This window comes from Grampus griseus (genome assembly GCF_964374135.1).
Source record: "Grampus griseus genome assembly, chromosome: 9".
Classification (NCBI taxonomy): domain Eukaryota; kingdom Metazoa; phylum Chordata; class Mammalia; order Artiodactyla; family Delphinidae; genus Grampus; species Grampus griseus.
In genome coordinates this window covers 313,820-1,309,000 of record NC_139003.1, presented here as the reverse complement: position 1 = coordinate 1,309,000, position 995,181 = coordinate 313,820, and the positions used below count along the sequence as shown (strand labels likewise).

The 995,181-nt window shown below is 52.5% G+C and overlaps 5 protein-coding genes across 13 annotated transcripts in view; 2 read left to right on the top strand and 3 right to left on the bottom strand.

Moving 5' to 3' along the window:
- The window catches only part of DNAJB6 (DnaJ heat shock protein family (Hsp40) member B6), a 55,061-nt gene extending 27,861 nt beyond the window's left edge, over window positions 1-27,200 (top strand). For all 4 annotated transcript variants that reach the window (XM_082662340.1, XM_082662342.1, XM_082662341.1 and 1 more), the window contains exons 6-10: window positions 4,304-4,435; window positions 5,846-5,987; window positions 6,467-6,537; window positions 22,663-22,866; window positions 26,976-27,200. In XM_082662340.1, the coding sequence (XP_082518466.1) occupies window positions 4,304-4,435; window positions 5,846-5,987; window positions 6,467-6,537; window positions 22,663-22,866; window positions 26,976-27,058 (632 nt within the window). In that variant the 3' untranslated portion in view covers window positions 27,059-27,200. The remainder of the gene's footprint in view (window positions 1-4,303; window positions 4,436-5,845; window positions 5,988-6,466; window positions 6,538-22,662; window positions 22,867-26,975) is intronic.
- Window positions 27,201-86,599: 59,399 nt separating this feature from the next.
- On the bottom strand, window positions 86,600-758,380 carry PTPRN2 (protein tyrosine phosphatase receptor type N2; the record flags this gene model as incomplete). Its single annotated transcript, XM_082661426.1, has 24 exons — window positions 86,600-87,781; window positions 88,033-88,100; window positions 94,808-94,881; window positions 107,764-107,828; window positions 110,565-110,618; window positions 115,403-115,569; window positions 116,690-116,809; window positions 127,831-127,908; window positions 134,086-134,159; window positions 148,743-148,890; window positions 174,667-174,861; window positions 196,302-196,514; window positions 340,662-340,726; window positions 488,372-488,451; window positions 495,062-495,148; window positions 509,112-509,491; window positions 510,544-510,584; window positions 512,514-512,732; window positions 522,818-523,175; window positions 535,050-535,209; window positions 543,133-543,235; window positions 596,707-596,820; window positions 705,905-705,955; window positions 758,086-758,380. The coding sequence occupies 24 exons, from the start codon at window positions 758,378-758,380 to the stop codon at window positions 87,763-87,765; spliced, it is 3,228 nt and encodes a 1,075-aa protein (XP_082517552.1). The 3' UTR covers window positions 86,600-87,762.
- Window positions 758,381-781,362: 22,982 nt separating this feature from the next.
- Window positions 781,363-843,213, bottom strand: NCAPG2 (non-SMC condensin II complex subunit G2). Its single transcript, XM_082662171.1, has 28 exons — window positions 843,100-843,213; window positions 840,740-840,859; window positions 838,877-839,065; window positions 838,521-838,635; window positions 836,491-836,645; window positions 834,943-835,077; window positions 832,139-832,233; window positions 829,724-829,793; window positions 827,297-827,383; window positions 824,505-824,600; window positions 823,737-823,862; window positions 818,333-818,512; window positions 817,107-817,259; window positions 812,783-813,005; window positions 812,506-812,609; window positions 808,496-808,669; window positions 806,515-806,585; window positions 805,394-805,547; window positions 805,120-805,293; window positions 804,304-804,420; window positions 804,078-804,218; window positions 798,464-798,563; window positions 794,626-794,813; window positions 793,546-793,686; window positions 791,905-792,008; window positions 790,961-791,061; window positions 789,731-789,830; window positions 781,363-781,923 (listed from the first exon to the last, which is right to left on the bottom strand). Exons 2-28 carry the CDS (start codon window positions 840,815-840,817, stop codon window positions 781,872-781,874), a joined length of 3,423 nt encoding a protein of 1,140 aa, XP_082518297.1. The 5' UTR covers window positions 840,818-840,859; window positions 843,100-843,213; the 3' UTR covers window positions 781,363-781,871.
- Window positions 843,214-852,504: 9,291 nt separating this feature from the next.
- ESYT2 (extended synaptotagmin 2) lies at window positions 852,505-928,017 on the bottom strand (the record flags this gene model as incomplete). 3 transcript variants are annotated; one of them, XM_082661629.1, is made up of 23 exons in its annotated part: window positions 852,505-855,621; window positions 855,710-855,759; window positions 856,123-856,228; window positions 857,199-857,330; window positions 858,724-858,822; window positions 859,971-860,359; window positions 861,589-861,738; window positions 863,350-863,436; window positions 864,607-864,681; window positions 868,151-868,213; window positions 873,369-873,464; window positions 873,883-873,972; window positions 875,052-875,100; window positions 876,522-876,604; window positions 877,452-877,628; window positions 879,875-879,995; window positions 883,932-883,987; window positions 890,549-890,638; window positions 890,886-890,958; window positions 894,906-894,982; window positions 897,320-897,454; window positions 898,298-898,339; window positions 927,706-928,017. In XM_082661629.1, the coding sequence occupies 23 exons, from the start codon at window positions 928,015-928,017 to the stop codon at window positions 855,576-855,578; spliced, it is 2,598 nt and encodes an 865-aa protein (XP_082517755.1). In that variant the 3' UTR covers window positions 852,505-855,575. The 3 variants fall into 3 exon arrangements, with proteins under 3 accessions (XP_082517755.1, XP_082517754.1, XP_082517756.1); XM_082661628.1 differs by lacking the exon at window positions 855,710-855,759; XM_082661630.1 differs by lacking the exon at window positions 868,151-868,213.
- A 10,113-nt stretch (window positions 928,018-938,130) lies between these two features.
- On the top strand, window positions 938,131-983,203 carry DYNC2I1 (dynein 2 intermediate chain 1). 4 transcript variants are annotated; one of them, XM_082662444.1, is made up of 25 exons: window positions 938,131-938,245; window positions 947,508-947,561; window positions 948,362-948,767; window positions 952,033-952,124; window positions 954,224-954,514; window positions 954,764-954,819; window positions 956,128-956,182; window positions 958,810-958,875; window positions 961,459-961,536; window positions 962,091-962,310; window positions 963,444-963,546; window positions 964,705-964,834; window positions 966,434-966,545; window positions 967,251-967,342; window positions 968,603-968,732; window positions 970,342-970,514; window positions 971,250-971,412; window positions 974,037-974,150; window positions 974,248-974,309; window positions 974,687-974,738; window positions 975,795-975,855; window positions 978,566-978,665; window positions 978,806-978,937; window positions 980,592-980,815; window positions 982,572-983,203. In XM_082662444.1, the coding sequence occupies exons 1-25, from the start codon at window positions 938,231-938,233 to the stop codon at window positions 982,744-982,746; spliced, it is 3,156 nt and encodes a 1,051-aa protein (XP_082518570.1). In that variant the 5' UTR covers window positions 938,131-938,230; the 3' UTR covers window positions 982,747-983,203. The 4 variants fall into 4 exon arrangements, 3 of the variants coding, with proteins under 3 accessions (XP_082518570.1, XP_082518569.1, XP_082518568.1); XM_082662443.1 differs by lacking the exon at window positions 958,810-958,875; XM_082662442.1 differs by lacking the exon at window positions 958,810-958,875 and having other exon boundaries at window positions 982,379-982,729.
- The last annotated feature ends 11,978 nt before the right edge of the window (window positions 983,204-995,181 follow it).

The following is a 995,181-nucleotide window of genomic DNA, read 5'->3' as shown; positions in this document are numbered from 1 at the left end:
CGGTGGGGGAGAGGGGGGAGGGTTGGCCTTTTGGTCTATTCAGCCCTTTAGCTGATGGGATGGGGCCTGCCCACATTGGGGAGGCCAGTCTGCTCTCCTCAGCCTACTGATGTGAACGGTCATCTCACCCGAGAACACCCTCGGAGACGCACCCAATAGCTGGTGCTGTGGCCCCTTCAAGGTGACACACAGAAGCTGTCCACTCCCTCCCAACTCGGCACCCACACTCGTTATCTCCTTAAACCATGCTTGATCTCCAAATAGAGACAATAGCAAGATCATAATCGTGCCTAACGAGATGGCTGTCCTGCATGTAATCGAGAATGCGCTAACCTTTTTCCCAAATAGGAGGTAAGGTCCTTGAACTTACCTTTCTCCTTGTTGTCCCACTGTGATGCAAAGCCTGCATTTGATGTGATGTGATGTGATAAGGGGGTAAAAGAGGCAAGAAGATAAAGCTGTGCTTAGTGTTTATGAATAACATGTATGCACAAAGTATTCATAAAGAAATAAGGAGGAAATACACTCGGCACTTGCAACCCTTGTTTCTGTAACAGGGCCTGTGGTCGTAGCTGCTGTTTGTAACTACCTCCTTCTTCCACCTGGTCCATATTCCCTTTGCCCACCAGGCACCTTGGCTGGCTGTGTGGTTCTGTATCCCTGGGGGAGTGAAAGTAAAAAAGTACTTGGTAGAATATTTGGTTATGTTGACATGTCTTATTAAAACTTACAGTAAATGCAGTATTTGCCCCTTTTAACCTCAAAAATAATAATATAACACAGACTCAACGTAAGAAATTGGAAAACATAAATGAGATTAAAAGGAGGGAGGGGGAATCAACCTTTGTCTTACCACCAATTGAAAGTCCACATTTTTCAGATATTATAGTTGGGATGTGCGTGTGTGTGTGTGTATGTATATATGTATGTTCTCTTCTGCCTTTTTCTAAAGCGTAAGCTTGATGACCATTCAAATACTTGCATTTAACATGCTCTCCATTCATTTACTCTTTTGGAAAATTAGGTAAGTTTCAGTTTTCACTATAAATGCTTTGGACTCCTTTAGTATAGTAAGTTATTTCCATGTTTGATGAGTTGATTTCCCTGAAGTAGAATTGAATTGCTGGATTGAAGGGTCTTTAAAAATGGTATTTAGCTTGGGGGCTGAAGATCGTGAAAGCTCGTGGTCCATACTCCCCAAACCAGCAGCAGCCAGTGATGGGAGGCCTTAAGAAGGGTTTGCCTGACCTCACGGTGGCGCCTGTTAACAGCACATCGCTACAATCATGACATTTTTTTTTTTTTTTTAAACATCTTTATTGGAGCATAATTGCTTTACAATGGTATGTTAGTTTCAGCTTCACAACAAAATGAATCAGTTATATATATACATATGTTCCCATATCTCTTCCCGCTTGCGTCACCCTCCCTCCCACCCTCCCTATCCCACCCCTCCAGGCGGTCACACAGCACCGAGCTGATCTCCCTGTGCTATGCGGCTGCTTCCCACTAGCTACCTACCTTACGTTTGGTAGTGTATACATGTCCATGCCTCTTTATTGCTTTGTCACCGTTTACCCTTCCCCCTCCCCGACATTTTTTTTAACGTGTTGTTTGGTGTCACCATGACTGTTGCAAATGAGACTTTTCATTTTTAGGGTTAACTGTAATATCTGAAATTACACGTTAAAATACGGTGACTACTTGAATTGTAGAAAGTCATATTTAGGCTGTATAATAGAAAAATATGCAAGATAAAAGATTTTAAAAATAAAAATACAAAAGTACAAGAAAATGTAATTGAAAAGCTAGCTGGCCTTCTTACAACATACTACTCAACCATCTTTTGAAGTAGCTTCTGAAGAAGGTGATTTTATAATTATGAAAGGCTTAATTTAGCTTCATGTGAACAAATTAAAACCGTTTGTTCAGTGGTGGTATCACATGGACACTGGTTTAAGTTGGTCTCAAAAGCCTTGTGAACAACCTTTAAAGATTTAGTTGCTGTATGAACCTTAAATTGTAACATAACTAATTGTTATGGCAGTAATAAAAGGAACATTGCAGAAGGACGCAAACAACGTGATTCAGTGTAAACTAAAACTTTAGAGCATGTGCAGAACAGCACATCGTTTAGGAACTCATATGGATAGTGAAAATCTAAAGCTGGTCCTGTAGGTTCTTCTTAACGGCTACTGCTTGAAAGAGAAAACTACTGCACTGTGAGTTTAAACTGTACTTGTCATATTACGCTTGTGTGTCTTAACGTGGGTGGTTGTAACATAAGAATGTTAATTATCTGCCATCTTGTAGCTCGGATCCATAGAGAATGTGTCACTGCAGGTGTGTAGGCCACGATAATAAGGTAAAAGGTGACTTAGTAAATAGAACGCTTGTATTTTATTTGAACAGGATGAAGTCTCTGAAGAAATTTACAGAATGTCTCCAGCTCTAGATAAAGTTTATGGTCCATTTTTCTACTTACACTTCTAAATATGGTAATAATGGGGCTGTAAGCCCTGTTCACAAGGTAGCTGGTAAATGAATTTCTTAAAGTTGTGTTTGAAAACAGTGGCGTTTACTGTGGAACGTGGGAATTAAGCGCAAGACCAGCAGGCCCTGGAGCTTTCTTGTTCACAGCAGAGGCCCTTGCCCAGTGCTGCGTGGGGCTCGGGCCCCCTTTGGGGCGGTGGACCTGGTCTCTGTGCACATGTTCACTCCTTCTCCCTCTAGCATTCCTTCTTTCTGGTCTCTCAACAGGCCACCAGTGACCAGGTTTTCTAAATGTTTGCTTCTTCAGGCCTGTTTTCGTGTACTTTGCATAGCTCTCTTATTGAAGAGAGGCCTTGTAGGTTTTTAGTTTTTTTTTTGCTTTTTAAAAATTTTTTATTTATTTTTGGGTCTTCGTTGCTGAGCACAGGCTTTCTGTAGCTGCGGCGAGCGGGGGCTGCTCTTGTTGCAGAGCACGGGCTCTAGGCGCGTGCGGCCATGTCGTTTGGCCACCCCTTTCCTCGCCCCCATTCTGAGTATTGCTTAAGCTGCCTTGGCCTTGCCTGGCCCTTGGTCTTTCCTCAGGGTCTGTGAGCAACAGCGCACGTAACCTCTCGCACATCCTTTCAGGTCACTGCCAGTTACCCTGGGGGTGTGGCACGCTGCTCAGGTCACATTTGTCTGTAAACACGAGTGCGCCGTGAATCTCAATTTCTACTTGGTTTTGTGCTCACTGTGTGTTTATTTTTCTGTTTACTTTTATTTCTTTCATTTCACTACTCAAATGCATTAACTTCCTGCTTTGGTCACTCTTGCCTTGTCTTAAAAATATGCCGTGCTGATTCTGTAGTTTGTGTGTCATGGGTTGCTTTTCTCTTTCCCCAATGTGCATTTCTAGCTTACTCATCCATCAGGAGTCCTTGTTTTCATTTCTTAAAGAATTCCCGTTTCCTCGAAAAAAAAGTATAGCGCTGATTAATTTCATAGAACCTCAGTGACTTTTTTTAAAAGCTTGTATAATTCATGTTTTCAGCAGGTGCTCACTGATTGATAATAACAACCAAAAAAAGCTCCTAAAGTGTCCAGGCTAATCTTATTTTTATTTTCAGGAGCATTTTGGTATCTCCAGTAGTAATATGATGCCTATTCACCTTAGTAATTTTCTATTAAAGTATAATGTAGTGTGTGCCAGTTAACATTTATTCAGATTTGACTTCAGCTTATCCTTCCTAAATTTTTGTTGAGAAAAGTCAAAGGGATTCCTTAGCGCCTGGCTCACAGTCACCGGCTGTTCAATTTTGCCTCACTCTGCTACAGCGTTCTCTTGCGTTATACGTAAATACGGTAGAAAAATCCATTTTTGTTTTTATTCCTGAATGACTTTGGAGAAGGCAACCCAGACTCCATGCAGTACGACTGCTTAGGTGTGAAATCCTAACCTTTTAAATGGCATCAGCTGGGACAGTGTCTACCAGAACTTTCAGTAAAAAGCTGTGTTAAAACAGCTCTCTGTCCAAGTCTGTAGTGCAGATTGATGACCTTGAGTTTTATATTTATAGTGTTGTGTTTTTTTGTTTGTTTGTTGTAAATCCCTGATGTATTCTAGCTTTAGTTGCGTTAAACAAGTAAGTAAAACTGCTGGTTAGATGGACTTCTGGCTGCTCTGTAGATACGCTACATTGTTGTAATGTCTTGGTAAGTTTTTTGTTCCTAATGGAACAGTGTATCATAAGGCATTAACCCTTATTGAAGCTCTCCTGTGAAAAAGCAAAATTGAATCAAGATTTCACAAAGCACTTTTGTTTGTTTTTAGAAGACCCGTTTGAGGACTTCTTTGGGAATCGAAGGGGCCCCCGCGGAAGCCGGAACCGAGGCACGGGGTCGTTTTTCTCCACTTTCGGTGGATTTCCCTCTTTTGGAGGGGGATTTTCTTCTTTTGATACAGGTACTAAACGTGTGATCAGACATCAGTGCGGTGCTCTTCTAGTTCGGGCACTTTGCAGTAGGTGTATAATGCCTTTCGGTAGAACAGCTTAGCAGATTTGCCAGTATTTTTTATGTGTACAAGGCTGTGCTTAGTAACCTACATTTTTTCCCTAATCTTCCCAAGAATGTTATACTTGAAAACCTACTTCTGATCTTAACTGTTAAAGGTGGCCAGCATTTAATGAAATTTCTGGTTAAAAGGAGTAAGGTGTTTTGAGATAAATAACTGAAATAACCCGCTTAGACAATCTCACTAAATCCTTTTTTATCTAACCTCAACAGTTAAAAAAAATTCCAGTATCTTAGGCGAGTCCAGGTTGATGGGGTCAGGAGGTGGGGCTTTAATGCGGTCTCTGTGTGACCAGAGCCAAGCTGAGTCCCCAGGTGAGGCGTGGTCACTTGTGTTCGCGCTGCCGCACAGAGCTCAGCTGTTGATGTACAGGCCGTCCGCCAGCTGCAGTCATGTGCACACGGCCTGATGCAACCCTGTGTTTCACCTGAAGAATTGTAATCTTAGCTTTTCTTTGAAGCTCACCCAGTTCCTCTTAACAGAGGAGCTGCTGTGTTTCTGGTGCTCATTTTTGTGTAAACGCTCTGTGGTGAGAACTGGCTGTGCTCCTCGTACAGGCCACCCCACACAATGCACCTGCGAGGGCTCTTCTCAAATGCCGCTGGACTTGACTACACAGGGCACGTGTCGGTGCACTTCTGTCCAGCAGATCCTTTCGTTAGATGCCATGTAGTGTGCTCAAGTGTGAGGGAGAGTAAAATGGAGCTGGTTAAAAATATCACAACAGAACTTCATTTAAGCAATGTGTGTGGGACGCAGTCCTTACCTTTAAGGAGCCTCAGGAAGAGTTGTTAGGGAGTGTGCAACGTGTGCTGTGATGTGGGCCTTTTGGAGTGGGACAGGTAGGTAAGTTCTTTGAACAAGCAAGCAGTCTCGACATCGAAGTTGGCTTGCTTTGGTGTGGCTGTGGAAGTCAGTGTCCGTAGTCGATCACCATGTAATTGAGAATTAGTCTGTGAACTGCAGACCCGTGCTTTTCCAGATAATTCTTGGTGGTATTCTTTCTAAAATTGTTTCAGCTTTTTAATAATTCAGCTTTTTATTCCCTGTGGTCACAATTACAAGGGGCAAGTCAGAAGCAAGTTGGCTTTGCCCATCTGTGGCAGGAACTCCGCCCCATTCCTGTGAGATGCGTGGCTCCAAGTTGCTCCCCTTCAGTAGGGTGAAGTGCAGGGAAGCCCAGCAGAGCCCTTTGGAAAGGGGGGGGTTCCTCCTGCCCTGCAGCTCTGATGGAAGTGTGTGCATTAAATCAACAGTGGACATACCAGTCTCTAATCTTTCTTTCCTGTTTTCCTACAGGATTCACTTCCTTTGGTTCACTAGGTCATGGGGGCCTCACTTCATTCTCTTCCACGGCATTTGGTGGCAGTGGGATGGGCAACTACAAATCTATATCAACTTCTACTAAAGTGGTTAATGGCAGAAAAATCACTACAAAGAGGTACAGTGATCTTCTCTAGTTCATATTTCTAATAAGTAGGTATGGTGTTTCATTGGTGCCACATTTTCTTTGCACACCCTCCAGTGTGTGACGTACGGGTTGTATGTTAAGTCTGTCTGGTACCATGAGAATCTTAATCTCCGATTTAGAGCTTTTCCTTCTGAATTTTTGCTCAGTGTTATATATTAGACATCACCCTTACTTAGAGCCATGTTCACGGGTAATAGTGTGTTGGATGGTAAAATGGAACCATTCATAGTGAAACCGGGACCGTTCTGACTGCTAGTGCCTGTGCCCGTGTTCAGTGTCAGATTTTAAGAAACGTCTGTCCTCAGCAGGTTGGCTTCAGCCACAAAATTCGTAATTGCACGTATATCTGTGGCAAGTCCTGTAAAAATATGCATTTATATTCACATACGTGTTTACATATTTGATAACAAGATTGTAAAATGCCTCTTATTCCGGCCCCCCCCCCCCAGGATTGTCGAGAATGGTCAAGAGAGAGTGGAAGTCGAAGAAGACGGCCAGCTGAAGTCTTTGACGATAAATGGTAAGGAGCAGCTGCTGCGCTTGGATAACAAGTAGCTCGCCGCACGTGCGCAGCAGAGCGTCCCCTCTGGCGCGCGCCACGGGAGGATTGGCAGGAACATTTTTTTGAAGATTTCACATGAACTCGACTCTCAGTGTAACTGTACTTAATCTAAAGTATTTATACACAGCTCATCGGAGCCCTGCTTGTCATAGACTTTTGAGTTTATTGTTGGGACCACATGATAGGACCATTTTTTTTTGTCTTTAAAATTGTTGTAAATCTCTGTATGCACTTTGCTTTTTTATTAAACGTAATCCAAGGTGGCCGTGACTCTTCCGTACACTAACACCAGCACGGACCTGCTTTTCCATTGTGTTTGAAACATGAGCCAAGTAGTGTCAGCTGCTGTGAAGTTAACGTCGCCAGGGCGCATCTTCCACAGAGTAATTTCAAGTTTTTTCAGTATTTAGTAGTGAAAGATATTAATGAATTAATGGTAATACATTTCTGGTTTAATATAAATTGAGGATGTTTTCTAGTTGTGCATGAATGCTGGCAACTTAGTAAGTTTTGACGATTGTTTAAATATGTAACGTGTTAAGCTTAGGTTTAAAAAGTTAAGCTGGTAAACTGGGTCTTTGTCATTTGCTTAAAAAAAAAAAGAAAATAAATGCAAATGTGTTCAGTGCATTCTTTCCTGAGTGGGGCGAGGCCTCCTGCGTGTGTGTGTGTGACTTTGTGCCTGGGCTGCCAGAGCCCTTTCATCCTGCTGTGTCCGGTCGCGGAGGCCGATGCTGGACTTGAGCTACGGGTGTTCTTTGGTGTATTTGGAGTGCGTATGAAAACTTTCCTGTCAGTGTCGAATAATGATTAGCAATTTATTGAACATTTCCTTGGTGAGGGAGGAAACGGCTGTCCAGTTTTCCATTCTTCAGAATATGTTGCAGTTTTCTAAGTTATGTTTGATGCCAGCTCGTTTAAAGATAATGTGCGTAGTAAAGTCATGGAACAATACAGGTGTGGGCACAGGTAAAGGTATTTCTTTTGGTTTTCAATCAGTATAATCTGTCACGATAACCATTGATAACTGGAATTCCAGCCAGAGGAATATTAAATAAGAGTTTGATTGTATTTATACTACCCCACTCGAGTTTGTTTTGGGACTAAGCAGTGTGAGACTGCTAGAAGAAGGTGTTAAAAAAGACATTGCAAACTTGAATGTAAGTATTGGAAGACAGCTGGACCCAGGAAGACAAGGAAAGGGGCTTCCGTGTGCCCCGCCGTCTTAGCTCACGGAGCCTGTGGAGAAGGTGTAGGCACACCACACGCTGGGAAACCACATTGTAGAATCTCCTTTCACAAACTAAAACCCTAGTACCAGAAAGTCTGCTTTCGTTGTTGCTGTCAGGATAGGTGGTTTCTCTGTTACTAAGTGAGAAGCTCACAGGAACGGCTGCCAGTTCCCTGACTTGGAGATTATATTTCTCATTGGCGGGTGGAACGAACCATTCGGTAGAACAGGCTCGATGGCCCCCTCAGGACACCAGGTAAATGAAGAGAAGTCTCGTCCAGCCCACAGTTGTTGGTGTCCAGGAAGCGTTTTATTGGAACCTTGGCTTTACACGTCTGAGTGTGCTGGGATGGTCGGGTTTAGTGCAGCCCCGGCTGTGAGCAAGTCCCTCCACTTGAGGGCGCAGGTGGAAGATGAACCTCTTCTGGGGACATGTTTTGAGGGGAGCGTCACAGTCACACGTTCACCATTCCCACTTTGAAAATTGCCGTTATTCTGCACGTCTGGTGATAGGAATGTTAATTAAATAGGAAAGAGAACTTGTTGTCGGGTCTTGTTTGCTGAGTATTTGGAAGCAGTCAGGTTCGTTCCCGCAGCCTTGGGTCCAGTGTGCTGTGAAACAGCTGTGAACGGTTAGGTGAGTGTTGCTGCAGGACTGATAGTGACACCACGTAAGGAGCGGCTTGGGACAAGAGCATTTAATTCACATTACAGGTCTGGTCACTTGTTAGTCCCTGTGCTTTCCGATTAAAAAACCAAAAGTCTTCCTGTAGCCCTGAATGCCTTTGCAGCGGAGCCCACCGTCTGGGAGAGCCTGCCGCGGGGCTGTCACATCATGTGTGCGCTCGTCTCCTCCATGCTCGGGGGGTTATCGTAACAGTCGCTCAGGATGGAGGTCTTCTGTTCAGCTCCCCGGAGCACAGTCTTGAGGGGGCAGCAGTGTGCTGTGCTTTTCTCACTTATGCTTTGTTTTCTCGTTCGCTGCGGTTTGCACCTCCGTTGCTTTGATGTAGTTCATTGATGGCCAGTTGCCTCATTCCTGTCCTGCCTTTTCGGTTCAGGTTCCAAAGGTTCCAGGTTTGCTTTTAGCAGCCCAGGTACTGCTTCTTTGTGATACAGATGATACCACTGGTCACACCTGCCCCGGTAGCTCATCTTTCTTCCTCTTGAGGGTCCACAAAGGGCACATTGTAGAAGTTTGCAGAGGTAGCTTTAGACTTCCCTGAAGTTACTCTTGTAACCTGTGTATCTGGCCTGCTGGAGTCTTCAGTACAGATGCGGGGAAGCTCCAGGGACATTATTTGTGGGCAGCATCTTTCCAGTCAGTTTTCACTTTGTTTATTGTCTACTACAGCCACACCGTTCCTGCTTGATTACCCACTAGCTGTCCTCAGCCTCTTCAGGGACTGCTCTGGTTTCTCCTTTCAGCACTACATAATCACATGAAAATATTTTTATTTTTAGAGAATCCAACAGTAATTTGTAATTCATTTAATTGTCTCTGCTATTGCTTCTCAGTGGTTAGCCATCAGCAAGTTTAGTAATGGGATAATTATTACTATTTCAGGAGGCTGTCAAGCCCAGAATTGTGGAGTGAATTTGAGCACTTGATATGGTGTGGTCAAGTGGAGGTTGCCCTGTACGACCCAGTGGCCTTTTTTTTTTTTTTAATGAGGTACGAGATTCTGCCTCCTTTTGAGTTATTTTCGAGGTGATTGGTACTTTCAGAGTGGGTGGTTTAATGCTGCAAGTCTAGAAACATTTGCTTAAATAATCAGATTCTTCCTCAGTCACCGTTTCTTGCGTCCTTAAAGTCAGTCTAAGGCTTCTGCCTTTAGAGCTGGTCACGGGTGACTTGTCTCAGCACCTCTGAATCTGCTGTTCCTTGCAGTTCTGTTCTAATTAGATGGAGATTTGGTACTGAGTATGACTGGTGGTTAAAATGGGGTAAGACAACTTTTGTTCTTTCTTTTTTTTGGTGACTAAATTAGTTATTTCATCTTGCTACTTGAAAAGGTCAGAGGAGGGAAGGTTACAACAGCTGTTTCTCTGTCAATCAGAAATCTAGGAATCATGGTGATCATGGATTTCCAAAGACTAGCCCTGGCTGGGACTTTGGAGAGAGTCTTGTTTACTAGCGGTGGAATTGGGCGTCAGAAGACCCGGTGCTTGCCCTTTGCTTAGGTGCATCTCTGCTCCTTGCTTCGTGCGCTCTGTAAGTTGTTCTTACCAAACTACATACAAAGGCATTAACTGAGGTTTTGGACCCGGGTGAGTTCTGCACTTTGTGGAGAGCCATGACTATTTCTCCTTTTCCCTCTGGCCCCAGCATTCAGGGAACAAAGACTCCTCTTCTGCAGTCCAACCTCCATAGGAATACAGACCCCACGAGGGCAGGCTTTGCCCATTTTCTTGCTGCTTCTCCCTAGCCCGTGGTGCTGGAAGCATTCCCTAAGTATCTGTTGTATAAATCATCCCATGGCACTCATTTCCACTGTGCCCCTGGAATGCTGCCTGTGAGCCTGGGAGCACCGTGTCTCCCAGTCCGAGAGTGCCGAGTAGCCACTAGGTCTGGTTTGGGAGGACTGGGGGGTGCATCTTGGTTCATGACACTTCTTTGTTCTTTGGACCACTGAATAGTCCATGGTGGTGGAGTTTCACAGTCTAGTAACTATAGCAGCTTATTACTTGTCCTTTTCTATCCCAGTAGGATTGATTTGCTTCTTGAAAGGAACACAGAGCACAGCAGCATCGTGCTGTTCTCCCCACCCCTTCCCTCGTCCTGTCCTGGTCCCCAGAGGCATTCAAGGCATCGGTAGGACATCACGAGAACAGGACTTTCTTACCTGGAGCACGTCCCAGGGCTGTAGGACCCAGAGCTGGGCCTGCTGTAGCAGAAGCAGCGTTGCATCCTTCCTCCCGTCGTCTCGTAGGGAAGACCGCATTTCCTTAGCGTGTGATGCGGGGAGTTCCCTGCCCTTGCGGAGCTCCACGCAGCTGGACGGCAGCGCGAGCCCGCGGGCAGGGTGTGGACGTGCCTGAGCATACTGCAGGCGGTGAAGCCGGGAGGGGAGGTGGCCTCTTTGAGGCCTTCCTGGAAGTAGTGGTCAGACTTCGGTCCTTCCGGGGGCCGTCCCAACCTTCTGGTGGCCATCCCTCCACCCCAGGTAGGTGCAGCGGGCAGGCACAGTGTGACCACGGTCTTAAGAGACTAATACTAGGCTTGTTCCCCTAATTCTTTTTCAATAATCGGGATTTATTGGTTTTGAGGATCAGTACACAGGACATTCCAGTTTGCACACAGTTCTTGATGTGTGTACCAAAAATCTAAAAAGTCATGTAGATATTTTTCTTCTTGAAACAGTAATTCCAGCGACTTTCCAGCTTAAGTTCTGGAGGTAGCATTTCCTTAAGAGGATGTCAGGTACCAGTATCTTCAAATGTGGACAAAGCTGTTACACCCCGAGTTCCACTGTTGCACAGTTTACTGTCATACACACTGTACCTACATACATACATATGTTAGCCGACTCACTAGGGAACCTGGTTGGACGGCCACCAGCACAGGTGTCTGAGGGCGCTGAGCTCTGACTGGGACGGCCAGCGTCAGGCAGAAGCCAGCGGGGAATAGGAGTCATTTACGGTATTCAAGACGCGTGAACTGTATGAGTGGGTTTATATCCAGTTGCCGCGTGATGTGCCGTGTACTACAGCGTGTGAAGACCACCCCCAGCATCTTCGGAGTGTTAGCTGACACCCGTTCAGAAACCACTCTTTTCTGGTTGTACCAAAAAAATACCGCCAAATGATTTCCCCTCTTTGAGTCGTTTATACTTGAAAATGGGATGATGTGGGATTTCTTCCTAATTAAAAATGTTTCTGGAGCTCCTAAAAAAATCTTGCATTTACCAAAGAGGTGATAAATACACCCCTGTGATTGCACAAGGGGGAAGATGGGGACCACCCACGGGGCGCGGCTGTGCCCCTCCCAGCGCGAGGCAGCCAGACGCCCGAGCTTCCTGGTGAGCCCCTTCATCCACTGGGCTTTACACCTCCCTCTCACTCTGGTTTGCATTTGCTTCCAGGGAAGAGTTACCCTTTCCTGCTGCCGCCTTTCCACTTTGGGGGAACATTTTCCCCTCTGCCGCCCCTCAGTCAGCGGCAGTGAGGAGGTGCCCGGAGCCTGCACCCAGCTGGGCTGCACTTGCTGCTGTCGGCCCCAAGCCGAGGCCGAGGGCTCTCACCTGACACACCGGCGTGCTGGAGGTGACGCCAGGCCTCTGGTAGCACGGGCTCCAGGACCGGGCAGGCGGGCAGGCGAGGCGGTCTCCGCGCGTGACGCCTGTGCTTCCCCGTGCCGCGGGCCGCCCGAGGGGACCGTGCGCAGTCGACCCGTGCTCGCGTGTTGGAGGAGCGTGGAGGAAGGGTCCTGTGGAGGCCCGGTGCTGGCTGCTGGCCGCCCTGCTGGGCAGGGTCTGGGTTCCAGCTGCTTCTGGAACGGCTGTGGTCCCGTGCGCCTGGCTGGGGCAGCCGCCCAGCCCGAGGTCTGTGCCTGGGGCTGTTGGCGCCCGTCGCACCTCTGGCCTGAGAGTCTCGTGCAGCCTGGGGAGCGTCGGCGCTCCTTTGTTCCCGTGACTGTTGAGGTGTTGGCGTGCGTGCGTGTCCTTGGAGGAGGAGTTCTGTTGAATCGGGTGCCTAGAAGAAGTTGAATAGTCGGGTGGAGAAATGTGGGCATTTAAAGCTGGAAGCCATAAATTGCTTTCCACAGAGAGTATGTGCCTACCAACGTACTTGTCAATACTGGCTGATAACAGTTGTTAAACTTCAAATTTCTGGTTAAATTTCTGGTTACTGTATGAGGTGGAGCCTCTTGGTTGTTGGCGGCATCCCTGTTTTTCTGCAGTTGTTCCCTGATTTCACAGGCCCCTGTTACATCATGGTTTTATGAGTCCTTTGCTTGCTCTGTTAAAGTGATTTTCCTTTTCAGTTGTCATGTTTACATTTGACATACTGTGTGTTTTTTTGGGGTGGCCTTTTGTTTAATGTCCTACATGTTCCACAACTAAAAAATTTTCATTTTTAAATTTTTTAAAATTTTTTTGTGGTACTTGGGCCTCTCACTGTTGTGGCCTCTCCCGTTGAGGAGCACAGGCTCCAGACGCGCAGGCTCAGTGGCCATGGCTCACGGGCCCAGCTGCTCCGCGGCATGTGGGATCTTCCCGGACCGGGGCACGAACCCGTGTCCCCTGCATCGGCAGGCGGACTCTCAACCACTGCGCCACCAGGGAAGCCCAAAAATTTTCATATTTTTTTATGTACTTTCACTTGTATGTCTGTTTGCTTCTTTAATTTACTTGGAACGTTTGTATGTGTTAAAAACACCCAACTTTCTCCCAGATTTCTTGCCAGTGTTAATACCTACTATATCTCATTCAACACACAACTGTTCAGGACTTGTGTTCTCTTGTCCTTTGGGTCTTCTTTTCGGCCCGGGTTGCACTTTGTCATGTGGTGTCCGCTGGTGGAGTGCTTTAATGAAACAACTGCGAGTTCATGGCACATGGCCGCTTAGTCTACGTAATACGGTTTTTTAGTAAGTCTTTAACGGATGTCAGTATCGAGAAGAAGCTAGAATCACTCGAGATTTTTATGTGGATTAAACTGTGTCTTTAGGAAAATAAGATTTTGTGAATATAAGACCCTACCAAAATTAGAATGTTTATTCTTTTTGATGATTTATTTCAGTTATTGTTTATTACGACAGCCTTCGGTCATTTTTTTATTTTTGGCTGCGTTGGGTCTCCGTTGCGGTGCACGGGCTCCTCATTGCGGCGGCTTCTCTCGCTGCCAAGTACGGGCCCTAGGCGCTGGGCTTCGGTAGTTGTGGCGCGCGGGCTTAGTTGCTCTGCGGCATGTGGGATCTTCCCAGACCAGGGCTCGAACCCGTGTCCCCTGCATCGGCAGGCGGATTCCTAACCACTGAGCTACCAGGGAAGCCCCTTCGGTCATCTTGATGGAAGTCGTGCTTCAGCCGCACGGTCCAGTCCCTGCAGCCTGAGTGAGGACTGAGCAGGAAAACCTGGTGGCTCGCGCCTCAGGGCGGGCCTGTGTCCCGCGGGTGCTCAGGGCATCAGAGCATTACTTTGTCCTTTACGGAGCGGGTGGTAGGAGTGCCCCCGACAGCACACAGCCCTCGCCCCTGCTTCCTCTCCGTAGGTCCTGATCCTTACCCTGCTGCTCTCGGGGCCTTTTTCAGCCAAGCGGGCACGTGGCCCCAGAGACGGTGGTCTCTGCCGGAGGAGTGTGGGCCTGGGGCTCTGCGAGCGCGGCCTGCTGGGTTCCTTCTCCCTCTGCTGCTTCCCCTTGTGCCGGGGGCTCGGCGGCTCCTGGGCAGAGTGACGTGCCGGGGTCGGGAGGCCGGGGGCAGAGGCTGGCTCTGCTTCTGCCTCCCTGGGTGGGTTTCCATGTCGTGATTGTTCTCGAAGCGTACAACCCCCGGGGGTGTGTGGTGGTGAGATCCGAGCTCCAGGCGCTGTTGGCCAGAGCTGTGACACCCCTACTTTCCGGGTGAGTGTGGGGCCCCATCCGCCCGAGCCCGGCCGGCCACGCCCTCCATCCCGGGGTGCTGTGATGCCTCAGGAACTCCCCATCCGAGGAGCAGGTTGCTGAACTGCCTGCCCCGCAGCTGTCTCCACAGACGTTAAACGAGTGAAGGGAGAGGCGGGCGCATGCGGGGCTGGCGGGTGCCTCAGAGCAGGTTAAGGGGCTCCACCCTCTGTGACGTTACCATGAAGGACGCTCGCAGCCGTGGTGCTGGGGGGAGGCCAACCCCACCAGCCCCTGACGGGAGCTTTCGACCCTTGGTGTGGATTCTGTGCAGGACTTAAGTTCAGAGGGGCTCGGACAGGAGAGTTCCTGCTGTTGTCTCCTTGACCTTTACCCTCGGTCCGTGATCCTGCCGTGTCCGCACAGCCGCAGCCAGCACCACCGCCCACCTCCTGCCAGAGCCTGGGCCCCTCCTGACTGGGTCCCCCTTCGCGTGACCGCCTTCTCGGTCCGTCTGATGGTCTGTCTGACGCGTCGCCACCGTGTCGCCTGCCCGCAGTCTGGCAGCGAGAATTAAGTCGCTCCCTGCTTAGAATCGCCTGCGAGGTGCTGGCGACTTGGCCGTGTGCCCGCTCTTCCTGCGTCCTGTCCCATCCTTGACGCCTGCCCTGCCGCACCCGCGTCACATCGTGGTCTGTGCCGCCTCCCGAGGCTTCCCCGCGAGCCTCTGTGCCTGGCTTTCTTCCCCATCCTGGGAGCGGCGCCTGCTCTTCCTCGTCTCTGCCCCTGCTTTTGTCTCCGCGTCCTCCGCCTTGTTGTGTCATGGTTTTCTGTTTGCGTGTGTCCAGCACTGAGTCCCTGAGAGCGAGGCAGCATCACGTGTGTCAGGCACTTATCAGGCCCTAAATATTTGAATCCTCTCTTGGGCCGGTGATGCATTTTTGGATGTCTGAGTCATCTGCATTGGTGTCGGTGGTATGCATGATAGGAAGGAGTATGGGATTAACCCCTGCCCCGACCCCTCAGAGAAAGGGCACAGCAGCCACCGCGCGGCCTGCTGGGTTGCGCGTATTTGGAAAGAAGCGGCTCTGCTTCTATATGAGGAAGTTTGCTCTCCTTTGCGTGTTATCAGCCAGATTCCTGCTGCGCGTTGGGGCTCCACTTGGGGAAAGAAGCGGGGCACGGGGGTTGGTGGTTGTGCCCGAGGGACGGCGGCTGGAACAGCCCTGCATAGTTCCTCGGTGACTTCAGGGAGCTTTGCCACAGGGGCACGGGTGGGTTGCGCTTTGTTTTGAAATTTTATCTAACTTGGTGCTACGAGGCAGGATGTTTTCTGTTTCCCAAATGAAAAGGATGCTTGAATTGTATCCCACGTAAACTTTAGTTAAATTCATGTGCGTTAATAACTAATTTCTGCAGAGGAAAGAGTTAGCAGAAATTATGCCAAAACAGTAAATTCTGTTTGGGTTGTAAGAGTGGATGTGACTTATTTATTTTTCTTCAAGTCATGTGTTTCGCCTTTATGTAGTAAATCGCTGAAACAATTAGTGAATTTTCCATAGAAGAGGACTCTTTCAGCAGTTACAGAAACGTATGGAGATGTTGGAAGAGGCTGTAGAAAGAAGCCCAGAATGTGGTTGGCTTTCAGCAAGCGTGGTGTTGGGAGTGGGGGGGTGGGATGGGAGTGGCGGTCATCTCTTCTTGGCGTCAGCTCTTGGAAGTTTAGGTTGTACCAAGAGGCCCCACGTGGATCTTTGACGGCGGGTGTGGGTGGCCTGCGTGGGGGCCTTCTCTTCTCATGAGGGGGGCGCGTCCTCCTGTCCTTAGCAGGTGCTGGACGTCGCTGTCACCTCCTCTGACGGACTCAAAGCGTCTGCCGTGTGGCGGCATTTTGTGTCCCATGACCCTTGGTGGGCAGCGCCCTTCTTTTGGAGAAGGTTTTTGTTCAGAGAAGAGCCAACCCTGGGACGCCCACTCCACCATCCACATGGGGCCGGGGGGCGGTCTGGAGGCACGAGGGGTCCTGTGAGTGCTAAGACCACCCCTGCCCCTCCCTGAAAGTGGTTGCCGCCGATGCTGAGTTCAGCAGCTGAGCATCGCAGAGCCGGAGGCTCCTTCTTTAAAGTGGAGGAGCACTGGCTGCAGGCGTTTTCTTGGGCGGGTGGTGGAGGCACCTGGGCTGTCGTCTGGGTGTCAGAGGGATCCTGTCTTTAGGGAAGAGTGTCTCGCTGAGGAGCGCCTCTGTGGGCCTCCCGGGCAGCGTCCACCATCTGGGAACCTTCCTCTCCGCTTCGGGAACCACAGGCTCAGGAGTCGTTTTGGCGACGGGGCTTGGGGCAGCGGTGTTTCCTCACGCGGCTGGACTCACAGCCCATCCTCTGAACCTGGAATGGAGCTGGGCCAGTGGCGTGAGTCCCTCCCTCCTGCCGTCTGAAATCAGGGCCCCACGTGCTTAGCCAGGGCGGCTGGGCCTCAGAGGACGGATCTCCGCATCCAGGACCCCCTTGCCCGAGGTCCGGCCTCCCTGCCACACCCTCGAGGCCCGAGGTGTCTCTGCTGCTTCAGCGGTTATGTCCCATAGCCAAGGGTGCCTTGCTGGGGGCTGGGGAGGAAGGGGGTCTGAGGGCAGAGCGTGGCACAGTCCGGCTCAGTCCTCCCCACGCCCACACCTGCAGGGGAGGGAGATCCCGGGCTCTGCTCTGCCTTCAGGGAGAGGCCTGGTTAGTCCCCTGTCACGGGTCACGTGGTCCAGCCCCCTGGGCCTCCCCGACTCAGGGGACGGACGAAGAAGCCCTTGGAGCTGGGGCGGGTCTTGTGGGAGGACTCGGGGCGTGAGGGACGCTGTGAGAACGAGGAGCCCCAGGCGGCACGACGGGGAAGCCCTGGAACAGACTGGGACGCACTGGAGCCGTCAGAGCGGATGCGGGAGAGGCCGCCAGCAAGGCCTCTGTGGAGCCCTCACCCAGGCGTCGGCGTCTGCCTCTGGAGCTCCGGCGCTGCTTTTCCCGGGGCCTCTCACGTCCCCTTGAGACGCCTGCCCTCCGGGGGAGGGGCTCCCCCTCCACCCAGGTGCTGGGCCGGGCACTGGCGTCCCTGGCCCCGTCTGCCCTGAAGGCAGAGCCACCTCTGCCCTTGAACAGGCCCGGGGGCGCCTCCGGTGCCCGGCTTCGGGGTGCACACGACAGCCGCTGGGGGCCGTTTCCAGACCTCTGCCATCTGCGTCCTGGAGCAGCTAGGGCAGCTCCTGGGGCGAGCCGGGCTGCGGCGCGGGGAGACGCGGTAGAGGCCTGTGTCGGTTCTGAGACGTCAGCTGGGCCCGGGGACAACGGCGCTGGGTCGGGGCAGGACGGCCTCCTTCCCTGCCCTCCAGGTCTGCCCGCTCTCCTTCGCCCGCTGCACGTCTGCCGAGCCTCCTGTGCCCCTCGGCTTCTCGTCTCCTGCTCAGGAGCCGTGGGACACAGCGGGCCGCACGGGTCCGCTCACCCCCGCTGTGTGCAGTGAGGCCAGGTCCCTGCAGGGCAGGCACCGTCGTGAACACGTGACGTGGCAGGAGTTGGCTGTGCTGATGGCCTTATTCAGAGCGGCAGCAGCAGCGGGCCGTCTTCTCGGACCAGGGGGTCCCGTGTCGCCCGCAGCTGGTTGCGCTTGTGGGTGTGGTGACCGCCCCTTCTGTCCGTCTGTCAGTGCCTGCTGGTATTCTGTGTGTAGTGCAGTGGGTTCAGAATGAGCGCTTGAGTGAACACAAGGGATTCCTTCCAGAAGGTGTCCAGCGGAGACGCTCAGATAAGCTTCTCAACAGCCATCTTTCTTCTTTTCCCCAAATCCTTTTCCCGGCACTTGAGAAATGGAGGAGCTTTATGGGGGCCTTGTGGGGTCTGTGGCTTGACCACCCTGCTCCAGACCCAGGGCCTCTGGGGCTCGTGATGTTGGAGGGCGGGCCTGGGCCACAGAGGTGACGGTGTAGGTGACGGTGTCCACCAGGGCCGGCTCGTGCGACAGTGAGGCAGGCACCCAGCTGTGTGTCCATCGCAGCTTCTGAAGGGCTCGCCTCGGAGCCTAAGCCCGAGAGTCCGGCTCTCAGCTGTGGGCCCTGCATCCATCCCTGGACAATCCCTGGTCCAGAGACGGTGCGGCTGGGCCCTCAGGGAGGGGGCTTCACAGAGGTGAGGCCGGAAGTGGGAGGGCGCCAGTATTTGCCCGGGGCGGCTGCCGGGGGAGGGGGTCCCCAGGACCCAAGAGTGTCCTCACCTTCACCCACAGCAGGTCCCAGTCTTCGGGGAGGTCACCAGACCCTGAAGGCCTGGAGTGTATACTGTGCTGTGCACTGGGAGTTGTTCCGGAACGCCAGGAGGAACGTCTTAGTGACCGTTTCGTCCTCTGACCAGACGGCAGACACGGAGCGTGCCCAGCGGCCCTGAGAGCTGGGGTGGCGGGGGCCTGGAGACGGGCTGGTGTGTGCAGCCGGGGCCCCGGGGTGACAGCACGGCTGAGGGGGCACGCTGGGCGGATGCGGGTCCTACGGGAGCCACCCGGCCTGTGCGCTGGCGCCGCTGAAGACCGTCAGGGAGCAGGGCAGGTGGCCGTGCCCTGCGCGGGACGCAGCCGGCGCTGTCCGTTCACCGGGCCTCCCGCGCCCACCTGGCAGGTAAGTGTCGTCTGTGCCCACGGCCGTGTGGTCCTGCAGGTGGGGTTTCCCTGGGCGGAATGGGGCAGGGGGAGCACCACCTCTTCTGAGCGGCCGACAGGGACCCTGTGGGTTTGAACTGACCTGAGGTGAGTAACATAGCGGCGGGCCGGCCCCCGGGGTGCCCTTACCTCCTGGGATGCCCACCCCTACCACGTCTAGGCCCGTCGCAGTCACGCAGCCACTCAGAGTGAACACGCTGATGTGTGTTGTCCAGCACCTGGGATGCTCAGGCTACACCTGTGGGCAACGTGTCATCCTTAAGGTCTCATCAAAGCCACCGGGCGTGGTTGCGTGGTTGCGCCTGGAGCCGGGGAGGGGCCGGCTGCTCACCCTGGAGGCCTCCCCAGGTGGAGACAAGCTGAGCCTGTGGCTGGGCTGCTGGGTGCCGAGCTCCCTGGCCCTGACGCAGGGGCCGCGAGCCTGCAAGACCCTGCGGCCATGCTGGGGCTGCCCACGCTGCCCCACCTGCCGCGTGCAGTGCGGTCAGGTCGCCGTGGTGGTGTTCTGTTAGCCGCGGCTCCGTGGGGCCCCCTCCCCTGGGAGGGCTTCGTGGATGGGGGAGTCGTACCTGTGTCTGGACCCCGCAGAGCCCCCGGGGGGTGGAATGGCCCTGAGTGCCCCCAGCCCTGGCCCTGCCCTGGGACCCTCGCTCGCACACGTTCCTCCTTCAGACAGGCGTGTTCTGGGAGCGCTCTGCTCTCGAGTAAAGCCTGCGTCCAGTCGGTGCTTGATGACCCCCCTCGGCGGGCACAGGGGCGCCCCTGCTCGAGGGACGGGGAGCAGATGTGACGGCCGCGCCCGGGGCCTGCTTCCTCAGCTCAGCGGTCCGTTTGACTCTGAGAAGCCGCCGTGATGGTGGCCATAGGTCCCCAGGGGACTGCTAGGGGTGGCATCTGGTGTGACGGTGGTCAAGGCCACGTGCGCCGACCGCCAGGTGCTCTCTCCGAGCGCTGGCCGCACAAGCGGCTCGCGCACGTCTCTTGGAGGGAGGGGATGTGCTGTTGGGAAAGACGATGAGCCCGGGGCACCCCGCCGAGGAGCAGTACTGGGAACGTCGGAGGCCCTGCAGGGCGAGGAGAGCCTTAAAATGCATGCCCGGGGTCACCATACTTCTTTGCGGTGTCAGAGGAGGTATCCTCTGCGGAGCGGGGGCGCTGTGAGCGCGGGGTGGGGGGGCTGGCGTGGGTGACTGGGGGTGGGGTGAGCTGATGTGGTGAGAGGGAGTGCGGTGAGCGCGGGTGCGGTGAGCGGGGTGTGCTGAGCGGGGGTGCTGTGAGCTCGGGTGCGAGCGGGGGTGTGGTGAGCTCGGGTGCCGTGAGCGGGTGTGCGGTGAGTTCCGGTGCGGTGAGCGCGGGTGCGGTGAGCGGGGTGTGCTGAGCGGGGGTGCAGTGAGCTCGGATGCGGTGAGCTCGGATGCGGTGAGCCGGGTGTGGTGAGCTCGGGTGCGGTGTGCGTGGGAGGGGTGAGCTCGGGTGCGGTGAGCGGGGGTGCGGTGAGCGGGGTGCTGTGAGCTCGGGTGCGAGCGTGGGTGTGGTGAGCTCGGATGCAGTGAGCGGCTGTGCGGTGAGTTCGGGTGCGGTGAGCGGGGTGTGCTGAGCGGGGGTGCTGTGAGCTCGGGTGCGGTGAGCTCGGGTGCGGTGTGCGGGGGAGGGGTGAGCTCGGATGCGGTGAGCGCGGGTGCGGTGAGCGGGGTGTGCTGAGCGGGGGTGCTGTGAGCTCGGGTGCGAGTGTGGGTGTGGTGAGCTCGGGTGCCGTGAGCGGGTGTGCGGTGAGTTCCGGTGCGGTGAGCGCGGGTGCGGTGAGCGGGGTGTGCTGAGCGGGGGTGCAGTGAGCTCGGATGCAGTGAGCCGGGTGTGGTGAGCTCGGGTGCGGTGTGCGTGGGAGGGGTGAGCTCGGGTGCGGTGAGCGGGGGTGCGGTGAGCGGGGTGCTGTGAGCTCGGGTGCGAGAGTGGGTGTGGTGAGCTCGGATGCGGTGAGCGGCTGTGCGGTGAGTTCGGGTGCGGTGAGCGGGGTGTGCTGAGTGGGGGTGCTGTGAGCTCGGGTGCGGTGAGCCGGGTGTGGTGAGCTCGGGTGCGGTGTGCGGGGGAGGGGTGAGCTCGGGTGCGGTGAGTGGGGGTGCGGTGAGCGGGGTGCTGTGAGCTCGGGTGTGAGCGTGGGTGTGGTGAGCTCGGATGCGGTGAGCGGCTGTGCGGTGAGTTCGGGTGCGGTGAGCGGGGTGTGCTGAGTGGGGGTGCTGTGAGCTCCGGTGCGAGCGTGGGTGTGGTGAGCTCGGATGCCGTGAGCGGGTGTGTGGTGAGTTCGGGTGCGGTGAGCTCGGGTGCGGTGAGCGCGGGTGCAGTGAGCGGGGTGTGCTGAGCGGGGGTGCAGTGAGCTCGGGTGCGGTGAGCGGGGTGCTGTGAGCTCAGGTGCGGTGTGCGGGGGAGGGGTGAGCTCGGGTGTGGTGAGCGGGGTGCGGTGAGCGGGGGTGCGGTGAGCTCGGATGCGGTGGGCGGGGGTGCGGTGAGCTCGGGTGCGGTGAGCGGGGTGCGGTGAGCTCGGGTGTGGTGAGAGCGGGTCGGGGCCAGTACTTGAGCTCAGGTGTCTGGAGGAGAGGGAGGGGAGGCCCCACGCCTGTACCCAGCACTGAACTTGGCGCTCAGGGTCGTGTAAATGGTGCGGAAATGATTGTAATCGCGCACCCCCATGAGAGAGCAGGTCTTCGTTACAGGGAGCATCTCTGCAGGGCTGTCGTCCTCCGCGTTGGCGGGGTTTGGGGGGCGGGGGGGGCCCGGCAGCGATGGAGGGAGGGTCTGCCTGGGGAAGAGCTCGAGTGGGCGAGCACCTCGGGTCACACTGGCTGTCACCTGCTTGGGGCTCAGCGGTGTGCGCCCTGGACGTCGTCGTTTGGGTGACGGGCCTACCCACCCTCCAGGGAGCAGGGTTGTTGAGGCACAGGAAGGCTACTGTCTGGTGTCACTGCTCCCATCAGACGGGTTGTGTCCTGCCTGCATTGTTACCAGGTTTCTGACAGCCTTTTCCTTAAGCCCTGCCAACCCGCCGTGTGACTGCTGGTCAGAAACCCCCCAGAGAATGAAATTTGAAGTTATTCGGTAACTATTATCATTCGTTTTTAATTTTATTGCTAGTTTCCACCTAATGTGCAAAACTTCTGTTTTTGGAAAGACCGAGAGAAACACGATGTGGAGAGCAATGAGCAATGTTCTTGGCTGTGTGTCTGGTGAAGGGGACCGTGCGTGCGGGTCCCCGGCCCAGAGCTCGCAGCCGCCCTGTGGCACGAGCGGGCGGGAAGCAGGGTGGCCGCAGGGCTGTGCAGGTCCTGGCATCACAGCTGCCTGAGAGAGAGACCAATGGCTGGCCCGGAGCCCACTCCTCCGGGGTGACACCCTTGTGCCGATTCTGAGGGTGAAATTTGTCATGGGGGCCCCGTCCTCCTCCCTCCTGAAGGTCGAGTGTGCTTTCAGGATTCGCTGCCGACCCCCTGGGGGCCGGGTGGGGAACTGCCGCTGTCACTGGATTTCCACGCTCCTTTGGTTTCCTCTGTTCTCTCTGGGAAGATCCGGTTGAGGCACCAGGACCTCCCGCTGTGCAGCTCATGCCCGTCTCCGTCCTGTGCTTTCAGGTGTGGCCGACGAGGACGCCTTCGCAGAGGAGTGCCGGCGACGAGGCCAGCACGCGCTGCCCGGCCAGCCCGCCAGCACCAGTGCCCGTCCTCTGAAGTCCCAGCGGCCGGCCTCTGTGCCCAAACACGCGCCCCACCCCCCGGGTGAGGGCGAGGACCACCAGGCCGGCAGCAGCTGGGAGCCCCCGGCCGCGTTCCCCGCAGGTGTGCACGGGGTGTCCGCCGCGGAGCCTCCCCGCGGGGCTGCCTCCCGGCCTTCCCGGGGCCCCCGAGGACCGAGATGGCACCTGTGTTGCTGCGTCCTGGCCTGACGGACGGGCAGGCGGGTGGGGGGAGGCCGCGTGGAGCCCACATTAAAGCGGGGTGCCGGTCTCCCACCACGGCATGCAGTGTGTTGTTGTGGGCAGCAGCTGAGCCCCTTTGTGTAACTTCCAACTTCATACTGGGAGTCTGATCCCGCAGAGCGGCCCGCCCAGCCTCTCCTGGGGGCCCTGCGGCTGCAGCCATGCCTCCCTGCCTTGCTGTTGAGTTACAGGCAGAACCTGACACCCGCCCCCAGGGGTCCTGTGGTCAGGTGGATGGGTGCTGACCCACCCTTACCCCAGGGGAGGTTTCCCACCTCTGGATGCAGTGAGGCTTCGTGACCCCCTTTCTCCAGACCCTGCTCTGCCCTCTTCCAGCTTCTTGACCTGTAATTTCTTAGCCCAGATGGGTCTTCGAAGTGTGTTCCCTGTAGAAAGTTCTGGATTACTTCTGACGGCATGGCTGTGCACGCAGGCTGACCCCGGCTGAGTCTAAAGGCCGATGTAAATCTGGTTTGAGTTACTCATCAGTTTGAAGCGTTTGTGCCCGTCTTGGCTCTCAGCCCTGGAAGTCGCCAGATTGACCACCGCAGGTTATGTGGAGGAAGAGCTGGATCCTTCCTTGGTCCCTTGTTTCAGGGTGACGTCTCTGTGTACGTCGTGAGGTTAGTTCTGTGAACCTAGGGCAAGAAAGCATCATCTGCACGGGGAACTGGAAGGATGAGGTCTATCCCTTTCTTCTCCCAGAACTTTCTGTTGGGAGCTCTGTCCCTTCAGTCCCCTTCTGGTCCTTTTCATGTGGAACAGGGTGTGTGTGTGTGTGTCTTGAGGAGGACAGGGGATTTGTCCCATCCACCCCCCGGAAGGCGGGTGTCCTGGGTTCTGAGCCAGGGTGCAGAGCCCCGCGGGACTGCGCGGACCTGGCCACCGGCTGCCAGGGAGCAGTGCCACCCGAGGCAGATGGGCCATTTGGGAACGTTAGCCTCTTCCTGGGTAACTGAAAGAAAAATAGAGGTGATTGGAAGGGCCGTGTGGATTCAGAAAAACTTGTTCTGCCTCGAATGGGCGTGTGGCTGTTCTCCCCAGGTTTACCGTCACCTCCTGGTCCTGGCCGCTCGTTGGCTGGACTTGGCGAGGGGCAGGGTTGTAGATGCAGTTTCCCTGAACAAATACGATTTGAACAGGGACTTCACGGGCTGTCCCTTTGGTTGGAAGGTTACCATAAACCTGGGTGTCTAAACTGGGTGCGAACATCCCAGTTCCCAGGAGTGAGGCACGTGGGCTCAGGCCTGCCCGGAGGAGCCTTGTTGAGACACCTAGCTGGCTTCCTGAACGGGAAGTGGACCTGGGGTCACAGTGAGGCCCGTGCTGCCTCTCAGCGCCAGAGACCAGGGCTGTGGACGGAAGGAGAGTAGCCACTGCTGGGGAATCAGCAGAAAAGAATTCTTCTTTGTGAAGTCTTGTGCTTTGTCAGTTTTTACCATCAGGTCCCTCCCAGGTGTCGTCTCCAGGTGGGGAAACTGTTGACTTACGAACCCCGCACATGCTCACACACGAGGGCGAGCAGTGGTCTTGTGCGTTTGCCGAACGCTTCCTGCCCGTGTTCCACAGCGGTGTCGGGCGGCCAGGGCTCGGCCCGGCAGGTGCTGGGCGCTGCGGAGCACGCCTCTTTTTTGTGTGTGGTTTGTTTCCTTCTTTCACGTCAAGCTACGAGGCCTTCAAAAGAGTGTCAGAGTGAATCACCAAAGAATTAAAGATACGCTTTTTACATGACTAGAGTGAGCTCGTTTGACTTCTTATCGAGAGACGATAGAGCTGCTCCGGAGGAAGACTCCAAAACTGGGACAGTGGAAAGGCTGCTGGGGTAACAGGGCAAAGCTAGGTGCCCGGTGGGTCAGGGCCTCCAGGGAGCAGAGTGATGGGCCCCCGTCCTGCCCCGCCACGCCTGCCCCTCCAGCGGGCGCTCTCCGCGTGGGCTGGAGGCTCCCGCGGCCACTGCCTGCCAGGCTTTCACATTGCGGGCAGCTTTCTTAGAAGCGTGTGGTGAAGGGCTTGGTTCCCTACAAAGTGTCCGGTGCCCCCAGTTGGTGCTTCAGCCATGTGAGCAATCGCCGGGCTAGGTGCCCCCGGGGCTGGCGGGGTGGGCAGTGGCCTGGCGGGTTCTGAGGATTTTAGGCTAAAAACGAGCTCTCGCTTGTGACGCGCTCAGGCCGCAGAACATGGGCTTCGTTGCTCCTGGGAGCATCTCCCGTGTTGACGGTGCGGCCCGTGTGGTTCAGGGTCCGGGTGCGGCTGGGGGAGCCTTGGCCCGTCTGCGGGGGGAGTTCTGTGTTCAGCCCGACGGTGCCTTCTTGCCGGCATTCACTGTGTTGTTAACCTGCTGTGAGACGGGGTGACCGCCCCGGCTTTATTTCAGAGGACGCATCGCACGCCTCTCGGAGCCCGTAAATTAGACGGCGAGATGTGGATAAAGGATTAGTGTTTTTCATTTATGGATTCCACACACGCTGGAGGTCTATCGAGAATGTGCAACTGTGAAAAAGGAAAAATTATTCAAAGTGAAAAAGAAATTCACGAATGAAAGGATAACATTGATCCTTTAACTTCCCAGCTCTGCCCGGTGTGTGCCCGGGGGCCCCTTCTGGCTTAGGAGGTTCATGAGTGGAGACGGGGCCGGGGCCTGAGTATGAGGCAGGAGAGGGTCCCGGCGCCCCCATGGCCCCCTCGGTCGGTCGTCGTGGTCGAGTGTGAAAGGGACAGCTGAGAGGAGCAACTTCTGGCCGGAGCAGCCTGGTCCCAGGGACGGGGCTGCCGTGTGCTCGCGGTGGGTTAGCAGGTGTTTCTTTTCCTTCCTTTTGGCTTATTGTGCAGGTAGCTGAGTCAGGCAGGAGGACGCTGGGCGTGAGGACCTCCAGGGCCCCTGCCACGACCCCCGTGTCAGGGCCACTTCCGTACAGCACGTGACCCGGATGGCTGTGCTGCTGGGAGAGCAGGCAGGACACAGGCCGCAGAGCCCTGGGGGCCGCGCCAGCCTCCACCCTCTGCGAGCGGATTCCCAGAGCGTTTGAGTCGGTGGTGAGGCCGGGAGGCCCCGGCAGCCTCGTTCTGTTGGAGGCATATGTGTGTCCTCAGCTTCCCCCCCGCCCCACAGCGGGCATCGTGATCAGGTCCCGGTCGGCTGTCGGCGCCCACCTAACTGACCCCGGGCCCGGGCCACCCAGGGGTGGTGCTGTGTGGACACATGCGTGTTGTGAACAGACTGGGTCTGGGTTCCGTCTGGAGAGAGACCGTGTTCTAAAATGGCACCTGCCTCAATTTAAAATCTCGAGGATGCTTTTATGTGCTCTTCTCAGCAGGCTTAGGGGCCCACGTGCATGAGGTCGCAGGCCTGCCGTGACCCTGGCCTGGTTCTAGGCTGACGGTTCAGAATGATCCTTTGTTACCAAATTCAGCATCTCGCTCCGCCCACATCTGTGTGGACTAACGCAGCGCAAGGTCCTGAGCTGTGTTTGCAGAAATAACCTGGAGCTCTTCTGGCTCTTTGGACAAAATCTCAGGAGGGTGAGCAGGTCACACCCGCCTCTTTCTCCCCTGGCTTCGGGCAAGCACACAGCACAGGGGAAAAGGTTGGCGTGGGGCATTGGTTGAGCCCCGGACCCTGTAACAGCTGGGCTTCTCCCTGCAGAGGGGGCCCCGGGGAGGCCCATGCCCCGAGGCGGAGCCTGCCCTGCCTTGTCTCCAGGTGACCTGGGGCTGGGTCGTGGGGACAGATGATGGGCGGGCCCGCGGGGCTGGGATGCTGGTTGGATCATGTTAGAGCTTTACATCCGCCAAGTTTGAAGTCCGTCCATGTTTTTGTTGAGCCTTAAATACGGAGCAGGTAGGAGTGAGGACACATAACTTTATCGCGAGGTTGGTTGGTTTTAACCGGGGGGATATCTAGAGACACGTTTGCCACTTGGTGGGGCCGCAGCTGCTCCTCTGCAGTGTTTCACACGCCTGTTTCCTTAGGATTCAAAGAAGGTGGCAAGAGGAAGAAGCAGAAGCAGAGAGAGGAGTTGAAGAAGAAGAAGTCGACCAAGGGCCGCCCGTAGACGGGCCGCAGTGGAGCAGCGGGCGGCCAGCCGAGGGGCTGCACACACGCGCTAGGTGCCGTACCTGCTTCTCCACCGCCCCGAGACCACACCTGCTTGGCGCTGGGGACGCTGGGGGCACACCGGTCAGGGCCCGGGGGGCGGGAGCATGGAGCCGCCGCACCGTCCCTGCTTCTCCAGCTCTGCGGCCGAGGCCACCCCTGCTTGCCTGGTGCGCACCTGCGGGGATGCTTGCAGCTTTGGCCGTGTGGCGCTCCCGACGGCGCGTGCATGCTCGCGACACGGCCTTCGCTCCTCCGCTGAGTGTATGAACCTAGACTCAAGCACAGGGCGACGTAAAGGTGACTTCTGACCCCGGGTGACCTTCTCTTCAGTTTCGGGGGAGCCAGACCTTCACTGTGACCTGGCCGCTCGAGGTGTGGAGCCCCCTCACGGTTATGGTTTGACTTCTAATCTTCTCGAATAGCCCGTCTTTCCTTGGATCCGTAGTTGTTTGGGCAGGGACACAGGAGTCTACAAAGTTCTGTTCAGTAGTAGCACCTCTGGCTTTTAGGTTAGGCTCAGGCTGGGGGGAAGCAGACGAGCCCCTCCCACATGCAGCTCGTGAGGTACTGAGCACGGGCGCCGAGCCGGGTACGGGCGCCAGCACCGGCTCCTTCAGAAGAATCGCTTCCCTTGGGCCGGGGTCTCCCAGCTTCCCGCAGCGACTCCTCCGCAGGATCGAGGCCCCCAGCCCCCTCCCCGCCTGCCGTCAGGGCCCCTCCTCTCACTCCCGCACCCGCCCGAGTCCCCTTTCCCTTTGCCTCCGGGCACCGAGGGCATCGTGAAAAGCTTGGATGGGGTTCTCAAACGCCAGCAGCTTTCACCCAGCAGTGTTGGGAGCCCGGGCACTGGGGGCATAGCTTTCATGGCCGAGCCGCGGGCTTGGGCGCCGGGAGCGAGTGTGGCACGTGTGATTCTCGGGTGACTGTGCAGTTTGCTCCGTGTGCCTGCTTGTGGTGGAAGGTGGTGCGGACTCTGGTGTTGGATGCTTAGTGTGGACAATGTAACCATGAAAGCGTAACGGATTTTAAGTGCCACCCACGTAAATAAACTGTAAGCGTTATTGACTGACACTTGCCATCGTTTATAAACATCAGTTATTAGTAATTAAAAAGAAAAGCAGTTCTTCTCTGTCATTTCAGTTATGAGAGATCAAGTGATATTCTGGGGGCAAAAGTCGATCCTGAGATGCATTACCGTAGGGTGGAAATGTTGTTTTAAAGATGACGGTGCCACTGAATGTACGATGTATGAAACCAGCGGCCTTGCTGACACCATGGGAAGCACGGAGATGAGCCGGGCGTTCCTCCAGACTCTGTCTTGGGCGAGGACAGTGTTCGCGTCCCGGGGCCGTGAAAGGAGGCTCCCTCCTAGACCTCGGAGCCTCTCCGAGTGGCGACCACCACGCACGACGCCCTGACATGGTTCAGCTGCTCTCAGCCCAGCTTCCCTGCTGTGGGGACCCAGGGGGAGGGCTGGCCCGACGCGAGGAAGGTTTCAGGTCCTCAAGGCCGGTCCCCCAGGATAGGACAGACACAGTGTCCGTGCCATGGGGTGGAGCCCCGGCGGTCATCAAGCTGCTGGGGACCGTCTTCACACAACCCTGCCCTGCAGGCCGCTCCTGAGTGAAGAGGGGAGGCCCCTGGAGGGGAGGCCCACAGGTGGGTCCCGCTTCGGAGGAGAGGGGAGAGGGGGCAGAGCCACACCAGCCCAGGGGTGGGCACGGAGCTTGTGGGGCCGGGCCACCTCTTCCCCCGTGCTAGGAGGGTTAAGGGCTGCAAAGCTCACGGAAGAAACGATCAATTTGAAATGCATACACTTTCATAGGACATGGCATGTCCCGTCCCCAATCTGATGTGGGGCAGCATTGAACCAGGAAAATGCTGTGGAAACATCCACAGGGAAACTCTTTCAAACTCCCATTTGGAGCCTTCAAAAAGTGGGGCGTATGACATCAATAATCACACCTGATTCTTTTTTCTTTCACTTTTGCCAAAATGAGGTTTTATTTTGAAGGTCGTTTGACAGTAGGGAGACCCAGGATTCACCGGGCTCGGAATCCAGGTCACGTCTCTGCTCACGCCGGTGGTGCTGGTCACCCCTGGTTGCTTCCGCGGAGCTTCTGCACCAGAAACTGCCCCTCCCCCGGCGCCGGCCCCTCCCTCCTTCACCATCTGAGTCTAACACCCAGAGGCCATCCTTTCGGGTCGTTTGCTCTGCAGTTGCCCACCTGGAGGACCCCTCCGGGCACACCCCTGTCTGCCGCGCCCTCTGGTCCTCACAGGTGTCCTGGGAACCTGAGGATGGCCTGGGGCCCGAGTGGACGAGGACCGCTGGGGCTGTGGCTCTGCCCCTGCCACGCCGCCCCCTCCATCCGGCACGGAGCAGCCGGGCAGCTTCGAACACCACACCGGAGGTGACGAGTGCGCATGAGAGGCAGCGTGCCCCCCTCCTCGCGGACAGAAGAGCGGACAGCACCGCTGAGCTGACGGAGGCCCGGCCGCGGGACGCGGGTGCCCGGGGTCGGGAGGGGCCGGGCAGGGCAGCCCCGCGGACGGCCCTGGCTCCAGGTGGGCAGGAGGGAAGGGCGGCTGCGGAGCTGCGTCTGCCCAGGAGGGCGGGTGGAGGCCCACTTGGTCCTGCGGGTGGATGGGCCTTTCCCCCGCCTGGTGCGCAGAGATGAGACCGGGTTCTGGAGAGTGCGGTGTGTTCTTGTCATCGCGCTGCCCCCTGGGGGCCCTCCCTTACCCGCGGCTGCTGCCTCGGCCCAAGGACGGTCCACCCGCCCTCGGCACCCTGCCACCTCACGGAAGAGCCCGGCTCGCTCGGGCCCCTGCAGAGCCCACTGTGCTGGCCGGGCCCGGGACCTGGGGACAGCCCCCCCGGGATTGCGGGCTCTCCAGGGGAGATGGCCGGTGTTCTCAGCCGGGTGACTGCTGTGAGCTTCGGGGATGCCGCAGACGTGTCACCCCAGGTTGAGAGCAGGGGCCCGTGTCCCACGCAGAGGTCTGGGCTGCCGGCCCCCGCACAGAGGCCTTTTGCCCACACAGAGAGGGGCTGTCCCTTGGGACTCTTCCCCCACCCCCGGGAGCCGCTCCCGCTTGGGTTGAAGCCTGGAGCGTGCAGAAGATGCTCGGGACCCGCTGGCCTCCCCCTCACGAGGCCCCGGCCTTGGCCGACAGCTGGAGACCACGACAGCCCTGCCTTTATCGCGGAGACGGCGGAGAGGGGGGCGGCCTGGCCCGGGGACCCTCCCCGGCCACCAGCGTCCAGCCCCGTGCTTGGCAGGGAGGCTGCTGAGTACGCGTATTTTGAAGAAGTGAAGGGGTGAAGAGGCTGAGGAGGGGGCGCCGGGCTCCCGGCCTTTGGAGGAGCAAAGTCACGGGAGGCTGCCGTGGCCCCGTTACCGCCTGTCCCCAACTGTGCCGTGAGCTGCCTAAGATGCCATGTTTTTTAGTGCTGGTGAAATGCAGAGAACATGAAACGGACCATTTAAACCATTTTTCATTGCACAGCTCAGGGGCGTTCAGCACAGTCGCACTGTTCTGCCAGTATCACCACCACCATTTCCAGCACTTGATTTAATCTTCCCAAACTGTCCTCGTGAAACATGACTCCTGTCCCCGCCCCCCCATCCTTCTTCCTGTCTCTGGTTCGGTGGCTCCAGGACCTCGTGTGAGTGGGGTCACACGGGGTTTGTCCTCCTGTGACTGGCGTGTCTCGCCCAGCGTCCACGTTGCCGTGGGCGTCAGATTTCTCTGCTGAATCACATTCCGTGGTGGGTGACCACGGTCCCCGGAGGGGTGGACACTTGGGTCGCTGCCGCTGTGCTGCGTCCGGCCTGCGTCCTGCTGTATAAGCAGCAGAGGGTCCGACCCTTCGGGGAACGTCCCATCCTCTGGCGAGGCGTGTGCTGTGTCAGCTCCCGCCCCGCACGGTGCGTGGCAGGGCTCTTCTGTTGTCTGGGGGTCGGGAGGCAGCAGGGGTGGACGGGCCCGTGGCGCGTCTCGGGTACCAGGCGAGCCCCAGGCTTGGCAGGAGCCCCAGACACAGGGCTCCTGACCGGGCGCAGCCGGCGGAGCCTTCGCTGCCGCTGGGGCTCGGGGCCTGCCCGGTGCCCGCTGCCTGCGCTCCGCTCCTCAGGCCGCCGCCTCCCAGTTTCGGGCGGTCCTCCACGGCAGGCCCCCGACTTCCTGCCCACCTGGAGCTGCTGATCAAGGCCGGGCAGGAAGGGCGTCCCGGGCCCGCAGCCAGGTGGCTTTGGGTGGACGTGTGGCACCAGGCCCCTTCCTGGGCCTGCCTCCCTGCCCCCTGCAGCTCGCGGGCCCCGTTGCCAAGGTCCCCCTGGGTTTTCCGTTCACTCTTGCCCGTGCCTGGGCCACTTGGGCACCTCCTCACACCTGCCACATCCACCTGGCTCTCAGCTGAGTCTGCCTGGGGTGGGGGTGATGGGAGTGGACACCAAAGGCACCCCAGTGTTGGGTGGCTGCAGGACAGGCCCTGGGGTGGGTGTTAAGGTCTCACCAGGCATGGTTACCGCCCGGGGCCGAGGCCCTCGGCCCAACTAGAGACCCACTCTTGGTAGAGGCCACGTGAGGGCAGAGGGGTAGTCCGGCTTGGCACCTGCACCAGGCCGCTGCCTCGGACCCCGCTGCCGGGCGGGCGCCCAGCTTCTCAGGTTGAGCCCGACGCCGTGAATATTTGTCAGAAAATGGCTCAGTGTTTGTTTCATCCGAATTCCCGACTTCTTCCCCAGGAAGCCGTGGAGTCGGTGTGGATGGCTGGCGGGTGCCGGGGGCTGGGTCTGGAGGAGATGCCGGCGCCGCGTGCCTCCCCGCCTGGCGCTGCCCCCGCCGCTGCGGCTCCGCGACGCGGGGCGGCGGACGCGGCTCGTCAGGGCCTGTTGGCAGCCGCTGCGTCAGCGCATTCCTTGCCTCTGTCTCGGGGGTTTTCATAGGTTTCGCTTGATCAACAGCATTCATTCTTAGTGGACAAACAGAATTCAGTTTTGTGGCTTAGAAATTATTGTGTCTCTGGCCAAGTAGCCGTTTAAACAGTGACTGGGTGGCCCTGGGAGACCAGGACGATGAATCTGCCCGTTCCTGAGAAAGCCGACGTCGTGCGTGGGTGTCGGCCAGGCGGCTGGGTCTGGAGTGAAGGCAGGCCTGGCAGAAATCCTGGCAGGAGAGGGCGGGGCTGCGGGAAGCGGCGAGCCCCTCAGTCCACCGGCCAGGCCTCCGAAACACTGCCCGTCCCTGGGCCGGCACTCCCCAGGCCCCTGCCTCTTTCCTTGTTCTCCCCTGAACCCAGGTCGGGGTCCAGGGCTGGCGCTGCGATGCCCCCGGATGGGACACCCAGGTGCTCTGGACTGCTGGTCGTCAGGTGCCTGGCTGTGTCCCTGTCCTTTTACAAGGAGACCACAGGCTCCAGGATGTCAGATATGGTCCCTGATGTGCACAGAGAGAGGAGAGGTGGGCTCTGAGCGATGTCTGTCTGACGTGAGGTTTTTATGCCCCGACCCACCAGGTCACGCTCAGCCAGGGCCAGGGGTGTTCCGTGCAAAGCTGGGCCAGCTCGCCTGCCTTCAGGGTGGCTGGGGGCACAGCCTCCCCGAAGCGTCGGCACCTCTTTACGATTCCCTTCCGGGCGGGGGTGGTCCTGGGGGCCTTGAGCCACCTGCCCTGCCTGGGATGCTGCCCACTGGCCTCCCCACTGGGCGACGCCCGGATAGGCGGCCTGGGCCTTATCAACCCAGCCCGGGTGCTTTGAGGGTGAAAAGGGCTCAGGACTAACTTCGCCAGGGTGTCGGGCGTGTGTGCTTGGTTCCAGGCACCTCACGTACCAGTTGCCAGGGAGCTGAGCATCCTGAGTTCTGTTTGGCTTTTACGGTCTTAACTTGGTAGCAGGGAGATGCTCCTACAGAAAAGCAGCTAGATTTGACAGTCGTGTGTGGGTGTGCGATTTGCAGACCATTTTAAAGTAAATCAAACACTTTGTTCTTAAATACTTCATATGCATCTCCAAAAATACCATTCTTTGCACAACCTCGATACCATTATCACACCTCAGAAAATTAACAGTAATTCCCCAATGCCACGAAACTCCCAGTCATTTTCAAAATGATTTTTATAATGTTTTAAAATCATGCTTCACTCAAGACCACATCCTCTTTTGTGGTTGTGTCGCCTAACTCTGCATTCTTACCTTGTATGGCGAGAAGTCTCCGTCACGTGCAGTGTGTACTTGAATGGACAGAGTACGTGGCACCTGTCGGTCTGTCTGGTCCAGATCCTCCCTTCAAAGCCTGACATCCTCTCCTTTTGCCTCTGAGTGTCCACCACGGTCTCCCTCTGTGCTCTCAGCTGCAATTCTATGAATGCGGATTTTCCCAACCCCACTCTGGGACCCTGAAGTGCAGTTTGCACAGAAAAGGCCTGATAAATGTGGTGTCCTTTCCCTACTTTTCAGTTCTCAGAATAATGCTTGTTTTCCGACTTCCTCCTCGGACACCCAAGGTGACCAGTTACTTTCTCTTTTTAGTCTCAGATATCTGTCTTGTGTTTTGTCCATTGAAGCCACGTCCCAGGGCGCTCTGGGTGATTCTGAGGGATGTGTGCATTTAACCAAGGGTCATCCCAGGACTCAGAGTAACTCTGGGGTGCTGGGCTAGGCCTGGTGTGTGTGTGTGAGTGACAGAGACAGAGACTGAGGCCGAGATGCCGCAGGAAGCTCTGGCCTGTGGACTGCGTTCCTCAGGAGGGCACCGTGGTCCCCCGCAGAGACGGCAGAGGGCTGGGGTGCTGTGCTGGGAGAGGGAGGTCCATTTGTTATCAGGGCCCTGAGATGTTAAAATCCTTTGGGAAAAGCTCACAGGGCTGAACGGATGGGATGAGAAGACAACACGGCCTCTCCCGTGGCCCAGAGTAGCCCAGGTGGGAGGAATTGCAGGCCTAGCTTCCAGTGACCAGCAGAGGCCGGGCCCAAGGCTGCCCTTCTTCCGTCCTGGGCCGGCTTCTGCCACCAGCTCCTTCCAGATTCCCACGGCCGTTGGTCGTGGAGGAGAGGCCACCAATGGTGATTGGTCCACCCACCCCCCATCATCCATCCACCCACCCACCCCCATCATTCATCCTTCCATCATCCTTCCACCCACCATCCATCCTTCCATCATCCTTCCATCATTCATCCGTCATCCATCCATCCATCATCCTTCCATCATCCTTCCATCATCCATCCATCCATCCACCCATCATCCTTCCATCCATCATCCTTCCACCATCCGTCCATCATCCTTCCGTCATCCACCCATCATCCTTCCATCCATCCATCCATCATCCTTCCATCATCCTTCCATCCATCATCCTTCCATCATCCATCCATCTATCCACCCATCATCCTTCCCTCATCCTTCCATCCATCATCCTTCCATCCATCCATCCGTCATCCATCCATCATCCTTCCACCCACCATCCATCCAGGGCATACCAGTCATGCGTCTGGCGTGTGCAGGCTTGTTGGGGGCACAGCTGTGCGAGCTGCAGCCTGCCCTGCAGATGGGACCACATGCACTGTGCACAGGTAGGAGGAGTCACCCCCGGTCCTGCCTTCTCAGGCCCCATCCCGGCAGGGGGCTCAGACAGTGCAAGAGGAGCTCCGAGGAGGGGCATCTGCTGCGGGGGGATGGTCCCGGTGAGGAGAACTCGTGGGAAGGAGGGTCTGGGCCGAGTAGGGCTGGGAGCAGTGGGCTGGAGGAGCCAGGTCGGGGCAGCTTCCAGGACAACAGAGTCTGGGCTGGGCGCTGAGTCCAGCAGAGCAGGCCTGGCCTGAACACGGCCGTCCGGAGGAGAGGGCGCCGGGCTGGCTTCTGCCGCCTGCCTAGGCCCAGGCGCCCTGCCGATGGGCCGCGATGGACCTGCCCTGAGGACCACGTCCGCCCATGGTGGGCAGGGAGGCTCGCCCCATGAAAGCCCCTCCCAACGTCAGAGCAGGTTCTTTGAGCTCAGGCCTGACCTTGGACCACGGAAGCAGCAGGAACCAGGTCTGGGGATGGGTGGGGGGCGACAAGGTGACTTCCCAGGTGCCCGCTCGCTCTTGCAGGAAGTGGCCGCCGCTTCAGGACTGGCGCCATCTGTGTCTCCTGGCAGCCTTGAAGTTGCCACCTGTCACCTGGCAGCTCACCCCTGGCTCCAGGTGCGGGTCCTGCCCCCAGCCTCCTCTCCTCGTCCGTCATCTCTGGACGCTGTGAGAGGTGCCCTCTCCCCACCGTCTCGTCCACCCTCGAGCGGCCCCTAGCAGGCCTGGAGGACGCGTGCACAGGAGAGGAGTCCAGAGGGAGAACGGGGGTGTGGGGCAGCACCGAGGACGCCCGCCGGGCAGAGCAGCCCGGGCACAGGACCAGTCAGGCCACGAGCATCCTGTGGCCCATGGCCACAGCTGACTGCCCGGCCCCGCCGCCCAACTCCTGGAGACCCCACGTCCCGGCAAGGGGGTCCACGTCCTAGCCTGGAAACTGTGAGGAAATCGGGTCTTTGCAGACGCCGTATATCTAGCTAAGGACCTGGTCTGGCGGGCTAGGGTGGCCCCAGTGCAGGGGTTGGCGTCCTCTAAGACAGGGAGGATGCCTGAGGCTCAGACATGCTGGGAGGAGCCGGGCGGGAGCTGGGGGCATGGCCGCCACAGCCTGGGTCACACCCTGGCCCCATCCGTACATCAGTCCATCCATCCATCCATCCATCCATCCATCCATCGCCTGTGGGCACTGCCCTGGGAGATTCAGCTTAGGATGCGGTTTCTGTGATGTAGCACTTCAGCATCTCAACTTAAAAAACCCACATCAAGTATTTTCTGAAGATTCCCGTGTGTCTGTGCAGTTTGGAGGGAATTTTTCCTTATCCAGGGTCTTCAAGGAGAAAGGTCCGCGTGGCAAGATGGCCTTGTATGGCGCAATATTTTCTGTGGCCACAGGAGGGCGACCCCATAAAGGAAAACAGGACTGTGGGCAGGAGCCCCACCTCTGCCCCCTCCCACATGCACCTGTACACGCCTGCACACACAGACACGCATACCTGCACACACGTGCACACAGGCACACATGGTAGAGTAAATCGGTCGTCCTTAACCTTTAATAATGTTGAAAATAATCAAGGCTAAAGTGAGTTGGAGGGGGAGGGGACCAGAGTGGTTTCCTCTCTCCTCGGTGGAATAAAACAGCTTTACTGGAGAGCTGGAAGCTTTTCTTGTTCAACATTTACCATCTAGTCTCATCATGTTATAAATAACACGTCAAAGGATTCACAAGAACACAACTTTCAAAGATAAAATTAGGCTCTACCAATGGCTCCAGATTTTTTCCTACACTCACACACCAAGAACATCTCTACATCTTTCACTCAGATAACATCTGACAAATGGTGATTTGTAGTTTCCTGGGATAATAGAGAAAAATAAAATCTGTTGTTAATATTTCTAGCACCTTCTGGCTAAAATAATCTCATGACCTGCTGAAGCCTGCACTGGTCCCCCACTAGTAGGTGATGGGGAGGAAACGTCAAGCCTGCCCAAATTTGCACCAGAGCCCCGCCATCCCGGCTGCCTGGGAGCAAATGGGAGGCATTGCATCTCTGCCCTTGAAAAAAACCCGTCTGGGAATTAAAAAAAAAAATTTTATTGGAGTATGGTTGCCTTACAATATTGTTAGTTTCTGCTGTACAGCAAAATGAATCAGCTATACGTATACATATGTCCCCTCTTTTTTGGATTTTCTTCCCATTTAGGTCACCACAGAGTACTGAGTAGAGTTCCCTGAGCTATGCAGTAGGTTCTCATTAGTTATCTATTTTATACATAATATATACGTACATAGTGTATATATGTCAATCCCAATCTCCCAGTTCATCCCACCCCCCTTCCCACTTGGTATCCATACGTTTGTTCTCTTTGTTTGTGTCTCTTTCTGCTTTGTGAATAAGATCGTTTATCCAATTTTTTCAGATTCCACATATATGTGTTCATATACGATATTTGTTTTTCTCTTTCTGACTTACTTCACTCTGTATGACAGTCTCTAGGTCCATCCATGCCTCTACAAATGACCCACTTTTGTTCCTTTTTATAGCTGAGTAATATTCCATTGTATATATGTACCACATCTTCTTTATCCATTCATCTGTCGATGGACACTTAGGTTGCTTCCATGTCCTGGCTATTGTAAATAGTGCTGCAATGCACATTGGGGTGCATGTGTCTTTCTGAATTATGGTTTTCTCTGGGTATATGCCCCGTAGTGGGATTGCTGGGTCGTATGGTAGTTCTATTGTTAGTTTTTTAAGGAACCTCCATACTGTTCTCCACAGTGGCTGTATCAATTTACATTCCCACCAACAGTGCAGGAGGGTTCCCTTTTCTCCACGCCCTCTGCAGCATTTATTGTTCGTAGATTTTTTTGATGGTGGAGAATTGTTTTTGAAGCTCTTGGTGCGAACATGCAGCTGTTTCATTAATCCTGACTTTTACAATGAGTCATTTCTCCAAGGTGTGGTTTAACTTTCTAATAACTAGTGGAAGTCTTCCTGTCCCCTAAGTGTGATGTGACACTTTGTGACGTCAAAGAGGGTGACATCTAGTGTCCCCCGTCCTCTACTCCCTACCAGACTGTTACTGAAACCGAGGTGAAAACCAAGCTGACGGAAGAAATAAAACAAAGGGGAAGAAGACAGCGGCCAAACCCGAGCTGCCCCAATCCTAATAACGCCCACGAGAAGTCATCGCCCCTCCCCGTCGGTCCCCATTTAAAACGCACAGGGGCGAACTTGAAATACGTGCTGTGCTCTGACATGCCTGCTGCAGCCTCTTCCTCCAAACGACCCCCCTGATCCAACCTCGGACCTAAGAAAACCTCCGGGGTCACCAGCCAGTCTAGGAAACGACATCCTCCTAATGGACTGGCTTCCATTCTGATGCAAAAGTCAGTTGATTTCTGTGACTCCTTCGTGAACTTCAGTCTTAGGCGTAAAGGGGTTATGGTTTGCGTTGGAAGGACAGCGTATGACAGTAAGCGCGGGGTTTCAAGTGTCCTTCCATGTAGTCGTAAAAACCTCGCGTCAGTCGGGGGCTGGGAGACTTTACCGACACCACACCCCAGCTGAGGCTCCAATCAGACGTTGAGAGGGCGGCTGTGACAGTCACACTGCCCTGTCGCCCAGATTTAGGAACTAGGAAATACAGGCACGGTCTAGAAGAATTCATCTCTCCACCCCTTTTATGTGCCCGTAAATCTACTTCCTTTTCATTTTTAGCTGCATTGACAAATACTTCGCTGTAAGTGCAAGCTTCTTGGGGGAATATAAATATTATTAGATCTGCCTTTCATTAGAGCCAGACACCCAATTTCATTTCAGAGTAAGAGGCTGTCTGCACGTTTCTGGAATTCTACTTTTTATATACAATGTCTACCGCTTACGTATTTTTAATGCAGTGTCCGTTGTCAGGTCAGAATAACAGGACCGACCCGGTGCTGATGACTCTGTGGAAGTGAGTTTCCTCGCGTGTGGGTCTAACCTTGGGCTGTGCTGTGGATTTGCCGGAACTGACATTATGATCTCCTCAGCACCGTTTATATTTATCACAGCCAGTTTAGAAAGAGTTGGAATTAATTAGGGAATGTTTCAAATGTCAGATCGTTAAATGAAACTGTAAAAAGTAAATTGTGGTCTTTGGCAAGCAAGAATTTCATAAAATAAGATCCCTGGAATGAAAGGGTCATTGCTCTGAAATATATGGTTTTATTACCACTTTTAGGGACGCGGATCAACAATCCAAGAGTTTTAGATCTGATACGAAGAGTGATGTATTATAGCTGCCACAGGAAGTCATGGGGTTTGATGTCTAAGACATCACCAGAGACTCGAGGACGTATTCAATCAAAACGTGGCGTAGTTAGGGGGGTGTGTGCGTGGGGGGGCACCTGCCGGTTGTTCTTTGCATTTTAAAAGTCAGTTACAAAGCGCTCAGAATGATAGATAACGTAGAAGATATTGACAGCTGAAGTTAACAAATACAGGAATCTTCTTTGAAACAAATGATCAGGCTGCTGGGAGGTGACCTGGGGCGTCCAGCAGGAGGGACGCTGCCTGTACACCGGCTGCCTCGCCTTTGTCACATGCCATCTGTGGTGACTAATGAGGACCACGGGTACCAACAACTTCAGAAATTCCCCCAAACTGAGAATCTTGTCTCCTTCCTAAATGTGGTTCTGATGACACAGAAACAGTTTCTGTTTCGATGCGTTGATGTTACTCACAGCGAACAAGCTGTGACAAGTAAGTCTGTCGGGGAGCACTCCTGATTTTTCTCTTTTTTTTCTGGTTGTTTTTGTTGAAAACGCTTTTTTTTTCAGTGTGGAAGGAGCTGGTAAGGAGGTATGAACAGCCAGCATCTGTGAAAGCTGCTCTTGAAGCCGGGAGCCGGGACGTGAATGTTTGCTGGGTGGTGCACACGGTCTGGGGGCGGCAGGGGCCCCGAGGCTTTTCACAAAAATGCAGACAGACGGGGCTGAAGCCAAGAAACCCTCCTCACGGTCAGAGGGAGAACTTCTGTCCCTGGGGGGCAGCGTGCAGACTTCTACGTGGAGACCGTAAAGCCCTGGTATGCAGTCATGTCTGTGATCAAATCCGTCTGGTTGGTCCGAGCCGACGGCCGCAGCTGAAATCAGTCCACTTTCTTTCTTTTTTAAAATTATATATTTAGTTATTTATTTTGGGCTGCGTTGGGTCTTCGTTGCTGCGCATGGGCTTTCTCTAGTTGCAGCGAGAACGGGCTACTCTTCGTTGCGGTGCGCGGGCTTCTCTTGTGGAGCACGGGCTCTAGGCGCGCGGGCTTCAGTAGTTGTGGCACGTGGTCTCTAGAGCGCAGGCTCAGTAGTTGTGGCGCACGGGCTTAGTTGCTCCCCGGCATGTGGGATCTTCCCTGACCAGGGCTCGAACCCTCATCCCCTGCATCGGCAGGCGGATTCTTAACCACTGCGCCACCAGGGAAGCCCTCAGTCCACTTTCATGTACGAAGTTCTCACGCTCCTCGGGGGTCAACCCGACACTGGCCTTTGGCTGCGTGAAGCGGGCAGGTGGGGGAAGCGCACTGCAGACAGCACGCCGTTGCCATAGGGAGCCGTGGTCCCGGCGCGGTCACTGCTGGGTGCTTCCGGAGGCTTCTCTCTGAGATGGAGCAGCAGGAAGCCCTGGGTTTCCCGCGGCGTCTCTCGCTGCGCTGCTGCCTGGACGAGAGGCGCTCACAGCCCCTGCCGGTCCCAGCCCGTGTCCGCGTGTCTCATGCGCGCACACGCAGTCACGCATGTCACACATGCAGACGTGCTGCCCTCAAGGCCGCCACCTTGGGAGGGGATGTTTACCTGGTGATGCACCAGGAAAAATGCTGTGGGATGGCATGGGGGGTCTCTGTGCTTTGCTGAGAGTGTTTGGTCCTGGGAACAGCTGGGAGCTCATCAGGGGAGCCTGGTGCGTGGAGGGGAGGGTGCGGCCGGATCGCGTCTGGGAAGTGGCCGGGGAGGGTGCGGCCGGATCGTGTCTGGGAAGTGGCCGGGGAGTCACGTCCGGATGAGCTGTTGATGCCGTGGGCGCTCAGTGGGGGGACCCGTGACGGGGAAGCAGAGATCTGACCTGACCTGATCAGCCATGACACTGGCTTCTGCAAGACGGTCCCTGAAGTAGGAGCCCACAAGTGCCTTGTGTCCCGTGTCCACCATCCGCCACGAGGGCCACTTGTGCAGGAGAGCACATCCTGGTGAACACCAACAGGTGTCAGATGTTCACCTGATGTGTCACAGTCGTGGCTCAAAAGTTCAGCCACATGCGTGTGCGTGCACACACACACACACATGTGCTCTCACTCCTGGTGACTCTGAATCTTCTCCCTTCTGCAGGGTCTGGAGCAGCGCTGCCCACCGGGGAGCCCCCGTCACAGCATCCTGTCTGGAGACCAGCTCAGCTTCACTCGTCCCAACCTTCCTGAGTCCTCATTTACCTTCACAGACGGTCCGGGCCAAAGACAGGTGAGAAGAGCCCCCGGCAGGGCCCCCCGGGGGAAGTGACTGCAGGGCTGGACGCTGGCCAGGCCTCCAGACCCTGGTGGGGGGGGACAGGTGGGCTGCCATGGCCAGCGTCCAGCGCCCTGGGTGCCCCAGGCTCACGGCAGCTGGGAAACCAGGTGGCCGCTGGCTGGCCTTGGAGTGGGACCTGGCCCAGGGGTTTAAAGCCCTTTTCATGGAGGAGTGATACCCACTCCAGAAGCACCCTCGGCAAGGGTGTTATGGTGACTTTTCACGCCCGCACAGCCAGCACCTGGCCACCCTGCCCAGCTCCCGTGGGACTGCCTTCCTGACACCTGCCCCTGCCCTTCGCTGCGTGAAGCTCGCGCTCACACCCACACGTGTGCCCCTCGCAGGCTGGGGGTGAGGGGTCGGGGCTCAGCTGGGCCCCCGGGCGCGTGGAGTCTAGGTCTCCAGGAGGACGCGAGGCTGTGGCTGGCCCTGTCCCGCAGCCCCAGGACAGGTGTCCCACTTTGCCCCCAGAGGCCACCCAGTTCCTCCTAGTGCTTCCCCACGGCCCCTGGCAAGCTGGCCTCGACCTCCCAGCCTCTACTCCTGCCCCCCCACCCCAGCCCGAGGAGGCCGTTGGCCTTCCAGGGGAGCGTCCGCGGCCCCTCCCGCCCGCAGAGCAGAGGCCCTTGGCCTGGGGTCCGCAGGCTCCAGCGCTCAGTGGTAGATGTCCCTGGGGGCGTTATTCCGTCACAACCGCTACGTCCCCGTGTTCGGTCACCGCCAGTTGGTGCTGCACACGTTTCCAAGCGTCACTTGGTGGAGACGGGACTCCTGCCGGGCGCCGGCCATCACCTGGGGGTGGGCGGCCCGTCTTCCGTCCTGGGCAGTCACTTCAGTGGGGAAGCGGGGGGCCTGGAGCAGTGTGGGTGCCGGACAGGTTGGGGAGAGGGGGGCGGAGGGGCGGGGGGCCAGGCCCACGGCCGCAGCCGGGTTCCTGAGGGACCCACGTGCGGCCTTCGTCAGCTGCCTGGGGGCAGCCCTGCACTCTCCTTCTGCCACTTTGGAAAGTGTAATGATGGCGGGGGGGAGAGAGAGAGAGGAAGATGGAGGTGGTGGGGAGAGAGTGAGGGGGGCAGAGAGGGGCTGACTACAGGACCCGAGGCTGGACTTGGTGGGTCAGGCGGCTGGGAAGAAGCCTCTGCACCCCTCTTTGCTCATGAACTGTGGATGCCACCAAGGGGGCACCCAGCGCCCTTGGAACGGATGCGCCCTTGAAATGGAATCGTTTTCTTAATTTCATTTTCAGATTGCTCATTGCAGTTGTGCAGAAATACAACTGATTTTTGCATATTGATCTTGTATCCTACAATCTTGGTGAGCTCATTCATTAGTTGTAATACTTTTTGAGTGATTCCTTAGGGTTTTCTATGTTCAAGATTATGTCATTTGCAAATAGAGTTTTATTTCTTCCTTTCCAGTTTGGATGCCTCTTATTTCTTTTCTTGTCATATTGCCCTGTCCTGACCCTCCAGCAGGACATTCAGTAGTGGCAGTGAGAGCAGACTCCCATGTCTCGTCCTGATCTTAGGAGGGGAGCCTGCAGCCTTTCACCACATGTGATATCAGCTGTGGGTTTTTTCTAGATGCCCTTTATCAAGTGGAGGAAGTTCCCTTGCATTCCTAGTTGTTTTTTGTTTTTTTGAGTATTTTTATCATGAAAGGGTGTTCGTTTTTGTCAAATGCTTTTTCAGTAAATAAGATGATCATGTGATTTTTGTTTTTAATTCTGTTCTTCTGATGTGTTACATTAATTGATTTTCGGATGTTACACCAATCCTGTGTTCCTGGGATAAACTCCACGTGCTCATGGGATGTTCCTGGGATAAACTCCACGTGCTCATGGGATGTTCCTGGGATAAACTGCACGTGCTCATGGGATACGATTCTTTTTCTATGTTGGTGGACGTGGTTTCTAGTACTTTGTTGAGGACTTTGTTGTCCATATTCAGAAGAGATATTGATTTGTAGTTTTCTCGTGATATCTTTGTCTGGTTTTGGTATCAGGGTAATACTGACTTCATAAAATTAGGCGTATTCATGAAATAAGTCTCCCAGTCTGTGAAGTGTCTAGAATTTTGCTGGGGGGTCGACATGAAGTGTGCAGGTCCTAGAATCTTCAAGCCAGCTTTTTGGCTTAGAGTTTCCATTTGCAGATTAGCTCTGTCACCTTGCAAAGACTTCCAGAGTGAATTTAGACTGAAATAGTAGAACTTTGACCGTTGGAGGTGCTACATTTCACCTCATGTCCAGTGAAATATTTAATGAATGAATGAACGAGCTCCCCACCCTCCTCTGCAAATTCCAGGGTGGTCAGCACTCCATTCACTCTCCCAACTTTTTGAGACTTCTCCCAAACTGAAATTCCGTGTCTGCCAGATGCCTGTTTGTCACGCTTTTAGTGCCGCTACTAATACCTCGTGGTCACTCAGCGCTTGCTGTCTGTAAACCTCTTGCACACGTGACCTCTGCAGGCGCACTTTCACTGCCTCCGTTTTCTGGACGAGGAAACTGGAGATGGCGGGTGACCTGCCACCGCCCCTGTGACGTCGGGTGACATCGGAGGGGACATGCGGACGGTCTGCACCCAGCTGGGGCTGGCCCACAGCTGCCCCGGCCTCCGCCCTCGTCACCCGCGCCTCTGCCTGCTCTGCTCAGAGATCTGAGCCGCCGCAGGACGACCGTGTCCCTTAAGGAGGAGGAAGCGCGGGTGCTACCGAGGCTTCCTTGGCAATTTTTTCTTTAATCAAAACCATCACGATTTGAGGCTCCATCTTGATTACGCCTCTCCCGCAGGCACCCCTGATTCCCTGCCTCATCCTTGATTTTTTATTTAAATTTTCCCCACTCTTCGTTCTGATTTCTAGGTCAGAGACTTTGAGACTCATCCTTGCTTCAAGTGGGCTTGGCGGTTCTGCCCGGCGTGAGCTTGCTCGTGAGGGCGAGGGACGGGGGTGTCCGGAGGGGCAGTGGGCGGCCCCTGCGGTGCAGGCCAGGGGCCCGGGCGCCGTCTTCCTTGACCCCTCTCTCTCTCTCTCTCTTTTTAATAAATTTATTTATTTTTAGTTTTGGCTGCGTCGGGTCTTTGTTGCTGCGTCCGGGCTTTCTCTAGTTTCGGCGAGCGGGGGCTACTGTTCGTTGCGGTGCGCGGGCTTCTCATTGTGGTGGCTTCTCTTGCTGTGGAGCACGGGCTCTAGGCGCGCGGGCTCAGTAGCTGTGGCTCGTGGGCTCTAGAGCGCAGGCTCAGCAGTTGTGGCTCACGGGCTTCGTTGCTCCACGGCATGTGGAATCCTCCCGGACCAGGGCTCGAACCCGTGTCCCCTGCACTGGCAGGTGGATTCTTAACCACTGCGCCACCAGGGAAGTCCCTCCTTGACCTCTCTTGAGCCCTAACCCCTGCCGAGCCAAGGGCTAGGGGTCATGTTCTCAGCTTCCCTGGCCCAGCCAGGCTCACCCAGAATGCTGGGAGGCCCTTGACACGGCACTGTCCCGGGCGGCTGTGGGAAGTGGGGTCTAGGATCCCAGCATCCGCCTGTCTTGGGAGGAAAGGCTCCTGGGGCCTCCGGTCCTGATGCAGGAAGTCTTCCTCCTGCGCCCCCGGGGTCAGCTCTGAGGGAAGCGGGAGGAGAGAGAGGACAAGACCCAGGGCTGTCCGGGGCGGCGCATCCCCCTTTGTGCCTTTGAAGGAAGAAATCAGCGTCTGCACCACCGGTCACATTGCCGCCCGTGCGCAGGGTCAGCGAGGGTCACTTCTCCTCTCGGGTGGGGGTCGGTGTTGTCTGACACCCTTTTCCGCTCCTTCTGGGGGAGGCGCTGACGGGGGGCCACCACCAGCCTCTTTCTCCAACGGGGATATTACCCCAAGGCTGCTTTTCCTTAGCAGAATCTGAGGGGTGGTAAGGCCGTGGGGCACTTGATGGCCGAGATCCAAGGCCCCCGGTGGCCCACTTCCCTCCTTCTGCCACAGCCCCCGCCCCGTTGGTTCCCAGTCCTTCTGAAAGTCCCAGCATCCGCCAGAAGCTGCTCTCGCCACCCCCCTACCAGGCCATAATCGCTGGGACTTTCTGACCAAGTTTCCTCACACCCAGCCCTTGGTTAATGGCATCACACAAGTGCTCGTTCAGGAGAAGCTGGAAAGCACAGGAAAGTTGGAGGAAGGCTGCAAGAGTCTCTAATCACCCATCACTGAGAGGTCAGTGTCGTAAGAGCTTTCGAATATTTCCTTCCTGTTCTCTGACTAGTTCGCGGAGTTTGAGTGCGTACAGCTTTCATTAGAAACAAAAGTGAAATCCTCACATAGACTCAGTTTTGGGTCCTTCTTTCCCACTTAATAGTATGTGTCCTGGTCATTTTTCACATCATCAACACTTTTCAAGACATCATTGAAATAGCTATAGAGCCTTCCATCCTTTGGAGGTGTTACAGGGTGCTTGGTTCTTGTTTTTTTAATTTGTAAATTTTTATATTGAAGTATAGTTGATTTACAATGTGTTGGTTTCAGGTGTACAGCACAGTGATTCAATTATAGATATACATATATATACTTTTTCAGGTTCTTTGCCCTAAATATGGAGTATAGTTCCTTGTGTTATGCAGTAGAAGCTTGTTGATGATCTATTGTATATATAGGAGTGTGTATCTGTTAATTCCGAACGCCAGATGTACCCCTGCCCCCTTCCCCTTTGGTAACCGTAAGTTCGTTTTCCATCTGTGACGGTTCCTGTTTTGCATATAAGTTCATTTGTGCTTCGCTCTTGTTAAAGCTCAACATGGAAACAGCTCTGAACGTGGCCAGTTCTCCCAGAAACGTACTTCCAAGACGGGAGCTACACGCCCTGCTGGCCCCCTCTCTGGCCCACGAGGCCGTGGACGTGATCACCTCGAGGCACTAGATGTGTGTGCGTGCGTGTGTGTGTATCTGCGTGTGTGTGCCTGTACGTGGTGTGTGTGTGCCTGTACGTGGTGTGTGTGTGTGTGTGTGTGTGTGTGCACGCGCTCGCGTGCCTGAGAGCAGACGCGGGCGCAGAGCTGGCGACACAGAAGTCCTTGCCTGGTTCTCTCTGGGGGCAGGAGGGTCCAGGCTTGTCTGGACACATGTCACAGCCACTAAAAGCCGACGGAGGTGATGCACGTGGGCCACAGAGTCCCCTTGGGATGGAGGTCACCGGGCGCGGCTGAGCTGGGTAGGGCCGCGGGCCATGCCGTGGTTGCCACGCCTGCAGACTGTGGATGAGAAACACGAACTGGGTAGCAGAGGCCCAGCAGCATCTGTTTCCCGTTTGCCATCACCGGGTGGAAGGGGGCAGTGGGGACTTCGGCTGCGAGCAGTTTCCAGTGTAAGGCTCACCCTTTCCGGGGAGCTGTGGCCTGTCTTTGAATGGTCGCCTTCACGACGTTCGTCACGGACTACGCGCGTCCGAACTCTCCGCTCGCTGTGTGATCTCAGGAGGCTGCTCCGCTCACTGTATGATCTCGTAATGACAGGAGCTGCTGAGGATTATGTTGCTGCCCAGTTTTCGGGTCTTTGTTTCTCTTTTAGGGAACACATTGCGATAAATGAGAAGTGTGTAATGTTATTTAAAATAACAGGTATCTTGGGATTCCTACTATAAGTTTTTACCAATATGAGAGGAAAACAAATGGACTAACTTGAATTTTGTGCTCCTAGTGGCTCTTTAAAAGCGTGCTTTTCCCCAGAGGATGCCTGCAGGAAGCAGGTGCGGTGAGAGCATCCTTGGAAGCCAGTGTCTCCTCCAGCCACGCGGACCAGAGGGTCCTGGGGTTACGTTAATAAAAGGTCAGACCTGCTGTACACAGTCTTCCTTCCTTTGTGACTAATTGCAGGGCAGAAAAGATAGCTGCATGCCCCATATACTGATGTCCCCTGCAGCCTCTTGCGTTTCCACTGCAGTGAACGTCTCTGAGTGTGTTCGTGTGCTTTTCTCTTTAAAGCACGATGAGCTTTGTGGAGCCCACTTGAACTCTGCAGAAACGTAATGTGGCTTTAAAGCTAAATCATTACTGAAGGCGACGTTTTCATTTGACTTGATGGGAAGCCACCCATTTCAACAAAGAAAAAAATACCACTTACTCTTCAGAGATGAATAATTTTTGCAGTAATATTCGAAGACCCATCGGCATGAATTGAGGGAGGGGATCACCTCTCATGAGATCTACTCTCAGGACAGTTTCAAAGGAGAGACCCTCCCACCTTCCAGAGGGGCTTCTAGTGGGACGGGGACTCTGAGCACCTTGCAGGTTCCTCGTCGTTCCTGGCAGCTTGCCCAGGCTCTTGCTAATTCATTCAATTCACTAGAGTTCAACGTGGGGCAAGGGGTCCCCACATATGGCTTGCAGCATCCGCAAGAGATTTTTTCGTCGCTCCCAGCACCTGAGCTACGCGTGCAGGCCTGCGGGACACAGAGGTCTGCCGGTGAGGGGCTCTGGGCTGTCCCCAGATCCGGTGCAGATCAATGAGCTCTTCGTTCAGGTAGAAGATAAACGCAGAAGGTTTCCCCTGAGCCTATTCCACGGCCAGCATGCCCGTCTGCAGGGCGTCAGACGGGCCCCTTGGAAAAGTGCTGTTTATGGCATGAGGCTGCTGGGTCGGCTTCTTTGTGTGTCTTCACGTGGGACGGGCACACTGAATGCTCCGCCACGTAGACAACACATCCTCGTAATGCCTTCGAGGGGAAGGAAGAAAAGGCGTCTGTGCGTGTGATTCGGAAGCTCGGAGCTGCAAGACTCGACAGCCAGGTTCTGCTGCCGGGTCCGGAGCTGACGCTGAAACAGAACCCTTCCTGCTTTCCAGAGAACCAGTGAGGACTGCACGGTGTGAGCTTAGCTGGTACCCCACTGAGAGGCGGCTAGACACCAGACAGTCCTGCTGCGGCGAGGGCGTCGTCCTAAAAGACAAAACCAGCCCATCACCTCCACGGCGAGACTCCCGCCTTCTGGATTTAGCGGGGGCTCCCTACCTGCGTTTCTCCTGGCCCGGGGAGCAGGTAGTACCACGCCCGTGCGTTGGTGCAGGCCCAGCCCAGACGAGGGGTCGGAATTGAGTGGTTCTGGCTTGGGGGTGGGTATCAAACAGTTAAGGGGCCACGAGCACTTCTCAGCAGTGTTCTGAAAGCAGACTGTGATTTGGAGATAAAGACGGAGGGTCAAACTAAGCTATTTTCCCACAGTAGCCCCCCCCCCCCCCCCCCCCCCGCGTGCCAACAGAGCTCTCTCTCAGATCGGCAGTCGGGAGCCTTTGTCGCAAGTCACATTATTTTCGTGAAAACTGCCTTTGCTAGCGAGAGATGGCGTTGTCTTACGTTTAGCGACGCGGGCTTTCGCGGCCACCAGCTAGCGTGGCAGCTGCTGCGGCTCTTCGGAAAACCCAGGTCTCGCCCGGATTTTCGCTGATACTTTATGCAGCTCCAATTCTCCTGCCCGAGCCCGAGCCCGTGCTGCTCCCTCCCGAGTAATAGTTCATAAAAAGCCGATGCAGACGTGTGCCAGTCGCAGGCCCACGTCCTGTCACCGTCCCCTTCTCCCGCGGGCGGGGATCCCGGCCCGGATTGGCTGCGCCGCGTTGCCAGGACTCCGTTGCTAGGATGCTGCAGCCTCCAGGCCTGCAGGGAACGCGTAATGAATTATGGATGGGTGGTTTTCTCCGAGAGGCCTGATCTGTAATGCAGATGAGCTCCAAGTCACCCCTCTTCTTCTGGCTTCTTAAGGAAGAAAAGAAATCAGCCTTTTAAATCAGAAGCTGGCTTTTACGAAGTCCCAGTTGCCACTGGAGAGGCTGGGCTGCCCATGTTAATTCTTATGCAAAGAGAGGGCCGGGGGTCAGTGTCTGTTATTTGTTCTGGAAAAGCTTGTAGGATTTTCACTGAACTCTGTGACCCTTCGGGGGCATCCTTTTGTGCATGTGTGATCAGAGACAAAAATGGGATATAAACACCAGAAGTGGCATTTTCTGAATATGAGACACTTTTCCTCTGGGCCTGCGGTGGCTGGGCAGTTATAGGACTCACCTCTCCCCCCGCCCTCTCGCTGGACCTCCGCCCCAGAGGCAAAGGAGACCCAGGCCTTTCTCTTCTCCGCGGGGCGTGGCTGGCAAACGCCTCTGTCATGGCCCGCCCTCCATCCGTTTGGGTTGCGTTGGAGAGGGTCCTCGCGCCCTTTTCGGAGGCTGTTGCGTTCGCAGGGGCCTGTGTTGCTGAGACGCTGTCTGCACGGTGGTCTCTGTGCTGCCCACTGCCCGGCCTGTAGTGGACAGAGGGGGACCGGGGGGACAGAGGGCCGGGCCCCCCGCCTGCCCCTTCCCTGCCGCCTGGCTCAGGCACTGGTGCTCTGAGCAGCATCTAAGGGCCGCGTGCTCCATAATAAAGAAGGGGAGTGTTCCAGAGTAAATGCCTCAGGGTTAGAGACCCCTCCTGCCCGGGGAGGGAAGGCTCCACCTTGGACCCTGCGCCCCAGACTCACGTTCCCGCCGCGTTCCCACGGCTCCCCTGCCCAGGCTCTTCCTCGGAGGCAGGAGGTGAGGCTCGCGAGGACGGACGGACTCACAGACACAGGAGGCGAGGCATGCGGGCGTCGGGGCTCAGCGCTCAAAACAACGAGCCAATTTTCTGGAGAGGCACTGAGCTCAGCGAGAATACCTGTTATTACCTGCCTCGGCCAGCAGGTCATCTCTCACCACCGCAGAGAGACCCACAATTATTACAAGGAAGAAAGGACAGAGAAAGAACTGTATTTCCAAGAGGCAAAGCCTTTATTCCAGAACGATGGAAAAGCGGTTTGGGTGAAAATTACATTCGTCACCCCCGTATTAGTGTTTATTGAGCGAGGCCCGGCTTGGCCCCGGAATTTCACAGAGACGCACGGTCCCAAAGACCAGGGGTCGCCCGAGACTCCTTCCCCAACGTCGTGTGTCTGAAGTTTGATCTCTTCCGTCTTCTTGTTGAGCGAATGGCGGGTGTGTGTGGTTTTCAGAATTTCGGGGACGGTTTTAATGAAGAGCCATGGGTCACCTGTTCTGCTCAGGGTCACCTAGAGACCATCACTGGTAATAGCAATTGTCTAAGAGTTGAAAAGACAGCAAAACAGAAAAGCCAGGGGGGCTTGGATCTCACCCCGTCCACCTGCAGAGGTGGTGGGAAAACGGAGGCGGTTAATCAAAAGACGCCGCCAAAGTCCCAGGTGACGGAGGCAACGTGCCGGTGGCTTCCCCTCCCCCACCGAATCCTCCAGCCAGTTCCCTTCGCTGTGCCCGTGCAGCCGGCCTGGCCTCCCCGCAGGAAGGTGGAGGCAGGACCGAAGTCTCCAGGGGTTCCTGCAGCTCATGGGACTTGTGTGATGGGCGGACAGCGCCCCGAGCTGGAGGGACGTGAAGGCTTCTATTTGGGAACATCTAATGCAGATGCGGCTTGTAGGAAAATGGTGTTTTAAAGAATACGTTTTGTGCCATCCAGTTTCTTTACAAGAAAAAAAAAAGACAAATAAACAAACGCCAAGGAGAATTCACCCAGGATGGAGACTCAACCCATCTGCTAGCAGAGAGGTGACGCTTTAGCTGAAACAGAAACAAAGCCAGAAGTGCCTCTGCTTCTGCATGAGGTGAACTCAGTGCCGCTTCCAGGAACTAGTGATTCTCTTTGGTTGACCAGATCCCAGTGGTTTTTAATGCTTTATTAATTCCGTGGACACTGGCTTGTCGGGGCCACTGAGCAACGGGGTAATTGCTGGGAGGGCGGGGTCATCGCACCTCACGCCACAACCCAGACGAGGGGAGCGCACAGGACACGCCCGGAGTACGAGGACGGGCTGGGTGTGGCGGGCTTGTGCATGTGGCCCGAACAGCCAAGGGTCTTCTTAGCAGAGCTGATGACACAAGGAAAGGGAGGCTTTCCGACAGAGACTCTGGCTGGCTGCAGGGGAGCCTGCATCCGGGGCCGCTTCTGCTTGAATCGACGAAGCTGAACATGCAAGGGATGACTGAGATATTTGCCAGCTACCCACATGCTGTTCACAGGGACCTCTGGACACCTGGGGACCCGAGGTAGCCACCTGTGTGGGCGTTTCACGTCGAGGAAGTGCCGTCGAGGAACAGGGTGAGCGGAGGGGAGGCCAGAGCCCCTGCGGCCGCCGAGGTTCTGCCTGGAGGCCGGAGTCACGAAGATGCCCAGCGTGCTTTCAGGACATGACGGGACAATTACTTGGTCTAATTTTCCACACCGGCCCCTGCTCCCCTCGGCCCCGTCCATGCTCTGGCTCTCTGGGTCCACTCTCCGCACTGGGGCGTCCTCGAGGGTCACCTGGGTTTCACCTCGTCCCTCCGAGGGGCTAAGCCCCGGGGCGTGTCCTCAGCCAGCTCTTGCTGAGCCCACCCCTCCTGTTCCCACAGGACGCGGCCCTACTAGTGACACGGTGCTTTGTCATCTCCCAGGACAGCGCAGCCCTCCGTCAGGCAGGCTCAGGACAGCTGAGAGTTCGGCACAGGCACCTGGAGTCGAGCCCTGACTGGCGCGTTACTTGCATATTTTATTTAATCTTCCCAGCACCCTTATCCCCATTTTGCCCATGAGGAACTGAAGCACAGAGAGGTGGAGTAACTTGCCCATGGTCACACAGCAGGTCACCAGGGAAGCTCCAGGACCTGCATCCCGCCTGCTCGGCTGCGTTGCCTCCATCAGGGAAGAGCAAGGACCCGCAAGCATGTCTTAAAGGGGAGTGGGCAGAGTGGAGACGGACGGCGTGGCTCCCGCATGACAGCAAAGACGCAAACGAGAAAAGGAAATTGAAGTCCGGAAGCCGCAGCCTGCTCTGCGCTTCCTGAGCGACCGTGCGCACTGCTGACCGTCACTGTCTAGAGCCCCTCTGCTTCTAGTAGGGGCCAGACTGGGAACCCGGGGGAGATAGGGTGGGGACCGACTTGCCCCCTTGATCTCGAGGGTGGTGCTGACCTACCCCCTTGCACGGACCTTGCTCTCGACTCCTGCTGGCTTCAGAGGCTGCTGCTACCCTGACCCCATACACACAGTGGGTCTCAGCCACACAGGCCAAGGTCTGGTGTAGGCTCTCGTCTGGTAGGAGGAAGAAAAAGCGGGCATGTCCTGGATGCTTCCACGTGGCTTGTGGGTGCCGGCCCCAAAGGGACATCTGCAAACAGCCCGACTCAGAAGTGGCCTCCAGAGACCACCTGCAGGAGAACTGCGCCGACGGTGGAGCTTTCCCTGTGCACCTGTCAGCACCTGCTGGGGAGGCAGCCTGAGGTTTGAATGTGCGTAGATCACGGGCGGCAGGTCGGGAAATTGGGAAAGGAGTCTGGGCTGGGAAGGTGGCTGGACACGTGTGAGTGGACACCAGGTGTGGTCCCCCTGCCACAGAGTAACGGCCGCTGGACAGCATCCCCCATGGGAGGAGGACCAAGCAGCCCAGACGACCTGCCAGCAGTGGCCTCTGAGATTTGCCCGCACGGCGGGCCCTGGAATGAAGTGGCCACGGGGATGGACACGTGAATAAAGTGCCCACGGGTGTCACAGTGTGGACTCCAAATAGCCAAGGCCACCTGGCCACTGCTGACGGCAAAGCTGAGCCCCCGACACGGCGCCATCCCTCCCAGACGCCGGCCTGGCCCTCGTGGGGAGCGGCCATGCTGAAGTCCTGGGACGTCCGGTCCGACCTACCGGCTGTCCCTCCCCCCAGCTCACAGGCTCACTTCCTGTCTTCCCGAAGGCCCCGCCCTCTGTTTAGCTCACTTCCTGTCTTCCTGAAGGCCCCGCCCTCCCGCCCGCCCTCTGTTTAGCACCTTGGCCTTGTCTTCGTTGGCCCCATCCCTGGTCATCTAGGACCCGCCAGACTCTCCGTCCTCAGCATGATTCCTCTCGGTCTGTGGTCCCTTCTCTGACCCCCCAGGGCGTGTCCTGTCACTTCTCTTCCCGTGGGGGTGGTCTTTCTGAGCAGGGCGTGTCTCGCCCTCCACTTGGACCGAAGACCCCGCGGGAGCAGGGCCGCCACGTGCCCTGTGGGCCGTCCCGCCGCGTTCCCCTCCGCAGCCGCTGGGCCATGAGGCGTCCTTCACACCACTCACCTTCGTCTCCTTCTCGGCGATTTCCGCCCGGACACACGGATGGCGCTCCTTCCTCTCCTCCCTCAACACGGAGTCACCTCTGCGTGTCACAGACGATTTTGAGTAGAAGGTTGTCTACGGCATCCTCAGAAATTCTCCAGACCAGAAAACAGGCGGCCGTGCAAAACCCTGATGGAAGAGCCGGCGGTGGCTTCTCGCCTCCCCTTCCCTCCATCGCGGCTGGAGCTGCTCTCAGAACATGGGGTGCGGGGTGACGACCCCTCCGGTGACAGCTGCCCCTGGGACCGTCCACTGCAGTTCGGGTTCTCGGTCTCCTGCTTCCCACTGGCTTGTCCACCTCAGTCCAAATTCCAGGACAGAAGTTCTCGCCCCCTAAACACCTGTTTAGGAGGCAGGTGTTGGTCCGTGGAAGCTGGACGGCTGTGCCCCGTCTGTGGGGCGTGCAGCCCAGTGCCCACGCTGCCTGCACCTCCGGCCTCTGGGGGCTTACAGGGCCCTGGTGGTGGAGCTGGTGTCCGGGCGCAGTGGGGGTCTGCCGTGAGAGCTGCCGGTCCCAGGCCAGGCAGGCGGCCTCTGAGGGTGGAGGGGGTCAGGGGGACGTCCCGGTGCCTGAGCAGCCGGTGGGTGTCGTCGACCACCATGGAGGCGAGGGTGGGAAGTGTGCGGTCGGTCTTGTGTTAACCTCTCTGCTCTGTGGCCTGGAGAAGTGATGCTCGCCTTGCTGCCTCTGGCCACGCAGAGCACAGACTGCAGGCTGGAGGTGAGGCGTGGAGGCCCCCGGGGCTGACACCCCCTCCATGCAGATTTCAGGAACCAGCGTCAGACCCGGTGGCTGAAGATGTGGAGGTGCTGTGGATGTTCTTGTAGAACGTGGGCTCCCGTCGGACTGCAGGCGGGCCCAGCCCAGCGCCCCGGGGCCGTGGGGACCAGGATGTGGGCCAGGCTCTGAGCAGCTCGGCGGCTGCCGTGGCCTTGGGCGGGGACACAAGAGCCGGTCCTGCGCGTGTTGAGAAGGGCCCGGGACACACCCAGCTGGGGGGGGACATCGCACTGCTGGGCCAGGAGGAAGGCCTGGCATCCGTCCTGCAGGCCCTGCGGTGGGGGGACAGCGCCGGCAGAGGAGTGCAGTGTGGACGGAGGGACGCGAGCTGGTGTGTGTGCAGACGGGGTCCCTTCCTCCGGCCCCTTCCCATCCCTCGTGGAGTGGGTACTGGCAGCGTCTCTCGCCTCTTTACGACCCGATCCCCCATCTCTGGTCTCGGGGGATTTAGTAACTTACTCTCTTCTGGGAATGGCCCTGATCTCCCGCTGGCTCTGTGCTTTTCGGGGGACCGGGCAACATGTGTTCTAAACTTGGGGTTCCTATCCCAGGTCTTCACTGTGCAGCACATGCCTGGTTTATTTTTTGTGTTTCTCTACTTTCGGTTTTCAAACCATTTCATTTTAGACATGTTCTTATAAACTGTATCTGTTTTCTTTAAGCTCCAATTTGAGATTTGGGATTTCTCTCTACAGTCTTATTTTGTGCTATTTATCATGTTTCTTTCGTTGCTTTTTCCCCCTCCCGCACTGTTTGCTGTTGGATCCATCAAGTTCCTTTATTCTTTTTATCCCCTCCAGGACTCCGGTTCTTCTGGAGCTACCTTCAGTAATTACCTATTTGAATTACCTATAGTAATTACCTATACTGAAGGTAATAGGATGTAATAGGATGGTAGCAGGTAATAGGATGCCTGACCCACACGCCTGCTGTGACGCCCCCTCCTCTGAACGCACAGGCCTCGGGATGGCTTCACTTTGATGGCCCCTGCCCTTCTCCCATGTCATTTTCATCTGACATTTTAATCCCGTTTTGTTTACAAGCCTACCCTAAAAGTTGGTCATTACGATCATTGCTTTTTACAGTCAAGTCTCCCTGAGTTCCTCCCTGGTTTTTACCAAGGTTCCTGTGGCTTCTGCTTCTGTCTCTTTGGCTTTTCACCATCTCCTACCGACGTGTTGTCTTCCTTTTAAATTTTATTTATTTGTTTGTATTCTCTTATTCCATTTTTTAACTTGGAAACATCGCAGACCCACAGGGAAGCTGCCCAATAGCGGAGAGACCGTGTTCGTGACCTTCGCCTGGGCTGACGCCGTCGGTTCCACCTCTCTCTCCGTTCTCTCGCTTCCTGATGTGGTTCCTCACAGGTGCATAGTTTTTTAAAAATTATAAAAGATGCCCTATATTTTATTATTCTTTTGTGCTCAACTCTCATTTGTCTTTATTTTTTAAACTTTTGTTGGAGTATAGTTGATTCACAATGTTGTGTTATAATAGTTTCAAGTGTTCATCACAGTGAATCAGTAATACACATACATGTAGCCACTCTTTTTTTTTTTTTTTAGATTCTTTTCCCATATAGGTCACTACAGAGCACTGAGAAGAGTTCCCTGTGCTGTACAGCAGGTCCTGTAGTTATCTATTTTATATGTCCTAGTGTGTATACATCAATCTCCAGTTTATCCCTCCTCCCCTTCCCCCCTGGTAACCATAAGTTTGTTTTCTACATCTGTGACTCTATTTGTTTTGTAAATATGTTCATTTGTACCCTTTTTTTAGGTGCGTAGTTTTTAATTGGCTAAACCATTCGTGAGATGCGGACATTAAGACACTTGTAAATACTGGAATATGTCTCTCTTAAGACAAGGTGCTGCGTAACCTCAATAAAATTATTGCGCGCAGGAAATCTAAGATTTTACAATACACTTGCCATCCAGCCACAGCTAAAGTTGTGCAGTTATCTCAGTAACTTGCTTGCGGTTGTTTAAAATCGAAGATTCAGTGAAGCCTTACTTAGTTTTCACGCCTAATCAGCACATTGGTTCCTTTCTTCCGGAACGGGTCACTCAGGCTTGTTTTCCTGCCTTCGGTGACAGTGACATTTGGAGAGGCTCAGGCACGTTTTCTAGAGCATCCCCTCAAATTGACCTCACGCCCCGGCCTCTCCGTCTTTCAGGGCCCGGGCCCGTGTTCTGGCCGTGAGTGGCCGGTGCAGGAGGGGCCCGGCTGGCAGGGGCGTCCGGCTGAGCGCGGCTCACCTCCTGCGTCCCTCTCCTTCCACTGCGGGTGTCCTCACCTCATTCGCGCCTCAGCAGAGCACTGAGTAATGCTTGTATCATTTTAAACACCTTTCTAGGCATTTGTTAGCAGAAAGCTTTCCAGAACTTCCGTTTTCACAAAATGGGAGTTAAACTCTATTGGTTTTGTGAGACTCCCTGGTGTAAGTCCTGTTCTCGCCGGGATCGGGGTAGCTGGCCTGGGTCCCCGTCCAAGTCCTTTTCCGCTGGGACCAGGCAGTGGCGTCCAGGCCCCGGGTCAGCCCCGTGCTGCTCTCACACTGGCCTGTGACTGCAGGGGACGCCGGGTGCCACCCTGAGCCTCTCTCCTTGCTGTGTAGGCGCTGTCTTCTCCCCATGTCCTCACACCGCCGTCCCCCTGTGCGCGTCTGCGTCTTGGTCTCCTTATAAGGACACCCATCGTATGGGATCAGGGCCCACCCACGACCCACGGTTTTACCTTAATCATCTCTTTAAGGACCCCCATCTCCGAACGCAGTCACATCCTGAGGTCCTGGGGTCAGGACCTCGGCACGCGACTCCGAGGGGACACAGCTCAGCCTCTAACAGGCACAGGCCTCCGCGCTCCTCTGCTCGGCCCTCCGGGGTTGCCAGCGGCCACGTCACCGGGTCGGGCCGCGCAGGCGCGGTCCGCAGGTTCTCGCATCTCCGCCCCCGCCCCCCGCCCCGACGGCTTCCCTGGGTGCCGGGCCTCCTGAGGCCCAAAGGCGGCTCCGGAGCGGAGCGCCCTCCTTCCCCCTGAGGGAGCCCGCCTGGCGGGGCCGTGCCCTCCTGTGGACGCAGGGAGCCGATGTGGGCAGCCTGGCTGCGGAGGCCGCTGCCGCTTCATCACGGGTGGCGATGCCCCGCAGCCCTGCGCCTGCCGGGGGTCGGGGAGGGCTGGCGTCGCCGGCGCCCGCTCCTACCTGGTGGATTGCTGGTTCTATAGAGGAACACAGGTCCCAGCCCCGCGTTTGTCCAGGGAAGCGCCTGGTCCCTTCTGCTGCTTTAGCCGGAAGAGCAGCCTGTCCCTCCCCCGCCCCTCCCCCTGGACGCAGCAGTCAGCGCACTGCCCCCCCAGGAGGTGACTTCCCGGCCATCTCCACCTGAGGCTTGGGGTGGGGGAGGGCAGGGTCCCCGGCCCCGCTGGACCCTGGTCCGACAGGAGTAGCCGAGGCTCCTTGCACTTCTGTGGCCCCCAAGAGCCCCTGAGGGATCATTTCCTGGAGGGCTTTGCAGAGGCCCTGGGTCGGCTCCCTTGACGTCTGCAGGTGTCACAAAAGCAGGAGGGAGGGAAGGGGAGAAATAGGAACACGTGGATGGTGTCTGAGATCCGAGGCCCGACCTCTGGTGGGTGAGGCCTCCCCAGGGTCTCCAAGGAGACAGGGCAGCCGCTACCCGGCTGTGCCTCTGCTGGCCCAGAGCTGAGACCTGCCCCTCCTGAGTGTGGGGTTCGGGTGGGTGCCAGGGAGGGGGGCCCACACACACCGACAGACCTGAGCATCCTCCCTCCTCCCGCCTGACAGATGCGCCTTCATCTTGGCCGAAACCAAAGGGGTACATGAACAGTTAAGCTTTTTGTAACTGAAATTTGCAAACGTCAGGGATGAATCATTACTACTTCGTGTGTCCGATGATCTGTTGATGGGCCAGAGCTCTCTGGGTGAGACTTAGGAGACAAGTATCATTTATAAATTGTTACATATTTATTCCACAGAGTTATTTTTCTTCCCTTTATTTCAGCAGAATAAGGAATTATCATTTCATAACATTTTTCACAGAGCTTATAGTCTATTGACAGTTATGATTTAAAGAACTGAAACATGAAATGTAGTTATAGTTCAGTGTATAAAATTTGAGTTAAAAGTGTAAATGGAAGTAAATGTAAAATTTAAAGTATTAAGATTATACATATTTTCTAAAAAGCTTTTCGTTCCAGAGTGTTAAAATTCTCTCTTAAATCTGAAAGGCTCCATGCAAACTAGAATTAATAAATATAAAAAACTTTAAATCAAAATTATTTTCAAAAATCTCGAATTTTATTTAATTTTAAAGCACTTCAATCAATTGTATGTCATTCAGCATTGTTGTAAAGATGCAGCTCTTCTCACTTCTTGCCCGACGGCCGTCTGGCTACCAGCGTGAGGGACCTGGCAGTTCACACGCGGTAGGTCTACAACCGCACACGTATTCAAAGCTGAGAGTGACGTGATGTCACAAGTGTCTTCAGCTGCCGCGTGCAGCCACTGCTAACTCAGGGTTCATTTGTCACGACCTCTACAACCGCGCGTTGGGGCACAAGGGAGCTCCAAGAGGAAGGCTGCTTGGTCCTGCCGAGAGCACCCTCCGAGTGCACTGCGCACCGGCCGTCTCGGAGGGAGGCTCAGACGATGAATCTGTGCGGGTCTTCCTCAGGTGGCGCCTGGCGTGGGCACGGGTGCAGCCCCGTGGTGGAGCGGCGGGGGGAGCTGCTCTGGGCCTCGTTCCGCAGCTGCCCTCTCTCCTCCCGCCTGAGACCCCGACTGAGGCTGTGCTCTGCCCATCCCTTTCCGCCTGTTCTCAGCTCTTGGTTTTACTTTGAGGGTTTCCTCCGCTTTTTCTTCCAAACGTTCTATTAAAATTTTTATTTCACAGGAGCTCTTTTCGACTCTTTGTTCTTTTCTGTTTTAAATAGCATCTTGCTTCCCCCCCCCCCCATGGCTGTGATATTTTCTCTTATCTCTCTGGATGTTCTAATTGTATTTTCTGTGAAGTTTTCTTTTGCCCGTAGTTTCTGTTCCATAACTAAACCCCCCAGGCCTGGGCAGCTCTGCACGTGCGTTGGTTTGTAGAGTCAGGCTCTTCGCAGCTGGCTCGGGCAGGTCCCGGCCGTCTCACGGCGGGGCCTCTGACTCCATCCCTGCAGACTCCTTCTTGGGAGGCCGGCGCCCTTGCAGAGCGGCCCGGTCTTGTTGGTGTGTGAGCCTTGCTGCTCTGTCTGGATGCCGAGGGCCAGGCCTTTCGTGGACGGCCCCCTCCATCAGGGCTGGCCCCTGCCCTCAGCTGGTCCTGGTGTCTCGGGCCAGAGACCTCTGGGTAGCCCTCCCCGGGGTGAGGCTGTCTTGAGCTGGGTTGGGGAGGGTGGGCTCCTAGCTGTGCAGCTGGACCGGGGGGCTGCAGGGACCCCCTCCCGCGTGGAGGGCTGCTGCACAGGAAGCGCTGGGGGAGGCAGGCGCGTCCCAGCCCTGTCTGGAATGTTCTCAGCCCCTCAGGGCCGCAGCTGTGTGTGTGTGTGTGTGTGTGTGTGTGTGCGCGCACACACGTGTGTGTGCGGCCCCGCCCTCTCGGCCCAGCCTGTCAGCTCCGCGGGGCCATCTGGCTCCATCGCTCTCTGCTGGGCCGGCAGGGGCTCCAGTGAGACTGCACGTAGCCGGCCTCTCTCTTGCCTTTCAGGGTCACTGGCCCCAGGGTCACCCCCGTACATGTCCTGCCTGCTCGACTCCCTGGGGAACCCAGCGGGCAGCACCCCACCCCCGCCTTCTAGCCCTTCCCCCAGCCTTCAGTCCCGAGACTTCCAGTGTCTGTGATTTGAAAACAGCTGCACTGCACCCACTGCACCCCTGCAACCCCGGAGACCCTGACACCCACCGCACCCGTCTGTACCAACTGCACCCACTGAGGGAGTCGCCTGGTGCAGTCATTGCTCTAATGAGTCCATTCCGACGAGTGGACGAGCTTTCCAGCCTCCAGAAGCCCCTCCCCCGCTGTGTGCAGCTGTGTCCCCTCCCCTCATGGATTAAACCCTCACAAGAACCCTAGTGCTCTTCCAGTGCTGTTCTGAGTTGCCCACTTCACATGTTTCTCCAGAATTCACCACAATTCACCCCAGGTAACTTTGAGGGTCATGAGGTTTGGGAACTGGGGGTGCAGGGCACTGCAACCCACAACCGAGGGCAGTGCAGGATGGAAGGGGAGACTCTCCGGTTGTTGTGGTGTTTGGTGTTGTGTAGACGGACACGGTGGGAGGTGGACAGCGGCGTTCACCCTGGAGACACAGCCCCAGACAGCGGGCTTGTGCGCAAGGGGTCACCGGGAGCCGTCCCTGGGAGGGGGTCGCAGGGGGTAACTGGGAGGGGGTCGCAGGGCAGTCCAGTGTCTTGGGACCGGTCTTCCCCCCGAGCAGGAACTTGGATTTACCCAGATTCTCAGCTGTCCAGCAGTGGGGCCGGGGCCCGCCCTTTCCCAGGCTGGTGTGCAGGGTGGGAGAGCTGCTGCAGGGCCACCGGGACAATCTCAGCCCCTTCGGGTTTGACAGGTGCTTGGAGATGTGACCCCCCTTCCTCAGGCTGGATTAGACCCAAGCTCTCTGAGACGTTCCATCATGTTCTGTGTTTGCCTCACCTCGTTCTGTCCCATATTCCTGGAATTAACACCCAGTTGTTAAGTCATCCATCCAATAAATTCCATCTTGTTCTTTAGGGTTTAAATGGTAGCGTTTTCTTTTTCATGAATCTGGGGCCAAATCCTGAAGGTGGGTGTGTCCCCCGCTTCTCCGGGGAGATTTGTGGATCAGGCGAGTTTGGTGACGATCTGCCCACATCTGAGGAGATGCAGGTGGTTTAAACCAGACTTGCTCCCTTTTAAACCAAGGTTGCAGGCGTGCCAGGTGGGTGCGCCCTTCGGGATGGAGTCTCTCGAGCGCCCGGAGGTGGGAGGGGTGACGGTGGCAGGTTCACGTGGACCATCAGGGGCTGGCGGTGGGGGGCTTCCTCTCTCAGAATCTTCATTCCCCACTTCCCTCGGCGGAGAATGACAGTGGCAGTCACTCCACACAGGGTCTGGGAGGAGTCAGGAGGGCAGGCATCAAACACGGATGCCGGAGCGCAGACCCAAGGGGAAGAGGCCCTCCGACGGTGGGGTTGAGGCCACGCACGGTGCACGGACGCCCAGCGCCCTCTGCAACATCGCGGCTGAGGAAGTGCCACACGTTTTGCGGGGCTGCAACGTGCAGACGCGTCAGTGGGAAAAACACAGGAATTCCTTCAGGCGAGAACACACAGCTCAGTTCTGCAGACACACACGTTCGATGGGAAGGACAGCTTAGGATTACATACGGTGTATGTGGATTTTTTTTTTTTTTTTTGCGGTACGCGGGCCTCTCACTGCTGTGGCCTCTCCTGTCGTGGAGCACAGGCTCCGGACGCGCAGGCCCAGCGGCCATGGCTCACGGGCCCCAGCCGCTCCGCGGCCTGTGGGATCTTCCCGGACCGGGGCACGAGCCCGTGTCCCCCGCATTGTCAGGCGGACTCTCCACCTGGATTTGTTTTTTAATCGCGGTTGAAGGTAGTGTTTTCCCAAAGCCCTCTCTGTACGACAGCTGGGGCTGTTGCGTGTGGTCCGAGGGACCAGCAGGCAGACGCCCGCCGTCAGGATGAACCTCTGCTGGCTGCCGAGGACCCACCGTGTCTGTGCCGCATCCTGGCCTGGGCGGAGGGGGTGCGGAGCAGCAGGGGGACAGTGGAAGTTCTGTGGGCCCTTCAACGGATACAATAACTAGGTTAGAACACGACGGATACATCTACCTAATGAACCAAATTGCAATACTGTCCCGAAGCCATTGTAACCAGATGTAAGATCCCGTTTCCGTCTGAGCACAGCCCTGTCCTGTGGTGGGAGACCGGCTGCCCCTGGAAAAACCCAGAATGAGCTCTGCTCCCCCTTCTTCGATGTGATGATTCCACATCCGATCACGCAGGGTGTTATGGGCAGGGTCTACCGGCAGGTGACCGCAGACTTTGTGTTCTGTGCAGGCTGGCCGTGGAGTGTGTGTGTGTGTCTGTGTGTGTGTGTCTGTGTGTGTGTGTGTGTGTGTCTGTGTGTGGCTGTGTGTGTGTCTGTGTGTGTGTGTCTGTGTCTGTGTGTGTGTGTCTGTGTCTGTGTGTGTCTGTGTCTGTGTGTCTGTGTCTGTGTGTGTGTCTGTGTGTGTGTCTGTGTGTGTCTGTGTGTGTGTGTCTGTGTGTGTGTGTGTCCCTGCAAGATTTCTCTGAGACAGGCTGCCGTTTCTCTGCATTCAGATACCAGCCTGATTAATTTTAATATCCGGCTGACTGTGCATCTAAGTCAGTTGGAGATGCGTCTCAAGAGGAAAGCTCTAACAGGCTTTGTGCCAATTTGCAGTTGAAGTAAAGGGTGCCTCTAATAGGAGCTGAAGGCTTTGTACTAACCGCCGACAATGGAGAGAGCAGCCTGGGTGCTGATTGCTTAGCCAGCCCCCAGATGCATTCACAGGCCTATTGAAATTCCAATCACTCCTTCCCACTCTTCCCACCTATATAATTGTCAACTGGCCCTTATCATCATTTATTATGCAAAATTGAATTTTTTGAAGCGTGGAGAATGAAGTAATTTCATATGCAAACAGTCAAAACTCTCGTGTGTATTCTGCTTCTGTACATGTTGATAAATTCACTTATGATGAGTGACAGTGTGAGATTTTGGGGTCGGGCCGGTCAGTCCGTGGGAGACACTGATGGAAATGATAAACTAAATGCCAGAAGTGTCCCCGACGCGTATTGGGATGAATGTGCAAAATGTCAGTCTGGCCGACGTCTATTAATAACTAAATATGATGGTGTGTGATGAGCAGAGATCTCCATGGTGATCGAAGGAGGGTTTCTTCTGCTCCTTCCAGCTGCGGCTGCTTAGAAATTCCTATCGCTTTTTTAATGCTATTTTGCATAATGACCTTTAAACCTTTTAACTCTTAAAGCTCCGGTTCTTTGTAGCCCCCGAGTGGAGCTGGGGGCTCACGTCCCCTGCACATTTGGGGCCAGCGGCCTAGCCTTTGTCACAGGTCCCTTTGCCCCATGTTCCCCGCCACACCCTCCTGTCCGAGCTCCAGGGTGGACGGTCCTGGGCGCCTGTCTCCTGTTCCCTGGGGCCGGCTGCTCTCAGGGCCCGAACCGGTGTCACCTGTGGTCCCAGCATCTCGGGACACGGTGGGAGGGGAGGCCCATTCTAGACGCTCCCTGGGGAGAGCTCGCAGCTGCCTGCGAACCGGAGAGGAGTTCACGGAGGCCAGTCTCGCTGCTCTGGCGCCTGAGAGGAACTCAAAGCTCACCCCACCCCCTACCGGGGCAAGGTGAATGCCAGGAGGGGCGGAGCTGACCGGCTTCTGGAGAAGCAGAGGTCCTCCGGGGAGGAGAGCCCACTGGGAGCTGTCAATCAGAGCATCTCTGTGGTCGTGGACGAGGCACGTTGTTATCCGCATCGTTCCATGCTTGTGAGCTGTCAGTCCACAGATACTTTTTTTTTTTTTGCGGTATGCGGGCCTCTCACTGCTGCGGCCTCTCCCGTTGCGGAGCACAGGCTCCGGACGCGCAGGCTCAGCGGCCATGGCTCACGGGCCCAGCTGCTCCGCGGCATGTGGGATCCTCCCGGACCGGGGCACGAACCCGTGTCCCCTGCATCGGCAGGCGGACTCTCAACCACTGCGCCACCAGGGAAGCCCTCCACAGATACTTTTATGGAGCATCTGTAAATGTTCCCAGTGTGTGCTGGGGGCAGGAAATACGCAGGTGATGCGGGCAGGGCCCCCCTCCCCAGGACAGCAGACATGGAGCAATAAAGGCAGCAAAATGAGGTGACCAGAGTGGGGAGGCCCTGCCTCTGCTGAAGACCTCCCCGAGGGCTGATAGAACTGAGGGTGCTGCCTCCCTTCATCTGATCCTGCAAGCCCGGGTGGTCCCCGCTCTCAACCAGACACCCGGGGCTCCTGACGCCCTCGCTGCTCTGGCCACGGCGGGAGGAGTGGCGTCTTCCCTCCACCTTAGGGTGGCACTTAATTCTTGAAACACCCGTCCTAGGGCACATTCCAGGTCCAAGTTCCAATACAAAGTAGGGAGTAGACCCTTCAAAATGCATGTGTGATGCTCGATGTTGGTACAATGAACATTGTTTGATGAAAAAAAGAGAAAAACTTGAAAAGTTAAGCACAAAGAGATCCGCGAAGGCGAAGCCAACAAAGCAGGACACGACAGGACCACAGCCAGCGGAAGGGCGGGTGCTTCGTGGTGACGCAGCCTCCCTCCCACAGGTGCCTGCGAGGACAGAGGAGAAGTCAGTAAAACACGTCGCAAAGGCAAATTCCTGGGGCCAGTTGGGGGCTGGATTTTGTGCCCCCCAATATATGTTAAAGTCCTGACCCTGTACTTGGAAGCAGGGTCCCTGCCGTTATCACTGAGTTAAGAGGGGGGCGTCCTGGAGGAGGGCCCCAGTCCGATACAGTCATCCCTAGAGGAAAGTGGAGATGCAGACCTGCAGGGGACACCTGGCGATGGGGGCAGGGACTGCGGAGACGCATCTGTGAGCCCGCCATGACCACAGAGGCAAGGAAGCCTCTCCCCTCAGAGCTGCAGAGGGAGTGTGACTCACCCACCCAACCGCACACTTCTGGCCTCAGAACCGTGCGGGACTCCGTGTGCACCCCAGTACAGCCCTTGCTACAGCAGGCTCTCAATTTCCATAAGGAAGTCAGCTGGGATTCTGGTAGGGATTGAGGTGAATCTGCTGATCAGCCTGGGGAATACTTCCGTCTTCCCGGCGTTACGTCTTCCAGTTCATGAACATGGGATGTCTTTCCATTTATTTAGAGCTTCATTTCTCTCAACAGTACTTTGTTGTTTTCAGAGTCTATGTTTCATCTGTTAACTTTATTCATAAGTAATTTACTTTTCTTGATGTTATTGTGAACGTAACTGTTTTCATAATTTCATGTTTTAGGTTGCTCATTGCAAGTGTAGAGAAATGTAGTTGATTTTTATATGTTGACCTGTATCGTACTCTTCTGCTGAGCTAACTCAGTAGCTGTGACAGTTTTTTAGCAGATTCCTTGGGATTTTGTACGTACCGTATCATGTCACCTTTCCCACGTGGACGTCTTTTATTTCCTGTTCCTGCCTTACTGCCCTGGGTAGAGCTCCCAGCACATTTATGAATGGGCAGGTGAGAGTCGACATTTGTCTTCATGATCTTATGGGGAAAGCGTTCAGACTTGCACAATGAAGTGTGACATTAGCTGTGGGTTTTCCTTTAGATGCCCTTTGTCGGGTTGAGGGGTTTCCCTTCTATTCCTGGTTTGCTGAGTGTTTTTGTCATGAAAAGGTCTCGGGTCTGTCAAGTGCTCCTTCTGTATGTGTTGAGATGGTCGTGTCGTTTTTACTTTTTATTCTATTGATTTGATGTATTGCCTTAATTGATTTTCAGATTTCAGCCACTCTTGCATCCCTGGGATAAATCCCACTTGGTCATGGTGCCTAATTCTTGCATGTTGCTGGATTCAGTCTGCTGGTGCTTTGCTCAGAATCTGTGCGTCCATATTCACATGAGACGTCGCTGTGTAGTTTTCTTGAATCTGTGCGTCCATATTCACATGGACATCGCTGTGCGTCCATATTCACATGGACGTCGCTGTGTAGTTTTCTTGAATCTGTGTGTCCATATTCACATGGACGTCGCTGTGTAGTTTTCTTGTCTTGTGGTGTCTTTGCCTGGTTCTGGTATCAGGCAACACTGGGCTCATAAAATGCTGCGTACTCTTTAATAACACGAATACTCCCAGTCTGTCATTTAATAAAGTGCTTTAGAATTTTGCTAAGGATCAACGTGAAATTTGCTAGTATTGCAGCTGCTGAGCCTCCAGTCCTGGGACCGGGGGCAGAAGATGAGCTGGGAGGTGTCCTTGAGGTTGTTAAGGCAACGGTCAGCTGACGTCTCACGGCAGAAATGGCCCACCTGCGCGGGCGCCTGGTGTGGGACTGCGGGCCCTCCCTGGCTCCGTGGTCCTGGCCCGCCTCTGCCTGTGGGGGTGTCCCTGGGCCCACGGGGGTGTGCTGTCTGCTTACCGTGCTCAAGCCCAGAGGCCTCCTGTTTCTCTCCTGTCAGGCTGGTCCCACGTGGGCGCCCCTCCAGGTGCGACCACATCCTGTTAGGAAAAGGCCAAGCAGCTGCAGGGGTGCGCTGGGGCCAGAGCCTCCGGGGTCCTGACGGTGGAGAACCCGGGACGCAGGGTGCAACCTGGGATGAGACGGGGCAAGGAGGACGGGCCAACTGGTTCCAACCTGTCCCGCTTCCCGCCTTCCCTGTGCTGTCTGCACATCTGGCCGCAGGAGGAAGAGGTGGCCACCCAACACCAACTTTGCCTGATTTTCTCCTCGAGGGCGATCCCACAGAGAGCAAAAAGCTGGGAATATGGCAGCCTTTTCGTGGGAAAAGAGCCTTGGGGGACTTCCCTGGTGGTCCAGTGGGTGAGACACCGCGCTCCCAGTGCAGGGGGCCCGGGTTTTCGATCCCTGCTCAGGGAACTAGAGCCCACATGCCGCAGCTGACACCCGGCACAGGCAAATAAATAAATAAATATTTTTTAAGAATTGGGTTGTTGGGCTTCCCTGGTGGCGCAGTGGTTGAGAGTCCGCCTGCCGATGCAGCGGACACGGGTTCGTGCCCCGGTCCGGGAAGATCCCACATGCCGCGGAGCGGCTGGGCTCGTGAGCCATGGCCGCTGAGCCTGCGCGTCTGGAGCCTGTGCTCCGCAACGGGAGAGGCCACAACAGTGAGAGGCCCGTGTACCGCAAAAAAAAAAAAAAAAAGAAAAAAAAGAATTGGGTTGTCTTTAAAAAAACACACATAAAGTGCCTGAGGAGCTCTTTGTCTCTGAGATAAGTGGCCTCCTAGACTGTTCTAGGACCTGGCATCCCGCAGCAGCCCCACCCCGTCCGCGGAGCTGCTGAAACGAGAACACTGACATTCGTGCTGGAATCCCCTGCTCGTTGCTCTCCCACCACACCCACCGCCCGGCCGGCAGCTCCACGGTCAGGGTGGTCCTGGGTCTGACCACGTCCCAGCACCTGCACCGTCCCCTTCAGGGGCCACCTCCCATCCCACCTCTGGGTCCTGACACCTGGCCCGCCCTCCGTCTGGGAAGCTGCCCCTGTTCCCCGGGTGGGCTCGGCCGCATCCTTCCTCCTCGTCCACCATCGCCCCAGCCTCCCCACCTGCTCCGGCCCCTCCACAGCTCCGTCACAGCCTCGTGAACGACTCTCCCTGCCCCGTGCTGAGTGTGACGTGGCAGGGTTTTGCCCACCCTGCTCACGGCTGCTGTGCCCCTCTGTCCATACAGTGTCTTTCAGGTAAGTATCCCAACAAACGCTTGCTGAATGAGTGGACGGACAAAGCAGAAACTGTCAGCGCGGCCCTTCCAGACCTCTGCTCCCTCAACCCCCTCCCTGGACCCTCCTGTGCGGTGGTCTCTTCAAAGAGGCCACGCGCATCCCTCTTAGCTGGTTTGCTTTAAGACGAGCAGCTCCACCCAAGTGGGCTCCCCTGCCCTCTCCTGTGGGGCAGTTTCAGAATCCCGGAATCCCAGACATGGGAAGATCTTGGACGGCATCCCGTCCAGGCCTTCTTTTTACTGGGGATAAATGTGGGTCCTGGATGCTGGAGCTGGCAGGTGGTCGCCAGGACCCTCCCATCACTCCCGCTTGGCCGGAGTTGCTGAAGTCTCTGGGAAGCTTGCCGTCTGGGATGGACTAACTCCTTGGAAAGCGTTCTCAGGATTCAAGGTGGGGATGAACAGAACTGGTGTCGTCAGCAGCTCTTCTTCAAGGAATGGATAAGAGACTTCTTGCCACCTTCCTCCTGGGATCATGTATAGACCATGGGTAGTTTTTGCTCGCACCCAAACCTCCCGTAATCAATGAGAAAACCTGAGCTTCCTGAGGATGTCTCGGGAGAGGCTGGACGTGGAGCTGAATGCATCCCCGGCACTTACAGCTGGATACGTATTTGTTGGTCGAATGGATGAATTTATAATTTTAAGCCTCTGGATCTCTTTGCTAATCCAGGAGTCCCGGCAAATGGGTCTTTGTGAAGTTTTGATCAAAGTGTCTTTAGATCCCTCTGGAACAAGGCAGGATAGAAATAATAAGAATTGTAAAGATGGTGGATGTCAGAGCCAGGGGAAGGGGAAGAGCTCATGGTTTCCCCCATTCAACAGACATTCACTGACTGCCTGACACATGAGGCTCTGAGGATGCCGAGAAGAACGGGAGTATCCTGCCATAAGGCAGTTTACAGTCTCATGGGGGGAGAGGTGTAAGGAAACCCAGGACGGCGCTGTGGAGACGGATGCACGAGTGGTCGGCTGGCGGGCGGCAGAGGCTGGGAGGCTGAGGTCCCCACACTGAGCCCGTCTTTAAGGATCAGCAAGGGGTTCCTGGAGGGAGCGGGGGGCGCTGCCATCGTGGAAACAGCGTGGAAGAAGTGGGGGTCCGTGAGCTGCAGGAGTGGAGCACGACCAGAGCACAACCTGCACCGGATTGGGGGGGGGTTGAGGGCCAGCAGAAGGGCAGCGGGAAGGGTGTAGAGGGCCTTGGATGCATTTATCAGGGGATGGGGAGCCGCTGACGGCTGAAGTGACACCATCAGATTTGCCCTTGGAAAGATGGAGCCATGGCGGCGCGGACGTGGATGAGGGGCCGAGGGAGACGGTGAGGGGCGGGCTGTCCCGTAGACACAGCAGAAGCAGCGAGAGGGTGGCCCCAGGCGACGGCGTGCGGATGGAGGGAGGGGGTCTGGAGGAACTTAGGATGGGGGGCAATGAGGAGGTTGGGGGGACAGAGAGGAAAGTCCAGGAAGACTTTCTGTGGGTGTCCTCTACTTTGGAGGCAAACAGGGGGCTCACGGGTAAGATGTTGAGTTTTGCCACATAGAGTCGGGGGTGTGGCAGGTTTTAGGTGGAAAAGTCACGTGGAGCTGCAGGTCGGGGAGATGTTGGGCAAGGACGGACGCTCGGCCAGCGTGTGTGTAGCATCAGCAGCTGATGTGGGGGCTTTCCGGGTGAAATGTAGCCAATTTGGAAAAAGGGAGACGGTGCCTGTGGTGGATGCCTGAAGCCGTTCCCAGAATCTCTGTCCACATCACAACAGCCCGTAGACGCAGGTAACGCCGTTCCGTCTGCACAGGGTCCCGCACACAGTGTTTTACTTGTCGCTGTAATTCGATCGACAGATGTGTTTGCATCCTTCCCGTAGCGCGATCCATCAATCTCCCACCAGCCCCTCCGTGAGAAAGGACCGCACTTGACAAGACTTCTCACACGAGTGAAGATGAGTCTCCCTGCCTGGATCCCCGGGAGCTTCCCAAGACGCGACCACCCTTCCAGGAATCCGGGGTGGATGCCGGGAGCAGAGTTGTCAGTATAGTGAAATGATTCGATTTGTGCTATCCGGAACAATACTGGAGCAGAGGAAGATAAGTCAGGAGAGGTCAAGGGCATCCCAGGCAGGGTAGATGTGTGAAGGCAGTCAGGAGAGGACCGCCCAGGTTGGGGGGCCGCTGGCTCATGGGAGGGACACGCCAGCCTTTCAGCTGTGGCCCCCCCGGCCCCCCGTGTTGTTTCTTCTTTGTCAAGATGGCTCAGCCCAACAAGGCCGTGTTGTTTACTGTGTCAGTCATCTCTGGGTAGGACCCTTAACAGCTCCCGATGGCTCTAGGAAAACTCTAAGTCCTTAGCCTGCTGCCAAGCCCATTCCCTGTTGGAGCCAGTGCCCTGCTCCGACCCACAGGTCTGCCCACGTCCCCTGTGTCCCTGCTGGGGCAGCTTGAATCTCTCCCCAGGTGAGCACCCCTTGGCCGGACTCCTGCGCTTTTGCTGCCCAATCCCCTACCTTAGTTTTTAGGACACTTTTGGGTGACCTGCTCTGTGACCACTGCTGTCACTTTCTGAAGGGCAGGACCTGTTTATTTCACTTTGAATTCTGAGAAGGTGCTTACCTACAATGAATTAAAGAGAAAAAACCCTTTAGTCGTTTGGACACATTTCCCTTCTAGAATGAAATGTGTTGTGTCTTAACGGGAACTACTCTAAAGAGGGGCTGCTTTGTTTGTTGTTTTTTGCGGTACGCGGGCCTCTCACTGCTGCGGCCTCTCCCGTTGCGGAGCACAGGCTCCGGACGCGCAGGCTCAGCGGCCATGGCTCACGGGCCCAGCCGCCCCGCGGCATGTGGGATCTTCCCGGACCGGGGCACGAACCCGCGTCCCCTGCACCGGCAGGCGGACTCCCAACCGCTGCGCCACCAGGGAAGCCCAAAAGTGGGGCTGCTTTTACAGTCCCTCATGGGAGAAACGGGGACTGAGTCACGAGCAGCGTGGCCGCTGGGTCTGCACCACGGAGCAGTCTCAGCGGGGCCGCGCCACCACTGCCTGGCCGTCGACCGCCATGGACACACCTTCTGCGGTTCCCAGAGGGGAAGAAAAAGTGGAAAGAAAACCCCGCAGACGCAGACGGAGGCAGATGGGGTCGTGTTCGAGAGGTATGCATGAGGGGCAGTTGCACTCTTTTTCCTTTGATTTAGGGATGTGTGAGTATTTGGGGAGAAGGAGGGACAAGGGAAGGATGGGAGGAGAAAGACCCAGTCCTGGAAGGCAGGCCTGCAGCCGCCGTCAAGAGACACAGGGCCATGCCGCCTCTGGGCACAGGCCGCGCCGGGTGCCCCCTGCCTGCGCTGGGGAAGGGACGCAGCCGCCGGCGCGTGCGGGAGGGATGCGTTGGGCAGGGCCTGAAGCTCTCCCGGCTGAAGGCATATTAGCAGCATCAGTCACCGTGGTGTCACTTCCAGACGCCCTCTCCTCCCCTAGTTTGCCAACCCTAATTCTTTATCGTACCCAGAAGCTTGGATGAGAGATGGGTGTACTAATGAGTGCCGGCTGGCGGGCTCTGCGGGCAGGACAGGGGCTGGGAGAAGGATGTCTTCTCCACCCGACAGGATGAACTCCGCCCTCCTGCGGGCATCTCTGCACGCCTCGACCCAGCCAGGGTTTGGCAGCCTAAGTGAGCCCCGGGGTTCTTCCCGGCCTCTCCAGAGGCCCGGCTCCCAGTGGCTCCCAGGCTTGCACTTGGAAGGCGCCTTTGCAGCTCAGAAAATCCTGGCGGCAGTGTCCCCTTGCTCGCTGTTTATGCTGTTGGGAAAACAGAAGGGAGGTCCACGCGGGCTCTGCGGGGATGGTTGGGGGGAAGTGGGGAGAATCCCTCATGGGCACAGTTTATGGTATCAACTCACATCATTGACCCTGCGGGCACTCACCGGCCTGTGTGAACCCCAAACAGTCTATAAAATTAGGAAAGATCAGGGGCCGTTGAAAACCATCACGTCTGACTCACCTGCCGTAGAACCCAGACTCGGGGAGTGCAGAGCCACTCTCGCAGCCGCGCCCACCCTGGCTCGGCCCCCAGCCCTGGCTTGACCAGATCCACGTAAAACAGCAGCAGAAAAACAGAAAAAACTGCAGAGAATATTCGTAATGGCCGGGGTCCTGGGCCTCCGCTGGAAGTGACCCTCAGAGTCCAGAGGGGGAGCCTTCCAGCAGCTGACCCCCAGCAGAACGGACTCCCTGGGCAGTGTTAGCCGGCACAGCGGGGGACATGGTGACCCGGGCTGAGGGTGGGCAGGGCGGCCCCACACGCGGCGTCCTCGGGCTCCCGGAAATGGAGGCCGACGTTCCTAGTCTCCTTTCTGACAGAAGAGCAAGCGTGGCCAGGCTCCAGGTCAGATTTTCCGTGTCTGGGGACAGCAGAAGCCTTAGGCCCTCAGAAGTCCCGGAGGTTTGATTCTGCACAAAATCAGACCAAGCCCCCTGAGGACGTGAGCAAAGGAGGCACATGTGAGCTTCCCCTAAAGGAAAAGACCCAGCCCCCAGTGCGGTTGTGCTGGGCCAGGAGCCCACGGCCTGCCCAGGTCGGTCTACACAGCCTTCATTGCTGGCTGTGTCTACAAGGCCTGGGAGCCGGAGGGATCTGGATAGAAATGCTTTCACCGAGTCAATGCACGTGGGGCAGACTAGCTGTGACTCGGCAGCTGGTGCAGAGATGTAGCCGGCAGTGATCCGGGGAGCCGCCCAGATCTCTGCTCCTCCCAGCGTCAGGTCCCCAGCAGCAGGCTCTGAAGCGGGCGTGCCTGGGTCCAGCCGTGGTGTGTGCGTGGCCACCTCTGGGACGGGGCAGGGCACGTGCCCACCTGCACGGCGGGCCCTGCGTGTGCAGAATGAGAGCCGCTTCCTTTGTGTCCGGTGGACGTCCCGACCTCTCCTGAGCTGTGACCGGCCCCACGGGCCGTCTGGGGGCCTCGCAGGGTCAGAGTCGCTCCCACTGGCTGGTCCGTACAGCTGATTTCTCTGCAGAATCGACAGCTGACTCTCCTGTGTAGACATGTCATTGACCCGCCAGCCCTCTTCCTGGGGCGTTTCCATGTTGGGAAAGGGGGCCGCAGGCCAAGTGAGAAATCGTATGGAGTCCAAGTCTACGGGATTCTAACATATTTCTAGGCGATGGAGGACACCTGCAAGTTGCTACCTCATGGCTTCACACCTGTGCCTTGGAGGCCTGGAGGCCTTGGCAACAGTAGCTTCTATTGAGTGAAATGGTCGGGAAATGGGTCGTTTTGGTGAAATGAACAGCTTGGGGACCTGGAAGTTACTGCATTTACTACACGTGGAGCACAAGTCTCCAAAGAGTTAAAGTGCAGCTGGTGCCTTATTTCCAAACCGCAAATGTCTTAATAAGTCAGTTGTTTGAAATTCAGAATGTATTTCCTTCAGAGACAACGTCACCTATGGTGCTGCTGGCTCGAAAACACCTTTAGTGGCAGAAAACAACACTGCTGAAATATCAGGAATTGGACAAAACCAAAACCCACGGTGTAGCATGAGATTTTAAAAAATTCCTTTGATCCCTGGTGGGCAAAGGAAGGATGTTGGATTAGGGGTCTGTGGGGCGAGGGCTGGGCAATGCTGCAGGGCAGTCTGGAAGCAAAGGGCTTTTGAGGGGCAAGTCCCCGGTCCACGGACAAGCCTGGCGTAACTTCAGATCTATGGCTTAACTTTGCTCTGTGTAAATGATCGTTAGCTTTTCAGCAAAAATTAGAGAGGTTTTCAATTTTCAAAGAGGATGAAAGGGGAGAATGAAATGGAGCAACTCTGTATGGACGGAGATTTCCCCGAGTGCAGAGGTCAGATCAGCAGGGCAGGTGTGATTAGGAAATTATGGCTGGAGAGACGGCCTCTTCTCAGCTGAGTTCACTGCCGGTCCCCCTCTGGGCGCTCAGGAAGCCCATATTTTCCCACAACCTCCCGCCTCCCCAGCCTCCCCAGGGCTTTGGGTGGGGCCCGGCCCTGACCTCTGGCTTCTAGAAGGTGGACCCAAGTCCTGGAGGCCACTTCCAGGCCTGTCCCTAAAAGTGCCCGTGGGTCCCTGGGACCCACAGCAGCAGTGGGGCTGCAAGGAGGTGGCAGGTTGAACCCACTTCCCTCTCCAGAGCGGGTCATTCTTACTAAACATGTTCAAGGTATTTCGGCAGGTTGACCGTAATTCACCCGGTCAAGTTCTTCTTTGCATCTGTCCAGCCTGGGGCTCCTTGAGTTTCTTGAAACTGTAAAATTGTGTCTTTCATCAAATTTTGGAATCTTTTTACTATTGAGCTTTGTCTCTTTTGCCCCCTTGTCTCTCTCCTCTTTGTCGGGCACTCCAATCGCGTGAATGTTTGACCTGGTGATATGGTCTTGCAGGTTCCTGAGGTTCTGTGTTATTCTCTTCTTCTTCATGGCAAATGACCCCCAAATGTGGTATTGATAGATGAAAACAGTGGGCGAGGGATACACTAGGAGTTTGGGATTAACATATACACACCACTGTATATAAAATAAACTACTGTACAGCACAGGGAACTATATTCAATACCTTGTAATAACCTATAATGGAGAGGAATCTGAAAAAGAATATATATATATTTATATGTATAACTGAATCACTTTGCTGTACACCTGAAACTAACACAACATTGTAAATCAGCTCTACTTCAATGAAAAAAACCACAGGAATAATAGTGAGTTATTATGTCTGCACGGTCTCTGTGGGTGAGCAGTTTACACAGGGTACTGCGGGGACCACTTGCCTCTCTCCACTGCGTCCAGCGCTTCAGCTGGAAGATGGAGCCTGGACTGATCTGAGATGCCTTCCCCGCACGCCTGGCCAGCAGTGATGGCTGTGGGCCGGGGCCTGGCTGGGCGAATGGCAGGTCACCCACGCGTGGGCTCCCCTGGCCTGGACTCCCGCACACACAGTGACTGGGTCTGTGGGTGACCACGTGAGACAGAGAAGAGGGCGGAAGTCACCTGGCCTCCAGCGTCACCCCTGCTGCTTCCTTGTGGTGGAGGACCTTCCGAAGGCCAGCCAGGCGCCCGCCCAGCCGGAGACTCTGGCTTTCATGTTCCCGTTCATTTGTTTCAGCAGCAGCTCAAGGGTTGACCTCAGACTACAAACCCTGCCCCTGGGGCGGCAGCTCCAAACCCAGCTCAGGAGCTCGTCCTCGGTGGGGCTGCTCTGAGCCCCGCGCTTGCCTCTGCGGGGGCTGCTGGGGATTGGGGCGAGCTTGAAGGCCCCCCTTGCGGATCCTCCCTCACTTTTCAGAGGCTGTGGTTGCCCTGGATTCCGGGATCTGCCTGCTCAGAACAGCTGCAACTGAGGCAACAGCTACCAGCTGCCCTTGGGATAAAATGAGGAACTCATTCTGGGCTGTTCTCTTGTTCAGGGGTCGACCCCCTCCAGAATTCTGCCCGCTGGATTTCACTATCTACTGCCGTGGGTAGATTCTATTTCCCCCCAGGGTTTGCAGTTAGATCTGCAGAACAGTCCACGTGGTAGGGACTCACGTGGCCCCAACGGAAGCAGAGTCCAGCGCCTTCCTCCAAAGACGGGGCCCGTGAAGCCCGCGCTCCAGCTCACGTCCCCACTCACGACCCCTCCCCCTCACGGCCTCCCCTCCCTGCCACGCTCTCTACTGGCCTGGTCCAGCTGCCCAGTTCAGGGGGCACGTTGACATTGCATGATGGGAATTGTGCAGTGCACAAGCTGCGCTGCTCTCTGGGTGGCCCCGCCCACGTGCTGTTCGACCTCCGGAACCTCCCTCCTGCTTCCTTCCCCCCGGAGGCTAACCCCAGACTTCAGCCAAGTGGCGGGTCTCATCCACCCTCACTTCCAGGCTGGGGCCCTATGTGCTGCTCTAATCCCCGCCGGCCCCACCCCTCTTATTATCCGACCACCTGGGAGTAAGATCACGGGTCCTGGGCCAGGCGGCCTGAACACTTGCTCCATCTACTGGCCCTGTGCCCTCAGGCAGGCCCCGCTCTGTGCCTCGGGGTCCCCGTCGCTGAAGGGAGGTGATAACGGGCGCACAGTGGCCGGATGCTCCTGTTACTGCCTCTACGCGCTCCCACCCCGGGGGCCGGGCCTCACGCCTCCCGGCTCGCGGTGTCTCCAGGGCCTGCTGTTGCCCTGGCTCAGCAGAGCTGGACGTGAACTGGGAGCACTTCCCGGGCTCCCGGCCGCTTGCCGTCCATGCCCTCGAGGGTCCTCTCCCAGCCGCTGGCACCCCGCGGTCGGGGGGTAGAGCGGGTCTCCTGCTGCCGCCCGAGGGCCCGGCCCTGACGCACACAGAGGCCGTTCTCACCGTGTCTGCTGAGAGCTGGTGACACACGGGCAAAGTCTCAGGGTAGGGGCTCCGGACCCCACACCTGGGTGGTCTTCCCTCCCTCCCCCTTCTCTCATTCCCAAACCCTCCTTGGCCGTCTCCAGGCCCAGGTCCCTGCTGTAGGTGCCACATGGTGTGTTGTGGCCACACACGTGTTCTGTGTGCATCTCGGCTCATAGCTGGCCTTGCCCAGGATCTGCTGGAACCAGGGTCATCATGGGGTGGGGAGCGACAAAGGCATGAGGGACCTGGCAGGGCAGGTCACTGTCTGGGTCCATCAGGGCTTTGACCAGATGGACAAAAAAATACCTTCTGGCCAAACGGCTTATGACCAAACATTATAATAAGAGCCAGTCCATGTTGAGCAGAAGCCAAACAGCTCCATCACATAAAGCGCTTTGGACCAATACTTCCATAGTTATAACTTTATTATTAGAAATCAAAGCAGTCAGTATTAAAGTTGTAAGAAGTTTGCATAGCAAAGCAATTATATCTCAGCACTGCCAGCTGCTGGCCCGTGCCTGCTGTCCCCGTGTCGCACGTCTGTCATGAGAGAACCTTTCCTCTGACCCAGGTCCATGGGAAGCAGGAGACTTTTGGTCCCTCATACAGTTTTCTTTTCCTCATAATCACTATATGTTTCACATCTGAACCAAAGGTGACGTTTCTCTGGACTTAATTGGATGTCAATCTGGACATTTTCCTATTTGTGAAATTGTGAAATTGCAGAGTTGACATTCAGCTTTCCATTCGTTCTCAAAAGCTGAGAAGTATTCTCGTGAGAATTGTTTTTGACGTTCTAAACACAGGCAGATCATTGAAGATTCTTAAACGTGATTTGGCTTACTTTTATACTTGTACTCCAAACATTTTTATAGAGATGATACAGACGACCTAAGTTGGTCTCTGTTATTCTGCCTCGTGTTATCATTCATATTTTTATGCATATTTTTGACCCCCCCCAAGGGATGTAATATCCCCCCGAGGTTTCCCCACTGATTCTCTGCCTGTTCACCTAAGTGTCAGTGGTCCCCGGCCCCCAGGCTGGCAGATGCCACGGCCTCCTTGCAGGACAGTCCCTGCGGTCCTGCACCCCAGTCCCCTCCACCCCTGCTGGTTGATAAGCTGTGACCTGCGTCTCGCTGGGGCGGGAGGGGTGTGCGGCGTGGGAGGCCGAGAGCTGCCGGGAGAAGACGGGCGTCTCCCAAACATGCCAAGGGCTTGTGGGCTCCGCCTCTACTTCAGATCAAAGAAGACACTTTTGATTTCCTATTTTTGTTAACACTAAATTGGAAGGTTGACCTTTAAAGCGACTTCTGTCTCCTGCTCAAAATGTCTCTGCCTCTTCGGGTTCCGGTACTGAAATCAAAGTTTAGTGAGTTGTGTGGAAGGATGCAGTCATTTCCGGCTTGGGCCAAGCGCCCACTGCGCTGGTAAATCTTCTCTTACTGTCCGACTTTACTGCCCTTCGTCCAGTTTCTGGCCTTTCAGATGCTGTGATGATCACGTCTCCCACGATCGGGGGAGCCTGGAGCCTGGAAACCAGAAGCTCCCCTCTTGGGCTCACGGGGCAGGGGTATCCCTCCGACTGCACTCGGTAATCTGGGGGGACCCCCTTCCTGACCTTTTGTTTCAAAGGTTTCGATGCATAAACGTCCCAGCCTGGGGCTTTGCTGTCGGCCTGGTAACAGGAGGAGGTCTTTCCCCGCGGGGATTCCTGGTTCCCGCGGGGATCCCTGGTTTGTGGGAAGACGCCTTTGGGGGTGCTCAGCGGTAGAGCACAGGCAGCGGGGAGTGGCGTGGTCGGGCCGCCCCGTTAGCTGACTGCTCACACAAACTTAACGCACGACATTTCTGGGAAAGAGGCTTGTGTGCACCATTCCCCAGGCTGACCGAGAAAAGCTCCCCCAGAGCGAAGTCACCGTCTCGGCTCGGGGCCACCGCCACCAAGTCCCGCAGACTGCGGCAGAGGAGTGCTCTGCCCTGCGCGCCGCCACACGGGGCGCTCCCTGCCTGCTGGCTCCCCTAACCATTCAGGAAGGAAAGGGGAGGGGCAAGAGGCGCCTGGGTTTTGTGCCCCCCCCCACCCCCGGCCAAGCCACCTCGTGTGGAGCGGCCCAATGGGCAGAGGCAGCAGCAGACCAATAACTTCAAGGCCGCGCAGCCGTCCCTGGGGAACGTGTGCAGCTGCCGCAGGGGGCATGGCGCCTGGGCTCTGGGTGGGTCTCTACTCTTGAGCCCACAGATTTGTTGGGGTACAGCATGAGAGGAAGAGGGGCCACCACGGACCCCATCAGATCGCTTGGGCATCTGCACGTTGCAGCTGCCGCCATGGACACAGGAGGACCGAGGGGGCCACCGGGAGTCTGGCTGTGGCCTCGTAAGGTCTGGACGGCAGCTGGACAGCGCCAAGGCTGTCAGGGCGCAGGCCCGGGCTCCAGGGACTTTACGGGGCATTTCAGGTGCACGAGAGCGTGTGGGAGGCGTTGGTCCCTGAGGGTCGCAGAACAAGGACCCATATCCGTGTCTGTCTGAACTTACCATCTGCTTCTCAGTCCTTCTGGGTTTGGGGACAGGACTGGGACGTGGGGTTGGCTCCTGGTAAAGGAGTCACTTGCAGACAACCAGCAGACCCTGGCGGGGGTGGTGGTGTCAGGTGGCCTCCGGAGCACGAGTTCTCTGTGTGATGGGCGTTGTCTCGAAGTGTTATTTCAGTCTTTTATCTTGTTCCAAAATAGAACTTGGAGCAGTTTGCAAAGACTGACACATGGAGGGGTCAGGGAAGGGATGACGGGGTGGGGAACGTGGCCCAGGCTGTGCGCCCCTGGTCGCTCGTGCGCTCTCTGCGCCCGTGTTCCCACCAAGCCCGAGGCTGAATGTTTCTCCAGACCTCGGACCCTGACGCTCCTGCGGCACTTGTTAACAAACCCTAGGTGCCCAGCTCCTCCCAGGCCCCAACTCAGTACGCTGGGCCCTGGAATCTGCCCCTTGGCTTCCCCATGGCCCTCACAGCTGGACAGGGCTCCCGTGTCCCAAGCCTGGACAGCCGGCGGGGGGTTCTCTGTGCCATCAGCTCTTGGCCACCTCCCTGTGCACGTCCAGCTGCTGGTCAGCCTCGTGTGCGGCAGACCTGGCAACATTGCTTCCTGCCGCCCGAGTGCAGTTGTGCATGTTGTGCGCTGCACAAGGGCCCTTGGCTAAGGGGACAAACTGGGGCTGAAATCCAGCCCTGGCCATGGGCTGCACGCAGCACACCAGCTGCCCTGGTGCCCAAGAGTCGTCCACGTTGCTAAGGAGCTTGACCACAGCAGAGGCCTCGTCAGCCTCCAGCACAGGGGCCCCGGGGGCCAATCCCACCTCCTCCATCGCCCACCCGCTCCGCTCTGCGAGGATTTTGCACTCTCTGCTGGGCCCGGCTTTCCCTGGTGCCTCCCCGACCCTCCCTACTGCTGCCCCCAGGGCCCCTTTTCTGGGCCTCTCCGCCCGGCTTCCCCTGCTCTTCTCCACCCGCTCACACTGACACACACGCACGTGTGTGTGCGCCCCGTCCCGCCTGCCAACCCCGTCTTCCTCCGCGTTCCCTCATCCCCGGCAGGGAGGTCTCCTGTGAGGTCAGCTTCTGAACGGGGGTCTCGCAGCCCCTTGGACAGCCCCCGTCGGGGTGTCCCCCAGCCCTGCAGAGCCAGCCTGGGCCTCCCGGACACAGAGCCCCCGGACCTGGAGGGCTCAGGGCCCGCAAGCCTTCCATTGGGTCCCGTTTGCTGTGAGACTGTGGGAATCGTCCATGAATCCTGATTTCAGGATTTGGGAGTTGTGACCAAAACAGCCTCGTTTCTCCTCAAAAATTTCCTTGTTTCTCAGGGATAAAGTTTTCTGATAATAAACAATACACACCTGAACTTACAAAACAGTTATCAAACGCTAGTAAACAGGGCATCGGCTGTCGTCTTGGGCGAGGAGTGGGGTGTCCTCACGCCCGCCACACGCCTGCCTGGCCACAGGCCCCCCCGGCAGCCCCTGCTCGCGGCCCGGCACATGGCGGACACCGCAGGGGCGCCTTCTGCCTGCAGGACGCTGGGGAGGCCTGGGGAGGCCCTGGTCCGCAGGGAAAGGCCCCCAGGGCCCTACTCAGGGATGGCTGCGGGTCCTCCTCTATGGGGACCGGCCAGTCCAACTGCTCATGGATCGATTTTCTGATTTCCGTGAAAAGGAAAAGAAAAAGAGGATGTGTAAGGCCCTCAGAGGCCCGAGGAGGAAACAGTCTGGGCAGCTGAGAAGTGGAAGGGGGAGCCCCTCAAGGGGGGGCAGGTGGTGGCAGAGGGGGTCCAGGCGGCCCAGGAGGAAGCTGACCCCAAGCTCGTGTGGCCGAGGCGGGTGAAGGTGGGCCTGCCTTCCCGGGGCCGGGCTGGAGACGTGGCCGAGCCCCCGTCCTCCCGGTGAGGAGGTGACGATTCCCCCCTTCTGTCTCAACGTGGGGACAAACGAAGGGCTCAGGCTGCAGGCAGGGGCCGGGGGTGAGGACACAAGAGGCTGCAGCTTCGCCCTTCAGCGGCTCCCACGTTAGCAGACGTGGGTGGCTCAGCTCCTGGTGAAAAGAAAGAGCCCCAAGTATCGGGCCGCCAGGCTTATTAAAAAGTCGGTCTGATGGACGCGGGGTTTGACAAAACTGCATCTGTGGACGGGAGAAGCTATTTCCAGTGACCTGATAAATTAAACAAGTTATCACTATATTGTAATTATAATTATGTCAGGAAATAAAATAGAGATGGGAGGAAAGGTTCAAAAAAGATGGTTTGGAGTTAGAAGCTGTGCCGTTCCAAACCCCAAGACTTGTGTGTAAGTTACTCCTTCAACGTAGACGCCCCAGGAGGGAGGAGAGACAGACAGAGGACTGAGCACGTCCCCCAGCAGAGGCAGCAGAGGGAAGGTGAGCCCCGCAGGCGTGAAAGCGAAGTTCAGGCAGAGGGAGGCAGCTGCTCCGCCAGGCGTCTCCATCCTGTCTCTCTTCCCCCGAGAACCGGCCTCCTCCTGCCTGGTGGCCTCCCTGGAGGCCAGGCTTCTCTCAGAGCCAGAAGCAAACCCGCCAGCCCTCGGCGTCCCCTGAGACCGTGCAGGGCGGACTCTGGAAGCTTCCGTGCCGCTCAGGTTCCGGATGGGAGGGGACTGTGCCTGCGGGTGGCCCTCACCGCGTCCCCTTCCTGCCCCGGGACCGAGTCTCCACCGCGGCCTGGCCCGTCCCCGGGGACAGGCGGTCACGGCCCCATGGGAGGGGAGGGCATGGTCCTGGCCTCTCGAGAGCACCGTCCAGAAACGACCACAACATCCATCCAGCACGTTCAGCTACGAGGACGGAAGACACACGCCATATGGTCTGTCTAACAGAGCGACCTAAACGGCGAAGAACAGTCTCGAAACAAGTACCCCGAACAAAATGGAAACCAGCCGTGGTTTAGGAACAAGCGTCATCAAATGCTCATTTCTATCCCAGCAACATCTGAGTTAGCGCCCAGCCCACTAATGACGAAGGTTTTTATTAGCGTTCTACTTATTAACAAAGCGCGCACCTTGCGCATAACGCTGCTGTCATCCCCCTGGGGACGCACGCGGTGGTTTCTCGATCGCATTTGAAAGCAAGAGCGAGAGGGGGAGGTGGCTGGGAGCACAGAGGGAGCAAAACGGCTTTTTAGAAGTATGACGTTAATTTTGTAAGAAAAATAAAGCTTCTTAGACGGATCCTATCAGGTTACACCACCCAGTAAAGCAGAGGAACAGCATCGACTCACACGGCAGGGCCCAGCCCGGCGGCCTGGAGGCCGCGCTCGACAGCGCGCCAGGCTGTGGCCGAGGTCTGGGGGGAGGTTGTCACCCGCAGCGTTCACTTCGGACCCTGCAGCGGAGACGCTGCTCCCAGCCATGGAGACGGAGCGGGAGGACACAGGGTGGACACGGGGGTGGACACGGGGGTGGACATGGGGTGGACACGGGAGTGGACACAGGGTGGACAGGTGGGTGGACAGGTGGGTGGACACGGGGTGGACACGTGGGTGGACACGGGAGTGGACACGTGGGTGGACACGGGGTGGATATGGGGGTGGATACGGGGGTGGACACGGGGTGGACACGGGGGTGGGCCCTGAACCCCGGCCGCGGGACCTCAGCCGGCACAAGGCCGAGGTGGCAAATGGACTCAGTGTGGGAGGAGAGGGCAGTGCTGGCTCCCCGTGACCTGGGGGTGGGTCTCAGGAGAGGATGGAGAATTTGTTCGAGTGCCTACCGTGCCCGCCCGAGGGCAGGTTGCGGTGCAGAAACGATGCAGTTAGTGTGGGTGTGGGTGGGGCTGGAGGCTGAGAGCAGAGTGTGATAAGACAGGCCCAGACTCGTAGAGTCAGGCTGTGGGCTGCCCCAGGGACCGCCATGTCCCCACACGAGGGCTCAGAGCTCCCAGGAGAGCGAGGCATTTTTAACAAGGCTTGATCTGCCAGCTGGTGCGCGGAGGTGGGCCCACGTGTGCGTTCTCCAGGAATTCCAGGGAACCCACTCCGGCCCCGACACAGACTCACGGTGTCGCGGTGGAGAGACGCACTGAGCACGCCGTGACGTGCCTAGGTGACAGAACTGCAGCACGTAGAGCTTTTGTTTTCTCTTTGTAAGATCACATCTAACCGCTTGTAAAATTTACCTTGGTCTCAAGCAACAATTTCATAGGAACGCATCCCTAAGTCGCTTGACGGTTAAGCCCCGTGGTGTCGCAAAGGTGAACGGTCAGACCTCCCCACTTCAGGACATGCTCTGTGCCCAGAGAGACACGCCGGGGGCGTGGCCGAGGGTCGGGACGAATTCAGAGCCTGTGCCGTCCACGTTCGCTCTGAGAGCCACTGGGCCCCGCCCCCTGTGAAGCGGGGTGACTGTCCCCTGCCTGTCCCTCCTCACTGGCACCTGGTGAGGACTCGGGTCCAGGAGGCCTCACAGGCTGCCCTGTAGCCTCCCGAGTCCCCGTGTTTCTAGCTGGTCTTGAAGACCAGGGGCGGTAGCTCCCGCTGTACCCGCGCCCCCCTGAGCGGGGTAGACACTTGGTGCACACTGTCAGTATTGTCGGGGAGGAAAGCCCTCCTGTGGCTGGGAGATGCACAGCCCGGGTCTCTGGTGCCACTTGAGAAGGAAGTCTCATCTCAGTAATAAAACTTCAAACAGGTGCCCACTGCGGGCTCTGACCGGGAGCTCCCGCCGGGATGGGTGCCGAGGTCCCAGCTGTCCTGGCTGAGCCGGGCCTGGGACGGAAGCGCCAGGAAGCGGAACAGGTGCCCTGCCCGCCGAGGAGACCGGCCGCTCCTCAGACCCTCGGCGCCACGTTCAGGTCGCGCCGTGTCTGAGCCTCTCCTGCACGTTCTCACCTCGCGTGTCCAGCTCCGCCTTCCGGTCCACCGTTCCGGCTTCAGCGGCTCCCAACCCTCCGTTTCACCCGGACAGCCTGTGTCTCGAGAGCGAGCTCTCCTTCGTTTCCCAATAACTGCTCCCCTTGGGTTTCACCTCTAAAAGTTTGGTTGGGTTCTTTTACTTTTTCTTTCCCGTTTTATTGAGATATAATTTACAAACAGCATGGTGTAAGCGTAAGGCGTGCAGCACAACGATCTGACTCACATCCATCACGCAACGACGACCGCAGTAAGTTCAGTGAACAGCCCTCATCTCAGGTAGACGCAAAATAAAAGAAATAGACACATCTTTTTCCTTGTGATGAGAAGTGTCAGGATTTACCCCCTTAACGATCCTCCTCTACAGCACACAGCAGCGTTAACTCTACTTCTCGTGTTGTACATCACACCCTAGGACTCATCTGCCTTATGACTGGAAGTCTGTACCTTCTGACGGCCTTCATCCGACTTCCCTCCCTCCCACGTCCCGCCCCTGGTTACCACAAATCTGATCTCTTTTTCTGCGAGTCTTTTGGTTTTTGGAGTATAACTGACTTCAGCGCTCTGTAAGCTCCTGTCACACAACACAGTGATTCGACATTTCTGTACTTCAAAATGATCACCACGGACGTCTAGTTACCACGTGCCACCATACGATGACGTGACCTAGTTCCTGACTGCACTCCCCACGCTGTGCGTTTCAGCCCTGTGACCCACTTACTTTGTAACTGGAAGCTTGTCCCTCCTCATCTCCCGCATCCATTGCTTTCTTCCCCTCTGGCAACCACTCGTTTGCTCTGTTTCTGTGACTCTGTTTTGCTGTTTGTTGGTTTTGTTTCAAAGCCACTTGCTCTTTCGCGCTGTTCTTCTTCTTTAAGCCATTTAAGATGCTTAAGCCCATCACCACCTCCCCTTGTCGTGTTACCGCGGTTCTTCACAGCAGTGACCCTCGCCAACTGCGCTGCATCTCCTCCTGTGCTTTGCGACGTTTCATTAAGAGCTGATTGTCATGCGGGCATCTCCTCTGGGGGTTGCACAGGGTCCATCCAAGTGGTTTTGCCTCCACTGAGGTTGGGAGCTCAGGGTTTTGTCGGGGTCGGATCAGATTTTCACCCCGCTTTTCAGTGAGGACTCCCTGTGCCCCATGGACGTGGGGAACCAGCCCTAGCCCCGCAGACGGCGCCTGTCTTCTTCTGGCTGGACGGCGGGGCCGGCCCTTCTTCAAACTCCTCCCTCCCTTCTGTGGCTCCGAGGCAGGGGCATATCACAGCCAGCTTGTGTGCACTTGCAGGACCAGACTGTTAACTTTTTAGGACTTTTATGAGCTGGTTGTTAAATATAGCCACTATTAAAATTCAATCATATTAACTGACAAACTAGATTAACACACAGGTAAGGAATACTCAAAACTTATCGCTTCCTAATTGTGTGAACTACATTTCACTCTCACGACTCTATAGCTGTCTTCTCGTGTAATCCTTTTCATCTAGGGAGTCCACATTAAAGTCACTCATAGTGGGTGTGTTTACATCACAGAAAGGAGCAAATATGACAAGTCAATGCTTTACGTTTGTCCGGTTGATCGTCTAGACTTGAAGTAAGGGCTGGAGAAGACACTGCTAATGCGATTAGACTTAAACGCGAGTGGTGTCTGCAAGGGTCACATCTGAACAGCACACGAAAACAGAGGACACATTCCTCCAGGCCCCAGAACCACGATCCAGCTCCACAAAGAGGTAGCTGGCGCCACTGGTGAGCAGGGGAGTTCTGACCACACCACTTGTTAAGGTGAAAACAACCCGTGTTCAAGCTGGAACCACGGGTCGGCCACGGACGCAGGAATCCCACAAAACCGAAGCCGGCCTCCCGCGAGGATCCGTTAGCTCCGTGGCATCCACAACAGGGAAGGCTGTGTGTTTTTACTGGTGCCGGTTGCATGCATTCCCAGCACCCCCTGCGCTGACCCCAAGTGGACCGCGTGGACCCGGGCCTCCGCCCCCTCGGGTTGAGCAGCGATCACGCTGCCCACACAGGTCCTTCCATATCCCACCTGTCTTTAGAGCTGCCTACGCACAACGTTTGCAAGGTCCATTTCTCCCAGCATCCCTCGATATTCCTGGCCGGAGGGGCATCTTTATGTCACATGCAGATTCTGACACGTGTTTATCACGAGAAGTGTCACCCATTGCTATGTGCGCTTGTATGAAACAGTGACAGCAACTTTCCAACACACGGAAAGCAGAAGCTTCCTGGATGCCTGGGCAGGATTCTAACAAGAAGCAAACTCGGGCAAGGAGATGCTGGAGGGGCCGAGCTAGCAGAGTGCAAGTGGACGCCCATCGGTTGAGATCGGGGGTCGGATTTCTTGACATACAAACACCAGCATTTAGTCGGACACCACAGGCCACGTGTCTTGCTACTGCCAGCCGAGACAGACCAGCACAGGACAAGAGGGAAGCTGCCAGGTCACACCCAGCAGCGCTGTCCTTCCGCGGCCAGGGTTTGACTGCTCCCAGCGTGTTCTCCAGTTTTGAGGCTCCTGGGACAACCCGTGTCTCTGTGAAGTGGTGGAGGGCCCCCTCTCTTCTGAAGGCAGCAAAGAAAGGGCCACCGCCGCTCCCCGACACTCCCTGGGCAGACACGCACTAGAGGGGACAGGGACGCACAGAGCACAGACCACTCCCCACTTTTGACTGAGATTCTTTAATCACTTTTTTAAAAACATTTTTCATTTTATTTATTTATTTTTTTTTTGGCCGCGCCGTGCGGCATGCAGGATCTTAGTACCCCGACCAGAGATCAAATCTGCACCCCCTGCAGTGGAAGTGCGGAGTCTTCACCACTGGACGGCCAGGGAAGTCCCCTGTTTAATCACTTCTTTTTAAAAATCACTTTTTAATGAATAAAATCGCAGCGACACTCGACACCCCCCTGTACACACCCAGCTCTGCAAATAAAATAGCAACTCAGTATAGAGTTCTAAGGAATACACACACGTTGTTTCAGGAATCCAAACGCCCGCACCTTCGGGAAACAGGATGGGAAAATACTGCTCTCTCATCCCAAATAATGACCATTCAAATGTGAAATCAGAAGTTTAATCGGACACAATTAAATATATTTATATATCTCACACTGAAGAAACATAAGAAGTTAGAAATTACAAGTAGGTATATGCTTCCTATATTCAGATAAACTAGTTTCTGTTAATTATTTAGATTCCAGATAGAGAGAAACAACGTTGGGAAAGAAATTATAGATATTAAAGCAGATATACATGACAACACCATTTAAAGACACAAACAACATTTTGGCATTTTTCTCCCCATTCAGCCGGCCGCTTTCCCTATTCTCCTGTCTTCTGAGACGTAACACCTATTTAAGGTGGGAAGAACGGTGATGCAGCACGGGAAGCAGAGGTACCAGGGTGACCGGGGAGCGTCTTGTTCCCTAAAACGAGACCAGCGACACCCAGGGCCGCCTGCACACCTTCCCAGATGTTTACGCGTCTTCAGTTTAAGGAAGCGCATTCTCTGTTTCGGGGCGGGGGTGGTACATTTGGCGCTCAAGTGGTATTTTGGCAAATCCAGATCATTGCTAGATGTGTGTCTCCGTGACATCAGACAAGGGGGCAGGCAAAGAGATGAACAGTCTGGGCCCTGGGGGGAGCCTGGGCCATCCCTCTTCCCCAGCTGCTATGATTCCACATAGGTAAAAAGCAAAAAAAATGCGGGTCTCCCTGCGTTCCTCCCATGGTGAAAGCACCCCTGGTCTTCTCTGGACGCCAGCAGGGCCCGAGCCTTCCCGGAGAGGGGACCACGGGTGCTGCCGGGAGCTGGCCGAGTGCCCAGCTTTGCCCCGCACCCCCTCTGATTTTGGTCGCCCTGCAGGGAAGCGTTTAGCTGCGTCTGTGTAAATCCCTATTTGTAGTTCATAACCGTGTCTGGAGTTTGGGGCTCGCCCCCTACCTTGCCCAGGTGAGGCGTCCCTGCGGCGGCTGGCCTGGGAGCAGGCACTCCGGGTAGGAAAGTGTTTGCCCCCAGCGGCCCTGCCCATCCTCGGGGGTGGAAGGTCGGGAGGGGCCGTCGACAGTGCTGGGCGGGGAGGCTGTTGAGCGGCGGGATCAAACGAAGAGCTGGGACGACTTTCTTATTATCTGCCCCAAAGCTGCAGAACGTCACCATCCTGTCCACCTAACTCCTGAATAAGCCGCGGTGTCTCCAGTGATAAACTGTCGGCGAGACAAACGCCGACTGAGCTTCTTACAGCCGGTGGCCTCCATGCGGTGCCTCATGGCCTCTCTGGGCCCCGCCCTGCACAGCTGACACTCCTTCAGGAAGTGACAGGTCACGAGCCAACTCTATTCCGGGGCCCACGCTGACTGCACCATCAGTACGACATGATTGCGGTTAAGAATGTGGATGGGTGCTTTAAGGAAAAATAAATTTTTTTTTCAAGAAAGTGAAAATAGATGAACTGATTGCCCCCGGTAATTGCATCTTCCCACAGATCTCTCTTTATTATTGTCTGGTTGAACAAAAATACACATTGTAACTGCTAAACTGCACTGACTACAGAGTCATAAGGACCCGATTACGAGGCAGCTGCACTGGGAGACGTGGTTAAGTCGTCCCGTGACTGCAGACGGCTTTCCCCGGGGCCTCGGGAAACGCACTCACTGGGGAAAGGCTTTGAGGATGGCGTTCACCTCCTCGGCCACGGCCGTCAGCGCAAACTCGAACTGCTCCTGGAGGGACAGAAGGAAGGAGATGTGAGCGAGGGTCCCTTCTATGCCAGCCTTGGGCTCCCGTGTGTTATTCTGCAGAAAGAAACTGTTTAGGAGAAAAAGGGAAAGGTCGCAGATTTCCGTGGAAAGGAGAAAAGGGCACTGGTTTGCAGGATGAGACCCAATGCCGACGGGCCACAGTTCTCGTGTGGGAAAGTCTCTTGTTTTATGGCTGCAAGAAGCTGCCAGTAGACACAGGAGCGGGACAGCGGCTGCCTGAGGCTCCACGCACCCCGCCAGGCTCCTTCTGGCGGCAGCGCCCAACGCGCGGACCCCCCGATGGGTGGGGCTGGATGCAGCTGCCGGTCCTTCCTAGACTCACCACGAAAACGGTCACAATCACGACCCCTCGGGGTTTCCTGGCCTCAGGATGTAAAGGGTGGTGCTTTCGCTGCTCTGGAAATCCACCCATCACCCAGCTCAACCCGATTCCGCTCCGTTTGCTAGGAACCCTCATGTCACCCTCAACTGTCCCAACTTAAGACATGCGCGCACACGTGCTCACAGACGCCAGCGCACCATGGACGGGACACGCCTCTCGTGCAGCTGAAACCTGCCAGGACTGTTGGGTAGAAACGAGGGGCGAGTCCAGGGTGTCGGGACCGTCCGCTCCTCCAGAGACCAGGGCGCGGCAGACAGAGGATGAGCCCACCTCTCCCGCAGGGCTTCCCGGGCTCCTGGGTCCACCCCTGCTCCCAAACTCTGCATGAAACACTCAAAAGTAGTGTTATCAAGCACTTCCCACTACACCAAAGAAGTCACAAAAATAATAAACTATGCAAATGATCACCTAGCTAAGGATTTTTGATGAAGGAAAGCCCTACTGATGGCTTAAATACTTGATAATTCCAGTCATAAATAGACTTGAGTCCAAAGCCCAAAAGAATGATCAGTTTCCACTTTGAATGGCCAGTTTGTAATAGAAACATAGAAACTAGCTCCAGTTGAAACAGCAGACACTAAAGAAGCAGACTCACGTATGTAGAGAACACACTTGTGGATTCCAGCGGGAGGGGAGGGCAACACAAGGGCGGGGGTGGCAGCTGCATCTGCTGGGTGGAAGGGGCTCAAGAGTGGACCATACAACACAGGGAGCAAAGCCAGCTCCGTCACAACTGCAGGTGGAAAGTAACCTTGAAAATTGTGTAACAATTAGAAAACTGACAGTAAATAAATAAACTAGCTAAAAACATAAAACAGCAGAGTCAACCTAATGTAACGCTCACTTTGGGACAAAGGCCAGTTTCTCACCAGTGCTCCCCTGACCTGACACTGAAGGGATGATCTGCTGGGTTCTAACTCGGAGCCTCTGCTGGCGGCCACGAGCCTCCCACGGACACGGTGGACCCTCCCGCGGAAGAGCCTCCCGGCCCGTGTGCAGGGACCCCCTCGGGGCTGGCGCAGCAGGAGGCGCACCCACGTGGGCCCAGCACACCCCAGCACCGTGTTCCCGCACGGACGGGCCCTCTCCTCCCCTCGAGGCCTGGTGCTCAGGCCTGCTGCCACCAGGACCGACGTGCCCTGGGGAAGCCGCCCCGCGCCGCCGTCTCTTGAGCCAGTGGTCGGCCCAGCAGGGTGTGTCACATGCAGGACTTGGTCCAAGACACGGGAGCAACCCCATCGGATGCCTCCTCCCAAACGATGACTTGCCGATGGGCAGACCAAGGTCCGTGATGACTCAAAAATGTGAAACCATGAAGGGGGCTCTTTGGGAATCTCACTGTACATTTCCCACGCGTGTTTATACGGGAATCCACCCCAGAGCTTGTCTTCAAAGGGAGAAACGGACAAGCAAGAGATACGCACTGTGGCCTTGCTTATACAAGACACCGGAAAACACCCAATGCCAAAGAGAAGTAAATTATTTTATAGAAAAGTGTCTAATAAGAAAGCCAGCACTCCTGCCACCACGTGAAGTGACAAAGGCGGAGGCAGACCTGCCCCTGTGTCTTGACTGTAATCATTTAAACACTCTCCGTTCATAGGACCACACAGAGGACCGGGCTGTGGGACGAAGCAGGTGCAGTTTACGCCACTGCTGGGGAGACCGTGGGGCGGAGGGGACGCAGGTCCGCGGGGTCCACGCGATGGTCCCCGCTAAGCTACCGAGAGGGCTCTGACGGCAAAGCCCGGAAGGCGGGGCCCTCGGGGCTGGGCCGCGGCGAGAGGGGCTGTCAGCGCCCGGCCGTCATCCTGGAAGCCTCTGGCGCCAGCTGCCCCCCAGCTGCTCCCCTGTCACAGGTGGGGACTGTGTGTGGCCCACATTTTGAGCAGCGTCGCCTTAGCTGAGATGCCTGGGTGGGGACGCCAGAAATCGGGAAGAACCTAGCGTTTGAAGTCCTTTTAAGACAGAAATTTAAGAAAACCGTTAACATAAAGGCAGAAGCTGCACTTAATGAATGCAATTCAGTAAGTGACGAGGTGACCATTCTGGCCTGGACTCAAGCTCAGGACAAGAGCCGTCTGAGCAGGGAGGACTCGGGGCGTCCTGGCTGTAACACCTCTGAGCTGGCCGTGTTTGCAAGGATAGGACATCAGAGAGAGGGCTGGGGTACTCTAAGCGGGAAGATGTGCTAAACACAGGAGACCCGCGGGACACGGTCCGCTGTCTCTCCCAGGGTCCCTGCCCCTCCGCGTGAGGAGCCGCCGAGGCAGGACGTCCGAGCCCTGCGTCCACACAGGACTGGGCAGTGTGGCCCTAAAAGGGGTCAGGACGGAATGCCCTCTCCCAGTTCCACCCCTGACCTCGGACACCAGAGACAGAGATGGGGCACAGGGCCCACGTGCCGTGTGCACGTGTGTACATGTGTGTGCACGGGGAGGGTGGGAGACAGAGAGACAGAAGTACAGAGAGGGATGAAGAGACAGAGACAGAGACAGAGAGACAGACAGAGACAGAGGGAGAGACAGAGACAGAGGGAGAGACAGAAAGAGACAGAGAGAGAGACACACAGAGACCGGGAGGCGTAAACACGCCTCCAGGAAGGGGAGTAGGGGTGTCAGGGGCAGACCCGAGCAGCGGGAAACACAGCGGTGAAGTCAAAGTGCAGAAAGGGGACAGGTGGGCGGGGGAGGCAGTGCACGGAGACCACGTGGACACACCTGTGTGTATCCCAAGGGGGCAAACGTGACATCATTACTTGGAGGTGACTGAACACACAAGTCGAATGGCTTTTTTTCTAAGCGACAACTGTAAGAGGAAATTTTATGATGGAAAAGCAAGTGTCAAGGCCTTTGATTAAAAGGGCACGTTTCTTTCAGGAGATGCACTGAAGGGGAAGGAAGGAGTCTGTTTACAAGACACACACGGAGGACAGCTTCACTCATCTTCTGAAGTGTGTTATTTTAATTGCAGCCCCTGACTTCACCTCTCTTCCTAAAAATGAGCGTTTTGCTGGGCCTGTCATGGACGTACAGTGACGGGGTCGGGTGGACGTCACGCACCCACGTGACACCTCTGCCTGATGTCCTCTTGCCCTTGTGCTGCCTCCACCCGCAGGGCTGGGTCTGTCCTCTGAGTGTCTCACGGGGCACAGCCGTCCACCAGGCATCCGTGGTTGGTTTGACTGAGAGCTTGCTTCCGGGTGGAAACACAGCTCTCTGTGACTTTTTACAACCTAATGAAGTTCTGTGCCCGGCTAGGCGTCGGGGCTCCGTGGCTGCCCCAGGCCCCAGCCTCAACGAGCTCAGAGCTTGTTAACTGTTCTGACTGTATTCAGCTCAAATGATGCGATTTGACTAAATGGGTTCAAATGAACAGACCGTGGTCGACCTTCTCGTGGCTCGTGGGAAACAGCATTCAGGTTTACGGCGCCGTTTTGTCCGAGGAAACTTCCTACGTTTTTGTTAAACTGAACTTCAGGGAAAGCTCAGTTTCACGGAGTGAGATGCTGGGCAGAGCAGCCGTCGATGAAGAAAGAACGGGGGCGCCTGTGTGTTTACTGTGCGTTACCCCTGAGGCTCCAGGAGCTGAATTTCTGCTCTGCCCGGCAGCCTCGGAGAGCTCGCACGCAGCCCAGGAAAAGGGCGGGTGTCCGGGGCAGTCCGTCCACACAGGAGGCCACAGCTTGCCAGCCTCTGCCGTCTGGGAGCACCAGAATGTCGGGGCAAAATCCTCTGGCCACTAGTGTCCCTTTGTCACTTAAAGAAATCAGAATGTTAGTGACCATAAGGTACGTGACGCTAACACAGGGCAGGGCCCCTTCCTCCAGGCGGGGCTGGAAAACCACCCGTTTGGGCTCGTTCTGGCCAACGGGCTGCAGACCACAGAGGGCTGAATGGGGTTTGTAATGTATTAGGAAATTTTCTGTTCTGTTTTAGAGAGAAGCTCCTCTTCTCAATAACTCTGCCCAGATCCATCCCAGAGTCCGTGTGTTTTGAGGACCCTTGGGCCCTTGGGGGGCGGACGGGCCCGCCTGGGAGGGGCCCAGCTGCAAGGAGGGAAGCGACGGGTTTGAATTCAGGGTCCTACGCACTATTCACACAGCAGTCAACGGTGTGACATGGAGGCAGATTTGACCAGAGATAGAATCAGCTCTTCATTCCTGGCTGTAAGTCGCCCCCGCTGCCCCAGCCCCGGTTCTGGGACGTGTGAAGCTGTGCAGCTGCCGGTGGCCTTGTAGGGCCCAGACCGTCCAGGACAGTGAACCAACCCCGCATTTCTGGATGACCAGGCCACTACCCCCAGCACGGTCAGTCCCACGGGCGCTAAACCCGTGGGCTACGGGGCACTGGGACGGCATCGCGTTGTGGTAAAGCTGAACCGCAAACAAACAGGTGTGAGCAGGGTCCAGTTCTCCCCGGGACGCCACCACTGCCAACGGAGAAAGAGTGACCAGCGGGGAATGCTGGCGGCCGCGCCCTGGGCCCAGGGGCCGAGCTCACCTCTCCAGCGAGGTCACACACCTTCTCCGGTACGCTCCTGTCAAGACGCACACCCGGACCCCATCACGGGACCACCAGACACACCCCAGCCAGAGACAGTCCAAGAAGCACAACCAGACCTGGCCGGTCCTCAAGGCCACGGTGCCGTCCACCAGAGGCGGCGAGGGGGACGTGACCAGTGAGCGCACCGTGTGCCTGCTCCTGGAAGGGACCCTGCTCCAGAGAAAGGCCCCTGGGAGATCTGACGCGGGCCGTACGTGAGTCAGCGGCATCGGATCCGTGCCGGCTTCCTGGCCTCGCTTGTTCCCCGCGGTTACGAAGCGTAACCGTGGGAAGCTGGTGAAGGGCACACGGGAATTACTTGTATTTTTTCTGCAAGTGTTTGCAGGCCTGAAATAACTTCAGATCTCAAAACGTCTAAGAAAACATGCAGTGTGCAGTGACTCTCACAGGAGGGTCTGGTGACAATGCTGCACGTTCTAGGGCCCGAAATAAAGCGGAGGGACAGAGGGCCCGTCGGTGCTGGTGTCGTCAAACCACTTCCCCCCGCCCCAGCCCAGACGCGGGAAGAGATCAGGGCAGCTGTGATCGCCAGCTGGACAGGGCAGGGCTGGGCAGAGATCCTGACCACGGAGTGTTTCCTCTGGTCCCACTCAGAAGAGGTTTCTGATTCTACAGGAGAATAAGCTGGTTTTGCCTCAGTGCTTGGGGCTTCGACAACGCGGAACCAGCCAAAGGGCCCTTGCAGTGATCTCCAAGGTCACAGCGTGCTCGCTGGACTCACCAGGCTCCTGGCTTCTCCCTCCTCAACGGAGTGGGCGGCACTTACTGTTCTCTCTCCCTCAGGCTCAGACACTGCACTGTCCTGCTTGATTTCGCACAGTGACAGCGAGGGAGGGACGGCGTAGAACTGCTTGCCCTTTGTGGGGGACAGTGAGGCCCCGAGGCGGGATGACTGGGGCCCCAGAATCGTCACCACCAGGCACCAAAGCCCAGCCCAGCTTGATCTCACAGGAGAGCTTACGGTAGCTTGAAGTCTCCTCAAGTACAGAGCAGCGGTTTTGCAAGGGCATCTTGCACGATTTGTGGCCTTTGGTGGAGGCGCTAACGGCAGCGGAGGGTCGGGACTCCACACTGAGAAGAAGATTTTCTATTTTACGGCTGCAGGGTGTGTGGGAGTGTTTGTGGCTGGACACAGATATGTCTGGAGTGCTGAGAGAATGGGTCATCACAGTGACCTGTTTCTAGCTCTGGTTAACCCCAGGCCAACCAGGAATCTTTTGTCTTTGCTCTTTTGCTGCAGACTTGGCCTTTTTAATAAGTATGCACACGAGCTACTCAGGGTGCTCAGGGACCCAGCAGCACCTGGGGACGTTCTGGTGACCACTGTCCTGATGACCGCACGGCAGAGCTGCAGCTGTGGGAGCTGGAAATACGGGAGGTGGGCAGAACGTGGCATGAACGCAGAACATTCCACGCAGGGGTGCCGGCGTTTATCACTGACCTCTGACTATAAAACTGCAACGTTCTCCCTCCCTCCCCAAACCTGGCACATGGAGAGTTCCCAGGGCCTGAGGTCCGACTGCACCTGCTCAGGCTGAAATGTGTGGCTGCTGCCGGAGCTGCCCTCGGCCCTGCAGGGAGGCGCTGCCCGCGTCCTGCCCCGTGCAGCCCTGGCCTGGGGGGAGGCCAGCCGGCCTGACCCTCGCTCCTCTCGAGAAAACCTCCACACAAAGACCCACCCCCGCAAAGCCCTGGCAGCCCCGAGGACTGGCCGACAGTACCTTTGTCTGAACCATGCGTGGCCTCTGGTCCCTCAAGTGCTCCAGCGTCGCGGCGATGTCGATCTCTTTAGCGCCTGCAACAAACACAAACGGGGCTGAGCCCAGGCACAAGACAACCCGCGCTCTGCGTCCCTCGCCTGCTGCCGGGTCCCTCAGGGCCCAGCGGCCAAATGACAACGACAGTCATCCCTCAGCTGCCCGGCTGGCAGGCAGTTTCAGGGTTCACACAAGAAAACAGGGCAAGGCGGCTTTCATTAGCATTGATTCAAGAAGGCTGGGCTGAAAAATGTTATCAGATGCCCATATAGATACCCACAGCAAGCTGTCGCCAGGAGCGACTAAGGCTTTCTTGATTTTTTTTTTTTGGTGGCATTTTAAGACTTTTATTTTTTTTTGGCTGTGCTGCACAGCTTGCGGGATCTCAGTTCCCCGACCAGGGATTGAACCCGGGCCACAGCTGTGAAGGCCCGGAATCCTAACCACTAGGCCACCAGGGAACGCCCACGAATTTTTTTTTAAAGATACTTTTGATGTGAACCACTTTTAAAGTCTTTATTGAATTTGTTACAATATTGCTTCCATTTTATGTTTCGGTTTTTTGGCCGCGAGGCATGTGGGATCTTAATTCCCTGACCAGGGATCGAACCCGCACCTCCTGCATTGGAAGGCGAAGTCTTAACCACTGGACCATCAGGGAAGTCCCCCCGACAATGTTTTAAGTCATAGGAAGTAGCATATAAACTTTAATTTCTATTGCATAGGATTTTTATTCAGAGAACTAATCTTATACATCTAAATGTTGGCTTCTAAAGGCAGAGTTCCCTGCCTGTTAGAAGTGTGTTCCAAATGTTAAGAAAAGGTCAGGACGCCCCACGTGCTCACGGGTTAGTCGTGTGGCCTAGATCCCCTCCTACAGACGCACCCACCTGACACCAGGTGACTTGGGTGCCACAGAAATACTACTATTTGAGTTTAAAAATGTAACCTTACGGATTCCGCGTATGTTCTTGTTTTTGCATCTCGCTAGGTCCTTTGGTAGCTGGACAACAAACGAGACCGGGTCCCGAGCTCGCGAGCTTCTTACGGTTCGAGGGGAGCATCTCACGTCTGCTGTGCAATCCTGTCAAATGCTGGGGGCTTGGGCGGGGCGCACCTCTGAAGTCAGCCGGGACCCCCCACCAACCCCCAGTAAGCGCATGTCACGTGCAGCATTTTGTCTCATGGTGTCAGAACTGTCACCACTCCCTGTTCAGGGGAAACTGAGGCTCGTCCCGGTCACGCAGAGCAGGTAGCCATGCTCATCGGACCCAGATGTGGAAGCGAGACCGGGCTGGTGGCCACCAGGACGGCTCTGGTCTCCCACTTCCATCACACCTGCGTGTGCACAGCCCTGCCCTTGGCCGGGAGCTGGGAGGCGCGCCTGAAAACGTCCAAGGCCGCGGCAGCCTTAGTGCCCTGGTTCATCCTGGAGGCCTGAGGCCCACGTGGGTGACAGCTGAGCCGCCAGAGCCTTTTTCCGAGTGGCAGGGAGATGCCGCTGGGGACACGGATGAGGGTGGGAGGGAAGGTGGGGGGACCGCACACTGTCTCAGGGAGAGGGTGCCTGAAGTGGGAGGGGCTGGCGGCTGGAGGGAAGGTGGGGACGGCTGGGAGGAAACACATTCCAACCAGGTGCTGTGCTCGCATCAGGGAAACTGCCACGAGTATTGGGAATCCGGCAGTAAGTCGCTGAGACCGGGAGGCCAGGATCCGGGCTGACCCCCCTCGGCCAGCACGGTGGCCAGTCCGAGTGCCTCGAGGTGTGGGGACAGTGTGGCATGAGCTCATCACATCTAAGCTGGCCATCCTTCCAGACAATGAACGCCCTCCGTCGGGTATGGGAACACCCCAAGCCCCCCCGACTCTTAAGTCAAAGTCTTTCTAGGAAGTCTTTCTTTCTGGGGGATCCGCCGAGAAACTCGTCCAGGTGGAAGACAGGGTCTCCTTCTGTTTGCCTGAAGGCTCCTCTGAAGGTGTCAGAAGTTTTCGAAAGCTGACAAGGTCACAAGATGTACAGTCTTGTTTGGGGGGGACCTGTGAGCCCAGAACAGCCTGAAACAGTGGGTGAAAGAGGAGCTACGGGGGGGTCCCCCGGCCACGTGTGCAGCGGCCCCCCGAGGAGCCCCTGCGCCAGGAACCTGCCTCCTCATCTCCCCAAAGGAACACGGAAATGGGCTTCTTCAAACCACAGGTTTGCCTTAAGAAAGTGAAGTCCTACGTGGAGAGCGAGCAAGGGAGGGGGTGTCCCACCCGAGACCTGAGTTCTCGTCCCCCCAGAAACACCCAGCTGCCGGGTCAGGGTGGCCCCTCTGGACGCAGCACGGAGCTGCTGCTGCTGCAGTTTAATTCCAAGCGTGAAAAGGCCCGACTGTGGGCAGGACACAGAAAACTCCACCTGGGCGCGTCCGGGGCGGGCGCGAAGCTCCAGCGGGAGCAGAGCAGCGAGGGGCCTCGCGGGGAGCCGCGAGGCAGCGCGTGGTGACCGCGCGATGCACAGGACGTATCAGCTGCTCAGTGAATGTGACCCCGCGGATTCTGTGAGCAGAGCCTTCTGGGAGAAGTGCTATCTCTGGGCAGCTCTGTCCTCCCGTCCCGTGGACGCCAGGAGAACGAGGTGTGGAGTGGAGGTTGATTCATCAGCTCAGAGACGATCCTAGTCCTTTAAAAACAAAATCTGAGGGGTCCAGACTTAACCCCCCACTTTTTAAGGTTGCTCAGGGCAGCGTCTTTAGTCCTTGAAACTCGTTTGAAAGACTCTTTCAACAGCCCTTTTCCTCCGAAGGGCTAGTCTGAACAAGAGAACCAGCATGACGTCCCGAACCCCCCGTCCCTCCTCCGTCACCCTGGAGCGACTCTGCAGGGCTCTGCCTGGGGCCACGTGCAGGTCCCCTCTGAAGGCAGCTCCGTGGGGAGACTGCAGGGCCACCGGGTGACGCTCTGATCAGGTGCTACGGACGAAACCTCTCTCTTCACTGCACTCTCCTTCGGACGACCGCTGACAGAGGAAGGAGAAGGCCTACTTAGGTTTTCCCTAGACAGGGTCTGGGGAACGCGAAACGCCCGGGGACCACGTCTCAGATCACGCTTAGCCTGAAGCCAAGGCTCAACAGTGGAGGGAATCAAATTGAAGCTTATGAAACCGTACGGCGCTGCAAATAGAGAAGGAATGGATTCATCAGGTAGAATCAGTGTCCGACGTGGACGGCTGCTGTCTCCCCGCGTGTTAGGATGGAGGAGAGTTAGTCATCTGAAGTGTGTGTGGAGAGAGAAGTTTTAACAGAACACACACGCAGGATCTTCTATGAGGGGCGGGAGGCACGGCCCTGCATCCTGTTCGGTGACCCCGGCAATCCTGGTAACCCTGAGGTGCACGAGACACACAGTCTGCGTTTGTAAACCAGAGCCTTGGGGCTGCAGGGAGGGGGGTGCGTCCTCTTCACCTTATAACAGGCTTTACTGAAGGTAAAAGGATTTATTTAAATCCCCCAATAGCTAGGAAGCTCCCTCTAGTGCTTTTAAAATGGAATGCTCTCTACAAATCCCATTTTGCTGATCGCGTGTCAAGGTCCAGGCGAACAGACACATGAGGTGCGGTGCTCAGGTTGAAAAGCATGTGACTAGTTGAGGAATTACTTATAACAGATGCAAATAAAACCCGGACAGAAGACGGGGTGTGATTTCAGGGAGAGGTTTCTGGCATTTTCTACTGGAGAAGCTATTTGGATACGAGAGGAACGTATGTGCTTATTTAAGTCATCCTGCGGTCGGTCGAAGCTGATTCCATGAATGTACAGCATAGACAGAGGCAGCCTGAGCACTTGGGCCCAGCACCGCACAGGGCGCCTGTGAGTCAGTCTGATCCACCTTTCCCGGCACCAGTGACCCAGCAGGTGCGCTGCAGACTCGAGGCCGGAGTGGCCGGCGGGGTCCTGAGAGACACTGGCCCGGCGCCACCCTGAGCACCGGCCAACACACAGGAAGGGCTGCCGCTGCGGCTTCCCAGTGTGCTCGGTGCGGTGGGGGGCATTGGCGCCAAAGTTCACATTATTGGTTAAATACATTTTTAAGACAACAGGGGTTTTTAAGCTTTAGATAAAAAGTATTCGTCATCAAACAAGAAACACTGAAAGAACTTAGTATTAGCACAATATTAAAACAGTTTCTTAGGATGCGAGAGCCAATTCAGAGTGAAAGAAAGCCAAGCGAACGGGCCCCTGGCACCTCCTACAAGGCTTGCTCTGACTCCCCCGGTGACTGCTGGCTAGTGCACGGGGCGCCCTTGTCTCTCCCCGTCCTCTGCGGCCACAGCGTCCTCAGCAACGTCACGTAATAAACAGAAATACATTTTGTTGCAGAGTTTTTACCAGAAGGTCTTGCAAACCGCAGGGACGCAATGTATCCTTTTTTCTTGTTAAAAAAAGCCCTCATGCGTCAAGCGCACGAGAGAGAGAGGCCTTTATTTTGCAGGAGGAAATTGTCTCAATTCCACCCTCTGGGAGAACTGAGGAAAGCTCTGCTCCTTGCTAAACACACCTAAAGGGGCGAAGGAAGAGCGGTGACGGTCGTGAGCCTGCAAGGGGCACTGCCTGTGTCCCAGGACGAAGCCAGAGCTGTCTGGGCGCCGAGCTGGGTCCCGAGAGTCTGTGGTCTTCGGCCGAGCTCCGTTTGGGAAGGAAGGGCTGAGCAGGGGTGGGCAGGGACAGCGCGAGGCCTCAGCCCTGCAACCGGCAGGGCTGGATGTCACAGCTGGGGCTCCCTCTGGGTCAGCAGGATGACCGAGCCTTGACCCCCGGCGCCGCGAGTCAGGGAGCACCACAGCCGGAGGGCGGCCCTCCTCCCGCCTCTGGGTGTCTCTGGGTGCAGGTGCGCCTCCAGACCCTGGCCTCCCACTGTGCACACACGTGGGCGCGTTCCCACACACTCCCCCACGGTGCGCGCGCACACTCTGTCCTGGGTCTCCCGTGTCGAGCAGTTTCTACTTCATGTTTCTGGATGCTCTGAATCGATTGAAGATTCATCAAAATTAAAAGGAAGACTTTGCTGCCTTCCTAGCTTAATGATCATCTCCCTTTCACAAGGTTCCCCTGGGATCAAAGGAGACAAACTGGCATCATATCCACTTGAAAATCAAGTACCTTAGAACCCAAACAAACTAGGTATTTTTCATGTTTTTAAAAACAAATTCGAAATCATTTTTCAGGAGAAGCTAGGATGCCTCCAGATCTTTCTAAAAAAATACAAGGAAACAAAAGCAGGACTGGGTGTATCGCCTGTAAAGGTGCCATCACGCACGCACCAGGCGGCGTCGGAATTGTGTGACGCATCCTGCGATGTTCAACGAGGCGCCAGAGCACCTATGACGCTGCGCAGGTACCGGCAGCATCGACGCTGAGAACCACCCGGCACCCAAGTGCATGCGAGTGCACAGCGGTTAAGAAAGAGGGCGTCAAAAAAAAAAAAAGAGGGCGTCAGGAAGGGGCGACCATTAAACTTGTAAGAAGAGATGGACGTGACGGCCACGAGCACGCCGTTCAGATCACCACCCGCCCCGGGAAGGCAGGCGTCGTGGACACAGCGCGTGCATGGGAAGCTGATGGCGGGGACCTCACTACCTCCCGGTTCCACCCACGTGACAAGGAACCACGTAGGACGCACAAGCCCCAGGACACACTCAGGTCCTCAGTGGACGGGTCAGAGTTACGAAGGGGACGAGGGGTGGGTCATCCGGGTGATGTCCGTGGCTGTAGGGAAGAGGCTGGGAGCCCACAGTGACACGGGAGTCTCAGGGGAGCAGGGGGGCTCTGAGGCGGCCCTCCCGTGCCGCCCAGGGTCTTGCACTTGGGGCCACAGACACACTCCTGAGCCCCCATATGATCAGAGCACAGGGGCAGGAGGGCGGGCAGGCGGCCGGGCCTCGTGGGACCGATGGCCGCCCCGAGGGGCTGGGCCCTTGTTACCCTTGAGCCGAGGCCAAGTGCTCCAGGGGAGCTGGGCTCTCAGCCACTCACAAAACCCCCATCGAAGGCTCTCGGTGCCCCTCCTCCCACCTCGGCCCCCGAGTCTACGTCTGGTTCAGAAACTGAGGGTGCGGCCGGCCCCGTGGCCTGGCCGGGACGGGGCTACTTAGTTACCCAGCTGACGGCAGCACGGGGACCACGGTCCTTGGATTCCTCGCACCGCCTCCGCCCAGGAAAGGAGAGGCAGGGTCCGGGGAGGGCTCATCGGGCACCACGAGGTCATAAGGACGACACAGACGGTCAGCACTTGTCCCAGACGCTCTAACACAAGTTCACGCGACTGTGGCAGGAGTTTTCGGGAGGGTCACAAATGCAAAGTGACAGAGGCGTGGTCCTCAACGCCACTGCCCACCCGCAGAGCGCGGCCGCTCAGCCAGGGCACAGGCCTCAGGGTCCTACTTCACAGTGTTTGAGCCGTCGCTGCCCCACGACCGGGGTTGCTGTGCGCGGGGACCTCCTGCCACCAGGGAGGGACGAGGGGTCTTTGGCAGGAGAGGGGATGGACCCTCACTGTCTGGGGAGGAGCCGCGAGCTGCTGCTGAGAGGGGCCAGGGCAGCTTTGCTGGGCCTCCGGGGCCTCCGGGGTAGGGAGACTCTGGGGCGGCGGGCAGCCAGCAATGCTGAAGGACTCTTGTGGCCTCCAAGCCGTGGCGACCCTGCCAAACATGGCCAGCCAGGGGCCAGGGGCCAGCAGGACGGACGGTGGCGATGCTCACGGGGACGGGGTGGGGGGCCAGTCTGGGTTTGGGGACCAGAGAGAGGAAAACCTGGGCGACAAGCTGGCTGTCGCTCTTCCGGGCAAAGGAAGCGCGCATGGGAGGGACGGCCCTGGACCGGCGTCGGGTGGGGTCCAGCCAGGTCTCCCGGCTTCTCATCGGCCGCGTGGGACCGTGTCCACGGGTGACTCAGGAGGGAGGAGAAGCCACGTGAGCAGATCTGACCCATGAGATGCAGGGGGTTCCACACCGGCCAGGAGTGCCCCCTGCGGTGCCAAAGTCCACGGGGCCCCTGTCCGCCCATCAGCAGGTCAGAGAGCACAGAACCGTCAGCTTTACCTGCCCAGGAATGAGCCACAGGATAGAGACCATTTAGGAGGCAAAGTGTGCGATTACGGGCTGCACTGTGGTTCACGAGAGGACCCGGATAAGACGGGCTTAGGATGTTTTCCAGGAACAACTGTCCCATTTTGTCTCGTGTCTCGCCTATTAGTCCCTCATCTATTGTGTCACCGGGCCTGGGTCACACCCCCAGCGATACTGCTCCCGGGACCCCTGTCCCCACCCGAGCCTCAGCTCCAACTGGCCAGATGAACAGACCAGGGAGGAAATATCCACCCGTCACCTCATGGGACACAATTTCTCCAGGTAAAGGAAAGGCCTCCCCACCCCACCCTGTTCTGGACACTTTTTTCAGCCTGAAACCTGCATGCGCTGAAGACGAGGCGTCACCACCTGGAAGCCACGCTGGAGGCAGACTGGTCCGTAGAATTCATTCTCTGCTGGGCCTTCATGTTTCAGCCACAGACATAAAAACAAGACGTTCCCCCCTCGACGTGCCTTGCTCTGTGCAGCCTGCTTCTCCCAGTTAGTCTTGTCTGTAGAAGCGCCGTCCACGTGCACGGTCATGGCCAGGGGCGGGCTCGGCCCTTTGTGCAGACCCCTGTGCACATAGACCCCTGGGGTCCTGCCCGCTCCAGCCCTTGAATCCAGCGGCACCAAGTCGATCCTGCTGGGACCCACTGCACGTCCTCCTTCCCCAGCGGCTCCAGATGGATCCGGTCAGCGAGCCTGTAGTTCCAGGTCCCCGTGGTCTGACCTCTGTCTCCCCTCCCTGGCGGAGTTTCTGCTCCGCCCCTGTCCCCGGACTGCGCAGCCTGGCCGTGCCTCTGCAGTGCCGCCCCCTAAGCTCTTGGGCTCTGCCATTTGCAGAAAGACCAGGCTCCGCATCAGGCTGGCCAGCTGGTTGCTTTCCGGCACGTCACCAAACCTCTGGGGATCTGCTTCCTCAGTTTGCAACCAAGTGTCGGAATAAATGAGCCCTCAGGGCCCCTTGGGGCTGTGAGGAACGGGCTACAGACGCGTACGGGGCTCTGTGACAGGCGTGGGGCGAAGCGACCCTGCCACTGCCCCTGCATCCTGGGGCCCCAAGTCACAGCTGCAGCCCCCACCTGCTTCTCCGCATGGAGTGTAAAGCCCAGGAGGGCAGATCGTTCCCTTGCTCACCATGTATTCTGGGTGCTCAGTAAGTACTAGGCTGGAACACACTTCTGTGGTTCAGCCCGTATTTGCCAAAAGGGGGAACAATACCGCGATGGTGGCCGGGGGGGACAGCAGGGTCCAGGAGTGGGGAAAGGGAGTGGGGGGCACGTCCCCCGCAGACCAGGGCCGGGTCCTGGGTTCTGCAGGAAGGAGCCGGTGTGGCCCAGAGAGAGGGGCTACGAACACGTGGGGCCTCCCGAGATCTCTCTCTTTAACATCCTGCTGACCGCTATGTGCAGAAGAGACGGGCACAGGAGCGAGCGGGGAGGCCAGTCCAAGGCCACAGAGGAAGGGACGGAGGGAGCAGGGCCGAGAGACAGAAGAGATGGAGGACCGGACACACGTGGACGACCACCTTCAGCTCTGCTCCCTGGAGCACGGCCACCCAACGGGACTTCCCGTTACGGGCGCGTTTTCCGTCTGCACCGCCTGTTTGGCAGCCCCCGGGCACCTGTGTATTGGGGCGCCTGGCATGTGGTCAGCGTTTCAATCTTATCATGTAAGTTGCCACACGTGGCTGATGGCTAATGCCCTGAACAGTGCAGCTCTGGGGGAGTGCTGGATTTTAAAAGTTCAACGAGCCACGAAGTGTTACTTCTCCCAGAATGGGAGAAAATATTTGCAAATCACACATCTGATAAGGGTTTAATATTCACAATATATAAAGAACTCCTACACCTCAATGACAAAAAACCAAACAGCCCAATTAAAAAATGGGCAAGGAACTTGAATAGACACTTCTCCAAAGAAAATGTCCAAATGGTTGACACACACATGAAAAGGTGCTCAACATCTCTAGTCCTTAGGAAAATGCAAAGCAAACCCACAGCGAGATGCTGCTTCCCAGCCATGAGGATGGCTACTATCAAAACCCCAGAAAATGACACAAGTGTTGAAGGGGGTGTGGGAACTGGAGCCCTTCCTTATGCACTGTTGGTGGGAATGGAAAATGGTGCAGCTGCCGTGGAAAACAGTACGGAGGGTCCTCAAGAAATTAGAAATAAAACTGCCATGCGATCCAGCAATTCCACACGGGGTGTATAACCCCAAAGAACTGAAAGCAGAAGCTCAAAGAGATGTTTGCACACCCACGATCGTAGCAGCATTAATTCAACAGCTGAAAGGTGGAAGCGACCCGAGTGTCTACAGATGGATGACGGATAAGCTACCCGTGGTCCCCACCCCTGCAACGGAACGTCATTCAGCCTCAGCAGGAAGGAAATCCTGCCACTGGCTCCAACCCGGTGCACCTTGAGGACGTGATGCTCAGTGACATAAGCGAGGCACAGAAGGGCACACACTGTCTGATTCCACTCATGTGAGGTCCCAAGAGCTGTCAGAGTCACAGACACAGGAGGCACGATGGAGATTGTGCATGAGGAGATGCTTACTGACGCCACCACGTGACAGGGACATAGTAAGGAAGACGAGCTTCCTGAGGATGGAGACCGGGAGCTGGACAGACGGCCACGCGGGCGCTGCACATCCCTTCACACTCCGTGCTGAGACCGCTTAGGACGAACTCGCGGCCGATGCAAGCTTAAGAGGCGTCTCCAGGCGCACCTGCCGACTCGGGCCGGCACCCCACGTCACACCATGAAATCCCAGTCCTGCTGCAGTTCCTGCCAAACGACAGGAACAGGCCCCCAGGACAGTCCAGGCCTGCGGACACCCCAGCAGCCGGGAGGCTCAGGGCGGCACGGCCAGCTTCCCAGAGGTGGGGCTTCCTCCGTGGCCCCCGGTGAGGGACAGCCCGTGAGGCCACCTCCAGGTGACCCAGCACACGTGGTCCTCGGGAAGCCCCACCATCCTCCTGGTGCTCTCCATTTGTTGTTTGAAAAATTGTGGTGACCCTGGGCAAAGAGAGGTCACGGACAAAAACGTAAGAGGCACAAGCTTGGAGAATATCTCGGCTGCAAAACCAACATTGCTACGTCTGAGCTCAGTCCCTAGGTGAGAGAGGAACGCTACCGAACCCTGATTCTGACCCAAAATATTAGCCCGAGTTAGACGCGTGTTCGCAGCCACGGGAGAAACGTGTGGAAAAATTTTACAGGTTGACCCCTGACTTTCCCGCCACAAACCCGGGCAGAGAACCAGCCCCCCAACTCAGACTTCCAGCCGCATCCTGTCTGCTCGCTGACAGACCAGACGGTGCCGAAAGCCCCTTACGATTCCTGCTGCATCAAAGGCTTTACTCCCCGAAGCCCGTGTGCCCGGCCCAGGCTCCAGGCTGTGGCTGGCTGGGCTGCCCGAGTGTCCCCGGCCAGCCTCAGAGCCCAGGGCCGACGCAGGCGCCGGGCTGCAGGACAGCTTGGGAGAGGCATGCTTCGGTCCTCCTGCAATTCATTCCTTTAAGAAAAAGGGAACAGGAAGAAAGGCTTCGTGTCCAGGCCCAGAGCCTTTGATCATTTGATGAACGCGGGCCGGCAGCACGGGCCTCCGGCTTCTCAGGCCAGACAAAGGTGGCCCTGGCCGCCCGGCCCCGCGAGCCCGGCCCAGAACAAAACCCCGGCGGCCGCTCGCCGGGGCGGCCTGGGAAAGGCCCACCTCGCAGGCCGAGGGGCCGCCCTGCCCTTTGATCTGGCCCGAGACTGCAGCCTGGGCCCCGGGTCAGGGGATTTCACAGCGCGGGCCCCCGGGCAGAGGGGAGCAGGTCAGGGGCAGAATGAGGGGTGACCAATCTCTGAAAGAGCCTGGAGACCCCCCTCCCGGGTCAGTTCCACATGGCTGGGCTCACACTGTTGCCGCAGCCGAGCCTCAAGTGGGATTTGACAGGACGGGGCAGGCACCTCGGGCCCAGGGGCAGGCGGGGCGGGGGGCAGCCGGGATGGAGTCGGCCCCGCCCCCGGGGCTGCGGCACTGTCCTGCTCCAGGTGCCCTCACACCTGCTGCGTGGACACCCGGGTATTCCCCCCGCCCCGGTACCGGTACCGCTGGGGCGCCTGTCCTTGGGACGAGCCGGGCGCCATGCCACACGGTGTATACGCAGTGGGTTCCTGTGTCACTTGCTTACACACAAAGGCGGCACCTCAAACACGCAAGGGGATCTGCATTCTCGGAAGGCATTTGGTTTGATAGACGGGGAAACGCTACATGTGACAGCAGACAGGGGAGCAGGATGGGGGAGAAGCAGGAATTCCGCTGTGGGCTGCCGGCTCGGAGTGACGGCGCGTTTGCAAATGAAGAGACAGATACAGTCGATGGGACACAGAGGCATTACTGGACGGGGAACAAATGACCTTTCCGCCAAAAAAGTTAGCTTTTTGGATCTAAGGCCAAAACATGTTATTAAAAAGCACCGTCAGAGCATTTGCATTTGCTTCGTTGTTTCTTTGTTTGCACATCACAGCTCAGAGCTACTTCAGGGCATGAAATACGGTCTCTGGTGGTGTGAGCCCGGCCCACCGTCCCGCACCCCCGCCTCCCCGCCCCGGAGCCGGCAGGGAGCCTGCGGCACAAGGGGGCCAGTCCTGGGTCCCGGCTGGTCACATGCTTACCAGCTGTAGGGCTGGAAACGCTCAAGCTCTCTAGTCCTCGTGTGTAACACAATGGCTCTTATTTTATCCTCACACGTCGATATCCTTGGGCTAAAGATGTGTTCTGTTTTTCTTTTAACCAGGAGAAATGGAGTAAGAAAGATGCCTATTTCAGAGCTGCTGACAGTGGTGTGACAACGTATAGAAATCCATTTCTGTAATCAGTGTCTGCTCTTACTGCAGGCACAGGATGAAGGGTGGGCGTCCTGGAAGGTGGGTGCCCTAGCTAAGAACACACGTGTGCGTGTGTGCGTGAGTGTCAATGTGGAGAGGAAGACGTTTTCACAGGTGGGAAGGAGACCGTAAGACGTCACTCATCGCAGTGTTTCCTGCCCAAGTTCCCTGGAGGCTGACAGGCAGCTCAAGAACAAGGAAGCGCCTTTTCAGGCCAGGTTAGGGTCTCCCTGCTGACGGGTGCGTGGTTCTCCCAGAGGCGGGTCTGAGAGAATCTTCTCCCAGTTGACTACTGGCCTCTAAGGGGACACCTCACGGGTTTGTCCTGTGGACCACGCCTGGGGAGCCCCAGCCCCGTTTGGTCCCTGCACTCTCATGGGTTAAACTCCACCCAAGCCATGAACTCATCCCAGGTCTGTGCTCAGATCACAGCACTCTAACCCCAAGTCCCCGGACACTGTCTTTAGGAGGGAAAGGCCCAGGACCACGGAGAGCGATTCATGTGCTAAAACGATGTTACAAAGGGGCATCCAAAGGTGACCTATTTTAGAGACACTCACTCCAAGAGATTTTAGGTGGCTCTGAATTTTGCAGATATAGTTTGAATAACAGGGAGGATTTAAGGCTATTCTGAGCTGCTGAAACGCTGGAAGATCAGGGCTGCCTTCTCCTCACTCCTGGTGTTAACACAGGACGTCCTCAGCGAGCACTCACGCATCACCGACTGTGCGCTGAGCCCAGTGTGCGACCCTGGGCGGAGGTGACGAAGGAGGAACCTTAGAAATGGACGCGCTTTGCCGCAAACAGCCTTCCTGCGGTGCGGCTCAGGCTAATTTTCCCCGAGGATTTCTGTGACTGCTGCACCGAGGTTGCCATGGCAACCCCAGCCGGCTCTGAGCCGCACAGAGCAGCCCCGCTCCGAGCCTTACCTTTGGCCATCTTATTGAGAACCATGTCGATCAGGATGTAGGTGCCGCTCCTGCCCGCGCCGTCACTGTCAATAGAAGGAGAGAGATGAGGACACACGCACCACGCTGTCCCCACTCCCCACATGCCAACGATGGCACCTTGCCTCTGTGCTCAAGGGGGGCCCATGAGAGGAGAGGAGGGCAGGGTGGAGAATTGGAGAGGAAGAGAAAGAAAGGGGGTGAGGGGGGTCAGGGTGGGAGAGGGGAGGAGGATGGGAATGGAGGGGGAGGAGGAGGGGAGGGGGAGGGGAGGGGGAGGGGAGGGGAGGGGGAAGGGGAGGGGAGGGGGAAGGGGAGGGGAGGGGAAGGGGAGGGAAGGGGAGGGGAGGGGAGGGGGAGGGGGAGGGAAGGGAAGGGGAGGGGAGGGGAGGGGGAGGGGAGGGGGAGGGGAGGGGAGGGAGGGGGAGGGGAGGGGAGGGAGGGGAGGGGGAGAGGAGGGGGAGGGGAGGGAAGGGGAGGGGGAGGGGAGGGGGAGGGGAGGGGGAGGGGAAGGGAAGGGAAGGGGAGGGGAGGGGAGGGGGAGGGGAAGGGAAGGGAAGGGGAGGGGAGGGGGAGGGGAAGGGAAGGGAAGGGGAGGGGAGGGGGAGGGGAAGGGAAGGGGAGGGGGAGGGGAAGGGGAGGGGAGGGGGAGGGGAAGGGAGTGGCGGGGGAGGGGAGTGGCGGGGAGGGGGAGGGGAGTGGAGGGGAGGAGGAGGGGAGTGGAGGGGAGTGGAGGGGAGGGGGAGGGCAGGGGAGGGGGAAGAGGAAGGGGAGGGGAGGGGGAGGGGAAGAGAAGGGGAAGGAGGAGGAGGGGGAGGGGGAAGAGGAGGGGCAGAGGGGAGGCTGGAGTGCTTTCAGCCCTGAGCTAACAGTGGTGCGGATTAGCTGTTGTGCCTGTGTTGATTTGTTCCTTTCTTCCTTTTTTCTCCCCTCTTTGGTCAAAGATTCAGCAAATTTTGTCAGAAAAAAAATGAAATAAAGAAATGCCTAGCAGTGTCAGAGTTGATGGCATTTGTATTCAAAGTGTCTGCAAGAGGCCAGCTGTGAGCAGGGGAAGAAGGACGGGTGCAGGTCTCGTGTGTCCACACCCTCGGGGGGCCGTCTGTCCGTCCCTCTAAGGAGCGGGGTGCACATGTCCCCCGTCACTGCAACGGAGCCTCTCTTCATCCCCCCTCGTCCCCCAGCTGTAATGGGAATAATCACCACCTGGACGAGAGTTGTAAGAACGTTCTGAATTGTGGCTCGACAATAGCCAATGAGGGAAAAGGAAGGTGCCTCTTCTCGGAGGAAGTAGCCCTGCATCGCTCCTCCTGCATCATGTGCCCTGAGATGGTCCTTAGGTCAAGCAGGCTGTCCTCACGCCCACGGGCAGCATGTAAGTAAGAGGATGGTGTTACTCCTGGCAGAATCAGCCAACCTAAGGAGAAGACCAGCGTCTCCATTTCAGGACTTGGGGAGCCGTGTGAACGTGCTCTCAGTCTCGGGCCTGTGGGCCGGCCAGCGGCCCGGGAGCCTGCCGCTTATCCTTTCACAGCAAAGAGTCGCTGAGTTTGGCCTCAAACAAACGGTGGAAAAAGCCTCGGTTGGAAAGAGAATGATTCCGCATTGCGCTGTGCCCACCTGCGCTCCAGAGGTGGGGATGCCGCCATGCCAGTGTCGCCGACGCCCAAGTGACCGGCCTGTGGCCGAGGGTTTCCTCAGTTCCCTTCAGCTCACGTCACACAGCTCTGCCCAGAGCTGCCTCAGAACTGGAGACGGTTCTCCACGGGCGGGTTAAAGGTGCTCTGATCCAGCTCTCGAGGTGTATCCACACCTCGAGAGGTGCAGACCACACTCTGCACACCTCGTCTTCTCTCATGGACCGACACAGAAACACACACACACACACACACACATGCAGGTGCACACACACAGGCACACACATTCCACACCCACACACTCAGATACACACACACTCATGCAGGTGCACACACAGATACGCACACACAGACACACACACTCTGACACCCACACACTCAGACACACTCATGCGGGTGCACACACATTCCACACCCACACACTAAGATACACACACACTCATGCAGGTGCATGCACACACAGACACACAGGCACACTCATTCCACACCCACATACTCAGATACACACACACTCATGCAGGTGCACACACACACACACAGACGCACACACAGGCACACACACTCTGACACACACACACTCAGACACATGCATGCACAGACTTCTTGACTGACTGGACAGACTTGGTGTTTGATCTTTGGAGACCTGACTCCTTTTGATCCCAGGCAGAAAGGAATACTCTGCGAGACAGTTCTAGACAATGGAGCACACTTCTTCACCAGAAGAGGTGGGTAGGGAGCCCGGGGAAGAGCTCGCCCTCGGAGGGAGTTTTCTTCCAGTGGATCTTTCTTCTTGGTTGGGGGGAACCCACTCGAGGACACTTGAGCCACTGAACTTTCACCCGAAGGCCACTCGTTTGACTCCAGGTCTGTCCTGTTCATAACTGGCCCCAGCATCTGCGCAGGTTTCCAATGTCTGCGAGGCGTGCTGGGCCGAGAGCCCTCCACACACCACACACACTGTCTCACAGCGTTTGCGCAGCGGTCCCAGGAGGGTTTAAGACAAAATAAGTTTATCTCCTCGGTTGCCTTTAGAAGTACCAGTTAGATATACTTATTAAGCAATCAGGAGGTTCAGTTCCTATATTTAATAGTGGTTACTTTTGAGGTAGTGAACACTTCTTAATCCAGGTTAAAAGTTGTACTTGCCTGCAGTGGACAATTATTGGACAAGAACGGCCCCTGTAGCACTTGTTTACTTTTCTGAAATAAAGAGAGACACAGAAGTTATGATTATGTACCAGACTCTGTAGCAGCCATCCCAACAGCCCATACGCCAAAGCAAACAGACCGGCTCTTGGACATCATTTTGCAATACCCTGTTTTGACAAAGAAGATCAAAATTATGCACACATTTTCAAAGGTTTATTTTTCTTTTCAATATTCAATTATTAAACAGAGCTTTGAAAACAATTCTTACATTTTCACAGTTTTCTTTTTCCCTTTACAAGTATGAACTCTGGCCTGAGGTCTACAGATCCATCAGTGTGAGCCTCCCCACTCCCCACCCCTTGCTCTGGTTAATTTGACTTCCGTTGTTGTTGTGATATGTCTAGATTCTTCACTTAAATTTTTGAGTTTTGCAATTTACACTCCACGTTTCTTACAGTCTAGACGTCACATTGGAATGCAACATTACTGGGATGTCTCAAGACAGCATCTTAAAGACACTTCCTGATCTGTCAGCTTTGTAAGGATATCTAAATTACAGAGAAGCCTCAATTATGTCCAAGACGCATATTTCCATTTTTATAAATCTGATTATGTTGCAAACAACTCGGTTGTGCAGATTTTAGGTTAGAATTTATGAAAATTAACAAGAAGCGTTGATTAAGATTTTGTAACCAAATCCTAAATCACTACAGAGCACTGCTAGGAAATTCACTGTATAAGCTTGATAGTTTTTGTAATTCAGTGAAACAACTAATCATGTTTACAAATTATATCCAAATTCTCAGTAAAATCTTTCTAAATAAAGAAAATTAAAGACAGAATTTTGGTTAATTGGAGGGAAAAATGTGTGAGGGGGGTGTGCTCTAAACTGTGCTGAGAATTTCTATGATATAAGACGCGAAGTTAAAGTTTAAAAAGAATGACAGTAGAGAAAAATCTTTCTCTTCATATGCCGGAAATGGGAAAATGTCACATTTCTCTGCAAAGGCTTGTCTGCTCAGCATGGAAATAGTTGAAAGTGGAAATTCAATCAGCGGGTTCTGTTGCTATGAACCCCTGAGACAGTGTGGGACTGGGAGGGAGTCGAGTGCCGTAGCTGACGGGTGAGCTGAGCGGGTATTTTAATGCCACATAAAATGACATTTATTGCCCAAATGTCAGAGCTCTGTTGCTTTCCGACTTCCGCTATGGAGTGAAAGGAATAGGCGCTTCTGAAGGGAGACTCCACCCCCAGAACGGCACCAGGGAAGTGGCAGGAGGTGGCCGTGCGGTCCACGTAAGATGTGCCCGGAGACGGCCACGCCCGGGGCCATCGGGGCAGCGGCACGTGCTCTGTGGCTGTTCCCCGGCTGAGAGCCAGGTTTCAAGCCCGGACCTCAGGGAGCCTGGGAGGTGAGGACCCAGAAACCCGGGTACAACAGGCGGCCCAGCGTCCTCGTGGCCACGGCACTGCTTCTGCTGGAGCCTATCCTTGCTTTTGACCTACACCCCAGTGTTAGGGTTTAAGGGAGAGGAAAGGGGAAGTGATTAAGTTGAGGGAACGTCTGTGCCAGGATTCCTGGAAAGTTCTCAGCCCTTTGAGAAGAAGAGATTGGAAAAGAGATCTACCAGCTCCTTCTAAAACCTCCCATTCTCCAGTCAGGTTGTCAAGGCAACGGTGAGCTTTAGCTCCGACAGAATAGATGCCAGGCCCCGAGGACTTGTCTCCAGCGTGAGCAGCGGGGAGCCCGCCAGCCCGATGAAGGCCGTGTGTGTGCGTGTGCACGTGCGTGTGCGTCCAGGCGTGATGCACGCGCTGTGTGTGCGTGTGCGCAGCACGGAGCTTGCTCGCCCGTGAGACCAGAGCTGGGGTGGCTTACTTTTACAGGCCTTGCACCTTCAAACAGAACTTTCTCCTGGACGCTTCTCAGTCACGGAATCTTTCAGGTGTGAACCACCTCAGCTCGGCACCTCCAACACCCTGTTATGTTTCCCACCTGCCGGGCCTGTCTGTGTTTCTAAAGGCTAAACTCAACTTTCGGCCAATGCCCCGGTTTTGCTCATTTTTTCTGATGGGGCCAAGCACAAAAAAGGTACATTGAAAAAGAAATAAACACAACAACAAGATGCCCTTCTTTGAAACGTGCTGGTTGCAGGAAAGGGCAGCATAAGGAAGCAACAGACCAGCCGTGCTCCATGTACAGCCGGCCGGTCGGGCCCCCTTTGGCCAAACGCAGTAGGAATCACCTCCCTGGCTAAGAAATGTGGCTAGAGAGCAAATTACTGGCTACTTTGGCCGTGACTTGCTTCTCCAGACTGCAATTCTGGTCTCTATCGTACGACGCGTTTGAAGTGTTCTTTTCTCCAGCGTGCTGTGACCGCTGCCTCGGCAGGACCCAAGAAGGTTTCAGTGTGATTTTAACACCCGTGCCAGCCCCTCCCTGTGCTAAACCTATTTACCAACAGCTACAGCAGTCAAGGAGGCGCGAGTGGAAATCCAGGTGCGGCCATGGTTTCGAGTTTTATTTACACAGAACCAGTACTTGTACTGTTACCACATAAAGCATCACAAGGAGAAAAGCAGAGGCATCACACGGTCCACCAAAGCGTTCATCTGGTCGACCCGAGAGAGCGCTGCGGATTATTCATGAAGATGAGGAATGCACAGCTGTCTGGTTTTACTTTACTGGAACAAACCATCAGTATAGACTGCAACAGGAGGCATTCGCCGAGAAAGAACGATTAGTAATACAAACCAACCCATGGGTCACTGAGTGAGAAGGAACGCCATGCAACCAACAGCAAGCCAAGGTCAGAGGTCGTTAGAGGCTCAGAAAGGGGGCTTCCCACTCTGTCCCTGCAGTACAGTCACAGTTTCCAATGATCACTTTTGTGACTATGCAACTGGGCTCATATTACTAGCTGCAACATCACAAAAATGACACTGGCCACCGCTCATTAGCTGGCAAAGTAAGGGCTGTCCATTTTTACAGTGAGCAGCGTTAGTGGATGTCATTGCACACAGCCAGGAGTGAGAGAGTAGCAGAGCGAGAGGATCCTTCTACCGCAAAGCCCTCACATGTGATGCGAATTATCTCTTAGCTTAGCTGTTTCTCTTTAAAGTGTAAATGTGCTCCCTCTGGGCGCCAGAAATATTTAATTACACATCTCGGTGTCTGACGAACGCGCTCGGCCAGAACGGGAACGAACGCGGGTCTATTGTTCAGAGGGAGCTGAGCTGCCCCGCTGCATTGAAATGACCAGTGTCTGCAGAAGCCGGCTCGCCTTCCGATGGCTGACATGTGGGGCTGCTGGACACAGAAAACCACCGAGCAGCGATCCGTGTCTGAGCGCGATGTGCTCTGAGAATGTGATCGTACCCACGGCCCAGGTAGTACATGAGAGCAACCTTGTCCGCTAGTGAGGGCAGGACAGTTTTCTCTCTAACGAGATGCTCAAAACCGGGTCTGGGGGTTCGCGTTCCTTTGTATTTACCGAAACCTTCTCGGGCCCTATCTCCTGGGACTCTGGAGAAATGGAATTTGGGGAATCAGATCTTTCTTCCTGACGAACTGTAAGCACAGAGGGTGGGTTATGTATTGTCCAACTCCATATATGGATACGGAGCTAGAAACACGCCCATATGCATATATGTACAGACACACTGGATGAGCACCGACACGGCAACGGCCGTGTGTGTAGCTGCATCCGTTTTGCCAGTAATGACTGTTTCTTGAAGAGTCTATCTCAGGAAATGTGCCCTAAGTAAGATTTTTAGAGATAAATTCGTATTAAGAAAATGTAAGTGATGGTCAGGCAATCGGGATGGAGTGGGTCTGTCCAAGAGCGTCCAGGACCCCCTGCCGCTCGCGCCCTCTGCCTCCCTGGGTAGGGGGACAGGGCGACAGGCGAGACGCCAAACTCGCGTCTCTGCTGGAGCTGTTTCACATGCTATTTAACACACAGGGCTATTCAAATAAAGAAATTTGTTTTGTTTTTCAAAGTGGGCTAAAAGGCAAAAGAAATAGTATCAAAACAACCTTCTGTAAGAATCTGTAACACAAATACAAGAAATCCAGAGTTATACCCGAAACCCCATCTTTGTGACAACACGCCGTTTCAACCTCCCTCAAGTTACGTATCCGTGACTGTTCAGATACAAATCACTTTACGAACACGTGCGATTAAAGTGGTTTAAAGAGCGTTTTGCCTTTATTCTCTAATTCCTTGTTTTGAATATTTATCTGTTTTCCATACTTGCTAGGTTTCCACTCAGCTAAACGTAAGGGAGGTTCCAGAAAGCTCAGAACGTGGTTATGGGTGGCCTTCGACACCTTCATCTTCTCTCTAGATATTTTAAACTGTCAGCTTCCAAACCGCACCACAGACACACGGTACTGTGGGGACTCCAGCCAGGTGTTCATCCAAGGTCATCCATTTCAGAAGATGGGCCTAGCTCTCATCGCCATAGCTAACCAGCTGAGCACCCAAACGAAAACTGGGCTCTCTTCACCAATAGCCTGTGAAATTCACACCCTAGGGTCCTTCACCACTTGAAGAACCTTATCGAAAACAATGACCACGTTTCCACAATTCTAAGATACCCATTCCGCCCTCACATCTTAACACCTCTGAAGCCAGAAGGCGTCTTACGGTCAACGTGTGAGTTAACGTAATCTCCCCTCCCCTCCCCTATACACAACATAATAGATGTATAACATACAAGTATTAGCAGATGACACGTCTTACAGCAAACGGCCCCTGGGACCCAGGAAACCCCTTCTCTCCGTGTCCGCACTCAGCACGCTACCCCGCCGGCGGGCTGTGGGTCTTACCTGCGGAAATCCAGAAGGGACCTCGTGGAGGCAGGCACTCCCTGGTCATACCAGCTCAGGAAGTGGAACTGCGTCACCGTGCGAGTCTCGTTGGTTTGAAGGTTCTTCAGATAGAAGCTCCTCACGAGGAAATCCTCGCACCAGATGTGTTCAGAGACCAGATGCACCTGGGCGGGGGGAGAGCGGACGGGGGTGTGTGTGTGCAGAAACAGGCATTGGCTGGGGGCCCAGCTCAGCTGAGCGCGGAGCCACATTGTGGAGAGGGGTGGGGACCGCGGGGCACGTGGCGGGCGGGGGATGCTGGAGAGCAGCCCCGCCTACCTTCCCAATTTCAACGTAGGTTACGCAAAAGATCACTTGGTGTTTTTTTTGTTTTTTGTGTGTTTTTTAAATGTCACTCTGGGGCATAATAGTCAAATTACTGGAAAAACCTGTTACAATCCAAACGATTCATTTCTGTCTTTTCTAAGCCAGGTAAACCTTCAACAAAAATCACCCGAGAAAAATTATACTTTTGAGCACAAACGCCACACGAGGTTCCACTCTCACTGACATGTCATCAGGGAGGTACCACCTGGCTGTAGAAAGAGGAAACCAAAGGCTTACACAGATGCTGCCGGGCTCTGAGCTTGGAAGCCCAGGGCAGGGACCCCAAGGCCACGACCGGCTTAGGGGGAACCTCTGTGCTTCTAATGTGGGTCCTGCTGTGGGACTTCGGCATTCTGAGTAATTTTCATGCAAAACAGGGTCAAAGGACACACTCCAGTACTGGTTTAACTGCCCAAGTTTTCTTAGTTCCTTCTTGATGTGGGCAAAAATCCAAGAGAAATGAGCTTGCCTGCAGGGGACCCTCAGATAAAAAGGCCAAGCACTGTGGACACAGACCACTGGAGAGCAGCAGGGGCTGGGGTGCAGGCGGGATGCTAAGAATTAGGGACAGTGTCAACAGAGGCTTCTTTCTGAAAAAGGACCCACTAGGGGCCTGTTTTCCAGAACCAGGCTCAACTGACCACCCAGTGAGGTCATTTTTTGGTCCTTTCTGTCCAAATTTGGATTCATAAAATTAAAAAACTGAAAACCATTTCTGCCAGAGTCCCCATGGCATAGATGACTGGACGGTCTTGGTGTCTGTTGACCACGGGCCTGTGGACACCTCCTATGGGGACCGACTGCACAGCAAGGCTTCAAGGGACAGTGGCTGGCGACCGCACACGGCAGGCCTGCCAGTGCCCGCCACAGCCCATGGCCCCCAAGCCCACGGCCCACGGCGGCCACCCGGGGAAGTACCTCGTAGACGTGGTAGAGGTTGGAGCCCTCGTCTGGCCAGTAGTGGTAACACTGCCTGACGCCGTTCTCCGAGAGGGGGGTCAGCATGACGATGACCACACAGCCGCTCTCCCACACCATCTGCAGACAGACAGAGACCAGTGTGAGTGGCTGAGCCCCATGACATGCGTAGTTAGTGCCCCAGAGACACAGTCCAAATCTATTCCATGCACAGGAAGTTTATTTCATTTCCATTAGACAGCGGACTCTGCAGCTGCCTTTGCATCTCCGAATATGCTGGCCCCATAATTTGCATGTTCCATGGAATATTAAAAAAAGAATCTAGTAAACTCATTCCACACCTTGTAAAACCTCCTCAGTTGTACATTCAGCTGCCTGACTCCCCCCGTGTTGGTCTGTAACGCAGGACAAACAGGTGACTGGTCCCACAGTGGGGTGGCTGGCCTGACTCGGACACATCACTTCTCCGTGGGACACAAACAGGAATTAGTGGACGTGTTCGTTTTCCAGTACTTGTCATTATTTGTGCGACTAGACAAACAGTTTGCTTTGTGGAGCTGCCATCCTATCGGAAACAGCCCTGAAAGTACTTCTTCCCAAGTGCGTTACAGCCACGAGTCCCCACCGGCATTTTGTTTCCTTCTACCAAAATACAGCAATACTGCCCAAAGGAAAGCGCACCCCAAACCGACTTACTCATGCATAACAGCCACACCAAAACCAGCTCCGAGACACAAGAAACAAACGGACCCATGTTTAAACACCAGACGTGGCAAAGACACAAAGGCTCTCGAACTTGGCTTCTTTTCAGACAAAACTCTCAACGTGCGGCCGTGAGCCTACGTGCTTGGAGCATTTTTGCTAAAACCGCTGATTCTATGGGTTAAACGTAAGGGATAGAAATAGTCAACATTCTTAAGGCCCCTCTTTGTGTATCATCTATAGTGGAATTCAAGGGGACTTGCTGCAGTGTTTACAAAAAAGCCCACATAAACGTGAATTACGCTCAAACCCACATGCTTTCCTTCTCTTTAGTGCAAATCCAACAACATGAGAATTCAAAGCCAGCCTTCAAAACCTCAGGCCTCCAGACCTACCCGCTGATCTGTCCTCCTAACGCGTAGCAGTTTAATGTGCCTGGAGAAGGTGCAGAAGCCTAGTGAGACCATTACGAAAATAGGAGAAACACAGATTTTATGAGTGTAATAAAAATACAATGATCCAGGCCATAAACTAATCATCGAGGCTCTGCTTGTGGCCCCCAGGAGTGGCGTTAGGAAGGCCCTCCCCCACCGAGGTCCTTCCGTCTGGGGACCCGCCTGGCTCTCTGAAGGTTTGGTTAAGAGTGAATCTAAATGAAATAATTTAAACGAACAGCCCCAAAGGCCCTCCTGGGGATAATACTTCTTCTGAGGTCACTGTGTGAAAGCAGACAGGGGAACTGACTAAATCAAACCGATCTCAGCCCGCGTGGGCACCAGCATCACAGGGCGGCTCCCACCCCGCCAGCCCTGCCCGTGGCCTGGAGCCTGTGCGCGGGGCGACAGCCGCCTTCGCCACCTTGTCCGGTCTCCCACCGCGCTGCCTGGCCAGCTGGACCCCCGAGCACGCCGGGAAAGCTGCGGCGGGTTTCGGAGGAGCTGGTGGAAACCCCAGCTGAGCAGGTTCCACTTCTGAACAGGAGACTGCACTCCCACCCTCTTCCTTGGCCTGGTTTTGCAGGGTCATGCCTGGCGTGAGGAAGACGCGATTTCTGTGCCCAATCTCTGAGAAACCTACTACATCTTTCTCTTCGAGGAAGTAAATAACGACCCGGATTCCCTACCAGATCTTGCTGCGGTCCACTGAAGCCAGCGCTCTGCTGAATTAAGGTGCGATGGTTGAATGCCAGGAGTGCTGCTTCCTAGCACTTTCCGTTTGGTTCGATGTCAGACAACACAGCATGCGCGGTCGCCTCCCGGTTCACTGGGCACCTAGCACGGGTCAGGCCATCAGAGGCCACGGCAGGGGTGGGGAGAGAGGTCCTGGCCATAACAGTCCTTTACTGGCATAAAGTGGGTTCCTTTTCCCGAACAGGAAGCAGGTGCTGTCAGCCCTGGGTCAGAAGAAAGCTGTCAGCGTGGATTAAACATGGCCTTCCGTGTGGGATCCCGAGGATAAGTCCCTGGTGCTGCGTTTGGAGAAGAACCGGAAATGCCCCCCTTTTCGTGAGCTTCTCCTAGAACGCACCAGCACAGGCCAGGGAAGCCCACCCTGAAGGCACGTTATCACCCCGCACACAGGGGTTGTGGGCAGGAGTGGCGGGACCACCGGTGGTGACGTGCCCACCGACTTCTTCACCGGTGGTGGTGTCACAGGGGTCGGGGTGGCCATCTCCGAGGTCCTGGGCTGTCATAAAACACTCCAGCTACACCCCGCCACCCATGCCTGTGCTCCCAGCCCCGAGTGGCACTCAGAGGCCACCCAGAGAAGGAACACGTGATGACAACGCAGCTGGTGCAGCTGAGCCTGGGAACCTGTTCATGGTCATCAGACCCAGGCGAGTGGAGAAGGTCACACGCAGCAGTAGTTCAGACCGTCGGCCCAAGTGACGTGAAATACATACTCTGGAGGCAATTTGATCCAACTGAGTAATTTACAGATTGGTGGTTAAAAAACAAACACCGTATCGCTCTTTGCAACCCCGCAGGGGTTGAACTTTGTCCCCTGAAAAGACATGCTGACGTCTTAACCCCTGGCACCTTATGAATGCGGCCTTATTTGGAAAGAGGGTCTCTGCATACGTCATAGAATTAAAAAGACGAGGTGATTCTCCATCAGGGAGGGTCCTAATCCAACACAAGAGGAGGGAAACACCATGTGAACACGGGCTGGGACTGGGGAGACGCCGCCAGGAACACTCGGGGCACCTAAAAGCTGGAAGGTCCTCCTCTCAGAGCTTCCGACGGACAGCAGCCCTGCCGGTACCTGGATTTTGGACTTCCGGCTTCTAGAAGTGAGAGAATACACTTCCACTGTTTCAAGCCACCCAGTTGGTGGAAATTGGTTACGGCAGCCCCAGGAAAGGAATACACGCACTGATACCCGCCCTCTACTCCAGCCCCAAATCATCCACAGGGGTTGAAAGGCATCAGCACCAAGTTCCTTATATTAAGCTAATTAGAGCAGATGGAAAGAAACCACAGGGTCTCTTCATTCCAAGTCTTTCCTGAGCACCAAGTGTTTAGCAAACAAAACTCTTCCAAAGCCCCGCTGAGACCCGATTAAAGGCAAGGCAATCCACCTGAACGGGTAAAAGGCCAGGCTTTCTTCTGCAAAGCACTCTGGTCTCTCCCGGCAGGAAGCTTCTCCTCCCTTTACCTGGATCTCTTGTGATGAGCCCCTTTCCACCTTGTACTGGTCTCGTCTGTGTTGGCACGACTTTCTACTACCAGACTGTCATCTCCTTGAAGACTAGAGCCTTGTCTGGTTGCCATTTCTACCTCCAAGGCATCTGGCACGGGGACTTATTACAGTTGATGCTTAGTTGAAAACAATACATATTTTAAAAAGAGATCATTTGAATAGTTCCGTAAAAAGAGAACTCAAAGAAAATGCTGTCAAAGGCTCGCCTGACAGAAGTGCTCCTAGGACTCGCTCAGTGCAGAGAAAAGTGGTTTTTTCGAAGCGCATGCGCTGTCTGCACGCCCACTGCAGCTGCCACTGCAGGAAGTGGGGCAGCTTTTCTCCAGACCAGGCCGAGCATCCTCGCCACCCCGCCACACGACCCATTTCCGCTGCCAACTTCCTTTCAAAGGTTGAACGGAGATCAGCTTAAGCCTGGCGATGAGGTGCTGACAAATTTGAAAACGATAAGGACTCAAAGAGGTCTCGGAGCGCTTGCATTTTGTGTCCGTCAGCTGTGACCGCGTGCTCTGAAGTCTATTAAAGAAGAGAAACAGCAGTGTCTATGGTACCTTTCGCGGCGCAGACGCCCAGCCCCGCTCTCGCCCCGTCCAGAGGACGGTCGTAAGAAACGTGCCATTAAGCCCTTCCAGACTCTGGTCTGCTTTGGCTACACAGTCACAGGCCCTGAGTCAAACTGTGAACGCCGGGGGCGGGGGCGGCGGCCTGGCTAAATGAGGACAAAGGTGCTGAAATCTCGATCACATCTTCCAGGCGCGACTCACACCCACCTGGTTTGCTTCTCAGTAAACAAAGCTGTCAGCGTGGGCCTCCCTTGGAGACAAAACCCTGAGGTAACGGTAGCAAAGCCGATATTAAATGCTGACACCCAGGAAGGGCTGAGCAGGCAGGAAGGCACCTCCCAGCTATTAAGATCGGAGCCCAAGCCAGTCTCGACTCTGGATAAACTGCGGCAGCCACCTCTGGACGTTTTCCACCAGCAGGAAGGAGAAACCGTCTCCATGAGAGGTACTTGGCGTTTCACTGGAACCGAACAAAGACAGAACAGCCTGCTTGTGCGTCAGGCAGAGGCAATGTGGCTGGCGTGGCCATTCAGCGTTTCCACAGCGAGGCCACTCACACACCAAGTCGCCTGTTCATCCGAACTTTGTGCCGTTGCTGCAGAGGTGTTTATGTCAGGTATCTGGCTGTATGGGGAGACACCTGGGCCCGGACTCTTGTCCCTTAGAATCACTTACAGCTCCCTGGCCTGCGTTCGTGTTTCAAATTTAATGCGCACGTTGACTTCTTAGGTAAAGAAAGTGCTCCTTAGGCTGCCATCCTTCTTTTCAAAATCAGGACCTGATGTAAATGCATCAGGAGAAGGAGGGAGGAGAAAAAAGAAGAAAGAAGAAAAGAACAAAGAAAGAAAGAAGAAAGGAAAGGCAGACTAAGGAAGCAGTAGTACACAGAAGAGCAAAGTGTTCTCAGCTGAGGTCCACAAAAAAGGAAACTCAGGCTGTGTTTCTTACCCGAGCCTGAGCGAAGCCTCTGCCCCGTGTCTGGTGCGAGGACGCCCGGCCGGGCTCACCATACACGACCGCGCACAGCCCTGCGCAGAGCACGGTCTCCAAACCCACGTTTACACGAGATGATCTGACAAAGGTTTCCTTTTATCTTTAAAGGTTTGTGAATTCATGTACGGAGAATTCAACCAGACTAAATATTTGAGGCAAAATATCCTGGAAAATCTAGGGCACGTGGTTAAAGTACTTGTGAACGCGTGGAAATGAAAGATCAGGTTTTTCCTAAGAAATTCACTGTCCTCAAATCCTGCACTCCTTTAAGTTAATCAGATGATGTGCTTTAACGTCGAAGTTCACAGGGCTCCTGAGTACATTTCTGACCACAATCTCCTAACACTCCAGAATCAGTAAAGGCTGCAAATCCTTCTCTTTCCCATCATTCGCTGCCCAGGGCTGGCGCCGGATGAACGTCCGGCAGTGACTCAGCATGAGCTGCGGGACGGGGACTGGAGGACGTCCTCCTACGCTGGGTCCCGCCTCTTAGAACACCCTGACATCACGAGCCCTGACGTGACCAGGCGTCCTGCCGACTGGGGGGCACTGGGGTGTCTGCACGGGCACGCCCAGCGAGGGTCACCTCTGGGTGTTCCAGGCTAGGCTCCTGGGGGCCTGGGTGACGCTGGCTGTCAGCTGACCTGCCCAGAGGTGGGAGCCCGGGCGCGCTATGGAAACGGGGCTGCCACCTTCCGGCTCCCTGTCTGCTGGACCCAGCGTGGCCCCGGCGCACGGCTCACTCCTGTAATTCGTCATGACCTTTCTACTGCATTTCTGCTTCACCCCGCTACGCAGCAAGTCCCTGGAGGAAAAATCTTTATGTTCCTTCGGGCTTCCACGGTACTTCGCTCGGGCTTTTCCTTGACCATCCTAAGAACGATGATTGATGGGTGCTACGGAATAAAAACACTTTATTTAAATCAAGCCCATCCGTTTGGAAAAGTGTACTTCCCCAGTTAAGACTTCATAGCAGAATATACTTTCAGAAGGTGGGAAACAGAAATCAACAGGTGGACTACTTTCCTGGTAAAATGTTAATAATAATAATGAATGTCGACACTAGTTGGGCACCAGCTGAATTGCTGCGGACCTCAGCAGGCCTCTGCCCTGGAGTCTGTGGCCCAGCTCTCCAGTCTCTGATTCTGTCTGAAAGTTACCAAAAAGTCTGTCGAACAAGGTGGGCCAGGCTGGAAATTCTAGAGCGTCTCACCTCACCCAGCCCCCAGTGAGCGGGGAACGGCCACCAGCCCCTGCCCTGGAAGGGCCCCGGCCCTGAGCTCAGCCACCACTGGCTGGCTGGGGACCTCGCGCGCCGACCGTAGGGTCCACATCCGCAGGGAGTCCTCACGCACCTGAACCAGCCACCGCGCTGCCTGAATTTCTGCTTTGTCCGAAAATACAGAAGGAGAGACGGCAGACAGCCCACGGCCCACGTGGATGGGGCTCCTTGGAACGCGGGGGTGGGATGGTAGGGCCGGGGCCGGAGCAGCTCCAGGACCAATGGGTGATGCCCGCCTGGACAGCCCAGGGCCGGGCAGCCTGCGCCCGGGGCTCGTCCTCCCACCCTGCTCACAGCCCAGAGGCCGCTGTTCTCCGGGAAGGCTGTCCCCAAGCTCCCGAGGCACCTGGAGCTCGTGTGTGAGCCCAGCGGGCCTGGCTCCTGGCGGGTGTGCAGGCCTCGCCTCCTTGCAGGGAAACCTCGGCTCCTGGAGAAGCCTCCCCCCAGTTCTAGCCTTGGACACACGCACGCACATGCACACGCACACCTGGGAGATGTAGCTCACACCCTCTGTGCCTGGAGGGGAGGCACCATGTCCCCTCCGTCACAGCAGGGGGCTGGCCCGCGAGAGCCGACAGTCCCCACAGCGGGATGGCCTTTCTCTCCTCTTCACGGAGACACACCTGCCCAGTCACCGCCCCCTCCTCGCTTTAAGGCCAGTGGGGCAGTAAGAAGCATTTCAGACCATACAGATCCCGTTTGAAACCCGCCTGCAGCTGCCGCGTGCATTTGGGGGGGTCGTTTGGAATCCCTGGGCCTCGGCTTTTCTGCTGGAATTGGGGTCCTGATTTTCGTTTATTCTAGTGAAACATACATAACATAGAAATACCTTCTTAACTAGTTTTAAGTGTACGGTTCGAGGGCTTTCAGGACGTTCACCTTGTGCTACCATCACCACCACTGTCCCCAGAACTTTCTCACCTCCCCAAACTGAGCCTCTGCCCCACCAAACACCAACTCCCCGACCCCTCCCTAGCCCCCCACCAGCCCCCTGTCTCTGCGGGACCCCGTCTGGGGGGGATCACACACTCGCGACAGCCTTACCCCAGGTTGTCGGGGGCGTCGGGTGAGGTCACGCACCCCGAGCGTCTGCCCCGGGCCCAGCACACGGTAAGCGCCCAATAGCTGTTGTCTCCCTCTCTCCTGCTTCTTTCCTCACGTGAACTTGGACCCGGACGTCGGCCTGCCTTCTCCCAGGGCTGCCACCTCAGGTCCCGGGGACACGTGGGGCTGTGTCCACAGGTCAGAACATGTTTCTACAGGAAGGTCGTGGGTCGGGCGTGCATTTGGTTTGGAATCAAATTCTTAGAACACGTCATGTGAATTCAGAGAAAGAATTCTAATCGCGGGACGGCGAACGGTGCTGTGTGTCCCGGCAGAGCCCTTGGGGTGGGGAGTCAGGAGTGAGGGTCCTGGCTGGCGCAGGAGCCCCCTGCCTCGTGGTGACCGCAGTCAGGGCGGAAGGGCTGCCGCTGAGTCACACCTACGATGGAATGCTCCAGAAATGCCGTGTCTGCGTGCAGACGGAGTCTCCCCGATCCCTCCTCTGCATGTTGCCCCTCAGTCCCGAGGCTGCCGATGACCTCGGGCGTCGCTGCGTATCCCTGGCCCTCCTCCGCCCACCTGCCCGCCCTGCGGCCTCCTGCTGCGGCCACCTGTCCTGTTGCGATGCTGCCACGTTCGGGGCTTAGTGTCTGTTTTCTTCTTTGCCATCGTATTGGGTGGAATAATGTCCCCCAAAGTCACGTCCACGAACCTGTGAACGTGGCCGTATTTGGAAACAGGAGAAAGAACAACCTGCTGTCTTCAGCTCCCAGCCTGGGCTCCTTTGTCCCGTGGGAAAGGGGGACACCGCCGTTCACGTGAACCCGCCTCACAGGCGCCTTTCCTATGGGAATTTGCTCATCACAGACACAGAATAAGCCCCCGTGAGCTCGTCCCTGGGAGGGGCTTCAGAGCAGCACCCATGAGCTCCAATAAGAGGAAGACGTTTCGATATTTTCTGTAACAGGTGCTGAGCTCCTGGGTCAAAACTTATCAAAGGCCACGAATCCAGACGTGATGAGACATGAACCCTTGCCCAGGGGTTTCCGTTCAGCCTATTGTCTTGGACACAGGAAACTTCTTACGTTTCAAATCGGGTTCTCTTCTCAAAAGAGCTCGCACCTCACTGTGGCTTTTGAGAAGTTCTGCAAGGAGTTTTCAAGGCCGGTGCTGTTTCCTCCTCGCGCTTTCTGCCGGGCCCGAGGCGGAGGGGGCAGCTGGACTTGGAATGTTTGAGGATGTCGAGCCTGTGACCTCGTCCAGTTATTAATAAGAGCCATGCTTGCTAGATGCCCACTTCTAGAATATGATTCAGAGGCCAACCCAACCAATGTGACTGTGCTGGGAAGCCAATCACAAGCGATGAAGCCCCTCCGTCCCAAGGCCAACACGTCTTCCCTGCGTTCTGCCTGCATCCGGACGCCCGGAGGCCGGGTGTGGAGACCATGCGTCCCTCCCAAGGGCTGTGGAGGAGACAAAGTGAGGCAGGTCTTTCTGCCGCAGGACGGCTCCCAGGCTGTGACGGGCTGACGAGTCCCAGACATCCCGGGAGGGCCAGCCTGTTGGCCACAGAGTATCTGCTCCCACCTTGAGGGATGCCATTGCTTCCCGGACAGTTTGATAAATGCTGACTGTGTCTCAAAGTATCCTGCACTTCATCTCACCTTAACGCTTTTCTCCAGCTGTGTCATTTAGGGATATTTTCTTTCCATTTCGAGAACGTATGCTCCTTGATATCAGACCTCCATAAGTGCTCTAGAATCCTATTAGTATAAACACTGACAAATACTTGTCAGTATAAATACTGACAAATATTGATTATAAATACTGACAAAATGAATTGTCCCCAACAATGGCAACTACTCAGAATAAGCAGAAAGAAAAACATACCAGTGTTCCTGCGTACCAGCCACGGGCGCTGGGGCAGAGTATGAGCCTCTAGTCTCATGACTGCCAAGATTACAGGACAGAACGTGTAAAACCCTCGACACACGGCCTGGTCCATGGTAAGTGGTCCACGGATGTGAGCAATGAGTACGCCGAGCATCTCTACGCCCTCAGACACTTGTGATGCTGTTGGCAAGAGACGCTTTCACGCGTGAAGTTACAGCCGGGACCTGAAACCGATAAAAATGGACCTTCCCCTCTTTGGGGGCACTACACGCCCCTCGTAACTGTGCACGTTGGGACGCTGGGTCAAAGCACAGTCGAAGCTGCGGTGACAGTGGGATTCTGTGCGTCCCTTATTCTGCCGCACGACTCGGGATTTTCTTTATTCTGCTTGTCTGAGCACGGGGAGCCTGGGGTTGCCCGGGAAGGGGGCTGAGCAGACCCTGGGCCTCCACGGAATTCCAGTGACGCTCTGCGGGCAGAACCAGGACCAGCGGGCTCACGGCTCGGGAACACAGCTCCGCATGGCATGAGGAAGACTCTTGGGCCCGGGCCCCAAGCTCCCCTCCCGGAGCAGCTCCGCCTGGGCTGCGTGACCCCTCGGCAGGTTAGGTGTAATGGGGAGGAGACTCAGCCCTCAAGGGTGGAGGGACCAGCTTGTCCTCAGACTGTCCTCACGCCACAGCCTGATGGCTCTAGGCCATGACCACAGGGTTCAGCTCGGTCTTTTTTTTCTAATAGCGTGAAGCCACCATGAAAGAGCAGGGCCACGGAGACGTGTCCAGTCTTGGTTTCCTACTCGCTGGGTGAGTTATGCAATCTCCCAGATGCTCGCTTGTCTTGCCTGGGAACTGGGGATGTTGACACCTGTGCATCGATACGCTTACAAGGCAATGAGCCCTGGGACATTCAGCAAATCCAGGATCCCTTCCTGACTCTCCGGAAAAGCCTGCAGAGACCGTTCTCAAGGGTGGAGAGGAACACTGTCCCTCCTTGGGGTGCAGAGTCACGAGAGGGTTGACTGGAAAGTTGGGAAAGCGACTGTCAGACCACAGGGAACAGGGAACACCGAGTTTGCTAACTTCAGCTAGTCCCTCTGTCGGGACGCACAACCGGGTTAGAGACGGCATGGCCACGGGACCCAGACAGCCCAGCTCTGTGGACCACACGCTGCTCCGGCCCCATTATCACCTGTGCCCCGGGACCCAGAAGGCACATCTTCCTCATCTTGTCCTCAGGGGCCCCTTTGTACCGGTTCCGGGGACACCCGATGTGCCCGACACACAGGAGGGGGTTGTTACAGCCGCCGAGCAATGACGTGACCTCACGCGCACACCCCACGGTGCCACCTTCCAAGAGCTGTTCCTACGGAGCTCTGCCATGCTGTGGACAATGGGGAAAAAGAGAGGGACTGGGAGAGGGAAGCCCACCGGCCTCCTGGTTTTCCTTTTATTGGCCAGTGTTGACAGGAGTTCTCAATGTCTGAGCCTCGTCTGAGTGTTTAGGATTTTGCTGAATGAAAAGAAAGAGACCAACCTGGCCTGTAAGATGCATCATTACAGAGTAGCCACAAAGAGAGAGACTGTAATCTGAGCGCCATCTTTTACCGTCATAAAATTAAAACTATAGACGAGAGATGCATTTGAATAAAATACAATAATTTAAACATTTATTATTTCATTTCTTTATAGTTCATAAAATAAAGTGGCTAAAGTAAAGTGGCTAAAAAGGTAAGAGTCTTTAAAGTATTAAATCTCTCAAAGGGAATTTTTCACACTCACGTTTTGGAAAAAAAGATGGATAATAAAAAATATGAAAGGGCTCATATAAATTCTGAAATCAAGGCACATCTGATGAACACCTGGAAACAAATCTCAATTGGCTTAATTGACTCCAAGGCGTTATTCATGATCAATGTGTTAAGATCTTATTTTCAGAACAAAATTTCATTTAAAAAGATTCACCTGCCAGAAGTCGGCCACGGTTGCGGGCAGCGGTCCTTGGGTGGCGATGTACGCGGGCTTCCTGGGGTCGTGGTCCATCTGCGGAGACAAGACCACAGAAGAAAGATGAGCTGAAGAGCCAGGGAGTGAAGGGCCGGCTGAGGGGAGGGGCGCGGCGTGTCCTGTGCTGACAGTCCCAGCCCTCGACCCACACGTGTGCGGAGTGGGAGACGCCGCCGCTCCTCCCCACGGCCCCTCCTGACCCCAACCTGCCTGCGCTTTAGGCGGGGCCTGGGGCTCCCCGGCGCCTGGAGCCTGGCGATTGGGGCTGAATGTTTTCCTTACCCCGGGATGGAGGTAACTGAGCAGCGTCGGTAGGAAAGGAGGCCAGTGACCCAGAGACCAGATACCAGAGCGTTAACCCACGCACAGGCCGCGCTAGGCAGGGTGGTGGGGACGAAGCGAGGGCACCCGGGGCGGCACCCCGGCCACAACACGGTGACCCGTCCACGGACGCGTGTGAGTGCAGAGGAGTTCGGCCGGTGTGCGCAGGCTTCACGGCCACCACTGGCCATGCGCAGGGTTCGAGGTAACGCGGCCGAGGTTAGCGCTGAGGGCACTGTGCTGGGCAGAGGGCAGGGGCACTGCCGGGGGCCTGGAGGGATCTAGCAACAATGCCCCCCAGGATGAGTTACTCCCCTCCCGTGCGGGCTTGGTTCTCTCTACCCCGAAAGGGGCTAGGGCCCAGAGTCCTCCTGGGGCCTGAGAGCCAGCGTGACACACGCTGCCTAGTCTGCCAGCAGCTGACTCCCTGTTCTCTTTCCACCTCGCCAGACAAGGACCGAAAACAAACAAAGGAGAAGGCCGTGGGGGGTTACCTGGCTAGGGGATCTGTCCGAATGCAGCCTGCTGGCTTTGAGAGAGGGAGTTTGGCTTAAAAGACCTTCATTATAACATCTAATTCAAAGACTAAGCAGAAAAAAAGGAACATGAGAACGAAGGCTGGAGAAGCAAACAGGATTGCATCAGACGGACGGGGCTCTTTCCCCTCACGCTGGCGTCCCAAGAAGACAGGAAGGGACCGGCCGAGGTGTTATAGCCAAGACGCCCTTGCTGTCCCCGCCTTGAGGCCCGCAGAGGCCTCCCCCAGAAGGGAGTGGGCGGGTCTCCCCTTGGGGGCAGGCGGTTGCTCACTTATCAGACTGCACAGCATCCTTCATTCTTACCCATCCAGCACCAGCTTCTACGCTGCTGACACCAGCGTTTGATGAAAGATTTAAAATGCTCCGCACTTGAAGGTACTTGTTAAGAATACATCTCCCAATACAGTGAAAAACACAGAGGGTGCGACCACACATGATTCTACGGCGACATGTGAGGACGTCAGCTGTAAGCCCCGGGTCACCTGAAAGCCCCCTCCGAGTTTGGGTGTGAGAAGAGCCTGCATGAGGCGCGTCCGCCTTAACACGAATCCCGTGAACCCTCCCGCAGCGCCCGCCCGTCAACACTTTTGGGGCCGAGGGGTGTCAGCGTGAAAGGATGCCCCAGCGCACCTTATAATTATGTGCTCCATGAAAGGGGGAAAGGGCACAAAAGAACAGATGTAGGTTATTGTCACCGAACAACATCTGACGCTAGCTGGGGGGGGAGGGGCAGGAGAAAAAGCTTATCGTGCATCTAATGTAGTGAGATTCATGACTGAAACCGGAAGTGCACGACACACACAATACAGGTAAAATTACGTTACTCTGCAGCTGAAAGCCCCAATTAAAATGTTTCAGTAGAAAAACGCTTGGCAGAAATAAGGAGTTTTATGTTCAAAATATGCATTCGTTGGGGGTGACAGCTATTTATGGAGACCCCATCTCTTCCCTGCAAATAGTTCTGCATGAAAGTAAAGCCCCGCCTCCTTCTCAAGTGTGCTTTTCTGCCCAAACAATTCAGAGAGCAACACAGTTTAACATCGTGAGTACGTTCAGCCTAGCACATGTAGTGGCTTTCACAGTGAGAAATATGCGATTGAAAGTAAACATCGGAACAGGGTTTCGGGAGGGTAGATAAGGCCCCCTGTTGCGGGAGGTCCTGATGTCATGGTGTTCCCATCTTCCCCATCCACTGCTCAATCCGACACCGGGACCGGAGGACACGGGGCTGGGGTGAGGGGGAGGGGGGCGCTCATGGCCCATCACTCCCCTCCCCCTTGGCTGTGTCACGTGGCTGCCTCTTGGAAGGCAGTAAGTGATCACAGAGCGGTGACGTGCCACCAGTTGAACAGTGACTGAGATGACCACACCACCATCGCCTCATCCCGTGCACATCCTGTTGGACAGAAAATAATTCTGGGCAGAAGTACTCTGTGCGTGTAGCAAAGATGAGGCCACGGGAGCCTCAGCCCAGTTCTGTGCAACTTTGAATGAATGAAAGTAAAGCAAAAATTGAACTAAAGGCACTGAAGTCTTACTACACTTAGGATCTCCAAGGTGGGATAAGCATAACTAGAGGAAATCGCGTCCGTTTCTACGGACACGACTTCTCCATCGGGAGCTCTGGCTGCCAGCCCAGCGTGGTGGGTGATGATGCCTCCACCTCCAGCTCCTGGTGGGGATGAGCATTGGCTTCTGCTGACATCTGAGCTGAATCTTCCCCCGTTCTTCCTTGTTGTTTCCCATGTCTCTGTAGTGTACTTTTTATCTGTAGGACTGTTGTGATTATAAACACAAGGTCCAGCACTGTGAAGGAAGTCAGGGTCTCTGGCCTCAGTCTTAGTGTCTGTAAAATGGGTGGGGCAGGGGCGGGGAGGTGGAACTTGGTCTCTAAGGGCCCTTTAGCTCTGGGATTCTGGGATTTTTTTCAGAAAAAGCAGACTCCCAAAGTTTGTGTTCAGTCTACTGTTCATGTGGCTGGCTGAGTCTTATATGAAGATACCACATGAACTAGGTATCTTATATGAAGATACCACATGAACTAGGTATCTTATATGAAGATACCACATGAACTAGGTATCTTATATGAAGATACCACATGAACTAGGGGGCCCGCAGGTATATCCCTATGAATTTCTAAATGCATGGTTAAAAAAAAACCTAGCGATTTGGTTCAAGCTGTGGAATGACAGTTATAAGTGAGCATGAGTAACTAGTTCTAACCTGCATTAAAAAATGTAGCAATACTTCCCCAATGTTCCAAACAAAACTCATCCTAAAAACTAAGCCTTCAGCATGTTAAGACCAGGGCGCCTGTGTTCTGAAGCCTTGAAAGGTGACAGGCGGGGGGGCTGCCGGCTGGTGCGCAGGTGAGGGCAGGGCCGGTACTGCCCCCGGACCACCTGGTGGCCCAAAGTCTCAGGGGAGGTCTGGGCCAGCCTCTGGTAGGGGGCCCACGGGGGTCACGTCTCCTACCCTGCAATCTCACTCAAGGTGAACACGCAGGTTATCTTCCTGTATTCCTATCTGCCCACCTTACACCTGCTTTTCCTAACATGTAAAGCAAATTCCACAGATACTTTCTTAAAAACAAGAGAACATCAAGCCTGAGTTTTCAAGTCACTTTCCCAGACACCAAGTCTTAATGTGAGAGTTTGCTGGGAAATGATAGCATTAGTAAAATCAGTGGGAGAGAGTCTGGCTTTTTCTTCATATTCTTATGAGTTGAGATTTACTTAAGAAAAGTATTGGCTATAAACCAGAATTATACACATACAGATGTTTGCCTGTAAATCCGGAAACCAAGGAACCGGCCCCCATTTTGGCCAATTTCTTAGGACGTTCAGGGCATCTGAGCAGCCATCCTTTTCTCAAGAGTCAGTTTGTATCTACTTAAATTTGTTAAACGCATTCTGAGTTTAAAAATGAAACCATTTCCCCCCTTCATAAACAGAGAAATGAAGAGTAAGTTTACTTTCAAGTGCTGTTGGGACGTTCAGACTTGCCCCTGGTAAGGGGACTCGTGTGCTGCTGTGTTGACGCCCGCCACCCCTCAGTCCACGCCTGGCAGTGACCAAGCTCCGGTGCGGCTGACGGAGTTCTCCCGCAGACGCCCCACGCGGGGAAGCAGACTCCCTGTTTACTTTCATGACCTCTCACTTCAGAGCAGAGGTTGCACATTATTCACTACTGGATGGCTTTCCTGAAATTTAGTGACGACTAAGTACAGATATGACAGACGTGGTTATCGTAGTTTTATTCTGCAGGGTCACGGGCTTCTTGGGCTCTCGTTGTAAGCTCCGCACTCAATTCTGCTAGGAAACTCATCAACATCGGACCTTCAGTCGTTTCAGGAGGAGGTACGGAGGATTTCTTCTAGCTCATGCTTCCAACCCAAATTTGCACAAAAAAGAACTGTGGCATGAAATAAAAGGAGCACATAAAAGACACCGAAAGATCACTCGCCTCTCCTGGCCTCACCTTCTGACCCAGGTCCCTGCCCCGTCAAGCCTGAAAGGCTGTTCTGAATTTCTACCAACAAGAGAGAGACGGGGAAGGCACAGGAGTAGGGGCTGCTGGTGGGCGGCTTCCGGGAGAGATGCAGTTTCTCACCAGCACCCTGTCCTCATTGAGTCCTAACTTTAGCCTGAAATAGCTCCAACGTCTGGAAGCCGGAACCCATAACATGGGGGAGGGTCGGGCACCCCCCAACACTGAACCCCCGTCTCTGAGACGTGAAGAGGATTGCTTTATTGCTCATTCTGGCCCTGTCACGGGGTTCATCCCAGGGAAGGAGCCCAGCAGGAGAAGGCAGCTCTTTCCCTTCTACAGACCATCACCACGACCCCTGTGTAGGGACCAGGTCCAGGCAGCTACAAAGCCCGCCCTCAGCAGGTGAAAGATGCGTAAATCAATGGGGCTTTGCCTTGGTTTTTTGAATTTAGAATTGATGGAAAAATACCAAACTCAACAAGTGTGTTTATTTAGAAAGACTGATTGAACGGCTCCAGTTAGGCCTCTGAACACAGACGGAGCCAACGTTTGAGGTCTACTCTGCTGGAGGGAAAGGAGTGCGTCCTTAAAAATAACCCCAGAAACAAAGGTCTGAGCTCAGACGGGTGCAGACAAGATGCTGCCCCCCGAATCCCTTTCGCGCCGCAAGCGTGTTACGCGGTGCCCTCGCTGTGTGGTTGTGCGGTGTCAGGAAATGGGGCCGACCCACGGCACGCTGGAGTCATGACAATAAGGTTTATACAGCAAATGCACTGAAAAATGGAACCACCATGATGACAGCCGTCTATCAGCGGTTCTGCTTGCGATCAGACGGCGAACTGTCTCAGCCAAGGTCACCACCGAGGACGGCAGGGTCTGTCGTTCACCCAGGGCGCTCTCACGAATCCAGAGATGACCCCATAACCACCTGCCCCCTCCCCCATAACCTCACAGCGCCGGAGCCCCCAGGACGTGCTGCGTCCTACACGCCCGTATTTGACTGAAGCCAATGTGAGAACTTACTGAGCTGCCCTGACGCTCCCCGGAGACCAGCGTCAAGAACCACGGTTTAAGGGGGACACAGCCCCACCTGCTCCTGCCTCTCTGCTTTGGGCCCAGGTGCGCCCACCACGTGCCCTGAGAACCCCTGGCAGGTTCCTCCCACCAGCTGCTGACCTACACTCACCCCCTGCCAGCCCCTCTTCCTTCCCCTTGGGCGGCCCCCGACTTTCCCCTGCGGCCTCTCCCCGGGTGCAGGGCGGGAAGCCGCGAGGGAGCGGCAGGCTGTGGCCGTGAGGGGCTCTCCGGAGGCTGGGAACACCTGCCGGCCAGAAGGTCTCACCTGCCCCCGTCCTCCATCACACCCGCTGCCAGAGAGGCGCTGCCGCACCCCCTCCCTCGAAGGGAAGACCCCGCCCGCTGCAAAGACCGGAGGAGACCAGCCAGCAGTTTCCGACCTACTTCTACGTCATCCATCACTTCAACACGTGCCAGGGTTGGGTCTGGGTTTTCCTGTTTCCCCCGAACAGGGAACAAGGGGGCTTAGGAGCCCTTTACACAACCAGCTACGAATTTCCCCAAAGCCTCGGGTTCCAGCAGTAACTCGTCAGGGCGCTGTTGCTGGGCCCCTGGGGTGACCGGGCTCAGCATCCCGGCACCACGTTCCCTTTGCCTGGGACTCAGCCTCGCCTGGGGACCAAGGCATCAGGAGTGGGCAGGGGGCAGAGCGCCAGCCCTGGTCCCTGGTGGAGGCCGGTTACCCGGTGGACACAGACCGGCTATCTGCTATGGAATCAGTGCCCGGCCGGCCCGCTCCCGCCCGCCCCCCCGGGAGCCTTGGTGCGTGGCGGGCAGTACTCACGATGGGGCTGGCGTTGATGTAGTCAGAGCTGCTGTGGCTGTTCTCTGATTTCAGCCGGATCCGGGAGTGGTCGTCTGCAAGCCCCAAAGCAGAGCGTTAACCCGTGCAGGGCGTCATCCAGGGCCACCGCTGCCCCCTGCCCCCAGGTCCCGCTGAAGGCCGTCACCGCACCTCCTCCCTCCCTCCCTCCCCCACCGAGGGTCCTTCAGCCCACGAAGTGGAGCGTCAGGGTGTGCAGGGAACCTCGTGTTTTTCTTGTGTCAAGTTCCAACGCCAAGGCTGGGTGCTCCTGGGCAGAAGCTCATGTAGTGTTTGCCTTTAAATAACACGTATTTGGTAACACAGAGAAAATAAACATCATCGTGGATATGAAGCTATTAGACCATCATTCAGTACATACAATTCTGTCGTCTAGAGAAGGTGAAATACTCGAGATTACAAGAATGTAGCTTTACAAGGAGAAAAGAGCAAAAGAAAATGCAGCGGAAGAGGGTGCGGGGAGCAGTGTTCACTGGGGACTCACCGACACAGAAACGTGCCTAAAACGGGCAAAACAATTTGACGGGTGTTGAAACCAGACGCTCAGAGGGGATTAAGGACATGTGATCGGTCACAGCTCAGTGTGTTTGCTATGTGACTCATCCCTGACTTTGGTTCTGGACTAACCACCCTCCTGCGGTCAGTGACAGCTCTCTGCCCGTTTTCAGGAGCTTTCACGGCCAGCAGGGCACCCCCGAGAGTCCCCGTTTCTCCCACCTTCCTCCCCTTCCTCCGCAAGGTGCAAACTTGAAAATGGGACGCGCCGAGCTCCATCATCTTGTACGGCAGGGAAAGCCTTCCGGCGGCCCCCATACCACCCGCTTCTGCTGAGAAAGCCTGGCTGCAGCCCCAGAGCTCAGGGTTTCCACGGCGATGAGTGTGTTACCCCAAGTCCAGGTTCCCGGCATTTCAGCCGCGTCTCCCCACTTCCTGCTCCCAGCCCTGGGAGCAGCTCGGCAGTGGGGTCAGGAGAGCACGCACGGGGGCTTTGCTGTGGTTTGTGTCTCCTTCCTTTCTCTGGGAGATCTTACTTATTTACTTATTTTTTGTTTTAAACAGTTCTGGGGCTTGGGAAACTTGGCGAGGCCTAAACTGATTGAACTTGTAAGGTATCGTCCACTGGAGACTGGACGCCATCCTATCCGTCTTATTGAGGTATTAACGTTGGCTTTTTCCCAGTAGAGACAAGACAGGTAAGAAACATCTAGAGACAGGGAAGGGGTTCACGCCTGACATGTTTACCTGATCACAGGTGACACGGACCAGACGCTGTGGAATGTTCTGAAGGTGTTTACAATGGCAGCGGCCAAAGCCCCCCGCTAAGGTGTGACCAACGATTCAGAAGTCCCCTGGACTCAATGGCTTTGGGGTCCTGCACAGATCTGTTCCTGAGAGACTGAAAACTGGCTGTGGCAGGAAGTTGAAATAAAACCCACGAGAAAAGTCGGTCAACTCTGACATTCCAAAGCGCTACAAACACTCACCCCAAGATGGAGTTCAAGAGGCCCGGTTTTTCAGTGTATGTGTGTGGGGGCGTCCAGACATGTCAAAGCCAGAGACGGTGGGAGCCGCTCAGAAGCCGGGCCCTTCTCTGAATGGGGACCATGCCTTCTGCCTGCACACTGAAGCCTGGATACACAGAGCAGGGCTTCTAGCTGATTCCAAAGGGTTCCCGAGGGTCTCCCAGGAGCCCCCCTCACTGCAAATATTCTCCACAAGCCCACTTCAGGTGTCGCTAACAGCAGCAGTTGGGCTGCTCCCAGTGTCTGAGAACCCGTTACCCAGGGCAGGGCTGCTGGCCATCGCGACGGAGGGAACCAGGGAGGAGGGCCCGGAGCTTCAGAGGGTGCCGTTCACACCCAGGGTGGAGTGGCCCCCTGGTCGCACTGAACAGGCCCAGGACTGGGGGGCTGCCGGGTCCCTCTCATCTCCACAGGGCCCTGCAAGCAACCAGGCTCAGTAAACAAGGGCCAGCTGGATTTTCTAGTCGGAAAATCAAGAAAACGTGTCCTCAGTCTGGGAGTCTCGGTGAGCTTGAACCCCGATGGTTCATGGGAAAAACTGTTTTGAGCAGAGACGGAGCCTTAGCTCGCTGTGAGGACAGCTCCCAGCGTCCTGCGTCCCTGCGGGCACCGGTCCAGCCACCTTCATCCCCGCAGGGCACTCTTTCCAAGATGCCACTGAGCCTGGGACAAGGGCTTCCAAAGCTCAGAGTTCTACCTTCCCATCACATATTTCATATTGCAGCAATGTGTCGATTTAAAAATTAACAGTGGGGCTTCCCTGGTGGCGCAGTGGTTGAGAGTCCGCCTGCTGATGCAGGGGACATAGGTTCGTGCCCCGGTCCAGGAAGATCCCACATGCCGCGGAGCGGATGGGCCCATGAGCCATGGCTGCTGAGCCTGCGCGTCCGGAGCCTGTGCTCCGCAACGGGAGAGGCCACAACAGTGAGAGGCCTGCGTACCGCAAAAAAAAAAAAAAAAAAAAAATTAACAGTGAACTTTTTTTTTTTTTTTTAGTGTGGGACCATCTTGAACCTCTCTCTGAAACACTGGGGGCCATCCCAGAAGGGCCAGAGTCCGGCGGAGGGTCGGCTGATGTAGCAGGGACGGTCCAGTGGACATTTCACTCGGCCGGGCAAGTCTCAGCCATTCTGTGGTTCACTGTTCCTGTTCTGAGGGTGGCTGCTGTGTTCTTTGTGATGCACAGGGGAGACAAGGCTGCCTGGTGGGATTACCGGTTCACTCAAGGTCAACAGCGGGGTGGAGGTGAAGCCAGGGCGGGGCTCCTGAGCAAATAATCCCCCCTCCTCTGTGGATCCGCGAATACCGTTCCTCTGTCTTCTCCGTTATAACCACAGAGCAAGAAGTTTTACAACTACAGCGCTTACATTTTAATGAAGAGCTGGGTGTGTCCTCCAAGATCCTGTTGTGAGACTTCACTCAGACGCCAGGAAGCAAGGAAATTCAGGTAGTGTCTCCCGCTGTACCTGGCTCTACAACCCAGTTATTTTCCTCTCATAAGACCCACAGTAGTAAATTTTATCGAGGCGGGAAGGAGAAAAACACCTACTAAGGAGAAACTTGCTGAATTAACCCTCTGTGCCTGTTCCCTTTCTGAAGCCCTGAAGAATCTGTGTACCATCCCCGTGTTCAAGAGCGGTGCTTTGAATGTCTGTAGCTTCTCCCTGTCCTAATGTTTCACGTGTATCGTCCTCCTCCTTCCTGGAACACTGTGCCGTAGACGGAACAGAGTCCCTTTTCCCCATTTAGGCTGAGAAACTGAGGCTCTGAAACATCCAGTAATCGACCTGGCAAAGACCCAGAGCTCAGGGTCCAGGCTTGACCCAGCCTGGCCACCTGCTGGCCCGGTGATAGTCGGGTAAATGATTCAGTATCTGGAAGTGTCAGATTTGTCACCTAAAATGTAGGAAAACGATATCTAACTCACAGGCTTGTTGTGGTAAATGGCTTCTATAAAGTGCTCACGGAAGGCCTGGCAGAGAGCAAGGGATTTAGGAACCAGTTCAAAAGATGACAGAGGGACACACACCGAAGTGACAAAAAGTCAGCTGAACCGGCAAAACTCATTGTGTGGTATAGGACGAGTTGTAGTAAATAAGGATGGTTTTCATAAATGCCAACGGAAGGAGTAAGGTCTAGAACTGCTTCTTGATCATGACGAGGGCAAAGGAGTCTGGAGCGAGGGAGACGTTGGAGGACACTGTGGCTTAACGATTCAGGCTTCTTTCTAGCCCGTGCCGTGCGTAGCCCGTGCCCACGTTCCACCAGAACCCACCCAAGGAGAGTGTGTGGAGGCCTCCCCCGCCTGTGACATCGTCTCCTAACATGGATCTTTAAGGATAGCGTTTCTTTAGCCTCCCTGATCGTGTCCCTCACACCGAGTGCACCGATACGTGCATGAGTCAACATAGGCGAAGTCATTGATGCTGCCGGCGGTAACGCTGGCGGTAACACGAGTTAGGCATCTGCAGAAGCCGTGGGTGGACACTGGCACCTGCCATGGGATTTCTTCATCCAAGAGGTCTGTCAATATTCCCCTGGGGCCCTGCAGCTGTCTCAATTTTCTGTTAAGATTGAGATGAAACCATTACACTGGTTGATGGCATTTCCTCTACTTGGAGGGTATGGCTGGTGCAAGCGTGCGGTGCGTCTGTGACGGGCCAGCGCTCTGCCGGGAGGGCTCTGAGTCTTTCTTGGAGACCCCACACACCGGGCTGTGCTCACAAATGGCCCCAGCGCCACCACTTCCTTCCTGAATTTCCTGGGTCCCCTGACGGGTGAGCAAACCACAAACATCACCTGAACTTCTCCACCAGCTGTTAACGCCAGACGCATGTTCCCAGCCAGTGACACCTGGAAGCCAGTGACACCTGGAAACGTCTTCATTGACTTGGCCTTGTCACAGCTGAGGCAAAGCCATAAATGTCTGTATCATGTCTGTTGCAGGACTCTGAGAAGCTAAGTGTACGGCACGTTCCTCCACAGACCCAGGAGCTGGAGGATGACGGCGTGAGCGCGAAGCACTTTTGCTCTGAGGCGGTGAGTCCTCCTTGGAGTTCAGCTCACCCTTCTTTCCACCAGCGCCCCTTCCTCAGGAAGCCCGTGAGCAAGGGCTCTGCTCCCGTGAAGAAACCCACACCTCAAACCACAGGACCATCAAACGTTTAAGGAGGAAAGCAGACACTCGTGCTCTGCGCCTCCACGGCTCAGTGCCGCGCAGACCGGGGCGTCTGGGGCCCAGGGTCAGCACACCTGCCGGCGCCCCGGCGGCAGGAAGACAGGCTGGTTCCGTCCCTACCCAAGAAGCTGCCCCGCAGGGGACGGCCCACAGCCCGAGGCTCACGGCTGGCTTCCCGGCTCCAAACACGCCCGAAGCAGGTCCCAGAGGCACACGCATGGCCTGAAACGTGGTCTGAAGACGTCATCTCGTGTCTCATTTCTTACTTTCACCAGCATCTCTGTGGATCTCTCAGAAAGCAATCCCAAAATAGGCTCGCCATGCAGCTCGGCGGGTGACTGGCCGTACAGGCGGGTGACGGGGCTGGAGCAGAGCAGGAGCCCCTGTTCCAACCTTGCTGCTCAGCACGTGCAAGGAAAAGGTCCCTCTGGGCTCGGCCTCCGTGCCGAGCAGAACAGGCCCAAAGGTTTCAGGAGGTGGCCTGGCACCGCCCTGCCAACCACTGAGCCGTCCAGGGGCGCCTGGTGTCGAAGGCTGAATTGTGTCCCCCCCCAAAAAAAGATGTGTGGGTGCACTAGCCCCCAGGACCTTGGGATGTGGCCTTATTTGGAGACGGGTCTGTACAGAGGGGATGGAGTGACAACACGGTCATGTGGGTGGGCCTCAGCCCGTGCCTGGCGTCCTTATAAAAGGGGGAGTTTGGAATCAGACACAGGCAGAGGAAGGATGACATGTAGACACGAAGGCCGAGGAGAGGGCCTGGGACAGACACCCCCGCGAAGCCCTGAGGGGCCAGCCTTGTCATATCCACCCTTGTCCTGGACCCCGGCCTCCAGATGGTGAGGACACAGCTCTGTGGCCTGGACGCTCCCGCCCCCGGAGTCGCGCCTCCGTCTGGGCCTGGCTTTCTCACAACGTCCTGTCTGCCCTTTTCACATGTCTAACGTCTTCCAGTTCCCTACGTCTTCAATGATGAGGCTGACCGAGATGACCAGAAAGTTCCTACCAGCTAAAAAATGTTAGCTTTCTATGAGAAAATTAGCCAATAGGTGTGAGGTGGTCCCTCATGAACCTGGGAGAGGGAGGGGAAGGAGGGGGAGGGGGAGGGGAAGAAGGAGGAGGGGAGGAGGGGGAGGGGGAAGGGAGGAGGGGGAGGGGGAGGGGAGGGGGAGGGGGAGGGGGAGGGGAGGGGAGGAGGGGGAAGGGAGGAGGGGAGGGGGAAGGGAGGAGGGGAGGGGGAGGGGAAGGAGGGGGAAGGGAAGGAGGGGGAGGGGAGGGGGAGGGGGAGGAGGGGAGGGGAAGGGAGGAGGGGGAAGGGAGGAGGGGGAAGGGAGGAGGGGGAGGGGGAGGAGGGGGAGGGGAGGAGGGGGAGGGGAGGGAGGGGGAGGGGAGGGGAGGAGGGGGAGGGGGAGGAGGGGAGGGGAGGAGGGGGAGGGGAAGGAGGGGGAGGGGAAGGAGGGGAGGGGAAGGGAGGAGGGGGAGGAGAGGGGAAGGAGGGGGAGGGGAAGGAGGGGAGGGGAAGGAGGGGGAGGGGAAGGACGGGGAGGGGGAGGAGGGGGAGGGGGAGGGGGAGGGGAGGGAGGGGGAGGGGAAGGGAGGAGGGGGAGGGGGAGGAGGGGAGGGGAGGAGGGGGAGGGGAAGGAGGGGAAGAGGAAGGAGGGGAGGGGAAGGAGGGGGAGGGGAAGGAGGGGGAGGGGGAGGGGGAGGAGGGGGAGGGGAAGGAGGGGAAGAGGAAGGAGGGGAGGGGAAGGAGGGGGAGGGGAAGGAGGGGGAGGGGAAGGGAGGAGGGGGAGGGGAGGGAAGGAGGGGGAGGGGAAGGAGGGGGAGGGGAAGGGAGGAGGGGGAGGGTAGCTCTGCAGAGAGGTCCCAGCAGCCCTGGTGACTGCGTGGGAAGAGGCTCCGGGACCCAGCCCTGGGCCATGGTGGGTACAGCGGTGACACCAGGGCACCGTCCTCGTGCCTGGAGGGCAGGATGGCGTGCAGCACAGTGTGCAAATGTTTGCTGGCAGCACGCGTGTTGCACACACACAAGAACAACTCTGCATAATAAGAGCAGACACCAACCAAGCAAAACCGTGCCACCTGCACCGTTCTACCCAGAGACCATCAATCAACGGACCTCAGTTACGCATCTTCTCTGAGTGAGGGCCTGCATCCCCACTGCCCCCCCAACCCCGCTGAGCTGAGGAGGGCCGGACACAGACGGCAAAGGGCGTGGCCTCGGAGGGCCCCTGTGGGGGGCAGCTCACACATGTTGAAACAACGTGACAAAAGTCTGTGTTCTACTGAGCACAGTGTTGTCACCAGAAAGCAATCCCGGTCTCCATCTGTGCTGACCAAGGGTGGACAGGGGGTGGACACAGGTGTCACCTTCAGCTGACAGTCACAGCACCTGACGGGGACCCAGGCTAGTATTGCTACACGTCTAAACTGAACTCTAATAAGGAAAGAATTGCTCGGTTGATGGTAACCTTGAGAGAACAGTGGCCAAACCACCTTAAAGTTTTGAGTTGCCAAGAAAGAGAATGCTAGGCATTTAACACATAACCAGATGAGGGAATTCTGTTCCAGAGACTCCAAAAGGGCGCTGAGCCAAAGAGATGGGAAACCCTAAACGTCAGAGTTCTGATGACACAGTGGTAAATATCCTGAGTAAGAAAACGAGAAAGACATCCAAAGAGACCAGGGTGGTCCGCAGTGTGAAAGACCACGTACGGAAGACGGAAGTGCGCACATAAACCAGGATCATCAGAAAGGCTGACGTCCCGGGTGGGATGGTGCAAAATACACAGGGGATAACAGGGGAGTCTGTGCACCTGTGTTTGTTTAAACCGAATGAAGCCTCTGTCTGGTGTAGATGAAATCGTTTTGGTAGATAACAAACAGAAAATCTACTCAATTACAGTTGCGCTGTGGCCATCTCTATCAGAGAATACCTTTTCAAACCAACAAGGACAGAGAAGAGACAGTTAGGGGGTCGACAGACGCTGGGGGCCGATGTTCACGGGCAGGTTCTGGTCTCCAGTCCCGTGACCAGAATAGGTTCTGCGAGTCCTCTGGGTGCAGCGGCAGCGGGTGCTGGCCATGTCCATGGCGTGTCCTTGGGATGCACAGTCTGGCCACAGCTGGTTTCGACCTCACTGTGTCCCTGGGCCTCTGGGTCTCAGGTGCGTGACCAGAAGAGGGGAAGTAGCGGGTCTGGGAACCAGGCAGTCAGCTTCCCAAGGACCAGGCCAGCCTCCTGACTGGAGAGCTTGTGAGGGTTTCGAGGGAGGGTGGCCGCCAGGAGAAGAGGAGCTTATTAGGATCAAGTCACGTCGGAAAACCAAGGGGGTTGTTCTAAAGTTACAAAGGCTAGAGAGACGCGAAGTCCAAAAGGCAGTTATGAACCTTGACTGCATCTAGTTAACTAACCGCTGTAGATGATATAACTGGAATATGTGGGAGCATTGGAAGATGGAGTGGAATGAGCGGCTAATAGGGGATTCCTGATTTTCTTAGTTGCAACAGTGGAGTCGTAGTTACGTAGGAGAAGGTCTTTACTTTTAGGAGACACAGGCTCACGTATTTAGATATCACGATGCCTAAACCCCACTTTGAAATAGTTCAGCCAGTAAAGAAGTAAAGCACACACACTGATCACACAAAAAAGGCAAAATACGGAGCGGCAGCTGTGCGTACTCTCGCTGGTGGGAATGTAGGCGATCGTCAAATGATCATCTCAACCCGAGCATTTTAAAACTTTTGCGATAAAAAGCGTGTGGGGGGAATTATGCCAAGCTGGCGACACTGCTTCTTTGCAAAGTGCCTCTGGACTGGCCGGCAAGGAGTCCCCCGGGGTCAGGAGGGCAGGGGGCAAGCCACGTCGCCCCCTGACGCCCCGGCTCACCTCTGGCTCCAGGCTCGTGGGTGATGGTGTAAATGGGACACTGCACACCTGGCCTTTTGCACGGTCTGCTGTGCGGGGATCTCCTGGGCTGCACGGGAGGGCGGCAGGCAGAGAGGGGCTCACGGAGCAGCCCCTGGAACATTCCTTCCTGGATCCGAGTCTGCCTGAGGGGGGCCTTGGTAGGCAGCGCCCTGTATTCATCCCGTTGAATGTGGCTCTGTCCGTGACTCGAAGGCAGGTAAAACGTGTTTATAAAACGTGTGGATGGAAAAAGGCTGAGGGTGACCGTGGTGACCAGAGGTCAAACTCCCCTTGACTTTGAACAAGGATTCGTTTATCAGCAGTGAATGCAGAGTTCAATTCCGTATAAGGATGGACGGCTCGGGGCTGTGCCCTGTGATGTGCCCATTGCACGATGAACGGAAACCGGAAACGTGCAGGTCAAGGAGGAAACACAGCCCATTGCGGCCCTTCTGAAGGCTGTGATCGGCCTCTGGGCGCAGAAACCAGAGCGGGTTCAGAAGAGGGGCCCAGCCCCGGCTCCCGCCTCTGCGAGCAGCATCGGAATGGGACGGGGAGAAGCACAGACACCCGGTGACAGGAGGTTGGATGTCTTACACATCCAGTGGCCCAGCTTCAAGGAAAGGAGTGAAGAGAGGGCAGAAGCTGAACCTGAGTGCTGAACTGTGCAGACGGTGGCGCGGCCCCCAGCCCGCAAGCAGCCCCTCTGCCCTGGGGAGGCTCCGGCGGGGCGCTCCCACAGCCCAGGGGCCCACCTCCAGAGGCTCCGCACATGCACAGCCCCACGGGAAGGCCCGGGCGCCTCCTCCCCATGTCCCTTAAAAGCTCTTCAGTCTCCGGCAGCCCAGCTTCTGCTGTGATGTAGCAAAGGAAAAGCCTTCACAGAATTGGCTGGATAGTTTCTTGTCGCCACCAACACACCTACAGCCTTCCCAAATCCAGAGGCAGTTACTCAGCTGGTTCAGAGGCCGAAAAAAGGGAGTGACAAAAAGACAGCCAAGTCAGCAACTTCTCTGGACACTTAGCTTCTCGTGCAGCCGCTTTACGTGAGGGGAAGAAAATCCTGCTTGCTTGTTGGATTTAGGAGAATTTCCCACGACTGATGGCTAGAGGCTGAGCAGGTCACTCAGATGGGGCTGAACCAGAATACTCGCTGCGGGGGTTCTGCTGGGAGTTGGGAAAAATATGGAAACCAAAGGTTTGTCTGGAAATAGATAGTTTTCTGTGTGTTTCAAGGGAAGCGATGCTTTGTCGAGTACCGTGGGCCCCGGATGTACTTTAGACGTTCCTTCTGTGGAAGTTCGAAGTCTGTGTTCCTGTTCCCGACTCAGAAAGTCTCAGGTGAGTCCACGAAAGCACAAGGGGTTGGTGTCCCGTCAGCACAGGGCACCCGGGCTCGAACCCCAACACCCTCATCTGCCCGACGGGGGGGAGATGCAGGAGGGCTGGGGGGTGGGCCCGGGGCGCTCGGGGGCCGCACTCGATGTGCTCAGCCTGGCCGCTGGCCTTTCTGTCACACGTGGCCGAAGCCTGGTGCCACCAGGTGACGTGGCTCCCGGGAAGAGCCGGGCCAGAGTCGCTCTGACCCTCACCCGGCCCGTCTTCGGGGCAAGGCGGGGGGCCGAGCTGTGAGCTGGGTGAGCAGCAACGCCCAAGAAAGCTGAGCTGCGGGAAACGGCATCACAGACCCTTCTGTCCATCCTCACGTGCCTGTGTCTTCGGCTATACGTTCTCTCTGGGTTCATGTCTAAGTATTCCTGTGTCCGTGTGTCTCTCTCTTGTTATTGTAACTCAGAATCACAAACATTTTTCTGTTTAAGATTGCACACCAAAATAGCATCATATTCCTGTTTTTAATTTAAAAAACAGATGAGTGGAATATTGCATAATTCTTTTTAAAAAGGCAAAAAAAAAGAATTTAAAAATTAAATTCTTTAAACTTCTGAGCTATAGAATTAGACCTAGCGCATGGCCAGCCAACATCTCATGAACGCTAGCTGCCTTGTCCTTTGAAAGACAAGTCACTTGTAGCTAGAATCTCCGGGCTGTCAGCGATGGGAAAGTCGCTAGCCCGGCCGCCCTTGAATTTCCCACCAAACTGCCAACTGGGACGTCTTCCAGCCTCAGCTGGAACGGCCCTCGTGTTGGCGGAGGTGGGGGGAGAGACGTTTCGGGGGCAGCAGACGAGCAAAGATGTGGAGGGGCTGGGAGGAGGGGAGCCTGCACACTGCCGGACTGGGCGGGGTCCAGGTGGGTGGCCCGGGGGGCCGCTGACCAGGGAGCCAGGCAGTAACTCCCCTCTCCCGGGTGGAGGATGGACATGAGGAGAAGCGGGGCAGGAGCAGAGCTGCTTCATGGAGGGAAGTAAAGGCAGGAAGGTGGGGTCCAGCCAGGGGTAGGGGGGAGCAGAGTGGGCCGGTACCGTCAGATCCAGAAATGAGGGGCCTCGCTGGAGGTGACGGGAGAGGATAAGGGCAAAAGGAGCAAATGCAGAGAGAGATGGCCCCGGGGTTTCCATCCCAAGCCCCGAGTGAGGCTGAGTGACACGGGTGGGTGCTGCGGGGAGCACGTCGAACACACGACGCTGTCGTGCACACCCCACTGTCCCCGGCTGGGGCGTCGACGTCGGCTTCAGGGAGCGGGGCACGTGGAGGCCACCCTGTCAACGCCCTACGCTCCATCACGGACCGTTTCTGCGCCATAAGGAGTGAACAGCCGGACAATACGGAGAGGTTTCAGGAAGAGGCGGCGGTTCTCCCTGGTGGAGTTTGGCGAGACCAGTAAGAGTTTAAGTGAGGCCATCGCCGGAGGGTCCTGCCTGGGAAGAGATGCCGGTGGAGATCTGAGGACAGGATTTCCTCTAAAAGTTAAGGAGGCAGGAGTGTGGAGGACAAAGGTGGGGACGCACTTGCCGGGACTGGACCTGCGCGTCTGGGGAGGCTCTAACTGCCCGCTTGTCTCTGCAGGGTACTGGCCCCTACTTCCTGCAGGACCCCGGACAGGCGACAACCTAGGTCAGGCTCTGGGACGGCCATGCCGGTCAAGAACAGTGGCCTGTCTCTAACGCCCAGCGCCAGAGTCCAGCCAGGAAGGCACTTCCCCTTCAGAGCCCTGGCTCCGGCCCACGTACAGCAGGCCCGAGGCCCTGGTCCCCGCGGGGCTGAAGCACCACCCCAAGGCTGAAGACAGGACACCCCACGTGCCTGAGGTCCTGGCCTGTGGACCCATCGCTGACTCGGCACAGACGGAGCCCAGCGGCCGGCCGGGCTGCAGGGCACGTGGACGGGAACGTGCCGTGTTGTGGTTGGCTCGGTGGAAGGGATGCTTTGAACTTGAGTATTTACCCTACAGGGCCTGACACCCGAGGAAGCCTCCAGGCCTGGGAGCACGCTGGATCCAGGCTGATGGTCTGCCCCCAACACCACATTATTTAGGGTGTAGTTGGAACACCCTCGCACCCCCTAACCTGGATCCTCTCTGAGGACAGTGGCCAAGCTTGGTTGACTGGGTGACCCAGCGTCTGTCAGCAGCTCTTGGCACAAGTAGGTGCTTAATAAACATGTGTCAGTTACTGTCTTTTCTGCTAAACATAAAACTTACAAATCGCAACAGCTCCTATTTTTAGAGCTCTTTAGGGAAAAGGCCCTCAGATGTCACAGAACCAGTCTAAACACTGACTAAACAGTTAGAAAAGACTTACACCCAGAAGCAGCGCGTTAAGATTTTACAAAGGTGTGTAATTCCCAGGCTGGGGCTAGAGCAGCACAGGAGTGTGTCTCTGCTCTCGCTGTCCCGTGAGCAGGCGTGGAGTCGCTGCCACTTGCTACGAGACAGGACATCTGCTGCTGCGTCTCCCAGGCCGGGGGGCGTCGGAATGGCAGCCCGGCCGCGCCTTTGGGTGGTGCCAGGCTGGTCCCCACTGGCTCCACAAGGCTGGGATGGGGCTTGTGACCCCGGGCGTGCTTCCCTGCGAGGGGGCTGGTCTTGCCTGTGAGCCCCAGCGTGGCTCTGCTGAGCCCTCGAAAAGTCAGCCCACAAAGTTCCTCCTGCCGTGTGTGAGGTCTGCACGCATCTCTCCCGTCTTCCGTCACCACGACAGTCACTCGTGCAGTCGGCATTTACGTCAGACACTTTGGTCACAGACACCCCCCAGATCCCCTCCCCCTGCAGGGGGATGTGTAGTAACCACAGCCCAGACCGGCCTGGAACCTGCTAGGACACAGGAGGCTGATGTCTCTAGTAAAGTGACAGGAGGAGAGGAGGTGCAGGTGGGTGGGAAGACGCAGACTCGGCCCGCCCCTCCTTTAGTCCTCCGTGGGCCTCCGCACCTGTAGGTCACTCGTCACCTCACGTAGTGTGAGACTGCAGGGCTGGTACCTTCCTGTGTCCCCATCTCCTGGCAGTGACTCCTGGCCATGCTGGTGACACACTGTCGGGCTGAAGGCTGCGGGGGCACCTGTGTCTGCTCCTGCTGTGCCCACAGCCTGCCCGGCCCACGTGACTGCCTGTCAACTCCTCATGGCCCTAAGTGTTCAAGGACTACGGTGTGAGGCCAAGTACAGGTGAGGATGAGGCTCCAGGGTTCAGAAACGAGCCTCGCATCCCAGAGCAACGGCAAGTGCTCGCTGGGATCTCTGTGTCCCGCCCGTGGCTCCAGGACTCGGCCGCGGGGCCGGAAGGAAGAGACGGCTCTGTGTTTCGAGGCTGGTGTCGGGGGCTGGCTCAGAGGGTGGTGGTCTCCCTGCCCTTTACGTGAGATGAATGGATGGACCCAGACATCATCATACTAAGTGAAGTAGCTCAAACAGAGAAAGACAAATGCCATATGGTATCACTTACATGTGGAATCTAAAATATGACACAAATGAACTTACTTACAAGACAGAAACAGACCCACAGATATAGAAAACACACTTATGCTTACCAGAGGGCAAGGTGGGGGGATAAGTTAGGAACGTGGGATTGACATGTACACGCTGCCATACATAAAATAGACCACCCACAAGGACCTGCTGTACAGCACAGGGAACTCTACTCAGTGTTTTGCAATAACCTGTAAGGGAAAAGAATCTGAAAAAGAATATCTATCATCTGTCTATCTATCTACCTATTTATTATCTATCATCTATCTATATATCATCTATCTATCATCCATCTATCATCTCTCATCTATCATCTATCTATCTATCATCCATCTATCATCTCTCATCTATCTATCATCTATCATCTATCTACCTATTTATTATCTATCATCTGTCTATCATCTATCATCTATCTATCATCTATCTATCTATCATCTATCTACCTATTATCTATCATCTGTCTATATATCATCTATCATCTATCTTATCATCCATCATCTCTCATCTATCTATCATTTATCTATCTATCATCCATCTATCATCTCTCATCTATCAATCATCTATCTACCTATTTATTCTATCATCTGTCTATCATCTATCATCTATCTATCATCTATCTATCTATCATCTATCTACCTATTATCTATCATCTATCTATATATCATCTATCTATCATCTATCTTATCATCCATCTCTCATCTATCTATCATCTATCTATATATCATCTATCTATCATCTATCATCTATCTACCTATTTATTATCTATCATCTATGTATCTATCATCTATCTATCATCCATCATCTATCATCTATCTACCTATTTATTATCTATCATCTCTATATATATCATCTATCTATCTATTATCTATGTATCATCTATCTACCTATCTACTTATCTATCCATGTATAACTAAATCACTTTGCTGTACATCTGAAACTAACATGACATTGTAAATCAACTACACTTCAATAAAATTAAAAAAAAAAAAATGAAGTGAGAGGACGTTTGCTGGCAGAGAGGGCAGACGGGCAGGAGGGGAGGACGCTGCAGCCGCACGAGCGCAGCGGGAAATCCCGGGGGGCAGGTGCGGCCCATCCCTACCGCCACCGGCCGCCCTCCCGGCCAGAGCCCCGGCGGTACGTACAGGTGAGCACTGCGGGGCAGCGGTTCTTGGGCGCGTTCTCCTCCCTCTGTGCCACGAGCGAGCTGTCGGGCTCGGCCTGGTAGGCACACAGAGCCTCCCACTCCTTCTCCAGGCGGTTCTTGTTCTTCAGGTGGTCCTCCATGTAGGCCTGGAGGGAGAACGAGAGTCAGGAGCGCCAGCCGGGAGGGCGCGGGCCCCTGGCGGTGACGGGACGCCGGGCGGCCCGTGGGGTGCTGCCCACAGTTCCCCTGCTGAAGGGGGGTAGGGCTGGCTCGGGGCCTGGTGCAGGGCCGAGGGCTAACCAGACGCAGGGGGTGCGGCAAAGGCTGCCCCGTGCTTTGGTGGTTGGTTCAAAGGTGGTCACGCTGCGTTTGCCGCGGTGCCAAGGGGGGCGGTGAGAACACCCAGAGACCGTGAAAACAGACGCACACACCGCAGACCAGGTCTGATGCGCCAGCCCAGAGGTGGGATGTGTGTCCAGCCAGGAGCGAGGTCACGGGATGGGCGCAGTCACGGAGGCTTATGGCGCCGCACTTTGTGGGAAGAGGTTTAACACAGCGCGGGGGAGGGGCAGGCACGCGTGCAGGTGTGTCCGGTGCGGCTGGGGACAGAGAGAGCCCAGGGGCCCTGAATGTCTGGCTGGGCATCCAGGCTCTGAGGTCAGGAGTAAGGGAGGTATGGGAGCCGGGTCTGCCTCTGTGCTTGGAAACACGCACAGGAGGACCCTGCTCTCTGCATCAAAGAAGGAACGTGCTCAGATACACGAAGAAGCTATCACCGTGCTACACGGAGGAAGCGAGCTGGAGCTGGGTTAAAAAGCAGGGCCCACAGAAACGTGTTTGTCAGTAACTTCAGTCTGAGAAAGCACCTCAGTTGTCATGCTCTGCACTCAGTCTCATTTTCCTTTTCCCCATCGCAGAGAACCACTGCTTACCAACAGATACTATGATGCAATAATTGTTTGAAATATTTTCAGTGAAAACTACGGAACACACTGTTTGAAAACTATTGTATTATCCAAGCAAAATCGTGTCCAAGTGGTTTCTCTTGGACAGAAACGGAAACCACACCCTCCCAAGATCCTCCAGAGCCTGGGCCAGGCGCTCAGCCAGGGGTCCCGGTGGGGACAGCCAGGAGGCGGGGGGACCCTGCCCGGCACCATGGCTGCCGTTTAGTCCCCAGATGAGGGCTGCCTATGCGCACAGGCCCCAGTCCAGGGAGGGAGCACAGGTGTCACCAGCGGTGACGACAATCCCGCCACTCGCCACACAGTCGAGGGCAGGGAGCTCAGACGGGGCCTTCGCTAGGGCTGCCCCCGCTCCCGTTTCTGTTGGCACAGAAGTCATTTTTCTTGAAATTGGCTGGCTTTTCTGAACCCACCGGGGGTGCTGCATTTAAGACACTGGGCTGCTCTGATGTGCGCAGCGTCATGTGGCTGGCAGTGTTAAAAAACAAAAACAACAACCCGAGTATCTGACCCACAGCTGCTCTGATCTTAATTTGTCAGGCACTTGTCTGTTGGCAGCGATACTAGGAGGACTGGATGCGGAAACAAAGGCCTCCAGAACGTTCCCTCCACAAAGACTCCCAAGCCAGTGCTGCCTACTCACCTTATTGATCTGTTCAGTCCAGAAACGACTGTGATTTTAAGGAAGAGCATTTCAAAGGACCAACCCGGGTGGCTTTATCGCACCCAAAGGAGATAGTGGTCCCATCCTCTAACATCTTGCTTGTGGGTCTTCAAACATGCCCGCACAGCAAAATGAAACACACACACACACACGAGGCCAGGTCTCCAGCGGTCAGGCACCCCGATGTCCGGCCAAAGCTTACACCCGTCCCACATCACCCTGACCCCTCCGTCAGCCCCCTTGCCCACTCACTCCAGCTGACCACCCGGCTCGGATCATCCCCCCCACTGCTCTTGGCCACCCCGGCTCATCGGCACCCACTCCAGGGGACAGAGAGGCATGAGAAAAGGAAGGACAGTCCACCAGACAGTCGTGCTGGGGTCCCACACTTCTCAGGGAAATGTTGACTACAGCGACTTGAACTGTCTTGTATTATTCACTCAACAAACACCGACTGTAGTCCATGTTGGTCTGACTGGTGTGTGTATCAATGTGCGTGAGCTGAACCAGAGCTCGGAAGCCGGGTGCCTGGTGGGCGATGTTCCAGGGGAGAAGTCACCCTCGGGGCCGCCTGGCCCAGCAGCTGAGGGCCCCCCGGCAGGTATGGCTCCGGGAGGGCCAGTGACGGGGCCCTGGGTGACGGTCACATATCCCTCAGCCCCCTGCTCCAGCCGCTTAGGGAACCAGCAGATGGTCTTCTATGCAGAAGACCGAGAACTGTGACCATGAACCCCTTTTCAGGGACAGACCGTGAACCTCAGAAGCTCACCCTCATCAGGAACAGAAACATCGCAGCAGTTCTAAGTGCCCGGCCACTGCCAGCCCCTGGTGCCCACACAGCTCACAGGTTTCTTTGGGTGGGGAAGAAGCAAACTTAAGGGCACAATCTAGAACATGTAAACACAGAATGCTTTCTTTTGGGACAATCATTATGGAATATCAGATACATATTTCTTGTACCAAAGCTACCCTAATAAGGATGACACTTAAGTTTGGGGAAATACCAACTAGCTTATTATCTAGCTTAAAATATGGTGTGTGCGGGGGTCCCCGGGAAGGAGGGGTAGTTCTGGGTAAAGTGTACAGTCTCAGTGCTTCTGTGGTTACTTTCCCCAAGACTGGTTAATGTACAGTCTTACAAATGGATGTAAAACTGTTTCTGGCAAAACGATTTGGGATCCTCACTTTTCTTTGGAAAATACTCTGTTCACAGAATCCATCATGAATGAATGAGCTTCTTTCAATAAAATGTGATGGATTCTAAAATGATAAACCCTGGCAGGTTGAATCAGGTCTCAAATGTCGTCTGCAAAAGGGGCATCGGATATTATCTTAATTCCTGTAAACTGCAGCTGTTTAAAATTTCACATTTATCTTAACTGTGGAAAGTGAAATCATGCTGCAAGTTGACTTGAATTTCTAAACTTACGGCAAGAAGCATCAACTGGGACTGCAGTACGCAAGCTTGAGTGACACAGGGAGGAAAGAGTCGTTACGAACATTATTACTTTGTTTCATTGAGAATGAGCTCATCTAAAGATACACTTGATTATATGAAAACTGACATAAAGTTTTCATCCTCTCAGCACGTATTGCTACATGCGTCTGTGTTTGCCCTGCTCCGGTCATTTCAATTTGACCTATTCGTTGTTTCCCTATTAGTATTTTTACAGAACATCACTCACTGTGTTCAATGGACATGATTCCCATCCACGTCTGAGGAGCTTTTGCTCTTCCTGTTTGTGGATTAGATGTTTTTCTTCTGAGACATGAGAGTATGTTTCATGTTGTCTGTCAGGAAGCTAGGCCTTGGTAGTAAACTAACGTGTTTTATACAAATACAAAACCTGCCACCATAGCTCAATACTACGAGGCCCCTTCTCGTCAAGGGCGTGAGAACAGGTGTAGCGATCCTCCCCAGACACCATCACTGCCCGGAATAATTAGGTAAGTTAACATGAAATTTAAACACGATCACGTTCTTCCCCCAGACTGTAGGTGTGCTAAAAGCTGACATTTAAAATACTTTCATTTAACGTGTGTGTGTGTGTGTGTGGTAGGAGTGGGAGGAGGGCTTAGTTTAAAAAAACAACAACTAACTTTTTATTCCATAAATAGCACATGTAGAAAACGAAGGAAAGCGGAATGAAAACAGAAGCTGCTGATAACGTCTCCACCTGGAGCCAAACAGCAAGGCCTGGGATAAACTCCACCATTTCGGGCACATGTGTGAGCTGCTTTTTTTCTGTTCTGACGACCGTTGCTTAAGCTTTGGACGACATCAATATTATAGACTTTTCTTATTTAAGTTGAAAAGATGCTGAGATGAGGGTCTTATAGACACAGAACTGCTGGTGTCCTCCTGCTGCCGTGGCCTCCTCCTCCATCCTCCCTCACATCCCTTTCTGGTTCCTTCACAGGCTGGCATTTCTGGTCACAATACCACCTGCTTCAAAAGCCACCAATGGTGCCCAGATAGCATTGTCCTTTGTCCAGACTTCACTTTACTAACCTGCGACTCCGTGCCAATAAGAACACGTCCCACTGTTTGAAGCCTCCCCCGTCACCATCATTCTGGACGCTTTCTTCAAGCCGATTGTTCTGTCATGAATCTACCCAGAAGTCCAGGTCAGTACGGATGCGTCCTCCTCCTTCACGCCCATCACTGCCTTCTCTCATCTTGCTTTCCTACAACCCACCCCCGCCTCAGACACTAGTTTAAAAGCTGCATTTCCGTGACGTGGACCCCAGTCGGCTTTGTGGGCACCAGGCCCCCCCTCCTCTCATGAGCTCACTTGTTCAGGGTGGGGCCCGTGTCGCATGCACTTAGCACACAGTCAGTATGTGTTGAATGACTGATCGTAGCCTGGAAAATTCTGTAAGAAATTTGTGTTCCAGGTAAAAATTGTATATTGATGGCTGGCATGCCAAAAAGTTTGCCAATGAATCTTCTGAAACTTGGAAGAACTGCCCCCAAAAGTACCAGAGGACTTCGGAACGTTTCATTAAATACTTCCTGCTGCTTTCCTCCTTTCTGCGTTAGCCAACAAACAGCTTCACAGTTCATGTCAACGGGTGGCTCCTAGTCCTGACGTTCCAGTGACAGCCCCGAGGTCGCGGCGGTCTCACAGACCTGGAGGAGCAGCCCCAGGTCAGAAAGCGCTTCTCCCAGACTCTCCTCCGTTTTGGTCTTAACCATCCTCAGGGTCCAGGTCTGGCGCTGTCTCCCTGAGACGCTTCTGTGGACTCCTGTGCCCTCAACGAGTGGCCCTCACTGGGGACGTTCCATGCACCGTCACTAGTGTAAGAAGCCTGTCTTCCCCATGGGTCGTGAGCTCCTGGGGGTTAGGGACCCGTCTTATACCAACATCATCAGCCTGCACAGAGGAAGCTCTGGGATACAAAGAGCAGAGCAGGACGAATCGCCAGCACTGTAGCAGGGGGCCAGCCAGGTGAAGGGGATCCCCCGCCGTGTCCATGCAGAAGACTCTGTCAAGTGGAGTCAGGGCTCCGCACCAGTTGGTTCAAGTTGAAGAGCTTATACAGATGAGCTATGACAGCTACCCCGGTTCTTAAAGAACGTCTGGAAGTCAGTCTTTAATGTTGAAGAGTTACTCACTCCACTCAGCTAGATTTTGGGTGACGGGGGTGGGGGGACTGCAAGGGTTCTCGGCTGGAAGGACACAGCGTTGTGTTTCCATGCTCCTGGAGCCCGTCAGGGGAATTTCACTCGAGCTAATTCCAGATGAGCCCTGAGTGCAAAGGTTTCTAAAACCTTCTTGAATTGTGATATTTTCAAGGGCCTAGGTTCGATGTACTTGCATAAAGATAATCCCCATATCCCGAGGTCTCAGAATATGGGTTTTCCAAGTTTGTAGCCGAACCCGCTGACACTGACCTCGTGACCCCCGACCACACAACACCATCATTTACAGCAGGCTGAAGATGGACCTGCATTTCTTCTGAGTTTCTTGCTCCTTGAGGATCGCGTCAGCTTTCACAAGACCCATTTTATGAGCTGTTGACTCAGTCTAAGGTTTTCCTCTTTAATCTGCCTCTCATCTCCGACTTCATCCTCCCAGCTCCGCAGCTCACATCCCCTTTTCTAGCCCACACAATTCGACTGTTTGGGTAGGAAAATGACCAACAGTTTCTGGGGCAGGGGGACCACGTACCACCTGATGACTTTTCAGGAAATGCTCTCGCGTGTTGAACAAACCACTGGCTTCCAGGTTTACTGGAATCATTTTACACAGAATCCCAGAACTTGTGGAACAAAAGTGTTACTGCCATTATAAGGTGGAGACTTGTGTCCACAATTTCTTATTATCACTCTAATATATTCTGCACTGTCTTCTGATCAAATTGTCAGCATCTTCAGGTCAAGAAAGCAATTCCTAGGAATATGGAATCTGGGTTGTGGAGCACAATAGAGTTTTGTTAATCACAGGAGCACTTTGTGTCTTTGGGAGGTTAATTTCACCCATCACTCACAAAGTCTCTGTGAGTGCCTGAGGGAGCTTTTCCAATAGGAAGGCAACTCTAATAAATGGAGAAGGCGTTCGGCTTGATTCTGAAAGACTTCTTAACAGTGTGATAAACAAAGAGGTCTGGTGCCCACACGACGACTTTTTGGGCAGACCATCTAACCTCACTGACCCTTAATTTACTGCTGCATAAAACCGGGAATCATAGCACGTATTTCTGACGCTTGACTGAGTCCATGTATCAACTATGCTTTGCAACTATAGAGTATACACGGATGGAGGGATGGTGATTCTCATTAGAAAATCTCGTAATGTCTCTTCTGTATTCTGTGACTACACGGCTCTGGGACATTGACCATTATCTAATGAAAACCATTATCTAACGAAATGTGATGCGTTAAGTCCGCAGCTTGAGTGGAGAACTTGAGGGGCGTCGCCGTGGACAGACGTTGCTGTTGGTGTGGTCAAGCTTGCTGGGTACTATTAAAGCGATGAGAAGCAATGCCACTAAGTGCCACTAAATGCCACATAGCTTGTGGTTGCAACACTGCTTCTGATCCACAAGGGACAGTGGTCCTTCTCACAAGCCCGCAGTTTCCTCACCGCGTGGATCTCGCGGATCCGGCCCTGGAGCTCGTCCCTTCTACGTGCTTCTCATCGCTGGTTTAATAGGGAGGCGTTTCCTGACCAGTCTCGAGGAGTCACTGGAAATGCCAGTTTAGGAGATGATGGACGTGAAGCTGAGCTGCTGATTTCTGGTGTGGAAAGAGCTCGTGATGCCGTGTGGGGCTCTGCCCTGGCACCTCAGATCATGTCGGGATCTGGACTGTTTCACAGGCACCATTTTACTAGCGTCAACATCAAGGATCAGTTTTCAGGGTCACAAGGAAAGAATCCCACTTACTAAAATCTTCTATTTCACCACATGTAACAAGGGCTTCGGGCCATGATTGCTCTAAGAACAGCTGAGGGCACCTGGCTCCGCGGCCCCCCTGGCCGCCTCCGTGCTGCAGGACAGGCGTGCTGCTGTCCGCCTCCGAATGCTGGGAGGATGGGTCTGGAGAGCTGTGCAAGTTCGTCTGAATCCAGCCCGCAGAGCTGGGATCCCGGCTGCCAAAGTGCTCAACCAAACCCACGTGGGGGCGAGAGCCCGGGTGGACCACACGGTTTTAGCTCTGTTAAAGGGCACAGAAATGATGTATGCTGGCATCTCTTACCACTGGCAACGAGAGGGTGACATACTGGGAGGGGCAAGAGGACTTATTAAAGAGAATAATGAAAATAACCTTTCAACACACAATACTAGAACTCATAAGGATGGTGGACCATTGCTGAAAACAAGCAAACTAAGATCCAGTTGGCACCACGTCGCACTGCTCAATACAGCTGGAAACCAGTAATGTCGGCATCAAACCGTGTCCGCACAGATCTTGGGAGACTTCTGTTGCTTTGTGAGTCTTCCGACGTGAAACAAGTAGAAACTGTCCCAGTGAAAGTTCATTTCACAATGATGCTGCCAGGAACAAGCTTCTTCCTCTGAGGAGCAGGTGTAGTAAAGGAAGGTGGGTTTTTGGAAGATCCAATTATTATTAGGAAAGCGTTGTCTCTATTCCCTTCTCGGGTTGGGTGCCTATTACAACAATCAGACCTTTGTTGGAGTAAGAATACAGCCATTTACGTTTCCTTTCCTTGTGAGGGGACCATAGGCTGGCGTTTCAAAGTCAGGCAGAGTTAGATGAATGCTTTTAAAAGCACCAGTAAGCTGATTCTGCTGCCATCTGGGGAGACGATGACCTTTTTTCCTTTAAAAATAATCATTGTCACCCGTCTTCATTAATACATTGAAGGGAAATGTTTATGCTACATGTTTGAATGCCAAAAGTAAGACATTTAAATTCCAAGCAAAAAATATGAAAAGATGAAAGGAGAAATTAGATGGGGTTAATTGTCTGGGCTTAGCACATATGGACACAGAGACGCGGGAAGAGCAAACTGCTCGATGAAAAAGGTATTTTGGTTGTCTCTAGATTGCTGCATCTGGCACATTTTAAATGTTATTTATTAATATTATGCATCAGGCAGGCTAAGATATTTGGAATTAGAAATTCAAAGTAGTCCGTTCAAGCTCAAGGAAGGACAGATACGGTTAAATGATCAGAGGGTAGTTTTGCTGTTTCTTAGCATAGGAAAGATTTGCTTGAAATGGAATCACAAACCATACAATTGTATTCGAAACACCATCTGACTGCAATAAAAATAACAAGTGAAGCTCCGCCCCCGGTGACTCACCCTCTGTTCTCACACCTGCCCAACCTGCCCAACGTCTCACCTGTCGTGGGGCTCCTGGTCTCACCGGATAGTTAAACACGCACCGCTTTATCGCCTTCAAACGAGGAACTTAAGATGCAGAGCAGCTATGCACACATCATATTAAAAAAAAAAAAAAGGGAGGGCTTCCCTGGTGGCGCAGTGGTTGAGAGTCCGCCTGCCAATGCAGGGGACACGGGTTCGAGCCCCGGTCCGGGAGGATCCCACATGCCGCGGAGCGGCTGGGCCCGTGAGCCATGGCCGCTGAGCCTGCGCGTCCGGAGCCTGTGCTCCGCAACGGGAGAGGCCACAACAGTGAGAGGCCTGCGTAACGCAAAAAAAAAAAAAAAAAAGGAAAACACGCAGACCCAGACCAGGCCAGCTCAGCGCACGGTCCTCCGTTGGCAGCGTGGGGTCACGTGGGAGAAGTCAGCACTGTTTGGAATCCAGCCTCTGGGTCACGTGCGCTAAGCCTAAAGGAGCACGAACGGGAGCAAAGGAATCAGAAAGAGTAAATGAAAGACCTTCACGCGGCCTTTTCTCTTTTTATTACATTTTAGGTATCACATCCGCGGAAATTTGCTTTTGAGGAGGAAACACTCCCACGTGAACTTGCAGTGGGCAACTCGCTTCCCTTATCCTAGTGAATTGGGACGTGGTTAGAAACAGATGAAATTGACCAGCAAAAGCCCCGGGCGTGGGCAGCAGAATTGGCTTCGCTGATAAATGGGAATCAATGCCGTTTCTTCCAAATCCTTCCCCCGAAAGCTCTGTTTCTCAAGCTGAGCTGTTTTGAAGACCGCCTAGGATCTTTGCGGGCCCAGCGACCCCTGAAAACTGTTCTCACGCTGCCTCAGTGTGATTTAGAAACGTGCTCCCGTTCTTTGTGTGGTAACCAAGCGGGCTGTGCAGTGATAGAGATTTTAAATTGTTAAAATAGTAGAGAAAAGTTCATATGCTTCCAAATGCAAAACCTTTAAGAGTAAGTCCCCAGCTTAACACTCATTTTAGGCGGAGACAGTGAGCAGGAAAACCCCAGGACAGAGAAGCAGCATAGAAGGAGAAACAGAATACGCTGCGCTGGTTTGGAGGCTGTGAACCGTGGATCATCTTGTTTTGTTTAAAATCCTTTTTCTAGTTGAAAAATAAAATATGTGGAAGAGCTAAGAAAACCAGTAAAAGCTTTAAAGCAGCGGTCCCCAACCTTTTTGGCACCAGGGACCAGTTTCGTGGAAGACGATTTTTCCACGGATGGGGTTAGGGGCATAACATTTATTGTGCGCTTTATTTCTAGTATTATTACGTTGTAACATATGATGAAATAATTATACCACTCACCTTCATGCAGGATCTGTGGGAGCCCTGAGCTTGTTTTCACTTGCCGCTCACCGATAGGGCTTTGATACGAGTCTGCAAGCAGCTGATTTATTATGGTCTCTGCGCAGTCAAACCTCTCTGCTAACGATGGTCTGCATTTGCCGCTCCCCAGCGCCAGCGTCACCACCTCAGCTCCACCTCAGATCATCACGCACTGGACTCTCGTGAGGAGCGTGCAGCCTAGATGCCCCGCGCACGCAGTTCACAGTAGGGTCCACGCTCCTATGCGAGTCTAGTGCCGCCGCTGATCTGACAGCAGGTGGAGCTCGGGTGGTCATGCGAGCGATGGGGAGCGGCTGTAAATACAGATGCAGCTTTGCTCACTTGCCCGCCGCTCACCTCCTGCTGTGCGGCCCCAGCCCCTGACAAGCCACGGATTGGTACTGGTCTGTGGCCCACGGGTTGGGGACCCCTGCCTTAGAGAACACCACGTGTTTTTACAAAGTACTGCTGGGACAGTTTCCCCGAGAACAAGTTCCTTGCTCCTATGTGGCACTGAGACGGGGTGCATGCACCCCACGTGCTTTTGGAAGAGTGAAGAGAAGGAAAAGGCAACTCCTCGCAGAGCAGTGAGTTAAGAGGACATGAAAACGAGTTAAATCTCTATTTTGTAGAGCTTAACTAATTGGAATCTTCAATTACTATATTTTTATTATAATAATTTTGAGTTTTGGTATTCTAAATCTAGAAGAGTCCAGCCTGTGAGAAAGCATACCGATTGTAAGAGACAGTTTTCTGAATGACCTGCAGGGTGTTTCCTGGGGTCAGGAACCCCTGAGCCTACCCTCCAGGTCGTCTCCGTGGAGGGCTGTGCCTGTGAGAGACGCTCTCAAAGGCCCTCGTGCACTAAATCACGTGCCCATCAGATCTCTTTGTGACCGGCACTCGACTTAATTTATAGATTTATGGAAAAGGAAAATCACAATTTTATGAAGACTCACAACTGAAACCCTGGTGGAAAGTGTTAATAATGGACACATTCTGTTCCAGAAATGTTCTAATTAGTAAACGTTAAAAAATAAGTAATTTTGTCCTTACCACCTCCTCTTCCTAAATAAGGGAAAGGCTCGTTCTTTTATACTACTGAGAGCTTGTTTCATGCTGGGTACTTCAGTGCGATATAATTTCGGGTGTGTGCATAGGAGAGGGTGACAAAGGTCTTCTGCAGAAATGCTGAGAGAGAAGCCACGTGATAATAGTAACGACAACAATAACTTCACTTCGTACTTTCGGGCTGTCATTTTCAAGAAGCTCAAAGAATTTTAAATGAGCAATTTGATGAACCTTATTATCTTAGTTAACATCTTAAAAATTAAGGTTATATGAACATAGGCAAAATATAAAGGTGAATACTTATAAGCAATGGAAAATAATTAAGAGACTTATACCGTATTTCCATAAATGTACAGCTATTTATATTTAAACGGAAGACAAAAGAGGTTTGCCTGGCATTATGAGTGAAACCAGGATTCCGCCTCTAATTCGGAAGAGAGAGTTAAGAGTTGCAGTATTATTTCAGGCTCCCGCTCATTTGTTGGTGGGTTTGGCCATTTATTTGTTCATTCAACTAACTTCATCAAAAGCATATCGTATGAGCTGGGGATGTCGTATGTTCTGAGGATCCAGCAGGCAGCTGGTCGGAAACACTGTCCTCATGGGGCTGATGCTTTGGCTGGAGAACAGACCACATACCAGTAGCTAAACAGAAAGATAACTTCAGACAACAGTAAGTGGTAAGAGGGTGTAAAACAACAATGTAAAGGCGACTGGGGTGGAGGGTGGTTGAGGAGTCCAGGAAGGGAGGTCCCTCCTGAGAGGTGGGAAGGGCCGGAGGCGCAGAGGACGGTGGGTGTGTTCCAGGAGAGAGAAGGTCCTGGGGGGGAATGGGTCCAGCAGTTGTGAATCAGAGAGGAGGCCAGGGTGGCCTGGGCCAAGGGAGCTTGAAAGCCGGGTGGCTTTCATACAGGGAGGGGTGTGAGGCTTATTTCAAGAGCAACGAGAAGCCCGCGGGGAGCTTCACGCAGAAGAGGCACGTGACGATAAGATGCTTTGAAAAGGTCACGCCAGCTCCGGGCAGGGACTGAAGACGCCAGCTGGACGTTCCCGCAAGGGAGCTCAGGGGCTGGGACCTGGGGGACAACAGTGCAGGCAGAACTGCCAGGATTTACTAACGGAGCAAATTAGAGGATTTGAGTTGGTTTAATACAGATCCTGTGCATTTCGTTATCCAGCCTGATTCCTTATCCTCCTAAACGTCTGCAAACTTAGCAATTGTCTAAACCCCCGACCCCTCACACAAGCACAATGAGGAAAGGCTTCACCTCAGAAACAAGGTCGCAGCTTAAATTCACCAGAAGTCAAAAATCTGAAAATTCCATCAACAACCCTGATATTTCTAACAATCTTCATGCTTTGTTACCTGGATGAAATGTTCAGATATTTGATGAGACTCGTTTTTATCTTAGCTGTTCTACAAAATCTCATTGAAGATCAGTTTGCCCAAAGTACCACAGAAAACTACCAGCCAATAGCTTAACCCAAACTTAACGTGTAAAATCAAGCGAACAACTAAAGCAATGTGGACTATTCAGATCTACTTAGACAAAGAAGGCAACTATTGAAATACAGAGGTGTGCGAGCACGTGTGCATCTCCAAACACAAACACAGCCACGTCAGAAGCACGAAGTAACCAGTCACAGTCCTGGGAGCAAATTCTCCCCGGTGGGTGGGAAATACTGATCAGCTCTTTCAGATCACCTGGGTTCCACGTATTCAATTCCCACAGCAATCATGGACTGGTTCCCAGATGACAAAAAAACAGCCTCTGAGAGAGTCGCACATTGGAGTAACATAGGCCCAGCGCGTTCAGACATATTCAGATGAAACCAAGATGATCCTAGGTTTGAGAAAACGAGGACTCTTAAGGCACGACAAGAGCGCACACCTGTACAGTGTCATCTGCTGCTCGCTCCCCTTGGGTGCCGCGTGGGAGGGAGCCCAGCGCTCCCAGAGAACCACCCGGAGCTTGCGCCCCGCTGCTCTCTCCAGCCTGCGTGGGGCTCCAGCAGGACCGTGAGCCCAGAGCACGCGTGGGATCCGCCCCAGGCCCTAAAAGCGACGTCCCTGCCAGACCAGCCTTCCAGAGCTTCTGGAGATCTGAACACTGCTTTTCTCCTGTTCACAGGACACCGGGCTCTAACTGGGTGACGCTATAAACTGGGTATTATAGTCCCTGCCATCAACTCAGTGGGAAAAACCAGGACAAAGAAATAAAGGTAAGATGCGTTTCCAGGCGCTGACAGTGCGCCCGTTGTTTTACCCCTTATGGCCTCTCCAGCATCTGGTGCAGAGCCTGGCACAGCCTAGGTGCTCAAGAAACGCTTCCCGGATGGATGAAGGGTGCGCCACCCACTGAAGCCTGCCTGGAGAAGAGGCTCAGCTCCCGCAGCCTCTGACTCAGCCCCGGAGCCAAGGCCAAGGCTGCACGGCGGACATGTGGGCGTAAGCGACCACCAGGGTCACCTTGAAAGACATGGAACCACGGAGGTCCTGCCAATGAAACCCTTTTGGAAAAACGGGTCTCAGGGCTTCGTTTTACAGTTCTCCTCAAGAATATTTACTGTTTACAATCTTAAATCGAATGAGCACTCAGCAGGGGGAAAGGCAGACTTCTACGCTATTAAACAAATTTTAACCTCTTGCAGAATACTCTCATAGATTGTCTTTTTTCTGCCTCGCTGTTTTCTCTGGCTACCTTACCAACCCTCTCACCTTCGCCAGGATGTTTGGGGATATTGCATAATCTATTCCTGGGATGCACGAGCAGCTCTGGAGCCTATAAAATATTCATTCGCTTTCAAAAATATTTGCACCCTGCTGTCAAACGTGGACACATTCATGTGGAGTATCGGAAAATGGCTATTTTAACGGCAAATGCTTTCCTCAGACCTCTCTTGCCACTAAAACATTTTCTTCAAAATTATTTTCATAAGATGAACCATTTCAACATTAGCGGCTAATCCCATTTCATTTAAAACTCTGCTGATAAAATTCTTTGCTTGTCATTCAAATAGTAAGTAATAATTATAGATTCGAGGCTCCCATCTCTGGATTCATTAATGGTAAATTGCATGGAAACTTGAAGCATAAGGCAGCTTTGATACATCTCAAAATGCAATTTCCATAGCCTCCCTTGGCCACGTACAGTTAATTATACAGTTAATATGGGAAACATGTTAATGAAAGAAACATTATTCATCCAGACCACCTGCCTTTACCAAATATCTTTTGTGTGCGTCTCTTCTTTTTGTACTTTTGGTCTAAAACAGTAAAAAAAAAAAAAAAAAAACCCTCACAACTGATAATGTGGTGATTTTAAGCATCAGTCTGCCAGGCTGCAGCTACTTCCATTAACACAAGTCGAAAGAAAAATTCGTTCAAGTTTGTGACATTTCTACTAATTTCTGCCTTCTAGCAGTTTAAGATGTCTATCCATGGCGTTTTAAACGGCTGAAATAGCTGTTTATCCAACAAAAAATTACTATTAAGTTGTCTTATTCCTACCAACGATGTACTCGTCTTCATAGATACACAGAAAACGCTGGAAAACTGAGAAGAAACTGCAAGAAAGAGGAAGAGATAAACCCCAATCATTCTGACTAGATTAAACTCTCCTAAATCATTTCTCATCCATTGTGAACCTCTGTGTTTAACAATAATTAAATCCTCTCTTCTTTGGATAATCAAAGTTCGTCCATAGATGGTTTAGTGCAGAAGCCAATGTTAACCTTTACAAAGAAAAGTTAATGTTTCTGAGACTTTGATGTGGAAGAGAAATCAGAATAGTTTAACTAGAAAAGTAAACTCTCTGGCTAAAGCTACGTTTCTGTTTCCTTTTTATAAATTAGACAGTATGTAAAAATGAATTTGCAAATATTAGTTTTACAACACATTTTTATTAATATAGATTAATAAAAAGTCCTTATTCAATGAGGAAATAAGAATTTGATTCCAACCTCCATCATGTCTTTTTGACATATGAAAAATCCTTTCAGCCATGAGTTATTCAGAAATCCCATTAATGTTCAAAATGCAGCTGGAAACCAACCTTAGATTCCAGAGTTGACAGGAAATAAGAGGAAAAAAGAATCACGATAAGGCAGTTTTAAGATCACCAACCCTCAAAGATCTTCTAATACAGAAACAAACTGTAGGAGACAAAAGAACCTCCAAATCGACCTCCCTGCTACCTCTAGCATGTGGGGGAGGAGTGGTACCTGATGGGTAACCACCCCAGACAAGAAGCTGAGTGATGAAGAAATCATTTACATTTTCACTGTCGTTCAGTGAAACACTGGGCAGTGTTTCCTTAAGATCTTCTTGAAAAGCAGTTTTGAATAATGTTTCTGTATGTGTGTACCAGCAGATCCATGTGTTTAAAGGGCCATCCACCCATGCCTCCCCAACCAGATGGTCACCTACAAAATTCTAGCGGCCAATTCCAAGTCACAATTATAAGAGCAGATCCTCTCTAAGACCCAACACCTTCACTATCACCCAACTGACACGAAAAAGCCCAGAGGAGACATTTTTCACTCGAAAGATGACGACAGCGGTTTAACAGGGAAACCTTTCAGGAAGAGGAAGGAGGAGGGATGGTTGCCTAGCAACACACAGACAGCATCTCGCGCACCACAAAGCAGTAGGTCTTTTCTTAGCAGTAGCCTTTTCTGTTCTGTACCGATGATGTACTCATTATGATTTTCTGATGAAGTTTTGAGGAAGAACAAAGAATTCCAGCGAGTGCGGTAAAGGTTACCTAGGACAGCAACACAGGCACGGATTTTCTCTTCCATATCCATACGGGAAATTCTGGATTCTACAGCACATTACTGGAAAATATTTGCAGACGTTCTAAAAGTGCCCTTTGGAAGTAGAATGTTTGGTTTTTAATTTCCTAAAACTAACAGGCTACATGCTCGTGAGCAATAAGACGAGAATGGGGGAATAGAAATGGCACCAAACAGGAAAAGCTCATACAAGACACACAAATTTATCTTCTCTTCACCAAGCAAAACCGTTAAAAGGGAACGAAGCCTAGATGTCCATCTCCTCTCTTTTCCCAGCCCTTCCAACCAGCAGTGAAACAGCTAAAATACAGTGAAGAAAAAGGGAAAATGAAGATTCAACAGTCAGCCACAACAGCCAGGAGCTGGCTGACAAGCGTTCTTTGCGCAATTGCTTCGAAATGGGGAGTTCAAAGTAGAAGAGAGAAGAGTTGATCTATCAAAAATTATTTTCACTTTTTAGGGTGAAAAGTTAAGAGATAAGACTATCAAATGTATTTTTCATCTCTCCCCAGTTCAGCTGCCAATCATACTGTGTGCTGCCCAAGTTACACGCCCACGAGTTCTCCAGGTTTGATGGGTGAAGCGGGAGGATTAGCAGCTGTCACCCATCTTGCTCTTCCGTTCCAGCTACAGAACTGGTACCCACCCCTCCTGACAGCTGCCTTGAGCATCACTGCGGAACACGCACCACTGGAATCTCTCCATGGCTACCAGCCCCTAGCATTCGGGCTCCACTCACCTGCCCACCTGCCCGCTGACCAAGGTGCCTGTCAGTGCACATCCACAGACAGCTTATGCTGCACACACGGGTGCACAGGCACCTCCAGAAGCAAGGTGACCCCTTTGCCCACGTACAAAAGGGAAGTGTGGGAACCGGCCTGAACGAGGTGGCTGACCACTCTCTTTGATCACAGGGACCCACCTTGAGGTGTCTTTCTTTATTATGCAGAACATGAAGTTGGGTCTTAGATATGACCGTCAAGGGGACATGAAATTAACTGGTAGCAGCATCTGCACTGTTTAACCTGCGATGAGTCTCACGTTCCCGGAGACAAGAAGAACCGGGTAAACTGAAGGGCCTCCTCTATAAGATGTCTAGAGACGCTGTGTAAATGGCATGGTCTGCCTTTCACAAAATTAAGGGAAATCCCCAGGAATCTACATGAAGAGGGAGGCACGTGACCTGAAGTCACTCAAGCCTTTGAGGGAGGGGGAGGGGCAGGGCTAAACGATTTCCTGTACCTCAGCCCCGGGGGTCTGCGCTTCCCCTGTCCACGTGGGGCCTTAGGGAAATCTGGCATGCAGGAGTCAGGGGGCTGGATGTGAGACCACACACGATCCAGGACCCTCAGAAGACCACGCCGTCAGTGGAAACATTTGTTCAGGCCGCAAGAAAGCTTACCTGTCTCCGCGTGGATTCAAGATGGGAAGACTTTTGGACCCTGGGCCTCCCCTGGGACCGAGGGTCAAATTTACAATAGATACATCATCTGGGAATCTCTGAGTGGGGAACCGATGTAAAGATGGTCCTGGTTTCATGTCAGCCTGGGGTGGCTAGAATATCAATCTCAAAACCTCTCTTTTGAGGTTAACACAAAATTCCGAGAGATAGGGCCCCACTCACGAGGAGCTTATAATCCGACACTACAGAACCCACCAGACGGCAAACATACCCACGAGCAGCTTTCGAGTCACAGGAACTAAGAAAACAGAAGTATTAGATGGAAACAACCAAATGGACATTTCTAGGAACTGAAGATGTTAAAGGAGGATTGACAAGATAAGACAAGAACAACATAGCAGACATTTAAAAAAGAGGAACAGAACAGCTGCAAATGAAAAATGTCCTCCTGGAGATTACAGACACAGTGGATGGATTACACAGTAGACTAGACCCCGCCGAAGAGAAGCAGGCGTACTGGATGACAGGTCTGTCTGAGGAAATTCGCTGCAACGCAGGGCAGAGGGATGAAGAGAGAAAATACGGAAGGCAGAGTAAAAACGCCCAGCATCCTCTACTGGAGGAGAGAACGGAGCGAATGGAAGACAGTCAAATTTAAACTGTAAATGGTCTGTCATTTTCTAGAACTGACGGAAGATAGCAATTCTCTGATTCGGGAATCATAGTTAAGTCCTGAGCCAAAAACAAAACGAACTGAAAATCAACCCCTCCCCGCCCGCAAAAAACCCACACAGAGTAAAATAGGTCCACACCAAGGCAAGGCACAAAGAAGTTCCAGAACAGCGGAGGTGTAGAAGTCAGGAAGAAGTAAGAGGACCCACGGAGGAGCAGCCCCTGGACCAGCAACGAACAGCCTTTTCAACAGCTACGGCGTCAAAGGCAAGAAAACAGGATTTTTAAAGTCGTGAGAGAAATTAACTAGAATTTGATCTTGTCTAATCTATCATGCAAGTGTGAGGACGAATTAAAGACATTTTCAGACAAAGACAGGGAGACTTTCCTATTAAAAGACTGAAAGAAGGATATAGTTTTGGAAAAGAGGAGATTTTAATCAAAACAAAGAACTGAGAAGTAAGGCGTGACGGTGATGAAAAAAAATAACAGTCAATCTGAACAAGTGCTGACTATGCAAATCAGTAAGAAAAATGGTTAATTTAAGGGTATAAATGTTAAGGTGAAACTAAAATACCGGGCAATGACAATACGTGTGTCAGAGGGAGATGCCGGGTTCAGAGTCAGAGATTCTGAGTTTACTTGGGAGCAGGGCAGAGCTATGCTTGGCAAAATGATCAGGACAGTTATTAAATTATAACCGCTGAGCCGGTAGAGGGGAAAGAGGGGATAAGGCCAGCGCTGTCACCCCAGCAGTGGTTAGGAAACGAGGCCACAGGCACACCGTGGTACCAGCACCTCACCTCCAGCATCTCTAGTTCTGAGGACGTCTGGACAGCACTGAAGATCCTGAGCGACTCTCTTTCCCCAACAACCGTACGATCACGCGGGCTTTGTAAGCCGTCATGCTCTATGGTGGGGAAGCCCGAGGGGACGGTTTTGAGCCGCCCCAGGTGGCACCCTGGGGAGCAGCCTGTGCATCTGGGAGCACCTTTCATCAGTGTCTCTGGGTCCCTCCCCTCTGACTCCGGAAGAGAAAACATCAGAGGACAGTGGTCGCGACCCACTCAGTTCCTGCTTGTCTGCCACCAATGCCCTCACCCTCTGGCAGACGCACTCGAGTAAGTGAACAAACGAATAACCAGGTGTCACTTTTCTCGTTCAAGAAGCCGCAGTGGCCACACACGGATGGAACACAGCCCCTCATGCTGGCGCTCCAGCCACCCAACGTCTGGCCCAGGGTCACAGCCACTCGAGGCTGCGTGCATGTCCTGTTTCTCCCACAGACTCTCACCCTGTGAGCGGAATCAGGGTTCCTGGAGGCGCCGTGACCTTTCCTGCTGTCTCCTGCCCGCCCCAGGACAGCTGCTCCTCCCCGACCAGGCGCCCCAGGATGGAGACGTCTCCCAGCAAAGGAACGTGATTGGCACTTCGCTGAGTCTAGTGTGTTCTAGCCACGCCCCCCTCCTCGTTTCAAGTAGATTGAAAACTCCTCAGGGGTAACACGCCGACCATCGACTTCACTCAGGCACTCAGGAAACTTCTACTGAAAACCCCCTGCGTCCAAGAGCTGCGCCAGAGCTACGTGTGGAAAGGTGAGCAGAAGTGGCCCATGGATGAATTACCGGTGAAACGCCTGTGCTTCAGTGCAATTCCAAAAGCTACGTGTTATATACTATCCATTCTACGCACGAGTCTGTGCAGGAACGACCAGATCATCTGCCCTGGGTCTGCACTGGTAACTGCTCTCACTCAGTTCCCAGGAGCCCGAGGGGCTGGAAGAACGCAGCCTCTTTCCTGGGCGTCCCATCGGGTTTACCTGAGGGGTCCCCGTGGGCCACCGCGCACTCCGGAAGCGTTCCTTGTCCATATGTATGAACGGACACTTTCCAAGTGCTATTCGGACACCAGTTTCAATGGTTTCCCCTCAGAAACATTAACTCACAGACTTGCTACCAAGTCTAGTGTTTGATTATTCCATCTAATTCAACAAATACCAACCGGATGCTTGATCCCACTCTATCTGACCCTATCTTCTCACCAGCAGAAGGTCTAACGTGCAAGGAAACCATTCTAGCATCATTCTAGCACTTTAAACGATAAATCAGATTTTTAAAAATAACACGGCAAGTTACATCCCTCACCAAAAATATAATAAGTAGTTCCGCACCCCCCAAGACTGGGCAATGGAAACGGTACTCGCTGCCTTGTGTCAACACCAAACTGTCAAGAGTCACTGACGTGGCAGATGCCAGAGGAGCCCTGGTGCCGAGGGGTCGGCCGAGTGTGGGCAGCAGACACGATCACAGCCCCGCAACACAGGCCGCACCCCAGCGGCCAGGGCCCTCAGGAGGGGCTGCAGGTCAGCTCTCCGAGTCCACGGCTGACTCTCACGTGTGGACTAATAAATGGGCACGGAAGACAGACAAGAGTGAACTAGTTTCATTCCGACACCAAGTTAGTAAACTCGCGCTGGCATCCGTGGTTGGTGCCGTGTAACACGGAGAATCCTACCCCCGGGGTGGGCGTCCCCGCGGGACACTTCAAAAACCATTCCTGGAAGGAACAATAAATGGCTCCCCAAATTATGACAAGTCACACACGGCTAGAGAAATGTAAACTAAACTCCTCTGAAATGGCGTTTCCACTCACCAGTGGAAGATCAAAGCTGGCCAGTACCCGGGCCTCAGGAGGGTCTGGGGGTACAGGGCCATTTTCTGCACAGCTGGTGGGAGCATCGATTAGTCAAACGTTCTGGCGGGAAGCTTGGAAACGCCTCTCAAGACCTAGGTTCTTCCAGAAATTCAGCCCACAGCTATTTTTACACTTGCTGTGATGCTGCGGTGGCCATGTTTGAAAATTGCCTACATGACCTTTACTACCATACGATAAATAAGTGACTGCACGTTGAACAACAGAATAATATAGACCGTTAAGATGAGCAGAGTCACACACACTCACGTGGAGCTGTGTCCTAGACACAGCGTCGCGTGAGGGACAGTGTGTGGTTCCCGGTGACAGTGTTGCCTGTCGGGGGGGGCTGGGATCCCAGAAGTCGTCACATGGACGGAGGACAAGCTCTCCACGGCCTACCTTCCCACCAGCTGTGCAAGTCGTTATTAAAATGTTTCCATGAACACAAACACAAAACACAGTCCTGGAACCTGGGTGGCTGGGACTCAAACGACAGGAAAATGCTGAGAGAATGGTCAATGTAGGTCACTGTAAACTTGGTTTACGAAGATGCAGGATGCAGAGCTAGTTGCTGCTCTCGATTTGGGGATTGCTGGATGACTACCCTCCCGTGACGATGAAGATGGGCGGCCACCCGAGAACTCCAAGGAGGCAGAGGAAGGGTCCCGAGGACTGATTAAACGCCTGCTGTGTGCCAGGCACACGCTGGGCACCACACACACACACACACGCGCGCAACTGTCCTGTCCGAGTAGCTGGGTCCTCCTGGAACCTGGGGGGCCGTCAGCAGAGTCGGAAGTGGGTGCCGAGCGGTTCTGGCCCCCAAGCTCACCTCGAGGGCAGGTGTTTCCGGGTTGCAGACGTAGTGCCCGGGGTGAGGAAACGCACGACACGGGGGCTCTAGAAAAGCCCCCCCGACGCGGGAGCTCGGGGTTAGGGCCTGCCCGAGGCCTGCCGAGGCCGCCGCCGGGGGTCAGATCAGTTCTACGGGAGTGGGACTCGGGCTCATTCCTGTTGTATCGTACTTTGCAAGATCCAGTCCACACCCTCGCCTTCAACTTGGATGAAGGCGTGGCCCCTCCGTCTACACAGCTGCGTGCCGTGCACTGCCCCTGTGACCAGCGGCTGGCTTCCGAGGAACCAGGAACCAGGACGGACACCTGCTCTTGCCACCACCCACAACGCTGCCGTGCTGCCACGCCAGCCTCTGGAAACAAATGTGCTCCGGAAACAGGTCTTTTCGAAGGACAGGTTCAAACGTGATCCTTTACCTTTCAAAAGGACGGACGGCAGTTCTCATGAAGCTGAGTCCCACCACTCAGCTTATGCAAAGCACGATGTTGACAATAATTCCATGGAGTCCCTGGAACGAGGCCACCTGTTTCCAGAGCTCTGCTCTGAGCCTGGTCAGGCCTGGCCACGTTGCCTTGGAAAACGTGTCTTCAGAAGCCGACCAGGTTCACAGCTGAGGGTGTTTCCCTTCCTGTCTCCCTCCTCTCCCGGTGACGTCGTTCCTTCTGCAAACGTCCGGGGGCTCCTGCCTCGCCCCAGGCCTGGGCGCCGCATGGCTCGGGGAGCCTGTCAGGCACAGCCTCCCGGGCACCCCCTTCCTGGGCTTGCAAATGCCCCCAAAGCACCGTCACCGTGTGCCCGGGGCTGCAGTTTCCAGGGCATGTGCCATTTTCCCTGTGGAGGCCCTTTTCCCCTTAGTCTCATCAAAGGAGAACTGGTTCCATTTTTTTGCCACGATCCTTTCAGCCTTCATCATTACAACTGTAGGTTCCACAGATGCAGCATCTCACACTCTGTCTCGTTTAACCCTCACAGGGATCTCGAAGGAGGCGCTATTACTAAGCCCGTCCTGGGGATGAGAAAACGGAGGTCGCAGGATTTGTCGGGGACGTGGGACCAGGAAACCGCTGAGCTTCCAGCTTCACCCCGGTTTCTGGGCCGCAGCGTCCGTGCCGTCAGCGGCATGCTCCCATCTCCAGACCGACCCCTTGGGCCCTGGCAGCTCGGAGGCTGTGCTGGTCTCGGCAGGAGGACGTGGCTCCTGGGAGGAGGGGCTCTCGACGGCCGGCCCTGCCCCTTCCCACGTGTCCACCGGGCAGCTGCCAGAACCTCCCCCTCCCCACTTCCCGGCACCGGCCGACACGCGTGTCCCTGAGACCTCAGTGCCTCTAGGCCTCAGTCAACACCTGCTTCCCTGGCCGCTTCCTCTGTGTCTCGTCCACCTGCTGGGATCCCTGGCTCAGCGGTAATTAGGTCCCTCCCTGCGGTTCAGCTACGCCCGGCCTCCTCCGCCGTGAAGACCGCCCGGAGCAGCTGGGCTGGCGGCAGTGGCTTTGTCATCTGCACAGCGGCCTGCGACCTCCCGCCAGCCGGAGACCTTCGTTCTTCCACGGAAAGCCCTGCCTCCTTTCCAGGGGAGGGCGAATTCTGCTCACCCCTAGGAGAAGCGTCTGTTCCGAGAGTCCTGAACCACGGCTCCCAGCGCGAAGCCACAGCACGTACACCAACATGACACTGCAGTGGGCGGAGCGACAGCGAGCGGGGGAAGGCGCTCGGGGCTCAGGGCGCCTCCCAGGCCAGCCCCCGACAGCCCTCCAGCGACAGGTCAGTATCTGGCTTCTCGGCTTCCTACGCCGCTCGTTCCTCCAAGGCACCTCCATCCTCTGCCGAGGAGAACGTTCCAGTTCTGCACACTGGCCTCTGAGCTACTCCTCGCTTCCACCCAGTTGTCCAAACGTGAGTAGCTTGGCGGTTGGTTCCACCACGTCTTTAATTTGAAATGTCACATCTGTGTCACGTTCACGAGAGCAGTTAAGCATCAGGGACAGCGGGTTCCTGGGACCTGCCTGGACTTTGCATAACTTATGTCGGGCCTCTGAGACCTCAGCGCGTGCTTCAGGGAGACGGCCTTGGCGGCTGTCTGATGACCGGGACGGTCCTGACGGAGGGCCGGATGGCTGAGCACCACACGCCGGTCTCCCTGTGGCCTTCATGAGTCGGGAGGTCGGGGCTCCCGTGTGTCCTGACGTCCGGCACAGGCGGCTTCGCTGCAGCCCTTGCAGATGGGAAGCCAGCATCCACGTGCCAGTGACAAGACAGGCCCTGTGAACGTGGCTCTGGTCTGGTTGAATGTGTCCCATGGCCTTTCCCGTGAGAAAGGGCAGCAGTTTCGGAGCCTAAAAGACGAGCCATTTTACTTGCTTTCGTGGATGAGAAGGTGTGAAAATGCCAAGCGGGGCTCCCTTCTGCCACGTCTCCACACCTCGGGGTCCCGTACGGGGGGGCCGAAGACCACGGTGGGGCTGAGAAAACCCCTCTGTAAGTGGGTGAGAGGGCAGAAAATAGGGCTGGGGCGTGAGGGCCGGACGCTGGGGCGTGCACGGTGGGGTCCCCGTGGCTGGGCTGGACCCCCTCCCCGGTGCCCGGCAGCTGCTCCCCACTCAGAGCCGGGAGGAGTAGCCGGTGACCCCAATTCAAATGAAGCGTCGGTCGGTTAACGAGAAGCAGCCTTGAGTCCGGGCGGCCAAACGCCCTCAGGTTTCTGGGTGGTCGGCGGTGGACGGGGGTTTGGAAACCGTCGCCGCCATCGCCCGGGGGACGCCTCGCGTTAGGCTCGGCCGCGGGGTGGCCTGCGGACGGCGGGTCAGCTCTGTAGTGCGGGGACTTCAGCTGAGAGGCTACCACCAGGCTCCCTGTCACATCTGCCATCCCACACGGGTACCACAAAACACCGTTTACTACGAGAACGACAATGTGTTCGCGTCCCGTTTGGAGGTGAGATACCGTCGAGCTGTAGCTCAGTCGTCTTGACACAGGAAGACACCAGAATGTGATGAAGGCTCTCGAGACGCATCTCGCCGCCACCAACCTGTCAAACGCTCCTGGCCGTGTGCTGGCCCCCAAACCGGATCTCATCAGAAATCTGAATGACCGGTGGAGTTTCCTTTTCTAAAAGCGACGCACGTTGAAACGTTCTCTAAAACGTCAGCTCTAAACTAACATGACTGTCATTTGTCCGGAGAAGAGGTGCCTTCCGAGTTCCCGGCTGTGGGTGCACAGTAGGACGGCAGCACACGTCTGCGACCTGAGCGATGCGCCGTCTCCTCCAGAAACCGCGAACCCTGGGACTCAGGCCCAGCCACGCGCGACCACGGTGGAGCCGTGGGAGCGCCGTGTGCTCCCAGCCCGGGCCCTCCGTCCACGTCCGCGTGGGGAGGAGGCAGAGGGAGGCGTCAGCTCAGCCGCACTGATCGGCCGCGCTGAACCTCGACTCCGGCTTCCCTCGTCTGTTATCTCTGCTCTGAGGTGCCCCTCAGTCCCCACGTCTGGCACCTGTGCCTCCCGCCCCCGGATCAGACATCCCAGGAGTGGGCGTCTCCACCCCCCAACGTCCTGGGGGCGTCCCCAGACCCACCTCCAGGCTCCACACTGAGGCTCTTCAGTGCCAACGTGGTTTCCGAGCTGCTCTGGGGTGACTGTCTGTGTCCTCCCACATTCTCGTGTGGAATCCTAACCCCCAAGGTGATGGTGTCACGAGGGAGGGCCCTCATGACGGGGTCAGTGCCCTAATGAGACCCCACAGAGCTCGCTGCCCCTCCCACACGTGAGGACGTGGCGAGAAGCTGCCGTCTGTGAGCCAGGACTTGGGCTCCCACCAGAACCCAGACCCGCTGGGCCTCCATCTTAGCCTTCCAGCCTCCAGACAGAGAGTTAATTAAGTGTCTGTTCAAGCCGCCAGAAGGGACCAAGACACTGGCCTTCCCAGTCCCTTCCCCTTCCTGGGAAGTTAGCTGTGCAGCGGAAACTCTCCCCTGACCCACGAGAGCCCGGATGCTCCGGGGGTTAGTGACTCAGGCTCTGCCCTTCGTCACCCGAAGTCCCATCCCCAGTAGGAGAGACTACGGCCAGTGTGACGGTAACTGAACGGGGAGAGAGAGGCCTGTGGCCTGGAGACCTGGGAGGGCGGTGTCCACGCAGCCATCAGCACTCGTCCACACAGCAAGAAGCGCTGAGTTGTGAACAAACCCTCTTAATAAAACTTGGGCAGTAATCACGCACCACGTGCTCCAGGATGGGCAGGGGGCGGGTTCATCCCGGGGAGGGGGCTCCCTGCCAGGGAGGCTTCTGCACCGGACAGGGCCTCTGAAGGGCGTACGAGGCAGCTGACCCCGCCCGCGTCACTTTTAACGAGAAGCAGCCTGTGAGCGACATGCGTTCACCGAAGGCTGCTCCGTGAGCTGGGGCTGGGGGGAGGGGAGGACTGCGTCTGGGGTCGGGTGCACACGGTCGGCGCTCACCCGTGCACATTTCCAGGGTGGGGGCCGAGGGTTCTGTGCAGAGCCGGGACGACGCTCCCTCGGGGGGCCCTGGGCAGAGGGGCTGGACATGGGGTGCCCTCCTCCTGCCGCCTCGGGCCGCATGCTAGGGAGCTGGGCCCCCAAGCCTCTCACAGGCACTCCCTCCCAACCCCGCGCAGAGGGTGCAGGCCTTACCAGGACCATGTGGCCGGTGGAGATGTCCATGTTGGGCTGCACGGGCTCCTCCGACCAGGACGAGGTGCTGCCCCGCGCGGAGGGGCTGGGCATCGGCCCGTCACTGAACTGGGAGGACACGCTGCTGACGCGGGACGTGTGCGCGGTCTCCGGGCGCTCAGACGGGCGCGCGGCCATGCGCTGCCGGCACAGCTCCTGCAAGACAGCGGGCGCCGGTCAGAGCCTCCCTACCTGCGTTCCCAGGGCCAGGGCCGACGGGATCCACCCGTGACCACGCACAGATGTACACACACCACACAGAGACACACACGGGCACATACGCAGTAGACACACACACACCCGACACAGATATACACACAGATGTACACAGATACACACCACACAGAGACACACAGATAGATACGCTATAGACACACGCAGATATACACACATAGATACACACAGATACATACACGCCACACGGAGACACACAGATAGATACGCTATAGACACACACAGATATACACACATAGATACACACAGATACATACACGCCACACAGAGACACACAGATAGATACGCTATAGACACACACAGATATACACACATAGATACACACAGATACATACACGCCACATGGAGACACACAGATAGATACGCTACAGACACACGCAGATACATACACACGTACACAGAGACACACATAGACACACACAGACATAAACAGATACACAGACACACACAGATAGACACGCACAGATTCAGAAGGGGCCGCTGGGCCAACTCCGGCCTCCCTGGACCCTCAGAATGGCGTGTCACGTGCACTAACTCAGGCCCCTTCCTTATCAGAACGTGGGCCCAGGCGGGAGGGAAGGGAGTTTACACTGTGGACTGAAATACAGAAAAGGGTACCAGGCTCAGGATGTTTGCAGAAAAAACCCTCTGTTTGGTTCTCCTTGTTCTCAAAACATCGCTCCGACTGGAAAGCCCACACGGGAGGGAATCCAGAGAAGCGCAGACGACAGGGAAAGTGCCGGGCGGATGCGGAACGCGGCCCCCTGCGCGGACACCAGACACGGGGCTCGCGCTGACGGACGAGCCCCCCACCCGACAGAGCTCGGCTGGGTCAGTACGGAGTCTCGGGCTGCCTCGTACAGGGACGCGTGACCAGCTGGCCGGGGAGGCCCCTCCGTGCCTGTGGCCCTGCAGCCGCCAGACTCGGGTCTCGGCCGCCACGCAGCCCCCGGGAGACTCAGCCGGGCGCCCTGCTCCCCCCACTTCTGAGCGACCAAGCGCCCTGGGGAGAATTCAACAGTCACGATTCGGGGACTCCCAGCCTCTGCCCAGTGAACACGTCACCGTCACCCGAGCCGTCGAACAAAACGACGTCAAGAAGTTTGAGCATCTGAGCCCAAGAGTTGAAAGCTTGCTCAGGGGCGAAAGGACTCGTTGGAGGTCTGAGGCCCCACACGCCCCTTGCTTTTCACCTGGTGCCATCAGGGGGCCGCAGCCCGCTCGCCCAACCAGCGCCGCGTGCCACAGGCCTCTCAACTCCTGCGGGCACGGCCTCGGCCACGGGCTGGTCCCCGCTTCCTGTCCTCTCACGCGGCTGCCGCTTACTGGGCACTAAGGGTCGTCGTGAGGCCGCTGAGGTCTCGCTCTCCCCGGGGACGCGGCGCCGGCTCCTCCCCAGGTCGGAGGACGGCTCAGGCACTTTGAGGGGGGCCGGCTGGATGTGAACCCCCAGCCCCGCTAGAGCACCTGGCGACGGGGATCAGTGTGGGCACCTGGAGGAGGCGGCGGAAGAGACGAACTAGAAGAAAACAGGGCCAGCGGTGAGGGTGGGGTCTCCCTGCCCAGGGCTCAGGAATTTCACACGGCTTCTAAACAACAAATGTTTGAAATTCCACCCACGTTTCCTCAGAGTCTTAAAAACAAAAAGAAACCCAGACACGTCGGGTGATTGTAATAAGGCAGATGACACTAGGAACCAAGTCCGCGTCTCACTGATTCCCGCTTCCGCATGTGGAACATCACTTGATTCTGGGAGTGCCCACCAAAAAATGCTTCTGCAGTAATTTCTGTGGTTTCCTTTAGTTCACCCAGAAGAACAGGCCCGAAGAGCTCAGGCTGAGAGAGCTCAGAAAACGTCCTCCAAGAACCGGCTTCTCTGGTGAAGATGTGAGATGTCTGCGATTCACCTTCTGAAAAGCGAAACATTGGAGCAGCTGGGTGTCTGCCCGTGGAGGTGCCAGGGATGAAGAGTGACGGCCAGGCCTGGATCCCCATCCCTCTCCGGTCCCCGTGGAGAGTGGAGTGCCCTGGGCGGGGTGAACCTGGGTCAGGCGCTCAAGGCCCCCAAGCCTGAGTGCTGTCACTTGAAAATGGAAGGAACAGGACAGCACAGAAGATGAAAAGGGTTCATGTGTGTGAGATGCCCGGTGCGGTGCCTGCCACGAGGTCCCATGGTCAATCAGTGCAACGGTGGAGGTACTGGTGCAGTGAAGGTAAGAATGATTCTTTAAACCAGAACAAATTCTCGACGGCGTGGCGAGTTCAAAGATATTTCTAAAGGAAGCAGGAATTTTCGAGGTGGAGGTGCCCACAGAGCGTCCGCTCAGGCCTCCTCATCTGGTAGACGATCAGGACTGACTTGCAGGCTCGGTGAAGGCCTCACAGGCGCCCGGTGGTGCCCGGGGACTGAACCTGTGACTCAGGCCCAGCACTCTTCCCGCTGCTGCTGAGAGCGGATTCCCCTTGTGGGTCTTTGTTTTTTAAAAATAAAAGCTGCAGCAAAGATCCAAGAAAAACCCATCACCCCCATTTCCAACAGCAAACAATGCAGGACGTCGGGGCCTGGACTGGAGAGAGGAGCCCGGAGGCTGGCAGCCCGGGTGACGGTGCTTTGCCTGTGCACAGGGGAGGTCCCCGGGCTGCGCAGGGACCCCGGGGGTGGGGGCGTGCGTCAGGCCTTCACCACGTGCTTCCATCTGCAGATAAAAATAGGTGCACCTGCTGAGGTGGGACGCCTGGCCTCCCACCGACCGTAGTCCCATTTCTACCTCTGGACTACCTGAGAGGCGGTGAAGCCAGGGTCTCTGGAAGGGTCAGGCGGTGGTGGGACCCCCGCGGTGGGAGCACTGCTCCTGGGAGGCCTGGGGGGGCCTGCCCAGCCCCGGTGGCTGGGTGGGAGGGGGTGTGACACACCTGGGGCACAGCAGCCCCCGTGCCCCAACCTCCCGTGAGCCACCAGCGGAGGTGTGTTCCGAGGGCCGTGAGGAGACATTAGGGGAGGCCCTGCCTCCAAAAACTGCCCGGGACACGCCCACCAGGCCACCCAGGCTGCGAGGCAGGTCCTCCTAGAACCTGGCCCAGGGTGCACCTGTTCCTCCAGAGGCTGCAATGAGAAGCTAACACATTTCACGTCGATTCTTTCTTAGCTTCCGGGAGACTCCCATATGCTCACATCCTGGAGTCTTGGCGATGCCTGACCCTGAGTCCCGGCTGCAGCTGTTACTGGCTGTGTGACCTTGGGCAAACCACCAAGCCTCTCTGGGCCTCAGAGAGGCACCAACCTGGCAGCTCTCGGCAGACGTGTCTGGGTGACTGTCAGCCCTCGTCGCTAACCTCCTCAGCAAACCACGCGTCCAACACTGCGCTGGATGCCGGGTACGCCGGCCAGATGCAACCAGGGCCCGACTTCCGGGGGCTCACAGGCCAGCAGAGCTGAGCGGTGACGAGAGGTAGGGAGGCGTCAGGACGGGAGCCCCGGTCAGCGTGGAGCCGTGGGCGGGGAGCCGGAGGGACAAAAACAGCTCTGGAGGCTGGGATGTGGGCGGTTAGGGCCCGCTGGGCTGCAAGAGCTTCCCCGTGGGTGGGGCTGCAGGTCGGGGAGCAGGGGGACGGGACCGTCCCATGTCACCCCTGGGGCGGCAGTGCTGGTGCCCCCGTCCCGCACCTTCGCTTTGCCCCCGTTAGTGTGCTTGGGTTTCTGGAATTAAGATGCTGGAAGCAAGCCGTGTGTGTGTGGCCCAAGGCCCACCTGCGCTGATGGGCTCTGGACACCTCGGAGGGAACCGTTCACCTGCGGGTGGCATCTCCCTGCACCGCGCCTGAGGCAGCGTGGCTCGTGGCTGTGGCTGAAGTTTTCCTGGTCCCTTCAGCCTGCAGCTCAGCTCGCCCACGGGGGTCTGCCTGCCGCCCTCCACGAGGCCGGGGTCCGAGCCACATCGTCCTGACCTGAGACACAGGTTGAACGACGTCTGGCTCAGATTAGGCTGTTGCACGAGCGGCAGTTGGGGAGCCAGAGCAGGGCCAGAGCTGCCACTGGCTTCAGAACGACAGGGCTGGGGGAGCCAGGCCACGCACACGCCTGGACCGCAAGGTGGCAAGGTCCACCTCCACTGCTGCCCTTGAGCTTAACACAAGAAGGCCAGACCTATCTGTTTGTGACAGAAACAGGGATCACTCGAAAGTGGTTCAGTCTGAGAGCCAGTCTGGTGATCACGCCCCCCAGGAGGAGACACACCAGTCCTGCTGCCTGAGGAAGGGGCTCAGCTGAATCTTCAATCATGGCTTGTTCTGCTTGGTCCCAGGCAGAGTCCCTCCGTGTCCCTGTGGCCGCCGCCTGACCCCGAGCCCTGAGCTCTCACGTCTGGACACGCATCCTCCCCTACCTCCTGCCATGTCACCCTCCTCGCGCTGTCACAGGACTCTCTAGGTGTCCCCAGAGAGGCAGGCACGATGCAAAGAGAAGCAGAAATCTCTGGGGGAGTCACTGCATGGCCTTTAAATTAGTCCTTTATGTTGATTATAGCTTCTAAATTAATAACAGAAATTCTATATTTTGTCCATGCTCTGCACTATTGCTTTAAAATTTCTAAGGAAAAATGAACTTCTTTTTAGAACATTACTACCTGCCTTAGTAATGGTCTGGCCAGGACACTAACTGGATAGTTTTGAAATCCCTTAGGTTTATGGTTTTGTGGGGACGTTTCAGCCCACACTCCGCAGATCTGGACCCCTCAGGAGGGCCGTCAGCCGTGGGTTTACCAGGGAGCTCTTGCTTCCATGCCTCACCCCTCCCCAGACCAGACGGTGACGCTGTGAGCCTCCTTCTTCACTTAAAAGTATCATCTCTCCCTAAAAAGGCATCTGCAGTCCACACGGCAAGGTTGAAGGCACGACCCCACTGAGCCCTTTGAGCCACGGGCTGGGCTGAAACATTTATTTTAAATGTAATTTGAAGTTCCCATCGCGCAGGGAACTGCTATCAGGTCAAAGCACTTTCCCGAGCTTACTGCCTGCGTTTATTACTGATAAGGGCCACGCACGATAGGACAGGACACTCATGTCATCGAGTGACAAACACCACCATCAACCGGATCAGCCTCGTGGAAGTAATGCCCTGTGGGGGCAGTTTAAAGTTCAGAGCCGTGATCGCCCGCGGAGGGCACCTTATCTGAGCAAAAAGTAACTGACGACGCTAAATGAACTACACAGCCTGCTCTGAAAGAAACTGGAGACTTAAGTTGTGAACTCTTCCTAATTGATAATCCTGGCAGCAAGCGGGAAGGGCAGGATCCACACCCGGAACACCAACTGCCCGGGTTAGGTCATGGAAACCCCAAAATGATACCAAGCCCATCGAGGTACTAATTAAGGTGCAAGTTCACTAAAGTCGTAATTCCCTTCGACTTCACAGATGCAGCGCGTCCTCCGCAGGGCCTCGTCCTGAGCTCAGAGGAGAGTTTGGCAAAGAGTCTTTACCTGGCTGGATAAAGAGGTGCGGCACCTTCCAGCTCCTCCATTGAGAAGAATCTTTTCAGGTGTTTAAGACCCGGACTAACTCGCCTTTAATTAAAAAATGGCTTTGCTTCTGATCTAGGACGGCACTACCTTCGTAAAAATGATCCTGAGCATTTAGCTCGATGACCTTGAGTTGATAAACGCAAGTACCATCCTCGTGTAGCGAGTGGTTCACACACCCAATGACCAAGAGGCAGACCTACACGTGGGGTCAGCCAGCCATCCATGGGCTCCCTTCAAACGGCTCTTCGCTCAGGGCGTCCCCCGTCCAGCGCTGCAGACCACCAGCCTCCGAGCACAGAGCCGGACACCCTCTGGGCTGCACCGCAGACGCGGGGCGCCTCTCCCACCCAAGCGCTCACTCGGGCTGTGAGCCGGTGCCCTGGGTCCCAAACCACTCCCACCAGGAGTTTGGCCAAGTCTGTTTTCTCATCCAGTGCCTACACTTGAGCAGGAAAGAGAAAACCGATGTGTGTGTGAATGGAAAGAAAGTCGTTTTCCGACAGCAGAAGGGAAATCACTTATTTGGGGGCCGTGGTGCTTCGGTTTCCAGGATGTCTGTCTCTGAAGAGGGGCCTCGGGCCAGAGGTGACTCATCTCAGCGTGGCTGTGCCTTTCTAGCTGCTGGACCGTCGCAGGTGTGGAGAAAAATCACTGAGGAAAACATGCAAGTCATCCCAAGCTCCCGATGAGGACGCTCACACGGTCAGGGGCAGATGCTGCGATTCTGCTGCTGAGCCCACATTTGTACCACCAACGATGGCGGGGCCTCTACGCTTGGGAAGCAGGCGCTCTAGGGCCGCCTGTGTCTTAGGAACAAGTCCCAGGGAGAAGATGAAATCCATCAGTGGGAGAGAACGCCGCCCGAGACAGACCCTGGTCCACGCCGTGCATCACGGGTCGAGGCAAGGACTCGGGCCCATGTCACCCGGGTCTGAATCCCGGCTCAGCCACTTAGGAGCTGCGTGACTTTGGACACGTTGCCTGAGTGCCTCAGTTTCCTAATCTGTGGAGTGGGGATGGCTGCACAGGGCTGCTGGGAGGATTCCACGAGCGAACATGTGAAGCTGTTAACACAGCGCTGGGCGTGAGGCCAGCAGGCAGCCCCCATCCACACCTTCCTCCTGCTGGACGCAGCCTCCCTGCCGAGCTTCCTCGCCTGCAGCCGGGTGCGGGAAGGGAGTCGGGACACCAGGTGAGGTCCTGCTCCCAGGGCACCAGAACTAAAAGACGCGGATCCACTCGGGCTGTCCCTCTGCTCCACGGCACCAAGGGCCGTGGGGAACCCAGTTTGCCGACCGACCGCTGTCTTTAGCAAGAAGAATCTCTCCCCTCCCTTCCTGGGGAAAGCAGAGTTTAGAAGTTTCTAAGGAGAAAAGAACAGCACTTTCACAGTCCCCCTAAATTCAGATGCTCAGTCACAAAATAAACGCGTGAAGCCTGTGTCCCGCTATCTTAAAATATCCAAATGGCGCCTCGTTGGTCAAGAAAGGTGAGACAGGAGCACAGACCCCCCATCCAGAAAATGTGACTCGCCCATCTCGGTGCCGCTGGGGGCGCTTCCCGGAGGTCCAGCCAGCGCAGCGGACACGCCAGCCCTGCCGGCCACCCCTGAGCGGGGGCAGGTCCGCAGGGCAGAGTCAGCGCAGGATCTGTTCAGGTCCGAGAGCTTTGCATTTTCAGAGGCAGTCCTCAGGGTACGAGGACGCGGGCTGAGAAAACAGGAGCACACGGCACGTTCCGATGTGCCGTCATCATTTTCTGCAAAGCCGCCTGCTTCTCTGTTACCTACGGAGCCCAGGCCCTGGGACGTGTCTGCAGGGCCTCCAAGTGTCTTATGGTTCTTTGTAACACAATTTGCAAAGTAGGTTGACTCGGACTCCGGCAGAAGAAATCCATCCATACACATAACAACAAATGTGTGAGACAAACAAACGTCTCATCAAATGTCTCATCTCTCGAACCTTCATCTGATGGGGGAAATTGCAGAGAGTGGGACTCACTCTGAGAGAAAAGACTCGCCATCCCCAGATTCTGCCCAAGGACAGACAGGACTCCACAGGCTTGAGAAAAACCTCTTTCTTTGTACCTTTCAAGGAACAACGGGAACAAAGCAGTGGACGGCCTGAGTGCGCACACAAAGGCGGCCGGGTTTTTAGGGTTATTTGGGGAGCGTAATTAGTGGTAACAGGGCAAAACCAAGGCAGGATGCACAAAGCCGGGGAGAAAGCGAAATGGGTTCATTAGGAGGTGTGCACGGGGGGGGGGGCAATTACTCTCCAGATGGAGAAAACGCTCAAAAGGAGCTGCCTCCCTGGGAGGGGCCTGAGCCCAGCTCGTAGGGCGCCAATAGCGGCCACAGAGCCGCTGTGACAGAGAGCAGTCACACAGACGCCGGCGGTGACAGTAAATACAAGCACTGTGGTCCACGCCCCACAAGGCAGGAGGCGGGCCCTGGCAAGTCCCCTCGGGTGGGGCACAGGTGGGGTTTATATTGTGCTCAATTTAGAGAAGGCGTTATTTTTGTAAAACAAAACCCATACAAGGTATGTTTAAAATACAGCAAATTCTACACCGAATATGATTAAACTTGAGTGAAACGTCTGGGGGAAAGCAGGGGACAAAACATCCCGGATGGTCAGGGGCCAGGAACGTCTCGTCAAGAAAAAGCGTAGGAAGAAAAGCAAAGCCTTGTCTGATCAGCCGGCTCTCCTCCAATAGCTGTGAGCGCACAGCAGGTGTGACACGGAAGGAATGGCCTGGCCGTCGAGGCCGGCGGGGTGGCTGTGAGCACAGAACCGGGGACACGTGAAGCGGTTTAGGGGAGGGATTTTACGTGAACGTTCTCACTGCGAGTAGCTCACCTGCTCAGTGTTGGTCTGGGGAGTAAACACGGGCGCATATTCTGTGCCCTGGGACGGCTCCCCCCGGGGTCCTGGGGTCCCGGTGCCGCCTCCTAAGGGATTGGGGGCCACGGGAACACGGCCATTTCTGCGTAAGAAGCAGAGGACACGCCCCCGGAGGTCAGAGCCGCGGCAGGTGCACTGGGCGGCCGTCCTTAGGCCGGCCCAGCCCAGATCCTGCTCCCAGGATGGGGCGCTCGGCACTCAGCCCGTCTTCACCGTCACTGGCGTGTGTCACGAGGTCGCCACCACCCGTCCTGGGACGCTCTTCACCACCTCCACCAGGCTGCTCAGTGATGCCCAGATAGCGTTTACCTTTCCACAGCGGGACAGCACGCTCACACGTGCTCACACACCCGTGTGCACACGCAGGGGAGAAGCACTTCTCCACGGTGGACCCTGAGCCGGGTTCCAGAGCCTCCGTGGGGCGGTGCTCATTCGGACCTTTAACTAGGGATGAGGCACCCTCACCCGCACCCCGACACCCTGATGACAGCTTCGGCCGCAAACCCAGGCTCCTCTGGCCGGACTGCAGCTGCATTAAGTGCCTGGTCCCACGGCGTCAGTCAACTGCCCAGAACAGCTCCACGGCCAGCAGTGTTTACCAGGCGACATCGAGTAACTGTTCCCATCTCGTAAATGTCTTCTCAGAATAAAAGTTATAGACACATTTCAACTAAGAGAGGTGAACGTGATGTTCAGCTGGCTTCTCAATCTGGAACAGTCTACCGTCACAAAGCCAGGCCCAGGACCCCGACCCCGTCTGCCCCTCCCAGCCACCCCGTGCTCGCTCCCAGCCCTGTCCTGCTCTGCAGTCATCGCCACGTGGACGGCCTCTCACCCCCCAAACTGAGGACGGCGGTCACTTTCCTGTTCTCTGCCTCCCTCGGCGTCCGGCACAGATCGGGGAGGCTTCGCTCACTGGTGGGCATCACCTGCAGCCAGCAGCCCCTAGGGGACCAGGTCCCCAGCCTGGGCGGCGGCCGAGACGCTGCCGGAGCTGGAATCAGGCCCCGCGGCCGGAGGCGGAGGCTTCCTGCTCAGACCAGGCAGGGCTGGGAGGTCATTTGTGAGCCCGAGCTGGCAGCTCGCGTGTTCTCGTTCTCCAGAGCTTTACGGTGCAGGGTGCACAGTCAGGAAATCTGCAGCTGACGTGTCGCCTGAAGGGGGCTTGGAAGGTGCGCTACTAAGCGCACGGACTTCCTCCAGAACGAATGGGACGCGCCCACCGTGGACCAGGTGCCCCCGCACCCCACCTAAGGCCTGTCTGTCCTTTCAGACCTGAGACACGCTCCGTCTGCTCTGCCCCCGATCAACCTCAGGGCGAAATCGGGAAAGAGCTGTGACAACAAAAACACAGACTCCAGCGAGCATCTTCCCCCTCCCCAGCCCGTAGTTACCGTGGATTCCGTAACCATCTTTAACGCTTCGGCTGAAAGTTGGAATCGGAGACCCAGGGCAGAGTGTGTCTGACACACAACCCCCGCAAGACCCCAGCTCTCACAGGAGGGCTCCGGTCCAGCTCCAAGCCCCCTGGCAGGGCCGCCATCCGTAAGACAAATAAAACAGTAAACACCTGGACTCCTGCGGCGGACGACTCACCAGACAACTGTGCTTCCAGGGTCCCCAGAGTCAGAGATGCCTCACAGCTCATGGCTCAGCTCGGCCTCTGTGAGCGAAGGTGGCCTGGAGCGGCCCCACCTGTGTGCACCGGCTTGTCATTTCATGTTTCATATTCAGACGATTAAAAATAACCAAGTCAGGTGGAAATAAACCGCCCGCCTCTTCACAGCAGCCTGGGCCTGACGTGGCCTAAGAGCATTAGCAGCTGTTTTCTGTGAGAGACTTTTGTCACCTTCCTAGTTTTCTTCTTGCGCAAAAGATGCTGGATCCTCATCACCTGTCATCACCACCATCGTCACTCTGGTCCACATCTTCCGAGCTCAACGCTCCCTGTGCCCCGCGCTCTTCCGGACGCCGCAAATCAAGGGGGATGGTTTTCGCGAGAGTTCTAAACGCTTCCCCCAACCAGCTCCTCTCATATCGATACCTTAGATTCACGTGTCAGTTAGCTTTTATTGAGCACTGAGAGGTCCCTGCTGGTGCGGTGTGTTCATTCTACCGACCCGGCGTTTCAGGAAACTTCCTCGCCTTCCAGGAGGACACGCCGGGTAAGGAACAAGCCGAGTTCTGAACCCAGGTCTGTCTCAGCCCCTGATGCGAAAGGCCCTCCAGGTGTGAAGGGTAATTCCAGGCACCGGAAAGGGTTCTCGGCAGGGGCCCGCGCGGGGTGGGCGGAGGGTGTAGGGTCCAGGCTGGCGGACAGATGGGATGCTCTGGAGAATAAAGCAGGTGGAGGGCTTTCAGGGTGTGGGCCGCGGTCTGCACAAAGGTTCCGAGACAGAAGCACACAAGGGAGAGTCCGGGGGCGATGCGGACCAGCCAGGAGCACAAAAGGTATTCACAGCTCCCCATTCTGCGGCCGCTGCCTCATTAAGGCAAAGGGCAGGGCCCAGGCGGGGCGGAGAGTAGGAAGCAGCTGCCTCTGCTTCTCAGAAACAAACGCACACCATTCTGGGACCCAGGTGCTCCACGTGAAGCCGCTGTGAATGGCGATCCTGCAGCACGACGCACAGAGCTCTGAAGGCCTGGGTCAGGGGCTGCACCGCTGATGAGCTGGTGACTGTGGGCAAGTCACTTTCAGTCTGTTTTATCTCAGTTTTCCCAGCTGTGAAATGAGGGCTCTGACCTCTAAGGCCCGCAAAATCTGTCACCTACCACCAAGAGGGGACAGGTGCCGAACTGCCACAGCAAGTCCGAGTCGGCGACGGCCCTCGAGTAAAACCAGCGATGGGGGCGTCCTGGGGCTCAGGAGGAGGGGCTGGGAGAGGATCCAGGAGCAAGTGGACGCTCGGGGCACTGCTGGCCGGGGACAAGAGCCATCTGTCGCGTGCAGGGCACCAGCTCTGCTTTGCTGCCTCTCTTGAGTTGATGTGAAATCTGTAGACGCAAGACGTGCCCGGGAAACCCGCCTCCAGAGGCAGGGCTGCAGGAGCGGGCGGTGGGGGGCAGGCTTCCCTGGCGGCGCAGCGGTTGAGAGTCCGCCTGCCGAGGCAGGGGACGCGGCTTCGTGCCCCGGTCCGGGAGGATCCCACATGCCGCGGAGCGGCTGGGCCCGTGAGCCGTGGCCGCTGAGCCTGCGCGTCCGGAGCCTGTGCCCCGCAACGGGAGAGGCCACAGCGGTGAGAGGCCCACGTACCGCAAAAAAAAAAAAAAAGAAAAAACGCACCATTTCACAGTTATTGTCCGGGAAACCCGGGGTCCAAGGTCAGAAAAGAGGCAGTTCAAAAGCAACCGACCAAAGAATCTGAGATTTTTTCCCCCTAGTTTTCTCCCTCACGTTTCAATTTCAAATCTGTGGTCACTGACCTCGGTATGTTTCTTCTTGAAGGTGGGGAAGGTAATCCTGAAGCAGGTGAACCAGCTGTAACCTCCCTGCCAACTGACGACTGTTTTACAAACGAATCTGCATTTGCTTTCCTCCCACTCAAGACCCTCTTGGGTTCTAGTTAAAGTGCGTGTTGCGCTGCCTCATGAAAGATGAATTTAAAAAATATTCCTTTGTCGATTATTCTTCTGCTTCACTGTCTTTAGAAAAAAATGATAAAATGCTTACCTATAGAGCAAATCCAAAATTTTAAACTTTAATTGGATGATTTGCATCTAGTTACATATGGACACTAACACCCCGTGCGCGCTAAGAACCCCGCACCTGTCACACAAACTCCTCTCGCTGATTTGCGATTAAACATCGCAAAGTCGATCCAAGTTGAAACCTGTGCTTCGCGTCCCTAACCCTCAAACACCCTAGAGAGCTGTGCGTGTTAAAGCATCTGGACTTCCTTCCTGATATAATCATGTGTGAATCTTCCTTTTCCTACTTTCCAAATAATCACAAGCACAGACACACACAAACGTACCCAGACACCTCATTTTGCTGGTTGCAGTATCTTTTACATCCAAAAATCTTAAGAGAATACTTTTTCACAACTGTCGCCTCCCTAATTGGAAATCACCTTTATGAAAATCTTGCCCTTGCTAATAAAGAAATAACCTACCAAGATTCCATTTTTAATTATCAGCAAGTCTTCCAAAGCAGAAAACCCCAGTGGAGACTTTAAATATTTTGAGCAACAAAGTTTATGAACAGTTGATCAGGTGGAGAAGAGAAACACTGTTACGTAGCTTCTCTAACGTCACAGACGCCGTTACTGTGATGTTCCTGAAAAAGTGACTGACCGCTGCACAGACCCACGTGCGGCACGGACAAACCCTGCCTGGTTCCTGAAATTCCCTTTATTCCATTCGTCCGTGACCCTCTCAGATCTGGGCCCAAGCTTCCCCATCGCCTCTCTCTCCTCAACACAGGCTTCAGCTCCAAGAAGACGTCTGTTTGTTGCCCAGCCTTCTGGCTTTGCTCCATCCTCTCCCAGGCACCCCCGCCTCCATTTCTCTCCGTCTGAGTCCCTCGCTCACCTTCTCTGGGAAGCCCTCCCTGACCACCCCAGGCTCGCTGGGGCCCATCACAGAGCTGCTTGTCTCAAGCACACGCCTAACCCAGTGTGAACCGGTCCTGCCTGTAAACTCCAACGGGAAATAAAGTTCTCTTCTGCCCCTATTGTTTCAGAAACTGTGACTCTATCATTGGAAGAAATAAATTCCGCAAAAGACACTTTCTGGAAGAGTTCGAAGTTCAGCCACGCAGCCTCCCCAAGGCTCTCTGAGGTGTTCATTCCTCAAGGGTGACCCGCACGCCAACAGGGCTGCAGACACAGACGCAGGCTCTTGGGGCCACACCCAGGCCGGGGCAGCTGCCGGCCGGGGGTGGGGAGAAGGGAGGGGCAGTCCCGGGGCTGAGGCACAGAGACTCCAAACCAAAGGGGCCTCGGGAGAAAGTGACGCTGACGTCCAGTCTACCCCTGGGTGGGAGAGACGGCCTGCATCGGGGGCTCATGCTGGAGTTGTCCTCCCCCCCCCAGGTCGCTAAACGTTCCTCCTCTGACGCCCGGAAACTGCTGTCGCCGCCCGAGGCTCCTGGGCCGGGCTGTGCACCTGCTCTTTCTGAACCCTGCCGTCCTCGACATCCGCGACTCCTGTTGCCCCTGAAGGTCCGAGCCGTCGTTCCCCCTCTGACCGCCTTCTGTAATCTCTCAGCCTCTCTTACGCCAGGTCCGTGCTGTGCTAGGAGCTGGGCTTGGCCAGTTTTGACAGGCTAGTGCATTTCACTGCAGGTGATGCTACGCGGCACAGAGACGTCCCCTGGTACCCATCAAGTCCGCCTGAGAGTGGATGGTGCCCATCAGGGGTGCGTGACAGTGGAGTGCCCTTGGGCCAGCCTCCGGGAGCAGGCACCGGGCAGGTCTGTGGGCTTCTGCTGTCAGCGGCCTGCCCCGGGCCGTGGTCTGCAGACGCCGCCTGCAGAGAGCTGGGCTCTGGTTGAAGAGGCCTCTGGGGAGCTGCCCTCACCTCTTCCTGGGGACAAACGCCGTCCCGGGGGAAACGGGTGAGCAGAAGCTAAAGAAGTTGGGAGACAAGCCCTCAGAAGGGGAGACGGGTCTTCCGGGCCTGTGTAACTTCGCGGACAACCGTCTTGCCCACTTACAGTGACCCTCGGTCTCTGATTACCTGCCTTCTAGAATTCCTTCCCCACCCTCCTACCATTTTGGTCTAAATCCCCGTTTACTCCATTTCTCACACTTCCCTTTACTGTTTCAGGCTTCTCCTCCCAACGCCCACCTTTCAGGATGGCTCGGCACCCTCTGCGAGAATCCGACGGCAGCAGGTCTCCAGGGACACCTGGCTGCACACAGGCTACCTCCCCCACCAAGGGATGCCCAAGCTGTGCCCCTCAACCGGGCAGGGGCGACACTCGTACTAGGGCAGGCCTGGGGGGCGGGGAGCGGGGGCTCCTTCTGACTGAGGGTGGCCTAGACCCAAATTCGCACCCCGGGTCCACCTTCCCCTCCAGACAGTGGACTGATGACTTGACTGATCTCTGGTCCTGGACAGACGGGGGAGAAGTGCTCCACAGAGTCCCTGGAACGCTGTCTCCACACCTGGCCTTCCCCACGATGACTGGATTTCCTGGAACAGTCCAGATCTCCAGGTTTCTCTCCGGTTTTCCCTAGAGGTACACGGCTTTCGTTGCAGACTGTATGTGCCAAGTTTTCGTTTAGAAAACGCGCCTGCATCTCTGGACCAGGGCCTGATGGAGAGAAAGCAGCCCATGCAAAGGCGAGGAGGTCATAAGTGCACACTTGGGCTGGGAGGGCTGGGCCCAGAGCCGAGCAGCTGAGACGAATCCCACACCCACCGACAGGCGCTCCTGAGAACCACTGTCACCACGAACAGAGGCCCCTTAAACAGAACTTAGACGTGAGATGCACTGGCCCCTCCACGACCTTCTCTGACCCTCAGGAGCCCAGTGAAGAGTGCAAAGCCCCTTCCTTCCCATCCTGTGGTGAGGAGAGCTGGGCTCAGAGGAGGGCTCGGCCCAAGTTCCAGCCGATGTCACGGCGGGGGGAGCACGGGCTTGAACGAACTTAAATATTGGGAGAGAAAGAAATTTAAAAAATGGAAAGTGTAGCAAAAGGGAAAGAGACTCGGAAGACCCGCCCCGCACTGTCCCTGCGGCCCCGCCCAGCTTTCCTGCCTCCAGGCCCTGCTCCACAGGTCCACCCTTATTGGGTCCACAGCCACAGCCACGAGGACACCGGGTCTGAGCTCATCCTCCTGCCCGGCACGCCCCCCATGCAACCAGGGGGCCATCTTTGCGGGCCCCCATGCCTTCTCCACCCGCCGGCGGGCTTTGCGCTCCTCCCCGTGACCCTGCAGTGTTTGATGCCCACGCCGTGCCAGCTGATGCCCACGCCGTGCCAGCTGCCTCCTGGTCACTCTGGGACGTGCTGCTTACCAGGGCTTCACGTGGGTTTACAGCAAATGAAATCATCAGCGGAGCAGACGAACGCTGCCGACTCTTCCTAAGTCTCCCCCCACGAGGAGGAAGGCGGGGCCGTCAGATCCGGGGGCGGGGGAGGGGTCACGGCCTACCCCAGGCCACTCCTCCACGCGTACAACGAGCCCTGCTTGCCCGGAGCGGCCACGCGGTGTGGACCAGTGGCCACAGGCGGCTTTCGAAGCACGTCCGTGGGCATCGCTTGGAGGGAGCCTGTAGCTGGGGGCGGAGGGCAGGGACTCTCAGGGGGTCTTCCCGGGCCCAGGGCACCATCTGGGCCGCTCCTCTGGCTTCTGCAAGGTGGAGGGGTGCTCTGATTCTGACAGCGAGTGGGTAAGGCAGACTAGAACCTTCCCCGTATTGGAGTCGATTAAAAGGATGCCCCTCCCCCTCGTCACCCCCCAAACTGTCCCCCACCTAGCAGCCGGTGAGAGCCAGACCTCCCTCTCGGACACACTTTCTCCCCTTGGCTGTGACAGAACAAAACGGGAGGACCTGGGAAAGGTCGCCGGACACAGAGGAGGGAGGATAAGCCCCCCTGCTGCCCCCGCTTCCCAGACGTAACTTCCTGGCCAGCCTTGAGAAACACTTATTTGAGTAAAATCCAGATCTGCTGACACACCAGGAAAATGAAGACAGACCAGAATAAGTAATGCAGGATCCAGAAGAAGCCGCAGAACCCAGGCCTCAGAAATCTTCGTATTAGAGGCTCCAGTCTTTTATTTTCAACATATCTCACCGAGGGGTCTGTTATTTTCAATTAAGTCTGATCTAATTATCAATGTCTGATCAGGGAAGTGGCTGCTATGTTAGGACGGCAACATGTTTTCTTTACATGTTTAGATATTTCTTTGGCAATCTTTCCAGACCTCAGCCTCTCCTAGAAGATCTGTCTCCAAATCTCAGGAGCTATTTTTGAGGAACGTGTTGCACGGAAACCAGAGAACGAGCATGGAGTTGCTGCTTTTGGAAACCACATGTTGGAAAATTTAAGATGTATGAGCAAAACACGCTACACATTCAGGTCTTCCAGAAACACGTTCAGACCCAGAGTAGAAAGGGATCCGGAAGGTTTCACTGAGTTTGCAGAACAGCTTGTTGGCCCTGGCCCTGATCCCCTGACACTGAACACACAGACGAAAAGCAGGTCCCGGAAACGCTCGAGGCGGACAGGTCCCTTTGCTCTCATCACCCCAAAAGTGAGCAAGTTTTCCTTGGGTTCTCACAAGGCTGCCTTGACGAGCATGGCGTGACTTAAAGTACAGGGGAGCCCGGGCCTGTCTGGGGGCTGCGGAGGCAGGAAGGCCCCGGGCCTCGTCTTCAGCAGCCGGGCTTCTACCTGACAATACACCCCCTTGCAAAACCGATCAGAATTGGGAAAGTTTCGAGTGAATTCTGCCTGTGGACGTTGGTACCGCCAGCTACTTCTGCAAAGGCAAAACCTGAAAGGTTCCAGTTGTCAGGCTCGACTGGGTCATCACAGAAAGAACTGTTCTTTCATAGCATTTCAGGGCACCCTTCCATGTTTGAAGCAGGACACATTTTGCTTATTGGAAATGTGCACACAGAAGTATTTTGACCTGAGAATCTAAACATAAAGCCAGGCCAGGGCACCGTAAGATGCACGGCTGACTGAAGTGGGAAGGGCTATGGTGGAAACTGGTGGTGGGTCAAGTATACCCCAGGAGTTCACCGTTTTCCACCTCAACTGGGAAACGCTTCTGTGCCAAGTGCTACACCTAGCAGGGGAGATTCACCTAGAAGGGCCCCTGAATCAAAGGCAAGGAGAACAGCCGACGTGGGACCTGCCCTCTCTTTGACAGCCCGGCTCTCCTTGCTCTCAGGCGCGAGGACGGGGGCCTCTGGGCTCCCAGGTGCGTCAGCCCGAGTCGGGGTGAGGGGACCGTGGCCGTCGTCTCCCGAAGAGTCTGGAGCTAGTGGGCTGGGCCCCGGGCGGCTCTCTGCAGGGCGCCTCCCGACCGCTTCCTCTCCTCTCCTCTGGGTCCGCTTCCAAAGGCCCCCAGGTACCCAGGGAGCCTGCGGGCATTGGGAGACAAACCATCAAAAGAGGCCTCGCCGGCAATTCCGCGGGAGGCTGTGCCCCCGCGCGGGGAAGGGGAGTGGCTGCTGCTCTGGGAGGATCAAAGCCTCAGAGACACGGACTCAACATTCAAAGAGACTCGGGGAGAGAAAGGCGGGGACGCCGTCTAATCATCCAACAGCTTGTTTCTGCGCAGTGTTACCCAATCCCCGTGCACAGAAGTAGGACAGCGACGTGACAGAACACAGAATGTGCTGGTAGCCTCGCCTCACAAGCCCGCCGGATGCCCTTGGGGAGCGCGCGTGTGTAAATACACACTCACGTGTGCGGACAACATACGTGTCACGTGACATGCCAATTGGGGGAAAACAGGAATAAAAGTAAAGAAATTGGCTTTTCAGATCAGGAAATACAGACTTAATCCAAATACATTATGTTGCTGTATGTAGAGGACAAAAATAACATTTACTAAAACAAAGGGGAAAAGTTTGGCAGCGGAATTCCATTAAAACATGACCTTTAAAGATGGATTTCGGCTCTTCTTCAAGTTAGCATACCCAAATCTTTCAAGTTTGAGCAAATTAAACTTTGATAGATTACCTGGTGAAATTGATACCTTGTTAAGTGTTAAAATAAGAGTTTATTAAGAAAGATGTGATTTTCCAATAGGTAAAGCAAACAAAAATATCGCACACTTACGCGTGTAAACTAACTAAGAACCTTTAACATGCTGACTCTGTCTATGAGATAGCTCTATTTTAAGGGAGAAGAGAAAAAAAAAATGTTTAAACGTGTTTGCATTCGAAGCTAATAATGCAAACTACTCACTGTTTGGAAACAATTTATGAAAAGCCCACTGATTTTTCAGGAACCCTCCACGAGTCCGCTGGAACCTCAAACCCCAAACCACGGATTACGCGCATGCAGGGGCACGGCACGGACCACCGGGGACCGCAGGGGATGGATACTGGAAGACGCAGACCAGAGCTTCCTGAAGGGCCAACCACACGAGGGCCTTCCCACTAGAAGAATCTGGCAACGACACTACTGCTGTGCAGTTTAATTAGGACACGTGGCCTCTCTGGCTCTCTGGGAAGAAGGAATCACACACCCAGTCCCTCCTCCAGACCACCAGCCCCTCCCCTCCCCTCCCCTCTCTCCCAAGGCCTGTGCCCTGCATCCTTCCTGCATGGGAACGCTCAGGTCTTTCGTTTAAAGGGTGACCTCATATGCCAGTGTCGGTAAAACCTATGACACTGCCACCTACCCTTCCACCATTCACTTACTTCTATACTTACACAATACTCTTTTTCTCCTTCAGAAACTTTATAAGATGAATTGAATATTTCCATCATGTCCCCATGAAAGAAAGCACAATATTAAATTGTTCAATTTTCCTGGTAACTCCATGATGAGAATTACACTGAGCTTATCCATAACCTCACCTGTATTGTGGAATCAGCAAAGTGCAGAAGTTCAATGATTTGAAAGCGAAGCGTGGAAGCAACAAGATACTGTCCTAAAATTACTGTTTTGTGCTTGAAATACTTTAAAAAACTTTTCAGACAGGTTTTTACACTTGAAGGGGGTCTCCATGGCAGTTACAGAAAAACCTAAGAAAGTATGGATACATGAACGAACGAATACCTGCTTCGTTCACAAATGTACGATCTTCGACGCGTAACTACACTCTTACAAGTCCTTAATCCATGACTCAGCTAAATGGAGAGCTAAAAATCATGGCACCCTTATCCCCCAGTGTGTTCTGCTAAAAACAAATCAAAACAACACAACAGCCTAGTGCCAGCATGTTCTCACCGGTAAACAGGCCACTTTGAGGGGGCAAACCTCCACATTTAATCAAAGTAGTTCCCACAAGGGTGCCCTGTAGTAATTTCAAAACTAAGCCCACCAGAAAATCTTTACAATAATTTCATTTCCAAATTTTCCTAGATCCTATTTTTAAAGGAAAAGTTTTTTTCTGTGTTCTCCCCCCTACCTTTTTTTTATTATTATTATTAATCTGGATTGAAGAAAAGCACACATTTCATTTATTGTCTGGATTACAGATTCTTATTAAACAAACCAGAGCTCATTATAAAATCAATATCAACTTAACCACCATGCCCCCAGGAGAACCACATAAAGGTCACTCCAAGAAATTCAAACAATTTTCCTGCTGGAAGGGCATGATTTTAATTACAGATACTATTAATTAGAGCTGTCACTGGGAAGCTTTTTTTTCTGTTAATTATCACAAACTCAGTCCTAAGTGTGCATTTGCAACCTGCACTTTTGTCAGAATTAGTCACTTCTGCATGCAAGTCCAACCTTTCCATTCTATCAATATTTTATATTCAAATTTCAAAGCATATCAAAGGATGCCGTGCTTTCTACAAACCTCCGCCCGTACGATCTGCCATCTCTCACACACCTAACAGAACTAGTGTGATAATTTATTTATGTCCCGCACAGGCTTGGCCCAGAAGAGACCCAAACGCCTACACTGGTTCTGCTCAATAGAATTTCTGGATACATTCTTACTAGTTTGTGTGACATTTTTCCCCAAGCTGCTTCTTCAAATGTGCTTTTTCTTTTGCTTTGAAGCAAAGCTAGCCCCTGAAATGCCATCTCCCACACATTTGAAGTTGCTGTTTCTTTATAAGAAAAGATCGTACTGACCAGGCTTCTGACCCCCTCCAGAAAACCAGAGGTTTTCTTCATTCAACAACACCACCGAGAGTTTTGAAGTAGGGAAAATAGCACTTTCTGGTCTCTCTTAAGCAGAGCGATTTTATCAGTTCATCCCAGCACCTTATGTGAGACAGGGTCAGGGCGGCTCTCAGACAAGCTCCTGGGGGGGGGGGCGGTGTTCTAGACAGAGCTTGAGCCGCTCCCCAGCAGTGCAACTGTGATGACAGAATGATAACATTTACAGCCGTGACTGTAAAGCAGGATGCATTATTTACATGACACATTCCATGTCACAGTCATGTGACTTCAGAAAGCAAAGACTCTACTCCAATGGGAGAAACGCTTTACAAAATGTATCTATTGAACTTCAGGAAACGATGATTAAGTAAATTACCTTCCCAAACGGGAAAATATACTTGGAGTTGCGTTATATTTTATGTTAGAAGAAATCAAGTGCCCTGACTGGTATATATTCTGGGCTTGCGTGAAGATGTGTTTTCATTACGAACATTATTAAATCTGGAGTGCGTGCTACGGAACTCCCAAACATTCTGTGAATTTTTTTTTTATGTCCAGTTTCGTCTGAACCTCCTCCCCTCAGTCTCATTGGTTCCAATTTTTTTCCAGGTGTGTCTGGACCGTTTCTGCATCACCAGTGCATGGCTCCACCACTGCTCTCCTGAAGACATCCTTGGTTTACTTTCCATCTATCGGCCTTAGATGCCACTTTATCCAAATAACAGCCAAGGTGGCAACAGATCAGGTCAGAGGATCTTTTCACATGAGATCCTGAGGAAGCCGATGATTTAAGAGACACCTTCATACATCTACACAACCAATTTATCTTGCAACTCCGGCATTTTTTATTAATAGTGGCCAAACTAAGGAAGATAACAGATAATACATAATTCATGTATTATACTTTTTCCACATTTCTAATTAGCAGCCCGCTTTCACAGCTAACATGAGACCATCCCAGAACAGCATAAGATTAATTTAGAGCAGGAAAACTAGGGTTTCAAGGTATTTACGTGAATGCTAATGAGAAGTTTCAAATCGTCATCACACAAGAACCCAAACTATGAATAAATGAACAACTGCTGGGAATGGGGGAGGGGCCAAAGACGACTTAAACAATCCGTCCATTCCAGTGGTGAATGGAACTGAAACAGCACTTAGAAAAGTCTCTTTTTACCTGGTAGGCGTTGGTGGCATCAGGGTCCGGGTCGCCCCCAGGTCCCGAGAGCTTCTCCTTCAGCCTGTACTGAGAGCTGTGTCGTAGGCAGTAGATGACGCCGGACGCCAGCAGGACCGCCACGATGGCGACGACGGAGACCAGAGTGAGCACGATGAACTTGGTCGAGTCCTCTCGTTCTGCCTGGTGAGGCAGAAGCTTGGGTTTGCTTTTCTGCAGAATAGGAGAGGGGGCAGGTTACTACCCAGTGAATCATGAGTCCTGAAAACCAGCCCTTCCAGACGCAACCTAAAACGTAAAGCTCTGGGCTGGCACTGAGACAACAGGAGGGCGTCCAGGAAAGCAGCCCTCGGACCGGAAGCTACAGTCATTTCAACACAGCGCGCCGCAGACGGCAATGTTTTCACAAGGAACGTCATTACAGGCGTCACTTTTGTTTCCTTAACGGCCGCCGTTTTTCAAACTTAAAGGTATAAAGTATTCGGCAGCTAATTCACTGCCTTAAGTAAAATAAAGCCTTCGTCCCTTCTCAAGAGGTACGCGGGGAGCGGATGCCTCACAAACGGTGGGGCTGGGGTGGATAGACCGGGTGGGGGTGCCTAGCTCCTGCTGTGCGTGAGGGTACCAGCAGAAGTCCAACCACTGAGCCTGCTTCTGTGAAGCGTCAGGCTAGTATTCCTGCACATATTGCAGGGAGTTGCCATCCCGGAAGCCCCTCCGCTCGCCTTCCAAGGCACGTCCCCTCGTCCCCTCGTCCAGACCTCGGACCTGGGCCGCGTCTACACCCCGCACAGACCCCGCACTTCGCACCTCGGCACTTTTCCTTGAAAGGAGCTGCGAGACAGGGGCGCGCTATGGTCCAGGAGTTCACTTCTCGGCGGGTGAAAGGTAAGGGAGCCCAGGTCCGTCGGGTTCTCCTGCTTCGGGGGGCGGGATGGGGGTGGGTAAGAACATCCTTTCGGCGCGTTGCACGAGTCTCCATGCACACAAAGTTGCACAGTGCGCGCCCTCATTAGCTTCATTATAAGGAATATCAGCAACAATTAAAACGCCAGGGGACGATGGAGACTCGGCCAGCACACCCTTCCGCAATTACTCGGGGAATGAATAGAAATGCACGCCCCCGCCCCAGTCCTGGTTGCTACAAGATGAGAACAATTAGCAAACTCCTTTCCACCACCTAATTTCGCGTGGTAACAAAATGGATTTTTCCCCATGAATGCCTGGCCGGCCTATTCATTATCTCTCTTCTATTAGTAATTTTCTGCTCCGTATTCAGCCTCCCAACTCTTCATTTCCTCCTGTCTCCGAGTGTACACAGGGCCTCTTATGTCAGGCCGGGCCATTTTTATCTTGTAATCATAAAGGCCACCAAAGCAATTATCGCCGGTCCTGACTGGAAAAGCTGGTCATTAATTAGCCTCCTTTTGCCTTCGGTGCCGCGGATTAGCTGGTGCCGGGACTGGGTTAATGGAAACGCGGGTGAAATGAGAAAAGACGCCGGATTTTCTTGCCTGGATGCGAGGCTCCGAGGAGGACAGCAGGTCCGCCAGCGGCGGGAGGGACGGAGGCGCGGGGACGCTAGGGGGAGACGCGGACGGGGGGGGGGGGGTCGGGGGAGGGAGCCGGGACGCCCGGGCGGTGGGGCGAGCGGGGCGCGGGGGCCCCCCGGCCAGTGCGGCCGGTGCGCGCGGCCCTCGGCCTGGAGGGAGAGGCGGGCGGAAGACCCCTCCCCATCCTCTCTCACCCCTCCCCTCGCCCCTCCCTCCCCGGCCCAGAAAGAAGTCACCCGGAGGGCTGCCGGCTGCCAGCCCCGCAGGCCCCGCTTCCCCCCGGCACCGTGTCCCCGCCCCGCGCGGCGACAGGCCGAACCGCAGAAATAAACCGGAGGGACCCGGCCGCGGTGCCGGAGACGCGGGCGGACTGGGAGGGGGCCCGACACCCACGTGCCCGGCTCCTCGGCCCCCGCGCGGTGCCGCTGGTTCACGCCCGTCCTCCCGCGGCCGGTTCAAGAAGAGCGCGCCCCTCTCCAAGCCCTCCGGCCCGGGACGCTCCCCTGAGAGGCCGGCGAGGCTCCGGCCGCCCGGGTTCCCACCCCGCCGATGCGCCCCTCCCCCCACTAGCGCTCCTCCGCTCCCGGGAGAGGCCGGCTCCGAGCCTCCGCAGACGAGCGGGGACAACAAAGGAGGGCGCGCGGCCGGCGGAGGGGGCGTCCCGCTAGACCCCGCTCGGCGCCCCCAGCCGTCACTGCATCCCCCACTCCGCCCCGGCGCAGGCGACCGGCGGCCCCCGCCCCGCCCCCCCCCCCAGGGGAGCCAGTCCAGGCGTCGGGGGGACCCCGCGCGCCCACGTGGCTGACCGCGCCCGGGTACGGGGACTTCCCGAACCCTTCTGCCCCGCGACGTGAAGCGCACACGCGCGCGGTGACCAGCCTGGCTCCGAGGGGACGCGCAGCGCCTCGGTGGGTGGCCACCACCTCAGTGCGCAGCCGACGGGCGGTCGCCAGCGCGCGGAGGACTGAGGACCTGAACAGGGTCCGGCCCAGGCGCGGGGTCTCGCTGGGTAAGAGGCACAAGCGTAGCCCGGTTGTCGCTCGGTTCCAGGTGGGAGGCCGTGAACGCACAGAGGCCCTCTAAGGAGGCCGGCAGCGGCGCCTGCACTTTACCCTGGCCCGGGTCTGGGGCGGCAGGAGAGACCCCGGCGGGGCGTTCCCCCGGGAGGGAGGCCGGGCAGCCCTAAGTGTCGCCGCCCGGCCGGCTCGGCCCTTTTTGCCGGAAACCGACGGTCACCGTGACCCGTAGGCTGCGCTCTCGGCCGGGGAAGCGGAAAGGGGCCTGCCCGGCCTCCCCTCACGCAGCGCTTGGAGTTTACTCAGAGGTCAAAGAAAAATGTCAAGGAGAGTGACTGCCCGGGTCCCTCCTCCCTGGGCCCCGCTCTGTCTCCGGCCAGCTGCGCAGCCCCCGCTGGGTCCCAGGTGCTCCCGGGGAAGAGGACGGGACTCCACGTCCACTGAGTCCCACTTTCTACGGTCCCGTCCAGCTCCCCGCCGCCTGGGCCGGAGCTGCCCCGCGCAGGGAAGGGGTGGCAGTGGTCCTCTCGCATCCAGGAGAGGGGTCTGGTGAGGCTGGGGAGGGCGAGCACCGGGTCAAGGAGGGGCCTGGACGGCGGGCGTGGTCGGGGAGGAGGGATCTGACCAGGAGAGGAAGGAAGCCTGTTGGGGACAGAGAGGGATGCGCCGGTTTGGGCCACTGTGACGCTGCGGCCGCAGGATCTTAGGGCCCGGCTGGGAATCCTGCCTCTCGCTGGCCCCTGGGCACCTCGGTTGGAGCCCGAAAAGTCGCTCTTCCTTGGGGCGCCCTCAATGACTCCAACGTCCTACCTAGTGCTGTCGGGAGGGTCACGCGGGGAGGAAAAACGCTTGGCTGCAAGTCAGGACTGAGGAATCCCGGAAGAAATAAAAATTTACACTTTTTTTAAAAAATTAAAGAGCGTGAACTCCGTCCTCGGCACAGTGATTGAGTTTAAATAACTATGATTATTGTATAGCCTTTCTTTATTGTAGAGTTAAAAAAAGTCTTAAGGGACCCCTGCTAACCAGGAGATTTAAGAGAAAGCAGCGGGTGCCTTTGCTTAAAAGCGAGTCCGACCCTCTGTCCTGCCCAGGAGTGGCCTGGGTCCTGCCCCCCCAGGCCGAGGGGCTGTAACTACATGCGCTTTCCTGCAGTCTTGCCCTGGCGCTGAGCCCTGCCCAGAGCCCTCCACTAATTAGAGGCATCTTGTCAGTCCTGACTTGAAATTGAAAGAAAATAATGTTTAAATATTTATGACTTTGACATTTACAGTCAGGCCGCCTCCTTCTGTACAGTGGCAGCTCCCACCCCCCGGAAAGTTTGGAGCAGGGGAGGGGTGAGGGGGAAGGCGGAGGAAGCAGCCGTCCCAAGCAGCCTGGTCACACAGGGAGCACGGGGCGTCTGTGTACCCCAGGGTGCAGGCGACACATATACAAGCACTTAATACTAAGCTGCAGAGGCAGGAAAAGTATGATTTTTATGAGACTTTGCATCAGGTTCGAGGCACGAGAGTAAACTGAAGCGCCTTGCCTATTTCTTCCACTCCCGCATCTCCGCCCGCAGCTCCTTGAACTTAGAACGTAACACGTTGCAAAAGCTGCGATTTGAAATGCATGTGTGACCACAGAGGCAATCAGCGGAATTGCTCTTAGAATCTGCACACATTGTCCTGACCTATTGAAACTATTTTGATCTGTGCTTATAAGTGAAGGTGCCTGGGGCTTCCTTTATCTTCTTTGCCATTTATGGCAAAATACCTTCAAAACTTTTTTTTTAAGCTGTCCACGTGGTAAGCCTAAAATAAAAGAAGAAAGAAGAAAAAAGAACATTGTATACCCAAACTCGATTGTGAGGCAGCCACACCAATATATAACTTCATGGTAAAAAATACTTGTTGACGGGTAGAAAAATGTAGCATTTTCCCAAGGCTGTGCTACGCAACCAGTTAGCAAGAGCAATTCATTATCGAAATCACTGGCTTCAATTTTAAAACGCACTTGTACCCAAAAACTTATGGGCACAGGCATGCAGCAATTTCATTGATACTAAACTTCTAATATTGTGGATGTTTTCATTTGCATCATTTCGAAAGAATCTGATTTGCAAACCCAGCCGTATCCCGTGTTCCTCTGCACTTTTATGTTCCTATAATTGTAAAGATCTTTTTCTCTGTAAAATTTAGAAATTAATTTCAGAGACTAATGAATGGTTAAAAACAAGTCTGTCTTTGGTTTCCCAGATGAACCATCTTAGAATTATTTGGAAATTTCACGCTAAGTTTACTAAGATATATTTACTAAGATATAGTAACTATCACTTTAAAGCCGATCAAAAATTTTAACAGCTCTCAGGCCACAGGAATGACCAAACTTAAAAATATTGGGGGGGGGGTGTCTTAAAATATTTTAAAAGTATTTTTTTAAAGCTGTTAACTGAACTATTTTTAATTTGGAACTGGCCACAGAATTCTAATAAATGAGAGAAGTCAGGCGGAAATAATCATGTATTAATTCTCTGCATTACAAAATCTTTTCAGAAGCTATTATCAGAGCAAGAGGCATTGCGGTCTGAATTCAGGGTGGGAGGAATCCTTTGTGCAGCTGAAGGCTATTGTTCGTTTGTGCAGATGAAATTGTACTTGCAAATCTGCCATTCAAGTAGCCAAAAAAAAAAAAAAAAAAAGCTTATATGGGCAAAAGAAAACAATCTCCAAGAAACAATTATTCTTAAATATAAACCTCAATGAAAATAAAGTGGGGATACGCTGTTTTAAAATCGTCTATTTATGAGGTATTGTTCAGGCATAGGCGTAAAAGTAAATACACAGAGGATTATAAATTGTCTGTTTGCATCTTTAAGCACTCCTAGAAGATCAGTTTGGGGGAAATACTCTGTTTTCAGGTGTCAGGGAAGATTTACGATATTTATGTTGAAAGTGGGAAAAACACCCCCGTGTGAACTAATTTTTAGCAGAGCTTGATAAGCAGCAAATTGTCTCGGGGGAAACAGAGGGCGACCCTCCGAGAAGGGACCGACGTGGCCCGACCAGGGAGAAAGCCGGCCCGGCCACCTCTCAGGCTCCGTCGGCATGTTTATCGCATCCAAACTCAAACCCGACCAATAAGCTTGAAGCGCGGCCGGGGGCCCGCGCTGCAGAAGCGTACAGTCGGCCCGCGGCCTGCCCAGGCCCGGGCGCGCGCCCCCGGGGTCAGGCGTCCCCTGGGTCACCCGTGCTCTGGAAGGAGTTTTCCCTCCGCAAGAATCAAGCCCTTTTCAGCACTGGGGTTTCTGCTTCTCTCCTTCGCGGAGGCTTAGAAGTCGCCTCTGGGAGGCTCGCCTGGCGTCGCGGGTCAGGACCCTGCCGCGGCGCCGCTCAGAGCGCGGGTCCCGGGGGCGCATGGCCGTTTTCGGCCCCTCCCCCTCGACAGGCCCCGGCTTTCTCACTTCTCGTTCCCAGTCCCTCCCGCCTTTCTCCTGTAGGCGATCCGCATCGAGGTGGGAAAGATCGGACCGCAGCGCCGGACACAAAGGGTCGAGGGTTCCTGGGAGCCGCGGTATTCACAGCGCGGAGGGGTCCCCAGGCGGCCCCAGCCCGCTTCCCGCGGGGACAGTGCGGGGGGCCCAGCCCCTCCCGCCACAAAGCGCGCCGGCCGCGGGGCAAGGATCAGTGTGCCCAACGACGCCCGCCCACCCCGGGCCCCGCGGAGCCGCACAGGTCCCCTGCCTCACCTCGCCGCCCGTCTCGGGAGCCAAGCGGGGTGTGCTTAGCTGCGTGCGGGCGGCCCCTCCGAGGCTGATAAAGAGAGGGGAGCTTCCGTGTCCCTCCTGCACGCAAACCTTCACCGCCTCGCACTTTCGTTCGCATTCATCCAGAGAAGGCCGGTTTGCCGAAGACCACTGGGCCCCGCAGCGCCCTTGACCCCAGGCGGGGAGGCTCCCCGGTGCCGACCAGGGGCCGCTGTCTGCGGACTTAGCGGGGCCACTGGACCCCAGAGCAGGAGGACGCGGGGGCAGGGGCCGGGGGCCGGGCCGGGGAGCTGGGCGGTTGGCGGGGGCACCGTGCCCGCTGCGGCCGATGGCTCCTGGCCACCCTCCGGCTGTGCGTTTGGGGGTGCAGTAGGCACTGGTGACTGTGACAGACACCCCCAGCCGTCCAGCGTGGAGCGACCTCTGAGCACTGATGACACAAAAGGGCGGGAGTCCGGCTCCGGCTCCACAGGATCTCTTCTGCTGAGGTTTCAACCCCTAGTTCGGGGTCTGCCCGACGGCCCCGACAGAGACCGAGGCTTCTGTAAAACCCCGAGGCAAGTCCCACTTCAGAACCACACAGGCAGTCAATAAAGTCCCTCCTTCAAACAGCTCCGCGTCAGAAGTTTCTCTGGCAAGCGCGCGGCCGCCCCACCGGGGAGGGCGCCGAGACAGCGCCGGTTCCTTTTGGGGGAGGGGAGGTGGCCGCTCGGAGGCGTTCTCCACCGGACCGGGGAGATCAGAGAACCCTGCACTCCCACACACGGCCCCACCTGCCCCTGGCACTCTCCTCCCTGGGTGCCCATCCAGCGTCCTCTAACTGGAACGCCTCGACAGCACAGAGGCGCGCTCCGGCCCCGATAAGGAGGGCGAAGAGCGCCCCAAAACGGGCTGCGAGGAAAATGCTCCCACGTTGGTTCCCTTCCACGCCGGCTGCTCATCCCGTCCTTCATCTTTTCCCACAACCCTCCCCATCTGCGACCCCCGCCCCCGCCCCCGCCCTCTTGCTGGTCCGAACCGCCCGGAGTGGCTGGCGATGCGGAGTCCGAGAGGCAGTGGCCCCAGCCCAGCCCGTCTTCGCGGGGAGCTCTGGGGTGGGACTGCCACCGACCGGGTCACCACGGGATGTCCACCCCTGTCCCACTTGGGGAATGACCTCAGACGCAGACCTCCCCGGCCAAACAGAGCACTTGACAGGCAGCCTGCTGCGAGTCAGTTAGCCCCAGGACTGGGCTCTCCGACGCCCAGGTCGCCCATCCGAGCCCCTCACCCCGCCCCCGCCCCCGCCCCCCGCCCCGCGCGCACCCTCCACCCTTACCAGGCTCCGGTTCCTCGCCGCGCCACCTACATGCCTTGGCGATGCCCTCGGTGGGTCTCTCCCGCTCCCTCCGGCCCCCAACCCGGCCCCTGTCCCTTCTACGGCCTCACCAGTGCCCACGCCCCGGCCCCGCGCCCCTGGTTACCTGCAGCGGGGCGGGCGCCGGGCGCCCAAGCCGGAGGAGAGGAGGACGTGTGCCCGGCCGAACGGCCTCGGGGCGCGGCGGCCGCGGGCAGCGGCGGCGCCATCACCGCCGTCAGCCTTTTTCCCTGGGCCGGAGCCACAGACGAGCGGGGCCATCCTGCTTCTGACCACAAACTTCTCCGGCAGCCGGCGGAGACAAAGGTGCCGCGCGCCGCAGCTCCACGGGCCGTGGCGGCGGCCGCACCAGCTCGGAGCCCGCAGCTCTGCTCCGCCGCTCGGCCGGGCTCTGTGCGCTCCGCCGGGGCCCGGCCCCAGGGCAAGGCGCTCGGGTCAGGGCGCGGAGAGGGTGGGCGCGGGGCCGGGCGCGGGACGGTCCCCGCAGGGCCACCGGCCGCGCGCGCAGCTCCATCCTGCGCGGCCGCCGCGCCCCGCCTTATATCCGGCCCGGCGCGCACGCGGCCGGCGGCGGCGCGGCTCGCGGCCCAGCCACCGGTTGCTATAGCGATGTCCCCCCCGCACACACACAGGTTGCTGACAGCAATTGGCTAAGGGGCCGCGGCTCTCCAAACACCCTCTCCCGCCCGAGACTATGAATGGACATCGGCTTTGTCAGTCATTTGTACAGCGCGGCAGCCCGGGCCTTCGCCTTTTCTTTCTTTTCAGCCTTTCTCCCTTTCATCGTTCGAGTCGCACTTCAGACTGGGCAAGTTCAGGGTAGCACCCGGGGGAGAGGGGACACGGCAAGAAATGTCAACCTGCACGGCCCTGCTGTGACCTCTGCTATGGGAGGGGTGGCGTCGAAACTCTTTGCAAGAGAAAAACTCAGGATACATCCTTCTTCCGAGTTAGTTTTGACACTTTTGCCCTGGGGGCCTTTTGCTCCCTTTCCAAATTGAAGCTGGCCAATGACGCCGGGCAAATCGCGAGTAAACGCCCCCGCCCCCCGCCCCTTATAGGAATCCCGCTCGAGTGTTTAGGTCTCGAAGGCGCCTACAAAGCGCCTTGCCGGACGCAGGAACTACTGAGAACTTTGCCGCCATTTGGTCCAGGCGAAATGCGGGCCGCCAGCCCAAAACGTCGGGACGGGATGGCGGGGAAAGGAAGGAATCGAGCTGCGTCCTCGCTTCCCCAGGTCAAAGGCCCGGCCTGGCCCACTGCCCCGCAGAAGGAGCGGAGCGAGGTCGCAGGCCGCGCTCTCAGTCGCTCGCTCCTCCCGAAGCTCCCCGACCCCGGGCGCGGGCCCAGGGCGCGACTCTAAGTCGGGCCGGCGGCGCCCGAGGCCAAGCAAAGCAGGGGCCTGGGGGGCGACCAGACCGTCTGGGCCTGGTGAGCGGCCTCCCGCGGACTCGCGGTCGCTGCGGCCGCTCCCCCGCCCTTTCACCCCCACTCTCCCCGCTCCCCGCTCTGGACCCCTGGTCGCAGCCACAGGTCGGGGCACCCCCGCCGCGCGGCGCCCCCCGCCGAGCAGCCTAGCGCGAGAGCTGAAACCCAACATCTGTGCGTACAATGCGCTCTCGAGGCCCACAGCTGCAGGCACAAGGGGAAGAAAGAAAGGAGTGGGGGGGAGATCTTGTCACATGCAGATGACAGTCTGTGGAGGGCTCTTTAGTTTCTCCTTTTCTGGAAACCCGGGCGCCCTCCTCCCAGTGCCCCTCTCCCACCGCCTCCCCATTGTTCCCGCGCTCGGGACAGCTGGAGGCGGCGGCCGCTCCTCGCCCGACGCCCCTTCTGCCCACACCCGGCGGCCCCGGGGCCCGGGAGAGCCGCGGCCCCCGCCCCCAGCCCGGTCGGCCCCGCGGGCGAGCTCGCACCGCTTCCCCCCGGCGCTGCCCCCAGACCTGCCCCGCGCCGAGGGTCCCCGCCGTCGCGCTCCCCTCGCGGAAACAGAAGTGCCTAACCGCCCGGCCCGCCCTCCCCGGGCCAGGGCTCCGGGCACGAGTGCCTGCGAGGTGCTTGCCTCTGTCTAAAGTGTCCGAAGGACTCGCTTCCTCTGACCGAAGGCCTAAGCTGAGATCTACTTGCATTTGCTATTTCTAGGGGCCGGGAGTCGAGCGCTTCCGAGAACCCGGGCTCCGTAGGCCTGAGCGGCCCGAGCTCGCGGGGGCTGGAGGCCTGCTGGCCGCTTCGCCGGGCTTCGAGAAGCTCGAGGGGAAACTCAGTTCCGGGGCGGCCAAAGGGGCACCGCGGCTCCACTCCAGCGACCCACCACGGCGCACACCGCCCGCGGACAGCCGGCAGGCCAGGAAGGGGGAGCCACCCCTGCTCTCGCATCCCCACGCCGGGTCAGGGCCTACAGACCCCCCGTCCTCTGTCCACCCGCCGGGCCTCCCGCGAGACGCCGGATCGCTCCCATCCCCGGAGCCCACGCCCCGCGCCACCTGGGGACCAAGACCCGACTGGCTGTTCCTCCCTGCTGCCCTCCGGGGGGCCCGGGTCGGCCCGGTACCTCCTGGAAAGAGGAGGGGGAAGGGGAGGAGGCGGGAGGGGCCCCGTAGAGCCCCGGCCGGGGGAGGGGGTAGGACTGCGGACAGAGGGACCGGCAGGGAGGGGAGGCCTGCGGCAGGGGACCTGCCGCCCTCAGCCTGGCTGGGAACCGGCCTCTCCATAGCAACCGCCTGTGCGCGCGCGCGCTCGCTTGTGTGCGGGGGAGTGGGCTCCCGGGCCGCCTCAGCCCGCGTGGGGGGATCTCAGGACGCTGGGGGCCGGGGCCGGGGACGTCCTCTCCGGGACGGGAGGGCCGGCCTTTTCTGAGGTGCTGGGGACTCCGGGCGGTCAGGAGACGCCGCGCCAGGCACACGGCGGGCAGGGGGGACGGGGGCGGGCAGGGGGGACGTGCCCAGGCCCCGTGCTCGGCCGTGGGGGCACCTGGGCGCCCGGCCCTCGCTGTCGGCCCGCCTGCCTTGCGAACAGGGCCCTGGGACTCGGCGGGAGTGAGCGCGGTCGGTGCATCTTCACGGAGACCCAGCGCGGTGCCTCCCGGGGCGCGGCGCGCCGGGCCGGGGCCGGGCGGCCGCTGCGGCCGCGCCTCCCTCCCCGGCTGGCCAGAGGTCCGCCAGGCGCACCTGGGGTTGGCGCGGGGGCAGCGGGGCTCGCGGGGCCGGGGACCGCGCCGCCTCGGGGAGCGCCCGGCCTGCTCACCCGCGCTGGAGGGGAACCTGCGCGAGCTCCCAATCCGCGGTGAGGCGCCGAGAGGCTCCGGGAGCCCGCGAGGGGCCCGGCCTCGGCGGCACCCTCCTCGCCGGCCGGCCGCCCGCTGCACGCCCGCCCCTGTCACTTTCCTTGCCCTCGATCGCCAGGAGCCACAACCGGCTGTGAGGACCCTGCTCGGATGGCCAGGGGAGCGGCCCGAGGGGAGGCCCGACAGACAGCGCGAGGAGGACCCCAGCCGCGTCGTCCAGGGCCCCTGGGGGCGGTCAGAGGGTCGGCGACCCCAGAGAGGGCGTGCAGCTCGAAGTCAGATACTGTCCTGCTTTCCATACAAACACGATATGACATGTTAAATAAGTAAATAATAAGCAAATACATTCATTTTATTTAGCTAGTTTTTCAGTTGTCCCAAAGGGTTTCACTTCCAACCTCAAAGCAGCACATTCCCGATTTAATCTGAATTTAATGCCCTGTCTTTCTTGTGCGTTCAGGAAGGGTGGGTGGCACGATGGTGGCACAGTTCAAGTTTGCCTGTGGTCACTTTTTAAACAGTTAGAAGGGCCTTAAACTCTTAATGCAGGTTTTTATGAGCAGAAAAGTCTGTTTTCTCACCCACGCCTTGGTGCGCACCACAGTGTATTCTTCGTGGGGCAGCGCTTGTCAAGTACTCCCACACCTTCCTCCCCGCTCCCCCCCAGGACGCAGCGTCTGAGTCCGGAGCCCTCGCTCCCAGAGCTTCGAGATGAACGGGTTGCCCAGGAAATTCATTAAAAGAATGTATTTGTATTTTAGGTTCTGATCCTTCAAGTCTGTTTCAGAAACGGATAAATTAATCCACCAGATTTTCACTCTATTTCCCTTTATTTAAAAATGCTTTCTTACATCCAGGGCAGGAAAAATGTGTCTATCTTTTAATTCTTAAAAATACTTTAGTGGGAAAGTGTTTTGACAACAATGTAAGACTAGGTTCAGCTAATATCTTGGAGAATGAATGGTGCTGTTAGGATTTTTTTTTTTTTTGTCATGAGAGCTTAGACTTCATTTAATAATAAATTTCAATGACATTTTCAGAGAAAACTTTTAAACATGATGCAAAATGTTTTTGAGAGGCATGTTGATTGAATCATTTATATCTGATGCGTATATTATTCATATAGAAATTAGGATTGTTTAGCTGATGAATAAGAAGTATATGTAAAATTCACCCAAACCTACAAAACATCTAAACAATTTAGTTGAAAATGATATGTTGATCTTGCTAAGGCTTCTTTTAAAGTGCAGTTCACATTTGTTATGTGTAAACCTAATGTTCTGTGTTAGAAATCTCAGTTTCAACTTAGGGAGCACCAAACTGTTATAGATCACACATTTAACTGATCAGAATAAATTTCCAATGAACTAAATTATCAGAGAAAATGTATTTTAAAACAAAATAGAGAAAGACTGTCATGGGAAACATCAGGAATTCTCAATATTATGGTAAGATAGAAAGTGGCAAAAAGACCTTCTGGGATACTTGCTTGATTTCAGAAAACCTGAAGCAATTTTGTTTAAAAAATATAATGGTACATGAATTATATTGAAAATACTTTTGATTTGTAAATCCATTTATAGAAATGGTTTTAAGTTATAAAAGTGAAATTTGATCCTTTTCATACTGTAGCTATGCGTATACTGTATTTTCATACCGATATAATGTTAAAGAAAATAACATTTTATATCAATGAATGAATTTTGAAAAGCAAGATGTTTTATTGGTCAACCTCCTAGTGAAACAGTAACTGTCACTGAGATAATTTTCTAAAAAGGATGCTTGCACAGGTCAGTATAGATGACTCAATTGAACCGCATTAGTTGTGAAAAGCAATATTTTCAAGGACAATATTTGGAAGAGTTTTAGACACTAATGACAAGTCCTTATTCATGGAGACAGAAGCCAAGTCCATTGCAGCAAGAGGGGCTGCATTTGAGTAGATTCCTCACCAGTCTCCCTTGCATATTGGAAGCAGGGCAATCAAATTCACCAGCTGGGGTGACACCTGAGCAACTTTAACATTTTGCGATAAAATCTTTAAAATGGAGAGGAATGGAGAAATAATAAAATTATTCGTTCAAATCGTTTACTTTACTTCAAGAAAAATCTGAATTCTTTCCTCAAAACAGAGAGAAAATCACCAACGTAATTCAGCTTTCATTATTCTCATCTCAGCTTATATTCAGATCGATCTAGAATTTTCAAAATACAAAAACAGGAACTCTGTTATGAATAGAGGTGCTACTCCCTCCAATGGCCTAGCAGGGTCACATGAAACCATTGTATTAAAACCAAAAAATGTATTTCAGCAAGAATTTATGCTTGAAGGACTGGTTAACAAATATGCAGGAATTTGTTTTAGATTTTCTTTTTCAAACTTGCAATTACAGTTCCTGTAAGGACAAGAAAAGCTTCAAAACCTGATTATTACTATTAATGGTTTGTCCATTAAAAGTAGCATTTTGAAAAACTCTTCATACGGACAGATGTTTACAAACAGAGCAGTCTCCCTACAGTTTAATTTGTTTTTTATTCTCTAGATTCTAGAGTCTAAAAGATGTCTTACTTTCAATTTCCCTCTTTGTAAAGATCTAACCTTTTATTATTTACAAAATAAAGCTATAAAATACATATTTAATAATTGATGTCCAGTATAGTAAATACATTGTATGTTCATGACTAGATTTTACTCTTCTTCACAAAACTGAGCTAAAATTCCTTAGAGCGAATGTTTGCAAGAAAGACTCATTACCACTTGAACAAGGATCTAACTTTTTTGAAAATGGCTCAATCATGCCGTTATCTACAGATGAAACACAACAGTGCTATGAAGAATGTGTGGGTTCTCGCTCTTTTTGGGTTAAAAGTGCTTCCACATACTTTGTCAATTACATAGTGCATGTCCACTGTAATTGTTTGGAAAACAGTTTTTTTCCTGAAATTACTTTGGAATTAAAAGCAGAACAACAATTCAAGCAAATGTTTATCTCATAATTATGCAATTCAGCTTTCTCCTGTTCACATACACTTTTAAGGAAACACTGACGTGTGCCTTAATGTATGAAAATGGGCTCCCATTAAATGTGAAACTGTCACAGCCTGACAAGTTGGCTTCGTACCTGAAGCCTACGGAAGATGAATCACTATAAAGTGATAGCTTCTGATTTGACATCGCAAACATGTGTACAAGTATCGAGATCTAATGGGGACAAAGTTTCTGGAAAGAGCCAGCGGCTTGTCTTTCTGACACAACATGGAGCAGTCCCAGAAGGTTCAGGGTTAGCTGTCACTCTGAGAAATCCAGTGATGGCCCTTCAGAATTCCGTATGAGTTCACCCACAGCCGCCCAATAGCCAACTGAATAAAAAATGGTCGAATCTCCTCTGTGGATGCAGCGTCATGTGCATTCACGTTTTAGCAAGTAGGGTACAAATGAGCAGGTAATCTTACATAGGGTGCTACCATGTACTGAGACAGCTTTAAAAATTTTTGCAAAACTAATATATATATATATATATAGTCTCCTGAGATCTTTCAGTTCAAACACCTTAGGAAGTTACATATTTACTTCGACCTTTCTCTGTCATATTTGAAGTCCTCATTCAGAATTATCTGAAGATACGCTCAAACAAACTCGAAATCTAGTTTTACGTTTTCTAACATTTTGTGCTTCTGCCTCCTCCAAGACCTTATTATTTAACCTGATCACCCCCTAATTCATGGTTCTTATTTCCAAATGGCTCTTGAGTATTTTTAAGAATAAAATAAACCTTTAAAGAAAGATCACTTCTGACCATTAAGAATATTTTTTAAAAGGCCATTTACAAAAGCAGTGCCTAAATGTGGCAGCCACACTGGCATGGTGGGGAGAAGGGCGGCTTCCCCAGGTGACAGTCGGGAGAATAAGAGGCCCTGTGGGCTCAGCACGTTCAGAATAGACTCAGTTCCTTCTCTCCCATTGGGTGTCCCGGTTTCCATGACAACGGCCTCTCTGTCCTGAATGTCCTTCTTTGGGGTGAGGCTAGAGGCTTTCTTATCCTTCGTCCTCCCGTGATCAGGTCTGTCCCTTCTTTCAGGCCACGATGTGCTCTGACCTCACTCCTGGCCCCACCTGCACCAGTGCAGGCTCGTCCTGTGCCCCGTGTCCTCGGGATCCTCACCTCAATCCATTTGACCCCCTTCTCTTCTCACTCTGACCTGCACCAACTCTTCCTCAGATCCATCGAAGGTTGGCTCCCGTTCCTCCAACCAACCAAGCTGGTGCGTTCAGAGCACCTGCTTCCTGGCTGCCCACACCAGGCCCCTGTGTCGGCTGCCAGTACTGGCTCCGCATCTAAGAACCCCTGCCCCTGACACTGCTCCCCCAGCCCCTGTGCTTTGAGCTCAAAGTTTCTTATTTGAAACCCTATGTTGAATCCCTTGCCTTCAGAATAACTGGGTGCTCCTGATTTGTCAACCTCTCACAAACATGTGCACACCTCACCTCACTTACACGCACACACGCAGGCTCACCTACAGGAACACACACCATCTCACCTACAGGCACACACACCATCTCGCCTACAGGCAGACACACCGTCTCACCTACAGGCACACACCACCTCACACAGCCACACACCGTCTACAACACGTGTCAGCCATGTCACATGCATGCAGTCCTCTCACGTACATGTACACACATCACCTCCCATGTGAACACACATCACCTCCCATGTGAACACACATCCTCTCTCACACATCATCTCACACACGTACACATATCTTGTACGCAAGTGCATACAGCATCTGACACACGCCATCTCACATACATGTGTGCACTTGTGCACATGGAGAAGAGAACCCCATGATGAGCAGGGCTGAGCGACCTGAGCCCTGTTTGCTGCCTTTCCACGTGGGGCTCATGGAGCCCCCGGAGGCCCCCCAGAAGCCCCAGATTTGTGCGTTGCTATTTCTATTTTCACAGATGAGAAAACCAAAATTTTGAGAGGTAAACTAAGTGTCCCAAGCTGGTCAAGGCTAGAACATCAGTAAACACACACACACACAATCACACACGTGTGCACGTGCACGCACAGACTTGTGCACACACCATTTTACAGGGAGAACTCGGTTTCTCACCACGGACCCTGCGAGCTCCGGGCGAGCAGTGAGGGCGCCATCGGCTCCTCCCAAACTCCCCGTAATAGTAATAACTGTTCATTCAGTAATAATAATTGTCTTTGGAAAAGACAGCTGGCGCTGTCTCAGTCTTCTATGAAACGAGATTGCGGGCATCTTACAGGCTTTACCGTTGCTGTCGCTCTGGCACCCGTCACCAAAGGATCGGCGCCACAGATGCCACTTCACGTGCCCGTCCTCGCGCCCTCTGACGCGGCCCCTGGCCTCCGCCACTGCATCCGGGGCCCCAGCGGCGCCCACGGTCCCGCACGGCCCCTGTCCCGGGAGGGCAGGGGTTTTGGGCAGGATGGGCTCTGGCGCCGGGCGGCATGGGCACTGCGCTCACCACACAGGAAGGTCCACGGTGGGCAGAGGCGCCGTGTCCTCTTACCCAACTGCCCTGCGTGCAAAGCCTCCTGCCCCCAGTTGGGGCCCTCGACCCCCGCAGACGCCAGGCGTGGCCCAGCCGTGGCGAGGGCCCCAGGCCGCTGGCTCCTCCTGCGACTTCCAGCAAACCCGGGATGGCCCGTTCTGACAGTGTGAAGGGCACACTCGCTCAGGTCACGGTGTCCTCTCTTGATCACGTCTACATAGCTGTGGCTTTAAAAAACTGATCTTTGTCAAATGACTGCTACAACAACGCACACAACCAAGAAAGAACAGCTGCGCCACTTCAGAAACACCTGCCCTCCGCTCTCTGCCTGCTGGAGGGGACGGGCGCCCACGGGCGTCAGGGGCCCTACACGCCGCGTGGCCGGAATCGCTGGCCTCCAGCCGCTGCTACTGTGAAACAGGACAGGTCCTAGGAGAGGACTGGCCCTGGACTAAACTTAAAAAGATAAGAATATAACTGCATTCCAGAAAGTTTGGTAGAGACTCCTCGTGAGTCTCTACCTGTGGAAAGTAACTGGAGTCCCACTAGGCCTGCTTCTCCTGAGCTGCCGGCGCCGCGGGCCGCCCGAGGGGGCTGGACCCGGGGACTGGACGCCGGCGGATGGAATCCGGCACAGTGATGGGAGCTGCTCCAAGGAGGAGGTGACACATCTTCCCGGCCCCCGGGAAGCCGGCCTCCCTGTGACAGGAACGGCCTCCTTAGGCGGGGGGCCAACGCTCTGGACCCCCAGAGCCGTGAGTCGGGCCGGGCCCACAGCCGCGGTCTTCAGATGCCGCGTTCGGGCACCGCTGTGCCGCAAAGGACGGTGACGGCGTCAGGAGGCTCTGCAGGCAAAGTCCAGCCGCTCCCGGAGTCTGGAAGAGGCCGACTGGGCGCGTCCCCAGATGGACCTTCCTCCAAGGCCTGTGTGCGGGTCCCAGCTGAGACAGCTGCCTCTCTGCGAGTCCTGGCCCACGCAGGCTGGCTGTCCCCGCAGGTCAAGCCCTGTCACTGCTCAACTCCCAGCAGCTGCCCCCTGCCCGCCCATCACACTGGATGCCGGGGGCCGACGTGGAGGGGGCCGGACCCTCCACATCCTGCCCCCTCGACGTCAGGGGCCCGGAGAGCCGCTGGCTGGAGCGGCCTCCTGCGAATCACCTTTGCTCTCTCCGTGATGCTGGTGCAGCCGAGTGCAGCAGCCGTTCCGAGCCCCTCATCACGACGGGCTCTGGGGTCCCCTGAAGAGCTCAGCTGGCGTCTAGCTAAGTGGCTGCTCTTACTTTCGAACTGGAATTTCTGTTGCCGTCCTGCGTGGGGTGAAGGTGACCGGGACGGTCATTTCTCTTACATTTCAGTGCTGCCTGCTGAGAAACTCCTGATCACATCACGGCGCCCGGGGGCAACCCCGTGTGGTGTTTAGAGAAAGGATTCCAACCCCTTTCTGACACTTCCTGACTCTGACCCGAGCGAGGGGCTCAGTTTCTCGCTGCCTCGGAAACGATGATGAGGTGGGACTCGCCTCGTGGGCTTGTGGGAAGGGTCAGAAGAGAGGTCCGGCCACGGAGGAGGGCGGAGGTCAGCGCCGGGCCTGTCTCGCTACTTGTTATTATCATTTTCTCCACTGCGTGGGCTCCACCTTCATTTCCACGGAGGGAAGCGGGAATTCTGTGCTCAGACAAATGCTGAAGCTGTAGTTTAAGGAGATATAGTTCAGTAAAGATACAAAGAGGAAAAAACATCTGCAATAGGGGGGCGCACCAGCCCAACGGTATGCAGACACCGAATGTCTGAACTGGGAAGGACGTGTCGCCCCAGCTTCGGGGACCCCCCTGCACCTCCTGGTCTGGCAGCTTCTCCTGGGGCCATCCGGAGGAAGGAGGAGAGAGCTCAGGTCGGTGCACTAGTTCCTCCTGGGAAAGCACATGCCGGGCAGGTCCTGGAGCCTAGGGCCCTGCTGATGCTGCATTTATTGGGGTTTGCCGTGTCCATTCCATCGCTCTGTCACTTTCAAAGTTAAACGCCTGCCGTCTAAGAACAGCCCTTTCCCGACCGGAACCTGCCCTGACCACGCTTGTGAACCATGAACTCTGTGCCAACGTCCCAGCCCACGGGCACTGCACGAGGCGTCTTCCTTAAAACTGACAACGATCCTTTGTGGTCAGATCTGTGCTCACCTCTGCTTTCCAGACAAGGACACGGAAGCCAGTGTGGCCGTGTGTCTCGCTCGCGGAAGCACTGTGGGCAGGATCCACTCGAGGGTGTGGGCACTAGTGCTTCTTGCCACCTGTGCTTGTGCATCTGGTGGGTGATGGGACCCCCTGAGCGGTCACTCGTGTCTCCCCAGATCCAGGGACAGGCCAGAGGCACAGAGCGAGGCTCCACCGCACGGTGCAGGTCATCGTGGGGAGCGTGTCCAAATCACACCCCCTGGACGCCATGCGGTGGCAGCGACAGCAAACGGCTGCGTTTGGACAGGATCCCTGAGGCTCCCGGGCCCTCTGCATTGGTTACGGCAGCAGATAACTCTTCCTTCCAACAGCATCAGACCCAGAGCTCCTCACGCAACTTCAGAGACAAAGTACCCGTGAGAGATCTAAGACCTTTGGGTTTTATTCTCAAAGATAAAATCCTCGTGGTTATATCCAGTTTCTGCAAATGTCGCTGAAAAGGTGGGGAAACCACAGTCCCTAGGACGCTGACATCGACTCTGTAGAAGCCGAGGGGAGTGGCCGGTGCCCGTCCTCGGGCTCTGTGGCCGGCTTCCCCTGAAAGCCAGGCCTTCCCTGCTGTGATCGTGCCCTCTGATTGCACGGCTTCCCTTCCCTCCACGCCTGGTTTCCCCATCCAGTGAGACTTCCTGCCCTTCCCCTCGAGAGGGTGCTGTCTGTGATCCACCCTCGCCCACGTCCCTCCTGCGTGTCTGCCACGATCACTGCGGGAGCTCATCAGGGTCGCCCCGCGGGCCCCCGGGAGACCGTGTGTAGAGCCCGTGGGAGGGGCTCTGAGAGGGGCCCGGGACAGTCATCGTCCCTGGTTGCATCTGAAGTGCCCGTCGCCGGGCGTGCCTTCCGTGTGTGACCACAAGCGCTGTCGGAAGTGAGCGCTCTGCCATTACACGTTCTCAAGCAGTTTAGGATTCGACGCTTAACGTCAGCCATGAAGGTGCCTTGTGACGGATAACTCTCTCTGTGGGACTTGGAGGTTCATAAACCGAAGAAGGCAACGTAATCACCCGCAGGTACATGATATCTTTATCCTTCTTTCAGACACATTATGGGTCATAGGCACAATTTAGCAACAGACCAAGTGGGGCTCAATAAAGATGATCGTCAAGAGCTGGAAGTGTTCTTCCATGAATTTTCTCCGCCAGGGTCTGGCTCTCACACAGGGTCCTGGATAGAGATCGACTGTCACCTGAGAACTGGCACCCCTCTCAGGGCGACGAGAGGCCACCCACGGCCGGATGCTGAGTGAGCCTGGAAGGGTCACCTGCGATCCCACCTCCTCTGCCGGAGGGAGGCCACGTGCCAGAGGGAGATGCTGCCCTGCGCCGAGTCCCCCTCCGGACGGAGCCAGGCCTGTTTGCTGGGGCTGCACGAGACGCTCCCCGCGCTCCGCGTGGCAGAAGCGATCACAGAGGTCACGGACATTCTGTATAAACGTTCCTAACCTGATGGGTGTGGAAGGAGCTGCTTAATTTTATTTCCCAGCAAATGACAAAGACGATTTTGACCTCTGACTACTCTTTTAGCCCCTCTCCTCCTGCAAGGAACTAAAAGCACGTGTGAGGCATGGAAGGCAGTGTGCTGGGTTAGAAAATCCTCTCTGACAGACACGACAGCTGGATTTCTCAGCGATCTAGGAGACGCGGTGGTGGGAGGGCCAGCGACCCTCTCTCCCCTCCACAGAGGGCATCTCTCTGGTAGCGGCCAGCCTCTGCTTCCTCAGGGGTCTCATCCATGGCAGTGCAGCCACGGGGGTATAGAGCTTAGAATTTCACACACCTGCTCCCGGAGCTAAATGTCACCTCCTTCTGTTCAGATCCCCCCTGACTGTGCGGGCTTTAGAAGTCCCAGGGGGCAGAACACAGCCCTGTCCCTAATTGGGCTGGGGCATCCTGGGACGCTAGAATTCAAGGAGGAACAATGAAAACCCAGAGGGGAAAATCACCAGAAGTGAACAAAGAAGACATCCGGCAGGGTCTGCTCACCTGGAAGGCGAGGCCACGGGGCCAGGGCTCCGGGCAACCTCTCCAGCTGCGGAGTCAGGGCTGGCCGAGTCAGGAGAGTCAGGAGAGGGGCTGGCAGGGGGGGCAGAGGAGAAGGGGGGGCTACGTGGGAAGCAAGCTCAAGGCTCCCAAAAGGAACCGGGAAGGGGAAGGAGCTGCGATCCCGGGTTGGCAGCGGCAGGCACCGGGCCAGAGGGTGCTGGACTCTGTGGACCGGGAGACACTGAGCCTCCATACGCTGGGGGAGCCAGGCAGCTTTTGGGCCCAAATGTGAGCCCCCTCCACTTCCCCCGGCCAGTTCTAGCTGTGCTTTCTGGAACGTTCGGAACAAACGTAATCCCCGTCTCTCCTTGTCTGGCCTTTCAAACAGGTGCTCCTCAAAACTTATTTCCCCCAATAATTCCGATGCAGGGTTATTAGGACCTGAATTAAGGCAGTGGCAAGAGGGACGGTGAGAAACAGAAGAAATATATTTAGGTACTAAAACAGACATATTATTAAAGTGATACGTAAGAGGTGAGAGAGCAGAAACTTCAGACTAATTTCCAGTTTTCTACTTGAGGGAGAGAGTAGTCAAGGTAGACTAACTGCTACAGCAACTTCAACATCTCAGGGCACTTGACCCACTAAAGACTGCTTTCCTCCCTGTGCCGTCCAGTGCACGTCAGTCGTGGTGCGACTGGCCCTGCTCAGTCACCCAGGGGACCAAACTCCTTCTGTTTCTTGCCTGCACAGCCCCACGGGGCCTCGACACCCTCCTTGGTTCCCCCTCCAAACGGCTGACCCAGAAAGAGACAGAATGCGGACGACCGCGGGGAGGCCGTTAGAGTCCATCCTGGGAATCGTGTAGGTCGCTTCTGCCACGTCCCGCGGGTCTGAGTGGATGCGCGTGGGCACACACAGCTGCAAGGGCGCCTGGGAGATATGGGATCTCTGGGCATCCAAGAGGAGGAGAAAACAGGCTGTGCTTAAGAGACACACACACATACTTATTTTTCCAGCACTGTCCCCAAGAGTTTCCGGTCCTGTCGCGAGGGGCTCGGCTGTCCCCCGAGGCGAGGAGGGCTGGCGGTGAGCATGGAGGCCTAGTCCCACGAGGAGCACAGAGCCTGAGCTTCTGGAAGACACCCAGGACCCCTGGGAAGCCAAGTTCCCAGAAAAGCGGAGACGGCCGCCAACCCCGCTCACGGGAACAAAGCTGACGCTGTCGCTAAACTTCTGAACGGGTCGGGGGGGCCGGGAGTGAGCCTCCCACTTTTAGCAAAATGACAGAAGTGGGGAGATGGATCTCTTTACCAGCCCATAAGGAGTAAACCCTGGTCTTCCACGTCCCCTGGAAGATGAAACTGGGCGTGTTTTTATCCTACCAGACTTCTGTCGATGTTGTGCGCTGACAATTTCTTCAGCATTTCTCTTGGGTGAGAAAAATACCTAGTTGTCTTGGACACAACCCAGCAGCGACAGTGCTCTGCAATTTCTGTTTCTGTCTCCGTCTCCAACCCGATGGAAGGCAGGTGCATCAGGACGGAGACCCTGTGTGAGGCCACGTCGCCGGCGGGGCTTGGGGTCTGAGCACGGCCCAGCCTGACCCTGACGTCCCCGAGTCCACTGGTCCAGGACCCCGTGCTGGACTCCTGTGGGAGGGCCGGGTCCTTGTGGCCCCGCACGGGCAGAGCAGCGGGTCTCGTGTGCGTGTGTGCGTGTGTGCACATGTGTGTGATTTACCCCTCCCCCCCGTCCGGGGGGCCTCCACCACGTCTGGGGACAGCGTTGGCTGCACAGCGGGAGGGGAGGTGCTTCTGGCACCTGCTGGGCGGAAGCAGGGACACAGCAGGACGCCCCACCGTGCGAGAGGCCCCTGAGTGTCCTGTGTCACAGTCGGGAGTCCCGTGTCATGGAACAGCGGGCTCGGAGCTTGTGCGGCGCTGTGCCACCCTGTGCCCGTCCCCACAGGTCTCCCAGGCCCCCCGTCCCATGACCTCACGGCCCCTCTGAACCCTGCCACCTAGGAAACAGCCTCATCGGCATGGCCCTCCCCTGTGGCCTGGTGGACCTCACCACATCCGGGGCGGGTGGTCCCGAGGCGGCGGCTCAGTGGAGCGGCCCTGATGCCGGGAAGCCGGTGCCTGTGGCCGAAATAAGGCTGTTAGTCCACACGCTGTGACGTTCCTGCCCGCGGGAGCAGCTGCCACGCTGCCAACCTGTGACCTGAGGCGCTAACCCACCCCCTTCCTCCCGTCCTTTCCTTTGCCCCCGGCCGTGCAGTCCCTTCCAGTCCGTTCCCTTTGGTTCTCCTGACTCTCACGCGGCCGCTTGAAGGCAGAGCTGAGCAATGAGGGCCCCCCTCGGAGGCGGCCAGGCCAGCGAGTCCTGGGGCCGTGGACCCCTCCGCAGGACACCGCGGTTTTGCCCGAGGACGTTCAGGGCGTGCTAGCATGTTTCTCTCTCTACTTCTTTTTTAATTCCATCATTATTTCAGGGCACATATTCCTTTGACGAGATGCCTAAAGGCCTCCTGGGGCATGGCGCGGTGGAAGTCAGGGGCTGTGACCGCCACGCGCTTGGGGGCCGAGCCGGTCCTGTAGGTGGAGTGGCCGGTGTAGCCAAGGCGGGGTAGAGCCTGCCCTGCGAGTCCCCCAACCCCCACCCGCTCGGCAGACGCGCCAGGAGGCAAGGTGGGCCTGGTGGTAAACGTCGGACATCGGAACTATCTAAGTAAAACTTCTCAGTTTTGGAAACACTAAGTGGGCTGTTATGGGCCAAACTGTGTCCCCAGATTCACGCGCTGAAGTCCTCACCCTCGGTACCGCAGAACGCGACTTTGTTTGGAGACAGGGTGTTCGTGGAGGCGATCAAGGGAGGTCACTAGGGTGGCCCTGCTCCAGGTGGGTGGTGTCCTTATAAGAAGGGGAGTCTGGACACAGACGCACGCAGAGAGCAGGCAATGGGGAAGCACACGGGGTCGGATGCGGCTGCCAGCCGGGAGCGCCCAGGGCCAGCAGAGGCAGGGAGGCTCCCCGAGCGCACGGCCTGTGCGCACTTGGTTTACACTCTGGCCCGAGACCACGAGACAGTCCCCTTCTGTTGTCTGGGGCTGTGGTTTGTGGTTCCGTTACTGCAGCCCTGGAGACTGACACCGGGCACGCAAAGCACACGTGTGGGTAGCATCCGCCACGGGGCCAGCGTGTGTCCTCCGGTGTGGGTAACCGGTACGGCGGCCTCAGGGAGCTGCGGAATCCCATGGTCCTTCTTGCTGACCTGTGCACTCAGGGTGGGCGGGTCCTCACCTTAGAATTCCAACGCGAGACGGACTTTCATCACACCTTCTCTGTTCCTACTGCCCTCCTAGCCCGAACCATTCAAACATTCACTAAATCCAATTAGATGTCCTTAACTAAGTCCCTGGCAAAGACGTTGAACAGAACAGAACTCAGGTGACACACCCCATGGCCCGATGTCAGGGGGCCCCCTCTAGAGAGTCCAGCTTTCCTCATTGGTTGTTATTTGATTAATCACCTGTCAGCACAGGCTGGTTTGGCGCTATCGCTCTACTGCTCTATCTTTGCTTTTGGAGATTTTGTAAAATAAATAACTAAATCCCCGGAACCCATATTCTTGGTCAGCAGCAGTTCCTTGACCCCCACCCCCACCCCCAGCGAATCACAGCCTCAAGGAAGAGGCCAGCAACCCCTGACACCCACCCTGGAGGGCTGGGAGCCACCTGTTCAGTGATGGGTCTCGGGTTTTCTAGAATCACAGTGAGCACATTGGCGGGTGTCCCCCGAACCCGCCCTTAACCCTGGGCGAACACTCGCCTGACTCTGCCATCTGCCATCCCCCTGCTCTCTGCTGCTCTGTCATGGGTGACACGGGCCCCAACCCAGCTCCCTCCAAATCCTACCTGAGACAGGATTCACTTGGCGAGACTTAGACCCAGGATGGAGCGGATCACCCAGGCCGCGTGGGCTCCGTCCACCTGGTGAAGGAGCCGTAACGACGTGGAAGCGGCCGAGCTGCAATCACCGTTAGGACGCATCCCGCCCCCAGCTACAGGTCTGGTGATTAGTCTTAAAGAAAAGAATGACGTAAGGGCTAAAGGTCCTCGCCTGAGGTGTGCAAGTACCAGTCGGGACTAAGGCACCCCTTGCGCGTCTCGTCCTCGACCGGAAGGTGGTGGCTGGTCTTAGGTAGCTCGACTGCCTGCGTGATTTCACGAGTGACATTTAACACCGCGGAAGCTTAAATCAGATTACTTTGAAAACTTATGTTCATGATCGAGTCTGACGGAGACCCTACAGATGCAGGTTAGTCATTGTCGCTGCCAGCGTAGTAGGCCGGTTAAACGCGGGTGTGTTTTCGTTGATTGTTGGCTCAGGCTGGCCTCACGACTCAGGCCGGGGTGATCAGAGTGGTCTCTCCTCTTCCCGCAGGGCGGGCTGTGACCACCCCGGGAAACCTCGCCGGTGGTCCCGAGAGAGAGGTGACCCCTTCCGCAGGGAGAACCAGCTGTGGCGTGATGCAGGCTTGGGGACATGAGAAGGACACCCAACAAGGCTTAAAATAAGTGGAAAAAATCATGAATTTAGAAACTGTGGTACGTAGTTGCCATTGAGCACAACGTTCACACTATTTTCTTCCTCAGAAAATCAGCATCTTGAAGCCCTAGAAAAGCCGGCGTGGGCTCTCACGGGAGCATTCAGACGGGCGACCGTGCGGAGCCCGCCTCCCAGGGAAACACGTCACCCAGCCTGGCGAGCTCCTCCTGGAAGGGCTACGCGTCCCGCTTCCACATCTGCATCTGGGGCCTTCTGTGGCTCCTTTGTCCTGACGAGTGAGGCTGCTCACGATAGCTGTCTCCCCGCAGGTCGGGAGACGCACCCTGTGAAGCCAGAGGCCTGGGGGTGGGTCCACGACGGGACTGCCTCGGGGACAGCGGACACCCACGCGGGTGCCAGGGGCCATCAGGGCCTGGAGCCTGGCGAGGACGGGGCCTGGGGTCTGTGCGTGGGTCCCAGCCGCCAGGTCCTTGGGACACGTGTTCTCCTCCTGCGAAGGCCCCGAAGGAAGCAGGATAGGAGAAGGGGCAGGGCGGGCGGGGAGCACAGACCTAAGGCTGCTGGCGTAGCTCCCAGGAGCGGGCCGGGCCCCGCGGGTTCTGCACGGCGCACAGCCTTCTTCTGGCTGGTTCCGGGTTCTGCTGACCCCAGCTGCGACCTGAACAGGGACCAGCAGTTACAGTACAGGCCCTGCCTCGGTATCAGGTCCTTCCTCTCGGATATCCTGACTCTCAGCCACTCCAGGAACCATCGGCCCCGGATGCTGACGACAGCGGCTCCCAGCAAATCCGCCAGGAGCCAGCAACGCCAAGGGGTGTGCGGGCTCGGAGGACGTGGCCCTGCCATCCGGGGGGCTCCTACCAACTGCCCCCAGAACAAGGGATGAAGACCACACAACCCCAAGAGCCTGTGGGGACCCAACAGCCCTGGCAGAGGCAGAGCCCACGGGCTGGAGTGCCCGGCAGAGACCCCGTCGGGGGACCCCGAGGTCCCATACAAGAAAGCAGGTGATGGAGGGACACACTGGCCACACTGCCCACGTGTAAACGCCACGCTTCCACGGGACTGGAGATCAGGGCCTTCTCGGCGTTGGCAGAAGTGATGCCTGTGTGTGTCGGCGAGCACAGCGGGCTGGCCGGTCAGCATCACCTGCCCGCAGGGCTGAGCTGCTCTGCGTGGACGCGGGAGGGTCCAGTCACCAGCACTGGCACAGCCACACCCCGTCCTGGCCTCACAGCTGCACTGGACCCGCACCTGTGGCCTGACATCACCGTCTTGGGGGACGCCGCGCAGGAGGCTGCCTGTTCCGGGTCCTCGGCCCGTGAGTTCTGCAGGGACGAGCGCCTGGACCTCTCCGCTCAGCCCCTGGAGGACCCCGGTCACTTCCCGCGGGTGGACGGCGCAGCCCGGCCTCCCAGTGGGTGTGGCCCCGTCCACTCAGCCTCATCCGTATGTCTCGCTGTGACGCCTGCTTGGCCTGCTCGGGGCCTCCAGGTGCCAAAGCGCCGCACATGGCTTTAAGGTACTGCCGCGAAGCCATTCGTCAGCGGCCATGACACACATGTCACCCACTTCTGTCTCCCACTGGCGGCCACCAGGACCCCACGCACCTCCCCCCAATCCACGCCTGACCTCGGGCGAGAGGCTGCTTTGCCTGACGTTGCGGGGTGACTGCTCTTTTCTAACCTCTTATAAATGACCTTTTGTAATCTCTCCCCACCACACAGAGGGAGGCAGCAGCAAAGAATAAACAAATCTGCAATAAATGTGGGATTTGGGAAGAATGATAAAATCAGAATAATCTGAATGAACGTGTCCAGTGCATGCAGCATGTCTGAACCATCAGCTAATTCGACACATAACCACGTGTAGAAAGGGAGGCTGTTTTTAAAAACAGCTCATCGTCCCTGCCTTTACGTGTGTACGTACAACGGGGATCCTGAGGGCATCGTCCCGCGCTGACCTTCCCTGAGAGGTGGGTACAGACGCGGCTAGAAACACACGGTCACTCAAGGCACTGCACAGGGCAAGGGCTTTCCTCTGCGGTGCCGGGGCCTCCCCGCAGGTTCTGGTTCTCTGCTCTGGGTGGCTCCTGGGTGGTACACAACTGCTGCGGTCCTCGGGGACAGTGCAGAGCGGTCTGTCCTTTTGTAGTCTGGCCGGCGGCCCCTGACGTGTGATCCCTGTGCACTCAGGCCTCCACACCCACCTGAGCTCCTGGCTTCCTTCCTCCTCCAGGCAGGCACCCCTGCTTCTTGTCCTGGCCTCTGACCCGCTGGGTGGTGCTCTCTGGGCCTCGCCCTCCTGCAGGATGTCCCGAGCCGCAGGGGTCCCGAGGAGGTATCCCCAGCACGCGTCCATGGTGCCTCTTCCCTGGCCTGGCTGCCCACACGGTTCTGCAGCCCAAACCAGAGTCCCCAGGTCTTTCTGATGGAGTTTCTCCCCCGAGCAGAAACCCTCCTGACCTGGGTCCTGGGAGCCCCCTGCCTCCTTGCCCACCGGCAGCCACGGTTCCAGCTTTTCAGTCCAGTTCTCCGTAAGCCTGTGTCCCCTCAGTCTCCACTCCAGCTAGGGGGTCAGGCTCTCCAGGGGACCCCGGAGCCCCTGTGGACTGGGAGGAAAGCGCTGGCCACGCTCTTCCTGGGCCCCAAAGAGGTGTTTCCCCATATTCTGCAGTCCTGACCAACCCCCAGCAACTACGCTGGGGCCTACCGGCCCCTTCTCTTGGGATGTGGGACCACTTCCCCCTTCCTGTCTGCTTCTCAGCGTTTAGGAGCTTCAGAGAAACAGAGGCAGAACCCAGACCACACTGACAGGCCTGGAAGCTGCAGGAACAAGTTTCCCCCTAAGATAGCAGGGGGGAGACCACGGGAAGGGCCACGCAAAGAGGAGGCTGATGGTTTGAGCAGGTCGACGGAAGAAAAATTTTTGGAGGGTTAACGAGAATTTTTTCAGAATGAGAATTCAGGACACTCATCAAGTATTGAGGCAGGACCTCCGGCATGAACCCCTCCTCTATCTTGAGAGGCAAACACGCCGAGGTGTTAGTGCGTGATGACGTGTGAGTCGACTTCCTCCAAATCCCTCCAGCGACGGGGCTTCACGTGTTGGTGGCGTGGGCAGGGAGGCTGCTACAGAGCAGCCCAAGAAAATCTTCTTCAATAGCTTGTCTTCTGGAATCCCCCCTTTATCTCCCCCATTTCTCAGAGGCTTCGTTAATCTGCAGTCTAACTGGACCAAGAGGTACGTTAGACCCGTTACCGAGAAGGTCGCACGTTAGCTAACTAATCCGTTAGCGTCTGTTCAGCAGGAATTTGAGTCCTTGTAAGTGCGAGGGGCTCCATTGTGCCGCGAGGGCCGTAAACACAAGGGAGACGTGGTTCCCTTTCTGAGGGTCTTTTCACCCAGGGAGGTAGGTAGACTGCCGTCAACATAAACGACCCCGACGTGTGGAACAGGTGATAAATGCTTTAACAGGTAAACTACTGACAGACTCTTGGGTTTTAGAGGAGACGGTAATGCCTTTGGCTGGGGGCCAGGTATTCATTTCTAGGACTGATTTCTCATCAGCCACCCAGTACCGCAGGGGCCATTCCCAAAGTGGCTGGTTCCAGACACGGTCACTGTCCAGCAGGCCAGGCAGTCCACCCTGACTGCATCCTTGGCTATTACCCAGCTGGGTGTCCCTGGGTCCAGAGTGAGGTTCGGGTTGTGGGGAGGGCAGCGGCTGGTGAGCAGCTGGGACCTACCCTTCCCACCCACCTGAGAACAATACAAAACTCTCAGAATACATGAGTGAAGGTCTCTCTCTCATGCGAAAGTAAACAGCACCCTCAGGTAGTGTTATGGGTCCAACTGTGTCATCTCCAGAAAGAGAAATGCTGAAGTCCCAGCTCCCAAGTTATGGACTGAGTTTGTATCACCCCCAAAATCCATCTGTTGAAATCCTAACCCCCAGTGTGATGGTATTCGGAGGTGGTGCCTTTGGGAGGTGTTTAGGTCAGGAGGGTGGAGCCCCTATGATGGGGTCAGTGCCCTTAAGGAAGAGACCCCAGAGAGTTCTCTCATTTCTTCCTCCGCGTGAGGACACAGCGAGAAGACGGCCGTCTATGAACCAGGAAGCTGGCCCTCACCAGACGCCGAATCTGCTGGCAACTTCGTCTCAGACTCTGGCCTTCAGAATTATAAGAAATAAATGTTCGATGTTTAAACCACTTAGTCTATTTTTTTGTTACAGCAGCCTGGATGGACCAAGACATGCCAGCACTTTAGACTGTAACCTTTTTGGAAACGAGATTGTTGTACATGTAGTTAGGCCAAGTCAAAGGGTGGCCCCTAATTCAATATGACTGGTGTCCTTATAAGAAGAAGGTCAGACACACAGGGAGAGCACCAAATGTTGATGGAGGTGAGACGGGAGTGAGGCACTGTCAGGCCAGGGAGCACCACGGATGGCCAGAAGCACCTAAAACTAGAGAGACAAGGAAGGAGCCTTCTGAACAGACACTTCTCCAAAGGAGACATACAGACGGCCAACAGGCACGTGAAAAGATGCTGCACGTCACTACTCATCAGGGAAATGCAAATCAAAACCACAGTGAGGTACCACCTCACACCAGTCAGAATGGCCATCATCAAAAAATCTAGAAACAATAAATGCTGGAGAGGGTGTGGAGAAAAGGGAGCCCTCCTGCACTGCTGGTGGGAATGTAAACTGGTGCAGCCACTATGGAGAACAGTGTGGAGGTTCCTCAAGAAAGTAAAAAGAGAGCCACCATAGGACCCAGCAATCCCACTCCTGGGCGTACATCTGAAGAAGACAAAAACACTAATTTGAAAAGACACATGCACCCCAATGTTCACAGCAGCACTGTTTACAATAGCCAAGACGTGGAAACAACCTACGTGTCCATCGACAGACGAGTGGATAGAGAAGATGTGGTGCGTATATACAATGGAATATTACTCAGCCATAAAAAAGAATGAGATAATGCCATTTGCAACAACATGGATAGACTTTGAGGGCATTATGGTTAAGTGAAATAAATCAGACAAAGACAAATACCATATGATCGCCTTAATATGTGGCAAAAAAAAATCAAACTCACAGAAACAGAGAGTAGAATGGCTGTTGAGGGTATGGGTGGGGAAATGGGAGCTGCCTGTCAATAGGTACAAAGTTTAGTTATAAGTGTTTAAGGTCTGAGGATCTAATGTACAGCATGGTACAGTTAATAAAACTGTATTAAATACTTGAAATTTGCCAAGAGAGCAGATCTGAAGCATTCTCACCACAAAACAAACAAAAAGCCCCATATGATCATCGTCTAGAGCTTTCAGAGAGCCTGGCCCTGGACACTTTGATTGCAAACTTAGCCTCCAGGACTGGAAGAGCATCGATCTCTGTCTTTTTAAGTCACCCAGTTTGTGGCGCTTTGTTACAGCAGCTCTGGGAAAAAGATACAGGCAGAGAAAAAAACTCTCTCTAGCACGTGCCTATTTATTGAGTAATTTTGTGATGCGTACAGCCAGCTGAAAGTCCACAGTAACAGTCACCTGAAATTCTTCAAGTGGTTTAGTGCTGGAATTCCTAAATGAAAACGGTTTATTTAGTTATTTAAAATTTAAGCCGGGGCTTCCCTGCTGGCACAGTGGTTGAGAACGGCCTGCCAGTGCAGGAGACACGGGTTCGAGCCCTGGTCCGGGAAGACCCCACATGCCGTGGAACAACTAAGCCCGTGTGCCACAACGACTGAGCCTGTGCTCTAGAGCCCATGAGCCACAACTACTGAAGCTCACGTGCCACAACTACTGAGCCTGCACTCTAGAGCCCACGAGCCAAAACTACTGAGCCTGCGCTCTAGAGCCCACGAGCCACAACTATTGAAACCTGTGCGCCTAGAGCCCGTGCTCCACAACAAGAGAAGCCACCGCAATGAGAAGCCTGCGCACCGCAATGAAGAGTAGCCCCCGCTCTCCACAACTAGAGAAAAGCCCACGCACAGCAACGAAGACCCAACGCAGCCAAAAATAAATAAATAAAAATAAATAAGTTTATATAAATAAATAAATAAAATTTAAACCTTTTAATATGTAACTTCCCCCCAACCCCCAGAAGTTTCCTTGGTTTGAAAAGCCCATAGAAGAAAACTAAAGTAAGAAAGAATGACCAAAACCAGGAAATATTCGGTTGGACATCTTTTCAGAACGTTGACTCATGAATCGTGGTGTATGATTTTTACAGGTGGGACCCAGTGTGACCCCCAGGTTGAGAGAACGTGAGTTGAAGGTGCCTGAGCCTCAGCTTCTCGGGATGATGTGCCAGGGATCCTGCCCCGAGGCCCCAGGGGCTCAGCTGTCCATGTGGGGTCCTGGTCCCCCCGTCAATGCCACCCTCCCTGGGGCCGCGTCACAGGCGAGGGCAAGGTTCACGGAGCAGAGGCCCAGGGACCGGGGCCAGCCCGCACTGTCCCATGAGTATGGGCCTGTCCCTCTCGGCCTCACATGCTGGTTTCCTCCTATCCGTCAGTGGACGTGCGGCCTGCCTCACCCTCGGGGTCTCCTAGAGGACTTGGTGGGCTGTCCTCCCCGCCCTGAAATCCGAGCAGAGGTGACCCGTGCCTCTTGGGCAAGTCCCCCCACCCCGTCCCTTCGTCTGCAAGCTGCCCAGCTCCAGGCCGAGGCCGCGCTGACCCCCGAGGTGGGGACCCTAGACGGGCATGCAGCCCAGGCAGAAACCCCGCCGCACCTGCCCCGGTGTCTGTGACCGCAGCGGTCACTGCCCTCAGGTTAGACAGGGACAGACGCCTTTTCCTGTCCAAATAACATGCACGTTGTTTGGCCTCCCCAAATATGCAGGTCAAAGGTCGCTGGACCGCCCAAAACGTGCATCTCCGGGGGCAGCCGTGGGGCGGGTGGTGACTCCGCCCTCCCGAGGCCCCTCTGGCGTCTTCCAAGAGGCCGGCCCGTGTCAGGGGCTCTCATCACAGGCCCCCACTGCCATCAGGGCCTCTCCGTGGGCTGGTCTCCACTGGCACCCCGAGCCCCATGTCTGCAAGGGAGGTCGCCCTCGCTCCCGTCAGGTCCACACACGCGGAAAAGCTCGGCCCCGCAGCCCAGAACTGCGGGGAGACCCCGGGCAGGGGCGCCGCTTGTCCCCAGCTCTCCTCCAGCCGAGCGGGGTGGCGCTGTCCTGCTCCGAGGCCCGTGGGCTCTGGGGGACCCAGCCTGCGGCCACCCCTGCTGTCCCCCCTGTGGCACACAAACCCCTTTATTGCAAACGTTCGGGGGGCGAGCAAGGTTAGTGAGGCCGAGAGACGTGAGGGCCAGGGACAGCAGGCACCCCCCAAGGGGGACCCCGTCCAGTTTGGCAGCCTGGGGTCCTCGGGCAAGGCTGTGACGAGGCACGGGCTGTGCCCTGCGAGCTCAGGAGTCACCCGTCGGCCAGGTCCTCAGCAGGAGGGCGTCCCTCACCTCCTGGGGCATCAGGGAGAGGCTGTGTGCGAGTGCCTGTGGCCACGGGTGTCTGGGGGCTCAGGACACGGCCTTGTGGAGGGACGGGTCAGGCGGGATGAGTGGAAACGCAGGAGGGGCTCCTCTGCTTTGGGTGTGGGTGTGACGTGGGCTGGACCAGCTTCACCAACTTAAAAGGCCCCTGGAGGATGCTTGGGGAGCAGCTGTGGGATCGAGACACTGGCCGCACACACACACGCCGTCCTCGCCCCCACCCGTCAGACGCGTTGCCAGTCGCGGGTCACATGCTCTGTCTACACTGCAGGGAGTGCCTCCTCGAGCTCTGCAGAGACCCTCCTGGTCCGTGAGGCAGGGCTCAGAGATCCTCTCTCAAGCACGAGTCACTGGACCAAGCTGAAAGCTAGGCGCTGGGGCGGGGACCACGGCGCTGTGCCTGGACTGGGGGCCCCTGTTAGCGGACAGCCCCCCTGGTCTCTGTCCCTGGCTTCCGGCACCTGAGCGCCCCAAGTTCACTCTCTGGTTCCAGCCTTGGGCCGGGCTGGCCCGACATCTCCCCTGGCGTCCCAGGCTCGTCCTCACAGGGCTCAGGTGCCCCCTGTTCAGCCCCTCATGGACAGTGGCATGAGTCCCAAACCAGCACCTTGACCTCTGCTCTCCTAACCCACATCCAGCCCGTCGTCCCGTCCTGCCGCTTTCATTCCCAGACCCTTTGTCCCCCCCGTGTTCTTGTCTGGCCCACCAGCTCCGTCCCCTTCAGACACCGTCCTCCCCCAGAGCACCCTCCCTCAGACAGCCCGTCTCGGCCCTTACGCTGCCAGCCAGCGTGGAAGGTTCACACACTTACAAGCTCTAAACTTTCCGCTTTTCTACTGAGGGGCAGGCAGCGAAGTCGGCTCCCAGGATGCAGAACTGGCAACAGGCAGGACCTGGAAGGATGGGCTCCAAGCGCATCTGCGAGTCGCCCGCTCCCAAGGCCCCTCCCGCCATCCTGACCCCCCCAACTCCAGGGACACGCTCAGAGCTGAAACTCCAGGCGACTATGTCCAACCTGGCTTTTACTTTATTAAGAATTCAGACCACCCACACCTGAAATGTGTTTATTTGCAAAGGCTTCCTCACCAATAGTGGCCTGAAACTTTTCATTTTATCTTGTAATTCATAAATAAAACATAGAAATTATGAAAATATACCATTTTTTAATTGAAAAAAAGAATTTTCACACATCAGGTCATTAGAGCATTTTTGGTCTAATATTGGAGTCATAACACCGAGTTAAATTTCAATTTACATTTTAATATGTATTCAGTTCCCAAACTAAACATGACATATTATTGTCAAGTTGACTTTTCATGAATTATACTTTTTCTTACATAATTAATTTAAAGCCAATTGAATAGCATGCGATGTGTTAGGCGGGGCAGTCAAAATTCAGCTTTATATGTTATCAATATTTATAAGATAATATTAAATTAATTTTATAATATCATTTTTTAAAAATATACCAACATGAAATAAAACTCTTGAACTTAAAAATTACCTGTTTTTTCCCATATATTATACAGAAACAAACTGACTTTTAAAAATCCTTTGAGGGGAAGGATAGTCTTCTCAAGAAATTGTGTCGGGAAAACTGGACACCCACATGCAAAATAACCAAGCTGGACCCTCACCTCACACCCGATACAACAATTAACTCAAAGTGGATCAAATACCTAAAGGTAAGAGGAAAAACTACAAGACCGTTAGAAGAAAACATGGGGGAAAATCTTCATAACGTTGGATTTGGTCATGATTTCTTGCATACGACACCAAAAGCACAGGCAACCAAAGGAAAAAATAGATACATTTGACGTCATCAAACTTCAAAACTCTTAGGCATGAGTCAAAGGATGCCACTGAGAGAGTGAAAAGACACCCACAGAACAAGTAAGAATAATTGCAAATCACGTGTCTAATAGGGGATTCACATCCAGAACAAAGAACTCCTACAACCCGACCACCAAACAACCAAACAACCCAGCTGAAAAGCAGACAGAGTTGAAAGGTACACAAATGGCCAATAAGCACATGCAAAGCTGCTCTGCTGTCGGCAGTCATCAGGAAAATGCAAACCAAACCAAAACCACAAGGAGACTCCACCTCACGCCCGTCAGAATGGCTACTATAAAATAAAACAGAAAATAATACAATTTGGGGAGGATGCACTGCTGATGGGAACGTCAACTGGTGCAGCCACTATGGAAAGCACTATGGAAAACACCAACAGCTTGGTCATTCTTCAAAAAGTTAAACATAGAATTGCCATACCGTCTAGCGATCCCACCACTCACTATATACTGGAAATAACTGAGAACAGGGACCCGAGCAGATCCTAGTGCACCCTCGTGCACAGCAGCATTATTCACCATAACCAAAAGATGGAAGCAGCTCGAGGGTCCCTCTACAGATGATGGATAAAGAAAATGCGATACACACTGACAAGGGAACAGGATTCAGCCTTAAAAAGGAAGTCAGTTCTGTCACCTGCTACACTGCGGATGAACCTTGAGGACGTTGTGCTCAGTGAAATGAGCCGGTCACAAGAGGACAAATATTGCATGACTCTACTCACATGAGGTCCTTAGAGACAGCAAGGAGAAGGGGGACCGGGGCAGGGAGTCTGTGTTTAATGGGGACAGAGTTTCTGTTTTGTAAAATGAAGAATTCTGGATGTGATGGTGGCAATGGTTGCCCAACAACGTGCATGTACCTGATGCCGCTGAGCTGTAGCCGAAAATGGTTAAAATGGTAAATTTTAGGTTATGTATATTTTATCGCAACTTAAAAAAAAAGGATGTAAGAGTGGGAAAAAGATCCAACCTACAGAGCTTCTAGGGATGATCTACTCCTGGCAAAGTCTCGAGAGGGCCATGAACATGAGCGACGTTGCAGGTGGTGAGCTGCGAGGCCCTTGTGGCAGACCCGCTGCCCGGCCTCTGCCCACATTCAGTCCAGCAAACCCCCTGGGTCAGACCCCTGTGCTGCGGGGCTGCCTCCTGGGTATCTGGGTGTCTCCTGCACCCGGTGGGCCGCCCTCTCGCCAGTGCCGGGGCCTCTGCTCAGCCCAGCTCTGGCCTTGTCCTGCCCCGTGGGCCTCACTCTGTCCACGTCTGAGGCTCACACAGGCTCCCACGTGGCGCCTGGGACCCCATGGGCACCCAGGGAGTGTCCCGAAGTCCTGTGATGGGCGGCTACTGCCCCCAAGTGGAGGCGCCCTCTCTCTGCCCTGCCAGGGGCCCAGGCAAGGACGGGCAGAGCGGACTACGTGAGGAGCAGTGGGCGCAGGGCCTGTGCTAGCCCGTCAGCGCCCAGTGACCTTCTGATGGTGCCAAGGTGGGCCCAGGTGTGTCTGAGAGCGGGGCAGCTATCACACTGTCAGACTCCTCAAGGCCACGGGGAGGGAAGCTTAGCAAAGTCTTTGTTGAAAAGAGACAAGCGCTGTAGCTTCCTGAAGTTGTGCCATTTGCCTCTGGACGGCTTTCCTGGCGTGTCCTCGTGGGGGCCAGGAGGGGCGAAGGAGGACGTACAATGCTGTCCATTGTACGTGTCACATGATGTCTTTTGGTTCAGCCGACAAAACAGCTTTCAAGTTCAAGGTTAATTCAAATTGGATTTTTAGAAACACAAAGTCTTAAAACATTTGTACCAAACTAAGGGATTACACTCTTATCTTATCCTCAGAGAAGCTTTTGAAGAAGTGGGGGAAAAAAAAAGGGAGCTCAAATTTTAAACTGGTCTCGCAATTTGCCTGTCTGCGGCTCCCCCCTCAGGCAGCCTGCCTGTTATCAAAAGGTGAACGTCTTAACACGATTGAAAAAAGGATTTGTATAAATTGCTTTCACCTGCTTCTTATATGAGGTTAATGAAATTGGAACAAAAAGGGATGAATCCCCCAGCCTGGCCCGGACCCCCAAAGCCCCCGATCCCAGCCTGGAGACCTCCCTCCCAGTAAGTCTGGAGTGGTGACACCTTGGTCACGCTCTGCCCCCATGAACTTCCCCAGGAGACCAGGAGGGCCCAGCCTGGCAGAGGTCCCGTCTGTCAGGGGTGGGCGCCCAGCCCAGCGTGATGACGTCTGAGCCTCACGCGCCAGCACTACACAGAGAGGCTGCCCCGGAGCACGGATGGCAGATTCCGGGCGGCTCCCTGGCCTCTGGAATCCAGGCGATAACATCGGGAAATGAAAATAAACAGGGAGGAGACTATGCAAGGTGGAAGGTCACTAATTACTTTGACGGGGTAGAAGCTTCGTTAAATGTAATATCGAGTATTTTATTTTTCCCTCCGCCCAATTTTAAATTTCCATGTATTTGACGGAAGAAGAAATTGAAGATGCTAATCTTTTGGTGCAGATTTGTTTAGGTGCACGTGGGAGCCCAGCGCAGTGTTTTCCAGAACCGTGACTGGAGTTTGCACACTAGCCCAGGGCTCGGGGGCTGGACGCCTGCCTGGACCCCAGCTGCGCCTTGAACTCTGTTGTGTATTGGAATTCCTAGAAAGCTGCTTTTTGCAGAAAGGTTTCCGCTGCTAAAACTTGTGTAAACACTGCCGTTGGTTTAAAGGGCAGACTCAGGAGGTTCGAGAGTAGACGGGACCTTCACACCCAGTGACCTTGTAAGCCAGGTGCTGAGCTGGCCCCGGGACTGTGACGGGTGAGAACAGACATGGTACCTTCAGCCTGTGGGCTGGAACAGTGGGGTGCGGGGCCCCTGAGCCCAACCAGCCCCACGGCGGGTCCAGGTGCCTTGGGGGTGCGCCGGGAGAGCAGGGGCGCAGGGTCCCAGGGCTCTCCCTCTCTCTGCCTCTGCCTCTCCCCCTCTGTCTTTCTTTCAGGAGAAAACAAAAGACTCGTATTAGAGAGCCTGCCTGTCTCCCAGAGGTGTTCGGAGCTTCAGGATAAACGTGTCATTCTTCCTCGAAGGTCAGTTTTATTGGAAGATTTGGGGAAGTTATTTTTACGTTAAAACCCAAAATGGCCCTGTCGTGTAGTGAATGCCCAGTGCACACAGCATTCTGAGCAGGCAGGGGACAGAGCCCCACAGGTCTGCAACCTCAGGGCCTGAGCCCAGCCCCCTCTCCCACACCCACCACCGAGGTCCAGGGGCTGCGGCCACCGTGGACACCTCACCCCGGACCCAGGGTCCCCCGTGCTACCACCGCAGCAGTTTGCGCGCACCTTACAGACCAGGCTCAGAGCAACTCCTGTGACGTGTGATGACTGTGTGGGAGGCCTCCTCTTCTGGGGAGCGGGGATGGGGAGCTGAATCGACCCCGTGGTAAACGTGACGGGGCCCCGCTGAGCCCGGCAGAGCCCCCAGCCGTGTCCTGGGGGCCGGGAGGTCACAGGCCGTTCCCTGCCGAGCGCTGAAGCCAAGGCCACGGCTTCCGCAGTGACCCCTTGCCGAGGTTTCAACCCTGTCTACCTTCCCTGAGGTGCCGAGGTCACTCCAGGGTGAGGTGTGCCCGTGCGGGGTTGAGGTGTGGTCTAGGGGCGCCTTTACGGAGGGCCCTGGGCTCCTCTGAGTCCACGTGTGCGTGCGCCGCCTCGGCCTGGAAGCTGGCCCGGTGACGTGGTGAGGCCCCGTCCACACGCCCAGCGTGGTGCCTCAAGGGTGCAGCCCTGGCCTCACTGGTCCCCACCTACGGCAGCCTGATCACGCCGGGCTGCGCCCGTTCGTCCCACTGTGGGCTGCGCAGCTGCTGGGCAGCGTCTGGCACGTAACAGATGCTCAGTGAAAACTTACTGAAGGAGGGAGTAAGTCAGCGGGATGTCCTCGGGCACAGAGACTGTCGCCCTCCTTTTCGTCCCCGGCATTCGGCACGGCAGCGGACGTACAGGGAGCACGCCGTGACTGTTTATTCCAGGAAGACACTACCCAGTCCTTAAAGGAGATTTATAACCCGCTTCAGTAACACACGTACTTTACGGAGAGCGGTACCCTTCATAGCGAATCTCGGCTCCGCGGGTTTGCAGCAGAGACGAACTTTCAGCATTTCAGGCCCAGAGACGTACAAATATTTTAACAACATCCCAATGACTGACTAAACAGTGGCTCAGCTAACACGCCCTGAGTAAACAGCTTTCTATTCTTAACTCTGCTCCCGTCTCACTGAGTGTCCCAGGGCTATACTTACATCTGGGATACGAACGTTTCATCTGGCTTTGAAATGATACCGCGAAACCATCGTGATAATCTGGACCTACCAGGGCCGTCCCTGCCGGTCACTCAGCCCCACCCACATCACGGCTGGACGTGCAGGACGTGGGGCTGGCCAGCCGGAGGCAGGGACAAGCTGGGACCCACAGGCGTCTCCACCCCAGCCGTTCCGGCTGCTCTTAGGAGGTGAGTGTGTGAGACCCTGCGATCAGCCACTTACTGCCCCTGTGGGGGGTCGTATCCGCCCACCAGCCATGGTTCTGACACGCGGTGCAGGGGGGACCCACTGTGTCTCAGGTGCATCCACCTCGGTGGGCCTTGGTGGGAGCCATGTGCACAGGGTGGCCCCGGGGGGGAGGCTGGCAGCCTCCGACCCTGTGATGGGCGCCTTGTTTGCGGCATTCTCAAGTGGCCGCGGTGGAACAGTCACGAGTTTCACGTATGACAGGAAGCCTCTTGCCGAGTGCCGTTCACCCCTGCACCTGGATGGGCAGACGGACGAGCTGGACCAGCCTTGACTGGGTTTGGCCAGGAACCCCCTAGAGCTGTGGCTACTGGGTGGCCGAGGCGGTGGGTGAGAGCATCCCCTTGGCCGTGGGGGCCCAGGCAGGCTCTCTGTGCCATCTGTCCAGCGGCCGGGCAGCGGAGAGGTCGGAGGGGATTCACCTTTCCCGGCAACGATGGGGGCGTTCAAAGCACAGGAGCGCTGGGGCGGAATGAAAGTCTAGTTAAACAAACATTTTGAAGAAATAGGAAGTGGTCGAGGGACCTCGTAACACGTGAATTTACAGAACACGATTTAACTCCTCAGGGCAGAGGTGTGTGTCCTGATGCCCCATCTTGATGTCTTGTACGTGGAAGACGCACAGCAAGTGCTGGGAATGAAGGACCCCTTTGCTCCTCTGTTTGTCCAAGAAGCATCTGCTGAGTTAATTCCCGGTAAACACGTGGACCGTCATGACTCTGGGACATGCTTGGATCTAGGACGGTGTTGAGAACGATCAGCTACTCATCAAAGCTGTCTCAGGAGGAGGATGCTGTGCGCTCACCCAGGCAGCTCAGAGTGGGAGGGGAGGACGCCGTTCTTCAGAGAGCTCCCCGGAGGGGTCTCCCGGGAGAGTCCGAGACGGCCTCGTTCCCCTGCTCTTGGACCCTGAGCTGTGCGAGAAACGGGTGGAGACCAGGCGGTGACCCGGGTCTGCAGGGTCGGGAGGCCCTTGCACTGCCAGGAGGGCCTCTTAGGTGGTAAATCTCATGGACTCCAGCCCTCCCCTCGCTTTCCCTTGCAAGGGGACGGGATACCAGCTAGACGGCCTGCGTGCTGCAGGCTTAAACCTGCGCAGGACTGAGGGTGTAGCTCTGGCCTTGCTGTTTCAGAAGGAGCTACAGACCGAACTGTGCCCCCCAAGTCCACGGGTTGATCCCCATTGTGGTTGTGTTTACAGATAAGGCCTTTAAGAAGATAATTACGGTTAAATGAGGTGACCAGGGTGGGTCCTGATCTGATAGGACTGGGGTCATTGTAAGAAGAGGAAAAGGGGCTTCCTTGGTGGCGCTGTGGTTGAGAATCTGCCTGCCGATGCAGGGGACACGGGTTCGAGCCCTGGTCTGGGAGGATCCCACATGCTGCGGAGCAACTAGGCCCGTGGGCCACAACTACTGAGCCCGCGTGTCTAGAGCCTGTGCTCCGCAACAAGAGAGGCCGCGATAGTGAGAGGCCCGTGCACCACGATGAAGAGCGGCCCCCGCTTGCCGCAACTAGAGAAAGCCCTCGCACAGAAACGAAGACACAATACAGCAAAAATAAATAAATTAATAAACTCCTACTCCCAACATCTTCTTTAAAAAAAAAGAAGAGGAAGAGATACACCAGAGATCTCCCCCTGTCTCTGCATGTGCCCAGAGGGACAACCACGTGAGAACAAGCGAGAAGGTGGCCATCTGCAAGTCAAGGAGAGAGGCCCCAGGAGAAACCAACCCAGCCCACACCTGGATCTGGGACTTCCAGCCTCAGGGCTGTGAGACAATACACGTCTGTGGTATTTGTTACACGGCAGCCCGAGCTGACGGAGACAAAGGGTGCACTGGGCATTGGGCAGCTCTAGGAATGCAGTGTCCACCTTTGGGTGAAAGAGTGTCTGGCATCTCCTTGGGACCATTAGAGCCACGTTTTGCAACATCTTCCGTTCTCTGCTTCACGTACAGTGTGCTGCTCACCGACTTTATGTGCAGTTCCCTCCACTTTGAGAGAAAAAAATCAAGAAGGACATAATTCTACCCATGCCAGGCTGGCCGCATACTGCTCTCGGGGCCGAGGGGCAGCTCTTTCTCTCCACAAACAAAGGCTGCTCTCTGTCCTGGTGAAACAGGGACGTGACATTTTTAAAGGGTAGAATAAATTTGCTTTGGCTTTGGTTGCCCTTTGCGGAGGCCACAGGAGCCCCCAGGGTGACACATCCCCTCAGTGAGAGGAAAGCCTGGCAGACAGTCACACAGGTGCGTGGACAAACACAAGTGGGCTGAGGCCCTGGGTCCAGCTATGCGCACCACGTGTTCATTACAAAGTTAATTTGACAAGTATTTCATGAAGCCTCAGTACACGCTTAAGTGGCTCGCGGTTTATTTTTTTTAGAGGGAAGGGTTATTTATTTATTTATTTATTTATTTTTGCTGTGTTGGGTCTTCGTTTCTGTGCGAGGGCTTTCTCTAGTTGCGGCAAGCGGGGGCCACTCTTCATCGCGGTGCGCGGGCCTCTCACTATTACGGCCTCTCTTGTTGCCGGGCACGGGCTCCAGAAGCACAGGCTCAGTAGTTGTGGCTCACGGGCCTAGTTGCTCCGCGGCGTGTGGGATCTTCCCAGACCAGGGCTCGAACCCGTGTCCCCTGCACTGGCAGGCGGACTCTCAACCACTGCGCCACCAGGGAAGCCCTGGCTCGTGGTTTTTGTCTTGGTACATTTTTCCTTCGCTGGATAGCCTGGCAAGGCTTCTCCCAATTACAGCTGGGCCGGGGTCCCCACAGGGTTACCCCACAGCCTGGTGGCTGTCCGTGCCCTGCACTCAGAGAGAGTGAGCCCTGGCACCTCCCATGGAGGGGGCGTGGGGGGCACGCAGCCGCTGCCCTGTCCCTGTGATGCTCCAGCTCTAGAGGGGGCCCCCCGGGCTGTCGGCTCCTGTGACGCAGAAGCCCCGCGGGCAGGTTCCAGGGCCCCTTGACTCCCACTCGGGGTCGGCACTCCCGTTCTGGTTCCGCGGTCCCAAGTTAGAGCTGACGGAAAGGACCCCGTACTTCCCTGTATGGCGGTGTGGTAAGCACGGGACCCGGGCATTAGTCTTCAGGCGCACTCAGTGTCCTGGCCAAACAGCTGCCCGTGATTTCCAGGGCAAGATACCCCGAGTGCCGCATCGCCGGCTGGAATGTCTGGAGTAGACCTGCCTGTGAACCAGGACATCGTGTGTTAACCTACACACACCCCCACCAGCAGGGAGCGGCCGCGTCTGAGGCCAGTGACGGGGGCTCCAGGAGACTGTCGGTGGCCCAGATGGCTCAGGGCCACAGGCCAGAAAGGAGAAGGCCCTGCCACCAGCCCTTCTTCACCCAGGCCCACCCCGGCCCTCGGTTGGGGCCCTGCTCACACGTGCCTTCTGGGAGGCAGCTGTCAAGGGCCGTGTCTCTGACTCATTCATACCCGAGGCCCCAGAGGGCCTCACTTGTCTGGACTGTCCTTTAAAATTTTTATTTTGTCAGGAGTGCTTTCACTTTTAAACAGTATTAAGCCCTCTTGGTACTGTATTTCTTTAAAAGTCTGTTTATTGACCGTTTATTGCACTGATTAGAATGAGGCTGTCACAGCCAGCTAACCACAAGCCCGTGACGCACATGCCAACCACAGACGGCACCCGCGGAGCCTGGGGAAGGCGGACGTCACACAGTCAGCGCACGTGGACCCTAACGTGGCAGACGAACCGCTGGAGAGAAGAGAGGTACCAGGGGCAGGGCGGAGGGCTGCTGTTGGCACGAGGTTTGCCAGCCTGGGCAACACAGAAGCAGGTCCGGGGTGCCCGGATGTTCCGTGGTCTGTGGAAGTCCTCGGGCCCCCGGGGAGCATCTCCCCTGCTCTGAATCCGACACAAGAGGACAAGCAGAGCGGCGGGTGGTGGACGGGGCTCTGTCTGCAGCCGCCAGGGGTGTTTCCAGCGTGACCAGCGCCGCCTCCCACGAGGCAGCCCCAGCGTACGCTTAGGACCCGATCACCTGGTATCTGATGCGTTGAGCATCTAAGTCATCGTCATCACAGGAACGATCAGAACACTGTGCTGTTTCAAGACTTGTTTTATGGTTTCATGCTGTCATTTTAATTACACGAAGCGGGAAGGCAACCAGAGTTTTAAGATGTTACCAGGTCAAAAGAGGGCTGTTCGGCCGGACGTCTGCCCTGGCCCCGGTCAACTTCAGCTTGGAGGAAGGGTGCAAGGCGTTAAGAGCAGAGAGAGGGAAGCAGAGGAAAGGGACGGCCCCCAATGTCTGAATTTAAGGTTAATTTTGCATTAGGTTATTGTTTTCATCGGCGCCTCCAACTTAGACCGCGTCCTCATTCCAGGGAGCTCTGAGCACTTTGTGCACAAGGGTTCACTTCTTGTCCTCAAGTCCCCGTGACACGGGGACACATATCACTTTGTAAGATACGGTGGAGAAGCAGCAGCAAAGCCCAGCGGGAGACCCGACTTGCCCGAGGTCACATGTGACCGAGATGCGCTGGGCTTAGAGCCCAGTCCTGGGTTCTCAGCCGGGTCTGAAGCTTCCTTTCCCAAAATCACAGCAGCTCAAAGCAAACAGAAGCAGCAGCGGCTGTAACGCTGCCTGGCCCTGCCCCAGGGAAATTTACAAAACGTGTGCACGTTCGTCGGTGGCCTGGCCTCCTGTCCCCGGTCATCCCTGACTTCCTACATCCACTTCCCGAGCGCTGGACGTCTCTGGGGAGGGATCCACGCTGAGTCCTTCACCCCGAGGAGGGCGGTCCTCAGATCACCCCCAGAGCACCTGCATCCCATCCTACTTTTTCCTCAGGGGAGGAAACATAGGCACCCGTAAAAAGCCTAACGTGGGGATTAGAAGCCGCGCGAGCGTTTGGACGTCGTGACAGCCCTTCTGCGGCCTGCGGTCACTGAAGTGGCCCTGGCCTTGCGGCCCAGGGCCGACTCAGAACCCTGAGCTCTCCTCCACGTGCCAACCCTCAAGGCTGTCATTGAATCAGATACTGGATAAGGAAGATGATAATTTCAGTCACTGTGCAAGCAACTCTTCCCTAGAGTCGCCATGTTGGTTTTTGTGGGATGTGCTCTGGTGTTGCTGGACAGCTCAGAAGTGATGACACGAGGTCTGAGCTCGTTCACATACACACCCAGTCTCTACACACGGCCTCGTGGGGGATGCCCGCCGGTGGCCTCCGGCCACAGACAACATCCTTCCCACCAACATCTTTCCCATCTAGAAGCGAGGGCTCAGCAGGTTCCAGGTGGAGCCGGACCACTGGGCCCACCCGCGCGCTTACACTTTGCACAGCCACGGTTTCCTTTACTGACTTCTCATCTCTGTGTTTGTTCAAACATGTATTTTAAGGGTGCTTTTCTGCCGGCCCACAGGCCCCCTTCCTCCACAGACTTTCTACCCCTTTAGTTTAACCCTACTGTACACACAGACACGCTTTTCTTTTAACGGTGAGCTACCTTAACTGCTCTTCCTGGAAGTAGGTATACTATAACTTATAAATTTCTTCGTTTAACATTTTCTCCGAGATGGTAGGTTCTCATAGCGCATGAGACACAAACCTACCCGATCACTGTCGGGGACTCAGCCACAGACAGGCCACTAGACAACCACTGAAGCACGTTCCTCAGCCGTGGCTCTGGAAACCCCTCACTTCCCACGACATGGTGGGGTTCTCGGCCCAGCAGAGCGGCCCCATGGCCACCTGGTGGGGGCAGATGAAAAACGCCAGTCCACTAAAATATCCTCCTCGTTCTGTTTTGCTGGGAAGGTGTTGCCTCTGGAGGGGCTCCAGCCCAGAGCCTGATTGAGAACAATACCGCCTACCCACCCAGTGGCTTCGGGAGGGATGGTTCCCACTGCCCTGCTTCCATCACCCACCCTCCTCACACTTAGGTGAGATGACTATTTCCCGGCTGACCAAGCTAGGTTCCGGCAAGGCCCCGGCAAGGATGCTAAGGAGATGCTAACCTGCCTTCCCCACTGGCCCCAGTGGGAACCGTGAGCTCCTGCCACGCTGTGTGTCCACGTGCATCGAGAGGACCACCCGACGGCAAGTCAGGCACCAGCTCCGTTCGGCTGTTTTCTGGGCTGCGTCTCTGACCACGGGGGAGAGCTAACGCTTGATGCTGTCGGGATGCTTTCTGTTTTCTGGTTTTGTGCCGAGTCCTTAACTCGACGAATACTTACTGCACGTGTTAGTGAAGTCTGGTGGAGACACGAGCACACACGACTGACGGAGAAGCAGTCCAGGCTGATGGGACAGACAGAGGCCACTGAGACGGAGGATGGAGTGGGACATCCCAGGGTGGGGGCGGGCGCTCAGAAAAGCGTTCCTAGACGCCGATCTGGATTAAAGAGTTTGGAATCCAAAGAAATGGAAGATATTGGAATATCCACCTAAGTGCAGCTGACTGGGGCCCCCAGGCTAGTTTTTAGGGAACCTGACCCCCGTTCTTACCATCCAGGCCATATGTGGATGTGTGGCAACAACGGGATCCACTCTGGGGATGATAAACGGCTCTTCTGTGAACATGCCCAGAAACCCATTTAATACTGAAATGTTACAACGAATTCTATATGTAACACATAAGCAGAGCTATGATACTGCAGCCAGCTACGGCCTCGATTTAAGATGGGAGGTGGGTCTGCTTTCGAACTTCAGGAAACAATGAAAGTCTGCTCTTTGCACGTGTGAAGCACCTCAGAACGTCCAGGAAAGAGGAGACGCGGCAGGCAGTGCGCGCGGCCGGTTCACGTGGAATCCGGCGGGGCTGGGAAGCCAGTCCATTGCCCTCACGCAGACGAGCGGGCAGGACCAGCGGACTAAACGCCTCTGACTGAACGTCTGGGGCTCGCTCCCGGCCCCTCGCTGTGTCGCGAAGCCCCTTCCCCTCCCAGGGTTTCCGGGGGGCCCAGGCTGAGCGCCCCCCTCCTCGGGCCACACGGTCCTCGTGTGCACCCCCGTGCTTCTGGGCCCCCGACACTACGTGTGAGGGGGCGGACCGAGCGCTGCCCCGCGTCCCCGAGGATGTACCACGGGCCATGCGGCCTAGCGTCGCGCGGGGAAGAGGCAGGGCCCGATGGGGGCCCCCTCCCCCCACCTGCTTCTGCCTCTGGACACCCAGGTGGGCACAGCAGCTCATACGCTTGGAGAGGAATTTCTCCCGTGAAGCTGCCCCTCCAGACCCCAGACACCTGCTCTCTCCCCGAGGAGCGGAGGGGCGGCTGGGGAAGGGGACGGACTGCGACCGGGCAGAGCTCGCGACCCCCACCCCTTGCTTCCCCCGCATGGATGGCCCGGCAGAAGAGGCGAGGTGGCGTGGGTCTCTGTGGGCGCCCTCGGGGGCTCCCCAGGCAGCGAGGGCCCCTCTGTTCCTGCTCCCACAGGGCAGCAAGCGGGGCCCGGCGGTCCACCCTGACCCCCGGTCCGCGGGGTCGTAATCAGCGGTCTTTACGCACGAAGCCGCCAACGGCTGCTCCCCTGGCTGGCGGGGGAGACGGAGAGGAAGTGAGAAGCCCTGCCCTGGCGAGAGGAAAGGCCCCCTTTTAACCTGCTGGGAACGAGCCCCCAGGAACCATGCAAACCCTCCCCCCTCGGCCCCGCCACGTCTGCAAGGACTCTGCGACCGGGATCCGGGGCTTGGAGGAATCGCGTTTCCAGCCAGGGCCCGTCCCTGTCTTGGGGCGGGGGGTTGGCTGTGATGGAGGGAGGGGCCCCTCCAGCGACGGGTGAGCCTGGGGGGCTGCCGTGGTGGCCGGAGTCTCAGGGAACGGAGGTGCGTGGGGCTGGGCTTCCACGGTGGCTCAGGTGGTGCCCGGCCAGGTAACTCGCTGAAAACCGCTACGCCCATGGGTCCCTGAGGACCCCAGACTCCCCAGACTCTGCCCAGGACTTGGTGGAGGAAGTGCAGCACTGAGGCTCCCCGCACGGAGAGGGTCTGGGGGCTGCAAGGCCCAAAGGGTCGCAGGTAAAACTCCAGTGTCACAAAAGGGTTACAGAATCCAGCAAATCCATTAACTGCTTAAAGAGACGCTCCTTCTCTGGGCTCACTGACGACGGACTCCCCAGGCTGGGTGTGGGCGCCGGCACAAGGGCTCCGTGTGCCTGGTGGCGGAGGGACATTAACGGGACGACGAGGGAGGGACACGCTGCTGTGCTGGGAGGAGAGGGGCTCGGCGTAGGCCTCGGAGAGGAGCAGAGACCCTGAACTACAGACGTGACGGCTCCTCCCAGCAGCTGGGGGGTCCACGATGCACCTGCTGTGGGCCAAGGCTTATGTCTCCCCAAGTTCACGTGTGGAAGCCCAGACCCCAGCGTGCTGGGCTCGGAGACGAGGCCTCTAATTGCAGCCGAGCGAGGCCTTGAGGGCGGCCCGGCCCGATGGGATTAGTGTCCTTCAAGGAGAGACTCCGGGAGCTGCACCCAGCAAAGGCCACCTGTAAGCCCGGGGCCCCCATCAGACGTGCAAGCCACCAGGCCGTGGTGTTTCGCTGCTTCCCGGGCAGGTGCCAACACGGCTGTAAGACGACGGCCTCCCCCACGTGGCCCGCGGGACCTGCCCAGAGACGTGCGGGAGGCCCAGGTGCCCCCCCTCCCCCGCCAAATGCCTCTGCTGCTCATTCGTCTGTGGTCTCAGCTAAGCCGTCTACCCTTGGGTCTTGGCTCCTCCACGGTGCCCACGACCCGCACGTTCCAGGGCTGGGGCCCCAGTGGTTGTCAGTGCAACGCTAAGAGCGCCCCCGGGGCCTGCTGAGCCCTGAGCTGGGGGATGAGTGAGAAGGGCTTCTGCTCCTCGGAGAGTGTCCTCCCCCCTCACCTCCTCCCCGAGGCCGTCACTGGGGTCGAGAAGAGGGACATCGCTCAGCCACCAACAGGTGACCTGCCCCAGGAGACCAGCTTCAGGGTGCGGACACCTCGTGGCTGCTGACGGCTCTCTCCTCCCGCCCCGGGGGCTCCGGCACGGCAAGGGGAGGAGGAGAGCCGGGGGGGCCCTAGACGCCCTCCCCTTCCCTGGAACGCACCCCAGTTCATCTGGAATTGATCGGGGTACGTCTCCATTTCTTCTGAAAACAGGTTCTGGCGGCTAAACAAACGCCTATGGCTCCCAGCGCATCCTCTCCCCTGGCTCCGCGGCCGAGAACCTCACCACCTCCTAAGAGGGATCTGCTTAAATATGCCGGGGGCTGGAAGCCTCAGTCGACTGGTTTAGAAGCAGCCGGAACGCGAGTGTTCTGAGACGAGCAGACCAACCAGGATCCAACCTGCAGAGATGCTGTCTGCCTGCGACGTGGGAGGGGGGCAGGGGGGCAGGGGGGGCAGGCATTGGCCCATCCTGCTGGATGGGAGCGCTCCGGACCACGTCTCACGTCTGCATGGAAAGGGTTCGTGGACGGAGACTCCCTAAATAAACGACTCGATGATAAGTACCCCACCCCCGGGTGAATCCCCCCGAGCTGGAGCTCCCCTGATTCCGAAGGCGCCAGAGCAGACAGCCTCCCAAACGCCCGCTAATGGCGCGGGGGCTGCGCGCGCAGCCCTCCGGGGAACTGGTTTCTTTCTCGGTTACAGGCTGCAAATGGAGACATTCTGCCAGGCGCAGGGAAGCCCTGGGCGCCCAGAGTAAAGAGACAGCTGCATGCGCCGGGGAAGGTGAGGCCGGGTCAGCGAGGAGAGCGGGCGGAGAGAAAGAAATCCACACCGGCAGCACCCTGGCCTCAGCGGCTGCCTTTACTTTTGAATGAAGGCTCCGCGCATTTAAATTAAATGTCAGATATAATTTCGCATGGAGGCATCACGCGGCTGCGGGTGCGCGCGCGAGGCCGACAGCTCTTCTGAGTGGTTAATTGCTGCACCTCCTCTCGCGCCCTTTCCGACACCTCGGATGGGGGGCGGGGGGGCTTTCCATCTACTTTCAGGGGAGGGTCTCTGCAAAGGTGCAGACCAGACACGGCTGCTGGAATAGATGAGATCTCAGTGCAGGAGATTCTTCCCTGTTTCTGCTCCACCGCCGACGTGGGCGTCCGTAAATGCGGGTGGAGGAGAGCCACGCAGTAACCGCCCTTGGGTTTCCGTGCCCCCCAAGGAGAGGGGACCATTTCCTGTGGGAAAAAGTGGCTTGAACACATTCCTGCCCTGGAAAGAGGCCTGAGGAGGAAGGAGGGAGAAAGAACAGAAGAGAGAAGCAGGAAGGATTGGGGGTGAGATGGGGGTAGGTGAAGGGGCCCCCAACCTGCACACAGCTCGGCTCCTTGACGTGGACGGACGAGCGCGTGCGCCCACGGGGACCTGAAATCGCCCGGAGAACGAGGCCTTGAGAGCGATCCTGACCCCCGTGGGCCAGAGGAGTTGCAACCAAGCCCAGCCTCAGGCTCTGAGCTTCAGACGCCGGTGCGCTGGGCCCGCGTCTCCTCCCCGGACCTTCCGAATCCCGTGGCCACTCCCTCTGCAGCTCCGCTCCGTGGGGCTGCCTTGTTTCCGGGGCAGAGACACCAAAGCGGCCAGGCCAGCGGGATGGGGAGAGGTTGGGCGTCCCCAGCAAGGCGGGGGCGGGGCTCCAGCAGCACGGGGCCTCCTGCGCATCGAGCCCTGCCGCGCAGCCGCTTCCAGCCCCTCGCAGCTCCAGGGGCCCGGGTTGCCTGAGCCTCAGCCTGCCCGCCGGCCCCTCCTGGGGCAGCCGCCCCGCCCTCGGCCCGCGCAGGCCCTGCCCACCGCGCTCTGCCCCTTTAGCCTCGCTGTTTTCCAGATGCTTCTCATCCAGACGTCGGCTCCTGCCTCATCGAGTGCCCCCTCTGACCGACTGCAGACCCCGCCTGGTCTAAACCCCCGTGCAGGCGCAGTCACACTGCTCTCGTTGTTGGTGTCCAGGCCTTTCCTTCCTGCCTGGACTGCCGGCTCTGATGGTTTCTACAGTATTTTAGGACAAAAGAACTACAGTCAAAGGCAGCGACTCGTCGGCACTGGAAACACGGTGACCAGAGATGAGACGGCTCCTCCTCAGGGCCGGGGACGAGGCCCAGCCATCGCTCAGAAGGCCCCGGGCCTCGGCTCACACCCTTGTCATTGTGGAAGTCCTGCTAGGGACACGGTCCCAGACGGCTTCTGCTGAGGCCAACGGTGTTGGCACGCAGGGTGGTCCTCCGTTTCCAGGTCAGGGCGAGGAGGACCGACCCCCCGTGGGTGGCCGTGCCAGGCCTGTGGGGACGTGTGGAGCCCCCAGAGCACGCGGCCTCCCTGTGGTACCACCAAGGGACCTGCAGGGTCACCTTCGAGGAGCTGACGTGCAACACACACCCTCGGTGATAAAGCCGTGCCGACTGTGCCTTGAAGGACCCTTCGCTCTGGACTGTTACAACATACAAACACAAAGTACCATCTACTGCACGTCAGCTCATCTTCCTGCCAGCCTGTTCCCCCCTCGTGCCATCAGAAGGCCCTAGAAAAAGCCCATATAATGGGGGCTTTTCTGTTCCATCAGAATCCAGGTGGACGTCCCAGCTCCTGGCCGTCCAGTTTCGGGAGTGTCCACCTCTCCGGTCTGCGAGAGGTCTCCTGCTTTGCGACCGCTGATGTGGACGTTCACCTCCGTCCTGTCACCACCCTGCTCACCTCCAGCTTACACTGTGGGCTCCCTGGAGGCCAGGAGCAGCTCCAGCAGCGGTCGGGCCTTGACTCAGCATCCTGCGTGCACACGTCCGCTGTGGCTGAGCGCTCACTCCAGCCGGCTGCCTCCCCCCGACGACCCCCATCCTTGGAAAGCCTCGCCCTCCAGCCTCCTGACGCCCACTGGGTCTGTGAGTGGGCGCTGGGAGAGGCCGGGCTGATGGGGCCACGAGGTCAGGAGCCGACAACCCCGGGGTCAGGGCAGACGGTGAGGGCAGTGCAGGCCCCCTCGGCCCGCACCCTCCAGGTTTAGGAAGAACGGTGCTTGGTGGGCAGCCTGTGCTCTCAGGTCCCCCGAGCTCAGGCTGGTCCGGGAAACGCTGCTCGCTCTGGACAAGGTCCTCTGGACGAGGACCCTGGTGCCTGTCCAGGCCTGGAAACAGGCAACTCTGGCTATACAAAGTTGACCGTTTCAGAGAAAAATTGGAACAGACATTTAAGTTGCACTGAAATTAAGGTCTGTGATGGAAAGTCTGCGGTGGGGTCTGCTTCAATGGAAATAAGGTCTAACATTATGAAATGTTACTTTAAAAAATTCTTTGTGGAAAACACAAACACGGAAATTTTAGATTATGCGAGCTGGAAAGACACTTACCCGGGAAGCTGATACCTTCCAAACGTTGAGGAAACTAGAAAGAATGTAATTCAAATGACTTCTGATGGGTTTTGTTATTTTTACGTTATCATTTAGCGCTAGGGTGCTGACGAGGGTACCAAGGGCCTTCCTTTGAGAAGCTGCTCAAACTTCAGAGCTTCATACTTACAGCTTTCGGTTTGTGGGTGAGTTTCTAAAGCTGGATCATCTCCATTCGACCACCAGAAAAATGGGAGAATTTTCTATTTTCAAGACTGCTTCCCATGGTCCTGTCTTATGCCCAAGCCCCCAGGCAGCGTCAGGGGTGAGCATCGCGGACATAAAACAGCGTGGCGCTTAGTGGCTGACCGTTCTGACAGTTTATGGGCAGGATTTGTGCAAACACACGAGAATAGTTTTTTTGTTTTTTTGCGGTACGCGGGCCTCTCGCTGTTGTGGCCTCTCCCGTTGCGGAGCACAGGCTCCGGACGCGCAGGCTCAGCGGCCACGGCCCACGGGCCCAGTCGCCCCGCGTCATGTGGGATCTTCCCGGACGGGGGCACGAACCTGTGTCCCCTGCATCGGCAGGCGGACACTCAACCACTGCACCACCAGGGAAGCCCCCTACACGAGAATAGTTTTAAGCAAAATACCCGGGTGAAAAATGTAGTGCCGAGATAAGACTTATTTACGTTAGAAAGTAGTAATGTGTGCGTGTGTGCGTGTAAGTGGAATTCTCTGGAAAAGTGGTATTTCCGAAAAGGAGTTTCCATAAACGAGTAAACTTTGGGCACCGTGGCTGGCTCCGGGTCAGGGTCCTGGCTCTGTCCTGCTTGTGGGGGACTTGTAATCGTAACAACGTCACTGCCACCGCGTGAGGACCACAGAGCTGCCACAGCGATCGGACCAGAAAAGGCCTGGAAAGCTGGGAGCACAGCGACTCAACAAACACTGGCCGAGGCTATAGTTTACAGGAGTCACGAGAAGCAATGTGTCGGGAGAAGGGAGGCAAAAAAAAAGAGAAAAATTAGCCTGCTCCTGATGGACGAGAACGCGCTCAAGAGAAAGAAGAAACGGCTTCTCCACTCCACCATTCTCCGGCCAATGTGGAACGGACCGAGTGGCCGGTCAACAGTTCAGACCCAGGAGGTGGTCTCCGCGAGAGCCCAGGAGCCTGCGTGTGCAAAGCTCTCCAAGGACGGGTCACGTGGAGGAGTCCATCGTGGTCCAGGGCCAGGGAGGGGGCAGGACTCCAGTGGGCAGGCGGGCACGGGGCTCCCGGCAGGAAACTGGGAGACGCCAGCAGAGCAAGGGTGTGAGACCCCAAGGGCGCGGGGTGTGAACCTTCCGGGCGGGACACGCAGGTGCGCACAACAGAAGCAGCCTCTTTGTGGGGACGGCGCTCTCCCAACTAGACACAGGAAGGCCAGGCCCTGAAGGAAGTTTCACGGAGGGACCCCGCATCCCCCAGGCAAGCCCACTCGGCATCCCCAGGGTGACTGATGGCAGCAAGGAGGGGCAGGCAGGCGTGGGGGCCAGGCTGAGCTCTGCACGAGCCCCTGGCGACCTGGGAAGTGGGAGGAGGACGGACCAGTGTGAAGTTGCGGCACTCGGAACGTTGACTGTTTCTGGGACGTGACCTGCTTCAGAGCAGGCGTAGTTCACTTCTTGTTAGGGTGCCTATCACGTCGCCCGTGGAGGGGAGCAGAGACACTGGACATTTCACTCGTGGATTAGATTGTTTCCTAAATAATGTGGTTCTGTTTTTTTTTTAAGAATCCCCCTCATCACTGTATTATTAAAAGAAAATCTAAACTTGCAAAACGTATTTCAAGGAATAAGAGAAATAATTACCCGAAGACCCCTTTGCTCTACGAGCAGATCGTTGCAGAGACCTTCAAATAGAGGCCACGTGACTGGGCTTGAAGCAGGGTCTCAAGGGACCTGGCTCCACCCCCACATCCAAGACCCTGGAGCCCAGGCAGCACGGTTCCCGGGTGGCCCTAAGGGACCTCTCTGGTCCAGCCTTTCAGGCAACCACCTGCTGGACGTTGTCTGAACTCAGCGCCTGGAGTCCAGCGGGCATGGCCTGTAGGGCCGATACCCCGAGGGGAAGAGACACGGGTGCGGAACCACGGCGGGTCTGGGGGAGGGGCGGGGAGAGGTCTCCTCCACTGGCTGCTGGATACAGACCAGGGAAAACTGGATCTGAACGCGGACGCTCGCGAGTCCTCCCGCCCTCGGGAGCCCCGGGTGCCCCCCCTCTGCGTCTCCCTGGATCCCAGCTGCCGGGAGGGCCAGGGTAACCCGTCTCCACAAAGGATGCGGCCACAGGGAGGCTAAGCGGGCGGCCCGAGGCCACATGGGGGGCGGCGCCCCGGCCCGGCCTGCGTGAGGCCCCAGACATCATCCCTGCGGTGACCCTGCATAGGTCCGAAGGGAACCAGCGAGACGAAGTGGCCCCTTTGCGCTGGGAGGGCCGGCGGGGACAGGCAGCCCCACGCACGGGCACAGCGCAGACGCCCTCCTTCGGCCCGCTGAGTCCTGTCTCTCCTGCAGGCCCACGTCACTGTCATTGTCATCAGCTCAGATGCAGGGAGAGGAGGCCTCTAGCGCTTCCTGCTGGCCGCCTGCCCTGCAGGGGCTCAGGACCCACCAGACGCAGAGCCGCAGCGGCCACGCTCCGCCCCGCCCCGCCCCTGGTCCCCGACGGCGGATCCCTGTTTCCTATCCCGTCCCGTGGTTCTGCTCCAGCTGGGCGGCCCGAGCTGGGCCCCCGCTTCCAGCCAGGCTCCCCTTCACTCATGTCGTGAGGTCCTTGTGGAACAACTGAAGGAAGGAATCATTCTGGAATTTTTGCACTTAGAATTGATGTCGCACGTTCAAAGTTACACAAGTCACGAGGACTAGTTTTGATGTCCTCCTTGGGTCTAAAAATCCGGTAACCAGAAGCCTTTGGGACTGACGGGGCTCCCCCTCTCTGGCCGCTTGGCCTCCTTGCGCTCTGGGGACTGGACGCGGGGTCTCGGGTCGGGTGTGGGCTGCTGTATCTTCTCTGCTCGACTAGCGTAGGCTCCTGCAGAAAGGCCGAGCAGTGTTGACAGCCAGACACTCCCTGGTGTTGCCAACATTCCTGCACATTTGGGGAAATGCGGGGAGGTCTGTGGCTTCGCCCCAGATGTGGCAGCTCTGCACCTCCAGGACGGCCCCGGTCTTTACCCAGCTTCCGTCAGCACCTCGTCGGAACATAACAGCCTCATTCATCGCGCAGAGCTGAAAGCCGGACCTTAAGGAACACGGTGCTCCCCTTTCAAACGCCTCCTTCCGGTGGAAGCCAGGACAGCGACGGCTCTCCCAAGGGGTGGGCCCGGCTCCACCTGGACACCCTTCATTTTCAACGCTGTGCTTTATTGGTCGATGACTTTCACACTCAGATCTGCAAGCTCTAGGCTTGTGACTTGCAGGTTTAAAAAAATGCTGTTTCGAATGTCGGGCACCTGGGCAGCCATCCTAGCCGAGGGTGCTCGTGTGCTTTGGGACGAGGCCACCGCGCGTGGGCAGGCTCACCCGCAGGGGGCACCTGTCCTGGTCCAGCCTCCCCGCGCCCCTCGGGGTCTGGGCGGACCTCGGTCGGACGGCCGTGCAGGCCTCCTGTGTGTCTGCGTTGGCAGCGCCGGTGGGAACCATCATTTCTTGAGGCCAGGTTGGCAAACTGGGTCGCTCTCAGCCCCGCCCTGCACCCCCCCCCCACCCGGGTGGTCCTCGTCGTCCCTTCGTCGTTGGACAAGCGTCAGTCATTCTGCTGTGGAGCCGCCTTGGGGACGTAAGACACGGCCCACCAGAACCCTGGGCGTGGGCAGTGGACACACGGCCGCGCCAGGAGCACCGCTTTCTGACCCAGGTACCCCTACATGTGCATTGAATTGCCACAACCTCCCTACCAGTCGTGGTCATTTCCTGTCTGCCGGGGGCTCAGGATCTCGCCCCCACCCCCTACTGACGTGGGGCGGACGTCTGACGCGGAGCACGGCCCTGGTGAGGCTGTGACCCGGGCTCCCACAGAGAAACGAACTCTGCGTGGTCGGGGTGCAGCGTCACCAGCCACGTTCCCTCGGCCTTAAATCCTACTAAGCACACGTGGCCCCTGCTTCCTAAGTGCTCATACTGCAGATAAAACCACAGCAAGCCTGGCTCTTGAACTGACAGTTATCCGGACCCGGGGCCGACTCACAAGAAAACCGTGAAGCAGGAAACCAGTGGCGGCTCCCCTGCCCTGTCCGATCTGGGCCCGTGGCCCGGCCTCACCACCTGCGTCCGGCAGTCGGGCTCGCCCCCCACCCCCGACGGACATCCTGGGATACCTGCCTGTTACCAGGGCACCAGGAGGCAGGCAGTGGGGCAGCCCCTCAACGTCCTGCTGCCCTGGAGCCTGGCCCTCCCCCGGCCCATGGGCACAGGGCACACTGGACGGGGTGCCGGGCAGTCGGAGCCGGCGGGGGCCCGGCCCTCCTCATGCCTCCTTCCCTCCTGTTTCCCAACAAAGGAGCACCTCCTACGTGCACGAAGGCGCCGTGACGCCCAGAGGCTTGGCTCTCGCGGCTGGAGAGGAGGTGGCCAGCGGCCAGTCGCCGTAACTGTGACCCGCCTGTCGCCCGGAGCACAGCTGGCCGGCTGGCCGGGCTGGAGCGGGTCTGGTGGCCGGGGCGGCCGCCCTCCCCACGGCCCCCAGGCCCCCCTCCCGACCCGCTGGGCCGCACTGAACGGGAGCCGCGGCCTCCGCGGCCCAGCCTGCAGGTCAGCACCCAACCCGCCGAGAGGGCTCTTTGCTGCAGATGAAAGTCCGCTTAAGGGCTTAGCGCTCGGTCGGCTGATTTCTCTTCATTAGGAATTAATTTTTCACTCGGCTGGCCAGGGCTGGTGGCAAGTCCTCACGCCTGCCACGTGGAGTTGCCAAGGGCAGGAAGGCGGGGAGCCCCGCGGGGGACGGATTTGTGCCGGGGAGGGAGGGCCGGCCCCCGCTGTCCCCACTTCTCGCCCCGGGGGAGAAGCTGGCCGGGGGCAGGAGGCCCTTGTGGGCGCGCAGGTCTCCTCGGGGTGGGAAGCGGGCCCCGGTCGGTGCGGGGCTGCGGTGAGGATCCGTGGCGGGCTGCACCCCGGCTCCCTGCTCTGCCTGGGGCTCTCCCCCCTCAGCTGTGCTCGCGGGGAGCTGATTCCACCTGGCGCAGCCCCGGCTCACACCAGCCCGCCCACACCTCGGAGAAACCACAACACCTACCATCTAATCTGACCCGTGACCTGCCCCCGAGCTCTTTCATGCTGGGCTGAGCCCCGCGTTGCCCCGAGCGTGGGTGGCCTTAGTCACAACCACTCAAGATGGAGCAGCAGTGGTCAAGACAGGCTGCGTGCCCACCCACCAGCGAGGGCGTAATTGTAAAAAACAACAGGAAATACCCAGTGCTGGCGAGGATGTGGAGAAACTGGAGCCTTGGGCAGTGCTGGTGGGACTGTAACTTGGTGCAGACACGGCGGAGAACGGAGCGGAGCCGCCTCAGGCACTGAACGTAGAGCCGCCTGTGACTCAGCGGCCACAGGTCTGGGTATTTACCCAGAAGTCGGGGACTCAGATCTGTGTACACCATGGTCTCAGCAGCACTATTCGCAAGAATGAGGGAGAAACAGCCCAAATGTCCACTGAGGAATAAGCGGATAAACAGTGTGGCCCAGCCATGATTCAGTCTTAAAAAGGAAGGACACCCTGACACCTGCTACAACATGGAGGAACCATAAGGACGTTATGCTGCGTGAAATATGCCATTCACGAACGGAGAAGACCTGGGTGACCCCACTTCTGTGAGGGCCTCGGGGGGCTCAGAGTCACAGACACGGAAAGCAGAGGGCGGAGAACGGGGCAGGGGAGGGGCTGGGGAGTCAGCGTTTAATGGGGACAGAGCTACAATCTGGGAAGATGAGAAAGTTGGGCAGGTGGGCGGTGCGGATGCACCTAACGTCCCCCTCCGGAGGGGCCGAGAGGTCGGGTGTCTGCAGGTGGGGACTTTCCCCTCCACATGGGATGCCCGCACGCCCGGGCACCAGGCTCCTGACCCAGCTGCCTCCCCTCCCCTGGCGTGGAACCTGCCGTGGAGCCTCAGCGAGTCCAGCGCGTCTCCCCCGGCCGTGGTTGCTCCCCACTCACTTTTATCCAACACGAGACGAGGGCCGTTCCCACGCCCACGCGTGAGGGCTTTGGGGAGCGTCAGGGGACTAGCCTCTGGGATCCCTGTGCCCTTGCCTCCCGGCCTGTCACCGCCACCCCAGCCAGACCCCAGTCAAGGGGACAGACTCACCGGCCCTCCCCCAGAATCACGGCTGTGGGCATCTTCTCGGGGCCCAGAGCCCCCTTCTTCGGGGCCCAGGGCACCTGGCCCAGCCCAGCCCCGGGTGTCTTCCTGTGCCTGAAACCGTCGGCTGAGGGGCGATGCTCTCCAATCCCGGGCGTGGGGAGTTTCTGTCCCTGTCCCCAGGAAGCTGCATCCGACCCTGCTGCTGAACGCGGCAGGGCTGGTCTTGGGGCCCTGGCTCCCTGCCCCACCGGGCACGCAGCCCCCTCAGGACCCAGGCTGCCCCCGGGCCTGCCTGCCTGCAGGACACAGTCTGACTGCCCCTTCTCACCGAGGGGTCGACACAAGTCCCCAGGGTTCCCTCAGCCACTGGGGGGAGAAGGCGGGTTGTTCTGAACCAGGGACGGGGAGGGAGAGCCTGTCCACGTGCTCCCGGCCTCGGAAAGCCCACAGCAGGCTCGTGGGTCTGGTCCAGACAGACCGGCAACGTCCCAGAGAGGCAGCACCGTCCCATCCGGCACAGGATTGTTACTTAGCCTCTGCCTAGTCAGCCGGCCAGCCGGTCACCAAACATCCCACTGCAGAGACAACAGCGGAGCAGATCCCGGGCTCTGCGGGAGCTTCTCCTCCAGGGCACTTGCTGTCACTTCCACTTACAGCGTGTGTCCCAGGCTGTGTCCCGAGGGCTCGTGTGGGACCTGGGGTCCCTCACCAAGACCCTGTGTTGTGGGCCCTGTTCTCAGCCCAGTTCACAGGGAGGCGCAGCTGAGTCGAGGGCGCTCGGGGCTCAGTGACTAAGAGGGATTTGCCGCTGACCCTGCGAGGTTCCCCGACCACCGCCCCCAGTCCAGCCTTCTCAGCCTCTTCACCAAGGACCCTCCCCTGCTGCCGCCGCGGTGACACAGGAGTGAGCCCTGTGGCTCCGACTCGCCCTGGAATCTGTTCACGGGGTCCATGGCACCAGAATGCCCCGCCCTGGTCCACGCCCGGCTCCCCCCACGCTGGAGCCCGGACGCGGGTGCAGACCTGTGGCCCCGGGGCATGCGGCGAGGAGCAGGTCGATGTGGGATGTGAGTCCCCGCCACCACTTCCCGTCGGAGACGAGGCGCTTTGGGTCGGGGATGCCCCTCCCGTGTTTACAGCGGGGGCACGACGGGCACCGCCTGCTCAGCTGTTCAAAGGTCGCGAGCCTGAGGTGGCATCCCTGCCAGGGTCAGCTTACAGATCGCTGTCACGCACATCCACCCTCCGACCTCACACCCACAGCAGGAACGCTGAGGCCTGAGCCACGAGGGAGGGGCTCCATTCTCTTCCTGCATCCGGTTTTAATCTTTAGACTGACCGTCCACGGCACTTGCTTCCTCGGAGTGACCACCTTCCCTCTCCCACCTTAACCTGCCCCAAATCTCTGCGCTTTACAGCGCTTGCATAGAAACGTTTGCGAAGCCCTCACACGAGCCGCCCGACGGGACGCCCGAGCTGGGGATCATTCATGCTCATACTTACAAGTTAGGAAACCCAGTTCCACGAAACAGTGCCATTTGCAGAGAGGCGGATGGACCTAGAGACTGTCATACAGAGTGAAGTAAGTCAGACAGAGAAAAATACCGTATTATACCGCATATATGTGGAATCTAGAAAAATGGTACAGAAGAACTTATTGGCAAAGCAGAAATAGAGTCACAGATGTAGAGAACAAACGTACGGACACCAAGGGGGAAAAGGGGTGTGGGACGAACTGGGAGATTGCGATTGACGTATATACACTATTGATACCATGTATAAAACAGATAACTAATGAGAACCTACTGTATAGCACAGGGAACTCTACTCAGTGCTCTGTGGTGACCTACATGGGAAGGAAATCCAAGGAAGAGGGGATATATGTGTACGTATAGCAGATTCACTTTGCTGTACAGCAGAAACTGACACAACACTGTAAAGCAACTGTACTCCAATAAAAATGGATCAAAAAGGGAAACCCAGTTCCAGAGGGTGGTGACTGTCACGGGCACCCACTTCATGACGGAGCCGGGTTCAGCCAGGCCTTCAGAGTCAGGCTCAGCTTTGTTTTCAATCATCAGACGTCAGTTCCTGGCCCGGGCTGCAGCGCTGGCATCATTGGTTCTTGCATATTTAGAAATCGGGGCGGGAAGGGGCCGCACAGGAAGCAGCGACTTGCAGCACTGTGGAAAGGCAGGTAGGACCTGACGGGAGCTCAGCTGGGGCATCGAGGACCCTCGGGCACGGTGACGGGGGTGTGTCCTCCTGCCGCTTCTGCTGCTGAAGACGAGCAATGGACAGAGAGGTGCTGTCCTGAGTCACAGACGCCAGCACGGCCCCGGCGCCGTCCTCCCAGACACACCCAACCCAGACGCTGGGAGGGCAGACGCCACCCGAGAGCCCGACTATTATACTAACCGTGAGCAAAGGATGTGGTGAACAGGGTACAGCCTCTCTTTGTGCATCTCTGTGAAATCCCTAAGTGGCCAGAACTTCAAGTTCAGGCCACAGGAGATGCTCAGAGGACGGTCCAGCAAGTTCATCTTACAGTAAGTGAATGGCTGTTTGCCCCTCCGAGTGCCTCATCTGCACACGTCTGTGCCACCTGAGCGTCCACGGCAGCTCGGCGCCCACGTGCAGAGCACCCACTGTGTCCACACGCCAAGAAGTGACTACAGCCCAGTGGCAGAGCGTGGCCACGGCCTGGAGGCCCACCGAGACCGGCCACGCAGACGTGTGCCCTCAGCCTCAGGGCTCATTTTCACAAGGTGCCGTGACGGTGACAAGTACGAGGTGCTTGGGAGGTGCTGGTGGGGGGGTGACCAGTGATGACGTGCCAGGGACGGTGACAACCCTGCCCCAGCCCAGCCTGGCCCAAATGTTTCAGTCCAGAGAGAAAAGCAGCTAAAAAGAAAAAACTAAAAACATTACCCCACAGGAAAAATAATTTGAAAATGATACTGATTTCCTTAAAAATTTTTAAAAACATTTTCATTTATCTTGATCTCATCGGTTCTGCTGAGGGGAGCAGTTTGCACTTTAATTACAGCGTCTCTTCTTTAGTAAACAGTGAAAAGTGATCAGCGATGTTTCTGGCACCCGCAGGCCAAGACCACCTACCGAGGGTTCGGAGAACAAAGCAGGGTGTCATCGCAGAGATGACTCAGCGGACTCAGTCCTGCCTGAGTCAGACGTTCCCCGGCATCGCGGCCCCGTTTGTCAAGGCACAATTACTGTCACACTGTGCGGTGCCGTTGGGCGTGAGGCTGCGTGTGCCCGTCGGCACACAGCGTGGCCTGGTGTTGGCACGACTTTTCACGGTCGTCTTCATTAAGCACCGAGAGCGGGAAGCGCTTGCCGGCGCCCCGTCATCGTCATGACAACGCCTGGCGAGCTGGCTGCCCGCGTCCACTCTGGAGGAGATGCTGAATGTCCTCATTATCTCGGCTCCCGCCTGCCCTGCCCGTGCCAAGGGGGGTGCAGGGCACGGGCCGGTGATTTATCCCCCGCGGTTGCTCTCGACAGCCTGGTGTGGTGTCTGGGCTTACGGCCCTGGTCTGATTTCACAGTTTAATTACTGCTAATCCGGCCGGGGGCGGGGGCGTGCTAGTGAGCCGCCAGCAGCCCCGCAACAAAGGCCTCCGCAGCCTCCCTGCGCCCGCCCGCCAGCCCCGCTGGGCTCCCTGGAGCTGTCGGCCTCCAGGTGGGACAGGAGACTAAGCAGTCGTGCAACCATGAAGCCTGCAAACCTGCAATTTCGAACATGGTCCCAACCACACCAAGGGGTGAACATCAATAAGCTGCAAACGTCTGGGGGTTTTGCTCCCACAGGCCCCACTGGGTCCCTGACAGACTCCAGGCCTTGGCGGACGTGGGCACGGAAGCCCACGTGGCTTCAGCCACGTCATGGGTTCCTGGGGTCCGTGTACTGAGCTCCACGCTCGACACCTTCCCTCGGATTCCAGCCGGCAAAACAGAGCCGTGAGCACCTCCTGCACGTGGGGCCCCCTCCAGGGTCTCCCTGACTCCCGTCTGCCCCGCTCCTCCCCAGGGCCTGCCGCCTGCGTCTTAAACGTGGAGCTTCCGCACCAACCCCCCCGCCCCCACTCTGCTCCCGCCCCTTTGTTCTTCCCAAGACCGCGGACAGTCTGAAAACTCCTATCAGATCGTGTTGCCTGACCTCCATTAAACTTGCAATGGTTTACCGCTGCTTTTAGGGTGAAGACCGTGAATCCCCAGCGCGGCCTGAGAAGTCCCACTCTGACCTGCGAGGACTCTCCACGGTTTCCGGGCTTCGCCTCCCGGCCATTCTTTTGGGAAGGGCTGCATTTCCCGCTGCCGCAGCCTCCGCGGTGCCCGTTTCTTCTTCTAGAGCCCCGTCCCGCACCCCTCCTCCACCCCCTTGCTACCTTCCTGGCCTCCGTGCGTCTGGGCAAGGGCACCTCGTCCCACAGTGAAGACTGTCCCTTCCACTAGATGCTAAGCTGGGACCTGGCCATCGTCACCCGGGCCAGGCGTGGAGTCGACACACAGTAATTATTTGTTGAATGAATAAACACAAAGTAGGCTCTTCACACAGCATTAATTTCACACCCATGTCACAAAATATTAAAGGTATAATGTGTACCTGATCCTCCAAACTCCTCATACAATGAAAGCCAACATTTTATATGTTTACTTATTTATCCATTTATGTGTGCACTAAAATTGATTTGTAATTTTCCTAAAATTTATTTGTATCTTTTCCTAGTCTACAAAAAAACAAAAGAATACAGATGATGAAATGGAAAAATATCTAAATAAAAAAACAAAACAGGTCTAGGGAAAATATTGATAAAAATAAGACAGGAAAAAATCCTGGCGGGAGATTAGAGTGCGGACCTGCAGGCGGTACGTCCCCTCTGGCTGCTGAACCTGACCTGCGGACTTGAGCCTGAGCTTCCCGGAGGCCAGAGTGAAACCCAGAAATAATCAGCCACGAGAGTCACAGCATCCGTGTGGACGACGCACGTCAGCTGATGCGATTCCACGGAGAATGTCGCCAGTGGCGGCCCACGTAGGTGCTGCAGGTCCCTCAAAAAAAGTCAAGGAGATAAGATGCCACGACGGTTTGGGGAGAGGCTCAGGTGCTGTCTGACCCAGGGACCCCAAGTCTAGAGGGATGACGCAGAGGCCTAATCCACTTCAGAGCTTTCGCAAAGACTCTGCAGCCCCAGACTGTGCGACTGTAGGTCACGGCTTCTTTTCAGGGGGAAGAGCATAGAGACTCAGCGTGTAATTTAGATGTGCAATCCTGTGCCCTAATTCTATCTGTTTAATCCAGTAATTTAATTTCAGAAGTGTGTTAGGACGAAGCTTAGCTCCAGAGCAGGGTTTACAGAGATAGAACTGGTTTAAACGCATCAGTCACAGACACATGATGTCGTTGTGACAAGCGATTATTGCTTAATGATAATGCTAATCAAGTATTCTTAACCGCGACACATGGAGGAACCACATCTTCGGTTAAGAACTTCTGGGTGGAAGAGCTGAGCAGCTTCCCTGTCTTCAGGTTCCACCACGAGGGTCACGGCGGCTGCCAGGCTGGTGGCTTCTCATTCCCTGCAGTGGTCTGTGGGTTTTTGCAGACACTTGCTCCAGGGAGACACTGGGCAGAGACGCTCCGCAGCACCATGGGGGCCGAGCAGCCTTGTCAGGGCAGAGATGCTCGGCCGGCACAGCCTGCGCACAGCTGCAGGGCACTCGGGGGTTATTCCACCGTCGGGGGGACCGAAGGGTGACTCATCCCCTGACACCCCTGACCCAGACATGAGGCCTCTGTGTTCCCAGTAGATGCAGCAGGAGTGACAGCCGCAGTGCCTGGCGTCGGGGCCCAGGCTCAAGGGGCTCGAGGTCCGTCCCCCGGGACTCTCCCCTCCATTCTGTGAGGAAGCTCAGGCCACCCTGGGGAGGCAGCCCCTTGGGTAAGAGCTGAGGCTCCTGGTCAGCAGCCGGGCATCGCTCCCAGCTGACCGCCAGCCCCACCTGCCAGCTGTGTGAACCCGCCATCTTGGGAGTGACCCCTCCAGCCCTGGTTGGGGGGCCCACCTCACGCCCACCCCCACCATCTCTGCCAAAACTACAGATCTGTGAGCAACTCAAGGGATCATGCAGCCCCCGGGCTTTGGGAGAACTTGTTTGCTGTGTAGGAAGACGGCCAATCATGACCGTGAGTTCCGGGAGGGCCCGAGCTCCCAAACCCATGACTCCGGGGGCCCCAGGGATGGGGAGCACTTCCTCTAGGGTCAGGAGCCATCGGGTCCCAGGGACTCGCCCCTCTGGATGTTCACCCAGATCCAGCTCTGCAATGGAGGTGCCACCATGGGCCACGGGCTCCTGGAGGGGTGGGCAGGGGCCTCGTCACATCTACCCCCCCCACCGGTGGCAGCATGACCCTCAGCTTCGAGTTGGGGGGATGGAGGAGGGGGAGGGGGGATGGAGAGGGAGAAGGAGGGAGAGGGGATGGAGGAGGGGGAGGGGATGGAGGAGGGGGATGGAGGACGGGGGGTGGAGGGGGAGGAGAAGGAGGGGTCATGTGGCCTCTAGGAGGTGTCCCCACAGTGCCTGGTGTCACATAGCAGGCGAGGCTGCAGCTGGAGAACAGAGGCCCCGTGTCCTAGGCTGGGCCGTCTCCTGAGTGGGTTTCAGGACCCAGGCCAGGCCAGGCCCGCTGTCTCACCTGGCGGGGCCCCCAGGCCGGAGCACCTGCCCTTCCAGGCTGTGATTCCCACGGCACTCTGCTCACTGACAAGCTCTGAGGTCACTGAAGCTGTACTTCTTGGATGGTGCAAGGAGTTTCCATTTATAACCTACAACAGAGCTGCCACCTTCCGTGCTCCTGCCCCACGGAGGTCAGGCCGGGGTGAGGGGTGTGATGCTAACCGTTAAGCATGAGAGACAGTCCCCAGAGCTGGCCTCCGGCCGCCCCACCCAGACCTCCGCCTCCTGACTGGAGGGAGCGAGTGAGACGCAGAGTCTGGACCGGAGGAGGAGAGGGCTGCAGTGTCTTTGGCGTCTGGGAAGCCAGGAGCTGAGCACCAGGTGCAGTGGAGGGTCCCAGGGCTGATCCCAGGGAGGGTGGCAGTTCTGGGAGCTGTGGGTGGGGTTGGAGGGGCCCTGACCAGGTTTCTCCACCTCTGTGCACCCAGCTCCTGCGGGCCTGCACCCCAGCCCGTTTCCTGACCGTCCGCTTCTCCTCCCTCTCCGTTAGGACCCATCACCACTTGGAGCTGCTATGCTTTGTGTGAGCCACACGTCAGGAATTCTGAACTGAAAAGGGGATCGTGCAGAAGAGACCCAGAGGGGTAGGAGCTTCTGCCAGGCCACAGCCTGCTTTGTTGGTCTCTCTACCACCCTTCCCCTGGGCCTGCTGTACTTTGCTGGCTGCATAGTAAGTATTTTCTCTACTGTTTGTCCACCACCAGAGATGCGTTCATTGGGGTGTTCCTCTCTTATAACATCCCTGAGAGGTTTAACACATTACGCCATTGAGTTTTTAGGCTATGACACGGACGACCTTTTGCCATTCATTTAAACTGCACACTCACAAAAACTCCCTACAGAAAAAGGCAGCAGAAGTGGGGAGGGGGGAAGGCAGGTTCAGAGTCCGGAGAACACCGAGGCCTGCTTTTGCGCAGTCTGTCCACAACCGCGGCTCGCTCCGCGGGCTCTAAAGTGCTTTGGGAAATGGCCACATCACACTGAGTGACCTGCCTGCTCTCTGCCTCACAGTCTGGGAGGGAGTGCCCAGGGGCCAGGCCGCCTCCGTTACCTGTGTCCCCAGGCAGGGCCACCATCCCTGGCACGCATGCCATGAAGGCTGGGCATGGGGCCGGGATGAAATGCAGCACCTCCGAGGCCCCGGAACCCGGCCCCTGAGCAGGTGCTCCTGCACACGCGGGTCCGGCGGCAGCATGGCCTCGAGGCCCAGACGCGTGAGTCCCCGCACAGTAGCTTCCGACACCCTTTACTGAAACGAGACAGGGGCTGCCCTCCTGCCAGGGTCTAAGTCACAGGCATGGCGCGCAGGAGGCCGGCAGCCACTGGCCTGCCCGCAGCACCGCCCTCGTCTCAGCGCTTCTCTAGCACAGCGTCAACCCTGCCCTCTGCAAACCGGGGCCGGGGAGAGCGAGGACAATCGGTGGGCGAATAGGGGTTTGGTTTTACTAGCGTTTCTCCAGACCCTGGACGCACTGGTGGCAAGGAGCCTTCGAGCAGCTCCTGGGGGCGTAGCCTGGGCTCGGCGGACACACGGTGTCCCGTCTTCCTGGGCGTCCGCCCCCTGAGAGCCCAGCTCCCGGCACGGGGACAGACCCGTGTGCAGGGGTGCCGGGTGGAGGCTCTTGGAGCTGAGAGCAGGAGACAGTGTGGAGACCCAGGCAAGTCAGGGTCAAAGGTTAGCAGGCGTCCATGCACCTGGCTTGAGCTTTATTTCAGCAAAAGCCCCGTTTCCTTCACCTCCCACCACAGAGCAAACCCTTTCCCCTCCAGGTTAGCTGGTAGCTGAGCTACCACCAAGGTTAGCAAGGTAGCTGAGCTACCACCACGGTGCATTTTAACATCATTGGACACCATCTCCTGCCCCTCCCCTGCCTTCTCCACGAAGGGGGTCCCCAGCTTGATAAATGCTTAGAACATGTCACGTTTGCCCAGCGTAAGGGTCTGACACCTAAACACAACTGCTCCCCCGCGAGGCACCTGCTCAGATTACTTGCGGGCACTTGAGAGCGATGGAGGGTCTGGGGAAGGTTTTGCTGGAAGAAGCTGAATAGAGGCAGAACTTTCAGAGGAAGATGCAACCACGAGGGGAGGAGGGGGGACGCAGGTGGACCTGAGCTCAGCCATCCCCTCCAGGCACGGACCACGGGCGCGTCCTGGGGGCACCTTGAGCTCTCCAGTTCCACAGCCTGGGGTCACATGATGCGCTGTCCAGGAGCTTCCAGCTCACATCTTGTAAGAGGCACCGCTTCTCTTTGGATGTGTGCGCAGACTCACTGGGCGGAGCAGCCCCAAGCCACCCGCCCTCCTGGGGGAGAGTGGTCTCGCCCCGGCCGCTGGGATCTGCACACAAGTGCAGCACAGCCGCCAAGTAAGGGTACTGAACATGGCTTGAACATGGCTTTGAACATGGCTTGAAGGGTTTGAACATGGCTTTCAAAAGAAGCTATTTCTTTTTGATTGAAAAAGAAAAACCGAAAACTACAGAAAGTTATAACGGAAGTAAGCTACTTATCACTAGGGATATTCTTGTACATTTTTTCTCTAGGTTTTTTCCCTATTTACACGCATACACACCCCTCCTCATTTATAAACACGAATGGAGAGGGACCACTTCAGGGTGCTTGTGAAGATTTTTAAAGGTCGTTTGGAGTCCTCACTCTGGAACCTTCTATGAGCATTCATGAGCTGGCCCTTCTCTGCTGGTGCCTGGGAAATTCCTGCCCTGGGAAAGGGAAGGAAAGGACCCAGGGACACCCCCCTCCCCCGACCCTGGGGGCACTTAGGAATGTCTAGTGCGAAAACAGTCATTTGGGTTTGTCTGCCTGTTTCCTCATTACTGGGTTCAGGTTAAACATCTTCAGCAAGACTATTATACACAGGGTGTCCCGTGCCCCCCACTGCACCAGCTTAGGGGGCTGGGTGCTGTCCATCGGACCCCGCTGTCAAGGGTCCCTCCTCCACCTGTGACGAATAAGCGCCTGCTGGTGGTCCTGAGAGGCTGTGACCCCCCCCTTCCCCAGAGACCTCCCCGCGGGGGCAGCTCCCGCTGACCCGCCTCACCCGCTGCGGTCAACGCACTCGTTGGAAGCCCCCCATCCCGCATCTGAAAGAATTCTTTAAAGATGGAAGGGAAGAGCCTGAAGAAATAAAAACGTTCGAGATAAAGGAAAGACAGGCTGTGTAGTCTGACTCCGTCTTTGAGAAGAAGCCCAGGCCCAGAGGGGAAGCAACGGGAGGGCATGGCGCTTCCTAGAGGAGAACCCGACGGCCTGCTCTTTGGAAACGAGAGGGAGGCTGCGAGGGCCACCCCCACCCCCGGAGCACCCGGAGGACAGTCCTGCCGGAGGAAGGTCCGGCACTCGAGGCCTGGATGATGCCCCTCCCCGCCTTCTCGTCCCAGTATTTCCCCCTCAATCTCTCTCCACACACAGCGCACCAGAGAGGATGGCTGCCTTCCCTCAAGAGCAAACAGATCCACGAATCCTTGTTGGAAACAGCAGCGTCACAAACACGCTGGGGGGCGTCGTGGGATTTCCCGGCAGGGGCCGCTGCCCCTCTGCCGGCTCCCCATGTCCCAGGTGAGTCACGCCCCAAACTGGCGAATGGGGCAGCAACGCGGGGCCTGCCCAGCTGGTCCCGCCTCTTGGGAAGCCCTGGCAGGAAGCTCCCTTAGTGGCCAGGCCCATGGCCCACAGGTTCAGACCGAAAACAGCATCCCGACCTGCGTTTCGGGCCCGGACAGCCCTTCCCTTCCTGGACACGACTGCCCGCGCTTGCGTCCCAGCGTGAAACGCAGCTTCGCCTACAAGGGACAGTATCTCTGATAATCCGTTCATATGTGACACCCAAAATTAGATCTCGAAACAAGTGGAAATTTGCTGACTGTTCTTTACTTTTCCCTTTAGCTTTGGATGTAAAGGAAAAGCAGAGTGCAGCGTCTACCTGAAAGTTGGTTCTTCTCAACCACCGCCAAGGAAAATGTTTTGATCAATAATATTGATACACAATTGACTTTTACAGTGTTAAAGTACCTCTAGACAAATCACCACAGCACGGTGCAGAACACCCAAATTCAAACCAAATTAGAGTAAAAATCAACTCCGACAAGGACCACCTAAGGAATTAAAAGTCACGGAACAAAAGCTGAAAGGGAATGAAGCAAACTCGGGTGAGAACCGCAGCGTCCAGCGGTGACCCATGTTCTGATGACCTCGTGAAGGACGGACGAGGAGAACCACCAAAATGTTGAAACCAAACCTCCCCGTTCGGCTCCGGATGGCGGGTTAGAACCTACCCTGTAACGTGGGTCTCCGAGTCCCTCCGGGAACCAACAACTCAGTGCTTTTAAGCTGCTCTTCCTTCTGTGAACCGTCATCACACAAGCAACAGCCCGTCCACTGGACCAGCTTCCGGTCAGTCTGCTGCAATCAACTCCCACCTCGCCCGGAAGCAGACCGAATCGCTCATGCAAAGCCCCAGCTTGAAGCGATGCTGTGTTTGAGGAAAATGGCCATCTGCCTCATCAGGGCCTCGGAAGGCCCCTCCCCGGGCTCTTGGGCCCCTCAAACAAATGCCACTTGAACGCAAAACTTTCTGTTTTGGGTCACCAGGATGCAAGCCTTAAATATAACCGTGGCGCCAACTAGCTTAGGACACCTCTTGAGTTTAGGTAGCAATGCTACGTCGAAAATGCCGGATAGTGGCTGACAGTCCTGGAGGGTCGGTGACTCCTTGATATGGGAAGTCGAGCCCTGGGTGCCCAGCTCCTGCCGACGACGGTCTGCCCGGCACTCAGTGGGTCCCGTGCCCCTCAGGGGCGGCCCGGGGCAGAAGGGTGTGGGCTGGTGTCCACACAAAGCACTGTTTCTCAGCTGACCAGTCAGGGAGGGCCGGGTTTCTTTGGGGGCCTGCAGGCGGCTAGAACAACCCTCCTCGCGGGCCCACCACGTGACGTGGCACGTTCCCGTCCTGCTAGGGCAGGGGGGCTACCCCTAGCGAGGATCTGCCTTCACTGCCCCGGGAGCCTGCCCCTCCAGCGACCCTCACGGCCGAGGGGCGAGAACCTGCTGCCGGCGCTACTCCTGGGGCCTCAGAAAGCCAAAGACAAGCCCTCGACTCTGAACAGCAAGATGTGTGGGGCTAGGAAGCCGGCCGGGTGTACGTTCTGAGCCGCAGGCCACCTGGAGTGGCCTGACGCACAGTATTTCCTGGGTCACAGCGGATGAAGACTTCAGCCTAATTGACCGACCAACTGGGCCCCCCGCCCCCCCGAATTCACCCCTGAGATCGACCAGCCTGTGGGCCATTAACCTGCCGACTTAATTCCCCGCGGTTGTTAAAAATGAGCGACGTGCGTCGCTTAAGCAAGACGCTCGAACGTGAACAGTAAACAGCTTGAAATCGTCACCCTGGTCCACACCCATCAAAGCGTCCACGGCACCGGCGGCGGACGGCCAGGCTCGCGTGACTCTGATCTTCCCCACCTGGCGTTGCCGCCGCAGGTGCTGAGTCAGGGGCTGGGCTCCGCGTCTGTGTCGGCGTCGGACAGGAGGCTTCCTGGGCTCTGCAGCGAGGCAGAGGCGTGCGGCGGAGGGGAATGGGCGGGTCTGGGCTCCGTATCCCCAGAAGTTCTCCTCAGACAAATGTATTGATGGTCACTGGTTCTCCTGCCCGTCGAGAACAGAGGGAGGTTGGGTTATAAGTGAGGAGCAGCTTTGTTGAAATTACTGTTAATTAAAATGATCAATATTATGTCTAAAAAGGATAGCTTTCAGGGAACAAAGTCGTCCTCCAGCTGCCGTGTCCACAGGAGGTCAGCAGGCTCACGGTGCCCTCGGGGGTGGGATTTGCAGACTCATCGGTGACCTGCTAAGAGCAGGAGGCGTCCCTCAGCCGTGTTTGGAGCCAGAGGGAGGGAGTCAGCACGAAGAGGAAAGAGCCACAGCTCCTACCCCGCAGGAACACGGTCATCCAGGCACGGGAGCTGCTGGGGCCGCCCTGCAAAGTCAGACGTCCGGGTGTGCTCTCTACAACCTCAGCAGAGACAGCAGAGACCAGCTACAGACTCATACGTGTGCAAGGTCCCTGCTGGTCCCAGCTGTCCCTCAAAGAGGGAAACCAGCGTCCGCCCTCAAAGAAGGGATTCGGAAAATGACGATCGCACAAATTCTCATCCATGTCCAGCACTTCCTTCTGGCGCACAAATGTCACGTGCAGAGAGAGGCGTCAGGAAGCGGGCGATGAAAGCTTCGTTTCCTTTCCTCAAAGAGAAGAGGTGTCGGGTGGTGGAATAACCTGGCTCCTTCGCTAAGGGACCCCAGTGCACCCCGTGCTGTTCGCCTGGGATGGGGCCGCCGGAGCTCTCGCTTTGCTGTGATTTACGGGATTATGTTACTAGGATGCGTTACGGTGGGAACTTCCAAAAGGACACATGAAACCCTCCCGGCACCCTCGACAAGAAGGGGTCATCACGCGTATCTGAGCTGGTGTTACGACTCTGAGTACCACACCGTGTTTATTTAATTGGGTGTAAAATAATCTTATTAATAGGAACTCCGCTAATTCAGAGCTTATGGTGTCCACCAGATCCACACTGAAGCTGAAAAGTCGCCGTCAAAAGTAAGGTTCCGGGGGCTTCCCTGGTGGCGCAGTGGTTGGGAGGCCGCCTGCCGATGCAGGGGACACGGGTTTGTGCCCCGGTCCGGGAAGATCCCACATGCCACGGAGCGGCTGGGCCCGTGAGCCATGGCCGCTGAGCCTGCGCGTCCGGAGCCTGTGCTCCGCAGCGGGAGAGGCCACAACAGTGAGAGGCCCGCGTACCGCAAAAAAATAAAAGAAAAAAAAAAGAAAAAAGTAAGGTTCTGGGATGAGCTGAACAACCTCACGGATCGCGGCTCATGCTGTCACGTGCAACCTCGGTTCAGACCTTGGCTTCTCGTCCGACGGCCGACCTGGACCAGCTCTCCTGAGTGATTCTTGGAAGACGCCGTAGGATTCTGCTTTCGGACCACAGCCTTTGGAGTCTGTTCACATCTTGTCCTGGCTCCAGGCCCCTGAGGCACTGCCCTGTTTCTGTCCAAGTAGGAAATGAAGCCGAGGAGAGGCGCATCTCCTGGAGCGGCCGGGAGGGCAGGCGTGTGGTCGGGCCACGCGGAACGGCTGCTCTCTCATTCTCTGTACGTCCCCGCCTCACCGACGCCCCACTTGTGACCGTGCCTGGCCGGCTCCTGGCCCCCCGCCCAGCGACTGTTCTGATCCTCAGGCCAGAACAGCTCCACCTGCTAGTTTATTAAAGGGAAACATCTGCCCTCGCGGTGATGGTTAACCTGAGGGCGGGGAGGGACCTACCCAGCTGCTGGTTTCCCTGGTAACGGACATCAGCTCCCCTGTAAGCGGCCTCCTTCTCCCGAGTAGCTGAGATTGCTGCCCTGTCCTGCCTGCTGTCCACGGTGGCGGGGGGTGTTATTCCGGAACCCTTTGCCTCTAACGCGTAAGATCCCCCATCCAACAAACCACTGTTTTCCCTGCCGCTGCCCCCGGGCTCTGCCTTGGGTCTCGAGGTGACGGCAGGGCCCGCAGGCCTGCGGGGTGCAGCCCAACGGGGCTTGAGCTGCAGGACTGGCCCTCCCACCCCTGCCTGGGGCACATCCTCCGTCAGCGTGGGAGCCCTTCTGGGGGAGAGGCTGAGTGTCAGCTCCTCCGTGGTGGTGAGGAGTCCAGCCTTGTTGCCGCCATGGTCCTGGTGTCCTGTTGCTGGCCGTGCGTGAGGTCGGCTTCCCAGGGGGCACGGACAGAGTGGCCTGAGCCCGAGAGCTGCATGGCTCGGGTGCCCACTGGGGTTTCTTTTTTAATAGGAAAATATAACTTTAATAAGGAAACTCAAGTAGGGTAGGAGTGATCTGGGGACACTGGCGATCCCCACGTGATGGTCTGCTTTTCCTGGAGCAAAACACTGCAACCAGAAGACGGACAAAGGGTCCAAGAGCCCAGTAACCTTCACCTTCCGAGGAAGAGAAGGAGGGATTGGTGAGTCTCTCAGAGAAGAAATCAGGCGTCTTCCTTCCCCTGGAGCTGGCAGTGGGCGCAGGGCATGTGGGGTTCTGGCATCGGGGGAGGGCTGCACCCCATTCTAGTGACCAGTGAGGGTGGGGCCCCTAGTGCCCACCCACCTCCCCCAGGCCTGGCTCGAGCCCGTGAGGCCACGACCAAGCCCCCAGGGCCTGATGGCCAAGACCAGGTGAGGCACTGGCGCGCACCTGCCCTTGGGGGCGGGTACGGGGGCCCCAGGGGCACAGCCCGGAGCGCGGGAGTACTTGGCCGCATTGCTGTTAAAGTGACTTGACGCACAGAGTCCAAGGTCAGAGAGGCTGTGACAGCAGCTGCCTCTGACGCCCCGCCTGCTCCACGTCTCGACATTTTAGCTGTTTCCTCTGGATTCAGGTATCTGATCACTCAGAAATCTGACTGAATTGTCAAGGAGCTCTTTCCTAATCTATCCATTTTTAAATTATCTGCGGACTCCTTGCACCTGGAACCCTGGCCTGACTGGTTCCATCATGCTTGACCCACAGGAGGTGCTGGACGCACAGCAGAGGGACAACACACCCCGTGGTGACCTTATTTCTCCAGTGTCACATGGCCAGCAGTGCTGAGGGAGCTGCGCCGGGGTCCAGAGGTCCTGGCGGGCAGCCCCCACCCCCGTCCTGGCACCGGGCTCAGGACGGCGCCCAGGTCCCTCTGGTGGTCCCAGCAACAGATCCCGTCTTGGGTGCCCTGGACCCCCTTCCTCTCTGTCCCACCTCAGTCTCCAAACTCAAACCCAGTTCCGGCAGGAGGAGAAAGGCAGGAGCGGCAGGAGGAACAGCACTAACCTGCCAGCAGCCGGGCTGGATGAAGGTACCATCCACTCTGCCCTCCAGAGCAGGCTCTGCTTCAGAAAGGAGCCCAGCACGGGCCCGGCACTGCAGTTGCCAAAGCTCTGAAGGTCCCGCCTGCGGAACCCTAAGTAGCCACGTGCAGGGAAGACGCCCTAGTGCAGTTTCAACCATGGGAAGCCCGGCTGGTGGGACACAGGCCCCTCCAGGTGGAGGGTGGGGACGCAGCCTCACTGGCCCCGTCACCTGTCAGCACACGGTCACACAGGGGCTGCTGTGGCACCTGCCCTCACTCAAGAGAGAAGAACCCTCTTTCTTCTTCCACAGACGCACAGACAACCTCATCCGGTCCCACACGAGGCCTGCTTTGTTCCTGCCTCTGTTTCCCCAGCTTTCTTACCCAAAGGAGTCGCGGCAGGAGCTAACACATGTGTGAAAATTGTGGGATTTAGGAAAATTGTTAAACCTGGAAAGTGTGACAGAAATTCTAGGGCAGCATCTTCTAAGTAACGCTTACATTTGGTGGGGGGAAAATCACCATTCTCTGGCTAACTGACCCTCTTTGGTGACATCACAAAGTCAGATGGTCCTGGGACTAATTTTATTACCTCTGAATGACCCCTTTACAACAACAGAAACGACCGCCAGGCCTAGTTCTCCACAGCCTTCAGATGTGGCCCCTCTCCTGGGAGGGGAGCCATGAAAGTGCTTCTGAGGAGCAAGTGCACGGCCACCAACGGGATGCAGGGGGGCTGACCGCTCCCCGGACGGCACTGAGATGGAGGGTGTTTCCCAGGCCCCTCCTTGGCCCGAGGAGGCTGGACGAGGGGATTTTAGCATTTGGGTTGCCTTCTACCCTCAGGACAGCCGGCACCTGGTGGCAGAATTCAGGACCCAAACCCTCTGGGATCAGATCGAAACCAAAGCCATGGTGACCAGAGGGTCGGGTCGGCGGGGACCAAGGTTCAAAGGAATCAATGGCCCGAGTGCTGCGGCCTGTGTCCCCGTGTCCCTGGTCCCATGTCCCTGAATGTAGGCTGCGCGTCTGGGTCACCGCCCTGGGCTGCTCTGAGCAGAGCCTGACCTCGCCTCCCGCCACCTCCTGGAGGTCCTTCCCTACCTCCTTCCTTTCTGACGCTCCCCGGCCTGTCACCCACCTTCCACCAACCTCCCCCGGCTCTACGGGCAGATGACCTGAGCCCCATGTGGACAACCAGCTGGACCTGGTCCACAGCGGGCACATCAGCCCCGTCAGCCCCCCGCCAGCCCCTCCCTCAGGGCCCCCTGTCCTCCCGTCCTGCCTTGTCTTCACCCCACACTCTGACCCCCTCTGAGTCCTGCTGGGCCCCCTGAGGGCCCTCAAGTCCGGCCCCTCCTCCTCTCCCGCCGCCTCGCCCGCAGTCCACCCTGGACGTCTGCCACGCTGGCCCCACGGCCGCCGGAACAGGCTGAGCTCCCGACGTGGGTGCCTACAGAGTCTGGGTTCAGCCACACCGCCGCGCTCCACGGGCGGCCTCGAGGGTCCAGGGCTCCGCGCACTTTCCAGGCTTTCCGGCAGCTGTAATCTTACCTGTGACCCTCAGAAATCACCCGGCTGTCACCGCTCCCAGGCGCTTAGAACCAGACGGCACCACACAGAGTTGGGGTGGAGGCGCGGGGAAGCAGTCCCTTCCTCCCGCGACTCGGGGTGTAACCGGGAAGCCGGCGCGGGGCTGTGGGGCCTCGGGGGCCACGACTGGGCGTCACAAGTGGGCACTGCACGTGCCACTCACAGGTTCAAGCCATTGCCGTACGGTGACGCGCACATGAACACTGAAAACTACGAAGTGACTATTTGGGGAGATACAACTGGGCATCCGGAGAGCCCCAGAGGCCCCACCAGACACGCTGGTGCTGACGGGGATCAGCGTGACCAGTGGACGAGGCGACATCCGGTCAAGGGTGTCCCTTTGCCTCTCTGGTCAGGAAGAAACTGAACTGGGGAAAAATCCCACCCGCAGCAACAGCAACCAGAGAAACCCAGGCAAGGTGGGCTGTCTACGAAGAAAACACAAAGCTTTGCTGAAACACTTGAAGCGAATCCTTCAAAAATGGAAAAATTAATTACACTGCTGGACTGGAGGACTCAGTGGTGAAAAGCCACTCATTACAGAGAACATATAATTTAATACGTTCGTGATGAGAATCCTGATCCGGGGAGTCTCGATAAGCTGGTTCTGAGAGATCCTTGGGGTTCAGGTCTTAGAAGAATAAATATGTAGGAACAGGCAAGAAATTGAGGGGAAGAATGAACTCGCTCTGCAGATATTAAAACACATCGTCCAATACCGAGGTGGCATCATGCCGGCGCGAGAACCAGCATCTGCATCGGTGGAATAAATAGATTGTCCAGAAACAGAGCTGATCACACCAGGGAGTTTAGTGATAACGGTGGCATTTCACACCCATGGGTAATGAAGGAATGATCCAATAAACACAATTGGGAAAATGAAGTATCCTTTTGTAAGAAAATAAAGTGAGATTCCTATCACATTCCACGTGAAAAATTAGATGGCTCAAAATCTAAATGTAAAAAACAGTGAACTACAAAGCAATTAAAAAGAAGAGTAAAATACCTACCTTGGGGCTAGACTGTCACAAAACCTAAGCTATTCTTACAAATCCGTAAGTCTTAAAAGAGTACTATTTCCAACGTGCAAATGGCTTCTACAAATCAGCAAAGAAAACAATAAAAGAAAAATGAGCATCGATTATGATCGAGTAAATGGTAGAAGACATGAAGGGGAAATTAGTGCGTGAAACGATGCTGAACTTTGTAATAATTACAAAATAAACACTAAACAATATTTTGCCCACCGCACTGGCAAAAGTTAAGAAGCTTGATAATATCTTTTTCCCCCGTGTACTTCTATTATGTGTATAAATTGGTAAAGCCCTTTTGGAGGGTAATTTGGCAATAAAAATGCACATACTCTATGAGCAAAAAAATCCCATTTCTTGTAATCTAATTTACAAAACTTATAGCACAAATGCCTATATTTGTACAAGAAGAGCAACTCCAGCATTGCCTGCAACGGCAAATAAACAAATAGGAAACGAGCCATCACTGAGGGTATTTCAACGTTTCGTTCTTAAAAAGGAGATGTGTCTCTAGGTCCTCATGGGAAAGACCCATACGTGACTGCTTGCTGGTAAGTCTTTAAGCGAATCGTGGAACAATAGCCAACGCCCAATCTCACTTCTGAAAACAAAACAACAAAATCTAACAAGAAACAGTGACCCAAACCCATGTATCTGAGCACTGTATGCATGGAGGGAACCCAGACACACATCCCAGTGTATGCTTCTGGGGGCTGCAGTGGGCAGGGGTCACGGGGTGGGACCCTCAGAGCCTCACGCGCTCCGTGGAGTCTGACCGTGAGGGAGGGTGAAAGGCTCATCTTCTCCTTCTGTTTGTTTTTGATAGTTTTTGAGCCACAGAGAAGCCGGAAAGGACAAGTGCTCGGCTGGCTCAGGTAAACGAGTGGTGTGAGCGGTGTGGATGCAGGTCCCGCCCTGGGGAGGCGGCCGTGTGTGCAGAGACACTGCCTGCCTTCGCGGAACAGCGGAGGTGGCACTGAGTGTGGCTTCAAGGCCAGGACGCGCGTGGACGCCGTAGCCTGGGGGGCGCTGGCCCCAAGGGCACGTCGGGCTGGGCGCGGGGCAGGCGGCCCCTCCCTCGGGTCCCAGGCGTCTGCCTGCTGGGCTCAGGGGCCGAGATTCCGCGAACGCTTTCTCCTGCTCCCTCCAAACCTGAGTTTCACCCTGAGCCCAGCTCACGGGGACAAGAAGAGCTAGAGCCACCCCTCGGGCTTTCTTTATTTTCAGATAAACAGCCTTTCCACCAAGACCTTCTTGGCTTTTAAGTGAATTTGGCAACGAAAAGAGTATTAGCTGTAACCTTGCTCAGAATTTCAACAATTCTTGGTTTTGCTGGAAACCCAGATTATTATTCTAGGAGCTTTCTGTTGCAGATCACCTTTCTCGGAGACCTGACCTTTGAAACAGGCCTCACACCCAAGCGTGCCCTCACCTGCTGCCCGCCTGCCCACACTTCCCTTGTTCCACGTCCCACAGTCAAAGTGGGTGAGGGCACCCCCCCCGCCCCGGGCGCCCTCCCCGTCCGGGGCTCCTGCAGGCTACCAGCTCTGCACCGTGGCCTCACCTCCCACCCGCCCCCGGGCAGGCAGCCGAGCTCGGCCCACATTCTCTGCTTTCCTGAGGCTCAGAGCGGAGCCCACGCACCGATGGAGAGGCTCAGAGGTACCGCAGGGTAGGGCGGGACTGAGTCGCCATCCCAGGCCAGCCCCTGGCCAGGGCCTTAACCTCCCCCTACAGAGGCGCTCCCTCTCCTGGGCTGTCTGTGGGGGGAGAGGAGAGGGGGCTGCGTGTGAACCAGGAACAGACCACGTGCCCGTGCCAGGCCAGGTCTGAACTTCAGCACAGCGGGGGATCCTGGGGGCTGGAGAAGGGGTCCGGCCAGGGCACGGCTCCCCGAGCAGCCAGGGCGGCTGTGAGATCCCTGTGCTCCCCCAAGCCCACCAGGAGGACCTGGGGAATGCCAGGTGCTCACAGAGCAGCCCTGAAGTGACTGAATGAAGCTGCCCCTCGGCCTGCCAAGCCTGCCGGAGCCCCCTCTGCTCCCGCATCCGGATGTGGGGCCCTGGGAGGCGTGACTTCCCACGGGAGAGCAGCGGGGCAGGAGCCCGTGCTTTTCAATGACCGCAGGAGCTGGGGCGCTTCTTACCCGTGGGCTTTACGTTTTAAAGCATTGCTGGTGATTTAACACAAGAAATCAATGAACACTCCGTTTTAACCACAGAGGATCAATTTCTCTGTCATGCTCACGCGGCCACTGATGCAGTTTTAAAACCCATCACTTCTTTCTAAAGCAGAGCCAGGGACTTCGGTTTGGGATTAATCAACAGTGATGAGCTTAAATAAATGAGATGAATTTTCTATATATCTTGTAGGGTGAGTTTTGTTTCAAATTAATGGAAGCCCTTTGTGCCGTGCTGGGTGGAGGTGGGGTGTGCCTGTGAGCTGCTCTCTGGGGCCTTGGGGACAGCGCCCAGCTGCACGTCTGCAGTTACATTTGCACAGCCAAGCACTGTGTTTACTGAAAGTGAATGTCATATATTAATAAAAACTGCAAGGTTTTCTGGAGAAGTTTAACTGGTACTTTATGTGAGACTGCAGACCTCAGTCTCCAGCTCAGAGATGACGGTGGTGGTGTTTCCATTTGGGGGCTCCCCGGGCTCCCCTTTTGTGCTAGCGCTGCAGGTACGTGTGTTTCTGCGGGTAGAATTTCACCCTTGAGCCGTTCACGCGTATGAAAATCCCAGCATCACAGAAATTCGGGGCAGGCAGGGCTCCGAGGGTCCTACATGTGACACGTCCGTTTCGGTTTCTCTTGGGGAGGTGATGGGAGGGGCACGCGTAGTTGGATCCGCGTGAGATTCCATCAAGCCCCCTTGAGCTAGGAGAAGCAAGAGACCGCTGTCCTGCTCAGAGACCGAGCCGTGGCTTCCGTGGGGTCGCACGTGCTGTCAGCAGCCCCAGCCTCGAGGACACACCGTCACTGCGGGGTCGCTGGGCACTGGCGTCTGAGCCCAGGAGCACGTCCATGGCCGCGTCTTTGCCGGCAGGCCTCCCACCGTCCCGCGGAGGCCACGCACTCGCCTCCCCCGCAAGGTGGCCTTTGCGCGGATGCCCAGCCTGAACCCACCAGGGTGTCTGAGAACGCACGTGACCACAGACGCTGTCCTCATCCCCCGCCCCGCGCCGGGCTGCTTGGCCTCTGTTGGCTTGTTTCTTTCTCTTTCTTTCTCTCTGTGAATTTGCTTGTCGTTTATTCTAGAGCCTTTAAGACCGCCCACCGTGGGCCAGGAGCATCGCGAGGGGCGCAGAGAGATGAATGCGGCCCCTTCCCGCGTCCACCCGGGCTGGCGGTGGAGGGCAGTGCTTGGGAACGGCTTGGTCTCCGAAGGCCCCTTGGAGGCCGCGGGTCGATGTCGGAGGCGGACAGGCCTGGGCTCCAGCCCTGCGTCAGCGCTTCCAGCCGCTCAGTCCTCAGAAATGCACCCAGTCTCTCGGGGCCTCGGCGTCCTCACCTGTGCCTGACGGAACCTATCTGGCAGCACGGCGTGGAGGAGAAAGGGCACCCCTGTGCAGCCCGGGCCACGGTGCGTGCGGGGGGTCCGCCCCCTCCTCCCCCTCCTTCCAGCCGGGGCGGAAGCGGGGCCCCTCCCACTGGAGGTGGGGACGCTCATCTGCCTCTCCTGGCTCCACGGCCACCGCCTTGCTGCCTGGCAACCAGGCCCAAGGTCAAGGCTCTGGCAGTTTCTGAGCCGCCCCGGGTGCCCCGACATCCTCCAGGCCCGTGGCGCCCACAACTAGCGGGACAGAGCCAGGCAGAGGAGGGGCCTCACACGCAGCTCCCACATCTTCGGGGCCGGCAGGTGTCTGCGGCACAGTCTGCGGGGAGGGCGCTGTCGGGCAGCGTCTCGGGGCTACTCTGGGCTTCCTGGCCCCGGGTCCCATGACCAAGGGAGTTCGCACCTCCCTGCTCTAGAGCCCCCTCCCCTCCTGCCCCAGCTCCACCCCGGGGTCCCTGCCACCCCCCCCAGAGCCAGCTGCTCGAGCTGCCTGTGGGCGCTGGGGCACCAGGGGCACGGATTACACGCCTGCGGCGGCGGTGAGCTGTCTCCCCCGAGAAGCCGTCGTGTCGTTTGTATTCTTTGAAGCCGCGCTGCTTTGGGGTGAGTGTGATGATAGGAGCCCCTCCCGGCCCCGTGAGTGACGGGGCAGCTAACCTCAGGACTGTCACTCAGCTCCGTGTCTGCTCCGCTCACGTGTTGGGATTTCACTTCTTCACTGCCGATGTGAACACACAGGAAAACCAGGAAAGGAATCGGCGCCTGGCGCATTTTGTATATTTTTTTATCATGTTATTTACTCCAAGGTAGCCCAAGGAGCATGAAAAACGCCCGAAAGAGGAAGGGGTCTGCTGTGGGCTGCGGGGCGCCCTCACCAGCAGGGCGGCGTCGCCTTTCTCCTCAGGCACCCTTCCCAGCCGAAACCTCTCTGAAATAACACAAGCAGAATCACAAAGCACTTGACAACCCTGCCTGTCGTCCTGCAAAGGCTCAGCCCCACCGTCTCCCTAGAACGGTTTCCAGGCCCGAGACACCAGTGTGTCCGTGACTGAGGTGGTGAGACACACCTGGCCACACCTGGCCACACCTGGCCGCCTGGACCCCAGAGCCAGGGAGGGGCTGGGCTCTGTCTAAACTTCCCAGGTAGCCGCACCGGAGCCGAGCTTGGAAGCAGCGTTCCCCTCTCACTTCCTCCCCAGCTGCTCTCGGTGGACCACAGGCCACTCCTCCCGCATCCCCAGCACAGGGGCCCAGGTGGCAGGAGTTTCCAAAAGAAGTGTGGCGGCGTCCCTTGGGGGAGGGGTGTTCCCGCTGGTGCGGTGCGGTGGTTCACGTGACGACAGCTGCCCAGCTCCTCCGTGTCCCACCTGCTGCCCCAGCCCCTCGGCCTCGTGGGAGGGGCCGGCCCACGTGCAGACCCCTGCTGGGTGGTGCGAGGGGCCCACCGCCCGGCTCCCAACACGGAGCACAGGAAGCGGGGGCCGGGAGCACAGCTGCAGTGGGAAGCAGAGGCTCTGGAGGGCGTCCGCAGAGCCCTGGGAGAGCTCTTTCCAGGGGGACTGGGTGCCTCTCGGGTGCCACGGGTGACCGGACAGGAGGACGGGTTCCCGGGTCTGCGCTGACGCACAGCCGGCTTCCCTGGGTTCTCAGCAGGTACTCAGCCACCCACCCGGGCGTCCCCCGCCCGCAGGTGTGCCCCCTCCCCCCAGCCCCTCCCTGAGACGGCCGGTGCACAAGCGCCCGAGTGGCAGGCAGAGCCCGGTGGCCTCAGCCCCCGGGGAGCACCAGGCAGGCCTGTGATCCCTGTGCTGCGTTCTGAGTCCCCACCGCAGGGGGCCGGGGGGCCGGGGGCAGTGCGGCCCTCTCACTCTGTGCGGTGAGCTCAGAACCACGGGAACTACACCCCCATCCCACTCTGGGCCCGAGGGGCTTCATCTGGGGGACAGGAGGGTGTCACGACTCCCCAGGAGACTCACGGGTGAACTTCAGGGATTCCTGTAACTCCTAAGACTGTACGCAGAGTTTTGCTTGTGCATTTTCCTACGAGAGACCATAGCTTTCATCAAAGGGACCTACGGCTCTCCTTCCCCCCAGATTAAGACTCAGAGCCACTCCCTACAACGAACAATACTCTATCCAGCTCTCATTCAGATCTGACGAAATCAAAAGCTTTACAGACAAGCGAAAGCTAAGAGAATCCAGCAGCAGCAAACCAGCTTTGCGACAAACGCTAAAGTAACTTCTCTAGGCAAGAAACACAAGAGAAGCGAACAAAAGAGGAAGGGAAGAAAAAAGACCTACAAAAACAACCCAAAATGATTAAGAAAATGGCAATAGGAACATACATACGTATCGATGATTCCCTTAAATGTAAATGGATTAAATGCTCCAACCAAAAGACACAGACTGGCTGAATGGACATGAGAACAAGACTCGTACGTATGCTGTGTCTACAAGAGGCCCACTGCAGACCTAGGGACACATACAGACTCACGGCCACTCAATCAACCAGTAAGTCAGCACTCACTCCGCACAGCCCAGGCTTTGCCGCCGGCAGTGACGCTGGTCTTCCTCAGAACAAGTCATTTGAGACTGATCGACGTCCTTCCTTAGGATGAGAAGGAGCTGCCCTGTCCTGCCGCTGCCACGCTCTCCTCCAGGACCTCCTGCCAAGGCTGGCCAGCACACACGCCGCCTGGCGGCCCGGGTGCCAAGCTCCCTGCTGGCCTCGCAGACACTGCCCAGCTCCACCGGCCCCCGAGCCTTAAGAGTTGGGGCTGAGTCCCAGAAGGTGAGCATCTGGGGACCCCTCGGGGGATGCTCGGTCCCGCACAGGCAACACCTTCCTGGTGGTGACCGGTCCAGGGCTAGGACTGCCAGCCCTCGCCCACTCACCAGGGTGAGCCCCCAGAGGCCTCGGGAAGCCCACTGGTGTAAGTGAGACCTGCTGGGCGAGGCTTCCGGGCCGAGGCACCACCCAGGGCAAAGGACAAAGGGCAAGAGGCTCCCAGCAGGGTCGTGGCTGCTGCCCTCACACCCCTGACACAGGGAGACGGGAACACAGCACTCGGGGAACCAAGCGGACAGCCTCTCTGACCTCCTGAGAAATCCTGTTTCGTCTAAGGAAGCATAGTGACGGCGGGTGACACGGCACGGGCACCGGAAGGGCTGGTGCCACCTGCGGTCCGCAGGGTGACCGAGGGCGGGTCAGCTGGGGGCCGAAGTGCATGCAGCCCCCAGTCCCCCAGCCCCCGTCCCTGCTGCAGACAAGTGGCCAGCACAGCGTGGGAACCAGTGAGCACACGTTCCAGCTGGGAAAGAAGGTCTCACCCAAGTTACGGGGAATGCCAAGTCCCATGGGTTCTCCCTCTGAATTCCGTAAACCTCCTCCTCAGACCCGGGACCGAACAGCAGTCTCAGGTTATCTTCTCTCCACAAGCACTGGTGAGGCATTCATGGCTTTTTTCTTTCCCACCGAACCTTCCTGACGGCGACAGACACGCCAAGCACGTCATTTTCCGATCTGCTGATGGCTCACCCGGTCTACGAGGTCTACGAGGACGACAGCCTTGCTTTGGGGCGTTTGGACCCCCAGTAGAACATCAACTAAGGCTTTTTTTGTTTTTTAACATCTTTATTGGAGTATAATTGCTTTACAATGGTGTGTTAGTTTCTGCTTTGTAACAAAGTGAATCAGTTATACATATACATATGTCCCCATACCCCCTCCCTCTTGCGTGTCCCTCCCACCCTCCCTGTCCCACCCCTCTAGGTGATCACAAAACACCGAGCTGATCTCCCTGTGCTACGTGGCTGCTTCCCACTAGCTGTCTACCTTACGTGTGGTCGTGTGTATACACACGACCTATATATCGTGTATAGATAACGAAGGCATTTAACCCTCTGCCGCAGACAAGGCTGCTGCTTCTACAAGGGAAACCCAAAGGTTCAGGAACCGGCAGCTCTGGGCCTGTTGATGTGAAAAACCCTGAGGCTGTAAAGTACGACAGGCTCTTCTCTACTTGGTGTTCTCACAGGTGACCGGCCCAGTCAGGGGGCTGCAGGGGCTGCCAGAGCTTGGGCTCCACACGGCCACGTGTGAACGCCTGTAAATTATACCGCCAGCCTCTGAGATGGTCACCGTCGTTCCCATTTATTGCAGGGGAGACCGAGGTTGGAGGATGAACAGGTGAAGATGTGACGGCTGCTCCAGGGAGCGGCTGGACGGGCTCCGGGAGAAGCTCTCCCGCCTGTGCTGTGTCACCACGCGAGGACGCCCTCCCTTCACTGGCCGAGAGGCTGGCAGTGGCCGCAGCCCCGCCTGCTGGCCCCCGCTGAGGACGAGACCCACCTGTCCACCTGACCGAGCTTCTGAACCCCAGGCCGCCTGGCATGGCTGCACTTGGGCTGACACACGCGTGTGAGACTCCCAGGAGGCCCACGGGGTTGGATGTGCGAGGAGGACGGGAAAGGCCTGGGGTCCCGCTCGAGGCCTGACTCAGAGTCGTGAGGGCTCCTGGCTGCCCGACGGGACGGGCTCGGGGGGCACTTGGGTCTGCCCCTCCCTGGTCAGGAGCGTGGAGCCCGTGGCGGGAGGGGGACGACTGGCTGCAGCCTCATCAGAGCCGAGGGGAGGGCAGCCCGGTCTCGGGGTCCTCCGTTCTCTGCTGGGCAGTCGCTCGGCCCCATCCAACGTGCACCTGCTGTGTCCTCCCTACACTCCGTCCCTACGGTGGAAGCCCACTGATCTTTCGAAGTCATCATTTAAACATGTCCCTCTGCTAACTGACCACCTCCTGGCTCTCAACCTGTTGGGACAGAACCCGAAGCCCTCGGTGCTGGGCAAGCCTGGTGGCCTGCAGCCGCCTCCCGCGGACCGCCTGCCTTCCGGTCCCAGCTGTGCCCGGTCAGACCCGCCGTGGTCTCGGTGCTGCCCATCCTTGCTCTTCTCTGGGGGCCGGGCTGCTGCTTCTCGTCACCTGGTCGGGGGCTCCCGCTGCAGCCTCTGTCTCATCACTGTTCTGTTTTCTTTGAATAGCTCGTTATCTGAAATAACCTCACCCGTCTGCTCGTTTAGAATGTGAGTTACATGGCCAGGTAGGCTCACCTGATGTGTCGCCACCTGCCCCCCCCACCCCGAAGGCATCTGGCATCCGGCAGCGCTGTCCCTGCGGGGTTGCCCGGTGTAGACGCTCTGCGAAACAGGCTGCGCTCCCTGCTTTCCCTGGTTCATTTTAAATTTAATCAATACTTTGTAAAAGAGAGGACTTAAAAAACCTTTAAAATATGGACATCCAATTCACAGTTTACCCTCACGGTGGCGTTACAGTGCGATCTGTGCGTCTCACGTGATTATGCGGTGCAGGTAGAAGTGACTCCAAACCGGAAAGTGAACAAAGTTCAGTTTTGTTTTGTTTTTTCAAAGCACTTTGCTTTTTTTTTTTTTATCCTTGTGAGAGAGAACAGTTTAACATCAAGTGGGTATGTGACTTGTGCGGAATTTCCCAGAAACCAGAGAGAGAAAAACCAGTGCTCAATTCTGCATTTTGAACCAGTAATTAACATTTGATGTCCCGGTCTTCATTCACGAGATGTCTTAGAGATATCAGATGGCCCCCTCTGGGGACATGCGAGAGAGTTATCTCGGGGTGTTCAGGAAAGGGCGTCACCACCCGAGGACCCGGCTGTTCTGGCATTACTGCATTCAGTCGTCACCTGTGGATTGCTTTCCTTCACACCCTTCAACAGCTTCCGGATTTCCATGGTAGACGTGTCTGTCTTCAACCCGAGTGTCTTTAGGGGGCCATTCTTCTGTGTTAAAGCCTCCAGGAGCACCACTACTCCACTCTGCCCCAAGATGTCCCGGCCCAGGTCCAGAGCTTCCGGGCTCTGCTTGCTAATAAGAGCAGAGGCGAGATCCTGGCAACTGAAAGGGGTGATGGAGCAGCCCCAGAGCCCTACGAACTTCAGGCTACAATCTGGTTTCTTCAAAGCTTCAGAGAGAAAACACAATCCAGTGGCTGTGGGGTTGAAACCCAGGTCCGAGTTTGTTAGGCTGGAGTCCCCCTGGAGAAGCTTTGAGATGTATTTGCAGCCATGTCTGTTTATGTTGCAGTGACACAACACCAAGGTCTGTAGTTGACATTCGGGGTACAAAACGTCCCCTCACACAGAATTTTCACCCCGCCAACGCCAAGGTTGTTTTTGGCCAAGCACAGGTGGGTCAGCCTCTAGTTGACAATCAAAGCAGAAGACAGCTCCTCACAACAGGCTTCTGTAAGGTGACAGTTTTCCAATGACAATTTCTGCAGGAAACACACTGGGTGTCTCAGCAACACAGCAAGTGAACACAGCAACTTGACCCCCTCATCCGGAAACTCACTGGCTGTGAGATCCAGGCATTTCAGGGACTGGTTGATTTCCAGGGCCGAGGGCCGAGGAGAAATCAGCCCACTGCTGAGTGGTGTCAGAACAAGATCCCAACCTCAGATACTGAAGTGTCATCGATTCCGCCGGGTGCCCCTCCCACATCAGTCTCCCAGCTTCTCCATCGTCCGGAGCAACGACAGTGAATCAGAATAAACACCACCGCTTAGTGAGCACTGTTTCCTCCTTTCCAGAGAGGACCATGGCGATTCATTCACTGGGCTCTTTCTGTCGTGAACGCGTCGTGGGAGTGACTCATTAATCCTCTGGAGAGAGATGCCAGGCTGCCCTGGGGGAGGAGACGCATAGATTTTTTTAAATGTCAAACTCCACATGCAAACAGCGCAAATCGCCATTTCTGCCCCACTGGGCTGAGAAATCTGTGGGTGACAGGGTGTCGTAAGGAACACAGGTCTTCAGCCTGCTCGAAAGCCAACGTTCTCTTGGAAGAAGGGAGGAGTGCATGCTTTAAAGGCGCACAAACGATTATTGACTCTGGGGACACTTGATGGACATGGTATTATCATTGCCAAATGCTATTTGAGAAGGGTTCACAGGAGGAGAAGTGGCGGTTGACGCCGCCATGCAAGGCGGGTGTCACTGTGTCGCCTGGGACAGAAAGGGCCCCAGCGGCTCAGGTAAAGGGCACGGAAGGTGCACGGATTCCCTCCAAAGCAAACCGGCCTTACTGGAAACTTGCACGCTTTTATCACTGTTGTATAGTTATTCTCACCTAGTTTTGGAGGCCAGACGTCTCAGATGGCTTTGCTGCAGAAACTGCGGGGCTGGTTTCCCTCTCCCAGCTTCCGGGACTGCCTTCAGGGTTCCCTCGCCCCCCCTCAAAGCCAGCGCCTGGCTCCCCTCCGACTCCGCCCCCTCCCGGCGGCCTCTCCCATGTGCCGTGAGGACACGTAACCCGGGATCTGTCTGCTTAGCACATGTTAAGTGCCATTAACCGCAGGTTCAGGGTCGCACAGCAGGTCTCTGGAACTCGTCCGTCTTCATGATTGAGACTTTATGCCGCTGACTACTAACTCCCGTGTCCTCCCCTCGCCCCCGGCCACCACCGTGCCACCCTCTGCTTCTGTGAGTTTGACTGTTTCGGATACTTCACAGAAATGCAATCAGGCGTATCTGTCCTGTGGCTGGCTTATTTCCCTCAGCATCACACCCTCCAGGTCCAGCCACGTTGGCACCTGTTGCAGGGCTGCCTCCTTTGGGGGCTGAATCACAGTCTGCTGCGTGGGAACACCACGTTCTCTTTATTTGTTCACCTGTTGATGTTTCTATATTTTAGCTTTTGAGAATAATGCTGCAGTGGGCACGGGGGTGCAGATATCTCTTCAAGATCCTGATTCCAATTCCAAGCCTAAGTGGAACTGCTGGATTTTACGGCAGTTCTATTTTTCGTTTTTTTAGGAACATACACGTTTTGCAATATTTTGTACCATTCTGCATTCCCACCGAGAGTGCACAAGACTTCCAATTTCTCCATATTCTCGCCAACACTTGTTATCTCTTTTCATTTGGATAATAGCCATCCTAACAGGTACGAGGTGGTATCTCATTGTGGTTTTAATTTGCATTTCCCTGATAATTAGTAATGTTAGGCATCTTTTCACATACCTGTTGGCCATTTCTATGTTTTCTTCGGAGAAGTATCTATTCAAGTGCTTTGCTCATTTAAAAATCAGATTATTATGATTATTATTTTGCTATTGAGTTGTAGGAGTTCCTTATATATTTTGGATACTAACCCCTTATCAGATGTATGATAACATTTTCTCCCATTCAGCAGGTTGCCTTTTCACTCTGTTGATTGTTTGCTGTGCAGAAGCGTCTTAGTTTGACGTAATCCCACTTGTCTATTTTTGCTTTTGTTAGTTGAGCTTTTGGTGTCATATCCAGGACATCACTGTCAAGCCAAATGTCATGCAGCTCTCCTCTGTTTTATTCTAGGAGTTGTACAGTTTTATGTCTTACGTTTAAACCTTCAACCCATTCTGAGTTGATTTTTGTGTATGGTAAAAGATAGGGGTCCGGTTTCATTCTTTTCCACGTGGATATCCAGTTTACCTAACAACATTTATCGAAGAGACTGTCTTTTCCCCATTGGCGCCCTTGTAGAATGTGAGCCAACCACATGCATGTGGGTTTATTTCCAGGCTCTCTATTCTGTTCCATTGACCTGTGGGTCTGTTCTTATGCCAGTGTCACACTGTTTAAATTACCAGAGCTTTGTAATGTATTCTGAGATCAGAAGCTGTTGCAGGATCTTTAATTGCATTCTGGGCAGGTTTTTCATGAGAGCAAAACATGCCAACTGTTTCTTTTGGTGTAATTTCTTCATTGCCAACTCACATTTTCCTTCAACGGTGAAATAAACATCTTCTAAAAGCCCCTCGAGAGGAGCTGTTGAAATCATTTGGTATAAATTGGTGCAAGAGTGGGTAATGTTGATGTATCCTTAACCTACCAAAAGTTGAAATAAAAGACCTCATTATGGGAAATTTGGAAATTGCAGTCTGGGATTCCCTAAGAAGCAGGCTCAAGCCCTGGGTCTCCAAATAGCCCACAGATCCTCGTCAAGTACACACCAGCCCACTAGAAGAGGCTGCAGTGTCATAGCTTGGTAGTGGCCAGCGACAAAGGTCAGAAAAGATGAACTTCCCAGGTCATGAAACAACTTGATACTTGTTGGGAATTGCTCCCAGAGGGAACTTTATGTTCCCAACTAAACAGCTCATGATGAGATCATGACACGTGTAGGTGTGTACACACACACACACACACCCTTCTCCCTCCTGCCCTTCTGACCCTACCAGGTGGCCGGTAGAGACCAACAGCCATCATGCGCTCAGAACTTGAAGACCTGACTCCTTTGCAGTCGTGGTTTTTCCTGAGAGCTCTGATGTCACCCCCTCCCCCGTCCCACCTGCAGCCCCAGGTCGGGGCCTCATCCAGGTGAGGGTTTGTTTTCTCCCCACTGTTGTTATTGTGATTCATGCTCTCTGTCCTCATCCTGGCTTCCGCTGTCCTGGCTGTCAGAGTGACCAGAGGGTCCTGTTGGCCGAATCATCACAGGGTGTTGGGGGCATGTGAAGCGCTAACTACCAAGATCCCGTCCCTTCAGCTCTTGAAAACAACAGCAAAACCACAGGACGCAGCCGACAGCCGTGCCCATACGCTCAGACACGTTTTCCACGAATTCCAGAAAAATGCAAATTCCATTAAGAATTAAGGATCAGCTCTCCCTCTTTAATAATAATTATTAATTTCCCTCCCACACGCAGAAGGTCTCTTAAAGACCTTCTTGTTTTGTTAAGAAGTGAAGAAAAAAATAGACAGAATATCAGCAATTCAAGGTTTAAAGAAAAGGAAAAGGACGTCAGCTTCTCAAGGATGAAAGATGGCTTATTCTCCAACATCCTACTTAAAAGTTCAAAGCACATTTTTCTTATAAATTAGGCGAGTGTAAAATTCAGGGAGATGGGAAAAGAAGAAATAAGATTTGAAAACATGCCAAGAATTTCAATGGGCAGCAGGGAGGAAAATCAGACGCACGGAACGTGCATCAGACGTGCAAAGCTTGGCATTTAAGGTGCAGTAGAATTGTCAGCTGGAAGGTCTCCTGGCCTCGTTCACCAGGGGAGGGGGGCAGGGCGCAACATGACTAATATTTAAGAGAGAAATCTTAATTAATTAGCTCAACGATGGAACTTCAGTAAAAGAAACATATTTTGCAAAGGTGGAACAGAAGTAATTAAACCGGGAGGGAAACAGCGACGGGTAGAGGCCTATAGCGTGATCCCACTGTGGGCGCCACACACAGAGGGCCCTGGAGGGCGGGGCTTTGTTCAAAAGGGCCAGGAGGGCCCAGATGCGCCTGGCGAGTTCTGACCTGTTCTGCCACCTGTGAGGACACCATAGGCTCCAGAACCCTGGGGACCCCAGGGCTCCCGGATGGTGCGGTCACGTCCAGCTGGGAGCCAAGGCCTCAGCGCACAGTCCAGGCCATGGCAGAGCCCACATGGTTTGTGCCGGTCGCTGTGGCTGTCCCAGGGCCCATGGAGGACCACCTGGCTCGCCACGCGGAGAGGAGCACACGCTGGAGAGCAGAAGGCGTGAAAAACGTGTACACACGGGTGTATGTTTATATGTATGTGTGTGTGTATATATGCACACGTGGATAAACGTGCATGTACACACATGTACATATGTGCACGCATGCAGATGTGTATAAATGTACGTCTGCACATGTGTGCACATGTATATGCACATGCGTGTATAAAGATGTATGTGTGCGCAGGTGTGCAAATGTATAGGTGTGTGTCCATGTGTATACTTGCATATATGTATACATGTGTGTATGTGTAGAAGTGTATATGTGTAGGTGTGCATGTATATCATCTATACACACGCACACACACACACACACACACAGCTCAGATGAGCAAACTGAGGCCGAGAGCGGTTCCGTACCCTAACCCAAGCCCCTAAGTTAGGGAGGGCAGAGCTGGGGTCTGAGCCAGGCCTGTTTGGTCCCAGAGCTCATGGCCTTTGGAATAGTACACGGGCCCCCAAGTCTCCTCCCACTGGACGAATCCTGGGCCCGGAACGGCCACCCCTGGAAACACCTTTGTGGAACGAGCTTCTGACGAAGTGCAGCTCTTGCCTAGGAGGGGTCACATTTTAGACATTCAGCATCTAACCACCACTCGTACTTCCTGAAGTATGGAACGTCAGTTTTAGGTAGACTGTGGACAATTGTTTTCAAATATGTGCTTCTTTTAACATGTATGAGGAAAACATATTAGTGTATCAGAAACACGATTTCATGGACACTCCTGCTTAAGACGAGTACCAAGATTCTCAGACCTGAGCCAGTTTAAAGAGAAGACGCAGCAGAGGACCAGGTGCTTTATGATTCAGGGCAGGTGGGACGCCGTGTCTAAGCGAGCAGTGTGGGAACCAGGCGGGCCGGACTCGGGTCCAGATGGGCGGCTCCCCGTGGGACGAGGGGGGTTGACTTCAGAGGACCGTGTGGGTGGCACCGTGTCCCCCAGAACCTAGGCCGGCATCCTAACCCGGGTCCCTGTGAAGGACCTTGTGTGGAGAGGGGGTCTCTGCAGGGGAAGTTTGTTAGGGTGGGGCCATCACAGCAGGCCCTGATCCAAGAGGGCTGGTGTCCTTACGGGGAGGGACACACAGGGAGAAGGCCACGTGAGGCCGGAGCAGAGACTGGAGGGAGGCGGCCACCAGCCCCCAGCCGGCCACCCCGAGGCTGGGCGAGGCAGGAAGGAGGCTCCCTGGACCCTCTCGGCAGCATGGCCCCCGACCCCGTGACCTCAGACTTGCGTGCCCCAGACCGCGAACTCGCGGTCCCCACGTGGGAGGCAGAGCCCGGGGTGGGGCTGGGGAGGCCGCTGGGAAAGCAGCTCGTGGGGCAGCAGGACAAGGGGGGCTGGAGGGGCCCGAGGGGCAGCAGGGCCAGAGGGGGACTCTGGCCACGTCGTGACCCTGCCTTCCCGCTCCTGCAGCCCTGTGATGGGAGGGCTCCCTGGGGGTGACGCGGAGAAACACTGCCGGTGGAGGGGTGGAGAGGCTCAGCCTCACGCCTTGTGACGTTTGCTGAGACGCAGCCTAGCAGCCTCACTGTTACCAGTGAGATCCAAGAGGGACGCTCTGAACAGTTCCCTGGTCGGCTGCCGACAGCCAGGTGCGGGACGGTTCTGGCGCAGACGCCCCCGGACGCCCCAGGGCGGCCGTCCACAGTACGGGACCCGCGGGCAGACCCTCGGGAGCCTGACGCCCGCGGGGCCCAGGGCTGCTCGGCTGCTACGTGGACCAGAGCGGCCTGTCCGGGGCTCGGGACCCCGGGGGACGTGGATTGGAGTCCCATCCTTGATCTGAGAAGTCGGAGTGGCTTTTGCAATCTGCCTCTAATACAACTATGTATGTTTTAGTATCAGATTAACTTTACCCCAAAGCTTCATGTATACAAATATCGAACCATTACATTTACACCTGAAACTGACATGACGTTCCACGTCAATTATACCTCAGTAAAAAGCAAATGTTTGTTACTTCCAGTTACTGTTGGCGCGGCATCGCGTACCCGGGCAGGTGCCTCGAGCTTGTCCTGAGAATTCCGAGCTTAAGGGCGAGACATGGCCCGTGGCTGCCCCCCGAGCCCAGCCCTATCAGAGTGCCTAGTGTCGGTGGCGCCGGCCACTGCGTAGGGGACGCACCAGAAACACCTGCTCCGCGGTAAACGCCCACAGGCCTCGAGTTGGAGGAGCTGTGTGTGCAGACCAGCGTTTCACGTGCTCCGAAGCCCTGAGATTCAGGCTGTGAGGCCTAGGTCTTCTCCAGGGACAGCTTCCCAAGCGGAGATCCAAGTGGCTTAGGTTCACTTTCCAAACCCACTCTCTCCACCTGCAGGAGGTAAGTCCTGTTTCTGTGCTGGTCCCGACTTAATGAGCCAACGCCCATCTGTGCGCTGAGAGGCAGGCCTGGCCGGAGGCCTGGGTCCCACCTTCTCTCCTGCCATGGTCCCGCCCAGGCTCCAGGACCTGCGGGAACGAGGCCGCCCCCTCTTCTCCCACCCGAGACAGAGGACCCGTGTGCTGCCTGCAGGCGGGGGTGAGGCAGGGCCTCGGGACAATAGACAGACTGACGCCCATGGGACAGCAGCCCTGTGTCGGCTCTAGTCGCTCACAATTGCAAATTTCTCTTCCTGTCAATTCTGCTAAGTGCCTCGAGTCTCGGTTTTTACAGATAAAACACCCCCGACATCCAGACGGGTCAAAACATTTGCCCAAAGTCAGGCACCATGGACTTGCAGTCCCTCCGCTCTCCGAATGTCCAGCGAGGGCACCGCACGGCCCTCACCAGCGCTTTGCAGACATGCTGAAACCACCTGCCCCGAGAATGGGTGAGGAGCTTTGAGGGTGTCATGGGCTGAACTGTGTCCCTGAAATTCACATGCTGGAGCCCTGACCCCCCAGGACCTCAGGAGGTGACTGCACTTGGAGAGGGTCTTCAAAGAGGTGAGGAAGGTAAAATGAGGGCATGGGTGGGCCCTGACCCAGTGTAACCAGTGTCTTTGTAAGAAGAGGAGATCAGGACACAGATGTGCACAGGGGGACGGCCGCGTGAGGACACGGGGAGGAGACGGTGTCTACACACCTAGGGGAGAGACCCGGGAGGGGCCGCCTCCTGACGAGGCCGAGGTCCTCTGCAGACAGTCAGGCCCTCCGGTGTTCTCAGAAGTCCAGAGATGCTTCAAACACCCGCGACCCCATCATTCCATCGCCCCCACGCCCCCCACCGCCCCCCAGGAGGACGAGCCTGCGGCCTCACTCTGTCTCCCACCCTCACGTGCAGAGGGGTTTAAATCTTCCAGGCACCTCTCAGTTCAGGGCTTCCATGGGGTGGGAAACAAACGCCTGTGGAGGTCGGACAGCACCTCCGAAGGCCAGGGAGTGCGGGTGTCCCCAGCCCTGAAGGCCGGAGCAGAGGCTTCGAACTGCTTCCGGTTGCTCTGGGCCCGGGCGCCGCCAGCTCCACGCAGAGCGAGCCCAGCCCAGCCCCTCAGATCTGCCCTGAGAGCCTCCTGCTGAGCCCACAGTATGGCGGGAAAATGGAAGCTGAATGGATTTGCGGCTGGGGCTTTCCATCTATCATTAAACCGCACTTTGGGGAACCCAGAGAACCGCTCTTATCAGGTCAGTGTTTCCCCCCAGGCAGCAAATCACCCCAGCAAACCCAAACCTCATCCCCCAAGCCCTCATCACCAGGCCTTGGGACCCCGGGTCTTAGTTCTCAAATCCCTGCTCCTCCCCTTGGGGCTCTGTCCTCCTGTCGGCCTGTCCCGGGGCCTCCCGGCCTTGTCTCTCTCCGGACCCCACGGCCCCCTGGGATGCTGACCCACCTACCAAGTTCAACCTGCCCGAATCCACTCCTGCTTCCCCGACCCCCCCGCCCTGTCTCCATCCCCCAGACCCTCCGTCTACTGTCCAGGCCCAAACGCAGAGCCGGGGAAGCAGAGGCCGTTCCAGGTCACCATGGAGACCAGTGCCCCTCCCTCCCCAAACCGGCTCCCAGGACCCTGATGCACCGTCTGTCCTCATGCTCAGCTTGTGGGGAGCAGCGTCCTTTTTAAGGGAAAGATACCCTTTGCCAGCAGACATACAAGTCTTGCTGAGCTCGGCCCCCGTCCTCAGAACCACGCACGCCCAGCAGGGGCTGTGCATCCAGGGCTGCTGTTCTCCGGCCCAAAGCGGCGGGTACTTTTGACACCAAGTCACACAGGAGCGTCCGGTGGCCGCTGTGCCCTCGGGAACCCAGAGGGGCCGTGCGAGACCCCTGGGCTGGCGAGGCCGGGCGCCCTGGGTGGAGCGCACTGGTCAGAGGGAACCCAGAGGGGCCGTGCGAGGCCCCTGGGCTGGCGAGGCCAGGCGCCCTGGGCGGAGCGCACTGGTCAGAGTCGAGCCCACGTCTCGCTCAAGAGCCCAGGCGGGCCGGCCGAGGGCCTCCCAGGCTGGGGGGCAGGAGGCTTCGCGTGCGCCCGCCCGGGGCCCAGGCCCAGGAGGCAGACACGTCGGGGGCTGTGGCGGAGGGTGTGAGCCGACACTCCTGCCCACCTTCCGCAGACGCCAGGTGGCCCCTCGGCCCCCAGCTGTGCTCCTCTAGGAGGTGGGAGACCAGAGGCACCTTCCCCGGGGTCCTGGAGGGACAGCAACACCCCTCCCAAGGGGTCTCGTGAGCGCACGGGGCAAGAGCTCTTTCAACGCGCCTGTGCACACAGCATTAACGCACAGCCGATCGGAATGATTCGGAATTTTTCCTAATTGTAAAAAGAGAGAAACTGCCAGAGGAAACCGGGGGGACTGTCTTTTGGCCGAGAAACTTGCACGGGAAGAGATGAGAGATGCCCACAGTCCTCCACGGTCAGCCCACGACCGCCAGGTATCCAGCCAAGTTCTATTTAACTTCTAGTAAAAGAGGCCTGTAATTTCATCCGTCTGACCTACAACAGGGGAGAGACAGGGGTTCATGGAAATAGCAATTGAGCTCAAGGAAAAGGAACCCAAGGCGTTTACTGTCATCTTCCCTTTGCGTTGAGATTTCCCTTTGGAACCAATACTGTGCAAACTGGCATCAAAATGGGGAAAACTTGTCCCCGCCCCCCATCCAGCAGCCCTCCATCTTTTGCTCAGAGTCACAAATTCCTGTTCGCTTTCCACCCTCATCCTGGCTTATCATTTGAATCCGGCCCCTCACCTCTAACGAGCATCTGTGATTTTAAAAAGGAAAACAGGTGCCTGAAAGGAGATGGTGAGGGATTACAGCAGCGACTCCGGCACGGCCGTCGGCCGGGCACGCGCTGAGCTCCTTGCTCACATGCGTGGTATTATCCCTCCAACAAGACAGCAAACCCGTAAGCACGCACTTTAGGGCCGCGAGTTGCCTCAGAGAAGGTGGGACGGGCCCTTGTCTCCTCTGGCTGGTCAGGAGTGGGGTTCCCGCCGGGGCAGCCGGTGCAGGGGGACAGCCTGGATGCAACAGAGAGGAGAACTCCGAGGGTACGAGAGCAGGTGCACACACAGCACGGGAAACGTGAGCTGTTTGTTAAATTCCGCAGCTCAATGCGCAAAACCTGGTGATCCCACTTTTACACAAAAAGCCCAGGGAGATGCCCAGGAGGAAGGTGAAGCCGCTTCCTGTGGGGCGGGGCGACAGGTGACTTTCCTTGTCCTCGTGGCCTGCGGGACTCTCTGAACGTCCCATGAGGATCCTGCATTACTCGGTGGTTAGATGGGGTTAAGGATCACGGCCACAGGGTGCAGGGGGTGCCCAGGAGCGTGGAGGAGGGGTCCGTGTGCTCTGGGTGGTGGGGTTGCCCACCTTCCCCATGTGGCCGTTGCCCCCTCCGTCTCGGCACCAACTGCGGGGCCTCCCGGGAGGGCTCAGCTCAGCTCATCCCGCCCGGGACTTCTGCAGCACGGCCGTCTGTTTTATTTCATTTTCTTTCCAGGAAAATCTCAGCCCGTGCAAGCAGCCTCTCCAGGACATCTTCCGTAGGAGCTGGGAGACGGGTGGCTTCCAACAAGCGAGGCCACGTAGGGGGCTCTGACAACGGGCCTGGGACTCAGCAGACTGGGTCCAAACCCGCCACAGCTCAGCTCTGGGCTCGGAGGGCTCTGGTCCTCATCTGGGACGGGCACCGCCTTTCCCTGAGCCATGGGGAGGACACACGGACACGGCCCTGCTGGGTTAGCCCTGTGCTGACCACATGGGGCCGAGTGCAGGCAGGACGGGAAGGACAGACGTGGCCGGGGGCTGAGCTCGAGGGCAAGGTGCCCCTGCCGCGATGGTGGGCGCTGGGTCTGAAAGGTGCCGCGGGCGGGCTCGTACCGGGCAAGATCCGGCCCCCGCTCATCAGAGAAGGTCCCGCGCCTGGACGCGCCCCGGGCTGGCCTCGTCTGCCAGCAACCACTGGTGAGACCCAGGCCAGCGCAGGACCCGGGTTTTCTTCCATTCTGTCTAGTTGCCCGTGGCAACGTGAGTCAGTACGGAGAGAGGTCACACAGAGGCAGAAAGATGCCCGCAGAAGTGCCAGGACAGGAGGACCACAGCCTCACGACGAGGTGATGCAGGAGCCGCGTCCACGGGTCCAGAGTGGTGGCTGGAGACGCCCAGGGCCCCCGGGGCCTCACGGCTCCCCCTGTGGAGGCGCAGGGCGCGGGGGTGATGCACACCCGGGCAGGGGCCCCAGGAGGAGGTGGTGACGTCTGCAGCCCGGTGGCCCGCCACCCCCTCCCGTGAGAGCGTCCCCACTGCCCCCGCCAAAAGGCCTTTCACGACGCATCTGAGCAGGAGTCACGCGGGGGCTGCTTTAGGGCCGGGGGTGGGGGTGGGTGGGGTGGGGTGGGGGGAGCATCTCTGGGCTCAGGGCTCGGCTCCGCCCCGTCTCCCACGGCTGTGAAGACCTCACGTCCCACTGTCGCCCGAAGGCCCGGCACGGTCTGCAGACTTCCGTATTCTACCTTCCAGCTTCTCAGGCCGCCTCGCACGTCCGGACGTGTAAGGTCATCCTGCGGCTGTGACTCAGCAAACAGTCGACTGGTTTGGTGTCAGAGGCCCCCCAGTGGGGAGAGGGCCCCACCGGGCTGGGGATAGGCCGGGAGGGCGGCGTGTCCCGGGAGGACCAGCACCTCAACAGCTTGCCTGCACAAGGCTTCCGACTCCAAGGAGATTCTTTATTAGAAAATATTTAACGAAAATCTTCTCTGCAAACAAATATAATGGACGTAACTTGTTCCACGGAGCAAGGATCAGCTCCATTTTAAAGTTAGGTCTGACCTGTGGACAGCTAACGTGCGTGTTTTCATGGTCACTGCTCCGAAGCTGCTACCGCAAGGCCCTGGGCCTGCCCCGGGATGGGAGGGGCCGCTGGAAGTCAGAGCCGCTTGGCTGGAATTCTCACGAGATTGTTTAATATTCACTGAACATGCCGTTCTAAGCTCACCCTGCAGTCCCTGCTACTCGGGCCCAATGGTCTTGGGTTTCCACTGCTTGTTGTTTACGACGAGCTCTATGGTGCCCGGGGTTGGCGAGACGGCATGTGGCTTTCGAGGTGCGGGCAGGTGGGGGGGATGCGAGCTGGGCCAAGGGCACCACCGTGAGCGAGGGGCACCAGAGCGACCAGCAGGCGTCGGAGAGGAGCCCCTGTGGCTGGTCCAGCACCGGGATCGCAGTTACAAAAACAAAGTCCCCAAGTCCCTCCTTGCATGGTGAGGCGCTACCAGCTTAGACTCGAGGCCCCAGGGGACCCTGCTGCCTCGGCTCTGGGCCGAGGCCTTGCTGCTCCGGCGCACAGGGCGGAGGTGGCAGGAAGTGCTACGGAGGCCCCCCGTCGTTGCTCCCATTTCCAGTGAGATACCTGACCGCCCTCACGGCCCACTACCTGCAGCCAAAGGCATTCCTAATGCGTCCAGTAATGACAGTGACACAGTCACGGGAGTCTGCACCTGGGAGGCAGGACGACTGAGAGGTTCAGGCAGGAAGGCGGAGGTGCCTGGGGTCACCATGTGGGAAACCCGGCCGGCAGGCAGCCCGTCACCGCTGACACACAGGCCTCAGCACCCCATGGCCGCTGCTCCGAGCGGACCACCCCTGCACTGAGGTTGTTCCCCGTGTCACTGTCTACACGGTGAGCACACCTGCGGCAGGTGGTTCTCAAACCTGGCCATGGCTCAGAATCACTGGACGCTGGTTAAAGCACCGATGCTGGGCCCACCCCAGAGATGCTGGTTCACTGGGTCTGTGGTGGGGCCCGAGACTCTGCATTTCCCTCAAGTTCCTGCTGCTCCGGGGACCCCCCCCCCGTGAGAACCACTGCCACACGACACAGGTGTCCAGAGGCCGCCCCTCCTGTGCGTTGGTGCAGCTCTGTCCTTCCTAACAAGACGGGCCAGCCGGGGCCACCAGCAACACGGCATTTCTGGGCCCAGCTGGCCCGGGCTTTGTCCCCAGGGAAGGCACCGCACGCGGCCGGCGGCCCTAGGGGTCTGCTCTGCCTCTGCAGCCATAGCTGGAGAGTTGCAGCCCGCGACCTCCTCGGGAACCCCGGCTTCCCCTCCGTCCAGTGGGCAGATGAGGGCGTGCCCTTGGACCCCGTGCCGGCCCCGCGCCCTCTGCTCGTTCCCAGAGCACATCTATGCAGCACAGAGTGTGCTCATCCCTGTGGAGGAAGTACGGCCAGTCAGTGGCCCCCAAGTAGTGCCAAATCCACATGACGCGATCTGCCCTGTGCTGGACGCCCTGAGGGTTTGATGGGAGGTGGGAGGAGGTGACAGTGCGGACAGGGACCTGCTAGGGGCCAGGGCTGGCAGAGCGGAGGGCGGGGCCTCGGCCGGGGTTAGGGTCCTGCACAGGTGTCCCTCCCGCCCTCACCATCGTCACCCTCAGACTCCCAGCCCCACACCCACGGGAATTCCATTATTCAAAAAATGAGACATGAAAAAAGTGCAAACTTCTTTCAATCTTCAAACTGGTTTGGGGTCATAAAACAGCGTGAGACTCAGGCACTTAACTCCCAGCAGAGCCAGCAGATAGAAAGCTCTCTCCCCAACTTTCAGTATTCCTTTCAGTACGGCTGAACGGTCACGTGCAAATCATCACTGTTAGCACCTGACAGTGGGTGTGACCTCAGGAGACTCCGCCCTTGAGAACGGGGTGGGGGTGGGCATGACTCGCTCCGGTGCGGATCTCCCTCTCCCTGATTTTGGAAGGTGGAGGCGTGACCACAGGCTTGGCTCTGTGGTTTTCCTTTCACCTGGGATTCACCAGCTCCACCCGTTCTGCCCTGAGGTCGCCCACAGGCATGTTTAGGGGACATGTCTGGCTGTGGGGTCCCGAAAGAGGCTGAGAGGGTGGGGTGAACTGCCCGAGGGGCCTGGATGGGGGGCTGTCCTGGCCCCAGCCCTTCCTGTCCCAAGGCAGCAGTTCTCCCGGCCCATCACCCGCTGTGACCTGGGCCTAGACGTGGGCTCTGTCCATGGGAACTGAAGGTACAGCCCGACAGTTCCACTGACGTTTTAGTATTTATGGATCAACTTGGAGAAAACTTGTCACCAAGGCGCAAAAGCCAGTGTCCGTGGGTGTCGTGGGTTAAATTGTGTCCCCTCGAAAGATGTGGCATTTCTAACCCCCAGGTCACTGACTGTGACCTCATGTGGGAAACTGGGTCTCTGCACACGATCAAGTTGCAGTAAGCTCCCCCAGGTGGGCCCTGATCCCACGTCACCAGTGCCTATAAAAAGGGACATTGGGACACGCAGAGGGGACACGGTGTGGAGACACAGGGCGACGACACTGTGCTGCGGCGGCCTCTCTCGCTCACGCGTGTATGAGCACACACTTACACGCACACGCTCTCACACGTGTTCCTTCACGACCCTGCTCGCGCGTGGCTGCACCTGTTTCCCGCCCCTCTCGTTTCTTCTCCTACTGCCCCCATTTCAGCGTAAGACTTAAGACCATATTAGGCCCCTATTCATGTTAGTCAGAGAGAAAACATGAAAAGAAACCACCAAGAGAGTAAAATCTTAGCAAGCTCCCACCACAGAGCACGTCAGGTCCTGATTCCCCTCCTCCCACCACAGAGCACGTTAGGTCCTGATTCCCCTCCTCCCACCACAGAGCACGTTAGGTCCTGATTCCCCTCCTTCCTCAGGTTAAGTTTCCCCAGCTTCAGACGAGCTGGGACCAGCCTGATTCTCTGGGTTAGAAGAAAACAGCCTCTAATCATCACAGCGTCTCACACACACTGAGGCGACGGCTGTCCTTCCCCGTGCGCGCTGCAGTCCAGCTCCGGCTCCTGCAGGATGAGGGGCGGGGAGAGAAGGGGCCTCCCACCCTGGAAGTGGTCCTTCAGTCTCACTCAGAGCTGATGCAAGAGACAGACCCAGGCTTGCAGGGATGTAATCCAGCCAAAGAAGTTCAGATCCAGTCTGCTCCTGCCGGCAGGAGCCGCCCAGGGTGGACGCCGTGGAAGTGGGCCCCTTTCTGAGCGACGCTGAGCGGCGACGGCCAGCTGCTCTAGGCCTCGGACCGCACATCTGAGAGACGGGCACTACCTCAGGGACTCGGAGAATTTAGTCCAGCGCTGGCTAAGGGCTGCCCGTGGGCAGCAGGACACGTACGGCACAAGCAGCACAGAGAAGCGATCACGGCTGGTCAGAGCCAGAGGCCTTGGTTTCAGGGAGTTCGAGGTGAAGAACCGGAGGCTGGCTGCCTTATTTGGAGCAATTTAGCGAGTTTCCTGAACCATAAACCAGACTTTCAGATCCCGAGTGCTGTGAGCGGCAGATTCTCCAGGGGAGAGGCGCTGAGAATCCCAGCAGTGGCGGGGCTGGGATGCAGACCCAGGAGGGTCTGCTACCCCTCCCGGCAACAGGGCTGGCAGCACACATGCGGACACGCTGATAACCTGTTTATGACGTTCTCCACCCATGAAAACCCGTGAATAAAGAGCCAGAACGCCCGTCCTCCTCCCTCCCCTCCCTCACTAATACGTCATCAAGCTCCCATCGCGTGGGTCCCTGGGGTAGCCACTCGGGTTCCCTGGCAGACAAGGCAGATGGGTCCTGATCAGAGCAGCTGCCGTCCATGGGAGATGTCTTGAGCCCCGGGACAGACCACAGGCACCACCGAGACCTCCCTGGACCTGTGGCACCGCCCCGGCTGGGCTGAGGCCTCTTACCAAACCCTCCGGAGCCCCAGCCTCCGTTTCTGACCCGTCTGGATACTGGGGGGTCTTCTCTTCGCCTTGGACTGCGTCTGCGTTTGGACACGATCTGCATTTCAGGGACTCACGTCAGAGTTCAAGTAGACAAGGAGCCGGCATGTGTAGCGAGCGGGCCGTCAGGCAGGAGATGAGCCCGTGCGCACCCGCTCCTGGCCTGTCCGCCACCTCTCGGACTGGCAGCCCTGCCAGCCCCAGAGGGTGGCGCGAAGGGAAGTGGGCAGAGGTGGTCCAGAGCTCAGGCAGATGCCGGGCGGGGGTTCTGGTTATTGCAGATGTGAAAACTTGAGTCAAACGTGTGCTTACGAGAAGTTAAACAAAACCATGCCAACTTCACTCCATGGCAGGTACCAACTTCCTGCCAAACAGCTGACAGGTTACAGGGGAAGCTCCTGGGTCAGGGACTCCTGATTATGCCCGAGTCAGGGGAAGGGGGGCACAGCAGCAGAAGATGCATCCACGCCACGGAGAGGGGCTCGTGCAGCGCTGCGACCATCATCTCCAGGGGCAGGTGCTTCGAGTCATGAATTCATACAAGATGGCATCACTGTTTCTTCAAAGCACATTTCTCCCTGCATCTCAGTTCTCATAATTTTCTAAGGGAAATTGATTACATCCTCATCTCAAGACTAAACACTATTTTAATTTCAAATGTGTCTGGAGCGCCTCCCCACGTGTTGCTCTCCTGAGCCCGGCGTCCTCATGAGCCGCTTAATTTTGAAATACGTCATACATTTGATAAGGACGGCTGAACTTGTTGCCTTAGATGTGTACTTTGAAGCATCCATAATAAACTGACTTCTACAAAGAGAAGCCATTTGAAGTCAAAAGCGAACATGTAAGGCCTCCATCCCCAAAGCAGCTGCTCGCATAGGCGCTACCTACACCCTGACTAAGGCCTCCATCCCCGAAGCAACTGCTCGCATAGGCGCTACCTACTCCCTGACTAAGGCCTCCATCCCCGAAGCAACTGCTCGCATAGGCGCTACCTACACCCTGACTAAGGACTCCATTCCCAAAGCAACTGCTCGCATAGGTGTTACCTACACCCTGACTTTGTTGGCGCACAAAAGAAAGACCACATTTTACAGTGATTCACAAAGTTGGTTGGTAAGTAGGTGTCTTTAAAAATGACAAACAGAGCTTCTTCACATCAATCAGGCTGTGATCTGGGGACCCTTCCGCGGTCACGCTGCCCTAAGGCACACACGTGACCACGTGTGCGTGGGCAAGACCTCACATGCCCAGGGCGTGAGAACCACCTGCTGGTGAGTCTGTGCCCCACAGGGTGTCCCCAGAGGAGGGCCATTAAATGGCAGGAAAGCTCTGCCGTTCAGCGGCTCTAGCAAGACTAACAGGGAACTCTGGTGGAAGGTTACGTTTATGGAGGCCTCATCCAAACACTTGAAAAGGACCACGCCTCTGAGCTGTGCCGCGTCTACAGCGGGGCCTGGACGAGGCTCTACCGCAGGCCCTTGCTTGGGCGCTCGCTGAAGAGCCCAGGCCCCGACGGGACGGCCGTGTCCCAGGGTTCCCCCAGAAGGGCCTGTCTGGTCCCCTTCGAGCACCTGGCCAAGGACACAGATTGGGGAGGTGCACACCCAGCCCTGGGCAAAGGCCATGCCGTCCAGACATCTGCCTTCTGTAGTATGATGGTGTCCTCCGCCCCTTGGAGCCCCTCCTCTCCCGAGACGCGCCCGGACAGGCTCTCCCCCTGGGAGGACAGCCTCCCCTCGGGGACACTCTCTGTCCTCCGGCTCCAAAGCGCCATGCCTTCTAGACCCCAGCGCGCCGGTCTGCAACACTCCTCCCACCTCCACCGGCCGGTCCCCTCGGTGTCCTGCCTGGGCCCCACGATAGCTCCAGCCTCCGTGAGACGAGGTGCTGGCATCTCTGTGCCTGCACGGCCGCCGGAGACGCCACTGAGAACCTCAGGGCCGCACAGGCAGTGCCCAGCCTCCTCCGCGTAAAGGTTCCCCACTCGGCCAGAAACAAGAGGCGCCCGGGGAGAGGTAGCAGGGCACCAGGGGGGCCCCACTGTCCCAAAGTGTCTCCGAGAATACTGGCTAATTACCAAGGAGAGAAGGTTCCTTCCTAGCGGAGCAACATGCCGGACCCCACACTCCCCAGCAGGCCCACTCGGCGCTGCCCAAACCTGGGGGAACTCACGCCATCCACCTCCCGACGTGGCGCCCCGGGGGGCACACGCAGACCCACATGTGCAGCGCTCTTGCCCAAACCCTTCCTCTGCACCTGAGCCCTGGGGGACCATCAGACAAACCCAGATCAAGACGTGTTTCACAGGACAGCTGGCCCCGTGTCTTTAAAAACCACTATATTAGGAACGACTAAAAATAAAACAGAATTAGAAGGTAGGAAGAGTGTTCCAGAATAAAGAAAATTAAGGAGGTGTGACAACAGGAAGCAGCACTGCTCCTTGATTGGAGTCTGGATCAAAAGTGAAAGAGTAGCTATGAATAGCGTGATTGGGACAAGGCGGGGGAATCTGACCACAAACTGTGTTAATGACATGACTGCGTCAATGCTGTGCTTTGGGCGATGATGTAGGAGAAGACACACGTTTAAAAACTTACTTCACGGTGGAGTTTCATGTCTGGAACATACTTTCAACAATTTCATCCAGGTAGCAGATGAGTGACGGGGTGGATGCTAACGACTGGCGAATCTGGATTCAGGAACGGGGGTTGACTTCACTCTTCTTTCAGCTGGTCTGCAAGTTTGAAATTTGCAAAATAAAATCGAGGGTAAAAGGAGAAACGTGCAGAGGGACTCCTCCTTTTTGCCATGAGCCCGGCTGGAGGGGGGAGGTGCCGGGCACGGCTTCACGTCCTATGACAGCGCGGGACAGAAGCCACCACCGTAGGGACGGCTGGGATACCCGCTTGCGGGGTCAGCCCTCTCCCTGGCTTTCCTGTTGTTTCTTCAAAGCGTCTAACGGTGCAGATTGATGCTTTGAGGGAAGAGCTCTAAAGGGCTTGGACATTGGGAGCTCTCCTGGGGACGGGGGATGGGGAGAGAGTGTGGGGGAACCTGGAGGGGCCAGAGCCGCCTTCACCAGGTCAGACTCGGGGAGACACTCAGCCCTCAGGAAACCACCCTGAGAAACGAACGTCCTCTACTGAGTTCCTCTCGGCTTCGGGGCTGGAACAGAGGCCCAGGGAGGGACGGGTGCAGCCCCCAGGCTCACGTCCCCTTACAGGTGTCACATGTTGGAACACACAGTTCGTCCCACGAGGCAGCGGTTGCCGCTCCTTGGAGGGAGCCCTTTGCAGAGCCGGAATTGAACCTGAAGCACAGTGAGGGCCAAGGTTTGAGCCAGCGGAGTCCTGAAGGGGGCACGGACACTCGCCCCCGCGGCGGGCCGTGCTTGCTGACCAAGTGGGGGACAAGCTTCGGCTCCTGCTGGCATTTGTATGGGCGCCGCGGCCGGGCAGCACGGTAGTTGTGCTCGGTGTCCGGCGCCTCCGTTAATTCCCTAGGATGGAAACGGCTCCCACAACCGTGTGATTAATTCTCCTCCGGTCTCCCCAGAAAGGGACCATCCGGGCCTGCCAGGCGGCTCCGACGCTTGGCCAGCCCCCAGGCGCTGGGGTTTGGGAGCCACTTTAAAACCATGTTACCAGCGTAACTGGCGTCAGGCTCGGTGCGCCTCTTATGTTCTGTTTTATAAACAGGCGGATTATTTCAGATTGATCAGAGGCGACTGCATTTTGCAAATTACCTTGTGCTGTGACTGTTTCACACTTTGCTAAGTGGGCTCTGCTGATGCAGCGGCTCTAATCCATTTGGGGCTGTTAAGGATGGCTGCATCTTTGTAAACTGGAGACGGAAGGCTTTTGTTTTTATTTTCAATACGAATTTGAGCAGCAGGTGGAAGGCAAGGAGGTTCGGGGGCTTAGCTGAGCTGATCGATGTCCCCACCACGTCCAAGGACCCGTATTCTGCCCGACTGGCGCATGCTCTCAAGCTCTCCTGAAACCCAGAGATTTACTGCGCTTGTCTGCACAAAAGTCGCCATTAAAAAAAAGGAAGGAGGAAACCAAAGCACACGAAAGGAGACGAGGGGTGTGGGGAGGGAGGGCGCGAGGGAAGATGCACGGTCTGTGGCAGTTCTCAAAACCACGTGTTTCGAGCAGGACTCTGGGGTTGAGTTGGAGGCTCTCTTGTTGCTGGAGGCCCAGCCTTGATGTTTCTGAACCTGGACCCGCTCTCCTCCGAGTAGTAAAAGCAGCCGCAGAGAACCCGAGCTCTGGGGTAAATTCAAATGTGGCGGCAAGAAAACTACCAAAGGGAAAGTGGATAAGTCGTCAGGACAACGTCCGTCACCAGATTCCTCAGCAGGAAGGCGGACGGAGGCGTCTGTCCCGAGGGACCTCAAGCGGGGGTGGTGGGCGGATGGACATGACGGCGGACCCGGGATCCGGGTGCAGGGCTGGAGACGATGATTGGCCGTGGGTGCTTTTAACCGATACACCTGGATCTCTTTCCAGATAGAAATCAGTATTCCACATTTCTTCTGGTCAAACTCTTTCTTATGGAAACTTGAGGACTAACAAGTCGCTCAGCTCCATAAAGCAGCAGGTATTCGCGAGCCAAATCAGGGCAGAAAGCGGGCAGACCTGACAATTCCATTTTCCACTGTGCCTGAAGAATGCTTGTGCTCAGGAAAGTGGACGGGACTGGGGGCTGGTCCTGCAGCCTCACACCCTCCCTCCACCTGGAGCCCAGAGGGGCGGAGGATGGGCTCCCACTGAGGTCCTGGACCCTCCTGCCCTGTATCCCCAGCTCTGTTGGTCATGGGATTGGGCCCGGGGGGCTCAGCTTGGCCACTCCCCACAAGGAGCCAGGTGTGTCGGAGGCGCAGGGACGGCCTGGGTGACGCAGCTCAGAGGATGGGAGACCCTCGTTGGCTGAGAAGCCCCATCCCAGGAGGAAAGAGCCGCTGAGACGAGCCTGGCTTTTTCTCATCATCCAGGGCGTCCTGTAAACGCGTCAATACCCTCAGTGTAACGGCCCAGAAGAGGCATTAAACATGAGGGTTGTCTTTTCGTCTTGTTTATGGTTTCCTTTGCTGGACAAAAGCTTTTTAAGTTTCATTAGGTCCCATTTGTTTATTTTTGTTTTTATTTCCCTTACTCTAGGAGGAAGGTCAAAAAGGATCTTGCTGTGGTTTATGTCAGAGTGTTCTGCCTACCTTTTCCTCTAAGAGTTTGATAGTGTCCGGTCTTACATTTAGGTCTTTAATCCATTTTGAGTTTATTTTTGTGTACGGGGTTAGGGAGTGTTCTAACTTCATTCTTTTACATGTGGCTGTCCAGGTTTCCAGCACCACTTATTGAAGAGGCTGTCTTTGCTCCATTGTATATTCTGGCCTCCTTTATCAAAGATAAGGTGACTATAGGTCTGTGGGTTTATCTCTGGGCTTTCTATCTTGTTCCATTGATCTATGTTTCCGTTTTTGTGCCAGTACCATATTGTCTTGATGATTGTAGCTTTGTAGTATAGTCTGAAGTCAGGGAGACTGATTCCTCCTAGAGACTGTCATACAGAGTGAAGTAAGTCAGAAAGAGAAAAACAAATACCATATATCAAGACATATATGTGGAACCTGAAAAACTTGGTGTAGACAGTCTTATTTATAAAGCAGGGATAGAGACACAGATGTAGAGAACAAACGTACGGCTACCAAGGGGGAAAGCGGCGGTGGGATGAATTGGGAGACTGGGATTGACATATATACACTACGTACATATATACTATGTATAAAAGAGATAACTAATGAGAACTTGCTGTATAGCTCAGGGAACTCTACTCAGTGCTCTGGTGACCTAAATGGGAAGGAAATCCAAAAAAGAGGGGATACGTGTATATGTATAGCTGACGTACCTTGCTGTGCAGCAGAAACTAACACAACATTGTAAAGCAACTATGTTCCAATAAAAATTAGAGAAAAACCCCCAGGAAACCCATTAAGTGTGAGTCGTGTGTAAATACGGTCTCGTGGCCTCACTTTTGCTCTCTGGCAGCACCCGACCAGCGTCAACCTGCAGACAGCCGGCCTCGGGGCTCAGGATCGCGTGTCCCTGGGCCCGGGGAGCCAGGCTGGAGGGCTGCACGGCCTCTGGACATCATGTGGAAGGCGGGGGGTGTCCTGCCCCCTAACCCACTGCTCCTCATTGGCCTGAAGGCACAGGGAGGGGGGGCACAGGCCACCTGCTGGTCCTCAGGCTCTGCCCAGAGGAGGGGAGCGCCCAGCACCTGCCCCACGGCAAACCCCAGAAACAGAAGACTGGATCCCACACGCTCCCACTTTTACGAAATTCCACAACAGGCAGGACTAGAGTAAAGAAAGCAAGTCGGTGGTGGCCAGAGCCCCGGGGGGGTAGGGAGAGGGCCCCGAGGGGCTTGGGAAAGTTCTAGATCTGGATCAGGGCTCAAAGCTGTACATGGTTGTCAAAACTCATCCAACTGGTGGATTTTATCATCAGGAAAGCTGACCAAACCTGCCTTGGAAATGGGGCCTTTCTGCTGCAAACGAGTGTTCTCCCAACCCCCAAGTGAGCAGTGCGTCTGGGGAGGGGGCTCTGCCAGAGCACAGGACACGGGCCGGGGCTGGGGAGCCACCAGAAGGACGGGTCTCCGCCTGGGAACAGCCAGGAGCAGAGGCAAGAAGCAGCGCCGGGGTGTCTGGAGGAACGTTCTAGACCAGGGACAACCGTGCCGGCCTCTGGCGGAGACACGGGCTCCACGGCGCGGGGCAGAGGCCCAGGCGGTGACTAAACACGGGGTGAAATGCAAGCAAAGCAGGTGCACAGTCAGGAAGGCAAAGAGCGGGCCTGGGGGTGGGGACAGAGCAAGGAAAGGGAGCCGGTCAGCTGGGACTCTTGTGGGTGGGGAGCGCTGCCCCAGCACGGGGAGGGCGCAGCTGCAGGGCCCAGGAGGCCTGGGCGTCACGGGGAAGGAGGCCAGGCTCGCCAGTAGAGCAAGGGGAGGCTCGAAGAAGAGCCTCCGGGTCTGAGAAGACGCCGGCGTGAAAATCTCAAGGCTCTGCAGAAGGGTTCAGCAGATCTCTCCGCCGGGCAGCCTCGTTCTAGGCAAAATTAATGACACAGCTGCCGGAAACGTAGCAAATCACCGGGCCAGCGATGGGTTTTACTCAACAAACGAGGGTCTGTTTGCGGGAAAAATCCATGTTTATCCCTCACTTCACAATACATGACGACAGCAACCCAAGACAACCCAGATGAATTAGAAGATTAACTGGAACAACATGAACCATAAGAAAACTAAAGGAAGAAATCCCTATTGAACTGACCAAGAAGATCAAGAACCCTCTGAACGTGACAGCCAATTGGTGAAAATCTGAAAGGAAATGACAAATATATTTGAATGCACCACAGTTTCATATTCTGCACTTCAAACACTTACAACAAAGAAACTGAGATGCAGAGACCCCAGGACGTTTGCCACAAGGAAGAGAGACGACAAAGGTTTCTGAGCAGATCACTCCCAGAAGCAGAACAATTCATGAGCGAGCATCAGAACATATGTTTGCCTTTACAAGAGTTCAAACCCACAAATCAAAGCAATGAAAAACGCCATAATTCGCCTTAAGGAATGCCAAAAACGCAAGCTGAATGGCCGTCTCAGTGCTGCTAAGAGCACATCAGAGGCACCGCCTTCCTGGACGTCCTGGGATCTGGGGAGACAGCGGCTCCCCTGGATAATAAGAACCAAGAGACTGTGCACCTCTGGACACAGTAGTTAAATTTCTAGGAATGTGTCCTAAAGAAATAAGTCACAGAGATCAAACTTATGTATAAGGACTTTAATTGCTGCAAGGTTTATAAAAGTTCTGGAAACAACCTAAACGTTCAGCAAGAGCAGATTGGTTAATAGATAAATTAAGGTTCCTAAGAGTAATGTTCTAAAGACCATCTGATAATGCCACACACGCTGAGTAAAAAGCCAGATAAAACTCTCTGTGAAGTGTGTCTCATACACGTCTTCTTAAAGAAATACCAACTCGTGAGCAAATCTGGATGGCTTATTAGAATAGTAGTGACTTTATTTTATTGTTTTACTGTAATTTTATTGTTTTATTGCATTTTCTAAGCTTTCCATACAAGTATAAATAAAATAAAACAAGTGTTTTAACAAAAATATGCATTTCCTGACTTTGAAGATGTAGAAAGCTTCCTATGGCCCATGCCATGACACAACGTACTGGCCTAGACCATTTTTATCTCCCCAGAGTCTTTCCAATACTGTCACCAAAGCTGCATTTGCTTGTGTGGTTATTCCTTCATCTGACAACCTGATCACCCACCCACCCACCTGTCTATCCGTCTGACCATCCACCCACTTATCCACCCATCATCCATCCATCTCCCATCCATCCCCCATCCCCCATCCATCCCCCTATCCCCCACGTCCGCATTCTTCAACCCTCCATCCCCCCATCCCCCGTCCATCTCTCATCCATCCCCCCATCCCCCCACCCATGCCCCCATCCCCTACGTCCGCATCCTCCATCCTCCATCCACCCGTCCATCCACCCATCCATCTGATCAGATGAACTTCCACTTGCAGCGCACTGTGGGCCAGGTTTAAGGCGCACTCCTGGGGTCTAAGGACGGCTAGGATGGAATTTGCGCCCCTGAGGGATGCAGAGGGTAAGGGAGGAGGTGGCTGCACGTGGAGCCGCAGGAGCCAGCCAAGCAGAGGGTGTCACCGGAGCAGGGCAGGGGACCGCCGCTAGGGCAGGCGGCTGGCTCTCCCTTGGACACAGACCAGTGATGCCTACAGCCCTGGCTGCAGCGTGGTTCACGCTCCTCTTGCCCTGTGTATATGTCCTCCTGGGCCAGGCCTGGTCAGCAAATCCTACCAAGCCCCAGGCCCAGAGCAGAGGGCTCCACTGTGACGTGGGGACCCGCTCCTTCCATCCACACTCTGCCCACAGGCCGCAGTTCTGAGCACTTGCTGCCCCTAATTGCAAGGCCAAGGGTATGCGTCTGTCCACCCGTTAGACCGGGAGCTGCAGGCACGGGGCCGGGTCCCACACATCTTATCCCCCACGTGCTAAGCCCACGCGTGAAAGTGTTTCCTGGCACTTACCTGCCCCTCCTGATGTCTTTGCAAATCCCTCCCTCCCTCCCACGAGCCACGAGCATCCACTGCCTTCCTGAAGTCACCGCTGGTGGCGCTGACCCGGCCAGACTGTGCGAGTCTCTAGAAGCCAGTGGCTTTCACACACTCGTGTGTGACTGTGAGTGTGTCTGTGTGGGGTGTGAGGGTGTCATCGCCCAGCGGGGCTGCCTCTTCGTCCCAGGCTCATTTTCCTTCACGTAACAGCAGGCATTTGTGAGTACTGATGCTTCCCGGCTCCAGGCGGGGGCGGCCAGGAGAGGACAGGCCCTTGGGGGCCGGCCGGGCGCGGGGGCCCAGGTCTCACAGGGTCAGAGGACAGCGCTGAGTGGGAGGGGAGTCCGTTTAGACTCTGCTCCAGACAAACACGCCGACCAAAGGTGGCTCTGCTGTGCATCCGCCCCTGCTGCTGGTCTGGCCGGCCGGCGCTGGCCCGGCGCCAGAGCCCTCCCCGTCAGACTCTCCTCTGCTTGAGCGGTGACGGGAGCCCGGGGGAAGGAGGGGTGGGCTCGGTCCAGGTTCCTGGGGAGCAGCTGCGCCCACCCCGGAGGGTCGCCAGGCCCTGCCCCTCTTCCTGCTGCGGGCACCGCGTCCCGCTCGCCTCTGCGCAGCGGTCAGACCAGGTCCCTGCCAGCGGCCTACATGAAGCCCAGGGATGTGGGCCGGTCCGAAAGCAGCTCTGCCGTCACCAGGAAAGCTGTCGGCCCGCAGGACAGGAACTCTTAGCTCCATCTGGATGTTTTCTGGACGGGCTGCCGGGTCCCGAAGCGTCTGGGCCCCGTTCATCCTTCCTGTGCTTCCAGGACCCTGGGGGAGCTGGTCAGACGGCTGCCCACTCAGGACAAAGTCCCACACAGGCACCACCTGGGGCCTCGGGACGGCTCAAGGCCGGCCGACGGGACTGGCCTCTTTTCCTGATAGATTTTTTAACTTACAGTATTGTACTTGGGTTTTAAATGAAACCCAAGTTTCATTTAAAACTTGGGGGAAGGCTCCCTCCCCTCCCGCGTCCACTCCACATGGTGGCTTCTCCCAGCACCCCTAAATTAGAAACCCTAAATTAGCCTTAGACTGAGATGCAAGTATATGGGGCAGGAAGCGGCACTGACTCCCAGGCCGTGGAGGGAGGGGTCGCTGAGCCCGAGAACCCTGCCCCAGGGGCCCTCTGTGCCCCTGTCACCTTTGTGACAGAGCCGGCCGGCTCATACATTACTCGGGGCTGTACGTGAAGCCGGCCGGCGTTCAAAAGAGAGAGACAGTGTGGTTACGGAGGGAAGCCAGGAGTAAATAAATGCTACCCAAGAAACCCTACAATTTCTCCTGCGCTTCAGGAAGAACTGCAGCTCGAGGGTGCAGCCGCCCCCCGTTACCATGGGCACCTTCCAGCCCCCAGGGTGCCCGCGGGACGCAGGGGCTCCCAGGGGCCTTCCTCCCCTTCTTGGTCCCCTCCCTTGCCCTCCACCAGAATGCAGAGCTCTGTCAAGCTGATACTTCAGGGCCCAACATCAGAATTGGAACTCTGTCCTTCCGTAGCCACATCCAATTAGAACCACCTTAGACCTCCAGCAGCTTCCCCTGCTGGGCGGCCTGGCTGTCAGAGCACCGGACCCACACGTACATTTTAAACCAACGTGAAGGTCTCCAACCCACACACGATATTGTAAACGGCATTATTCAGCGGCCCCTTTGTGCTCGAAGCTGTGAATCGATCGGCTAAATCGCACGGTTAAACTCCCTCCCACACGTCCCTGCTCGTGGGGTCTTCAGTGCACCCAGTGAGGCACCACGTCCCCCTGCCTGGCCGGTGATTACAGATCTATTTGCACTTCTTCTCCTGCGGGAAGGGGGAGATCTGGGAGCGGATAGGACAAGGGCCGCAGCACCGTTGAGAGAAGGAGGTGCGGCAGCTCCGTCCGCAGCAGACCCCGGAGCCCCACGCTGGGTCCCCACGTGGCACTAAGGTCACGCTCTGTGGGCATCGTTGTGACAGCGAGAAACAAGATTTCTCCCCTGTAAAATTAAACGTCACTCCTGATAGCATAATATCTGAAACGTCGTCTTCCCAGGTCCACACCAATACTTTGCACAGAAAATTAAACTCTCTCTGTTTATTGAGTGGATAATGTAGCCTTCAAATGTGTGAGATCCCCCGCTGGGTGAGAAATTAAAAAGCTGCACTCTAAACCGTAACGGCATGTAGGAAATACGAAAGAAGGTAACTTAACTGGTAATCAGAAGAAATCATAAAACTAATCATGCAATTAATGTCTTCAAAAGCAAGTGTGGGAGGTGGGTGTGATTACAAGGAAACAGCGCAGGCTGGCTCGGGCGCTAATGAATGAATCGTCCCGGGGGGTGGCGTGCCGGCTCCGGGTGGCGCGCTGCTTCCTGGGTTTGCACCCACCTGCCTCCACCTGCGGCGCTCCTGCGAGGCAAGGTCACCTTCCTGCAGCACCACCTTCCCTGGACACTGCAGGCAGCGCCCCCTGTGGGTTGGGTGAGGCCAGGCGAGAACAGCCACGTTCTGGGGGCTGGTCGCTGAGGGAGTGTTAACACACGTGGACGTCCTCGGGCTCTTCCCTAAGTGCTCCACACAGGCTGACACACAGTTCCCTGCTTCGTACACGTAGTTTAAAAAGAAATCCCTGCCTCGGTGCTCATCACCCGCGGCCGAGATCCCTCCGCACGGACCGACGGAGATTTGTTGATAAAGAGGGGAAGGGCGAGGAGAGGCGGCCTGGTGACAGCATCCTCTCCAGACTCCCGGGTCACAATGTCTCCGCGTCAGGTCCCTTTGATGCCGGGGAAGAGCTGCCTGCTGAAGGGCAGAGGACTCGCCGGTGGAGGGGCGGGGGCCAGAGGGGGGAACCGTGACCCCCGAATGCAGACGCCGAGCTCAGGTCCACAGGCCAGGGAGCAGACGCTGGGCCAGGACGGGTCACCCCCAACACCTGCATGTGGCCATGCACCCCACGGGCTCCGTTTCTCTTGTTTTACTGTTATTATCATGTTCTTGTGGGTTCTGACGGTGGTCCAGCGGGTGGTCCCACAGGAGCCCGGCTTTCCCACCCACCCCACAGGAGAGCGGACACCTGGGTGCCCTTCAACGGTCTGGACTCCGTCAAATCAGACAGGCGAGAGGCGGGGACCTGGACACGAGGGCATGGTGATCAAGAAAGACAAAGAGGGACCAAGATTCTCTTTCCTGTTTTTCAAGTGGACAGTTTTCCACCTAGAGGAGGTGCACAGACAGCCATGGGGAGAGCGGGAAACAGACTCGTGAGGCCCAGCCTGCGCGGCTCCCGTGTCCCACGCCTCACAGAGGCAACACACAACACGGTCACTCTCGTGTGGATGCCGCTGAAATTTGCCCTTTTTCCATTCACTTCATGTTTCTGAGGCTTCTCCCTGTGACACGCAGCTCTGCGTCATGTGTGTTCACGGCCGCACAGCCCACGAACAGAGACCATCTGACACACAAGGCGGGGAACACCCCCCCACCTGGACAGCCGGGGCCTCAGTGCCCAGCCGCAGGACCCCATGTGGGCACTGGGGGAGGGGCACGGGGGGACCCCAGACACGCGAGGACGTGGCGGTGGCACCACGGGCCAGAGGGCAGGGAGGGCCACGCAGCGGGAGGGCCACAGGGGGAAGAAGAAGGCTTCGCTGGACCCGCTTTCCTCAACATGTAAAAAGCAACCCTGGGCAAATGACAGCCTAAATGTGAACATGGAATGGTAACCGCTTCAAAGGAAACACTGGAAAACATCCAAATGCCGCTCTGAACGCAGGGGAGCACAAACCACAAAGGAAAAGGGGAACAAAATGTGGTTAGACTCATGGAGGAGCCTCTGGGCCTCACAAGACACTATGGGAGAGTCGGGAGGGGGGTGGGCATCTCAAGGCAGGAGGAGAAACTCGAGGTCCCCGGGGCAGAACTAGGGCTCCTGCCCCCCGTCCCCGGGCAGCGAGGACACTTAGAGGAGGAGCCGCCGGTAGTTTTACAGGACAAAGCAGGCATCATGGGAAGGGCTCTTCAGAAGCTTCCAGTTATGACTCACGTCTGCATCCTGGGAAATTAGGTAAAGGGTCAAAAACTGATCTTGAAAATGGAGAGCCTCGTAATTTACTGCGGGAAGAGTCGGGCTCTCAGGGGGCCCTAAACAGCCCAGGTCTCCTTCAGGGCGGCTGCGGGGAGTGAGGGGGAAGCTGGGGGCCGCGAGCAGGCCCCGGGCCTCCCCTCGGCGACAGCGTGAGCCGGCAGGGGCCCACCACGCCTGGGAGGCCAGCATGGCTGGGGCGCTCCTGCCTCCGGTCCGTGGGGCACAGCCTGGGCCCAGCACGGCCGGGGTGATCACTGTGAGGACGGGTCAGCCTACGGGGACTGACGGGACCGTCACGGGAGCTCCTGCTAGAGTTCACGGACTTGGGCCCCGTCCTGTGAGTCACAACGGCACACTCACAGGTGAGAAAACAGTCCTGACCCTCCAGGAGGTCGTCAGCAGCATGGCAGCCTCCAAACTGCAGGAAAACGAGGCACGTCTCAGGGTCACACTGAGGCCCGCCCTCCGACGGCCATCCCCGGGCCCCGGGCCCCCTGGTTATATCCACGGCGCACACACTGGCCGGGGTGACCGTGGAGCCCAGACCTGCCCCTAACCGGCGAGGCCACAGCGCGCTGAGACGGAGGGGAGGAGGCTGGACACGCACAGCCCCCAACGTGGACTCTGACCCCAGCCCCACATTCTGGCCCAAGTGCAGGTCCAGGGGTGAGGCCCGTGGGCAGGGCCACTCGGCTGGTTTCCAGAACCTCAGGGCTTCTACACCCGAGTCCGTACCCTGGACACATGGTGGTCTCTGAGGTGATGGGGTGATTCTCTGGCTCCCTTCCCAAGGTAAAACCATAGGAGGTGAGGGTCCCCGCTGGGTCTGGGGGAGGTGGGGTGGGCCGGGAGGAGGAGTGCAGGAGGTCCAGAGAGGCTACGTGTCTGCTCCAGGCTGCACAGCTGAATCCTGAGGAAGGTCAGGGCCCCCCCCCCCGTCGGAATCCCTGCCGGTGGCCCCTGCACTCGGGAATGAGCATTCTGGGCTGGCCATCGTTTAGATCCAGGCATGGTTCAGGGCTGTTTCAGCTGCACGTAGCAGGAAACCTCTATGGAGCGGGCCGGATCCCAAGTGGTCAATTCTCTCCTGCACAGAACAAGCCAGGGCCGGGCGGGGCAGCCGGCGGCCCCCTCCACCCACTCGGCCTCACTCCTAGTTTCCGCCCCAAGCTCTCTGGCCTTCTTAGACGCCGGCTTGAGTCCTGCTGTCTGTCCTGTCCTGGCGGCCACGGGGGGAAGCGTTCATCCCCATGCAGGGTCCGTCCACGCTGACGGGACGTCCATGTGGCCTCGAGGTCAGATCTCAGGTCGCAGACTCCAGGGCAGCGGCGCGGCCCTCTCCTGGCCGCGGGGCGGGGCCCCGATGAGAGCTGGGTCTGTCTCGGGAGGGAGGGAAGGCGCAGACTGCGGGAGGCTCCCCTGCACCTCGGACTGTCCTCCAGGAACCGACATGCTTAAACTCTCCTTGTTTTAGTTTATACCACCTACTCAAATGCCCTTGGTTTAAATAAATTATAGATCAAATGTGCTTGGAAATATTTTATGGAGGGAAAGGGATATTCCTAATACATAGAGACAATGCTACTCTCTGACGGTGATGGAGCCACTGCTGGCCATTTCCCACATGGGGACCCTGCATGCAGCCCCAGGGGTCCTGGTGTTTCACAGCAGCTCAGTTTGTGAGCCACGTGCAAGGTTCCCCCAGCTGGGCTGCTGCAGGGAAGTTGGAAGAAGCGAACAAGAGGGAAAGAAGCACGGACAGAGGGAGGAGGAGGGAGGAAGGAGGACAGTCGGGCACGGCATCCAGCGTCTTTCCTGCTCGACCCTCCGGGTCTGGCTTCGAGTTCCTTCACTAGGCTTCCACTGTGGGGCGGTGGAGGCCCCCGACCCCCAGCTTCTCCAGAGACAACGGAGTCTAGACCCCAGGCCGGGGCCAGTGGAGCCTCCCTGTAGCAGCAGGTAGACACCTGGGCGCAAATTCACGCCACGTAGCTGTGTAGAATGCTTTTCTTTCAGGAAAGTGAATGATCACCTCTGAAATGTTCCATAAATTAGGGTTTTCAGAGCTTTACTCTTCTTGATTTGCCCAAAGCAAGGTGAGTTCCCACAGGCGCAGGGCGAGGGGCTGAAGAGATGCAGGGCTGAGGACGGAGGTCCAGTCGAGGGGCGAGGCTTCCTCCCGCTCCTGCCCTTTGCCCCAGTAAACGCCGGTGGCCGCAGGTCCTTACCGCCCCTGAGGAGGGGTCTTTAACCAGGGCCTTTGAATCATCCCTTTAATGAGGCCATTTTGGGTCCCGCCCCCTACGCGGTGGCAGGGGATGCTTGATAAGCGCGTGTGCTATTCAAGTAATAAAAAGACTATCGGCTAAGAATCTAAACCATCCCTTAACTTCTCAGAATAATCACAACACGCACTTGAAAATCCACACAAATACAGATCATGAATAAAAATGCGCCTTTGTTTTTTAGCCACCAACCTACACGGACCGAAGTTCCCTGACACCCACCTCTGGGCGTCCCCGGCCCTGATTCCGGGTGCTAGGAGCAATTCTTTTGTCCAGGGGCTTCCCCGTCCAGAATCTGCTCGAGCCAGGCTGGGTCACGGCAGACGAGCCCATCCTGAGGAGGCACTGTCCCAGCCCGCGGGCCCACACCCAGCTGCACCCCCCTTCCTGCCCCAGGGGGGCAGAAGCAGCAGGTGTCCTGCAGGCAGGAGGTGTCGGTCATCACGAGCGACTTCCAACAAGGAACCAGACCAGACCCGGGAAGCAATCAGGCCGTGGGAACCTCTCAGGCAAGACTGATGTGTCCTCAGATCCTCTGACGCGCTGGATTCTCCTTTACACGAGAGGCAAGACGCCTATGTTGCAAATTTTCTCTTCTTTGGCACAAAACCTCAATGCCCTGTATTTGTAATTGAACAAAATCTCCTCCCCTTGCGTTGCTGGTGCACACACCCGCCTACCGGGCTCACTGTAGACAACACACATTTCCCCAAATTACATTCTAAATGTGACGCGTACCTGCCTGGTACAGACGAAACAGAACCAATAACCTCTGTGTGGAGTTTATGTGGTGCCGAAAACTGTGGAGTACAGGGTCATCAGCCTTTAGGGTTGAGTTTGCTTAAAATGGCGCCACCTTTGTGTCTAGATTTTAAAATATGCTAAAAATATCCCAACATCACAGTGACAGAACTAAGGAAAGTTGTATTTCTACGGAGATTATTTTGTTAAAAAAGTCTAAATGTTGGCAACCTCTCTGCCCAATTACATAAGCTTGCAGTCAAAGGCACCACCATATTAAAAAAAAAGAGTGAATTTGTGCATCTCTGTTGAAAACAAGTATTAAGCAACCCATTACTTAAAAATGCACAGGGAGCTCCACTGACGCTGAGATACATTTATGAACAGCATTCAGGCGACGAGGCCATAAATGGATGAAGAAATGTTCATCTTACGGTTTCCACACCAAGCCGTCTTCTCCCCCCAAATGATTGCTTTTAAGTTACATGTTGGAATCAGTTTCTCTTGTGGGGCTGTCAGTGCTCACGAAGGGCAGGTCAGATTTTTCAGATTCTCTCCTGCTTCCTTAAAAGCTACGGGTAGTGACGCAGATGTTACTGATGACCGAACGAACCATTCAGAATGTGAGGTTCAGAGTGGTTCACGCTAACCCATCAGTTTTGGAGGGTCATTCCTCCCCAGGCCCACAAGAAAAGCGTTTATTTTGGAAGGGAGGTGTCCCCATCCTTGGGGGGACCACGGGGGCAGCAGCCTTCCTGCCCAGGATCCCACCCACAGTCCATCCCCCACCCGCCAGGCGCAAGGGGCAGAGAGGGGCTTGTCCAGGAGAGCGAGACGAGGAGTGACCAGGGGGCCTGGGGGAGAGCGCTGCCTGGCTCTTCTGGGGGGAATTTATTCCCGCGTGGCAGGGAGGCCGCAGGGCTACCCCCCGCGTGCCAAGCGCGGGGCCGGGAGGGAGGCGCGTTTCCGTTAAGATCAGCCCAGGAAGGAAGGGGAGACGGGACCCTCTAACCCAGGGGACAGGGCTGCAGCCCAGGAGAAGGGCCTGTGCTTTGTCTGCTCCTCTTCCCCACGCACTTCACTCGGCGCCTTTGTGTCTGCCTCTGTGTAAATGGGAAGTGGAAAATCCTCCAGTCAACACCCTAAGCCCTTCCCGATGGGCAGGCGGCCCTTTGTCACGGCCGCGTTTCCTTGGTGATGCTGCTTTATCAGAAGCGGGCCTGGAAGATCAGACGAGAAAAGGAGGGGCCGGAGCTCTCCCCGGAAGTTCCTTCACAACCGAACGGGCGTTTCCATCAACAATAACAGAAATATGTGGAGAGAGTTCCATCCTCTGGTGTCTGTAGGGAAATTGGTCTTGAAAAGGAGACATCACTTCCCACACGTTAGGGCTGAACTGTGTCCCCGAATCACGTGTTGAGCCCTAACCCCCAGGACCTGAGAACGCACTTGGAGGAGGGTCTTTGCAGAGGTAATCAGGTTACGGGGTCACGGGTGGGCGCTGAGCCCAGAGGACTGTGTCCTCATAAGAAGAGGAGATCAGGACACAGACACGCACAGAGCGATGGCCACGTGAGGACACGGGAGAAGACGGCGTCTACACGGCAAGGAGAGAGGCCTCTGCAGGACCCAGCCCTGCCCTCACCTGGCCCCAGGTCCCCAGAGCCCGGGCCCCAGGTGTGAGAGATACACGTCTTGCTTAACCCTCCGGGTCTGCGGCCGTCCCAGCAGCCTTGGGAAATGTGGAGACACCACCCTCCTCCCCCTTCGCTGCTCCGGGTCAGGGCCCAGCAGGGTGCCGGCTGGCTCGGGAGGGAGGCCTGCGTGGAGCCGCTGGGACAAGTCCCTCCCAACCAGCCATGTCCACGTCTCCTGCTCGCTATTCCGCCCAGGAGACAGCAGCGCCCTGCAGAGGCCAGAGGGACCAGGCCGCTTCTTGGCTGTGCAAAAGTAAGAGAGTACCTTCAAGTGCCCTGACGCCTTTGAAGGAAGAGGTGCGGTCCCGCACGTGGAAACCTGGGCTTATCTCTGGGCTGCACGGGAGGCTGGGAGGTACGGGTGGGACCTGCCCACATCCCCGGGAAAGCTGCGGGGCGCAGGCTGGGCCAGTGTCAGGCCACGGAGCCCTCTGCTCCTCACGGTGGGACCAGGACGTGGCACTGAGTCCACCTGGGTGGGGAACCACGGACCCCACCTTCCTTTGTGCTGGGGGTCTGCCCGTGAGTCCCCTGGAGCGGCTCCGTGGACGGGGCTGAGAGCAGAGCGGGCGCCCCACGGGGCAGCAGGAGACACAGAGGCAGAGGAAAGACCAGAGGAGAGCTGTGAGGCCTGCGGAACGTTCTGGGCAGCAAAGCCTGGGTGGCCTGCCCTGGCACTGACGTTGCAGGCGTCCACGCAGGCAGGTGGGCTGAGAGCCGTGGTTCCATGAGGTCAGAGCCACGGGCCGTCTGCTGGGCGGCAGAGTGGTGCTGGGGACGCCTAGCCTCACGCTGCCTGGCCTGAGCCAGACAGAACCCGGAGCTTGCTGAGCGTGAGCGCCTAAGCCAGACCATCGACCAAAGCCGCCGTGCCTGCTCCATGTCCTGATGCCGGGGAAGGAGGTCTCCCAGGGTCCCCACCGCGAGCGTACCAGCCAGACAAGGGCAGGAGCCCCGGGGCCAGTCTCTGGTGTCCTGGGCCTGCGGGGCTGCTTCTGTGTCTGGACAGTGGACCTGGGAGGCCGGGACCGTGGCTACACGTGGACTTGATATGGAGACTGTCCACGTGGACTGACCCAGATACAGTCGGACCGGGGGTCCAAGTGTGGCTTTCCCGGGAGGGAAGACAGGAGAGGCCCCTGCTGGGGATGATGCAGGATGCCGTGCCGACCGCCACTGGGGCCGCACTGAGAAGAGCAGGGGCCGGGCCTGGGGAGCTCGGCCAGACAGGGGGCTGGCGGGACGCAGGCGGGACGCTTACCTTTGCCCCCAAGGTGATGTAGGTCGGAGGTCTCGGAATCACAACGGTCAGTATTTTTTTGAGAAACAGCAGAGATAGAGATGAACGAGAAAAAAAAAAAATTCCAGCCCTCAAACCACCATCAATCACCTGGCTCTGCTTTGAAATGTTCTCTTGCTACAACCTTTGAACACCTGCCAATAGTTATTGATTTATTGGCCACGTATCCATCTACTATTGTCCTAGTACATGGTGTACACTGTAGAGAATTTATTAACTAACTTTTAAAGGACGAGAAAAAGATGAAATAAACAACATTTAAAAGTAACTCCCTGTCTTACGTGATGGTGTGAAGATCATTTTGCTCTCTCTGAAATGCACTTCAGTGACAGTCATATGGTTGCATATGCTTCATTGTTTTTGCTAAGATTGGGTTTATATTTTGTCCTAAAGATATCTGAAGGTCTACATCCAGTAGTATTTTGACACTTGTTTTAACGGCTCTTGAAGCTGTAAGGTATCACACAGAAAGGGAAATATTTCCGAATGCCTCTTTCGCTCTGAAGGTTTACCTTATCTGCGGACGTTTTCTGGGAAGCATCCCATCCACCCAAGTCAGCGCCTATGGACACATGCTGTGGACACGGGTTCAAACGGCCCTTCAACTCTCTTAAAATATTTTGCCACATAACAGGCAAACTTGTGTGGCACGTGTTTTCTGGTTCCTCCCTGTTTTATTACAAAATTTATTACAAAGGTTGTACAATAGTTTAGAGGTCTTGTTTTTATAAAGTTTATAAAACCTTACAAATACATTAAATATATAAGATTAAGCTATTGCTGTATTAATTTGAATAATTTAGGGAATGGATTTCACATGTGGTATAAATTCTGTAACTTCACCCCAGAATCTTTCTGAAGTATTTTTTCAGCCACAGCGGTTACTTCACCCACAGTTATTCCAATTTTAAGACATTTTTTTGCCCATAGAGCGTGGCTGTTATGAGGGATCGTGTCTGCTCTGTTGAACTGATCTTATTTACATCTTCCCTCTGGAGGGTCACAAAGTGTGCACCTCGAGATGTGCTCAGCACCGCTCTGAGCACAGACCCTCAACCCCACGGTAAGTCCATTTGGCATTTCGCCCCACGACAAAGCTGGTGAGCGGCCAGCCTTGGCAGGGAAGCGGTGCTCGCTGGCAGGGTCGGGGGCGTCCACGCGAGCGGCAGCACAGCCCGGCGGCACGTCCAGGTCCCGGTTGTGGGTGACGGTCGCAGGCTGGGCAGTGGCTCTTCCCTGGCACCCCGGTGTGAGGAAGCTGCCTCCTCACGTGCCCTGTAGGGAGGGCCCCCTGGCTGGGTCAGCGTGTGCCTGCCACCTGCGGGAGGGGGCGCCGCAGGGTCAGGCCGCCCCAGGACTCACGAGGCCCAGGGCCATGACAGGTCGCCTCTCCGGACGGCGTGGACATGACCACGGAGCAGCTGCCCTGTCCCACCCTCCTCCTGCCCCCTCTCCAGGGCTGGACCATGTTCTGCAAACAGAATCCCTCAGCTGTCTCATCACCCAGCACTTCTGGGACATCCATAGCATTGCAACTTTTTAAAAAATGGCAGAGTTCCTATGTTTTGGACGTAGTCACGAATTTTCACCTGTTCTCCTGTGCGGATTTTCCAAGCTGGGGCTCGATATCTAACCGTGTCCTCTGTGGACGCATTTCCGGTTTGGAATTAGACATCATCTATGCAAATTTCATTTCTGTGTTTTAACGACGCTTTTAATACCTAACCTTCTGCTTTAATATCTCAATCGCTAACCGTGTTGAGATAATTAGGTGACAGAGCTAGACAATTACTCTGTGGGCAGAGAGCAGACCGTCCTTTACATTTATATAAATACGCAAGCTTTAAATAAAGCAACTGAATGCATTCGTGGCGTCTCACACCCGGCGACTTGAGAAACCGTCTGATCGCACGGGCTGGTCGATTCCATCAGCAACTGGCTGGTTCGGCTCATTTTTATTTTTTCATGGAACTGACCAGGCAATTCAGTCGACAGTTGTCAAAATTGGAGTCCAGAGCAGGCACAGCTGGACCAGCCTAAAGTTAATTAAAAATCAAGAGGAGGATAAATGAAGCGCGGCTCCTCCGAGGCGGCCGAGGAGACAAGGGGGAGCGACTTCTTCTCTCTTAAAGGGGCCCCGGACGAGCCGTCACAGGGGAAGCAGAGCCCCTTCTCCCAGCGGAGAGGACACCTCCGTGAGGCCCAGGCGCTGAAGTCTCGTGTTCTTCGGGTGAGTGAAGCTGATAAAACTAGACAACTGCCTGGAAGCCGTCGGGTGTGACTTGGTCGGGGGGCGGTGGCGGTCCACGCGTGGGAGGCCAGCGTCCTGCTGGGAGCAGGTGCAGGTGCTCTGATGGGCGCCTGGGGGGACCAGGCCTCTCTTCCCGCGTCCGTCCAGTAGTCAGTCCAGTGGTTGGTGCGGTGGTCAGTCTTGGGCTCGGCACGGCCCCATCAGAGCAGCCCATCTCCTACCATCTCCCTGGGCCAGTGCTGGGCTCCAGACCAGCTTCCTCACCAGCTCCCGGGGACCCCTGGTTGCTGTCCGTCCCCCGTCTCTGCCCAGACACCTCGCGTCGTACTGACATCCAGCTGCGTTCGTCCTCTGGGGTGGCCGTCGCTCATCACCGCACACCGAGTGCCCAGAACAACGGAAACTTATTCTTTCAGAGTCTGGAGGCTGAAGCCTGAGGTCAGGATGTGGCAGGGCTGCCACCTCCCACCCCACGGTCCCTGGGGAGGGGCCTCCTGCGGCCTCTGCCTGGTCCAGGTGCTGTCCCCTTTCTAAGGACACGGCCGCACTGGATTAAGGGCCCACCTGCCCCAGCATGGCCTCATCTCAACTGAAATAGTGACACTGGAGGCACCCTAGCCCCCAAAAAGGGGGCATTCTGAGTCCCGGGGGTGGGGACTTCACACGTCTTTTCATGGGACGGGATCCGACTGTCCACAGCAGCTTAAGCACCTTCTCTGTTCCGAAGTTCCATGGAGGGACTAGAGCCCACGCCCCCGGAGTCTTTTCTGAACACAAAGAATTTCTCGTTTGTTTCACACACGCTAAGTCATCACAACACTGCTGACTTGTCTGATTTTTACGCATTCATCATATTTCTCCCACTAGATTATAAGGTAACTGAGGGCAGGATCTGTGACTTTTCACCTTTAAATTCACCTCTATTTTCAGAACAGAAATTGGTGCCCAGATGTTGCCTTGCCTTGAAAAGCCTTGAGAATGAAGCCTTCAGTGTGTGTGGTTCATGGTTCCTGAGGTTAACAAAATGCTTATGGGATGAAAGAATGAATATTTAATACTCACAAATAGGCAAAAAAAAAAAAAAAAAAAAAGCGCCAGGGCCTCTTATCCAACATAAAACGCTTTGTACGAAGGATCTACAGAGCTGGCATCCGGGATGTGCATTGTTCAGACGCGGGTCCTGGGAGCACAAGGGTGGCGATGGGCAGAGCTTTGCAACTGCAGCCATGAAAGTCACGCCCCCCGCTCCCAGCCTGGCAGTGCGTACGGGCCGGTGGCCAAGCGCAAATGCTCAGAAAACAGCCGCTGCAGTGAGGAATCTGGACGACAAGCGATGGGGCTCCAGGCAGACGGGCTGTGTCCTCACAAGAAGGTGGGGGGTCCGGTCTCCGGGGTCACTCCTGGCTCCAGAAACCCTCAGCGCTCTGGTTGCAGTGGGCACCAGAGGTCAGGGGATTGTCTGTTTAAACTTTGCCGAGGATTTGCAGCCGAAACAGTGGCAGTTGAGGACCCCCAGGTGGGACATCGCCCAGCATACCTGCAGAGCCACGACCCCCTTTCCCGAAGGCCTCATATAGAACCAGGGTTCTGGAGAACACACATGTGAAACGCCTCAGTGGGCCCTCCCCACAGCCCCCCCTCACAGCCAGCATCACAGGAGGCGCACCCGCATGTCCCTCCTGAGGACACGGCCTCTGCTCCCGCGTTAACACACTGAGAGCAGCGGCTAGAAGCTGGGGGCCGGGTGCACTGCTTCAGTGATGGACACACTCCAACCACAGGGACCGAGGCAGCCGCCTGTGGGCTTGAGTTAAGTACTTAGGACAAGCCGAGGCTCTGATCCCCCTGGTCTGATGCACCCCTGTGTCAGTGAACCGGCGAAAAGGAAATTACGCTGTACACGCTCACACACACACTGCACACGTATACACACACACACACTATACATGTGCACACGCATACTGTATGTGTGTACACTATGCGCACATGTGCACACCACACACACATGTATTTATAACACACGTGCACACAGTTCATACACATAAATACACACACACAAAATACACGTACACATGCACGCACATATATACACTATACCCACATAAAACACACAATAGACACACATACATACATACCACACAGAGGCAGACTGCACACATACACACACACTGTACACATATTCACGTGTACACACGTACTATACATATACACATATACTATACGTGATGCCCGATACTATACGTGTACACATATATACACACGCACACACAGATAAAACACACGCACGCACGCACGGCGCCCACCACCTCTGCTCTCGTCCCCGCCGCGTGCGCTCCTCCGTCCTCCCAATGACAAGGAGGGCCGTCACTCGCAGAGGCTCCCACCTTCCTACAGTCACACCGCCCGTGAGTTGCAGCATCAAGGTTGGCAGCAGGGCCACCAGCTCAGCGTGGCGGCCTCCCCTGGGACCCACCCCTCCCCATCCGCGCATCCTGAGAAGCCACAGCTCCCGTGCCCAGAAAGACGCCACCACAGCCCCGCTCGTGACACCGTGGGACAGCTGGGCCGTTCTCAGGGTGGATGGGTTAGCTAAGACTTGCATTTAACCTGGAACCTGACGCCAGGGCTGGAAGGACGGACCGGATCCCCGTCAATTAGCATGAATGGATCTCAGAGACTGAATGGGCCTGTGTAAGGCGAAGCGGGCTGGCGGGGAGGCAGGGGGCGGGGCGCCGGCCCCGCCCAGACCCCCGGAGGTCCGGGTCCTGCTGGTGCACGGTTCAGTTTGAAGCTCAGCGGCCCGGAGTCCAGGGGAGTGCGGGACAGAGCCGTGCCGGAGGCCGGGCCCTGGGGACACAGCCTGCAGTCTGCAACAGCAGGACAAGGACACACATGCCACCACCTCCTGGGACCACTTAGGGACGGCACCCAGGAGCCCTCGCCGAGGTAACTGAGGGCTCAACGCACAGGCTGGGAGACAAACGGGTCCCGCGGGGGCCGAGAGCAAGCGCTGGTCCGCCCGATGGCTCCTCCAGGGTCGTCCGCCCCATTTCCCCTCTCGGTGGCGAGGGAGCAGGGCCGGCAGGACCCTACCGCTGGTCCAGCGTTCCCAGGGAGCCGTGCGGAGCCCCGGCCACCATGCCCACCACAACCCCAGCTGCTTTCACACCAGGCTCCGCGCAGGGCCAAGCCTAGACTCATAAAGACTTCGAAGTCAAGGTCATGGACTCCCAGCACCGCTGCAGCCACACCATACGCAATTAAAAAGTAGACATAGTAGGTTTCAGAAGGAGTAGGAGGTTTTTCACTGAGACGTCAGATCCTCCGCTTCGCTGGGGCCCGAATGAGCACTTCACACACCTGCCGGGCACCCAGCCCGGCCCGTGGACGCCCGGGAGGCTTGTGAAGGGCCTGGAGCCTCTGCCGGGAGTGGGGGTCTGGGCTGGGGACTCGCCGCCTCAGTTGTCCCTTTTCATGTGGAATCCTGTGAACTGCTTCAACTGACAAGAGAGGTCCAGGGCTCCCCACTCAGCGCCAAAGTAAAGACCAAGCAGTTTACATTTTCCCTCACTTAGTAGACAAATATGTCACAGACCGAGATGACAGCCTAAGTGTTGGATGAACTCAGAGAAAGGACAGAATTGGGACGAACACGCCAGGCCCGCCCCGGGGGCCGTGGACGGGCCGCGATGCTCTCCTGGCACTCCCCTCCTGCCAGGCTCGCGGCCCCTCGGGGCGGAGCCGTCTGCCCTTGGTCACCGGCCCTGTGCTGCGCCCGCTGGCCTCGCGGAGTATTTCACAGCCGGTTTCCCTGCGAGGCCTGCGGGCGGATGTGCCATCGCGCTTGTTGATGCCAGACGGTGGGGAACAGCTCACCTAGGCTCCAAGATGCCAAGAATGTCCCCCAGCTGGGGCCTCCCAGTATGATCTGCGGGGGGCAGCTCTGGGGACTGGTATGTGCCACACGGTGCCCTTGGCTGCGCAAGACACCACTGGTCACGCAGCGCCCCCGGGAGGAAGCCAGGCTGCCCGGAACCCTCGAGGTTGACTGTGAGGTGGGGACGGCTCCCCTCTCCTCTCACCTGCTAAGACCCGGGTCCCGGAGCGCTGCTTCCCAGCTCCCGGGCCTGGCCCCCCGGCCCCTGAACCCCAGGCCCTGGGCGGCTCAGAGCCTGTGCCGAGCGTCGGCGCTCCTGCCTCGGTGACGGGCGAGAACTGCCCGTGGGCGGCTCTGGGCCGACCTGCTGGGGAGGTGCATGGAGTGCCTGCAGGGGCGCTGCCCCGTCCGCACCCGGGCCTCAGGGAGCAGCCCCGCTTCGCCGCATGACTCCCCCACCCCTCCTCCTGTCACCGAGTCCTCGAGCTCCTCCGTGACTTCACTGGGGAATATTTTCCACGTACGCTGGAGTGTCAGGGGGTTAAAGTTCCCTTAAACACAGGCTGGAGCACGCGCACGCACATGTGCGCACACACACGGGGACCGTGCTGTCGAATCCCGACTGTCTGGGGCCTCTGGGATGCGTCCCGGGTGGGACACAGGGTGAGATGCGTCCCTCCCCCGGGCCTCTGCCCCCGGCTCCAAAGGTTAACTTCTTCCCTGATTCACACCGCGGTCTCTCCCCTCCTCCTGACCTGGCCGCCCACCTGCCCCCAAATCCAGACTTTCCTCAGCGGCCTGTGTCCAGCTCTGGGGCCTGAGGAGAAGGGTGACGGGGGGAACTGCGCCAACCCACCACGTGCGCGTCTTGAGCAGCCATCGGGTCGGGCGGCGGGCCAACCTGCACTCTCTCCCCGCCCAGCCCCGCGGCTCCAGCCCTCCCCGACCCCCCGGCATCCCCGGGCTTCGTCTTCCTCCCTCTACTCCCGGGCCCAACTGGACAGGCTGCTGCCCACCCAGCACTCACCACCCCCATGGCTGCCGACCCACCTGGAATTCCCTCGCCTGGAACCTAAGGTCCCACTGCTTTCCAGCCGTGTTCTGACAGCCACTGGTGTCCATTAGGCACACGAACCTCCTTTTCTCCTCAGACCCACCTGCTTCCTCTGTCCCCCAGCCCGCAACTCCCACCCCACGACCTCCAGCTCCGGCGCGGCTCACGTGTCCCCACCAGTGCACAGTGTCCTTCTTGCTTCTGGTATGTTCACCACCACTTTTCTCTCAAGGAATTCCCATTTTTCCCTAATGGAGACTTTCACTTTAGAGAAGCTGCAGGCCCGCCTGACTGCCCCTCGATCAGCAAACTTCTGAGCCCCCAGGAGAAAAAAGTGGGGAGGACGGTCCCACAGGCTTCCAGAGCAGCATGGGTCTGTGTGCAGGCAGCACGCTCACACATGTGCACACACGCTCTCACATGTGCACACATGCTCTCACATGCGCACACACGCTCTCACGTGCACACACGCTCACACATGCGCACACGCTCACACGTGTGCACACACGCTCTCACATGCACACACACGCACACAAACAGAAGACCGGGGTTACGTGCAGGAGCCCCTCGTAGGAGGGCAGCGCCTGTGCCCTGCGGCCCCGGCTGACCCGCCGTGGGTTTCCTGTCCAGGCTGCCGGTGGGTCCCACGTGCTCTCCCGGAGCCTTTAGTTCCTCAAGCCCGAGGAAACCAGACAGCAGGCAGGTCTTCCACAGGCACTGGGGGAGCCCCTCCTCCCCTTGGCTTCAAGTACCTACAGCAGAAGAGGGGAAAATACAAGCTAGCGATTTCTGACGACCTTGCTGAAGGTCGCACATCACCTTTCTGCGGCGGTGGCGTCAGCGCGAGAGGATAAGTCCCCGTAACTCCTTCCACCCACAGCCTTGAGCGCAGTCCCGGGAGCCTTAGTTCTGGAAAGCCGGGTTTCCCCGAAGACAGAGCTTGGACACGTCCAGGCTGTCCCTCTGCCCCCCCTCAGATCCCGGTAGAGTCCTGCCAGCTCGCGGTAGATGGAGCCCCCCCGCCTTAGGGCCCCTGTGACTCTGGATACAGGGGTGTGTGACCCTAGTGGTGCAGCCGCGGCCGCCCCGCGGGGAGGGGAGGTCAGGAGAGGCCAGGCCTGCTCCCCCCGGAGGAGGGGCCTCGGCCACGTCTGCGGAGAACGGAAGCTGGTCCTCATCTGGGGAGACACCCGCTACGGCTCCTCCCCACAAGGTCAGGATCCTGATTCCTGCTCGCTCACCCACTTCCCTCCTACACTCGCTCTGCCGTCCCGGGCCTCCTTCCTCCGTGGTAACGTCTGGACGAACCACACCTAGCAAACGGGTGCCCGGGGATTTCATCAGAAATTCCTCTTTGGCCCCCCCCTGCCGCGGGGACCACTTGCTAATTGTGCTGAGTCCTCTCCCGCTGCATTTCTGGGGCCAACTCTGAGAAGCAGCGCTTCCTCTGGGCCAACATCCCGCCAACTCTCCCCCGGCCCCAAGGAGACGGGATTAGCGAGCAGTGGTGCTGGGCCGGCAGCGTCACCAGAAGCGCGTCTAAATCCAACACTATTTTCTTTTTTTCCTGCGGCAAATTATCCCTTTCCTTGAAAGAACAGAATTCATATCAGCACCACCACAAATAATCCCAGTTACGCCAAGTTCCCCTTCGAGGACCACGGTCAACGGAGATTTCACCCTGCCCCCATCCTTCTGCTTCTCTCCCGGGCCGGGCGACCGGGCTGTGCAGCTCTGCTCGGCCCACCAGGAACAGGCACCCCGGAAGCCTGTGATGCTGAGTCTTTACCTCCAGGGCAGGATAAGCCTGGAAGTCACAGGCCTCTGTCACCCCTAACTCAATGGGGTCGGCCCCCCACGGTCACGCGGCAGCGGAAGCCCAACCTGGAAGCAGCACGGTGTGAGACACAAACTCCTGCCCAACCCCAAGCCCTGGAACTGCCCCTGCCCTTCCTGGGGAAGCAGGAAGCTGTCCCAGTGTCTCAGGGCAGCCGCTGGGAAGACGAGAAACTTTAGGAGTGTGCCAGTTAATTTCACGCGTCACCATGGCCGGGCTGAGGGACTCCCGGCGGCTGGGTGTGTCCGTGCCCGTGTTTCTGGAAGAGACTAGCACGTGAATCAGGTCACCCACCACCGTGGGGGCATCAGCCCGTCTGCCGAGGGTCTGAACAGAACAGGAAGGCGGAGGAAGGTGACTCTGCTATCTGCCTGGGGGCACTTGTCCTTTCTTCCGTCCTTGGCCACGGTGCTCGGGGTCTTGGTTTCAGAGGTGGGCTGGGACGTGCACCTTCGCTCCCCCGGGCCCCGGCCTTTGGGTCTGGACCGGAACTGACACCACCAGCGGCCCTGGGCCTCCACCCTGGAGACAGAGGACTTCAGCCCCAGAATCGATGGCCAGCTGCTTCTCTCGGGAGCCCTGACTGACACAGGGTTCCGACCGCTGGCCCAGCGCTGGAGGACACCGCTCACCGCTCGCCTGCCACGTGCACGGAAGACCAGGTGGCACCGGACGGCGGCAGGTCCTCGCAGGCAGACGCCTGCTGACGGGTCGGGAAAAGCACAGTCTTCGAGGAAATCGCAGGAACACACACACAAAGCAGCGTCCTGCAGTCACCATCTTTTCTTTTTAAAATCATACATATTTCATTAAGCTTCATGCAGAGTGTCTTCTGATTTATGGTAATTGTCAACAAAAGCAAAGACACAGACGGTTTTTAACCCTGCAGTAGCTAGGAGTTAACCGGCATGAAATTATGTTGTTTTTTCCTTAAAAAAGGGAGGGAGAGTCCCAAACACTGCACACATTAAATGTGGAGCACGCTGAGCGGCGCGAGCCGTTGGCAACGGCCGTCGCTCAGGTGGAGGTGGATGCCAGCGGCCTGTGCCAGGGCCATACCTGACCCAGCGGACACCCTGCCCCGTGAGCCCTGCGTGCTCACGGCCTGGAGGACTCCAGTGAGACGAATTTCCATATCAAACCCAATTTAGATGAAACGTCTTGGTTAAAAAAAAAAAAAAGCCAGCGCCTCAATAGCCCCTTGATTAGATTTCCATCTCCTGAGCAGACAAGTATGAATATTTATGACCACGGATGCGGACTTCCCTCTTTCCATCGCTCTGATCTTGAATATCATCCACTGCTAATTTTTATGAAAATTTGGGCAACATAATGTTTTCACATAAACTGACAGTTCTTGAGGTAATCCCGTTATTGTCTGGTCGAAAACGACAGCTTCCGCTTATGCATGTGTTAACGAGGGATTAAATATTGTTTTTCATTCCCATAATCTACGGTGGACTGGAAATTAAAAATTGAACGTTGTATATGAGCAGGGCTTTGCGGCCCTCAGCTTGTTTGCACTCACTTAGAGAAGATCTGTAAATTAGCAGTTTAACAAGCAGGCCCTTCTCTGCTGCTGCCAAAGGGCTACTCACAAAGCCCGCCGACACCCCCGGGGAAATTCTACAACAAATTCTTCAGTCTGCCTGCCGCACACCCAAACGAAAATGTGTCAAAGGAACAGACGCCCTTTGCCAAATAAATAAAATGGCCACACAACTGATTGTCTCAACGTCAAGAATTTTTCACTGCCCTCTCAGCCCTGTGGAGGGGAGCGTCCGCATCCCACCCCGGTCCTCACATCCCGAGACACACCTGCGCTGCAAAACCGCCCCGGGGGCCCGGCCAGCGGCCAGCACGCCAGCTCTCTCACCTGAACGCCCACCGGCAATGGGGACAGTCGTTTAGCTACACCCGTGGTAGCTGCTACTTCAGTGCTGTGACTGGTGTCCCAGGTCAAACCACGGATTTGATGGGGTTTTGGACAAGACGATCCCATGATGCTTCTAGCCATACACACCACATTTTATTTAGTTATGTTTATGTCCCTGACGGGCACGTAGAAGTCTTCAGTGTTTCAGTTATTGTCCGGCATAGTGTAGAGCACAGGACACATAGATTTCTTAGAAGCTGAGTTGTCCAAGCGTGATCCTTTGTAACTAACCCTAGGGTTAGGGTCAGCGTTAGGGACTGAGCCATGTCCCCCCAGTTCATACGCTGAAGCCTTAACCCAGGACCTCAGGATCTGCCCACATTTGGAGATGAGCCTTTAAGGAGACAATTGACGTAAGGTGAGGGCATATGGGTGGGCGCTGATCCACTGACTGGTGTCCTGATAAGAAGAGGAGGTCAGGACACAGACACACACAGAGGGACGGCCACGTGAAGACATGGGGAGAAGATGGCAAGTGTGCCCGAGGAGAGAGGCCCAGGAGGGACTGCCTGGCCGACGCCTGGGTGTCAGATCCCAGCCTCCAGGACGATGGGTGTCTGTTTCGGCCCGACTGTGGGACTCCCTGAGGCCGTCCCGGGAAACCAGCGCAGGCGGCATGGAGACACCCAGCCCTGGCCGCCCCCTCTCCGTGCTCGCGGGCAGTGTTCCCCTGCGATCATGGTCTTTTACCTCTTAAAACACTGCTTTTTGCTTTATGCTGTCACTCAGAAAACAGAGCTGTGGTTCAGGGTTTGCACACACAGAAGCCCAACTTGCCTCTGAGCGTTCGTTCCACAGGAACAAAGGTGAAGTCTGTGCGGACAGACTGATGAAGAGTTGGTGTCCCTGCCCCTCCCCGAGCAGCTTGGGGTCACCACCCCAGGGAGGGGCTCTCCCTGTGCCCGCTGTCCTGAGGGTCCCCTATGAGTGACGGTAAGGCACATCCAGCAGACGGGAAGGGCCGTCCAGATGCCGGAAGGACAGCCCCCCGGGGCTCTGGTCCAGGTTCGGCATCCGGAGGGGCCCCGTGTGGGGCAGGACCGCCCGCCTTGTCTCCAGGTGCCGAGCTGTCACCTGCCCGGCGGCGGGGGCCCGAGGGGAGGTGCCGGGGGCTCAGGAAGGAGGAACGTCTGGAGGCACCAAGGATGAACCTGTGACCCCGAGACCAGACCGGGGGCCCCGCTGCCCCCAAGGGCACTTCCCGAGGTGACCGTGGGCCCCGCCAGGCTCGAGCAGGCGTAGTGTATACGGAAGTTGGGAAATTAGTGTTTCACACTTGTCTCGTGAGCTCTGCAGGTGAAAATTTTATCTGTGCAGTTAACCTACCACCTAGTTTAAAAATACGTCCTATTTGTGGAGTACAGCAGGTGTCAATGTGCCTCAGGGGTGTAACTAAGAAAATATTTGCAAACGAAGCAACTGACAAAGGATTAATTTCCAAAATTTACAAGCAGCTCATGCAGCTCAATAACAAAAAAACAAACAACCCAATCCAAAAATGGGCAGAAGACCTAAATAGACATTTCTCCAAAGAAGACATACAGATTGCCAACAAACACATGAAAGGATGCTCAACATCACTAATCATTAGAGAAATGCAAATCAAAACTACAATGAGATATCATCTCACACCAGTCAGAATGGCCATCATCAAAAAATCTACAAACAATAAATGCTGGAGGGGGTGTGGAGAAAAGGGAACACTCTTGCACTGTCGGTGGGAATGTAAATTGGTACAGCCACTATGGAGAACAGTATGGAGGGTCCTTAAAAAACTACAAATAGAACTACCATACGACCCAGCAATCCCACTACTGGGCATATACCCTGAGAAAACCATAATTCAAAAAGAGTCATGTACCACAATGTTCACTGCAGCTCTATTTACAATAGCCAGGACATGGAAGCAACCTAAGTGTCCATCGACAGATGAATGGATAAAGAAGATGTGACACATATCATATATACAATGGAATATTACTCAGCCATAAAAAGAATCAACTTCCAAGAATCTTGAGAAAAAGACAACAATATGACAATACAGTGAGAATTAGCTAATTTTATAAAAATAACGAATTATTTACTTTTCATGTTTTCTTGAAAATATGCAATTATCAAAAAGGCCTGTAAGTGAACCGTTTCCATGTCTTTCTCCCCCAATGAAGTTTAGCAGGACAGCCGAGATGAGTCACAGTCCCAGCCCTGGATGTGGACCTTAGCTGTCTCCTTCCTCAGCCCCAATCTGCCCACCATAGTTCACACATGGCAGAGGGGGGGCGGGGGGGTCTGGGGAGCGTGCGCGTGCATGTGTGCGTGTATGTGCAGGGGGCCTGGGGAGGAGGGGACCCAAAGTAGCCTGAGGTCCATTCAATCAAACTTGACTGTTAACCGGGAAACCCACGTGGCTAGAAAGGCGAACTCTGTTTATGAGTCACTGTAACCCCAAAAGGAGAGATTCAGCTGTAGGTCAGTTGATAATCGCTCCTGGTGCTTGGATGACACCTGTGATTTTCTGGTGTTGAGGGTCACACGGTGTCTCCCAGAAAGGTGTGTGCACCTCCCAACCCGCAGTCTTGGGAAGGAGCCTTACTTGGCAATAGGGTCTTTGTAGCTGCGATCTAGTTAAGATGAGGTCACAGTGGGGCAGGGTGGCCCTAATCCAACATGACCCATGTCCTCAAAAGAGGAGATGCACAGGAGGCCGTGAGAGGATGGGGCAGAGGCTGGAGGGATGCAGCTGCAGACGCAGCAGCCCCAGGAGCAGAAAGAGGCAGGAAGGACCCTCCCCCGGAGCCCCCGAAGGCGCCTGGCCCTGACGCCTGGGTTCTGGACGTCTGGCCTCAGAACTGTGAGAGAATGTGCATTTCTGTTGTTTTCAGCCCCCAGTTAGTGGCGCTTTGTTACAGAAGCCCTGGGACCCTGACACCCAGGTCAGCGGTGGCCCGGTCTGGGCAGCAGGACCCCAGGGCTGAGGGCCACCCGCCAGTTGTGGGCAGCCCTGCAGGACAAGGGCAGGTCACGAGGCCAGTCCCGCAGATGCTACCCCTGTAGTGACGTGGGGTAACACGGGCACCGAGGCTTATTAATAGGGTCCCATTTGGGAGGGATGTGGAGACACCACAGGACCTGTGGCCCCGGTGAGGGTGGGGTTTCGTGGACCGATTTCAGGGCCTGGAGTGGAGCCACCGAGAGGGCACTGTGTCCCGGAGTCCAGGTAAAGGGAGTGGTGGTTCTGCTGGGTCCATGGGGCCTCTGACCTCCCCGGATGCTGCCCAGGACCGAGCCCCGGCCGGGGCCACCGTCCCAGCGCCAGCCGCCCTTCCCACCTGTACCCACTCTGCTTAGACGCGGGTTGAGGCATCTGACTGCTGGGGAAACACCAGGGGCCTTGCCGGTGCCAGGTACACCCAGTGTCAAGGAGACGCCTGTGTGGTGGGCCCCGTTCTCACTGCAGGAGACGTGTGGACCATCTTGCTAAACCACGCTCACCTCTACCGTGCTCGCCACCATGGCACTGGCTGCATATCTGTTCGACGTGAGATTATTTTAAATGTGGCCCTTGATTATATTTTGTGTTACACTGATTACTAATTACTTCACATGGGTGAAAACCGCCTTTTTATTTTAACCCATGGATGAAGCAGAGGGGAAGTATTCAAATCAGCAATTGAGGGATTCATGTCAGTTGCCATGGAGATGTGGCCTGGGGTGCTTGCAGTCAAAGACAGAAGGGCCACAGCTGCCTTGGGGCCAACACAGAAGAGGCGGCCCTGTTATTTCAGGGATGACAGAGAACGCGGGCCCGGGTCAGCAGGAAACCTTTTCCAGAGCAACGCAGCTTTCAGGGAGGCTTCAAAGCAGCAGGAGAGCTGTCGAGTGACCCAGGAAGAAGCCAGCACGACGAACCGGCGTGCGCCAGGGTGGGCGTCCACCTGCACCCCAGGGCTCGCGATTCACTGGCCCAGCCAGGGGTTCCCGAGTTCCTGCCACGTGTCAGGAGGCACCGGGCGACAGACACACATGGGGCTCACTCCAGAGCTCACAGGCTGAGAGACAGACCTGAACTCACGGGACTCAGCACACTCTGGGGAACGCCACGGAGGGGCCGGGCAGGAGGGAGGGGACGGGGGAGCCCTGGGTGACACGCACCTTCTCAGCAATCCACCCGGAGCAGCTCCCCCATCCCCCGACTCCGGGATCCCCGGGCGGGGGGCGGGAAGAAGGTTCTGAAAGCACGGTCCTCAGCGCAGCAGGAGGGCTGGCACCACCGGCCTGCTACGGGCTGAGCCGCGTACCCCCTCGGGATGGATAAAGTGGAGTCCTGACCCCCAGGACTTCCGGACGCGGCCTTTACAGAGGGGATCAAGTGACAGTGAGGTCACTAGGGTGGGCCTGAGCCCCGGGTTCCTGCAGCTCCTGCGAAGTGACGCACCCCCGATACGCCCTCCCCTACGGGAATCTCGGGCAAGAGTCCGAGGACGCGTTGGCAGCTGGTGTGGGGCTTCCAGGGGGACAGGCATCTGTGGGCAGGAGACCGGAAGACAGCTCTGAGGACTCCAGTGGACGCGTCTCCAAGTGACAGACGCCGCTGGGACCCTTTCGCTAAAGGCGGAACTCAAGACTCTCTGATTTCAAGGCCGGCGAGGCTCCGGCTCTGGAGGTGACCACCCGGAGGGCGTTTTAACTGTAACTCCTCTGTGCCTGGCTCCCCATACGTGAAGTGTGTCCGCCTGGCGGGACCCTGGAGGGGATGCGCGTGGGGCGCCCAGGACGGCTCGACAGAGCTGCTCTGTAGGAAGCTGGGCAGTGGGAAGGGGTGTGCCCTGTGTGCCTGCCTCTAGTTTTCTTCCCCTCCTTCAAGCAATTCCGAGTCTTACGGGTTGAGGATTGAAAAGGGGTTTCTGGAATATTACATTCCGAGGGCTCTTACGAGCGTCCCCAGAGTTCAGCTTTTTACATGGAAATTAACTTCTGCTTCCACGCTACCGGCTGCGTTACTGAGACGGACGGCCCCTCCGTGTCTTAGGGGGACGACGGTCCAGTCCCAGCCGGACCACGGCCACGCCTGGCAAGGAGACACACATCACGCACTTTCTAGATAAACGTGGCTGAAATGTCAGAAAGGGGGGGGTGGGGGACACCTGAGCTGCCGCTGCCACCGGCAGACGATACTTATTTCATTTTCCGTGACTATTTACCTTGATATTGAATAACAATCGAATCTGTCACTATAGCAACTGCCTCATCACACGGCACCTCGCCCGCTTTAATCACGAAAAGGACTGAAAAGACACCCGCGGGCCCACGTGACAGGCTGCTTTATGCAGCATTTCAGAAGAAAAGGGCGCCGCTTCGTAATAAGCCCATATTTGCCAATATGTCAAGCGCGGTTAATTATACCGAACGCATTTGCGTGTGATTTTCTTCACTTTTGAGAAATAAGAGACGGGTATGAACAGCGGTGGCTAGCGCTGCATCGGGCGGAGGGCGCTGAGCCCCGAGGGGGCCCCGCCAGCAGAGGTGGGGGTGTGCCACCACGGAAGGGCGTATGGCCGCCCCTGAACTCTGACCTCTATCACGACACCTCAGCCCGTGTGGGGAATCCTCGGGGCAGCTTCGGACAGGCCGCTGCAAATATTTTAATGCAATTTCATGCAGATTTCCCTCTTTAAACATAAATTAGGAATACTGACAAGTAAACAAGGACTGATGAACATTTTGCACTGAGAAGAAAAAATATCAATGTTCTCTGTCTAGAAACACAGATTTGAATAAAACAAGGGGATGGGCACACAATTACAACGCTGAGGAGCCAGGGCCCACGTGCACGGGCACAGGGCAGGGCCCACGGTGGCCGAGGACACCCCTCGCCCCAGGTGACCGCTGGTGTCCACCTTCTGCTCTCTGGGCGCAGCCGGCCTGAGGCTGGCAGGGGTGCGGGAGCCGCCGGGGTGGAGGGTGGATGGCAGCCCCGCCGAGGAGTCCCGGAGTCCTCACGGTTCCAGCGCGCACTTGGGAACCCAGCATCATCTCAGACTCAACTCGGAGTCCTCACCCAAGAGACCCTGTCAGCTCCAACACCGTCTCCGTCTTATTCGTTATACTTAACTGCAAACGCTACCGACTTCTCCTCCACGCGCTCTTAAGTCCGCGGCTCTGCCTCTATCTGACAAGACCCATCCTCCACCTGTCACAGCCCTGCACCTGCCCGGGGCGTCAGGTGGGATCCTCCAGGCCTCTCCTTCCCCTCTGCTGTCCACACACGCCAGGGCTCCTTCTCCTGAATTTCTAAATATGGGCCTTGATCTGAACCCAGGATATTTCTAATTACTTATTGCATCCTGCTTGTGCATACACACACAGCACCGTCTTCATAAGTATGCGAGGACTCAAGTTATTTGAAACGTTCTCTACAGCCACCTGGGAGCCACGCCACGCACACGTGGTGGTGTTTCCTCTTGTGTCTTCACTTATTTAAAAGCGAGTATGTGCACAGTTACTTTGGTTGCATGTTTTTTCTTCATTAAAACTAAAAATGGTATTGAAGATAAAACGACAAAGAACTATACACACACATTGAACCGATATCCATCTCCCAGTTTGACTCCAGACCTAGAATTATGTGGATGTAACCACAGGGGAGACTTGGTGAAGTGTGCACGGACACCTCTATACCGTCTTTGCAACTTCCAGTGAATCTATAATGATTTCAAAATAAAAAGTTAAAAAATGGGGGCTTCCCTGGTGGCGCAGTGGTTGAGAGTCCACCTGCCGATGCAGGGGACACGGGTTCGTGCCCCGGTCCAGGGGTATCCCACATGCCGCGGAGCAGCTGGGCCCGTGAGCCAGGGCCACTGAGCCTGCATGTCCGGAGCCTGTGCTCCGCAACGGGAGAGGCCACAGCGGTGAGAGGGGCCCGTGTACCACACACACACACACACAAATGGTACTAACAAAAATTTTGGAAAAGGAGAGAACTCGCTTATAATCCCACCAACCCTGTTCTAGAGCTGACCTCACACTTGCATGTGGTCCTCCAGCCCGGATGTGTGGGCACAGACAGTTTTCACAGCTGCCCTTAAGTTCAGAGGTGTCACAACGATTTTTAGTGAAATCACTGAGTCCGTTTATTTGATTACTATAATATAATTAGTTACCTTCCTCTGTTTTATACTTAGGTCAGTTTTGGTTTTTCCAAAGCTTTGTTTTTTCCTTTTCTTAGCTAGTGAATGATACTCTTAAGATAAAATTCTGGGAGTATGATTACTGATCTGAAGGGTAAGTGATTTTTGTTTCTGGGGTTTTTTTGCGGTACGTGGGCCTCTCACTGTCGTGGCCTCTCCCGTTGCGGAGCACAGGCTCCGGACACGCAGGCTCAGCGGCCATGGCTCATCGGCCCAGCCGCTCCGCGGCATGTGGGATCATCCCGGACCCGGGCACGAACCCGCGTCCGTTGCATCGGCAGGCGGACTCTCAACCACTGCGCCACCAGGGAAGCCTGAAGGGTAAGTTTTTTTAAAGCAATAGATTCCCACTGTCATGCTGCTTTCTAAGAGTCGAGGTTAAGTGTTAGCACTTTTGATTTTATTAAAGAACCGAGACTATTACCCGTAAGTACCTCTGTAACCACTTCCAAGGATGAGGCTTCGGACTGGATGCCGGGATGCTACCAGGTACCCGCAGGCTCCTTACTGGAGGGTCCTCTGACGCGTCCGCCCCCCGGCCCCCAGCTGGGGCGGGGCTTCCCGCCTCACTGCAAACTTATCCGCCCCCCAGGCCCGAGAGCCAGTCACCCACTGACACGGCCACAACGCGCTCCCGCAAGCCGAGTGCCCCATCGCCTGTGAGTCCCGACTGCACACCTGCTGGTGTTTACTAAGTGTGCTAAAGGCAGGTGCCGGCTCCGTCCGCGCGTGAAAAGCGACACGTGGGGGGTGACAGCTTCCCCTCAAACTGCGGACCACGTGGAGCTGCGTCCCACCGTCTTCGCTGGGGGTGGGGTCACTCCGTGCCTCCTCCACACCGTGGCAAAGGGCCCTCGACGTCAAGTCTTCCCCCGAGTCCATCCAGACCTGTGGTCGGGTCTCCGGGGACTCGGCTGGACACTCGCTCCCCCGAGGGTCCCCGTGACTCGGGCCATCCCCGCCTGCATTTCTCTGTCCACTGACGTGTGATGCCCAGTTGCTCTCAGAAATCCCTAAACCACTGGGCTCAGGTTTTGGTAACGCTCATTAATGCAGCAGCATCCCTTCCAGCAGACAGGCGATGACCAAGTGGGGTTTGCAGAGGAAACGAGCCATTTTCTCAGACATCCATCACGGACCCCCGTCCCACCCGCTCGGCCTTATGGGACGGCCATCAGGCACACACACCAACCAACACACACATCGCACGACAAAGTCACACTGACTTGTGGGGGCAGGAGCACGACCATGGATTCGTAGACTCTGAAGGGGCTCTGGGGATTGACACAGTCTTGGCCACAAAAATCCTTTCTTTGGACAAAATCCTACCCAGGACCCCAAACAGTGACTGAGCAAGGGAAGCTCAGTGGGTTAAACCAGCGCGTGGACGGCGGTTTGCTGGGGCCCCGCGGCCTCCCGCCCCCATGGAGCAGAGCTCTGGAAGCCCAGGGCTCTTTGAAGTACCTGAAACCAGGTCTGACATCCCACGGCATGAGTGGTGGGTGCAGGACACGCTGCCCCAAACACGGCACCTCGGCCGAAGGTGTCTCCAACCTTGTCCACCCCCTTCTCCCCGAAGCAGGCCTGAGACCCTCGTGGGAGCTGTGCCCGCCCTGTACCCGGTTTGCTGCAGACCCACCTCGGGTCCCCACGCCCCCCAGCCCTCCCCACCAACCCATCAGAAGGCGGCCGGTCTACCCACGTCTGCAGGCTTCACCCCCTCACGTGTCCCGTGAAACTCAGATTAAATAAAGGTGCTGCTTCGCTCCTGTTTTCTGTCTTCATCAGTTTACCTTTTGGAGCCGAGGACCCTCAACGGGTCCAGGAAAACCTCCTCCTCTCTCTTCCAGAACCTGCATGGAGGCCTGTCCCCTCCTGCCTGACTCTGCCCGGGAGGCAGCCCGTCCGGGGCTGAGCGGGGCGTCTGCACCGGGAACGCGCTGCTTCTGGGTTTCCCTGTTGAAGCCCCGAGCCTCCCGCGGCTGCACTGAGACTCCTGCTGAAACGTGGGCAGGTTCATCGTTAATCATACCGCGTTTATCACACTATCGAGAACTTAGGAAGTTATGACTTATTTCAGATACACCTTGGAAGCCACACTCATGGAAATGCTCGCCTGGGGACAATCATCTATTTTTCTGCCAAATATTTGAGTTTTTCTTGGTAATATCATAATCTCCCTTTGGAAGAAACATGACTTTATTCATCTGAAAAAATGTGAATACTTTCAAGATATCAGAAATTAGATTTTGAAACACGTCAAAATACCAAAATCTATCAGGAACGTGTGTGTCTACTGTAGCCTCTCATTTCCTTTAAATTTTGTTTTGAGATGTTTCCATTTGGCTTAAAAGGTTTTAATTCCGCTATCTGTCATCACATGTGGAATCACAAGCACCAGGGAGACACGCGGTAAATGCTGCTAGATTTCGAGGAATCAAACTCTGCTTTACTTTCCAGAGGCAGGAATTAGCAGAGACGTTCATATCAAATACGTTCCAAAGAAAACCAGAAGCGTCAAAGTCAGGCTCAACACTGCAGGAGGCAACTAAAGTTAGAAAAGGAAGTATTGGTAGCTTTTTAAAAATGTCTCTGCTCCCGTTTTCACGATCCAAAACTCACTTCAAATATACAAACGCTCCTTCCCTCCGTCCAGACTGGAGACCGGTCAGGCAAAGCTGCATGAATGTGGGTTCTGGGCTTGAGAACCCATCAGAATGACCCCAGACAACTTCAAAAGTGACAGCAGAACTGCCTTTTGAAATGGAAAACTGCCACGTGGAAGAGGACAGGAGACTGGAGAGCTGGTCTGCGTGGACCAAGGAAACCCCTGGGGCCCTAAGAAGGCAAAGGCGGCTCAGGGAGAACTAGGGTGGACAAGCTTCTCACCCACGTTTCCATCGGTGAATGAAGTACCAATAAATGGTCTGGGAGGTGGCCGTTTTCTGCCCCCAGGGAGGGTGAGGTCAGGCTCTGGCCACTTGGGGACCAGAGAGGACGCGGGTCAGACTCGATGAAAATGCAGGAGTGGCGCAGCGGGGATTCTGCTCTGCCCTGTGCCCACCGCCCGCCTCCCGCCCCCAGTCTAGCCGGGACCTCCTGCCCCCACGTGAGACGGGCACCTGGAACAGGCAGAGGACGTCCCTCTGAGGTTAGGTTGTCATCTTCACAGACAAGCCGAGAGCAACCCAGGCTCCCAGTTCCTGGACAGCACGTCACCAGCTTCCACTACTGGGCCGAGGAGCCGCGGCAGAGCCAGGTGGTGGCGGGACGTTAGGAGCCCTGCTTTGCCCGGGCTCGGGGAATGCGTCACAGGTCTCCAAGGACAGAAAGGCAGGGGCCGGCGGCTCTGCGTGCCTGGAACACAGCGACTGGGCCCGGCCGCAGGTAGACTCTGGGGTCATCCCCATACAAACAATATAAAGCCCATGGCCTCGGGGAGACGCAGATCCCACAGAAAGAGGCGCTCAGAGCAGCCGGGCTTCAGAAGGTGAGTCAGCAACGCTCAGGACAGTGACCACTGCAGATGGGCCGACAGCTGAGGTTCTGGGGCTGCAGACGGTGGACCGTCCAGTGGACGGCGGGGACCAGGCCTGGCCGGGTGTCAGGAGCAAACAGGTGCTGATGTGTCCACACGAGGGATACAGACACACGTGAGGGTAGTTTTGTGTTGAAGGAGACGGGGAGCCAGTGGGAGGCAAAAGCGCTGACGTGGTGAGACCAGCGTCCCAGGAGCTCTTACTTTAGTGAATCAGAAAACACTGGAGCATATCTGTGTGCTGACCGGATGGGGCCAGGGAGATGGAGCAGTGGCGACGCAGGAGAGGGGACGAGAGGACAGGAAGGAGGCCGTGGGGGGGCACCGTGCCCGGAGGGAGGGGGTGTGGGCTCCCCGAGGGAGGCGCGGTCTCCGCGCAGGGATGCAGGCGGCAGGTCACAGATGGGGCGGCCGTGTGTGTGTGCGCTGGGCGCTGCCTGCTGGGCGCGAGGAGGGTGGTGGGCGGTGAGCATCCTCTGGGATCTGTGCCTGTGACCTCTAGTGAGATGAGTCTGCAAAGTCCTAGCACACCGCCGCCACCCTCCCCGCTGCCCAGGAACCGCAACCACGGGGCGGGCGGAGGACCGGGCGGCTCCAGGCACCTCCCAGCCCCCGGCTCTGCACCTTGCCCCCCGGCCCTGCCTGCCCCCTGCTCCAGGGCGGCCCAGCCCGCCTCTATGGAACACACTCCCTGCCCCCCGCACAGGGAGGGGTTAGGGTTAGGCCCAGCGCCTGAGCTTCCTCTGACCCCAGAACACCAAGGGCCCGAACCCGAGTCAGTCTGGACTTGCCCCCGGCCGCTGGGCACCAGGGCTGCTCCTGAAGGAGGGACACCTGCGGAGGCCAAGGGACGAGGGGGAGGGGAGGGGCTGTGGGTCAGAACCTTCCATCGCGGGCCCGGATCCTCCAAGCCCTCTGGCCCTTCCCGCCAGTAGTCACTGCACCCCATGTGGTACAGATGGTCTTAGGGACCCACAGACTCCCGGCGCCCCCCTCCCCCTCCCTGGCCGCCAAAGTTACTGTGAGTTTCGGGAGAAAAGACCAGGATGTCCTCAGCTGTCAAAGCCTCATCAACCCAGCCCCACGCTCTGATGAGTCTGTGGTCACCGAGCTGCCCGCCGCGTGCCGGGAACACGGTGACTTCAAGGCCAGCGCCCCCGGCGAGGCGCCCCCGGCGAGGCGCCCGCCCACTGCCTGCAGCGCTGGAGGCTCCGGCTGCGGAGGACCGGCCACTAAACAAGTTCTTATTCCAGGAGCCGGGACCGTGCCGGCCGAGCGGAGCCCCCCCAAAGGCAGCGGCTGGCCTTGGAGTGGCTCGTGGGGGCATCTCCGCCCTGGGAGAGGAGCGTCGTAAGTAAGTGCCCTTACTAGTTAATTACCGTCACGGCGGGCGCCGTGACATCTGGGATTTCAGACGCGCGAGCACAGACAGCCACCCCCGAGAGGAGTCGCGTCCGCTGCTGTGCGTACAACTCATCAATTGCCCACGATGTGGGGCTCCGGCGTCCGCCAGGGCCTGGGGCTGAGTGCCAGCGGCTCTAATTGCGGATGGAGAGTTTGGTCAAGTACCTGCTTCTGAGGCCAGCGCAGCGACGTGGGGACACGACGCCTCTGAGGGTCATTAAATCTATCAGCAGTCCTCCTCTCATACCCCACCCCATACGCGCCTTTAGCAAGGAAGACGGAAGCGTGCCCACCAGACCCAGAGGAAAGAGCAACTTCTTTTGCTATATAGACTCAGCCACTGAGAATCGTCTGGAGGAGGAAGCACACGTTTCCGAAGCACCCAACGTTTTCTTAGCCACGACCGCTTTTCCTTGGGAGACACCGAATCACGATTTCAAAGGCAACCAAACAGTGTCAGGCGAGCCTGGCGTGGCGCGTCAGCACCTCTGCCGACGGGACGGGAGGACTAACCCGGCCCAGACGCCGGGGCCGCCGCCACCACAGCCCCCCGCCTGGTGCCGACTGGCCTCTGCCCCCGGCCCGAGCCTCAGGCCGCCCGGGCCACACTGCCCGCAGCTACTCACCGAGCCGACGCCGGTCCGAAGAACTCTCAGTCCAGACATTTTTTCCAGTTGGTCCTTGTTGTCAACTGTTAGGGGAAATTAAGAAGTAAGCGGTCAGCTTGGAGAGGCAAGCGTTCTCCAGACACCCTGAGCGTCCCCCTCTGCAGACACTTCCATAGTCACTGCCAGATCGCCGTTTTAACGGGTGCTGTGGACAAGCCTGGGGCGGAAACCGGGGCAGGGGGCTCCCCACCGAGGGGCCGGCAGATGTAGGACCAGGACGTGAGTCCCTCCAGCTTTGCCCACAGAACGTCCATAGGAAATTCACAGTATCCTTGTGAAGACTGGTTGAGAAATCGTGGGCAGACCTGCTTTGCAAACTGTAGAGCTTTACTTTGGAACGACATGATGGTTACAAGTGTATAATCATTGGGAACTGGGTTCCATTCACACGCATTCCGCGTTCACAAGATAGACTCGCTAGCAGGTGAGACTGAACGGCGCCTTCGTTCCGTGAGTCCTGGGAGCTGCTGTACCCCTTTTACTCCTGCCCCAGGAGAATATCCGATAATAATTTGCCTCCACCACAATCAACCGTCATCCTAGTTTGCTCCTGACTTAGAGCGAGGAAGACTGTCCGAGAATAAGTTACCCTCCGTGTCCGACCAAGCGGATTGAGCCCTGGAAGCAGTTAGCAGCCGGAGAGGAAGCCCAGTTAATCCCGACGCCAGCACAGCAACCCGCGGTCCCCACCTCTTGGAGAGGAGTGTGTCACAAAGCAATTGACCTTGGCTTACGATTCTGCAGAAGTATTCTTTCGGATAAAGCCCCTGTCGTTTTGGAAATGAAACCCAGAAAAAAATAGATTTTATTGCAAACCCTAAGAAGGAAGAGTGCATTGCAACTGTGATTAATGCAGAACGAGATAGCAGGAAAATAGCAATTACTTTCACCTCTTATTGTAAAACACCTACGTTAGTCTTGGGTAATGAAATTATATCTTTCAGAGGGATAAAACCCGGATCCTGCTATGGCCTGCCTCCCCTGCCTCTGGGGCTCTCTCATTGTCTGGTAGAAAGTTTTCCTATTTCTTACATTTAGGTAATTATGCAAGCACTGGGGCGGGGCGGGGGGTGGGGCAGACGCCAACCTGGGGTTAGATAGAGCGCCAGCACTTTAAGAGCTCTAAGCTGGGGGGTGCCGAGGGGCAGGGAGGGCCAGTGGCCCAAAGGTAAACCTTGAATGGAGGAGAATATTCTTAAGAGATAGAGTATAAAGCAATTGATTTTCATGTTCCCCTGTGAACAAAGGAGGCATTTTGCTGAATGACAGGCTCCTTGGGGATAATAGTGAGCCTTTAATAGGCGGAGGGACACAAAGCACAAAGTAAAGATGGAAATGAAAGTGCTCCGCCATTGCTGCGAGAAGCGACAGGCATTCCAGGCTCAGGAAGGAACAAACCAGCCGGGCAGTAAGACGCAGATGACCCAGTCCAGGGGTCAGCAAAGCTGCTGGGAAGGCCAGGGGGAGACACCTGAGGCTCGGCCGCCATGGGTCCCCAACCGGGCGGGCAGTGTGACGGCTGCGGGGACGGGCCTGAGGGACAAGGGACAGGTCCTGACTGTGTCCTGCACAAGCCCGCGGAGCCCCGAGGTGACTGTGGGCCTCGCTCGCTGCCCGAAGACCCACGCCCGCTCCCGACGCTGTGCAGAAGGCTCTGTGCCTGGGCCCTGTCCCCGTCCCACACGTGGCGGGAGAGTCAGCCTCAGCACAGCTCCCCCGTGTCCCCCGAGCACCCCTGCCACAGGCCAGTCCAGGGTCCGCGCGGGCTCCTCGCCCCAGGCCCTGGCAGCCGCCTCCCCGCCAGACACGCCCCCAACCTCTCCCCTCTGCGACCAGGGCTCCGGCCCCCCGTGGGGTGCGGAGGGGGAGGGGAGCCGCAGCGCCCGGCAGTGGTGAAATGTACAGGCGACTGGCTGGGTATCGAGGCCTCTTGTCTTTAACGTAATTAACTGCAAGTGTGTGAAACGTCATTTTTCCTAACGGCTGTTTAATAACCGGCTCAAAATTCCTGAAAAAGTAAAGACGAGCTCCAGTAACCGGTCCAGCCGGCTCCAGCCCCATCCGTACAGTACTTTGTTTCTACCCAAAGTCTAGGTCTTAACATGTCACGTTTCCTCGATTCTAAAATGCGTGTTTCCCCGCATCTGAACACGTCTGCAGTCGGGCTGCTCCAGCCACCGTCGTGGGAACGGGGCCCACTACTGACCGACCTCAGCTCATGGCCTCAGAGGCTGTGGAGGAAAGACACGCGTCCTCGTTTCTACCAGAAAATTTCCCACGGGCACCTCCGACAAAGCAGACACTTCTAGAAGGGGCATCATCTGCTTGGAAGGTCACCCCGGAGCCTACCTGAGCAACGTTCCTGATGGCGGCATCATCCTCGGAAAACCATGGGCGTCGCCTTGGAAAGTGATGTCATTTCACCCTCATGGTGACCCGTCCCCAAGTGCGCCACTGCGGACCCTCCGGGCTGACCGCCTCTCAGGGTCCACGTCCTGCCTGAGGGTCCAGCCAGGGAGCCCAGGGACCCAGACTCGTGCTGACAAGGGGTTGCGTCCATTAAGGGTTTGTCACTGAGAACTGACACAGCACTCCATGGAATTGTCCCTGAGAAATGAAAACCCTGGGATGGATGGGACAGACGTGCTGGAGGTGCGTCCTGAGGGCAGTCAGAGCGTCCGGGATCCACTGGAAAGTGGCCTGGACGTGACCTCGTCCCTCCAGCATCAGCACGAGGGATCGCTGTCTTCCCGGTCATTCCATTAACCGCTACGGGAGTCCCAGGAGCGTCACCTGTTCCGCAGGTGTGACAGATCAGGTGGGCAGGCGGCCCATCACTGTCACCTGGGTCAGGACGCCACGTCTGTCCCCGCTCTGCTCCATCCTCCGATCCTATTATGTTCCTCACGTGACGCAGGGTGTTAACCACCCCTCCCCAAAGTGGACCTCCTCCAAATAACTGCACGCGTGGGCGCTCACACACGGGCACACACACACAACAAGGGCAGACCCAGGAGCGGCACCCTGCGGGGGGGACCGGTCACCACTGTTCAGCTTTACATTAACCCACAGGTTCTGTTCTATAGAGGCTGTTGTTCAGCAAGTGGTGAATCTGCCCCCAAAACCCCACTTTGTCCACGTTTCCTTGTATTTTCCAAGGACAGCATGAGCCTCTGCATCTCGCTGAGGCTGTCCCCACCAGGGGCTGTTTACACGAGGAGCCTCTGCCGTGATGCCCATGGGAGCCTCCTGAGGCCGTGGCACCTCCTAACAACTTGAGCCGGAACCGTGAAGCATGCCACCTTTGCATCCACCTCTAGTCCACCTCCATCCTCGTCCAGAGAGCGACAGTGCCCCGAGGGCCTGCCTGGAGCTGGGGTCCTCCGAGAACCCACCCAGGGCCCCCATCTTCCTGCCCTCAGCCGGAAACGCCCACAGAGACGGCTGATGCAGTTTCCAGTCACACCTGCAAGTCCCCTTGGCGGCTGGCACACGCGCGTCCGTGGGACTTCAACCCACTGCTCGTGGTTTCGTGCTCTTTTGCGAACGTCTCAGTCTTGGGCATCACGTCCTTTCAACAAAGCCTGTCTCGCTCTTTCTTTAAGTTTTTCGTTCTCTGAAATTTCTCATTGGTGGGGATGGTAGCCAGAGACACTGTACTGGTGCCTTTTCTCCAGCATGTGTGAAAGGTACACAATTTATCTTAAGCACAGCCCTTTGGGGTTTTGGTTTGTTTATCTATATTTATTTATTTTAGCTCAAATTGACCTAAAAGAGCAACAAGCCCAGTAGTCCTGAGCACGTCTTGTAACTCTCAGGCCATTCCGGAATCTTCCCCAGCATCCTTCTCACACATTCACCATTGTGTATATTTCCTCTGAGACTTCCCTGCACGGCTGCATGGACTTCCTCTCACCCATCCCTTCTGCTCAGTGGGACTGGATCTCATACGTTCGTACGTGGTCTCCCTCACCCGGATGTACGCCGTGACCTCCATCAGGCATTCAGACTTGGTTCACAGGCACCAGCCCCCAGGCTCCCCTCCCGGCCAGCAACCACTCCTCTCTGGAAACCCGTTCAACTGCAGCATCACCCTCCACCGGGGCGTGAAACTCACTGCCACTTTTTCAGGCTTTGCTGAGGCCTCTGAGAGGAAAAGAAAAGCTCTGCTGTGGCTACATGTTCTGTCGAATGTGGGCTCCAAGTTATTTCATGGCCAAATGCAGACCCGGAGCTGGTGGGCGTGAGCCACCAGCAGGCCAGGACTGAGAGACCCCAGGAGGAGCTGCTTTAATAAAGGCGAGAACAATGCTAAAGCCCATTCTTATCTTTGCGGGAGACAAAAAGGGTTTCCAAACACAAAAAGAAGTCCTTTAAAATTAAATTCACTAGATGAAGGATATGCAAATTAGCCGGAGGAGCAGAACCCTACAATGTTCTCAAGATTCTGCAATAGCCTATTTAATTAGTATTTTAATTTATCAGAGTAATTCTTTGCGCTTGACAATTTATGCAGCATTCCATATAATTTAAACACGTAGCTACAGTGGAATAATTTTGCCTCTTTCTTTATCCTCGTGATTTTAACCTGAAAGGGTGTGCAGAAGTCTCTTCTGTGATCTAAATTGCTACAGGGACAACTTAACGGCCGTGGCCCGTTAGAAAGCCCGAGGGCGGGGAGCGGGGGTGCAGGAGGTGGGCAGACACCAGGGGGCTGGGGTCCTTGGGGAAAGGGTGGAGCCGGCTTCTGGCACAGCCAAAAGCACTGCTCCTGGGGTTACCGATCTGCATCCCCTGCGTATTTCCACCCCGAGACACATGCATCCGCTCTGCACCTGGTCCCACCCAGAGGCGTCTGCAGAAGTGGACAGTCTAGACCGTTCGGGGGCCAGCCACTGACTGGACCCACTGTCCCCCACGCCCTGGGATCAGCCTTATTGAAATCGCACGGCCTCCGGTCACCAGCCCGGGAAGTGACTCGACCCTCCCGTACAGACTCCCACTGCTCGGAACCTGTCGGGCTGAACTCAGTCCTGGGAAGGGGAGCAGGCTTGAGAGAAGGCTGACCCCGACGCTCCAGCTGCCTGGCCCCTCATCGGCGCTCTGGGCAATCTTGCCTGCACCTCCCTTTTTTTCTCTCAGGGCCAAGGGGGTGTTTCAGAGCAGGCGGCCACACGAGCAGCGGTCCTCCCAGGACCAGAGGTGAGCTGCCCGACACCTGCCCGAGGACAGGTGGAAGGCACCGGGCCGAGCCCCCGCTTCGGGCTTGGCCGCACTGAGGCACATACCCCAGGGGCCCTGGCAGCTTGTGCCCTGCAGACCCGCAGGGTGAGTGGACGGGGCCCCAGCAGGACCCGAGCGGAGGTGCTGACCCCGTCATCGACAGGGCCACCCTGGCTGAGCTGCACGCCCTCGTGTCCTCTGGGCAACACGCTGCTGCCACCTAACGCCGCGAGGGTTTTGAGCTGAGGAGGGGCCGGGGAGGGTCTGAACGGCAGGGCAGGAAGGAGTGCAGGGCGAGGGGCCGGGGGAGAGGAGACACAAATTAATTAACTTGTCAAACCTGCCTCTCGGCCAAAAAGCAAAGGGTTCGTGCCCGGAGAGGCCCCGTTTCCCAGGGGGCTGCATGCCCAACTCTCGAGTTTCCCTGCATCTCGGTTTGCGGTTCTGCAAGTTTCCACGGACCGTCCCAGTACCTGCAGCAGCGGGAAAGCATGTTGCTCCTGGAATGACACCTGTTGGTTCCCCGTCTCCGGTATGTCAGTCTGGACGGGACGCCACGAACTGTGCTCCTGGCTCATCGCGTGGGCAACCAGACGCACGTTGAAGCTAAACTGCACGTACTTTATTTTTATAAAAATAACTACAATTCGATTACATGCTCAAAAAATAGAATAAGAAACTCAGCTTTATTTAAATACTTTAGATTTAAAGCTTTGCTGTTTACTAATTATATTTTGTTTTTATAACGATAATAGTTCATTTAGAATTTTTTTAAAAATGCCTTTTTGAAGGCATATAAATTTAATTTGCAACTTCATATGTATTTTATATTTCTGATGAAAATACTTGCACATTTTATATACTGTGTGCAGCTGGATCATTTCTGTCTAGATGCACAGATTTTATGAAAATGTTCTTTAAACAATATTATCAGTGATTCTGTGAAACAAAGGGAAGAAAATACATTTACAAATAAATGCGCTATAATTTAGGGATTGCGTATGCTTTAACTCATTACCCACCCAAATTCTGCTAACTCACTAAGACAATACCCAAACATGCAAGATAATAATTCAATCCAGCTGTCTTTTATATTTGGCTGCAAAACCCATAGAGCAAACCCCATAGCTTTATGCATATTTAAACATTTTTTCACTACGAATATATATTTTTCAAGTATAAAGGTAGAATGTCAACAGCTCGTTAGCCTGACGCAGACTTTTCACTGTTAGAAACCCAGTGCAGGGCCTTGGTTCGTGCTTGGCCTGGGTCCCCAGCACTGGGGCAGCTGATTCCCAGCAGGCAGCCCGGTGGCCCCGTGACAACGCAAGCTGGTCACATCATCCTCTCCTGGGGGCACCCCTCACTCACAGTCAGGTCTCAGGCTCCTGTCACAGGTGCAAGGTCTTCACGCCCAGGTGGCGCTGCCCTGCGGGCACCCCTGACCACCGCTGCGGTGCCCCATCCAGCCTGAGCATTCCCGGGGTGGGGAGGGGCGCTCCGGCCGCAGGGCCTTTGCACTTGCCGTTTGCTCCCGGGGCCCCTGGGTCCACGTGACTCGCCTCCTCCACGCCTTGGTTTAAAGTCACCTTACTTCCACCCAGTATCAAACCGCCCCTCACCGGTGTGGTCCTCCGCTCCCCGGCCGGCTTTGCTTTTTTCCCCAGAGCCATTATCCCCAGACAACAGAATGTGCGCGAACGTAGCTCAACAGACAGGACATTCCCTGGAGGCAGGGTGGGCCCAGGCTTAGGACAGCGTCAGCACACAGGAGGCGCTCGGGGGAACCGGGACGCGATGCGTACAGCGAACAAGCGAACTTAGGCCCTACTGGTGTTTTCTGCCCTGTTACTCTTACCAGGACCATGAATCACCAGGTTATCACCGTCACACATATGTGTGTGTGTTGGGGGGAGCTTTTCCACACCCACAGTTCCAGTGTTTGAATAAAGCGTCGACCCAAAGAAGTCCGAGGATGCCTACTGGACGGAGCATGCTCACGACGGAGGGTCTCCCCTCCCCGCCCCCCCCCCGCCCCCCACCCGCTGTGAGCTCTGGCTCAAGCTTGCACGCAGTGCAGACGCCCTCAGGCTCCTCGGCTCAGGCTTCCCGCTTCCCACGCGGCACCCACTGCCCGAGTGTGACGCGGACCACGCGGGACTGGCTGTCCAGACCCGGCTGAGCGGCCGCAGGAGGGCGCTTGGTGGCTCTTGTGATCGCAGCCCCACCCGTGACAGCGCGGCCCGGGAGGTGTCCTCTGTCCATCACTTTACGTTGAGTCACCTACAGTAGCGTGCTGCCACGATATTTGGGGATTTGATTTTGCTAACTGTCAGAGAGAATTAAAATAATCCCGGAGCATAACTGCTTCCCTGACACGAATATACCAGAACCAGAGACAGCACTTAAGGCTTCGTTCCCAGGGAGGGAAGGAGGAGGGTGGGGGAGTGTTGCAGACAGAAGTTACAGCAGCTTCCTCTGCACCTTCAGTCTGGTCTCCAAAGGGGGCGGAGCTGGCCGTCCCCAAAGAGCCTGCATCATTGTGTCCCTGTGCCCGCGGTGAGGCCTGGCACCAGGGACGGGCCTCCAGGCACCTCCCCATCAGGGGCCGCAGCGCCCTCTGGCTTCCTAAAAGGGTTTCTGTTTTGAGGAGACGCCACCTGACACATTTACACGATGCAAAAGGGCTCGTTTCCACATCACCCAAGGCTCCCCGTGCTGAGAGAGGAAAGAGCAACATGGTTGATAAAGAGATAAAATAAATGAGTATTGGTTTACGTCCGTACGAAATACACCACATGTTTACATGTGTGTCACAGGTTCCTGGAAAGCATCTCCCTTGCCGACTCACGGGGACGGGACGTTCTCTTGACTGTTAGAAATATTGTTTTGTTAATTTGCAATTCAAAAATATCAATATTTTATATCGGTATTTAATTAAAGATTAGACATTTTATAAAATATATATTGGTTATAAAGAATAATAAGACAGCAAACGCCCAGTTACTAACCCACCCTCTGCAAAAGAAATGCGGCGTTTCCGTCGCACCTGGCACTCGCAGCACCCATCATGGCCCTACTTGGTCCTCCCCATCAGACGCAGTGACTCCTCTGAATTCTGGGGTGACGGCTTCCCTTTCTGCAGACTTTCTCTCACACACGGGCACAATGTTTGCTTTTGCTGGGTCTGAATTTAATGAGATGAAACGTCATCAAACAGGTCCTCCTCCAACTTGCACCTTGCGCTGACCCTGGCGTTTCTGAGGCCCGACTGGGTCCTGCGTTGGCTGTGGTTTGTGTGTTTTCACTGCTCTCTGGCTGCATTAATACATTCAGCACATCCGGACTGACTTTTCCGGCCAGTTGTCCAATCAAGGGGCCACGGGCCTGTTTCTTCTTCACCTGCCTCTCAAATGGTGTGGCCGTGAGCATCCCTGCCCAACTCCAGGCAGGTGGAGAGAATGCTCTCTAATAGAATCGCTAGGACATAGAGTCCCAAGGTGATTTCACCAATTTACACGCCTGCCGTCAGCTCACAAGCGTTCCCCCTGCTCCAGACCCTCACCAGTTTGTAGATGCACGTTTTGGCCCATTCGGTAGCCGCTACATTGTATCTCCTGGTGCTTTCAATGTGTGTGTCTTCCGTTTCTGATCAGGTTGAGCCCCTTGTGTGTCTGTTCACCATTCGTGCTTCCTCTTAGATGAAACTTTTGTGGTGTTTTTTGCCCATTTTTCTGTTGGGCTGTTTGTCTTTTCCTTGTTGCTTTGTGGGGGTCCTGAGACATTCTGCACACGAGTACTTGGTCAGTTACATGTGCTACTACCTTGTCTCAGTTTGTCATTTGGCTTATTTCACATTTCCTGATTTTAATACAGTCTAGTTTATCATTTTCTTTAAGGTTTGCACTGCAGGTATCTTGTTTAAAAAATTCTCCTCTACCCCAAGATCATAAAGATATCATTGTATATTTTCTTCTAAAAGCTTTAAGATTTGCCCTTCACAGGTGAGTCCTACCTCTGGGAGCTGATTTTGTGGATGAGGAGAGGTCGTTTTCTAAGCAGACACCTAGTTTTTGCCACACAATTTAAAGAGAAGGCCCTTCTTCCCTCCAGTCTGCAATGCCAGCTCCATCGGCAACCAATTCCACAGGAGGGCCCACTTCCGGGCCTCCTGGGCTCGGGGTCCCCCAGTCTCTGTGCGCCCAGACCCGCCCCGTCCCACACGCCCCAGTACCTGGTACCTGCTGCATCACAGCACGGCAGCCTCTCACCCCGCTGCTTTCCTGCAGGGGTGCCCTACCGGTTCTGGCTCTTTGCATTTTCTAATACACTTCAGAATCAGTCTGTCAAGTTTCCACATAAATATAAAAAATAAAACACAATAGAAAAATCTGAGATTTTTGTTAAAATTGTATTGAATCTGGAGGTTTGGGAGAATTAACATCATTATTCTCAACCTGTGAGCAGGTAAATCTTCCCAGGTGTTAAGGCCTTCTTTCACATCTTTCAATAAAGTTTTATAATTTTCTCCATAAAGGTCTTGCACAGAAAAATATTTATTCCTGGTACCTCTTTTTCATTCTATGGTAAACAGTTATCATTTTAAAAACTATATTTTCTAAATTTTTGAAGTATAGAAATCCAATTGAGTTTTGCCCATGATTTCATACACAGCAACCCTCAACTACCTGACTAATTTATCTGGATTTTCCTTTGTGTTTCTGAGTAAACAACAAGATTGCCTGTAAAAAGTAATGGGTTTGTTTCCTCCTCTCTAACCCCACCTTCTCTTTTTCCTGCTTTACCGCAAGTTGACGGGACCCTCCCGTAGAACACTTCATAAACGTAGTGGATGCACGCATCTTTGTCGATTTCCGGTGCTAAAGGGGATATTTTCAATGTTTCACTATCAAGTATGATATTTCTGTAGGATTTTAAAATCAAGTTAACAAACTCATCCTCCTTTACTAAGCATTTTTTATGAATGAATGCTAACTTTTAGCAAATGTTTTTATCGACATCTACTCAGATAACCACGATTTTTCTTCTTTAATCTATGCATGTGGTAGATTACATCTATTATTTTTCTAATATTGGACCTTACATTGTTCATGATGTATTTTTAAAATAAATTGCTAGATTTAATTCCTTGTATTTGGTTTAGTTTGTGTATCTGTGTTTTTGAAGGAAATCCATCTCTAATTTATCTTCCTTGCACTGTCATTGTCGAGTTTGGTATCAGGGTTATCCTAACTCATGAGTTGAGGAGACAGGGGTGTTTTGTGTAAGACTGGGTTTATTTGAATGTGTAGAAGGAACGTGTACTTATAAAATATGTGGGCCTGGCGTTTTCTTCATGGGAAGACATTTACCTATAAATTCAATTTCTTCTTTGGTTATAGGACTATTAAAGTTTTCCATTTCTTCATTATGGTTATGTTATCTAAATTTTCAAATGAACTACCACAACATTGTCCACCCTCTTGCTATCCTTTTATACACTAAAGCATCTTTATTTACATTCCACTTTTAATTCCCAATACAGTGTTTGCTTTCTTTCTCTTTTATCTTGACCATTTATGATAGAGATTTTTCAATTTTATCAGTTTTTTCCAAGAAGAAATATTTTGCTTTGCTTATCCTCTCTGTTTTATATTTGTTCTCTATTTCAGTCAGCTCTCCTTTTATCTCTTTTATTTCCTTCCTTCCACTTTGCTTGGGTTTATGCCATTGTTCTTTTTCTAACTCTTAAATTAAAAACTTAATTAATTTAAGTCTTGTTTCTTTTCTAATATGAACAGTTGAAGCAATAAATTTCTCTCAAGTTTCTGCTTTTAAAGCAAACTCCCAAGTATTAAAATATACTTCAGTATTTCTATTATTCATTATTATTGATTATATGTTTTAAATTTCCATTTTGATATATATTCTCTCCCTCTCTCTCTCTCTCTATATATATATATACATATATATATGTATCCTTTTGTATTCTTTTACCTATGTCTCAGAAAGAACATATACCTACATATATTTTTTTCCAGTCTGTAAATCTCTGTTTTTTACTGGAACTTTTGTTCGCTTACATTTATTGTGATTTCTGACATATTTGAATTTATTTCTAGCATCCTCTGTTGTCTTTATGTTTGAAAGTAATATTCTCTATTTCTATTTTTCAGTGGTTTCCCAGAGACTATATTACCCACAGGCAGCGAACGCTCATGTTAGTAAAGATCTATGCTCTCTTCCTAAACATTACAAAGACCCTAAGTGATCTCAGTTTAAATACTATTGCTTTCATGATCACTATTTCAATCCTCCCTTGTTTTGGTCTCACAAAACATTTTTATTTCAAACAGTATACTTTGTTTAGCTGCATTCCCACATTTACTGTTTCCCTTGCTCATTAGTCCTTCTGCACTCAAGGTCTTCCTTATGGGGTTATTTTCTTTTGCTTGTAGTAAATCTTTTAGAATTAGCTTAAATGAGAACCTCTTGGTGACAAACTCTTTTTTTTTTTTATAAAGTATCATCATTCAACCTTATTTTCTGTTAAGCCCTCATTTTTGAAAGATGCTGTCTCTTGGTACAATTCCAGGTGGACAACAATTTCCCTTCAGTAATAGGAAGACACTACTCTCCTGTCATCTGTTTCATTTTGGCTGCTGAGAAATCAGCCATGAATAAAATTCTCATTCCTTCCTGCATCACTTGTCTTTCTCCTTGGCTGCCGTTCAGATCCTCTCTTTGTCTTGGGTGTCTTGCAGTGTCACTGTTATGAACCTACGTGTGGAATTGTTTTCACGCTAATAGGCTTCTTGAATCTGAGGACTGGTGTCTTCCATCAGTGACAGGCTTTTTCAGTCATTATATCTTCAAACATTGCAGCTTGACCACTTTCTGCTTTCTTCTGGAACTCCTAGTAAGTGTATAAAAGATTATCTTCCTTTGTGTTCTAGGAATACTTACCTTTTTTTCTTTTCATATTTTCCATTTCTTTCTCTCTCTCTAGGCTGCATCCCGGATAATTTATTCAGTTCTATCTTTTAGTTCATTAATTCTCTCTTCAACTAGATTTAATCTGTCATTAAACACGCCTCCTGAGTTTAAAATGTCTATAATTGTATCTATCATTTAAAAAATTCTATTCTTTTAAAAAGTATTTTTGGTCATTTTTAAGACAAAAATGGTCATTTTTAATATGACATTTTTAGGTCATATTTTCTCTCTCTTGTATTCCTCTAAACAGACCATGATTCTTGAATTCACGTTCCATGTCTACTAGTCAGTGTCTGAGGTTTCATTTTGTCCGTGCTTTCAGGTGACCTTTCTCATGGTGCCTTATTCTCCAGCATGTTCTGAAATTCCTATTTCTCGGGATTTTAACTGTGGGAATCCTTTGAGGACAGAGAAAATGGAGGATTCTTCAAAGGATTTGCATTTCCTTCTTCCAGGCTTCTGGAATCCCTGTCAACTTGGGACCAGTTTAAACTGAATTGCGAGCTTGGGGTTTGGGGCCACCAGGGGGTGTGCAGGTGGACGGCACACTCCTGTGGGGCTGCGAGCACCCAGTGCCAGCCCCATACCCGGTGACAACTCGGGAAACAGGCAGTTCCCATCCTCAGGGTCAAACGGGGCAGTCAGGGGTTGCTGTCACCCCCTGTGGTTTGGAGGTAGCCCTGGCTGCTTGTGGTGGGTCCTCACCAGCCTCGCTGTGTTAGTCCCACCCTGGGTCTTCCTCCTGTCCTCCACAGTCTATGGGGTCATGAATGTTAAAGTTCAAGTTCACCTGGTTTGGAAACTACCCTCAAGATAAAGGTCCACATTACTCTCCCTTACGTCCCAGGCTCCTGCTTTCACTTAACTGGGATCTCTAAGGATTTCAATGTTGCCAGATACCTAATATGTTTGAAACTGTCTCTTTTTATCTTCATATTCCGGCATTTTTGCTTGTTTTCTGAATGACGATCAGTCCCAGTATCTAGTTCTCTCAGTGCACTGGTGAAGCAGGGAAACCCCAGCCATCCTCTGGGCAGTCCCCACTCCATCCTCCACTGCTCCAGGCTTAAGTGAGTTTGAGTAAACCTCGGGGAATGATACATACAAGGTGCGTAAGACATCAAATGATCAGCAGGTTTCTGCACCTGTATGTAAGTGTGGCTATAAAATCGTCAGATTATTCAACGTTTGTGTGCAATCTGCTGCAGGAACTCCTGTTTGGATTGCGAGACGGAGCATATCAGTGACCCCTCCCCTTGGCGTGCCCAGAGTCCGGTCGACGTCCCTCCACCCACAACTGGCAGGGTCGTGCAGACTCTGTGCCCGACGCCTCGGCCCCAGGGAGCAGCCTGGGGCTGAGGCACACCCTGGAACGCCCCGGCGCACAGACAGGTGGACGCGCGCTTCCTCCCCGAGGCCCTCGGTGTGGCTGTAGGCCCTACAGGCAGGCGTCCAGACTCCAGGCCATCTTCCGCTTCAGGACACCCGGGATCACGAAGAAGTGCGCGTTTCAACGCCACAAACGGCTCCCCTCCCATCATCTTTGGTTCATAAGCAGAGATGCGCGGACGGTCCCAAAGCGGCTGTGAGAGGAGCAGGAAAGACACACCAGGTGCTGCCCCGTCTGCATCCGGAGAGCGGCGTGGTACCCCGTCCTTGGAGCCCTCACTTGGCACCAGAGAGCGACGCCCCGCACACCCCCGGGCCACACATCCTGCCCGCTCGTGGGGTTCCTGCAGCGGGGAGCGGCCTCAGCACTCTGCCTTCCAAACCTGCCCTTTCTCTGCTTACTGCCTGTGTGAAGCGAAGCACTGAACTCGTCCAGCCTCAAAGGCAGAAATGCACGTCTGAGAGCCATCCTCCCTTGGAAACAGAGGCCAGTGTGTCAGACCCCCACCGCGCGGTCCCCAGAAAGGTCCTTCAGGCCTTGTCTTCCAGCCCTGACTGAGTGAATACAGGAGGCTTTTTTCTGCCCGGTGTCCTGTGAAGTCTCCCGAGAGCGGGCTGGGCTCGGTGAGGACAGAGCTTCACCGCAACGTGACAACAGTGACAAGCTGGTAAAAGCTATGTCAGCTTCAATTTCCAACTCATTTTTCAAATTATTTTAATTAGATATTGTTTCAATCTCACTTACATTAATTTAATATCTGATATCAACATTTCAGTTTTCAATTTGTTCCAATGATTTTTTCCAGTCTGCCCGGTTGCCTGGAGGAATTTAAAATACGGTGTTTATCTTCAGCAATTTTGCACGCATGGATCCTGGCGAACTGCTCGTTCAATAAAAGTGACGGGGGAGGGAGGGACCCTGGTGCTTTGGAGAGATGGAAATTTGTCTTATCGTTTATCTCTAGACATTAAAGTAAGCAGGTACAGCCAGGGCTAGGAACTCGTAATAATAAGATTTTCCACCAATTTCACTGTGTAATTGGCTTTCCTGAAGCAAATTTCAGTGAAATCTGACAAAGCTGTTTTTATTAAAAGGCACCTAAACAGCCACATTCCTCGTCAACACATTTTCTGATGATTCGCGGCCACAAGGCCTTCAACCTGCCCCTACAAAAGCTTCTTCCAGACACACTGTTGCAGTTTTAGGTTCTGCGCTTTCTTATAATTTTTTTTTTTTTAGCTATTAGCACGGACACTGGTAAAGGCATGCTTTTGCTAAGGTGAGCATGAAGTTAACCAGGCCTCCATGTTATAAAATATGGGTGTCAGATGTCCTCAATGCCCTCTTAAGGGGAGATAAGTAGTTTAATTCCTGAAGCTGATAATTAGAATTATGCAGATCAAATTGTTTTTGAAAAGTCTGAGGAACATAAAAGAGTGAAGATCAACTGCAGCTCACTTGAGAACAATATAAAACGAACACAATCTACACGGCAGAAGACAAACAACAGAAGAAACAGGAAGGAAGCATAGAAAGTGGAAAGCACAAAACAAGATGATAAATTAAAATATATATCATTATGACAATACATGTAAATAGGTTAGATTATACTATTAGGACAAATTCTCTCACTCAGGCCAAACCATATGTTACCTACAGAAAACACATCTATAACACAGCAGTTCAGAAAGATTAAAAATTGAAAGGGTAGGAAAACATGAGGTACATATAAACAGATATGAAGGAGTGGTCATGGCGTTAACATCAAGATAATGTACAATGTTTTTTTAGTGAAATAAATAAGGTAATTGTATATTAATGTTAAAACAAATCCAGGGGGGACCTTCAAGATGGCGGAGGAGTAAGACGTGGAGATCACCTTCCTCCCCACAAATACATCAAAAATACAACTACATGTGGAACAATGCCTACAGAACACCCACTGAACGCTGGCAGAGGACCTCAGACTTCCCAAAAGGCAAGACATTCCCCATGTACCTGGGTAGGGCAAAAGGAAAAACAGAGACAAAAGAATAGGGACGGGACCTGACCCTCTGGGAGGGAGCTGTGAAGGAGGAAAGGTTTCCACACACTAGGAAGCCCCTTCACTGGCGGAGACGGGGGGTGGCGGGGGTGGGGAGCTTCAGAGCCACAAGGAGAGCACAGCAACAGGGGTGCGGAGGGCAAAGCGGAGAGATTCCCACACAGAGGATCGGTGCCGACCAGCACTCACCAGCCCAAGAGGCTTGTCTGCTCCCCCGCTGGGGCGGGCGGGGCTGGGAGCTGAGGCTCAGGCTTCGGTCGGAGCGCCAGGAGAGGACTGGGGTTGGCGGCGTGAACACAGCCTGCAGGGGGTTAGTGCGCCACGGCTAGCCGGGAGGGAGCCTGGGGAAAAGTCTGGACCTGTCTAAGAGGCAAGAGACCATTGTTGCGGGGTGCAAAAGGAGAGGAGATTCAGAGCACGGCCTAAACGAGCACCAGAGACGGGCGCGAGCCGCGGCTAACAGCGCGGACCCCAGAGACGGGCATGAGACGCTAAGGCTGCTGCTGCCGCCACCAAGGAGCCTGTGTGCGAACACAGGTCACTCTCCACACCTCCCATCCGGGGAGCCTGTGCAGCCCGCCACTGCCAGGGTCCCAGGATCCAGGGACAACTTCCCCGGGAGCACGCACGGCGCGCCTCAGGCTGGTGCAACGTCACGTTGGTCTCTGCCGCCGCAGGCCCGCCCCACATTCTGTACCCCTCCCTCCCCCGGCCTGATGAGCCAGAGCCCCCGAATCAGCGGCTTCTTTAACCCCGTCCTGTCTGAACGAAGAACAGACGCCCTCCGGCAACCTACACGCAGAGGCGGGGCCCCATCCAAAGCTGAGCCCCGGGAGCTGTGAGAACAAAGAAGAGAAAGGGAAATCTCTCCCAGCAGCCTCAGGGGCAGCGGATTAAAGCTCCACAATCAACGTGATGTACCTGCGTCTGTGGAATACATGAACAGACAACGAACCATCTCAAATCGAGGTGGTGGACTTTGGGAGCAACTGTAGACTTGGGGTTTGCTTTCTGCATCTAATTTGTTTCTGGTTTTATGTTTGTCTTAGTTTAGCATTTAGAGCGTATTATCATTGGTAGATTTGTTTACTGGTTTGGTTGCTCTCTTTTTTTTTAATTATCTTTTTATTTTCTTATTTTAGTTATTTAAAAATTTTTTTATTTTAATTATTTTATTTTATTTATTATTATTTTTTCTTTCTTTTTTTCTCCCTTTTCTTGTGAGCCACGTGGCTAATAGGGTCTTGGTGCTCTGGCCTGGTGTCAGGCCTCAGCCTCTGAGGTGGGAGAGCCGAGTTCAGGACACTGGACCACCAGAGACCTCCTGGCCCCACGTAATATCAATTGGCGAGGGCTCTTCCAGAGCTCTCTGTCTAAACGCTAAGACCCAGCTCCACCCAACAACCAGCAAGCTACAGTGCTGGACGTCCCATGCCAAACAACTAGCAAGACAGGAACACAACCCCACCCATTAGCAGAGAGGCTGCCTAAAATCATACTAAGTTCACAGACACACCAAAACACACCATTGGATGCAGCCCTGCTCACCAGAAAAACAAGAACCAACCCCACCCACCAGGATACAGGCACCAGTCCCCTCCACCAGGAAGCCTACACAAGCCATTGAACCAAACTTACCAACTGGGGACAGACACCAAAAACTATGAACCTGCAGCCCATGAAAAGGAGACCTCAAACACAGTAAGTTAAACAAAATAAGAAGACAGAAATATGCAGCAGATGAAGGAGCAAAGTAAAAACCCCACCAGACCAAACAAATGAAGAGGAAATAGGCAGACTACCTGAAAAAGAATTCAGAGTAATTATAGTAAAGATGATGCAAAATCTTGGAAACAGAATGGAGAAAATTCAAGAAACATTTAACAAGGACCTAGAAGAACTAAGGAGCAAACAATGATGAACAACACAATAAATGAAATTCAAAATTCTCTAGAAGGAATCAATAGCAGAATAACTGAGGCAGAAGAACGGATAAGTGACCTGGAAGATAAAATAGTGGAAATAACTACTGCAGAGCAGAATAAAGAAAAAAGAATGAAAAGAATTGAGGACAGTCTCAGAGACTTCTGGGAAAACATTAAATGCACCAACACTTGAATTATAGGGTCCCAGAAGAAGAAGAGGAAAAGAAAGGGTCTGAGAAAATATTTGAAGAGATTATAGTTGAAAACTTCCCTAACATGGGAAAGGAAATAGCCAATCAAGTCCAGGAAGCATAGAGAGTCCCATACAGGATAAATCCAAGGAGAAATATGCCAAGACACATAGTAATCAAACTATCAAAAATTAAATACAAAGAAAAAATATTAAAAGCAGCAAGGGAAAAGCAACAAATAACATACAAAGGAATCCCCATAAGGTTAACAGCTGATCTTTCAGCAGAAACTCTGCAGGGAAGAAGGGAGTGGCAGGACATATTTAAAGTGATGAAAGGGAAAAAACCTGCAACCAAGATTACTCTACCCAGCAAGGATCTCATGCAGATTCGACAGAGAAATTAAAGCCTTTACAGACATGAGAAAGTTAAGAGAATTCAGCACCACCAAACCAGCTTTACAACAAATGGTAAAGGAACTTCTTTAGGCAGGAAACTCAAAAGAAGGAAAACACCTACAATAACAAACCCAAAACAATTAAGAAAATGGGAATAGGAACATACATAGCGATAATTACCTTAAATGTAAATGGATTAAATGCTCCAACCAAAAGACACAGACTGGCAGAATGGATACAAAAACAAAACCTGTATATATGCTGTCTACAAGAGACCCACTTCAGACCTAGGGACACATACAGACTGAAAGTAAGGGGATGGAAAAAGATATTCCATTCAAATGGAAATCAAAAGAAAGCTGGAGTAGCAATTCTCATATCAGACAAAATAGACTTAAAAATAAAGACTATTACAAAAGGCAAAGAAGGACACTACATAATGATCAAGGGATCAATCCAAGAATAAGATATAACAATTGTAAATATTTATGCACCCAACATAGGAACACCTCAATACATAAGGCAAATGCTAACAGCCATAAAAGGGGAAATCAACAGTAACACAATATTAGTAGGGACTTTAACACCCCACTTTCACCAATGGACAGATCATCCAAAATGAAAATAAATAAGGAAACACAAGCTTTAAATGACACATTAAACAAGATGGACTTAATTGATATTTATAGGACATTCCATCTAAAAACAACAGAATACAATTTCTTCTCCAGTTCTCATGGAACATCCTCCAGGATAGATCATATCTTGGGTCACAAATCAAGCCTTGGTAAATTTAAGAAAACTAGAAATTCTATCAAGAAATCCTATCAAGTATCTTTTCCAACCACAATGCTATGAGACTAGATATCAATTACAGGAAAAAAACTGTAAAAAAATACAAACACATGGAGGCTAAACAATACGCTACTAAATAACCAAGAGATCACTGAAGAAATCAAAGACAAAATCAAAAAAATACCTAGAAACAAATGACAATGAAAACATGATGACCCAAAACCTATGGGATGCAGCAAAAGCAGTTCTAAGAGAGAAGTTTATAGCAATACAATCCTACCTCAGAAAACAAAAAAAATCTCAAAAAAACAACCTAATCTTACACCTAAAAAAAACAACCTAATCTTACACCTAAAGCAATCAGAGAAAGAAGAACAAAAAACCCCCAAACTTAGCAGAAGGAAAGAAATCATAAAGATCAGATCAGAAATAAATGAAAAAGAAATGAAGGAAACAATAGCAAAGATCAATAAAACTAAAAGCTGGTTCTTTGAGAAGATAAACAAAATTGATAAACTATTAGCAAGACTCATCAAGAAAAAAAGGGAGAAGACTCAAATCAACAGAATTAGAAATGAAAAAGGAGAAGTAACAACTGACACTGCAGAAATACAAAGGATCATCAGAGATTACTACAAGCAACTATATGCCAATAAAATGTACAACCTGGAAGAAATGGACAAATTCTTAGAAAAGCACAGCCTTCCGAGACTGAACCAGGAAGAAATAGAAAATATAAACAGACCAATCACAAGCACTGAAATTGAAACTGTGATTAAAAATCTTCCAACAAATAAAAGCCCAGGACCAGATGGCTTCACAGATGAATTCTGTCAAACATTTAGAGAAGAGCTAACATTTATCCTTCTCAAACTCTTCCAAAATACAGTAGAGAGAGGAACACTACCAAACTCATTCTACAAGGCCACCGTCACCCTGATACCAAAACCAGACAAAGACGTCACAAAAAAAGAAAACTACAGGCCAATATCACTGATGAACATAGATGCAAAAATCCTCAAAAAAATACTAGCAAACAGAATCCAACAGCACATTAAAAGGCTCATACACCATGATCAAGTGGGGTTAATCCAAGGAATGCAAGGATTCTTCAATATATGCAAATCAATCCATGTGATAAACCATATTAACAAACTGAAGGAGAAAAACCATATGATCATCTCAATAGATGCAGAGAAAGCTTTCGACAAAATTCAACACCCATTTATGATAAAAACTCTCCAGAGAGTGCATATAGAGGGCACCTACCTCAACATAATAAAGGCCATATATGACAAACCCACAGCAAACACTGTTCTCAATGGTGAAAAACTGAAACCATTTCCTCTAAGATCAGGAACAAGACAAGGTTGCCCAGTCTCACTGCTATTATTCAACGTAGTTTTGGAAGTTTTAGCCTCAGCAATCAGAGAAGAAAAAGAAATAAAAGGAATCTAAATCAGAAAAGAAGAAGTAAAACTGTCACTGTTTGCAGAGGAAATGACACTATATATAGAGAATCCTACAGATGCTACCAGAAAACTACTAGAGCTAATCAATGAATTTGGTAAAGCAGCAGGATACAAAATTAATGCACAGAAATCTCTTGCATTACTATATACTAATGATGAAAAATCTGAAAGAGAAATTAAGGAAACACTCCCATTAACCACTGCAACAAAAAGAATAAAATACCTAGGAATAAACCTACCTAAGGAGACAAAAGACCTGTACGGAGAAAACTATAAGACACTGATGAAAGAAATTAAAGATAATACAAACAGATGGAGAGATATACCATGTTCTTGGATTGGAAAAATCAACATTGTGAAAATCACTATACTACCCAAAGCAATCTACAGATTCAATGCAATCCCTATTAAACTACCAATGCAATTTTCACAGAACTAGAACAAAAAATATCACAATTTGTATGGAAACACAAAAGACCCCAAATAGCCAATGCAATCTTGAGAAAGAAAAACGGAGCTGGAGGAATCAGGCTCCCTGACTTCAGACTATACTACAAAGCTACAGTAATCAAGACAGTATGGTACTGGCACAAAAATAGAAATATAGATCAATGGAACAGGATAGAAAGCCCAGAGATAAACCCATGCACCTTATCTTTGATAAAGGAGGCAAGAATATACAATGGAGTAAAGACAGCCTCTTGAATAAGTAGTGCTGGGAAAACTGGACAGCTACATGTAAAAGAATGAAATTAGAACACTCCCTAACACCATGTACAAAAATAAACTCAAAATGGATTAAAGACCGAAATGTAAGGCCGGACACTATAAAACTCTTTGAGGAAAACATATGCAGAACAATCTATGACATAAAACATAGTAAGATCCTTTTTGACCTTCCTCCTAGAGTAATGGAAATAAAAACAAAAATAAATGGGCCGTAATGAAACTTAAAAGCTTTTGCACAGTAAAGGAAACCATAAACAAGATGAAAAGATAACCCTCAGAATGGGAGAAAATATTTGCAAATGAAGTAACTGACAAAGGATTAACCTCCAAAGTATACAAGCAGCTCATGCAGCACAATATCAAAAATACAAATAACCCAATCCAAAAATGGGCAGAAGACCTAAACAGACATTTCTCCAAAGAAGATATACAGGTTGCCAACAATCACATGAAAGAATGCTCAACATCACTAATCATTAGAGAAATGCAAATCAAAACTACAATGAGGTATCACCTCACATCAGTCAGAATGGCCATCATCAAAAAATCTACAAACAATAAATTCTGGAGAAGGTGTGGAGAAAAGGGAAGCCTCTTGCACTGTTGGTGGGAGTGTAAATTGATACAGCCACTATGGAGAACAGTATGGAGGTTCCTTAAAATATTAAAAATAGTACTACCATATGACCTGGCAATCACTCTACTGGGCATACACCCTGAGAAAGCTATAATTCAAAAAGAGACATGTACCACAATGTTCATTGCAGCTCTATTTACAATAGCCAGGACATGGAAGCAACCTAATCGTCCATCGACAGATGAATGGATAAAGAAGATGTGGCACGTATATACAATGGAATACTACTCAGCTATAAAAAGAAATGAAATTGAACTATTTGTAGTGAGGTGGATGGACCTAGAGTCTGTCATACAGAGTGAAGTAAGTCAGAAAGAGAAAAACAAATACCGTATGCTAACACATATATATGGAATCTAAAAAAAAAAATGGTTCTGAGGAACGTAGGGGCAGAAGAGCAATAAAGACGCAGATGTAGAGAATGGACTTGAGGACACGGGGAGGGGGAAGGGTAAGCTGAGACGAAGTGAGACAGTAGCCTTGACATATATACACTATGAATTGTAAAAGAGCTAGTGGGAAGCAGCTGCACTGCACAGGCAGATCAGCTTGGTGCTGTGTGACGACCTACAGGGGTGGGAGAGGGAGGGTGGGAGGGAGACGCAAGAGGGAGGTGATATGGGGATATATGCATACATAGAGCTGATCCACTTTGTTATACAGCAGAAACTAACACAACATTGTAAAGCAATTATACTCCAACAAAGATGTTTAAAAAAATAATAAGATGGAGAAAAAAGGCAACACCCCCACCCAAAAAACAAACAAAGAAATCCAAAATGAAGTTATAGTATTCATGCACCAGCATGTGACAAGAAATAAAACAAAACATTGAAATTAATAAAGAAGAGTAGACGTGCCTCTCAGGCTTGGGAGACAGAGCCCTTGCTGACTAGTTACGTCATCCTGGGAGCCGAGCCCAGCACTTTGCATGCACAGTACACCCTCACGGTGGTCTCTGGGGCAGACGCCTTCCGCTGCCCCAGGGCACTGATGAGGAGACCTGAGGTTTACAGGGCAAGTCACGTCACACAGCTGGTAAATGACAGGCCAGACTTGAAACTAGTCTCCCTAACCCACATGGGGGACATACAGAGAGTCTTAACAACCTAATTAATAAAGATAATTCGGTAGCAATTGCTCAGACTCCATGGTCTAGAAACAACATCATAACTGATCAGATACTGGGCCTCAGAGAAGGCCTTCACAATTTCCAAGAGTAAAAATCACACAAATTGCACCTCTCATCATAACCTAATAAAATTAGAAATTAAGAACAACAGAAAATAAAACTCTCCAATCAGTTGGGCATTGAAAAGTACACTCTTCAATAATTCTTAGGTTAGAGAATAAATCTAAACTGTGATTACAGAATACTTAGAAAATAATGATGTGAGAACTGCGGAGGTGCCAGGGCGCCCCACCATGGTGGGTGTGGAGCACCCCTGCTGTCGCTGCCACGTGAGAAGTAATGAACACGGCAGACCAGACATTTGAATTAAAGAGTCCAAAGTAAAATAGTTAAAACTTGAGGGAAGAAACAGAAATAAGTAATAAAAATATAAATTAATAAGCCATACAAGGGAAACAGGATTGATGAATAAACCCAAGAGCTTGATTTCAGGGGGAAAAACCCACAAAAACTCTTACTGGACGTCTAATATGGGGAAAAATAAGACCCTCTCATCCAAAAATTACCAAAAATTAACAATGAAAAAGGAAACACAGATACAGTGGAAATTTAAGAGTTACAAGGTAATGATACTGCTTAGTGTATAAAAATTTGGAACTCTTAAGGAACAGAATTATGAATAAAGAAAATACAAATTACTAAACTGGCAAAGTGTGAAGACGGAAACTATGAAGAAATAGAAAAGACTGTCAAAGAAATTTCCTTCCGGAAAAGAATGAGGCCCAGACTGTGAGGAAGCAAATTGGCTTTGTAACCGAGCAGGACCCTATGGGGACTTCTCAGAACAGACCCTCTACCCCTGTCCTCCGCCTGCCTTTTGTCTGTAGAAAAACTTCAGTCAAAGAATAAATTTAATCAGAAAAGTGAGAAAATGCAGAAAGAAAGGAAAACAGTCAAGCAGGACAAAATAATAATAGTTTAGCCATTGAACAAAGTCAAGGACCTTTGGTTCCTCCTCGAGATACTATTCTGAGCCGTGCCCTTTGAGCTCTTTTGCAGATCCTGAAACCCCCACCAGGCAGAAGAAGTTGAATGCATGCTGCCCACAAGCACGTAGACCCCAGACTGGCTGGAACCAGAGAGTTAGGGATGTTGACCCCCAATTACCTCACCACCAGTCAATCAGAAGAACGTCCATGAGCTGATCACACACCCTGCAGCCCTCTCCCTAACCCTGAAAGCCTTCGGGGAGGTCAGGGCTCTTAAGTGCTAGCTGCCTGGATTCTTTGCTTGGCGCCTGCAGTAGACGCTGTGCTTTCCTCCACCACAACCTGGGGTCAGCAGACTGGCTTTACTGCGCACAGGTGAACGGACCCAAGTTTGGTTCAGTAACACCTTTGAGACTCCAAGGAGTGAACGACCCCTAGTCAGCCCCTCACAGGGCTGCGGCCAGCACGGAGGCCCGTGGAGTGAGCAGTCAGGGCCAGAACCCCCACAACAGGGAAGCGCTGACAGCCGAGGGCAGCCGGGGAGCTCGCCTAGAGCACTGTGGCCCGTGGCTTGTGAGATAATGGCCCTGCCTGTTTCTTCTTCCCTTTCAGTGTGACGTTGTGGACACAGGGTGCAGGTGCTGACACTCCAGAAGCTCGTGAGTGAAAGGTCCATCTCCTCCCTGCGTTTGCAAGTCAGAGCTGCACAGGCGGGGCTGACTGACCTCTGACAAAGCGGCCACGGCAGCTCGCAGTGGGAGGCCGGCGCCTAACAGGTGGTGCCGGGGCAGCCGCCGTCCACAGGTAGAGGGTGGATCTGGGCACAGACCCCACACCTCGCACAGAAGTTAATCCAAAGTTAGACGAAAATGTAAATTGCAAAACTAAATAACTTCCAGAAGATAACAGAGGAGAAAACCTAGGTGATCTGGGGCTGGGTGATGGCTTTTAGACACAGCATGAAAATCACAATCTATAAATGGGAACTTGTTGCAATTAGAGACTTCTGCTCTGCAAAAGACAAGGGTAAGACAAGCTAGAAAATATTTCAAAAGATGTATCTGACCAAGGATGTGTATATATACTAAACACATACAAATACATTAAAAATGTATACAGAGGACTTTTAAAACACAACAGTAAGAAAACAAACAACCCAATTAAAAGTGGGCAGGAACTTCCCTGGTGGTTCAGTGGCAAAGACTCCACACTCCCAATGCAGGGGGCCCCAGTTCAATCCCTTGTCAGGGAACTTGATCCCACATGCTGCAAGTAAAGATCCCGCATGCCACAACAAAGATCCCAGGTGCCGCAACTAAGACCAGGCACAGCCAAGTAAATAAATACTTTTTTTAAAAAAGTGGGCAAAAGAACTGAACAGACACCTCAGCAAAGAAGATAGACAGATGGTAAATAAGCATATATGAAAAGATGCTCCACATCACATGCCATCAGGGAAATGCAACTTAAAACAATGAGATACCACTACATACCTATTGGAATGGCCAAAATTTAAACACTGACAACACCAAATGCTGGCGAGGATGTGGAGCAACAGGAACTCTCATTGCTGGTGGGAACGCAAAACAGTGCAGCCACTTTGGAAGACAGTTTGGCCGTTAATTACAAAACTAAACATAACCTTACCATATGATCGCGCTCCTTGGTATTTACAAAAAGGAGCTGAAAACTATGTCCACACACAAAACCTGCACGTGGATGTTTATGGCAGCTCTATTCATAATTGCTAAAACTTGGAAGCAACCAAGATGTCCTTCAGCAGGTGAAGGGACAAAGAAACTGCGGCCCATCCAGACAATGGAACAGTATTCAGCACTAAAAGTTAATGAGCTATCAAGCCATGAAAAGGCATGGAGGAACCTTAAATGCACATTGCTAAGTGAAAGAAGCCAATCTGAAAAGGCTGCACACTGTATGATTCCAACTGTATGACATTCTGGAGAGGACAAAACTATGGAGGCAGTGAAAAGATCAGTGGTGGCCAGAGGTTAGGGGAAAAGGGGAGGGATGAATGGGGGGGCACAGAGGATTTGTAGGGCAATCCCATAATAGTGGAGACATGACATCACACACTTGTCAAAACCCACAGAACGTGCAGCGCCAGGAGTGACCCTGACGTAAACTGGGGGCTTCAGTCGATAATCACGTGTAAACAGTGGCTCCTCAAGGCAACCTATGTACAGCCGGAGCCAGGTGTTGGCAACAGGGACGCTGTGGGGAGGGAGGGCAAGCACGTTCACACAGGGAACTCTCTCCGCTTTCGACCGTCTTTCTGTGAACGGACAACTGCTCTAAAAGCAAAGTGAGGAGTCAGCTACTTTTGTCTGAAGCGTAGATGGCCCTGGGCAGATGCTCAGTGTCTTAAGAACTTTAGGAAAAGGGCATCCTCTCCTCCAAAGATGATCACCGCAGAGGAAAGTGAAGAGAATTTTGAAGAGTGATTATTATTTTCCAACTCAACTGACTGGTGTTCTGTGTCTAACATCTCAAATATGGGATTTTTAATTCTTTAAAACCGGGGGATTGGGCAGAGGGGAGAGGCGCCACACAGAAGGCTGAGCTCTGGCTGCCGCCTCCCCCTGCGCCCCGGGGCCCTTGCGCGTGCTGGCCTGCAGCAAAGGAGGAAACAGACGTCCGGGCCACGGTCCTGCAGCCCGAGAGGCCAGTGGCGGAGCATCCAACCAACTCTGCAAAATTAGGGTTGCAGAGAGAGTCATGGGTGGGGAGACCCGTGCCCACAGCCAGGTGCTGATTCAGGTGTGGTGACCTTGGGAGGTGAGCGGGAGGTGGCCTCGCCCCGTCACTCTCGCTCTGGGAGCCCCTCTCGCTGGGGCCAGGAGGCAGCGTTAGTGTCAGGTTAAGTCCTTCCCTTCGAAACCGTGTGAGGCCAACGTCCCGCGGGCACAGCACTGGACTCAGCTGAGCAGGGAAAACACTGTCAATATTTCAACTGACGGCTTCCCCAAGTCACAAATAACACGGCTCATCCACAAGCCCCCTCGCTTACAAGCGTCTGTCTGCTCTGCTTCAGAGCAAACTGAAAATATCTATTACGAGTGATGCCAGCAGTATCGACCGGCCCCGGGCCCAGGCATCTCTGTGGCTTCCGCTCACTGGCAGTTAAAAAATTCCTCTCTCCTTAAAGCAATGTTAATAAAGACCCCAGAGACTGTTGACTCAGATGGACACGTTTATTTGTCACCGGGGCTTCACATAAAATTTAGCCTAAATGGTGTGTGTTTCAAAGCAGGTCTGTAAATAAAACATCACTCTGGGTTTTTCATCTTTATTCCAACACTCTGCAGAGCGCAACCTTAGAGCAGTTCCACCGGGAAATGCTTCTAACCCCAAGCTATGAAAATCAGATAAGCCGCCAGGAACCTTCCTACGAGCCAGCGCGGGTGTGGGGGCCGCAGCTGGCGATCCACTACTGTGACGCCTGCGCCCGGAGAAAAGACCAGCTGGGCGTGGCCGGGGGGGCGGGGCGCGACAGGGGCTGGACCCGCCGCCGCTCGGGAAGTCCCGGGGGAGGCCAGCCGGTTCTTCAGAGGAGGCGGAGAGTGGGACATGCACCCGCTCTTAGCTGGAAACGCAAGGAGCATCGTCCACACCTTCCCCATGTGCCAGCTGGTCCAAACTGAGGCCAGAACCGAGCTCTGAAGTCTGTGCACATTGTTTGGGGCAAAGGCAGACCTCGGAGGACCTGAATCCCATCCCCTGAACCACTGGACAAAAAGCCAGAAACTCAGAGAGGCCACATCCCTTCTGCAAAGGGCCCTGACAGGTAGAACTGCTGCTCGTCAGGCCAATGAGAGCGGATGGCAAAGGATAAAGTGAGATCACTGCCTCTCGGTTAAGACAAACCATCTGCATTTGGTTTTCAATTCCGATGGCAGCTCTTCAGGCCCCCGTGGCCCGTGGAGGGAAGGACCACCGGGAATGGAGGCGTCTGGAAACCTCATCATGAAGGTTGTGTTGGAAACGGGGAGGGGCGGGGGGCTCAGAGCAGCCAACAGTCCTGAGTGTTTTCCAGTCTCAGCGGGGACCCGCCTTGCAGGGACAGGACAAGAGCACGAAGGGGGTCGGGGAATCCACGGGGCTTCCTCAGGGGCCGCTCGTGGGAAACACCCTCCCTTTCCTCCTCCTTCTCCCCGGCAGGAGGGACTCTCCGCTGAAGCATGGTAAGGAAGAATCCTGGGCTCAGAGCGGAGGCGTCCTCTTCCACTGCAGCCGACAAGGCGGGCGGCATCGGGCGAGGCAACGGCTCCTTCTGAGCGTGGCTCTGAGCCGGGACCCCTGTTCCGGGAGGGCCTCCGGGCCCCGTTCACAGGGACCTGCTTACGAAGGCCCCAAGTGTGGGCCCGAGTCAGAGCCAACAGGGGTCCCTGACCCCGTGATGGCCATTCCCATCCTTGAGCCCAAGAGGAGACGGAGTGTAGACTCCCCAGGCTTGGAGAGGCGCCTCTGGTGTACTCGGGTGATGCCGGGGGTAAGAAGCCCTCTGCCCCAGGACGCTGGGGGTGGAGCAGGAAGCCACCAGCACCTGACTCAACTCTCCAGCTCGCCCAGCTTCACTTAATGAAGGTGTGTAATTCTCACTGTCTAGGTGATGAAGACATTGCAGCCGAAGTTCAAAAGGGCAGATGCAAACGCTGATGTGCCGTCCGGATGTGGGGCCCTGTGTCAGCTCTCACTCTACTGGGCTAAATCTCTCCCATGATCTTCTGGATCCTGAACGTCTAAACGCCTGTGTCTGCTGCGCCCGACGCTGCTGTCAGAGCGGCCAGCGATGGGTTCTGCTCCTGACGGCCCCTGCGCCCCTCAGGCCAGCCTGGCCTCCACTCTGGAGCTGCCGGGCGGGCCCATCTCTGTGGCTGGGGGCTGGGGTGTGACTGCCCCCTGGGAGGCAAGTGGGAACCATGAGACACCCTGGGTGGTGCTTCTCGAGCTGTTATGGGCATAGGGGCACCTGGGATCTTGTTAAAATGCAGACTCTGACTCAGGAGATCCTGCATTTCTGGCAAGCTCCTGCGTGGAGGCCACAGAAAGCTGGCACCTAACCGCCCCGCCCTAAAGTAAAAGGAGCAGCCGCATAGCACGGGGAGAGCAGCTCGGTGCTCTGTGACCGCCTAGAGGGGCACCTAACCGCCCCGCCCTAAATTAGAAGGAGCAGCCGCATAGCACAGGGAGAGCAGCTCGGCGCTCTGTGACCACCTAGAGGGGTGGGACTGGGAGGGTGGGAGGGAGACGCCAGAGGGAGGAGATATGGGGATATATGTGTATGTATAGCTGATTCACTTTGTTATACAGCAGAAACTAACACACCACTGTAAAGCAATTATACTCCAATAAAGATGCTGAAAAAAAAGGAAAAACTGAATTGATATTAAAAAAAGGAAACTGTAGAGGAAAAAAGGGCAGCTATTCAAAGCATTCTTCATCAGACTTCTCTTACTCTGAGTAATTATAAAACCTCTTCTCCCAGGGGTGAGAGGATTATTTCCTCACAAAACATATTTTGTACTTTTGTCATAATTTTCAATATATGCACTATAATTATGGCATATTGGGACAGAATTTATTAAGCTATTGAGTACATCTGTGACACAAATGAATGGATTTGATTTACATTTATTTATTACATCTATCTTTGCATCTGTATGTCTACCATCTATTATCTCCATGTCTATTTACCCATCATCCATCCATCCATCCATCCGCCCACCATCCATCCATCCTTCCATCCATCCTTCCATCCATCCATCCATCCACCCATCCTCCCATCCATCCACCAGCCACGTGCTCTGCCTGCAGAGGAGAACAAGGCTCAGTCAGTGTTCACAGTTCAGCTTCCCCAGAGCGTCCCATAACGTGAAGCAGGAAGAAGTGACCCAACACAGCTGCCTAGAGACAGGAAAACCGAGATCCAGGAACCCAGGTGACTTGCTGAAGGTTACAAGCGAGCAAAAGCCTTCCTTGCACCCCACGTTTCCTGCTGCACATCGTTCAGCCCCATAACCAGGCCCCTCTGCTCCAATCGAGACAGGCTGGGACTCGGGACTCTTTGCTGTAGTGTTGCAATGCTTGCACCCGGACACACCTCTCCGTGAGCAGCAAAATACAAAGAAACTGTAGGCTACTAAAAATAACGGTACGCATGAGCAGCTGGGGCAAATTCTAAACCCCAAAGATGCAAAGAGACAAAAAGACCCAACTGCCACTTTTGAAGAGCCTGGAGCAGAAACAAGCAGGGAGCTGAGCATGCCCCCTGCACACACCACCACCAGAGGGGTGGGCAGAACACCTCAGCCACTCCTCTGCCCCCCGGACACACCCCTACCCTCACCCCACATAAGGAACAAGCTCGCCCCTCTGCGCGGGGGAGCGAGCAAGCCAGGGAACCCGTTGTTTGTTCTCACTCCCCCCGGCTGCAGCAGGGGCCCCAATAAAGCCGTGCCTGAGTTTCTCGAGTGGCCTCTAGTCAATTTCTATTGACTGGGTAACGTCAAGAACCCTGGTCGGTAACACAGGCACTCCGTTGTCCAGCACCCCTGCTCCTTCCTGCTTCTTTGGTGGGGACCCTGGCTGGGGTTCAGGAGACCCAAATGCCAGTTCTCTAGGGGGCGCCCCCCATCACTGGGGGCACGTCTCCTGCAGGCTCTGGGCCTCAGCTTTCGCTCCTCTTGTGATGAAGCCGCAGACGGTTTCCCGGCTCAAGCTCAAAGAGCCGCCACTGTTGGCCCCGAGGCTGGTCACGTTTTACGCGCGGAACGCCCCCTCTTCCACACCTGCCACGTGGCGTCCCGGCCGCGCGGGGCACCCCTGCCCTCCCTAAACACATCTGTTCACGGTGCTCCGACCTCTCTTGCCACGGAGACTTTCCCGCCCCCACACGTAGAAATGCGTCGCACCAGAGGCCAGCTTCCGCAGAAGACCTGGATGCAGGCTTTCCCTGCCCCCGTGCCCTGGGGGTGCCCACCCGCCGCCCCACGTCCGCCTGGGCCGGTGAGGAGCTCCCCTGGGCGGCCGGGCCCGCGTCCCAGCTCAGAGGCTTAGCCCGGGTGCTGCGGCCGCAAACGGGCACCAACGGTGCCCGCACGAGCCTGGAGACGGATCGGGGAATCGCACCGGCTTCGCAGCTGCCCCGGGTGAACCCAGACGGCCCTGCGCAGGCAGCCCGGGGGGCAGGGAGCCCGGGGCGCGTGTGCGGAGGGATGCGTCCCGGCGCCTGGCGGACGCCGCACCTTCTCGAAAACGCTTCCTCATGGCCCCTTGACCACAGTTCTGAAATATTCATAGCACACGCTGTGTTAAATGGTAGCCCTTAAAGCGGGTCTGATTTATTAATATTTGATCACAAACACCTCGGAATCCAGCGGCCCTGATGGCTCTCCGGGCACCGCCGCGTTCGGCGCGAGGTCCCTGCTCTGCTCTCCTTCGTGGGTCGGAATGAAGGGGCTTCCCTGGGCGGCACGCACCAAGGGGCAGAGGCGCTGGACACCTTCCCGGGGCGGCCGCGCCCATGGGGAGGCCACATCCTCGGAAGCGCGCGACACGGAGAACCAACGTGTGTCTCCCAGGGCTGCGCACGGGACACGGCTACTTGGGATGAAATGTCTGTCAGTGCGAATATTAAGTCTTTCTGTCGCCCACATGTCTGCTGGCCTTCCTGTGTTTAGACATTTCTTTTGGCAGAACGCAGAGGCAGCTTCCTGCGCGCAAGCCCGGATGCTGACAAGAAGCCTTTCTCCCCAGCCGGATGGCGAGGGTGCAGGGGCCAAGGCTGGGCCTCCCTCCCGCACGGACCAGGGCTGGGAGCAGAGGAAGCCAGCACTATGCTGGCAGCTGCAGGGGCTGCAGCCACAGGGGTCTCTAGACGCCGTGGTGTAAACAACAGCGGCCACGGCTCGAGGACATGGTCTCAGCGTCTCCCAGGCTGTAGGGCCTGGTTCTGGAGCTCTCCCGGCAGGCCTCGGGTCTGACCAACACCTTTCAGAACGAATTTGCTGCCTACACTAGGTTCTACTGCTTATCTGTACGAATCCTGACTGACCAGATGCTGGAGGCGAGGGACAAGGTCTCCAGAGGTTGACGCTCAAATAACAGTCAATGCTCTTTCTAAAAGCCAGCTCCAGGAAGGAGGTTTTGTTCTGCTGCAGAGGGCGTGCAAGTCTGGGGCCTGAGCAGAACTGCCAAGGCAACAGCGGTCTCTGCTCTCCACACAGCACCCAGGCTTCCTCCAAACAAACGTTGAACACTTAGAGAAAGGCAGTGTGAACGGGAGCTGGACTGCTCGTCTCCCCTGCTTACAGAGGCCCAGGCATCTGGGGTGAAAACACTCCTCACACCAACTCCACGGCCACTGGGGGAACTTGACAGGCATCTCAATGGGTCATGAATGAATCCAAAAATGCAGGTCCTTTTCAGCATTTTATGGATAATTCCATAAACTCTGGTTTTTGTATATGACTGAGGGCTCTTTACAGCAAATTGTTTGGTAAACTAAATTCAGTAAATGACTGGAGTTTACCACTGATTCTGACCCCGGGCTCAGCAACGTTCCAGAGCTCCTACTGTACACAGTCGGCCCTCCCTATCTGTGGGTTCCACATCTGCAGATTAACCAACCGAGGATCAAAAATATTTGAAAAAAATTCCAGAGATTTCCAAAAAGCAGCCTTGAATTTGCCACGCACCAGCAACTAGTTACACAGTGCTTACATTGTATTAGGTATTAGAAGTGATCTAGAGATGATTTAAAGCGTACTGGAGGATGCGCACAGATTATACACAAATACTACAAGGGACTTGGGCATCTGTGGATGTTGGCGTCAGCAAGGGATCCTGGAACCAGTCCCCTGTGGATACCGAGGGCCAACTGCAGAAGCAGGTGCCTAAGATGGGAATTCTCCCAATTCCACCGTTAGGAAACTGGTTTAGGTTGGCCTTGGTTTTCTATTGCTACACGTTATTTTGCAATATGTCAGATTTATACAAAAGTTGTAAGAATATCATATTAGAGTCCTGTATGCCCTTCATCCAGATTCCTCCTATATTTTATCACACTGTATTCTTCCTGCCAACCTCTCTCTATATTTATATTTACACTTATATTTTATTTTATTATTCTTAACCAATTGAGAGGCAGTTGCAGACATGATATCCTTTTAGCCCTAAAAACTTTGGTGTGTATTTTCCAAAAACAAAGGCATTCTCCCACATAATCATAGTACAATTATCGAGATCACGAAATTAACATTGATAGGGTACCAATATCTAATCAATAGAATTTATTTGGATTTGTCCAATTATCCGGATAACATTTTCTATGACAAGGTAAAGCCTAGATCGCACATCACATTAGGTGGCCGTGTCTCCTTAACCACCTCTAATTAAGAACAAGTTCTCAGGGTTTCCTTGTCTCTTGTAATATTAATATTGATATTGATATTTTTACCATGTGCCGGTCCATTATTTTACACTGTGTCCCTTTATTCGAGTTTGTCTGAGAGGCAAGTTTTGCACTTTGGCAAGAAGACTGCAGAAGGGCATGCGTCAAGGGGCAGGGGTGCTCCCCGTTCCTCAGCACTGCAGGTGCTGCGGACGTCTGTAACGTGCTAGGGTGGCACCGGCCAGGTCTCTCCATGTAAATGTCACCATGCTCCCGTTGGCGTCAGTACCTGTGGCGGGATCCACCCTGTTATCCCTCAGAATTGTACCCGCTTATCTTCACAGGCATTGGTGATTCTTGTCTGAATCAAGCACTGTCAAGATTTATTAGATTTTACTACAAAGAATATCAAATGGGAGGAGATTTTAGGTATTAATAGCTATGGATGTCGAATATGAGACGTGCCTTTTACTCTCCCTTCCCTGGAGTAACCAGGGAGGAGGGGAGGGTCTGAGCAGACGAGCCGTCTGCGCCTGTCTCTGCTGCTGTCGTGTGCCTGCGACAGGCATGTGACTGCGGTCTCTGCAGGTTCCCCTCTCCGTCTCCTCTGCCCCCACCTGCCCAGACTCGCTTTGGTCAGACCCTCTTCCCGGGGCAGCAGACGAGCATGGCACCATCACACGTGGGACCCTTCCTGCCCCGCTGCAGGGTCATCTCCCTCTCCTCCCCACTGCATCCTGAGCTCTGCTCTGCGCCTGCGTCACCGAGAACCTGCCCTTTCCTGGGCTCCCCATCCTTCCTGCAGAGCTGGGTCTCCCCTTGCTGGGTCCTCCCTTCAGTGGGAGAGCTTCCTTTGGCATTTGGAGAGTTATGGTCCAAACCTGCAGATTCTCTCATGATAAGCTGTCATGAAAATGCTTTTATTTCACCCTATTTGGAAGAATATCTTTGATGGATATAAAACCCTGGGTTGACTTTTTCTCCCTCTCGCAGAACTTTAAAGATGCTAAGTGGTCTTCTGGCCTCTATTGTTTTTGGTGTGAAATGAAGTCACCTGTCATCCATGTCACTGCTCCTCAGAAAGCAATGTGTCTGTCTTCCCAGTGGTTTTTTAAAAGATTTTCTATCTTAGCCATCTTGGTTGGACTGTGATGTTCTTAGGCTGGTTCTCTCTTCATTTATCCTGCATGGAGTTCTCTGAGCTGCTTTTTTCACAGATTTGGAGGGGGGTGTACATTCTTTCTTTTTCCCCCTGTCCCATTCCATCTCTCTTCCTCCTCCTCTGGGATCCCTCTTACATGAGTGTTAGACGCCCGATAGTGTCTACATGTCACCTTGGCTCTGTGTGGTTTTTTCACCATTTTTCTCTGCTCGTCAGATTGGATATTTTCTATTGGTCTTTCTTCACATTTGCCAAGCCTTTATTCTGCAGTCTTGAGTCTGCAGTTAAGTCCATCGAGTGACTTTTTAAAATTTTACATGTATTTTTCTTTTCTAAAATTTCTATGTGGTGTTTTGTACGGCCCTCATTTTTCTGCTGAGTTTGCCCATGTATCCAATCATTATGACCGTATTTTCCTTTTAAGTTTTTGGACGTATTTGTGATGGTTGTTTTACAGTCCCTGCCTGGTTTATCTCAGAGTTTGTGTCTGTTGACTACTTTCTTTCTTCCTTTTTTCATTTTGGGGCACGTTTTCCTGCTTCTTCACATGTTTAGTAATTTTTGATTGTATACTGGACATTTTGAATGGACATCATAGAAATCTAGTTACACCTATTAGTTGCCTTTTAAATTAGAAATAACTGTGAGTTACTAGTGTCTGCATTCACTATTATCTGTTTCTCTTTTTCTAGAGCTGTTTAGTTGTCCCTAGAATGTCCACCAACACTATTTTGACATGTACGTTTTGCAATCCAAAAGTGAACTAATCGTACGTCTACCACTAAAGTAAATGCAAACATATTCTTTTTACTTTAACTCACTACCACAATTTCTTGTACAGGGATGCTTACTAGTCATCACTGAATCTTACTACTACCATGACACTACTACATGAAAGTCTGAAAAGGTATTTTGCTGCAACTAATTAACAAAAAACAAACAACAAAAAACAAGACAGATTTACTGGGCTAAGCTCTCTGTCTTCCCGGGGAGATAGCACACGAGATCACAGGCTCCGTGGGTGCTGCTGCCTCCACACGATGCCCTAGAACCTGTGGAGCTGCTCCCTTTCCCTTCTCCCCACACCCCAGTCACTTCACCAGATCTTACGGAACTTCCTACTAATTGCTCTCCCATCACCCCGCTGTTCCTCCCCAACCACGATGCCTCCACCTTCCTGGATCATGACACAGACTCCCCGCTGCTCTCCTCACGCCAGCAATTCTCACTCCAGCACTTCTTCTGGCTCTGAAGCCAGACTGAGATCTCTGAATCGCAAGTCTGCTCACGCGACACCCTGGGCAGGACTCTTCAAAGGCTGCTCACTCCCGTCTGAGAATTTCCCAGTCCTCAGGGAGCATCAGAGTGCTATCCTGATGAATGAGTCCTTCAGGTTCTTACTGCCATGATCCCATCTCTCAGCCTGCCCTCCCACCAGGCCCCACCACGTGCATCTTCTTAAACGCACCGTATTCTCATTCACTTTTGGACCTTTTGCGTGTGATTGCCTCTCTCACCCCCACACTGACCTCCTTTACTTGAGTAATTCCTCCTCATCTTTCAGAACCCATCCCAGCCACCTTCTCCAGGAAGGCCTCCTGGTGCTCCGTGTACCTTAGGGCAAAGGATCAGGCCTGAGGGTATCTTGACACTCCTTCCACATCTAAAGAGCTGAGGTCCTCTGTGAGTGCCACTGCTGCAGGTCCTAAACATGAGTGGCAACACGAATGTAGAACTCATCACACACCTGTGAGTGAGGAGGGGAAGGCGGGACCTCTTGCTACCTGAGCGTGAGGGGATCTGAGGATTTCACGAGGAGGTGAAAAGGTATGAGAATATGCTTATCTTTGAGCTTTGGAGCAGCTCGTGTGGCCACACTGAACAGATGAACTGACATCGTCTACACGGTGGAGCCCGACCCAAGGGTCTGACGAGAGGAGACAGCCTTCTGCGGTGCGGCTCTGATGGCCTCACTTTCCAAATGCAACGCTCTAGGGTGACCCAGGCACGAGGCACCGAACGGAAGGCTTTAACCTTGTACACTCGGGGGACGACGTTCAAAGAGCCAGAGAGGGGCTGGATGGGCTCATTAGTCCAAAGCTTCCGCTCCCAACTGCCACCAACTGTGTTCACTGCTGGGAGCGAGGCTGGCCTCCGGTTCTGGTGTGAGCGAGTCCTGAGCCCACGGAGCTGCGAGAAGGTGGGCGGATCCACGCTCACAAAGGGCTGCAGGGGCGGCCCGAGCAGCCCTGCGCTTTGCGCTCTCCTCCATCCGTCCTCTCCCATCTGACAGCGGGAGCCTGGCAGTGACCTGGGCTCCTCAGCCCCGACTACAACAGCGGTGACGGGGGCCTGAGTTACTCTTGGACACGCTCCCTGTTCTCTCTCCCATGCTTCGCTTTCCTCTGATGACGTCAAGCTAGAATCTGGAAACAGCGTGACATGTGGAGTCTTCAGACCGGAGGCCAGATGCGTGGCAGGGCTGTGCCACGTTTCTACACACAGCTTGACCCCAGCGTGCAAAGCCAAGAGCCACTCTCTGCGTGGAACAGAGGGCTCTGGACAGTGGGCAGCTCCAAGCTGCTGGTCACTCAGGCTGCCAAACGCACACGACTGCATCTGCTGAGAGGCGTCCTCTGTTCTGAACAGTTGGCAGTTTCAGAAAAGCTGGAGCACCCACCGCGTGGAGAATCCCACATGAACCAAAGTGAAAATGCAGGGGAACGGGGAGCCGTGGAGGAGAAGGATGTGGGTGCAGTGCTGAGTGGACGAGTGACGTGTCATCTGGGCGGGTCTCGGGGACGCTTGGTTTCCTGGGGTGATGCGATCGCTCAGCCACGTCTGCTCGGGAGAGGGGAGGGTCAGGTATGAGAAACAGGCTGCCGGGCACAGCCACCCTCCATGCCCCACCACGTGCCGGGCATGGGGATCAGACGCTGCCCCTTCCCCTGTCAGATGGGGACGAGGGACCCGGAGGCCGCCACACACAAGATGCAAAGGCAGGACGTGGACCCGGGTCTGTCTTGCACCAAACACTACCACGTTCAATATTAGACCTACCACAGCAATACGTTAAACATTCAATGTTCGGGTTGTGTCAGAGTGCTGGAACTACGAGAAACTCTCCTCCCAAAGTTCTATTCAATATCGAAGATACATCATCTTTCCGACCCACGGAACATGTCACTTTCTAATGAAAACAACCACCTTGGGGGCTCCACCTCGTCATGCAGGTGCTCTAACCTCTAAGAGTGAAACGGAGAGGTTTTAAATCTATGGATTTAGCCGACAAGAAACACCTGCCTGGTCAAGATGGTCACACCGGCACTAAAGGCAAATGAGCCGGGTCCTCAAGACCACGAGAACACCCAGGCACACCCAGGAGCCCCAGGGCTTCACCACTGCCACGGCAGCCCCACGGTTCACATTACGTCAACTGGAATCACAATTACGGTCCCCAGTCACACTAGCAATACGCCAACTGCTCAGTAGCCTAACCAGCGGCTGCCACATTGACAGCAAAATCTAGGACGTCCCGTCATCCCGGGAAGCTCTGGGCCAGCGCTGCCCTAGGGACCGGCCGCTGGTTCCTCTAAGTGCCGTGAGTATGTCTGCATGGAACTCACTGAGGATTGGAAGCCTCTGTACGGGCAGAACGTGCCGACGGGAGGAGAATCAGCTCAGGGGCCACGGTGCCCCCACCCCCTCTTGCCTCCTGCCTGGACCCCTGCGCGGGTGGCACTCTCAAGCTCCACAGTGATGTCTGTGCCCTTGGAGGCTCCTGCCAAGAGGACACATCCCTAAGACACCAACCCCCGTCAGATGACGGTAGAGCTGCCGCCACCCTGAGCCACCGGGGGAGAGGAAGCCAAAACCAGGCTCTGAGTGAGCCCCACCGACAGATCCCCGCAGCCCAGGGCTGTGGCCGTGGCCCAGGCGGGGTGTGGAATGGGGCGCCCGTCAGCAGGAGCAGAGAGTGGGGAGGGGCAGCTGAGACTGTGGGGCCCCCCGCGTGGGTTCAGGTGCCCCTTCCTGCCCTGAGTCTACCAGGCACGTCACCAGCTCCCATTTGGTTTTGTCCACGTGCTGTGGTCACCACATCAGGTCCACAGCTAAGAAAAGCCGCCAGAAAAGTGTGTGACTGCAGGTGGGCTGTCTCCACTCCTGGGCCCCCGCCCGCCCCACCAGAAGCCCGAGGCTCCCCGCTGCCAGGTCCCAGGCTAACCCAGGGCTCAGGGCAGGGGTGCAGCTCCCAGAGCAACAGGAGAACCAGGACACAGCTCCCTGCTGGAACCTCCACAAGCCTGGGCTCGCCTCTGAGCACGGGGACAGGAGCAGGAGAAAAGGAGAGAGAAGCCCTTGAATCATTTCTCAGAACCACAGAGCGAGCAGTTAGCTGCTCCCAAACTCACTTCCAGGGAAGTGGAGGAAAAAAACCCAACTTTCTGCTCTTGTAAAATAACCAAACCAGCTTTCTGAAGTCTCATCAGTGGCTCATGCCTCATGAGAGCTTTTTTTTTTTTTTTAAGTAAATATATTTATTTATTTATTTGGCTGTGTTGGGTCTTCGTTGCTGCAGGCGGGCTTTCTCTAGTTGTGGTGAGCAGGGGCTACTCTTCGTTGCGGTGGCTTCTCTTGTTGCAGAGCATGGGCTCTAGGCGTGCAGGCTTCAGTAGTTGTGGCGCGCGGGCTTCAGTAGTTGTGGCTTGCAGGCTCTAGAGCACAGGCTCAGTAGTTGTGGCGCATGGGCTTAGTTGCTCCGTGGAATGTGGGATCTTCCCAGACCAGGGCTCGAACCCGTGTCCCCCGCATTGGTAGGCGGATTCTTAACCAGTACACCACCAGGGAAGTCCTCATGAGAGCTTTTATAGATCCTTTTTCCAAGAAGACAGTCCAAAAAAAAAAAAAAAGGGTAAGATCCAGCTAGTCCTTAGAGAGCAAGTTTTCTTCATCCGGGAGGTTCTGCTCATGCACTGACTGAGGTCATGAACACCAAGAACACCATAAACCACTTTTTTCTACACCGTTTCACACATGCCTATTTTTGTCCCGAGGCAAGGATTCCGTACTTCACCACTGTGACGTATCTGTACACAAATGAGCAGCTTTTAATTACTAACTAACCCAGATGTTGAGGCCCACAGCCAGCAGCGGAGGGTCCTAACCTTGAGGGACAGGCACAGGCCCCCGCCTGCCGCCCCAGCCGCCGGCGCCTCTGCTGAGCGGGCGGCCAGGCTGACTCCACACACCGTGGCACTTCTGTGGATTCAACACCTTCCACAGAAACAGATCCTGGAATAAGGATGTGGGGACCTGTGGTTAGTCTGGGAGGGGGTCCCAGGAGACAGCTTGAGGGGTGAGGAAGTGAGACTGGGGAGGGAGCAGACAAAGGGGATGAATGCACTGCAGGGTCCTCGGGGGGACTCCAGAGCGCGCCCCAGAACTGTCTGAGGGGCAGAGAAGCAGGGTGTTTATCCGTCAGCTCTCATGCCTCATCCTCTGAGGGTCTTGGAGGAGTTAACCGCTGAGCAGCCCTGGCCCACCCTGGACGTGGACCAAATGGGCTTGTTCAGCCAGAGGGACGCAGGGGCTTAGGGCCCGAAGCCGTCGGCATAACCAGGAACTGCCCAGCAGAGCTGCAGGTGGGCCCACGTGGGTGGGGGGAGGTGGGTAGGGCTGAGGGTCTGTTACAAAGTTTTTCTTCCGAGACGGGCTTCTATCAGACTGATGGTACCATGGTGGTGCTGGAGTGGGTGTCTTCAAGGACTGTCCCTCCACTGAAATAACCACTAAGGCCACAAAAACAGACAGCACAGTGTAAACAAACATAGCACCAGAGGACCAAGGGAGCGTTCAAAGCAGAAAGTGATGACTAACTTTGGCGAGAAGGCACTGTGGCATTTCTGCTTACCCATCTATTACCCTTGGCTCCCAAGTTGACAGAGGCCATGGGGATGGTGGCCTCCTTTCCCAGTGTGACTTGCTGGTGCCAGGAGGCTACTGACCTCATTCTCAAAAAGCTGTGGTCGTGTGTGTTGACCTGTACTGATTCCCTGAGGGACCCGTACAGGGTGTAACCTGATTCCCTGAGGGACCCGTACAGAGTGTAACCTGACTCCCTGAGGGACCCGTACAGAGTGTAACCTGATTCCCTGAGGGACCGTACAGAGTGTAACCTTTGATTAGCTGGACTGGCTTTCTGGAAGGCGTCTGCTGAAAGCATTTAGAGAGATCCCGGCTGTGACCACCTGGAGCAAAAGCTGGCCAAGCAGAGAGAGACCAGAAGGCTGGGGGAGGGGGAGGCTGAGAGGATGTTCTTGGGGAACGAGGGCTTTGAAGGGCTGAAGCATGTCCCAGGGAATTCGGAGTGTAACACACGTGCCGAGGGCCAGACTCATCCCAGAGAAGAGCTGAGGGGATACTGGGCTCACACCTCCAGCAGATCTTTGTACTCTGCACAAGCAAGAAGTGAGGAGCTACGGGTGGCCTGGCTGAGTGATGGAGTGGTCAGCTCAGAGCCCATCTGCAATCCCTCTCTTAGCCTCAAGCACTCAAGGTAACCTCTGTCAGGTTACTGGCTGACTGTGAATAGAAGGAAACAGAGACTGCAGTGACCATACATGGCAAGGAATACAGTCTTTGCAAAAAGAGTTTGTTAAAAGTCATTAAACGAATGGATGACCATAGCCCTCAAAAATCAACAACAGCAAACTCTGGGGAAACAAAAGAATCTGATTTCCAGAGTTACCACGTTATAATATTCAACAAGTCCAGTTCTTAAAAAAAAAAACCCTATGAGGCATACAAAGAAACAGGAAAGTATGGCTGATTGACGAGTGAAAAAGCAACTGGAGAAACTGTTCCTGAGGAAGCCCACATTTTGGGACCTGTGCCCACCGCCAAGCACATCAACATATGCATTACAGGAGTCCCCAGAGGAACAGAGAGCAAGGGGCAGAGGGAGTCTTAGAAGAGATAATGGCCAATAACGTCCCACACTTGGTGACAAACGTAAATGTACACATCCAAAAAGCTCCATTAACTTCACACAGAATAAATTCAAAGAGACCCATGTTGACACATCCTAGTCAAACTGTGACAGAGAATCATGAGAGCAGCAAGAGAGAGGCGACTTGTCACGTACAAGGGAGCCTCAATGAGATCGAGACTTGACTTCTCAGCAGAAAGCATGGAGGCCTGGAGGCAATGGGATGACATACTTAACGTGCTAAAAGAAAAAAAAAAACCTGTCAACCAGGAATTCTATATCTGGCAAAACTATCTGAAAATGAAGATGAAATTAAGACATTTCCAGATAAGCAAAAACTGAAGGAATTTGTTGCTAGAACTGCTCTACAATAAATGCTAAAGGGAGTCAGTGAGGCTGGCATGGAAGAAAAGTACACAGTGACCCGAGGCCATACAAAGAAATCAAATAACTGCATAGATAAATATGAAACCCAGTGTCATTGTATTTTGGGTTTGTACCTCCTCTTTTGTTTCCTAATCGATCTAAAAGCAGATGCATGGATAACACAATAATTATAAATCCATGTTAATGGGCAAAGGACCATGAAGAGGTAACTTGCGACAATAACAACGTAAAACTGGGTGAGCAGCTGTACAGGAGCTTCTGAAATTAATTTGGTATTATTTCAAAATAGATTGCCATAAATATGGGATGTTCATTGTAATCCCCATGATAACCACTAAAAAAAAAAAAAACAAACTAAAAATTTTACAGAGAAGGAATGAGAAGGGAATCAAAATGGTAGACTAGGGCTTCCCTGGTGGCGCAGTGGTTGAGAGTCCACCTGCCGATGCAGGGGACATGGGTTCGTGCCCCGGTCCGGGAAGATCCCACATGCCGCGGAGCGGCTGGGCCCATGAGCCATGGCCACTGAGCCTGCGCGTCCGGAGCCTGTGCTCTGCAACGGGAGAGGCCACAACAGTGAGAGGCCCGCGTACCGCAAAAAAAAAAAAAAGAAAAAGAAACAAAATGGTAGACTAAAATCAATCAATCAAAAACAAAAAAAGGAGGAAGTGAACAGAAACCATGTACAATATAGAGGAAAACATAGCAAACTGGAAGAAGTAAGCCCTTCCTCATCAGAAATTACTTTAAATGTAAAGGAATTAAATTCGAAAATTAAAAGACAGACTAGCAGAATAGATTTTTTTTTAAAGTCTGATCCAACTGTATGCTGTCTATGAGAGACCCACGTTAGATCCAAAGACACAAATAAGTTGAAAGTGCGAGGGCGCATCTTGGATGACGCATGTTTAGTGAGCAGACGGAGGGGGTGGATGCACATTACGGTGAATGTACTAAATGCCACTGAACTGTTCACTTTACAACGGTCAAGCTCATGCCATGTGAATTTAAGCTCAGTTGTTTTAAAGGCTTCATCAATTTAGCTGTGCTGCATTTATCTGCTTCCCATATATTTGCTGCCGTGGATTACGGGTGTTTTAAGAGCATGGATGGGGCCGTATTCCTCATCTGTGGTGTCGCCACCTTGGTGCCTGGCCTGAGAAAATCTGTCGGCGGCACCAGTGAGCACGGTGACATCACCGAGTGACCCACACTGCTGGCCACACAGTGGCCGTGAGGGTCAGCCTGCCGGCACCTCCAGCCGCAGGAGGGGTCACGGCCCCCACCCCCCGTGCCAGCACTTCAAGCTCAGAGAGCAGCGGACCCCTGTCCCGTCTCCTTGCACCGGTTCCTCTGCAGGTTGCGGCTCCCCCATTGTGAGGAGGTTCTGGAAGGGCCACCTTCGACCACTGCTGACAAGCTTTGTCGCCCTCACAGCCCCGGGACAGGCAGGCCCTGGAGCCCTCGGTGAACGGCTGCTGAAGGACCGAGGGACAGAGGTGCCGGGTGGCCCTGTCCATGCTCGTCTCCCCGAGGACCAGGTCACTCTGGATTTCTCTGCCTTTGTGACTGACGTTGGTTGTAAAAACAAGATTGAAGAGATAGCTGCTCTGAAGCCACCAAGAAGGCAGGCAGGCAGGCCCTTCTCGGAAATGTCCCCTGATACACTCACGCTAGGGAGGTATCCTATGCTTTTCCTACAAATTATGTTCATTTGACAAGACTCCCTTCACTCGGAGTCAATATACTTGGAAGCTACAGAGAGGGGGGAGATTCTGTTTCTCCAGACGCCCCGCTTTGCGTCCTGCAGATTGGGTCTCGTTTTGTGGTTTGCTGCCATGTGTCTCCAAAGCTCACGGCCGACACCCCAAGCCTGTGCCCCTCTTCCTCGGCCGCCCGCAACCCTCGAGGGTCAAACCGCAGAACAAAATCAAGGCTGAGTTGGAGAGCTGGCAGAAGAGGAGACACCTCTGGCCAGAGCTCCCCTGAGACACTCACTGCCTGGGCCTCGCTCGGCCCCCTTGGGCGTCGCAGGTGGAAGGCAAACCTCAGAGAAGGAGAGGCCTGGATGCAGGGGGGCGGCAGAGGGATCAGAGGGTGTGTGTGTGTGTGTGTGTGTGTGTCTGTGTGTGTCTGTGTGTGAGAGAGAGACAGCGATAGAGATGGAGAGAGGCAAAGACAGACGGGGCAGGGAATGAGCTCCGAAACGAAATATGAACGAGAAACTACAGCTTCCTACACCCAAAGCTCAGGCCCAGGAGCCCAGGGGACCGACGGGTGACACTCAAAGTAGATCCCCGGACGCTCTGGAACCTGGGCTTTCCTCCCAGCGGAGTCTCTGGCAAGTCCTGTGTTAATGGTGAGGTCAGATCTGACGTGACACTCGCGGCCGCCCCCCAGGTGCGTGAACACGGTCCTGAGCGCGTGCGGTGTTGGCTGTGACCGCAGCCGGGGAGGGCTCCACGCCCAGACCTCGGGGGAGGATGCGACCAGATGGGACCCTCCCCGGCGGCCTGCCACCTGCTCCAGCACACGGAGAGCTGAGCGGAGATGCCGGGCGAGAGCACCGGGCACGCGTACCTGCTGACCCGGCCGGAGAGCCCAGCCTGGGGGCTCAGGAATCCATCCAACTTTGTGCCACCAGATCCTGATGTGAGGGTCCCTACCTGCACCCACGCTGCAGCCTGAGTTCCCGTCAGATCTCCGCCATCACCGCTGCCCCATAAACCCTTTAGGACGGCCCAGAGCCCCGTCTGAGGGACCCCAGTGTCCAACCTGGTCCTTCCCCTTCCACGCGGTGCAAACACGAGCGGAAGGATGGTCTGGTCGGTCTGATGCTGCAGCTGCCCCGCGACACCACCTGCCATGGCCGCGTCTTTCGGGGTACGACTCACCTGCTCGCACTGCTGAGCTCTGGTTCTCCCCCCTGCCCACTCCGCTCTGCTCCAGGCCTGAAGAAGTGGTCCAGCTCCTGTCCACAGCCTGGTCCTCAGAAGGTCTGAGGGCAGCTGTGGACGGTGGCGTAGCCTGCATACCATGCTGAGGTCCAGGGGCCGGGCAGGAAGCAGGGCTCAGACGTAGGACTAGCCCAGGGAAGAGATTTACGGAGAGACAGAGGAATGAAGGGGCGTGACAGCACTGAGAAGGGGATGCCACAAAGCAACACTGGAGGAATACAGGAAAATCAGCATTTTGAAGCAGAAACCACTGGTTTGAGTTTTCCCCTTTCCCTGAGCCGCAGACGCTACCCTTTGAAGACGCCTGCTCACAGGGGCAGCTTCACCCAGAGGACACTCTTAAAAGGCAGTTCGAAGAGTATTTTTTTTAAATGTCACATTAGTGGAGGTTCCAGCGACAGTGAACCAGTTTCAGTTTCTGGGCTAAAAAGTGAATGTTACGCGTTTGATCTTAAATTGTTATTTCATTCCTAATTGCCTGAAGGACCTTTAGATAGTGGGGGGCAAGGGGAGGCCAGTGATGTCAAGACCAAGAAGTGAGGAGAGGTGGGGACAGGAGTGGGGGACTTTCGGTGCCCTCAGGGGGCCCACGGCACCTGTGCGCCAGTCGGGGGGTTGTCACACTCTGAGCCCCTGGGGGGACCCAGACCAATTCCTTCTGAATCTCTGGAACCAAGTCAGGCGATGGGTTTATATATCCCATGTGCTTTACAGTAATTATGTCTATTTCTACTAAATTGTCTTTTAAAATAAATAAGAAAAATACAGCAAAATAATAGATTTAAAACATAAAAATCGGGGAGTCTCTGGCATTCTCCTCGAGCTTGACAAAGCTCTGCTTCTTTGTTCGATTTCACATTCTGCCCAGGGATGAAGCGGAGTGCCACTGGGTCAGCGTAAATAAATCTTTTTTCTGTGAGAGGAACACCCTCCACACTGTATTCCAGAAATATCGATTCTCCGAGGCCACTCCTGTGCACTGAAACAGCACACATACAAATGCTCTGGTGTGAGCGCCACGTAACTCAAAAAAGCCTGGAATTTTCTATCCTGGCATACTGCTCACTACCGATTAGGCAACCTTTCTCTGGCAATAAATATCTTGAATTTATGCCAGGTCATAAGTACTTTGGTGGAGAAAAGTAATTCTAAGCACTACAGCCAAAGCTGTATCATGTTTGTGATACTTGAAATTCCTTGCAGCTGGAAACCTATCACAGAACATGAGACAGGCTCACATCTTCCCTGCGCAGGGCTACTTCTAGATCTAATCAGTGAACGGGGAGGCCCTGCCAGGAATTTCTAAACCACGTCAACTTCTCTAAAGGCAGAAGCCGGGCGGGCACCAGCAGGCAGTCTCAGGCCCCTGGAGGAGGGCAGCACGTCCCCACCTGGTCCTGCGCCCGCGTCGGCCTCCCACAGCACACGGCGGGGGCTACTCGAGCACTGGAAGGAAGACACGGGCTGCAGTCACATCCCTGCTTCAGACACCCCCCAGTCAGTCTGGTTTTAAGTGGCAGGGCGCAACTCCGAAAAGAGAGATGGGAAGGGTAAGGTCAGCACAGCAGCCCAGCACAGGGGGCTGACCGGGAGGCCCCGAGGGACAGTGAGACTCCTGGGACCCCCTCAAGTCCCAGCGCCACGGCCAGCGGCGCAGCACGCTCCCGGCTTGCGAAGCACAGGCAGGAGACTCCGAAATAACACCTGAGCAAGCCCTCAAATGGGTGCAATTTCCAGCAACAAAAAGTGGCCTTTGCATATTTCTAAGGGGACTCGTGTCAGCAGGAACCCGGGAGGCCAAGAAGGAAACATGCAAGTTGTGACAAGTGTGTTCTCTAATCCCGACGTCAGCTGCTGGGACATCGTGTGCCCTGGCACCACGATGCATTTGTGCTGCGTTGGTAGGACGTTTTATCGTTCCTCACGCTGGCAGTCAGTACACGGCTACTGGCGGCCGTTTTGTGAGAAACGCTAGGGCACGCTGGGTTTAAGCTAAGAGCTTTCCTGGGGGTCTCTGGGTCGCAGTGCTGGCAGCGTGGAGCCAGAGCCGCGGACGCGGGGTGCTGCACATCGACACGTGTGACCAGTAAGAGACGCAGCAGAGTCTGTGGACTGCGGGCCGGGCTGCTGTTGGGGCAGAGGTGGCTCCTGCCCACAGCCGGGTTCACAGGGCAGGTCAGCAGGACATCGATCGACAGATTCTGTGTGAACCGCCAGAAGCACACTGTTCCTCAGGCTCGGTCAGTGAGTCTGTGACGGGCGGGGCCCCTGGTTTGAGAAACACCACACAGTCCTTGGGCACCAGCGAACACGAGAGGTGTGTGATACGCACACATGTGAATGCTGGGCCCTCTGTGCTCTGCCTGTCCCGGGCGTCAGCCTAATTCCAGCCTTTAGCCGTGACGTGTGTTTCGGCGCAGCTCCGAGCCCCCGGGGGAGGAATGACCGCAAGGCACTGAGACGCCATGGGCGTGAAAGGCCCACAGAGGTGGCCAAGTGTCCTGGGTCACTGCTTCAGTTTTTAATAAAAATCTTGCTTTCCCAGAGGATACATTTGCACATACAGGGCCTGCTGTCTTTGGCTCCTGGGCCTGAGAGTTGGAATTAGTCTGTGTGACTGACTCACATCAGAAATTCACAGAAAGGATTTGCTTATTGCCACAGAGCATAGGGGTCATTTAAACGTGCGTCCCGGCTGGCACACCTTAGCCACACCATCGTAAAACCCCGTGTCTGAGCGGGTTCTGTTTTCTGTGAAGGTCCCCTAAGGAGGAACAGGATAGACGACAGGAATGTCCTCCCTGGGGTGAGAGCAGGGCAAGCGGCCACTCCGAGAACACGAGTGTCTGACACTGACATCCAGAGAGCAAGCAGAGAGGTGGGCGAGTCTGTAAACTCCTCTGGGGGTTCTGCACTTTTGATCCCATCACAGCACTAGTAGGGGACACGAGGCCAACACGAGGGCTTTAGGTCTCCGCAGACGCTCTTGGTGCTCCCATCCCAGAATGGTGGCGCCCACACACAGCGCCAGCTCCCCCAGTACAGCGTAACCAGCATCGCAACTGCGCCCCTGTAATGTGCTTGCATGCCGCATGGCAGCTGGGGTATTAATCCGTACGGGGGAAGCCCGCAAACTACATACTAGGCAGTGAGTGGATAAGAGACTTAAAAGGGAGTATATTTATAGAATGAAATAAGCATCAGAGTACGGTGAAATAATCTCTAGAGAAAAAGATTTATAATACCTTTGGATAAAAGATGAAAAAAATCAAATTAAGTAATGCTTTAAAATAGTAATGTTTGACACTTTCAAAGTATGCTAAGAAATAAAAAGTATTACAGGAGAGTACTACAAACAAATTCCTAGGCAGACAACCTACCAAGACTAAATCATGAAGAGGTAGAAGATATGAACTGACATACAACTAGTAAAAATACTGAATCATTCATCAAAAACCTCTCAACAAATAAAAGCCCTGCATCATATTTAAACATTCAAAGAAGAATTAACACCAAACTCTTCCAAAAAAATAAAAAGTAAGGAACACTCTCTAACTCATTCTATGAGGTCAACATTATCCTGATATCAAAGCCAGATAAAGACACTGCAAGAAAAGAAAAATATAAATCAATATCCCTTAAAAATACTGACGTATAAATCCTCAACAACATGTTAGCAAACATAGCTCAGTGGGGTATTAAAAGAATTATACACTATGACCAAGTGGGATTTATTCCTAGAATTTAAGGATGGTTCTACATACAAAAATTGATCAATGTAATACAACGCTTTAAGAAAATGAAGAGAGAAAAGAAAATTACAGGATCATCTCAATTGATGCAAAAGAAGAATTTGACAAAATTCAACACCCTTTCATGATAAAAAAAAAAAAGAACAACACTCAGAAAACTAGGAGTAGAAGTAAACTACTTCAACCAAAAGGCCAAATATGAAAACCCACAGGAAACCTCATACTCAGTGGTAAAAGACTGAAAGCTTTTCTCCAAGACCAAGAAAAAGACAAGAATCCTTGTTTTTACCACTTCTATTCAACACAGTATTGAACATTCTGGCCAGAGCAATCAGGTAAGAAAAAGAAGTAGAAGGCATCTAAACTGGAAAGGAAGAGGTAAGATTAGCTGTATTTGCAGGTGGGTGACATGATCCTATATGTAGAAAAACCTTAAAATTCCACAAAAATTTTAGAACTAATAACACGAATTCAACAAAGCTGCAGGATACAAAATCAACATGCAAAAATCAGCTGTGTTCCTACACACTAACAATGCAAAATCTGAAATGGAAATTTAAAAAAAACAATTCCAATTACAACAGCATCAAAAAATAAAATACCTAAGAATAAACTTAACCAAGGAGGTGAAAGATTGTATGGTGAAAACTACAAAATGTTGCTGAAAGGAATTTTAAAAGACACAAATAAATGGAAAGACATCCCATGTTCATGGACTGTGATATTTAATAGTGTTAATATGTCAATACTACCCAAAGCAACAATTCAATGCAATCCCTATCAAAGTCCCAATGACATTCTTCGCAGTGCCCCCACTTTTTGCAGTGCTCCATTTATGAAAAAAAATCCATCCTAAAATTTATATGGAATCTCAAAAGACCCCGAATAGCCAAAACAAACTTGGAAAAGAATAACAAAATTGGAGGACTCAGACTTCCTGGTTTTGAAACTTACAATAAAGCAGCAGTAATTAGAGCAACGTGATATTGGAGGAAAGACAGAAATACAGAGCAATGGAACAGAATAGAGAGCTCAGAATTAAACTCTCACATGTATGATCAAATACCTTTTGACAAGTGTGCCAAGACCACTCAATGGGGAAAGAACAATCTTTTCAACAAATGGTGCTGGGACAACTTTATATCCACATGCAAAAGGATGAAGTTGAACCTGTACCTTACCTAATATACAAACATGCAATCAAGATTGCTCAAAGACCTAACTGTACGAGGTTAAACCATAAAACTCTCAGAAGAGAACGTAGGAGGAAATCTTCATGACACTGGATTTAGCAATGATTTCTTGGATATGACATCAAAAGCAGAGGTAACAAAACAATAAAGGAGTAAATTAGACTTCATCAAAATTAAAACCGTTTGCACATTAAAGGACATCATCAAGAAAGTAAAAAGGGAACCAAACAATATGGGAGAAATACTTTCAAATCATGTATCTTGTAAGGGATTAGTATATGGAATATATCAAGAACTCTCAGGCTCAATAAAAAAAAAAAAGAATTTAAAAGTGGGCAAAAGATTTGAATAGGGCTTCCCTGGTGGCGCAGTGGTTGAGAGTCCGCCTGCCGATGCAGGGGACACGGGTTCGTGCCCCGGTCCGGGAAGATCCCACATGCCGCGGAGCAGCTGGGCCCGTGAGCCATGGCCGCTGAGCCTGCGCGTCCGGAGCCTGTGCTCCGCAACGGGAGAGGCCACGACAGTGAGAGGCCCGCGTACCGCAAAAAAAAAAAAAAAAAGATTTGAATAGATATTTCTCCAGAAAAGATATATAAGTGGTCATTAACACACGAAACGAAGCTCAACCTCACCAATCATTAGGAAAATGCAAATCAAAACCACAATGAGGTACCACCTCATGCCCCTTCAGATGACTATTACCCAAAAAGCCCAGAAAATAATACGTGTTAGCAAAGGTGTGGAGAAATTAAAACCCTCACCTGTGGGAATGTAAGACCACGCAGCCACTACGTAGAACAGCACAGCGGTTCCTCAAAAAGTGTTGAAATCGTTGAAATTATTGAATTACCATAAGACCCAGCGCTTACACTTCTGAGTATCTACCCTAAAGAACTGTAAGCCTTTCTGGAGTCCAGCCCAGGCTGGGAACTCAATAAACATCTGTGATGGGAGAGGAGGGATCTCCAGGAAGCCATCTGGATGGCAGCCCATGGAAGAGGAAGGTTCCTGACCTCTCTCTCTCTTGCTACTGACGCTGTGGGGAAAGTTCACGACTGAGCCGTCAGGAACGATCTCAGCCATGGTCCGAAGGGATTTACGGAGGTTAATGTGAGGGGCCCCGTTTCTGGACAGCTATTACCATCCAGTCTGGGGACCGTCTGTTGTGTGGACCATGGGGTCAGGTGAACCACGTGTGATGTGACAAACCACCTGGCAGCGTGCAAAGTGGACGGGCAGACAGGTCCCGGGCTCTGTCTGCAAAGTGGGCGTGATGTGCCCTCCCCAGGATAGCAGGCGGATGCGGGCATCTTCAGTTAATACCCACCCGCATCTCCCAGGCCACGTGAGTGTAAGTGTGGCCCCACGGGCAGTGCTGTAGCACAGACGGGTGCACAGGCTCCACCGCTGAGTCCAGCAGGGAGCGGACGAGAAACAGACAAGTCTGTCCCCGGGAAACGGGAGATGAGTTACTGGAACCTCAGATACAAGGCTTTGGAGCCATCTGTGGATTTCACTTATTGAAGGCATCCTTGTGTTCTAGGACTGAAATAATGAAGAATCGATTCAGTCGTATTATTTCTCTTTAAGCACTCTGGCTGTGGTTAAGACTCAGTTCTTAAAAAGAATTATATGGGATACACATTAAAGACATCAGTTCAGTTGCTAAATAGCCCATTAGCTTAGACTTAATTACTTCACACTTTCTCCGGGAATGTGCTCCATAAACATAAAGAATCCGCTCCCAACCTGGCCTGAGGACAGTTCTGTCTTGGGGCACAAGTCCTGACACCCGACCTTTGGTTAGGGCCTCACGCTCACAATCAAAGGGCATGACGCCTTTTACAGCCAAGACCACTTCATTTAGCACCAGGAGAGAAAGTCCACGATGAAGAGGCCAAATCAGTGTTAATTCTAGTCACTAAGTGGTTTCCATGTACCTTTCCAATTTGACAGCAGTGATTGCCACGTTGATGAAATGTAATTTCTATGATTACATCCTATTTATATGTTATTTGTCCTGGTTAAGTTTGAACAACGTCTGTCTTTAAGTGAAGACTATTCTTAACAGATCCTATTCCACATTTGTAAGAGGCAGTTAAGGGAACTATCATTTGGGAGAAACTCATCCTCTCCTGGCCTTCCCTCGGCGGTGCCTCACCAGTTCCCCACAGCACTGGGGGGCAGAATGCTGAGTGCTGTGCTGGCTCCCCACCCACCCCCTGGGCCCCAGCGCCAGGGTCCTCAACATCCTCGTTCTGTGAGGATGCCAGACGAGCCCGGGCTCCAGCCTGTGTGCGCAGTGGGATCACTTGAGAGTTTTGGGAGGCAGAAGCTGAACTCCACCGCCTGCAGCCTGATTCATGAGTTTGGGGTCTGGACGTCAGCATTTAAAAAATCTTCCCCAGCTGGACAGCCGCATGTAAATCAATGAAGTTAGAACAGTCCCTGACAAGATACACACACACAAAAAACTCAAAATGGCTTAAAGACTTAAATATAAGATAGGACATCGTAAAACTCCTGGAAGAGAACATAGGCAAAACATTCTGTGACATAATGTGTTCTTAGGTCGGCGTCCCAAAGCAATAGAAATAAAAGCAAAAATAGACACATGGGTCCTAATCAAACTTTTAAGCTTTTGCACAGCAAAGGAAACCATAAGCAAAACCAAAGACAACATACGGACTGGGAGAAAATATTTGCAAATGATGTGCCTGACAAGGGCTTAATTTCCAAAATATACAAACAGCTCTTACAACTCAAAAACCAAAACAAAACTCAAAAACCAAACAACCCAATCAAAAAATGGGCAGATGACCTAAATAGACATTTCTCCAAAGAAGATACACAGATGGCCAACAGGAACATGAAAAGATGCTCAACATCTCTAACGCAAATCAAAAGCACAGTGAGGTATCACCTCACACCAGTCAGAAAGGCTATCATTGAAAAAAGTCAACAAATAATAAATGCTTGAGAAGGTGAGGAGAAAAGGGAACCCTCCTACACTGTTGGTGGGAATGCAAATTTGTGCAACCACTGTGGAGAACAGTATGGAGGTTCCTTAAAATACTATAAATAGAGTTGCCATATGATACTGCAATCCCACTCCTGGGCATATGTCCAGAGAAAACTCTAATTCGAAAAAATACACGCACCCCAATGTTCACTGCAGCACTATTTACAATAGCCAGGACATGGAAGCAACCTACGTGTCCATCGACAGATGAACGGATAAAGATGTGGTCCATACATACAATGGAATATTACTCAGCCATGAAGAAGAGAATGAAAAGTGCCATTTGCAGCAACGTGGATGGACCTGGAGCTTATCAGGCTGAGTGAAGTGAGTCACACAGAGAACGACAAATACCATATGACATCACTTACCTGTGGAATCTAAAATGTGACATAAGTGAACTTACATACAAAACAGAAACAGACTCACAGACATAGAAAACAAACTTACGGTCACCAAAGGGGAAGGGTGGAGGGATAAATTAGGAGTTTGGGACTAAGATATACACACTGCTATACGTAAAACAGTTAACCAACAAGGTCCTACTCTATGGCACAAAGAGCTATATTTAATATCCTGTAATAACCTATAATGGAAAAACAACATGAAAAAGAATACATATATACGTACGTATACCTGAATCACTTTGCTGTACAGCAGAAACGAACACAACACTGTAACTCAACTATACTCCAAATAAACAAATAAAAATAAATAAAGTAAAATAACTTAAAAAGTCTTCCTAGGTGATTCCTGAGAGCAGGAAGAGGTTGGTCATTACGACATTAAGACGCTCGCTGGCTGGAACTGGGTTCTGACCACTACAAAAATGAAAGGGTCTTTTGAATTAGTCAAGACAGTAACAGCTGAGGACAGCTTGGCCTTGAGAGGAATTAATCAATTTGGAGTTAAACTGATTGCATTTGAAGCCTTCCACGGTGGCGATCAGTTAGCTTGGTCAAACGGTCCAGTCAGCGACCCTGGGCAGGACAGAGTGGCCTTGGGTATGTCTCCCCCCGGCCCCCTCCAAGTCCAGAGCCGACCGTCTTCCCCACCGGGAGCTGCTTCCACCCACACCAGCCTGGGATGCAGCTACCTCAGTCCCAGCACGACTGTCCCGCTCCCTTCGGCTGCCCCACCTCCACCAGCCCTGGCAGCCTGTCACCACCTGCACTCTGTGACCGTCCTCCTCTTGCCGTTTCTTAACCATACGTGTAGGTCTGGGATTGGGTTTGCTGGCCCTTTGTTCTCTGCAAGTCAGGTCACAATACGATGCATCTTGCAAAGAGGGGACCTTTGAGAGTGGGTGCTGCCCAGGCCTGAGACAGGACCGTCCCCCCGAAACTGGACATGCGGTCACCCCATCCATAGGCGACACGTCTTCACTCAACAGGAAGTTCAGGAGTCACCTGCTGAAACCTGGAAAGTGAGCTCCATGGAGGAAGTTTAGAGTAAGGAGGTGGACCTGGGTGGGGGCACGTGGTACAGGAGCTGGTATCCTGCAAGCGCCCCCTCTGCGCTACATGCTCGTCTAGCGCTCACATGGGAGACGAGCACCGTCACACCTCATCACTCCTGACCTGCAGCTTTGCACGTTTTAACGTTTCTGCACTCAAGATGCATCTTACTGTCAATGGCAAGACAGTTTGGGAATGGGAGCCCTTCTCTTGAGGGCACACGAAGTGCAGGTGTGTATCACAGATGGCCGAGCTGGGATTGGGTGAGCTACGACGACCCGGACAAACATCTCACGGCGAAGGTCAGGTAACTTCCCCAGGTTCACACAGTTAAAAGTGGCGGAGCCAGCGTTCAGATCCAAGTCAGCCCTGCCTGGAAAGTTGGGGTGTTTCCCCCCCACACCCGTGATGACTCTGGGTCCCACTCAACTCACCCCACCCCCTTGTTCTTCAGGCTGGCGGGTCCCTGGGATTCAGAGTTAGGGGCGATCAGGGCCCAGGGAGGTTTCCAGTTCTCAGAGGATGGAGTCATGGTTTATCATCTTCGTGCTCTCCATTCTCTTCCGTGCATACATCGCTGCGGTGCTCCACCCCACACCCCTCTGACGCTCAAAGAACACAGTCTTACTTTACGTCTTTCTGAAGAATTCCTGACTTTAAAAACAGGAGGCCCCTAATTACCAAAATCTTAAAGCACACTTCCCCAAACATCTCCTAAAGAAGACAACGGAAAATCCACACCCCCAGCACCTCCACCAGCCCTGAATCCCTCCCGTGCGCTGGGACCTTGGCAAACCCTGGGGAACGGCCTCCACTGGGCCACGCGTGAGGGTCTTAGCCTTGCGGTCTCACCACCGTGGACATAGGGAGGTTGGGCTAATTCACAGGCAGGTGACAGGAGAGCCAGTTCACCTGGAGGCCGCTCTTGGGAAGGGTCACCCGGTGCCTATAACATCTCCTGGAATTAGCCTGCAAGCACGTTCCGTCCGTTTTTCACGGGGCAGCTCTGCGTGGCCGCGGCCCGCCGGCTTTCCTGGAAAGAAGAGTCTGCGGCCTGGTGCCTGACCACACCTCCCCCTGCCTCCGCTTCTTATCATCACCCTCGGCATCCTTCCCCAAAAGGCCTGCATTCGAAAAGTCCCGGGTTTGAACGTGTGTTCGCACCCTAACAAATTACCGCAAACCTAAAGCAGCAGAAACGTCTTGGTCTGCAGGTGCGGCGGGGCCGGGTCCCTCCAAGGCGCCAGGCGAGAATCCACGTCCAGCCTTTTCCACCTTCCCCAGGTTCCCGCATTCGGGGGCGCCTGGCCCCACCACTCCACCGCCGAAGCCGCCAAGGCTGCATCTCTCGGGGCCTTCCTCCCGCGGCCTGGCCCGTCACCCGTAAGGAGCCCGGTGCTCGTGCCGGCCTGTGGGCATGACCCCGATCACGGGGCCCCGCCTGAGTCACACCTGCCGAGTCCCACGTGCCACGTGCGGGCACCCGCTCTCGGCTCCCGGCGATCAGGGTGAGGGCGCCGGCGAGGTGCTTCTCCCACCCAGAGCGAGAGGCCATTTCGTGGACAAAGCAGATGTGCTGCCGGTTCCTGAGCGCGGGGTCCTGGTCCCCCGAAAAGGAGGTGGGCAGCCACGCGGCACCCTCCTGCTCGTCCGCTCACGGCAGAGGGGGCTTGTTACTCAGTGGACAGTCGTTCCTCCAGGCGTGAGACAGAGCCTGGGGGTCAAGGACACACGGCCCCTCGGAGGTGACGAGCGCCAGGCGGCCTGCCCGCTCTCAGCCCCCTTGATCACCGACCGAGCTTCGCGCCTCCAGGGCCTCAGGGACACGCCGATCGCAGACCGGATGGGGAAGGGACGTGAAACCTGTGTGCGGAGCTGAGCCCCACTCGTGTAGCGGGAACCGTGGTGACGACGTGAGCCGCTCCCGTCTGTTAGACCTTTAAAAGGCGGAGGATTGGCTGGGACTGGATGCTGGGCAGCGGGGCTGTGGGCCGAGGCGCCCGCTGCTCCCGACCGAGCCGGCTGTTTAGCAGGAGACCCGCCGCCTACCGCGTCAGTTACGCCCCCAAAGCTGCTGGACGCAGAGAGGAGGCGGGACAAAGGAACGAGGCAGGGGGTGGAAAGGGAAAGGACAGCAGCAGCCTGCCTCCTGTGGTGAAGACAAACGTGCCTTGGGCTGAATTATCAGGAGGGATAAAGCTAAACACAAACACTACGGGACGCACATGGCCTCCTCCGCCGAAGCACTGGATTTCAGACGCGCCCTGTTTTTCAAGTCCCAAACCAGCAGCAACCGAGGCGACGTAGGATTCTAAGCTGCGTAATGAGATACAAGGCGGGGGCGGGGCTCGCTGGGTCAGCTCTTTTACAGGGTGCTCAGCTCCAAGAGTTTTAACGCCACATCATTCAGAGCATTCGTCTTTAACGTCTCGGACACCCAGCAGGGGCAGTGAACTGTCGGGCAGGGGCGCCCTCCCGGCCTGTGCGGGTGTCCTCAAAGGCAGATTAAAAACAGCTGCCTGACCTTCCGTGGTTTACAAAGCACCTTTGCCCACCTTACACCGTTGAACTCAAATTAACCGTGAGAAGTCGGCATTACAGGCCCAGCCCTCATCTCCAAGGCCCGGACACCGTCGGGGACACAGAAGGTCCTGGGAGGCACGGTTCCACCCACCCTGAGCATGCTCCGTGGGCGGAGGTCTGGGCGCACCCCAGACGCCGGCACCGACTTCCCTGCAGCAGAGCAGGCCAGGCTGTGGGCCACAGTCAGCACGGAGCTCACGGCAGCTGAGGGCGTTTGCTGTGCGGTGGGCCCTGAGAAGATGCTCGGCTTCCAGGGGCTTCTCGAGTAGATATCAGGAGGACAGGGCTGCGCGTGAGGGCAGGGCCAGGGCAGCTCGTTCCCGTTTCCAGAGGCGCTAACCAGGCCTCAGAAGTCAGGGCTTCTCCAAGGTGACCGTGATCTGGGGTCAGGGCGATCAGAGCCCATGGAGGTTTCGAGTCCTCAGAAAAGCGGGTGACTTTCTTGGCCTCCATTTCTCCTCTTTCTCGGAGGCTGGAGACTGGGCCAGGCCCTCCCAGGCCCTCACCCGACTCTCCAGCTCTGCGTGCCCAGGGCCATCAGCAGAGACGGAGGATCTAGGCCCTAGGATGTAGCCTAGCAGTTGTGTTGTTTTGTTTTTCCAGGTGAATCCCTGATGTCGTTTCACTTATTTTACTTCCATGCATCTAGTGAAGACAGAAGAAGACACGAAGGGCCAGGAAGACGTCGAGCAGATGCTCTTTCGCGGGAGCTGCTGGTCACATCGCGGGGAGTTCAAGCCAACGGCAGCCGAGTCCCTGCCCGGCCCTCGAGGCTGCCCTGGGGAGACGCCTCCTTCCCGAGCTCGGAGGAAGCTGCGGAGAACAAGCGACAGACCGCCCTGTCCCATAAGCCCCGTAGTCATCTCCCTTTTAAATCTGTTCTTGTTTAATCTTTTAATCCAGGCTAAATGATGAGTCTACACACACCCCCGCCAAGAAGAGGCGCATCAGGGCTGCCCCCCGTCCCCCTCCCCGTCGGGTCCCCACTGTCCAGCCCTGGGCTGCCTTGGGCTGAAGTGGAACCACAGCAGGGAAGGTCTGCCCTGGGTGGGTGGGCACCGACCGGCCAGCGCTGGGGCCGGGACTGCCTGCTTTTCATCAGAACGCCTGAGGAGATCTCTAGGGACCAGGTGGTAACCATGGAAACGAGGAAGCACGAATAGAGCGGAGAGAGTCTTGGAAGGAAGGTTTGAGAATGTGGCCTGAATGTGGGGACCGGAGGGGGCAGCCCTGGGGCTCCCGTCGCCAGTGAAAAGGGTTCCTGGAGCAGCCCCGGAACCTTGGCGGGTCAGGTTTCAGGCGGATCGCACAGACGGCAGGGAGGCAACCCAGTGGAAATGTCCATAAACGGCCTGGAGCTTGTAGGTGCCTAGAGGGCTGGGGGCGCAGGTCTGGAGAGCAGTGAGGGGTCCCCGCAGGGCTGAAGGGAGAGGGCCGGGGAAGGACCCAAGGAGCAGGCAGGACGGGAGGATGTGAATGGGGGTGTCCATGGAAACGGCCGCAGGGCGACTGCAGAGGCAGGGCTGGGCCCGGAAGCACACAGCCTGAATTAACATCCTGCGCGGTCACGGCCCGACCCACTCAGCTCTTCAGACGAGGCGCAAAGCAGAGGAAATCACAATCTGGGCATAGTTTCAGCGAATTCGCCACCTCTGCCTCAGGGGCTCCCAGAGCTCAACGCACGTGCCCAGAGACAGCAGAGCCGGGGAGATGCAGGCCGAGCTCCAGGCCCTCTGCCCAGGGTCCTCACCCTGACTGCCCAGGAGGTGAAGGTCGCCGCAGGCAGGGAGTCCCCGTCTCCACTCCCGACCAAGGACACGATGTTATGAGGAGAACCGAGCACAGGCGGGCTTGGAAGAGAGCGGGCGGGGATCACCTTCGGCCGGTGAGCCGGTCCCACCAGGCCCGAGGGTAGAGCCCCGTCCACCCGATGTCTGGGTGGCCGTCCCTGCCCGCACGCTGCCCCCCTCCCACCCCCACCCACTGAGTTCAGATGGTGCTCGCACCCCAGGCGGGCGCCCAGGACAGCAGCTCGGAGGTCCCGGCACAGCCGCCGTGGCGTCTGCTCTCGGCCGCTCGGGGCAGCTGCGCGGTGGGCACAGCCCCTTTAGTGCTTTTGTCCACGTGGTTTCTGCCCCCATTCAGAGGGGCTGCAGCTCAGTCCCCGTGGCAGCCACACTGCCTCTGCAGAGCGCCCTCTGGCGTTCCCGGCTCCACCTGCCGTGCAGGGTCCTTCCCAGGCCATGTCCAAGTCGTCCTACCCTGAAGACATCAAACTCCAGGCCGCCTTCTGGCTCATCCGCCTGGCAAACTCCCCGCCATCGCTGGAAGCTGGAGAAGTTTCTGTCCTATAGGCCCCGAGACAGTCCTGGGGTGTCAGCCCTGGCCGCCCCCCGCCTCGCCCCAGGCGTCTCCATCTCAGCTTCTGTGCCATCTGGTCCTCACTTACCTTGTGTGTGGTGCTTCCTCCTTGGGTCCCCCCAAAAAGGGACCATGTCATGTTCGACTCTGCGTCCCCTGAATACCTAACGCAGGGCCTCGCGCACAATAAACACTCGAATTTGCATTTAATATTTTTTGAAATGAATAAATGAATTTTTAAACATCAACCCCTCAAAAAACATTTTTTTTCTGACCCATCATGATCCCGAATTTGAATACTTCTGGGAGAAAAAGGAATCGAAGACCAAACGCCAGCTGTAAGTCCGGGGACTTGTTTCACTCAAGTTCGCCGAGTTCAAATTGTACACTCAGAACAGAGACACTCAAGTTGGTGGATTTTTCGAAAGCTCTTGCTGTAATGAGTAAAGATCTCTGAGTTTTTAGCACCACTTGGAAGTAATGGCCTAATCATTATTAATTCCTCTGGTATTTCCTATGATAACATTAATCACAGCAAACTCATTTGGTGTAAATGGAAGATCGCAGGCGCTCCTGCAACATTCCACAGCAATCCCGCGTTAATTAACTGGCGCATCTTGTAACAGTGTCGCCATGCCTTACGATTAAGCGTGTTTCTTGTACACTCTGATTAAGACACAAATCCCAAGCCAATAAAGAAGAAAATCAGGGAGAAAAGAAACACACACCCTATTGGCGTCTGGTGAGAAAAGCCTCGGCAAGGTGGCCCAGGCTCCACCACCTGCGGCCACGCTGGCTGCTGGGACTGAACTCCCCAAGGGAGGCGTAGACCGAAAACACCTTTTCCCGGACTTTAATTTATTAACTTCTTATGTACAGAAGCAGTTTAAAATGTGTAGTGAACACTCCAGTGAAATAGAAGAGGATGATTCACAAGGACACACGCTCAGTGGGCGTGAACGGTGTGCACGCAGGCAGACATTTACATGCAAACTTACATCAGGGTACAGAAAACACCTCTTCACCACTTACGGTAAGTGTTCAATTTCCAGAGGATAAATTGCACATGCCACCTCATTCAGGAGCACGATTTTCCCCAATGACTGGCGTTTGGCTGTCGAGGTGCAGAGAGGAGCGTATCACGGGGCCGCACAGCTGCAGTGCAGAGGCATCATTACGAGAGGGTCCCCAGCAAATGGCTGCCACAGCCCGCACAAGAGCCGTGTCAGAAGCCACGTCAATCATCCCATTTCTTTTTTCTGCTGGTTCTACGCGCCTCTTTCACATGCGCATCTTTTTAGGGATGACAGACCCTCAGCACCGGGAATACATTCCCCCGCCCTCCAGCGAGTCATGCCCCAGATCTTAGAGGGCGAACCCGGAGCCGCCTGACAAACACCCGGGACGAGGATAGGCTGATACCTTCCAGACAGCAGAGGGAGGCTGTGGTCTCTCTGGGGAAACCCCTGGGATGTCATAGCATGAGAACGGGGGCCCCGCAGAGCTGTACCCCGGGCAGCAGAGCGGGATGGATGCCCGAGCCCCAAACCTGCTTTGGGGTCAAGGAGTGGGAGGGGGCTTCCAAAGGACCGCCCTGCCTGGCCTCCTCTGGCTGATGGGCCGATAGGATGGACGCACGTATCTAGTTATTGCTGCTAAACCCTTGCTGTGCCGATTTTACAAATTAAACTGTGTCACAGGTGTGCACCCGGGAGAAACATAGTATATATGGGGTGGGTACCACCATCTGTCTCAGGCAACCACAGGGGCTCTAGGAACCATTCCCCTGCAGATAAGGCAGGAGGCTGAACATCATTTAGAAACTTTACAAAATAACCATAGGCTTTACAGAGAAGACTTGCATAGGGCCGGGGTCCCCGTGAGAGATGTAATAACTGTTAGGCACCACTTATTCCTTAACGAGCAACCGGTTTGCAACAGCCGAGGATGCTGGGAGGCTGCCCCTGGGTCTCACTCAAAGCTACAACGGTTTCCTTAAATATCGAATGCCCAGCTTCCAGGTCATGGGCAGGTGCAAGCGTATAAGACGATAAAAAGCGTTGTAAGGTTTTTCAAATCTGTATTTATTTTTGATGCCAATGGAAAATAAAACAAAGATAAAACAGTTTGTTTTGAAAAGAAGATGACGAACACAAACCGGAAGTATATTCCGGACGGTTCACTTGCCAGCTGCGCTAAGCGTCTCTGGCCAGCTTCTCTGTGAACGATTGCTGACGGACACACGCGTAACGAGACCCCTCCGGCGGCCGCTCTTTACGCTGGAGCCCAGCGCCCCGGCTTCACGGGAAGCCTTGGCCGCCCTCGGGTCTTCCGGTGGGCATGCTCCGGAGACTGGCCCAGTGCGGCCAACCTCGGCCCTGATCTGCGGGCGGTTCCCCGAGGCCGCCCTGGGGAGTGGGCCCTGGGCCTGCGCGGCCGACCTCCGTGAGGCGGCAGGACCCGGGGCGTCTGCTTTGGAGACGGAGCAAAGGTCCGAGGACGAAGCCCTTTGCGGGCAGAGAGTCGGGGCGGCCCCCAGTCGGCACTGCCGTGACGTGAGAGGGACATTTGGTTTCAGCCGCCAGAGATCTGGCTCCTTTGGGCGGGACCTCGACCCCAGGGGATTGGGAAGGGCGGGCAGAGCTTGCGGGGGGACCCGGCTGTCTGATGACAGAGAAGGTCCTGGGGAGCGTCGGTGCCCAGGCGGGCGGGGCCCCTGGACTGGGGGACAGGGGAGCACCTGGCCGGCAGGGGCGGGCCTGCGGGTGCCTAGGCGTCCTGAGTGTGAGAGCCCGTTTCATTCGTTCCCACCTGCTGGGAGGCAGGCCCTGGGGGGACAGAAGAAGGAGTAGGCACATCTGACGGAGGAAACCCAGGGTGCCCGGCCCTGCAACGGCCTGAAAGGCTCCGGAAACACGCAGCCTCCACGGGGCTGGCGGGCGAGCCGGGGCCGGGGGCCGCGTGCGGGCAGATGCAGTCTGGACATTCTCCCCACCCTCCACCAGCCAGACGCCCTCCGCCCTGGGGCTCCTCACCGGCTCTGAGCTCCCCCCACTCCCGGGTCCTTGACTCGGCGTCTTGTCCCCAGGGCTTTAGCGCTCCCCCGACCCCGTCCTGCCCCCCGTGTCCACCACCACTTCCGAGCACCTCCTCCCCTGTCCGCTCCTGAGCCCCCGCCCTCTCTGAGTGACCACTCGGCAGTGCAGGCCCAGGCCTCCCCTCTGAGGGCCACATGCAGCTCCAAGGCCTCAGAACAGAAACTCTCTGCGCCTCTTTCATCTGAATTCACCCATTTCCACTGCCCTTCTTTCCAATGTCCCAGTGCCTGGTGTGTGCCTGCGTACCAGCAATGCTGAGAGGGCTCCTGTCCAGAGGGGTTCACAGACAAGACGGAGACAAAGACGCCAGAGGCCTGAGCGCACGACGCAGGGCATCAGAGCCGCGGTGGAGCAGACGCACACGACAGGACAGGGAAGCAGGGACAGGCTCCGCGGAGGTGCTCCTGGGCTGATGTGAGACATCAGGGGGCACAGGCAGAGGCCCAGACGTGGGGCTCGGTGGCGGGGGCCCCTGGATGGCCCGAGCCTCCATCAGCCTGGCCATCTGAGGCTGGCAGGGCGGTGGGGGGATGAAGCCTCACCTCCTGACCTACTGGTAGGTGCCCCTACCGCTTAGGTATGAACTGCACAGCCCGGGAGCCACGGCCTCCCCTTCCAGCCTCTCCTCAGTGTCCCCGCACGTGCCCCACCGTAAGCGGCGGCTTCCAGTCCCCGAGTGCCGTGCTGTCTAGTCCCCTCGTCCGCGTCTCCGCCCTCACGGTCTCCCCAGTGGCCACCTTCTCCCCCAGGTCTCCGGGGAGCCCCGGCCGGGAGTCAGTGTTCAGTGCTGGTGGCACCTCCACAGCATGCTACAATCCCTGCCTTCCCCCGGGTCCGTCGTGCACGTACTGTCACTTCCTTACAGCGCCCGGGACCTGTTTCCTCCGCCCCGTGTCTTCCAGACCGTCTAAGCGATGCCCCGAATACGACTCAAGCACTTGATAAACGTGTACTGAACTGAGCTAAATATTCTTACATCAGATAATTAAGATAAAATGTTAAGATGTAATTAATAATAACCCTAATCTTTTGTTTTTAAAGGCATCTAAGCCCATTTTACCTAGTTTATACTAAACTGCATGGTCGTGGGGAGCATTTTACAAAGTCAGTAGATAATATAACTGTTTCTGCTTGAGCTCCAGAGTCACCAAAGCCAGATTTAGGGCAAGAAAAGTGAGTTGAATCAAATCCGAGGTCATTAACAAAGGTCACTGACATGTTATGAACTGTTACAGATTTCACCAAATTTCAAAGGCATATATAATTACTAACAGTAATACTTTCGATCAAAAACTGTTAGCAGTTACGGAAAATGAAACAGATTCAAGGACATGAACCAGAGGCAACAGTCCTGGCACCTAATTCATCCGTGGACTAATTAACGAAGGCGCATTGATCAAGCACAGCTACGACAGCAGGTGGACCCCGAGGGCAGGTGGCACCGAACTCCCCGTCAACAGCACCCCTGATCGTCAGAGAGCAGATCAATAACTGAACAAGACAATTTCAGATCCTGACACGGCTCTGAACCGAGTGAGGGCGTTGATGAGCGGGGCCGGGGGCCTGTTTGAGACACGGGAGCCAGGCAAGGCCTGCCGAGGGGCTCTGGGGCTGACGCGCCAGTGACAGGGCTCGGGGCGGGGGAGGGCAGCGGGGGAGGGGGAGGCAGGTGTGGGCATGAGGTGTGGGGTCCCGGCTGCATCTCAGGAGGACAGCACGTGAGCTGCTTGTGCTCCAGAGATCCCCGTGGCAGCCACGGGCGCAAAGCGAAAACGACCTCGCCCGGAAGCTCTGCCGCGGCTCTGACGAGGAGGTGACTGGCGGGCGGACCCGGACAGGTTTTTAAAAAGAGGTGAATGCTGCTTCCGGTGGGTTTTCATTGTTACCACCGTTTGGGATAACAGGGCGGACGGGATGCCGCGGGAGGCTGCAGGCAGCCCCGGGGTTTCCTGCTTCTGTCTGGTCACGTCTCCCCTGAGGAGGCTCCACGCTTTGCTTTCCCGGCCCGATCCTCAACCAGCTCGGCTGGGAAAGGCTCGTGCCGTCGGTCCGCGTCGGGGCGCACGGGACGATAACCCATTATGTTCATCAGACTTTTCTTGACCTTCCTTTTCAGGGGCCAAGCCTCTCCTCCTAGATAATACAGATCAAAATCCTTCCCCAACAAAGAGAAATCACGGACCATCGGGGAAAATGCTGGTTGGCGCCCCGAGTCCTTCACTCCCAGAAGGCTTTGAGCTCCCGTGCGTCTTAGTTCCCGGCAAGGCAGCTGTTCCTTCAGGCCCACAGCTATAACGTTTGCGAGAATAATGGGAAGGTATTAATTTTGGCAACTTGAACAAACCCCTCAAAGTCACAAACCCAGAAGAACAGAAACCGGAGCTAACCTCTCCAAGCTGAGTGCTGATCACACCTCATACATTTTCAAGGACTCACGCTTTGTGAAACAGGAGAGAATTCTTCAGCCTTCCCGGATTCCCTCCGGAACCACACGCTTTCTTACTCCTTCTTCAAATATGTCCTCCTGCCCTTCCCTCCCACTCCTCTCAGGGCGCAAAGCAGTGCTCCACACTTGATGAGGTCAACGCTCGCTGTGCGGAACGCCCATCGTGCTTTCTCCATGCCCCTGCAGCACAGCCACTAGGGACGGAGCCTCAGGGTGGGCCTGGCTCCATGCTCTGAGCCACTCTGATCTGCACGAGCGCCCGGTGAGGCGGGACGTCTCTGCTCTATTATACACAAAGGGGCCTGATGGTCAGGGAAGCACGGTGGCTTGCTCAAGCTTACCCAGCTAAGATGCTGCTACAGCCAGAAAATGGACCACGTGTGCTTGGGCTTATTCCTTCCCGAGTCCCCGGTGCACCCCAACAGTGGGGGTGACCTGGACTTAAAACCTCACGTCCAATGAATAGAATAAAACGGAGGAGATCGGGTCGTAAGAGGTGCTGGGTTTCCTGTAGCTCTGTTTCTCTCTCGGATCACTTGCTCCTGGGGCAGCTGGCTGCCCTGCCACGGGCATCCCTCTGGAGAGGATCGTGCGGCGAGGAACCATGGCCTTCGGCCGGCAGGTGTGTGAAGGTGCCGTTTCGGAAGCAGATCCTGAGCCCTGGTCAAGCCCTCGGGGGAGACTCCAGCCTAGGCCCGCAGCTGGATGACAGTCTCCTAAGAGGCTCTGAGCCAGAATCGTCTGGCTTAGCAGCTCCCGGATTTCTGGCCCACAGAAATGATCTCTGTGAGACAATAAATGCTGGCTTTAGGATGGCAAGTGTGGGATAACTCATTATACAGCATCAGATAACCAATACAGTATATTCCTTAATGAATGAAGAAAAGCTTCTAGAAAGGGTTGTAAAGGTCACTATTGAACATTCCTTAGCCTTTGTAACGTACTCTACTCTCATTAAAGTTCAACGGCCATCACATTTTGATAACCTGGTAAAAATTCAGCAGTGTTGAAAATGATGAGTGTATTAGCACATCACTGAGATTTTCCTGCAAAAGATGACACTTCGTAACACAGTGATCAGGGTATTCCTTTTCTGCAGTCTGTGACTCTTAGACCAGTGGGCGAAGCTGGACACTGACAGTTATCCAGTATCTCTGCCCCTGGGTAGGAAAGTTCTTAAACCACACACTCTTTTTATTCCAGGGAAGAATATTCTTCAAAAATCTTAGAAATGCAGTCGTTTTCTCAAAGGCCAAATTAAACTACCCTAGCTCTTTGCAGAGGGGGAAGGGAGACTCCTAGGCCTGAGCAGCTCTTTTGTTGCGTGCGAGGGTCAGCACTGAGCCTACAGTGACCCCGAGAGACAGGCGGCCTCCCCTCCACGCGGGTAGCTGAGAGCCAGGCAGTGGCACAACTGACCAGCATCCACTTTTCTGAGGTTAACAAATCAGCTAATACATTAAAATAATTTTTTTTTATTGGAGTACAGTTGCTTTACAGTGTTGTGTTAGTGTCTGCTGTACAGCCAAGTGGATCAGCTCTACGTATAACATATCCCCTCCTTTTTGGACTTCCTTCCCATGTAGGTCACCACAGAGCATTGTGTAGAGTTCCCTGTGCTCTACAGTAGGCTCTCATTAGTTATCTGTTTTATACACAGTAGTGTATACATCTCGATCCCAATCTCCCACATCATCCCACCCCCTCTTCCCCTCCTTGGTGTCCATACATTTGTTCTGTACGTTTGTGTCTATTTCTGCTTGGCAAATAGGTTCATCTGTACCATTTTTCTAGATTCCACATATACGTGTTAATATACGACATTTGTTTTACTCTTTCTGACTTACTTCACTCTGTATGACAGTCTCTAGGTCCATCCAGGTCTCTACAAATGACCCACCTTTGTTCCTTTTTATAGCTGAGTAACATTCCATTGTATATATGTACCACATCTTCTTTATCCATTCCTCTGCTGATGGACATTTAGGTTGCTTCCATGTCCTGCAGTGAACATTGGGGTGCATGTATCTTTTTGAATTATGGTTTTCTCTGGGTATATGCCCAGGGGTGGGATTGCTGGGTCAGATGGTAATTCTATTTTTAGTTTTTTAAGGAACCTCCATACTGTTCTCCACAGTGGCTGTACCAGTTTACATTCCCACCAACAGTGCAAAAGGGTTCCCTTTTCTCCACACCCTCTCCGGCATTTACTGTTTGTAGATTTTTTGATGATGGCCACTCTGACCGGTGTGAGGTGATACCCCATTGTAGTTTTGATTTGCGTTTCTCTAATGATTAGTAATGTTGAGCATCTTTTCATGTGCCTCTTGGCCATCTGTATGTCTTCTTTGGAGAAATGTCTATTTAGGTCTTCCACCCATTTTTTGATTGGGTTGTTTGTTTTTTTGATATTGAGCTGTATGAGCTGTTTGTATATTTTGGAGATTAATCCCTTGTCAGTTGCTTCATTTGCAAATATTTTCTCCCATTCTGAGGGTTGTCGTTTCATCTTGTTTATGGTTTCCTTTGCTAGGCAAAAGTTTTTAAGTTTCAGTAGGTCCCATTTGTTTATTTCTGTTTTTATTTTCATTACTCTAGGAGGTGGGTCAAAAAGATCTTGCTGTGATTTATGGCAAAGAGTTTTCCTCTAAGAGTTTTATAGTGTCTGGGCTTACATTTAGGTCTTTAATCCATTTTGAGTTTATTTTTGTGTATGGTGTTAGGGAGTGTTCTAATTTCATTCTTTTACATGTACCTGTCCAGTCTTCCCAGCACCACTTATTGAAGAGATTGTCTTTACTCCACTGTATATTCTTGCCTCCTTTGTCATAGATTAGTTGACCATAGGTATGTGGGTTTACCTCTGGGCTTTCTATGCTGCTCCATCGATCCATATTTCTGTTTTTGTGCCAGTTACCACACTGTCTTGATTACTGTAGCTTTGTAGTATATACTGAAGTCAGTAAGCCTGATTCCTCCTGCTCTGTTTTTCTTTCTTAATATTGATTTGGCTATTCGGAGCCTTTTGTGTTTCCATAAAAGTGTAAAATTTTTGTTCTACTTCTTTGAAAAATGCCATTGGTAATTTGATAAGGATTGCATTGAATCTGTAGATTGCCTTGGGTAATATAGTCATTTTCACAATATTGATTCTTCCAATCCAAGAACATGGTATATCTCTCCATCTGTTTGTGTCATCTTTGATTAATTTCATCATATAGTTTTCTGAGTACAGGTCTTTTGCCTCCTTAAGTAGATTTATTCCTAGGTATTTTATTCGTTTTGTTGCAGTGGTAAATGGGATTGTTTCCTTAATTTCTCTTTCTGATCTTTTGCTGCTAGTGTATAGGAATGCAAGAGATTTCTGTGCATTAATTTTGTATTCTGCAACCTTACCAAATTCATTGATTAGCACCAGTAGTTTTCTGGTGGCATCTTTAGGATTCTCTATGTATAGTATCATGTCATCTGCAAATAGTGACAGTTTTACTTCTTCTTTTCCAATTTGTATTCCTTTTATTTCTTTTTCTTCTCTGATTGCCATGGCTAGGACTTCCAAAACTACGTTGAATAATAGTGGCAGGAGTAGACATCCTTGTCTTGCTCCTGATCTTAGAGGAAATGCTTTCAGTTTTCACCATTAAGAATGACGTTTGCTGTGGTTTTGTCATATATGCTATATGGCCTTTATTATGTTGAGGTAGGTTCTCTCTATGCCCACTTTCTGGAGAGTTTTTATCATAAATGGGTGTTGAATTTTGTCAAAAGCTTTTTCTGCATCTATTCAGATGATCGTATGCTTTTTATTCTTCAGTTTGTTAATGTGCTGTATCACATCGATTGATTTGCATATATTGAAAAATCCTTGCATCCCTGGGATAAATCCCACTTGATCATGGCGTATGATCCTTTTAATGTGTTGTTGGACTCTGTTTGCTAGTATTTTGTTGAGGATTTTTGTCTATATTCATCAGTGATATTGGTCTATAATTTTCTTTTTTTTGTAATATCTTTGTCTGGTTTTGGTATCAGGGTGATGGTGGCCTCATAGAATGAGTATAGGAGTGTTCCTTCCTCTGCAATTTTTGGAAGAGTTTGAGAAGGATGGGTGTTATCTCTTCTCTAAATGTTTGATAGAATTTGCCTGTGAAGCCATCTGGTCCTGGACTTTTGTTTGTTGGAAGATTATTAATCACAGTTTCAATTTCATTACTTGTGATTGGTCTGTTCATATTTTCTATTTCTTCCTGGTTCAGTCTTGGAAGGTTATACCTTTCTAAGAGTTTGTCCATTTCTTCTAGGTTGTCCATTTTATTGGCATATAGTTGCTTGTAGTAGTCTCTTATGATCCTTTGTATTTCTGCAGTGTCAGTTTTAATTTCTCCTTTTTCATTTCTAGTTTTATTGATTTGAGTCCTCTCCTTGTTTTTCTTGGTGAGCCTGGCTAAAGGTTTATCAATTTTGCTTATCTTCTCAAAGAACCAGCTTTGAGTTTCATTGATCTTTGCTATTATTATCTTCATTTCTATTTCATTTATTTCCACTCTGATTTTTATGATTTATTTCCTTCTACTAGATGTGGGATTTGTTTGGTATTCTTTCTCTAGTTGCTTTAGGTGTAAGGTTAGGTTGTTTATTTGAGATTTTTCTTGTTTCTTGAGGTGGGATTGTATTGCTATAAACTTCCCTCTTAGAACTGCTTTTACTGTATCCCATAGGTTTTGGGTCATCGTGTTTTCATTGTCATTTGTTTCTAGGTATTTTTTGATATTCTCTTTGATTTCTTCAGTGATCTCTTGGTTATTTAGTAGCATATTGTTTAGCCTCCATGTGTTGTGTTCTTTACAGTTTTTTTTTCCTGTAATTGATTTCTAATCTCATAGCATTTGTGGTCAGAAAAGATGCTTGATACAATTTCAATTTTCTTAAATTTACCAAGGTTTGATTTGTGACCCCAGATGTGATCTATCCAGCAGAATGTTTTGTGTGCACTTGAGAAGAAAGTGTATTCTGCTGCTTTTGTATGGAATGTCCTATAGATATCAGTTAAGTTTATCTGGTCTAATGTGTCAGTTAAAGTTTCTTTCCTTATTAGTTTTCTGTCTGGATGCTCTGTCCATTGGTGAAAGTGGGGTGTTAAAGTCCCCCACTATTATTGTGTTACTGTTGATTTCCCCTTTTATGGCTGTTAGCATTAGCCTTATGTACTGAGGTGCTCTTATGTTGGGTGCATAAATATTTACAATTGTCGTATCTTCTTCTTGGATTGATCCCTTGATCATTATGTAGTGTCCTTCTTTGCCTTTTGTAATAGTCTTTATTTTTAAGTCTATTTTGTCTGATATGAGAATTGCTACTCCAGCTTTCTTTTGATTTCCACTTGCATGGAATATCTTTTTCCATCCCCTCACTTTCAGTCTGTATGTGTCCCTAGGTCTGAAGTGGGTCTCTCGTAGACAGCATATACATGGGTCTTGTTTTTGTATCCATTCCGCCAGTCTGTGTCTTTTGGTTGGAGCATTTAATCCATTTACATTTAAGGTAATTATCAATATGTATGTTGCTATTACCATTTTCTTAATTGTTTTGGGTTTGTTTTTGTAGGTCCTTTTCTTCTCGTGTGTTTCCCACTTAGAGAAGTTCCTTTAGCATTTGCTGTAGAGCTGGTTTGGTGGTGCTGAATTCTCTTAGCTTTTGCTTGCCTGTAAAGCTTTTGACTTCTCTGTTGAATCTGAATGACATCCTTGCTGAGTAGAGCAATCTTGGTTGTAGATTTTTCCCTTTCATCACTTTAAATATATCCTGCCACTCCCTTCTTTTTTTTTTTTTTTTGCAGTACGCGGGCCTCTCACTGCTGTGGCCTCTCCCATTGTGGAGCACAGGCTCCGGACGCACAGGCTCAGCGGCCATGGCTCATGGGCCCAGCCACTCCGCGGCATGTGGGATCTTCCCGGACTGGGGCACAAACCCGTGTCCCCCACATCGGCAGGCGGACTCTCAACCACTGTGCCACCAGGGAAGCCCGTGCCACTCCCTTCTTGCCTGCAGAGTTTCTGCTGAAAAATCAGCTGATAACCTTATGGGGATTCCCTTGTATGTTATTTGTTGCTTTTCCCTTTCTGCTTTTAATATTTTTTCTTTGAACTTAATTTTTGTTAGTTTGATTAATATGTGCCTCACCATGTTTCTCCTTGGGTGTATCCTGTGTGGGACTTTCTGTGTTTCCTGGATTTGGGTGGCTATTTCCTTTCCCGTGTTAGGGAAGTTTTCAACTATAATCTCTTCAAATATTTTCTCAGACCCTTTCTCTTTCTCTTCTTCATCTGGGACCCCTATAATCAAATGCTGTTTAATGTTGCCCCAGAGGTCTCTGAGACTGTGCTTACTGCTTTTCTTTCCTTTTTCTTTATCCTGCTCCTCGGCAGTTATTTCCACCATTCTATCTTCCAGCTCACTTATCCGTTCTTTGCCTCAGTTATTTTGCTATTCATTCCTTCTAGTGTATTTTTCATTTCAGTTATCGTATTGTTCATCACTGTTTGTTCTTTAGTTCTTCTAGGTCCTTGTTAAACATTTTGTGTATTTTCTCCATCCATGCCTCCATTCTATTTCTGAGATTTTGGATCATCTTTCCTATCATTACTCTGAATTCTTTTTCAGGTAGATTGCCTATTTCCTCTTCATTTATTTGGTCTTGTAGGTTTTTACCTTGCTCCTTTTCTGTAACATATTCCTCTGTCATCTCATTTTAGTTGATGGGTGGGGCTGTGTTCCTGTCTTGCTGGTTGTTTGGCCTGAGACATCCAGCACTGGAGCTTGCAGGCAGTTGGGTGGAGCCGGGTCTTGGTGCCAAGATGAGGACCTCTGAGAGAGCTCACACCGATTAATATTCCCTGGGTCCCAGCTAATACCTTTTTAAAACATACAAAAATCTGACTCCAATCATAGATAAAATAGGAGATGTTTTAAAAACAGTAATTTCTACACTGGGCTTTTTGGGTTGAAAGGAAAGTGAAGAGATTCTCTTCTTCAAGGACTTCACCTGCAGGAGGTGTCATTTCTGAACCTGTACAATTAACACAGACAAAGATCTTCCCACAACTGGAGCCGACCTGAGAAGCAGGAAGAGACAGGCTGAGGTCGGTGGGGTCAAGGAGGGCCATTTGAGCCCAGCCCCCCATGCATGCCCGGGATGCATGGACCCAACCGCCAATCTCCCCTTCTGTCCTCTGGCGAGAAGTTTAGACCAGGAACATGCAGCAGATATGCACCAGTGTTCACTGGACAAAGCGGCTCTACCCCGGCAGTGACCTCGGACCCTGCAAGAGCCCCTCCTTTCCTTGGTCTTCACAGACTCAGAGGAGGACCTGCAGACAGAGGTGCACCGGGAGCGCCACCGAGACAGCGGTGTGCTGGTGGAAAACGGGGAAACTTCCTGTGGTGGACAGATGTCTACTCCAGTACAGATGGAGCTCACTGGGATAAAACAAGCTCACAAACTTTAAAACAGAAAAAATCTGACTCCAGTCACAGATAAAAGAGGAGATTTTTAAAAAATGACAACTTCTTTCTAAAAACTAATAATTTTCTTTTTTAAAAAAGAAAAATTTCCCTTTGACTTTATTTAACTAGGGAGTTCTTCCATTTATTTCTTTATTTTTTAATAATCCAGTTTTACCAAATTAAAAAAAATCAGTACATCAAATGACTTAATGATCCAATGTTCTAAAATCCTATTGGTGCATAACTTATCAGGACCTCTATCCATTGCAGAAGCAAGGCTTGCTCTAGAATTGCCTTTGGGTATTACGTGTGATCTGTGTCCAAGTTAATTAATTGACATACTTTCAGAATGGCACAGTTATGAACTGAATACCTCAAGTTGATGGAACTGTAGCTCCGCTACCAATTGAAGCAATTCTCCACGGGTTTCTTAAAGCAAAGGTACTCCAAGTGTAGCCCCTAGACCAGGCATCACCTGGGAATTGTTAGAAGTGCAAATTACAGGCCCACCCGAACCTAAGGAATCACGATGGAGGGGGCAGGAGTCATCATTGTTCTCACAAACCCTCCAGGTGACTCTGACGCAGCCAGAGGTTGAAATACGGTTTTGAAGGATGTGCCTCTTCACCCATTCACTACCTTCCCAAGAGCAAAGGGCCTCCAGCCACACATCCACACGGTCCCCAGGGGGCCTGCAACCCAGCAAGAGGCAGCCAGCCTGTGAGCGTGTGTGTGTGTGTGTGTGTGTGTGTGTGCGCGCGCGCGGGTCTGAGGTGCCCATACACGTGAGTGTCTGCACACAGACACGGGCTGAACACTGCCCCGATCATCTCCATGTGACTGCTGCACTGGGATGGGCTGTTTGCCTGTGACGACTGGGAACGTCATGGGTCGTGGCAAAGGTCACTAGCCCAGCAGGTGCCAGCGCGGCCCTGGAGATTAGAACACAGAGCGGATTTACAGGCACTTGTGTAGCCGAGTGCAAAGAAAGGCAAGCCGTGGGTTCAGCCATCAGCACCGCACGTCTGTATTACAGCTCGTGCGCCCTCATTATTCGGAAGGTGGTGCCCAGGTGAGGATGACTTCCTCTAAAAGAGCATTACCTGCCTCTGGGTACGCCCCCCAAGCCTAAGCTCCATGTGACAGAGACCACCCGCTCTGGCTGGGAGTCTGAGAACCTGGGGTGCACATGTGGGGCCCTGGACACAGCCCCCAGACCCGGCAGGGAGGGGCTGGGCCCTCAGGGTTTCCGGCCTGCAGCCCAGGTCCCTGGAGATGGGCTGTCCTCATTAGCATTAGCACCCACGCTATGTGACCCGCTTGGAAGCAGCAGGGTCCTCCTGACCCCTTCTCCATGGCTCTGGCCTCCCCCCAGTCTAGCTGCAGCCCGTCTCCCCCAACTCGAGAGCGGTGTGATGCCCGGGATGGCTCCCAGCGGAACAATGCGGCAGGTCCAGCGCTCACGTCCGCCTGCGTGACTCTCAAGTCTGGGCTGCACTCAGCACCCCAGCCCCTCTCCACCGCTCCCCGGCTCGAGCCCTCGGGGTCTCTGCCACAGCCCCTCACAGCTTCCCTGCCCCACGTCCTCCAGGCTCGTTCCTGGTCCACAGCCCCTCCCGTGCCTGAGACGCGCTCCTTGCTGAAAGGCCCACGCCTCTCCGCCCCAAGTCCTGCCCATCTCCGCAGGTCCCCACGGCCTCCCTCTGTCTCTTCCCGGACACCCACCTCGACGACAATGCTTTCTACAATTCTGGAAACGTGCTATTATATGTTCACTAAAAACTCCCTTTTAAAAAATTAATAAGATGTCCTGGGCCCGATTTACGCTTAAACCACTCAGTACGTTCTGCATAAGAAGCCTGCGTCTAAAGGAAACGAAATAACTTAATCACCACCAATCAGTCTTTCCTCGCGATGAAAGCAGAAGCTGTCTCATTACAGACCAATTTACAGCTCTAAACTAGAGGGGCCAAAGCCAGCCATTGGTATCTTGCAAGTTTTAACATATCTGCCTGTCGACACCCACACTTATGCAGAGGAAGTTATTCTGAGCACGTGGGGTGCTTTTATAAATAATTTCTATGGAAAACAGCAGTCAGACAGTAATACAGGCCCAAGGTGACCTCATTACCAGAATTTGTTCTAGTTGTCGTTAGACATATCACACTGTGTCACTCAGAAGGGGAAAGAAAGAAAAGATACTGACATGTAGCACTAGTGATTAGAGATGAGAAATGCAGTTATGCTGGAAGGGGATATGTAGAGTGCTGACGATTCAATCACCCTCAGACCCATCACTGTGCTCCGGAAGGCTCTATCCTTCTATTCTTTCAAATGTCTTCTTCTGTGTGGGACACAGCAAGTGTGCCTCCTGCATATTGCAGAGCCAGAAAAGTGCTGGGACAGGTGTCGGTAAGAAGCCATCAGCCCAAAAACTGAGAGCAGGAAAAGCAAGCCAGACCCCCCGCCTGGTCCATCCGTGAGGATGACTCCTGACCAGCCTCCTCCGAGCTCCTCGGAAGCCACCCTCGGATGCGGCCCTCCCTGGGGCATTTGGAGCTGAAATGTGACAACTGACTCCAGTACTGACAAGAGGAAGGCGAGAATCCCCGTACGCCGGCCCCACGCAGGCGGTGGGGTGGGGGTGGGGCTTCGCCCACCCCATCTCGGGTTCTCAGCCTGAGGAGCTATGAGATGCTCTAATCCACAGCCCGGGCCACCACACGGGTGGGGGTGGGGGTGGGCGGCAGGAGGTCGTGCAGGAGGCCCCGCAGAGTCCGAACCGTTTGATAAGTTATCACCTGGTAAGCAGCTTGCAGCTTCTACCATGAGGCCTCAGGCAAAACCGCCAAGTGCTGGCTTTGGACAGCTTTAAAATCATGGAACTTTGGAGCAGATAAAGGCCAAAGGGGTCAGCTCGTCCAATTTCTTCATTTTAGAGACACAGAGGCTAGTCTAGAGACACAGAGGTGCCCGTGGTCACGGCACATTGACGGGCACTCGGGAGACTTGGACGCGTGCTTACAATAAACGAGTGGTCGTTGTTCCCCAGGCCTATCGCCAGCCACCTGAGCTGTTATGTACAGGAGCTCTTTGAAAGTCTCACTTTTTTGGGGGTGTCATGCCACATGGCACACAGGGTACCATTTCCCCAACCAGGGATCAAACCCGTGCCCCCTACAGTAGGAGCAGAGTCTTAACCACTGGACCGCCAGGGAATTCCCTTAAAGCCTCGCTTTTTATTTATTTATTTAAAGATTTATTTATTTTTGGCTGCGTCGGGTTTTAGTTGTGACATGCCGGATCTTTGTTGAGGCATCTGTGGAGCGGGCTCTTTACTGTAGTGTGTGGGCTCCTCTCTAGTTGTGGCGTGCGGGTTTTTCCCTTCTCTAGTTGTGGCGCGCAGGCTCCAGGGCGCGTGGGCTCTGTAGCTTGTGGCACGCGGGCTCTAGTTGAGGTGTGCGAGCTCAGTAGTGTGGCGCGCGGGCTTAGTTGCCCCGCGGCATGTGGGATCTTAGTTCCCTGACCAGGGATCGAACCCGTATCCCCTGCATTGTAAGGCAGATTCTTTACCACTGGACCGCTGGGGAAGTCCCTAAAGTCTCACTTTTTAATTGAATAAATTAGCATTATAGGAAAAGTGTATATCACTATTGTAAATGAAAACCAGCATTGTTGCTACAAGAAGGTGATCCTAAAGATAAGAACAATGAAAACAAAACACAGTGTTATGTTAAATTAAAAAAAACAACAACAGTAAAATACTGCAAGAGGACCCGTCCTTCAACAAGAAGAGGGTGGGTCGTGCTAACGAGTAAGAAGGGTCTGGAGCTGATCCCACGTGAGGGTGTGGAGTCGGGGGTCGCAGGGCTGGTGCCCTTGGTGGCCGCCACGTCTGAACAGTTTGGGTGGGAGGCTGAGCTGTTCAGGGGAAGCAGGACACGGGGTCTGTCAGGAAGACCTTGCAGCCCTTCATTCCACACAGTCCTGGTGAAATCGCAGTTCACATTGCGAGGTTTTCTCACATTACATAACGCACAGAAACTAAAATAAAAGCCAGACCCGACTTTCCCTGGAAGATACCCGTCGAGGGAGGCTCAGCTGTCAGCTGAGGGTGGGCCGAGAGCAGAGGCCGGAGACGGAGGCCAAGCTAGACCAGGCCAAGCTAGACCAGGACCAGGACCAAGCTAGCCTGAGGACCCCGGATCACAGCCTATCAGTGTCGTGTGGTTTCCAGATAATTGTTCAGGTGTCTCCAGTGTCTAGGCTTAATCACTGCGAACAGCTAAGCGCTAAGAATGAATAAAAGGACCCCTCAAGGTCTTCATTTAGGAAGCGTCGGAAAGTACTTTCTGTATCTTCCACACGGGCACCCCTGAAGGAGAATAAACAGACCAGGAGTCGGCAGTTCCCCACGGAGGAGCCGCATCGCCCAGGGAGGCAGGGCTCCCTTACCGGACCACGGCCCCTCCTCCTGCCAGCACCCAGCTCTCTCGAGGAGCATCCCGGTGTGCCTCCAACAGCCGTGTGTCACAGCGCCCGTCTTCTGATGGCCAGCTCAGACTTATTTTTCCCACAATATATTATGGGCTACTTGAAAGGTTTTCCATCACACGTAAATAGACCCAGATTTCTCTGCAGAGCAAGCTTCCCATATCACTGTACTGGTCCAGCTTAAGATTAAGTCCAAGGACATAGAGGAAAACAGACTTTTTTTCTAGGTGGTACAACTTGACGTTAAATAATATTAGTATCTGAGCAGCAACGAGCATCTGCGGAGGAAAAGACCTACAAGCCCATCCCCGAGCTGGGGCAGAGCTGACATGCTCGCTGTGGGTGTCAATTTTCTTTTCCTTTCAGAAAAGTAATTTCCATGATGTACCCACCCAGGACCTGGGACTGCGAAAGAGAAAGCACAGCAGGAAACCTCCAAGGCTCCCCTAACTGCTCAGGAAGATAGGAAAGATGCCATTTTAATCACCTGTCTGTGAATCACAGCCCCCCGCCAAGAAGAGCCATTTCCTCCCCAAGCCTACCCGCGTGCAGAGCGGGTGGGAGGCCTGGGGAGGCTCCAGGGCCGCCAGGGAGCCCCGGGGGCCGGACCCATGGCCGGCCCAGCACCAGAGGACTGTCCCCCGAAGTGCCCAGGGCTGGTGGGAGACGAAAAGAAGGTGGTCTCGGTGACAGTCCCCGGGTCGCATGTCACACGTCACCACACGTGCAGCTGTTGTTTCACTGCCCCAAGTTCACATGCACGGCTACAATTTACACAGCAAATGTGACCTGAATATTTATTGTTAGGGTTGTAATATTGTCAAACAGCATGTCAGGTGTTTCTCTGAAACCAGCAGAACAGACCTCATATTCCAATGTTGGCTTCATCCTCTTTAAATATTTTATTGGCGGCAACACTACCCGGGCCTCCAATAGTCTTCTGCTTCTAGAGGGAAAGTGATCACAGCTTTGGGGCAGGTGACACCTCTCTGACCACCGCAGCCAGCGTTCCTGGGTGGCAATGACATCCTCCTCTGTTTGCTGTCTGATTTATTCCAGTAAGAAGCCCAGTGAAGTTTCCCAACGTTTTTGTCCTTCAAACTGATGAAACACAAACAGGCCGACAGAAAGCCAGCATCCAGTCCCAGAAGAAGAACTCAGGGCGCAGGAGCGTGGGACACTGGGGCTGGGCCGGCCTCTCTGATCAGTGGTTCCAGGTCTCCACAGCCATTCCTCCCGCACATCACAGGTCAGCCTCCCGACTTAGAAACGCTGAGTCGTGTTCTACCGCTTCTGTCCCGTTTTATTCCCATCTGCCTCCCCCCGGGGCCTGACTATTTGGCCAGTCTGGCCACATTTGGGAGATAAAAATGACCATCTGCACTGTGGAATTGCCCGTCTCAATTCAACTGGCATTTACTAAACATATTCTGACGTCTGGGACCCCGACCCCAAATTCCTGTAGGGCAGCAAGCCCCCAGTCTCAGGGAATCCGGAAAGCACGAGCTGACCCTAACCTTAGCGCAAACCCTAACCCGCAGGATGTGGGGTCCGCCCTGCATGCAGGGCTCCAGTCCCTGATGGGAGGACGGCATCTGCCTGCTCGCCCCTCGGTGCACACAGGAAAGGTCACCCATCGAAACCTGATTTCTCTGGCACAGACTCAAGTTTCAGGAAAAATAATTTTAAAATTAGACCATCCTTCAAAATTCTGGTTAAGGTGAGTGGAAACCCATTGGTTCCACGGACAGCTTTGGTGTGGGTCACCTACTACTGATGCAGATTTTCACGTGTGGACATCGTGTGTCCTCGCTCTGCCTGGACACAGGCAGCCTCCCTCCCCCGGCCACGGCCGAACCACGGGCACGGGAGGGGCCTGAGCTTCCCCAGCACCTGCCACGTCCTCGGGGCCCTCTGGGCTCCACACCAGGTCCCCAGCGCCCGTGGGGCGGCCCCCTGCCTCAGGTGCTCCCGCGTCACTGGGAGGGACCTGGGCCCCGGCTGCCCCCCGGGGCTCCCCGTGCCGTGCCGTGCCGTGCCATGCCAAGGGCTCCAGGCAGCTCAGGCCCCTGAGAGCTCCTCCCCCAGGGAGGAGTGACTCTGGGGTCCGGACCACGCCCGTTCCGCACAGAACACTGCGTCACGGTGGGGCGGGGGCAGGGGCTTGTGAACCTCCGCGCCTTCCAGCCCCTGTTCTCGGGCGAGTGGCTCTGCCTGGATGTTGGCTGCAAGTCAACTCAGTGAGATGCAAGGGAAAAGGCTGCTGGGGAAGCGGCCGGCCCCAAAGGAGAACCTCGGCCTCTCCGCCGGGACGCCGCCGTCTGGGGGAGGAGTCCCGTCCGTGGCCTCTCGGCCCCCAGTGTCCCAGGCATGCGCCTGGGCAGCCGCAGCTTTTCTTTTGATTACGAGGACCGGCCGAGGGCCCTGGGAGGCATCCACTTGTGGCCCCCTCGCCGCCCCCCACCCCCGACGGTTGTGCCCCAGTAACTGGTGAACCAGGGGAAGGAGCCTCGGCCTCGGGCAGCTTCTGCTGAGAGGGGAGACAAGAAACAGCTGACCTTAGAGTCCCCGTGGGAGGTCCCAGGAAGGAGAGTGACGGGGAGGTCGGGAGCCGTCGGGGGCTGGGGGCTCCCTCGAGGAAGGGGCAGTAAGGCCAGGGCTGAAAGGAAGGTTGGCGGGACTGCAGGGGGAGGGGCGGAGGGGGTGTGAGAGGCCCCGGGAAGAGCCACCCCGGCCGTGGGGTCAAGACTGGCTGCCCCTCACCTCCCCTTCAACAACTCCTGGCTTCCAGAGGCCCAGCCTGGAACCCTATTGTGACCTCGGGCTCAGCCCTGGAGAGCTTGTCATGAATTCCAGCCAGCTTCCCCAGCCTGAGCAGATGTTCCGATGAAATGGGGGCATTAGAAAGATCGTACAGCAGACTGCCAACAAACACATGAAAGGATGCTCAACATCACTAATCATTAGAGAAATGCAAATCAAAACTACAACGAGGTATCGCCTCACACCGGTCAGAATGGCCGTCATCAAAAAATCTACAAGCAATAAATGCTGGAGAGGGTGTGGAGAAAAGGGAACCCTCTTGTACTGCTGGTGGGAATGTAAATTGATACAGCCACTATGGAGAACAGTATGGAGGTCCCTTAAAAAACTACAAATAGAACTACCATAGGACCCAGCAATCCCACTACTGGGCATATACCCTGAGAAAACCATAATTCAAAAAGAGTCATGTACCACAATCTTCATTGCAGCTCTATTTACAATAGCCTGGAGATGGAAACAACCTAAGTGTCCATCAACAGACGAATGGATAAAGAAGATGTGGCACATATATACAATGGAATATTAGCCATAAAAAGAAATGAAACTGAGTTATTTGTAGTGAGGTGGATGGACTTAGAGACTGTCATACAGAGTGAAGTAAGTCAGAAAGAAAAATACCATATGCTAACACATATATATGGAATCTTAAACAAACAAACAAAACGTTCTGAAGAACCTAGGGGCAGGACAGTAATAAAGACGCAGCCGTAGAGAATGGACCTGAGGACACGGGGAGGGGGAAGCGTAAGCTGGGATGAAGTGAGAGAGTGGCATGGGCATATATACACTACCAAATGTAAACTAGATAGCTAGTGGGAAGCAGCCGCATAGCACAGGGAGATCGGCTTGGTGCTTTGTGACCACCTAGATGGGTGGGAGGGAGATGCAAGAGGGAGGGGATATGGGGATATATGTATAGGTATAGCTGATTCACTTTGTTATACAGCAGAAAGTAACACACCATTGTAAAGCAATTGTACTCCAATAAAGATGTTAAAAAAAATCAAAAAGAAAGATCATACAGGACTCACGGCCGTTTCTGGTCTGAATTAGAGCAGCACGTCTTTGGCCCGTTACACGAGGGAGCCGGGTGGGACTCGCAGAGCTGTGGCCCAGCTCAGTCCTCTGCCTTCCCAGTGGGGAAGCAGGAGAGCTCAACCTTTACCCCAAAGCAAAAGGCAGGCCAGCGTTTGCACCAGTTGCTCTACCTTTTGTTTTAGGCGAAGCTGAGGGCTGGCGAGGCTGGGGGTACTCTGGGTACCCGACAGGGGCTGGCCCAAAAGCCCTATGAAAATAGGGGCTATTGGGAAAGAAAACTGATTAAATCTTTTTGTCTCCAATGTCACTGACCTGCTTCAACCATTTGCCCCGACCCTGAGAACCCAGCAGCTTTGAGGCTTTCTCTCCCATGAGTGGGCTGTGAGATGATGAAAACCGTTTCTGCGTCTGTGCCGTTCAGGGTGATGAACTACCTGTGGCGGCTGAGACGCGGCTACTTCGGCGTAACGTTTTGATTCATTATTTGTTCATCTGATCAGAAGCCTGGCGATGAAGCTGCCTAAAAGGATCCCAACATTCAGAGAACCCGTCTTCTTCATGGGTAAAACCCCCTATAAAATGGCCTTCTAGGGGCTTCCCTGGTGGCGCAGTGCTTGAGAGTCCGCCTGCCGACGCAGGGGACGCGGGTTCGTGTCCCGGTCCGGGAAGATCCCACATGCCGCGGAGCGGCTGGGTCCGTGAGCCATGGCTGCTGAGCCTGCGCATCTGGAACCTGTGCTCCGCAACGGGAGAGGCCACAACAGTGAGAGGCCCGCGTACCGCAGAAAAAGAGGGGGGTATCTGTTTCCAGTTCTGAGCTGAGAGCTTTTCCCCTGGACCCCGGAAGTCACCCAGGCTTTACCATCAAACGTCAAAACAATGACAACAATACTGGATACCAGGAGGTCCTGGGTGAGAACTTGGGCCCTACACGTCCGTGGCTCTGCAGGCCACTCACTTCCCCTGGTGGAGACAAAGCGCAAGGTGCCTGACACGACGTGTTCACCCTCCCCAGAGTCCTGTGCAGGCCCCTCCTCCCCCCTCCCTCCCCCTCCCGCTTCCTCCCCTTCCCTTCCCCCTCCTCTCCCTCCCTCACCCCCTCCCTCCTCAGGACGGGGAGAGGAGACAGCGAAGTCCAGTGGGTCCACCGGTGCAGGCAGCTGGCTGGTGACGCTCTAACGCTTTCCGTCCACAATCTTAGCTCCAAACGCTTCCCTGTATAAAACTGAACCGCAGGGCCTGTCCTATTCGTTCGGGGAGCCACAACCCACACGCGGCTAAAGTAAAGTAAGAATTAAGTCCCTCCACCCGACCAGCCACATGGCCGGTGCCTAACAGCCACCTGTGGCGAGAGGCTTCCTGCTGGGCAGCGGGGCCGTGGGACCGAAGTTCTCCTGAACGGCGCTGCAGACATGCAGCAAGGCGGCCGATCAGTAGCACGTGGGCACCTCTGACCGATGGGAAGCTCGGCTTTTAATGAGGTCGGGGCGATGAGACGCAGGTACGTTTAGATGTTTTGGGGGGGAAAGCGGAACAGATGAGAATAAAATGAATGACATACTTAGTGCTGAAAGCACATAAGCTGTGGACGCCGGGCACGCCTCCCACCTCTTCTCCACCTTTTTAACTGTTGGACCCATTTAACTTTAATGGGTTAAAGTTGGTCCATTTGTGTCCGTCTGCAGGATAGGAAAGGGGCCACGCAATCCTCCCAGAATTACAGCACAGGCTCTGCAGGGTCGGGTCCCCCAGGCGCAGGCGGGGGCAGAGGTCTGGGCGGAAGCAGCCGGCTCCCTGGGAAATGGAGCTGAGGGCGGCTCGCTGAGAGGGCAAGTGCGCGCTGGACGGAGACACACGGCCCAGCCTTGCACGGGGAGCTCAGCGCGCGAGGGTTCCAGTCCCGATTCCCAGGCTCCGTCCCACCCATGAGGCGTGTTCCCATGCACAGGCCGTCTCCCCGCTGTCCGGCCGGGCTCTGTGGGACGACCCGGGCCCCCGAGGGCGACGGGCCACGGCGGCACCACGCCTGGCACCGCTGCCCGTCACTCCCCTGCCTCGCCACTCCGCGGCCCCGCCAGACACCCGCCTCGCGCCCCAGAGCCACAGCCGCCTGCTCACGCGTCGTCCCGCTCAGGCCTCGGGGGTCGAGTGGGCTTGTCCTCCCTCGTCTTCCATTCAGAGGAACGGCACCGTCTTCACCGCGTGTCTCCCGAAGGAGGCTGCTTCTCGCTGGCCGAGCGGCCGGCCGGCCCCGCCAACTCCACAGGCCGCCGGGCGATTGCTCTCTCCTCCCCACGCCTCGGGGCCTCCACGAGGCCAGGCAGGGCGGGCCGGGCGGCCTGGGGGTGTCTGGGCGGCAGAGAAGGAGCCCACGTGGGGGACACGGTCACCCCGTGAGTAGGCGCATTGGTGAGGCTCGCGGGCTGTGACCCGGGGGTGAGGGGCGCCCGTATCTGAGCTCAGCGTTTACCTGATGAACTTGACCTCTGTTTCCTACTTTCTGACAACTAAGTGCTCACCTCACTGATAAACTGTTTTCCACAGCCATAGGGTAGCCTCAGGCTACAACTGGGGAACAACTACAATTAAAGAGGAAGGCGAGTCATCAGTTCACAATCATAAGCAGGCAGGCAGGTGGGTGCGGAGCCCAGAGACGCCGGGAAGCAGGGGCCCCGTGAGAAGGCGCCGGCCGATGTGCCGAGAGCCCCTGTCGATGCACTGATCCTCCTCCTGTCCCTTGTCCCTCCCTCTGCTCCACAAGGAGCAGCCTGGTATTCGAGACTGTGCTCTGCGCACCTTGCACGGTCGCCCCTGAGATGCAGAAGTTGGAGTCTGCTTGACGAGTATGGCGTCTGAAGCTCAGAGACCCACATGATTTTCGTCAGCTCACACAGCTTCTAAAACCAGAGCCAGAAATTGGAAACAGGGGCAGCCGGAGCCAAGGCCATTTCCTTGGGGACGGACGGCTGCAGGGCTGACTCCCATCCTTGCTGGGTGCTTCGACCTTGCAAACAGATGTAGGCAGTGCCATAACTGGCGGGATACGAGCTGTTTCAAGCACTGATGAGAGTTCAACCACTTTCGTGATGTAATTCTCAATCTACCCTAAACGTGCACTACCGCTGTAAAAGGTCTGTAAAATTGCTCATGTGTGTAGGCGGCAGGCCTTCTAGACACTCGGTCTTATTTGCTGCCGTATCTCACCCAGAACCAGACCTGTTTGAAAGACACCATGGGTTGTATCACATCTCAGACAGTCTGAACACAAACGTCCTGGCACCGTGGATTCAGAAACCAGAAACACCATAAGCTAGGTAAATGGTCTCCAACTACCAGGACGGGAACTTATAAATAAAGCCATGGGCTGTGAGCTTCCTGCTAAGAAACATTTGCTGCCATTTCCCTGTGCATAAGACGAGGAGCCGCGGGGCACGCCCACCGTAAACACGGGGCGAGGTGGGAGCCGTGTCCTCGCTCACACCCCCTGACGGGAAACACGCCCACCGTAAACACGGGGCAAGGTGCGAGCCGCGTCCTCGCTCACACCCCCTTATGGGAAACAATGTAGGAACTGGCACTGAGGGGCCAGGCTGCCCGGCCACCCGAGCAGGAGTGGTCATGTCCAAGACTGAGCTGAGACCATGCACCACAGGGAGAGCCCAAATCATGGAGGCGGCGTCCGGCCCGAGCGAGCTCTGTGCTGCTGCGTCACTCACTCGTTCACAAACTCCCTCCCTCCCTCACTCACTCAGGGGCAGCTGTCTTAAGCAATGACTCAGCTGGGGACGGAAGGCGCAGGAACCAGTGCCTGGAGAGTGGAAGGGGCACCGGGATCAGGGTGACCAGTTAAAAGGCTTGTGTTAGATGGTGGCGACGAGGATGCTGGACCTGCAGCCTCTCGGTGGACCATGCATCACACAGCAGGTGGCACTCAGACAGCTTAAAGATGCCAAACAAATGCACAGGCGACTTGGATGAAGAACCCCCTGAAATCACCATGCAGCACGAGAGGCCCAGACCAAACACATACAAACGTGGAGGGTGTAGGAACAGGGGTCCCCTGCCCAGCCCCCTTCCGGGAGCTCACAGCCTGCTGAGGAGCGAAGAGGGGAACGGTGATTTGGGCCATGTACTCGAGGTCCTGCGGTTGCTCAGAGAGGCACCTGGGGGTCTGCACAGAGGCTGCGGGGAGCGAGAGGAAGGGACGGGGGACGGAGAGGGCCAACTGGGTCAGGCCCCGGAAGGCCGCCACCAGCCCACGGGCCTCAGAGACACTCCCACCTGAGCGCGGAGCCAGGCCTGGGCGCCCTCCCCTCACTGGTCACTGATGGGGGTCAGCGGCCCTGGACGTGCCTGGTGTGGCCAGCTGGGCCACCTCCGGGGGTCGTGGGCTCTGTCAGGGCAGCTGACCAATGCAGGATGGACTCCATCTCTTTGGCCGAGTGTGGCTTGGAGCCCCCGCAGGGGGCAGCGGCCTCCCTTCTGGGCGCAGCGGCCCTTCCCTTCCCAGATGTCCGAGGTCACTGACAAAACGCACTACAGTTTTCCATCTCTCTCCTGTTTAAAGAATAGCTTGCTTGTCTGATTACTTTGAGAGTATCTATTAATTTCATGCTGCCGACTTAATCAGAAACTTCATTTACAATTCTATAAACTGCGGAACTCATTTGCCACTTACTGTCATATATTTTACACCAAACCCGTCAGCACCGCCATCCCGAGCCGATGCTTCTCATCTCCCCGAGTTCGGTAAAATCTATATTGAGCCAGAAAAGTGGGCCCGAATAGAAGCAGGGCTTTAGCTCCTCATGTAAAACGCCTCGGGCCTGGAGCCACGGAAAAGGCACAAACTGCTCTGTTAATGCTTCCAGTGCCCAATCTGGGGGTGAAGAATGCATGTTGGATGTTACCACCTGAAAAAGAGACCAGCAGTGATGTTTCTGCCTGAGATAAGTATGCGGGGTTTCGGCGGGCTCGAGCCATCTCTGTGCGTCTTCTGGAAAGGTCCGCTCGCCCCATCTGGCCCCGGGGGAATCCTCGCTCTGACCACGCCCGGGGTCCCCACCTACACCTCGCCGCCGGCCTCTGCCTCCTCTGGGGGTCCACTGCTCTCAGCAGCAAAGGTAAAGTCAACCCCGGGTCTCTTGTTAAAGGGTTTTATGCAGTCCTCCGCTGTGACTGATGCCCCACCTGCCACACATGCAAAGGGGTTAAACGTCAAGCTTAGTTTTCACTATGGTTTTGCTGCTTGTTTCCTAATATTTCCCTGAGATAATAGAAATGGGCAAATTGCATCACTTTGCTGACAGTTTAATTTCAGGACCGCGGCTTCCTGCGCTCCCTAAATTTGTTTCCATTTTTAAAAAATTCCTGACGATACACTCCTGACAACACTCCTGGAGCCTTTACTAAACCATGTCCTTCAAGCAAATGAATGTAAATTTCACCCTGACTCTGAGTTCATTTTCAAAGAACGGGTTGAGAAGCGTTGCCTCCACTCCACCGAATTTTATCTTTAAAATGCTTATTTCCGCTTTTCTCACAACAGAGATGCTCGTGATGATGGTTTTAGAGCCTCTAGGAGCATAAGATGTGCTGCAGAAATGCTAATGGTCTCATAAACAAAATGTGAAAAACAATCAATTTCCTGTTTCCTTGGAAGCAGCCGGATCTCCAGATGGAAAGGGGAGGAGAGGCGTCCGGTGTCCAGGCCGCAGTGAGTGCCGGGACCCTAGGCTGCCAGGCCTCTTCTTAAGGTCCCTGCAGCTTATGGTAATGAACGCAGACAGGTCACTATTGTTGTCTCTGTTGATTTCTTCTAGCAAATGCGCAGAGAAAGGTCAGTAAGTCACGCCTGGAATCCAGTGATCCCACACTGACGGAAACACAGAGCTGCTAATGGGGCCCCTTCAGACGTGGAAACAGGATGGGAGGCCGCTGGGTCCTCACGTCGCCTTTCAGGGAGTCAGAGACGGGCGCGCGGGCAGGGACGCACAGACGGAGCTCAGAGCGGCGCCCTGAGCAGCCGCTCAGACACCCTGCGCCCCGGGGGCGCGTCTGGGCCGGGAACCTCGGGCTGGGGCGCACCCGGTTCAATGTGCCTCCGCCCAGGTACCTGCAGCTGGAGCCCGTCCCGGAAGCAACCGCTAGAGGCTGAGTGGGCTCCCGCGGGCCTGACTGCGGTTCCAGAACACTCACGTCCCGTCCTCTGGACGGAAAGCCCGGCCCTGGCCGCCCCGACGAGCACGCAAGGTCGCATCCTCCAGGCCCGCAGGCGGCACGCGCTCCCGCCTGGGTTCCCGCGGGCCCTGCTCCGCTGCGCGCAACCTTCCCCGGCGTGGGTGTGCCCGGCCCGCAGGCGGCCGCGCACCTAAGGAAACGACAGCACTACGTTTTCTGGGCAGTGACTGCGTTCGGCACCCGTTTCCTTTTGAAAGAGAAAAGTCCAGGTCTCTGCTCGTCCCGTGCTCGGTGTGGCTCCAGCACTGAGGGGTCTGGAGTCAGACTCGGAGGCTCCCTAGGGCATCTGGGGCAGGAGCCCCACGTTCCTGAAGCGCGGCTGCCTCCCGTCGTGCCAGCCTCTCGGGGTTCACCCGCTGCCTAGGCCCCAGCGAGGGGTGGTCCCGGGCAAAGCATAAGGAAGGAAAAAGCTGTCTTTGATGAGGCTCTTTTTTTAAAAAAATTATTTTATTATTTATTTATTTTGGTTGCGCTGGGTCTTTGCCGCGGCCCGCGGGCTTAGTTGCAGTACGTGGGATCTTAGTTCCCCGACCAGGGATCTGGGATCCAGCTCGGACCCCCTGCATTGGGAGCGCGAAGTCTTAACCGCTGGACCAGGGAAGTCCCCAGTGTGACTGTTTTCATCATTCATGTTCCTTTCTCGAACATTCTTCCTGCTCTGTGCCCCTTGCTTCTCTAAGGGTCTCACTTCTCTTTTAAAGTGGTTCCTGCAACTGGTGCAGAGACCAGGCTGCAGCGCCGGGCGGTCAGCTGTCCCGTGAGACCTGCGCGTCCTCATTGGGACAGGAGGCACGGTCAGACCGTCTTGTTTGGGTCACTGTAGCGAGGGATGCCGACCGTGGGCCTCCCCGACTGTCACTGCTTTTCCAGGAAGAGACACTGAAGGTCGCAGGTATCAGAGACACGAACCTGAGAATCCAAGGCTGCCCCGCGGTCTCGGCTGGGATGGCCCCCAGGTGCAATCTGTGCCGTGTGGGCGGGTCCCTCGTCACCCCTTCACAGGCTGACATTCAAACGACAGAAACATCGCCTCACATCCTGGCGGCTGGAAGCCGAGATCCGGGTGTGGGCAGGCTGCTTCCTCCTGAGGCCTCTCCTTGGTATGTGGACACTGTCTTCTCCCCGTGTCCTCCCCACGTGGCCCTCTGTGTGCATCCCTGGTGTCTGTGTGTCCACATTTCCTCTTCTTGGAAAGACGCCAGTCAGACTGTACCAGGGCCCAGCCATATGAGCTCATCTCAATCACCTCTTTAAAGACCCCAACCCCAAATACAGTCACATCCCGGGACACTGGGCTCGGGGACCTCAACATACAAATTTCAGGGACACACAGTTCAGCCATAACCGGAAGATGAGGGGAGTCAAGGAAGCGGAGCTGGCCTGCACGTAGGGCAGGGGGTCCCGTGCTCCAGGGCTCCTCTCCAGCCTCACGTGAGCCCACTCGCCACTGGCGGCCGCGCTGAGGGCGGAGGTCAGAGAGGACGACCTGACAGACGGGAGAGTCAGAGACCCCGAGAGGGGCTCCCCAAAGTAAGCGGACCTAAAATCGCAGCGAGTCAGCGCGGTGCTCCCAATCAAGAGGGCCCTGACGTAGTCCATAAAGGAGCTGAAAGGCACAGGGTGGATCTGTGAGGGAGAGGGGCAGCTGGGCAAGACACGAGGCAGAAAACTAGGAAGGTGCGTGATGTGTGTGTGTGAGTGACTGTCACGCACACAGGGTGCCTGGTGAGTTCTGGGGAACGAACGGACCAGACAGTCAGGGATGACACCAACCGGAACTCCTCCTGAGAGCACAGAGGGGAGACACGGGGTCCTGGCGCTTCCCAGTTTCATCCTCCAGACAAAGGGGGGCTGGGAGCCCCGAGCAGGGGGCTGGCCACCCGGCCTGCGCACGTCCAGCGCTGCCTCTCCTTCAGCCTGGGTCTTACTCTACAGACTGCGCCCTGACCGCGAAGCCTGCGGCCGAGGGGATGCCTCCACTCAGGGCTGTGAGGCTTCAGAGCCAGCGCCTCTTTCTTGCACACCTTTGCACAACGCCCGGGGCACTGCAGGCACTTACCAAGTGCCCAGAATTTAAATAAGCTTCCACAGCACTCCTGCTTCTCTACTCTCCTGTCTCGCGGGTACGCTGCTCTCATGGTCTAGTCGCTCTAAGTGTTTTCACTCTTAAGTACATACGTAGTAAATGTGATAAGTAAATGTTTGATGTTCAGGGAATTTTACCACAAACACTGACCCGTGACCTTCTTCTGAACTTACAGGCACAGACCCTCTCCTCTCGGGGCTCTGAGGACCTCGGAGCCCAGCACGACAGGCCTCCCTGCAGGACTGGTCCTCGCGGAGCAGCGGGAATTCTCCTCACTCCTCCGGAGCAACGGTCCTGGCCCAGGTGCCCCGAGCACCTGGCACTCACGCCCTGCCCGGTGTTTCCGTCGTTTTACAACCACTCTCTCCGGGCTGGACTTGAAAACGCCTTCATGAATCACCAAATCTGTATCCACCCAGTGTGGGCCGGCGCTTCTGAGGCACGTCACACCCACAGAACTCATTCCGTTAACCGCGCTGCTCGTCTAAGTTCTGTGCCAACGAGCCTCCACCTTACACAGTTACCTGCTCTGTCCGTGGAAAAGTTACCCTTTTATTTTAAATGCAGATAAAGTCAATTCTGCGTGGAGAGTGGGACCCACACACGAGGGAAACGGTGGCGATGTGATCTGAAGCAGCAGCACAGTAAAATATACAAGATTAAAAAGCTTCCAGCGATGAGGCCGAGTCTTAACGAGAACTGGGTATCTTAGCCAAAAAGCTTAGACAAGCCAAATCTTCCCACTTATGTGAAAACCCTGGTGTTGTGCTGAGTATCAGGACACATTTAAATTCTGACCGAAAGCAATTCTGTCCACAAGCCTGGGACCCCCAAGCGCCCACCGTGCACCCTGGAGCCCCAGCCCCCTTCTCCAGTGCCCGCCGGGTTCAGCTCTGCCTGGGCTGAGAAGAGCAGGGGAGGGGGTATCCCTCACAGGCAAGACCCCCAAGGCAGTGGCAGGCGGGAGTCTCCAATGTGGAATCACGAGTACCGCCGCTGACACCCTCCCCACGAAAGGGACCCTCCCCTGAGGCTTCACATTCTTCACGTAGGAGCTACGTGGTACCATTTCCGGAATCCCATGCCCTCGTCCAATCCCGCGCTTCTACACCAGCTCATGCTGCCGGGGAGACGCCGCCCCCCAGCCCCAGCGGGGCCGCTTCCCCACCTCCCCGTCCTCCCCGTTCCCTGCATGCCTGTGCTTCTGGTAGAGACTTCCTCCCGTCTACACTGCCGCCTCCCATCCAGGCACTGTGGGAGGATGGCCCTGTGCATGGGCATCCCCACTGGTCCTCAGGGCGAAGTCTCAACAGGGCTCGTGGGGGCGTCTGTCTGCTCCCCAAGAGCAGAGGGTCCTGGGGGTGAAAAGCCTTTGCTCACTCACAGGTGTACCCACCAGCTCAGCACTCACCCCCTGGTCCACAGATGCCTAAAATGGACCCACAGATACACAAACCCTCGATTTTTAAAGTTGAATTAACAGCATTGGGTGTTTTCCCCGTTGGTTACACACACAACATCTTTTCTATACTTGAAAAAGTAAGAATCCCAAGATCAGTGGTGAAAGTGGGGAACAGAGGTTGGTGCCAATTCCGTTTCACAGTGACTCCCATGCGTGCAGGTAACAGGCAATGGAAGAGTCTTGCAAATATTGAAAACCATAGAAAAGTTCAGGTTTCAGAGAAGATATGGTAGCACCTCATTTATTTAGCATTAATTAGGCAAAGGTCATTCCCAAAAAATATATTTCCAGGGTAACTTAAAACATACCTACATAAGCGCCCATTTGAGAGGTTTCAAATGGAAGTCTATTTTGTAAAAGTATTGCTTATTTCTCTGATGCCTTAAGCCTGGTAGAATGAACAGAGACTATTTATTCTTGATGACTCAAGAGTCCTCATTTCAAATATTAGCACAGTGCTTTCGGTGCCAAACCCAAGGCCTGAGACACTGTGGGACAAGGAGGCTGCTGTCCCTGTTCCAAATGGTTCCATCTGGCTGTGGAAGGGAAGGAACACCCCTACTTTAATAGCATCTTTCTGCTTTGAATAAAACCCACTTCTACACACAGAAGATTTTAGAAGTTCACCAATTTACGAACATAGATGGGATCACGGAATGTGACAGCAAAAGGTGTCCTTGAAAATGATCAAAGATGTTCATTATGGGATTTCCATGGTGTCTTTACCAACACAAGATCCCGCCTGCATGTCATTGCTAAAGAAAACAGAATGGGCCTCTGTGTGCCATTGAAAATGACTCTCACGGTGGCCTCTGCTTTCCCATGATGCTTAAAGATGGGGAGTTTTATAAAAGAACAGCACCATAGTCTCTATCTCCCAATTATCATTAAGAGCTGATAGAAGCTCTTCTCTGTTATCTTTGTTTCTGAAATCCTTTACTTGAATGTTTTTTTAAAGTATTAATACCCTCAATCACAGGTGTACATGTGTTTGGTTCCATTCCAGTTCAAATCATCTTCCAACCAGAAGAGGGAGCACATGTTTAAAAGACCCTGAACAATCAGATCGTCATCACGACCAGAATAACAGCATCCGGTAATAGAAAACTACAGAGTAGGCTAAGGACATATTATGATGCTTCGGTTCATAAGAAGATGTGAGCCAAGAGAAATAAAATTAAAGAATACAAAACGAACATAACCATACAAAATCTACAGGATGCAGCAAAAGCAATTCTTAGAGGAAAGTTCATAGCAATACAGGCCTTCCTAAAAAACAAGAAAAATCTCAAGTAAACAGCCTAACCCACCACCTAAAAGAATTAGAAAAAGAAGAACAAACAAAACCTAAAGTCAGCATAAGGAAGGAAATAATAAAGATAAGAGAGAACGTAAATAAAATAGAGATTAAGAAACGATAGAAAAAATCAATAAAACCAAGAGCTGGTTCTTTGAAAAGGGAAACAAAATTGACAAACCTCTGGCCAGGCTCCCTAAGAAGGAAAGAGAGAGAATCCAAATAATTAAAATAAGAAATGAAAGAGAGGAAATCACAACTGGTACCACAGAAATACAAAAACCCATAAGAGAATGCTATGAATAATTATATGCCAACAAATTGGACAACCTAGAAGAAATGGACAAGTCTCTAGAAATATATAGCCCACCAAAACTGAATCAAGAAGAAATAATTTGAACAGACTGATCACTAAAAGTGAAAAACAATCTGTAATAAAAAATAAAAAAAAAACCCTCCCTGCAAACAAAAGTCCAGGACCAGATGGCCTCACTGGGGAATTCTACCAAACATACAAAGAAGAACCTATACCAATCCTTTGCAAGCTCTTCCAAAAGACTGGAGAGGAGGGAACACTTCCAAAGTCATTCTATGAAGCCACCATCACCCCGATACCAAACCAAACAAAGACACTACCGATAAAGAAAACTACAGGCCAATATCTTTGATAAACATACATGCAAAAATCCTCAACAAAATATTAACAAACTGAATCCAACAACAGATAAAAAAAGATCATATACCACAATCAGATTGGATTCATTCCAGGATCACAAGGACGGTTCAATATAAGCAAATCAATCAATGTGATACAGCACATCAACAAAAGAAAAGACAAAATCCACACGATCATCTCCATAAATGTAGAAAAAGCATTTGATAAAATTCATCATCCGCTCATGATAAAAACTCTTACCAAAGTGGGTATAGAAGGAACATATCTCAACATAATAAAAGCTTATTTATGACAAACCCACAGCCAACATAATACTCATTGGTGAAAAGCTGAAAGCCCTCCTGCTAAAATCTGGAACAAAACAAAGTTGCCCACTCTCACCATTTCTATTCAACATGGTATTGGAAGTCCTAGCCACAGCAATCAGATAAGAAGAAGAAATAAAAGGTATCCAAATTGGAAGAGAAGAGGTAAAATTGTCATTATATGCAGACAACATGATAATATATATAGAAAACCTTAAAGACTTCACACAAAAACTACTAAAACTGATAAACAAATTCAGCAAGGTAGCAGGATACAAGATTAACATACAGAAATTGGTTGCATGTCTTTATACGAACAATGAAATATCAGAAAGGGAAAGTAAAAAAAAAATCCCTTTTAAAATTGCATCAGAAAATAAATAAAATACTTAGGAATAAACCTGATCAAGGAGGTGAAAGACTTATATGCTGAGAACTATAAAACATTGATAAAGGAAACTGAAGATGATTCAAAGAAATAGAAAGATATCCCATGCTCTTGGATCGGAAGAATTAATATTGTTAAAATGGCCATATTACCCAAAGCAATCTACAGATTTAATGCCACCCCTATCAAATTACCCATGACATTTTTCACAGATGATAGAACAAATATTCCTAAAATTGATATGGAAACACAAAAGATTCAGAATTGCCAAAGCAATCCTGAGGAAAAAGGACAAGGCTGGAAGCATAACCCTCCCAGACTTCAGACAATACTACAAAGCTGCAGTAATCAAAACAGCATGGTAGGACTTCCCTGGTGGCGCAGTGGTTAAGAATCCGCCTGCCAATGCAGGGGACATGGGTTTGAGCACTGGTCTGGGAAGATCCCACATGCCCTGGAGCAACTAAGCCTGTGCACCACAACTCATGAGACTGCACTCTAGAGCTGGCGAGCCACAACTACTGAGCCCCCGTGCCACAACTACTGAAGCCTGTGTGCCTAGAGCCCGTGCTCCACAACAAGAAGCTGCCGCAATGAGAAGCCTGCACACCACAACGAAGAGTAGCCTCTGCTCACCACAACTAGAGAAAGCACATGCACAGCAACAAAGACCCAACGCAGCCAAAAGTAAATAAATTAGATTAAAAAACTTAAAAAAACAGTGTGGTATTGGCACAAAAGTGGACATATGGATCAGTGGAACAGAATAGAGAGCCCAGAAATAAACCCACACACCTATGGTCAATTAATCTTTGAAAAAGGAGGCAAGAATATACGATGGAGAAAAGACAGTCCCTTCAGCAAGTGGTGTTGGGAAAGCTGGACAGCTGCAGGTAAATCAATGAAGTTAGAACACTCCCTCACACCATACACAAAAATAAACTCAAAATGGCTTAAAGACTGGTTTAGTTGGTCATAGGTAATTATTTTACAGTAAGGTACCTTTTCCAGCTCTTCCTCAGTCTAATCATAGTGTAGAATTCTTTTTTTCTTTCATTTTCTCTCCCTTCCTCCTTCCTTCCTTCCTCCCTCCCTTCTTTCCTCCCTCCCTTCCTTTTTAGAAAACTGTAACAATAAGAGAGCAAAAATAGCAATTTCATAACTTACCAAGGATTTCAGACTCAACCTGGGACAATGAGCAGAAGCCTTTTACTCATGTGGATGAACCCAAGATTACTAAGAAAGTCACTCAAATTTCTGCTTTGTACACAGTCATTTATTGTGTAATTATGAGATAACTGTTCCCTGTCTAGAACCTTCCCTAACAGACTGTAGGAGCATAGAGGGCAGGGCCCACAGCTGTGTATTTTTCATAGTGTTTGATATACAGTTTTTACAAAGAGGATGTTTAAAAACATCTGCTGGGTGTGTGAGTGGATAAATGGAGGAAGAAGGAAGAAACACCTGTGACCACGTGTGATACGCAGAGGACGTAATGATAATGTCGTACCCAGTAAGTCACAGTGAGGCAGATGCAAGAAAGCCTGCAGAATTTAGGCAGCAATGTTTAAAAAAAAAACCTATGGTGTTTAGTTAACCAGAGTAGAAAATTACAAAGTAAGGGATACTAAATCCCCATGGAAGAAATACCCAAATTCACAGAATGTAGAAGGTGGACTTTTTAAGGTGTAGCAACTAATCAGCTTGGGGTCGGGCGAGTGGGGTTCCCTTTACACCCACATCAGCGAAGGTCACACGCTGCCTCTGGTCTCTGCTAGCACCGACTTTGGTTGCGAGTGACAGGAGAGACCCAAGTAACAACACAGCAGATTGTCTCTCACATAAAGCTTGGAAGTTGGCAGTTCAGGGCTAATATGTGGGCTTGGGTTTGTGAGCCCTCCTTTCCCTCTCTTGCTGCTCTCGTTTTATGGCCTCAATTCCCAAGTCACCTCATGGAACGTGGTGTGGCATCAGTTCCAGCCATCCCATCTGTCCTCTAGAAATGGGAGTAAGACACAAAAATGAGGGAGGAACAAAGAATGTGTGCAGAACACTCTGGCTGACGCCAATTGGCCAGGACTTAGTCCAGCGGCCTCTCTTAGATGAAGGGGAGGCTGGGGAATGTAGGTTTTACTCTGGGGTGAGGCATGTGCCCAAACTCAACTACGGTTCTATGACTAAGGAAGAAGACAAAAGATGCTGGGCTCAGAGCACCCATGTGGGGGTGGGCGTCAGAGCACAGCATTCTGTATGTGACGTGGTGGCGAGCGGAGACAAATAAACCCAGGATCAGCATTTGTCAGCTCGGCTGCTCTAACAGGACCGCAGGCAGGGCGGCTTAAACCACAGACGATTACTTCTCAGGGTTCTGGAGTCTGGACGTCTGCGGTCTGGTGCCAGTGCTGCCAGGGTTATAGTGAAGGCCCTCCTCCTGGCTTACAGATGGTTGCCCTCTAACTGTACATGCTCTCATTATGGGGAAAGAATGATCTTATGTGCCCTTCTCTTTTTTAAGGGCACTAATCTCATCAAGAGGGCTCCACCCTCATGACCTCATCACCCCCAAAGGCCTCACCTCCTAATGTCTCACCAGGGGTTAAGATTTCAGCATCCGGGATTTGGTGGTGCACCAACATTCAGTCACAGTGATCAGAGACTTAGAACCGTTTCTGTACCCATCTTCCCCCCACAGACCTTAGAACAGCTTCTGTACCCATCTTCCCCCCACAGACAGTGGGCCAGGCCCTTTTACATTTGTCCTCACATGTGGTTCAGAGGAGCATGTACACCTGCAGTGCTCTGAGGGCAATGCCCATCTGCAGGACTCATTGTTCATAACCGCCTGCATTTTCAACCCATGATGCTCATGATGGAGATCAGGATCTGTCCTTGGGTCCTGGAGAGCTGCTTCACTGCACAGGGGGAAATGCACAGGGTTGCCAAAAACTTAGCCAGACGAGAAAAATTAATGTTACCACTCACGCTCCAGCACACCAAGGCTCCCATCAGCTGAATGGCATGCTTCTTGAAGGAAGACTCTTCCCTGAATTCCACTTCAGAATCGTAGCCCAGTGCCTTCTCTTTCATCCAGTCAGCTCCCGAGCAGACTGGTCAAGTTTCCAAGCTAACATTCCATTAGGCAGGATTTGTAGGGGTGTTGGCCACTGCTGTACATGTTCCTTTCATCCAGTCTTCCATCCATTCATCTATCCACCCACCCACCATCCATCCATTATCCATCCATCAATCATCCATCTATCATCTGTCCATCACCATTAATCCATCATTCATCCATCCATCCATTCACCTGTCCATCCATCCATCTATCCATCCATCATCCACCCACCCATCCATACATACATTCATGCACCATCCGTTCATCCATCCACCGTCCACCATCCATCCCTCAATCCATCATCCACCATCCATCCATCTATCTATCCATCCATCATCCATCCATCCATCATCTGTCCATCCATCCATCCATCCACCATCCACTCTATCCATCCATCACCCATCACCCATCCATCCACCATCCATCCATCAACCACCATCCATCCAATCTGAACATCCGTCACCCATCAACCTTCCATCCACCCATCCATCCATCATCGTCATCCATTTGTCACCCATCCATCCATTATCTACCTCTTTTCATCTATCTTTCCCTTTGTTCCAAAACAAAAAAAAGAGTTAAGGCTATTGTTTTCCCTGAAATCTCTTTTTTAAATTCAAAAACTTACTTTCAGTTCCTAATTTTTAACATAATATAAACTTTTCAGAGTCTTTCTTCCTCTTCTACTCTCTCATTTGTTTCTCTTTTTCTTCCCTTTTATCTTGAAAATCCCACAGGGAAAAGTGGATAGCTGAAATTGGAGGCTTGGACAGAGCAGAGGAAGAAGGTTGTGGCTCCAACTGCCCAGGACGCTCACGCACTTAGCCGACCTGTGCTCACAGGCACGGCCGAGTGCCAATCCACACCCCATCTGTGCTCCCTGTTGGATCCAATGACTTGACTGCCTGTCTTTGAGTTTCTCTAAACCATAGTATCTTGTTACCTTTTCTCCATTTGTCCTCATTTGTTCATTTTATTTCTAACCTAAATACTAAAATGAGTGAATCCCCAGTCTATTGATAAAGAAGTATTCAAGGTACTTTTAGAAAATTTGTGACAAGTGAGAGAGAGGACAGGGCTGAAGCATGAGCTGTGTCTCTAGAGGAGCTGGGGTGGGGGGCACTGCCTTCAGCGTCTGATGGGGAAGCACGGGTACTGGAGTCCCCCGTTTGCCTAGTTTGGTTCGGTCTGGTTCTGCGTCCTTGCACTATGACCCTGTCTCTCAATTCCTTTCACTCTTACCTGCTCGCGACAGGGAGGAACACCTGCTATCTGCATCCATCCCCCCCCTTGCTCTCCATCTACATATTTATAATCCACTTTCAAAGGAAGCTGAACATATGGGGTCTTTCTTCCTTTTCTCTGAGATCAAGCAAATAGCTATTTATAGGAATTCAAAACAAATAACAAATGCGTCTATTGCAATTGTCTGACAGTCCTCAGGGTAAACAGTAAGGGGAAACATCTATTCCTTAGGGCCTGGTAATTAACACAGAGCAGCCAGAGTCTAGGATCTAGGAGGAGGGGGAGGGGAGGGGTGAGGTAAAGGAAGAGAGGAAAGGAGAGGAGAGATGGGAAGGAGAAGGGGGAGGGGAGGGGAGGAGGGGGAGGGGAGGGGAGGAGGGGAGGGGAGGGGAGGAGGGGAGGGGAGGAGGGGAGGGGAGGAGGGGAGGGGAGGGGAGGAGGGGAGGGGAGGAGGGGAGGGGAGGAGGGGAGGGGAGGGGAGGAGGGGAGGGGAGGAGGGGAGGGGAGGAGGGGAGGGGAGGGGAGGAGGGGAGGAGGGGAGGGGAGGGGAGGGGAGGAGGGGGAGGAGGACAGAGCAGAGAAAACAAGGGTCTAATTTTAAGGCTAGCGGAACCTCCTGTCACTGGGCAAGTTCTGAGCGCCTCACAGGCTGCAGGGAATGACCCTGAGTGGACTGTCGCCCCTGCCGCTCAGGCTCTGTGAACTTCCATGGAAAACATGTGGCACGCGGGTCGCACAGGATGGCCCCCTACTTGAGGAACAAGAACTGCTTCCGAGACCTTGTCCGTTCAAGCCAACAAGCAGCATTTCTCTGAGAGAAGGAGAAACCAAGCTTATCTCTAAGGCGCCACCTGATGCTGTGAAAGGCTCGCGAGCAGGGACGTGGACAGGAGGGGACGGCGGGTGGCGCTCCTGCACAGGGAACCGCGTCTCCGCGTGGGACGTGTGCGTCTCTGCCCGCAGTGCTGCCACCTGGGCTCACACACGTGCAGAAGGGTAGTGTGCTGCCAGGCTGAGCTGGGGCAGAGAAAGGACGTGGCTAAGAGGCCCAGAAGTGGCCCAGGGGGTCCTCCCTCAGCGGCCGAGGGCATTGGGCCCTCAGAGCCCACTTCCTCTCTGAAGGTCATTAGGGACGAATCCCAGTAAACACACACACCCCCATCAGATTAGCAGACAAAATGGTTTCCATGGCAACTACTGGACAAGAGAGTTGCCTGTATTCGGCATTAATTTAAAATACTTTCCCCCAGTCTCCTTGGAGTCGGTCCTGTGAAACACGAGTGCTCGCAAGCTCTCTCATCTGCAGCAGCCTTTGAAATTCCATCCAGTGTGTGTTGAAGCTGTGAGCCAATTAACGCGAGGAGAACTGGGTGGATTGCAGAGAAGCTGGCAACACTGTGTTTACCAATTAGTTGTTTTTTTATGATGCAAATGCGCACAGCACGCAGCAGAAATAAAAGCTGGCTAAGCTGAATGTGAAACTGTTAATTGCATTTTCGGAGACACAGCTACAAGGTGAAACTAATCATACGAATGATAAGTGAGTCTCACCACCTACAGTGCTTCCCTATTGCACTTGGACTAATCTGTGTTAGAACAGCCCTGTGTATCTTTGCAGGAAAGGAAAACACAGCATTTGGTATAACCTCCCAACTTTAAGGGGAAAATGTGCGTATGGGGGAAGCAATATAAAGGATAATTTTTACTTAAATCAGATTAATAACGTTAACAAACACAACGACAAAGGGCAGGACGGCGCTTCTTGAAATGAATTTTCTGCCTGAAGATTACAGAAAGGTGCATTTGCAAATGAACGCCAGCGCGCGTCCTGACAAGTGTGGCTTAAACCTGTTAGAGAAGAAAGGTCATGATAATTATTTGCTGTTGATTTTCCCAACAGGGAACATCAAACAGAGAGGCCGTCCTCAAGTCAGGGAGAAGGAACGTCCTGAGAACCCCGTTGAGTCAGCACCCGGCAGCCAGGCTGGGGACGGGGTGGGGACCTCCGCGGGGGTAAGGACCCAGGCCCAGGGCACAGGGGGCTCTCTCCCCCAGGTCTCCTGACTGCGCTGGTGCCACCCCAGGGCTCTGAGCAGAAGCAGTGCTGGAAGGGGTGCTCACGTTGTGTTAGGACTGGAGGGTGGTGGGGAGGCGTGCACGCCCAGCACGGGCACTGAGGCTGAGGAAGCACCTGCAATGGGCGGCCACCTGACCATCAAGACAAGTCACCGCGCTGTAAGGTGTCACTGCCACACGGCACGGCAGCACTGAGGGCCGCGTGCACGCTGACGGGACCTAGGTGGAACCGTAACTCCTGGGTAAGGAGACGCTTCATTGTTTATGTAAATCTGTAAGGCTCGAAGATTTCGTAGCCTGTGACATATGGTGTGCCTCGGACTTGAAATTTTCTTCAGAAAATGCCTGTCTCTGTGGGAGCTTTGTCCCACGTGTTGCAACATCACCATGTTTGGTAGAAACCATCTCTACTCAAAGATTCAGTCGGTTTCTCTTTGAGAATATAAGAAACGTAGAGAAAAGTCAGCCAAGATGGAGGAGGAGAAAGACCCTGAGCTCCCCTCCTCTCAGACCTAAACTACAACTATTTACAGAACACCTAATGACGAAGAAGACTGAAGCCTACCGGAAAAGATCTTCTATAAAGATATAAAGAAGGAACCACGATGAGAGGGTAGGAGGGGCAGAGTCACGATATAGTCAAATCCCATACCCCTGGGAGGGTGACCCACAGATGCGAGAATAGTTACAACTGCAGAGACCCTCCCGAAGGAAGGAGGGGACTGAGCCCCACATCGGGCTCCCCAGCCTGGGGTCCTGCACTGGGAAGACGAGCCCCCAGAACGTTTGGCTTTGAAGGCCAGCGGGTCTTACTTTCGGGAGAACCAGAGGACTGTGAGAAATAGGGGCTTCACTCTTAAAGGGCGCACACAGAATCTCACAGCTCAGGGACCCAGGGCAGGAGTAGTAATTTGAAAGGAGCCTGGGTTAGACACACCCGCTGATCTGGGCAAGTCCGCAAGAGGCGGGAGGCGACCGCAGCTCCCCCTGGGCAAGAGACGCCGGCACAGCCACCTTGGGAGCTCGTTCTGCCACGTGGACACTGGAGCAGGCAAGAGCCACTGTGGAATCCTCCCTCTAGCTCATTAGCACCAGGACCGGCCCCACTGTCAGCATGTCAGCGCCAGTACGGGGACGCCTCAGGCCAAGCAGCTAGCCAGGCAGGGACACGGCCCCACACACCAGCAGAAAGGCCACCTTCAGACCCCTGAGCCCACAGCTGCCCTCGGCCGTGGCCCTGCCCACCAAGGGCTCAGGACCTAGCCCCACACCCCAGGGCACAGGCAACAGACCTCGGACCCCCAGGGCCCTGCAACCAGAGACCCTGGGCCCCAGCCCAACCACCGGGGGGCAGCCACCAGCCCCAGAATCCCTGGCTCTGTGTACCCGTGAGCCTGCTCTAGCCAGGAGACCCAGCCCACCCACCAGCTGGGCCAACACAAACTCTGCGACAAGGTAGATCCCACAGTCGTCTGTGTCAGGAAGTGGGCCCACCTGCCAGGGGTCCAATACCCCCGGACATTGCAGGCAGACCCCAGGACCTGGCTTTGCTCGCCAGTAGGCCGGCACTAGCCCCAGGACCTGGCTTCACCCACTAGTGGGTGGGCACAAGCCCCAAGGTATCCCGGACCCCAACTTTGCCCACCAGTGAACCAGTACTAGCCCCCAGGACCCTGGGGTTCCACAGCCAGCTGCCTCATGACCTGGCCCCAACAACCAGTGACAGGCAGCCTCTGCGTATTTAAAATGATGAAAGGGAAAAACCTACAACCAATAGTATTCGGCTAGGCTAGGTTCTCACTCAGATTTGAGGGAGAAATCAAAAGTCTTACAGATAAGCAGAAGTTAAAAGATTCAGCATCAGCAAACCAGCTTTATAAGAAATGTTAAAGGGACTTCTCTAAACAAAAAAGAAAAGGCCACAACTAGAAACACAAAAATTATAAAAGGAAAAAGTTCATCGCTAAGTGCAAATATACAGCGAAGGTAGTAAATCATCAGCACAAAGCTCTTAAGAAGGTTAAAAGACAAAAGTGGTAAAGTCATTCGTATCCACACAAGTAGTTAAGAGACAAACAGAACAGTCAGATGTAAAACATGACACCAAAAACAGCAACCAAGAGGGGAAGAGAGCACAAAGGCAGGGTTGTTAAAATGCATTTGAAATTAAGAAGTAGCAACTAAAAACAATCACTATATCAACTGATGACTCTATATGAACCTCACGTAACCACAAACCAGAAGTCTATAATAGATACACACACATAAAAAGAGAAAGGAACCCAAATATAACACTAAAAACAGTCATCAAATCACAAGAAAGAGAACGAAAGAAGAAGAAAGGAACAAAAAAGAACTATAAAAATAACCCCAAAACAATTACCAACATGGCAATAAGAACATACATATCAATAATTACTTTAAATGTGAATGGACTAAATGCTCCAACCAAAAGACACAGACTGGCTGAATGGACACAAAAACAAGACCCATATATATGTTGTCTACAAGAGACTCACTTCAGCTCTAAAGACACATACAGACTGAAAAGTGAGGGGATGGAAAAAGGTATTCCACGCAAATGGAAATCAAAAAGCCAGGGTAGCAATACTTATATCAGACAAAATAGTCTTTAAAACAAAGACTGTTACAAGAGACAAAGAAGGACACTAAAAACTGATCAAGGGATCAATCCAAGAAGATATAACAATTGTAAATATATATGCAACCAACATAGGAGCACCTAAATACATAAAGAAATTATTAACAGACATAAAGGGAAAAATTGCCAGTAACACAGTGATAGTAGAGGGACTTCAACACCCACTCACATCAATGGACAGAAAATCAATAAGGAAACACAGGCCTTAAATGACACATGAGACCAAATGGACTTAATTGATATCTATATTCCATCCAAAAGCAACAGAATACACATTCTTTTCACGTGCATATGGAACCTTCTCCAGGATAGATAACATGCTAAGCCACAAAACAAGTCTCCATAAATTTTAAAAGATTAAAATCATATCAAGCATCTTTTCTGATCACAATGCTGTGAGACTAGAAATCAACTACAAGAGAAAAGACTGCAAAAAAACTCAGACACATGGAGGCTAAACAGTATGCTACAAAACACCTAATGTATCACTGAAGAAATCAAAGAGAAAATTTAAAAATACCTGGAGACAAATGAAAACAAAAACACAATGATCCAAAAATCTATGGGACACAGCAAAAGCAGTTCTAAGAGGGAAGTTTATAGTGATAAAGCTTATCTCAGAAAACAAGAAAAATCTCAAATAAACAACATAACATTATATCTAAAGGAATTAGAAAAATAAGAACAAAAAAACTCAAAGTTAGTAGAAGGAAAGAAATCATAAAATCAGAGCAGAAGTAAATGTAATAGAAACTTAAAAAAAAAAAACCAAAAACAAAAAACAATAAAAAGATCAATGAAAATAAGAGCTGGTTCTTTGAAAAAATAAACAAAATTGAAAAAACTTTAGCCAGACTCATCAAAAAAAAAAAAAAAAAAAAAAAGAGAGGACCCCAATCAATAAAATCAGAAATGGAAAAGGAGAAGTTACAACCTACACCATAGAAATACACAGGATCATAAGAGACTATTACAAACAATGATATGCCAAGAAAGTAGACAACCTAGAAGAAATGGACAAATTCCTAGATTGTACAATCTCCCAAAACTGAATCAGGAAGAAATAGAAAATATAAACAGACCAATTACCAGTAATGAAATTGAATTAGTAATTTAAAAAACTCCCAAGAAACAAACCAGATAGTTTCACAGGTGAGTTCTACCAAACATTTAGAGAAGAGTTAATGCCTCTCCTTCTCAAACTATTCCAAAAAATTACAGAGGAAGGAATGCTTTCAAACTCCTTCTGGGGCCAGCCTCACCCTGATATCAAAACCAGTCAAAGGTATCACAAAAAAAAAAGAAAGAAAGAAAATTACAGGCCAACATCACTGATGAATGTAGATGAAAAAATCGTCAACAAAATCTTAGCAAACTGAATCCAACAATACATTTAAAGGATCATTCACCATGGTCATGTGGGATTTATCTCAAGAACGCAAGGATTTTTCAGTATCTGTAAATCAATCCATGTGATATACCACATTAATGAACTGAAGAATAAAAACCATACGATAATCTCAATAGATAGATGCAGGGAAAGCTTGTAACAAGATTCAACATCTATTTACATCTATTTACGATAAAAACTCTCCAGAATGTGGGTATAGAGGGGACATACCTCACAAAATCAAGGCCATTTAGGATAATCCCACAGGTAATATCACACTCAACAATGAAAAACTGAAAGCATTTCCTCTAAGATCAGGAACGAGAAAAGGATGCCCACTCTCACCATTTTTATTCAACATAGTTTTGGAAGTCCTAGCCACAGCAATCAGACAAGATTAACAAATAAAAGGAATCCAAATTGGAATGGAAGAAGTAAAACTGTCAGTGTTTGCAGATGACATGATATTATACATAGAATATTCTAAAGATGCCACCAAAAGAACTACTAGATCTCATCAATGAATTTGGTAAATTTGCAGAATACAAAATTAATATACAGAAATCTGCTCCATTTCTGTACACTAACAATGAACTATCAGAATGAGAAATTAAGGAAACGATCCTATTTATAACCACATCCAAAAAATAAAATATTTGGGGAAAAACGTATCTAAGGATGTAAAAGACCTATACTCATAAAACTATAAAACACTGATGAAAGAAGCTGAAGACAACACAGACAGATGAAAAGATATACTGTGTTCATGGATTGGAAGAATTAATATTGTTAAAATGACCATAATACCCAAGACAATCTACAGATTCAATGCAATCCCTAGCAAAATACCAGTGGTATTTTTTCACAGAACTAGAACAAAAAAAATTTAAATTTATATGGAAACACAAAAGACCCTGAAGAGCCAAAACAACCTTGAGAAGGAAGAACAGAGCTGGTGGTATCATGCTCCCTGACTTCAGACTATACTGCAAAACCACAGTAATCAAAACAGTATGGTACTGGCACGAAAACAGACACATAGATCAATGGAACAGGATAGAAAGCCCAGAAATAAACTCAGACACTTATGGTCAATTAATCTACGATAAAGGAGGCAAGAATACACAGTGGAGAAAAGACAGTCTCTTCAGCAAGTGGTGCTGGGAAAACTGGACAGCTACACGTAAAAGAATGAAATTAGAACTTTTTCTAATACCATACATAGAAGAAACTCAAAATGGATTAAATACCTAAATGTAAGACTAGAAACCATAAAACTCCCAGAAGAAAATAGGCAGAACACCCTTTGCCATAAATGATGGCAATATGTTTTGGATCTGTCTCCTAAGGCAAAGGAAATAAAAGGAAAAATAAACAAACAGGACCTAGTTAAACTTAAAAGCTTTTGTACAGCAAAGGAAACCACCAACAAAACGAAAAGACAATCTACTGAATGGGAGAAAATATTTCCAAATGGTATGACCAATAAGGGGTTAATATCCCAAATACATAAACAACTCATATAACTTACAAACTCAAAAAAACAAACAACCCAATTAAAAAATGGGCAGAAGAGCTGAATAGACATTTTTCCAAAGAAGACATACAGATGGCCAACAAGCACATGCAAAGATGCTATACATCACTAATCATCAGAGAAATGCAATTCAAAACCACAATGAGATATCACCTCATCCTTGTCAGAATGGCCATCATCAAAAAAGTCTACAAATAACAAACGCTGGAGAGGGTGTGGAGAAAAGGGAACCCTCCTACACTGTCGGTGGGAATGTCAATTGATACAGCCACTATGGAGAACAGTATGGAGGTTCCTCAAACAAATAAAAATAGAGTTAATATATGATCCAGCAATTCCACTCCTGGGTATCTGTCTGAAGAAAATGAAAACACTAATTTGAAAAGGCACATGCACCCCAATGTTCACAATGGCACTACCTACCACAGCCAAGACATGGAGGCAACCTAAGTGTCCAAGAACAGATGAATGGATAAAGATGTGAGGTGTGTATAAACAATGGAATATTATGCAGCTATAAAAAGAATACAGTTTTGCCATTTACAGCAACATGGATGGGCCTGGAGAGTATTATGCTAAGTGAAATCAGTCAGACAGAGAAAGACCACTACTGTATGGTACCACTTATACGTGGAACTAAAAAATAAAACAAACTAGTGAATATAACAATGCAGAAGCAGACTCACAGATACAGAGAACAAACCAGTGGTTACCAGTGGGGGGAGGGAACTGGGGAGGGGCAAGACGGGGGTAGGAAGTTAAGAGGCACAAACTACTGTGTATAAAATAAATAAGCTACAAGGATATACTGTGCAGCACAGGGAACAGAGCCTGTATTTTATAATAACTATAAAGGGAGGGTAACCTTTACAAATTGCGAATCACTGTGCTGTACACCTGAAGCATGTAATGTTGTACATCAACTATACCTCAGTTCATAAAATTATATAAAAAACTAAAAATATTTTAAAGACTATAAGAAATGTATAAGTCAAGTGAAATTAATTCACTAAGATTACGAAGTAGAATACATTACAACGTGAGCACGATCGCACGTAACACAGAACGAGGGAAGCGGCTCTGGGTCCATCTGAGCTGTGGGTAGAAACACCGTCCCACCCACGGTGCAGCTCCCAGGAACAACCTCAAGGGCCAAGGGTCATCCTGACCCGCAGACAAGATGCCACATGGGTCCCAGGCTCAAGGGAAGCTTTCCTGATTCTAGGGCTCTCTGTTGTCGTAACAATGTGCTTCTCACCATATACTATGTATCTTGTATCGAGTATTTTCAGTGTACAAATATAGAATAATGAGCTTTGTAATAAATAGCATACGGATCGGACACAGGATACGTGAGGGAAACAGGGAGACGGTGAGTGTCCGTAAGCCCCCTCTCCTCTAGGTGTGGACACAGGAGATGGGGTGAAGACGTAATGGGGGTCGGAGGGTCACGGAGGACAGACCCCTGGCTGGAGGGCAGGATGCAGCAAAACACACTGCCTCATGACCGACAGATTCAGCTTGTTTATACAATGACTCCTTTTTCTTCCTTAGTCTCTTTCCTCTAAAGAATTCCAAGGATGAGAGAGGGAGCTTAAATAGCATCAAATAGAAAAACCAGAATTTCTCACGAGCCCCTTGTACAGAAGACGTGTGTTTAGCAAACAACCTCAGGAGTTAGTGACAAGCATCTGATGGGAAAGGGGGTGCGGGTCCTATCTGCTCCCTGCACAGGCCCACTAAACACCTCTGCAGGCCCGGTCAGCTCTGAACCAACCGGCGGAGCCTACCATGCAGGAGCGCTCTGCCCAGTACAAAGTGTCCCTGGAGATCAGCCCTGCTGCCTTAAGCGCCAGCCTCAGGCTGGCCAGGCACAGGAGCTCTACTGCTCGCACTGTCCCCCCAGCCTCTCCAGACCATCTCCTGCAGGTTGGGCCCCACGCCTCACGTCCTGGCTACTGCCCAGGGCCACCAGGAATCCCGACACCGTGCTGACCCTGGACTTCTGTGTCACTCTCCTCCTCCCGGAGGGCCCGGGGCTGGGGCCCCACCCTTGTTCAGTGTGGTTTGGACCGAGGGGCATCCCTGAGGGTCCAGCGCTGCCCTCTCCTACCTAGAACATCATACTATTATCACCACAGTTCGATGCAACTCCGTTCCTGCATCTTAATCCCTTGTGGGTGCAACGCTAGAGACACGGCGAGGACGCGGGGCCCAGGGCGGCCCCCTCAGCTGCGTCTCTCAGGGTCTCACTCAGGGGAGGGGGAGGGGGCCATTCCAGGCAGGAGACCTCCAGTGGCAGAGCCTGGCAGTGAGAAGCAGAGTGTGAGGCTGCCAGGAGCCTGTGGGGCGAGGCAGGGAACAGCCGGAAGGACCGCGGGCTCTGTCTGCGTCCAGTGGCCACTGCGGGCTCCGACCTGGCGAGGGATGGGCCCGGACTGGGTTGGGGGGACGTGATGGGCCTGCACGGGGGATGCAGTCGGCAGCCGAGTGGCTGGAGCAGACTCCAGGGTCATCCTGGAGGTGAACTCGGCACGGCGTGGTGGTGTCTGACGTGGCTGGTGAGGTCCCCAAACCCCGCCTCACTGGCACTCCCAGGACCACGGCAGAAATAGATTCTCAAATGGAAGGAGGGATAGAGACAGGCAGAAGCCAAGTCCAGGCAGAGGCCACCGAGAAGCTGCACTTTGCTAGACACAAAGGGCAGAAGGTCCCCTACTGCCTTTAGGAGCCGATGGGGGACGGGGCCTCGCTCAGCATGGCCGTTACCTGCCCGCCACCTCACATCCTGCCGCATCTGGTCTCTCCCCACCTCCTCCTTCCCCTCCGCCGGACCCAGCTTCACAGAAGACCTTCCCCCATCGACCTCCGGTCAAACGGCCCCTAAAATAATCCTCTCTCCTGGGATCGTTACACTCAAAATTCTCAGCTGTGCTTCTGCCCATCTTGGTCACTGCTTTTCCAAGGCAAACACACTCAGCTCCTTTGCACTTTTCTCACAAGTAGATCTTCCAGCCTCTTAACCATTTCTGTGCTGTTCTCTGAATTCCCTCCAATTTGGTGACATCCTTTGCCTTCTCAAGTTTTAAACGCCTGTGTTTACTGTGTTAGGACACAGCAGGTATTAGGAAGGAGTTGGATGAGATTCAAGCCACCGTAGTTACAGGAAAACAAGTTCAAAAGCCTTGAATGAAAACAGCAAGTAAGAAGGGAAAGAAAGAAAAAAAATCACAATAATGACCGACAGACAACACTTTTCTAATTCAGGACGAGACAGTGAGAAACTCAATCAATGATGATGGCCAAAAACAACTACGTATTAAGAAAGAGTATTAGGAAGTCCTTAAGGAAAACAGACAGAAGGACATGTAGGTAATTGATACGGAATATACATCCTTCTCCCAATTATACAGTCTTGGGTCTTTGGAGGTTTTAAGTCAACACAGACTCAATACTGAATGTCTAGGGGAACAGACTTTTAACTCTGATGTGCTGTTTTAGCTTCTGTACTGTGCTCAAAGCCCTGGTCCTGGGAACTAATTACAAATTCCACATCCTTCTCCCAGGGCGGTGGCTAATTTTTCATGTGAACTTCAAAAGGAATTGGGGTTGGCTTCAACTCATTCAAGCCACTGTAACATGCAGACAGTCACAGGCAAAATATACACGAATGGGTATGACTAGGTTCAAATCAGCGCTGTCAGGTAAGCTTTCCCGTTAAACTAGAATTCCATATGAATAAGAATTTTAAAAATAAGTATTTCCTATGCACAACTTGCTATTTATCTGAAATTTAACTGTTGTCCTGTAGTTTAACTGCTAACTCTGAAATCATGGGCTGAATTGTGTGCCCCCCAAATTCAGGTGCTGAAGCTCTTGTCCCCAGTATATGAGACTGTGACTTATTTGGAGACACGGCCTTTAGAGGGGTGATTAAGTTAAAATGAGGCTGCTAGGATCGTCCTTGTACGAAGAGGAGATTTGGACACAGGAAGAGACAGCAATGTGCACACACAGAGGGATGACCTGTGGGACACAGCGGGAAGGAGGTCACCTGAGGAGAGGGGCCTCAGGAGGAACCAACCCTGCTGACACCCTGACCTCTGGCTTCCAGCCTCCAGGACTCTGAAAAACTAAATCGCTGTTGTTTAAGCTGCCCAGTCTGTGGTGGTTACAGCAGCCCTGGAGACTGATAACGTCTAATAACAAAACTAATTCCAACAAAAGCTGTATTTATAAAAACTGGCGGCCAGTTCACGGGCCAGAGTTTGCCAACATCTGTTCCGGAGTTAAACCCGAACCGCGCAAGCGGTCTCGCAAGGTGCCCCGGGAAAGGGAGGGATGGGGGGAGGGGGCCGTCGGTCTCCGTGGTCCGGCCTCGGCCCCCGGCTGCCAGGCACCACAGGGGACTGAACACACACTCCACGTGGCCTCTCTTCCGTGGCACCCGACAGGTGACGGGCTCCTGAACCCGTCAGCCTTGGCTTTGCACCAGCAGGGAAGCCGCGTCTGGAGGGGCAGGGAGAGGGTGCCGCCTGGGGAGCAGGCCAGGGCTGGGGGTGCCTGGGGAAGAGGCACCGGGCGCGGCAGCTCCTCCTGACTCCAGTGACTCAGAAGCTTCCCACCTCGGAGCGCAGCCCTTCCTCCCAACGGTCTCCCGTCACGGGGCCTCCGGGGGCCCCTCCCCCTTCCCCCCAGTCCTGTCCTGAAAGGGGTTCGCTGATGGAACACAAGCCGATCCCGCAACGCGCTTCTCTCCGAGGAGGAGATGCCCAGCGTCGTGTCTGGGGGCGGCCGGCTCTGGGGGCGGCCGGCTCTGCGTGCGACCGAATCACAAGGCCCGAGTCCCGTGGAGACTTCAGGCAGGGGCGCAGCTGCCCCCCGAGCGCCCCCCAGGGCAGGGCACCGTCCAGTGGTCTGCTTGTGCCCCCCCACATCCATGCTGAATCCTCTCTCCCAGAGGCTGAGACAGCAGGAGGGGGGGCCTTCACAAGGCGGGAGCCTTGGTGACGGGATCAGTGCCCTCAGAAGGACCCCAGAGGGGACAGGGGAGAACAAACGCCTGCTGTCTGCACGCAGGATGGGTTCTGTTACAGCAGCCCCAAAGGGCTGAGCCAGAACCTTAACCCTCGGAGCAGAGTTTCCACCCCAGGCCGTCCACCGTCTGCCCCCAGAGAGCTGGTGGAGAAGGCAGGGGAGGGCCCCAGAGGAGCGGCTCACAGCAGAGGCACCTGCGTCCCCGGGCTGCATTCTCAGTGCAGGTTCATCCCTAATAAATAACACCACAGCCTAAAGCCCGCCGGTGATGAGCTGAGGTCCGTCTGCAGAAACTGCTGCTGTTCCCTTGCGACTCCTTGCCGATTACCAGCGTTCACTGTGTTGGTCGCTGTGCAAAGCTGTCCCCGGGGCTCACTCGCGAGGGCGCGCCCTCCTCCTCCGGCTCCCAGGATGGCCGCCGGCTCCAGCACCGCGTCCTGGCCGAGCTCCCTCGGGTTTCCGCGGATGGCTGCTGGGCTTCTCCCTGGACGTGCGTACTTTTCTCTGTATAAGTAACACTTCAATTTTTTTCTATTTCTGGGCTCTTTAATAACTCATAGAACTTTCCAAAGGCACAGATCCCACGCGTGCGCCATCAGCACGGGAGCGGAGGGCAGAGAGCGGGTTGATCCCGGCTGGCTCATCCTCCGCCCTGTGATCTGCACCAGTGCATCCGCGTTTACCACGGCAAAGGTGACCGTGGACGTACGGCTCCCTGACCTCGCGTCCTGTGGATACCCGCGTCTTTAACATGAAATTATTACCGCAGCAAGTCTCGACATCAGGCTGCAAGCCGTCACGTCCCGGGTGTTCACCGGATCACTCTTGCCCCTCGAGCCGCTCCCTCTCCCTCCCTGACACAGGTGCACACACGTACACTCACAAACACTTAGGCGTGCACATGCACACACGCTCGCAAGAGCGTGGCACTGGGTACCAGCTGATACTGTAAACAGAACTGCTCAGTGCTTGTGTCCAGCAGCGTGTCAATTCCCCGTGAAGCGTGAGGGCCATTTTCGTGTTCTGTCCAAATGCCCCCGTGCGCGCCCGAGAAGCTGAGGGCTACGGAGCTCAGAATCCTCGCGGCCAGTGGCGCGATGCACCCAGGCCCTTGGAACCTGGATGGAGGGTCTAACCTAATGGACTGGTTGGTCTGGGCGAACCACCAAGAAGCAGGTCAATCACAAGCGCAGCTCACTGCCCTGAACGGTCCCCTCAACTGAAATCATCAGGCGGTGGCTCTGGAGTTTAACGATCTAGGGAAACGTGTGCATTTAAATTTTTAAAAGAAAAAAAACTGCCAGAAGATCGCCTGTGGCCACTGAAAAGGGCACAATAACACGACCTAACCCCGGCCTTCCCGCGGACATGCATCCTGCATCTGTGAGCCCAGCCGTGCCCAAGGTGCACCTCCAGCCCTGTGCCAACAGGATGACCAGGACAGGCTCTGGACCCGGCCGTCCCCGGCTGTGGGGCAGAAGCGAGGGCTCTGGTGACAAGTGGATAAGGAAGAGGAGGTCCCCTTCAGACCACGGGGGACGAGCCCGCTGGCCTGTGGCTGGGCTGAGGAAGGCCGCCCGCACTAAGGTGTCCCTGACCCCGGGTGCTGCGCATCACCGGGTGCCTTCCCACGGTCTCCTTGTGTCTGCCTTGTATCTGGACAAATGTCGTCACACAGTAGGTTCCCAATAAACAACAGACTTTACCTAGAAACAGAAAGCTTTAGTGGGCTTGGGGGCTGCAGGGTACCGGCCTGCTTAGTCAGTGGGGGTTGTGTGGCTTTGTGGCCGTTAGATTAGATTTCCCTTCCAAGGTGGTCAGGGCACCAGGGTCAGAGTGACTGTGCCCCCGAGGGATGCAGGCGAGCGTCACTGTCTGGGGAGGGGGTGGAAGGCCTGCTTCCAGAAGAGGCAGGGTGGCCCCCGCCCGCCCGCTGCCCATGTGGATGGAGACCGCCGCGCAGGCACAATGCAACCGACCACACCTCGCCTGCCCCATTAGCTAAAAAGCATTCTTAACACTTAAGAAATGCAGGCCGAGGTCCCCAAGGTACACGCGTGGGCTGGTTTCTGATCTCCCACCCCTGAGGGCACACCAGTGGCACCTGGGGCTCCCTGTCCTGCGGCCAGTTTACCCCGCAAACAGGGTCAGATTTCAGACACTGAGCTGTAGCCTGCCGTCCACACCCGGCCAGCCCAGCGCACAGAGCAGGTAGCCAAAAACCCCACTGGGGCTGAGATGCACAGGGGACCCGCTGGGATGGTCTCGGCTCCTGTGCTCGCATCTCCCTACTCAGCTGATCAGCGGGGCATCGGCAGGTGAGACTCAGAAGCAGAAGCAAAACACAGAGCAAAAACTAAAGCTCTTCCACAAAGGCTTTGCCGTGAGGTGTGCGGGCAGCAACGGACACAGCAGAAAGCAGGCCCTTGGGCCCGGCGACATGACACCCTGCTCCGGCGCTTCCTCCCCTGGTCTGGGTCGTATCTTTGCCTTCGGTTCCCTTTGTAACAGGCTGGGGGTGTTACCCCCCGTGATCGTGAACCTCCCGAGGCGGCCACGCTCTTGGGAAGCGGCGTCCTGTAAGCTGCTGTTGCTGCCGCCCAGCTGCGCTCACGCCTGCCTGTCACAGCGGCACAGGGCACGCCTGCCCGTCACAGCGGCACAGGGCACGCCTGCCCGTCACAGCGGCACAGGGCATGCCTGCCCGTCACAGCGGCACAGGGCTGGGCTCGGATGGAAACGGGGGCCGCGTGCAGGAGGGCTGAGCGGCTGACGCGACGTTGAGATGTCGTGGTTTCATCCAGAGCACATGCTCATTTAGGGAAAATCACAGAACCCACAGCACTGCTGCTGATACGTTTCCCAGAATATTAATTTGCAGGTCAAACGCTAGGGATTACTGAACTGACATGTGCACAAAGTTCCAAAGAAGGTGCCCTGGTCCAGTGAGCCAGGCTCTTTTGAAGAACGTGTGGCGGTTTCCGGCCAGCAGTCAGGTCAGGGTGGCGGGGCCGGGCTCTGTGCAGACGCGGGCAGGACCCCTCGGGGCAGCGCCTTTGCGGAACCAAGCCGGGCAGATCCCGTTCAGAGGCAAGACTCACCTGGTCTCAGCACTGGCTCAAATTCCTTCTGTTCTTCTCTGACTCAAACACGTATAAAGTCCTTACGTTTGCAGTTCCTATGTGATCATGAGCTAAAGCGACCTACCAGTTAGAGACAAAGGGCCCATTCGCCGCTGGCAGGTGCGCCAGGGCTCCTGACACTGAAGCGGCAGAGACTCCCAACCAGAGGCGCCGGGACCACAGCTGCCTTTGGTTCTGGACCTGCCCCACTGAGACCCTGCAGCCCGGCACCTGCATCCCCTGAGTGCTCTGCCCAGCCACACAGGTGGTTCCACACACTCAACTCCAGGGTGACCTCGTGGTGTTTTCCATAAAAAGAGGCCTGACGACACGTCCGCCCTCTCCTCCAGGGGCCGTGTGGCACACGAGGAGCCCGTAGACAGCGATTCTACCAGGTGGCCCTGGGTGCCCAAGGCAGGGCTGCACCACGTAGCAAGCAGCCCCACCCACGGCCCAGCGTTCACACAGTTTTTTCCTGAAATCTCGGGCTCAGATTATGTTGACACTGTTTTGAATGCCAGTCAACCTGCAAAACCTACATGAACTAGACACAGGTGAAAAACCTGCTTGAGGAGAAAAGAAGGAGGAGAAAAACAAAGAAGGCGCTAAAAAACTGAAAACGAAGAAGAAAGTACAGAGAAGCCACTCTATAGAGCAGCGCAAGGACCGGCCGGTCCGCCCCTCCCTAACGCTGGCAGAGATCCACTTAGATACGACAGGGGAGGAAGGGAACCATACCCAGAATACCAGCCGGCCTAAACCGAAAAGAGATGATGGCGGAGTCAAATGAGAATTTGGAACAAGGGAAAGAGAAGTGAATTAAATTAACTGATGTTAACTGGGGGGTGGGGGGAGACTAAAGTTTTGGAAGGAAAAAATAGTTTTGAACAGCAACCTTAGGAAGAAGGCCCTGCATTTTCTGAAACACTGATTCACGGGCTGTTCTCCCACCAGAGCTGGGCGTCCTGCCCCAGGGTCACCATGTGAGGGACAGAGGGGCCAGCCCCTTGAATACTGGGCGGGCCACAGGGACTAAATCAGCACCTCAGGGAAGAATCAAAATCCACAGAAGGGGGCAGCACAGAGCAGGGTGAGGGGAAGCCAGACCCCCTTCCTGTGCAGGAGACCAGGACCCCTGAAGGGGGTGAGGACCACGGCCCTGCCCATGCTGCAAAGGCCACCTGGTTGAAAATATCTCAGCCCCGTGAAAGCAGCCGTCCTGACACCCGAATCAGAACGTCGGGCTGCCCGCTCCAGCCAGTCACCCGTTCGGCGCGGTCGGATGCCCCAGCAAGTGGGCGGACAAGCCAGGCTGCTCTAGGCCGACCACACACATCTGTCTGTCCTGCTCACGGCCCTCGCCCTACCTCCCGGGACAGCAGGCCCCCGGTACCCCGTCCTGTCTCCTCTGAGCCCCCCTCGATGGTGATGCCCGTCCTCCACCTTCTTCCTCCTGCACTGCCCCACCGACGCTGAGGGAAGCACCAGGCCTCCTGAACCCCGAGGCCGCCTTGGTCCTGCACCCCACTTCCGGGCACAAGCTCCTAACAGCCCCACGTCTCTGGAGGGACAAGCACGGGGCATCTCTGTTCTAATGCAGCCCGTCCGCCACCTTCTTCCTCCTGCACTGCCCCACCGACGCTGAGGGAAGCACCAGGCCTCCTGAACCCCGAGGCCGCCTTGGCCCTGCACCCCACTTCCGGGCACAAGCTCCTACAAGCCCCACGTCTCTGGAGGGACAAGCACGGGGCATCTCTGTTCTAATGCGGCGACGCTTGGGCTTCAGGACAGGGCTGGTCACCAGAGAGACCCAACCGTGATTAGAGGCCCCAGCTTTCAGCCTCAACCCCCAGCCTCCGGGGGGAGAGGCTGGAAACTCTGAGCTCGTCGGCGACAGCCAAGGGTTCCGTGCAGCTGGACCCTCCCCAGAGCCTCCCTGACACCCCGAAACCGCGGGGCTGGGGGAGCGTCCGAGCTGGAGCCCTTCCTCTCTGCCCGTCCCTGAGCCGCGTGCTTCATAACGTAACACATAACCGGGGCAGGGGTGCGGGGAGGCGGCGCAGTTGGCCCAGGAAGAGGCGGGTGGTGGGGGGAGCTCAGCGCCACGTGCGCCCCGTAACCTCCTCCAGCACAGCCCGGCTGGGGGCTCTGTGGCCCTCCCGGCACGACCCCCGAACCTCTCCTCCCCCCGCCCCCCACGAAGCAGTCAGACACCCGACAAAACCCGGAGGACGTGATGTGTGTGAGCCATGAGCACACCCGTTCCAAAGACAGCCGAGGACACGCAGAGAGGAAACACACACACAAGTAAGAACGGTAATAACATCGCGTTAGATTGAAAGAAGCTTCCTAAGCAGAAGCAACACCCAACCAGGGCTATAGCTGAGGGACGAGCGGAGAGCACCCACGATGACGTGCTCCGAGGCCGACTGCCACATGGGACCTCACCTGCCGATCAAGACTGGTTACCTTTAAAGGTCAAACAGTACAGACGTGAATCCCCCCAAAGAGGCAAGTCGCACGAACGGGGCAGACCCGAGAGGCCTGTGAGGTGAACCCGCGACCCACGCCCCGGCTCCGGGAAAGGGCGCGGCCGACACTGTGTGCTCGTGGCCCCAAGGAGACGCGCTGGGCTTAACTGCCAGGCCCTGTGACGGGACCTCATGTGGAAACAGGGTCTTCACAGTGGTGAGCGAGTTAAGACGAGGTTACAGGCTGGGCCTACCCCAGCGTGACGGTGTCCTCGTGCAAGTGGGAAATCTGGATGCAGACAGGGAAGACAGCACGTGGGGACGGGGGACGGGGTGATGCACCTACACTCGGGGGGCCCCAGGGACGCGGCAGCCCCAGAACCCGAGAGAGGAGCCTGCAGAGGGTCTGGCCCTGCCGGCGCCCACGGGCGGCGACACCATCGTTTCTGCAGTTTTCAGCCACCTGCTTGTGGTGCTGCTTCGGCAGCCGAGGGGCCAACACAGCCCTGCGGCCGTTCCTCCCCACCATGCTGCCGGCCAGGTCGGGCCGCACCGGGGGTCTCCTCACGGCCCTCCGGGGCTCTCTCCCAGAGGCCGTCCCTCCTTTCCACCCTGTGGTTGCTAAGTTGGAAAGAGAAGACAGGAATCATATTAAATAACACCATCTAGTAATCTACAATATACGCTGAAGTCCAAGGCAACGTGTTTATTCAGCCAGGTGTGGGTGGAGAAGGCTGCAACAACGTGGCTTGGTCACGGAACCACTGCTTTCTTTAACGTCTTCCTTGTCTGCCCAGCTGTTCTAAAATTTAAAAGCGGAGCCAAACATCTGTCCTGGAAGATGTGTGCCTGACCTTGATCCTGCAATGATACAAACACCAACTCCAGGACAGTAAATTCTACGTTACAACTTTCCGGATTTTCTTGCATTCCTGCACTCAGAGGTTCCCACGTTTGATGTCTGGGGTCTATTTTGTTTTCAAGGGAGGACAGGTCTTGCCAAGGGTAGAGCGACAAACAGTAAAGTCGCAGAAATGCCCTTCATTACAGTAAGATATTCACTTATAACCAGTGTGTTTGCACCAAATGCCATCACTTTGTGATAAAATACTGTCCACAGATGAGAGTGTGAAAAAAAGCCCTTTAAGCTGCTTTATGTTTATTTTTTGAATGAAAAATTATAATATCAATGCATATTCAGGAATTGGGAAATTAATGCTTCTTCTGACTTTAGAAAAACTAAGTGAAGGGCAGGCAGAGTATATTTTGTGGGAATGGCGTCCTCACACACCTTCAAAAGGTACTTGAGTCCTCAATGGATGTTACTATTCATTTGTTTTAAAAAAGAAGGAACAGGAAGAGAGGTCAGGAGCCGCTAGATAACATGAGAGACGAAGTGGGGAAGACAAGGTCGACCGTACCGGAGAAGAGGGCCGGCACCTGGCAGTCTTTACAGCAGCGACGCGGGACCTGCTAACACTGCTGCAGGGAAACTGCAAGACACACGCCCCAGGGAAGCTGGGGCGTCAACCCCACCGAAACCCTTGAAGTTTCTCGGTTCCTCTGCTTCTCGCGCTGGGGCAAATGAGCTGGCTGTTCTCACCGCCTTCTGTAAGTACTGCCTCTCCTGGAGCTCGAGATGCTTTTGGTCAGGGAGGGCGGGGCGGGGAAGGCTCTGAGGCGGGTCTGGCCCTGTCTCCAGGCCCCTCCTGTGCCCCCGCCCCGTGAGTGTGGTGTGACGCCTGGGAGAGCAGGTCCTCCTCTGGCGACAGGGACCCAGAGGGAGCCCAGGACGGTGTGCGGCCACCACCCCACTCCGTGCCACCTGCCTCGGTACATCTGTAGGGAAAAGTGACCCCACCGGACACACCCCAGACTCAGGCAGGAAATCCCATCGCACGTACAATTAAACCATGGGGCCACGGAACAGGCGACTGCTCTCGGCCCCCAAGAGGACATAAGCCCAGGCAGATGCATACATTTACAATCCACTTACAATCCGCTCAAAATGTAGCTCTATGAGTCAATCAACTAAAAGCATATATTTCGTCTTTTAAAGAAGGCCTTATGAGTGTCTGTCGTTTAAATATTTACCAAAATAATCCTTCTAAAACTCATCTGGACACAGAGCAAGACACAAGAATCTCGGACAAGTAGGGCCTGTCCTATCCCTTAAGACGGCAGCAACGCTGCAGCCGTGTGTTTCCCTGAAGCATCAGAAATGCTGCTGAAGTAACTTACACGTCAAGTCACATTCTGGCTCTCCAGGTGCTGGGATCACCTCAGACTTAATTTGAGCCATAATTATTTCTAGAGGAAAACAGCACAAAGTTTCAATATTGGGGAGATATTACGGAATGGTAGCAAATCAAGTAACCAAATCAGCGTAGTAGCACGTACATGTGTGTGTACATGTGTGTGCGTGTATTTGTGTGTTAATTGTGTGTGTGTGTATGTGTGTGTGTATCTCAGAATTAAAATAAAGTTCAGAGGAAGGCAAGGTAAAGCAAATTAAAGGAAGGAAGTCTGTAATTAGAGTAGAAAAGACAGGCTACGAAGTTCTGAATCACGTGCAGAGCACCTATGGGCACCTTTGGCAGGTTTTCACGCATTAGAATTAGATTGGGTCCTGTGAGGCTCCGACTACGGAAGTTCAGGATACAGGGCGTACGATGCTGGGCGGTGAGTTTGTGCGACTGTCGACACAAAGAGGTCCGACATGCTGGATGTGCATTCACGGAGAAGCAGCCATCTGTCTCCCGCTGGTCACTCGGGGTGACACCCGGAGGGCCGACAGTGCTAATGACAGGACCGAGCAGAACTCTGGACCTGGGAGGCCACGTGTCCAACGTGGCCTCTTCACACCCCCACCCCGAACTCTTCAAGGACGGGCCGGGGAGCTGGTTCCCGCACAGCAGAGGCAGACCGTCTCTGACCTCCAGGCTCCGCAGAGGACGGGGCCAGGCTCCTCGTGAGAAGCCTCTGTGAGCTGCTTCTCGGGACGCGTCTGTTCACTGCTTCTCCCGGGAAGGGTTCACGGGGGCAGCTGGCCAAGCTGTAGGTCCAGTGCTGGGCTGAGAGCAGAACAAGGGCCTGGGCTGGAGGCCAGACAGTTCTGGGCCAGAGGCCGGATTGGGTGACATGAGGCTCGGTGAGGCCAGGCGTGAGGCTGGGGACCCAGCTCCCCTGCGGGGAGGGGAGGGCGAGGGCCGGGAGGCAGTGGCTGAGCGACGCCCACTTTAGCTGGTGGGCGGTTTAGAACTTGGCTGCTTTGTGCCAGTTCCTGGGAGAAGCCACTAAATCCTCGGAGTTTCCCTGTGATGGGCGAGTCCTTGGACCATACCTGGCGGTCGATGCCAACGAGGGCTCCGGATAGGGCTGCCCCCCAGAGAGACACTGCAGGAGAGGAAGCTGGGGTGCTGGCCAGCAGTGCCCGCCTCGCGGCCAATGACTCAGCAATCTCGCCCACCCAGTGAAAGCCCATAAAAACCCTGGCCTCAGGCTCGGGAGCCATCGTGGCTGGCCGTGCCCTGCTGTCCTGACAAGTGGACGTGGGGGAGAGCGTGTCCCAGCTCCCAGGGGAGGGGGCACAGAAGCCATGTTCAGGGGCCCCCGGACCTCATCCTCTGGGTCCCTTCTTTCAGTGGTCCTGGTTTGTACCCCTTTTGGCTGTAAGGCTAGTGCTTTCCTGAGCTCTCCGAGTCGCTCTAGGGAGTTACTGACCCTGAGGGAGTTGTGGGAACCCCAAATTTATAGTTGGTGGTCAGAAGTGTGGGTGGCCTGGGGACTCTCAAGCCTGCAGCGGGGGTCTGAGCAAGGGCAGCCTTGGGGGCTGTGCCTTCCGCCCGAGAAGTGGGGTTCACCCCGGGTAGCAGGGCCTGATCCACGGCAGCCTCGCACGGCATCCGGTCTGTGACGTCTGCGGCTCAGCTGTTCTCCGCACCCCAGCAGGAGAGGGACACACAGAGGGACCGACGGGAGGCCCCACCAGACCTGGAACCAGAGCTGGGGGGACCCTGGACCCCTCACCTACCCCAGCTCCTTCCCCCTCCCCACTCCAGAACCGAGGACGCCATCTGGGTCCCAGCAGAGGCCTGGCCTGTTGGCGTGGAGACCAGATGACAGGACGTTGCCAGCGCTTGGCGGGGCGGACTCCGGGCTCTGCGAGCTGCAGGAGGAGGTGCACGCGGACACCTGCCTACCAGCCACCGTTCCACACGGAACCTTCCTCACACCCGCGATGGATAAAATGCTCTCGCTGAAAACTGGGATCGATTTAGTAATTCTTCTCATAACTACAGTCACCCCTGTTTGGGAACTCCAATTCAGAACACGTGGCCTGTCCAGTACGTCTGTGCTCAGGAGGACCGAAAATCTGAGGTCTGACTGTCTGGGAAATCTGACGTGCGGTTGTCTTTGTAAGCAGCCGTGTGGCAAAAATGTGCATTTCAAATACTCAATTTCATAGTCAACAAGCATCGTATCACAGAACTTCAAGAGTCAAGAGGAACTTCAGGCTGAAGCAAACGCTGTAAAAACAACATGGACGCTGCTCCCTGCCTGATGCACAAGCATGTCAAATAAAATGGGGCAAAGATCTTGATCCACCACTAAACTGGGAAGAAGCAGAGGGAAACCCCAGACGCCCCCAAACAGAGAAGCCCAAGCTCAAGCCACAGGCAAGCACGGCAAGGTCTGGGGTAGCTCCTGACAGGCGGGGCACGCAGACACGGGTCCTGACGCCCACACGGAGGACGGAACTGCTGCCCTGGCGTGCAAGTGGGTCAGAACAACCTGCCCTTGCTGGGGCGGGGGGCAGGATGCCTTGTCTTCAGACCCTGAATGGAAACAAAAATATCTCTCACGGGCAAGAGAGACCAAGAGTCTGCATCATATAGGGTGTCACACCCTAATACAGGAAAACTCTTGTGTACTTAACACACCAGCTGGGATCACTCTCCTTAAAACCACTTTGGAGGAACATTCCCCACACTCAGGGTTCCTGGGTCTTCCGTACGGTTCTCCCAAGAGGAAGGGAGACATCGAAGATAAGTTTACAGTGAAATTTATAAACCACGTAGAAAATGATCCATAAGGAGGCAACGTTGGCAAAATGTAACAGAAAAGGCAAACGAGAGAATTTAACGCCATAAGAAACGGAGACACAATGTAATCATCTGAAAGGCACCAGGACAGCAGAAATTAATGAAAAGGAAAACAACAGAGAACACTGACAAAAACCCAGAAGGCAGTCAATTGAGAAGTCTAGTAAACTCGGAAGACACCTAATCAAGATTATCAGGAAAGAAGAGAAAGCAAAAATAAATAATGTTAGGAATGAAAAAGGGTTGTGACAATATACACAGCAGAGATTCACAAAACCACAAGAGAAAATTATGAACAATATAAACATAATTGGAAAATATAAATGAAATGAATCATTTTCAGGAAAAAATACAAAGTTCCAAAACTGAACTGAAGAGAGCAGAACCCGACCGTTCCCACAACATTAAACGGCTGCCTCGGGATTCAGCTCCCAGGAGACTCCCCGCACCCACAGCATCAGCTATTCCCTGTCTTTCAAAGATTTTCCTGTAGTCAAGAGCCACCTTGATGCTAAAATCGGACAACAAAAATATGAGAAAGAAAAATAAGTGAATTTCACTTCTCAAAAAAGATTAGCAACTGAATCCAACAAAGGAAATCAACAAAACTTCAACCAAAAAGGGTCTAACCTGACTGCAGACTTCCTACAGCAGGACGTCTGTCAATGTCATTTGCTTTACTAAGAGCTAAAGAGAGAAAAGACCCAGTAACATCTCAGAGATCAAGAATAAGCATTTCATCCGTTCAAAATTTAAAAAATGTTAAAAACTAGGAATACAACTTCCTTAGTTCAATAAAGGTTTTCTAGTAAAATCATTCAGCAAACATCATCCTTGGCAAAATGAAATACTGCCAACTCGATGGGTCTCACGTCACTCCTTTCATTTAACACTATACAGAGGATCCCACATAACTAATAAAATAAGAAAAATGACAAGATGTGTAGGATTAGAAAGGAAGACAGCAAATATTCACTGCAGATGATACATCTGTGAAAATGCTAAGAGAATCTATCATCAAACAAGCATAACTCATACGTGATTTGTTTTAAGGATGGAAGACACAAGGTCAAAATCCAAAACCGTGTGCCTACATACCAGCAGCAAAACCAGCTACAAAATAATTCTACCTTGTTTGCCGTGGAACTAATGTTGATTATGTTTCCAGCCTTACTGAGATACAAATGGCACGTACCACTGTGTAAGTTAAGGGGTAGAATGTGCTGGTTTGCTGCACGTATGCACTGTGAAATGACGACCGCAACGAGGCTAGTTAACACGTCCATCACCTCACACTGTTACTCTGTGTGTGTGTGGCGGGAACGTGTAAGATCTCCTCTCAGCACCTTTCGTGTTACTGACCACAGTCACCAGGCCGGCACCAGGTTTCCAGCACCTGCTCATCCTCTAAGTGAAAATCTGTGCTCTTTGACCATCCTGTGGCTTCCCCACCCCTGCCCTGGGAAACGCCAATTGACTCTCCATTTCCATGGGGTTGGTTTTTAAAATTCCACATGGAGGAGAGATTACACAGTAACTGTCTTTCTCTGTCTGACCTATTTCACTTAGCACAATACCCTCAAACTTGACTATATTGTTGCAAATGGCAGGGTTTCCTTCTTTTTATGGCTGAGTAATATTCCATGCATATACGTAAAGTAAAACATTATAAAGAAGAATATTGATAAACTTGATGGGATTAATTTTTAAATTCTATGCAATAAAAAGATACCATACAAAAAGATAAAAGATAAGCTATACCTTTATCTTTGTAACATATGTAATGAACTGAAAAAGTATTAGTATTCAAATATGATATTATAAGATTATATAACCAAATATCATACCATATATAAAAATAGATAACATTTGTATGTAAATAATTATATTTATATATTTTAATGTAAGACAGTTGACCCTTGAACAACGCTGGTTTGAACTGCGTGGTTTTTTTCAGTAGTAAATACTACAGGACTGTGGTTGGTTTAATCACGGATGTGGAACCGCCGATACGATGGACTGACTGTAAAGTTACACTCAGGTTTTCGTGCCTGTGTGGAGGGCTGGCACCCTAATTCTCACGTCGTTCACGGGTCAACTGTGTACATTTATGGAATATATAAAACGCATATGGCATTTATAACACATGTATAATGTAGTCCATATAATACACTGCAAATACCGTGCATGCACCATTCATGAGACATAAACGATATGTACATGCTCCCAATTCCAGGCCCCTCTAGACTTCACGCTCGCTTAAGGGAGAGAAACGCTGAGAAGCGTGTGCGATGGTCTCCGCCCAGGCTCGCTGAGGACTGAGACCCGGCTGCAGACTAGGGGCCGGGCCCCTCCCTTCCATGCCTCACCACTGCATCACAGGGCTTCTGCACAGCAACAGGTAAAGAACTGAGCCTCTCAGACTTCATTTAAGAAGAAGTCTCTAGGGAAACCCAAAGAGGACACAGGAGACAAAACAAACTGAAAAACTACTAGGCTCTGACTCCCATGGTCACGTAAACAGTAAACACCGCCTGACCCACAGCCAGGGACATGCAGAGCCTCGCACAGAAGGCCCATCTACCCCATACATCGTGCCTGGCGTTCAGCAACAAATAAATCCCAAAGCACATTCAAAGGCAAACAAAACAAAACAGAAACAAAAATCACTGCCTGAAGAGGCAAAGTGAGATCAGAACCAGACTCAGACTCAGACAAAACACAGATTGGGGATCATCAGACCAGGGATATTAAATGATTATGACCAATATGCTAAGATTGCTAACAGAGAAAATGGACAGCGTGTAGCAGCAGATGGGTAGTGTAAGTAGAGAAATGGAAACGCTCAGAAGGAATCAGAAAGAAATGCTAGAAATTGGAACACTGTAGCAGAGACGGTGAAGGCCTAGGCTGGTCAGGGCTGAGGAAGAGGCCCCCAAACTGCTCTGCGGAGAGAGAGTGAAAAAGACAGAGGAGGTTACCCAGCAATGAGAGGGGGCTGCACAAGGCCTACCTCGTGTGATGGGAAAACCGGAAGGAGAAGAAACAACTGAAGACATGACGGCTGAAAACGTTCAAATGAGTGACGCACACTGAACCACACGTCCAGGAAGCTCGGAGAGCACCGAGCCCGAGAAATTCCCACAAAGTCTGTACCTGCGACATCGCATTCAAGCTACACGACACCACAGACGGAGAAGATCGTGAATGAGCGACAGGGAAAAGCAGCTACAGAGAAGCAAGGGCAGACTTGCACCGACTTTGCTTCCGGAACCACGCGAGCAGGAAGGGAACGCAATTAAATACTTAACGTGCGAAAGAAAAAGCACACGCACCAGCCGAGCAGTTCCGGATCCTTCAAAGGTGAAGGAGAAATAGAGACTTTTTCTGATAGAAGAAAAATGAGCTGATCTGCCTTGAAAGAAATGTTGAAAGAAGTTCCTTAGAGAGAAGGAAAGTGACGTAGGTAAGGAAGGAGCATCTACGTAAAGAAACAATGCAAATATCGAGGGAAAACACTGCAGGCTTCAGGGAGGCAGTGCAGAGGCCCCCGGGGGAGCCTGCCTGGAATGTGTGAGACGCAGCAAGAAAGCCGGGTAGCTGAAATGGACCTACTCGTTATTAAAGGGACGTCGAAAACAAGAATAAAAATACATTATCTGTATAAAAATCGTTGACTGCTTTTTCCCAAGTAGTTCTTAATACCATTAATATAAAGAAACAATCGAAAGCTACAAATAGTCGATATTTATTGTCTTGGAAAACCTCTGGCCAGACAGAGACCTGAGTACTTAGGTCCAGAAAGAGGAACTAAGTTTATGTGGATTTGGTTCGTTTAAGGTCAGCTCTCAGCTTTTCCTAACCCTTTGTCACGAGATTCTTCTCAATAACATCCTTTCCTACCGATGACTAAGCTCGTGTTTGAAAAGACAGATTGCCTTCAAGCCACGTCTAGCTCCTTTATTAATGTTTCTATCTTGCAAAGCTCTTATTAAACACATGGCTTGGGGGTCTTCCTGTATAGATATTACCTGTTAGAAGCCTTCTGGAAGGTCAATGTCAAGAGGAAGATGTCTGTGTTACAGGAAGATGCAATTAAACACGCCAAGAGATTCTGAAGCTGGGCACGCGACCCGGGAAGACGTGCCTGCTGCATCCCAGGGCTCACACACAGGCCACACAGCCTTCATGAAACGTGCAAGGTTAACTTACTTCACTCGCTGAAAGGCGCGCCGAGCACCTACGTGCACAGGGGACGGAGGGAATGGTGAGGACTCCATGGGCGAGGACAGGCCCGCCACCAGCACTGTGTCTCACACTCCTGTCCCACACCACGGCACGTGCAACGTTCATAATATTAATTAACCCCCAAAGCAACCCTGTAGGATGCTTGAGATCAGAAAATTTTAAAACACTTTATCTGAGTTATAGGATTTTATAAACCAACAGCCCATGAAATGTCCAGAGCAGTCTTTGGTTAAATAAAAAATGATTGAGTGGCACAGAAAACAGGAGAGAAATTATTAAGCTGGCTTATCTAGGGAGCACTTGACGAGATGAAGAGTGAAGAACCGGAGAGAGAGGGGGAGGAGCTGCGGGCACTCTCATTATCCATCTCATCAGTGTCTGGCCCTCATCCTCCCCCTGCAGAAACTGGAAAGTAACAAAGCAAAGCCGCTTTCCAACACGTGTGTCCTTCCAGTTCCTACTAAACAGGGAGCCGGGTCTAAATTAGTTGCAGCCCCAAAGGGAGGCCAGTGGTCAGGGGCCTGGGAGGGAGGCACAGCCGGGGTCGCGGAAGACCCGGTGGGAAGGAGGCCTGGGGGAGCAGGGGCTCGGGACCCCGAGTCGTTGTAACATCACACTCGGCGGCAGAGGGCAAGGGGCACAGGAGCAGCTGAGTTAACGGCGGCCCCAGATGACCACGATGGGACCGGCCGGATGCTGGCCGCCCGGGAAAGATGGCCTTCCTGCACACAAGCCGCCAGAGGTTCAGCTTAATTACACGAAACACCGAGGAGGGGACGCAGGGCGGTCTTCCATTCTCACCAGGAGCAGCTGGAAGCCGAGAGGAGAAACAGGCTCGCAGGAGAGGCGATCCCCGCTGGGTGGCTTTTAAGCCAACTTCCCATATTAAAAACAAAAAGGGGCCCCTCGGTTAGACCTCCCTGTGCTGAAGCTACACATGTGCGTCGACCCCGAAATCAATGGGAATTTATGCTGAAACCACCCAAAGGTACAGCTGGGGATCCGACGCAGTTAAAAAAGTCAAGGGCTTTCTGGAAAACAGGCACATTACGTGCAGCACGGCATCTGTCTCCGGAGAAGACGGCAGCGAACAAGCAGAGCTAAGTCAGCCGCTGTGTCAGGCGGCTCCAGGCGGCTGGAGAAATAATTGTTTTTATTTAAAAAAAGTAAATTGGGAAGATGTTTACATTCGTCAGATTTCCACTTCCAGTGGTAAAGATCCTGGCTGTGCAGGTAGACGCTGGCTTTGCATCCCGAATGCCCTGGTGGTGCTGGCCTGGGTCGGCACCGTGAATGTTCACGTCGGGAGGAGATGCAGAGGCAGAGTGGATGCTGGACGGAAAGCGGGGAGGTGAGTGCAGGGTGCGGACACGCCCTGGATTCAGAGCATCCTTCCGTCGGCAGAGATTCCAGAGATCACTTAGCAAACACCTCCTGTTTTATAACTAGGGGCCTGAGGAATTGAGAGAGCGAGCAACTGGTAATCATTGCACCACGAGTTAGCGACAACTAACACAACCGGTTAGCGACAGACCCAGGGGCAAAACCTAAACCCCGGGGTCCTGACACTGCCTTTCCAAGAGCCCCCTTCAGGTAACGAAGTCCGTCCTGGACTTACCTGCGAGCACGTTCCCGACACTGTCCCTGCGGTAATGACATAAGCCCCGCCGACACTGCAGGGTGTGGGCACCTGGTGCCTCTGGACGAGGCGGCAGAGCAGGGGGAGCGCCCACCCGAGGGGCTCCTGCGCCTCCTTAACTGGGCATGAGTTTCCCAGCCATAATCCCTCACCCGCCACCTACAGACTGAGCCCTGTCCTCTGTGCACCTGCGGCCTGGTGCCCGTCCCGCCGACTTGCAAGAAGGCCGTCCCCACCTACCGAGGCTTATTTCTAATTTAACCTTGGTCCACCTGGATCAGCAGAGGGGCAGGCCATGAGGCTACAACCAACCGGGAGAGGGCGGGTGGCCCCCAGCTGGGGTGGAACCTCCAGACACATGGCTGACCCACACCGACCCCTCTGCTCCCAGAGAGCGTCGCAGCGCCTGCTCTGCACGCGGCACCTCTGTGGTACCAGCTGCTCTCTCCGGGCGGGGTCAGCCGTGGCGGAGTAACGGGAAGAGTCGGAAGGACTGTGTAGGGGCAAAGCACCACAAACAGCTCAGTGGGCCGAGGGCCAACGAGGGGCCTCCTTCCCCCTCAAGCGGCCTTTGGTCCGACAGGAAGACGAGGGACACGCATGATGACCAATTACGTCATCGTAGCCCCAGGAAAAGAAGGGCCGGAGTGTCCCGCCTGCCTGTCCCAGGCAGGGACACGCAGCCCGGCAGCGCGAGTGGCACCAGGGCGGGAGCCCGGGAGGATGCAGGTGGTGCTGGGGCCGGAGGGCGGGTCTGAGAGGGGGCCAGAGCCGGGACAAGGGGCCACGTGCAGACGGCTGGACTCTTCGCCAGACACAAGGGGCCACCTGGGCATCCTGGCACCAGCACTGCAGGGGAACAGAGGGCGGCTGTGCCGGGGTCAGGGCCCCGGGCGGATGGAGCAGGGAAGGCAGGCCCCCGCCAAGCCCCCTTTCCAGTGCCCCAGGCCCGCCACGTCCTGCCCGTCCCGCCACCAGGCCCCTTCCTGAGCGGCCCCGCCCGGGGCCTCGGCGGCTCCGGGGACTGGCCTCTGCCCGCCCGGCTCCTCCGCCCTCAGCTGGCCGTCCCCGCTGCCTCCTGGCCACCCCGTCTCAGCTCCCGAGGCCTTCGCTCTACTGGTGGACGCTGCCCTGTCTCCTCACCTGCTCATCGAGACCCTCGAATGGCTGTGTAAACACCGAGGCCGGAGGCCGGACCTGGCGCTCAGAGCCACAGCTGACCCCCGAGTTCTGGGGCTCGAGTTCCCGCACGCCAGCCCAGGGCTGCCCCTCGCTGCCCGGGAGATGCTCGGTGCTCAGCCACCTTCGGGGCCCCAGAAGTTAAACAACACAGGACACTAACCCACTGCGAACAACTGGTGGGTGCCCTGACCAAGAACACATGCCCAGAAAGATGTGTCCCACCAAACCGCTGCTTACGTCTCCTAAGGAAAGTTACCGTTAAACCTGCTGATAGACTTACTCCGAAGAGCAGAAGCATTCGCTGAGCGCAGCTGTTCATGGATCATCTTCTATCTTCTCTTCGAATCAAAGAAAAACCGTCCGCCACAGAGCGGAGCCTCTACCCCATGCCCCGTCCTCCCCGCCCGCGGGCACCGCTGCGCTTCACGTTCCCCTGGCCCAGTGCCCTGTTGCTTAACCAGCAGAAGTAAGCGGAACTCAACTCTGTCCTGACTTTACGACTCACACCTGCAGGCCTGAAGCCACCCACCTCAGGAGGTCCTGCTGTTCTGGGGCCTCTGGGGGCTCACGGACAGGCTCCGAGCCTTCCCCTGGGGCTTCCTCACCACCCACAGGCCACGCGCCTGCATCCGTGGCCTCCCGCTTCCCCAGGCGCACACCCTCCCGGTGCCGACGGTCCTGTTGCGGCCTCGTCTCTGCAGCCAGGCTGGGCTCCTCTCTCCACAGGGTTCAGAGACATCCCTGGCTGGGGAGCGGGGGAGGGCCCCATCCCATCTGTCTCTCCCGCCATCTTGCCTGCCTGTTCCCGGCTCCTCAAGTACCTGCTCACGGCAAAGGAAAAGCCCATTCATCACTCTCGCACCTCTGCTCCTACAAAGACGCTCGACGCATCAGAGGCCCCGCCAACCCCGTCTCCGTCCAGCTGCACTGACCGTCTCTGTCCACCACTGCTCCACTGGGTAAGTTTCGCTCCACCCACTGCTGCATTTACAAAAGCCATTCCTGCAGGGAACAGTCCGGGAAGCACCCCGCCCCCAATGACCGTGTGCAGGGTGCTGGTGAGCAGACTTATGAGGACAGAGAGGGTGGAACCCAGAGATGCTGCCCCCACAGTGGGGCGCCCAGGCCCAGAGGTCCTCTCGTCTGAGAGCTCCAGCCTCCCTCCGCCGGTTCCAGCTAAAGGATGAGAAGCAGAGGTGATGGTGAGCAGGGCGACTGTGGCTGGCAGCGCCTCAGAGGGTGTGTGTTTGGGGGAGCGAGGGGGCGCGTGCTGTCACCGTGGAGCCGGGCGTGGCTTCCCCGTGGGGGGCCCCAGGCTCTGACAGTGCTGTGCACGTGGAGGGCGGGAGCCCCGTCTGGTGCTCTGGGCAAAGCTCAGCGCCTGGGGTCCGGTGTGACGCTGGGGACAGGCCGGGGACGCACCCCTCCTCTCCACTTCTACGTGCCTGCGTGCTTGCTGGCATACTCCCTCACACCTGCACTCGTGTTTGCATGCTCACGCCCACGCGTGGCAGTGCTCTCACGTTGCACGCGGATCCTTGCACACTCGCTTGCACACTCACCCTGTTTTGCACGCTCACACTCATGGTCACACACTCACACGTCCACAATGGCTTCACGGGTTGCCCTGGTGTCGGGTGCCCCCAGGGCTCCTGCAGATCAGCGCCCAGGGCAGTGACACGGCCCTGCTGAGGGTCCGCAAGTCACGCTGCGTCTCACGGAAGGAGGAAAGCAGCCGACCTGCACTGGGGCAGCCAGGCCCCACGAGTACCTGGCACTTGACCCTTCCGCATTTTGACGACGCACAGCGCTGATTACAAAGTGTCTCAGCTGGTAATAAGTTCACTGCATTTTTCTTCAAATGTGTTTCTTATTCAGTTCACAGATGAATCCAATTAGCATATCACTGTGGCTGATTACATATGCCTCATGTAAATTTACATGTCAAAACACACACTGAACCTACACAGACAAGGCTGCCAGGCCTCGCAAACGGCTTTGCGGGCAGCGGCAGCTCGAAGCACAAAGGCTGAAGTTTCAATCTGCGATGAATACCTGGCACGGTGGGAGGACAGCTACTAGCTGGCGTCACTCACGCCCGAGGGGAGGGGTGAGTACACACGTGGGCCTCTGTCTCTGACGAGAAGCCCTTGACAGGAGGGTCCCCGTCTGCATCGGAGGCTGTCACCTCGGACGAGCTCATCGGGAGATGGACACTCAGCCTCTGATCCAGAGAGGGTCCTGGGCAGTGAAGTCGAGAGGCTGTTCAGACAGACGGTGTTCTCTCCAACAGCAGGATTAAATTCACGTGGAACGACTCCTACGCGGAGACTTTTTGTCGAGCACGTGCTCACGTTTATCATGTGCAGCATCTTCCTATAGTAAGTGACCTCCGCTGACAGCCCCGTCACTTGTTCCCTGGCTTCTGACGTTTTCTTCAGAAGGGAGCAAAAACTGTCTGGAAATTGGGCTTTGAAAGTTAAGGAAGGACTGAGGGCCCTCCCTGGATTCCTCCAAAAGCAATGACTGTGGAGTTTGTGGGTGACTGGGGGACATTCTTAAAATAATGAAATGGTTCACCGTCAGAAACGTCGGGGCCCAGGGGGGCTCTCGGGCTGACCCTCGCCTCCCTGCCACATGCGGGGGCCCTAGGGGCCCCCATCTCGGCCAGGGAAGCTGCTGCAGGGGTACAGCTGTTCCCTCCGAGGCCCAGGTCCCCAGGCTGCTGCCAGCCGGGGATGGAAGGCGTGGGGCTGTGAGCGCCCGTCCGGCTCCTGCTCCCATCAGCCTCGAGGCAGGGGCTCTGCTGAACGGCGCCCTCCTCGGAGCCCTGATGGCGGCCATACGGCAACACAGAAGTTCTGCTTTTTCACCACCACGTCGTCGGAGGGTGGGGGGGCTGTCCTTTCAACCTCGGATCACGTCAGTAGAGGCGGTTCCCATAACCTCACCCAGAAGGTCCGCCTGGGACAGAATCTCAGGGAGCAGAGAGTGGGCGTCAGAGGAGCTCAGACCGTGGAAAAGCTCACGATGGGGCAGACGCGCCACAGGACCCGACGGAGGGGCGCCCGCGGGGTCAGAGCCACCGCTGCAGCGACGTCGGCGGCTTCCCAGAGGAGCAGGAAAAGTGGGGCGGGGGCTCTGCATCTCCTCATTAGGCCTGTGACACCGGGGTGGCTTCTGGGGGAAGCCCAGCACTTAGTGTGGAATAGAAGAAAACAGGTTATTCGAGAAAGAGAAAAAGAGAACACGTTCAGGACCCACTGCAGCATCTTACGCCCCATGTGCGGTGCTCCAAAGAGCGAGGAATATAGCGACCAACTGGGAGACAAACTTTGCTGCGTGTTTATTACAAACTGTTAACGCGATTAAATTTGCTTCGTGCGGTAAAAGAAAAACATTTAACCATAACCGGCATGTTGTGGAGGCTGCATGTAAGGAAGTTTCCCTTTGTTTACATAGTGTTTAAACCAACTGTGGAAGATTTAAGGAAACTCCAGAGAGAGAGTGGGATCCTGTGGGGAGGAGACGCCTTTCCAGACACTGGATGGACGGGGCCTCTGATCTGGGGTCCCTGAAGGTGAAGGCGCCCTGGCGGGGCGGAACCACGGCTGCACAGGACCTGGCCCACACGGCGCTGACGTGGCAGAGCTTCAGCCGGCCGCCCCAGCGGGGATGGCGGTGGGCGGCCTCACGCACAGGCGCATGGGGAAAAGCCCCCTCCGGAGGGGCGTGCGCCGCATGCCAGGGCGGCCGCAGAAAGAAGGGCAGGCCGGGGGGAGAGCAGACCTGCCCACGGGGCCGTGCGGGGCTCACGCCCACGAGGCTGCCGCGCCCAGGGTCTTACGAGCGTTAAATTACCTCCGAGACGCGGTTTTATCCTGCAAGCACTTCCGAACACCTTCCCGTGGCTGGTGGGAGAGGCCTGCCGGCAGCCCAGCTCTCCAGCACCCAGTGGCCACAGGAGGCCCCACGGGGGGCAGGGGGGACGGACTCTGCACCCCCGACTCACACCTCCGCCTGCACGCGGCCAGGTGACAGAGCCGGGATCCTGCGAGCCACTCACCCCTGACGCTTCTGTCCCTCCGTCCAGCCCATCAGCTCCCACTGGGGTCCCCTGCTGCCTGCATCCGTGCCCCGAGCGCCGACCAGCCCAGGAGACGCCCTGGTTTGCACGCCTCTGCCTGCTCGGCAGCCCCCGTGGTGGTCGGCCGCCAGAGGGATGCTTCCAGCCGGCACCGCCCAGCCCTGCCTTCCTTGCAGCCTCGATCCAGCCACCTGCCTCCTCAGGCCCCTGTGGCCCGGCTCACACCTCTGCACGGGGTCCTGCCTCTCCTGCCTGCTCTCTGCCTGGAACGGCCACCCTCCTTCACTGGCTCTGTCAACACCATCAAACCCCACTCATCTCGAGGCAAAGGGAGGCCCTCCTCCTGCAGACTCGGTAGGTCTCCTCACAGATGCTCCGTAAATCACAGCCCCTCAGCGGTAGATGTGCGTCTCCTACAGACAGACGCTCAAGGACGGGGTGGGCCAGCCTTGTGCGCAGTGCCCAAGGGGCCGTGCTGTTCTCTCAGCCCCCGTCAGTCCTGGGAAAGTGTGGGGAAAACCACTTCATAAAAGGCTCTGTTGGATTTGTTTTCAGCACGAATTCTTGCCCTGTGCCCCAGGTGGGGTCAGGCACTTGAGGCCCCCAAGGCCCACTTTCTTTCCGATTCGAAGCACCCTTCTCCAGTGACTACGGTCAACCCGACAGGTTGGCTGCCAGGCGTCACCTCATCAACACCCTTCCAGTCGTCTCCCAACAGTTCACAAGCCAACGTTCTCACCAGGGAAGGTGGGAACTGCCTGACGTCTATAAAGCCAGGTGGGACGGGGCGTTGGTCAGGTGCCGGGGCTCAGAGCTCGGCAGCCCTCAGAGCTCCTCTGACTGAAGGTGGGACTGGGGTCCGGGGGCGATGCCCGCACGCGCCGCCCCGCGGCAGCCGGCAGGCCACACAGCCCTCCCGGCCTCACACACGCCACGTGCAAGGCGGGCAGCCGCACTGCCGCGCCTCCATCCGCGCCCGGGACCCACGTTTCCTCTTTCCCTTTTCCACGCCCTCACCTGCTTGGCTCCCCTGCTGGCAATTCCAGGAGGAGCCAGAGACATCCCTCCTCTAGTCCGGCCTGCAGGGGCCTCGGTCAAGGCTCCGATCCCACCACATCCATTTCTCCAGCCAGAATCACGCAACTTTTGGGAAAGTGTGATTTGAGACGAACCTCCTCTCTTAAGACAAGCGCTCGGAAGTCCATGAAGCACGGCGTACGCCCGCCACTACCACTGATCTACGGAGGCTGGCGTCACTCTGTGCGATGCTCGGCCAGGCCCGCTTCCTGGCCCTGCGGCCACAGCACCCGGGTCCAGGCGTGAGAGAAAAATAACACAGATGCCTGCGCCACGCTCTCACCTGCGTGTGGTCTGTGCGGGCAATCTAAGGGGCCCAGGAGATGGGAGGCCCAGCACTGACTGTGCTGCCGTGGGCGGCTCTGTGCCGGGGGCCTCATTTGCTTCCGCTCAGAATCACTGCTTAGCCGTCCACAAAGACAGCTCTCCACACAGAGCGCCGTCTACAGAGAGCCGTCTACACAGAGCTGCCTACACAGACAGCCGTCCACACAGACAGCCGTCCACCCAGAGAGCTGTCCACCCAGAGAGCCGTCCACCCAGAGAGCCGTCTACACAGACAGCCATCTACACAGACAGCCGTCCACCCAGAGAGCCGTCCACACAGAGAGCCATCCACCCAGAGAGCTGTCCACCCAGAGAGCCGTCCACCCAGAGAGCCGTCTACACAGACAGCCATCTACACAGACAGCCGTCCACCCAGAGAGCCGTCCACACAGAGAGGCGTCCACACAGAGAGCCGTCTACACAGACAGCCGTCCAGACAGCCGTCCACCCAGAGAGCCGTCCACCCAGAGAGCCGTCCACCCAGAGAGCCGTCTACACAGACAGCCGTCCACACAGACAGCCGTCCACACAGAGAGCCGTCCACCCAGAGAGCCGTCCACACAGAGAGCCGTCTGCACAGAGCTGCCTACTCACTGTATCTGAAGGATGCCAATGGCTCCATCTTTCTCAGAACAACCCTTTTCTCAATGACACTGTCTTCCTCCACATAACCTTGACCCCACCCACTGCAGTGACTTCCCGAAGGCCATCTGCTGGGGGACACCTGCTGGTTATAGGCAGGGGTGGAAGGTCCCCTCCCATGAGCGGGACCGCCTGCCGGCCCATCGCACTGTCCTCCAAGCGCAGCTGGACGGGGTCCTCATGGCCCTGTGCACGTGACCGTCCACAGAACTGCAGGTGGTCTGGTGTCCCCTAGAAAGTCAGGACCAACGGTCCACGTGGGGCACGAGTAGCTAGCGGCAGTGATGGCTGATGCTCTGCCTGCTTCCGAGGGGATGGAAAGCAGCTTCCAAGGAGCTTGGGGCAGTGACACGACATAGTAGGACAGTGTGAAACAGCAGTACAGGATGGGACACAGCAAGACAGGATACAACAGACATGACACGTGACAGGAAACTGTACGCCATGCTCCCGGGTGGGAAATGGTGAAGGCATGGGCACGGAGTCCAAGCGTGAGGCTCTGGGCCATCAGGGCGAAGAGAAACGATGGGCTCAGCAACTCTCAGCGCCTCCCGGTAGGAATCCTGAGAGCTCCCCAGAACACAGCCTTTACCCTGGCCGCGAGCTCCGAGGTGTATCGTGGAGCTTCCTGGCGGAGAGCCGCAGAGAAGCTCCCTAACCGGCTGCAGGTGTGCTGTCCCCCGAGGGCTCCTTTCAGTGGCCAGCATGGACACGTCTTGGGGAACCTCCAGGAGTGGCTGGTGAACCACCCTCGGCACTCAGGCCTCCAGCGCCAGCTGCTCTCCAGTGGTGTTCTGGCCGCGTGAAGGTAAGTCTCAGGTAAGTGTCTGAGAGGCACAGAGGCCGCCAGCTGTGCCTTATGAGGATGGTGTCTGCCAGCGGTGCTGTGCGCGGGGGGGATGGGGTCACGGCAACAGCACAGCCGCAGGTCAAGTCCACGACGGTTCAGGACTCTTGCTTCCACGATGGGTGGACAGTACAGCAAGTGGAACCATTCATTAAACTGGCGCTGGGAACCGTTTCACTCGTTCATGTTTTTTTTTTGGCTGTGCCGCGGGGCATGTGGGATCTAGGTCCCCGACCAGGGAGGGAACCCGCGCCCCCTGCGGTGGAAGCGCGGAGCCCTAAACACTGGGCCGCCAGGGGACTCCCTCACTCAATTCATTTTTAGAACAACAAAGTTGAAAATCCACCAGGGCCTTCAAATAATAACACATTCTAGATTTAATTACAGATAAACGAAATCTGACTTTTCTTAAATGATGAGACATTTCATATTCAGAATGGAAATTACCCCAGAGCATGAGAATGTCACTGTTTCTCTGCATTATTTTAGAAGAAGAAAGTTACATGATCATTTGGTTCTTGAGAATGTTTCTTTAAAGTCGAGAAAAAGGAGGACTCGTGTGAGGGTACGCTCCACCCTCAGGTTCCAGCCCAACCCAGGTCGCCGAGTTCTGAGCCAGGTGCTTCCTCCCTCCTTCCCGAGGCGCCCGCCTTTCTGGCTCCAGGTGGGAAAGAGCCTTAACTGGGCGTGCGTCCCAAGGAGGCTGGGCTCAGACACCCAGGGCTGCGCTTCTTCTGCAGCGTCTTCGAATGTCTCCCAAGGTCTTCAACCTAGAAAGACCCTCAGAGCACTAGAAGGGGTCCCGCCTTCCAGGAGGACACGTGAGGCACAACATGCAGTGGAGACGTTCCAAAACATTGTGAAACACAAAAAATGATTTCCATGGGAAGATGTTAAGGCTAAGGTTACTTCTAGGACTCTGAGTGGTCCCAGCTCTCACCCAGTGGGCCGCCGTCTGGAGGTGCCTGCCCTGTTGGGACTTCGGGCTGCCTCAAGAAAGAGCCGGTGACGGGAGCCGAGCGGGCCCGGGTCCCACTGGCAACCAGATCCCGTAGCAGGTCCCTAAGGCTGACCAGCGCGAAGCAGCCAGCAGACCCTCCGGCTTTCCCCTCGTCCTGGGCAGCGTCACAGGGGAGCAGTCATCGCTACAGATGATGACCTCAGAGCTGGGGACAGAGCAGGCCTGTTCCCATCTTCTCCACCAGCAGCAAAGCCAACGCAGAAGCGCTGGGACGGCCTGGACAGTCAGAGGTGTGTCCAGATGGGCGGAGGGAGGGGAGGGAGGTCAGGATGAAGTTTCTATTTCCGTATAAACGCACTTTCAATCAGGACGCCTCCATTCAGGGCGGCTCCTGAAACAGGGCACGCACGTTTCGAGCGCCCACATTTCCCTTTTGTCCACATTACTGTTCCCGCCGACCACAGACACCGTCTGCGCCCCTTTATGGCAAAGCCCCAGTGGGCGGCGGGTCTGGAGACCTCTGCAGATTCAGGTGGGTGTCTGGGGATGTCTGTCTACAGCAGCCAGAGGTTCCCAAGTGCCTGCATCACAGCAGCCCCCGCGGGGCTGGTTCCAACACGGACTGCGCCCCCTCCCCAGAGGATGGGCTTCAGGACACCTGGGGACCCAGGAATTTGTTTTTTTTTTTTTTGCTGTACGCGGGCCTCTCACTGCTGTGGCCTCTCCCGTTGTGGAGCACAGGCTCCGGACACGCATGCTCAGCGGCCATGGCTCACGGGCCCAGCCGCTCCACGGCATGTGGGATCCTCCCAGACCAGGGCACGAACCCATGTCCCCTGCATCGGCAGGCGGACTGTCAACCACTGCGCCACCAGGGAAGCCCAGGAATTTGCATTTTTAACAAGTTCTCAGTCGATACTGATGTGGTTGCTCTGGGGGACCACACGCTGAAAACCACCGTCCTAGGACTCTGCAAAGGGCCACGGAGTAAAGAGTGCAGCCTTTGGGGCCACACGGTCATTCTGCCACACCGCTCCGCTGCGTGGAAGTGAGAGCTGCCAGCCAGACGCAGACGTGGGAGCCTGGCTGGGCGCCAACCGTGGTTTGCCCAGGAGCCGCAGGAAGCCAGCCTGGCCGAGGGCCGCCCCTGGGGGAGGAGGGGGAGGCCTTGTGGGTCGAATGGGCAGTGACGGGTGGACTGGGCGGCTTCCTGCTGAGCTGGTGCGGATCCGGGGTCCGGGGTCCGGGGAAGAGGCAGGGCTGGGAGATGCAGGAAGGGCAGCACGGGGGCTGGAGGAGGAGCCGGTGGAGGTACATGAAGGGCTGGGCTGCAGGGGCAGGGGGCGGCGGGGTCCCGGGCAGCAGCCCGGGCAGAGCCCTGGCAAGCAGGCGGCCCCTCTGCAGCGGCTCCGGGCCTGGCCTGCCCTTTCCTTTCACTCCCTCACTGTGCAGGAGAAGGAAACGAGGAAGCCGGGGAAGCGCCAGGGGTGCTGCCCTTGCTGCCCCGTGGTTTGCTTGTCTCTGCCAAGGTCCCTAGAATCACGAAGGGCCCAGCGCAGAGCAGCCCTGCCCCAAGCTCTGCAGCCAAGAGAGGTGAACAGCAGCCCCTGCAGGACAGCCCCGCTGACGGCGTCACTGTTCTCGTTCTTAGAAGTCACAGGTTAAATAAAGCACTGAACCCGGGTGAGCACCTGCAGGGTGCGGCTCCCCGTCGTCCAGCCGGGACGTCTGTATTCGCTCCTCATGACCAGGTTTTCTCCAAGTGGCAGCTTGGGTTACCTCCTCGAGGGGCAGTTTGGGGATGTCGATTTGGTTGTGACATTGGCAAGACTTTATCTGTACCATTCTATCCTGTAGGAGGGAATCCTATCATTGCTTTTGCTGAAGACTTTTCATTGTGAATTTGCTTTTTCATGCTTTGCAATTGTAATAAAACAAGGTGTTGACAGAGAGCAAACCGCCTTTAAATGGAGAAGGAGGCATTGTACAACCACCTTAATCAGCACGAGGGCATCGACCCCGCGGGCGTCCTTCCTGAGCTGCCTTCCCCTGGGCGACCATCCACACCGAGGCTCTGCCCTCACGATGGGGCCTCGGTCCTCGAGCAGAAGGAAGTCCGGGGCAGACGGTGGCCACACACCTCCCTCCCCCTCCAGGAAGACCTGGGTCCACGTTTAATGACCACGCAATGGTCCCATCAGCCTGCGACCCTCCCACAATCCTCACACACGGCCAGTTCCCCTTCGTCCAACCCCACGAAGCACCAATGCAGCTCCGGCCACACAGAGGCCACCACGCACTCCGGGCGAGCAAAACTGACAGAAATCCAAGGAGGGCGGCAACAGCAGCCTGCCAACCCTGCAGAAGCAAAGTTTCACTCGCACCCAACTCCTCCTCCATTGTTTAATCCCACTGCGACCCCAGGGGCGTAATTCCCAGTCCCGTCCCACAGAGGAGGAGCCGGGAGCCCGACAAAGGAGCCGTCACACGACGGAGCTGCAGGACGGGGGCTGGGACTCAGCTCTGAACCCTGGTCCCCACTCTTGCGGGTCTGTGTCCCCAACTTCGGCTGCCAAGAAAGAGCAGAGGGGGCGCCGGGCCAGGCTGGGACGGAGCCCGTGCAGACTGGCTCTTAGCGTGCGGGCGATGCTGCAGCCAGCTCGCCTGGGAGCCGGCGCCCACCGTGTGACTCCTCTTCCCACAGAGGGGGCCGTGGGAGCTGCTCCAGCTGGGCTCACACGCCATCCCGTGGAGCCTTTTGTTTGCTGGCTGATTTGCATGTCACATGTTCAGCATCACCCCAAGGGCTGCTGTCCCGTAACACAGCCACCCGCGGAGTTACCGCAGCTCCCCGAGGCACACGGTGCCTTTTCAGACTTGTGTCTCAGAGCCAGATGGACTTGGGGTACCAACATCCCCTGTGACTTAGATGGACTTGGGGTACCAACATCCCCTGTGAATTAGATGGACTTGGGGTACCAACATCCCCTGTGAATTAGATGGACTTGGGGTACCAACATCCCCTGTGACTTAGATGGACTTGGGGTACCAACATCCCCTGTGAATTAGATGGACTTGGGGTACCAACATCCCCTGTGACTTAGATGGACTTGGGGTACCAACATCCCCTGTGACTTAGATGGACTTGGGGTACCAACATCCCCTGTGAATTAGATGGACTTGGGGTACCAACATCCCCTGTGACTTAGATGGACTTGGGGTACCAACGTCACTTGTAAATTAGATGGACCTCAGGTACCGGCGTGCCCTGTGAACTACATGCCCTTCAGACACCGGCGCGCCCTGTAACTAGATGGACCCGGGGTACCAGAGCGCCCTGTAATTAGGGGCTCACTTTCAAGAATGGGCCATTGGAGCCTCAGTGTCGCTGTGCAGGAGGAAAATGGGCGAGTGGGTGGGAAACAAGCCCAGGAAGGCAGTGCTGGCCTCAGCAGCCTGCTAACAGAGACCTGCCTGTGACAAACGTCCCCACCCATTTCCAAGGGCTTCCTGCCCAAGTGCCAACAGACAAAGCCAGGCCCAGCCCCTGCCCCCTCTGCAGGGGGCCCTCAGCTCCTGACCCTCTGTCCTGCAGCGAGAGGTGCCTCTCCTGATCCCAGCATCTGCGGGACCTGCCCTGGGCCAGGCAGGTGACCGCCCGCGGCTGTGCGGAGGGACTCCATGCTGCAGGTGCGTCTAGGAGAAATGGTGAGGCGCTCAGACACCGAAGGGCTCGTGGGAAGAATTTGTTAAACAGTTAGGCGTCACAGGGCCTCTGAAATTCTAGCATCAGGACACCTCAAGTGTCAAAGCCCTGAGCTTGGCCGTAGAGCTGGTCCGACGGCCACCCAGGAGGAAGGAGGCCCCCAGGTCTGTGCGGGGCTCCAGGCTTACCGACCCAGCATTGTGGGGGCCAGGGAGGGTATGGGCTGGGAGCCTCCACTCAGACCCCACCTGGAGCAGCCAGCCTGCAGAAACAGGGAAACACGTTCATGGCTGCTCCGCTGTTGCGCGCCCTCCGCCGTTGCCATGGGGACTGGTGCAGCCAGAGAGCCCCGGGGAGGAACACACTGTGCTCGCCCAGCTGTGCGGCCGGGGGCAGGGGGCCCGCTGGAAACTGCTGAAGGAGGCCCCGGCCACGGGCCACACTGTCCCTCCCCGCACGCTGCCGGTGGCCCGCCGTGCTGTCACTGCGTCTCCTCCCGCGGGTGCCTGTCTTGCACTACGGCCACAGCCCTATTTTTAAAACCAGCCACCTCCCACTTAGGCACAAAGACGCTCAGGTTTGTGCTGAGAAGAGGAGGAACAGCGTTCACGTGCCGACGAAGCGTCACAACGATCAACTGTGGGAACAGTTGCGTGACTTGGAAGGACTGGGGTTTTGGACACTCACTAAGCAGAAGGGCAAAGGGACGGCGGCGCGTGTCCTCTGCATGTCGCCGGGGGCCCGGAGCCCCGGCACTGGACACAGCGTCCACCTGAGCCCTGCACGTGGCGGGTCACCTCCTCCAAGGGCGGCCGGCTATGCCCTGACCACTGAGATCAGCACTGAGCCCCCGGGGCCGAGGGCTGCGGCAGTGGAGGGGGAGGCCCACGTGTAGGGAAGGAGTCTGGCAACCACATCCCAGGGGCAGCTCACAGGACCCTGCCCACCGGGGGCCCGCGTGCCAGGCCCGCTCCAAAGCACGCCCTTGCCCAGCACTCGACTGTCCTGCGGATCAGGGTTCCTGCGTCATTTTCACACGAGCCAACTGGGACTTAGCCCCAGAGCGATGGGCCACAGGTCACAGGGCTGGGCGGGGCCCGTGTGACCGAGAAGTCTGCCCTCCGCAGACAGCAGCTGCTCAGGTGGCACCTGCCCGGCTCGGGTCAGCTCGGGGCCGCCGGGGCCGCTTCTCTCCAGCTGCACCTGCACGTGTCCCTCTTGGAGACTCGGGGCCCCAGACGCACATGGGCCAAACCGCACTTACCGCGTCCCCATAACACGTCGTCCTGTCCTGAGTGCTTCCTGCCCGCCCCCGCCACCGCCCAGCAAACGCCCCTCTGCCCGGGTGACCCAGCCAGAAAATCTGGTGCCCTCAGCTTGGACGCTTCTCGCACACCCAGCACCGTCATCATACACCAGGTCCAGCAGACGTGTCCCCAGGGCCCGTGACCTCACCCACGACGTCGCCGTGTCCCCATCCGTGACGCGTGTCCCTCTGGACCACACAAACACCTCTAGCGCACCTCGTCTCCCCATACATCCCTCGAGCTGAAGCCGGGAGCTTTCAGAAGTGTCATGTATCACAATTAAAACTGCAGGTCTGAGCCCATCGCGCCCCCTCGTGAACCCCAGTGCTCCCGCGAGATGCCTCCTCCAGGAAGCCCTCCCTGCCTCCCCAGGCTGTCTGGGCCACTGTGTCTCTCTTTCCAGCAGACTCCAGGCTTGGAGAGGACAAGACCTGTTGTGTATGGTTCTCTGTGACTCCTGGCACCAGCACAGAGCAGGAAGAGGGAAGGAGAAGGAAGGAAGGAAACGGGGCTTATAAGTGTGAGACTACAAAACCCACCTTGACAACCACAAACAGACCCCAAGGATGTGCTGGGCATCGTGTCGCCAGCTCCCAGATCCAGGGCCCCGACCCAGAGATGCAGACATCCCACTGCTCGTACGCAGAGGCCCGGCTGCCGGCGGCCTCAGCTTCTGTCTCTACGGCCGCTCGGGGCCTTGTCTGGCCACTTAAACCAGTTCCCGTCCCGACCCGTCCAGCGCCCACGCCCTGCCTGGTTTCTCTTCAGACCTCCACGTTCCCTGAGGTGATGTGACGTACAGTACACCATCGTACGGTGTACTGTCTTACAGTATGTTACATCGTACTGCTGCATACAACGCTATGCTATAACACACCACACACCACGTCACGCTGTATCGTGTACTATACAATGTCAGGTAATATCAAATAACTACGTAATGACAAAATTATATCACGTGACGGTGCACGCGATGCGACACTGCCTTCCTGGCACCTTACTGGACGACGCTGTAGAGCGCGTCACATCACGCCACGCCGCGCCATATTACATCGCGCTGCATGTTTACGTCCTCCTCCTCCATCTCCCCCGCTAGGCCGCACCTTCACCAGAGCCCAGTCTCTGTTCCGTCACCCCAGCATCCCCACTGCCGGCACAGGGCCTGGCACTTGGCCGCCCTGTGTTGGTACCAACCAATGACTGGTAAGTGGGAAACTGGCCTCGACTAAGAGCAGCTCCGTGAGATGCCTCGACCCCAGAGACACAGGACGTAGAAGTCCTCGGCGTGGACACCTCGAAGCTAAGCCGGCCCCTTCCCACTCCCCGGTTCTGCACTCGCGTTTGGCCAGGGAGTAAGCAGGCCAGCCCGGGTCCACATTTCCACCCTCGCACGCCCAGCCCCGGCCAACGCTCACAGCTTCCAGAACCCGCGTGGGTCTGGCCCCCCAGGACCCCCAAGCTCTGGGCTCCACTCCCGTCCCGACTCCTCTGCCTTTGCAGGATCGCATCGTGTCGGCATCTGGTTCTGACACTGACAGCTGCCCACGAACAGCCCTCGGCTCTGGGCTGCATCCCACTCCGGGGCAGCCAGCAGGTCCCAGGAGGAGAGGGAGGCCCGTGCGCTGAAAACGCCAGGTCTCAGCCTCCCGCCCACTCTGCTGCGGGCTGTAGCAGTGGGAGGGGGTGCCCCAAAGAAGCCAGAAAATGCCTTTCTGGGACCGAGGGTGAGACAGGAGATTTGTCTGCAGACGGGTCTCCAAGTCTATCCGAACAGAAGCAGAGTCTGTCTTCACGTAAGTGTGAAGAGGGAGCAGCCCCGACTGTTATCACAGGGACGTCTTGAGCTGCGTTCTCCAAAAACTGAACCATCCCCCGAGTGACAGCGTGTTTTCACTGTTAATAGATTCATTGTTTCCAGTAGCAAGAGCGGCACCTTTCCACCCGCCGCGTGTTCTGCAGCTGGTTGCGAATCCATCCAGGATGAAGCCGTCACCACCCCTGCTTCCTCCCGAACAGGCGTGAGGACCGCGGCTCTGTCTTTAGACTCCTTCCTCATCCTCAGGAAAAGCACAAGCACCCGCTAGAGCAGGGGCTCCAGGCCACATTCCCTCTGCGGAGGGGGAACGTTCACTCGGCCATGTGACCCCCGGCCCAGATGAGCCTCGTTCCTGGACGGCAGACACGGAGGGTGCATCCGACGGCCAGTGGGAGGACGGGCCTCTGTCGCGCACTTCACTTTGGAAACACACAGCGAAATAAAGCAAGCTCGTCCCTTCCAGGTAACAACACAGGATATACGACAGACAGAGCTGGAAAATTATTCAGATTCTTTTCCGGAATCGCCCTGTTGGAGTCTGAGACCCTTGCCGAGTCCCCAGACCCCCGGCCGGTTTCCTCTGCTGCCCGTCTTCCCGCCTCAGTCCTCAGGCGCCGTATCTGCCAACCCACCTGCTGAAATGGGAGCAGCAGGTGAGCTGACCCTGCAGGGCCCCCTGCCCGTTGCTGGTGACCCCCGAGGTTCAGCCAGGCCTCATGGGCCCTCGACCTGGAACCTGCCCGAGGCTGTGAGGCGACCGCACCAGAACTGCCTGGAGAGCTGAGACCAGGCCGCTCCCCGCCTCTGCCACGGGCTGGTCAGCGGACCCCGCAGGCTCCCCGCGTCCCACCACGAGCCCACCGCCGCTCTGGCCTGTGTTCCTCATCTGTGTCACAAGGCACAGATCAGGAGGAACCCCGACGTCGCTTTACCTAAACATCCTCCGATTCTCACGTTACGTCTTAGAGAAGATGAGCGTCCCTGCAGGCTTTGGCTTTTCCCAGCTTTTAACAGGCGTCCCGCTCACCCGCAGAGAGCACGGTTTCTCAGCAGCTGGACTGCACGAGCGCTTCCAAAGCATCCTCCTCAGTCTCGCTGAAAAAGCACAGCCTTCTTTCCAGCTCCAGGGCTCACCAACCCCTCTACCATTTATTCCGGGCTCTCAATCACAATGAAAGCACACTGGGTGCAAGACCGGTTCCGGGCACCTACACGCACAGCCGCCGGCCCACACTCACAGGTGCAGGCACTGCATCCCAGGCGAGAACGGAGGGTGTGACCGCGGCAAGCAGGCCGGGCCGTCGGGGGAACCTGTGTGTGCAGCTGGCGCTGCCGCAAGGAGCCCCTCCTCCCCTGGGCCAGCAGCCTCCTTGTTCCGGGATTCCTTGTGCAGGTGCGGGCACCTGGGCCACTGGCCAAGCCCCTTGGGTGTCAGGAAGGCAGTGCTGACCCCACAAGCCGCCATGAACTCGCTGAGCCCTTCTCATGGACCCAAAGTCTCTGCCATGAGTTGAGTTGGGTGAGGGTCAAGCTGCCGGCCCCGCCCGGACCCGTGGCTGCCCCTTGCACGGCCCCCTTCTCCCCTCCAGCCCACCTGGCACCCACGCTGGTCCTCAGAGCCCCCCGACAAGCACCCAGGTGAGGCGTCCCCTCCTCCGAAGGCCGGGCTCTGCAGATGTCCCTGTGGCCTGGGCCTTGCGTGGTGCTCCCGTCAGGGAGAAGCCTGGTCGGCCGTCCAGACGGCTGCGCTGCGTGGGCATCACAGCAGGCGTCACTCCGATCTCCCAGGAGCGACAGCATCACACTTTGCAGAAGGACATGCCTGCCCCCTTCACCTGGAGGCTGGGCAGAGCTCACGGTCCGGGGTGGGTCTTGGCGTCCAGCTGTCCCGGTTCCCAGCCCTGGGCCCGCACCCGACAGTGTTTAAAGGCATCGTTCTCCAAACGGGAGACGCTAGGATTTAAAATCACGTGTGTTACTTGAAATGAGCCCAGAGGGAGAATGGAAGCCGAGTGCTGAGGCCAGAGCTTGGATTAGACAGGACGCAGCTGGTGCTGCTAAGACCCAAGGGAGACAAGCCGCTGAGCCCGGCCCATCACCTGCCGGACAGTCGTGAGTCAAACACCCCAGCAAAGAGGAGCTGAGGCCGAAAAGGCCCCCGGGAGGGGAGCAGACACGGCCGGTCTCAGGGCAGGAGGGACGCGCAGCGCACGCAAGAGGCCACGGCGCCGGGGACCACGGGGCAGGCGTCTCCGCGGGGCGCGGGGAGCAGCGCGTGTGCTTCCTCTAAAGGTAATCAAGCACATCCTCCCTGAAGGGAGACGCACACACGGGTTAGAAATACGCTACCGAAGGATAAGCTACCGAGAAAACGAAGAGCGAGAAAAGGACTTTTCTGTCCTGCTCAACTTGACTAGATGACGTGGCCACGAAGACTGAACGTAACCACCGGTTTTCTCTGTGTGCTCTGAACGCAGGAAGTGTCTCCTGGGAACCACTGTTCACTCACACCTGACGTCCACGCCCAAGTTCACTAATGAATGCCCAGGAAAGAACCACCCGTATAAGGAAACCCACGGCATCCACCTTTCAGGACAAACACGGACCACGTCTGACGGGGACAGACGTGTCATTGGCTACACGACTCTTCATTAAGTTCTGTACCACCCTGTGCAGAACAGGCAAAGGAAATGCCCTTTGAACTCATCACAGGGTCACGTCTCCCTTGTTGGTAACAAGAGGGGCGCACAGCGCAGCGCCAGGAAGCCCCACGGCGAGAAGCAAAGGCAAACGGTCCTGGGAGCTGCAGGGGCACCGACACGCGGGCGGAAGGCTGTGCGGTCTGTACGCGGCCCATCCTGCCGGCCCCGCCCACACTGCCACAACAACACTAGTAAGATTCCACATCATCTTCTAAAACTGGAGCCACAAAACGTCCTTGTAAGTTCAAACTCTTCCTGCTAACACGGGGTCACGTCCACCCCTAGGAGGACCCCGCACTGGAGGAGGCTGCTTCTCCGGGTGGCAGCAAACACGCCCTCAGGGTGGCCGGGGTCGAGGTGCCACTACAGTTCGGTATTTCTGCCGCCAAACGCTCGGATCCTATGGTCACAGACTCTTCTCCGTAATCCTTTCCCTGTATAGCATCAGGTACGTCCATAACACCACGAAATTATTTAAAATACAAAAGAAACGAAGTTCTAAAATCATGCACGTGTGTCATCCATTTTGCACAAGCAAGAAACACCCTGGCTGGCACAGCTGTGCTGGTTCACGGAAACGTAATTCAGAAACTTGAGTATTTAGAGGGTTGGCGATACGACACTCACACCGCACATGCAATTTCCCCCTCGGTACCTGACGTGAACACATTTCAAATGACCAAGGAAGCAGACTTCAAATAATCAACCTCATTTCCCACAGAAAGCAATAAAATAAATGAAATGCCATTGTCGTGAATCTATTGTCACAATTCTAAGAGATAAAAAGACTTTGTTCCATTTTATTCCATTCAGAGCACCCTTAAGTTCCAGCAAATCCAATTTTGAAAGTATTACTTCCCAGCACTGGAATGAATTGCCAATTATGGAACAACTGTTAATGCATTTCTGGGTAAAAAGTGATAACTGATTTGGTCTTAAATATATTCAATAATCTCTTATGCTGAGGAACGAGGACCATAAAATGGGTGCTGTGCGGGGAAAGAGAGCCCGTGGTCACACAGGGTGAAGCCATTGACACGGAACTCCGCTCCTTTTCAGCCAGCGGAGTGTTTAGAATGGAATCTGCTGACTTTCTTTCTCCGGGACCCCGGAGAAAGGCTGCTCTGCTCTGCTCTGCTCTGCTCAGCTGGACCCCGAGCTCCACCCGTTACAGTGAAATGAAGCCTAGGAGGCATGTGGGCTGGGGGCGTGCGCGTCAGCTCTCCACAGGCTTTCTGGGAAGTAGCACAACTCCGCAAGGAATTCTTCTTTAACCAAAAATTCTGTTCCCCAAATCATTCCTTTCAGCAAATCAGAGTTCCTAAGGGCATCAAAATATCCTACAAGGAAAAGCCACCAGCAACCAAAATAGAGAAGAGCTATAGTTTGTTCCACCAAAGAGGGTGTTACAGCTATTTTTATGCCCTGTTGACCGTCACTGGGTAAAGAAACTTTAATAGACGCCATAAGGTGATACCTCAATGGACGAGAACTAAACGCCCAGATCTCTAAGTCAGCCCAAATACCGTGCTGCACTGTACACTGGGGTGAAGATGTAGGTTTCATTAAAAATAGTTCATATATTTAGCCACATACAGGATTGGCGGAAACAAAGAGTCATTTTCTGCTGCGTCTGGGTCGGTGCATTCAGCCACTGCGCTTACCAACGACCATAAAGCACGAGAGTCCTTCCCACTGAGTTACTGGAAAACGTGAGGCTCAGGTTCTGTTACGTTTCCTATATTTTTCTTACTGGGCGGAAAGACTGTACATGTTACACGAGTTTTCAGTAGCTAAAAACAAACGTGGGCTGCAGGGGAAAGCAGCCTTCGTACACACCCCACGCTCTGCGCTTTGCGCTTTCCATTCAGTGACACACACCAACCACACGCTGGGACCCCACCCACCCCAGAAGATCTCAAAATGCGTGAGCGGGTGACGGGCTGGGCTCTAGGAGGGACGCCGAGGTCAAGCACTGGGCTACTCAGACCTTCGTCCCGTGCTCTCGTGGGCCAGGTGGACACGGTGAAGCCCGTGCGAGCTGCTGGGCTGGGACGGGACGGAAAACCTCAAAGCACCAGGGCATCGTTTTGTCCACACGGGCTCTTCGCAGAGGCCGGAGCCCCGCCCCTACACCACCTTCTATCCGAGCGAGCAGTGCGGTCGCCACCGCCCACCCCCGGGAGGCCAGCCACTCCCCTCCGGGCCCCACCCGATGAGTATCGGGGTTCTGGGGAGACGGCTGTCCTCGGAGCAGCTGGCCCCCTTCCCCTGCCCGGGCGGGTGCGTGCGCTTGCGCGGAAGCAGCCTCACCTGCCGCCTTCGCGGCGTCCGCCGCTGTCACGTTCTGGAGGTTGGCGCGCACCCTGAAGGTCACCGCTGGTCCCGAGACCCTGGAAGAGACCGTTTAACAGGCGTGAGAACCGCTCAGCACACGGGCCTCCTCCCTGAACGCCACACGCACCCCAGGCGCTGCTCGTCCACACGCGACCTCCGCGGGGGTGGCTTTGCGGGGTCACTGTGACTCTGTTCCCAGATTCCAGGAATTCTATCCACAGGCTTTGCTTTTCTAACACACACACGGCAGGGCGCTTACAAAAAGTTCAAATCAACCCCAATATCCAACAATAACAAGCAGATATTCTTGCAAGGGAAAAAGAAAAATTGTTATGGAAACTGTTTTCAGTATTCTGTTCCCAAGGGAGCCGCAGGAACCAAAAGCAGAAAGGAAAGAGACGGGTATTTTTAAAATTCTCCTGAAAGGAGCTGTTTAAAAAACTTATTGAAATCTTTAGAACTACTCAGTAAAAAAATAACTGGCAGGGGGGTTTCCCTGGTGGCGCAGTGGTTGAGAGTCCGCCTGCCGATGCAGGGGACACGGGTTCGAGTCCTGGTCCGGGAAGATTCCACATGCCGTGGAGCGGCTGGGCCCATGAGCCACAACTACTGAGCCTGCGCGTCTGGAGCCTGTGCTCCGCAACAAGAGAGGCCGTGATAGTGAGAGGCCCGCGTACCGCGATGAAAAGTGGCCCCCGCTTGCTGCAACTGGAGAAAGCCCGCATGCAGCAACGAAGACCCAGCATGGCAAAAATAAATAACTTAATTAATAAATAAATAGTAATTAAAAATGAATATCTGGTAAAAAAAATTTTCAAAGCTTTTTAATTACTGTGTTGCACATGACTTTGAAAAGTACATCCCCCTTTTAACAACTGATTCGTCTGAAGGGGGGCAGGGAGGCCGCCTTTGTCAGGACTGTCCCAGCTCCGCATCTCCTGGGCCATCATCTCCCGGACACAACCCCCAGGAGCTGGTGTCGAGGGGGCCGGAACGGCACGGGCCACTCAGAGGTGGCCCTTCCCGGCACACGCGTGGTTTCCAGGGGCTCCTGGCCGTCACGATGCCCCTGGCAAGGCAGTGCTCTTCTTGGTGATCGGTGAGGTTCCCCACAACAGGCTGTGTTCAGTTCGACTGCCCTCCCCTGGTCCAGGGGCTGGGCCTTCCTCGCTGATGCCATGGAGTCTTATCAGTATGCACAGATTCAACCACCGAATAACACCGCCGAGAACAAAACCACGTGCCTGCCATCTGCTGAGCCTCCGTGCGCACGGGAGCTTCGCGTGTACCGTGTTTAATCTCTCCAGCAAAGCAGGCGCCGTCGCCTCCATTTACGACGAGGACCCTGAGGACCCAAGGGCTGTCCTCCCTTAAAGGGAGCCCAGCTGAGTCACAGGTGACGCCGCCAGGCCGCCCGTCACCTGCATGTTCTAACCCGGCCCTGCCCCCTGCTGGGCCTCCCACCCACTCCACGCCAGTTCCAGCGTCTATGACAGGATCATTTCAAAGGCGCTCCTAATAAGGGTGATGTAAGGAAAAGTGCACGAGAGTGAGACTCAAGTGAAAGGGACCACGCTTGAGAAGAGTTACGTGGAAAGGACAGCGACACTCTCAGAAACGGCAGAAACGCCGCTAGCAGGAACCAAATCACCAAGTCAGGCGTGCGCCACGTGCCACCTCCTCTGCATCCACTCTGTCCCCTCCCCTCCTTCCCGAGCGCGTCATCCAGAGGCCGGCCCGCTGCTCCAGGTCGTGGGAGCTCAGACCACGCGTCCACAAGCCTCAGGGCTTCTTGGTATTCAGGGGCTACCTCCACTCGTGACCCTCAGGCGGCCTGGGTCCTGTCCCTCAGGCGGCCTCTGGCCCAGCTCCCTGGCCAGCCGAGTCCTCTGCAGAGGGAACTGCGGAGCCCCCAGGGGTAGCATGGCCGTCGTTCCAGCACCTCTGCTGTCGGACGTTCCACCCAGGAGCCTGGGCCTCGCCGCAAGCGCAGCGAGCGCTCCTGAAGCAGCTCCTGCCGTGGCGCCCACAGCTCTGGTGGCTCATCCAGCCACGGGGCCTCCCGGTCACCTCCCTGTACAAGGAACGTCACCACGTCCGGCAGCAGCGCCACCCTCCCTCTCCACCCCCGCTGTCGCGGCCGAGCCGAGTCTTCCCGGGTCCCGCCCCCCCCCCCCCCCCCGCGTGTGGCACCCGGAGGACCTGTCCGACCCTCCGTGCACGTCGCATGCAGCACCCTCCGTGGACTCCCCAGGCCCCAGGGTCCGAGGGGATGCAGCAAACCCCTCCCCGGCCCCTGCTGGATGCTCCCGGGGTGGACAAGGGGGCCTCCCTGCCCCTGGAGACTTCCTGCCGCGGCGTCTTCCCCCCTCGCCGTGGGAATTGGGTTCCGCCCCCTCAGTTCCAACCCCACTTCCACAAACGCTCTGAAAACCGTTGCTCTGGGACCTCCTAGCAAGTGCAGCGACTGCTCGATGTCTGTGCTCGAATTAAACGTTAATTATTGTACAGGTCACTCGTGCGACGACGCTTCCCGCCGGCGCCTGACACGCGTGTGGATGGTGGGGCTACGTCTGGGACTGAGTCCCGACATCTAGCGCAACTGCTTCCAAAACTAGGAGAAAGTCCTTCCCAACTCGAGCGTCCACACCCACCACCAACACACTAACAGCAGACCCACGTGGCACGGCTCTGGGTTTACGCGTGGCTTCTGGGACGTGTCTAATCTAAACCACATCTGCAGAGTTTGAGGCCCGTGGGACCCCCCAAATCTAATCTTCCCTCCGGTGCCGACAGTTTTCTCTAAAGATCTCACGGACGTCCCTGGATTCCCAAAGACGGAGCACACAGGGGTTGTTCACCTGCCCCAACACTTGCGGGACCAGCAAGAGAGGCCGACGGGGCACCAGGGCCCTCCTTCCTTCCGGGACGCCACACACATGCCTCTGGGATGCACACATGTGACCCCGGGATGCACAGCCGTGACCCTGGGACCGCCTAGCGTGGAAAGCACGCCCTGAATGGAGGGTCCGTGTTGCCGTCACCAACTCCCTACCTGACACCCGGTCTGTGACGGCCCAGCCCCTGTGCAGCTGAGCCCTGGCCCTGGCACCAGCGAGGGAAGGGTCACCCCGCTGCACGGGGCATATCCAACCCCTTATGGCTGAACACGACGTGGGCTCAGGTGCTCGCTCCCCAGCACCTGCTCTAACGCGCGGGGACGTGAAAGCCTCTGCACAGAGCCTCCACTGCACAGCCGCGTCCTGTGTCGCCATCTGTCACCCTGCTGAGCCTTAACCTCCCTGGCCTCGGTTTGCCCGGCTGTAAAACAGGGGCAGTTCTGGCAAGTCGCCAGGGAAACAAGACAGGAGGCAAATAAGTACAATCTCTGCTCCAGGAAGCTGAAACACGTCTTCCAGAATCCTCCAAACCTGCGGGGTCCTCATATGGGGAGGGAGGTGTGGAGGGTCGGCAGTGGGCACGGGACAGGGGGGCCGCATCCTCGCCGGGCTCCTGCAGGGTCCAGCTGACCTGGCCTGTGCACAGGACCTCGTGAACACGTCAGGCCGTGAGTTCCCGCTGCGTCTTCAGGAATCGCCCTTCGTCAGCGCGGTCGACCACACGGAAGGGAAATCACACCGCTTCCTGCCTCACGAGGACTCACGAAGGGGGACCCGAAGGGGGACCCGGGATGAGGCTGGCGCCTGCGTTCCCTGAGCTGGTTGAAGCCCCCACTGGCTGGGAGTCCGCGAGGCCCTGCAGCACCGCCCACCTGACTAAGAGCCGCATCAATCAGCACTGCCTCCTCGGACAGCCATGATTAGATTATAAAATCACAACCGCGGTCGTTGTGCGTCTGCCGGCATAATTACACCAGTGTGCTGATGCCGTTTTAATGGCCTCTAACGATGTAATAAGAAATAATGAAATTTGCTTGACAGCTACATAACCATTAACAAAACATATGAAGCATAACTAGTACTTCCATAAACACGCAGACAATCCTGGAAGTGCCGCCTCGTGGGGCAGATTCCTCTCCTCTCCTGCCACGATGACCAGCCCTGAGAGCATGCTGGCCACGCGGTCATCCCCCCAGGCCTCCCCAGGTCAGTCCCTGCGGCTGGTGCGTGTCCTCACGTGCTGGGTCCTGGGGGTGACACACAGGACGTGCATGTGTGGCATGGGACACCACACACACCCCCGCAGACCACGTACAGCATTAAATACTCAGACGTGCGAGACGAGCGTTAACTGGGCAGGACGGGGGTTCCCAAGGGGCCTGGGCGCCCAGAAGCAGGCTCGAGGGCAGACGGGGGGGCTCCAGGGCCGGGCGAGGCTGCGGGGAAAGGGCCGCTCGGGGGTTTAGTCGCGCGAGGGCCCTGGACCAGACTCCCAAAGGCTGAAAGAGCGGGGTGCAGCATGGCCCCGGGGGAGTCAGAAGCCCCCGTCCCCTGAGCAGGAAAGAGACTGGCAGGTGATGTCTACAAAAGAGCTGGTCTGGGAACCGGCCCAGCTTCCGAGGCTGGAAAGCCCCCAGGACACCCGTGTCCCCAGAGTCTCCAGACCTGGAGGGACTGAGCCGCAGACCCAGGTGAGGGGCCAGAGAGGGGTGCCAGGCAGGCTAGGCAGCGTCTCCTGAAGGCCCCAGGCCTTCAGGCCCCAGGCCCCCCACTGGAGCCCCCCAGGACTGACGCCACTTCCCACAACTCCCTTTCCTCTCCGACCCTCCCTCAAACGTTCCCGTGGCAGCAGTGGGGGGGCGCGCAGCCCCGGCCTCCATCCCATCTGGAAGGTTTCTAAGAAACAAGGAGCGGCAGGGGGGCAGCAAAGGGCACGTCTCCAGGAAACAGCCCGGGGCTGGGACCTCTGCCTTCCGTCTGCTGCCTGGTCACCACGGAGGGTTTTGCTAACGGAAGATGATGCAGGTTCAATGAACACAGCCCCGCGGGGGCCTAAGGAGTCCCACCCTAGAGCTCATTCGGGTGATTACTTCTGAGGTGCGAGGACGGTCTCCCAGCGCTGCAGGCCGCCAGCTGCTCCTGGAAGCTCCGGTCTCAGGACCCCTCTGCCTGGTACTTGAGGCCCTCAGAGTTCTCGCACGAGGTTCTTGCCTTTGACGAAGGAGGCACCCACTCCCTCCCTCCCTCCCTCCCTCAACCCTGGGCCACATTCAATGTCCCCTCTACAGAGGGAGGGGTGCAGTGTCACTGGGGGCCGTCTGGGGTGCCAGACCTGCCTGTGCCATCACTCATTCCGCCATGCGTGTTCCGCCATGCGTGTTCCGTCATGCATGTTCCGTCATGCGTGTGTTCCGTCATGTGTGTGTGTAACACGCACCCACGCCGTGCGGTCAGCGTGCCAGGCATGCTTATGCAGACATGCAGCAGGGAACACTGGACCTGAGCTGGGTTCTCAGTGGCCAAGCCCATGGGGACCCCGTGGTGTGTGTAGCCCAGGGGAGTTGCCCACAGGAGCCAGGAACGGGGCAGGAAGCTCCAGGGACCCCCTCCTCCTCTTTGAAGGGAACAGTCAGAACCTCCAGGCCAGGCCGTCTGTCCTGCTTACTGGGCCACGCGGAGACCGTGACAGGGCCAAAGGGCCTGTGGAAGTGGCCACGGGCAGCAGGAACGGCTCCCCGCTGGGCTGCGTGAGGCCCTCCCACTCCAGGGCCTGAGTCTGATGACCAAACCCTCCTGGAGGTCCTGCACACCTGAGCGGTGCCGGACGCACAGCCAATCAATGCGATTTGACAGAGGACAGCTGTAACGGACCCTTGATGTTACAGGTGGGAATACAAGTGGCTTCGGGGGCCCGCATGCGGCTGAACGGAACAGACATGGACCCTCTGCCAGCGGGTGACTCATCTCGCACCCGCCCCTCCCGCCGCCCCTCCCGCTCCGAGGCCACGGCCCGTACCCGGAGACCTCAGCAGCCTCACGGCACTTGGGCTCCACCTGGGTCCCCTGTAGTTCGTTCTCCAGGTGGCTGGAAAGGCGCCTTCCTGGAGAACATCCGCGCTGGCTCCAGCACTGGGACCAAGGCCACCTGGGCTCCGGGCCGGGCTCCCACGGCCGCATGACCCTCCCATGTGGACGTCCCCCCCGTGGGTGGGGTCTCCTGCTCCAGGTTCCTCCCTCTTGGCCTCATCCCTCTGTTCACGGGGACGGGACGGAAGGCGCCTGACCTTCTCTGGCTCTGTCTATGTGTCCACCTCTGCTGGCAGCTCAGCTCCCCAGAGCAGGAACCCTGCCTGCTCTCCACTCCACCCGGGCACTCAGCGCTCGGTAAACATCTGTGCAGCGATAACCGTCCCCGTGGACCACCACGTGCGCAGAGCTGTCAGAAGAGCCTCATTAGCTGAGGGCCCAGCCCCAAGGCCCTGGCTCGCCTGCGGGGGCCAGGCCGTCCTGACGGTCTAGAGCCTCCTGGGTGGTTCCTGGCGCAGCGGGGAGACCTGAAGCCTGGGGCGGGGTTCTTTCAGGGGACTGTGGTCCTTCTGATGATGCTCGGGTTTCAGCTGCTCTTACAGAAACAACCTGAGCCCCGCTGGGCCTTTCCTTCCTCTTCTTCCCTCACCAGTTTCTCTGTGACACAATTAACGAAGCCCACAAGCGCACGGTGGACCCACCAGACGGAGAAGACGCCCAGGGCCCTGCCCACACTCACGCGATGTCCGAGAAGACGCCCGCCGGCATGTCCAGGAGACGCGCCACGTCCTCCAGCACCTCCGTCCCCTTCTCTGGGCTCAGCGGGCTGCGGGGAGAGCACAGGGTTACGCGGCGGGCTTGTCGCACCCGAGGAGCAGGGACCCCCGCAGCCCACCCTCCCGCCCTGCCCTGCTCGGAGAACTGCCCCGGCTGTACCCCTGTCACATCAGGGCTGGGCTGCAGCCACCCGGGAGCAGAGGCCTCCAAGCCGTGATGAACCACCTGCATTTTCCAGCAAGAAGACCAACACCACAATGCGAACGGGGTTGTCAGGGGAGCGTGATGGGCCCAGGAGCCAGCAACTGGCTCATCTCAGCGGGGAGCGGGGGAGAGCGGGGTGGAGGTGGGAGAGGAGGGCGGAGGCCGGGAAGCCAAGTTCAGGAGGGGCGTCAAACGTGCGGAGGGAATGCATGTGTTTAAGTGGATTCGGATTCATTTCTAAAATGAGTTATGCGCCAGTGAGGACACTGAAAAGTCACACTTTTAAGGATGGCAGGACAGCGCAGCAGCAGCGGCTCCCCAAAGGGGCCCACGTGCCACAGCATGGAGCCTCGGACCCCCAGCAAGGCCAGCGGCCCCAGGGGGGCACCTCCAGCAGCGCATGTGACTCAGGTCCCTGAGCCCAGCCTGTCTCGCACCCCAGGCGCTGCCCGTGAAAGCCCGTCAGAGCCCTTCAGAGGAGAGCTCGCCTGCGGTTACGTGAGCACCGTCGACAGCTGGGGTTTCTGTCCCAGCCTATCATTCATTCATCATCCAGCAAATGTGCAAGAAAGCCACTGGGTGCCGGGCGCTGTCCGGGAAATTCAGCAACAGACACTGAGCTGCTTCTTGGGGTTTATATCCAAGTGGGGACACAAGCAGCAAAGTCACCAACAAGGGAAAGGGCCTGTGTCGTTGGGGGCTGAACTGTGTCACCGAAAACGCACACCTTCACGTCGTAAACCCGGAACCTCAGAATGTGGCCTCACGTGGAAACAGGGTCCGTGAGGTCATCAGGTGGTCCCTCATCCACCACCGCTGGGGTCCCCATGGCAAGAGGAGGTGGGGACACAGACACGCCCGGGGGACGGCCGCGAGGACCCAGGTGCCAAGCCCGCTTGCCCCTCCCGCCCCCCACAGAGGGCGGCACCGTGTGAGTGGAAGGCGGTGAACATGCAGGGGGTGCCCGATGGGCTGTCCCAGGACCGCGTGACTCCAAGAGACAGCAGGGGCGCAGGGCACGAGAAGGAACCAAGGGGGGTCCCAGAGGCGGGGGCCGTGGAGGTGGGCGCCGGGCAGGCCCTGCAGCCTGCTGAGATGGTTCAGGTGTGCGGGCAGGAGGGACCAGCAGGTGAGCGAGACCACGGGCGAGCGGGATGCCTCCGTAAGGGCGGAGGCAGAATCCCCGCGCAGACGCGTCGACAAGGGCTGTGACGTCGGCTGGCGTCAGGGGAGGGCTCCAGACGCCTCTGCGCCCCGAGGAGATGCGGAGAAGCAGGCGCAGCGACGGGACTGGGGGCGACTGCTCTGAGATTCCCAGGCTGACCACCGCGTCCCTCAGAAGACGCTGTCACCCAGTGGAGGAAGCGCTCGGGAGGCTGCGATCAGCGCGTCCCACCGCGAGCTGGCGGCAGGTCTGGGCCGGGAGGCACGCCGCCCACCGCGGCGCCTCGCGCTACACCCACCTCTTCCCTGGGGGGAGACGGGCCGCCAGCCCAGCCAAGGAGCTGGAATGTGCTCTCTGGGTGGGGACACCGGTTGCTGCCAGCGGCGCCACTTTTACTGACTGTGCCAGGCCCGCTCGCCACACCCCTGCTGGTGACTCCAAACCCTCTGCAACCTCCAAGCCGTTCTTCCGAAGGTGAGGAAGGAGAGGTCGGTCCCGGTCTGCAGCTGAGGGGCTACCCCCCACCCCGATCCTGCTTCCTGAGTAAGTAGCCCTCAGGGCTGGGGACCCTCCCATCAAGGGTGGACGAGTCCCCCAAACACGCTCTCCAGAGGTTTTAAAATAAGAATGTTTTTAAAGAGGTGTGTGTGCATGTGGTGCAGACACGGGCCCTCTACCCCGTCCCCTCACTCACGGAATCCCAGGGACACCTCTCAGAGCTGGCATCTCAGCCCCACCGGGAGGTCAGCTGCCAACCGGGAAAGGAGTCCACGCGGAACCCTGGTGCCTGCCTCGCCGCTGCCTGCCAGGAGCTGCAGGTCAGGTCCGTCTGTCCCTCAGCCAGCCTGGTGCTCCAGCACGTCTGCATCTACATGAAGTCTGCTGGGACCCCGAGCTCCGCGCGGGGACAGGCCTGGCTGCACGGCAGCCCTGCGGGCACCTGTGCCCTGGTGACGGGGCACGGGTCTCGAGGGAGCCATCCGGTGCTGACCCCAGCGCCAGCTCAGTGCGCAGGAGAAATACCGCCACATCAGAGGGGGACGAGTCCCACAGCCCGGCGTCAGGAAGACAGGGCCCTGTCCCCCCTCCCCGGCTTCCGGCCACTAAGCAGGCCCCGCCAGCTCTCACCCCTAAGGCCACGAGCTCCTTCCTCTCCCCGAACCCCCCTCTGCACGTTGACCCCAAGCCACCCAGCTCACCACTCATGTTCAAAGGTCTCTGAGGATTTTGCGCATTTTGGTCCTGTCTGCCCACGAGCTGCAGGCTTGCGGAGGGCGTGACCAGCTCTTATCTTTTCCTTTCTCTCCAAAGTCCGGACACAAACCAACTTCCCTACCAGGTTGCTACGAGATTCCACGAACCCCGTTTCCTAGCCTGTCTTCAACAAGGGGTAACGTAAGGAGATGCGGAGTCCGGCGCCTCCGTCGTGGATGTCAGGCCCACTGTGAGCCTCCTGGCCCTACCTTCTTCCACCCTCACAGCCCAGAAATTGAACATTTTCCTCCATTACGAGATTATCTAAAACAGCCTTGAAGATAATGATGAGGTTCGCCAGCCCAGAATGTTCTCAGTGGCCGGCTTGCTCTCCAAGGAGACACCTCGATGACCGGAGCCGCGCGGTGACCCCGTCGGCCCCTCCCGTCTCGCTGTCACGGCTCTGGCAGGCAGATGGCTCAGGACAACAGCGGCTCCGTTCTCGTGCAAGTCGGACAAACGAGAGGTGCTGACTGTACTCAAAACGAGCACGCAGTTGTTTCTGTTTTATTTTTAAACTATGTGGCCATCAGCTGTCATGTCATGGTCTGAACTTCCTCAGAAAGCAGTTGGGGTTCATTTCAAAAATCAATGGACGGATACAGCACGTGCAATTTCAGGGGCCCGCCTGTGACAGCTGCCACCCTGATTACCTGGACGCCCAGCGCCGCCTGGAAGAGAGAGATGGCGCTTTTAGCAGCTTGAGGTCAGAGCCGGCAGCGGCCGTGGGGTCCCCTGCCTGCCTGGTTGTCAGCGGCAGGAAGGATTTCCTGTCGACAGCTGGGCCGGGCCTCCTCACTAAGCCACTTCCTTTCTGAAGCCACACGTTCCTGCTGTTCAACCGCGTTAAACAAGGCTGCTGCCGGGAGCTACCAAGTCAGCAGAACAGGCGAAATGGACTGCGTCGGCGTCCTGACCTCGACGGAAGCCCGCCGAGGGGCAGCCGCGCCCCGCTCTCAGGAGAGCCTGATGGCCACACGCACAGCCCCACGATGGCCGCAGTGTCCTGAGTCACTGCTGGACTAGAGGAAGGGGCCAAAACGAGGAGGTGATGAGGGAGTTTCGGAGGCCACTCTGAAAATAAAGACTAGTGAAAACGGCGTAAGGGGCAGAAAGCTTAGGACCAGTGCAGACTTCTGGAAGGCGTCCCTCCGCCCTCGGCCGTGCGTGACTCCACGGAAATTCTCTCATTCACTGCTCACACAGACCTGGGAGGAAGGTCCCGTATTAACCTCACTCGAGAGAGGTGGAAACTGAGACTCGGGAAATTAAATCCCTTGCCCAAGATCGTGCTAGTAAATCCCCAAAGAAAGATGGAAACGGAAAATGTCAAGGTAACGCTGGGATGTCGGCTTCCCAACTGCTGCACCTCTGCCTGGATTTTAGCCCAACCGGACTGAAGAGCGTCTGCACCCGTAACCTCTCCAGGTCTTATTTTTCCAAGTGCTATCGTCTCTTACTTACGAGACACGTGAAACCAGCAGAGAACGGGATGCGGCGACGGGGCCGGATGCCCCGCCAGCCCCACGCTCGCGTCTAGGACTCCGCGTCCAGGAGCCGGCCGCGCTTCCACTGCTTCACTTCCGAATGAGTGATGGGTCACAAAATGACAACGAGTCAACCTTGATACAACGTTTTTTGAGATGATACTTGAAATCAATGAACAAAATGAGATTTTCACGGGACTCACCGATTATTCCAGTTATCCGCACCCATCACTACAACACAAAATGATGCTTCTCTTTTTAAATCATCCTATAAGGTAGTTAAAATTTTTGCTAACCCACAGGAATTCTCCCCGATGCAGAGAAGTGACGCTTCTGATGAGGACAATCCTGCTGGCGTCACAGTGATTCAAGTTCCCAACTCCCGTCTGGCGCCACTATCCTCCCTGCAGGAGTCGAATGAAGGCCCCGTTTTTCAGAGCGTGAGTGAGCGAGCCTATGACAATCTGGGCAGACACACTGAGCTCCTGTGAGGGCTGAGCTCCCCGGCATCGCGGAGCACAGGCAAATTCACCCCGAGTCTCTGACAACCCTGAATTACTCTTATTAAAACCTGCTAACAACCTGCTAACAACCATCAACTCTTCACAAGTAAATCATAAATAGATAAAAAGCTGTTGTATGCTAACAACTTAGCATTTTTTAACATCAAGATGAGACTGTGCGTCTCAACATAAATATATTCAAAATTTTAACAAATATGTTCTCCATAATATATTTGAATAAATATATTCTCCAAAACAATTTTATTCTCCAGGAAAAAAAAAATTGCCAACCGCTTAATACAAATCTAAGTATACAACGTCTTAGAGTGTCACCTTTATAAAAAGTGCATTGACGTCAAAAACATAAAAGTGTAAAGCTTTTGTATGCAAAGTGAAGCTGCTATCCACTTAAAAGGGACTTGGAAAGAGAAGATGTTTCATGTAAGCCTCATGGTAACCACAGAGCAAGTCAACAGCAGCACAACCTAAGGGAAAAAGCTTTCAGCTTTTCACCGTTGAGTGTGACGCTACCTGTGGGTTTGTCATACGTGGCCTTTTTACGTTGAGGTATGTTCCCGCTATGCCCGCTTTGTTGAGAATTTTTATCATAAAAGGAAGTTGAATTTTGTCAAATGCTTTTTCTACATCTCTTGAGATGGTCCTTCTCATCTGCTTCCAAGACATTCCATGCAGCCCAGACACGCCGTGTGTCCCATACAGCGGAGCGCAGATCAGGGTCCGGGAGGAGTGGGGGGCGGGAGGGACCATCTCCTCCCGGGAGCCCCTCTCGTGACTCTCCTCCCTGCCCCTCCTGCGGCCCTAACCTCCAGCGGCACCCACTCGTGGGGACCCTCCACCGAGCCCCCTCGGGACACACGGCCTCCGTCAGCGCAGCCCCGCAGCGAGAAGCAGCGGGTGGCCCTCTGCTGGCTCCCCCGTCCCACCCCCGGGCCCCGGAGGCTGACCCCAGACCTCGCCAGGGCGGACTCCTCACCCCAGCAGTCGTGGTGCAACTGCCGAGCTAGATTTCCGTCCAGCCGAGGTCACAGCACAGACGATGCCCGCGGCACAGAGAGCGAGGCGGGCACGGTGCTGACGGCCAGCATGCCTACTGGCCGGTCTCCTCCATCCACCGCAGGTCCCCTTATCCCTCCTCCACGGGCAGCAGAGGATCCAGCAGAGCGGACCCTGACCTCGCCACCCACCCCTGGCGCCTGCAGGGCCGTCCTACGTCTGCTGGGGAAGACCTCACCGCTCACTGCCCGTCCTCCAGCCTCATCTCAGCCCCTGAGGTGCCCACGCGCCTCCTGATGCAGGCGGGGCCTTTGCTTGTGCCGCTCCACCCGCCTGCCCCCGCAGAGCTCCAAGCAGGGGCCCTGCAAGCTCATCTGAAGCCTGAAACCAACTCCGACGTAACCAGTATCCACAGCTAGCGTTCTAGTAAAGCTTTCAAGTCATCGTTCTACGTAAGCCTATCTGCCTCAACCGAGTCTCCTCTCTGGATACTTTTTTTTTTTTTTTCCAGTTTTCCTTTTCCCTCTGGCTTCATTATTCACTTGCAGACTTACTACTATTTTGACAGCAGGGCAAATCTCATCTTTTCATATTTTTCTCCCTCTTTCCTAGTCCTTCATACGTAGGAGTGGAATTTAAACTGCTTAACTTCTGACAGATTCAAGTCTTGGCCCATTTATAACACAGCTGAGACACTTTGCAAAAAATCAATTGCAGGTGTTAGGGTGTGAGGGTCTGTGGGGATCACTGTGGAATTTCAGGGCATCACTGAAGACAAAAAGCTAAGCTTCCCCGACGATTATGGAAATCCAACAGCAAAGCAGCTGGGGGGCTGCGTAGATACAGTTATGGATGTAGATGTAAATGATACAGATGTAGGTATAGATATACAGGTGTAGGTATAGATATACAGGTGTAGGTATAGATATACAGGTGTAGGTGTAGATATACAGGTGTAGGTGTAGATATATAGGTGTAGGTGTAGATATACAGGGGTAGGTGTAGATATACAGGTGTAGGTGTAGATATACAGGTGTAGGTGTAGATATACAGGTGTAGGTGTAGATATATAGGTGTAGGTGTAGATATACAGGTGTAGGTGTAGATATACAGGTGTAGGTGTAGATATATAGGTGTAGGTGTAGATATATAGGTGTAGGTGTAGATATACAGGTGTAGGTATAGATATATAGGTGTAGGTATAAATATATAGGTGTAGGTATAGATATATAGGTGTAGGTATAGATATATAGGTGTAGGCGTAGATATATAGGTGTAGGTGTAGATATATAGGTGTAGGTATAGATATACAGGTGTAGGTATAGATATACAGGTGTAGGTATAGATATATAGGTGTAGGTATAGATATATAGGTGTAGGTGTAGATATATAGGTGTAGGTATAGATATATAGGTGTAGGTGTAGATATATAGGTGTAGGTGTAGATATATAGGTGTAGGTATAGATATATAGGTGTAGGTATAGATATATAGATGTAGGTATAGATATATAGGTGTAGGTATAGATATACAGGTGTAGGTATAGATATATAGGTGTAGGTGTAGGTTAGGTGTAGCTGTAGATGTAGACAGACACAGACACAAATAGATGACGCAGATGTGAGATGTACAGAGGTACAGACGTAGGTATAGGTATGAGTGCAGGTGTACCTGTAGGTGCAGACATGCAGACACAGATATGGACGTAGATATAGATAAATGTAGGCGTAGGGGTAGATGTCGGTACACAGATATAGCTGACACAGACCTAAGCAGACGACACAGATGCAGGTGTACAGACACAGGTATCCGCGCAGGTGCAGCTGCAGACACGTACACACAGGTACAGGTCTTCATGGCTAAACGAGAGCAGGGTCCCCACGTCACCAGACGCTCCTACGTTCCGCACTCCCAGGCTGGGCTGTAGAACCAGCCGGTAGGAGTCGGGCTCTAAGGACAGCCATGCGGCGGACAGAGGCTGGAGGGCCAGGCTCCAGGCCTGCTCGGCGCGGGCCGGGCTTCCCTCCCCGCCCGGCCCCGCCCACCAACAACACATCTCGCCCTTTGCTGCAGCAGAAGGATCCCATGCGGGAAGGGGGCTCACAGTCAGAGACCATAAGGGTCCCCTGGCACCATCGTCCCTTCTGGCACCTCTGGGCAGCCAGACATGGCCAAGCTGACCTGGAAGGCGCTGGGCCAGAGAGGCACTGAAACTGTTTTCAACACCCATCACACTTGCACCTTTATGGCATTTTCTCACTTCGTCCACCACCACGGTTAGAGGCCAGGCAAATGTGAGATATCCTCCAGGTCTAGAATTCCAGCCAAGAGCAGACGTCAAACTCCAGCACGGCTCTATAACCTCAGCAGACGTGAGCCAACAAGCTAATAAACGAAAACAAAGTTCTGACACTGATGTGACAACTGGAAATTTGAACACAGACTACATATTTGACGATATTAAGGGATTTGGAGTCCTTTGTAGGTGTGACATGGCATTACGGTATGTTAAAAAGAAAGAATCCCTCTATTTTAAAGATATTTCATGAAATGCTTCTAAGACAGTATAACTGGGATTTGTTTCAAAGGAGGAGAGCTGGAAGTAGGTGGGGTGTGACCGGCCTGGGCTGTCTGGGTCGCTGGGCCTGGGTCAGTATCTTGCTCTTGTGTGTGTTCAAAATTCTGCACAGGGAAGAGCAAACACAGATCTGCTGCCTCGTGAAAAATACGAAACTGACAGCCCGGGAAGCCTCTCGGACGGGGGCCCCGTGGCTGCATCTCGGCACCCAGGACGCCCAGGCCCTCGAGCCGAGGCCGTGGGGACACCGCCCAGGCCCCTGGAGCGCGGCCACCGGCAGGTTATCCTCGAGACCCCCAGGCTCCCTTAGATCATCACTGAGGATGCGGATGTAGGGCTTTCTAAGCAGAACCTCTGTTTAGAGGCAAAAGCCTTGCCACTGGCGCTTTTGAAGACTCAGTTCTGTGACTTGGATTTCTGTTACCATCGGAGCCTCGAACTGCCTCGGGAAGGACTCTCACATCAGCTACAACCATCTTCCTAGCATTTACGCACAGCCCGCCCCCAGCGGGCTGATCCTCGAGCGGAGGCCTCAGCTCCCGGAAGTCCCTCCTCACCCTGTCACTTACTCCCCCAGCACCCCCAGTGCCTGTCTGGCACTGGGGGTCCAAGACGGACAGAGCAGCCGCCACAAGAAGCATGATGTCTGCGTGAAGGCATGGTCTGCAGCTAAGTAAACAGATCCAGAGGGGGCTCCACAGAGAAGCCCAGCCCAGCCCACCTGAGGAGTGAGTGTTTTCCCGTAGCGATTCAGAACCACGAACATGAGAGCCCGGGGGTGGCTGGAGGGCGGGGTCCTGAGGTGACAGCAGCCGGGTGGACGGGTGAGGGCCTCGAGCCAGGGAGCCTGCGTGATCTTACAGCAGCACTGGGGCTACATCAGGAAGGGAGGGACGCGTGCGGGGAAAGCAGGTGGGGGACTGCAGAGGGTGCGAGGGGGAAGGAAAGCACCGCAGACCACCAGCGCCTTTGGAGGAGCCAGGCGCCAGGGGCTGGGACGCAGCTGAGCAACTGCTGGTGCGGGCCCTGCTCTAAGCGGAAGAACCCCACAGAGTGTGTCATTCCACCTCCAGGTAAGGTTCTGAGGGGAGGGCGGCGCCCTGGAGGAGGGACCCTGACCAAGGAGAGCTGCCTGGAGGAGGTGGCATCTGAGCGTGCTGGGCCAGGAGCAAACCCAAGGCCTCCTGTCAGGACCCCTCACATTCCAGAGCGGAAAGGAAGCAGGCTGGGGAGGGAAATGGAGCTGCAGGGCCCAGGCCTGGGCAAGGCCGTCGTCGTCGGGGACAGAATGACACGGTCACGTTTAGGTTACGGAGCGCTCTCCTGAGGGGGAAGTTTGGAGGGGATGCGAGGAGACCTGGGAGGGGTCCTGCAGGGGCAGGGCTGGCGTGGAAACGTCAGCGTCAGCGTGGGCAGAGCCTCCCGGACAGGAGAGGAGCCGGTCAGCTGGGGGCGGGGAGGGAGGTACCTCACCCCAGGTGACGGCAGAGGAAGCGGGCGGGGGTGGGCTGAGCGCCGTCCCTGGGCTCCTGCAACCAGTACGAGGAGAGCGACGTGGAGAGAGCTGGGTCGGGGTGAGACGTTTACAGGTAAAGATCTGTTTCGAGCTGTGACACGGGATCGCGAGCGTGGGGACCCACCCGGCTAACACTGCTTACGCCTTCATTAACAACACAGACACCCCGGGGTGTCTGAATCTCACAGCCTACTTTTGTACTTTCCTCAGCTGAATTTCAAAACAACCCACCAAGCTGAACGGAGATATGTCTGACTGTCTCAGGGGAAAAATTACACCGTGTTACGTCCGGATCTCTTTCCTTTTGTGAGCACCTCCTGTGTCTCGGTCATTGTGGGTCCTCAACACTCGTCCCATTTCACAGCTGGGGCGCCAAGTCCAGAAGGGCCGGTAGGAAACAGACAAGGCAGAACTGGGCCACCCTCTGGGGCCTGAAGACCACTGTTCACCGTTCTTCTCACTGACAGTTCCCAGAACTACCAACTATGCAGTCAAGAATTTTCGATTTGGGATATTTTTTGTTTCTTTTTCTTACCATTTTTTAATACACAAAGAATGATTATTTTCACTCCTTACGGCATCCCCCCGCCCCCGCCAATCTTAAGTGATAGTAAACCCATCAAACCGAAGACCGTCTTTTAAAGACAAACAAACGAAAGGATGGATGGTGTCATGGGAGGGCTGTCCAGGAAGGTTCCGCACAGAGATGCGGCCACACCTGAACACGTCATCGAGACACGGCCTGAGAGTGGCGCCGAGTAACTACAGTCTGCGCTGCCACCGTATACACAGAACCGCCCCCCGACATTCTGGAGGTCTCCTTCTCCAGCAAGGGAGGGAGAAACCGCAGAGATGGGCAGGACCCACTCCTGGCTGCCCACGAGCCCAGAAGCAGCCACGTGAGCTCTGAGGGGCTGCTCGGGCGGGGCGGGGCGGAGTGGAGGGTGGAGGGAGACCAGGGCTGGACACCCCCCTCCCGCGGCTGAGCGGAGCCCCCCTTCCCGCCCCCCCCACGGCTGCCAGCGCTGGCGGCTCTCCCACTGTGGTGAGGGGTGGCGGAGGGCGGGCAGGCTTCCCCGAGGGCTCGAGCGGCAGGTGTCTGAGAGGAGAAGGACGGCACCCGGCCCGGCAGGCAGCCCGGTGCACAGGCCTGGGGCGGCACACGCTCCCGAGGCCTTGCCCAAAGGGGCCCCTTCTTCCGGACTCCACTGCCCAGGCCCTACCCTTGCCCGGAGGAGGGAGGGCGCAGCGCGGCCCGACGCCCCTGGGCGCCCTCCTGACAGCCTCCCCCGACCCACAGCCTTTGCTCCGCTTCTCCCCGGGGGCAGCCTCCCCGCGGCGAGCGCTGCAGCTGACGCCCCGATCTGGTGAGCGTGCCCCCCCATGCGTTCCCGCGCCGCCGCCGCCACGACCCGGGTCATCTGCCGCTGTGGGATTCCCACCCCGAGGCGGCCTCCGCGGCCTCTGCACTGAGCCCCAGGGGGCAGCCACCAGTGGGACCCGGGCTTCGCCCCACCTTGGGGGTTCCAGGTGATCCGTGAGGGCGCGGGGGCCGCGGCACGTGCTCACGCAAACTCGGTCTGCGCGGCTCGGACGACCCCTGTACAGGAACAGGTCTGCAGGACACGAGGGCTCGTCTCCTTAGGGGGGCGTCCCTGCCCAGCACACCTCATAGCTCCCAGGTTTTCAGCTGTAAAAGCGGCTTGGCCTCTGCTGACGGGTGAGCGTCCCCTCTGCTTCACATGCAGCCTCCGTCCCGTGGTCACTTCCTGCCAACCTAACTTGAAATTACGTTTAAATCGTCCTCGGAGGACCTGGGATGGCTGCCCTGCCCTTCACGCGTCTTGAATAATCCATCCAGTTTGTAGAGAGGATGAAAATGCAAGTGGCAAAGGATTAAACGACAGCCCCGCCCACCAGGAAATGGACGCGCGAGGCCAGCCGCGCCATGCCTGCCAACGTCAGGGAGGAGACGGCACGCTCCTCCTCCTTTCAGGAAGAACCAAGCAACTAAAATAAAGAGAAGAAAAGAACAGTGTCGGATTCCTGTCAGTAAATAGTTGATCCATTAAGGCTTAAACTGAGATCTGGGGAAATCTTGCCCCCGAGAATCCCAAGTTACCAGTTACTCTGACAACAGAGGCAGAAGCCTCCGTCCGTCCGTGGAGGGAGGGTGGGAGACGCTTCTGGAGCAGGTCTCCCCTGTGACACACAGGGAGTTCTGGACATAAGGCTGTCGGCTGCACCACAGAGCTTCCATCCGACAGAAACAGCAAAAGAGAAGACGGGAAATCGGCCAAGATAATGATCCTTTTCTTTAACCCGCGCTTGTAGCAGGTAAGCGTTCAGGCCCCAAAGCTGAGGCCAAGGAAAAGCCCTCAGGAAAAGGAACTCTGGGCGCAGAGAAGAAACGCTCAGAAGTGGCTTTGCGTTACAGGAAAGTCAGCAAGAACAGGAGGAGACACCCGACGAGATGGGTCTCCCTCCATCCAGGTGTCGTCCACTCACGCTGGGTTTCCTGTGATGCTGAGAACGGTAGGCCTGGATGGTCCTGCTCTAAAGTTCATCATCCTCTGTTCTCCGTTGTTCACGCAGACTCGAAAAGTCTTCCCAATGATCAGAATCCTTTCCCAGCACTTCCATGGGGCCTCGGTCTCCTGTGTGCGCAGCTAAGCCCCAGGCCCCAGACAGGAGCAGCCCTGTACCCTGCGCCGGGGACCAGCCCTCCTGGTCCGGGCATCAGGACATCCTGGCGGGAGGAAAGGTGCTCAGAGCAGCTGCACAGGGGTCCCTCCAGTGACCACGCACACACACACAACACAGAGATGCACACACACACACACACACACACAGGAACACGTACAAACTACACACACATGCACAGACACACGTATGCACAAACGCATACACACATGCACACACACAACCACACACAGACACATACATCCTACACACACATACATGTGCACCCGTGTATACATACATGCACACATACACAAATATACACAGCCATGTGCACACAACACAGACACACACACAGAAACATACAATACACATACACGTCACACACACACACACACGAGAGCAATGTCTGCTGAGAAAGGGAAAACCCACGGCACAGGTCAGACCGGGCAGCAGGCTGCTGGAAGGGTCTGACGCAACAGCACCATCCAGGCCCCCGTGCGCGCTGGGTCACGTGTGACTCTGACACACCCAGCGGGAGTTCCAGTTCTGAGCAAAGGGGCTCAAGGCAGACAGGGTGCGAGGAACACGGCCCGGAGGTGTGGAGGCTGGAACGGGCAGGCGCATCTTCATGAAAAGGCTGGAGAAACGAGGCGTCAGTGCTGCAGAAGCCTCCAAACCCAGGCGAGACACCACCTTCAGCTTCACGGGGCCTTGACACAGGGTCTGGGTTTGCCGTGTGCGGTGCAGCGACGGTGAACGCGCGCGGAGGCGAGAGCGCAGAGGCCGCGGAGTCAGCAGGAGAGACGGTTCCCGCTGACGGAGCCCCTCCCCACGGGGAGTAACCACTGAAGCACACTCGACGCCTGACCAGAGGCACAGGATGACGCAGAAGCAAAACCGCGGGTGGACGTGTGCGCACACCTGCACACGCACCAGCGCACACCTGCACACACACGCACGCCTGTGCATGCAGCCAGACACACGTGTTTTCCCTTGGAATCCCCACTTCCATTCCTTGAAGGAAACGCACCGTTACGAAGCGTCAAACGTCAGGTTCGTTAGTGAGATGACCTGAAGAACAAGGCCGACCACCTGTCACTTGCTGGGCACGTGACATTGATTCTGTCCCTTGTTGCGCTCAGCACAAAATTAAGGAGAGGACAGAACACTCCATGGTGGGCGGCACGTTTTTCCCTCGGAAGAGTGACTCATACCCTAGTATACGGACGACTTGAAGCTTCTGGAGTTCTAGCCAATGTGGGCTGCCCGGGGCGCCCCTTGCACCGCCCATCCTGCCTGAGACACCCCGGCTCCAGCTCCAACAGGCACTCTGTGGCCTGAGCTGCAGGTGATGGCGCCAGGACCAAGGAGCCAGGCAGGGCTTTGTTTGGGGTTTATTTGGTGGAGAATCACCCTGAAGCTCGGGTTCCCGGTCCAGAACACGGGGTCAGGGGGACGGCTGGTTCCTGGCTCCCCTCCCACACCTGCAAGACCAGGGATGCCCACCCTCCACCTCCAGGTGAAGATGGGGAAAAATATGAAAGCGTTTCCCCAGCCTGCGCAGGGCCAGGATCTCACCCACGGAGAGATGAAAAGCTCCCACTCACTCGTTTTCCGTCACAATGTAGCCGTACTCCTCCTGGGGAGGTTGGACTTCCAGCCGCAGGCCTTGGCCGGGGGGTCCCCGGGCCCCGGCGCCGGGGCGCTGGTCCTCCTGCGGGGCCGCCGGAGCCCGGAGCTGCGATGCCCCAAGTCCGCCCGGCTCCGGCTCCGGGTGCAGCGGCCTTTGCAGTAGCTCCTTGGAGTAGGTCTGACTCTTTATGTTCTCCACCCCAACGCGATCCTCCTCTGAAGACGGGGAGGCCTCAGGGTCCTCCGATTTCTTGATCTCCGTCTTGAAAGACCCGGCAAGATGGGGGGCTCCAGGCAGGAATGGAGACCCAGGACCCTGCAGGAGGTCCCCGAGTTTGACGCCCAAACGGCTGACCTGGCAGAAAGGAAACCAGCCTAAGAATGTGCCCCAAGTCACAGAGAGGCATCAGCACCAGACTCTCGGGGGAGCGGGCACTGGCGTATGTGAGCCTGGGGCTGGAGTGGGCCACACGGGGCAAATTCGGCGTCCGGCCGAATGCATGTCGTCTGGAGAGCCCAAGCTCTGCTGGCCTCTCCCTCTGCGTCCCAAATTAGAAACGTGTCCCTAGACCCCATGGCTCCCTCCGCAACTCGGACAGCCGAACCCTCCACTTTTTATTTCTGATGGACATTTCAAAGAATTGTTGGTGTTTTCTTCACCACGTGCTAACAGGCACTGAACCAGGAACCACTAACATAATCTGACAAGAGAAGTACTAACCAGAAATTCTTCTTTTCCACCCACAAAATAGAGTTTCGTAGAACCACATCACTGCCATTGCTTATGAATTGACTTTCTGCATCCTTAAGACTAATACAAATGAGCAAAAGTTCTCCAACAGGGAAAACCAACAAAGCGCTCCGTGGGTGGACGTGTGCGCACACCTGCACACGCGTCAGCCTGTCCCAGACCCCTCTGGACCAGCACACTGTCGAGGGGCCCCTTGGCAACGACAGAGGAGCAGTGGTCTCCCCACCCCCCACAGTTACTAGGGAGCATGGGACGTGTGGCTGGCACAGCTGGGGAACTGATGTCTTATGGACTTAATTTTAACGGGTTTAAGTTCAAGCAGCCACATATGGCTGGTGGCTCCACCATGGACAGCGCCATGGGTGTACATGATCCAGAGCCTGTGAACGTCTGTTAAATGAACCTCAGAAACCAGGACACGCGGGACGACCTCAACGACACAGAGTGGGTGTGAAGTCTTATCAGGCGGTGTTGTCCTCCCGTTTCCCTGGGTGGATGGGGGGGTGGTTCTGAGGAATATTAATTTGAGATTATGAGGGTTTTTCTATCTTTTTCTGGAAAAAATTTTTTTTGTATTTCACGTACGTTCCCAAACTATGGACAAGAGAACTAACGCGACTCTGGGTTTCACAGGACCCGAACACGCCCCATCTTACCTCCTGGTAAAATCCTGCACCGCCGTCTCGCACTCTGTTATCTGTGAAAGACACGAGCTCATCAAAATCCTGGCCCAACATATATACACTAGCAAAGGTAAGGCAGATAGCTAGTGGGAAGCAGCAGCATAGCACAGGGAGATCAGCTCGGTGCTTTGTGACCGCCTGGAGGGTTGGGAATGGGAGGGTGGGAGGGAGGGAGACGCCAAGAGGGAAGAGATATGGGAACATATGTATATGTATAACTGATTCACTTTGTTATAAAGCAGAAACTAACACACCATTGTAAAGCAATTATACTCCAATAAAGATGAGAAAAAAAAATCCCGGTCCAGCATGTCAGCACAAAGGTCACAGGACATACAGGGTGACCACCGAGTAGGTCAGGCACAGTGAAACTGGCCTCATTCCCACGACAACGAAAACCTCCGCTTACAGTACAGAGGTGGCGCTCCGTAAAGTCCACGACAGAGGAGGGCTGACACACTAACTCAGACACGAAGTCAGTCAGTCAGTCACGATGCCAGTTCCAGGGAGCCACGTATTATCCTCAGGTAGCTCAGAGCAGAAAGAGCCGCTGGGCCAGGCGCAGCGCGCAGTTACAGAAAGGAAAGTGAAGTGTCGGCCCACACACCTCATGCTGAGACGCCTCCAGACTGGGTACTTTCCTGTGGTGGCCACTCCTCTGAAGACACACGCAGGAGTCGGTGTGTGGCTCCTGTGCTCCTGCAGACCCTCCCAGCCCCGGACAGGGACCATCTCGTCCGAGTAGCAGCCCAGCATCTTTTCCTGCATCGGTCAAGCCACGCTTCCAGCTTCCAGGCAAGCGTCGTCCCAGCCCACAGAGGAGGGAGAGACATGCACCTTGCGCCTGGCATGTTCCTGGGTGCCTACTGTGTGCAGCGCACTGCGTTACATGCTTTATAGCTTCCGCAACTCTGAGAAGCGGTCAGGCGGGGAGACGGGGCCTGCCCTGCTCGGCCCTCGCACAAGGCTCCCTGGCGGCTGTTAGTGGGTGCATGTATGTGAGTGGGTTGGGGTGTGTGAGCGTGTGTGAGTGTGAATGTTGGGATGTGTGTGAGTGTGCATGTGCTGGGGTGTGAGTGTGCATGCACTAGAGTGTGAGCGTGTCTGTGTGTGTGAGTGTGCATGCACCGGGGTGTGTGTGTGAGTGTGTGTGAGTGTGCATGTGCCGGGGTGTGAGTGTGTCTCTGTGTGTGAGTGTGTCTCTGTGTGTGTGTGTGTGTGTGAGTGCATGGGCCGGGGTGTGAGTGTGCATGCACTAGAGTGTGAGCGTGTCTGTGTGTGTGAGTGTGCGTGCACCGGGGTGTGAGTGTGTGTGAGTGTGTGTGAGTGTGCATGTGCCGGGGTGTGAGTGTGTCTCTGTGTGTGAGTGTGTCTGTGTGTGTGTGTGTGTGAGTGCATGTGCCGGGGTGTGAGTGTATCTCTGTGTGTGTGTGTGTGTGTGTGTGAGCGTGCATGCGCCGGGGTGTGAGCGTGTCTCTGTGTGTGTGTGTGACTGTGCATGTGCCGGGGTGTGAGCGTGTCTGTGTGTGTGTGTGTCAGTGTGCGCCAGTGGGCGTGTGCCAGGGGGTGGGGATCTCTGCTTTCTCCCTGGAGCAGCCCCAGAGGCTGGTGTGGCCTCAAGCAGACATCTGAATGAATCTCTTTCACTTTATTATTCAAATGTTTGCCTCCATGTTGTACTCGCTCACACAGTCCGGACAAAACCTCTTTCTCTCCTGTTTTTGCTCACCCGGAACCTCACCCGGAGGCATCACAGCCCCCTCCTCCACAGAGCAATTCGCCCTTCAGCGTACGTGCTCTGGAAGGCTCAGCCTGCGGAGGAGGCTTTCAGAGGCAAAAGTTCAGACAGACACAAATCGTTAACATGAATTCCACCTCGCAGCAGAAAGAATGCAGCCCAGCGCACCACGCGCACACGCGGCGAGCGGCCGGGAGGCACTCACCTGGCACGCCGTCTCTGTGGCGCACGGCCCCCGAGCGGCCCGCCTGGCCTCTCGGCCCTCCGCCGCCTCTCCCGGCGCCGTCCTGCTCCCCTTCCGCGCGCCCGCCTGGCATCGCGCTCGCTATCGCACGGGCTGCCTCGGCCACATCGAGGGCGCTCAGACCCTCCACGCTGCCCGGGCGCTCCTGCAGGTCCTTCAGCAGAGCCTGAACACGTGCCCCTAGACGGCACACACGAAACAGACAAACCGAGACAAGGGACAGCGTTAGAACAAGGACACGAGGATGCAGATGGGTGGCAACGGTGAGCGCAGCAGAGGGACGGGAGCAAAAAAGGGCCAAATGGAATTCTGCAAGTGAAGAGTTCAGTATTTGAAATTTAAAAGCTCCCTGGATGGGCTTAACCGCAGATTGGATGATGGAGAACAAAGAGCTGGTGAATTTGAGGACAAACAATGGCAACGATTCTCATCCGTGGAACAGGGAGAAAGGACTGGCCACACCTTGGCAACGCGGCACAGCTCCAGGCGCCACAAGTGTGACTGGGTCTGAGAGGGAAAGGAGAGAGAAGGGGACAAAGAAAAGAAAAGAACCTCCACAAGTGCCCTGAGATCGGTGAAGAGCATTAACTCAGAGATTCGAGGCACTCGGAGAGCCACACGACGGCCGCTCCCAGCCGAGCTCACAAGGCCGCACAGAGAACCGAGGTGCCCCAGGACACACCCAGCGCCCTGTAAGCACGACATACGTGACATGATACACAAGTACACACTGGATCATTTACATGTGAGGATGCATCTGAACCACTAAAAGAAAAGGTGTCTAATTCAGAAGTCTAGATTACACAGCGAAAATATCCTTCAGACGTGAGAGTGGAAGAAAGACATTTTCATATTATTGAAAAGAAAAGAGTTACGATGGTCCCTCACCCTGGACCTGCAGTGCAGGAGATGCTAGGAAAAGCTCTGCTGGCTGGAGAGCAGTGGGGTGGCCCGGAGTCCCCCACAAGGTTTGCTGCAGGGTGGTGACAGCCCCGGCCTTGATTCCGTGTCAACCAGGAGCTCCTGAGGCTCTGAGCTCTGGGCCTCGCCGGTCCCGGAGAGACTGACGTTCCCGGGGCCGCCCACATGTACAGACAGCAGATGCGGCTTCCAAATGCCAACCAACCAACCCAGAGCCCCGCCCCGCCCCCAGGCGACTGGCCCCCTGCCCTGCGCACCCCGGGCCCGGGTCCCAACAACTAGGGGCTGCCCCTCTGCCCCAGAGCCGCTGACGTTATTCACACCAGCCGGTGCTGCCTCGCCTGCTCCTTCCTGCAAACCCACAGAAAGGCCCTGCCTACAGCTCCCCTCCCTCTGCCCCGTCACCAGCCTGGTGCTTCCCCGGGTGGCCCCCGCCTCTGGGAAACAACCTTTTTCACGATAACCCTCTCCTGATCTGTTGGTCTCACCACACCTGAACGGTAATAGAACCTGCACTTTGAAACAGCTTCCCGTGGAAGGAAATGCAGACGGATGACTTCCCTGTGGCTGCTGCCTCCGTGGTCCTTGACCCCGACCTGAGCCCCTGGGGAGGGCACTGCCCCCCTGCATCCCCACCTCCCCCTGCATCCCTCCCCCCACAGCCCCGTAGACACGTTTAGGGACCAAACGCTTGCCTTCCAGCAGTGAACCTGGAAAAATATTTCTCACTTCCTCATAAACAGAAACATTGTAAAAACAGAGAAGCAAGCCTGACCCAGACCAGGGCAGGAGGCTGAAGGCTTGAGGGACCCCGACCCCACACAGCGTCAGAATTCCTGCTTCTCTGGGACGACAAAGGGCACAGGTTGCTTCGTAGAAAAGAGAAAAACTAAGGTAGAGTAAACAGTAAGAGAAACAACACCTAGCTGTTTATTAAGCCTCTAGCATTATAGACACATCAACTTTCAGGGGTCTGTACTGTCGCAGCCATGGCCTAAAAGGCGAGGAAACGCAATGACCTGAAACTAGAGGCCGAGGCTTGGCCCCTGCAGGCGTGGTCCCTGCCAGGGGCCACAGCACGGCAGGACCCACCATGGCGTCCCAGGACACCGACCAAGGCAAAGGAAATGGATCAGTACGTTTACGAGACGTTTTTTAACAAGTGTTGAATCCAAAATGTGTTTCTGCGGAACGCAAACTTAACCAGGAAATTCAGCTGGGAGAACGCTCCACTCCCCAGGGCCTTGGTTCACCGAGGATCTGCTCCTGTTCTCCGCCGGGCCATCCTCAACACAGAGCTGTGTCCCTCCTAACAAGGGTCCAAGGTGGACTCCCTGCCCCGACTGGGCCCCGTGAGGATGTTTCACCACCTCGCGGTTAAGCCCCTGAGTCGCACTGTTGGCCGGTTTCAAGGGGTCCAGAACATGTCCTTCTAAGAGTCCACTTTCTCTCCGATTCCAGATTTAGGAACAGGACCAGTGGGACTACTGCGCTAGAACCGTCATGCGAATGGGGGCACACGGGTGTCAGGGTGACAGTTCAGACCCTGGGTAGCAAGTCGCCGCGGACCGAACTGTGGCTGAAGCAGGCGGACTCTCCTGGGCACGGCCTGGCCTGTGGGCGGCCGGGTCCGCATCTGCTGACGCCCTGGTGCTGTCCTCTGTGCAGGGGGCCAGGGCCTGTCGCCGCCCTGTGACCTTTTGCCCACACACGCCCCTCCCCCCAGCTGCTCTCAGGCTGCCTGGGTGGGAGACACACATTCCAGGTCATGAGGGAGGTGGATAATCAGTGAGGGATTCAGGCCTCCCAGAGGGTCTCAAACCTAAACGGCAGAGCTCAAGAGCAGGAACTCTCCTCCCGCCCTTCGTTCTTTCCTTCCTTCCACAAATGTTCGCTGCACGTTTTCTGTGCTCAGCTACCTGTCAAGGTGCAGGAATAATGCAGTTAGCAAAGCACTTGCTTCCACGGAACGTTCATCTATAGTAGAAGAAACAAAATAAACAATTAAAAACAAACACATACAATGTCTGGTGGTGACGGGGCTGTGGGAACAATAATGCAGAGCGTGGAGGATGGGGCAGTGGGGAGGGACGATGCTGCGTTAGACAGGATTGTCGGAGAAAAGCTCAGAGGCCCAAAGAAGGGAAGTCCTGAGCCCAGGGACTATCTTAAGGAAACGCTCTGCGGGCAGAGGACACAGCAAGCGCAAAGGCCCTGGGGCAGGAGCACTGGAAGGAAGGAAGGCGGCCAGAGTGGGTGACCTGGAGCAACAAGCGGGGCGTGAAAGTCGGGGGCACTTTACAGGGTCTCAGACCATGAAAAGGACCTGGATTTTTGCTGAGTGGGATGAGAAGCCCTTGCTGGGTTTTGAGCAGTGAGTCGTCATCTGGTTTACAATTTTAAGAGGTCTGCAGGCTTGAGACAAGGTCAGAGCCGGGAGGCCGGAGGCGGCTCCTGCAGGAACCCAGCTGGGGATGGCGGTGCAGCAGGCAGAGCTGGCGGGAGCCTATGTGTTTCTATGGCAGGTCCAGATGGACCGGATGTGAGGTTCAGGGGACGGAACAGAGCCCAGGTGGGTGACAACAGACAACAAAGCTGGAGGAGCTGTGTGAGGTCAGCTCCCAACGTTGGGGGAGCCTGGGAAGGGGTGGAGGCTCTCGGCAGCCCCTCAAAGCATCCCACAGGGCGATGTTTTGTTTTGTGCAACCCAGGGCAGGAAGGATGTTGGTCAAACACAGGGCAAGTCAGAAATCCTAAAAGACCCACCACAAACAGGGGGTCACGATCTGGACAAAGTGTGCTCTGCAGCCAGCCACACCCAGGCTCCAGTCTCGGGGTCTGTCTGTGTAGATGGGTCAGTAACTCCCACTTGAAGGGGTTATTGAGAAAGCGAAATCAAATGTTTAGACTGTCTACCACGTCTAATAACCAAATAGCTAAGGGGAAATTGTGCCCCTCCTCCAATAATCTGTGCTGACATTTAATAACTCAGAGAAACCCTCCCTACAGTTACCTCATGTCCTTTCCCTTAACTTCCCTCGGCTCTATTCTCCTTATTTGGAGGGAAGAGCAGAAACAGACCTGCAGCGTGAAAACACTCACGTTCTTTAAGATAAAGACCAGAGAACGGGAGAGACTTTCCGTGGGCCTCTCTAACTATAAGACGACACATCCATCTTCAAAATGGTATAATAAAATATAATTCCTAAAACTGTCTCCTCTCATCCAAAAAAGAAACTTTTCAGATTACCATTAGTGAAAAATAACTAAAAAACCCATAGGTATACAATGGTAGATGCTAAGCGGCTGACCACTTAGGAGGAGAGCAATTAACTCGTGTCAGCGATCATCTCCCGCGTAAGTGCGGTTGACCACAGTGAGTCAGCTCAGAGGCGCCCACTGTCAGTCCTCTGAAGATGAGGAGAAATGAGGAAATCCTCTTTAAAGAGTGTAGCCAGCCCTGGTGGACTGGAGGGACCGTGGCGCAGAGCACAATCAAATACCACATGCATCAAAGTGAGACGCTCTGTTCCGGCTGCCGCACCATGTAATTCCGAGATCCGGCCGGCTTATAATGACATTTTAAGTAGCTTTCAATGTGCCAAGTGGGCTCTAGCAGAGCAATTACATGAAATGTCAGGACATCAAATATGTAAGGCCTGGAGTAGGAGATCAGCTCCCATGAACAACTGCTGCAGGCCTGACCTACAGAAATTATATGTCTTAATAGGGTCCCCCAGACAAATGCTACAAGCTTTAGAGAATAAGCAATGGTGTGCAGTTAACCTCACACAAATCTGCTTCCACAAAGAGGATGTGATCATACACAACAGTTTCTGCTCCTAAGTGCCTTTACCACCACGTGTACATGAAAGTACACAGTTTAGGCACATACGAACGCACACATCACCACCATAATCACCACCATCACCACCATCACCATTACCACTCTCATCACCCTCATCCTCACCACGATCACACTCAGGGGAGTAGCCTAGACACGGGCTGGGTGGCAAATGCAGACCCCACAGGAGGAAACTTCCCAGGAAGGGCTTCCGGGGCAGCCCCTGAAATCCGTCTACATTAACTAAATGGGCTGAATCAGCAAGGCATCTGGATCCCATTCACGGAAACACCCTTTGAATGTGAGAACTGCCGAGCTCCCTCCCCGCAGCAAAGGTTGGATGGGAGATGCCCAGGTGTGCACGCTTCATGCTGCAGTTCTGCAGACAGGAACTCAGTCTATGATCAGAGCCAAACCAATGTGTATTTGCCACAATTTTTAAAACTTTAAATACAAAAGTGGCCTCGCACTTTTTATTACCTAAGAGTGACTGGAGTTCATGGGACTTGCCTGAATTTTAACCCAGCGATGGAGGAAGAACGAGCCCTGGCGAATGCACTGCAGGGACGTGCAGAGGAGAAGCAGCAGCTGCGCACGGCCACACCCGGGTCAGCCGTGCGGTGCCAGGCCTCACAAACGCACACGGAGCACCAAAAGGCACACCAGCGCTCACAACACCTGCCTGGCGGTGATGAGATCCAGGGTGTCTTATTATTCTGGTATTGCATGGTAACCATTTACTACTTCTACAACTGATAAAAAGCACAACAAATAATCCTTTACCCATTCCGGTTTCCATAGAGAACTGATCACAGAATACAGAACAACACTCTAACGAGGGGCATTGCCAGCTGGGCCACAACCCAAGACACCGTGTCCTAAACAGGAGAAGCTGGACCAGCCGTGTCTGAATCCCACACTTCACACTTTGCCGTTTGCCCTTGCCATTATCCTACTGCCCACTGGTCTTTTAATTTTATGTGAATTAAAGCTTTTTCAAAGGCGACACGGTGTAAATAATGAATAAATGAAGGAAGAGGGTCTCCTTTCTAAGTTTTTACCAAATGAACATTTGCCATGCACATGAAGCCAGTGGCCTGATTTACTGATTCGGGAGCAGGGATGGGTGGGTTTTCATGAGCCCTGAGGGCTACATATTGGTCTCGACTGTCCTGCAGAAGGGCAGCCACTATCTGCGTCACCCACGTCTCTGTCTTCCGCACTACACCCGCTGGGTGCCCGGCACAGCCAGCTCTCCAGAGCTGCGCCCCCCGGGAGGTCACACACCCTGGCCCTCTGGGCCTCCCTTCTGACTTTCTCGCTGGTGCTTTCAAGGTGAAACTGGGTTTTGAGGACAGGGCTGCTGTGTCTTGCGCCTTCCTAGGGATCCTGTGCTCGTGGCCCACTGAATCTACCTGAACGCTCCCCGGGGTTCTGAAGGATATTAGACCGAACGGCAGGGGCAGTTTTCCAGGGGCGAGTGGTGTGGAATGGCCTGCCTGGGACTGGTCCGGACAGGTAACCCCGGGAAGCTCTGGGGCTTTAGAGGAAGGCTGGTCTTTTCTTGCCTTGTCCTTTTTCACTATGTAAGAAGAGAGCCCTTCCTCCTTCCAGCCCTGGCTGACACCCCTGCCCCCAGGTGACCCTTCTCTACTCCTCTGCTCACCCTAAAGGCTCAGCACACAACTTTGCACACAATGAACAGTCAGAGAAAGCTAGACTTTGGAGCCGAATGGCATTTAAAACATTAGAGTCCGGGACCAATAAGCCCAAGAAATAAAGCAAATTGTGTTTAAATCTGCATTTTAGACGGTTCTTAAAGGCTTCCATCCACTTTGCCTTAAGTGACCTGACTTTGGGACAAACGCTATCACCTGCTATCTCAAGCTGCAGGTTCCTCATCAGGAAAACGAGGCTGACAATAACACCATCTTTCACGGTTGACGTGAAGAGCAAATGATACCATTCACCCACTCAGCAAACACCCTGCAAGGCACATGCTGAGTCCCGGGTGCAAATGTGAGAAAAGCAGCACGGTTTGCTGGCTTCCGTAAGCTGACGGTCTACAAGCGGAGACAAACATTTATCCAATACGTGCAAACGCGTGAGTCAGACTGTGAGACACGCTCCAGAGAAAAGTACAGCCCTGCGAGGGCTTCCCTCGAGGTGGGGTAGGGTGAGGTGAGCTCCTCTTGTTGGGGGATCGAGCACTTTCCAAACAGTCAAGGTGAAACGTGCCAGAAAGGTTACGTGGCCGGGGCTGCTGGACGCTAACGAGACACAGGGAGGCAGCGTCCCCCTCACAGAAGGTCGCTGTCCCCCTGAAGGCTTCTTGCTGAACGCTGGACACGCTGGTCACATCTCCGAGCTCCTAGCTCACAGGGCGTGTGCAACAGAGGGACTAGTACACGTCCTCCTTGGGGTGCAACCAGGAAAGTACAGGACAGCATCAACAGGCAGGAAGGCAGAGAGGTGGTCTCGCCAAGAGAACACCCACTGCCACGGCGATCCACAAACCGCCAAGGATCACAAAGGGTGAAGCTCTCCTGTGAGGAGCGAGGGGTTCGAGCTCCACAGGAGGCTCTCCAACCCCCAGATCCTGCACAGGAGCGATGAGCCCCCAAAACACCTGGCTCTGAAAACCAACAGGAGATACATCTAAGAAAACCACAGAACTACAGAGAATGGGAAATTCGCTCTTAAAGGGCCCTTGCGCAGACTCACTCGACTCAAAACCAACGCAGGCGTGCCTGATTGCAAGGCACCTGCATCACAGAGGAAGGAGACCCACTTACTAATCTTGAAGTACCTGCTGGAGAAACAGGGACCACTTGGGATGCTCCCCAGGGACTGAGACACTGCAGGCACCACTGTGGAAATCGCCACCTAACCTGTTAGCCCCCTACCGAGAGCGCTGCCACCCCTGCACCTCAGCAGGGCTCATGACCAGTCAGGCAATAACCCCACCCGCCAGCGCCCCTCCGCAACCCTGACCTCACCACAACAGGAGGGCAGGTGCCCCACACGGGCACGCCCCTTGAGCCCCGGGCTCCGGTGGCCAGTGGGATTGCACCTCTGAGCCCCACAGGATGTCTCCTACAAAAGCCACTCCTCAAGACTGGGAGAGGTGGCTGATACACCTAACACAGAGAAACAGACACAGAGAATTAGGCAAAATAAGCAGACAAAGGAACATGTTCCAATCAAAAGGACAAAACATAAACCTCTGAAAAAGAACTAAATGAAAGAGAGAAAAGCAACTCAGCTGATAAAGAGTTTAAAATAATGGTCATAAAGATGCTCACTGAACCCAGAAGAAGCATGGATGAACACAGCCAGAACTTAACAAAGGGACAGAAACTATAAGAACTACCATATGATCCAGCAATTCCACTCTTGTGTACTTATCCAAAAAAAACAAAAACACCAATTCAAAAAGATATATGCACCCCCATGTTCATTGCAATAGCCAAGATATGGAAGCATCCTACGTATCCATCAACAGATGAACGGATAAAGGAGATGTGGTGGGACTTCCCTAGCGGTCCCGTGGTGAAGACTTCACCTTCCAAGGCAGGGGCGCAGGTTTGACCCCTGGTAGGGGAACTAAGATCCCACATGCCTCAGGGCCAAAGAACCGAAACATAAAACAGAAGCAATATTGTAGCAAATTCAGTAAAGACTTAAAAAAAAAAAAAAAAAAGGTCCACATCAAAAAAAAAAACTTAAAACAAAAAAGATGTGGTACATACATATATACAATGGAATATTACTCAGTCATGAAAAAGAATGAAATTCTGCCATTTGCTACAACATGGATGGACCTAGAGGGTATTAAGCTAGTGAAATAAGTTGGACAGAAAAAGACAAATACTGTGTGATTTCACTCATATGTGGAATCTAAAATAAAGAAGAACATAAAGCAAAACCTCATAGATACAGGGAACAGATTAGTGATTACCAGAGAGGAAGGGGCTGATGGGGGCAAGATGGGTGAAGAGGTCAGCTGTATGGAGATGGATGGTAATTAGACCTTTGATGGTGATCACTCTGTAGTGTATACAGATGTCAAACTAAAACGTTGTACACCTGAAACAATATTTTTTAAAAAAAAATGATGCAAGAGAATAAAAGGGAGGAGAAAGCTTTTGTAGTTTAAAAGGCGCTTAACAGGTACATCCACCAATTCAGTGGACCGTCTTCAGATACTGCCTTCAAAGAACCGACTGTAAAGAAAATTTACAAGTGAGAAATTTAAACACAGATTAGATACTTGGTGATATGAAGACATTAGTATGAAGGTTAACATGGGATAAAGCTGTTTGGTTAGGTTTATTCAAGAGTCGTATCTCTGGCAGTGCAATACTGAAGTGTGACAGGTGAAACCTGACAGCGTCCGATTGAATCCGTCAGCGTAGGGGAGGAGGGGGTCACAGAAGTAGCGAGAGGAACCCAGCAATGCATGTGTGGGCGTTCATCCTACAAGTCTCTCTGTTTGCTCTGAGACTAACATTTTACATGACTCTTTAAAGCATACAGCGCAGTTGGGAAGACAATATATACAAAAAGATAACCCACATTGCAACGTAGCCCAGGAGAAAACGCCAACCAAATGATGCCGCTAATAAGCGTCCCTGGAGAGCGGAGAGAGCATCTTCAGAGGATGTTCCCCGAAGAGCCCCACCAGAGCGGCCCGATCAAGCCTCCACTTACAGACAGGGAGCGCGAATGGGGACGGACACTCGGTGTTTTTTAATGTTACCTGCTTCATGTTATTATTTGTGTATCTTCATAGGGGAAGAGTCATATTCCATCAAAATCGCACTTTATATCTTACGGTCTTAGGGAAAGGCTGTTAGAAAACAGATGAGGCCCCTGGGCATCTCACAGAGGCTAGGACCGGCCAACAGCCCTCCTCCCGTGGGGCGACCACAGCAGGGGTGACTCACATCAAGGGCCGAAGCGGCGGCCTCGAGGGCTGGTCACTTCAAGGGCCCAAGTACACTCACGGCACTGGGGGCAGCGTTCGTTTCAGGCCGGTCTCTGGGGACCAGCAAACACCCATAAACCAAGGAGCTGGGCATGAGTCTGACCACAGGAGTGGAGAGGCAGAGACAGAAGGAAAGGGCAGTGGACTCCTAAGTCGTTTATATTCAATTTACCAAACGCTGGGCGGGGCCAGCTTTGGCCTGTGAGTCGTATTCCCTCATCATCTCCACCAATAAAGTCATGAAATAGCGAGACTGTCGGGGCAGCGAGAACTGAACGTGGAGGGCGCCTCCCCCAGGAGATCCGAAGGCCCCTCCGCCGCAGGCACTGGCCGCCTGAGTCCCCGCGACCCAGGAGCAGGACCAGGACGGACGGCCCCTCCCACCCCTCGGCCTCTGTCCGCTCTATGGCGGAGCCTGGTGCGCGCGTGGAGAGAGCCTCGGAGGCCCGGCCTGGGCAGCCGCCCGAGAGGCAGAAACAAGCCGACGACAAGCACGCAAAGGGTACTTACCGTCGTCCGTGCCCAGGGCGTCCCTGGGGTCCGGAGGCGAGGGCCATTTCTGGGGGGCCGCCGGTGCCGAAAGGACCCTGGGCTCCCGCCAGGGCGCGCGCACGAGCTTGCGGGTTGCGGGGTCGCCATCCCTGGGGGGCGCGGGGGGCTTCCGGGCCGCGTAGGCACCCAGTGCGGCGACCAGACTCTGCCTGTCCGCGCCGCCGGCCACCTTGGGGCTGAGCTCGTCGGGCTGGAGCCTGCGGAGCGTGCGCAGCGGGCGGTCCCCGGGGAAATCGGCCCGGGACGCGGGGGCATAGGTCAGGGCGGACGTCCGGGCCATGAAGGTCAGCACGCTGTCGGCCGGGGGGTCCTCACCCTGCAGGGGCCGGGGGACAAACAGCAGGTGAGCGCCCATCGACGGGCAGGCCCTGAAGTGGCACCGGGTCTGGACCTCCGGGCGCTAAACAGCACCTGGCACCCGGAACGCGCACCCCAAACAGGCGCCACGGCTTAATTCACCGATGGGCCGGGTCCCACGTCCACATTCCTCCCACGGTGGTTTTTTCATAACAGCTTTATTGAAATACAGTTCGCACGCCATGAGATACACCCCATTCAGTGTTTTTAGCAGATCTGCAGAGCGGTGCAAACATCGCCTGGTACAGAACCCTCTATCACCCCCTTCCTCCTCCCCCGGCCCCAGGCAACTGCTCATCTACCTCCTTCTCCGTGACTTTGCCTATTCTGGGGCATTTCACGTAAACAGAATCACAGTGGGGCCTTTGTGTCTGGCTTCTTTCGATGAGCGTGATTATTCCAAGGTGCATCCGTGTCGTAGCACGTTGGTGCCAAATTCCTTTTGATGACTGAAAATTATTAAGGACAGAGCACATTTTGGTTTCTTCATTCCTCAGCTGGTGAACATCTGGGTTGTTTCCATTTGGGGGCCATTGTGAATAACGCTGCTGTGCACCTTCGTGTACAAGTCTCTGTGTGGACCTGTTTTCATGTCTCCCAGGCACGTGCCTGGGAGTGGGGTGCTGGGCAGTGGCCAGCTCTGCATGAACTGCCAAAACGTGTTCCCGCGAGGCTGCACCACTATCACCGTGCCGGCAGCATGTGAGGGCTCCATTTCTCCTCTTACTATTTATTTTATAGTACAGCTGTCTTCCTTCGACATAGCCATGCACTGGTGTGTACTGTAACTCCACAGAGTAGCTTCCCCCGCGACGGACTCTCTCCTTCGTCTGACGGTTTTTATTTCACTCCAGCTCCTGTCTTCGCTGACCACTTAAATCCCTTTTCCATCCATCCAATCCTTTTTGCAGTGATATTCTGGCCGGTGAAGCTGCCAGGGCCTCTTGCTTTACAGATGATGTCGAATCCATGGCCTTTCCCTCAGCCTCCACCCACTTTGCCTCCTCACTCATTTAGTAAACGTTCCCCGGACATGATCTCATCACACTTTGTTTTGCCCACTAGACAAAACGAGGCCCAGTTTCCTCACGTCTGGGACAGCTGTAAAAACGTTAGAAGTCTCCATGTTCTGCCTCTGACGACGGCACCGTCAGAATTTCATGGACAAACAGTAATTTCCCACTCGGAGATGACTCAGGGCTGCTTTCTTGCAGGGACCATAAACTTTTAAAATCTCGCCCGTTCATGTTTTCTACATGCACCTCCCTTGGGGCACAAATCGGTGTTTAGTCAGTGGGTACACACCTGGGGATCTAGCTAAGATGTGCGGCCGTCACTGAATTTAAGACAGTGGCTCAGACTCCCAAATCTGTCATTTTAAAAATACCTGCGTTCAGCCTTGCAGGACAGATTTTCGCGTAGCCAGCCTGAAGCAGGAAGCTGGGCTTGACATGGTGCTATGTTCCGTTCTCACATATGAGCGTGGGCAGGTCACCTGACCTCTTGACACTCGGTTTTCTCCTGTCAGAGGAGACTGGCCATTATCTCCAAGATTGTTTTTAGCTCTAAATGATGTGATTTTAGTTGTCATCCAAATGGTATAATTTTGTTCAAGTGCTGGCTGAAATCAACTGCTTTTCCTTTAGAAGAGAAAAAGTAAGATTCATGAGAGAGAGAGAGAGAGAGAGGGAGAGAAGGGATGCCTCCACAACAAGCAGCCCCTCCAGCAGTCTTGCACAAATTGGGTGTAAGTGTCAATCTTAAGTTCAGCCTGAACTTCCGTGGAGAAAGGCTGTCTCTGAACACCTGGTCGGGCCCCAGCGCTGGAGGCTGGGACGGCCTCCGAGAGCCTCATTACGGTGCCACGAGCACCGACCCTCTTTGCCGCGAATGCACCTTCTACTCAAAGGGCCTTTCATTAGAGTCGAGTGGAGAGCTCGGGGGGCGGGCGCAGCAGGCCGCACACAGAGCAGACAATCAGTGCTGAGTGTGATCCGTGCAGTGGACCAGCGTAAACAGTCTGCGTGAGGTCTTCTATGCTCTGAACCAAATTAAGGTGAAGAGGGAAAAATAACGTTTCAGTCGGCAGACTGTAAAAGTAATAATTAAAAAAAAAACTTCAGTTTTCACAGGTGACCCCAGGTCCTCTGAGAGTGGGAGAGCTTAGCGCGGCCCCGGGTGAGGGTGCCCAGGTCACCCAGAGCCTGGGGGCGGGGGCAGCAGCGAGGAGGGTATCCTCTCGGTCGCTTCCTCTTTGAGGCTTCCTATCCGGACGCAGTGAGCACGTAGAGGGAGCTGGCCTCCGGGCAAGGCTGCCGGGCTTGGGTCTCACCTCTGCTGCTTAGTGACCTTTGCCTTGACGAGTTATTTAGCCTCTAAGTCACCTGTAAAATGGGGATGATGGGCGTAGCACCTGGCACAGAAGCGCTAGTAGCCCCTACTTACTAGTGGCTTACCGCTAGCCTACTAACAGCGAGTGGCTGTCACTCACTCGCCCGTGTCATAGCCGCATTTCCTTTAGAGCAGTGGGACCTGAGCACCGGCCCTGAGGGAGCCATCCAAGTGGACTCTGTCCCACCTCTGGGTCTAAAATTCTACAACCATTTTCAACCCCCTATTCTGAAGACGTTTTAAACCTCAGTCCAACAAACTACGATGTCCAGTTTCCTAAGATAATGCTGAGTAAGTGCTACGACTGCAGTTGCCCAAATCTGGAGACTAGCAACCTGTGGGAAGCATGAGGACTGGCTGGTACAGCCACTTCCGGCTTGTTCACCCCTCATACCGTGTGTCATCCCGGTCTAGTTTGGGTGTCGCTGGTGTGGTCTGCGCCATGTGTGTGAAGCAGCTGAGAACTGCTGCCAGCCTTCCTGGAATGTACCCTGGGACGACATTCCTCAGCCCATGGTGTTCCACACGAGACGGCGCAGATCCACTCCCTGCACATCCCACAAGGGTCTGCTGAGTAAACCAAGGGGACAGGAGGCTCGGTTGGGAGACTGACCCAGTGCTGTCAGCACAGCTCTGCGTGACCTTCAGAACTTTCTAACCTCTCTGAGCTCCACTTTTGCCCCTACAAAACTGGGCGGGGGGTGGAGTCCTTTTTTTCTTGAAGCAGTTGTATTAGGGAGAGTACAGGTACCTAGCTCAGCACATGGCTCAGAGGAGGGCACTGGATAAATGGTAGCATCAGCGTCATTGCTACCAAGCGCCGCCACCACCAGCAGCATCACAGCCACTAGTGCTGCTGTGTGCTGAGCTCTGGACCACATTCTATGTTCTCCAGGGGAAGAATGCCTCCAACATGGACCTGTCCTCAAACAGCCTGCAGACTGAAATGGGAGTTAAGTCATAGACATTAGTAACTGTAATGGAAAGTATATCAAAGAGGTTTGGGGATACGGAGCTTGGAAGGAAGTGACCATAATCAGCTGGGGAAATCAGGGCAGCTTCCTGGAGCCAGGTGACACCCTTCCTAGAGCCACAACTTGCATCACATCCCCTGCCTGTGTGGCTCCCAGCCGTGCCAGGGCCTGGGCACTAGAGCTGAAAGTCAGGGCCCCTTCCTCTCATGGAGATGCACCTGCCCAGTCCCAGATTGCACAATTATGAGCTCCGACTGCAGGCCCTCCGAGTCCCACTTGCCAGCGAACACCGAGTGGATGAGACTTTTGTCTATACATTAGTCACTGTGCTCATCAAATATTCTCTCGTGCCAAGGATCCAGAACAAATTAGGAAACCCAAATTGAGCCATCTTTCGACCACAGAGCAAACATTTCCTCCGGTGTGTCTCACAGCCCGAAGGCAGCGCTGACAAGCACATTGATCAAGACACACTTGCTGCCGGCGTGACTGAGCACACGGTGGTGGGGCTGTCCACAGGCTTCCTAATGAGATGGCCCCGTGATGCCGTTGGAGGCGGCAAGATTGGGGAGCTGGGGGTGGGTCTCGGCAACCCTCACCTCCGGCTCATTAATGGAGAGTTGGGGTTAGGCTGTTCTGCCTTTCTGGGCTCGGGCCGTAGAGGGTAATTCTGGCAAGCTGTTCTGTCTCTGTCTCCACACAGTGGGAAGGTTGTCAGTGCTCAGTCCTGTTCAGGCTCTCGGCTACCCGCCCACGTTCAGGGGCAGTAGATTGAAGGTGTCACTCTTACTGACAGCACTGTCCCCAGGACAAAAACATTTCTGCATTCAGAGGAGCCTCACACTGGTCTAGCTTTGACCACGACAGCTACGCTGTCTGCTGCTCACATACAGAACTATCAGTTAGAAAAATCAGTCCCCAGTTTCTAGGGTTCACAAAATCTGAGGTTGAAGAGGTGTTAAGTTCGAAACCACAGGATCAGTGAATTTTGCAGCAAGTTGACAGCAGTACAAAGCGTGGATGTGAAGTTACGGATATCTGCAAACGATGCCCCATTACACAGCTTGGAACTAGTCCACAGAGACGGCTGACGACAGGATGCGCGCTGGTTCTCGTCTCCCCGTGGCACTACCTTCTCGCTGCGTCACCTCTGCTTCGCTGGGTGCTCCTCCCGCTTTGCACTTTGTCCTTTGCAGCAGCTGCACCCCACACCCTCATGCCTGCAAGCAGAGGTAAAGGGAACGGACTGAGGCAGAGCTGCAGTCCGCCCTTCTGTCCAGCCCGGGTGAGCACGAGGCGTGGGGTTGCAGGTCAGCTGCCTGCAGCGTCCACCCGGAGGACCTCAGGATAACCATCCCACGTGGGTGGTGTGTTCTGAGTGCCAGCGCCAGGCCATTCTTTGGCTTCATGCGTTTTTACTTCTTTTTGACCCTCTCAACAGACATGACATTTTGGTGTCTGCAGACTCCTCATTTTGTGGGTAAGGAGACAGGATCTCTGGTGAGTAGAAGCAGAGCTGGATGTGGCCCCAGGCCTGGCTTCAGGCAGTGCCACAGAGAAGCAGGCCCATCCTGCAGGCTGGCTGACGGAAAACGCAGAACTGTGCTCAACTGGCTTCCAAGAAGGCAACTTGGGGACCTTCTTTTTGGCTTAAAAAACAAACATGAAAAAGCTGAACAAGAATTCCAGGGCCCTGATTTCAGCTCTACCACCAATTAAGCATCTGAAAGTGAACATTTCACTCTGGCTTTTTCAGCCTCGGTTTCCCTCTGTAAACAGAGGTGTCACGTCTATAGGACAGTTTGGGGGAAGTTGCCACCCTAGCACTGCTGAGTCCTCCCACACGTGGTCACGGTGTATATCTCCACGAATGTAGGTCTTCTTTAATTACTCTCAACGTTTCAAAATTTTCAACGTTTAAAGCCTTACACATATTTTTGTTAGATTACGTCTAGTTGTTTCATAATATTTGATGCTATTACGAATGATATTTTTATAATTCCAATACCTAATTGTTGCTGGTATATAGAAATACAATTGATGTTTGTGTATTTACTCTGCATTCCACAGCATTTCCACACTCGCTTATTCGTCTGAGTAGCTTTTTTGTAGATTCCACCAAATTTTCTACAAAGATGATCACGTAATCTGGACGCCTTGTATTCCTTTTGCTTGCTTTACTGCACGAGCTAGGCCCTCCAGGGCAATGTTGCACAGAAGAGGTAAAAGCAGACATCCTTGTGGAATTCCAGATCTGAAGCAGAAAGCACTCATTCTTCCCCATTCAGTATGGTGTCAGCTGTAGGTCTCCATCATGATGTTGGCTTTTGTCAAGTGCTTTTACTTTTGAGACTATCATATAGCTTTTCTCTTCCTTGTTAATATGGTAGGTTGTACTGATTAATCTTCAGATGTAACCAGCCCTGCATTTCTGGAATAAATCTCCCTTGATCATGATGTATTATTAGTTTTTTATATTGTTGGATTTGATTTGTCTAGAAATTTTGTTTCTGTATTTCTGAGATAATCATCTGTAGTTTTCTCTTCTTTTAATATCTTTCTCTGTATGATTTTGATCCTTTGACATTTGTTGAGACTTACTTTATGTCTCAGCACATGATCCATCTTGGGAAATACTCTATGTGTACTTGAAAATAATGTGTATTCAGCGGGTTTTAGGTGTATCATTCTATAAATATCAATTAGGTTATGTCGGTTGATGGTGTTGTTCAAATCTTCTGTATCCTTACTGATATTTAATCTGTTTGTATAATCAGTTACTGAGAGAGGAAAGTTGAAATCTCTAAAAATGATTGTGGACTTGTACATTTCTAATAGTTTCATATTTTTGCTTTATGTATTTGAGGCTCTGACATGAGGTTCATAAAAAGATTTCTATGTCATCTTAATGAATTGACCATTTACTCATTAAAAAAGTCTCTATATCTAATAATACTATTTATCTTGAAGTGTACTTTGATTAAGATCAAGCCACACCAGTTTTCTTATATTTAGAGATTCCATTGTGTATATTTTCCATACTTTTGCTCCAACCTGTATCTGTCTATTTCACGTGCGATGGCTTTAGTAGAATATAGCTGAATATAGCTGAAGCTTTAGTAGAATATAGCTGAATATAGCTGAAGCTTTAGTAGAATATGGCTGAAGCTTGTTTTTAAATTTTATTCAGATTGAACATCTCTGCTTTTTATTTGAAGGGATTAATCCGTTTGTATTTAATATAATTATTGATATGGATGGATTTAACTCTACTTTCTTGATATTTGCTTTATAGTCAACCCATCTGATCTTTCTTCCTCTCTTCCTCCTTGCTTTCCTTCCTATGGACAAATGAAGCATTTTTAGCATTCCATTCTATCTCTGAATTGACCTTCAGTAATACCTATTTTTAAAATGGTTGCTGTAAAAATTATAATGTGTCTAATTTATCACAGTCTACCTTCAAATAATATCACAGAACTTCACAAATCAACAAAAAGTTACAACAGTATAATTCCAGTGTTCCTACCCACTCTTTGTGGTCCTGTTGTCATGTAGTTTTCTTCCACGTAAGCTAAAAACCCCACAAATACATTTTTATTATTTTGCTTCAAATATCCAATAGCTTTTATCCAAAAATTCATATATGTTATGTGTGTGTATCTTTTATATTTACTTGCAAATTTACCATTTCTGGTTCTTTTCATCCCCTTTGTAGATATTGGCTTCTATATGATATCATTTTTCTTTAAGCTAAAGAACTTCCTTTAGCATTTCTGGAGTATGAGTCTTCCAGACACAGATTCTTCCTGTTTCACCTACAGTTTTGAACAATATAAAAGTCTAAATTGACAGGATTTGTTTGGTCTTTTTTTCCTTTTCAGTACTTTAAAGATGTTCTTCCATTGTTTTATGGTCTCCTAATGAGAAGTAAGACTTCATTCTTATAATCATTCCCCTAGATGTAAGGGGTCTTTTTCCCCTGAGGATACCTTTAAGATTTCCTCTTTATCTTTGGTTTTCCCCCAATTTGATTATGATATGCCTAGATTTGTATTTATCTTGCTTGAGGTTCACTAAGTTTCTTGGATCTATGTTTTGATAAGTTTTGTCAATTTTGGAAAAACCCAGCCATTATTTCTTTAAATATTTCTTCTGCCTCATTCTCTTTCTCTTTCCCTTCTAGGATTCCAATTATACTTGTGTTAGAGTTATTTGAAATTGCACCATGTATCTTGGATGTTTTGTTCCATTTTGCACTCTTTTTTACAATATAATCTTTTTTAAAATAAATTTATTTTTTAATTTTTGACTGCGTTGGGTCTTCGTTGCTGCGTGCAGGCTTTCTATAGCTGCGGCGAGTGGGGGCTACTCTTCGTTGCGGTGTGCAGGCTTCTCATTGCGGTGGCTTCTCTTGTTGCGGAGCACGGGCTCTAGGTGTGCGGGTTTCAGTAGTTGTGGTGCACAGGCTCAGTAGTTGTGGCTCAGGGCTCTAGAGCGCAGGCTCAGTAGTTGTGGCACATGGGCTTAGTTGCTCCGCAGCATGTGGGATCTTCCCGGGCCAGAGCTTGAACCCGTGTCCCCTGCATTGGCAGGCGGATTCTTAACCACTGCGCCACCAGGGAAGCCCTACAATATGTTCTTTTTGTTTCACTTTTGATCATTTCAATTGAGCTGACTTGAAATTCACTGATTCTTCCCTCTACTCTCTCTAGTCTATCATTAAGCTCCTCAAATGAATTCTTTACTTCTGATCTTATTACTTTAATTTGTAGCATTTCCATTTGGTTCTTTTTTACTCTTTCCATCTCTCTGCTACAATTTCCCACTTGTTTGTTTATGCTTTTCCACCTTTCCCACTCAATCCTTTAACGTATTTATCCTAATTATTAAGATATCCTTTTCCAATAATCCCAATGAATGAGTCATACCTGGATCTTCTCCTATCGACTCTTTATTCTCTTGACCAAGAGTGACATCTTCTTGTTCCTTCATGTGTCTCCCACTTTGTTATTGTACGCTGGAAATTTTGCTTAAGAGTAAAGGAGGATGAAGTAAATGACATTTAACCCTAGAAAGTGGAGGGTCCCTTCCTTTCTCAGCCTGCTGATGTGGTGGCTCAGTCCATGAAATCTGTCATTGAAGGTGGTGTGGATTCTGTTGCAGAGGCGGTCAGATTCAGTCACTACTGACTACAGTGATGTTGAGGGCAGGACTGGGGCCCTTTCTTCAGCAGATCCAAGCCCTAGTGCAACCTGAGGATTGCTTCATGCTCTGCAGACAGCTGCCGGTTTTCTGAACCAGGGGAGCTCTCTCTGATTCACAGCCCAGTACCGTTGTGAGTCGCTGAAGACTTCTTTTCCTGGCTTTCGGCATGCCATTCACAGACCTTTCTCCACCATGCAGCCTCATCCCAACCCTTCGGAGGGCTGAGGTGTGCTCAGAAAGGCCTGGAGCTCCTTGGAAGGACATCTCTCGGTCCTTGTCCCCCTCTCCCACCCTCCAGTGTCCTATCTCCAGCACTCAGTGCTCTGTGCAGCCTGCCTCTGGGCTCTACCCTTGCGCCAGGCTCCGCTGCCAACAGTCCTTAAACCCTAGGCCGCCTTCTTCCTCTCCCCGCTGCGGTTCCTGCCTGTGGGAAAGCAGCGGTGGTCTTCTCTCCCCTAGAATGAGCTCATCCCTTTCTGAATTTAGTTCGTTCAGGTTTCTTTGTGTCCTAGCTTTCTGGGTTTTGTTTTTGTCTTTGAAGGCTGTGGTGTAGTAGCTCACTTGGCTTATTCCTGCTGTCGCGGTAGACCAGGGGGACTTCTTGACATGCTGCACTTTGAGCTCATCTGAGCATCTTCAGCTGCCGACTTCTGGTTGCTCTTCCAACGCCCAGCCCCTGGGAAGCCCTTGACCCCACGTGCCTACCTGGTTCAAGTTCAGCCTTCCCTCCATTACAGCACCTGCTCTGCTTTTAAATGTATCTTTGTGTCTCCCTCATTCAGAGAGGTTGTAAAATCCTGAGGGCAGGAATGTAAAGTCCCAGCACCCAGCACAGCTTCTTGCACAATAAAAATGCGTAAAACAAGGATTCCAAATAAATCGGTTAATTCATGGTATTTCCAAATGATGAATTTCGGTTTAAACCTCCTCCAAGGCATAGAATAAACTGGGACCTGCAATGTTTTCTGTAATGAACCAGCGCTACTGTGGTTGATAAAAGTGGGAGCTGGTTTCCACCACTAACAATGCAGAAGCAGTAACTGCATTGATTTGGTGACGGTAAGAGCACAACTGTGCATCAGGGCTCGGGGCTGGGCGGTTCTGTCTAAGGGGAGAGTGATTTTACTCCCTCTGGCTTCTTTCAGGAAGTACTTATACTAAACCTCTAAAGATGGTAAGTTCACAGCATCCCTCTGTCTATGACAGCTAGGTTTTCGATGACACATACATAGAAAAGATGATTCATAAACAAATTCACTGCAAATTGTTGCACCTTGAAAGATCATCGTGTAGAAAGCTTGCATTTCCAACTGAAATACTTCATCACCCGAGAGCGGAGGGGATCAGAAAACACTGCCCAAATCCCGGGCAAAAGTCTGCACGAAGAGCTTCTTGGACCTTATCCTGTCTCAGTTTATTACAGGGATGATGAAGAGCCTTCTCCTCATTTAAACCCTGGACAGAGAAAATAATGAGTTCCAGGTTTTCATGCATTTTTAAATATTGAGAAGCATCCCTCTTAACACAGGATAAAAACACCTAAGCCAAAGTGCCGCCAGGTGCTCATTCTCGAATAATCCTGTGACTGTCACGCTGAAACCGCTGTGTGGTGAGGTGACCACAGAATTCATCATTCAAACTGGACATTTCTGAGAGGAAAAAGGGGCTTGTTGGTAATTTTGACGGGGCAGCAGGCACAAACCGGCACGGTCCAGCCGGACCACGAGGTGTGGTCATTCCCCTGGGTGGGAGTTTTAAAGATTACGGAGGGCAAACTTGATGGGCGGTGGCCGTTGCTGACGGAACGCTGGACAAGACCAGGGACAGCCATTTTGTTTCCCCATCAATGTTTCCTAGAAGGGAGGGCAGGTCGGGATGTGATCACTCCTGTCCGAGGCAGCCCGGTGCCGAGGGTACAGTCTGGGAGGAATGCACGGTCCTGGCAAAGACAGCAGTCACCTTTCTCCTCCAGTGGGGAAGGCGCCTGGAGAACACGCGCAGGGCTGGGCCCACCGTGTGCACGAGTCAGGGCTGGAAGGGCTCTGCGCTAAGCTCCCCGGGTCCGTGTGAGGGCCCGAGCGCAGCCGGAAGAGCAGCACATCTGCCCCCGGAGCCGTGTCGGCGGCTCACCTGCGTCACCACTGCACCTCCCGGAGGCTCAAAGGCCCCGCCGTCAACAAGTCCCTACAGTCGCTGCAGCTCATTCCTAATTCCCGCGTCTCGCGGGCGCGGACAGCAGGCGAGCGTGGCGGAGTCAGGGGCCCACTCAGGCCCCTCCAGCTGGCTTCAGGCCACTCTTGGTCCAGGGAGCTAACCGAGCTCAGCCACCCCGCATGGCCACCACGTGTGTGCCACCCACCATCCAGCCCAGAGCTGGCTGAAGTGACAGGAGAGCGAGTGAAGGCGTGGCCCAAATCGCTCCCCCGGTGTCCCAGGGCCGGCCGCCTTGGGATGAATCTGGGGGGTGTGAGAGGAGCTAAGCGTCCCGGGCTTTCATCCATCTTCCAGCACGGCATCAGGCTTAAAATGGTCCAATTCCATTGGCGGAAATAACCTTCCGCAGAAAGAAGCGTGAATGTGGCTGCCGAACACCCCACGTGCCCAGAGCGCCTGGACTTCCATGCTTTCCCCAAGTCCACCCTCAAGATGCATGAGGGCCTCTGGCCCTGGACACCACTTCTAGACCCGTCTCTTCTAGGCTAGTCAAAAGCTGGCAACTCTGGTTTAACCGGTTGTCATAAAATCATGCGTACTTTCCCATCTAGAAAGTTATGAGATTTCTCATCGTTTCTATAAACTGTTCTTTTCAATGGGCTTCGAGTCCCGGATGGCTCTAGAGCAGACTGGCCTTGGTACAGAATGAACCTGCACTGAGGACCTGACAGCTGCCGCACACGGGGCGCCCCCGAGGGCAGGCTGCGTAAGGAGAGCCGCCCTGGGACACAGGACCTCAGTGCCGACACCAGGACAGTCTCGGGCAACCAGGATGGCTGCTCACCCTGTGCCCACCGACTTCCTGCTGTCCTGCCTCACAGTGGACCCCGCAGCCGGGTCCCGGGTCCAGGTGGTAAGCGCAGGTCCTCCCGAAAGGGTGGAGACGCACCCTGTCTCTCCCCAGCCCCCCCCCCGCCGCTAGCCCGAGACACAGGAGAAAAGCCCAGTGATGCCACAGCCATAGGAAACGTTCCCTGTGTGTGCCCGGAGGAAGCCCCCAGCAGCGGCAGACACACCCCAGACCAGAGAGGGGCTCTGAGGGTCACCTGGGCCGGCGGCCTGTCCGGCTTCAGCCCGGGGAGCACATCAGGGACGGCGGCCTGGGACAGGGCCTCCAGGTAGGGCAGGTAGCGCTGAAGGGCCTCGGCCAGCACGTCGGCCTCCAGGCTGAGGCTCCGCTTGTCCTGGACACTCTGCTTTGAGCTCCTGCAAAGCAAAAGGAAAGCGTGAGCCAGTCCATGGGGCATGGCGTTGATTCCACTGACAGACGCTGCCACGGCGAGGGAGGGTGGCCGCAGGGACCACGTGGGGACCCGGGCGTCAGGCCAGGTGGTGAGAGCCCGGCCCCCGCTGCTCTCACCAACTGCAGCTGGAAACTTTCATGCGCCCCCCTGAGCCTGGCGGCTGGACACTGTGCGGACTTGGTGAGTGACCCTGAGAAGAGGGCCAGCCCTAGAGTATGTTCTCAAGAAGCGTCCCCGACCACCGGGGACAGGAGACAAACTAGAATGTGGGGAGCAGCTGGCCTTACTCAAGCCCAGCAAGAACCTGAGTGGCAGAGAGGTTTCCTCAGTGTGGGGAGGGGCAACTGGAGAGCCCTGCTCCTACCCTCCACTGGCTCTGGGACCCCACCATCTCAGCCAGCGCCCCCCATGTGCAGAGGAATGGGGTAGGGGCGCACTGCGTGAGGGGGTCGTGCTCACGACGGCACATCCCGACTCCCGGAAGCTGTGACCGCATGGGGTTCCATGGCATGGCGCGGCGGGGGGCAGAGCGGGGGGCATCAGCCTGCTACTCAGCTGACCCTAAGGTGGGGGGCCCTCCCGGTACCCCAGTGTGACCACAAGGTCCTTAGAAGAGGAAGAGGGGATAGAGGGCTGGTGTCAGAGTGATGTCATGAGAAAGACCTCCAGCTGTGAAGGACGGGGCGCGAGGACCGCAAAAGGCAGGAAGCGATGCCGAGAGCCTGCTTGGAAGAAGGGACCTTGTTCTTGGGGGTTTCTCTTGTTCATTGCTCTGCCCAGAATCTGCATAGAGACCGAGTCACCGTCGGCACTGAGAGCAGCGTCCACTGAAAGAACAAGCCTGGAAACACCTGGCAGGCTCTGGGGTGACGCCGAGTCAGCTTCACAGCTGTAGCCTTTCCCACCGCTGACCTCTCAGATGGCACTCTTCCAGCGTTAGGAAAAGCGTCTCTGTGACTAAGATCGTTTATCACTGGGAGTGAACTTCGGAAAACAAACTGATTATTGTGGTGAATGGCAGTGATGCAGATTATGGACTTACTTGGAAAAAACATGTCTTGTTTTCTTTTTCTTTTAAGAAAATGCACTTTTTAAATTACATAAAACACAGTACTCAGTCCCTGTCGAACTCTTTGACAACCACAGACACTGTTTGTGGGGAAAGTGCTGGACTACACACGACCTCAAGCTGTGCTCTGTGCCGGGGCTCAGTAAACGTGCGGTGACTTGTGAATCATAAATAACTGCACACAAGTGCTCCCTGATGTTTACATACAGTGTACGTGGGGTTTCCTCGCCTACTAAACCCATTTGATCTTCATGTAAGCAGATATGGGGCTTTAAGTTTGTTCTATTTTCTATTAACCGCCGCAAGTGCCCTAGACGTGAACAAGAATATCCCAGACCACCAGAAGAGGAAGAGCTTACACGCCGTTGATGTGTGGTTTCGGCACGTGGGAAGGACAAGGACGCATTCGCTGCTTTCTTCATTTATTCCCACCTTTTCTCTGACTTTGTATTTGGAGAGACATAGCTTTTGATCTTCACTTTTACTTACAAATGTACCAAATGTGATAAAAGCCATGCTAATTGTAGAAAAGGAGGCGTTCTTACGTGAAGAAGTGGACGTCCTGCGGCTTCCTGGCCTGGATGGGGTGGGGTAGGTGGGGATGGAAAGGCCGTAAGCGCGGGCAGAGGGACAGAGGACGCGGGCAGCCTGCGGCTACCCACAGCCTGAGAGCTGAAAGCAGGGCCGCGTCCAGCACAGCAGGGCTGGCTTGCTGTTCGGCCGCTGCCTCTCGCTGTAGCTAGAATACAGCCCACGGCCTGTGCCCGGAGGGGGCCACCCGGCCTGCCCAGGTCACCTCAGAAGATGTGCGCCAGCCCCAGGCCCGGGAGCCTCAGGGCTCCGGAACCTCTGTTACTGCGGCTGCCCGGCCTCTACTCCACTGCACACCGGAGCCCATGTCCTGCGCAGCTCAGGACCCAAGCGAGACAAGCTCCCTGGGTGCCCCAGGTCAGGATCCCGATGGGCTTGGGTCTGCTGCCCCGCCGGCCTGGTGTCGTCTCAGACGACAACCTGAGGACGAAGAATCATCGCCCCATCGTCCAGCTGAGGGGACCGAGCCCTGGCGCATCACTGGGTCACGTGGCGAGGCCAGCTCTGGTTGCGCCCAGAAACCAGACAAATAAAACCGGGCTTCTTCCCAGTCGGGGATCTATAGGGTCAGCGGCCCCGGCCACACCCACTCCTCATGGGGACGGGACGTCCGTGGCCTCTTCAGGTCTGTCTCCCAGGCTGATCCAGGCACTCTGCCGCAGTCCAACAGTGAGAACGGTGCTCTGTAACGGAAGTGACCTCCATCCTGATGGCAACGAGGCGTCTGCAGTGACCGAGGGTGGGGTCACCACGCGTGCATGCCTGCATGCGTGTCTATGAGGGTACGTCTGTGTGCGTCTCTGTGTGTGTCTGTGCATGTCTGCATGTCTGTGTGTCTGTATGTGCCTGGGTATGTATATGTATTTATCTGTGTGTGTGTGTCGTGTGTGTGTGTGTCCGTGTGTATCTGTGTGTGCCTATGTGTGTTGCAGATGTTGGGTGAGGCTGTGTTACTACAAATAAAGTGCCTGTTTGCTAACAACCATATCCACTTCCAGGGACCAGGAAACAATGTTTTAAGTATTTTATATCCAGACATGACAATCTGTTCCTTACATGTGGGCCTTTACTGTGATTTAGGGCATGTACTGGGGTTTTAGGCGGGTGTGTACCTCACTGTAGATTTCCCACTTGGAGTAATGGAGAACAGGCTCCCGGCTGGTGTTTCCATGTAGAAAGTCTCACTTTCAAGCATGTTAGGGGTTTGATATCTGTACGTGTTTCACAGAAGCTGGGGCTTACAGGAAATCTTCACGTTTGTGTTTAATTGTTGCGATTGATAAAACTGTCCTGTTTTTATTTCTGATGCACTTTTCAAGTTACACTGGCTCAGACTTAACAGGCATATAAACGATCAGGGGCTGCACGGTTCTTTGCACCTCAATCACGGCTACGGCTTCCTTGACCATTTTTTAATGGATGAAATTTCATGTTCTGGGTGTAATTTAACTGAAGTCAATTTACTTTTCTGGTACTTTATCTATTGTCCTCACTAATTGCTAATCAATGCAGATAGAACCACCTCATAAATGTGTCTTGAAATTGTCTCATTCATCTTCCCTGCGTGTCCGCTGCTGGAGGACTGTTTGTGACACTGTAACACGTCACAGCAGCGAAGAGCGCGTCCATCTCTGGGTGTGCGACACTGTAGCAGTTAGCTCGCAGACTGACTTTTGCCCTGTCGTTCGGCTTGAAGTAGGTCACAACTTTCTAAGTGTACATTTTCTCCCTCAAAAGACTAAGAATGCAGTCCCTACACGCCGGTCTCCACTGGTCCCTTTCCCACTTCCTTGCACTGACCTGCAGGCTCCAATAACATGGGATGCTTTAAGCTGTCACCAATGTGCTCAGGAAAAAAAAAAATCCGAATTATAAACAGAATCTTTGCAAAGAGCACACAGTGACCTGGTTCTCACTCCTTTCTCCATAATCCCAACCTTGTCTAATGATCATTTCGGTGCCATTTTATTTTTCACGTAAACAGAATTCACGGCTCGGTCAAGTCCTCCCTAACATTGCTGCCCACCCCACCCCCATCTGTTCTGGCCATCAGGGGCCTCAGCAGAGGGTGTCCCCAGGCTCCCGGCATCTGTCCCTCACGCAGCATCCACGACACGGCTTTGCCTCTTCCAGGCTCTCAGGCAGGCTTGCTCTGCTCCCCCCAAGACTGGGGCTGGGTGTCCTGACACCACACTCTGAGCTTACTGCTACCTCCTGAATGTGTCACTGGTTTGGGGCCAGTTCCTTCATCTCTTTTCAGGTCACCTGTTCTGTCACAAGATTGCTGACTGTGGATATCCACACATCTACAGGGTACAGAAAGCTCTGGAAGTACCCTGTGGAATGAAGGTCAGGCAGGATTCTTGGTCGGTGTGGTTACCCACGTAATAAACAGAAGTGTCACAAGACCCTTCATGCCTTCCTTCCTTCTTTAGTCCACAGCTCTGGGCTGGACACCCACCTGTACACGGCATGTGCCAGGCGCCAGGGATGCGCTGGGAAGGGGGTGGGGGTCCGAAGGTGGGATTCCTCCATGAATAGTGACTCAGACCTGTCGCTTCAAAAACTGCCTGGAAAGCCTAAAGGTGGTGGCCACGGACTGAATCTGAAGTAAGATACATAGTTACAAACACTGAAGATGCTGAAAGTAGACCAGTCACAGGCCAGAGAGGGAAAGAAAGCAGCAGAGAGATCAGGGGCCTCTGGCCAGAGGGGCTGTAAGAAATGCCACCCGACGCCATTTATAAACGCTGCATATGCAACGTAAGAGGCTCCGAAGGGCTGCGTGCAACGTAAGAGGCTCCGAAGGGCTGCGTGCAACGTAAGAGGCTCCGAAGGGCAGAATTTTAAAGGATTACTTAGACGGCAAAACAGAGACAACACAGGAGTGTAATACAGATTTTAGAAAAGTGGGATCAAGACGAAAAGCACTAAAGATGATGCAGTCTCCACTTAAAAACGGCAGCAGGTGTGATGATCCGCCGTGAAGGAGAAACGCTGCGAGTGCGTACGGGCTGAACGTCAGAACCCAAAGTGCGTAAAGCAGAGTATGTTAAAAATGGAAGGAAAATTTATGGAAATAGTTTCTGTCTGAGAAATTTCAATAAATAAAACTATAAATAAGGATATTTGATTTTGAGTAATATAATTTATATTTATACGTAATTATAAATTTTATATATGATTATAAACTATATATAAAAACCCGTACACTGTAAATAGTGGATACAATAGTTTGTTTTTGTTTTTTGTTTTTTTTTTTTACGCGGGCCTCTCACTGTTGTGGCCTCTCCTGTTGCGGAGCACAGGCTCTGGACGCGCAGGCTCAGCAGCCATGGCTCACAGGCCCAGCCGCTCCACAGCATGTGGGATCTTCCCGGACCGGGGCATGAACCTGTGTCCCCTGCATCGGCAGGCGGACTCTCAACCACTGTGCCACCAGGGAAGCCTGATACAATAGTTTTTTGAAGTATCCATTGAAAATTAATAAAAGTGTGGTATAAACTAGGCCACAAAGAGAACCCCAAATTTCTAAAAAGTAAAAACTGAACATGTCACATTTTCTAACTAAAATGTAATAAAACTAGACACTGATTTAAAGTCTAAAGACAAGAGCACATAAATATGAACAAAGGAAAGAGCCTACACTTACTGCTCCCAAAGGATATAAAATTACAATTACAGATAATTTAGAACAAAAGCAAATGAGCCCATCAACATTACAGGATGATGCCAAAACCAAGCTCATAGGCGAATGCATAGCCTTAAGTGATTTCACTGCTTTTTAACAATGAATAAATAAAATTAAGAACAAAACTTTCAGTTCAAGAAGTTTCATAAAAACAATAAATCTAAGAATGGTAGAAAGAGAAAAGTCCAAGAGATAATTATTGTTAAAAATTGTGTTAAAAGGGTAAAGAGAAAAATCAATGGCAAAGGTGTGATAATTACACACATGGTGAATGATTTTTTAAATTATAACACAGTACTGTGACTCACACTAAGTTAACAAATTTGGAAATCCCTATGAAAAGGATAATAGTTCTCTGCAAAAATGTAAAATCTGTGAGCATATTTCACCAATAATCTCAGAAGACAATAAAGTGTTATGAGATTTACCTACAAAGAAAGATCATTTAAAAATATATACCAGGCAGCAGACATTTTCAACACTAAAGAAAGTTTTGCAGAAGGTTTTTGAAAAGAAGGAAAGCTATTACGTGTGTATCATGACAATCCTGTAACCTTGACAAAAGCTGAGGAAGAAGAGGGTGGGTGACCAGGATTCCTGTCACCAGGCAGAGGCCCCATAGGACACACGGCATCTCCAAACGGGACGTCCAGCAGTTTCATAAAGGAACTGTTCGCAAAGACAGAGCAGGACCAAGAGAACCGACAGGCTGACGGTGGAGAAGGGCTGGGTCTATGGGAGGGAGGAGTTAATGGGTCACAGCGGGGGTGCAAGCAGCCATGACCTTGGCAGAGCCCTGGGTGCGATGCCTTCCCGCCCTCCCAGCCAGGGGTGCACCACGGCCAAACCCACCCAGCCCAAGGCCAAGGACCTGCTGGTGCCGCCCAGGAAGCCCATCTCTCCGGGGCAGAGCGGGCGAGGGGGGAGGGAATTAACACCCTCAAGGAAGAAATTAGAACTCCCACCTCGAGAGGGCTATGAGCTCCCTTTCCGCTGGCAACTGTACCTCATGCCATCTACGGAACAGACCGGAAAGCTACTTCTATAAAATATGGCACGTGAAGAGTTACTAGCCTTAAATAACAAGACTATGCAGAAAGAAACCAAGCAGAAAAATACAAAAAATACTTTGTATGTGGACAAAGGTCACGCACAGGAAATCCATACAGAGAATTCCAATCCCTACATATGTGTACTTGTAAACTTTTAATCTCACTTGTAATCTAAAACAGTGAAGTAACCATTTTTCATAATGAATGGACAATTATTTTAAATGACAGTATTAACGCTGGTAAGAACGTGGTGACCCAGGTGTCTGTCCGTGGTCTCACAGTGTCTGATTTCTCAGGGCTGTTCTCTCTGGAAGTGCTCTTTCCCTGACGACAGTCTGGCCTTTCCGCCGTACTTGCTGACTGTCTAGACTATGTAAAGAGTTGTTCCTGCTCCGTCTGCCCAATTCTCCTATCCCTCTGCCCTCTGGCCTCCTCAGTGGAGGTCAGGGCTGTCTGGGACAGTGCACTCCACTCAGGTACATCTTCCCAGGAGGGAAGGAGCGGCGGGCGGTGCTGACATGCCCAGATGGCATTGAAAGACCAGCGTGACGAGTCTGAACTCAGCCAGATGAAAATGGAAATTCAGGACAGCTTGACTTTGGTTTTTGTGTTTTGTTTTTACAGAACAGACTACAGTGGCACACTCTCCTTGTTAAAGCTCAGTATACCAGCAAGAAAGACCAGCTCCGACCCTCAAGAAACTCACGGTCTGGCCAGTGAGAGCCGCCACGGTGAACGTGCTTTCACGTTTGGTGCGTTTAATCCTGCAGGACCTGGTGGCCCAGCTGCTTCCTCGGGCAGCACGGGCAGGAAGGCAGACGGCTGACGTTTCTGTCACTGAGATTATTTTAACTGAGGCTACGGACAGAGAAAACTCACTCTCTGAGGGAAGAGTGGACTTCCAAGCGAAGCCTGGGGGGAAGGTTGTCTCCCTGCTGTATAAACGCCGGCTCGGGGTCGAGGCGGCCCGCGCCCGGCGCTCTGTCTGTGGGCCGAGTCCTCAGCTGCCGGGGTCTGTGTCCCCCCGCACGAGTGGGCAAGGCGTCTGCACCTCCGCACGTGTGCAGAGAGGACGAGATGGAATGTAACCAGCTCACACGGGCTGCCGTGCTTGGGGAACGGCACGCCTTTCACGGTTTAATTTGCTTTTTGTACTGAAGTGGACATAAATTCTTACTGGGAAGTGAGAGTTACTGACTCCTCTGCTTTCCACCAAGGCTCTGAAGATGCAGAGCTTCCGAGGGTCTCAGGAAGGCGGGGAGGACCTTGGGGCACATCTGCTGGTGAGGACGGCCCCTTGTGGGCGGGTCGCTCCTACAACCTTACCCGGGGCAGGGCCAGCAGCCCGTGGGGGGAGTCCCTGCTGCTCCGTCACACACGTTCCAGCCTCCTGGAACGTCTACACAGAAAGACAGGGCCCTTTGCCGCGTGAAACAAGGAAAAGGGCTGCCGGCGAAGCGCCGTAAACCGAGCCCACTTTACCTGGCTGCGCCGGAGGCCTCTGGGCGTCGCGGGGAGGTCTGGGGAAGGCTGGCGAGCTCCCGCGCCATCACGTGCTGGGTGTAGCCATCCTGCCACGTGAGACCTGCGGGGAGAGTTGCAGGAACTGCGTTAACGACATGGAAGTCGAGCCAGAGCTCCCGTTTCCGTCTCTGAGTAACCGCTGCTGTTCCAGGTGTTCTCCCACAATGTCATCCATCGGGCAAGGTCCCGCTCACTGCAGTTTATTACGAGATCTTCTCCTTACAGAAATTCCAGCCCTCTGCGGCCCCTCCACCTGAAATGCGGTGGGTGCTTTGCTGTATGCAGGGGCCGGCTGCTGCAGGGCAGGGGCGCGCGCCGCCGTTAGAAGAGAGGCTCCAAGTCAAAGATGCAAACTCTTCTACCTGGAAAGGTCTGGTCACAGCAAAGACATTCCTAACCCAGAAGCCGCCTAGTGGCCGCCACTCAGCGCCACTCTGCCTCCACGCCCTGGCGACTTGTTCTTCGCGACCCCGCCCTGCTTAAGAGCCACGCGTTTGAAGTGAAATAAGGGCTATTGTTACTGTGAAAGCAATTATCACGGGGCTTAATGTACTGTATCTGGGAGCCAATTACATTATATTTATACTCAAATGTTATGACAAAGAGCTTTATAACAAGGGCGAAGTAGTTATGAAGGCAAAATCCATGTGATTATGCATTAATTACATGCACTGCAGATCACATGATAATTATGCTCAGAATTACCAAATAACCCCTAAGAATAATTATTATGCAATTTGTACATTTTAGATCTTATGGTAACACTTTAGCACTTAGAACTACCCCATGCAATTATCCGTAATTATCTAATCACTAAATATCATGTAATTACAGAGATATATTTTTATGCCTTGTACGAAAACACATTACCAAAATCTTCACATCAGGACCGCTGTGCTTGTTTGTGTGTGTGTGTGTGTGTGAGCGCGGTACCAGAAGGTCCAGAACTCACTGAGAACACATATTCTGGGTGGAATGAAAAGCACGGCTCTTACACATAAGCTGCCTTCATGAACACACTGGAATATGTTTTCAAATGCAAATCTAACTTTTTTTAAAATTTACAAGCGGCAAGATTCAAGCAGTTGGAATAGTTCTGAATCTCAGAAGGTTCGATGGCATTATCCAAAGTGGGAGCTGTGGGGAAGTTCGCCTCCCCCCCCCCCCCCCCCCCCCCCCGCCGCTCCATCCACAGCAACCAGCAAGCGGCTCAGTTTGCGACGTGACGTTTCGAGAGCGGGCCGTGCAGGGAGACCCGGCCCCACTGGCACCGCTACCCTAACTTCAGGACTCAATGTGCTTAATAAGCAAGTTTGTTCCATCTGCCAACAGCAACTAGAAAACGCCCCACGTGAAATGTGTTTGTGCGGCTATTATCGGTCCATTCCCAGGAGTATTCACAATGGGAAGCACATCTGCAATAGCAGCATAACATCTAGCACTGCTGGCTCAGAAAACGGGCGTGGTTTAACCACACCATTCCCTAAGGGACGGTCTTCACGTCAACATCCACCAGGAAACAGAAAAAATCACGAGCGCGAAAAGAACTTTCTGTGAAAAAGAATCATTTTTACAATTTAAATAACAACTTCAGTAATATTTTCATCTAAAGAGCACAGAAGTCTAAGCTGTGCCAACTCTGAGGCCTGTGAGGAGGCCTCAGCTGCAACAGGTGCACCTGATCGAGGTGGTCTGTACGGGCCGTGAGGGGAACCTGAGCCCCAGCCCAGATCTCTCAGCTTTCCTGGGAGCAGGCAGGAACTGGGCACTTGGATAGAAAAACAAAGGAAGGTGTAGGTCCGGGAGCCTAGACGTCCTCCCTGAAGTTCTCTCCAAGGCCAGTCAGAGGAGGTAAAGCCCTGGGGAGAGGGGGTCCGGGCCTGGAAGATGAGAAGACACTGTTCCCACCAGGTACAGCCAATCCCTGGAAACTATGCGTGTGGAAGGCTGTGCAGTGTGGAAAGAGACTGGCTAGGGACCCAGGGACCCAAGAAACAGGTGCTGGGCCCCCTGGGGTTCCCTTGGGCTGTGATCTCAGACTTGGAACTGAACCAGCCACCGACGCTGGTGCCAATGAGGCCCAGCTGCAGTTACCTCCCTCCAGTTGGAGGGCCCGGGGAGAGGTGACTCAGCACGCTGCAGACAGTACAGCTCCACTCCCACCAAACAGCGCAAAGGCCGACAGGGAGCCTGGGCGTCCTCCCCTGTGAGGCCAGAGTGACTGTGCCAGCGTCATCAGAGCAGCCACGTGGGGAGGGGGACTTCCCTCCCCACTGCGTGGTAACCACCCCCTGGTGTGCCAGTGGAGACCGTGTGGGGAGTTCAGACTCCCACCTACCTGCTGCCCAGCAGCGAGGACAAGAACCCTCCCTCAGGTGCCAGCAGAGACCTGGTGGGGAACCTGGGCTTCCACCTCCATTGCCAGTAACAGAGCTGCTACCCCAGCAGAGCAGAGCCAGAAAAAGCCAGTTAAAACACAAGTTTAAATGAGATCCAGAGACTCACAACATAATACAAAAATGCCCAGGTTTCAACAGAAAACCACTCTTACCAAAACCAAGAAAACCTCAAACTGAAGGAAAAAAGAGTCAGCACACACCAAACCTGAGATGTCAGCCTTATCTCACAAAGACTATAAGGCAGCCGTGACAGAAACACTTAAGTGAACATTCGTGAGCTGGAGACAAATGAAACAACGGGAAAAGCCTCAATAAAGACACAAATATTAAAAAAAAAGTGAAAATGTTATAATTTAAAAATACAATAACCAAAATAAACAGCTCACTGCACGCACTTAATAGAAGGATGGAGGGGACAGAGAGAAGAATCAGTGACCTGGAAGAGAGAACAACAGAAATCACCCAATTTCAACAATAGAAGATAGTCTGAAAAAAAAAAAAAGGGACAGAGCCTCTGGGTTGTGGGGCTATAACAAAAGATCTAACTTTCATGTCATCAGAATCCCAGAAGGAGAGGAGAAAGAAAGCAGGGCTGAAAAGGTACTCAAAAAAATGATGGCTGAAAATTTCTCAGTTTTGGCAAGAGACATAAACCTAAAGATTCCAGAAGCTGAGCACCCCAAATGCAATAAACCCAAACCTCCTCCAAGGCACATGATAACTGTACTTCTTAAGACCACATGCAAAGAAGAAAATGTTAACAGTAGCCAGAGAAATGACACCTTACCTATGAGGGGAACATCATTCAAATGACAGAGGATTTCTCATCAGAAGCCACAGAGGCCACATGAAAGTTCTGAAAGAAAAAGCTGTCAATCCAGAATCCTGAAAGTCTACCAATCCGGATACCTCGTGAAGACACTGTTCAGGAATGACAGGGAAATGAAGACATCCTCAGATAAATGCAAATGAGAGCATACTTTGCCAGCAGACCTATCCCAAAAGAACTGCTACATGAACTTCTCTAAATAGAAAGGTGATGATAGAAGAAACTTGGAACACCAAGACGGAAAAAGAGCATGAAAAGTAAAGGTGTGAGTAAATACGATAAGCTTTCCTTCTTCGGAGCTTTCTAAATTATGTTTGACAGTTGAAGCAAACATGATAACACTGTCTGATGTGCTTCTAAATATACGTAGAGGAAATATTTAAAATAATTATAATAAACAGGGAAAACCATAAAAGGAGGTAAGGTTTCTATACCCCACTCAAAATGGTAAAATGATAACACCAGTAAACTACGATAGTTTTATATATAATGTATGTACTATCTATACCAGCTACTAAAAAGGCTATCAAGAGATACACTCAAAAACAATACAGATAAATCAAAGTGCATTTGTAAAAAACGGTGAACATAACCTAAAGAAATGCAGGAAAAAGAATACAGACAAAAAAATAGAATAGAACAAAAAGAAATAATAGGAGTTTAAGTCTTAACAAATCAATAATTACATTAAATATAAACGGGCTAAATACACCAATGAAGACAAACATCGATTGAGTGTATTAAAAATGCATGACCCAACCATATGCTGTTTATAAGAAACTCACTCCAGCTTTCAAGTTGAAGTAAAAGGATAAAAAAAGATATATCATTAATTAAAGACAAGTAGCAGTGGTTATCATAATAGCAGATAAATTAGTATTCATAACAAACAAAATTACCAGGGACAGGACATAACATAATGATAAAAGGGTAAATCTGCCAAGAAGATATAGCAATCCTAAATATATACACACCAAGCAACAGGGCTGTAAATATTAGAAGCAGAAACTGACTGAAATTTCTACATTGCCATCATCCCCATTACCCTCCTAAACATGTACATCTTCACCCAGTTAAAGTGGACCATATCCTGGAACATAAATAAAACTCAGCAACATGAAAAGGGTCAAAATCATTCCGAGTATGTTCTCCAATCACAGTGGAGTCAAACTAGAAATCAGTAACATAAATATAGCAAGAAAAGTCTCCAAACACTTGGAACTTAAACAACACTTCTAAACAAGCCACAGGTCAAAGAGAATCCAAGGGAAAAAATACATTGAACTGAGTGAAAATGAAAATACAGCATATCAAAATTTGTGGGGCACAGTTAAAGCTGCACTGAGTGAAACTTTTAGCACTAAACACTTACATTAGAAAAAGTCTCAAATCAATCATCTAAATTCCCACATGAAGAAGCTAGGAAAAGGAGAGCAAAATAAACCCAAAGCAACTAGAAGGAAGGAAATAATAAAGAGCAGAAATCAACAAAATTGAAATTTAAAAAATAGAGAAATCAGTGAAAACAAAAGCTGCTTTCCTGAAAAGATCAGTAAAATTGGCAAACCTCTAGCAAGACTGACAATGAAAAAGCGAGACCAGTCACAAATTATCAATAACAGCAACGAAACAGGGGACATCAGTACAGACCCTACAGACCTCATAAGGGAACAAACAAGTCTACACACATAAACATAGCACCTTAGACGAAATGGACCCATTCCTCGAAAAACACAAACTACTACAACTCATCCAATATGAAAATAGATAATTTGATAACCCTATAACCATTATGAAAATTCAATTCATAATTTAAAACCTCCCAAAAAGATATTTCCAGACCCAGATGGTTTCACTGGATAATTCTACCAAACATTTAAGGAAGAATTAATATGAATTCTATACAATTCCTTCTGGAAAACAGAAAAGGAGGAAATAGTTTCCAATTAATTTTATGTAGCTAATATTAACCTGATACCAAAAGCAGACAAAGACAATACCAAAAAAAGAGAAAAAGAAACCTACGTACCAATATCCCTCATGAATACTGACATAAAAATCCATACCATAATATTAGCATATAAAATCCAGCAATATATAAAAATAACTGTACACGATGGGGTTTATTCCAGGGATGCAAGACTGGTTTAATCCAAAATAAATCAATTAATTCAACACCTTTTCATGATGGATATTCTCCCAAATATAGAAATTGAGAGGAACTTCAACTTGGCGATGAACGTCTACACAAGCCTTACAGCGAACATCATACTTAATGGTGAGAAGCCAGAAGCTTTCCCACTACAATCAGGAAAAAGGCAAGGATGTCCTCTTGCAGCACTTTTACTCAACAGAGCCAAAAGTTCTCAATAGTGCAAGAGGGCAATATAAGGAAATAAAAGTCATGCAGGTGAAAAAGGAAGAAATAAAACTGTACCTATTTCCAGATGACATTATTTTCCACATGGAAAATTCCAATGAATCTACAAAAACCTCCTAGAATAAATTATTTTTCTATATTAGCTATGAGCACACTGAAACTAAAACATTATTTACAGTCACTCACAAAGTAAAATATTTAGGTGTAAATCTAACAAAACATGTGCACTGAAAACTACACAATGTTGATGAAAGAAATCAAAGATCTAAATAAATGATAGACATAATGTGTTCATGGACTGGAAATCGCAGCATAATAATGATGTAAACTCTCCCCAAATTGATATACAAGTTTAACACAATTCCTATCAGAATCCCAGAAAAATTCTTTGTAGATACAGACAAGAAATTTATGTGGAACAGCAAAGGAACTAGAGAACTTAAAACAATTTGGAAAAAGAAGAATGAAGCGGGAGGAGTGATTCTACCTAATAATTCTATGCCTATAGCCTTATTAATAGGCACAGTAGCCAAGGCCGTGTAGTACTGGTGGGAGGAGACGCGAAGAGATCAACAGAACAAAACAGGGAACCCAGAAACAGACCCACACAGAAACGCCCAACAGATTTTTGACAAAAGTGCAAAAGGAACTTAATGGTCGAAAAATTGCCTTTTCAACAAATAGTGCTGGAGCAGCGGAGCATCCAGAGGCCAGAACAGGAGCTTTGACACAGGTTTCATGGTTCGCACGAAAAGTAGCCAAAACGGGTCACGGATGTAAATGCAAAACATAAAACAACAACAATCTTAGGGGACTAGAAAGATGAAAACCTTTAGAGCCTGAGGCTAAGCAGTAAGTTCCTAGACGTGACACCAGACATCGTCCATAAAAGGAAAACTGATAAACTAGATCTCGTCAACATTAAAAACTTCCGCTCTGTGAAAGGTCCTATTAAGAGGAGGAAAAGACAGAGTGGGAGAAAATAATTCAAACTACATATCCAACAAGGGACTCTACTATCTGGAGTTTACAGAGCACTGAGAATTAAACATTAAAAAATCCAATTATAAAGTGGACAAAAGACATGAGGAGACATTTCACCGAAGAGGATGTGCAGATGGCAAATAAGCACACAAAAGGCTGTTCCACATCATTGGCCGTCAGGCAGACGGAAGTTAAACACACGAGACAACACTGCACACCTCTCAGAAGGACTGAAATGAAACATCGCGGCAACGCCAAATTCTGCCGAGGATCTGGGGAAACTGGGCCACTGTTACATTTCTAGTGGGACTGAAAACTGGTACAGCCACTCTGGAAAGGAGTCTGGCAGAGTTTCTTAAACACGAAACACGCACATCATACAACCGAGCAATTGGACCCCTGGCCACCGATTCCAGAGAAACGAAGACTTAACGTTCACACAGAAACTTGCAAACAAATGTTTATCGCAGTTTCATTTATAATACCCCAAACGGGAAAGAGCCCAGATACCATCCAGTGAGTGAGGGTTAAACAAACAGGTCCATCCACACCATGGACCAGTACTCAGCAGCAAAAATGACGCAGGGAGTAAAAGGGAGGGACTACAGACACAGCCACAACCTGGATGAATCTCCAGAAAATTCTGCCGAGTGGAAAAGCCAATCCAAAAAGGTTACGGTGTGCTAGGGCAGGGCTTGACACGGTTGGTGAGGGCGCGAGTCCAGCGAGGGCGCAGAGGCGGGTGGAGGGTTGGTGTGAGGCCACAGGAGGCCCTGGACACCACACGAGGAAGGGCTGGCGTTTTCTGCATGCAGTACGGAGCCTTAAAAACGTTCTGAGTAGGACCAAAAAAAACAACTCTGTCTTAGAAATATGATAAAATAACAACATGAAAAAATTTTTAATTTTAAAACAATAAAAATATCTACCCATGAGCCAGGCACTCTTCTAAGTACTTCCTGTTTTTATCCTAATGATTTGTGAATAATGAGTTAAAGATAGTAGAGAGAAGGAAAAAAGCATTGGGTAAGAGTTGTAAAAATTGTCTATTTTGGGCTTCCCTGGTGGCGCAGTGGTTGAGAATCTGCCTGCCAATGCAGGGGATGCGGGTTCGAGCCCTGGTCTGGGAAGATCCCACGTGCCGCAGAGCAACTGGGCCCGTGAGCCACAACTACTGAGCCTGCACGTCTGGAGCCTGTGCTCCGCAACAAGAGAGGCCGCGATAGTGAGAGGCCTGCGCACCGCGATGAAGAGTGGCCCCCGCTCGCCGCAAAGAGAGAAAGCCCGCGCACAGAAACGAAGACCCAACACAGCAAAAATAAATAAATAAACAAAAATTGTCTATTTCAAGAGACTATGAGGTTGGGCTCTCAAGGACTGATGGTGCAGGTGGTCTGAGCTGCAGTAAAGGGGCAGGTGAGGTCAAAGGCTGGCAGCTGCACCACTAGGAACAAAAAATCTTGAAGGAGGAGGACGGACCTTATGGGGGGGACCTCACAAGGAGAGGGGACCTCACAGAGGAGAGAGAGGGGACCTCACAGGGGAGAGGGGACCTCACAGAGGAGAGAGAGGGGACCTCACAGGGGAGGGGGGACCTCACAGAGGAGAGGGGACCTCACAGAGGAGAGAGAGGGGACCTCACAGGGGAGAGGGGACCTCACAGGGGAGGGGGGACCTCACAGAGGAGAGGGGACCTCACAGAGAAGAGAGAGGGGACCTCACAGGGGAGAGGGGATCTCACAGGGGAGGGGGGACCTCACAGAGGAGAGAGAGGGGACCTCACAGAGGAGAGAGAGGGGACCTCACAGGGGAGAGGGGACCTCACAGGGGAGAGGGAACCTCACAGGGGAGGGGGGACCTCACATGAGAGGGGGGACCTCACAGTGGAGGCCCTCACAGAGGAGGGGGGACCTCACAGGGGAAAGGGGGGACCTCACAGGGGAAAGGGGACCTCATAGGGGAGGGGGGACCTCACAGAGGAGAGAGATGGGACCTCACAGGGGAGGGGGGACCTCACAGAGGAGAGAGAGGGGCCCTCACAGGGGAGGGGGGACCTCAGAGCGGAGGGGGGAGGTCACAGAGGGTGGCCCTCAGCAGCAGGCAGGTTTTGGGGGGACAGCAGCGCTGGCAGGATCTAGGCTCATGGGAAGACATGGTGGTAGGCACCTGGAGGCCACCCCTTGGCAGGAGCTGCCTGTCCTTGGAGAGGAGCACAGCGCTCTGAACCTGCAGCAAGGAGTGACCTGGGAATGTTATGGAGGATGACCCCAGGTAGAAAGGGGCGTCTTCTCGACAAGAAACGAAAGGATGACCATAGGCGACAGCCAGTTCTCCTTCATGAGGAGAGTCCAGACTCACAGTGTATCCCTGAGGCTGCGGGTGTGAGCCTGGTCCGGAGACTGGGGAGCTCCAGGTCAGAGGCAACAGAGTTAAGCCCCTGAGCGGGTTTAACTCAGGTGTTCATAGTTGTGGAAGATCCAGGCACTGCAGTAAGTAGTAAGTCAGGCTGGAACCTGCACATCCGGGACTTTCACAGATGGTACCATATGGTCAAGATAATTCTCTCTGCCTCTTTGAAAAATGTCTGCAGAGACAATTTACAAGCCATACAAGCAATCAGTCTCGTTATTATATATTCACACTTCATTTTCACACTGAAAACTGTGATAATCAACTTATTTATTGAGTTGGTTGTAAATAACTTATTCATCCCACTTGGTAGCAAATAACTTTCCACCTGAAGGTTCCCAGGAGTCAGGGAAGCAGCCTGCCTGCGTTTCCCTGGCCAAGCAAACCCTATTCATCAATTTAAAAGAAAGTGGAGACTTCCCCGGTGGCTCAGTGGTTAAGAATCCGCCTGCCAATGCAGGGGACGACGGTTCGATCCCCGGGAAGATCTCCCATGCCGCAGAGCAACTGAGCCCATGTGCCATAACTACTGAGCCCGTGCACCACAACTACTGAGCCCACGTGCCTAGAGCCCATGCTCTGCAGCAAGAGAAGCCACCACAGTAAGAAGCCTGCACACCACAATGAAGAGTAGCCCCTGCTCGCTGCAACTAGAGAAAGCCCGTGCACAGCAACGAAGACCTAGTGCAGCCAAAAATAAATAAATAAATTTAAAAATTAAAATATTTTTAAAAACAGAAAGTGGGTTTATCTGGCAGCAAAAGCAGAGCACGGCAGGACTCAGGCAGGGCAAGGAGTTACCCCAAGGGTCTGCTCGGCCCACCTGCCCACTGCAAATGCGTTTTTCCTTCCCTGGCTCACCGTCCCTCTCAACCCGACATGAGTCCGAGCAGGAGTCCTGTTTGCTGGAAACTACCTTATTCCAGAGCTCAGGTTTCTGACTCATTGCTCTGTGGCTCCCTTTCCCCCATTCATTAATGGGAACTTCCTCCCTACTGTACTGCAAGTCCCCCAGGAGGGGGCCAGCTGGGGCCTTTCCCCCGGGACATGAGCTCCACCGGCCCAGCAGCAGCCTTAGCATTCCAGCGAGTGACTTAGCAGCGAGAGGGCCTCTACCGCAGGCCTTGAGTAACAAAGGACCTGGAAGAGGCCACAAATCAGGGACCCAGTGACATGGGATGTGGGACAGAGGCGGGGCAGTGCTGTGACAGCAGGTGCAGAGCCCACGCAGCATCTGTCCACGGGTCACCCGATGCTGAGCCCAGGCCGCATCACGCCCCTCCTGGAAGAGGCTGCAGGCGTTCGTGGGCCCAGAGACCCCTGTGAGGCCACCACCTCCTCTGCCGTCAGTCACAAAGCAGTAGGTCCTCCGTGCCTTCCCCGGATATCAGGAAACTTCACAACGGGGAGTGTGTCGGCCTCACAGGGCTTGCAAACCACACCGGCCAGACAGGAGTGCGCAAGTCCGCTTTACTGGAGCGACAGAAACACGGTTGCAGCCACGACCCTCACAATGAGCCCTGGAGCCTGGTTCTCCTCTCCCTCCCATCTTCCCTCCCCTCCTCCCTCCCCTCCCTCCCCTCCCTCCTCTCTCCCTTCCCTTCCCCTCCTCCCTCTTCCCCTCCCATCTTCCCTCCCCTCCCTCCTCTCTCCTCTCCCCTCCCATCCCCCTCCCTCCCCCTCCCTCTCCCTCCTCCCCTCCCCTCCCCCTCCCTCCCCCCTCCCCCTCCCTCCTCCCCTCCTCCATCCCTTCCTAAGGCTGATGCTTTATTTCGCTCCTTGCAACACCTGCGCCCTGGCCATCATCCCGTCAGGAATGTGCGGGGCACAGGTGAGCGCTCTCGCCCATTTTCACTACTGGCGGGTCAACACGGGGACCTGACTATCCCCAGCGCTGCTCCACGGTCCCCAGCCACCACCCTCATCTCACCGCAGACTTCCATTTCCAGAATAAGGACACATCAAATGATGTCTGAGTCACTTCACACGGCTCTCCTAGCTACTGCCTGGGCGGGTGCACAAAGTGAGACTCGTGTTGCCACTGCTGGACAGGGCAGAGATGCAGCGCAGCCACCACCCAGCGAGATGACAGCAGCCCCGAGTCTCCCTCGGCCGCCTGGTGATGCAGCCTCGCTAACCACGGGCACCTGCTCGCGTGAGGAGGGCGCAGTGGCAACGTGGAGCTGGAGAGTCTGACCCGACAAGCAGGCCATCTGCAGTCACCAGGGAAGGACAGGGTCCCCACCAGAGCTACACGTTCCATGCAAGAGGCAAAAACACCAGCGGGAAGTTCAGGGAGCCAGGCGGGCTCCCGTGCCCCTTCAGTGGGACTCAGAGCGTTCGTCTCAGGCCTGCGACTCCGGTGGACACAGAGGAAACTGGCTTAGGGTAACTCCACTTCTCCCCTGTTAACAGGCCCAGTAAAATGACTGGGGAATATATGAGAAAAAGGGGGAGTCACAAGGACATAAATCCAGCAAATTGGTCTTTTAAACAAGTATGAGAAGGGAGGTAGAGAGAGCAAGGAACCGTATTCAGAGCTATTAAATAAAAACCCCAAACACAGCCATACCAGAAAGGCCCGTGTGATTAAAGGCTGCATCTCCTTCAAACTCTGCACTTACCAGAGCCTATTACTCTGTTGAAGACCCATTCAGCGGGGAACCACATTTTTCTAACAGCAAATGAGAAAAACCCCATTAAACGATTGAGATAAAGTCCTTATTCTCAACCATTCATGAACGGAGCAGGGAGTGAGTGCAGGCTGTGTTGACAGCCTGGTGGAGGGCCCCGTGCAAGTCCAGGAACTCTTAGGATGTCACTTCCAAAGCAACAGACCCCAAGCACATCTGTGGTGCTGGCTCACACAGTCTCACGCAGGCACCCTCGGGCTAGAGCCCCCGTAACAGTGGTCTCTGTGCTGAGGACCGGCAAGCACGCAGGTCTACCTTCACAATGGAGACTTCACGGTTTTCCAGCTCATGGGATCTTATCAGTTCGTTCCAGCACCAGGCTGGGCTTGGCAATTTCAGAGCAGACTGTTGATGGACTCCGCCTTTTATTTCAAATCTTTCACTGCCCTCGATACAGACTTCAAAGTACAAGTCACCCCAGCCACACTCACCATAATGACACTGTTTCCTGAAATTCTTACCCCTCTGGTCTGGGTCCACCGGGGAAGGATTCTACCGGAATCTTGTGATTGATTTTAAATTCACATTCTATGGCCCACAGTTCCCCTGATGAGAAATCACATCTTCAGGGCCCCTCAAGTGCTTGCTGAGTAGGAAAATATTTCGGAACATTTTTTAAAGTCAAGGAGATGATACACCTTCAACGTTCCTAAAAATGCATGTGGACCTGCGAGAAGAGGGGCCTGCAAGGCTCCAGCGGGATCTGCAATCTCTCAGACACAAGATGTGCCTCACACAGGAGACCAGATTTCCACTAAGCTGCTTGTCTTGTCGCTTTTGCTGTGGAGGATTAAGCACTACTGAGTGCTAAGTACCTGCTCAGCAGCTGTCTCCACTGAGGACTAAGTACTACTGGGTACTAAGAGGACTAAATACGGCCGGGGACTAAGTTCCTCCTCACAGCATCCACTGGGTCCTGACCCTGCCTCTCAGATGGCACCTGTCACTGCCCTCCCTCCCTCCTTCCCTTCTCCCGCCGTGGCCCACGTCCCCCTCTGACCATGGCTGCAGCACCCGGCCCTGGGCAGACAGCAAGTGGCCTCCTTCCCAGGGACTCGCACGGTGGTTCCTGCTCAGTCAGGAGGGCAAGTCGAGGCCCCACCCAAAGGGCATCTCGAGTTCAGACAAACATTCCTGGTCCCGTCCGGCGTGGCATCCTCCCTGGGACTTGGAAGAACTCCCATAAGGGCTTTTACTTCTTAACTCAGAAGTGCAGAAAATGAAACTAAATTTCAAAATGATGCTTTAGGGCAGGGGGTAGCACGAAAGTACCTCAAAGTAGAAACAAATGAAAAGTGAGAAAGTCCAGGCACTGAACTGAAGCAGAGGCTGAAAATTTCCCACAAACGTGTCTTGCTTACAAGTGCCAAACAGGAGACAGAAAAAGACGTGGAACATTCAGACACTGTGTTGTCTGATGTGCGTATGAGTGTGTGAGTGTGCGCGTACATGCACGTGAGAGTGTGGGTGTGTGCTTGCATGTGTGTGCGTGTGCGTTTTAACAGGAACTGAACTTTCTCTGAGCCCGTGTGTGGCCGATGTAACAAATGTGTCGTGGGTGCTGAGGGGGGGAGAAGGGGAGGGGGAGGAGGGGGGAGGGGAGGAGAGGAGGGGGGAGGGGAGGGGAGGAGGGGGAGGGGAGGGGAGGAGGAGGGGAGGGGAGGAAGAGGGGAGGGGAGGGGAGGAAGAGGGGAGGGGAGGGGAGGAAGAGGGGGAGGAAGCCCCACCACCCTCAGTCTGCCTGTTCCAGGCAGTGACGTCACCCATTCAGGCGACCGGGTTCCTCACATGTAAGAGGACCGGCTCAAGTTTGCCTCAAGCGTTAAAGCAGACAAAATGTTTCATTTACACCTGGAATGCTGCTGTCCTGTAACCCCCGGGTATCCATGGAGACGTGTAATGTGGGAGGGGAGAACCCATGTGACCGGAAGTCACCTTTCAAAAGAGGCCAGGAGAGCCCCACATGCCAGCTGTTCCCACGCATCCTGGGGGGCGCAGGCGAGGAGGAGCTCGGGCGCCTGCCGCACGGGAAGCCTCCCGGTGGGCGCACTGTTTCAGAATGAGCTCGGTTAACGGACTGAGCGCTGTGGCCCGTGGCCTTGACTGATTAGCTGGTCAGAGAGCCGCGCCCCGCCCCACCTGCGTGGCCGCAGAGCGCCTTCACCCGAGCAGATGCCTCGAAGCAGAACAGAGGCTCCTCAGCAGGAACCGCGGATACGAATGGAACTCCGCACGTCCAAATTCAGGGCGGTGGGACCGGCTCACACACCCTCGGTGCTGTTCTCCCAGGCTTGGACAGGATCCATATGGCTGCTGGCAGGACTCACGAGCCGGCACAGGAAGCAGTGGGCACAGCACGCACGGCGGCCCTAATGCTCAGTCCTCGTTACCATCCACCTTGCGCCACGAGCACCCTCAGGGTAGGCGCCTGCCTGACCGCCCCCCCCCCAGGGGGGAAAGCCTCTCGGAGGAAACATGATTTCCAGCTACATCGAGGCCCAAACCGACAAGGGTGGCAGCAGCCAGATTTTCTGAGACGCCTTCTCCAACTGTGGGCATAAATACTGCATGATGCTACCTCCAGTGATGACACAAGACCGTGTGACATCAGGACACATTAAAAATGGATAATCCGGGCTAGGCTGCAGCCACAGATTGATGGATTTATTTATTAGACTTACTTAAAATACACATTTCTCCTAGCCTCTGGGTACAGGTAGCAAAATATAAATACCCCACAAAAATTAAAGTCGGCACTTAAAGGGGGAAAGGGCGCAGCGTGTGGAAACGAAAGTGCAGACCCGTGGGGGGGGGTCTCCTGATGACCCGGAGGCAGGTTCCTCGAGGGGAGCGATGAAGGGAAATACAAGGTGCATGGGCTGCGGGCTTGTGTCCCTCAGAATCCATGAGCCGAAGCCCAGCCCCCAGGGGATGCTCCTGGGAGGAGGTGAGGCTTGGATGTAGTCTTGAGGGTGGAGCCCCCCTGGTGGGATCAGTGCCCTCAGAAGAGGAGGAAAAGACTCTCGCTCCCTCTCGGCCCTGAGAGGTCGCCTGCAAAACAGAATCAGCGCCCTCACCACCAGACAGGCATCTGCAGCACCCTGACCTTGGCCTTCTGGCCCGCAGATGGTGAGCAGTGAACGCCTGCTCTTTCAGCCCAGCCTGGGCGTCTACCCAGAGCCAGAGCAGAATGAGACAGAAGGTGTTCAATAAACAAGGAAGCCTCTGCTCCCCACCCTCACCTCTGCCCTGGTTACCACGGGCAAAGGGGACTGGCGTCCCCCAGCCAACCCCCTCGAGGGACACAAGCCCTGCCCCCAGCCCGAAGCAGGGGCTCTGGGGAGGCGGCCGGCAGAGCCGTGGCATCACATAATAGGACGGATCGGGGTGCAGTCACAGCTGAGCACCGAAGTCGAGAAGGGCTAGGCAGTTAATCCAGTGAGGTCGAGTGTTGGACAGAAAACAGCACGAGCTCCCTAAAGGATGTGGGCAATGGGCAGACCCAGTCCGGGGCCTCCGCCTGCCCTCGACTCCATGCCTCCCACAGCGCCAGCCACAGATGAGGTGGCTTAGACGCTGGGCAAACAGACCTGCTTCCCAGATGGACGCCATTCATTCAGGGCGGTCTGCTCCTTCTTGCCTGAACTGAGGCCTGCCGGGTAGGAGCCAGTTTGATCCAGAATTCCTTACTTCCCACTCACGAGCCAAGAACCAGAGACAAAGGGGAAGGCACGACTCCCTTGAGTGGGAATTCACTGTGCAGAGCAAATCAAACCAGAATCATTCTACCTTTTATTTCCAAGCGCTTTAAATATGTGTTGTGCGCTAACACTGGGAGACTTTAAATAAAATAAACGCGTGCATCTCTGCTCCCATTAAACTGACCGGATCGTGCAGACCCACCTCGGCCGTGTCACTGTCCGGGTGACCCAGACCTGGACGTGCGTAGCTGAAGCTGCCCAGGCCGAGCGAGCAACCAGAGCGGGGCCTGGTCATCAGTCATCAGCGAGTAGTTAAGTTAGTTAGTTGTTAGTCCATTCCTGTCACAGGACCCTCTTTTAGAAAGGAGAAAGGGATGCGCCGAACGCAAGCCTCCTAGCCCCGTTCTTGGCAGGTCCCCGTGATTACGGTCACGTGTGTTCCTTCTACAAAGAACCCTGCACAGAACCGGACACGGTGCCCCCCGCCCCGGCCAGCACAGGACAGCCTGCCTGCTGACTCTGCTTGTGTTCCTTCTACAAAGAACCCTGCACAGAACCAGGACACGGTGCCCCCCGCCCCGGCCAGCACAGGACAGCCTGCCTGCTGACTCTGCTGCTGCCCTTGGTGGCTGCTGGGTCCACAGCTGGGATCTGGGACTTCTCCGAACAAAGGCGCCCAGTGTTAAAAATGCTCCAGAAAGAGGCAGACATTGAGAAAATGGCTCAAAGAAGGGTGGACCGACTCTTGAAACGACACTGCAGAGGTTCACACACCTACTGGGCGATGGCGAACAGCCCCAGCGAGTACCTAGCTGGACACTAAGCACCACAGCTGTCTTCAGAGGAGCACAGACCTTCTGCTTCCCGGAGATGCAGATGGCCTTTGACCCCACATTGACGGAGAGGGTGTGGGCTTAACTCCCCACGGGACAGGGGGCAACGTCAGTCACCTTTGCTCCTGGAAAACCAAGTACTTCAACTTCCTTGAGCCCTGAAATTTATTACATAGACAAACCTGCTTTATCTAGCAAAACAGACCTGAAAACTAATAAGAAATACAAATCGTAGAGTTACAGGGAAACATCTGAGATGTGGGCTCATCCCAGGAAAAAACTGAAAAGGGGATAAAATTAAGGCTCCGGCTGTTTCCTCGGCATCCCCTCCACACCGGCCTCCCAGCCTCTCCTTCTGTGGGGCTCCTGTCCATTCCTGACACCCAGGGTGCCAGAACGTCCAGGCCCTCCCAACTAGGAGCCCACGCAGGCCTGCTAGGACACACATACGTGCACACGTGCATGTACAGAGACGCAGGCGTATGCTTCTTTAAAAGAACCCGCTCAAGGCTATGGTTTCCCCACCAAAAGAACACCAATAATGGGGTTTCACCCGAGCATATTTGGGAGAAATACTGGGGCCTCTCTGACCCTTCTCGCAAGCGTCCCGCAGGTCACACCACAAAAGAAACACACACACACAGACCTGCCCTGTTTGAATGTGTTCACCCCGAAGGGCCAAGCTCCTAGAGAAAAAGAGGGTTCACGCCCAGGGCAGCCTCGAGAGGACCCCCCGGACCTCAGGGCAGGGAGGTCCTCTTCCTTATCGGGATCACGTCAGTTGTCACCGTGAGGAGCTGGCAACGAGGCGAAGCCGCCCGCACCGCGCAGGGCAGCGGAGGAGAGCGCGCACCGGGGCTCGGGCGCCGGGCGGCTGCGTGTGGGCGCGCGCCCCTCCCTGCCTGGACGTCCAGCCGGTCCTCCCAGCGGCTCCGGGCCTGCTCTGCCCCCGCCCCTGGTCTGCGTGTGGCTGTGCGCCCCTGCCATCGGACAGTTCTCAGCGTCACCGCCTCACGTCACCCACTGGAACACGACGGGTTGGAACAGTTGCTGCAGCACCCTTCTGACTAGTCTCAACTTTGGACGCTGCAGCCACGGCCCCCAGCGAGTCGGCGGTGATGTTTCATCTCATCCGAGGGCCCTGGTCCCTGTGGGACGCAGCATCCGACGCTCTCGGGGAGGAACGGAGGGTGGGCTGGCAAGGGGGTGGGGCTGCCTGGGGCGCCCTGCAGGAGAAGAGGAGGGGCTGCGCCGCGGAGCCCCAGCCACGGCCCCCACAACCAGCCTTCAAGGACCTTCCACTCAGCAGGCGCCGATCCAACCCGCGCCGTGGTCCCAGGTGCCCGGCGCCGCCTCGGCGAGCCCGCGCCGAGCCCTCCCTGCCCTCGTGAGAGCCACAACTGCCGGAGGCTGCGTCCTCCCTCCCTGACGGCACGTTCACCGCGCTGCCTGGCTAGGTACACGGCCAAGCTCCAGCCGGGGGCCCGGGTAGCGGGAGCCCTCTTGCTCGAATGGGCGGCACCCCTAACCCTTTAGAATAAGCCGTGCTGAGCCCCTCCGGCTCAGGATGCCCTGGAGGGTCCGCTCTACGCGGAGAAACGCAGACCTCACACCTCCTTCGGGAAGGCCTGGCGGAGCCCAGGTTGGGACCTGGACCCTGACCCCGTCGCGCACAGCAGATCCGAAGTCCCGGGAGTCTGTGGGCAGGAGATCAAGGCGAATCACAGGCGGTGTAAGCAGGAAAAGATGGGCCCTCCTTCCAGAGCAGAGGACAGTGGCACAAGCAGGTCCACACACGGCTGCCCCCCACGGCCCAGCCTTCAGGGGAAGGAGGCTCCCTGGGGTCTACCCTGGACGCGGGGTCAGAACAAGAGATACTTCGGATGGGACTAAAGGAAGTGTGTGGGTTAGACAGTCAGAGGGCAAGTCGGGGGAGAGGGGGACCTAGCGCAGGGCTGCCTGCCACCTTCGGGGGGTAGCAGGAGGGAAGGGGGCCTAGCTGGCCTCTTGAGGCCCTGAGTGTGCGGTCGCGAGGCGCGAGGCCGCGAGCGGGAGGGACGGGAAGCGTGCGCGCAGGGTGGGAGCTGCACCGCCGCGGGAACGTCCGCCGTCCTAGACACCTGGCTTGTCTCCGGCTCCTGTACCACAACAGTGCTGAGCAACCCACACAACTGCAAGGATGCGCGCAGGTCGCTTCCCACGGCGAGGACGCCGGTGCAAACGGTACCTGAACTCGTAACTGAAGAGAGAATGACAACTTTTCCTCCCAGCAAGTTGTACCGATTTAAATCCCCATCAACTCTGTATGGGAGTTCCTTTTTCCACACCTCTCCCTGGCACTGGGCACCACCAAAGGTCTCATTTCTTGTCGATCTTAGAGTGAGGAATTCGGTCCCTTTGTTTTTGCCTGTTTCTCTGATTACGAGTGAGGCTGAGTTCACACACCTGCAGCTGGCGCACATCCCCTGTTCCCGTGAGCCGCCTGCTCACAGCCTGGGCCACTTCTCAGTCGCTTGTTTCTGCTCTTCACGCCCATTTGCAGGAGACGTCAAGTACATGAGAGGTTAGCTCTTGTCAGTCCCACGTGTCTCGCAACTTTTCTTATGATATTTTTCCATTCAACTTTTTTGAAGCTTTATATAGTCAATTTATCACTCTTTCCATTTATGGCTTCTTAGATTTGCATCACAATTAAAAAGGGCTCCCACAACATAAATCAAGTTCACCCATGCTTTCTTCTACAACTTTTTTGCATTACTTTCATTTAAATTATTGATGCGTTTGGAATTTATTTTTGCCAAAAGAAATAAGAACTCAAACGTACTTTTCTCCCCAATTAGAACACAGTTTATTGAACAATTTGTCTTCTTCCTATTGATTTAAAAATCTACCTTTACTAGACTGAAATTCCATATGTATTTTAGTCTATTTCTGGACTCTCCTTTGTTTTTCTCATAAGCTATGAAGCATGATGCTTAACTTGAAAACCTTCAATATTTATCTATATTCTGGAATAGCTCACATAGCACTGAAATTATCCATTTCTTCAAGATTTGAAATAATTCACCTCTGAAACCAACTAGCCAGTTACTTCATGGGTGGTGGGTGGGGCTGGGTGTAGAACGGATCTCTCTCCCAGTACCAGCAGTCTGTTTAGGTAGCCCTCACCTTCTGTGATCAGATTTAATAACTTTTCTTTTAAAAGAATTTATTCCATTCAGATTTTGAGTGTATTTGTATGCTTTTGCAAGGTGCTCCCGTTCTCTGTTTTAATGACTGGTCTTTTTTGCATCTGGCTCTGTGGCTTTGTGTCTGTCATCGCTGTTTTTCCTTGATTAGCTTTTGCACGTTTACTTTCTTGTTCTCCTTTTCTCCCAAATAGCTGGCACTTGATGTTATTTGTCGATTTTACTGACTTTCCATATTTAATCCATTAATTTCTGCTTCATCTTCGTCTTTGTTTACTTCTTATGCTTTCCTGAGTGTGTCTTGTTCTTCTTCTCACTTCTTGACCAAACGCTTCACTCATTTCCCCCACCCTTTCTGTTTCAGACATCGTGGGGACACCATGCATGGCCAACCCGGGCCATCCCTTACTAATCCTGTCAAGGCTAGAAGAGCTGACCACATGCCTGGGGGTCGGTGGTGACCAGTTCTGACCACTGAAAAAGACGGGAGTCCAGCCAGGGAGGGTGTGCTGGGCTGGGGTGGAAATTACTTCATTTGCTGTAAAAGGAAAGAGCCACTCAAGGAAAATTCCTTTCATGTCTGGTCCTCCCTCTTTCATTACAGATATGGTGCCTGGAATGCAGGAGACATTTGGGGTCATTAGGTAACAAGGACAGGGGTGAGAAGGTTGAGAAAGAATGTGCTGAGAACTCTGGAGCACAGACAAGGAATCTAGGTCTGAGCCAGTATCATGGACCAGTTAACAGACGTCTACTTCCAACTTCCTTGTGTGGAGAGATCAGAACTACCTGTATTGCTCAACCCACTGTTGGATTTCCTTCCTTTTGGCTAGAAGCACTCCTGCCTGTAATGTGGGTGGTAAGGGCTATGGCTTTTCCCCTGAGTGCTGCTTTAGCCATACCCCACCAGTGCTGAATGTAATGCGTTTTTTATTCTTTGCCATCTAAGAGTCATTTATGGGGAAGTTCTTCCTTTCCAGGTGGAGCACTAACCTACTTCAGGAAACCAGCCATTTGCTGAGAGACCCCACGTACAATTTGTCTTCAAGTAGGCTTATCAATCTCCTTGATTCTTTCTCACTTGCTGTTCCTGGTGCAGCTCTGCTGAATGTCCTCCCTGGCATCTTCTCCACTCTCTCTGCCTTAGCACCTTTTCCCAAACCCAGCCAAGCCTCAGACTCTTCCAGAAACGCCAGCCAGCAGCTTCCCCACATGTGGCCCAGCATCTCCCCTGCAGCCCCTCCTCTGCGTGCAGGCTGGTGAGGAATCCGGCAGGGAGGCTGCCCACGGGGACCCTCTTCTCTGTGGGCCTCCCTCCTGCTCCAGTCCTCACAGATGACTTTTCTTTTTCCTGGTGTTGACATGGATTGGATTTCTATTGGCTGCTGCAGAAATGTGAATCTGTGCGTTCAGCGCCCTTCTGCTCTGCACCCCTGCATCTCCACCCAAAGGGACACCCTGGGTAGCAGCTCAGGTAAGACTCTCCTGCACGCATTTCCGGGAGGAGGAGGAGTGACCCTGAGCGGGCCCACTTCTGTGGGATCGCCGGGCTCCTCGAGGACTGCCCACACCTGTGGTTTTCTGACTCTTACTTGTCTGTTTCTGCTGCTTGTTGTTCATATTGTTAAGCTGTGGGGAAACACCTGGAGATGCAGTTTCACGTGACCCCTAAACCAGGAGCCATGGCCGTGAGAGTTCTCCCATGAGCGGGCACTGGGGTGCACGCGGCGCTGACTGGTGGGTGGACAGCACCCTGTTGGAAGTCCCAGTCCCATGAGGAGACGCTGTGGAGGCGGTGACGCCAACGAAACAGCTCTAACGTGGAGTGAAGGAGGCACAGGCGGGACAGGAGACCCAGTGGGGCCCGCGGCCCAGGGGGCCTCCAGGCAGCCCCCTGCAGAGCCAGGCCTGGAAGCACACACGCTGCTCTGACAGGCCCCTTGATGCCTCTTCTCTCTGATGCTGGATATTCCAAGCAGACGGAAGCCGCTCGCAAACCCCAGTCTGGTAGGAGCAGAACCTGTGGAGACTTCTGGGAGCAGAAGGTGCTCGGGCAGGGGCTGTGAGAGCATGAACACATGACAGCTGGCGTCTGCACAGCAAGGGCGGCAGCTGAGGTGCGTGCGAGCAGGCGGGAAGGCAGCGCAGGACACGGGTGTCCTCTGGTCCCTCAGTGGCTCCTGCAGCCCCCACTGCACTACGGGAAAGGGCAGTGAGGTCCCAATGCCCCTCAGTCCCTGGGATGAACCTACATGGACCACTGCGACGGCCGCCTAAGTATGTTCTCACCAACGGCTGGAACGTCTCGCTCGGAAGCTGGAGAAGAGTGTTTCTACCGCCCCGACCGCTGTGCGGCACAAACACTTCCACGCCTGGCACGGAAGAGCCCAGGGGGGCGGGGTGACTCCTCTCTGTGGACCCCACCCCTCCCACTCTGGGATGAGGGTAAGGCGCCCCTTCAGCCTCTGCCAGGGAGCGGACACAACTGTGTGTGCACGTGTGTGCATGCATGCGCACGTGTGCATCCGTGTGTGCTGGCGTGTTTGTGTGCACATTTGCATGTGTGCGCATGTGCGGGTACATGTGCACGTTTGCATGTGTGTGCATGGGTGGGGCATTCGAGTCTGAAAACGGGAACAGAGTGCCTATGCCTGATGGCCAAGACGCCGGTCTGTCCATCCGTGGGGCTTGGAGGCTCACACCTGTGCAGCCACCAGACATTCTAAACCCAGCAGAGCTGAGGAAATCACCGACGTGAGAACCCCGGAGCCAGGATGCTGCCACGGGCTGCCTGCCTGCATCCACCGCAGGCCTGACAAAAGGTTTCATATCAGTGCCCGCGAGGCTGCCTTCTCAGCACTGCTCACACTTTATTAAATAATCCCACGGAGAAATAAGGCTTTATACACAAAACTCTGCTTTATAAATAATTTGCCCGTAATATATCGTGATGCATACATTCCTAAATCATGGTTTAAGAAGCCATGAGCCCAGCTGGATATGACTTTTTCTAAAGGCCCAGGGAAATCATCTATTTGGATAGAGCCCAGAAGGGCTAGAAAATCCAAAATGTATGCTCCCACAACCTCCAAAACAAAACAGCCGCAGCACTGTATCCTGTCGCCGTTCAAACTGTCAGGATAAGGTTAAAATCCCTGCCCGCGGAGCAATACTCAGCACCTGCACCGAAGAGCGATGCCGGCAGGTGCAGGTGCGGCTTCCTCCTCCTAAACTCTGAGAAGGAAAAGCAGGCTGGGGAAACCCACAGGCTAAAACGTTAGAGGCGGCCTGTCAGCAGGCCGGGCAGGGAACAGCGAGGCCAAGAACGCGGCTCAGCCTCACGTGAGCCACGGGCAGACAGCGGAGCCGAGGCAGCAGCTCCGGGGTCAGCTCAGCAGTCCAGCGCCCGCGGCGTGAGGGCAGGAGTCGGTCCTCTGAGCAGCTTCATTCCAACGGGGACCTGGGCGTCTCACCCAGGGAGCCACCAGCCCAACCTGGACGGCTCACATTTCTGTAAGTGGCAGAGACAGTGGCCCGGAGAGAAGGACAAGCAGGCTCTTCCCCGATGGCGCAGAAGACGCAGCGCAAGGGGGAAGCTGTGCCAGCCGGCAGCTCCCTCACCCCAGCCCCGGGTGGGCGAGGCCGGAGCAGAACAGCCGGGCAGCTCCCTCACCCCAGCCCCCGGTGGGTGAGGCCGGAGCAGAACAGCCGGCAGCTCCCTCACCCCAGCTCCGGGTGGCTGAGGCTGGAGCAGAAGAGGTGGCCCAGGAAGGCGCGGGGCACAAGGGAACCCCCAGGATTGAGGTAAACGTCGCCCAGAAAAGAGTGACAGCATGTGGACTCGAGAGACGCTCGTCCCCTGCGCCCACCACGTGGCCCTTGCAGGAGACCGGGCACATTCCAGGAGTACTGGGCCAAGGCCGAGGGGCATGGGGCATGGGGTGCGGGGGCAGTGAGGCAGGGGCAGCAGCTCTCAGCTGGGAGCTCAGGACCCCAGCAGCCTTGCCTGAGCGGAAGGCCGAGGTGGGAAAGACGGGCCCCTAGACACCGGCCACCCCCGGAGATGCAGGCGCCGGCACCCAGGCAGACGAGGACACACGGACACCTTTCAGATGCGACCTCCAGGCTGTGCAGACGTGTTCAGGAAACGGGTCTGCTGCATTTTGAATATCCCGGTGGGTTTCCCACAATTTCAGGACAAGCCAATTCTGCGTGTAGCGCTCAGGACTTCTGGGGCACGCACGGCCTCAAACCCCAAACCGCACCGCGGTTCACATCCTGCCCTGGGAGTCCCGGGCCCCCTGCTCTCAGGCCAGCAGCACCAAGGGCCCCAGGGCCTCAGAGCCCGAGACCTGCTGCCTGACGGAGGAGGGGCCATCTCCTCAGGCCCAGCGGCTGAAGTGACTGCCCCAGGGCGCCCTGGGCTCTCCACACACGGCACACACCCTCTTGCCAGGACCCTGCCATCCAGCTCGGTGCCTCTCCCTGCACCATGTCCGGTCACACTGATTCCACAGACATTCTCGAGGACCGCTGACCCAACGGCAATGTTTTCCCAGCACATGCTGTGCCTGTTCACTCGACTAACGGTGACCTGCAGCCCACTGACCAGCTGACCGGTGCTGGCTTTCCCTCCCTAGAGTCAGACCAGGTCTGGCCTCCCCACTTACCCTCCGACATTCGCATCTTGCACCCTGGGAAGGGCGACGTGGGAGGAGGCCGGAGGCCCAGGCGTGACTCGCTCCTACGTTCCGAGCCTCCTGACATCGCTGGCCCTGGTCAATAGGTGCCTCCTGTGCAGAGTCAGTGCTCATCTGCTCAGAGGCGACAGCTGCCTCCCACTCTGGGAATAAAACCACCCAACTCAGCAGAGGAATTAAACACGGGCACGGAAATCCAGACTTGCAGAGTTACCTGTGGGCGCTGCTGGCCCTCGTGTGTGAAGTCGCGTCCTACTAGAGGCGTGTTTACTTGTTGGGCTCTGACTGCACGCAGCGCACTGCAGCCTCCACCGCCTGGCGTTGGACTCTCCCAATTCTCAGGGCACCACGGCCTCTCTGGCCCTGCTCACGGCAGGAAGGCTGCCCAGCAGGTCCTGTGCAGAGACTTCGGCAGGCAAGGGCAGCAGGAGCGGTGATTTCAGGGGCTACTGCAACAGTCCAGGCCAGAGAGGCCGCCTCTGGATGGACACCTGACACGGTTCCAGATCCCCTTGTCAGGACGGGAGAACAGGAGGGGTGGGGGCCAGGGGCTTCTCCCCAGGACCCCTTTCCTCACCAGAGCTCCAACCCATTTTTCAGCTGGGTGCTGCAAAGTCCCGAACTCTAAAGGTGGGCTTATGCTCTGTGCCTTCCTGGTAGAAAGCCCTGGAACGGTGCCCAGCACACCCTCTCCACAGCGTGACCGCCACCCAGCCAGTGTCATGTCCACGCCAGGGCCCCGTCCACTCTGGGCACTTCCCTCAAAATCTTGGGAGGTGCTTCAGGTCCCAAACTTTGCTTCTTTCCTCCTGCTTCTCCCTGTGTGTAGACGGCCCCTGCTCCACCCTCTCACGTGCGGGTCAGACAAGACACCGTCTCCCTCCACGTGCCTCCTTGCAAGCCTCGGGCTCTCTGCTCTGCGTGCCCCGGCCCGGGGGTCACTTTCCTATGCGCTCAGCATAGCCCTCCAGCATGGAGCCTGCTCCTGACCATGGGGGCTGTGCTGTGGTGACTCCTCAGAGGCTGGCGGGCAGTGGTCTCAGCTGAAACCCCAGCGGCCTCGGTTCCACACCCACACTGGCTATTCTGCTGGGGACCCTCCAGGCGGCGCCGAGGCAGGCGCCGAGCACTGTTCTCCTGCTGTGGTTTAGGCTTCCCAGCCTCTGGGCGGCCTGCTGTCCGCATGGCGTCGCCCCGGCACACGTGGCCCTGGCCAGGTGGTGGCACAGGCGGCCGGGAAAGCCGTACCCGCTTGCGGCGGAAGCCACGAGCACTGGTGGACGGAAGGAACGAGAAGGTGGGCGGTGGTCCAGACACCTCTCCAAAGGGCCTTGGCCTGAGCACCAGCTCCTCCCCGAACCGCGGTCCTGCCAAGGCCTCTGCACTGAGGCACACGTCTCCTTGGCTGCCAGGTGGCCCCGGGGCAGGAAGGGCAGAGGCAGCGCTCCCTCCCGGGGGAAGCGTTCAGCGGAGGAGGGAAGCCCTCTCCCCAAGCTGGGGTGCACCTTCAGAGCCTGAGCGAGCTGGGTTCCCCCCTCCTCTCTTTGGGGGATGGGAGGGATACACGTGTCCCAAACCCAGCACTATTCACCTGGGAACAGTCCTGAAGGAAGACAGAGTGGGACGCTCACCCCCTGTTGCCCATCACCACGGTCACTGTCAGCGGCCGAGCCTGGGCTCCACAAAGACGGATGCAGGGGCCACATGCAGGCCGCGCTCACCTCCTGCCTGGCTCCCCAACATTCCTGGGGGAAGGTGAGTGGGACAACTGCGGGGCCTGCTGGAATCAGACAGACGGGACAAGGAAGAGGGAGGAGCCAGAACATTCTGTCAGGTCCAAAGCCGCCCTGGGGACGGCGGGGCGCAGAGCTGGTGCATGCGGGGCCATGGGCACCTTCCTGGCTCCGTGATACGTGGCAAAAGGAAGCCACGTGTGAGAAGGGCTGTAGGCAGCGCCTGACTCTGTGCAATTAAGGGGAGGCGTGGGGAAGGCACCTCACAGACTTGGCCGCTGGAGCAAGACTGCACTTGCAATTAGAGTGGAGGTGAAGCTCTGTCATCTCTGAAGGCTGAATTCACAGTCAGTTCAATCACTCAAAGGACCATCGTCAAATGACACCATCACAAAATGGGGTTCAGGGACTTCCCTGGCGGTCCACTGGTTAAGAGGCCATGCTTCCAAGGCAAGGGGTGCGGGTCCGATCCCTGGCTGGGGAGGTAAGATCCCACCTGCTGCGTGGTGCGGCCAGAAAGAAAAAAATCATTAAAAAAAAAAAAGAGATGGAGTTCAATTATGCCAGATTTTTAAAATTCTCATCCATTGGCCAAACGAAAGGGAAGAAATAGGCTCCAATTGTCATGACGAGCGGTGGCATTCTTTAAACGGCTGTTAATCAGGGTGCTGACAGGGAGCCGCTGCCGGGGGACCTGCCCTGCGGACTCCGGTGGGCCGCGCCCAGCCTGCTCCCCTCTGCATCGGACACGTGCAGCTTTTTTCCACTTCCTTTGCTGCGAAAGGGCAGAGGAGCTGCAGCAAAAATGCCTCGCCTACTTCCAAGCCCCCTTCTAATGATTTATACATTATACAGCCGCGACACCTGCCACAGCTCCCGCCTGACACTCAGGAAGCTCTTTCATTTACGAGGTTCAGAAGCGCCGACACCTTGCTGTGGTCTCGCCAAGTGCTTAATCAGGAACGAGCCACAAAGACCCAGGAGAGCAGCGCTGGCTTCTCGCCAGACCACGGCCCACACTCCCCGGCGGTCAGCACCTGCCGGCGCAGAGCCACCCATGGGCGGGACGCCGCCCTCGCCGGACACCCCGCGAGGACCCGCTCCCCATCTCCGTGTCTTCAGGATTCGAGCAAGTGTGTCGGCAGTGACCGTGGGCAACGCCCTCCCGGCCACAAAGCACCAGGTGCCAGAGCCCCGTCGGCACAGGAATCCTCCATCCCGGAGCCGCGGAGACCCTGAGAGGAGGTGGGGGGGCTCCATCGGGACCCCTCACGCTAACGGCGGTGAAGCCAGAGCTAATGGTGGGCAGCACAGGGCTGTCGGTGCAGCCAGCTCGCAGAGGACTGAGGACGGCAGACTGGGGGGCCTGCTTCGGTCGGAGCTGAGCCCCTACCTGCCCTCTCTGGACAAAGGCGTCCAAAATCCTGCGGCCCCTCCTCCCCCTTTCCTTGCACAAGTTAAGTCCTCATTCCGTAAGTTAAGGTCAAAGTTAAATCACTGCGTGGATGACTGCAAGCGTGCCCACTTCTTAGTGCCCTCAGTGCCCGGGCTGTGAGGACCCACGGGCAGCAACCGAAGTCCAGCCTCTGCGACCAGCCTGGCTCTTGCTCTTCCCGTCTCCAAGGCAGGGCTTTGGGCACTCCTCTACATTAGTGGTGCCCGTGGTGCCAGAAATATTATTTCCTGCTCTGTAACATCCCCTCCCCTCCTCTGCTGCAAAGGTCATATGAAAGCTGCTACCGTGGACTCCACCCACCTGTCACTTCAACACCTAGGGAGCTGGTGACACACAGACCACTGGCCCAGCTGAGTGCACCTGGGGACGTTAGTGCTGCAGCCGGAGGGGTCTTCAGGGCACAACAGACCCTGAGGTGCGGGCAGAGGGTCAGCAGCCATCCTACCGGCCAGTGACACAGGTCAGCCCGTGGGCAAGTCACGAGCCAGGCAGGGGACGCCTGGGGACACTGTTATCGGGACACCCGGTGACGCTGTCACTGAAAGCAGCGGCCAGCCCGACAATTGCAGTGGTTCCAAAGTGCGTGCTGCACGTCCTGTTGTCAGGAGGGTCAGGGTGACCGTCGCCAGCTCTTTACAGCAGACCCAGGAGGGCTCAGGTGTGGTCCCTGCTCACGCCCTGCCCTCACATCTCCTGTCTGCCCGTTTTCTAGGTAAATACACTGAAGGCCTTGCTTACCGAAGACACTCAACGGGTTTGCCCAGAAGATCCAGTCCCTGCACCCCACGGTCAGGACGTCCTTCCCCGTCCCCACTGTGCTCCCCTCGCTCTCCACCAGCACGTGGTCCCACCTCCACGCACTACACACAGCACACCGGGGGTGAAATTCGAGTCTGGACACGAGCCACCGTTACAAGGGCGTAAACCTCTGAGTGCCGGGCGCCAGGAATCTGAAATAGCTGCTGTGGGCCGGGGAGCCCTTTGCGATGACACCTGACTTCGCTGGATCTCCTGCGTGGAGCGGTGACGAGAAGCTCACAAGTGCCCGGTGAGGGTGTCCTAGACGTGGATGAGCGTGATGGAGAGTGCTAACCGGAGGGGCCAGAGGACTGGCCAAGGGGAGGGCGGAGTCAGGCCGCCGACGGAGGAGGAGGACTTAACACGTGTACCCACCAGTCGCCCCCCGCTGGTCGCCCCTGCCGGTCACGCCCCCCAGGGCGCCCCAGCTGACTCCACCGGCAGCAGTAGTCCATCGAGTCCTAAAACTGCTCCAGATCAGGCAATTATCAGCGTGGGGAGGAGGGAACTCGCTCTGGAGGACGCGCCGCCCCCGCCGCCTGTGCTGTCTGCCCTGCTCTCCCCTCCCCCTGCTCTGCCCTTTCCGTTTCCTGGAGACCCGGCTGATGTGCGGAGTCCGGAGCTCTTCCCCAGCTCCGGGTCGCGACTTCACCTCGACACACCGTGCATCTCACCATCACCATCATCATCATCACCTCCACCCATCCACACGTGTGGAGCCAACCTCCGACAGACCCTGCTCATCCCTGCAGGGGGCGAGGCACTGAACTGCACGGAGTAATGGAACAATGTGACACGGTTTAGTTTAGCGGCAATATTTCTGTATCTTTATTTAAACTTCCTTAGTCCTATTCATATAGAATCACTGAGGCTCTGAAATTTTCCTTAGTTTCTTAAATTATAGTTTTACCATCTTAAGGAGTACATTATGTGCTGTTACAGAGTTAATTAATAAATTTTGGCATTCACGAGAATCTTATTATATATCCACCGTGAACGCCAAGCTTTTGTTCCAGTCATCACACGGCAGCATTATGAGTTGTTTCTAGTTTCTAGACTCAATCTCCTCCGTATTAGGTTTTGGTGATGCTACCGTGACAAACTGACCTCAACACGTTCGCAGTTAACACACAAAGCTGGACGTCTCCCTCCCAGCAGAGACTCTGGGTCCAGGCCGCTCACCCGGCAGAGGAAGCAGGGGTGTTAAATGCATCAACCCAGACCTGAGTTAGGACCGAATGGACATGCGCCCTCAGGCAGGCACTTCCCCTCAGCCTGGGGCCAGGCCCCGCTGTGTGCTGGCCACTGGGCAGGTGCTGCCCCTCAGGGTCCGAGGCCAGGGCCACGGCGCGGCTGTGGGTCCTCCTGCCACTCTCTCTTCGCCTTGCTCGTGTGTAGAGCACAGGCGGCTCCCTGTTCCCTCTGGTCACGTTTGTAGGAAGGGAACCTACCGCCCCTGCTTCCTTCCACCCAGACCGCTCTGCCTGAGAAATGCTGGCAGCTAAGCTGAAAAGGTCAGTGCCCCGGGCTCCCCCAACAAACGACGCGGGAAATGCACTGGGCGCTGCGGCTTCTCCACAGCTTGGAGGCCCTCCGGCTGGTGCGGCTACTGAACCCTCTCTCAGTGACCCCGCCGCTGCTGCCTGGTCCTCGGGGAGCAGCCCACCTCCGCCTGGGAGCCGGGGCTCGGCATCAGGCCTGCGAGCAGAGGGCAGGCAGGAGAAGACAGGGTATCCGGCCCTCCTCCCCGCTGGGCCGCACAGGTGACCCCCGGGAGCCCGGCCTCGCCCAGTCCCTCCGGGGACACCGCCCGCCTCAGCTCTCAGGTTGCCCCCGGCCGCCAGGAGGCAGGACCTGAAAGGACCCACCGCAGAGTGCGCCTCCGGATCCTGGTCACCTTTGGAGACTTGGGCAGGACTGCAGCTTCCAGAACGTATTTTCATTCGTCTGCTCGTCATTTACGGGGCCCTCGTTATAACTCAGACTCAGTGCTGGGCCCCACGTCACCCAGAGGAGCACACGGCCCTGAGATTTGCACCAGGCACTCTGTTCCACCCTCGGCCCTGCTGTGCACGGGCGCACACAGATCGAAACCTGTGTCGCGGGGGCTTCCCTGGTGGCGCAGTGGTTGAGAGTCCGCCTGCCGATGCAGGGGACGCGGGTTCGTGCCCCGGTCCGGGAGGATCCCACATGCCGCGGAGCAGCTGGGCCCGTGAGCCATGGCCGCTGAGCCTGCGCATCCGGAGCCTGTGCTCCGCAACGGGAGAGGCCACAGCAGTGAGAGGCCCATGTACCGCCAAAACAAAACAACAAACAAAAAAACCTGTGTTGCTTTATCATCACCCGTCCTTCTCCTGCCTGTCCTTTATACCACAGCATTTCATTTTTCAAAATTCTTCTGTGTTGGGATGCTATTATCATTTCAGGGTAGTAAAGGGGACATGACAAAATATTTCACATACAGAGGCCCGGATCTGAGAAGGCTGCGCCCCACCACGTGGGCCAGGTGTGGCCCTCCCGTGGCTCTCCACCGTGGCTGTGGACTTGGGCTTGAGGAGTCGGGTCGCCAGGCAGGGCGGGGCTTGCAGATTCATACAGAGGCCCGGATCTGAGAAGGCTGCGCCCCACCGCGTGGGCCAGGTGTGGCCCTCCCGTGGCTCTCCGCCGTGGCTGTGGGCTCGGGCTTGAGGAGTCGGGTCGCCAGGCAGGGCGGGGCTTGCAGATTCATACAGAGGCCCGGATCTGAGAAGGCTGCGCCCCACCGCGTGGGCCAGGTGTGGCCCTCCCGTGGCTCTCCGCCGTGGCTGTGGGCTCGGGCTTGAGGAGTCGGGTCGCCAGGCAGGGAGGGGCTTGCAGATTCATACAGAGGCCCGGATCTGAGAAGGCTGCGCCCCACCGCGTGGGCCAGGTGTGGCCCTCCCGTGGCTCTCCGCCGTGGCTGTGGACTTGGGCTTGAGGAGTCGGGTCGCCAGGCAGGGCGGGGCTTGCAGATTCATACAGAGGCCCGGATCTGAGAAGGCTGCGCCCCACCGCGTGGGCCAGGTGTGGCCCTCCCGTGGCTCTCCGCCGTGGCTGTGGGCTCGGGCTTGAGGAGTCGGGTCGCCAGGCAGGGCGGGGCTTGCAGATTCATACAGAGGCCCGGATCTGAGAAGGCTGCGCCCCACCGCGTGGGCCAGGTGTGGCCCTCCCGTGGCTCTCCGCCGTGGCTGTGGGCTCGGGCTTGAGGAGTCGGGTCGCCAGGCAGGGAGGGGCTTGCAGATTCATACAGAGGCCCGGATCTGAGAAGGCTGCGCCCCACCGCGTGGGCCAGGTGTGGCCCTCCCGTGGCTCTCCGCCGTGGCTGTGGGCTCGGGCTTGAGGAGTCGGGTCGCCAGGCAGGGAGGGGCTTGCAGATTTGGCAAGGGAATCTGAGCGACAGGAGGAAGACAGAGGGTGGGAAGGCTGGGCACGCGTGGCATGGTGTGGACGGCAGCAGCTGCGAGGGGAGGGGCAGCCCTCGTCCCCAAGCCCAGGGCACCGTGTGTACGGTATGAACAGCACTGCCATCCGGGAGGGGCGGGGGGGGGGTCACCCCAGTCCGGTTTGCCCTGGAGAAACGTGTGTAACCACGGTCACCTTTCATCTCTTGTTTTGGGCTGCTGGTACCACTGTTCCTGACAGAAAATAAACACAGGAGGGCAGGAACCACATTCAAGGTTCAACTACCACCCGGGACACAGAAGTTGTGCACAGTTAAGATGACTAATTGGCAAGGTTCCCGATGAGCCCAAGTCAGTTAATTTCTGAAGAATTTACTCAGAATATTTATCTGCTACTTGACAAAGGAGGTGGAAGATTTTATCAGGGATAAGATCCCCTCTCGGGTGGACAAAATGGTCTCCTGCCTGCCGTCCACAGGCAAACCCACCATGAGGAAGTTATCCTGGTGCGGCCAGGGTCTCCCGCCCTCGCTGGCCCCAGCTCCCCCCCAGCACCCTGCCTGCGGAGTCGAGAGCTCAGTTCGGGATGTTAAAGGAAGAAGTAAACAGGAAGACTTGGGGCCTGTGCGGCAGCACCTGTGTCCTGCGCTGCCCTGTGCTGCCCTGGCTCCAGCCTGGCTGTCGAGAGGGCCAGTGGCCGCCCTGGACTGTGTCCTGGAACCCAGCGAGCAGGTGGGTAGGATGCGCCCGCTGGACACTGGTTCGAGGGCCGGCCCCGTTCTGGGGCTCTTCACCAGACCAGTCTCCTGTAAGTGACTCTGAACAAAGCCAGAGGGGGTGACCCAGTGGGGAAGACCGGGCGGGCACACATCTTTCACACCCTCGGCAAACGCGGCCTTGCGTTAGTCAGATCAACCCTTTATTCTTGCTTCGCTTCCAAGGCTATGGTTATTTTGCTCCCCCAAGTATCCTACCCAGCAAATTTTACTGAACAAAGCGCCTGGAAAAAAGCCGCAATAGTACAACTCAGAGACACCCCTTGAAAAAGGTATCCCCCAGAAAACGCACTAAGCTAGGATTTAATTGCCAGAAATTACTTTCAATTACTAAAAATCATGACAGATTCCTTGTTGAATAGACACATTATTTCACCACCATTAATAATTTAAAATAGCTGACTGCATGTAATTGCGAGTAGTTTTTGCTCTTTGGTGAGCGGCAACGTGCTACGTTATGCTGCTGCCTTGCCAGGGCTGGGCCCCTACTCGGGGCACCTCCGCGGGCAGCCGCCTCCGGGCCAGGTCTCCCAGGACAGAGGAGACAGCCCGCGGCTGGGAGGGACCGGGGTGGCTGCTTCCTCGCCCTCGAGGAGGGTGTGGCCCCCCAGAGAGAGATGTGTGTGGGATTCAGAGCCTCCCTGGGGGCCCAGGGCCGCTCCCCCAGCCTCACCGAGGATGCTTCCAGAAGGACGGGACACCCCTCCCAGGTGCAACTTCTCTCGGATGAAGTAGCGGGAACTATCTGCCTCCCGCTGGGTCGCCTCCCCCAGAAAAGAGGGGCTTGAGGTCACATCCACCCCTGAGTCAATCACTGTGCTCAGGGAGGCCCTCCTCCTGACTGGACCAGACTTCAGCGAGCAGGACCTCCCCGTGTGCAGCCACACGGACAGGCAGGGCCGGCCGAGCTCCTGCCCCGGGGAACGTCCAGGCTCGGTTGTGTCCGTCCAGTCCGGCCTCTGCACTGGAATCCACAGGTCCTGGATCGCAGCCTCCCCGATCAGGGGCCCGCGCAGAAGCTGGAGCTCAGAGAGCTGGTGCCGTGTCTTCCAATGTGCCAAGTGGCTGCTGGAGACACCCTGCCCGCTGCGGAGGGGAGGCCCCACGCAGGAAAGGACGGGGCCCCTGCGGGCCGCGGGGCTCTGACACTCTGCTGGGGAGGTAGGGGCGGGGCTGCGGTGTCCCGGCTTCCATGCTCCACGTGGAAGTTCCAGGCGCTCTCGTGACCCCAATCACTCCAGCCTCCCCCCAAGCCATTTGCATGTATTTAATTGGCTCTCTCTGCAGGATGCTTTTGAAACGAGCTCTCTGAAGACCTTTCACTGTGGCACTGAGATAAAGCCCGAAAGAGCAGGGGTTTATCGAGAGAGGAAAGAGCAGATAAAACGAGAAGCAGGAGATGACGTGGCGAACGGATGACAAAAGAAGGCGCGTGAGGACGCCGCGTGGACGGGCTCCGGGCTGCCCCACCCCCGGGGCCCTGGAGCGGGTTCACTAGCTCAACGAGGGAACATCACAGACCTCTTTCCTTCGAGGGCCATATTAGCAAGTTGTTTTTTTGCGGTACGCGGGCCTCTCACTGTTGCGGCCTCTCCCGTGGCGGAGCACAGGCTCTGGACGCGCAGGCCCAGCGGCCATGGCTCACGGGCCCAGCTGCTCCGCGGCATGTGGGATCTTCCCGGACCGGGGCACGAACCCGTGTCCCCTGCATCGGCAGGCGGACTCTCAACCACTGCGCCACCAGGGAAGCCCCATATTGTCAATTTTTAAATTTTCCCGAACGTTGAACAATGGAAGCATTTTTTGCGGAGAGCTTTTAAGAAATGAAAAGCCAGGCCTAATGGGGGTGGGGCACGACAACGGGCAAAGCAGAGGGGCCGTGTGAGGACAGAGCAAACCTCAGAAGCACTGACTGCATGTGGGCCTTGTGCCCTTCACTTAGAACCCAGGGTGGCCCGCAGACACCGGAGTGGCACACAGATCCTACATAAAAACACACGTGCGAATTCCCTGTCCTTTCACAGAGAACAGGGTCACTAGCCGACCTCGAGCTTGGACAGGAACTGTCACCCTCCAAGCACCATCCCGCCCAACCTCAAGACTCTGGTGCTTGACACCCTTAACCTGACACACCTGAGGGGCAGCGGGAGGGAGCGGACCTGCAGCCCAGGCCCTGACAGGAGAGGACTGGCTTTTCCTCCCCCCACGTCCCCCGAAGGACACGGGAGCCCTGTCTTGGAAGCCGAAGCCCTTCAGGGCCGCAGCCCCCAGTCCACGCTCCTGGCAAAGACGGCTCTCCAGGCAGGCTTGCGAATCAGTAACAGGTGAAACCCACAGAAGCCCTGACCGTTTTCCTCAGGCTTCCATGGTCTCAGATGCCCCGATCCCACACAGCTCGTTTCCGCTAACAGAACAAGGGGATTTATGGTTTCAAGGGATGCAAAGCCCAGCCACGGTCTCCCAGACGTTGTGGTCTCATGGAAAGTGCACACCTGTCCAGGGTGAGGACTCCCTCCTCTGGATTGGTCTGGGGGGCTGCTGCCTTCTGAGCGGGGGCTCCGGTCTCGGGAGTCTCCCCTGAACGGTTTTGTATGGTCCGACCGAGCCTGTTGACACAGGGCCTGTGGTTCATAATCCAACTACCCTCAGTGGCGGCTCTTTTCTCTTGTAAAGCGGCAGAACAGAAGAAACAGGCATCTCTGCCCGAGAAAAGCTTCAGGACACCGGCTCTGCCCCAGAAGCTTCAGGGCACCGGCTCTGCTGCTTCTCGACAGTCTCCCCAGCACCCTATTCTCATAGGCCACACAGAACCCGAAACACTACAGCTGAGTCACCTGTCTTTTCCCGTCGTCTTGGGAACATGATTCACCGAAAGTAGAGGGGAAAGTACATTTCGGTTTTGAAACGTAAGGTGAAGCGGATGACTTGGGAACACAGTGGGCGGCTTCGTAGCGAACACGGACGCAGTTATTACTGGGCTGTGGGCACAGAGCGTGGGCGGGGACTGCAGACCCGGGGTTCACAGTCCCAAAGCCCCGAGGGCGGACCTGACCCTTCCTAAGGCTGTGGCCGTAGCTGTGAACCTGGGGAAGCCGCACTTACCTTGTGAGACGTGTTGAGCGTTAAAGGGGACAACACGACGGAAGTGAGGGCTTCCCCCACCTCCCCGACCCCCAGACTCGGGGAGGAAAACACCCTGACGGAAGGAACACAGAAAAGAAGGGCAGGCGGCCAGAAGGAGGGTGCAGTCGGCTGTGCTCCCGGCAGCAGGGGTACCGGCACCTGCGACTGATTTTACATTCGGCGCAAGAAGAAACCAGCCGTGTCCTGCTCAGGGACTAAGGGGAGGTTGCCTCGGGCCCAGCCCGCCCCCCCCCCCCCCCGAGGCAGAGCCACACTCACAGGCCGCTGCCTAATCACAGGCCCCTCCCACAGAGCCCACGCGCCCCAGAGGATCCCGGAGCACCCAGAACCGCAGGAAAGGTGAGACACTCCACCAAAATGCACTCTAATTGTCTCCATCTTCACTGCCGGGTCCCAGAGGAGCAAACACGAAAATGGACCAGTTTCTTCAAAATGATTCTCCTGCTTTTAAAAAATTTTTGACTTTAAGAAAATCAAAAGCAGATCATATGTTAGTCAATGACATGTTTAAAACATGCTTTAGAGAGGTGACCATAGCTCTGTTTTGAGGCCACTGCGTTTCCACCATCAACACTCTCAAATCCCCTCGCACACGCTCCCTGAGTACGGACGGGGAGCCCGAGGCCTAGACGGCTCCACGCATTCTCGCCCAGTCAGGCTGCGCAGGGGGAAGGGCCGTTCTCCCAGGTGCCCCACCACCCGCAGTACTGATGCTCAGTACCCGGCCGTGCATTTCCTCGTGACCACTTAGGACGACTCCCAACTCCTCGCGGCCTTTCCTAGAACACCAGGTCCTTCTCTCTGTACCCCCTCCACCCCCCAGGGTTCCTTTCCTCCTGGCCGCCCCCCCCTCCACCTCCCCGTGTGTCCTCCCATCCTGCTTCTCTGCCAGAACGTTCCTGAGCAAACAGGTGAGGACTCTGAGTGTGCAGCCGTGAGTGCCTGTGAGCACCGCTCCTGCACGTGTGCCACACAGCAGTACCACACAGGGTGTGAACACGCAGCCCTGTCCTCTGCCCACACCCGTCCTCTACCCCTGCTGCGCCATGTGGCCTTCTCTGTCCACGCCGACGCTATCTCCCGGGAACAGTCCACGGGGTGACGACATCCTCCGACGAAACAACAGCCAGCTCCGTAATTCCGCTTTGGCTTTTGTTCGTTTCTGGTTTTGGTTTTGAACACTCGGACCCTGTCCTGTTGGCGTGCCACTGAAAACATAAGGTGTTTCCGACATGCCGAGTGTGGGCGTCCCCGTGAGGGTCACGCTCCTGCAGGGACGGTGTGGGGAAGGGGCAGAGACCCTGGGGCCGAGCAGGAGGGCGCTCGGGTCCTCTGCTGGGGGAACATGTCCGCGCGGAAGGGGCGGAAGGGCACGCCCGGGCTCCCCTTGCGGCCGTGGGGTCAGCGTGCACTGCTGTGCACTGCACGGGACGAGTGAACCAGACCGGCTCCTGGCGGCTGTGCAGGGAGAGACGGCGCAATTGGCCTGCGACGGCCAGGAAGACCACCCTCCCATGTCCTCCGTCCAGAGAGCACCTCCCACTGTGCCCACAGAGCATCGTGCCCTTGTCACCAGCCTTCTTTGCTCGATGGCGAACTTCCAGAGAGAGGGTCTGGAGAGGCCCATCTCCGTGTCCAGTAACCCTGGAACATTCCAGAAATGGTGGCTGATGGACACAGGAGCACCTGCCAAGTCTTCAAAGGGCGTCTGATTCCTAAGGCAGTAGGGACTCGGTGGGGGAGGAGATGACCAGCTGAGCAGGAAGTGCCTCCCGGAAGGGGAGGGGGTTCAGAACTGCGGGGGGAGGAGAGGCATCTCCACTGCCCTCCCCCCTCCCCCGGCAAGGCTGGCAGCAGCCCCACCCACCTGTTCTGTGGTCCTCTGAGCACACCTGCCATCCGTCTTGTCGACTCTGCTGTGGGTCCGGCCGTGTTACTTTGCACAGTTGACCACAGCCGACCGTCCTCATGCCTGAGGGCTCTAGGCAGAGTTGGGAACAGAACTGCACATATTTGCAGATCTGGGAAATAATGGAGATTTCATTTACTGGAGTGTGTTTATTTTTGTTTTGTTTTATTTTGCTTTTTCAGTCCAAGGTCTGGGACCCTCCAATTCCCCCATTTCGTTTTGGTGAATAAACTAGACTGTGGTTGGCTTCTAATGTTTTACGAAAGGTGTTTATCCATCTGCTTTTTGTCCTGAAACTTGAGATTTGCCGGGTTGAGTAAAATAGAGTTCAGTGTCAAGAACACATCCCAGCGCAGCTGTGAGGGACGCTGGACCCTGCCGGCACCACCGGCTGCCTGGTTTATTGCTTTCTGGTTGGTAATGGTCTTTTAGCGGCTGAAGACAGTGTTAAAAGAAATTCTCTCTCGGCACCAATGTTCCTGCACTTTGTAGTTCAATTCCTGAGTTCAAATAAAAGTGACTTCTTCATATAGCTTTGCCATCTACTCAGATGGCCAGCTAGCACCCCCAGAACCCTACAAACCACAAAGTTTCGCTGCGGAAGAGAGAAACGTAAGAGGAAGAGACAGAAGAGGTGGGCAAAAACCACTTCCAAAACGAGGGGCCCAGAAACCAGTCTGTAATCATGTGTCCACACGAGGCTAAAGGCTTTCATTTGATAAGGGAAGTAAGACACAAGCCTGTAACGCTAATTATTTCAAAGAATAAGAGCCTGATTGTCTCCATGACCCATATAGCTCTTAGTGAAGTTTAAGACAAAATTACAGCCCATACAGCCCAAAAATGGACACCCTCTCCCCACCTTCCTGCTGTTCCCAGAAATGCAGGTTTTCAGTGCGTCTGGGAAGCTTCCAGCTTTCTAGAGGTCTCAATTTCCGCCTCTGTTGCTACATCCAATTCTCTTGAGGGTGAAGGCTCTGCGTGTCTGCCACGAAGCCCCCCTCCGGGTCATTCAAAGGCAGATGCCCGCCTGCCTTCCGTTTCAGCTGTTGCATTAGTGCTCAACAGTGCCCTGAACCAAGCCTTCAGCTTTTATGAAATTTTAGTGCAGATGAAATCTACCTGACCTCATACTTTAAAATTAAAAAGCAAAAATCTCTAGTTTGCATCAGAAAAAAATATAAGCTTTAAGAGTGTTCAAAGTTAAGAAATCTAGTTTTAATTACAATAGTATACAGTCTGTCAATGTTGAACCTACAGAGATACCTAGGCATCTCCTAAAAGAGAAAAATTTGCCTCTCAAATACATATAAATAAGAATGTCTGTGGCTTGCCCCCAAAGTGGTAACACTTCGTGGGAGGTTTTTGTCTGCATTTCTGCTTCCCATATTCGAAGTCTTCCGTGTGAAGTAAAGGGTCGCCCCGGTGTCAGCTAATGGCACCCCAGCTCGGGTGACAGAGCTCCCTTTTCTGCGTCTCCTCTGCGGTGAGAATAAGTCGTGCAATACCAGCCATCCGCTCCAGAAAGACACACTGTGGCCTCAGAAACGTGTCCGCGTCTCTTCTGACGGTTGGAGGAGCCACCCGGGGCCTGTGATGCGAAGGGGCCGTGGCGGAAGCCTGCGGCGGGGATCCCCAGCGGCAGAGAAGCTGGCTGCACCGCGCCGCTGCTGGGCTGCCTACCCGGCTGAGACCCGGACGCGGGGCGTACACGACACCTGCCCTGTCGGCCCCTTTCTGCATTTCCACGACAACCAGCTTGTTCACGGACAGCTGGTACCAGTTGCAAATCATCATACTGTCGGCTCTCAGATACGTGACAGAGGTGGTCAGGCAGCTAAATAATCGGAGGGTGAACTTGTATTGATTAATCTAAGCCCTCTCGGCCCATCCGCTCGTGACCGCTGTCCATCTTTCTGCAGCAGCTCGTGGGGCAGAGCGTGTGGTCTGTGGCGCAGAGGCCGTGCACCTGCGCTGTGGGGTCCTCCTCACATTCGTGCCGCTGAGACCCCAAAAGGCCAGGCTGGGGGCCGGGCAAGTGCTGGCCAGACAGCAACGTGCTGGGAGTCCTCAGATGTCACAGAAAATATGAGCTCTTTGTTTTCCTGACGCTTTGCCTTTTCCATCTATTTCTCATTTTCTGCTCTTTTCTTCATTATTTCCTTCTTTCTGTCTTTTGCTTGCTCTGTTGGCCTTTTTATTACTTAATTTATTATGAAACGTTCCGGGGGGTCACAAAGGAATGAAGAAACCTAACGAAGAGCCCGTTCACACCACTGATTTACGGAAGATATAAACCATTCCGTTAGCGATTCCTCTCTGACTGTGCCTCTGTCTTCACCTCACCCGGAGCTGACAACCGTCCTGCTGCCGTACTCGCCGTCCCACACTCCCCATTCCACGCTCACTGCGTGCGTGAGGTCTCGTAAACGGCACACGGTATGGTTTCTCTTCTGACCTCACACGCTCTCCACCCGTGTGCTCTGTGCTTTACCTGCTCACCTCGCTTGTGAGACGCAGACACGCTGATACGTGTGCCTCCGGGCGGCTGATGACCGTTACTCTGTGGTGTTGAACTGCTCTCCGGTTGATGGGTGTTCGGGGAACTCCCATTTGATTGCTGTTAAGACGGATGTGGCATGGCTGTTAGGCACAGGCTTCCTAGTGCCCCGAATACCTGGAGTGAATAACTACAAATGGAAGAGCGTCCATGTAGGACTTTCATGAAATCATTTTTGTTGTTGCCGAAACAGCATCGAAAACGGTTGCATCAGCTGTGTCTAAGAATCTCCAATTTGCCCTAGATTCTGCCCAGCACTTGGGGTTGCCAGATTCTTTCATTTTTTCCAACCTTACAGGTAAGGAAATAATACCTTGTGATTTTTAGCTTTAACTTCTCCAATGTCTAGTGAGCCTGGGCAGCCTTTATTTCTTCCTGACTTACGCATGTTCTTCACGCGCTGGGCATTGACGTTTGCCTGATCACGTGTCACAGAATCCCCATCCTGCCTGCGCTCTGCTCTGCACTTTCCTGTGCCCACACACAAACGCTGTCCGTCACAACACTTGGATCTCTTCCGGTCTCGCTCCCCTGTGGCTTGTACTTCTGTATCTTTTCTGTATCTTGTCCCTCCTGAAACCCATGCTTTGGAAGTCCCTTGAGTTATTAGTGGGAAACTCAGTTTCCATTTGTTATTTATCCCTTTGCTTTTAATTATACTTTAGTGGACATACGATTCCTGCTGCCAGTTATCTTTTCTCAGGATCTGCAAGAATCCCCACTGTTCCTGCCTCCCTTGCTGCTGAGAAAGGTGCAGTCTAAATATTGTCCTTTCTCACATATTTTGTCTCTTCTCTTGGACTCTGGCCTCCCACTGACCCACTGCGATGTGTCCAACCTTGACTTTCCAGTTTGCAACACCCTGCTGGGGACCCGGGCACTCCAGCAGCACGCAGCCTCGCGCCTCCTTGCACTTCTGGGAGCCCCGTGGCCACCCCTTCAAGTACTGCCTCTCCTGCACCCTCCCCTCCCCTCCAGGAACGTGCCCGTGATGCCATGCGGACCTTCCACCCCTTGCCTGTCCCTGTCCGTTTTCCATCCCTGTCGCTCTTGACACTGCACTTTGGGTCACCTCCTGCGATCTGTGCTGCAGCTCAACAACCCTCACTTCATGGGTGGGCGTCTGACCAGCCGTCTAATCCATCCACAGAGTTTCTAGTTAGCAGGACCATATTTTCTATTTCCACAAGTTCTGGTAACTTTGTTTTAACCTCTCATTCCTTTTTCATTCTGTTGCACTTTTATTATTGCTTGCATTATTTCCTTAATTATTTCGAACAGTGAACAGGCAGCCTCTTTCAGCCTATCCCACGATTTCAATTCTGAGCGTCTGATTCTTTTATCTGTTGCTTCTTCTGGCTCATCCTAGTGGGTGATTTCTTCCTGGGATCTCGTTTGAGTCACGGTTTCCAGCTTGTCGCAGATCTGAAGTCAGGGAAGTGTGGCTTCCATCTGCCTCTGGGATCTCAGCGGTGCTACAGAACCGTCCTGATAAACGCAGTCCTCTGAGATAGGAGCACATGAACACTCACCTAGCAGTGCCAGCCTTCAGAATAACTCCGAAACTTTCCTTCAGGGACTGTCTTCATAGTTACACATAAACAGTCCAGTTTTTTGCTTGTATAATGTTGTTTCTCACCAAAAATCTTCCTGATTGTTGTATTTAACTCCAAAGCACATTTAGATGTTCTAAAACTCTCCACGTATTTTTTCCACGTGTAAAGTGTTCTGCTTTCAGTGAATATTCAAGTAGACGCATTAGTCTCTGATCACATTTTCAAAGAGTTGACCCCGCAGTCCATTAGCAGAGGTAGCTTAATCAGAATAAGCATATAGGGGCTTCCCTGGCGGCGCAGTGGTTGAGAGTCCGCCTGCCGATGCAGGGGACGCAGGTTCGTGCCCCGGTCCGGGAGGATCCCACATGCCGCGGAGCGGCTGGGCCCGTGGGCCATGGCCGCTAAGCCTGCGCGTCCGGAGCCTGTGCTCCGCAGCGGGAGAGGCCACAACAGTGAGAGGCCCGCGTACCGCAAAAAAAAAAAAAAAAAAAAGAAAAGAATAAGCATATAATCTGAGGAACCTACTGTGGAGGTGACCGTCCTCAGATGTTTAACACCTGGATAGTTCGAGGGCAACACTAGTTTTGAAACCAATGTGAGACGGGGCTCATTAACAGGGGAAACCAATGCTCACCCCCACCTCCAGAAGAAGCCAGACTAGAACACAGTACCCCGTCTGAACTCATTTAACAGAAAATTAACTTTTCAAAAGAGCTCACGTTACTGCAGAGCAAATCATGTCGCCTAAGGATGTCTGGTAGACTGCTGGCTAAGCTTGGAAACGCTTCTGGGGAACTGACTGCTGAAGTGTCCCGGCTCCCGCGCTGCCCCGTGCGTTGAGTCTGAGCACGTCAGCCTTGCAAGGTGGGCCTGGGCCGAGCTCGCGGCCACGCAGGAGGGCGCAGCACAGCCACGCCAGGGGCTGGTGGCCGGGCCAATCCCATCAGCAGGGCCCACGTCACCTCCACATTTGGGCCTCTTCCCATGGCTACCCACTCTCACCAGCAACATGTATGAAAACTCAGAAAGCCGGGGGCCTCTTTCGGGCTCAGAGGACCTGTGCCCACACCCGCGCTCAGGCAGCAGTCTTGTCCCCCAACCTTACGGCGTCTCCTCCCCACACACAGACCTTCGCACTTCAGGCCGGGGGGCTCTTACAAGCCTAAGGGGCAAAGCCCTGAAAAGCAGGCCCTTCCGGCCCCGTGGCCGGCCCCGCCCCTGTGCCTCCCGTGCTGCATGGCCCTCGTGGGGGGGGGGGTGCCCCGCTCCCCCGCCTGCACGGAACTCGCGGTCAACCCGCCAGGGGATGAGCCTCCCCTCAGCATCCTCTCCAGTTCCTCCCATCTCAATCCCTCCTCCTTCCTGCAGTTTAAAGCCTGACTTAAAGCCACCCGGTGTGCACTGTTCCTGCGGAGGTCAGGGCATGGGGCGTGGAAGTGCACGGGGACCTGGAGGGAGGAGAGCTCGGGCCTCAAACCAGGGAAGGCTGCCGGAGGGAGGCTGCGGCCAGACAGAGGCGGCCTGTGGGGCTCGGCAGCACCAGACACGCCGCCGCGTGGCCTAGAGCCGCCAGTTCTACGTCTGCCGGGCCGACTGCGGCCGGAGCGAGGGCTGCGCTCAGTCACCACACGCAGTCGGACGCACCGCTCACCACAGAGAAGCAGCAGCCTGGGGTCCTCAGCCACCTGCTGGGCACCCCGGTCGGGCCACCTCTGGAAAGAGCACCGGGCGAGCTCGGCCCTGCAGGGAGCACAGGCTGGTCCCCCAGCTTCCCGCCCAGGCCACAGCCCCCTTCGCCAACACCCCCAGCACGGGCCCTCATGCCAAAAATTTAATAAGAAGGGAACAGACGACAGCGACGAAAGGAAACCAGGAGGCACGGGAACTTGGCAGGCGGGGAGCAGAAACTGCGGATTCCACCCGGAACCGAGCACAGACAGCAGCCGGCTCCACTTCACCCATCCCGGGCTCAGAGGGAGAGGCGGGGGCCGACCCCGGCCAGGGCTGTGTCCAGACGCCATCCACTAAGCGGGCTCAGAGGGAGAGGCGGGGACCGACCCCGGCCAGGGCTGTGTCCAGACGCCACCCACTACGCGCCGTTTCCGCTTTGGAGGTTTATCGGATGAGCACGTGAGTACAGATGGCTGACCGGCTGCACATCTCCCTGTGGCTGGTGACGTTCCCCTTGCCTCGGTCCCTGCAGCATCCAGGCCGCCACATGAAGGAGCCCCAGCACTGCAGGCGGGTGTCTTTGTGAGAACTCCAGTCCGTCAAGTGTGACCGGGGGTGGGGGGAAGCCCCCTCCGAGCTGCGTCGATACCTGTACCTCCTGTTTGCCCGGATGTCAGTTCTCCTTCCTGTGCGCCCCCTTTCTGGTGTGAAAGTGGTTCCCCAGAAGTCCGGCCACTGCTTCTTCCCTCTCACGCTCGAGGTGCCCCCTTAACACGTTAGTAAACACGTGCATCAGCGACTGCAATGAACACACAGGCTCCACGGCTGCCATGACTTCAGATGCCACTGGCTCAGCGCAGTGTGTGGAGGCTGCTTCCCGCCCGCCCGGGTGGGCCTCACGTACGTTTGTGGTCCAGACCACACGCAACAGAGGGACCAGGGCCAGCTTCTGAATTGGGTGCTGATTTCTGTTTAATAACTTTTATAGTTTTTCAGGAACAAAACAAAGGAAAAGGTCAACTTTTCACGTGGTCCTCAGTGGGAAGGGGCATGAGTATGGGATTTGAAACCAAAAGATACCTCCAGCTGCTGGTGGTATCAGGATGTTACCCTCTCCTGTGGAAACCAAGTGATCAAGAGCTCTAACTGAAATAACGCGTTAACACGCTGTAAGTGGAGTGCCTCGTTCCCACGCAGAGAGATGAGGGAGGAAAAGCCACGGAGGAGGACAGAAGCCACTCCACTGTCCCCGCTGCTAACGTCTGTATTCGGGGACCCCCTGTGTCAGGCACCACGCAGGGTGGGAGGGGCAGGACAAGGAAGCAAACCCACCCACCCACGTGAACGCCACCGTCCAGACGTGCGGGCGACAAAAACCACAAACCCGCCCCAGGTAAACGGGGCCTGTGACGACACAGTGTGGAGAAAAGTGCAGCAACAGAAAGAGCCCGGAAAGGGGCTCCGACCAGGCTGAGGTCGGGGGCCGCGCCCAGCGACGAGCGGACGTCGCCCTTCTCTCCGCTGTGTGGAGGGCCCGTCTCACAGCCCGGGCCTCACCCTGCAGCCCTCGGAAGGAGCCCCCGGGTGCAGGGCGTGCAGCCCCCTGCCTCCTCGGGGAGATGCGGGCGCTCGCGCTGGCGGCTCCTCGGCCGCAAAGCTCGGACGCTGGGAATTCGCCCCACACGCTCTCCGGGGCGCACGGCACAGGCGCGTCCTCAGGGCAGCCTCACCACATCCCACTGGCGGGGGTATCCGTGGTCCTCTGCTGCTCCACTTTCAGTCCCTCCCACCTTCCGGCTCGTCTGCCTTCCACGGGCGAGTCTTCGGGTGCATCCCCCCCAGGCCCACACCCCAGGCCTGGCTTCCCCGGGCTCCGCCCCAGCTCCACAGGCCAGTTTCCAAAGCCTCGGTCAAAGTGCAGGCCTGTCCCGCAGAGGCCTTTCCCAGAGTCGGCATCCAGGGGCTCATGGGGTCAGGCGGGCAGCACAAGCTGCCGTTCCTCCCAGAAATACATTTTCCCAACGTCTGACCGTCAAAAGGATTTGTGTTCTACGTAGAAACCTGGGACGTTTCGGCAGCAAGCAATGGACGTCACTTTGAAGCACAGACACTGCCTCTGCAGCTATGAGGTGGGCTAAGGCAGAAGCTAACTTTCACAGAGACACGCGCTCGGCGACTGCCTGGGTGGATGGCTGGGGTGGGCAGGGCCACCGGTGGTGATGCACAGCGGTGACGTCGGCCGTGACCCGCTCAAGGAGAGGCTGTCAACCACACACCGAGGTCCCTCTCGTACCCACCCAGCCTTGAGGACAGAACACAGGTCTATACGCACAGGAGCTCCGTTTGCTCTCCTCCTCTACCGTCCCTGTCCTGAAACCGTCAACTTCATCTCTGAACTTGCGTTTTGCAAGCACGTCGGGCGAGACGGTGGGGGTGCATGCTGTCGGAGGGGCACCCAGTCCGCGTGCCTGCCGCCCTTCCTGGCCCGCTCACACATCGACTCGGAGACGCCCTCAACTCAGATCCCAGGGGGCCCCCGGAGACGAGCTTGCCTCTGCCCAGGACTCACTTCACACACAGAAAGCAAGCAGCGGTGTTCCGAGAAACACAGACAAGGGGGGCCCCGTCGCATCCTTTCTGGTTCCCGCCACTTCCCCGAATTCCCAGCCATCTATGCTGAATGATGACAGGGAAGGAGAGGGGATGGTAGGGGGGCCAGAGTTCCTCTCCCTCGGTCCTACGTATCCATGGGGGAGCCGAAGGCGGGCTTGGTGGGATGTGTCCGCGTCGAGAAGTGAAACAGAGCAGCGTCTCCGCCGTCTAACATGGACAGCATGTATGCACGTTCGAGCCATGAAATAGGAGTTGGATAATTTTGGTGATTTTGCGTGAGCATTAAATGCTCTTATACTTGCATTTAAAACCAGAATTGCACGATATAAAGACAAATGGTAAAAGTCCGTGCTAATAATTTCTTAATTTTTCTTGACTTAGAATGATGTGGAACAGCAAATAAAAACACCAGAATAGGTGGAGGGACACTGCAGAGGGAACGTCTGATGCCTTAGTTTCTGCTCTTCCCCAGCACTGGGCCTGCGGTTACGGAGCCGGCGCAGGCGGAGCATGCGCAGACGTCAGCTCCTGCTCAGGGCGGCTTTTAGGCTCCCCGCCGCGATGCTCTACGGCCCCACCTTCCTTTTTCGATCTGCTTGTGTTAATTTGCGCCCAACTGTAAAAAGCTGAACAAATGTATGTATTCAGAATCCCAAGCAGTTAACCACAGTACCCAATTCTGATTTATCATTTTAGCTCCTGAGATAGAATGCTCTAGAGTCATAACTGACCCACAGAATGGTCACACCGAGCCAGCAGTCCATCCCGCTGAGGACGTGCAGTCTTCCTCCCCGGCCGCCCAGCTCACGCCGGCTTGAGCTGCGAGAGTCCATGTGGAAGGGAAGGCTCTCCACAACTCAGTGTGGGTGACAAAGGGCTTCACCATTTCCTGAGCATTTAGTGAACGGCACCCCCCGCATCACCTGGGACTGGAACAGTCCTATGAGACGGTATTACTGTATTTCATCCACGCTAAGAAGTTTTGATCTTGAGACAGACCATCATTTCAGTATTGCTAAGAAAAAGCCAAAATGTTGCCGGTTAAATGATGGCGTGCTCTTGATGTAAGATGCACCCCTGATTTCAGGGGTGTTAAGATGTGAACACAAAGTGCGTCTGAGAAACGATGGAACACCATGCAGTGGCTGTGGGGTGGAGTCGTGCTGCACGCATGCCTCCCCGGGGCTCAGCCTCTGACACTGGCAGGCCGGCAGCTCTCAGCTGGGGCCTTGTCTGCTCCGTTCCCGCAGCCACGGGGAACGGCCTCTGCCTAAGTCACCACCCCGAGCCTCCTCCTGGGCAGAGCGTATCCCAGGGCCCTGGCCCTCCTTGGGCACAGAGGCCGAGCCCCGCGGCCCCATGGGGTCACCTCTGAAGGTTGTGCCCAGCTCCAGACCCAGAGCTCCTCTGGGCTCCGCTCCGCACCTCCTGCGCGGCATCGCCCTTGCGTCCCCCCTCTGCCCAACCAGGCTCCCATCACCTGCACAGGTGTTATGCCCTGAGCACTCTCCAGGGACCTGACCACAGTGAACCTCGGTTTCAGTGTCTGGTTCCAGGGCGCCCGACCAAAGGCGTGTGGTGCTGCCCACACTGCACAGGTAGGGAAACGGAAACCAGGAGAGCTTGGGTACTGTCACAACGTGTGTGCCGAGCTGATGTGGCCCGCTTGGAGCACAGCTGGAGCTGATGCTTCCTTCTGACTCCAAACCCACCCCCTTTTCTCTCTACAGCGGTTCTTAGAGTGTGGCCTGAGGGTCTCCATGGGTCCCTGAGGCTCTAAGGTGGGCATTAGGTCAAAATTATTTTCATAAAATACTAAGGCACTATTTACCCTTTTCATTTTATTTTCTCTTACACTGGAATTTTCCAGAGGCTATGTGGGTGGAAATTGCCTAGAATGAGTGCAGAAGCAGATAAGAGTACCCAACTGTTTCCTCTTAAGGCAAACGTTAAAGAAATATGCAAAAAATTAAAACAAAACAAAAACATAACACTTAACACATTTAAAAAAATGTTTTGGAAGACAGAGTTACCATGGTTATTATGTAACAAGTTTATTATGACTATTTTTATTTTAAACGGAATTAAAACACAGCTTTTAAAAATTTTCTCAATTTTAAGTTTCTAAGACAGTAAATGCAGATAGCACTAAACCCACAAAAATGCAGAAGCTCTTTGGGGTCCTCAATAATTTTTAATAGTATGAAGGGTTCCTGAGATCAGAATTTTGAGAACTACTGTTCTACACTCTGCTGTTGGGAGTTCTAACCCCAATTCTGCACCAGCTAAGTGACACTGGGAACAACCTTTGTGCCTCTGTTGTTGTTTTTTAATGTACTAAATAAAAAGGTGCATTCCTCTTACAGCAAAAAGAAAGCATGGGTGGAATACTGAAATTATAACTATTTAAAATTATACTCTTCTATACTGTACTGAGTATTGCTATTCTCTGTTATTCTATGAAAATTATAACAAAATATATATTTACTGTATAGGGTTAAAATGATGTCAAATGTGCAATCTGAAAATCCTAAAACATTCAGATAAAAAATTTAAGACACACAATTTGACAGCCGTCAGAATGGGAGAAAATATTTGCAAACGAATCAACGGACAAAGGATTAATCTCCAAAATATATAAACAGCTCATGCAGCTGAATATTAAAGAAACAAACAACCCAATCCAAAAATGGCCAGAAGACGTAAACAGACATTTCTCCAAAGAAGACATACAGATGGCCAACAAACACATGAAACGATGCTCAACATCACTAATTATTAGAGAAATGCAAATCAAAACTACAATGAGATTATCACCTCACACCAGTCAGAATGGCCATCATCAAAAAATCTACAAGCAATAAATGCTGGAGAGGGTGTGGAGAAAAGGGAACTTTCTTGCACTGTTGGTGGGAATGTAAATTGACACAGCCACTATGGAGAACAGTATGGAGGTTCCTTAAAAAATTAAAAATAGAACTACCATAGGACCCAGCAATCCCACTACTGGACATATACCCAGAGAAAACCATAATTCAAAAAGAGTCATGTACCACAATGTTCATTGCAGCACTATTTACAATAGTCAGGTCACGGAAGCAACCTAAATGCCCATCGACAGACGAGTGGATAAAGAAGCTGTGGTACGTACACACAATGGAATATTACTCAGCCATAAAAAGGAAAAAATTGAGTCATTTGTTGAGACGTGGATGGATCTAGAGACTGTCATACAGAGTGCAGCAAGTCAGAAAGAGAAAAACAAATATCGTATATTAACGCATGTATGTGGAACTAGAAAAATGGTACAGATGAACCGGTTTGCAGGGCAGAAGTTGAGACACAGATGCAGAGAACAAACATATGGACACCACGGGGGGAAAGCCGTGGGGGGGAGGGGTGGTGGTGTGATGAACTGGGAGACTGGGATTGACACGTATACACTGATGTGTATAAAACTGATGACTAATAAGAACCTGCTGTATAAAAAAATAAAATTTAAAAATTTAAAAAAACAACCAACTTAACTTTCTTTGGGTTATTTGTATGGAAATAGGTTAATATAAATGTTTCAGACATTACATGAAATTCCTAAAAATCTTAAAAAGAAAAAAAAATTAATGCGCGAGAGAACAATGTGTCCACCTATGAAACACTGCTGCCTGCAGGAGACAAGGGTAGTGAATAAAAGTGAACATATTCTGCTCCTTGACGTACGTATTTACATTGAAGAAGCCAGCTGCACGATGAAACCCCATTTCCCCTTCCTTCTTCAAGGGGAAGGCCCTGCAAGCTGCCGTCTGTCACTGAGACCGGACCCTCATCTCTGAGGAGTGGCCGCGACGAGGCCGAGCGATAGCAACACGCAGCCGACTCTGCCGTGGACGCGGCTGCCGAGGCTGCGAGATGGCAGGGAGGTTGCATCCTGCGATTTTCCACACGAGAGGGTGAAAACATGGGTCCCAGGCGTCAGACTCTCCAGTTGGATGATGATTTCCCCTGAGATCCCTCATTACGCCCCATAACATCTGCAGACCTGACCTCCAGAAACTGACCCTCATACCCAAGGACGATGGGCAGTTTGGAGGGGAGCCTACCTGTAAGGCCTGGGGCCGCCACCTCCAGCACGCTGGCCAGCGGGGGCCGAGGCAGAGGAGTCCCGGAATCAGCCGCCCGCGGAGGGGGAGTGGGGCGCGGAGAACTGCAGCATTAGGCAGCAGAGGGGCCCAGGGAGAAACACAGAATCATGTCCAGAAGGTACTAGAACAAGCAGTTTAGGAGAGCACAAATGTCCCCATGATGCTTCTTTTCAACCTAGCCTATAAAACCTTATTTCACGCCTACACCTCCGGGCTTACTATGGCAAGTCCTCCACTGCCGCTAAGACAGAAGGAAATGCAACCTGCTGCCAGGTACAAAGTAACAGAGCGCAACGCCACGGGCCTGTCCAGCCACGCGGACGCGCCCTCTAGTGGCCCAGCAGCAAAGAGCCACCAGCAGCAGAAGTCAAAACACCATCCCCAACCAGGACCCCAGGCCCAAAAGAACTCCTCCAGCTGCTGTGCGAGGCACCACAGGGCTCCCGAGACACCGAGTGCAGCCTGCTCAGGACTGGCCGGGGGAATCAGCTTAAAAATAGGGTGTTCGCGGGAGGGACCAGGTGTTCCGGGGAGGGGCGGAGTCGGGCTCAGGAAGGACAGGAATGCGGCTCCAGGCCCCGAATGTCCTTCCTGCCTGTCCCCTCGCATCGTGATCACAGGGGACCTCCAGACTGGCTCCCATAGGGCACAGCCGTGCTCGTCGGTCAGTGAGCGGACCTGTGGTATCATCATCATCCTCACCACTGTTCTAAGGAAAGAACCAGAACATATCCTCATCCCTTGGAAAATGGCTGTTTTTCTGGCCTTTGAACTGATGCACAGAGCTAACCAACTTAGCAGAAACTCTGCAATAATTCCACTGGAAAAAAAATAGGTGGGTATGACCTGTGTGATAGCTCCATAAATTGGAAACAGGGTATCAAATAAATAATATCTAACACTTGGAAATACTTACGTTTATAAAAGGGTTTAAAATATTTTACTTGATTTCAGCGTTTGACCTTCACAACAGCCCTGTTTGATCATCCACATTTACCAGACGAAGAAACTGCCCCTCAAAGAGGTTTAGTAACTCCACTCCCCTCCATACCCGCTGCCGGGAGACAGGCAGGCAGTGAATCACAAAACTAAACGTGCTCTCACCAAACGACCCGGCAATCACAGTCCTTGGTATTTACCCAAAGGAGCCGAAAACTCATGTCCACACAACCCTGCACACAGACGTTTATAGCAGCTTATTCATAACTGCCAACACTTGGAAGCAACAAAGATGTCTTCCAGTAGGTCAACTGATAAATAAATCGGTCACTCAGCAATGGAATATTATTCGGCACTAAAAAGAAACAAGCTGTCAAGCCATGAAAAGTCATGGAAGAAACGTCAAAGCATTTTACTAAGTGAAAGAAGCCCATCTGGAAAGGTGACATACTGTATGAGCCCAACTACATGACATTCTGGAAAAGGCAGTTAAAAGATGAGTGGTTGCCAAGGACTGGCGGGAAGGGAGGGGTGAGCAGGTGGGGCACGGAAGCTTTGGAGGGCAGTGAAACTACTCTATGCTGCCCTGCTGACCCTGCACCTCTCTGCGCATCTCAACCCGCATCTGGACGGCAGTCCCAGCAGGCCCAGAGGGTGAGGCGTGGCCACAGAGAGAGTGCAAAGCACATGAAAGAATTGCATGATGTTGCCAATTTGTAGCAAAAGAAACACATGTGGGGATGGATCTTCAGGATGTGAGGTCAAGGCGGAATGAACAGAAATTGGACCAGGCAGAGTTTATTGACATGGGGCCCTAGGCACAGATTCTCCAGCCAACGGCTCCAGCAGTCTCCACCGCTGGTTGACATAAATAGGGACACAAGGTCCCTACTGAAGTGAAGTGGAAACACCAGAACTCCCTTTTTACGTGACAGAGGCATGTGCCCAAAGGCTTAGAGAGAGCAGCACAATCGACCTGCCCATGACCCCAGGAGGGTCCAGAGAGCCCGAGAAATAAGTTCATGGGTCCCAGCATCCTCGAAGGGCTCACAGAGATGCCCACGTGTGTCAGGAATACACTGGGAGTTGCTTCCATTCATCTGGGAGCCCTGAGTGCACCAGGATGATGGCGCCTTGGGGAGGCAGGGGCCAAGTGGGGGCACCTAAGTGCCAAAGAGAAGGGGATGTGGTCACCACAGAGCAAGTGGCCCACGAGGCCTGGGGCATTGGTTAGCTGCTGGCAGTGTTCCTAGAGCTGGACGAGATGGGCCTTCCACCAGCATCCAGGGACCTGCACCAGCAGGAGAGCTCTACATCTACTGAATCGCCAACATAGTCACAGCCCCTCCACCATTTCCACACTTGGAACCTCCATGTCACAGACCAGAGCCCCTTGAAGGATGGGTGGGAGCAGGCCCCCTGGAGGAAAGACTCTGCTACGCGAGCCAGACACTCATCCTGTTCATCTCGCCCCCAGCCTCCAGCAGGGGCCTGCAGCCTTCTACCGGTGCAGCTGTGCGCTGAGGAAAAGGACGTCAGCACACTCTTCCGTGACCGCTGGACACCGGCTCTCAACTGAGTAACACCAGAAGACCCAAAACATCACCAAGGCCCGCCAGGCACAGAGGGGCTTATGGGGCAGGTGAGCAAACCCATGCTGTGGTTACTCCCCGGCTCCGGAATGCACATACTCAGCGGCTACCAGAATCCCCACCCTGTTCCCTGACCTGCGGAGCGAGGGTATCACACGGGAAAGGCACTCAAAGCACCTCCACTTAAGGCCACCACACGCCGCAGTTTCCACTTACAACATCATAGACCAAAAGCAACACCCCACTCCTGGAGTGGGTGAAGCAGGGTGAGGACTCCCCACGCCCGTCCGCGGATGGCGGCGGGTCCCATGAAGGGACCCGCATGGGGCCGACCGCCACCGCCGCTGCCGCCACGTGTCTTCTCTGTCGGAGCGAGTGGCACAGCCCACGGCACCTGCTCCCCCGCCCGCGGGAGCAGTCATCAGAGGAAGCCCGCTCTCACGGGCCAGGCCAGCCACAGCGCCACGTGTCAGCGCTCCAGCCCTCGGCGCCGTCCGGGGCTCTGGGACCCTGATCGCCTTTCCTCTCACGGGCCTCATGCAGGGGACACCGGTACACTGAGGACACTGTGGGCAGGAGGCAGCCACGGTCCCACGTGCCCAGGGGAGATGCCTGCGCTCGGAGGGTCCACGGCAGACCCGATGCTGCAGGAGCCCGGGAAGGCCGCGGCAGGTGAATCACAGCGCAGACCCTCAGGGTTCATCCTCTGCAGAAAATGTCTCTCCCTGGGGAGGCTGCGCCTGGCCTGCTCCCGGGCCTCATTCAAGACTGCACACTTGCCCGTGGTCCACGAGCAGCCGGGCGGCTGGGCTGGGACACTAGGAACGGGGCTCCGGCGGTGCGGCCGTTTTGCAGCGACACACACGGCCACACCCCCACCCTCACTGACCGGCAGCGCCAGCCACGGCTGCTGGGACCACCTCAAACCCAGGAGGGACCCAGGCCGCCTGCCCCCGCCCATCGCACACTGGCTGGCTCGGCCCTTTTCTAACTCCTCACCACCTAAGAGGCCAAGGGCTTTTAAGAAGAAGCAACATGTCTTCCAAGCACTTGGCGCCGTAGCGGCCGCTGGCCCAGCAGCAGGGCGCGGATTGGGCCCCGGCCTGCGTACCTGTGCGGGAGAGCGCCCTCAGGGTGGCTGTCAGGTGCTGCAGGACCCCTGGCGACACTTCGTAGTGGTGCACGTCTACGGCTGGAAGCTCCTGACACCGTCCAAACGCTCCATCTGCAACAAAGGGAGGCAGGTCAGGTAAGAGAGGAGACAGACAGACGGCCAGGAAGCCCTGGCCACGGCCGGTGGCGAGGCTCCGAGGGGCTGCCAGGATCAGAAGCACCTGCAAAGTGACAGTGTTTTAGGTGAAAAGCAGAGCTTCGTGGAAACCACAGATGCAAAGGCTGAGCCCGGCGTGGTCTGGGTGTTTAGTCTACTTTCCAGCCCTCCCTGCCCAGCCCCCGCCTTTTGGTCATTTGCCAGCAGAGACTTTCACACTTTCCATGTGAAGCTTTGCTTCTGCCTGTCCAGTGACCAAATGGTCAATAGTCTTCAGGCCCGTCTTCCAGATGAGAAACAGGACGCCTAGGAACCTAAGTGCCCGGCTGCAGGAGGCGCTGGTGGCGGGGCCATGGAGCCCTGGCAGGGCTGGCTTCCAGGGGGCCTCCTCAGAAGGCGGTGAGGAACGGGGGCTCCAGGAACAGTGAGATATTAATGGGGACCCATTATCCTGCTCTGTCCTATTTGTCTGAAATGACAGACTCTGCTCATCAACATCTTTTCAAACCGCACCTTCTAATTAATTTAGACCCTAATTAGTCTTTATTCAGCGAATTGTTCACTTTGAGACAAGCTTCCTATGGGGGTTCAAACATTCAAATCACCGCCTTGGGAACAAAAGGCTAATTCAGGACCCAGGGCCTCGCCCAGGGCTGGGCGCAGGGGGAAAGCGCTTCCATTGTTCACTGCCTTTCAAATGCAACCAGTTTAATTAGCAGAAGCGCTTTGCCCAGCGCCAGGCTGATTGCTGCTCGCAGTCCATAGTCCACGTGTGCTTAAGGCGGACGCCGCGCGTGAGCAGCAGAGAGTCATCGTAAGTGTCCTCTCACAAGCACCTCCCGGATTTCCGTGGGCCTCTGCAAAGCCCAGAGAGTCCGGGAGGTGACCTGCCGGGCTGCTGGGCTGCTGGGAGCAGGCAGACAGCGGCCACGTGAGAAGTTCAACCTTCAGCTTCTGCCCCCGCTCGGTGAGCGCCGCTGAAATTAACCCAACTGCCACCAGTGATCCGGGGACAGTTGTCTCGGACGGAGGGTCTCCTCCCCACTGCCACCCCCCAGCAGGACGGACGGTCTGCTCGGCTGGAACACAGACGATAAGTGTCCCTGTTCTCTGATTCCGTTTCATGCAAAGAACTGCATGCCAGTGGGTGGTGTGCCTGGGTGTGGGGCAAGGAAAGAGCGAGAAGGCCCAGAATACACCGGAACTTTCACGTCCCTCTTCAAGTGGAAACATCTTGAAACCAGGGAAGGAGCATTAAAACGGTCCAACCCAATGTTTTAGATGAGAAAACCGAGGCTGGGGTGTAGGGAGGGATCAGTAGCTGAGCTGAGTGGCAGGCAGAGAAGTCAGGTCCGTATCAGCAACCAGCTAAGCGCCTGCGGGTAGCCCCGCTTCCGGGGACGTGTCTGAGAGCCCCTCCCGCAGGAGACACCCCACCACTCAGGCTGTCACAGAGGAGAATACGGGCAAAGACATTGCCTCGCTGTTTTGGAGTGTTCCAGGTAAATTCTCTCCCTTCTCAAGTGTGACGGCTTCATTCTTTCAATCTGGTTTGTGGTGTACATGTTGTAAATATATTCTAAGAAAAATATTCATCAGATTTTCTTGAAACCTTTCTTTTAAACATATATTTAGACTATAGATAACGTGATACATAATATTGTTTGTGCTTTTAGAATCAGTGTTAGCTAATCATTTAATTGTTTGGATCGTCTGAAAGCTAACCCTGGGCGCTCTTCACCCCTAGACTCCAGCCACACTGGTGAGGCAGCGACACTGTCCCCAAGAGCTTCTTTTAGTTAATAAACTTTGTTTTTCAGAGCAGTGTTGGGTTCACAGCAAAATTAAGAGGAAGGTACACAGGTTCCCCATAATCCTCCTCCTCCCCATTACCAACGTTCCCATCAAATGGCGCATGTGTTACGGCTGACGAACCTACATTGACACGCCATCAGCATACGGGTGCGGAACCCATAGTTCATGTTAGGGTTCACTCTTGGCGCTGTACTTCTATGGGCTTGAACAAACGTACACTGACGTGTACCCACTATCACAGTGTCATACAGAGTATTCTCACTGCCCTAGCATCCCCTGTGCCCCACCTGTTCATCCCTCCCTCCTCCCTGACGCCAGCAAGCAGTGATGTTTTTCACTGTCTCCATAAATTTGCCTTGTCCAGCATGTCATATGGCTGGAACCATACAGAACACAGCCTGCTCAGACGGGCTTCCTTCACTCAGTCACATTCATTTCAGGTTCCTCCATGTCTTTCTGAGGCTCAACAGCCCTTTCTTACTAACACTGAACACTATTCCACTACCTGGACGCACCACCGTTTAGTTACCCATTCACCTACCCAAGGACATCTTGGTTGCTTCCAGGTTTGGGCGGCTATGGATAAAGCTGCTATAAACATCCGTATGCAGGTTTTTGTGTGGACATGTTTTCAGCTCCTCCGGGTAAATGCCAAGGAGCACAGCTGCCGGATCCTATGGTAAGAGTCTGCCTAGTTTTGTAATTGACCACCGAGCTTTCGTCCCCACCAGAAGGGAGGGTCCCTGTTGCTCCTCGCCAGCGTCTGGTGTCAGCGTCTGGATCTTGGCTGTTCTAGTAGGTGTGCTGTGCTCATTACTGTCTTACCCAATGCATTTTTCGATAATGTCGTTCATCTTTACCACCATATTTAAAGGCCACCAAGGTATAAGTGTACGCACATGTGTGCTATGTACTGTGTGTCTACATATGTGTGTGTGTTTTCACACCTGCAAATGTGTGTAGATGTGTGCTGTGTATATGTATGTGAGTGTGTGTACATGTACTGTGTACGTATGTGTCTACCTCCATGTGTGTATGGGCGTATACGTGTCTACCGTGTACGTACATGTTTATGTGTATGTGTGTGCACTGGTGTCCACATGTATGTATGTGCGTATAGATACACACAGCCTCTAACACTTGTTTAACTGCCAAACTCACCACAAGAACAAGGAAGCTGCTCTTCCAACCTCTAAACTCACCCCAGAAACAGATGTTTCTAATACCTCTGTCCCAGAAACCTGGTTCCCTCACTTATTCCTCAACAAACAACTTCATTACTTTTTTCTCTGCTTCCGCTGGAGGACGGCGTACACTCTCGTCGGCACACCTCTGAGCATGTCCGGTCCCGTGTCCACAGCGAATCTGTGAGGCCCCTTCCCTCTCCAATGAGTGGACTCGTCCCCATGCACGCTGCTCTGTGCTGCCCCTTGACCCCCGGACACGGCCCTGCTCTAACGTCCCGCTGGACCAACAGGCAGCACAGCCGTGGGACGTGCACTCGGGGCAAAGACGGACAACAGTGGCTCCACTCTCAGGGGCTTCCAGCTCACAGGGCAGACGGCCCCACAGCGCTAAGCACACGCAAATTATTCACCTCTAAGTGTGACGTGGGCCACAGTGGACAGGCTACGAGGACAGCAGGAAGGAGGGGCAGCAGCCCCGTGCCACAGGCAGAGGCCCCAGAGAAGCGGCACCTAAGGAATGGCTGGCCCGCGCAGGGCTGGCGAGGACCTGCAGGCTGGGGAGCTGGAGCTGCAGAGGGAGGGAGGCGCCTGGTCACTGGGGCTCCGGGACCAAGAGTGACAGAGCTCCAGGCTGGAGCGAGCTGCGCAGGTCAGGCAGACACAAGGGCATGGGGAGGGCTCGGCCTTCCTCCGGAGCTGCAGGAGCTGCCAGGGCCTTGCAGGCAGGGGCCGCTTTCTGCCAGGAGCCACGGGGCTGAAGGGGGCTGCTCGTGCAGAGGGGGTGGCTCAGCGAGGGCGGTGGAGATGGAAGAACTAGCCAGACCCGTAGGCGTTTCGGAGGTGAGCCCGCAGGACACCGATGCTGCCCAGCTACAGGACGGTCCCACCCCCGTGTCTGTGTCCCACAGAGGCTCTGGGCTCAAGGGGGTATTCTGAGAGGCGGCTCATAGAACGTGTGTCTCTCCAAAGTAGTGACAAAGTCCTCTTGAGGCTGGCTGGCAGAGGCGGGGAAACAGCGGCGGCCTCCTGATGGCCCCTGGCCCCAAGCACTGCCCACGGGCCTCCAGGGGAGGGAGACTGCATCCCTCCAGGGGGAAGTCACCCCCCAGACCTCTGTGGGAGGTGACCACAGCAACCACAGATGCAGGCACGGACTTGGACTTCCCAAACTTGGGGAACTGGGCAGAATTCTGAAGCTGTCCCCACATCCCCCATTTATTCTGCAGAGCAGAAGACGGATCCCACTGCCTCTGGGGACCAGAGATTGGATGGGTCTAAAGATAGGAATGGAAGGGATGTTTGAGGCCCTGAGAAAGCAGATGGCCATCTCCCAGCCAACCAAGCACCACAGACCAGAAGTTCTGGGAGCAAAAGCTCTGTTTAGAGACACTCTGATTGTCAGTCACCTAGAACTGGGAGGCTGATTTCTTCCGCTGTGAAGGGAAAACATTAACAAGTTTTTGGTTGGATTTTTGGAAGAATGTGAAAAAACTGCTTGTTTATCTTGTCTGTTCATCTGTTTTAACCAGCTCCCCTCAGAGCACTATCTCTACAGGCAAACGGCACTTTCACTCATAACCATCACTAACCCCTCAACACCGACGCAGGCCCATCTCAAGGCCTCCTCCTGGACCAGCTTTCCAGATCACTTCCCCCTGAGAATGTGGGACTGCGTGTCGCCAGCCTCACCACCACATGCGTGTGCACACACATGCACTCACATCTCCATGTCGACAAGACCCCCCCTCACCCCCCAACCCTTGGGCACCAACATACGTCTCTGGTCCAGGAGTGCCCGAGCTCCTAGGAGGCAGGCGTCACAGCTCCCGCCCCTTCAACCTCCCAAGCGTCTGACACTGCGCTCTGCAGCCACTGTGAATTAAATAAATGTCTGTGTCTGACTAACTGGTGACCTTGCGTTTGCCTGGAATGAAACAGAGATGCCCAGAGAAATGTGTAACACCACCAGCTAGACCCGCACATAGATTTAGAAGTCTTCAACTCCCAGCAGATGACCTGGCTGGATTAGGGACCCGAATCACTGAGGCAAACCAGGGCTCACAGTGGGGACAGCAAACGAGGAGCACGTGTCCCCATATCTTCTCAGCCAACACTGCACCTCCTCCCGTCTCATACTCAGGCTCAGGTGCTGCCACCCCCCCGCCCTGAGCACATCCACTTCCCAGCCTCACACATGGAGAAGGCGGGCCTAGTGCACCTCTGCTTGGGGGAGGGACACGTGGAGACGCTGAGCCTTCACCCTCAAGATGTCATGGCTTTCAGGGACTGCTGCGTGCTGGGTGTCTCAGAGAACGACCCAGAACCATCAGATCAGGCCAGCGGGCAGCCATGGGCTGGAACAAGTCGGTTTAGGCTCCCCCTGAGACACCTGTTTTTGCTACGTGTCCCTTCAGTGATGTGCCTCGGGCTGGCGTTAAAGGAGCTTCTAAGAAAAAAGCCTATGGAACCTAATCGTGCACCTGCTGAGAACAGTCACCCCCGGTTTCACGGCCATCTTTATCCTGAGACCATGGGAGGACCCCCCGCCCAGACCCCAGCGCTGGGATGGACTGCCTTCCACCTTCCAGGACCCTCTCCGCCTGGGCCCGGCAGGAGACCAACCTTTCTCAGTTGTGCAGGCTTTGGTACTGTTCATTTCAGTGAAGTAAATATTTTCTTTGCTCCCATAACATTCCATCCTCTTTCCTCCTTTTCTAAGGTCTTTGCCTGTTTTTGTTTGTTATATGTCTTTTTTTACATTTCTTCATTATCTCTTTGGGAAGAGATCATAGGACGGGGGATTAATAAAGACAATGTGATCACCTGACCTCGGCTCTCAAAGTGGGCTAATTAGCTGAGGGCACGTTTACAAATTATTGCAACGTACACAACTGCTCAGTAATTGTGTGAATAGTTTATGCGCGTACATAACACACGTGTGTAAACGTATTATCTTGGTTCCCTGGAAACCTCAAGATCAATGTTCTTGATTTTGCAGCAAGAAGAGATTAGGCAGCAGAGGTGCCACAATGATAAAGTCCTTGGAAATGAGGGTGCACCAGAGGCGGCTGTACAGTAATCATGGGGCCGGTGAGAGACACAGTATGAGTCACCTGCGTCAGAATCCCCTCCCTCAAAGGGAAGAGGCCACGAGCCTGCGAGGCAGCAGCCTCGCCCCTTGCCACAACCGCAGGCGATCACACGCTGTGGCATCATGCAGTCCTCAAAACACTGTGTACAGCAGGCACCAAACTCATGTTCATGCCCCTCGTGAGGGGACCAGCCGTGGGATGAGAGTAACAACAGAAATCTGTCCACAGCAGCCCATGCAAGGCAGGCGGGCACAGCAGGCGAGGCCACGGGGCCTCCGGCGGCACCTTCAGGGGACCCAGCCCACGCCCGGCCCGCGGGCCAGGCCCACTGCTCCACGCAGAGCTGCCCGTCACACTTGGTAAGACGGCCTGCTTGTTCCCTCTCCCAGCGGTAAGGTGGCAGGAAGGACAAGGCGGCAACAGTTACCCCTCGCGGCTCCGCCCCGCATGCAGCGCCGGGTCCTCGGCAGCCTCGGCCGCAGCTCTGCCGCTCAGGCTGTGGACGCCCCCGCCGGACCCGCGCCAGCCACTGCGACTAGGGAGGCAGGGCAGCAAGACACACACAGGCTCGCACACACGCCTGTGCACACACACAAGCTGACACTCACGACTGAATGCACACGAGCACGTGCGTGCACAACGCACACACCGCCACACGTGTGCGCAGTCGCACAAGCTTCGCGCACTCTCGCCGTGCACACGCAGAAGAGCAGCTGGGAGCCTTCCCACGCCCACCCTGTGCCGTGTCCCCCTCAGGGCACTGGGCGCACCGACCCGGCCTCGTCCCTGCGGAGCCCTCCCCAGAGCGGGGCGCACGCGCACGAGCCTCACCTTCCCCGCGCTCGCGGCTCCACCTCGGCCAGCCTGGGGCCTCGGACCCAGGTGAGGTGCGGGGTGGGTGCACCTCACTGCGCGGGGCCCTGCGGGAGACCCCGTGGGTGCTCAGAGCGCAGGCTCGGCCTGATGGGCCGAGGGCACCTGTGCCCTCCCCTCTGGATTGGAGGCGCCCCTCATGCCCGGCGGGACAGCTGTCACCACAGAGGAAGTGCCAAGCACAGGCCACACCAGGGGCCCCACTGCAGAGGCATCCCTGCCCCTCAGCATCAAGCCCGCGGCCCGCTAATCAGGCCTCAGGCACGCACACACCCCTCGCCCCCGGAGAAGCAAAGCCAGAGTCTGCAGTCCCGCGTCTGCAGAGTCCACGAGCAGGCAGTCTCCCCGACTATCGACAGCCACCTGCACCGGGCTCGCAGGCCAGCCCGGGAAGCCCCAGGCTCCAGTGTCCTGACGTTCCAGCCTGGAGCACCCTTTCATTCTCTCCTGATTCCCCTTCTGGGACCCCTCAGAACCCCAGGCTTTTCCCCACCCACCCCTCCAGGTGGAAGCTGCCCTACCGTGCTGCCCAGGGCTCCCTTGATCGCACAGGACCTCTTACGCTATCGTCGCATAGGAAGGAACCCACTGCTCCCTCAGAGCCCCAGGGGTGCAGCAGCAAGAAAAAAGCCCTCCCCAGACATTTCTGGAGAAGAGAAAAGTAACAGCAGCCCGGAACCACTGCCCTGTTGAAAAGAATTCTCCGGAGAAGAGAAAACTCTTTTCTTGGAGTTGATAAAGTACCCTCCACATACGCTCGTGCGGCGAAGCCGTGAAATTGTTTCTGTTCTCGGGGAACGCGGTTCCAGGCTCCTGAGACGGGGCAGCGCGCGCACAGCACGGCCGGGCCGCGGCCCCCGGGCTCAGGAGGCGGTGACACCCCACCACCCCTTCTGTAAATGTCCGTGGTCCACCTCCCCACCCTGCAAAGTGGAACGAGGTCCGGGAAGGTAAACTTGGTACTGAGCCCCAGGCCAAGGGGCCGTGCTGGGGGTCAGGGCACAGCCAAGCAGAGGTCAGGCCCGCCCACGTGGGGAGAGTGTGAAGACGGCAAAGAACAGAGCCTGCTCCCGTCCAAGCGCGTTCCTGAGCATTTTACTTGTAATAACTCGTCGAGTCCCAGACATACTCCCAGGAACGTGCTGCACATGGGCCCCATCAGCCCACTTCACACAGAGGGTCGGGAGTCACCCAAAGTTACAGCCCCAGCTCCCACCGTAATGCCTGCGGGTCCAGCCAGGATCCTCCAAATGGCCTCCCTGCACTGTCTGGCATCAGCAGAGCACAAGCCTCCTTTCAGAACGTGATCCCAGTTTTTGACACAGAAAACGTGGTCGTCATAGTTACGCTGCAGTGATGGAGTGTCTTGTTCTCTAAAATCCCTGTGGTCCCGTGTATGTCAGCTCTCAAAATAAGAGTGAACGTTTATGGACGGTTACGGAGTGCCAGGCCCCATTCTTGACACACTCAACCCGGTTAATCCTATGACAGTCCTCAGTGGTCTAAGCTATCACGGTCCCCTTTCTCTGTCGGGAAAACTAGGGCCCAGAGAGGTTGAGCGACTTGCCGCAGGTCACACAGGAAGTGGCAGGCTGGCTCCAGCGTCCATGCTCTTTACTACCGTCACGCCAGCTCTCTCGTGTGGCTGCGACGAGAAGCACGCAGCCGGGGCATGGGGAGCAGGGCCAGCTGCTCCAGGTTCAGGCAGCTCAAGGACTCTCGCCATTGTGACTGCCCGAGCCCACATCCAGGACGGAAGGAGAAAGGGGGCTGGCCAGCACGTGGCTCCCGTAGCCAGTGGGCACCAGCGACAGCTCTCTGTGGACTCCGCACCTCGGCCAAGTCGCCCCCGCGGCCACAGGAAGCGTCCATGGCCTTCTGGAGGTCGTTCCCCACCCGTGCGCGGCCATCCTGGAAGCGGCGCCTCCCACCCACTGGGCTCAGGTGAGCGAGGGCAGCTCCACCGTGGTGACCGCCGAGACGCGGGGTTACTGAGGCAGCTGGGGCTCCCCCGATTGAAAAGGGACCCACAGACCGGTGCTGCCTCCAGACCTGCGGTCAGCCCTGCCACGCCGCCACTCCCAGCTCAGCTCAGGGCTGAGGGCTGGATGAGGCCAGGACGTCCTCACTGCTCAGCTGCTTCCGTGTTTCCCAAGGAAACAAAATCAAAGGCAAAGCATCCGATAGTCGCCGTGACTCATGGACGTGCTCAGCGTCTGACAGATCGGAGAACTCGACGGAACCCGGACCTTAAGAAACTAACAACCTAGGTAAAGTATCAAGACAGATACGATTTTCCTTCAGGAAGCAAACAGTCCACACAGCTAGTCCCCGTGCAGCGTTGCTGGGAAGGTACAGAGGTGCGGCCGCTGTGGAAAGTACGGAAGTCCCTCAAAACCTTAAATGTAGAATTAGGGCATGGCTCAGCAGGCCCGCTTCTGAGGGCTCCCGGGACACACACGGGGAGGCGGAGGCCTGGGGAGAGCCCCCAGCCAGCCAGGAAACACTCCTCCGGCTTCACTTGGGCCCCTCCTCCCAGCGGGACCCTGGGGTGAGAGACGCCTGGCGGCTGCTGACCCACCCACCCGCAGGTGTGAACTGTACAGCCTCGTGCTGAGGCAACCAGGGCCCATCAGAACCAGCTTCCAGGACCCACGGGGATCCCATTAAACAAAACCAAAGCTACCTTTTGGGGACCCCGGGGGGCATCGCACTTTTCCGGGGTAAACAGCCTCAGGAACGCACTTGGGGAGGTGGGAGAGGGCAGAGCCTGCAGCCTGGTGGGTGCCACGGGCCGGCGGGGGCCCTGCTGCCCATCCCCCCGGGGTTGCCCCCGCACAGCCGGACCCCGATGTGGAAGGCCGTCCGCGTGACCTGGAGGCCTTCCTCAGCGGTGGTTTAGGCTCCGGCCGCGCAGAGAGCCAAGGAGAGGGCGCACAGGCCCCCCCAAACGCCGGGAGCCTCCTCCGCTGACCCTGCCGCCGGCTCCGGGCGGTGCTTCCCTTAGAACAGCCCGGCCGATCACCGACAGCCAAGGCGGGGCCGGGTCTGTGCAAGGCCGCCACCCACACCCGGCTGCAGCTAAACTCCTCAGGGACTTCCGACCCCTGAGACCGAAGTGTTTGGGGCGCCAGCACAGAAAGTTCTGGGTCTCCAGAGCCAGCGGTGGGAGCTGGCATCTGGGATCCTGAGCACAGCACTGACCGTCAAAGGCGAATCAGACCTGCGCCTCCAAAGCTCAGCCCTTCCTGCAAAGAAAACCGGACTCAGCATCACGGGGACGGCTTCCAGCTGCTGGAACCGGACCGTCTAGGCGGGGCAGCAACAGATCCCCAGTGCAGGCGCTAACGTCTCTGAGCCGCTTCCTCCGTCCTCCTGGCTTCTGCTCTCTTCCCACCACGGCCAGACCCCGGCCTGGCCACCTGCCCGAGGCTCGCGCCCCAGCGCCTGGGTCTCCGCGCCTCAGCCCGCAGACCACACCCCGGGATTCTGGAATACACGGGGTTTTTTAACCAGAGCTGAAGAGAGCAGCAGCGTGTATTGTGTTCAGGCCCTTTCGTCCTACAGACCGACAGGCTGAAGTCCTGCGGGGCCGGGTGACCTGCCCGGGTCGCCGCCGCCCTTGCCCCCCGCTCACCACCAGGACACGCGCCGCCTGCAGCCACCCTCACCCTTGGCCCTGGTCTGATGCTTCGGCGCCCACGGTTTTCCGTCAACCAGTGACAACAGAGTAAAATTTAAAGTCTGGGTGGAAAGACAACACACCACTCTGGGCTAAGTCCTAAGAAGATCCTGGTCGGACGGCTTCCACACTGCTGAGCACGACGTTGAAGCTGCAGTTCATGCTCGCTGCAGGCCTGAAGGACTGCGTCTGCCTCATACCCGAGTTCTACTAAAGGGCGAGGAGACAACAGCAGGAAACAGGCTCCAGTCCCAGCTTTGCCGCCAGCCTGCTGTGCAACCCCGGGCATGCGACTTCCCTTCTCTGTGCCTCAGTTCCTAAGACACAGCAGCTGAATTAGATATTTTCCAAGATCCATTCTGGTTTGAACGCTCTGGGCTTGCGTGAAAGCCCGTGGGGCACCAGGAGCCTCTGCACTGCAGGTGCTCTGAGACCAGGAACTGCCCACCTTCACCCCTTCCGAGAGTGGCAGCCAGCCCCCGCCAGCACCGGCTCCTCCCTGCACTGGGCCCGTCTGTCCACTTGTGTCTGAACAGAGAACTGAACAGAGGCGGCCGCCACAGCCAGAGACCTGCGTGGTGCTGCCCTCGAGTAGCCGGGGGCCTCGGCCCGAGCGCACCCGGCGGGCGGGGGTTCACTCCAGTCCCCAAAGCACCAGGCTTTGCAGAGCTGCTCAGCCACGCTCAAGATCCAGTGTCCACCACCTGGACGCCACGGGGACTGCTGTGCACACAGGCGGCCCGAGGGGATGGAATCCAGAGGACCCTAGGCGGAGAGGAGTGCCGCGCCTGTGGCCCCTGAGACCGTGGAGAAGGAGCCGGCTTCCGACGGGGGCGAGCTCGGCCCCTCGGCCGCTGCCCCGCTTCCAGGACCCAGCACTGACCAGCCTCCAGGCGTCTCATTCTCAGAACTGAGGTCACAGCCATTGAGCCTTACGTCCAACCTTTTTTTATGGTGGAGAATTCTTTCACACACATACACCCATGCCAGATGTCTTTGTGGCTCTGCCTCTGTGGCAGGTCAATAAATTATTAAAATCCCCACTGTTGGGATACAGACAGCTAATGTAAAAGATGGTCATTTTGAGCATACGGACAATAAAGCCGGTTTGACTGCAGAATTGTGGATAAAACCCTCCCTGGACTCTGAGTCACTCGTCCCTCTTTGTTTCACCTCATATGTGAACGTTTATATTTCTTAGAAAACCGCATACAGCCTATTGTTTCCCCCTTTTCTCCCACAGGCCAGGGACTCCAGGCAAGTGTAAGAGTCGGTGCAGCAGCCTGACTGCCGAGGGCAGCACGGCCGCTTCCCTCTGCTCCTCGGCTAGGATTTCCCATTTCAACTCCAAATTCATCCGACTCACGCTACAGCTCTTTGCTTCCTTACTTTTGTTGCTACTGTCGTCAGAGGAAAGCAGAACATAATTAAAAATCATGATAGTAAACTCCCAACTGAAAGGCGCCCTGAACTCTAGCGTAAACCCAGTGCTGGCCTGCAACACAGGCCCAAGGCACGCCTCTGAGTAAGTGAATGAGAGGCCTGTCGCAACGCGCACCAGCCTCGCAGACGTGGAGATGGAGCCTCACGTCTTCTCTAGGAGTCAGATATGTGGACAAGCGATGACATCATGAAAAGCTAAAGCACACCTTCTAATAGCCACGTTGTCTTTGCATTTTCTGTGGGGAAGTTAGATGCACTGTCGCGGGGAGAGAATGTTCACGCAGACCAACCAAAACGCACCATGGTCACCCTCGAAATCGCTGCTGGGAAGCAGGAAGCGCCTTCGGAAGCACAGCCTGGAGGAGCCCAGAGGGCTGTGTGACTTTCACCCTATGCTCAGCCTCTCTGGTCGTCAGGGGCTTGGGGTTTGAATTTTGTTGGTTTGTTTCTGAAAATAACAGAGAGGAACCAAATGATCTGAACCTCTCTTCCAATTCTACAATCCCACGTTCTTGTACAAACAACCAGGAAATAAAAGCCAAGATTCAAGGGCAGAGGAGAGTGGAGTGGACGCGGGGCTTGTGTGCAGGAAGACAGTTCCCAGACGCTGGCAGGGTCTCAACTACACTAAGGGGCATTTACTGGAAGAAAGACAATTAAAAGATGAAGAAGCAGGGCTTCCCTGGTGGTGCAGTGGTTGGGAGTCTGCCTGCCGATGCAGGGGACACGGGTTCGTGCCCCGGTCCGGGAAGATCCCACATACCGCGGAGCGGCTGGGCCCGTGAGCCATGGCCGCTGAGCCTGCGCGTCCGGAGCCTGTGCTCCGCAACGGGAGAGCCCACAACAGTGAGAGGCCCGCGTACCGCAAAAAAAAAAAAAAAGATGAAGAAGCAAACACCAAACCACTGACTGCGCCCGATTTGCAGGCCTCAGCTGCAAGCTCTTGGGTGGGGTGTCCCTGCCCACAGGCGAGGGCCGGCCTGGGCTGACACACCGGCCAGGCTTTTTTGCTGCCGTCTGTCCTGAGCGCACAGACAAGCAGCAGGAAGCAAGGTGGTTTATCTGAGGCAGCTAATCTCCCATCAGCAGCTCTCTGCTCCAGCCCGTTGCCAGGGAACCAGGCTGCCTCTCTTATCAGCCCGGAACGTTCCACTGACTATTCAGAGAAGAACAGAAAGGCCTTGCGCTTAGGGCTGTGAGCAGCACCGAATGAAAATGGCACATTATGCGGGATACGGGGACGGAATCTGTAGCCCTCGTCTTATCTGGACGGTGACAGTTACTCAAAAACAGCCACCCATCACTTGCCTCTGCACCCACTCCTGTCCCACCTACTGAAGAGGGTCTTGCCCACCTTCCAGAGGGAGGGAGGGGAGGGAAGAGGAGGGAGGGGGAGGAAGGAGGAGGGAGGGGAGGGATGGGGAGGGGAGGGAGGGGGAGGAAGAAGGAGGGAGGGGAGGGATGGGGAGGGAAGGGAGGGAGGGAGGGGAGGGGAGGGGAGGGAGGGAGGGGGAGGGAGGGGAGGGAGGGGAGGGAGGGGGAGGAGGGAGGGGAGGGGGGAGGGAGGGGGAGGAGGGAGGGGAGGGAGGGAGGGAGGGAGGGGGAGGGGAGGGAGGGAGGGAGGGAGGGGCAGGGGAGGGAGGGAGGGAGGGAGGGGCAGGGGAGGGAGGGAGGGAGGGAGGGGAGGGAAGAGGAGGGAGGGGGAGGAAGGAGGAGGGAGGGGAGGGATGGGGAGGGGAGGGAGGGGGAGGAAGGAGGAGGGAGGGGAGGGAGGGGGAGGAGGGAGGGGAGGGGGAGGGAGGGGAGGGAGGGGAGGAGGGAGGGGAGGGAGGCGAGGGGGAGGGGAGGGGAGGGAGGGAGGGAGGGAGGGGGAGGGGAGGGAGGGAGGGAGGGAGGGAGGGGGAGGGGAGGGAGGGAGGGAGGGAGGGGCAGGGGAGGGAGGGAGGGAGGGGCAGGGGAGGGAGGGAGGGAGGGAGGGAGGGGCAGGGGAGGGAGGGAGGGGGAGGGGAGGGAGGGAGGGAGGGGGAGGGGAGGGAGGGAGGGAGGGGGAGGGGAGGGAGGGAGGGAGGGGGAGGGGAGGGAGGGAGGGGGAGGGGAGGGAGGGAGGGACTTGTCCATACCCAGGTTTATCGTAAGGATCCCTCACCTCTCCCCCTCCCTCTCTCTCTCCCCTAACCCCTCTTCCTCCCCCCTCCCCACTTCCCTGCCCCCTCCACTCTCACAGACAGAGGCAGCTCCTCAGAACGGAAGGTTCTGCATGCTGAGTCACCCACATATATGCCCTCCAGCCCAGGGCCACCCAGCCGAGCCACTCACAGCCCCGAGTCTGGGAAGCCCAGAGGGCCTGCCCCTGGCTCCAGCCTCAGGAGGATGCCCCAGCCAAGGTCAAGCCCACCGAGACCCTCTCCCCGCCTTGTTCCCAGCTCTGTCCTCAAGCTGGTGGAAGGAGGACCACGTGGCCAGGGAGGCACACTGGGGAGGGTGGCTCTGTGGCCACCAGCCTTCCCCTCAGCGGGGTCCAGGAGGCGCAGACCCCAGGCCAGAGCCTCGCCTCAGGGGCCTGCCCTCTGGCCCGCAGGGAGCCCAGCTCTCCTGGGATGGCGATGCACGTGTGGGCGTGCCTGCCCCCCAGACCCAGCAAGGCCCCACGTGCTCAGGGAATGTGTTAGGGTGCATCCTGGAGATGACCCCACCCTCACCCTCCCGACGTTGAAAGTGCAGGGTCAGGGGCTCTACTGCCCTGGTCTCCCTTCCCTCAGCGTTCTGCGCGTTCGGGGGGGGGGGGGGCAGTGGGGCCCTGCTGTACTGGAGGTTCCTGTTTCACCTCACCCCTCCCAACAGTCCCAGGACGCTCTCCACATCGCGGGGTCCAGTCCGTGCAGCTGGGAATCGGCTCACCGCTCCCCCAGGTCTCAATCTCCTGGCCCCTCCGACCCCCGGCATCACCTACCCTCCCTGGCGTCCAGTGAGCCCTGCATTCTGAAACCATCACGTGCCCACCTGTCCCCTTGCAGTAGGGAAGGTGGGTCCCACTCACCAGAACGCCTGGCCCATGGAAATTATTTAATAATAATGTACCAAAATCTAAAGAGGGACGTGAAGAGATATTTGCACCTGCATGTTCACAGCACCCAGGAAGCAACTCAAGTGTCCACTGACGGATGAACAGATAAGCAAAATGTGGTCCACCCATGATTCAGCCTGAAAAAGGAAAGAAATCCTGACAGCTGCTACAACAGAAGGACAAATACTGTATGATTCCAGTTACACGAGCACCTACAGTGATCAAATTCATACAAACAGAAAGTAGACGGTGGGTCCCAGTGGCCGGCGGGGGGGCAAGGGGAGTTGTGTTTAATGGGGACGGAGTTTTAATTTGGGAAGATGAGAAATTTCTGGAGATGACGGTGGTGATAGCTGCACAACAATGTGAACGTACTGGATGCCACAGAATTATGGGCCCAAAAGGTCAAAATAAACAGCACATTTTATGTTATGTATATTTTACTACATTTCTAAAGGAGCAATAAGAAACTTGGCGAGCGAACGAGAATGAGAGAGTAGCCCCCCACTTGGAGGAGGGTGATGGCAGACAGGCCTGCAGACTCACCAGGCTGTAAATTCGAGACGGCGTGAAGTGATGGTCAGAGAGCCGCCCAGAGATAAGGAAGAAGCAGCGCTACTCCCCGAGGCCCGCGATCCAGAACCTCGTGGGCCAAAGCCGTCCGTGTGTGGGTTAGAACGCATCATCAGAACCCAAGACCTCATTAGGGACAAGCATATCCAAGGGAAGAGCCCATGATTTAACTCGAAAGTGTCTTGGTTTTGATTTGAACAAGATCACCTCCTGGGGGGATGAGTTTTTTTATTTATTTTTTTTAAGATTTTTTTTTTTTATGTGGACCATTTTTAAAGTCTTTATTGAATTTGTTACAATATTGTTTCTGTTTTATGTCTTGGACTTTTGGCCGTGAGGCATGTGGGATCTTAGCTACCCGACCAGGGATCGAACCCACACCCCCTGCACTGGAAGGTGAAGTCTTAACCACTGGACCACCAGGGAAGTCCTGGATGAGTTTTCTCAAAGAGTGGATTTACAAAAACAACTTCATTTGGTTTCCTGTAGGCAGAAAGATCTCTGGTGAGGCTGACAGCCAGTCTGGTCCCTGCCAGACCCCAGACAGACCTCCTGAGAAGAGCCAGCTGGACCCAGGAGCCTCGTCCAGTCAAGGTCAAGGACAGTCCCCGTCCTCACATGGCCTTCACAGGCTTCCATCAAAAGGACCAATTTCAGCAACTCTCTACGTCGTTTTCTCAAAGACTAAAAAATAATAATTCCCATAAACCAACATGGATCGCCCTTAATTACTGCACTGCAGCCGAGGCTATTTAAAAACCAAGCTCAGAGAAGAGCTGACAAACATTAATGAGCAGCGATGCACACATGGTATAGGAAATGAAAGGATAATGAAAGTAATTTATTTGAAAATTAAAATATGATTAAGAATGGCAGCCCTGCAAGAGCCCAGATGCCTAAGGAGAGGAATGTGCAGCCAGCTCTCATTAGCTGAGGCCCTGATGAACCGCTTTCCTTTCTCTGACAGTTTTAATATCAAGTAACTGCACTAATAGACGGGGTGTCCTCTCAGAACCCAGGACCTGGGACACGCACAGAAGCAGGGCGCCAAGGGCACCACATCTAGTGAGGCCTCACCGAGACCACACTCAACAGAGGGTCCCTCAGATGGGGGCGCAGAGCCCAGTGTCCACCCACACCCAGGACGCTGCGGGTACCGCTGACAGAATCCTCAGAGTCTGGGCTCTAATTCTCAGACTCTAAGACCACACACAGTAGCCACAGGAGACAGACAGCAGGTTCTTAAGACTTTACAGCAGGGCACTGCCTGACTGCAGCTCAGGTGCTGCCCAGGCAGCCCGGAGCCGTCCAGGGAAAGTCACACCAGGTGACCTTACAGGTGGCTCCTGAAGCAGGTACGGACGTGAAGGCACTGAGAGGCTGGACCCTAGTGTCCCCGCTGGCTCCACAGTTGACCTCACGAGGGCCTCGGGCAGGAGGCTCCCAGGGCATTCCCTGTCCACGTTCAGTCCCCCGGGGCTCTGGCACAGACTCGGGCCCTCCGGGGCGTCTCGAGCCGGCACAACCAGTGCCGTGCTGACAGCGGCGACGCGGAACCGTGCCTGGCCTCTTGCGCTGGCCCTGACCTCCAGACCGTTCCCGCTGTGACCCTCAGGCGCCTGCTCCCCGCTCGCCACGGTTTCTTTCCTGCTCCCTGAGCCTGTGCCACCTGATCCAGACCTTTTCTGTTATGCAATTTGAAACCCAGTCCCAGACTGGAGAGGTGAGAAAGTTGCGGCACCTCCCGCCCCCGCCCCCCGTCTCCAAGCTCTTCCAAGGACACTGCAGGGACAGCGGTGTCCCTCTGCCCACCAAGGACACGGACGCACAGCCAGGCTACACCCAAGCGGCCACACCAAACATCAGGACCCCCCATGGGATCAGGCAACAGGGATGGATGGGCCAGAGGAAGGCTGGTGCAAAGAGCACACACATACCCGCGCACACACACACACACACACACACGGGAGAAAAACGTTTTTTCTTCACCTATAATGAAGGAGGTGCCCAAAGCGTCGGCGAAGGTTTTGTGTGGTGATGGTTCTGACCGCTGCTGTTTGCTGAGCGTTCAGGCTCATCCATTTTAATACCAAATAATGACTGTTGGGGAGCGTGTAAATGGGACACGCTCTTTCTAAAGGACAATTTTGCCATCTGATCAAAAGGTTTAAAATATTCAGACCTTTCTCTAAAGCGCCTGGAGCACTCAGAGCAGGACCTCGCCAGACGTCGGCATGTCCGTCGCAGCTCAGAGAGCCCACTGCTCGCTCACCGAGACAGCGAGGCGCACACACCAGGCTCCGCGCTTAATCGGCCACTGTTAAATGACCAGCGTGACCTCAGCTTCTCCTCTGCCTGTCACCACATTGCAGCTACAACAACAGGGTGAGACTGGCAGATCCAATAAAGTGTCCTAAATTCTTAAAGTCTCAAAGAACGTCACTATTATATTTCAATCATCACATTAAGACTGATGAGCTATTTATCGGCCTCAGTTTGTAGAGAATATTCAGTTATTTCAGAAAAACTCCTTTTGATTCTGTAGAAAAATAATAGCCATTTGCAAATGTGAGGTGTTGGTTTTGTTTCGGGCTTCAGGTCTGCATACCAGTTTTCTACAGAAAGTGTACGATAAACGTTTTGTGTTTAAGAATGTTTACAGAAATGAATGGTATATATTTTCATAGCCCAGGTCTACACAGTTCTGTGTTCGTGAAAAGCAGTGGACTGTCTCTCCCTCCCTCCTATACCACACACGGTGCGATGAGGAACATCTCTGTATTCATTCTCCAGGGTAGGGGTGCAGGTCGAGTGTGGCCCTCGGCACCAGGAGCCTGTGCCCACCCAGGGCCCGGGCGTGTGTCCTGGTGGGACTCCTGCAGCTGGAAGGATCCCGTCTTGACTGGGTGCAAAGCACACGCACGTGAGCACAATCACTACTGGAAGCAGCAGCAGGACACACGTGAACTGCCAGGACCCCGTGCACGGCTCTCCCCCGCTTGACGGTAATGAGGAATCACCATGGCAACCCTGAACAAGCACGACACTGCTGGTTTCCCTCACGCAGCGCCAGGGAGGCATCTCCAGCGGCCGGCACCCATGCTGTTTGAAGGACGGGAGGCCACGTCATCACGGGCGGTTCTCCCGCCACGTTTGGTGGGTCTGGTTCAAGGGCACTTTCCTGCTAAATCAATCGTCATTCACAGCTGGAGGTCCTGCCCCTGGATTTTTCTCTTTGCCTCTGGTCACCAGAGATCCAAAGGCTGCTGCCACATAACTGATTTCTGTTTCCAGGGTTTGCAAATAGAAATAAACCTTGAAAATGACCGAGGACGTGCCAAGGAAAGCGAGGGTGAAGCCGTGCCTTTCCTGATTTCCGGTGCGTGTTCCTACTGCAGCAGCACAAACGCACCGTTGCTGCAAAGATCTGTCTTCTTCTTCTTGGGACTTGAAAAGGATCACTGCAGGGGCCGGGGAGCTGACTCTGCTCAGAAGAGTCCCTGTGGGCCTCCAGGAAAGGCAAGTTCACCCAGAAGGAGGGGATGAGCCTGTGCCTAGGCCACAGGGAATCTGCAGATCTGGTTTCTCCACCCCTGTGCTCTCATGGGAGCTACAGTTTTAGGACAAAAGCGTATGGGGCAAAGGTGAAGAAAGAGGACGTGAACTGGGAGCTCGTGCGTGGGAACAGCTGCCTTACGACCCAGCATCCGAGGACCAAGCCCTCCACACCGGCCAGCAGCCGGGGGCCGGAGCAGGACGCCCCGCCTGGCGGGGCCGAGAGAGAAACCGGTCACCACAGGCACGCGGGAAGAGGGAGTCCCACTGCCCAGCCGAGAGCACGCGTCTCTCCACCTGCACCCAGGAGGCCCACACATCCTGCTCTGGGGAACTATCAGCCTGAATATACGCTTCCTCGTGCAAGGATAAAAATAGTTATAAACAGCCACAAACAACATCAGAAACAAGAATGCGAGGGCTGAAAAGCAATTCTGTAACACAAAAAAGGTAAACCTGCATGGATAGTGCAAGAAAAATATTTTTAAAAATTACTATCAGAGGGACTTCCCTGGTGGCGCAGTGGTTAAGAATCCGCCTGCCAATTCAGGGGACACGGGTTCGAGCCCTGGTCCGGGAAGATCCCACTTGCCACAGAGCAACTAAGCCCGTGTGCCACAACTACTGAGCCTGCGCTCTATAACCCGCAAGCCACAACTTCTGAGCCCGTGAGCCACAACTACTGAAGCCCGTACGCCTAGAGCCCGAGCTCCGCAACAAGAGAAGCCACGGCAATGAGAAACCCGTGCACCGCAACGAAGAGTAGCCCCCGCTCTCCGTAACTAGAGAAAGCCCACACACTGCAACGAAGACCCAATGCAGCCAAAAATAAAGTAAATAAATTTTTAAAAAAAGGAGATAATAGCACAACAGACCAGATGTAAAGGGAATTCAATGAAAGACAGAAAAAACGAAGTTCAATAAGAAAAAGTATGAGGAGAGAAGCAATAATGGAGAGTCTGGATCACAGACTCACAAGACAGAACTGCCCCACGGAAAATCCAATCAGTCACACAGAAGCCAAACATGGAAAAATAAAAACTATGTTAACGTGCAAAACAAAGTGCTGGGAATTGTGGTGAAGAAGGTGACATACAAAGAAGACTGAGAATGAGAGCCAGCTTCAGTATAAATGCCAAGAAGAGGAAAGGGAAGGGGGAGAGGAAGGGGATGAAGGACGAGGCGGAAGAGGAAACCCAGCGAGTGGAAAGGAAGCAAAATCAAGGCCGTAAGTCGGGAAGCCTTTCAGGACCAAAGGGTCTAGTCTGAAGATCGAAGTTTACTAAACACCACATTAAATTAATAATGTTTTTAAAGTCCTTATATGCAACTTTTTTGAGTTACAAAGAATTAAATGAACTATTAAAATTACAGAGTCTTGGTAAAGCAGCCCATTGTAAGATGAAAGTTAAAAATATACAAGGAATTACCATTTAGAAAATGTAACGGAGAAAAATAATCTCATTCGCAAACGTAAATCAAAAATTTAAATACCTAGGAATAACCTTGACGTGACCAGCTACATAGGAAGGAAACAGAGGCATGAAGTGAGGTGTGTGTTACCAGGATAAGTTCTGTTTACCCCTGACAGCCAAATAGAGACAGATTAAATAGAATAAAATAAAACCTTTTAAAAAACTAGAAGAAAATTGAGGTGACTAGTCATCAGATCTTAGAATGAGAAAGTCTTCCAAGCAAAAAAGAAAGCAAAGGGGAGCGTCAATTTAATCTCATAAAGATTTACCTTTTTATTAAACGATGTAAAGAATACAATCGACATCCAGGATAAAATACCTGAAACAACCTTCACCGCTAAAATTCACAAAATGAAAAACATACTTTCTCAGCACAAGAAGTGAAAACTAGAACAAGCCTGAAATACTAGGAACCCACCTTGGCACGCGTGTGAAGGGCGCCCAGGCCTGTGCTGAGTATCCGGAAGCTCAGCGCTCAGGGCGGTGCGCCCCGGGGCCACCCCGTCTATCCCGCCCGGGCCAGCTCGCAAGGGGCCCTATCCCGGCCCCCTGCCCGAGGCTGAGCCGCCAGTGGCCTGCCCGTCCCCCCCGCACCCCGCCCCGGGGTCCCCTGCGAGCGCCCTCTCAACGTCCTCCTGGGAAAGCCCACCTGCTTTTTCTTCTGGTTTTTATACAGTTTGTGTTCTTTTTAAGTGCAGGAGGTGACATTACTAGGCAAGCAAACCCAGAGGAAATGCAGTGAGGGAGAGTGGGGCTCCCCTGCCCTCCAGACGCCCCACGTGCCCGGCAGCCTCAGCTGAGCCGAGCCCCACGGTCCCGGCCCTGCACGGGCGCCTCCGAGTGCCTTTCCCAACGGCCCTGCTGGAAATGAAGGCGGCCGCTTGACCCGCTTCGACAAAGTGGAACCACAGAGAGCTCACCCAGTGGCGTCTGGACTCCAGGACTGTCACACACAAGAAACTTGTGCAGATAGGAACCAAGGCGGCTCTGTCTGGAAGGGAATATTAACACAGCTTTTACGAAACTGAAACGGAAGCCCTGTGGCCCATCATAACACCCGTGCGCCGCAGAACTGCCTGATGCAAAAGGAGCCCCAGACTGAAGACGGGGCCGCGGCCCGGCCTGCTCTGGACGACCCCTGACGTGAAGCTCCCGCTACAATCTGCTCTCGGGTTTGCCGAAGGCTCGGAGGCACTCCTGTCCCGGCTGAGGGTGAACGCCCTGACCTCCACAGCACCACCCAGCGTGCCCTTAAGTGCATTTATCTCCAGCAAGTAAAGTTAGATTGATTTAAAGGAAAATGTTTCCTTTCAGTGAACTAGTGGGCTCAGAGGCGGCGAGGCCATTTCTGTAACGCACACGTATTTACTGAGAGTTCTTTTACTCCATCTCTTCGGAGGAAAAGCTACACCAGCTACCGCAGAATCAAGTGAAGTGTGTCTCTCCTGCACAGATATTGGGTTGTTTTGGTTTCGAGATTGCTGTTTCTGTTGGGCTGATGTGACCCATCCATCTTTGAAATGGAGGGTTATACTGCAGCGGAGCCAATTCCCAGCAAATGAGACTTGAAGAAGGAACAGGACTCCGGAACATTCCAATAAAGGTCGCCTGAGGAGCAGAGACCAGCTTGGCAAGAAGGAAACGCAAAGTGCTTTGCACGGGAGAGGCCAGGGCCCCTCTGAACCCAGAGGTCCCCCCCTGTGCGGCCTGCCTCCTGCCCAAGGCCACATTCGGCCTTGCCCCAGGTGGCCCCCGAGGACCTCGGAATGAGGGGATGAGGGATGAGATGCAGCAGCAGTTCCGGGAAGAGCTGGGTTCCAAACGCTGACCTCTCTGACCCCAAGCTCTGGTTGAGATGGGGAGCTACGCCCCAGAGGGACGTGGCAAGCGGAAACTGAGATGCTGACCAGGATGCAGAGTGACCGGCTCCCATGTTCCTAGTAAAATGGGGTAGAAAGCCACTTTCGGGAACAACATGCAGTGTCTTATAAGATAAGCACACACCTACCCAATAACCCAGCAATTCCACTCCTGGGTATCTGCCCGGGTGGAATGAAAACATGTCCATAAGATAAACACACACCCACCCAATAACCCAGCAACTCCACTCCTGGGTATCTGCCCGGGCAGAATGAAAACACGTCCATAAAAATTACTGTACGAGAATGTTCAAAGGAGCTTCATTCATAACCAAAAATGAAAGAGGAAATGTCCATCAACAGGAAAGCAGATGTCGCATCCATAAACAGAATCTGCGTCCCTGTAGACAGAGCGCCACTCAGTGGGCACCACAAGAATGACCTTTACTGCATGCAAGTCACATACATCATTACCCAAGTAAACCCGACATGAGACACGCCGGCCACTCTGGGAGGCTATTGCTGGCAAGCCCACAGACCCTGACTACGGTGTTTCATTTAATCCAGCCGTCGGGCTCCACATCCCAGTGCACTTCGTGATGACCCCTCACCTGCTCGGCCCATATCGGATGCCCGCCTGCTGCAGGAAGCCTGGCGCTCTTCACAGAAACGGGAAGTTCTGAAGGGTGGGCAGCAGGCGCCTGTGCAGCACACAGTCCCCCATCCCACGGACCTGCGCCCAGGCCAGCGTGGGACCTCGTCCTCTCCCAGAGCTGAAGGGCCGAGCACCCCGTCCACCTGGCCCGAGTCCTCATGCAGGTAACCTGCCGTGGCACCTCCACGCTTCCAAAGCAAGGACGCAAAACCCTGGGCTTTGGGGCCAGGGCAGACTGTGGACTTGAGGGTCTGCTGGTTGTGTGGGCCTGGACAGGTGCTTCATCTAAGAGGTCTTTTAATCAGTAGATTAGGATAATAGTACCACCTACCCTCACAGCACTGTTGTTAGGAACAGCTGAAATAATGCACACAAAATGCTTAGAGAGCTTCTCACCAAAACAGTGATGGCGGCCATTACGATGAAGGTGACGGCGTTAAGCTACTTGAGGGACTTTAATAGAATGGAGGCAACTCCGGCTCCAGAGCCCTCTCGTCTGTGAGTTCATTTACCAGTAAACATTTACCGAGAGCTCATGTGGTTAAACCCCTGCCCTCGTGGAGCGCATCGAAGAAGACGCTTGACAAGGGCCCCTGGGGTGAGGCTGGGCCCCTGCCCGCAGACCCGGCCTAAGGCGGCCCCAGCCTGCGCAGCCGCTGGTGGGGGGGCAGTAGAGTCTAGGACAGAGGCGGCCCTGCCCCCCGCGGGCCCCGGGGCTCCGGCCGCTGTCCAGTGGAGCTGAAGCCGGAGAGCCACGGCCCCTACGAGCGCGTCTCCCCGAAAGGACAACGGGGGAGCTCCCGAGGGGCTAGGACGTGACAGCGGCCGGCACCTAGGGCTCCCTGGGCAGCACCCGGAGGAGCTGCTGGAGGGACCCGGGGTGAAGGCACGAAGGTTGGGGCACTGGGGTGGGGGGAGATGCGACTCCACTGCTCCACCCGACCTTTGACCTTTACTGGAGGCCACCGCTCAGCTGGGCTCAGGGGCGGGGACAGGGCTCAGCAAACAGTATTTGCTCAAAAAGCACTGTTGAAAGCAGGGCAGGAGGGAGGCAAGGTGGAAAGGGAAGAACGAGAAGAAAGCAAAACAGGAGGGGAGGGGAGGGGAGGGGAGGAGAGGGGAGGGGAGCCGCCCACGACCCTGGGCAAAGCCAGGTCCACCCGGGAACTGCAGTGACTCTACCGGCAGGGGAAAGACGCCACGGTTCCAAAGCCAGGCTCCGCAGGGTGACAGCCGGCGCCTCGCAACGGGCTCACTGGACGTGCCTAAGGTCAGGTGGGTGCCGGCTCCGCCCTCACCAGCCGGCCCTCCGAGCACCCGCCCCCACAACGGGCGCTGAGCCCAGGCTCCGGCCCCGGGGGTGGGGCAGCCTGGAAGCCCCTCAGAGACGTGGAGGAGGACAAGAAGGCTGGGCCAAGCCCCAGACTGACCAGCCCGGGCTGGGATCGCAGACACCGGGGTCGAAAAGCAGCCCCGCGGCTCCCTGGGTTAGGACCCTGTGAGCCCAACGTAGGCGAAACCGCACCAAATCGCCACGTCCTCTAAAAGTGCTAGCTCCCCACCGACGCCCCCTTTCCTCAGGAAATACCACGGAAGAGAACCTTCCTTCCGAGGAAAGAGGGTTTCCTCTCGCTCTCTTCTCCTGCGGTACATTAATAAATGCTACACACTCCCTTCACTCTCCCTGTAGTCTATTAACGTTTACCATCACATGCTACCTAGAGAATATTCATGTGCGTGTTAATATGCCAGGGTTTCCTTGAAGACACACCTCCTGAACTGAACATCTGACAAGAGCTCAAAGGCAAGCCTAACTTAAAATTCTTATTAAACTGCTTTGAAGAATTATTTTTACAACTCACTTGGAAAAAGTGATGAGAGGCAAAAGGGGCAGATGGATCCGGGCATTTCCCTTCCAACCCTGAGTGTATCTGTTTGGTACGATCTACGGGGCCAGCGTTTGCTTTGGAGCACACACTGACATTAATAACATCACTCCCATCGACAAAACAGAAAATTGCACGTACTTAACTCTTCAAGTACAAGTGTCTCAAGAAGAGCTCCCTCCCGGCCCTCTGGAGCTGCCAGGGCGACGCGGAGAGTTTGTTGTGTAAGTTCCACGCGCCAACCGATCGCGCCACTGGAGCGAGACGGAGAGTTTGGCCACTGCACGTGCTTTCGGTTCTCACTAATTACATGGCGTCAAAGACGCTAAATGTCCGGCAGGGAATCCAAGAAATGATTTTGAAGCGAACCCGCCAGAGTGTCAGAAATTTAACGTGAACTTCAAATGTCAAGGTAACAGTCTAAACAGAGCCATCAAAACAGGGGGGCAAAGGAAGGCCTCTTCATGGTCAGGGAAAACGGGCATCGACTCAGTCAACAGCCAGAGCGCGAGCTTAGAGAAGTGCCGACGAGAGGCCCGGGCAGCAGGGCCAGGCTGGGGTGGGCGCGGCGCACGCTCAGAGGCCGAGCCACCTCTGCCTGTAACGTGCAGAGACACCAACAAGCGTGGCCATTAATGTTTTTTCAATCCTTTGACGTGTGAGAAATACTATGATCCAGGAAGTCTGAGCACACGGAAGGAATCTGGCTTTGCTTGAACCCCTGGTCTGAAAAGCCTCCCTATTTTGTAGTGTTACTTTCTGTTGAGAACTCTTGACTCCTAACATTTCCGGAGACAAGAACAACGTTTTAAATTAAGCACATAGTGCTTTTACAGATAAGAGGCCGCGGCAAACAGGACACTCTGAGGACTCACCCTTGGTGCCCTCTGCCTCTGTCACTGATCGTCCACACGCGTCCTGCGCGGGTGACCCACGTGCGCCGCCTGCCCCGCCTTCCGCCTTCTCATTCAACCTCACCGGACAGGCCTGAGTCCACTGACGGCCCCCAGAGAGCAGCGTTTGGAGGTGAAGGAGGAAGGCAGCCAGGGGTCTGTGCCCACACACTCCAAAGCAGAGGAGTCCACTGAGCTCCAGGGTTTGGGGCAGACCAGGAAGGCGCTCTCGGCAGCACAAGCTCAGGAGACAACACAGAACGAGCACCCAGGCTGCAGGGACCACGGGCAGGAAAAGCCACTCTTAGGACTGCGGAAGCCATGATCCAACTTCCAAAGGCTCTTCCCACCACGCCGCTGCCTGCGGCAAGGGCGAGGGTCACTGGCAGTCAGAGGTCCCTGCAGCAGAAGGCAGGGAGCACGTGCACCTCCAGAGCCGAGGCCAGGTGAGCTCTGGATTGCGGAGGCCACCGCAGAGGGGCCGTCGGGCCGGAAGGGTGTTCGTGAGCAAAGAGAACCTTCACCTCATCCAAAATCACCTCAAACTCTGTATCTGCATGTTTAAGATAAGTTTAATTTACAAAAGAAAAAAAACCAATGATATTTAACTCTGGAATATGCCTTCATGTACAAGGCACAAAAGGCACAAGCACTGAAGTGACAATTCTCGGAGGACAACCAAGCCGTGCAGGGACGGGAGCAGAGCTCGCTGGACTGGATCCCACCGGAACCTCAGCGTCCCGGATGGGGTTTCCTTCCTCTGAGTTTTCTGTTCCCCACTCCCGATTGTGCTGGGTACCCTGAATGGTGAAGAGGAGACAATTCATTCCTTCTGGTAACACAGACAAGGACCTAAACTCCTTCTGCGTAGGCCACCACTATTTCAGACCCACGATAACAAAAGCTGCTTTGATATCAAGTCCTGGGGGCAGCTCCGGCAGCTCCAGCCAATTCTGTTTCGTCCCTTTATGATTAAGGTGAGACACCACAGAGAAACTTTTCTGATGGCACCCATGAAAATTTGCTCTGATGGAAGTTCGGCTTTGAAAAGGGACTTAAAGGTCAACACAAAACAACCAAAGTAGAATTTGACGTCTGTCTTTATTTCTGTGAAAAACATCTCGCGGCACTGCAACCCGAGAGAGCTGTTCGGAGGTAATCGAACTCAAAGACCACACTCGCCTGGGCGAACATGCGACACCCTAGTTAACTGAGAATCAGGCCACCGAGGCCACAGAAGCATTCTTCTCAGTGATTAGAATGCCAGCCATCTCATCCTTAATTTTCAAGCTTCAGAAAACATCCTCTTTCATTCAGGCAACAGCGGCCAAACCAAGGGGCCCCGCCATGCTGGGTGACACTGAGATACTGAGGTGGCATCTCTGGGCAGCCCCCAGCCTCCCAGGAAGTCCTACACCCTGTCCCCCCTTTCCTTGGGCCGGTGCCCAAGACAGGCAGGGCCAGGGTTACCACTCCTCTGAACTGAAGAGTAACTTGCGGCCATTCTCCGGAAAACTCAAATCACCTATTTCTTGTCAAATGTGCTCCCAAAGTGAAGTGTGCTCTGAATTGGCCATATCACGGGTTTCTGTCCCCGGACTGGATGGACGAATTCCATCCCTCTACTTTGCCTGCACTTGCTTGGCGGGGCGGTGGGTCCTGCTCCAAGGGGTCTGGGCGTGGACCGCTCTGCTTCCCCAGGGCAGCCCTTCCTTCCAGCTTATTCTTTCCCATCTGATGGGATGACCACCCAGGGACCCTCAGACACTATAACGGGTTCACTCCCGAGAATCTGGTCAGATGTGTCCTTTGTGATGCGATTCAGCCTCAGCCCTGGATTAAATACTCCCTCAGGCCTAGTATTTACCTGTAAGAAAAACAACCCGTTGTCACCCAGTGTAAATCTATGACCTGCCAAGGATCGCAGGAGGTGGTACCTATCCCAGCACTCCGGGTCCTAAATCTCAGGTGGTGAGAATCACACCTACAGCTCCTGCCGTGTCTGGGGCAGAGATGATCACTGTTTTCCCGTTTGTCGTGTTTCTATAGTAAGATGTATTACAGGGGTAGTTAAATATACACCTTAGTTAATATAAATATAAACTAATGTTTATATTTAATTACTCATGTAATAAAAATAAGCAAAAGAACGATTTGGAGACCAGAACGCTCGTAACGTGCCACTTTGGCGCTCTCTCACCCATAATTCATAGTTTTCCATTTTCCATTATGGTTTTATGAGTGTTTTTCTATCTTCCCCCAACAGTATCTATTACTAAATTGATCACAAAAATCCAACTAATGGATTCTTCCGGGACTGTCAGCCCACACCCTGGCCCTGCCCTCCTTCCGAGTTGTTCACGTAGACCCAGGTACGTTTAGAAGGCGGTTTTTCCACATGTTCATAAAACTCTCCCCAAGCCAAGACACGTAGATGAGGACTGTATCCCTCAACAAGTAACTTGCATTTAAACGCACACGACCACGTCTAAGTTTTCCTCTATTGCAGGAAGCACAGCCTGAGGCTCCCCCAACACCAAACGTGGCGTCTCTTCCAAGCCCAGTCCCCCGACTCCCCGACACCGACTGCATGTCCAACAATTTAACCCAAATCTGACACTCACACCGGCATTAGTGCAGACCCCCAGGTCACAGGTTCAGTCCCAGAGGCCACCCCCGCTTCCGACGCCAGCTCCGTGTGCCGGGTACCCACTCTTCTGACCGACCAGCTACAAACCGGGGGTTCCCACCAACCCCTCCGCAGGTCTGGTAAGTCGCCAGCATGGCCTGTGGAACTCACGGAAACACTTTGCTCCCTGTAAGGACACAACTCAGGAACTGCCGATGGAGGGGGTGGGGTAGAACTTCCATGCCCTCAGGGTGCCCAGCCTCCCGGCCCTCCATGTTGCACCAGCCCGAAGCTCTCTGAACGCAGTCATTTAAGGGGTTTTAGGGGCTTCTGCGGTGGCTCCATTACACAGGCACGACTGATTAAATCACTGGCCATTGGCAACTGATCCAACCTGCGGCCCCTCGCCTCCCCTGGAGGTCAGGGTGGGGCTGGAAGTTCCACCCCTCTAATCATGCCCTGATCTTTCTGGGACCAGTCCCATCCTGAAGCCACCCTGGGCCCCAGACACCAGTTGCCGCATCAGCCTACAGGAGACCCTTATTTGTCACTCAGAGATTCCAGTGTTTCAGGGGCTGCGAGTCGGGGACCAGGACAGATACCAGACACCGCGCAGCCTGGGGTTCGCGGTCGGCCTCACCCTGGTCCTCATTCTGGTTATGACGAGTCATGACGCCGAGCGGCCAGGCTGACGCAGGACAGCGATGCCAGCGGGGCTGCCACACGTGGGAACTCTGCACGTCCGCCCAGTTTCACTGTGAGCCTCACACGGCACTAAAAAATTAATTGTTAGCTCAGAAAAAGAGACCTAAAGTACCGTTTTGATTACAGCACACACGGATTCTACTGAACTTCACTTGACTCCCATCCCCAGCGCTGGGCTCAGCCGTGGTAGGTCTGAAGGGATGGCTTTCCCCCAAGGGTGACTGGAACCTAAGGGCAGGGTCTTAACCCAACGTGAGAAGAAACGGCTGACGGTGATGCTGCCGACGCGTGGGCCAGGAGGCCCCTGGGACTTGGTGTTTGGGGACAGAAGTTGCAGGAACACAGGGAAACTGGAGGCCGACACCTGGGGAGGACCTGCTGACGCACCCCAGACCTGGCCCACGTTTCAGTTAGTGATTCCTAAACAAATAAAACACAACACACCCACTTTTCATAAAGTCGTTTCTGTTGATATAATCAGTACACGTGTTAGAAAACTTGTGGATGACACATGGCTGCGTTCATTAACCACACGAAGTAAAACACACTTGGCTACAAAATTCCGTTCCTTTGGGTTTAAGCTCCGAAGTGCAAAGCCATTAGGAGAGAGACGAGGCGCACCTTCTCCTGTGGCGGCACCTCCGCCAAGTCTCTGTCACTGAGGGGCAGGGAACGGGGACCCATGGCCCCTCACACAGGTACGGAGGTCAATGTGAACAATCACAGCTCCGATTCTGGGCCATGAAACAAACACTCTTCTCGTTCAGTAAATCAGAATAGCAGGTAGGATCTGTGAGATGGATCCGTAAGAAAAGCGCACTTAACATGAAGAGACGCCACGTTCACAAACCTAATTCCGGGCTCTGGTTCCAGAACAGGGCCCTGGCCCCTCTGGTCCTGAAGGTATGGTAACGCGTCTGTCCATCTGATACGCCCCTTACAGCCCCCAGGGCGGAAAGAGCCGAGTGATACCCACCCTCCCTTCCCGCTTTCTCCCCTCCCTCCTCAGCACGTCTTCTTCGCCTTCACGAGTGGGGGCTACTGGGCAGAAAAGAGGTAGGAGTCAAGAGGCCTTCGGGCAAGGCTAAGAAGTCTTCACAGATACATCCCAACCGCAGGAGACCTGCGCCGGGTCTCTGGCCGAGGCAGCGCACCCTGGAGACCAGCCTCCCTCCTGCAGCCACGGGGCTCCTGCTTCCCCTTCCAGGGGCTGGGTAACGACTCTCTTTACATCCCTTCCCAAGACCAGATGGGGCCTAAGAGGGGGCAAGTCTCTAAAAGCTATTCAACTCTCAGCCACTTCCATTCGAATCCACCGTCCCCACAGGCCTCCTTCCCTACCCACACCCCCATCACCCCGCTGCCAGAGGCACTGAAATGTGTGCAGACGCGGGTCCACCCGGACACCAGGGCATCGTCCATCCTGGGTCTCGTCCTGTCTGACGGGTCCTGCAGCTGAGCTCAGCTCAGTTCAGATCAGCCTGCTGAGCGCGCCTCGCAGCCCTGGAGAAGCACGGACACGTCCTTCCTGAGAAGTTATTTGGAGGCAGGGACCACGGAAAGGTCAAGGCAAACTAATTTGCTTTATGGAAAATAGGCTCCGCCTTCAAAGACAGTGCCAGGTGGAACCAACAGCTGGACGGGCTGGAGGGTGACGGCAGAGAGGAGCCCCTCCTCCACGGGATGGGGGACCCCAGAACGCCTGGCCCTTCCTCTCTGTACCCCTGCGAGATGTGACTTAAGTCAACAGAGACCCAGCACTCGGAGCCTGGGCACTGACAGCCTCGTTTCACGGGGGGAACCCGGCTGAGCGGGAGTGTCCTCGGGGCTGTGCATCACTCCCTCCGCCGGGCACTGCCCTGGGGCCTTTGCGGCTACAGTCACCCCCCTTCCTGCCGCCCGCAGCGCCTGTCCCGCCTCCCCGCGCCCACGTCTGCTCTGCTGCTAAGCCTCACCAAGTGCGGCGTGCTTGTACTAACGTCCGAGCAAAAGACAGGAGGAAAGGCAGCTGGAAAACCGCGGTGTCCCCTCGCTGTCCACACCGCAGGCTTCCCGCAGGTCTCAGTGCTTGTGCTGCAAACCACTGAGCACATCCCCGGAGTGTGTGGAGTTGCAATGTTCCAACCACAGGCTAGCTTGCTACTCCCGCCCATGAGGGTTGAACGCAGCTGCTACACTTACAAGCTCCAGTGTAAAACTGCCAATTACCAGCCAGAACAAACCCTTCTTATCCAAAGGCCCTAACCCATGGCTGCTCTTCCTTCTAGGACACAGGGACACCCAGGCTTCAACGTCTGCTTCTGCAAAGCTTTCTGGGCAGGAGTGCTGGCCCAGCAGAGCCTCCGATTTCGGAGGAAGCGCCCTCTCCTGGCCAGTCCTTACCTCCTGAAATCCAGGTCCTGCTCCAGTCTCTGAGCCGAAGCCCCTCCTCTGGGACTCTGACTCAGGAGGCAGCCCAGCTCTGGGAAGGATCTCCACCCACAGCAGGGTGCCCCCTGCTCTTCCTGGAACAAAAGTCACCAGACTAGGGGATAAGATGGCTCATTGTATGATGAGCGACATCTAACCACCCACAGGAAAAGGGACCTTCAGATACCCACAGCTGGTGTTGATGCCCCCTGAGACCTGCCATGAGGGGCGAGAGTCCCGGGGGTGCAATGAGCGGAGGCCAGGTGGGTGCGGGTGGAAAGGAGGCCTCTCCGTGAGGGTGGGCTTCCAGCCCCATAAACCAGGGACGGCTTCAGACAACACTCTCCTGCCAGGGTGGGTTCCCTGGCCTTAGCTCCCGGGGCTGACAGAGCCCTGCCAGTGAGCTAAGACCCGCCCTGGATGGGCTCCGGACAGATGGCAAACCCCACCTGGGCAGCTACGGGGATTTTAGTGGGGGGCCATTCCGAGAGCCGGGTTGGGGGCCAGTGCAGCACCGGGGTTGATGGGTTGTAAGGGCCCGTGAGGGGCCACACCCCAGGGACAGGGTGGGTGGTGTGGACAGGGCTGGCCTTCGCCCAAGGGCAACAGCCTGGCTGGGGCACCCACGGGGAGATACCTGGGGGACAGACACTGGGGGCCACGCAGGAGGCACTCTGGTGGGACCACCAAGGGATGTGAATCCGGGAAGCTGAGGCAGAAAGGAGTCAAGGCTCACCTTGGAAAGAGTGGCTGAAAAAATGGGCAAAAAGAACTAATCTGTCAGCCCATGACCTCAGCTGGCAGGAGGAGGGTGGAAAGCAGGGTCGTCCACGTGTTCAGCCCTGTCCCAGTGGTAACAAATCCAGTGGACGCTGCTCCCAATGTGAGGAGGGCCAGGTCAGGGCTGTCGGGTCAGGGACAGACCCCCCCAGCTGACCAGGGACCCAGGGCACAGCCTGCGTGGGGAGGGACTGCCCCAGCGCCCACCCATCAGCCCAGGTGCACCCGAGCTGCGGTCAAGCTGACTCAGGCGCCGGGACCCCATCACGTCGCAACAACGCCGAAACGTGAGCTGCCAGGGCATGAAGCCGAGCCGGACACCCTGCCGCCCGCCCCTCACCAACACCCTGCCCCCCGCCTCGAGACTCCCCTCCAGCTGGACCCGCAAACTGGGCCTCCGTCCTGGCTTTGCGTCACGTTCCCAGGTGTCCCCTCGCGCCTGGGGGCGTCGCCCCATGCAGCCCCTTGGGTGGAATTCGGGACGTAAGTCTTCCGTTAGGGGAAAGGGTGATAGGGGCACGGAGGGCAACCTGTCAACATTGCTGACCTTCCTGCCCCCCCCCGAAGTGGGCAGAGGTCCCTGCCCGCCAGGAGCGAGAGGGTCCCCGGAAAAGCGGCGGGGACCAGTCCTCACAGGGCCCCTGCACTCGACAGGGGACCGTGGTCCTACTGTGACCCGAGCCAGAAAGCAGCCAGGGGCAGGAGGGGAACAGGGAGCTGGCGGACGCCCCTCACGAGGGCTCGGCCACTTCCACGGCCCCTCCCCAACCCCGTGGCTTCTCTTAGCCCAAACACCTGCCTTTGAAAACCCTGCAAACACCTAAGACACCTCGTGTGGTTCTAAATTCAGAAGGTCGCGTGGACTCAGCACACGCCCCAGCTCCCACCTGGGAAACCACAGGGCAGCCTGGCTTCTCAGACACACCCACCGGGGGCACCTGGGGGAACCCATGCCACGAGCAACACCTGCAGATCTACCCTCAGCAGATGCCCATCACGGGCCCACCCAGACCACCCAGTCCCCGCCTCGCGGGGACAACGCGGCGGAAAGACGATGGTTAGGTCACAATTTGGGGACTGAAGCATTTCTGTGAGACAACGTGCAGGCCTCCTGCCTGGGTGCCTGCTCGGGACTTGACACTGCTGTGGCCTTCTTACTTTGGCGAATTTGCACCTTGGAACTGAAATTTTTCAAATGTAATTTTCATCAGGTAAAGCCTCTTGTTTTTCAAAGCAACTTCTCATGGCTTCCTGGGCGAGCCTTCCAAATGGTGTAACTACTCTAACGGTGTTCACTCTAACTTAATTACCTAATACTCGTAACGATGGAGCTGTGATGTGTAACTGCAACGCGCGGCAGCGAAGCGCCTCACGACGGCACATCACGCACTAGCTTCTAGGGAAAGGCACGAGGCGCCTCCCGCAGCCTCCCTTCTCCCCTCCCCCACACATCCCCAACCATCAAACGCCACCTTCGTCCTTCCCCCAGGACGCGGGGAGTGACGCTCTGGGTGGGCCAGCGGGGTTAGGGTCGGGCCTAGAGGCAAGGAGGCATCTTCCAGGTGAAAGCCCGGCCCCGTTCAGAGCGGCAGCGGGCCCTGCAGGCAAAGGCCCTGGGGGGCGAGGTCGTCGCGGTCGCTGCCTCCAGGACCGGGCTGAGCTGGGAGCGGGGCTGCTCAGGACCTGCGCCCCTGCCCCAGAGGTGCCGCCCACCACCTGCTGCGGGCCCCCAAAGCAGAGGGAGCGGGTGAGACAGAGGTGAGCTGAGCGAACAGAGAAACTTTCCTACTGGAGGAGAAAAATAAATGTCAAACCTTCCAATTCTCGGAAGAGCAACGAAGGCTGTCAAGGACAGACACGGTGGACGGGTGCGGGGGGGGGGGGTGGTGCTGAAGCCTCGGCATCAAGCACAGCCCTCGGGCAGGCTCACGGGCTCAGGACCCCGGAGGAAGCCCTGCTTCCCCTAACGTCACGTGGGACGCGGCTCCCGGGTTGCCTCCCTGCAGCCCCCAGGCCTGCCCCCTCCCCTTTGCCCCCCAGGAAGCATCCCCGCCCCGGCCTGCTGCAGCCGGCTCCAGGTAAGCAGCCTCTGTTTTCATCTGGGTGGTCGTCCTTGAGTTCCACTCCCCCTTCCAGGTGCTAGGGTGGAATTAATTCTACCCATTTTTGTGGGATCCTGGCTCCAGTGGGAGGGTTGCAATACCACAAAGCGGCCACAAGATGGCATCCAAGAGAGGCCTTACCTCAAACCCCGGGCACAGCCTCGCACCTGCTACGGGAGGTGTGGGGAGCCGCCCCCCAGGTCCAGGTGAACCTGCCCCTCAGTGCCCTCCCTCCAGAGCGGGGAGAGCAGGTGAGGGGGGCGTGGGCTGCTTCCCCAGGGCTGCAGGGAGAAGGGAATTCAGCTCCTCCCTCCGGGCTTTCGCGGGGGTGGGGAAGGCAGGTCCCCGTCTCGGGCCCACCCAGACCCTCTGGCGAAGAGCCCAGGAGGGGACCGTTTCAAGCTACCCAGGTGGTTCCAGTGAGTCCAAGGTGAGCAGGTGGGGGGGCCATTCCGTCCCAGGTGCTGTTCACACTCAGGCTGGCCTCGGCCTCCCCGCACCCGAGCTCTCAGGCCGAAGAGGAGGTCAAATGCTGCCCCTAGACTGCTCTGGGGACAGCCGTGGGGACACTGCTCGGGGCCATGGGGCAGGTCACCAGGCCCACAGGGCTGAGGGCCCTCTTCCAGGGGAGATGCTGTAACCCACTGGGGCTGCTTCTCTCACTGTCAGTATCAAACGGCTTTCGAGCTTTTTCACCAAAAAAAGCAGCTACGTGACACGCAGAATGGAAGTACTGTGTGGGGTAACGACTACTATGTACATTTTTACTTTCAAACGGGCAGAATGGCCTGAAACCAAAAGTCCTTCAGAAATGGGCACCGAAAGGGTGAGACCTGCACGCGGGTCGTCCCGTCCTCGCCCTCCAGCCGCAGACGTCGGGAAAGAACACCCAGCCTCCAAAGCCAGCCAGCAGCGCCCAAAACACGGCGGGAGCCCAGAAACGGCCCCCAAAGAGCTGAAACCCCAAGAAAAGCGTGACGTACAGGCAGCTGAGGCAGCTTCGGGAAGAATTCCAGCACGCCTCCCCTGGACACACCCGTTCCACCGAAGCGGCCTCAGTCTCCTCGCTGATCCCCAAAAGCCTGCTGCTGTGGGCTCCCCTCCCGGGCCCCCCCTCTGCCTGCACCCTGAAACTCAGACTTCTGCCTTCTCCCTTCCCTGCATAACTCCCAAACCCAACAAGGCTTAGAGAGACTCACTGCCTGAGTCCTGGGCCAGAGACACGGGCTCCACTTCTAGAGGCGGGCTCAGGACTGGAGCTGGGCAACGGGGGCTGCCAGGATCCTCCCTCCAGACCTCCTGGAACTGTACAGGCACCCACTAGTGCCCCCATGACGTAAGGATGGCCAGCGGCAGGACCCCTCCTTGGACCAGCCCTCGCAGCAGTCACTGGGGCAGTGAGGTTGGATGCTGAGGGCTGGCACCCGGGTCTAGGCAGTTCCTGCAGCCCCGGCGTCTCTTATGTCCCAGCACCTTTGCCCTCCTTCCCAGAGAAACAGCTCGTCGTGTCCCTGCTTCAAAGGAGGGATGAAACAGGACTCTGCCCCAGAGAGCTGGGGGCCCACAGGCCACACCATCTGAGCCCCTCACATCCTTCCAGCAATTCGCACCCGGGCCTCCCAGAAGTAGACTTTAGGGGAAGAGACGGAATGAAATCACGACACTGGTCTCGGAATCCCAGAGCTCAGGGTAGGGCCTCAGTCCTGCCCCCAGTGAACCAACTGCCGTAACTCTGAGCCTCTATCCGGGCTGCGTTCCTCCACCCTCAAGAGAAGAAAGGCCTCTTGAGGTATTTCAACCAAAAAGGAGCAAGAAACAAATATAGAATAAAAGTGTAACCACAGAATAAGAGCAACTACTTGACCATACAGACACACGTGCAAAGCAGACCGAACGCAGCGCCCTTGGAAAGGCACCAACAGGACGGTGCCGTCGCGAGGGCAGGACGGCGCAGAGGGCCTGCAAACGTGAAGCGGCCAGTGCGCGAGGCGCTGACGGGGGTGGGGAGGGGACGGCCGCTCACTGAAGCCTGGGCTGAGGAGAGCAAAGGAAAGGAGGCCTCACTTTCAGGCCAGGGGGCTCAGACGCTTCAGAGATGCTCCAGTGGGGACACTTTTATATATTCCCGTGGTCCTGAGGGAAGCAGTCAAACTCACAAACCTGTCTGGAAATGTCTGACCACAGTACAAAACGTCATTCATCGTCCATAAGCCGGCGCATTCCGCTCAAAGCGTCCCCCGCGTACTGACTGCATGTTTCCAGAACTAGTGTGACAGAAAAGCTGACAGTGCCCAATAAATACGCGATATTTTTCTCCCATCTGGAGCAGGAAACGTCCCATCACTAGGTTGTCCTCCCCAAACAGCCTTTCCAAGGCGGGCGCCGAGGGCTGGCCGCTCACCTCCTAAGGCGCTGGCTGGCTCTGCGGCCCACACTGCTCAGCCCCGGGCGGAAGGTCGGGTCCATGACGCCCACCCATCTATCCCCAGTGATGGCAGAGGCCGATCGACGCATTCGCTGGAACGAAGAGCAGAAGAAATACATAAACCGTATTTGGGTTTTTGTTGCTGCGGCTGTAAAGCCTAACTCCTGCCTCTTATCTTAGGGTTTATTTTTTAACACCATACACAGTGTAGTTTGAAAGTCCAAGTCTTGTTAGGAAAACAGCAAATCTCTAACCCTCTCACCCTCACCTTCTTCCTAACCCTCAGAGTCAAGCGCTCTCAACAATGAGTTGGCTCTTCTGGTTTGCATCTCCGCATCCCTGAGTGTCACACCCACATTACTGTTCCTCAGTTTCTCAGATTCAGGGTTACCTGCGGACTTCCTATTACAGGCGATGGGGCCTGGCTTCTCTATTGCACAGCACTGCTTCCAGCATTCTCTCCCTCCCTCTCCCTCTCTCTCCCTCTCCCTCTCTCTCCCTTTCTCTCTCTCTCCCTCTCTCTCTCTCTCTCTCTCTCTCGCTCACACACACACACACACACCCTACTGTCCCACTTCAGTTATATGTAATTTTCATTAGGTCAGTATTAGATTAGAATTGCAATATTATCACTTTGTAAATGCTATTCCCAGCTAGGCCACGTAATATGCCGGGTTCGTATCCCTTTCTCATCCTCCTTCTCATCCTGGAGTTGTAAAAGTCCCACGTGTTTGCTTAGTTTTCAGCCTCTGTTTCTTTTTCACTGTCTTCCTCCATGCGTTTGTTTGGACTCCTGTCCCTTCCTACAGGTTTCCTGTAAGTGTCCGGTGACCCTGGACTGCCTGCTCATGTTTAATACCGAGGCAACAAGCAGCTGACCGGGAGCCGTGTGCACCTGGAGCTGCTGCCGGTGGTGTCAGTACAAGCGATCCCACTGGGCCGTTTCATTGGGCAAATTTTGTCCTTGTTTCTGTTCCCCCAGAAGCAGACTCCGAAATAAGAAATACTGGTGCTGGGACAGCGAGACGAGGCAAGGCAGGCTTCCAACAACAGAGGCACTGTCAAGCCAGTTATCACTGTGGGCGTCTGGAGCTTAACCTCACGGGGAGACTCTGGGCACTAAAGTGACCACACGCCTCAGAATCATCCCACCCAAGGAGGGGTAGCTGGGGTACCCCCTCCGTTGGCCATTGGTTGGGGGTCCTACAGCAAGAGGGGCGGGGAGCAGGGCTTATTAGTCCCCTGCATGTTCAGTCCCGAAGGATCGCAGATGGGGTCACACCCTTGAAGGGCCTGGGGCCGGGGCATGAGCTCTGCCAGGCAAGTGTCTCTAGGTGGATTTTGTCACACTACCTGGATATAAAAAATCTGCTTTGATTGTAACACTTCCACTATATCTACATGGCTCCTGTACTCCCTTTCGTATTGGGGGTTAACCAGAGTAGATAAATACCTTTTATATATGATAGATGCTTTTATGTAAATAATCCAAGAAATAAAGTCCAAACAGGGAAGAAATTCTAAAAATGTATCCACTGCCCTTTCTGATAGCCTGAAACTTAATCTTAGACATTCTACTTAACACAACCAAGCTTAATGTTGACCCCATAAATTTCATGAATTTTGCCCAAAGGAAAAGCTTAACTGATAAATATTTCTTTTGAAAGCGATGTCTTGATTACGTCTGGACCCACCCAGTCACATTTTTAATAGGAGCATGAATCGGGGCACTACTCGCATGGACGGAGCATCTGTAACCAAAATTCACGCTTTCCTATTACCTCCACACGTGGGGTTTGTGCAGACTTCTGTTGTTGTTGTTGTTGTTGTATTGCTGTATGCTTTATCAGACATATAGCTCCTCAAAAACCGGACAGAAAGATCTCTTTTATCACCACAACAAAGTAAGACCCATAAAAATCAATGGGATCACTTTATAACCACTCGAGTCAATTTCTCTGGTATTCAAAGCCATCTTGACATCATAATGCTGCATGGGTCAGGTCGATGTAAATCCGATGAAAACAAAGGAACTGCATTAACCTCTGGTCTCTGGTTTCAATTAAGACCAAAGTGAAAAATGGTCGGAAGTTGCCGTCCCCGTGAGCTCCCAGTCTGCACTGTGGGCTGCATCTCTCCAGCAGCTGAAACTCACCTCAGGAGCCAGCAGACTTGGTGGCCACCCCTCCAGCCACAAATGCAGACGGGATGCGTTTGTTCATAACCCCTGAAGCACCTGACCAGGGTCGGGCTTTAAGTTCCAGGGAGCTTCACACCACAGTGTCCTGGACACACACAGAGGCACTGCCTGTGCCATGCCGGCCGTACCAGCCACACTGGCCACGCCAGCCGGGACAGGTCTCCGGGGGCAGTCTGGCTCTGGGTGAGCTCCCCAAACGCCAACCAATAACCCCCATCCCTCTCCTTCCCTCCCCAGATGCTGTGAAAAATGCCCTGGATCTGGGATATTCTCCCTTTGTGAGTAAATCTGACCAAGCAGTCAAACTGGATTTCCTCCAAACTGCCCTTGTGTCCTGCTCCAGCCTCTGCTGACCCAAAGGTGCACCATCATGGGGGGCGCTCTCTGCATCCGCTGAGAGGCACGGAATAAAAAGGGAAAGCAGGAACCCTTCCACGGGGACAGGGTGCAGCTGGCAGCAGCGATCCTAAGCGGCCTGAGGGTTCTTGGGACTCGTGAGGTTCTGACGGTTGTTCAGAAACAAGGACCAAAGACAGGCAGAGCCAGGCTCCTTCCCGGTGCGGCAGAGGAAGGCGAGAGACCTGCGACTTATTCCTCCTTTGTTGTTTCCACGCTGCTGCTTCCCCTCCTTCTACAGTGACAAGTCTCTAAACCCTCCACAGAGGAGAAAATAAGCCGGGAGCTCATTTCCCGTTCTGCTACCACAACGGAAGCAGCTGGACCCTCACGGCGCCGAGGAGTGAAGGCGGTGACCTGGAGGGGCTCGGCCCTGGGGTGAGTGTGAAGGTGGGGGGCCCCGGTACCCGTGTCACAGCTGTGACTGCATTCTACTAGAAAGTCACGAGTAGGGGGAGAAGTGCTGGCTTAACAGCCGACAGCAAAATCTTGTGGGAAAAGTACAGTCAGTAAAATACCTTGATGTATCTTAGAGGAGGAAAGAATAGCTAAGACATGGCTTGAAGGAGCCGAGAGGCAGACCATGAGAAAGTCAAGTGGTTGCACTGATGGAACCCGGCAGACAGCAGACACCCCGCCCCGCACAGGGACGGACATGGGAGCCTAAGAACTGGGACGTGTGAGTCGTCTTGTGGGATGTCTGCCTCGGTCTCCACCTTCAGTAAAGTCAGCGGCACTTGAGAAAGGAGGATCTGGTCGGTGTCCAACAGGGCTTGGGGAAGGCCCAGCGCTGGGGATAGAGAGGGGCTGGGGATAGAGAGGGGCTGGGGCCGTCGGCAGAGTCAGCACCCACACCATAAACGGCCAGGAGACCAAGAAGCTCGGGAGAATCCCAGAGACCCGCCACGGAGAGCGGTCGCCGTGACTTCACTGACGTCAGGACAGGCGAGCAGCAGGCTCGGGGCCTGGGCACCCGGGGCTGCCCCGGGTTTTCCCTGCTAGGGAGGCTCGGACCTCGGTGCAGCCCACACGCGCTCGTCCAGGCGGGAAGGCGCGTCCAGCCGGAAGGTCACCTGTTGTCTCAGGAGCGGGTGGCCGTGCTGTGGGGTCTGTGCTAATGCACCCACACCCTCCGCTCTGCTGAGTTCAGATCAGTGAGAATCTAAGTGTCCTGCAGGAGTCCACGCACCACAGCGCCAGAAACCGATGTTGCAGCATGACTACATCCCAACGTCCTATATGCAGGGGCTCAGCCCACACTTTCCGATAAAAGTAAACCCCTCCCCCAGACGCAGAGGGTTAGGGTCGTGCAAGTCCTCCTGAGGCTGACTCGCCTTGGGCAGCCCCTGCTACTCCCTCCCGGGAAAGGGAAGTCTTGGCGGAGGGTCCTCGAGGTCTGACGCCGCCAGAGATGGAGGGATGGGTGGGTGTGGCGTCCACAGCAAACGTGTTTGACCAAGAAGCAGCTGGGAGGCGGCGGGCGGCGCGTGCCGTGCCAGAGGCAGGCTCTCCACCTCCTCGACCTAAACAAAGGGTGCGACCCCACGGCTCCCCTTCTGGGTGGATCTCTGTGCCTCAGTTCTTCACACACGCTCAGCCCAGTCAGAAAAGTCCCAGTGAGGTAGACACGCCATGTCCGTCTCAAAGGAGAGAAACAAGGCCCAGTTTAGGCTGCTCAAGAAGGGTGAGTTCAGGAAACCCCGGCCCTGCCTTCCAGGGCTGAGTCGCACCCAGAGCAGCTGACCGTGTCCACGAGTCTGCGGTGTCGCGTGTGTGATATCGCCTGTGCTCGGGTACAGCGAGCTCCTGTGTGCGGCCGGCTTGCTCCCTTTCGCCTCCGGGAAGACTGGAATCGGGGCCAGGGCAGCCTCGGGCCGTCACTGAAGGCCCATCTTGTTGCCCCATTTTACAGGCAGGAGGCACGGCAGACCGACACCCCCGGTTAAGGCTTTTCACCACCGCTGCCGGATCCTCAAGGGCCTCCGCACAAGGCTTTACCCTCTAGGAAAGGAGGACAGCGTGCAAGGCTCATCGCTGACGGCCACTCCCCCCATCACCATGTCCAGGTGGGTCGCTGTGGTCGGTAGGACCAATTAGGCGGCCTCACTCATGCTCTCCCCTCCTCCATCTGTCCATACATCTTTGCCATGAATGACCAGACACCCGAAACTATTGAGATTTAAGGCCCTGTCAGTCATGATTCTCGTAGCAGACCAAGCAGAATAAACCCATTCCATCCCTAACGGCTTGTTACCTTCACAATTCATCAAAATCTGCCCTCAAAACCTGACTATCTCAGCACCTTACAATGGCATCACTGATTCTGTTGTTGTTTTACCATCTTAACCACCTTTAAGTGCACAGCTCGGTGGCATTAAGTACCTTCACACTGCTGTGCAGCCATCCCCACATCCACCTCCGTAACTTCTTCATCTTATAAACTGAAACTGTCCCCACGGAGCACTCACGCCCCATTCCCCTCCCCCGCCCCCGGCCCCTACCACCTGCTTTCAGTGTCTGTGAATTTGACCCCCCAGGGACCTCACAGTATTTGTGCTTTTGTGACTGGCTTATCTCACCGAGCACGATGCCTTCAAGTTCATCCATGTATCATGTTGTAGAATTTCCTTCCTCTTTAAGGTTGAATAACAGGACATTGTATAGATGGACCACATTTTGCTCATCCATTCATTTATTGATGGACACCTGGGTTGCTTCCACATTTTAGCTATTGTAAGTAATGCTGCAATGAACATGGGAATGCAGATATCTTTCTGAATTTGTGTTTTTGTTTTCTTCAAATAAATATGGTAGTTCTGTTTTTAGTTTTTTGAGGAAACTCCACGCTGTTTCCCACAATGGCTGCACCAATTTACATTCCCACCACCAGTGCACGAGGGCTCCAGTTTCCTCACAACCTCACCAACACCTGTTTCCTTTTTTATAGCAGCCATCAGTCTTTCACCACTTCAGTCTTTCATCTCTTTGTGTCTCTGGATCTCAATTGAGTCACCTGTAGACAGCACATGGTGGGATCATGTGCTTCTTATCCATTGTGCCAATCTCTGTCTTTTGATTGGAACATTTAGTCCATTTACATTTAAAGCAATTACTACGAGGAGGGACTTACTTCTATCATTTTGCTCTTTTTGTTCTATGTGTCCCATAGCTTTTTGTTCCTCATTTCCTGCATTTCTGTCTTCTTTTATGCTTGGCTGATTTTTTGAGTGAAATATTTAGATGCCTTCTTAATTTTCCTTTGTGTGTGTTCTATAGCAATTCTTTTGTGTTTACTATGTGGATTACATCTAACATCCTACAGTTATAACACTCTAATTTGAACTCACAGCACCTAACTTCAGTAAACATACAAAAATCCTGCTCCTTTACAGCTCCATCTCCACACCTTTTAGTTGTTGATGTCACAAAATTACATCCTTATACACTGTGTGCCTCAAAACATAAATAATAATTATTTTAAATGCATCAGTCCACTAAATTATGTAGAAAATGAGATTTGGAGTTACAAACCAAAGCTACCGTAAGGCTGGCTTTTGCACTAATTTTTTTTCCTTTAAATGCACTAGTCCCTTAAATCATGGAGAAAACACAGTGCAGCCACAACCCATTGTTACAATAACACTTGCTTTTATAACAGCTCATGTATTTACCTTGACTGAGATTTCCTCGTATCGCCTGGAGGCACTGTTTGGTGCCCTTTCATCTCACCTGCAGGGCTCCCTTGAGCATTTCTTGAAGGGCAAGTCTAGTGGTCACAGCTCCCTCAGCTTTTGTTTATCTGGGAATGTCCTGATTTATCCCTCACTTTTAAGGACATTTTTGCTGGATATAGGATTCTTGGTTAATTTCTTTTCTTTTAGCACTTAATATCTCAGCCCACTGCTTTCAGACCTCCAAAATTTCTGATGAGAGATCTGCTGGTAATCTTATTCAGGTCATTGTATGTGATGATTCACTTGTCTCTTGCTGCTTTCAAGATTTACTCCTTGCCTTTGGCTTTTGAAAGTCTGATTATAATGTGTCCTGGTGTGGGTCTCTTTGAGTTCATCTCATTGGAGTCCACTGAACTTCTTGGATGTTTATGTTCATGCCTTTCAACAAATTTGGGAAGTTTTCAGCCAGCATTTGTTCAAATATTCTCTCTGCCCCTTTCTCTCTCTCTTCTCCTTCTGGGAATCCTACAGGGCATATCTGATCCACTGAGTCTCTGTTCACTTTTCTTCAATCTTTTTTCTTTTTGTTCCTCAGACTCGATTTCCGTTGTCCTACCTTCAAGTTCACTGACCTTTTCTTCGGCCCATTCAAATCTGCATTTGGATCCTTCTACTTAATTTTTCATTTCAGTTACTGTACTTTTCAGCTCCAGAATTTCTTTCTTTTTTTTAATTGAGGTAACAGTGGTTTATAACATTGTATAGGTTTCACGTGTACAACATTATGTTCCTATTTCAGTTTTCCCTACAACATGCTCACCACCATACAACCATCCCCATACAGTTGATCCCCTTCCCCCATTTTGCCCTCCTACTGCCTGTCCCTTCCCTTCTGGTAACCACTACTCTGTTCTCTGTATCTACATGTTCATTCTTGTTTGACTTGTTCATTTATTTGTTTGTTTTTAGATTCCACATATTACTGAGATCATACAGCATTAGTCTCTCCTTCTGACTTAACTTCACTTAGCATAACACCGTTAAGGTCCATCCATGTTGTTGCAAATAGCAATAGATCGTATTTTTTCTAGAATTTCTTTTTAGGTTTTTTCTTTATCAATATTTCCATTTTGCTCACGTATCGTTTTCTTGACTTTCCCCACATCTTTCTTTAGTTCTGTCAGCATCTTTAAGACAGTTGTTTTAAAGACCTTTGCCATTAGGCTTTTTTTCAGGACAGATTCTGTTGGGTTTTCTTCCTTCAACTGGGCCATACTTTCCCACTTGTTTGCATGCCTTGTGATTTTTTGTTGTTGTTGAACACTGGACATTTGAATCTAATAACATGGTGAGTCTGGAAATCAAATTCTCTCCCCTTCCCAGGGTTTGCTGGGTTTTGTTATTGTTATTTTGAGTGTTGGGCTGGCTCTATGCTGAGGATCAGCCTGAGGTCTAAACTTAATGTCTTCTTAGGTCTTTTCTGGGCCTTTTCTTGGGCATTCCTAGTCACTTTCTAATTTTCCCCATATATGCAGTTGTCCTAGTCTTTAACATCTAGCTCCCAAAGGGGAAAAGTGAAAAATGAAGGGGTGAATAGAAGGATGCTGACTTTTTAAATTCCCCAGAAGTGGCTTCAGCTGGAGGGGGAGGGTAACGTGACAGCGGGGGAGGTGCAACAGCAGAGGCCTCCACGGGCTTAGTGCTCACCTCTGTGATCAGAAGCGGCAGCACGAGCAGAGCACAGACTCCCCACACTTGGAGGACAAGGTCCTGCTTCCCTCCCACAGTCAGCGCGCAGGCTGCCCCAGGAGGACACCTGGAGGACAAGGTCCTGCTCCCCTCCCACAGTCAGCGTGCAGGCTGCCCCAGGAGCACACCTGGAGGACAAGGTCCTGCTCCCCTCCCACAGTCAGCACGCAGGCTGCCCCAGGAGCACACCTGGAGGACAAGGTCCTGCTCCCCTCCCACAGTCAGCGCGCAGGCTGCCCCAGGAGCACACCTGGAGGACAAGGTCCTGCTTCCCTCCCACAGTCAGAGCGCAGGCTGCCCCAGGAGCACACCTGGAGGACAAGGTCCTGCTTCCCTCCCACAGTCAGCACGCAGGCTGCCCCAGGAGGACACCTGGAGGACAAGGTCCTGCTTCCCTCCCACAGTCAGCGCGCAGGCTGCCCCAGGAGGACACCTGGAGGACAAGGTCCTGCTCCCCTCCCACAGTCAGCGCGCAGGCTGCCCCAGGAGCACACCTGGAGGACAAGGTCCTGCTCCCCTCCCACAGTCAGCGCGCAGGCTGCCCCAGGAGCACACCTGGAGGACAAGGTCCTGCTCCCCTCCCACACTCAGCGCACAGGCTGCCCCAGGAGCACACCTGGAGGACAAGGTCCTGCTTCCCTCCCACAGTCAGCGCGCAGGCTGCCCCAGGAGGACACCTGGAGGACAAGGTCCTGCTTCCCTCCCACAGTCAGCGCGCAGGCTGCCCCAGGAGGACACCTGGAGGACAAGGTCCTGCTCCCCTCCCACAGTCAGCGCGCAGGCTGCCCCAGGAGCACACCTGCTGTTTGGCTGGGGCGGGGGGCGGGCAGCTGCTACTGCACTAAGAGCTGAAAATGACCAAAGTTAACCGCAGTGACCGTCCAAGGCTTCTCCTGGAAGGTGCAAGCCTTCAAGAGACTCCACAGCTCCAAAACAGTTACACCCGAGAGATTCTGCCAGCACAGCTGCTGTCCAGGCGGAAGACAGACTGGGGTGCTTCCTGCTTCACCACCCCCGACCCCCCTGTTTGTTTTCATAGAACTTACCCCTCAATTGAACTTGCAATCCTCCCAGGGTCCTCAGACTTGAGTTACTACTGAACAGCCCTGGACAATTTTTGCATGTGATTAAGTAGAATCTAGTTGAGTCCTTTGTGGATAAACATCCCATTAGTAATTTCCAATCACTCCTGTCATGACTCTAATCTCTCTTTTCTGGGACTGAACTACCACTCTCTCTGCACACCTGAGGGGCTGGTGGGGAATAACAATGTGCCTGAGCTTCCCTGGTACTTGTGTCTTTGCACCGACATTTGGCAAGCAGGTCCACGGACATCAGTCAGAATTTTCACATCTCATAACTGCAGATATAATTAAGGCACCGGGTCCTTCCTGAGATAACAAGTAACTGTCCTTCACAAAAGCCTGCCTATCGTTAGTGCCATTCCCTGCAACACACCTTACTCCCTCATGGCCAGATTCAGGTTAGCTGATAAACTGTGCAAAGCAAACGATGAAGTTCCCTCCTAAAGGCTTCCCTGCAACACAGAGCCCCTGTGGCACAGCGGGCCGGTGGCCTGGCCCTCCAGCCTGACAGCCAAGCCAGCGTGGCGGCTGCTGGCTGTGTGGTACAGCGTGCCGAGTCCCCAGTCTCCCTCCTGCAACTTCCAGGTCACACGAGCAGGTCTTCGATTAGGAGTGTCGATGGTTAAGCCACCTCCAAATTCCTTTCCCACCTGACCACCTTCACAGTCACTGCAGACAAGCAGGAACCAGATGCTCCTCTGCCACCCGATGACCTAGCTGTGGCCTCCGTCCCACTGGCCGTCCAGCAGGTTATCGTTACGGCGTCTATTCACGTCAGTCCACCTCAACCCCCTGAACGCCAGCACGCGCAGCGCTGGCACAAGGTGCCATCTGAAGCAGAAAAACAACTCCAGGTGGAAAGAGGGAACCTACACCTTCCACCCCCCGACTCTGTCCACCAAGCAGACATGGCACTCTGCTACAAGCACTACGTGCACCCCAGGCCCCTGGACACATGCGAGGGGAAACGCTCCTTTCCGTGGAATTACGGCAGGCCACTGGCGTTTCCTCCTGATGGCTGCACATTCTGGGCTAATCTCAGGGTTTGTAGCAATTGAGCAGAAAGGAGAACTGCGAGCCTGCACCAAACGGGGAACAGGCACAGCCGAGCCAGGGCTGCTCAAGGCCCAGCCTTGGAGGGACTATCCTTGGTCCTCCGCTCGGGCTCCCACAATGGGAGCTCAGTCCTTCACAGCTTGTGACGTGAGATTCAAGCCAGACTCCCCCACTCCTGTCTTCTCAAGGCAGGCACAACCTCATATGCCGCGGGAGACTCCAGGGCCGGCCCAGCTGCCTCATCTGCTACTTGTCCTTCCCCCCACAATACTCAACTCTGTATGCATATGTTTAAAAACACTCTGAGATCAGACTCCGAAAACTAGCTCCCATCAAACCAGCATGGATGTGGCAACCCTGTCAAGACATTATTTTTACTCCCAAGAAAAGTTCACAGGCTCTCCCTGTTCTTGTCACTCAAGACAGACTGGTCTGATTTTCAGGAGAAAAAAAGAGGCTACTTTTGGGCAAAGACCAAATGAGCATTTTTCTCCATCTGGCGCTCGAATGGAAAGTTGAGTTTTTTGGTTTCGGGGGCAGGGAAGCTGCGAGCTAGTGGGTGAGAAAAGGTGCAAGTCTGGAGTCAGAGATGCAAAGGCAGCCGCGGCAGCTTCCGAGCCCTGGAGAAGCCAGACGACAGCCCCAGAGAGGGCAGCGGCTGAGTCCCAGCTAAGGAGACGGGACCTGTATCAGTTTCCATAGCCAAGTCCCTCAGACCGGACGGCTTAGAAGAGTGGAAGCGCACTTCCTCACTCCTGGAGGCTGGTCTCTCCTGGGGCCTCTCTCCTTGGCGTGTAGATGGCTGTCTCCTCCCTGTGTCCTCACGTGGCCACCCCTCGTCTTACAAGGACACCTGTCATATGGGAGTAGGGCCCACCCTATGACTCATCTCAATGCATTACATTTTCAACAACCCTGTTGCAAGTAACCACCACGTTCTGCAGCGCCCGGGGTTCGGGCTTCAACACGTGGCCTTGGGGCACAGCTCAGCCGTAAGAGGACGCGTAGGTCAGCTACTTCTTGGTCCGCTTTGTTCTTCAGTGCCTCCTGATCTCGTGCTGCTCTCCAAGCGTGTGGGCCCTGGACACCTCCTGGCACTCTGTCCCCCGCACACCTCCCACATCTCAGGACGTCCCGAGGCAGCCAGGATGGACTTCCGCCCCTTCCTGGTTAGACGGTTTGGAGGCAGCTCAGGAGTTTCGGTGAAAGCCCCACGAAGGCGCTGTGGTGCCTTTCACGATCTGTGCGCGTGAGGCAAAGCACATCCAGCCACGTGACAGGGCCGGCCTGCAGCAGCAAAGGGCCGAGCGCAGAGCCAGGGCCGGCGGGCCTCTGCTAACAGAGGTCCAAAGGAGCCACCTCTTAGGCCAAAGAAGCCAGTGACACAAAAACGCTTTTTAAAAAATCATCCCAGGGCATGAGCTAGAGCAGCCCTTCTCCATCCCGGCTGGACGTGCGAGTCCACTGAGGGCTTTTATGTGGACGGTGCGGACGATGAGTCAGGCTGCCAGGCAGTTCTCCTGGGCAGCAGGTTGAGAACCAGGGCCCAGTAGTACGTGCACGTGAGGCCCAAACTCCAGACAGCGGATTCCTTCAGCACGGAGAGATTCACTTGAATAGACTAACCAGGGTGAGGGCAACGTGACAGGTTGAGAATCACACTGGCCACCACCCACTTGGAGGAGCCCTACACCCACCAAAGTCCCTTTGAACGAGACCTCATTTGGATTCCCCGGAGTTCTGAAGCTGATGCTAGGATAACACACTTTGGAAAAATCAACAACTGTTGAAAGGGAGGAAATGGATATTTGCTTTTCCTCTTAGCTGAACGTAAAAATTCAACTAATCAAGGTAATAACATTTTAAATGCAGGTTAAAAGTCACAAAGTACATGATGATTTCACTTTTATGAATACTCATGCACCTACCAAAGAAAAGAAATACTGACAGGACACACACAAAAACAGTAATAGAACACTGGGGTGACCTAGACCTTCTTCTTATTGATCATTTGTATCCTCTGAACTTTCTAGGTTAAAAGGCATCGCTGTGTCAATAAGGAACATTAATTTCATAAAAGTCCGTTGCTCAGAGTGCACTATCCCCCCAAGAATTTTTTTTTTTTTTTTTTTTTTTTTTTGCGGTACGCGGGCCTCTCACTGCTGCGGCCTCTCCCGCTGCGGAGCACAGGCTCCGGACACGCAGGCCCAGCGGCCACGGCTCACGGGCCCAGCCACTCCGCGACACGCGGGATCCTCCCAGACCAGGGCACGATCCCGCGTCCCCTGCATCGGCAGGCGGACTCCCAAACACTGCGCCACCAGGGAAGCCCCCCCCAAGAATTTTAAATGTCAAATTTCCTGAGTATAAATGTGATGCCTAATGCTGGTGTCGAACAACAGACGCTGCAGCGAAGGCTGGACGTGGCCACAGAGGTTTCGGAGACTCTGGCTGTAAAGCAAAGCTTGGTCCGCAAGGCTCTGCGAAGCCCGCCTCTCCAGAACACTCTGCAGGAAGCGCCTGCTTGGCGCTGCGCTCAACGGCGACACAAGCAAGCTGCAGGCGTCTGATCCGTCCTCCTAATCGGCAGGTGACGAACCACAAGCTGCACGAGTTTGCAATAAACAGTGTTTCACCTACACAATTCTCCCTGTTGCACAGTAAGATGCATCCAGTTATGTGGTAGCCGGTATTTCCCTGATCGTGCTCAGAACTTACTGTTCTGAACTCGGCCAGATCTGCGCTCTTTCCACGCCTGAGAAAGTGAAACTCCTCTGTGAAGCCTCTCCTTAGGAAGCCTGGAAAACCTCTGCAAAGGCAAAGTGGGGAGGCTGTGTGCTGAGGCCGAGGACGACAAGGCTCCTGAGATGTCCGGCTGAGGTGGGATCCGCGGGGCGGCACCCGTGACCCGGAGGGGGGGCTGCTTGCCCTGAGGGGCTTCACCACCCCTCCCCCTCCCCACTCCCGCCCCCGGCGGCCAGGGCAGCAGCTCCCGCAGAGGCCCGGCTGCCGGCCCCCGTCGGGACCCCGCTCGCTGCCTCCGCGGCTTCCTGCCTGAGCCTGGACTCCTCTCCCAGCGCCTGTCCTGCCGGGGGCCCTCAGGAGGCCACGTTCTCACCCACCGTGTTGCTGAACAAGCAGCTGGCTACTTCCGCACTCGGTTTCTGTGAACACCTGCTGTACCCAATAAATGCTCCTGAGGCGGGGGTCTCTTAGGTTTGTGTTTCAGCTGGCTTTGTTTCTCTCACCTGACATCAATCAGAGCCTAGACAACAAGGTTCTGAACCGGACAGATCAGTGACTTGAGACAAATTATTTCACTTCCCTCAACTACGAAATGTGGAGAGAAACTTATAAATATGAATTGGACAAAGCATACACAGCCCAGGGGTTCACCCACAGTTAATATTCAGCCACAGCCCTGGAAAGAAAAGGAGCCCACACACCCTCCACAGGCCTGTACACCCTCGGGCTGTAAGCAAGGGCCCTGGAGTGAAAACTGATTCGGGGAGGGGGGGCATCTCTGAGGAGGTCAAAGTTCAGACAAAGACCCCGAGACCCGGACTGAACCGCCTTGGCCCTGATTCGGGGGCCGCCCTCCTCATCTGGAGCACCATGCTGCTGAGAGCAAAGGAAATGGACTAGAAACTCTGCAGGGGTGACGGTGACACTCCACGACTCAAGTCCTTGCAGGGCGGTGTGCACAGTCCCCAAAGCTCCGGATTTCAGGTCAGCAGAGACCCCCTGACAGAGCAACACGGCGTTGAGATTTCACCCTGAGTTACACTGACATCTGCTGGTCTCTCGCTCTGTGATCTAAACACACATACAATCCAGACACGTCTTCACCTCTTCTTTGGGGCTGAAAGCAAACGCCACCAGAGGCAGTAGAAAACGTTAATAAAATAATGAAGAAATTATTAAGAGCACATCTTTATGCCTTTTCATTTTAATAAACCAACAGAATAAAGCATGATTTTCCTGTTCCTGGGCCACAGCTTCTTAACAGCCAGGCTGGAGTAGCTCCGTGCACAGTGGAACTTGTCAAACAGAATTTAACAAGAAGTGGAGGGGTTAGAAGTCAGTCCCAGCGGCACCAAGCAGGAGACCTCTCTCCTCTGGGGAGAACCGCACACACAGAGGCTGCACGTTCCGGAGCATCTCCAGCAGTGAGATTAGGAGAAAGTGGATATTCATCACTTCCTTCCGCAAAGTGATGTGTATTCTGTGTGTGTCAAAGTTAAATTAATAAAGTGGGCAATTCAATGGGCTCAGAAAACTCCAAATCATAAGGAGAGGTGATTTCGTGGTGTATGTGTTTCCCGAGTTTGCAGAACTACACTCAAACATACGAGCACCCACCCCTCTCAACCTGACTGCGGTGGTAGCTGTAACCCACGGAGAAGACGGGAGGCCCGATCGAAATTTCAAAGTTGGTCAAAGGTCAAATATGTTTATATAAAATACCGATAACACAGACACGGGACCTCCCCAGTAACATCTGTATGTGTTTGCTTGTCTGTGCCTACAGATTCCAAACACAGTTTGAAACTCTGTCACTGGAAATGTTCCCCTAAAAGAAACAAAGTTAATCCCCGTATTTGCCACCCATTCTGGTAATAACTTTACTCTCTTTAATTTGTAAAACGCATCAAAGGGTCATCATCCCTGCCCCCCTCACCAGGCACCATCCAATCCACTTTTTGCTGCACCCCAGGAGTGACTCCCGTCTCACAGATGAACCAGCGGCATCTCCAGGCAGTGAAGAGCGGCCGTCCATCCCAGCTTTCCTTTCCGGACCCAGGGGGCGTTTTCAGTTCCCTGGACGTGTGGCGTGGCCCCAGGGCCCGGCCCAGGTGTCCCTCTCCCTGCCGCCACTCCTCCCGGGCAACGCGCACTCCTGCGTTAACGTCGCCGTGGCTCCCAGGGCTCACGTCCACACCGTCACGAGGCTGTGCAGAGCTCGCTTCCCTGCTGGCTACTGTGGTCCCTGAGGCCAGTCCCACTGTCCACAGTCAGCACTGGACTGTCCCGCCATGTTCCTCAGCAGCTCCACTGGACAGCAACAGCCGGGTCACCCCAGAGGCCAGCAGGGTGCCTAACACTGGACACCCCGTCATCTCCTAACGTGACTGTGGACATCTGTATTTCGTGCTGAAATGATGCAAGTGCCTACCGCCCTCTAAAGCCTGGCTTGACCCCCTCCGCTCCTTTCCTGGTCGTGAACCTGGAAGGCGATGGGAACAGCGGGGAACCCAGAGCCCGGTGCGAATCGCACCAAGGCAGGAGTGCAGGCCCCGCCCCGCAGGCGAGGCTGGCTCTCAGGTACCACAGGCTGCAGGGCTGATAGCACTGTGACCGGCTGCGGAGGTGCCAGCATGCCCAGCACCCTGCGTGGTCAGAAGGGGGCCCTGCAGACCCAGCCGTCGGCATCTGCAGCTGGAGCCCCCCTTCCCTCACCCATCCCCGCGGCGGGCCCTCCTCCTGACCCGGCCCGCGCTGGGCCAACGCCCCTGCGGCTCCAGCCAGGCCCTGGATGTTTGGGCTACTGCGGCTTCTGAAGAAACGAGCAGGGCCACACCGGCTGAGAGGGGAAAACCCGCCGACCCGGACATGAGTCATGACCCCTGAGAAGGAAGCTCAGGCCGCGGCCCTCGCGGAGTCACATCAGTAATAAACGCTGTCGCAGGTCTGGAAGGAGGTGACGTGGCCGCTCTCCAGGTGGGGGGCTCTGTTTCTAAGCTGGATTCGCCAAGATTCAGCTGCTGGACTAGGCAGCCACTCTCTCTTTCCGAGAAGAGAGACGCCGGGCGGAGGCTGGAGGAGACGGGGTCAGGCAGCGCTTCCCCTTGGCCTCTGTGCTGAAGCCGCTGGCAGCACACTGGGCTGGACAGGACGTCCTCATCCTCAGGACCAAGGCTCGTGCGCTTGCAAAGTGCGGAAGCCCACAGACCATCATTCCATACACAGGACATGTCCAGAGCGGACAGCGGTCCGCGCAGGCGAGGAAGCACTGGAGAGCTAACCTGGAGGTCCCGAGAGCAGGTAACTTCTGGCTGGTTTTAGACCTCGCCCGCCCAAGGCTTGCGGAGCGGGGTTGGGGGGGGTCTTACAAAAGTGCAGACATTCAGAATACTTCCTGCAGGATCTGAGGAGTATTTTAAGACTGAAGTAAAGAGCTAAGAAAAATGTGTTGACATCACCTGCCCAAAAATCCAGCGTTAAAAAGAAAGCTGGTGGCTGTCTGAGTAGATGCCACGCACCTGCTTCCCCAAGTCCCCTGGGAACCTGCGTGGCGCCCACCCAGATGCTCACCTCGCCGCCAGAGCAGTTTCCTGACTCACCCCAGGGTCTGGACTTCGCCCTCGAAATCTTCCAGGGGCTGCAAGCAGAACTCGAGAGCACTTGCTGGTGCACCGAGGTCTGTGGACACCCTCCCTCCCTAGCGCCGGTTAAGAAACACGCAGCCCGCCTCTGCAGCACCGAGGCCCTCTGCGGCACCGAGGCCCTCTGCTCCCACCTCCAGGCACAGGCCAAGCACATGGCCACCCAGGAGCCCCATTCTCTTCCTGCAGCTCCTTCCCCATCCCCAGAGCGTCAGCCTCATCAGGAGCGATGAGGACGCACACGTGGTCCCCTTGTGGGGGGGGCGGTGAGGGAAGAGGACAGACGAAGGGCACGGCAGCAGGGCCCATCACTGCCCTGTTACCCAGCCGACCCCAAACTTCTGCAGAAGAAGGGTGATGGAGTGGATGCTCTCTAAGACGACCTCCAGCTCCAGCCAAGGTTCCTTCCTGCCAAAGCTCCGGGATTCTGAGGCCCTGTGGGCACCAGGGGGCAGAGGCTCCCAGGGCATCCCGAATCAGCTGACGCCTTTGAGCGAGACCACCCTCTCCGAGCAGCCGTTTCCTCGGCCCTAAAGTGAGAGCAAAGACGCCCGCGGCTTTTCACCCTTTCGGGAATAGGGTCCTGAGATGCGCTGCAGAGTCCCCACAAAATTCATGTCCACTCAGAACTCGACAGTGCTTGGAACAAGGCCTCTGCAGGCGCTATCAGTTAGGGACCTCAGGATGAGATCAGCCTGGGTTTAGGCTGGGCCCAGAACCCAATGCCTGGGGTCCTTGCAAAAGAGATGCACACAGTGCACAGGGTGGAGGCCGGGGGTCTGGGCCGAGTGTCCTCTTCGTTGGCCGGCGCCCCGAGATGAGGACCCAACTGTGTCTCACATGCAGCTCAGCCTCTCATGGAGCGGACACCAGATGGACCCCAGGGAGCTGGGGGACCCAGGGAACACAGCGCGTCACCGTGATCAAAGCTCCCGAGTTTCGTGAGCGTTTCCATGGGGCCTGTCTCTTCCAACCCCGCTGGGAGACGTGCGCAGCCCTGGGCCTCCGCCCCGAAGCCAGTCAGCCCCGAGCTCCTCTCGGCCGCAGGTCTCCCGGCTCCTTCTTCCACCCGACCGCATCCCACCAAGGTCCCCGTGCCCTTCCGGACCCTCATCATCTCTCCCTTCCACACGGCACATGGGGCCACAGGAAGCCACAGCCCCGGCAGCTTGTCCTGCCCTCTGGGGGTCGGGGGGAGACCTCACTCCACAGGCTCAGTCCTCGGCGTCTGCAGGAACTACTTCAGCTCGCCAAGGGGTCCCTCAATGCCCCCTGCAGGCTTGGGTTCGACGGTCACACTTCCCTGGTCTCCCCAAGGTTGGGGGGACACAGCTCAGCAGGAGACCCCGAGCAACATGCTCCTTGAAGCGCCTGCCCTACGTTCTCGGCCCCGCGTGTGACCGTGCGTTTCCGTGCGTATCCATCTCAGGACCCGGCGGAGGGCCAGGAGCCATGGGGTTGTCGCCAGGCCCTTGCCAGTGGATCTGTACCCAGGAGGTCTCGCGTTTCCATCTCTGAAGCTCGCCTGAGCTGTGAGGGAGGAGCTGGCAGCAGTGGTGGGGCAGTCAGGAGCCGTCACTCTGGGCTCGACATGTCCCGGATTAGCCGCTGCTGGGAAGCCTGCACTTGTAATCGTCACTCAGTACCTTCTAAAATCGACTGCTGTCTTCAGGCCTGGAGCCTGCCACTCATTCGTGCACTGCCCGTTAACAAACTCTCCTGTCCAGAGTGACAAAGCTCGTTACTTTTTAAATTACAGAGTCTATTTCTCTACCAGGCTGTGGATGTCAGCATCCCCTTTGCAGGATGGCAGCAGAGGCCGCTGTCGGCCCCACACCTTGGATGGGGCTCCACTCGGCCCATCTACTGTGCTCAGAGCCCCAACTCCCGCGGGTGCCCGGCAGTCTCCCCACTGTTCCCGCCAGGGCACCAGGAGCTCCACCATCATGACCCTCAGTCTATCCTAGGGGCCAACTGTGCCTGTGGAAGGCACCCCATACGTCCCCTTCTGGTTCCTAAGAGGCGAGTCCCCTGGTAGCAGCGGCCGCCGTCAGAGAACACCAGCGCTGAGTCACTCTCCTTACACTGTTCAAAGCACCTTCACTTCAAACTGGGACACTCGGCCACCTGTGGATCCACTGCAGTCCGTGGGGGTGGGAACACCACCCCCCAGGCTTACACTGCCCACCTTGGGCCCGCGGCAAGGAGTCGCCCACGGAGGTCGGGGCCCCCTGGAGTTCCAGCCCCCCACCCAGAGTCAGCTGACCTCCCGCAGGTGAGCCTCCCAGCCCGCCGGAGGGCTGTGTGACCTGGGTAGCAGTGAGCTGCCTCCTCAGGCTGTCTGTGACCCAGAAGGACCATCTCGTGAGGGTGACAGGAGACCACACATGTGCAGCCTGGTGGAGGGCCCCGGCCAGCACCCAGCACGCCGCGCCTCTGGGACTCTCCACAGAGCAGACGTCAGTTTTCCAGTTCCAGTCTAACAGAGGTGAGCTGGCTAAAGATCCATGACAAAATCTGCAGCAAGGAAGACAAATTCTGAACTGAAGTTTACTTCAGGAGAAAAAGAGCCCTCTGCATTTGATCTGTAACAAGTTGTCGGGCATTATGATAAAAAAGGAGAACTCAACTCCTAGTGTATGTTTAAATTTCCTACACAGTTCACTTAGCATCTGAATCCAAATGGAGACAAAAGTAAAAGACAGTAAGACGTTACCCTTAAGCAGACACGAGGTGCGGACCTAGCGCATCGGTTTGCTGCCCTCTCCTCCGCCTGCCTCCTGGACTGGACGCTGACGGACGGCGGGGCCCAGCCTTGGGGCTTTCCAGCCACCTTCCCAGAGGACAGTCCAGATGAGGAAACACAGCAGGCACTCTCCACGGCCTCCCAGCAACGACTGGTCGTTTTTTCTAGAGAAAACACCCTGGGAAGACCTCAGGTCAGAGATGATTCCCTAGTCCAGGGCCCTGGGCACCCACCTGGGGTCCCTGAGCCCTGAGTGACGGGCTTCCCCGCAAGCTCGGGGGAGCCTTCCTCTGCAGTGAGCAGTCTCCCAGGAGGCTGCAGGACGGCATGGCCATAGCACCGGGTGCACGAGGACGGACTGAAGGTGAGGCGGGGCCCCACCCGGCGGGTCCAGTCGGGGAGGTGGGAGCCACGGACCAGAGAGCTTTCAAATGATGGGGCTTGTGTGGACTGACCCCTCATCACCACCCCCAGAGGGAGGCGGGCTTCCCAGCCCACGTGAGGAAGGAGGACGGCACTAACCGTGAGGTTAAGACAAAGGCGCTGACCAGGAGAGCCCACCTGGGAGAAAGTAAAGAGCAAATCAATGGGCTGGAACACTGAGGCCAGAATGGAGGGTCGGGAGGCGGGCAGGGTGTTAACGGTGGCTATTGGAGCCTGCCCTCCAGAGAAAAGAAATCACCTTAAAATAGAATCTCATCACATCCTCCTGGACCACACTTCACTGCAGTAATTGCGTCTGTGAGAAAGAGGAATGCGAAAGAAATCAGGCACCTCCGGACTCAGCCGCAAGTAATGTAACGGAACCACCTGCCGAGAATTCCCATTAAGAAGCTGGCTGCCTGTGCTGTGAATACCGGGGCGCAGTCCCCTTCCGTGGCCCACAGGGCCTCGCCCCTAGGTCCCACATCCAGTGTAACTGTCTGGACTGCCCCGCTCCCCTGCAGGGTCCACACCAATGTGGTTAATGCGACACCGGGGTGGAGGACCTCCGTCCTCCCCAAATCCATCCCACTAACGGAACGGCCGGGTCGTTGGAAGGAAGTTGTTATGAGTCCTCCACACGCGAGAGGCGGGAAGGAGACTCCCCGCTGGACTGGAAATTAATGGGCTGCTCCGGCACAAGGCCCTTTGACAGGAGCCCAGCCGTTTACCTTCCTGACTGACGGCAGGGCCACAAGCTGTACCATCTGCTTCGTGCCTCCAGATTCATTTCTCCCCTCCGGTCACCGCTCTGGGACCCCTCGTCTGCGTTGGTGCGAAGCTGCAGGCCAAGCAGCCGTGCCCCAGCAGGCCGCCCGGGAGCCCGCCTGCTCCAGCCGCGCAGAGGGCCAGCGCCTCTGCCTCCAGGGCCCGGGGTCACCTCGGCCGCGACTGCTGGCCCCTCGAAGCCCCTACCCACCTCCCGGGCCCTGGCTGACACCGGGACCACCTGGGACCTTGAGAGCGCAGGTGCCTGGGCCCTGCCTTGGAGGCTCTGATGGGACTGGTCTGGTGGCATCCACACTGGCTCCAGCACAAATTCCCCAGGAGACTCTACGGGCAGTAAGGGTTTAGAACCCTGGGCCGATCCCATGGACACAAATTAGATGCCACGGCGCCTACCCTAGAATTATTTCTGACGACTTCCTCTCCCCTGACCCCTCATCAAAGACCCCTCAGCAAAGACCCCTCATCAAAGACCCCTCAGCAAAGACCCCTCATCAAAGACCCCTCAGCAAAGACCCCTCAGCAAGGCTCCCCGGCCAGGCGTGCTTCCTCCTTGTTGCATGATAAACAAGAAAGTTTCTTAAGGAAAACTGAGTGGATCGGGTTGATTTAGCCTAGATTTAGTCACCAAGAGTTGACTTCAGAGCAGGTCCTACGATCGTGTGCACAAGGACCTTCAGTGGGAGACCGCTAACCGGGGGGCTGGGTGTCCCCTCCGCGGCCCTGCAGCTGTGAGACCCAGGATTCCTGGCTGCTCTCTGGGCCACGCCCTGCGCCAGCCTCCTGGCCTCCATCTCAGTGAGGCCGCCCTCTGCAGCAACACCGTGTACTGAGCCTGGCCTGCTTCTCTGCCATGCCGGACTGTGGGGGGGGCTTCGTGGACACTGAACCCTGACTGTCAGTGTACCCCAAACCTGACTGCACGTCGAAGTTGCCTGAGAGCGTTTCCACGCGTGTACACGACCTGGCAGGTTTGCCTTGGGGCCCAGCAACCAGAGTTCGGTTCCACTCGGTAATCGCCGGGTCCGAGGCCCTGCTGTCCGTGATGGGTTGATGGCCATGCTGGCTTCACCCCCTCGTTTCGTTACACAGCGCCATCCCCAGGCACACGCTCACACTTCAGTTCCCACGGACGGTAACGGTCACGGTCGCCTAAATGACAAAGTCTGCTGCCAGGTCCTCCGTCCACGAATCGCCGCGTACGTGACAGAGCTGCATCGTGACCGGTCACCACTCACGGCTCTTCTTCCAAAGTCTGTCAGCGACACGCAGGCGTGCTGGCGCCCTGGCTCCCGGTGACAAACCACATAACATTTCACAGAAACGGGTCATCAAGACAGGAAACTGACCAAGGAAGACAGAGTGCGGCAGAGAGATGAGAAGCAGGTACGGCCGGAAGTGAAACCTGAGTCATGGAGCACGGCAGCTGACCAGGGAATGCGGACACGGCCACCGTCTGAGAGACTCAACTCGGGGCCCCAGGAAGGTGGCGAAGGCCATTCATCCACAGAAACGAGGGACGTGTCTGCGAGGAAAAGGGCCAAGTGGGGGAGGCAGAAACACTCACAGTGAGGAACACTCGGAGACACTGCACGACGTCGAACATTCAAAGGATAAAACGCTAGAAGCTGAGCTAAACTCGGAAAGGTGCAGGACGAGTCGCCAAGTCGTGGAACAGCGGGTCCCTCCTCACAAGTCGTAACACAAGAAGGAAGCACTGCTGGAACCAGACTTAAGACGGCTGACCCTCAATGTGTCTGACGTTTTAAGTTACATGCATTCAATCAATATGACTGTTTCTGTTTCCATTTATACACACATAACCAGCATTAAGAGACTTCATTTTTTTACAAAAAAAAAATGTAAAGGCGCCGGAACCACCGTGATGTTCCCCGCTGGTGGGTAATGGTCCTGAGTCCCAGTTACCCTGGTGGGGCCTCACCTGGGTCCAGCGCCTCTGTGCAGAGTGAGCACCGTGGGCTCTGGTCTCGTGAGTGCCCTCTGTGTTCGAGCACGTTGTTCAGCACAGCCACAGCATCGCCGCCAGGCGTGGACAGGGACGTCCGGCCTGAAAGCCTGTGTCTTGGGCAGCCTGGTTCCTACGACTGACCAGCATGAGCACCTCCGTGCACGTCCATCTTTCCAAAATGTTACTGGGAGGACAGCACGGGCCTGATAATTATTTTCTAACAGGAAGTCCTTCTGGCCAAGAAGGCCCCACTTTAGGAAATGGCTGTTTTGCAAACATTACACACAGTACACGCCAGGATCCATTCACTGCTTTAATTAATAATCACAGACTTAGGAAGTCTTTATCAAGTGCATCAGCGAGCCCTTAAAGTGCACATCTTCACAAAAACACTGTTGGAGTGGAAAGTCAGATGAGTGTCAGCTCTTTCCTTCCCAATCATTATTCCTCAGGGGCTGACACTGATCGGTGCAGACCTTCCTCTTCCGCCTCCCACCAGGAGGCCAGTCGGCAGCGTACTGCCGGCTGGAATTAAAATGATATGTGAGGGTAAACGCCCATTAACAAGCCCACGGTTTCCTTCCTGTACCAATGCTCCCCACCAAGAGACTTCTACGGCTGCTCAGAAATAATGTTGTTTTGTTTGTTTGTTTGTTTTTTGCGGTACGCGGGCCTCTCACTGCTGTGGCCTCTCCCGTTGCGGAGCACAGGCTCCGGACGCGCAGGCCCAGTGGCCATGGCTCACGGGCCCAGCCGCTCCGCGGCATGTGGGATCTTCCCAGACTGGGGCACGAACCCGCATCCCCTGCCTGCATCGGCAGGCGGACTCTGAACCACTGCGCCCTCAGGGAGGCCCAGAAGTAACGTTTTAATGTCTCCAGAAGCTCAGCATTCCATCCCTCCACCACCTCCAAGTCCAGAGGCAGGTGGTGGTCTCTGTTTCAGAGGCACTCCTGAGGGAGGCCTGGACGAGCCAGCGTTGAGACGGAGCCCACCAGGGGGGAGCAGAGCACGCGCTGGGCTGCACAGACGTTTACCGCCTCTGCCGTTTACTCAGCAAATGCTGGCCGAGCATGAGCCACTGTCACGCTCTCTGCAACGTGACGTCATCCGTCTCGTCCCCAAGCCTAAGTGGGAATAAGCCACCTCGTAACGGGTTTTGCCGGGTTGGGTCTGAGCAGTGGGAAGACGGCAAGAACAGCGAGGCCGCGTCTCTCCCGACACAGCTACTGCCGGCCGTCCTCCCCAAGGCAGGCAAGGAGTCCACGGCACGGCGACGGCCTCGCCTGGGGCTCAGGCACAGCCAGCGGAGGAGCAGGGCCACGGCCTACCCGCGGTGGGCCCCGCGACCTCCTCACCCTTGGCGCGCCCAGGGGCTGCTTTCAGAGCTCGGGCCCTCGGCCTGCCCTCCTGAGGGTTCAGCCCAGGACCTCCCCCAGCAGAGGGTCCGCACAAGCCTCCCTCCTCCTCGAAGGCAAAGGAGAGCAGCGCATCTGCAAAGCTGGCTTTTGCTCTCAGTTCGAGAGGTCCTTCCAGGAAGGGGAGGCTTGAGCAACGTCACGCCATCAATTTACACACGGAGGTGAGGCTCCTGGGCTGTTCTTCCGTCCCCAAGACACGGGCTGTCACGGACGGGAATCAGGAAAACAACGTCTTCACTCTAAACCACACGGGCTTCCAGAGAAACAGGTTCCATCTCCCTCGTCCCACACCCCGTCCTGAAGCGTGTGATACCGTAGCAGCCGTCGTGACCGGGGCTGCGGCAACCACTGCCCACGTCCTCCCTGTCCTTGTTAACGAGACGTGTCCACATCCCCAGTGCGGCTAAGTCACAGAGCGGGAAACCACGGGGACCGCGGCCCTGGGGAAGGAAACAGCCCAGGTTCCAGCCGAGCCGTGCGGAGAACCTCACCTCCATCCTCCCGTCGTTTCCAAAGCCGATGCAGGAGGCAGCCACGCGCCCAGTCCCGCCAAGGTCATCTGACGACACGACTGAGCTCGAGTTCACTTCTGGAGAGATGACTCATACCTCCGTAAGCCCCTGTGGCTCAGATCTTTACTTCAGGCTTCAGAATAAAAATAGACCAGTTATACCCATTTACCAGGTACGTGACCAATTACGAATACACTAGTATATACATTACACACTAATTACCGTTTAGTCTCAAGTCTTCAGATAGAAATTTCAACAGAATCACACTTAAAAGGAAGAATTCAACCTGCTGCATATTATTGAGACCCACCCCATTAAGATACGTAAGACTTGTTTTGTTTCACGGAGTCTTCAAATTTATTTCTAAGCTGGGGTAATAGCACTGGGTTTCTGAACCCTAAATGAAAAATATAACTTAATTATTTATGCAAAAATGCATTGACAAAACGATACCCAAAGTTTCTGACATATTTTCCTTTTTGTAGCTTCTCCAAGTGAGATATGTCAAGAAGCAGCTTTCCTGCGATGCGCCTCAAAAATAAATGCAGAGAAAGAAGTGTAACAGATGGCTTGGATTAAATTTGAACAGTGACGAGTAATGGCTTTTAGGACAGCTGGGTAATGTACTCTTTGCTCAAAAACATGTTTGATCTGAAACACAGAAACAATCTATGGTTTCCATGAAAGTGAAAGAGAAATGAAGCTGAATGTGGAGCAGGTCGCTGGTTTTCTCTCCAATATGTTCTGTGCTGCTCTGAGAGCCATATGCTCTGTTTGATGTATGTGGGATATAACTGGAATGGAAACTTTTTACATTTAGAAGTAGTGATCAAACATTTACGCCACATATTCATCAATAGCTGTGAGGCAACAGAGAATTACTATTGGGGATAAGAAAACAAAGTTTGTCTTAACTCTAAACAGTTAGGTTTCCCTTCCTTCATTGTCAGATCTGTGAAATCACCTCCAGAGAGGGGCTGAGGGAGGCCACGTGACTGTTAAAGAGGAAGTTTGCTCATCAGTAATCAAGGTTCATCACAGAAATACTTCAATAAAATCCACCATTCAAAGGACACCTACAGCAACGTGCCATTAAAATGCAAACTGACAGGAGTGCATTCATTTCACAAGTTACTGCATCTTGCCTCCAAGACGGAAGCCTGCCAGAGCCGGTCTCCAGGGAAACCCACACGCTCCCAAGAAGAGCCCACAACATTTAGAAATGCACAGGCTCCCAGTCCCAGGAGGGCTGCTGAGCCCCGCAGACGGCACCCGCGGTGGGGGAGACGAGGCCAGGCCTGCGCTCCGGCCCCCTCGGCTGGCGGAGACTTGGGGCGCGTGCAGTGAGGGCCCAGCAGCGGCCGCCGAGCACCCTCTCGTTTGCTGAGCCACAGACCTGGGCACGGGCGCGAGCCGGGACGCTGCGTGCTGGCGGTGCTCACTTCACAGACACGTCTCAAAGAAAGCAAACTCAAAGGAAGCTGGAAATAAGAAAAAACAAGAAAAGCGCCCCCCCTCCTCGCGAAGCGGCAGGTGCCACTTGCAAGGCCGTGACCCGCAGCCCCGCCTGCAGGGCCTGTGGCCGACTCAGGCTCCAGGTGGCGCTGATTCGGGCTGGTCACTCCCGAGCCCAGCCGGCCCAGAGCACCCCGTCCCACGCTCCCTGCGCGGCAGCGGCGAGGACAAGACAGGTCCTGCCCGTCCCCAAAGAGGAAATGAGAGAGGAGGCGATGGCGCAAGCCACCTCCCCGGACGGAACTGGACCACAGGCCCCTTGCTCCACTCAGGGGCCCGAAGCTTTGAGGAAAGAAAACCGGAGGCTAGTGCCTCTCACGTGCAAATGTGTCTCAAAACCGCCACTTTTTAAGGTAACAAAGGCAAGGCCGAGTGGGGTCAGCTGGATGAGGTGAGCCTTTGGGAAACACTTAGACGAGCGGCCCAGACAGGGGGTGGGGGGGGTGGCGGGGGGAGGCACGACCACCCCTCATCCCGGGCTGCGGGCTGGCGGCGCCTCAGCGAACCCTCAGCGTGTCCAGCACTGGGTGGCGAGGCCGTGAGGACCTCCCTGGACCCCCGAGGCCTCACTGAGCCCCAGGACTGTCCCGGGGGTCTTAGAAACGGGCCTGTCTGACTCCTCCTCTTCCAGACGAGGAAAGGGGAAGCAGAGGCCTGACAGAGGAGTAGGGCCAAACTGGAATTTAATCAGAAAGCAGCACTGAGCCTGTGCTCAGCGGTTGCACTATTTCACTTCATCCTCACACTTGCCTCTCACTTGCACTTTGTCAGTGAGGAAGGTGACGCTGACCCCTGCTCGGCTCTCCCACCCGGTGGTGCTGAGCAGTTCTCCTGAGCGCAGGTGCACACGTGCACGTGGCCCGGGGTGCCCATGACCCTCACTCAGGCCCCGCCCACGTGGAGCCCACGGCCCGGGCAGCAGGGTGGGCGGCATCGCCCTTTCTGCCGACTGGGCTTCTGTTCTCCACTCAGCTTCGTGAAGCGGAAGAAAAGCAGGGGCAAAACAGGACGTGGCATTGACGCCTCTCGGCTGTAAAGGACTCCGTCAAGGGGACCAAGTGGGGGAACACCGTCAGAACCCGCCCCGAGCACTTTGCTGCGCCTGAGTCTGTGATTAGAACCTCGGCTCAGAGCACCCAAGGGCATATCCTGCGTGGGAGCAGAGAGAGTCCAGGACCGCCGGAGACAAAGATGAGTAAAGAACCGACCCTCCTGATTCCGTTCTCAACGGGTCTCTGGCCCAATTTAAGCACGTGTTGAGCACACAGAACAGACTGCACACACGTCTGCAAGTGCGACGCCGCTGTCAGGAGCCCTCCTCCAGCAGCAGCAGTCCTTAGAGCAGGGTGTGGGCGCAGCGCTTGTTCACACCCCTGCACGCGCCGGGCAACCGGAGGGGCTCCCGCGCGGTCCTGTGCAGGTCCAGGCCGTCGCACTGGCTCTTTAAACAGACCCTAATCTGGGTGTGGCTGTGAAGGTTTCTGTGGATGTGATTACCATCCACAATCCGCTGACCGTAAGTAAAGGGTCCTCCACAACGTGCTGGGCCTTGTCCATTCATTTGAAGGCCTGGAGAGCAGGGATTGAGGTTTCCCGAGAAGCAGGAATTCTGCCTCAAGACTGCAACGTCCCCTCCTGCTGGGGCTCTGCAGCCTCAGGCCTGCCGCACGGAGTATGGACTTGCCAGTCCCACAGACACCAGAGCCAGTCCTTTAAGATAAATATCTGCACACGCGCGCACACACACACACACACACACACACAGTTTTTTTCTGCATCTCTGGAAACCGCACAATACAGCAGCCGAGAGAGAGAGAGAGAGAGAGAGAGAGAGAGAGAGAGAGAGATGCAAATATGTCATTGCAACAAAATGTCACGAGACAGGCATTGACCTAGGGGTACGTGCAAGCACTCGGGGTGCAGAGGAGACGCACTAGGCTTTGTCATTGTGAACCTGGGATCAGAGAGACGCTCTTGGGAAGGTGGGCTGGACACACTAGGTGACCAAGCGGACACAGCAGGGTAAAAGGGGGAGGTCCAGATCCACACAGAGCGGGTGCGGGCCAGAGACGCCACACAGGAGGGAGGCTGGGTGGAGGCAGACAGGCAACCCCTCGGGGCCGTGCTGCCTGCTGCTAGAAGTACACGGGAAAAGGGCTTCGGAGAGCAGATCCCATCTGCTGGTTGCAGCTAGAACCTGGAACGATACACTGGAAAAGTCCTGTCTGATTTGCCATCAGGAGAGAGGCTGATGCCTCAGTATATAATTCTGCCTAGACCTTAAGTTCTGCTTAGTCTCCAAATTTCAGTGGTTCTCTTAACCGATAACCAAGTGTTCAAAAGAGGTGTTATGGAACCCAACCAACAAACCCATCTCTAACCTGGGGCCACGTATGAAACTGGCTCCTAAGAGAGGGACACAGGAGCTGGAGCACTTCATTTTAGGCCAAAGTGAAAGAAAGTCATTTTTCAAATAGGGTAGCATAAGGTGGTTAAGTGCATACAAGATTCAGTGTAATTCACAGAGCATCCAAGAGAAAAAGGGTCCATTCCCTACGGCTCAGAAAGAGAGAGAGGTGGTGAGAGCCTTAAGGAAGGCTTTCCTGAAAGTCCTGTCAAAGGTTGTCCTTTTAAGGAATTTTTGTTCACACACAGAAAACTGTAAAGAAGAAAAGTAAAAGTATTCACAACCCCACCAATCTGAAGAATTGCTGTTACCATCTGGCACAGTTCCTTTTCTTTCCATTCAGGCTTTCTTCACATAGTTGAGGTCACGTTATTTGTACAATTGTACAGCTTCCTTTTTCATTTAGCATTATGCCACGAGAAGTTTCTTTTGCCCTTAGAAAACTCTTCATAACTATCATCTTAAAGGCACATAGCACCACCCTGTGCTCATGGTTACCCTGCCATGCCTCTCTTTTGCATAGGAAGGTCATTCCCAATTAGCAAATGCCCTCTGAGTGGGCTGAGGCAGATCTGCAGGGCCGGGCAGCAAACAAAATCCAACAGGAAGGGAGTTACAACTGGATTACAGCTATCATTCCTGATTTTGCTCAGAAAGTTCCGCCCATGTATTTACATTTTATTTAGTCACTTCTTTCAGAGTTCTTTCCAATAGAGACAGCTGTTTTTTTTTACAGCAATAAAAGGAACTATTACGGTGAAACAAGCTGACCTGCAACCATCGGCCGCTGTGTGCTCGGCCCCCGGTGTCAGCACCCCTCACTGCAGGCGGGAGGGCGCGCTTAACAAACTCTAACCGGGCCACGGATCCCTCTGGGGCGCGCAGCTGGTCGACAACAAAGCCTGGGCTTGTACTCAAGGGTCTGACTCCTAGCTCTGGCTATTTTAGTTACTAACTCGTAACGTCCTCACAACTGCTCTGCTCCTGGAGAATACTCTGTCTGTGGGTAACAGACACCTGAGTGAGCGGCCATCCCCGAGTCCTGGGCACCTGGGGGTAGGGGGTCGTCAGCGCCAAGAGCACCCAGAACTGAGTTTCAAGCCTCTCTCCACAGCATGGGCTCCCCAGCGTCTCCAGGAAGAGCATGTTTAAATCAGAAGCATGGCACGTTGCAGCAGACCCATGAAGAAACGGGGCACCAAGAAACCCCAGGGAAGGCCGTGTGGGCAGAGAGCACAGGTTGGAGGCTGACGGGAGCCCCCAGCGCTCGCTGGCTCCCGTGGTTTTCCCACCATCCAGCTCCTCAGCGTCTACAGATGTCTTAGGTCCACCCAGGCCCCACAGGCTCACCCGTTCCCAGCCTGGAGTCCCGTCTACCTGTGGCTCGGGTCCCCCAGTGCTCAGATGCACACACACAGCCTTCCAAACACAGAGTCCTGTCCGAGGAAAAACACTCGAGGGCAAAAGCGATCACTTACAGGGAGGTGGGCGAGGGGATAACAGGAAGGCTCCACAGGGCACAGAGACTAAGGACACCCCCAGACCCGGCGGACAACACGAGGTAGAAACACCTACTCGCGCAACATGGAGTTTTATCAAACAACAATATCTTGTAAGGACTCCAACAGGCAAGAGAATCAAATTGAATTGTAATTGCCCAAGGAACGCAGTCAGCCCCTGCTAAGGTGCAGTGTGGTCTCCCACCCAGAGGGGTGATGTCTAGGCCTATGTTTTATGTGGAACTCATTTAGCCGAGAAAGCTTCTAGCAACCGGGCTCGCGGTGGCTTGGCTGTCTGGGGACAGCTCTGGGCGCCGTGCACTGAGGCCACCGCACTAGAGGGCCTGCTCCTTGCACTTCAGTGACGGGGGTGGTTCAGTGGAAAGGGGCCTTGGATTGGGAAAAACATAAGCTCCAGTTCTGGGCTCTGCTATTTGTTAGCTGTGCAATTTTGAACAAATCAGAACCGATTAAAATTTCCGCCTCTGTATCAATTAAGACACTTTCAGTTGCCAATCTGAGAAAATGTGACTGAAACTGGCTTAAAATCAGGGAATGTGTTGGTTCACGTAACTAAAGCGTCCAGAAGACAGGGCTGATTTTAGGGAGCTGCATGCAACAGCTCCGCTGTGTTTTCAAGTCTGCTTTCTTTCCCTCTCTTATCCGCTCACTGTGTCACGGGGTTCACCTGCAGGCTCCCTCCTCTGGGTGATGACAGCTGCACAGCTCTCACACCTGCTGTCCTGTCCACCTGAGCAGAAACAGGGTTCTTCCCCCAGCATTCTCGGGAACTCCTACAATTCACCATGACTGGATAGTGGGGGTCACATGACCCCTCCTGACCCATCACTGCCGCCAGGACCACGGAATGTTCTCCAGACTCCCCAGAGGATCGAGTACCTTTCACGAAATGTGAGGGAGAAAAGAAAGATGGCCATGCCTGCAGTGACATGGAGAGGACCAACGGAAGTGATGCATGCAGGTGTCTGCACGGTGGCTGACACGGGACGGGTGTTCAGCAACAGTGGACTTGTTCCCTAAATGAGCACCCAAACTTAACAAGCTGGGGTAGACTACAAACAACAGTCCCTCGTAAAGGGAGCACACATCAGAATTCAAACATGTAGCCTAGAAAAAATGAGTCTGTCTGTGTGTTTCCAGGCCATGTTGAAGAGTGGGAGGGATGCAGACGGAGCTGGAGCTGGGGCTGGGACGCTGGAGCTGGCTCAGACGCCCCCTAACTGGTGAGAATGAAGGTCACTTAAAGCTTGGAGTCTCCTCCTACGAAGGTTTTTTGTGAGTTTCAGCTGAGACAATATATTTTAAGGCCCCTGGAATATGTTTAAAGTGGTATGAAAACAAACCACTTTTTATTAAAGTATAACATGCATTCCAAAGAGTGCACAAATGAGAAGCGCCCAGCCTGATGGCTTTCACAGAATGTACGCACACGCTCAGACACAGACCCATAATTCAGAGCACGCCCTGCCCCGCTTGGTCACCATCTGCTGGCTATATAATTGGAGTGGAATTACTGGACCGTAAGAGATGAATATGTTCAGCTTTCACAGATATGGAACATCTTTGTATATGTCCTTTGTACAACTAAGTATGCATTTCTGTTGGGAATATTTACCTAGGAGTGAAACTGCTGAATCATGGGGGAAGAGTTTACATACCTAGCTTTGCCACTTTATCTGAATTTACAGGCAAAAGTTGTTCACAATATTCCCTCATTGTCTTATTAATGTCTGTAGGATCTATAGTGATGTCCACTTTTTATTCCTGGTATTGGTGATTTGGTCCTTCTCTCTTTTGTTGATTAGTCTTCTTTTAAATTTATTTTATTTATTTATTTTTGGCTGCATTGAGTCTTCATTGCTGCGCGCAGGCTTTCTCTAGCTGTGGCGAGTGGGGCTACTCTTCGTTGCAGAGTGTGCACTTTGTTGCGGCGGCTTCTCTTGCTGCGGAGCACGGGCTCTAGGCGTTAGGGCTTCAGTAGTTGTGGTGCGTGGGCTCAGTAGTTGTGGCTCACAGGCTCTAGAGCACAGGCTCAGTAGTTGTGGCTCACAGGCTCCAGAGCACAGGCTCAGTAGTTGTGGCGCACAGGCTTAGCTGCTCCGCGGCATGTGGGATCTTTCCAGACCAGGGCTCAAACCCGTGTCCCCTGCGTTGGCAGGTGGATTCTTAACCACTGCACCACCAGGGAAGCCCTGTTGATTAGTCTTGCCAGAAATAAACATTAAAATCTTTTTAAAGAACCAATTATTGGCTTTGCATTCTCTCTGCTGTACAACGGTTTTTTCTACTACAGTATTTTTTGTTCTTTATTATTTCCTTCCTCTGTTTTTTTTAGTTAAATTTCCTGCTCTTTTTCTAAATTCTTGAGATGTATACTTGAATTATTTATTTTTAACTTTTCTTCTTTTCTAATAAAGCATTTAAGATAACTTCCTTCCAACCATGGCTTTAGCTGTATCCCACAAATCTTACCATGTTGTGTTTTCATTATCATTCAGCTCAAGATATTTTCTCGTTTCTATTGATGTTTCTTCTTTGATATACAGGGTATTTAGAAGAATACTGCTAATTTCCAAACATTTAGGGATTTTCTACTTATCTTTATTGATTCCTCGCTTAATTCCTTAAGTCATAGAACTACTGTGAGTGATTTCAATCTTCAGAATTCTTTTGGCCCAACATCTGATCAGTTTGGGTAATACTCCACACACACGGGCCGAGTGTGTGTTCTGTTGGGGCGGGTGCAGGGCTCTGCGCGAGTCTGCTAGGCCAGGTGCGCTCATCCTGTTCTTCGTCTTCTTATCTTCATGGATTATTGTTTGCTCCATTTGGTCTACCAGTTATTTACAGAAATATGCTAAAATCTGTAATTGCACATTTTTTCTGCCTTTGGTTCTCTCAATTTTTGCTTTATGCATTTTGAAGTTATATCATCAGGGGCATCAAATGTATAATTACTGCATGTTCCTGGCAGACTGACCCTCATGTTTTATTATGAGCTTTGTATCTCTAAAAATGTTTCCTACCTTAAAATCTACTTGTATTTTAGTATAGTTATGCCAGCTCTCCTTAGGTGAGTATTTTCATGGTATCCTCTTCCATTCTTTTATTTTCAATCTTTTATATCCCCGAAGCTAAAGTGGTAATCAGCAACATATAAAAGGGTTTTGTTTTTCAATGACAATCTTTAACTTTCAGTTGGAATATTCAGCCCATTTATTTTCAACACAGCTATCGGTGTATTGGGGTTTGCACCTCCACCTCATCATTGTTTTTTATTTGTCCCACCTGCTCTGTGTGTCCTTTCTTTCTCTCTCTTATTGCCTTCTTTTGGATTGAGTATTTCTATTACTCCTTTTTCCCCTTTCTCAGCTTGCTAGCTCTTCTTTCTGTGGTCACCTTAGAAATTACAGCATGGTCCCTGACTCACTCCAGTGTAGCATGGTCATCATGTCTCAGGTGGTGCTAGAACCTGAGGACACCTTACCTCCCAGGAGGCCCATGTCTGTGTGTATTTGCCACCGGCCCCTCCCCACTCCTTCCTGCACCTCGTCATTTTCACATCCTGCTGGCAGAAGAACTCCCTTTACGTGTTACTGAGAGTCTTCTCCTGATGGAGTCTCTCAAGCTCTGTTTGTCTCGACATATAATTACGCCACCTTTCTATCTGAACAATAATTTCAGAGAATATTCTATGTCTAGGCTGAGAGCTCCTTCTCTCCCCACACCAGAATTGTCTTTACACTGTCTCTGGTTTCCATAGTTTCTGCTCAAACAGAACAGGAACTATGGAATGGAACGTAAAGCTAGCAGAACGTAATGTCGCTTCCCAGGTCTTCTCTGCAACTTTAGTTTTCACTAATTTTACTATGGTCTCCAGAGGTGTGGTTTTCTTTATATTCATTCTATGGGGTTGAACCATAAAACACTGCCTTTATTCAACCTTTTTTACCTGCAAAATGGTTATTTAGTAAATCTTTTAAAATCCAAGTTTTGGTGTCTTTCTTCAGTTTTGGAAAGAAGTCTGAGACATCATCTCCTCAAGTATTGCTTCTGCACCACTTTCTCTCCTATTCTGTGACTCCAGCTACACGTATAGCAAACCTTTCAACATGTCCCATTTGTCTCATACACTCTTTCCTGTAGTTTTTATCCGTTTGCTCTGCCTGGTTATTTCCTTCTGACCTACTTCCAGTTCACTGATCCCCTCTTCTGCTGTGTCCAATCTCCTGTTACACCCTCATTAAGTTCCTAAATCCAGTGCAAGTATTTCCATTTGATTATTTTACTTCTAGAATCCATTCCTTCAGTAAAAGTTTATATCCTGTCACCTATGTTCCTGGACATATCAGTCACAGTTATTTTAAAATCTGAGTGTGATAAGTACAGGAACTGTGTGTGGACATTCTTCTATCACCTATTTTTGTGATTGGTTTTGGTCATTCATTCTTGACAACTGAACACCAGATATCATGAATGAAACTGCAGCAGCTCTGGGTGATTTTATCTCCTTACCTTCCTCCTTGGTTAGGCAGCCAGACCAGGCGCAGGTCACTTAATCCAGTCAAGGACTAAGCCAACAAGACAGGACTGTCATCTTGTCAAGGGTCATTCTACCTCGGGGTCACACACACGCCTGGGGTGCAACTCTTCAGGAGTCTCAGCTGAGGCCTGGGTGTGGGCTATGACCTCTCCTCCTTAGAAGTCCTTGAACTCCAGTCTTGTCTATTTGGATATATGAGACAGCCAAAAATTCTGCTCTGCTCCTCTGTTCCTTTCTGATCAGGCTTTAGCCCTGCAACCCAATAATTGGGCAAACACCTGGAAGGAGAGAGCCACAGGCCCTGGCCTCTCTTCTCTGTACCTATTTCTCTTTGGGAGCCAGAGGACTTCACAACTGTGTGACATGGCAGGATGCCCTACTGGTTTCTTGCTCTCTTCCATGCCTCTTCCCCACAACCCCTGCCTAGTTTCTCAGCCTCTTCTCCCCAGAAACACAGCACCAGTCCTCCTCTGGCCCCTTCTCTGTGGGATCTCGGCCTCTTAAGTCCTGGTTGATTTAAAAGCTGCCCAATGCCTTCAAACAGACGTCCTATGTATTTTATCCAGGTTTTCTAGTTGTTCTCTGCAGGAAATCTGATCTGTTCAAACTTGCTCATCATGTCCAAGAGGAGAAGTGTGCAGTTCAATTCTGATTCTTGTAAATTTTCTTGGAAATTGACAAATATGAATACATGCTGTGTGAAACCATCCTTTAAAACTCTCATTGAGCTGGATGTACAGCTGAGTGACACAGGGCTCAGGAGAACTTCGGCTACCAGTAACTTCGTGGGGGAGACACTGACCAGGGTCAGCAAGCTAGAGCCCTCAGACCCAACCCTGCCCTTGACCTCTCCTTATAGGGCCTCTAGACTAAGGGTGATTTTTACATTTTTTAAGGGAAGAAGAAAAAGGAGTTGGAGGAAATGGAGGAGACGGTGACCTTACATGGCCTTCAAAGCCAAAATATTTATCATCTGATAACTTACAGTTTGCCAACCCTTATTCTATCCCATCTCCCATTCTTTCAATGTGAATTCTTAGTGTATGTTAATATAGATATTATATATTAAATATATTAGTTATAGAAAGTGTAGGACACAGAAATAATTTTGCTCTAATTGCAAGACATGTCTTTCAAAGACCAACAACAGGCCTACAGGGTCTGCAGAGCCCTCTGGGCTTATTTGAGGTGGTGCATCTCACAGTGTTCACAGGGAGGCTGGGTCTTTCGGAACTCATTTTGCAAAGTGGAAATACTGAGTCCTGGGAGTAACTGGGATTGACCAGACCCATCGAGGAAAACCCCAAGCGGAAGCTGGTTTCAGGTTCCATAATGTCTTGCTGAGACACCACCTGCGTTTCCTGGACATAACTAATTAAATCACTTAGAAAATAGCTTCATTTCTATGTGCTCACATGAGTCCTACTGGGTCCTGCCAACTTCCTGGCCTCTCACTCTAATGTGTCACCACTTCTGATCAGACACTCCCCCCAAGCTCAGTTGTAAGAACAGAGACCGATGCATTAACCCCACCAGGACAGCCTGGGGGGCCACAGCCGCAGAGGTGGAGAACCACACTAGAAACTGTCTCCTTGTAGGCAAAGACACCACCTCAAACACATGCTCCACGGGCTTGATATTCAGATGCCAAACCCCTCCAGGTCCAGCCCCCAAGAGCTCAACACTCTCCAGAAAGGCCCTATACTGGAGGCCCTGGTGCCTGTGAAGGGCCACAGATTTCATACGGGTACCTTCAGGGTGTCAACACAGCTGCAGCCAGATTTACTCAACATGGGTGATGATGACGGTGGTGGCGGTGGTGATCAGAAGACCATTCTCTGAGCACGTGACATGGTTTAAAAAAAAAAAATAAAGTAATGGATTCCCCAAACCTGAGCTGAGAATATCTTCATATGGTAATGAAGGGGTTAAAGGGGCTGAAACGGAACACTGAAACCTAAGTTTTCATCACTAGAGAATTAGTTAAAGCCATAACAGCACTTCCCTACAATGGGCACTGCCTGTCAGTACCTGCCAGTGGAACGTGACTCAGCAAACCGGGGTAAGAGGTAAACTTTACCTCTGGGGTAAACTTTGATAAGTGACAAGAAAACTTTGCAGAACTACAGGATTCCATTTTTGTGCCAGAAAAGCATCTGAAAGGCTATTCACCGAAGTGTCCTCCATGATGATTATTTTGGGGTTTTAGGATAAGTGCGTGATGTTTCTTTTATTCCTTACACCTTTCTGTACAACCCAAAGGTCCACCATTAGCATATTTCTTTCTTATTGTATATATGTTTTAATTATGGGAATAATTATGGGAAATATTATGGGAAACGTGCATATGAAAAAGGTATGAAAGGAAATATACTTATATTTCCTTTTTCATCAACAAATTAAACAATACATTTCAATTTTGGGAAAAATTAAAACAGATTCCATCTACTTCCATTTTTCCCAAATCATGGGAGATAAGAAGAGGAAAGGGGCCCAAAGAAAACTGACCACATTCGTCAGTTAAAAGAAATTTTTTTTAAATATAAAATGTCAAAGGGTTTCCAGAAAGATAAGTAAAAAAGCAGGACAGGGGCTTCCCTGGTGGCGCAGTGGTTGAGAATCTGCCTGCCAATGCAGGGGACACGGGTTCGAGCCCTGGTTTGGGAAGATCCCACGTGCCGCGGAGTAACTAAGCCCGTGAGCCACAACTACTGAGCCTGCACTCTAGAGCCCGCGAGCCACAACTACTGAGCCTGCACTCTAGAGCCCGCGAACCACGACTACTGAGTCTGCGCGTCTGGAGCCTGTGCTCTGCAACAAGAGAGGCCGCGATAGTGAGAGGCCCACGCACTGCGATGAAGAGTGGCCCCCACTTGCCGCAACTAGAGAAAGCCTTCACACAGAAACGAAGACCCAACACAGCCAAAAATAAATTAATTAATTAATTAAAAAAAAAAAAAAGCAGGACAGAGCTGTACCTCTTTTTTTCAGGGACATAGCTGTACCTCTTTTTTTTTTAATACTTTCTGCTCTGTTTAATCCTGGTCAACAAGCACAGAGCAAACCCCTTCTTCCCACCCGAGGGGTGCCAGATCGCTGGACGGGTGGGGATGGAAAGCACCCACGCGCAGAACACGCTCCATCACCGCAGCTCCCCCCAGATGCTCACCTGTGGCTGGAGCCACAGCCTGAAGGGCAAACTCTCAACAAAGGGCACCTAAGGGTTCGCTCAGAGCCACCTCCTCTTGCCGGAGCTGCCCGTGAATCCGGGGGGCGGGGGTGGTTTACATCAAATCGATACACAAAAAAGTTCTTCCAAAAGGATAAAATGAGTCAATGGAGAATTAATCTTTAAGAGCTGTGGGCTTGCTCCCTGCCCACCTGGTTAATCCTGCCGTGGAGCTCGTTACACTGAGCACCTGTGTCGCTTCCAGCTGCCAGGAGGGCCCTGGGGGAGGGGGAGGAAAGCAGAGGGACTGGCCTGCTAGAGCCACACTTGGGCGAATTCCTCCTCACTGGGCATGGCAGCCACTTGTCCCTCAGGGGCGGGCCACCCTCTCCCCTTGAGAGCACCCACAGGGTCCCTTCCTACAAGTGACCCTCAGCAGAGACGGTCCCCACGGCAGAGCACCCCATACCGTGTGAGGCCCAACGCTCGGCGGGGCCCGCGGGGCCCGTCCAGGGGGGGCAGCTGGCAGCCTTCGGGGGGGGGCGCGAAGTGCTCCTGGCGGGGGCACCTGTCTCCCAGCATCGCACGCCGCGCCTCCCGGACTCTGAGGTGCCCGTCGTCGCCATCGGGCACCACCCTCCTCCCACCCGCCACACGGGCCGGTGCTAAAGAAGAGAGGGGTCTGCTGGGAGGTGCCCTGGGGACGAAGGCCGGGGACAGCTGCCCAGGGCAGGCCTGCAGCCAAGCTCCACACCAGCCCTGCTGCTGGGCCTCCGGTGGGAAGCCCTGGAGGCCGGGCCCCTCCGGCGCCTCTTACTCGGCCATCCCTTCCCTAGAGAGAGCCAGGCTGCAGTCACTCCCTCCTCCCCTCGTCCCGGCCCAGCTGGAGCTTCAGCTGCTGCACAGTGACCTCCTCTGAAGCTGATCTCACATCCGCGAGAGCGGCACGCCCTGGACAGACGTCATCTCGTCCTGCTGGCCGCCGCCTGCCAAGCCGTGGGCAGAAATGCCTGGGCCCCGTGAACCTCCCCCGCAGGTGACCCTCCCTCCCCCATCCCCTTCCTCACCCCGGTGCCAAGAAGCAGGAGGCCAGCCCCGCCCCTGGCCTGAGCTGCCGTGCTTCCCGCTGTCAGGGGGGCATCCAGGGCGGAGCCCCCAGGGAAGGAGCTCTGGCCTCTGCATCTGGGCAGAAGGTAACAGCCTCACAAGCCTGCCCGGTCAGCCTGGGGCTGGTTCCACCACTACACACGGCCGGGCTCGCCTGCGCTTCAAGCTCTCGTGAACGAGGGGACTAGTTTTTAGGCCCCGGGGGGACGCTCTGGGTGTCCGCAGTCGGGGAGAGACACGTGGGCGCGCCGTCACCGTGGTGCGCAGGACCGAAATCCAGGTGACCAGGAGTCGCCTGACCCTGCAGCCTCCCCCACAGCTCCTGGCAACCCACGGGGCAAGTTCACGGTCCAGGAACCTTCACGCGGAAGGGGAAACAAACCGGCTCCCTCTCTTCTCTCCTCCCAACTAACCAAGGCAGGGGAACAAGCAGGAAGCCCGTGTCGCCCAGGTCATGGGGGCGGGCGGCAGGTCTCCAGTAAGACTCACCCAGTCCAAAGCTGAGCTCACACACTCGACTCACAGGAATCTTCCAGAAGTGTGAGCACCGGCTGAGCTGGCAGGACCACAGCTTCCAACAGACACTTTTATGATACGCTTGGTTTGCTCAAATGAGTGTCACTTCAAAAGCACGCCGGCTGGAGAGCCACAGGGAACGACAGAAGAACCACAGTGACCTGGTGATCGGCCCTCCCCCTCCAGCCCCGCTCGGAAGGGACGATGCCAGCTCCACCGTAACTCGCACCGTTCACCTCCTAGATCCTGAAACAGCAAGGCTCCAAAGGGAACCGCACCGCCTGGGACGTGGCAAAGGGAATCACCGTACTCAATCTTCACCGTCCCTAGGGACAGGGACATCCCCGAGGTCATGAAGGAGGGAGGAACCCACAGGGCCGGCCCCCATGGACAGAGACGCGCAGGGCACTGCCAGCTGAGTGGGACTGAACCACGAGGTTTCAAGTTGTGGCAGTGAAAGCGCTGAGGGCTTAGGCTTCTGCTTGGTCCTTTCTGAGATCACCCACATAGCCGTCACCGCGGTGAAGCTGAGAGCTGTGTCCTCTGCATCTCAGCAGCCTGACGACGCATCTGGAGCAGCTTAATGAAACTGTTAACAAGTCATGCTGTTTTCAGCAGTCATGTGACTTGCTGTGGCCTTTCAGCCATCTTTGTAATCAAGTAACCTTTTGGGATTTTCCCAGCAAACAGGAATACGAAACCCCCTTTTATTCCTAAAGTATCTGCTTTTCAAAATCATGTTATAATTGGTATTAAAATGAAGACGGCAGAGCTAGGACCAACCTGAAACGCTGCTCTAACAGAGGCGGAAACGTAGACAAGAGCGCTGTGCTTGCGTGCAAGGGCCCACGCCCCTCGGTGCCCCCTCCAGATACACAAGCAGGGAGACCCCGCTCCTGCAGCGCCACAGCGACGGCAGCGGGATCTGCCATCTTCCTTCTTCCTCTCACTCACTGCGCATCGGCTCATCGACTTTATCCACGTCACTCTGAATAAACTCGGGTTGATCTGGCAAGATCGCTGCCCACGCAGCAGGGAGGGTCTGGCCTGAGCTGAGAATGAGCTCACTCGGTGGGCCTGTGGGCTGGGGCTGACTTCACTCAAGTCCTGGTCTCACCTCGTCTCCTTCCGTTGAGCACTGGACCCACACGCTTGCTGACGGGAAAGACACCGTGTGATGAGGTCATGCTGCCTGTTAGGTGGCCTCAACCGTCTAGAGGGTAGGCTGGGAGGCAACAGCAGGCACCAGGTGGCCCACCCGGGAGCCATCCTCTGGCAGCCGTGTCCCAGGGAGAGCCCTGGGCTGGGCTCTGGGGAGACTATGCGTTCCTGGCTATGCGTCGGTCAACAGTCAGGCTGGTGGGCGTGTGCACTGCCCACAGAATCACCCGCAAAAAGGCAGTTCACACAGGAGCACGTGCTCTCCAGGGGTCTGAAGAGAGAGGGGCTCCCGAAGCCAGCCACGTGGTTCCACTCTGCTTTCAACAGCCTTTGGTGACACAAGAGGAAGATCTTTGCCGATGCATTCACGTTGCACCTGTTTACGGAGCACTTCCTCTCCCCAGCCTTTTGTGGGCGGTGGAATTTCTGACGTGCCCAGTGTTCCGGCGTCTTGCTGCCGTGACGTACGCTCCAGAACTAGCAGCAGGAGAGGAGGACAGCTGTGTCTCCTCCCCACACTCTCCTATGCTCACAGCCATCTCCTGGGGGCAGCCAGCCAGGCGGCAAAGGGAGGAGCACGCAGTACTGGCCCTCAGCACCGCAGAGCGACAGTGGACCGCGGCCAAAGTCACAGGACAGCGTGTGCTCGGCAATGAGCCGGGCAGCCAGGGACACACCCGCCTCCCGCTGCTCCATCAGCAAAGGCGGCACTGCACCCACAATGTCGCGGGCTTTCGGAGCTTGTTACTCTTTTATTTGCACGTGCAAAAAAGTTTATTGTGATAATACAGTATAAAATTTCCTTAGGTTTCCACTTAGTTGAAATAAAGATCTTGAAAAAAAATTCTAAATAGTACCTTTCTATCACTGTTAACCCTAACATATGTCATATGAAATATCATAAGCATTTACTATGTATCCAAGGACAGTGACTAGATAGCTATGAGAAGCAATTTTTATTTTTATTTTTTATTTATTTTTTTATTTTTTTTGCGGTACGCGGGCCTCTCACTGTTGTGGCCTCTCCCGTTGCGGAGCACAGGCTCCGGACACGCAGGCTCAGCGGCCATGGCTCACGGGCCCAGTCGCTCCGCGGCATGTGGGATCCTCCCGGACCGGGGCACGAACCTGTGTCCCCTGCATCAGCAGGCGGACTCTCAACCACTGCGCCACCAGGGAAGCCCGATAAGCAATTTTTATACGGTGGTTTATTCCCACCCTTTTAAAGATGTGGCTTCTTAAGGCAAACGGTTTTCTATAATGGTGATAATTTATGTGATTAGATGTTTCCTTATACCAGGTCATGAAATTAATTTTCATCTTAATTAGTGCCCATAGCAATGATTCTATTAATAATTCATTCAGCTAGCTGCATTTTGGTAAGTTAGTTGTGCTGCATTTTGGGCACTGCTAATATGCCAAGGTCAACACGTCTCAACAGTATCCAAGAACCAAGGTAAGATAACAGTGAACATTAGCTTCTATCTGCAAATGCTAGGTTATCTGCGTACAGATTTCCTCTGGTGGCACATATCCTTGTCCTTAAAAGTCTTAGAGTTAATTACCTCAGTTTCAAGTCTTTTTTCCCATGATTGAAGGGTTTATTAGGCCCTAACAGCCTGCCATAGACCTACCAAATTCACAGAACACTAATTTGCTAAAGAGAAGGTCTATATATTCATTTACCATGGGAATTGTAACTACCTAGATAACCTTCCTCCTGTTTTCCATCAATGTATTCCTTTCCCGTTAGAAGAAACCTATCTATGAAGCCAAATTAAGGTCATGAAATTATTCTGAAGAACATAAAGTTAAAAAGAACGTGATGGAAGAAAGTTAAGCACGTTTCACAGAACCACAATTCTTCAAGGGGCATAAATAGATTAGGCCCCAATTTCCACTTTAGAAAAACTATATAATGCACACAAATCCTTTAAAAGATCACAATCTCTGTTCTCCTTGAAAATTTGTAGGAATCAAAGAACCATCCTTTCATTTAGTATCCTGTTTCATGGCTTTGTAATCTCAGGTCCAAGTTATAAACATTCACCTCGGAACAAAAGAATTAAAATCTTTTTACCTTTCACCACAGGCTATACTGCCCATCTATTTCATCGTTTCAGTCATCGCTCTTCAAGATCTAGTACTTCTCTCCACTCTATCTTTGGTTCCCAGCAGCAAAGAAGGACCCAGCACACTGAGCTCTGGCCTGATGTGCCTGTAGAGGTTCTTGAAGCTGTGCGCTCCCATGTCCAAGTCTGCAGACGACTGTTCACATTGTCTTTAATGGCAACACTTGTCCAAGTTTGCGCTTTAGTGTGGTTTCTTTGTCTTTCATTCCATTCTTCTGTGCTTTTGTCTGGCCAATATTCCCATACTCTATGTTTGTTCTGCTTTCTGGTCCTTTTTCGAAATTTTAATCAATTAAAAATAGGAACAGGCAGACGATGGAGACATTACAGGTTCAGTTCCAGACTGATGTAGATTCCTGTAGTTTCTCTCTCTTCTTTTTCTTACCCTTTCAAGAGAGAGCGGTGTGCGTGGTGAGTCTGGCCTCCAGCCGCTGGGCCCGACGCTGACGCCCCAGCTCCCGCTCCCGCCTCAGAGCCGGAACTTGTTATTCTCAGAACGGCAATCTTGTCATTTGTCAGTGACCCCCAGCCAATCTGAGGGCAGCTCTTTAAGCAACGTTCATGTTGAGGATGAATCTAACCTTCATTTGTTAAGTTCTACCACTTTATAGAATGAAACCACAAGCATATCCTTGAATTTAATTTTTTCTTCCTCAAGAAGGGGAACTTAGGTACATACTATCTCTTAATTGGAAAAATATTCATTACTGTCTGCTAAACACGCTGAAACAGGAGGGCTTTTAAATAAATTGTTTCATTGGGTGAAAACGGGGGAAGACAGACCACTCGGAACACTGCACAAGTTAGGAGGCGCTAGGCGCTGAAATGAGCCCAGCGGATGCTCGGGTGCCAGCGTCCTCCCTCCAGGGGGAGAGGGGCCTGAGTCCACGTCGGGCACCCTTGCCTCCCTGTCAGAATGACCACACGTGCGCAGTACGGCCTTCAGGACACATGCCAAAAGTTCTGCCATAAAAGCCCCCAGAGGAGGTTTAAGCAGATTCTAGCTTCCCGCTCCACCTGGGCAGCAGCTCTCCTCCAACAGCGGCAGAAGCATCGCCGGGGTCAGCCCCACCGTGCGCGCCCGGCCTCGCCCTGCCCCCCTCCCCTCATATCTGAACAAATTAGATACGGTCTCCCAAAAGCTGCATGTTGGTGAATTTTTCTGAAATTGTAGGGTTTTCACATGCACTGTAGAAGTCTAAGGTGAGTTTTTTCTTTTTTCGTTTAAAAAATTAATAAGGAAGAATTAACAGTGGAATATAAATTTTCTTCCTATTCCAGTCCCCCAACCTACAGACGCCAGCTGATTCTTGGGATCCTTCAGAGACTGTCTTCCCACACATGAGGACACACACACACTGGTTAAACACAACAGGGATTTATTCCTGCATTTTTTTTCAGTCTTCCTGTGAAATGTAATGAACATAGAGAAATATGCACAAAAATATATAACAAACAATTATTAAGTGAATGTTCATAGAATCACTCCCCAGGTCCAGAATTGTAATCCTGCAGCAGCCAGAAGCCCCCTCGCCGAGCACACCTGCCCAGGTGGCCGCTGTGTACGCTAGCCTTTCCCTTCTTAGAACTGGACACGCGTGGCATGGAACCTCTCATGCCTTCCTTCTTTCACTCAGTTTTATATGTGATCCAGGTCGTCGTGGTTTGTTCAGTTTCACTGCTGTGGGCTGTTCCTGTTGTATGAAGGTAACGAATATACAGTACATTCAGCTTATATTCGTGAATATGGAAAGTATCCATACAATATACAAAACATATACATTTCATTGTATGAAATATTTACTTCATCTCTTCTGCCCCTGAAGTACGTTTGAGGATTTCCAGACTGCGAAGAAGCTAATAAACAACCCTACCTATGGACGTTGTCGCATGTGCGTCTTCAGTGCCCCGGGGTGCTCCCTGCTGCCATCCGGGGACCTGCTGGAGCTCGGGTGGTGTTTATTCCACCACCAGGCCAGTGTTCTCGTGCTCTGCATTCTCAGAGCTGGCGGACTTGGAGTTCCTGCCCATCTAGTCAGCGGGCCACTGCGTGTCACGTGGTTCCCTTTCACTTCTCTGATTCAATAACCAAGTTGAACACCATCGTATACATTTGTGTCACTGCATTTCCTCCTTAGAAGTTCCTGCTCAAGTGTTTCTCCAGTTTTTTCTTGGTTGTCTGCCTTTTCCTTAAAGATCTGTTGGGAGTCTTTATGTTACTGACCGTGAGGCCTTTTCTGGGTGCACGTACTTCACCTTCTCCCAAGACTGTCGCTTGTCTTAACTCTGTCTGTATTAAGAGAGGTTCTTGATTTTAATGTAGTTGAAATTATCAATCTTTTACTCTGTGGTTGGTGTTTTTTAAATCCCGTTTCAAAAACTTTATCTACTCTGAGGTCATGAAAATGTTATGTTCTCATCTCATCTCTCTCACTTTCACTTAAGTATATAGGAGTTGACCGATGTGAAGGAAATCAGGTCCAATTTCATTTTTTCTAATATGGATTCCAGCTGTTCTCCATCTTCATTTTTTCATTCAAAGTATCTTCAGCTCTTCCTGTATCTGCACATATACAGTTCCACCTTGAGGATAAGCCATATCTTCAGCTCTTTCTGTATCTGCACATACACAGTTCCATCTTGAGGATAAGCCATATCTTCAGTTCTTCCTGTATCTGCACATATACAGTTCCATCTTAGGATAAGCCATATCTTCAGCTCTTTCTGTATCTGCACATACACAGTTCCATCTTGAGGATAAGCCATATCTTCAGCTCTTCCTGTATCTGCACATACACAGTTCCATCTTGAGGATAAGCCATATCTTCAGTTCTTCCTGTATCTGCACATATACAGTTCCATCTTAGGATAAGCCATATCTTCAGCTCTTTCTGTATCTGCACATACACAGTTCCATCTTGAGGATAAGCCATATCTTCAGCTCTTCCTGTATCTGCACATATACAGCTCCATCTTGAGGATAAGCCATATCTTCAGCTCTTTCTGTATCTGCACACATACAGCTCCATCTTGAGGATAAACCATATCTTCAGCTCTTCCTGTATCTGCACATATACAGTTCCATCTTGAGGATAAGCCATATCTTCAGCTCTTCCTGTATCTGCACATATATAGTTCCATCTTGAGGATAAGCCATATCTTCAGCTCTTCCTGTATCTGCACATATACAGTTCCATCTTGAGGATAAGCCATATCTTCAGCTCTTCCTGTATCTGCACATATACAGTTTCCATCTTGAGGATAAGCCATAATTTGAAGGATATTTAGGATGCTTTTTTTCTATTCCAATTTTTCAAAGAATCATTTTACATTTAATTCTTTACAAACATACTTAAGCATATTCATCATGGGCTTTCATGGGAGCAGGCCTGGCGAATCTAAAGGATGTGCATTTTACATTTTCTTAGATATTGGGTTTTCTGTCTTGCTTTATAAAATTAATTCCCTGTCAAAATTATTAAAAATTCCCCCAAGTTTTCTTCTAGTACTTATAAAGTCCCATTATACTTTTAAGTCTTTGAGCCATCTGGATTTTATTTTGGGGTAAGAAATCTGGGAGGGATCCAGCTATATATTTTCCAAATGTCTGGCCAGTTGTCCCCAAATCATTATTGAATAATACATCTTTCCCCGCTTATTTTAAATGTCATCATTATCATATACTAAATACTCATATGCACTAGGTCTATTTCTAGGCTTTCTATTCTTTTCCTTCAATCCGTTTGTCTGTTCATGATCACAGCCACTCGGGTGGAAATACTCCATCATCTCAGAGCACCAGGGGTGGGATGGTTAGCGGCCCCCGTACAACTTCCATGCTTCACGACCTTCCCGTAATTTCTCAACATGAACTTTAAAACTAGTTTGCTCAGTTTCAAAAGAAATTCTGTTAACGTTTTGTTGTGCTCACTTAAACATCAAGGTTAATTCAGAGAGAACTGATATGCTATCATGTTAAACCTTCCTACCCAGAAACACTGTCTTCCCAGCAATTCACCCCTTTGTAGCCTGAATTTGGCGCAGTCCAGACGGGCTGTGAACATGCCTTCCCCATTGCCCCCCATGCGCTTCTCCCTCTGCTGCCATCTAGGGTCACAGACTTTCTGCCTGAAGACCTCCTGGTGATGGTTCTCTAGTCAGGGCAGCTAGCAATAAATTCTCTCTCTCTCTTTTTTTTTTTTTTTTGATGGCCTGAAAATGTCATAATTTCCCTTTCCTTTTAGAAGGATACTTCCTCTGGGTATAGAAGTTCAGTCTGGAAGTTATTATCTTTCAGTTCTTTAAAGATATCATTCCATTATCTTCTAGCCGCCCCCAACTCTGTCAAAGCTGCTGTCAACTGCATAAGGAAACTCCCCCAAAACCCATGGGCTGAAAGCAACAACCACATGCAATTTCGCATCAGTCTGTGAACGAGCCAGGGGTCAGCTAGGGGTGGCTGTGCTCCCGGTGACCCTCCTCGTCCTTTGGGGCCAGGGAGTGGCTCAGTCATATCTTCATGACAACGCTGGAGAAGCAAGAGAGGCCCCCATGTCAGGACCTCCTTATTCCATCCTCATCTGGCTGACCAAGGCGAGCCAGCAGCTGGGTCCAGAATAAGGCAGTGGGAACGAGCACCATCTATAACCAGAGCTGCTTGGCCGAGGACACGAGTGCAGCGAAAGAGGAAGACCTGGGACTTACTGCTGTTTTCCTTGCCGTCTTCTTAGAACCTCTGAGGTTATACGTCTTTTCTCTGCCCTTTCTGGCTTTTTTAAATTTGTATTTTCAACAATTTCACTATACTGTTCCCAGAGTGCGTGCGTGTGTGCAGGTGGGCACACGTGTGCGTGTGTGCAGGGGGGCACGCGGGCACATTCTTCTTGGGATTCGTGGTGCTTCTTGAACTTTTGTTCGACGAAAGTTGGAACAAAAAACCTGCTAGTCTTCACCTCTTCAAACACTGCTTCTCCCCAGTCTCTGTGTCCTCCCCTCTGTGGACTATAATTCACAGTAAGCCACCTCCTTACAATGCTCATGGGTCTCTCCCTCTCTCTGTATTTTCCATCCTTTATTCTCTCTGGATATGGTCTTCTGACCTCCTTTGCTCATCCCCACTTCCACTATGTCTGATCTGCTATTAAACCCATCGATTACATTCCTAAATCCAGTACGTGCATTTTTCAGGGATAGAATTTCCACGTGGTTCTTTTCTGCTGACTGTACTTCTCTGAAATTCTCCACTTATCAACTATTGCTTCAAGCACCTGAATCATCGTTATTTCAGTGTCAAAGGCTGATGACTTCAATACCTGCACCACTTCGCATCTGCCTGTACCGACTGCCTGTCTTCTCTCAGTCCGGTCACTTGACACGCGAGGCAGTTTTGACCAAATGCTGACCCAGCGTGTGAACAGTGGAATAGGCTCTCGCTGGTATCTCACCCCACACAGGGCTTTTCTTCAGCTTCCGCAGCCAGCAGCGCAGGGCAAAGGGCCTGGATGCATCGTGGGCTGGGCTGGGCTGAGACACTGGGCTATTTCCCATCCGCGGTTCTCCTGCTGTATTCACGGCCTTTCAGGGGCCCCGACTGAAAGCCTAGTTTGCCCGCCAGGGTCCCCGCACTTTGGCAGGCCCTGAACCACAGCTCTCCAGCCCCCAGAAGTCAACACAACTGCTTCGGAGTGGCTGCCTTCTCTCTTGCCATCCCTCTGAGAGCATCGATTACTGACGGGCCTCAACTGGCTCCTCTTCCCGCGGCCCTGGCCCTTCAAGTCCCGGCTGTCTTTGTAACTCCCTGGTGTCTTCTACTGGAAGCTTTCCCTACTTTATCCAGCTTTTCTATTCATTTTAGGTAAAAGGGGTCTGCTGCAGACTGGCCGTCACACTCAGAAGCAGAAACTCGCTCAGCGGAACTTGAGGGGCTTTTCCTAAACGACCTGCACGCTCTTCAGATTATTCCCAGATGGTTTAACGTTGTTCACTGTTGCTCTCTTCCACCGTGTCTTCTGTTGATTGTTGGCATTTAGGAAAATTCTTCATTTCTACATTAATCATGCAGCCAGTCACCCCACTGAATACTGTCAGTAGTTCTCCCATGGGTTCATCGAGGTTTTCCAGGTAAATAATCATATCATTTGAAAACAATGATCAGGTTGTCTCTTCCTTTTGTTTTTGTTTTGTTTTTTTGTTTTGTTTTTTTGTGGTATGCGGGCCTCTCACTGCTGTGGCCTCTCCCGTTGCGGAGCACAGGCTCCGGACGCGCAGGCTCAGCGGCCATGGGCCCAGCCGCTCCGCGGCATGTGGGATCCTCCCGGACGGGGGCACAAACCCATGTCCCCTGCATCAGCAGGCGGACTCTCACCCACTGCGCCACCAGGGAAGCCCCTTCCTTTTGGTTTTATACCTCTTATGTTTTTCACATTTATTTGATTAGCTAATACAGAAATTCTGATTCCACTGATCTGATTCCACTGATCTGATCTGATGAAGACAACAGAGGCCCCTGAATGCTCCCAGGTGACACTAATGAGAGGCAAGGCTGAGAGCCCTGGGCTGGTGCTGTCGACACTGTGCTCAGTGACAGAACTAAAGTCACGTGTACAGCTGGTATGCATGTACATGTGGACGCTGAAATCTACGTAGTTAAGCTGGGTTTTGACACTCAATCTGTCTACCTATAAATCTTATCATGTCAAGGAATAGATGCTAAAGTTCTCAAATCTCATTTTGGTACTCTGCAAATAAACACATGTATTTCCCCCTTTAACCTATTAATATGGTAAAAGTCATATTAACTCCTTGCTATGGAATTATTCTTCATTCTTGGAATGAGCCCCAACTGATTCTGACATACTATTCTTCTAACGTGCTACTAGATTATGTTAGTCATACTTTATTTAGGATGTGTACAGGACTCTTTGAGTGGTACTGTGCTATGATCTTTATGTTAGTAATACTTTATTTAGGGTGTGTATAAGACTCTGAGTGGTACTGTGCTATGATCTTTATGTTAGTAATACTTTATTTAGGATGTGTACAAGACTCTTTGAGTGGTACTGTGCTATGATCTTTATGTTAGTAATACTTTATTAAGGATGTGTATAAGATTCTTTGAGTGGTACTGTACTGTGATTGTTATGTTAGTCATAGTTTATTTAAAGACTCTTTGAGTGGTACTGTGCTATGATCTTTATGTTAGTAATACTTTATTTAGGATGTGTATAGGACTCTTTGAGTGGTACTGTGCTATGATTTTTATGTTAGTAATACTGTATTTAGGGTGTGTACAGGACTCTTTGAGCGGTACCTGTACTATGATCTTTTTGACTGTGGGCTATCTTTTACAGCTTTTTGTATCAACGCTGTTTTGTAATAGAGAATTTGAAGGTTTTCTGTGTGCTATGCTCCAAAGCTGTTTAATTACCACTGGATTTATCAATGCTTTGGAAGTTGGATAGAAAGCTGGTGTTTTTATAAACAATGTCACTGTAATAACTTGCTCTCTACTGTTCATTTCTTCTAAAACAGACTTCTTAAGGCAAAGCCCCCATGCGTACGCACACATATATGGATGGGCGGGCAGTGGTACCACACACAGCCCTCCCGGAGATGCAGGTCCGTTTGGACAGCAGCTGAGCCCATGGGAAAGCCTCCCTTCTCCTCAAGCTGCGTAAGTGGAGATGGTCAGTGTCGCCAAATGGACTAAACACACTGACGCTTCACATGTGCCAGCACTGGGTCACGGGTGATACAAAAACTTCCCTTCCCCGGGGGTAGGGGAGGAAAACGGATACAAACAACCACTATGAAAGATCATGGAAGATTCAGAGAAAAGGCGACATTTAAACCAGCTGTAAAAACTTAGTAACTCTTGCCTAGAATTTTTTCTCTCTCTCCACAATGCTACTCATCCTTAAACCTGTGAGCCTGGACCTTCCTGTTCTCCCACCATGAGGTGGGGTTAGATGCTCCATCTTTGGGATGGGAGGGTGTTTTCCCATTACCATTATTCAAATGTCTGCCTTCCCACATCCTTGCATGCTTGGGGTGTTGTGAAACCCCAGCTCCAGTCAGTTTCTGGCACTGACACTCATAAATGAATGTCCCTTCACAAAACGGTGAGTGAATGAACTAATGAACAAACGGATTTCCTAAGCAGTAGTAAAGAGGGACTGTGATTTTGATATTAATTTTAGGACCCAAAACTATTACTCTTTTAAAGGTTATATTTAGGAAGAGAGTGAATTAGATAGAAAATATGTATTGTATAAATTCAAGAGAGAATTATAGTAACAATATGTTTATAAATGCACAAAACGTGTCCAAATGCAGGAAAAACACAGAAAAAAAGAGATCAAAACTAAGTTGTCTCAGGTGACAGGACCACGGGCTCGTCTTCTTCCCAAGTTTTCTTTAATGAAGAATACTGCTTTTAGAATGGGAAATAAATAAAACCTCCATAAAACTCTGCGCTTTGGGCCTTACCAGTCAGCACCTTTCGCTTAAAATAAGCAATGCCTACACGCCACTGTGCCAACACCGAAGCCCTCAGGGACTCGCTGTGACTCCCGCCCGGCAGGCACGGGGTCCCAGGGAGCAAGGCCTCTCCCTGCAGGGCAGACTGACCGCCTCTACCCGCGACTGGAGAGGGGCCCTGTGGTGGGATAAAGGAAATGAAGGAGAAAACCAAAGTACATTTTTTAAAACTTTGATCTTAAGGGAATCAGTTAAAATTGAGAACAGGATTGTGCAGAAGAAAAATCACTCTTGAATGACTTTTAATAATTATTAGTCTGTATTATGCTTTTTATTACCTACTTCTGCCCAGAGGAGTATCTGTGGAAACTTTTCATCGAGTTTGGCTGGATCCCATCTCTACTCAAGTACCCAGCCTTTTCCCACGCCATCCTCACTGTCAGTGCCAATGCTTAGAAGATTAACTTACAGTTTATGAGGTGCCATGAAGCACTGACACTTAAACGTTAGATAACGCTGCGTTACGTCCCGGGGGTTCTCCGCGCCCTGGATAACCAGGATCTGAGGGCACCGCTGTGTGGATGTGGGAATGGACGGCTCCGTTCCGTTTTCTGGGACGCTCAGGCAGGTCATGCGGGGACCGCCTCCTGCCCGCTCGGCCAGGCGTGGTCGGGGGGAGGGTCACCCTGTCTGCACGCAGGGCTCCCCACGAGCGGTGCCCCAGCAGCTGGCTTTGCCCACGGGCTGCACGCAGGGCGGTACTCGCTCCTGCTATCCGGGGCAGCAGCTCTGAGACCTAAGGAGAGGGCCCGGCAGTGGGGCCGGAGGACACCTGGCCGTCCAGGGCCTGGGCACTCCCAGCAGCTGGCCAAGCGGGCGTGAGGCCCCTCGGCCCGCTGGGACCCCGAGAATCGGCGAGAGAGCAGTCCGGCCCGAAACGCTCCCCACCGCGCGCTGCGCGAACCGGCCCAAGGAAGGAGCGCGGAGCCCCGCAGCCCGCCCGGCCAGGCGCCCTGCCGGGGAGCCCAGAGCCGCGCGCCCCCGGTGGGGCAGAGCCGCTCGGAGACCCCCGCGCGTCCGCCGCCCCACAGGGGCTCAGCCTGATCCCAAGAAGCCCGTGGGCGACCCTCGAGGAGTCGGGGAGGAATTACAAGAGGAATCTCCCACCTCCGGGGTGGGAGGCCGATTTCCTGGCTCCATCCCCCACCTCGCGGGATGCCTGCGGCCTGTCCACCCCGCCCCGCTGCTGGGACACACGGCAGGGCAGCTCCGACAGCTCCCACAGCCACCTTGAAACTGCTCGTGCAACGGTCCGACCGGCGTCGTCTCGATTGTTTTAATACAGTTAGGCTTCAGGTCCAGGGCAGTTCGCTGCTGTTTCTTCGAGGCCAGTTCTCGGACTTGTGGCAGCTTGTGTCATGGCTACATCTGGTCGTCACGTAGTGAACCTAGTGGGGGCGCTTCAGGATCTACAAAGCAGCTCACAGGACGTGGCTCAGAATACGATGTGCGGCCCTGAGGAAGAGCTGGAGGGCTTTGACTTCAACGACTAAACTATTATTATTTTGCTTGTTTCACTGTTTTCCTTTGCTTCTGCATTTTCTGACTTCTCTGATTAAATTTATTCTTTAAAGTTTTCCTACAGACAAAAGGCAGGCAGAGGACATGGGGGGTCTGTCCTGGGAAGGCCCCATAGGGTCCTGCTCTGTTACAACAGGAACAAGAGAAGGACCAGGGGACCACGGTGACCGAGGGTGGAAGTGCCCAACGTGAATACACACAGGCAACCGCCGGACCTCAGACTGGACGGCCAGGCGATGCTCCTGTGGGAAATGCTACCCAGACAGGCAGCCCGGGGGGGGGGGCGGCGGGGGGTTGTTCTGCTTTTATTGGAACCTCGTGTTAATTGACTGTTCAAAACTACATATATACATTGCTTTGATAAAGTTACCTGAGGGAGAGTTAAAAGCACCATGTCCCATAAACACAAAGTAAACACTGACCTCTGCTTCGGCCAGCCCTGCAGTGGGCGCTGTTGCAGATGCCCAGAAACATCAATTAGCCAGACAGTCAAGACCCTGCCCGTGCAGCTCACGTTCCAGGGGCGGACAGACCGTAAGCCACACCCATAACCAGCATCCAGCCTGGTGACAGATGCCACACGCCAGACGCTGCCCTAAATATATGGCCTCCAGCAGATGCCTGCCAAGACCCAGTCACACGCCAGGCGCTTGCCGGACTTGGGCACATGGGCTCTGACTTCCTGAGTCTACAGCATAGAGCTCCCAGGGTCACACGTGCTAAGCTGCTCACCTGGGGACCTACTTTCAGATCTTGAACCCAGATCCCCTGCCCTCTCGCCCGGCGGTCTTTCTGTTGCATGATGATGCATCTGCATCTGTGCAGCAACAAAAAGGACGCACATAAGGCAAACACAGAATTCACCCCCTCACTTTACATAGCATATGTGTAAGTCACTGGCCTCCAAAACTTAGGTAATTCTACTGCCAAAGACCTGGTAGCCCCCCTCCCAGATCTGGCCTTGTTGGGTGGGGTTGTACTGAGTTGTTGCCAACTGTCTACATCCCTGCTTTCCTTGACACCCTACCCTATTTCTACCTGACCAAACAGCCATACAAGTAGTCAGTCTAGGGTACAACTGGAATGTTGTGGCTCAAGTGAAATAAAGTATGAAGTCTCCCATAAACTGTAAAACACTGTGCAGGTATTAATAATATTTTGTAGCATTTTTACAGTCTTCTGTGTTTTGGCAAGTCTCCTTAATAACGAAGTACAGAATGCTGTCAACTAATTGGACTAGGGCTACTTACCTAAGACAGTTTTGTGCTGCAATCTGCGATTTCTTAAATGGCAGATCAGTCATTTGCACTGATTTGCATGTCCACAGAGAAATACATTCTATGCTAACGATGTTCTTTCTAACAAGCCATACAAGCGATAATGAGGAGACTGAACCCCCCTCCATACCTCTGGCTCTGGTGCACAAAGCACAGCTGGCATTTCAGTGTAGATGTCATGGAATTTTTAGGGTTGGAAGGTTTCTTAGAAATCATCTGGCCCCGTGGTTCTCAACTATGACTGTGCATTAGAATCACTTCAGGGAGCTTACAAAAAAGAAGAAAGGAAGAAAAAGAAAGAACACTGATGCCGACCACCCCCTCCCCAATCCTGATTCGACTCTGCCAGACGACGCCTGGCCATCAGTTGTTTAAAAGCTTCCAGGTGTTTCTAATGGGCAGCCACGGTTTGTAACCCCTGATGTAGCCAAACTCCTCACTTTACAGGTGAGAAAACTGGCTCCTTCCACGGAGAATTCACTTAAATAGAAGGTCAAGGAAATGTCTGCTGGTAGAGCCTAGACTGGCCCTGAGTTTTCTGACTTTCGGTCCGACATGCTCGTGCTTCAGATATCATGGCCACACTGTGTCCATGGCGGTGCACACGCACACGTGCCAGATGAACCAACGGCACCAGGCTTTCAGCTTAAGAAAATGAAAACATTAATCCACAGCGAGCAGACCCAAAACGCGTGAAGTTTGGGTCTAGTTTTGTTTGTGATTCCTTTTAAAGAGTGAAGAAACGAAATACAAACTGTTGCTGCACCTTTGTCTGTGGCAGAGAAGAGCCCACCACCCTGCTGAGACAACGGGTGTAAGCAACTCAAGACTCCCCAGCCCCCAACCTGCCTGGGCCAGAAGGAGAACCGTGACCTGGTGGTTGAAGTCCACCGAGGCCAGAGCCAATCAGACTAAAGACAGGGCTCTGATGACTTGGGCTCCAGACAGGTGAGGCTGACGACTGGCCCCCGCCCCTGCCCCACGACCCACGGGGGTCTTGATCATGCTCCAGTGCATTTCTGTTCAGTGAAACAAATAAGAACAAGAGAATCCTACCAGGTCAGCTGCCATGTAGGATTTGTTCAGGCCACTCGGCAAGTGAGAGAGAAAGTCTAGCCAAAGGAAAACATAAGGAATGGGGATTTTTCCTACCATCATAACAAGGTCTGACATACTGGAAAGTAATAAAGTAGAGATGGAAGAATTCCATTTGGACATAGGTTATAATCAAATAAGGTCATGGTGTTTCATTTCAACAACTGGGAACATAAAATTTATTCCACTTTGCTGAAGAACTAAGACCGACCAATAGGCAATCCTATTGTGTGTTTTCCCAACTGTGTGTTTTCCTAGTGGCATGTGTGATAATCTGCCTTTTATTTCTTTATTTTTTTTTCTTACATTTCTGCATCTTACCAGAATCTCAGGTAACCAGACTCAGGGGAACTCCCCAGGCAGGTACCCCAAGACAAGCCCTACCTCCTCCTCCACCCCCAAAGGCCCACACAGGGTGTTCACAGCAGCCTTCCTATGACAGCCAAACACGGCCCACGCATCGACAGAACAGGACTCAGCAACAGAGGAACAAACGTCTGAGGCGGGAGGTGTGGGCCAGAGAGGGCCGAGGTGAAGGGCGGTGCGGACGGCCCAGGTGGAGAGAAGCTCAGGACCCCACGTTACTTGGGGTGTAGCGCACAGAGAGGGAGACACACAACCCTGAGTGCGCATCTCGGTGGATTTTCGTGCATCACACAGAATTTAAGGAAGGGGTGAGCTGTATGCTGGTGGTGGGCAGAGAAGGCATGGGGGTGGGGAGGGTCTCTCCATCCCCAGGTGAGCCCACCAGGCAGCCAGGGACTTCTTGAGGACAACGCAACACTGCAGGGAGGGGCCAGGACCTGCCTGGTGACCAGACCCCTGCCCCAACTCTGTCAGATTGGCCCCTCAAGGACTTAAAACCCTGGTCATCTTGATGAGGCCAGTCCACGTCTGGACCACAGCCCGGGTAATCACTATTCTAACGCATCCATTAATCCTGTACTACTTCCAATCTCTTCACCACGTTACGCTGCTCAAAACACTGGGCTCTTGACCTTGAGCTGGCCTGACTGCTACAGACCCAGAGCAGTGGGAGGTCTGGGGAGCCTGAGGTCTGTCCAGGCCAATCCCACCACTGAGAGCCCTTCAGGCAATCACGCTTTCCCCCTCTTTCTCTCCAAGCACTCTCAGAGGATCAGTTCTATTCTAAGCAAAAATCAGAGCTGTTATTTTTTTTCCAAGATGGAGGAAGAAAACAGGAAAGCGAACGGTCCTCCCGTCAAACCTCACAGCAGGGAGCTGAGGAAGAGCCCTCCCCCACCCCACGGTGGAAGGTGACTGAGCCGGTGAACCTCCTCCTTGGAGATGAAAGAAGAACCTTCTCCTTGGCCACAGGGCCAGCCTCCCTCTCCCTCTCCCGCCCCCGCCCTCCCAATAAAGCCCACAGGCCGGCCACAGCCTGATTTCCACAGGGTCTCACCCACGCAGCATCACCAGTTTCCAGTCTCTGGGATTTCTTCCAATTCTGAGAACAAGTTTAAAACCCCATTAACAAAACTGATTTCGAGCCAAATGAATCAAGGGGAGGCCCCTCCGCAGATCGTTTTCTCTTATTCATGAAAGTGAAGGCAATCAAGACCCTCCCAGCTGATGGGTTCCCTGGCCCAGGGTTTCTCCAGGGTCTGGGTGAGGGTGAGGCTCCCGGCTCATTCTATCACCGGAATCTGTTTTCAGAGCAAAAAGACAACACCAGTCACCAGCTTGCCCAGCTGGTACCACCAGCCCCCGCTCGGCTCCTGCAAAGTGCTCGCGATGCGGTTATTCTCACTTCAACACCCATCTCACCATAAACGACCATTTCCTCACTTTTGCCGACATCATGAAGGGTTCACAAGTAGCAAATCGAGAACTTGCCCCTTGAAGGCCCATGATGGTGATCCCCCCGTGCTTCTGTGCAGCTGTGGGAAGCAAATGATGATTCAGTTGGAGGAACAGTGGGGCACCCCTGGGTCTAGATTCTGCCGCGTTCACCCAATTTAACATCTAAGTGACCAAGTTTACCACCTGTTAAATGAGAACGAAATTATCTCAGGAGAAAAGAATCACTCAGGAATGTTGCAGAAATCCAAGAAGATAACGTGTGAAAACACTCAGAAAAGTACATAACCCGATGCAAACACACTGCTATCACATAACCCTGTTTCAGTTACAGAAGAGACATGCGGGGCGTTAACCCTCTTGGACTCCCTCACAAGCTCTGAGCCCGGGGAACAGACCAGGCCATGTTTCAAAACAACCCCACGCCAAGCCTGACCTCGTGAAAATCACCCCTGCGTTGGAGACCTCTGCCATCACCCAGCCGTCAACTGACACTCAACAGACCCGCCCCTGTGGAACCTGTGTGCCCAAGGGTCCCAGGACAGGCAGACGGCACCTCTGAAACAGAGGCTCACCCCGGGATGGCCCCAGCTGCTGTGTCTGCCCAACGCCCCTGTGGTGGAGCCGGCTGGGTGGAAATCAGCCCAGGGGCAACATTTAGGCCATGGAAACTGACTGCAAATCAACACACCCCCGGCCAGAGCTGGTTGTTGAACATTTACCAACATACCACTGGCTGAAACACTGAAATTCCCACATGGTTACCTAGAGATCAAAAAAGAAAAACAAAAGTTTTTTTTTAAATATATCATCTCTAGAACTCAAGTTTAGTATAAAATTTTGCTTTAAAAAATAGTCCTGTGTTTTTCACAGTGGCATGACCACTGGGTGACCACTGGCACACGCCCCTCATCTAGCCTCTGGTCGCAGCTGAAAACATCAACAGCTCGTGACCCCCAACGCCAGCTCCCAATCTCTTCCAACGCCTCCAGCAAAATGAACCAAAACTGAACGAGGATGTAGCACATTTCTCTCAAGATCGCAGCAATTCTAGACTCAGAGTCCTACTAACAGAGAAGGGGCAGCCACGAAATACGTTAAAACTTTAAAACCCTTCCTGCCACAAACCCACGTCCATCCTCTGAAGAAACTGTGTCTGTAAAAAGCTGTTTCACAGGGTGGGCGTCCCCAGGGCCAGGAGGCGCGCGCCCACTCCTGGGACAGCTCCGTGGAGGCGGGCCGATCCCACCCCAGAGCAGACAGGACGAATGCAACCACGGGGTCTGCGCCCCAGCAGGGGCTGCTGCCGCTGGGAGAAGGCCACACCCTGCAGACTGGACCACACTGCTGCAGCCCTGCCCCCGTTGGCCACACGTTTATAATCGCCGTGGCAACTGGACAGGGCGGGGGAGCGGAAAGGGTTCCCAGCTCCGAGCAGGGGATGCTTCCTAAAGTGCAAAAATGCATCCCCAGACGCAGGGCTCCAGAGAAGGGCACGGTCGTAGGCTCAGGGAATCTAGGGTGGTCTGAAATGAGCTCATTGAAACTCCAATCTTGGCTTCCAAAGACAGCTCAGACCATCCAACTGTCTAACAGTTGATAATGATAAACTGGAAAAAAAATGTTGTTTTAAATACTAATGCAGAAAAAAACAGGTTGCCATAAATATCTTAAAAACCAAATGTTTTAGGCACTTGAAAGGAAAAGAAGAAAACTGCAGCGCAAATACCAGTCCAACATAAACCTCAAATAGTGACACTTCTTGGCTCTGATACAGTCTACTTGGCTGAACTCACTCCACCCAGGCCCCAGATGCTCCTGTACAATAGCGCTCCTCTTCACGTTGCTGACGTTCCTAGGCAGACACAAGAGCTAGTGCTTACAAGACCCCAACCCCAACCGCAGCATAAACAAATCAGCAGAGGCTCAGGCCAGAAGGAAAGCCCTGGTGAGCGCGGCTACCAGGGTGTGGAGGCGGGTTCTCATCCCCGCAGCCCCCGCCCACCTGCACAGCCAGGCAGTGCTGCCCACTGGCAGCTGGCCGTTCATCCCAGGCGAAGAGGCACAGGGCCTCCGGACTCCACACGGAATCTGCTCATTCATCAAGAAGCTATCACACACCGAGATCACCGGCGGATCCATGGACCCTGGACCCTGTAGGAGACACTGTCCATACCTGGCCCTTCGAGTTAACTTTCCCCCAGAGAAAGCTCTCAGCAGCTCTGGTTTGGATATAACAGAAAACCTGAAAATAGGCTTCATCTACTAGATAACTCATTATCCTCGACTGTCTTCGCAATTAGAGATTTTGAAGGGTTAATTCGAGTAATTGGTAAATCAATCTAGAAACAGGGACAAAAGGGAAAAATAGTATTTCAAGAGCGTCTCCATACACACGCACATCCCCAGCTGGGGCACTGTCCTCAAAGCCGGTGGCCCACCCGTGAGATGGAGACACCGCCTCTCATTCTTGTTAATTCCTCCCTGGGGCGGGGGAGGGCCCACCAGGTGGAGGTGAAGACCCCCGGCAGGGCGACCCCTGAGGATGGGTGGGCAAGGCAGCAGCGGGGCTGTGGCGGAAGGACGGGCTGCTTGGCTGGAGGATGAGTCCTGCCGGAGGACGTCCTGGAGAGGCCTGGCGAGGCGAAGGTCCCCAGTGGGACAGTTTAACTGTTCCCTGTGGACGCACGATGACCGGGCAACTGGGAACTGCAGCAGGTCACCTCTGTGCCCTGGGAGCAGGGGACAGGGCACGGGGCCTTGGACCGTTACCCTGAAATTCCAAGGGGTGGGGTGCACTCAGTTGAGCCTAACCGAGTCTGGCGGTGGGCGCCCCGGGACGGGCTAAGCGAGGCTCGTCCGGCAGTCTGCTGGGGAAGAGGTGCGGGGATAGGCACGCTCAGAGCCATGCTGTGCAGGGACGAACCCCCAGGACTTTGCTTCCTTAACGCCCTGGCTCAAGGGAAGACCACAGACGGCTAGGCCTGAAACTACACTTTCACGTGTACCCTCTCGCTGTTTATTCAGAATAAAACACCCCCGTCGTTTCCCAGTATTGATTACTGTAGTTACAAAGCCACACCAGATACGACACATTAGGGTCGCCATCGACGATGCTGACGCGGCGCCCCATGAAGACGCAAAGAAGCAGAGTCCTCAGCTTCCGACGTATGAATGTCTTTTAATCCCCCCATAACTGCCAGCCCAGGTGCCGGAAGAAGCGGCCCGTATCTCCCTGGAAATTCAGGGCCCAGAGCCGCTAAGCGGGAGGGGCTGCCTGGCGACCTGCCGACCGCCCCGGAGCTGAGAGGAAGGAAAGCGGGTCACTTCCGGGTGCAGCTTCCTGCTTCCCGAGCGGCAAGGAGGTAAGAGGAGGAGCGAGGAGCCGGGTCCTGCCCCTCCCGCCTCCCCTGCAGGAGCCCAGCCTGGGGGACAGGCGCAAAGGGCTCTTTGGAGCCCTGGGCGCCTACGGTCGTGCCCGCGCTCTGAGCACGCGTGTGCGTGCGGCGGGCACGCAAATGGAGCAGAATCAATTTTAACTCATCTCCAGTCATTCACGTGAGGCTCAAAATTGCATTTCTTTTCCTGTTAACATGCCAAATTAAACTCTGCTTCACACCATTTAACTCAGTAATTAATGCCCATTCCCTCTGAGCTTTGATTAATTGGGGTTTGGGAGCGGAACAAGCCTTCCGGCCACGCCGAGGGATGCAGTCCCACACCTCTGGGCTCCCGGACTGCAGCTGGGGCCGTGGTCCTGCCCACAGAGCAGCCTCGGATGACACAGATGCTTCCATCACAGCACAGAACAAAGGTGGTGAGACCGTTCAGACATGCTCCCTGCTAGACCGTCTTCCTGAGGAAACGCCGGGCACGTTCCACGTCAGCATACACAGGAAACAGGCTGGCAGGGCGCACAGCAACTGGTAAAAGCCGTTGCCTCTCGGTGGGCTGAGATGCGGTGGACGAGGGGGTGTGGAGAAAACACTTCACTTTTTATTCTATGTACTTCCAAACTGCTCATTTTTAATGAGAATGTATTCAAGTATTATCAGTATAATCCACTTTGAATCAATACACGATAAGCCAAAAAGAGAAAAGCAGGTAAATACTCCAGGAACTAACGTTTTCCTTTTTTATACAGTAAGACTTTGCTGCCATCTTCTATCATCACAATAACGCAGAAGTGGGCTCAGGAGTAACAATGATGCTCTGCTTCTCAAGGGAGCCGAGTGCTGACCGCTGCCCACTGTCCTGTGTGCACACACCACACGCGGTGTGAAAACTTGAGAAAGAGATAAGAGAATTGCTTACGTGGAAGAAACAGAATGGAGCTGTGGTGTTATCTTCAGGGGAATTTTTATTGTGTCCTTTATTCTTTTCTATATTTCCAGATTTTGTAAGTTATAATTAGGAAAAATAAAGTCTTTATTTTTAAAAATCCACTCAACAGATGTGAAGATAAGCAGTGAGAATTGACACGCTGTGACTCAATGCAGAATTAGACTTTGCCATTTCCTCCTTGATCTCCAACAATCTCCTTCCTTCTGCCAACTGCCACAGACGACGCCCGTGAGTCAGGTGACACGCTGGGCCCCAACCTTGGAGCTTGTGGTGAGGGAGGTGCACACATGCACCTTGCTCAGGGCAGAGAAGGAGGGGTTTCTAAATCAACCAGGAAGACTTCCTGGAAGAGGAGATTTTTGGCGTTGTCACTAACATTCAATTAAATGGGGTATGTCCGCTAGAAAATGACAAAAGACACAATTTTATTTCTCATAAGCTTTGTTTTAAATAAGCTTCACAGCATGGTAATCCTTTTTAAGGACTCTGGGAGTGCTTTACTACCTGACAGTATGTCTCTGCAAAAACTGGTACACTAGAAAGTTCTGGAAACCATCGCCATTTACATTTTATGGGTAATACATATTTGGTTCCCATTTCCTACCCTCCGAACAGCTATTCAGCTTTAAACCAACACACATAAGTAAGCATGTTGTTGACTCAGGAGACGGTGCCAAACTCTCCATTAAAGCAAAACTAAAACAGACAAACATCTTTGCCCTCAGTAATGCGCCCCTTCTGTAAGTTTCAAGGGCTCTGGACAGACTTTTACAGGCGCACAGCCCCTCGTTCCACAGCTCTGGTTCTCAAACGCACCGACCCGGATGTGGGCGTCCCCTCATTTCTTCCCCATCACCAGGGACGCCTGTGGACGGCCAGAACGGCCCTACGCTCTCCACCCAGAACCCTCGAGGCTGTATGAGAAGGAGGGCGGGTTAGCCCCACCTGGTGCTGCCCCTCCGATCACAGGCGGGCAGCAGCCTGGTCCACGCAGCAGGTGCGGATGCAGCTGCATTCAGATGCTGCTTGCAGAGGACTCGCCTTGGCGTCACGTGTCACATGAAAACCCTCCAGCGGGACAAACTGAGCTTGGATGGGGAACCCTACTTTCTCTCCTTAGAGCTCAACAGACGTGTAAAACGGAATCCAACGCTGGAGCAGGGGGTACGGGAGGGCTGTTGAGGGCAGAGGCGGACCCTGCAACGCGGGATGGGGGAGAGGAGGGCCCCCCCGTCTCCCCTGCCAACCACCGCGTCCAGCCGCACTTGGCCAGCTTCTCCAAGCCCCTCCTCCTCTGCTTCGCCATCCACAGCCGGCAGGACCCATGCTCACACCCGTGTTAGGGTCTGGTCCCAGGAGGCAGGCAGGCCCTCAAGCGGGTTCCAGAAATGCCTTTTCCGGGACGAGCGCAAGTCCTGTGCGTCACCCGAACCAGCAGAGAATCCGAGTGAGGGCCCGACTCGGCACAGCAACGTAGCCCATGTGCCGTGCCTGTCCGTGGCCAGGATGGAGGTCGCACCTGCGGGCAGAAAGCAAGAAGGCCAGGCCAACAGGGGCCACGGCAGGTGGGCACTGCTGGGCAGGAACCCATGAGAGAGGCAAGGAGGAGGGTGGGTGGGCAGGGGTGCTCTGTGTGCTAACCCCACGACAGGTGCCATCTGACCAGCGCCCCCCGTGGGTCCAGGGCATGTCCTTGAAGAGGAAGTGCTGTGCTCCCAGCAACTGCATGGATCAGGAAAGGACCCCTCACTCAATGGGCCGCCACCGTTCATCTCCAACAGGCCTCCGTGTCTGGATGCAAACTGTCCAGAAATCAGTAAATACCTTCTGCATGCGCATGATAGCAGACCCCTAGCAGAGGAAAGGCAGTACTTCAAGACTCCTCGACAAACTTCAACCGAGAAGGGAAGTTAAAACACAAACCCTTGAAAACAACTCCAGGCACTGAGACCCCTGGCAGGACAAGGTAGGTGTTCTGGTGAACAGCAGGAGGGAAAGATCAGCGGGTGCAGGAACCGCAGGAGGAGGGGGCGGGGCTGGACGAGGGAAGAGGCCCGGGAAAGGAAGGAGAGCGAGAACAGCGCAGAAGGCAACCCGGTGAAGGGAGGTCACCTTAAAGGTAACCCGGCGGCGGCAGCCACGTGGCAAATGACCTCAAAAGCTCGCACTGGCCGTAGGGGTCTAGACGCGACTCTGTGGGAAGAGAGGCACTGAGGACCGCAGTCGAAGTGGGTGGGACGCACGGAGGGGGAGGGGACTTGGGGGCAGGTCCACCGGTCAGGAGGGAAGTGCAGCAAAGCGGCAGCACGGGTCCTTGTGAGCAGGAAACGCAGAGAATCAGAAGATACTGCAGAGGGGGAGCTGGCAGGACTGCGGGTCGCGGTGCATGAGGGGCCCCTTAGATCTAGGGCGACAGACGAAAAGGACAACTTTAAAGAGCAAACTGAAATAATTCTAGCCATTAGAGAACAAATGTAAGTGTTCCAGAAGTGACTCGAGAGAAAGATTAAGTCATCCTGGAACAGAAAAGAGAGTTTAGGTGTAATCCCATAGGTATACTAAATGTTAGGAAAGCAGGTTCCCAAATTTTTTAAAAGTAGATTTGATTCCATGGCCAATAACTCGAAATGGGAGACAGTCAAAAAACAGATGTTATGTCCTAAAAATAAATGCTGAAGGTCTAATTATCAACTACTCCATACATAAAGAAAAAAGGAAATCAAATTTGCAAAGATGTTTTAAAAGATCGTGCTTCGGCTGAGAAGTGAGATGTCTGCTTTCACGCCTGCCATGGGAGCACAAATCAGGACCGCGTGATAGAAGCCGGGTTGCCAGCACACGCCACGAGCCGCCAAAGCCCCGCAGACCACGACCCAGTACTCTGGGTGTGAGGATATATTCTAGGAAGCCAATGCAAACTACTGCTGAAAACCTTAGGCACAAAGCCCCTCTTTGCTATGACACTTATATTAATTTAAACAACAGTGGATGTATCCTAAATATTAAAAACCACGGAAATGCTCTTTAAAGTTATGTTACACCCACATGATTTGAATATTAGGCAGATATTAAAGAGAAGGTCTGCAAACAGTTATTCGTAGCATCAGAAAATGCAGGTTTAGACTATTGACTGCTCAGGATACAAAACTGTAGGTTTAATATGCTGGCGACTATGCAGAAATCTGCACAGGAAACAAGGCTGGAGAACTTCCATTAAACTATTCACACAGAGGCTTCCCCTGGGCAGTGACTTCTACTTTCCTCATATTTTCGGCTTTTGAAACTTTTTAATATGAGCCCGTCTCTATTAAAAGAAGAGAAGTGGGAGGAAATGACTAAAGAAATCAGGAAGGAGAAAGCAGAGGCACCGGAGCGCGGGGTGAGCACCCAGGAGAGGCGTGGGGACGCGCGCACACCCAGGGGGCAAGTTCACGTTTCTGCCCGGGGAAGGTGGGGAAACCTCAAGGGCAGGAAAACACTCCACCTGTTCACTCCCTGGTCAGCTGGCCAAGGCTGAGCCGTGCTGCGATGACAACATCCCCATAGCTCAGTGAGCCGGGCCAGCTCGGTGTGCGTGCAGAGTCTGTGGCTCTGCTGCAGGGACTGAGACTCCCCTCTGCACCCGGGTGGTCGTGGCAAAAGCAGCTGCTCATGGGGCAGTGGCCGTGACACCACTCAGGGTTCGCTCCCCAGGAGGGGGCTCCTCCACACACGAAGCTCTCCTGCGGCCGGGACACTCCATCTTCCCCAAGCCCCTCCTCCACGGAAAGGGCAGGACATCATCAAGAACTGAGGACACAGCGAAGTGAGGATATAAGACTGAATGGCCGAGGACACAGCAGGAGAACTGTGCTTCCTTAAAGGAATCGCTTCTCTGATGCAGACAAATGGACTCCCAGGATACTTGAAGACTCCCCCAGGTTACAAACGGCGGCCCCTCCATCTGGGCCAACTACAGACAGATGGGCACAACTTCTCTCCCAGGATTCAGGAAGTTTTCAAGGAAAATCCTGCTCAGTGGGCCCAGAGCCACGTGGATCACAGAAAGCACTAGGGCTGCCCCCAAACTGACCGACTTCAGAGTACTCAAATCCTGAATTTCTTCCTGATCCTTTGGAGCCGTGTGATGGGTCTCATCTGTAGTCTCCACCACAGCAAGCTCAGCGAGGGCTTCTGTGGGAAAGCGGGCAAGACGAGGGCTGACTGGCCACTGGTCCTCATTGCCCAGCACAGGGACCTCCTCAGACACACCCCCAGGGCCTTGAGCAGAGGCCGACATGCAAACACCGCGGCTGAACTCCCAAGAGCATGCTTCAGGAATTGGAATAGCCCAAGAGAAGCAAGAGAATGGTCCACTGGTGAAGATCAAAACCCGCAGACTTGGCCTCTACATCTTGCTGATAAAACGATCCTCAACATCTTTATCCAAGATTTAAAGCATCATGAACCTGAGACTTGTCCAGACAAAACTATTATCAGCCTCTACCTCCCTGGAGTCTAGAAGCCCAATCAGGATATCACCGTCAAGTGAAGAACCAGTAATCTGATCGGTCCTCAGTGCTGCTTTTATTACCCAAACAGCAGAAGCCACAACAGGAGCATCATCTTCCTGGAAGGGGGTGAAAATGGTTCTCACAAAGTGGAGTTTGTAAAGCCATTCCACGGAAATCCCATTAAGCGCCGGAAATCGGCCTTAAGAGCCGGAATGCCGAGCCCGCCCTCGGGGCAGCCCCTCCGCACAGAGCCAGCAGCCTCAGAACGTCTAGATCACATGGGCCTTTTCAGGCTCTCCGGGTGGCCCATGATTCATACCGTGTTGATTTTATTGCTGTTACCTAATCTCTTTTTCAAACTGACTGTACTTTTTCATAGTCTCCAGGTTGTCAAATTAAAGCATCTTATTATTCTATATTTTCCAGTGCAATAAAACAGAATAGCTCCGTTTATCAAATTTGCCAGGGCATGCTGGGTACGCCAGTAGATCACAACCAGCAGCTGACAAACCCAGCTTGTGGTCGCTAAACACAAAAATGAAAAAAAAAAAGAAAAGTGTTCTGAGAGCTTCCAACAAAAATACTGATTTGGTCTGCTTCTTTCAGACCTCAAGAAAGCTTTAGAAGGAAAAGAAGAAAAAAGGGAGGGAGGAGGGAGGATGGTTCCTTCACGTGCTCGGGGCCCAGGGGCCTGTGCTGCTGGGGACCGGCAGCTGCATTTCTGAGACCCCAGAAGGGCCAACTCGAGAAAGAGGCAGTGGGTGGCCCGGGACCTGACCCCAGGCCTCGTCCAGATCCGGAGGCCCGCCAGCCCAGCCAGGCCCAGTGAGGCTCTTGCTGTGGCGATGGACGCTGTTTAGGGGAGCGAGGCGGCCGTCCTAGAGGTCCCTCCCCAGCCCCAGCGTTTGCTTCTCCACCCCTGGCCCCACTAGTGTTCATCGCTGGACTTAGGGGCTGTTTTGTGCCCAGGTTCTCGTCCAGTTGCCCACCCAGTGTTAACCCCACCTGAAGACCATCAGGTACCATCTGTCCTCCTGCCCACCCACCTCAGACACCCAAGACATTTCCACCAAGAAGCTTCCATCTGAGGCCAGAATGGGGTCTTAGGCCTCCCACAGGGCTGCCCTCTGCATGGGAGCTGGGGGCTTGGCTAGAGTCCTGGCCTGCACAGGTCAGCACCCAAGGCAGCAGGCCTTAACCAGACCTGCCTTTCTTTTCTTTTTTTACAAACTTATTTATTTATTTTTGGCTGCGTTGGGGTCTCTGTTGCTGCACGTGGGCTTTCTCTAGCTGCGGTGAGCGGGGGCTACTCTTCGTTGCTGTGTGCCGGCTTCTCATTGCGGTGGCTTCTCTTGTTGCTGAGTACGGGCTCTAGAGCACAGGCACAGAAGTTGTGGCGCACGGGCTTAGTTGCTCCGCGGCATGTGGGATCTTCCCAGACCAGGGCTCGAACCCGTGTCCCCTGCATTGGCAGGTGAATTCTTTTTTTTTTTTTTTTTTGCGGCGTGCGGGCCTCTCACTGCTGTGGCCTCTCCCGCTGCGGAGCACAGGCTCCGGACGCACAGGCCCAGCGGCCATGGCTCACGGGCCCAGCCACTCCGTGGCATGTGGGATCTTCCCGGACCGGGGCACGAACCCGCGTCCCCTGCATCGGCAGGCAGACTCCCAACAACTGCGCCACCAGGGAAGCCCGGCAGGTGGATTCTTAACCACTGTGTCACCAGGGAAGTCCAAGATCTGCCTTTCTAAATCAGACTCTGAAATGTCTTTATAAGATTAGTTTTATTACAAAAGTAACACGATTGCTTTAGTAAATGAAGCAATGCAAAGGCACTTAAACATAAGTTAATGATCCTCCCGTCCACACCCGCTCCAAACTCCCTAGTTCCCCAAAAAGATACCAGTGGTCCTCTTCACACCCTTCTTCCTGGGATCCCCCCATCCACACCAGCTCCAAACTGTCCCTAGTTCCCTAAAAGATACCAGTGGTCCTCTTCACACCCTTCTTCCTGGGATCCCCCCATCCACACCCGCTCCAAACTCCCTAGTTCCCTAAAAGATACCAGTGGTCCTCTTCACACCCTTCTTCCTGGGATCCCCCCATCCACACCAGCTCCAAACTGTCCCTAGTTCCCTAAAAGATACCAGTGGTCCTCTTCACGCCCTTCTTCCTGGGATCCCCCCATCCACACCAGCTCCAAACTCCCTAGTTCCCCAAAAAGATACCAGTGGTCCTCTTCACACCCTTCTTCCTGGGATCCCCCCATCCACACCAGCTCCAAACTGTCCCTAGTTCCCCCAAAAGATACCAGTGGTCCTCTTCACGCCCTTCTTCCTGGGATCCCCCCCATACACACCCGCCCCAAACTGTCCCTAGTTCCCTAAAAGATACCAGTGGTCCTCTTCACACCCTTCTTCCTGGGATCCCCCCATCCACACCAGCTCCAAACTGTCCCTAGTTCCCCCAAAAGATACCAGTGGTCCTCTTCACACCCTTCTTCCTGGGATCCCCCCATCCACACCCGCCCCAAACTGTCCCTAGTTCCCTAAAAGATACCAGTGGTCCTCTTCACACCCTTCTTCCTGGGATCCCCCCATCCACACCGGCTCCAAACTGTCCCTAGTTCCCTAAAAGATACCAGTGGTCCTCTTCACGCCCTTCTTCCTGGGATCCCCCCATACACACCCGCCCCAAACTGTCTCTAGTTTCCCAAAAAGATACCAGTGGTCCTCTTCACACCCTTCTTCCTGGGATCCCCCCATCCACACCCGCTCCAAACTGTCCCTAGTTCCCTAAAAGATACCAGTGGTCCTCTTCACACCCTTCTTCCTGGTCATACAGGGAGGGGGAAATGCAGATACATAGATGGGCTTTCCCAGAAAATTACATCATATTATAACCACTGCTCTGCAACTTACTTTTTCTACTTACTATATAATGGACATTTTCCTGGTCAGCAAATAGACATTTTACACATTTTAAGTATCTTTGTAATATTCCATACCACAGATCCACCATAATTTATGAAACCATTACCATAAACCATTCCCACATCACTGGATTTACGGCTGTCGTGCGTTTTTGCCACTATAAATACTGTTGGATGCCTTTGCTTTTATATGTGTGAATCTCAAAAATAAATCAAATTATCAGTGTATTTTTCATTCGGTAACTATTGCCAGATTACATTCTGAAAGAACGTCACCAAGCATACTGACCATCTAAGCACGTCAGTGCCCATTTCCCTGTGTTCTCACCCGCACTGGATGTTATTCATCTTTTAAGTGTTGGCAATCTGATGGGTGTGGGTTATAATTATATTTCCTTAATTACTATTGAAGGTTAACATATTTTCACAATTTCCTCTTCTGTAAATTACTATTTTCACATCTTCACCCACCTTCCTATGGAACTCTTTGCCTTTTTCTTATAATGTGTAAGAGTTCTTTGTAGTTAAGAATCCAAACACTTGGTCTGCCATGTTGCTAATGGTTTTCCCAATCTGTTTATCTTTTTTATAACTTTGGCAAACTATACACAATCTGTGCCATCGTAACCACTGCTAAGTGTACAGCTCAGTGGCATTAAGTACATCCACACGGCTATGCAGCATCACCACCATCCACCTTGAGAACTTTCTCATCCTCCCAAACTGAAGCTCTGCCCCCACTGAACACGACTCCCCACCCCCCCTCCCAGCCCCTGGTGCCCCCCACCCATTCTACTTCCTGTCTCTACTAATCTGCTCCTCTCAGGACCTCAAATGAGTGGAATCATTAAGTATTCATCCTTTTGTGACTGGTTTATTTCACTCAGCATCGTGCTCTCCAGGTTCACCCATGTTGTAACACGTGTCAGAACTTCCCTGCTTTTTCAGGCTGGATAACGTTCCCGTGTGTGGATGAGCTACCTTTTGTCTATCCATTCACATCAGTGGACAGTTGGGCTGCTTCCTGGCTACTGTGAGTAACGTTGCTGTAAACTTGGAGGTACAAATATCTGTTCTGAGTCCCTGTTTCCCTTTCTTTCGAGTATATACCCAGAAGTGGAATTGCTGGATCACACTGTAACTTTGTTTTTAATTGTCTGAGGAACCACCATAGTATTTTCCACAGCAGCTGCACCATTTTACATTCGCAGCAACAGTGCACAAGGGGCCCAATTTCCCCACATGCTTGACAACGCGTGTAATTTTCTGGGTTTTGTTTCTTTACAGTAGCCATCATAATAGGTGTGAGGCGGTGAGTCTATTTCTTTTGACTTTTCTTTATAAAGTATCTTATTCCATGCAAGCATTTTAATTGTGCTTAACAAGGCCTGTTGGGCTTTTTGAAAATATATATAAGGTTAGTAGGATCATATATTTCTACCTGTATCCCAAGAAAAGGGAGGGGAGAAGAGAGGAAGAGAGGGAGAGAGGGCGAGAGGGGGAGGGGGGAAGAGGGAGAAAGGGGGAGAGAGAGAGAGAGAGAGAGAAGAACCGAGTCTGACCGCAGAACATTCTGGACTCCACACTGGCCCCGGGTGGTGTCCTGGCTGCCGGGCCACACCTCTCTGGCCCCACACCCACCTGCTGCCAGGGTGACTCGTGCAGTCGCTCGTGGGGAGCACAGATCCAGGACAGCACCGCTTTGTGTTACTGCCGATCACCCCACGCTGCCACTTCACAGCTGGCTCTCAACTGTACTAGAGAACACATCAAGTATTGCCTGTCTCCATAAATCAAGGCCCGTGTGTTTATACTTCCATTTACATCGCTTTCCTTTTCCAAAGAACTCAAAGCTATTACGTTATATAATGTTAATGTACTTCCACGCCAGGGCGGCCAGCTGGGGTCAGGGAACGAAAGCCTGCGAGGACAGCTGTGGCCTCCAGGCCTGCGCGTGTCAAGGGCACAGGGGGGGCAGAGCTGCAGCTCTCATCCTGTGGGGCCACCCTGGCCTCCAATTAAACTAAACAGGCACACCTGCTTCCTTTATAATCAAACTTCTCCAAGCCAGGGCAGAGGACATATTTTTTTAATAAAATTATTTTTAAAGCTGCCTCCAAATAAAAGCTTCAGGAGGTACCGTCGCAAGAAGCCACGGTGGGACCCAGAGAGAGGCCCGGCCGCGCGAGGTTGCACCCCGAGGCGCTCAGGCCGGACAGCCCTGCAGCGTCGCAAACCCGGACAGCTCTGGTCACAGAGGCCACACCCCAGCCCAGGCCACTGCTTGTCATGATTGAACAGCACCCCCCCACCCAAGCAAAGACACGAAACCGAACCATCCAGCCCGTCAGCAGTTCGTCCCCAGGGCACGCGAGCTGCCGGGACACAGGCACAAAGTTGTTCCCAGCCCTGAAATCCGCACTCTCCGACCCAGGACTTTCTCACCCCGGAATGCCTGGCGCACCTGGTATTTGACCTTCAGCCCCTCAACAATGTCCCCCGTGGGCCTGGCAAAGACCAGTGAGCTCAGCGAAGGTCAGGCAAAGGCCCCTTCACCCCGAGGGCCTCACTGCACTGGACAGAAGGGTCCCAGGGCCGCACGGCCTCCCAAGTTGGGTCCACCCACAAGCCCCGCGTGGCGCAGAGAGCCGGGTGGAGCCAGAGCGCCTGTGTCCAGCCAGGCAGGGAAAAATCCACCCCAAACACACCCATAATCTAACGACGGGGACGGGCAGTGAGGGGTAAGAAAGCCTGCCTCATGCTGGGCCACGATCGACGTGTGCAGTGCCCGGATCTGCTGCCAATCAAACAAGATGCTGGGTCTTCTTCTAAGGGGCAGCCCCTCTGAGCAAAGGCTCCAGAGCCCAGGCCTGGGAGGACACCCTGCTCTGACATTTTAGGTCCCCCATTTGTGGGCTACGAGCCCTACCTGAAAACACAAAGCACCAGACGTCTTCTCCTCCGCCTAATAAGAGAGGAAAAAAGGGGGCCGAAAGGATGAAGCTGCGGAAGAGGAGAGATGGGAAGAACTTGAGAGTCCCCAGATCAAGCAGCCCTACTCCGGAATTCTGGGTTCATGGAGCCTTAACTACTTTCACTGACACTAGTCTGGGCAGTCACCTGTAACTTTTAAATACAAACAAACAGCTTCCCACAAATCAGCTTAAAATACTGGGGTACAGGTACAGATAAAGATACGGACACACAAACACACGTTCACAGAAAGAACCTGTTCTACTTCCATTAATTTCCCATTTCCTCTCCTTTTAGTAGTGTCCAGAGAAGTTTCAGCTCCACGACGCTCTTCGGAAGAATCAAACAAACTCAGCCTCACCCAGAACCTTCGCTCCACACAGCGAAAAGCCACGCTTGGAGTCACAGTGGGCTGGTGGGACAGAGGCAAACCCACATCCTCAGCCATGTGTCCGGTGGCACCAGCACTTACCGTTCACGCAGGTCTCAGAGGGTGTGCACAGGCCATCCTCGAGTAAGCAGCCTGGGGAGGAAACACAAAGGAGAAAGGAGTCAGAGCCTCAAGAGGAGCAATGCAGCCCTCGGGGCCGTGGCATCTGCTGACTCCTGCGTCCCAGAGAAGCAGTGCAGACCTGCGCGGGCTCTGAGGGTTTGGCCTTTCTGAGATGCTGCTGCATCATCTGGAAGCCAGAACAACGTGCCCCTGGCTTGAGTCAGTGAGAGGGAATAAATGCAGGCGCAGCTTCTCTGTCAGGAGGATGGTCACCGTCATCCTGTCCCTTCTGGCAACGAGGAGGGGCCGTGTGCCCGAGGGGACCTTCCCGTGAGCGGCAGAGGGGACGCCGGGTGCGGGCCCTTCAGGCAGACACCTCGTGGCGAGCTCCCCGTCACGGCCAGGCCCACAGGGCTCTGTGAGCAACATCGTTTGGGTAGCGCCCCTGGGTCCCTCTCTCAAACGTCCTAACACCCGCTACGTGCACGCCCGAAATGGACAGGCAGCCTGCGTTTGTGGCCAACGAATGGGAAAGAGGAGGGAGAGAGGCACAGGCTCCATAAAGAGACCAGAACGTGAAGTGAGCGCGACGCCAGACAAGTTTACCCACAAGCGGGGGGCGGGGGAAGGGCCCAGAAGGCGGGCCTCCTGCTCTGCCTTCAAGTACATCTGCGACGCAGGGAAAGGACAAGAGCAAATCCATCCCCGGTGGGGCGACCCGGTCAGGCGAGGGTGTGAACAACGGGAGCAACAGTCAGAGTGGTCCTCGGGGCCCCCCTCAGGGTGCCCCAGGGCGGCGCCCCCTCTGCCACTCACGGGAAGGTCCCCTCGGGCACACCTGCCCCAGCGGAGGGCCGTGAGCCAACGAGCGCCAGGTGTACCCTGAACACACCGCACCTTTCAGCGACGCAGAGAACACATTAGTTTCAAAGCGTGATGCCTGCACTCCTGTTCCTCCAACTGACAAACTCCTATTTACCCACTGAAACCCAAGTCGATAGTGCCCCCTGGAAACTCCCTTGACTAGGCTGGCCAATTAGTTCTGTCCAGGCACCCGCTGTAGGACTCTCCACATTGTATTGTGATGTCAACTTAAAGGCATAACTTCTCTGACTATGAGATTCTCAAGGTGAGAAACCACATAAATTTATGTTTTTATCCTCTACCATTTCGTGAATGGCTACCCGTGTGTCTGGAGAACAGCAGGTGCTCAAGAGTAAACAGATGAGTGAAAGAGGATGACAAATAGAGGAATTAATCACAGGGGATTCACCCCCAGGGTCACTGTAAAGTTTCCAATCAGGGAACTGCTCTAAGATCCTACAGCCGAAGCACTCATTCCTTTAAACAGATACGGACTGAGGAAGGCCCAGAACCCGGATCCGCAGAGGATGCAAAATACGGTCCCAGAACCAAGGAAGAGAGTCTCACAGAGGATGGAACGGCCCAAATTCACGAGAAGAAGGAGTCTCACCCTGCCCTTGTGACAACTTTCAGAGCCGGAACTTACAGTCCCCTCGTTGCAGAGAAGCCCTGAGAGGCAGGCCCAGGGTGCAGGCCCGCGGCGAGCTGGACACTGCCCTGGGCCTCAGCTCGGAGCAGAGGTTCCATCGTCCTGAAACCTCATACCCTCGCGAGAAACAGCACTTCCTTTTTCAGTCTAGTTTCAACGCACACCTCTACCGCCTCCTTCACCGTGAACTGACCCCCGTGTTCAGCTCCCCTCTTCTCGCAGCTGCGCCCTCCTGTCCCACTCCCCCCTCCCTCCAGAGCCAGGCCGAGTGCGGGATAGGAGGAAAACACCCTAAGAGGGAAGCTGCGCGAATGCCCCCCCAAGACAGCCTGGCACAGGGAGACTTGGGGAGACTGAGTCCAGTCTGGTTCCCCCCAAAGCAGTGGCCTCAAGGAGGTCACCTGGCCCCTCTGGTCTCAGCATCCCGATCACTGAAATCAGGGCCAGGTTAGCCAACCGCCAAGGCTCTGTTCATCCACCCAGAGGGAGACCCGCTCGGCTGGGTGACCAGAAGCAACGGCCAAGGGCCTTGCGAGAAGCCCGGGGCTCGGGCCGCCTCTCCCACGGCCCAGGCCCTCGGGGGGAGGCCGCTCTCCATTACCGCCCAGGACGATCGCAGAAGACCTCAGAGGAAGACAGGACAGAGGGGCAAGGGCAGCCGCACGGCTCAGGCCAGAGACTCGCTCACAGTAAGAACTCTGTGCTTGTCACGTGGAAGCGGCAGGTGACACTGCTTGAAAAGGCATCAGGAAAATGCTTTATTCGCTCCCCGTCCTGCTCTAATCACGGCTAACAGTGAGATGCGATCTGAATGGGACGTGCATCACGATTCACTCTTGAATCCCAACCTGGGAACAACAGCGTGCTATCAGAGTGTCCACCTGGCTTGGTCTACCCCAGGGAGCCGGAGAAAATGCGTCAGAGAGACCGCCACCGGCAGCATGTCAAGTTATTTACGGCCAGAGCTGCAAATGCTGTGCACATCTCACCCAGCCAGGCAACATGCTAATTTGACTGCTAATTTACTTGTGTCGTTATTTGCACTAAAATTAAGAAAGACCATATTTCATTTTAAATATCAGCCATAAACCATCAAGAGAGAAAGAAAGAGACATTCGTCTGACGGCGCTTGGTTTAGACAGAGTCCCATCCCCAGGTCGGCGCTGCCTCCTCACCCTGGGCGGTCACCGCTCACGCTGCTGCCTCAGGTCAAGTGCATGGATGGTCTCGGGTCCACATGCCGCTCTGAAGGCAAGAGTTAAATCCATGAAGAAAGCCACAGCCAGCCATCTACCCTGAATCTCTTGGGACCCAGTGCTCAGACGAGAGCTCCTCACTTAAGGGTGTGCTGGGGCCCAGTGCTCAGACGAGAGCTCCTCACTTAAGGGTGTGCTGCACACTGTCCGTGAAGACAAGGAGCGCACGCACACGCACACACACGTGCGCACACACGCACACATACACAAACGCGGGTGCACGTGCACGCACACACACACACACACACTCCTGAGCTTTTTTAGTTCAAATTCTCCTTCCTCTTTACTCTGTCTGAACACTGAGAGGTGCAGTGTCACCACCTTGGTGCCTCTTTTTTCTCATCCTTTTCAGAATCAAAATGGATCCAGCTCTTCTGAGAGGAGCCAGGCTGGCTCTGCCTCTCATACCCCACCACACCCAAGAGGCATTCAGAAAGGGTTTTGTACTTTGTGGTGGAAACAGTTCATGTGAGCCGGACCCCACCGCCCTGTCGATCGGAGACTCACCCTCACCTGCCCCAACCTGTCCCTTCCACTCCTGGGGGTCCCCGCAGGTGGGACTCCGCTGCAGGGGCCAGAGGCCCCAGCCCCGCCAACTCCATCACCTCCATTCCAACCAGCCACAGTGGAGCCATTCACCCACCTGGGTCTGGTCTTCTCGCCTGACAAACCAGAATCAAAAGAACTCACTCCCCTCCCTCAGGGTTTCTGCAAAAGTTCTGAGACAGACATAAACATGCACTAACATAATACAGAGGTTTTGTGACTGAATAATGCAAGAAAAAGCCGAATGTAAAGTGAATTCTCTCACCAGAAATAAAATAGCTTCCCTCTCAGATGGACCACAAGAACAAGAGCGTGATTGTGGACCTTCTACAAGGTAAGAGGAAGACTCAGAAACCAAGAGTAGTCTCACCCAATGTTGCTAAAACTGAGAGCTGATAACGCTACGAAGCCAATGGTTTAGTATCACAGCCAAATAAAACTACAGCGAAATCCAGCGGCACAAGGACTGCATGGCATGCGTTAATGACAAGTATGTCATCCTTTTCCCAGTGGCAATTTTCCACAACATGTCTTCTCATACGTGGATTTTCCGTTACTTTGTCACTTGTCCCAAGTAAACAATACAATGTAGCGACCTTCCCGCTACCTTGTTCAGTTGTGCTCCTGAGCTTGTCAGTTGAACACTGTGACCTGTGCCTTCCATACACTGTGTCGAGTCCTAGATAACCCTGCAATGCACTGGTTCCCATGTTACAGATGAGGAAAACCAGGACCCAAAAAGGTGAGTAATATGTCCACAGCCAAAAGCCTGGTTTGTCCCTGCCCCAAAGATGCTCTTCCCCACTACTGCACGCTGTGCCGGGTAAGAGGGTGTGTGTTCACCAAGGTCACCTGAGCAGAGAGAGGCAGGGGTGCGGCCACCGGACTTTCACCTGATGGAGCGGCACGTCCAGACCTCCGCCTTCACCCCTCCACTCGGAGAGCCCCTGCAGCCACACGCTCCTCCCCTACGGTGACACCCCTGCCTCGGCTCTGCTCCTGGCCCCGGGAGCAGCCCCCAGCCCGACAGGAAGGGACGGGAGGCCACTTAGAGCCAGCAGGACTCAGGGAAGTTGTGGCAGACCCCGTCCTGCGAGCTGAGCACCGGAAGCCCCGGCCCAGAGGCACCAGCCTGAGGCAAGTGTCGAAGCAGACGCTGAAGAAACCAGAGGAAACAAGGGGAAACCAGCGCAGGCGCAGCGCCCCACCTGGTGGCGCCCCAGGAAAGCCCGGCGGTGGGCAGACAGCGACTTGGGGCTGGTCTGTTTTCCAGGCTTTCGTTTGGCACTGACTTGTCATATACTCAGCTTGTTCTCCACTCACTTGGACCATTTCTCTTTTTCCGGGAGCTGCTTCTTGGCTCCACATGTCTAAGTAGCAGCAACCTAGAAGCTGTGTGTGCGGCCTTGGAACGCGAAGGTTCCTGCCTGAACCAAGCTGTGAGCCGCTGGACCCGAGTGGCAGCGGTGCAGGCCCGCCCGGCGCAGTGCCTGCAGGCCAGGGGGCCCCTGCGGGTGTGGGTCCTGAGGGCCACCTCCCCGCGGCGACTGCCAGGACAGCCGGGACGGCTCCGTGGCCCACGGGGTGCCCGCGCGCGCAGGTGGGTCCTCCGCCGGGCCCGCCCGGGAGCAGGGCCGGCGCGTGGCGAACCGAGCCCACCAGCCGCTCCTCTGCTGCTAAAGGGAGCCGGGCGAGAGCTCTCGAGGCCTCCAGCTCCCACACGTGAGGCGTCCACACTCAGCCTGTGGCTCGCCCGATTCAGCCGTTCCCTTTACTGGGAAAAGTGGTGTCGGAACACAGGTGGCAGGGACAAGGCCTCTGGTAAAGCACGTACCGCCCTCATCCCGTGACCGTCCATCCCCGGGGCCCGACGTGTCTCGAGTGCCTGGCCGGCCCACTAGGCAGCAGGGGGTGCCCCTCCTGACGGGGCAGAGGTCCCGGGCAGGGGCGGCTGGTGGACCAGGTGGCGACAGGTCCCCTCTCCCACCACGACTGCCAAGCTCTCCAGCCGGGGGGCGCCACCCCTAAAAGAGCAGAGAAGCCCTGCCAGGGCGGGGGTGGGAGGCGCAGCCCGGCTCCCTCCCTGACGGCCGCAGGGGCGCACAGGCAGCTCTGAGTCCGGCACTAAGCCCACTTCACAGACGCCCGTCACGCCCGGCTGAAGGGAGCTGGCGTCTGACAGCAGGAACCGGGCAATACCAGAGGCAGGTGTCACCTGGCCCGCGGGGCCCGGGCCGTCGCCCGCTTCTTCAGCAGCCCGTGCGCGGCTTCCTCAAGGCCCGCGGGCGGGAGCCTGCACGCACGCACGCACCCTCGCCCCTGAGCGGCTCTCCACGGGGCCCACGTTGAGGCTGGTACCCGGCGAAGCCCCGGAGCTGCCCCCATCGCCACACACACGGGGGACAGAGTGGTGCGAGCACGGAAGGCAGCCTCTCGGGACAGACACTCGAGCCCTCGTGGCCATGGCGTCTGCGAGGGCATTTTACGCCACAGCCGTACCGGCTCCGGTACGGGAACACGGCGGACGTCACGACTTAAAACATCTACGGCAAAGTCACGTGACAGAAACCCCGCCTTCCCCTGACTTCGGAGACACCCGGGCACGGTGAGTGCTGTGCCAGCACGGCGTCGAGCCCGCTGCCCACAGCCACAGGCCCACTGCTGCTCCCTGGCAGCGGCGTCGTGTCGGCCTGGCTCTGCTGGGCCTCAGGAAGCGCAGCCGGGCCGTGAGCCCCTGCACCCGGGGTACGTGACCGCTGCACCCACCGGCAGTGGCCGCCCCTTATCAACTTCTCATCGTCTCCCTCACGGAAAACACGAAGGGCTTGAAACCCTGAATTCTGGGGACCACATTATACCCTTTTCTAGCAACGAAGGCGTAAGAGTGAAAAGAGGTTCTCTTTAAAGCCGTCTTCATCTCTAATATCCCAAAGGGGAAGCAAAGGGCCTGCTCCGCTCGGTCTCCTCCGAGGTGAAGGGGTGGGTTCCCTGCACCCGGCACTGCTCTCCACGTCACCGCGCCCCAGGCACAGACCACACAAACGAGGCCCCCTGCGCCCACTGTGCTCTGCCTGGGTGCTTCCGTCGGATCAAAGGCAAAAACGTGTCAGGGCAGGGTGTCCAGGCAGCAACAGAAAACCACTTCCACATTAAAAATCCACTTCTCTTGGAACAAGACCCTGAAAAGCAAGCAAGAGATTAAAGGGCACCAGCCCAGGGGCTGCGCAATCCGAAACTGGCGCTTCCCTCCGGAGACAAGGGCAACAAGATCTCAGATCGAAGCCCTGATGGAGATTTCAAAGAGAGTGGGGAGGAAAAGGGGGAGAGGAAGCAGCGGGGCTGCCCGCCCCCCAGGACGCCCCAGAAGGAGAAGCAGCTCCCGTCACAGGCCCGTCCTCCCCCTGGAGAGAGGGGGGCGGGCATCGCCTCTGCTGTGTGCAGCCGTCCACCAGCATGTCTCTGTCCACAAAAGGGACGGTGCGGGGGCGGAGACAGGAACAAAGCCCTCCAGCCCGCGGCCCGGGGATGGCAGCCCTCGTCCTCACGCCCTGCACGTTCCACCTTCACCTTCCCAGGTTGTTAGGTGTGGGCTCTGCCAGGGCCACACCTCCCACCCCAGGGCCACGCGAACCTCTCTCTGCGGCACACCTGGGCGGCTTGCTGCGCGGCGGGCAAAGCGCACCTGGTTCAGTAACATCAGCCCCGTGCATTCCCGCTCCAGCTGGACTAGGTGTATTCTGAGTGGCATTTTAACTGTCTCTTTGCTTTTTGTTCTCAGACAGGTTTTCTGAGATGCAATAATATTTTCCCCAAAAAGGGTATTTGCTGAATTATTCTTTTGGATTTAGAAAGCATTTCTAACCTTGTTTCCATAGATACAAAGTTAAAGAAAAGCTTTGAAAAAAATATTTAACAAGGAGCCTTGAATGTCAAATACTGAGGGTGCAAATACACACTGCATTAGGAGAAAGAAATGGAACCCCAGAGACCCCCCCGACTGGTGCAGTCATGAGCCAGGCCAAACACAGCAGCTCCCCGTGAAACAACAGCGTGGAAGTGAGAACAACTGACGGAGATCAGACAAAAGTAAGGCTGCGAGTGTGGTGCACGTGCGCTGCAGACCCAGCCTTCCGCGGCTGTGCTGGATGCATGGCCTAGGGACTGTCACAGTGCTGGGCTGCCTCGGGTCTCAGGTGAAAGAGCGAAAGGTTCGTTCAGTTTCTCAGCCATTCCTGATGCATGGGGCCCCTGGACAGTCACATAAAATCTCAGGACCCTCCTTAGGAAATCAATCTTATTCTGCCATCGTCACATGATAGAACACACAGTTCTCAAACTGTAGTGCCCATGAATCAACCGGGGTCCTGATAAAATGCCACGTGGATTCCTGAGGCCAGAGTGGATCCCAGGTTTCTGCATTTCCAACAAGAAGGGCACAACATGTAGAAATAATTTTAATTTAAAATTTTTAGGACTTCCCCGGTGGCTCAGTGGTTACGAATCCGCCTGCCAATGCAGGGGACACGGGTTCGATCCCTGGTCCAGGAAGATCCCACATGCCGTGGAGCAACTAAGCCCATGCACCACAACTACTGAGCCTGCGCTCTAGAGCCCGCGAGCCACAACTACTGGGCCCACAGGCCACAACTACTGAGCCTGCGCTCTACAGCCCATGAGCCACAACTACTGAGCCCGCGTGCCACAACTACTGAGCCTGCGCTCTAGAGCCCGAGAGCCACAACTACTGAGCCCACATGCCACAACTACTGAGCCTGCACTCTACAGCCCACGTGCCACAACTACTAAGCCCATGCACCTAGAGCCTGTGCTCCACAAGAGAAGCCATAGCAATAAGAAGCCCATGCACCGCAACAAAAAGTAGCCCCTGCTCACCGCAAATAGAGAAAACCTGCGCGCAGCAACGAAGACCCAACGCAGCCAAATAACTAACTAAATAAATAGCAGCATATCCCCTCCCAAAAACAAGTCAATAAACTGAAGGAGCATATTATTAACGACTGCATCACACAGTAAACCTAACAACTGAATGAGCATATTATTAATGACTGCATCACACAGTAAACCTAACAACTGAATGAGCATATTATTAACGACTGCATCACACAGTAAACTTAACAAGCTCTTTACGGCTCATCTTCTGGATCCAAACTCTGTACTTTCCCAAGCACCAAGTGACATGCCTTATTCAAATTATTTTGTATTATCTATGAAGGAAAAAAATCATACATCAACTAACATTTATGAGTATCTTAGGTTTCATTTTAAGATAGATGTATATTTATATATATATATTTTAATCAGGATTAAAAGGCAAGAACTGCTCCTACGGCTTGATGTTTAGAATTCTCACACTACGAGCTCAAAAACATCAGAGGTCTTTTTCAGATAATTTTCTGGTTTTGTTTTTAAATGATGAGATAAGAAAGAACGTTTGCTATTTGTGAGCACCTGTCCACAAAAGAAGCATGGTGGTAAGTGTAGTCTTCGTGCCAAACATGAAATCCCAAATGAGACCACTGTCACTGCACATCCTTTTAACACTGACACCTGAAGTACTGGGGACACGGAGACACGCTACAGAGGATGGGGCTGAAGGGCTAGGAAGGGTGTCCGGGTGAATCTGAGCAGTAACTGTTTTTGTCCTCCTCTTTAACTTGTTGTATTTCAGCATCCTTGATCTCCTGCACCCTGCTGTCCACGGTAGGTCCAGACCACATAGCGGAACAGAGAAGAAAAATGACTGCAAACTGTGTTGCAGTGATATGAATAAGCAGCGTCCAGTTGGCAACGGCACCCCGCAGGACACAGGCCACGGTACGTTAATACGCTTTATTCAGAAAGGGTTGGGGCCGCTACACTTGAAAAACGTGAGCTGACAAGGTTTCAGTCTACCTTCCCTGCTCTCGTCTAGCCCCGTCTCCAGTGAGGCACGCAGTTCAGGGGTGAACAGAGACCAGGAGCGACAGGCCACCTGCAGCGGTGGACACTCCTCTCCCTCGTTCCGCCTCTCCCCTCCCCTCACCAGAGCTGGAGCCCATCAAGCCACCCGGGGGTCAGAGAGAGGAGCCCCAGGAGCTTCAGGGCACCCGGGGCACGCAAAGCACGGCCACACGCTTGTGCAGGTAAAGTGCTGTTGGGACACAGCCCACCCCCCTGCTTACACCTCATCTATGGCTGCTTCTCTCCTACAACAGCTGAGCTCAATACTTGTGACAGACACCACGGGCCTGAAAAGCCTCAATTAGTTTACAGAAAACTGAGCTGGCCCCAGTCCCTTAGAAGGAAAGCAGGTTGCTCATGGGACCAAAAGGAGGTTAGAAAGTGGGCTTGAAAAAATAGGCGGGAACCAAGACAGGACACCTCCAGAACACAGCACGAGGGACGCAGCGCCCCCATGGGACTCTGCAGCAGCCAGGCCCTGCACACTCCTCAGGCGCCCCTCCTCGCCGCACGGCTCAGAGCTCGGGCACAGCAAGGCTGGCCTCGCCGACGGCAGGTGGCCTCACGGCCCCAGCACAGTTCACACAGGGGCAGCCACACGCCCCCAAACCTGGACTGCGCTGCCCAAGAGCATGTGGGCCTTTCCAGGACCCCAGGACACCACGGACTCCAAGTTCACCTCAGAACACAAGCTGGTTTCTTCCACATTCACTGCTGAGCCACCCAGCCTGGACCGTCCTGGACCACTCCCACCACTGACCTCTCGACCCCAGAACAGGACTCTGTCCTCATCCTCGTGGGAACCCACACTTGTCGTAGCCACAGCCTAAATCTTCTGGACTCTACCTGTGCAGCTGCAGCTTTTCTCCAGCCCCTCCCTCTGCGTCCTGTGCAGATTCAATAAACCGGTCCATCCTTCCCGTCTATATCTAAGTCTTGGACAGGCAGGGTCAACTGAGGTCTGCACTGGGCCTGGGGCCACATCCAGGGCTGGCTAACCACCAACGTCGTTGGTAAAAGCTTGCAGCAAATGCCCCTACGAGCCTTCTTCCGCACTTGCCACAGCTGTTTGACCCTGCGGGGCAGGCCCGGGACTCTTCCTCCAGAGAAGGAAGCAGGACTGTGGTCAGTGTGCCATCCTGCCCCCCGCCCAGTAGGAGCTGTACGAACCTCACGGAGTCACCTCTGTGATTCAGTTCAAGGGCCCAACATCCAACCCATTTCCCCCTTCTATCAAGCAGAGTTAAAAGGTCAAGGTGACACAGAACCAAAGTTGAGTGCTGTTTCAAAAAGCAGGACCAGAACTGCATGAGTGGGGAAATGAACTCTCAAGATTTCTTTTCCTTCTTTCTAGTCTCCACGGCCTCATTTACATCTATATTATGGGTTCTGCTGACAACACACTATAGGAAAAGGCAAACTGCCAGGCAGCACCCAGCAGGCATGGCTGAGCTCATGGGCAGAGTGCCGCGCGGAAAGTGCGATAAGCCCTGTCTTTGTCTGGTGCTGGCAGCTTGGCCTGAGGCCCTGGGTGGCCACACATGGCGAGAACTGACGGTGGCACGGAGCAGAGCTGCCTACAGGTTTGCACAGGAGAAGTGATGGGTGACGCGCCCACCTCCTTCTCCGTGCCTAGCTGTGAACTAGGGGCGTCTTAAATTGCAATTCCACCCAGCAAGCATCCATTCAAGGTCCCTTATGGGCCACACAGACAGACACAAGTGAAATACAGAGACCCGTCCCCAGAAGCCACTAAGGGAAGTGCATCTGCATACCTCACATCGGTGATGATGACCCACCAGTAACGTTTCAAGGCCTCCATCCCCAAAGTGTCAAGGGCATGCCAGAAAATGGGTCCTGTCCTGTGCACGCTAGGGAACATTCCTCTGGGCCTGGTTCTCAGAGGGGACACTGGATGTTCTCAATGTGATGACTCTGTATCTTAGCTTCTCCCTCTGGGGTCTCCTACAGCCCCCATGACACAGAATAACTCGGATATCCCCGGTGCGCTGACGAAAGTTTGCTTCGCTTACGCAACCCAGAGCAGGTGCTCAGTAGAGAGGAACTAAAAGCTCTGCTGCATTTATTCAGTAATAAATGAGTGATTTCCCCAACTCTCACCCTGTGAGAGCCTCACGCCCTCAAAGTCCCCCCCTTCTCATTCTCACACATTCAGAATAAGGCTATTTTATGTTTTCCAAGATTTCATTACAAAAAGAAAATTCTACCCTTCTTCGTATCCACTGTAACTCCCCCGTCTATTCTAGCCCAGGCTCTTTCTTTCCTATTGTAACAGTAAAGCAGTTCAGAGACATCAGAAATTCTCCCATTTGATGAAAAACACTGGAATTCCATGTCGAAGAAGCAACCACATTCTTACAAAAATGAGAAGGAACAGAAGGAGAAAGACAATCACGAGCAGATCAGATGGGATGCGAAAAGCCACCAGAAAGGACACAAAGAACACGCTGACAGAATGAGACTGGATTCTTTTCAGAGACGATTAACGAATGAGAAAGTGACGGGTCCTCGTTGCTGTGCACGGGGCAGCAGGAGCCATGAGAACCAAGGCACTTTGCTGTCTTACGACCCCTCCCACAGCAAGCCTTACTCTCTCGCACATGTGAGACCGTATGTAGTTTGCAGCATAACATGTACCATGGATGCACGATTTTCAATTTGTTTTTCTCAGGTCGAAAGGTTGAAAGCAGGTGCCTAGGACTTGGGGACAGCAGGAAATGCCAGGTTAATTTTCCTTCTGATGTCTGTGACTGCAGAACCTCCTCTCCTCCCTCCCTCCCCTCTCCACGTTTTCTCATCATTTCCCCCTGACCTCAAAAAACAAAGAGGCGGTGGAGCGAGCTGATGTGTCAGGACTGGCAATAGCATCTCAAGGTCCGTTTCCAGGATTAGCATCCCCAGCCTCATCCTGTCCCAGGGCCCACAGAGAGCAGCATGGTTTTGTGATTCCACTTAAGTGACTGGACAAAGGCCACGCGCTGAGATATGAACGTGGAGGTTACATCAATTTACGTGGAATTCAGAAGGTAAGAGAACCCATAAACCACAGAATGATCTGTTCCTCCAACTCTTCTAAACCGTGCACGTCTCGTACCCACGTGAAAGACCATACAAACAGGGTGCTGCCCTTTCCCCTGAACATACCTCAACAGACATCCACGACCTTGCTGAAGAAAAAGGAAAACTTCCACAGGCAAGTCTCGCCGCACAGCCTTGCCCCACAGATAACACGCAGAGTCCCCACACGTTTCCCAAGCATCATGTCTCTGCAGCCCCATGGGATCAGCTCAAGCATGTGGGTGGGAGCCTGTTCACTGGGCCCCTGGGTAGAACAGCGTTGTTATCGCAGTATTTAAAAAGAAGTCATCCTTAAGTGAAAGAAGCCAGTCTGAAAATTCTGGAAAAGATAAAACTATAGAGAAGGGAAAAGATCAGTTGTGTCCAGGGGTCCCGGGAGGGAGGGCTGACCGGGTGCAGCGCAGAGCACTTTTTGGGCAGTGAAGCTTCTCCGTAATTGTGGACACATGACTCTACATGCCCGTTGAAGCCCACTGAACTTACAGCACAAAGATGAACCTAAATGTATGCAAATTTAACGAAAAATTAACAGTGAGGCAGGAGGACACCGGGATGGAATGAAGACTATGACAAAAGAATGTAACCGTGTTACAAATGTGAGAAACCACCACCTCTCAGGGGCTGCGGGAAAGATGCTGACCTAAGTAACTCTGGAAATGAGGAGAGCCTACAAAACTACTGGCAAAAGAGACTGTACATAAGCCCTGTATTCTAGTTGATAAAGTTTCACCGGGAGCACAGACTAGCAGTTCTCACACTGAAGTCCAACAATTAAGTAAATAGACTGCAGTTGGTGGGGGCCAGACCTCTCACTGTTGCAGCTGCAGACGACAGAAGCAAAGGCAGGAGACAGGAGGACCCCCGTGGCGATGAACTAGGGCTGGAGACACCGATAAGCGCCACTGTTTAGCCTGATACAGATACAGATGGTCACAGACAGAAATATTTATAAGTATGATTAGTGCACACACATGTGACTCCTCGCTCTGTTAGCTAAGACGTCCACAAGCAATGACACCACAGTAGCAATGAGCACACCCAGTGCTCAGATCCTGGCTTCTAATCCCACTCACAAATAAAAGGCACTGAGATTCCCTAGAGAAATGGCTAATTCTAAGATTCGGGCAGGAAATACACCAGATGAGCCTAGAGCATCATGTAGCACCAGAAAGTAAGGAAGTGCTCGAGACAACAGCCATACAGATGGGAGTATTCAAAGAGAGCCGACTGAAACAGCTCCTACTGACCAAAGCTGGAAATCGGAGCCAAAAAAATACAGTAGTAGTGGATTATTATCCAAAGTATAAAGGAAATTAGTGAATAACTAAACGAGGAAAAGAGACAAACCGCCTGTGCAGGAAAATTCCAAATAATGTGTGTAGATTTTCCTCCTCGAGGTGGGGAGCACAGCTCCCACTCCTAAGATGTGGGCTGTGCATAGCGACTTCCTTCCAAAGAGTACAGTGTGGAAAGGGGGAAAGAGTTCCTTCACAGGGACACACCTGGCAAACACACCTCAGCCAGGAGATCAAGGTCCACGTCAACAGGGATAAGTCATCTTGACAGTGTGTGCCCTTGACATGATGTAACGAGAACAGCATTTACCTCTGTGGTCTTCCTCCCAGAAACTCATAACCCCAGTGCAATCACGAGAAAAATATCAACAAAGCCAAACTGAGGGACATTCTACAAAATATCTGACCAGCACTCCTCAAGGTCAAGGTCACTAGAAACAAGGGAAGTCTGAGGAAACGTCATGGCCAAGAGGAGCCTAAGGAGACACGATGACTAACGTAACACGGTACCTGGATGGGCTCCTGGAGCAGAAAAAGGACACTGAGAAAAACTAAAGAAATCTGAATAAAGTTTGGAATGTAGCTAATAGTAATATGTCAATATTGGTTCATTAATTATCACAAATATATGTACTAATGTGTTAATAAGGAGAAACTGGGTGTGGGGTATATGGGATTCTCTGTCCTAGCGTCACAGTTTTTTGTAAATCTTAAACTGTTCTTTTAAAAAGTTGTTTTTAAATAAATTTTAAAAAAATATATATATATACACACACATATACATACACTTACATATATGTAGTATGGCCACACAATGGAACATACGAAACCATCAAACGTTCTATAAGTTAATATTTCTTAGCATAATAATAGGCTGATGCTAAATGAAGCTCTGAAAAGCTGTGGCTGTAAATACAAAGGGTGTAGGAAGCAGCGCTGACATTTACACTGCTTCTGCCTTGGGCAGTGGGAATATACCGCCATTTTATTTTCTTCTTTTTTGTGAATCTGTGTTTCTGAATGTTACTGCCTTTGTAGTATGAAATATTCTACAGGTTTTCAGTTACTGGATTTACAAAAAGTCACTGGATGAAAGAAGCTGAGGAAACGATCCTGATTTCTTCACAGTCTGAAAGTGGTTTTGACTGCTCACTCGCTCAGCCCATCACCCCAAGAAAACCAGAAGGTCTGGCTCATCTTTAAAATGCCCAGAACCCTGTGTCAACAAACCTTGAATTGAACAACGCAGATACTGAACAGAGAAGCTGTGACCACATTACCTTCCTGATGCTCCATCTAAGACTGATTCCAAGAAGGGTTACTCGACAGGCCCTAACCTTTCCTTCTGTCCCCGAGGGTTTCCTTACCCCACCCCAGGAATGTCGGGGCTTCTGGGCTGAGCGCGCTTGAACACATACCAGTAAATGGGGAGGGCTCACACAGAGGACACACAGCTGGTGGGGACGAGCCTGGGATAACGGGTGGGCGCCAATCAGGGGGACCTTCGGGGCTGTGAGCTCCACGAGAGTGGCCTGGCAGAGTGCCGCTTAGCGCTGGTGAAGTAACTAAGCCCACGTGGCCCCAGAGGAGACGGTCTCAGCTGTGTCCAGCTGTGGGCGTCCCCGAGGGACATAACATACCGCCGCGCCCCAGGGCAAGGTGATGGCTCCCACTGACAGAAGAGTCGCCATTTCATCGTCAAGAGCTCACATGTGCGCAACAGCCACCCCTCCTCCCCCGTGCCCAGAGGGTGGTCAAAGCAACACAGGTGAGAACCAAACGCACTTTCCAAACACAGCAGCCATCGACACGCAAACACACCGCCGACGCCTGGACACAGCAGCCACCAACATGCAAGCAGCTGTCTGCTTGAGTTTGCTTCCTCCTCACTTAAAGCTATTCAAAGATTTGGGAAATATTTATGAAAAGAAAATATTAGAGGACAGATCTGCCCTAATCTGTTTCATTAACAAGAAAACAGGAACAGTTTCTGTGGAATTTCAAGGTCAAAAGATATTTCCCTCTGAAACTTTACCTTTCAAAGTTCATACAATATTTTTTAAAACGAAAATAGGGACAGAAAACATCACAAATGTGACCACATGGCTGACCAGAACGACGACCACCTACCCGCCTAAGTCATGCTGGCGCGTGTCTGGTTTGGGGACCCAGCCGGGCCTGCCCTCTCTCACCACAAAAGCCTCTGGGGAGACAGTGAGAGGAAAAGCACCCGAAGGAAAGGAAACCATCCACCGGTGTCACTTCAGTTTATACCCGCAGTACCGCTCCTTGCCCGGATAACTTTCACCCAACGTTAAAAACGTCGCCAGCACTGCAGATGCTCAGGAAGAGTGCGAGCAGCAGCGAGAGTCCGAGGCAGGGGCGGGAGGGCGCGCGGAAGGCTGAGGGGGGGGGGCCGGGGGACGCGGGGGGGGGGGCGCGGGGGGAGGCGCGGAGGGCGGGCGCCTCCAGCGCGAGAGCGGTCCTTGGCGCCTGTGGATGTTCCCCCTCCCACGTATTTAACTGTTAAATAACAGCGTCTTGACACGAGGAAGAACCTCCTCCCACTCAGTTCACCAGCCGCGTCCTCGGCGCCCACGGCCTCCGACGGCTTTTCCATCACCGCCTCCTCCGCCTGGTGCCCGACAGGCTGCCTTGCCGTCCGCGCGCGGGTCTTCCTGCTTCTCCGCCAGCCCTCATCGCCCTCCCGCTGCGCCTTCTCCACACACCCCCGACACATCCGCGTCTACCAGACTTCTACTGTCGGCCCCGCCTTCTCACATGTTACACTCCTCCCCGGGCCCCTCCACGTGGACGGCCTTCATCAGTCATGAGTCCTAAACACATTCCCAAACTCTTCCAAGAGCTCCAGAGGCAGAATCGCGCTTCTCTGGACACCGTCACCTCCGCGGCACGAGCACCTCTTCCTGAGTGGCCCCACGCCGGACTCCTCTTCCGCTGCCCGTCTCACTCACCAATGATGCCCGTGCCCACGTCGGCTACATCTCCTGAAAGCCCCTCTTCCGCCTCCTCCTCTCCCGTCCATCGCCCCAGCCTCTGCCTCAACAGCCTACTAACTAGTCCCTCTGCTTTAAGCCACTGCCCTGCTAGCTCTTCTCTCTGCGACTGGAAACCGTCTGCGACACCAAATGAACTGCGTCCAGTGAAGAGAACCCTCCAGTGATGGGCCCTATAAAAAGCCACCGGGCCCCTTCGGCGGGCCTGTTGTCACCACCCACTCCCACCTCCCTCACAGCCCCACTGCCTGCAGCTCTGGGCAGCCGCATCCTCCATGCTTTTGCTCATGCTATTCCGGGGACCTGGAATGCCCTTCTTGCCACCGGCCCCTTTAGACCTCGGATCACTAACCCTCTCCCTGCCCGCTTGGCCCCTGGGCCCCTTATGGGTTTAGAAAGGAAAGAGGAAAAGGAATGTCAGACACGCAGACCGAACTTCCTCCAGCCCAAGCCCCACTTCTGTGCAGCTGCTGGGAGTCGGCCTCCCCGCCAGCCCAGGGTGTCTGTTCTCCGGAAGCGACACTACCTGCTCTCCTGTCCCTCCTGAGAGGAGTCTCAGCTACAGGTCCTCAGGGACCTGAAGGCTGACAGCCGCAACGCTTAATTATTATTTAGCGTAATTCCGTGAATTACAGGATTTCAGAGATGCGTGTACCCGTGAGCACGGATTTCTCCAAGAGGCCCCCCGTGGAGGCAGGTCCGCCTTCCTCCCGCCCCCAGTCTCAGGCCAACGCTCTGCTGATCGCTCCCCCACAGCACATCTCCTAAGCCCGAGGCCATGGCTCACGGAAGGCCTCCAGGGAGCCTCGCGGGGACACAGTGCCCCGAGAGCCACCCTGACACCGGGCCTCACATCAGGGCCCACGGCTCCATGGTGTGAAACCGGAGGCTCCTCGGGGCCTGGCAGCGGCGCCCACTCCTCACATGGCTCCCCACGCGGCCTGCAGGCCCCCAACCCAGGCCCTGCTCGGGACCCACTGCTCTGCAAAAGGCACAGACACGGCCCTCCTGGCGCCAGGCTTCCACGGGTTTCTGGGGAAGCAAGCGTGTCCTTGAGTCCCTGAGGGGGTCACAACTTCTGGAAACTTCTGAGCGGGGCCCCAGACAGACACAGGCGCAGAGACGTGACTTCCTGCAACAGCAGTTGCATGCCTGCCAGCACCAGGGGCGCAGGCTCTGCTAGGGGGAAAGGGGTTCCCGGACGGCGCGGCCTCCCTCCTCCACTACGCCCCAGGGGACATAGCTGACCAGATGCAGAGTCCCCGAGAGCCCAGAGGGGCTTTCCCACGCGACGCCCCAGAGGTGATCCGGCGAGACTCGCGTTCCTGAAAGCCACTGCCGACATGGGAGAAAGTGTCTCCCCTCCTGCCGCTGCTGAGAGGCCTGTGAACCCACCTGGCTCTGGCCTCGCCCTTCCTCTGTCTTCTGCTTCTCCACTTCTGGGGGCCTCACCAGGGCTCGGAAAACTGACTCTGTCCTCCTGCATTCCTGACCTCGTTTCCTATGTGTGGGTGCGATAGGCTGAGCTGTGTCCCCCTACATTTGTATGTTGAAGTCCTGACCCCAGGACCTCCGGATGTGACTGCATTTGGAGATGCGGGTCTTTAAAGAGGTGATTAAGTTAAAACCATGGGTCATGAGTGGGCCCTGATCCAATATGACTGGTGTCCTTATAAGAAAAGGAGGTCAGGACACAGACACACACAGGGTGACCACGTGAGGACACAGGGAGAAGACATCCAACTGCACACCAAGGAGAGAGGCCTAGAGAAACCAGCCCTGCCCACACCTTGATCTGCCCACCAGGCAAACAGAAACGAAGTGGAAATGCCCAGGAGGAGCCCAGCAGGAGCTCCCCTCAGATAACCCACAGGCGGACGACTGAGAGGTGCCGCTGGGACGGAGGTGCATGTTCACAGCACCGCACGTGGATGTGACTGCAAATTCGCTTCTCCTGAAGGGGCTACAGTCCTTTGGAACAACCTGAGTTCTCTACGTCAGGGATTTTGTGTGTTTTGGTTGAAAGAATCAGATGGGAGAAGGGGGCAGTGGGAAGCTGCATAGCAGGCAGCTCTGACGAACATGAGGAGATGCAAACGTGGGAGGGGGCCTCTCACCCCTGAAGACTCTCCCTCACTCTTACACCACTCGGGGTCTCCATGGGGGTCCCAACCATTTGGCAAAAGGGGGCCAGGGGGCAGGTAAGGAATTGAGCAGAAACACGGAATGAGCCCCTGTCATTCCCCCACCCCCTTCACACACGCACACACATGCAAGCACACCCCTCAGGGTTTCTGCTGCGGCCACGACGGAAACAGAGAACACAAAGAGATACTGAGATTCACTCTTAGGACAGACTGTCCCCTACAAAGAAGGAGAGTTAAGTCAGATATTTGGAGCTCAGAACTAGTGATCTGGTGGCCTGGCCAGCCCACGAAACCTGTTTAATCCAAAATACACTTTAAATACTACATATCTGCAATAAAAAGCAATGGAAAACCAGCTCTTTGCAACAATAATTAAGCAAAAACAATTGAATTGAACCCCCAATATATGTTTATTCATACTGAGTGCTGATTCAAGAACCTGAGGTTCAGTGAGAACAGGCTGAGGACCAGGGCGGTGATTCGGGGGTTCTGCAGAGCCTTCCGGGCGAACTCAAGCCCCCGACGTGTGGCACATGACTCACTGCATCTTGTACTTCGCCTCTCATCGTCTTACTCCTTTTCCTTGCAATGGGGTGAATCAATGGCGCTGTTCTCACATTTACTGGCTGTGAGGGGCGCTGTGCAGCTCACAGTGTAAATGAGAAGGCGGGTAAGAGAAAGGGGTGCAAGGAGAGGGCGGGAGAGCTCTCCTAGGCTGACAGCAAGAGTCGGAAGAGAAAGGCGGGGACACAGCCACAGGGCGTGCGTGTGTGTGTGTGTGTGTGTGTGTGTGCGCGCGCGTGCAGTGAGTGTGAGTGCATGTGTGTGGGCAGGGTGTGTGTGCAGGTTTAAGCAAATGTATGGAAAAGCAGAGCCAGGGTTGGAATTACCCACCGTGAAGAGTTGGTAGCAAAGGAAAACGAACACTGCGCTCCTGACGTGCATTTTACACCAAAACCCCCATCTCTTCACCCTTTCTGAGGGCGGTGCAGCCCCTACATTCCCGACGCAGCCTCTGTTCACTCAGAACAGTGTGGGCGTTATGGTGGTAGCGGGTGATCGAGTGGGCAAGTCACCTCAAAACATAAGTGCATGTGTGCACGTGCGTGGGAGGGCATGTGTTGGGGGAGGGGAAATGCACAACCAACTTTACGTGCACACACAAGATATTTACAATCAAGTCTCTGTGGTTTAAGCACCACTGCTTCCTTGAGTGACACAAGCAGAACCCAGAAGTCAAAGAACTTGCAGTTGTTCTGTGTTCCAGTTGTGTTAATTTAAAAAGGAAAAAATAAAGGCAAAACCAATAAGGAACTTTAGAGTCGCAGACAGAGCTCATTTCTCTCTCATTTTTCCTCAAAGAAAAGTCAGTGTTGCCGCCAGGTGGAAGTCCGTCGATGGAATTCACATGAACTCTAGTTGCCACCAAAAGGCCAACAACAAACTAAAAGACATCAAAAACAAGACTGTGGGAGGACCTTCAAGATGGCGGAGGAGTGAGACGAGGAGATCCCCTTCCTCTCCACAGATACATCAGAAATACATCTACACGTGGAACAACGCCTACAGAACACCTACTGAACACTGGCAGAAGACCTCAGACCTCCCAAAAGGCAAGAAACCCCCCCCCCACGTACCTGGGTAGGGCAAAAGAAAAAAGAATAAACAGAGACAAAAGGATAGGGACGGACCTGCACCAGTGGGAGGGAGCCGTGAAGGAGGAAAGGTGTCCACACACTAGGAGCCCCTTCGCGGGCGGAGACTGCGGGGGGCGGAGGGGGGAGCTTCGAAGCCGCGGAGGTGAGCGCAGCCACAGGGGTGCGGGGGGCAAAGCGGAGACATTCCCGCACAGAGGATCGGTGCCGACCGGCACTCACCAGCCCGAGAGGCTTGTCTGCTCCCCCGCCGGGGCGGGCGGGGCTGGGAGCTGAGGCTCGGGCTTCGGTCGGAGCGCAGGAAGAGGACGGGGGTTGGCGGCGTGAACACAGCCTGAAGGGGCTAGTGCACCACGGCTGGCCGGGAGGGAGTCCGGGGAAAAGTCCGGAGCTGCCGAAGAGGCAAGAGACTTTTTCTTCCCTCTTTGTTTCCTGGTGCGCGAGGAGAGGTGATTAAGAGCGCCGCTTAAAGGAGCTCCAGAGACGGGCGCGGGCCGCGGCTAACAGCGCGGACCCCAGAGACGTGCATGAGACGCTAAGGCTGCTGCTGCCGCCACCAAGAAGCCTGTGTGCGAGCACAGGTCACTCTCCACACCCCCCTTCCGCGGAGCCTGTGCAGCCCGCCGCTGCCAGGGTCCCGGGATCCAGGGACAACTCACCCGGGAGAACGCACGGCGCCTCAGGCTGCAACGTCACGCCGGCGCAACGTCACGCCGGCGCAACGTCACGCCGGCGCAACGTCACGCCGGCCTCTGCCGCCGCAGGCCCGCCCCGCACGCCGTGCCCCTCCCTCCCCCCCCCCCCGTCCTCCATGCCCCGCCCTCCCCCCATGCCCCGCCCTCCCCCCCCGCCCTCCATGCCCCGCCCTCTCCCCCCGCCCTCCCCCCCCCACTCCATGCCCCGCCCTCGCCCCCCCCCCCCGCACTCCATGCCCCGCCCTCCCCCCCCCCAGGCCTGAGTGAGCCAGAGCCCCCGAATCAGCGGCTCCTTTAACCCCGTCCTGTCTGAGCGAAGAACAGACGCCCCCCAGCGACCTACACGCAGAGGCGGGGCCACATCCAAAGCTGAGCCCCGGGAGCCGTGGGAACAAAGAAGAGAAAGGGAAATCTCTCCCAGCAGCCTCAGGGGCAGCGGATTAAAGCTCCACAATCAACGTTATGTACCTGCATCTGTGGAATACCTGAATACACAACAAACCATCCCAAATCGAGAAGGTGGACTTTGGGAGCAACTGTAGACTTGGGGTTTGCTGACTGTGACTGACTTCTGATTTTTATGTTTTTTTTTTTTTTGATTGTGTTTATTTCTACCGAGTCATTTCCCCTCCCCCACAAACATGGAAGACAAGATGGAGAAGAGCAGTGAAGAGGAGAAATGCCGGGGCTGGGGTAACAGTCTAGCCTCAGAAGTTCACCCAGGTGTGGGGGAGGGGCCGGCCTGTGGCTCCGGCCGGGGCCCTCTCCTCTTGTCTCCCCAGTGGCCCCATGGCAGTCCTCTGAGCTGCCAGTTAACTTGGAGACTATGCTTTCGAAGGCCATGGAGGCACCGGATATCCTCTTATTTGAACCCCGTGAGTGAAGGCCAGGCAGGTTGCACACCTCCATCTTCCACTGCACAGCGTCCTCTCGAGGATGGGCCATGCACCCACAGCAGCTCAGCTCCCACCCACAGCTGTTTCCTTGCACTATCTGACTGGTCTCCTGCACCATCCCATTGGGCTCCATGGATCTCATGATCTTCAGACTCCACGTAAAGCGCAGGGGGCACACTTGACCTCCCAATGTGCTTTCTTTGATTTTTATGTTTATCTTAGTATAGTTTTTAGCGCTTCTTATCATTGGTGGCTTTGTTTATTGGTTTGGTTGCTCTCTTCTTTTTTAATTTTTTTTAATTTTTTTAATATATTTTTTAATTTTTTTTTCCTTTTTTTCCTCCCTTTTCCTCTGAACCATGTAGATGACAGGGTCTTGGTGCTCCGGACTGGTGTCAGGCCTGAGCCTCTGAGGTGGGGAGGAGAGTCCAGGACATTGGACCACCAGACACCTCCTGGCCGCATGTAATATCAATCAGCGAGAGCTCTCCCAGATACCTCCATCTCAACGCTAAGACAACGCTAAGAGCTCTCCCAGAGATCTCCACCCAATGGCCAGCAGACTCCAGCACTGGATGCCCATGCCAAGCAACTAGCAAGACAGGAACACAAACCCACCTGTTTGCAGAGAGGCTGCCTAAAATCATACTAAGTTCACAGCCACCCCAAAACACACCACCAGACACAGCCCTGCCCACCAGAAAGACAAGATCCAGCTACACCAACCAGAACACAGGCACCAGTCCCCTCCACCAGGAAGCCTACACAAGCCACTGAACCAACCTCACCCACTGGGGGCAGATACCAAAAACAATAGGGATTACGAAGCTGCAGCCTGTGAAAAGGAGACTCCAAACACTGTAAGTTAAACAAAATGAGAAGACAGAGAAATATGCAGCAGATGAAGAAGCAAAGTAAAAACCCACCAGACCAAATAAATGAAGACGAAATAGGCAGTCTACCTGAAAAAGAATTCAGAGTAACGACAGTAAAGATGATCCAGAATCTTGGAAAGAGAATAGAGAAAATGTAACAAATGTTTAACAAGGACCCAGAAGAACAAAAGAGCAAACAAACAATGATGAACAACACAATAAACGAAATTAAAAATTCTCTAGAAGAAATCAATAGCAGAATAACTGAGGCAGAAGAACGGATAAGTGGCCTGGAAGATAAAATAGGGGAAATAACTACCGCAGAGCAGAATAAAGAAAAAAGAATGAAAAGAATTGAGGACAGTCTTAGAGTCCTCTGGGACAACACCAAATGCACCAATATTCGAATTATACGGATCCCAGAAGAAGAAGAGAAAAAGAAAGGGTCTGAGAAAATGTTTGAAGAGATTATAGTTGAAAACTTCCCTAATATAGGAAAGGAAATAGTCAATCAAGTCCAGGAAGCGCAGACAGTCCCATACAGGATAAATCCGAGAGAAACACGCCAAGACACATAGTAATCAAACTATCAAAAATTAAATACAAAGAAAAAATATTAAAAGCAGCAAGGGAAAAATAACATACAAGGGAATCCCCATAAGGTTAACAGCTGATCTTTCAGCAGAAACTCTGCAAGCCAGAAGGGAGTGGCAGGACATAGTTAAAGTGATGAAAGGGAAAAACCTACAACCAAGATTACTCTACCCAGCAAGGATCTTATCCAGACTCAACAGGGAAATTAAAACCTTGACAGACAAGCAAAAGCTAAGAGAATTCAGCACCACCAAACCAGCTTTACAGCAAATGCTATAGGAACTTCTCTAGGCAGGAAAGACAAGAGAAGTAAAACACCTACAAAAATGACCCCAAACAACTTAGAAAATGATAATAGGAACATACATACTGATAATTACCTAAAATGTAAATGGATTAGAACTTCCCTTGTGGCCCAGTGGTTAAGAATCTGCCTGCCAGTGCAGGGGACACGGGTTTCAGCCCTGGACTGGGAAGATTCCACATGCTGAGGAGGAACTAAGCCCATGCACCACAACTACTGAGCCTGTGCTCTAGAGCCTGCAAGCCACAACTACTGAAGCCTGCATGCCTAGAGCCCCTGCTCTGCAACAAGAGAAGCCACCGCAATGAGAAGCCCATGCACTGCAACAAACAGTAGCTCCTGCTCGCCGCAACTAGAAAAAGCCCGCACACAGCAACGAAGACCCAACACAGCCAAAAATAAATAAAATAAATAAATTTATTTTTAAAAATGTAAATGGATTAAATGCTCCAACCAAAAGACACAGACTGGCTGAATGGATACAAAAACAAGACCCATATATATGCTGTCTACAAGAGACCCACTTCAGACCTAGGGGCACATACAGACTGAAAGTGAGGGGATGGAAAAAGATATTCCATGCAAATGGAAATCAAAAGAAAGCTAGAGTAGCAATACTCATATCAGATAAAATAGACTTTAAAATAAAGAATGTTACAAGAGACAAGGAAGGACACTACATAATGATCAAGGGATCAATCCAAGAAGAAGATATAACAACTGTAAATACTTATGCACCCAACATAGGAGCACCTCAATACATAAGGCAAATGCTAACAGCCATAAAAGAGGGAATCAACAGTAACACAATAATAGTGGGGGACTTTAACACCCCACTTTCACCAATGGACAGATCATCCAAAATGAAAAACTATAAGAAAACACGAGCTCTAAATGAGACATTAAACAAGATGGACTTAATTGATATTTATAGGACATTCCATCCAAAAACAGAAGAATACACTTCCTTCTCAAGTGTTCATGGAACATTCTCCAGGACAGATTATATCTTGGGTCACAAATCAAGCCTTGGTAAACTTAAGAAAGTTGAAATCGTATCAAGTATCTTTTCTGACCACAACACTGTAAGACTAGATATCAATTACCGGAAAAAAACTATAAAAAATACAAATACATGGAAGCTAAACAGTACGCTACTAAATAACCAAGAGATCACTGAGGAAATCAAAGAAGAAATCAAAAAATACCTAGAAACAAATGACAATGAAAACACGACGACCCAAAACCTACAGGATGCAGCAAAAGCAGTTCTAAGAGGGAAGTTTATAGCAACACAATCCTACCTCAAGAAACAAGAAAAATCTCAAATGAACAGCCTAACCTTACACCTAAAGCAACTAGAGAAAGAAGAACAAAAACCCCCAAAGTTCCCAGAAGGAAAGAAATCTAAAGATCAGATCAGAAACAAATGAAAAAGAAACGAAGGAAACGACAGCAAAGATCAGTAAAACTAAAAGCTGGTTCTTTGAGAAGATAAACAAAACTGATAAACCATTAGCCAGACTCATCAAGAAAAAAAGGGAGAAGACTCAAATCAACAGAATAAGAAATGAAAAAGAAGTAACAACTGACCCTGCAGAAATACAAAGGGTCACGAGAGATTACTACAAGCAGCTCTATGCCAATAAAATGGACAACCTGCAAGAAATGGACAAATTCTTAGAAAAGCACAACCTTCCATGACTGAACCAGGAAGAAATAGAAAATATGAAGAGACCAATCACAAGCACTGAAATTGAAACTGTGATTGAAAATCTTCCAACAAACAAAAGTCAAGGATAGCTCCAGAAAGCTTCACAAGTGAATTCTATCAAACATTCAGAGAAAAGCTAACACCTATCCTTCTCAAACTCTTCCAAAATACAGCAGAGGGAGGAACACTCCCAAACTCACTCTACGAGGTCACCATCACTCTGATACCAAAACCAGACAAAGATGTCACAAAGAAAGAAAACTACAGGCCAATGTCACTGATGAACACAGATGCAAAAATCCTCAACAAAATACTAGCACACAGAATCCAACAGCACATTAAAAGGATCATACACCATGATCAAGTGGGGTTTATCCCAGGGATGCAAGGATTCTTCAATATACACAAATCAATCAACATGATATACCATATTAACAAACTGAAGGATAAAAACCATATGATACTCTCAATAGATGCAGAGAAAGCTTTCGACAAAATTCAACACCCATTTACGATAAAAACTCTCCAGAAAGTACGCATAGAGGGAACCTACCTCAACATAATAAAGGCCATATATGACAAACCCACAGCCAACATCGTTCTCAATGGTGCAAAACTGAAACCATTTCCTCCAAGATCAGGAACAAGACAAGGTTGCTCACTCTCACTGCTATTATTCAACATAGTTTTGGAAGTTTTAGCCACAGCAGTCAGAGAAGAAAAAGAAATAAAAGGAATACAAATTGGAAAAGAAGAAGTAAAACTGTCATTGTTTGCAGATGGCATGATACTATACATAGAGAATCCTAAAGATGCTACCAGAAAACTACTAGAGCTAATCAATGAATTTGGTAAAGTAGCAGGATACAAAATTAATGCACAGAAGTCTCTGGCATTCCTATACACTAATGATGAAAAATCTGAAAGAGAAATTAAGGAAACACCCCCATTTACCATGCAACAAAAACAATAAAATACCTAGGAATAAACCTACCTAAGGAGACAAAAGACCTGTATGCAGAAAACTATAAGACACTGATGAAAGAAATTAAAGACGATACAAACAGATGGAGAGATATACCATGTTCTTGGATTGGTAGAATCAACATTTTGATAATGACTATACTACCCAAAGCAATCTACAGATTCAATGCAATCCCTATCAAACTACCAAAGGCATTTTTCACAGAACTAGAACAAAAAATTTCATAATTTGTATGGAAACACAAAAGACCCCAAATAGCCAAAGCAATCTTGAGAAAGAAAAACGGAGCTGGAGGAATCAGGCTCCCTGACTTCAGACTATACTACAAAGCTACAGTCATCAAGACAGTATGTTACTGGCACAAAAACAGAAACATAGATCAATGGAACAGGATAGAAATCCCAGAGATAAACCCACAAACATATGGTTACCTTATCTTTGATAAAGGAGGCAAGAACATACAATGGAGAAAGACAGCCTCTTCAATAAGTAGTGCTGGGAAAAGTGGACAGCTACATATAAAGAATGAAATTAGAACACTCCCTAACACCATACACAAAGATAAACTCAAAATGGATTAAAGACCTAAATATAAGGCCAGACACTATAAAACTCTTTTAGGAAAACATAGGCAGAACATGCTATGACATAAATCATAGCAAGATCCTTTTTGACCCACCTCCTAGAGAAATGGAAATAAAAACAAAAATAAACAAATGGGACCTAATGAAACTTCAAAGCTTTTGCACAGCAAAGGAAACCATAAACAAGACGAAACGACAACCCTCAGAATGGGAAAAAATATTTGCAAACGAAGCAACTGACAAAGGATTAATCTCCAAAACATACAAGCAGCTCATGCAGCTCAATATCAAAAAAACAAACAACCCAATCCAAAAATGGGCAGAAGACCTAAATAGACATTTCTCCAAAGAAGATATACAGACTGCCAACAAACACATGAAAGGATGCTCAACATCACTAATCATTAGAGAAATGCAAATCAAAACTACAATGAGGTATCACCTCACACCAGTCAGAATGGCCATCATCAAAAATCTAGAAACAATAAATGCTGGAGAGGGTGTGGAGAAAAGGGAACACTCGTGCACTGTTGGTGGGAATGTAAATTGTTACAGCCACTGTGGAGAACAGTATGGAGGTTCCTTAAAAAACTACAAATAGAACTACCATAGGACCCAGCAACCCCACTACTGGGCATATACCCTGAGAAAACCATAATTCAAAAAGAGTCATGTACCACAATGTTCATTGCAGCTCTATTTACAATAGCCAGGACATGGAAGCAACCCAAGTGTCCCTTGACAGATGAATGGATAAAGAAGATGTGGCACATATATACAATGGAATATTACTCAGCCATAAAAAGAAACGTAATTGAGTTGTTTGTAGTGAGGTGGATGGACCTAGAGACTGTCATACAGAGTGAAGTAAGTCAGAAAGAGAAAAATAAATACCGTATGCTAACACATATATGGAATCTAAAAAGCAAACAAACAAAAAGGTTCTGAAGAACCTAGGGGCAGGACAGGAATAAAGACGCAGCCGTAGAGAATGGACCTGAGGACACGGGGAGGGGGAAGGGTAAGCTGGGACGAAGTGAGAGAGTGGCACGGACTTATATATACTACCAAATGTAAAATAGATAGCTAGTGGGAAGCAGCCGCATAGCACAGGGAGATCAGCTCGGTGCTTTGTGACCACCTAGAGGGCTGGGATAGGGAGGGTGGGAGGGAGACGCAAGAGGGAGGGGATATGGGGATATGTGTATACGAATAGCTGATTCACTTTGTTATACAGCAGAAACTAACACACGATCGTAAAGCAACTGTACTCCAATAAAGATGTTAAAAAAAAAAACAACACAAGACTGTGCTCCAAACCAGAGACGCCCCGCGGCAGGAGCACCCAGGAGGCCGGCCCGGAACCCTGCTCAGTTCTGCGACAGTCTAGTCACATCCGCGGGCGGCAGCCACTCCAAGAACGATCATGGGGGCAGGAAAATGTCCTGATGTAGGTCTGTGAGCCAAGGTCAAACCGCAGACCCAGGGACGCCCCCGCCCACCCGTCGCCGCCCCACGGCGCCCATAGGGCCCAGGCCCAGCCTCCCACCCCCATCCCCGCACTCACAGAGGCCCCAGGGGAGCAGTGGGCAAAGGCCCCCCACAAAGCCACTGCGGGTGAGTGGAAGCTACAGTTTACAAACAGCCTCCTGGAAAGCAGCAGATGAAAATAAACTGTCCTGGCCAAGAGGTGCACAGCCTTCAGAGAGTTCGGGAAAGAAAGAAAAGCAATAAGCCATTAAAATACCACCTTCGGAGAAATAACTTATGAAAAGTGTATCCCGTGAAACCAACGTTCCAACACCAGCCTCAGTTCCACCACCTGCCGCCCCAACCTCGGGTAGAGAGTGAAGGAATACAATTGTGCAGCAGTGCACTTCCTACCGCTCTTACACAAACATGCGCCCACTCGTGCGTGCTGCCAGGTAACACCGTAAGACAAACAGCACCATCCCTGCCTCTGCAAAATCACCTGGAAGCTTGAGCTCCCCAGTGCGAACCTGCAGCCTACACATTCACCTGGGTGTAAGGGCCCAGGTGTGAGCCCAGGTGTGACAGCCCAGGTGTCCCAGCTGCTTGTTCTCCAGAACATGGGGGCAAAAGGCCACAGCAGTCTTGAGTCCTCTCATTCCACCAGTAATAAAACATGCTTATTTTGTTCTTAAAATAGGTTTTTGCTGCATTAAAACTGCACACAAACCACAAAGCCGGAAGGAAAGAGGGACAAGTTCACCCCAACCCTGGCTGGTTTCCAGCCTGCAGCTGCACGGGAGCACCGAGGCTCACAGGGGTTCGAGCAGCGGAGAACAAGCCAGTGTCAATCAGCCCATCGATGATGAAAGCTCCCAACTACAGTGGGTGCTGTTTCCCCCCCCACGAAGCCTTTACCAAGCTCTCCAAGGTGCCCCGAAGGGCTCTCCACAGAGTCCCAGGGATCTCCTCTCAAGACATGGACGCCGAATGAACTGAACACGAACAACAGGGCAACGCTAACCCTCCCGCTGCCTGCATCCCAGGCTTCCCCCAGCTGGTGGGCCTTGCTGGAGGGATACCTCACCCAGACGTGCCTGGAGGCTGTGTCCCTGCCTGTCCCGCGTGTCCAGTGCCTGGTGTGGACCCATAACCTCCCCAGGCCCTGGGCTCCGGGCAGGGACAGCTGTGCTGTGGTGGACGTCCTGGAGCTGCCGCTGCATTTCTGAGTGGGGCTCTGCCCATCCTTCGTCCTCACGGCCTGGCACCTCCGGGAGCTGCAGGGCCACTGCTCAGGCTGCCCGCCACAGCCCCTGCTGGGACAGCCGGTCAGAAAAAACCACGGTCATGGATGTGCTTGACGTACAAGTTGTACCCCGTTTTCTTCACTTTGCATTGTGTAAGCGAGTTACCAAGTAAGCGAAAACCTCTTTATAACCTCGTTTTTAATGTCTGCCTAATGAGTATTTTCATACGTTTTGAATAAATAACCACCTGAATGCCGTGAGAGTGAGTCACCTATGCCATGATCTGGTCCCCAGGGAAGCCCTAATCACCCCTCCGGCTTTCTCTCTATAGTTAAATGTGCATTGACAGCAGTTCAGTTGCTGAAGGCAAGGTTTCAAACGCAGTTATGGGTGGGGAGAGAGGCAAAGCCGGGCTCCCAAGTCAACTGTTGTGCAGGTTCTCCCCGGCGCCCACAAGGTAGGCATCACCCAACCCCCATTTCACAGAAAGGAAAACCGAGGCACAGTCAGTGTGAATAACCTGCCCAGGTTCTCACAGCTGGAAGGGATGGCGTGGGGATTAAATCAGGTCCATTTGGCGGAAGCCCACGGTTCCCCACTGTACTGTGTTGCCAAGAGTACCAGAGCCCAAAGCTACTTTTTTCTTTGACAAGACTGTGGAAGGAACACGAACTGCCTTTTCTACAGGGTAACTTGGAACTTAGACCCTTCCTCGGATCATATGAGTACGAGCCACAGGAAGGAAGCCCCTGGAGACCTGCCGTTTCCAGGCTGGGAACCGTTGCGGTGACAATGCAGGAGGAGCGGGGCTCAAGCGGCCTGTGGGCGTCTCAGACCCCGAGGGTGTGGCGTGGGGCCTGAGCTCTGAGAGGGGCTTCTGCTCCGAGCCGACAAGTCCCGCTTCCAGCGCTGGCGCCTTCTGTGGCTCAGCCCGTGGGTGTGGCCTCTTGACGCCCGTCTGCCCTGAGCGTGCAGAGTGGGAACCGGTGCGCGGTCTCTGCTGACCCAGCAGCACGTCTCTGGGAAGGCGACCAGCGAGCCACACCCCTGAGCTCTGGCCAGGACGGTAAGGGCCAGCGTGGCAGAGCCGGCTGTCCCGGCAGGGGCTGTGGCGGGCAGCCTGAGCAGTGGCCCTGCAGCTCCCGGACGTGCCAGGCCGTGAGGACGAAGGATGGGCAGAGCCCCCCTCAGAAGTGCAGCGGCAGCTCCAGGACGTCCACCACAGCACAGCTGTCCCTGCCCGGAGCCCAGGGCCTGGGGCAGTTATGGGTCCACACCAGGCACTGGACACGCGGGACAGGCAGGGACACACAGGAGAGAAGGGATAGCAAATCTTAATACAGGGGCTATACTTGGTAGTATCACTTTTCTCTTCTTCATTCTTTACAGAAGGTCTAAATTTTCCACCATGATCCCGTGTTATTTTTATTTCAGAAAAATACTTCAAAAATGAATAATCAAAAAGGCCAAGCCTGAGGTAAGATGAACAGGGAAAATAAGATTTCAGTTGACACTCACAAGGCTGGGATCTTCTAAAGCAACTACACACCCAGCCCAGCCCCCAATCGACTTTTGTTGTGGTTGTGGTGACGCAGTGCCCGAAGTTTCACTGATCCAATCAATTAAAATAATAAGTTTGACAACATGAAAATTAAGACAGGAAGGTCTGAAATGCTCTTTAAGGTTTGCTGGAAACCTTCACTCTGGCTCAGGGTCCAGATAAGGATGGGTAAACAAGCTTGCCGGGTGAAATTGAAGATTTTAGATTTGAGGACGTTGATGACACTGTCCGGAAAAACAATAAGAAGAAACTAAATAAGTGAGCCTGCCTGGATGACGTCTGTTTTCTGCACCAGGTACGTATGAGACCAGCTGGGCAGTTGACTCGGCGTGGGCTTCCAGCTCCACCGCCAACTGAGCCGGAACTTGGAACTGAGCCAGACCTCAGGGAGGTCTACCAGTCAGGGAGCAGATAAGACGGTCGAGCTGCCGACAGCGCGGCTGTGTCCCCCAAATTCACGTTGAAAGCCTAGTCCCCCAGGTGATCACGGTCAGGAGGTGGGGACGGGGTCCTGAGGGGGCGCCTCGTGGTGGGACTGGGGCCCTGCAGCTTGCCTCTGCCTCCCTCTCCATCACGTGAGGGCACAGCGAGAAGGCGGCTGTCTGCAAGCCAGGAAGAGACCTCTCACTAGATGAGATCTGCAGCACCTGCACCCTGACCTTGGACTTCCAGCCTCCAGAACGATGAGAAACGTCTGCTGTTGAAGCCGCCCAGTCCATGGTATTCTGTTACGGAAGCCCAGAGGGACTAAGACAGATGGCCCGGCCACATCAGGGTCACGTGGAGAGGGTTTAATAGACGGACCACTTAAAAGGGTGTGTGGAGGACGCAAGGAACCGCTGGGGCTCCGCGGGAGGTCCCGGTCAGCGTCCAAGGCCCCAGAAGATGGAGACGCTGGGGGAGGGGCGGGGACCTGCAGCCCCAGGACAGGGCCAACTGGGAGGGGGTCCGAGGAAGGAAGCCCAGACACCCCTGCTCCTTCTCAGTGCCTGCTGGGCTCCCATTGCCAGTGGACCAGGGCCACTAGCCAGGGGGCTGCCAGGACGCCAGACCATCCTGTGGCTCGAGCAGGATGGGGAGAGCAGACAGCACCCCTGGAAAGACAGAGACCACCAGGCCACGTCCCGCCAGCAAAGCGACCAGCCTGCTCTGGGCCCCTCTGCTGAACTCTGTTTCTTGCATAAAAATCTGAATATTGGGCTACGTTACCCTTATACCAACAGTTTCGCCTGACAGCACTCTCAGTTTAAGTTCTTATTTAGCTCTCTGATGAATGACGGTCTCTTCTTCATTTCTGTTTATGAATGTTCTCTCCCTTGTTACATTTCCTAGTTTCACCTGGACCTCATAAATTTAATTTGTTGTTTCAAATTCTAGTGGCAGAACAGCTTTTCAAAATGCTGAAAAGCCGTCATTTTAGAGCTGGTGAGGGAAAATAATTGGTTTTGCTCATAATTTATTTCTTCTAGCTTTGGAAGCAAAACTCTGGCTTTCCAAGAGCTGCAATGAGTAAAAACGCCAGGGAATTTCATATTCCCCCTGGGGCGATGGAGAAGTCTGTTTTGGACAGAGACTAAACACCACAGTGCAGGCAGCTCTGCATCAGCGTCAGTTTTTTAGGAAGCCCCATTAAGTTGCTTTCTTTTCATGCTTCACAAAGCACACGGCCAGGACTGTGAACCGCATCTCATTTTGATACTGTCTTTAAGGGTCTTCTTTTGTTTACCAAGTAAGTGATGAGCGCAATTATAAACATTGATTTTCAGTGGTTTCCCTCCTAGCCACTCATCGTTCCTGTGCTGAAGTCGTCCTGTGGAATCCCACTAATGGACACCTCGCATCTGTGTCTGACTGTCCTGTGTGTTCCACACCAAGCAGGGCATGACTTCGAGTTCCCGGAGGACAAGAGCGACCTGCCAGGCTCGTGATGCGCAGGTGTCCAGGAGTCCAGCACGGCTCACGCATATTTGCTTCAATTAATAGATGGGATTGATTCCCTAAGCTCTGCACTGCTCCCTGGAATCCCATAGGAGGATCTCGCCGTTCCCTAAGCAGTGAGGACGAGAGCAGGCCCTCTGCTGCTCTGAACCTTCCGGACATGCCTGTGTCCACTGCATGGTTCAAAAGGAGGACACCAGGCAGAAAGGCCAGGCTGGGCCTGGCAAGAATGGCTGCTGGCATTTGTGAACACTGACCACGTGTGGGCACTGGGTCCAGTGCTTTACCTCATCATCTCGTAATTCAAACAATTACATGAATTTCTACTCAATTCAGCACTGAGTACTCAATGGGAGCATTCTACTCCCATTTTAGAGGTGAGCAAACAGAGGGGGCGGCAGGCTGGGTGCCCTGCATCCTTAGGTCTCACTCCCAAACCTAGGCCCACCCCTGCAGGCCAGTCTTTCCAAACCCAGTGGGGTGATCACCCTTCTCCTTCCCAAAGCTCTGCAGGGAACTAAATTACAGATTCAGAAATGTCCCAAGGAAAATAATGCTTCTGGCTGTTAGCTGTAGTTCTCCATAGTTAGACACTGCAAAGACCTACACTGGTAACGAGCTAGTAAACCGGCACATTTTCCCATGAACTATTTCTCCAAATTGCATCTAAAAATATGACTATGAATTCAAATGAGCCTGAGAATCTTGCGAAATTTATACTCAAATGCACTGAAGTGTGGACTTAACTATTTATCTTATTCACATTTTCAGTGCTTTTAGCCACAACTAATAGTAATATTGGTTGTGCGCATTTAATTAACAGATTTACCCCGCAAACTGGCAAGGGGGTTGCTTTAAACACCCTTGGAGGTGCTCCTTTAAAAGCAAGTGTTTCGGGCTTCCCTGGTGGCGCAGTCGTTAAGAATCCGCCTGCCAGTGCAGGAGACACGGGTGCGAGCCCTGGTCCAGGAAGATCCCACGTGCCGCGGAGCACCTTAGCCCGTGCGTCACAACTGCTGAGCCTGCGCTCTAGAGCCCGCGAGCCACAACTACTGAGTCCACGTGCCACAACTACTGAAGCCTGCGCGCCTAGAGCCCATGCTCCGCAGCAAGAGAAGCCACCGCAATGAGAAGCCCGCGCACCACAATGAAGAGTAGCCCTCGCTCGCCGCAACTAGAGGAAGCCCGCACGCAGCAACGAAGACCCAACGCAGCCAAAAATAAATAAATAAATTTTTTTTAAGTGTATGGGTTAAGAAAAAAAGTCCTATTTCAGTCTCATACGCTAATTACTCAAAGGCTCTAAAAACAAAACAAAACAAAAAAGCAAGTGTTTAATTGCCACAGAGATGTACGTGTGAGCAGCTCAGCGCCACACGTGGGAGCCCTGAGCCTGGCTGACCCGCTCCCGTCTCCCCGCGGCCTCAGTGCAGACTCCTGGGTGAGTCTACAGAGCTCGCCCTGACTGAGGACCCAGGAAGGCACTCAGCTCCAACCTCTGGGTCAGGGAAGAGAAGGCATCTCCAAGGGCCGCCCCTGGGGCGGGGGGACGCACAGCCGTGATGTGTGACTGGAGAGAACGGCGCCTCCGGTGCCGGGTCAGGGCAGCGCCTTCTCCATCTGGGCGGGGCCCCTCTGTCTGCACCATCTGTGCCTGCACCTGCAGTGCCCACACCTGCAGTGCCCGCCGCTGGGCCACAGGCTGGGGTAAATCTGACAAAGCCTGGTGTGGCAGGACCGCAGCCTGCGTGTAGCTGTGCGCATGGGCACTCCACCCCCGCTGCAGCTGCACTTCGTCCGGCTGGCCGGGGCGCGCCCTGGTCCGCATTTCCACGCTGGCCCTTCACACTGTGGGGTCCACTTCAGCGTCACCTGCTGTCTCCCTGCAGAGGGCCTCAGACTCCTAAGTCACTGACATCACCCTCAAACAGAAGACTCAGCCTGGAGCTCAGGCTACCAGCCAAGTGTCCCCGGGGCTGCGAAGGCACCTGGCTCCCTGCCTGAGTCTACAACACAAGGCACGTCCGCAGGTGGGGCCTCGTGGGTGAGGAGCTGGCTGCACGCCCCCTCCATCATCCGGGGAACAGGGCTTGCGAGCGCTGGGATTTCTAAGGAGGGCGCCCCTCCCCCGCGCGCCTGAGGAGGGCTGGCAAGTGCAGGGCTCGGGGACATCCGGCACAGCGCCCTCCCTTCTCCAGGATGGAGGCAGCACAGACCCTGGGACTTCGGGGCAGTGACGTGGTGGCCCCAGGCCTCCCTGTGCACCCTGGGGGTGCCCAAACACCTACCCACCACTGGTGCCTCTTCCACCCTTAAAATCTCACGAGTTTTTCCTTCCATTCAGATCAACCAAACAAGTTATCATGTGCCCGCATCTATCTACAGGGTTACACCTTCAGTTATGGCCATCTGACATCTAGTGATAATGTGTCACATTTATCAAGTATTTCCCTTTTTTTTGGCTGCATTGGGTCTTCGTTGCTGCACGCGGGCTTTCTCTAGTTGCGGCGAGCAGGGGCTACTCATCGTTGCAGTGTGCGGGCTTCTTATTGTGGTGGCTTCTCTTGTCGCGTAAGGCACACGGGCTTCAGTAGTTGTGGCTCATGGGCTCTAGAGCGCAGGTTCAGTAACTGTGGTGCACGGGCTTAGTTGCTCCGCGGCACGTGGGATCTTCCCGGACCAGGGCTCAAACCCCTGTCCCCCGTATTGGCAGGCAGATTCTTAACCACTGCTCCACCAGGGAAGTCCCTATCAAGTATTTCTTGAGTTCCAACCACAGAGTGCTTTCCATAAATGACCTCATTTAATCCTCACAACAACCAGCAAGACAGAAGTCCCCATTTCACAGATGGGGAAACTGAGGCTCTGAGAGGTTAAATGATCTGTCTGAGGCTGCACAGCCAATAATCGGTGCGGGGACTGGAATCCAGGTCTGATCCTGGCTGTATGGTCACAAAATACCCGAGTAAACCATACCGTCAGAGTGCCTGGCACTATGGTACTTCATATGCCAGCCTCTCCTCTGGAAGATGGAGGGCAGAGTTTTGTTATAAATGTCGAAGTGACGTTCGTGGGCTCCTGTAGGGCTTTCCGCCACCATGTGCCACCTGAAGTGCCCACAGCCTCAGCTGGTGCTTGGTGGGCAGCACCGTCCTGAGAGTCAGGACTGCAACAGCAGGTAACCCACCGGGCTTGATCTGCCCAGAAGCACTGCAAGCATAATTTGTTTTCTAAAATTCAAGTCCAAACACCAGAAAAGCAGCAGTTATTCACTCAGTCCTGCCCAGTCCTTCCCCAATGCTTCACCCCAGGGTCGGGTGCCCCCTCCTTCCGTCCCGCTGTGTGACACAAGCGTCGCTGGCACAAACGGGGTGTCGGGCCCCCAAACCAGGTGAGCTCACACACAGAACGTCATCAAGACAGAAAACCTGCTACGGTTTCCAGAGTAAGACTCAGACTCCATAGCCATCTGGCTGCCATTTCACAAGCTCTCTGCAAAATCTGGCTATAATTCTACCAAGTTGTGAACAGTAGTTAATTTTTTTTAAGGTTTAGCTAAGTGAATTGAAGAAAATCGAAATGCTTGCTAAAGCTTGCCACAGCTGAGAATGAAAAAGGGCTGCAGTGCTACAAAAGGAGACGGCGTTGGAAGGGGGAGGGGGCCAACTTGGAGAAACTGAAAGAAAGACAGAAGAACACAAAGAAAGAGCAAGGCTTCACTCCCACACGGCATTTGCACAGAATTTAGGATTGTTGCTAAGGTGTGGTTTGTTAAATTGATTTATGAAGCAAACTGGCCCAACCTGCTTGAAACCACAAGCACTGCTTTACTACAAGCATGCACTTTCAAACTACCAATTAATATGCTAATTACTAACATTTATATATATATACATGTTATATACATGTTATATATACATATGCATACATATATACATAAAGTAAGGTCCCTAAGGAAGAAGAGGAGACCAAAAATATGTCTGTCTGGCTTTAGCTACATTCTTTAAAAAAATAAAACTGGACATGTTTTCTAGATCTTTCATCAGTCCCAAGAAACCAGCTCCCTTATTTCTGTTACTTCATCCTGACTTCTCTGGGGCACTTTTCTGGGCACACACACACTCGCCGGTGGGTGGTCCTCTGGCTCTGCGAGTGAGCGTGGCTCTCGGGCGAGGACAGACCAGAGCAGGCAGCAGCCAGCTGCCCACGGCCGCTTTCCGGCGCAGCCGGGGAGGAACGGCAGTGCCAGCCCCGCCGCCCTTCAGCTCCACGCTACAGCCCACAGCCTCACTCTGTCAGAAAGCCTGCAAGCCTTCTTCTTCTTCTTCAGATATTAATGATGGAAATCTCTACAATCACGTTTTATGAAACGCTAATACTCGCTGTCGACGGATCTGCGCCTTCGGGTTCTGTGTGTAGAGAAGGGCTCCTTCTTGATTTATCGAGGCTTTGCTCTGAAGCCTCCAGGAACAGGGGAGCCGGGCCCTCGCGGCAGATACAAGCTCGCCGATCCCCGAGCTCTGAAGGTCACTGCTGGGCAGGCACTGCCGGGAGGCGACCCACGGCGGGTAAGCCAGGGCCTCCGCGGCCCCTGCGCGCTCCCAGGACAGTAAGCATGCTTTCCCTGTGAACGCTTTCATCAAATTTCGTTTGAAGAAAAGATTCTCCCACTTTAAAAATACTGGTCTGTTCAATCCATTCACTTTTCAAACAGGAAAACTGAGACCCAGGGAGCTGAGGGAATAGCTGCTGTCGGCCACTGGTCACAGCAGAGCCGAGCAGGGAAGGTGGGAGCCCTGCTGTCGGCCTCACCGGGCACAGCCCGCTGCACCCTCACAGCCTGCGGAGGTCGCTCGGGAAGGTGGGCGGAGGCAGAGCAAAGCCACTCCATCTATCCCTCTCATCACTGTTTCGGTTTCATAAAACCCCCAGAAAGGTCAGCATGCCACAAACAGCTCGATTTCTTTTTTTGTATCTTATTTCCCTTCTTATGATAACTAAAAACACCCTGGTATGTGATGGAAAAACAGGATTGAGGGAAACTGCATCATCTTAAAAAAAAAAAAAAAAAAAAACTCCTGCCAAGATGGCAGAACATTTGAAATTATAATATTTGCACTTTGGCACGTGCAGATACAAACATGATCTTACATTTAATCCAGCATTATCCAAAACCACACTTCACTTCTGTGTGAGGCCTAATTGCAAACGCAGTGAGCGCCAGGAAATACTTAACACAAACCAGCATCCGGGGCCCTGCACACGGGCCTGAGCCCCAGCCCGCCTTGCCTTGTGATTGTGGGGCTGAGCGCTGCCACAGGGGGAGGGGACAACCCCTCCCAGGCTGACCCTGTATGTGACCTCAGAGCGTCCATCAGAAGAAAGCATTTGAATACCCTGCAGGGTAGACCTCTGGTGTCCTTCACCCAGTCCTTAACTTGAAGAGCCAATTTTAGTTCCTAGCTAACAGCTTCCCAGTCCTTTGCCAAAAGTGCAGCCAGGACCGTGGCTGGTGTGTCTGGAGCCCTACCCACCTCCAACCTCCACAAGTCGGGGGAGCCCTCTCCCCTTCCCTGAGGGGCGCTCCTCGGCGGGCTCCGCGCCCACTGCCGGCGCGGCACGCCAGGCCCCAAGACTCGGGGAGGCGTGTGGGGGCTGTGGCTGTGTCGTCATAGACCGAGGGGTTTTCTGTGAGCCTGGCACACAAAGGGTGGGGCTGTGCGGAGATGCGACCCTGGGGGGCTCCGCCTTCCCCCACAAACCCACCCAGAACAATCACCAAGCCCAGACGAGCGCCATGCGAAGCGTTCAGAGCTCTCCCGCGCAGCTCAGTGTGTCACGGTCAGAAAGTCCGTTTCCACCTGAGACACCTGGCTGTCGTCTGTCACTGCTGGAGCCAGCAGCCTCATTATCCAGTCGGCTTTGGGAATTTGATGGTTTCCTCTTTTTCTAAGATTTTACTTAACATGTTTTTTTAACTTATCTTATCACCAACCCTTTAAAAAAGCAAATAGGAATAGTTTAACTCCCCAAATCTCAGTGCCTAACCCTCTACCCAGCTGAGTAACATCGAGGGGCAGTTAGACATGTAAAAACATCTGGCTTTTTGGGGAACCACCATCCTGTCTCCTGCCTGGCCTTTGTCACATCACGGGAACCCGCATGAGAATGCTTCCAGAAGGTGCTAGGAGCAGGCGGTGCCCGCACCGTTCCACTGCCAGCCTTCCCGGGCTCCTGGCAACACCGAGGCAACGCCAGGTGGAGCCAACGAAGGTCCGAAGAGGGGGCGGGTGGGGTGCAGCCACTGGCCACGTCAGTGCTTCCATCAAACTCTGCCCTCCAAAATAACTGCTCAGAACACACGCAAAGCCCAGAAAACCTCTCGCTCCTACATAAACCCTCCTTCCAAGTAAAATTCACATGTCTTTTCCTCCTCTTCCCTACACCCTTCCCAGGACTGACACGGTCACCTTCCGTCCCAGAGAGGCGTCTGTGGGGCCTCAAATTAGTGCCACCTCGAAACATCGCCAGGGGACTGCTTCCTGAGCCTTTGCACCAGCTACTGGAGTGGTGCAGACGCAACACAAGACCCCCTGAGGGGAAGCAAGGAGCCGCGGTCAAGGAGCCCACGACCAGTGGACTGTCCGCCGCTCCCGGCTGCTGTCCCCTCCGGATCTCATCACGCCCCCTTTTCCTTTAAGACCCTCAGATTTTACAAGACATAATTCAGCAGTAATAACAGCTGGAGACCAAGCCTGGTCAGACGCCCACACACACCTGAGCCAGGCCGGCTCTGCTCGACGCAGGAGCGGGACGGTGATGCTGGACCTGGCCCTCTGGCGTCCTCTCTGCCCTTCTCTGTGCGGCTGGACGCACTTCTCCCACTCAGGGCCCAGCTCTGACCTGAGGTCACTTCAGTGAACTTTCCCACGAGAAGCTCAAAGGTGATTCCCACGCCCGGGGCGGGGCCTTTGCCAAGACAAAGGTGCACATTCAATTTCTTTGCGACGCTTCCTTTGATCGGCAAATATAAATCGCGTCATCTGATGAGTTTTTGTTTTTGCTTTGTCTGCCAGGAAGCTCAGCACTCACTTTAGTATTAAGACATAACTGTGTCACCTCTGTTAGCAAAGCATTTACATTTTAATTGGAACATCTGCACTCTGGGCCTTTGCCAAAATGTTTGACCCCGAGCAGCTGGCAACTGAGCTCCAGCTGACCAGCTTGCTGAGTGACAGGCCGCTGATAAATTTAGCCTGCTGAGTGCCATCAGTGCTCGATGTTACTCCACGTTATTTCATTCACTCCTCCCGGCCCTATGGGGTAGGCACTGCACTGCCCGTTTTATATTTGAGGAAACTGACTCAGAAATGTAGACTTCCAAGGCACATGTCAGCCACTCACTCTCGCAGGAATTCCTGGTGCTACCGGAACATCCAGTAGATCAGAAGATACAAGCCTGAGCTCCTCACCAACACCCAGGGAGAGCCCACAACAAACTGGACAGCAACACGGCCAGAGGCTCAGGCCAGCCTGTGTCATGTTCTAGGGGGACTCTGAGACGCCAGCAGGGCACAGTGACAAGAAATGAGGAATCTGGGGACTGGGTGTGTCCTCCTGGAGCGAGAAAGCAAAAGGGAGTCTCGGCCATTGACTGCACCCTCTTGGGTGAGAGGCACAGAGGACCCGGCTTCAGTTCCACATACAGAGAACATTCCAGCATCTTGAGATTCCCACCTGCATCGGAGATGAGGGTTCCTGAAGCACAAGCTTTGAGCACAGCTTTGGACCTTTTAACAAATCGCCGCGAGCAACACGTAAAGACCCCTGGAGGAGTCCAGCTGGCTGCCCTCCAGCGTCACTCTCTGAAAGCACGTGCTCGCTGGACAGAGGCAGCCTCTGTCCCCGGAGAAATGAATTATCTCTGAGGTGCTCAGAGGGCCAATGCGGAGGAAGGAGACAGGCCAGAATGACCTTGCATGGAAGCCCCAGCTGTCACCCCCCACCAGTGCCCCCCTGTGCCAGCAGCCGGGAGGGCGTGGGCTTGATCAGCGCTCCTGTGTGTCTCCCACCGTCGCGGCCACTTGGTCACACCATCACTCCCCAGGACGCGTGCGTGGGGGGCAGTCACTGGCTGAGCGGGAAAGCAGCCCAGGCGTGTCCAGAGCCCTCCTCCCCCAGGGCAAGGCCACCAAGCAAGTGCAGGCGGGCAGGCCGCTAAGCAGGCCGGAAACGCACAGAACCGCCTGCTCTCCCCCCCGCGAACCTCAGAGTCCCCCGTCCTGCTCACCGCACAGCAGACACCCCACGGCATTCACGTCTGTGCAGGCAAAGGTGACTTTCTTCTTATTGGTTTATTTTTGCTTCCTTTTCTGGAAGACCCAAGCCCCTCAGAGCGGTCTTCTAATGGGTCAGACAGCAGATTCACCTTGGAAATGGAGGACCCTTAATGCAGAGTTCTGGGAACACTGAGTTCACCCCAGCGCTGCACCCTAACGTCCTCTGTCCACCTTCAGAGCCGTCAACCGTAAGTCTACCCACAGCCCTGCCCCGTCCACAGCGCTTTGCAGACACTTGTCAAGGGCTGTGCTTGGCTCCACGCACCGTCTGCAGCAATAAACGTAAAGGCTAATCGACCCCCTGGGAAAGCCACGGTCCCTGAATAAAAATGTCCGTTTACCTCGTGTGTGCTCTCGGAAGGGAGAGACCCACAACCAACACTTGTCGCTCCTCCCCCAGGAGTTTTCTCTGTGGATCCAATTCCTCCGTAAATAATGCAAGGCAGCAGATTCCCAAAGGCCGGCAGATCTACAGACTCCAAGGGAAGGAAACCCAGAGCGCACAAAACCCCGGCCTGGTATCAGTTACGACAACAGCGCTGAGCCAAACTTAAGACCGGGAGGAGCCGGGCGGCCCGTCCCTGCCCAGCGCCCGCAGATAAAGCCCTGCTTGGACGCCCGCCGCACAGGCCAGGAGGATGGCCCGCCACTACTCATCCAGGTCCACATGGAGCCCACTGGCTACTGGGATTCGATGAGAACATGGGCGATGGTGGGGATTAAAAAGGAGGCTGTCGTCGCTCTGCCCTAGACACGGCAGCTCCCACTCCTGCCCCTCTGCACCCGGGGTCCCCCCCAGAGGCCCCCGTGGCACCAGGTGACCCTGACCCCAGGTCCCACGCCACCCCCCAGCAAGGGTGCCGCCCTGCCTCTCGGGCCCTGCGTGGCCTCTGGCAGGTGCCGTGACTTCCCCTGGGTTTGTTCCCCGGATGCTGTTGTCAGGGAAGTGCTAAACGAAACAGTGGACCTTTGAAGCCCCATAACAGACCTGGCCTTGGAGCAAGTGGACAAAGCCATGGGGCCTGGCCATACCACGCAGTGCCGCCCAATCGCAGTGAGACCACTGGTGATGGCGTCTCTCGCTCCCAGAAGCACCCCGCCCTGAAGGCCTCAAGTGCAGCTGCCCAGCTCCCGCTCAGTGCTTCCCTTCATCCACGTCAGGAAGGCTCACTGACACCTGCCAGTAAAATCCCCGCACACGTAGGTGTTCCACGCACGGGAGCTGAACGGTGAAAGGCCCAGGTCTGCGGGTCAGGAGCCCTGGGTTTTAGTTTTACTAAATCCCCCCCTTGTAAGCTTGACCAAGGCAATACATCTCAAAAATTCAGAAAGATTATGAGGCTCAGGGCACGTGTCCAACTTTGTCACAGTTCCCTGAAGCCAGAACTCTGCAATGTTCCCAAAGGAACAGCGCAGCAGCTCGGGTGAGCACTTCAGGGTATTTTTCAAAATCACAGACTTGCAACACCTCCTGCTATAGAAAAGCAAAGCGCCTCAGGTCTGAGAGATAATGAGCCCCTGACAGCTGTTTGGGGAGGGGCTCTCAGCCCTTCCTTTGTGAGATGGGGAAACGTCTGCTTCAGCTGACCGTGGGCAACCTCCAGTATCTGTGTGTTTTATTTGAGCACACCAGGCTTTTTAAAGAAAAGACCAAGTGGTCCAGCAAGTTTTAGTGTTATTTCATTTCTCTCTTTTAAAGCAAACTTTCTCCTGATCCCCAAGCAACATGGGGTTCCTTGCTTAGCCCACTGCTTCAACGGTGATTCAGACCTCACTTTCTAAGTGTGGCCCCAGAGGGTCCAAACCTGCAGCCACATTCTAACACCATCCCCGGTGACTCAATAACGTCTCAGTTTGAGCACCTATTTTAGACAACACGCTGCTCACGAGGCAGATATCCCCAGGGCGAACATGCCACGCCTGAAACCACATTGGTTTCCCCGTTGCGCATGCTTGGCCGGAATGCCACGGTTTGGGTGAGTGTGGTCACTGATAGAGGAGCCTGGAGGACGCCCGCAGACGGAAGTCTCCACAGACACATTTCAACAGGGTGAGACCTGCGACCGCAAATCTAGTGCCAAGGGCGTCAGCAGAGAGGCCGACGGACACGAGTCTTCTAAGGGGCTCGCGTGACCTCCAGCCCCCGTCCTCTGAGGTGGGGACAGGGGCGTAGAGCCTGGCTCCACCTTCCCTTCGCACGAGAAGTGATCGTGAAATTGACCACAGCAGCAAACAAAATCTGAGTCAACACAGTCACACCCAGGGCCTGTCTGCATTAGGACACCCCCTCCACCTCCCACAGACAAAGCCAGCGTTAGGGTAAAGTCTCCCGTATAAACAGTCATTTAGCGCTGACAGCAGCACCTCCAATCCTCCCCGCACGTGCTGGCACTCGCGCGGGAGGCCTGAGGAAGGACAGTGTGCTGACAGACACCGTGAGAGGGAAGCTCTTCAGTTACCACCGGCTCAATAACTCACGAAGCGCGTCTTCTGTTGTACCGCCAACCCCACCGGTCACACGGGGCTGGAAGGCCTGCAGCAGGAATCCAGGATCGACGCCGTGATGAGCGCTGCAGAGGGCCCGTGCCAGAACGTGATGGGACCCAGCTCAAAACCACATATGTGGATGGAGCAGATTAACTAAACACCAAACCAAAGACATAAAAAGCCTTCTTTATACTGAGTACCATGTCCTGCAAAAGCACAGGATCTCTCCCTGATCTGTCTCAGCATCAGTGGATGGCAGAGGCTGGTGAGACCAAGCAGGACGCTGAGGGGCCTTCCTGGGGACAGACCACCGCCCTTGTGTCCCCCACCTCGTTTATAAAAAAGGTTTAGCCACCTAGGCCCTCCCCAAGTTCCAAAGAGCAAATTTAATCAGAAAAATGAGGAAGTGCAGAGACAAAGAAAAACAGTCAAGCAAGACAAAATAAGAGTGTAGCCATAAAACAAAGTCGAGGACCTTCAGTTCCTTCCCAAGGGCTATAGATAATGTCCTGAGCCATGTCCTTGAGCTGTTTTGCAGATACAGAAACTCCCACCAGGTGGAAGAAGTTAACTGCTGACCACCAGCCCACAGACCCCAGACCAGTTAGAACCAGAAGGTTGATGACTGAGATTCCCAAAACACCAACCAATCAGAGAACTGTGCACGAGCTGATCACATACCCTGTGACCCTCTCTCTTACCTTGTCTTTAAAAGCCCTCCCTGAAAGCCAGCAGGGAGTTTGGGTCTTCTGAGCACGAGCTGCCTGTTCTCCATGCTTGGCCCTGCAGTAAACACTGTTTCCCTTCACTACAACCTCACGTCAGTAGACTGGCTTTGCTGCGCGTCTGGTGAGCGGACACAAGCTTGGTTTGGAAACACTGGTAGCTCGGTATTTCCCACAGCCGTTGTTCCCTGGGGCAGGGAGCGGTCCTCCTGGCTGCAGAGGAATTGCCCACCACGGCCAAACCCTCACGCACAGAGCGCCCCCTCTGCCTCACGCAGGCAAGGAAGAAGGCGCCCCCAGCGTGGCGTGGCCCAAGAGCTGAAATCCCTGCCACCAAGGCACAACTGCAAACTCACAGCTGAAGTCCTGGGGGCAGCGGCGGGGGCGGCAGCCTGAAGTGGCCTCTTGGAAGAGGCAGAATCACTGACTGATCATCCAGCAGTAACTCTTCACCAGTGCCCTTCTCTTGAAGTTCGACACAGGAAGGGTTCAAACATGACAGACACAGGGAGCGTCAGGAAGAACCAAAAGCATAATGAATGCAAGGCTTTTTCTTACAGCAGTTTGCAAACTGGCCGTGATGTTTCATAATCTGAAGTCTGGGTGAGGCAGTGCCAACACCCAGCTGGTGCACAGCCGGGAACACTGGGCTGCAAACCCTCGGAAATACAACTTGATTACAACGAGCGAACGCCTCCCCCACGTGGAGCCAATCACACAGCACTCAGCTGCTCCCGGCAGCTTGCACGGGAGCACCGGACGTGCGTTCCTGTCTCCAACATTTGGGCCTCCTCGTCGGCTTGGGCCACACCCCTTCTGCGAGCCCCGTGGCCTGAAGCAGGCCCAAGTGCGGCAGGGCAAGGAGAAGGGGGCCCGAGACCCTGGGGGACTCTACAGGCCCAGTCTCACCTCCCTTCGTCTCATCCCCCAATAAGCTTTGAAAAGATGGTGACATCTTTCCTAAGATTCCTATGTTTTAATGAACGGTCTTTTCTATTTACAGGCTGTATGTATACATATTTAAAACCTGCCAGCGGGGTCATGCTTTACACCTGGCCACTTACTATCATTTTAAGAACTCGGGCCGAAGCCGCCGTGCCTGAGCGTATCTATGAAACGTGCATCAGAATAGCCCCTCCATCACAGGGCCGTTGCGAGGACTAAACAAGACGACCAGGACAAAGGGCAGAGCAGTGCCAGGCACACGGCAAGCTCTCCATGGGAGCTAACTGTGACTCCAAGTTTCATTCGCCAAAGCTCCAAAGACTCTTCCACCTCATTCTTTCTAACAGCTGCGGATTCTGTGGTACGAATACAGCATACATTTAACCAGTCTCTTATTATGAAAAGGTAAGTTGTTTCTAGTATCCTTTTCTTCTTTTAATTAATTAATTTATTTTTGGCTGTGCTGGGTCTTTGTTGCTGCACGCAGGCTTTCTCTAGTTGCAGCGAGCAGGGCTACTCTTCGTTGCGGTGCGTGGGCTTCTCATTGCGGTGGCTTCTCTTTGTTGTGGAGCACAGGCTCTAGGCACGTGGGCTTCAGTAGTCATGGCACGCGGGCTCAGCAGTCGTGGCTCGCGGGCTCCAGAGCGCAGGCTCAGTAGCTGTGGCACACGGGCTTAGTTGCTCCGTGGCACGTGGGATCTTCCCGGACCAGGGCTCGAACCCATGTCTCCTGCACTGGCAGGAGGACTCTTAACCACTGTACCACCAGGGAAGTCCCTCTAGTATCCTTTTGTAACAGAAAAATGCAGCAGGGAAGATCCTTGCACAACCATCACTGCAAAAGCTGAAGCAACTCTACTCCCACCAAGAGGGCATGAGGGTGGGGCACCCCACGCCCCCGCCAGTGCCCGCTGTGCTGTGTGAGGCTTGGAGACGAACGAGCACATGAGCAGCACCCAAGCCCAGGGTGGCGAGCCAGCAGGACGCCAGGCTGTGTGTGGCTGCCAGGCTCCTGCCTGCCCCGTCCCAGCTGAGCCCCCCGGGGCACCTGCCCTGATCCCCTCACCTCCCACTGTGTCCCCCATCTCCGTTTAGAACCTTTTGCTTTAGCTGCACCTGGCACACGTTTACTTACAGGGCAGGTGAGGCCCGGACAGCACCAGCTCAGCCAGCAGGCCGCCAGTCCTCTAGCCCCAGGAAGGGCTCCATGACCTGCATCAGCCAGGGGCACGAAGGAGAACGAGGGTCTCGCTGGAGCAAGGGGAAGCACGTGCAAGCCCGAGAAGAACTGCGCCGTGGGGCAAGCGGGGCCCACATCGCGCCTGTGTGCGAGTGCTCGCTTCTCCATGGGATCTGCATGCGGGAGAAACCACAGGGAGGCCCAGGTCCAAGGCCCATGCTGTCTGCCGCAGCCCTGGGGCTGTGCGGGGCTTGGAACCCCGTATCCTGGGGAGAGAGGCGAGGTCTGACCAAACAGGCATGAGGCTCCCCCTTTCTAAAACCATGAGGTTCCCAGGACAGAAGGTGGCCCACGCTGCATCCGGTCTGGGGAACGGGATCTGGCGAGGGTTAACTTTCAGATGGTTAACTTTTACCTCCAAATACACGGTTCATACAGGCAATATTTGTGGCTACATGACATAGATTGTCAAAACAGCTAAATAAGCAACTTTCCAATACAGCCATCCGGAAGGGGAGCTTTGCAGATGGCCGAGAGCCACCCCCCACCCAACCGGTCATCTCCACCCCACGGGCCATCAGGCTCCGCCTGGCCCGGCACTAAGTGGCCACGTCCACAGAAGTGCAGCTTCCCTTGGAAGCCCAGTGTGGGGAGGGCCCCTAACTGGACGCCAGACTTCCCCGGCCTCGGCCGAGAGTCCAAGTGGAGCCCCTGGGAGCAGACACCTGGCCGCTGGGGTCCCGACGCCGCTCTGTCATGTCAGGACTCCACGCAATAAACAGGGACAAGCTGGCTGCTGTCTCACCGCCAAGTCCCCCTCACAGGACAGCGGACTGAGGCATGGACCCCAACCTAGGCATCCACCACAGCACCATCCCCTAAGAAGTTCCCTGCGTCTGAGCCATTTCCTCCTCCTGAAAAGCTCTCCCTGAGATTATAAACCGTCTTGAAGACGCTGAAGATCAACCACAGCCGTCAGAAGGTCCTGCTGGGTCCTCGAGTCTCCAAGACAAGCATCAGACGCGGGCCACCCGTGACGCCGCAGAGCCCTCTCCAGGTCAGCGCACAGCCCCACGGCCCGCCGCCCGACACGGGCAGCCCCGACCTTGAACCCCAGGACACCCGATCCCTGTGCTCGTGACCTTCAAGGGTGGGGGGCCGAGCACTAGCGAAACTGGGGTCCTTTCTGAGCTTCTGGGTTTCCTCCCTTCAAACGTCTCCGAAGGAGAAATGGTTTTCTCCTGGTGGGAGAGGGCAGAGCTCCCCTGGTCTCTGCAGGTTACCAGACAGCCCTGCTCGTGGCCGGTCCCTTAGCAAACACGAAAACCAAGGAAGTGATCAGAAATTAACGGAAGCCAAATGGCCTTCATCCAACTGAATGAATGACATGTATCTTGCCCTGTGCTCCCCTGGATATTTATGGTGTTTATTCCCATCTTTTCTAGGCCTGAAGATTCCTGAGCTTTCGCCAGGCTGTCCTGTCACTGTGACAAACATGCTGGCTGAGGCCGCTGTGCCTGCGACTGCATTTCCCCCTCCAAACGGAACAGATCAGACATTACCCAGGCAGCATTTATTTTAGGAAGGCTTTTCATTATGGCGATGGAAAATGCCAGGGCTGAGGCTCCGTGGGCGCCCTCCAGACCTCCAGGCTCGCTCATTATCTGACACACGCACATGTTCCTGCCCTGTGCTGAGCGGCCTGGCCCACCCCCGAAGCCGGCAACCCAACATCCAAGTTGATTAACCGATGAAAGTTCTGGAGGAAGGACAGCCTCCGGATGGAGGCGAGAGGCGGGCGCTTCGTGCCGAAAGTGCTCCGAGGAGGAGCAGAGACATGGGGGCTCTCGGGGAAGGGGAGGCTCTGGAGAGGTCCCGGCCCAGATGTGCAGGGTGGGTATGCAGGTCGTCCTGGACACAGAGCTGACCCGCCCGCTGCCAGCTATGCCCACGACTGCCACTAGGACACGTGCAGAGGGGGGACTCCCTTTACTCATCAAAAACTAGTGTTTATAAATTGTATACCTATGCACATATCTAGTTTCCCTGGACCTCAGGGAAACTGAGGTCCAGACAAAGTGGATAATTTGGTCACTCATAGTAGCGTGAAACCCCTTACTTTTTTTCCGTTACTCACAGATAATTTAATGATAGGGACATTAAATAACTCCTTCTGGGGTCCCTGGTCTGAGAGAAAAAACAACTTTTAGTCTCGCTTTCCTTTTTCCAACATACTGAGGGAATCTGCAGTGTGTCAATCATATATGCCTCACTTATACTGCGCAATTTGGGATACTGACCACACATACCTCAACAAACGCTTCTGGAGCAGCTCATTCATTCACCTGTCACACTTCACACAAATACTGCTTCAGCGCAGGGGCCTTGGGGAGCACTGCTGTGTGGTGTACTTGAAAGTTGCTGAGAGAGTAGACCTTAAAAGTTCTCATCACAGGGAAAAAAACATTTTTTTCTTTTTCTTTTTTTCTTGTTATCTATATGATGGATGTTAACTAAACTTACTGTAATCATTTCACAACATATGTAAGTCAAGTCATTACGCTGTACACCTTAAACTTACACAGTACTGTATGTCAGCTGTATCTGAATAACACTGAAATTGAAAACCATAAACATTCCTTAAAATAGCCATTTGTATTCTTTTAATCCTGCAAACTAGTAACCATTTTTTTCAAATTTGGAGAACGGATACAAAGTTGCCAAATCTTTACAGTTCCAATTTTAAAATGCTTAAAGAACAAAACCCTACCACCTGCTACCACAATCACTTCTTAAAAGAAAAATCACTAACAACAAAAAAAGAGAATATAATAAATTTTTTTAAGTCTTTCGAAGTGAATAGATCTGACCTGATGGAAACGAGTCGCTCGTCGTCCCTTTGGCACCGGGGATGTCAGGTCTGCCCCGCCCCCACCAGGTGCTCAGACCCGGCCCTCGGGGCAGCCCAGGGGAAATGATCCATGCCAGTCACTACCGGGGTGCACGTCCCCCGGCCTCTCAAGGTTTCGGGCTATAAATCGCGCTTTGTAAGGGAGTGTGGACTGACTTCCAAGAACTGGATCTTCACTGAGCAGCCTGGAAAGAAATCAAGTTTGGGCCTCCACAAAACAGAGGGCGCACCCAGCCCCGCCGTCCTGACACTCAGGGACCTGACGTGACATTCATCGCTGCAAGCTGGGGCAGAAGCCAGGGAGCCAGCGAGGGTAGTTCGGCAAGCCTGGGAACACTGAATGGTGTGTGTGTGTGTGTGTGTGTGTGTGCGCGCGCGCGCGTGTGTGTGTGTGCGTGCGTGTGTGTGCGTGTGCGTGTGCGTGCGTGTGTGTGTGTGCGCGCGCGTGTGTATGTGTGTGTGTGCGTGTGTGTGTGCGCGCGCGTGTGTGTGTGTGCGCGTGTGTGTGTGCGTGCGTGTGTGCGTGCGTGCACGCGTCCACCTAAGCTCGCTGCCCACAGAGAATGTGCCTCGCTGTTCACAGTGATGGGAGAAACAGAATCACCCTGACCGGCAGCGGAGGATCAGCAGAGGCCCACTTGATGCTGACGCCCCCGCCGTTCTTGCTACAGAGGAGGCGTCCTCTCCAGAGACCCAAGGAACCGTGGTGGCCGCACCGCCTGAGAAGCCCCTCGGGCGCTGGCTGTCCTTCCCACTGGCCCAGACCACGCTGCTGCCCCCCTTGCTTCCAGCAGCGAGCACACATGGTCAGTCTGAATTCTAAGCCCGCCAATGCCACCTTGCACCTCACTCCTGTCAGAAAATTCAGAGCACCAGGCCCGCAAACGGGGCAGGCCAGGACAAGAGCGATGGGAAAAGCCTGCTTCAAAAGATCAGGAAGCCTCTGCTCAGAGTAATGTTGCCTTCCTGCCCCAGAGCTGCAAACAGTGTGTGATAAGCCCCATTTCCAGGGCATTTCACTCACAAAGCAGGAGGCCCGGGTCTGCCCTGACCCCTGCCTCCCTCTCTGGCTTCACTGTCTTCAGGTCTCAGGACCCGGGCTGCTCCGCCAGGTCTTATCACAGGGGTGCTGCCCCAAGACCTGGAGCCCCACATACCAGAAACAGGGGCAGCCTCTGAGCCAAACCAGAGCCGTCAGAGAGAGGAAGCTCACAACTCCGGGCCACAAATCTACCGCAGATTCAGATGCTGTCCACTCACAGCCTGGGCCGTGGGACCAGAAGGTCACGACTCGCCGAACATCACACGTTGGTCTGTGCGGTCAGGACAAGACAACTGAGCGCTCACACCCCTGCCGGCACCACCAAGTGTGCAAATCTAGACAAGAACCCCTCCTTCTCACTCTCGTTTCCTTTCCACAAACACTTCACTTTCAGTTTTTCCTAGTTGTTCATTTAGGACACAGCCCAGAGAAGCCCAAGGTCAATTCCAAACACAAGCCATGCAGAGAGCACAGAGCAGAGAAATCGAGAATATCCTTACAGGCCCTTGAACTCACTGCCAGTCAGCACAGGCGCCTAAAGAGGATGGGTCGCCTTTCAGCCACTCAGTGCTGATACCCGGAACACTTTATAAACTGCTAGACTGAGGTCAATGGTAGTTCGTGGCCAAGGGAACAATTCATAGCACAGAAGCTGAGACGTTTATATCTTTCTAGGGACGGCTCCTCCGTTAGGGATTTACAGAAGAGCTTTCTTCTCTCGCCCCAGCAGCTACCCCGTGCAAAGCCCCAAAGGACCCAGACAAATCACAGAGGCCGTGAAGGACGAGCAGGTGGGAGGAAGGCCAGGACGCGGAGCCCTGCCTTTCCAGACGCCCGCCCTGGGGCCCCACGCTCATACAAAAGCGTTTTGCAAGGTGTGTTTTCAAGCTGGACCTGACACTCCGCCTGCAGAGTCTTCAGGTTCTAATCGGGTCCCTCTTTCGCTTCTTTTATTCCGCCTGTTGCAGGGTTTGGGATTTTTGTTTGTTTTGGCGTGCTGTTACTTTTTAGTAAGGCCCGTGTTCGTCAGCACAGCTAATGAGAAACATGGGAAACACCTATTTCTTCAGGGTCCCAAAAGGTAAACGTCAACTTCGTAAGTGCTACTTCCATTTCCTGGCAAGAATTAGGAAACAGAACAAAATAAATATCTATGGAATAAAAAAATGTAGTACTTACACATGGAGGTCTTCTCACACGGGAAGCCCTTTCCAGATAAGGACTTCCCAAACCAACAACGTGTGTGCGGCATGGAAAATTCTCCAGTTATTAAGTGAATTAACTTAAATAAAATTCCGTTATACGACAAGCACTGGGAATTTACAGGAAAGAGGCCCCGGTGATCTTCTGGAAGCAGGGAAGGTTCTGGAGGGCAGATGAGGTTCTGGGAACAGGGAACACTCTGAAACCACGGGTAATTAGTCAGATCCATTTCACCCGCCTTCACTAATCCAGGTCGTTTTAGGATCTGCATGTCCTCCAAGCAGCACGTAGCCTAAACAATAAGATGTTTGCCTGAGTTGTTTTCCAGGAACCTGGAATCAGCTGCGCCTAGTTTGAGCTGAGCTGGTTGAGACAGGATAGGACCACCAACCCTCCAACTGGGCCTGCACGAGTGTCCACTCAGTGACCTTTTGAACATGCAGAGGCCTGTAGCCCAGTTACACCTGCGCAGAACTACGATTCCCGCACCTTTTCCCAAGCACCTTTCTCCACCCTCCCCATGCTTCCCAGGCTTTGGACCGCCGTCCTTCTTTCTTATCCCATAGATACCCCCGAGCCCCTTGCCTTCGGAGAGGCCTGCCTTGCAAGTAAACCCTCTCTTTGCTGCCAACCTCAGCATCTCAGCATTTTGGTTGAACCTGGTGTGGTAACAGTTTGGGAAGGCAGGGAAGGTTCTGGAGGGCAGGGAGACACTGACTTGTTTGTGTTTGCACGTCCAGTGCCCAGTATAGGGCCTGGCACACAGTACGTGCTCAGTCCACTGCAGCGGTAAGAGGTTTTTCTACATGGCTACCTGTATAGTTCAGAGGAAAACCGACACTCTGTGTTCATAATGAGAATAGAGAAACCTGACAAAGGATAAATATCTAAATTTTCCTCAAAATGTACCACTGTCCCTTGGTATCCATGGGGGGATTGGTTCCAAGACCCACCATGGACACCAAAATCCACGGACGCTCAAGTCCCACGTTTGGGCCTCTGTATCCGTGGTTCCTCGTCCATTGATTCAAACCACCACAGATTGTAGTGTAACGTATTAATCGAAAAAAACCCACATGTAAGTGGATCCACACAGTTCAAAGCCATTCAAGGTGGCCTGTCGTCTTGTTTAGTCCTGGGCACAGATGTGAACTGTGGCGCTGCCTCTAAGCTCTAAGGATGTCGCCTTCCTCCAGAGAAGCCTGGTTCTGGCTTCCGTCTGGTGACTAAGGACTGAGGGCCCCGACAGCCTTATCCAGCCAGGATAAGATGGTTCGCAGCTGGACCTCTGTCCCTGCGAGGCCTGTCCTCTCTCCATTGAACTGCTTCTTGTCCACAGCCCACTGGGTCCCAAGTGGCACCTCAGAGACACTCCAAGGACCCCTGCCTGGGAAGCAGGGAGCCCTCCCCAGAACTGGCTGATGGTCTGATCCATCTTCTCCTAGAGTTCCACCCCTAACTCTTCACTCTGATTCTTTTTCTATCTCCTACCCCTTGTCCAGATTCTCTTGTGTTCTACTGGGTTAGTCAAACGCCTCAGTCCACCACTAATGGACACAGAACTCCCTGGAATCTTTGGCACTGAAATAGCTTTAGATTTGGTCTTCAGTGGAAAGCAATTAAGCTCACATGAAAATGGTGGTTTCTAGATGAAGATGAGAGCATGGTATGGGTCATTCAGCCCACTGATCGATGCCGGCAGAGGAAGCTCCCACATGTGAGTTTATATTTTCTGAGTGATTTACATTTTATTCCAACTGAATAAGCAAACCTCACTTCCTGACATTTTCTAAGCTGAAGACTAGTCATTCACTCATTTTGAAATGTTCTTAGAATCTGAATTTTATAAAGTGTTCTTCTGGAGGTTAGAGTGATGCATAATGAATAGTAGCAAGAAAATCTGATGCTTATAATGTAGAAATGTATTCCCTTCCCTCGTCCCACTTTTATAAGAATAGTTGATAGGAATTAGTCATCGGATAATCAACAGTCCTTTGTATTTCACTGGCTTTTGATGCCAACCCAGAGAAGTGGGGTGGGAACAAGAAAGGGAATCTGCTTCCTGGAGACGCACGAACATCAGCTTTGGGTGCTGATGAGGCCAGAGAGAGGTTCAGAGAGTCAAGAAATTTTCACAAGAAGATTACGCATATTTGTGAAAAATAGTCATTCTTGTTTTTTTTTTTTTTGGCTGCGTTGGGTCTTCGTTACTGCACTCGTGCTTTCTCTCTAGCTGCGGAGAGCAGGGGCTACGCTTCGTTGGGGTGCGTGGGCTTCTCATTGCAGTGGCTTCTCTTGTTGCAGAGCACGGGCTCTAGGCACGTGGGCTTCAGTAGTTGTGGCACATGGCTCAGCAGTTGTGGCTCACGGGCTTTAGTGCACAGGCTCAGTAGTTGTGGCGCACAGGCTTAGTTGCTCCGCAGCACGTGGGATCTTCCCCAACCAGGGATTGAACCCGTGTCCCCTGCATTGGCAGGCGGATTCTTAACCACTGCACCACCAGGAAGTCCCCAAAAGTATCACTTCTGAAAATAAAGAGTCCAATCCCAGAGTAACTGGAAGGGAGTCTGGAAGAATAACCGGGCCAGTGTCCCGACTTCCAGCAAGTGTTCGCCCACACTTCATGTCTCTGTTTATTCTGCCCGTGAAGACTTCCAGACCAAGAGAACCCCCCGTATCCGTCCTCAGGCTCTGTCTGGGCCAGTCTGGGAGGCTTCGTGACCACCACATCCCCAGGTCTGAACCTCCTTATTTAGAAGTTGTTTATAAATTGATGAAACTGGACCAGGGAATCTTCTCCAGCCTCAAAGTCTATAACTGGCTCATTCATTTATTCAGCAAATATGACTGAGTGTATATATTCAGATATGCCCACCACTATACTGGCTTAAAACTAAGTGTTTCTGATATATGGGCTCACTCTGCAGCCGCACGAGGTCTGTGGCAAACAGGCCCGGGAGCTCTTGTGCAGAAGGGTGGACCACCCTCCACCGGTCCTCTCGACGTGCTGCCGCTCACGTGTGCCCGGTGACGTGATTGATGATCCATTTTAACTAAACACAATATGAATCAGATTTGAAGGGATTCTTGCAAGGAAATCATGGATTGTTAATGACGACACTATCACAGAAAATGGGATGAGCTGATACTTCTCCTAGTGGGAGCTCTTCAGACACAGTGAGGGCAGAGGAACGGCAATTTAATCAGACCCAACGAGGAAGCAGTCAGAAAGATGGACCGTCATCCCCCAGGCTTCTTCACATATGGATTTACACACATTATCGTTAATGGCGGACACTGTTCTAACCGCACATTGTGCCTTGAGACAGCAGGTATACCCTGAAGCCACTGAGATTGAAAAGACATTTAAAAAGTAAGCATCTGAAACAATATTAATAATTTTAGTGAGGAAAAAAAGTTTTTGTACCTTTGACAATAATAATTAATCATTGGCAATGTTTTATCTCTCATTCTTTTAAATTTATTTTTAATTTGTTTTATAATAAGCATTAGTTCAGTAGAGCATGTAGGTAATTTGCAAATATATATACGCATACGTGTATACCTCTACATATACACATACACATGGCGTGGGCCATGTCCATGAGGGGAGGTTTCCAGCAGAACAGTGACAGGGTCAGATTCTCGGGGCAGGTCCCTGGTCACTGCACCAGAACTGGAGGGCATGCAGAGGAGACAAGACTTCTTTGTGTTACACTTTGTTCTGCCACCCCCATCAGCCCTCCTCTCCCTCTCCTGCAGGTGAGCACACAGCCAGCAGCTCCTCTCAAGCCCCCCATCTGCATCGGGGCTCCTCAGCCAGCCCAGCTGACCTTCCGGCCAGTCCTCCGGGGTGGGGGCATCCTGTGCACTGAAGGACATTCATTCAGCATCTCAGCCCCCTCTCTGGAGGTTCCAGCAGCACACCTCCCACCCCAGCTGGGACAACCAAAAATGTCACCAAGACAGTTGAGACCCCAGTGGAAAACCACTGGGTTACATAAAGGAACTGCATACCCGCTTCTCCATGGGGAAACTTAAAACAACCCTCCGCCTTTTTTCAAAGGACATATTCTTCCCCCTTTATTCATTTTACACAGCAAAGCAGCAGCTTTTGATATACTGGAGGAACTATTACACCATCTGAAACACGTACACCCATACCCACATCGGATCTTTCAAAATAAGGCTTTGATTTTGGAGTTAGGACCCATTTAATCTTCCACAATCTTTGTGAAACATCTTATTTTATGCAAGATCACCTCTAACAATCTGGAACATTCTTTTTTTCCCAGTGTTTGACTTTAAATGTGCCCTGGATATCTGATGCTCTTTAGGGGTCCCTAAGGAAAACATTTAATCATTAAACAAATGCTACATATTGCATTGGTCCATTCTCCTAGACATTTGCTTGTCATATGAATTCCGTACAATGGTTTTCAGCACACCACCCATGTCATTTACACCATCTTGGTTATACATCTGTATGTACGCATCCACATCTTCTATGATGAGGGTAAATTAAAATCTAAGTTCATTATGATATGTTAGGAATAAACAACCATTAGAAATTATCACAGAGATTGGCTCAAGATGGCGGAGTAGAAGGACGTGCTCTCAACTCCCGCTTGCGAGAACACTGGAATCACAACTAACTGCTGAACAACCATCGACAGGAAGGCACTGGAACTCACCAAAAAAGATACCCCACATCCAAATACAAAGGAGAGGCCACAATGAGACGGTAGGAGGGGTGCAATCACAGTAAAATCAAATCCCATAACTGCTGGGTGGGTGACTCACAAACTGGAGAACACTTATACCACAGAAGTCCACCCACTGGATTGAAGGTTCTGAACCACACGTCAGGCTTCCAAACCTGGGGGTCTGCCAACGGGAGGAGAAATTCCTAGAGAATCAGACTTTGAAGGCTAGCGGGATTTGACTGCAGGACTTCGACAGGACTGGGGGAAACAGAGACTCCACTCTTGGTGGGCACACACAAAGCAGTGTGTGCATCGGGACCCAGGGGAAGGAGCAGGGACCCCATAGGAGACTGAACCAGACCTACCTGCTAGTGTTGGAGGGTCTCCTGCACAGGCAGGGGTGGCTGTGGCTCACCATGGGACACTGGCAGCAGAAATTCTGGGAAGTACTCCCTGGCGTGAGCCCTCCCAGAGTCCGCCATTAGCCCCACCAAAGAGCCCGGGTAGGCTCCAGTGTTGGGTCGCCTTAGGCCAAACACCAAAAGGGAGGGGACAGCCCCACCCATCAGCAGACAAGCCCATTAAAGTTTTACTGAGCTCTGCCCACCAGAGCAACAGCCAGCTCTACCACCACCAGTCCCCTCCCGTCATGAAACTTGCACAAACCTCTTAGATAGCCTGACCCACCAGAGGGCAGGCAGCAGAAGCAAGAACTACAGTCCTGCAGCCTGTGGAACAAAAACCCCATTCACAGAAAGACAGACAAGATGAAAAGGCAGAGGGCTACGTACCAGATGAAGGAACAAGATAAAAACCCAGAAAAGCAACTAAATGAAGTGGAGATAGGCAACCTTCCAGAAAAAGAATTCAGAATAATGATAGTGAAGATGATCCAGGACCAAAAAAGAACGGAGGCAAAGATAGAGAAGATGCAAGAAATGTTAAACAAAGATCTAGAAGAATTAAAGAACAAACAAACAGAGATGAACAACACAATAACTGAAATGAAAACTAAACTAGAAGGAATAAATAGCACAATAACTGAGGCAGAAGAACGGATAAGTGACCTGCAAGACAGAATGGTGGAATTCACTGCTGTGGAACAGAATAAAGAAAAAAGAGTGAAAAGAAATGAAGACAGCCTAAGAGACCTCTGGGACAACATTAAATGCAACAACATTAGCATTATAGGGGTCCCAGAAGGAGAAGAGAGAGAGAAAGGACCCGAGAAAATATTTGAAGAGATTATAGTTGAAAACTTCCCTAACATGGGAAAGGAAATAGCCACCCAAGTCCAGGAAGCGCAGAGTCTCATACAGGATAAACCAAAGGAGAAACATGCCAAGACACATAATAATCAAATTGGCAAAAATTAAAGACAAAGAAAACTTATTGAAAGCAGCAAGGGAAAAACGACAAATAACATACAAGGGAACTCCCATAAGATTAACAGCTGATTTCTCAGCAGAAACTCTACAAGCCAGAAGGGAGCCATGATATACTTAAAGTGATGAAAGGGAAGAACCTACAGCCAAGATTACTCTACCCAGCAAGGATCTCATTCAGATTCGACAGAGAAATCAAAAGTTTTACAGACAAGCAAAAGCTAAGAGAACTCAGCACCACCAAACCAGCTCTACAACAAATGCTAAAGGAACTTCTCTAAGTGGGAAACACAAGAGAAGAAAAGGACCTACAAAAACAAACCCAAAACAATTGAGAAAATGGTCATAGGAACATACATATCAATAATTACCTTAAACGTGAATGGATTAAATGCTCCAACCAAAAGACACAGGCTTGCTGAATGGATACAAAAACAAGACCCATATATATCCTGTCTACAAGAGACCCACTTCAGACCTAGGGACACATACAGACTGAAAGCGAGGGGATGGAAAAATATTCCATGCAAATGGAAATCAAAAGAAAACTAGGGTAGCAATACTCATATCAGATAAAATAGACTTTAAAATAAAGAATGTTACAAGAGACAAGGAAGGACACTACATAATGATCAAGGGATCAATCCAAGAAAAAGATATAACAATTATAAATATACATACACCCAACATAGGAGCACCTCAATACCTAAGGCAACTGCTAACAGCTATAAGAGAAGAAATCGACAGTAACACAATAATAGTGGGGGACTTTAACACCTCACTTACACCAATGGACAGATCATCCAAACAGAAAGTTAATAAGGAAACATAAGCTTTAAATGACACAATAGACCAGACAGATTTGATATTTATAGGACATTCTATCCAAAAACAGCAGATTATACTTTCTTCTCAAGTGCGCACAGAACATTCTCCAGGATAAATCACATCTTGGGTCATAAATCAAGCCTCAGTAAATTTAAGAAAATTTAAATCATATCAAGCATCTTTTCTGACCACAACGCTATGAGATTAGAAATCAATTCCAGGGGGAAAAAACGTAAAAAACACAGACACATGGAGACTAAACAATACGTTACTAAATAACCAAGAGATCACTGAAGAAATCAAAGAGGAAATCAAAAAATACCTAAAGACAAATGACAATGAAAACACGGTGATCCAAAACCTATGGGATGCGACAAAAGCAGTTCTAAGAGGGAAGTTTATAGCTATACAAGCCTACCTCAAGAAACAAGAGAAATCTCAAATAAACAATCTAACCTTACACCGAAAGGAACTAGAGAAAGAAGAAGAAACAAAGTCAGCAGAAGGACACTCTTTCACATAAATCACAGCAAGATCCTTTTTGATCCACCTCCTACAGTAAAGGAAATAAAAACAAAAATAAACAAATGGGACCTAATGAAACTTAAAAGCTTTTGCACAGCAAAGGAAACCATACACAAGACGAAAAGACAGCCCTCAGAATGGGAGAAAGTATTTGCAAAAGAATCAATGGACAAAGGATTAATCTCCAAAATATATAAACAGCTCATGCAGCTCAATATTAAAAGAACAAACAACCCAATCCAAAAATGGGCAGAAGACCTAAACAGACATTTCTCCAAAGAAGACATACAGATGGCCAAGAGGCACATGAAAAGCTGCTCAACATCACTAATTATTAGAGAAATGCAAATCAGAACTACAATGAGGTATCACCTCACACCAGTTGGAATGGGCATCATCAGAAAATGTACAAACAACAAATGCTGGAGAGGGTGTGGAGAAAAGGGAACCCTCCTGCACTGTTGGTGGGAATGTAAATTGATACAGCCTCTCTGGAGAACAGTTCCTTAAAAAACTAAAACTAGAACTACCATACAACCCAGCAATCCCACTACTGGGCATATACCCAGAGTAAACCATAATTCAAAAAGACACATGCACCCCAATGCTCACTGCAGCACTATTTACAATAGCCAGGTCATGGAAGCAACCTAAATGCCCATCGACAGACGAATGGATAAAGAAGATATGGTACATATACAGAATGGAATGCTACTCAGCCATAAAAAGGAACAAAATTGGGTCATTTGTAGGGATGTGGATGGATCTAGAGACTGTCATACAGAGTGAAGTAAGTCAGAAAGAGAAAAACAAATATCGTATATTAACGCATACATGTGGAACCTAGAAAAATGGTACAGATGAACTGGTTTGCAGGGCAGAAGTTGAGACACAGATGTAGAGAACAAACATATGGACACCAAGGGGGGAAAGCGGTGGGGGGGAGGGGTGGTGGTGGTGGGATGAATTGGGAGACTGGGATTGACATGTATACACTGATGTGTATAAAATGGATGACTACTAAGAACCTGCTGTATAAAAAAATAAAATAAAATGCAACAATTAAAAAAAAAAAGAAATTATCACAGATAGAAAATAAGTGATTCGGCTTCCTAGTAGACTAAACTAAGAATCTAATCTTTATTCTGAAAAATAATTTTTCCATTTAAAAAAGGTTTCTTTGCTCAAGTCATCAAAATGCTTCCTCCTGCTTAAATTCCCAGTGATGAAAAACTCACGTAAAAGAGCATTCTCTGGGCTTTCAGCATCCGCACTTGACGTGCCCTTTGAAGTGCTTGCCCCAAACAAGACAAAAGCAAACAGGAGACCCAAGGCCTGGCATGGCCACTTCCGGGGAAACAGACGCTGGCACAGCCAGGGGCTGGGCCACCCTGCACAGGCACCCCGCCTGGCTCCTATCAGAGAGAAATTCAGCCCACACCTGGTTCTGCAAGAGATGGAAGCCTTGGCTTCTGATACCACAGTTTCCCTATTCCACCTACACTCTGCCGAAAGTCTTTTTTTAAAAGCATATTCCAGGCCCTGGGTGTGACACAGAAGTTGGGCAAAGAACTTGGAATCCTTGCTGGGCAAGGCCCAGGGTATGCCCCCCCAGGAGGACTCCACCAGGACCCCAGCCTCGCCGTCTGCTCCCCACGGGACATCCCGCTGGCACCTCTGCCTCCCCTCCCCACAGACACGCGCTGCGGTTTCCTCTGGGGAGGGACGCGCGGCGGAACCCCCGGCGAGGACAGGAGTGGGGTGCAGCCTGGAGAGGGCTGGGAGTGAGCTCCCGGAGTGGAGACCAGGGACCGCGGACGGGGTGAAAGTCAGACCTTCCTGGGGGGAGGTTTCTGGGTGGGGCGGCAGGGCAGCAAGCCACAGGCCACACGCGCTCACCTGCGGGGCACCAGGGCTTGTCCCTGGCAGGAACGGTCAGGCAAAGTGAAAGACAGCCAGCTCAGCTCCTGACCTCCCACCGCCCCACCAATGGGCCGGATCCCCAGAACCTGAGGAGCCTGACGAAAACCAGGAGCAGAGCGAGGGAGCGCCTGTCCCCACCGTCCTTCCTCCGAGAGAAAGGCTGCGGGGAAGAAAGGGTGGACCTGGGGAGCAAAGCACAGGAACACACTGGGGCACTGACCAGCGCCCAGCAGATACCTCGCAGCAGGAATCCGACAGCCCACGCAGGTGGAAGGCGCTGCCTTCCCACAGGCCTGCCAAACACGGGGCGGCGAGACTCGCCCCTCAAACTGCAGTTCAGAGGGCAGGCGACCGGCCAGAGTCACCGGGCTCCCCTCGGGAGAGCGGGGATGGGGTGGCCAGCGGAGCCACACAGGCAAGCAGAGAGGGACAGCCTGCAGTGACCGCCGGACACCGGCGGGGACTTGGTGGTGCCAGGACCACGCACCCCGGGTCCCAAATCCGAAGGCCTGAGCCCAGGGCTCACAGTAGAGACACAGCGGAGTCGGACCCGGAGGCAGCGAGGCCCCCGCTCCGCGGCTACCGTCACCGCCGCGGCCATCTTCTCCGACGGACCGTGCGGCACAGAACATCCCCAGGTGAGCGGCGCAGGCGGTGGTGGACTCGGGAGCCCTGCGCTGGGGGAGCCCTCTCTCCACGAGAACCGGGCACTGCGGGGCCGCCGTGGACACTGCGTGTGGTGCCCTCGCAGGGCGGCCACCGTGCGCTGTGTCAGGCGCAAAAGGCAGACGTGCTCAGCAAGTTGGGTCCCGAGTGCTGCGTGTGACCCCCAACGCTTCTGCAAGGTGTGTGAGGCCTTCAGTCTCTACCGTCAAATATGTTTATGCTTCGGTGACGAGACAAAAATCCAGACACTTAAAAACAGTGCCAACTAGGCATGTCAAATATACCCCCCAAAGTGCTCTGACTTCTGCATTTATCAAATATCAAATATTATTTAAAAGGAAGTGTTTACTGTGTTTGAAAAAGAGTATGGACCATCCCTTTTTATTCCACTCTCCACTCAAACGTGTCAGAATTCGTGTGACTATTATTTACGCCCTCTTTCTTTTATTCAAGGGCCTGAAGCTCTTTGAAGGGATGACGTAACCTGCAGACGTGTTATCACCGTTATTTGTTCTCATTGGTACGATATAATGAGGAATGCATTCTAGCTGGGCTGGTGACTGTTTTTTAAATACGCTTCTTAGAAAACATAAATCATATGACTTTGTTTGTTTGTTTGGCCGTGCCACAAGGCTTGTAGGATCTCAGTTCACTGACCAAGGATCAAACCCGGGCCCTCTGCAGTGAAAGTACGGAATCCTAACCGCTGGGCCGCCAGGGAATTCCCGATATTACTATTTTAAATGGTAATGCTTTTGCAAAAACCTCAGTAGTCAATTCAGCTGAGACTTGGACTCAGCAAAGTCGCACTGTTTTCAATGATAACAATATTCCACCCTGTGTGGCCACCAAGCTGGAGAAACCTGGAGCTTCTAAAAACAAGCAGGGTTACAACTAGGACTGCCATTACCAAGGGCTCTCCCACCATCTCATAAAATCTTCTCAAAAACACAAAGAATTTGGCATTTTTATCATGGTATAAATTCAGAGTGGTTTAGGTGAAGTACTTTCATTTCTCTTGACTCCTGTTGTGCGTGCAAACTGTAAAGATTACCAGATGGAAAGATGAGGCAGGCCCTCAGTCAGTCACATGCCCCCCTGAAATGGTATCTTTTCTCCTGTAGTTTGTGTCCTGCACCCATATCCACTCAGTCCCCACCATGTGTTTGGAAAATACTGGAATCCTCTCTTGGTTCAACGTGGACCATGTCATGGAATCAGGGACCAGGATGCCCTGGGGAGACAGTATGAGGCTGGGGAAGGCTCAGGCACAAGGCTGGGCCCCGGGCTCCTGGGACTGACCCTGGGACTTCCCTGTGTTTTGCTTAGGCAACACTTAGCTCAGATGGAAGTTTGGTGATGTGAACCTTGGCCTATTTTCAGGCAAAAGCAGAAGAGGAGATTCAAGAAGACCCGAAGTATTGTTTGGTAAAAGCGATGTGCCTTTGCAGGACAGAAGACGGCTTGAGACGGGAAGGCTGGGGGACGGCAACTTGCCCCACTTCTTCTCCAGATTCCCATTCCCACCCACCACGGAGAACCTGTGCTTTCTTTCGCTGGTGTGCCTCGTCTGGTGCCATTAAAATACCAGCTATTTCAGGGAACATACATATCACTGAATTGGCTTCAAGCCGTACCTCAGGTTAATTACTGCTCTGAGCTGGATTAAAGCCACAGCCCCAGATGGAAAAAGCATCAGCCTCCCAGGGCCAACTTTAGTGGCTGCTCCGTCCATTTATGAGTTGACTATATTTCACTGCTAGAGTCAGAACTGACTTGTACCATTAATGTCAAGCCCTCTTCCCTTTGGCAGCCAGGTCAGCCTTTCTTCTGAAAATTCCTTCCGCCAAACAAACTTCTAAACACATCCTTTGTACTGTACGTAGGACATTGCAAAATGGGCTTTTAGGACCACGAGGTGACACAGACTGCTCATGTCACATGAGGGAAGCTTCATTCTCTTACCTGCCAGCACACCTCCGGAAAGAATAATGAGTGACCAGAATGCCCCATCCCTTGCCTGTCTACCACTCTAAATGTCAAGCTTAGACGGAACCTACTCTTAAGTTTTTCTTATGAAAGTAATCCCTCCTTCGTGCCTTACTCTGAAGTATACCGTTTGGTGTAACAAGTCTCAAATGAGAGCTAGCTTCTTTGGTGTTTGTATTACTACATTTTAAAAATCTGATGGAAACCCAGAGGCATTCTGAACAGAGTTTATGGACACATGAATCTGTGATGCTGTGGTGGCACCTGCACTCCTGCCATCTTGGGAAGGCTAAAGGTGTCCAGAAACAAGTCGTCCATTTCCAAACATCAGAATTCTCCAGAACAGCTAACCAAATAATTGAATCTGACACTCAGAACAAATCCCAACTTGGAAAATCAATGTCCCCCGCCCCAGACGTCCTTGTTCTTGTGGAATTAGAGGGACAAGTTCTAACGTCACACAGAATCCTTCTGCTGGGACCTGCATCCTACAGAGGTGTCCCTGCCCCATCCTGGGGTCATCTGCTGGAAAAGGTCAGAGGCCCAGGACCCAATCCCAGCACTGGGTGTCCTACAGCGTGCTTCTTAGCCACTCCAAGTCTCAGTGTTTCCATCTGCGAAATGGAGATAGAAACGCTTACCTATCAAAGCTATTCGGGGGCGTCCACGTAACCACATGTAGAGTGCTCCCGGGGTTGCCAGGGTTCAAGGGACAGAGGGAGGGCACGGGGCAGTGTTGGGGTTATGGAACTGGGCTACCTCCTGTCACTGGAATCTATACATAGAACCATATACCAAAAGGAAAACACCATTTCACTATGTGATCATTTTTAATTAAATTAGAAAGAGAAATCACCCCAATCTGTTTTACAACTATTAGCTCATCCCCCCCCCAGCCCATCACACCCTCCAGCTGCCCTCACGGAAACCATTATTAGTCACACAGGCTGAGAGGGCGTGTGTTTGTGTTTTCTGAATCACAGTCAATACGACTGGAGAGAACAGATAAAACACAAAATAAGTAAACCAAATGCCCTCTTACCCACCTCCACACAGGAGAGTTAACGCCAAGTGATCATCACAAAACCCTCAACAGCTTCCTTATTTCTGCACATCACACACGGAGGGCGTTTTATAGGCCCTGATGTTTCACACGTCAGCACCTCTAGCCCAAAGTTCAGTTTCTTTGGCTAACATGGGAGTCACCTACTTACCACAACTAACAAAGGAAAATGTCACTTAACATGTGACCATGAGTGTTTCCAGGAGAACCACACCTCTTTTCACTTCCTGCCCTAGATACTTAAGTAGTGATCCTGGCCAAGTTGTCAGAGCACGAGTTAAAAGAAAAAATTTCCTTCTTCCTTCCACAAACTCTGTTTCCAGCCAGCAGAAAAGTGCATTGACTGTTTCCTGCTCCTCCAGTTCTCTGGCCTCCTATCAACCAAGATTTGAAAAATAAGTCCAGCTGGGTCTACATTTATGAAGGTCAATTTAGACTAATGTGAAAACAGCTGCCAGGTGCTTTTATGTGGCACAGAGAGTTATCTGCCATGAATTCAACTGTCTGCTTTCTCAGGAAACGGAACGTCTTGTCAGGAGAGATAAGATAGGTTCTCAGTCAGCTGAGCCTCACCTACCGGGATGCATCTAGATTAAAAAAACCCTTCTGTCCACTTTCTTCTTAAGCTTTTTTTCACCTCTCCACACGTAAAGAATCCTTAAACTAGCAATATTTGCACCTAACCAGGCATATCTTAAATACCTACCACCCAAAACCAGAGGGTTCTTTTTAGTTTGGATCACATTGAGTTACAAACACCCTTTCATAAAATATGTTGCAATTCTAAGGTAATGCTCCAAGAGGTCGTGGTAATGGAAACCCTTCTTAATAAGACCATATGCGTAATGACAGCTCAGCTGACCCCACCTCTCCATACTTCACTCCACTTCCTCACCCCATATTCCTAACTTTCAAAAATCCTAAGAAAAGTGGATAAATAACTGCATTTTCAAGTTAGGTAATATTGCATGTAAAACACAGAACAAAATAAACTCAGAATGCATAAATTATTATCACGTGAAAGAACCAATGACTGCCACAGAGTTCATCAAAACATATGCCCTGGGGTGATGAGCCCTGGATTCCATCCTGCCTGAGCTGCAGATTCACTGTGCCGCTACTGCCCTTCTTCACGGGAAGCCAGGAAGCCAACAAGTCTGCACATCTCGTGGCGTACAGAAATTATCAGCGGAGACCAGCACCACCACCGAGAGGAAAGTAGAAAGCAGACTACTACGAATTTAGCACACCCCCTGCACCTCCTTGGTGGGCACCACTGACGGTGATCTCGGTAAGCAGGTGCAAAAAGAGATCAGCTTTTAAAAGAAGAGATGCAAGATGCTGGGACGCACAGCTAAGCTTAGCACAGAGAGGAAGCCATCTAAAAACCTCTGTATTTCCCTACACATTCCTCCTGAGTCTGACACGTTGAACTGCTGTCTCTGGACACAGGAGACAGCCGCACCACAGTTCCACCCAACACCTCTGCATCCGTGGGTGAGCCCACTGTCTGGTACCTCCCCTTCCCGGAAGCCTGGGGTTTTCCCTGTGCCCCAATCCTTCTGCATGGGGACATCAACCAGCACCTGAGGCTGCAGGAGCCGGACCAGGAGGAGGAAACAACAGGCAGAGAAAGGCTCACAGCCAGAGAGAATGCAGCAGGGCTCTCTCGGGGGGAGGGGCAGGCTGCTCATCACCATACAGCCAACAAAATCAACAGCTCCGGACCCCAAGGAGCAAAGATGGATTTGTGCTTTTGTGGCAGGAAGGATGCTTTGATTCAAAAATAAACGTCGTGCCATCTAGGTGACAAAGCAAGCCGACTCCTGCTCCGGGAGTGGGCTCACTAGCGAATGAAAACTATGTGTGGGCAAATCGAGAGGCAAAAACAAAGGAGAAAAAAGAAACAGCCGCCCATCTTCAAAGCCAGGTGCACTGGGTAGGTCTGACTTTGGATTCTCCAAGAAAAATTTGCACGAAAGGTTGACTCTGTCCTTTGGCAAAGGAAATTCATTTTTCTTTAGCAAAAGAGGAAGATCTTTAACATGACTGCCCTTAAACGTGGAGGCTGCTGGAGCAAGTTCACAAACTGGCCTCCCTGTAACTGAAGAATGGCTTAAGGACAAAAGGCTCATGTTCGCATCATCCTTATGGAAAAAGTACTGAGCACCTGAACAAAAGGACGTCGTAAAATCACAGGGAAAGGCAGAGGGAGGGAGAAGGAAAACCCAAAGATGGACTTATACGAAGAGAATCACTCAGCTGCCCAGGACAGCAATGCCCAACACAGCAATGGTGTTCTAGCTACAAACAAAGTTGAGTCATATCATTGAGAAGGGGTGCCTTATTCCTGCCCCATTCAACCCTGATAATAGTGTCACAAATAATGGGACACCTTGGGCCATAAGGGAGCCTTTTGCACCAGAAAGACATGGGCAGAATGGGTGGTGCAAGGTCAGGAAGCTTAAGTGATTAAGGTGGAAGGGTGCACTTGAAGAGAAAGGGAGAGGTGCAACACCCACTGTCAGTGGGAAGCTGCCATCAGCTGCCGTGGAAATAAGCCCTCGCCATGGCACGTGGCTCAGAGCAATGAAGTTAAACTCAGATGCGGAAGTTCTGTCAACCCAGGGTTTCAACAAGAGCTCCTTCACTGTCTAAATGTGAAGAGGCCCCTCGCTCAAGGCAAGGCATCCGGTGCAAAAAGAACTGGTCTTAGGTCTTGGTGACGTTTGACCCTTTATTCTAACCTACAACTTCATGGTGCAAATGAGGAGCAAAAACGTGTTATCTCCTTGAACCACGTGTTGTGTAGGCCTTAACGTGAAGTTGAGTGTGAAGAGCTAAATTGAAAAATAGGTACGAGTGACATGGTTGGGGCCAGATCTAAGGTCTCTGGTGCATCTTTCCCTGTCCATCACTATTTGGAACACTGTAGTTGGTGCGACCACTAACAAACAAGTTCCAGATGGCTGAGAAAGAGAAACATAGTAGCATATGCCTTTCATGGGTGACCACGGTTCCCCGTGCACTTTCTGGAGACTGTGTATGTGAATCCTGAGGATAAGGCAGCAGCCCTCCGGGTGCGGACGGCGCATGGACATAAGGCTGGGTGAACAGAACCTTGGGAGCGTACATAGGTAGACACGGCTACATGCAAGCCCGGGTTGGGGCCCCAAATGGGAAGACCACACTTCCATCTGACTACCTGTATACTCTGCCATGGCAGTGTCCAATCATCCCTGGATACAGCAGGTTAAACGGATCACCTGGAGTCCCTGAGACAGTTGTAACAATGCCTGGGCCCCTAATGTTGTCCCACATCAAGACTGCATCCAGGAGGCTCCCTTGGGCCACATCGTGAACAGAGGGGGAATAAGTCACCCCTTCTCAGTGATATGACTCGACTTTGCTTGTAGCCGGAACTCCACTGCTGTGTCGGGCAGTGCTGTCCTGGGCAGCTTAGCGATTCTCTTCTCTTCACATGTGTCCGGCCCTGGGTTTTCCTTGCTCCCTCCCTGAGCTACCACCCCCCTCCCCACTTCCTCCTTTATCTACGATTTCTGAAAAATGCTATGAACGGGCAATTACAATGGAAAGAGGATAGTCGAGGACCAGCCTCCCCCGCATCTCGTAGAAGCTACCTTCCCTGCAACACTGAGTGGCCAGTGTCAGCTGATCCTGGCTCTCCCTGACCGTGTGTGTATGTGGAGGGTGGCATCTGGCGAGCTGAGCAAACAGCTCTCACGTGAGGTGATATGCCAGTTCCGGCCCGACAAAGGAGGGAACACAGCCCAGCCGAAGCAGACCAGCCCGCAGCTCGGCCTTTGTTGCTGATCGGGGGCAAGGCCCTGGAGCTCAAGGCAGAGTGAGCCAGGCCCCGGAGCCTCCCCAAGCAGGGTTCACCTGGCAAGGCTCACCTGTGCATGGAGTGGCCCCCAGGGCCCGAGGTGACTCTGACAACAGGACCCCAGGATGTGGCCAACCAGACACACCCTTCCACCCCAGGACTCCACCCCAGCAGGCGAGGACCTCCTCCTGGATCCAGCTCTGCCTCCAACTGTGCCACGCTGCCCACCAGGCCAGGGAGTGAGTGTGAAGACCCGGAAAGCAGAGAGGGACTCAGGGCAAGTGGCCGCATTAGCGAGGAGTCTGGGGAGACCGCCTGTCCACCGCTCGCTGCAGTTTCCGTTTGTTTGGGACAGCGACGCCCAAGGAGACCAGAGGCAGGAGGAGGCGGTGGGCGGCGGAGAGAGGCCCCCTCCACCACCCTGGACCTGGATTTGCGCTCAGTCTTGTAGCACCATTTATTCCGGCCTTGAAGCCGCGGGCACGCCGGCGGCTGGAAGGCCTCCTGCACACAAAGATGAGCGCGGCGGGAGGGAGGGGCCCGACTGCTCCCGGGGCGGAGTGTCAAAGGCCACGCCTGTAGGAAGGCGATTCGGGGCGCTCCCCGTGGCGCTTCCCACCCTCGCCCTCCCACTCCCGTCACGGGAGGAAAATGTCCGTGCGACTGCGAGCGCCGGCAGGGGGGAGGAGGCCGCTAGGGGCGGGAAGGACCCCGCGGGGGACCGAGGCCGGGGGAGCGAAGGGCCCGCGCCCCCCCGGGCGCCCCGCCCGCCCCCCGGCTCGGCCCGCGGCGCACGCGGCACGACCACGCGGGGGTCGCCCACGCAGAGCGCGCTCTCACCGCCCCGCGCCCGCCGGGGGCCGCAAACCGAGGAGGAGTACGGGCGGACCCGCGACGCCCGCGCGGCCCTCACCTCCTCCCCCACCTGCCCCTCATCTCCCAGGCGCCCCCAACACCGCCTTCTAGCACCGAGAAACCCCCGCCCCCACTCGGGCCCCCCCCCGCCGCTCCCCTCAGTCACACGGGAGCCCCTCCCCAACCTCGACCCAGACCCCGACCCCACTCACCGAGCAGCCCCGGTAGCGGGCGGGCGCGGGGCGCGGGGGCGGCGGGCGGGGCGCGCGGCAGCAGCAGCAGCAGCAGCAGGAGCGCGAGCAGCGGCCCCATGTCGGCGGCGCTCAGTCCATGGCGGCCGCCCCTCCCCGCGCTCCCGGCGCTGCCGCGGTTTCAGCACCGGACAGCGCCGCCGGCCCCGCCCCGACACGCCCGGCCCCGCCCATGCCCCGCCCCCGAGACGCCGCGCGCCCGCCCGCCGGCCACGCCCACGCCCCGCCCCCCCCCCCGTGGGGAGCGGTCCGCGAAACGTGCTCCGGCCTTCCTGGCCCCGAACCCCGCCGAATCTCTGCGGGCGCCCAGCCCCCCGTGCTCCGCCCTTGGCCTCCTGCTGCCCTGTGGCCGCCGAGCCTCCCCGGCCCGCCTGCGTCCCAGGGCTTCCTCGACCCCTCCGCCCGTGAGGGCGCCCAGCCCCCGCCCACCCCGTACCCCACGCCGGCCCAAGGCCTGAGTCGGAAGCGCACCTGCTGCGGGCAGTGCGGGCCTCCCCAGGAAGGGGCTGGAGCCGCGCAGGGCCTGCGGGTGTGGGGGTCCTCAGTCTGGGAAGGAGGGGCTAGGGGAGCCTAACCTGCGGGGTCAACGGGAACGGAGGCTGCGGCCCTGAGCTCCAGCCAGCGGGGCCAGGATTCCACAGTGGGGACCCTGCCCTGAGGTGGGGTCAGCGGGGGTCCTTCCCTGGTCCCTGTAGCCTGCCCTCCACGGGCCACCGTCCGAGGGTCCAGCAAGGGGCGCTGGGGCCCTTGCGTTCCTCCCCAGGAGACTTCCACTCCCTAAAGACCTGGGCACAGCGCGGGGTCCCTCAGCAGATGGGGGCTGTGTATGTTTGAGAGAGGAGGGGGGGTGTGCGTGTGCGGGGCTGAGCTGAGTGTCCCCCGCACCCTACCCTGGCTTATCCCCTCAGTCACCCCTCTCTGCTGACTGGTGTGGCTGACCCCAGGGTCAGCTGTGCCCACTCCCACCCGTCCCTGGCCCCTGCCGGGCCCTCATCCAGGCAGGCTTCCTGCGGGCTCCCCACCCCAGGCAAGGCTGGGCTGCCCAGACGCTGGGGCTGGGGGTGACAGCTCGGCCAGCCCACCTGCATGTGGAACTGAACACTGGGCCCGACTGTCCCACAGACCCCAGGCCCATCCGCCTCCCGACCCTGCTCGGCACCCTCCGTGCCGCAGCACCCAAGAGAGCACTTCCCCCTCCTGTCTCCTGGCCTAGCAGGCGGGTGGGTGGGGAGTTTTATCTTCTCTTTGGCCCAACGGCCCAGGGGACCGCCCCCCAGAGAAAGCGCTGTCCACCCTGTGGGGCCACCGTCCCTCCCCAGGATGCAGCAGCCGCCACCATCCATCGTGGCCCCACGGCACCCCACAAAGGGTGGCCCACCGGATGGGGAAAAGCACTGGGGAGTGGGCTTTTCAGGGCACAGCTTGTTCATCACGTTATTCTCCGCAGCCAGACCTGCGTTAGCACCATGCTGCTCTCCCCTCAAAGCATACGAGCCTCCCGGAGTGGACGCACCTGCTGAGATGCTTCATCCCCAGACTCGTCTGAGAAAGGATCCAAGAGGCTCATTCCTCAGCCACGCTGAGCACCCCGCCATCCGCAATGGAAGCCCATGGGGCTGACCCCAAATGGGCGCTCTGGGCATGAGACCCACCCCGGTGAAGGCCTGAGGCTGACAGGACGTCTGTCCCTCTGATGTCCAGAGAGCTGACTGGTGATACATTTGCGACAGAAACAACAGGAAAAGGCAGGGAATAAGACCAGGGTGGGCTAGAAGGTAGAGCTCATTCGTGACAGGCTGTTAAGCGATTCGGAAGCACGAGGGCGGGGCGTGAAACCGCCCAGCAACGTCTGTGTGATACCGAAGGGCCTAACTCCACCTCTTGTAGATGCAGGTCTCCGTCGTCAGGTGCCTGCCTGACAGGCGAATCCGAGGGCATTTACAGGTTGGCCTTGGTGAAGGACCCAGAGGAGCCAAGCCCCTCCCGAGCCCGCGCCCTGCAGGACTGCTGCCGCTTGGGGCTGTGCTGCTCCTTCCCGGGCATCCTTACACGGGCTCCAGGAAGAGCGCGGAGGGGTTCGTTCTTTCCTTGTTTGCCCGGCTGCTGCTGACGGTGGCTTCCGGAACCAGGTCCTGCGTCACCGGTCCTGCGTCACCCCTGGGCCCCGGCTCCAGGACTCTGGCAGTCACAGCACAGTTAGAGGGAAACACCCCAGAAAGGGAAAGTGGGGAACCAGAGGCACAGGAGGGACCGCAAAGAAATCGCAGCAACAGGGCATGGGGAGAAGCACAAAACCCACGAGGAGGCGCAGGAGGTTGCCCCGCTCTGAGCAGAGCAGACCGTGCTGGCCTCTGCTTTGCCTGCCGCGCGGCCGAGTTCTGCTGACGGGACAGAGGACGCTCACGCGGGGAGAAGTGGAGCGTGAGGAAGGGAGGAAAGGAAATCTCGCGTGGGAAGCACAGGGCCGTTCCAGAGGCAGCCCAGATTTCTGATGGGCGGGAGGGCTGTGCACGGCCCTTTCTGGAGTGCCGGCCGGGTACGTGGGCACGGTAGGAATCCCCAGTGCTGGGCCCCGACAAGCAAGATGTGCGTGTGTGCACACGGGAGCGTGTCTGCATGCGTGTGTGACTGCACGTGTGTGTGTGAGAACATGTCTGAGTGCTGTACAAGGCACGGAGACACATGGGTCTGTCCACTGTGTGCACAGCCTTCAAACACACGCTTATTACTCCCTGAGCCCTTTGGCTGGGGGGTGGGCGTCTCCTGCGTGGACTGATGCTCTGTGCCTTTCTCCTTATGAAACCATTCCGTCCGTTCCTGTCACACTTGCTGATATTTACGACAGGCAGCCATAGCATGCCAGAGTCTGTATGTGATGCCGTCCTGTGGTTCACAGTGAGAACATAGTTGCAGTCACAGGTCAAGGAATGACTCTTTCAAGGAGATTTTTCAAGACCCTTGAGCCATGTGTCCCTTCAGGGGCCTCCTGTCCACCTGAGGAGGGAGCAGAGTGAAACTCCCAGCGAGGACACAGGTGGGGCTCAAACCCCAGCCCTGTGCGCACCAGCTCTGTCGGCCTTCATGCTCCTGAGTGGTGACAGATCAAACCGTTGGCAAACCGGATGGTTCTGACTGTCAGTGCTCTGGATTACCTCGGAGCTGACCAGAATATCTGTGACATCTCATTAGGACCAGGAAGTATTCAAAATGGGGGAGCTGGGTTCCCACTCTCTGTGCTGAAAAAAATGGCCCAGCCGCAGGTGAGTCACTGGGATGGTGGGCATGGGAGCCGGCGGGAGATGGGCTCAGACACGGATCCCAAGGTTTTTACTGCGTCAGCAGCACCGACTGTGTCCTCCCTCATGTCGGTGGACGCCCAGTGTGCTAGGCTGGAATGCCCATTGGATTTCCACTTGATCAGGACATCTGATGGTCCCAGTTCCACCCAGGAGGGAAAGTGGGCTGCCAGACCCCAAGGAAAGGGGCCTCTAATGGGCCCTCGCCTGCTAGCCTGTGACGTTCACGGAGCCCCTTCTAGAGGGCGGGGAGCAAACGATCCCCATCCCACTGCTGCAGAGGCCAGGACCCCACATGGCTGCCCTCACTCAGCACAGGGACATCGCCCACCACTCCCCACTCCCGAGTACACCGTGCCTCCCTTTTTCTCCCCGGGGTGACAGCTCTGTCCCACACCGAGTACCGCCTGACTCCAGGGCACAGCCCAGAGTGGGGAGGGAGGAGCTGCACCCCAAAGCTTGGAGGAATCAGGGTGAACATGCGATTGCAGGACACAGAGGATTCTGGAGACCCGGAGGATGGAAATCTCAAGGAGGGCCTCCCCGCTGGGAATGGCGACCCCCTCCCCACCCCATGAAGGGACCCCTGCCTGTTAGCCAGGAGACCCTGCTTTTATTCCGTGTGTAATGACAGCGAGGAGGGCTTTGTGAACGTGTGGGCAGGAAAGGGGTGGGGTGGACTAGACTGGAAGCCTGTCTTTGTCCTTTCCTCGTGCATCCGCACGCTGTCATCACACACGCGAGCATAAGGAATACAGCGTTCAGTTCTGCGTGCTTTAAACCTGCTCCCCTAGTGAAGCCCCAGCGCTCCGGTGCCCCGCCACTCCGCATCTGAGCACCCCGCTCTGTCCCCCGTGCACACGTGTAGGGACTTCTCTAGGGCGTATGCCTACAGCAGGAGTGTCTGAACTATTTTGACCCAATAAAAATGGAATTATATTTTTTCACAAATTGGATTATTTCACCCAGCAAGTTTGACACAAGATAAAAGAAAACCCGACTATCCTAAAAACGTACATGCAAATTAAAAAGCCAATTAACCTCTTCCCACAAAGGGAACAAACACCAAGCTCCATTTTAGGGTGCTACAACAAATGCAAGGAACTACTTCTCATCTTGAACAAACTCTTCCAGGAATACCAAAAGACAGAACACTCCTCAGTTCATTTTATGAGGCTTGCCTATTCTTGAAACTAAAGCAAACAAGGAAAGGGCAAAAAAGGAAAAAAAAAATTCACCAATACAAAGTACGGCTTAGTTAATTAGCAAAGATGTTTAGATAGTCTTATGTTCAAAACCAGCTGAGTAATCAACCCCCCACCTCCCAGTCCTCAGATATCCCTTGGTAAAACCTTGCGCTAAATGCTCATGACCACAGTGCACAGTCCATTTAGGTACCTTCTTGGAGAAACAGAGGCACTGAGACATTGGCACTTCTCTCCTTCCTGCTGGGGGGCTAAGACAGAACACGCGTGCGTTTGAAGCAGCACCCCAGGCGGCAGGATGCTGACGGCCTCGACCTGGGCCGTGGCTGTCGGGATCTGAACGTGGAGACTCTGGCAACGGGGGTGGTGACGCAGGACGATGCAGCCAGGGAGCCGGGGGCCAGTCCTCCGTCAGCCGGGACAGCTCTCGGAAAGAAAAGGTGGTTCAGCTTCAGGCTGCATGACTGGACCTGTGTCCTGGCACTCACAGCCACAGGCCCCCGCGCGTGGCCCCTTTCCCCGCACCCACCCAGCCGCTCCCTGCGCTTTACACCTCTGCCCCTGGTAGAAAGGCAGGCCCGCCCAGAACTCAGCCCTCGTTCCTGCAGGGGAAAACTTGTACTAATATTTTTAAATCAAGTAGACAAACAGGTGTTGTCATTGCTTTATTACTCATAGTTTGCAAGCGATATTATATATAAAAGTCATTTTTAAAACAACTGGGTTTGCTAGAAAGGTGTCTTTTTTTTTTTTTTCTTTGCTCTGTGGGTTTCTGCACCATTCATACCTGGAGCCTGTTACATTAAATGTATCATTTATGCAGGCGCTGGGCAAAAATGTAAGAACCTTTGAGTTTTCTACTCATACCCACCCCAAAATAAATCCTACCCCTTCTCTACTATATGGGTTATTGACATTAAAAACACTAGGAGGGCTTCCCTGGTGGCGCAGTGGTTGGGAGTCCGCCTGCCGATGCAGGGGACACGGGTTCGTGCCCCGGTCCGGGAGGATCCCACATGCCGTGGAGCGGCTGGGCCCGTGAGCCATGGCCGCTGAGCCTGCGCGTCCGGAGCCTGTGCTCCACAGCGGGAGAGGCCACGACAGTGAGAGGCCCGCGTACCGCAAAAAAAAAAAAAAAAAAAAAAACACTAGGAAAATACACATCCATCTCGCTTTCTGTAAGTCCTTTTTCTCTATTTTTAATGACCAAGATGTTGGCTTGGTTATGAATTCAAAAGTGCTCCCAAAGTTCTTGATGATGATTCATAGAGAAACCTGAAACACAGAGAAAGAATTAGCTACAGAAAAATGTGACTGAAGTATGCAAATTTACATTTTCACAGGATAAATCTAAAAATGGTTTGGAACAGAATACACTTAAAGAGAAAACTGAAGTAATCGCTGTTTCTCAAAGGTAAATGGAGTTTCTGCCATCAGCAGAAACCTTAGCACGACACACGGCACACAGACAGAGCCATCCATGACCGGAGGCGTCCTCTGTCCCCAAGGAACACGAACAGAAGACCCTCTCGGTGAAAGGTGCTCACCTGGCCGTGCTTCCTCTTTCACTCACAAGGACTCTCCTCTAGGAGACACACGGCAGGCTCACGGGTATGGCCGGGCGCCCCCTTTTCCCACGCCCACAATCGCTAGCTCGTCTCCCTCCTTCGCGAGATCACAAGGTAAACGACAACTATTAACCCCCATGATGCACTGCTGCGACCATGCTTGCTCACTTCCTGCACACACACCTCACTTTCTCGTCCCACCCCCTGCACACCTGTCCCCAGGTGAGACTGGCTGGGCAGCCCGTCACCCACTCCCCTTCCTTCTCCATCCCCCGAGCTCCCCTCAGAGGGTGTGTGGGCCAGCCAACCTCTGAATTGCTGCCAAAACAAACCTCAACCTTTATCCCAAACGGCCTCTCAGCTTGATTCACTCTTCAGCCTGGAGCTGTTATGGGCACTCGGGTCTGCCCGTGTCCTGCCCTGTCCAGTATCAACACAAGCATGGGGTAACTTTACATTTTCTAGTAGCCACGTTCAAAGAGATGAAAAGAATGGGTGAAATTCGTCTTAAGACAGTTGGCCCTTGAACGACGCAGGGGTTTGGGGCGACGCGACCCTCCGCAAAGTTGAAAATCTGCGGATAACTTAGTCGGCCCTCTGAGAACGCAGCTCTTCCATATCCGCGGTTCTGCATCCACAGATTCACCCAACTACGACTGTGTGGTCCTGGGCCATTTACTATGGAAAATGTCTGCATTCAAGTGGATCCACATAGTTCAGACCTCTGCTGTCCAAGAGTCAACAGTGTATTTTATTTAACCCCACACACCGAAATAAGTCAACCTGTAACCAACACAAAAACATCACCAACGTATCTCACAGCCCTTCTGCACACCAGCCGCAGAGCCTGTGGGTCCTCACACCTGGGCCACATCTCAAGTCACACTCCCTTGTTCCACTCGTCACGAGGAGCCCCGTAGGGGCTAACACAGATCTAGAAAAGTTTTCATATTTTTCTCTTTGTCTCAAAATTCAGGAATTTTATTCAGACTTATGCATGATTTTTTTCATCAGTCCCATCTAAACTTTAGTTAAATAAACAACAACAACAAGAAATGAATCTTTAAAATTGCATATCTCTTTGGCCCCAGGAAATCCTCTCCCGTCGGCGGTTGGATCGCTGCTTCCCTGGGTCTCTCCCTGGTCTGCTTCCCCCAGGACCCTCATCGGTGTCTGTCCTGCTCGGGGGCACCCTCCACGGCGACCTTCTGGACCACCTGGGAGCTGAGGCTCCAGTGCCTCAGCAATGTTTCCAACTCAAGGGTTTTTAGTTCCAGATCATTCTTTTGGGCTACGATTAATTTTTCTTTGAAGACTCTTGTCATTAAGTGTCTGGCTGGCCCAGCACTGCTGCTTTACTAATGGTTGTCCTGTTTGTCTCTCACCGCTCCACCGCTGCACGTGTGCAGTCATTTTTGTCTGCGCCCCACAGACGTCTCAGGCTGAGCAGAGACGGCGGACGGTGGGAAGCACGAAGCCTACGGAAGCCACCCCATCAGCAGCGAGCAGCTGTCTGCATCCGGAGAAACACCAGGAGACTCGGATGCCCCCCATCCCTTCCGGCCTCCCAGCATCAGTGCCCGACGGCACCACCCTCCTGCATCAACTCTTCGAGAGCTATAGGCTAGGACGCTTGCAAGGGCCAACACGCCAGCCAGGCCCCAGCTCCCTGGTGGCCAGAGGTGGGGAGCACTGTCCCACCCAGGAGACGAGACAGAGGGACACAGGACACGGTAAGTCACCAACGCTCCACAATCTAAAACTTATTTTTAATCACTCGAAAATATTGTCTCCTTATGTAAGAATTTTTAAACCCTTAAAGAAAAATGTTAGGTTACCTTGGCAAAACGACTTATTAAATTACTATAGGGTAATCAGCCTCTCATGCTGGCCTAAGTCCAGTCTGAGACTCTGGTCACCTCTGAACCGAGCACCAGGCCAGTCCTGGGCTTCCGGGCATCCTGACTTCTCCTTCCAAGGCCAGAAACCAAGGCTGAGAGGCAAAGCAACCTGCCTGGGACCCCAGCATCAGCAAAGGTACGGTGGGTACAAACCAGGCCTCTGACTACCCCACGGGGCTCGGATACCAACAAGCTCTTCTGCTCTCCTGTGAATTCAGTCATTCTCCTATTACCTGGGAAGAGGGCTGGATACACTGTATAGACCAGAGGAATCAGAATTATTAAGGGGCAAAATAAATGAGCATACAATTTCAGAGCTGGAAGGGACAGTGGCAGCCCTAGTCCAGGGTCCCCCATGTCACCCACTGAGCTCTGACTCCCCACGACCCGCCCACCTCCAGCTCCTACGGCCCAAGGCCGGCCGTGCTCATGGCTGGAGACGCCAACACAGGAGAGGCACAAAATCAGCCTTCCGAGAAAAACAATCGGTAAGATAAGCAACGTATGTTTTCTACTTAAAGAAGGGTTTTATTTACGAGTAGTTTTTAATTATCCACACCAAGGTCCCTAGGTTTCGATGCATGCTTCTAAATGAGCTACAAAAAGCATCCAGCCTCGAGTTCATTTTTTTACAAAGACTATGAAAATTACATACAGTGGAATAAGGTGATATTACGTATCCATACTTGATAATAAAAAAGAGGCCACTGTTTCAGGGAATACTCCTTTGCTTCAAGTCTAATCACAAGGTTTAACGTTGGGGACGCACATACACCACCAAAGCTGCCAAAACACAGTTAATGCTGGTAATTAACTTGTTTATAATATGATTCCAGTTCACTTAGTGGGAAAAATTCATGATATAACACAAACCTTAAGAAATAATCTCTAATTATAGTGCTACTCGTATACTATGTATGAAAGTAATAAAGGTGACATCCTTTGACACTTAAATGCATGAGTGCGTTGGTGAATGCATGCTGTTGCTCCTGAGAAAACAGTCCAGTTTACACAATTTACAGAATTTACAGAGCACTATGCCAGGTGAAGCACTGAAAGTGCAATGAGACAGCACCCAACAGACCAGTCAACAAAATACTAACCCTGCTGCAGAGAAAGCTAGTGTATTTGTTAAGAAAACATTCACTTCTAAATTAATGCCCCGTTTCCTAAAATATTCATTGGCCCAAAGGGTCCCAAGAGTCTTAAAGATGCAGACTTGCCTTAACGTCTCTATGCCAACAAAAATAAATAATATTCTAAAATAGAGTCTTAAATCTTAACTGCTTATCTTCCATTAGATTGATTTTTTTGTTTCATCAATTTTTTTAAGTTCTTTTTTTTTTATTTTCCAGACACTGGTTTTTGTACAGTGTGCTTCTTGCATATTTAAGTAAGAAGCCAATATTTCAGTCTCTACCTATTTACTTTTTTAGGATGTTTCCTCCTTAAAGGCAAGAACTGTTTCTTGCCATCTGTGTATCAGCTTAGCACAGAAAACTGCATAGTTGTAGAAACAATGAAGAAACAAAATATTACATGCCCTGCATTTAATTTCTATGAATATCCTTTTCTTTTCCATGGAGTAAGTTCTGAACTTCTAAGGCCTTTATTTCTGTCAGTGTAACTAACACAATTCAAGTACTCGCCTTGAACCTCTGTACAAGTGCAAACGTCCCTCTTTCCTTACACCCTCAGAGCAGTTCATACCATTCTTTTCCAAAAAACTATCCTTACAGATGGTATTTCTAACAGAGAAATCTTGTAAAATGCTTGCATTTCCGAGGTTATGACCATGTCCCATGACAATAACCTATCATTTACCTAGTTTGTAATTCTGATGGCCTTATTTAGTATTTGCACTGCACTGTGTTTTCAGAAACATACAAACACTCCTCAGTTTCCTCCAAATTAGCTCACTTCCCTCTTCCTCCCATACCTAGAAATTAAACAAGTTCATAACCCTAGAGTCTGTTGGGTTTCTCCCTCAAAGACCCTTCCTGAACTGCATAGGAAATAGTCAACAGTCTCTGCAGTAAAGCCTGTAACTGAACGCACGTCCTTGGCTCGCAGACGAGCAAGCCCCCGCTCCACGGCCCCGCTGGGGCTCATGAGGCACAGCACCAGCCCTAGCAGCAGGGGCGCCAGAGGGCTTCCCACAAGGTCCAGCCTTCTCCGGGGGGGTGCAAGCAGCAGAGGCAGCACCCAGGCCCCACAGGGCGGCTGCCTGACCCGCGGTGGGGCTCATGGGCTCAGCAGCTCCCCTGGCACCTCCCTATGGACGGGCCCCAACCCCCGGAGACCAGATGGCCAGCGGTCCCCCCAGAAGGCCTGAGGACTTCTCCATCCTGGAGAGGCTCAGCCTGGGGTGTGCGTCCTCCCTAGGGGTAGTGCTGGGGGAGCTGCTGAGCCCATGAGGGTGAGCCCACCCTTTACAGTTCGCTGTGACCCTCACGAGCCCCCAGTCCGTTGCACTAGTGCCCTGATGGGAGCTCCTGACTTGGAGCTTACACTGTCCCATCACCGTGGGGTTTCGGCCTCCTGACTAAAACACCACGAACGCTCCAGAGATGCTCACTGAAGGAGGCTGGGGAGCCATCTTCATACCTGACAAAATGGCTTTTACGGAGCAAAGCATTACTGGAGAAGAAGTGGGACCCCTCATAAAAATAAAAGGGTCAATCCAATCAAGAAGATATAATAGTTCTAAAATCATATGCTCCTAATATCAGGATTACAAAATATATAAAGGAAAACCCCTCTGTCAAAAATGGACAGATCCAGCAGGCAGAAAATTAGTGAGGACAAGCTGAACTCAACACCATCAACCAACAGGATACAACTGACATTTAAAGACTCCTTCACCCTACAATAGCACAATGCACATTCTTCTCAAGCTCCTGTGGAACATTCACCAAGACAGATCACATATTAGGCCATAAAACACACCTTAATACATTTAAAAGAATAGAAACCCATACAATGTCTTCTCTCAGACATTAAACTAGAGATGAATAACAAAAAAATAACTGGAAAATTGAGAGATTAAATAAGACACTTCTAAAGAATACATGCAGCAAAGAAGAAATCTCAAGAGAAATTTTAAAATATTTTTAACTAAACGGAAATGAAAACATAACATCAAAATTTGTGCCATGCAGCAAAAGCAGTGCTTAGAGAGTAATTTATAGCACTGACTATTAGAAAAGAAGAAACATCTAAAATCAGTAATCTAGGCTTCCGGAAACCAGAAAAAAAGAAAAAAAAAGTGCAAATTAAATCCAAAGCAGGCAAAAGAAAAGATATAATAAAAATTAGAGCAGAAAGCAAAAAAAAAGAAGTGAAAAACAGAAATCAATAGAGAAAATCAATGAAACCAAAAGCTGGTTCTTTTAAAAGATCAATAAAACCAATAAGCCTCTAGCCAGGCTGGGAAAAAAAAAAAAAAGAGGACACAAATTACTAATATGAGAAATGAAAGAGAGTACATAACTACAGATCCCATGGACATTAAAAAAAAGACAGTTAAGGAATACTATACCCACAAAGTTGACAGCCTAGATGAAATGGACCAAATCCTTGAAAGGCACAATCTGCCAAAACTAACTCGAGAAGAAATAGACAATCTGAGTAGGCATCTAGTTAAAAAATTGAGTCAGTAATTAATAACCTTCCAAAAGTAGAAAGCACCAGACCCAGATGGACTCACTGGTGAATTCTAACCAAATATTTGAGAAAGAAGCTATACCAATTCTTTAGTCTCTTTCAGACGACAGAAGAAGGGAGGGAATACTTCCTAAGTCATTCTATGAGGCCAGCAATTCCCTAGTCGCAAAGCCAAAGACATTACAAGAAAAGATAACTACAGAACAATCTCACTCACGAGCATAGATGCAAAAAGTACTTAATAAAATATCAGCAAATTATGGGCTTCCCTGGTGGCGCAGTGGTTGAGAGTCCGCCTGCTGATGCAGGGGACACGGGTTCGTGCCCTGGTCTGGGAGGATCCCACATGCCGCGGAGCAGCCGGGCCCGTGAGCCATGGCCCCTGAGCCTGCGTGTCCAGAGCCTGTGCTCCGCAACGGGAGAGGCCACAACAGTGAGAGGCCCGCGAACCCCAAAATATATATATATATATATATATATATATATATATATATTAGCAAATTAAACCCAACAGCGTATTAAAAAATTATACACCATGACCGAGTGGGATTTATCCCAGGTATGCAAGGCTGGTTCAACATCTGAAAATCAACTAACGTAACCTACCACATCAACAGGCTAAAGAAGAAAAATCCTATGACCTTGTCAGTAGATGCAGAAAAAGCATTTGACAAGATCCAACACCCACTATGATAAGAACTATCTGTAAATTAGGAATAGAGGGGAACTTCCTCAACTTGATAAAGAACATCTACAGCTAACATTGTGCTTAATGGTGAGAAATGGGAAGCTTTCCCACTAAGATCACGTACAAGACAAGTATGTCCTTTCACCACTCCTTTTCAATATCGTACCAGAAGCCCTAGCTAATGCAATAAGACAAGGAAAGAAAGGTATACAGATTGGTAAGGAAGAGATAAAACTGCCTTTGTTCATAAGTTAGCAATTTAGGATTTTGAAAGCCTTTCTCCAAAGGAGAAAGTAGCTATGGAAAGTGGCTTATTTCCCAGGCATATATAAAACTAATTACCTGGTTCAAAGCTCTGTAACACTTAACTGTATGGTGTTCAGAAAACAGCAGGAAAAACACTGCTTCTGTGGCTGGTCTGAGAGTCAAACACAATTCAGAAAAGAGTCTACAGGAAATTGCACAGCATGTCAAAAACATTATACAGCAGGAAAAACACCTGGCTGGAAAAATAGCCCAATGAATACATTCTTAGATAGCAGTCCCTGCAGCAGCAACAGGCTACCTGGAAAGTAGAAAACAGTGCACATTTCTTCAGTCTCTGGAGGGACCTTTCCCATTCCCAACATGGATACTTGTAAACTGGTAATTATAACCGAGGAATGAATGTTCATGGTTTCAAAAATACAGCAAACCACCAAATATAATCTGTCTAGGTTTAAAACCATATAGAATGACGGGACTTCCCTGGTGGTCCAGTGGGTAAGAATCCGCCTTCCAATGCAGAGGCCGCGGGTTCGATTCCTGGTCAGGGAACTAAGACCCCACATGCCATGGAGCAACTAAGCCCATGCACCACAACTACTGAGCTCACGCACTCTGAAGCCCATGCACCACAACTAGAGAGAAGCCCATAAGGAAAGATCCCATGTGCCTCAACTAAGATCCGACACAGCCAAAAATAAATAAATAATAAATAATAAATAAAATAAAACCATATAGAATGAGTTTGTATGCCCTTCCTTTTCTAGGGCAGAATCTTGCAAGTGACAGTTTTGTTTTTGTTTTTAAAGACAGAATGAGGAAGTAATTAAAACATATGCTCAAAGGGTCTTGCCAACAGAAACACTTCTATCCCTTCAATCCCCAGTTTTCTACCTGGCTGTAACTAGCAGCAATGAAAACGTGTTCTAAAATATACCTAAGGGATAACTAGCAGTGTTCAGATAATCACACCTGGTGGGTGTCTAGTGCCTTACCTTTCCAAGCTATCCTCTTCCAAAGTAATTTCCATGAATGTCTTTAGTTTTCTGTGAACAGTAGCTGCAACACCCTTCACTTTTGAACTCTTATGTTTACCTGTTAAAGACAGAAAAATATTGAACACAACTACACAAAAAGCACACAGACTCTCAATGCAGGTTCAATTTCAGTAAGACAGAGCCTCCTACCCTCCCCTCTGAGTCAGTGCATATATTGACCTGCAGAACAGTAATGATCCCTTTAAAGGGATGTTAGAAGATCCAATGAGTGATTACAAAGCACCTCATTGGCTCTGAGGTAGTTTCCAAGGCCGTGATCCCGTGAGTTCTGTCCATGCCATGAGACTTGATGATCACCAACACCTTCAACAGTAACGGAACTAACACATTTCAGAGTCATCATCTGTTTGGCAAATGTTTAAGTACCTATTAAGTACACGGTGGTCATCTGCACCCCAACCGCCATCCTCACACCCTCCACATGGAGAACGTCCCTCTTCCTGCAGACGTCTCCCCAGGAGACGCTGCCTCAGGCAAGTCTTTCCTGATGCTTGGCCTGGGTCAAACTAGTTACAAATTCTTGTCATGAATCTACAGCCGTACTATGCATTCATGCTTATGGGGAGAGCTTGTTTTGAGAGGATCACTCTATGAATAATATCTTAGAAAATAATTTCAACATTAGTAAAACTGGTCCAAAAATATAGAAACTTAATAGTAGTCCATCTGCAGGGACATTACCATATTTTACACTTAGGTAAGCACTTCCTAGGTATCTCCAATTATTTTTCCAATACTATTTCAACTGGCTGGGATACCCAGAATAGGCACAGTTAAAGTTAAGCAAAACACAGATACATTAAATATTAATACCAAAACACACCATCATTAGCAAAAATGAATTCAGATTTTTAAATGTACATGACAAAGGTAATAAATGACAAATCAATAGAAATTCAGTCTAAGGCACAGAGAGGCAGACGTAATGGGTCCAGTGGGGAAAGTGGACAGGAGCTGCATTAAGAAGCTACCATTATTCAAGCTGGTACGTGGCAGCTACACAGCAGATGCCCAGGCAGACGGCACACGTGTAGCGCGTGGAGCGCTTGGGGGAAAGTGCCGTGAGAGCCTAACTAGCAGGGGATTCACTCCCAAACATTCCACAACAGTTCTGTGTAAGATGCACCCAGCAATGTCCCAGACGACACCATAGAAAATTTAACCAACCTTTATTAATAACCAAGATAATGTGCATAACAGCTGTGAGACACACGATGCCTTCAATATCCTCAGAAATAACACATGCCTTCAGTTCATCTAAAAATGACCTGCAAAAAAGTAAAAAACAACTGAAATTACTCTATAGTATATCTTAATACTTTACAGAAAGACAAATATAGCCAAGATTCATCAACCACCATGAATTCTAGTTTTCAGCTAACATGGGAAGTTGACTAAACCCTTCCCATACTCTTCGCTGTAAGCATGCCAAATCATACAGGTGAGACACTAAAATCAGAGGGCGTTGCTAGAAAGAGAAGAGGGTTGTTCTGGTTAGTGAATAAAGCCACTCTGCATACTCGTAATGCCCACAAAAAAGATTTGATATGCTATTGAAAGATAATTCATAGCTGTTAAAAACAATGCTTTTTGAAGTTTTCAAGGAACATATGTACTATTAAAATTCCACAGGTATCAGGTATCTGCAAAACTATCCCTTTTGTAGCCCACCAGTCCTGCATGTGCCACAAGAAACCCTAGAAGCAGGTCAGGTGACACATGGCATGGAGAAATGAGTAACAGCTGTGTGCCGAATGAAAACCACATGGAATTTACCCCACTCGTGTTTTGAAAGTGTCCATTGTAGGAAGTATTTCAGTGACATTAAAATTTTAAATGTTTCCCTCTAAATGAACTGTAGTTATGATAAAGCATAACCAGAGACTATTTGGATGAATATATCTTTCAGAGAGTTAGAATTTCACTTTGTGTAAGTATAATGCTAATATTTTTAATCTCTGATAAAATGAGAGAAAATTGTATGGAAATGTTTTCTCTTAGGAAAAAAATGCACTTTTGACAAATGGTGAGAGTAAAAGGAATAGAGCTAAAGTTACTGAGAGCTTACAGCCATGACAGGATTAAGAGAACAGCAAAGAAAAAGGGATTACCTGACTACGTTCGGAGATTTTATTATTATTCCTATTAAACACCTTGAAAATGGTGGAAGGGCTGAAAGACCCTCTGGGGGAGTAAGCTCTTTGGTATCAGAAACCTAAAAAAAAAAAAAAGTCGTCAGTAACATGAATTGAGACTGAGACTGCACTGATCACTCATTTTACACTTCCCTGGGTTTTCTTCCAAACTTGAGAAAGGCTTTCCAGAAACTCAAAACAATGATTTTTATTAACTGCTGCAATGCCTACCATAATTATGATTAACCTATTACTATACACAGTGGTGTCAATCAACTGGAGAGAAGAAAAAAGACACGTCACTCAACAAGCCTTCTGTCGAACACCCTTTAATTCTATTACCTTCTGTAAACAACGTGTTTCTACACTAAGCAAACAACTCGTTACTCTTATTAGTCCAGATCAGGTTTTCTCAACTCAAACTTTTTCTATAAAGTAGTAAATAGTAAATATTTAAAGAGTAAATATTTTCGGCTTTGTGGGCAAAACGATCTCTGCCACAATTACTCAATTCTGCTGTTACAGCACAAAGCAGCCATAGAAAAAAGGTAAATAAATGGGCTTGGTCATGTTCCAATATGAGTTTGTTTGTTTGTTTTTTTCCCAAAATAAGTTTATTTACAAAAACAGACAGTGGGCTACGATGGCCCACAGGCCATTGACGGATTCATCGTCATCAGCTGGGTAGCTCACAGGCCTGAATAACTTCCAGTTCTTGGGCTGTGTATAGTCCAGGAATCACGCTCCTAAACCAAAATGACCTCTCTTCAAGCTTTCAGGAGGGCCTTAAATGTTATCAATGTCTCAGAATTTTGTCAACTCTTTTTATATTTGTAATTTTATACTACAAAATTTATACAAATTATGTTTGCATTTGTATATTTCAAAGATATCTCCTATCAGATTTCAGCTTTTCATACTGAGAAAACGCCTCATTATTTAACTATCTTAAGGCATTCTTCCATGCCCTCACTCGCTACCACCAGGATTCCATGCCGTGAAAGAGTGGCTTCTGTTGTGACCTGAATTACCATCCTGATTATGTCAATCTTGAACCAAGTAGGCTAATCATATAAAATAGGCTACTGCTAGGAAAATGGCCAGTCCTTTATAGAGCAGGGGCAAACAAACTATCTGTTTAAACTGATATCAGAGGTTCAAATTTCCTACGCGTAAAAGAAAAAGAAAAGTAAGGCTTATGTACAGCAAGGCAGTCAGAGATGTGAGCTATTCCAGAAACAGAGCCCAAGGTACTCGTGCACGCTGCTCGCCACTGACCAGGGCCACTTCTGCCTGTCAGGAGAGGGGAATCTTAAGAAATGTGTCAACTCGCTTAAGCCTCTAAAATATGGCAAAAAGAAGTATTCAAGATGCAAGGAGCAGCTTGGTTTTAATGAAGAACGACAACATCCTTAGCATGGTTCCCCCCATGGTCACGTGATTCTAAACACAAACCAGCCACGGAACTGTGTAGTGAAGCTGCAGGAGAAGCAGACCTCCCGCTATACCTGAGTTCTGAAAAAATACTTGGAAAAGCATAAAAATGTGCTGCCAGCAGAAAACAGCCTCTTGAATAGTCAAAACAAGACACAGCAGTTTCAGGACAACACACTTCACCTTTCGGAGCCGGTGACTTATCTCGACCACGGACGCGGCAATCAGAGTGGAGAGCACGCCCCGGTGGACAGGCGTGTCCACGTGCCAGGACTGCACGGTGCTGATAAATTCATGAAGAGGGGTCTGAACAGAATAAAGGAGCTACGAAAAACACATCAGTCACTGTTAGTGCTTAGAAGACCACTTTCAAGAATGAGGCCTCCTCCTGCTGTCCCCCGGGGGCCCGGGGCCCGTTTCGTCTGCCCACCCTCACTGCCGCACCTTCCTCTCTGCAGCTGATGGGAACCACGACCAGAAGGCGACACACAGGACTGAAGCCCGCCAGGAAGGACCTTTATGACACTCTTACCCCAGAGCAAAGAAAAATCCCCAAGAATAGGAGTATCAATAACATTAATAAAGTTTTCGAAAGGAGAGATGAAGAAACATCACTGACATTAAGGGAAGACACCCACTATGAGGCCACGTGTTCTGAACGAAGCTGTACAGACAATGGTGAGAAAAGAAAAATATTTTGGCACAAATTCCGTAAATAGATCACAGACACTTGAACCAACTCATCAAAAACAGGACTATTTCAAATTAACTCAAATATGAGCTAGGCTACAGAAAATATGGCCAATAACCTTCGATTACCTCTACCAGCTAAAAAAAACAGGACAAAATTGAAAGTTTCAATAGCTCATAAACATCCTCCCATTTAAGCATTTTTTAAATCTTTACTACTAACAGCTGGGCACTCACAAGCTACTGTATTCATTCTCTGCTTCTGTCCTGCTGGGCAGAGGAGCTCTCGGGTCGCTGGCCTACTGACCTGAACACGTCAACACTGTCCCCAGACTGGTGGCCGGAGGTGAGCCCCTGGCCTCCCTCGCCTCCTGCCCCAGAGCGTGCCACCCCAGGGAGAGGGCTGGCAGCACCAGCTGAAGGTGGCACCTGGCAGCCACTTCCTGTCTGCGTGGCACCTCTCCCCACCCGATAGCCCCAACGTGTGAGCAGGCCTGGCTCCACGCACCCTGCTCCACCAGGTGGGCGCTGTCCCTCTAGTCCCTCTGTCCCGCCCTGGGGAGGCTCCAGTACCTGCAAGCCTTCTTCTGGTTGCTTCCTGAAGCTCCGCGCCATACATTCCAACATTTGCTGAAATACTTTCTGCACCAAATCAAACAGTGTTGAGACTTCTTTCTCTGAATCTGCTTTCTGCGTCAAGGAGCTTCTGGTTACCTCTTTCAGAATGCCAAGAAGTAATGAAACATAAAAGAATCCCTTCACTGGAAAGAAAGTTGAAAAAATCAGTTATTTAATCACACAATTTAGTTGAAATTATTATATATTTTTCACTTAACACATGTATATTATGGTAACTTAAAAGAGACTATTACTGGTGAGCCAATCCCAGGTTGGTCAGATTAACATAAAGTCTAACAGACATACATACCTACGACTTGCTCCTTTTATTAAATATATGAAGCCGATGCCTTCAATAACAGTAACAGCCCACCTGGCTCAGGCACTGAGAAGCACTGCATGTGTGGACAGTGTGGTCCCCTGAACACCTGGGTAGAGGATGTGTCTTACTTTTTCACACGATGGTGACATCGCTGACGGGTCTGAGAGGAAAGGCCCTAGAGCTCTCAGACTATGACCTAAGAATCTCCGAGGCCGACTCTGTTAAATCCCCAACACTGTGTAGTTTGTTGGTGTCTTTCTCTCCTTTCCTGTGTGGCAATGATTTGGTAAAAATTTGGTAAAATGTTTTCAGAGTGTGAACTCAATTCTACAATTCATGCTGAGGACCTTCAATTTTCTTTTTTGTTTCTACGCAGACTGGCCTGTAAGCTGCACTGCAAACAGAGCCAGAGGCCGCGCCCTCCCATGCCCCTGCCCCACTCTGCACCCATGCTGCACCTCGCACTGCCCACCACTGACTAACCTTCAGGTCCGTATGCAGGGCTGCATCCCTGGTGGACTGGGCCGGAACCATGATTCTTCCTTATATACATTTAAAAGTATATACTATATAAACTATACATGTATATTTTTTAAAAACCTGTCACATAGAAAAGCACAGAAATAATGTTCCTCGTTAAAAGATTAGTATCTAGGGGACAAAGCGTTATGACCTCTCCTACCTTACATAGGAATCATGTGGCCCTAATAGGGAAGCTCCTTGATTTATGAAAGAGATTAATAGACATAGAAGCTCTGCTTGAGACAGAAGTAAGAAACTAACCCCAAATCCAAATCTATCTACTAAAGTAATAAAAGAAATGGTCATGTTCCAGTTGAGTTTGCCCCTCAAAAGGTGTATGGCACTACCAGAATCAACACAAAGTTTGGAGAGTCTTTGCAAACTTAACAGAAACTCTCAAGAAACAAATCTCTTTATCTAGAAGAAGGCAGAGAGATACATTCTCCACATATCAGTCATTTCAGTGAAGCAGGCAGTGAGGCAGCAGCTCAGCAGAGGCCAACACGCTGAGGGTGACGGGGCTCTGAGGACAAGGGGGCCTGTCCCCTTGCATCCACCCTCAAGGTCCTGGTGCAGTGGGAGAACCTCATACTAACTAGTGCCTTTACTACTGACAAAAATCTGAAATGTTGAAAGTTTTAGTTGAAAGTTATTTCATTACATTCAAGCCATATGTGCGTTATAACCAAATATATATAGGTAGTGGTTAAGCAGAGTATGATAAGTTACTAAGGTAGGTCAGGATTTGCAGCCATGGGAAACAGAAGGCCCTCACTTTGGAAGTTCTTGCTTCTCTAGAGTGACTGGTGCACAGGGATGGCTAAGCTGGGGGGTCACGCGGCCCAGCACCAACGGTCAGCATCTCAGGCCACCATGAGTCTGTACGCAAGGAGACGCTCACTAGCCCATCTCAGGGCAGCAGCCACCGAGAGCCACGTGGACCCAGGCCCCTTTCTGTCTCAGATGGGGTGTGCTGTCCTGCAAGCCCCTCCTGCCCGGCTCTACACAGGAGGCTGTGGTCCCCATCAATCCCCCTTTACCTTTGCACTGACCACAAAGCCCATTATTTACTGTAATATTTACTTATTAGGAATTCAACCTTCCTCGTAGTCGTGCTAATTACTTTTGGGGGCATTATCATTTCCTGGTGCTGTCACGCGGCACCGGCCCACAGTCCACCGCAGGCATCTTCTCTCACAAGCCCCGTCACTTCCAGTGCCTGATTTTGCAGAACACACAGAGTTTTTCAAAACACACATGTTGTGTTATAGCAGAAACACCTGCATTTTTGAACTGAGCTGTTTACATCTGGGTTATATGTGGGAACTCAGCTGTATTCAAGGACGTCTCTTCCAGAATATGCATTTCAGCATGGAGAACGCCATGCTCAAATGTTAATAATATAAATGTGACTGAGTTTTAAATTTAAATGTTCTATTAGGACTCTTTCAAGTAGAGCAAGTCCAGAGAACAGGCTCTGGGCTTACCTAGCAAAACTGCAAAGTATAATCTCATTTGTAACAGGACTACAAAGAATGAGCACACAGTTGATTCTCTCCTGGGAAATCCCGATTGTTAGAATGTATAAATACAAAGATCATTTCAGCTTGGTCGAAGGTAAGGTCAGTAGCTTACGGGCTACATTGGAGATCTAAAATTCTTATTAGCTCCTTGGAAAATTTTATAAATACTAAAAATAGATTTAATCCTTAGGGGAAAATAATTCTTAAATGATAAATTGAGTTTAACAATGCAAATCATCTTTAATGTTTCAATCATTAAGCTTAAGTTTAAAACGCTGTTTTCACAATAGAAAGTGAGAGTTATAAAGACTTAAACAAAGGAAAAAGATTTTAAAACAAAAAACATTTGTTCTATTTAATATTTAGTCTTTGTGGATATTGTAACCAAATGATGTAAAATCTTGCTTGTAATTACAGATTAAGGACACGTACACTCGAGACAGCAGAGCAGAGTGACTGCCACCCCAGCACCCATGCAGGCCAAGTGCCAACCTCAGGGGCAGAACCATGAAAGAAAGAAGCTGTGGGGTTTGTGGCCAAGACTTCCCCGGGGTCTGCACAACGATAGTCAAGACTACAGCAAAAGACCCCAGAGAGCTAACTGCAAACTTCATGTTGAATTTGGTAAGTGATAATACTTTCAATCTCTGTTAGCAAATATTTAGGCTTAAAGAAATTCAAATTATGCATTTCCAAGCTTCTAGGGATCTCAGGAAGAACCAACTGTAGCAACGGGGTGTTCTGTGCCGACTCGGCTGCCCCAGGGAGGCAGCGGGCAGGGGTCACAGCCCTGCGGTGCCCTTCTCAGCCAGCCCATGACCCGAGGCAGAGGAGGCATCCTGGGTCCACCCACACTCCCCCCGCCACAATGAGACGGGGCTGCAAGGATCTGGCCCGGCCCCCCTGGATGCGATGCTCCAGATAATCGAAGCCCAGCCCACCTGGAAGGAGGCCAACTTCTCACTCACTCACTGAACACATTTAACTTGTGTGGACGCCATGGTATGAGTTACCAGGGATCCTGTCCTTGGGGTGACAGCAACTTCCCAGTGGTCTCGGGGGGCGGGGGGGGGACATTAAACAGCTCCTGACTTGCACGCAGACGATGACAGACACCAGACAGGAGCAGCAGACAGGCTGGGGCCGTGCTGGTGACCACACGGCAAAGCAGCTGCAATCACGCAAACCACCGGGGGAGGAGCATAAGACCTTGCCAGAGACTCCGCACTTGGTCACGTCCGAGCCAGAAACACCTCTGAACTTCCTGGCTGCCTCAGCCTGTTAATTCCTCTTTTGGTGTCAGCTAGTTTGTGCTACACATCTATCACTTAAAAACAAGAGTCCTGACCAGCGAAGTGAGGGAGGGAGAGAGGGGCTGGTTCTGACTGCTAGTTGCTCTAAACTAGTCCTTTAATAAACGCAGTACCTGTTTGCATGATTCCCAGGCTCCGCTGTAAAAGCTGTGTCTGAAACATACAGTCACCAAGGCCGACCACAATGACATCCTTGCATACAGTCAGGTAGGTCTGTGAGAGAGGTAGACATGATGATGTGATTTCCCATCAAAAGCCACAGAAGGGACAAGAGGGGACATCCTGCTGGTCAAGGTCCTAACATCTAAGGGTACCACTAGGGGTCTCATAAAGCAGATGTCTACAAAGATGCTTAAAAAGGAATTTCCATGAAAATACATTAATTCTCATTTCTCTTTCCATAAGAAATCTAGAAACACATTTTATGTTATCCACAAACATTACTGAACACGTGTTACGTGCAATGTGTCAAATTACATTAAAATTATGCAGTTTATGCTTTGCAAAAAAATAAACTCTAAGACAGCCTCATCCACCAGAGGGCAGACAACAAAAGCAAGAACTACAATCCTGCAGCCTGTGGAACAAAAGCCACATTCACAGAAAGAAAGACAAGTTGAAAAGGCAGAGGGCTATGTACCAGATGAAGGAACAAGATAAAAACCCAGAAAAATAACTAAATGAAATGGAGATAGGCAACCTTCCAGAAGAAGAACTCAGAATAATGACAGTGAAGATGATCCAGGACCTCGGAAAAAGAATGGAGGCAAAGATCGAGAAGATGCAAGAAATGTTTAACAAAGATCTAGAAGAATAAAAGAACAAACAAACAGAGATGAACAACACAATAACTGAAATGAAAAATACACTAGAAGGAATCAATAGCAGAATAACTGAGGCAGAAGAACGGATAAGTGACCTGCAAGACAGAATGGTGGGATTCACTGCTGTGGAACAGAATAAAGAAAAAAGAGTGAAAAGAAATGAAGACAGCCTAAGAGACCTCTGGGACAACATTAAATGCAACAACATTCACATTACAGGGGTCCCAGAAGGAGAAAAGAGAGAGAAAGGACCTGAGAAAATATTTGAAGAGATTATAGTCAAACACTTCCTTAACATAGGAAAGGAAATAGCCACCCAAGTCCAGGAAGCAGAGAGAGTCCCATACAGGATAAACCCAAGGAGAAAAACGCTGAGACGTATAGTACTCAAATTAGCAAAAATCAAAGACAAAGAAAACTTACTGAAAGCAGCAAGGGAAAAACGACGAATAACATACAAGGGAACTCCCATAAGGTTAACAACTGATTTCTCAGCAGAAACTCTACAAGCCAGAAGGGAGTGGCATGATATACTTAAAGTGATGAAAGGGAGGAACCCACAACCAAGATTACTCTACCCAGCTAGGATTTCATTCAGATTCGATGGAGAAATCAAAAGCTTTACAGACAAGCAAAAGCTAAGAGAATTCAGCACCACCAAACCAGCTCTACAACAAATGCTAAAGGAACTTCTCTAAGTGGGAAACACAAGAGAAGAATAGGACCTACAAAAACAAACCCAAAACAATTAAGAAAATGGTCATAGGAACATACATATTGATAATTACCTTAAACGTGAATGGATTAAATGCTCCAACCAAAAGACACAGGTTTGCTGAATGGATACAAAAACAAGACCCATATATATGCTGTCTACAAGAGACCCACCTCAGACCTAGGGACACATATACGGACTGAAAGTGAGGGGATGGAAAAAGATATTCCATGCAAATGGAAATCAAAAGAAAGCTGGAGTAGCAATACTCATATCAGATAAAATAAGACTTTAAAATAAAGAATGTTACAATAGATAAGGACACTACATAATGATCAAGGAATCAATCCAAGAAGAAGATATAACAATTATATATATATATGCACCCAACATAAGAGCACCTCAATACCTAAGGCAACTGCTAACAGCTATAAAAGGAAATTGACAGTAACACAAAAAGAGTGGGGGACTTTAACACCTCACTTACACCAATGGACAGATCATCCAAAATGAAAATAAGGAAACAGAAGCTTTAAATAACACAATAGACCAGATAGATTTAATTGATATTTATAGGACATTCCATCCAAAAACAGCAGATTACACTTTCTTCTCAAGTATGCACGGAACATTCTCCAGGATAGATCACATCTTGGGTCACAAATCAAGCCTCAGTAAATTTAAGAAAACTGGAATCTTACCAAGCATCTTTTCTGCCCACAACGCTATGAGATTAGAAATCAATTACAGGGAAAAAAACGTAAAAAACACAGACACATGGAGGCTAAACAATACGTTACTAAATAACCAAGAGATCACTGAAGAAATCAAAGAGGAAATCAAAAGATACCTAGAGACAAATGACAATGAAAACACGACGATCCAAAACCTATGGGATGTGGCAAAGGCAGTTCTAAGAGGGAAGTTTATAGCCATACAAGCCTACCTCAAGAAACAAGAAAAATCTCAAATAAACAATCTAACCTTACACCTACAGGAACTAGAGAAAGAAGAAACAAAACCCAAAGTTAGCAGAAGGAAAGAAATCATAAAGATCAGACCAGAAATAAATGAAACAGAAACAAAGAAAACAAAGCAAAGATCAATAAAACTAAAACCTGGTTTTTGAGAAGATAAACAAAATTGATAAACCATTAGCCAGACTCATCAAGAAAAAGAGGGAGAGGACTCAAATCAATAAAATTAGAAATGAAAAAGGAGAAGTTACAACAGACACCGCAGAAATACAAAGCATCCTAAGAGACGACTACAAGCAACTCTATGCCAATAAAATGGACAACCTAGAAGAAATAGACAAATTCTTAGAAAGGTATCACCTTCCAAGACTGAACCAGGAAGAAACAGAAAATATGAACAGACCAATCACAAGTAATGAAATTGAAACTGTGATTAAAAATCTTCCAACAAACAGAAGTCCAGGACCAGATAGCTTCACAGGTGAATTCTTTCAAACATTTAGAGAAGAGCTAACACCCATCCTTCTCAAACTCTTCCAAAAAAACTGCAGAGGAAGGAACACTCCCAAACTCATTCTATGAGGCCACCATCACCCTGACACCAAAACCAGACAAAGGTACTACAAAAAAAGAAAATTACAGACCAATATCACTGATGAATATAAATGTAAAAATCCTCAACAAAATACTAGCAAAGAGAATCCAACAACACATTAAAAGGATCATACACCATGATCAAGTGGGATTTATCCCAGGGATGCAAGAATTCTACAATATACACAAATCAATGTGATACAGTATATTAACAAACTGAAGAATAAAAACCATATGATATCTCAATAAATAAGAAAAAGCTTCTGACAAAATTCAACACCCATTTATGATAAAAACTCTCCAGAAAATGGGCATAGAGGGAATCTACCTCAACATAATAAAAGCCATATACAACAAACCCACAGCAAACATCATTCTCAATGGTGACAAACTGAAAGCATTTCCTCCAAGATCAGGAACAAGACAAGGATGTCTACTCCTGCCACTATTATTCAACGTAGTTTTGGAAGTCCTAGCCACGGCAATCAGAGAAGAAAAAGAAATAAAAGGAATACAAATTGGAAAAGAAGAGGTAAAACTGTCACTATTTGCAGATGACATGATACTATACATAGAGAATCCCAAAGATGCTACCAGAAAACTACTAGAGCTAATCAATGAATTTGGTAAATTTGCAGGATACAAAATTAATGCACAGAAATCTCTTGCATTCCTATACACTAATGATGAAAAATCTGAAGGAGAAATTAAGGAAACACTCCCATTTACCATTGCAAAAAAAGAATAAAATACCTTGGAATAAACCTACCGAGGGAGACAAAAGACCTATATGCAGAAAACTATAAGACACTGATGAAAGAAATTAAAGATGATACCAACAGATGGAGATATATACCATGTTCTTGGATTGGAAGAATCAATATTGTGAAAATGGCTATACTACCCAAAGCAATCTACAGATTCAATGCAATCCCTATCAAATTACCAATGGCATTTTTTACAGAACTAGAACAAAAAATCTTAAAATTTGTATGGAGACACAAAAGACCTCGAAGAGCCAAAGCAGTCTTGAGGGAAAAAATAGGAGCTGGAGAAATCAGACTTCCTGACTTCAGACTATACTGCAAAGCTACAGTAATCAAGACAATATGGTACTGGCACAAAAACAGAAACATAGATCAATGGAACAGGATAGAAAGCCCAGAGATAAACCAACGCATCCATGGTCAACTAATCTATGACAAAGGATGCAAAGGCATACAATGGAGAAAAGACAGTCACTTCAATAAGTGGTGCTGGGAAAACTGGACAGCTACGTGTAAAAGAATGAAATTAGAACACTCCCTAACACCATACACAAAAATAAACTCAAAATGGATTCGAGACCTAAATGTAAGACCAGGCACTATAAAACTCTTAGAGGAAAACATAGGAAGAACACTCTTTGACATTTATCACAGCAAGGTATTTTTTGATCCACCTCCTACAGTAATGGAAATAAAAACACAACTAAACAAATGGGACCTAATGAAACTTCAAAGCTTTTGCACAGCAAAGGAAACCATAAACAAGACGCAAAGACAACCCTCAGAATGGAAGAAAATATTTGCAAATGAAGCAAGGGACAAAGGATTAATGTCCAAAATATATAAACAGCTCATGCAGCTGAATATTAAAAAAACAAACAACCCAATCCAAAAATGGGCAGAAGACCTAAACAGACATTTCTCCAAAGAAGACATACAGATGGCCAAGAGGCACATGAAAAGCTGCTCAACATCACTAATTATTAGAGAAATGCAAATCAGAACTGCAATGAGGTATCACCTCACACCAGTTAGAATGGGCATCATCAGAAAATCTACAAACAACAAATGCTGGAGAGGGTGTGGAGAAAAGAGAACCCTCCTGCACTGTTGGTGGGAATGTAAATTGATACAGCCACTATGGAGAACAGTATGGAGGTTCCTTAAAAAAACTAAAAATAGAACTACCATATGACCCAGCAATCCCACTACTGGGCATATACCCAGAGAAAACCATAATTCAGAAAGACACATGCACCCCAATGTTCATTGCAGCACTATTTACAATAGCCAGGTCATGGAAGCAACCTAAATGCCCATCGACAGATGAATGGATAAAGAAGATGTGGTCCATATATACAATGGAATATTACTCAGCCATAAAAAGGAACAAAATTGGGTCATTTGTAGAGATGTGGATGGATCTAGAGACTGTCATACAGAGCGAAGCAAGTCAGAAAGAGAAAAACAAATATCGTATATTAACGCGTACATGTGGAACCTAGAAAAATGGTACAGATGAACTGGTTTGCAGGGCAGAAATTGAGACACAGATGCAGAGAACAAACGTATATGGACACCAAGGGGGGAAAGCGGCGGGGTGGTGGTGGTGGGATGAATTGGGAGACTGGGATTGGCATGTATACACTATGTGTATAAAATGGATGACTACTAAGAAATAAATAAATAAACATACAAAACAAAAAGATAAACTCTAGATATTCAGATGCCACTGTAAGTGTTTAAGAAGAGCAGCAGTACTGACTAAAGTTACAGCTTTAAATTAGAAAACAAAACCTGGAAGCACATCACAATTTGGAGAAGGGTCTCTGTGTCTAAAGACTTCTAACCTGGATAATCTGTTGATAAACGACCCTGTGAAGCTTCAGATATTCTTCTTCTTGATCTTGGATAAAAGATAAAACTTTGCTTTCTAACCAAAACCCAGTGTCTTCCAAAGTGGACAGGTAAACTTTGCCTTCTGAGCAGGACTGTCCAACAACAACAGAAGACAGGTTAGTCACAGAGCCGCTGGGCCAATTCGCCCCATGTCCTGACCCAAGCTGGTGGACGCACCTCATGCTGAAGATGGATACTCAACCGACAGTGGAGGCTGAAGGCTCGCAGGGCAGTGCCTTCACTCAGGTGGTGAGGGCTCCCACCTGGCGACTGCAAAATCGATTCCAGATCCACCTGTGAAACAGGACATCTGCAGGCTAGGTTCCGGCTCAGCAGGCAGCGCATGAAGTGAGGACACAGCTGCGCCTGGAGAGGGCTGCCAGAGCAGCAGGGCGAGTGTCCTCCCTCCTCCAAGCCTCCCGTAAAGGGACAAGAAGATACCTTTTCATAGGTGCTGCTCAAGGAGCCCTCAGGATCAAGCTCGTCCAGCCCTTGCCCCCTGCAGCCCCCGCTGCCCACCTCCAACCCGCCGACATCCGATGTCTGGTGCTGATAGGCGGGAGCCTCTGGCAGCAGTGTCAGTAACAGGCTGCTTCCGAGGGCTGGCCTGGAGGAGACGGCCGAAGAGCCAGGACGGGGAGAGGAGATGGGAAATTCACGGGACTCGCTCTCCAAAGGGCCCTAGAAAAGCCTGCCCAGGACTCAGGGGGCTGGAATTCCCTCGTCGATGAGCAGGGCCAGAGCAAGGGGACCTGGGGTGGCGGGCCGTCTTCCTGCTGTCGGGCCTGTTCCGACAGACCGGCTCATCCTCAGAGTTGGCCTCAACAGGACACTGGGCTCTGAACACGACTTGCTAGAAAGACCAGGGCCTGGAAGTGTTCACCCAGTCCCATCCCGCCCCCAGGTGAAAATTTTACACTATAAACATGGAAAACTTAGACCTTACCCTATCGCTCAACTTCCACGACATCTGCATCTGTTCTACAAAGTTACCTTGGATGTTTCAAGGGCTTTCAAAAGACGGTTCAGTTTCTTCTGGGGCGCGGAAAGCAGGCACTCGCGATTCTTCGGGTGGGTCAGCAAGTACTCAACGTAGACCAGCGCCAGCCCGGGTTTGACTGGGCGCGGGTCCTGGACCCGCACCTTCCGCTTAGACGCGGAGTTACCCTGAAAGCGCAGAGTGAGTGAGGCACATAGCAGGAAAGCACGTGAGTTCTAGCATACAGCTACCCTCCTTCAGCAAACTTTAAAAATGACACAAATGTACCTTGCTCTGAGGCTGCTCTTCCGGCAGCGAGTCACAAACAAGCTCCAGGATGTGTCCCACTTGCCCCCAGGAGCAGAGACAGTCTAACAGAATACAGTAGCTCTTGTCGGCTGTTCCTTCCTCTTGGTTTCTTAGTGTGGAAATCACACCACAGCTGAAAATGCCACATATATAAAATCATATCTAATATCTCAATAGCAATTTCTCACTTTTCTAAAAGGCGGGGAAAATGAAGAAGCTAAAAACTGAGGGTACATAAGCCCTTCCTATCATGGGAACTCTCAGACGTTCTCCACCGCAGGAAAAATACACTGTTTTCCCACAATTACTACGCAGGACAAGGTCCAGTACAAAATGCTGACTCTGAAAGCAGCTTCAGGGGCCCCTAGATGTGAGGCACCGAGGACACACCAGGCACTTACAAACCCTGGCCTTTTGTTTCTGTGTTGCCTCTGTCAGACTCTAGAGTAAAGATCCGTAATCTGGGGACAATACTTTTTGTTTAGCATCAAAACATTCTTTTTTTTTATAAATATGAATAAAAATAAGTAATTTTTACTGAGTTAATAACCAACACCCTAGCGCAATGCTGCCCAATAAAAAACACAATGTGAGCCACAAAAGCAGGCCACGTGTGTCATTATAAAGGTCCTAGAAGCCACGTCTAAAAAGGCAAGATTAATTTCAATAATGTGTCTTATTTAGCCCAGCCTACCCCCAACATCCTTTAAGACATGGTCACTGTAGAAAACTACTGATGAAACATGTTACATCCCTCTTTCACACCAGGTCCCCGAGTCTGCATCACACCAGGATGCACACACAGCTTGCCCCAACCCAGACTCCACATTCTAAGCACTCAGAGTCACGTGTGGCCAAGGCTCCGTGGTGGACGGCGGGATGGCTCACGTCTCACCATCTGGCACTTGAACAACGCCAGACTCTCAGTTTCCCGTGGTGGCTTCCTGTGTCCCTCAGCAGTCCCGGAGCCCTGGAAGCCACATCCCCTGCTCTCCCTGCCACAGGGGAGGAGGCCAGGGGCAGGGAGCACAGCACTGGGGGCTAGAAGGTCACGCAGGAGTCGCCAAGTGAGACCAGGAGTGCACGGAGAGGGCGGGCACCTGAAGGTGGGCACAGCCGAGGCCGGCATCAGGGAGGCCAGCACAGACAGAGGGGTCTTGCAGCGATCATCCTGAAAGCATGAAAAGACACACAGCAACAGGGAACGTAAACAATGGGATCCCGAGGGCCCCATGACTCCCAGGAACCCATTTTCAAAGCTGCTTGGTAGGAATTAGAGTGATGCTCTCAACACACAACAGGAGGACTTAACCCCTTGGGAAGCATTAGGTTTGATAAGTCTTCTCAAACTTTTATAGGACACTTTACTACTTTCTGTGATGAATTATTTGAGCAAATATTTATTAAGCACCTACTGTGTACCAGGAGATCCTTGGAATACAGCAGTAACCAGAAGAGACAAAAGTCCTTGCTGTCAAGGCACTGACTGGTATTTGAAAAACAATACCGATGAAAGGAAAAAAACCCAACTCTATATACTCAGTGTGTCCTCAGTATAAAACTCAAGGGAATGAAACTAGTCAGAAAAGTTCCTAAGTAAAATAATCAGAACAGAACACCTTAGGAAGACAGCGCAGTGCAATGGAGCTACCTGGCCAAACCCAAGTCCCATGAGATGCCACACCCCAACCAGCTGGTACAACACACAGAGAAGGGCTGGTCTCTGAGGGCGGGACTTTGGCAGGAACCAAGTGAGGATGCCACCTCGGGCCCCACTGCAGCTACATCACCACCACTAGTATTATCACAGTAACAGAGCAGACAGACCAGACTCCATCAAGATCACTTAATAAGAAACACCCTCGGTTGGATGAGAGGATGAAGGAAGATGGGCCCTAAAAGGAAAAGAAACAACAATTTTCCTGGACATATACATGAAACAGAAACAGGTGCAATGTCACCATCTGGCCTGTAATTAACCTGCATTCAGTCAGAGTGAACCCACCCTCACCCCCAACTCCCAATAAAGAAAATGTTTTCTTGATGTTACAACAGTCGGCTGGCAGCTACTCCTGATTCCACTCCATGTGTGGCTTACAGATGCCTTACCTACTTATGGGCCAACCACAAGGTTCTGGGAGGTACGGAGGGCAGAGAAGCTCTCTGGCCAGAATAATTCGGGATTAAAGACTTAATTCACCACCTCCCTTTTCCTGGACACACCCAGGCCACACTGTTCACCTGTCACCTCGTCTGGTATCCTGTGGCCTCTACGTTTATCTCCTAATTCTCAACCCCATGTGATTATCTGAGCTTTTAAATGTCCTAGTGACTTGGGCAGCCTTGACTATTTACCTTCACAGACAGGTCACGTTTGCATTTCAGAGGCAGGATGGAGCTCGGAGACATAACAGTCACAGGAATGCGGCTCAGAAAAGCTAAGAGGTCCAAGGTCACATAAGCAGTTGTAGAAGAACCGAAAGCAAACTTTACCGGGGGGGGGGGTTCCTAAGACCTATGACCTTTCTACATTTAAGCCACGCTTTCTTCACAATTAGGAATAAATTTACATTTCTACGTAGCAGTTTTACCTCCATCGGTTTTGAAATATGGCCTTTACTCAGAAATAGAAAGTCAAGGAATGAGGAGGCTTCCTGCCTCCAAACAGAAGCTATGCACACAGTTCTGTCTGTCTCAATAACACAGACACAACTCGGATACTTCAGAAACATGGGCTTGCCGGATGCTGTCAAATGCCTAAAATTGCCCACAAAACCAAGGTGCTACTACATCTTGATGTTCACTAACTCCCCTTTCTCAATTCCCAGCAAATCAAACCAGATTCTAAAATAGTGTCAGGCCATTAGAGATAGAAAACCAGTGCTCCCCAGACAAGTCTCCGGGTGAAGGGATGGAGGCTGGAGGACACGTGGCCTCACCCCGTGAAGGGCGAGAGGCCGAGCGTCCTGCGGGGTGGACGGTGGCTCAGCCCCCGCCTCTGCAGAGGAGGAGCAGGTCCAGAGGCTGGTCCTGCACAAATGTGACCTGGCGCGCCTGCCTTAGCAGGGTGGCCCGTCTTACCTTAAATGCTTTCATGTACTCTGGCAGCATAGAGGCGAACTTGCTAACGGTGTACACTCTGGCCTCTTTGTTATTCTCCATACTCCTGTGAATGCTTCTCCAAAGAATCACAACGATCTCTAACAAACCCGCCATGGACGCAGTATCACTTATTGACAGCGTTTGGTCCAGGGCCTAAGATACAAAAAATTGTACTGTGAAAGAATCAAATCATAATCACTCTGAAGAGAACAGCACTGTGTCTAAAAGCACATCTCAGAATTCCAGACCTAAGGCAGAGATGGAAGGAGAGGCAGATAGAACCCCTAAGACTGTGGTGTGATGTCTGATGGGATCGACTCCCCCTCGACCGTGGGCTGCTCTGGTTTGTGGGCTGGCAGGGAGTGACAGCACCAGGTGTCTGCGTGTCTTCTAGCGAATCCTTCCTTTTCTGCGCAGAGGGGTGGGGCCGCCTCCCCAGCACCACACGCTCGCCTGCGCGTGCTCCACTTCAGATGCCAGCCCTGTCCGGTGACTGTGACAAACTGACAACTTGCCACACAGGCCATTTCCTGGAAGGGGCTACCTTGAGATGCAAAGCAGGATTCATTTCAGGTGCTGGTATTTTTGTGCTACTCAGATGTAATGGGAAAAGATACGGCGAACAAATTAACTTAATTAATGAGGGCACACAGAAAAAACAAAAGTAGTTGCTATATAAAGTTAGATTTTTCAATAGGCACTAAATACCCGGAATGACTTATGGCTAAATTTAAAAAGCAATGAAACTACTAAAGGCTTAGATACTACTATGAGAATGATATAGATAACAAATTGACAAAACTTCAATCTGTATTTAATTTTACTTTTTACATTCTAGTGATTAGCATAGCACTCTTATCATTAAAGTCCCCTGAGAAAGCCACCATTTCTCCTTTACAAAAATATGCTAAGTTCCTAAGTAAGATTTCATTAAACAGAAAGCAGAGATTTTTAGTAGATAGCAATGTGAAAAGGTAAAAGAACCAATTCAAAAAATTATGCTTTAAGCCATTAAATATTCTTAGAATGACAAAATCCAGATGGCAAATTGTATTTTTTTTCTACTACCGGTTACAATAGAGCACCCTTGTGTTTTCTAACGGTACAGAAACTGACCTAAAATGTGAGAAGTGCAGCTTTCTCAATAATGTCTAGGTTCAATATGGGGGTGGAGGGTTCCTTCAGTATTTGAGAACTGTAACAGTTTTCACTTTTTGGCGAAACCACTTCCACCATCCATCCATCAGTGTGAAGGGGTGGCCCAGAGGCGCAGGGCCCCGCGAGCTGGCATCCCAGTGAGGGTTTCTAAAGTTACAGGATCACTTTCCTAAAAAATCCTGCCCACCCAACCCATATCCTGAGGGGAAAACTCTGAAAAGAGGAACTCAGATCCCACCAAGAAAGCAGAACGAGCTCCAGACGCTCCCGGCTGAGGGCTTCCTGAGCCCAGGCTGAACAGGCCTATGATGGATCTGCCAGGCAGATTCGGCCGTTAAGATGACATCAGGCTCTTCTCTCTCCTCCCCCTTCTGCCCCAGCGGACAGACAGGGCAGGGGATGCTGAAGCGGGGGGCAGGTGGGGTCCGGGGAGTGCTCCCCCCAGCCCCCAGGCAGGCCGACTGAGCCCCACACACCACCCGCCGGCGCAGCCCCAGCCTCAGCGCGGGGCGGCCCTGTAGGCTCCTGGCTCTCAAGGGCCGAGGGCCTGCATCCAGGGCGGGGACATGGAGACAGGAGCGGCCGGACAGCGCAGGAGCCTCACCCTGCAGCCAGCGTGAACCACGTTTCATCAAAAGGGCAAAACTATCTTCTGTGACTTCCTTTTTTTTTTGGTTTTAATTGAAGTATATTCAACATCTTGTGACTTTCTTTTAAAGGCCAGTACCCTAATCTACATAGCACCACAAAACTACCCAAAATTTTTACTTCAGAGGTACATACAAGCATGAGAGTTTGTTTACAAGCTTAAGATACTGCTTATAAGTAATACGTTTCTAAGTCTTAAATGTTCCTTTTTTAATGATATAATTGGTCACTTTGGATTCTGAAGAAATACCAGCTATATAGCTTCCTTGATAAATTACTTTTTCAAAGACAATTCTAAATAAAGCTCATTCCCAAAAATTCAACCCCACGACGTTTCTAGTAGAATCTTAGGGCAGTGGCGGTGAATAAATCCTTAAGAGCGCCACCACCCATCTAGTTGTAAAATACGGTAACGTCCAGACCCAATCTACGTGTGCCAACCCCAGGTCAAATTAAAATATACAGAAGCTTCAAAATGGAGTAAAGACCTAAATGTAAGGCCAGAAACTATCAAACTCTTAGAGGAAAACATAGAGCACTCTATGACATAAATCACAGCAAGATCCTTTTTGACCCACCTCCCAGAGAAATGGAAATAAAAACAAAAATAAACAAATGGGACCTTACGAAACTTAAAAGCTTTTGCATAGCAAAGGAAACCACAAACAAGACCAAAAGACAGCCCTCAGAATGGGAGAAAATATTTGCCAATGAAGCAACTGACAAAGGATTAATCTCCAAAAGTTATAAGCAGCTCATGCAGCTCAATAACAAAAAAACAAACAACCCAATCCAAAAATGGGCAGAAGACCTAAACAGACATTTCTCCAAAGAAGATATACAGACTGCCAACAAACACATGAAAGGATGCTCAACATCACTAATCATTAGAGAAATGCAAATCAAAACTACAATGATATCATCTCACACCAGTCAGAATGGCCATCATCAAAAAATCTAGAAACAATAAATGCTGGAGAGGGTGTGGAGAAAAGGGAACACTTGCACTGTTGGTGGGAATGTGAATTGGTACAGCCACTATGGAGAACAGTATGGAGGTTCCTTAAAAAACTACAAATAGAACTACTATATGACCCAGCAATCCCACTACTGGGCATATATCCTGAGAAAACCATAATTCAAAAAGAGTCATGTACCAAAATGTTCATTGCAGCTCTATTTACAATAGCCCGGAGATGGAAACAAACTAAGTGTCCATCATCGGATGAATGAATAAAGAAGATGTGGCACATATATATGATGGAATATTACTCAGCCATAAAAAGAAACGAAATTGAGCTATTTGTAATGAGGTGGAGAGACCTAGAGTCTGTCATACAGAGTGAAGTAAGTCAGAAAGAGAAAGACAAATACCATAGGCTAACACATATATATGGAATTTAAGAAAAAAAAATGTCATGAAGAACCTAGGGGTAAGACAGGAATAAAGACACAGACCTACTAGAGAATGGACTTGAGGACACGGGGAGCGGGAAGGGTAAGCTGTGACAAAGCGAGAGAGAGGCATGGACATATATACACTACCAAACGTAAGGTAGATAGCTAGTGGGAAGCAGCCGCATAGCACAGGGAGATCAGCTTGGTGCTTTGTGACCGACTGGAGGGGTGGGATAGGGAGGGTGGGAGGGAGGGAGATGCAAGAGGGAAGTGATATGGTAACATATGTATATGTATAACTGATTCACTTTGTTATAAAGCAGAAACTAACACACCATTGTAAAGCAATTAAAATATATATATATATATATATATATATATATATATATATATACAGAAGCTTAAGGTGAAGAAAACTGGGAAAAGAGTGTCAGCAATAACAATTTTTCCTTTGTATTAAATCCTACTCAAACTCCACAGTGAACTACAAAGGATACACAGAAATTCTTTCTAGAAAATTACTTATGATCCTCCAAAATAATTAGGTGAAGTATCAGCACTAAAGGAATAAGTAATTTTATTGCTAAGGTAACGGCTTGTGGAAATAACACCTCTGCCTTGTTGCCCTGCCCTTCTCCCGCGGGAGAAGCACCCGTCCGGGTCCCCACCCCCGTGGCCCCGACCCCGTCCGCGTGGCCCTGTTCCCGTCCCCGTCCCCGTCCCCGTGGCCCAGGCCCCAGCCCCATGGCCCCAAGGCGGCGCCGGGCAGCGGCGGCTCGACTCACGCTCACGTTCTCCTTCCCCGGCTCCTCACTGCCCTCCCCGCATGCACTCAGAGCCCTCCGGATGCAGGCGTTCAAGCAGTGGCGAATCACATGAATCAGCTTTGCTAAAATGTGTGAGACAACCAATAATTAATTTACGTGTATCTTCAACAAAATTTTCTAACACTGAAATTATAATCCCAAATAATTAAAGTGTTACTTTACGGGAACTCATTAAGAACCACACTGAGCACGAAGCAAACACGCCAGGCTCACGGCGTGGGGCGGGGCTGGGTACCTATGTTGGTACAGGCCGTGTGCTCGTGCGCGTGCTGGTAGAACCTCCGCGCAGCCGCATGGTTCATCTGCAGCAGCGTCACGCAGCGCTCGCACCACACCTCCTCGGGCTGGTTCACGGGCAGGAAGGAGTTGAAGATAAGGCCCACCAGGCGCCGAGTGACGGGCAGAGAGTCCGACTCCAGACGGACCAGAATGTGCTCCATGGGGCATATTTTCCAAAACTGTGGATAAAGCACATGTGCAGAAGGAGAGTATAATCAAAAAGGAACTAATTTCTACATTCAAGGAAATTCATCTCAAATGATTATACCAGAATCTGTGACTCTTCCGCAGACAAATTAAAATAAACCCGTATTTTAAAAAGCACTGACACATAAGGCAGATAAGCACAAGGCTGCTGGGATTAATTATAATCCATCAGGACCATCAGTGGACCCTCAAATGACAGTTACGATTATCAGTCTAATAATTTTAAAATTTCCTAAAACACCACAACTTTGGGCCCATTAATATGAAAAGTGAATTTAAACATCTACAACAGGTTTGGCACAGAAAGCTAAAGTGAGTCTCCCGTTTCCCACCTCGGACACAGAGCCACCCCTCACGGTCACCCCTCCCGCCCTCTACTGAGTGCTGCCCGGGTGGCCACAGGCCTCCTCGAGCCGCCTCACAGCCACTGCCCACACCTGCACACGGCAGGACTGTCATGCTGCCCCTCAGCGTAAAAGCATCAAAGTCGTCCACTGCCCACAGAAAAGGGCCAAACTTCTCAGCAAGAAATGCAAAACAAGGGGAAACACCACAGAATAATGGAAATAAAATAGACTCTGACGGTACAGTGTTCAAATCCTGTCTCTGTCACTTGTGCAAACACTTAACACTCATCTGTGTAAAGGGGACAGCACCACTGACACAGACTTTCCTCAAGGACCTGGTTCTCATGACCGTCCCCTCTCTCCAGGACTTCCAGTGGACCTTTCTCATCAGCACTTAAGTATGCTCCCCGGTCTCCTCCCCCCCACCCCCCACCCAGGGACCGGTTCCCGCCAGCTGCCCGCCCCCCGCCAGCTGCCCGCCTGGCCCTGTCCTCACTCCCACGATACCTCAGTCCACCCTCCAGGTCAGAAGGGCCTTGCGCATTCAGACAAACATACTCCCCCTCTCCCGAGGAAATGTCTGAGCATCCGACACTACGACCGTTCCCCGACATGCCCCCGGAACACTTCCATGCGCACACTTGGTGTTTCTGAAATAGTCACTGTAGTAAAGACAAGTGCCGCCCGACAGCCATGCCACCAGCTGAGTGTCAACCCCGGAGCGGCCGGCACAGTGACAGACAGATCCCAAGAGGGAAACCGAGGCACTCAGGAGACCAGGGGCTTCTCAAGCCTCAATACCTCGCAGAGTTCAGACCTGCTGAAACCAATATACCCAAGAAACACTGTAGGTCACAGCACTGAGACTGGATCGAGGGGCAGTGCCTAAAAGAGAGGGTTTCACATTGGAAAGGTTGGCTCCTGAGCCCTCATGGAGACCAGACGACCTTGAACAGAAACTAGCGATCGGCACTTACACCAAATGCCAAGGTTCCACGGGTTTTTCTTGCAGTGAACATTCCCCGCAAGTCTGCCTTTCCAGAAACTCCCCATTTTAACCTATTTTTCTTTGATTCACTTTTTCTAAAATAAAATGAAGAACAATTCTGATTAGTTTAGGGTTCTTCAATTACCTGAGGTTTTATTTTATCTAAACATACTACCCACAGGTTGATATTAACATCAGACAAGACCATAAACAAAATTGCTAACTGGTGTTTCATTCCTAATGTTAAAAATAATTGCATAGGGGCTTCCCTGGTGGCACAGCGGTTAAGAATCCACCTGCCAATGCAGGGGACACGCGTTCAAGCCCCGGTCCGGGAAGATCCCACATGCCGGGGAGCAACTAAGCCTGTGTGCCACAACTACTGAGCCTGCGCGCTTTAGAGCCCGCGAGCCGCAACTACTGAAGCCCGCGCGCCTAGAGCCCGTGCTCCGCAACAAGAGAAGCCACAGCAATGAGAAGCCCGTGCACCGCAATGAGGAGTAGTCCCCGCTCGCCGCAACTAGAGAAAGCCGCGCGCAGCAACAGAGACCCAACGCAGCCAAAAATAAAATAAATAAAATTAATGAATTAAAAAATAATAACTGCATATAAAAAACCCATTTTTTTTTAATAAAGACGTTTCAATATTAGTAACTGTTGATTTGGCCTAAATCTCAGGTATACAATACTAAAAATGGAGAATCTCGAAACCAACAGTAAACACCTTGAAAGCCCCGCACTGACAATGACAATTATAAACAGAAGCCTACTTAACGAAGTTGGTAACTGCCCCTTGGCCACAGGACATAATTTCATCTAATCAGCTTTAATTCTCTACCATGTCATCGTGCCCAGGGCCTTCGCACATAAGATGTGGCTCCTAGATCCTGAGTGCAGCACTGCCAGCGTTCACCAAGGAAAGTAAGGAGGTATATATACCCCTCACTCCTTCAAAGCAATATGTAGGAGGCCAGGCTGCGCCAACGTGCACTAACAACGCAAGCACGGCCAGTGTCAGACACTGCAGTAGCACACTACCTGTCACGCCAACCTGCTGGATGATCGACCCCCTTCCTGTTAGCTGCCTCTCCACAGGCCTGTCAATCTCTGACCTTGATTTTCAAGGAGAATTAGCTGGTGCGCCCATAACAAACCTTTCCAGAGACCTCACAGCTAAATCACGCTCTGCCTTGCTTGTGCAAGCCAAGGATTGACATGAAAGAACCACCTCATTAAAACATTACTCTTCCTTTTCTGCTCTTACTACTCCCCCAAACCCCAAACTCTCCAGTCAGACATTTTGTCCAGGTCTTCCCTGTTCTCCTGGGAAGACCCACAAACCTCAGAACACCTGCTCTGCCCACTGCCTCACCAGCCATCACCTCAGTGATCCTCTGCAAACAGATGCACACTTCAAACAAAACACTAGCGGAAACTCCCGTTTCAGATTCAGAACTACACTTTCAACAGGCTGTTATAACAAAGCCAACCGAAATTGCAGCCAGCCTTTTTATTAACAAAATTGACATGCCGATTCTAAACTTTATATGGAAATACAAGCGCCCCAAACCACCAAGAGCTCTGAAAGAAGAGCAGAGCGGGAGGACACACACTGCAAGACTTCCTGCCAAGCTGCAGTGAGCTCGGAAGTACGGCCCTGGCCTGAGGATGGACAGGCAGAGTCCAGAAACAGACCACACACAAGAAACTGATTTTCAACAAACGTACCAAGGCATTACAACTGGGCATGACGTGGGGTATCTGTACCACATGGGTCACGTAAAATATTCTATTTTTCTCATGAAAAAAGTTCACAGTTCAAAATTTGAAAAGCATAAAATAATGCGTATCCTCTGCAGCGGTAAGGCCTCCCCAGCACCCTGTCTCTAGACATCCAGTCCCCTCCCTTCGCCTCAGAGACTGGTGCCGATTTCCTGTTTTCTGCCAGGGATGTGTGAGCCGTAGCTGAGCAAATGCACACATATGTTCCCCGTCCTATGGAGCCGGCAGACCCTACAGCTCTTCTGCACTCGCTCCCACGCGCCTCGCTGAGTGGCCCTTCCTCCTAAGTGCGCTCCTCTCTGTGGCCGCATGGAAGCATTTCCTGGCACGAGTGCACCCCAGGGCCATGCGCTGACCCTACGCTGACCGACACGTCAGCTTGTTCCCAAATCCTGGGCCTCGACACAACAGCACTTTAAAGTAAATTTCAGAGAGCTACTGTGCAGAGAAGAAAATTCAGTGTTAGCAAATAATAATGCAGAACCTTATAACTAACATTTTTAGCCAAAAGCTGAACAGAACTAGAGTTAAGGGAAAACACTCTCCCCTCAGTAGTTTACACCAAAATGCACACAAACCAACAAATACCTCCTTGCTTCCTCCTGTAAACGTGGGGGGATGGGGGTCTCATACTCACCGTTTTCTCAAGTAATATTTTAAGTGCTTACTGTGTGCCAAGCATTTAAATATTTCAACAAAAACTTTCATGTATAGGATAAAAATATAATTTAAGGTGGGGGCTGCTTGCATTAATGTCTTTCAAAAAGAAAACATACATTGACAAAACAAATAAAATTTTATGACACAACCAACTAGTAGAATATACCAGACACCAACTGGTTTAAAATGCAGTCACTGAAACTCTTGGAATTAAAACTGCTTTGTCTTTTTGTTGTTGAAAATAAATGTACTTATATATTTCGTGTCTTAAGTAAGAAAATCTCTGTTCACCTTACCTTAGCAGCCCTCACAGCCTTAACTTTCAGCAGCATATCAACAAAAGCCACTCTCACTTTCTCCGAATTGTCATGGAGACAGTACTTTAACGCTGGCAGAAGTTGCTCTAATAACGGGTGGCTTAATTTATTATCCAAAATTATCGGCAGGCACTACAAGAAAGGAGAAAGATAAACAGTTCAAAATTAGAACATAAACCACGAAAAGTTCAGGTAAGAAAAATTCAGTTCCATCTTTACTAAAACTACTAGTGAAATACACATACCCACAGAAAATAACTCTTTTCTAACACCTCTTCATATAAAAAGCATATTTTAATGAATTAGTATGGTTTCAGTGCCTGATAATCAGCTCATCCCTTGCTTCATTCAAACAAGCCTGAAGTGGTTACAAAATAATTTTTCGGTGCTTTCTCTGAACTACACTTTAAAGGGTTTTATTACAGTTGAAAGAAACCAGAGGACCCTGATGGAGAGGCCCCAAAGCTGGAGTCTATGAGTCCTTTTAGGTTCTCTTAACATCCCAGATTCCCTGTATTTCCTGACTCGATGCTGCATGAAAACGAGGGGGCACAGGGCCCGCACGGCTGTGCCCACACCTCACACAGGCGTCCGAGAGACCGGCGCAAGCTCAGACCAGACACGCACGTCTGAAGAGCTGACGCACTCCACCACCTTCTCTTTCCATCTCTTAGGATATACATTTTTATGAGACTTTATATTTTAAAGATCACTGAAATGTTTACAGATGAGCTGATAAATGTCCTGGATTTGCTTCAAAGTAATGGTGTGTGTGGGACAATGGATGCAGCTACAGTGAAACAAGAGCAGGTGCACCCTGAGAACTGCTGAAGCTGGGTGATGGACAAAGAATATTCTGTAGGCTCTTACTTAAAGTGCATAGAGTGACACACAGTACACACACAAAGCCCATTCTAATGTATAAAAACGTTAAACAATTTTAAATACACGCAGCTACTACTCTAAAACGCTACGCCCTCCCCCCAACACATACACTAAAAACTAGTATTATTTCAAGTAGACTATTTTTTTAGAAACCACTTTTCTTTTGCTTTTTTAAAAGGTTACTTTGGATATACAACGAAAATGTCAATAATGCTATATTTATGGAGTAGGGCTATGGGTGATTTCTAAATTATTCTTTCTCTGTATTTGAGAACTATTCTACAATAAACAGGCATTGCTTATATAATTTAAAACCTTACCTTAAAGACAGAACAGCGCACGTCAGCAGAGCTCGTGTCAAACGCCAGCTCCTCAGTTACTTTCTTGAGAAGGTCAATAAGAATGGTCGGAGGCAACATCTCCCAGTATTTGGAAGTTATTTTACAAACACCAAGGATCCCTGTGGAACGGACCATCGGATAAGGATCTTCTAAAAGGCTCTATAAGTACAGGAGGGAAAGAGCCTTAATTATCTTATATTAGTTCGTTTTTTATCAATATTGGCTTTACACACGGGTACAGTGGGCAGTCACAACCTAACAGACGTTTCAAGTCATAGAGTCACACACAGACTCGGGGATCTTCAGTTTCTTGTCGTTTCTGCAGCCGAGTGTTTAAGGACATCCAGACGCAGGTTGTGCCTTATTTGCCAACTCTGTCTGCTGGACTCTGCTGACAGCAGGGCCCCCGACATAGGCCCTGCCATGCAGAGGGACACTCAGGGACTTCGGTCAGTCCTGTGAGACACAACCTATTAAACCACTCTCATGAATTCCCAAAATGCTGTAATGCACTAAGCCCAGAATAAAGGGACCCTGCTTGTAAAGAACCGATCCAGGCAGTGGGCGTCCGGGGTTGCTAACAACATTAAGTGGCGACGACGTTATGCACCCCTGATGGACGGACACAACAGCCGTGGAGCATCTAACACAACAAACGTGACCCCAGTCAACTCTCTGTTTAACCAACTTACAGGAAATACAAAGGGCAGAGGCACGTATCAGTGACAAGCAGGCTAGGTTCTGTGGGAAATGAGAATAATTGGGCTTCCTCAACAACAACAAAAGCAAGCAAAATAGAAAGAACAAAAGAGAGAGGGAGAGGGAGTGACTGCTAAGTGGGAACTGATCGTCCAAGAGATGAACACACACCGGCCGACCACAACACAGGTCTCATCCGGACACAGACTCAAACAAAACTGGAAAAAACATCACTGAAATGTCACTGAAAAACAATGACTGGATATTTGATGACATCAAAGAATCACGATTCATCTTACTTTAGTTTTGCCAGTGGTAGGATTATGCTTTAAAAAAGGGTCCCTGGGGCTTCCCTGGTGGCGCAGTGGTTGAGAGTCCGCCTGCCGATGCGGGGGACACGGGTTCGTGCCCCGGTCCGGGAAGATCCCACGTGCTGTGGAGCGGCTGGGCCCGTGAGCCGTGGCCGCTGGGCCTGCGCGTCTGGAGCCTGTGCTCCGCAGCAGGAGAGGCCACAACAGTGAGAGGCCCGCATACCGCAAAAATAAATAAATAAATAAAAATGAAAGTAAAAAAGGGTCCCTGTCTTTTAGGGATACCTACTGAAGTAATTAGAGTTGAAATGCTTGCTCAGATCTGCTTCAAAACAGGGAAGAGGAAACCAAGTGGGCCCAGGTCAGTATCACCGGGACTGTCTGGGGGCACATGGGGTTCACTGTACAAGGCCCTCTACTGCTACATGTGAAACTTTCTAATTCAAAGTTTAAAAACAAAAATAACCCTTACTCCATGACTAGACCAAAAGAAGGCCGAGCTGGGGATGAGTAAGTACTTCCTTCCTCTCCTCCCTGGCGGTGTTGCAAACACCAAGGGGTCCTGCGGGAAAGAGCAAGCAAGGGACCGCTCCACATACCGCAGGACAGAGGGCTGCAGGCGGACCCTGCTGAGCCCACACAGAGCTCAGACCAGCCCCAGCCCAGGGTCAGGACTCGGCGGACACAGGGCAGCTCGGGCGTAAGCGACCTGCCGGGAAGGTCTCGAAACAGACGCTGGGGGCCAGGTGCACAGGAGAGCCGACAATAACTCCACAACCTCCACGAGAAAGAAGAAAGGAGAGGACGCCACGCAGCAGGAAAGACCCCTCCTTCCCCACCCAGGGACGGTGCGCACCAGCTGGCCTGTTCCTCACGCAGAGCCCAAGGGGAACCCCGTCTGCTGACAAGCCCTGTGCATGGATGAAAAACCACGGCCAACTCAGCAGACAAGGAAGAAGCTACTAATACTCAGCTCTGCACAACCAGAGAAAACCCAGGCCAGCTGCCTCTTCAACCCAATCCTTTATTCAAAATAGGGATGGAAAAGTGAAGACGACAGGTCACTTGAGAAAACAGTGAGGAAAAAAGATAAACTAAATAAAATAAAAAACAAGAGAACATTAGGAATTCACAGGTTTTAAGGCTTTTGTTTTCTATGAATTACTTCCAACATTATTCCTCAAAAATAATTCTGGATAATCACCTTGCAACACACAGTCCCACAGGAGTCAGGGCCCACATCTGTGTCTCCAATCAATCACACTGTCACCAAGACGAGGGCACTTGACTTATAAAGCGGTTTCTATGAGGAGAACCACTGCACCTCCCAAACCACAGGCATGCATGGAGGCCTCGATCTGCCACCTCCAACAAGGCCTCCCTCCACTCCAGCTGGAGAAACAGCAGAGCAGAAAGCGTGCAGGACACAGGGTCAACGCTGCCCTCACTTCCTGGACTCCCCCCACCCCGTCCACCCCACAAGACTTGCTGCCACCTACTCAGGCCCTGATCCAGCAGCGTCATGAACTCACCGCCAACCCACAGGCCAGACTGGCCCATGCCTATCCCTGTGTGGTCCACAGGGCGTGAGAATGGTTTTTCACTTCTGAATGGTTGGTAAAAGGAATAATATTCTGTGACACGAGACTATTACATGGAATTCACACTGGTGTCTGTGGATCGGTTTCATTGGAACAAGCCACCCCTGCTCCTCCCTGTACACGTGTGGCCGCCTTTGTGCCACAGCGGCAGATGGGACAGCTATGACCACGTGGCCCACAGACCTAAAATCACTTCTGTCTGGTCCTCTACAGAAACAACTCCTGCTCTTAACTACTACTGTTATTAACTTAACTACATTGCCCTGCTTCATAAAAGAAGTTAGAAACAGACAGACACTGGAAAGTAGAAAAGAAAAAGATTAAGAAGGTTCCCTTTGTCTAAGATTCAAACCAATGGACTGAATTTCATGCTACAGCAGCAGAAAAAAATCAAAAGATAAAGGAAAACATCCTTAAAGTTTCAGATACCCTCGACACTAGAAAACAATACAAAATATTTTGGCCGTCCTGGAATAAAATGATTTTGAATACAAAATTCTCGACCTGGACAAACTGTAAACTGTCACAGAAAAATAAAGAACATTTTAGGGCTCAAACAGTTAGAGGCACCTGCCTCCCCAAGGACGCCCTGCGGCAAGGTAGGACCCACCGAGACTCTCTCGGCTCTCACACTCGCTGGCTACCATCACCCCCTCAGCACGTTCACTGCACTTCCGAAGGTGATTCCAGGCTTCCAGAGGACCTGCTGCTTACACATGACCCTTTCCCTATCAGTTTTCATCCCAAACAAGACTTAGAGTGGAAAACCTGTTATTGCTGTTTTAAATCTGTTTTGACAGTGACATCTCATTTTTCTTAGATTGTTGACTAAGTTTTGCTACCTGAAAAACATAATCCTATCTCCACTAAGACATATGCAACTTTAAAAACTAACTATAACATGTACATGTATAATATGTACATGTTATATTATACATGTACATGTATAACATGTTTTCTACAACCTACCATTTTTTTAATTTAAAGGAATTATTTAGAATTTAATATTTCTTGTTCTGAAAAAAAAACACTTAAGTGACTTTGACAATCTTTTAGTGCTTTTCTTTCCTTAAATTCGAACAAAATAGCATGCAATAATTTTTATTTTTTAAATAGTTAATAAAACAAATACAAAACTCACCGTGATTAATCCGAATATAGACTGCTCTGAGTTATAGAGGACTGTGTGTGACAGTTACAACCCTTTACATATTTTAATGTCCTTTTGTACAGCTATAACCACTGTCATCTTAGGGCTAGGGATTGAGCTAAATGCTTTATACACAAATTTTCACTGAAACCTCATCACAATCCTATAAAATATTATTCCCAGATTTAAAGAAGAACCAGGACTAGAGAGAGAGGAAGTAATTTGAAAGAGATCAGACTTCTTAGGTGGGAACCGGCATTCGGAACAAAATGCCTGACCCCACGCTAATCACTGTGCAAACTGCCATCTGCGGGCTGACAGGTGGCCCCAGTCCTGCAACGTCGTCCTCGTATACAGCCAGGTCAGCGGCTGGGGCCAAGCAATCACTGTAGGCAAGTAACACAACGGGTCCAATGTAGGAGGGGTGGGAGCTGGGCCACCGCCACACACTCCATCTCTGCATTCAAATGCAGAGACTTAAACACTCAGGCAAAAACAGAGGTGGTTCATAGATTGGACACCTGCATTAAAAAGAGCAAAAGTTTTTTTCATAGTTTTATGGCTAAAAGCTACCAAAATCTAGTTTTGGTTTGCCCAACAACATCTTTCCACAAAATTAACCATGATCCTCAAAGGGACTTGTAAATAAACATACATGTAGGTGAGGCACACATGGCAAAATACTAATGACTGTCCATTTTAGGGGTGCGTGTGTCTGTGTGTGTGGCTGGGTGTTTATGCATGTATATGTGAATGCACATATGTGAATGCATGTGAAGAGGTAAGTAGACACATACTCATTATACTATTATTTCAACTTTCTGCATGTCTGAGATTTTTCATAGGAGATCAGAAAACAAACAAACCAGAGGAAGTTTTTAGGGCTGCTACGGGTAACCATCATCATGGCATTTTTGCTATCACCTCCTAAAATGTTATTCTACTAACTAGGACAATAAGTAGTATTTCTTAGCTTGTGTCAGGAGACCCTGCAAATGTAAAGGGCTGTAGAGAAAGAAGCAGAGGCTCACACCCTCCCACCAGGTGAAAAGATTCGAGATACCCCTGGGAAATACATGTCGCATCCTGATGTCCTAACGTCTCATTCGAAAAGTCAGTCATCTGAAAAACATCCATTGCAACAGGCGTTACTTGCCTTAAAACATAACCAGTGTGTGTTTGTTCACAACGCTGCCACACAACTTTACAGCAGGCACTATCACCGTGCCCGCTTCACAGATGAAGACAGAAAAGTCAGCGCCCAAACTTGCCCCAAGCTTCACAGCTATCAAACGAGGGATGGAATCAAACACAGCGTCTGTCCTAACCACTGTTACAATGTCTCTCTGCTAGGGTGACGGGGACAAACGTAAGACGCTTAAAACTACCCACAATAAACGACTAGATGTCCTAAAGGAGACTGAGAGGAAGAGGAAACAGATTACGAGTCCACACTGTCACAGAGGTACCAGGGAGAGAATGGATTTCCTTGAAGAATGTCAAGATCTGGAAAGTCTGCCATGTGGGGTCAGCACAGGGCAGTTACGGGGGGATGGCCAGGACCCACACGAGGCCCAGATAGAGCTGAAGGCTTAAAGAGCTCGACCACATGAAATACATACATAGAGTTCTTCAAATTGTTTCTGAATTTCGCTATCCATCTCAATGGCATTAAAGTTTGGATCCCTAATAGGAAATGCTTCAACAAACAGCAGTGCAGCATTGGACCGGACTTCCGAGTTTCTGGCCTGGAATAGTTGAAAGAAGAGTTTCAGAATCCAAAGAGCGAGCTGACATTCAAAGGCTTCAGTGTAGAATTCCTAAAGTAATGCTTCTAGTGTCTCAATATAGACTTATCTACAAATTAAAGACAACTGTAACATTTAAACTAACCAAACTTGTGAGACCTTCCTTAAGTGAAGCTGAACTCCCAGCTCCATGTCGACAGATATTAAAAGATGTTTCCTTGCTTCAAAGCCCATCTTGTGTCATTAAGAAACAGTGACCATCATGTCCCGCTCCCAACACCAGAGTCACCTGTGTTGAAAATTACCCGTGTGCTCGTCTGACCACTCCTCAGAGTGCTGTCATCTTGTCCCCCAGTCACCAGCAGGAGGTCCTGAGGACCAGGACGGTACAGCCCAGCTCTGCCGGTTTACTTATTAGCATGTCTACCCTCCTTCCAGCTGTGCAGTCTGCACTAAACCAATTCAGATTCCCAGTTTAAGAAATGCTTTTAATAAAAGAATAAAATATTCACCCGAAATCTCACAGCATTCCCAGCCTCGAGTCTTACTTTTAGTGCCTTACTGCAATTCTGAATTAGAGTACGTGAAACTCAAAAGCATAATTAGCATTCTAAACAGAGAGAGACTATTTAAGACGTGTACCTTTAATCCTCTCCAAAGGATGGGCTTATATAATCTGTAAAGCATCTCTTCCACTCCCTGCCGAACTTCCTTTTGACGATGAAGATAACTCAGCACCTAAGAGCCAAGAACAGAAGAACAGAATGGTAACATTGGTGTTTTCAAAAAAGCATCTAAGATCCTACTTTGAGGAAACAACAGGGAGCATAGGCTGCACCTTATTCATAAGTCTTGACAAATCTTTCTAACAGGAACCACAGTGGAAAGACATGCTGACAGCACGGAACATGGAAATCATGCAAAAGGCATCTATGGTGGAGAGAAAGACCCATGGCCTTGGGCTGTACAAAGGTTTGGGTTCCAGCTTCTACTCTTCTACCAGTAGCCACAAAACCTCATAAAAAGTCACTTACACCTCTGACCTTCAGGGTCAAATGAAAAAGGAGTCAGCCTAAGTGCTTTCTACAACCCATTCTGATTCTACAATGCACTGGCTACAACCGTCTTTTGTTTTAAGAACCTATATTGGGCATTCAAAAACAGGATATACAGTCAGCCCTTCATATCCACAGATTCTGCATCTGTGGATTCAACCAAGCCTGGATAGAAAATATTTGGAAAAAAAAAAATTCCAGAAAGTTTCAAAGCAAAACTTGAATTTGCTGCGTGCTAGCAACTATTTACATAATAGTTACATAGTATTTACAACTGTTTACACTGTATTGGTTACTGTAAGTAATCTAGAGATGATGTAAAGTGTACGGGGATGTATAAGGCTCTGGAGCATCCGTGCATTTGGTACTCAATCCCCCGCAGATCCCGAGGGGTGACTTTATCTCAAACAGGTGTCACTGCCTAGTGATCCTTTCCAGGAGAAACTTAACTTAGATGTCAAGTTCATCCCCAAACTCATGGATAATCAGAAAACACACTGCTCTTTTAGCTCCATCCCTTTGTTCTCTTCTACTCCCTTTTAACCAGCCAGAATCTTCCAGCAACTCTTCACAGACTCCTGCCCCCAACAACAATCAATGTTGCCTTTTTCCTTAATTCACAACTCTTGGAGCTAAAATTATATTAATGAAAAATGGAAAAAAATTTTAAATTAGGCTATAAAACTACAGACTATACTTTAAGCAAACTTGAATCAATTTTGCCCTAAAAACTACAATCTGGGGATTATCTTTTTCTAATTGTTAATTTTTCATTTAGGAGATTTTAGTCTATCATTTGTTTTTCTGTGTACAATATTAATTTGTTATCAATGGTATACTCACTTCATAGAAAGCTTTTAAACAGCTGTACTGAGATACAATTCACATACCATAAAAGTCACTCTTTTAAAGTGTATATAGTTCAGTGGGGTTTAGTATATTCAGAGTTGTCCAACCATTACTACTACCTAATTTTAGAAGATTTTCATCAACGATATGACGATTTCTTACTTTCAAATGACTCCTAAGGTATTTCCTGAAGCTTCTTTCAATATAGCAATAAAATGACTTATCAGGTAAATTTGGTATTTATCAAAAAAAGGATTTGAGAAAGAAGCTATAATGTGTTATAAGCAGTAGGAACAATTACTTGGAGTCCAGGAATACATTTCATTTGAAAAGTGAAATCTAATATTCTGCCTTTCAATTCCTTCTGTGCATTTTTCCATAAATTTAACAAATGATGATACCTATACTTATAATACCTTAATCACTCACACTATCACAGCAGAAAATCAGGTATGAAAAAGTCTTTAGTTATTTGGTCCAAGAGTGAAGCAACTACATCACACATCTGTACAGTTTAACATGACGTTATTCTTTATGATTAAATAGAATCTGAAACGCCAAATCATACACATGAAGTAAGTGACCCCAACTGTCCTACAGCTTATGAAGCACCTGGGGCTGTGTGTGTGCTGGGGGCTTGGAAGGGGCACGTGGATATATTTATCCCTGGTTCTTTATCTTTGGATAATGCAAAGTAAATCATCAAAAACATAAAAGAAATGTTTTTTGTCCATTCAAACTTAATATAATTAGTAAATTTACGTCCTACAAATAATAGTTTCACTATACAAAAAAATGAAGAGGTAGCCTTTCTTCCCTTAGCTTGACACACAGTTGCCAAGACTAACAGAAAGCAAAGAAGGCGTCGCCCCTGGATTAGGGCACTGACCAGCACCACAGACCAGACCTTCCAATTCCTTCCCCAGGGTCACTGTGATCAGCCAACTCCTGTCAGTGTAAAAACCACACTGACAGCAGAGCCCTGTTTAGTCAGTCCAGGGTCACTGTGATTAGCCAACTCCTATCAGTGTAATAACCACACTGACAGCAGAGCCTTGTTTAGTCAGATCACGCACAACATGAGGATAAAATCCATATCCAAATTCTGAGACTACCTTTTAAAAATAAAATTGTATCAAGAGAAACTATCACAGCATTTACTCAATTTGGTTTGCAGAATACAAAGTGGAAATGTAATGTATGAGAGTAAATAACAAAAGATAATCTTGAATAGCCTTTCTTGGAAACAGTGGTAGCGGCAGTAAGGAAGTGACGATTCTATGCATTTTTACGTCGAATAATTCAATTAAAGTTGTTTGAATAAAGTTCTGATGTCTTAACAGTAGACCTTTGTTTTCCTAATCAAAACTTTGGTGGCAGGGTAAAAGTCCCAGGTTCCAAGTATCAAGATTCTGAGAAATCCTTTTAACGGATGCCTGTGAAAGCTTAACAAAATTTCACAAAAACAATTATCTGAAAACAAAAAAGATGAGACATGATTTTCAAAAGTGCTGTGAGAGTGTGGCTCACCTCGCGCACTCTGGTGTGCACTGGAGACTTCCGAGGAAGGTGGACCCCATGGTACAAGAAGTCCTGGATGCAGCCATTTTCGATGGCCTGCAACGACACCGAACGCGAGAACTTGGGTGAGTGCATTCCCACAGACGGCAGGACAGGCATTACAGTGGTTAGAGCACAAAAGGACCGTCTGATCTGTTCATCTTCTATTTCATGAGGGAAAAAGCCTGGATCCTTTCATCAGAGCTTTTCGACTTTAAGTCTACACCTCTTAGAATTCCTTTCATCTTCATATACCAAAGAGAACTTTTAGTTTCCTTTGTCTTATTTGATGAAATATCACATTTGTGCTAAATAGCAGGGCACTGGAGCCTGGTTCAAGCCAGACAGGGCTCAGAGACTGAGGGGGGCTGGGGAGCACCCTCTCCTGAGTCATCCTGATAATCTCAGAAGACTGGATATGTTCCAAGAGCCCCCCCAGAACAGACAATGAACTACCTCTAAGGTGGGGGCCATGATTCCAAACTGACCAAAACACCACCTTTCAGGGCTGCCACAGAGAGGGGCGGGGCAGGGGCGGGGATGTGGCAGCTCCTCGTTCAAGCCAGGACTGTGAAGGCCTGGTGTGTTAGCCTGCATTCTGCCTCCATACCCTGGATTCCATGGTTTTAGGGAAGGAGATAAGGAAAATTTGCTACTAACATTTTTACCTCTTCTCCATTAACTTTGAACTGTCTGACTTGCGATGACATAGGAGACACACGGCACTGCCAGTCAAGTATCTGGGCCACAGAAGTTGACCCCTGAGAGCTAACTACCAGAACATGGACATCCTGCAACTGACCCAGGCTTTTCAACATTATCAATGGCAGACATTTTTTTTTTAAGAGAAGAGTGAGGAATGCTCTAAGAGGTTTAAATGCTGTAACAAGCAAATGCAATTGGGAGACTTGCTGGATCCTGATTCCAAAAAAAAACTATAAAAAGACATTTTTTAAACAAAGCAGAGAAATTTAAATATGACCCAATTAATTTTTTAAATCCGCAGGAATTATTGTTAATTTTGTGAAGTATGATAATGGCACTGTATAACCATACTTTTTAGAGATGCATACTGAAGTACACATAAATAAGGTGTCACGTCTGGAATTTGCTTTAAAAACTTGAAGGGACAGAGGGAAGAGAGGGAAGGGAGTGAAGCTGAGAAGTACAAATTGCTAGTACTAATTTGGTACAGATCTAGTCAAAATTAAATTTTAAATTACAAACTCCTATTTTTTAAACCACTATTGGAGAAAAGGGGAACAAATACTCCTTCCTGTGAACAAGTTTCATGCAGTAATAAAGCAATGCAAAAAATGCATAACAATTGTCCCAGTTCTGCCATTTCTCCAAAAAATTATACACTCTAAAACTATTCTACAAGTTGTCAGCAGGGGAACAGAAGTGGTAAGTTTTAGTTTTCTAGAAGTAGATGTCAGTGATAGACCCCAGTATAGTTAACCAAAGCTTAAGCTGGGCAGGAGAGCAGAGTGGGCAGAAATCAACTCCAAACATCCGGTGGTTAACCTCCCCTCTCCCCACCTCCACCAGTCCAGGACCTGCTCCCCCAGGAGGAAAGACCCCTTTATGACTTAAGAGTAAAAATTTTACTCTCAGAAGGAAAAAAACACATCTAAGAACCTAGTATGAGAAAAACATAAGGGATATCAGACAAAGACACTTTCTTTTGATTTTTTTCCAAAAGAGCCTGTGAATGTTTAATTGTGACTGTGAATTACACAGCCAGAATGTAGGTGTTATAGTCATTAAAGGTTAGCTGTATTCAAACACAGTCTTTAAATTCTCAGATGATGTGAAAGAGGTGGCCAGAGGGTACCGAGGAGCACTGGCCAGAAGAAACAGGACCCAAGCCACAAACACAATTCTAAACTTTCTAGATGCCACATAAAAATCAGAAAAAGGAAAAGGTAAACTTGTTTTAATAATATATTTTGTTTAGCCCAATATATCCAACACACTATCATTTCAACATGCAATCAATATTCTTTTTTAAATAACCACGAGATATTTTACATTCTTCTTTTCCCACACTGTCTTCCAAGTTTGGTGAGTTTACAGCCCATCTCAGTTTGGACTGGCCACGTTTCAGAGGCCCGGCAGCCACATGTGGCTGGGCACTACAGGTCTAGAGCTGCCAAAATGCCTGGGGCAAAAGTCTTGATTCCACTCAAACTACACAGCACAGTGAGTCACGGCATCTTGAGGCTGTGCTCAGGCACGGACGTGGCCTTGAATGCGCGTGGAGGACGCTCACCACGGGCTTTAGTGTGACAGAGAAGCATCAGCACAGGTTTCAAATGGCCCTACTGTAGCTACTTATTTAGTAACCAGAACACAATGAAAACGTTAACATTTCATAAAACGAAAAGGAAATACCTCTAATATTTTCCCTGAAGCCTTTTTCCAAGCTCTGAAATAAACTTCTGCAATGTGTACCATCAAAGATCTAGAAGAAAAAATCAAAAAATTTTAATGCAAGTCAGAAGAATTATATTTTTAATGTGTATCATTTCAGGAACTCTCCTCTCCTAGGGAAGAAGAAACTGTTTTGGACTAGTGCTTTGCAAAACAGAGATATGTTATCCACCTGCAGCAGAAAGTAGAAAACAAAAGTCCAGAGAAGGAGGACTGAAATAGCAAACCATTTCTTCCTTCTCAGTCCGGCTTCCCCAGAACTTTATTATTTCCTATAAAACTATGACACATAGCCCAGAACCAAATCCTTAAGTAAAAAGCCTTTAAATATAAGTACACTTTTTGACTTGAAGTCATTTTGGACTTTCCGGACTAGTTCGCTCAGGTACAGGGAGCCCTAAAATACCAGAGTTGACTTAGATCCATAATTAGGAAAATCTGCTGGTTCAACCTAAACATTCTACAAATGAGGGAACAGGAGAAAGCATTCTAGTAAACAATCAGAGATCCAGAATCACATCCCGGCTCAATACTTACACAGCTGCCTGATATAACCAGGCCCACCTCAAGAGTTTGAGGATTCGGTTTTTTTTTTTTAGATTCCATATATATGTGCTAGCATACAGTATTTGTTTTCCTCTTTCTGACTTACTTCACTCTGTATGACAGTCTCTAGGTCCATCCACCTCACTACAAATAACTCAGTTTCGTTTCTTTTTATGCTTAATATTCCATTGTATATATGTGCCACATCTTCTCTATCCATTCATCTGCTGATGGACACTTAGGCTGCTTCCATGTCCTGGCTATTGTAAATAGTGCTGCAATGAACATTGTGATACATGACTCTTTTTGAATTATGGTTTTCTCAGGATATATGCCCAGTAGTGGGATTGCTGGGTCGTATGGTAGTTCTATTTTTAGTTTTTTAAGGAACCTCCATACTATTCTCCATAGTGGCTGTATCAATTTACATTCCCACCGACAGTGCAAGAGTGTTCCCTTTTCTCCACACCCTCTCCAGCATTTATTGTTTCTAGATTTTTTGATGATGGCCATTCTGACTGGTGTGAGGTGATAACCTCATTGTAGTTTTGATTTGCATTTCTCTAATGACTAGTGATGTTGAGCATCCTTTCATGTGTTTGTAGGCAATCTGTAAAAAATATGGAACACTTCATGAATTTGGGTGTCATCCTTGCACAGGAGCCATGCTAATCTACTCTGTATCATTCCAATTTTATTATATGCGCTGCCAAAGCAAACACAAGGATTTGGTTTTAAAATGCAGCCTCGGGCTTCCCTGGTGGTACAGTGGTTAAGAATCTGCCTGCCAGTGCAGGGGACACGGGTTTGAGCCCTGGTCCGGGAAGATCTCACATGCCGTGGAGCAAATAAGCTCGTGCACCACAACTACTGAGCCTGCGCTCTAGAGCCTGAGAGCCACAACTACTGAGACTGTGTGCCGCAACTACTGAAGCCCACGTGCCTAGAGCCCGTACTGCGCAACAAGAGAAGCCACCACAATAAGAAGCCCGTGCACCACAACGAGGAGTAGCCCCCGCTCACCGCAACTAGAGAAAGCCCGTGCGCAGCAATGAAGACCCAACGCAGCCAATAATAAATAAATAAGTAAGTAAATAAATAAATAAATAAATAAAAAATGCAGCCTCCTTCAGCCCCGGAGCAGATTAAGTACTTGGCCGTGAATCCAGCAGATAGCTCCAAATGCTCTCAGGGCCCAGAGGCTGGGAGCTCGCACAAGGGCATGCTTCCAAGCCCCTTCCCCAAGGGCTCTTCCCACCAACCACATAGCTCAGTCCACGGGAAATTGCACAGTGCACATTACGTCCAAAGGTATCAGAAGTGCTAGTGACATGGGCTTTACTATGATTGAAGCTGAAATTTAACTGGTAAATAATTTGACTATTTAAAGAACTACCACAAAGTAAAATCTTAATTTCAGTGTCACTACGGAAAAAAAATGGTTTCCTATAGCAAGGAAAAAAAATATCCAGTGATACAACAGTACATAATAAATAATAGTTTAAGAGATAATTTTTAAAGCTTCTAATGCATTAATATAATTTAAAAGTCAGGTCACTCGGGCTTCCCTGGTGGCACAGTGGTTGAGAGTCCACCTGCTGATGCAGCGGACACGGGTTCGTGCCCCGGTCCGGGAAGATCCCACATGCCGCGGAGCGGCTGGGCCCACGAGCCATGGCCTCTGAGCCTGCGCGTCCGGAGCCTGTGCTCCGCAACGGGAGAGGCCACAACAGTGAGAGGCCCACGTACCGAAAAAAAAAAAAAGTCAGGTCACATAGAAACTTTCAAAACCACACTAAGCACAAAATATTAATTACCCTTAATACTTACTTTTGTAATCCTTGTAACTGGTTTTTAATGGTCCCATGGATCATTTTAATGAAATTTATATTCCAGTTGAAGAGAGAACTAAGAAATCTTCTTCCCTATAAATTAAAAAAATAGAATATAATGTTAAAATTGCAACCAAATAAAAAGTTCCCAGGAACCAAAAAACAAACATTCTTTGAAAGTGTAGTAACACTGAAGTTTGCTACACCCAACAAGGAAGCATCCATACTTCTAAGTTAGAATCTACACACTGAAGCTGCACTCGAGCACAGTGCTTCCGGTGGCAGCCCTGTGTGGGGATGGCGGCGGGAGCCTCGGAGGGACCGAGCTGGGCAGCAGCAGAAGGTGGGAGGCTCCCCGTGGAGGGCGGAGCAGCAGGCACCTCTGGGCTACTCCTATCCGACCACAGGGTGACCCAGATAGCTACCCCACAGCCCAGTAGTCAAGTTAAATGATGCATCAGCACTTCACTCTGGCTCTGTCCTGATGTCTCCACAACCTAAAATCAAAGAATGCTTGAAATCTAGCATCTTGGGGTGGGAATGGAACTGAACATCACTTCATTTCATCTTTTATAAACGACAAAACCGAGGGCTTATGAAGTTAAGAGGCTGAGTATTTGCCAAGGTAGAATCTTCAAATACATATAGTCCCCATATATTATATGTAGTTATAAATGTCATACATATATCATGTAATATTAATTTTTATGCATACTACTAGATTACACATGTGAACCTAAAAAGGAAGATTATATTTACTCTCTACAGGGGGAATAAAATACATCTGCCCAGAGTTTGCCTGTGAAGGGCACCATCACCTTCTCACTGCTACCAGCACACCAGTGTCTGGAGTCCTACAGACACACAACACACTTTGATACAAAAGGCAGGGTAACCATATGCTTGCAACAGGTAAGTTTTTTAAAAAGTATTTACTGGGACTTCCCTGGCAGTCCAGTGGTTAGGACTCTGCGCTCCCAATGCAGGGGGCCCAGGTTCAATACCTGGTCGGGGAACTAGATCCCACATGCATGCCGCAATTAAAGGTCCCACATGTGGCAATGAAGATCCCACCTGTGGCAACTAAGACCCAGTGCAGCCAAATAAACTTTAAAAAAAAGTATTTACTGGAAGTAACTTGCCAGTAGAGTAGAGAAGAGATTTATTGTTTACCAAGAGTGACTGGAAACTGACATGACCAAATTAATGACTGATAAGGAGACTAAGTTTAGATATCTTAAATTCAAAAGAGCACATCAATTTAAAAAAAGAGAGAGCTTTAAGACACACACGTATATATTTATGTCTACACCTGCACATATGTATGTGTGAGACAAGCACACTTCATCCACTGCTATGTATAAGTCAACATAAATAAAGTTTATTTATCTGAATCCACTCGTAACTTCTTTACTCTCCCAAATTTCACAACAACCCTGGGATACTCAGGGCAGAGGCCATGCATCCAGCGTCTTCCCAACAATGATGATGGGAGAGCAGCAAGAGCACGATCAAGGCACTTCCTGTCCTGCAGGCACTAAAAGCTCTATGAATGGCCTCGTGTGCCGCTCAAGGGAATCCTGGGAGAGGGCACCTGCTGCTCCTATTTTACAGAAGGAAATACTTAGATTGAAAGGAGTGTGGTCAAGGTCACCACCTACTCAGTGGACAAACAGGGGTCTGAACACAGCCTTTCTGACCCTGAGAGCTGAAGGTCTTGGCCAGTGTGGCCAGTCATCTGGTACAGCCCTTTAACCTCGCCAGCAGAGACTGTGCGTGGGGAGTGGGCAAACTGGGGTCAAATCCTTCGCTCCCCTGGCCAGCTGTGAGGGTGAAACCTTGAGCAAACTCTTCATTTAGGGCCCCCCCCTCCTCTGGGAGGTCCTTCCCCACACATCCTTCGGGGGGGTGACAACTGCCTCCTTTTGCCTCCAATCAGATCTGTCAGGCCACAAGGAATCAGAAGAAGGCTACATTCTATAATAAAAAAATGGGCTTTGCATCCCCGGCATGGAGATACAGTCGATCTACAACAACTACAGAAAACTCCTAAGACAACGGACCAACGTGTCCAAGAGAACCAGACAAGCCACTCTGCAATTTTTAATCCTCTGGTAGCCACATTAATAAAAGTAAAAAAGATTAAATTAACTTTAATAATATATTTATATAGTCCAATATATCCAAAGTATCATTTAAATATGTAATAAATATATAAAAATTATTAGTGAGATATTTAACATTCTTTTCCCGTATTAAGTTTCAAATCCGTGTGTAGTTTTCACTCAAGGCCACAACTGGACTGGCCACATTTCATGAGCCTGCTCAATAGCCACATGTGGGAGTCACCACCAGTGGACAATGTAGCACTGGGCCAGAAGTCTCTCTTTGGATTTATTGGATGGGTAGGAAAAAGAAACCAAGAATACTGTGTGATGATGGGTTTGAGTTATATGCCAATTAACCTAGAATTAGGGCAGAGGGTCAGATCCATGGGGAAGTGCTTGCTCAACCTTATTTTCATTCATTTTTAATTTAAAATGCAATCATGGTTCCCCCAGGATTCCCACAGCCACCTGTTACCTTCTGATTTAATGATGAAATACGCAAGGACTTGGAAAACGTTTGCTTAACGCTGCCATGCAGTAAAAATGAATTGCAAAAAATACAATAGCTCTTGATAGTTAAGCTGACTCTTTTATTAATACACTGAGCATGATGCAAACAGCAAACACATGAACTTAAGAAAAACTTCCATTAAAAAGCAGTTCACAAACACACCAAAAAAGAAAAACCATTTACCTCTTCTTTTCTGATATAATGAACATTTATGAAGCACTCGAGCAGCATGTCTTTAATTTCTCTACTTTCCTCCAAATCATAATCAAAGCAATATAAAGCTTGATGGATACGCCATAGCCGACAGATGTCTGCACCCTGGGAATGACATGAAAAGAAAAACGCCTGAGTTTTTCTTTTATAAAGGGTAAGGTCACATTTCAAAATAACTATGAGACTATTTTGTATCATCAAAAAACGAAATAATGACAAGAGAAAACATCTTAAAATTTGCACATGGAGCTCTAGAGAACATTTTCTTAAAACCTAGGCAAAAGCAGAGACGTTGACAGACAGTGCTGCTCGCCAGTTTTGTGCGACGAGGATGAGTCTATGCTGGCCAGTGTGGAGCATCAGCCACGGCCGGCTATGGAGCAACTGACATGGGACTGGTGCCACCGAGGAAACAAAGCTTTAACTTTCTTAACTTGAAATGTAAATGGCCCTGTGTGGCTAGCGGCTACTGTGGTAAAGGCACAGGTGTAGAACATAAGGAAGACGTTAAATAGAGTCTTGATTTAAAAGCTGAACAAAAAGGGCAGTGAAAATGGATTTTAAAAAGGCAAACCAGTGATGGCTTAAGGCTAAGTTCTGACACAAACCAGGATTTTTCAAATCACTCCTATGGCCAGCAGAGAAAGTCAGAGCACTAGCTGAGGACATGGCCAAAAATGTTCTTTTCTGCCATATAACTGACTGCTCCTGGGAGACCACAGTGAGACGGACTCTCCCACGGGTGGTAAGAACGGGACCAGCTGCGAGCTTTACAGAAAGCTGTTGGCAATGTGTACCAAGAGCTCCAAGTCCAAAGCCACTGACCTACAAATTTCACTTTGTAGGTACCTTTGTAGGAACCTGTGACAAGTAAGTAAAGATGTGAGGGGGGCGGTCAAAGAGAAATCCCCAAAGATCCCTAGAATCACAAGGGTCACCTTGGCTGTGGGATTATGGACGATTTTTCTCTTCCTCATTTTCCCTCTTCTTCATTTGCCCAATTTTCTAAGATGAACATAAGTATCTGCCGTTGTTTGATCAGGGAAAAATACTGCTCTTTTTCTGGATTTCTGAATTGTATACCAAAGACTGAAGGATGAGAAACAGCCCAAGTTACACTCGACCCTCACCATGCCCTCTGTTGGCCCCGCCGAAGCTTCCTCAGGCCTGGGCTGCAGTCCACAGCCCCACCCTGGCTGCCCTCCTGCCCAGCGCCCCCTCGGGTCTGCAGGCCCTCCCTGACCACCCCACCCCCTTCTGTCCTTCCCTGAGCAATTCTCACCATGGGGACAGCCTCTCAAAGGCCACATACCGAGGAAGACGGGGAGAAAGCCTGCGTACGACCACACGTGGAGCCTCTGCCCACCCTCGACTGCCCACCTCTGAATATCCTCCAGTGCGAAACCCTAACTGAAAGCCACTGGGCCAGGCCTCTGGCGAGCAAACACAATCACTAACTGGTATAAACACCTGCACTTTCAAGTAACACGCAGCATGTACTTGAGAAAGCAAACACACTGTTTTCGTCTTGAGACTTCTCCTCAGCAGCATGACGAAAGCAGTCTTCCCCATGTCCTCCTTGGCAGGAAGGCCTCTCTCCCACCACATCACGCACAGATCCTGGATGGAGCCCTGTAGCTCTCGTTCAGACTCAGGTAGCGCGTACAAAATACCTACGATGGAGCAGTCATTGCGCGATGAGTAAAGTGAACCAGTGTTAGGCCATATTCAGCTGTGTAGAGCACTATGACTTAAAAGGTTTGCCAAGCAAATATTAGCTTATGTTTAACTTGCCAAAGATTTGTACACATTAGTTATGAGAAACAAATGGTGTTAATTACAAAATTGTTTTCCACTGTTATAAAAGCAGACCCAGGGCTTCCCTGGTGGTGCAGTGGTTGAGAGTCCGCCTGCCGATGCAGGGGACACGGGTTCGTGCTCCGGTCCGGGAAGATCCCATATGCCGCGGAGCGGCTGGGCCTGTGAGCCATGGCCGCTGAGCCTGCGCGTCCGGAGCCTGTGCTCCACCACGGGAGAGGCCACAGCAGTGAGAGGCCCACGTACCACAAAAAAAAAAAAAAAAAAAAAAGCAGACCCAGTAGAACCGAGAATTTTAGAACTGGAAGGCCCAGAGAGGGCCTGTTGTCCAAACTCCTAATCTACAAGAGGCAGACGCTGGGCTCCAAATCTGAGTGTAGAGACGCCCAGGGCAACGCTCAGCAGTAGTAACCAGCAACACACTACAACCATCCCTCAGTCTGTTGGCCTCAAGTTCTGGCTCACTGGTGAAAAACAGTAAAAGCAACTATTATAACGAATACAAAAGCTATAGTACTGTTATTAACAGAAGAGCTCAAGAACTAATTTAAGATACTGATAATGTGCTCATAACTGTAATCCACAGACATCCGAATGCCATTACTCTGATGTAAAATTCCTGAATTAATGGGGATTTTTTTTTTTTTTGCGGTACACGGGCCTCTCACTGCTACGGCCTCTCCCCCTGTGGAGCACAGGTTCCGGACGCGCAGGCCCAGTGGCCACGGCCCATGGGTCCAGCCGCTCCGCAGCACGCGGGATCCTCCCGGACCGGGGCACAAACCCACGTCCCCTGCGTCGGCAGGCGGACTCCCAACCACTGCGCCACCAGGGAAGCCCAAGGGATTGATGCACAGTATTAGCACTCATCATTTTATAAAGCATGTAGGGAGACTGAAGATAAACTGGTGGTAACACCCACAAGCATTTGGGAGCTACTTTCATACTGGTTAGGGTAACTTCTTAATAAGACACATTATTTCAACACAAGAGTTCTTAATAAAACAGCATACTACACAGATATATAAACCAAGTGGTGCTGAGAATCTGTCACATGGAACTAATCAGATTCACACAGTGGAGGTGAGGGTACTTGGGATATTTTTCTTAAAGAACGTTACTAAAAGTTACTTTTGCATCTTTTATATCTATAATTTTACACATATAATATTACAAAATCAGATCTTCTCATTAATTCAGACTAGTGTTCCCACTAAACTAATAACTACAGTTTTACACTTTAGTTAAAATTTGAAAAGTACCATGATATAAATATTAGTATAGTAAAACTCCCCTAAGAGTCAATAATTATTCCTCAGGTCATGTTCATAACATACTTAAAGAAACAAGTGCAATGTCACAAATGCTGGGCTAACTTGAAATGTCTGGCAGTAATCACTAGCTGAGAAATTTATAATCAGACTGCTTCCCCTTTATCAGCTCTTATCCTTGGTCCTGAAGGTCAAATAAGACATCTCTAAAAGCCCCTAAACAGCAGTCAGTTGCTCAGTAACGCACATTTTCACCATGTGAAACATTTATATGTGGCTTACACTAAATAATTACTCAGGATAGCGCCTAAAAGAATGCTCTTTTGCTCATTTTCTTTTAGCTGAAGTACAAGAGCTTGACTGCAAAGTTCCGCTTCTCCGCTGCTGAAGGGTCCCTTGTACCAAGTGTCACTCAGACACCACTCATACACACGCCACATTGTAGCTGAGTCAACTTACCATTTAATATAACAGCACACTCCAGTAAGGCTTCATAATTCTCACTTTCATTTATAACAGACACAGAAGCAAGAATCACAGATGTAATTGCATGAATTATTTCTATGTTTTTTTTCTATAAATAAAAAAAATCAGAGTACAAGTAAATTAAAATCAACTTAAAATTTAATTTTTAAATGTAAAAGAAAATCAAGCCACATTTGACACTTATTCTAAAAAGTGAATTAAAGCTGAACTTCTGATATTCTTGACTTCTACCTTTAAATTTTTCCTTAACTTAAAATTCAATTATACACAAAAAACAATTATTTTTTAACAAAGAAAAAGGAAATTGATTTTTGAAAGACCAGTGCTACCATTTTTGACCCCTGCTCTGTTTCCATACTGCCTTCACCAGGGGCTTCCACTGGCTGCCACCCGTCCACCGGGCTCTCCACCAACACATCTGTTAATAAATTCTTGAGTCTTTGCCACAGCTCTTCTTTCTGTTTCCTTGACAATTCATCTAGCAATTCACTTAAGTTGAAAGGGTCAGAAGCATCTTTCTGCAAAATAAACAGCAACTGTTACATTCCAAATACAAAAAATTAGTTCTAGCCTTGGCGAAAAGTTTATGCACTAACTTAGTTACAAGTTCAAGAGTTTGGCTGTAGTTTTCACGAAAAGTTTATGCACTAACTTAGTTACAAGTTCAAGAGTTTGGCTGTAGTTTTCACAAAGTCCATTCTTAAAAGGGAAAAGCAAAGGGGTTATCAGGCAGAAAGTAGCAGATTCCTCCTCCCCCCAGTCAGTCCTGCTAAAGTAATCTTCACCCACTTAGCAAAAATCCTCCCTGAAATCAATCCATCCAGATGTCCACCATCTCCAGGTCTATCATTAGGTTACAAAAGTATGCTAGCGCTAAAGTAAGAACAAAAGCAACACCGATAATAATGCATCCACACCAAGGACTGCATGCTGAGTTTCTGGTCTCCAACCTAACATGGGCCATGACTTCGTCCCTGAATCCAATCTGGTACAATCTGAGCACCGAAATGGCGACAGTAAGGGATAGTAACCCTTTGAATAAGATAAGAATCAACGAGGCCATACTGATAATAGCAATGAATAAATACAGAAGCAATATGAGATTGGGAAATCACAATTTTGTAGCTATCATAGTAATAATCGATTCAGGCAAGAATCGTCAACTACTTCTACCCAGTGAGGAGGTCTTAACACCACTTATGTACGCAGTTCCTCCAAAACGCATAAACAAACTTAACCACATCAGCAAACAAGGGTAAAGGAAGGACAGACCACAGAACTGCTGCCTGCACTTCTCAAGACTGTCAGTCATGAAAAGGGATGCTGTGAAACTCTCTGGATTAAAGAGACCAGCAAGTCAGACAGTGGAGCACAGAGTGTGATACGGGACTGGGCAAAAAGACCCGCAAACACCCTGCAGGTGACCGTCCAGCTCCCTCTTTGAAGGTTTTACTGTGACTCTATGGGAGAGTGTCTATGTTCTAGGGAAACCCAGGGAAATACTGAGGGATAATGAGACATGGCCTGCAACTGACTCTCCAATGATGCAAAAAGAATACGGGAAGACTAAGAACGCTGGAGAGGAGGGGCAGGTGGAAACTGGCAGGGCTCCTCACTAGGCAAGGGGCGGGGCAGCCCCCCAGGGCCCTCCAAGGCCACTTCTCCATCCTAATCCTACCAGCCTCCTCTGCTCACCCGAGCTGCTCAAGGGTCTCTGTCTTTCCCTTTTGTCCAGAATTCTCTCCCCAAGTCTCCACGCAGCCCATTCAGATCCCTGATAAAACTACCCTGACCCTCCCCATCCTTGTCCCAGCTTAGCCCTTACCCTGCTCTAGTTTCACGCCTGAATCCACCACAACCCGGGAGATAACCGAGGACAAAAAGGATGTCTTCCTCACTGTGCCACGCACGTAGCAAGAGGTCAGTAAAGACTTAAGTAATTAGAAGCACACTGCACTACACCACTTAGCATCCTTACAGCAACCCTCTTAAAAGAAAGGAGGGAATACCACTTGGGAGTAGTTGCCCATCAGCAGGTCTATTTGAGTATAGTTTTGTGTTACTTTTTTAAATAAACCTTAGACCCTACGGATTCACTGAGATGACTATATTTCATTTGTGGATATAATGATTTTAGGAAAATGTCTTACATTAACAGTCACAAACACAATAAAGCTAAACATAAAACTTACATCAAGTTGAATGAATTGCAAAAATTCTCCAATCAGCTCCTTAGACACTGCTTGTACAAATGTCTCACGTTTTTCCATGGCAGATCAAACTGTTTTTCATGTGGCATTTATTCTGTAACCCTAGTAAAAACCACAATCATATTGAAACTTGCATTTGCAAATATACCTTTTCCTACAAGATATAATTCGGTACATTAGTTAGTATCCAAAACTGCAAGAAAATCCCTGTACCACCGATGATAGACAGCTTCTAACAATATTCTGACATAAACAAGTTATAATATCTAAAAAATAACTTCCCTACCAAGGGAGAAAGGGGAGGGAGGGATAAACTGGGAGACTGGGATTGATATATACACACTACTATGTATAAAACAGATAACTAATAAGGACCTACTATATAGCACAAGGAACTCTACTCAGTACTCTGTAATGACCTATATGGGAAAAGAATCTAAAAAAGAGTGGACATATGTATATGTATAATTGATTCACCTTGCTGTACAGCAGAAACTAACACAACATTGTAAATCAACTATACTCCAATAAAAATTAATTTAAAATAAAAATAACTTCCATGTTTTCTTTCCTGAGAATAGTAACAACATAACATCATGTTTCCTTCGAATGTTAACGCAGTTCTCAACCAAGGAAAGAGAAACCCGACAGCTCTAGGAGGCTCACCTCCTCCCCCTTTTCAGCACCTTCGCAACATGCTCCTTCAGGTCTGAGTCAGCTCAGAACAGACCAAGGCCAGCTGCTAAATCCTGAAGACTCTCCTTCCTAAAGCACCATTCCTCCATCAAGAAAATCCCTGTCACAGTCACACTGTTACGCAGAGTGTGGCCCTGGGCTCACCTGGGAGCTTTTTAGGGTGTGCACCAGGTGCTCCCAACGACAGCACCCTCCTCCCCACCCCTGCGGGACGAGAGCTCAGGGACTGTGTGCAACCTCCCTCCCTGCCCGTGTTTCCCCTAACAAATCGTATTTTCCATTTACACCACCTAGTGCTAGCAGTGCCCGGTTTGAAAGACATCAGTCCAATGAAGTAATAGCAAAATGATGGACCATACATGTAACAGGACGCTCACTTTAAAAATAAGTGAAAACCTCCTGCGGTCATAAGGAGAGCAATATGGAAAATTACTGGTACCAACGGCAATAATTATGGGGATAGAGTCATCTTAAATACAGAACTCCAAGATCTTAGCATTTAAATTAAACCAACAAGGATAGAAAATAACTTCTCCACATAAGTACCACTGAAGTGTGGTAACCTCACCCCTCAACTCAGAGGCCTGAGCTATGAGCATAACTTGTGACTGGCTAAGCGGGCAGGAGGGCCACCAGCAACAAGCCTGATGAGTGATAATGGCCAGTGCCATTTCAAGAGTTTAAATAAACAATATTCCAAAAAGGTGCGATCAACTGCATGGAATCATATACCTTAAACTGGGGACCCTCCTGGATTTTTTGTGATTCTGCTAACTTTTCTGGTTTGCTCTATTTCCAAGTGTAATTCTTCGCATGTTGGTCTTAACCACAGTAATCCACTGCCACTAGACTACCAGACTTATTGTCACACTCCCCACTGTCTCTCTGACTGTAGTTCTTCAAGGGTTACTAATTTCTTAACTTACGCGCAATCTCTCTCTCTCAAAGTGACGCACTACTATGTGCACAAGACCTCACCCTTCCAGCCAGAGCTACCTTCTAGGTGAGAGACCATCCCACCATGCAGCTACCGTCCCCATGGCACTGTGCTCTTCACACAGGAGGTCTGGCACTGAATTAAGATGAGCATTAAAAAGAGATCCCTGTCACACCGTCACCATGGAAAACCCTCGTCACCTGGATCAAACCATTCATCTCAGACGTAGGAGAGATACTTGAGGACGGGTTTCCCAGAGCACGGAGGCTCAGGGAACTGAGGTCAGTCCCAGGTCCAGGCTGGGGGTCCTGTCTGGGGTCAGTCGCGGGTCCAGGACTGGGGGTCCTGTCCGGTGTCAGCCCTCGGTCCAGGGCTCGGGGGGGTCCCGTCTCGGGTCAGTCCCAGGTCCAGGGCTCAGGGGGTCCCATACGGGGTCAGTTCCCAGCCCAGGCTGGGGGTCCTGTCCAGTGTCAGTCCCGGGTCCAGGCTGGATATCCTCTAAATTCAGTCCTGGAGGGAAGGCGCGGAGTGTGGCGCGCTCCCGGTCCCGGTGCCCACCTCCTCGGCCACCTCAGAGCTGCCAGCCGGGCCGCGGGCTCAGATCACGGCCCATGCGGAGGCTGTGGTGCTAGGGGCCCGACCTGCCCGACCCCGCTGTTTCCCGGGCCTCTGCCCCCAGCCCTTCGCGAGCCGGCACCGCGGCACTCACCTCGTCCCCGGGACCCGCAGTTTCCCGCGCTCGGACCAGATTCAAACCCGCGCGCCGGCGCCCTCGACGCGCTCCGCCAGCCCGCGCGTCATCACGCGCCGCTCTCGCGAGAACTGGAAGCGTCTGGGCGGGGCCTCCGGAGGGCGTGCGCCTCCGCCTCCCAGTGTGCGCCCGAGCCCCACCCCGCCCGTAGCCCCTCCCCCAAGGCCCACCACTCCCGGGCCCGTACCCGGGCCCCGCCTGTTCCACGCGAGCTCGGATCCTGACATTTTTCAGCCTGATATCAAAATCTGTCTTGCCTTAAATGACTGAAATGGATGCAATCTCTGACATAAAGATTGACTCAAAATAAAACTGTGACATCATCCTTTATATATATCAAGTGATGTCTGAATTCTCTAGCAACTGGACGAGTGTTTGTGAACGCATATGTCAATTCCACGTTTCCCACATAATTCTGTCCTAACGTAGCATCTACTTTTGCTACGCAGCTTCTATGGACCATGTCTCCAGCAAATATATATATATATATATATAAATACATATACGTATATACAGATACATATTTAATATCTCGTGACCAAAATGCTCTAGATTCACACTTTTATTAATTAGGGATACAAATAGATCAAAGCCATATAAACTGATTATAAATTTGATATGTACTTATCAAATATAAAACTAAAATTTTGTTGAAACACACCTCTTAATGCTGTGGTTAAGACTATTTTTTCAATCAATTTATGTTTCTAAGAATAAATATTCTATTCTTATTTTTTAATAGATGTAAATACTGAGAAAACTTGTTCACACCAAAAAAAGCAGACAGAAATGAAAAAAAAATTAATAGCAATGTACCTTATTCCTTGAATGTATTTTAATAAAATGCCAAAAATCACATACTGATCTATCATCAATTTCTTTGAATTTAACTTGTATCAGCTAATAACTTGACTGGGCTTTCCTTCAATTTTTGTTCAAAAACTTGGAAACCACCTGAATTTCAAAAAGAATTTTTATCCAGTCACTTAAAATCATTTCTCGGTTTCCAAAAAACCTTTAGCCAGATACATTGAATTACTATTAATTATATCAGTTACTCTTTTATTTCAAGGTACTTTTGCCAATACAACTTCTTTTAAATAAAATCTTCTATTGCTTGCTTTATGTTTCTCTCACACCTTGAAGAGCTGCAGATGGCACTCACTCAGTTTATGGAAACAATGTGATCCATAAATCCAGACCTCACCGTTAAGCCAATCGGCCAAATCAGAATGAACTGTGTTGGAAAAAGCCTCGGGAACTGTTTATAAACAACTGAGGAATACAGAATGCATCTCTAAGATGGGGGCCATGGGTCCACTCGGACACCAGGGTCAAGCAGCAAAGGCCCCAGGCTCACCCCAGGCCTGTCCTCCACCTGGAGTCAGGGCCTGGAGGAAGACTGTCCCCAGGGGTCCAGCGTGAGCCCATCACCCCGCGTCCTGAGGCTTTGGGCTTTGCTGTGAGGGCCTGGCTGTGATGCAGGTGCCCTGGGCCCCTGCCCTGTTCAAGCCGGCCTCCACGCAAAGCTGCAGCCCACCTCCCAGCCCCGGTCCCCATGAGACCCCGTGCTAGCCCTTCCCCACCCACCCCAACGTCAGAAATCCTTCCGCTGTGCCCTGGAACCCCCAGGCCCTCGCCAGCAAAACCCTGTCCCCTCCTGCCCAGCCGCTCTCTGTGAGGATGCAGCCCTGCAGCTGCCTTCCCTCAGGCTGGAACCTTCCGGAGGGGATTCTGGACTAACTGGCGGTCTGGGGAGGGGGAGGGTGGTCACCGCCGGCCCAGTACAGTGCTGTCCAATGGCAAAATGACGGGAGCCACAGCTGCAGCTGTGACCCCAGGGACCTCACTAGCAAAAATGAAAACAAACAGGTTAAATGAACTTGACCACGTGCCTCATTAAACCCATGAGATCAAAATTACTGTCGTTACAACAACATGAAAGCAGAGCCTTTGGGGGTGGTCCTGGTCTGTCAGGAAGCTTGCGGCAGTGAGGCAGGAGGGCCCCACCGGGCGCGTGGAGAGGCCGGCCGTGTCCCCGGGCGGTTAGCGCGCCCCTCCGCCTCCCCCCACCCCGTCGCCTTTCCTCGCAGCCCCGGCTCCCCGAATGCCACGCCCCAGCTCAGGCCCCCCTCTTCACTCCGGAGCCGGTCACCCCGTCCTAGGCGTCCACTCCCGCCTCGGAACCCACAGCTGCCTGCACGCGCGACGGGCTGCGGGCGCTCACGCCCTCCCGGGCGCCGAACCTGCTCCCTTTCCTCCCTTTTTCCATCCCCGTGTCCACTCTTCCGTGGTCCTGTCTCCTGGGTAGAAAGGGATAAAACAAGGAGGTTCTGAAGCCACAGCCCAAAGGGGGCGGGCTCAGGGCTAAAGAGGAGTCACGTGCAGAAATACGTCCTTCTTTCTGTGATTTTATACTGTACTGTCTCTGTCACTAAAAGTTTGAGGCTGGGAAACGTGGATGTATTTGAACAACAGTGAAAGAAAAAGCAGAAGCAACTGGAAGCCGGATGCCCACCCTTGCCCTACCCTAGGGACTGGGCCCCAGACTGAGAGACCCGAGTGAAACACCGGGGGGGGGGGGGTGGGGGGAAGGGTGAAGACGGCGCCCCTCTGTAGGCGCCATTTGCACGCCCCCTGCCGTGATGACCTTGGGAAGATGAGGGGAAAGGGGAGCTGTCCGCCTTCATCTTCCTCCCGGCTCTGGGCACGGGGCAGCTCTTCCCGGGGAGGCCACCGCAGAGCTGGGTGGGGTCTCCTGCATGGGTCACTCAGAGGACAGCGAGATAGATGGCCCAAGCAAAGCATGCTCCGCCAAGCTGCCGTTTGGAATTTAGTGAGCTGCTTATGAGACCACGAACCTATACCTGTGCAGACCAATTAAGTCAGACGACTGGGGGACACAGCGAGCATTAGCGTTTTTAACGAGTATTAGGATCCCCAGGTGATCCTAATGTGCAGGTTAGAAGTCGATAGCAGAAAAGATGGAGAGAGAGAAAACCTGAGTGGCACGAGCATAGAACCGATAGTGCTGAGCACACAGTGAGCGAGCATGGCCTGGGTGGGGGAAAGCACCCTGCCAGCACCCTTCCCAGCCAGACGTCCAACACAGGACGTGATCACTGTGCCCTCAAAGTGCACCAGCACCGCCGAAACTGGACACAACCCAACGTCCACCAACAAATGGGCAAACAAGACGGGTCCATCCAGACAGCAGAATATTCGTCAGCCTTAGAGGGAACGAAGTTCTGACACAGGCTACAACGTGGATGAGCTTGAAGACACGATGCCCAGTGAGAGAAGCAGACACAGAAGGCTATACAGAGTGATTGCATTCGTACAACATGTCCGGAACAGGCAGATCCACAGACAGAAAGTAGGTTAGGGGTTGCCGGGGCTGACAGATACGGGGGTGACTGCTAGTGGGTGCAGGGTTCCTTCTGGGTGATGAAAATGAACGAGATCAGACAGTGGTAATGGTTGCACACAACCTCATGAACATACTAAAAACCAGTGAATTGTACACTTTAAAAGGGTAAATTTTATAGCATACGAATTGTATCTCAATAAAGCTGTTATAAACAAATTTCACCAGCGTGAGTACCAACACAGATATGCCAAGCTGGGGATTTGAATCCGAGTTAACTGGGGTGGGAAAGCAGGGCTGGTGTGGGAATATCTGCACAGCCCACACCCCTGGGCAGTGCTCACGGGCAGCAGGACGTTGAGGAAGCCTCCGGAAGGGAGCCGCACCCGGCAACCGCTCAGGCTCTCTGGAGGTGGGGACGGGTCCCGCGTGCACCCAGGGGACCAGGGGAGAGTGTTGAGAAGGCAGGAATACGAGCTGGCCCCAAGGCCACCGTGGATCTGCCTGTTCTGGACATTTCCTAGGAATCACATGCTGTGTGGCATTTTGTGTCTGCTTCTCTCACTGCACAGCAGATGCACGGGGTGGCCAGTTCCCGGGAGGTGGGAAAGGGGCCCCTGAGCACTGCTGTTCCTGCGGGGGCTCCTCCATGTGTCACTCACACTCAGCTAAATCTGCCAGCAATTTCTATGAAATACTCTACCTTAGTCAGGAGCAGAGCCCTCTGCATAGCGTTTTGTCTGCATGAAAGTGAAGATTGCCTTTCACAGCCTTTTCCAGGAATACACATGTTAAGAGCACCTATAGTAAATGGCTCAGAGGTTAGTCTTGTCTTATCCAAATTAACATTAACTATCTATCTTGTTAAATCACTTTATACCATATACTCTGTTTATCTTATTTCTATTGGATATTTTCCTACAAGTCCATTTGTGAAAGAGTAAAGAAACTATAATTATTGGCTGCTACTGAAAAATTAAATTCAAGGGATGGTCTAAATATTTTTGTGATATTGAGATAGTTTAGTAAAATAATAACTGAAGTAATGGACCATCAACCCATTTAATCTTGTGAGAATAATTCTACTGCAAGTATTTTGTTGTGTTTTGATTTGGCTATGCCTCTAGTTTAGAAGAAGCCTCCTTATTTGGCAAGTTTGTCATCCTGAGATGCCTGTAAGGCACGCTGGTGGGGCTTACCTGGCTCTGGCAATTAGCTACGAGATCCTGCGCAAATCATTTTCCTTGAGAGCCTGGCTCCTCGCCTGGAAAATGGGAGGCAGAGCTGTAACAACTAGCAGCTCCTTCTGGCTCTAAAATACACGCAGAAATGAATGAAATGGCTCCTTACGGGAACCTTTAAAAGCCGCAAGGCATCACAGTGGTGGCAGCGCCACCTGGTGGGACCAAGGCTTCTGAGGGAGAGGAGGCGTCAGTCACCAGCCCAAGACTGTCAGGTGACTCCTTTCTCGCAGGATGACACAGACATGAGTGCTGTGGGTTACGATGCGCAGTGAGTGCATGCTTCTGCTCACTTCCCCTGCTCCTAGCAGCTACGGGAGATAGGATGCAAACAGACAAAACCGAAAATGCATCTCTGTGCCAGTGAAGCATAAATGGTTCAAACACAAATGCAGAACAAGGTCCTGAGGCCACAAGGGTGCAGGCCACGGACAGGCAGGTGCAGCAAGTGAGGTTCCTCGGGCAAGTGGGCTGGGCATGCCCCACGGAGGACCGAGACCAGGTCTGGGCTGTCTGCTTGCAGCCAAGGGCCAGGCAGACCCACCTGCCCAGGAAAAGAAGCAGAAAGACTCAAAACCCAGTGCCTCTGGCACAGGAGCCACAGACCCAGACACAGCTCCCGACCAGCAGCCACATCAAGTCCCTCTCTCATTTGGTCGCAGGAACTATCTCAAAATCTCAACTCTCCCCATGGAGTGGGGTCTCAGAACATCCTTTAAGACTTGCTCTGGACCAGGGGCCAGGAGGGCAAAGACAGGGGCAAGGGGATGAGCTCAATCTCCCCCCAAAGAATCAATGTCGTGTAGACATCTTCTCTGACCTCAGTGCAATTAAATTCATAACCAACACCAAAAAGGGGGGGTGGGGCATCATGCTTTGAAACTTACTCCTTGAGTTCTATGTAACTCAAGGAATAAAGAGTAAATCTCAATAGAAATTAGAACATGCCTAGATCTAGACGGAAGTGTGTACTTACCAAAACTTGGGAGGTGAGGCTGGAGCAGGATGTAGAGTAAAATTTCTAGCCTTAAATGAACGTAATTGTTTTAAAAGAAAGATGGAGGGCTTCCCTGGTGGCGCAGTGGTTGGGAGTCCGCCTGTTGATCCAGGGGACGCGGGTTCGTACCCTGGTCCGGGAGGATCCCACGTGCCGCGGAGCGGCTGGGCCCGTGGGCCGTGGCCGCTGGGCCTGCGCATCCGGAGCCTGTGCTCCGCGGCGGGAGAGGCCATGGCAGTGAGAGGCCCGCATACCGCAAAAAATAAATAAATAAATAAAAATAAAAAATATGAAAGATGGAAAATAAGTTTGATGTTCAACTCTGTAAACCAAAGAAGACAGAAAGGGAGGCAAGAGCAGAATTTAATACAAAAACAAAAATAATTGATATAATAAAATAATAAGCAAGGTCTTTACAAAACTAGTAAGATAAGTGGATTTCTAGCAAGTCTAATCAAGAAAAAAGTAGAAGGTACACATAAACAATGTCAGGAAATTAAAAGGAGATGCAGCTACAAATATAATAAAGATATTAAATTCATAAGAAGTAGTTTTCCAATAAATTGGAAAGCATGAGGTAGATAATCTTCAAAACTGATTTGATAAGGAATTGAAAATAAACTAATACAAAATGTTAAAATGAATGGGTAATCAAAATCTTCTTAAAAGACATCAGGCTCAGAAATTTTTATAGGCAAATTTCACCAAATTTTTAAGAAACAGATGATCACTGTCTTATGCAAACTGTTTCAGAGACTAGAACAAAAGGAAGAAGTTTCCCTCACAGGCCCACATTCTGAACAACCACATGCACCCAAGCCGCGCCTTAGGCTCTACTTTCAGGGGGATCCAGGCTGAGACCCTGGGCTTGAGAAGATGGTCTTGGAGGAGCTAAACATACACGTGCATACTTACACATAGACACGTGCACACAACATGCATATGCACACACAGTACATACATGCACACACACTAGGCACATGTATGCACACTCAACGTGCATACGCAACACACATATGCGTGCCCACTCCTGCATGCATGTATGATGCACTTGCTCCAGGTCACATGGGGCGGGGCGGGTTGAGTGTGGGAGCCTCCATGCTCCCAGCGTGACCTGGGAACCTCGCTCTTAGCCCCTGGGCCACTCCAGGTAGAAACAAGGGGACATCTAACGAGACGTATGGATGCAGAGACATCCATCCCTTTAGTCGTTCTTACAGGGCAGGTGGGCCAACAACAGTGAAAAAAGAGAACCTGGGGATACCCACACCCTTCTTCATTCTGAAGGACTCTTGTTGGAGGTGGGGCTCTTCCACCACATTGCATCGTCACCCCCGTCCCGGCCTCTGTGGTTTCAGGTAAGCAGTCAGCAGTATCTCATCGAAGAATCCTTGTGGGAGATGGTCTAAGATTGACTTTCCACCCTTTGGCTGAAATGTGCCTGGCGTGGGCCTCTCTAAGTTTATCCCACCTGGAGTCCATTGTTTCTTTAATGTGTAATGTTTTCCATCAAATCCGAGCATGCTTGCCCATCATCTCCTAAATGTAATTTCTGGCCCTGCTTCCCCCTCCCCTCTGGGACTTCACTGTGTGTAAGATGGTGCCCTGTTCATTCTTCTTCATTCTGTTCTTTTTGTCCTCAGATGAGATCATCTCAGTGACTCATCTTCAAGTTTGCTGATTCTTCTGTCTGCTCAAATCTACTGTTGAACTTTAGTGAAATGTACATTACACTTACTGTATTTTAAACTCCAGAATTTTTATTTCCTTTTGATAATTTTTGTCTTTATTGCCATTCTCTATTTTGCTGAGAATCATTCTCATACTTTCCGTGAATTCTTTGGACACGGTTTTCTTTGAACATACTTACATAATAGCTGATTTAAGGTCTCCGTCTACTTACATCTGGGCTTCCTGGGGGCACTTTCCATGACTGCTTTTTCCCCGTGTGTGGCCCATACTATCCTGTTTCTGTGAACGTCTCATGTTCTGTTGTTGTTGAAAACCGAACATTTAAAATAATACCGTGGCAACACTGTAAGAGCCCTCTCCACAGCTTAGATATTTTTCGCTTAGTAACCTTCTTGGGTGAGTCCCCTAAAAGCTATATCCTTTGCTCTGTGCTGCCTCTGAAGTCTCTGCTCAGTTAGCCGACCTGGTCAGCTAGTGACTGGGCAGAGGTCTCTCTAGTACTTTGGACTCATCTCCCAGTATCTGCTGAGGGCTGGTGTGTGTTGGCGGGGGGGGCGGGGGGAGTCTGTTTTCACATCCCCTCATGCGGTTGACACCTCTGCCGCAGCCTTCACTTCCTGCTTGCACGGTGCCTCAACACCAGCTGGAGGTGACAGGTCCGGGCTCACTCGCACAGGCCTTTCCTGGACACGTTCACAGCCCTGCACTTGCACATCTTTCTAGAGCCCCAGGAATGCCAGTTTTCCCAAGCCCCTTTTGGACATCAATTTCCCACGTTTTCCTTTAAAATTTTTTGGTCAGCCTCCTGTTGTCCCAACTTGTATCGCCATCCCAGGGACCTGATGTGTTAAACAACTGCCACTGTTTGTTTTCCACATGGTTTCCCCAGGAGCCAGCTGAGCCAAACAGAGGCAGATCTCTGGGGACGGGGCTCTTGGGAAGCGATGAACCCACCCTGCCCGCTCCCAACAGCTGCAGGTTTTCACTGCTATTGTGGTTCCAGGGCTGCTGTACTCTTTTCTCCATTATATTTTCTAGTCGCTATCAATGTTAGTGTATAAACCACAGAAATTTGTATGTTTTTATAACTGACCCTTTATTAAATACTTGTTCGATTCAAAAGTTTTCAGATGATTTTCTTAGGTTTTTCACACAGGCAATCTCATATTTGAAAATGACCTTCTTTCCGAATACAAAATTTATAATCTTTTTCTTTCCCTATCGTATTGCCCAGGATTTCCAGATTAACACTAAATACAGACAGACCTCCTGGCTCATTTCCCACTTTTCTGCCTCAATTGTTTCTCAATTATTTCTCAGACTATGGCCTTTGTCTCAATAGGGTGTACTCTTTACTATGTTCACCAGCACCTTTCTCTTTAGCCCGAACTAAGAACTATCAATAGGTGCCCACCTTTCCTTAAATGGAAACTTGTTAGGACAAATTAATGTTATTTAAGGTCTGCCAGGTTTATTCATCCTTTATTCAACTGATATTCATTCACCAACTGTGTGCTAGGAACAGTGATAAACAATTGGAAAAGATTTAAGTAACACCCACATAACCTCTGCTTTGGACACTTACAGTCCAGGCGCGAAATGGTTTTAAATAAAGCTAAACTGGGATTATGCTACTGTGATGGTGCTGAGTGAGCTGATTAACAGGGAGGCTGGCGCTAGACTCTTGAGACTCGCCTCAGTCACCCCGACCATCGGCAGGGGATGCCAACAGCAGTGGCACCTCTAGTGGTTCCCCTCCACTCGTTCAAACCAGACCCTCTTTCATTCCTTCTCAGTGCTCTGGTTTTCAAGACTGTTTTTTCTACTCATGATTATCTTTCAGAAGAGCTGTTTTCAAAACTCAGAGTCTGAGGTAGGCAGAGAATAGTCAAATTAAGATGGAAACAAAAGGAGTAATATCAGTGCCCTGAGGTAGTTCTTCTGAAAATGAAAGAATTAACAACTAGCAAATATAAATACTATACTGTAACCACTTTTCAAATTATCTGCTTCCACACTAAAAATTTTACTCCAAAAGACAAAGAAAGAACAAATCACAAGTGAGCTAACAGAAACGTTTTATTGAATAAACACATGCACTGTCGTGTAAAATTAGCTGAGTGGAAAGGGCATTCTACAATAAACCTTCTGCTGTGTTCCATCCACAGCAGGCCATCCAGCTGGACTGGAGTTAAAGCAACAACCACAATATAAACACACACGCTGACTGCATCTGGCTTCAGTGCTTGACAAAGGAGGGCTGACCTCTGGATAAGGAAGAAACTGTGGTGAATTCAGCTGCAAGGCTCCTTCTGTTTTAACCTGAAGCAACTGCCTCACACTTCCTACTTTAAGGCACAGGATAAGCAACAAAGTAACAATTCAAATTAACCAACGCTAATTTCCCCTCCATTGGTTTGGCTCCAGGTAGAAAAGCTAAAGTTCCCTTTTCCCAGATGAATCAATTATTCAGAACCACCGGCCATGAAGGTTTTGAGAACGGAGTGTCCATCGCCAGGATCCTGGAGCCCGGCGGAGGTCTGGCCTGATACTGATTCTCAGCTGCCCAACTGGACACAAGAGGTTCCCAAAACACCCATCGGCCATCAAGACAGAATCCCACCTGGGAGGTGTTTCAGTGACCTCAGAGTCATCGCTTTCCTTTCAAAGAGAATGGAGCTGTTTGCTGGGTCTGTGTCCAGCCCCACGATCCACACAGAGGGTGGACATCATGCTGCTAATTGGCTTTGTTTGGGTTTTGTACCTTTCACGGCATTTATTTTGCCTAATTGCTTAACTGAAGTATTCCACCATGTAAAATACACATTGAACAGGTGAACCACGTGGCTACAAAACCCAAAAGCTGGGGATGTTGGTAGAAATCACTGGTATGCTACATTTCAGTGAGTGTTTCTCCTGTCTTAGAAATATGCCAGGAGCCAGGGGTCCCCAACCCCGGGGAGGAGGACCGGTTAGGAGCCTGGCCTCACAGCAGGAGGCGAGCGGCGGGCGAGCGAGCGAAGCTTCACCTGCCGCTCCCCGTCGCTCCCCATCGCTGGCGTTACCGCCCGGGCCATCTTCCCCCACCCCACCCCCAGTCCATGGAAAAACTGTCTTCCACGAAACCGGTCCCTGGTGCCGAAAAGGCTGGGGACCACTGCCAGAAGCCCTGCAACAAACTTTTTTTTTTTTTTTTTTTGGCTGCACCGCGTGGTTTGTGGGATCTTAGTTCCCCAGCCAGGGATCGAATCCGGGCCCCTGGCAGTGAGAGCGTCGAGTCCTAACCACTGGACCACCAGGGAATTCCCACAACAAACCTAATTTTTAAAAAATCTCCAAAGATCTAGTATCACGGGCAGGCAATTAGATTTAGGAATTACCTGTCTTCCTCACGCTGCTGCAGTACCAGAGTTAGGTGTTTCCCGAGCACACACCCCTGAGTGTCACCACGTTCGTAAGGCCCTCCCGCGCTGACAGAGGAGATGGTCTCTGCTGGGGCTTCGGAGAAGCTTCATGACCCAGGAAGCTGCGAGAGCACCGGGTCTGCACGACTGCATGAGACGTACCGCAAGGCTACAGGCCCCATCACACGCACACCCAGGGTTCAAGGTGTGCGGTGGACACCACTGAAACCCGCCAGAGGGCAGGAGCAGCGGTGGAGTCCACACAGGCACTTGGGCAGGCCGGTCACGCCCAGGAGTCCATGGCGGGGGCCCTAGTGAGGTCTCTGACTCAATCTCACAGCTCTATTTTCCCCGGGATTACTACGTAGCTGTAGGGTGCCCTCTGGCTAAGGAAGTCATTTGCACCACACGTCTCAGAATCCTTAAAGCTCTTTCTGCACACGTGCACCCTGTGCTCGGGTCATGCACAGCTGCCGCACGGCTATGGAGCCTCACCTTGTAAGAGGCTTGCGGCCTTTAAGTATCTAAAACATGCTTTTCATAATCTAAGAAGAAAAATATTCCCAAATAAAAGTTGTATAGCAATATTCCAATACTGAGGTCAGTCATGGCATAAAGTGAGGAAACCCAGTAAGGGGTTCCTTACAACCAGCAGCCGCTGTGCCGGAACCCCGGGGCTGCGGTGGTGGCTGGCGCCGGCTCGGGGGCTCTGTCCTCTGTGTGCCTCACGCTGACGATCACGGGCCGGCGTCGGCTCCCGCCGCGACTTCCTAGCTACTCACCCCGACCTACCTCACAGCCTCTACGGGGACAACGTGAGTTTGTCTTTCTTTTCGGGCTGAAAAACACTGTAAATTTCACAACAGACTAACTGCTAACATTTAAAATCCGTCTGTATTACATTTCAGGAAAAGTATGATTATGTATCTGCACTGTTTCATGAATAAGTTACAACAAGCAACTAGAAATAAACTTAAGACATTCCATTTTATGTAAGAAATTTCAGATTAGTGCACTATGATTTATGAACCATGACAACTCTCTTAATATTTTATATAACTCAGTTATGTGACATTTTTCCTGATAAGCACTTCAACTGACTTCTCAATAATACATCTTTATATTTATGAAAGTGTAAATACTTTGAATACATTCTTTCATCATTCATAATGGGCAGAAATATACTAATATTTACTAATCTTTCAGCTTTTCTTTTTAAAAAGAAACACCAAAAAATAGGTCACTGAGAGCTTTTTCCTGCAGAGACAAAAACGGTTATTTGTCATAAGAATTTAATAAGTTTTAGAAGAAAAAAAATATATATTTCCTTGATCCATTTTCTTCTGAATTCAAACCAGCATGTAGAGATTATAAAAAATAGTCTATTTACACAGCATAGTGCACCTCAGTGATATACAAAACAAAGCAATAAAAAAGCACAACCATATATCGGCTTCCTAGGAGAGACAACTGACATACAGCTTTATGCACACAACGGTTGACCACTATCCTATGCACGCCGAAAAAACTGGTCAAATACTAGAGGAAATTAAACATACAAAACTTAATGCTAATAATGGCCAAATATGCCTAAAACGTCAATGTTTTATAAAACCACTAAGGGACAAGTAACCAAGTACATGAAATTATAAAAAGAGCATGGGTGCGTCTGTGTGGGCTGCGTGTCGGCACGGGGCTGGCGGATACAGCGGGGGCTCCTCGGCCAGCGCAGCCTACGTCACCACGTGGGGCCTCGTCCCATCCTCCGTGAGGTCGTACCTGAGACACAGGAAGACACACGGTCACAGGGGACGCGCTCCTGAATGGACGCACGGGGCTCTGCGTCTGTCTGTTGGGGGGCACTCACCACTGGGTCCAGCCTTTGGCGAGTTCTTCAGATGCCAGACCGACCAGGACCTGTGGTGAGAAAAGGCCTGCAACAGTGGGTTTCAGGCCTCTCACCATCGCTTCCGATCTTCTCTGGCAACACACTCTCCCTCATTTTCAGCCTCTCACTTTTCAACTTTTCTACCCTTATGATCCACCCATGACCTATACGGTCAATTATACCCAAGAGGCCCTTCCTGTATCCAACAGTCCTGACAGGAAGTTATCACAAAGTACCAGGGGGGATAATTCACATTGATACCAGCTCACAAACCACTCACAGCAGCTTAGCTGACGTGGTTTATCCACGTACATAAATCTAGTCTGAAAAGAGTACTCTGGGTTAAGTGTTTAATTTTTACAAAGCGTAGGATTTTTTTTTTTCGAACTTACTTTGCCGAGAAGCCCTTTGTCTTTGGACAGGAAGCCACCGCTGTTCTTCACGGCCACGTCCAAGGTTCTCCTCTGCACGTCCGGCAACGAGACACTGAAATCAAAGCTGAAGTGGAAAACAGAGGATCATCCTTAAATTTCTCCATAATTTTGCTCTGTTTTACCGTAACTAAAAAATGACATTGCTGCTTATGAGACCATTCCAAATGTGATGTTCATTTTTTATTATAAAACTGATCTCTCCTGCTAGATGTTTGGACCTGGCCCTTCAGGAAGACTCAAAGTGTTTTTTTTTTCCATTATTCTCTAAACATAAGAGGAGACTGGAATCCTAAACATGCGAAAGGCTGACCCTGTGGCTCCCCCGTGTGGACACAATGCCTGACTCCCGGTGTAAAACGTGGGCCATGGTGTGCGACACACTGGGGGGCCCAGGGCAGTCCGCTCCCCCAAAGAGGGTGAGCTCCAAGCCTGCAAGTGAACAGAAGTGGGGTGTCCGAGAAGCAGCCTCACAGAGGAGGGGATCTGCAGGCACCTTCTGGAGCCTGAAACCGGATGCTGCAGAACAAAAGCCTCCAGAAGCGAAGGTGGCAAAGCAGAGGACAAGGTCGGAGGCCTTGTGGGGACACGGGGACATGTGGACATGGCCGGCCTTCCCAAGAGCGAGCAGCCTGAACCCCAGGTTTGCAGGAACTCTTAGAGGCTGCGGCTGAGCCAGACACCCACACCAGGACCGGGTGCCTGCCCATCGGTTTCTCATCTCCGCGTAAATAAAGTCACTGGTGAGAAGCCATGATTAAGTGACTAGTAACTGAGTTAATGGATATCAACACCATTCAACTTACTATTTCTCCACATGTGCACAGGCCAAGGCTGGTGGAGTGTGGCCTGAGGATTCACGATGTGATGCTCAAATGCCTATTTATTTATTTATGTTAACAAGTTTATGACCGCTCTTCGGGAGGCGTTTTTCACTCATGCTCTCACTGGTGTAAATGCCTCCATCATTCCAAGGCACCACCAGGCCTTCCTTGAGTGGTGAACACAACTGTCTACCCCACTGAGTGGACGCGTACCTCTGATCAAACACGGGGTTCAGCGTTTTCTTTGACACGTGTGTTTTTCTCCTTCCTGACCTCCTCTTGTCTGGTAACAAATACAGGCGGACGTAGGGATCAGAGCCGTCTTCAGAGAAGGCAATGAGATTTCTTATAACACAAACCAGAGAATGCTCGGTATTAGAATCTACCTAAGATTAGATACCTAATTAGATACCTAATCTATCTAAGGAGCACCGCACTGGAACTTACTACCTGGTTTTACTTGCATCCCGTGACTGCCTCCTTCCCACGCGCACTTCAGTCAGCGGCTCTGCAGAGGTGGCCTCTGCCCCGTTTCCTGCGCCCAGGGTTTGGGGGATGTTCTGACCCGCAGAGAATCACCTTTCCACACTGCTTCACTGTCCCCTCCCAGTGAGGGGACGCAGCCAGCCTCGCGGGAGACCCCTCCCCGGCTCCTGCTCAGGCCACGGACCCCACCCTCTGCCCTTCGTCCACCCGAACGCTTCACAGACACAGGCCCACCTCCTTCACGCAGCTTCATGCTGCTCTCGTCCTCGGACAACTGGGCCAAACACGCTAGTATTTAATTACAGCCGACCCTTGAACCACGTGGACGTTAAGGGCTCCAACCCTCCGCATATGTGGTTCCGCATCCTTGGAGTCAACCAACTGCAAATCGTGTAGGGTGGTGGCATTTACTACTGAAAAGCTCCTCGTGTAGGTGGAGCCATGCCGCTCAAACCCACGCTGTTCAAGGGTCAGCTGTCCCTGCAACCACTTCCAATTGTTCACTTGTTGATGGACCGAAAGCCCACGAGGGAGAGTCCTCTGAATCAGACTGCTGCTCCGGAATCTCACATAGTAATTATCTCAGCAGCAGGAACATAGAAGGTGCTCAATAAATAGGTAGTGAAGCGAACTCGACATTTATATAATCATGTTTCTGAACGTTACTAATTTTACTTTCCTGTTTCCACGTCTTTTTATAACGTCCAAATATTTCTACCACATATCTCCATCACAGCTACTAGTGAGACAATCAAGTCACATAAAGGAAAATAATCAGCGCCACAGCATCATCAGTCATCAAACACAAACTGAAGCAACACCGTCACATCACGTTATGTTTACTGAACCAGTACCAACCGCCCTGCTTGTGGGGAAAAGAGCTCGTGGGCTCTTCCCGAACAACTACAGCTATTCCTGTCACCATCCCACAGACTTGCCTGAATTCTCTGAATTGTTATAAATCCACTCCTGGAAATTGAATCCCCAAAAGACACTTCACTAAAAGAAAACTATGCTTATTATCATGTTGTAAACGTTCAACCACAGGGAATGTTTTATGAACTGCAATATGGCAGTTTAAGGGAGTGTTGGCAAAGCAACCAAAACGGTTAGTAACAGAAAATGTTATGAAACAAGGTTAAGAACCTGAAAACCAGGACTACGGTATCTAACTGCAGTATTGCCTACTTGCTCTCGTCTGTAAATGAAACAAACTGCTGTCCGTGACGCGAGAGCCGAGAGCCCGGCTCACCTGCAGGAGTGCACGACCACCACCAGCTTGTTCCTCTGCGAGCTGTGCCGGACGGTCAGCTGGATCTGCCCCAGCGGGGACTGTCCCAGGGTCGTCCCACTGAGGAAACAAAGCCGAGAGTGAGAGCACTCCTCAGACAGCACAGCGGCTGTGAGCACGTTCATTCACTCAGACAAGCGGGAAGCAAAGCACCCACGAACATGAACCTAGTCTGAACTTCTGGGTATGAACGGACCAGCTGGATTCATACTTCCTCCGAGGGTTCAATATAACCCAATTGCTGACAACCATGTAGCCCAAAGTGAGAACAAGACACAGGCTTCTCCTTACAAGCATCCACTCTTCAGAGTTTCTGAAGCTATGTCTACCCTAGAACTGCCCAAATCTGCACTCCTTTCTCAGAGCCCCTTGCTGTGCACCTCACGGGTCGTCTGATGAGGTCACACCCCCTCCCCTCCATCCCCATCTCAGGCTGAGGCACCAGCTCCAGGACAACCAATGACGGCTCTGACTCAGCTCTGAGATCTTCTCGGTTTCTCCTCAAATTTAGCTCCTGGGAAAAACTGGTTTCTTATTTAAAATTCTATTTCTTTCTAGAGCAAGGGAGAGACAGGGATTGCTTCCTTTCTCCTGAAATTGCAGCCACGAGCAGAGCTGCTCTGCGCATGGGTTAAGGCCGCCTGCCCCGGCTGAGCCCTGGGCCACAGGCTCCACACCTCGGCCTCTGCTCCGTGCTCAGCACACCGCAGGGCAGCAAAGAGGAGACCGCCCCAAAGGGCAACCCACTCCCCCTGCTGAGAGGAAAAGGCTCACGTTAGGGTAACTGCAGACTTTGTCCTTATCTAAGGAAACCACGGACACGCCCATGACTCAGGGGGCATAAGTGAGAAATCCACACAAACATCCACAGACAGACAAACCCGCTGGGCGGTGAGATGGGTGGGGGCCAAGCATGAAAGAGCAGGGCCTGTTCTCATGTGACAAACGTGTCCAGCTTCCGCCAAGCCTTTCCGCGTCAGGTCAGCTTTAGACTCTGCCTTCCTGGTCTGAGGATCCCCCCACTGTTCCTAAGCTTTAAATAAGCCAAATACTAGGCCCTGGAAAATGGCAGGTTTACTTTGAAAGCCAAAGGCTCGGTGAGCGAAAGGGCCACACTGCCTGAAAGGTGTTTGGCTTAGGACCGCGTTCCCTCCCCGCAGCCCGCGGGTCAAGAGCCAATTCAGCAAGAGCACGGGGCGTCTAGTTACTTCTCAAGCTGCCGCAGCCTCTGTCGCAGCTCCTGTGTGGCGACGGGCAGCGAGATGTCTGAGGCGATGCTTGGGGTGGGCTCCTTGACGGAGACGTGGCTGGGGGAGCCGGTGCTGCCGGCCTGGAGGCTGGAGGAGCTTCTGCCCAGGTCCCGCGGACCCTGCGGGCTGGCCTCTGCGGGTTGGGCTCTCTCTTCCACACCTGGCTTATTATCGCAGCCCCCCATGACCGGCGTGGATGGGGCTGTGCTGCTGTCAGCAGTGCCTGGCGATGCAGACATCTGAGATCTGACAGATATTTTTCTCCCTTCCTTGGAAACAGAGGGTCGCTTTACTTGAGCTGAGTGCTGGTGGTCTGGAGACCTTTCTTGCTTTTCAAGGTGGAGTACCTTGGTGAAAATAGATACAAAATTAAAACGGGTGACACTGGTAACAGCCTCATACATGAACAGCTTTAGAGATACTCATTTGCAAACGTTTCTTTGAAGCTTGGCACAAAACATGAAAAACAATCTAGCCTCTCTGTTCAGCTATCCTACCATATTACAGAAAGTGCAGAAAAAGGCACATGCGGGTAAGCATCACAGCACCGCGTGGTGCCAGCCACACTTCTGTGCATCTCTCTCCGGCCTCCTCCTGTCCACTCTTCTGCACAGTGGTGACAGCTTGACAGTGGCAGAGCCCAAGCCACAAACCCCATCCTACACTGACGCTTATCCTACCGTCTCCACCAGCGACCGGGGCAGGGCGAGGCTGCCAGACCCCTAGGGTTGACATGGGAGCAACACCTCCCCGCTTTGCTTCCTTTCACATTAGCTCTGAGCGTGCACATGTACCTGAGCAGTCTAAACCCTGCATTGGGGGTCATCCCGACGGCCTGAAGCTTCTTCCCGCTTTTACCAAGTAAAGCTGCAGCCAACACCCCCAGTTCTGTGTTATTACCAGGAGTCAGATTTCCAGGGAAAGGGCTCTGTGGTTTACAGCTGAAGACACTGAAGTCCCTTCTGGAAAGGCTGTGACCAGGCACAAGGAGGCCGTTTCCATCACACCTTCCACAGACTAAGTTTGTTTTACTTTAAAAAAAAGTTGGTTCTGCATTTTAATTTGCATTTTAAAAATTAGAGAGTTTTAGCATTTTCCCGTATGTTTGCCAGTTTTATTTTCAGCATTTCCTTAGGTACTTACAAATGAATCATCGTCTATTTTGGACAATATTTTTCCTGTAATCTCTACCGTCTTGCAGAGTTTTTTTTAATTCTTTTTTCTGAATGACCTTTGAAATTTTAACATTAGCAGTAAACTTTATTGATCCAGATAGCAATACTTTCTGGACAAAAGGATTAAAAAAAAAAAAAAAAACCGCTGGTGGGATTCACGTGAAAGCCCAAGGAACAATTCCGGGCCTGCTCAAGCAACCTGGAAACTCTGCTGCTGTTGGTGTCGGAGTCCAAGCCCTGGTCATCTCTCCCCTGAGCTACACAGCCAGCAGCAATGTGAAAACTCACACTCCCCGTAAAGCACGTCCCTGTCATCCCTGCCCCGCGCCCAGCACCGTGAGCACCACGGGCACTGCCCACCCAGGACCCTTCCCCCAGCTGCGCTCTGGAGACGGCAGTACCCTGAGGGCGAGCTTCATCTTCAGTGAGCTGTTGGGGCCTGAGTTACTGAGCTGGAACCGCTGGTTCAGGGTCATGTCCTCGCAGGCGAGCAGCTGGCTGAGAGGGATCCTCAGGTTCCCCAGGCAACACTGGTGCTGCTCATCTTTCACCTGCCAAACACGACAGAGCGCTCAACGCTGGGGATGGAGACAGAACACGCAGGAAGGCCCCAAACCCCATCTTCGGCCACCTCCTTCTACATCCTGTCGCCATGCACAACGCAGTAGGAAACCCCGTCAGGGAGACTCAAAACATTGCCAATAGTGATGCTACAGTGTAGCCATGTCACAGGGCCGGTCATCTCCCAATCACATAGTCATAATGAGCACGAAAAAGAGAAAACCCCGTTCGAGGAATCCATTACAAGGACCCTGAGCTGAGAGGCAGCAGTCCACACAAATCTGAAGATGAGAAGGAAATGTCTTCAGTCCTGTGAAAACGGTGACAAAACACATGCCTAGTGGTGTGCCAAGTTCTAGTGGTGACACTTGTTCATGGAGAAGACCCATTTCTAAGTTTCTTTTAAGACTTCTACTCAAAATGTACAATATCTGCTTTAACTGCATGACAATTTCTGGCTCCTGAATAATAACCTTCAGCTTTGCCTCTGCAACAGGAACCACTCCTGTTAGGTTGCTGCGATACAGGTAGTTTAACCAAAAGGGGTAAGAACTTTGGTGGTTTCATAGGCTCTACAGCAATGATCAAGTAAGTTAACTACACGTAAAAACCGAACAGCCTGATTGCTTATTGTTTAAACTGTAATCGCAAAAGCATTTTTTAATGAAATAACTAAGTTTACAGAATGTTAAAAATTATTTTTTTAAATCCAAGGTCCAGTTACTATAGATTATTTTAAGAGGAGTGCAAAAAATTCTTTGTTTTAAAGGTTATCCCATCTTATTTTTTTAAATTGAAGTACAGTTTATAATATTATATTAGTTTCAGGTATATAAAAGTGATTCATTAACTTTATAGACTGTACTCCATTTAAAGTTATTACAAAATAATGGCTCTAGTTCTCTGTGCTGCACAATATACCTTTATTGTTTGTTCACTTACGATGCAAAAATTCTTAAAATTTTAGCAAATTAAATTGAACACATAAAAAGGATACTGCATCACAAGTGGGGTTATGTCCAAATAAAGGTTTGTCTGCAAGGGTTTCTCATGTTAAATCTTGCAAACCAGTAAATGTTTGCAAGATTTCAGATTTAAAAGTCAACACTGCATTTCACCATATTTACAAACTTAAAAAGGAAAATCACGTGATCATCTCAATACTTGTAGAAAAGTCTCTGACAATATTCAACACCCATTCATTACAAAAACACTCAGCAAACTGGCAGGAGGAGTAGAAGGAAGTGAAACACAAAGGCTTTGCCCTTAGGATCTGGAAGGAGGCAAAGGTGTCCACTGACGCCGAGGCCGGGCTGGCAGCGGGGAAGGAACAGGAAGGGAAGTGTCATTACGAGCAGTACCCTGAGGTATCCACACGTCCAGCAGGGCTGACAGTGGTGCCAACATGTGAACACCAACACCCACTGCACCTCTGGACGCCAGTAACAGTCAGTCAAAAGTTGAAAATTAAAAACTGACAGCCCCCCGCCCGACACCTAGGGCATGAACACATCTGGTGGGCCCACAATGGCGGTTCTCCCTGTGTTGACTATGTGACGCAGAGACACAAACACAACCACGTAAATATGCAAATCACTTACCTCCACCTCGAGCTCCTGGCGCTTGGGATTGTGAACGAAGAAAGTGAAGTTTTCCTCCCACACAGGTTCATTGGTTTTGTACCGAATCTGAAAGAAATATCCAAAATCAGCTCTGGGATATTTGCTGTGGCAAAGCACTACCACACTGTGTTTATCGAGTATCGCACTTGGCAGCTACGGATGACACCCATCCTCTGGGCTGTCCTATCAAGAGTTAACTGTGGAAGGTCCGGAGCGTGTCAGCGGATGAGCTGCCAGCAGCTTCCAGCCTGGGTCCCAGGCCCCATGACAATGCGACATCTGCATGTGTGGTCCTCACTCCACGACCTCCCCAGGCCAGCGGACTGCTGCACGTCAGGAAGTTTCTTAGATGAATGGTTAGCAGTTAATAAAAGGGAGGAATTCCTGAAATGTTTCCTGAAAGTAGCACATATTATAGCAACAGCAATGCCCTCTCTCCGTTTTTGAACAGAATCGTATTTGTTGAACAAGTCCCCTACATATGAACCTTCAAGCTGTGAACTTTCAAAGACGCGAATGTGTATCCGGTTCCAGAGAGGAACCAGAGCCTGTGTCGTGCACATCAGGCGGAGGGAAACTGCAGCCTGCCCTCTGGCTCCTGTTGCTGACGACCCCTCCTTTCCCTCCTCCAGTCGGTCACTCTTCTCGCCTGTTCCCTCGATGCCAGCCCCTGGATGCCAGCTGTTGGACTGTACTACTGTACTTTTCAAGGTACTGTACTGTAAGATTAAAAATGTTTTCTTTATTTTGTGTGTTTGTTTTTCATGTATTATTTGTGTGAAGAGTATTATAAACCTATTACAGTACACTACTATATAGCCGATTGTGTTAGTTGGGTACCTAGGCTAACTCTGTGGGACTTAACGAACAAATTGGACTTACGAACTCACTCTCAGAAAGAAACTCGTTCGTATGTAGGGGACTTCCTGTGCACTGCTGGTTGTCTTTTAAACAGAATATTAACAGGACATTCAAAGGAAACTTAGAATTTGTCCCATGTCATCTACCCATGAAATCAAGCAAAAGCATAATTAACATATTCGTGTCACTTTTTAATGTTACTTTTAAATGAATATATTTGATACCAAATTAAGTAGCTGGTTATCCAACAACTGATTTGAGAAAACAAAAGAAAGACTCATAAATCAATGGTCTTGATGCCTGCGCCACCCCCAACTGGTGACAGTGACAGCACGGTCACACGGAAGTGCCCCAGTCAGACTGCTGGTGCCTTACCTTGCTCTCCTGGGCCTTGTGACCAACTGACATTTGGACAAGAGGATTTGGGTTGCTGTTTATTTTCTTCCCTGACTATCCAAAAACAAAAAACAGATAAAAATCAATAAACACATCTCGAAATGGGGATCACTAAAAATGGGATTATTGGCTTATATTAACAGTCATTTCTATTTACTTCTGATACTTCAGTTACAGGGAGTATCTAGGCACAATTTAACTGGAAAACAATTAATTGCTAACACACCCCAAAGCCATACTTGTATCTACATAAAATAAATCAAGAAAACTTGTATTTGCAAACAATTTTAAAACGTTAAGGTCTTTTATTTTTTAAAGCAAGCAACTTTGGAAAAACGGAATCTTCCGAAAATCTTTAATGTTAATTCCAGCTCTCAAAACTTATTTTACTAGGGTAACAGAATGAATAAAGTGCAACAAATGGAAACAGAAAAGCACAGGAAGGACAAATGTGAGAGTGTGTGATTCAGAACAGTCTTCTGGTTGGAATCATAAAAATAATAAAGTGTCAGAGGCACATTTTCACGTTTTTAATTTAGTATCTTCTGTTCAAACATGTACCTATCAGATTATCGAACCTTGCTTACCAGCTGCTAAGTAATTTTGACTGGAAGAATAAACGTCAATCTAAATTGCATTTAAGCAGATACAAATGCAATGAGAAAAATTCAGGAATAAGAAAAAATGGTAAGAAGCATACTTTAGCACAGACAGCTGATAGAAGAATACATAGTAAAATGCAACATATATGGGACATGAGGTTTATTTATAACTTAGCCCCACAAGAAGATGCTGTTAAATATTTGTGTTAGTGGAAATTAATTAGAAGGTCACAAAATGTTTTTAAGTTAAATAATTTTAGAGTCAATCCTCAACACTGCAACGATGACAGAGGCGTCAAATTCATGACTATTGGAATAAAATATTACTAGCCCAAACCTACTGCGATAATCTAGTTTCTGGTTCATCTTTTTGATGTGAATGAATTCTGCAAAATGAAATAAACACTGTTAAAAAAAATCCAAGGCTACAGACTACGGTGGGAGAATACTAATTTCCCCCCTAAATCCATTTCTCCTTCTTCCCTTAACACGAGAGTCCTAGCGTCATAGCTGAGCACACAAATCCTCTGTGACACAGATTCTATTTCCGAATCTCCCTTGTAGTCAGGTGTGGCCCTGTAACAGTCTGGGGAGGTCTGGCCTTTGCTGTGCCCCCCTTCTGGCTGGAGGCATTGAGCACTGCGAAGCCACAGGCCAGAATTCTGCGACATTCAAGGGAAATAAACTTCTGTCTTTACTTAAGCTACTGCTACTCTTGAGTCTTTGATACAGAAGCTGAGTTTAACTAATACACTTACTTAATCTCTGAAAAAGTAGCCATTCATTCCTACAGGTTTACTGTAGCTCATCAGTTTCAATATACCCTCCTCCCCGCCTTTTAAACTTTCTAACATCACTGAAAACAAAATGAAACTTACAATTGATGACTTTAAGCGCCTGTTTTTGGGCAGATTACAGTGGAGCGGTAGTTATCACTGCCTTCATCAATTTATTTTGCTTATATTTTCCTTCTGTGTGTGCATGTGACATGATAAAAATCTATGTTTATCCTAAGTCTAAAAATTCTTTCAGTAAGTATAAAATAAACACTATCACCTTACTTTCTTTCCTAGCAGTACATAAAATAATGGTGTACAGTCGTCCCTCAGCATCTGTGGGAGGTTGGTTCCAAGACCCCCCAGGATACCAAAATCCGAGGATGCTCAAATCCCATCTATAAAATGACCTGGTGTTATCCTCCATATAATTTAAGTCATCTCCAGATTACATATAATACCTAATAAAGTATAAATGCTATGTAAATAGTTGCAAACACAATGTAATGCTGCTGTTTGGAACTTTATCTGTAGATTTTTTCAGGATATTTTCGATCCTCGGTTGGCTGAATCCGTGGATGCGAAACCTGCATCCTAAAATGGATGATGTTTTGGATTCTATGAAATAAGGTTAAATCAGTGACTAAGTTTTCTATCAGGACGCAATATTCAAAATGCATGAGCACAAGTAAGACACACAAGGTATAATGAAAATATAAGCGTTTAAGTCAGACTGTGTTGAATTTAAATCTTAGCTTTTTACCACTTGATTTTGGAGATTAAATTTGGAGATTTTGGAGATTTTGGAGATTAATCTTTTGTCAGTTGCTTCATTTGCAAATATTTTCTCCCATTCTGAGGGTTGTCTTTTCATCTTGTTTATGGTTTCCTTTGCTGTGCAAAAGCTTTGAAGTTTCATTAGGTCCCATTTGTTTATTTTTGTTTTTATTTCCATTTCTCTAGGAGGTGGGTCAAAAAGGATCTTGCTGTGATTTATGTCATAGAGTGCTCTGCCTATGTTTTCCTCTAAGAGTTTTTTAGTGTCTGGACTTACATTTAGGTCTTTAACCCATTCTGAGTTTATTTTTGTGTATGGTGTTAGGGAGTGTTCTAATTTCATTCTTTTACATGCAGCTGTCCAGGTTCCCCAGCACCACTTATTGAAGAAGCTGTCTTTCTTTTCTCCACTGTATATTCTTCCCTCCTTTATCAAAAATAAGGTGACCATATATGCGTGGGTTTATCTCTGGGCTTTCTATCTGAACAGGTATTTCGACTACTCTGCTAACTAACTAGTACTCCAAAGGAGTAGGCCACCTCACCTCCTCAGTGTGGGGTGGGGTTAAGGGCTTACTAAATGCTGCATCAAAGCAGAATGCTAGTCTTCTTCACTTTTGAAATTTAACTTATTCTTCTGGATGAAACTGATTAAAAACCATTCCTGATTCCTTTGGATAGAATTTTCTTAAAGCAACTACATTTAACCCCTCACCCCCCAAAATATTTAAGTCTAAAATGCTCAAAGAAATTAGAAAAAAATAATAAAACATTTGTAAGCCATAGAAAACCTTTAACAATTTAGCCAGAAAATACATGCTCATGTCGTTTTCAGGAGTGGAGCTTAGTTTTCAATATACCTCATTTAATGAGATTTAAAGCTTCTTAAAAGATCTGTCACCCAAACTAGCAGCACCAAAAGCCATGAGGTCACTGACTCAGAGACAGCCCTGACTCAGCATATTGGAAGAGGTGATTTTTTAATGGAAAGTCACAGTGCATCGGGCATACGTTTTAATCATAATCTAAAAACTGGTTAAGATTTTAAACAGAACTTTACTTCACCATTTTCACAAATTCAAATCCAATTAAAGTACAGATGATTTAAAACCACCTAGATACTGCTGCCTAAGGCCAACAGGACAAAAGTCTAATATACCATATTGGTATTTTGTAAAGTTTATTGTCAAAATCGACTTAAATTCTTTTAACTACTAATTCTTTGACAACAAAAATAGGCTCTCCGCAACTAAACAAGTAATTACTCTATTACTTTGGGAAGAATTTGTCAATAAACCGATAAAGGTTAGAGCATCATCTCTTTCAATATGTTTTAATTAACTTTCGAAGGGAAAACTATTAGTTTACCTTTAAAGCTTTCTGAATTGCAGCCTTCTTCAAGACATCAGGGTTAAATTCTAATGGGTTACTCTTTCAAGTCAGAAGAAAATGAATACACCAAGGGTTAATAAAACATGCAATGAGGAGTTTATGTTAAGGTTAATGACATGAAAATTTACGAAAACAACAACAAAAAATCTTGAAACAAAAACCACCAAGAATTAAACAAAGAAACAGTATAAACCATTTGTAAAAGTATTCTTATTGCCCAAGATTTTATCTTAGACTAAACCTTTATAAATATCAAAACATATTTCCTTACCTTCTATGATTACTGTTCTTTTACTCCCCCACCCCTCCTGTCTTTGGGATTTGAAAAATCCAAGAGTGAAACTTGAGGAAAGGGTTCTATTTACTATCCTTTGCTTGAACAAACCCCTAAAATATCAACCATTATTAACCTAAAGGTTTTACCTAAAGTACAAATGAATGGGCCACAGACACCCCAACTGCTCTCAAACCAAATCATATCCTGTAACACCAAACCCTACTTTTCCTCCTTCTGAACTTTACCTTCTAGTGGAAAACCACAGCAGAGATGGGACCCGATCTATTTCGTCCCCCATTCTTTTCCAAGCACAAAATGCAGAGGCTGATTAGATCACCTCAAAAGTTCCTCCTCGCTTTAAAGTTCTATTATTACAGGTTTTATGTCCTACTTGTATTGATTTTTAAAAACTCATTACTTTCTTGCCCTCAAAAGGGCAAGACTGAATTGTTTTGCAAGATCCTTTGAGGATTAACATTTAAGATGAAAAACTTGATCACTTCATCAAGTGATCACTTGAGTTGTAATTAACTTCAAATTGAATTCTATTCTTTGTGAAGCAGCCTGAAACACCAGCCCCAGCAGATGCCCCTAGAGGGGGGGGCCGGGCCAGGCTGGGAACTGCTGCCCTGAGCTGTGAGGACAGACCTTCTGCGGGCACCAAGGAAACTCTAACTTTGCAAGGATGTGACGTGTACTGTGCACATGTTATTCCAAGTGCATCAAGTGAAGTGAAACAAAGAAAGAAGCCATGGTGGGTGTCAGGGGTGCAAGAGGAGCCTGTGAGCGTGGGCGTGGGAAGCTGCACCGGCCTGGGGTGAGACAGATCAGGCTGCTCAGGTGCACTCGGTGAGGGCCCAGCGTGGGGCCTCCAGACATCACTGCACCGTCCACTCTGGGGCTGCTCACCGTAAGCAGGGGCAGTAACAGCAACCTGCACTTTTTTAAACTGAGAGCTAAAATCACTTTCACAGAGCACCTAGAAGCATCACACCCAAGGGTCTCCATGTTATACAGCCAACGTTTTTATGTATAAAGTGGACATTAGTGCAAACACCACTCCCCTCAGATAAACTCCATATACAGCACTATGAACTTACAAACTTAATGAAGTGGTAACAAATTCACTTTATACACGGATGGACCAGACAGGAGGGTGGAAAACGTGGGCTCTGGGTCACACAGCGGTGCTCAGATCCTGGCTCTGCGGCTTGCTAGTGGCAACCCTGGGTCTCTAATCTCAGTGCCTCATCTGAGAAAGGATCCTGCCAGCCTGAGACTCAATGAGTTGTGCACGCAGAGCCCTTGGAAAGCACTTGGGAAATGCATGTGGTCATGGAGGCCTCAGGGTCTGAAGCTGGCCTCCGGGGGTCAGAAATCACCCTCTCGTTCCTCTGGCCAGAAGGAGGAGGCCCGAGTGCTAAGGCCACAGGATAAAGAGGCCGTTCCCAGCTTGGGAGAAAGTCCTGCTGTGCTGAGGCTTCCAGACAGGACCACTGGTGGAAATGCACTGGTGAGGCTGAACATGAAGAGAGTTTTGAGCAGCAAAAGGTAAGAGAGCGACGGGCTGGCAGCAGCCCAAAACCTCTACTGGAAATAGCAACACGCTCAGCCTTTAGGGACAACTGACAACTGATCTCACTTCACACTGACAATCAAAGGGGAGAAAAGTGATCAATCTATTCGAATTTATTTTGTAGGACATTTTGTTGATTCCTACAACTGAATCATCAAGCAGAACATGTGGTTTTGGTAATGTGGGAGGAAAGTTAGTTTGGATAACCCAGCCACATCTTAGCTAAATATTACAAAGCAATTTAAAAAATCCTGACACAAGTTCAGAAATATTTCCTTTAAAAGAAGCAGTTACAGAAAACAGTAACTCATGCAGCTGAGCAAGACTGTCATTTACAGCAGCTTACAACACAGATTTCCACTAGGAAACACCTGGAAGTGACAGAAAACAGCTGCTGATATGCATGACTGCCCTCATTCTGACCTCCCAGAAGGTGGGCAGGGGATGCGAGGAGACGCAACAGCAGCTCACCCACTCCTCAGGGGCTTGACTGTCCTCACCTATAAAATGGGTCAAAAATGCCTATTCTTTCAGTTTTGCTCTCCCCCTTCTTTTTCATTTTCTTAAATTAAGAATAAACTGAGAATGCATGCAGAAATAGAAATAACAAATTAAAATGAAACAAATGAACTTTAAGAATCTCACTAGTTATTGAATTAAATCAATAATTAGTTTCTAGACTAATGACTAAGCCATCGGTGGCTTTCTCTGACCCCAAAGCAAGTGAAAATAACTGCTAAAAGGACCAAGAAGAGTGCCAGGAATCAAGGCACCAGAGCAAGGCCTCAGGGAAACATATGAGATGAAAATCAGCTTCCCAGATAAAGGTAGAAATGCTCAATTACCCACCCCAGGAAATTCTTTAAGTTCCTTAAAAGAAGTGAATCATAAACTCAACATGTTTTTGCACCCTAGGAGCTCTGGTTAAATGGGGAGGGAGAAGGCGTGTTTTCAGAGCAGCAGTGAGTTTCTGTCTTCACTGACTGTCCCCAAGGCCACGGGGGACTTCATGGAAAGCCAAGCTCTGACACTTCTGTGTTTGGTCAGGAGGAGAAAGTAGATTTAAGGAAGTTTTTTGAAAGCTTGCAAAGAAATATTTACATCTCACATTGAGATGAACCATAAGAAAATCCATTTTAATCATTATGGCTTCACTACTTTTTCCTCAGATGATTTTTTTTTTTTTTTAATTTTTTAAGGGCCAGGAGCAGCGTCAGAGCCCAAGGCTCCTCCATGGCTCATGGGGTTTGTCCACCTCGGTATCAGATGCAGTCACCAACATTAGTTACAGCAGTGTTACGTTTCACAAAACAAGCACGAAAGAAACATGCCCAGTAACTGAAATCATGCAAGAAACTGAAAAAGCATGCACGTCATTCCACCACTGAGCAGATGGCATTGAAGTTCCAGTCCACATTCTAGCAGTCTCCACCAAACAGAAGGAAGGAAGAACACTGAGAACTCACAAATAGTGCTCTACAGACTGAGGCAGTATTTTCACAAAACACTAGTCCCGACGCTCGCCTCTCTTTTAAGTAGCCACACCCAAAGTTTCCCTCGTAGATACTCTTGGGAAAATGGAAATGGGAGAAGAAAGCAAAGAATGGTGGATTGTGGTCAACGAAGGCACAAGAGCACTAATAACCAGGATGCAACAGGCAGAGTCAAAGAATCACGCAGCAACGCAGGGGACAGCACGCACTCCCGTGGAGACAGGCCCAACCGGGCAGTGGTTTTGTAAAGATCCTTTGCCTTTGACGGCCAGAGCATACCTTCATGCACAAAGTGCCCTTTTAACAGAAGGTTGTACAATCACTTTTCTTTCTGTCTTTTGCTTACATGACATTATTCAATTTTAATTTAATGTGACAAAACACACAGTTCTAAAGAGAGGCCAATTCCCCACCACTTTGCTCTATATCCTAAAATACATAACAAATTCACTTCCATCAGGCATTATGAAAGACTTTAAAACATTATTGTGGTTAAAAGCAAAAAGTTCTACCGTACAAGTAATTCTGCAGAAAGGTTAAACCTTCACTGAAAGAAAGAGTACAATTATATATATTTATACACACAATTGTTACATCTTCCCAATATGAAAAAAATACATGATCAGATTTTAATCGTTAAAAACTTTAAATAAAACATAGAGATGCCCAAAATACATTGATTCTGCTTGTGAACAAAGCCCAAGTAATGCACAATTTTAAACCCTTGAGAGGTGCTAAACAGAATCAGGGTGTGCATTTCACGAGGTAAAGGAACAGCATGGTGCGATCACAGTGAGGTGAGATGCCCAGACGTCCACCCGCACCAAGGACACACCCTGGGGGACTGTCTACAGGTGCACTTGGGTGACCTGGAACCAGTATCATTTCAGGAGGAAACACCTTTCATGGGGAGGTAGTTGTCTTTCTTTCAACAAAACTGGCCTCCAACAGTGAAATGGAACAAGGAAGGCCATCTATTGAACAAGTGAATGGGCACTCAAAACACATTATCAGGGTTTCCCTGGTGGCGCACTGGTTGAGAGTCCGCCTGCCGATGCAGGGGACACGGGTTCCTGCTCCGGTCCGGGAAGATCCCATATGCCGCGGAGCGGCTGGGCCTGTGAGCCATGGCTGCTGAGCCTGCGCGTCCGGAGCCTGTGCTCCGCAACGGGAGAGGCCACAACAGTGAGAGGCCTGCGTACCGCAAAACAAAAACAAAAACAAAAACAAAACCAAGCAAAAAAAAACATGATCAAAACGATAAACACTGATCACGAGCACACTAGCCTCAGTGTGGAGGCGAGCATCACACCAGGGCTTGATCGACCCTTCTCCACGCTTCTAGTCGTTGTTGTAAAAACTGTTCTCTACAGTTTTTCTGAGAGTGAAATGACTCTGACGCCCACGAGGAGAGGCACTGCTCTGGGCCAGAAGCCGTGTGTGCAGGGGATCACCCGACGCTGCCCCGTCACCCTGCTGTGCTACTTCCAGGATGATGCCAAAGGGATATAATTTTCATCTTTAGGCACTACATTTTAATAATTAGTGATTCTCTACAGAAAATCTTCTTCTCTAACTACTAGGTGAATTATCTTCCTATGTACTGGAGATTTCTTCTTAAAACATGTAAGATAATTCTGACCATCCTGGATAAACCAATAAGATGTAAACATAAAATTACACTCATGGAGGAAATGCACACGTATCCCTCTCCACTGCTGCTCTCTTGGACTGGAGTGAAGTGAAAACACAGCAACAAGAATGGGGACATGGCGTGGGCGCGGCTGAACACAGCAGGATCCACTGCCAGGAAACGAGCACCCAGTGGGCTCTCGCGGAGGCACCTACCGGGAGGTTCCTGGCTGAATCCAAGTACAAGACGAGCAGCGAGGAGGACAGCCCGTCATTGGCTTGATCTTTGTCAGCTCTGATGTCTGTCAGCACCTACAAGGAAAGGAAAAAGCTTCAGCAGGTGGGTTTCCAAGGTTCCTATTTCTTCCTGATTATGTCTATAATCCTCAAGAGAATAAGAAAAGTGGAGAAATAAGCATCTGATATATGCAATACAGAGAGAATGAACATAAGATTCTATTCAGATCAATCAAACGAAGCATTCGGGTCACCTGTGGCTCTTCAAATCCCTATACAATAATCAAGCACAAAATTTAAAGATCTCATAAAACAGGTGAGAATGACCTGTAAACTTCCATTATCTCTAATTTACCCCTGGCACTACTGTAGTGATTTACAGCACAGGAGTCAAAATGATTGCTGTATTTTTTTTAAGTGAGCAGCAGCACAGTTTAAAGGTACTAATCTTAGCGATCAGGAGTGCAGGCTGTCATGGGACCCCATCCAGCACCTTCTCGAGGTTTGAAGCGTCTGGCATGAGCGTGAGCCACTCCAGTTTCAAGTGCAGCTTTCCTCTGAGGACCTCGTCCAGGGTGAACCACTGCAGAGAAAGCAAGACAGTTCAGCCAAAGTCCTCCTGGATCAGACACGCAAACTGAACAGTCTCCACAAACGCAGAAGGCCTGAGTCCTGCCACCTTTAGCTCCAGGCCTGAGAACCAGCTGCTGGCCCCAGACACCAACAGCAGTGGCCACTTTGCGTGTCTTAACTCACTGACTCCCAATTCCACCCCCGATTCACATGCAAGGACTCAAATGTCCTCTTATACCACCCAACACTGTCAGGCTTTTACGTATGGACTTCCATAGAATTTATGGGCCAAGAGAGAATATAACATTGATCCCAAGTCTGAATTTCAATATCAGACACATTAACAGGTCTGTTTTTCCTCATCACTATATACTAATAATTAGTATACACTTGTTTCAGCTTAAAAGCCACAAAGCAATTAATCGAGGATGGTCCCCAAACACTCAGTATTAAGAAGAGACTGCCCCGAGTGCAGGGCTTTGTCTGCTCTGCCTGTCACTGCACACAGCACCTGGCACACAACATGATAAACTGCAGATACCTGTTGAGTGTGTGCTGGCGTGCATGGGAAGGGAAACATGTTACTTTGAAAGCAGATCTCAGCAGTGATTTGGTTAATTACGCTTTACTTATCCAAATCTTACCCATCTTTTAGAAGCCACCACAAACTTCCTTTTTTATCCTTTTTATTCTGATAGCAATATCTTGCTTGAAGTACGTCTGTTGCTGTCAATTCATACTGTATTTGTGGGTATCTTTCATGGGACAATTTCTCATCAACTGCACTGTGCCAGCTCTGCTGTGAACTCCAACTATCTTTAAAATGCCTGTTATTGGGGAGTTTCTCCCAGATTCTGCCCTGACTCCGAAGGAGAGCGTGCCTGCCTGAAACAAAGTTGGTGTGTGTTTGCATCCTCAGGAATTTCGAGTGTCTGGTAGGTGCTGACTTCTTTTCACTTTGCTGTTACTAGAAGGCCTAAGTCCTCAACGTCTGTGAGCGGATGTTAAGTTCTCAGACCATCAGGTGGCGGTGGCAGCAGGTGCTCTGTCAACACTCATGAAATAGAACAATACTCAAAGGAAACTTACTTCATCTAAAAGGCGCTCCTTTTCAACTTCAATAAGATCAATCATAAGACTATAGAAATAACAATACAACAACTTTAGAACACAGAAACACACTTCTTACAACTGAAATAACCTTAAGCATTAGTCTATGAAAAGGTACTCCAGAAATGCAACAAAATGCTAGTTTGTCAAGAAACAGACTTCTTCCAAAAGCTTCCCCAAGCTTCCACCCACGAGAGTGAAGCGAGGTAGGGAAGAGCGGGGAGGTAGGAACACTCGGTGAGGCACAGCTGCGGTCAGAGCTGGGAGGGCTGGTCTTCCCCACACGGAGCTGCTCACACGCACCCCAATTGTGCAGGCATATTCCGCCCTGGGCCTGGCATGCCCTCCGAGCTGCTGCCCATAGCTCCGGCTCAGCCACCTGCATGCTCAGTTAGGCCTTGACTGCCTCCCCAGACTCGCTCCTCAGCTCTGACCAGAGTCTCTGTGGCCACAGAGGCCTCTGCCTCATGCTCGGCATGTCCCCGACAGCCAGTTCCATTTCCCCCAATAATCCTGCACTGCTGGGAGCATGCAGCCAGCCCCCCGAGCCAGAGACGACCAGGACGGGACAGTGACACCCCCTTCTTCTGCAGCCACACCTCCTCTCTGCCCCCGAGCTCTGCCCCAGGTCAGACCTGACATCTCTCTCCTGATCTATCCCAACAGCCTCCTGAAGGCCGGCCAGTCCCCAGTCTCGGTCCCTGATAACCTAACAGTGGCTTTACTGGAATGCAGGTCTGATCTGTTCGCTGCCTTGCTTGAAATCTTTTGGTTGCTCCTCATTAAACTGTCTCATGAATGAATTCTGAGGTCACAGCCTAACACACAGTCCAATGTCATCTATCCTTATATCTTTTTTGCCACAAGAAATTCAGTTAAATAATAAAGGTTAGGCTGAAGTGTGTTTTTTGGTATTTTTTTCAGCTGTACAGGTTGTTCAATTTAAGCAAACAGGTCAATATTTGCTTTTCCAGTATATAGGCACAATATAAATTACTATCTACTCCCCGCCCCCATAACCCAATAACAAATCAAAGGTTAAAAAACCTGTTTCTATAACCTAGCGCACACCTGCCTGCGTGGTGTAAAGGCTGGAGAGCTGGGCTGGACTGGGGGCCATGCGTGGCTGCTGAGCACTTAAAATGGGGCAGCACAACTAAGAAAATGAATTTTAAACTTTGCTTAACTTTAATCAATTTAATTTAAATAGCAACATGTGGCTGCTATGATGGACACAGATCTAGCAGCTTTCCTTTACTTACTTAAATGTGAATGTTTTAGGAACAAACCGTGTTTTAAGAAATCCAAGGTGAAGCAACGCTACATCTAAGAGCCATTTTAAAACACACATAACATGCACATAATCCTGTTTTCGAAGTTATATTACATGTTTAACAGTGATTATCAACGAAAAAGAGTCTACGCTCTCCTCAGTCACGAAGGATTTACCTTCCGAGGAAGTCGTCCTTGTCTGGGTCTTCGTCAAAGAGCTCGATCTCTAATTCTTGTCCGGGATGTTCATAGACCAGAGCCTGAAAGGTAGCAGCTCACAGTTATCTCACATTCACTAGTATCGTGTCTACTGAGTACGTGACTGCAGTCAGCGGCAGCAGCTGCACAGCACTGAGGTCCCCGCTGCCGGACCCGACACACTTCTGGATGGCAGGGTCCCTGCTAGGGACCTGTATCTGCGCACATGGCCATGGGCCACTGTGCCTTGTCCCCAGTTACCGGGGGCCACACGCTTGGATGTCTCTCCACTCCGGCAGCGGCCCCGGTCAGTGCTGGCTGCAGGGTGGCCGCAAGTGCCCCACTCACCAACACTCCGAGATTGAGAGATTTGGCAACAGACCAGGCTGGGAGGACGGGAAGCTGATGGGTATAAACCGCACCACTTCTCAGTTCTTTGCAAACCGCATACCTTGTGATGCGGCAATTCCACTCTGAGGAGCGCAATGCGGGGAAACTTGGCCAAATGCAGAAAACCCACGACACTCATACAGCACTGGTTACAATGAACCCAAAAGCCCAGATCTCTCTGAGTAAAAACATGATGGTACCTACTCAAGTGAACAGCTATGTTTATTGACATGTAGAGATGTCCAGATGTATTAAATGAAAATTTACAAAATGGTAAATAACCTCATTTTGGAATACGTTTATGTGTATTAAGGGCTAATTATTTACTGTGATAGCTTGATGCGATTAAGGTTTAAAATTTTGTGTGAGGTAGGGATACAAGGTACAATAGTTTTAAAAATGGAAAATGAAAGCAAAGAGAATTGAGATTACCCTGAACTAAATAAGCACACCACGACCCCGCAGCAGGAGTGGAACAGAAATGTGGAGGGGGGACGGCAGCAGCACCCACTCCCTCACCTCGTACACCTCGTTCCACTTTGGACTGAGGTTCTCCTTGATGACCTTGCTTTGGAAGATTTGGTTGCCAACTCGAATCACTCCATAGGGGTCTGACTTCCCCTTGATAAGTCCCTTAAGGTAAGTGTCTTTTCCCTGAAGATCCTGAGCTTCAATAAAGTGTATCCTCAGGACACCCTGGAAAGAAGGAAGACAGAGCAGACTGCTCACTGCTCACCCAACAGACATGGAGCGAAGCCTGTGCACAGGGACCAGGCAGCTCCTCCTCCCTGAGCAAAAAAGGCAAACACGTGATGCCAGGAGCAGCACAACGGGGTCCCAGGGGTCTGACCGGAGCCAGAGACGGGATGGGCTAGCGTGAGCCACCACCTCTTGCAGACTTCTCCTGGGACGGGGGGTCCCAGAGCGGCACTGTACCCCAGGGACCCCAGGAGCCCAACTTGGGCAGGGCAGGACGGCAGGAGGTCAGATGGCACAGGGCCTCATGGGTCACCAAACAGTCCTGTGTTTCGGTAGTTGTAACATTAGTGGTAACTGCAGTGATAACCAGTGATAACTGGCACTACAGGATGCACGAGACTGTTCCTAAGTCCTTGATGTGCAATTACTTTCCAATTACTTCACTGAATTTTTACAACAATCCTGTGAAATACTGTCATTAAACCTATTCTATGGATAGGAAACTGAAAATCTGAGATACATATGACTCACAGACTTAACATAGTTATCTTTTTCAAAAATGTTGTTTAATTGATAGAATTAAAAATCTCCACTCATATTTCTTTCAAGGCAAACACAACCTGTAAAGTTACCTTTAGGAGGGTAGCATTCTACACCAAAAAACACTTTTAAAAAAATTACCAGGTAGTATTTCTGAACCAACCAGCATAGAAAGATAGACATTTTTACAGATAAATACGCTTTTAAAACCATAACAAAACAAAATCCCTGGCTTATATTTTCACAGGTCTAAAGCTTAGATAATGTGGCAACAAACATATCTGAGCAGCAGGGAGGCTGGATCCGGGCAGGCTTAGATGGTCACCTGTACTCAGAGAATACAAAGCCTAATGGCCTAGGAGCATGGGGATTTCTATGTGGAAAGGCAGGCCTGCGTTTCCAGAGATGAGAATCCTAAGTTAAGGAAAAAAAGACATCCCTGTCTCATACATGGTGTCCCATCACATCTGCTGAATGCCAACAATGTAACTAATCTGGGCATGAATGACTGGGGTGTTGTTACTTGAAAAAATACAGGAATGCTCATGCACGTTTGTTGGTTTGTGCACTGTTACTGAGATCGAATTTACCTAGAAAGAGTAACGGGCAGTGGGGAAAGGCTGGCCACTTCTACTTCAGGAAACAAACACTGAACTAGGACCAGACACCATGTGACAGGCTGCCCACTCCACTTCTGGAGCCCAAGGTTGGTCAGACCAGACGGGTGGGGTGAAGCCCAGGGGGGAGAAGCCCTTGCTAACTGGGGCCAACCCTCCAGCTCTGTGCCCAGCAGAGAATTCCACGTCCTTGGCCAGCAGGCTCTCACAGTCTCAGACAGAGGTTGTTTAGTTTACTCAAACGAAGGTGACTCCAACATGTGTGACCCGCCTCTGTGTGCAGGCATCACCCCAACTTACAGATGAAGAAACAGCAGCCCAGACACACCAAGGAATATGCTCCCAAAGTGAAGCTGCTGCCTAACCCCAGGGCTGTGACTCAGCCCCGGCCATGCCCTTCCATCCCACCCAGGGCAGCTGTAACACTAACGACGTGCCTGCCACATCCCTCACTGAATGACCTCAAAGATGCCCACTTTGTCATATCTGAGGGGAGGCTTGTACAACGTTCCCAGCTTAGGCTGAACTGTTACATCTTGATACATACAAATAGGAAGTGCTTTCTGAGGCAATAAATAAGTTGTCATAGCTGTTCTTTACAACTTGCAATGATATCTGCAGAATTAAATCCCTATGAGCAGCTCTGAGGTTCACAGCTGAGGTTTAAGAACTGTCCTCAAGTCTCTGAAAGTTTTCGGCCAGATGCCCCTTAGCCAATCTCCTAAGGAACAGGGCAGGACAGACCACCTTTACTGCATCAAGATCCACGTGGCGGGGCTTCCCTGGTGGCGCAGTGGTTGAGAGTCCGCCTACCGATGCAGGGGACACAGGTTCGTGCCCCGGTCTGGGAAGATCCCACATGCCGCGGAGCGGCTGGGCCCGTGAGCCATGGCCGCTGAGCCTGCGCGTCCGGAGCCTGTGCTCCGCAACGGGAGAGGCCACAACAGTGAGAGGCCCGCATACCGCAAAAAAAAAAAAGATCCACGTGGCAAGGCTGCTGTTAGGAGAAATACAAGAAGTCACAACACCCAAGTATGTGAAGAGTTCCTCCAGTCTGTCTGTAAGTGTTAATGAACGGATGCTTACCTTTGGTATAGGAAACCGCAACTGTGCTATTTGAACTTCGCTGACAAGAGGAACTGTGATTCGGTTGGGAAGCACCAGGTAGTTTGATATTATGTCCAAAATGATAGTATCTGACAAACCACTGTTAGGTGGGAGGTAAAAAACAAACAAACCAACTATCAGACACTCCAATACTAGTTATCTCCTGTTAACAGTGAACTTAGCATAGACATGACACAATGTCCCACTGACAGCGCGGAGCTGATCCCTCTAACACAGTATTTGAAGCCAGCAGTTTAATACTTCAGATGCAGCACTGCCACAGTGACCATTATGTGGGGTTTATTCTGAGAACACAAGATACTATTCTGGCTATATTTCACAACGTTCTAAATAACATCTCATACATTTCCACATAACTTTATCACTGATTTAATATTGAATAAGTAAGATACATTTAAATAAATCTTTTTTTAACATAAACTATTTCAAACACCCATAAAAGTACAGAGAATACCAAAACAAGCATCCATTTATTTACTCATTCCATGTTTATTACATTAAATTTATCTTTCCTGATATATATGCAGAGGTCCCAATGAAGTAAAGGAATTTACAGTTCATTCTTTCTTCACACTTTATTTGGGTACTGAATACTGTAATCAATTTGAAATACTATACACCACTGCACAGAGATCTCAGTAGCAAGAATAAAACTGTGGAGGCTAAAGAAACAAATGTACTTTCAATATGCTTTTTGTCTATTCTTTGGTGTAAATGTGAGAATCAAGCAACGTACGTGTGACAGCACTTTTGAAGGCATACGTAAACCAAGTTTCATTGCTATAGAAGGACACCTTTAGCCAGAAGTGCAAAGTTTTAAAAGAACCTTACTTCTTGCCAGTACTTCTCAGATGTTAACAGTATGAACATGCAGATGCAAAGTAACTACACACGGAACATCCACTGGGACACAGTGAAAGTGCGGTCATTCACTGAGTGATAACTGAGCCTCACTGCAGGTTGGGGGTCCAAATGCAAGGCCAAGATGCGGAACCTCAGCACAGCACCTTTCAGTCCGACATGGGCAGAAGACAAACCACACAGACAGCTCCACTCTACTGCTGAAGAGGCCAGTAACTCAGGCGCTAACAGTCCAGGGGGACTCAGAGGGTCTAAGCCGGCAGACACTGGATCAGTGTTCACCAAGCAGAGGATGAGGTGGCCCTTCAAAGCATTAAGACCAAGCATAGTCTTACTTCAGGCATTTCCCTGCAGAAGTACCAATTTTGTTTATATGGAAAAATCTGTTGAAACAGAAGACCCCTCACTGATGACATAAATGTTTCAAGAATCCCTTAGCTGCTATGGTGGTCGGCCACCGCCTCACCTCTCTCTAACGCCTACGGTGCCAGCACAAGGCTCAGCTAGGCAGCCCCACCCGCGGCCTCCCAAGTGGGGCTGGGCATCCCCTGAGCCGCTCTGCTCGTCCTGACTACGCCGGGGCTCAGCACACAGAACAGCTTCCACTGTGTCCCACCCTTCTGGTCCTTTGGAACCGACCCTGCTCATCACCCTACTTCTGTTTCTGTCACAGCCTTCATCCCTCCAACACTCAGTTTGTGGCTCTTCGTTGAAAAAGGGTAAGGATAGCTAAACTCTGTGGTGAAGTGAAGTGACCCAGGCGCCACTGCTACTGTATAATGCCTTGGATTCTGCTCTGTAGTCAATGGATAGAGCTTGTAGATGTTCGTTTTGTAAAGCTCGGCACAAGATTTCATTATGTTAGGGTCAAAGTTATTAAATATCTATTTTTATAGGACAAGGCTTGCCACAGCTGTGAGATGTTTGACAAAATCTTTGAGAAATAGTAGCCCAAGTTTTACGTTAAGTAGGTATGTGTATATTGTATCACATAAAATTTACATAATTATGTATCATATAATATATATAATTTAAAAGGGATATTTTACCATATTTCTTTTATACCATAGTCTCATTTTTGAATGGTGTGTGTCTATTTCTGTCTGTATTTCTAATATATATGAGTATATATTGATACTTTTAATGACAAATGCAATCCTATACATAATGAATATAGAAGAATAGGTTTTATATACTGTATATATGAAAACCCATATATAAAACAACAGCTGGAAGTTATTACTATACAAAAAGAGCCTGCCTTCATATAAAATCATGCAATGAAATGGCGCTGTAGTTGTATGTGTGCGTCGTGCGAGTGTGCATGCATTTCTCCCTTCTAACTGAATGCTCTGGGACTGACCCCCGAGCTGTGCTGCAGGCTCATGCGGCAGAGCCCGCCCTCTGCCTCTCTACAGGGAGCCAGCACAACACGGCCTGCAGCGCAGATGCTCGACAAACCCCTCCCAGGACGCAGGGGGGAGGAAAGCAGACCACACTCTTCTACACTAAACGACAGCAGGGATTTGTCGTTTTTGCCAGCTAAGCAGCACCCTCTCCTCTGACTTCTGGAACCCTTCCTTGGGGGACCCCCCCCCCGCCCACCTCCCTTCACTGGAGCTTCTTCAAGCACTTCTCTGCCTCCTCTCAGCGTGGGCACGAGGCCCAACCTGATCCTCAGAACCAGGAGGGTCTGTCCAAGGACAGGCAGACAAACAGAAGTCAACCCTAGAGCTTTTGCTGGAACTCGTGGGAAAAGGTTTTTTTCCAACTGAGGTTGCTGAGCATGTGGAATAGAAGCTAGAAGCTGCTACTTCACAGCAAGAGTCTGCCTGGCAACAAAGCCACGCACAGAAAAGCAGTCAGGAGCCGTCCTGTGGACGCCAGCACCTGGCTGTGCCTGGCTACCCCACAGGGCCACAGGCCTCTCGGCGACACCAGCCGAGGGTGCAGGCTCCACTCTGCTCACGGCCACGGCTGGCACTCACAGCAGGCACTCCGTACCCATTTGTCGGATGAGTGAATAGACTGTCTCTAAAAAACAGTATTTGTTTACTCAATTATTTACTCACTTAATGAAGACCAGGTAAGTTGGGTTTGTTGTTGCAAGCAAGAATCCTAATCAACACTTTAACAAAACTCTTTTAAAGTTTTCCTTTCGTTCCAAAAATCTTTTAAAGATAACAGTATTTTTCTATATCCAATAAACCACAGCACCTAAAAAAGACTTTTATTGTTATGACTATGCCTCAGTGTAGTCTTAATTTTTCCCTTATAATGAAACAAAATAAAATTCTTTCTAATGGCCATTTCAAAGGCATAAACAAATACACGGGAAGAGAAAAAAACAGATTGAAACCAAGGCTTTCGTATTTCAATTTTTAAGCTATTTTAGGGGGAAAACCCCCCCACAGATTAGCAGTGTCCACTAGAAACATATGTAACTTTAACCAACAAGCAACACACTTTAACCTTCAAATGCAACAGTGAAACCAGCAGAAGCAGGCTTGGCGGCTGCAGCCTCAGACCTTCCTGCTCAGAGGTGGCTAACAGGTCTGCCGCCACCACCTTCCACCTTGGAGGACAGATGGACTCTGTGACGTGACTGGGAAGCCTCACTTCTCTCACAGGCGGGACAAGCCCTGAAGGGCTTCACATGCTCGTGGTGGAAGGTTGCCTCGTGTTTCAGACACTAGGGTACACGGAACAATGAGGGCCTCCCAGCCACACGATGCAGCTCCCAGGTCCAGGGCTGACACCTACCCCTCCAGGGAGGCACGGGTCAAGGCACATAACGCAGAAAGGGAAGGCGCAGCACAGCTCGAAAAGATTCCAGAAAGGGCTACTTTTGAAACATCTAAGCTTGAAAACTTTTTAAAGTTCTCTTTAATTTTCTGGGATATCAAAACACCAAAACTGGAAAGACACCTCATGACAAATGAAAAGGCTCCATCTAGTCCTAACAGGGCTCTCATGCAGCTCTGACCCAGAGCCTCAGACGGGGCGACAACACCAGAGCCCAAGAGAGCCCGCCCAGAAAGCATGGACCATGCTCGGAAGACACAGCTCTCAAACATCTGTGTCGTCTTTGCGACACTGGAAACGCACATGACACCACCAGCAAGCTACACACAGGACGTGACAGAGTACTTACTTCAATCCGGGGATATCGAGAAGATTAGTCAGTCCTGTCCAATTAATTTCTAAAAGCTGTTTTAAAGAAAGGGCAAAAATATTAAGTATGCAAATTATTTCCAATTTTCATATCAAATCATGCAGGCTTGTTTCTTTATAAATGAAATGTGTTAGGTACATAATACTGTCCTATACCTTGTTTTTCACTTTGTAAAACATCAAGGCCGTTGTCCCTTGTTGGTATAGATACCTTGCCTGTTCTTGTTTTGTTCTTTTGATGTCATAATTTACTCCAGTAAAATCATAATTATTTATATACCCATCCTCCTATTGACAAGCACTTAGAATATTTACAATTTCTCTTTTATTGTAAGTAATGAATCAGTGAACACGTGTTGTTACATACACATGGAGACTAGCATTCAAAAAGTGGAAATTCTGGTCAAAGATACACGTTCGTTTTTTATGTTGATAGATGCTACCTAACTGCCCTACTATTGTACAAACTTACATCCCCATCAAAACTGTGTGAACGTCCTTTCTTTACACCCAGTTAAAAATCACAGTTTACACCTACATTAAAGACCAGTCTGCCCAGCAGCTGAAGAATGGTACTTTATCACTGTTGCAGTCTGCATATTCCTACATTAGTGGGACACATGCCAGTCATTCATTCAACTTCTGTATTTTATTGCTCATTTTTCTAGTGGGTACTTATCTTAGAATAATTCCTATATAGTTGGCTGAGATTCTATTAAACGGATGTGGACAAGCAACAAGTACTGGCTGGAAACACTGCTTTTCCTGTCAAGATGGATACTGCACATAATGAAATTACTTGTGCTTTATATTGTAGAAGATGCTAAGTGAAACTGCATGACCTCTATTACCCATATAGCTAGAGTGACAAAGCTGGGGAGTAGGTGGTTATAAATATGAACTGGAAGGGTCAAGATTCTTTCGGACAGAGCAAAACTCAAAAGCAACAACTTTAATAAAGTCCTGAAACACTAACCTCCCTAGGACTCCCTATAGCACCCTGGCTATGATCTCTAAACGCATTTTCCACTCAAAGGAACAGGGGATTTTGAAGAAATGGCTGATTCCAGGTCTGGGACAAAAACTGTTAACGTGAGCCTGGGGCATCCTGCTGAATCAGGAGTAAAGAAGCACTCAAAGGCCCTCCCAAAGGGCGGTCACCTGGAAGGGAATATAACCAGATTACAAACTCTCAGGTGACAGAGGGCCTACTTGCAGGACCCTGGTCAAAATGATAAGATATACCTGAATGCTACCCAAATTCTGAGAAACAAAATGGCTGGGAGGCAGGGGCAGAATTCATGGAAGGACAGATTCAGGTGAGTTTGAAAAGAAGAGATCTGAATGCAAGAAAGAAGGCCCCAGGGGAAGGGCCTCCACGTTCAAGGCCCTGAAGGGGGAGCTGGCCTGTCCATGAACACAGGGAGGCCAGGGGACAGAAGAGCCAAGCTGAGGGGGTGGGAGTGTGAGTGACCGTGTGTGGGAGGACGAGAGTGAGTGTGTGAGCAGGTGGACAGGTGTGAGGGCGGGGGCACAGGGGGGAGCCACCGGGAGGGGCAGATCCAGGCAGCGCTTTGGGAAAGCTACTAAAATTAGTGCCTCCCCCACCAAGTCTGGATGACTGGGATCTCCTTTCGGGAAACTGAAGAATCAGTGAGACGTGCTTCCAAAGGACAGGAAATCAGCTCTTTGGGCTGCCGAGGAACAGTGAGTAAGGTGGGCACGTTGCAACTGGAACCCCACCAGCGCAGCATGTGTTCACGGGAACCTCAGCCAGCTGCCCTCTGCCCTCCGTGCCATCTGCGGGTTGCAGAAGAGTCGGCAACAGCCACTGCTCATTTCAGCACTGACTACACGCCAGGCGTCCTACATGGGACGTCTGTTAAAAACGGACTGGTGGAGACTTCCTTGGTGGTCCAGTGGTTAAGAATCCGTCTTCCAATGCAGGGGACGCGGGTTCAATCCCTGGCCAGGGAACTAAGATCCCACATGCAGCGGAGCAACTAAGCCTGCGCACCACAACTACTGAGCACGCGCGGCACGAGGAAGAGCCCGCCTGCCGCAACTAAGACCAGATGCAGCCAAAAAGAAAATAAATATTTAAAAACAAAACAAAACAGACTGGTGGCTCCGCCCTTCTCCAGAGTTTCTGAATTTTCTGATTTGGGCTGGTGGTAAAGGTCACGAATATTTTTCTTATGTCTTAAAGCTCCTAGGACTTCCAGCTTTCACTTGGGATGTAGAAAACTGGGAAGAGCATCACTCCTGGATGCATGGAGAGCTGAGGTGACAGGGCCATCCCAGGGCAGGAGAGCCAGAGTAAACCCTGTGAAATCCACAGAAAAAGGCGGGCCCGGGAGAGCACAGCTGCTGCAGGAAAGGTAGAAGCCCTGCCTTCGAGAGGCGAGGGCCCACAGCCACTCAGAGGACAGGAACAGAATTCACCCTCTATGCCTTGACCACAGAGATGCAGTATTGCTGGGGGCGGGTGCGACACTCTCTCCTGCACAAGACCCTCCAAAGACAGAGTCACAGGGAGGGGGCAGGGCCACTGAAAGAGCACCACAACAATGGTGGTGGGGTAAGATGCTCCAAAATGATGAAAGATATCAAACCCCAGATCCAAGAAATGCAGAGAACACCTGGCGGGATAAACAGCCGCAAACTCCCCAGTGGCTTAATGTGTGGCCTAAGATTGGACCTCTTCCGTCCAGTGGGCTCCATGGACCTGCCAGCCCAGCCCTGCCTCGCCCCTCATGGCCGCCTCCCATGCGGGGCTGCAGGAATCGGTTTCAGGAAGCCTCATTCGAATGCTGCAACCTTCCTACTCCTGGTCTCGGGGTTAAGGGTCTGTATCTGATGCAGCTGGAATAGGGCAGGCAAGGACCAAGGGAAGACCGGGAGGCTCACTCCTGGGGGCACCGGCAGCCAGTGTTTCTGGCCTGTGGCCTGAAGGACCAGAGGAGGCTGGTCTCAGGGTGAGAGAAGAACAAAGCTGAGGCAGAACAGGCACAAGAGACAGTGGCCACGGAGTCCACATTCCATCCTGTTCCTGACTCCCAACTGCAGCCCCTGCATGGGTTTCATGAGACATCGATATATGCTCATTTTGTTTTTAAATAAAGCCTCCCCTTCTCCCCCTTCCTTTGCTTAAGGTACCTCAATTGCTGGAGTCCTAGCTAGTAGGATTCAATTTCTTTTCACAATCACTCTAAAAGGAAGATGTTATTTACATTTTATAGATGAAGAAACTCAATCTGTGGATCAAAGCCTCAGCAGGCATGTCCTTTGCTAGCTGGGAGGACCCCTTTAGGATAAACACATTCAGAGTGAGCCCCAGACCATCTCCTGGAGAAGTTCTAGAAAGGACCTCCTGACTCAGTCTACTCTAATCCATACTCCTGAGACAAACCTAAAAATGACCTAAGGATTGTGAAACACCCTTAAGAGTGTATGCCAGAGGCAATCCCAACAACTGTCAAGTTAGCATGAGTAGGTGGCCGCCACTTCCCTGGGACACGTCCAAGGGCAGAGAGTAGGTCGCGCCCTGGCTCGTACCAGAACCTTAACCCAAGCTTCTGTGCTTACCAGTGCTCGGCCTCTGCTGTCAGGATCCCACCAGAATGCTAACCCTACGTACGGGAAAATATTTAATTTCTGAAACATCTGAAGACTCACTACGTGCCAGGTGCTATACCAAGTGTTTTACAGTTAATCGTCACCTCTAATCTTTTGAGGGAGGTATAAGTGTACTCCCCATGTTACCGATGGGGAGACTGAGGCTTACAGAAATTAAATACAGTTGGGTCTCCGTATCTGAGGGCTCCAGCTCTGCCTCCTCAGATTCAACCAAACACGGATCAAAAGTATTCAGAAAGAAAAAATTCCAGAAGTTCCAAAAAGCAAAGCTTGAATCTGCTGCACTAGGGCAACTATTTACATTGGACTTTCAACTATTTACACAGAATTTACACCGTACTAGGTGTTATAAGTGATCTAGAGATGATTTAAAGGATACGAGAGGATGTCCGTAGGTTATGTACAAATGCTACGCCATTTAATAAGGAACTTGAGCACCCACGGATTTCGGTCCATGGGAGTCCGGGAACCAATCCCCTATGGATACTGGGAGAAGATGGTAGTTTGCTCAAAGCACGCAGTTCAAAGGAGAGAAAGAACCAGGAGCAGAAAGTGAGGCTGTGTGGCGCTCACATCTGTCACTTAACCTGAAATAAGGTGACAGTACATCCGCCCTGCCCCCACTGTGCTCAACGAGGTCAGCACTGCAGACACCTGTGGTTATTTTTTTAAAAACAAGTAGCACATTATCAGAACTAATCTAAACAAATAAATGAGCAAAAAAATGTGCGAAAGTTTCATATTCTTCTGAAGGTTGCCATGCTTCTAAATCATCTGAATAGTCAAACCCCCAAATCTTTCTGTTTTTCACTGGGGTGAGGAAGGACTTGGCAGCCAGCAGGGAATTCTGCTCTTACATTTTCCAGATGAAAGCGACTGAAAAAGTCCCTTTTCTCTGAAGCCTGTGCTTGGTGACTGTAATTCACCATATAAGGATACAAGTGATCCTCAACCTTTCACAGCCTCATCCTGCTTTTCTGAGTACTAAAATTTCATTTGGAAATTAATATTATAATGTTATTTTTATTTTATTTTTTACTTTTTGGCTGCACGGCTTGTGGGATCCTAGTTCCCTGACCAGAGACTGAACCTGGGTCCCCTGCAGTAGAAGCACAGAGTCTGAACCACTAGACCACCAGGGAAGTCCCTACAATGTTATTTTTAAACTAAGTATACCTAAGAAAGATCCAATGAAGAATATTACAAAGTTTTGAGGAAGATTTAAAGATTTGGATTTTGTTACATTCTGAGCTGAATAAAGAACACTTTCTTTAAATTGTTAAAAATTCCCTGCAAACTAAAAATACTTATCAACTTGCTAAGGATTAGTTTTTTATATTCATTAATGAAGGAATTTTTTAAAACGTACTGTCTTTTCAATAACTTGTATGTGGAGGAAAAAAACCCATGAATTTTGAATCTTTTATGGATTTCTTCATTTCTCAAAATTTTAATAAATTAAAATTTAACACAGATGTTCCTTAATAGCTTTTGAATTTTACCATGCTTTGTGTTGTTAAGATACATTCAAAATAAGCCAATTATTTAAGCAATAAAAAGCAAATGAGAATAATAATTTTAGTGGTAACAAAAAGTGATGACACTTACTTCTTATGTTTTTATGCAGAAAAGCACCACTTGTTTGGTCTAGATAAACTTGTATTTTAAAAACCAGCAACAATAATTTGTATTAAGTTATTTGAATCAAATTATACAAATGAATATCCCCATTTTACACTACACATGATGTTAATGACACCTCCAGAAAGGACTCATTGGTTACAAAAATGGCACACCGTGAAGAAGTATCAGAGAAACAGATCCATTCATTCATCAGACATTTACTGAACTGTATGGAGACAGATATGGCTGTGGCTTCCAAAGATTAAGAAGTGTACTGTGAGGCACAGGGACAAGGAGGGAACCTGGCTGCCCATGTCCTGGGAAGGGCAGCATTCTGGGAGAAGAGAGAGAGAGAAGGAGGGAGGTGGAAGGGACGATGGGGGAGGGGGTGGGGGTGGTACTACCACTGCACTGGACAGATGACCATCTGCGAGTGAGAGCCGGCCCCTGGTGGGTCCGTCTGCCGGGGCAAGGCCCCTAGCAGTGAAGTCCACTGAGGACAAAGCCAAGGCAGAAAGCCAAGGAGAGGCTGCAGAAGCCCAGATGAGGAGCCTTGTAGGAATGGAGCCACCCAGGTGAGGATGGACAGTCTCAGTGAGGGGAGGGGCCTCAGCGAGGAGATAGGGTCTCAGTGAGGGAGAGTCTAGGTAGGTGACATGTTTGTTGTCTTACTTTTGTGGCTAATAATGAATAATAAGTATTGACGACTTATAACAAAAATGGAATGTGAAATAATAATATCATGGTTTATCCAAGTGTTAAAATATAATTTAGTTAAAATTAATCTTTGTGACTCTTAAAAACACAGCATACTGTGTGCTTCATTCAACACACTCCGAGAGGCAGGCAATGGCAGGGTGGGGACAGCTGCAGGGAGACTTGGGGTGAGTATGAGGATAGCAACTCTGCCAGACCAGGGCAGGTCCAGGTGCAGATCCCCAGACTTACTAGTTTTGTGACTTGGACAAATCAGACTCCCAGGTCCTGGTCAGCAAAAGTATTTAGTGTTAGTTATTTAACTACAGAGCTATGAGGATTGAATGAGTAAATATATATCATACTCAGTGATAGGCGCTGAATGTTAGTTACAACCTATACTTTCTAAGGTCTGCTTTCAAATTTTCTGCAGCAAACATTTTTATAATGAGAAAAAAAGTTGTCTATCGAGAGATGTGAAGCCCTCCATTAAGGACAGAGAGATGAAAGCACGCAGGATTCATGCATCAAAGGGAATAAAGTGAGTTAAGCTCTTTTTCTCCACTCTGTCTATTCTTCGATATGTACACATTCTTGTCAGTGAATGGCAAGAAAAGAATGAAATAAACATTGACTTACTGGCTTCCTAAGGAAGAAGATAGACAAAGCTCCCACTAAGGGCATGTCTCCAATCAGTGGTTCCAGGATCACCCGCATTGTACCATGAATCTAAATTCAAATGGGAAACCGAAACGTTAACAGAAAACAATTCCACAGGCCATTACAGACGCAAGAAGGAGGATGCAGGATCCTCTCACTGATTCCTGAGCATCTGACTTCAGGTTTCTCTCAAGGTATAACCTATAAACAAAAACTTAACTTCAAAGAAATTCTGAGTTAATAAAAACCTCATGATTTTCTTTCTGAATAGAGCACAGAGAATTTGAGAAGACTATGAAACTTAAAAAAACCTTACCTGTATACTTTGCACACCAGCTCTACAAAAATATCGCTTGATCTCCAAATCAATCTCACAATTTCCTACAAAACTAGCAAAGAAAAAGTTCTGTATTACATTCTCTTAATCACCACAGACCTGCAAGCTATATAATCTGAATACAATGATAGTAAAGCAGCCAGAACTAGACTGTAGGCAAAGCTGTAACCTGCAGCCTGGCCGTGCCAGAGTGTTCTAGTGCCTGCGTTGGAGCGGTCACTGACACCAGTCAGGACCGCCGCATGGGTGGCGAGGCAGGCAGCTGGCCAGAGGCCTTGGTATAAATGTCACTTCTCAAAGTGCAGCTTCTGGAGCAGTCTCTTGACGGAGCGTAGTTTTCATTTGTTTTATAAACAACTATGCTTGTTTAAAACATAAAAAATGCTGAGATTGTGTTTCACCACAAATAAACGCTGCGCCCAAGCTCCCCGTACTGAGGAAACTAGCAGTGCTCAGGGCCCTCTGATGTCAAAGGTTAAAGACATTACATCCATCTGAGGTATCAATTTTACTCAACGATTAAGTCTTTTCAATCATTAACGTGAAACAAACATGAATACAGCATGATGCTGAATGTAAGGCTTGCACCCATCTTTACTGTGAACATGGCACGTCCACTACATTTTGCGTGGGATCCATATGATTTGACTCCCACCCTTGACTCTTGGACTCTTGACTCCTGCGTGGGAGCGTTGGGGGGGCAATTTGATAATCATGAGAGAGACTGTCTAAGCACATGAGCAAAATAGTGACAGAAGGCGTCTGGGATGAAAGTCTTCCAATATTCACAGTTCTGATGTAAAAGTCAGTACCTGTAGGTTCTTTTGGTGAAGAGGGGACGTACAGTCAAGCACACATTTTGGCAGAAATTTGCTGCCAGCCACGAGGGGCAGACATCTGAGTTAATAACAGCAGTGCTTTTCTAGCTATGAGAAGATGCAAGAAATTGGGCTCATAACATCGTCTCCTGAATATATCTATGTGAAGACCTGTTCTGCCAGTCTTCCCAGAGCACAGAGGGCCTCATTCCTGATCTCTGCCCTGAACTCCTTTCAGGGTGTGTGGAAGGTCAGCAACTGCAGTGGCTGGCGGCCTCACCCTTGTAGAGGCAGATGGTGAGCAACAGGTTTTCACCCACACACACCAAGACTTGATCATTGATTTCCTCATAGCTCTCAATTATTCCTTCCCCAACTCCATGGCCAGTAACCTAGTTACGGTCCTTATCTGGAACACAGGAAAAAGCAGAATGCAGACTTTTTAGAGACATAAATATCTGAGCTGCATAACTTGCGTATGCCGTCATGTCTGCTGAAACCACAAAAGCCAGGCTGCATCTTCAAAATGGCGTCCGGTAGCAGATTCACTCCGATGTTTATTTAATGAACGTGTATGAAGTGCTCCCTCAGCGCTGGAACAAGAGAACAAGGCTCCCACGCTCCTGAAGCTCACCCTCGGCCTAGTGGACAGCCCTCCCAGGGTGCGGCTGACCCGAAGACACACGCGGGGCTTCCTCTTCTACTGCACTGACAGCAGCAGCGTTTGCAGTAGTTCCAAATACGTTAAAGACGCAGAGTTTTCCGTATCACATCATCACGACATTCTATGCTCCCTTCTAGAACAAAGGTAATTGGTACTGACTGTTCATTTACTATATTAATATACTTCAGAAACTCAAAGATGATAAAATAAAACGATCCTCAGCCAAAACAACAAACCAAACCCTGCGGAGCCGTGTGTCAGTCAGCAGCTCAGCAGCGGCCTGCACACAGCTGGGCCGGGGCCTCAGGGAAAGCCGGAACCTTGGCAGTCACTAAGACACCAAAAAAGAAAAAGAAAAAAACGCCCACGAACAGTGAAGACAAGAGCCAGAGAAAACCTCTCTACCATGCAGGCAAGGCACCTGGCAGACCCCTAAGTAATTTTTTTCCCAATTATTCTTCATTGTGGTAAAATATACATAAAATTACCAGCTCAACCATTTTTAAGTGCACGCCTCAGTGGCATTAAGCACATTCAGATGATTGCGCGACCATCACCACCATCATCACTTCCAGAACTCTCTGCATCTTGCGAAACTGAAATTCTATACCCGTTAAACAGCAACTTCTGATCCCGTCTCCCCCAGTCCCCTGCAGCCTTCATCCTACTTTCTGTCTCTGTGAATCTGACTCCTCTGGGGGCCTCACATGAGTGGAATCAGACAGGATTTGTCTTTTCGGGACTATCCTATTTCATTTAGCATAATGTCCTCAAGGGTCATCCCTGTTGTAGCAGGACGGACACTACACGCCGCAGGATCTCCTTCTTTATAAAGGCTGAATGAGACTCCACTGTATGTACATAACACACCTTGCTTACCCATTCAACAGTCAATGAACACCTGGGTTGCTTCCATGTTTTAGCTGCTATGAACACAAGTGCACAAATACCTCTTTGAGACCTTGTTTTCAATTCTTTTGGGTATGTACCCAGAAATGGAAGTGCTGGGTCATACAGTAATTGTTTAATTTTTTGAGGAACAACTATTCTGTTTCCATAGCAACTGTACCTTTTACATTCCCGTCACCAGTGCACAGGGGCTCCAATTTCTGCACATCCTCACTAATCTGTTTTCTGATAGGTGCCATCCTGATGGGTGTGAGGCGGTATCTCACTGTAGTCTGGATTTGCTTCTCCCTGATTAACAGTGATGTTGAGCACCCTTTCGTGTGCCTGTGTCCACTTGTGTATCTTCTTTGGAGAAACGTCTATTCAAGTCCTTTGTTCATTTCTGAATCAGGTTATTTGTTTTTTTGTTGCTGTTGAGTTGTAGGAGTTCCTTATACATTCTGGATCTCAATCCCTTATCAGATATATGATTATATGGATTACACTGCTTCTACAGATTGCTTTTAGTGTTGACTTTTAACAATGTTAAGTCTTCCAAACCACAAACATGGGATGTATCCCTATGTATTTATGTCTTCTTTAATTTCTTACAGCAATGTTCTGTAGTTTTCATTGTACAAGTCTTCCACCTCCTTGGTTAAGTTAATTTCTAAGTATTTTATTCTTTCTGTTTCTATTGTAAATGAAATTGTTTTCTTAATTTCCTTTTTGGATTGCTCGTTGTTAGGGTATAGAATGCAACTGATGTTTTTTTTTTTGCATTGATTTTGTATCCTTCTACTTTGCTAAATTCATTTACTAGTTCTAAAACCTTTTTTTTGTGGAATCTTTCAGGTTTTCTACATAGATCATATTACCTGTGTACAAAGATAATTTTACTTTCTCCTTTCCAACTTGTATGCCATTCACTTCGTTTTCTTCATACCTAATTGCTCTAAAAGAACTTCCAGTACCATGTTGAACAGTAGTGGTGAAAGCAGGCATCCCTGTCTTGTTCCTGATCTCAGAGGAAAAGGTTTGTCTTTCACCACTGAGCATGCCGCTTGCTGGGAATATATGCCTTTTATTATGCTGAAGTAGTTTCTGTCTGCTTCCTGTTTAAGTGTTTTTATCATGAAAGTGTGTTCAATTTCACCAAATGCTTTTTCTGCATCAACTGAGATAATCATGCAGGGGTTTTTTTTCCCCCCTTAATTCTGTTAATGTGGGGCATTACACTGATCACTTTTCTTTGTTGAGCCATCCTTGCATCCCAGGAATAAATCCCACTTGGTCACAGTGTATAATCCTTTTACTGTGTTGCTGAATTCAATTTGCTAGCACTTTCTTGAGGATTGTGGCTTCAATGTTCACAAGGGATATGGGTCTGTCGTTTTCTTTTCTTGTAGTGCCTTTACTTTCTTTTATTTAACATGTTTTATGAATGATAGCAATTATCTAGGCTGCCAGGAACTAAAACCAGGAAGTAAATAAATTTAGGTCTTCAACAAGAAGTTAGTCCAATTCCATCAAACAGCAGGTAAGAAATGTGCTCATTATAACCTCCACCTTATGGGTAGAGCTAAGTGACATCACACATCATTAACCATGACATAAATACAAACTTACCTAATCTGAAGGTCCAAAATAATTTGCCTTTTGTCCACATTTTCAGTATACACCTTAACACCATTGATCCTGAGGGGCTGAAACAAGAACTGGCTTACTTCAAATGTAGGAAGGGTGAAAGGAAAACCAAGCCCTGTGACACAGCAGAGCTGAGACAACGAGCTTCAGCATCAGGCCACAGGAGTGAAAACTCCTCTGCTTCACAATGTACTAGCTGTTTCACCTCCAGCAAGTTGTTAAACCTGTCCCTCAGCGCCCTCATCTGTAAAACACGGTCAGGAGGGCAGCTCCACATGGGCAATAGCGAGGCTACAGGACACAGGACCATGCAGGTTGAGGAGCACGGCCTGGCACAGCAAGTGCTCACAGGCCACAGACACAGCTCCGCTATGACCCTGCTTCGCTCCTTCCCAGGAGCCTTGGGCGCTTGTCTCTTCCAGATGACTTTGACCCTTTCTCTCTACTCCATCCTTACTAATTGTTTAAAATATAACTTCCCTTCATTTTTTCTTTATGTCATAATTTTCCATTTCTTAAGATTTTAATAAAAATGGGGCTTTTGAGTGAATCAAAAATACTAGCTATAGTTTCAACACCTAATACATGCTACAAGGTCACAATCAAATGACTCTGTAAAAAGAAAAGGAAAACCTACAACAGATGCTATATTTCAACATCATTTCAAAACCTTTTTCCCATTGATTTGAAACCCCTCCTAAGAAAGTTTTCAACATGACATTTGAGCATTAAAAACTCAAGCTGAAGAACTACCGGACCTCTGGAGTCTTACTGCTCACTCTGACAGTGAGTGTCCTGAAACCTTATTCCTCAACCAGCTGCAGGAGAAACTCTAAGTCTACACTTCCTACCGTCCCAGGTCCCGGGCTCTTCTGCTCGGGTTCTCCTGCCCCTCTCTTCTGTCCCTTCAATCAAACAGCCCGGGTCCTGTGTGCCCAAAAGAGGTCCATGCAGCCACGGTGACGCCAAGCTCCCCGACTGAACCCGCACTACTCTCTGCATTCCTGCCGTCTCCTTGATGATGATCTTACGTAGCATCAAACTGAAGCGCATGTGAAACAGGGACGTAATTCTTCCTGAGACAAACCCAGCTGGAGCGAGAATTCCAGATCTGCGCAAGCATGAGCTTACCTAACTCTGGGAGACACAAACGCCAGCCAGAGGGAGACAGTGACTGTAGGGCCGGAGGAGAAGGGGCAGGCAGGGGAAGGACGCGCCTCAGAGACCTTACACGGCTGTCGAGGCCTAAGCTAGTCACCATCCGCCCTTCACAGTCACGTGCATTCTAGCTTGTAGCTGTGTCTTCCCTCCTGTCGTGATCGTTTGAGGTGACTGAGGTAAAGTGAAAATTAAAGGTAGTGTCCCATGGTGGTCCTGTGCTGGCCTGGTGTGCTCAAACAAAAGGATGCCCACACCCCGACTCGCAGCGTGTTGTAGACCTCACAGCCAAGCGGGCAAACGGCCTGCACAACACAGCTTGGCAGGACACACACACCTGAGGCACCACGGAAGAGAAGGAGCATTCTCTGCCCATAGAAAATAGGCCTTGATGGGGAAGGGTGACTGACAGCCTGGGGAGTGTGGGATGGGAACGTGTCTGGGGGCAGTGACATGGATGGGGGTCAGATGGTCCTCAGCCACATTCACTAACACCCCGACAGGCTGAAACACAGACATCGGGATGCAGGGCGTGGTGAGAGTGGGTTGTCGGGCTCTGCCCTGGTGTGTGAGTTTAAAGGACTACTGAACTCCAAAACAATGTTACCTTGAAACTAATGCTATGTTATGTGTCAATTACACCTCAACAGAAAAAATATTACCTTCAACTGTTGCTAATTATTGTAAACACTGACTTAAAAACATAAAAAAGGAAACTTGCCCTTAATGGTGGTCTTGAGGCTTCCTAGCAGTGTTGGAATTAGTGACTTTCTTTTGTATATAATGATTCCAACAACAAAGCCTACCTTTCCCTTCCCCTGTGTCACTACCGCCACACCGCAAGCCCAGCACTGGAGCCTGAGCTGCTGTTGTAAACGCTGTGGTGGAGCAGGTACCTCCAGCTTTTGTCAGTCTCATCATCCTTATACATCAAACTCCCTTTCCAGCAGGACAGATGGTAGAAAGCTGTACAAAGGTAATTCTAACAGAAGAACGTGGGGCAGAGACTCTCTGGGGCTGAGGGGACCTCCAACGGACCTGGACTGGCCGAGAGACCACAGTGGACGAACGAGGCGAGGCCCCAACAGAGGAGGAGAGGGCCCCATGGGAGGCAGACCTGGGGAGGACCCGCACACACTGCCAGCCTTCTGCAAAACAGCTTTCTCTAGAGACAGTCTCAGGTAGTTTACCATTCTTTTCAGTTGTGCACAGGTGAGAACACTTAAGAAGAAACAAACCTGCTGCCCCACGTCAACCCTCGTGAAGCTGAAGGTGCTGAGGTGGGTGTGTGCTCCCCGCACAGCCGGCTCTATAGTTTCTCGAAATAACTTCTCTATAAATTGGCAAATGAAAGGCCACATGTGTTTCACAGTCTGAAAAGGAGAAAGAGCTCAGGTTAAACAAGATGGTATAGTACTTAAGTCATCATGGAAAATTATGCTCCTATAGTTTACCAGAATTTTTGAAAAGCAAAGGACGGGGGGCGTCCTTTTTGCTACGCACCTAAAATTTTTAAATGTATTACAACTGTAAACTATTGATTAACCAACCAATATGTTGCAGGAATTAGTTATTCTAGTTAAATATGCTGTTTAATCATATCATCACATTTAATCATTGCTAAAAAGTCAGAAAATCCTGTGGTTTCAACTCACTGCTAAAAAACTTTCTAAAACTGTATCGTTCTCAACATTAATGAGCTTTCTTTAAGGATGGACTAACTTCTAGTGATTACTTTTTGGGTAATCATTATTCACATTAGTTTTTACTATATAACTCTAAGGATATATAAAACATAGAGATAAAAGAGATCTACTTCAAAGTATAATGATCTAAAAACATAACCTTTAAAAAAAAGATTATCTACCACTAGATTTCTTGGGAGTTATTTCCCTCTTCACAATAATGTTCCAAAATTTTCGCTTATGACTATCATAAAAGAGATCTGAGCAGTAGCTGATCAGAAAAGAAGACACAGGGCCAAACATCCAACTATGAGTATATCATTAACTTCCTCATGTCAAAGAAACAGTCTGCACTGTTTAGAAAAGGAAAGTAATGTCTCAGTCATGACCGAGTTCTTTTGAGAGCAGAAGCCAACCCGCTAAGTCCAAATGAGTGCACGTATTGTCAGCGTCCAAACCCCCAAATATGGAGATATGGCATGTCACCCTCTAATTCCCACTGCTATCTGGTGTTCAGTATTCTTCTCTTACCTTATTTAGCCATTCTGCTCTTTCAGTGTCTGGAAAATGAACCTAAGAGAAAAACATACACACGATTTACAATCTCCTGACCACTCTAAGTAAAACGCCACACAGGCCATTTAGTATTCTTCCTGTATATCTACTGTTTGTAAAATGCTGTTTAAGCCCGTCGCTGGGAAGCCCTACACAGAACCACGCGGCCCTGGCTCTCCACGCTCTAAGGACACTCTGAAGCCCTTGCCTACCTTGCCACTGGGCCGAGGGGCTCCCGGAGCGCACAGTCTCAAGCTCCTCCTTCGCCACCAGCATGGCCCCTGCCTGCAGCACCTAGGCTCAGAGCCTCAGAAGCCCACCTTTCCCTCCCCTTCTGGCCCAAAGGAGCCAGCACAAATCTTCCATGTTCGGCTCCTCTCCACACCGTCTCCCAGATGAGGATTAGAATTCTAATGGTTCTCCATGATGGAGCCTGTATACTGGAGAAAATAAGCACAGAGGTAGGAAAAAACCTACGTGGTGTTAAAACAACCCCTGCAGAAAAAGGCTAAAGCTGTTTTGGGCAGGGAGTTCTCCTCTGAGAAATGCTCCGTACTCCCCCACCCCTCAAAGAAAGAAGAACACGCTGGCCACACTAACATCCTGAAAACTGCAGTTCTGGCACAGCTGCACGATGCATCTCAGGCAGGTTTGTACCGGTGACTGGGACATGGTCTGGAACTGCCACACCTACCTTCCTAAGTAACACAGATACTGTAGCCAGTAAAAGACAAGCCCCACCCCATCCTCTGGCTGAGAGGAGCTGGTCAGGGAATATTACTGTGGGGTGGAGTGTCCCCAAGAAGATGCCTCTTTGAGGACCAACTCTACTCTCAGGCTTGGGCTCTAAGCACAAACCATGGAATGGGGCCGGAAGCAGCCAGGTCCAGGTTGGAGAGGCCACCGTCATCATGTCTGTTGTGGTCACACCGCTTCACGGAGAGGCCACAGCAGGTTCCACCTGCCCCACGTCCACGTGCCTAAGCAGACCTACTCCTTTACGCTGCAGGATGTGAAGCTTTTAATTTGCTTGAACCCGAGGGTGGGCTAGCATGACAAATAAGTTTTTCTAAATTAAGTTAGTTTGAATCCATCCTGGGACAAAACCAAATGGATAGCAACCTTCCAGAATGAAGAAAAGGCTCAAGAGTTGAGAAAGATGACGCTCAAGAAGCAAGGGCTCAGGAAAGGACTGCTGGCGAAGCTTGCTCAGATCTGGAGGCCATGTCACTGCAGAGGTTTGACCGGAAGGGAACTGGACTGCACTTTCCCCCCAGAAGGCAGGAGGCATTTGGGGCTGGGGGTGGGGAGAACTGGAGGGCTTACCAGACTAGCTGGGCTAGGCCACAAGAGGGTTAGATCGCGGCATGAGGTGGCTGAGGAGGGCAAGCTCTCTTCAAGGCCTTTCAGCTGAAAGGTTCAGAGGAGCAGAAGGTGAGGGAAGACAGATGCCGAGGGACAGCCAACGGACAGATTGTAAATCTCCCCTGAACTAGGTTTCTGGAAGATCAATGAGGGCAACATGACTAAGCCACAAACTATACTTGTGTAAAATAATACAAGTAACTACCATTAACTTAGTATGCGTTGCTATCTATGCAGCAGGTTCTGTGCTAAGCTAGTCACGCACATAGTATCTGAGTTAATTCTTACAACAGATCTACAAATTTGAACTATTACTATCCCATATTTGCAGGGTAGCTACTAGTGCCAGAATGGGGATGAAAACCAGATTGGTCTGCTCATGTTTTTGGCCACTTCGCTACTAAGGGATGTGCAAAGTGCGTGGAGCTCGCCGAGCCCTCAGGAGGACACACTCGATCAGAGTAGAGCCTGAAACTCCGATTCCATGCCTTAAATGTACGAGGTCCTGAGTGCCAGCCAGAAGTAGAAAATTTTGTGTTTAATAGTGATTCATCGAATAACTCCAGAGGTTACACAAATCCTGAAACAGCCGATGGCAAAGTTCAGCAAACACAATAGCAGTTCACAATAAAACACTGTTACCAGACCCAGTGTTCCACCCAAGACTAAGAAGAGAGCAATTTAAGACTGGTTTCACTCAACATTCAAACTCCTTCCTAGGAAAGAGCTAGTATCCATCAACACGAATTAATAATTAAGTAGTAATGACAAAATTCCATGTGCATCCAACCACCCTGTGACCCAGCAATTCCATTTCTGAGAATCTCTTCTAGAAAGAAGATGCATGCACAGCACTGCCCGTGGCAGGAGCGGCCAGGACCGCGGGGTGGAACAGATGCTGCACCCACACTTGAAGTGCTGCGCAGCTACAGAAGTGGGGAGGGGCTCCACAGCAGTGATTTCCAGAATTGTTTGAATACTTGCTGTGGAATAACTCCCAGGATTTTTTATTTTTTTTATTTATTTATTTTTTTTGCGGTATGCGGGCCTCTCACTGTTGTGGCCTCTCCCGTTGAGGAGGCACAGGCTCAGCGGCCATGGCTAACGGACCCAGCCACTCCGCGGCATGTGGGATCTTCCCGGACCAGGGCATGAACCCGTGTCCCCTGCATCAGTAGGCGGACTCTCAACCACTGCGCCACCAGGGAGGGCCCCAGGATTTATTTTTAAGGGAAAGTACAAATGGAGAAAAGCAGGTACAACTGCTACCATTCATCTTGTGGGGGGCGGGTATATTAAAAAATTTTTAATAAAAAATGAACAAAAACTTAAAACACTGTTGCCCAGGGAAGAAGGGGACAGGGTAGAAGAAACAAGCGCATGAGAAGAGCCCTAGGTTGAATCAAGCCCCCCAACCCTGCCCAGTGCCCAGTGCAGCCCCACTGGAGGGGACCCCGCTCTGCTCCTGTTTGGGAACACGCCCAGCCATCCTCACAGCCACCACCACGACCATGCAGACAGGCCTCGAGTTACACAACCATGGGCAGGGGCAGACCCTCACCTCCTGCCTCCAAGTCCAACTCTTAAAATCCTTGGCACACTTAAGTGGTTCCTTTCTAATCTTCCCAGCATCAGAGAATTCCTGCTGATATCAAACAAGTGATTTAATTTACCAACTGGGCCCGTATTAGTCCCTCTCTCTTCCAGTCAGTATGTCGTACCAAATTCATGTGTGCAAATACCATCAAATGAACTTCTACTTTCAATTAAAGCATTACAAGAAACTACTATGTTTGGTAATAGAAAACATTGCCAGACTTTCCAATTAATGAAAATTTATTAGTAGAGGCCATATATTCTTAAAAATACTGTTATGTTTGTATGTGTGCATATAAACATATACTTTTATATAAGTTATACAAGTTTATAAATGTACAGAAAAAGTTTGCAAGAATACAAGGAGTGGTGGCTTCCCTGGTGGCGCAGTGGTTGAGAGTCCGCCTGCCGATGCAGGGGACACGGGTTCGTGCCCCGGTCCAGGAAGATCCCACATGCCGCAGAGCAGCTGGGCCCGTGAGCCATGGCCGCTGAGCCTGTGCGTCCGGAGCTTGTGCTCCGCAACGGGAGAGGCCACAACAGTGAGAGGCCCGTGTACCGCAAAAAAAAAAAAAAAAGAATACAAGGAGGGGACTTTCCTGGTGGTGCAGTGGTTAAGAATCCTCCTGCTAATGCAGGGGACACAGGTTTGAGCCTTGGTCTGGGAAGATCCCACATGCCACGGAGCAACTAAGCCTGTGGGCCACAACTACTGAGCCTGCGCTCTAGAGCCCGCGAGCCACAACTACTGAGCCCACACGCCTAGAGCCCGTGCTCAGCAACGAGAAACCACCGCAACGAGAAGCCGGAGCACCACAACGAAGAGCCGACCCCGCTCGCTACAACTAGAGAAAGCCCACATGCAGCAACGAAGACCAAATGCAGCCAAAAATAAATTAATTAATTAATTTTTAAAAAATACAAGGAAGGGGCTTCCCTGGTGGTGCAGTGGTTGAGAGTCCGCCTGCCAACGCAGGGGACACGGGTTCGTGCCCCGGTCCGGGAAGGTCCCATATGCCGCGGAGCGGCTGGGCCCGTGAGCCATGGCCGCTGAGCCTGCGCGTCCAGAGCCTGTGCTCTGCAACGGGAGAGGCCACAGCAGTGAGAGGCCCGTGTATCGCAAAAAAAAAAAAAAAAAATACAAGGAGGGGAATGAGGCTTTTATAGTTTCCTCTATTTCTATATGTTTGAATTACTTGTAAGAAGCATAAACTACTTTTCTAGTTATTTTTGTAATTTACAATTAAAACTAAGAATTTTCTAACACAAAAGTACTACTTTATACAATAAATGACTCTGAAATTATGTGACAATAGACTTTTCATAAACTACATTTTAATTATATTAGCGAGAATGATACTTAGAAACAAGACGCTCTTATAAGTAATCTACTCCAAATCTGATTTGAAAAATTTTTTTTCTGAATCATCAAGTTTTAAAGGTAAAGTACAACTATGTTGAAACAAACACTTTAATGACCAAAAACAATAATGACTCCTGTAAAAAATATTCCAAAATGAAATATTCGCCTTCCCTAACAGTAGTTGATTTCTCTAAGTTCACCGGTATTTCTCAAGTTAGGTCTGCCAGTACACCAGCAATTCCTATTCATCCTGTCACACCTCAGGCAAGACATACACCAGTCCCACAAGTCACCTACATGTAATAATAGAGCTTCTCTACTCACCATCATGCACCAGGACAGAAATACAATTCGCCTGGTGTGAATTCTGATTCTGTTACTGCATTTTCGTCACTGTGCTTTAACCTACCACAAACGTATAGATTGTTCTTTTTGAAAAACAGGCTGAAGAAGCCATTTTTTGAGCAGTTAGTTGGGTCTGGCTCTGTGCCCAAAGCCAGGGACATGACACGGAATTGGCCGTGGTCCTGTCCTTGAGAGGCTCATGCTGGCGGGTGGACGGGCGTGGAGAGGTATGACCGCCAGCCTAGGAAGAAAGAACAGTGCGGGCTGGGAAGGGTCTGATGCTGCCTCCAAGGGTCCACGAGAAACTCAGGAAGACTACGTTAGATGGGTTTGAAAGGGTTAGCTGGGGGTTGCCATGCAAAGAGAATACACTAAGCAGAAATAATGGTGCATGCAAGTTACTCTGGTTGGATTAAGAGAAGAGAGGAATGGTAGATGCTGAAGCTGAAAAATCAGGTCAAAACCAGCCTGAAGTGCCTTCTGTGCCACACAAAGGAGTGTGGATTTTGTTCTACTGGCAATGGGTCAACGCTGGAGTTTTCAGGAGGGAAATTATGTAAGATTAATATTTGAGGAAACGTATTCTGGAACTACCAGAGGAGAAGGCAGAGAAACCATCTGCACAAGTAGGCTTCCAGTACAAGTGAACTGGCTCACATCACTATAGTTTATGTGAGATGAATTCTGAAAGTCAAGCCATCTCTTAGTGGAGAATCCCAGGACATTCAATAATTCTGAGGTTTTTAATTTGTAAGGGATGGTTTCAAAGTGCCAAAGAAAAAGAATATATCAAAATTGAAGACAGTAAATCTGTTACCAAATTTTAATTCTGTTCACTAAGTCAAAAATCTGCTTCTCACTAATACATATTCATAAACACTTGTTTATGTTCCACAAAACAGAATTTAAAGTAGCTAAAACATCACAGAGAAAGGTAGAGATGTACAGGGAAAATAGAAAATGTGTTCCTAAGGCATACAGGAATGATGAACACATGTCATTCGGTTTCAAATCTAATTTTTCAGCTGAAAAACAAAACCTAACAAACAAAACATCACCAAAAAAAAAAAAAACCCACTCAAATCTCCTCTACAAGTCTAATTATGAAACAAGTTTTCATATTTATTATTCATAGTATCTTTACAAACTAGAAATAACCATTGTATGAGTACTGAAATTTTGATTATTTTTAAGAGTTGACACTACCCAAGAAATCTTTTTTAATCTTTTCTTTAAAAAGAACAAAGGCATATTTTGGATTCTAATATGGTATTGATATTATCAAAGTTGTTTAGAAAAAAATAAACCAAATACAAAAGACAGAGCACTGGTTGTGTGCCAGAACCCTACCTACAGACAATGTCTTGTTTAATCCTCACAACAACCTTGTCCACAGTTAATGCCCCACCTAACAGATGAGGAAACAGGAAGGATAATTTGTTAAAATCACAGGGAAATAAGTGAACTAGAGGGAAAAGGCCCAGACCCACAGGGCTCTAAAGTCCTCCCTAAAGTATAAAAGATGGAACAAATTTATACATAGCTAAAATTTTCTACTTAAATCATATTTCACCCACTTCTGAACACGGGATAATGTTTAGAACTGAAGCTAAACAGAAGAACTGTCTTTCTTTAAACAGCATTCCCCTTGAAGACCCTGTTAATAGTCGGCACTTGTGCAAACATCCCCGCTCAGTCTAAGGCAACTATACAAAGTGCAGCTGCAGGGAGTCCTGCTGAAATCCCACCACCACTAGTGGTGGTGAAACACGCAGTGTAAATTAACCCATCCCTTTATTTTAGAAATCTAAAATAAGGTAGTCAATGTCTGGGAAATACAAGTGAAGATAACATATCTATTTCACCTGAAGCATTACTGATTTAATGTCTTTAAGTAAAATACAAAAGATAATGGATAAAATGATCATTTTAGAAACCAAATGTCATTAAACTTCGAATAGCAAACTGGCCAATCAAGTTCACTTGTTCATATTCTTCCTTATTCCAAGAAGTATTTGAGCTTTGCTCATTTCTACATTCCTTTAAGCAGTGTCTCAAAAAACCAAAAACTAAAAAATCAACATCAAAAATCCCAGTGGCAGAATTCACTTCATCTGGGACAGATGTGTGCCCTGGAGCCCAGAAGAGGTCCCTGCTGGGCAGCCGGCCCTCCAGGCGCTACCTCACCGGTCACCCAGCACACCAGAGTGTCACCCGCTGTCGTCGATCCCCTAACACCAATCTTCCTGCACAATGCAAAGAGTTCTACCTAAGTCCACAAGCTGAAAAGATCTAAGCAGGAGTTTTGTTTTCCTGTCTAAAACTAACACTTACATCTCAAAAATAAGAATAGATGAGGCATGGCCGAGGAAGAATGGGCCAATTGAATCCCATCAACCCACACAACCATGAGAGATAAAAACTGTGTTTTAAGCCACTAAAAAAAACAAAAAAAAAAATAGATGAGGCAAGACTAGGACAATCGAACCACAGGTTCTATGAAACCATGAGAAGCCTGTACTTTATCATCTCACAACAGAAACTGTTTTCAGGAAGCCTTTAAGCAATCAACACATATCTCTACCTGGAAGTACACTGCAGTTTACTTAAACAGACCTGACTGCATTCAAAGAGTTCACAGGCTGGGGAGAGACTAACTAGAAATCTTCAAATGTTTAATGTTCCTTTGTCTGCATATGGATTAGTCTTAAAATCAATGCAAATGGGAAAGGACAGACTCACAGACAGTTAAAATTGCCCAGAAAAATTCAAAGCGAGTCCAAGGTTCCAACATATAGAAGGGCTCCCTGGAGAACCCAGGATTTGGGAGCTGTTGTCACTGATGGGGAAAGAGAGTCGTTCTCCCTCTCTCGACCTTGGGTCAACCGGCCATCTACAGCTCTCTATGCCAGTGCTTTCCAATCATGACAGACACAGAAAACCATGTGTATACAGTCTGCTGAGATAAACTAGGGGGACCTGGGAGCATCTGTATGGGTCTTAGAGGAAAGCCCCTTACAATTTCTTCATGCTATGTAATTATCATGGGAAAAAATCATTAGAAACACTAATAAATACTGACATTGGACAAGACTTCCAAATAAGAGGATTTAAACAAAGTTGCAATGTTAAGCCACCAGCATCTTGCAGCATCCATGCTACCCCTTTGTGGCCCCGCAGTGGGGAGCTCTGAGCACTCCTCAAGACTGGCTGGTGAGCATGTCAGGAGAAAACGACTCAAACGTAAACTGGCACCAACATAAATTTGTGCCCTCCAACCTTTTTACATTAAAATTTTTTTACCCATTAAACCATCTCCGTCTTTCCTCACAACCCCAATTCCAATCTGCCACCTCCCACCTTCTCCAGGGACTCAGTATGCATGGAAATTGGAAAAATAGGATCAAGAAGTCTTAATAGGATATGTTTTCTAAAATACTGGGATGCTTCCTCCTAATAGCTACTCTATAAAGAAGAAAGTATTCAAGGCTAAAAAGGTGAGAGAGGAACGTCTCTCTCAGAACCTCTATCAAATGGTAACAGTACAGCCAAATTACTCCTTTGGATGGTAAAAAGAAATTGCACAAAATAACTGGATTTATCTATTTCTAGTGTACATAAAAAGTAGGCAATCAATTAATTCACACAGTAAATACAGCAATTTATATTTTTCAACATCCACAGCATTACAATTTTCCCAGTGGTTTGTTACCAGTTTTATGTAGACTTTGACTACTGTGTAACAGGGTGATTTGATACACCAAGAACACTGTAGTACAAAGACATTAAAATAAAATTGGAAAAGCCATTTGTTTAAGGCCTTTCCTACCAGGAAACACTTTCAAAATTCTCTCCAAGGTGCTTTGTCGTTCATGAGAAATTTCACTAGGGAGTCTGAAGAAGCACTACTGTTCCTGCCGTCTTTACCTGAACCCACAGGTAGGGAGTGACCGGACCTCTCCTACTTGCTCACTACAAATCACCAGAGTGAGGGTAAATTTGTTGCTTTCTTCTGTCATTTCTAAGAACTGGCTGCTGACAAGAGGAAAGATGGCTGAAACCACAGTGGAGAGCCACAGCTCGTGGACCCGAGGCTCTTCCTGGCTCAAGGATGGCAGAGGTGGCAGGAGAGGGGAAATAATTATATACAACTGTTGACAAATGCTTGTTTAGAGCATGTTTATCACCCAATAATTCATTACTATTTCTTTGTTATATAAATGACCACTATTTTTGCAAATCGGTAAACAGTAAAATAAAAATTAAAAAGCTAGCCTTGGGGGCTTCCCTGGTGGCGCAGTGGTTAAGAATCCGCCTGCCAATGCAAGGGACATGGGTTCAAGCCCTGGTCCGGGAAGATCCCACATGCTGTGGAGCAACTAAGCCCGTGCGCCACAACTACTGAGCCTGTGCTCTAGAGCCCACGAGCCACAACTACTGAAGCCCATGCGCCTACAGCCCCTGCTCTGCAACAAGAGAAGACACCGCAATGAGAAGCCCGTGCACCACAACGAAGAGTTGCTCGCCGCTAAAGAAACTAGAGAAAGCCCGCGGGCAGCAACAAAGACCTAATGCAGCCTAAAATAAATTAAAAAAAAAAAAAAAAAAAAAGCTAGCCTTGAGGAATCCCTGGCGGTCCAGTGGTTAGGATCCTGCACTTCCACTGCAGGGGGCACGGGTTCGATCCCTGGTCCGGGAACTAAGATCCTGCATGCCACGTGGAGCTAGGCTTATCCCAGCATACCTCCTATAACTAACAAAGCTGTCCAAATTATGTGAAAAACAATTCTTATTTCTAATTTGCTAAAAAGGAATGTTACTATGAGGCTTTCTATAATATATCTGCTATGTTAGATATACTATTCATCCAACCATTTATTTTTGAAGGTGGACTTAAATTTCAGTGCACGCATAGAATGAAAAGAAAATTTAAGCCAGGACTAAGAGTCAGTGGCAGGGTCAAAAGAGGGATACATCTAACTTCTACCCAGCAGAACAATTAGACATCCCTTCATCAAAATACTAATGCCAAGAGATTTATTTAATGCCTTACATATAGATGCATGTTTATGATAGTCTTCAAAGACTTGAAGTATATTTTAACAAAATTCTAAAGCATTTAGACATTCTTTCTGTAACTGCTAAAAGAAAAAAAAATCACACAAGGAAATTATTTGACAATCTTGATTTAAAGTTGAGGTTTTGGCATGAGATATATCAATCTCATAAACTAAAATGAGTCCAAGAATAGAAAACACGTCTTCTTATCTCCCTCACTAAACACATAAAAAAACTGGTTGTTTTTTATTTTAAATTCCAATCCAATGCTACTATTCAAATTTACAAGCTTAGGTCTTGACTGGGATGGACAAGAAGATAGAGATGTAACTGTAGCACTGAATTAACTGCACACATTCTGTGTACTATGTGGGATCCACCCAGCTTTGTTCTATTATAAAAAAAGGGGAGCAGAGGGAGGGGAGGGGAAAGTAGAAGGAAGGGAGGGAGGGAAGGAGGGAGGAAGTATGAGACTGTGAAGTTGGGATTAAATTTACAGATTACAGAACTGACAGGTTTACCAAACATCTACATGGAATCAGAAGTCACATCACGTTTGAAATTTTACTGTGAATTTTCCATTTTCAAGAAATAGGCTTAGTACCATGTAATATTTATTAAATTTTAAAATACTCTTCTAAGGAGAAAAAGCAACCCTATAAATGAACTTTAACATAGGGTGACTTTCTGCAGTATTTCAAACCTACAGAATTATCCTGGGGAAAAACTACCATTGTAATGAGTGTGGCAAAATCTTAGAGTTCTGAGAAATTACACTGGAGAGAATCTGTGTGGGAGTTTTTTTAGGGGGGGATGTTTATGGGGATGTTTATTTTGGTTTTTTCTTTTTTTTTTTTGCGGTACGCGGGCCTCTCAATGTTGTGGCCTCTGCCATTGCCGAGCACAGGCTCTGGACGCGCAGGCTCAGCGGCCATGGCTCACGGGCCCAGCCACTCCGCGGCATGTGGGATCTTCCTGGACCGGGGCACGAACTCGTGTCCCCTGCATCGGCAGGCGGACTCTCAACCACTACGCCACCAGGGAAGCCCTGGTTATGTTTTTTTAAAGCAATTCAGAAAAGCTATGAATAAATCTTTTGATTTACAGTAAAGAAAAAAGAAATACGCTTATACGATATTTCTAAAAGCTTACTTTTATTCTCTCACACAGACAGTAAATATCTCAAAAGTTATAAGAACGAAGTCAGAGAAATTTACCAACCTAAAATCTTGTTTTCTCCTTTTATTCCTTTATTTGTATGCAATGGAGAAACAATAGGTAATCAGGCACTTGAAAACATTAAGATGTTTTTCCTGAATATAATCATTTATCTTTACTGGATGTTTGAGACCAAGGTTCCAGTACATCCCCCATAGTGCTTGTTTGTCATTAACTGTGATCATGCAACACAGAAATACCTAAAACAACAACGAAAACAAAAAAGAAACCCTTCAGTTTTGGTGTTACAGTGATGATCCAGGGAGAAACACTATGGCTTTCGCTATCTTTCTTTGTTTTCCATACAAAAGAGTAAATAATAACAAGGTATCTCAGGAAAAAATTACAAAAATTTTTGTACATCTCTTGATCAAACCCCAAACTCTCTCCAATTCTTCCTAGAAGACCCACTAGTTTACTTACTATAAACGCATACCTCTATATAGAAACCAATAATTAGATCACAAGATCACCCTCAAAATTTTTTTCTTTTGAAATAATTACAGATATTGCAAAAGTGCACAGAAAGCCCCTGTGTGCACTTCACCCAGATTCCCCCAATGGTTACATTTTATACAGCTATAGTACAACATCACAGCAGGAGATGGATGGGGTGTCATCGATCTATCAATCCATCACCATTGTATCTATCAATCACGTCATCTCTCTCATTTTCTATCACCTATCTAGCAATCTCTATCATCTATCACACAGGTAGTCAAAGCCACAAAGACCTCATACTGTCTGATTCCATGTGCATGGGATGTGCAGAACAGGGAAGCCTTGAGACAGAAAGTGGACTAGTGGTTGCCCAGGGCTGGCGTGAGGAATGTGGAGGGAATGGAGAGTGAGTGCTACTGCATATGCACAAACACATTCTATTATAAAATTTGATTTTGGTGATGGTTACACAATCCTGTGAATATACCCAAAACACTGAACTGTATACAGCTGACCGTTGAACAACTTGGGGGTTAGGGGAGCTGACCCTCTGCGCAGCCAAAAATCTACATATAATTTACAGTCAGCCCTCCGTATCCTCGGTCCCAACCAACCGCGGATCATGTAGTATCTGCACTCGTGTGGATCAGATATTTCCCCAAATAATAAGAGACCAAATAAGTAACTCCAGTGGCCTCAAGGTAAACTAGTAGCTCGATTCAGAGCTGTTAGTCAATTACTCAACAAACAAGGACACATTAGTGATGTATTTGGCCTTAAAGGGCCCCTGGGATGAAGGAAGAGCAGAGTCATGCCATTGTGGGCCCCAAATGATTTCTGAAATTAAAAACCTATATAAGCATCGGAACCAAAATATTTGGTGAGGCCATAAAATTCCGTGAATAAACTGCCCTATCGTATGATATAGTGTATTAAACGACCAGGGCTTATGTTTCCCTCCTACAACTCCTTCCCACCCAATCTCTTGCTTCAGTCTCCTCTACCCTATTCAACATTCACTGCCCACTTCAGAGCAGTTTCTTACCTCATCTACGCTACTCCGCCTGCCCCCACCCCTCACTTAAGGTCCAGCTCCTGGCTCATTTTTTGTTTTATTGTTAAGAGCTTGCAGGGACCCGACAGATCAATCACTGCACTTCCTCACCCCTTTGCGGGTGAAGAGTCTGAGTCCCACGAGGTAGGCACTGGCCATGGAGCACGGGTGGCCACACTGAGACTGGCCTCGGACTCCAGATCTAACACCTGCACCAGGCCAACTCCTGGGGTCCCTGAGGCAGTGCTGGGCCAAACTGTCCCGTGGGGCGGCCAGATTTCCTGCCCCTCCTTACACAGGAAGGGGGCTCTTGTGAAAAGTTTTAAAATCCATTTTTCAAAACCTTTTTCCTCCTCTATTTATAACACTCCCAGTGTTCTCAGGCTGAAGCTATAAAGTATAAAATGAATGAAACAAATAATACTCACCACTCATAAAAAGATAAGTTCACTACACGGTCATGTTGAACAGGTATTTCCAGAGTTTACCTGACTTGTCAGGTGACATTTCAGAGGTAAAATAAGTGAAGGCTTAACTGGAATTTTTCTATAGCTGTTTACTTCAAGCTCCACTGCTTAAAATTTACAAATCACCTCACACATTGTGTTTAACAGTAATAGTATTTTCCTGAAAGCAACAATAATAGCAACAAACCCCCAAAACCATGAAACCCAGCTAAACTTAAAATATTTATCCAGGGAAACATTCTGAAATAAATTATACAAGGAACACTCAACACCTGCCCTCTTTCTCCTAAACCTATCTCCCCATTCCCTGTCCAAAGTGTACACTCAACAACAGGAAGTATCTGTTCTCCTAACTTTCACAGGGAAATACACTAGGAGTTCAAATCTATTTTTCCCTAAAAATAGCACTGGCTTCCAGCTATGATGATCAGAGCACCTTGCAGCAACCCATTCCGCTGAGAACACTGGGAAAAGCCACATGAGATCCACTCACCAGCCCACGAGAGGACACTGGGCAACTCAAGGCGTGAAAGATGAAAACGCAGGGCAGAAGCCCCCAAGGGCAATGGTGTGACATTCTGTGGCTGTTTTTCCCCCATGGCTGTGGTACCAGAGGTTGAGAAATCCAGAGAAATGTGGCTAAGAAGCCAGCTAAGCTTACAGAAACCTCACCAGAGCAGGGCGACAGGAACCGGAGTTTGGGTCAGCTGAGTGACCAGACTTGAGAGCCCAGATCCTGGGAGGCGGAGGTGAAGCCGGCTGAGTTTCCCTTCAGGCATTTGCCAAATTCTTGAGCTATTAGGGCAAGAAGCTAGCCTATTAAAAAGCAAAATAGAGCTTTTACTGCACTGAGTAAGCACGGCCTGGACTCTGAGGTGGACTGAGGGGGCACTCGGTCAACACGGCAGGTCTTCAGTTACAGCCTCTGTTGGATGGAACCCTAGCATGGATGGGTCCAGAACACAGAGAGCTTTTCCCTTCAACCCATCCTCAGGCCAGCTCAAACCCTACTAGGTTAAGGTGATCTGTTCCCCTTCTGCCTTTAGAGATTGGGGTGCACCCTCTCTGGAGGAGGGGAACAAACATCATTCAGAGCAGTGGTATAGCCAGCTGCTCTGGCTATACGTGTTCACAACCAATTCTTTGAGACTGCCAACTTCCAGGGTGTAAATATTCCCGCCATGGCCAATTTCGAGCTACCAAAAAAATCTCACTAAATGTGGAGCTGAGAGGAAATGCACATAAGTCATCAGGGAATGCAAGTCAAACCCACCATGAGACACCACTTCACACCCACTATGATGACTCAGAATCAAAAAACAGAAAGTAACAAGTGTTGGCAAGCATCAGCAGGAATTGGAACCTTCTTACATCGCTGGTGAGAATACAAAATATTCCCACTATTATGGAAAACAGTTTGGCAGCTCTGCAAAAAGTTAAACTCATCAATTCCACTTCTAGGTATATACCCTACAAAACTAAACACAGGTATTCAAACAAAAATTTGTATATGAATGTTCACAACACTACTCATAATAGCACAGAAACAACTCATAAAGACAGAAACAACCCAAAAAGTTCTTCCAAGGATGAATGGATAAGCAAATTGGGGTATATCTGTACAATGGAACATTATTCAGCCATAAAAAAGAAACAAAGCATGCTACAGGGTAAAATCTTACAAATGTTATGCTAAGTGAAATAAGCCAGACACAAAAGGTCACATATTGTAATGATTCCATTTACATGAAATATCCGGAATACATAAAATCATAGAGACAGAAAGCAAATTTGTGGTTGCATGTGGGTGCGGGTGAAGTGCGAGTGACTGCTCAAGGATACAGGGTTTCTTTTGGGGAGATGAAAATTTGGGGCACCAGACAGAGGTGATGGTTGCACAACATTGTGAAGGTACTAAATGACACTGAATAGTTAATTGCATGTTATTTGAATTTTATTGCAATAAAAATAAATGAACTCTCAAGCCAGGAAAAAACAAGGAATCTTAAATGCATGTTGCTAAGAGAGCCAATGTGAAAATGCTACACAGTATGATTGCAACTCTGACATTCTGAAAAAGGCCAAACTACAGACAGTAAAAAGATCAGTGGCCACCCAGAGGTTTGGGGATGGGGAGGAGGGAAGACTCGGGGGATTGCGGGGGGCGCAGGGGCAGTGAAACTATTCTACAAACAAGGAGAGACTCCTAATGTAAACCGGGAACTTAATAATGTATCAACACTGGTTCAATAATTACAACAAATATACCACACTAATGCAAGACGCTAATACAAGAAATTAGATGCAGGTGGGATATGGGAACTCTATCTGCTTGATTTTTCTGTAAATGAACACAACTTGAGAAAAATTGTTACTGTCCAACTTGCATTAAAAGAAATATTAAAGTGAGTTTTTCAAGCAGGAGGAAAATGATCCCAGACAAAAACTTGGAAACGGAAAAAGGACTTGTCCCAATTATAGAGACTGAAAACACTGACAGCCTACCCCGCTGCCTAACACTTGAGATACTTGAGACGGCTAGGCTAACGCTGTATAACCAAGTGAGCTGGGCCGAGGGGCAGTGGAGAGGGCGTGGCCAGCAGGGACAAGACCCCAGCCTGGCACTGCCTCCAGTTCTGTGTGACTGCGGTGACCGCTGAACCCCTGGGCCCTAGCCTCCTCCTTTGAAAAGTAGAAATTATCAAAATAACTAGATTAGACAATGTCTAATTCCCAGTTTCTTCCTCACCACCAAGAGACTTCCCAGTTCAAACTATGCCCTGGAACCAAAGACAAGTGTTAGGGTGGTCTGTCCCCTCACCTGTAAAATGAGGGTAACAGGTGTCTACGCAGAGTGCTTGGAAGAGAACCTGCACACAGTGAGCACTGAATGAATGAACCCTTTCCCTCATTTTCTTTCTTTCTTTTCCTTTTCTTTGGCCACACTGCAGCTTGCAGGATCTTAGTTCTCCAACCAGGGACTGAACTCGGGCCACAGCAGTGAAGCGCTGAGTCCTAACCACAGGACCACCAGGGAATTCTCTCCCCTCATTTTCCATCCCCTGATTTCCTCCAGAGTGCAAAGGTCTGTCCTGGGCCCTCTGGTCTTGTTATGCTGTCTACACATGCTTTCTCCATTTCTCCACTTCAAGCGTGATCTCAGCCACCCGTCACCTAGGAACTGAAAGTGTCCGGGTATGTCCCCCAGATCTCACCTACCAGCCGCTGGCTGCTGTTTGATAACTCCTCTTGGAACTCCCTTAGGGTTCTTAAACTTAACGTTTAAAAAACAAAATTAACAATTTCCCATCCTTATCTCTAGGCCTCCAAACTACTGTTCCTACAGAATCATTCTTGGCAAATATCATCATGTCCTCACCCAGGAGCCAAGCAAGTGACCTGGAGCCACCTTTCACTCCCGCATCCCGCTCCTTTCCTCCCTCCCTCCCAGTGTGATCCCATCAGATCCTCGCCACCACTCAGTCCCCTCAGTCCAGCTGGACATCACTGCCAGATTTACCTTGCTACACATGCCTTTTTAAAATCAGGACACACCACTCTTTTAAATGTTTTGGTGTTTTCCGGGCGTCATCCAGATCAAGCCCAAACTCCTGCACTCACAGGGCGTAAGGCCCCTCCCCGGGAGCCTCTCCTCATCTCCCAATGCAAACACTTTGGCCCAAGTGGGCCGCCCTTCGAAGATCCAATAGCTCAGCTCCTCTCTCTCCCCCATTTGCCGCTCCAAGACCACAGGTAACTCTCAGGCACCAGGGCTATGGCAGAAAAAGGGAACAGCCACAGTGCTGAATCCAAGAAATGACCAATTATAAGACACACCACCACTTTTGTGCCACTAAGAAGGAAAGAGTACACTAACTGAATCACACGTGGTCATGAGATGAATCTGAGACCAGATATGTTAAGTGGAGGGAAAGTGCCTCTCAGAACTGATGAAACAAAGCTGAGCCATCATCACTGTGTTCAGCCACCTTGGCTCCTGAGTACTCCAAGATGTAGGGCAGTGCTGGTGGCCCTTCAAGAGATATCCATGTCCTACTCCCTAGAACTTGAGTGTTGCCTTATGAGACAAAAAAAAAAAGGACTTTGCAGATGTGATCAATTAAGGATCTTGAGTTGGGGAAATTATCCTGCATCACCTGGGTGGGCCCTAATGCAATCATACATATCCTTTCAAGAGGGCGCAAAGGCAGAAATGACACAGAAAGAAAACAGAAAGCGCCGTGATGATCGAAGCAGCTGCTGGCTTTCAAGGTGCAGAAGGGCCATGAGCCCGGGAACGCAGCTCCAGAAGCTAGGAAAGGCCTCCAGAGGAGCACGGCCCTGCGGATCCCTTGGTTTCAGCCCAAAGGAACTGATTCCAGACTTTGGGCCTCCAGAATTGTAAATGATAAATTTGTGTTTTTTAAGCCACCAAGTTTGCCTAGTTTTCTTACAGTGGCCCCAGTGCAGGCAGCAAGCAAAGACGAGCTGTTACCTTTCCCTTCTTGCACCATCCACCATGAAATACAATCTACAGATAATTCCTGTTAAAACCGTCCTTCATACATACAGCAGTGTTCACTCCATTTCACCCAATATAAAACCACAATCTGATTCAAGCTATTAAGTAAAATCAACACTTTCTAATAGCTCTGGATAAATTTCAAGACCTTTCTTTATGTATGTGAAAAAATTGAGACTGTATTCTCATTTTTGTTTCAGATTATATTTGGGTTTTTGGTTTTAAAAACCCAGTAGTCAGATATTAACTTACTATTAACAGATCTTACGCATTTGCTTGCTAGGCATTTAAATGTTTATAGCACAAATGAAATAAATTAATGATCTCAGTAGGCAGCTCACCTCAAATATGTGTAATAATGGCAACACAAGCATTATACGACAATTTATAATTGGGTATAGACACTCCTAATAAAACAAGCAATTAGTAGCTCACTGTTCCAACAACTCACTAGGTTTACTGTGCAAACTCCATGCAAATACTGTTAGATGCTATGGCAGATATAAAAAGTCCCTGTCTTCAAACTCCTGATCCTACACACAATTACAGGACTAAGCACACTTAACTAAATGATTTAACAAATATGTAAGCAAAGTTTTGTAAGAAAACAGAAGGTACAAGTATCACTCAGAGAAATAATTTTAGCAATTTCATGCTGGTATCTCAGAATGAGTGGCAGACCCGAAAACCAGTATACAACACGTACTCCAGTGTAATATTTATGGCATGAAGCAAGTTGGACGATGTTCTCTTCCCACATTACTGGATTTATCTTCTGCAGATCCACCATCCTCTGGGAAACCTAAAACATATCTCAACCCCTCGGATGCAAACGGAAGGAAAACAACTCCACATCTAATATAGGTTAAATTAAACTATTACAACTGACCCAGAAATAGGATATACATTTTCAAATCCCCACTTTAGTCACTAACCAACACTTATTCACAAGATGAAGGAAATGACTACAAGAATTTAAAAATTTTACAACATGATACTGTCATAATGGAACTAACTACGGTTATCTACTGCATCGGGGCAGCTGCTGCAACCAGAGCAAGGAGAGATTAACCACAACCTCAGGACAGAATTTGTTTTAAGGAAGAAGCAGCAAGGATGAGGGGTAATTACTTTAGGGATATACAGAGAAAAAGAGAAAGAAATTACAAGGAATACTTTAGAGTGTGATTAATAACAAAGCATTACGGCAGATAAATTCTTAGCAACAACACCAGATAAACAAACCACAGTAAAAGAGAAGCTCTGATCTCATCTACCCCCTCTGGCTGAAGTGGGGAGGAAGTGGCAAGGTGAGTCAGAGAAGCGCCACAGGCAGCAGGAAGCTGGCCCGTTAACACCAGTGCAGCTGAAAGGAAGCATCAGTACTGGGATCACTAACCCAGGGTACCACTAGCCACCTCTGCCACATCCCTGGGCCTTTCTTCATTCCAGCCTCACAACCACAACACAGGGTCGGGCTCATTTCAATGCCCACCTAACGATGAGGAAACTAAGGTTCTAAAAGGTGTGACCAACTTGCCCAAGTGCACAGAGTTGGGAGTGGGTGGGTCTCAGACAGGAACCTACATCTATCAGATCCAGAGCCTGCTTCTCGAGTGTGTGCCCAAGCAGCCATGCCGGCACGTGTGACATGGGTACCCAGGAGGGTGGCCCACATCACTCAGTGCCCAAGGGCTGCCAAGTGACACTGACAACACCAATCACGCGGCTGCTGTTTTCAGATGAGATCAAGGACAGTGCAGTGAGCCTTTTCAGCAGTCTCCAGATAGCAATCCCAACATTGTGCTACACAAAGCCATGACTCCAACTTAACCAACTCTCACATCCCAACACAGCAGAGGAAGAAAAGCCATTGGAAGAGCGACTCTGCGTGGGAGAACTCTCTTCTTCCAAAGGTTATGTACGTAAGAGGGGATCTGGATAAATCTACTGTGCTTATTTTAACATCACACCATTCAAAAACAAACACTGCCCCCTAAAGCTAGACTTCTGTTTATAAAATTATCATGCTACTCTTATGAATTCAAAAATAGTTCATATATCCTGAACAATCTGACAAATAGTTCAAGCAAATAATCTTTTATAACTTGAAAAGAGTAGAAAATTAAATATCTTAAACTCTAGTTTTACCTTTTCTCAACATATAGTAACTAACAATCTGATTTTTGGAATCTGTCCACCAGACATAATTTAAATAAAAGATACTACTGCAAAAAAAAGAGTCATATTTCTGAAGAATAATGATATAACGTCCACAACATAATCCTTAGTGTAAGCAAATACAATATCCACGTACCTCCAGACATACTAAAGATTCAGAAAATCACCGAAACGTTAATAACGGCTATCACTGGTTAGTAGGATTCCAGGTAGCTTTTTTCCTTTTTACTCTCCAAAGCTTGAAATGTTCTACAATGAGCAAGTGTTCTTTTCATACTAGAAAAATCATGTTTTTAAAACCTGTCTAGTCATAACATAAGAAATAAAGGCAAACACGACGGCATGTTCATTAAAAGCAGAAAGATAAGTTCACTAAGTGACTGAACAAACAAAATAACTTCAGCTCAATTTCAATGACATTTTTACAAATAATAAAAAAGAAAGCATAATAAAAACTTCCATACTAGTATTTCCACATCTGCCATTTGTGTGGTTATCACCCATTCTCAAGTGTAGTCACCAGGTACAACAATGGCATTTTTTAAAAAAGGGAATCACTGCTGCTGACACACGGGGTGCACTTAAGATGTGCTATTACTCTGCATTGACACTTTGCTCTGGACATCCTGCTGTAGTTCATTAAAAAGACACCAGATAGGGCTTCCCTGGTGGCACAGTGGTTAAGAATCTGCCTGCCAGCCATATATGAGAAACCCACAGCCAACATCATCCTCAATGGTGAAAAACTGAAAGCATTTCCACTAAGATCAGGAACAAGACAAGGTTGCCCACTCTCACCGCTCTTATTCAACATAGTTTTGGAAGTTTTAGCCACAGCAATCAGATAAGAAAAGGAAATAAAAGGAATCCAAATCGGAAAAGAAGAGGTAAAGCTGTCACTGTTTGCAGATGACATGATACTATACATAGAGAATCCTAAAGATGCTACCAGAAAACTACTAGAGCTAATCAATGAATTTGGTAAAGTAGCAGGATACAAAATGAATGTACAGAAATCTCTGGCATTCCTATACACTAATGATGAAAAATCTGAAAGTGAAATCAAGAAAACACTCCCATTTACCATTGCAACAAAAAGAATAAAATATCTAGGAATAAACCTACCTAAGGAGACAAAAGACCTGCATGCAGAAAATTATAAGACACTGAGGAAAGAAATTAAAGATGATACAAATAGATGAAGAGATATACCATGTTCTTGGATTGGAAGAATCAACATTGTGAAAAAGACTACTACCCAAAGCAATCTACAGATTCAATGCAATCCCTATCAAACTACCACTGGCATTTTTCACAGAACTAGAACAAAAAATTTCACAATTTGCATGGAAACACAAAAGACCCCAAAGAGCCAAAGCAATCTTGAGAACGAAAAACGGAGCTGGAGGAATCAGGCTCCCTGACTTCAGACTATACTACAAAACTACAGTAATCAAGACAGTATGGAACTGGCACAAAAACAGAAAGATAGATCAATGGAACAGGATAGAAAGCCCAGAGATAAACCCACGCACTTATGGTCACCTTATCTTTGATAAAGGAGGCAGGAATGTACAGTGGAGAAAGGACAGCCTCTTCAATAAGTGGTGCTGGGAAAACTGGACAGGTACATGTAAAAGTATGAGATTAGATCACTCCCTAACACCATACACAAAAATAAACTCAAAATGGATTAAATGTAAGGCCAGATGTAAGGCCAGATGTACCTAAATGTAAGGCCAGAAACTATCAAACTCTTAGAGGAAAACATAGGCAGGACACTCTATGACATAAATCACAGCAAAATCCTTTTTGACCCACCTCCTAGAGAAATGGAAATAAAAACAAAAATAAACAAATGGGACCTAATGAAACTTCAAACCTTCTGCACAGCAAAGGAAACCATAAACAAGACCAAAAGACAACCCTCAGAATGGGAGAAAATATTTGCAAATGAAGCAACTGACATAGGATTAATCTCCAAAATTTATAAGCAACTCATGCAGCTTAATAACAAAAAAAAACAACCCAATCCAAAAATGGGCAGAAGACCTAAATAGACATTTCTCCAAAGAAGATATACAGACTGCCAACAAACACATGAAAGAATGCTCAACATCACTAATCATTAGAGAAATGCAAATCAAAACTACAATGAGATATCATCTCACACCAGTCAGAATGGCCATCATCAAAAAATCTACAAACAATAAATGCTGGAGAGGGTGTGGAGAAAAGGGAACCCTCTTGCACTGTTGGTGGGAATGTAAATTGATACAGCCACTATGGAGAACAGTATGGAGGTTCCTTAAAAAACTAAAAATAGAACTACCATAGGACCCAGCAATCCCACTACTGGGCATATACCCTGAGAAAACCATAATTCAAAAGGAGTCATGTACCAAAATGTTCACTGCAGCTCTATTTACAATAGCCCAGAGATGGAAACAACCTAAGTGTCCATCACCGGATGAATGGATAAAGAAGATGTGGCACATATATACAATGGAATACTACTCAGCCATGAAAAGAAACGAAATTGAGCTATTTGTAATGAGGTGGATAGGCCTAGAGTCTGTCATACAGAGTGAAGTAAGTCAGAAAGAGAGAGACAAATACCATATGCTAACACATATATATGGAATTTAAGAAAAAAAAATATCATGAAGAACCTAGGGGTAAGACAGGAATAAAGACACAGACCTACTAGAGAATGGACTTGAGGATATGGGGAGGGGGAAGGGTAAGCTGTGACAAAGCGAGAGAGAGGCATGGACATATATACACTACCAAACGTAAGGTAGATAGCTAGTGGGAACAGCCGCATAGCACAGGGAGATCAGCTTGGTGCTTTGTGACCGCCTGGAGCGGTGGGATAGGGAGGGTGGGAGGGAGGGAGATGCAAGAGGGAAGAGATATGGGAACATATGTATATATATAACTGATTCATTTTGTTGTAAAGCAGAACATAACACACCATTGTTAAGCAATTATACTCCAATAAAGATGTTAAAAAGATTAAAAAAGAAAAAAACCCAAACCCTTAGCTTTTTTAAGATTCAGGGTTTTCTATTCGCAGATTAAATGTCTTAAAAAAATATGACTAGGCTTTTAAGAAAAAAAATAAAACTGAAAATCTTGAAAAAAAAAAATCTGCCTGCCAATGCAAGGGACACGGGTGCGAGCCCTGGCCTGGGAAGATCCCACATGCCGCGGAGCTACTAAGCCCGTGCGCCACAACTACTGAGCCTGAGCTCTAGAGCCCACAAGGCACAACTACTGAGCCCACGTGCCACAACTACTGAAGCCCGGGCGCCTAGAGCCCGTGCCCCGCAACAAGAGAAGACACCACAATGAGAAGCCCGCGCACAGCAACAAAGTCCCAACGCAGCCAAAAATAAATTAATTAATTAAAAAAAAAAGACACCAGATATTGAACTACAGGTCTCAGAGGCGTCCACTATGAGTAATCATAAGACTGCCTTTCACAAAATAGGAAAGACAGGATAGCATAAAACTGAACTTATACGCACAGCTAGATCTACAAACCCTAGAAAAAAGTTTTAATCCTCATCAGTAAAATCTTTTACAATACACTGATTTAAAGAGTTGAGCTATTACTTCAATAAATGTACAAAATGCTCTAAAAGGCATAGTCTTTTTAAAAAATGAACATACCATTTCACCAAGTGAAAGACCTAATTAAGGTCTGCCTTTCTTTTTCCACATGTAATTAAGAGTCCAGAAAACTTTTAAACGCTAAGCCATATTTTTCTGAACAAATGATTTTTAGTATGGTTTATCAGTACAAATCGATGAATACACACTAACAATTCCATTCAAAGTTGTTATAGTTTTTACCAACTACTATGATGGGTGGTTTGGAATTATGAATAATGTTTTTATATATTTTTGGATTTAACAAAAATGAATATGTATTATTTTTATTTAAAAAAAAGAAAAAAACTACCGCTGCGTACTATGACTAAAACTAGGATTATCCCTAGATTTGTGTAATCACCAGCTAGTAAATTTTTGAGTTTGAGGCCTTGTCTAACTCATCACCTAGTACAGTACCTGGAACACAGGAAAGGTCCAATAAATACTGGCTGAGTGAATAGATGAATCAATGAAAGCTCATTTTTGATCCCTGCACTTAAGCTGGGCTTGTTCCTTAAAATGTGATCTACTCTAGGAAAAATTCACCAAAATAGATGGTTTTCTTTAAAAAACTTACAGGACTTTTTTTTAAACACTTAAGGGGAAAAAAAAATTAAGAAAGAAAAAACACTGAGAGGGCAAAAGACCATGAGAAAACTTGTGAATAAAACATGTTAAATGGAAAAATGGTTCCATGCAACACAACTACTGACAGTTTATGTAAGAACTATGCCCACCCAGTTTCAAAAGAGCAGGGGATGACGCAGTGTTTATGGCACAGTAAGACCCTTCAGAGTAAAATAAAAGTCTATCTGGGGGAGGTGGACAGGCGTCTCCAGCGACCTCAGGGGTGTAGAGCAGGGCAATTCAGCAGTAATCGGCACTGCACAGGAGCTTCCACCTTCTGACTTCACAAATTGGTTCTGAGTACATCACGATGTCCCCCTCCTCCCATGTCCAAACATGCCACGTCTCCCTGAGAAATGCGAGTGTTGCCCTGAGAGGTGGCCAGGCCCCCGTCTGAGCAGCTCTACTCCTCACCCCTGGGCCCAGCTGACAGTTTCTCACCTTCCCTACAGCTCCCTCCCGACGGCAGGGCCCAGGTACCCATGTTGCTGTCCTACTGGGCTCTGATGCTTTCATCCCCTGAGATGCCTGATTTCCCAATCCTGCACTTTTTTATCTTGCTGTTCCCACTTATTCTTCAATGTCCTTTAGTGTGTCTATACGCACGCCCCCACCACTGACCACCTTCTGACCCACCAGGGCACTCTTCGGCCATCACACCCCACCTCGTATCTACCGGGAAGTACACACATGAAGGCAAGGTGATCTCTAACACTTCTGTAGATAGTGGGTCCTCAGATCTTTAAATGGGGAAGGAAAATTCATCTGAGGCAGCATTGTCATGGACACCAAAAAAGGTAATGATTTAACAAAACATAACAAAATGCAAGAGACTACAAATAGTACATTCTAAAATGTATGGGGAATTCCCTGGCAGTCCAGTGGTTAGGACTCCAAGCTTCCACTGCAGGGAACACAGGTTCGATCCCTGGTCAGGGAACCAAGATCCTGTATGCCGAGCGGTGCAGCCAATTAAATAAATCAGTAAATAAAAATTTAAATTTTTTTTAAAACTGGGCCTTTAAAAAAAATAAATAAAGGGCTTCCCTGGTGGCGCAGTGGTTGAGAGTCCGCCTGCCGATGCAGGGGACACGGGTTCGAGCCCCGGTGCGGGAAGATCCCACATGCCGCGGAGCGGCTGGGCCCGTGAGCCATGGCCGCTGAGCCTGCGCGTCCGGAGCCTGTGCTCCGCAACGGGAGAGGCCACAACAGTGAGAGGCCCACGTACCGCAAAAATAAATAAATAAAATAATGCTATGATAGGATACATTTGTAGAAAACAAACCAATTTATAGGTTAAACTTCCCAAACGCACATCGTAATTACGTATCAGTACTTGAATTAAAGTAAGAGTTTAGAATAACTCACACAAAAAACACACATTTAGGCTATGTATATCTCTGAAGCACAATTTCTGTTTGTTTAGCTAATGTAGTATCAATGCGTAAAGTAACATTAGGTTTAACGTAAAAACACTTACTTAGTTAACTGTTTTCATTCACAAGCCCTCCACTTTCATTAAATATTCTTTAAAATGTAAATGTCTCCAAATTTATATTGGAACAATAATTTTAAAAAATTATATCAGTTTTAGCTGGAATTCCATAAGCAAGGAGGTTTGTATGGCTTACTTTGTACTATAACTGTTCACCTGTTTCACTTCTTTATTTTTAAGAGAAATTCAATGCTTATAATTTTTTTTTAACAGCACTGAGATATAATTCAAATACCATACAATTCACTCATTTAAAGTGTACAATTCAATGGTTTTTAATCTATTCACAATGTCTGTGATATCATTCAACGTTAAATGTTGCAACCAATGTAGAAATCATGAAAACCCACAGAGAAAATAGGAAAGAGGTCCACCAGGCCTAAGGAGAACAATAACTCATGAGTCAGCTGTTCATCATCGGTTCTTCACAGGATCAAGGTCTATATTTTATAAACATATTTAATATAATTTAACACAACATGTATTAACTTAATATAATTTAACATAAATATACTACATATATTTTCAATTCCTGTATCTACTTAAATTATATATAGTTCAGTCCTAGCTCCCATCTTGAATGTAAAGTGAGGCTAATATTCATCTGATGCAGAAAAACCAGAGCACACAACCTGATGGATGCAAATATCCTAAATTTAAATCCAGTTTTTAGCTTAAACTAAAAAACAAATAGTTACTGCTTTGTGTCCAGCAACGATGGGGCCTTCTGCTCTAACTTCATGAAGCATTTAGACAGCATAAGAGATGTTGAGGGTGACTGTCCTTTTTCTCTTTGAAAAACAGCAGTAGTGTGCACATAAACAAGAAACCCAAAGATTATCCATATCCCCTTCACAGCTCTGAGGAGGTTCTAACATCTTCTCAAAGCACATAACTGCTCTAGGATCTAGATGCTAAAGTTGCAACCACAGTTTAAAATAGCTAAACTGTGGATCCCGATTTAGCTGCAAGTCTGTTACAAGTGTTCACAAAAATTTTTTAAACTATAAGTCAATGATTAACACTGAGAATGAAAGTACTTGCCCTTCCTTTACATGAGACCAAAGTGTATTCTTTTCTTTTGTCCATTTGGTTCTTAGCCTATACATATTAAATTTTGGCTAGAGTTAAATTCTCCTGAACTTACCAGAAGAACCATGGGAAGAAAGCTCTCCCTAAAGAAAAGCTGGTGCATAATAACAAAAACAGAACACAGAAGTTCACTATACTTTAAATCTCAATCATCAAAGTATTAGAGGAATAAAAGACCAGTTGTCATTTATGACAGGTTTGGGTCTCTACTTATTTGCAGCCATGGAATCAGCATTTATTGGCAGTAGTGAAAGCAGGAAAAGGACAAACTTCACACCAAGTTCTAATTTTTCAAATAAACAAAACTAGCAGTGGACAATCACCCCTACTCACGTCTATAAAAGCTCTTCAACAATATTCAACCACAGGCTAATTTTACAAGGACCCAATTAACACGGGGAGACCACCGATACAACGAAAAGGCCAGTCCCCAATCTACCAACTCCAACCTGCAGGCCTTTTCCCTGTTAATGGGGGGAAAAAAAAAAAGTAAAGAATGAATAGTAATGTGGTACACATTAAAGCTGTAGGATCAAGGTCTTACAGAATTATCACGTTGAGAGCCATTTTTCATATGCTAATAGCCTTAATTTGAAACAGTATATGTATTTTTTCTCCAAGTATTCATATTTGTTAGTCATCTCATTTTACAGCCAGTATAAATTTTTACTTTACTAAATAAGCAGAAGAAAAATTGTCAGTGAACATATTCAAAAGGGAGGTTAGGAAGTGAGCCCCACATTAGTTTTGCTCTGCTGCTACCCTGCTGTGAATCACAGCTGTCAATGACACACTATGAAATCCATACAAACATATGTTGTTCAAAGCAAAACATCAGCCCAAAGTTCTGAACCCCAAGAACCGAAGTATGTACCGTAAAAATCAAAGAACTACTGATACAGAAAACTTAGCTCTTCTTATGCACGGACTCCCTGGCTACAGCAGAACAGCAGGTCCACATCTAGACAGTGTAATTCACTGGTTTTGTCGTGAAAACAACACATGGGTATTACAATTTAAAAAAGTATTAAAAAATCTGCCTCAAACCCCAGATTCCTAGTGCTTTTCTTGGATATGATCACCGTCAAGTTTCATGTGAATCCTCACAGTAGTTTTCTAAGCAATACAGGCATGTTTAAGTATACATCTGTGTGTGACGTGAGCACAAACACAAATTTGGAATGAACAAGTAAAAAATTTTGGAAAAAACATAAATTCTTTACTGTACAACATGAACACCACAGTTCATGAGTTTAAGTCACACCGAGGAGAAACCCAAGGAAGGAAGCTTTGGCTAATCACCCTTTTCTTCTGCTAAAAATAGTAATAATTTGCCCTGTCCTTCAATATGGTAATAACGATACTTGTTAATTCATTGTGTGAAAATAGGCTGCATTTCACAGCTTTTACAAGCAAATTTGATGTTAGCCAACTGCTCCATAACCGAGCATCTATGAATGTCAGCACCCCCAGTTTCTGTGAATCTCTGCCCTGATTATGTCTGCTGTTTTGGTAATGCCCCTACTCTGTTTTTAGCTACTTTCTGGAATCACTTAATTCGGTGTGACACAAGATACCAGACACCACTTGAAAGTCCTTCTGCGTTTCCAAAGTGCACCTCTGCTCTTGGCTTTTCGCACCTCTGTTACTGAGTTCCCGTTTTCTACACCACCCTCCTCTTTCCTGCTTCTGGCAAAAAGCTACACCACGCTGGTTACTGTGATTGCTCCAAGTAGCCCTGTGCCACACGTCCACCGCGTATTGACGGAATTTTAAATTTCCGAAGTCCCTGACTGTGAGGTTCTTACTGCAATTGCAACTTGTCACCACAAGGCAGTAGCCATTGAGTTCCTCCTGGCCGTGGGCACTCCTGCTTTGCAACCTATTTGCCTTGTGTCATGCACTCCATGCCTTGCTTCACAAGCGTCTTCTGATTGGAAACAGGGATCGTACTGCAAGCCCTTTTCTCCTCTAAGAGAAAACGACCCTTTTGAAACTCACTGGCTGGCCATCTTCCCGGAAGTTTACATCAAGCCTAACAGCAGCAGCATTTATCTTAAACAAGCACTGTTTCCTACCGTCCGAAACTCTGGCACCTACTCACGGTTAAGAAAGAACGAGGGAACCAACTCCGTTAGTTTCCACGCTGCCTAACTAAAATATGCAGAGAACCGCTTGGGGCACAAACGATCAATACCACGCCTGCCCCACCCACCCCCAAATTCACCTGGGATTCGAGTTCACCCTACATAAAAGTTACTCAGCTTATAACGTTACTTCCAAAGAACCGGAACACACCTCCAATCATCGTACCAGCAAATCTTCTGGGGGACCCCCATTGCTCCTCAACTGTGCCAGAAACCACCAAGAACGGCTGAGACTTCGCAGGCAAGGAGGAAACCGCCCTTCTCCCCACACCGCCGGCCGCCGTTTCCGCAGGGGGCAGGGAGCGGCGTCCAGGCCCGCGCAGGGCACCCGGCGGCCGCGAGCTCACATTCCGCAGGCGGGAGTCACGGCACCGCACAGCGAGGCGTGACGACGTGGCCAAGGCAAGACAGCGCAGACAGCGCCTCACCCGTGCGGCCCTGCTCGGGACCCGCGCGGCGGAGGGAAGGCGCCAACCCAAAGGGGTTCGCGGGCCGAGAGCGGTCGGGAGGCTGGGCCCGGCGACAGCGGCGAGGCCCCGCAAGGTACACAGGCCCAGGCCCGACGCCGGCGCCCACCCAGGCGTACGTGCCGCCCCTGGTCAGGACGCCCCAACGTGGGCGGGTGGGCTGGGGCGTGAGCGCACCCCAGACCCGGGAGGACTTGGGGCGGGCGGGGACGCCTGACCCTGCGGGGCCGTGGCGGACAGGAAGGTAAGGGCCGGGGGCGTGTCGCGGTCCGCGGCGCCCACTCACCCAGGCCGGCAGGTCGCAGGCGCGCACCCCCAGGCGCACGGCGCGCTCCTCGTCCTCCAGCAGCGCCAGCGCGCGGCACAGACGGGTGGCCTTGAGGCCGCGGCTCCTGCGGCACCACACGAGCAGCCCGAGCGCCAGCAGCACCCAGCTGAAGCTCAGGCCCAGGTAGCCCAGCGCGTACACCGGCAGCAGCAGCGCGAAGCTGCGCGCCAGCTGCACCAGCAGCCCCGCCACGTCCACGCTCAGCGCCGCGCCGGGGGGTTCGGCCCCGGCGGCGCCGGCCTCGGGGCCCGGGGCCCGGGCGCCGCTCATCGCCCCGCCGCGCAGCGCTCCGGTTGGCTCCGGGCCGACGCGCCTCAGCCCGCCCGCCAGCGCCCCTCTGAGGGGACAGCGCAGCCGCCCTGCCCGCCCGCCCGCGCTTCAGCCCGCGGCGCCGTGCGACGTCAGCACGCCGGGCGGTGCGGCGGCGGCGAGGGGTCGGGGGCTTCTACTGCGGCGGTCGGGCGTGGCCCCGGGCCTGGGCGCGGCCTAACGTTGGGTGGACGTGGCCAGCGTGGGACGTCATCCCACAGGACCCGGGAGCCCCGCGAAGGCTGGTGCGCGGGACTGGTGTGTGGCGTCATCGCGCGGGCGGGCGGGGCGCCACTGCCACAGGGTGGGCGAGGCCGGCGTGGGTGTCACCCCACAGGCCTGGCTGAGAGCCCCTGAGGCGGGTGGGGCGGGGCCTTGTGGCGTCATCGCGCGGGCGGGCGGAGCGCCGATGAGGCGAGGGGGGCGGGTCCTGCGTGGGCGTCCACACGCGGGGCGGGGCGCCCATAAGGTGAATGTGGGCGGGGCGTGCGTGGACGTCAAGGAGCGGAACTCACTGGCCGCAGGGTGTGAGTCTGGGAGGGGTGGGTTCTGTGGCTGGTGAGGGTTGGCTCCTGGGGCTGGACCCGCGGGCGGTGAGGGTTCAGCTCGCCCCGTCACCTGGGTCGCGGTTCGTGCAGGGCTGCTGTGGAAGGAGAAGTACACGCTCCTGAGTTTGCGGTACGCTTGCCAAGTTTTAAGGTGTCACTGTTAAAGGCACTTCCAAGCTGTTAGAAAATCCGAGTGGTTCTGTGGGTCCCCGGCTGTGGTGAGAGCCCCCAGCGTGCAGACGTTTTACTGATGGAACTCTCTCAGCGGTTCCGGAGGCGTGAGGAGCGTGCGGGATAGGCCCCTGTGTGCGCGTGGGACAGGAACTGTCCTCGCCCGGCGGGACAGCGGGGACCCAGCGCCCGCTCACTAAGCAGGATGCTGTCCGTGCCCGAGAGCTTCTGCCGCGGGCGCTGACATCCTGCCCGCGATTTCTGAATCGCTTCTAGAAGCACAGACAGCTTTTGATCGCTTTGCTTTCCACAAAACTCAATCAGGGTAATTATATTTATTTTGTAGTCTCCTTAAAGCCAAACAGTTGCAAAGGACAGCCTAGGAAAGTTTTTTAAGCATATTAAGTGAGTTCCAAGGATATTTTAATTCAGTTTGTAACAATAGGGCTAGTTTTTTCCCCTCTCTTGCTCTTCAAATCTTTATGTTACTGGGAGCCTTGCGCGATCATCTTTAGGAGGGGCAGGGACTACTGGAGAGAAATGTAGCAGCTTACATGTTTTTAAGTTCTTGGTGGATGTGTTCGTGTCACATGGGCCCTTCCCTGCCATATTGTAGGGATTCTGGAATAACGATAACTGTGCAGTAGTTGCAGGGGCAAAGACTGCCATTTTCAGGACAAAACAGTGATATCCCACAGACCATCTTGCCGTGCAGACAGGAGAGTGAAAGGCTGAAAGATGAAGAGGATCACCAGCTGAAGAGAACTGCAGTCACAGCCCTGTTAGACGCAGTGAGTGAAGACTTGCTGCTCCCATGAACTTTGGGGGCAGTGGGAAGGCAAGCATCTGCGTGCATTGGTAACTTTGCCAGAGTCTCATTAATCATTCAGCTAGGCTTGAAGTCTATGAGGGCAAGAACTGTATTATGTGTATCATCATATCTTCACGCTAGCACAGTGCCTGGCACAGCAGGTACTGAATGAATAAAGGATACCTCCCCTCACCTCATCTGTGAGTCTGTATGTAATTATGTATGCATATATGTGTGTGTGGCTATGGAGATATATATATATAAACATATAATCTCATAAACATTGCCCCAGGGGGTAGAACACTCAGCTTTGGGCAAGGGCACTAAACCACAAGCAAGGAAAGGAATAGTTTTCCTTCCCCCAAATTACATGATGTGAGTTGCAAATATGTAAAATGGTGAGTCTTACCCCTTTTCCTACGCAACAGCTTAAAGCTCTAATGCCACCTTTCACTCAAGACCTAGTTACAACCTCAAAACAAGTAGCTGCCTTGTTAACACAGGAAGGAGCATGACCCTTTCTGTCTTGCAGTCTTTCCTCTAAAAAGCTGTAGAATCACATCCTATAGATAAAGAGTTGGGTGAACATGAGCCACACAAGGAATCCTGCATGTCTGTGATAAAGCGTTTGACCTGGGCAGTCTAGGGATGTAAAATACACTGAAGAGACAGGCCCATGCTGTGCACCAATCAGCCTCCAGCCTCTGCTGCCTTTGTGACCCCACTGAACTTCTGGCCACTTCCCAGCAAGGCAGAACCCGTCTCATTCTTTGCTGAGTCTAATGGCAGGCCCGGCCTAGTTCTTAGGTTTTTGCTAACATTTTACTCTCTACCTCAATCTCCTGTGACCTCTTCATGTTACCTCTTTCCTTACCTTCTCTGCAGACAATTCTCCAGTGAAAGGCACTGCTTTCTCAGAGGAAAGAGGAGCATCACTGTGAGTGTTCCAGTGCAGAACTGTAAAGGTTCAGCCTCTGCGCTCCTCCTTTCTAGTTTCAGAGAAAAGTGCTGCCTTCAGTTTAAGTTCAATCCGTTCTGCTTTGTTTTAGATCCCCTCCTGCCTAGCACTGGGCCTTATCAACCCTTCGTCCACCTCTTCCCCTCTCCCTGTCCTAGCTCCTTCCCCAGCACCTCTATGTGGGCTTCAGTGCAGAGGGGAGGGGCACAGTCTGCCTCCCTTCCTTTCATGTTACTGTCTACTGAAAAAAATGCACAAAGTGAGAGTTGTGAGTTAAGTTTTATTTGGGGCAAAATGAGGACCATAGCCCAGGAGACAGCCTCTCAGATTGTTCTGAGGAACTGCTCCAAACAGCGGGCCAGGGTGGGGACGGAGGGTTGTTCAGCATATGTGTGATTTTGGTGAAGGAGGTACACGCAGTCGAGCACACATTTTGGCAGAATGTGGCTGCTCGTCACGAGGAGCAGATGTCTCTGTAAATGATTTTAGTGCTTTTCTAGCTATGAGAACGTGCAAGAAATTGGGCTCATAACATGGTCTCCCGAAAATATCTAACTATCTGAAGACCTGTTCTGCCGGTTTTTGCAGAGCACAAAGGGCCTCATTCCTGATCTCTGCCCTGAACTCCTTTCAGGGGGTGTGGAAGGCCAGCGACTGCAGTGGCTGGTGACCTCATCTTTGTAGAGGCAGATGGCGAGCGACAATTTTTAGTTGGCACTACCAACGAGTCTCATTTTTCCCAGACTCATCAAGACTCCTGTTCCTTTTTCTCAGATGCTTCTTTGGTGACACAATCACACATTCTTTACCTGAGCCACCTGAGTGTGTCTCTTTGCTGTGCAACTAGAGGAATCAGGAAAAGCTTGGTCCTTGCTTGCCTGCCCAGATTACTACAACATTTTCTTAATTGATTGGTATCTCTTTAATCTTGCCCTCTTTAAAAGCTCCCTAGAGACCTGTGCTCCCCAGCACGGAGGAGACAGTGTTAGGCCTAGTACTGGTGACCAGTCAGCCTGGTTATACTGGCAAATAGACACATACACTGGATAGTGCAAGGATAATGCGTTATCCAGGATAATGCAATTCAGGCTTCTTGCTGTTGGAGATCTCATAAGCATGCAAAGGGGGAGGTGGAAAGAGCCCTGAGGTGTTGGATTGGAGTTGGAGGGAGTATGAACTCGTGTGTTTTGATGTAAGTGTACAGGTAGACGTACATGTAGTTTCCAGATCTCACTTTTAAATACCATTCTGCAGCAAAAGGAGCCAGGGATCTTCTGAGAAACAGTTGACTTCAGGGCTGGAGCAGATGAGCCTGAAATATTTTGTTGTGCCAGAAAGTAAGAAAAATTTCAAAGAATCACATGATGCCAAAGGACATAGGAGGCGACGGGAGGGGTGCCCACTGATTAAATTTGGGGTAATTTGAGCAGCAAAATCAAGGATGATGTTGGCAGATTACAACCCAGTGAGTAAAACAGGAACCCACGAGTCCATACCGATGTAGGTGAACGAGCAAGTGAGGAATGCATGTGAAATAAATCATTGGAGTGACAGAAGCAGAAAATCGGCATTTAGCGGTCACCGTAGGGCTGGAGTGAGTTATCAGTGGAGGCTAAGGATGGTAGGTGGAGGTTTTAATACCTGCTACTAGGTACTCGTCAATCCCAAAGGGAAAAGCCGGCAGGTGTGACCCAGCTACATATTGCCAGCAAGCTAGGGACACGTTGGGATTTTGCGTCCTGACTCCACGAGCTGAGAGGAGTAGAGCAGCATGTCTGGGCGTCTCTACCAGAAAGCTTGATCCAGGTGTGGCCTGGGGGCTCACTGGACAGGTGAAGTGTTAGAGGCCCCTGTTTTCTTTTTTTTTTAATTTTTTAAATTTTTTATATTTTGGGGGGCCCCCTGTTTTCTTACTGAGGAACTGTAATTACCCCAGATTGCAGGAAACTGAAGAGGCACAACTACATGCAATGTATGTTCCTGAGTGGGATCTGGGCCACAAAGGAAAAGAAATATTTGGGGGACAGCCTGTGCATTAGACAGCAGAGTTGTATCAATCTTTACTTCTGGACTGGGAGGGTTGTGGAGCAGGGGCTGTCCTTGCTTTGGGGAAACAGGCCCTGGAGTATTTCAGGGTGATGAGTAATCATATCTGAAGCTTTTTGTCAGATGACTCAGAGAAAGACCAGTGATGATGGGTAAGTGTGTGTGTAGATAGATGATAAGTGTGAGTCAGGGACAGGCGAGTGGAAGCACATGCTGTATGATCTGGGTGATGGAGACTTTTGTACTCAAATATTTTCTCTAAATTTGAAATTATTTGGAAAACTATTTTTTAAAGTTCCTATTTCTATCAAATGGCCAATATAAAATGCAGATTTGATTGAATCTCTTCCCTGCTTATGAACTGTTTGTTTTGCTTCTGCTGTGAAATTAAAGATCCTCTGCAGGGACTTCCCTGGTGGTCCAGTGGCTAAGACTCCACGCTCCCAAAAGAAGGGAGCCCAGGTTCGATCCCTGGTTAGGGAACTTGAACCCACATGCCGCAACTAAAGAGTTTGCGTGCCGCAACTAAAGATCCTGCACGCTGCAACGAAGATCCCACGTGCCGCAACTAAGACCGAACTCAGCCAACTAAATTAAATATAATAATAATTTAAAAAAAGATCCGTTGCAGAACAAGCAGAGCTCTGACCCTGCATCTCACCTCACACGCCCCCCCCAACCAGGGTCTGTGCCCTGCACTGTCTCACTGCTTCTCACTCTCCCCAAACCACTCTGTCTACTCTCTCTGTGCCTTTGCACCTGCACTGCTGTTCTCTGTGTCTGAACTATCCTTCTCCTCTGTCCTTATGCAAAACTCCTATGCATCTTTCAAAACCTGGTTTGTATGTCTCCACCTGTGGAAAGCCTTCTGTGGCAGTGAGTTAATCCTGTCTAGGCTTGTCTCCATGATGAAACTTATCTACTGAGTACAGCTCAGGCTTCAGGAGCCCCGAAGCAGCTCTGTGCCTGTGAGGGGAGCCCTGATGTTTGTGGAGGAGTCTGAATTAGGCGGTACCTATTAGAGTCCCCAACTGGAGCCGAGTACTGAGTCACAAGCCCTGTTTCAGTGTTTACCAATAATGAAGATGATACTTGCGCGGCCTGGCTGGGCCCGTCTGCTCAGGCCTAGAAAGGCAAGTCAAGCGTTGGCTGAGCTGTGGTCTTCTTGGAGACTCTCACCCGAGATCCTCTCCCAAGTTCATTGCAGCTGTAGGACTCAGGTCCTGATTTCTGGGGGCTGACAGTCAGGGGTCCCCCTCGGCTCCCTCCACATGACCCCTCCTGATGTGGCCGTTTGCTTCTTCTCCCAGGACAGCAGGAGTGTCTCTCTGAAGCGTCACCTCTTTTGGTGTTAGGCCCACTAAGGACAATCTCCTTTCTGACTTAGCTGATTAGTAAGCTAGTCTCCGGCGTGAACTCATCACAGTCTCAAGGAGAGTGGACCACGGACTCGAGGGGCATTTAGGGTTCTGCCACTACAGTCTCTGTGGGTTAAGAGAAGAAAGGGGTGTTGATGGGCTCTCTGAAATTCCAAAATGTGCTCCAGTTATGGTTTCATATGGTAGTGGATAATTTGTGAATTTACAAAGGGAGCCTATAATTTTGGTATCCCACCCATTTTCATCTCTAAATGCTTGTAGGTTAGGCGATAACCTATAAGAACAACAATAATAAAAGTGTTAATAACAACTTTTACTGATGGTTCAGTTTGCGCCAGACACAAAATGCTAACTATTCTACAGAATTACTCCTTCAATCCTCACAATCCCTACAGAGTAGGTACCCTGTAATTCCCACTTTTACTGCAGGCTGTAAAACACGCTGCTAGTGACTTCTCACCAGCCCTTAGTTAACATGGCAGGTAGGTTTCATATCCACACACTACAGTGACACTATCGTGATGCGACTTTTGTAATAAAGTTACTTATTACTGTGAAAAAAAAAAAGCGCTTTTGTTTCTATCACAACCTGCAATTGTACTGGTTTATAGTCTAGTGAAGGAGTTGGACATACATTTTTTTTTTTTTTTCCGGTACGCGGCCCTCTCACTGTTGTGGCCTCTCCCGTTGAGGAGCAAAGCCTCCGGACGCGCAAGCTCAGTGGCCATGGCTCACGGGCCCAGCCGCTCCGCGGCATGTGGGATCTTCCCGGACCGGGGCACGAACCCGTGTCCCCTGCACCGGCAGGCAGACTCTCAACCACTGCGCCACCAGGGAAGCCCAGACATACATTTTTAAATTACACGGAAGAGGATATGGGAGACTGTGACAAGTGAATCAGACACAGGTGAAGCAGAGGAGGCTCTGGCGTGAGCAGGGGGTAAAGCTGCAGGGATCCGGGCAGAGAAGCAGCCTGCACAAAGGCCACGAGGCTGAACAGAGCCCAAAGGCCACCAAGCCGCCACCTAGTCTCTGCCTTCCAGGGCCCTTGACAAACTGGCCCAGTCCCCCATTCCAGCCTTGTCTCCTGCCATCCCGCTCCACTCACACACCCTGTGTTCTGACCTGCACTGCCCAGTGTGGAAGCCACTGGCCACGTGGGGCTGTGAGCCCAGGAAACGGGGCCAGTCTGAACTGAGGTGTGCTGTCAGTACAAAATACACAACGGATTTCGAGGCCAGTATTAAAAAAGTATAAAACAACTCAATATTGTAAATATATTTTATATGACAAAATGATAACATTTTGTATATATTTGGTTAAATATTTTATTAAATTTGATTTCATCTGTGTTTTTCACTTTTTTAATTATTATTTTAAATTAATTAATTTTTATTTTTGGCTGCGTTGGGTCTTCGTTGCTGTGTGCGGGCTTTCTCTAGTGTCGAGCGGGGGCTACTCTTCCTTGTGGCGCGTGGGCTTCTCATTGCGGTGGCTTTTGTTGTGGAGCACAGGCTCTAGGCACGCGGGTTCAGTAGTTGTGGCTCGCGAGCTCTAGAGCGCAGGCTCAGTAGTTGTGGTGCACGGGCTTAGTTGCTCCGCGGCACGTGGGATCTTCCCAGGCCAGGGCTTGAACCCATGTCACCTGCATTGGCAGGCGGACTCTTAACCACTGTGCCCCCAGGGAAGCCCCTTTCACTTCTTAAGATGTGGCTACTAGATAATTTATGATAACCCCTGTGGCCCGTATTATATTTCTACTGGACAGCACTGTTACAGATACAATTATTACATTTCCTAAACTCTCCAAACCTCTCCCTCCCTCTGCACTTGCACCTATATTTCTTTTCCCCTAAGATGTTCTCTGCCTGCCTCTGCCTGGGTTTTTTGTGCTTCAAGTTCCACCTGAAATGAGGCCCTTCCCATCCTCATTCCTTTCCTCCAGGCACATTTTGCCACTTCCTCATGCACTGCATTTTATGAGTAGCTCTTACACTTTCACATTATTTAATAATTGTTTGCATATTTCTCGCTCCTGGCGATTATGAGCAACTAGAGGTCCAGGCAGGGTTTTATTTATGTCTCCAGCACTCTAACAGTCCCCATGTCATCAAATGAACTTGTGAGTCATCTATTGAAGAAAGATGATAGAAGAAACACCACAAGATAAAATGTGATTGGCAAATAAGTTACTTAGAAAATAATTGTTTTAAGAAGTCCAAGGAGAGAAAGATCGTTTTAACTTCCTCTATTGACATTTTTTCGGCAAATATTGTGGGGATGGTGAGAGAGAGGAGATAGCCCTGTGAATATGGTGCATTTGGGGAACCCTAAATCATTCTGTTTGGTGACAAAAGAGTGCAATCGAGTGAGAGCCAGGTGGAGACAGAAGCAGGGGGTGAGGTGAGTCACCTGTTGGATTGCTGCCTGCAACAGAGGATGGATTGGTGGGGCTGGAGTGGAAAAAAATGAGGAAGAGACTCAAGACACATCTTGACAGGAGTTTTGACTGCACTCGGGAGGGGAAGAAGGGTTCTGAGGGTTCCAGGGCCAAGCCCAGCTCATTCATGCAATGTGCGTGTCCATGACTTAATCTAATACTGTGGCTGATGACTTTGTCATTACAGTCAACAGTCTGAAGCTTTCCCAATATGAGCTGTTTTCTCAGCTGACAGAGAATGGACTTTGGCGTCAGACCATCCACCACCCTAGCTTTCTGAATTTAGGCAACTGAATTAATCTTTCTGGCCCTCAGTCTCCTCATCTGAAAAACAGTAACATGCCTATCTCACAGGGACGCTATGAGAATTAAATGAATTACCAAGGGGAAGGTTTCAGTTTGGTGCCTCCTTTGGAGCAGTTCCTAAATAAATCATAGCTATCACTGAAATTACCTTTCCTACCATCCTTTCCTGTTTGGTTCTTCCTAAGCCCTGCTGAGTGAAAATGAAAAAGGTAGTAGTGGAAACTCCAAAACCGGAGCACAATTAAATATAAAAGGACGATTAGATCTGTTATTAACTTCTCTAAGGCAAGGAGCTGAGTAAATGGCTTTTATGTAGATTGATCCATAAACCGTAATAGTATGTGACTCAAAAACACAACGTCTGAAAAATAGTGTGTCTACAGAAAAACCATGACATCAAAAGCACAGACCCCTAGTGACACGCTCACCGATGTGCTCCTTAGCACACGATTTGAGAGCCTTCTCTCTCTCTCTCGTGTGAAAACGGTAAGTGGAATCTTTTCTAAGTAACATTTGCAGGCTAAACAGACGCGAAACAGTTTGCAGAATCAGGGCTAAATGTCAGTTATAACGTGCAACACGGACGTGGGACCCACACCTCTCCAGCCTTGCAGGTTTAAGGCTGGCTTCTATTTTAAGCTTTAAAGAAAATAGTTGTGGTAAAATAAATGTGAGATGCAGACCATGTGTCAGTATTTCAGTCCTCTCGTCTCTTGATTTGTATAAAAGCTGCGTCTTTCAACAATTACTTTTTCAGATACTTTGTGATTCCTACCAATCCTGCAAAATATGTCCTACGAAACGACAACCACAGGCAAAGTAACTCGAGGATCGAGAGCCTCCGCGGAAGGAAAGCTCCCTCCGCTCCCGCTTCGAAAGGCGGGTTTGCTTGTTTCCCTGCTGCAGCTCCGGTCCTGCCGGCAGCCCGCAGGCTCAGCCCGGCTTCTTCCCCGCCCCGAGCACCGCCGGGCCTCACAGCAGGCTGCAGACCCCGCGCCCCCGGAAACACACATCCCACCCGACGAGAGTCTCCGCAGCGCTCAGCCTCCTTCTGCACCTCCCCCCGCTTCCTTTGGGCCTCCTGGGAGTCACAGGACGGCGGTCACTCAGCGCTCTGCGGCCCCGCCTGTCGGTTGCTAGAAGGCGGGGAAGCGCAGGCGCGCTGGGGGCAGCCGCGTGGCATGCCGGGCCGGCGGTCGCTCGGCGCTCTGCTGCCCCGCCTGTCTGTTGCTAGAAGGCGGGGAGGCGCAGGCGCGGCGCGGGGCATGCCGGTCCGGCGGTTGCTCTGCGCTCCGCTGCCCCTCCTACCAGTTGCCAGGAGGCGGGGAGGCGCAGGCGCGCTGGAGGAGGCCGCGGGGCACGCTGGGCCGACGGTCGCTTGGCGCTCGGCTGTCCAGCCTGCCGGTTGCTAGGAGGCGGGACGCCGGCCCGGCCAAGGGTGCGGGTGCCGGGGCGTCTCCTCCCGGGGCCTGGCCCTGCTGAGGGCAGCGTGGCCGCCCGGTCCTGCGCGCGGCGATGGAGCCCGGGAAGGTGAGTGTGAACGCCGCGCGGGGAGACCCGTCCCCGCCGGGAGCGTCCACCTGCTCGCGGGCGGAGGTCGCACCAGGGCCGGGACTGGAATTCTGGCTGCGCGTGCGACCGTGGGAAAGTTACCGACGTGTCTATTTCCCAGCGAATAAATAGGGACAGTACTAGTAGGATTGGATGAGGTTCTACAAATAAAAGTGCTTAGAATGGTGTTATTAACTCACTGACTGAGAACTGTAGTCGTTCCGCTTGTCTGTGGATTCCCGCTAAAAGACGAGGAATTTAGTTTGCATGCATTTCTTCGTACCTTCCCTCCTATTCCATTTTTTTTCTATCATCCACTTTTATAATGTTAATAATATGGATTAGGAAGTTAGTGCCTTGGCTGCCCTCCATTTATTTTTAAGCTCACAAACTTCCTGACCGCTGTCATCTTCTACACCGGCCCCTTACATTTTCTTTCCTTTTTTTGAATTTTATTTTATTTATTTTTTTATACAGCAGGTTCTTAGTAGTCATTCATTTTATTTTTTTTCACACACACACACACACACACTGTATTTTATTTTTACAAGAGACATATAAACTGACACCAAGCATTGTAACTGGATGACCACAACAAAAGCAACAATGATTGCAATTACCAAACACGAAACACACTCACACTGTGTCCTAATATTGATATTCAGTCCAGGAATCCTCCACTGTAACAGCTCCTTTACTTATTTTTTTTGTGTGTGGTACGCGGGCCTCTCACCGCTGTGGCCTCTCCCGTTGCGGAGCACAGGCTCTGGACGCGCAGGCTCAACGGCCATGGCTCACGGGCCCAGCCGCTCCGCGGCCTGTGGGATCTTCCCGGACCGGGGCACGAACCCGTTTGCCCTGCATCTGCAGGCAGACTCTCAACCACTGCGCCACCAGGGAAGCCCGCAGCTCCTTTACTTTGCAGTGAAAATTGATTTGTATATTTTTTGCCTCTGAGTCCTTGTGGGATTTTTTTTTGTATTCAAACAGAAAGTAACAAAAATTATAATCATCCTCATCAGTTCGCTCAGTCCCATGTAATTAATTTTTTTTATCTTGATCTTTTGTTAGGACTTTTATGAATTCATCAGTTTTCCATTAGAGTTCTGAAAATGCTTATTCATTCAGTTCCGCAGTGTAGTCAGTTACCAGTAGTCATCCATTTTATACACATCAGTGTATACATGTCAATACCAATCTCCCATTCATCCCACCACCACCCCCCCGCCGCTCTCCCCCCTTGGTGTCTGTATGTTTGTTCTCTACTTCTGTGTCTCAATTTCTGCCCTGTAAACCAGTTCATCTGTACTATTTTTCTAGGTTACATATATATGCGTTAATATACGATATTTATTTTTCTCTTTCTGACTTACTTCACTCTGTATGGCAGTCTCTAGATCCATCCACGTCTCTACACCTGACTCAATTTCGTTCCTTTTTATGGCTGAGTAATATTCCATTGTATATATATACCACATTTTCTTTATCTATTTATCTGTTGATGGACACAGGTTGCTTCCATGTCCTGGCTATTGTAAACAGTGCTGCAATGAACACTAGGGGGCATGTGTCTTTTTGAATTATGGTTTTCTCAGTGTATATGCCCAGTAGTGGGATTGCTGGGTCAATATGGTAATACTGTTTTTAGTTTTTTAAGGAACCTCCACACTGTTCTCCATAGTGGCTGTATAAATTTACATTCCCACCAGCAGTACAAGAGGGTTCCCTTTTCTCCACACTCTCTGCAGCATTTGTTGTTTGTAGATTTTCTGATGATGCCCATTCTAACTGGTGTGAGGTGATACCTCACTGTAGGTTTCATTTGCATTTCTCTAATAATTAGTCATGTGGAGCAGCTTTTCATGTGCTTCTTGGCCATCTGTATGTCTTCTTTGGAGAAATGTCTGTTTAGGTCTTCTGCCCATTTTTAGATTGGGTTGTTTGTTCTTTTAATATTGAGCTGCATGAGCTGTTTATATATTTTGGAGATTAATCCTCTGTCCCTTGCTTCATTTGCAAGTATTTTCTCCCATTCTGAGGGTTGTCTTTTCGTCTTGTTTATGGTTTCCTTTGCTGTGCAAAAGCTTTTAAGTTTCATTAGGTCCCATTTGTTTAGTTTTGTTTTTATTTCCATTACTGTAGGAGGTGGATCAAAAAAGATCTTGCTCTAGTTTATGTCAAAGAGTGTTCTTCCTATGTTTTCCTCTAAGAGTTTTATAGTGCCCGGTCTTACATTTAGGTATCTAATACATTTTGAGTTTATTTTTATGTATGGTGTTAGGGAGTGTTCTAATTTCATTCTTTTACATGTAGCTGTCCAGTTTTCCCAGCACCACTTATTGAAGAGACTGCCTTTTCTCCATTGTATATCCTTGCCTTCTTTGTCATAGATTAGTTGACCATAGGTGCCTGGGTTTATCTCTGGGCTTTCTATCTTGTTCCATTGATCTGTATTTCTGTTTTTGTGCCAGTACCATATTGACTTGATTACTGTAGCTTTGTAGTATAGTCTGAAGTCAGGGAGTCTGATTCCTCCAGCTCCTTTTTTTTCCCTCAAGATTGCATTGGCTATTCAGGGTCTTTTTTGTCTCAATACAGATTTTAAGATTTTTTGTTCTAGTTGTGTAAAAAAGGCTGTTGGTAATTTGATAGGGATTGCATTGAATCTGTAGATTGCTTTGGGTAGTATAGTCATTTTCACAATATTGATTCTTCCAATCCAAGAACATGGTGTATCTCTCCATCTGTTTGTATCATCTTTAATTTCTTTCCTCAGTGTCTTATAGTTTTCTGCATACAGGTCTTTTGTCTTAGGTAGGTTTATTCCTAGATATTTTATTCTTTTTGTTGCAGTGGTAAATGGGAGTGTTTCCTTAATTTCTCTTTCAGATTTTTCATTATTAGTATATAGGAATGCAAGAGATTTCTGTGCATTACTTTTGTATCCTGCAAATTTACCAAATTCATTGATTAGTTCTAGTAGTTTTCTGGTGTCCTCTTTAGGATTCTCTGTGTATGGTGTCATGTCATCTGCAAACAGTGACAGTTTTACTTCTTCTTTTCCAATTTGTATTCCTTTTATTTCTTTTTCTTCTCTGATTGCCATGGCTAGGACTTCCAAAGCTATGTTGAATAATAGTGGTGAGAGTGGACAGCCTTGTCCTGTTCCTGATCTTAGAGGAAATGCTTTCAGTTTTTCACCATTGAGAATGATATTTGCTGTGGGTTTGTCATATATCGCCTTTATTATGTTGAGGTAGGTACCCTCTATGCCCACTTTCTGGAGAGTTTTTATCATAAATGGGTGTTGAATTTTGTCAAAAGCTTTTTCTGCAGCTATTGAGGTGATCATATGGTTTTTATCGTTCAGTCTGTTAATATGGTGTATCACATTGATTGATTTGCGTATATTGAACAATCCTTGCATTCCTGGAATAAACCCCACTTGATCATGGTGTATGATCCTTTTAACGTGCTGTTGGATTCTGTTTGCTAGTATTTTGTTGAGGATTTTTGCATCTATATTCATCAGTGATATTGGTCTGTAATTTTCTTTTTTTTTTTTTTTTTGCGGTACGTGGGCCTCTCTCTGCTGCGGCCTCTCCCATTGCGGAGCACAGGCTCCGGACGCGCAGGCTCAGCGGCCACAGCTCACGGGCCCAGCCGCTCCACGGCATGTGGGATCCTCCCGGACCGGGGCACGAACCGGCGTCCCCTGCATTGGCAGGCGGACTCTCAACCACTGTGCCACCAGGGAAGCCCATGTAATTTCCTTTTTTTGTAGTATCTTTGTCTGGTTTTGGTATCAGGGTGATGGTGGCCTCATAGAATGAGTTTGGGAGTGTTCCTTCCTCTGCAATTTTTTGGAAGAGTCTGAGAAGGATGGATGTTAGCTGTTCTCTAAATGTTTGATAGAATTCACCTGTGAAGCCATCTGGTCCTGGACTTTTGTTTGTTGGAAGATTTTTAATCACAGTTTCAATTTCATTACTTGTGATTGGTCTGTTCATATTTTCTGTTTCTTTTTGGTTCAGTCTTGGAAGGTTATACCTTTCTAAGAATTTGTCCATTTCTTCCAGGTTGTCCATTTTATTTGCATGGAGTTGCTTGTAGTAGTCTCTTAGGATGCTTTGTATTTCTGAGGTGTCTATTGTAACTTCTCCTTTTTCATTTCTAATTTTATTGATTTGAGTCCTCTCCTTCTTTTTCTTGATGAGTCGGCCTAATGGTTTATCAATTTTCCTTATCTTCTCAAGGAACCAGCTTTTAGTTTTATTGATTCTTGCTATTGCTTTCTTTGTTTCTATTTCATTTATTTCTGGTCTGATCTTTATGATTTCTTTCCTTCTGCTAATTTTGGGTTTTGTTTGTTCTTCTTTCTCTAGTTCCTTTAGGTGTAAGGTTAGGTTGTTTATTTGAGTTTTTTCTTATTTCTTGAGGTAGGATTGTATAGCTATAAACTTCCCGCTTAGAACTGCTTTTGCCGCATCCCATAGGTTTTGGATCATCGTGTTTTCATTGTCATTTGTCCTTAGGTATTTTTTGATTTCCTCTTCGATTTCTTCAGTGATCTCTTGGTTATTTAGTAACGTATTGTTTAGTCTCCATGTGTCTGTGTTTTTTACGTTTTTTTCCCTGTAATTCATTTCTTATCTCATAGTGTTGTGGTCAGAAAAGATGCTTGATATGATTTCAATTTTCTTAAATTTACTGAGGCTTGGTTTGTGACCCAAGATGTGATCTATCCTGGAGAATGCTCCGTGTGCACTTGAGAAGAAGGTGTAATCTGCTGTTTTTGGATGGAATGTCTTATAAATATCAATTAAATCTATCTAGTCTATCGTGTCATTTAAAGCTTGTGTTTCTTATAAATTTTCTGTTTGGATGATCTGTCCATTGGTGTAAGTGAGGTGTTAAAGTCCCCCATTATTATTGTGTTACTGTCAATTTCCTCTTTTATAGCTGTTAGCAGTTGCCTTATGTATTGAGGTGCTCCTATGTTGGGTGCATATATGTTTATAATTGTTATATCTTCTTCTTGGATTGATCCCTTGATCATTATGTAGTGTCCTTCCTTGTCTCTTGTAACATTCTTTATTTTAAAGTCTATTTTTTCTGATATGAGTATAGCTACTCCAGCTTTCTTTTGATTTCCATTTGCATGGAATATCTTTTTCCATCCCCTCGCTTTCAGTCTGTATGTGTCCCTAGGTCTGAGGTGGGTCTCTTGTAGACAGCATATATATGAGTCTTGTTTTTGTATCCATTCAGCAAGCCTGTGTCTTTTGGTTGGAGCATTTAATCCATTCATGTTTAAGGTAATTATCGATATGTATGTTCCTGTGACTATTTTCTTAATGTTTTGGGTTTGTTTTCGTAGGTCCTTTTCTTCTCGTGTGTTTCCCACTTAGAGAAGTTCCTTTAGCATTTGTTGTAGAGCTGGTTTGGTGGTGGTGAATTGTCTTAGCTTTTGCTTGTCTGTAAAGCTTTTGATTTCTCCATCGAATCTGAATGAAATCCTAGCTGGGTAGAGTAATCTTGGTTGTATGTTCTTCCCTTTCATGCTTTAAGTATATCATGCCACTCCCTTCTGGCTTGTAGAGTTTCTGCTGAGAAATCAGCCGTTAATCTTATGGGAGTTCCCTTGTATGTTATTTGTCATTTTACCCTTGCTGCTTTCAATTCGTTTTCTTTGTCTTTAATTTTTGCCAGTTTCATTTTTATGTGTCTCGGCATGTTTCTCCTTTGGTTTATCCTGTATGAGACTCTGCGCTTCCTGGACTTGGGTGGCTATTTCCTTTCCCATGTTAGGGAAGTTTTCAACTATAATCTCTTCAAATATTTTCTCGGGTCCTTTCTCTCTCTCTTCTCCTTCTGGGACCCCTATAATGCTAATGTTGTTGCATTTAATGTTGTCCCAGAGGTCTCTTAGGCTGTCTTCATTTCTTTTCACTCTTTTTTCTTTATTCTGTTCCACAGCAGTGAATTCCACCATTCTGTCTTGCAGGTCACTTATCCGTTCTTCTGCCTCAGTTATTGTGCTATTGATTCCTTATACTGTATTTTCTTTTTCAGTTACTGTATTGTTCATCTCTGTTTGTTTGTTCTTTAATTCTTCTAGATCTTTGTTAAACATTTCTTGCATCTTCTCTATCTTTGCCTCCGTTCTTTTTTGGTCCTGGATCATCTTCACTATCATTATTCTGAATTCTTTTTCTGGAAGGTTGCCTATCTCCACTTCATTTAGTTGTTTTTCTGGGTTTTTATCTTGTTCCTTCATCTGGTACGTAGCCCTCTGCCTTTTCATCTTGTCTGTCTTTCTGTGAATGGGGTTTTTGTTCCGCAGGCTGCAGGATTGTAGTTCTTGCGTCTGCTGCCTGCCCTCTGGTGGATGAGGCTATCTAAGAGGTTTGTGCAAGTTTCCTGACGGGAGGGGACTGGTGGTGGTAGAGCTGACTGTTGCTCTGGTGGGCAGAGCTCAGTAAAACTTTAATGGGCTTGTCTGCTGATGGGTGGGGCTGTCCCCTCCCTTTTGGTGTTTGGCCTAAGGCGACCCAACACTGGAGCCTACCCGGGCTCTTTGGTGGGGCTAATGGCGGACTCTGGGAGGGCTCACGCCAGGGAGTACTTCCCAGAATTTCTGCTGCCAGTGTCCCATGGTGAGCCACAGCCACCCCTGCCTGTGCAGGAGACCCTCCAACACTAGCAGGTAGGTCTGGTTCAGTCTCCTATGGGGTCCCTGCTCCTTCCCCTGGGTCCCGATGCACACACTACTTTGTGTGTGCCCTCCAAGAGTGGAGTCTCTGTTTCCCCCAGTCCTGTCGAAGTCCTGCAGTCAAATCCCGCTAGCCTTCAAAGTCTGATTCTCTAGGAATTCCTCCTCCCGTTGGCAGACCCCCAGGTTTGGAAGCCTGACGTGTGGTTCAGAACCTTCAATCCAGTGGGTGGACTTCTGTGGTATAAGTGTTCTCCAGTTTGTGAGTCACCCACCCAGCAGTTATGGGATTTGATTTTATTGTGATTTCGCCCCTCCTACTGTCTCTTTGTGGCCTCTCCTTTGTATTTGGATGTGGGGTATCGTTTTTGGTGAGTTCCAGTTTCTTCCTGTCAGTGATTGTTCAGCAGTTAGTTGTGATTCCGGTGTTCTCGCAAGCAGGAGTGAGAGCACGTCCTTCTACTCTGCCATCTTGAACCAATCTCTCTACATTTTCATAAGTTATTCCATAACTTAAGTCTTCTGTGATTTGTTTATAGGATGTTTTAAAAGTTGTGTTAACCAAAATTTTAGAAATGGAGACTTGATTGAGATAAAAACGTGTTTATTTGGCGTTTGTTATGACTGCAGCCCAGGAGACACAGATTCAAGCTCTTGAACTGCAAAGTGAGGGCGGCTTATAAAGGCAAAACGGTTAGCTCCATGAGCTGTTTGTCAAGAATGATCGTTGGCGCTTGGAAGAAGTGAGGGCTTGGCTGGGGTCCTCGCAGCTGGCAGGCGCTGTTCTGATGACTGGTAGTGTTCTTGGATCTGGTGCAGTTCAGGAAAAGTTCAGGTTCTCAGTGGCGCAGGTACGTGTCTGAGACCAGATCCTCAATGGCCACCGCTTTTGTTTGCCTGAACTGGGATCACTGCATTATAATGTCAGTCTGTCATCAGTTATCATACGGTGATTATATAGGCAGTGTCCACTGTAGAGCTATGTAGTGTGATTGCATCAGGAAGGACATCGAGCAGTGTGAACACGTACATATCTGTATGTACAGGTAAGTAGGAGGGGTATGTCTGTATTTAGGTTACCCTTAGATAAGGAGGTTGGAGGTTCTGCTGTTCAGGCAGCTCTCCTGGGGTTTTCTTTTGTTTTCAGGGTGGGGTTTCTTCCTCTCGCAGGAGGAAATGCTGCCTGCCTTCTTGGAGCGTCAGTTTTAATTTACTTGCCTGCCTGCCTCACAGGGCAGGACCCTGGCTGAGTGGAGGGCACGGGGCAGGGGGGCTCCTGGTCTGAAGTGCTGTGGTCTCACATACACGGGCTGTGCGTGGAGTTTCTGGGGATACATGTGACAAATGGGGCTGTGTTGGGCACGAGGAGCTCTGTGTCATTTTACAGCTTTAAAAATTTACAAGAGAAAAAAGAAAGGAAAGAAAGAAAAGCTTCAGGATGAAGTAAAGCCCGAAGCTGGGTTTTGTTGGTGAAAACGGAAGAGGCGGCGGGAAGCCCTGGGGTCTCTGGTGATCTGTTGCCTTCAGGTGTTTTTACTCTATTGGCCTCAGTAATGCAATCACAGCCGTTAAGAGCCTGTTTCCCACACACTCGTCACAGAGGCTACCCGCTCCACAAGCAGCGCATATGCTCTCCGTCGGGTTTGGCCCATTTGTTTGGAAAAGGTCAAGTATTAAACCTCTCTAAAGAGCCGTTAACTTGAGAGAGAAAACATTTTAAAGTTCAGCAGCTGCAGGTTATAGCTATGCTAACTGCCGCTGACCATCTTCACCATGTCTTACCGTGGACCCCTTTTGCTAAATCGACCGATTTATCAGAAAAGAATACGTGTTGCAGTGACAGCAGGGCACGATGTACTTTCTGGTTGTGCTTTGGTAGATTCTTGGCCTGGTTGCTTTTTATTTATTTCTCCTTAGAGTGTTTATGAGCTGTTGTGAATTTTTTTCTGCTTCCCTCATTTTCACATCAACAGGAAAATTTTTGGTGGCTGATCCGTGAATATGTTTTCATTTTCACTTGTACTCCATTTGCTTTAAATTTTAAACACACCAAATCGCCCTGTATAAGGCAGAGTGTCTCAAAGGGAAATGAGGTAGACAGGGTAGATTTACCTTGTTCTCTATGGGAAAACATCCTTGGTGGCTTTTGTTACTTATCACCCCGTGCACGTGGCCGGAGCCCCTGGTTGTGGGCTTGTGTGCTCTTAGCACCCGAAGAGGCACCTGCCCGGCACAGATCCCACCGAGGAGTCCGCCCTGAGTCCGCTGAGGGGAGGTGGGGCTGGGTGCCTGTGGTGGGCCCGAGCCTCGGAGCAGCATGAATATGAAGTAGCCTGTGATCATTTGTGGGTAATTTTAAAAAATCGGTGTTCGTATTGCCTTTTATTCTTGTAGATAGACAGTAATTTCTGGCATACCGAGGATTGCCATTGACTAAAATGGTCTGATGAAAAATCAGCTCACTGGAGCATAAAAAATTAGATATTTTAAACTTTAAAAATTCTAACTCTATACTTTTCTTTTTAGAGAAGAACCAAAGATGATACTTGGAAAGAAGATGAGCTCAGAAAACACCTTTGGGTAATATATTTTAAAGATTTGGGAAAAAAGATTTGAGTTGGGGTCTGTTTGGACGCTGGATGGTAATCTTGCACAGTGTTACCGGGTTCTCAGCTCTGCACAACTTTGCTTCCATGTGGCTCATTTCAGAGGTGGTTTGACTCAGAGATAAAGCCATGTGGTTAATTGCTCTGGAACCCTCTTGGATCGGGTTTTCCGTCCCAGTTCGGCCCAGCATTCCACCAGTCGGGTTCCTGTCAGCGTTCAGAGCTCGGGCCTTGTGAGTGTGTGAGTGCGTGTGCGCGTGTGTGGTCTGTGTGCATGTGTGTGCGCGGCTGAGGGGTTGCGATCAAGACCTCCTGAGAGGGGGCTTCCCCGGTGGTCCGTCAGTGTTTCAGACTCCATGCTTCCAGTGCGGGGGGCTCGGGTTCGATCCTGGTCATGGAACTAAGATCCCGCATGCTGCGCAGCATGGCCAAACAAAAGACCTCCTGAGAGTTTCCGACAAGGGTCCTTGTTCCTTGAGAGGGGCCCCCGGCAGATAGTGTCCTGGAGACTTTCCCGCACAGCCTCAGCGCCCCTTTCTTTTCTTTCTGACTCATGTAGCGCTTTAGGTTTGATCTGCCAGCACACGGGGACGTCCCTGTAAGTGGGCGCCTCGCCAAGCACGGGCTGCCAAGCTGAGCCCGCTTCTGCGGGTTCCAGAGTCTGCATCCCGGCCCGTCGTGCCGGGATGGGGAGCAGTTGACGCCAGCGCTTCTTAGGGCCCTTCAGTGAGTATGAGCCTGGATTCAGAGCCCCGTTGTCCTTCTCTCGCGCAGGCCGCTCGATCAGCCAGTCCCACGGAAGAGACGAGGCCCAGAGCCAGGAAGCCGCGGAGGGAGTCAGAGGCGGACCGGGCGGACCGCAAAGAGCGCAGACCCAGCGCCGCAGACCGTGACGCCGAGTACAGAGAGAGCGCGGCCGAGAGGGACGGCCAGGCTGCCGGGGGGCGCCCGCGCGGGGATAGGGACAGGGACAAGCCGCGGGACAGCAGGAAGGACAGGGGCCGGCCACAGGAGAAGCACCAGGAGCGGGACGCGGAGAAGCCCCACGGCCGAGCGAAGGAGCGCAAGAGGGGCCGGGCGCGGCCGGCGGAGCTGCGGCAGGTGGCCGCGCACCGCAGCCGGCTGGGCGGCGACCGCGACCGCGACAGGGACCGAGACAGGCCCGAGCACAGGCGGGCAGGTCTGTGACTCGGGGGCACTTTCCTCCTTGGAGGTGGCCCCTCCCCGCTTGTTTTCTCTCCTGGTTTTTATGAAGGTCTCGGCTTTGACTGTGAAGTGGGAGGCCCCGGTGGTGCTCGCGTGTGCTCTTTGCACTCTTTTCTTTCGGGTTTTTTTTTTTTAGAAGATGTTGGGGGTAGGAGTTAATTAATTAATTAATTAAATTTTTTTTTTTTTGCTGTGTTGGGTCTTCGTTTCTGTGTGAGGGCTTTCTCTAGTTGTGGCAAGCGGGGGCCACTCTTCATCGCAGTGCGCGGGCCTCACTATCTTGGCCTCTCTTGTTGTGGAGCACAGGCTCCAGACGCGCAGGCTCAGTAGTTGTGGCTCACGGGCCTAGTCGCTCCGTGGCATGTGGGATCCTCCCAGACCAGGGCTCGAACCCGTGTCCCCTGCATTGGCAGGCAGACTCTCAACCACAGCGCCACCAGGGAAGCTTTCTTTCGGGTTTTTTTAAAACTCATTTCAGTGAACAAAAGGAGTAACAGTTTTCTCATGATTTGCTGGAGTTTTACCATTGAAATATATTTTAGGTTTATTACCTCAATAGATCGTAATCCACGTTGTAAATAAACAAAAATAATGCTCTTTGATAAAAAAGAATTCCTCAAAAGTGTCAGCTTTAAGCCGTATTTAAATATTATTTGTCCAAATTCCTAGGCATTCTAAGGTAGAGGTACATAACTTTTTCCTCCCCAAAATGGAAATAAGTATCTTCATTATTTTTTATTATGCAAATAGTGTCTGCTTCCTATAAAAAAATTCAAACTAGCCAACATAAACAAAAAAGGAACATATGAGAAGAGCATGTGGTGACTCTTAGAATCCTCAGGCTGTGAACACGATGGGACTAGGACCTCGGTTTGTGGCCCCTGTTGGAGTGTGTCCCTCCTGTGCAGGGGCTCAGGCCCCGAGGACACGAGTGTGCATCTCTGCCAGGCCGAATGCTGGGGCAGAGCTGGGGTTAAGAGGGTTATCTCTAATTAAGTTTAACACTGACTACCTGACTATCCATTGCCTCTCTTTAGGATTATTATTTTGATGTTCTTGGTATTTTTAAATTTAATTAAATTTTTTATTTTTAAAATAAATTTATTTATTTATTTAGTTATGGCTGTGTTGGGTCTTCGTTGCTGTGCACAGGCTTTCTCTAGTTGCGGCGAGCGGTGGCTACTCTTCGTTCCTCTGCATGGGCTTCTCATTGTAGCGGCTTCTCGTTGCGGAGCACGGGCTCTAGGCACGTGGGCTTCAGTAGTTGTGGCACATGGGCTTCAATAGTTGTGGCACACAGACTCAGTAGTTGTGGCACATGGACTCAGTAGTGGCTCGTGGGCTCTAGGCATGCGGGCTCAGTAGCTGTGGTGCGCAGGCTCAGTAGCTGTGGCACACGGGCTCAGTAGTTGTGGCTCGTGGGCTCAGTAGTTGTGGCACGCAGGCTCTAGGTGTGCAGGCTTCAGTAGCTGTGGCACGCGGGCTCAGTAGCTGTGGCACGTGGGCTCAGTTGTGGCACGTGGGCTTCAGTAGTTGTGGCATGCGGGCTCAGTAGTTGTGGCACGTGGGCTCAGTAGTTGTGGCTTGTGGGCTCTAGGCGTGCGGGCTTCAGTAACTGTGGCACGTGGGCTCGGTAGTTGTGGTGCACGGGCTCAGTAGTTGTGGCTCACGGGCTCTAGAGTATAGGCTCAGTAGTTGTGGCACACAGGCTTAGTTGCTCCACGGCATGTGGGATCTTCCTGGACCAGGGCTGGAACCTGTGTCCCCTGCACTGGCAGGTGGACTCCTAACCATTGTGCCCCCAGGGAAGCCCGGTACTTTTTAGTAATACAGTCTGTTTTGGTTTCAGATCAGTCCTTTGGTCTGCTGCCTGATCTGGATTTTCAGTGCAGTGTTGAGTGGGCTGCTCTGGAGAGACTCATTGCACAACTAGACTGACGGTCCTCCCTCCTCCCCTGGTTGTTTTCGTGCCTCTTCCCTCGTCTCCTCTGTGTCTCCCCTGGATCCCCGGGGCCCTCCCTTCCTTCCTTAGGTCAGAAATCCTGACGATCATCCTGACCCCCCACTCTTTCTCTCCCGTCTCTCGGAACCCACCCCTTCACTCCTGTGTCCCCCCAGGAGACCCCCACCGGTTGTTTTGATCTTGTGTACCCCAGGCTCCTAGAAAGTGGTCAGGTTTGGTGAATACTTTTGTTTTTTTGTTTTTTTAATAAATTTATTTATTTACTTATGGCTGCACTGGGTCTTCGTTGCTGCGCGCAGGCTTTCTTTAGTTGCATCAAGCGGGGGCTACTCTTCGTTGCGGTGCGTGGGCTTCTCATTGCGGTGGCTTCTCTTGTTGCAGAGCACGGGCTCTAGGTGTGCGGGCTTCAGTAGTTGTGGCACTTGGGCTCAGTAATTGTGGCTCGCAGGCTCTAGAGCGCAGGCTCAGTAGTTGTGGCACACGGGCTTAGGTGCTCCGCGGCATATGGAATCTTCCTGGACCGGGGCTTGAACCCGTGTCCCCTGCATTGGCAGGCATATTCTTAACCACTGCGCCACCAGGGAAGCCCCTGGTGAATACTTCTGGAGTGAATGAACTTTGTTTCGATGATCTCTGTATGTTGAATTTTGTCCTCACCTTTAAAAATGTGGATTCTTTTAGTTTTAAGCCTAATAACTTGGTGCAAATTCAAAAATGAAAGTCTAGTTTTTCACTATTGAACGGGGCTGCAGGCGTCACCAGTGACTGAGGTGGCTCTATTGGGCTCCCCCATGGCAGGGAGAGATCATGGGGTGGGGTGGGTGCACCCACCTGCATCACAGGGCCTCCTGCATCCATGTACCCCAGGCAGCAGGGCTGTGGGAGACCCGGGGCGGGGGGCCATCCCCCAGTCATCCGAAGCCGCCTTTTCCCTGCAGATGAATGAAGCAGTCTGCCCAGCTGGACTGGACTTTGCTTCCCTGAGCATCTCAGTCCAGGGCAGGAGCCCCAAAGGCCTGTGTTTGGGCCGGGGCTCCTCTCGGGTTCCCAGGCGTTCCTCTGACATGCTTTCCAGGTTTCCTTCTTCTTTATTCCATTTTAAGTTTAGATTCTAGAACTTTCCATTCTTGAGATTGGAGAATGTGTTTTAATTAAAGAATATGTTTTCATATGGGTTACTGTGTGATATCTACAGTAAAGACTGCAGCAGGATGTTAGAAGGTATTTTTGCTGTGCTAAAGTTTGAGAATGTTAAAAGTCCGTTTTATTTTTGTAGTAAGTAAAGCAAGAATTGCAGAGGGGGAACGGAGAGATGAAGACTCTGAGAGAGGAGATGAGGAGAGAGAAAGAAGATACCGAGAAAGAAAGGTACGCAGGGCGAGGCCTGGGAGGGGCTCCAGCTGCAAAGCTCAGGGCGCTCAGGCACAGGCGTTAGAGGGCTTCTGGAAAATACTGTAAAACGGAATCTAAGACCTAAGACAGTTCTCAGGCACTAAGTTCTCACAGGCAAGTGTGTTTCTCCAATTCCAAGAGTAAACCTTGGTTATCTTGGAAAATTTACAAAATGCAAATAATAATAAGAGAAAAAATAAAAAACAGAGATAATTACTGATAATGTTTAGCTATATGCCCTATAGGTTTATGTACATATGTTCATATAAGTGTATGTGTTTGGATATGTACATAGAAACTTTATTTTCTTAAGTTGGATTTTTACTGTTTTATAACTGTTTTGATACATTTCGAGCATTTTTTCTAAGCTGTCATATCTGTCTATAGTATTTTAATACCTGCATAATACAGTATTCAATGATGTTTTCTGGACACATCTGCTTTTTTTTGGATACTTACGTTGCTTCTAAATGTCTTTGGTAAAGACATCCATGGTATAAACTTTTTGCATTTATTCATAATTATTTCCTTATGATTAATTTCTGGAAGTGAACTTGCTAGATCAAAGTAAGTGTTACCCCATTTGTTTTACATTAGACTGTAATTGTTCATACATCAGAGTGTGATTCCCCATGTCCTAAGCAGCAACTGGGCATTATCATAATTTTTAACATTTGCTAATTTGATTCAGAAGCAGAGGGTATTTTTAAAAAATACTTATTTTTATTTATTTATTTGGTTGTGCTGGGTCTTAGTTGCGGCAGGTAGGCTCCTTAGCTGTGGCTCGCTGGCTCCTTAGTTGTGGCATGTAACTCTTAGTTGCGGCATGCATGTGAGATCTATTTCCCCGACCAGGGATCGAACCTGGGCCCCCTGCAGTGGGAGCACAGAGTCTTAGCCACTGGACCACCAGGGAAGTCCCCAAAGGGCATTTTATAAAAGGGTTTATTGTCCTATTATTAGTTACTACCTGTGTATGTCTGCATACTTGTCTAGTGGGGTGTATTGTTAACTTTAAGAGTACTTTAAAGATGAACTCTCTGCTAGTTATATATGTCAGTGTTCTGTTTGTTCTACTGTGCAATCGTTATTTTTATAAGTAAGTTTAAAGTTATGAAGTAGTCAGGTCTGTCTTTCCTTATTTCTGTTGTTGTTGTGATGCTTGGAGAGCCCTCTTCCCCACGCTGGTGTCATGTAAGGAGTTGCCTGTGTTTTGTTCTGGGTCCTCATAATTTTTTAACGGTAAATCTTTAATTCCCTTCGAATTCAGTCTGTGATGGGTGTGCAGGAATCTAACTTCACACCTGAGGAGCTTCTCCATGTTTCTCTTTGGGAAGGTTATCCTGGTGGCCATGAGCAGAGCGGGTGGGGGCTGGAGGGGATGGAACCACGGGGAAGAGAGGCGGAGGAGGCCCTGAGTGAACGGAGAAGGACGGTTCAGTTTGGGTCCTGCTGAGACATGGTGGTGATGCTCCCCGAACCGGGCGCTCATGACCCACTGTGTAAGCTCGCAGATCGCTGCCTTGTGGCCTCGGCACCCGTGGTCCCTGGACATCCCTGGAGGCTTGGGGGATGCAGGGATGGCTGAACCATCTCCCTGCGGGTGGGGGCAGACATGTGAGCTGTGTGCCATGAAGAGAGGCGCAGTGTGCGCCCACGAAAGCGGATGTCCTTCCAGACAAGTCACATGGCTCTCTCAGGAGGGCCTTGCGTGTTGGTAGCGCTCAGGACGTGGGGGAGTCGAGGAGAGGGCGGCCGGAAGGGAAGGGTGTCCGCCATGCAGAGGAATTGGGACGATGCTCCTCCTTAGGGTGAGGCTGCTGGCTGCGCTGTCTGTTGTCGTGTGTGTGTGTGTGTGTGTGTGTGTGTGTGTGTGTGTGTGTGTGTGTCGGGGGGGGGTGTCTGCGTGGTTTCCTTTCCCATCGCCAGGTGAGTATGGGAAGGTGCCCGCGGCAGGACAGGGGAGTGAGAGCCAGGTCAGCTCTGTGTCTTCCCCTGTGTTTGCTGTAATGTGTATATAAGACAGCAGGCGTCTGTTTTATACGCTCATGTGTTTTTCAATGTCACGTCCAAAGTTGCAGTATGGTGACAGCAAAGACAATCCTCTCAAGTATTGGCTTTATAAGGAAGAAGGTGAAAGACGACACAGGAAGCAGAAAGAGCCAGACAGAGAAAAGAAACATCGAGAAAAAAGCAGCACAAGGGAGAAAAGAGAGAAGTATTCAAAAGAAAAAAGCAATTCATTCTCTGACAAGGAAGGGGAAGAAAGGCATAAAGAAAAACGCCATAAAGAAGGCTTCCATGTGGACGAGGAGAAGCGCCGAAGCGGTGTGGGCAAGAAGGAGCACAGGAGGAGGGAGGCCGAGGTACCATTTCCTGACGCGTCAGCCCCCTCAGAGAAAGGCGCATCCCCTTTTGGTGTACCTTATTCATCTCCCTTATGTCAAGCCCCTTATTTACTAAAGAGAGGTTGTAAAAACCGTTATTTTAAGAGATGCCTGTAACATCGATGCTGTTGTTAAATTTTGAGCTCATGACTTCTTTTACAGAGCTCACTAATTATGGTTAATTCATTATGATATACTAATTAATGGTTATGGAATTTTTTTTGATAGAATGGTGAATGCAGAAATCGAGGTGCAAGTTCGAAGAGAGATGGGACTGGAAGCGAGTAAGGAATATTCGTCCTTTGGTTGTTTATTCTGTTTACAACACAGTTCTCACACAGTGCTTCAAAATGAATTTTTCTTGTTGGGCCTGATTAGGGCCAGTAAGTGAGAATAAATTATAGATGCACCTCATTTACTCTCAATGCAAGCCCTCTAAATTGTATTTTTGGTGTACTCGTGGAGCTTGGAAGCTTGTTATATCAATGAATCATTAGTCCTGTTCTGCCTTTTACATACTTGCTCATGCAGCATTAGACTGTCCACCCTCACGTGGGGGACCGATTCGCTTGGGAGTCTCTGCTTTGCGAGGGGAGAGCGTCTGCAGGTGGGCTGTTGGGCACCTTTTACCGGCCTGTGGTTCACCTCCCCTAAACACTAAGCGCAGACACGCCCGCAGACCTCCGCTGCCCAGTGTTTGCAAGTCAGACAAAGGCCAGGGCATTGGCCAGGCCGCTGCACATCTGCATCTTCCCTGGGATGTTGGGTGGCCCTTTGGAGCCTCATCTTTTCTGGTGAAGCTTGGATGACACCTATTTTGTGCAGTTCATGAAGATTACAGATTAGAGTTTGTGTGTAAACCCTCATTTTGTATATGAGCTCTGCGTTATAATTTGTTCTTTGTGACAACTATATTTGGTAATTCTTTTTCGCAGATTAGGAAGACTCAGGTTAAATGCCTTGCCCAAATTCTTACAAGTTTGAACAAAGTTAGTACTTAAACCTGGGGGTGCAGATTCCTGGATTTTATATTGCAGATCTGCTGGAATGCACAGTGAAGCTTTTGCTTGGTTCTGTATGTTTTTAAACATATGCTATATTGAATTGGTATGAATGTAAGTTCCAAAAATTGAAAATCAACTTGCAATTTTGAAAGCCTTTATTTTAGGTCCCAGGTAAACATATAAAATATGATTAAAGAATAGAACATATTTCAAGGTAAATCTTTCTTTTGGAAATACAAATATTATATTAAACACAAAATAACATTTGGGAGATTCTCTAATAAAATTACAGGAATATTCTAGAACTCTTATAAGGATATAGAGTCATACACAAACACAAGTTTGTTAAAACATAGTTTCTTCTCTCTCTTCTGAAGATATTTCCTATCTCGTACTACTGCTGAAATAGTAAACGTAGTTTAAAAAAGGATGTAGTGTTCCTAGTCTAACGTAGCGTGCTTTGCAATATGCCAGACTACTGCCATTCTTAATCATATCAACTGCTGAGCCTTCACTGGGGTGTCAGTGTTTTAATTTTCAAGTCTTTGTTTAAAATTAATTTTGATTTTGATCATATTTGCTTCCTAGGCATGCAGAGAATTTAGAGAGGAATAATGGGAAGGATAAAGACTCCAGAAGGAAGGTAAGACACTTCACACTGATTCTGTTATGCAGTGGGCGTGGTCCTGCGACTCAGACCCTGAGGCGGGCCTTGTTTGCGGATGGCTTATTTGATTGGCTATTCCAGGAGGCACATAAGAGATACATTTTAGATTAAAAGACTCAAATGGATTAAAAGTAAAAAGATGGACAAGGTAAACCATCAAACAGCAGCTGTAACAGAGCTTGAGTGGCTGGACTAGAGGTGGAGGAACGTATGGTAGTAATAAAATAATTAGCTTGCAGGAAAATGTGACATTTATAAATGAACATGCACCTCACAAAAGAGACACAAAATACGAGAAGTAAAAACTGACCCAATTAAAGGGAGAAATAGAAAATTCAACAGTGATTGAGACTTTAGCACCCACTTTCACTAATAGAATGACAGCATTTCATGCTAACAGATTAGACAATTTAGATGAAAGGGAAATTCCTGGAAGATATAAATTGGTGAAATTGCCTCAAGAAGAAACAGAAAGTCTGAGTAGATCTGTGGTTAGTAACAAAATTGTGTTAGTATAGAAAATCTCTCCACAAAGCGACCCAGGCTCAGATGACCTCACTGGCGAATTCTGTCAAACATTTGTTATTATCACTGACACCCTCATGGCCCTGCTCCTTATGTAGTTGTTTCATGTTCTGGACTAGGTGTGCGAGCACGTGTTTGTGTGCGCGTGTGTGTATACTCGAGAAGCACATGCAGGTCATAAGGTGTAATGTTTCATGTTCTGGACCACGTGTGCATGTGTGTATACTCAAGAAGCACGTGTCGGTGATACGGTGTCACTCAGGACACCACAACTCCCAGTCTTCATCTTGTATACCATTTTCATAATTATCATCAGAAGAGTCTTCATAATGATTCTTTGGTATCTCTAGAATTGTATACTGTGGTGTTAAAATTATTATCAAACCGCTTCCTCGGTTTTTGTCTTCTTATAGATAATGCGGCAAGCAGATTTTGGCTTCTGTTACCTGTGAAGAATAATCGTTTTCTCTCTCTGATAGTTGTCTGAAACCCTGGCCTGTGAGATACCTGTCCTTAGTATCTCGTGCCATGTCTTTACAGACCTTTATTCCATGTACATACACAAGAGCACAGTAATCTTTCCTAAACCAGGTCATGCGGCATGTATTGTTTGATGTGAGGATGTTTTATTCACTCAGTTTGGGGCAGTGGTTGGATTCCTTACTGTCTAGCTGTAGCCACACCTTAGAAAAAAAAGTTAGCCTTACAAATAATTCTTCCCACATAATCTTTTTTTCTATATTATCTTTCACAATCCTATTTTGATATATATATTTGGGGGATTTGAATGCCTTTTTTTGTTTTATATACACATACACCCCATGCAGCATATACTGTTTTTCCTAATTTGTTGTGGAAACCCCTCCAGTTCTGATGATACAGATCTCCCTCCTACTTTTCGAGGGTAAATTTCTTTCTTTCTTTCTTTCTTTTTTTTTGCTTTTTAGAGAAGGGCTTTTATTTATTTTATTTTATTATTTATTTTTGGCTGCATTGGGTCTTCGTTGCTGCACGTGGGCTTTCTCTAGCTGTGGCGAGCAGGGGCTACTCTTTGTTGCGGTGCGCAGGCTTCTCATTGCGGTGGCTTCTCTTGTTGTGGAGCACGGGCTCTAGGCCCGCAGGCTTCGGTAGTTGTGGTACATGGGCTCAGTAGTTGTGGCTCACGGGCTCTAGAGCACAGGCTCAGTAGTTGTGGCACACGGGCTTAGCTGCTCCGCAGCATGTGGGATCTTCCCGGACCAGGGCTCGAACCCTTGTCCCCTGCATTGGCAGGCGGATTCTTAACCACTGTGCCACCAGGGAAGCCCTAAATTTCTTGAACTGGAATTATTGGATGAAAATATATAGTTTTTAATGTTTTCCTTCTGTCTCCCAATGTTTTTGGTAAGTGTTAGCGTTGTTCACTAGACTTACAATGTGAGCCACGTTTGTAATTTTAAATTTTTGGTAGGCACCTTAAAAAAGAAACATAAAATTAATTTGAATAACATATATAATCCAACATTTCTGAAATATTATTCTTTCAACATGTAACCGATATAAAGAATTATGAATGAGACATTTTACATTCTTCCCCCTGAGAGAGCCCGGCGGTGATTTTGAAGATGTTTGGCAGCTCGTTCTGGCTTGTGATTGGGTCATATATTTTATAGCATCAACATGCTTCAGCATTTGTGGAGAGCCCATAATATGCCAGAATAATTTTATGGACACGTGGAAAACTGCTCATTTTCTTCATGGTGATACGCTGTGCACTCCCCACTCTTTTGCACCAAATGGTTTTGAGCAGTGACATCTGAGAGCTGTGCCTTCCTGGGACCAGTGACCACAGCAGGATGGCCAGCTTCTCCCGTTTTACCTGCCGCCTCACTGGCACAAGGAAGAAGGTTCACAGTTCTCCCCATTTCTTGGAAGAGAAAACCAAGGCCCAGAGAGGCTGAGTTCCTGTGTGAAGTCGCACCACCAGTGCCCCTCTGAGCCAGGACCTGTGTCCCCATGAGAGGGGGTGTGGGCCCTGTGGCTGCCCTGGGACCCTCCCTCTGTCCCTCCGCGCTGACCAGCTGTGCTGTGTCCCCCAGCATGGCCGCGAAGAGGGCCCCTCGGCGTGGAAGCTGGCCTGGAGGCAAGGGAGTGAAGAGGCCTTGGTAAGGAGAGGACGTGTCTCTGCTTCTGTCCCAGCGCACGCTGTCACTCGTGTCCCGGCTCTCGCGGTGTGTTTCCTGGGGGTGATACCCTCCTCCTTTTAGGCAGCAGGACGTTAGGACGGAGGGGGAGGTGCGTGCTTGCCCCGCGCTGCCCTCGGGTGTGCGGCTTCCTGAGGAGCGTGGGCTGGATGCGTCCTCAGCCTTCTCGTTGTTGCTCTGCGTTGAAAGCAGGTCTGGGGAGAATGGAAGAAACTGAACAGAGGCATCACAGAGACAGTTCTGGCCATCGTCAGTGAGACATATTCCACGTAGCAGATAATTTTCAAAAACAAAAGCCAAAGCAGAGGCAAAGGAAACGGCCCTCCTCCTGTAAGAGGCCATTGGTGACGCCAAGGCACTCTCTCCAGAACTGGGGAGTGAAGCAGAAGACTGTGTGCTTGGGGCCCCCGTGGGAGGTGGAGGAACACTTCCTTGGCACCGTCCTCCTGTCTGCCCCTGACGGGCGCCCTGGGCACCGTGAGGCCCTGGGTGCTTGCCGAGTGATGAGTTGTCGGCACGCAGCGAGCTTGCGATGCTGTGAGTTTTGCTTAAAACTCCTGCATGACGTTTGTCTTAGTTTCTCTTCTCAATCAGCAGGGTCCTGTTTATTGGTACCGTACACGTGGCATGTCACGCACCATAACGTATGGTGACTTTGTATGATGATGTGCTCAAAGCACCTGCTCGTGGGGCAGCTTTTTGGTCCTCTGGGCCTGCGGGGCACGTCCTTATCCCCGGGCTCAGAACCGAATGTCCACTTTGAGGCTCAGCTGGCTTCTCTGTGGCTCCGATCACTGACTTCCTGGCATTGGTCACCACACAGCAGGGCACTAGGTTCTGGAGAGAAGATGAAGCCCTTCCCGCCCCCTTCCTGAGCTCCAAGCTTGTCGGCCCCTCCTGGACGGTCCACACTCCGCAGGCTCACCCTCTGCCCTCCATCCCCAACATCTATCCTGTGTGAAACCCGAAAGCCTGCGAGTCGTCTCCTTGCCCCTGGGCAGATCAGCAGTGCCCACCTCTGCAGCAGGCCTGCGGGTGGGTCTCACCTCCCCACGTCTGTCCTGCCTGCAGGCGCCAGGAATGTTTTGTTTCTTCCTCCAGGATGGAGACGGAAGCCCCGTCGGTGATTGAATTTGTGGTGCTTGGGGCGTCCACCACGGGTGCTGGGGAGCTGTGTGGGTATGAAGCAGGTGTGGTGTGATCAGATTTCCTGCTCAGAAGGTTGTCTCTGAACTCCGAGGGCACGAGAGGGGACACGGCAGGGACGGTAGGGGCTAGGCTGGGGGGTGGCAGGGTTGGGGCGGAGGGCCGGCCGGTGGGCGGGGAGAGCGGGGTCCCGCCGGGCTCCTGGTGTGTAGGCTTGTGCGTGGTGGAGGTACCATGTCACCAGTAAATCGGGTGAGGGGGAGCGGAGGTGGACAAGAGAAGGAACAGCCTTGGGGGAAAGTGTGAGTTGCCTGAACCTGTATTTCGTTTCTGCCACCTCCTGCCCTGGAGACCTGGAACGTCCTTCTGCTCCGTCTTCCCAGCACCCTCTTCCTCATCCCTCAGACCCAGACCGGGTCGGCCTGAGGGTGACACGTGCAGCTCCCCAAACCTACAGAGCACGACTGAGCACACGTCCACTGCAGGACTTACTCAGACTTCAGGGGAGAAATGGAGGCTGGCGGTGGTCAGTGATGGCCGGGCCAGGGGCAGAGCAGCCCATCTGCCTGCTCGTGGGGCAGGGCTGTGGGCTGGTCCTGGTCACTGGAGCTGTGGTGGGCCACACGGGACCTGGCTGGCGTGTGCTTGGGCACATGTGTCAGTGTGTCTGTTCTTAACTGCAGATGCTGGGCTGTGATCATGGGTGAGAGGCACAGTGGGGAAGGCAGTGCTGGATGCCAGTCTGTGGGTTATTTGTATAATACCTTCTCTCTTTTTTGTTTTTTAAAATTTTGTTCCATTGTTTTTTTTTTTGGCTGCGTTGTGTCTTCGTTGCTGCGCGTGGGCTTTCTCTAGTTGTGGCGAGCGGAGGCTACTCTTCGTTGTGGTGTGTGGGCTTCTCATTGCGGTGGCTTCTCTTTTTGTGGAGCACGGGCTCTAGGTGCACGGGCTGCAGCAGTTGTGGCACACGGGCTTCAGTAGTTGTGGCCCACGGGCTCTAGAGCACAGGCTCAGTAGCTGTGGCGCATGGGCTTAGTCGCTCCGCGGCATGTGGGGTCTTCCCAGACCAGGGTTCGAACCCGTGTCCCTTGCACTGGCAGGCGGATTCTTAACCACTGTGCCACCAGGGAAGTACCACACCTTTTTTCTTTAGCCACCAGAATTATAGAGGTTCCCCAAAAAGAATATGATTGTTCACTGTTTTCTCTTTCTGGCTATACTTATAAGTTAGGGTATTTCTTTAAGAGTTGTAATTAGGTTATGTTCATTTTATAGATATTTGAATTTTAAAATTAGCAACATCAAGTGAATCTGAGAAAACATGTATTTTCCCAACCGATTTGCAAGAGTCAACTTATGATTGAATATTTTAATTATATGTTTGATTTCTACCTCTAGGAAATTGAAAAGGAAGACATTGGCTTAGAAAATGCTGGAGCTGATGAATATGCAGCCAGTTTTGAAGATGATTTTGAAGTAGGTATAAAAATTTTAAATTTTCTCAGCTTAAAGATAATTTGTTCTAAAATCAGTAACTTAATAGTTTTTTTTTTTTCTTTCTGTTGCTCTCAATACTCCTTAGCTGTTTGATTTAGGTCTGGCACCTATAAAAAGTTTGCTATATGTCTACCGTTGCTGACCAATATGATGTAATTAAGTGGTTTTTCTATTTAAGCTATTGTTGGTGCACTGCAATCAAATGTGTACGTATATGTGCACGTGTGTATGCATATATATGTGTACGTCTACATGGAGTATACATGTAGCACACGTTTACGTGCACATACACTCCCATTCTCAGCACAAAGGCGTTTGCACGTTATTGTTCATTCAGAGCTCTCAGTGTACGTGGTTCTGTAGAGTTTATACAGATGCAGAAAAACAAACGCAGCAGTTCATACAGATTTGTGATGCAATGATGTGGAAATCTGTGAGCTGTAGAAGTCGCCCTGAGCCACACTGAGGACCACGTCTGTTTCAGGCTGTAAGCTGTGCGTTTTGTCCTGTGTGCGTGTCTGCTACGTTTGCAGGGCTACGAGGATGACTTTGAGGTCTGTGACGGGGACGATGACGATGTTGCACATGAGCCTGAATCAGAAGAGACAGCGGAAGAGCTTCCTCTGGCCAGAAGGAGGGAGATACAGGAAATTCAGAAAGCCATCCATGCAGAAAATGAACGGGTCGGCGAGCTGTCCTCGAAGCTGTTTGAGAAGCAAGGCCGGACGGAGCGTGGCAGGGTGCCGGGGCCGGGTACGTGAGTGCATGCTGGTCCCGTGTCGCTCCCGGCCCTTCCGCCCCCGTGACGGCGCCCGGCAGGTGCTCAGCGCGGGGGGCCTGGGCGCAGCCCTGCTCCTTCCCTGCGCTGTGTCGTCCGTCAGCTGCACAGGCTGCTGTTTTTCTGGAGGCCCGGGCGTGTCAGAGGGGCAGCGTGGCGGCACAGGGTCTGTTCCCCAGGGAGCTGTCCTCGCCCGGAGATTTTCTTTAGGAGACTGGAAATGTATTTCGCTCAGAAGTTCTTGGCATCTGGGTATGATAGGGCTACTTGTAAGGGTAGGAGAGTTCTTTTCATGAACGCTCCTGACGGTCCTGAGTGCCAGGTGTTCTGAGGGATGAGAAACAGGAGGCGCTCCGTCAGCAACCTGCTCGCGGCCTCCAGGCGGGTGCCCTGGCTCGGATCTGGCTGTGCCTGGCCGGTCTGATCAAGCTGTGAGACGGCAGGGGAGGGCACGCTCTTTGCAGGGGTTCAAACACGTAGCCAAGAGGAGTGAGAAGACAGAGTGCGATACACCTGAAGTAAATGTATAGACAGACGGGGTCGGTCTGCACGGGGAGCGCAGAAGTCCTTGGAGGGTAGAGGCAGCGGGGGCTGTGTGCGTGGGAGGGCGAGGCCCGAGCTGTCCGTCCTGGGGGCAGCTTTCGGCAGCCACCAGGCCAACGACCTCCGCACCCTGTGACCTGACGAACCCCTGCCCGCGTCTGCCTGTTTTCTCTCTGCCACAGTGAGTGGCTGATGCAGCATTAAGCTGCATCTGTCTCTGGTCTTCAGTTGTTTTGTGCGTTCACGTCTCAGCTCCCTTACCAGAGGACACACTTGGGGAGGGGGAGGGGGAGAGTGGGGCGGGAGTGGAGGACTGCCTTGTATGTGTATTCTTAAATAGTTCTAAACGTAGTGTGATTGGCACATGCGTAGGAAGTTTTGCTTTGTTGCTGCAAGTTTTAGATGACGGTAGCTGGAGTGAATGCTCGTAGATGTTTAACACTAGTTACGTGTAAAGACCTTACTGAACGTAATTGGTTTGCATGCTTCTGGCTGGTTTACTCTTGATTTCTTTTGCTTGAAGAAATGTTTCAGTGTCACGAAAACGCTTTTTGTGTGTGTGCAGCTGCAGACGTTTCCCCCTCCGAAACCCCTGCTTGTGGGATTTTCCTGGACTTTGCGACAGCCTCACGCCGCCAGAAGAGTCGGACTCAGGCCCTTAAGCAAAAGTAGGTGTGTTGGGAACTTTGCAGAAGGAATTAGGGAGTTTTAATACACTTTTCTTCAACGTACCCTTAAAAATTAGCTCTTGTTTTGTTTTCACTGCTGGCGTTCAGGCACGTGATTTCATTTGTGCTCCGTTTCCCTGTGTCCAGATGTTGTGTCCTGGTGCGAGTGTGCAGTACTGTAGACAAGCTCGGCCCTAGCATTGGTGTTAGTTCCGGGGGGCCCTGGGAGCCCCCACGTCACGGCTGCGGCAGCGTCACAGTCAGGGGCCTGCGAGGCTGGTGGCCGGAACCCCGAGCAGAGAGTCGGCCTGGCCCAGCCTGCGCCTGTGGTGCTGCCCCCTCCTGCCCTGTGGTTGGCGTCACTCAGGGCCAGCGCTCTGTTTCTCGCGTGAGGAAGCTGGGGACTCGTGGGTGAAGAGCCCCACGCTGGCCCGGGCGCTGTGCCTCCTGTGTTGATGTCCTCCGTGGGTGCCGCAGGCCAGTTGTGTAGACGATGAAGCGCAGGCCCCGGGTTAGCCTCTGGTGGAGGTGGATGTGAGCTTTGAACAGCCAGGGCCGCCAGGCGTCAGAGTCACACGACTGTGAACTCAGAAATTTGCAGAATTCCTAGATTCATGAAAGTGGAGAGCAGAATCTCAGCCTGTGGTCCGCTGTACTAAACCCAGTACAGTCTGGGAGCAGATGTAAGAGTCCACCCAGATCTGGGACGGATGCAATAGGTTTAGAGAGAGTGGGATCGGCCAGGGAGACACAGTGGCGGAGCGGGCTCTCCCGCCCCCGGGTCTCACGGCCGCCAACCTCTGCAGCAGCACGGCTCTTCCAGTGTCTTATCAGATGAAGGCGGGGGTGAGGGTGGACATGGGCTCGCCTGGCTGGACGCGTCCCTCGGGAGTGGCCAGGGCTCAGTCCCTCAGAGCGGGGTGGGTGGCGGGCAGGTGGGATGGGGGCCTGAGGGCGCCGATGGCACAGGCGGGGGTTTCAGCCCCGGGGCCTCGCTGTACACGCGTGAGTTCCCACCTTAGTGACTGTCAGTATCTCAGGCTCCCACCAGACAGACCTTCACGGGCCCCTTGGCCAGAGCCGCCAGCTCCTCCTGAGGCTCCCTCCCCCGGCCCATTCTTCCCTCTGCACGTGGTTGTCACGTCATCTCGTTTCCAGGACACGCAGCACAAAGCTGCTCCGGCTTATCGACCTGGACTTCTCCTTCACCTTCTCCCTCCTGGACCTCCCACCGGTGAACGAGTACGACATGTACATCAGAAACTTCGGGAAAAGAAACACCAAGCAGGTGAGTACAAGGTTAGCTACCAAGTGCGAGTACAGTGCGTGGCAGGAGTTTGTGTGGCGCTGTGTCCTGTTCCGGACGTTAGACCTGGGAGTGGTTGTGAGGGACGCAGACGTCATGTGCTCGTCACCTGGAGGTTGTGCCAGCGTCCTCGGCGCCCTGGAGGCTCCTGGGCACGGATGTGGATCACTCCCAAGCCCTGAGGACAGCCCCAAGTAGGGGGGTTACTGAAGGTCACTGGGAAGTCACCTCGGATCACTTGCTTGGGTTCCTGTGGGGCTGTAGCGTCCTGCACTGCCTCCGAGGCCTGCACTTATGTTCCTGCATGTAGGGACTCCAAGATCAGCGACCGAGTGCCTCCCAAATCCCAAGACACTGGGCTCACCTCAGTATCCCTCCTGCCTGGTCCATTCTCCTCACCCTCCTCTCAAGGTCTTCCTGTGCCAGGCCCCCCGTCACCTGCCTGTGGATCCCCCTTACCTTCCCAGGCCCCCCGTCACCTGCCTGTGGATCCCCCTTACCTTCCCAGGCCCCCCGTCACCTGCCTGTGGATCCCCCTTACCTTCCCAGGCCCCCCGTCACCTGCCTGTGGATCCCCCTTACCTTCCCAGGCCCCCCGTCACCTGCCTGTGGATCCCCCTTACCTTCCCAGGCCCCCCATCACCTGCCTGTGGATCCCCCTTACCTTCCCAGGCTCCCCGTCACCTGCCTGTGGATCCCCCTTACCTTCCCAGGCCCCCCGTCACCTGCCTGTGGATCCTTCTGGCCAGGTCCCTTTGTCATCTACCTGTTTTTCTCCATCACCTGGCTTAGGCCACGCAGCCTCTCCTGCCATCTACCTGCCTGTTGCTCTCTGTCCTTGTCCTGCCCTCTAGGTAACTAGGTGACCCCTTCCTGATGACTTACACTGTGTCCTCTGGCTCCAGGGTTGCTACAGTACGACCCACACAGCCCTGTCTTTCCCTGTAGTACTTCCAGTTGTTGACTGTGTGACAGTCCACCTCCCAAGGTGGTGAAGTCTTGGAGTCAGGGATCTCCTGGGACATTTTTCTTCTGTCCCCACAGTGCACCTATCAACATGCTCTTGGATATATCAGTCAGTAATCTTTCACTGGGGAGAAGATCACAGGAGGAAATTTAAGAAGCTGACTGATTAACCCTGGCTTTGCAGCTGACTCACTCTGACCTTGAGCAGACTATCTAACTTCTTTTGCTTGTTTTCCTCATCTTAAAGCTATTAGTATCAAAACTGTCTTTGCTGAAGCATGTACATTTTTGAAATAAATAAATTTGTGTCTGCTTTTGCAAAGCTGCTGTGTTCTAAGAGAATAGGGTGTTGGTGGACTAGGTCATCATCTTTTCAAGCCAGAGCTGAATTGTTTGTTGTGACTTTTTGAAAACGCTTTTGAAATTTAGGCCCCTATTTATCAAATGTTTAAGATACAACCAGTCTTTGCATGATTGTTATTCATGCCATATGCTTACTTTTGACAGACTAGAAGACTGTCGTCATTAACTTAAAAATTGTTAGTTGTTTTCAGCAATGAGAAATGGCTCTGAGGTTGAGAGCCAAGGCTAATTCAGCCCAGCTTTGTTTTTCAGGCCTACGTTCAGTATAACGAAGATAACGTGGACAGGAATGTCCAGACTGAAGAAGTTGAGACTCAGGAAGTGTGGACCCAGCACCCAGGGGAAGGCGCGGCCGTGTCTGGGGGTAACCAGCCTCTGCTCTCGACCCTGGGAGTTGTGTTCACTCCCTTTCTTGTTCTTTCCTCCGTCTCGAGGGTGGCTATCACCACGTGGCTGTGGAAACACCAGAGCTCTTCCAGACACCACCCTTAGCACCTGCGCGGAGCTGGAGGCCTGGGCTGGGCCCTGATCAGGGTTCACAACACTTGTTCCTAAACGGAAAGGAAAGAGCCCACGCGCCAAACCAGCACTTTGCAGATGGGCTTCTAGAACACTCTCTGCTCTTAATTTGGGGTAGTCTGTTCTCATTCTTAGAGAAGTTTCATCTTTAAGTACATTTTCCAGGTATGTCATATCAAGACAGATGGAAGCCCCTGGAGTATGCAGAGTTCTGCTCACCTTGGGCTCTCCTCGGTTATTTATGTGCTAAATATTGCTTTACTGGTGGTGGATTGTTCCTTCTGAGGAATTACCTCTGTTACTCCCTTTCCTCAGGGAAGCCTCATCCTAAGAAAATAACACACCTAAACGTAACACATACATGATAAACTGATGCTTTAGGTAGGATTCTGTTTACAGACTTCTGAGAAATCAGGAGGCGATCTAGAGGATGAGATGGAACCCCCTGGCTTCCCCTCCAGGGCTCCTGGTTGGCTCGTACGCCCTTTGACATGTGCGACCGTGACTGTGAGAGTCGCGCTGGCTGGTTTCATGTGCGCTGTTTTTTCAGGGAGTGAGCGGAGCGGCCCCCTTGATGCCGCCGCCGTCGTCCCGAAGGTCAACACGCCCCGCCTGTGCAGCTTCCTCCGGGCCGCTTGCCAGGTGCGCTCTGCCCTGGGCAGGGACCCCAGCAGCTTCTGTGGCTGCAGGCACTGTCTGTATGTTTGGATTCTGTACTGTAACGTTGGTTGCTTGCATTTTAAAATGAATATAGGCTAAAAAACAGACATACAAAGTCAGCAAGGTGAGCACACATCTAGGGTATTTGAAACTAGTAAACTCATGACTTTAAAAACTGGTTATGGAAATCTTCAAAGTCCATACAAAGGTCGAGGGGCGGCAGGTGGCCGCCGCGTGCTTCAGAGGTCCCAGCTTGCAGCCCTTCACCTCTTGAGCCCCGCCACCCACCCCTCAATTATGTCAAAGCAAACCACGGTCACCATCCTGGTCCTGCGTGGGTGTTTCTGTTTGAGCCCCTGGAGGAAGAGGATCAGGGTCCGTAATGTTTCTCAGTACATCAAGTGCAAGGTCGGCGTTTGTGTTTCTTCAGTTGTCTCGTATTGTTTCCACATCAGCTCAGAATTCAAGTATAAAGCACCGATAAGTATAATACACATGAACCTGACATGTAGATTCAGAATGAGCCTGTCCTCAGCCCTGTGCTGGACGCCTGGGGCTGGTCTCCGAGCTGCGTTGCGGAGCGTCTGTGCTTTACGAGATACGACCGTGCTTTCACACGCTTGCACGTGACGTCAGCTGCTCTCAGTGAGAGTTCACACGCTCGGGTGCCGGTGACGTGGAGGAAAGGTGGGCTGGAGCAGGAAGCAGGGGCGGCCGGGGTCGGAGACCTTGGTCTCGCTGCTGGGCCTCCCGCCCTGTCCCGTCTGTTCTCAGTGGGCACCTCTCCCGAGTCCACCTCACCTTTCTCTTCCCCATCGTCGTCCTGAGCGTGACCCACGACCCATGAGGGCAGTGACGGCGATTTGCTGTCACACTGGGTCCTTACCGCAGCCCGGTGAGCAGGACGTGGTGCTGTAGGTGGCATTTCCCTGCCCCTATTTCTTCTAGAAAAGCTGGAGGGTCCCTTTCCCCACTCCCGTTATTTTAGCAAAAGGTTTACTATGAAAAATAACATCCAATGTTAAATAATGGCTCTGGAGTTTATGTTAATGGAACTTTACCTGGTCGTTTCTATTATTGTGTGGAAAGGACAAAATAATTTCATTCTGTCCGTTTATACGATATCTTGGACTTAGGCAGTTATTTTAAGAAACAGGTAAGATTAGGTAGTGCTTTGTTCTATCTTGTAAGATGAGTCCATTTGAGAGTGTTGAAGAAGGACTGCTCATGTGTCTTTGGAAGGTGATTGCGGTTCTGCTTGAAGAGGACCGGGTGGCGTCGGAGCCGACCTGGACACCCCGGGCGCAGGACTGCCTCCTGCGCTTCAGCGATAGCTCCGCGCAGCTGAATACCAGCTTGCCGTTCCTTCAAAGTAAGCGGTCCTCAAAGTCAACATTGACGTTGAGGCAGTGACCCTGACTGTTACACCCTGTGTTAGCAGGGGGATTGTTGAACAGGGAGCGGAGGCCCAGCTTCTGCAGACCGGAGCGCGTGTTACAGGGGTGACGGGCACTCACGGGTGGAGGAACGGTGGGAGCGGCATGAGGGAGCGTCCGGGTGGGAGTTGTGTGGTTAGCGTAGCCCAGCGTTGACTTAGATTTAAGTTGGTCCATGGTTACAGAGCATAAAATCCACCAAAGTGAAGCCCGTGTCGTCACACGTGGAGTGTAACCGCATGTGGTCATAAACGAAACAGACTGCGTGTGCGTGACCAAGTGTAAATTGCTTAAGTGGCTCGCCTCCTTGCTTTTAAAACAAGTGTCTGGTGAGGGCTTGGGTGGCAACCATGGTCCTGGTCTGCGTGGAGAAGGGCAAGGAGTGCAGGGGCCCCGCAGTCAGCTGTGCCGGGTGCTTCTGGGCCTGCGTGACCCGGTGCATTGGTGCCGCTTGTTCTAGAAGTTCCTCTATCCTGCCTGCTGTAGAGATCTAGATTCGTATCCCTGCCTCTGCACTGACGATTAACACAAGTGGCATTGGTAATTTAAAAAACTCATGTTGTTTGAGGGTATTTTTGTTTTTAAAAGGTAAGAGTTATCCTATTAGAAAAGCAATAAATCATTGCATCTATAGCATTCAAAATACAGCTGTCCACACCACCACCTCCCCCTGCAGCCCAAGAAACAGGAATTAAAGCAGTCCTTTCCTCCAGGAGCTGATGAGCGATGGCAGCTTCACAGATCCGGGGCTGGGGGCCGGGTGTGCTTGTTCCAGAGCCCTTAGTTAGAGACAGAGGATGCACGGGTGTTGTCCGGAACTTGCCCCTTAGTTCCGAGTGTGGGCAGAGTGGAGGTTTTTCTTGTGTTTTGTTTTAGTAAAGTGAGTTTTGAGGTAACGGGAGAGGAGGTTGGGACGGCAGGTGTCCTTGACCTGGGCCTGGTTCACGTTACCTGGAGCTGAGCTCCGAGGGAGTGACCCGGGACCCTCCCAGAGTCCGCTCGATGCCACCATCGCCAGGAAACGCGCGGCGCTGGTGGCCCCCTCATTCTTCTCTGGGTGCCACAGATACTCAGGAGTGTCTGCAGTGTCCCAGGCCACAGTGGACAGACAGACAGAAATCCTGCCTCTGTAAGTGGCCCGAACGAGGGGAACAGACAGGTGTCTGAGGGACAGGTATCAGGAGGAAGATGGGTGTCAGGCAGGGTCCCGTTGCTGGGGGAGGAGGCACTGATGGGGCAGCTGTGACGCCCCACCCAGGTCGCCTGCGCTCCTGCGGGCCCGTGGGAGTAGCTGATGGACAGCGGAGGCCCAGGCCGCTTTGAGCCGAGTGTGGAGGAGGGTGGCTTCTAGCAGACGAGGCCAACTTGGACGTTTTCAGGTCGAGCTTGGCCATTTGTAGAAAGCCCGATTCAGGTGCGGGCATCTTTGAAAGACCGTGTTTCTTTCTTCATTGAGCTGCAGCGTGAATAACCTGAAGTGCGTTCGTTCACCGTGGGCCCTGGCGGGTCGCTCAACGCAGACACGTTTTCTCGTCTTACCCTCAGGCCGGAGAGTGTCCTACCTGCACGCCTCTCAGGTTCAGAGGCGGGTGGTGGTGTCCGTGCACGGGCGACCTGGGAACGCCTTCACGCCCCTGCTGGACGGCAGATACGTGCTCTGCGTGTGGGACATCTGGCAGCCGTCGGGGCCCCAGAAGGTCCTGATATGCGAGTCGAAGGTACAGCCCGGGAGAGCCGTGGTGTTACTAGCAGAGGGCAGGCACCAGGAGGGCTTCCAAGGCCACTGCTTTCTGTCCCTGCCGCCCCAGCTGTGTGCAGGGTGACGAGGTGCAGAAACTCCTAGTTGGCAGGACCAGCTGGACGGAGGGGCCAGGTTACCGCAGCCTCTCAGTCCCTGGCGCTCAGCACTGTCGTGCCTGTGACTTAATGGACACGTGGGCTCTGGCGCCGCTGGGATCCAGAAGTGTGCTTCCCGGCTTGCTCCAGTTGGTCCGGATATTGTAGAGCTTTCTTAATGTGCCTGAGATTTTCCAGGTCCTTGGCCTCGTGTGTTTCCTGCCCCTGGTTAGTGGGGCTGTGGTGTGACGACCACGCGGGTACAGTGGAAGAGTTGCCCTTTTACGCGTGTGTTTCTAGTCATGTGGTCCTTGACCTCAGAGTCGTCGATTTCCTCCAGAGCTGTGGAGAAGGATAACCTTTATGGGTATCAGTTTTGGGGGCTTGAAAACAACAACTTACTGTGATGCAGGATGAAAATGAAATGGCAGAAGAGGGATCAGCCCTTCTGGGCCACCTGATGGGGCTGGACGGAGGCACCGTGGCCACGCCCCGCAGCCGCCATCCCTCCCGTCACCCGGGGAGACGACAGGCAGACGCGCTCGGCTTCCAGGTGGGAGGTCCACGGGCACTGGTGCCTCCACGTGTCAGCTCCGGCTTTCTGTGCATCCTTCTAGGTCACGTGCTGCTGCTTTAGCCCCTTTAAAGCCTTCTTGCTGTTTGCTGGGACCGTGCACGGCTCGGTGGTCGTGTGGGATCTGAGGGAAGATGCCAGGATCCATCGTTACGTGAAGCTGAGCGGGTGCTTCTGGACGTTCAGGACCGCAACCTTTTCCACCGGTCAGTGACACTGCCCGCCAGCCCAGGGTCTTCCGGAGCAGCCGTGAGATCCCTTTGCATCGTTCATGCAGGTCATCCAGAGGACGGCTCTGACCTAAGAGCAAAAGAGACCTGTGATAAACAGGAGAAACAGCCTCCTTCCGGCAGCTACTCGGGCAGCGGCAGTGGTGATGGGAGCGCTCTGTCCTGTTAGCTCTGGGGACTTCAGGTCCTCAGTGAGATGACGCCCGGTTTTAAATCAGTCTGAAGTGCGTTGGTGTGTGCGCTCCTGTGGCTCAGACAGCCCCACTGGAGGCTGAAGGAGAGAAGTAGTGGCCTCTCAGGGGTCAAAAGGAACCAGAACCACTGGAGCTGCCAGGACCCCTAGTCAGACTCCTGTGAATACTTCATGCCAATGCGGCTGCTGCCACAACCAACCACAACCACAACCACAACCACAATTACAATTCCAACCACAGCCAACTACAATAACCACAACCACAACCACAATTACAATTCCAGCCACAGCCAATCACAACCACAACCACAACCACAAACAAGGACAAGCACGACCACCACCCCACCCTGCCCGCCCCTGCGTAGGCACTTGTGTTCCGGGGTTTTCTCTCAGTGCTTTGTGGACGTGACCTGTTCAGCACCCGTCTCTGCCCACCTGCCAGTGCTCAGGGGTGGGAGGCTCGTCCACGAGCACAGTGACCTCGGGGCAGGGCCTGCACTCAGACCTGACCGTCTCTCAGCGTCCTTCTCCCTGTTCCTGCCCAGGGACACCCCCACCCCCCCGCCCAACACACAGCTGGCTCTGCGTCTCCCCGTCTTCATGGTTCCCAGGGTCGGCTTTTTCTCTGTAGTTTTACCTTCTCAGAAGGCAAATGATGGGACCCTGCAGGGCCCAGACCTTCAAGCCTGGCCTCCGTCCCTTCGGGAGATGTGCCTGCAGTCACGGCTGTGCGGGGCTCAGAACGTCACCCCTCCTTCTCTGGGCAGGGTCCTCTGCTGGGCACCACGTGGGTTTTTGCGCCGGCTGGTGGGCGGGCTCCTGGTTAATTCCCGTGGCTGGCGGTCAGGACTGGAGCCTGCACCCCAGGCGCCACGGGCTGAACGTCCTCACCCGTGGGGCCGGCAGACTTCCTGCCCTTCTGGTGGGTGCGAGTGTGTCTCGAGGTTTTGTTTTGTGTTTCCCTGAGGACGTGGGATGCGGAGCGTCTCCAGGTGCTTATTTGCCGTCTGTCTTCAGTGGGGTGTGTTTAGGTCTTTCACGCGTTTGTAAATTGATTCGTTGCTTCTTACTGTTGCGTTGTTCCGAGGCCTTGTATGCTCTGGACGCAGTCCTGTGTCAGGCGTGTTGGGTGTGCCTTCTCTTCGCCAAGGAGCCTGATCGCCCCTGCCTGGAGCGCCACACGTATACTGCGTATCTCTGTACGTTCTCTGAGTACATCTGTGTTTTATACATAAAAGGGCAAAAGGTTTCTTTTGTCTCCCAACAACCAATTTTTGCCGCTTTGGGGGTGAAATTGCCACTATTGAGAATGTATGAGTTTATAGGTACCTTATGGGTTTGATGCTGTTAGAAAAGATATCTTTTAAGAATGTGTGTTCTCTAACTGCTGCTGATATTACTAATTAAACTTTGAATTCACCACCGTGTTCAAAACACTAAAACTCTTAAGTTTTTAAACTTAATTACTCCATTAACATGCTGCCTTCGTTTTCTTTTGCCATCTAAACATTGTCATTAAAAGCTGCGAAGTTTCAGTAACCTCAGGTCCAGAGGACACCCCTTCCTCAGCTGGCCTCCCTCAAGTTCATTGAGTCTGAAACCCTGTCACTTATTCTTCATCCTGAGACCGTTTTGTCTTGTTCTTCAGTTTCTTCCCTGAGTTCAGCCCCAACTCTCATTTTCTTTTTTGACGTTTTTTAATCCATTTTTGTTCTGGGTTTCTGATTCCAGGTGTTTTTGTTTGTTTACGTGCTTTAAATACATTTCCAAATGTATTTTTGAAGAGATGTGATGTAGTTTGGAGTGCTGGATTTTGGTCTTCTGTTTCATGCTTACTTTTTGGAGGGGAATTTTCTTGGGTTGAAATGCTTTCATTTGCATTTTCTCTCGAGTTCCTTCGGTAGCTTTGTGTGGAGTTTGTCTGTTCTTTTCTACTCCTGGACATTTTGTAGGTGGATATGCCAGGTCAGAGGAGCTCTGTTCCATTGGACCGTGAGGTGTCGTTTCTTTAAAGGTGCTGCTCTTGGTGGGGGTGGTGAGCCTGCAGCTCCCGAGTCTCCCTACTCCCCGTTCCCTGTGCTGCTCTGGCTGTGAGACCCCCGTTCCCCCGCAGCCGGGGAGGCCCCAGCTTCTGCTCTGTCTCTGCGACTCCCTCTTGCCGTGGAGAGCCCCCAACCCGCTCTGTCCATCCTTGTACCTGCCGTCGTGCAGACACAGGGCCCGCCTCTCACAGTGTGACGAGGTCTGCGGCCTCTGCTCCTCGGTGATGCTGAGAGCCATGGCACGTGTCCTTTCGCTGTGGTCCGCGTGGCCTTGTGCTTTGGGAAGATGTGCCTGTCCCTGCACAATGTTAACTGTATTCCACGACTCACTACGTGCATGTGGTGCCTGTGCTTTTCATCCCCAGATGGTGTCCTGACGTCTGTAAACCACCGCAGTCCCCTCCAGGCAATAGAACCCATCGCAGGGTCTGTCTGCAAAAGACAGAGCTGTGTGCTTTCACCGTTTTCTACTCAAGAAGGTATGTGACCCTTCACTTCCATAAAATCCTGAGCTCAAGTTGTGAGATGTGGTTTCCTGGTTATGAGCCGGTGCTTCCCCGGTTCTGTCTTCACTAGAGCCAGCAGGCCTGTCCTTCCACGTTGCTTCCTTGGACGAGAGTGGGGTTCTCAACGTGTGGGTGAGTCGGACGTGCGAGCGCTCACCCCAGGGTTTGCGTGGTGGTCGGTGCTCTGTGGTCGGGGTGGCAGGGGGAGATGTGTGCGGAGCAGGGGCGACCATGCAGTCAGCTACGGCAGGGAAACCAGGACGAGACGGGCTTGCTGGGAATGCCTGTGGGAGTGAAAGGGGAGCAGTGTCAGGGCCGGAGGATGCACAGGGCATTGACCGGTCACAGAGTGTAGAGGAACAGGTCGAGGAAGGGAATTTATAACTTCTAAACGCTAGTCTTTTTTCTGGAGCAATTAAATTTTTAGCGCCGTAATCAGAGCTCGCTTTGCTTAGACTGTTTCACGATTATTACACGTGCGGATACTCATCTTCAGTGTTCTGTTTCAGGTGGTGGTTGAATTAGCGAAAGCAGACACTGCAGGTGCAGTAAGTGACTTAGGTAACTATTAAATAAAAACAGTTTAATCAGCGGTTGCTAAAATCAATAAAGATTAAAGATACCGAGAACCGCTTTGAAGAATCAGTGATTAGCTGCATGGAAAATGAAGATTAAGTTGTGTATTTTATAACCTGTCGGCTGTTGACCAGGCATGCCCTTGTCACGGGAGGCCCGTGTGTGTCATCTGCTCTGTGCTCCCTGAGGGCGTCCCCGAGACTCGGTGTCTAAGGCCTGGGTGTGTGTGACCCCCAAGACCTCTGAGACTGGAGCCACCGGGGGTGGGGGGGCTCTGCGGCCGGCAGTTTGCTGTCCCGATGCCCTGGGCTGGGGCACCGAGGGGCCGCCCGCCTGCACTTCCTCAGCAGCTCCAGCCGCTTATTTAATGACCGGCCCCTTCACCTTGTTTGGGCCGGGGCCACCCCCGTAGAGCCAGCCAGAAAACAGGAGCAGAGTCACTCTGACTTCTTGAAATGAGGAGGGGCCGGTGCTGTGGACCCCCCTCTCCTGGAGAAAGGATGCGGTGGAAACCGTCCTGAGGGGCCTCTCTTCTCAGCCTCGTCTTCGTGCAGCATCCGCTCTGCTCCCTGTGAGCAGGGCTGCCGTGGGTGTGGGACACCAGGCGGGGCGGACGGGGCTAGAGGGGCCGGAGGGGGCCTCCGCACCTGCATGGCGAGCTGAAACCAGCGCGGGAGGATGTTTACAGGACAGGGTTTCTGTGGGGAATTGGCAGTTTGTTAAATACTGATTTTTTTTCTTTTCTTGCTTAAGTGTACTTCCCTTTTTAAATCAAATCTAAAAATGTAAAGGCTTTTTGATATTGATTCCACCAACGCTCTTCCCCTAAGGCCCTGAAATGCAAATTCTTAATTCATATCCTGAGGCAATTGCAGGAACCTCCCCTGCGTGAGGGACAGAACACTCTTCATCAATCTGCATTTTTATATTATTTCCTAACACAGATATTGAAGCAATGAAAAATAATCCCAGGCAAATGTAATTGGATTTTGGTTAACTTGTCTTACGAGGTGCATTTATTTCTGGTTTCTCTGTTTGTAGGTTTACTACCTGGAGGGAGGATAAAGTTGGTGCACAGTGCCGCGATTCAGCTGAGCGACAGGTAGGTCTGTGCCGCATCCCTGCTCACAAAGCCCTGTTTCCCACAGGAGGAAATAGTGTTAGGTAGTAAGGCATGGCCAGGCTGGCACTGAAGAACCCTAACTTCCCCCACTGTATTTTTGCCAAACAGTTTATTTGCTACTTAGTTTATTATTAATGAATCAAAGTAATAAATGCAATTGCCAGGTATATAGAGCTAACATTTTTCTTTGATTAAAATATTTTCTATCTTATGAATTGGTACGATTTGACTCTTTTTCATCCAGTTTTAATACAACCCTGAAGTTAAATAGACAAGTTTCAGGAACTGGAAGCATTGGTATGAAAGTTTTATTCAGAAATTCGGTTTCTGTTTTTACTCAAATAACTTAATATGATGTAAAAATCTTAGATGTATGAATATTGTTTGTGGTATTTATATATTTCATGTTAATTTATTTCCCGAAGATGTCTTTTCTCATCTTTTCACCGCAGTCAGGGCCTAGCTATCAGCCTGTGATTTACCCTGGAAAACGCTTTGATATTAGCCTGACTTTTCCTCATCAGACAGAACACCTCTGGGTTGTATCAGTGAATTCATACATGCTTCACGATTGTAAATCACCTGCCGTTGATTTCAGTGTAATTATGACAAGGAGTGAGTTACCTGAAAAAACCCATCTCATACACTGCAGACCCCACCACGGGTGGCCCCCGACGGCCCACTGAATTTCTGTGAGACCGTTCTCACCTCCATTACGGCCGCATCACTTCATACCATGCATTGCATTTAGCTTGTAACTGTAAGTTTCTCCTGTACGTAACCATACGCTCTTTAAAGGAAAGTGTCACCCGTAGCTGATGTTGGGTCTTCCCCGCTAAACGCGTGGCACTGCCTCCCCCAGGTCCGGGTGTAACAAACATCTGTCCAGACCGTGTCCGCACACTTGCCGAGTGGCGTGTGTTCTACCGGCTGCCTCGTGGTGCCTCTTCCCTCAGGGAGGGCCCTTAAGTGCGGACAAGTGTCCAGTAGCCACTGCAGCCTTGGGGTCGGTGTCCGGCAGGGGTGGCGGCGAGGGGGCTGGGCTGAGAGGCAGGCCCCCCGGCAGCTGCCTGGCCCAGGGGCTCAGCAGGAGCTGCTCTCCAGAGCCCCCCTGCCAGGCCTGAGCCTCCCTCCCTCGGCCCCGAACACGGGCATTCCGGGGAGGAGGGGGACCTTGGGTGAAGTGCCCCTGGCCCCTGGGGCAGCAAGGCCTCCCCTGAGAGTGCCCTGGTGGCACGTCTCCTCATCCCCGTGGCTCAGCACACGCGTGAGGTGCTGGGGGGAGCCATGCTGAGTGGGGGCTCGGAGGAGGGACGGCCATGGGACGGGGGCTGAGACGAGAGTCAGGGAGCCTGCCCCGGGCAGAGGGAGCCCAGAGGCATGAAGACGCCGACGGTTTCAGACCTGCCAGTAGGTTTGCTGTCTGGAGAAGGGTAGAGTCGGTGGCCTGACCCTCAGGAGGGTCCGCTGCGCCGAGGGTTCAGACAGTTCTCTCGAGGGTGACGGGGACTCTTCTCGGAACTCTACATAAGGAGGGGTGTGTCTTGTTTGCAGTTTAGAACCATGAACTTGGCAGCAGTGTAAGCTTGGAACAGAGGAGGGGACTCGGGGAGAGCTTCAGGAGCTGCTGTGGGGGTGGTTGGAGATCCGAGATGAGAGCCTGAACCAGGCGGCACTCGTGGGGACGGAGGGCTGGGCTCAGTCAAGGGTGGGATTGAGCACACCTGGTGGCCGGCTGGCTCCAGGAACCGAGGAGAGCTTGCCTCTCGCCCAGGTGTCCAGCTCAGCTGAGGGGCACCGTGCAGCTGAGGACCAGGGGGGAGGAGGGGGCCTGGGGGTGGGAAGGGCGGGACGGGCGGGACCTGGTCGGCCCAGCGTGGAGGTGACCAGGGCAGCGGGCCCCGAGGCGGGGATCTCGGCTGGAGGTAAGAAGAGAGGGGAGAGACTGAGGGGCCAGATCCCCGACCCGGGACTGGGGCAGCGTGGCAGGAGCAGCCCTGGGCCCTGGTTGTTACAGTACAAACGCTGTGCAAGGTAGAAAACCAACAGCACACTAAATACAGTCTTTTAAAAAAGGGGGAAAGTGCCAGAATAAGGGTGGAGCTTCAAGTCAGCCTGCAGGCTTTTGGGCGGTGGTGGGGCTGGGAGCTGGCTCCCGTGGGGACCAGGGATGTGTCAGGCCTGCTGGGCAGCGAGCTGCAGCTGACCGCTGCCTGGGACCCTGGGACGCACTGCCTCTCCAGCGGGAGAATCCCAGAAGCCGAGTCGGGGTGCGGTCAGGGGTCCGCAGCTGAGGAGCGAGTGTGGGGCAGACTAGTGCCTGGGGGCTGTCAGCACTGGGACAGCTGCCTGTGGGGGGCATGTCCATGGCCAGGCTCATGGGGAGGGTCACGACGCTGCCATGTGAGGGACACCCACCAGGGTATGTCTCTCATTGTGCGATCAGAAAGACATTTCTAGAAATGGAACTGGTGTCTCTGAAATTTAAGTCTGCGAATGAAAGAGTGGCTTAGACAGTAGAAGAAAGAGCAAGAGGACGGGCTGAAGGAACTGTGCAGAGCATATGGTAACCGAAGGGAAAAGGAACTAGAAGCGCGTCCAGTGGCAGATGGCAGGTGACGGTGTTAAGTGTCACCTCCGCCCTGACAGTTTCAAGACTGCCCATCTGTTCATCTTTGCTGTTTTCCAGCCTTTCCCATAAAGGTTATGAGTTTTGGGGCTGCACACAGACACTGAGCGTTAAATTTCTGCCTTCAGACTCTAATCGCTTTGTTGTTGGCACAGACACGGTGAGTAACGGTCTAGATTTCATTCCGTAAGTATTTTTGTTGGAAATAAACTTACTGTTTGCTTTAATCAGAATGTTGATTAAATTGTTTCAAGAATACGAGCTTTACCCCGCCTGGTTCCCCCCTTACTCTCCCTTCAGGGCCTCATCAGCCATGGCACCAGACAAGACATGAGAGTGTCTCCCAGGTTGTTCAGGCCCCAGCAGCAGGGCATGAGGCCAGTGAAGGTGAACGTGATTGACTTTTCACCGTTTGGAGAACCGATATTCCTGGTAAGAACGCCTGTTTTTTAAGCACCGATTCTTTCGCAGCGTCTGCTGGGATCCACAGCGCTCGGGTCTGGTCCCCTGAAGTCCCGTCCGTGTGGTCAGCACAGCTTGTTCCATGAGGCTGTTGTCTGGATCTTCTTCAGACGTTTTATTCTGACCTCATTTTCGGCTTGTAGAAGAGTTACAAGGACGGCACAGAGCGTTCCCCCTCGCCCCCCACCAGTCTGAGTGTGCAGTGACACACTTGCCGTGGCCAGGACGCTCCACCCCAGGGGCTGGGTGTTGGTCTCCTGTAGCCCAGGTCAGTCCTGCTCTCTGCGGGTCTGAGTGCAAGCCCGCGACTGTCCTGACAGTGTCCTTTGTGAGCAGCGTCGTGGCCCGGGTCACGCGTCCCGTTCAGTCACTGTGGCTCCTCACCGCCTTCACTGGGACTGGCCTCAGCATCACACAGAGGGCCCTGTGGAGTCTGGGGACGTCTCCTCACGATTAGATGCAGGCCTTTCCTGACCATGGGGGCCCCCCCTTCCCTGTCTGGTCAGCCAGGGCCTGGCGGAAGACGCACAGACCCTGAGCTGCTGCTGCGTCTCAGCCCCCGTGTCGGTCACAGGCGGGTTCTGTCGCCCTGTCGTTAATTCCATGGGAGCTGTCGCTGGTCGGAAGACTGCCTTTCCTCCTTCGTGTGTATTTCTTGTCTAAACGTGGACACACGAGGCTTTTCACTGTCTTCAGTGCGTCTCAGATTCGCTGCCTGCATTTATTCCACTGCTCAGATGGTCCCCCCGGGGGAAGGGGTCCCTGGACGTGGTTCTGACATCGTTCCGGGAGCCCCTCTTTGCTTTCTGGCACAGGAACCCTCGGGATCAGCCATTACTCCAAGGAGTCCTGGCTCCTGTAGGAGAAAAATACCTAGAAACCAAGACCTGGGCAGTCAGAAGTGCTTGTGTACAGGACACGACATCGAGATCTCCTCTGGTCTCCATCTACTCACCACCCACCCGGCGTCGCACGCACACCCTAGTCCCCGGCTGGCCCAGGGTCCCCTCCACCCTCCCGACAGTGGGCACCTGGCCCTGTTATGCATAAATCGGTTCATTTACTTTAGGAGCTTTTGTGATTGCTGTATCTTGCCTCTGCTTTTTTTGAAAGATTAAATATGTGAAGAATTAAATATATTGAGTAAAAAGGAATTGTTTCCTTTTCCTAGGCTAAAAATTTAGTCTTTAACTAGGCCAGCTGAGTTTTGTTTTATGGAAATTTCAATCCAAAAGGAATGTAAAGCCATATTATATGTGCAAACGTACGTGATTTTTTAAAAAAAGATGTCCGTCTTGCCAATCTTAATGTCCTATGCTTCAATCAGCAATATTCAGCTTTGATAAAAATAAACACCTATTTATATGTTCACTGAACTCGCCGATTATTAGCCCTTTTGGGGAGGGGCAGGGGGTACAAAGTGTATCAGAATCTCCAAACGCTCACCTTCGTGATTTGTGAGGACAAGATTTAATGTTACGATTTTATGTTTGGAAAACAAAATATAAACCAAATATTTTTGCTGTACAACAAAAAAAGCTGATGTCCTGAAAATTTTCCTTGGCTACTGAGCTTGAGTAAAAAAGAGAAAAGAACTGTGATAAAGTTTCCCCGCCTCCCCCAGGCCGGCTGTTCTGACGGGAGCATCAGGCTGCACCAGCTGACGGCCGAGCACGCGCTCCTGCAGTGGGACGAGAGCACCCACGGCCGCGCCGTCATTGGCCTGCAGTGGTCCTCGACGAGACCGGCTGTGTTCCTGGTCCAGGACGACACATCTTGTGTGTATATTTGGGACCTCCTAGAGAGCGATTTGGGTCCTGTCGCCAAACAGCCCGTCTATCCAGACAGGTAAGTCTGATGAAACTCAGGATGAGCCCTCCTAGGTGTTTTTTTGCAGAAGCATCACTGATGGTCTTTCTTACTTGATTTATGTATAAGGCCACCACACTTTAAACTATGGTTATTTATATTTAAATTTAAATATTAGTTTTATATTTATATATTTGAGTAAGATCTTAAAAAACCACTTTAAAGTGTGTTTGTTTCATATTTAGTCCAAAATAGTCTAAGGATCAAAGAATTATATTATCTGTCGTTTATTTATTTATTTATATTGAGGTATAATTGATGTAAAACATATTGGTTTCAGGTGCACAACATAATGATGCGAAGTTTGTATATATTGTTTTATGATACGTCTGTCACCTTACATAGTTCCAGAAGTTTTATCTTGTGATGAGAACTTTTAATATTTACTCTCATCAACTTTCAAATATGCAATACAGTGTTATTAACCATAGTTGCCATGTGTACACTGCGTCCCATGGCTTGTTCATTTTGTAACTGGAAGCTTGTACCCCTTTGCCCGTTTGGTCCATGCCCCACCCCCTTCCTTTGGCAACCACCAGGCTGTTCTCCGTGAGCCTGTTTTGTGTGTGTATGTATGCAGGGTGGAGGTGGGGTTTCACACAGAAGTGAGATCACACGGTGTTTGTCCTTCTCTGTCTAACTTATTTCACTTAGCGTAATGCCCTCAAGGTCCATCCATGTTGTCACAAATGGATTTCCTTTTTTATGGCTGAAAAATATTCCACATGTATGTGGAGATAGATATATATACACACACACACACACATACACACACACACACACATATATATATATATATATATATATATATATATACAAAACATATTCTTTATCCATTCATCCCTTGATGGACACTTAGGTTGTTTCTATGTCTTGGCCCTTGTGAATAATGCTGCACTGGACATGGGAGTGCAGATATCTCTTCGAGATAGCGGCTTCATTTTCTTTGGATAAATACCCAGGAGTGGAATTGCTGGATTGTCCTGGCTCTTGTGAATAATGCTGCACTGGACATGGGAGTGCAGATATCTCTTTGAGATAGCGGCTTCATTTTCTTTGGATAAATACCCAGGAGTGGAATTGCTGGATTGTATGTTGGCTCTATTTTTAATTCTTGAGAAACCTCCACACTGTTCTCCACTGTGTCTGCACCAATTTACATTCCCACCAGCAGTGCAGGAGGGCTCCCTTTTCTCCACACCCTCTCCAGCATTTGTTATTTCTTATCTTTTTGATGATGGCCATTCTGACAGGTGTGAGGTGATAGCTCATTGTGGTTTTGATTTGCATTTCCCTGGTGATTAATGATGTTGAGCATCTTTTCACTCGTCTGTTGGCCATCTGTGTGTCTTCTTTGGAAAAATTTCTATTTAGATCTTCTGCCCATTTTGTAATTGGATTGCTTGGTTTTTTGGCTATTGAGTTGTATGAGATCTTTATGTTTTGGTTATTAACCCCCTAACAGATGTATGATTGGCAAATACTTTCTTCCATTCTGTGGGTTGCCCTTTCATTTTGTTTCTGGTTTCTTTTGCTGTGCAGAAGCTGCTTCGTAGTCCCACCTGTTCGCTTCTGTTGCCTTTGCTTTTGGAGCCAGATCCAAAGTCATCCCCAGGCTGATGCCAAGGAGCTCCTCCCCCCTGTGTTTCCAGCGTTTCTCCTCTTCCTGCTCCCCCCTGGGAAGGTGGGTAATACGGAGACTCGGGATCACGCGGCGTGTGCTTCTCGATTTCAGGCTGGTGGCCATGACTGTCGTGGGTGAAGCAGAGAAGACCCGCAGTGGCTTCCTGGCCCTGGTGCTGGCCAGAGCCTCAGGCGACGTGGACGTCCAGTACTTGCGGCGGGAGTGGGTGGCCCCGGTGGGCGACGAGCTGCAGAGGCTGCGGCTGCTGCTGCGGGAAGCCCTGTAGGTCGTGGGACGCCGCGAGGAAGCCGTGTGGTGACCCCGATGTTACAGCTGATGGGTGTACATTCGTGTAGATAGAAGGCATGTGTCTGTCCAGAGTTCATTTTTCAAGAATGTCACTTCAATATGCCATAAATAAATTACTATTTTTGAATGGAAACAGCAGACATTTTAGTGTATACTGAACTTCAAAGGCAACAGAGAGCCAGGTAGGATGCTCTTTTCCAAGAATATTTCTACTGATTTTCAGAGCAGCTTTAAAATATTGTAACATTTATTACTAGATTTTTAAACAATCCAAATAAAAATGTATTTAATGAACAGTTTTCTTAGTCATACGTAAAATGACATATTCACAGGTTTAAATTAAAGGACTGACTCTGCTGAAATGACCTCCCACCTGTGCTTCCTTAATACTTTGTTGGACTTCTGCTGGTAATGTTGGGATGTCTGTTCAGACACATTTGTACTATGCTTTATTATTAAAAATTAGTTTTGTCTAAAGATGATGCAAATATATAAATTCTCTTAATTGTACAGTTATAGGGATTTAAGGGCAGGAGAATTCTGGGGTGACGGCCTTTGCCTACACCCAGTGTCACTGACACAGTGACAGGTGAGCATTCAGTGCCGGGGGCAGGTTTGTTCTCTCTGGGCCACGTGTGGCTGCTGCTTTGCCAGCGATGGGACGGTTTCACCCCAGAACTGGGACCAGGCAGAGAACAGTCAGGCTCTTAGGGCCTGCGGCACCCTCGGCAGGCCAGCACCCAGCGCTGTTCACCGACTTTCTCATGAATCCCTAAACTTCCCATCGTCCTCTTAGGCTGCTGCGCCCTGCCTACACCTCAGAACTGCGGCGCTGCCCAGATCCCGCCAAGGACCAGGACCCGGGCGACGCGACCTGCGGGCACGGAGGCGTCGGGCCTTCACGGCCCACCGTGGGGTCCATGTGGGCCCCCTGCGCTCGCCTCCTGCGCCACTGGAGCTCGACACCCGGCACGCCTCGTACCCAGCGCCGCGGGGTGAAGAGGGGTCGGGCGGTGTCGGGGGTCCGGGCGCTCACCTGGACGGTGTCCAGTGGGTGCCTCCCGTGGGTGACCTTCGTGGGAGCCCCTCACGGCAGCCCCCCACCCCAGCGGCTCCCCAGGGGTTTCTCGCGGGTCCAGGCCAGGGTCTCCTCCACCCAGGTTTGGGCTCCGTCCTCGGGACACGCGGACCCGCCCGCCGAGGCCTTTGCTCCTTCCGCGCGACCGGTCCCGGGAAACAGCAAACGAGAGTGTCGTGTCGTGTCAATTCCCAGGGAACCAACAGAGTCTGAAACGGGTGGAAGTGAACAGTGCAAAGCAGAGGCCAGAGAGGGCGACCCCCGTGCAGGCGACGCTCCCCAGCCCCGCATCCAGCTCCCCGCCCCCCTCTCCCCCAAGAGACCGGGACCTGGTCGCGCGGACCGCCAGACGGGACCCGCCCCGGAGCCCCGGAGTCCGCTCCACTGCCCGGGTCAGCAGCAGCCTCCCGCAAGGCCAGCTCCACTGGGCTGAGCCGAACTGACCGGAACCTCTAAATCCATCGGGAATATTTAATTTATGTACAGTGGTTAGAATAGAAGAATTCTCTTAAATATGATGGTACCATCTTAAAATTATAAAATGGGATATTACCGGTTTTTTTATTTTAATTGGAGTAAAATTGCTTTACAATGTTGTGTTAGTTTCGGCTGTACAATGAAGTGAATCAGCTATATGTATACCTATATCCCCTCCCTCTTGCACCTCCCTCCCCCCGTTTCCCCCCCATGTAGGTCATCACAGAGCACTGAGCTGAGCTCCCTGTGCTATACAGCAGGTTCCCACTAGCTATCTATTTTACACATGGTAGTGTACATATGTCAATCCTGATGTCCCAATTCGTCCCACCCTCCCCTTACCCCGCTGTGTCCACATGTCCATTCTCTACGTCTACATCTCTATCCTGCCCCACAAATAGGTTCATCTGTACTATTTTTCTAGATTCCACATATATGCATTAATATACAGTATTTGTTTTTCTCTTTCTGGCTTACTTCACTCTGTATGACAGACTCTACGTCCATCCACGTCTCTACAAATGACCCAATTTCATTCCTTTTTATGGCTGAGTAATATTCCATTGTATATATGTACCACATCTTCTTTATCCATTTATCTATTGTTGGACACTTAGGTTGTTTCCATGTCCTGGCTATTGGAAACAGTGCTGAAATGAAGATTGGGGTACATGTGTCCTTTTGAAATATGGTTTTCTCAGGGTATATGCCCAGTAGTGGGATTGCTGGGTCATATGGTAGTTCTAGTTTTAGTTTTTTAAGGAACCTCCATACTGTTCTCCATAGTGACTGTATCAATTTACATTCCCACCAACAGTGCAAAAGGGTTTCCTTTTCTCCACACCCTCTCCAGCATTCATTGTTTGTAGATTTTTTGATGATGGCCGTTCTGACCGATGTGAGGTGATACCTCATTGTAGTTTCGATTTGCATTTCTCTAATGATTAATGATGTTGAGCATCTTTTCATGTGCCTCTTGGCCATCTGTATGTCTTCTTTGGTGAAATGTCTATTTAGGTCTTCCACCCATTTTTTAATTGGGTTGTTTGTTTTTTTGATATTGAGCTCATGAGCTGTTTATATATTTTGGAGATTAATCCTTTGTCCATTGCTTCATTTGCAAATATTTTCTTCCATGCTGAGGGTTGTCTTTTCGTCTTGTTTATGGTTTCCTTTGCTGTGCAAAAGCTTTTAAGTTTTATTAGGTCCCATTTGTTTATTTTTGTTTTCATTACTCTAGGAGGTGGGTCAAAAAAGATCTTGCTGTGGTTTATGTCAGAGAGTGTTTTTCCTATGATTTCCTCTAAGAGTTTTATAGTGTCCGGACTTGCATTTAGGTCTTTAATCCATTGGGAGTTTATTTTTGTGTATGGTGTTAGGTAGTGTTCTAATTTCATTCTTTTACATGTAGCTGTTCAGCTTTCCCAGCACCACTTATTGAAGAGTCTGTTTTTGCTCCATTGTATGTTCTTGCCTCCTTTGTCATAGATTAGGTGACCATATGTGCATGGGTTTATCTCTGGGCTTTCTATCCTGTACCATGGATCTATATTTCTGTTTTTGTGACAATACCATAATGTCTTGATTACTGTAGCTTTGTAGTATAGTTTGCAGTCAGGTTGCCTGATTCCTCCAGCTCTGTTTTTCTTTCTCAAGATTGCTTTGGCTATTCAGGGTCTTTTGTGTCTCCATACAAATTTTAAGATTTTTTTGTTCTAATTCTGTGAAGAATGCCATTGGTTTGATAGTTTGATAGGGATTGCACTGAATCTGTAGATTGCTTTGGGTAGTATAGCCATTTTCACAATATTGATTCTTCCAATCCAAGAACATGGTATATTTCTCCATCTGTTTATGTCATCTTTGATTTCTGTCATCAGTGTTTTATAGTTTTCTAAGTACAAGTCTTTTACCTCCTTAGGTAGGTTTATTCCTAGGTATTTTATTCGTTTTTTTTGTGATGGTAAATGGGATTGTTTCCTTGATTTCTCTTTCTGATTTTTCATTGTTAGTATATAGGAGTTCAAGAGATTTCTGTGCATTAATTTTGTATCCTGCAACCTTAACAAATTTATTGATTAGTTCTAGTAGTTTTCTGGTGGCATCTTTAGGATTTTCTATGTATAGTATCATGTCATCTGCAGTGACAGTTTTACTTCTTTTTTTCCAATTTGCATTCCTTTTATTTCTTTTTCTTCTCTGATTTCTGTGGCTAGAACTTCCAGAACTTTGAATAAGAGTGGTGAGAGTGGACATCCTTGTCTTGTTCCTGATCTTAGTGGAAACGCTTTCAGTTTTTCAACACTGAGTATGATGTTTGCTGTGGGTTTGTTGTATATGGCCTTTATTATGTTGAGGTACGTTCCCTCTATGCCCATTTTCTGGAGAGAGTTTTTATCATAGATGGGTGTTGAATTTTGTCAAAAGCTTTTTCTGCATCTATTGAGAGGATCGTATGATTTTTATTCCTTAATTTGTTAATATGGTGTTTCACATTGATTGATTTGCGTATATTGAAGAATCCTTGCATTTCTGGGATAAATCCCACTTGATATGGTGTATGATCCTTTTAATGTGCTGCTGGATTCTGTTTGCTAGTATTTCGTTGAGGATTTTTGCATCTATGTTCATCAGTGATATTGGTCTGTAGTTTTCTTTTTTGTGACGTCTTTGTCTGGTTTTGGTATCAGGGTGATGGTCACTTTGTAGAACGAATTTGGGAGTGTTCCTTCCTCTGCAATTTTTTGGAAGAGTTTGAGAAGGATCAGTATTGTCTCTAAATGGTTGATAGAATTTAAATGTGAATGTGAAGCCATCTGGTCCTGGACTTCTGTTTGTTGGAAGATTTTTAATCACAGTTTCAATTTCATTACTTGTGATAAGTCTGTTTATATTTTCTAATTCTTCCTGGTTCAGTCTTGGAAAATTGTACATTTCCAAGAATATTGGCATATAGTTGTTTGTAGTAGTCTCTTATAATCCTTTGTATTTCTGTGATGTCAGTTGTGATTTGTCCTTTTTCATTTCTAATTTTACTGATTTGTGTCCTCTCTCTTTCTTTCTTTTTTTTTTTGCGGTATGCGGGCCACTCACTGTTGTGGCCTCTCCCGTTGTGGAGCACAGGCTCCGGACGCGCAGGCTCAGCGGCCATGGCTCATGGGCCCAGCCGCTCCACGGCATGTGGGATCTTCCCGGACCGGGGCACGAACCTGTGTCCCCTGCATCGGTAGGCGGACTCTCAACCACTGTGCCACCAGGGAATCCCTCTCTTTCTTTCTTGATGAGTCTGGCTAGAGGTTTATCAATTTTGTTTATCCTCTCAAAGAACCAACTTTTAGTTTTATTGATCTTTGCTATTGTTTTCTTCATTTCTATTTCATTTATTTCTGCTCTGATATTTATGATTTCTTTCTTTCTACTGACTTTGGGTTTTCTTTGTTTCTTGTTCTCTTGTTGCTTTAGGTGTAAGGTTAGATTGTTTATTTGAGATTTTTCTTGTTTCTTGAGGTGAGATTGAATTGCTATAAGCTTCCCTCTTAGAACTGGTTTTGCTGCATCCCATAGGTTTTGGGTCGTCATGTTCTTGTGGTCATTTGTTTCTATGTATTTTTTAAAAGGTTTATTCTTTGATTTCCTCAGTGATACCTTGGTTATTTAGTAGTACACTGTTTAGCCTCCATGTGTTTGTGTTTTTTACAGGTTTTTTCCCTGTAATTGATTTCCAATCTCATAGCATTGTGATCAGAAAAGATGCTTGATACAATTTTAATTCTCTTAAATTTTCTGAGGCTTGATTTGTGACCCAAGACGTGCTCTATCCTGGAGAATGTTCCATGGGCACCTGAGAAGAAGTGTATTCTGCCACTTTTTCGGTGGAATGTCCTATAAATATCAACTAAATCTATCTGGTCTGTTGTGTCATTTAAAGCTTGTGTTTCCTTATTTATTTTCTATTTGGATGATCTGTCCATTGGTGTAAGTGGGGTGTTAAAGTCCCCTACTGTTATTGTGTTACTGTCAATTTCCCCCTTTATAGCTGTTAGCCTTCGCCTTATGTATTGAGGTGCTCCTATGTCTGGTGCGTAAATATTTATAATTGTTATATCTTCTTCTTGGATTGATCTCTTGATCATTATGTAATGTCCTTCCTTATCTCTTGTAACAGTCTTTATTTTAAAGTCTATTTTATCTGATATGAGTATTGCTAGTCCAGCTTTCTTTTGATTTCCATTTGCATGGAGTATCTTTTTCCATCCCTTCACTTTCAGTCTGTATGTGTCCCTAGGTCTGAAATGGGTCTCTTGTAGACAACATATATACCTGTCTTGTTTTTGTATCCATTCAGCCAGTCTGTGTCTTTTGGTTGGAGCATTTAATCCATTTAGATTCAACGTGATTATCAATATATACGTTCCTATTACCATTTTCTTAATTGTTTTGCATTTGTTTTTGTGGGTCTTTTTCTTCTCTTGTGTTTCCCGCCTAGAGAAGTTTCTTTAGCATTTGTTGTAATGCTAAAGGTTTGGTGGTGCTGAATTCTGTTAGCTTTAGCTTGTCTGTAAAGCTTTTGATCTCTCTCTTGCATCTAAATGAGATCCTTGCTGGGTAATTTTAGTTGTACGTTTTTCTCTTTCATCACTTTAAGTATATCCTGCCACTCCCTTCTAGCCTGCGGTTTCTGCTGAAAAATCAGTTGATAATCTTATGGGGATTCCTTTGTATGTTATTTTTTGCTTTTACCTTGCTGCTTTTAGTATTTTTTTTTAATTTAATTTTTGTTAGTTTGATTAATATGTGTCTTGTTGTGTTTCTCCTAGTGTTTATCCTGTATGGGACTCCCTGTACTTCCTGAACTTGGGTGACTATTTCCTTTCCCATGTTAGAGAAGTTTTCCACTATAATCTCTCCAGATCTCTTTCTTTTCCTCTTCTTCTGGGACCCCTATAATTCAAACGTTGGTGCATTTAGTGTTGTCCCAGAGCTCTCTGAGATTGTCTTCAGTTGTTTTCATTCTTTTTTCTTTATTCTCCTCAGCAGTTATTTCCACCATTCTGTCTTCCAGCTCACTTACTCATTCTTCTGCCTCAGTTATTGTTATTTATTCCTTCTGGTGTATTTTCCATCTCAGTTATTGTGTTGTTTATCTCTTTGTTTGTTCTTTAGTTCTTCTAGATCTTTATTAAACATTTCTTGTATTTTCTCCATCTGTGCCTGCATTCTATTTCCAAGATTCTGGATCATCTTTACTATCATTCCTCTGAATTCTTTTTCAGTTCGGTTGCCTATTTCCTCTTCATTTATTTGGTCTTGTAGGTTTTTACCTTGTTCCTTCATCTGTGACATATTTTTTTGTCACCTTATTTACTTATTTTGATGAGTGGGATTGTGTTCCTATTTTACTGGTTGTTTGGCCTGAGGCGTCCAGCACTGGAGTTTGTAGGCTGTTGGGTAGAGCTGGGTCTTGGTGCCGAAATGAGGACCTCCAGGAGATCTGACTCTGGTGAATATTCCTGGGGTCTGAGGTTCTCTGTTAGTCCAGTGATTCGGACTCGGAGCTCCCACCACAGGAGCTCTGGCCCGAACCCTGGTTCATGAACCAAGATCCTGCAAGCCCCGGGGGGCAGGGTAAAAAAAAAAAGGAGCAGAAAGAAAAAACGGAGGAGAGCAATTACAAAGAGTAAAAGATAAAATTAGATTAGAAAACTCAGAGATATGTTAGAAAGAATTAACAAAATAAGAATATAGATGAAACAACAACCAGAAGGTAAAACAGACCTAAAACAGACCTACAGGAGTAAAAAAGAAGAGAAAAAAAAAGCTGGACAAGGCCTTGGCTGTGGGGGTGGGGCTTAGGAAGGGGCGGGGTTTAGGTGTTGGGTGGGGCCTATGCTTAGGACCCACAGAGTGGGAAAAGGCCCTGGGGGTTGGGGGGTGGGGCTTAGGTGCAGCAGGAGGGGCTGCAGCGGAAGGGGCCCAGGTGTGCCTCTGGCCCTGGAGGGCAGAGGACCAGGTCCAGGACCCCAGCAGGCTCACTGGGCCTAAGTGGGCGGGGGAAATGCTAGGCACATTTCCCCCATTCTCCGATCCTGGAGGGCCCCTTCCCATTGGCCTCTCTTCTTCTTCTCCTCCCTCCCTCCCTCCCATGCCCCTAGGACCCATGAGGCCGGAGGGGGCCCTGGAGAATGGAGGACCAGCCTGGGAGCCCAGCAGGCTTCCTGGGGCCCAAGTGGATGGGGGGAAACACCTGCCATGCCTTCCCTGATCCTCTGATCCTGGAGGGTCCCCCCACCACCATCTGCCTCTCCTTGTCTTCCCCCCTCCTCCCTCCCTCTCTCCCAGCCCTTAGGACCCACAAGGCCGGAGGGGGCCCCAGAGAATGGAGGACCAGGCTGGGAGCCCAGTGGGCGGGGGACCTGGCCTGGGAGCCCAGCAGGCCTGCCTGGGCAGGGGAGATGCTAGCTGCGCTCCCCCTGATTCTCTGAGCCCCTGAGGGTCCCTCTAGGCGTGGGAACCCCTCCCCCTCCCAGCCACCCCTCAGGTGCGCTGGTCCTGTCTGGCCTCCGCTTTTCCTCCCCCATCAATCCCCCTTCGTCCTACCCGGTCGCTCGAGGGTTCCTCCCATCTCCTTGGGCTTCGAGGTCCCACACTAGTGTCCGGCAGCCACCCTAGTTGTGGGGAGACACAGACTCCGCATCCTCGCCTGCCATCATCGTGACTCCGCCCCCAGTTTTACTTGAATAAAGACGTAACCTATCATGCATCAGGGATATTATATATTCTTTGAAAATTGGGTTTATTTCTGAAATTATAAAAAATAATATGTGCATATTGAAGATAATTGAGAATTATATTAAAAATATAAGAAAAAGATAATTGTACTTGGACCACCCAGAGGGAAATACTCTTTAGTTTTATTACTTTTATTTCCAGTGTCTTTTTTGTTTTTGCACTTTTTAAACAGCTTTATTGAGATACAATTCACATACCATGCAGTTCACCCATTTTGAGTGTGCAGTTTGGGACTTCCCTGGTGGTCCAGTGGGTAAGACTCCATGCTCCCAATGCAGGGGGCCTGGGTTCAATCCCTGGTCGGGGAACTAGATCCTGCATGCTTGCAGCAACTAAGAGTTTGCATGCCGCAACTAAAAGATCCCGCGTGCTGCAACTAAGACCCAGCACAGCCAAAATAAATAAATATTAAAAAAAAATAAAGTGTGCACTTCAATGGCTTTGGGTATTAAAACTACAGGGTTATACAATCACTGCTATCATCCAAGTTAGAATATTTTTATATCTGTGAAAAGAAATCTTGGGTCCCTTAGTAGACTCTCCCCAGTGTTCCCCAGTCCCACCAGCCTTAGGTGAATGCTAATCTACTTTATGTCTCTATAGATTTGTCTGTTCCGGACGTTTCACATGAATGGAACCATATACTATGTGGTCTTTTATGACTGGCTTCTTTCACTTACGTAATAACGTTTGCAAGATTCATCTGCGTGTCAGTACTTCATCTCTTTTTATTCCATTGTATGGATCTACCACATTTTTTTTTTTTTTTTTTTTTTTTTTTGCGGTACGCGGGCCTCTCACTGTTGTGGCCTCTCCCGTTGCGGAGCACAGGCTCCGGACGCGCAGGCCGAGCGGCCATGGCTCACGGGCCCAGCCGCTCCGCGGCATGTGGGATCCTCCCAGACCGGGGCATGAACCCGCGTCCCCTGCATCGGCAGGCGGACTTTCAACCACTGCGCCTCCAGGGAAGCCCTACCACATTTTATTTATTCATCATCTGGACATTTGAATTGTTTCACTCTGGGGCTATTATGCTACTAGGAATATTTGTGCGCTAGCTTTTGCGTGGGTGCATGTTTTCATTTCACTTGGGTGCACACCTCAGAGTGGAATCCTTGCCAACACTTACATCTGATGTTTTGATTATAGACATCCCAGCGTGTACGCAGTGGTATCTCACTGTGGTTTTGATTTGCGTGTCCCTAAAGACCAATGATGTTGAGCATCTTTTCATGTGCTAATTGGTTATCTGTATATTCTCTTTAGAGAAAAGTTTATTCAGATCATCTTTCCATTTTTTAAATTGGGCTATTTATCTTTTAATTGTTGAATAGTAAATGGTTTCATAAATTTTCGATATGTCTCTTATCAGATATATGATTTACAGATATTTTCTCTCATGTTGTGGGTTGTCGTTTCACTTTCTTGATGGTTTACTTTGTAGCACAAGTTCCTAATCTTGACAAAATCCATTTCTTTTTCTTTGGTGCACGTGCTTCTGGTGTCATGTAAGAGGTTCTGCCTAACAAGAAATTGCGAAGACTTACTGCTCGGTTTTTTAAACATATTCTAGTTTTAGCTCTTAAATTTATTTCCTAGTCCATTTTGGGTTAATTTTTGTACATGGTGTGAGACTGGGGCTCAATGTCATTCTTTTGAATGTGGCTATACCATGGTCTTTTTAATGAGATATATGCACACACGCGGATGCAGTCGGGATGTGTATAGTAAATCTATTCATGACATGAAAATTCAACTCCCTGTTCCTTTTCTTTGTTGTTGAAGATGTATTTGGTCCGTCCTTGGTGAAGGTCATCCCTCCTCAGCAGCCGGCAGCATGCAAGGCCCAGAGAGAGCACCTGCCCTCTTACATCTTTAGACACAGCCTCCTCTCTCCTCAAGAGAAAGTTAATGGTTCTGTGTTGTTACACCAAGGTCTCCATTCAAGTGGGACATTCAGTTCTTCTAGACTGGTATTTTGGGGTGATTTTAGGAGGTAGAGGTGAGGATGGAAAGTAAGATGTGAAGACATTTCCAAAGGATCCTGTGTTTTTAAATGTATATCACAAAGAGGCATATAGAAAGGTTACTTTTATTTTCTTACGAAAAAGAGCATCAAATGATGCTGGCGGCAGTGTTGTCTTAGTGAAGCATAATTTTTCTTAAAATCACCCGACACACCCGTTCCATAATGCTCAACCCCGTTATTTATGAAGGAAACTCCTGACCCGTTCTCTGCAGTGTCCGCCCTTTGAGCTGTTTTCCACAGGTGTTTATAGTTCGCACAGATCTATTTGCCATGATCCAGGCTGTGCTTTGCAGTCCAGCGGGCACTGTACTAAGATTTCAGTCTGCAGCCAAAAAACAGAGCCTCTAATAGCAAGCAAATCCGTCCAGATGCAGGAAAAATTTCCCTTAGTTCCCAAAGGAGTGTGTGTACCGTCTACAATTGTAGGGTATGCCCTGTAATCCACCAGTGTTCAGGAGCATGTGTACTGTCTACAGTTGCAGGGTACACCCTAAAACCATTTCTGTTCAGGAGTGTGTGTAAAGACTAAGTTGTAGAGTATGTCCCATAACCACTTCCATTCAGGATAGTGTGTACCGTCTACAGTGGTAGGGTACGTCCTATAATTCACTTCCGTTCAGGAGCATGTGTACCGTCTACAGTTGTAGGGTACTCCGTATAATCCACTTCTGTTCAGGAACATGTGTACCATCTACCGTTGTAGGGTTCGTCCTATAATCCACTCCCGTTCAGGAGCGTGTGTACCGTCTACAGTGGTAGGGTCCGTCCTATAATCCACTCCCGTTCAGGAGCGTGTGTACCGTCTACAGTGGTAGGGTCCGTCCTATAATCCACTCCCCTTCAGGAGCATATGTACCGTCTACAGTGGTAGGGTCCGTCCTATAATCCACTCCCGTTCAGGAGCGTGTGTACCGTCTACAGTGGTAGGGTCCGTCCTATAATCCACTCCCCTTCAGGAGCGTGCCATCCTGCAGGGAAGCTAGAAATGTGTCCACCGAAGGTCAGGGCCTCTCACTCTGGGGCGGGGGCAAAGCCCTACATGGGGACCTTTAGGCAGAAGCCAGCATGGGGTCTCTCAGCACCGAGAGAAGCGCATGTTCCCTCTGTTTCCTTGGCGTTTGTGCACAAAGCAGGTGAGATGGGAAGATGAATGGTGGGGACTCACAAGACCTGGGTTCCCAGCTTCCCTGTCATTGGCCCAGTCAGTTCACTTCTTCAGACCCTACATCCCACTTGTGAAATGGGAGTGATGTATTTTTCCTCCTTAACTTGTTGTGGGCGTGAGATTCCACAAGTGTGCTACACCGTGACCTGTGAAGTGTTGGTAGATGTTGGGGCGCCTATTACGCTTGCAGGGTGGCTCCTCGGTTCCCTCATCTGCTCCAGCTGGTGGACTTGTCTCTACTGGGGCTCAAGACTCCTGTCTGAGCCAAGCCAGGGGCAGACAGCAGGTGAGGGCACCTGCTGGCATGTTCCTGGGGTCCTTCCTTGTGACCAGTTTCTTTGTCTCCTCTCTCCCTTCCAGACCCTGGGTTCCAAACCCTGTTTGCTTATTGACTTCAGTGTTGACGCCAGTGTCTCCCCCAAGACCTGTGTGTGAGCTTGTCCTACTGGCTGTGGTCTATGCCATTGCTGACCCCTGACCCCTGCCTCTCCCAGACTTGGCCATTTGTCCTATATTTGTTATCTCTGGTCCATATTAATCCCACTCAACTGAGTTTTTTGCTGTCTTCTTTAAATCTAAGAAATCTATGCTTTTGTAAAATAGGCAATCCCAAATTCATATCATCCAAACTTTTATTACAGTTTTAGGGATAATAACGTCCTCTTGTGATTCCATTTTCCAAGGGGTCGCCTGCGGTTGAAGCTCCCAAATGTTGGGGGCCCTGCTCATGTAGGGGTGACTCTTGCAGGGCCGTCTCGTCTCTCCCCGACCCTGATCTGGGCTGGCACACGCGTGATCAGCGTTGCCGTCCCAACGCATCCCATGAGCCAGCGGTCACCAGCAGTTCTTCCTCCAACTGATGGGACTGACCTGG

Excerpts from the sequence above, each read along its gene's own strand:
- NCAPG2 (XM_082662171.1), bottom strand. The coding sequence starts at position 840,817 with ATGGAAAAACGTGAGACATTTGTACAAGCAGTGTCTAAGGAGCTGATT. Across the intron at positions 804,219-804,303 it reads GTATCCATCTTCAGCATGAG|TCCTGCTCAGAAGGCAAAGT; the intron begins GTGCGTCCACCA and ends GTTGTTGGACAG. Across the intron at positions 791,062-791,904 it reads AAATCTCCGAACGTAGTCAG|GTCATTTTTAGATGAACTGA; the intron begins GTAATCCCTTTT and ends ACTTTTTTGCAG.
- DYNC2I1 (XM_082662444.1), top strand. Across the intron at positions 961,537-962,090 it reads GTTTTGAAGATGATTTTGAA|GGCTACGAGGATGACTTTGA; the intron begins GTAGGTATAAAA and ends CTACGTTTGCAG. Across the intron at positions 978,938-980,591 it reads TTGGAGAACCGATATTCCTG|GCCGGCTGTTCTGACGGGAG; the intron begins GTAAGAACGCCT and ends CGCCTCCCCCAG.